The sequence below is a fragment of the Pipistrellus hanaki genome (genome assembly GCF_964339955.1).
Source record: "Pipistrellus hanaki genome assembly, chromosome: 8".
NCBI lineage: Eukaryota > Metazoa > Chordata > Mammalia > Chiroptera > Vespertilionidae > Pipistrellus > Pipistrellus hanaki.
Genome location: NC_140510.1, coordinates 18500081 through 19653513, shown reverse-complemented (window position 1 = coordinate 19653513; position 1153433 = coordinate 18500081). Strand labels below are relative to the sequence as shown.

The following is a 1153433-nucleotide window of genomic DNA, read 5'->3' as shown; positions in this document are numbered from 1 at the left end:
ATCTCTTCTTGGAAGGCTGTGACTTCAGAAAGGTCAGCACTTGCCTTTTTCTAACGCAGTGAATATTCATCTCCCTTACTTTGGACAAGTTTTGAGTCTCATACTTTTCCTGCATGATGCCGAGTCTGTTCACTCTTAGCTCCTTTTTCCTCTCTTATCTTCAAGCGAGAGCTTCAGATTGCACAGGAATCCATTTTGCTCCTGACATTTCTATGAGCTTCAAGTACCCAAGGAGAATTCTGTTTCCCTGTGTTTACCCACTGAATTGGTGTGGACAGAAGGGCGCACAGCACACACCATTTGCAGGCACTATTTCTTATGATCAGTAATTTAAAGCAATATACCTCCTCAGGCTCTTAAATATGTCATTCCAGGAGCTGCTGCTCCCTTTTCCCCATTTCCTTCATCATCCATGTGTCAGACATGCCTTAGGCCTGCTGGGCATCTGCTGTTTATCAGAGGGGCCCCCTCTGCCCACCACCCCCTGATAAAACCCTCCGAGGAATGAATTATGGAAAACACAGGCGCCAACAGGGAATACAATCCAAAATGTTTTTGCTCCCAGCTTGGCAAAAATAGATAGTGGATTAACTAAAGGTTGGCTCACTGTGGGCCGTGTTCATAAGCATAATATATAAAAATACAATAGCTCTTCTGCTCTGGTGGGTTCTAAAGTTCTCTGGATACCCTGAAACATCGATTTTGTTCATTTTATTTAACCAGTGATTTTTTTTTTTTAGAGAAAAACTATGGACCAGACATTTTGCATAGTTCTGATGGTATTTTGATGAATAAAGCATGGGAAAGGCAAGGCCATAGACTTACAGGGGAGAAAAACATGTAACAGATCATTAGAGCAGAGTGTGGCTAGAACAATGGTAGTGCAGTAGGAGTGCACAGGAGAGACACTCAGTGCAGCCTAGTGGAGTATGGTAAAGGACCAAGAAGGTCTCTGGAAAGACAAGGTGCCTAGATTGGGAATTAAAGATTGAATAGTTAGCCCTAGCCAGTGCTGTTCGGTGGCTAGAGCGTTGGCCCATGGACCAAAGGCTTGTGGTTTGGATTCCTGGCCCTCACTGGGGCGAGTGCAAATAGTAGCCAACTGATGTATCACTATAACATGGATGTTTCTCTCTTTATCCCTCTCTCCCATGCCCTCTCTTCCTCCTTTCCACTGTCTCCAAGAAAATATCAATGGAAAAAATATCTTTGGATGAGGATTAATAACAACAAAAAAGTATCTTTTTTTTTCTTTTTTAAAGAGAGATTGATAAGGAGAAAACTATTATTAATTCTGTTGTCCTCTAGGTTCTATGTATTATTAGCACACCCTAGGAAATCTGTATTCACCTGGTGAATTTGATGGGCCTCTTCCCCCATATAATTTCTGTGCATTTGCTTAATTAAGACACTGTGATAGACTGGGTAGACATTTCCTGACAATTATTAACTAGCTGGAGGAACTTAACTCATGAAGCAAAGCTGTAAAAATATGCACTTATCCTCCCATATAATAAAAGGGTAATATGTAAATTGTCCCCTCGACTGGGAGTTTGACCAGGGTTCAATCAGGAGACGGGGCTTACCAACCGCCTGTGGCCCCTCCCCCTGGCTGGCCTGCCCTGATCACCTCCCCTGCTCCCTATCAGGGGCAGAGCTGGCCAGCTAACCTCCCACATCCCCTTCCCCAGACCAGCCCTTCCCAATTGGTCCTGATTGGGGCGGGTTTGCCAGACCCGAATTTGTGCACCAGGCCTCTTGTATATAATAAGAGGCTAATATGCAAATCAACAAATGGCAGAACAACTAGTTGCTATGACACACACTGACCACCAGGGGGGCAGATGCTCAATGGAGGCGCACCACTCAGTCAGAAGCTGGCTTGCAGTGGTGGGAGCCTCTAGGACTGTGAAAGGGCACGGGTCGGGCTGAGGGACCCACCCCACCTCCCAGAGTGCACAAATTTTCATGCATGGGGCCTCTAGTATTTATATAAAATGTGTCAGATCATTACCTTTTCATGGCTTGATCAGCCAAAAGTTGAATAGGCAAGTAATTGTAGTTGACAATTTGCATTTTCAGCTTTGGTTTTTTTCCTAATTGTTAAAAACCATCAAAGAATAAACACGAAAAGAAAAACATACTCTGAGGTTTGTCAGTTTCCCTTTTGCACTAGGTATTTGGAATCCAACTTAACTTTCAAGAATTTTCCACCGGGACCCGTTTGACTCAATGGATAGAGCGTCGGCTTGGGGACTGAAGGGCCCCGGGTTCGATTCCGGTCAAGGGCATGTACCTTGGTTGCGGGCATATCCCCAGTAGGGGGTGTGCAAGAGGCAGCTGATCGATGACTCTCTCTCATCGATGTTTCTAACTCTCTATCTCTCTCCCTTCTTCTCTGTACAAAAATCAATAAAATATATTTTTTAAAAAAAAGAATTTTCCTAAGAGTAATTGCTTGTTAAACTGGGATTAGTTACTTAGATTTGTAGTAAAGGCCTTTACAAATATCTTTATTTAATCAATATAGGCTTGGCAGAGTTCTGCCTAGAGATGGCAAAGTGGGCAAAATGAATCTCGTGATTACCTTGTAAAATGTTTTGGATTCACCAATGCAAAGTGTGATAGTTGAATTATGCATAGAAATGACCAAATAGTATGGGTTATTTACCTTTAGTGAATTCATAGAAGATTTAAGACTGCACCAAGTATTTTCCATCTATAACAATTAGAAGGCTTTGGAGATATTTACATTCTCATTTATATTCTCTTGTGGATGGACTGATTTCTTGTACCCCAGCCCACTGTTTGGACTGAACCATGAGACAGGAGTATTAAGAAAAGTTAGAAACAAGGAACAAGTTCTATTCACACAGGAGTGAAAAGTGAAAAACAAAGTAAAACCAAAAAATCCCTTCCTGCCCTGAGACATCCTGGAAGAAGAAGAAAGATACAAGTAGAACAAAAGGTTTGTGCCCTCCCTAGGAACATAGAAATTGGTCTGGAGGGCATACAAACATCAAGGGAATTGTTCCTTCTCCTGGGGCCAGAGTCTAACTTCAGCTGAAGTTAGATCCAATATGGCCCTGAAGCAGTTTTACAGGGGAGACTGTAGAATGGGTTAGGATGCATGAGCCCAAGATATAAGTTCTGGCTCCCCATTGTCTGCATGAGTTTCCATGGGCCTCAGAGGAGATGTGGAAGTGTTGAGAAAGGAGTGGGTCAACTTCCAGAGGCTTAGAGTCAGGATGAATAACGTGAGGATAGAATTGGGGACACGCATGAATGTCTGCAACCATGGACTGCAGGGATGGGTGCCAAAGTTTCACTTCCTCCAAAATAGAAGTAGTCATAGCTCAGCAATCGCCAGAGTAGGAAGAAGTGGACCACTCTGTCCACAGCAGGGCATAGAAGGCATCAGGGTACTCTGCAGATTTGAGCCTTTTCTCCCCTTGGCTGCAAGGGCAGAATAAACCCCTCATATGCCTGATAAGGGAAAGGGGAGGGGATCTGAAAGTCTCCCAATCATAATGCATAATTTCCTTTTTTTCTCCTTTTTTTTTTTTTAAAAAGAAGAAACATAGCTTCTTTGTATTTGAAAGAAAGAAAATAGAATAGATGGATTTAATGTGCCTTTTGCCTTCAGGGATTCTTACTGGGACCTGAGAGGAGATGTAAAGGAAGAGAAGTTGCCTTTGAGAATCTCTAAAGGTCACCTGCATAACCGGGGGGTGGGTGCAGGCAGTGCACCTACAAATGATAGGATTAAAAGCTGTTTGTTGGGGGAAATGAAGAAACACAAAAATATTAATTGCTCAAGATGTAGCAAGCAGCATATGGTGTTAGTTTAATTAGGAGAGGAGAGAATAGAGCTGAACAATTCAAGGCAACAGACATTATTAACCTCCTATTATATACATGGCACAATGTGATAATAAGATGATGCATAGATCATAACAGGGTATAATAAGATATGCTTACAAGCCAGTGCACTGAAACAGATTTTCCCCCCGTTATTAAAGCAGCTTCTTTCTTGCTGCTCTAACCTTTGTCAAATAAAACGAAAGGCAGAATCTTCACCTGTGCAAAGGAGATAGAGCTGAAAGCACTCAGGAAGGATGGAGCCACTTAATAATATTTGCAGCCTCGTTTCACCTTGTCACAATCTTGCTCTCCGTACTGCCATATCTGTGGCCTCTATCGCATATTATGCTTCTCTTATTTTCTTTATGCTCTTCTTATCCAGTTTGGCTTTGTTTGTTGGCTCTTATGCAACCTACACAAGTGGAATTCTCCTTGGTCTCCTCTGGCTCAAACATAAATTGAAAAACAACACCCCTGACAATGGTCTGTTGGACACATTTCAGTGCACTCATATCTCAAGGAACTGAGGCAAAGAGGCCAACCCGTTTTCACTGTCAACCTAAAGACAAAAGCACATCAGGGTTACAAAAAAGGCTCACTTTGAAAAGATTGTACGGGAAACAACAAAAGGCAATGGAATTTTACCGTTTTCAGCAAATAAAAAAATTAAAGTTTAGACTATTAAATCAGATCCCTAGGAAAGAAAAATGGGCCTTCCTTTGTACCTTTTAGAGAGGAGCAAAACATGCTGAGTCTAACTCCCCTGGGAGAATTAACTGGGAGGGGAAATGTGTCCTTAGGAGATCCTCACAAAGGGATGAATGGTACTCGCAGCCCCACCTCATCCAAACTAGATTAGACCAGCTGGCTTCCTTGGCTGGCAGGCCAGGATTATCAGCCCATTTCAGTGATACTGGGAGGTCCGCTACATACTTGACCCAACCAACGCCTTGTGCTGAGACTGATGCCCTGAAAGGACCCGATGGCATGTAGGAGTTGCCTGGGGCTTGGTTCTAGGGAAATAAACCTGCCCAAGCCATAGCTTTTCAGGATGCTTAAGGTTTGCATGGGATTCCTTAGAAAGATAGTAGAGGGGGGGAAAGGAAGATATCTGTGCTAGGACATGCATCTTCTTCCAGCATCTTATTCTCACTCTCTTTCTACCCATTCCCACCATGACAAAAAACAGGGAGCATGCACAGGTACCTCTTCCCTTCTCAAGTATACACAGAGATCTACACAAATCCCGGGGGTGCATGTGCGATGTGAGGGTTTCAAGACTGCATATACATCCTCAAACTGGCTTCTCCCTGGTTCTCTAGATTAAACCGCAAGCTCTATGTTGCCGTCTACTCCCTCACCCTTAGGTGAACACCTTGCCAGGCAAAGGCAGGCAGGCAAATTCTGCAGAAAGAACTTGAAAGTGATATAAGCCAGAGAACATTCTAAAGATCTAGAAGATCTAAGAAAAGGAAGACTTTTTCTTTCTTTTTTTTTTATTTTTTACCATGTCTAGGAGCACAAGGGCTACAGTAGAGATTGGGTGATTATTCACCAAACACATTTCTTTACCCTGGGAATATTTTAGATAACATTTCCCAATCCCCGCTGCGGTTAGGTGATGTATGACTGCATTTTGCTACAGACATGAGCAGAAGTGATTACTGCTCTTTGCTCCTTACCCTCCTATGCAAAACCCTCTTTCTCTTCCCTTGATGCTGCTGGATATTGACACTCAGGGAAGCCTTGGAAGCTTATAGTGGAGATGGTTGGATCCTCTTCCAGCCTGGACCTCTCACAAACTGTGTACATCATTGTTAGGGACTGAATTGGGCCCAATCAGAAATGTATATTTTGAAGGCTTAACTCTCAGGGTAACTGTATTTGAAGACAGAACCTTTAAGGAGGTAGTTAAGGTTAAAATGAGGCTGTAAGAGTGATGCTCTAATCCGGCAGAACTGGAGGTCTTAGAAGAAGAGGAAGTTACACCAGAGCTCACTCTTTCTCTCTTTGCGCAAGCACTGAGGGAAGGCCGTGTGAGGACACAGCGGGAAAGCAGTCATTTGTAAACCACAGAGGCCACACCAAAAACCAATCAGTCCTGTGGACACCTTGATCTTGGACTCAAGCCTCAGAACTGTGAGCAAATACAGATCTGCTGTCTAAGCCCCTAGTCCATGGAGTTTTGTTATGGTAGCCCGAACTGACAAATACAAATGTAGATCCTGCTGTCACCCCACCCCTGCTGTGGATTGGATTTTACATGTTGAAAAGAAACCTCTTTTATTGTTAAGCCACTGAGATTTTAGGCTTTATCACTCACAGCAGCTAGTGTTTACTTCTCTAATGCCAAGACCAAACAGAGCTAATCAAGTTTGTGATAAACCTTTTCTCAAAGTGTATAGGCTAGAATGTATACAGTTTTGCCTCAGTGCAAATGATTCCTTGGGGTCAGCTTCACAGGTTATTTTTAAAAATAAACAAATGCAAAAGGAAAGGTAACACCTCTTTATCCATTTTTTTTTGTTTTGTCTATAGTGTACATGATGATTTAATATGCATACACATTGTGAAATGATGACCACAATCAAGTTAACACATCCTCATAGTTAGCTTTTTTTTTTTTTTTTTTTTTTTTTTTTTTTTTTTTTTTTTTTTTTTTTTTTGTGGTGCACAGTTAAGATTGGCTCTTGAAGAAAATTTCAAGTATGCAACACAGTATTAATAACTATAGATACCATGCTCTCCATTCAATTCCCAGAAACTTTCATCTTATAACTAAAAGATATTTGGTCAACATCTCCCCATATCCCCACCCCTGATAACCACCATTTGATTCTGGTTCTATGAGTTTGATTTTTTTAAAAATTCAGAAAGGCTATGTGAGATCACATAGAATTTGCCTTTCTTTATCAGGCTTAATTTCACTTAGCTTAAATTCCTCTGGGTTCATTCATGTTGTCACAAATGACAGGATTTCCTTAACGTTGAATAGTATTCTAGTATATACATGTATACTAGAATAGTATTCTAGTATATGCATGTATATTCTAGTATATGCATGTATAAAAAATAAACATTTATTTATCCATTCAGTTGTCAACACACTAAGGTTGTTTCCATGTCTTGGCTATTGTAAATAATGCTGCAATGAACATAGTACAACTATCTCTTCCAGATACTACTTTCATTTCCTTTGGATATATATACGTACTGTTTACTCTCACAATGCCAGGCAAAAAAAACAGGCATTCAGTGACTGTTTTTGTTTTGTTTTGTTTTGTTTTGCAATAGACAAAGGGTATTTGTCCTTCTTCAGCTCAAGAAGGGGAGTATCAATTAAACAAGTTTAAGAACATAATATGGTACATGACCTTGGGGATAGACAATACTGGGTTTAGTTATTGATTCTGCCATTTACTGGCTTTGTGAATCTGATCAATTCACTTAATTTCCTTGATGTTGTTTTTCTCCTACATAAAATGATGATATTAATAATATACAGTGTATGTAAAATGCAGTTTAAGAGTCTGCACACCTTCCTGTAATAGTCTAAGAGTTTGTTCCAGGGCCTCGATTCATGTAGCTGATGGTTTTATCTCTGAGATTCCCAAAGACTAATTCTAGAGATAAATTATTTAAAATACCCTCGGGAAAGGTAGATCCCAAAGTGACCTCCCAAAGGGAAGCTGCAGACTGTTTCTGCATCAGCCTGTACCCTGATAGAATATGAGGTTCAAGATGGAATCCTATAAAACCGAAATTTGTTAGTATATAGCATTATTTTATTAAGAAAACCTTAAAGAAGTGACTAATAGCATACATATTGAGAAATTGCTTCAATATAATTTTTGTTAATAAATTAGCATTTTTATAGTTTATCTAAAATCTGCATATAAAAGAAGCAAAGGGTTATCCTTGGTCTACAGCCAGATATTTGCCAACAAGGTAGTTTTTTAAAAGAATCTCATAGAATAAGTGATCCTGACTAAATTTCCATAAATGCACTTAGGTGTCATATATGCTTTTGTTAGAAGTGCTGATTTCCCAGTTAGGGAGATATATTCAAATGGTGTTAATACACAGAGTTTTCACCAGACTAGCTCTCTATGGAATCTGCCTTCCTACTTAAGTCAATTCCCTGTGCTACTCTAAATATCCCCTGGCTCCTGTATTAGTTCCACAGGCTGCTGTAACAAAGTACTGCAAACTCTGGGTGGCTTAAAATGATATAACTTTGCTCTCCTCACAGTTGTGGTCAGAGTCCAAAATTAAGGTGTTGGCAGAACCACCATTCCTCTGGAGGCTCTAGGGGAGAATCCGGAAGTCCCATAGCAACATAACTCCAATCTTTGCCTCCATCTTCCCATGGCCTTCTTTCCTGTGCCCCTAGCTCTGTCCTCTTCTTTCAAGGACACTGGTCATTGGATTTATGGCCCGTTCTAAATCCTGGATGATTTCATCTCAAGATCCGTTTATTACATCTACAAAGACTCTATTTTCAAATAAGGTCACATTCTGATGTTCATGTTGTACATAAATTTTGAGAGACATTATTTAACCCCCTACACCACCCAACTATTTAACTAATTTCTTATTTGATTAAGGATGTCTAAGGTTTATTTTGCAACAATAACATTTATTGTGAATTACAAAGTTTCTTATTAGAAAAGAAATATGGTCATTAGCAGCCAACAGAAAATGTCGGCCAATAAAAATCCTACCTTGTTACCATGTTACAGAGAAAAAAAGAGACGTGGAGCCATAAAATATACTTTGAGGTTCTGTATTCTCTTATAGTTTCTATGTATTTCAATCTTTATTTTGAGCTTTCTTTATACCTTACTTTTAAATTTTAGCTTAAATTAATGTTTTATTGCTTTAAATTTAAATTTACCATTATATCTTTTTTTTTTTTTTTTTTTTTTTTTTACCACCAACTGGTTTGTGTTTATGTGTATAATATCTTTCTTAATGAGGAAAATACCAGAATTTAAAAATTAGGTCAACAAAGATGACTTTATTGAATGTCTCTCTCTCTATATATATATCCAGAAATGAGCTAAGGATAAGAACAGTGATGACTAAAGGTCGTTCTGACTTCAAATGCTCTAAGTCTACAAATGAGTCTGCAACCTTGCAGAAAACAAACACAGATTGTGGGGAATAGTTCACTCTACAAAAGGTCTTCTCTTCTTACTATGAAGAGCCTAGGGTGGTTGAAATTTAGTAGAAGAAACTTCCAGGAGATCATTGCTGCTGCCCCTGTGAGCCACCATGACTGCCCAGACCCATGGGAGACATGGGTCCCCTCACAGAGTGGACTCTGACCACAAAGAGCCTCTGCCCATCCTTCTCTGCCTAAACTGTCCTCAAAATAAATGACATCCCTTTGTGCATCTGCACTTTGGAAAAAAAAAATGTCCCCAGCTTGGGGGCATGTCTATGTAGAAGAAAATATTTTTAATAATTTTGCATATATTCTTCTAGTTTGTCTCCTTATCATTAAAGTTTCTGGTTTGTTTTTTTAGCCCTTGAAAGTCAGTGTTTTGTCTACATACAAATGGCATAAATGGACCCTGCAGAACAGAAAGCTGCTTTCTCTGTCAGTAGGACTTGGCTGGTCCAGTTTTCCTTCTTGCTTTGCTGAGTTGGATCCCAATGTGTCAAATCTCAGATGCGTTAGAGGATTTGGCTTTCCTACCTATGCCTTTGTTTGCACTATATTCCTGCCATCATTCCCCACTTCTTAGGTTTCTTAATTTCAAAACATATTTTTGTAAATAATTTAGTTAAAAAGGATATGGAAATGAAGTGAGAAGAGAATGATTTTTTTTTTTAGCATTCTGAAACAAGTTTGTTTGTTTACCCTTATGCATTTGTCTGTTTGCTTTACAAACACTACATTTTTTGGTCCCAGGAGCTCTGGACAAGGAGCTGTTATGCATTTTCATTGATGAAATATATTTCTGTTGTTTCAGCAAGTTCTGTTGTAAAAATCTGTTTACAATTGTAGCAGAGTACCCCTGAAGGTGCTTCTCATGACTTCTGTTCCTCTTGCTGACCTTCCTCACAGAACTGAAGTTCATTGAGACCAATTTTCCACTAGACCTCTATTTCCCTCCACACAAAACTACATATTCCCCCCAAAATAGGACCAAGAATTTTATTCTCTTATGCATTAATTAGCAATTCACTGTAAGAGAGTTTCAATGACTGGGGGTGAAATTACAACTGCAAAATCTACTCTTTGGGTAGCCTTATGAAGGGCCTCTTTCCTCATAGACTATGGGAAATTGAGTATGTATTTTATCAGTAAAACAAACTGGATTCATCCACCAATATGAGTGGTAGGTAGGACAGGATATGGTTTTATTCTCTTTTGCTTTTTAACATAGAGCCACTTTGACTGTAGGAGCCAAAATCTCAGTCTGCCTGGCCCATCATGTTTGGTATAGTCAGGCAAGACAAATGACAATGGGATATTTCCTCTAGCCAGGGTTTATGTATCCATCAAAAGGAGAGAAATTGTCATTTCAGGATCCAGACTTTGAAGGTAGACAAACCAGGGTTTCATTTTCAATCCCCAGCCTTTCCAAGTTATGTGATCTAGAGCAAGTTTTTGAAAATGTTGGAGATTTGTTTTTTTTTGTTTTTTTTTCCCAGCTGTAAAGTAGGATATGAATATTACCAGCAAGTACCAGGTCCCTATTGGGACAAGTGGCATCTGAAAAGAGTAACTGCTTAAAACAACAATAAGAAAACAAACAGGCTGATTAAAAAATGGGTCTAAGATTTTAACAAAAAACTCATCAGAGAAGTCATACAATAGCAAATAAGAATATGAGAAGATACTCTATATCTTATGTCATAAGGGAAATTCAAGTTAAAACAATAAGATATCACCGCACAGCTATTAGAATGGCCGAAACCTGGAACTTTGACAACAGCAAATGCTGGTGGAGATACGGAGCAACAAAAACTCTCATTCCTTTCTGGTGGTAGGCAAAATGGTACAGCCACTTTGGTGGAGACAGTTTGGTGGTTTCTTATAAAAGTAAATATGTTCTTACCATATTACCCAGCAATTGCATTCCTTGGTATTTACCCAAAGAGTTGAGAAACATATGTCCACACAGATATTTACAAAAGCTTCTTCGTAATTGCCAAAATTTGGAAGCAGTCAAGATGTCCTTCAGTAGGTGAATAAATAAAAAACAACTGTGGTATATCCAAACAGTGAAGTATTATTCAGTGCTAAAACAAAATGAGCTATCAAGTCATGAAAAGTCATGGAAGATCCTTAAATATATTATATATTACGAAGTGAATGAAACCAATATTAACAGGCTACAAAATGCATGATTCCAACTATATGACATTCTGGAAAAGGTAAAACTATGGAGATAATAAAAATGATAAGTAGTTTTCAGGGTTGGGGACTGGATGGAAGAATAAGCAGGAAAAGGAAATGTTAGGGCAGTGAAAATACTCTATATTATACAATAGTGATGATTCTCTTTTCTTCCAAATATATTACAGACTGGTAAAGAATGTCCAAGTTGTTTTTGTTCCCAGTATCTAGAGAATGATGATCAAGTTATTTTTTTGTATATAAATTTGAGTGGTTTATTATTTAGGATGAAGCTATTTTGTCTGATATTTAAATTCTTTAAAAAATATGGCCATAATTTATGGGCATGAAATAACATGACAAAAAATGTGAAGGTAAATTATAATCCAGTGACATTAGATGACTTGCTTTTTTTTTTTTTTTTTTTTTTTTTTTTTTTTTTTTTTCATCACTGTGTTCTTTCCTTTCCTTGCTAATGTTATTTTCTCTTCCAGGCTTACCATTGTCATTCACAACCATTTTTATTAAAATCTTACCTTCACATCACAAGTGCTATTCCTTTAAGAAACATACACTGGTTTGCCAAAACTTCATTTTGTCTTTTCTTAAACCTTTATATCACTCTCATGGCTCTTAACAAATTGAAGCTTGTATTTTAGATACTGAAATTTCTATCTTGTCTTTGATTATGGATTGGGCATTCTCTAAGGACAAAGTGTATTTCCACAACTGCGTATTCTTCAGAGAAGGCTTGAATGACCCCTTGTATGTGTTAGGTGTTTGATAATAGATGGACATCTGGAATTGTATCAGAAACCTATATTCCATTATTTTCTATAGCACATTAGGGTGACTTACAGAATAACACTGCTTATTTCATCTACACAATGAGATAAGATTAGATTAATTCAGGGTCCCTTTGGCCCTTCTCTAATTCCCTAATTCCATTTAGAAGGTAGAGGATTCAATTTGTAAGTACAGTAGTAATTTTATAATTCTGTTTCATAATTTCCATTTAGACAAAGCTAACAGTCTATGATCTTACACTTGCCAGATTATTTCTCAAGAATCTCCATGTGGCTAAATAAAATCCACCCATACCTTTGAAAAATGGAAATGTCCAATGATCCTCATTCTACTTTCTCTTTTATGCCTTCACCTTGGTGATTGCCCATTTTGCATCAAGAAAAAGCACCTCATTTCATGAGCACTTTATAAAGCATAGTGAAAAATAAAGTTATAAATATTACATTCTATATAAAGGAATACTACTACAAATGCATCCACAAAGAACCAAGTTCATAAATGCTGGTATGTCAATTATGATGGTAAAATAATGCATGTGATGTGATGAGTGCTATTGGAGTGGCTTTGACATTTTTATTTTTATGAAAATAGATAAAAGAAATGACTGCTATAAGCTGTCACACAAAAATGGATAAATGCAAAAGCAAGCATAAGCGTATTCAGCAGGGAATTTTGGTCGAGAGCAATCAAGTTTCAGGAAAATCTTACGTGGTTCATAATTTTAGCCCTTTATTATGCAAAGCTTCCAATTCAATTTCACAATGCAAAGAAATGTCTGGGATGGTTCTCAATTTATATTTACTGTTCTGTGGATCTGCTAAAAGATGCACTAACTTGAAAGAGACTATTCAAATTACCTCTGAACACACTTTCAGATCCTCAGTGGTAAGCAAAAGTTGACAGAGTAAAATGTATTATTCTTAACAAGCATCAGCATTTGAGACTTTAGAAAAACTGGAGCAAATGATTCAGTTGCAAACCCAGACAAATGATTTCCAAGTCGACAAATTCAGAGAAAAAGTTGCTGATTCTAGTCAAATTGCCACATGTTGCCATTTCCTTTCACATGTGTCTGGCAGAAAAAATCTCCTACCCATTCGAATGAAGTGCTTGTTATTTTGAACCCCTATCTGCTGAAAAATCAGGATCTAGGGAACCCACTGACAAACCCAAAGATGAGAGTTGAGGTGCCACGTTCGAGAAAAAGCCCTAAATTCTGGACCTCTGCCCCCTACCCCTATCCTCTGCTTCTTTGTATCCCTCACTCCATTCTCCCTCTTTCCCTTGAAAGAGTTGCCTGTATTTGCTAAATTAAATTTCCCTTCTCCCTCTCCTGCTTTTTGTACAATGCACTTTAAACTTTTGTCCCCATCTCTTCATGGAAATGATCTTTATTCAACATCATTAATGACCTCCCTGCTGCAGGAGCCAGCCCTTCCATCTCAGTTCTTATCTAATTTGATACAACAGTGTGGCACCTGAGTGATTGCTCCCTACTCCTTGAAACATTTTCTTCTCTTGTCTTCCATGTCTTGACACTCCTAGTTTTTTGTTGTTTTTTTTTTCTCTCCCTAGTTTCTCTTTTTTAAGGTCCTTTGCTGGTTTATCTTTTTCTTTCTTATAAATTTCATTGACCCGCCTCTCTTACCTGCACTATCTGTACTCGTTGCCTTCACGAGTTCATCTTGTCTTGTTATAACTCAGTAATGTGTAATTTTAGTGTAGACTTCTCTGCTGAGATGCAGAACCAAAGATCCAGCTGTCCACTCTCTGTCTTCACTTGGATGTTCAATAGTTATTTCAAAGTCGACATGTCTAGAGCCAGCCTTCTGCTATTCACCTCACCCTTACTAAGCCTGATTCTGCACAGACCATTCCGACTTAGTTCATGGCTGTAATCAGGTCTGGAATAAAACTGAAGCAGGATAATTGCCTAGGCATAAAATTTAAAAACATTCAGCATATCATTCAAGTGCCTACTGTGCTTTTGCATGACCCTGAGAAATTTGTGCCCTCAACACCTCACTTACCTCACCCTGTCCACCCTGGTTCTCCTTGCTCAAGCCAGACACCTTAGCAGCATCCTTTATGCTTCTGTTTCTATCACTCCCATGTCCATCTATGAGGAAATCCTGTTGGCTTTACCCTCAGAAAGATAGCATAATGTCCTAAGGCTGCTCTTCAGGGGGAAGTCTCCAGGAATGGCAGTGATGGTCTTTTGGGATGAATTTTAAACATCTTGCAGCTTCCAGGAGAAATAACTAGTCCCTGAGTATGCAATGGTATGGTGTGTTCTGCTTGCTATGGCCTTAGAGCTGGCAGATGTCGGATTGGGGTCCCAGGTTTCTACATCAGGAGCCTGTAATCCTGTCTCGGAGTCTTTCAGGTCCTGAAAATCTATATAGATTTGTGGCCCTTATATGTCCAGTTCATTCCCTTCTCTTCTGGTATCTTCAGTCTCTCCCCTGCACAGACTTCGGGCCAGAACCTGTCCCACTGGAACTTTGGGGTGAGTGGGTGGTGGCTGGGGGAGGTGTCCATGAGTACTGGAGTTTACATGTTAGGTGGTGCAAGTCAGACTCCATACTGATGGGCCTGGGAGGAGCTGCCTCCGGCACCAGAGCAACCCAGGTATTTCTCATTTCAGGATGTCCCTGTCACTACTGAGATCCTTAGAGATCAGGCTTCCTCTGGGAAGTGGGGTTGAATCTGTAGTGCTTCAGTCCTGAACCTGCCCTCTGTAGGCCACCTATGATGCTCAACACATCCCAGACCCTTTTTTCTCTGCCCCTCCATCAGGACCCACTCTTACTCCTGCCACTCACTAGAGTACCCTGCCGGCTCCAGCTATGCCAACTTGCTTTCCTGGGAAACCCTACACTTGACACAATCTGACCAGGCCCTGGCGAGGGTCCAAGGCTGTTCCTCTACCCACAAACCACCCCCAAATATGTATTTTTGGTACACTTCATTTCAGGCATTTGTAAAATTTGTTTCTCCTTCCCTTTGAAATTAGGCATGGCTGTGTGACTAATTCTAGGAAATAGATCATAGCTAGATAAAATATTTGCTATTTCTGACTAGCACATTTTATTGTTAGTTGAGTTGGTCTTCTGCTACTGCCACAATTGGGTATGCTCCAGATGGTAGAGCTTCCATCAACCTGAGCCTTAGAATAAGAATAATATTCTTAAAATTATTTGTAGTCATGCAAAATTCAAAACAATGCAAGTGGTTTTAATTGAGAACTATATAACTACAATATATTTAATGGAGAGTATATAGCAGATTAAAAAAAGGATTACTTTGAATAAACAAAACAAAACAAAAAGAATAAATGATGCATTTCCAGTGAAAAAAGTTTCAGTATCATATATATATATCATTCTATTTGCAAACAAGCAAAAAAAAAAATCAAAAGCTATATGCCTATACACATGTACACCAGTACACTGGAGGTGCCATTGATATTTACATCTGAATTATCAGCAAGATTAAGGAGTGTCAGAAAACCAGGATGTATAGCCACCTTAACTTAAGGAATTTTCTATTCTGGATTAAACATTGTTGTAAGATTATTTTAAAGTGAACATGCACTAATTATAATAATAACATTACATTTTCCATACTTAAATAAGTGTTTTCCATCTATGAAAAGAACATTGAGAACATCATAAACTTGGGTCTGAAGTCTTATACCTCCAGTTGTCTCAGAACTACTTCCCTTTGTGCTAATTCCTGTAGACTGATCTGTCTTCTTTAGAACATGCCCGCAGCATTTTAAATTTATGTTTCACCAGGACATTCTTTTTTCCTGTTCTCTTATTGTCAGAACACAGTTAATCATTCCCGACAATCTGATCACTGAAAGGTCCTAGGCTTGTCAATTTTATCTTTTATCATCCAGGTATCCATAGCAGCAGATTTATAGTACTATACAGTATTTATTTTCTTTCTTTGGATTTTTCCAAATATACATTTTTTTAGTACCTATTTAAATGGATGATGGGTGACCATTGTCTTTTGCTGGTTATGTTGCTAATGAGGCCAAAGCAAGGGCCTTTGTTGGATTTCTACATTATCTTGTTTGATCAGTTCTATTTATGGTAAAGTTGAAAGCTACACCCACATTAAATTCTTTTTCTTCCTTTTTTCTTTTTTGTTAAGCCTCACTTGAGGATACTTTATTTATTTATTTATTTATTTATTTATTTTTAATTAAGGTATCACATATTTGTCTTCATTCCCCCCCCATTCCCATCCCAAAGAGACTGGAACTGAAGAAAGGAAGGAGGGAAAGAAATATCAACATGAGAGAGGCACATCAATTGGTTGCTTCCCACACACACCCCAACTGGGATGGAATTTCCATCCCAGGTGCATGGATCTACACTCTAATCAATGAACAATGCTGGCCACTGCTCACATGACAGTCTTTCAATAGCTATTGGTTACATAAAGACTAGAAAAAAGTGCAATAATATGGGTCAATACAAATCCATTCATCTGACAAAATACATAATTCAAGGCATATGCATTATGAATACTGAATCAGAGTTTTTATCTTCATATTCAAAGACTCGCATATAATTATTAAGGACAGAAATGTAAAGAAAGTGAACAACTGGATGATAGAAATGATTCATATTTATTATTAGAAATCCTATTTGAAATCCAGACAAAAACAACTGAGTGGATAAAAGAATGCCAGACAATAGGGGACATGGAATATGAGAAAATTAAAACTTTATTTTCTCCACTAAATTTAAATGTTTTTCACCAAATTCCCTACTTGACTATCTGAATAAATTTGTGCAAGGATGTGGACTCAGAGAAATTCTTGCTGTCATTGTTTTAATCAGTGATGCCACTACTCTGGGGTTCGCATGCTGTACTGGTTACACATTCTGTCCTTCAACAAACATCAATTGAACATGGAATTAGACTTATGGTACATTTCAGAGTAAGTCAAAGGTTGTGAAGTTTCCATTTAAGTTTTAAAAAATAATAATTTTGTTTGTTTGTTTTTAGTGGCTTAAAACAGTTTCTGTGAGTCAAGAATCGCAGCATGGCTTAGCAGGTCCTTTGGTTTAGGATCTCTCACAAGGTCCCAGTCAAGTGAGCTGGAACCACAGTCATGTCAAGGCTCCATGAAGAAGGTTCTTCTTTTGAGCTCACTCACATGGTTGTTGGAGGATCAAGTTCCTCAAGGACTGTCCAGTTGGAACATGTATAACAACTAGTGGTCAGGAAGATGGTAGAGTAGAAGGGACCAGGAATCTTGTGTTCTCACCGACAATTATACTGGCAGAGTCTGTCCGTTTTGGAACTCTGGAGTCTATTCTTTTAAATATATTTTATTGATTTTGTACAGAGAGGAAGGGAGAGAGATAGAGAGTTAGAAACATCGATGAGAGAGAGTTATTGATCAGCAGCCTCTTGCACACCCCCCTCTGGGACTATACCTACAACCAAGGTACATGCCCTTGACCAGAATCGAACCCGGGACCTTTCAGTCCCCAAGCCGATGCTCTATCCATTGTGGAACTCTGAAGTCTATTGAAGGCTTACAACTTCCATGAGAATACTTGAATAGTAAATTGCCGCAAATTGTGATAAATGTCAGCTCTTAACATAGTAGTATCTAACCCTTCCCACTTATAGTCATGTGACAGGCCACTGGTGCACAATGTTCTTAAAGTGGATGGACACAGCAGGTAGGAGTAACTGTAAAAAAAAAAAAAAAAAAAAAAAGGACCCTTTTCTCCAGATATCATGAATTGGTATTCTGATCACTGATTGCTGCTTTTGGTCACATAAGAGTAGATATAGAGGTAAACACTCATTGTTTTTACACATACTCCATTGTTGCAAGCCTCTTCCTCTGCTGATGAAGTGACTTCTAGGGCATTTAAAGGGATAATGCCCTTATCCCACTTTATTTTTCTATTTGTTTCCCTTTTGAAAAGCAGGTATTAAAGACTAGGTTATTCAAAAACCACTTTTTATATTGAGAAGATTAGAAAGTGACCATGCATATCTATCTAGAAAAAGGCGCAGAAAATACTTTGAGTTTATAGCTTAGATTGACCCTCAGCCAGACATAGTATATATCAATTATAAAAATAAAAACTAAAAATTTAAAAAAGAGCAAACACTGGAAGGGGGAGGATCTGATGTCTCGAGTAAAAACAGTATTAGAGTCAAATGGCCACAAATGCACTCATACATACACACACAAAAAACAACAACAACAACAACAAAACACACACACACACACACACACACACACACACAAACAAACAAACAAAAAAAACCCCATAAAAATATGGTTCATTCAATGAGTAAAATAAAGAAAGAAACTGTCCCTGAAAAAAGACTTTATGGCAGATATACTAGACCAAGGCTTTATAACAAGCGCCTTAAAAATACTCAGAGTACTCAGCCTGGCCTGCTTGGCTCAGTCGTTGAGTATTGACCTATGAACCTGGAGGTCATGATTCCATTGCTGGTCAAGACACATGCTGGGCTTTTGGCCCCAGTTCCCAGTAAGGGGTGTGCAGGATGCAGTCAAACAATGATTCTTTCTCATCATTGATATTTCTATCTCTCTCTCCCTCTCCCTTCCTCTCTGAAATCAATAAATTACATATATATATATATATATATATATATATATATATATATATATATATAGTACTAAAGGAAAAGGTGGAGAAAAGAAAATGTATAAACAAAATGGTAAATCAGTAAATAGATAGAAAATCTAAAAAGGAAATCTAAAAATTCTGAAACTAAAAATATAATCACTGAAATGGTAAATTATAGAAGGTCCTCAAATAACATCATTTTGTTCAACATCATTTTGTTATGAGATTAATGAGATCAATAGGAACTTAATTCTTTTTTATATTAATAGGCCTATGGTAAAATTGATTTTTTTATGTGTCATTACACTTCAAATGATAGAACCTGTTTACAACACTGAGAACTTACTACAGAGGGATTCAAAGTCAGATTTGAACAGGTAGGAGAATCAGTGAATTTGAAGATAGCATAATGGAAATTTCTGAGTCTGAGAAACAGAAAAAAAAAAAAAAAAAGATTGTAGTATAAATATCCTAAGAGACCTGCGGAATACTGTCAACCAGACAAACATACACATCGTGGAGTTCCAGAGAAGAGTAAGAGAGAGGGACCGAGAGCATATTTGAAGAAACAATGGCTGAAAAATTCCCAAGTTTTATGAAAATTATGAATATAAACATCTAATAAACTCAACAAACTCCAAGTAAAATGAACTCAAAGAGATACATTCTGAGAAACATTATGACCAAGCCTCAGTAAGACAAAGAACAAACCTTGAAAACAGGAAGCCAGAAGTAAATCATCACAAACCAGGGTTCCTCACTAAGATTTCTCATCAGAAACTCTGTGGAGGCAGAAGGCAATGGGTCAACATAGCCAAAGTGCTAAAAGGAAAGGTCTGTCAATCAGGAATCCTACATTCTTCAAAACTCTTTAAAAAGTGAGGGAGAAAACAAGACACCCCAGATATACAAAAGTTGAGGAAATTTATTAGACTTTCCATGCAAGAAATTCTCAATGCAATCCTGCAGAGTGAAATGGAAGGATACTGTACAAATAACTCAAAGATGTATGAAGAAAAATATATCATAAAAGTAAAATAAAGATGCCAAAAAGCTAGTATTATTGTAACATTAATTTATAATTGGACTTCTGATTTGTTTGTTTGTTTGCATGATTTTAGAAACTGATACAGTGAAAACAATTATTAGTCAAATAGGTAGTATTGTAACTTTGGTTTGTGACTCCATTTTATTGTACATAATTTAAGATCTTTATGCATTTAAAAGAATGTTTATGTTTTTGAACACACAATGTATAAAGATATAATTTGGGGGATATCAGCAATCAAAAGGACTTAGGATAGAGTGATATGACACCAGAGGCACAGTTAACAAAAGAAAAAATACACAAATTGGATGTAATGAAAATTTAACATTTTGTTCATCAAAATACACCACTGGATTAAAAAAGCATTCACATAATTAGATAAAATATTTGCAGTAAGGGGTTAATACCCATAATATATAGATAATTCCTAAAACTCAACAACAAAAATAAAAAAACCTGATTCAAAAATGGACAAAGGACCTGAATAGATATCATATTTCTCCAAAGAAGATGAACAAATGGCCAATAAGCAAATGAAAAGATGCTAAATATCACTAATAATATGGGAAATACAGTCAAAACCACAGTGAGACAGTACCTCACACCCATTAGGATGACTGCCATCATAGACAACAAGATGCATTGGTGAGAGTGAGGAGAAAGTGGAACCCTTGTGCACTATGGCGAGAACATAAAATGATAGTCACTCTGGAAAACAGTATAGTTCCCTTCTACCCCCTCCAAAAAAAGAATTACCATATGATCCAGCAATTCTACTTCTGGGATATACCCCCCAAAAATAATTGATAGAAAGTACTTGAAATATCTGTACACCCATATTTATAGCAGAATTATTCACAATAGATAAAATTTGGAAGCAACCTCAGTGTCCATTAATGGATGAATGAATAAGGAAAATGTGATATATTCATTGGAATATTAATCAATCTTTTAAAAGGAAGGACATTCTTCAATATATTATATCATGAATGAACCTTAAGGACCTTATGCTATGTCAATAAGCCAATCACAAAAGATAAATACTGTATGATTCAAATCATGGAGACAGGAAGTAGAATGGTGGTTGCCAGGGATTGGAGTCTGGGGAAATGGGGACCTATTGTTTAGTGGGTTCAGAGTTTCACTTTTATGAAATGAAAAAGTTATGGAGATAGAATGCAGTAATGATTACATAATATTATGAATGTGTTCAATACCATTGACCTATGCATTTAAAATTTGTTAAAATACTAAATTTTGTTATATGTATTTTTGCCACAATAAAAAAATTGAAATAAAACATTAGTGGACAATATTATTTTACATTTCAGAGGACAAATAGAGTACTATAAGGACATGTGTTTCAGTGTCTTCAAGTAAACATTTTGTGTATATCTAAGTTTTCTCCATTATTTTTGAAACATTTATTTTCATTTTGACAAAAATGTCTCCGAAATGTTTTCATAATTTGCTCTTTGACAGAGGAATTTGGGTATAACAATTGTGAGTTCATCTCTTCATGACTAAGGCTCATCACTGGAATGCCTTAGCATCTGGCTGTGCTTTTACAATGTGATACCTGACCCTGCACCAAATGACCCCCAAACTGCTCTGTAGTGTTGATTTTACTACCAAAACTGTTTCCTTCTTCCTTTCCATTTTGTATTCTAGTGTATCAAATTCTAAATGTTTGTGTTGCTCACTAAAACATCAGAGGAATAAATTACTATGATAAGTAATCATCACACTAAAGAGTAAAGGCAATGATATGCTTTTGGACGGATAAATTTACTGTGTAGATAGCAGAAGTTCTCAACCCTGAGCATGCCTCAGAATCATCTGAGGTCTTGTTAAAATACAAATTGCTGTGGGGCCACGCCAGATTTTCTGATTCAGTAGGTCCCAGGTTGGGGGTGGGGGCTGAGAAATCACATTTGTAACAATTTCTCTGTTCCTGTTGCTGCTCTGGGAAACATACACTGAGAACTGTGCCACAGCACAGTGGGTTAGAAACAGTTTCAGATATCAGAAATATTTTGAGGTTTTAGGACATGTTAGAAATATCCAGAAGTCTACTAGTAGAAAAAGGGTAATGTTCTTTTCTTTTTTTTTTTTTTAATATATTTTATTGATTTTTCACAGAGATGAAGAGAGGGGTATAGAAAGTTAGAAACATCGATGAGAGAGAATCATCGATCAGCTGCCTCTTGCACACCCCCCACTGGGGATGTGCCCGCAACCAAGGTACATGCCCTTGCCTGGAATCGAACCCGGGACCCTTCAGACCGCAGGCCAACGCTCTATCCACTGAGCCAAACCGGTCCCGGCATAATGTTCTTTTCTTTTCACATATTGGACATTACATTTGTGGAGTTTATAACACAAAGATGGGGAACTGCTAAAAAAAAATCCATGAAATTGGAAAAATTATAATTTGGTACATTACATGTGAGTTCACTAAGAGATTTTTGTAAGGTATATTAAATACGCCCATTGTTATAAACTGTGACCATGTCATATAAGTGTGGTCTCCAGAAACCATCTCATGTTGCCACTATAATAGGCTGGCCTGGATAAACCAATGGTTTGCCCTTGTGTGGCATTCCTAATGTCGCTATATTCTAATTGGTTGCCACTAAAGTACTTTGCCAACAGATTTTGTTCTCAGATAGTGCACAGCACGAAAAAGAAAATCACTTTGCAAATCCAGTGATTTCATGGACCACTGGGCTCTCTGCATTCTCTATTAGCCAGCTTATTTTTTTGTTCGTTTAATGCATTGAAAACAACATTGATTTAGTTTGTTGGACAATTAGGTAAGATATTAAACTAAAGATGTACATATAAATATGTCAAGTAATTATTTTAAGGATACATCTGCAAGGAGTAGCTGGAGAAGGTAGTTTGTGAAGGTTTTTTCCCCCCCTCCTGTTTCCTCTAATAGTTCAACAAACCTAAACTTTTGTAAATAATACACCTTTTTTCCTAAAGTGTAAGCAGCAAAAGAATTTTCTATAATGAATGTTTAGAAATTCATTTCCAAGGAAATTAGCTCTTGTAAACATCCTGGAATATGTCAGGAAATTACACTGGTGTTTGTTAGAATGGACATCCCAAATCAAATTCACTGTTTGCCAATATTAGCTCAGGCCTGGTTTCTAGTCTCTGTAAGCGTCCTTCTTCCTGCGCTGTGGCAACCCAGTGACCTCCTGCGGCCTCACCACTGCCTTGACACTCAGCACTAATCCTGAACTGTTGCCGGGGGGACTTTTATATGGCTAGGTGTCTGAGCTGCGGTTCAATCCCTTTTACTTTGTTTCTGCTTTAATGTCCTACCTTAGTTCTGGTAAATGGGCCTCACTCTGTTCTAAGCTTCAGCTTGAACCCTGTTCCTCATGTTTTGTTATCTGCCATCGCCCTCCCTCAAAGGGGTACCCAGTTCTAGATCATGGCATTAGCTTGGACCCTCCTCTGTAATGACAGATAGCCCTCATCCCAATTTGCTGTCCTTCCTGTAATTATCTCGTATTCTATATATCTGTTTGGGCAGGCCAACATTTCACTTGAACTCTATGTATATCTACTTACCTATATCGTAAGCTGCTGTCATTATTGTATTGGGCGTGCTGCTTTGGTCTCTGTTTATAGATGTGATGGGATCCATTCACCCTGATTCTATTCAATGATTGAGTACTTTACCAAATCCCAGCCCTTTCTCACCTGAGCTATATGATAATCAGTGACTGGACTTACCGGGTTTGTTCATTCTGAAGACAAACCATTGGATACCTAGGGCTCTACCGGCCCCTGGAGAGATGGACATGAACAAGGCAAAGTTTCTCCCTTGAAGACAAAAAAAAAAAGAAAAAAAAAAGAAAGAATTGAAATATAATATTTTAACAGTAGGTTCACTCCATAGGTAATATAGTTGCCCTTCAATAAACATTCGTTCTACTAACGTTTACTCAAAACCCACTATGTGCCAAGAATTTTACAACACAGTGGGATGGTCTTAGAGGTTCCCTCGGGAATTGGGAGTGAGATCCAGACATTCATCCTAGCCTGACTGTCCAGACCTCTTACCTCCCAGAGACTAATGATATGCCCTCTGGCTCTAAAAAATCATAGGAAACCTTTATAATTGATAGATTCTGAACATGGCTCCTGCTCCCTCAATCCCCAGATGACTTACCTGGAACCCTGATTACTACAGAATCAGCTTTCTTTCCAGAATCTCTGAATCAGGTGCTGACCTGTTTCAGTTCACCCTCTGGATTAGCTGGAGCTGGAGATCCTGAAGGGATGAAAGTTCTGCCAGTTTATTGTTCTGCCTCTTGGAACAGGTAGAAAGAATCGTGGATTACTAGTTAAGAACAACTTAACTTTCAAAAGCCAGCATTCACCTCTGAGTAGCAGAGTTGCCTTGAGCTTGTGTTTCTGTTGGAAATGATCACCAGGATGAGCCTCATACCTCCTAACTCGCTGAAAGCTGAGCAGTCACTGGAACTCCCTGCGTGAAGAGTGACTGTCAAGGACTTCCAAACCTTCTTTAGTCTGCTTGTTAAGGCTGCCCATGGCTTTTGGCTGGTGGAGTGATATCTGGGCCTGTGATAGACACAGAATTTCTTAGGACATCCTATGGAAATGTGAGATTGCCCCGGTGCCTTTAACCCTAACTTGAGAATCAATAGACATTTTGCTCTTTGGCTCTTCACTCCCAATTCTAAACCACCCCTAGCACACTGGAGGATAAATCTGAAACAAACCGGGAAGTAACTTCCCTATTTCATCAGAGTTTCTGAAGTTGCTTGAGGATTCTGAAGAGACGAGATTAGTGTGTTTGGCTTAGAGAAGGCAGGAGTGCTAAGTGAGGAAAGGGATCAGAGGCAGCGCCATCAGCCCAGGGCCATGGTTAGCAAACTGCAGCTCTTGAGCCACATGCAGCTCTTTGGCTCCTTGAGTGTGGCTCTTCCACAAAATACCACAAAATAGACTCGGCCTGGGGCGTCTATTTTGAAGAAGTGGCGTTAGAAGAAATTTAAGTTTAAAAAATTTGGCTCTCAAAAGAAATTTCAGTCGTTGTACTGTTGATAATTGGCTCTGTTGACTAATGATTTTGCCAATCACTGGGGCTATTCCAGAGACTTGTAGCAAATAGGACTAAAGCAAGCGACATCCTAAATGCTAATTTCACTTGTGCTTTTGAGATCTTGAAAACACAAAACCTGTCATTTAACTTCTTGTATACTCATCTATAAAACACACTCATTCTACCTCACCACATTCTTCCCATAATGTAATAAGAAAAAGCATGTTAAAAATGCTAAATGTATGTTGAGAAGTTATGTAAATAACAAATTATTAGGGTAGATGAGAAGTTATAGTTCTGCCACTCATCTCTTTCCCATTTGCTTACTTCCTGAGAAGCTTTTATAAACTTTCAGTTAATTATTTATCCACTAGTAGCCCTGCGCATGAATCCATGTGCCAGTAGCTGGCTGCCACCCTCCAGTAGCTCTCTGCCCACTGCCCCATCCTCCTACAGCCCCCCTGGCCCCCCTCTCTCACGCCCCCCCCCTAAAACCTTGCTGCCCTGCCTCCACCTGTAGCTCTCCACCACCTGCTTGTAGCTTGCTGCCCCACCCTCCTGCTGATCCATGATCTTGTTGTTATGTGGTCAGTTTTATGCTTCACAGCGTAATGACCATTTGCATATTACAGCTTTATTATATAGGAATCCCCCCTTATCTATGAGCATACATGCTTTATGTAAGGTTTAAAATATTATTTCAGAGTCAATAAGGTGTTTCAAAAATCTAGCTGCGTTTCTTATTTGCTCACAATATTTTGTTTGTAAAAAATATTGTTCTTAAAATAAAATGGAAAAGAAATGTTTATAAAATTGTGCTAAGATCAAGGCCAACCATAAACAAATGCTTTCAGGCCAACAGAACAAGTATGCCCTGCCCTATGGATGACTTCCCAGCATATCATAATAGTTCCTTAAAGCTGTTATGAATTGTTCCATAAACCCTTCTTTAGAGACTTTTAAAAATGCAGATTATTGGCCTGAGAGGCCATTTTGTCTCCAAAGGAACATTGGCAGGCTGTCGTGCCAACCTGCATTGGAGCTGCTTTCTCATTATGATCTTAGTGAATTCTTGACCAGATGGACTTGAACAGCTGCCACCCATGCCCAGTAAGTCCCTTTGCTTGGGAAGACAAAATAGCTCATTTGTTTGCAATTTCTCACTGAAAGGACACAAGGGCAATTTTCTACACTGTGAATTACTTCTACCAGAGCAACAATTTCCCCGAAAAGACCAAAGCTCATTGTGCTATTCAAAAACAAACAAGAAATATGCACACACATTTTTTTTCCAGGAGCCTTATAATTTGTGCCCAGATGAGACAAGTTCCTTTTCAGATTGAGGTTTGAAAAATGTTCTTTAGTTGCTATTATGTTAAAGCTGACATGAAGGTTATAGCTGAGAGAACCCCTCTGAAATAATAATGCTGTACATTTGTAGAGCACTTTATTCTTTTCAAAGTGCTTTCACACACATTATTTCAATTGACCCTCAATTAAGGGAGGGAGGGAAAGTAGGTGTTTTTATTCATTACTTTATTGATAAAGAAATATGTTTGCTCCTCAAATACTATCTTAGTATCTACTAACTCCATTGTATTATACTAAGTATTATGGAGGAGAAAATAAAATATGTTTATAAAAGGAATTTATTTTGTAGATAAGATATAAAAATGCAAAGCTACATAATAAAAAATAATTACAGTATGTTTTAAAAGACGACAAAAGAGCCGGAGCCGGTTTGGCTCAGTGGTAGAGTGTCGGTCTGCGGACTGAAAGGTCCCAGGTTCGATTCCGGGCAAGGGCATGTACATTGGTTGCGGGCACATCCCTGGTAGGGGGTGTGCAAGAGGCAGCTGGTTGATGTTTCTCTCTCATCGACGTTTCTAGCTCTCTATCTCTCTCCCTTCCTCTCTGTAAAAAATCAATAAAATATATTTTAAAAATAAATAAATAAAATAAATAAAAGACGACAAAAGACAACGCATGGTTAAAACATTAGAGGTGGTTATGATGAACAAACAGTGCCCTAGAGAATTCAGGTATAAATTGTAAAGCAGATGGCACCTGGGATGTACATGCCCGGAAGGAGACTTCACATTTGAAACTATAGGTTTTAGCAAATTGTATTTCACAGGAAGTTGCAATTTCTATCCCTACAGTTCTATCCCTTGCTGACTGGAGCAACACAACACTAACCTATTTTCTTTTTCTGTGGAAGGCCTTGAATACATCTGTAGGCATCATCAGATCTTTCTTTAGTCTGTTCTTCTTTTCATTAAATCTTTCGAACTTCTCTGGATATTAGCATCATTATTACACCGCTGAACTCCTATCTTAAATATAAAAATTATCTGTAACTCTTGCCATCCAAAATTGATACACTATTGTAAGTATACAGAGTTTAATAAGATTCTTACATCCTAGGCTAAAAACACTATAGAGTTTAATTCACTTTTTGCATGTAAGTTAATACCACTATATGAACATTTCTCACATGCAATTGTAACTATCATGCAAAACCTGCTTAATTAATATGCCTGGAATAAGAACAAAGCCTTTCCTTGAATTGCTTATTTTCCCTTAATTTTTTTTCTTTTTCTTAAGTCTTTCATGACCACACATACCAACCCAGATGATGCTTACTTAAGGAATTAATATAAAAGCTTCTATATAACAATGATCCTTTGTATTTTATTTCTCATTTTTATTAACTGGGAAAATAAAAATTAATAGCTCATATAAATTAATAAGCCAATACTGACCTCTGGTGTATAGTGAAGAAATTGCCTACTGGATGAAAAAGTGGATGCTTGGGAAAAGTTTTTGTTTTAATGTACAAATATTCAAAGCAAAGTTTTTTGATTTATAATTACAAATCTAGAAATTGTGGGATAAAAACCTAATGGAATACAGAACTTCTCTAGGTTAGCCTCTGGTGGTGAAGTAGTACAAAGCAAAGGAGAAAGTCACTGATAATAGAACAACCTCATTACAGAATGTTTTTGGCCAGCTTTTAAGCAACTCTAACCATAGTTAATGAGTTAAATGATCTACCCTCTTGCTCTTAACTCCATAAGGACTGGGGTTTTTCTAAAAGCCTGTTGTGAATTTGTCTTTGTTTTCTCTTTAGATGGCAGCTGCACATTTATTGCCGGCCATGCCCCCAAATGCCTCTCTGCTTCTTTCAGACACAAGATCCCAAAGTCATCTTATTTGCTCTTTTTTATTCTCCTGGCATTTTCCAGAGCTCTACCTTATGCTGGGATATGCTTGTTTTATAACTTGAAGGCTGACATTGGTAGAGTGGTTCTTATTTGAGATCATTCATTCTCTTCTGTTTTTAGTATGCATTCTTTCCTCACACCACATGCTCAAGCCAAATTATCTACCTCCCTCTCTCTCTGTGATCCCCCCCGGGCAGAGCCACTGTGGAGTGCACAGCCAGGACTGCAAGCTGAGTGGATTACCCTGCAGAGGTGTCAGCCTTGCAGTTTCAGGCCTCTGCCGCTACCAGCAACTCTTGCTGGCCTGCCCTCTTCTGTAACTGTGCTCACAGGGTCTGGGAAACTCACTTGTTGGGGGAGTCTCCCTGGGCCAGTAGCCAATGGACCAGATTCTGATTTAATCTTGGCACTACCACTGACTGGCTATGAGAGCTTCTGCAACTCAGTTTGGCTCCTAGACTGTAGGTTTCTCTTCCTAATCTGTCAAGGGGGTGATTCGACTAGGTCTGTGGTTGGTAAACTGGGGCTTTTGAGCCACATGCAGCTCTTTAGCTCTTTGGCCCCTTGAGTGTGGCTCTTCCACAAAATACCATGGCCTCGGAGAGTCTATTTTGAAGAAGTGGCATTAGAAGAAGTTTAAGTTTAAAAAATTTGGCTCTCAAAAGAAATTTCAATCGTTGTACTGTTGATATTTGGCTCTGTTGACTAATGAGTTTGCTGACCACTGGACTAGGTAGTCACCAACATCACCTGTGATGCTGCAATCTATGTTTCTTAAATCTGAACTCAGGAAATCTGAACTCAGTAAGCCAGCTGGGGACCCTAGGTTCTTTACTGCTGTAGTGCTTCCTCAATTCTTTCCCCTCCCATCCTCTAGTTTGTGTAGGTGTTTCTAGTGTGCTCTTCATGTGTACTAAACCATTGTATTTGCCTTTTTTCCTTCACTGGCCTCATATATGACAGGCTGTTACTATCTCCTGAATGAATTGAGAAAAAGAGTACATTTATCCTACATGTTTGTATCTGCCATGTATTCTTTAGCAGTTCCTGGGGCCTGGAAGCTTTGGTGTCAGCATCAACCTTGTGTCCTCATTTTACAAACCAGATAAAATGTAAGAATGTTGCCTCTAAAGAACTCTCAAATGTATTGAATAATCATAGTTCCTACTGCGAGAAAGTGGAGGACCAGGATTGTTAGTGGGAGCCAAATCACTATAAAAGAATGATAAGTTGTAGTTCCTTCCCACTGTCAGGCAGATGAGGGAGAAGTGGGTAAGAAGAGAGTGGGAACATGGATTAATCAAACGGTTTGAGGTTGGAGATCATACGTGGTGAAGACCCAGGGAATGTTTCCAGCCTTTGGGGTGGTCAAAGGAAATTGTGAGAACTCAGCATTAAATTTGATTTGACTAAATGTGCTTGCTTTTGCAACTCCCTGTTTCTAACTTTCAGTAAACTCCTCTATGCTCACAAATACCTAGCATGGGTAGTGTTTTGTGGCCAACAATGAAGAGGATGAGTAGTATATCTGGGTCTCTGGTTCTCATCCTTCAGAGCACTTTAGAATCACATGGTAGGTGGGAGTGGGGGTGGGGCTGAGGTGGGGGGATTTTAAAATCTGGATGCTGAGGTCACACTCCAGAGACTCTCTGGGGGTGGAGCCCAGAATCAGTACTTCTTAAAAGATGCCAGGGGAGTCTGATGTGCAACCCTGATAATGAACCACTGGCCAGGATGTGAGAAGCAATCAACATTATCTGACAAGGTTCATGACAACATCATGAATAGTATTCCTGAGCCATAGAAGAGACAGTGGGATATAGGCAAAGACCACGGTGAAGCAAGAATAAAATAGCTCCACGTTGACTTCTTACTATTTAAACAAATTAACTAAAAGTTTCCTCTAATTGAGAAAATGCACCCAATTGGAAAGGCAACTCAAATGGTGATGAAAATAGCACTAATTTACTTAATGACTAAGTATTTCAATTCGACAACTTGTGAACAGACTCACTACCTTCCAGAAACCATTCTGCCTTATTTAAAAAAAGGTTGAAATTCATGCATATGAAGCACTAATTTCACAATATATTCAACAGCTCTCTGACACTTTAGGTGAGGAACTTCCAGTTGTTCTACCTGCAGGACGGCAGTATTTATACCATTTTCATTCTGACCCACCCACTGGCACAGACTGTTCACTTATGTTACCGTCATAGGCAAGTGATGCAGGATGAGAAATATAGCTCATCTGTGAAATTGGACAATACATTAAATCTGTCTTGGTCTTTAAACCACAGTAAGTACCATGTTTAATTGGGTTTATAAAATGAGATCTTGTTCAGGGCAAGGATCAGTATGGAAGAGAAACTATAATTGATGCGAAATTAAATGCCCATGTTAAAGCAAAACTGTTACATGCACAAGTCAGTAATTTCAGAACTATGACTCCCAAGTGAATCACAAGTTGACCTCTTTGTGTGACATCAAATGGCATAAAATTTTACAAGCCTAATCTGACTTATTTCCAATTATATGCCCCCAAAACATAAATGGGGATCTCTCTCTCTCTCTCTCTCTCTCTCCATTTTCTGACATTACTTTTCCTTAGTGCCAAGTAAAATGGATGGTGTAAAGCTCAAATTATGGAGAATGAAAAAGTTTGCCAAATGATTAATATATGGATCTTAGGATTTATCAACTATGACATATCTAAAAATACAAAACCTACCTTTCCTGTTTTTGTGGAATCTCTGGAAATAAAAACTTCATCGCATGCAGAAGTGCCCTACCAGGCACAGTTTTCATGAAAGAGGCTTAAATGGTTGCTTTAATTTGTAGACCAGACTGTCTGCGCCAGGAATCTAAAACTAATGGGCTGCTTTCTCAGAGAATTGCCTCTTCTAAATAAACAAGGCCTTTTGCTCTGACCCGGGAATATGAGTTGTGGCTGGAAGACTAATTATACTAATATTATAATGGACACATTCACAATAATTTGAAAGGGTGTTTTCTCCATCTTCAAAATTAGATGCTCATTCAAATGCTGCTGTAAGTGAAAATTTCTTTTCACAGGAAAGAATACCTGGAAGGGCCATCCAGAGACAGTCTCAAAAGCAACACTGGTCAGGGATTGGCAAGGATTGAGGAGATCATTTGGCCAGGGGTATTTTATTAGTGGCATAGAAAATATTCCTGAAGTTGGAGATAGCAAAACCCTTGGAGAATTGTTGAGCAGTTTAGGTTGGCTTCAGTGAAGACACCATACGGTTTAAAAGGAGAAATAAAGATATTTATGAATTTATGCAGCATTTAAAAGGTATGCCCATAGATACAAGTACTATCCCCACAAAATGACAGTTGTATCCCATGTGAGTGGTGGGCTTCCATGTAGCTACCTAGAAACATTAAATATTTAGAATTATATTCAAAATAAGTTTGAAACACCTAAGAAACTAGAAGTTATCATTTGTTACATGTATATATGGGCGCGCACACACACATAGTTTTATTCAGGGAATTTTCCCAACTAAATTTTATATAACTATATGCTATCTTTTTTCCCCCAATCTTAGTCTATATGTCTACACAGATTTTATTCTATATGATTTTGGCTGATTTCAAATTGTACATATAGTAGTCTCAAATGATCATTGAAGAGAATCAAAGAATCTTCAATAGGCTCTAAGGAATTTTATTTTTTTAAAGGTCAACAAATGTATTAGTAGTAACAGCAGTGACATTATCATGCAATACTTTGGAGAGGCAGCACTTATTTAAATATAAAAAAAAATTCTGGTTTGTTTAATAAATAAATAAAAAACAACCCTTAATAAAGTCATCACAAGCCTGTACTTTTATACTACTGTAAAATGTTTATGGGCATTCAAGTATAAGAAGAAATTAGATTAAAAGCATGCCTGGGTATCCTATATGGATGCACTGAGTAATCAAGGTCAATGTAATTTCTCACAGGCTGTTCCACTGGGTTAGCCAATATACTGAAGCCAATTTACCCAGAGATTTTCTAATTTAGCAGAATTAATTTCTATACTAATTAAACAGCTTAAGACATCCAACATTTTTCTTTCAATTGGAAAGTCAAACTCTTATTTCCATAAATAAGAAAAATGAAAGGCAAAAATAACCATTTTTTATTCACGAAGAAGCTAGAATTTTCTGATAGATTCTAGACTCAAAGTTGTCTCCATGTCCTAATGCTCCAGGTAATGGTGAGGGTATCATGAAAGGTGCATTTGAATGACCATTCTAAGCTCCATTTAACTTCCATTGTGTGCCCCAAACCTCTGGTAAAAGCAGATGGAACTGGGAAGAATTTCTAAGCCACTGAATTGAGCAGCATTCTGTTGAAGGTACAGTTTTGTAGGCCTAAGAAGAATAAAGGAGAAGGAAAAGAATTTGGATGATTGTCAAAGAAAAAATAGAGAAGGAAAGCTATGTGGCAGTCCTGGTTAAGAAGGTCATACCTATTGTGTGTTTTGGATTTTTTTCATCATTTTTTTTCTTTATTGATTAAGGTATTACATACGTGTCCTTATTCCCCCATTGCCCCTTTACCCCCCCAATCAGGCCCTGAGGTTTCCTAGAAACTCTACATATGTATGTATATATAGATTTGTTAATTATTTAACTATACATATACAATGGTAAATAATGTTGAGTTTATTGGTAAACATTAAAAGATGGTGGTTCACTTTGATTTCCTTCCAAATATACACCCAGTTGTACCAATACTATTTATTAAATAATACCTCATTCTCCCATGTAATTGAACTGCCACATAGATCATCTATTATTTCTGATATATATTGGATACCATTTCTGGATTCCCTAGTCTAGTTCTCCTATCTTATACAAATACAATGATGAATTAATTATAATATTTTCTAACTAGTTAATCATTATGGCCTTTGCCTTGGCTATTTTTTGGTAATGTAGTCATCTTTAACATAAACTTTAAAGTTGGTTTCCCAATTAAAAATAGTTATTGCATGTATGCTTGGAATTTCATTAAAATTATGTACTAATTCAGGAGAATGAACAATGCCTTGAAATTAGGCTTTCTCATCAAATACTGTGTTTTCCTTTCAGATTTTGTTTTGTACATTTAAATACAATTTTATAATAATTTTATGCATGTAGACCAGTGACTCTTAAACTCAGTACCTCATTGGAATTACTTGCAAGCTTTAAAAAATGTCAATGCTGCCGAAACTGGTTTGGCTCAGTGGATAGAGAATTGGCCTGCGGACTCAAGGATTCCAGGTTTGATTCTGATCAAGGGCATGTACCTTGGTTGCAGGCACATCCGCAGTAGGGGGTGTGCAGGAGGCAGCTGATTGATGTTTCTCTCTCATCTGTGTTTCCAACTCTCTATCCCTCTCCCTTCCTCTCTGTAAAAAAAAAAAATCAATTATATATATATATATATATATATATATATATATATATATATTTTTTTTTTTTTTTTAAATGCCAATGCCTAGGATTTGCACCTAGAAATTCTGATTTGTTTTGTCCGAGGACATCAGAATATTTTTAAAGCTTCCCAAGGTAATTTTAATGTAAAGCCAAGGTTGAGAATCATAAATATAGATACTGTGCTGTTCACATTAAATTTATTCCTAAGTACTTTATTCTTTTCTAATAATATGTCTTTAATCACGTTTTTTAATTTTTTCTATGGGGTGTGGCCCATCCAAATTTCCTGCTTTTTAATTTAGCAATGAGTACTTTGCTAGGAATTCATTCATTTACTCTAGGTTTTCAAATATATTTCTATAGAGTTTCATATTCTCTTTTCATTATTACAATAATAATAGTAATTATTGTGTTGCATTTGAATCTCCTTATGTACTTCTTTTTTTTAGCTTTTCTTCATTCTCTCTGGTAATTTTATTTTACTGGGTATATATGATGATTGTTCCACCTTGCTGCTGACCCTACTTTCCTTTGTCCTCTCATTGGGACTCATTTCTGATTATTGGAAAAATACAGACTGTGTAAAAAAAGCAGCTTTGCCCTGGTACTTGCCTGACAGGCCCCTGCAAAGGCACCTGGAGGAAGCCTCTTGCTCTTTTTATTCTAAATACTGTTTACTGCCCATGCACAAAATCCTCTGCTTACCTTTCAGCTTCTTCACCTTGGGGGGATCAGGAAATCCAGCACCTTACCGGAGTCCTGTGTTGCCATCCTCCCGATGTGCCCTCAGATCTTTGAAAGCCAAGCTGTTCCCTGGAAAGCTCACTTTCTCCTCAGTGCTCACTCCTAGGCTCTACAGTAGGGGTGTCGAACTCAATCAGAGAAGGGGCCAAAATCTAAAATCCAGCCTAAATCGCGGGCCGAATGGTTTACTGAACAGTCATAAACTGACAATGTCATAAACTGACAGCGGAGTGCAGTGATGACAGCGTGGTGCGGGCCACATTGCAAGGCCTGGCGGGCTGGATTTGGCCCACGGGCCTTGTGTTTGACACATGTGCTCTACAGTGTTCTCTTTTCCTAGGTCCCTTGCCTACCCAAAAGGGAGAAATGCCCACATCCCTGCTCTCAGTTGAAGCCTGTGCAGAGGTTCAGTGGCCCGATCCCTTCCTGCCAAAGCTAGAGTGAAGAGGAAGCTAGTTTGTTCAAGATGCCACATTCCTTACAATGGTAGGATAAGAGAGCACTTAGATCACACTTCACAGCATTTCATTGAATCTCTCAACTCGCTTCTCTTTGCTGCACATTCAACTTCACCCTCCTCTGAACTATCTTGTCCAAACTCATACAATAACGATATTCTCCTTAAATTATAGATCTATGTAATTGGCTTCATACACTTATTTGACTAGTGTTGAATAAAGAGATAAAGAAAAAATCATGAATGCAAGTACATATTAGGAAAAATAGGGCTTAATAGGTTTAAAGGTATATTCAAAATCTTGTATATTAACTATAAATACTCTGCACAAAATTTGATCTTTAAAAACTTTTTTTCAGTGCTGACAAACCAATGCCCCATGTCAAGTAGAGTGTTTTATAGTTATTCTAAATATCAGACATTGGAAGTTTAATTGGAGAATCTCATATAAATAGCTGTTGTATTGAATTGAATTTATTTTGGTAGTGTATGATCTATAATAATAGAGGGTGAAACTCATATGTAAATTATGCTTTTAGTGGTTGCATGAAATTCTGAAATGGTATCTTTTTTTTTTCTGGAACTTAAACACCCCAGGCCAACTACTAACAAAAACCATGAGGGAAAATGGGGGGTAGAAGCATAATACTTTTCTTCTCCTAATGTTTCTACTTTACCTATAGAGAAATGGATTTTTGCATCGCTTCCAGTTCAGAGAGTATGAAAAGAACTAGTCTGATCTCACTCTCTCTTCACATTGAATAGTCTCCTATTGTGTGAGGCTTGTATTTGTTCACCTGAAAAATACTGGGTTGACATTATTAGTGGAAAAGGTAACAAGGCTCCCCAAAAGAAAATAGGATTCTCCCAGGTTTTTAATCTAGTTTCTTTCCCTTTCCTCTGTCTTGACTCAGACACAGCATGCACTTACACGTCTGACCCATATCGCCTGTCATTGTGGAAGAAACACCAATGTTTTGCCACTTCTCTGCCTAAGTTTTGATGAATAGGACATACCGGCTTTGCTTCCCAGAATCACCTTTATTCATTCTCACATTCCATTTTGACCTCATTTTCCAGAAGTATTTCCAAGTAAGCTGTAACAGAGAAGCTGATCGTATGGGAATTTTTATACCTCTAGTGATGCCATTAATACTCCAGATCTTCATATGGAGATTCAGGTTTATTTTCAATATGTTAGAATGTATGAAGGAAAGAGTAGTTAGCTCACTGTCATTCTTACTCCTAACAATCTGTATAATTACCTCCATTGTTAAGCTGGCTAATAACTAACTTTTTAATAGAACCACTTTCCAATTAAATTTAATATATATTGCCTTTGCATATAGATAACATTAGACTGTTAACATTAACCTCGCTGCTCACAACATAGTTTAGTTATAATTTCTAAAAATTTACACTATTCATGTCTAAAGTCACTTGCAAAAGCCCTGAATTTTCAAAGATTTAATTCTTTTGGATTTCAAATCAAAATTGGTTTGACTGTCAAATGGTTAAAAACAAATTAATTTTATTAAAGATCCTAACAGGATTACATTTAACATTCATTACTATTAATAATGGTAGATGTGAGAGATATAAAACCATAAAGCCCATATCAACATTTATTATCATTAATAATACTAGATGTGAGAAATATTAAGTAACTACAGTTCAGTAAGGATTTTGACATGTATAGTTGTCTTATTCAGTTTGAATTGTTATAACAAGGAACTATAGACTAGGTAACTTAACCAACAGATGTTTATTTCTCACAACTCTGGAGGGTGGGAAGCCTAAGATCAGGTACCCATAGATTAGTGTCTGGTGGGAGCCTACTTCCCTTGTTTATAGAGGGCCTTATTTTATTTTATTTTATTTTTTTATTTTTATTTTTTGTATCTTTAGGAGGTAGAGAGAGAAACCTCTTTCAGGTCTCTTTTTATAAGGGCACTAATCCCGTTGATGAGGGCTCCACCCTCAAGACCTAATTACTTTCCAAAGCCCCTACCTCCTAATACCATTACATTTGGGCATGAGGCCTCAACATATACCTTTTGGGAAAACACACATTCAGACCATAGCAACAATGAACAATGAACATTATCGATGCTCCAGCATAGATAAAGATATAGAATAGATATAGATATAAATATATAGATATACAAAATTTTCAAATATGTCTTCTAATTAATTCCTGAGAGGATAAGAGAGCTACAAACATCACTGATGAGAGAGAATCATTGATAGGCTGCCTCCTGCACACCCTGTATGAGGAGTAAGCCCACAATCCTGGCACGTGCCCTGACCAGGAATTGAACAGTGACCTCCTGGTTTATCAGTAGATACTCAACTATTGAGCCACACTGACCAGGCTCCAGCAGGTATTTTGAATTCCTTTTACTCCTTCTGTGAACCCTCTACCAGCTGCTTTGCACTTTGCTTCAGAAGGCCTGCACCCGAGACTCGCTTTGGAGACCTCCTCTGAGCAAAAAGTCTGCAATACCTGACATTCAGGTTCAAGTGTCTGAAATCTAGCCGTCCCAACCTCTAGCTGGATGAGGCTGAACCTAGACTTTGTCTGAAATCACATCCTTACTTGTTTTCTTTCTTTCCTACCTTGCCTCCTTCCTCCGACCTCCTTCCCTGGTTTCCTCTGACATCACTTTCTTAATAAAGTCCGTACCTCTGCCTAAGGCCTCATCTCAAGGTCTTCTTGAGGAGAGCCTGACCTAAGAAAACATGTAACAGAGAGCCTTACAATAAAGTAAGAGAATGACATTCGTAATTAGAATATGAGCAGAGCCTATCATGGCACAGACCTTGGACAGATCACTTCCTAAACCAAGGGCAGCCCGGTGCTCTTTAGTGATTCCTCAGAAATACCTGGGTATGATGAGAGAAGGGAAATAACTCTCATGCAACCGGGAACAAAAATCAATACATGTGGATTTATTACCAGGATTCCCATTTCTGCTCACAGGTTACTGAGGTCTCAGGAAGGGAGGGCTGCATGTTGCAAAGATAACGTGACATCAGTGCAAAGGTGAAGGAAGTTGTCAGTCTGTCTTATGTCTAAATTTGGAATGCAACACCAGAAATCTGTTATATATGTAAATTTGGAATACAGCGCCAGAAGGTATCTTTTACAGGTTTTCACAGAAACTCAAATATAGTTATAGGAATTTGTTGAATTTAAGGAACAGTTTTGTGTAGGAATAGGCAATGGAGCACAGGAAGGATAGATCTGGAAAGGGCCGGAGATGGCAGAGGACTTCTGCAGTCTGGGAAAAAGTAAATTAAGCTGTTTAAGTGATTACATCAGAAAGGAAGGAAATGGAAATAAGTTTGTTTTTAATTTGCTATAATTTTCTTTATTCTCCAATTTTTCCACAGTAACATGTATTGATGTTATAATCAAAAAAGTAAATTAAATTTTGATTACTTTATAACTTTTTACTTATAAAATATTTAAAAATAAAACGAAATTTCTACTAGTAGGGAATTGTTAGTAATTGTAAACATTCATACAAGGAAATATTGTACAATCAGTAAAATAATATTATATTTATAAAGTGTTTTGAATGAGATTGAAAAGTATTACAAGATGACAGCAAATGACAAAGACAACCTTCAAAATTTTATATCCTCTATTATGTGTATAGAAAATACACTAAAAGGAATTAGACTCTACTGTAAGTTAATTTTCAGTAGATCATGAGGTTATATATTTTTCCTATTATTTACATTTTATAAACATTCTGTTCTGGATATTTATAATCACAGAAGAGTGTACTTAGTATAATTTGGAGCTGTGTGCTTAGATACTCCTGGGCCTGGGATGCTAACATCCTGAGATAGTACTTAACAGGCCTAGGAGTAATTAGTTGGATCTAAAACATTTGAACTAATTTATGCCTTTAAATGGATCTCATTTTTCTCTGCCACACTTCCCCATTGGAGGACCAAGCATCTATCTTCCTTTGAATGCCTGCCACTTCTTTGTCTCAGGAAAGCTTAAATTTATTTCCAGCAGATTCCCTCACATTCACATGAAAAACATACATCTGCTGTGTGTTTCTTTTCCCCTCACATCTCACTGAGAGTCTGCTAGCATTTTTCTGATGATTTATGGGAAAGTAAATAAAGTTTTCAGTGCTATTCACCCCATGTAAATTTCTAATGATCCCAAATGTGAGGGTGTATGACAATGACGCCTTGGTAAAAAGCCAGCTGCTCTTTTCATTTGAGCAATGGTTTCCTATTATTCAACTCACTAAGTGAGCTTGTTTGTTTCCACAGCTGTTGACTTCATCTCCCTCTCAATGGATGAAAAGAAAGAGAAAAAGAAACTGCTTCCCTTCACATTCCTCCCTGGCTACCTCTTTCCTAGGTGTAGACTTATCCATTATTACAGTCAGGGACCTTTGGAGCTAGAAGGAATCTAATCGATTATAACTGTCAAGTACCCTCTTTGTGAAGTAGTTTTATTTTGCATACATTTTGTGTAATTAACCACTTATTGTCAGATAAGAAAATTAAGGCTCAAATTCATTAGGTAGCTCGACTATGGTCACAAATATTATGGAGTGAGTTTGAGACACTCCCTTCTCTCACAGATAGAATGGAAGGCCTATTAAACTTATCGAACTAAGGTCTAAGAATGGTTATAAGCCATAAAATAAACCTTTTGTTAGTCTTCTAAGCTTACATTCATATACTTGGTTTCAATCTTCAAGCAAGGGAAAGACTGCCCACTAACAAGAGGACGTGAGGCCTCACAGGCTTAGGGTCCTGTGGTTCAAGTTTCTAAAGGGCCTCTAGGACATGTTCCAACTCCAAGTCTCAAGGCCTCATTCCTTCCTTACCAAGGCCCTGACTGCTGCCGAGAACACTTCCCTGATGGTGAACTCAGCTTCTCTTGAGACTGAGGACTCTGAGTTGGTCCTGGACCTGGTCTTCACATTGTCCATCTCCAGCTGTAGGAGGTCTGTCTAAAAGTCCTGAAGGGGCCGAAACCGGTTTGGCTCAGTGGATAGAGCCTCGGCCTGTGGACTGAAAGGCCCCAGGTTCGATTCCGGTCAGGGGCATGTACCTTGGTTGCGGACGCATCCCCAGTTGGGGGTGTGCAAGAGGCAGCTGATCAATGATTCTCTCTCATCGGTGTTTCTAACTCACTATTCCTTTTTCTTCCTCTCTGTAAAAAATCAATAAAAAGCATATTAAAAAAAAAAAGTCCGGAAGGGGTTTTCTGACTTTCGCACCATTCTTGAAGTTGACCAACTTGAATCTTTCATTTTCTCTTTTCAGTTTATTATGGAATCCATCCACAGTCTTTGTAATTGCCATTTACCTTACACCTCTCAAAGGCCAAAGAAAACTGCACTATCTAGTGTACCCCTTCTGTCAGTTTCCTAAGGCTGCCAATATGAAGTACCACGGAGCAGGTAAGAACAGCAGCGATTTATTCTCTCAGAGTTCTGGATGCCAAAAGGCCAAAAATCAAGGGATCAGCAGGGCTGTTTCTGAGGGAGGAAGAATCTGTTCTTTGCCTCTTATAGTTCCTTGGCTTCCCATCATCTTCCCCTGCACGTGTGTCTGTTTCTGGGTCCCATGTCCTTTTTTCATAAGGACATCAGTCAGGTTGGATTAGGGCCCACCCTAATGACCCCATCTGAACTTGATTTTCATGAAGATCATCTTTCCAATTAAGGTCACATTTACAGGTACTGGGGTTAGGACCTGTATCTTTGGGGGACACAATTCAACCCATTTAATAATTTTATTTGACCACAGGTAAAAGCTTAGCAGTTGCATTCCAGGGGCTCTCAAGGCTCCACAACCACCTCCGATAGGATCCTTATTGCCATTCACCTAGTGACATAACTCTAGAACCCCATCCACAGATCCCAGCTTCATTACCCCTCCCCCACCCTGTACTCTTGGTACCAAATGTCTCATGTAGGCTCCTCAGAAGCAGACCCTGGGAAACAGCTTCATGAGCAAGGGATTGGCTAAGGGCCAGGGGAAATAAGTGAAAGAGAAGGGAATGTAGAGCATCTTAAACAACTTTCAGCCTTAGCCTGAACTATTGGGGAGTTCAAACTATGAATTAGATCATGATGTACCCATCTCTGAGGCAAGAGAACCAGGGTGTCAGATTTTTATAATGGTTAGTCTATGTTTACAGGCTGCCCCAGACTAAGATCTCTCTTTGTGTGGGAGAACTGACTCATCACTAGCCCTCTGAAGAAGGCCACAGGTGCAAGGCATTTTGAACAAAGCACGGAAACTAAAAAATGTATGTATATACACTGAGTGGCCAAGTTATTATGATCTCTGAACATATAATAATCTTGCCATTCATAAAAATATATATACATATATATGTATATACATATACATATATACACATATATACATATATATACACACATACACACATACACACATACACACACACACACACACACACACACACACACATATATATATATATACATTGTTTTTTTTTCTTTTAGAGGAATAGAGGCCTGGTGCATGAATTCATACATGGATGGGTTCCCGCCAGCCTGGCCAGGGGCAGAGAACATGGGCAGTTGGCTGGCCTGCCTGCTGGTTGAACTCCTGGTGGAGGAGTCAATTTGCATATTAACCTTTTATTATATAGTGTATACACTGAGTGTATTATGTGTTCAGAGATCATAATAGTCTGGCCACTTAGTGTATAGCTGGTAGAGAGAATTGGAGTGGGTGGGAGTGGGGAGAGCATGGACAGGGTCTACTACTCACTTCTCACTCGTTTGTAAAGCTTACTGCAGCTTCAACACACAAATGTCACAGGTAAAACAGGGTTACTTGGAACACTGAGGGTTTGAGGAGGACCAGTGTGTATGGAAGCAGGGTGTCCTGGTATGTGAGGGGAGGTGCCTGGCAGAGGTCATTCTTACATCAGTGGCAGCTCCACCTTGGGCTAGAGAGTGTCAGGAACCAGCCCTTCAGGCTCAGCACAACAGAGCAACAGCCGCTGGTCCTGCCTGAGAACCTGTTCCTGAGATTCCCTGAGAAAATTCCAAAACAAATGTCAGAGAAGCCACAGTGGAGATGCAGGGAGGCAGTAGCAGGGCTGTAGGTACAACCGGAAGAATTAATGCTTATTATTTTACCATGCCACACTTTTTCTTTTTAATGCTAGATGGGTATGGCCATACCTTTGTTAAAGACAAAATTATCTTATTTTCTCCACAATGGAACAGACCATTAACAGGGCTGATTAGAAAGAGTAGATGAAAAGTAATATGAAGAAATAGGTTAAGTTGAAAATGATACTTAAAAGAAATCAGAAAGGAACAGAAAGAATTTGGAATTTACTTGAAGGCTGGTAGAGCAGGGATATATCAGGAAAAGATTACATAAATTCTCTCTTTGTGGGAAGTGTACAGGAAGAGAAAAACAGCTGTCAAAATGCTCCATGCCAAGCACTTAGGTATTCCCTTGAGATGAGGTCTTGGAATGCAGATTAAATGTGTTTGAGGAAACTAAGGTTCCAAGAGATTAATTGATTTTTCTCAAAATTACACTGCTGGGGATTTTAAGAGTGATAACTTGGAATAGGTGTCTTTTATTTATTTATTTATTTTTAATATTTAAAAATTTGTTTTTGCAGAAAATAACATTTGAGTTTTTATTGTTCAATTTTTTTAAAATAATTTATCTTGATTGCTGAAAATATTACAGATGTCCCACTTTCCCCCCCCCATTAATGACCTCCTTCCCACTTCCTCTCCCTCCTTAAGCCGTCACTGCACTATCGTCTGTGTTCATGGGTTATGAAGGTATTCTCTACCTCCCCCCTCCACTTCCTTCTGAGAATTATTAGTCTGTTGCATGCTTCTATGCCTCTGGATCTGTTTTGTTTGTTAGTATATTTTGTTCATTACATTCCACATATAAAGGAGATCATGTGATACTTGTCTTTCTCTGACAGACTTATTTCTCTTAGCATAATACTCTCCAGGTCCTTCCGTCTTATCTCAAAGGGTAAGAGATCCTTTCTTTTTTTTTTTTTTTTACTGCTGTAATAGTATCCCATGGTGTAAATGTATCACAATTTTTTATCCACTCATCTGCTGATGGACATTTGGACTGTTTCCAGGTTATAGCTATTATAAATTGTGCTGCTATGAACATAGGGGTGCGTACTTTCTTTCTGGTTGGTGTTTCAGGCTTCTTAGGATATAATCCTAAAAGCAAGATCACTGAAATAGTTGTCTTTTTTTTTTTTACTACCAGAATATTCTATAGCTAATTTTAGATTTAGGTTCTTATATCCCAAACCATGCTCAACAACCGCCCACCTCCACTTTCCCATTCTTATCAGTAGGCCTCATAAATTAAGTATCTTCATGCGATTTCTTGGATGTATTTAACTAACATTAACGCACAATTGTCATGTAAGTGGCTTAGGCAAATTCGCACCAGTGTTGCTGCATCTGGGCCAATGTCTCTCCCCTATCTGACCTTTTAGTTGGAGTGTACTTGTTGGAATGTGTCTTACACTTTCATCACTTGTCTCCTGTTAAGAGAGGTTTGTGACCACTGACATGAAGCTTTCTCAGAGAGACACTCAGGTGTGAGGCAGCTAGCTTCTGAGTAGGTAACTACCGGACTTGGTTTGGGATTGCTTTCAACTGCTAAGATAAAATTGGTAACATTTTGTTTGTTTGTTTTTGGACACAAGTGAATTTATATCTCTAAAATCAAGTCTAATATGCTCCAAATGCAATTTTTAAACCACAGAAAGCAGAGCAAGTTAGGTCAAGAGTGTGTGCTTCAGATTTCTAGTGCTTTTATGGGGCTCATCCAAACTTTTATCTCACTGGATGAGGGCGCCCTCTCGTGGTCACAGATCCCACTGGTTCGGCAACAAGCAGGATAACAATGAAGGTTGCAGGCTTTGCAGAAACTGCAGATCAAGCCAGAAGTCATCATCCCTTCACTATCTCTTCACACTCCAGTTGCCAGGCCAGCTAACCTTAAATTTGCTAAGCTTAAGCAAGATTGTGTTTCTTTTTAAATAAAATATTTCTATTTGAAGGACGAATTTCATTCTTTTTTGACAAAGTTGCATTGGAAAATGACTTGGAAATGTTTACTTTGGAGTGTTACCTGAAATACTGCTTCTAGAGCTGACTATTGCTTCTCTGTGACCATGACCCTCACTCATGAGAGGGAGGGTACTAAAGCTCATGTTCTATAAGAGTCAAACTTAGTTCATCCCTTAATATGAGCTCCTCCTTCTCAGAGTGGATCCCTGTATTTTGAAGTATCAGCATTGACCAAATCATACCCTTTTCTTCCAGTTTTAATTCCCTCTGTGCTGCTTCTATACAAGAGAGAATATTTTATAATTTATTCAACTTATATTATATTTCAAGATACTGGCATATGGAAAACATTAGTCACCCCCCTCCAATTTCATTATCCGCCAGCACCATTATTATTCTAATGTATTTTATTTTATTCCTTTTATATGCATACTAGTACATGTATATGCCTACAATACATTTAAAATTTATGATTGTCTATACTATATGTTACATAATGTGTTATAATTATATATACTATATTGTTTTGCTATTGATAGTTTTTGGGTAATGTGGATCAGTTATTCCCTGAGTGAATCATATTCAGAGAATATGCTATAACTATTAAAAGCTTAATAACAAGAGATCTGGACTAAAGTGGACCTGGCGTGCACCTACATTTCCTGGTGGCAAATGAGGTTATTAAAATGTAACTTGTTTACCATTGTTTGTGTGCCCCTTCCTGAAAGATAAACTGCAAGAAGGAGGAAGAGAATTTTATATCTGCCAAATTGCTGGCTGGTATAGATATTCTCATTGCTGCCTCAGGCTATTCAGGCCATTCTCCTCCTGTTTGCCCAATGAAACCTGATCTACATACACTGACCCCCTGGAGAATCTATAAATGCCTTGAGTCACATTCATTATGGATTTGTGTTTAGTTCCCCAATCATGTATATATTTTATACTAAGGGAATTAGGGCCTATTTTAGCCAACCAAGCAGCCCCGGCAATTTGCCTGCCATGGACATTCAAAGTCTCTGAAATCACTCCACACACTGGGGCAGTACCCTTCTCTGAATGGGCTGGTACCTCTGGGGACCCCCACAAAGCCCCAAAGCAGGGCCATTCTGTATCTATTCTCTTCTTAAATCAGAGAAGGCAATGTCCTGAGGAGAGTCCATAAGTGTGACGGAATACTGGCATTTTTCACAAAGATGAAGATAGGTCATCTTGAGCAAAGTGGGCTTGGACTTCCAATAGCAGCAGCAATCACAGCAAGTTCCCCATTGTTTGGTTCCCTTGTTGTCAACTGGCAATGGGGAGTCTGCACTTTAGAACTGGGCAGCAGGAGGGCCCCCTGCTTCCAGACACCCTGCTTCCAGAGAAGGAGTTGTCTGCTGCTTTCACACCAGCTTGCCCTCTTCCCAGGCCCTTTGAGGCTTCTTCCCCAGGAGGTAGGAACTTTAGCAGAAAAGCTGGGTAGATGATTGGGACAGATTTTACCTCAATTTGCATCATCACTCAGCTTCACATCACTGCCTTTACATATATAATTTTTAAACAAAAAGAAAAATCCTGCCGAAACTGGTTTGGCTCAGTGGATAGAGTGTCAGCCTGCGGACTGAAAGGTCCCAGGTTTGATTCTAGTCGAGGGCATGTATCTTAGTTGCAGGCACATCCCCAGTAGGGGGTGTGCAAGAGGCAGCTGATCGATGATTCTCTCTCATAGACGTTTCTAACTCTCTATCCCTCTCTCTTCCTCTCTGTAAAAAAATAAAATAAAATAATTAAATATATATTTTTACAAAAAAGAAAAGACAAAGAAAAATCCTCTTGTTTTAGGTTTTGTACCTGAAATTTTTGTGAACAATTTGGTTGCTATAGGTCAGTCACATTTTAATTCTCTTAAGATATACTCACATATTGTTGTTATTGTTATGTATCTGGCAGGCACACACTAATGTATGCTGTGGTAGAATATGCTGATGGGTATTTAATGCCAGAATAATTACTGTATTTTATTTAGACTTTAGTCCACAGCATGGGACCTCTTCTGAAAGTACATGTACAAAAATGATTATTCCTCGTGTGGCCAAAATGTTATCTTCCTCTCTTTTTATTCCTGGAGTACACTATAGTTTGTCTTCCCTCTGTAATTTTGCAATTACTGTGAGTGAAAGAAAAATGAAATGATGCTTAATTTGCTTAGTGAAATATTTCAAAACTTCACAGGTTAAAGATGCCATAAAAACATTTTTAAAATGGTTTTTGCCACTGCCTTAATGAAAAAATTGACTAAAGATTTGCTGTCTGATTTGAAATTATGCTATTCTCAGAACATCTTTCTCTGTGTGGTTAAAATAACCTTTTGGCTATAACCTTCATGTCCTCATTTAGCTTTATTACTTGCTGTCTCTAAAATGTTTTAAGATATAAGAATTTCCTTTCCCTATTCCATTTTCCTAGTGAGATCTTTAATTGTTCTCATTTACTGAAACAAGTTTCAAAGTTGAACACACATGAGGGGAACATCAAGGAAATAGCACAGAGTCATAACTGTATTATAACCAAACATTCATTTATTGAACATTTACTAATGAGTATTTTGCTGGGCGCATTGCATTTCTTCCTCATTTATTTCTCATAGCACTCTATGAGCTAAGAACGATGAGATGCTCACTCTGCTGGCGGGGAAATGGATCTGGAAAGGTTATTTCTTTTTCTAATATCACTCTCCTGAACATAGTGACTGATTAGAATTCAGTTCTGTCTGACTTCACATCCTGAGTGCATGACCATTACTCTTCACTGCCTCGTGTGTTCCACGCAAACTAGAGAGACAATGCACTGGACTCATTTGTGCCTTCTCTTTGGTACCGCATGGCTCTATGGCCATTGGTTTGCCTTCTACATTTACCCTGAACCACTCTTGCTGTCTGAATATGGAGAGTTCTCTAAATCCCCATTCTCTCCAGATAATTTCAGCCAATGTCACAGCCTTAAATATTAGCCAAACACTGTTATTTCCAAGTGAACACATCCATCCACGACTGCTCCTCAAATTCCCGCTTTGGCTATCTAACTGCAAAATCAGCACCTTCTCTGGGATGTCTAATAGACATCCAAACATAAACCTGATTCCTCTTTGTCCCAAACATAAACCTGATTTCATGTCCAAACATAAACCTGATTCCTCTTTGTCCCAAATATGATGCGCTCCCAATCTTAGTAGAAATATTTTTCATTACCCAGTTGCTCAGGCCCCAAATTTAGGAGTCGGCCTGGATTCCCTATTTCTCACCCACCCTACATCGGGTCCATTAACTAAGCCTGTTAGTTTCATTTTCACTAATGCCTAGTAAGTTGAGCTCTTGTCTCTTTTGTAGCTACCATGCCATGCAGGGCTAAGCTGCTGTTATCTCTCTCCTAAATTGCTATGGTGGCTTCTGGCTTGTCTCTTTACTTGCATTACTATTTCTTTACCAAAACCAAGCCCAGGCCATTTTCCAAACAGGAGATCCACTGATTTCTTTCTTTCTTTCTTTCTTTCTTTCTTTCTTTCTTTCTTTCTTTCTTTCTTTCTTCCTTCCTTCCTTCCTTCCTTCCTTCCTTCCTTCCTTCCTTCCTTCCTTCCTTCCTTCCTTCCTTCCTTCCTTCCTTCCTTCCTTCCTTCCTTCCTTCCTTCCTTCCTTTCTTTCTTTCTTTCTTTCTTTCTTTCAAGACATTTATCAGACCACTATTTTCTTTCCCTCACACTGCCTCCCCAACCACCTCAAGACCAGTGAAAGCTGCACCCAAAGACAAGCTTAAAGAGCCTGACAGGAATCCCTGGAATCTGAAGGGAGAGCAACCAGATATAGAAAGGAAACTTCTCTGTGATAAGCTGGCTGAAGAGTTTGTATTGCAGAGCAGAGAGAGAACAACACAATAGGAGCAGCCTGTAATTCTAGCGTTAGAAAGACAAGAGAGTGGTAACAGGTTTCATGTGGGAAAGCTCATTTTATAGGAGGTAGCTGAGCTATAGTCATCCTAACAAACCCTAATGCCAGAGGAGGCTGCCCTGCCAGGGTGAGGTGGCTCTGAGAGTCCGCCAGGGGGCGCACTGCTCATGCACAGGAAAGGTGCAGTGGGAGGTGCCCTCTGAAGGAGGCCATCTCCAAGAACTGACAATAGTAGATCAGAATATGCCACCCCAAAATATGCCACTTCGTGACAAAGGTTATTTTAGGCTGAAAACATTTAAGAGTCAACAGATGCAAAAAAAGAAGAAAAAGAAATGTAAAAGCTTTCTCAGAGCTTCCATTACCTGACTAAAAGAATCAATTTTGGAAAATACTAATAGTCCTGCCATTAATCCCTCTTCCAGACAGGCCTGCTGCTATAAGGAAGCACGTGAATGAAGCCTACTCCAAATTCCTTCTCCAGAGGAGTTGTATGGCCCTGCAGACAGAAAGACCTCTCAAACCTGCATAGACAAACACTATCACAAGCTTTTTTATGTCTTGTTTTTCTTCTTGAAAACCTATTTATATTTCCAAAAAGTCATGTTTCCCCATAAGTGACCCTTCTCCCCCTCCCCATCATCTACTGAATTAGATATATTAATCCTAAGCTCTTAGCACCCCTGGGAGTTACTCATCACTGTGTCTTTCCTGCATGTACTCACTCTGCAAGCATTAACTCTGTTCTCTTCTCTCCTGTTAATCTGTCTCTTGTGCATTGAATTCGCAGGATCCCAGCCACTGAATGTGACGTAAAAGGAAAGCCTTTTCTTTACTACACAGCCAAGGATAGAGAGGCAGAATCTGTCCATCTGTCACACAAGCCTCCACTGAGAAAGACTTGGCTTTTCCTGCAAGTCCTCCTCAGTCCTGTGGCAGGCTCTGAAGAGTGTAACTAGTGAGTGCGTGAGGATGAGAAAAAAGAAAGAGACAAGGAAATGTCAGTGTCTCCTCTTACCTCTCTGTAAGTCTGGAGAACTCCAGATCAAGCCCCGAGAGGGGTTGGGAAGCAGAGAACAGGGAGATGAAATTTGTTTTTACACTAGCCTAGACTGGCTTTTACTTTTTCTTTTGAAGAAATTGTTCATATAATATGAATTCTAAGTATACAGCTACCTAACTTTTTACATATCTCTGTACCTGTGTCACCACCTGGCAGATCTGAGAAAATAACTACTATCCTTCACTTTAGATGGGTAACTCTTCTTGAACTTTACACAGCGGAATTGTACACATGAATTCTTTTGTTTTTAACCTCCCTTCCCCCAATGTTATGTCTCTGTGTGCCATCCAGGATGTTGTACCAGCACTATTTTTTTACTGTTTCATAGACTTCCCTGGTGTAAATCATTTGCCCTTTGCTTATTGATCCCACTATCAATGAGTGTTTTGTTTACAGGCCCTGACTATTATGAATAAAACTGCAGTGAACATATTTGTACAACTCTTTCTCTCAGGGAACTACCTCGGAGATCTGCTGGTGCACAAGAGACTATATTTAACAATAGAGCCTGCCAAACAGTTTTCCTAACCTCTAGGTATGGAAAAATGATGAAAGAAAGAAAATTTCAAAATTAGTGGATAAAACAAGTAGCTACTTTTTGATTGTACACTAACGAGTCCAGAGAATTTGATAAATAAATTACAATAATATAATAAATCACATAGTAAATTTTGTATGTAAGTAGCTATATATTTGAAAAAGATGATATATTTTATAGAATAGAATATAATGTTTATCTTTGTATCCAAAGTGCCAGCTCAAGTCTGATAGGCTTGATACTTAACCAGGGGAGCAGGTAAAAAAACAATGCATGGGAGTTATATTTGTTCAGGAACAACACACCAATCCCCTACATTTATTATACTTTAAACATTGACAAAAGTGCAATATGACAACACACGCTACAAGAGCAAATAAAACAAAAATCTCAGTGACTTAAACACAAAAGTCTTACTTTTCACACATGCTACATAATTATTGTAGATTTGCAAGGGTTTTCTTCCTATCAGGGTGACACTGGGTTCTGGGCTGCTGTGAGCTTTATTTCCACATGTTTCCATGATCCCAGACATAGAGAAAAAGGGAAAAATCTGAAGCACATATTGGTATTTTAAGATTCTGCTTAGAAAACACATGCTAACTGTCCTCCCATTTCATTGACCAAAGAAAGTTGCAATGTGAAGACAGATGTTAAAGAGATGGAAAAGTCTAATTCTCTTAAAGTGAAGGGCAATGAATATTTGTAAACAATACTTCAATCTGGCATACGGTATTAACACAAACAGAATAACCCACTATTCTTTTTTTTTTAAATTTTTTTTTAACCTCATAGTGACTGTATTTGCCTCTGGCACTTTTTCTTCTATTATAAAACTAGAGGCCTGGTGCATGAAATTTGTTCATGGGGGGAGGGGGGGGTGTTTGTCCCTCAGCCCAGCCTGCACCCTCTCTAATCTGGCATCCGAGAGGGATGTCCGACTGCCTGTTTAGGCCTGATCTCAGTGCCAGATTGGATGGGCAGTCTGACATCCCTCTCACAATCCAGGACTGCTAGCTCCCAACTGCTCGCCTACCTGCCTGCCTGATTGCTCCTAACTGCTTCTGCATGCCAGCCTGATAACTCCCTAACCACTCCCATGCCAGCCTAATTGATGTCTAACTGTTCCCCTGCCAGCCTGTTTGCCCCCAACTTACCTCCTCTGCTGGCCTGGTCACCCCTAACTGCCCTCCCCTGCAGGCTTGATTGTCCCCAACTGCCCCTCCCTTGCAGGCCTGGTCCTTCCCAACTGCCCTCCCATGCTCTCCTTTCTTTCTTTCTTTCTTTCTTTCTTTCTTTCTTTCTTTCTTTCTTTCTTTCTTTCTTTCTTTCTTTCTTTCTTTCTTTTTCACTTGAGTATATGTTTTCATTGACTTTTAGAGAATGTGGAAGAGAATGGGAAAGACAGAGAAAGATCAAAGTGAGAGGAACACTTTGATTGGTTGCCTCCTGCATGAGCCCTGACCTGTGCCCCAGCCAGGGAGGAGTCTGCAATTTAGGTACATGTCCTTGATCAGAATCTAACCTAGGTCCTGCAGTCAGCAAACATAGGCATTATCCACTGAGCCAAACTGAGGATATGACATTTCTTAGCCCTCCAGCAGCAGACCTTTGTTTTTTTCTCCAGGAGTGTGGTGGAAAAGCCCTAGACCACCTTTTTGGATTCTTATACCCAAGTTACTAAGAATATTATCAGTGACATACAGGGAGCTTAGCCAATGAGTGGTCAAAAAAGGTAATACCTCTGTAGTTCACACCTATCTCCTCTGATCTCTGGCTCTACCCCTGCCAAAGCCTAAAGCCTCCAGCCCTGGGCAGGGGATCCCCAGTTGATCCAATCGCCAGCAGGGGACTCCCAGATGGTCCCGATCGCCCAGCTCTGCCCCTGGCAAAGGCCTCAAGCCTCTGGCCAAGTCTAGGGCCCTGGGCAGGGACCCCCAGCTCACTCTGATCACCTGGGCTCCAAACATGGCCAAGGCCAGCAAGGGCAGGCAGAAAGCTTGGCTTCCTCCATTGCCAGGGAGACCCAAGCCTCCCTCCTGCTCTCTGTGGCTGCAGCCATATTGGTTGGGTTTATTTGCATATTCGCTCCTGATTGATTGGTGAGTGTGGCTTGTGGGTGTAGCTGAGGTATGGTCAATTTGCATATTATTCTTTTATTAGATAGGACTAGTGACCTAGTGCACATTGAAAGAAAATTCATTAGAAGAAATATTTTAATATTGCTATTCACCCTTTCTGTATATTAGAAGTGTCAACCAAATTCATGATTGACAATGACAGATCAAAACACACACATGCAATTGTCGCTAGCAAGAGCTTTATATGTATCATGCATGCACGAGCCAACATTTATTTCTAAATTGCCAGTGCGTGTCATATGTACCAGCTGGTTGGTTGGTTGGTTGGATGGTCAGACAGATGTACGACCATTGGTCACTTAGCCTTTTATATATATAGAAGATAAATGATAATGTTTGCCCTTATTTTTGAAGTATATCCTTTGTTGATGTATACAGACCTAGTTTATTAATTTTAAATTTAGTTGGCTCATTTTCTAGTCACACCTTACAGTTACTGGATCACATACTTGATTTCTGAAGGGTCAAAAAAAATTTTTTTAATTTGCTTTAAAATTTATTTTCTCTAAAATAGTTAAGGAGCATATTTATATACACCCCCCCTCTGTATTTTCCTTTTGTTTAAATTGTTTGCAAATGACTGAAGGATGTGTGGTAAAGTCATTTCCTAAGAATGCCTTTTTGCTTTACATATTGCACTGTCATGATATAGTACGAATAAATGTTTATAAAAATACAAGTATCCATAATAAATCTCTTTACCAAATTTAATTATTTGGGTGTTACATTAACATTGATGCTCAGTCACTCTCTATTGATGCATGCATATGCCTATCCCTTCTTCCTCCACACCAGCCTATAGAATCAAAGGTCCAAATTTCTGCTTTATAAGAACACTAGAGCACTGGTGCATGAAATTCGTGCATTTAGGGGCATTCCTCAGCCCAATCTGTGCCCTCTCACAGTCCCAGAGCCCTCAGAGGATGTCCAACTGCCGTGAAGGCAGGAGAGGCTCCTACCACCACCACTGTTCTCACTAGCCATGAGCCTGGCTTCTGACTGAGTGGCACTTCCCCTCTGGGAGCACACTGACCACCAGAGGCCAGCTCCTGTGTTGAGCATCTTCCCCTTGGTGGTCAGTGTGCATCATAGTGACCAGTCGTTCTGCCATTCGGTTGATTTGCATATTAGCCTTTTATTATATAGGGTGTAAAACTAAATAGTTGTATGGATGTGAGAAGCCACTTTTTTTTCTTACAAGCAAAGCTACAATGTTATTATGAGAAGTTTGTGAGTCAGGAATCAAGTAGTGGGAGTTAATTAGATGACCAGATACCTCAGGGTATTCTGTTAAGAGAGGTCATCTTTATATTGAATTAATCAAAAACAGAGAGAATCTTTAAAGTTTATAGATTGAAGTGCTTTTTCTTCCCCCCCCCTTTTTTTTTACCCGTTTATCTAATTTGTTCTTATCATATTAAAAATTTGAAACATATATAACATACTATTAGTTTCTGGGCCAATACAAAACAGATTCTTGTGGCGTTGACTGTGGATCCCTCTTCCCTGGATCTGAGGACTAACCACCTGAGTTACGAGGCTAGAGTTCCCATTTCCATTGGCCAGGAAACATGACAGACCTCAGTGCCTGCTACAACCATGGCCACGCACATCCTTTTGTTTTAGAATACTGACTTTTCTTTTGATTTATTTTAATAATTATTATTTTGCCATTTTTCTAAAACAGATTATAACTATACAAAGTTTCTTACTTTGAGTGGCTCACTTCATGTTTATGGTTATACTATGATTCCTATTAGATTGTTCTGGATTTCTGTTTAAACATTTGGGTCCAAGAAAAGAAGAGAATGGGAACATTTAAATTATAGTATTATGATATCAGGTGACAAATTCATTTTTTTTTCTATGATGAGTAAAAAATGAGACTCCGTTGGAGGAAGCAGTGTGGCTTTGTACTGAAGCTGTCCTATCCATGTTGATTGTTACAAACCACAGTACCTGCAGGACTTCTTTTCTTCTATAAGATAGGAATGGCAGTATCTGGCACTCCTGTCCCATTCCAAACAAGCATACATGCCCTCATACAAAGATATAGTGCTTCGTCCCACAACAGGGGCAGCTGGGAGTGCCACCCTGGCTGGCACTCTGTGCACCAGCACTGGAATACTACTCTCAGAAGCACAGGGATTGATGTGTACATCCCATCTATCACCCTTGTCCCTAAGCACCCATCTTCTGAAGTTGGCAGCATTAGCTTCTACTGGGTATTCATTAGACTTGGACTTTGTCCATGATGTCTTAACTGTTGGTCGGCCCTCCCCCATTCTACCTCACTACATTTTTCTAAGAGCCCTCACCATTTCTGGCATGTAGCTGGCTTTCTTCCTCTGTTTCCAAGGTGGTATAAATATCTCCTTATGGATTTTGCATAGTTAGAAAGATGGTGAGGAGAGTAATTAAATGTGCAAGGCCAATTTGCCCTGTTATATTGAAATATGCCACTTTGTAATGTCCATGTTTAATTACCATATTAACCTTTTAATGAATATTGCTATATAATAGTTAGAAGTGTACTGGGCTGGGACTAAGGACAAATAGACCTGTTAATAAGTTCCACATGATCTTACAAAAGCTACTTTAATCAATCTGGGCGACAGGTTTCTTACCTGAAATATGAGATAAAAGGGACTTTATGAGGTAAGCCTCACATTTATATAAATAAGCTCATTCCTAAATAAAAAGGGAATGTCATGCCCTCTGAAATTTGAGCAGACTTCAGCAATACAAAACACCCTATGTGTGCCCACTTTGCTTATCTATTTCATGGTAATTGTTCATTTATAGTATCTTATGTTGTAGATATTTTAGGGACCATTTCTTCTGATGTTCTTGATGAAAAAATGTTCTGCCCCATTACTCAACATTTAGAACTAATGACTGTGAGTCGAGCTTGTTGTCAGCCAGCTCTCCCTTTTATCTCTAGAACACTTATGATGGCAAAGGGCATTTTTTGAGATCTCTTGAAAGATGTTAGGGTCAGGAAATGTCAAGTTTATGAAGTCATTGTTCCCTGTCAATTTTCAACAAAATATTTAATCGCATCCAGTTGATAGGAAGGACTGCTTGCTGTGCAGCGCTATTTCACTAGGGAAATGGCAAACAAGACTGCTGCCTATAAAGGGAGGTAGTACAGTCCAGTTCATTCATTGCTCAGGCCTTCGTTAACTCATGCAAAATGTTCTGATGCTTAAGATGTTCTTCTGGATTGGTATACAAGATCAATTATATGAACTAAATTGACCAACTGAGTTTTTCATACATCTTAATTATCTTATATCCAAGCTGTTTTTTTAAATTGTAATTTGAAATACATCTGATTACAGGAAAGGACCATAAGAGTTATCCTGGACAACCTACCAACCAGTCCAATAAGTCCTTCTAATGTAGCCATGACAGGGGGCCATCTGGCCTTTGTCCAACATGTCTCATTTCAAAGAAACCTATCATCAACAAAGATATTTCTGTTTTTGAACAAGTTTTTTTTTTTTTAAAGATAGACTTACTAATTCCCTCTTGGTTCTACCAGCTGGTCCTGATTTTTCACCTATACCTTCTCCCCAACCTTATCTCCTTATCTTTCACCCCTTAATCTGCAAAGAAAAAGGAAAGATCATAGAGAAAGGAAAGGTTTTCCTCTTTCATTTATGCATGTAAATTCACCTGACATGTCAATTAATATATATATAATGTGTTGTGTGTTGTGTGTGTGTGTGTGTGTGTGTGTGTGTGTGTGTGTGCATATTTGTGTTTTTCACATTAGGCTCCATGCCACATACCAGAATAAAATAGTGATCAAAGTAAAAAAAAAAAAATGCTTTTTACCAATGACTTTGCCAGTTTCTTCAATCATCTCTTAGATGAAAAATGTTTATCTACTAGTAACTTCCACACAAAAAATGCCTGAGAATGTTCATAGATTCTTAAGAGTTTATAGCTATTTTTATTCCTATAGCCTGATACTTCAAAGAAAACTGAACTGAATATAAAATCATTAGATAATAATTTTTAAGTTTCTTGAAGATATTTCTCTATTGTAGTAATGCTTTCTATAGTTTTGTTGCTCAATCTAATTTCAACACAGTTTGATTTCTAAGTGGTTTTACTTGTTTGAAGCCCACAGAACTTCCTATTTATCTTTAAAGTCCAATAATTAAATATGGAAACATCTAGGAGTTGATTACTCAGGTTTTTTTTTTATTAGGAATGTTTCCTTGAATTATAGTTTCAAATATTAATTTTCTTTTTATATTTTCTTTTTTACAGGTTCCAAATAAATACTTTTTTATAGACTCCAAAAACTGTATACATATTTTGTATGTTTATTACCATACTTTTCCTTTTCAAAATTTAAAGGAATCTATAGAAAAGTGTGTATTCATTTTTTTTTTTTGGGGGGGGGGGACAGCCTATATATGTTACAATATTCTTTGCCTCTTTATCACTCTCACTGCACTCTGTTAAATTTTATATTCTATACTCATTTTATCCCTATTATCTATAATATTTCTATTTAACTTTCAGTTGTATTTGTTTTTCTTTGAGGTTCTTGTAACCCTTTTTTCTTCTGAGGTGACCTTGTTTATTTGTCTGTGTATCTATTTATCTACTTAATTTATTTTAAACTCAGCACTTATTTCACATATCTCCTGGTTCTGAGTTTTCAAATTTTTGATTGTGGCTCTTACTTGTTCAATTGATTGTTAGAAACAGTCATATTTTGGGGCCCTCTCTTTAGTTGCTTCCTAACTTTATCATTTAATCAATGGGAAACCCCTCTTTTACATTGCCTGCCTCATTTCCCAAAACCTAGGAACAACTTTTCCCCAGGGCTATCTCCTCTGGTCCCTCACATACTCCAACCTTTTTCTTTTTCTCTTTTCGCTACCCAGCAGTCAGTGTTCTGATATACTAGGACTGAGACCTAAGGTCAGGTTTATCCACTCACAGGGTTTCTCTCCTCAAGATGCTCAGTCCTAATGGACGTAAGCTGTATTCTCCTGGGGGAACCCATGAATCACTTGTCTTCTGTGCAGTCCACTCCTGACCTGCCAATTGAATGGACTAAATGGTCTGTCTTATTTATGTGCCCACTTAGATATTTAGAGATAACTTGAAATTCTAATAGTCTCTGTCTTCTAGATATGTGGTTGTGCACTCTGGGATATTTTATTTTTATTTTTTTGTGGTTATCCTGTATGATATTTTTAATGATATGTGGTAAGATTTAAAATTAGGGAACCATCATTTTTTCAAAACTTCTTTAGGAGAAGGTTCTGACTTAATGAGTTTAGTTATTTTATGTTCATTATATTAAACTAGAGGCCTGATGCACAAAGATTCGTGGAAGAATGGCCCTTCATTCCTCTGGCTGCTGGCACTGCCTTCACTCTGGTCAGAGCCACCTTTCACCTTCCCATGCTGCCCAGAGGCCTGGAGCAACTGGGGTGGTGGGGAATGCCTGCATTGTCGCCATCCCCTCTCGGCTGCTCATCCCACCTCCCCGCTGCTCAGCACCTGTGTATGCAAATTGACCTGTCATTTTTGTTGGGTTCATTTGCATAGTCACTCCTGATTGGTTGGTGGGCATCACAAAGGTATGATCAATTAGCATGTTTCTTCTCAGCATTCACTCATTATTTGAAAAGGAAATTCAGATTGAGAGAAGAATCTTTTATTTTCTGTTTTAAAAATATTAAAATTTTTATGTTTATTTAAAGTCATATAAGATCATATTTTAATTTATAATGGGTGCTTTCTAAAAATTAATCAATAAAATGAAATAATTTTCAAACTTTCATTTCCTCAAATCCAAAAAAAGGACATTTACAAAGTATCTTCCTGACTGGTATTTAGGATTCCTGAAGAGTGGCTATTGAGTTACTTTACAGACATCATTTGAATTTCAAATCAAGCAATGTCTTGCTACCCATAAAACAAAAACAAAAAATCCCTTGCAAAGTACAACCATGGCTTGCATATTATCTTCTTTATCAGGGGGATAATGGGACAGCTGAAAATTGTTTCAGCCTCATGACAAAGATGGGAGAATCACTTTATGGTTTCCAATTATACTAGCTAAAACCGACGTGAATTCTCCCTGAAATATTCTAGCTTTTGCAGAGCCTTTGCTTCCATCTTTTAAACACATTCATTTCCAGTATAGTTTGAATAGTTAAGTGCACCTCATTTTGCATTTTGTTTCCTGTGATATTTACATTACAATAGCAAAGTCAGATATAGCCAGAATAGCACATCCATGTCCCAAGTATCAGTTCATTTTGAAAGCACATTCAAAATGATTATCCCCTCAACCCTTTCAGACTATTCTTTTATCACTTTCCCTTTGGCTTGTTGGGGAGGGGGAGCATGCCTTCCTTACCCTCCTTTAGACCTTATGGCTAGACCCGTGGTCAGCAAACTGCGGCTCGTGAGCCACATGTGGCTCTTTGGCCCCTTGAGTGTGGCTCTTCCACAAAACACCACGGCCTGGGCGAGTCTATTTTAAAGAAGTGGCATTAGAAGTTTAAGTTTAAAAAATTTGGCTCTCAAAAGAAATTTCATTCATTGTGCTGTTGATATTTGGCTCTGTTGACTAATAAGTTTGCCAACCTCCGGGCTAGACTAACATCAAAATAAAATTGACACAAGACTAGATTAACAGGAGAAAACCCAATTTAATGCATGTGCAAGGGAAAATCACAATATGATGTTCAGATCATATAATGACTCTAAATGATTGAATTAGGTACCTTTTAATACCTTTTAGCCAAATAAATACTTTTTTAGAAATTAACAGGACAAAGAACGTTAATGCTCTGCTCATCAGCAAGGACTCTAAGCAAGCTTTGGGCTTGGATAGTAAATGAGTGAAGGCATGGCAGTTTCTTTACATAGGCTTTTTCTACCCCGGGTTTGTAACTCTGTGATCAGGTTGTCAGCCCTCAGGGGCAGGGTGGGCACCTATGGCAGGGAGATGTATCCTGCACTTAGAGAGGCAGAGGAGGGTCAGAGAGCTCCTGCCACTGCTGCTTCTCAAGTGATTTTACTTTAAAATAATCAACCTGCCATTGTGAAACTTCTTGGCAGCTAACCTGGGCCCTGACAGGCCCAAAGGAGGGCATTGGCCAAAAGTCCAAGAGTCGGAGGAGAGAGAGTTCTGATCCCTCAGGTTACCTGTCACAGTTCAGCAGTGGCTGTGATTCCCTGCTAGGTGCCCCCTTTCCCCCCCTCCTCCCCTTTCAGCTGTAGCCCTTGCAAATCCTGGCTCCACCTCCCCTCCCTTTCAGGCCTGGAAGAGGTAACAGCTACACACTGTTGTATTTATCAGTGCCTCTCTGCATCTCATTGGTTTCCTTATCTTGGCCTCCTGCTTTCTCAATAGGGCCCTCATTATGGACCCTAATGGTGTAAGGACTTTATCCTTACACCATTCATTTTCTCCCCAGGTCCATGGCTTCACAGAGTCATTTATCATGCACTGTGTCCTACAGAAGTTTTAAGTAAAAAAAAAAAGGGTGAGAATAAGTTATGATTCTCCAACTGGCAAGTCTGTTTCAAATCATAAAGATGGGATTCAACTAACCTATCCTCTCTTTCCAGGAAACTTGTTCCCCATGTTCTTCTAAAAACTGGATTAACCTTGGTCTTGCTAATCCTCTTTTCCAATCTATGTCCCCAACAGTTCGACTCTGCAAACCCATTGGACCTGAGAAACCATGTGGCCTACCGGCTTGCTTTGTGTGTTTTTGTTTGTTTCTTTTTTCCTGGTGGGATAATCTATAGCTTAAAAAATCCTTTTGTATATGCAAAGTATATTTTCTGTGGTTATTTAAAACCATTAGGCCTCCTTTTCAATGACATAATACATGAATATATTATTATTTTACAATATGAAATATTATCTCAAATAGTATAAAGCCCACAGAGTAGAAGTTAAGAAGCCCTCTTTGTTACCTCCAACCTTATAGTCTTCAGAAATAACTGCTCTTTGACAGTTAGCTAACATGCATTTCTGTTTTTAACATCAACACAGTCATATTATATGTATAAAAATGTGACATGCATATTACATGTATGGTATATCTTATATGTATGCTATATAAAGGCATGTCTCTGTATGAATATTGCTATATGTTATATATTATCATACAAAAGGCATAAATTCTATATGTCAATATGTCTAGTCTATCTATAGATGTCTTAGGTCTCTTTCCAAGTCTGTACGTATTATTACAATTTGTCAGTATTACATAACATTATACAGAATCAATATATTTTCACACTATTGCAAACGATGTGGTAATAAGGAAAATAGATGGTTTAAGAGTACATAAAATATTTGAGTAAAATACAATGTACACTTTTTGATGATGTTAAAATTATATTTGATTTTTTTATTTTTATGTAGAAATTTTAGCTTATGACTATGTAAAAATACATATTTAATATAATACATGATACATACTTTTACATCTTTAATTTATTTTTTAACAAGTTATGCTACAAAGTTAGATTGTGTTCTTGTTTTAGGTGGAAACCAAATAAATGCTCTGAGGGGTAACTGACTTGTTTAGAGTCAGATAGTAAGCAGCTGTAATTTTAATCCCCATCTCCTAATTCCATATCTAGATTTTTATATCACAGCTACAATGATTGGAAGGTAAAAAGGAAATTTGCTTCATAGATTAATTGCCCATAACAAGTGACTTTCAGCAACTTCGTGCGAATGCTTTGTGCGAATCTCATTGAAACCTGTTGTACCTGCACGCTGTCCTAGGAGGAACTCTGGAGATCCTGTAGATGGGAAGCCTCTAACAGACACCTGTGAGGGTCATATAATACATCCTCGGCTTCTCCAGGAGTTCTTGGCTAAGTTTCCTGTAGTCGCCACCTTACTCGAAGAATTGTGAACACATAGGTAGGTTTGTAATTTGTGATAAAGAAAACTGCTTTAAATCAAAACTATACCCTCTATTGCTGTGTCACAGCTATAGTTATTCAATGATTTTCTCAAAAGGTACTGAAATTAATATTAAATATTCATGTCAAAAGCCCTCAAGCTGTTAACTTTCACCTGAATACATTTTTAAAAACAAACACTATCAACAAAAGACATCAAAAGCAATTACTTCTAAGTTCTGTAATTCTAATTTTATTTGGTTTCCACCTAAAACAAGAAAATTCAATATCTTATGGGCTTCTATAATTCTAGTTTAAAAAATCATTATGTTATCAACATTATTTTTTCTTATTTATTATTATGTTTTCTATTCTTTGAATTAACTACTTTCCCCAGTGGTCCTGCCAACCTTCTTTGTTTCCTTCTTCCTTCCTTACATTTTCCTTCTTTCCTTTGTATTTAATGTTAGTTTTATTTTTGTATTCATAATGTTAATTTTTCTTGCATGCCTACAAATTCTTGGTTTTCTGTTCATATTTAAGAACAAGGCAGTGAAAAGTTGATGGGGCTTTGGCTTACAGGACTGGGAATTGTCAGTTGGCAAGAATAACAAAGGGAGAAGTGGGTAAACTATCTTATTAACTAGGGAATTTTAAATGATTCAAGCTGGATATCTTTGAGCCCACAGTAGTTCAATTGCTTCTTCAAAAGATCTATTTTAGTTACTTTTTTTTATATTCTTATCTTAGAAAGAAGAGAAGCATGCGATCAAGCCACCATTTAGGAACACTTCATTTAACACCTATTAACATTACTTTGGGAATTGCTAGACTCAAGTGATACGAATACAAAACTTGGACTTTAAAAAGAGCCCATATTGTTTTATTGTTGTTAAACCAAAATATATTTTATTACTGGAAAGCAACTTGTTCTCTAGGTTTTACTATTTCTCTTAGTGGTTCTGCTCCTCTCCTTGTATTCCATATTCAAAGGTTTGAAGTTGTTCTTGGATGCTCATCTTCCTTTTGGAACTAGTTCAGTAATTTATCTTGCAGCTGTCCCTCATTTCCATTTCCCCTGGACCTGTCTCTCCCCCCCCCCCCCCCCCCCCCCCCGCCACACACACCCTTTTGCCTGGACTTTTAAAAGTTCTCTTAATAAATAAATCATGCTTGTCATAAAAGTGACTATACTTGAAGGAAGATATAATATATCTACTCTAGAGCCAAGTAGAGCTGGGTTCAAATCCTGACTTTTTCACTTACAATATGAATGAAATACAGAATTTATGCTCTCTAAACTATGGTTTCCTCATCTATAAAGTTGATGCAATCATATTTCCTACAATAAAGGGTTTTGAGAAAGGTTAAATGAGATTTAAAAATGTAAAACACTTCACTCAGTGCTAACACATAGTAATTACTAAAATGTTACCTATTTATTTTATTTTATTTTATTTTATTACTTGTCAACTTTTAAGTATCACACTTAATTCAACGTTCTTAACACATATTCTCTTTTGCTTAGCAAAGTATTTCTAGATTCTTAATGACAAATCATTAGCTTCCATCATTTTGCTCTATCTTTAAGCACTTGCATTCCACACCCCACCAACAATCTAAAAATTACAGATCTCTAAAAGCATCTTTCTGCATGGCAATTTCATACTGAGATATCTTGATTTTTCTCCTAATTGCTTAGATAATACAGCTAAGATGTCTTGGATGATATTGAAGATACTTTTCTGTCTGGTCTCGATCTGCTTTTGATTTTTCATTGCTGCCCCATTATTTCTCTTCATCTCAGCAAAGTTTATCTGCTTATTATCTGCATGTATATTATTATATATTCCTGCCCTTGTCCGCATCCTTTTTTTCTGATGAATTGCTCTAAATTATCTCTGGAATTCCCAATTCCAGTTTCCATCCCTACTTGAAGTATGAAATTATATGTGTGTGTTTTTTTTTTTCACATTTATGAGATGCTATGTTTTATATATATGTATTTATATAATATCTGAACCGGATATACTTCACCATTATCAGTATGGAGATGGTAAGTAAGGAGAAGAGGACTATTTGTAACAGGGTGTTTAAAAAATTCACCCCATTGATGCAGCCATTCCAGTTGGCAAAATCTGGATTGAAGAATAAGCCAAAATGCAGAAAGTATTATGCAAACAACTGTTTATGATGCTTGTTTACAATTGCAAAAATTTCAAAATAACCTAAATGTGCAGTTATAATGAGGTCATCAAAAACATCACAGTGCATTCATTTGGTAAGGAAATGCATACTGTTAAACATTAGGTTGTAATCTGTCAGAAAAACATGGGGAAATACTTACCTTTACATTCCTTACCATTTGTATTTGCTCTATGCAGACTTGGATTAAGAAGTTACACATAACCATTAATTTCATACTCTCTATATCGCTTGATAAAATTGGTATTCCTATGGTTTTTCTGTTAACCTAGTTACAGCAAGGCTCAACTCCCAGGCCATTGCTAAAGAAGTTGACCTGAAGTTGTGTACTATGTCATGGGTTCTAGCTTTCCCTAAGGGCAATCATCCATTTGGGGATCAATTGAACTTGATAATGTTTACAAACTAATACAAGATGGGCACTGACCAGTAAGAACAATGCCACAGCCAATAAGAATGGACACCTGCATAGCTAAGCAATAAGACCTTAGCAGTGCATAGTTGGGTGAGCATCTGCCCTGGCAATTGGGAGCTAGAAACTTACTCATGCTATTCCATTCCCTTCCAGTCACACTTTACCAATGAACTCAGAATTAGTATTAGACTCTTAGGAATCAACTTGTACTTCCGTGGGTGGCTGAGCAAAGTTTTAATGAGGCCCTTGCTTAACACATTGAAAGTAGTTTGCTCACGAAATCCCAATAACCAAGATAAGTAGGGTTTCCAACAAGTTACATTGGGAAATCTGTACAGAGTTCTTAATGAAGAGGCTAAGATAATTACAGACTTTTAATTAACTACTTAATTGCTCTGAATTAGTAGATATCCCAGTGTGGATAGCTTTACTCAGTTTTGTGGTTGACAAAATACATTCTCTTCAACTTTCTTCCTATTATTATCTCAATATAATTAACCATTTCCATGTACCAGTGACCTTTTCTAAGATACATTTAATTATTGTTAATCTGTAGCTCTTGTTTTTAATCATCAGGAAAAAAAAATGGCTTTAGCAGCAATAAGTACCTTAGTTTATAGAACACTTAGTCATGTGACCTTAAGACTAATGTAGCCTATTTCTTAAAGAGATGAGAAATCATGCCAAATGTCTATTACCAGTTAAAGGAAAGCATTCGTTAATGTTTTATGAAACATGCCATTATGGGCTTTGTTATATGTTAATGCATTTCTTCTCATCATCACCTCTTCATTATAGGAGAGAGAAGTGCATCTTAAGTGGATGATTGAATTTAACCTTTAATTCAGGCCAGTGAAGGGGAAAGCAGTAAGAATTTACTTCAAAACATTTTTTTTCATTTACTGGACTTATTCACGCAAGCTTGAGATAAAGAGCCATTGATCACTTTCTGTTGGCTGTGGAAATAAAGAATTGTAGGGTAGAAAACAAAATTTTAATTCAATGTTTGATGAAAGAAACTAAGACATGTTGTCATAATTAATGTATGGCATGTAATACAAATTATCACACAGTGGTCCTTTCTTCCTTTCTTGATCTATGGGCAGGATAAAATGTTTCATTTTCTCCCACTTCCCCCCACCCTGGTTGTTTTTAATAATTATTGCATCCACTTGATCATCTACTCTTTTATTATTTTATTTAATAAATCCTCATTTACTACCCAGATGTTCTAGTTCAGAACAAAGGTGAGAGGAAAGTCCGTGACCCATTACAGATGCTTTTGATGAAAATCTCTCAGATGAACAATCCAAAAGTGATCCCTTTTTGAGTCACTGTCTACAGCCCAACTGGGAGGGGACAGAGGGGACCAAAGTTGGAGAGGAGACAAAGGTAAACTATTTGAGGAGACGGGTCAGTGAAATAAAAATCAGAAAAGTGAATTAAATATGTTCAACACCTATTTGTTGTTAACATACATGTGGCTGCTGGGTTCTTACGGAACACAGAGAAAATCAAAGGGGTTAGAGAGACAAAGGGGCTACCAGCACTCCTCTTCACTTGCTCTGTGAACTCAGGCAAGTCATTGATTTCTTTAGGCCTCAGCTTATCAGTGACTAAGTCTACCCACCTTCTAATGTGGTAAATAAAGAACTCATACTTACCACATTATTAGGTGCTTATTTCTTAGAAGAGTGCTTGCCATTAGATACTAAATATATATTACCAACCGTCCAGTCTAAGTTCTGAAATGAGCTAGCTGTTTCTTCATAAAAGTTATATTCTATCCAATTTTAGTTTTCTAAAGGTTTCCTATGAGTGAAGGAAGAAATATGATGAATTCTTGGATAAACCCTTTCCTGTGTGGCGCTGACAGGGCTGGCTCTCTGACTCCCAGGCTCTACTCCAACATGGCCTTAGTTCCCTCCACATGCACTGAGCTGACTGGACTGCCCTTGAAGACTTCTTCCATATAAAGCTCCATAAATTTCTCTGAGGGGGGTGCTTTGCACCTTCACTGGGAGTTGTCCTCATACATGATTTCAAGGCTTCTTACAGTTTGCAAAGGTGAGGACAGTGGAGAGGGGAAAGAAGGACTCTGGGTGGGGGCTGGCTCTCCCCAGGCCACCAGAGCCCAGCATGTAACACTCCAGTGCAGACTTATCTTCTCTTGGATGTTGAGGAAACAGAATAATCTCCCCCACTCCCCCCACCCCCACCAATGTCCATGCATTAATCCTCAGAACCTTTGAATGTGTTACATTGTATGGCAAAGGGGAATTAAGGTAGCAGAGGGAATTAAGGTCACTAACCAGCTGCTCTTTACATACAGATATTAGATATCACCTAGATGTCATAGTGGGCCCAATGTTATCACAGAGCTCCTCTGTAGTAGGAGAGGGAGATAAAAGGGGGAGAACAGAGAGATGGCAGCATAAGTAGGCCTGGGACCAAGGTTGCTGGTTTTAAGGATGGAATAAGAGGCCCAAGACTGCAGGCAGTCTCTAGCGGCCAGAATGGGCTGGACAATGGATTCTCTCTCCGAACCTCCAGAAGGAATGCAGACCTGTTGATATCTTATATTTCAACTCATTGAGACCCACTGCAGATTTCCAACCTTCAGAAATATTAAGGTAATAAATTGTGCCGTGCCAGTACAGCCAAGGGTTTGGCGGCCTGAGGGAGGGCGGTGAAGGATGAAGAAAGAGACAAACAAGTGAAAAAGCTGGGTCTAGGTGAACCTTCTGTGCCTGGCTGAGGCCACAGAACAGACCCAGACTGCAAAGCTGATGCTTTATTTATAGTCAGGGACAAACAAGGTAACTTACAATGTTCTTATAAGTTTCACTTGTTTTTGGCAGCACTTGCTGCCCCTCTCCCAGCCCATTAGCTACCCAGGAAAGATCAAGGAGCAGTCACAAGATCAAGCTTTATGCTTAGAGGACTGTGCTCTCTAAACTGGGATTGTTTGTGATTTTGCCAGCAGGTCAGTCCTCGGCTTAACCCTATAACCTCTCCCTACAATAAATGTATTGTTTTAAGCCACTAAATTTGTTTTGTTACAGCAATAATAGGAGACTAATACTAACAGGTGTTTTAAGAAGCTTCAGAATGTATGTTGTGTAATGGGGTGATTCAGAGCTGTGCCCTCCCTCTCCACAGTTACACAGAGGCATCGGCATGGAGATACTGAAGGGTGGTCTTGCTGGCAGTCAGCTCACACCCCTGTGCCTGGATTCAGTACCAGAATCAGCGCTGCCATGAACCTCCTGGGGAAGCTATCTTTAATGCGACAGAAGTGGTGTTTTCAGGTATGAATGGTAATTAAAAACAAATCTAGTAGTAATTTTGGTCTAAATTTCTCTCTAAAATTTTTGTCAAATTATACAATGCTAAGGGGCACAGCTTCATTAGGGGGAGTTAGGAGAGCATGTTTTCACTTGTGATTTCAGGGCTGAAAGTGGGCCTAATTCTTTAACATCTCTGCTACACAAAAGATGGCCCGGTGGGCTTCCTGTATATGGACAGGTGTACAGAGGGGGTTTGCATGAGTATATGTCAGCAGGAGGAGGAAGTTGATGTGGGTTTTGATAGGCATACTATTTAATTTTATTTTCATTTTTTCTATTTCTAAGAATGTGGATATTTTATTTCCCTGTGGATCTTTTCTTTCCTTTTTTTTAAAAAAAATATTCTTTTTTTAAAAATATATATTTTATTGATTTTTCACAGAATGGAAGGGAGAGGGATAAAAAACCAGAAATACTGATGAGAGAGAAACATCCATCAGCTGCCTCCTGCACAAACCCTACAGGGGATGTGCCTGCAACCAATGTACATGCCCCTGACTGGAATCGAACCTGTGACCTTTCAGTCTGCAGACCGACGCTCTATCCACTGAGCCAAACCGGATTTGGCTTTCATATTCTTTTTTAACGTTGATACTATTACAGATGTTCCCCCTCCCCCCAACCTTTCCTACCCTCCCCCAAGCTCCCCAGGCCTTCACCACATTGTTGTCCATTTCCATGGCTATACCTATATGTGCTTTGGATATTTTCCTTTGTTCCCCCACCCCCATCTAAACTCTGTCAGATTCACTATGCAGAGGGCCCCCTGGGAAGGCACCTGAGCATTCTATATTGGCCCATCTTGCCCTTTTGGCCAAAAATGAACCTCTTCTTATGGTCCAAGTGCCCACAATTGTTGCCTGACCTTTCAGTTCATGCCGAGGCTGAAGCACCATGGTGGCTGGTACCACGGATCTCTTGCCTGCCCAGTGGGGGGAGCTGGAAAAGAAACATGGGTTCCCCAAAATAAAAGCAAACCTTAAATACCAATTACCAATACCCCCAAATTTCCATTCCAGAAATGTTATCTTCTGCCATTAATTGTTGTTCCCACTAGATGGCAGTGTAGTGTAAGCAAAAAGAAAATCAGGCTTAGCCTTGGGTTGTCTAGCTGCTGTTTCAAGAGGAGAGGAAAATCAAGCATGCCAAAGCAGTCAGCTCAGAGGGGCAGGGCTGTCCCAGACTGACTCTAGGGCAGTGGAGTTCTAGAAAGAGCATGGCCTTTGTGGGCCTCAAAGCCTATAATTCCTAGCTGTGGGATCCGGACAGATACTGAGTAACATCTCAGACCCTCAGTTTCCGCATTTGTACAGTGGATGGATATTCGGGTCTTATTTATAGGGCTATTATGAAAATAAAATAAAGTGATATGTTAAAATCTTGGAACACAATAGGCAGTCAAAATTTTTAAAAATATATATTTTATTTGATTTTTCACAGAGTGGAAGGGAGAGAGATGAGAGCTAGAAACGTCAATGAGAGAGAAACATCAACCAGATGCCTCCTGCACACCCCCCACCGGGGATGTGCCCACAACCAATGTACATGCCCCTGACCGGAATCGAACCTGGGACCCTTCAGTCTGCAGGCCGACGCTCTATCCATTGAGCCAAACCGGTTTCGGCTGGCAGTCAATTTTTAAGTTTGTTCTGTCCTCTCTGTAGGGAAAAAAAAAAAGTTTATTTAAAATTTTAGACCTTAAGTTCTGAAAAGAAGGGTCTTAAAGGGTAAAGAAAAATGATTCATTCTTTGCTCTGCTTCAGTTTGGCTAAAACTTTCCAAACAGCAATGCTATAACCTTTCATTCATGTCCTCACATGCAGTTGCTGTCTTCCCCATCTCTCCAAGACAGTTAAAGTGCATCTCTTGTGAGCTCTGTAATGCCAGCCTGCCCTCCATGGCCTTGACTTAGGCAGGGGATCACAGTGGGACTCCAACCTCAGCATTTTCTGCTTCCTGCTCCAGCAGCCCATTGGCCTTCAGTTTGTGAGTGCACCAGGAGGTTGCCTACGTAGCGGAATTTGATGATGTAGTGAGTTGAATGGTTACCCCCGAAAGATAGGTCCACCTGTAACCTGTGAATGTAACCGTCTTTAGAAATAAGGTATTTGCAGATGCAATTAAGTATTCTGGGATGAATCATCTTGATTATCCAGGTGAGCTCTAAATTTAGGCCGAGACCGGTTTGGCTCAATAAATAGAGCATCGGCTTGGGGACTGAAGGGTCCCGGGTTCGATTCCGGACAAGGGCATGTACCTTGGTTGCGGGCATATCCCCGGTAGGGGGTGTGCAAGAGGCAGCTGATCGATGACTCTCTCTCATCGATGTTTCTAGCTCTCTGTTTCTCTCCCTTCCTCTCTGTACAAAATCAATAAAATACATTTAAAAAATAAAAATAAAAAATAAATTCAATGGCCAGTGTCCTTAGAAAGGCAGGGGGAAATTGAAGACAGAGCCCCGAAGGCCAGGAGAGATGGAGGCAGAGACTGGAATAACGCAGCCACAAACCAACAAATGCCTACAGCCACTATGTGCCGAAGAGCTGGGCACGGATCCCTTAGAGCAGTGGTTCTCAACCTTTCTAATGCTGCGGCCCTTTAATACTGTTCCTCATGTTGTGTTGACCCCCAGCCATAAAATTATTTTTGTTGCTACTTCATAACTGTAATTTTGCTACTGTTATGAATTGTAATGTAAATACCTGTGTTTTCCGATGGTCTTAGGCCACCTGGCTAGTGGCCCTCCACCTGTGGAAACCCACAGGTTGAAAATCTCTGCCGTAGAGCCTTAGAGTCTCCAGAGGGAGCATGGCTCTGGCAACACCTTCTTGCAGACTCTGGTCTTCACGCCTGTGAAACACACATTTCTGTTGTGGTAAGCCACCAGGTTTGTGGTAATTTGTTACTGGGATCCTAGCAAACAAATACAGATTTATATCAAGAAAATTTCTGTCTACAGATATATTTCCAGTGTTGCTAAAAATGTTATCGTTAGCAAATTTATTTCTGTAGTTTAAAGTACAGCTTCTTTTAAAATAAAATACATAAGGTCCTTGGGAAAGGTAATAGATTTCAGAATCAATTTTCCACATTATATTCTCTGTGGCTGCCCGGCTTGGATGTGCAGCAACGCACTGGGCATGTACGTGGAAGGAAGTCATTCTAAAGAGGCGAAGGGATTTGGGTATGAAGGAGCAGCTTGACTGGCAAAGCAACTTGCTTGGCATTTGGCCCAGTTCTTCCTCTTCAATGCTCCTCAGTGAGGGAAGCCCAGGTTTGGAGAAATCTCAAGCAGTCAAAGAAGATCCCACTCGGGGCTAATTCCACTATGCCCCCTCGCCACCAGCCTGCATCACAGGATGCAGGCTCCCAGAATCCCAGAATCCCTTGCTAAGTAGCTCCAAGCCCTTTTCCACGGCCTCCGCAGGCTTCTCCTCCAGGTCTCCCTCCCCGGGGTGCATCACCCTGTCAGTGCGCACACTCCTGGGGATTCCATGGAAGGCCCTTCTCAGCACAGAACGGGGCATGAGGTGGACTAAGAGACTCCATGGGGTCCAGGACCTGTCTCTTTTGGCACCATCACATTCTGGGCAAGAGTTTTGATAGTTCTGTACTGAAATATGGCCTTCCTGGTCTTTATAGAGATAGATTTGTCAAGTGAGGAGGATCAAGCCTATTTATTTTATTAACCTGTCTGTTAGCATGGTCTAGAAATGAAATAGTCAGACAAATGAATGTGGGTCTGCATTTGTATCCTTGCCCTGCGCCCAGCAGAGGTGACGCAGTGGCCCTGACTCTGACAGACACAGAACTTTAATGGCCCTGGGAAGGTGAGGCGGTGAGCTGACAGCAGTCCATAAAAGGCAGCTAGCTCATAAAAGACTGAATCTCGGCGCTGCAAGTGCCATGGGAGAAAGGACCTGCAAAGGAATTGGCAGTAAAACTTAAGAACTGCATCCAGCCTGTAAATGGCTACAGGGTAGAAAGCAGACACAGGCTCCCCATCTCTCAGCCATTGGAGTTTAGAAAAGACACCTAAAGCCTTTGAACTGCAATCTATTCAAATGCTATAAAACTGGGATGTGTAAACCCGTGCCAAAGCTTTAGCATGAGAACTCAGAAAGGAGTAAACTAAAGTCACTGGTTTCAGCGAGGGCACGTGGGGAGGGCCGTATGCATTGTACTAACCATTTCTCTCATGGTTTTACAGGATGACACTTGGCATGAGGTATATTACACTGGAGTGCACACCTCACTCAACACATCAAATGTGTCTGGGAAAAGAGGCAAAACTGTTACCCAAAGCTGAGTTTTGCCTGGACACATACCCATGCGTGGTGAACGTGAGCTGCCTGGGGGGATGCTGTAAAGGTGATTGCTTCTCTGGCCTGCCCATTTCACCCCGGAGCCATAGATGTGAGTTTTTAGTGTGATTTTCAGTTTGGGTTAGCTCAGGCCAGACATCTCTTTGACATGATACAGAGGGAGGGTTATTATCACTATTTTTTAATAATAGTGTTCTTTCTAATATATGAGAAAATAGCTGGGCTATTAAAAATAGGGCTATGTATATGTAGTTCATTAAAAAGCAATTACATATGGTAAAATAAAAGTTATCAATAGCACACTCTTAAATTACATTCTCTCTTTACTAATGTCTGGTGGATCGTTGATCACCTGGGAACAAGGATGGGAACTGTTTTGTTTTGTTGTTTTGTGTTTTTCCCCAGAGTTCCTTACTTCTTTGTCTTAGCAGAACTTAATTTCCTCTGTGGCTGCATCTCCTGGGTCCTTCCCAGGTGGCTGGGATGGTGCTTCTTATATCAAGGTCTTCACTGTAATTGCAGAGATTTTTCTTTCCTGCAGCTATGGCCACGGAAAGTCCAGGCTTTAAGGAAAAGAGTCTGCACCAGGTGTTCCTGAGGGGGACTCTTCTTGCACTCCAGTCTGCAGAAAGCCGGCTGCTTGCCTTGCGTTTTTCAGTCGCCAGGGAGGAATGCCTGTCTTTCTGCTTTCTTGGGTCAGCTTCCTTACTTCTGTCTAGCCTCCTGTATTTGCTCTGTCTGCCTACTTGACTTCATGCTGTTCTTAAAGTAGTGGCAGTGGGTGGTATTTTAAGACTCATGGCACTTTTTTTTCTTTTCTTTCTGTATTCAAACATGAGCTCTCCAATTAGGTCACAGCTAAATATTGATTCTCCATTAAGCAGAAACATAAGTACTATTTTATTTCTCTTGTGGCAACATTAAACATCCACCTTGGCTACCACAGTCCAAGTGTTATGATCTTTTACTATTTCTTACCCAACAGTCATTTGGCTGCTGAAACACCCAGGATAGAGAAAGCTGAGGAAATGAGAAGAGAGAGTTGATACTGAATCTCTAGGCCAGAATACTGTAGCTTAGTGGTGGTCCTCAACTCTATTTTAATTTTTAGGCACCACCCAGTAAGAGCTTTCTTGGGAGCTTCTAAATAGGTGTGATGAGTGTGGAACACTAAAAGATGTAGCCAATGCACTAAAATCAGGGGACGACAATATATTCACATGGGAATGATGAGCAGATTCCAACAGTGTCAAATGCAGGATGGACACGTACATTTCTGCACTGAAGGTGGACAACTTGCCGTGTAGGTGCAGGATGAGACATGATCTGAACAGGCAGATGTTTGCAGAGGTTCTGTCTCACCCCAGGCCTGGAGGCTGATGTGGCCTGCAAAGCTCTTCACCCTTGGCCTTTCCCTTCCTGCCTGGCCTCATATCTGATGGCATTTTCTCCCAATCCACTCCCTCCACTCGGGTAATGGGGAGTTAGACTTTAGCTCAATAGAAGAGGGAATTTCCTAACAACAGAGCTGTCCAAAAATAGAATGAACTTTCTCCAGAAGCAGCAATAACAAGGCTTCCAGCTGTGGCTTAATAACCTTTTGCAAGGTAATTGCAAAAGAGATTGTAAAAGTGTAACTAAGAAAATAGACTTTGGAATAAAAAAATGTTCCAAGTCTCTTTCTTGGTAGATGCATTGTTTTGGGTGGGATGGTGGTTTCTGGAACTCAGTGGCCTAGTTTCCATGCAGCTCTGCCAGGTACTAGCTGTGTGACCGTGGCATGGCATTGGAGCTCTCCTGACCTGAGTCAACTCATCTACAAAAGGTGGACAATAGCACGTTTCTCACAAATACTACCCTCAGCATTGTGTGAGAATTGAGCACATAAACACACAGAAAAATTTTAGACCAATATCTGACTATAGTAAGCATTTAATAAATGCTAATAATTATATTTAACTCCTTAAATCTACATTGAATCAGTGGCAAAATAAAGATAATGTTTTCCCTTTAGATTTCCTTTGAAAAGGAAATGCAGTATGATTAACATAATGTATAACATGCTAAACAGTTGTGCTTATTAGTGATGAAATGTTGTGCAGAATATAGTATCTGCTATTTCTTATACAACCCTGTATTAAATGAATGTCCAATGGCCAGAGGGCAGAGTGATTTTCTAAGCATTCTCTATGGAGACAGATGCCTATAGCTCGCATAAAGAAAAAAAAAATCATCATTCCATCCAATTTAATGCATCAATGATGGAGGGTAGGGGTTGGGAAAGTATGTGGGGAAAAGAAATAAAACAAAAACTTGAGGAAAAGAATTCTCATTCCCAATATTCCAGGAAACAACCTATGAACCATAAGGTACCAAAAGAGAAAAAAAAAAAAGAAAACCCTCATAAAGACAGACACTCCTGTGGTGATGGCCAGAGGGAAGGGGTGGGGTGGTGGAGGTGGGTGAGGGGCGGGAGGAGACAGACATCTGGTTAGTGTCAACAGAGAAAGTGTAGTTAAGAAGCGAAAACTGCACTGGAATCATACTCTCTCTGATAAGCAATGTATGTATTAGTCCTCATTATCACTATATTCTAATTGGTTTTGAAAAATATGCATTTTTCAGGTTGGGGAATGGAAATTTATTTCAAAGTCCCTACATGATTTTCCCACTATATTCTAAAAACTATGTATTCCTATTCAGTCTGATCACCTACAGGGAACTGTCAGTATCAAGACACATGTGAATTATGTTTCTCTGTGAATAACAATTTTTTAAAAACTTCTCTTGATGTTGTGGAGTTAAAGATACCTCTAATACCCATCTTTTAACTTCTCTCTTCTATCCTGGTATTAACATGTTTGGACCAAGACACCTACCTATTCCCAAAGTTTCAATGCTTCTATGAATTGGAATTGAGCTCTCCCTTCAGCTGCTTTGATTTTAGCTTTCTGATTGAGCAATTCATTTATATGTCTGTGTAATAAACACTAACTCATCTACATGCAGGGGGCCTACAGAAGATACAAAGGGGGGGATAAAATCTCACCCCAGATTTTTAGGTTAACATACTGTAGTTGGGATGGAGGAAGGAGGTAAGAAATATGTCTATAAAATAGTTAATTATTAGCACAAAGAATTGGCTGTTCAGAAGGTGGACACCATCAGTACCTTGGGGTTCAGCAATGACTCTGGACTGATAAGGGGGAGTCATTCTTAGAAATGGTGCTGCTCCCAGGTCAGAGCAAGTGCTGGCTCCTGACACTGTACTCTGTGACAATGGGCAGGCTTGCCTCACTGAGCCTGCTTCCTCCTCTACAGGATGAGCACAAGGATACTTCCTCCCCTGCTGCTTGTAGAACTGAAGATAATGTATAGATGATGTCTGTCATCCTATATTATAAAACCCTAATATGCAAATCAACCAAACAGTGGTACTACCAGTCACTGATCACTAGGGGGCAGATGCTCAACACAGGAGCTACCCCCTAGTGGTCAGTGCGCTCCCACGGGGGAGTGCTGCTAGGCCAGAAGCGGGGCTCAGTAGCCAGGCTCACAGCTGGTGAGTGCAGCCATGGTAAGGAGCGAGGGGTTCTGGACTGCGAGAAAGATATCCTACTGTCTCTTAGGCCCGCAGTCTTAGACTACAATAGGCCACAGGCTGGGCTGAGGGACCCTCCTCCCCCTGGGCATCTAGAATGGAAATAATAAATAACTGTGGGCTTATTACCTTGACATGTAGTGTACCTAGGGCTCAAAAGGATAAACAGAATTTAGAAGCACACACAGGACTTAAAATCTGAGTATGTATGACATGGAGGGGAAAAGGAATAGACAGTAGTTGGGGGTTGGGGAAATTTGGAAAAAATATGAGCAGCCCAGAGGGAGGGCATTGAATCCCACACTAGTTGTATTTTTTTAAATACAAGCAGGAGTGGATCTATTTCTTAGAAATTGAAAAGTATGTAATTGGGTATTTTCATGCAAAATTAGCTACAAAAATGAGTATTTCTTTCACATGAGGATATAAATCACAACATACATTTTAAAAGGCTGGTGGTTTCTAAAAACATTACAAAATTTAGGAAAATAGCATAATGTAACTGTGAACCAGAAGGAACATGTCCATTAAGTTACTGTTACACAGACCCCAAGTCAAAGTTGCAAGATGTGGCAGTTTTAACTGACGGGTTGAATAGCACACTTTTGCTGATGTTAAGACCTTGTGAACTTGATGCTGGATCTGCCATGCGGAGCTTCCAATGGTAATCCTCAGGGACTTGTGGCAAGTCCACCTCTGCACAGAGACAGGTTAGAACTCCAGTTTGAAAAGGTGAGTCTAGTGTTGTTATCGCGAGAGAAGCAGCGCCTGTGGTGAGACCAACACCTGAAAGTCACAAAAGTGAGAAACATCAGAGAGTACTGTGGACAAGGATGGAGAGGGGCGACTCCAAAGTGCGAGAATGTTGACCTCATAGGACTGAGAAAATGCCTCAAGGGCAAAGCAGGTCTATAGTTGTTCATGTGGAAAATAATATAACTAATCAGCAATAATACACGAATAAACTCTGTGTGTCATGTACTCACAACTGTAAAACTACGTTTCCCAACTCAGCTTACACTGAGGCTTTAACAAGGAAGCAGTTACTGTCTGTAAGAAAGTCTGTCCACTTCATCTTGGCCGTGGAAGTCTGGAGGCAAACACATAAGTGGTTTGGGAGAAAGGAAAGCGCCCCCTTCCCAGTCTGATTGATCTCATCAAACACAGAAATGGAGCAGAGAGTTACTCCAGGGCTATGTGGTTAGGAATCCGGGAAAGCCCGGGTGGCACCAGAATCTAAAAATACCCCACTTAGACTAGGCCTGTGGTCAGCAAACTGTGGCTCATGAGCCACATGCAGCTCTTTGACGCCTTGAGTGTGGCTCTTCCACAAAATACCATGGCCTGGGCGAGTCTATTTTGGAGAAGTGGCATTAGAAGAAGTTTAAGTTAAAAAACTTTGGCTCTCAAAAGAAATTTCAATTGTTGTACTGTGGATATTTGGCTCTGTTGACTAATGAGTTTGCAGACCACTGGCCTAGACCCTCCTAGTAGAGAGAAAGCCAACTGTGTTTGGTTATTCTGGGGGCTCTGCAAATCTCCATGGGGAGCTGTGGTTCTGTGGATATACCATGTGAATAACTCATGTTGCTCAGCTTCAAAGTCTTCTCCTTAAACCTCACCCTGAATCCCAGTCACAGCCACGACAGGGGACTGGAAGAGGATATGGTGTCAGTTGAAATTAGATTCTTCCACGGGATCGAGAGAAAAGCATTTCACAGACCCAGGCAGGGAAGGCTGTAGTGTGCAAGGTTGCTTTGTGATACAGAATCAAAGGGGTTCCCCTTCTGGGTTTTCAGTGTCTGATCTCCATCTGTCCTGCCATGGAAAAAGTCTAGTGTTGTCTGCAGCTAGGCCAAGGCACAGGTCAGTGTCCAGGGTTTCCGCTTCATATTAAAGCTCAGTCCTTTCAGAGCCCAAGTGGTCTTCCGTGGCCCTGGCAAATGTTGGATCCACTTGGTTGCATGTTCCCAGGTGAGAGGAAACACAAATGAAGGAGGTGAATGTGGGTCATTTGAGCATAGCGAAGGGGGAGAAAAGGGTGGGGAGTGCTCTTTGCTCTTTGTTCCCTTGGGCAGTGGTCAGCAAACTGGCTCGCAAGCCACAGTTTGCCGCTCTGTTGACTAATGAGTTTGCCAACCACTGCCCTTAAGGTTTTAACCAGGAACTTTTAAAAAATAGTCATCATCTTCCTAAGCTTTCATGCTTGCATTGGCTCACCCCCTGGCCAATGATCTTTTTCCCAGGTTAGACTGACAGGCCTCTGTGGTCAAGCACTTCCCCCTGTGCAATTTTGACTTCTAATGCACTTGTGTTTATCTCCCCCTTTGTTCTATCCCTATCCCTTCCCCCAGTTGTCTGCTCGAAGTGTGTGTGTGTGTGTGTGTGTGTGTGTGTGTGAAGCAAACAGGCTCAGTGTCCCGGCCCATTAGGCTCAACAATGTCTGACATTCCTTGCTCTCTATTTATCCATAACTAGCTACCTGGTAACAGATAGACAGCAAATTAGAGAGTGTTTTCCCACAGTGCCTCTGCTGAGCTAGGCTATGCTGAGCCTGGGTACTAGCCTCACCTGATTTCCAGGTGACATGAAGAGTGACCATGTGAATCAGAGGTAGAGAACCTTTTTTTTTTTTTTTTTCCCCTGCAAGGGCCATTTGTATAATTACAAAATCATTCATGGGCTATACAAAATTATCAATTTAAAAATTAGCACACTATATTTGGTCAGACATTTAACTCACCCTTAAAGCCTTGCAGGACCAGACCAAATGATTTCATGGGCCTTATACAACCTGTGAGCCAGATGTTCCCACCCCTGATCTAAATTAAGTGGGGGTATCTGACCAAACCCAAATAAGAAAAGCATTTCAGCAATGGAAATGAGAAGCAAGAAACATCCATATTCTATCATCACTAGGCAACTGGACTCAACTCACCACCCTCCTGGACACAAACTAACGTTGAGAATGATTCCAATTTCTTGGCAGAAAATTCACTTTCTTCTTCTTTTTTAAAATTTTTATGGTTGAGATTATTACAGATGTCCCTCCCCATCCCCTGTTACTCCCCTCCACCCAGTTCCCACCCTGCTCCAGGCCTTTGCCACCCTATTGTCTGTGTCCACAGGTAATGCATATATGCATATAAGATCTTTGTTTAATCTCTTCCAACCCCCCTTCCTTCTGAGAATCATCAGCCTAATCCATTTCCATGTCTCTGATTTTATTTTATTCACCATTTTATTCTGTTTATTAGATTTCTTATTTGTTTATTTTGTTTTTTTTAGATTCAATTGTTGATAGGTATGTATTTGTTGCCATTTTGTTGTTCATATTTGTTATCTTTACCTTTTTCTTCTTCCTCTTCTTAAAGAATACCCTTCAACATTTCATATAATACTGGTTTGGTGGTGATAAACTCCTTTAGCTTTCTCTTCTCTGTGAAGCTCTTTATCTGACCTTCAATTCTAAATGATAGCTTTGCTGGGTAGAGTAATCTTGGTTATAGGTCCTTGCTATTCATCACTTTGAATATTTCTTGCCACTCCCATCTGGCCTGCATAGTTTCTGTTGAGAAATCAGCTGACAATTGTATGGGTGCTCCCTTGTAGGTAACTAACTGATTTTCTCTTGCTGCTTTTAAGATTCTCTGTGTCTTTAGCCCCTGTCATTTTAATTATAATGTGTCTTGGTATGGTCCTCTTTGGGTTCTTCTTGTTTGGGACTCTGTGTGTTTCCTGGACCTGTAAGTCTATTTTTTTTTTAACCAGATAAGGGAAGCTTTCTGTTATTATTTCTTCAAATAGATTTTCAATATCTTTCTCTCTCTCTTCTTCTAGAATCCCCCATAATGCGAATGTTGGTATGCTTGAAGTTGTCCCAGAGGCTCCTTACACTGTCTTCATATTTTTGGCTATTTTTTTTTCCTTTTTGCTCTTTTAGCTAGGTGTTTTCTGCTTCCTCATATTTCAAATTATTGGTTTGATTCTCTGAATCCTGTACTTTACTGTTGATTCCCTATATTCACTTCTTATTTCATCATCTCATTCACTAACAGGCAAGCATTGTCATCCACTTCACAGATGATTCAATAGACTCCAAGTTTAGCTACTTATGCTAGACTATGGTATCGGTATAAAGTAAGTACCAAGCCTATAATAACAAGATGTAACATAGTATTTAAATAGTTTAACTAAGTTAGCTCATTTAATCATCACTACAACCCTATAAGGTATGGCTATTATTACCATCCCCAGTTCACAGGTGAGACCACTGAGGCAGTGTGAAGTCAGGTGGCTTGTCTGAGGTCTCACAGCTGATAAAAGGATAGGCCAGGATTTGAACAAAGACAATTTAAGTTCTAGAACATATACTTACCATGTATTATTCCAACTCTGAGATTTCAAATTATGAGTTCTGATTCCACCCGCAGTCATCCTCCTTTAGCTCACGCCACAACCCTGACCTACACTTACTGCCAGATCCTTTCACATACAGGGGACAAATTTCAAATACTGATAGAAGTAGAGAGGAAGAAGCATTGGGGTGGGGAAAGTGACCAGTCTATTACTGGAAATGGAGGTTTGTGATTGCCCCTGAGGAAAAGGAGCCTTTAGGGACCTACCCTAAAAATGTAGCTTTGAGAGTCAGCACCAGGAGGTAATAGAGCCATGAGATAGGATCTATTTATGTATAATTATGTAATTAAAATAATGATACCTTAGAGTCATTTGGTACTTTATAATTTCCAAAACATTTTTACATACACTATTACATTTAATCACCTGTAATATTTTTAAATTGAAGCATACTGAGCCTTCTGCATTTTACAAAAATGTTTATGGGAGATATAAAAGGACATATAAAAGGACATGATATAGGAAGGCAGGGAACCTGGAATGTGTTGTATAAACATGCTGTATGCCAAGAAACGTGCCAGATGTTTATGACATTATCTTACTTAATCCGACAACAAATTCTGAGGGCAAATCATGTCCTAATTGTACAGACAGGGAAATGAAGGCTCAGAGAGTTAATGAAAATTGCCCAAGGTCACACCACTCGCAAGTGTTCAGGCCAGGTTCTCCCAGGTCTAACTGTGGAGTTCGTTCTCTTAGGCAACAACACAACATGCTTCCTTTGAAAAGTTTTTCCACTTCTTCCAGGTCCTCAGCAGATGACACTGCCTAAATGTATATTTTTAGTTCTTTTTTAATCGTCACCCAAGGAAATTTTTTCCTTCCATTGCTTTTTAGAGAGTGGTATAAGGAAGGGAATAGTGGGGAGAGATAGAAAGAAAAAGAGAAAGACAGAGAAAAACAGAGAGAGGGAGAGATAGAGAGAGAGAAAGAGAGAGAGAGAGAGAGAGAGAGAGAGAGAGAGAGAGAGAGAGAGAGAAGAAGAAGAAGAAGAAGAAGAAGAAGAAGAAGAAGAAGAAGAAGAAGAAGAAGAAGAAGAAGAAAGGAGAAGGAGAAGGAGAAGGAGAAGGAGAAGGAGAAGGAGAAGGAGAAGGAGAAGGAGAAGGAGAAGGAGAAGGAGAAGGAGAAGGAGAAGAAAATATTGTTTGATGCTTCCAACACACCAATTACTGGGATTGAGCCTGCAACCAGGCATGTGTCCTGACTGGGGAATCCAGCCAGCAACCTTTTGATGTACAGGATGATACCCAACCAACTGAGCCATACCAGACAGGACTCAAACTGACACTTGCTGTATCTTCTCTACTCAGTCACCTATTGACCAAGCCTGATTGCTGGCAACTTTTGCTGAGAGATTTAGGGTCAGGAAGGCTGTTTAAATAAGCATGACATCATACCAGATACTGACAAAAGCCCGCCATGCCAACTTGAATATATGTATTTGTTGGATCCAGTCTCCCCTGGGCAGGCTCTAGGCCACATGTTCAAACCTACTTTTCAAGCATCGGAGGAGTCCCACTTAGGGGCAGTGTGGTATAATGGTTAAAATTAACTGGTTTGGGGTGAATGTTGTGTTCAGATCCTACCCCTATTCTTTTCTTATCTTGTAGGTTTGAACCATGATTTCTTAGATATTTGAGACTCAGATTCCCCATTTATGAGATTGAAGAATGCCACCTACCTCAGGGTTGTTACATAAATTAATGAATATGAAACATTTGTTATCTGTGGAGTACTTAATGAGGCCATTGCTACTATTAATACTTTATCACTAAGAGTTACAAGTATAAGATTTTAAAGATTTATGAGCCTTTAATTTTACTTTAGTTGCTTAGTGGTGCTATAGACCGGCAGTTCTTAAACTTTGCTATATATTGGGATCACCTGGGGAGCTTTTCAAATTCAGATGCCCATTGCATCCTAGCTTAATCAGATGTCTGGGTGTGGGAACTAGGTGTTCATAGTTTTTGAAGACCCCCAGATGATTACAATCTGAAGCAAAGTTTGGAAACCACTGACACAGAGGTGTTCTCAGTGTTTGTAACACTTATTTCAAAGACAAAAGTCTTCATACTGGCCCCTGGTGACCCACCAGGACAGGGCAATGACCCCAGCTTCAAGGCTCTGGTCTGCCTCCTTCTGCTCTATGCATGCCCTTCCCTAATGGAACTTTTGCTGCGCCTTCTACAGTAAACTGATGAAGGCAGAAGAATCCTGGCCTGAACCTGGGATATTAAGAAGCAGAGAGCTGGTGTGGTGCTTGTAGAGTTCACGAATTCAGGAAAATAGGGGCCGAGGGATTCAGGCCTCTGGGGCTTGTGATGATAAGAGCAGCTATTCAAAGCCTCATCAGGCCCTCTCTGGAGTCAGAGAGCTTTCGATTACCTAGGATCTCCTCCAGGATAACCCACATCCACTTTTGCTCCTGCTAACGTACTAAGAGGGGAAAAATGCTGAGCTTTCCAGCCAAAGCTGGCAATGCCCCTTCTCAAAGGAATTAAATAAGAGGAGAGATGAATGGTGCCAAGAGGGTATTCTTATGCAGACTGTCAAAGATAGAGCCGGACTCTAGCTAAAAGGCAAGGACAGATTTTAATCAGTAATAGATATGGCAATAGGAAGAGGGCAGCATGAACCGACTCAGCTTCAGTCTATGACTGTGCATACAAAAAGGAGGATGAGGGAATGAATGGGCGGGGGTGAGCCAGGGAAGTGAAAATTCCCAAAAAGGTTTGAAAAGGTCGGTCTATATGAAATCTCTCTGGGTTTGCTAACGGGGTTTTCAAAGTTCAGCTGCTGCCTCCTCCCCCAGACTAGGGGTGGGTGGGCAGGGGCACTAATGTCAGGTGTTCATGGAACAAACAGCAAATTCTTTAGGCAGCCTTGAGTTTCCTCAGGCAGCACTTGGAGTAAGGACCATCCTAGGGATGTTGCCTTAAGTTGTTAGACCCCTGTTAATGCTCTTCAGTCTTTATTTTTCTTTTTGTTCAAGTGTTTACAGGCTAAGGTTGAGGCTGATGGAGAAGAAGAACCTGGGAGGGAGCATTTGGGCAGGGAAAGAGTCTCCTTCAAGACCAAGGATTGGTGAGTGTTTATAGTCTTTCCTGTCTCTCGGTGTCAGCAGGTAACTTTCTGCCATTTGGTAGAAAGAAGGAGAAATTCACCTCCCTTCTGTAGCTTGTGCCATGTAGCTCATAGCAAAGCAACCAGGAGGTCATGGTTTGATTCCTGATCAGGGCACAGGCCTGACTCAGAATGGAAGGGGCTATTGCCCCTGACATCAGGGTCCCTCTTGTTTAGCATTGACTCAGGATCCTTGCTCTTCAGTTCCTCTCTTCTTTCTACAAAACATGTGGTTCCACTAGGCCTCTCTGCGATTTTGGAAAAAATATGTTGAAAAGAAAGTGGCAGCTACAATAGTTCAAGAAACCCTCACCAAAGTAAGAGTCCTGGTCTTCAAGGCCTCAAACCACTTGTCAAGATCCAGCTCCAGGACCACAGAAGCAGTGTTGCCATGGCAGCAGAACTACTCTAATCCTTCCTGGTCTCCAACTCCCTGGAAGTAATTTTTTTTTAGGATTCTACAGAAAAGGAAGAAACCACTGCTACATAGCCAGGTGGGAAAGGCTGTCACTTAGGTGATTCACATGCTACAGCCTGGTCAGGGCAGGTGCCCTTCCCCCGAGACTGGCATGATGGGGAAGGATGAGGGTGCCTGGACTAGACTCACTGGTGACATTGCCACTCTGCTAGTGACTGACTGGTTGTTGCTTCTCTGTACATCTGCTTCTAATCTGTCAAATGGACTAAAAAACTTGAGATAATTATATAATTAATATGTGTAAAGCACTTAAAACAGTCCCTGGCATAGAATAAGCACTTTTCAGGTTTTTTTCATTGCTGTCCCAAAGTTCCCAATAATCTTCCAGTTTTCTTCCCCCTTTGCCAACAATTTATGCTGTAGATTACAGACTTTTCTTAAAATTTCTTTTCTTTTTTTCTGTAATTCAGACTCATTTCTGCCATCTGATTTCTCTTATTTCCATGTCCTTATTCCTTTCCATGTCTCAGTCCCCACCCAAATTAGGCTATGCCAATGCTCTGTTCATGGCCATCTCCCTCTGGTCTTCACATGTTCCCTTAAAATAGTTTCTTTCTGTAGCTCCTTCTCTCATAACAAGATAGATGACTTGGTGCTTCTGTTCCTGCCCTGAGATGGCATCTGGCCTTTTGGTTGGAACCTGGGCATTGATTCTGTGGTTGATCCGCTTTGACATCAGGTAGACTTTGTTTGGACTTTGCTAGATGAATGACATCATTCAGGTCAGGAGAGGTCTACCTTTTCAAAACAGCCTGCTAGCCTGTCCTCTCTATAATCCTGGGACTAAATTTCTCTCCCATTAGTCCTTCCCATTAATTATCTATGTATGTTTACTGAGGAACTCCCCCTTTTAAATTTACTACCTGTGGTTTGCTCCTTCTCCCTGAGTCACTTCTCATCATTCCTGTCTCCTCCTGGGGAAGGAAACTGTCTCACCTTCCACCATCCACTCTACAGTCAACCTTCTCTAGGAAAGCATCCCTTCGAGAACACTTCAGGGAAGTTCTCTTTTCCTGGATAGTCTCTTCCACACCATCTTTATGGCACAAAACACACACAGCCTGGGACTGTGAATATTTGAATACACTTTTTTTGTTGTAAAATATCCTTCTTCAGAAATCAGACTCATCATTGTATGTCCAATAGTTAGCACTCACTATTTTGCTCAAAATCTTCAGTAAATGTGTGGTAAACTAGGACTTCTGTGTCTTGGCATACGTGAAGAAAAAGATGGACCATTGAAATGTTTGGGGCTTTTCAAACTAACACAAAGCTGTGGTTTGTTTTTGTTTTTGTTTTTTGTTTTTATTTTAAAGACTGTAAAGTCAATAATTTACTGGATACAAACTATAATTACAACCTTTCCCTGCTATTCTGACTCATTGGAGACATGTCTTCCAAGTCTAAATGCCCAGCAAGTCCTCTGAAATGAGTTTTTATGTGTTGTCTTTTTAAGGTGCACATGGTGAATAGCCCTGATATTTTTATTTGATTGGGTTTGGACTTTAAAACACTCTCAAACAATTTGGCTGGGCAGTGGGCCTCACCTCCCAGCCAGCCTGCTTATCAACATACCAGCCGTTTTCTGTGTTGGTGTCTTTTATATTCAACCATATTTCAAAGATGAGTGAATGCTCACAGTGAAGTCTGCGTGATAAAATGTCTTTCACCTTATGTAAAATAAGGCTACATCAACAGGGTGTAAAACTTCTGGATGTAATGTCAAAACAATCTAGGTGTTTGACACAAGCCATTCATCCTCCAAGTATTTGCCTTTTTCTCCCACAAGATGTTTGCTATCTTTTAAAATACATTTTCAAATTCATGATTTTTAAACCTATTTGTTCTAGCCTAAAGTAAGAATGAGTAGAAAGCAATGCTGTCTATATCCATATTGTAACAGATAATTTTATTGACTGGATTCAAGTAGACATAAAGTAACTGAAAATTTCACTTCCAGTCGACAGTAACAGACATTGATTTTACCTTTTGAATGGACTGGGTTTGTGTCCCTCCCCAAATTCATGTGTTTAAGCCCTAACACACAGTGTGATGGTAATAGGAGGTGGAGCTCTTGGGTGGAAATTGGGTTGAAATGAGGTCACAGTGGCCAGAGCTCTCTCCATCTTACTCTCTATATGTGAGGACAAAGCAAGAAGGCAGTAGTTATTTGCAAGCCAGAAAGAGTGTCGTCACCAAGAACAAACAGCCAGCACCTACACGTCCCACCCTCCAGAACTGTGAGAGTAAATGTCTGTAGTTTAAGTCACTCAGTCTACGGTCTTTTTGTTATAGCAGCCCAAGTTTATTAATACACCCTTCAGTCTTAAACAATCCTATATAATAAAACCCTAATTGCAAATCGACCAAATAATTGGTCACTATGATGTGCAGGGGGCAGACTCTCAACACAGGAGCTGCCCTCTGGTGGTCAGTGCGCTCCCACAGGAGGAATACCTCTCAGCCAGAAGCTGGCTTCGTGGCTGGCAGGTGCAGCAGCGGTGTCAGGACCTTCTCCTGCCTCCACGGCAGCGCTAAGGACCACTTGGTGAATGTCAGAATACTAAAGACAACAGAGCTTCACAAAGAAAGAGTTCCAAAGATCTTCAGAGGGTTTTGCTTTCAGCCTTTAATACTGATCAGTGCACATGAACAAACTACTGATACCTAGCAAAGAACCATAAAAAAGATGAAGGAAGAATAATACCAGGATCTCATGCAGCACCAAGAGCAGTTCCTAATTTCATCAACCAAAGTGGAAATATCTCCTAATATATGTGCATGAAGTGGAGTCTTCAAAAGGCTGCTACCTTATCAGTAGGATAAGTTAGCTCCCACATAAAGGCTTCTCTTCCCCAAACTAACACATTTTAAAAAACAAGCTTCAAAAGGATAAAACAAGTGATTTAACTATATCCCAGAACAAAGATCCAAAATACTTAACAGAATTAAAAACAAACAAACAAACAAAAAATGCAAGCATCCACAAACACAAAACTCATAGTATCTGGCATACACTGATAGTGTCGCATGTACCCTAACTCACTGGGGAAAGAACAAAATAAGAGGATGCTATGTGAGCTTTTCTTTTCTAATATTTTATTTAGTGAGGAAGATACAGCAGGGGAACACTGAACTAGATTAACACACCTTTACTGTCCCTTTCTCATAGTCTGTGAGCTCCAGTGCATAGCATCTGTTGTTTTAGCTTTGATTTAACATTGAAAAACACAAATATTTAGATCTTTGACACTATCTCTAAATAATCTATGAAGAAGGGAAATATATATACATATATAATCACTGGCTGGATTTCCATGAATGTTAGGGACACAGTATAACCCACCACTTATGCCACCAATAAAAGGCACTTAAAAACATTTCCTTTAGGATTTTCTGAATTTATAATATGCAAATAAATAAGATATACTATTTCTCATGTTACTCTCTTATTTTAAAAAAATAATAAAATACAAATAACTCACCATGTTCCAGCATCCAACTTACGCCTTTCATTTAGCATGCTGTAATGGAATTAGCAGGTGATTTGGAGCCAGACACATCCAGAGTTGGTTCTACTATTTACTATTCCCATGACTGCACTCATTCCCTGAGTCCCAATACAAACCTTTATAAAATGAAGATAGTGCCCTCACCAATTTGGTTCAGTGGATAGAGCATTGGCCTGTGGACTGAAGGGTCCCAGGTTGGATTGTGATTAAGAGCACATGCCCAGATTATGGGCTCCATCCCCAGCAAGGGATGTGCAGGAGGTAGCCAATCAATGATTCTCATCATTGATGTTTCTATCTCTCCTTCCCCCTTCATCTCTGAAGTCAACCTACACTAATAAAAGAGAAACATTCAAATTGGCCATTTCTCCGCTATGCCCACCAGCCAATCAGGAGCAAGTATGCAAATTAGCCCAACAAAGATGGCAGTTAATTTGAATACACAGGCACAGAACAAAGACTGTAGATAGTGTATAAAGAAGCCAAGCACTGCAGAAGGGAGTGAGGCAGCGGAGACAGGAGAGAGCTAGGCAGCAGAGATGGAGGGAGCAAGGTAGCAGAGAAGGGAGTGAAGCCCTTGAACTGGGCTTTGCTCCTTTCTCTGCTTCGCTCAGGTTGCAGGAAACACTACTCTTGCAGGAATCTTCCTGCAATGGACCTCTTGTAAAATATATATTTTAAAAATATATAAAATAAATAAATACATAAATAGAGTGATACTTCATAGGGCTATTATACAGATTAAATTAGGTCACAAAAATAAAGAATTTCACTCAGCTCTTGGTATTTGGTAGGTGATCAGCAAATATTAGTCCTCTTTTCTTTCCTCTCTATATTATTATGCCCTAAATATATTAGTATAACTTAAAATTTTATTCCAGTAATGATCAGATTTATATCTTTACTCACTATTTGGGAAAATAAGTGTTTGCTTTCTGATCAAGATGGCAAACTGAGGCACATGGGAGCCAAACTATCATTGGAATTAGAGTATAAAAGCACAGAATAGAATAACTCCTAATAATACCAAGAATGGGGAGAATGCCTCAGTAAGTCAGATAATCTGGAAAAGTGGATGGAACCACACTGGCATATAATCCAGAAATCTGTAAAAAGCCAAAAGAAGGCAACATTGGAAATATGAGCTGCTCCCTGACAGAGCTCTGGAAAGACTCCATGCTCAGAATCATTAGGCAGGGAAAGCAGGAAGGGATGAGGGATAATAATCTGAATAATTCATTTTGAAACTGTCTGTCTAAAAAGCAAAGTCAATTGACTTTTTAAATTCAAGTACACATATATACACCAAGAATCAGAAAGCAGTGGAATTTGCCTCCCTAACTAAAAGTTGGAAATGGTTTTCCAAAGATTTTGAACAATGTTTCCATGTACTTTTGGGTTCCTATCAGAGTATGGCGCCTAAGAGGACCCTCCTTCAGTAGAGGGAAGGGAAGTTTATCTACCTACTCCTACCTGTGCACCTAAAGGGAAAACTGACAGCAACTTGTCCTGCCCAGTCCCACCCAGGACGGTGGTCTTGTGGTCAGCCCTTCAATTTTAAGGAGGGTTTTTTGTTTGTTTGTTTTTGGTTTGGTTGTTTTAAGAGCCATAGTCAGATTGTCACAAGAAGCTTAGATCAACTATCCAATCATCTATGGTCATCCACCTCATTTATTACAAATAAACGTGATAGAAAAGCCAAAGACAGGGAGGCATTTGAGGAAAACAAATGTCTTGATAGGTATATCAAAATAAATACACAGATCAACCGATTAAGATATTCTTCAGTGAAGATTAAGTAACTTTAAAAATTACAATTTTTATTTTAAAAGAGAATTGAGATGATATTTATCTTTATTATAATCCAACTTGTAAGGGGAAATGACATTGAGATAACACAGAAATTTAATTTAAAATGTAATTTAAAAAGATGAGAAATGAAGGTAAGTAAATCACTTAGGACCTACCTACTTCCAGGAGGCTTTTATGAGTTGGAAAGTTTATCTAGAGTATAATACAATCAATTTATTTTCCAACAAAATTGAGAGTTAAAACCATGGGAGACAAATTAAAGATATAATGTTAGAAGTTGTATACCTAATAGAATCCAATATTGCAATTTAAAATCTGGAAGATTTAAGTTCAGACTGAAAAGTTAATTAAGAAGGAGGAAGGAATAACATTAATTAAGAAAGAGGAAGATAATAAAATTTACTGGAACTGGAGAAAGAAATGTTTCACTGAAGTATGAATGAAACAAGGTTTAAACTGAGACACATCCTTATGAAAGTTTAAAAATACAAAGATAAAGAGATCCCAAATTTTCCTGAGAGAATAAGATGAAATATATCAACAATAAATAAACAATAATGAGATTGCTATCACACTTTTCATCAAAAGCACTAGGTACTGGAATAGTAATTTAAAATCATGAAGGGGGAAAAAAATCCCAACCTACATATTAAGCTTGTGTGAGTTAGAATAGGCTATATAATGCTGAGGTAACAAATGACTCTGCTTCAGTTACATGCCCATCATGGTTTCACTGTGGCTCTATTCCACAGTGTCTTTACTCCAGAATCCAGTCCCCTCTATGGAGTATGGCTGTTTTGGGGGATAGAAGAAAAGAGTGTACCAAGAATGACTGGTAGATTAAAGTGGCCCTATTCATCAAATACTGTGACTTAAAAACTAGAAGATTTCAGTTATGTCATAAAGCCTGGCTTCCTCTAATCAAGAAAATAGAGATGTGATGAGAAACCATTAGATAAAGAGCTGTCCTTGCTCAAAATATAAATCAGAGAAAATGCAGCATGCTTTGAACAATTGATAGAACTTTTAAAAAGATAATTATTTTGACTAATGCTGGAACACTCTCTTTTCATCATCATATTCTACATGATGTTGAATTATATTTCTGTCTGTGGGTTCAAGCACACTATTTGGTTTTAAAAGAGCAGTATTTGGATAATCAAATTATCTATACTACTTATTGGCATCCAGATTTTTAGAATCTCAGACTATTGAGATATCTGAATTATGGTTTTATACTATAAAGTATATTTTATATCTGCAATAATGATACAGGATGAAAGAAAGAGTAAGTTTTTGTGGGGTATGAAGTCCATCCTTTTTTTTTTTTTAGGTATAAAGTTGATGGAATAAAAACATTAGCCCAGGCATTTTATTTACATTTTTTGTAGATTATTTAGATGAACTAAAATAATACAATTCTCAAAACTTAGAATAAAGGGAAAGACTTGGTAGGTGGTAGAATAAGGGAACTGAATTTTTAGTCTTCAATCTATAATAATAAAAACGTAATATGCTATTTAGACTGGATGTCCTTCCAGATGACCTTCCCGATGAAGCCAGGGCTATGAGGGAAGCCAGTATTGGCAGCCAGGGGAAGGAAGGCCTACTCTTGCACAAATTTCGTGCATTGGACCTCTAGTAGTTGAATAAAAGAGAAGTATGTTAAGTTGATAAATCAAGCAGAGGGGTCATAGCTGTATTATTAAAACATTTTTAACCACTAGAATAGTTAAAAATAGTTACCTGTGGGGTAACTAGGAATGAAAATGGCATCATGGCCTTTTTCATTAAATTTTATATCATTATATGTACATAGTATTTTTATAATAAATGTTGATCAAATTATAGCAAATTTGATGAAATTTATACAATTTTTAAAGTTGGGGGGTAATGGGGGGTTAAGGGCAGATATTTAACACCTTAATCAATAAAAAAATTTAAAAAAGAAGAAGAGAACCACTAGGGGAAAAAAATCAAAAATGCCTAAAAGCTATCATAATATTAACATGACAAAGTTATTTGAGGACTGAGGTCTTTGTCAAGATACTGAATTTGGGAATGATTAGTACGTAGTAAATACACATTTACAAGTTATATTGTATATAGTTAGTTTATCAATTTACATGTCTCATACTAGTTTTTTTTTTTTTTTATAGTCTTTTCCCTTTACTACAATCAGATTTACCTTCTCATAGGCCCTGAAGGAAATCATGCTGCTTTTGACTCTCTTGCCTTTGCTCATTTTTCTGAAACAAGTTGATGTCCTTTTTATAACTATATTATTTTTTCTTATCAACTATTTTCTTTCATCTAACCATGTGATAATATTTGGAGAACTCATTATGTGCCAGGCATCATTCTAGGGATGGTGATGGTGCCATTCATATAGATGGCTATCAAGGATATGTTGCCTTTGAGGAGCTTATAGGCTACCAGAGAGGAGGCAATTTCAGGACATTGTGGTAAATTTGAGGACAAAGGTAAGTAAAGGTATTTTAACAATACAAGAAAAGAGTATCCTGATTCACCAAGAAGGGTCTGAGAGATGTCCCAGAGTAAGTGATATCTGAGTTGCTCTTTAATGACTAGACATTGGTGGTTAAAATACAGTGAAGATTGGATGCAGCTTTCTAGACAGAGGGAGTACCAAGTGCAAGTCATGGAGACAACAGACAGGCTGGGGCTGTGTGTGCGCTAATCCAGAAGTGTTATGTGAGGGAATGGATGAGGATTCAGCCAGAGGTGGAAGGAGCACAATCATGGTAGAGTTTATTCTGGAGCTGCTGCTTCTTGAAGTAGTAACCAGATCTTACAGGCCAGAGTAATAGCTCCCTACACAAGCCTTTCTATTCAGGGTTATCTTTCTCTCCTCCAAAATGTCAAGCATTTTATTTTTCCTCAGTAAGACTCTATGGTTCAGGAGACAGAGACTATGGTTTATTTGTATCTTCCATAGATATTAGCATTGTTCTTGGTTTACAGTGATGCTAAATATATAGCTGTTGCATAAAAATGTGATAAAATTTTTAAAAAGACATATAAAAGCCAGAAAAAAATATGATAAACTTGTGAGTCTCATTCTTAAGATGTCAGCTAAATGGATACACACAGTGTCATTGTAGATGTATTTACTTCTTCTGTATGAATTTTGCACATTTGATTTTAGAATATTTGTTTTTTGGGTTTGCTGAGATTGAATGAGAAATGCAAATGAAATGCTATACTACTTTCTCAATTTATTTTTTATAATCAAGACCTTCCCAAAGTTTACAATGGAAATGCTTTCTTTCATCAGAATATGCCTACATATTCAAGAATAACATTCCAAAATAAAATGAATGTTAAAAATAGCATTTTTTTTCTTGTCAGTCCAGACTAACAAAGTATTGTGGCATTTTTAGCAAAGTCTTGATTCTCATTTTCAAATCAGGGCTTGATTTATCCTCTAAATTCTGTGCTATGCATCAGCCAGACACCTCATTAAAACCTGGGTTTATTAAAATCAAGGAAATAGCAACTCCTAGCATTGTGTCTGTAATGTGTACCATCTATAACAAACCCAACAAATAAAAATGGAATGACTATAGAGTAAGAAAATAACTAATTAGTGAGATTCATTATAATGAAATAAGAGAAGTTAGAAAATACAACATGAATAATGTAAGGGCAGGGTATTTTGCATATGATCACATGGGAGCTCTAGGAAAATATCATACTAGGTTCAACTAATGTAGAGCATTGAGTTCCCCACAAGAACAGATAAATAATCTTGTCACTTTTTTTTTTTACTTAATTAACTCTTTTTATGCCATGGTAAATTAAGCTATTGGTTATTTTATTGTGCAAAACAACTTCCTTCTATGACAGAATCTATGTCATTATTACTACTGTCTAGACCAGGGGTCTTCAAACTACGGCCCGCGGGCCACATGCAGCCCCCAGGGGAGTCTGATCCTGCCCGCCAGATTTTTGGGGCAGTGAGCGCAGCCAAGGTGTTACAGTAGGGATTAGTAGTTCATATAGTCCGGCCCTCCAGCTCTCTGAGGGACCGTGATCTGGCCCCCACTTTAAAAAGTTTGAGGACCCCTGGTCTAGACCATATGCATGGCACATAGTAAGTGTTTAGTAAATGTTGGTTGTCCCCTTTTCCTGATATAAAAGACAGGAAAGTCAAGTCAGAATAAATTCCTTTTTTTTTTTTTTTTTTTAATATACCTTCCTGCTGCCTACCTTAACTTTGCATCCACATCTCTCACCTTTCCTAACTATGATACCACATTATGTTCACATGGTTTTGTAAGTTGAATGATAATGTGTCCCTGATTAACCCCCCTAGAAACATTTTCTTTCTCAATTTTCTCTGAAGAAGTCACCCAGGTAGGCATTCATTTCCATTGTAAATTGTGGTAACCAACCTTAACCAGACTGTCATTTCTGAGTTTCTCTATCCAACTCTCTCCCATTTCCTGTAATCCTCCAACACCTACCTCTGTGAGACTCACAATGGAAAATCTACCTGGTCTCCCACTTCTTGGAGTAAACAAATGCTAAAAGAAGCAAAGTGTTCCAGCTTTTTGTTATGAATACCTCAAATCTTCCTAACCTTAACACATCCATTCTGCCTTGACTCCTGTCAAGGTCAAAGCAAGGTCTCTCCTCTCATCTAAAGCCAGTCTCCCTGGTTCTCTGCTGCCTTCTCAGAACTCAGATCCTTTTGATTATCTTCCTTTTTTATTATTAATCTTTCTCTACTAACTTGTGCATACTAGTTTTTCAACACTATACTCCAAACTTCCCTGTTTAAAAACAATAAAAAACCCCTCTTGCCCTAATTTAACTTCAGCTGCTACACTCTCTGTGCTCCCCTTTATGGCCAAGTCTTCTTGAGCTTTCTGGATGTCTTTATTCTACAGCCTTTATGCCTCAACCCATGGCAAACTAGCTTACCTGCCTATATTCTTGTCCTACTTTAGGATGTCACCAATAACTTTGTCACATAATTTAACCAGACTCTTCAGTTCTCTTTAGCTTTAATCCTCAGAAACTTTGGTACCACAGGAAAGAGTAAAAAGCAGGTCTCCTTAGAAAGGCCTGCTTGTAAGGTTGGCCCTTGGGAGGCATCTGGAAACTTGGATTTCAGGGTTTCTACTATTCCCATAACTAATAAGAGGGGTTACTTATACCTAAACTACCTGTGCAAACAATAGGGTTTACGGTGAAAACTTCCTTCCTTCAGGGAATCTGGAATTTTGATCTATGGCAGGCAGAGATTGCCAAATTTTGCCCCAAGATATTTAGAGGCTACATTTCTTTCAAGTGCTAATCCATAAAAGAGTTAAGAATAAGAGAAAAGTTTGCTTTATTTGATACATGAGCTTCAGTTGTTTATGCAACTTGTTTCCTGCAAAAGTAACTAGGTTTATGGAAGGAACATGAAGATTCATTGTCCAGTGAATATCCTTTCTCTAATCCAGAAATCCAGGCTTAATTTTCAAAGGAATTTGACCCAATAATTTATGCATGCAATTTATTCATTTACTCAGTGAAACTGATTGATCAATAAGCTAATGTCTTTAGATCTGGAGGAGCTTATGATGAAGTGGAAGAAATAAATCTATAAATTTTCATTGTAATGTTACCTAATAATAGAGAAACATGTAAATTGTACTTTTGCTATGCCCACAGCCAATTAGAGTGAGTATGCAAATTAACCCAACAAAGATGGCAGTTAATTTACATACACACCTGGGTCCAGGGAACCTCTTCAGGAGCCAGATCACTCCCAGCCAACCATCAGGCAGAGGTTTTTTTAGGCTTGGGAAGACGCTGAGCCTGCCATCAGAGATACCTTAGACATGGACTTAAATATGTTGCCAAGGGGACTAATAGCATCTGCTGTAAGATGTTAGCTAAGTCTGTCCTCGACAAACTGGAACATATGATTCCCCTGCAGATTAGGGTACATGTTTATCCATCTCTCCTTGAGCTGACTATGAATGTGAAGAGTTTAAAGCAATTAAATTTTAGGGAGGCAAATAAAACTTCCATTATTAGATTTCAGCTACAATCTTCTTCTTATATCTTACTTTATACAATTCCACAACTACCTAAAAGCTCACTGGATTGCTATGTTCCTTCATTCAATTACATTTGCTCCATCTGCACTTGCTTATGTAACTCCATAATTACCAAGAACACATTTAATTAAGCACCTTTTTAGCCACTTAAAATGAAGTTGTGAAAGTTGTATGAGTGAGAATCAGTCATGTGAGACAAATACAAAAAAAGCATAATAGATCCACTTGTTTGAAATTGGTGTAATAAAATGAATGTCTAAAGCATTAAATATTCTGTGGAACAACTTCTAGTTTATTGTTTTACAAAACAACTTTTAAGTCATCATCAGTGCTCTCAGTAATTAATGAACACCAGATGGAATATGAAATAGGCAGGGCCACATTCATCAGGAAGTGTTTTCTTAGAGTTAAATGAGGCAGAACTTGGAAAGTTTTCATCTCCCATAGTCTTGGTTCAAGATCCATTTTTATATACTTTGGAGAAAATCTGGATGCATTCCTTGATATCTCTGATACCCAAATATGAGATTTAGCACTTTCCTTCCACTTAGCTATTCTGTGATTTGATCCCAGATATCTTTGAGAAATTTTCCTTATTCCCCACTAGGTAGACAAAATAACATTGAGAATCTAAACAATTGGTGAAAAGAGGAAGAAAGCAACCCATATCATGTCATGTGGATAAATTATGAAAATGAACAAGTTTGTGGTTGCTCCATGGATCTCTGTTGGGGTTGAGGTGTATATTTATAGCTGAAGCATATCATCAGTAATTAGTACTTGCAAATGGTAACATAAACAGGTTTTCTAAGGTCCAGAAGGACAGGAAACCAGGAGCTTCAACATGCAGAAAGATGATTGAAAATCAGGTGTGTGGGATAGGCGATCCATGAAGATGCAATGATTGTGTTCTGTGATAAGGACAGATTATTTGTTCTTTAGATGTTCCCAAAACTTTCGTTGTAATGGAAACTTTGGGAATTCTCAAAGGGAATGGAGTGAACTCCTTGGTCCAACAATGAAAATTTCACTGGTAGAATAGTTTCTGAGGAAGCTAGTGGAAAAGAGATGAAAGTCAATCAGAGGTCATGATCAGAGGAGGATGGGCTAAACTAAAGGAAAACCCTTCTAAGAAGTAAATATCAGATAAGTGTATATGCATAACTCAGTTGATTATACTCCAGGTCTTGAGTTTGATTCTTACCCAAATCAGTCAGAAAGTTAGAAATGAACCAATTTTCACCATTTGAAACCAATGATATATTAAGCTACCTTCCTAATTGGCCTAACTATCTTCACTTTCAAGTCTGAGATCCTGGTCATGTAGTTCCCATTACCTGAATTACTATTATCCATTACCTTTACCCTTTAATTTATCTATACATGATAGATCTACCTACATTAAAACTAAGTCAAATCCTCTCTATGGAGATTTTCTTTCTCTTTTTAATCCATACTGATCTCTCCTTCTTTTGAAATATTTTGATACTCATGATCTGTTTCATGCACTTCATTACTAAAAATATAGTCGATTTTGCTTGCTACTATTTCACATGCATAGATTTATATATTTCTAACTAGGGTGTAGATTCCCTCCAGTCATGACTGTGACTTATAATTCTGCATTCCCATAACATTGAACACAGAGTAACATTAGGGTAACATGGACTCATGAACTTTTGAGCTAAAGGGATATTTAACTTAAAATCCTAGATTTAAGGATGAGGCAGCTGAGACTCAAAAAAAGAAAGAAAGAAAGAAAGAAAGAAAGAAAGAAAGAAAGAAAGAAAGAAAGAAAGAAAGGAAGGAAGGAAGGAAGGAAGGAAGGAAGGAAGGAAGGAAGGAAGGAAGAAAGAAAGAAAGAAAGAAAGAAAGAAAGAAAGAAAGAAAGAAAGAAAGGAAGGAAGGAAGGAAGAAAGGAAGAAAGAAAGAAAGGAAGAAAGAAAACAACTTTTAAGAGTTAGTTATAATGTCAAAACTAGGATATAAAATTTTTTTTAATATATTTTATTGATTTTGTACAGAGAGGAAGGGAGAGAGATAGAGAGCTAGAAACATAGATGAGGCAGAGTCATCCATCAGCCGCCTCCTGCACACCCCCCACTGGGGATATGCCCGCAACCAAGGTACATGCCCTTGACCGGAATGGAACCCGGGACCCTTCAGTCCCCAAGCCGACGTTCTATCCACTGAATCAAACCGGTTTCAGCAAAAACTAGGATATAAAATTTCTAAAGAGATCAATCAAAGGACTTGTGTGAATGCATATGGGCCTAGCCAGTGGCCATGGACAACAGGGTGATGGGGGCATATGTAGGGAGGGGTTTGGGATGGGAATGGGGGGATGAGGACAATTATGTGATACCATAATCAATAAAATTAAAAAATAAAATAAAAGTAAAAATTAAAAAATTTTCTAACCCAAGCCTAAAGTTTATCTATTATGCCAGATAACCTTCAAGATCTGATGGGTAATGGGACACATTTAATTACTTTAAAGTCCTGGAAATTTGTGTGGGTATTGTCCAAAATATAAGACCTATCACCTTGGGGGTTGAAGGGGGAGGCCTCTAAAAGTTGGCAAATTGAAGTGTTTCCCTCAAAAGAACATTTAACCTGTTTCGGTTGGAGCAGAGGGCTTTGATTTTGCTCACCGTTGTCTCTGCTCTTTGGTTCTCCGTAATAATCAGCAATGAGGGTTAATGTCATGTCAAATAAATCACTCTGCCTGACCTTGAGACCATCTTTCTGTCTTCTCTGGCAGTTAGAAAATCTATAAATTTGGTAACAAGTGCCAAATGGAAAAGGTCTAGCTACGACTCAAGACTTCATAAAAAACCTGTCTGTCCTTTCTAGCTATAAATCATGCAGCATTTTTTTCAGCCACATAAGAACTTTCTTCCAAAGACAAAGGAACACACACACACAGTAAGAGAAGAAAGAGAAAGGGCAGACAAAAACACGAGGTGGCACAAAATAGCAGTCTCTCTTTTGCAAAACTCATACTGCCTGGCATCCAACCTGATCCCCATGTCCCACCCACGCAAAGGTGAGGATGTGACAGCTGCCTGTCTGCAGAACAAGTGTGAGCTGCTGGGAATACACAACATCTGGATTCCTTGAAGTCCAATGGCAAAGATTATCTGGAAAGAGTCTTTTAGGGACAGTGAACATTGAGCATAGGCACAGCAGCTGCTTCAGAGTAACACTGGGATTTATATGGGTAGCATTTTTCTTGAACCTGAACAAATAGCAGAGCATTCTTGGCAAATTAATCCTATATTGGCTAATTAATCCTATATTTGAAACTTGAAGTGCTTCTAATCAACTTCTGGGTTTTAAAATTTGTTTTGAACTATTTTCCCTCTTTGCTGGGCTAGGAAGTTGTTCCAGCTGCATTATAATAATACTGTCTTACATTTCTCTTTTAAAATGTACTCACAAAGTTATGTTTCTTAGATGTGCCAACTTATAAAAATCACTAGGTATCTCTCATGTTTTGAATATCTTAGAAATAATGTTGAGACTAGGCTCAACAACTAAAGGAAGTCGGAAACCAATTTATGTTTATGCCTCTCTAAAAACCACTCCTTCAACATGCCCATGATTTTTTTCCTATCATCCTAAATCAAAATGATTCCTGGAGCCAAGATAATAAGGCCTGTCCCCACAGGGTGCTGATTAATTATAAAACAATTTTCGCTGAAATATATGATAATTATGAGCATGTACATTTTAGCCTTGACTTATAGCACAATTCATTGCAAACTAAAGCTGATCTATTTTTCCCAGCTTTTGGTGCTGTAATACATTTACAGTCAATGGGAGTTAGTGTTGCACTGCAGGGCCAGGACTGAGGTGGAGCAAGTGAGGGTCCCAGGCGCTGACACGGCACCTGCACAACCTTCGAGTGCTTTCTTACATCTGTGCACTGGAGTTTCGCTGGCTCCACCTGAGTTCCAGCCCTCATTGCAAATTGTGCCCTACATCCTTCATCAATAAATGATTGGCCATACTGTCTTGAACTGAGTATTGGCATGTTGTCTACCCTGACAGAGCCTCTCTTTTTACCATCTCTTGGTGTTCTAGTAAACAGTTTAGATCTAAAAGTGTCTGATTAAATGTTTGGCTGTGATAAGAATGGATCAAAGACACAAAATAAAATATATTAGAAGCTAAAATATCAACTATATGATGAATGAAAGAAATGGAGGAAAACATACTAAAATAACAGAAAGTTGTTGGGATTGGGGGAAGTGTTTAAAATGATCAAGGGTATTATAAACTTCCCTGCCTGGGTTAGCTGACCAACCATTACTTGAAGTGTAACTGGACAAACTGTGGGTGGTAGCATGTCCCAAGTTCAGGGGATTTGAAGCAAACAGAAGAAAAATGGCCAGTTTCTCGATCTGGCAACCATCTCCTCAGAGAATAACCTATAAAAACTTAATATAGCTGTGATTCAGCTATTTCTGGAACTGTTTTGTGAGTACCTACCTTGTTCTAGATATTATGCTTGGTGTTCATCACAGTTTCTCTTATTCTCACAGCAACCTGTTTTACAAATGAAGTTAACAGAGCATCAGAGTGATTATGGAGATTGCTTGCACCCATGAAGCTAGCAATTGTTAGAACCTGGACTCTAACCCAAGTTCATTGTGCTATGTACTTGTAAGATGTAAAAACAAAGTAATTTCTGGAGTTAAAAAGCCAGAATTGTGTTATAATCCATAATTATATACTGTGATTAGCCTTATGACTTGGGCTATATTTAAACATATAACCTTAAAACCAGACCACTAGACCGTATTGTATGTATTCTCACTGAATTTCCCAGTAGAAACTATACACTATGCTGCACTACACTACACTGTACGACACTACACACACACACACACACACACACACACAGATTCAAGCAGAAACAAGTTTTCTCATTTCAATATGCAGAATTAAAAACCAGCTTTCTAAGTTTGTATAAACTTGCTAATAATCAGCTTCCCTATAAACTTTTAGCAAAATAAATATCTCAGTTCAAGTAGTAATCACAGCAATGTTACAGGGGCTCCAGCAGGTCCAAGTTTCTCATTTTAGCATTATAAACCTTATTCATCAATAAGAGATGTTCATTTGGATTTGCTTTTAATGTAATTAGAGAGGAGCTTCTATATCTTGTGTTCATGGGAAGTAAAAACAACTATGTGCTCCTGAATAAAGGAAACATGTCTGATCCCATAGTTAGGAAGAGGTTTTTTTTCTCTTTCTGATTTGGGGGATGAGTTTGTGTCACTCCATCAATTCTCATACATCACTATTTGTGTTTGGAAAGGGAGCATGCCCCCAGGAGGTTGGGACTGAAATTTGTTGAGCATCTTATATTTGACTGACCCTCTGTTTAGCTCTTTATGTCATTTTTTTTTTTTCATTTCAAACTCACAAAATTTGATGATACTCTATATTTCTCAGATTTCTTCTGGTTACAGGTGACAGAAATTCACCTCAAAGTGGCTTAATTAAAAAGAGGTTTATGAAACAGGCTCACATAACCACAAGTGCAGGGGTGGGCTAGAGGCAAGCACTGGTGAAGCCAGGGGCTCAGACACTATCTTCCGACACAATGATAGTCTCTAACTCTGAGCTCTACATGGTGTTGTGTTGATTGAGTTCTCCATCAGCCTCTCAAATCATATAAGCAAAACGGCTGCCAGCAGCTCTAGTCTTACATTGGTATTTCATCTGGGCCACAGAAAACAAATTCATCTCTCAGAGTTACTTCATTGAGTCCTAAGATTGGGTACAACTGGCTCCCAGTGGGCCACATGACCATCTTTGTATGAACAACATTGACAAGAATGTGGTGCTCAATTGCCCAAATGTTCATTTTATTAGCTGTTTACTGCTGAGTCCAGAGAACACTCCCTGAAACACATGAGCTTACTTTGGGGGAGGGGTGGTTTCCCAGGGAAAATTAGGACTTATCAGAGAACAGAATATAGAGTTGCTGGGTATAATACAGGGTTATTATAAAGCTCCCATTCATTCTACTTACAACCTTCCTCATCCACACCCCTTAAAATTAGAGGTGCCAAGTGTTCACTGGAACTACGGGACCAGCCTTGGTTTTCAGCATAGTAGTGCTCAGCTGGGGTGAATCAAAATGACCTCCTGAATTATCAACACTAACTTCAATAGGATCAGCAGACATTGCAGCTCCTGGTAATTAGAATAATTCAATTTAGCCAATAGTCTTTTTTATTTTCATTTTATTGATTTCAGAGAGAAAGGGAAGGGGAGAGAGAGAAGGAAACATCAATGATGAGAAAGAATCATTGAATGGCTGCCTCTTGCATGCCCCATCCTGGGGATCAAGCCCACAACCCAGGCATGTGCCCTGACCAGGATTTGAACCGTGACCTCCTGGTTCATAAGTCTAGGCTCAACCGCTGAGTCACATGGGTAGGGTAGGCAATATTCTTTAAAATGTACAGTTCCCTACCAGAGACCTACTGGTTCACTTGGCTTGAGAGGAGTATTTCAAAGCAGACAGAAAGATGATCTGAGCAGGGACATGGAGATCATACAGAAATTCACCTCTACCACATCAGCTTACCAATAAAGAAATATCAAAAGATGTTTGGCGGTGCCTGGAGCCAGAGGGTTCCTATGGGCAAGGAGAGCTGACAGCCTGGGCTCAATGGAGGAAAAACCCAACAGAGAAATTAAAGAAAACAACATTCTATTGTAGTTGGAGTGGCTTTAAGTACATAAAGCAATCAGCAATTGCAGACTTACTGCTGTCATACCAGTGGTGCCTGCTTGGTTGTCATTTCAAGAAGAAAAATGCTGCTGTTCCTTTTCATCTGATACAATCTTTATCATCTGATTTCCAATTTTTATCACCTCACAAAAATGAGTATATGAAGGCTAGCTGAACCTTCTATTCTAATTACCAACCTTCTTGCTCTGCTTGCACATTTCCCTCTGAAGACAAAGTACAAAGAATTAAGAACATAGATGGCAAAAGAGCCAGGAGCATACCTGCTTTCATGGATTTATTAGCTCATTAGGATGGATTAGCTCCTATCACTTACAGACACTTGGTCTAGATGAAACCAAAACAAGCAGTCAATTCAGACAAAATAACAAGACATAATAATAAAATCAATAATTGGATTCAGTTAATGGGCCATTCTGTTCACTCCATCTATGTTTCCTGAATGATCCAACACCACCAAGTTGACATAACCAGTAACCATGACAACACTTATTTAACACTTTCAGTGATGAAGGCTATAAATACTCATATGAGCTTATTTAAAATTTACAACACTAATATCAGGTAGATTTTATCTTCACATTTTGTATTTCAGGAGACTGTGGTTCCAAGATGAGTAATATAACTTTCTCAGTGACAAAGCTGGGGTTTTAACACAAATCTATTCAATTTGGAAACCCATGCCATTAACCTCCACATCATACTGCCTCTGTAGGCTGCAAAATAAACATAAAGGCTGCAAAATAAACATAAAAACAAGGTGAGAAAAATATTTTAAAAGATCTTAAACATGTTTGAAAGCATATTTATTCACACATTTCCTACTCAACAAGATAATTGAAGCAGATGATCTCTCAGATTTCTTTCAGGAAAACAATCACCTGGGGCCTGCTTCCCTCTAGGGCAGTAGTCTGCAAACTCATTATTCAACAGAGCCAAATATCAACAGTACAAGATTGAAATTTCTTTTGAGAGCCAAATTTTTTAAACTTAAACTTCTTCTTATGCCACTTCTTCAAAATAAACTCGCCCAGGCCGTGGTATTTTTTGGAAGAGCCACACTCAAAGGGCCAAAGAGCCACACGTGGCTCGAGAGCCGCAGTTTGGTGACCACTGCTCTAGGGATACCTGTCAAACCCTTCCCTGTAACAGGCTCAGGGCTCCTATTAAGGCCTTACCTAGCAGTTCCTTCCCTGGCCAGCACCTGAAGGCCCAGGCTGAATTCCTGGAATGGGCCCTGCGGCTCTCACTGTACAGAGAATCTGTGTGACTAATGCTCCTGGTAGAAGGAGGTAAGACACCTCACCAACCACCACATCCTGGGCCCTGAATGTTCAGTGGCTGCTCCTCTCTGAAACACCCCTTCTTATTTCCAGTCCGTGATGATCCAGCAACAAGTCAATTTATTGGTGAGTAAACTACTATTCTTCAGGATAAAATTAAGGAACTATCCAGACATACTTTGGTTGTGAAACCTACATATGGGCTGGTATTCATTTTTCTTGATGCCCCATAGTTCCCAACCTGTGAATAGCACCACTGCTTAGCTGTTTAGGTGTGCCAATCCTGATGGATTGGTGAGGTAATGGATTACCTACAGATGTGGGGTTTGGAGGTTAGAATGAAAACAATTAAACAAACCCCAGCCACCTGGCAGAGGGCTCACCCTGCTTAACTCTTGTGACTGATCAGTTTTGCACATGGTACTACCACTCAGATTAGCTGAACATTTTTATAAGAATAATAAAGAGATATCCTTTAACCCAGAGGAACGTCTTACATTGGAAGTTCCAGTCTCAAGTGATGAGCTCAGAAGATTACTGAAAGAGAAATATATATATATTCCTCATATCATACTTTCATATGTTGATGCCATTTTATGTATATACAAAGCCCACTTTGGGAACATGGACCAGGGACAAAGGAATTGATTTTAGGCACTCCTGTTAGAATATCGGCTGCAGCTAAAGCATGGGGTTTTTGTGAAGAAGAACCAGGTAATATATTTAAGACTGCTTACTAAGCTGTAGATACCTAGAACCATCCAGATTGCTGTGCTTTTATGACTCTACTAGAGGCCCACTTTGGGGGCCCTCAGCTTAGCCTGTGCCCTCTCGCAATCTGGGAGCCCTCAGGCGATGTCCCACCTTAGGGAGGGCAGGAGAGGCCCCCTCCCCACTGCTGAGCTCGCCAGCTGTAAGCCCAACTTCTGGCTGAGCAGTGCTCCCCCTGTGGGAGCACACTGACCACCAGGGGACAGCTCCTGTATTGAGCATCTGCCCCCTGGTGGTCAGTGCGCATCATAGGGATTGGTAGTTCTGCCATTTGCTCTACTTGCATATTAGCCTATAATTAAATAGGATGAATTTACTCAAAGAGCAATCTCTGTACTTAGAAGCATGTATTTGTCTTAACCAGCGCAGGCTGCTGAGACAATAGCACAAATGGATCCGTGCGGCCCTCCTGGGTTGCAGAGGCTGCTGTCTTCTCATTGTCACCTGGAGGGGCTAGGATGGGAATCTCCTGTCTCTTCTTTTCATAAAGGTACTTCTCCCATCATGAGGGCCCGCTCTCAGGACCTGATTTTACCGTAATTAGCTTCTGAAGGCCTCTCCTTCAACTACCTTCACATTGGGTATTAGGGCTTAATTTTTGGGGGGGAAACAAGCATTCAGCTCATAAAAGTACTTTCTGTGTAAAACATCACTGTAATTATTCTCATGAAAAAGTATTTTAAAAATGAATTTATTAAGTGTATACTTATGCTTCTCTGCCGACAAGAATTCCATAGAGAGGAAACTTCCCTGGGTCAGTGGTCAGCAAACAGTGGCTAACGCCACTTTTTCAAAATAGACTCGCCCAGGTCGAAAACCGACTTCTGCGCATGGGCCACGAAGTTTCAATCGCATTGTATATACATCCGCGCTCGCATGTGGTATTTTGTGGAAGAGCCACACTCAAGGGGCCAAAGAGCCATATGTGGCTTGTGAGCCACTCTTTGCCAACCACTGCCCTGGATGATTCCTAAACAGACAATGCTAACCATGTTCTAATCTTTAAAACAACTCCCTAAGCATTCTTACTTCCTCTTTGCAGGTGAGAAAACTAAAGCTCAGTAAACTCTATAACTTATCTGAGCTTAAAAACAAAACAAAACTGGTTGGTAAAGTCAGAAGCTTTCACTCCACATAACGGGATCCTGCCTTTGTTCACAGCCATGGACAGAAAACGCGCCTTCTTTCTGAATTGCTGCTGATTGGAGTAACTGGGCAGAGAATGCAAGGAGTGAAGGAAGGCTATGGCATTCCTCTAAGGCAGTGTTTCCAAACTTCTCTAGTGCTCTAAGACATATATACAATTTTACCTACATGTTCCCCAAAATTCTAGTTTAGCACTTCTTAGTTGGGATTCAGGAATCTGTAGTTTAACAACTCCACCAGGTGATTCTCATCATGAGAGAAGTTTGGGAAACACTGCTCTAAGGAAGTATAGCGGAGTCATGAGGGACTGATTGCTCTGCAGCCAGACCCAGGTTCAAATTCTGTTCCTGCACCATTAGCTTTGTGACTGAGGCATCAACCATGTGCTTCTGATGCTTTGAAATCAGGGGCCTTGCTGACCCAGAGAGGCTGCCTTTCCCAGGTTAACCAATTCCTGGAGATGGTAAAGGACTCACCTGAGAGTGGGCCTTTCATCTGCAAACCAACCAACCCAGAACCTATACCCCTTAGGCCTCCTTATTGGGGCTCTTGCACACCTGGCCGCTCTCTTTCTGCCCTAATCACACAGCCCAGGTGTCTTATAACGAGGGCAGCCCCCACTCCCTAGAACCACCTGAAATTTCTCAAACCAACCAATCCAAAGCCTCCTGACCCTGCCAAGCCTATTCCTTCTCCCGGAAGACACAGAAAGGCCCGTGTGCACTTTTCCTTCCGTTTGCCCTGCCTGACCAACCCTGGTGCTTGGCGTGGCGTGGCCTGGCCTGGCGTGGCGTGTCTCCTCTTGGAAACTGTGAGTGACAAGCTATCTTTTCAATTATAATCATCTCCTGATCTTTTGGCTTCACCGTAACTGAATAATAGTAAAATTTACATTTTAACACAAGCTGAGAAGTTGATTTCACCTCTCTGAATTTAATGTTTCGTGTGTTTTTCCTGTAAAATTGTTGATCATAAGTTTCTATATGAGAATGTGCACGAAAGGCTCAGCACAGGGTCAGGACTTGTGGTAAGAATGCAACAACTGATACCTCTTGTGGATATCTTTAATCGGATCATTATTATCATTGCAGTGTGCTCCTGGCACACACAGACCAAATCTCATTCACCTCTGCATCTCCAGCGGCCCACAGAGTGGCATTCAAAAATCATTTGCTGATTTTCGGTTAGGAGGGTTCTTATTGTTATTTGTTTTTTCCAGCGTCCTCTATGACTGGTGTTAAAGAGGGGTTGAGGCAATTTACCTTTATTCTATGCTTTAAATTATCAGCACCTGTGCAGAATGGCTGAGCAAAACCTTTATTTCTTGGGTGTATGTATTTTAATCTATTTCCTTGATAAGTAATGTGAACATAATAAGCATTTACATACAAAAACCCCCTCCAAAAAACAATTCTTCCATGTGTAGTTTTCTGGATCCTTCCCTATACATGTTCAAGAATTGGAAGCTTGGAATATATTCTTTGAGGGGGAAAAACTTGCACATTTTTTAAAAAATTAAATAAATAATAAATATTCTTCCTTCAAAACATGGTGTCTGCTGGGGACAAATGGTTGTCACACAAAGTGGAAATAGCATGCATCCTTTATAAGCAGAGTTCTAAAATCACTCCTCTTGTTATTCTAGCTGTGAATTCCAGAGGCATCTGATAGCACAAACCCTGGGGAGCAAACCCTGGCCACTCTCAGGAAGGCTCTGGACTCACATGACAATTAGTGAGGAACACGAGGATCTGACTTTCTGTCCCCTGTGCAGGCTCTGATCTGCCTCCAGCATGGATGTCTGTGCCTGTGTTTGGGGAAATGTTGTCCAGTCTTCCAAGCAGAAAGGGCTGATGTTAAGAGCAAACGCTATAGTTTCTGGGCAATAATTCCTCGGAAATCCAAATTCTCTGTAATCCTTCCGAAATTCATGGTAGCTGTGGGAGAAGGCAATGTAAGAGACTGGATGTTTTTGTTTGTTTGTTTGTTTGTTTGTTTTAACAGTTTCTAAATGCCTTTAGCACTGATTCTAACTGGTAAGTTCATTACTTGGTGATGGCTAAAGAGTGCCCGGGCTGGCCTCCTCTCCTCAGTCCTACCTCTTACTAGTACCCTCTGGGTGAGTTGATGCAGACTGGTTTAAGAAAGAACTTCAGCCCAACCGTGGGGCATGGTGGTTGAGCATTCACCTATAAACCAGGAGATCATGGGTTCAGTACCAGTCAGGGCACATATTGGGGTTGGGGGCTCAATTCCTAGTAGGGGGTGTCCAGGAGGCAGCCGACCAATGATTCTCTCTCATTGATGTTTCTATCTCTCTCTCCCTTTCCCTTTCTCTTTGAAATTAATTGTGTGTGTGTGTGTGTGTGTGTGTGTGTGTGTGTGTGTGTGTGTGTATACTGAAAAAGAAAGAACTTCAATTTCCCCTTTTCAGGTCATTAAATGTACTTTTTTGGTGGTTTATTTGTCCTGTCACTTGTGTTGCAACATCTATTCTTTAGGAAAATTTGGGCCAATATCAGTAACTCACACCTTCTTAATAATCTATGTGCTTTGAAGCCCATTGTTTGGCCTGTGCCAACCAAATTCATTGTACTCATTATCTATAATGCTTACCAAAATTCTCTAGGCTAGACATGCTCATTTTACAGATGTGGAATCTGAGAATTTGAGAGGTTAAATTGGGCAGCAAAAGTCACTCAGATATAAGTGGTGGCTTAGGAACCCTACAGTTCATATATTCTTCTACAACATCTTGTGTGTGTTTTTTATTTTATTTTATCATTTAAAGTATTACATATAGTAGTACATATAACTCCTTTTTTCCCCATTGACAAATTACTTTTCATTGTTTGCCAGTTTTAAAAAGCATTTATTTGATTTTTGTTGTTGTTGTTGTTGCATAAAGATTCACACTATTTCTGTCTTTCAGCAGATTAAGAAACAGAGCGTCAGTATTCAGGTTGATTAGATTTGTCAGATTCCATAGCATTTTTGTGGAAAGTTGATATTTTAGTTCTCGTCCAACTTCCAAAGTGGATGTCTGCCTCTGTGGTTCTTCCTTCCTGTGAGAACTTTCTACTCAACTGTGAGGAGTCCAGGTGCCAATGAGCCCCCTCTAAGGCCCTCTTCCCCAAAGCTGAGCTGGGATGGCAGATGTTACTACAGTCATGAAGACCCAGGATTAGGTGGCCGTTTGACAAGGCATTCAATTTGGAGTTTAGCATTCTTTCATTCAGCAAGTGCTGCTGGGCTATTGGTAATGCCTGGGGCCTAGGCTTTTAATCAGGATGCTTGGATGTCTGTTCTGTTTTGCTAAAGTGATTTCTTCAGCTTAGCATAAAAAACAAAAATAATGATCAAACAGGAGGCTTGAATGCCAGAAGAACAAGCACTGGATACAAGCTAAAGCTAAACGGTTTAATGAGTGTCACCCACTAAAGACTCCTCATAGGGATAAGGTGAAATCAGAAGGGAGAAGTCTGGGTGAGCTGCCTTTATCAGAAGCCACATTACCAACCACCATTGTGGCAGGATTTATTCCTCTTTCTTCTACTCTTTTTTTTCTTTTCAAGTGTTTTAAGCCTTAGAACAGAGGGTTATTTTTTGTTTGTTTTCCCCCTAGCCTTATTAAGTTATGCTGAGAAATTGGATATCTCAGAATCAGTGTTCCTCTGTGGCCTCAGCTGTTGAGTGGTGACAGCAGGCTCTCCCATGCTGTACCTTACCAACTTAAGGATTTAACTTGAGGATTTAACTTGTTGAGGACTTGGCTGCCATTATAGCCTAATACCTTTGTTGCTATTGGAAATATTAAAAAGTAAAAGCAGACTGGTATGGGAAGGAGAAGTGAAAATAGTGGGTTGCGGAGCTGGAGAGCTGCTATTGTATCATAGCAGATTGTACAATGCCACTTTGCTAGGGTTAGACAGAGAGGAACCAGAGCCACCAAGCACATTTCTGTTGGGTATGAGAGGCGTGACAATGCCAGGTCAAAGGGTTTGTTTAGTTCTTTTGGTCTCAAAAGACACCATCTTTGAAGAGAAAGTGAAGAGGAAGTGAAGAGAAAGCTGAGAGATCTAGGGTTATGATGAGCAGATTTGAAGACTCTCAACTTACACCTACATCTTATCTTCTAATCTGTGCCAGGTAGGGTAAGTTAAATAAAGTCAGCAAAACACTTTATTTATTTATTTTTTTCTGTTGGTGAAAACACACCAATAGAAAAATACAGGAGAAAAAAAATTATACTTCCTAATCTAAACCAGACAAATTTTGGCAATATTTGCTTTGAGCTACCTTTTCCCCCTTAAAATTGAACTTTTTTCAATTATCTTCATTAAAAATGAAAAAAAAAAAAACCTCTTACAGAAAACTTAAATAATTTTAGAAGCACACAGAATATAGAGAAGATGTTCAACATCACTTGTCACCAAGGAAATGAAAATTAAAACAACAGTGAGACAACACACACACCTATTAAATGGCCAAAGTCTAAAACAGGACACCACCAAATGCTGTGAGGATGCGGAACAGCAGGAATTCTCATTCATCTGGTGGGAGTGCAAAGTGGAACAGCCACTTTGGAAGACAGTTTGGAAGTTTATTACACATGCTGTTACAATACTCCAGTTGAAAAATTTATATCCACACAGAAGCCTATATAGGGTTTTTCATAATCCTATCTAATAAAGAGGGAATATGCTAATTTACCCTCCTGCTATCACAAAGATGGCGGTGCCCACAGCCAATAAGGAGGGAACATGCTAATTGACTCCCCTGCCCTCAAAGATGGCGGTGCCCACAGCCACAAGATGGTGGCACCCAGTCCACTCAGCCCTGCCAGGGCAGCAGATGTGCAGCAAGGCTACTAGGTGGGCAGCAACATGTGCCTGCCTCCAGAGTTCCCCAGTTCCCTCAGCACCCCAGCTGCTTAGGGCCATCTCGTGGTGCAGGCAAGCCTGGATGGTGGCTGTCCAGCTTCCTAGGGTCATCCAAGGGCTCTGTAACCAGGGCTGGCTGAGGCCTGTACTGCCAGCAGTAATAGCAGCAGAGGTATGATGGGGCATCGCCTTCCCCTGATTGCTGGGTTGCCTCCCGCCTTCTCCCCTCTTCCCGAGGGCTCCTGGACTGTGAGAGGGGGCAGGCTGGGCTGAGGGACCCCCCCCTCATCCAGTGCATGAATTATTATGCACAGGGCCTTTAATTTATTCATAATTGTCAAAACTTGAAAGCACAAATATAGCCTTTAGTAGGTGAATTAATCAACTGTGGTACATTCAGATAATGAAGTGTTATTCAACATTTTTAATCATTTATTTTAGATATAAGCTATCCATGAAAAAACATAGAGGAAGCTTAAAAGCATATTACTAAGTGAAAGAAGCCAATCTGAAAAGGCTACATACTGTTGTTTTGTGGTAGGATAGTAAGAATTTAGGAAAATTCCTAAGCAAGTGGAATAGAGAAAAAATTAAACAAGGCCAAACAGTTTGGACAATTTGCAGCCAGCGTAACACAGACCTTATCTTCCCCAACCAAGGATATTTCAGAGCAAATGGTTAATATTTCTCTTCCCTAACCAGAGAATACAGGTAAGGGGAAAGGAGGGAAATATGGGAGAGTTTATCTCACCCTCTGAACAAAGAAGTCAGCTGTTTTAGGACTTGCAAGATAAGCTACAACAATATAAAATAAGGACTTTGAAACCTAATCTGGAAGAGGAACCTTGAAACATAGGAAGAAGGGTATAAAACATCTTGAACCCCCTCTAGGCATGTGCTCAGATTAGCTGTTTCCTGCTTGTGCTTTATGCCAAGTCTATTTTTTTTTTTTTACTCTTTTTTTTTTTTAAGTGAAACAATTGATTCTTTCTTTTTTTTTTTTTTTTGCCATTCTTCTTTTCTTTTTTCCCTTTATTGATTAAGGTATTACAAATGTGTTCTTATCCCCTCTTTTCGCCCCCATCTCCCCACTCATTCCCTCACCCTCAATGTCTGTATCCATTGGTTATGCTTATATGCATGCATACAAGTCCTTTGGTTGATATCTCCCCCTTAAATTTGCTTTCTTTATTTTCCTTAATAAACTCACTTGCTTTGCTTTAACACTGCTGTCACTGTCTGAAAAGTTTCTTATGAATCTGATAAGAACCTATGAGGACAGCCCTCACCCTTTGACCCAGGGTGCTCTCCAATAACAATTCCAACTACATGACAATATGGAAAAGGCAAAACTATAGAGATAGTAAAATGATCAGTAGTTGCCAGGGTGAGGAGGAAAGGAATGAATAGAAGGAGCACCGAGGATTTTTATGACAGTGAAACTATTCTGTATGATGCTATGATAATGGATACATGTAATAATATATGTCAAAACCCATGGAATATTCTACTCCAAGAGTACACCCTAATATAAACTATGGACTTTGGGTGACAATGGTGATCAATGAAGATCATTGTAACAAAATATCTGTGGGCTCCTGACAGTGGGAGAAATTATGTGTTTGGGAATCGTGAGTGCATAGGGGATATATGAGAACTGTACTTTTCAATCAATTTTGATGTGATGCTAGAACTGCTCTAATAAATTAATTGTGAGAAATTAAGTCTATGAAAACACACACACACACACACACACACACACACACACACACGATGGTGAAGTGCTTTTTAAAAAAGAAACATTACTCTCACCATCTATATATTTTTATTGATATAGTTGGCTGTTATTCTCTAGATAATCCAGATGGACGAATGATTTATAAATAGTTGGATAAAAATAGACAAACAGATATATAAGTACTTGTATAAAATGAATTTAAAAATTACATATTTTAATAACAAATTGTTGACTATTCTGGATATTTTGCTCTCCATATAAACTTTAGAGTCTGTTTGTAGATATCCATAAAATAACTTGCTGTCTACTTAGATGGGTTTGCATTGAATTTAGGAAGAACTGACATCTTGACAATATTTAGCCTTCCTCTCCAGAAGCACAAAATCTATTTTTATTTAGTTCTTTGATTTTGTTTATTAGAGTTTATAATTTTTCTTACATGGCTCTTGTACATGTTATGTTAGATTTATATATAAGTATTTCGTTTTTGCAGGCGCTATATAAATGGTGTTGTGTTTTAATTTCAAATTCTACTTGTTCATTGCTGGTGTCTAGAAAAGCAGTTGATTTTTGTACATTATTTTGGTATCCTGCAACCGTGGTACAATAGATTATTAGTTCTAGAAGTTTATGGTCAGTTCTTTCAGATTTTCTCCTTAGACAATTATGACATCCATAAATAAAGACAGTTTTATTTTTTTCTCTAACAATCAATATTATGTCTTATTTTCCTTTTTGTCTTACTGCATTTGTTAAAAGGGGATAACCTTGTTTTATTATTGGTCTTAGTGGGAAAAACTTAATTTCTCACAATTAAGTGTGATGTTAGCTATAGGTTTTTGAAGATGTTATTTGTCCAATTAAGGAAGTTCCCTTTTATTCCACGTTTGCTGGGAGTTGTTATCAGAGTTGTTATCATGAATGAATATTGTTATTAGTTGACCTCCATATCTTGCATTTTTTGGCAATTAATATTTTTAAAGCCAATATGTTTCAGACTGACTTAATCTCTCCCCAGAAAGAACAATTACCTTTTGCTTCTGCTATATGGTTAGGTTAAGCAAATTACTTTAAGCTAATGTGAAATTGGAATTCTGTGAAAACTACCTATTTCCAATTTGCCTTTATTTTAAGTGCATGGCCTTTTAGGGCCTTCAAGTATGTAGTCCTTTGGAAATTGTTGCAACTGGAAATCTGGAATATATACCAAGGCTCTTTCTCCTTCCTTGTTCCTTAACTCTAATTTTTATGAAATAGCCCAAAATGTTCCTCAGACTCTCAATTTCTGTACTTCGGCTCAGATTCTTAGACTCTGTGCTGCAGCTCTGAATTAGCAAAGTCTAAAGTGGAAAAGTGACACAATGTAGGATTTACCTCTTTGTAATGCCCTTCACTCTGTGCTTTTAGCTCTGCACTCAACTTTTTTTTCTCCAGTGGATTTAAATATAACACATATTTAGTAATATATTTATTTTGTCCATATTTCTTGTTATTTATTGAAGGAGAGATGGTCTAAATTTTTTTCAAACAATTTCAAAAATGAGATTTTGTTTTCTTTGTTCTTGAGGTATATTTTAGCTGGGTAACGTTTTTTTTGACTTATTTTCCCCCCTGAATTTTAAAGTCATTGTCATTGTCTATGACATTAAATAATGCTTTCAGAACTCTCAATCTGCTCCTGATGATGATTTAAGTCTTCTGCCTGGGTATCTATAAAGAATCTTTAGCCCTGGCTGGGTGGCTTAGATGGGTGGAGCTTCTTCTATATATCAAAGGTCAGGGCACATACCAAGGTTGTCAGTTCCATCCCTGGTTGGCATGTATGGGAAGCAACCAGTCAATGTTTCTCTCTGTCTCTGTCTGTGTCTCGCTCTCCCTGCCTCTCTCCCTAAAATCAATAAAATAAAAAACAAAAAGACAAAATAAAAATAAAAACATATTGTTGGGTGAGGATTAAAATAAAACAAACAAATAAATAAATCTTTATTTGTTTCTGATCTTTTACAGATTAACTACAGCATATCTTTGTAAAAAGCTTTTAGGATAAAGTTTTCTTAAAAATAATCTTTTGAAAAGAAAATTTTATTTTTGTCATATTTTTTTTTAAAAAAACCTCTTGTATTATGTTTTAAATATCTTTTTTTCTATTTTATTTGTAGTGTCCTCTATCAATTAACATGTGGAGTACTGTCTGTTGAATTTCTTTAACTTGTTTTTATTGTCTGGTTGTTGTTTTTTTCTGTATTACTATGTTTCTATCATGTTTTTATCTATGTCAGAAATGTTTATTCTTGTATTTCTTAACTACTTAATTCCATAGTAATGTTTTTTGTTTTCTAGGTAACTTTTTGTTGTTTTAAAGCTTGAATTATAGTTTCATCTATCATGAGCTCAATTTCTCCTTTTTGAATGCACAGTGAATGTTTTTGTTAAGGTAAAGCTGGCTGCCACAACAAAGAAATTAGAAAACAACAACTCTATAATGGTTCACGTGTGAGAGACGTTTATCTCATATGGATGTTCCTGAGAGGGCAGCTTTCTGCCCAGTTTCTTTCCCAAGAACCCAGGCTCTTTCCATCTTGTGGCTCTACCATTTTCAACACATAACTTTCTAAGTCTACAAATTTGTCTGTATGAAGCTGGAAAAGGCAAACAACCATATTGTAATTCATGTGGAATGTGGACTACTTTTTTGATGGGTCAGCTCTTCTTCCTTTTTTCTCTCCTTCCTTATTTCAACTCCCCCCCACACCCACCTTTTTTTTAGGTTGGCCTAGTTGCTAAGATTGTTTTATTTTCTATTTTGTTTCTCTGTTTCTTTTTGGGAGTCTCAATCTACACATTCCATCTGCCCTGACAAATTGTGGTTAACTTTTAGCCTCTCCCCAGAAGCACATTTTTGTGTTTTGTTTTTCCCTTTGGTTTTTTACCAAGAACAGTAGTGATACTTTATATTAATTCAATTTTTCTACAGCATGAGGAAATGGCAAATACATGGGTAAAACTTAGCTGAGATGATGTATATTCTTAGTTGAAATAGTTCAAATCTGTTTTTTTTTTCTCCTAAGACTTTTTAATGGGAGTAATGAAGTAATAACATTAATTCCTTCTTGCTATGATTATGGAGAACTTGTGACAACATTATGTAACAACAGGCATGGGGGATTAGTTTTCCCAGAGTCACTGCACTTAAGGTGAGGAAGGGTGGAAGATACAGTTCCCTTTGCAACACACCTTAAACTCCAGCACATACTGGTATTTTTGTCTTCATTATATAGGCTCCAATCCCTTATATCTCTCTAAGAAGGTAATTTTCCTACCTCATGTTTCTTTTTTTTTTATTATTGATTTTTTACAGAGAGGAAGAGAGAGAGAGGGATAGAGAGAAACATCGATGAGAGAGAATCATCAATCAGCTGCCTCTTGCACACCCCTACTGGGGATGTGCCCACAACCAAGGTGCATGCCCTTGACCGGAATCAAACCTGGGACCCTTTAGTCCGCAGGCCAATGCTCTATCTACTGAGCCAAAACAGTTTCAGCCTTCATGTTTCTTTTCTTTTAAAAAAAAATTCCTATTATAGGAATTTATAGTCATCTTTCCAGTATTCTTCCATTATAGCCCAGAATAACCAAAGTGCTCTCAATTATTTAAGTTGTTTTATTATACAGTTACATGAAGCGAAATAAACATGTCACCTGATGTTCCCTGACTGTAAACAGGGCAACAAATTATAGGTCCCGGAAGATAAGAAACCACCTTACTTTAAAAATAAATAAATGGTCCAGCCACATCCCTAAAATAGGAAAAGTGATTCCTAAACCCCCTCATTGGGCATTTTAGATCTTTCTTTTGGACAAAGCCATATAGAAATCTTAGGGCTTCCCTACTGGAAAGGTTGCCTTGGATTAATTGAAGTAAGTGAGAATTTTTACCTCTTCTTTTGGCAAATGAATAATATTTAAGGATAATATATTTATAGCCCAATTAGATTTATTAATGAAGATAGCTATCATGTTCCCAGATAGAGAAACAATTATGTAAACAATGTTACTTCTCAATAATGGGAGATCATTAAGCTTAAAAATTTTTTTCAGTAGTTGTGATTGACAAAGCAAAGACTATGATAAAATGTCCTAATGAAATTGTCAGTCCTACACAGTCAAATCCAGTGTCTATGCTCTTCACCATTTAAAAAAAAACTTTTCATCTGAGAATATGTATGTATGTATGTATGTAAGTATTTATTTATTTATTTATTTATTTATTTATTTATTTATTTATTTCAGAAAGAGGAAGGGAGAAGGAGCAGGAGAAACATTCATTGGTTGCCTCTCATATGTGCCCTGGCCAGGAATCAAACCAATGACCCTTCAGTGCACAGGCCAATGCACACTCCAACCAGCTGAGCCACACCTGCCAGTGCTATGCTCCTCAGAAGGGCTATGCTCTATTACAGTGTCTGGACTGAGGGAGCAAATCAATGAGTGGATATGACTACTTTCCTAAAAAAAAAAAAAAAAAAAGGTTCATTTAAGGTGGTAATTACTCAAGTTTAATCAATTCCCAGGATGCTACTTCCAAGAAGAGGCCCCCATCCAAAGAGCACTACCTAAGATACTACATAAATTACTTTTTTCTCTCCCAACGGACCTCCAAGTTTTGAGTTTCCTTAATGAATTCATGCCACTTAAAAAAAAAAAAATCTCAAAAGAAATATGCATCACATTGAAATTCTACCAAGTTCTAAGGAGCCACATTCTTTTTTCTTAGCTCAGCTTCTAATTACTTTAAAAATTTTGACAAGTGGTTCACACACTCAAAAAATTCTGTGTTCTGCTCCTCATGGATTCCCAGAGCCTTTAATCATCTCAGCACTGTCTGCTGTGTCAGCAGCGAACAGGGGAGCAGTGCCACCGCCAGGAGGGAAAGGCGTCCCAGATGCCGCTTGCTTTCAAGCCTAGCGCAGCAGACAGGGTAAGGAGGGAGCACCGTCACAGCGCTTGGGCGTCTTTTTCAAAAGCCGACTGAAATATAATGAAAGGGGAAACCTTCATGAAGCTGAAGAATAAGAGAAACCAAAAAGTTTGAGACATTTTTCTTTTAGAGGAGTCAGAAAACAGCAACTTTGAAATCAAAGGATGTTTAGGGCTTTGAATACATGGTCAGGTAGTTTTAAAGTACAATACCTACTCTGCAAAGATTCATGTAAGATTACCAAGAGGGAGAACACCATGATGGTTTTAATTTCTCAGCACTTCATAGTTTATTCCTCCAGTATTTACAACTTTGATGAATTGTTTATCTTCAATGAATTAATAATTCATAAAGAGATTGCCCATTTTTTTATTCATTCACTTAGCAAACCAGTGTAAAATCACTTTACGAGGCACAGGAAAAGATACATAGTTTGATGTCTACTTCATTCTATGTAGTGAGATAAATCATACTAAAATATTTATGTAGCATTGCTTAAATTATGCACAAACATACTCAGCTTAAATGTTTATACTTTATCATTTGAGTTGTGGGAGCAGATAAAAATAACTAAGTAGGAAACATATGTAAAAATTTCCAGTTCTTCCAGGTTTTCCAGGGGCAGGTGAGCAGAGGGAAATGGAGTGTGTGAACTCTGAGACTTGACTGTGTTTGCATCCAGCTCTGCTTCTTTTCGCCTGGGCAAACTGGGCCAAACAATTAAATTCCACACACTCTGATTTCATCATTCTGAAATCTGAACATTAATAGCACTTATTTCACGTGGCTTTTGTGAGGAATAACTAAGTTAAGATATATAAGAAATTTAGTGTGTTACCTGTGTCATTAAGTGGTAAGTGGAAGTTATTAATTGCTTAAGATATATCATTTAAATGTTTGATAAAATTCAGCCATGAAACCATCTGTCCTTGGTTTCACTTGGTTGATAGTTTTTTAAAAAATATTTATTTTTATTGATTTCAGAGAGAGAGAGAGAGAGAAAATCAATGATAACAGGGAATCATTGATTGGCTGCCTCTTGCATATCCCCTACTGGACATCAAGCCCACAACCCAGGTATGTGCCCTTGACTGGAATCGAACCCAGGACCCTTCAGTCTGCAAGCTGAGGCTCTATTCACTGAGCCAAGCCAGCTAAGACATTAATTACTAATTGAATCTGTGTGTTTTGTTTTTGTTTTTTAAATCACTAATCTGTTTACTTATAATCTGTTTACTTACTATTTTTTCTTGCCTAAGGTTTAGGGAGTTTGAGACTTTTAAAAGTGTCCATTCCATCTCAGTTCTCTAATATATTAGCATACAAATCTCAATGGTATTGCTTTTTCTTTTTTTAACCCTATCTAAGGATGTGTTTTTATTGATTTTAGAGAGAAGAAGGGAGACAGAGAGAGAGAAGTATTGATTGGTTGCTTCCTATACCTGCCCTGACCAGGGATTGAACCTGAAACCTAGATATGTGCCCTGACCAGAATTCAAACCCACAACCTTTTGGTGTATAGTACAACACTCCAACCAGTGGGGCCACCTGGCCAGGACTGAAGTATTCTTTTATAATCTTTTGTGTTTCTGTAAGAGCAGACATAATATTTCCTCATTCATTTCTAATTCATTTCAAATTACTCATTCACCAGCAGTTTGAGTCTTCTAGTCCCACCCTCGCTCCCCTTAGTCAAGCTCGCTAGCAGTTTGTAAATTTTAGTGCTCTTTTCAAAGAACCTACTCATTTTATCAATTTTTCATATTTTTTGTTATTCTCTACTTCATTAATTTGTAGTCTAATCTTTATTACTTCCTTCTACTTTGTTTATGTTTAGATTTCTTAATTTTTTCAGTTGTGAATGTATAGGTTACAATATATTTCCTTATTTTTAAATATAATTTATATCTCAAGACTAAATTAGCTGCCTCCTATAAGTGTCAGTTTGTTGTGTTTTAATTTTCATTAATTTCAAAGTATCTTAAATTTATTTTTCTATTTCTCTTACCCAGTGGTTATTAAGAAATGTGTGCTTAATTTCCACATACTTTTGATTGTCCCAGATTACTGAAAGCATAATGACACACCATAAATAAAATATTTACAATTTCTAATGTTGAAGAGAATATGAAGCAACTGGGTCTCTCATACACTGATGATTTGAGTGTGACATTGTCCCATTTACCATTTGGGAAAACAATTTAGTAATATTTTCAGAAATTGAATACATACCAACATGATGACTCAGCAATTCTCTTATTTACCCAAGATAAACCTTGTAAAATAATGTTTATTACAGCTATGTTTATAATAGTCCCAAACTGCAAGCAATTTAAATAATAAGTGATAAATGAAAGAAAGACATTTTGGAAACTTCACACAATGAATTAATTCTCAGTAATGAAAATGAATAAATCGCTGATAAAACTCAACAATACAGATGGATTTCAAAGAAAATTATATCAAATAAAAGATGCTAAACACACATGAAGTTCTAGAACAGACAAAAGTAAGTTATGGTAACATGGTGACATAAATCAGTGACTGTCCTTATGTGTGTCAAGAAGGGGAATTCTGAGGGATCATTGTCTGGAGAAGTGTTAAGAAGAGGGAGCAATGCCCTAACTGGTCTGGCTCAGTGGATAGAGCGTCGGCCTTCAGACTGAAGGATCCCAGGTTCAAGTCCGGTCAAGGGCACATCCTTGGTTGTGGGCACATCCCTAGCTGATCAATGTTTCTAACTATCTCTCTCCCTTCCTCTCTGTAAAAAAAAAAATCAATAAAATATATATATTTTTTAAAAGAAGGGGAGTAATGGGATATTTTTGTCTGGAGAAGGACACAAGAGAACTTTCTGGGATAATGGAAATATTCGATGTTTTGATTGCAGTGGTATTTACATTGGTATAAAAATTTCTTAAAATGTATTGAACTGTAACTTAAAAAATCTATGCATTTTATCAAATATAAAGTACCTCAACTTAAAAAAGAAATTTAATACATTACTTTTTAGTTCTTGAAAAAATAAGACTACATAAAGATAAAACCTCATAAATAAAAAAATTAATTAAAACAAAGACACTAAGATAAAGGAAGTCATGGTTTAAAATATATTGAACCTATCCTATAAAATAAAAGGCTAATATACAAATCAACTGAACAGTGGGAAGACCTGTTGCTATATTGCACACTGACCACCAGGGGCAGCCACTCAATGCAGTGTGCTCTCACAGGGGGATCACTGCTCAGCTAGAAGCCTGGCTCATGCCTGATGGGCACAGAGCTTCTCCCACCTCTGCAGCAGCGCTAAAGATATCCCACTGCCTAAGTCATCAGACAGACATTCCCTGAGGCTTCCCGGACTTAGAGAGGGCACAGGCCAGGCTATGTTCCCTCTCTAAGTCCATGATTTTCATGCATTAGGCCTACAGTTTAAATATAGAATTTAAATTCAGTTATTTTAGAGATTATGGTTCTGGTATAGAATATAAATGTTTAAAATTTGATCATGAAAATATTAATATACATTAGGGGGTCAGGTGTGGGAAAAAGTTTAAGTACATTCATTTCATCAGCTTTAAAAAATGTTTGGTTTTTTTATTGATATCAGAGAGAGAAAGGGAGGGAGAGATAGAAATATCAATGATGAGAAAGAATCATTGATATCTTGCCTCCTGCACACTTGCTACTGCGTTAGAGCTTGCAACTCAAGCATATGTCCTGATTGGGGATCAAACCCTGACCTTCTGGCTCATTGTTCGATGATGCTCAACCACTGAGCCACACTGGTCAGGCCATTTAATCAGCTTTTGTCATAAAAACATTGTTCTAATTTTTGTAGGTAATCTTTTATTACATATGTCAACTGGATGCTTGTGGATATATATGTCAAACATAATTTTTTATAAAAAAATTTTTGAAAAAATATCTCTTTTGCCCTGGTTGGGTAGCTAAATTGGTTAGAGTATCATCCCCATATACTAAGATTGTGTGTTCAATCCCTGGTCAGAGCACATGCTATATAAAAATCAACCAATGAATGCATAGATAAATGGGACAACAAATCTCTTCCTCCCCCTTTTCCTCCTCCCCTTTTCCCTCCCCTTCCCCTCCTCCTCTCCTCCTCCTCCCCTTCCTTCTTCCTCTCTCTAAATTAATAAAAATTGAAATAATATGTTTTTCTATATCTATTTAAACTGTAAATATAATAAGTTATAAGGATGTATTTATGTTTAAGTATACCATGCTCAATTATTATTAAGTATCAGGCCCAACTATTAAAGTTATGCATTAGAACTTATAAGAAATTTTTATGATTATAAAAACTGAAAATTTACTTTAAGTAGTCAAACAAAGGTAGAAAAAAATCCACAGAAATCAGAGATATTAATACCAAAGTTACAGGAATATATTTCATATCCCGAGATAACCTCCAGACTGTCAGAAACTGAAGGATTTCTGCCATCCTGAGCAGCATGAGTATATATGAATATTCTAAGAGCTCCTATCATTATGACAGCTCCAGACTCTCAATCCCTGAATACTTCTGTTACAAGTTACATATTCCCAGGCAGAAAACTCTAATGGGCCCATCTTGGATCAGGATCTAGAGTGAATTAGTTGACTATGGCCATGAAGATAGGACAATGTTTAACAGACCTAGGCAGGTGGCAGCCACTACAGTGTAGTTCTCACAGGAGAGAAAATAGTTGTAAGCTTGGAACATGCACCAAGATGTGCCTACTACACCTGATATCTATTTTTTTTTCACCTTTTACATTCTATTTAAAGCATTTGTTATTTCTCGTTTTGAAATTATTTCTTGCATGTATCAGAGAAAGACTATCTGGATTTATCTAGCTTAGGCAAATCATTTTTTTTAGTTGTTCTAATGGCAATGACTTTTTTAAAAACATACATTTGAAGAGACTTCCAGACCAATTAAATAAGATAAACTGGGGCATTTTACTTGGTCTCACTTTTAGTCTAGCATTAAACCAATAACCATTCTAAGCTTAGATTCAGGGAACCCAGTTCAGCACCCAATAGTCATTAAGTAGGTGATGTGAAATTATCTTTTAAAGAGTTACCTTATGAGGCAATTGATTTTTATCTCTATTACCTGGATTTATTTAAAGAAATTCATCAACTATAATTACTTGCCAATAATTTTAATTCAATTATTCTTTTTAGCATTAAACTAAGACTTAACAACTTGAAAGACTTACAAATTAGGAATTAAAATGTTAATTGAAATTCATCACTTTCTCATGTTAATATTTTATTGCACATATTTCTGGCTTCTTGAGGAAAATAGATTTATTATCTATGTAGTTTCTTATGCTGCCATTTATGCAAATGTTATAGTAGAAGGATCAGAGGCATGAGGACTAGACAAACCAAATTCAAACCTTAGTTCTGGTCCTTTAGCAGCTATATAATTGTGTTCAATATAGATAGGATTTATTTACATTAAGTGTATTTTTAAAATTTTTCAATTACAGTTGGCATACTATTATATTGGTTTCAGGTATACAGTGTAGTGATTAGACATTAATAAACCTTACAAAGTGCTTACCCCAATAAGTCTAGTCTGACATCATATATAGTTAGTAAAATATTATTGACTATATTATCTATGCTGTACTTAACATCCCAGTGACTATTATTATAACTATCATTTGTACATTTTTTGCATATTTACAAGCCTTTATTTGAGCCAAACTGAGAGCATATGCCAGGAGCAAGATCTACTCTTCCTGGCAGTGATGCCCCAGGTTGGGGAGCCCTGTGTAGGGCTGGGACTCCTCACTCTCCAGGAGTGACCACTGCAATGAGATATCCTTCTGATTTTTTTAAAGTTACCATAATCATGATCTTTATTCTTTTATAATCTTTTAAAGTTTGTTAATCTGTTTATGTGTACATTAATATATGTGCACATTTTTTTATTTGTAGGAATATTTTTTCTTATTTATCCTTGTGTTTTTTTTTTAATTACACATACACATAGTGCATATTTACTATAGAAACAGTAGAAAATACAGATAACTTATTTTAAAAAGCTTTCCTATAGTGATAATCATATAGTTAAAAAGAATATATATAACCATTTAAAAATTCTTTATTGTTTAAAGTATTACATATAGTATTACATATGTCTCCTTTTTTTTCCCATTGACCTTTCCCCAGCAACCTCCCCCCCTGCACATTCCCTCACTCCCCTAGTGTCTGTGTCCATTGGTTATGCTTATATTGCATGCATATAAGTCCTTAGGATGATCTCTTACCCCCTTTCCCTCCCCTTCCTTGCCTTCCCTCTAAAGTTTGATAGTCTGTTTGACGTTTCTATGTCTCTCTGGCTCTCTTTTTGTTCGACAATTTATGTTGTTCATTAAAATCCAAAAGTAAGATCATGTGATATTTATCTTTCTCTGACTCCCTTGTTTCACTTAGCATATTTTAATTGCCACACCATGGTTTTGGGACCCGCCCCTCTTATCAGCCTTATATGGCTTCTTTTTTATGTTCTTAGTTATAGGAATTTTGGTCAGCTAGTCTTCAGGTGGTTGTCAATGGTGTCTGTTCTATCACTTAGGTGTGATTTTGAAGTGGACTTAGGAGGAGGATAGTGTACAGTTTACCTATTTTGACATCTTGACCGGAAGTATGAAGTGTATTGATAATGAAAACATTAAGACAGAATATCACACATAGTGGTTGCTTCATAAATGGTTTCAAATCTTATAAGGAGTTTTTTCTACAAGATAAAGAGAGAAATGCTGACATAATGGATTTTTCACTGAGTCTTTGCCTAAGAAGAGTGATGGGGGATGGCTAGAGAGATAATTTTTTTGGTTAATGGAAGGAGACATCAACAAAGGCAAAGATAGACAATCTTACAAAGAACAAATGAATAAGAGTGAAAGCCAATAGTTTTTGACTTCCAGAAGTCATTCTTCTTCAAATGTATGGAATTTGTGGTGCTTTCAAGTTAACAATGTGTTCCTTGTTGATTTTACCCACATTCTATGGTGACAAATAACCTCTTATATTGCCCCTTTCTATTGTCCCTATGTCAGACAATTCTTATTAAATTTGGCTGCAGTATCAAATAACCCCCTACATCTCAGTGACTTCAACAAAAGTTTAGTTTTTGCTGTATTGGATGTCCATCATGGACTAAATGCAACTTATCTTCATTCTGTGTCACAGGATGAAGGAACGACCCCCCATGTTAGACATTTCAGTCTCATGGCAGAAGAAAAAGGAAACAGTAAAAGAAAGACAGTGGCTCTAATGTTTCTACTCGCCAGTGACACACATGATTTCTGCCCACTTTTATTGGGCAAAACTAGTTCCATATAAGATAGAGACTAATAAGTTTGATGTATAATTGTCCCATAGGAAAGGGTAAAAATTAATTTGCATTATTATGTAGGCCCCATCCTTTCCTCATCTTCAATAAAATAAGTGCTATGGATTAAATAAGTGCTAAAATAGAACTGGAAACATAAATTTATATTTTACTCTGATTTTAGTTAATAGTAGATTCTTGTATTTTCATTGTCAGGACAAACTTAAAGAATTCCCTCGAGTATCTAGCTAGTGCATCTAGATATATAAAGGCTTGCACATTGTCATTATTATGCTGTCAAATATTATTTATAGCTTATATGGATTTGTGTGCTACCAATATTTGGATAACTATAGAAACCTAATTCTAAGGAGTATTTCTGAAGTTGAAAACATGTAAGAGTTAGGAAAAGAATTAACTTTAGAAGGCAACTGAGAAACTAGATTTGTCAGCTCAGCAAAATCACTGCTGACATCTGCTGGATGGAAAATTAAGAAGAAAAAATTAACTTGAGAGAGCTGTTTTGATTGGCATGTGTTGCATTGAAAAAAAGGATTTTCAGAACTAGCTATTAATTTTTTTGTCCATCCAATTAAACTTGAAGCTCATTCTTTTATGATGTTATGATGATAGCTATGACATACTATTTAATATTAACTTTTTATTAAGAAATCTGAGCAATCTCTCTGTCAGTATATCTTAAACATCTATTGTATGCTGAGTGTTGTGACATGATGGGAAATGAAAACTCACAGCTTCCAATATTAAGGTTATTTATTGTACCAGAAACTATGTATAATGTTTCACCTTTTCCTATTATCAAGAATTCTGAAGGTTCTAAGGTTTTGCTTTTCTTGCAAGCTAACAAGTTAGCCTGCCAGTTTTACAGATCTTGGTAGATTTACCTGACATTCCTAGTCCAGTCAGAAAAGAACTGTCTATTACTCATTGTGATAGCATTGGCTATGATAGCTAGAGTAAGGTAACTACATGTTTTTTACAGTGTACCTCTAAGTCCCAATTCCCACACAGCTCTGTGAAGAGTCCCAGAAAGCACTTATATATACCATGGTTGTGTTAGAGAAATGGAGCACTATGAGTAGAACCCTAATCTACACTAATAATAGAGAAAAATGCTAATTGAATGTACCTTAGCTACACCTACAGCCAATCAGAGCGAGCATGCAAATTAACCTAACAAAGATGGCAGTTAATTAGCACATGTAGGCGCTGATTGGCCTGGGTCCCGGGAACATCCTCCAGACCCAGGCTACTCCTAGCCTGTAGGCCCGTAGGCCCTGCGTGGCAGTGGTCCCAGAACAGCCCCTGGCCACTCAGAGCCTGTGAGTGCAGGCGCCAAGCAACTGGGGGGGGGGGGGGGGGGGGAAAGGGGGGAAGGGAACATTCCTGTCCCGCCTGCAGCCACTTGGGAATGCACCAGCACCAAGTGGTGGTTTGGGTCCATGCTCCCAGCCTGGGGTTTCAGGCTGGCAGTGGCGTGCACACCCATGCAGTGACCCCCTCCCGATCCAGCCTGGGTTCTCAGCCCCTGAGTCACACTAGCCAGGCAGATATGGAGGACTCTTAAATGTTTATTTTTTTATATATATATTATTGATGTTTTACAGGGAGGAAGGGAAAGGGATAGAGAGCTAGAAACATCTATGAGAGAGAAATATTGATCAGCTACCTTCTGCACAGTCCCCACTGGGTATGTGTCCCAACCAAGGTATATAGCCTTGACTGGAATGGAACCTGGGACCCTTGAGTCTGAAGGCCATTGCTCCATCCTCTGAGCCAAACCAGTTAGGACTGTCCAATATGTTAAAGGAAGAAACCTATCTAAAAAAGAAGGAATATGCAGGGAAGGGCATTTGGGGGTGACTGGGCTGTCAGGAGAGGGCAGTTGGGGATGATCAGGTCAGCAGGGGAGCAGTTAGGCATTGATCAGGCTGGCAGGGGAGTGGTTAGGGGGTGATCAGGCTGGCAGGCAGAAGCGGTTAGGGGCAATCAGGCAGGCAGGCAAGAAGTTGGGAGCCAGCAGTCCAGGATTGTGAAAGGGATGTCTGACTGCTTGTTTAGACCTTGCAATTGAACATCCCCCGAGGGGTCCCAGATTGGAGAGGGTACAGAGGTTTGGCTGAGGGACACACACACACACACACACACACACACACTGTGCACGAATTTTGTGAACCTGGCCTCTAGTCTATAATAATAAAAGTTTAATATGCTAATTAGCTGAATAACCTTCTGGACGTCCATCCAGATCAGTGTTTTCCAAACTTCTCTCATGATGAGAATCACCTGGTGGAGTTGTTAAAACACAGATTCCTGAATCCCAACTAAGAAGTGCTAAACTAGAATTTTTGAGAACATATAGGTAAAATTCCATACCTAACTTAGTGCTCTGTATATAACATCTGTCTTAGAGCACTAGTTAAGTATACAATTTTACCTATATGTTCCCAAAAATTCTAGTTTAGCACTTCTTAGTTGGGATTCAGGAATCTGTGTTTTAACAACTCCACCAGGTGATTCTCATCATGAGAGAAGTTTGGGAAACACTGATCCAGATAAAGCTGCAGTGGCAGGGGCTGAGGCAGAGCAGTTAGGGGTTATCAGGCAGGTAGACAGGTAAGCAGTTATGGGCAATCAGGCAGGCAGGCAGGCAGAGTGATTAGGGGTGATCAGGCAAGCAGGTAAGTAGTTAGGGTGGTCAGGCAGGCAGGTGAGTGGTTAGGGGTGATCAGGCAGGCAGAGTGGTGAGGGGCAATCTGGCAGGCAGGCAGGTGAGTGGTTAAAAGCCAGTGGTTTTAGATTGAGAGAGGGTCCAGGCCAGGCTGAGGGGACCGGTACCTCAGATGCACACTGACCACCAGGGGCAGACAAAGCAGAAGCTGCCTAGCTGCGGTGTCTTGGCAGCAGCATTTCTCGAGTGATATAACCTAGAACCATAGAGGAGGGAGCCTGATTGCTTACGGGGCCACGTGATTCCACCTTCAGCTGTGGGTTATGTTGTTCCTGGGGCACTGTTGGCCCTGGATCTGGTTTACTGTACACTTGTGTTTGCATTCCACACCCTGTACAACAGCAACTTTTCAGAGTTCCCTCTTGTACTCTGGGACCCCCAACCCCTACAGGCCAGGTCTAGGGACTCCACCTGCTAGAGGGACCCTGCTCACTCTGCAGATGCCCTTTGAACTGCAATGCTGCCCCAGGTGCAGCCGGTCAGGGAGGGACCACAGGACGTTGGCTCCAGGGCATGTCCAGCCCATCTCACACAGTCCTGCCCCACTGGCCACCAAGCGGGACTGCCTGCATTAGCCCTGATCCCTGCACTGGAGCCAGGACCACAAGCTGTAATACCCAAGCATGAGTTTTCTTTCTTCCCCATTTCCCCCTCACTCTGCAGATGCCCTTGGAACCGTGGCACCGCCCCAGGAATTCTAATTAATTTCCTTTCAATGTGTACGAATCCATGCACCAGGCCATTAGTGTTTCATAATAGAAGTTCATAATAGGCCGTAAGCAGGACTGTCCTTCGTTACGTAGGGAAATGTTATATCTTCATTACATTTGAAGGTAGACATATTTGTCCTCTGTTCTGGAGGGAAACACTATCTCTATGTTCCAAGGTTGTTCTTTTGTATACAAAACAGCCTTAAAAGGATGTAAAAATAAAGGGAAGTAACTGCTTTCCTTAAATGATATAAAAAATGTGAGAGATCCCTGGAGAATTACCTCCCCACAATATCTGCACCAGATTGCTACCCTCTTGACTTCTGGTGAGTTTCCCCAAAAGTATGGCACTCTGTTGGCCACTCTCATTAATCTGAACAACATGGGTTTGTTTCATATATTATTTATGTGAATGTCATTGTGAGGACTCTAAGCAGCAGGACAATCTTCAATATAGACCATTCCTCCCAGCTTGACTAACCTGGCTGAATACAAAAATCATCAGGGTCTATTTAACCATAGAAAGTTATATAATTTTCTTTTTAAATTTCTGCACTGACCTTTCTACTTGGTGTAAAACCTTAATCTAGGTGCAATAAGATTATCAGTGAACATAACAGACTCTATCTTATACCAGAGGAAGAGTCTAAAGCAATTTTATTATGAGTCACAACTGTAGCCATTGTGTTGTTGCTGATCTGAATACATTCCAGAACTGAGACAATGTTATTGATCACGTCAGCTAAATTAGAAGCTAACTTCATGCCACCTTTTCTAATTGGATGACTTTCACTGTAAGAGTAACTATCCACAGTGTATGCATAAATGATTTGTCATTATCTCACCAGGAACCTCCTTGGAATAACTGAGGGTGACCAAAGTTATTGGGGAGATTTCCACAGTCATGTAAAAACTACATGATCCTATTGGTAGTGTTTTCTTAAATACTCTCCTGGTGACCGGATATTGTTCTCTTCACTGCCACAAATACAGTGCACCCCCTTTCAGTATCAGCAACTTTGCCATTTTTTAAAAATGATCATTCCATACTCAAAACTAGACTTTTTATACAAAAATGTCAGTTATGGCAGGAAAAAAGGCATTTCTATAAAACTTATTGAAACCTGTTAAGTTCCCCAATGTGGCCTGGTTAGGTCACTGTTAGGGACGCAGTGAACAATTTAGTCAGCCAGAGGATAATTATCCTATATTGAGGACCATGTCAAGTCAACATGAGAACCCAGGTGGCTGAAGCAGAATTAAGTTTATATCCTTTATGCCTGGACTTCTCTCCAAAGGGTATGCCAACCAAGCTTGCCTGGGTTTCTATTAGGAAATAAGAAGCTTCATGCCCATGAATGACAAGGGAGGAATCCTAAATTTTCAAAATGGGTCTGTATAATCACCCACCCCTTTGATCTTGATCATTACCCGAGAAGAAGCCAGAAGGAGTTGTTCACTTTCTTAGCACAATTTTATTCTGGAACCTAACTGCCTTCCTACATGTGTATCGGCAAGGGGAAAGTGAGAAGGATATAGTGAAAAACTGTTAATCAGTTTTTGAGGGGAATGTTGTAGTGTATAGTAGCAGATATATGTGGATGAAAGAGAATATAGACATTTCATGAAATACCTTAATATTCAACTCATTAAGTGACCTTTGTGATTAACAATCTTAATGCAAATTGTTGGGAAGAAAAAACACAAGAGAATTGGTTTCGAGGGCTATAATTAATAAAACTGATGGTACAGGAATGCTATAACAAGAAAAAGGATAAAGGGTGGTGAAGCGCCACTGTTAGCTTTAAGAAGGGGTCAAAGATTTCATCTAGTGAGTCTACAAGAGTGGATGAATCTGAAGGAGTGGATGAGAGCCATGCCCTTTTGAATATAGTTCCCAAACCTCAAGAAAAAGGGGTCAGCTTCTGCCATGGGTCATGAGACTGGCAAGCCAGGGTAATTATCATCCTCTACTGTATATTATGTCTACTCTATAATAGTGGATGTATTGCCCTATGTGATATGGTGTTGAATCTGAGCAGTACAAGCTTGAGAAGTCTCATCAGAAAGTGCACCCTGAATGTGGACATCTGCATGTGTAACCAAAATGGCTCTGTGAGTAGCCATGATTTTTTTCCATCGTTTTGTGGCCCAAAGAGGGTTTACTGTAATCTGCCAATCTATTGTGTACCACGTGGCATACCAGAACATCTAGGCCATTAGCAAGAGCCCTGCAGCCAATAAAAATATAAGATGGGCCCTAACTGGTTTGGCTCAGTGGATAGAGTGTTTCCCTGTGGAATGAAGGAGTCCAGGTTTGATTCCAATCAAGGGCATGTACTTTGGTTGTGGGCACATCCCCAGTAGGGGGTGTGTAGGAGGTAGCTGATCGATGTTTCTCTCTCATCGATGTTTCTAACTCTATCCTCCCTTCCTCTCTGTAAAAAAAAAATAAAATAATAATAATAAAATAAAAATAAATAAATAAAAAATATATATTTTAAAAATATATAAGATGGTTCATCAAGAAAAGTATTACCTACAGAATAGAGCAATTATATCTATTTTGGTTCTTCATAGGTGGTGCTAAGATAGAACCACTGCAGCAGCCTAATGGGCACCACTAGGTTACAGCTTAGGTGTAACCTCACATCTAAGGCACACAGGCCCAGGCAGTGTATTGAGAGCACAGCTAAGCCAGCAACTTTGTTTAAATAGTGGAGAAAAAGATCAAGATTCCCCCAAAGTGATAGTTGTCAGGTTTACTATAAAGCCACGATGGCAGCTCAGGCCAGGCTGGCTGTGTTCTTAAATATACCAGATCTATTTGACAAGTTAGGCTTGATGGACCCTTCACACCTTGTTAACCATGGAGATTAAACAGACTCGCACTAAATGGAAATATCAGGTTGAGGAGTCATCAAGCTTCCATGAGTCCACAGCTTACTATCAACAAGAAACCAATAGCAAGCCAATAACTGCTTTTCCATAGAGGGTGTCTGGTAACCATGCAAAGGAGGCAGCAAGCTCAAACCCAGAGGTGTGCCAATGGATGGAGGCTGCCTCTCTTTGCAAGGGAATCTAATCCTCAAAATCACCAGTCACAGAGACTTGGAAGTTAAAGAACCATTAGAGAAATACAAGTAAGACAAACAGAGTGAAACTGTACCTACACACAGCATAGCCAGCCTGCTGAAATCAATGAGAGTAAAAAGGAAAATTTTTAAGGCAGTGAGAGAAAAAATGATATATAAGTTGTAACAGCAATAAGATACTGGCTAACATCTTGTCAGAAACAACAAAGGTACAAAGAAAGTGAAATATTAAAATTGCTGAAAGAAAGGGTAATTCTATATCTAGAAAAACTACCCTTCAAAACAGGGAGAAAAATGAAAACATTTGTAGGTGAAGAAAAAAGTAGAGAATTCATCTCAAGCCCCTTGCATTGTAAGGAATGCTAGAGAAAAGTCTTCACTCTGATGGTACTGATAACAACTTTTCTCCAGATGCCAGAAACAAAGATCACTGGAAATGGTAAAAATAGGACATGAAATATAATTTACTAATTTTTTAATAAATGAAATATATTTAAAGCAAAATTTTAACACTGTAAAATATGTACATAATGTATATAGATATAAATATATACCAATATCACAAAAGGCAAGGAAGGTACTAAATAGAAATATTCTATTGGTGCAAAGTTCCTATAATCTACACAAAGAAGTAACTCTTAATTATTAATAGATTGTGATAATTTCCAATTCATATTGTGTTCCCACTAAAGAAAATAATGCAAAGAAGTACAGCAAAAAAACAAACAAACAAAAAATTTGCTTACACCCAAAGCACAAAGGAATGAAGGAACAGAGGAACAAAAAAACAAGAGGAGCCAAATAGAAAACAAATACTAAATGGTGGCAGATTTAATATATACATAAAAACATAATATGCTAATTAGACCCTCCTGTTGAAGCTGGGGCTGCTGTGAGAGCCCAGCCCCTTGCATGAATTTTATGCATCAGGTCTCTAGTATATTATATAAATAGACTATAAATTCCAATTAAACGCAGATATTATTGGACTGTATCAAAAGTAAGACCAATTATTTCTTACAGAGATGTGTTTTGAATATGCAGTTAGAGTAATTTATACTTGATATTCTTTTTGAAAATAGGCACCCTAACTTAGGTAGCTAAACTTAAGCCTTAAATTAGTCTGCAAATATTCACAGATAAAAAGCATAGAGACTGAGATGAATTTATTATTGTTGGTAGTAATGTTACTCCTATTATTATGGCAAAATGCAGTCCAGAGTCCTGAAAATAAAGAGTGAAATATGAATGATATTTTAAAAGAAGAAAAAAGTGCAATTGATAAGAAATTGGATAGAAAATAAAGGGTTAAAAAAAGAACTTATGACTTATTACAGAGGCATTTTAAAATTAATAGTTACTGAGCAACTCTTTTTGTTAATTCAGTTATTTCAGTGGTTGGCATAAAGGAAGCAAATATAGTTTTGTGTGTTTGATTTTCTTCTCTCCCCCCCCCCCAATTTGGCCTCAATTAGTGACCAATAATTTCAAAAATGGGGAGAGAGCATTAAATTGAGGGAAATGGCAGAACCCAAGAATATCATGAGAGTAGAGTTTCAACCAATTTTGTTCATAAACCTGTTTTTTACCTAAATTTCCTCTTCTGGTAAGATCAAAATGCTCAGCTGTATTTTTCTTCCACTTAATCTTCCTAGTTCTTACAAGTTATTTTATATGTAATAGAAAAGCTTATCTTGCTGAGGGAGCAAAACTCTAGATACATAATTAAGTTATAGCACAAAGAACCCACAATGTGGTTCCCATCTCACCTCAATATATAGATATAGGCAGCTTACTATATCATGAGAATGCAGAGTAAATTCACACATTCAACTTCAGTGCCTATAACTTTTGAATAAAAGATACCTAAAATCAGAGTAGTTTTTGTTTCTCCGTGAACAAACATGTTCATCTTAAAATCACAAGGACTTTGCCTGGAAGGTTGGATTGATTGGAGAGCATGTTGTGCCTCATTACCTTTTTTTTTTTTTTTTCCAATTCTCATGGAAATGTTTTCTGAACAGATTTTCCTTTGATGTGTATAGTGCCCTATGTTTAGATAAGTTTTATAAGCTCAGAGCAGAACAATAATTTGCCTCATGGGGATAATGTCCCTGAAAAAAAGACATCAATAATCCAAAATAAATCCCAACTGTCCTGAGGAGATAAGATATGAGGGAAGAAGAAGAAAGCTGAATGTAGATTGAACATGAGACATCAAGTACATAAAAGACTATTCTAGGAAGAAAACTGCCTACCATTTGAGTACATGTAGTTTTAGACATTGATGTAGTGATTTACTAGAGCAAACACTGCAAGGTTGATAAGAGTTACTGTATCTTCTAAAAGGACGTATTGTAAGTCTCAAAACATATATTGCATTTTAAAGTTAGTTGAGAGAACATCATGTAAAGTAATTCTGCAATTAATCCTCCCTTATAATCCTGCTGAAATGTCCTCAGCTAAAGCAAAGGGCCTTTATGTTCAACAGTAAATATAAAATATTTTGGAAGGTAAATTTCGTTCCAGAGAGTTAAAAATTAGTCTTGATCATATATATATATATATATATATATATATATATATATATATATATATATAGTATAATTACTGATTTTGATTCTTGGGCTATATTTCTTCATTGGAGTGGAGTCTACCAGGACAGAATTAAGCCTCATTCGGACTGCATTCTATTCATGTAGTGGCTTACCTGTTTAACCCACTCAAGGCATGGGGCTCTTGACTGTAATTTTATAAGATGGTTTTCATTCATAACAAATCAGAGAGGACTCTTTACTTAGAGAATATTTGAGAGGATACTTAGAGAATATTTGAGAGGACACAAAGAAGACAATAAGAGCTAAATAACTTTCAATTAAACACATAGCATAATGAACTCTAAAGTAATCTAATGGTTTGTGATGTCTTAGTGCAATTCTAATTACCACAAAACTGGAAAAAAATAATCTCAAAGATGTGCTAAGGGACTAGTATCTACCTTCTCTGGGATATCTTTGGGTGAGCCCTGTGGTTGGCTATGTTCTTTGGGTTCTAATTATTTGTTTCTGTTTTTTATCATGATACAGCCTTTATCAATGGATTTCCTACAAGTTATATTTTACTTCCATAAGTTCTGTTCTGTGCTAGCTTTTTCTATTTTTCATATTATCAGAAATAGTACTTGCATGCCTGTACTCTCTACCTGAGGCTTATGGCTGTACCCTCTCCTGTATCCTCTCTGTGTGATCACTATTATCCCAGGTGCTGTTGAGGTGGGAAGGGCATTTCAAAACCACTTCAGTGGGAGAAATCTTTTTTCTGCCCAGAGACTTTATAGAGAACTAGAGGCCTGGTGCACGAAATTTGTGCACAGATAGGGTCCCTAGGCCTGGTCAGTGATCAGGGCCGATTGGGGCCTTCCGGCTGCTGGCAGGGGCCTTTCTTCTGGTGCCAGCTGTGCCTTCCCTTCTCCAGCTGCTGATCACTGGCCAGGGCCTCTCGTCCCTGCTGCTGGCTGCCTGCTGCTGACTGGGGCCTTCCTTCATTCTGTGCTGCCCCCTGGTGCTCAGTGAATGTCATAGAGAGTGATCAATCTTCTGGTTTCTAGTTGAACTCCAGTGGGAACATTTTGCATATTAGCCTTAAGAGCGGTTGTTCACAATTATGAGGTTCTTTATTGGTTGGTCCTGGGAAGTCTCCAGTAGTTTAGAGGTAGTTGAGAGCTATTCATATTTCTGTTATAGTCTCTTTACCAGGTAATAGGTTATAATGTAAGCAAATTCTGCTATATATATCAAGGTTATTATCAAGCACAAAAGTATGCACAAAAATAATCTTAGAACATGTTCAGTAATATTATTGAAGTCCCAGCTCTCTGTCCATTCATTGTTCCAACATCACATACCATGATCCCTGTAAACAAATATGGCATCATTCTAGAGTCAGAATTGACTAATCTTATAGGTCGGGGCAAATGTAAACATTTTCAGATTGGTGCTTGTGATGGTTAATTTTATGGTCAACTTGATTGAGCCTAGGGTGCCCAGATATTTGGTCAACTCTTATTCTGAGTGTTTATGTGAGGGTGTTTTTGGATCAGTTTAACATTTAAATCAACAGGTGGAATTAAGCAGACTTCTCTTTCTAATCTGGGTGGGCCTCAGAACATCAGTTGAAAGCTGGAATAGGACAAAAAGGCTGACCTTCCCCCGAATAAGAGGAAATTTCTTCTGTCTAACTGCCTCTGAGCTGAGATATTGGTTTTATCCTGACTTTGGACTCAAACTAAAATATTAGCCTTTAGACGGGAACTTACAGCATGGGCTCTACAGAGGATCCAGCTGGCTTTCACAGATCCTACATCTTGTTGGTCTCTGTAATTGCTTCAGCCAATTTCTAATAATAAGTACATATTATAATCTCTACTAGAGGCCCATTGCAAAAAGATTCATGCAAGAATAAGCCTTCCTTCCCCTGGCTTCACTCCCAGCCACCTGGGAGCCACCAAGTTCCTGCTCCTGGGCTGCCCAGGAGCCACCAAGTCCCCACTCCTGGCCACCCAGGGGCTGGCAAGTCCCTGCTCCCAGCCAGAGCACTGTTCCTGTAGCTCCCTCTGCCCCTCCTCCCCCTCATAGAAGGCATCCCACCCCACCAGGCTGCTCCATGCCTGTATATGCAAATTAACCTGCCATCTTTGTTGCATACTCACTCCTGATTGGCTGTGGGTGTAGCAGAGGTTCAGTAAATTTACAGGTTTGTCTATTATTAGGCAAGATTGGTGATGCTTCTCTGGAGAATGCCAAAACAAGAGTAAAATGCAGGTCTAGTTTCAGAATCCTAAATTTAAGACAAGAATTTGTAGTATTGAACCTATTGTGTTTCCCAATTCTTATTTTGTTTTTGCAAAGGGACATGATGTGGTGAACAATACTCTCCTCCACACTCATCTTACATGCCATTCAGTTCACTGATGAAAATGCATTTTGTCGTCCAGAATGTTAACTACGAGGGACTCTGTTGATGGCAGGTAAAGACAGTGAGAGCCTCTGCACTGCGGGCTTATAGATCAATAGGCTCGTGTATTCCCAGGAAAGGAACTCACTCAGTGCCCCTAGGTTATAGGTTAAAAAGAACCTTGTTTGTGCTTAGATATTTTAAAATCAAGTACAGATAATATAACAAGACAGGTCCCTTACTGTTAGTACTAGTATATGAGCAGCAAAACCCTTTCTATGTAAGCCAGTGATTTCCCTTCAACAGCGGTAACTTGAAGCCTATTTCACTATTCTATGTCCTATGTCCATATAATGTCCATATATTATGGAGCTAGTCAAGCAAGAGAACATTTCATATTAGGTATATGACCAAAACTTCAGATTCAGGCTCTCTTACCAACACTTTGAAGAGCATTTAGAGACAGGCATCTTAGTGACACATTCTTACAGGTCCGTATTCAGAATCTCAGCTCACAAACATTTCTGAATATATGCCATTTCATTGCCCACGTATAAAAGCATCTTGTAACATTTCATGGAAGGAAATTTCATGGCTTCTGGGTTACTTTGAATATGCAAATTCACAGACACAAAACATATTCATTGCATATTATTCCTGCCTCTCAGTTGGATAGCTCTTTCTTGAAAATAATCCAAAGAACTAAACACTCTCCTTCATATTCATATTTATTTCTTTGGGTAAGAAAATGATATACAATTCTCAGTCTCTTTCATTGTTTTTTAAAAAACACACCACTGAGCATGGGGCTGGTGCCCATTGCCTTCGGAAACCCTGGCATATAGACAGGATTGCTAGAAACTAACATCTCTTCCCTTTAGATAATAGCCTTGCATTTAACATAGCCATTGCTGGCCATCGTCCAAGGTTGACTCAGTTTAGCAGTGCCACCCAGGCACGTAATTCAATTATTGCTAACCACTCACTAACTAAGCTGCTTTTTAACATCCAATGCAGTGGTCCACTTAAATTCCAAATATAAGAAACTCCTGCTTCAATACAAAAGCCATATCCAAATGAAGTATCTCTCCTATCAATATGGCCCTCAACACGGAATAGCAACAAGTTGGATAAGCAACAAGTTGGATAAGCAGAGTGCTCTGGGGGAATACTTCCTCCTGGGTTCTTCCCAAGTCACCCCAGGCTGTCGGGAGAGCTTATGCTCCTTTTGGAATTTAAGGTATAATCACAATACTCCTTAATTAAGATCAGAGATCATTATTTGGGCTAAAATTTGGGCCATTTCACCTGAATACAATCGGAAATAAAAACATTGGGCACCTGGTCACCAGGCTAAGTCCATCAACTACTATGAAAAATAGTTTTCATCCCGTAGTACCAGGCCATAAAGAAACAGGCCAGTCAGTTACTTGACTAAATTATACTGTTATCAGATTGAATTTAGCAGCCTGTTTACTTAAAACAAGTGACCTAGAGATACATTAAGTGGGATCCCTTCTAGTATATGGAATCTACTGGTAATCTCTCTGGCCTATTGAATAGATTGCTGTAGCACTTTCTACATTTGATGAGACAAACAGTGGGAGAGAAAACAGTGATTCTATGATGAATTTTGCACTTGCATCCTCCTCCCTCACTTCCCCTTCCAGAGTGATTTTGGAAGCCAAGTCCAGAGAAGTTGCAGAAGACTACGAATGCCAGACAGTTTTGATTTGGGCAGTTTGGGTTTTGTTCCTGGGGCTAGAGCCTGGAAGGCATGAGTGGAAGAGGGCCACACCTTCAGATGCTTTCACAGACTTTGGCACAAAATGCATCTGGAAGCAAGATGTCTAGGGGTGAGTGGAGAGTGATAATATTGGAAGCGTATGTGGGTAACAGGGAAGAAATCGGAGGCAGAAGACAAAGAATACAATGACCTAGGGTGACTTGGTGTCACTCCAGTCAGCCCCCCAAAATGACAAAGTGGACCTGGGTTGGAGAGATTAGAGCGCCTGCATGGATAGCAACAGCAGGGCAGAGCACCTGCTTAGTAATCAGATCAGTAGCTGCCTGGGCCCTGAGATAAGGAAATGCAAATGTGACAGGGTTAAGGGGGAGAATAATGCAGTATCTTCAACTGAAGGTTCTGATTGTCCTGAAGGCCCAAGAGGATCAGCTTTCTTAAGAGTGCATTCCTAAAAACACCCAGCAGAGACCCCAGGCCTCCCGCTGCTGAGAAATTGGTGCCCTTTCAGGGTCCCTCATTTAAAGGAGCACTCAGCCTTGCTTGTGATAAAGTGACTGAGGAGAAGGGGCTGAACAGATGAAATTCTAACAGACTGTTTCCAGGTCAGCATTTTGGAAGCCATGGTTAAGATGGTTTGGATTTTTCTTAAAGCAGTATTGTCAACTGTTCAGGGGAGAGTTCTGGAATCATAGAGTTTAAATTCACATTCTAGCTCAGCCACCCACTGTGTGAGGAACTTAATTTCTCTCCGCTGGTGCACCCAACCTATAAATGAAGGGACTAATGTTTCTGAGAGGATAAAAGGTAGGACATGTATAGAGGGCTTAGAGCAGTGCCTGGCACAGACTGATTCCTTAACAAATGTTTATTATAATTTCTTGTGTATGTGCCTCGGCTGAAAGAAAACGTGCTTGACCATGAGAATGTATGCGATGTTGTGGTCCTTTTCCATGTGCCTTATTAAGGGAGGGATTTAGGTGATGGTTACAGGAAGGAAGATGAGAAAGAGACCTCCCGGGCACAGTGACACCCCCAGAAGTCTATTCATAGGAGAGTGACAGGCTCCAGCAGGCAGGATTGGGGATTATAGCTCTGTCTTCTTTTCTTTCCATATTTAACTGACACTCAAAGTTCCCTTATGTCCACTCCTGGCATTTTCATCCCCTGATTTAGTGAGTTGCAGGTGTCACAACAGGATATCTTGGTGGTGCTAACATATTTCCAGAAATCTTTAGAAAAATGTCCTTTGAAGGGAAGAAGCCAAGCACTTCACACAGCTAAGTTGTCACAGGTATTGTGAGGGGGTCACAATATTTTGCTAAATAAATAAAGTAACAGCCTCCCACCTACAGCTTATATCTCCCTGTCAGTTCAGTTTGCTTTCTTGCCAGTTTTCCCTTCAGAACAGGAGGCTGTCGGAACGGAACTGCATTTATTTTTGTTGAGGTACCTGCTTTATATTCATTCACAGTGTGACATTTTTATGCCAAGAAAACCACATTTGCTGTCAGGAAATGACCCTAAGGTAATAAACTATGAATTATCTTTAAAACCTGTAAAGGAATTTGAAGTCATAAATAACTTATAAAATAATTTGCAGGCACTGTTATTTCCCCACAGGATTTACCTAAACAGACTATTTTATGACAAGATTGATTTATTACATAAATCATTGTAAAGATGGCGAATGGCTATTTCAATTTGTATTTACTTTAAAACTGGGAGAAAACTATAGGTAGAATGTGTGAGGTGAAGCTCTAATATAAAGTTCAATAAAGAATTAAAGAAACAATTTTAAAGTGAACAAGCACTTACAGTACCTCACATTATGTTTCACACTAGAGGCCCGGTGCACGAAATTTGTGCACAGCAGTGTGGGGGGGGGGGGCAGGGGGGGCAGTTCCTCAGCCTGACCTGCATCCTCTCCAATCCGAGAGCTCTCAGGGAATGTCCTATTGACAGCTTAGGCCAGCTCCCCATGATTCTCTGCTCTCTGAGGGGCCTGTCTGCTCCACACCATGGCAAAGGGCATGCTGGGTGCTGCCTGTGGGCCCACTTGCCTGCTCGCAGGTCACTGCAGCTACCGCCAAGCAGGCCCTGCTGTCTGCTGTCAAGCTGTGTGGCCACCCTCGCCTCCTGGAGCCGGTGATGGTCCGAGGAGCCTGTGGTAAGGCAGCCTTCACTTCCCAGGGCCGGCAATGGTCCTGAGAAGCTGTGAGCTTGGCGTCCACCCCTGAGACCCAGGCTGCTTGGCACTGCTCCAATCCAGCCACTTGGCGCCTGCATATGCAAATTAACTTGCATCTTTGTTGGGTTAATTTTCATACTCCTGGTTGGCTGGTGGGTGTCGTGGAGGTATTGTCAATTTGCATATTTCTCTTTTATTAGTGTAGATAAGTGTAAGAGATGGGAAATTTTGCTTTAAATCTGGTATAGAATAAAATGTTTACACTTTATACCTATGCACTCACATGGGTATTTCATATCAGCAAATATGTGCTATGAAAATCATTGGGATTAAAGATGTACCAACAGTGCCTTTTTTTCTCCTCTGCTAGTAATAGGTGTTCTAACTATTTTGTAACAAAGCTCTCTCTAAAGAATACTTACCAGTACATCTCATGTGTGTATATACATGTGTGGCTGTGCATCCTATATAATAAAAGCCTAATATGTTAAGTGTCTAGTAACCAATCAAAGCATAATATGTTAATGATACACTAAGGCTGTGCAACCACTCACTATGATGTGCACTGACTACTAGAGGGTTGACAGTCGACTGCTTGACCATTCGCTATGAAATGCACTGACCAACAGGGGGCAAATGCTCTGACTGATAGGTTATCTTGCTGCTGGGTTCTGGCTTATCAGGACTGAGCGAGTGGGGCCAGACATTTTCTGGAACCCTCTTACAGTCTCTCTCTGGCTAGCCAACCTCCCATGTTCTTCCTCAGCCCCGATCATGCACCAGTGGGGTCCCTCAGCCTGGCCCGTGCCCTCTCACAATCCAGGACCCCTTTGGGGATGTCAGCTGGTTTTAGCCCGATTCCACAGGCCAGGCTGAGGGACTCCACTGGTACATGAATTTGTGTACTGGGCCTCTAGTGTGTGTGTGTGTGTGTGTGTGTGTGTGTGTGTGTGCGTGTATGTGTATCCAGTTCACTGATGCAATTAGTCATTTTGTTTTCCTGCTAAACTGTTCATTTGTCTCCTCTGTATATTTTTAAAAATTTCAGTAACTTGAGTGAAACTGTTGTAATTAGCTAGTTATTAAAATATGAATGAGCAAAGGGAAGCCAGACATTACACAGATGCCATCATTTGGACAGTTTTACCAGAAAGCTGCAATTTCACATTCTCTAAGGAATAATTAGCCCATTCCCTGCAGATCACTGGGGGAAGGGGTTCAACAATGGGGAGATAGATGCATGCCCAGTGAAAGGGTGACATTGGAAAGGTACTTGCCTGTCAGTCAAACCTCTGGACAGATGGTTGGCTAGATGAGCAAGGCCACAATTTAGTTTATGAAAATTGGAGGATATGTACTATCTCCAAACACACACACACACACACACACACACACACACACACACACACACACAGAGAGAGAATTCCCTCTCTTGATGCGCTTGACTCTTGACTCATGGGGCTCGCTTGTTCCTGCTTCCTTGCATTTACCCATGTTTCCTCCATAGTCATGTGGCCCTGCAGGCCCTACATGCAGTGGGCTGATGGACTATAGTGGGAATTCAAACTATGCTAGCCTGGTGCTGGATTGAACTCTGCTTCAACATGGATAGGAAACTCAGGACACGGGCTCTGATTTTAGCTCTGTTGAAGTCCCAGCTACACTTCTTCTATGACTAGACAAAGGGAAATGGAACTTTGGATTTAATTCTACACAAATGAAAATTACCCATTCTCCCATGGGAGTCTTCGAAAATTATTTTTCTTAGAACATTGCAAGAATTCCATGCCCACTAGAAACAGATGGGGACAAGGCCCTCTCCCATTTCCACTGGTAACACACATATTTGGAATGGTGGTAGAAAGAGAGTAAGTAACCAGTTTTTCAGAGTTGTAATGTAAATTTTAAAATGCATAAAATTGAAGAGCAGATTAAAGAAGAAATGGAGGTGAAGAAAATATAAGAAAAGGGGGGAAAGCAAAGGAGAAAAGTAGGTTAAGAAGGTAAACTACCCTGGTTGGGTGGCTTAGTTCATTGAAACATTTTCCAAAACATTTAAATGTTGAGGTTAGATCCTGGTCAGTATTCCATCCCTGTTTGGGGCGTGTCTGAAAGACAACCAACTGATGTTTTTCTCTCAGTTTAATGTATCGCTCTCTCTCTCTCTCCTCCCTTCCTTTCCCTTCCTCCCTTTCTCCCTCTCTTGATTCTTCTTTTTTTTTTCTTTCTATAAAACAAAACAAAGCATATCTTTGGGTGAGAATTAAGAAGCAAAAAAAAAGTAAAGCCATGGGATTTTGAAGTAAAAGAATTGGAAATTAGAGAAAGAAATGGAAAAAATATAGCTTTATAAAGAGAAAAAATTTAAGCCTTAACCAGTTTTGCTCAGTGGTTAGAGTGTTAGCCTACAGAATGAAGGGTCATGGGTTTGATTCTGGTTAAGGGCAGGTACAGTGGTTGAAGGCTTGGTCCCCAAACCTGCTTGGGAAATTTTTAGGAAGCAACCATAGATGTGTCTCTCTCACACTGATGCTTCTCTGTCTCTCCCCCTTCCTTCCATTCTCTCTTAAACAAACAAAAAAAAATCAGTGAAAAAAAATACTCAGGTGAGGATTAATGAGAGAGAGAGAGAGAGAGAGAGAGAGAGAGAGAGAGAGAGAGAGAGAATATAAAATAACAGATTAAAAAGTAGAAAGTCCTACTTACCATTTTGTAACAAAAGCTCTCTCCAAACAATACTGACCATGCATAAATGTGTGTGAGTGCATACATGTATTTGTGTGTATGTGTATATATAATCATGAAGCATCCATCTTATATAAAAACTGTTTGAAATTTTAACCCTGCTATTTGGCTTCTCTAAATGCTTGCTTGCTTAAATAATAAGGAAAATGAGACTACTCCCATTTTAGAATGGTCATTAAACTTTACCGAGATGAAGTTATCAGTGCTGGAACCATATCAAGCTTTTGGTCAATGTCTCAAAGCCCCAGCACATAGGGGCTCTTTAAGAACTTGCAAAGGGGACTGGAACAGAAACCCATATTTTGGAGGCAAAGAGACTAAAAAGGTATAAATACAGGAAACTTCCTATGTGATGGGGCCCAGAATTTGAGAGACATTTTCCTCTGGGCCCATGCATAATCTATACTAATAAAAGCCTTATGGGTGATTAGGCCAGCAGGAAAGAGTAGTTGAGGGCAATCAAGCCAGCAGAGGAGCAGTTAGGGGGCAATCAGGCAGGCAGGTGAGCAATTAGAAGCCAGTGGTCTCCAATTGTGAGAGAGGGATGTCAGACATCTTCTGGGGGTCCCAGATTGGAGAGGGTGCAGGCCAGGCTGAGGGACACTCTCCCCAGTGCACAAATTTCATTCACTGGGCCTCTAGTAATAATAAATGTAAGTGTTGCTTGGTTCTTCTCTGGTTTTCTATAACAGTCATATATACATATATAAATCATATATATGTAAATCTGAGGAATTATACACTTACCTTCTTATAGTTTAATGTTCAAGTATCTTTACCTCCTATTTTCAAGGTTGCTACATGGACAAAGATGATATCTGGGGTTTAAGCCATCTTAACTTCAATCGGGCAATAAGAAAGTTGAAGAAAGGCAGAGAGACTGTGGAATTAATGCAACTCCCCTTAAGCAATTCTCCTTTAAGTCTCACACAAGACTTAGTAATATATTCATATGCCCACACTTCCTTGAAAGGAAGGCTACAAAAAGTAGTGGAAAGTTGATTATATTGTAACTAAATAAAGATTGAATTCTGTTTTTATGGAAGAGGTAGAGAACAGATATTGGGTGGCAATTTGCAGTATCTGACATAGTGAGTTAAAACTATTCTAGTTTCAACATTTATCAGGGTTCTTGACACACAGTCAATAAATAGGGAAGTAGCCACCCAGCCCAATTCATGATTACAAATAGCTTCCTGGAACATAAAGCATAACAATGACAGCAAAGATGAATAGTCTGGGTTGCCTAGTGAAACAAGTGGAGGACCTTTGTATCCTTCACCGTGTCTTGTGCTCTTTTGCAAGCTAAACTTAGCATTTGGTAAGCTCCCACCCCCACCTGCAATCCTAAATATCCAACCTTGAAAGATTTGCTGAATTGCTGAATAATGCCCAGTCAGTGAAGCTTTGCCTGGGGAAAGCCATGCTCACTTTGCACATAAAGCAGGGAATGTCTATGCAATTTCAAACCACTTGGTCTTCCTTCATGGTTTTTTTTCCCCCCCTCTGGTAGTCAATCTCTCCCCCTTTTCCCAACCCCTTCTTATTCAGAAGTTTCTCGTACCTTCTGTTTGGGCAAAACCCTTACTCAGAATCCCAAAGCTTTCAAATCTTATCCACGGTAACACCCACTCGGGCCCAGAAGTCTTTCAAATGAAGAACACAGTGTCTCTTAATCTCACTACCTGTTGAACCTTACCTGTTACATGTTATACAGACATTGAATGTTTATATCGGTTATAGCAAGGTTCTGGACTCTTAGCAGAGTATAAGGTACTGACATGGGGCTCCAGGAGTTTGAGCTCTCATGGAATATACGTTGTAAACTCATGAGATTGGACTTATTCTGCTTGTTTACCAATGAGTGCAAACTACCATGGTCAAGCCTCGCCTTTGTCTGTGGGGCCCAGTGTACTTTTGCTGCATGCAATTTTCTCTCATTGGTGGCTTCTGTCAGCAAATGCCATTCTGGAGTCTTTCTGCTCCCATTTTTTCTAGCTGTTTTGTAGTAAACATTAAAAACATAAATTTGTCCTCTTTTTTTTTTTTTTTTTTTTTTTTTTGCATAAGTAGCAGAGAGTGTGCTCCCCACAGGGCTAGTAGAAATAGAAATAACTATCATTATCTTACCTTTCTGTGTACTAAGCACAGCATTAGGAGTCTGGGGATATTATTTCACTTCCTGCTCTAAATTAGGGGTAGGGAATGTCTGTGGCCACAAAGTCATTTGGTCTGATCCTCCCAAAGGATTATGGGTGAGTTAATTAAATGTTTGACCAACTATAGCATGCTAATTTTTAAGTTGATGAGTTTGTATGGCCCTGGAATGATATTATAAATATCCAAATGGCCCTTGGCAGAAAAAAGGTTTCCCATCCCTGATCTGAATAGTTCTTTGGATCAAGTGTCTTGAGTAGAACATAACTAAGATTTTAGAGAAGAAAGGTACCTAAAATATTCTGTTGGAAATTCTGTAGTATTTTCATTCATACAGATCAAATAAAACCATAAATTATGTTTAACAATTTATTAGATTTTTTTTTCTATTTTGACAATTTTATTATAGTTTTGATGGTTAAAATATTTTCTACCCAGCAATCCCTGTCCTGCCTCTGTTCTCTGGCCACCTGAAGCTGACCTAATTTAATTAACATTTGTGAATTGTGGATGAAGAAGCTGCAGTTTAGAGACAGGAAGTAACTTGCCTGGGGTTAGGTAACTAGTAGCAGGATAGAATGTAAAATAAGAACTGACCAATCACATGTGTTTTCCTAATCAGTATGCTAATCAGCCTTTTAGATTCTTAATAGTGGGAAAGGTTTTTCCAGAAATGAAGAATAAAAACTCCTTTGGGTTACAGTTTGAATGGCCAGATTATTCATTAAAAAGAGTGTGCTGGTAAATGCTTTGGAACTGGTTATCATCCACCCTCCCGCCACCCCAAACACACAAAACAACCACTGAAACAGCTCTAATTTCAGCATCTTCAGCTTTCTGTGGTATAAATATTCCCTCCTCGGCTTATTTTAAGCAATCAATGTGACCACATTGAAAGAGAAGCTGAGAAAAGGTGTGAGCAAAAGGCACTTTTAGTGAGCATGAGCTGGCACATCACAGACTCAATGATAGTTAGTAACAATATCAGAGTCCTGAATTAACAATTAAAATAGATAATCCAACTGTGTACTAAATAATGTAGTATGTTTTGTGAGAAAGACAGATTTTTCACCAGGTGCATCAGAATTGAATGCTGGCTGTACTCCTAAATAGCTACATGACCAGGTGACTATGGGCAGCCTGTCTCTCTGAGCCTCAGTTGCCTTATCTCTTACATGGTGATAACCTCCTGAGATTGAGTATTAAATGTAAAAACATGGATACTGCCTGGAACAGGGCAAATGTTATAGTTATTTAGATCCCTATATATTAACACAAACTTATTCTCATTCATTTCACTGGCAAGCGTTTATTGGTTAATATACACAAAAGAACCATGTTTACTGGCTTTATGAAGTATATCTTTCTTCATTTTCTTAATTATAAAAAAGACATTTATTAACCTTTTCCAACTTTTCAAAGAAATTTTAATATAATAATTTTATTTTTTTAATATCAGTATTATAGGCAATATGTTAACAAACAAAACTAACACAAATTGGTGACTACTACCCTGGTCTTGGTCTTAGGGAGGCAGGAGGGACTGGAAGGGTCTGCTTCATACTCAGCTCTGACAGTGTCTGTGCGAGAACATGGAGGCTCAGTATTGCCAGATCGTTCCATTTTTCTGAGAACCAGAAATCTGAATCTAATTTTTGTGAAATCTAATTTTTATTCATTTTTATTTCATAACTGGAAGTTTGTATCTTTTGACCCCTTTCACCCATTCTGCATACTCCCCTACCTCCCACTCCCTACTTCTGGCCACCACCAATCTGCTCTCTGTGTCTGTGATTTCATTGTTTTATGTTTTTTTCAGATTTCACATATAAATGAGATCATCTGGTATTTTTTTTCTCTGCTTGACTTATTTTATTTAGCATAATTCCTCAAGGTTCATCCATGTTGTTGCAAATGTCGGGATTTCCTTCTTTATGTGGCTGAATAATATTCCATTCACATTTTCTTTGTCCACTGAAGCACACTTAGCTTTTCTATGTGTCTTGTTTATTATAAATGATGCTGCAGTGAACATGGGGGTACTTATATCTTCTTGTGTTTTAATTTTCTTCAGATAAATACCCCAAAGTAAAATTGCTACATCATATAGTAATTCTATTATTATCTCTTGAGGAGCCTTCATACTGTGCTCCATAGTGACTGCAACAAATTACATTCCCACCAACAGAGAGCAAGGGTTCACTATGCTCCACATCCTCTCCAACAGGTAGTTCTCAACTTTTTATAATAGTCATTCTAACAGGTGTGAGGCAATATCTCTCTGTGAATTTGATTTTCATTTTTCTTATGACTATAGTACTAATGGTTGAACACCTTTTCATGCACCTGTTGGCTATATGTATGCATCTGTGGGAGAATGTCAGTTCAGATTCTCTGCTCATTTTTATTTATTTATTTATTTTTATTTTTAAAAATATATTTTATTGATTTTTTACAGAGAGGAAGAGAGAGGGAAAGAGAGTTAGAAACATCTATGAGAGAGAAACATCAATAAGTTGCCTCCTGCATACTCCCCACTGGGGATGTGCCCGCAACCAAGGTATGTGCCTTTGACCAGAATCGAACCCGGGACCTTTCGGTCCACAGGCTGACACTCTAACCACTGAGCCAAACCGGTTTTGGCCCTCTGCTCATTTTTAAATTGGATTCTTTTTTCCATTGGGTGGTATGAGTTATTTTGGATATTAACCCTCTATCAGATATAATGTCCAAATTTTAATCCCATTTGGTAGGTTATCTTCATTTTGTTAGTGGTTTCCTTTGCTGGGCAGATGTAGACCCACTTGTTCATTTTTACTTTTACTGCTAATTCTTATGGTGTTAAATCCAAAAAAATCCACCACCAGGGCCAATGTTAAGGTGCTCTTATATTTTATTCTAGCAATTTTAGGATTTTAGACCTTACCTTTAAGTCTTTAATTTTTGAGTTGATTTTTGTTTATGGTCTACTTTTATACTATTTTCATATGTCTTCTTTTAAAACACCTTGAAACCACTGCTGGACAGGCCAGATCAGTTTGCAGCCTCTGAGTTAATGGATGAGGATGTCTTGGGGAGCAGAGAAAGCTGGAAGAGGAGCCTGAGCAAGAGATAGAGGCGGGGATGTGAATGGAGAAGCGTGACAGAAGCAGGGAAGGGAGTGGTCTGATGGAGAGAAGCTGTCTTGCTGTGGATAAGTGTGGATCAGTGCCATTGGGAGTAACTGAGCATGGTCTAGAATTCTAAGAAATGTTTTTTCTCCCAAGGGAAATGGGCACTTTTTAGTCATATAAGTGAGGTATTAATCTGGTAATAGCCAAAGGTAAATCTGAGAGTGGGAAAAAGTGCATGTAAGTGTTTTATGAGCCTCACCCTCAGTGCTAGGCTGCCTGGGCGTGCATCTGGCTCACCACTTTATGATTCTGTTATCATGGAGAAGACGTTTCTCTCTCTGGGTTTCATGATAATTAGGTTGCTGTAAGGACTTAATAAATTACTTACTGATAATGAAGTATTTAGGTAGTACCTAGTACATAAGAAGCATTAAAAACATGTTAGCTATGATTTTAAGTGTTTAAATAAATAAAGGAAATGAAAAGCAGAAACATTGTGGAAGAGGTCACTATAAAATGCAGGTGCAAGTTCTTCAATGAAAGAATCAAAGGCATTTGCTGGCCTTAAAAGGAGAAGGGAAGGGAAGTATAAAAGTAATGACGAAGGGTATTTTTCATTTTTTAACTTGGCTAATAAGAAAAATGTCCTACCTTGACAAAAATAAGGAATTGTAAATGAGGAATAATCTTGTGATCAGGGGAAAAGGAGTTTAATTTTAAATATAAGTAAAATTTGAGATAAGATGAAATAGAATGTACTGTCAGCAGTTAAAGATGTAGGACAAGAGGTAGACTGCAGGTTAAATGTGGCACTTTGACTCAACCATGAATGATGTGCAGCACCTTATGTTTGGGGTTAGAAGAAAAGCACGTAAAACTACACTCTTCATTAAACAAGATGCAGTTTATTTAATACTAGAAGCCCAATGCACGAAGATTCATGCTAGAATGGGCTTTCCTTTCCCTGGCCACTGACACTGCCTTTCCACTCAGGCCCAGCTCCTTTCTTCTCAGGCCCCAGAGCCACCTCTTTCCACTCTGGAAGCCACATCTTTGCTTCTTTTCACCTTGGCTCTACCTTCCCACGCTGCCCAGAGGCCCTGAGAGATCTGGGGTGGGGCAGAATACCTGTGTTGTCACCATTATGATGATGCAAGCATTTGTCCCCATCACTAGGTGCCTGTGTATGCAAATTAACTGCCATTTTTGTTGGGTTAATTTGCATATCACTCCTGATTGGCTGGTGGCATAGCGGAGGTATGATCAATTTACATGTTTGTCTATTATTAGGCAAGATGGACAATTAGACAAAGACACAAAGGGCCATTCCGCCAGGGAAGCACTGAAGAAATGGTGGTAATAAGTACAGGGGAGAATTCAAGGATCAGGTTAGTTTGGCTGGAGAGGGAAGGCACTAGCAGTACAACTGAATTTCTTAGAAATTCATCTACATTATGTTAGCCTGTACAACTTGTTTAGATGTTTTTCAAGTTGCTTACTTTTAACAGAAATGTTTGGTTCCACGTAGACATTTGTTGGTAATGTAAGTCCATTGCACCAAGGAAACCATTCTGTAGTTCAAGATTTCTCAGCCTTGGCACTGCTGACATTTTGGACTGGATACTGTGTTGTGCCAGACTATCCTGTAACTTGTTGGATGTTCAGTGGTATCCCCAGCCTCTATCTGCTAGATGCCAGTGGCATTTTCAATAGGACAAAATGTTTTAGTCACCAAGTACCCTTTGGTGGGCACGATTTCCCCCTACCCCTGCATTAGGAACTGTCCCTAAAGTTTAATCATAGCCAGAGCATACCCTCCCTCCTTCCTTCCCTCTATATTTTATATATTATCTATTATACGCTGAGTGGTTAGATTATTATGATCTCTGAATGCATAATAATCTGGCCACTCAATGTATATCCTATGTAATAAAAGGCTAATATGCAAAATGTCCCCTTGACCAGGAGCTCGACCTGCATGCAAGCCGGCCAATCACCCATGTTCCCTCCCCATCGCCAGGCTGGCCAGGCCCCACCCATGCATGAATTCATGCACCGGGCCTCTAAAACACACACACACACACACACACACACACACTCTGAGTGGCCAGATTATTATGTGTTCAGAGATCATAATAATTTGGTCACTCAGTATATATACATGCATAAGTAAAAATTAAAGATTACTCTGAAAGAGCAGACACACATGAAACTTGTGTCCTTGACTTTACTAAATGTTATGTTCTGAATTTCCCCCCAATTTATCTAGTGACACTGTGACTGTATTGGTGATAGGACCTATAAGGAGATACTATGTTTAAATGAGGTCATCAATATGAGGCCCTAAATCAATATGACTAGTGTCCTTTTAGAAGAAAGAAACAGATGGGATGCCTGTGCTCAGAAGAAACGCCATGCGAGGACACTTTGAGAAAACCACTATCTGTAAGCCAAGGGAAAGGGATAAACCAGGTCTGTCTCAGGATAAACCAGATCTGTCAATACGTCGATCTTGAACTCCCAGCCACAGAACTGTGAGAAAATAAATTTCTGTTTTTTTACGGCCCCTAGTTTGTGGTTGTGATATTTTGTTGTGACAACCTGAGCAGATAAGTACACCAGAGGAGATCACCTTTGCCTGAATTTCCCAAAACCTCTATGCTCACTGCTACTATCTCTTACTCTTATAATAACACATAGACTTTAAAAGGCTCTGCCTCTACAAATGTCTCCTAAATTCCCTAGAAACACATATGTTTCTATCCACAAATGAGAATTTGGTAAGACTTGCTTTGCTGTTTTTTCCCAGTGGAATAGCAGTGCATATGGAATTGTCAAAAAAGGACTCTGTAAACCATTGGTTTTAAGGTTAATTGCCTAAGAAACGTTGGGGCTGCTGCCATCTTGGTCATTGCTCCACAGTGATGGTTATATAAAACCTGAAGGAGATGGGCTTGAAGGACTAGCCTGGAATTTCTACTCCTGCTATCATATTCCAGATGCCATTTCTGCAGCAAAGCACAGTGCTGTTCCCAACACCTTTGCAGCAGTTGTTGAGCACAGATCTAAAAGCAGCCAGGACAATGCTCCTGTTACTATGGAGTTGGTGATCCAGTGAGAGAAACAGAAATTATCTTGTAATTAAAATGACAGAATTTTCATATATTGAAAGCACCTAACCCAGTGGTACGCAAACCGCAGCTCTGTGGCCCCTTGAGTGTTCTAATGCCACTCCTTTAAAATAGACTCACCCGGCCAAAAATTGACTTGTGCAAGTGGGCCACGAAGTTTCAATCACACTGTACATGTGCGCCCCCACATGGTATTTTGTGGAAGAGCCACACTCAAGGGGCCAAAGAGCTGTATGTAGCTCAGGAGCCATGGTTTGCCAACCACTGACCTAACCTAATCTTGGAGGTTTGGGATGGCTTCTCTGAGGAAGTCCCTCGAGGGCTGAAGCAAGGCTGATGAGTATAGGTCACCTGCTTGAAGAGTTGGCCAGTGGTGAACATTAGAGAGGATCTGAGGAAGCACAGAGCTGAAGGAACCAGATGGCACAATGCCTACATGGCTGCACTGAGGAGGCACAAAGAGGCTGCACAGGCGGGTGAGAGAAGGGATAGTAAGAAGATATACTAGAGGAGACAGGAGGAGGCCTGGTGCCACATGTTTTCAAACCACACTTTGTGTCTGGCAAAAGGGAAAAGATAAATCTACTTTGTAACCCTTCCAGGTGATTAATTTTACTATGGCATATAATTATAAAACGAATTAGCTTGAAGTGATGATTTGGTATGTGTATTGGCAGTAATTGAGCGTCAAATGAGATTAATTCAATTGATTATATAAGAACTAGTGACCCAGTACTGAAAATAGTGCAAGACCCAGGCCCTCAGGAAATCGCATGAGACCCGGGGCCCCAGACCCTATTGCACCATGGGACTTGACTCAGGGTCCTTCCTGTGCTGCAGGACTCCCCCACGTCCCACTGGCGCTATGGGACTCCCCCAAGTCCTGCCTTGCCATGGGATCTAGACTCAAGTCACCACCAACCCATCCTCACAGCCCTGACCACCCATGCATGTCTTGCCATGCATGCAGGCTCTTGGTGACAGGTCTTTGGTTGTTATGATATTAGGGCTACTGGGTTCTTATAATATAGATATTTCTTTGGAGCTGGTGCAGAGTCTGCTTATATTGAATCTCTTGCTTGAAATAAATGCCTGTGGAAGCAATTAAACTGTTTCAAATTGAGCTAGAAAGTGTGTTCAAAATATGTAAAACTGACCTTTGATAATATATAATTGATTCTTCTCAGAGAGGAAGGGAGAGGAATAGATAGCTAGAAATATCTATGAGAGAAACATTGACCAGCTGCCTCCTGCATACCAGGGGATATGCCCGCAACCAAGGTACATGCCCTTGACCTGAATCGAACCTGGGACCTTTCAGTCCACAGACCAAAGCTCTTATCCACCAGTTTTGGCAAATCAGATGATCTCTTACTAGTAGTTTGTTGCAGCCCCAGAGGTCAGGTGCCTTAAGAATCACCACTCCTGAGAAAAATTCCTTGCTAAACTAGAAAGTTGCCCAGAGTTTGGGAGCTGAGATTGCTGGGCCAGAATAACACCCCTGCCATGTACTGCGCCTCTGGCCGTAAGGAGAGCATGTGCCTTTTCCTCTGCTGCCGAAAGCCCCACTTAGTCTTATAGGAATTATATCTTTGATATCAGGTCAACTAGTAAGTGTATTCTCAGTTAGCATTATTATTCCAGAAAGAATGCTGCTTATTTTGGAAATCATTTCCAGCCAAAATAATTTTTCAAAGTGTTAAACAGCTGGTGCTTCAACCACTATCTATTATAACCCAGCCTGATCATTTCAGCAAATTCATCTTAAATGCAAATGCTCACCAGTGCTTTCAGCTTATAATTTATATCTAAGAAACTTATTATTGTCTACACAGAGCTGTTGAAGTTGTTTAAGGTAGAAAAATAGAGATGCCTTTACAAAGGAAAGCTCTGTAGTTAAGGATGGCCCTCAAATTACCTCAGGTTATCACTAGACTCATAAAGCAAAGATAATTGGTGAAATGAGACTTCATTTGTTTTATGTTGTATTATGTTGAGCTCCTTGTTGGTTCCTACAGTAAAGATTTAAACATTGTGGGTAAAAGAAATCTTGGTTTGCCCCAATTTTACTCTCACCTATTTCCCTCTTAACTCTGCACGGAACTTAAAAAAGTAAAATGAGGTAAAAGCAGCTGCTCCTGGGCAGCATGGATAGCACAGTCTTCAGCAGTTTATTAGTGAACGTTGACTGCATATGAAACATGAGCCAGGGGCTGGCTGGATACCAAGAATAAGAAAATGATGAATAAGAAAAATGTTTTTTTCTTCCCAAGGGAGTACTATTTAATGGAAGAGAGAGAAGGGTACCTTAATAAATTTAGTACCAACTATGAACTGACAGGTGCTAAAAGTGATGAATGAGAAGTGACACCAGACTGAGGCTTTAGTGCCAGGTGATTGTGAAAAATAAGGAAAATGTACAATGATTATTTTTATCAAGTTAAATATATTTAATTTTTTGAGGAACATCATATTGTTTTCCATATTGGCAGAACCAATCTGCATTCCCATCAATAATGAACTCTCACTGATACTTTTTTGATGTATTGATGAGAGCCATTCTGAAAGGCATGAGATAATAGCTCATTGTGGTTTTAATTTGCTTTCTCTGATAACTAGTGATGTTGAGCTTCTTTTGATATGCCTATTGGCTATCTACACCTATGTCCTCCTTGGAGAAGTGACTATTCACGTCCTCTGCCCATTTTTTAATTGGATTGTTTGGGGGTTTTGTGTGTGTGTGTGTGTGTGTGTGTGTGTGTGTGTGTGTGTGATGGGCAATATTAGTTCTTAATAAATTTTGGATATTAACCCCTTATCAGATGTGTAAATATCTTTTCCCTTTCAGTAGGTTGTGCTTTGTTTTATTGATGGTTTTCTTTGCTGTGCAAAAACTTTTTAGTTTGTTTTAGTCTCATTTGTTTATTTCTTCTTTGTTTCCCTTCCTTGAAGAGTGAAAAGTCAAAGATTTCACTGCCTGTTTTCTTTTCATGAATTTTACCCTTTAAATGTTAACAATTCCATCAGTCTATCCAATAAAAGAGTAATATGCAAATTGACCATACCTCACTACACGCACCAACCACGCCCAGCAGCCATGCACACCAGCCAATCAGATCGAGTATGCAAATAAATCCAACCAAGATGGCTATAGCCACAGAGAGCAGGGGGGAGGCTTGGGTTTTCCGGCAATGGAGGAAGCCAAACTTTCTGCCTGCCCTTGCTGGCCTAGGCCTCCACTCAAGGCTATAAAGTTTTAATGATAGAAGGTAAACAAATCCAAACAGAAATGGCTGCCAGGAAAGAGCAGTTGGGCAGGACCGAAGCCTGCAGGGGAGAGCAGTTGGGGGAGGACCAGGCCTGCAGGGAAAGGCAGTTAGGGGTAACTAGGCCAGCAGGGCAGGGCAGTTAGGAGTGACCAGGCCTGAAGGGGAGGGCAGTTAGGGGCAAATAGGCTAGCAGAGGAGCAGTTAGGCATCAATCATACTGGCAGCAGAGTGGTTAGGGGGTGATCAGGCTGGCAGGCAGAAGTGGTTAGGGGCAATCAGGAAGGCAGACAGGTGAGCAATTGGGAGCCAGCACTCCTGGATTGATGCCTAACTGCTCCTATGCCAGATTAGAGAGGGTTCAGGCTGGGCTGAGGGATACCCACCTTCGTGCACAAATTTTGTGCACTGGGCCTCTAGTTTTAAATGATGACAATTTCTGTTATTTATCTTTTCTTACCCCATAAATAGGACCTTTAATATAATATTTAAAAGAAGAAATTATGCCCTAGCTGATTGAGCTCAGTGGCTAGAGTGTCTGCTTTGATTCCACTCAAGGACCTATACCTTGGTAGCAAGCTCCATCCCTGGCCCTGATTGGGATGAGCAGAAGATGAGCAGAAGGCAACCAATCGATGTGTCTCTCTCACATTTATATTTCTCTCTGTGTGTGTCTCTTCCCTGCTCTTCCATTCTCTCTGAAAATCAATAAGATGTATCCTCCGGTGAGAATTAACTGAAAGAGAGAGAGAGAGAGAGAGAGAGAGAGAGAGAGAGAGAGAGAACAAAAAACAATGGAAAAATATCCAAATATCCTCCAGTGAGGATTAACAACAAGAAAAAACAAAACAAAACACAAAACCATGTCTCCATTAGCAATGATAACTCATGTAGATAATTATAGTAGACTAAGGGAGTTTCCATTTATATATAATTTGTTAGTAGTTGTCATCATTATTAAGTATTGAATGTAATAAAATGATTTATATATTTTCTGAATTTTTATTTCCCTTGCTTTAATCAATAAATTTGTTTTTAATGTTAAGCCATCATTGCATTATAAGGAATATACCAGATATCACCATGATATTTTAAAAAATTATATTTTATTAAATACTAGTGGCCTGGTACACAAAATTTGTGCACATTAAAAGGGAATTAATTAGAGGAAATATTTTAATTTTGCTATTTGCCCTTTCTCTATAATAGAAATGTCAGAGATGGAAAAAAAATAGTAAAATGTATATGAAAATCTCCTTCCTGTTAGAGTCTGGGCACCCTGTGAGACCCAGAGTCAAGTCCCTGCCTACCCATGCACGACTTGCAATCATGCAAGACCCAGACCTGGCAAGCCCCACCCCCATCAAACCTTGCAGGGCTGGGGGCACAGCCTCAGGTCCCCTGGCCTGGTCTCAGGTTCTCCATCTCCATCTTGAGGGCATGGGGGCATGATGACTATGTGCATATTAGCTCTTTATCATTTAGAATAGTTGATATACATATTATGTTAGTTTCAAGTATACAGTACAATGTATTAATGCAACATTTATATACTTTACAGTATGATCACCACAATAAGTCTAGTAAACATTTGTTACCATACAAACTTATTAGGATATTGTTTATTATTTTCTCTGTACTCTATGTTGCATCTCCATGAGTTATTTATTTTATAACTGGAAGTTTGTACCTCCTTTTAACTTTCACCTTTTTCACCTGGCCACCTAGCTCTCTTCTCTGGCAAGTTTGTGCTCTGTAGAGTCTGTTCCAGTTTTAACCTATGTGTTTGTTTGTTTTTTAATACTTTTAGATTCCACCTTTATATGAAATTGTATTTGTCTTCCTCTGTCAGACTTATTTCACTTAGCAATAATACCCTTTAGGCCCATTCATGTTGTCCTAAATGGCAAGATTTTTTTTTTATGGCTAACTAATATTCCATTACATACACACACACACATCACATCTTTATTATCTATCAATATACACCAAATTTGCTTTCATATCTAGGCTATTATAAATAACTAGAGGCCTGGTGCATGGATTTGTGCACCAGTGTGGTCCCTCAGCCTGGCCTGCAGCCTCTTGCAATCTGGGACCCTGTGGGGGATGTTGGAGAGCTGGTTTTAGCCCAATCCCTGCAAAGATAACATCTTTGGTTATCTTTGGTTAATCTCTTCCCACCCTCCCTCCTACCCCTTTCCCTCTTATCTTCATCAGTCTGTTCCATGTTTCCATGCCTGTGAGATGAGCATTTGATCCCCTGATGGTCAGTGTGCCTCATAAGTACAGGTCGAATGGTCAAATAGTTGAACTGTCACTTAGACATATATATATATATATATATATATATATATATATATATATATGCTATAATGAACATAGTGGGGTGTGTGTGTGTGTGTGTGTGTGTGTATATATATATATATATATATATATATATATATATATATATATATATTTGAATTGGATTTATTTATTTGTTTGTTTGTTTGTTTGTTTGTTTTTTAGATAAATACTAGAAATGAAATTTCTGGGTGACATGGTAGTTCTATTTTTAATTTTCTGATGTTTTCTATAGTCACTGCCCTAATGTACAACCCAACCAACAATGCACAATGGGTCTCCTTTTCTCTACATTCTCTCCAAAACTTGCTATTTGTTGATTTTATGATAATAGCTATTCTCACCCATGACACTGTGAGGTGATATCTCACTGGGTTGATTTTTATTTCCCTAATAATTAGTGAAGTTGAGCATCTTTTCATGTTTGTTTCCTATCTGTATGTCTTCTTGGAGAAATTTTTATTCAGGTTTTCTGCCCATGGTTAATTTTAAATGTTGAGTTGAATGAGTTCTTTATATATTTTAAATATTAGCTACTTACCAATATATTGTTTGCAAATATCTACAAAGTTTATCTAGAGTTGTAATACCAATTTACATTTCCAATAGTAGTATATGAGTGTTTCCATTAACACTTGATAGTTATTTTTAAAAATTTTATTTTTATTTTAGCCATTTGGCAAATGGGTAGTGATAACTCATTGCGGTTTCAATTTCAGTGTGTTGAGGACTAATGAAATGGAGCACTTTTTCATTTACCAGTCACTTGAATATTCTATTTTATAAATTGCACATTCAGGTCTTTTCTCATTGTGCTGTCTTTCATTTATTGGTTCATAATAATCCTTCCTATATTCTGGATACATGATATATACTCACTATACTTTTTATTTTACTTTTTCACTTTCTATAATGATGTTTTTTGATAAATAGATATTTTAAATTTTAATGTATGTCATCTATCATTCTTTTATTTCATGGTTTATGTTTTTATGTCTAGTATAAGCAATCTTTGCCCATTTCAAGCTTAAGATATTCTAACATATTTTCATCCAGAAATTTTTATTGATTTATCTATTACATTTAAAGTTACAGTCTTTTTGGAATTGATTTTTGCATATGGTGTGAGGTATTTGTCAAGGTTAAATATTTTCCTATATGGTTATCCTATTGAAAGAATCAATTATTAAATATATTTCTTCACACTATATTACAGAGTCATATTTGATATAAATCAAGGCTATGTATGTACAGACTGTTTTTCTATATTCTCTATTTTATTCCTCTGATTTATTAATCTGTCTTGCACCACCACCACATGGCCTTAATTGGTATAGTTTTATAAGGAGTTTTGACATCTGGTAATAAAATTTCTCCACTTTGTTTTTTCTTTATAGATTTGTCTTATTTTTGGCTCTTTTCAGTCTCATGTGTATTTAAGAAGCAGTTTATGAATTTATACACACAAACACACACATTTTGGGATTTCCTTTAATTTATAAACAAATTTGGAGATAATTGGCATCTTACACTTCTACATATTGTAATTTATAAAGCTCCATATGTTAGGCAGACCACCTTTAATATCTCTCAAAAACATTCTTTAATTTTTCTGTGTGTATGTCTTTCATGATGTTTAGGTTCTTTGATTTTCAATCCTTTTTGAATCTAATATAAATGGTTTAATTTTTAAGAAAACACAAGTTTGTAATTTTATCTATTACTACATAGACATATACACTTATTTACATACTAGTGACCCAGTGCACAGATTCATGTGCATTGAAAGGAAACTAATTAGAAGGTGGCCGGTGGGGCAGGGAAGGACTGGGCGAGTAGGGCCTGACACACTCTGGAGCCAGCATCCCATGGTCCCTCCCCAGTGTCTGCAGAATGAGCAGGGTCCCTCCGGCAGGTGGGGTCCCTTGGCCTAGCCTGTGGGGATTGTGCTGAAACTGGCTCTCTGACACCCCTTGAGAGGTCCCAGAGTGCGAGAGGAAACTCTGCAAAGTTAATATCCTACAGTGTGTGAAACACAAATGCAACTGGACAGTAAACCAAATTCCAGGCCAACAGTGCCCCAGGAACAACATAACCCACAGCCAAAGGTGGAATCGTGTGGCCCTGCGAGGAATCAGGTTCTCTCCTCTCTGATTTTGGGGTGTGTCACCTGAGAACTGTAGCTGCCAAGTCACTGCAGCTTGACAGCTCCTGCATTGGGTATCTGTCTCCTGGTGGTCAGTGTGCATCATAGCTACCAGTCAGATGGATATTTAGCATATTAGCCTTATATATATATATATACAGATTGCCTTTGAATCTAGAGACCTTATTACATTTATTTCTTAAATTTTATTTTTAATAATAAAAATTGTTCTGTTTACACAATGATGCTATGTGTGAAATAAAATATATTTCTTTAAAAGTTTATTGATTGATTTTAGAGAGAAAGAAAGGGAGAGAGAGAGAGAGGTGTGTTGTTCTACTTACTTTTGCATTTATTGGTTGAGCCCTGAAGTGGGATCACTCAACCCACAACTTTGGCTTATTGGGACGAGACTGTAACCAATTGTGCTACCTTGTCAGGGCAGGATCTATTTTTTTTTTTTTTAAATTTTCCTCCCATACCGTGTGCATTATTTTTCTTGCATTTGCAATAGGAAGGACTTTTCCAGATGTTGTACAATGTTGAATGCAGGTGGTGATAGTGGAGGACTTCTTTATCTTGTTTTTGAACTTGAGGCAAACTAAATAGTTTAATATTCAGTACAATGTTTATAATATGCATATTTTACACTGTTTTTAAAGTGAATTGGAATTTACATACAATAATGTGCACAAATACTAAGTTCAGCTTAATTAAAGATTAATTTGTGTATACTTTGGGAACCACCAGTGAGTCAAGATATATGCAGTATACTCCAAATGTCTCAGAACACTTATATGTGCCCCTCTACCACTCCTATCTGTGCCTCTGGCTTAGTGCCTGAATGAAATTGGCATTAAATGGACAAGGAAGCTCACTCATGAAATTTATAAATTGTTTTTTGGAGGCTAGGAAAATGTGAAGATTAATCTGGCAAAATGTAATTATTCAGCTTTTTTTTCTCCTTAGAATTCACTTTTGCTCGTTGTTATGTTGAAAATCATTAGTCCCACACTGGCCAGGTAGAAAAGTTGGTTAGAGCAGTGGTCAGCAAACCGCGACTTGCAAGCAACATACGGCTCTTTGGTCCCTTGAGTGTGGCTCTTCCACAAAATACCACGGCCTGGGCGAGTCTATTTTGAAGAAGTGGCGTTAGAAGAAGTTTAAATTTAAAAAATTTGGCTTTCAAAAGAAATTTCAATTGTTGTACTGTTGATATTTGGCTCTGTTGACTAATGAGTTTGCAGACCACTGTTATATAGGATTGTATCAATTCACTCATACTTCTTCTTGTAATAATTCTTCTTGAAACATATAATACTGTTTTTTTCCTCTTAATATAAGACATCAGTAAAAAAAAAAAATGGATAAAGTGTGAGAAAACTCCAAAAATAACATATATGTTGGAGTTTTTATCTCAGTTAAATTATCAATGGTCAAAACAGAAAATTGTAACATTAAGAAAAAAACATCAACTTTAAAATTTTTATAGTTTTTAAAATCATTAAGGAACTACAGGAAAAAGAAGTCAAAATAAATAATTTTAGGAGAATATTAGCCCTTCAGAGTTGAGTAAAATCCAGCAACATTCTTTATTTCCTAATGCATTTGTTGAATCTACAGAAATAATAGGGCAGAAAAGTAAGTTTTAGAAAGAGGTACTTTAAGGAGAAAGAAGATATTAACTGAGAGCTTTATCCCTGCAAGTTGGCAGTCAGGCCTGTTAACTAGTTCTCCCCATAAGAAGTTTGGTGACTTAATGGTTCTGGACAATTGAAGGCTGATTAAAGAATGAAGAGAAGTTATTTTATTTTTCTTTGATTAAATTTTAAAGCCCTACTGGAGGGCCAGGCCTATTTCACTGAGGAGAACCAAAGCACAAGTCATTTAAACTACTTTTTTCAGTGAAGATATAAGCACCTAACTGCATAACAAAGAAACTAAGTAAGTCCCTTCTGGAAGAATTTATTAATCACTTGAGTCTCTACTACTCTTTTACACCTAAAGTCCAGTACAAACAAAAACAAAAACAAAAACACACACACACAAAAAAAAAACAAAAACCAAAAACCTAGAAGATATACAAAGTAGCAGGAAATGTGATTCATACAGGGATTGGGCCTAAACCAGCAGTGGGACATCCCCCGATGTTCCAGATAAAGGCACTGAGAGCTGCAGTTTGCTGACCACCGTCCTAGAGTCATGCATTTCCTTTCTCCTAGTATCCAATAGCAAGCTAGGGGCTGCTTTTCCAATGGAGTATAGTTGTCAGACAAAGAGGGCAACGAATGCTATACTAAGATCTAACCAAACTAGTTTATGGATCTAGTGTGCCTTCATAGAAAAGGAAACAATATAACCATGCAGTATACTATACAGCATACCTTGAGGTCCCCCTGTGCCCATTTCCCATCATCTCTGCACACTACAATAATGGAAATATACAGATCTTTGTGTTAGGCACATTCGTGAGCTCCATTATGCTTTGCTTGGAGCTCTTGCACCTCCTAGCGATTTTCCTGTTATTCTTATCATAGGTCTCATGATTAATGGCTTTTGGTTGCCATTAAACTGCCTGAAGATTGTTATTTGAGAATCCTACTCAATTGATTCAGGTAAACACTGATGTCCAGATCAGTGGTTCTCAAAATACAGTCTTCTAATTCATGGAATGAGGCTTTTCATTTCTTTTTCTTTTTCTTTTTTTTTTTTTTTTCTGTACAAGGAGAAAGCCAGATGTCTCCTAAGTTACATTAGCACAAACTTAGATAGTGATGTCAACTATAGTATAAGAGCTCACAATTCTCTACTATGGTAAGCCATATCTGTGGCACCAGACCTAGGGTATTTTTGTCCTTAGTAAACTTTTAATCTATTTCATTTCTAGGAAGCTTGTGATCAATTAACAAACATCAAGAGATCCCCATTGGTCCAAATACCATGATTACTACTCTATCCCTGTGAATTTTTGTGGCAGTTGTGCCTGATTTTAGCGGCTGTTTAAGTTCAGCAATCCAATATTTTCCATGTTGGAACTTACAATTTTTATTAAAAGGAGGGAACCCAAACCATTGCAGCAGCATCCACCATCACCTCTGACCTATAGAAGTCAGCCAATACAGAACTAACCATGGAAGCTGATGTGCTCTTGCCAATGCATTTTTTTAATTGTCTTTGTTTAATGATATATAATTGACATACAGCCTATATAAATTTGAGATATACAACAAAATGGCCTATATGTATTGTTAAATTATTATCACTATAAGTTTAGTTAACATCAAGGATCTCATATAAATACAAAAAAGAATTTTGTTTTTTGTTTTGTTTTTTTCTCTGTGATGAGAACTTTTAGGATTTACTCTCATCAATTTTCAAATATTTTATACAGCAGTGTTAAGAATACCCATCATGTTGCCAAAACCGGTTTGGCTCAGTGGATAGAGCGTCAGTCTGCAGACTGAAAGGTCCAGGGTTCAATTCCGGTCAAGGGCACGTACCTTGGTTGCGGGCATATCCCCAGTAGGGAGTGTGCAAGAGGCATATCCCCAGTAAGGGGTGTGCAAGAGGCAGCTGATTGATGATTCTCTCTCATCGATGTTTCTAACTCTCTATTCCTCTCTCTTCCTCTCTGTAAAAAATCAATAAAATATACTTTAAAAACAAAACAAAAAACCCACTCATCATCTAAAAAAAAAAAAAAAAAAAAAAGAATACTCATCAGGTTGTACTAATCTTATAACTGGAAATTTGTACCTTTGATCACCTTCCCGCATCACCTACTTTTAAGCACAAATATGATCTTTTCCTATTAGTTTGGTAGGTTTGTTGTTTCTCTAAAATTCTACATGTAAGTTCGAGTTTACAATATTTCCTTTTCTTTGTCTTATTTTACTTAGCATAATGCCCTTAAGATTAATTTATGTTGTTACAAATGGCAGGGATTTTTTTTTTTGGGGGGGGGCCTTAATAGTATTGTCTGTGTGCATTTATCTATATATAATAATATATTTTATCTGTTCATCTGTTGGTGGACACTTGTCTTAACTATAAATAACTAGTGGCCTGGTGTATGAAATCCATGCAAGGGGGTTGGGGGCTGTCACTCAGCCTGGCCTGTACCATCTCTAATTTGGGACCCCTTAGGGGATGTCCAACTACTGGTCTAGGCCCGATCCCTCTCGTAGACTGGGACTGCTGGCTCCTAACCACTGGTCTGCCTGACTATCTGCTTGCCCCTAACCGCTTCTGCCTGTCAGCCTGACCACCCCCTAACCACTTCCCTACCAGCCCAATTGCCCCCAACTGCCCTCCTCAGCTGACCTGATCACCCCAACTGCCCTCTCCTGCTGGCCTGGTTGCCCCTAACTGCCCTCCCCTGCAGGTCTTGTCCCCCATAACTGCCCTTTGCTGCCAGCCTGGTCCCCCTAACTGCCCTTCCTCCCCTGTAGGCCTGGTCCCCCCCAACTGTCCTTCCCTGCTGGCCTGGTCGCCCCAAACTGCCCTCTCCTGCTTGCCTGGTCATCCACAACTGTCCTTCCCTGCTGGTTTGATCGCCCACAACTGCCCTTCCCGACAGCCATCTTGTGGGGTGATGTGAGGGTGTTACATGCGGACCACCTAGGCTTTTATTAGTAAAATGTTGCAGTGAACATGGGGGTATCGATATCATGTTTTATATTTTTCAGTTTAAAGTCTATTTTGTCTAAGTATAGTTATGTCTGCTTTGCTTAGTTACCGTATATTTGTTCTACCCTTCCTTTCATCATATGTGTTTTTAAAACTAAAGGAAGTTTCTATATGCAGTATATCATTGAATCTTTTATTGTAAATCCAGCCAGCCAGTCTATGCTTTTTATTGGATAATTAGATAAGGACTTACTATTGCCATTTTATTAATTATTTTATGCTGTTTTGTTGATACTTTTGTGTTCTGATGACTTGTATATTTTCTTTGGATCCTATATCACATTTTATTGCTTAAAATTATAGCACCCTATTTAGTAATGCCACCACTTGGAACTAACACTTGGGTATTCCAACTATGAACTCTGTCTGCCAAGATCCAAGTGCTGGGTGTTGCAAGCTCTTCCTTCCTTCTTTGACACAATCCATTCTCAGTGGTCAAGCCCCACAGATTTCCCATGATCCTTATGAAGCAAGACCAAATCGGGACTCCTGAGAAGCAACCCACAGCACTGGTGAGCTGGATGTCTACCCTCGGCTTTCTCTTTTTCACTGGGGAATCCATAGTCCCAGGCAGCCCTTTCAGTTCAGGCTATGCCAGCCTGGAGGAAGGGCAATGAGATGAGCAAGTAGCCATTCCTCTTACCCTTCAAATGGAGTCCATTTCAGTCTCTGTGGTGTAAGGAGTTGCTTCAGATTCACCTTTGTTCTATGATTTTCATAGTGGTATCTTGTCCATAAATAATTTGTTGTTCTTGTGAGGGAGAGCACAGTTGGGAATGATCTATTCTGCAGTTTTGGTGACATTACTCTCCCAGTTTCCCAATGTGTTTTTAATGCCTTTTTGAAGGCACTATACTCTAAGGCTTAGCCTTCCAAGAGGTCAAGGTTAGTGGGTCAGTGAGCTGGTTCAAAGAAATCGCATTGAAATGTTTCCATCTTCTTGAACCTTTTACTTCTTTTTTCCAGAGCACTATTGAGTCTAGGATTAAATTACCCAAACTTAATATCTATTAACATAATTCCTATATGCTCAAGATAACACATTAAATCATGAATTCTAGGTAATTTTATCCATGTTACTAAACTCGGGCTAATCAGGTCTTACATTATTTTCTTTTGCTTTAGCATTCATATACTTATATATGAATGCTACTCAGATTCCTACCTAAACAAATTGGTAAATATTCTCATTTTTCTCAATAGGTCTGTACTTCAAACTCTGATCCAACTCTCCTATAAGCCTATGGGAAATAAGAAGTGATGGTAATTGATCCTGAGGAGAGATTGCATCTACTGTGATACAATTTTCTGAAGTTATTATGCAGAAAAAATGGCTAATTTTCTTTAAAGGGGGTAGAAATTATACCTTTATTGGCAAAGAAATTTCAGGGGTGTTGGTAGTTTAAAGTTTCAGGATTATTATTTCTGTCTGTTCAAATGCCCTGTCCCATATCTTATGGCCTCACTACTTTCAGACCAATGTTCTCATTTTAGGATGACATACCTACAGTAATTACATTCAAACCTTGGGCTTATGCATCACCCATAATTGTCTGGAAACACCAGCTGCCATATGAATAATTTTCACTCATATTCTGAGTTGGCTGTTTCTAATTTTTCCTTTGCGGGTTCACGCTGTCCTTCATGATTATAAACACTTTTTTTTTTTTCATGATGGAGATGAAAGACCATAGGTAATCTCCCAATGTCTTGATCTTTTGCCTTAGATACCACCAGTGTTAGTCTGGGTAATTGTGAACCCAGTGCATGCCATCAATTACTTGGGCACAAAAGTAATTTGTGCTTCACTTAAACCTAGAGCAATGCAATACTGAGTCCTATTTCATGGGGTCACTCTTGTACAAATTACTTTATCACTCCGAATTTATACATGAAAGAAGTGGCTTTCTGAAGCTGTTGATTTATTTGAGTTTAATAAAAATAATTTTAAATAAATGACTAGGATTAAGGGAACTCAGCAGGCATAAGCAAGTATCAATCTTATGCCTGGAAGAGCAAAAGAAGAGAGACAGAGGGAGTAGGTACTAGAAGCCACAGGGAGAGCCTCTAGTTGTGCAAGAAAGCCACTTGACAGAGCTGTGGCTTTTATTAGAGGGAATGAATCAAGTTATGGCAATCCAGGAGGGAGGCTGTTGGCTGAATAAATATTCTCTATTTGCTATTGGATTGCCTGCCAGTACCTCTCATTGGCTGATGCCCACCAGAATGCAGAGTTAAAGGGACCCCATTGATAAAGTCTATAAATTCAGTCTTCAAGAGTCAGTGAAGCCTGGCCAGAGTGGCCCAGGGTTGCGCATCAACCCATGCACCAAGAGGCCATTGGTTTGATTTAAGGTTAGAGCCTGGGTTTTTGGCTCATTCTCCAGTAATGGATGTGAAGGAGGAAGCTGATCAATGTTTGCTTCTCACGGATGTTTCTATCTCTCCTTCTCCCTCTTTCTCTCACTAAAATAAAAACAACACTTTAAAAAAAAAGTCAAGAATTGAGAGTGAGTTTGAAGAGAAAAAAATGGAAATATCTAGCAAATGCTCCCATTTAAGTTTTCTTTATTGCCTCTAGTAAAATATTATCCTACAAAAAAATCTTACATATCCTGTTTTGCATTTATTTAAAGTGATTTTTTGAGGGGGTAGTATTATTTCAAATGACATCTTTTATTGCATTTCTAACTCTGCTTTTATTATAAAGAATTGCAGTGGACATCAACATTTTATTTATTTTTTAATTTATTTTAAAATATATTTTTATTGTTTTCAGAGAGGAAGGGAGAGGGAGAGAGAGATAGATGAGATGAGAATCATTGATTGGCTGCCTTCTGCATGCCCACAACTGGGGATCAAGCCCACAACCCAGGCATGTGCCCTTGACCAGAATGGAACCCGGGACCTTTCACTCTCCAGACCAATGCTGTGTCCACTGACCCAAACCAGCCATGACCGGAATCAACATTTTAATTTTCTATCTGACTAACTTACTAAATTCTCTTATTAATTTTAATAGTTGTAAATTCTTTTGTATCATCTATTTGCATTATCTGTTTACATTTCATCTATAAATAATAATTTTTTTAATTTCACAATATTTATAATCCACCTTTCATCTTTTTTTCACTTTTCCTTTTGCTGCCTCTTTTATCAGGTCTTTGTCCAAAATAAGCTGTCCAATGTGATTTAATGTTTATAGGATAAACACATTTAAGTTTATGCAATAGGCTTCTTTCCTTTTTGGTGGGTTTCTCTTCTGCTGGATTCTTTTCAGCTGCTGGTTTCCCAGTTGTTACAATCTTAACTCCCACCAACGCTTCTGATTCTTAATACAAATAGCCCTTTCATTGCTTCCCTGAAACAGGCTTCTTGCCTGGAAACCTCTTTTCATTTGATTTGATTTCAAGTGATGCTGTTGCCTTATCTACCTGGAGTTTGTGAATGTTGACCTGGCAAAGAATGGTGTTACAGCATATGGCCTTTGCATATGGGTTTAGCTTCAACATGATTCTCAGGTTTTTCGGTGAAATCTCTTTTAGGACTCTGCAATTAATCTTGTTGTGTGGTGCTTTTCAAATTCTGCTAAGGTCTGAACCAAGAATCTTCACATGGGGAAATTATAGCTACTATGAGGGAGGCATCTTAATGCCAAGTGCCATGCGGATCATCTGTGAAGGGCACATCTAGTCCAAATGCAGTAAAGTCCCACATGTCCACTAGAAGTGCCATTCACTACTGTTGTTTTCATTTAAAAAGATGCAAGTTCTAGATATAACGATTGCTTCTCGTTTTGCCTTTGCCAGCTCTCATTTGCTGAGAGGCATTGATCTTTTGCATATATCAGGCCTTAAGTTTCTTTAGAAGCTAAACAGCTTCCTTGGTCTTTTCATAGCTTTCCATTTTATCTTCAACCACAAAAGGAAGTTCAGGAACTTCCTTAACACAATGACCGTTAGATGTGACCAGCATTGGTAAGAAGTCATATTGCTTCTGTGTAGTGTTCACTCTGGGCCAGGTTTGGTTGCTGAAAACATGTGGCCCCCACAACACGTATTTCCAAAAACACCTTATCCAGAACTGTGAGTATCCACCATCTCAAACTCTGGGAATTCAAGCCAACCCTCTGCCAGGGCCCAGGACTCAGCCGATTGCTGACATGCTAATTCTCTAACAGCACAGGGCGCCTGTTGTTTTGTACAAGTTGGTGTGAATGAAGTTCACAATAGCTGGTCAAATAGGAGCCTTGAACATAGCAGGCAAAGTGAAATTTCTGCCAGGTGACCTCACTTTTGGGCATCAGTGAAGGAGCACACACCATAGTTGGGGGAGGAGAAGGCCACAGGCCCCTCTCAAACCAGAGCCTCCAATAGGAAATGATATCCCCGACTTACTGAGCTGGCTAGACCTTCTTATAGGTGATATTGTAAACAAATGGTGATATCAGGATTCCTTGTTTTATTTTACATTTAATATAAGTATTTTAATATTTTAGTCTATATTAAGAATTTTATTAGTTTTTGTAAAACCATTTTATCAGGTTTCTCCATTATCTATTGCTGCATAACAAGTTACTTTAAAAAAATATTGACTCAAAACAACAATAAACATGAAGTTGTAGCCAGGATGCAGTATGCTGCCATCAAAACATCAGTCAGGGTTGGAGTCATCTAAAAGATTCAAGTTGGAATATCAGCTTCCAGAATTGCTGACATGTGGCTTGTTGTTGTATGGAGGCTTCAGATCCTTTCTTCATGGGTGTCTGTGTAAGTTTGCTTGGGTGTCCTCACAACATAGTAGCCAATTTCCCTTAGAGTGAACACCCAAGAGACAGCAAAGCATTTTACAAACTATTTCTATAACAGCATTCAACCCTACACACTGCTATTTCTATATTATCTTACTGGATTCACAGATCACCCAATACAGTGCAAGAGGGGATTACATAAGTGCATGAATAGCAGGAAGTAAGGATCATTGGGGGCATTTTGGAGGCTAAGTACTATTATCAAGTTAATATTTTTCTTCTATTCCTTAAAGATTTTTATATAAATTATTTTTATCTAACTTTCAGTATTTGTTGAGACGATCATGACAGTTTCTTGTTTTAATATATTGATGTACTTCATTAATCATATATTTTTTATGAATCTCCAAAACAATCATGCTATATTTTGCTAGGTTAAATTTGTTAATATTTTCTTTTGAATTACACTTAATGAAATTGGCTAATCACTCTTCTAACTCATTTAGTCTTTTGTTGTTTTGGTATCAGTGATATGCTAGCCTTGTTAAATGAGTTGGAAAGTGTTGCCTCTTCTACAATTCCATGTAAGTGTTTGTGATCAGTATTTGGAATTACTTTTTGAATGTTTGCTGGAACTTACCAGCAAAACCATCTGTGCCAGTTCTTCCTTCTTTAGTAAAATATTTAATTATTAGTTGTATCTCTTAAATATTAAAACACATGTTCAGGTTTTCAATATTTTTTAGTTTAATTTTTCCTAGGAATTTTATGTAAAGCTATGTATTTTATTTTGGGGAAGTTGATCACATTTTTCTTATTACTTTTTGTGCATCATGCCATGCAATATGTCCTTTTATTTCATTTTATTTATTTTTAAAATATATTTTATTGATTTTTTACAGAGAGGGATAGAGTTAGAAACATTGATGAGAGAGAAACATCAACCAGCTGCCTCCTGCACACCCCCTACTGAAGATGTGCCCGCAACCAAGGTACATGCCCTTGACCGGAATCAAACCCGGGACCTTTGAGTCCGCAGGCTGACGCTCTACTCACTGAGCCAAACCAGCTTTGGACTTTTATTTCATTTTAGATATTTTTATTTGTAAGTCTTTTTTTCCTCTTGGTTAGTCTTTCCAGAAGATTATCTGTTTTGTAGTACTTTTTTTTTTTTTTTAAAACGCAAGCTTTGGTTTATTGACCCTCTTATTTTCCTGTTTGTTTTTTTCCAAAAAAATTCCAACTGCATATGCCAATTAATCTTTGTAATTTACTTACAGTTATGGTCATACATGTTTTATCTATGCATGGAAACACACATACTTATCAAAAAGCTTACTCTTGAATGCATGGACTGGGTGTTGACTGTGGAAGAACAAGCAAGGTCATGCTGGTCTAAAGGAGAGTGAGAGTAGACAATTCAACCCAGAAAGCTTGATAGCTATCTGGGGAGCATGTAACAACAACAGATGCAGAATGAGCAATAACTGGAAAATTCTTAACATTTTGGAACTGGGTACAATGACCAAATGAAAGACAGGTTGGAAGCTAGTGAGCATGTTCTGGAATGACTGCCCAAAGCCCAGAGGATTTTTGATGCATTGTTTTTATGGGGCAGTCATTGCTTGCTATGCGTATTAGACTGACATAAATGTTGAGCAGCATGAGGGCACACTGGGCTTTGTCTCTTGAGCTGCAAACTCATAAATTACTAGTGAATAGAATGACGAAAGAGTCTGATGATAATTTTGAACTCAAGCAAAAACAAAAACAAACAAAAAACCACACAAAACAAACAAAAAAAACACAACAACCCACAAACTAATCCTTTATGGCAAAGTAAACCCATCAGCCAATGGATGATCAGAGTTATAGAGTTATAAAGAAAATCTATTAGGTGAAGCGATTATAAGACCTTGATAATCATCAGCATGACACAACATTTAATGGAAATCACATTTCTGTTGCATTAAAACATCCACATTTATTTTTAAGCATGACTTTCTTCCATTTCTCTTTTCAGAATGTAGCAAGATACTATTCTGACCCATTACTCCTGACTTTTATATGATTGGATGACTTTCTTAGAATATATACAATAATACATTCATTGCTCACCAGCCCCCAAGCAACAGTGTACTTTAGCATAGACATTAGACAAATGTCTGATCATCTTAGTTTTCTATGTAAAAGGGATTGAAATTGGTTCCACCAAAGAAGCAAAACCAACACTCTTAAAGGCTGGGTGCAGGACATTAACATTTGTCCTAAGTGGTTTAACTAAACAAAGCTATAATGTACGTTTCAGAAAACTGCTGGAAAGGAAAACCAATTTTGTGTTTGAATTGAATCCAAACAAATCCAGCACCATGTGTCTGTACTATGCATATCTCTGCTAGAATTTGCCTGACCTTATATCCAAGGGAAGATACAGTATGGAGCCATTAAGAAGTAATATCTCATTTTGTTAAAAATAAAAGAAGCTGAACAGTAACTCCTAGGATTCTTCAGTGACCCTGCTTGGGGCATAGCCATCTGCCCACGCTTGACATGAGGAAAAAAATCTGTCCAAGAATGTCAGTTTGCAGTGTGATACTAGTCATTCTTAACATTGGCTAGGCGACCAGATTACAGGTTATAGCCTGTCTGTTGATTAAAACATTAATTCCTTAACTACTTGCAGGCCCATTCTAGTGAATTCATTAAAACTCACTGATTTAAATAATCATCTTTTAAAGAAGTGAACCTCATCTTTAAACAGAGGATAATAATTTATTGCCTAATGTGGTGAGCTGCAATATATTAACTTATGAGTGGTTACAGATACACTCTTGTTGGTCCTAAATTTGGGTTCCCCAAGGAAATGCCTATACATATATGTGTGCACACAGTGCATGCACACATGAGTATTCATTCTCAGACAATTTTACAGTCAGGAAAAACAATTTCAGAAATTGTTTTTAATGGCAATGGCTTTGGATCCTTTCAACTGGTAATTATCAGCTGAAGATTTTTCTCCTTTTTTAAAGTCCATTCTTTCCATTTCTTTGTAACTTTTTGCCATCTCCTATCTGCTATTCTAGTTGCATGTTCCCTGTTTACAATTTTGTAATGTATAAATATGGTCCTGTTAAATAGATGTTAATGAGACTATTAGATAAAGGGTCTGGTCATAGGAGACTTGGTGGGGAATACCTATTACTCTATTTTAAAGAAATCCTCCATAAAATATCGATACAGAATATATTTACTAGGGGTAAATGGTTACACACAGAGAAAGTCTTTTGACTGCTCTCCTTGTGCTTTGAAAATGCAGCAAATCAATAGTGTTTGATAGATATTTGGAGATGTGAGAAATAAATTAGAGATGTACATTTAAGAACAAGAGAAAAATGAGGCTCAAGTGGCTATTCATCCCTGAAATGACAAACAAACCCCTGGAAAACAGACATGGACATATGAAACCCTGTTGTAGCCATGGTCCTTCAGAAACACAATTCTAATTTTCTGTGTGTCAAAGGTCTCTTTGGGATTGTGTCTAGCAGATATTATATTTACAAGGAAAACACAGCAAAATGCAGCATTGGTCAGATATGATATGAACTAGCATAAGGTAGCTCATATTTTAATATTAGATTGCACTTTTTTATGTCACTTTATTTGAAGCTGGGTTTTCATTGATAGTTGTGATCAAAATGAATGGTGAATAAAAATCAATATGGAAAAGGAAATGAGGATGGCTGCATCCGATCTGATTCCAAGGTTTAAGAAGTTCCAAGAGCACACAGTCCACTTAATATATAATTGTGGTTTTTTATAATTTAAAAATTAATTAATGTGTATTATTTTGAAATGTTACTATGTTAAACATAAATTATTAAGTTGTTTGAGCCTAACTACTTCATAAACAGAAGGGTTAGGTATTGCTTCTGGCTATTGATCTCCATGAAAAAAATTACTGAGACCCTAAGTTTCCTGTTGAACTATTTTAATCTGTTGAATTTTATTTGAGAATAATCAAGAAAGGCCAAGTGAAAGTCCAGGAATTATTTGAGTGTGTGTGTGTGTGTGTGTGTGTGTGTGTGTGTGTGTGTGTGATTCCTAAACAGTGGCTAAATATTTCCAGGTCCCCAGTCTCTAAATATGCATGCATTTAGGCAAGGTTTTCTTAATGAGATATTTGAGCAGCATGGTCTGCTTTCCACAGTCGTATTCTGGTGTGAGATTGAGAGGCTGCTCCATGGTAGACATGGGATAGAAGCCTATTAGTAGGAGGATTCCTAGTGATTTGGCCCAATCATAAGGATGTGAAATGCAATTCACTTTGGACTGATTCATTCTTGGACCAATTTAATAATGTAAAAATTATCTTAAATATCTGGGCCAGCATGCCAAGCCAATTAACTGTCACCTTTCCCTCTACCCATCAAAAAGTCTTTACTATTCAGTGTGTAGTTCAAATTCCAAATTTTTCCCGAGTCCTTCCTTAACCTCTCAAATGATATTTTTCATCTTCCTGTGCACCGATTATATGTGTTCCTTAGTGTTTATATGTGCTTCTACCTCCACCTCCAAATATGTGCTTCACCTAGTCTATCTATTTGTTGGAAATAGAAATAATACCTAATAAATTTTTGTCAGATTATCTTAATGAGCCTCATAATGTTAGTCATAGCCACAAATAGAATGACTTTCTTCTCTTTTGGAAAACAAATATAATTAACAAATCATGGTTGTTGTCCATTGCAGAACTATTTAACCTTATCACATTCATATAAAATAATAATTCTATAACATATATGGGCTACATGCATGAACAAAATTGAGATTCTTGCTCTCATGGCATTAACAACTTAGTACAAGAAAAAATAGTTTATTAGCTATAAAATAAAATTAAGTGTGCAATATGCAATATCGTTATGTCTAAAAAAATATACATACAAATTTCAGAGGGAAATGGGGGCAGGAAGAGATTAACCAAGGAATTTGTATGCATATATGCATAACCCATGGACACAGGCAATAGTGCTCTGAAGGCCTGGGGAGGGGGGAAAGCAAGGCAGAAGGGGTCATTGAAGGAAGAAAAGGGTACATTTGCAATACTTTCAACAATAAAACATACTTAATTGCTAAGGAATGGTAAAGATCATATGAGCCTTTTGTAAAAATGGCACCAATACTCGCTCAACCAAGGGTTGCCACAAACCTTAAATCTGTAAAAAGTACAGTATCTGCAAAGCTCAGTAAGCAAAGCTCAGTACAACAAGGTATACCTTTATACCACACTTTCTTTCTACATTCATCCATTGATGGACACTTAGGTTGTGTTCATGTCTTGTCCTATATAATAAAAGCATAATATGCAGATTTTCCTCTTAACCAGGAGTTTGGCCAGGGGACAGTGCTAGCCAGGGAAAGGGAGGGAGGCCCCAGCCAGCAGCCAGCAGCTGCTAGGGACCCTACCTCTATTATAAATAACAAAATGCCTGATGCATGAATTTGTGCACTGGTAGGGGCCACTGGCCCGCCCCAATTGGAGCCAATTGGGGTTGGCAGGCCAGGGGGAGGGGATGCTGGAGGTTGGCTGGATGGCCCTGTCCCTGCTCAGGGCCATCTTGGGGTTGGGCTGGCATTGGGTGGAGGGGCCATGGGAGGTTGGCCAGCGGGACCCACCCTTAATCTGGGGTTGGGAGCTTGTCAGGCCTGGGCTTGTGGAGGGGAGGAGCTGGGGGAGTTTGGCCTTCCAGCCAACTGGCCCGATGCAATGCATGTCATAGCACCTGGTTATTCTGAACATTCTGGTCACTTGGCTTTTATAGCTATAGATGCTGTAGTGAACATAGGGATACAGATATCTTTGCAAGTTATTATTTTCATTTCCTTTGGATAAATACTTACAAGTGGAATTTCTGGGTCATTGAATTTCTGTTTATAATTTTTTGAGTAACCTGCATGCTATTTTTCATAGTGGCTGCACCAAGTTACATTTCTACTAAAACTTCACAAGGGTTCCCTTTTTTACACATCCTCACTAGCATTTATTGTCTCCTGTCTTTTTTATAAGGGCCAGTGTACCTGGTATGAATTGATATATCATTGTGAATTTGATTTGCATTTTCCTGATGATTAATGGTGTTAGTAAACACCTTTTCTTGTACCTGTTTACCATCCATATATCCTCTTCAGAGAAATGTCTATTCAGATTATCTGTATATTTTAATTGAATTGTTTGTGGAGTTTTTGCTTTGAGTTCTCTGAGTTCCTTGTATATTTTGGATATTAACAACTTGTCAATTACATGATTTTCAGAAGTTTTCTTGCATCCAGTAGGCTCTTTTGATTTGATTGATCATTTGCTTTGCAGAAGCTTTTTGGTTTGATATAGTCCTTTAGTTTATTTTTTTATTGCCTTTGCTTTTGGTGTAAAAAAAAATTTGCTGGAATGACTAGGAGTTTTCTAGGAGTTTAGTTTTCTAGGAGTTTTAGGCTTAAGGCCTTACATTCAAGTCTTTTCATCCATTTTGAGTTAATTTTTGTATATGGTGTAAGTAGGGGTCCAGTTCCACTCTTATGAATGTGACTATCCAGTTTTCCCAGTTCACCCTTTATTGAAGAGATAATCCTTTCCCTATTGTATATTTTTGACTCTTTTGTTGTAAGTTAATTGACCATATATGTATGGATTTATTTCTGGGCTTTCTGTTTAATTCCATTCATCCATGTTTTTATGCCAATAGCATACCATAACTTGGTTGTGTAGTTTAAAATCAGGAAGTGTGTTGCCACCAACTTTATTCTTTCTTAAGATTCTTTTGGTTATTCAGGATCTTTTGTGGTTTCATACAAATTTAGAATTGTTCTATTTTTGTGAAAAATGCTATTGGAATTTTGAAAGGAATTGCATTGAATCTGTAGATTACTTTAGGTAGTATGGATATTTTAGCAATATTGATTATTCCAATCCATAAACATGGAATATTTTTTGTGTCTTCAATTTCTTTCATCAATTTTATGATTTTCAGTACACAAGACTTTGACCTTTTTGGTCATATTTATTCCTTGATATTTTTAAAGTATTTATAAATGGATTATTTTCTTAATTTATCTCTTTATATTAAAATATATAATTTACATAAGAAGTTATTTCATTTATACAACATGGTGATTTAACTTTATGTACCTATGATGTGCAACTAAATAATCTTCTTGTACAAAGTTATTACAAAGTGCATTTCCATGATTTATTTTAAAACTGGAAATTTGTTTCTTTTATTTCCCTTTAGCTTTTCACCTATGGACCTCTCTGGCAACCATCAGTTTGTACTCTAGTAGTAGAAAGTTTCTTTTTGGTTTATTTTTGAGTACAGAGTTTCTTTTTGGTTTTAAATTTTTAGATTCTAGTTACAATAAAAATTTAGGTATTTGTCTTTGTTTGACTTATGTCACTTACAACAATACCCTCTAGGTCAATCCATGTTGTCCCAAATAGCAACATTTTATTTATTTATGTGTGTATGTGTGTGTCACATCTTTAAAAAATCCATTTATTTATCAGTAGTCATCAAAGTTGCTTCTATGTCTTGTCTATTGTAAAAAATGCTGCAGTGAGCACAGAGGTTCATTTAGCTTTTCAAATAATTATTTTTGTTTTCTTCAGATAAAAACCCAGAAGTGGAATTGCTGGGTTGTATATTCATTCTTTTTTTTTTTTTTTTTTTTTTTTTTTTTTTTAAGCTCCATGTCATTTTACACAGTATGGAGGCCATCATTTAGTAATCCCATCAACAATGTACCAGGGTTCCCTTTTCTCCACATCTTCACCAAGATATATTTGTTGACTATTGATGATAGTCATTATGAAGGGTATGCATAGATATGTCATCTTTTCATATGTCTGTTAGTCATATCCATGTCTTCTTTGGAAAAATGTCTATTGAGGGCCTCTACCTATTTATATGTTTTTTATTTCAGACTAGAGGCCTGGCACATTAAATTCATACACTGGGTAAGGGGGGGGTCTCTCAGCCCACCCTGTACCCTCTCCAATATGGGACCCCTCGCGGGATGTCAGACAAACTGCAATAAGATATCCCTCTCACAATCCAGGACTGCTGGCTCCTAATAGTTCTCCTGCCTCCCTGCCTGATTGCCTCTAACCACTTCTACCTGCCAGCCTGATCACCACTAACCGCTCCTGTGCCGGCCTGAATGATGCCTAACTGCTCCCCTGCTGGCCCGATTGCCCCCAACTGCCCTCCCCTGCCAGCTCAGTTACCCCCAACTATCCTCTTCTGCCAGCCTGGTAACCTCAACTGCTCTTTCCTGCTGATCTGCTCACCCCCAACTGTCCTCCCTTGCTGGCCTGATTGCCCACAATCGCCCTCCCCTGACAGCCATCTTGTGATGATGTGGGGGTGGCCATCTTGTGGTGGCCATCTTGTGATGATGTGAGGGAGAGATGCCACCTAGGCTTTTATTAATATAGATTACTTTGTTTTTCTGTTGTTGAGTAGGATGGGTTAGTTGGATACTAATCCATTTTAAGATATATAATTTGTAAGTGTCTTCTCCTATTCAGTAGAGTGTCATTTTATTTTGTTTATAGTTTTCTTCACTGTGTAAAAACTTCATTTTTATGTAGATTCATTTATTTTCGCTTTTTTGCTAATGTTAGGAGAAACATACCAAATAAAATATAGCTAAGACCAGTGTCAAAGAATTAACTGCTTAGGTTTTTTTTTTTTAATTAAGTTTAGTAGGTAGACAATATTATAGTAGAGTACAATATTGTGATTTGACATTGTTATACTTTACAAGTTGATTACCAAATAATTCTACTACTCATCTGTCGTAATGCATACTTACCACTTTTTTGTTTGTTTGTTTTGTTTTGTGTTGTTTCAGGTCTTACATTTAGGTCAACTCCATTTTGAATTTATTTTTGTATATTGTTCAAAAGAGTGGCCCCATTTCACTTTTTGCTTGTATCTGTTCAGTTTTCCCAACATTAACCATTGAAGAAATTGTCATTTATCCATTGTGTAGTCCTCCCTCCTTTGTTATAGATTGCGGATGTAAGCAGGTGGTTATTTTTGGATTCTCTGTTTTGTTAGCTTAATACATGTGTCTGTATTTTTGTTAGTATCATAGTGTTTTGGTTATTATAGCTTTGTAGTACCGTTTGATGTCAGCTAGTGTGATACATCCAACTTTGTTTTCTTTCTCAAGATTACTTTAACTATTTGGAATCTTTTATAGTTCCATATAAATTTTAGGATAATTTTTGTTGTCCTATGAAAATCACATTAATATGTTAATAAGATTGCATTGAATCTGTAGATTGCTTTGGGTAGTATGGAAATTTTAATTATATTAATTCCTTAAATCTATGATTGCAATATATCCAGACATTTATTTGTATCATCTTTAATTCTTTCAAAAATATTGTATACTTTTCAGAGTACAGAGTTTTACCTCCTTGGTAAAATTTATTCCCATAAATTTATTCTTTTTTTTATGTAAATATAAATGAACTTGTTTTCTTAATTTCTCTTTCTAATAATTCATTATTGATACACTACATATTTCTGTATATTATATTTTTATCCTAAAAGTTTACTAAATTCAATTATTCTAACAGGTTTTTGGTAGAGCACTAAAAGTTTTCTCCATACAGTATAATGCCATCTGCAAATAAGAAAAGTTTTACTTCTTTCTTTACAATTTGAACCCCTATTATTTTTCTTATCTAATTTCTATGGCTATCACTATTTATATTACTACAGTGTTGAATAAAAGTGGTGAGTGTGTGCTTCCTGACTTTAGAGGAATAGCTGTCAACTTTTGACCAATGATTATGATATTAGCTGTGGGTCTGTTATACATAGTTTTTATTATGTTAAGGTATGTTCTTTCTACACACATATCATTAAAAGTTTTATCATAAACTATAGGCCCAGTGCACAAAATTTGTGTACTGGGAGGGGGTTGTCCTTCAGCCCAGCCTATACCCTCTTCAATCTGGGACCCCTCAGGGATGTCTAACATCCCTTGGGGCCTAAACTGGCAGTCAGACATCCCTCTTACAGTCAGGGACTGCTGGCTCTGAACTGCTCACCTGCCTGCCTGCCTGCCTGATTGTCCCTAACCACTTCTGTCCACCAGCCTGATCACCCCCTAACCACTCCCCTGCTGGCCTGATTAACACCTAACTGCTCCCCTTCCAGCCCTATTGCCCCCAATTGCCCTCCTCTGCCAGCCAATTTGGTTCTGATTGGTTGGTTTCTATGCCAGTCAGTGTCAAAAGCTCCACCTCTTAGGCAGCTATTGGCTCCTCACAGTTGACCAGATTTGATTCTGATTAGTTTGTTTCTATGTTTGTCAGTGTCTCTGGGCCTATCAATGGTTTCTGATCAGAAAGGCTGGGCTGTTCAGCAGCCCCTGTGGAGGCCTGGAGAGAAATGGAAGTGTGGCTATTGACCATGCCTGAAAAGAAAGAGAGAGGCAAGTAATGATCAACAGCTTCCACGGAGGCTATGGATCAGACCCTGCTTCTATCTTCAGGCCTCTCTCCAGGCCTGATTCAAAGCCTCTCTCAGCAGTCAGTTCTGGGTCACAGTGCCTACAACCATAGAAGCCAGTGCTGGGTCACCAAGGCAACCCAGCGCTGACTGCAAGACTGACTTCTGGTTGGTTGAGCCTCCTGGTCATTGCAGATGTGATTGACACGGGATGGATGTTGAATATTTTCAAGTGGTCTTTCTAAATCTACTGAAATATCATGATACCTATCCTTGGTTTCATTAATGTGGAGTATCATGTTAATTGATTTGCCAATATTGAACCATCCTTGCATTGCTGGAATAAATCCCACTTGATCATGAAATATCTTATTGAAAAATTTGTATTTATGTTCATCAGTGATTTTGATATAATTTTCTATTTTTGTATATATTTTTTCTGGTTGTGTTATCAGTATAACACTGGCCTCAGAATGAGTTTGGAAGTATTCCTTCCTCTTAAATTGTTTGGAATAATTTAAGAAGAATAGGCATTATTCACTTTTAACTGTTTGATAGAATTCACTTATGAAGCTCTCTGGTTCTACACTCTGTTTGTTGGAAGTGTTTCCTTATTACTAATGCAATTTTGTTATTAATAATCGTCCTATCCAGAATTTGTTTCTTCCAGGTTTAGTTTGGAAGTTTTATGTTTCTAGAAATTTATCCATTTCTTTCAGTTTGACCAATTAGTCAGTACCTATTTGCTAGTAGTATTTTTTTTTAATGATCCTTTGTTTTTCTATGGTTTCAGTTGTAACTTATCTTTTATTTATGATTATTTATTTGGGCTCTTTCTGTTTTTTTTTTTATGAGTTTTGATAAAGGTTTACCAAGTTTGTTTTTTTCCAAAGAATGAGCTCTTATTTTTTGATCCTTTCTATTATTATTTTAGTTTTTACTTTGTTTTTTTATACTTTGATCTTTATTATTTCTTTCCTTCTAATAATTTTGGATTTTGTTTATTATTTTTATAGTTCACAAAGTTGCAAAGTTAAACTGTTTATTTCGGACTTTTCTTGTTTCCTGAGATAGGCAGGTATCACTGTGAACTTCTCTCTTGAAGATGTTTTTGCTGCATCCCCTAAATTTTGGAAAGTTGTGTTTCCATTTTCATTTGCCTATTATATATATAATAAATTCCTAAAATTATATAAAATATATTACATACAAATTATTTATAAATAAACATATGCAATTTATAAGTAAATACATATATAGTTCTTTATTGACACATTGATTGATTGTTCAGTAGCATTTTTTTTTAGTTTTCCTGGGTTTGTTTTACCTTTTTTTTCCTTATAATTGATTTCTGTTTTTATACCCTTGTGATTCAGCTAGATGGTTGTTATAATTAAATCTTTTTGAATTTATTGAGGCTTCCTTGGTGTGTGGCCTAACATGTGATTTATCCTGGAGAATGTACAATGTGAGAAGAATGTGCATTCTGTTGCTTTTGCACCTCAGGTTCTGTAAATGTCTATTAAGTTCAACTAGTCAAACATATCATTTAAAATAAAAATGTCCTTATTGATTTTTCTGCCTGGATAATCTATCCATTGATGTAAGTAGAGTATAAAAGTCCCCTAAAATTTATATAATTCTATTTTTATAGGTACAATAATATTTAATTTATGTAGGTGCTCCTATATTGGGTGCATAAATATTTACAAATGTTGTATCCTCTATTGGATAACTCCTTAGCATTATATAAAAGCCTTGTCTTTTATTACAGTCTCTGTTTTAATATCTAGCTTATCTAAAGTAAGTATAGCTACACAGCTTTTTTTTTTTTTTAAGTTCCCATCTGCATAAAGCATCACCCAAACATTCTGTCTCTATGAGGCCTTACATATGAAGTGAATCTACTGTAGGCAGCATATGTTTGGGTGTTGCTTTTTAAAAATCCACTCAGCCAATCTATTTTTTAATTAAGTTTAGTCCATTTAAAATAACTATTGATAGGAATGGTCAGCATTTTGTTAATTGTGTTCTAGCTGTTTGGTAGTTCTCTGTTCCTTTGTTCTCATAATTTCTTCCTTTGTGATTTGATGATTTTCTATAGTGATATGCTTAGATTCCTTTCTCTTTATGTTTTGTATATCTATTATAGAGTTTTGCTTTGTGAGTACCATGACACTACATAAAACAAATTATATTTATTAATGTCATTTTAAGTTGATAATCACAACTTTAACTTGAATGCATTCTAAAGCTCATGCTTTTACTCTCACCTTCCCACCTCATATTTTATGATTTTGATATCACAATTTACTTATTTTTTATCTTCTATATCAATTCTAAAATCTTTGTTTTTATAATTGTTTTACTACTTATGTCTTCTAACTTTACACTAGTGATTAACTCACCACTTTTATAGCTTTAGATTATTTTGAATTTTATGATAGATTTACCTTTACTAATGAGATTTATATTTTCTATTTTTACATATTTCCCTTTTACTATTTAGTACCCTTTGGTTTCAGCTTAAATAAGTCGCTTTAACATTTCTTTAAATCAGTCTAGTGGTGATGAAATCCTTCAGCTTTTGCTTGTCTGGAAAACTCTTTAGCTCTCCTTCAATTCTGAAGGGCAATTTTGCCAGGTAGAATATTACTATTTTGCTAGTTTATTGTTTTCAGAACTTTGAATATATCCTGCTTTTCCCCTTTTGTTTCAAAAGTGTTGCTGAAAAATCAGTTTATTGGAGTTCCCTTTTTTTATATAACCAGTTGTTTTTCCCTTGCTGTTTTTAAGATTCTCTCTTTGTATTTAACTTTTGATTACTTTGTGCTTTGGGTTGGGTCTCTCTGGGTGCCTCTAATTTGGAACACTGCACTTAGTAGAATTGCATGAGTGTTTCCTTCCCCTGGTTAGGAAATATTTTAGCCATTATTTCTTCCCATTCTTTTTCTCTTTTTCTTCTAGGACCCTAAATGCAAATATTGGTCCACTTGATGTTTTTACATAAGTTTTCCAAGCTATCTTCATGTTTCATTTGTTTTTCTTTTTGTTGCTCTTATTGGATGAATTTCTCTCCCCTGTTTGCAAGTTTGCTGATTCTTTTTTCTACTTTATCTAGTCTCCTAATGAAACCCTCTACAGTTCTACAATTTGGTTTGGTGCTTTCATATATTTTCTTTCTTTCTGTTGAAATTCTCACTTTGGCCAAAACCGGTTTGGCTCAGTGGATAGAGCATCGGACTGCGAATTGAAAGGTCCCAGGTTCGATTCCAGTCAAGGGCATGTACATTGACTGCAGGCACATCCCTGGTGGGGGTTGTGCAGGAGGCAGCTGGTCAATATTTCTCTCTCATTGATGTTTCTAGCTCTCTATCCCTCTCCCTTCCTCTCTGTAAAAAATCTATAAAATATTTTTTTAAAAAATTCTCACTTTGTTTATGCATTGTTCTCCTGGCCTTAATAAACATCTTTATGACCATCATTTTGAAGTTTTTCTATTAGGCAAATCCCTTATCTATGTTTCATTAAGGTGTTTTTATAATATTTTTTTCATTTGAAACACATTTCTTTGCTTATTTTTTTTGTGACTCTCTGTGTTAGTATCTATGTAGTAGATAAAACAGCTACCTCTTCCAGTATTTTGTTTCTATTGACTTTTCCTTGAGAGGAAAGCACACAGAGAGAGAGAAACACTGATATGAAAGACACTCATCCATTGGTTGCCTCCCTCACATACCAGGTCCAGACCCAGGTATTGAGCCTGCAACTAAGGCCAATTCCATGCCCTTGACTGGAATTGAACCCAGGACCTTTCAGTCTGAGGGCTGACAACTCTATTCACTGAGCCAAGCCGGCTATCCTCTCCCAGTCTTAAATGAGTGACTTTTGTAGAGATGACCTTTTTTTCCCCCCAGCACTACCCTCTTGTTTGTCTGCATGTACCTTTGTTATTTTATTGAGAGCAGTCTACTCTGTGCTTGGTGGTTCCCAGTAGCTGAGAGTGTGTCAAGATCTGTCATGTCCTAAAGTGGGTAGGATCTAAATCATAATCTAGCTTTAGGATGAGTGGACACAGATTCTCAAGCAGTCGCCTTTATAGTATCCAGTTAGGCCTATTTCATGGAAATACTAGGAGGAAGGCATTTCTGCCTGTTCCCTCTGCATTGAGGCACAGGGTGATAACCAGTTAAGAACTGTTTGTTTGCTACTATTCCACTAAACACATGAACATAAGTCCCTTTATTCACCAGAGCTATGTCATATCGAAGAATGTCAGCTAGATTGCCAGATGTGTGCCCAACCTCTTTTCTCGGGGATACTGGTGTCTAAAGTGGGGCACAGGGAGAGTCAAAGATGGTACCCGCCAGCCTTTGATAAGCATTGCAGCCAGGTCTAGGTGTGTGTTTAATTAGAAGTCTGCCCTTCAGGCTATGGCTCTGAAGACAAGAAATCCTTTCCATAGAAAAGCTGGGTGTGTGTTTGCTGCTTCTGAGCTCTGCCCTGGATGCAGGGGTGGCTATGGTCCCATTAGTGTACTTTAATCACTTTCTCGGTTTGCTACAACTTAGAGGGTCTTTGGCTACCAGCCCCCTTGGCTTGCAAAGCCAGGTGTTTTGGTCTCATCTTTCAGGTACAGGTCTTAAACTTGGGTTGCCAGGTACTGGGTTCAAACCCTTTGCTTCTCAGATAACAATGGGGGGTTGTGAGTTCCCTTCAAATTATGGATTGCCATGCCGAGAGTGGGGTTTATGGAGAGATTTTTGTCTCAGATTTTTTTATTCATTTCTGTGTGTATCTTTCCTCATTATCCTGATGTGTAAGAGTTCCTCAGTTAGTTTTGTACTTTCTTTCAAAGGGAATTGTTCCAGCTATAGTGTGTCTGTGGGAGGAGGTTATTTCAGATCCTCCTACTTTGCTATATTTAACAGGAATTCCATTTTACATTTATTGTTTATCTTAAGAGGAAAAAATTATTATTTTTATTTTGTGGGTCAAACAATGGGAACAGAGGGTTTGTAGTTTTTGTGGGGTAAATATCATAAGTGATGAAGGGAACAGTCAGATTTTGATTTCCCAAGCAGGATCTCCTGAACTACTACACACAGTATTGAAAGTTTAGCTAAAGTGAACTAATAAAAGGGCAACTCTAGGAGTTTTCTCAACCTCACTATTGACAGAAGATGGTATCTTTTTTAAGGACACTTGTTTGAGGCATTGAAGTGTTGCATGGTTAACAGAAGCCATATTGCCAGCATTCTCTATCTTGTTCATTGTATCGCTTCTCTAACATTCCCATTTTCTGAGGTCTCTCAGGTCACTGACATGTCAGCATTTGCCTTATTATAGTTGTTTGTTCTAATATTGACTGAGCTTTAAATATATCTTAAAAGCTTCTTCTGTGTAATTGTTTGACTATTTTGCAGTTTGCTAGATACGCTGAGAATGTGAGGTTAAATTCCTTCTTTCTGTGAGTGATTTCAGCTTTCAACCTCTAAAACAATGAAACAGGGAAACTGTTATTAAAAGTGTGTTTTTCAAAATAAGGGTACTTCAGAAATGAATAAAATCTAGAAGAGTCAACTTCTCAGTCTCTTGAGCATTTTATTTGTTATAAATACAAGTCAATACCACAAGATGGCACCTTCTTACTTTCAACATCTACTATTACAAACAATTATCTTCATAAAATGGTTTCAGCTTTTAACGTGTTTTAGATATTATTGAAACCTTATAAAAGCAAGACTTGCTATAAACAGGATCGGTGTTTGATGTATATTAAATGAGGTCAGATAATTAACTTCAAAGAAAGAATTTATAAATATTTGGGTAAGAAAATTGAAATTACAAAAGCAGAGTTTGTCATCATTAAACTGAATTACAACTGTGTGATTAATTCTATACGTTGCTAAGTTTTTGTTAAAATGCAGTTTTAGTAATCAAATAATCTACCTCATTCTCCAATACGACCGCCTATTTCATTTGTACACCATCACACTCAATACACATTTCATTTAGAAACCACCCAGCTTTCATCTAGTCTGTCAATTATGCACACTCCATTTCTTTCAATAGATGCAACCCATGAAGTGCCATCACCCCCTGGCTATAAAACAAAATACAATATTTAAAGGTAAAAACTCAGAGAATTTCTGAAATGGCATCCCATTCTATGTTCATGAAAAATAGTCAATGCAATTTGAACATCTCTGAACTAAACTCTAGAAAACTCAGTGTTGAAATATGGAAAGAATAAATATTTGCACTAATATAGTGCATAACAATGCAGTGTCAGACTCGCCATTTATAGTAAATGTCTTGATTGGACTTTCCTCTGGATTGTCATCATGCTGCTGAAGATAAAGATTACTCAAGTCTGTGGGAATTCCATCACGTTTTCTTCCTCCCATTTCCAAACAGGAAGAGAAGGGTTTTCAGGTCCCTTGAAAAAAACCAAAAAATTAAACACACCCACAAACAACTTGAAATCAAAATGGCAGACCGAATAGTCCTTGACTCCATGTCCAAATGAAGTTGAGGCAATATTACTTTTGCAGTATTTGTATTCTGCCTAATATATCACACTGTGAGATTCCTCAAAAAACTGAGAAGTCTGAGAGCTACAAAAGAGAAAGCAGTTAAGGCAGTCGATGTCTACATTTGGATTTCCTTTTCAGGTTACATGTCTAAGTCTCCGTCGTAGGCGAAGGTCAGAGGCTTCTGTTGGGGAGGTGTGCTTTGATGTGGTTTTGGCTTCTTGCTGCAAAGGGAAAAGAAAATTCCTGAGATAAAGTTCAGAGCTCTGTTTCATCTCCCAAAAACAATTGTGGGGTTTATAAAATCAGTTCAATAACAAAATATTATTTTCTCTGGACTTGGGGTTTTCTTACTTGTCTACTTTAATGCTATTTTTAGGAGAAGCCTCTTCTTTCAAAAATCTTAGAAATAGTTTAGGGGAAACAGTGACCTTGGTAGAGGGCTACTTTCTTGTTCCTTTTTATTCACAGTAACGTGAACATCTGCGGCTCACTAATTTCTAAGCTATTGCGGCCTTCATGTTGCAGAGGTTTAACATCCCAAACTGCTGAAGTAGCCATAATCTGGCGCCTTACCCTGGTCTTGTTTTTAAGGAGACACCCTTCTGCTCTGGCCTGAAATCGAGCTGCCAAATCACCTGAGCATGTCAGGAAACTTAAGAGGAGTCTGCACCCTGCAAAGCCATTCTCACCTGGTGTGTTTTACCTGAGGCCACCAACTTTGCCAGGTCAGGAACAGCTGTTGTTCCTTCTCACAGAGAGAGAAGCTGGAATTGGTACCATTCCCAATCCACATGGTCATGCCCTTAACAATCTCCCTGACACTCTCTGATGCTTAGTATGGGTGAACCTCTATGTTAAGGATATTTACAGTTTGAATTGCACCACATACTGCCCTACCATCCTGATTCCTTCTTCCTCAATGTCTTTGCTTGGCCCCGCCTCTAGAGCCCAGCTCTCTTTCAGGTTAACCTCATTAGCAGGGAGCCACCTCAATCCTGTCTCAAATTACGACGACACCCATTATTAAATAAGTTCATTGTTAGTGCCAAACTCTTAGATGGGCATTTCACATAAAATATCTCAATAAATCCCAGAACAACCCTGAGAGGGAGGCACTGGAATAATGGCTACTTTACAGAGAAGGGTGAGAGAGGTTATTGAACCTCTTTCTGGTCACTGAGTGAGTAGCAGAGCTGGGATTCTAAGCAACACCAACACCCAGACCTGTGCCTTGACCCTCTTCTATACATGCCATACATAGGCATGTGGTAGAAACATTTGGTAGAAACAATGTTTTTGTGTATCTATAGCAGTGTTTCCCAACCTTCTCTCATGATGAGAATCACCTGGTGGAGTTGTTAAAACACAGATTCCTGAATCCCAACTAAGAAGTGCTAAACTAGAATTTTAGGGAACATATAGGTAAAATTGTATACTTAACTAGTGCTCTAACACAGATGTTATATACAGAGCACTAAGTTAGGTATGCAATTTTACCTATATGTTCTCAAAAATTCTAGTTTAGCACTTCTTAGTTGGGATTCAGGAATCTGTGTTTTAACAACTCCACCAGGTGATTCTCATCATGAGAGAAGGTTGGGAAACACTGATCTATAGGAATTAATTGGTATACTTGGAATGAGTTTAAATTAAAAGCAAACATGTTGATGCATACATTCAGTGACATTCAATACATTCACCATGTCCTGGAACCACCAGCCCTATCTGGTCTGTGCACGGTTTTATCACCTTAAAGGGAAACTCTGCTCCTAATAAGCAGTTTCTCCCCATCCTGCCTACCAACGTTCTGCCTCACTGAATTTGTCTACTGACGATATGTCACATAAATGGAATCACTAGTATACTACATGTGGACTTTTTCATCTGGCTTCTTTCATTTAATGCTTAAAACAGAATTTTATGATATGAACTTGACCATGGAAAAAATGTTTGATAAAATTAATAATAGTTGTCAGGAGAATGTCCTAGTTTAAAATGTTCCAGTTTTAATTTAAGGAGAAAAACATTTTAAGGGTTGAAGCCTAAAGCAACTTATAGAACTAAAGATATAAATTAAAATGATTAAATAAACTATTAAAAGAAACCAGGAATCCTGTCGTTGCCCCCAACCTAACAGCTGCCAGGCAATGGGTGCTCCATGGAGAGCTCCACATTTGATGTAAACTACCTCAGTCAACCCCAGAACAACCCTGAGAGGAAAGCAAATAGTTTCCAACCAGGGAAGTTGAAAGGCTGCAACGTGCTTTAGAATTCTCTGTAAAGGGACACTCAGCCTCCAATTTCCTGCTTCTCAGGTATTACCCACTTCTCCAAAGGGTATTTATTGCATAATGAGACAAGTAACATTCAATTTGACTTTATATTAATAGATACATCTATTCCAGTTGCTCTATTCACGTTGCTGAGTCAGGCTCTAGTGTGGAAAATGGACCCAGATTGAAGTTGGATTCTGAGTACTCAAATCTAAAACATTTAAAGGGACTAAGAAAACACTCAAGAGTTTAGGACAACTTGGAAGTGACAGCTTGTATACCCACCCTGGGGTTATCTTAATGTCAGAAAGAATACCTGGGCATTCCTCTGAAATGGCAGTAGGAGTCCCCTCTCTCACCTATTTTTTTCCAGGGCAGGGGAAGAGAGGGAGAAGAACTGTAAGTTCTTTCAGAGAATTTTTGGCAATCCATTCTTGGTTGGCATTTGCTAAATGTAATTAGGCAAAGTGAAATGGAATTGCTGAGTTCTAGGGACTGGGGAGGAGAGATAGAGATAGATGGATCTTATAAAGAGTAACATTTCCTTGGAGATGGCTAATATGGTCCAGGCATGCTGAGGTGGGCCTGGGAAATTCCACTCTAAATATTAGTTATTTCTATAGCAGTTTTCATGTAAAGAATTATGAACACTGTGTCTGCCTCTAGAAAAAAATGGGGGGAGGAGCTCATAATACATAAGCCTTGAATTTTTGTGGGCTGTAGGGTTTACTGGGAATCACTGTGAATGTTTCATTTTATGAGATTTTTTTTCATATCCTGTACTCTCTCCATTGTTAGATACTAAAATAATAATGAATGTGTGAGTTCTAAAATTTTTTGAGAGTTTAAAAGTTCTCAAATGTTGGCAAACATTGCATATGGTGGGTAGCTATGGCTGTGCAGAGCTGGGCTAGTGAAAAGCATGCTGAGAGGAGAAGCTGAGCAGCAGGGCTGCCCTCTCCAAAGCCAGTAAACAGGAGGCCCTTCACTTTGTTTCTATTGCAGCTGACATGCAATATTATATGTCTTGGGTGTGCGCCATAGTTATTGGATATTTATACAACTTACAACTTGATCACACCGATAACGCTAGTATCCATATCCACCATCTACAGTTATTACAGTGCTGTTGACTATATTCCCTGGCCTAAGCTGTATTTTATGTTCCCTCAACTCTAAATGAGAGTCTTGCTGGGTAGAGTAGCCTTGGTTCTAGGTCTTTGCCTTTTATCACTGAATATTTTATGACAATCCTTTGGGGTCTGCAAAGTTTCTGTTGGGAAGTCAGCAGATATTCTTATGGGAGTTCCCTCGCACATGGCTGTTTATCTCTTGCTGGTTTTAACTTTTCCTTGGTGTTTAGCTGTTGGCATTTTAATTATGTGTCTTGGTGTGGGCCTTTTTTGGTTCATCTTGTTTGAGACTCTCTTGCTTCCTGAACTTATATATATGTTTGCTTTGCCAGGTAAAGGTTTCTAGCCATTAGATCTTCAAACGGGTTTTCAATCCCTTGCTCTCTTCTCTGATAACCCATGATGCAAATTTTGGTATCCCAGAGGTCCTTTAACTACCTTAATTTAAAAAAAATTCTCTTTTAATTTTGCTGTTCTGATATGGTGTTTTATGCTACCTTGCATTCCAAAATCACTGATTTAATCTGCTTCATGCAAGCTGTTAACTCCCTCTAAGGTATTCTTCATTTTAGTTATTGTATTTTTCATTCCAGACTGGTTCTTTTTTCATGGTTTTTATCTCTTTGTTGAAGTTTCCATTGAGATTTCTTATTCTTCCCTTCAATTAATTGATCATACTTATAACCAGTTTTTTGAGTTATGTTTCTGGTAGATTGCTTGACTCCTTTTCATTTAATTTTTTTCCTGGAGTTTTAACCTCTTCTTTAATTTGGGACATGTTTATTTGTCTCCTCATTTTTGCTGCTTCCCTGTGTTTGATTTGCTACATCTCCCAGTATCCACAGAGTGGCCTTATGTAATAAGTGTCCTGTGGATGCCAGTGGCACATTCTCCCTGGTCACCTGAGCCAGAGATTCCAGAGTTATCCCTTGTGTGTATTCTTCTGCTGTAGTTGAGCCTTGATTACTGTTGACATAACAGAGGGTGGGATTGACTCTCATGCTGACTAGCTGTGAGGACTGACCAAGACAACAGTAGACAAGCTGTCCTTGTTGTTTGAGGATAACCCCTTGGAGATGGATTTGCTATAGCAGGGTACTGATCCCTGCTGAGTTTATACTTGGGGTGTGTCATTTTTGGAGCTGGTTGCATGGTGCTCTGAAGCTGGACATGAGGTGTGTTGGTTGTGGCCTTCTTTGATGCAGGCCAAGATCAGCCTTGGCATGTGCCCACCCTAGGGCCATGTGGGAGCAGCTAAAAAGTGATCTGCAATTGGTCACCACCTGTGCTGGGTTTGGAGGTGCCTGGGAGATGCCGTGCTGTGAACAGAGGCAGGCTGCCACTAGCAATACTAATAAGTCAGTTCACAAGAAGTACATGTATGCCAAGGCTAGCTGTAGCTTGTTTGGACCTTTGAGAGATTTTAGGAAAGTCAGCAGTAGAAGCTGAAGACAGTCTGTTTGTGTGGAAAATCCACTGAAAGAGGTTCAGGCCAGTCTCAATGAGGCTTCTTTATATTTTTAGTCATAGGACTTCTGTTCAGCTAGACTTCAAATGATTCTCAATGATGGTTCTTCTATAACTTAGTTGTAATTTGGATGTGGTCATGGGATGATGTGAGCATAGTATATACCTACCCTGCTATCTTGATCCAGATTCCTTAGGAGACTTCTTTAGAGTTCCTGCTCCCTTTCTTTTCTCTGTTACTTATATTAATTATTCCCTTAAAAGTGCATTTTATTTTTATACATACCTAACCTCAATTTTGGTATCAGAAAATCTATGATCACCTCACTCACCATGAATTAGACCCAGAAATGCCTGTCACACAGGCCTCCACCTCTAATCCATCACGCAACCTGGCTGTAGGAGATCATTGACACATCTTAAAGTGACCTCTTCCAGAGTCATTTGCATTTTAGCAAAATATAAACCCATTCAGCCAGAAAAGCGAGCTCATTATACACTGACAGGCAAGCTGCTAGCAGTTCTTAGCACAGTTGAATTTAAGCCACAAAGATTCATCATCAGACTAGTGAAGATTAAATAGTTTGATGAAAGCCCGAAACTGTCTGTTGTTGAGGCTGACCCTCTGGAAGTGGGGGCACTCCTCTCAAAGTTCAGCAGAGTAAAAGCCCATTTACTGAGTTGTTCTGAACAAAGCAGAATGGATGTCATTATCTGGAATAACGTCCAGGTACTATGTCTAGATTAACTACAAACTCACCTAGTGGCCATCCCCATTAATTACCTCATGGATCTTTATTGCCAGGGGAAGTGGAACATCAGCAATATTTAAAAAACTTCAAGCACTAATGGTAGAGATATACAGTAGTTTCTGAATAAAGTGGTTCTTAAGAAGAATATTTTTCTATATTTTCGCGAAAGCATTTCCAAGATGTATTATAAATTGCTTTCATCTAAAGTACACATTGAAAGACTTGGCATATTATAGCAGGGATCTTGTCCTGAGCCTTTTATTTTGGGAAGAAATATAAAATCTTTAACAATGTTCTCTAACTCTTTTGCAAGCTATTTAATAGAATTATATGTCTGAATTCTTTAGGCAACTCATAGGTAAGGGCATATACTCTGTGTTTTGAGATCAATTAGATCTTTTTCCAGGTCTGTACCTTAATTTAATTGGAAATGAAGAAGCCTCTAAAGTGAAAGTGGTAAACACTGCATTCTGTCTAAAGACAATTTAGTATTAGTTAATAGAAAGAAACTATGGAGACCGGACAGAGCATATGCTCTGGAGTTGGGCAAACCCAAAGTAGGTTTTACCAGGCTGATGACATTAACTTTCCTGAGGATCATTTACTCTCTTTAAAATGGGGATGATGATAGCAACATCTCATTAGATTACTGTGAGGCCTGACTAAGGCAATCTATTTAAAGTACTTTGACATATAAATATTAGACATGTTTTCCTGACATTTGTCTCTAAAATTAATGAGCAATACATTATTTGTTGTACTTATCTACTCATTTATTCATCCACTTATTCTTTTGTTCAATACACATTTATCAAACTTGTGCTCTGAAAAATATGTCAATAAAGCATAGTAATTATAACTCTTCCCCTCATTCCCACAAAGTCCTTCAGGTTTGATAGCGGAGGAAGATGCTTATATACAAATAACTACAATACCAGTGAGGGGTAAATGTCACGGGGCAGAGGGGAGGCAGGGCAAGTTATTCTAAATTATTTGATAAGGAAATGTTGCCATGTGGGGTTTACTGGGAAGAACTGGTGGAAAGCCAATAGATAATGATAAGTCATTCTAGATGAATGGGCTATAAGTAGTATACCCTGAAAACATAAGCCTCCTTTTAAAATTAAAAAAGTTCAATCCCAAGTTGTTTTTTTAATATAAAATTTTAAGAACTAGAATTATTTAAAATAATGGTTTTCAGCTTTGGTTGCAAATTAGAATTACTCAAGATACTTTAAAAGATCTACATGACCTAGCCCCACATAAGACTCATTAAAATAAAAAAATCTCTGGGGCTGAAACCCAAGTATCAGTCCCCTGGAGGTGGCAGAAGATGCCGGTGAACACAGCTGCCAAGCTGAAAGCTACTGATAAAAGTCAAAATAAAAGAACGTTATTTCAAATGAGAATAATAAAGATCATGATCTCTCACTCAATCTATTCAACGATTTTACTGTTGGTGATTATTTTGTTGGTTAAATTATCCTGACATGTTTCCTCTTAGTATAACGTGCTACTCATAAAAATGCCGAGTATAAATTAATAGTTTGTACTTACCAAACAAGGTAGGAAGTAAATACTAGGAAAATCATGATAAGAAAACCACCACCTGAAACACCATAAACCCAGATTTTTACTCGGCCATCTGTTTAAAATAGAGATAAGATAACAAGCTTAGCATACAAAATATTTCTTATCTAAATGTATTATTCATTTTCATCTGAATTTCTGAGTCTTGCACAAGTCATAAACAGATACACCCAATTGTGACACCTATCAAATGGAAATGTTAGATCATTTATCAAAAATTTCACAGCACTAAAGAAACCCTTGTAATCATCACTTCATAAAATCTAACAACTGGTAAACTATTTTAATTTATCTTCACGTGTGTATTGTCTTATACATGTAATATGTCTTGACTATATAAATAGAACAAGAAAATAAGTTGTAATTAAGAAACAACATGCATGCAAAGAGAATTACTATGCCTATTTTTGGTCACTTTGCTTCCTGAATAATGTTGAGCTAACAAAAACATCATGACCAAGCAAGCTAATCTAATTACCAAATTATAGCCATATGTGTAAAAATATACATTACTTTGGATCTTATTATTTATTAGAATTAAAGAAAAAGATTAAAGGAAAATAAATTAACCAAATAGTCTGATCAATGGAATGCTATTTCATTTTACTATAACTCTGACTTGATTTTATGCATGTTTTTTCTATGTATGTTAGATATTTGATTTGTATCTGGAACTCTAAAAGTTTATGTGAGCGCCAAAACCGGTTTGGCTCCGTGGATAGAGCATCAGCCTGTGAACTGAAAGGTCCCAGATTTGATTCCAGTTAAGGACACGCACCTTGGTCGTGAGCACATCCCCAGTGGGGGTTGTGCAGGAGGCAGCTGATCAATGTTTCTCTCTCTCCCTTCCTCTCCATTAAAAAAAAAAATCAATAAAATATATATTTTTTAAAGTTTATGTGAGCATAGAGTTAACTAAAATCAGAATTGGACTGACAAAGGAACTGTATTCCTTTCTGAAAGAAATCACACACATTAACTACAGGTTTAAAAATATACAATAACATATAAATCTAAATGTTTCTGTAGGGAAAAAAGCAATAAAAATTTGTTGAAAAATACTTTTTTAGAATAAAATAATATGTTCAATTATATTATGACCATCTATAGTAATTTTTGACACTTTCAAGCATCAATCTGATTTTAGAATGAGTTTTCAATGTATTAATGCTATTTTCCTATGGTTCAAAATCTTTTTACAAAGCTTTGATTCTGATCTCTTGAAACACTAATAATAAAATTTCCCCAGTGTGAGTTTTTTACAATGACAAAGTATAAAGACCTTCCCTGAGTGAGAATGCACTTTTAATCTTACTACCCCTAAGCCTAATGGAGTTGAAGTATTAGGAGAATCCAGTGCTTTTAAATCCCCAGTGGAGAGGTATGTGGTCCATGGCCTTTAAAAGCATGTTCCTTAAAAAATAATATATTTTTTATAAAAACATAATGCATAGGGCCAAATTTCAAACTATTGAAAAATATGTAGTGAAAAATATGTTTCCCTGCCCCATGTGCTATCACTGTTACCAGTTTCCTTGCAAATCATTTCACAGTTGTTTCTACATATTTAAGCATATGTATACACACATTTTTAAAGACACAAATTATACATATGATTTGTACATATTTTCATCCTATTTCATAAAACTTTCATTCTTTTTAATATATCTGATATAATGCATAATTGTATTTTTGCTTTTCTCATTTATCCTACTTACACATATTTGTTGTGTCCACTCATTTGCTATATAACAAACAATTATGTAATGGATAGTATTTACATACTAATTTGGTATATGTATATATATATATATTTGTATGATGAGTTGCTAGGAGAGAAATTTTCCATCACCATGCATGATCCATATTGTCCAGATGCCCTCCTAGAGGTTGATCCAATTCACATTCTCATCATGAAGACCTCTTTTCCAAAACTAAATGTATGTAACATATATGCTTATATGTGCACATAGACACACATGTATATTTGCATGTATCTTATTGATGCTTTCATTTGACTTTTCAAAGGTTAAGGACCTTACTTGTAGATTTGGAGACTCATTTCCCTGGAACCTTACCCTCATTCTCTTCTGAAATATGTTATACAAACAACAAGTGAATCTAGCTACCTTAGATTTCATGTATCCTTCAATGTGAATAAGACTTAAAATAAAAACATTTATGTCATACCCAGACACCTAGGGAAATCAAAATTGAGTTCAAATATTGTGGTCATCCTTAAAATTGCTTGAGAAATATACATCTTGTTTCTCCCACCAGATCTAGGGGTTCTTGGGGCTGGGCCCTGGTTTTTGCTTCATTTAAGCAATCATTAAGGCACTTTTGGTCCAGCAAAGGCCTAGGTTCTGGAAGGAAAGTAACCAGGGTATATTTTGCCTGAGCTTTGTCTGTTTTTTTTTTTTCTTCTTCTTCCTGCCCCATCAGCTATGCCACTTTGCTGTCATTAGCAGCATTTTGTTTCTTAGAAGAGGCATGTGTGGTAAGCAGAGTATCCTGCATTAATTTTCTGCCCACTTGACAAGGTGGGAAGCAGAGACCAGGACTATGTAAAGGCCTGAAGGACCCGCCTTTCAAACCTTGGTGTGACTTTGGTAAAATTAATTTGTGTGGGCAGTTTCTGACTCCTAATCTCTAAAATGTGAGTAATAACATCTCACTAGATTGCAAGCGCATAATGAGAAGATTCATGCAATAGAGTAAGCACAGACCCATGGGCTACATGGAAAGCATCTAATAACTATTCATTCCTGGTTAGTAACCACCAATTCCTGAGCCCTGAAGGCCTGGCACTGTGCTACCACCCACAACAGTCCTACAGGGTAAGTGCCTCTGGAAGGATCTCAGCAATGAGGAAACAGGTCCACAGAGGAGAAGAAATTATACTCAATGACAACACAGACTCATTCTGAGCCATGACATCAACAAGGTCTGCCTTTGACCATTGCTTCACTACACATTGAATGTTGCTCAAACCAGATAGGGTCCATGGAAATTTTCTAAGGTATTTGCATGTTCTGGAGAATCTATTCCACCTTTTGGTTTAAATTATATACACAAATTCACAGTTGTAGAAGCATATAATGTTGCAGAGATAGTTTACAATGAAAAATATTTTTAAAAGATTAATATTTTGGTTATTTCATTATCTCTTAGACTGAAGTTGGCAGACTTCTCAACAATTTACAAAAATGTTTAAATTTAAAAGACATTGTGCATTATCCAATGTTCAAATTTGGGAAACCTTACATAGACCATATTTCCCTTTCCTTCTTTTCTCCATTCTTTGTCATGAATATTGGTCACAATATAAACAATCTCCCATAAGAAAACTTACATTTCTTAGCACATAACTGAAATGTACCTGGATCAAGGGGCTGAATAGACCATCCTTTAAAAATGTCATGTATTTTTGAATTCACAGGTCTGTTCTTCCCAGGAAGGTTTTTCACGTGAGCTTTCCTATCCTCTGAGCCAGGGACCTTCATGCAGTAATCCAGAAAACCATTCGATCTCATTATCTCTGTATAACCCTTCTCACAACCACAGACTCCACCCTACAGCAGAAAAATAATTTTTTTATAATTACTCGTTGTGTTGTGTAGATAAAAAATAGCAAGCGTTGAAATCATTTGTATGTCATGGAAATTTCTGGGTTTTTTTCTTTTTGTTTTTTGTTTTTTGTTTTTTTTCCCCAGCAACAGTCTTGCCAAAGAGATGAAAATCCAATAAAGTCAACACTTAAATAAATCACCAGCTTTTTTTCTAGCGGTTTACAGTTTGTACACTTTGCAAATATGAAATCACAATTATTTGTCAATAGAGGGTATTAACTACACCCTTTCCTCTCTTGTAGAAATCTTTAAGACATTTAATCAAAATATCCTCAACTCTTCCCCCAGCCCCAGCTGTTTAGATTTCTGCCCACTCACTTCAACCTGCCCTTGATTCTGAGAAGCAAGGCAATCGGAATTATGTGCATAACTTCAGTTATGTGCTCCTTGAGCTCTGCTGCTGCCCAGCTGCCTAATGTCCCTCTCACCTGCTACCCTTGATCAATAACTGGTCTGAACTACCTCCCTGCTTGTAGGCTTGGCTCTGCACCCAAAAAGGGCAGCCCAATGAGAGAAAAAACAACAAACAAAAACCCCAAAACCTCACCCAAGGCACATATGTGTGAGAAGAAATCTGTTTTAGGAACATGACATAACTGTAAAAATTATATGTGCACTGCACAGTTTTTAATAATTCCTGAGCAGTGGTAGATGGGAGTTAAGGAAGAATGCTTTCTGCTTTAAAAAAAAAAATATATGTATATATATATATATATATATATATATATATATATATATATATATTCATCTATATGGATGTGCACACCTACATGGTACTTTTTATTCATAGGCATTTTATTCATAGGCATTTATTTAACTAATTTAAAGTGAACTAAAAACTTACACTATAGTATTTATACCATAATCAATTTAACATTGAGCACATACAAACATGCATTAATAACTTTCCAAATAATTTAGGTAGATGAAAGGCTAAGAATCAAGGAATAAATCAGTGGAGAACACTTATTGATAAGTAGAGCTAATATAAATTAGAGATCTGAAAAACAGATTTAGCTATAGGCAGATTTATAGAAAAAGACTGCCTGCCTTAACACATATCCCCACATAGAAATCCTTTATCACTGTGACTACTCCTGCCAGTGCCTCTAGATGGTACCCTGGGCACATGGAGCTGCTGGGCTCGCTCCAGTGTCTGGAAGGCATCCAGCTACGTGTGTGCAACACGGCAATTAGAACCCTGGTGGGCCTCTCCTGCAGGAACTCACCTGGGTGCAGTAGGAGAAAGGCTTTCTGCAGGCCGGGTTGCACTGGCGGATGGCTGCAGGCCGTGCCTGAGGGGAGCAGCCTCCTACAAAGGAAATGCCATCACCACTTGCAGATTTTTCTATGATAAACATTAGAAAACAGTTTTTCTCTCTGGCACTGGCCACTTTGTAACAGTACTCCGTATTATTTTTTAAATCCCTTTGCTGAGATGTGGCCCAGTCTTACTTTATTGATTACCCCAGGCTGGATGGATAGAGGTGGGAGGCTCTGCTCACAGAAGCTATTTATAGATTCTTTATACCTGCTGCTGGCAGTGTGATTCCATCTTATAGCTGTGCTGGAGTGGGAAGGCTGTGAGTGCCAGCATCAGTGAAAGAATCGGCGACATCTCAATTTAAGTTCAGGAGCATGAAATGTATCAGCACAAGACTTACTTACATATATTTTCCTCCAGTTCTGGAGGACCCCACCTAGGCACTGGGCCAGTTCCCAACAACCACTTGCTAAAAGAAAGCCACTGATCAATGTATGGCACCAGATAATCAAACACTTTGGCAACATTTTAAAACATATTTGTCAGGTTACACATACCCTTTGATGCCCCCTTGCCTCCACACACACCCTCTGACCCCCTTCCCCCCCACACTTATTTTTAAGAGCAAATGTAGAAGCACCAGGAGGGGAAATCATACATATGATCTAGTATGTATAGTACCTGGCACAGTAATTACATATTTGTGAGTAAGTGGATAGAATAATGCATTCCTCTACAATCTAAAAACCACTCACATACTAGTCTTGCCTTCCTGGATTCCATGTACTAAGCAAAGATTGAGCATAATGTTTGAGGGAAGTATTTAAACCTTGTTTATAATACTGGTTGTATTTATAAACTGTAGTCTTTGCCTTACTATTGTTAACTGGTTATGGTTTGATTTTGTAGCTAGTAAAAGCTTTGGGCATAAGGCAGTGTAGAGAACAGTCAGGACACTTTCCTGAGAATGAGGCAGATAAATTACTTGGAAAATAAAATAATCCACATCAGAATTAGCACTTTGGTGTGGTTATTAATGTGGGCATTAGTGGCAATAACCACACAGTCCGGTGGCTACCAGTTGAGTTTGGAGGGGGTGCTGTCCACTCTTTAAAGCAGCAATGTCCAAAGGGCAGTGTGTGGGCCCTTATAGGAGGGCATCTCTAGGGCAGAAAATGTGTGAATTTATCTAGTTTATATAACAATTTTTAAGAATAAAATTGAGCTCCACTAACACTTAGCAATGATACTAGTACGCTGAGCTCATGCATCAGGTGTCCATGTGCACTCTGTGTGGAGAATTTGTGGTGTGAGGGCACCACTTTAACTCTCAGTATATTGCAGTGTGTGATGCTTTCTGTGCTCCTGGTAAGGCTGATTTACAATATACTTAGTTTTAACAACTGATGAAATGTGCAAGTAGCTTAAAATAAATTACTGTGTGAATAAACTATGGATTAAAGGGAATACCAACAATGCAAAAACACACGTACAAGGAAAAGACAGAGCTGACCCCTCCTATTTGTTCTTTGTCCTTCCAGTACTATGTAAAAATGATGGCAATTTAATTTTCTAACATAAGAAGGCATAAAAATCCTTTACAATTATTAAGAAAACTAGACTATAGATCGAATTGTATACATCATGATGAATGAGGAACACTTCCTCAATCTAAATTTAGATATTAAATAGTAACATGGAAAAGACTAAAATTTCAGAGGGAAGTAGGGGTGGGTGAGAGGGAAGAGATCAACCGAAGAACTTGTATGCATCCATGCAAACCCCATGGACACAGACTGTGTAATGGGGGGCAGGAGGCAGGTGCAGCCTAGAAGGGGTCAAATGGGGAAAAAGGGGGGCCATCTCTAATACTTTCAACAATAAAAACAAAGTTTAAAAATAGAAATCATGACTAGCACAATCTTCAAAAACTAAGCTTCCAGGGAATTAATATATTCATATATAATTTGCAGCAAATTTTTCTACCATTAACAAATAATATTTTACATTTTTATGTGTCCTAATATACCCTTTTAAGTATATGTACATTTTATATATTGTATAAGCATATAATATGATATATATACATGATATGTTTAGATATGTCCTCAAAATCTTTTTACTAAGAAGGTACATGATTTAAAATTTGAGAGATAATTGTCTTAAGTTGGCATCTTTTTCAGTCTTTCTCAGATAATAATATTTGAGAGAAAAAAATATGTGTTTCTGCTTATTCCTTTAAGTTGTCTGCTATATTATGATGGTCTCCAAATAGAATTGTTTGCTTTCTGAGATGCAAAGGTCTAATGACAACTGGACAAGAAGATAATCAAAGGCTGTCTGTTCAGTGTTACCTGGCTTATCATTTGAAAGCGAATTCTCTTCACAAACAGCAACACTCAGATCTTTAGGAAGCACCCACATGAATCTGAGGTAGGAATACCTGTGACATTAACGCCATCTGAACGTTGGCACCATACTGTTCGCTCATTATTATTCCAAAGACTTGCTTTCCATGTGTAGTGATAGCATTTGCCTCCTGCAAGCAAATATGACAACAGCGGTGCCATTACCCCCAAAATAAGAAAAGAATACATATAAGCAATCAAAGCTGAGAATTGAAAAATGCTCTTGGTACCTGTACAAGGACGTGTTTCTAGAACCTGCTGGGGGCAGCTGTCTTGGTTTTCAAAAGACTGAATTATAAATGTCCTTGACCTAGATTGGCGGCCCATGGTCTCGAAGCTTCTTCCATCGATGCAGGTTAATTCACATGTACTCCACTCCGACCAGCCCGTTAGGTGACAGTCTCCTGGATGGGTGTGCAGTACAGAGTGGGGGCAACAGCATTTACATGGACAGGGTTCACGGGAGATTGCTGGTGGTGCAGTGATAGGGTGAGTTCCATAGGCCAGACATTCTACTTTGACGAATTTTCCAATTAGAATGTACTCAAAATGACGAATTGATGGCTTAGTCCAGTAGTCAGCAAATTCATTAGTAAACAGAGCCAAATATCAACAGTACAATGATTGAAATTTCTTTTGAGAGCCAAATTTTTTAAACTTAAACTATATTGGTAGGTACATTGTTATTAACTTAATTAGAGTATGTGGTATTTTGTGGAAGAGCTACACTCAAGGGACTAAAGAGCAACATGTGGCTCATGAGCCGCAGTTTGCCAACCACTGGTTTAATCTATTTTAGAAAGATAATGCCAAAACTAGATTGGCATTGCTTCAAAGCATAGTCATATCTAAAGAACACTATACATCTGCTAGTGATATAAACTTTTTAAAAAGGGAAATGTAGAGGTTAAAGGAACTAAGTTTTCAAAGAGCAGCACAGCATTGTAAAATTGAGGTTCACAGAAACCATAAAAAGAGAATAAGTTGATTATTAACGTGGAATATCTTGAGTGGGCGGGAGGGGGGATAAATAAATAAAGTGGAATATCTTTGGGCCTAAAGAATGTCAAATAAACTAAACATACACACACATTTGTGTGTACATATGTACAAAAGCATATGTGTTTACATACATGCACATGTATTGTACTTGTCATACTATAAGTATTTATAAAGTCATCTTAAACTTATGCCATATACCCTAAGTTATTAGGATTAAAATAAATTCATACATTTTATGCAATTAATAATGCCCTTCACAGTTACATAGAACGTTACTATGTGACAGAATGCTTTCACAAACATGCAGCCTGATTTGTCCCCACCATGCCATCCTCCGCAGGTTCATCCACTCATGGATTCAGTCAATAGTGTTGGAGTACTGGCCAATGTGCTATCAGGTCAGGAGTTGATGAAACATTTTCTAGGTGGAGCAGCCATTGCTCAAAGGGTGAGACCATATGTCTCAAGGAAATGCCAGGGGAGTGATAGAGACAAGAATCTAACTTGGCTTTTAAATTTCCAAGTCCAGGGCTTTTCCCCTCTTGCCTCCATTGCCAGCATATTCCAAAGTTATAATCAAAGTTAAAAATTAAAGTTAATAAAAAAAATGAATAGAAAATAAATAAGGTCATCATGGAAGGCATTCCCCATTGTTGGAGGCAGCATACCTGGGCAGGGCACAGAACACAGCTGCTGCAGGGCGCCATCCTGCCAGGGCACTTCTTTACACTGGGCATCATCCACAGGTAAAGCTGAGCTAGTGACTGAGCCATTGTGGACCACACAGGAGCGGCTGCGGATCTGGACTCCCTCTCCACAGTCTCCACCCTGGGAGAGGAAAGGATTCTGTCAGAATCACCCAAATAATTAGTAACTCAGTTTTGACTTGTGCTAACTCTAAGCTAAAAGGAAAAGAAAGAAAGAAAAAAAAAAGTAAACTCTAGTTGTATATTTCAGCAACTTCCTCCTCCTGGGAGTTCTCTTTCAATTCTTGACAAAGCATCACTAAACAATTCTCTGAGGGCCTGAGAATAGAGAGCTGAAGAAGAAATGCAAATTTATACTGTGGAATTTCTCTTCTTAAAATGTGACCATTCATTCTGGAACTCGGCTAGAATTGACTGAAAAAGAAACACCATAATTTGTATAGGTGTATGGGATACAATGGCCTAGTATCTATAATCACCACGGGCCATACATTCCTGTTACTTTTTGTCTTGTTGGCAACTCCGTACTTCCTCATATGGATTAGGTTGGGGTTTCCCATGCAACAGTAATTTTCTCTATTGTCATGAGTTGTTTTCCCAGCATGCCTTCTATGATGAATAATTGTCCTTTGAATATATTTACAAAGTCCACTCTAATTATTCCTGCCAATTAGAAAAAAAAATTACAATGTGTCTTATAGAAAGAGAAGCTTAGAATTGAAAGGCTCTTAGTGGGTGTCTGGCCCACGCATCTGCCTGATGAAAGGTTTCCGACTGGAACACTTGTCAGGTACCCCTGAGAGGAGTGGTATTTTGTTGGCTTTTGTCAGGTGCTCATACTTCAAACAGAATTCCATTGGATATTTCAATAACTTAGAGGTGATAGCTCTCTTTTTGCACCAATAGCTTGAAAAATCTGAAACTAAGGTCAACTTTTCTGCTAAGAAGCTGAAATCGCAGGAGGGCAAGAGTGAGGGTAAATTAACTGAAGCAAGTAGGAAGTAAAGTGAGTATAAGGTAGTGTTACCATGCAGGCCTCCTTTCCAAAGTCAGCACAGCTGCTTTCTTGGTTGCCTACATCCTCTTTCAGTCAGGTCACGTGTTTTCCCCATGCCTCAGTGCCACCCATGGTGGGCAAGGGAGGAAGAAAGCAGAGGCAGCCAAAACTGATTTGGCTCAGTGGATAGAGCCTTGGCCTGCATACTGAAAGGTCCCAGGTTAGATTCTAGTCAAGGGCATGTACCTTGGTTGTGGGCACATCCCCGGTGGGGGGTGTGTAGGAGGCAGCTGATGATTCTCTCTCATCGATATTTCTAACTCTCTGTCCTTCTCTCTTCCTCTCTGTAAAAAATCAATAAAATATATTTTTTTTAAAAAAGAAAAAGGCAGAGGCATTTAAATGCCAACTCCTCCTTGGATCCTCTTTCATCTATCAACTTTCATCCCAGGGAGTATTAACTGCTCTGAGCTTCCACAGTGTGCTGCTCAGTTTGCACTAAGTCCAGAAGTTGAAAGAAGAGCTAGAGCCTTTCTGACTAGTGCTGGGAGAAGAAGGAGAGAGAGAGAGAGAGAGAGAGAGAGAGAGAGAGAGAGAGAGAGAGAGAGAGAGGAGAAAGGAGGGAGGGGAAGAAGAAGGCACTGCGGAAGAGTACTGGAGCCCTGCATCTCTGTTTCTGCAGCCATGAATGGCATGCTGCATAACCCGTTACTAGGGAGCACCATAGTAACTGCTCTGCACCGGGCACCTGGATTTCACCTCCTTACCCCTTCCCCACCACAGGGCTCACAAACTGCATTGCTGAGACCCTTGGCTGGCAAAATGCGGCTCGCAAGCCACATGCAGCTCTTTGGCCCCTTGAGTGTGGCTCTTCCACAAAATACCACCACGGCCTGGGCGAGTCTATTTTGAAGAAGTGGTGTTAGAAGAAGCTTAAGTTTAAAAAAATGTGGCTCTCCAAAGAAATTTCAATCATTGTACTGTTGATATTTGGTTCTGTTGTCTAATGAGTTTGCTGACCACTGGCCTAGACCTTGGAGCTGCTATGGCTCTGGCAGTGGCGGGAGCAAGAAAGGTCAAGAAGTCAGCCAAAGCAGTCAGGATATTGCTCCGGATGTGCAACAGGTTATCCGGGGCTCAGGGGCCTGTGGAGCCCCGCCCAGGTCAAGGCACAGTTCGTGTCAGGTAGGTGGTAGGTAGACCACCGGAGGTACAGGAGGGCACAAAGTGGCTGCCGAGACACATTCATCATTAAGAAAGTTAGGGGTCAGAGGCATATTGGCAAAAAAAAAAAAAAAAGAGAAGGCGCCACTTGGAGGAGGTTCATATTATCGGAATTTAAAGCCTGAAAAGCCTGCTTAGGCATGTTACCTGGGACCATCATAGTCCCTTCTAGCGCTGTTTTAATAAGAATTATGTAAGACGGCAATCCCCACACTTGACCCAGCAATGCCTCGTAATTGCTCTAATTTCTACAGTTCTTGTGAAATTGTTAAAAATGCACTCTAATTTTGAACCCTAGTGCATTTTTTAGAAAATAAGTGGAGGTTCAAAATCAGTTCATGGTAGATTCAGTCAATGCAAATGCTGTAGAAAATGTCTACTCCCTGAAGTGGAAAACCACTAGCATGAGTTAAATGTCACTGTCGGGGAATATTCTCCCCATCACTTGTTATTCTACAGGAGGGATCTAAGCATTGTCTGAGGTGTGTGTTTTGCTAGAGAGCAAAGACTTGGTGGACTGGGAGAGGAGTCTGAGACCCCGTGGCCGGTATGAAATTTGAAAACCCTGCCACCTGGAACCTCAGTAACCGAAGATGCAATTGCTTTGCATTTTGTCTGACATTCCAGGAGATGGAGTATAAGGAAGTGGCAGGAAACAAGTCCACATAAGGGGTCAATTTAAAAACCAAGACAAACTATAATATGCTTCTCGAATGCATCCATATTTAAGCTTAATCTCTCATACCTTTGGCAACAGCCACAGGAAAATGATAAATCAGCATCAGAATGATCATTTCGCTCATGGAGCAGCCATAAGCTCGCTCTCGGCCCTGAGCCTCACACACTTGAGCCTGAAAGGATCCTGGCTTCTCAGAGCAAGTTGATCATCTGCGAGGATTCTCTCATTAACTCTCTGCTGTCCAGAGCACTAATGGACTCTGTATGCTCTTAATTGGCATCACCAGATGTGTTTAGGCAGATGGTGTTAATAATCATAATTATAGTTTTAATTAAGATTATAATAGCAATTACAATTTATGGGCTCTTCTCTTTGCCAAGTACTGTGCTAAGCACTGCAATATGAAGTGTCTAATGCCTTCCAAAAATCTCCAACAAAACTGTACTATTTCTACTCCCATGGTACAGATTTTAAAATGGAGGCTTGGAGCCCTGGCGGGTGTGTCTCAGCAGTTATAGTGTTGGCTCAAAAACAGAAGGGGCAAAGGTTCAACTCTCACTTAAAGGTAGGTATCTAGGTTGCAAGTTCAATGCCTGCATGGTCAGGGCTTGAGCAGGAGCAACCAATTAATCTATCTCTCTCAGATCAATGTGTTGTTTTTTTTCTCCCTCTCTCTCTACTCCCTTCTTTCCTCCCATTCATATTCATTCTCTCTCTCTCTCTCTCTCTCTCTCTCTCTCTCTCTCTCTCTCTCTCTCTCTCAAAAAAGGCAATGGAAATAAAATATCCTCAGTTGAGGATTAAAAACAACAACAGAGGTTTAAAGAGTTTAGAGATTGCCAAAACTGCAGAGCTAGGAACTGGTAGAACACTGACTAAAATTAGGGTCTAGACTCTGGAGTCTGAGCTCCTAAGACAGACTGACCAACCTAGGCCTGGATACATGTTATCAGCTAAAAAACTTGGAAAGAGTTACAAAACACACCAAAAAAGTGAAGCCTGAGGATAAACACTTCTGTTTGCTGATCTCTCTCCATATAAGATAAGAGCAACATGGGCACATCAACAGTGCCCTATGCAAGCTTCTCTGGTTGAGGTTTGATACAGCTTGATGGCAACCAGCCACTTCAACATCATCGCTGCCTGCAGTAAATGAGCAGGTTCCATACCTGCATTTGGCAGGTTTGGCTATGATAGAACAAGAAGACGCAGAAGTGCGATTGAGAGAGAAATGCTTTTTCCTTTGTGGCAAAGGCCCACTTGTATTTGGATCAGTAATTCCAAAACTTCAGCTTACATTTAATTTTAAGAAAAGGCAACTCACTGAAAAGATAATTGTGCTTACTGACTCAGAGAATTCACAATTAGGCTTCAGGAAAAGCAGAAATTAAATTTGAATGCAGGACAAAGCAGAGGCAAGTATCATGATCCCCTTTCTCCATTTGCCTTTGCTTTTCTCTGAATTACTTCCCTTCATCTTTCTTCCTTCTGAGTGACTGTCTTTATCTACAGCTAAGAGTTCCTGAATACAGCATCCTTGAAAGCTTCAATCCTACACCTCCTTCTTAGGGAAGAATGCTGATTGGCCCCATTGGATAAGGTGCCAGAGCAATTAACTACAGACTTGTTTCCTGTGAGCTTTGCCTGGATGAGGTCTAACTCCAAATTTCCTCCTAACTGAGCTTGTCAATTAGTGGGAATAGCCTCCCCAGGAAATCTGAGGAGCTCTGAAGTTTCTGGACACAGCTGCTCTTATGGTCTCCAAGGCTCCAAGTCTGGGTATTGCTAACCGATGCTATCACCCGCTTTCCTCACCAGCACTGCTGCAGAGAATGTGCACAGCACTACACTCTTGCCCCAGTGGTTCTGCCTTTAAAAGCTCAGTAGCAAACAACAGAATTGGAGATTACATTTGGCATTTCCCCCTAATGTTTCTATAGGACAAGATGGAACACTTGTCTATTAAACAGAAAGAAAGGAAATGAAAGGCTCATGATACTTGAGAAGATAAAAGAGAAAGTACAGAAGAACTGGTAAGGTATAGAGCACATGTGTCAAACACAAGGCCCGCGGGCCAAATCCAGCCCGCCAGGCCTTGCAATGTGGCCCGCACCGCGCTGTCATCACTGCACTCCGCTGTCAGTTTATGACATTGTCAGTTTATGACTGTTCAGTAAACCATTCGGCCCGCGATTTAGGCTGGATTTTAGATTTTGGCCCCTTCTCTGATTGAGTTCGACACCCCTAGTATAGAGTATAGTAACAGTGGTGTTCCTGGTAAGACCTTTAGCATAGAGTTTCATTCAGTCCTTTTTAGCCCTCTCACTTCCTCCCTCCTTTTTTTCTCCATTTCTGTTTCTTTTGTCTCCCTGCCCCTGCTATAGGCTCTTGCATTCTTTGAGCCGATTTTCTCTACTCTGACAACATTTAGTGCAATGATAAGGGGTAACATTCCTTTCATTCTCTTGATTGTGATCTCAAGCATTACTTTAATATTGCTGAACTAGTTTAGGAAAGAAGGTTTCAGATTAGCAGACAACGGATTCATATTTAAAACCATTAGGCTGGTATTGAATTACTTAGCATGGTTACCTTTTTTTTCCTATAAAAAAGGAGACTGACAAATGTACCACACATTTTTATTGCTCTGGGACTTATTATAATACCTGGGCTTTTAACTTGTGCGAGATGATAATGCTGTGAGACGATGTCATCTGACAGGGACAGCAGGCATCTTTATGAGAATACTCTGCAGATTGCTTAATGCATAATGGAGATTATTGTTACCTAATTATAATAAGCTTTGGAATATGAACTGGAGGATAAACTAGTAAAGAAAGAAAACTGGAAAAATCAATGTGCTTTTTTCCTTACCCAGGAAGCCAAAGAGAAAGTGCTGTGGAGGGTCTCTGCTGATCCAGCAAAAGCATGTGATATATTATGATGTTTCTAGACATTTATATTTCAAGCCAATAAAAAAGTAATCATTGAGGAAAATGTAGTAACCTTGGTTTGTGTAATAATGTTAAAATATAACTTTCATACACATTTGGTTTTCTGCCCTTACGCAAGACTTTGTCTAAGCCCAAATGTGCCTCTTTAAGAAACACAGTCTACAGCAAGCTGCGCTATATCCATAGCATCAGGGTTTTGCCTAATTAAATAATTCCAACAAGCCAGGAAAATAAAAGAGAATTCTTGAGGATACCAAGGAGATTGACAGTCCTGTGACCCGGCCCATTATAATCAGTGACTAATGAATGGCTCTGCATTTTCCTCTGCTTGCGGTTAAGGCATTCATTGTATTTTTCCGTGTACTCCATTGCATAAAAATGCATTGTGCCTGGTCCCTGCTGTTGTGAAAAGTATTCCACCAGCGCACAATGTTTGAGCAGAACCTTCTTGGTCGCAGACCTACCTCCAATTTACATGCAGACCAGTTGCTGAGGACCCAGCTGTAGCAGGGGGTCACTGGGCAGGCTTTCTGCTGGGTGAGCTCTGTGGGGCACGGCCGTCCTTCCCCTTGGGTTGGCAGCATGATAAATCGAGTCCGGCTCATTCGACCTGAAATGTTAAGGAAGATGTCAACTTTTCATGTGGAATTTGGCTTAAATAAGAAACTGAAGGGCAGGCTCTTGCCTTACTTATACAAGTCTTCTTTGAAATATACCAAACTTTGTCATGTCCAGCTTTCAGTTTTTCTGCCATTTTAATTTAAATTTCTACAGACACACAAGTTATCTGCATAATTCTTAGGGTCTGAAATTCCGTGTCTTCTATCTACTCCCTCAGTGTTTCCAATTACAAACTCTGTATTGTTTCCAAGTAGATTGATCCTATAAACACGGGCAGAATGCTAATTCATTCAAACAATATTTATTTGTAGTAGCATCCTGCTGTGTGCTAGGGATACAGGAATGAAATACAGGCGTACCTTCTGCCCTCACAGAACTTACATTTTAGGCTGGGATTACTAATATTAAAAATAGAGACAGTTGCATCTTCTTTATCTGTTAGGTTCCACATTATCAGGTAAGGTAAAAGTTACACACAATCTGAATTACCCTGGAAAATTCTCTAGGAAGTGTATCCCAATGTCCCAATAGTTTTTCTCAATTAATTCAACATGGCTAATTTTCTTAGAGTTTAAAACCAGTGGGGTGTGTGTGTGTGTGTGTGTGTGTGTGTGTGTGTTTCACGCACACAGTGTAAAGTTGTTGCTTTATGTAAAGGAGCCATGATGTTTAAAAAACATGTTCAAATTCTGGTATTCAATTTCATAATTTAAAATTGATTAATAAATATAACTGAGGAAAGGACTCCCCTGTCAACCTATGCCCCCTTCTAGGCCTTAGGTCATAAGCTCTTTAGTTGGAATTGTGAACAGAATTTAAGTGTCTCTCTCTCTCTCTCTTAATATCTTACTCTTTACTCTCCTTTTACTACTGAGGTACTACATGTATATAGTTTCATTACCATTATTTAAGTCTGTGAAAATAATGCCCTTCCATTGTTGCTATAAAATTATGTATTTGTGACTAAATATTCAAGAACAAACCTAGGGTTCTATTAGAGAACATTAGAGGGATGCAGCCCATTCTGGGATGGAATCAGAAGACATTTCCTTGAACAGTTGAACTTCAAGCAGAAACTTCAAGTAGTGGAAGCCAACCTGATATACAGAGAGTGTCCCATGCATAAGAAAGAACATGTGAGGAAGTCATGAGATGAAAAGAGGTAGAGGACTGACAGAGGCCAATGTGGCTGGAACACAGAGTAAGGGAAAGAATAGGTTGAAACAATAGCTGGTAAAGCTATTGTAAGTGGGGTATTTTAGTCAATTCCGAAAACTCTACATTTGTATCTTAAGAGAACTGAAAAGCTAGTGATGGCTTCACTACTATCAGGTGCTGGGTAAGTTTTCAGACCCTGGGTAGGAATAATTCTCAGATGCTCTGAGGTTCAGAGTTAAGCGAGCATTGCATTATTCATACTTTCAGGGGATTAGGCATCTTACTGGCCTCTGGAACGTTAGCATAGATTTGATGATAAACTAATGACCCTTGAAGAAAACCAGGAAGTTCTAACCACTAAATTCTAAATTCCTTGGGGTTTGGGCTTCTGTCCTTAACATAGTGTTTCATATATATTAAGCACTAGTTGTATTTTTGTTTAATTCATAAATTACCTATGTGATATTATCTGGTATCAGCAAATGTGTGATAATGTAATAATACCAAAACAATTATTATTTCCTAATTCTAAAAACTTTATAGACACTGATTCATTTAATAATTATAACAACTCTAGAGGAAAATTCTATTATATTCCCATATTATTTATAAGAGAACTTACTGTAGACACAGAGAATGTAAGTCAATTGTGTAAGGTAAAAAAAAAAATGAGTAAATTACAGAACAGAATTCAAATATGGAAGCTTTTGACCCAGAGTTTGACTTATTAGTCATGATGCTAGAGAGACACAGGTAAGACAGCAAGGATAGTACCAAAAAAGATGTAAAAGCAGCTTTGGAGATAATAAAATTGTGTCAAACATAAAATGGGTGTGATGAACAAGAGAATCTAACCATTCTACATTTTTGGGCAGCGAGTGGAGCATATCTATTTAGACAGATATTCTTCCCACCATCACTCAAATCAAATCATGTAGGTCGGACATCACGTCATTCATGTGACATGTTATCTCTGCTTGATGAACATGTTTTGCTCAAGATTTTATATTAATTCATGCTTATACACTCTTAGGTCAAGAACATAAGCACAAAGGTTATTATAATACTAAATAACCATTACCTTAATGTCATTATAATTGTGTTTTTTTCTAGGTCCACCTCTGGAAGAATAATAATAATGTAGTTGTTACCTTTATCATAGCTAAAGAGGCTCTATTTCATTATAATCAAATAACTTCAAGCTTGTTCTTGAATTGATGTCATGGGGATAGCCATTATTTTAGAACTATTTTATTCCCATTAAAATGACAGATATATTCTCTTGGACCCAAAAGTGGAGGGAACCTGCCTAATGAATTTGATAGGAAAAAAAAAACATGCTGTTATTTTTGAAGTAAGTCTTAAAAATCATTTGATGAAAAGACCTATACGCGGAAAACTATAGGACACTGAAAAAAGAGATAGAGGAAGATATAAACAGATAGAATAACATACCATGTTCATGGATTGGTAGACTCAACATCATTAAAATGTCCATACTACCCAAAGCAATCTATAGGTTCAATGAACTCCCCATTAAAATACCAATGGCATATTTCACAAATCTAGAAAGAACTCTCCAAAAATTCATCTGGAATAAAAAAAAAGACCCCAAATAGCCATAGCAATCCTGAGAAAAAAGAATAAAGTAGGAGGGACCTCAATACCAGATTTCAAGCTGTATTACAAAGCCACTGTTCTCAAAACAGCATGGTACTGGCATAAGAACAGACATATAGATCAATGGAATAGAATAGAGAATCCCAATATCAACCCAAACCACTATGCTCAATTAATATTTGACAAAGGAAGCATGAACATACAATGGAGTCAAGACAGTCTCTTTAATAAATGGTGGTGTGAAAGTTGGACAGATACATGTAAAAAAATTAAACAAGATCACCAACTTACACCATACACAAAAATAAACTAAAAATGAATACAGGACTTAAACATAAGGTGGGAAACCATAAAAATACTAGAGGAATCTGCAGGCAGCAAAATCTCAGACATATGCTGAAAGAACTTCTTCACTGATACTGCCCCTTGGTTAATGGAAGCTAAAGAGAAAATAAACAAATGGGACTACATCAAAATAAAAAAGCTTTTTTTTACAGCAAAAGAAACCATCAACAAAATAACAAGAAAGCCCACTGTATGGGAGAATATATTTGCAAATGTTATCATGGATAAAAGTTTAATCTCCAACATCTACAGGCAGATGTACATTATACAACTTAATAAAAGAAAGATAAATGATCCAATAAAAAAAAAAATGGGCAATGGACCTAAATAGAATCTAAACAAACAAACAAACAAACAAAAAAAAAAACAGAAAGCCAAGAGACGCATGAAAACATGCTCAAAGTTGCTAATTATCTGAAAGATGCAAATCAAAATGACAATGCAGTACTATGTCACACCTGTCAGAATGGCCAACATCAACAAATCAACAAATGTCAAGTGTTGGCGAGGATGCGGAGAAAAAGGAACCCTCGTGCACTGCTGGTGGGAATGCAGACTGGTGCAGCCACTGTGGAGAACAGTATGAGGTTTCCTCAAAAAACTGAAAATGGAGCTCCCATTTGACCCAGTAATCCCACTCCTAGGAATATATTCTAAGAAACTACAAACACCAATCAGAAAGGATATGTGCACCCCTATGTCCATAGCAGCACAATTTACAATAGCTAAGATTTGGAAACAGCCTAGGTGCCCGTCAGCAGATGATTGTATCAGAAAACTATGGTACGTCTACACAATGGAATAATATGCCGCCATAAAAAAGGAATTCTTACTATTTGCAGAAACCTGGATGGAATTGGAGAATATTATGCTGGATGAAATAAGCCAGTCAATGAAAGAAAAAACCCACATGGTCTCACTCATTTATGGATAATAAAGAGCATTATAAACTGATGAACAAAAAGATACAGAGACAGTAAAACAACAAACAGTCAAATTACAGGGGGAAGATTAGGGAGATATGAGGGAGATAAGAGATTAACTGAAGGACTTGTATGCATGCATATAAGCATAACCAATGAACGCAAAACTCTGGGGGTGAGGGCATGTATGGGAGTGGTGGTGGGAGCAATGGTAAGATATGTACACATATAATAGCTTAATAAAAAATGAAAAAAAATATTTGTTGGCTGATAGATATATGAAAAACGACCAACCTCACTAGCAATTAGGGAAGTACAAATAAAATACCACTTCACACCTGTTAAGAGTGGCTATTATCAACAAGACAAGCAATAACAACTTCTGGAGAGGTTGTGGAAAAAAAAAAAAGGGAACCCTCATTGATTGCTGGTGGGAGTATAGGCTGGCACAAGCACTATGGAAAGCAGTCTGGGAATTCCTCAAAAAATTAAGAATAAAATATGACTCAGCAATCCCTCTCCTGGATATATACCTGAAAAACTCGAAATCATGTATTCACAATGATGTATGCACCCCTATTTCATTGCAGCATTATTCACAGTGGCAAAGACATGAAAACAACCAAAGTGTCCTGGGATAGAGGACTGGATAAAGAAGATGTGGCACACATACACAATGGAATACTACTCAGCCATAATAAAGGATGAAATACTGCCATTTGCAACAACATGGATGGACCTTGCCAACAGTATGCTAAGTGAAATAAGTCAGTCAGAAAGAGCTAAGAACCATATGATTTCACTCACATGTGGGATATAAAACTGAAACTCGGGAACTCAAAAAGCTATGTGGTGGTTGCCAGAGGGAAGGGGGTGGAGGGAAATGAGAGTCCTAAAATATGGTGATGGGAGAAGATGTGGCTTTGGGTGGTGGGCATGTGGTGCAATGTACAGATCTTGTAACATAGAAACCCACATCTGAAACCTATATGATCAATTTCACTCCAATTTAATTGAAAAAAAAGTAAATTTAAAAAATAAAAACATATATAAATCACACCCATATTATTTTTCTACTTTTTACTACCCAATCACAAAGATTTTCAAACAATGCTAATTACTTCCAAGGACATATTTTTTAAACCAAAAAGCATATAACAATCCTAAATTTTGAAGCATGATGTATATTATACTTAATTATCTAATACTAACGGTCAGTTAACATTTGCTAATAAAAGAGCAAGAGTCTAGTAGGTAAAACCCTGGCCCTGATGTTTCTGCAGGGTACTTGACAGCTCTTAACATATTCCTTTTTCTTTTTACGTCAGAGATATTTGGTTGTACAAATTAAATAATTGGAGAAAGTACCCCTCAGATTAGATACTATTTCACAAGTCTCAAAGTTGTAAATATAAATGTATCTACCTGGACAGTTTAACAAAGAGGCCTGCCATCTCTGACGACGGTGGTCAAATACTACATGGGATTGCAAACATCAGACTGGATTGGATATTTGACCAGACTGTCTTTCAGCAAGGGTTCTTCTAAAAGGGACCTGATAGCAGGGGTTTTTCTGATGAAAGTAAGTTTTAATGAGTGGGAAAATAGTGGAGGCAGCTGCCAAATTAAACATATTGTAAAACGTGACATAAAATAGAATACTATAGAAAGAGAATGTTAAAATAGTTGATGTGTGGTGAAAAGAAACCAGGACGTGGCATCAAAATTCTCTATTTAGAGACAGTTCTCTCAAATTAACAACTAGGAGCTGCTGTGACTGCATGAAAGTACTTTAACTCCTCTGAGCATAAATTCTCTCTTCTATAAAATAAAATTAAATATACAGAAACTCCTTATTATCTGAGGATAATTCATGCTGGGGAAAATGCCACTTAAAAGTGAATCTATTTAAAATGGGAATTAAATTATCTTAAATAATAAAATGTCTAAATGGGCAATTTCCTGGAACTAAAGAGTTTGCAAGTGTGTTTATTTGATCTAATATAAACTACCCTGTAGATTATAATTGCAACTATGCAGTCATTAGGGAAAAGAATTCATCAGCTACTGATATTTCTTTCATAATTTTATGATTACCCTATAAAGAGACCCATTGTTTTATGACCGGCTTGAGCAATTTGATTATAGCATCTTTGGCCTTTGAGTCACTTTTCATCAATTTTCTCAAGAGCGCCCTTTAATCTTTGGTGTAAAGATCACTCTATTTTGTACTTCATTTGCAACTAGAGATTGACAAACAAATACTTTGATGCAATGACAGCACATGTGTGTCAATGAGGATGTTTGTTGACTAGGGCATGGCTTTATAAGGGGTCAGTTTACTGGTGATTCAGATAGACTCCTTTGGCTTATCTCACACTAATTATATGAATAAAACATATAAACCACATGTAAAATATAGAAGGTACTTGTTAATTTTTTAAATTTTTTAACTATTTGTTTTTAACAACTATTACCATCAATTTTGAGAATAAGCCTGAAATGGTAATATAAAGCATGCTATACATATTCTATTGGGTTTCTAATACTAAAAGCACATGAACAAGAAATCCACAATAATTTAGCCTGTTCTCAATCTACCAAACCCCTTACATCCTAGTCTGGACTGCCTTGCCCTCCAGAGTGAAGGTTGCTGCCATATATATCCTCATGTTTCCAGACAGTGGGAGATTTTCTTGGACACTCTGGACTTCTCTTTTTTGGGGTTTATATTTTTTTCAATATAAGCATAATATAGGGGTCTAGGAATTTAGTTGGAACCCAAATTCAGTAATAGATACAGATAATATGCTTAATGAGAAATATCAGTGAAATGTAGAAACATAAATTGACTCACTATTCATCCACACTTAAGGCTATAAAAGAGAGCAAAGCACTCCCTATAAAATATGACTCCATTGAATAAAAACCCAAATTATGATAGGGTAAGTGTGCTAGCAATTCTCTCTGAGCCTTTCTTCTCTTCTCCCTTGGGAAATATTAGGAACTCATTATAAGCAACAGTAATATTGAGCCTACTATTAAATTAGCAATAATTACTTGCAATGAAGGAAAAAGGTTGCCTGGTAAGACCTCATTAAAAAAAAAAAAAAAAAAAGACAATGAGGCAGACTAGTTGTAATACACAGCACAATTCAGAGAGGCCAATAGGTTTAAGCTTCATATAGGTTCAAAGCATATTGTCCCAGATCACATTTCCATTGAAATCATCTGTAGTCAAACTTCATTCTGAGGCTTCAATGACATGAACATGGGAATTTTAAGCAGTAAGAATTCTCAAAACTTGTTAAAAATTGTCAGTTTGTATAGTCACCAAAGGAAATGGAGTCAAATGCAATGGTTTTCTGTTCTGACCATACTTTCAGATCTAAGTAGCCAGCAACCATGCACCTATGTGTCATGTTTTAACAATGGCTCTTCTGTGATCAATTGAATTAACTGAAAAAGATGATTTAGATAGCTCTGGGCAATTTAAATATGACCTAGGCAAACAATGAAAAGTATGTATGTAAAAGAAAATAGAAAAGGGAATACAATAATGCAGAGAAAGGAAGAACATACCTTTTTAACCTTACATAGTTCATTAAATAAGCTATCTGAGCCATTTACATGAATTTACCTGTAAACCCCAAAGCACCATAGACACAAATACAATAACATAATATGAACTGACTTGGAGCTTATAGCATGTTATTTGAATACTAGAGGCCCGGTGCAAGAAAATTGTGCAGTGGGCCGAGACCGGTTTGGCTCAATGGATAGAGCGTCGGCTTGGGGACTGAAGGGACCCGGGTTCGATTCCGGTCAAGGGCATGTACCTTGGTTGCGGGCATATCCCCAGTAGGGGGTGTGCAAGAGGCAGCTGATCGATGACTCTCTCTCATCGATGTTTCTAGCTTTCTATCTCTCTCCCTTCCTCTCTGTACAAAATCAATAAAATATATTTAAAAAAAAAAAAGAAAAAAAAAAAAGAAAATTGTGCAGTGGGGTTGGGAGGTCTCTCAGGCTGGTCTGTGCCCTCTCTCAGTCCAGGATCCCTCAAGGGATGTCGGTCTGCCAGCTTAGGCTTGCTCCCCGCAGAAATCAGGCCTAAACCGGCAGTCAGACATCCCTCTTGCAGTCTGGGGCTCTTTCAATCCGGGACCCCTTGCTCCTTACCGCCTACCTGCAGAGGCTCCTGCCACCACTTGCCAGCCATGAACCTGGCTTCTGGCTGATCAGTGCTCCCTCTATGGGAGCACACTGACCACCAGGGAGCAATTCCTACATTGAGAGTCTGCCCCCTGGTGGTCAGTGTGCATCTTAGTGACCAGTCATTCTGACATTCAGTTGATTTGCATATTAGGGTTTTATTATATAATATTATTATTGGTTTTTTTACTTAGGCATTATTTCTTTTGAATATGAGTTAAATATTTAAGGTATATGCCCAGTTATTGGCAGGAAATGGCCTTCCAGTGCTGACATCTATAAGGGGTTGGTGAACTTGTACAGTGAGGGATGGGATTCAGTGTCACTAAACTCAAGTTGATGGTGGTCATTCCTAAAAATTAGGTTATTGAGTAAAATGTTTCCATGTTTAAGTATTTTCTCCTGTGAATTTATTCTTAAGCATTTGGCACCTGCCAGAAACTACCACCATGTTTCCTGGAAAATAAGACATCCCCTGAAAATAAGACCTAGCGCAACTTTGGGAGAAAAAATTAATATAAGACACTGTCTTATTTTCGGGGAAACAGGGTAGCAGGTGAAAAAGAAGCAAGGGAAACTAACAAAAATTCATTAAGAGCTGATCATGCCAATATTTTAATAACATGTCTCTGTATAATATCTATTGTCATTATAAAAGCATTTTTTATTTTGGAGGGAAGGACTAAATTAATTGAATATGATGTGCTGTGACAGAGATGAATAGCATATTCTTGTTTAATTTTTTACTCTTCCTTATCCTGCTTTATTTGTTCCCTTTCCCGAAAGCACCTGCATTCCCCAGTGCCCCTCAAAGAAATCACTGCAACAAGAATCCCAATCTCATACTCTGCTTTAAACACGGTTATTAATATTCTCATTTCATACATGATAAAAATGAAGCTCATAAAAATTAAATAATATTTGCAAAATCACACAGCTAGAAAGATTGGAACAAGGTTTGTCCAACAGCAAGTGCCTTCCATAGATCTCAGTCTCATTAGGCCCAAGTCAGGTATTAGATGGGTTACCTGTATTCATAGATTTTATATTTTCCTCTAGTAAAAAGCAATTATAAGTATTGTGCTAACAGCTTTCTCTGTGGTAACTCTTCATTTGCTTTTGGCTACTTGTTAGATTAAATTGTGAAAGTAGTGGAAAGTTAGATTTTTTATAAAATGCTCAGTTAATCTCATGTAGCTCTCTATGTTAGGTAACTACTTTTTACTCTCTTAAATATCACCTGGAATTTGTATCCAAGTTTTTAAAGTGCAACATTTGTCTTAAATATATACCCCAATGGACATGGATTTATTTTCTAATGTAACTAAGTGGAGAAAAATTATGGTCTTGACCTGTAGTATAAGACAAAATCTCTGGCAAGGTTACTGATGGGAGATGAAGCAATGGGTTTCATTTATAGCTGCAGTCCATGGGTTTCCTGTAGAGATGGTTTTCCTAGGTTGTCTGAATACTAGAGGCCTAGTGCATGAAATTCATGCACAGGGGTGGGTGTCCCTCAGGCCAGCCTGTACCTCTCCAATCTGGGACCCCTCGAAGGATGTCCCAGGGCAGTTGTAAGTTCCTTCTCACAATCCAGGACTGCTGGCTCCTAACTGCTCACCTGTCTGCCTTTCTGATTGGCCCTAACTGCTTCTGCCTACCAGCCTGATCACTCCCTAACCACTCCCCTGCCAGCCTGATTGACACATAACTACTCCTCTGCTGGCCCATTTGTTCCCAACTGCCCTTCCCAGTAGGCCCAGTCACCCCAAACTTCCCTCCTTTGCCAGCCTGGTCACCATTAACTGTCCTCCCCTGAAGGCTTAATCTCCCCCAACTGACCTCCCTTGCAGGCCTGGTCCCTCCCAACTGCCCTCCCCTGCTGGCCATCCTATAGAGGCCATCTTGTAGTGGCCATCTTGTGTCCACATGGGGGCAGCCATCTTGTGTGTTGGAGTGATGGTCAATTTGCATATTACTCTTTCATTAGATAGGATTGCTTCTGGCACCCAGATACCTTTTATCCTAAAGAATACTCAATTTAGGCAAGGTACAGATTCCATAGTTTTCAGAATAAAACAGACTAGGCCTAGCCATGAGCATCTATTTGGGATGGTGGTCAGCTAAGCAAAGAAGTAATAGACACAGCTTTCAAGTCAAGATAGACCATGGCATCACAGGACTAGGGTAGTTCATTTCTAGGGCAGAATATCAGGTACTTTCTGTTTTACTTGTAAATAAAGAACTCCAGACTTCTCAGTGAGGAGCAAATTTATATGTTGTGATCTCTTACTTCAATAACAATGTGAGTCCCATTAAAAGCTATTAAAACATGACAGACCACTGTAAGTACATATATATAGCAGAGATATTCCAAATGAGGTGCTCCCCTTGGGATGGAAAATGAGAAGGTCAGAAAGAGTGATTTTGACAATCCTAGATCTACTCTGTCTACCAATGTTACACATTCCCTATCTGGAAAACTGTGTTCCCTGCCTGTAACCCAATTAGATGGAGTAGATAATATGCAACATTATTGATCATGAAAGAAGTATTCAGAGAGACTTCTATGTTTTTTGTTTGTTTATGGGACTTTGGGGACTTTTTTTTTTTGTCTTTCTTAATCCTCACCTGAGAATATTTTCCCCCTAATTACTTTTAGAGAGTAAGGGGCGGGGGGGGGGGGGGGGGGGGGCATCAATGTGATATGAGAGAGACACATCAATTGGTTGCTTCCCACACATATGCAACCCCGGCTGGGGAATGAACCTGCAACCCAAGTACGTGCCTCTGACCTACCATTTGGTGTGTGGGCTGATGCTCTACCACTGAACCACACCTGTCATACCCTTCGTGTTGCAATCTGAGATTCATTCCCTATTATTTTTAAATATACTTATAAATCATGATGATTTTTGTAAAGTGATAAAGCACTCATCCCAGGTCCATGCACATAACAGGAACACTTACCTGTCAGAGTGTCCCTTGCAAAGGGACATATGGAACAAAAGGCACTTGGAAACACCTGAACGTGGTTCACGTCTTTCTTCTGCTACTTAAAAGCCACATCACCTTAACCAGGTCACTTAATTGCTTAACACCTCACCTATAAGATTATGCCTATACTTCATAGTACTCCTGCAAAAAATTACTAAGACACCCCTGGCACCAATAACTGTGCCTTTGCACAAATGACATTGCAAAGTACTTATTGTAATATTTTATCATTTCACAAATTAAAAAATAAAAAAAAGTAGGGCAAATGAGAGACCAGCTCCAAGTTCGAGGACTTGCTATGGAAATACCAGCTCACACTCACAGCATTCTGCTTTCCTTTTTCCATCCTACCACTTAGCGTCCTATTCTTTTATCATAGGAACTAGTTAACTCACACGGTAAATATGTTTGAACTGTTACAATGATTGACTGTGTACAAGAACACCACACTGCTTGCCTTTGAAATCTAAAAAAAGGAAAGCTGGGAATTTAAAAGTTGTGGGGCTTGTAATTAATATTAGATTATTTTTTCATTATGGGCTACAATTGATAAAAAAAAAATGATATGCTACTTTGGAATCACAAGAGGCAGGCTAGGTGACATAGTATAGGAACATACTATAAACTCACATACATTGAGTTAAAAAAAATATGAAATAAGAAAAAAATCCTAGTCTGGGATAAGACCTTTCTTAGAATGTTATTAAGTAATCATCATGAGTAATTCATGAGATGCTAAATTTAGGAGTTCTCTATTCCACTGAAGTAATGCAAATTCAACAGACAAAAACTATGACTAATCCAAATATTAAGCTCTTCTATTACAAGCTTTGATCTTTGAAATCTATCTAAAAAGATCCCTCCAGTGGAAGCTTAGTATCAGTCTCTCTTTCTCTCTAATGTAAATTAAATTGGATTCAAACTGTTCTGACCTTGACATCTTTAACACAATTAGAAAGTACACATGCCCAGCGTCAATTGTACATTAAAGAGGCACTCCGGACTCTGGGAGAGGAGGAAAGAACTCATTTAAACATTGCCCCTCAGGCCCATGTGGTCCTCAGGATTTGAAGGTGAAGTGTGGCTCCTGGGGCAGCATGTCGGGAGATCCAGCTAGCATTTGCCAGACAACCCAGTGAATTCATGAACAGAGACAACCGTGTGAGCCTTTGGTTTTGATAAAGAAGTCAATCAAGAGCCACGGGTGCTGAAGTCAGACTCCCGCGCAACTTGCTAGCCCACTTTAAGGTGACTCCATCCTCTCCACCCCCCTCCTGTGGTCTCTGCTCCATTGCCAGCACCAGAGGGAACAAAGCAAGGGACTGCTACAAAAAGACAGCCGCTGGCAGACTGTCTTAATAGACAGGCCGCAGGTGGTGCCCACCCTTCTCAGCTCCGTATTTTGGTCTCTTTTAAGCAATGAGTTCATCTGTGCCACACCATTCTGCTTGTGATTACCGCTTGTTTTAGGTTGTGCTGTGGGAGGATTAGGAGAACCTCACTGTCTTCCAGCCTAAGGAGAGGAGTGGGGCTGGACTGCTGGAGCTGGAAGCCTGGAAGCTTGGAACGGGGAAGTTTGGGAACTGGTAAGGGGTAATATAATATTCCACAAGGCTGTCTTAGCAGAGTCCTGAGGGTAGATGCTTAACATTTCAAAGGCCCTGTGTCCTATTGTTTTTGGTATTGCTCTTTTCTTTTTAATATTGAGGGTGGGCACAAATATAACCCAAAATACTCATGTTTATATTTTCCTCTGTGGGTCCTAACATAAAGCAGAGCTCTGGAGGGTTTGTCAGATTTCAGGATCAAGGGATGTTTTTAAAAAAGGCATTATTATACCTGACTATTTAGGAGATCAAGACATCTAAGGGTTCAAGGAAAGATTCCCAAGAAGTTATTCTACCAGAGCAGTGATTGTCAGCCTTTTTCATCTCATGACACATAGAAAATGATTACTAAAATTCTGCAGCATACCAAAAAATGTATTTTTTTTGCCAAGCAGACAAAAAGTAGATATACTTTTGATGTATTCATGCCAGATGGCTATTGTTCTTGTTGGCTTTTGTCATTTTTTTTTATTAGTCAATGGAAGGGAAAAGAGGTCAGTGCCCCTAAGTAGTCAGGTATTGCATGTTTTAAAAATTCTTGCAACACACCAATTAGCTGTGCTAGAGCATCCAAAATTGGCAAGAGGTGATTTGTAACTTGTGCCTTATCTATGCACCAATGGATACTATTTAGATTATTTCTAAGCACTTTAACACTAGGTTTCTCAAGTAGTTAACATTCCTTCCCTGTTTTCATCCTGCATTTGTTTACACAATTACTTTACCTAGGAATATTTGATTGTTTATTTTTGTTTATTATTCTAAGGATTATAAAAGGTAAATTTACATTCTAATTGCCTAGAATTTTTAGATTTGGAATGAGTTTTTTTGTTTGTTTTTCTTTCTGGTAAACAAGCAGGGTCTGATGAGTCCACATCACTAATAGAAAACTGTTTGAAAAATTAAAACTTTGAAAAATTACAATTTGGGGTTTTATTTTTAAAGGTGGTTTGTTAGTATAATATGACACTCTGTCATGTTTCAGTGACTTAGCACAGCAGCAGAATGAAGACTTTCAGGAAAATTATAACCAACATTTTGTGTCTCCTAACACTGCACATATTCTTAGGTGGTGTTACCTAAGTGTTCTGTATTTAGTTGGGGGAGAGGGAACAGGCAAAAGTTTGATGCCTCTGGGTATGGGATCCAGTCTGTAAGCTCTTCCCCTGATAGTCCAGAACCACCTGTGCAATGACAGATATTAAGAGAAAATTCTCCAATGTGCCAGGTTCTGTGGTTCATGGGAACTGGGGGTATTCACCCATGAAGAACCCAAACAGTGTGTTTTACCCCACAGATAATCATTAAAAATTAATTAATCCCCTGGCAGGGTGGCTCAGTTGGTTGGAGCATCATACATGTACCAAAAGTGTTGAGGGTTTGATTCCTGTTAAACTCTTTTTTTAAAAAAATAAGGTTTTTTTTATTGATTTTAGAGAGGAAGGGAGAAGTAGAAGCATCCATTGGCTTCTACCTAAGTGCATGAAATGGCACTCAACCAACTGAGCCACCACAGCCAGGGCCCTGTTACGCTCCTGTTACACCTATTGCATGGGCACATGTTGTGGTCCCTACTGTAGCCTGGTGGCTAGACTGCTGTGCTGTCTGGCTCTGAGTATTGATTTTGATTGCCTTCTGCATTCCTTGCCTTTATGGACACTTCATTTCCTACCCTACCATCTTGCATAGAGCTGGGGCATGGACTAGATTTTATCTAGTAGAATACAAATGGGAAAGATGTATGCTTCTTCTAACCTCTTCCATAAAAACCTCCACAGAACCAGCTGGGTATAGCTCTCATGAGAAACTTGGTTAAAGTGGTAGAGCCTTGGGGAAACCAAGATGGTGACATAGATAATCACCTATACTTGCTGCCTCTCACAACCAAATCAAAAGCACAACTAAACAGCAGGACAACTACCACCAAGAACCTCGGGAAAGCTGGCTGAGAGGAAGTTCCATAACTAGAGATGTGAAGAAAGCTCACTGAGACTGGTAAGAGGTGGGGAGGCATGGAAAGTGCTGGCACGTGGATGTGCTGCTCTTTAAACCGGGAGGGTGAAACAAGCTCCCGCTTGCTCTGAACTCCCATTCCAGTGAGACTCTGGGGGACCTGGGCACATACAGGGAGAAATTGGACTGTCTGGCATCAGGACAGGAATATGAGGGTAGCTTACTCATAGAGGTGCTCGCAGCAATCATTATTCCTGCATGGGTTGCACTGGACACTGAGACTTTTCCAGGGACTTTTCCAGTTCAGGACAGCCCTTGCTGTTTGCTCCACCCTGGTGATTCCCAGAGATCCCCTCCTTCCCCCCTCCCCCCAATTTACAACCCACCCAAGTTGTATGCATCAGCTTTTGCATATGAATGGCTTGTTCTTTAGCCAAAAAGGAACTGTAATTAGGTCAGAGAGCCCCAGAGATTCCAAAAGAAGGCCCACTACCTGGCAGCAGCAGTGGGGGCCTTGCTTCACAGCTGGGCCTCATCTGGGCACTTCCAAACCCCATACAAAGAGGAGGAATCTGTAGATGTCTCTGTCACTCTTGCTGGATGGCCCCACACAGTGGCTGACTGTGTACCTCCTTAGAAATCCAAGAGCCAGTGTACCCAGTGGTCAGAGTGATACCATACTGGATTACAAATCTTCACATCCATAAGAGACACACTCAAGGAGCAGACTCAGTGAGTACCGAAGCCCTATTGAAGCAAGTCCTGCCCTATTAGGGTGTCTCCTGTGCAACAGATCTTCCAGTGTAGTCACAGCTGGTCACCACAGCCAATTGGCCTAAAGGTCAATTCCTCCCAGTGATACCAACAGCAAACAAGGGTTAACTATAACAAGACTGTGCACACAGCTCACAAAGGGGTGCAACAAGAGAGTCCACCTCAGGTGACAGGGGAGGCTGAGACACTGGACCCTATAGGACACCAACCACACAAGGCCATTGTATCAACTCAAGGAGACTTAGCAGCTACCCAGTACATAGAAACAAACACAGGGAAGCAGCCAAAATGCGAAGACAAATAAACAAGTTACAAATGAAAGAAATGGATGAAAACAAAATACTGGATATAGAATAGTTCAAAACCATGGTTATAAGGTTACTCAAGAATCTTCTAGAAACCTCTAAAAAAATTTAGTGTGATTCCTCAAGGATATGAAAAAGGACCAATCAGAAATTAAGCATAGACTGACTAAAATAAAGAATAATATACAAAGATCCAACAGCAGACTAGAGGATCACAAGAATCAAGTCAAAAACTTGAAATATGAAGAAGCAAAAAGCAAAAAGCAAAAAGAATCCAAAAATATGAAGACAGTGTATGGAGCCTCTGGAACAACTTCAAGCATACCAACATTCAAATTATAGGGGTGCCAGAAGAAGAGGGCAAGATATTGAAGAAATAATAACAGAAAACTTTCCCTACCTGGTGAAAGAAATAGACTTACAAGTCCAGGAAGCACAGAGAACCCCAAACAAGGGAAATCTAAAAAGGACCACACCAAGACATTTTAATCATAATTAAAATGCCAAGGGCAAAAGACAAAGGGAGAATCTTAAAAGCAGTAAATGAAAAACAGTTACCTACAAGAAAGTACCCATATGACTGTCAGCTGACTTCTCAACAGAAACTATGCAGGCCAGAAGGGAGTGGCAAGAAATATACAAAGTGATGAATAGTAAGAACCTACAACCAAGATTACTCTATCCAGCAAAGCTGTCATTTAGAATTAAAGGTCACATAAAGAACTTCACAGAAAAAACTAAAGAAGTTCATCACCACCAAACCAGTATTATATAAAATGCTGAAGGGTATTCTCTAAAAAGAGGAAGAGAAAGGTAAATATAAAAATTATGAACAACAAAGTGACAGCAAATACATATCTATTAACAAGTGAATCTAAAAATCAAGTGAAGCTGAAACTGGTTTGGTTCATTGGATAGAGCACCAGCCTGCAGACTGAAAGGTCCCAGGTTCGATTCCAGTCAAGGGCATGTACCTTGGTTGTGGGCACATTCCCAGTAGGGGGTGTGCAAGAGGCAGCTGATCGATGATTCTCTCTCATTGATGTATCTAACTCTCTATCCCTCTCTTTCCTCTCTGTAATAAATCAATAAAATATATATTTAAAAATCAAGTGAATAAAAAAATCTGAAGAACACATTAAACTGGTGAATATAATAGAATCAAGGGTATAAAAAGGGAGTGGACTGACAATTCTCAGTGGGGAGGAGGTGTGAGGGGTGTGGGAAAGATTGGACAAAAATCTTACACCTATGGATAAGCACAATGGGGGTGCAGGTAACAGTATCGGGTTGGGTGGGAACCCAGTGGAGGGGAGCTGGAAGGAGGAGAGGAACAACTGTAATAATCTGAATAAAGATTTATTCAAAAAAAATAATAAAGTGGTAGAGCCTTTACCAATCTGTATTCTTAATTGACTTTGTGAAGCAAAAGCTACTCTACCCTTTTTGTGAGTGAAAAATTAGTCTAGTCCATGATGTTAAGTCACTTTGATGTGGATGTTTACCTGACACTGGAGCCAGCTTTACTTATACAAAACATACTTCTTCCAGGAACAATAGAGGCCAACCGACATTTGTATAATTGGTTGAGTTTGGGACCTTTTGAATAAACACTGCCCCACATGGCCATCAGCTCCTCTGGCGTTGGCCAATGTTCCCAGGCAGTTCTTCAATCTCTGCCTGATCTAAAGAACTGACAGGAGGCCAGCTTCTCTCGACTCCCTGTGTTAGCCTCATGTTGCCTCCAGCTGGCCAACATGTCTTAATGCCCATTTATCAAGCCACAGCATACTGAAAGATACTCAAAACTAATTTGTTTAGTGTGAACATACAGAGGGAACCAGATACCTCCATGGCCACAAGTCTGTGAGCACTCCGTCCAAGCTGTCCACTCTGAGAGCTGACAGTTGACCACACATTCCACCAGGCAGTGCATGCTCATTCCCTGTGGCTTCACCAAGTTACGCTGTAGATGGAAATGAAATATGATTTCAGCGGATAATTCAAATTAACATCAAGTCAAAACATTATCCTTCTATGGGAAAGACTTTCCTTTATTCTAGATAATAATCTTTTATATTTTTTGGGAGGGGAAAGGGATATCCTTTCTTATTTAAATTGATGGCAATTGCATAAAATGGCTGTCCTTTCCTCACAAAATCAAAATTGTCAGCCAAAATTTCTTTTTATAAATTGTAGAATAGGCCTGCAATTAGGGTGCTGGGAAAGCAGGCGGTTATATCCTTTTAGTCCCCTGCTCAGCCAGCAGGGGACCAAGAAGATGCTCAGTGTTAAATGCAAGCACCCTTCACTTCTGGGTGAGCCAGAATGAACAGCTAGCTGAGCTAAAACATAAATAAAAAACAATAAAGCTCAAATCAATAACCCATCTAAAGTTTATTAAAAAGACCAATTATGTTAAAAAACATAATCATGGGCTTAGTCATGAGGAAAGTTGGTGATAGAGTTCACTTTCCTCTCATCCACTCTGAAACTCATATGTAGGTAAAATCTACAAATTAATGATCAAGGTAGAAGAGGTCTTAGTGAAAGAAGAAACACAGGAAAAATAATAAAAAGTTCTGCTTTAGGAATCACATGCCATGTGCACATTGAGGAAAACTTTGACTTTCAATGCATGTTAGGTTTTAGGAATGTTCATATCAAGCTGAAATTAATGGTGACTTGGCAAGTGGGCATCATGGTAATTACCACAAGAGGTATGGGTATTCTAGTTAGGTTAAAATTTTGGGACTTCTTTAAACCAGTATTTTAAAAAATATTTGTTGGACATATGGTATTGGAAAGCAGAGAAACTGATTTTTCCATCGATGAAAACTTTATATCCTTCTTTGTATTAAAATAAAAGATCTATTATACATATTGAATGTAAGATTTTTCACTTATTTGGAGTTGTACATTGTGAATTTATTTTTCTTGAAGCCCACAACTTCTTGAGAAGCAGATGAGATGAAATAAAATGCTAAAATAAATCACTGGCTTCTGGGAGACAGAACTCTGCCATGTGTTAGCCAGTTTCAGAATTTCACCAAGTGGGACATCTGGTTTCAGATGGTCTGGTCACAGAGTTGGTGTTGTTTTCTAGCTATGTGTTTGGTTTAGAGAACGTGTGGTCGTGACAATACTTAACATGTTAAATCAGGTTAGAGGAGGAAGGTTTTGTTTTGATTTTAATTTCTACTTGTGTATTCCCCTTAGGTTAGGAGACAAGGGACAACAATTATTTTTCCAGATTATTAAAAAAATTTCTGTGGCTATCTAAATTATCTGGACCCACATTTTCAATTTATTTGAAATATTGTTTTAGCAATTCCTATAGTGTGAAAGCATATTGTCATACTTATTTCTATTATATTTCCTCCATAGTGCTTTTCACTTGTACATTGGGAAGTAATGCTGACTTCTTTGGAACAGCTTTCATACAAACATTATATAGTTTATCATGGATAGAAAAGGGAAAAAATTCTGAACCTGCTCGTTTGAAACTTGGTAGGGAGACATTTTAACTTAGTTTGAGAAGGAAAATACAGCTGAATTAATTACGTAACAATCAGATACTAAGAGAGCAGAGTATTCTAATAGAAAATGTCAGTGTTCATCTTATATGGAAGGGACAGTGTTTATCACATATGCAGATGAATCACCTGCCCAAATCAGAGTCATATCTAAACATTAGAGTTTGCTGGTCAGCAAGTACATCTAAATAAGTTCCTGAAAATCATACAAAATAGTTTTTAATGAACTCACATCCCTAGTGCCAAATGACCTTTCCCAGTCATTGTGATGAAGTTAAGACTAGTGAGATATAACTCTACTATACTATTACCAATTGGAAACAAATATAAACAAATTACCTGCTCACATTGGTCCATGCTGACTGGCTTGCCATCACTGCGCACACAGCTCAGAAGGCGAGTTCTGACACCTTGCCCACAGGTTGCATTTTCACTCAGCTGGCACGTGCTCCACTCTACAGGCATAGAATCACCACAGTGAGTTTCAAAATTCTGGGCATGTGAACAAAATACAACCTAAGGTTATCTGTACTGGTGGAGGACGGTATGTACATAACTCTAAAACCACTTCAGCAGGGTTTAAAGACATGAATCAATTCTTTCATAGAAAAACAATCAAATTGAGATGAGTAACTTCTTATGTGTTCTTTAAGGTAAAAGGCCAAATCTTTGTTAGAAACCATCTCACAGTTGGCTGGGAAGGAAAGGAAAGACACTCATTAACCAGGATGAGAAAGGAAAACAAGTTTGGCATCCTCTATTTGCTGGGGATAGTTGAGAGAGAAAATAACCCAGAAACAAAGCTAGTCTTTGATGTGAACTTGCAAATGTTTTCAAGGAATAAATATAATTATTGTAGCTAAACAATTTGGTACAGTGAAGCTAAAGAGGCACTGTAGAAAAGGAAGAGTTCAACCTATTTAGAACTATATAGCCTATTCTCAAAACTCTAATTTTTAAAAATCATTCTCATCAAAGAAGGTTTTGTAGATTTAACTCATGGCATTACAAAGTAGACAACTTTGAGTTAGAATAAATTCTCCTGCTTCTTAAGCAAAAATTATTATAAGTGTGGGTACAAAGGAAGATCCTTGATCATATGCAATGAGACCCCTTTTAATGAGATTTTCCATAATTGTTAGATGACCCAAGTTTACTAGGAATAGCAAACTTTGTATAATGAAATCAGTGTTTTAAAGATATGCTCTTCCAGTAAAGCAAATTTAATTGTATTTCTGAAAAAAATTATATGAAAACCAAGGTTCTGATGTACCTTTAAAAATAGAAAAACATGAGATCATCTTCATCTATAAACACAATCATACAGCCCCACAGAATTTTCTACCAAGTTTTCTACATGAGAAATCTCAGCAGCACCCCTGGGATGTTAGTGGGGAATTTGCTCCAGAAACCAATATTGCTCTGGGGGCAGTTTAGATATCAGTATTGAGTTTAATACTGACTTAACATGGTTCCACATTTTGTGGCATTTTGTATATCTGTTACTGCATAAAATGGTGGGTAGCAGATCAATGTAACTCAACAATCTTTAGTATTAGACACCGTGGTGTCCAGGAAAAAGCTAAGCATTTGGCTGAATGAGGCTGTTATGATTCCCACTGCCTCTCAAACATCCCTGTCTGGCAGGCCTACCATTCATCCTTAATGAGACCCTAAGAACAAGTGCATCACAAGCTTGAAGTTCTTGAAATAACAGAGACAATTAAAGAGCTACATTCTGTGACAAAATGATTATATTCTTCCCTAAATGGTAAAATATCCCATGATATTTTTTTATTGTTTCAGTTTATCATGGCTTAATTCAGCTTGACTCTGAAATGTTGCCAAATCCTTGTAAGCATCTTTGAATTGGGAGATTCTAGGCGGTGTTGTTGAATCTACATAGTGAGAGTGGGCATGTAAAGGGACACTGGAAATGACAAATCTTCAGCCTGCCATGATGGATTCGCACATTCTATTGGCAGTCCTAATCTGGAGAACGAAAACCCATGCAAACTTACTCCCGTTAGTCAGTGCTATGGGAAAAAGGCATACCTGTCAGATTGTACTGGAACTGGAAGCAGTTTTCATTGAGGAGGCAAGGCCGCACCTGGGAGTCTTCAGCACATGTCCTGGAGCTCAGTGAGGGTCTCAGCAGATGGCGGGTTCTTCTCTGCATTGTGTGAGGATCACATGACTATGAAAATCAAAGAGCAGGCAGGGTTAGGAAAGACCCAGAGTTTGTTGATAAATCGTGATTATCTGTATACGTGTAGGCATATGTACAGAGAGGCGACTATTGAAAATGTTAAACATAATATTTATAACATAAAACCATTATCTGATTCAAGGTAAGTAGTTTTTGGTTTTGTCATTTGACCACTCTTTTATGTTTTTTGTTGTTGCTGTTGCAAAGCATTCATTTTTAATCTCCCATGCATAATTAGGCACATGGAAACCATTTTCATCAATTAAATTGTACTCTGTACTCTCAAATAGGATGCCCCTTCACAAGAGATTCATTTTGAATATTTAAATTAATGTAAAAAGGAAGACTGTCCTTTTGCCCTCAGATAGTCTAACACAAAAGAAATAACCATACAGAACATCTTAATGGGAAAGTCATTTTTAAAACCCTGGAACAAACACATACACAAAGAATTATGAAACCAGTATTGCCAATAGACCGGAATTTTCCTCCTATTTGGGAGACTCTCCGAGCCACCAAAGATGAGCCACTGCATTCTGTAGCCTTTTCAACAAAATAAGTGTATACATGTGAACTTCAAAGATCTTTGCAAATATCACTTTTCCTGTGGGTCCACATGTTCTTTCATATATTGCCCTTCAGTCTAGTAAATCTACCAGCCACATCTTCAAGCTCCTTCTATTGGAATAATATCCTTTCAGCTGTCCTACATCCTCTCCTTCCCCTTCCTCAGAACACTAATAAGGTCTTCATCAGTGATGGTCATCCTTTTACTAAAGATAAATTCTTCTCTTCTTTCCCAATAATATTCCTCCCATGCTCAGGAATTGTTCTATATATGTTTCTAAACATATATACATACACATACACTTACATGGCCTTATAATATTATTCATTGTTACCCTGGCTTCTTCCCTTTTTATAAACTCATTGAGGGCATGGTTTCTACTTGTCATGTCATTTCCTGAAAATCTTGGTATGGAGTTTACACAGTGGTTGTTCAATAAAGACCATTAAATATAGTCAAAACAACACAATTCCAGACCCAGAAATCTAAAGAGGCACAAACATGCTTAAACCCTGGGGGGAATAAAAATCTCTGAATTAAGGCAACTGGGCCATAATTTTAGTATTTGGGATATTTTGTTTATTTTTATTCCTTTTACATTTTCAGATATTATAGCAAGAGCAAAGCCTGTAAACTGAATCTTGCTGCTATTAATCAAAATGATAATGTTGGATTGCACTGAACTATACAGGGAAATGCCACTTAAAATTTTTTTAAGTGTTTGGAGAAATTGAAAGACATTTACTACTCATGTGACTTTACAGTTGGATAACCTGTCAATACTTGTAATTTTATATTTAAATTGTATTGAATGATTAATAAATGCCATTAAAACTAGATAATTATTAATTATCTGTAAATGAATCCCTTGTTAAATGCTTACTAATAATTTATTATTAGTTCACTAATTAATTTGTTCCCATGAGAAAGAATAATAACTTAAGTAATTTGTCAGTGAAATAATATAAAATTATCTTGGCCAATACTCCTGATTACTTCTTTTCTACCTTAAAAAATATCTGCACCAAGTGAGTATGTGTAAAGTGCCAGTTTAGTGTAAACCATCAAATAAAGCAAAAGAGAAAACAACACACACAAACATGCCTATACAAATGAAATTGCTAAGTAACCTTGAAAAACTCACTTATATACTCTGTACCTTATTTCCTTATCTAAACCTAGGTAAGAAAGGGGTATTTTACCTAACAATATAGACATATGTAAATTGACCATACCTCTGCTACACCCACAGCCAATCAGAGTGAGTATGCAAATTAACCCAACAAAGATGGCGGTTAATTTGCATACATACCTGGGTCCTGGGAACCTCCTTGGCACCTAGCTCAATCCCAGCCAGCCATTGGGTGGAAGCTTTAGGTTTGGGAAGGGATTGATCTTGCGATTGGAGGGGCGGGGTCCCCCTTCCCAAGCCTAAAGCTTCGGATTAGAGGGAAGAGAAAAAAAAAAAATCAATGAAAACATATCCTCAGATGAGGATAAAAAGAAAAAGAAAGAAAGAAATGTCATATCCTATGAAAGACATAACTGGAAAATGATTAAAGAAAGTTGTCATTTTTTCATGGTAAAGAGACTGGAGTTCATGTTGATGAAAATACCTTGGTGGCTGCAATGACTGGCAGTGGCTGCAGCAGTGGGGTGATGGAGCTGGCACCTTCCCCTGATCAGCTCAGTTGCCTCATATAAAGGAGGCCAGACTGTGGCTTAGGCCTGCTACCAAAGGGGAGTGGGCTTATGCCATCTGTAGGACATCCCCTGAGGGCTCCCAGTATGTGAGAGGGGGCAGGCTAGGCTGAGGGACCCCTCCCCAGTGCACAAAACTTTATAGGATTTAAAATTATTCTCATAATATTATCCCACTGTAGTCTCTAAAACTGCTGGATATAGTTTTAAAATATCCTCTGGAACCTAACCTGTCATTCATAACCATGTAGAAGTTGCTAACCACTTTCTGAAAATTAGAATATTGAAAACCAACACTGCAGCTAACTCTCTCACTAATACTACTTCTATAAAAACAGGCAAAGAGTGGAGCATGAGTAACTAAGATCTATGAACACAATCCAACTTAAACTTAGGCAGTATTTTCATATTCCACCTGCTCCCCAGGTGATCAGTGCACTCCCACAGTGGGAACACCCCTCAGCTGACTGACCAGTCCTGGTGGCTCATCAGCTTTGTGTCAGACACTCACTCCCTCAGTAGTCCTGCAGGTCCAATCTCTGGAGAACAGGCCAGGCACCAATGGACCAGCACTGCTGGCAAGATCCTGACAGCGCTCTGGCTTCTTGGAAGTCAGCCTAGGACACTGCAGCCACTTCCCCTCCCTAGATGCTCCATAAGGAAGAAGCAATATAAAAGTGGCCTCCAGGTGGCTCCCAAGAACCAGCACTGATGTCAGCAGGATGGATCCAGATCCTGGGCCAGTAAGGATGTCCCACAGCCCACCCAGAGGGCCGATCAAATCCATCCCCAGGACCCCCTTTGGGACCCCTCCTGTGCACGAAGTCATGCACCAGGCCTCTAATATTTATATAAAGACATTTTGTCAAGTTTCTAAAGAAGAAAGCAAAAAAGCAATGTGTTGATTACTAACCTAAACTAAACTCTAAGCCACTTCCTTCATAAAGATCAATGTTATGTAGTTCAAGTTCATTTGCTAGGAAAGGAAATGACCAATAAGACCAGTTATAGTACTCCTCACTTATTCACAATTTTGCTTTCTGTGGTTTCAGATACCTGATGTCAACCATGGTCCAAAAATATTAAATGGAAAATTCCAAAAATAACAATTCATAAGGTTTAAATTGTTCATGGTTCTGAGTAGTGTGATAAAACCTTAAACCACCTCACCTGTTATTGAATCATCCCAATGTCTAGTATATCCACACTCTGTATGATCCCCAACCCATTAGTCACTTCATATTTGTCTCAGTTTTCAGATCAATTGTTGTGGTATTGCAGCACTGTGTTCAAGTCACCTTTATTTTACTTAATAAGGGCCCCAAAGATTAATGACGCTGACAATCTTTATATGCCAAAGAATATTAAGTAAAAAGGTGTGTGTATATGTATAGGAATAAAAGATAGCTTATAAAGGTTCAGCACTATCCATGGTTTCAGGCATTCACTGGAGGCATTGGAATATATCCTGAAAAGATAAAAAAACAAAAACAAACAAACAAACAAAAAAAACAACTACTACTGTAATTTCTTATACATATGACCCTTTACAAGATTAGATTTTCTAACTTATTACCTTTCAAAACCATCGCTTATCTTAAAATTCAATCATTCCTTATGACATTATTCCTTCACACTTTTGTCCTTTCTAGCAATAAGGCCTTTACTCATAGGTCTGACCTGAATATTTGTATTTGTCAAAATTAAATCAAATATCTCTTCTATTGTCCTCTACTGACTCCCTTGCTCACCTATAAATGGAACCACCTAGGTAGTATACATTTCCACTGCACTTGTGCATGTTTGATCTGTGTTCCTTCCCATGGGCTATGTAAAAAAGAGCGTATGTCTTAATTTTCCTGGAAATTGAGAAGCTTGTTCTGTGTCTGCTATATACTATGCAAATACTAAATATTTTGTTGTGTAGAATAATTTGGTTTTCTTCAGCAATATGATTGGAATTTTTTAAGTGGTCATTAGTGGACAAATAGTCAACCCTGGACTATGATCATCTTGTTTGAATATAAGGATTCTCCATAGACCTCTATCTGAGGGAATCGAATCATTTCTGTAATTTTCATAAATTTTCTATAAAATTTAGATGACAGTTCCCAGAATAATAGTCTATCACTAAATTAATAAAATTATTAATAAATCAATATTTATCATCCTATATAATGAAGTAATGCACAAATTGGCTGTCACACCCTCACACAAGATGGCCACCCACATATGATCACAAGATAGCCACCACAAGATGGCCAGCAGGGGAGAGCAGTTAGAAGCAACCAGGCCAGCAGGAGAGGGAGGTTGGGGGCAATCAGGCCTACAGAGGAGGGCAGTTAGGGGTGACCAGGCCTGCAGGGGATGAAGGACAGTAGGGGGAGACCAGGCTGACAGAGAAAGGCAGTTAGGGGTGATTAGGCCATCAGGGGAGGGACAAGGCCTGCTGGGAAGGGCAGGTTGGGGCAACCAGGCCTGCAGAAAAGAAAGGGAAGTTCAGGGGGACCAGGCTAGCTGGGAAGGGCAGATAGGGGTGAGCAGGCCAGCAGGGGAGGGAATTTGGGAGGGATAAGGCCTGCAGGGGGTGATCAGGTCATCAGGGGAGGGCAGTTGGGAGCAACCAGGCTGGCAGGGGAGGGCAGTTGGGAGGGCAAGGCCTGCAGGGGAGGGCAGTTGGGGGTGACCAGGCCTGCAGAGGAGGTCAGTGAAGAGACTAGGCTGGCAGGGGGGAAGTTGGGGACAGCCAGGCCATCAGGAGGGCAGTTAGACATGATAAGGCAGGCAAGCAGGTGAGCCATTAGAAACAAGTGGTCCCAGATTGTGAGAAGGATTGGAGGGTTCCCTGAAGGGTCCCAGATTGGAGAGGTTGCAGGCTGGGCTGAGGTGACCTCCCTGTGAATTTCATGCACAGGTCTTCTAGTAGTAAAGATACACAAATAAAAAGAACCAATCGTGATCTAAAGATTTTATATCCAGAAAAGCTGACTGTCAATGAAAAGACCATAGATATACTGTTAACAACATGCAAGAACTGAAGGAATATCATTTCCATGGAGCCCTTTCCTAGGAATTTACAGGAGACTGAGTTTTATGGCAGGAAAATCATCAACATAAAGATTATTGGTGAGACAAGTTCACACATAAAACTTAGATACAGGCTTTATGCTCTCAAGATACAGATAAATACAACAGAAAAGAATGAGGAGGGCCTATGTAAAAATGTTAACATTTTTAAGAACTTATGATAGTGACAAGTATTGGTATTATTATTATGAGAATGTTTTCTGTATGTGGGATAGAGCAAATGTGTAATTATGATATATTCTTGTTTTATCTCCAGTGTCCTTGACAAAGTCAACTCTTAAGATAGAGAAAAGGAAATATATCAATAGATGGAAGATGGAACTTAAGTGAACTCTTATAGTTCATCATTATAAAGTCGTGAAACATTTCATCTTCAAAATAAGTGAAATAATAGTATATATTCCAAAGTTCTGTCTTCTGAAGTGGTCTACAAGGAGTGGAAACTAATAGCAGGTATGGGAATCCTGTGACATTAAAGAGTCCTTTCCATTAAAAGAGACCAGAGCTTTTTAGAGAAACAAAGGAAATGTGGAATATGTGCCTGACACATCTTGCCATATCAGGTTGCAAGGAAGTTAATGATGGCCACCGCAATCTTTATTAAAATGTTTGTGGAACAAATTATCTGAGTATGTATATAACTGATAACTGAAAAGGTTTAAAACACATCAAGTTTATTTAAACCTAGAATTTCATAACTGTACAAAAATAGTCACATGCAGTTAAAAATGCTAGGAAAACAAGTTATTTTGAAAACTGGTAAGTACACATTTTTCATGCTGCCTTTTCTAAATGGAATGGATCAGTAGTTAATTGAATAGCAGTTGGGGTAAAATATCTCCTTACAGAAGTAGTTCCACAAGTGAGGAAAGATGATAGAATTGGGATGTTCCAATTTTTTCTAGTATTTCCTAAATCATAAAGACTCTAGGAATTGATCACCAATGACAGCTAAACTAATAAAAAGAGATAACTATACACTGTGTGCCTTCTGAGAAGGATCACACATTCTATAGTCTTTATAAAATAATGAAATTTGAATTTAATTATATCTCTATATTCAATTCCCAACTCACAGGAATTTTAAGGTCAGAGGAACATGTAAGCCTCACCGTAGGGATGAAATTTACCAGTTAGACTGGGTAATTCTATAGGAGAGATGGCCTGTTTTCCATATCAATAAATTGCTAGCGCCCTAGTCTGTTTGGCTCAGTGGATAGTGTCAGCCTGCAGAATAAAGGGTCCCAGGTTCCATTCCTGTCAAGGGCACATGCCCAGGTTGTAAGCTCTATCCCCAGTAGGCGGTATGCAGGAGGCAGTCAATCAATGATTCTCTCTCATCATTGATGTTTCTATCTCTTGGTCACTCTCCCTTCCTGTCTGAAATCAATTACATATTCCTTTAAAAATAAATAAATTTCTAGAGAAAAGGAGAAAGAAATGAGAGGGGAAAACTAGATAAAAGGAGATGTAAAGGCATTAGGAAAACAGGCAGAGCTAAGCAATTATCTCTAGTCCCTTGGATTCTAGTTCTAAAGGAAAAGATAATCATAGAAGTCAGCTCAGAGTTGGCTTTGAGGGAAGTGAGGAGGTTATAATTAGGAAAAAACAACTGTGAAGTGCTTTGTGGGCAACTGACAGGTTTCTACCTCCAATGCTGGTGGCTGTTTGATGACTAAACTGAACATTGTTGTTGTTGTTTTGTGTTTTTCCATATTTGTGCTAAAATCAATATTTTAAAAAGTTTAAAACTTTTCCCTTGTCGTCCTTGGTTTCTTTTCATTTTGGGATATGAGAGCAGACTTTTCCGAAGTGTGCTGTTTTCTGGTGTGTTAATAGATCCAAATTGCAGATGCATCACGAGAATTCTTGCTTCACATTACACAGTGTTTTACAAAGTATCATACTTTAAAAGATATTAGCTTGTAAGACCATGTAATAAGTAATTTCAAAATGCAATGGGTATTTAATTTTAAAGCGTGCCTTTAACATTTATGTAAAATGTTTTTGGTACTCGTTCAATAGAAACGTATCTGACCACTGGGTAAAGCTAGCAATAAAACTACTGGTCCGCAATAAGTTAAGAGAGAAAAGGGTTTGATAAGCAAATGCATTTAGGACACATTGAGATGCAGAGTGCTAAACAAGGATTTTCATAATAGCTCTTTATTGGGTTTGCTGACTCTTCTATTATGTCACTAAAACTTAGTCTCTCCTTTTTCCCCGGGGATAGAACTGGACCTCATTGCTCAGCCTTCCTGGCAGCTGTTGTAACCATGCAACTGAGTTTTGACAAATGAAAGGAAGTGGGAGGCTGTGTGAGACACTCCACTCCTGACCCTGACACCTTCCACATACCTTCCTCCATTCTCTTCACCTCTCCTCTCATGGGAGACATGGTGACTTCGGATGTCAAGAGGGCAGACCTCCATTAGCCTGGGTCCCAGAATGAAGCAGCAAGTGCCCATTTTCCACTGAGAAAAACCCTCTTAGGACTCTTTTGTGGGAGACAAATAAGATATATACCATTTGATCCAGTACAATTTGGGGGTTATATATTTTTTTTGGCAAATTACAACTACTTCACTGTACATTGTGACTCTCTAAGAGTCTCAGATCTTTAGTATCAATTTAGCATTCTATAGGACACATTTGGGGAAATGGACTTACAGATTTAAAGACAAGAATGAACATGAAATTGTAAATTATAAAGTGGTAAATTATTATCTATATGAATCAATTGCTATCCTTGAAAACTCTTCTAGTAAGGTTTCCAAACACTTTAAACAAACAGTTTTTTGAGAATACATTAAATGCAAGGCACTGCACCAATGAATAAAACATCCCCTCGGGGAGGATTTCTTTTTATTCTCTGGATTTTCAAGAGATCATCTCTTGTCTCCATGAAAGACTTACAATTACATTTTAAAAGGAGATATTTAAGGATTTAAAAGGAAATATAGTTATTTCATCCTCCTTATGAAACAGAAGTATTACCGAACTTGCCTCTGAGGAAGTTAAGTTCAATTTACTATTTTGTGTGTGTTGGAAGATAAGGTGGCAGGAGGATGAGGTTGGTCTTAGTCATCCAAAAAAGTGTTTTTTTCAAATGTTGAGTTGTATTGCTGGGTTGTGAACACTATATTAATAACTGACACTCTTATGATGCTTCCTACGTGCTGGTCACTATTTTACATTCTTTAAATTAACTCATTTCATTGCCACAATAACCTTATGATGCAGATCTATTGTTCCCCTCATTTTACAGCTGGCGCAGAAAAGTTAAGTAATTATATCAAGCTCACACAGCTAGAAAAGGGAAGAACCAAGATTCCAACCCTGTCAGTCTTATGCTATAGAGTCCATGCTATTCACTACACTATTTTGGTTTTCAGTTTATTGGATCAAAGTCAGCAACTTTAAAACTCATAGAATATCATAGAAAATGTCTATCATATACTTAAAGTGAGAATATTTCCTGAAATGGTTACTTCTGATTTCTGATTACACACACACACAAGAGGCCTGCTGAGAACCAATTCCAGCATGTAATAATTACAAGAGTTTTATCAAAAGGTTGATGGGACTTGGGGGGTTCAACAAAGGTAAACCACATATGTAGTTTACCTGTTGGAAATGGCTAAAGGCATTTCTTCAAAACCTGAATAGGATAATTGTTAGCTGCCAGACAGCTCAGGGCATTTTATTGCCTCTTGTTGGTCAAACACCTGAACAGACATAGGCTATCCCCCAAACTGATAATGCTTCTGTAGTCTACCCTTTGATACCTTACCCTTTGAAGAGTATATTTCAACCTTGCCTTGGGACAAATTGTGTTAGAATAAAAGCAGGGTACTGAGTTCTTTTTAGATGAAGCTCCTCTGACCCCCAATGACTTTCAAAATTATCTTTGTCCTTGGACTCCTTCTTAATCATCTACACACAGCCACTTTCTCCAGAACGCTGACCCTTTGTAAAGCTGGGAAAAGAACCCCAGCATTATGGCATAATGGCAACAATACCTGAGACTGGGCCTGGACCCTTACAGCACCAACACTAACAGAAAAAGAAGGATTCGCCTGAACAGAAAACACCAGAAGGATGGTCAAGTTCACTGTGCATAGAGCCCATTCAAGCTTCCTAACCTTGAGGATCTGGAAGTACGTGAGTGATTCTTTGTGTTTAAGTCAGATTATTATGGGGGAATATTTGGTCAAAAGGCAATATAAAAAAATTGGAATATCTAAAGTACTTTTTAAAATCAGATTGAAAAAAAAATACCGTGGTCATCTTTAATATGGTTTCTTGTTCAAATCATGAAAAACCTAATTTGTTTGGAGGATCAAAAATCTGTGATTTCTAAAAAGCCACCAGGTCCTCTGCTCCTGGAGAGGAGAGACTGGACAGCTGGAGAGATTATGGCCGTCAGCTCTCTCCCCAGGAGAATACTCAATGTTTTGTTTAAAAATTAGAGAAGAACTCGCAGGGAAATGCAAAATTTGGCAAAGGTCACCTTGGGTGCTAGTAATTACTTTGGAAAGCGAAAAAGAAAAAAAAATTAAGATGAAGAAAAGGGGAGGATGCAAGAGAAAGCAAGAGAGTGGGAAAGATTGAGATTAATAGTATGCTTAGAGAAATCAGTCAGAAAACATTAAGAACCTTATGATTTAACTTGTACGTGAGACATAAAACTGAAAGTGACAAAACAAATAAGAACTCATAGATGCATACAACAGCATGTGGGGAAGGAAAGGTGGGGAGGTAGTAAAGGGTAAATGGGGTCAAATCTGTGGTGACAAAAGGAGATTTGACTTTAGATGGTGATCACACAATGCAATATGCAAAAGATGTATCATAGAATGGTGTAAATATAAATATAACATGGTTTTCCTACAGTGTATCAAGGTAAAAATATTTAAAAGCCACCAATCTAATAAAAATGCTTATCAAAAAATATTTCCTTTAAACAGAGTGTCATGATCATTATTGCAAAACTGTTTTATTATATAAGTTTTTTTCAAGTATAAACTGTAACAGTTCATTCTTTCTAGAATATTTCTCTCTACCATAAACACTATTTGTATCTTTAAACACTAGGATTCATTTCAGAAAATAACTATTAAGTTTGTAGCTAGAAAACTCACATTTATTTTCAATATACTTTAAATATAAATCTGTAAGTAAAATTAATTTCTTAAATATATCCCTTCTTATAGGAAGTGGTTAGTGGTTTAGGTTGACACCTGCATCCTATCTAGATAAATTGGACCTAGCTGAAGGGGAGAACAACAAGGGATACTTGTGTCAATTCTCCATATATTGAAAGAGCAATTACATTCAGGATATTCCCTTGCATAGGATTCTTTAAGGCAGACTAGGAAGTGGAGTCAAAATCCAAAAACTGTTTTCACCCTTTAGGCATGTGCTAATACATTTGTATCGTGGTCATACATTGGAAGAGAGTAAAGTGGAGGACCAGATGGGGAATCCCAGCAGAAAGGCACCAGAAGCATTTCAGTATCTATGTTTTAACTCCTCTCATCTATGATCTGGTCATTCTCTTTACCTTAGCTAACTTCTTCTGTCAATACCCCTACTACTAGAATAGAGGGTCTGCAAGTGTGGTCCAAGGACCAGCATCAGCAGTATGAACATCAGCCTGAAACTTGTTAAAATTACAAGTAATTGTGCATTATCCCAGACTCAATGAATCAAAAACTCCAAGGATTCTATTTTAGTCATCAATTTACTGTGGCATGGAAATATGGAATAGATTGATGAATCTCAGAGGGAAGGGGGAGGGTACTGGGAAGGGAATAACCAAAGAATTTAGATGCATATATACATTCCCCATGAACACAGATAATATTGGGTCGGCAGCTAAGTAATTGCGGGTTTCACACATATATAGCTTCAGTTGAATTTTTAGGTTTGCAGACGTAGTACAAATGTAAAACACATTTTGTTATTTGATAGTTGGCTATTCAGCTGTTAATCAGTAAAAAAAGTTTTTTGATCTGTTTTGTAGTTTTCGTTTGGCGTTCGTTGAAAAATGGAAAATCAAAAGGAACATTTTCGTCATATTTTGCTTTTTTATTTCTGCAAAGGGAAAAACACATTGCAAGCTCATAAAAAGTTATGTGCTGTTTATGGTGACGAAGCCTTAAAAGAACGGCAGTGTCAAAATTGGTTTGCCAAATTTCGTTCTGGTGATTTTTCACTCAAAGATGAAAAAACGCTCTGGTCGTCCAGTTGAAGTTGATGACGCCCTAATCAAAGCAATAATCAATTCGGACTGTCATAGTACAACACGTGAGATTGCAGAGAAGCTTCATGTATCACATACATGCATTGAAAATCACTTAAAACAACTTGGCTATGTTCAAAAACTCGATACATGGGTTCCTCACGAACTGAAAGAATCACAGTTAACGCAACGCATTAGCAGCTGCAATTTGCTAAAGAAACGTAATGAAAATGATCCATTTTTAAAACGACTGATAACTGGCGATGAAAAATGGGTTGTTTACAACAATATCAAGCGGAAAAGATCGTGGAGCAGGCCAGGTGAACCAACTCAAACAACATCAAAAGCTGATATTCATCAAAAGAAGGTTTTGTTATCAGTTTGGTGGGATTACAAAGGAATTGTCTACTTTGAACTCTTACCACCCAACCGAACGATCAATTCTGATGTCTACATTGAACAACTAATGAAATTAAACAATGCAGTTGAAGAAAAGTGGCCCGAATTGACAAATCGAAAAGGTGTTGTATTCCATCATGACAATGCAAGGCCACACACATCTTTGGTCACTCGGCAAAAATTAATGGAGCTTGGTTGGGATGTTTTGCCACATCCACCATATAGTCCTGACCTTGCACCATCTGATTACTTTTTGTTTCGATCTTTACAAAACTCCTTGAATGGTAAAAATTTCAATAATGATGATGATGTCAAATCGTACCTGATTCAGTTTTTTGCTAATAAAAACCAGAAGTTTTTTGAACGTGGGATTATGATGCTGCCTGAAAGATGGCAAAAGGTCATTGATCAAAATGGGCAATACATTACAGAATAAAGTTATTTAGTTCCATGAAAAAATTGTCTTTGATTTTCTTTAAAAAATCCGCAATTACTTAGTTGCCGACCCGTACATTAGTGAACGCCTGGGGCGGGGCCTGAACTGGATGGTGGGAGACAAAGGGTAGAAGGGGGGGTGGGGCATATGTAATACTCTCAACAATAAATAAGAAAAAATCTGAGGGGTGAAAAAACACACCACTCCTGGGGTGAGGGGTGAATAATCCATGTTTTAATGAGTCATCCAGGTAATTTTTAAGTACTATCTAGTTTTAGAACCAGATAACTGAAGTACTATCTAGTTTTAGAACCACGGTTTCAACTTTGTGTGTACAACAACAAACTCCTAGTTTCCTACCCCCAGCACCCTCCTCCAGTCTTTCCTACCTCTGTTAATGGCACTCCAGCCATCCAGGGCTCAAGTCAGAAACTTGGAAGTCATCTTTGACTTTTTATTTTTCTTACCCCTTACAACCATACCTGAGCAAGTCCTTTCAGCGCTAACTTCAAAATAGAATTGATGATCTATGTACTTCTCACCATCTGTGCCTCATCTACCTTGGTCAAAGTCAGCTTTCACTTAGATTGTAGCAATCACCTCATAACTGTTTTTTCTATTCTACAGATTATTTTGAACTCTGGGGCTGGAATCAACTTTTTCAAATAAAAATTAGAACATTTAATTCCTCTTTTCCAAACCTTAATGGTTTCCCAGCATAGTGTGAAAACCAAGTGTGATTTCGATGGCCTACAATGTCCTACACCATCTGGTCCTGCACAACCTTTGAATCTCATGGCCTTATATTCTCCTGCTTGCTCATTGCTCCATTTGCCACTCTGGCCTCACAGGCGTTCTTAGGGAACTCCAAGTATTACCTTGTCTAAAGGCCTTTGTTCATGTTCTCCCTCTATCTTCAATGATCTTCCAGTGCCTGCATGTTTTGCCCCCTTATTAGAGAGACCAAATCTCCTTTTTTCACCTATTAGAGAGACCCTCTTTGACCATTCAATATAAAATATCAGTAACTCCTTCATGTCACTTTGTCCCTCTATGTATTTTCTTTCCCATATTGCATTACTATATGTCATTCTATCTGTTAAATTAATGCTTTTGAAGTGGTAAATTATATATTAAGCTCCATATAGGCTGGGATGTGGTCTTGTTGATTATTGATATTCTCAGGACCTGAAATAGGCCCAGGCCCATAAGAGATACTTTCAACAGACAGTATAATAGTGAGTGACAACCCAAGAATTGCCAGGAACTCTGTCTTTCCCATTGGCTCAAATACAGAAAACAATTATTATTTAGCATCCCCAGGACTTTGGGATAGTTAATGAATTTAAGGAGTATAATAAATTTAAGTACTCTGAGTTTCTGAGAGTTTTTGGGTTTTACAAGTACAGTGAAGTGTTCTTATCAATACATTTTGTACAGGTAAAAGATAGCATAAAATAAAGTAATATCACTATGACATCATAGCAAACCTGATAAGAAATTAAAACAGTTAAAACTAAAGTGATTGTCAATCCAAAGAGCCAGAGATTGGATTTCTGAGCCCTGCCTGTTTCTTTTTACTTTACCCTAGATTTGAGAGGTCCAACAAATGTCTATTAAAGAATAGGCTCTTAGAGCTTCTGTTTGTCCTTTGAGAGTTTAAAGTGATAACAATGGAAACTAAAAATATATTCTGGATTCTGTCCTATATCCTAAATAATAGTAACAGGCAACATTTCAGAGTATTAACAAGTGCCTGGTACTATAGACTGTAGTGAACATTCCATGAGGATTATCTCATAAAGCCCTTCTCCTTTAATCTCACCTCCAAATAATCTAGGTGTACTTTTAATATCCTTAGTATTACAGATGATGAAATTGAAGCTTAGAGCATATAGCAACTGTATATTCAGTCTTCAAGCTAGGATTTGAATCTGGGAGTACTAATTTTCTCCTCAGTCTCTTCAACTGTAGTGGTACTTGTATAATATTTTATGGTAGGGAGAGTGGGCAGGACAACGAGTCACAGAGCTATATTGTGATTGTGGTTATTAGACCTACTATTTAGTTCAATATGGAAAGTGTTTAGTATGGTCAGTGGTAATTAGAGATGACAAAGGAGAGAGTGAGCAGATGTAAGGTACTATCACTTATTAACTAACACCCCCCCCCCAAAAAAAAAAGGCAAAAAAAAAAAACCAAGATGAAGAATGGAGAGTCAGCTAGGGATGGAACAGTGAGCCCAGCCTGTTGCCTGCCTTTAGGAGCCTGAAGGTGCACCCAGCCCAGGGTCTGGCTGACCAGATTTAGGGAGTTAATTGGAAGCAGGGGTGCCAAACACATCTCTGTCAAATGGCACTGACAAGAGCAGGGCAGAAGCTATGATATCATCAAAATGATAGAATGTTCCTCATAAGGCTTTGCTATGCAGACGTTAGGTTAACACATAAATGTCAGGAGAGTGTTACTTAGCTAATATGTTTGGAGATTTTAGAATGGTCACAGACATTCCTACATAGTCTTTGTTGCTGGTATTTTATGACTAAGAAATTGTGAAGGTACATATTTATAAACCAATTAGAGGCCCTGGATCTGATGAATGATGTATGGCACATCTTAGGTTGTCACCTGTTTATATTATTGTTGAGGACTGGGAAAGAAGAAAGGACTTAAATAGAGACCAAAAATGTAAGAGTGGTGAAAGAGAAATAAAGACCAAAGTGACTAAAGAGATATGCTCACAAAATGCACCCATGTGAATATGGCCTATATATTGGCAGTAAATATTGTATCAAGGTGATAAATCACAATGTTATGATGTTATAAAATATCCTTAAACTTGAGAAATGCATGTTGAGTTATCAATATTAAGGGTAACAGGGTATGATGCCTTCAACATAAGCTCAAATGGTTCAGAAATAATAACAGTGTGTGAAAATATGCACACATATACCATTGTGTGTGTGTGTGTGTGTGCATATGTGTGTGTGTGCCTGTGTGTGTGGAAAGGGGTGGCAGAGAGAGTTGATCAAGCATATGTGGCAAACTTAAAATTTCAATGCACATATTTTCTTTTAGTTTGAAATATTTAAAATACATGTTCTTCAGTAAGAGAGAACTATAAATGGTACTGATGCACCAATATTCAGGAGATGCTAATAAATGAAAAAAAAATGAAGCATGCATTCATAACTACATGCTACTCAGAGAACCCCTAAGTGGCACACTAACTCTTTTTAAAATATATATACTTATTGAGGTGGCATTAGTTACTAAAATTATATAGGTTTCAGATATACCATTCTATGATACATCATCTGCACATTGCATTGTGTGATCACCATCTAAAGTCAAATCTCCCTTTGTCAGCACAGATTTGATGCCCTTCACCCTTTCCTTCCCCACATGCTGTTGTATGCATCTATGAGTTCTTGTTTATTTGTTGCTTTCAGTTTTATATCCCACATATAGGTTAAATCATAAGGTTCTTAATGTTTTCTGTCTGACTGATTTCTCTAAGCACTCCGTTAATCTCAATCTTTTCCTCTCTCTTGCTTTCTCTTGCATCTGCCCCTCTTCTTCATCTTTTATTTTCCATATGATGCTTACATCTCTTTCTTCACTCTAATCCTAAACCATTCAATATTTTTTTACAATATTTTTAGTGATTTCAGAGAGGGAGGGAGAGGGAGAGAGATAGAAACATCATTGATGAGAGCAAATCATTGATCGGCTGCCTCCTACATGCCACCCATTGGGGAATGAGCCCCCACACCGGGCATGTGCCCTCTATCAGAATTGAACCAGGGACCCTTCAGTCTGAAGGCCAGTGCTCTTGCCACTGAGCCAAACCAGGTAGGGCTATAGCTTATTTTGGCTTGATTTTGGTACTGTTCTGAATCGTAATGTAAATAGCTGTTTTTCGATGGTCACAGGGTGAGATCTGCTAGCAAGGTCACCTAATACAAATATTTACATTACAATTCAGAACAGTAGCAAAATTACAGTGATGAAGTAGCAATGAAAATAATTTTATGGTTGGGGTCACCACAACATGAGGAACTGTATTAAAGGGTCACGGCATTAGAAAGGTTGAGAACCGCTGTGCTAGATAGAGGAAGAGGCATTATTAAGCTCCATACCCAAGCTAGCAACACAGAGGGCACCCAGGGGACTCACCTTGGTTTATTCTTTCTATTCACACTGTTGTTCTAGGCCAGTGGTCAGCAAACTCATTAGTCAACAGAGCCAAATATCAACAGTACAACAATTGAAAGTTCTTTTGAGAGCCACATTTTTTAAACTTAAACTTCTTCTAATGTCACTTCTTCAAAATAGACTTGCCCAGGCAGTGGTATTTTGTGGAAGAGCCACACTCAAGGGGCCAAAGAGCTGCACGTGGCTTGCGAGTTGCAGTTTGCCGACCACGGTTCTAGGCTGTCATTCTTAAGCTTCTCTTTTTTCTTTTCCCCCATTCTTTCTCATTACTCTTCCACTCTTGCCGAAATAACCCTTACTCATCTCTGAGGTTCCCATATGGATATTCTCTCACTGGAAAATGTACTGATCCTCCAAGGGGTTAGAAAATGTGCCAATAAATGCTCTCATGACACCCTGTGCTTTTCCTTTTTAATCATATGCTTCTAGTCCTCTGCTCTGTTGAAATTGATTAGGAGCTTTATAAAATTAGTGCTGTTTATTCAGGACAAGGATTCTTCATTGTCATAGCCTAACATAGCATTGTCACACAGTAAGTGCTAGAAAAGAAATCAGTTTCATTAAAAAGAGATATTGACAAGAAGCCAGGATCTGGTCAACAACCTTAATTGCTCTAACCACTCACCCTTTAGTTGAGACATTATTAGCTGAAGCAGCCTCCACCTTGTTTGTCCCATGTAAGTTTCTGTTATTTCCTGCCAAAGGGCTACATGTAAATTTTTGTTTATCTTGACTAAGATGTTTTCCCCAAAGCCTTAATAAAAGGGGATGCCAGGGCCAGACAACTATTAGTTCTCCCACTAGAGTTGGACTACCGCCTGGTCCCCCATATCGCCAAATTGAATTTCTTCAAGTCTCAAGTCTCTTCATTTGTGTGCGGCCCTTCTCCAGAACCTGAACCCTGACCTGGAACTCTTTCCACGAGGGTTGTGAAAGAGATTCCTACAACTAAGCTCTGAATACTTGTTGAATAGAAAACGTTTACAATTTATTTCTGGTCTTATGTGCTAGTCACCATGTTAAATGATTTAGACATATCAATCCCTGCTCTAACTTCCAATTTTCCTGACTTTTAGGTAAAATAACTTTCCCAAAGTGCCAGTGCTAAGAAAAGAGACCTGGAGGAAAGAGAATGCAATGCAGTTGGGTTATTTCTAAATCTCAAATGTATTTTCTATAATTGTTTAATCAGAATTGCTAGGGACTTAACACTTGCCTTTCAGCATTGCTATGGACTTAACACTGAGTATCTGGAAAATAAGACAAAGAACTCAATTGCATTTTATCTGAGGGTCTTCTGGAACAGAAAAATAATACTGGGGATGGGAATATGATCTCCATAAAAATCTATAATTATAACTAATTTAAAGTTATGAACACTCATAGCAATTATATCTGCAACTCCAGCATTATTATTTTCTATTAGTACCATTTACTAAATGTACTGTTTAAAACTTAAAACAACCATACAGTTAAAAATAAAGAACTAGGAAATACTACTGGGATATGATAAACCAAACACAGTAAAAGCACATTACATTTTTTTAAAAAAAACAAACTGTAGTTCACGGAAAATTATTCATAGATGTTTTTCAAGGTAATATGTTAGTGTAACCTAAAAGGAAAGGAGGTTAAGTCTTGGGGAGAAACTCATACATTTTAAAAAGCTGAAGTGTGTACAAAAATCAACAAGACATTTCTATGTCCATTATGACTCCTCAGACATACCTTTTGAGGAGAGGTTCCTGGCAATCAATGCTATAATGTGCTGTTGGTGGAAGTACATTTTCACATTCTTTTTCCATGCAACCAACATGGGGGATGGAAATGATGCAAAGAATGACTTATAGGATAACCTTCATGTACTGTAAACATGTTTAAAATTCAAAGTGAAAACCTGGCCTTTAGGACATGAAACACACGATTGGGATGGACTGGAAATCACAAGTAAAATAGGATACAGATCACAAACCGAATTCAAAACCACTAACATGTCGTAGTTTGATAGTGACATTTTAATAGCTGTCATGATGATGAAATATCATTGACAGTAAAGACAGACCTCAAAGAGAGGAATTAAATCATTTAAGAAAAATTATATTTGGCATTTCACTATTTTAAAAAGTTGAATTAGTCACTCCTTTCATAATTCCTGAAGAAAACTCTGGACCTTCTTCACAAAGGTATGAGCAATGAGAAATATTGTAAGTGAATTTGGGTTCAGGCTCTGTTGTTTTATAATTCTCAGTATTATTAATTTTTATGCATTTTAGCCACCAATAAAAATCACAGTCAATATCTCAAAAAGTGATTATATTGACTTTCATTTATCAGTGAACTGAGCTCCAAAGTCACATGGCCTAAACAGAACAGACACCAGAACCTTGAAATCCTGCTCTTCTTTCTGTTCTACTCTCTTCTTGAATGCCAAGAAGAGCATGAAGTACTGTCTTCATATAATTGCTTCATGAATGATGATTTACCAATATTAATTCAATAGCGAGAAGAATAGCTTTATTATTATAAGAGTGACTAATTAGTCTTCATTCCTCATTTTAAATTATATGGGTGACTAAAATCTTCCAAATAGACTTGAAAGTGATCTGGATGTTCTTATGTCAAAATTATCCTATAAGAAAAGTTAAGAGATTTCATGAATCTATTTCAGCATGTTGTGATTATGAAGGGGGCTATTGACAGGAATCTATTTCCTTACAATACTCAAGTCAATGCCTCTAGAGATAAAAGTCATTTCTCCATGTTTCTGTTTCTTCACTCGGAGACTTACTCTATATAATTCACAGTGAAGTGAAGGCAATGCAATGAGATTAGTCTGAGATCTCTTTGAAGAACAAAACCATTCTACAAATGCAAAGTTGTGTCCAGAATGCGATTAGGAGGGCACTCAGGAGAGGGGCGGGGGTGATGCTGGACTGGGCCATAAGAGAGCATTTCCTCAAAAGGTCTTCTAAAGGAAAATGCAGGTCATCCAGTTCCAACTCATCTCCAATTACCCTAAGGTGGGAGCCACTCAATCAAGTGCCACCAGAAACAAATTGAAAATTGGTGGAGCATAACATAGATGACAGTCAGGCCCCAAAATGTGAGTAAGGGAGCATGAGGATGGCTAATGACATGTGTGGCACAAACACAACTCCCTGTTGCAAGGAGCCTCCACTTCCCATTGACGTGGACGTGGAAGGAAAGGGATATGTATAAAGGAGAATGGGGAGTGTATTTCCTTAAGAAGTATGGTGTGTTCCCTTAGCTGGAGGCCCATGAAGACCAGAAAGAGGCAAAGTAAAGCATAGGTAAGATGGGAGATAGCAGGCCACTGTAAGTTTAAAAATTCAAGCACAGTGAATGGAGACAAAATTTCAGAGCATTCGATTGAATAGACATGACGGCTTTTCAGATTAGAACAGTTATGAGCAAGTAGGTCAAGCTGAAAGATACAGTTGCCGTATTTTGAATTAGGCACTCTTTCAAATTCAGAGCCTGCAACTTCAGGTAGTATGAGTCTGATTCGTTACTTCACGTCTGCATCTTTCACTTTCCTCACTAATAAAAAAGGGGATAATAATGCTGTATGAACATTAAATGATATAATACATAATCATTTATTTCTCTCAGGAACCCCTATCACAGAGAAAAATTGTTTGTTTTATTTTAATTGGCTTTTACATGGAAGAGTGGTTCCAAGGATACATTGAAACCAATGGTCTACACTTTTCCCAAAGTGAATAGGAATTCCCATTTTGCTTCTGATGTGCCCTGAATTCTAATGAAATTGATGGAGTTTGGAGTAGACAAAACGTGTCTGCTATGGTTCCTATACAAGTGTGTGTGGGGAGGGGCGGGAGGGGGGGAGAGAGAAAGTGCAGAGGATGAGGAAGGGGGAAGAGAAAAAAAAAAAAAGAAGGGAAAGGGAAAGAAGGGGGAAAAAGAGAACATAAAGGGGGCCAAAAACATTGGAAAATATTAACGTTTTGTGGCCCTATGACTGCTGGGAATACCCAAGTCTTCCAGGAATGATAGCTTGGTAGGAAAGAGGCCAAAACAAAAAACAGGAGGCAATATGAGCAGTGAAAAATCACTCCATATGCTTCTAGTATATTTCTTCTTGTTACACATTAAATTCTTTAGCTTCTATTAAATAGCAAAGCTTTATAAGAACATTCAAAATAAATTTCTTTGAGCTAGATGCTTGTCGATATCATATGAGAAGAGATGAAAAAACAAGAAAAAATTCCTAAGGTTTTTTTAGAGGATTGTAAATCATTGAATTATGTGTTACACAGATATTTACAAGCTTGGCCTATATAGGGTATAGTAATCTATAAATGCTGTTCAAGTGATTTATGGTGCAACTGTTCTATTACATTAACAATAGCAGGAAATGCGTTTAATTTATTCTCAGTGATGCACATTTATGTTATTCACAACAAGCCATTTATGAGGAAATGTGCAAGCCTTAAACGAGAGTGAGTGAATCTCTAGTGGGTTTGAACAGTTATAACTGTCTAATAAATGCTCATATCCCAATGTACTGTACAGGCCAATGTAAATGCTCACTAGCTATCCTATAAGTACTTTATGCTGTGAATTAGTGAACAGCCCTGGGATGCATAGCAGAATCAGTAGACTGAAGTTGTCTGGGTCCTGAATAATGAAGAACCGGCACTCCTGACTGAAATTTTACAAAAGCATGAAACAGAAAAGCATCCTTCATACCTGATCCCACAGTCCAGCTTTGTCAGAGGTAGCAGAGTGATAGTTTAAGGTTATGAGGCCTTCTTAGCCTTTTTGGCTACTGTCTGGAAAGTGAACCACCTGAGAGTCTACCACATCAAAATGAAAATAACATCCTGAGCCTTTTGGGGTTCTTTATCAAAATATACACATGCATACAGTTCGGTGGCTGAGAGAAAGAAGAAAGAGATTAAAGAAGAGACAGAAACCAGAATGAGAGGTTTAGGGAGCCCCATGCTAAATTACCAGTGGGCTTCATATGTTCTATCACTTCTCCCAGGAACCCATTGATGTATAGTTACCCAAATAGCTATGTTATATATGTGGAAAGTGAAGAATCTATAATAGATATAATTGAAATCCTAACACTCAATCTCTTACCAGTAAATAGTGTAGCCCCGATTTTAAATAATTAAACTGGAACTGCCCAAGCTGTGCAGCCCTTATAGGTCTTAGCTTAGAAAACCCAGAACAGAATGTTGCTCTTTCATGAACTTAGACAGCCAAGCTTTGTAAAATGGAATTATTTAGTGTGTTGGAAACAACACATCGCATTGACTTTGGGTAGTTTGCTCTTGATGGTGCTCCAGTTTCTCTAGCTACATGTTCTCTGTCTCTTGGCCACTGGCCAAGTCATTCCTCTGATTATGCAAAGACTTAAATGAACTAGAAGCATGAGAAGTTCTCTTGTGGGGAAACAACATCTCACAAACAACCACCTTCTTTTATAAAATAATGGTTTTCTCCCACTTTTGCACCAGGCACCTTCTTAGATTCATAAATGATGTTGATAGTTAGCTCATAGAGCCCATGCATTTAGAACACACACTCGAACCCGCTGCCATGCATAGAAAAGCCATAACCTGAGGCACAATGAACTCTCGAGAGTTTAATGGTTAAATACTGGTTGAAAGCCAGGGAATCATCACATGTTTTTTTGTTTGTTTGTTTGTTTATTTATCATAAAAGCAGAATTCCATTATTCTAATGCCATTACGACAGATTATATCACACGGCACAATCTATTTCTGTGTACCATTCACTTATTCATGGAATTAGGAATCTGTTATATTAATTACAATAATATTATATTGCAAGAATTTGCTCAACAAAAATGTCAGCCCATTTCTTTCAAACTAAAGTTGTCTGGATCCTGAATAATAAAGAGCCTACCTTCCTGACTAAAATTTTATAAGAGGATGAAACAGAAAAAAAACACATTTTCTCCTCAATGAGAATAAAGTATGAGTGTAATTTAATAACAAAGTATTTCTTATTACTATTTCTCTGGAAAGGTGTAATCTATAGTAACAGAGGGGTAAATGTACTTATCAATCCATTGTTACTGTACTTTAAAAAAAATCCTTCATAGAATTATCATCTTTGAAGACGATAGCAGAAAAAAAGAGAAGAAGAAAGAAAAGGAAAGAGGACATGGGGAGAGGAAGATAAGTGGGAGGAACAAAAGGAGAGAATGGATTTCGGGGGAAGGAGAGAAAGAAGAAAGAGAAGGAGTTAAACAAGGAAAATTAAAGAAACTATTCATGTTAGGAACTCAGCATAATTCTTTTACTCAACTTGTATTCACTTGATGAATTTGATTGAAGTCAATTCATTTTATTTTAATATAAGCTAAATATAAATTGAGATACATCTAGAATTATTTGATATTCTATTAGTGTATGTTTCACTATAAAGATAAGATTTTGGTGTCAGGAGCTTTATCTGTGCATCTGAGCAATCAGAAGATCATGTTTGAACACACAACTGTAAGTAAGGAGTAATTAAAGGAATATCTTTAATCAAAGTGTTAGGAGTGTGCAGTTTTCAAAACACATATTAATTCTATGTGGTGGCAATTCAAATATCATTCCTCAGTCTGCCATTCCAGACTTTAGTTCTCTGCGGCCAGTTAAGTGAGCCTTGCCATTTGGTAACTGCTGCATCACACTCCAGCTAAGACAGTTTCTGCTTGTTGCTGGGGAGGTGGCGCTATCCATCCGCATTCATGATTTCTGTGTGCTCTTCATGTTTGAAGCCACGTGACTTTCACAAACTCTCAGGTTAACAATAATTTCGTCTTCTCTTGATTCCACAATAATATTTAAAGGATGAAATTTACTTTGCATTGTTTCCTATTTTTGTGTTATTTGCTTATGTATATAACTTTTTTCTTCATTAATTTGCTGATTTTTTAGGGATTAAGCAATATATAAACTCTCTAAAGCTTATACTCAGTAATTAATAATTTGACTGAACTATTAACTCATCTAATATAACCTTAATTTTATATATATATATATATATATAAATATATATACATATATATGTGTGTGTGTGTGTGTGTGTGTGTGTGTATACCTAAAGAAGTTTGTAATTGATAACATTACTTTTTCAAGTTTTGTGTGATTAATAAGTCATTCATGATTGATATATATTTTCATTACCACATACACACACACACACACACACACACACACACACACACACACACAGGGGTGGGCAAAGTAGGTTTATATTTGTTCATATGGAAAAATAAATAAATGAATAACACAAGATTAAACTGTGTCTCATGTACTTACAACTGTAAACCTACTTTTACCAAACACTGTATGTATTCCTTTTAAAATTAGATTACCCAAAAAGGATCATCAACAAAAAGGGATAATAACCTATCTATAAAAGTTAGTTCATTGTGTTTTAAAGTGAACGTTGACTACTTCCAAAACCAAGCCATCTAGGCCATGGGTCCCATTTTACAATCCCAGCCTGGACAGTAAAATAAGTCAGCAGTTCTGCCCAAAAGCTGAGACCAATTCCAGCCCCATCCAATCAGGAATCCTTGCCAGAGATCCTGGTCAGCCATGGAGCCCATCCAAGGACCAGCCTGAGCAGCAGACCATGCCACCAGTTCTGCGTGATTGAGCAGAGCCTCCATCCTTACCTACCAGGAACCCAGCCACAGGCCACAGGAAGCTGTAGAGGCCGTTCCCCAGCCCTGTCAGACAGAGAACCCACTCAGCAACCTTGGCCCTGCCTGACCATGGAGCTTGGCAGTGAGCATGAGCAGCCGTAGAACCCAGCCTATGTGACCATCCCTCTGTGGAGCTCAGCACATAGCCCCACCTGGAAACAGAGCCCATCCTACAGCCCTGCCCAATTGCTGAGCACAGCTTGTGGCCATACACAGATAAAAACACCTGCCAGCAATCCCTTCCCAACCATGAAAGCCGGCAGGTTAGACTGCTCTCACATGACACAGCCTGTAACCAGAAGTCCTACATAAATGTGGAGATCAACCAGCAGCCCCTCTTCTACAGGGGACAGGCAACAGCCCTGCCCATTTAAGGACCAAAACAGTAAGCCACCTGCCTAGAAACATCACCAGCTGGTCTGTCCATAACCCCAAACTGAACTGGCTAACTGAAGGGAACCTCTAAATGCTGGAATAGGAGGCCACTTACCCGCCCCCTCTCCCTCCCCAAAAAATGATATCAATGCAAAGATAATAAGATCATTAAGAAGATGGTCAATAACTGATTCTAAAGAAATGAAGATCTATGAAACATTCAGGATAATCTTAAAATGTTCAGTGAATGCACAGACAACGAAATGAAACTTTTCAATGCATAAACAAAATTAAAAGTTCAACAAAGAAACAGTAGCCATCCAGAACAAAACAATACAAAAACCAAAGAAAAACCACACACAGGAATCCTAGAACTGAAGAATGCAATAATTAATCTGAAAAATTGAACAGCAGAGGACCAGTGAACTCTTGAAAAATCACCTAAAATTAACCAGTTAGAGGAGCAAAATGAAAAATATATGTATATACTTTAAAGGAGTGATGAGCCTATAGCACGTATGAGACCACATCGAGAGAAACAATATACAGCCACAAAACATGGTTTCAGTCCATGAGGGACTGCATCTACAACAGGGATCTCACAGATTATAGCGGAGCTGAGAAAGCCCTATGCCCTAGTGATGTCGTAGTCCTTGTAATGTAGCATTCCAACATATTACTCGTGTGTTTGTGGTGATGCTTGTGTAAATAATCTGTGCTGCCAGTCATATAAAAGTATAGTGCAGGGGTCTTCAAACTACGGCCCGCGGGCCACATGCGGCCCGCAGAGGAGTCTGATCCTGCCCGCCAGGTTTTTTGGGCAGTGAGCGCAGCCGAGGTGTTACAGTAGGGATTAGTAGTTCATATAGTCCGGCCCTCCAGCTCTCTGAGGGACTGTGATCTGGCCCCCACTTTAAAAAGTTTGAGGACCCCTGGTATAGTGCATATAGTAATGGATAGTGACAGTGAACAAATATGTTTTGGTTTATGTGCTTACTATATTTTTTAAAGTGTACTTTTTCTGCTTGTAAAATGGTTTGCTGTAAAATAGTATGCCATGTTATGCAGACAGCAGCCTTATATATCTTGTGTTTACTTTGTCTCTTGATTGCTTTATCTTATCTTTTGCTTGATTTAATCTGTGTTGTTTTGTCTATTCTCTATGGGCTTATAGCCTCTAAGCAATAGACTATAGAATCTATCCTAGGTGTGGAGTAGCTATACCACTCATGTTTTTTGTAAATTAAGGTGACCAGACATCCTGCCTTTGGCGGGACAGTCCCAATTTTTAGCAATTTGTCCCACGTCCCATGGCGTTTTAAAAAAGTCCCCATTTTTGGAAAGAACGCACAACAAGCTAGGGAACAGATGGAGAATGGGAAGGGAATATACAGTTTTCGGCGGCCATGTGGCTATTTAGCCAGGATATGAGTTTTATATTATTTTTGTTAATTTTGTAATGTTAAACTTTAAATAATAACAAATAATTGTTGAGAACTGATTATCAAGAACTGCTTAGCAAAGTTCACATTGTTGATCAATTGTTAGAATTTGACCACCATTGTTTGGACTTAATGAACAATGGCATTTTTGGGAATTGGCAATGACAAAAACATTTTGTAACTGTCTCTCAAACAATACACATCATACTGTGTGTAAGCTAGTTAAACAAGTGATGTCATTACAAATCAGCTATTCAGATAATTTACATAAGTAATTTATTTATTTCATACATACCATATTTTCCGGCATATAAGACAGGTACAGAGCATGTACACTGTATTCTAATAAAAAGCCTGCTCAGATTGGCCAGAGTCAGAGAGGCGGTCTATTAAAAAAAAGAACTGGTGTTGCCTCGGAAGTGGGGGGTAGTCTTATACAGCGAATATAGGCCTAAACCTATGTTTTAACAGTGAAATTAGGGGTCATCTTATACGCTGGAAAATGCGGTACATAAATTTTCTTGAATTTAGCAGACAGTACTCATATTATTTATATTTTATAGTGGCAGCAAAAAGTCTAGCACAGCCTTGAAAGTGACACTTACAACTTACGTTACGGCAAATTCAGAGGAAAAATAATACAAGTTAGCGTTGTTATTATTTAGAAAGAAATATAGGATTAAAATTTAAATAATTTTTAAAATATAGTTACTTTATAACAATCAAATTAATTTAATTTATAAACTAACAATAAAATATATTCATGTAATTATGTACCTACTTATGTGTTTTTAAGCAATATGTATATAATAATTTATAGTATAATTTAATTTTTTTTTTAATTTTTAACATAATGAGTAAGAAAAGAGGATGCAAATTCAACGATGATCTAAGAAGTGAATTTCCTTTTATTAAAAAACCAAAAGCGGTTACATGGTAAAATGTGAGAAATGTAATGGTGAATTTTCTATTTCACATGGTGGGAAGAATGATATTTTAAAGCACTTCGAGACACAGAAACATAAAAGATATTTAAATACTGCTGCATCTTCCTCCAAAATACAGGAATTTTTTCGGAAAACAACTTATGGGGACAAAGAAAAGAAATTAGCATTAGCAGAAGGACTTATGTCTTTTCATGCTATTAACACAAAGACCAAATTTTAATCAAACCTCCCCTCCAGCCCCCCCGCCCCGTCAATGGTATCCCGCTTTACCAATGTTAAAATCTGGTCACCTTAGTGTAAGTATATGATGTTTCCACAATGACAGAACTGCTTCATGACACATTTTGAAGAATATTATCCTGTCCTGAAGTGACAAATGGATGGAGACAAAGGAACAGGAAATTTTTTAAGAAATAATGGCTAAAAACTTCCTAATTGTGGGGAGACAAATGCGTATTCAGATTCATAATGCCCAAGTATCCTCAATATGTTGAACCTAGAAAGAATTACACCAAGACACATAAACTGTCAAAAGTAAAAGACAAAAATAGAATTTTGAAAGCACAATGCAAAGCATGAAAGCACATATATGAAAATATATGAATATATAAAATCACCAATGAAAGTAAGTATGTAGTCAAATCCAAATACTCTAGTATTGTAATGGTGGTACATAAATCACCTTCAGTTTTAGTTTAAAAGTTAAGATAAAAGGTATGAAATAACTAAAATTATAATAATTTGATTTTGAATGCACAATTTAAAAAGATTTAAGTTGTATACTATTAAAGTCACATTGTTGCCAGCTTAATATAGGATATTATCCCTATAAAACATATTATGTAATTCCCATGGTAACCACCAGGAACACACTGTAGTGGTAGGTACACAGAAGTTGAAGATAAAGGAATCAAAGAATACCACTACCAAAGTCATCACATCACAAAGGAAACAACAAGGGAGAAGAAAAAGAGCAGTTACAAAATATCAGAACACAATGAACAAAATGGCAATTATAAGGCCTTTCTTGTCAATAATTATTTTAAATATAAGTGGAATTTCTGAATGGAGGAAAAAAAAGATATAATGGTATGTTGCCTACAAGAGTCATTTTAGCTCTAAGGATACAGGTTCTGTTGAAAGTGAAAGAAGGGAAAAAGATACCTCATGAAAATGGAAACCAAAAGAGCAATACTAGCTATACTTTTATCACTCAAAATTGACTTTAAACTAAAAATAGTCACAGGAGATTAAAAAAAAATCATTAAGCTCTAACCGGTTTGTCTCAGTGGATAGAAGCTCAGCCTGCAGACTGAAGGGTTCCAGGTCCAATCCTGGTCAAGGGCCTGTACCTTGGTTGCGGGCACATCCCCAGTAGTCGGTGTGCAAGAGGCAGCTGATTGATGTCTCTCTCTCATTGATGTTTCTAACTCTCTATCCCTTTCCCTTCCTCTCTGTAAAAAATCAATAAAATATATTTAAAATATTCATTAATATAATAGTGAAGGAGTCAATGCATCAAGAAAATGCAAGAATTGTAAATATTGATGTGCCCACCATTAGAGCACCTCAATGTATAAATCAAATACTTATAGAAATAAAATGGTAAATGTAAGCAACATAATAACAGGGGCTTTAATACCCACTATCAAAAAGGGTAGATCATCCAGACAGAAAATCAATAAATAAACAGTGAATTTGAACAATAATATAGACAAAATAGACCTAACAGATGTATAAAGAACATTCTGTAGAGGGCCACCTGGGAAGACACATGGGCAATTTTCTTTTAATTGTTGCCAGCTGAGTCTGATACGATTGGCAGAGCCTTGTCTAGGACACACATTTCCCCAAGATGGCGGAAAGTGTAATAAACTTGGCCTTCATATCAGCCCTGGTGTCGGCAGGGGTGGAACTAGATATGTAAATCCAGGCATGCTAGGGCCTACTTAAGAATGCAAATAAGTTGGTGTTACTTCCTGGTATTGGGGGTATAAAATAAATGTGCTGGGAGGGGTCATCATTGTCGTCTTCCTGCCTCTCCAGCAGACAGCAGATAGAACGACAGCCCATCAGCTCCCAGCTTAAAGTCTATTATCTGTGTCTTCTCTCTTTATTTCTATTATTTCTCAGTCCCTGGCTGCCTCCACTTAGACAGGTTCTTTCATCTCTCTTTCTGTGCAGGATGTGGAAAAGGGAGATCCCTGCCATGGTTGGCCCCACCACATCAGGCCCCTGCACATTCCATACAGCAATAGAATACACATTCTTCTCTAGTGCACACAGAAAACTTTCCAGGACAGATCATATGTGTCGGTCCACAAAACAAGTTCCAAAAAAATTCAATAAAATTGAAATTATATCAAGTATATTTTCCAACTACAATAGTATGAAACAAAATAACAACAGGAGAAAAATGGAAATTTGAGGAATATGAAGAAATGAAACAACATATTCCTGAATGACCAAGGGGTCAAGGAAGAATAAAAAAAAAGCTCTACAAAGATATTTTGAGGCAGAGGAAAATGGAAATAACATACAAAAGTTTATGGGATTCAACAACAAAAGCAGTTCATAGCTCTAAATATCTCAAATATATTACCGGACATTACACCTCAAGGAACTAAAAAACACCCTATCTAATAAAAGGGTAATATGTAAATTAACTGTCACTCCATCACAAACTGGTAGCACCCATAGCCACAAAATGGTGGCTCCCAGTCCTCTCAGCTGCACCAGAGTCCCCCAGTCCTGGGAGTTGGGGGTGGCCATGGAGAGTGGGCAGCATGAATGGCCCAGGCCAGGCCCCCCCAGAGCCAGAGCAGACAGGGACAGGGGGGCTGGCCCACAACCTCTGAGGCTGAGCACAGGCCCAGAGAGGAGAGAGCGGGCCCGTCTGTCTCTCACAGAATCAGTGTGGGCCCCTCCAGGCTCCCGTGAAAGCAGCATGGCTCCCTGCGGTGTGCTGCGGTTCCCACTGGCTCCCACAGAAATGGTGGGTGGCCTACTGCATGTGATATCACACGATGGGCTACTAATAAGAAATAGTAGATTAAGCCAATGCTTAACTGAAGAAAAAAATATTAGTGTATGAATAAATAAAATAGAGAATATGAAAACTATTGAAAATATCTATAAAAATAAGATTTGATTATTGAAAAGATAAAAAATTATAAACCTTTAGCAAATTCACCAAGGAAAAAAAAAGAGGACCGAAATAAATTAAGTTATAAACAAAAGGGAAGACACTACAACTGATACCACAGAAATCCAAAGGGCCATGAAAGATTACTATAAATAAGTTCTGCTAACAAACTAGACACTTAAAAGAAATGGATTGATTTCTAGAAATATACAACCTCACAAGACTGAGTCAAAAAGAAATAGAAAATCTAAATAGACCAATAATGATCTATACCAGTGGTTGGCAAACTCATTAGTCAACAGAGCCAAATATCAACAAAACGATTGAAATTTTTTTAAGAGGCACATTTTTTAAACATAAACCTCTTCTAACGCCACTTTTTCAAAATAGACTGGCCCGGGCTGTGGTATTTTGTGGAAGAGCTACATTCAAGGGGCCAAAGAGATGCATGTGGCTCATGAACTACAGTTTGCTGACCATGTATCTATACTAATAAAAGGGTAATATTCAAATCGGCCATGATGCCTTCACAGTAACAACATAACAGCAGGCTGTGTGGGGTGACAAGGCCAGTAGGGGAGTTGGCAAGGAATAACCAAATGACTGACCAGCAGGCTGCTTGGAGCGACCAGGTCAGCAGGATGGGTAGTTATAGGCAACCAGGCCAGCAGGGAGGGCAGTTGGGGGTGACCAGGCTGGCAGGCAGAGGGGGTTCGGGGTGATCAGGCTGACAGGGGGGCAGTTAGGAGCGATTAGGCAGCCAGGCAGGTGAGCAGTTAGGAGCCAGAGTTCCCAAATTGTTACTAGAATTGGAAAGGGAAAATGCTCATATAAAACTCAAAACTGTACATTGGATAATTGAAAAATTCAGTAAGAATAAAAATATATCCAATGATGAGAGGTGTTATAGGAATAATAATTATGGTATTAGAATGCACAAAAGCAATTGAACTTGAAATTTTGTCATAATGAAGTAAACAGAAACTTAATGTATCATTCCAACTTTATTGAGGTGATATAGTCCAATCACAATGCAACAAATAAAGAATACCATGCTCGGAATAGAAAAAAAAAAAAAAAAGTCTAATGAAAAAAAGAAAAACATTAACATTTCATATGTGGAAATCTACAAATATATGATCATATAATAGAAAAGCTGACAATAAGATAATCATATAATCATCTAGGTCTATAATTTCAGATTATCTGGACAAAGAAAGATTTGGGGAGAAATAAAACCAACTAGATATCCCTGATATACAGTGTCCATAATTTTGTTTAGAAGTGTATAACAGAAAAAATATATATGTTCAAGACTTTTTTGTAAAGATGAAGGATAATCAGTAGTAATATTGAATTACTCAAATACATAGAAAAATGCAAGGCATAATCCATAAAGTCGTTTGAAACAGTAGAAATGTCAAGAATTTTTTTTAAAGAAAAACAATATATACCAGTTATAGTTAAAATAAATTTTAACACTCTTATGAAAAACCAAAAGCATTCATTATACTTGTAAAACAAGTCTTTTTAAAAATAAATTTAGCCTTGCCAGCGTGGCTCAGTGGTTGAGCATAGACCTATGAACCAGGATGTTACAGGTTCGATTCCCAGCCAGGGCACATGCCTTGGTTGTGGGCTTGATCCCCAGTAGGGGTGTGTAGGAGGCAGCTGATCCATGATTCTCTCTTATCATGGATATTTTTATTTTTCTCCCTCTCCCTTCCTCTCTGAAATCAATTAAAATATATATTTTTCAAAAAAGAAAATTATATGAGGAAAAGAAATGAGTGAAGATAAAAACACATGAAAACGAAAGTAAAGCAGAAAGATCTATGTCTAACAAAATAGAATAAAGTGACAAAGTTCTGATGTAACAAAGGTCAATAATTAAAATTATTGAAGCAAATATTTATGAAGCTTGTGCTAAATAGCAAGGTATCAAACTATAGAAATAAAACACAATTATAAAGGCAAGGAGAACTTGACAGAAATATAATCATAACAGCATACTCAGATCGCTGTCAGAATATCATTTTTCAAGTTGGCTAATGACAAATATGGACAAAATAAAATTGAAAAATATATAATAATATAGAGCTGAATTATCTATAAACACATAACAGGAATTCTAAGAAAGAAAATAAATTGTGTGTTTGTTTCAATCATAGTAGAAAACTAACAGATACAACATCCCCTTAGCAAACCTTACTACATTTTTGAAAGCAAGTAGTAATATAAAATATTAAATAAATAAGAAAGCCTTTGAAATTTTAAAACTTAAATATAATCTGTGAAACAACTATTTAGGACATAAGAATGTTTGCAATTTGTTGGTCTTTTCAGGCAGTAGTGAAAGTGAGAATACTTCATATCAACTTTAAGGTCAGAGCCAAACCCTAAATATTCCAGCTGGATTCATCCTGCACAAATTCTATTATAGGTAAATCCTATATTAATATCCTTGATATTAATATCCTTGAGTATTTTCATTACTGCAAAATACAGTAAATGTACTAAAAATGTTTTATTCTAGTTGGAAAAATACTACATGTAACTTAAAACCCAATGATAATAGATTAAATGCAAGAACCAAAAATAAAACAAACCCACACAATTAGAAAATAAATGTAGGAACACTAGAATTTATCATGAAATAAAAGTTTGAAAAATAACATATCTAGCATAAATTTCTAACAAATTCAAATAATATAAATAAAGAAAAAAAAATAAAAGGTAAAGGAAAACAGATACAATAATAGGTATAAAAAGTCTCTCCATAAGGGGATTTTTAAACAGTATATAAAAATGTTCCAACATTAACTCAATAGAAAATAGAAACCCTAAATGGACTGATAATCCTGGGAAATTGAGAAAGTGACTAAAAGTTGTCTACCAAACACTCTAAGCAGTTTCACAGATAAATTTTTCAAGTACCACCTTTTTTCTTAGATTAACAAAAACAAAAAAACACAAACATTCTGAGTTTATTTTATAGCATGTGATATACCTGACTTGACTTATAATAGTAATAGATGAGAGGGAAATTATGTCAATCTCAATTATACAAATAGGATGCCAAAGCACTAAAATTCTTTATTATATAATATAGATACTAATATGTTTAAAAAAAAAAAAAACAAGTTAAAAAAAAAACAAACAAACATGAGTGCTACATTAAAAAATGTAATACATTGTAAATGACTGCAATGTGTTTCCTGGGAAAGCAAAAATGCCTAAAAAAAACCTTTCAAAATATCTTTAGTACAGTGATTTACACACACATAGACACATATACTTACACATGGAAGTACAATGTGACCTCAATACATGCCAAATATTTACTAAAGAAAATCAAAAGCCTATGCCTAATAAAATCTCATCCAAATATAGAAATAAGCATTCTACTCTCATAGTCAGATATACAAGACAGGATATGGTGCCTGTTATGCACATTCCTGGGCCAACTAACCTCACCTGCCCACAGTTCCAGCTCGGAAAACAGTCATGGAGCTGATGCCCTACATTGTTGCGTCTTGGCCAAAAAGTCTTTGTCTGATATTAGCCATGTTAACTAGCTCAGCCAGCGGTCCACTTCTTTCCAAGACTTGTGTAAGAGAATGTTTTGAGTACTGCTCAGTGAAAAAGGAATGGTTACAAACCCAGCTCAGACATGCAGAGTAAACCACAGATACTGGCAGTGAAAAAGAAAAATCATAGGGAAAATGGAAGAGAGGTATGGAACCAGCATACAATAACTTCCCTTCAATTTCCTATAATTACTTAAAATACAAATGATGGTTTTGTTGTCTTAATTTTATTTTTTAATCCTTGAAGCCCAAAGAAAAAATATTATAAAGTAGATGCCCGATGTATGAAATTCATGCATAGGAGTAGGGATTCCCTCAGTCTAACCTGCACACTCTCTAATCCAGGCCCCTTTGGGGGATGTTAGACTGCTGGTTTAGGCCCAATCCTGGGAATCAGGCCTAAACCAGCAGTCAGACATCCCTCCCACAATTTTGGACCACTGGCTGTTAATTTCTTACTGGCCTGCTTGCCTGGTTGCCCCTAACTGCTGGCTTGATCACCACTCACTGCCTCTGTGTGATGGCCTAATCATCCCTAACTGCCCTCCCCCCCGCCAGCTTGGTTGCCTCTAACTACCCTCCCCCACCCCACTGGCCTGGTCACCCCTTACTGCCCCCCTGCCACCCTGGTCACCTCCAACTGCCCTCCCACCAGCCTGGTCACCCCTAACTGCCCCCTATTGACCTGGTCAACCCTAACTGCCCCCTGCTGCCAGCCTGATCACCCCTAACTGCTCCCCCTGCTGGCCCTGCTGGCCAGGTCACCTCAACTGCCCCCTGCTGGCCTGGCCTCCCCAACTGCCCCCCACCCCCGCTGGCCTGGTCACCCCACACAGCCTACCCACTGACCTGGTTGCCCCACTCAGCCTGCTGTTCAGTTGTTTGGCCATCCCTCACTAACCACCTCCTCCAGCCTGGTCACCTCACACAGCCTGCATGTTCAGTTGTTTGGTCATCCCTCACTAACCCCCTGCTGGCCTGGGCATAGGCAGCCATCTTATGAGGGTGTATATCTGCTGATATATACCCGAATTGGCTTTCACTAGAGTACCCTGCACTCATAAAGAACTGGAGAAAAAAAAAAAAAAAAAAAAAAAAAAAAAAAAATATATATATATATATATATATATATATATATATATATATATATATATATATATATATAAAATGATAAAAATAAAAAGAACATAATTACAGATATATGGGAGTAAATGAACTAAAACAAAAATTGTACTTTATTTGAGTAGATATTTTTATATCTACCAATATTCATGCAGTATGTAAATGAATAAACTTTACTCAAGAATGGGAAGGTTTCAAAAGAATATAACCGCAGGAGAAACTGAAAAGATTGTTAAAAATAAACTATTGAAAAATGTTCTTACCACAGATATTTTTAAAATTCCAAAGAACTAATTCCTATATATGTATTAAAAAAATTGGTTCGGGGTGGGGGTGGGGGGGAGGGAAGTGGAAACCTTTCAAATGAATTTTTCTAAAAAAAAAAGCATAATGGCATAATATTAAATCCAATATGTTATAATGAGAGGATAGTGGGAAGGGGTGTGGTTAGAGACATTCTGAAACAATTAAAAAAATAATTATAAACTGCCCTGCCAATATGGCTCTGTGGTTTAGCCATCACCTATGAACCAAGAAGTCCTGGTTGGATTCTGCTAGGGGCACAAGCCCAGATTGTGGGCTCAATTCCCTGGAGTAGGGGGTTTGTAAGAGGCAGCCAATCAATGATTCTCTCTCTCTTCATTGCTACCTCTCTCTTTCTTCCTAGTTCTGAAATCAATAAAAACTTTAAAAAAATAATAACAATAAACTAAATTCTTATAAAAATAACCACTGTGGTGTACACCTTCAATTAATATAATATTGAATGTGTCTGTGTGTTTTGATTTGAAGTAAGTCTCTTCTAGACAGGTTATGTAGGGGTATTGCTATTTAATTTTTTATTGAATTTATTGGGGTGACATTAACAAAATTATACAGGTTTGGACAAGAACACTAAGATGTCCTTATTTAGATATCTAGATTATTTTGCCCAGCCTTACTCTCTTCAGTATTTTGCCCTTCTTATTTTAGCTTCCTCTATTTCTCAGATCTCTGATCTCTGGCTCCTCCTTTGCTTTTGTTAGGCTCTCATTCCTGGCACCATTACCCAGACTATCTCCATCCGGAAACCATAGTGATTGTGAAGGCTCACCTCACTTGGTTTATCTTCCCTCAGGATTATAGTCCATGCTACCTGTTGTCAAATGTCTGAAAACTGTTGCGTTATATATTTTGCTCTTCTTTTGGTTGTTTACAATGAGAATGTTCATCAGTCTAATCCTCAAAAATCCAATAATATTTGATTATTGCTAGAAGTAAAAGTTTTCTGCCCTCTACAGTTCTTGTTAGTCTGGTCTTGCAATCATGTTGATTTAATCATCAATAAGTTAATTAATTTTGATACTTCATATAAGTCATGTTTTTAATTTTTTGAAAAATAAACTCCTACAAAGTGTAAAATGGTATTGTGGTTATATTTTTCTGTAGTTCTGATTAGTCATTATCTCTTGAGAAAAAGATATAAAAATTCATGGGTAAAATAATGTGAAATGTGGGATATTCTTGAATATCATCTATAGGAGAAGGACTAAAAGGTGGAGAATAAAATAAAAATGTCAAATGTAGAAAATTGTTGAAACAATTCAAAATGTCAAATGTAGAAAATTGTTGAATCAATGTTGAGTTGGTTAATCAATTTGTGGGGTCATTATTCCATTTTTTTGAAGGAATTTCTACTATAAAAAGACAAAGTCAGATAGAGAGATTGGGAGAAAGAGACCAAAGGATTGAGAACAATGAACCTTTATTTATACTTCAAATTTGTGACAGTGAGATTCAAAGAAAATACACTGTGTTAAAGAGAATGAAAATATATTGAATTTTAAAAACTGGAACAGCCCAAAGACTGCTTTCATCTAATAGTCATTTGCTGCTACACTGCATGAAATGAGGCACCCTTTCTACAGGGCCTAATTGGTTCTGGAAATGTTAATGGTTCTGAGTGGTACTGATACCATTGCAATTAATCCAGTTATTAATACTAGGAAAGAAGCAAAGGGAAGGCCAAATAGTATAGGCATGTTATTTAGATAGCTTCACCAGGAAGCTAAGCTTTCCACTCTCCAGGGAGCCACCAGCTTATGCCCAGCAGATCTGTGGGGGGAGGGACTAAACAGGGGGAAAGAGATGCATGCCCAACAAAGTTGGAGGGCCTAGAGAGGATGCTTGCTGGCCTGGCGATCATATCTGGGAATAGATCATTGGCCAGAATAGGTGTGGCTACTGAAAGGCCAAGAAATTTCAGATATTTTATCCCCTAAACCAGTGGTTCTCAACCTTTCTAATGCCGTGACCCTTTAATACAGTTCCTCATGTTGTGGTGACCTCCCAACCATAACATTATTTCCATTGCTACTTTATAACTGTAATTTTGCTACTGTTATGAATCATAATGTAAATATCTGTGTTATCTGATGGTTTTAGGCTCTAGAGCAGGGGTTCTCAACCTGTGGGTCACAACAGGTTGAGTACCACTAGCAGGGTCGCCTGAGACCATCAGTCACGCTCCAGACTGTGAGGATACGTTGATGAGGAGCCTGCAGCTGAGCACTAGGAACACTGGGGAAATTTGCTTCCCTGGAAACATAGCTTTCAGGGATACTTAAGGTACTGAACATGCTGAGTCATCAGTAATGGAAGTCATTGTTGATGGCATTTCACTGGAACACCATGAAAAAAAAAGATATTTTTCTTAACCTCAACTGCTTCATTCTTGAGCATGTATCAGAAAACGAGTGCATTTTTCTTTCTCTTCTAAAGAAGTGTCACTGCTTGCAGGAGTAATGGCAGTGTATCTGCTGATATATACCCGAATTGGCTTTCACTAGAGTACCCTGCACTCATAAAGAGCTGGAGAAAAATATATAAATAAGATGAATTTTGGAAGCACATTACTAAGTCTATGATATAATTCAGATTTTGATTATACTGGAGCTCTATGTAGTCTTCCTTCCTGATCCTTCTTTAGAGATTGTCCTGGTGATAATGCAAAGATCCAAGTCACTGTCTGAACCACTGTGTATTGAATTTTTATTTCCCTCAGTGTTAAGGGGATGCAGGCTTTAGTTCTAGTCAGCCTTTGATGCATTCAGCTTGAAGTGAATCAATGGAAGTTCAAATAGGTGTGCTAAACTCGAGGCCTCTTTCTGGAGAGGGATTCCAAAAGCTTGCTTCTGTAAAGTATGTATCAGTTTGGTAATTCCTCTCCAAGATCCTCTTTGCTTTTTTCTATTAATATGATTGATTAAGATATTCCTTTGTCAAGTCTCCAAGGAGAGTCATAAATAGACAATCTGTATTTTTTATTGGAAATTTTCTGCAGGGATTGCTGGTATAAATGAAGAAAACCATATATTTGTTCAGATATATCAGGGGCTGAACAGTATCTGAATTCAGAAATTGATAAACCTCTCCTGAAGAATATTTAATTAGATGAATTCTCATGAACATAATTTTAAAGTATGAAAAATAAAAATAAAAATAAAGATAAAAATTGAAAAAATTAGGTAGAAAAATAGGAATAAAGGTTAACAAACAATAAACTGTTAAATATATACATCTGTATTTTTGTACATATGTGTGTAGATACATATACACATATGTACTTATACACAAGTATTTAAAGAATAAACACTATTACAAAGGTTTTTGATGTATAAATTTCATGTGTCCTTTTACATTAAAGCATGCTAGAAAAGTGAGTATTTAAGTAAAAACAAAACAAAACATTTTATATATATATACTGGGTGTCCCAAAAATGTATACACATTTTGAATAATTATAATAGTTCCAATGGGTTAAATCTGGAAAGAAAAAAACATCAATTATACTTTCAGGTGTTAAAGTGTGTGTGTGTGTGTGTGTGTGTATACAGATACACATATACACATACACATATATAGGAGACCCTGCATATGTATGTGTGTGTGTGTGTGTGTGTGTGTGTGTGTGTGTGTATATATATATGAAAAAAATAAGAACATGAAAATCATGGTTTTCCTTTTTCTTCAAACTCTGCCTTGAATCATGTTTGTTTTTTCTTGACCCATTTAGTCCCCAGTTCTTCCCAATATAGATAAAATTGTCCCAATACAATTTTTAGTACCTCTGTCTTCTTTGCTCTTTGGTATGCCTGCAATTGGTCAGTAACCCATTCAAAGTTAGCTTTCTGATGCTTTACTTTTGAGGACTACTCTTAAATTAGACACCAGACATTTTCTAGCAAAGGAGGTGACATTTTATTTCTTTAAGATCAAGTAATTTTGTGTGGGGGAAGGAATATTCATTATATGGCTTAGAAAATGTATAGCCACCTGCCTTCTGTTTCCCAGCCAATGAAAACAATGATTTGCAGCTTTTAAAACAAACTTGTATTAAATTATACTCTGTGCTGTGCACTTTATATGTATTATCTTAATCGTTTAAAAAAATCAGGAAAAAACAGCTCATTGTTGTTATTTTCCTTAAAAGGAAACTGTAGCTCAGAAACTTAAGTAACTTGGCCACAATCACACAGGGCATTAGACCACACCCTTTAATTTCTCCTTCCTTTTATTACTTGGCAATCTATTCCAGTGAAGTAGCTTATTCAATTTTGAAAAATCTTACTTCATGAATCCATACCCAAAGTAAAGCAAAAAAGCAGATAACAGAGTTATCTCAAGAATAGGAAGTGTAACTTTTATTTTCTCATTAGAGGTTAGCAATGTACAGGGTGTGGCAAAAATTATGTTTACAGTTGTCTTTATGGAAAATAATGCAATAATTAATAAATAATAATACAAGAATAAACTCGGTACTCACAACTGTAAACCTACTTTTGTCCCACCCTATACAGACTACCTGAGCTTATAGTCACGATGCCTTTTACTAGCACAAAAGCAACAAGTCACTAACCCCTCTGAGATTTAGTTTATTCATCTATACATTGGAGGAATAACAGTACCTATTTAATAGTGACACCTCTCAGATTAAACGGAATAAGTGTAAATGAAGAATGCATTGTCTAGCACATGGAAAGCATCTGTAAATATAAGCTAAGTTTCCACATGATATTGTCATTGAAGTGATACTGAGAAAGAACATGACTGGAATGTAATGACCAAAAGAGACTTGTGACCCAAAGAATGTTCTCCTAAGTGGTTGAATCAGCATCATCTGGAAACTTTGTTAGAAATGTAAATACATGGGCCCTACCCCAGACCTACCAAATTGCAATCTCTTGGATGGAGCAGAAGAAAAGTATAAATATATTTTTATCTCAGAAATATTCTGCTTTTTTCTTTGAATTTATTTATTTATTTGTTTGTTTATTTATATATTTATTTATTAAGTGTTTGGTTTTAAAGAACTGCCCTGGGAAGAAAACTAAGGAGAGTAAAAAACAAAACGTAATGAATTTGTTCCATTAACATATGTCACCCTGCAGACTATCAAAAGGAAATTTGGTAAAATAATGGCTGTAATTCAACATGGTATAAAAAACAATTATCCAATAATTGTTTCTATTTTTTTCTCAGAAAATGCACATTAATGTGCTAATTAAACTTTAAGCACAAAGATCCAGCTTGCTAACTTTGCCATTATCATGATCATGATCATCAGCAAGTACTGTTTAAGCATCTATAATGTTGGTGCATTATGCTAAGATGTGGCAATTTATTAAAATTATGCAACGTATATAGAGATAGGGAAACTTATAAGTTGTGAGTACTAATTAACATTTTTTCACTTTAAAATCTTTATACTAGAGAACGAGGGACATTTGAGAAAGAACATGTCTGTCAGACCTGAGTGACCATAGATAATGCCTATCATCAGAATATAGTGTTGTTATAACTCCAGCACAATGTTGTTTACTGAAGATGTGCTCAATGAAAGTTACTGGTGTCATAACTATTATTGTTATTGCTATTACATTACTATTATTATTATTATTACATATTTTCAAAGATACATTCCCATAGTGACAAGTAAGTACCTATGTCATCTTCCAGACACACAAAAGGAGATTAAAATATTTTCTCTGTCTCCAATTAATAAACACTCCAAATATAGAGTGGCTGTGTTTAGAAAAGCAAACTTTAAAGAAAAGTGTCTCTTAGAAACACAAAGAAGCAAGCACACACAACGCCAGTCATCACGACACTGCAGGAAACACTCCTCCAGCAAACATTTTTACTCAGCCGTCGGTACTTGGACTTAAGAGGGCAACATTTTCATTGCACAAAGTGCTCACAGCTTAATGGATTCTGCTGGGAGCAAATTAGAAAAAAAAAAGAAGTGAGAGAAATCGCGACCTTTACATTTAATTAAACTTTTTCGGGTTGTTAATCCTTCTGTAAGTTGATTAATAAAATGTGTAGGCTACCACACTTTCTAACCTGTGACTATATGTACTCAGTCATGATATAATTAGACTATTATTATAACTTGCTAAAATAACTCACTTGGTTCTTTATAAAAAAATGTTCCATCTTAAAGCAAGAGAAATATTGAGTCTATAGCTACTTTAATTCTTGTAAGAGAAGTGAACCAACATTGTAAGAGCAAAGTCTCTGGCTTCCTCAGACAGAATAAGGTTCATGCTCAGCTGCATCGCTCAATCACTGTGGACACCTGTGATGCTACTTAGCCTTCCTGAGGATCGGTTTCTTCATTTGTATAATGAACTTCATTTGTATGAAGATTTTATACAAGCTCTCCACAAACATCAACATCACCACTGAATTCGAAGTCTCCTCTTTCCTTCTCATATTTGGACCCATATAATATGTTCCTTATCCTAATTTTATTTTTTAGTGCTTTAGGCAGAAACATTAGTCTAACACAACATTGAAATCTATCTTCTGAAAATATTAAGGTGAACCACATTAGTTGAAGAATATTCATTTTGGCATATTCAGTTACGTTTTTATTTTTTAAAAAGAATAACAACGACGGCTAATTCTTTGGACTTCAAAAAAGGTTTGTGTTTGTTAAGTTATGGGAAAATATGGCCCAAGAACACCACATCTTTGGGAAAACAGCAAAAGACAAAAACAGATCATCACTAACAGAAGCTAAATTACACAGTGGAGTTGAGTGACTAAGATGAAATTGATTCTGCCACAATAAAAATGGAACAGAACCAAGAGATGACAGTGAGGATTGTTTGAGTACTTAAGAGACCACTTTCACAATGGGAGTGCATTCGAATCCTAGCATCATCATTATAGGCTCATTTTCCCTGTTCGGTTCCCTTGACAAATGCCTAAAAAGAGGCACTGGCATTTTAAATTGCTCAGTGTTGATAGCTGAATTTTTTTTTCTCTTTTCCTTTCTTAGATAACACTATTTTCCTCTAGGACTAGGAGAATGGTGAGAGCAGCACTGTGATTGTCTAGTGAAGGCAGCCCCAGAGGATGAGGGCTTTAACAGGGGAAGAGAGTTACCTGTGGGCACTTGCTCCAGGTTCCCCATTCGGACATGACGCAGTCACTGGGACACAGTAGCGAGCAGGGCTGGGTTTCTGGAGGCATCTCGTCCTGGTTGCAGAGGCTGTTGTTTACTGCTCCACCTTCATTGGAGGCAGTGTCTACACATCTGCGAGGCAAGATCACAACATAATGTGATTACTTAAAACAGTAGAGAGTACATTTAAAATGTATGATGAAAAAAAAATTAAAAATGAAATAGTTATGATGTGCCATAGTTACTTACTTCTCAAAATAACATAAGATGAACAGAGAAACCAGGGGAAATATTCCAGTGGGCCTTCACAGAATGACAACTCTGTGCTGACCCTTTTATTCAGAAGAGCGGGAAAGATCAACAGGGACCAGAGATAACTACTGTCTTTGAACACTTCTCGCTCTAGAGACCTCCAGTATGTTTGCTCAGGTCCAGCACAGAGTGAATTTTCTTTTTATTGTAGCAAATCTTGAAGGCGCTCCTTTTCAGAACGAACCCATCACTATGTAATAGACATGACTTCTGGTTGCCATGATTCTCTCAGACCTTCCCTATACTTCTATTTCCTATCATATCATCCACGCCTCCCTAATCTGTGTTCAACACATGTACATTCATGACAAAGTAAAAAATATTAATTGAACGTGATTTCTTTTAGGTGTTTTTTATAAATCAATAGGAGGTTTTGATGCCATAAACCAAAGGACAATGAGCAAGCATTTTTTTGTGTGTGTGCATAAGACATAGATGCACACATTATAGTTGTTTGGACTCTCTGGTGTTGGGCTTTGAGATAAATGCTTGTGAAAGCTAAATCAATGATCATGATGTTGATATTATCAAATGAAAACCCAAGACTTATACCACTATATACATCCACCAGAATGGCTTAAATAAAAAACATGAAAAATATCAAGGGTTGGCAAGAATGTGGAGAAATTGTAACTCTTTTCTAACTCTGCTGGTTGGAGCACAAACTCTTTGGTAAATTAGGTGGCAATATCTACTAAAACTAAACATACATTCAGTGTATTCCAACAATCCCAATTTTATATTCCTCTGCAAAACAAATGTGGAAAAATGTGTACCATAATATGACTGAAAATGTTTATGGCCCCACTATTCATAATCAGCCAAACTAGAAACAGTTGTAGCCAGCAACAGTAAAATAAACATATTTTGATAAATTAATCCAAATAAATGCTATACAGTGGTGAGAATGCATGAACTATGATTGCATATAAGAGCATGGGTAAAGCTTATCCTATATAATAAAGAGGTAATATGCAAATTGACCATCATGCCCACCCTCACACACGATGGCCACCCCCATGTGGTCAAAGATGGCCGCCACAAGATGGCTGGCAGGGAAGGGTAGTTGTGGGTGATCAGGCCATCAGGGGAGGGCAGATGGGGTCAACCAGGCCTGCATGAGAGGGCAGTTGAGGCCAACTGGACCTGCAGGGGAAGGAGGGCAGTTGGAAGGACCAGCCTGCAGGGGAGGGAAGGTGGGGTTGACCAGGCTTGCAGGCGAGAGCAGTTGGGTTACAAGGCCTGCAGGGGAGGGAAGTTGGGGGAAATCAGGCTGGTAGGGGAGTGGTTATGGGATAATCAAGCTAAAAGGCAGAAGCCATTAGGGCAATAAAGCAAGCTAGTGGTTGGAAGCCAGCAGTCCTGGATTGTGTAGTAGGGGTGTCGAACTCAAACAGAGAAGGGGCCAAAATCTAAAATCCAGCCTAAATCGTGGGCCGAATGGTTTACTGAACAGTCATAAACTGACAATGTCATAAACTGACAGCGGAGTGCAGTGATGACAGCGCGGTGCGGGCCACATTGCAAGGCCTGGCGGGCTGGATTTGGCCCGCGGGCCTTGTGTTTGACATATGTGGTGTAAGGGATGTCTGACTGCCAGTTTAGGCCTGATCCCCTGAGGGGTCCCAGATTGGAGAGGGTGTAGGCTGGGCGGAGGGACCCCCTTCTCCCAGTGCACAAATTTTGTGCACTGGGCCTCTAGTAAATATAATATTAAACAAAAGAACTAGACACAAGAGACATTCTTTATAAACTCATTCATATAAAGTTAAATGGACAATACTCCTCCTTGGTCTCAGAAGTCAGAATAGTGATTACATTTGGGTTCACTGACTGACAGGGGCTTAGGTGGTTCTGGTAGTATCTTGTGTCTTGGTCTCTGGGCAGTAATAAATGTGTGTTCACATTATGAAAAATCACCAAGTTATACCCCTATGATGTGGCCTTTCTTTGTATTTATATTATACTAGAGGCCTGGTGCACAAAATTTATGCACTTGGGGGGTATAGTCTCACAGTCCAGGGAGCAGGCCTAAGCAGTCAGTCGGACATCTTTGGTGCTGCAGCAGAGGCAGGAGAGCTCTAGCCAGTGCAGTTGCGCTTGCCAGCAGTGAGCCCAACTTTTGACTGATTTCGGTGCTCCCCCTGTGGGAGCTCACTGACCATCAGGGGGCAGCTCCTGCATTGAGCATTCACCCCCTGATGATCAGTGTGCATCACAGCAACTGGTCATTCCAACATTAGGTCAATTTGCATAATAGCCTTTTATTATATAGGATATCAATCAGATTATTTTTAAAATATTTTATCAAAAGTGTTTAATGACTTGGTATGTACAAGCTCTTTTGCTAGATGTTGGGATAAAATGTTATTCTTTGCTAGTAATAATTCACTTAAATATTTTAAGGGATTACCATGCACCATGCCCTTGCCTGGATGCTGGGACACACAACTGAAACAACGACAGGCAGGATCTTTATTGTTACCAATATGTTCTTGGAGTGATAATGATCAGAGTAAAGGTGAAGACAACCATGATGATGATGAGATAAAAGGTGCCATTTGCTGGCCTGGTTATTTCAGACATAAGGCCCACAGCCTAGGAGTAAACATCTTAAAGGGTGTGTGCAGGAGAGCTTTTGGTACTCCCCAAATTATGCTGTGCTGAATTGAACTGTCCTACACAGGAGGAGTCTTTTTACACACACACATACACACACACACATTAATAATTGTTTACAATTTTAGGAAAATTGTAGTCAATCACCAGGCACACAATAAGATAAACTTTATTAGGTGCTAACTAATGGGAAAGCAATGTATAAAGGAGGGTAGAAGAAAACAGCAGAGGAAAAACATAAGTATGTAATGCTTTCCTATAATGGGAGGCACAGTACAGAGTTATCCTTAGACTTTAATTTCTCCTGCAGTAACAGTCAATGATGGAAGGAGGGATCACTAGGCGCCTTATTTCTCTTTCGCTGGACAAATTTAAAGCTCAAAATTGCTTCCCATTTTGACCGCATACTCTCAGCTGATGTCCTTCTATTATTTCACTGAGAAGAGGTAAAGCTACTTCTGGTCAATGGTGACTAGTTGAGCTTATGCATTTTTCTTTTTTCATCTCAATATGCCATAAAAACAATATCAAAATAATTTTACACATACACACACACACACACACACACACACACACACACACACACACACCCCAAGAGGGAGGAAAGGCATTGCCCTGTGAGGACAAAGAACAAGAAGACAAAGGCAACAAAAAGAAAATGGGCTGGCTAGTGCTAACTGCCTTACCACACCAGGAAACTGAATACAATTCTGCAAGGAAAAATAAGAAAGTACCTCCATTTACACCACAGTACACATGAGCTATTTGGGAATTTGTGTCACTAAATACACAAATATAAATACACCTGGAAATATGAATGAAAGAGGCTGAAAAACTGGAGAATTTATTGAAAGTATGTTTAAGTACCAGGTCCCTGGGATCCCCCGCCCCCTAATCTACACAGCTAGGTGTTAGTCCCTCTCTGCCAATGCAGGAACTGAAAGTTTATTAGCTAGAAAGGGTCATAACAAAGGCCTTTTGATTAGAAAATACACAGTCCCTTAACATAATACTGAAAACAATAATTAAATTCAAGTTTATCACAAACTTAATGTCTCAAACAATGTAAACTTGTTATCTGATCATTCTGAAGTGCAGAAATCCAGCATGGATCTCACTAGGCCAACTTGGTGCTTTGGCAGAGCTACATTCCTTCTTGGAGCCTGTAGAGAACTATATACCTAACTATATCTATATCTATATCTATCTATCTATATCTATCTAATTATGTACATACATACTAGGTGTAACAGTTAATAATGCGAATATTTTTCAATAGATGAAGTTACACATATGTTGATATATATGCAATTTGATATGTATGCTATTTTGTTGTATTGACAGCAAGCTTCTAAACTTCATATGTCATATTTTCTGAAGGTGTTAACATTATAGTTATTTTTATGCTTAAAAATGTCAAATTTCATGCCCCAAAAAAGAGCATTTGTGAGAAATTTTAATTCATTACTTTATTTTGAAGAATAAAGAAAAGTGCTACTGCCAAAATCGGTTTGGCTCAGTGGTAGAGCATCAGTCTGTGGACTGAAAGGTCCCAGGTTTGATTCCGGTCAAGAGCATGTACATTGGTTGCGGGCACATCCCCATTAGGGGGTGTGCAAGAGGCAGCTGGTCAATGTTTCTCTCTCATGGACGTTTCTAGCTATCTCTCCCCCTTTCTCTCTGTAAAAAAATCTATAAAATATATTAAAAAAAAAGAAAAAGAAAGAAAGAAAAGTGCTGCTGAATACTTTGGGAAGATTATGGTGAACATGCTCCATTTCAAGATACTTATAAATGCTGGTTTAAAAGCTTTAAAAGTGATGATTTTGATGTGAAAGACAAAGAATGTCCAGGTCAACTGAAAAAAATTGAAGACCAACAATTACAAGCATTATTGGATGAAGATGTGTGTCAAAGTCAAAAACAACTTGCAGAAAGATTAAACATCACTCAGCAAACAATTTCTGATCATTTACAAGCAATGGGAAAGATTTTAAAGGAAGGAAAATGGGTGCCACATCAATTGAACAAAAGACAAATGGAAAACCAAAAAGTCATCAGTAAAATGTTGCTTCAACAGCACAGACTTTTGTTTTTATATTGAATTGTACTGGCGATGAAAAGTGAATTTATTTTGAGAATCCCAAATGTACAAAATCATGAGTTGATCCAGGTGAACCATCAACACGGACTGCAAAGCCAAATCACTTTGGAAAGAAGACAATGCTCTGCATTTGGTCAGATCAGGAAGGTGTGGTATATTATGAGCTTCTAAAAACAGGTGAAACTGTTAATACTGATCGCTACTGACAACAAATAATCTGAACCATGCTTTGATCGTGAAATGACCAGAATGTGGGCCAGAGACACAGCAAAGTAATTTTCCTTTATGATTATGTACCACCACACACTTCAAAAACAGTTAAAGACATGTTACAGTAAAAGATCTTGCCAGAGAAGTATTAGCCCACCAACTGTATGCACCAGACCTTGTTCCTTCAGATCACTATTTGTTTCTATTTATGGCACATGCACTTTCTGAGGAGCACTTCAAAAAGTACAAAGAAGTGGAAAATTGGAACTCTGAATGGTTTGCCTCAAAACAAGAAAAGTTCTATTGGGACAATATCCATAAATTATCTAAACATGGGGAAAATGTGTAGCTAGTAATGGACATTAGTTTGAATAAAGCACTTTTGATGTTTCTCTTAAAAGTATCATGTTTTCTTTGATTACAAAATCCAGATTAGCTGGTATACCTAGTATCTACTCTAATAAAAAGAGAAATATGCAAATTGACTGTGTCTCCATAATGCTTACCAGCCAATCAGGAGTGGGTATGCAAATTAACCCAACAAAGATGGTGGTTTGATTTGCATATGCAGACACAGAGTGGTGTTGGACTCCTGCTATGAGGGGGGAAGGATGGGGGTGGAGGGAGTTATAGGAGCAGTGTTCTGGCCTGAGTGGAGAAGACTGAAGGCTTGGGCCAGAGAAACCCTGAAGGCTCTAGCAGGAGTGAAGACTCCAGCCAGAGTGAAAACTCCAGCTGGAGTGAAGACAGAGGTGGCTGCCAGAGCAAAACCCTGGGTCCCAGGTGCCAGAGGAAAACCGGTGCTGACAGCCAGGGGAAGGAAGGCCTATTTTACGAATCCTCATGCAAGGCGCCTCTAGAGTGAGTTGAGTGTGTGTGTGTGTGTGTGTGTGTGTGTGTGTGTATATATTTTTTTTTACCATTTTCAGGATAGCAAAAGGAATAATCTTTTACACCTTGTTCTCAAAGACTAAATGATTTGAGTACTGCCACCAGCACATGAGGCAGCTTGTTATTTATCTTGTTATCACAAGCCCAAGGTTACTGGTTTGGATGCTTCTTTCTCCCTGGAATCCTCTTTCTATAGAACCTCATTTATTTGGGTCCCTCCTCAAATATTGCTGGTCAACCTCTCCTAAATAGTGTCCTTCATCTCTCTGATCCAATTTTATGTTTCTTCTTGCATTTTTAGCAAAGACTTTCCAATATATTTACTTATGTGTCTATTTTTTTTTTCTCTGCTACTGTACTCTGATGTCTTTGAGGACAGGAACTGTTTGTTAACCATTTTTATCCCCAATTCCTAGAACAGTGCCTGATAATAGAAGGCAAAGATTCAAATGCTATTTTTTAAATTAATAAGTGATAGCAGAGCAGTCATGAATGAACCATGAAAATGTCCTCCAGTTTGTAGGTTTAAGAAAGAGAACAAATAAGCCATTTCATGTATTACAATAGCATGCTGTTGCCCTTGCTGGTGTTGTTCAGTGGTAAGCACACTGACCTGGACACCGAAGGGTCATGAGTTCTATTTTCAGTCAAGGGCATGCACCTGGGGAGCTGGTTTTCATCCCCAGCCCTGATAGAAATGCATGTCAGAGGCAAACAATCAGTGTGTCTCTCTCAAATTGATGCTTCTCTCTCATGTTACCCTCTCTCTCTCCCTTCTACTCTCTCTAAAAATTGAAGAAAAAATATCCTCAATTGAGGTTTAAGATTAAAAAAAGAAGATCATGCTGTTATACTCAATAATAGTTACATTGCAAAGTACCTGGAAAATCTACTTCATATGTTTACTAGTAACTGTGATCATACACATCAATCACATGAAACAGTGACTATGCATGAATTAGCATAGGATGTCATAACAAAATGCCACGGATTGGGTGGCCTGAACAACAGAAATGTATGTTCTTAGAACTGTAGAAGTTAGCAGTCTGAGATCAAGGTGTTGGCAGAATCGGTTTTCCTGAGGTCTCTCCATCCTTGGCTCCTGGATGTCCCTCTTCTCATTGTCCTTACCCAGTGTTTTCCTCTGGGTGTGTCTGTCCTAATCTCCTGTCCTCATGAGAAACATGGCAACCCAGTCAAATCTCCTTGTTTGTTGACTGGGATGGCCAGGAGTCAATGGAGGGATGCCAGCTGCTCCACACCATCGGCTTCCCACCAAAGGCATTGGCAGGAAAAGGTAAGGATTGTGGCTTCATTGCTGAGGAAATCCCACCCCTCTTGGCAGTTGAGGGCCCATGTGCTCCATAGATTCGTAAAGATGAGCAAAAGCCAGAGTACACTGTGTGAAAGTCAGAGTGTGCTTGGCAAGCAACACTATAGCTTTTACAGAAATGTCGAAGTCGCACTGCCCCCTTTCCCCAATGCCTGTTTCCACACACCTGATTTTCCTAGATTGTGTTCCTCCCCCACAGCGCAGGGGCCTCAGCTCGTTGTGGATTCTGCATGGGGACCAGTGTTCTACAGCCCAGGAATACTGATTGCACTCTCTGTAACACGGGACTGCCTCATGCACCTGTGAAGAACAGCAAAGGAAAAAAAAGTATGTTAAACTCTCCAAGATATAGAAAAAAAAAATGCCTCTTTTTGTAATGCCTGCTGATCATAACCTGAGAACTACAATCTGGTCCAAACAGCCAATTATATCTCTCAAAGCAAGATATATTCGGCTCCTCTGAAATTACTGACTTGCCTAAAGAAATATACCAGGGAAATCAACTAAGATATGATGGCATGCCTTTGCAGAAGAGAACAAAGGACAGTCATTTCCCATCAATGAGAATAGGGATTCCATTATCATTTCATTTCCTCAACGAGCTCACACAGCATCTATTAGCTGGTTCAGCTCTCAATTATAATGGTGTATTGTATTCTCAGATGTACTTTAAGATGTCAACTGAAACAAATACATGTAAGGGAAATTTACTCCTGAACATAAGAGGTTTTTAAAATGCATAAGAAGAGTGGTATTTTTGCACAGAAATTTTCTTTTTAGGCTCCCAAATGATCAATGCTAGCAGGCAATCATTTAGCCTCCTGGGCATTGTGGCTTCATCTGAATGTAGCTATTTTTAGGATGTTTTCAGAACATAGCTAAAACACACAGACACAGACACACACACACACCTCACACACACAACAAATGCTGCCTAACTGTTAGAAGCTGTGCATGATTGCTGACTATGAATACCCACAATGTCATGGTAAATTCACTAGATGCCATAAATTAATTCTTAGGTTACTTCCTATGTATTTGTTTATAATTATTTTTTTCCTGAAATTGACGGGCAGTTAAAGTAATTTGTCTGCCTCTTAGAGGTTGAATTTGAAATGTATTAGTTCTCAATAGAGAGCACAGTGTTTTTCCTCAGTAAGAAGGAAAAAACAGAACTGTTCCCTGGCGTGGTATGTTGCTCTAGCCCACAGGGATGGCTCTACCTCAGCCTGCTGATAAAGAGTGGCTCAGCCCATTACCCAGACAGTTAATTAATGCCTTTCCTCTGAAATAAGAATTTAAGCCTGGATCCTTTCCTCCCCTTGCTTTTCTAATTCCATAAAATTGTAAATGATGACTAGGCAGTGCTAGCCAAATAGAACCGTTACTTCTGAGTTTCTGCTAAATGCAGGGGAGAGCGCTATGTAATGGGATAATCAGAAGACGAGATTGGAGCACTGTCAGCATGTTAGATGGAAATCAAATGAGAAAAGGTTATTTACGAGACTACATCTTTGGAATCACAAATAATGTCAGAAACTATTTTTATCTGCAGGGTCCTATTTGGCTCTCATGTAGAGTGCACATGGATAAGGGAAGCCACGAAGTGAAAAATATGTGAGGGCAAAATGAAAGAAGATGGAAAATAGAAGTGGAAATGGGTGCAGGGAAAGTAGGAATTAAGTCATAAAAGAATCACATTTCTTGCTGTGAATGCCGACAAGAATGAAATGAAAGGGTCATAAGCAGTGCCTACATTAGAGTAACGTGTAAGGAAGGAAAGTGCTAAAAAAACAAAACAAAAAAAACCCCCACAAAACAAAACAAAAAAACACCTCATAGGATGCTAGAGGAAAGAGAAAAATCTATAAAATTGAAAAGACATGACACCAACTGAACAGACACTGGGAAACACTGCTGACAGCCATGGAAGCTTTAGTTGACCCAACTGTACCCTGGACATGAAACTCTCACTAAATTTATAGGTTCATTCTATAAGCTCCTTAATATGTATCAGACAATTCAAAGGAAGCTTGTTGGTTTACAAATGAGATTCAAGAAAGCCTGTTGAACCATTTTGCAGAAACTGGGGATGGAAAAGAAATGGATTAAAAATAATTTCCCCCCGCACCTCCCGATGTGTCCATCTGTAAGCAAATGATAGGCTGGCTGCCCTGAGATGAACTATCGATACTTAGCAGAGCGTGTAATTCCAGCCATCAAAAGCCCAAGGTCAGAATGAAAAAAAGCCCAAGGTCAGGTGGAAAATGAAAAAGTGCTTAGTTGCATGTGCCTCTTATATAAACATTGAAATCTTGGTGATAGATTGATTTACTGCTTTTATTCTTCATGCTCCAGCGATCTCCACCTGTGGCAGAGTCGCTAACCTCAGAGATAAGCTCCTGGAAGACGGGGAGTAGGACTATGGAGGACGATGGTGACCACCTTCTTTATTAATGGTGGAAAAATAGCTCTTCTTACAGAAGGTTCTCTTGTCCCATGGATTTACTTGACATGACCCCACATGCATCAGCCATTTTAATGATATTCACACTGTCACTTCTAGATGATAAATTGCTACCCTACTTTCAAAGCATAGCAAATACCACCACTTCTGCAAGGCTCTCCCATGTTGCCAGTTTCCCATATTTCCATGCCTTTGGTACTCAGTGACAGTCTCAGTTTTAAGCACACATATAGCTACATTATAATTTCAGGTGCACATGCACAGGGTGGGGACAGTGGTGGTGGCTAGGGCCAACTGTGGGTTCAGGGGAGCAAACACATTTGAAAAAAAGTCATCACTTTGATTTCTCTATATGTTTTCTATTTTCTCATACTAGCATAGCCCTTCTTTTTCACCTCAGTCTTAATACCCTATGTGTTTACTTTCCATCTTAATATTGAGAATATGCTCAGAGAAATACAATTTGTATTCTCCATACCTTAATATGCTTTTCTATCAGCATATCTAACCAGGAGTCAGATCTGCAATAGCAGTGTTATTTATGTGACTACTTCAAAAAAGTAACTTGTGAGTCTCAGGCAGGCCGGGACGATGTTTCTATGACATCTGTATTTCACAAGACATGGAGAGGAGGGCAGTGCTATTTAATAAGCACTTGTTGAATTAAAACTAATTTTTGAATGCGTCCAGGTTGCTAAATGACTCAATTTTCTAGAGAAAATAGGCCCATTAAATGGAACAAGTAAGAGGTACTTTACAAAGCTCAAAGGACAATAAGAAAGAATAAAAGAAAACTTTTATTTCCATTATGGGCTTTGGTGAAGAATAGCAATCACTATTTTATCAAAAGGCACTACTTGATAGTTTTGTTAATGGGAAAAAAAGGTCATCACTTAACAATTGTAAGAAATGTCTCCTTTGAGCCTTTGTCCGCTGGGCAAAGAAATCTTACCTAGAGGGTCCACAACACCTGGAAGAGGCAAAAAGGCAGCTCACTCATTTGTGGGATACGAAGAACATCATGAACTGATGAACAAAAATAGTAGAGAGGCAAAGAAACATCGAACAGGCTGTCAAACTGCAGCGGGAAGGCAAGGGAGGGCTTGGGGCAGCGGGGATAAGAGATCCTGTATGCATGCATATAAGGATAACCAAAGGACACCAAGACACTGGGAAGGGTGTGAAGGCATGTTCTGGGGCAGTGGTCTGCAAACTGCGGCTCGTGAGCCACAGTTTGCTGTTCTGTTAACTAATGAGTTTGCCGACCACTGTTCTGGGGGATAGGGGAGGCCGGGGGGAGGTCAATTGGGGGGGGGGGAAGGGAGACATATGTACTACTAATTGTAATACTTTAAACAATAAAATAAAATTTTAAAAAATGAACTACCCAGATGCTGATTTCTTCTCCTTTCTTCTATCTTCTCTCTATTTCATATTGCTACGCTGCTGATTATAGTTTTATAATGAAACTGTGTTTAAACATGGGCTTTATCAGGGAATGATATGGACGTTTTCTGAAGGAGACAAATGAACGGTGGGGAAGTTAAATGAAAATCATGTTTTAATGGCATGAATTAGGAATAAAATAACAGAGTTTAATAGGGTCATCGAAGCTAAAAATGCCACTGAAAAGTCTAGGTCTTCTGAGAGAGGTAACATTACATTCTCCTGGTAATGCGTCCTTTTTATTCTTCATTGGAGGATTCTGTTTTTATATTTGGATAGTTCTGGAGTCATAATCATAAATGGACTCATTGAGTCAAAATGTTAATAATTTTTAAGTAGGCCACTGCTCATGGTAACTGATCAATTTTAATTTGGTATTGTTTTCTGATACCACTCTTCAACTTCAGACTGACTCCTGCAGGGGAAACAGTTGGAATCTAATTGGGCATCAGTGACTGTCATCATTACATGTCAGAACCTTAGGCTTTAAGAGCTCAGATAAAGCAAACAATCCAACAAGCACAATAATAATGAAGACAAATCAAGGAAAAGTCATGGTCTCAGCTTTTCTGTAGAGGCAACCCTCTGCTCCGGTGAAGCTGGTATCAAGACCAAGGACTCAGTGGCTACTTTGAATTTGAAAATTGGCTCAAAGGCCCATCTGGGGCCATAGTCAGGGGCTTTCCCATGGGAAGGGGGGAGGAACTGGTCCCCTGGAGTGATGATCTCACAAAGCATTAAGGATTCCCCTCTCCTTCAAATGTTGTGAGCCCTTAACATAAGATGGACAAACTTGCCTCTGATCAGGCTAGGGTCCTCAGCCCTTACCTACACTCCCCCTTTTTCCTCCTCCAGGCCTCATGCTCTCCCTTCAGAAGGATCATCTAGGCAACACCTTCCTTCAAGTTACCAAATTTGTCCCTTTTCTTACTCAATCAGAAATTTAAGTTATATTCTCCTCCATTAGTACCTGTCTGACTGATTCGAAAGTATCACATCTACACAACTACCCATTAACTTTTCACTTCCATTTTTATTAACCAGGCATTTAAATCTGTTTATTCACAGTGTGACATATGCTGTTAAACCCAGAAGCTTTGCACTGTCCCCATCAACAGTCTCAGGTCAGCACAATAATGCTGTGTAAGATTATCCTATCTAATCAAAAGGGAATAGGCTAATTGACTGTCCCACCCTCAAATATGGTGGTGTACACAGCCAATAATGAGGGAATATGCAAAATGACTGCCATGCCCTCAAAGATGGCAGTGCCCACAGTCACAAGATGGTGGCACCCAGTCCCCTCAGCCATGCACCTGCCTCCAGAGTCCCCAGTCCCTTCAGCCATGCACCTGCCCAGGGCTGGCCCAAGATGCAGGCAAGCCTTGGATGGCATCTGCCCAGGGCCGCCCGAGGCTCAGGTAACCAAGGACAGCCAAGGCTTGTCCTGCTAGCAGTGGCAGCAGCAAAAGTGTGATGGGGCATCACCTTCCCCTGATCACTGGGTCACCTCCTGTCCCTGAGGGCTCCTGGACTGTGAGAGGGGCCAGGCTGGGCTGAGGGATCCTCCCTCCAGTGCATGAATTTTCAGGTTTAAATGACACATTCTATTTCTTAGGTCTTGATTATCATAGTCATTTGAGTTAGACAATATTGGTCTGACCTCTATTCACAGGAAAAAAATAACTAACATTTGCTGAAACTAAGTTAGTCATTCATGGCTGGTCCTCAAAGTGAGATTGAGTATCCCAATCTGGTGACTAATTGTGCACTGGCTGCTTGTTTAGCTGGTTCAGGCACATCGCCATGCTCTGAGGGACAATCAATATCTTCTCAGTGACAAAGACAATATTAATATTTATAATTCCCAAAATAGGAATACCAAGAAGAGAATATTCAAAGATGTCTATGTAGTAGATGATGCCTATTACTTTATATAGTAAAAGTATTGTGTGAACAATGCATTCCCTGCTAGAGTTTCCTTTCACAATTTCAAAAACCCAAAAAGTGTCTCAAAAACTAATTTTCATGTATAAAGCAAGAGCAGGCCCAATTTCTTTAGGTGATTGTTGTCCTCTGGGTGAAGTTGGTCGTTAAAAATTATCCACAAGTGTTTTAAATTGTTATCTATGGGAAAACCATGTCCTCATGTGCTGCGGGCTGCTGAAGAGTGCACCATCGAGGTAAGGGTTTTTCTGGAGATCTTGGGAGTTCAGAGATTCATTCATAGGGGTGTGGATAACTCCTTTGGAGCCCAGATGCTCAAGTCTGAGGCCCCTTGGCCACCCTCTTTCTCCTGGGCATTTTCACACACTCACTTCTTTAATCAGAAATCGAGACTCTCTCAGGATGCTCTGAGCTGACCACCATGCCTGCTTTGTGAATTTCACCACTGATTTTATTTATTTTATTTATTTTTTAATATATTTTATTGATTTTTTTACAGAGAGGAAGGGAGAGAGATAGGGAGCTAGAAACGTCGATGAGAGAGAAACATCAACCAGCTGCCTCTTACACATCCCCCTACTGGCGATGTGCCCGCAACCAACGTACATGCCCTTGACCGGAATCGAACCTGAGACCTTTCAGTCCGCAGACCGATGCTCTACTGCTGAACCAAACCAGTTTCGGCTCACCACTGATTTTAAATATTATATGGTTTGTTTGCAATTTTGATGTTAAAATATAAAATAAACCCAATGACACTAAATCAGCATTACCTGCAAAATTTATTGACAATTGTTGAACTTTAGCCAATAAAATGTTTATCTGACTAATAATGGTGATAGCTACTAGTACATTCTCCGTCTCTTAAAAACTGCAATTTCCAGAGGGATGTGCAGACCCTGATAACTACAGCATTAGTGCAAGGGACCCTTGAATGCATTCCCCGACCCAACTCTGTCTGTGATCTTAATGAATAATATAATCTCTGACACGTTACCACCGCTAGTAAATGAATTTACATGATGTTGTGATTAATGAAGTTTTCATTGCATGTGAAAGAACTGCTGAATTTGAAAGCACTGATTAGAAAGTTTGTCAGGGTGGGTTCAGAACATAAAGTCCTCATACCAAAACCACAGGGAACCACTGCCTTTACATGTAAAGAAGAGAAGAGATAGACCAACTAGCATGTTATGCCCTAAAATAACATTACTCTTTACATTTTGATAAATGTTGCACAGAAAAGCCATTTTTTTAAAAAGTGGATATTAAAGATTATTTGTTGTTGGTAAGTTCTAAGCTTCAAATTAATTACCTTACATTTCCTAATGGTCTACAGCACTAAATCCCTTCTCTCTTCCCTAAATATCACTGATAAGCTTTTAAGCATAAAGTCCTCAGAGTCCAGATCAACATCCAAGGCACAGCTAAGCCATCTCTATCACCCACATAGTTCTATTTTCCTTCCCGTAATGGATGAGGGAGGTGGGGAGTGGGTACTAAGATTTAACAAGACCACAATGAGCCATGTACATCTTCACCTCCTCCACATCCTCTGCCTTTTTGCCCGAAGTCACACATAACCCATTCACTATAGAAGGTACATAATAGAGGGCTCCCCCAAAGCCCTCATCTAAAAAGGCTTGGTCAAAGCTCTGTTATCTGTGCTGATGGACTTTAGATGATCTATTAATGCAAATCAGTAAAAATGCTCTAATTAAAGAATAATATTATATAGGGTGTCCCCCAAAATGTATACACACACTTTGAATAATTATAAGGGCTGTGTTTATTAAAATACATTTCATTTTCAAAATTGAGCTGTCAGCTATTAAAGTGTATATATATTTTGGGGACACCCTGTGTTTCTCCCTGTAGAAGATTTACATTTCTTATTGTGTGTATTTAAGCAACTATGAAAATAAACCATGGCCTTGAAGTATAATGGACTACCGGCAAGAAAAAATGATCATTCTGCAGGTCCTGTAAGGGCATGGTATCTGTGTGACCATGAACATGAACACTGATCAGCCTCCCTCTGTGTCTGATGTGTATCACAAAACTGAGTGAACACACTAACATTGCCAGGTTGGGGCAAGTTGAGCTGCAGGGCACACACTCTGCACCATAGCACTATGTAAGCAGTCATCGCAAAAAGGAGAGAAGGAAACTCACTGCAGAATCTGGACTGCCTTCCCCGACTCCTGGGGGTGCTGCCCACCACCATGCTCTGCAGCGACAAGACATGAGGTAGCATTTAGGAGACGGCTCACAGCTCACCATGGTCGGCGGTACTGGTGGCCCTCTGGGTTTTCATTGAACAGATTGAAGTTATAAGTCAATTTGAAGTTAAAAAAAAAAAAAGCAACACTATGTCAACTATGATTGATAGTTCTAGCAAACTCTGAAAGAACTGAGCCTATAGTTCTTCAGAGAAGAGGTTATAGATAAGCCTTCAGGACATTATGCAAAGTGAAATAAGCCAGTCACAGAAGGACAGGTACTGCCTTAGTCCACTTCTATGAGCTACTCAAATAGTCAAACTTGTTTAAGCAAAGAATAAAATGGTGGTTGCCAAGGGCTGAGGGGAGAGAGAAATAAGGAGATCTAATCAACAGGTATAATATTTCAGTTATGCAAGATGAATAAGTTTTAGAGATCTGCTGGACAACACCGTGCCTGTGGATAAGAACATTGTATTATACACAAACCCATATAAGGTTTTTTAGCACAGTAAAAAAAAATAATAATTTAAAAAAGGTATGTGTCTCAGAGGGAATTGGACTTCACCGTGGGATCCTGACTAGGGGGTGGGAACTTCTGTCATAAACATCCAAGAGAAACTGTGTAGGAGTATAGTGAAAATATTAGATACAGACATATACTAGATACCAGAATATGACCACCAGATATGAGGTAAGAAAGGAAAGTTTTCTTTCTCTGTTGCAGTGAAAGGCAGTGCAAAATGAAGACTGCTCTGCCTCCTGGCAGGAAACAGCAGTGTTATAAGTTATGGCATAAAGCGGTGCTACAGCAGAGCTTAATAGATCCCAGGTCTCAGAAACAGAGATCTGAAGGGTAAATAAGTCACAATGGTCTAGAGCACTGTTTGGGATTTATTAAGAAATGGAGAACAGGGGTTTAAGCCTGAGGCTTGCAACTGTCAAACAGAAGTGGCAGCTTTGTGGGAGACCTTTGCTAGGAGAGGTCTTGTACACTCCCACTGGTTCTCAGTAGTTGACAGCACCTACATTACCCCTATATGCTAGGATACATGAGACTTTCTCTTCACTCAATAAATTCAAGAAGCATATGGGGCTTCAAAAAGACGTGCTTTTCAATTATGCCCAGAAAAATCAATGTAATTTGGATTATACAAATGTATTTGTATAAAGAAGCAAGTATAATTTAAATTGCATACCCTCTAGGCAGAGAAATCCTATGTTTATGTGGCTTGACTAATGCATATGAAAGGACAATAAAGAGTAGCCCTAGTTAGGAATGACCTACTATGAACTACTTTGGAAATATAGTCCCCTAACTTTATTTGAAGTATCTCAAATGGGAAATTTGATGAGGTAGAATCTCATTGTAGCCGAGACCGGTTTGGCTCAATGGATAGAGCGTCAGCTTGGGGACTTAAGGGTCCCAGGTTTGATTCCGGTCAAGGGCATGTACCTTGGTTGCGGGCATATCCCCAGTAGGGGGTGTGCAAGAGGCAGCTGATTGATGACTCTCTCTCATCGATGTTTCTAACTCTCTATCTCTCTCCCTTCCTCTCTGTACAAAATCAATAAAAATATTTTTTTTAAAAAAGAATCTCATTTTAGACAGTAGGAGTCACTAAGACTTATAAGATTTATATCAAGAGAGCTACTCCAAATAAAGTTGGGGGACTATATGTCATTTTGAATGTGGGAGGGGTTAAGAGTCTGTGAATGTGCTGAGAAAGGCAGAAAGAGCAACAGGCTCAGTAAGAGGTTATGCTTATGGATCAACTGCTATTTTCACAAAGCTTCCCACATAACAAGGAAGAAGAGACACCAAGATTTGGTCGTGAAAATGAGAGTCAACCTGAAGGTCACTGCTATTTTGGGAAATAATTTAAGATTAGCATGTTCTAGAACCCAGGGAAACATTAAACATTTAATGTTCCAACATTAAAGTGCCCATCCTCCCCCCGTTTTTTTGTTTGTTTGTTTGTTTTTTCCCCAACAGAATTATGAAGAAAATGATAAGGCATTAGCCTCCCAATTCCCTGAATCTCAGGGAGCTTTGCTAATGAGCAGATCAGCAGAAATCCTTGGGTACTGCAAAAAAATACTTTTTCATAATGTATTTACCATCCTCTTTCATTTCATGTTGGCTGACTTGGACACATCAGCCAACTGTGTGCGTGACCTAAAAAGTAATCTGGGCTTTGGAAGGTTTGCTCATTTATGGATATTCTCAGGGGGCAAGCACAAAACTGGCTTCCAGCATCACATCCGAAAGGCAGACCATAATTGGTAAGAAATCCCTTTTCCCGTGTTTTTTTTTTTATCATGCGAGGAGCGTGCTCAGCCTACATGCTACAGTCTCTTAACCATTGTCACAGACAAACCTGTCCAACACTGAAGCAAGTCATAGTTCTCACATATCACTTACCCCATTAAAGAAAATAGAACAAAAGAAGGAGCCATAAAAAAAAAAACTGCCCATTATTAGCCTAGCCAGTGTGCTCAGTGGTTGAGCCTCCACCTATGAACCAGTAGGTCAAGGTTTGATTTCCAGTCAGGGCACATGCCTGGGTTGTGGACTCAATCCCCAGTAGGGGGCGTGCAGGAGGCATCCAGTCAATGATTCTTTCTCATCATTGATGTTTCTCTCTCTCTCCCCTTTCCCTTCCTCTCTGAAAGCAATAATTTTTTTAATGTCCATGATTCTATTTAGTAAGACTAATAAAAAAATAAATAAAAAGGAGAAATGTAAGAATTATAGTCTGCAAACCCCATTCATAATTTGGCTAATTTCTAATTGATCCTATGAGAATAGTAGGAGAGGAGGTCACTGTATCTTTCCATCTAAGAAATAATAGACATAATTATTAATTTCTTATGGTCTGAGCAAAAGAGAAAACTGGAATTTACCACTATAAAATGCCCTTGAAGAGACTATTTGCACAAAGATGTTCTGTGTTACACCCACATGCACAGACACAGGGATCTTTGTCTTATTCTGTAGATAAACGAACGTATGAGAGAGCACAACTTAAGCTACTTTGTGCCCCAACAGTTTTCTTGCTTGTTAAAATACAGGCCAGGCATAGCACAAATGGCCTTTAAAATATGAACTCAGTGTGAGTTCTCCCATAAAAAACCCAATGTGTTTGGGGCTAAGTTAAAGTGAAACGCGGAGCCACAAGTGGTGTTTTATAATCTTGGATGGCACAGCCTGACCTTTGTAGAAATGAGAGGCGAGATTGATTGGATAATGGAATCCCTGCCATTCACTTATGTGGTGATGAATTGGGATCTTGGCACTGATTTCCGCCTTAATTTCATCAATTGGAGACTCTTACTGGAGACTAATTGAAAGCTTATGCTTTATGGAATACAGAGCATCTTGTTGGAAACATTCTTCCGCTGAGGCAGACAGTGAAGAAGGGACAAGGACTGATATGGCCTTTTTGGCTCTTAACAAAATAAAAATAGGGGAGAATACAGAAGGAAATTGATAGTTTAAGGTGGACTTGTATCTGGCCTTCATTTTAAGAAACAAATATTACTAAATAGAACATATATAATGAAAATATTCCTGGGTACTCCCAACATGGGCTATTTGGAAAACATGACAACAGAGGCCTAAAAATGTGTTACAAAATGATCAATTAACCCATTTACAACAAGTTGGCACATTTCTACACACTTGGCCTCAATAAAAATTAAAATATAACTACAAGTATGCATATACAACTGACAGCCCTTCTCAGATGTTTACTGAGGACCAAGAATTCCAGAAATCATATTTTCTGCAAACAGCCTTTCCTTCTGTCAAAACACATACACACAAAACAACAATAACAAAACTTTATGCCCCATGTCCCTGGTTTATCTGCTGTGCTCAATAAATGTATATGGGCATAAATAATAAATGAACAACTGCAGAAATATTTTCTGTGCATGCTTCCTGAAAAACATACCTAGACCAAACCATAATGCTCGTATCACCAGAAGTTAAAAGTGTCACCCTCTTTGTAATTATTTTTACAAGGATTTTAGTATCATGCATCAATAACTCAAATGTAACTGTTTATAATTAGACTCTGGTCCCAATATTTGAAAGCGGATATCCAGATGAATTCACAGAGTCCTTCTGATATTTCTTACACATATATAAGTTCAAAGTTCTCATTTCTGAATTTAGTTATGATTTCTTTAAATATAATGGCAGTAGTACCCCATATCCAGATCATAATTATGGATGCCGTAGCTTAATTAAGAAAATACAAGCTTCTAAAAGGAATGAGTTTTTCTTCCCTTGAAGGCAGGTGATATTCAGAGTGGTCAGCACTCACCAGGCCTAAGTAAAGGTAGAATCTGCTGGCATGAAGGAGCCAGCCTCACAATGACAACTGAATCTCTCAGAAGGCAGGGGCTATAGCTCTTGATGGCACATCTCTATGTTGTAAATAGCATCTGGTATACACCGGGCCATATGGCAGGCTGATAATAAGTAAATGTTGAACTTAACTGAACTCTAGGAAGCATAGGGCTGTTAAAATATCCTTCTTTATCAACCGAAGGACTTGTATGCATGTATATGAGCATAACCAATGGACACAGACAGGAGGTGGTGGGTGAGTGAAGGCATGTGCTGGGGGTTGGAGGTGGCTGGGAAGAGGTCAATAGGGCGAAAAGGAGACTTATGTAATACATTCAACAATAAAGAACTTATATAAAAAAATTTGTTTCACCAAAAAATAAAAATAAAAATTCCTCCTTAACAGGAATCGACACTGCTTTGGATTGATGAGATGACATCTGTAGAGCAATTTAGGAAATGGGCACCACCAAGTAGTCTACTTGTATTGGATTCCTGCCCTCCGTTATTGGATTCCTTGGTCGGATCCATTAAATTGATAATGTGGTCCTCTATGGGGGCGGTTGCATGCCAGTGATGGGAGAAGAGATCCTTCAAACTGTGTGAGAGACTATCTGTGGTCTAGTGTGCAGAGAAGTATGAAGGAAGCTGTGAGAATGGGGTTTTGCTTCAGGTTCCGCCATTGCCATTCATTTCCTGGCAGCTCACTTAAGGGACTTTTGGGGTCTAGCTTTCCTCTTTGTAACCTGACATTAGAACTTATTTTTAAAGGAAGAACAGCCTGGTACATGAGCTTTAGACACTTTGAAAGAGTTCTCTATAATAAATAATATTGGTTTTGCATAAGATTAGCATTGTGGCATGAAGTTGAAGTTTTGGAGCTGGAAATAAACTATGAGATCATCTATTTCAACTGCATAATTTTCATCAAAATTATACTTGCACTCCCATGTAAATTAACCAAATAAACTTTGAATACTTTCTAACATTGCACCCAAACATGGGAGAGGTAACATTGAGAGAGACAAATGCCTTGATGTTTTACATGCTTTTTCACCGTTCACAGCACCTAATACATTGCTGAGAAAAGCAGATACACAACCAGGGCCAGCTAAGCCAACAGAGCAGCTGGAGTCACTCCAAAAACAGCAGAATTATTTCTGATAAAGATGCAAAGGAAAATTTACAAATTTCATAGTTCCATCAATTTTGGCATTTCCCTTGAGCATGAAATTATTCCTCCTAAAAAGGAAAGTCTCTAATTTTATAGCTGAGATATATAAAGTGCTCTATGCTGAAAGACTTAATTAAAAACCATTATTAATTTAGGGATCATTTACTACATACAAGGTGGAGTATAAGACATTGGTGGGAATAGACATAAAATAATAATAAAAATCATAAATAAAATATCATAAAAATATTTTTCACTAAAAATAAGTGTAACTGGATACCAAGTTATAGTCTTTTTACAATTTCAGCTTTGAACAGGTGCAGCTATACCTCTTGTCCTTACTCATGTGTTATTTTATCAGACATGTACTACATTCTTCTATGTAAGGCTCTTACTCTCCTTAGATGCTAAAGGAAGATGACACGAATCCTTCTTCTTATGCACTAGTAAGTATTGGCAAACTATGGCCCATGGACCAAATTTGGCCTGCTGCCTATTTCTGTTTATTATCTTTAGAAATGGGATATAATTTACATATCATTAAGTTCATTCTTGAACATGTAGAGTGCAGAGGTGTCTTTTTTTTTTTATTAATACATTTGCTAAGTTGTGCAACCATCACCCGCTATTTCTAATTCATAGTATTTTTATCACCCCTCCTCCCAAAGTCACAACCCACACTCTCCTTCCCCTGGCCCCTGGAAACCAACCACCAATCCACACTCTTCCTCTATGAATTTGCCTTTTCTAGATACTTAATTTGTTAACTGAATTGTACCTCACATGGCCTTTGTATCTGGTTACTTTCACTTAGCATAATATTTTCAAAGCTCATTCATAATATAGCATACATACTTAATTATTATTTATAGTTGAGTAACATGCAGTTGTTTGATAGCATATGTGTTAATCCATTCTTCAAGTTGATGGGCATTTGGGTTGTTTCCATCTGTTGGTTCCTATGAATAATGCTGCTATAAACATATGTATGTAAGTTTCTGTAAGGATGTACATATTGATATTATTATATGTCCTAATATCTGGCCTATCATGGAAAATGTTCTATGTGTAAATGAGAAGAATGTATGTTCTGCTTTTCTTGGGTGGAGTGTCTTATACTTAAGTAGTTACCTTTAGCTTTACTGGTACTCTTTATTTATTCCTTGTTTTTGAATTTGAATGACTATCAAGTGCTCCTTCATTTCTGTATGGAAAAACTCCATTTAGTATTCTGTGTAGGACTACCAATAAGTTATTTCAGTTTTCATTTACGTTTGGAGTTCCTTAATTTCTTTTAATTTAAAAAATAATTGAATTTATTGGGGTGACATTGGTTAAAATTATACAGGTTTCAGGTATACACTTCCATAAAATATCATCTGTATATCATATTGTGTGTTTATCACCCCAAGTCAAGTCTCTTTCCATCACCATTTATGCCCCCTTTTCTTCTATCTTCCCCTTCACTCCTTCCCTCTGATAATCACCCTACTGTGATCTGTGTGCATTAGTCTTTATTTTTCCCTTTGCTTAGTTCCTTCACCCATCATCCAATCCCTCCCTCCATGACAGCTGCCAGTTTTTTTGTTTTGCTCTCTGTGTCTGTTTCTATTTTGTTTATTTTGTTTATTAGATTCCACATGAGTGGAATCATATGTTACTTGGACTCATTTCACTTAGGATAATGTTCTCTAAGTCCATTCATGCAAAGGTACCACACTTTTTATCCTCTCATCTAATGGACACTTGAGCTGCTTCCAAATCTTGGCCATTTTAAATAATACTACAGAGAACATAAAAGTGCATATATTCTTTTGAATAAGTGTTTTGGATTTCTTATAATATATTCCTAGAAGTAAAATAATCAGGTCGCAAGGAAATCCCATTTTTAACTTTTTTTTATGTAACTCCATACTGCTTTCCACAGTTGCTGCACCAGTCTGCATTTCCACCAATAGTGCACTAGGGTTCTCTTTTCTCCACATCCTCTCTAACACCTGTTGTTTGTTGATTTATTGATGATGGCCATTCTGACAGAAGTGAGGCAATATCTCATTGTGATTTTAATTCATTTGCATTTCTCCGCTGCTTAGTGATGCTGAGCATCTTTTTATCAGTATATTGGGTATCTGTATGTATGTCCTCTTAGTGTCTATTTAGGTCCTTTGCCCAGTTTTTAACTGAAATATTCATTTTTTGGTGTTGAATTTCATAAATTCTGGATATTAATTCCTTATCCGATCTATCACTGGAGAACATGTTCTCCCATTCAGTGGGTTCTTTTTACATTTTGTTGATGATTTCCTTTTCTGTGTAAATATTTTTAAGTTTGACTTGCTTATTTTTTTCCTTTTGTTTCCCTTGCCTGAGGAAATGTATCAGAAAAAATATTGCTATGGGAAGTGAGATTGTACTGCCTATATTTTCTTCTAGGATTTTTATGGTTTTGAGTCTAGCTTTTAAGTCTTTAATTCATTTTGAGTTTATTCTTGGTACAATATCCATAAATCAATAAACATGATACACCACATAAACAAAATGAATAAAAACCACAAGACCATATCAACAGATGTAGAAAAAGCATTTGATAAAAGCCAGCACCCATTTATAATAAAAACTCTCAGCAAACTTGGAATAGAAGCAAGATACCTCAACATAATGAATATCCACAAATCAGTTGCAGTTTTATATACCAACTAGTGACCTGATGCATGGATTCATGCACATTGAAAGGAAATTAACTCGAAGGTGGCCAGCAAGGTGGGACTGGGCAAGATGGGGCAGACATGCCCTGGAACCAACCTTCTGTGGTCCCTCCCTGGCATCTGCAGAATGAACAGGATCCCTTCTGGCAGGTGGGGTCCCTTTGCTTGGCCTGCATGGATCAGGCCAAAACTGACTCTTCCAAATCCCCCAAGGGGTTCTGGAGTGCGAGAGGGCACTCTGCAAAGTTGCAGTTGTATAGAGTGTGGAAAGCAAATGCAAGTGCGCAGTAAACCAAATTTGGGGCCAACAGTGACACAGCAACAATATAGCCCATGTCTGAAGGTGGAATCGCCAGCCCCATGAAGAATCAGGCTTCTTCCTCTCTGTTTTCAGGGTGCGTCACCCTAGAACCACCATTGCCAAGTCACCATAGTTCAGTAGCTCCTGTGTTGAGCATCTGCCCCCTGGTGGTCAGTTTGCATCATAGTGACTGGTTGGACAATCAAATACTTATAGATATAAAAGGCTAATATGCAAAGTGTCCCCATGGGAGTTCAGCCAGGAGACTGGGAGTTTTTTCACTCACTATGATGTGCACTGATCTCTAAGATGTAGTGCAAAATAAATGAAGGCCTTGCCCTGCATTCGGAAAAGGGAGGCCCCAGCCAGCAGGTGGGGAAAGACAGGTCCCAGAAGGCCCTGATGACCAGCCAGGTAGGGACCCTACTCATGCACGATATTTGTTCACCAGACCTCCAGTATATAGATAATGAACTATCAGAAAGGGAAACTAAGTAAAGAATCCCATTCACAATTGCTTCATAAAGTTTAAATACCAAGGAATAAATTCAACCAATGTAAAAGATCTATACTTAGAAAAGTATAAGACACTGAAGAAAGAAATTAAAGAAGATACAAGTAAGTGGAAGCATATTTCATGTTTCTGGATAGGAAGAATAAACATCAATAAAATATCAATACTACCCAAAGCAACCTATAGATTCAACCAGGATACCAATGGTGTATTTCACAGAACTAAAATAAATATTCTAAAAATTTATATGAAACTACAAAAGATCCCAAATAGCCACAGTAATCTTGAGAAGAACAATGTTAGAGGAATAGCACTACCTGATATCAAACTATACTACAAGGCCACCCACAGTAATCAAAACAGCATGGTATTGAAATAAAAACAGATATATAGATCAATGGAACAAAATAGAGAGCGCATGAATGAACCCACAACTTCTAGTCAATTAGTATTTGAAAAATGAGGCAAACCATACAATAGGCTAAAGATAGTTTATTCAGCAAATGGTATTAGGAAAATTGGACAGATATGCACAAAAATAAAAAAAAAAATAAAACTAGACCACCTTTTTACACCATACACAAATAATCTTAAAGAGTGTTTCTATCTGGAAATAGAATTCTTGGTGAATTATCTTTGTCAGCAGTTTTGAATATGTCTCATCACTGCCAACTGAAGATCACTCAGCTGTTAATCCTGATATTGATGATCACTTATAAATTGTAAATCATTTTCTTTTGCTGTTGGCAAGATTCTCTTTTTGAGTTTTTATTTTATCCTAATTGTAGATCTTTTTGAGTTTATCGTATAAGGTATTTTTTGAGCTTTATATCTTACATAGAACTAGAAGCCCAGTGCACAAATTCACGTGCCAGCGTGGTCTCTTGGCGTGGCCTGTGGGAACAGGCAAAAACCAGCTCTCTGAAATCCCTTGAGGGGTCCCAGATTGTGAGAGGGTGCAGGCCAGGCTGAGGGACCCTACCAATAATTATCAGAGCTGGGGAGGGATGAAGGAGGTTGGTCAGCTGTGGTGGGACTACAGGAAGGCTTCAGGGCTTGTCCAGCCTGTCTCAGTCAGTCCTGATAAGCCAGACCCCAGCAGCAAGCTAACCTACCAGTCAGAGCATCTGCCCCCTGGTGGACAGTGCATGTCAAAGCAACTGGTTGACCAATTGACTGCCTGGCCCCGGAGCACATCAAAGCAAGTGGTTGAGCAGCCTTAGCATATCATTAGCGTATTAGGCTTTGATTGGTTGAATGGATGACTGGACGACTGGACACTTAGTATATTAGGCTTTTATTGTATAGGATTTTTGAGCTCTTGAATGTGTAATTTTTTAAAATCCAATTTAGGAAATTTTAGCCTTTATTTCTTTAAAATCATTTCTGCCTCTTTTAATATTTCCCTCCCCCCCCCTAGGACTTCTATTATGCACATGTTTGTATGTTTTATAGTACCACAGAGATCTAAGGCTCTATTTTCCTTCATTCTTTTATTTTTCTGTTTCTCATATTACTAACTTGATTTGGTACATTTCCCAGTTTACTAATTTATATATCATCACTATTGATTTTTAGAGAGAGTAAAAGGGAGGGGGAGAGGCAGAGAGAAACTTGGATATGAGAGAAACACATTGAATGGTTGTCTAAAGTGTGTGCCCTCAACCAGAATTGAACCCAGGACCCTTCAGTCTGTGGGCCGACACTATAACTGAGCCAAATTAGCTGGGGCTGATATAATTATTATTGTTATTATGCTTATAAACATCAACTGATTAGTACCTCTAGTAAAATTTTTACTTCAGTTTTCATGCTTTTTAACTCTTGAATACCTATTTTGTTCTTCATTATAATTTCTACATTATTACTAATATTATATATTTTGTTTAACATCATTCTTACATTTTCCTTTAGTCCTTTAAACATATTTAAAAATAACTGATTCGAAAACCTTTGCCTAGTAAGTGTAACATCTCAGCTTTCTCTAAAAGTTTCTGTTGACTGCTTCATCTGTGTGAACCAAGTTGTTGGGTTTTAGTTGTTGTTGTTGTTTTGCATGTCTTATAATTGTTTTGTTAAAAATTGGATATTTAAAATAATATAATATGGCAATTCTGGAGACCAGCTTCTTGTATTCTTTTAGTGTTTGTTGTTATTGCTAGTTTTGTTGTTGTTGCGGCTGTATTTAGCGACTTTCTGAACTAATTCTGTGAAGTCTGTGTTGTTTGTCTTGTCCCATGATGTCTTCAATAATCTGACAGAGATTCCCTTTAATTCTTGGGACTGATGAGTCTTCCAGTCTTTGATCAGGGGCTTTATGTGCTTTTTGTTCCCAAAGAAAGAGCTGTTCTTAATGGGCCAATTCTAAGCCTGGTCAAACACAGACAGCATTGTGAGTGGGGTCTTTTAGGGGGCCACCAGATAGTCAAATAATGAAAATTCTTCAAAAATAGGATTTTGAAGAAGTTCCAAACCTGTTCTGCCTTCCTTCAATGGTTGCCAAACTAATTATTTTTTATCATAATTTTGGGAAGCATCTTTCAAGGCTATTGTGATGCTAGAATTGGTGACATGGGAATAACATAAAGTTAAATTCAACAAAACTTCCTTTTCTAAGATTCATCCACTTTTATTGAGTATGTGCTCCCCAGATTGCTGCAATCTTTGATTAATTTATTGAGTTCTGATAAACCGATTTAGACTATTTTTGCCAATGATCTTATTGCTTTTATGCTGGACAGGATTTTAGGATGTCCTTTCTCTACTATTTTGACTGATTGCCTATTGTTTTACATCAAGTTTTATTGAGTCACATCCTTGCTCATTCAGGTATGTATTGCCTATAACTACATCTGTGCTATTAGGAAAAGTTGTAAGAGAAATCTTATTTTTAAGCCAATATGTATTTGCTTAACCTTTCTCTGTGTTTCACAGGCCATTTTATATATGACACTATAACCTATGTTAAACTTTTATTTTTTTATTTTTAGTTTTTATGTTGTATGACCAAATTATGGAGGAAAAACTTAAATGGGATATCCTTTAGTTTAAATTTAAATAAAAATAAAATATTCTAAGAAATAAAGGATTGATTCATCAGAAAGAAGTGTGTCATGAAATAGGAGAAAAAATGCCCATCATCTTCAAACTAAAATTAAAAAAATGACTTTTTGGGTTAAAAGCTAGTACAATCTACCTATTTATGTGTGGTGCGGTATATACTCTTCTAGTAAAAAGTCACTATTTTTACTCAGAACTTTTTTCTATAGGATTTTAAGATATCTTGAAAAATTGTTATAACATTCTGGAAGTTAAATATGAGAATGGAAATGAACGTTCAATTTTAGCAAACTGGTCCTCTATAATACCTATTTATGGTATGCTCAGAACATGAAATGAAAGACAACTCTTATAAGATCATGTCATGATTTTATAAATCTTATGACCAGAAAAAGCCAACTTGAGTATTCAGATGAAGCTTAGACACACAGAAAGTATGACACCATAAAATTCTTCAAATTTTAAAGTTTGTTACCTAACCCCTATCAACAGAAGGCTGGGCATGGTTGGAGTTGCAAATATTATACCCTCCTTAATGCATGGGACCTAAACAGCCTATGTTTTATTTTTCCCTGTTAAATCTTATAAAAATTTGCACATGAAAAAAACCTGGATGCTCTTGTGACTGACAAACTCATGTTAGCTGTGCTTAGCTCCTATCCCCTGGCCTAACACATCATGCACATCATTCTTGTCTACTACTCAGGGGGCATCCAGAAACGTTATTTATGTTTTCATTCATTATATGACCAACAGCATTTCAAACAAAAATGTGGCTGCTCAGAAATGGCATGTGACTTTTTTAAAACTATAAAACTAAAGACTGAGATTTATATGAGACACTGATGCAATCTTAAAAAAAAATATTAATACCTTTAAAAATAAGGAGAGATTGAGAGAATTACTGATACTCTGAATGGTATTTGATAAGAATTTGGTGATTCTAGAATGTGAATAGGAAGCTGTGAGTGGGCTTTTCTATACTAAGTTTGGAGCTACAGTCATGCACAATGCCATCCAGCACACTCTGAATGCAGACAGTAGATTCAGTATCGAAACCATTTTCAGAGCCTGGTATATTCTGAAACATTACAGTATTGTTGTTTTCATATAATGAAATAAGCCAGCCATGGCAAATTGAAGAAGCTATAAATCATTTTTCTGGGTTTCTGAAATAGTAATTTTGCTGATGTAAAGGAATTCGTTCAATAGCAACATACAAGAAACTGACTCTCCTCTGTGACTGTTTTTTTTTTTCTCTCCCATGTATGAACATGTTTTGATCAGAATTTACAAAGAGGAAAAAAAACAAAGGCTGATTTGTGAAGAAAAATATCAAGGCTTCTTTTCACTAAATGAAAACAGTAAAGATCAAAACGGATTGCAACACCAACCTGAGCCTTTGTAGAAGTCCATGTTGGCAGTGCATGACAAGCAAAAGGGAAAGAAAATTATATATTCATTAGTTGAGCTGCTGTTATAATGCAAAATTGAAGGAAAAAAAAATGAACACCAAAAAATCTTTTCCCCTCGTTACTCAAATTTAATGGCTTTTATTTCATCTAGTGTTTGAATGGTTTCTTCCTGATTCTCAAACAAAAACTCCCTCTAAGTGGACATCAAACACACGATTCTGTGGGAATAAAGAGCATATATGGATCTGAGAAAGCTGAGCAGATTTTCTCTGCTGCCCCTGGCTATGAGAGCTAATTCCTAAAACCAAAGCCTAAGGAAATACAATAAATCTCTGAAGCTTAACTCAAATTCCCTAAAATGTGTCACAGTTACAGCTCATCAATCTTGGCAAAAACAAAACAAAACAAAACAAAAATACATAAGAAATGTTATTTTTGAAGAATACAACACATAGAGCCTAGACTAATTCTTGGAATATGGATTCTATGAACCTTGTTCCTTCTGACCACTCCCACCTACCCCCAAGTATCTCTACTCCATAACCTTACAACACTTTTAATTTTAAACTTATTTGACTCATTATTTAATCACTATCATCTCTAAAACTATACTACATTCCCTGAGGGCAGGGTTAGTTTTATTTTGTTGTTGGTTGTTCATCATATTCTCAATACTTATCCAGTGCCTGGCATAGAGTAAATATTTCAAAAATATTTGTAAAAAGATAAAAGAATTAATGTCATCATAACCTCACGCTGTAATGTGCTCATGCTGTCACAATCCCACAATCCATCACCAGGAGGCTGCGTGCGCAGTGAGCATGCATGGGTAGGTATGTACTCAATCCTGTGCCTGTGGTTCAGAGGCGGGGCTCATTGGCCACTCCCCATGGCCAGGCCTGGGAGATCCTACTATGAGACCCTGGCTCTGGTCTACCTCTTTGGGCAATTGATCACAGGGCTCTCACACTGTGAGAGGGCACAGGCCAGGCTGGGGGACCTCCCCCCTAAGTGCACAAATTTTGTGCACCTGGCCTCTAGTTAACAAATAATAATACAAGAATGAACTCACAATGTGTATTCACACTGTAAACCTATTTTTGCCCCACTCTATATAAGTAATGAATGCTACTAAGAAAAATTTGAGTCTGAAATATTAACCATAACTAAAAATGAACAGAATTGTTATCAACTTTTACATATTAAAATTTTTCACAATATTTATTACCTGTACTCACAACTTTTAATAGACCCAAACACTATAAAGTTAAGTATAATGCTAAAGACGATTTGAAATTCTCCTTAGAAAAAAATGGAAAATAAGGATTTTTATGAATAAGTAGTTAAGGAAAATTCAATAAGCAAAAGCAAATTTGAATTCTAGGAGGATAAATGAATTGAATGTTTATTTCTTGAAATATTATAATTAAACCAAGACATACCATATATAGTTGTTCTCACTACTTTAATATAGAACAAATAAGAGGAAATGCTATCATATTGCTTTATATGAAAATTATGTGAAGTGCACTTAACCAATATGCCTTACAGTTTATTTTAAAACCTAAGAAATGCTAATGACATATTTATTACAAATTTATGTGTATGTTTCTACATATCTTAGAATTTGAGGGGGAAAGAAAACATGTTGATAGCATATATTTTTAATAAGCAGTACATAAAATGTTTCCAGAAGTTATGTATTTATTTTGTATTTGGTACATGACGATCAGAATGAATTAGTTATTGTATACGCTTTATATTTTAAAGAAAGGTAGAAAAGTTGTATGCCACAAACACAACTCAAACATGCTCCCTCTTTCCTTAAAGCACCTGTATTTAGCTGTCTCCTCAAAGACCAAATGAGAAAAAAATACATTGCCCAGGAATTTAATCAATGATGTTTTTCTAAGGATGCAACTTCTAGTTGGTCATAAAATGCTATTCTATGCTCACAATGACAATAAAAAGAATTGCTATATACTATTTAATAGCCACCAACATACCAATGTCTTCTCAAAATAAATATACTGCTGTTAAAACCCTGGTTCTCATTAGACCTCTGAAATCTTCCAAAAATTGGTAAGGAGTCAGAAAAATAAATGTTTCCTATTTTATGGTATGGAAACTACAAATAGAGGAATGAAACTGAATCAAAGGCAAAAGAGGAAATGAAAGGATTAAAAAATTAATCCATGTTTCAAATTGTAGAAAATCAAAGCTTTAATAAAACAAACTCCTTTCCTAATATTGTTGTGTGCATGCATTTATTTAGATATTGGACTAAACAAGAGTGACAATTGAGACAGAAAGGTCCTAAAATTAGAGTTGCCAAATCAAGTGTTTAGTTAAAGTTTTCCTTATGCTTCCATCTAATAAGAGAATCAATTAGGCAGTGAAACAAGCATTATCATCAGAGGCAAATTGCTGGTTCAGAGGGCCCCTTAATCATATGCAACTAGCTGAAATCTTAAAGCCATAGAAAGCCCCTTGGCAGCCCAGGCTAAAACCATGCATGCAATGACTACATTAAGACCAATATAATCATCTGTCAGGAAAATCATTACTTTTTTCTTTTGCAGAGAGCTATTTACATAACATTTACAATACACTGCTTTGCATATTCTTAGACCAAGTCCCTAAAAAATGTCTTTGTTTAAATGGAAAATTTAAAACAAACAAACATGCCAATACCGTAAAGTAATAATAACAACGAATGCTCTGGTTACTTTATTTAACTTCTTGCTATATTGCCTAATATCAAAAAAAAAATTTTTTTTGTAAGTAGAGTGTTGAGACAAAGGATGAGTATTAATTGAGTTAGTGGATTAAGGTAAATATGAAAGTTACAAAATAACTTGACCATGAAGCTGATTTTCACATGAATACAGAGAGAAGAGGTAGATTTAACGAGTATAGGAATGACAGGTTTACTCTTTTTTTTTTATTTTATTTTATTTTATTTATTTATTTATTTTTAATATATTTTATTGATTTTTTTTTGACCCCCTCCCTCCCTCCCACACATCCCCTCCCTCCCCAGAGTTTTGTGTCCATTGGTTGCACTTATATGCATGTATACAAGTCCTTCGGTTGATCTATTATCTCCCCCAGATCTTCCTCCCGTCCCCGCTGTAACTTGACAGTCTACTTGTTGATATACTGTCTCTATATCTATCTTATGGTTCATCAGTTTATAATGTTCTTTATTATCCACAAATGAGTGAGGTCATGTGGTGTTTCTCTTTCATTGATTGGCTTATTTCACTCAGCATGATGTTCTCCAATTCCATCCAGGATGCTGCAAATGATGAGAAATCCTTCTTTTTTATGGCAGCATAGTATTCCATTGTGTAGATGTACCATAGTTTTTGGATCCAATCATCTGCTGACGGACACTTAGGCTGTTTCCAAATTCTGGCTATTGTAGATTGTGCTGCTATGAACATAGGGGTGCATATATCCTTTCTGATTGGTGTTTCTAGTTTCTTGGGATATATTCCTAGAAGTGGGATTACTGGGTCAAATGGGAGTTCCATTTTCAGTTTTTTGAGGAAACTCCACACTGTTCTCCACAGTGGTTGCACCAGTCTACATTCCCACCAGCAGTGCACGAGGGTTCCTTTTTCTCCGCAACCTCGCCAACACTTGTCATTTGTTGTTTTGTTGATGTTGGCCATTCTGACAGGTGTGAGATGGTACCGCATTGTTGTTTTGATTTGCATCTCTCGGATAATTAGTGACTTTGAGCATGTTTTCATGTGCTTTTTGGCCTTCCTTCTGTCTTCTTTTGAAAATATTCTATTTAGGTCCATTGCCCATTTTTTAATTGGATCATTCATCTTCCTTTTATTTAGTTGTATAAGCTGTTTGTAGATGTTGGAGATTAAACCTTTATCAGTGGTAACATTTGCAAATATGTTCTCCCACACAGTGGGCTTTCTTGTTGTTTTGTTGATGGTTTCTTTTGCTGTAAAAAAGCTTTTTATTTTGATGTAGTCCCATTTGTTTATTTTCTCTTTAGCTTCCATTGCACTAGGGGTAGTATCAGTGAAGAAGTTTTTTTGGCATACGTCTGAGATTTTGTTGCCTGTGGATGCTTCAAGTATTTTTATGGTTTCCCATCTGATGTTTAAGTCCTGTATCCATTTTGAGTTTATTTTTGTGTATGGTGTAAGTTGGTGATCTAGTTTCATTCTTTTGCATGTATCTGTCCAATTTTCCCAACACCATTTATTGAAGAGACTGTCTTGACTCCATTGTATATTAGTGCCTCCTTTGTCAAATATTAATTGAGCATAGTGATTTGGGTTGATATCTGGGTTCTCGATTCGATTCCATTGATCTATATGTCTGTTTTTGTGCCAGTACCAGGCTGTTTTGAGAACAGTGGCTTTGTAATACAGTTTGAAGTCTGGTATTGAGATACCTCCTACTTTACTCTTCTTTCTCAGGATTGCTGTGGCTATTCGGGGTCTTTTATTGTTCCAAATGAACTTTTGGAGAGTTCTTTCTAGGTCAGTGAAATATGCCGTTGGTATTTTAATGGGGAGTGCATTGAACTTATAGATTGCTTTAGGAAGTATGGACATTTTGATGATGTTGATTCTACCAATCCATGAACATGGTATGTTCTTCCATCTGTTTACATCTTCCTCTATTTCTTTTTTCAGTGTCGTGTAGTTTTCCGCGTATAGGTCCTTTACTTCCTTAGTTAAGTTTATTCCTAGGTATCTTAATTTTTTTGGTGCGATGGTAAATGGAATTGCTTTTTTAGTCTCTGTTTCCTATAAACTCACTGTTGGTGTATAGAAATGCCATAGATTTCTTGGTGTTAATTTTGTATCCTGCTACATTGCCAAATTCATTTATTAAGCCAATTAGTTTTTTAATGGAGTCTTTTGGGTTTTATATATACAATATCATGTCGTCTGCAAATAAGGATAACTTTACTTCTTCTTTTCCAATTTGGATGCCTTTTATTTCCTCCTCTTGTCTAATTGCAATGGCTAGTACTTCCAGTACTATGTCAAAGAGGAGTGGCGATAGTGGGCATCCCTGTCTTGTTCCTGTTCTTAGAGGGAATGGTTTTAGTTTTTGCCCATTGAGTATGATGTTGGCTGTGGGTTTATCATATATAGCTTTTATTACGTTGAGGTATGATCCTTGTACTCCCACCTTGTTAAGAGTTTTTATCAGGAAAGGGTGTTGGATTTTATCAAATGCTTTTTCTGCATCAATTGATATGACCATATGATTTTTATCTTTCAACTTGTTTATGTGATGTATCACGTTTATTGATTTGCGGATATTGTACCAACCTTGCATTCCTGGAATAAATCCTACTTGGTCATGGTGTATGATCTTTGTGATGCTCTGCTGGAGCCGATTTGCTAGAATTTTGTTGAGGATTTTGGCATCTATGTTCATGAGGGATATTGGCCTGTAATTCTCTTTCATTGAGTTGTCTTTATCGGGTTTTGGTATTAGGGTGATGCTGGCTTCATAGAAGGAGTTTGGAAGTGTTCCTTCCTCTTGAATTTTTTGGAATAGTCTGAGGAGGATAGGTTTTAGTTCTTCCTTGAATGTTTGGTAAAACTCTCCTGTGAAGCCATCTGGCCCTGGGCTTTTGTTTGCTGGAAGCTTTTTGATGACTGTTTCAATTTCTTCCCAAGTCACTGGTCTATTGAGATTTTTAGATTCTTCCTGATTGAGTTTTGGAAGTTTGTATTTTTCTAGGAATATGTCCATTTCCTCCAGGTTGTTCAGTTTGTTGGAATAGAGTTGTTCGTAGTATTTTGTAACAATCCGTTGTATTTCGGTGGGGTCTGTTGTTATTTCACCTCTTTCATTTCTGATTTTGTTTATTTGGGTCCTCTCTCTTTGTTTCTTGGTTAGCCTGGCTAGAGGTCCATCTATCTTGTTTATTCTTTCAAAGAACCAGCTCTTGGTTTTGTTGATCTTATGTATTGTTTTTTTGGTCTCTATGTCGTTTATCTCTGCTCTGATTTTTGTTATTTCCTTCCTTCTGCTTACACTGGGTTTTTCTTGTTGCTCCTTTTCTAACTCTTTGAGTTGTAGAGTTAGATCATCTGTTACTATTTTTTCTAGTTTTTTGCAATAGGCTTGTAAGGATATGAACTTCCCTCTCAAAACTGCTTTTGCTGTGTCCCAAAGATTTTGGATTGTTGTGCTTTCATTGTCATTTGTTTCCAGGATGTTTTTAATTTCTTCCTTGATTTCTCTGGTAACCCAGTCCTTGTTTAATAGCAAGCTGTTTAGTCTCCATGTGTTTGATTTCTTTGGATTATTTTTATTGTAGTTAATTTCCAGTTTTATGCCATTATGGTCTGAGAAGATACTTGATATGATTTCTATCTTCTTGAATTTGAAGAGACTTTGCCTATGTCCCAAAATGTGGTCTATCTTTGAGAATGTCCCATGTGCACTTGAGAAGAATGTATATTCTGTGGCTTTGGGGTGGAGTGTCCTGAAGATGTCAATTAATTCCATCTGGTCTAGTGAGTCATTTAGGATTGATATTTCTTTGCTGATTTTTTGTTTAGATGATTTGTCGAAGGGTGACAGTGGGGTATTAAAATCTCCTACTATGATTGTATTGCTATTAATCTCTCCCTTAATGTCCTCCAGGAGTTTTTTAATGTATTTGGTTGCTCCTGTATTGGGTGCATATATATTTACCAGGGTTATTTCTTCTTCTTGGATTGTTCCCTTTAGTATTATGAAGTGGCCTTCATTATCTCTTGTTATGTCCTTCACTCTGAGATCTAATTTGTCAGATATAAGTATTGCTACCCCAGCTTTTTTTTCATTTCCATTTGCCTGGAAAACTTTTTTCCATCCCTTCACCCTCAGTCTGTGTGCATCTCTTTTTCTGAGGTGGGTTTCTTGTAGACAACAGATGTATGGGTCTTGTTTTCTTATCCAATCTGTTACCCTATGTCTTTTGATTGGAGCATTTAATCCATTTACATTTAAGGTTATTATTGATAGGTACTCATTTGACGCCATTTTTATTCTATACCCGTGTTCCTTCTTCACTTCTTATTTCTTTATTTTTACAGTAGACCCTTTAGCATTTCTTGCATTGCTGGTTTGGTGGAGATAAATTCCTTCAGTCTTTTTTTGTCTGTGAAGCTCCTGATTTCCCCTTCAATTCTGATTGATAGCCTTGCTGGGTACAGTATTCTTGGATTCAGACCCTTCCTTTGCATGACTTTGTATATTTCATCCCATTCCCTTCTGGCCTGATAAGTTTCTGTTGAGAAATCAGTTGCTAGTCTGATGGGGGGTCCTTTGTAAGTAACTTTCTGTCTCTCTCTGGCTGCTTTTAAGATTCTTACTTTGTCGTTGTTGTTTGCCAATTTAATTATAATGTGCCTTGGAGTCTGTCTTCTGGGATTCATTTTGCTTGGGACTCTGCGGGCATCTTGGATTTGTGTGGGTTTTTTCTTTTCTATTTCAGGAAAGTTTTCTGTCATTATTTCTTGAAATACTTTTTCCATGTCTACCTCAGTTTCCTTTCCTTCTGGAACCCCTATTATTCGAATATTATTTTGTTTTGTTTTGTCCCAAAGCTCCCGTAGGCTCTCCTCCTGCTTTTTTTCTAGAAGTTGCTCTACTTGGGTATTTTTTTCCATCTTATCTTCTAGCTCACTGATGCGGTCCTCTGCTTCATCTAGTCTACTCTTGATGCTTTCTATTGAGTTCTTCATGGTAGCGATGTCACTTTTCATTTCTTCTTGGTTCTTCTTCAGTTCCTCATGGCTCTTCTTCATTTCCTCATGGTTCTTTCTCATTTCTTCTTGGCTTTTGTCAAATTTCTCTTCCATTCTTTTTAGCCATGCTATGATCATTACTCTGAATTCTTGCTCTGGCAGGCTGCTTACCTCTGGCTCGTTTACTTCCTTTTCTGGTGATGCCTGCTTTTCTTTCACGTGCAGACTATGTTTTTGTCTCCCCATGGCCTCTCTTTTCAGGATGTCTGGTTATGTGGTATTCCTTCTCCTGCGTTGATTTTGAGGTACAAAATACAACACTACCAGGTACAACACAAGAGGCACTTAACAGGAATGTATTTACAATATTAATAACCTCTAATAAAGGTGACCACTAGAGAAAGGCAACTTAGGGGATAGGAGAGAAGGAATAAAGGTAAAAATAAAATAAAGAAAAATTAAAAAAAAAAATTAAATGAAAATTAAAAAAAATTAAGTAAATTAAAAAAAAAGAGGGATAAAGAGATAGAAAAAGAAGAAGAAGAAAAAAAGTAATGACAAAATGAAGTTGGAAAACAGGGAAAAAAAGAAGAGGGAGAGAGAGAGAGAGAAAGAGAGAGAAGAAGCAAACTAAAAGAGAAATGGGAAACAAACTATATATATGTGGAGAAAATTGCCATAGAAAAACCTCTGGACCCAGCCAATGCCAGTAACAATACTTGGAGATTAATACAAACTACAATATCCACTATTATTAAGTAAGGCTATGATATACAGAAGTAAAAGAAACAAACAAAAACAGAGGATTTAAAAAAAAATACAAAGCAACAATAACAATACAGGAATAAGCATAACAATTTCACTAAAAGGCATAAAAATTCACAATAATCAACCTTCACACATACAATGCGAAAAGGATAGAGGGGAGAATGGATTTTTTTTTTTTTTTTAACTAGTTAATATAGTGCAGATATTGGTATTTATACACTTGGATCAGGGGTTGGAACTTAGGTCTATAAGTATAGTGAGAGCTCTAGCAGGGGATATACAGAGAGAAGAGAGGAAAAACTAAAACCGGAAAGGGATAGGATAAACTGTAGACTAAAGGGTAAAGTTTAGTAAGAGAGTGATAGTGTAAAGGTTGAGTTGAGATAGGGTTGAATGATGCTATAGTAGAGATTAAAATAGAATGAAGGTTACTCCCAATGTAAAATAATGAAAAAATAAAATGGTACTAGAGAGAGAAAAAAAAGAAAAGAAAAAAAAATAAATAAAAATTTTTTTAAAAAAAATTGCAAAATAGCAGTAGTAATAGTGATGATGGAGATTGAAAAATGTAATAATTGAAAAGGTAAAATCAAGTAAGGAAAAAAGAAAAAAAATGTTTCTTAAGTAAAAGATATGAAAAATGAAAATTAAATAAAAGATGTAAAAAATGAAAATAAAATAAAGAATAGCAAAATTAGCATAAAAATGACCAATACTGGTCACTCACTTCCTCAGTTAATGTATTTGGCACTTCTGATTCTCGGACCAGACAGTCTTGCAGTTCCCAGCTTTCCACTGCACCTCAGTTTTGTAAGATAATCCTTAATTTTTAGTAGACTATATCTTAGTTATTTGTGTCCATTTATTTTTGATTAATTAAAAGACAAAAAAAAGAAAGAAAAAAAGAAAAAAAAAAAAAAAAGGGCAGTTTGTAATTCAGCTCTTAGGTGTCAGTGTTTCTGGTTTGACCTCCCAGTCTTTTTGGTTGCTCCGGCCTTCTTTCTCTATGGCTCTAGCTGGCAGGGTGCCAGCTGGCTCCCAGACTATCTCTTCTGGCTCCGATCCCTTGTTTCCAGGCACTCTCTCCCTGCAAATTCCCCGGATATGCCCAACTAGGCTGTCCTTCCCTAGTATTCTGAAGCTAGGGGGTGAAGGGGATCAGGCATCGAGGTGTCCAGATGTTCCGCCCTTGGCGGGACAGCCGCGATTCTTAACACTCTGTCCCGTGTTCCCTGGCTTTTTTTTAAAAATAAAAAAAAAAATTCCCGCTTCTGGGGAAGCTTATGCCAAACCCAGCACTAGATGTCACTGCAGCCTTCTTAGGGCTCAGCTTTGCGGGCGCTCCATGGAGGCGGGGCCGGAACTCCCCGGCTACCATGGCTGCCGGCGCCGCGGGACCGCGATCTCTCAGGCTTTCCCCGCAAACTCTGACCTTTCCGTGGGTGACCGAAGAACTCCTTTGAATCCACGCGCCAGCGCCAACTCGGGCGTCTCAGCTACTGGATGGACCTCTCCGCAGTGGGCTTTCCAGGCCTCAGAGAAGCCACTCCTTTCTCACAGCGCCGCCGCCGCTGCCTCTGCCGCAGCCGCTGCCTGCCGCCGCCGCCACCGCGGCTGCCGCTGTGGCAGTGTTGGCCACCCGGCTGGAAATCCTGTCCAGCGGATCGCTGCCTAGCTTCCTTGAAACCTCTGCTGCCCCTCAGCTGCCAATCAACCCTCCCTGAGCGACTCAGATGTTACTTTTATCCGTTCTGGGACCGGAGTCAGAACAAGTCCGACTGTTCAGTCGCCATCTTCCGACAGGTTTACTCTTTATTCTATTTGTTCCCTATGGAATAAAGATGTGGAGAATGAGAGCATGCCTAATACCAGAGGAGTCAGGAATCTCGTATTCTGAAGAAATTAAATTAGCAATAGGGAGCTATCTCTACCCAAAAGCTATTTGGTGGGTTAAATAAAACAAGTATACTAGTATATTATATTTTCCATCTAATATTTTTAAGCTACACTGTTAATAAAATAAGCTATTTATTACATAGACTTGTATCATGTGTCCTACATAATGAAGAGCTAATATGCTTATTAGACCTGGCAGAACAACTGTCCGGATGACCTTCTGGATGAAGCCGGGGCTGTGAGGGCTGAGGCAGCCGGCCCCTTGCACAAATTTCATGTATAAGGCCTCTAGTTTATATATAAAAACTGTTATATTATATAAGATAAATCATATAGATATGTATGTATGTAAATTTGAATGTCAGATACAGATATATATTAGATAGTTAAAGCATGTATCTTACCTGAGCAAACAGTATATGGACCGATACACACTTCTCCATCTGAATATTTTAAGATGTATAAATTAAATTTTTATATCAAACCCCAACTTACCTACTATTTTGACTTATTATTTGTCATCAGAATTATTTGCCCTAATGACTATGATTTTATCTTTGCAGTCATTTAGTAGCTGGTTTATATTTTTACTTATTGTAAAATTTCTAAATGACTCACTATCAATAAAGCACAAGTGAGATAATAAAATCCTGTGATAAGAGCATAGTCAGAGTAAGAAAGGAAAACAAAGAGGCAAGGAGAAAGACAACCATACTCTGCCTTGAGACAAACTCTGAAAGATACAAACAACATATTTTGTCTCTATCCCCTCACCAAACAGTTTAATTCTTTACAGCAAATCATTTAATTTCTAACGCTCTAGGAAATCTTACCTCAGAGATGTTCATTTTCCCTCTAGGGTTGTGGATCCCATTAAACTAAATCTAAATTATATGTGTTTTGTAGAAATTTAGTAAGTTAGAAACCATAGAAACAGAATAATGTAGAATAATTATTTTCCTTAATTTAAAAGTTTTGCCTTTTCTATAATTAGTAATAGTGATTATAACATCAAAGATCTAGAATTTCTCTTTTAGGAGCAAAATCAGTAATGGCTTTAAGTGTTTAGAAAAAATCTTTTTATTGGCATTCAATATGCAGAAAAACTAGCAAAATTCATTTTATCAAGGTGATTCTATGATATCCCAAAGTGCAAATTTAAAATGATTCCAAAGTAATTGCAAGGCTTATTCATTCATTCATCAGACATTTACTGAACACCTACTGTGTTCTCAATACTATTCAAAGCAATTAAATTGGTAATTCAGAACCCCTTACTCACTTCTTTAAGATTCAACTCCAAAAATACAATTAAAATAAGCTCTCCTTTCCAAATACACCTTGCTCTTTCAGAAGGAACACTCTGTTTATTTTATATACATTTAATCATCCATATTTGGGGTAAGTTCTACAACAAGGCTCATTTCTTTGCCCATAGACTTACTTGATATTCTGTGAGCATAATACCACAATTTGCCCGAAATATCCATGTCACTCAAGCAAGACACTGTCTCTACTAAGAATTTAAAATGATGCTGAATTAAGGACAAAACACTAGGCAGTGGTATAAAGCTCCATGAGTATTAGTGGTGGGGGACACATCACAGAGGCTCCTTTGTCTTAAGTTCATCTTCAGCCCTTGCAGTTAACTGCAGGTGTACAAAATTGCATGCAGATATAATTGCACCTGAAATGAGCTTACTGCAGGTGTAACTGGTCAGTTGAATCCTCTGAAGGGACATCTTGTTTAATTATACCAATTATTAGGTAATTATAGGTATAATGATATGAATTTCCATGCAACTTTATTGCTTCAAAAACCCTAATGCAGAAAATAAGACATGAACATAAGCTTTTGAAAAATGTTCATTAAGTGAGAGTGCGTCTGGATTCTGAATGTTTAAGACCTGAATTTCACATGTGCAGTCCTCAGCCTGGGTGCCTGGCTCTGTGCTAAGTCATTGTTTACTGGAATCATACCCCTACCATCCTTTCTCCAACAAAGTAATGTGGCAAGGACATCTGTGTTAGGATACTGTCTTTCGTTCAGTATTAAGTCTAAATGGCATACCTGTCTTTTACTTTGATGAGACATTTGATCGTCAGAGCCCAGCAATGTAAATATTATACAGTCAAGGGCTGTTTTCAGAAGAGAGCGGAGCGTGTGCCTCACCAGCTCAGGCCTTACTGCTGTGGGATAGGACGCCTACATTTCCCTAAGTAAAATTAGCTTGCTCACTGTGATTTTATTTTCTGGCTGTGCAAATAATGAGTTTGGAATCTATAAACCACCACTTAGAAAAGGAAGATTTAGGCTACAAAAACACTTTGTACTGAGAGAAAATCTATCCCATGTTTGGCATGTTCAGATATTGGAGAACTGGTGGATCTGGCTGGTTATAATCCAAGATCACTGGTGCCTGCGCTCCTCAGTATCCTGATTCTGATAACCAATCTCTGGACATACTCCTTGCCCACCACGGGTCAAGCCTGTCTCATCGAGAGCCTGGTGATCGGTCCTGCTCCTGGTCTCATGAGCGTCCATCGCCTTTGTGCTTTACAGAACCCCGTTTGCTCCTTCCAGGCCTCCTGGAGTCCTGCTTCTGCATCCGGCCCCTAAGATCAGGCCTGTGAATACTGATCACCAGAACTCCCCCCTTGTTGTGGCATCTTTGGATCCCCAGTTTTGCCTGCAGCAGTGCAGCTCATCTCCCCGTCTTGGTAAATAATGGGAAAGAGCCTAATGCTAAAATAGCAGAATATCCAACCAAGACCAATGACCAAGTTGACTTAGAGCTCAGTCTTGTCATGTGAGGGTCATCTGACAAGTCCAGGAAGTATCAGTCTGATTTCTGTTCTGCTCCAGCGATACCATTCCCGGGACCATGATATGAATACTGCACCTTTTCAGGGAGAAACATGGGGAGGCCTGGTAGGTGATGGCACCATGGCCAGCAATATCCTCATGCAAATCTCACGAATGATTTAAGAGATCATATTGCAGCATCTTCGTGGTCAAAGACAAGACTGAAAATCTGTGAAACATTCAGCTTTTATAAAGTTTTATAATCAAAGATATTTGTAAAAGTTTGCATATATACATATGTGTGTGTGCGCACATGTGTATGTGTGTGCATTTGGGTGGACGCCCACCCCCATACATTTTTGGGATACCCACCCACATGCACAGAGTATCCCAAAAATGTATATACACTTTAAATAATTATAAAAGCATTGTTTATTAAAATACATTTTATTTTCAAAATGCAATAGAATCAGCTGTTAAAGTACATTTACATTTTTTGGGACACCCAGTATATGTGTGTATATCTATACACTCTTTCATAGTGAACATTTAAATGAAAAGTTCTGAGATTTCCAAATAGTAGGTTTAAGTTTTGTTAAAATTCATGTTTTTTAAACGTATTTTTAACAAGAAACCATTTGGGAGCATAATACATGAAAATAGCTGGTATGAGATTCTTGAAATTTGCTTGGAGGAAGTTGTTCAAGGTTACATTTGTGTACACAGCATACTCATTTTGGGTCCCTAGAACTTCTTTAACTATAAGTCAACAACTGACTATTGGAAAGGGCAGACACATGTCTATAGCTGACTACAAGAGCGTCGGTAGGATGCTGATGTTTTCCGACAGATCTGCATGGCTTTTAAGCTCTAATTCTCCCAGGTGTACTACAGGACAGGTGCTACTAACAGTAACTGGTTTTCAATTAACTATCGATACTTAGAGGAAGAAGTAAAGAAATATTTTAAAGGCTCCTTTCTAGTTAATTTTTCCCACACACCACTTAAAAGGCACTCTCTATCCTCTTAATGTTAATTGGATCATTATCCACTTGTCACTCAAATTTCAAATGCATGGCAGGACACTCCCCTGAGAGCTGCCTCCTAGATAGAGGGCCACACTATAAACCCACATCTCTAGTCTTCCTCCTCATCTTTACCATGGCAAGAACAAAATACATGGAACAGACTGACAGCTGTCAGAGGGGAGGCAGTTTTAGGACTGGATGAAAAAAAGGTGAAGGGATTAAGCAAAAAAATTATATTTATAACTATATACAATTAGTTATATATTAGTGCTGATAGCCAAAGGAAGAGGAGGGTGGGGATAGGCAGAAGTGGGAAAAGGAGGGAAAAATGGGCATAGAAAGATACTTTGCTTGGGGTGATGGGTGCACAATGCAGTGTGCAGATGATGTTTGATTGAGTTGAACACTTGTAACCTGTACCCCAATAAATTCAATAAATTTAAAAAAACAGTGTGATATCTAAAGGACAGTTTAATTCTGCTAATGATTTTTCAAATATATATTTTATTGATTTTTTTTTACAGAGAAGAAGAGAGAGGGATAGAGAGTTAGAAATGTTGATGAGAGAAACATCCATCAACTGCCTCTTGCACACCTCTCCTAATGGGGATGTGCCCGCAACCAAGTACATGCCCTTGACTGGAATCAAACCTGGGACCTTTCAGTCCACAGGCAGATGCGCTATCCACTGAGCCAAACCAGTTAGGGCTCTGCTAGTGATTTTTAAAAAAATATCCCTCTCTAAAGCTTAAACTTTCATTTGAATTTCTGAAGTTTCCTATGTTTTGTCTAAGGACAGTTATATTGTGAATGTCTTTTTTTTCTTTCTTTCTTGAAATTCCTTAAAAATATCCAAATTTTTGAACATTCTATATTGCACTTGCCTGTCAAAGGCTGGTTTATTCTTCTTGAAGGTTCAACTCTTACCTTATGTTCTTTATGAGGTCCCCCTCCCTGCCCAGCACAATGAAATGATTTATCCTGAGGACTTGCAGACCTTACATTATTGAGAACATTTTAGGTAAAAGAACTAATCCCTCAACTGCACTAAAAATCCCCACTTGCCAGTATGTCATTGTATTCCTAATGCCTGTCACAAGGATCATCCATTCTTTTGTTTAGCCAACAAACATATATACAGAGTGCCTCATAAAATTATAATGATCCTATCTGATTGCTCATAGTCCAGTGGAGGGAGGAAGGGAGGGGAGGCAGGTGACATTCAGGTAAAACAAACCATCCATTAATTTGAAAAGTGTTTTAGAAAGAAAAAGGACTAACTCTGCTAATGAATGTGGGAGAATCCTAGAAGATTTCACTTCACCTCTATCACTGGAGATAAGTAGAAACTTAATAGTAAGTGAAAAGGCAGATTTTCAGGTAAAAATAACTGCATGTATGACACTATCAGCGACTGGAAAATCACTGCTTGCTTAAGGAATGCTGGGGATTTTGGTGTGGCTGTAACAGAGAGTGGAGGAAGAGCTACATGGCAGAAGGTGGGGGGGAGGGGGAGGTCAGGAAGCGAAGACACTCTCGTACTTTGTGTGCCATCCCGATTAGTGAGGTCCTGATGCCCCGGGCAAGGTCACACTGCATTGTGTGGTTCTGAAACTCCTGAAGATTCTACTAAAGCAGGTCCACAGTGGAGTCCAGGAACATATATTGTAACTCCTCTAGTGCTTCCCATGATGCATGCCCTCAGGAATGCTGAGAAATGCCCTGTGTCTGGGCCATGCTATAGGCAGTGTGGGCTGGATTAAGCTGGGGGGTTCAATCCTCCATTGCCAGAGGCTGCAGCCTCAGGTCAGGCAAGGGCTGTCAGTGATGATTATAAACACTTTCTTTAGTTAGTTAGTTGCTACTATATTTTTTTTTATTATTATTGATTTCAGAGAGGAAAGGAGATGGGAGTAAGAGATAGAAACTTCATGGATGAGATAGAATCATTGATCGGCTGCCTCCTGCTTGCCTCACACTTGGATTGAGCCAGCAACCCAGGCATGTGCCAGACAGGGAATTGAACAGTGACCTTGGTGTTCAATCACTGAACCATGCCAACCAGGCAGTTGCTACTATTCTTGCATAGAAAAAGAACCTATCTGATTAATCTGTTAGGGCACTTAGAAGTAAAGAGACGGCATTGAAATATATTTTGTTTGATTCACAAGATCCCACCAGACATCATTCTTCTCTTGTTACATAACATATTAGCACAATTAAGACTCAGGAAAATACTATGAGGTGGCCATTGCTGTTTCTAATTGAGGAGAAAACAGGGCTCAGAGAGGTGAATGACATGCTCAGCATTACAGCATGCATACGTGATAAGAGCATGCAGTAAAACCCACCTGATTCTTTATTCTACACCATGCTGCCTTTAGAATTAACTGCAGAGTAACTGCCAAACTATGCAATGAAATACAATGGACCTCAATCTGGTGCACAATAATGTTGATATTAATGAAGGTTAAAAATATAGGTATCCAAATAGCTAGTATTAGGATTGTTCTTAACGCAGATGACAAATACAAGCCCGAGTGATTAACCCAAAATGAAAATTTATCAATTTTTATGGCTAAACATTCCATGGTAGGCTCCAGGTAGTATCTGACTCTGATACTGAAATATGGCCCTGGAAACACTTCTCCCTCCCCATCGCTTATCTCCACACACAGCTCCACTGGTGCTAGCAGGATGACCTCCTCCAGGGCTCTAGCTTCTTATCCTCCCAAGTTCAAGTCTATTGAGACAGCACATTTCCCCAGCAATCTCTGCTAAAGATCATTTGTGGTTCTTATTGGGTTATGTCTCCTCCTGAGTCAACCTCTGAAAGCAGACCTCCTCAGTCCTCCGAGTCTCCATGTAGGACTCCAATTTTCCCTTTGGATCCAACAGAGTTAGTGGGGGAAACAAACATCACAGACTGCTAGTGGGGAAACGTGGTTGGTTCTCAAAATGAAATTGGATTTATGGAACCCAAACAGGGGGATTCCACTTGGAGAGAGCAACACTAGAGGATATACACTGTGTTTAGCTAAAGAAAACAGCAGGATAACTGAACATGGCTGTAAATTATGATGACAGAATATTCATGGTGCCAGGTGGGTTCTGGAAATATAGGGGGATACTTTGTAAAGTATCTGACTGCCTAGCCACTATGCTGTACAACTGAAACTAATACAAAATAATATTGAAGAAAAAAAATGAAAAATTATGACAAAATAAGTTCAGCTCATATCAGGGGGTGCGGAATGTCTGGCCCGTGTACTCTGTGAGGTCCATGAAATCATTTGGTCTGGCCCTGCCAAGGCATTAGGGGTTATTTAAATATTTGACCAAATATAGCAGGCTACTTTTTAAGTTGATAATTTTGTATGGCCCACGAATGATTTTGTACATATCCAAGTGGCCCCTGGCAGAAAAAAAGGTTCTCCACCCCTGAATTAGATGATACTTTTTATTTTAATTTCCTTATTTCCTTATGATAACACAACACCAAAGTAAATGAAAATTTATTTTACAATGGTTTCTACACACACACACACTCACACACACACACACACACACACACACTGATTCTATAGGACTACTTTGTTAATATGGATTAAATCCATTAAAATTATTCTGTAAACAACTGAATTTTCTTATTTTGTTTTCAAAATAACCCACTGTTCAGTAAAATTCAAGCCCTTTTATATATAAAAAACACACCCACAAAACAAACTTTAATTTGTGTGCATATATATCCACAATAATTCTTCAGCCAAAGTACACTAGTTGGTTCTTTTAATTTTTTAATCGATACTTCCTTCTAGAAATTCTTACCCTTTTATTCCCTTTCCAAAAATCATTCACTTCTCTAAAGAAGGTGGAAGGTTTTTCTGATCTCTTTGGTAGTTTCTTTTAGATTAGAAAAGCAGTACAAAATTCCTGGGAATTTTCTCCTTTAGTGATATTTTATGTTCTTTTGAGTGTATGTGTTAATTAAGCCTCTAAGAAACTTGTCCACTATGCTCAATAGCCCCTTATTCAAAACATTTATCACAGTGTGCTAAGTATTAATACCATAATCATAAATTTAATTAATTGCACAGAAAATAATTAATTCATCAATTAAACTAAACATAAGTTTCCTCTTCCATAAACCAAAAACTCATTGAGGTCATAGTTCTAGCACTGTCTTGCAAATATGAATTGTTAATTGAATAAATTAACATATGATTAGCAGTCACATATGTAGTAACTGAATATTTTCTATTTTCAAAATGTTGACTTCATTCCAGTAAGGTACCCCCCCCCCCCCCCCTCGTAGCCTCTCTGACACTGGGGAGAGGGAGAAGGGAGAGAGAGGAGAGGCCAAATGGATGTCAGTGTGGGAGGGGCTGACTATGTGCAAACCTTGGAGCTGAAGCATCAGAGTGGGAAACAAAGCCCCAGGGACAAGAGAAGAGGAACTTGGAGACTAAGGAGTGAGGGGCTGGCACAGCAATTTAGCAGAGGGGGTGAAGCTGGCTTTTGCGTGAGGCCTAAATAGAGATGTATGCCTATGTTAAGAGCTAGGAACAGAGGGAGTAATTTGGCTACATCGACACTCACTTATGCACACCCCTCTAACTCATTAAATACTTAAATATGTGAACTTGTCAGCAGCTCTTAGCTTACCAGCTTTTCTTCCCATTAGTCACTATACTTTCTGACTATAATATTTTCACTTGTAAGCATGGCACATTATGAAATTTTCCTATTGATGAAATTCCAACAAATTAAATTGCGCTATTATGTTTGCAAAGTGTGGCCCTCATCCATCAACACAACAAATTACAAATGTGAAACACTACTCCAGCCGCATAATGATAGCTTAATTTAGACTTTATCCCTGAGTACAGCTAGGAGTTTCAAGAGAAGAGAGAAGAATGTACATGCCTGTGTAATGGATAAATAAGAATAAGTAACAAATTCTTGAAAAGGAGTTTGCCTAGTGAAATGTGTGCCCCAAAGACATGCTGATAAGCTGCCCACCAAAGTGAGGAAACATTCCTGCTGCCAAGAAGTAGAAGCTCCCGCCTCATCGATGATCTGGGGTAGTGGTTCTCTTGTGTGATGTCAGGAGTTAGAATAAACTGGAATGCCTGGGGTCAGTGAGAGGAAGTTCTGGAGCTGGTGCATGGTCTGCATTTTTCCCTTCAGTAGTCCATGTTCAGACACCAGCCCTTGAAAGTATTCTGCTCATGTGAATATAACAGCCATGTGCGGTCCTGCTAATCTTGGTACTTTGAACCTCCTAACTAAACAACAAACATTAAATTCGAGTTCCAAGCATATGGGGAAATTAAGCCAAACTCAAACCAACTAACAACCACAAAAAGACAAGCCAACAACCCCACAAAACACGAACCATGAACTTTTCTTGTCTTCAATGCAGTTGCTGACATACATGTAAAAGAACAGCAAACTACACAAGGGGATACAAGTCTTAGAGCAGTGGTGGTTTTCAAAATATTTAACAACGTGTATAACTATGTGACATAATAAATAAGTATATGCATATATTTGGCCCAGCCGGTGTGGGTGAGTGGTTGAATGTTGACCTATGAAGCAAGAGGTCATGATTTGATTCCTGCTCAGGGCACATGCCCCGGTCATGGGCTCAATCCCCAGTGAAAGGCATTAAGGAGGCAGCTGATCAATGATTCTCTCTCATCATTGATGTTTATCTCTCCATCTACCTCTCTGAAATCAAGAAAAATATATTAAAACTGTGTGTGTGTGTGTGTGTGTGTGTGTGTGTGTGTGTATTCTCTGTCCTTAATTATTGATATAAATAAGGTTGCAATCTCTGTCCTTAATTATTGGTATAAAAGAGGTTTCTGTACTGGATTGTGTGAGAAGGTGATAAAACACCTGGTACTCCAAACTAGCTTGGACCCAAAACCAGCAGTAAGTAGGAGAGAAATAAAACTAAACAGAGAGCTCTAACAAGCATGGGCTCCCCCAGCCAATCAGGAATTTTCCGTGGCCCATGGGAGGGGTGGCAAGGAGGCAGTTCCACATGAGGAGCCTTCATGAGTTGGACAAAGTCTCTTAAACTAACTGCCAAGCTTCTCCATGCTGGGCTGATATTTTCCAATGGCTTAGTCAGTATCCTATTAGTATCTCAAAGCTTTCTTTCACACAGAGGTTTTGATGTCAAATTTCTGACATTTTGACAGGATACAAAACTCATAGCAGCAGGACTTGCTGTTGGTGCTGTTGTTCAGGTTTCAATGCAATAAAACACATGTGCAGTTTCACTTAGTAGAATTACATGAAATCCAGAAATTGATTAGTCTCCTTTATTGGGAAAAATCCATAGAAATAACTTTGACATGAAATTAAATCTCCTCAATGCATTTTTCAAACTAAGAGGCATGTGTGGAGAACTTATTTGTTCAGGATATGCTATAGTAGTGGTTTTCAACCTCATGTTTAAAATCATATAATGATCTTAACAAAAGGATGGTGCCTGAGTCCCACCCTATAGCTTAAGAGAAGAGTGTATTCCAGAGGTCTATAAGTAGAGACTGTAAGAACCAGGTCACAAAGGAAGGAAAACAGCAGAATGAAAAAACCAGCTTATAGCCATCATGATGAACTCAGTGGAGCTGCATGTATAATTGACTGATCACATTGGGTTCTGTGAGCATGAAAAAAGCAATGGCAGGAAGAATGGCTATTGAGCAGCCAGTCATTGAGCAGGCAGGTAACTGCGTCTGCCACCTACTCCCAGTATTTCAAATCATGCTTACAAATTTTCAGAGTGAGATGGGAAACTTACCAGAGCATAGTTTGAAAATGATGGTATTTAGCCTATCAATTCTTTTTGTACCCTTTCTGTTTTATATGAACAGACAAAAGTAATTCACAATGGTTCAGGAAAATGTGGGGCTGCATTCAATTTCTAAGCTTCTTCCTACCTCTTGAAACCCATAATTTAAGACACTAAAGGAAACTTCAAAAGTGAGAAGAAATATAGCTTTCTGGCCTTGAAAATATGATAATCATGAAATACGATATATCGTGGACACAGGGAAAACATTCGAGGATTTTATCAGCAAATAAAATTGTTGTGTCAAAAATTGAACTTTCAATTAATGATAAAGACATCTATTAAAATAACTGCCACCTGCCAAAAAGAGGGGTTTGGGATGGAAATGGGGGGATGAGGACAATTATGTGACACCATAATCAATAAAGAAATTAAAAAAATAATAATTGCCACCAAAATCAGAGCACTGAGCAGATGCATAGTTCATTGCTATCTACATCCATGATACTGAAATAATATTTATGCCATTATATAGGCCTAAGAAAAATATAGTTCTTGCAGCTCTTGTGGATTGTGGCATTTGCAATGTTAGACACTAATTCTCCAGGGCATTCATTCAAAATACACACATCAGTTTAGTACCCACCTGTGGAACATCCACTACCATATGGTAGGAATATTTAAAGATGCCATCAGACAGATAAACATCTAGTTTGGATGCAATTGGCCAGCACAAATGGTAGTAATAGACAGTCTAAATGCTGGAATTATCTATCTGGAATAAGTGCATATTGCACACAACACATAATTCTAAGTACTCTGCCTGGCTGTTAAGAGGTTTCTAATCAAAATCTGCTTTGTCCTCATTCAAGTAGCAGGAGTTTCTGCTACAAAACTTGGTCCTCTGAAGCAGGTTTATAACAATGTTAATGAAATAATACAAAGGGGTGGAAAGTCTAGAGAAAAGGAGATGCAACTAAGGTTTCTAATTGGTGAGGAATTCCACCTTTGCCCAATCCTTATTCTCTTCCCTCCCTTAATCTAGAAAAGTACAGAAAAAGCTTTCTTCCCCTCATCCGTTTTCTCTTCCCTTCCTTAACCTAAAAAAGTACAAGAAATTGCTTTCTTTCCCTCATCTGCAGTCCCTTCAACAAAGATCCATCAATCACTTCCTACTTTTTAGCAAAAAAAAAAAAAAAAGATAAACTCAGAGGAAAAGACCAAGTATGCAAGGCAGTCACAACTCTGGAGTTTCTGCATTGCCATCAGCCTGTTTTTGAAGTGAACCAATTAAGACATGTTAACTTACCTACATCTCAAAAGAAACAAGTACAAAGTCAGACAGTAAGCTTAGCTCTGTCACACAGATGCTGTTTATACAGGGCATCCATGGGGGTGTCTTGGTTACTGCACCACAGGTGGTTTATCTGAGCTAGTCCAAACCTCAGAAGAAGATAGCCCAGGCTATACCATCCTCAGCCTGAATTCAGAAGAAAGGGAGGCTGTTCAGGTTTATCAAGTTCAGGCCAAGCAGGACTCCTGGGGCTGCGCTTGATGACCCCCATGAGGGGAGATCTAAGCACAAGAATGTGGCACAGGATTGGAGTGTGGCTGCCCCACAGCTCAGGGACACATGCAGCAGAGACAGCCCTGCTGGGGGGACACCCTATCATGCTCTGCGGTGTGGCACAGTGCCCATATGCTAAGGAGCTCCCTGCCCGGTGGGAGAGATTGTCAGAGAAGCCTGAAAGCCAGGCAGATGCCAGCGTTCCCTCTACTCCTGCTGCTCTCCCAGGCACAGCCCTCCAGATGGCATGTTTACCTCCTCGCACATACTCCGATCCCAGGAAACAAACAAGCTGAAACACTAGCAACACTGTCCCTGGATCAGCTCTGCCAGGGAGAGAGGAATTCATGGGCGAGGGAAGCAGTGCAGAGAGAAGGCAAAGAGGCACAGGGAGAGGGTGACTCTGCCGTTCTCCAGGCGTCCTTTGCTTAGACAGCTTGTCTTGCTTTTTGGGTGGTCTGATATAATTCACCTATTGAATAGTCCCTCCACCCAACAGAGTTCAAGGTTCTTAGTGACAACCATGGTATCGCTGACTTTCGTGGTCACAGTTCCTACATGGCAGGATGGCTGGCACAGTGACTGCTCAACAAACATCTGTGTTGCTCTTTGGAAAAAAATGATGCTGTAAGGATGAGCTGGACTAGAATACCGATTCAATGACAACAGCACAATTTCCCTCATAGGAGGCCCTGAGATCCCACGACAGCTCCTTCTCACCCAGGAATTCACAGAAATTACATGTCATCCCCTGGGCACTGCAGAAATGGCTCTTCACCTCTGTAGTGATTTTTACCTATGCCAGCTGCCCCAAGCCCAGCCCCAGGTCAGACAAATCACTAGACATACAGGGAGAGCTAATATTTTACTTCCACCTGACCACAGCATTCACCCCTAAAAGACCATGAGACATAATTTTCAAACCATTTGAAGCTGGTAATAAAGCCCAGGCACTGATCATTTCTGAGGAGTAATCATGATCCATCTAGAATATTCTATTATCCAATGTAATTCTGTGTCAATTTCCCTCTAGCATGATGAAAGCAATGACCTCTAATTGTGATTTAATATGAAGCACTGCCATGTTCATCAGTTCCCTGGTGCAGATCCTATGCCACAAAGATGCTGAAAATAAAAGCGCCTTACACCAAAGAACAGCATGCGAATGGCCTGGGAAATGAAATCAAGCAATAAATGACCGTAGCATTCTTACAAGTGCGCCTACTGTGAGAGTGCATACCCGGGAGACTACAGACACAAACTTATGTCTAGAATTTACAGACATCTTCCTCTTATACCGTTAATGGAGAGTTGGAAAGTAGTTTTGGTTTTGGATTAAGCCACCTTCAGATGAGCAAAGAAACTAGTTCACTTTCTTGTACCAACTTACTCCTCTGTTAAATAGGGATGTGTCACACATTAACAATGATTATTGTTCATGGACAGAGTTACTATGTAAGTCTCTAGGGAACTTAACTTTCACCACAATTAGTTCTAGAAATTATTGTCACCACCATCATTATTATCCTTATCATCCTCTGATGGAATGACACATAAAGCTGGGTAAGACCTCTTGTGATTGAACTAATTCTAACTTTTTTCTCCTGCGAAGAGAAGACACACTCTGCTAACTGGTGTATTATCAACCAACTAGAGAGGAAAATGCAAACAGCAATGCCTCCTAACTCCAAGTTTAGATTTGTTTCACCCAAATGTGAAATTATATGAAGTGTTGTAGGCCATTAAGGCCATTGAACAGGGTACTTCATCGCTAAGCATCTCTCTTGCCAATCCTGGGACAGCGGGCCCCATTGCTCAGGGCTCTGTCTGAAAGGAAGAGGCAACAGGCACTGAAAACTTGCAATGCTCTTTTCCCCACATCACTCACTCTCCCAGGTATGTTTCCTTTAAAAAGTAAGGCTGACAAAATAAAAGTTGTGAAGTTTTTAAAAAAATATTTTAAGTATTTATGAACTGTTTCTCACTTCTAAGTAGATTTGTAGAACATTGCAGGAAGGTCTGAATGTATGAAAACAGACACCTACCACTGACAGAGGCTTTATTTTTGTTTCCTTTTAATGTGCCACAGACACTTACCTATTAAGTTTCAGCCTCACACTTGTCCTATATTTACCTTCAAAATGCTTGGGCTAGAGCCCTGCAAACTATTCTTTTCAAGCTTCCTTGCTAGCAAGTCCCTGGTTACATTCTGTGGCTTAGAAACACTTATGCCAAGATGGAAATCAGTAAGAAGACATTCTGCTTCAGGCAAACCCTCCTGCAGTGACAGCGGCAGCCTAGTGCATAGACCGTTCCACAGAGACGCTGGGAATAAAGGGGTCTTATTTCAGATAAGCAGCAGCCCAAGTTCCAGTAATGAAGCATTTCAGAAGCAGCAGCCAGCAGTTCCATCAAATGCAGAGACAAGAGCTCCTGCTCACAGCCTCCGGCTGTGGTTTCAGGGGCCCTGAAGCTGAGGGTTCCACCAATCTTAGCAGCAAGATTGCTCTCCGGGCACTCCGCCCAGAGAATGTAGCAGCTCCCTGACATCCGAGTAATGCCTTCCTCCCCTCTGTCTTCTCAGCTCTTCCAACACTTTGTAAACGTTCCTACCAAAGTCCCTCCTCCAACTTACATACCTGACATGTTGATTTTCCTACCGGGCAATAACTGATAGACACACCTTACAATGACTGTTCCAGCCAGATGGCTGTTTCCATGGTACAGATGAGGAAAAGGATGCTTAGAAGCGAAGGGACATGCTCAGGGGAATCTGACTATCAAACAAAAGAGCTAGACTCAGAACTCTAGGGCTAGACTTGGAACTCTAGTTCTATTGAGCTCAGATGCCCTGATTACTCAATGTGAAGAACCACCTATTTAGACTTGTTATAAAAATTTCAGTTGTATTTTGATTTTGAAATCATACATGATACATTTGCAAAACTCAAGAAAATACAAAAAATAAACATCGCCTTTTAAGTGTCCAGATGATTTGCAGCGCTGTGGTCACTCCCCATGGACTTGACTTGACGTGCCATATGATACAGTATCTATCACATATGCTAGTACTGTCATGACTATCAGCACGAAGAGCAGATGCAAGGTCAACTGGGAGGCATTCATTAATTTTTCAGTCACAGAAAGGTGAAGAGAAAGAAATCTATGTATATAGTGAGGCATGCAAACAGAAAACAACTAAATTACCACTTTGTAATATAAAGTTGTATTTTACAAAGGTAAGTGGAATGATACAGTCAAACTCCTGAGTCTGGCAGAATTGACTGAGTCCTCATGTTGCCTCGGGATATTACCTGCCTCCCAAGATCAGGCTCCGATCACACAGACACCCACCTCCCATCTCTGCCTCATCTGCAATCTCTGTTCCTAGTCTGGAAAACGCCTGCTCAAGTGTCAGATTCCAGAACAACCCTCACCTCATTTCCTCCAGCTTTGCCTCAGGATATGTTTTCTAGCGTTCCTTACATAAGACAGATGGCAAAGAAAATCATTCTTAATAAAAAAATGTACTTATATTAGTTATTTGTGATAAAATTTATATTATAGATTTTTATTAGATTTAATATATGACTATACACTGTAAAGTATACTGAAAGTTTGAAATTAACAATGCACACAATATATTTACACCTAGTATTCAGTTCAGTTTTGGATCATGTTTTTTCAACTACAAATTATTAAAAGATGTTATCTTTGGCAAAGCCTTGATTTTTATGTGAGGATGAATTCTACACTCTCCATTTCCTCCACCTCCAATTAAGACATAAAACCTATAGCAGTCATCAGTTTTTCAACAGTCACTTGATGATGCCCTGAGAGGTGATGCAGCAAAACTTCCTCTCCCCAAAATTCCTGACCTCAAATAAATCCATGCAGAATTGCAGTGTAACCTGCTGCTTATTATAATTTAACTGGTTGAATGCACTAAATATTGGGGATGGGTTAGAGAAATAAATATTATTGTTTAAAAAAAATGACCAATAAGCCCCAAATGGCTTAAAGAAATGTGAGTTCTTTAATGTGGAAAAGAATGAGGAAGACTCTGGTAAGTGTCAAGGGTTGTACACCATTCTGAGGAATGGTGTAGCTTGGACAGTTTCACCTTTTTAAAAACTATAATCCAGCCAATATCAGAAGATGATCAACAGTTCTTGAAACCCTTTGATATAATCCTAGATTTGCCTCTTTAATGATATGAAATAGGAGACTGTATACAGCCGAAACCAGTTTGGCTCAGTGGATAGAGCGTCGGCCTGTAGACTGAAGGGTCCCAGATTGGATTCTGGTCAAGGGCATGTTCCTTGGTTGCAGGCACATCCCCAGTAGTGGGTGTGCAGGAGGCAGCTGATCAATGTTTCTCTCTAATCGATGTTTCTAGCTCTCTATCCCTCTACCTTCCTCTCTGTAAAGTACAGTGGTGCCTCACACAACGAACTTAATTCGTTCCAGGAGCAAGCTTGTTATGCGAAAAGTTCGTTATGTGAAACGCGTTTTCCCATAACAATACATGTTAAAAAAAATAATTCGTTCTGTAGCATAAAATATGCTAAGATGACATAAAAAAAATATGCTAAGATGACATATTTTTATTTAGATACATCTAAAAACATAATTTTTTTTTAAAAAAAACACACATTTTTTTAATTTTAAGACAGACTAAGTAGAGTCTACCAAATCTTGCACATCTTCATCCATTTTCTGCTTTTTGGCCGATGGTTTCATGAAAAACCTGTCCAAAGTTCGCTGTGCGAGACGTTCGTTATGCGAGGCACCACTGTAATCAAAATATATTAGAGAGAGAGAGAGAGAGAGGGGGGGGGGGGGCTGTATATAATGGCAACTATTTCAGACTGCCTGAAATTTGACTCCTGGCTCTGTAATTTAGTAGCTGGGTGATTTTAGGCAAGTCATTTATCCCTCTTATTCTTAGCTTACTCATCTAAAATGAGGACAATAATACTGCCTCGCTGGAGTACTATGAACATAAAATGAATTACTACATGTATTTACAATTGTGCTTGTATGACATTAATCTTTAAATACATAGTATCTTTTATCACTGGCATTTCAAGGTCTTTTAAAACTCTCTAAGCCTCATTTAAAGTAAAGCAACTTATATAATACACACAATTCCATGAATGATTTATGAAAACACTTAATATGAAGTGAAAGAATTTTACTTCTAATAAAAGCTTGTTGAGAGAGCTGGCTGATTATACTCTGCAGACAAGTTTAAAATTGGTCAGCATTATTTGATGACATTGAAAAATGACCCATGGTAGATGATGGGTTGAGAATTATTTATTTGTGACAAACTGCTAGTACATCCACTGGAAAAGCGATTTTGTGGCTATCTTGCTGGACACATTCACTTTCCTCTGCTCCAGTGGCAAAATCCCCTCGTTTACCAATTGATGTTTGCAGACTCAGGTCAGAGCAGGTGGCAAATCAATCATACATTTAAGGGAGAAATTGTGAATGTGAGAGAGATGGAGCAGCACTGAAATAATAAACTCCCCATACACCACTGGCTTAGTCTGAAACTATACATTCAAGTACGGAACACCAGGGATTCAGGGAAAAGTTGGAAGTCTTAAAGAATCGAGGCTTGGCCATCCCTTTGAGTTCATTTATTAACCAACATAAACCTTAGTAACAGAAGACAGCACCTTACTGGATGGGGGAGTAAAGTGCAACCTTTGCATATGTTGCTGGCTGACCATGAAACTACAAGGAAGCCAGGCTATCAGACACTGAGCAGACCAGACCACATACACACTGCAGAGCAGACAGATTTAAATCCAAGAATTTAACTGCCTGTTAAAACAGCACAACAACCAACATAAAATAAAACTGACATAAATGCAACTACAACTTATCATTCACATTATTCAATTTCTTACAAAATAAATTACTAGGTCTGCAAAGAAACAGGAAAGATACCAATGCATGGGGATAACATGTTCAATAGAAATTGATCCAGAATAGATTTAGCAAACAGACTACAAAGTATCTATTGTAAGTATGCTCAAGCTTAAAGATAATAAGGATAATGTAACCAGAGAAAAGTATATTCAAAGAATTGAAGAAATCCTATCTAATAAAAGAGTAACATGCAAATGAACTGTCATTTTGTGATAAAAATGGCCATGCCCACAGCCAATAAGGAGGGAATATGCAAATTGATGGGCCAAAATGGTGGCACTGGCCAGAGCCATGGAGCCTGTGGAGACCAGGGGAAAGGCTTGGCATTCTGGGTCACTCCAGCAACTCAGGATGCCAAGCTTGATGGGAGAGCAGAGTGGGAGATGGGTGGGAAGGCTTGGCGTCCTGGGTTGCCCCAGTGACCATGAGAGTTGGGGGAAGGTTGAGCTGGAGAGTGGGGGGAAGGGTTGGCATCTTTGATCGCCCTAGAGCAGAGTGGGAGATGGGCTGGAAGGCCAAGCATGACTGGAGAGCAGAGCTGGAGATGGGTTGGAAGGCTTGGCATCCTGGGTCACTGCAGAGGGCAATTGGGGGGATTAGGCCTGCAGGGGAGGGCAGTTCATGGGATCAGGCCTGCAGGAGAGAGCAGCTGGGAGGGAAGGGGTCAGGTCTGCATGGAAGGGCAATTGGGGGGACCAGGCCTGAAGAGGAGGGCAGTTGGGGGGGGGGGCAGATTGTAGGGTAGGGAAGCTGGGGGGGAGGGGAGGACCAGGCCTGCAGGGGAGAGAAGTTTGGGGGGATGAGGCCTACAGGGGAGGGCAGCTGGGGGGGACCAGGCCTGTAGAGAAGGGCAGTTAGGGGTGACTGGGCCATCAGGAGAGCAGTTAGGTGTTGACCAGGCTGGCAGGGGAATGGTTAGGGGGTGATCAGGCTGGCAGGCAGAAGCAGTGAGGGGCAATTAGGCAGGCAGGTGAGCGGTTGGGAGCCAGTAGTCCTAGATTGTGAGAAAAATGTCTGACTGCCCGTTTAGGCCTGATCCTGGTGGGATCAGGCCTAAACGAGCAGTCAGACATCTTTTGAGGTGTACCAGATTGGAGAGGGTGCAGGCTGGACTGAGGGACACACCCCTACTCCCCATGCAAAAATTTCATGCACTGGGCCTCTAGTATGGAAATAATGAACAAATAAATGAATTTTAGGATAGGTTAATACCCAATCCAAAGAACAAAAATAGAGAAAGAGTTATGAGAATAACGAAGTTTCAGAGATTTATAATATGATATCAAGCATTATAACACTCAACAGTCTCAGAAAAAGATGAGAGAAAGGGAAATATTTAAACAAATAATAACCAAAATTTCCTAAGAAAAAAATATTAACTATATACTCAAGAACCCCAAGAAACCGCAAACTTCACAAACTCACATGATACTGCACCTAGACATATGATAGTCTCCTGCTGGTAGCCAAAAAATACAGAGTAAATCTTGAAATCAGTAACTGAAAAATAACCAATCATATTAAAAGGAAACACTATATGATTAATGGAAGAATTCTCTTCAGAAACAGTGGAACCCAGAGACATTGGAATGCCATTTGAAGCACTGACAGAAAAAGTAGTCAACAAAGAATGTTATATCCAGAAAAAAATCATTCTTCAAAAATGAAGGTGAAATAAAGACTTTTCCAAAATAAAGAAAACCAGAAAGAATTTGTTGCTAGGAGAACTTCACTATAAAACATAGTGAAATAAGCCCTGTAGGCTGAAGAAAAATAACCCAAAATAATAAGTTAGCTACACTGAAAGAAATAAAGGGCACCAGAAATCATGAGTATGGGGTAAATATATAAAATACACTCACAGACACATATATTTTTCCTTTTAACTGATTTAAGACTTACAATTATGTAAAGCAGAATTTAAAATACTATATTTTGGTATTTGTAATGCATGAAGATGTAAAATAGATGGCAGCAATACAAAAGAATGGGGGAGTGGAGCTCTTTGTACAAAGTTTATTAGAAGTCAGTGTTAACTTATAATAAAGATGCTATAATTCTTACAAAAATCACTTTAAAAAGAGTATTGAAATATAGAAAAAAGACAATAGAGAGGGTGAAATAGCCATTAAAATAGATAAAAGAGGACTGAGAAGAATAGAGGAATAAATAATAATTGGGAGAATTGGAAAACAAGTAGTCAAATACCATCTCTGAATCTAGCCATATCAATTATTCTATTAAATGTAAATTTACTAAACAAGCAAAACAGAAATAATTTTCAGATGGATAAACAAACTCCAACTATATGATATCTACAGCAAACAGTTTAAATTCTAAGACATGAATAGATTGGAAAAACAAAGGGATAGAAAAAGTTAAGTGAACCAAACAGTAAATGGAAGCAAGCTGGAATTTCTATACTATTCCAGGAAAAACAGACTTTAAGAGAAGAAATATTACTAAAGACAGAAGTATCATGTTTAATGGTAAAATAAAAAGGTTATAAAAGTAGAAGCACCTAACCACAGGTCTGGCTACAAATGAACGCGAGGGAAATTTTGAGAACAATGGAAGTATTCTAAAACTTAATTTGGGAGCAGCCCAAACTCTCCTTATATACTTAGAATGGCTGGATTTTTATGGCACATAAATAAGGCCACACAGAATGAAAGGAAACCCACATACACACAGAGAGAAAGAGGCCTCTAGGCTGTACAGACTGCCACAGGGCTGCTGGCTATGGGCAAACATTTTTGGTGATGTTTCTGTCTATATAGGCAGTTCGAGGCCTACAAAATCAATGTCAGCACCTTTTTGGCAGCCTCATCTCATATGATCCTGAAAAAGAAATACTGTCCTATGGATGAGAATGATTCACTGGCTAGGCTTGCCTTTCAGGAAGCTGTGCTTCCCCAGGAGAGGGGTGGGCCCTGGCACCCGCAGGGAACCCAATGGAGATGACCCGCCCTGAGGCAAAACAAGACAGGCTCCCCTGAAGATACAGGTCCTCCAGCCTCACAGTCCTGGCCCCTGGCCCACGTCCAAGGGCAGTGTTGAGACTACACGTATGCCTATAAATTCAATTGAACGAATCACTTTAAAGAATTATTCCTTTCAAACAACTGAAATCTAAACTCAGTTCAACTAATCAGTTTCCAAATAACACTTTCACTAGGGTGCCTACTTACCAATTAACAAATACAGGGATTACTCTCTAACAGCCACTATTTTAATTGGTTAGTAAATATTCACTTATTTCATTATTATACAAACCTCATGAAGTAGATACGATTATCTTTTTTTCTTCTTCATTTTAAAGAGGAGGAAACAGATGCACACGAACGTTAAGTAACCTGCTCATGTTTACAGGGCCACTTCGTGGTGACAGGATTTAACCCAGGGAGCCTGCTCCAACAATGCCCGCTCTTCATCACTCCTCTGTGTTAATTAAAGCCTATGTGTGCAGAGAATTTATTGATTGGAGTAATGCTTTCAGACCAAACCATCTTCCTAAACAATCTATTTCATCCAACATAGGAAGAAGAAGAAAACAAAACAAACAAACAAACAAAAAAAAAAACGAAGGAAAAAAGGAAGGGAAGGATGAAATGAAAGAAAATGGATTTGAATATATCAAGAAGAATTCAGGTTTGAAATGTATTTCTTATGTGAAGGAAATAATAACTTTTCAAGGAGTTTCATTCACAGTGTGAAAGAAAAAAGCCACATGCTAACTGACAAGCTCAGGGAAGGCCTGCCTGGCAGTCTTGCAAACCCAGAGACCTAAGATAACCACAAAAGATGGTTTGAAAATTAAATATCTAATAGGTTTTAGTAGGTAGTCATGTCCCAGATATTTTCCCAGACAAAGATCAACTTTGATCTTTTTACTGAGCCCATTTGCCTTTTTTGCCTCTAAGATAACGTATCTGTGAGATGTCTGGGTAACTTGTAACTTCCCTTTTTCTGGAGCCCTGGGGAACAACCAAACGTGGTGGGCGCCAGGACAGATGCCTCAAATTCCTTCTTTATCATGTTAATTGTTCCTGCACTCACCTGAGTACACGTCCATCATTTTACTTTTTATCCAATCCCAGGAGTTTCCCACCACTTTGCTTTCTCCCGCCTCCTTACTCCATCACCAATGAATTTCATGTAACTCACCTATGTCCCTCCTTTGATTTCGGTGTATAAATAGAGAAATGTAACCAGCCATTCTTCGGAGCATTATCTCAATCCATTGAGGTTTTGCTTCCCGGCAATTGTCGACAGTTTTGGCTCAAATAAACTCATTAAAAAAACTCTTTACAGGTTTCAATTTTTTTTTCATTAACAACAGGTATTGCCTATTCCGGGCCCTCATTAAAGTCGCAAGGGAGGAAGTGGGGAGTGCTGACTTCATGGAGGCTAAGCCAACAGCTCAACGTGGCAGAGCTCATTAGTAACAGAGCAGTTCTGACTGGGCCTCACCAGGCTTATTCCCTCAACTCTCAAGCCAGGATTTTCAAGTCACTGAACTCCAAAATCAGGGGAATCTGTTGCCGACAGGGAGAGACCATGGACTTTGTGGTCTGATTTATATTCTGAAAATCCCAACCCCATAACGGGTGACTTGACCTCCCTGTGGCTGCCATGCTTGGACTGCGAGTGGAGGCGGCTCTATTTTGAGCGGATTGAAGAGAAGTCTGAAGGTAGGACTATTACCCGGTGGCCCAGGAGAGAAAGCCATTTCCTCCCCACGGCTTTGTTGTTAAATGCCGGTTGGCAAACAGGCCAGATTTCGGATGAATGAAAAGACGCTGTGCCTGGAGGGACTGTCTATTTTTTCTCTCATGGATATGATTATGAATTGTGCTGCCTCCCAAATACCTGCCCGCTCCTGGTGTCCGCCAGCAGAGTCTGTATTGTTAGGCTAAAGCAAACAAGACTGTCTCCCGAAAACATCAATTATGTGATTGCTACTACTTGCAGGCAGCTGGCTGCCAATTCACCTTTCCTTACATTTGCTGTGCAGGACTCCTTTCTGCCTCCTGCATTGTGCATTTTTACTATTAGCAGCCTCCGACAGGCTGGCAGCAGCTTCAAAGCCATTCCCAGACAACACAGGCTTAAAGCCCACTGAACTGGGTCTTCATCAAGAGGTCATTCCCAAACTCAAATAGGGCATGATACCGTAGAGCAGTGGGTCCCAGCCTTTCTAATGCTGTGACCCTTTAATACAGTTCCTCATGTTGTGGTGACCCCCAACCATAAAATTATTTTCGTTGCTACTTCATAACAGTAATTTTGCTACTGTTATGAATTGTAATGTAAATGTGTTTTCCATGGTCTTAGGCAACCCTGCTAGCGGTTCTCAACATGTGGGTCACCTAAGACCATCAGAAAACACAGATATTTACATTATGATTCATAACAGTAGCAAAATTACAGTTATGAAGTAGCAACGAAAATAATTTTATGGTTGGGGGTCACCACAACATGAGGAACTAGTCGTGGCATTCTAAAGCTTGAGAACCACTGTTCTAGAGAAATAAAAGGGTGACTTCAATTGGCTGACACTACTTTAGAAATAAGGATTTAAATATGTCCTTATCTGAAAGTACTAAAAAAAAAAATGAGGAGTAGGGAAGAAAATGCTTATTCCAACTAGAAAATTATTTACCAAAGGGTGTGAGCTCTAGAGCAAGTTCCTGTCAGGCATGATGATGCTCATGGCACAGAGACAGCTAGGCCTGTGTGTGCCCACAAGTCACCGCTGAAACAGCCGAGGGCTGTATTAACCACGTTCTGGTTTCTATAAACCTGACACTTAAACATCTGCCTGGCATGCATACGCCAGACATTCCTGGTTTTGAACAAGCTAATGGTATATGCCTGAGTCACTTTGCCATGGCCTCTTGCTTCCATAATGTAACCCAGCCACTCCTCAGGAAGAATGCTCTTTAAGTGCAAACCACTCCATTCAGAGCCCACATCCCAACCACCTTATTTATCGGGCTCTCACACTGGGGGCTGCTATCTTCCTGCCCTGATCCCCCAGGGCTGGGTAACAGACAGCTCCGGTGCCCCAGAGCCTGCTGAAATGATTCTAACTAGCCAGTCCCAAGCATGCTAACCTTGCCTCACTCACTCCTTCCTTTGGAAATCACAATAAAGGCTCTTGCCCAGTCCCTCCTCCCACCCCCCCCCCCCCTACCTGCCTTGTGTCAACCCTACTGCTTTCTAGTGTGGCCCTCCGTAGAGTGGTGTGTTCTGCTCTTGGGACCTATGAGCAACAGATTACCTTTTCATTAGCAGTCATCTCTTGATCTATTGGCCTTAAAGTAGCCCCAATTTTCTATTAATGAACAGTGTTTTATTTTTTAATTTTTAAAATATATTTTATTGATTTTTTTACAGAGAAGAAGGGAGAGGATATAGCTAGAAACATTAACGAGAAACATTGATCAGCTGTCTCCTGCACACCCCCCACTGGGGATGTGCCCACAATCAAGGTATTAATACATGCCCTTGACCGGAATTGAATCTGGGACCCTTCAGTCTGCAGGCCAAAGCTCTATCTAGTGAGCCAAACCGGTTTCAGCTGCACAGTGTTTTAAAACACTGGCTATTGCCCAGCCAGCATGGCTCAGTAGTTGAGCATCAATCTATGAACCATGGTTTAATTACCGGTCAGGGCACATGCCTGGGTTGTGGGCTTGATCCCCAGTAGGGAATGTGCAGGAGTCAGCCAATCAATGATTTTCTCTTATCATTGATGTTTCTATCTCTTTCTCCTCCCTTTCTTCATCTCTGAAATCAATAAATATATATTTAAAGTAATAATAAAATGCAGGCCGAAACTGGTTTGGCTCAGTGGTAGAGCATCGGTCTGCAGACTGCAAGGTCCCAGGTTCAATTCCGGTCAAGGGCATGTACATTGGTTGCGGGCACATCCCTGGTAGAGGGTGTTCAAGAGGCAGCTGATGGATGTTTTTTTCTCATCGACATTTCTAGCTCTCTATCTCTCTCCCTTCCTCCTTTCTGTAAAATATCAATAAAATATATTTAAAAAAATAAAAATAAAAATAAAAATGCTGGGTGGTTGAGTTGGTTGGAACATCACCTCACACACTGAAAAGGTAATGTGTGTTCCCCCTGGGAACACTTAGATGTCTCATTCTCTCTCCCTTCATTTCTCTCTAAAATCAATTAACATATGCATAGGTGAGGAGGATTAGAAAGCACACACATTTGGCTACTTATTATGCATATCTTATCCCACAAAGCTGGTTACATATTACTGGTTCCTGGATGATCATATGACATACAACAGTCCTCTATAGACTAGACAACAGCCTAGAAGTCAGTCTGGTATAAAAGTTCTATGAGCTGGACTTCCCTGATTGCCAGTGGATGGAGAAGTAATGGACCCACTAGAGCAGTGCAATCCATCACTGAGTGCTGTCCACCCCTGCAACCCAACACATGGTCCTTGCCCAGGGGCTTAAACAGCTCCTGGGATCCTGGGGAGCTGCAGACACTCAGGTCCCTCTGATGAGCTACTGAACCAGAACCTGTATTTCAATGATAATGTGATTTTTAAGCTCATTCAAGTTTGTAAAGGACCTCTTGTGGTGGTGAAGAGAATGGATCTCTCAGCACCTCACATTGCAGAACTCTGGAATCCTGCCATGTGTTTGCACTGAAGCCATGTTTCCCACGGGCTGCTCTGGGCTATGAATGATTGTGGCGGTGATATTAAGAAGACCTGTTCCTGGGAAACGTGGGACTAGACAGGTAGATTTGGCTCGAGGTCTCTCCTACCTTGCAGAACTTCCCTAACACTCCTTTCTAAGATGCCCGCATCAACCTCCCTTTCCTTTTACCTTTGCTCAGGGTCCGACCTGCAGTGCTCAGTTTCCCTCAGGCAAGGGTCCTCAAACTTTTTAAAGTGGGGGCCAGATCACGGTCCCTCAGAGAGCTGGAGGGCCGGACTATATGAACTACTAATTCCTACTGTAACACCTCGGCTGCGCTCACTGCCCAAAAAACCTGGCGGGCCGGATCAGACTCCTCTGCGGGCCGCATGTGGCCCGCGGGCCGTAGTTTGAAGACCCCTGCCTCAGAGGAACTTCCTCCAATAAGTAAATTACTTACATCTTTAACTCTGGCTTGGAATCTGCCTTTTGGACCATCTGGATTAACAAACAAGTCTGTACCTTTGCAAGTGGCAGCTTTCCAGATCCATACAACTACATAACAGACACAAACAACAACAATAATAGCAATGACAACAGAAAACTGGCTGAGTTGCAATTACCTGAATAGAGACCCACATCTTGCCCCACCAGGTAAGCAGCAGTCTCATATACTCCTTCCTAAAGTTACAGTGTTAGACTGAATATCAAATATATGTTTTACTGGATAACTATATAGAAAATGCCCCCCAAAATGGATGGTATAGAAGATCTGTAGCAAGGATCTGATTTTTGTTTGACTCAGTCATATTTGCGTTACAGCACTAGCCGTCTTATGTTAAGATAGTAATAAGCATCCTCATTTAAGGGACAGGTGTCAGGGTTGCTGCTGTTACTCTGCACATGCTCATGAAGAAAAATACCCTACATGGAGTAGATGGAAGGAAACAATATAATACCAAGCCTGGATCCCAATCTTTCAGCTGTGCAATGAGAGTTGAAGGAGAATGGCTAGGCCTTAGATTAGATAGATGTAATAATGACTATTCTAAATACACAGAAAAAAACAGTTTCACCAATTAAATAGTATTGGACATACATACAAACACACTTGGTTTAAATTTTTTCAAACTACTATAAGAAGTTTATAAATTAAACATAAACCATGGCCCATGAAGTTGAAGATATTGCATGGGGCTGAGACTACCAAGGGTCAAGTTTAGTAAGAAGCTACATTATATTCACTTTGTCCTGAGGTTTCACTCACAAACTCAATGTAAAACTTTTCAAATGCTGAACTTCTTTCCTTTTCTTTCTTTCTTTCTATCTTTCTTTCTTTTGTCTCACTGGCTATCTCTTTGTCTCTCTCTATACATGTATATATGTATGTAAACACTGATACACATGTATGCATTTTTGTATGTTATTGAGGATTTATGCAGTACAGTCTGACTTACTGATTTAGAAGCCTGCTAAAGTGTAAAGTCATTATGATGAAAGAAGATTAATGTTGGAAGTACAGTAACTACGAGGATTCTGTCCCCAATGCCTAGAACTTGAGTTCATCATCACTGGTTTTATTATCCACTATATTTTCAGATTACACTAAAATGTTTCACTCTGCATCATTTATTGGTTTATGAGTTTCTTAGAGTATTTAGGCTTAGGATAAGCACTGAGAGCCAACAAATCAACACTTTTAGCCTGTGATTGATCATCAGTGTCCATTTAATCCTTTCCCGTTTAAATCACTCCATTCATTAGCCAGACCACAGCTGCCAAAGCACTTCAGTGCATTCCAGGGAAGCTCAGCACTCTTCACTGAGGGAATGCCCTGCTTAGATTTCCAGAAATACCCTCACAATTAGCAGCTAAATTTAACTTACCTCTGCTCCTCTGTGGCTTCAGAGATATTAATTTCCTTGCTAACCCACAATTAGAGGAGTGAATCATGGGCAATTTTCTCAAGGAAATCTTAAATTAAGTGCACCTTGCTTGAGTGGTTCCTATATGTATAATCATAGTGTGATGCACCCAGAACCGCTTCCTCTGTGTCTGGGGGAGAAAGAGACTCTTAAGTTCTATTCTATCTTAAGGCAGTTCTCCTCTCTGAAGCCATCTAAAGAGGTATCAACGAATATACACAACGTGAAGTGAGGCATGGATTCATTTTCATGTCATCGAGTAAAAACACAATAAAAACTTTTTTCCATTACATAGTTTGAACATTTTAATAAAATACTTTTACCAAATGTATTGTGTGTTTTCTTAAGAGATGGGTGTAGCTGAAACCGGTTTGGTTCAGTGGATAGAGCGTCAGCCTGCCGACTGAAGGGTCCCAGGTTCAATTCTGGTCAAGGGCATGTACATTGGTTGCAGGCACATCCCCAGTGGGGGGTGTGCAGGAGACAGCTGGTCGGTGATTCTCTCTCATCGATGTTTCTAACTATCTCTCTCCCTTCCTCTCTGTGAAAAATCAATAAAATATATTTTTTAAAAAGAGATGGGTGTAGATAATGTAATATTGAGGTGACTCTAATTTAGAAATGAATTAATTCATCATTCTATACTTCCTGGCCTTGTATTTGCTGCAAATACTTTGTGGGAAGAGAGATACCATAGTCTACTAAGACAGGTCATGTCCCCCACCCCTTTGGGTGGAATCTCCTCTTTTCAGTATATGGATACCAATTAATGTTGACTAAAGAGACACCTTTTCTTTGCATTGGTGGTATCCAATTGCAAGAGGATGGATGTGGTGAAACCTTGGTTCTATGATTTGCGGAAGGATGCTAGGCAGAGCAGTATACTTCCCTGAAAGAGCTGACCTTTTAAAATAAATGTTACAATTCAGTATGATTCTACATGTTAACTGTCACTGCCAAACAGTTTATTCTACCCTGTGTGAGGTACTAGAATGTTTAATCCTATAAATCTAACAAAACTGGAAAATGTTCCGTTTTTTGGGTTTTTTTTTTTCTTTATAACATAAAAAGCCATAAAATCTGAAAGGTACTAAACTTCCAGTCACAATGCACATTCCAAATAATCCTTTCTTATGTGATCATCATGTCCTAGGCTCTAGGCCAGCCTGTAACAAGGCACTGAGTGATGGACCTACTGGATATATAATATGCACTCATCATGTATGCTAAAATGCTTAGAAATTTCTGTGGTATATTTTATTAACATACATTTTATAAAAATACATATAAATGAGTGCTTACTGGATGTCAGATGGTCATATTTACCTTAGTCCTCCCAGAAACCCTCAGAAATACACATTAGCATACAGGTTTATAAAGCAACTTAAAGTGACACTGAGGTTACACTGACAGTGACAGAGATGCAAAGCAAAATGTTAGACCTTTCTCATTAGCCTCAGCTGCCATATTGGTGTGGAAACTCTAGGCCCAAGGACTTCAAAGAACAAATTGTGGCACATGTTAAACCAAAATGAGAACTTGGTCATCTGCCTGAATGTGGACATCCATAATATATAGATCTTGCTTCTGGATCTTTGCTATTGAGTCAGAAAGATGGGTCTGAATTTTCCACATATTTGCTTTAATTTTTATTTCCCACAACAGATCTAAACATGGAGCCAAATGTTTATACTCTGCTTGTGTTAGTTTATGTTATTCTGTCTTATGCACTCAGATTTGTTTTGCTATTCAACCTTCAATTCTTTACTCTGAGATTTCAAAATAGGGACACTAATTAGGTCAGTATTTCACTGGCAAGTAGTAACAGTTTTTCAAGGAAAGGTCATTTTCAATTGGAAATGAAGGTTTTTATCTGAACTCCATGGTTAAATAGTGGATGTCTTAAAAACTATCTGTTCTTGTTAATGTTTTCTCTATATTATCAAGGAATATATCAGTACAGTCCCTTATTATTCTATTTTTTTTTTAAGTAAACTGCATTCTTTTTGACTTAGAATATTTTATGCTCATCTTTCTCCTTAGAATTTATATAGTTTTAATATTCTCCTCATTGGCTTCAGATCATACTGTATTGTCCAATCTCTTGCAATGTGATCCTACTCCAAGAACTTTCTATAGTTCTTCAAGTTGCGCAGGAGGGCTGTGGGGGAGGGGCTACATCTACTCCCTTTCTTGAGATTCAACACCGTCACCACATGCTCTGTCCATGCTCTGTTCCCGCACATGCTCTGTCCATGCTCTGCTCCCGCTCATGTTCCTCATGCTTTATATGCTCTGTTCATGAAGTCACATGAAGGAACTTTGACATGTTCGTGACTCATGGAGCCCTCAGAGAGAACACTGAGATCCATGAGAGTTACTGGTGGGGATGTAAGCAGTTCGATCCTTGCTAGATGTTAATCACATCTACCATGTGAAAAGCCCCAGTGCTGACAGGCTGGCTGTCTTTCCATAAAATGCTGAAAGATCTTAAGGAGAAAATGATATGGATCTTCTAATGCAAATTTAGAAGTAGATGCAAAATTAGAGGAATGAATTGTAAAGATAATGAAACACTGGGATGAAGAAATTGCTTTGTTGTTTATGAGAGCACTGAGCATAAAATATTTGTGCTTTAGCTAGATTAAAAATCTACATATTCTTTTTTTTTTTTTTTCTGCAAGCACCAAGATATATTAAAACTAGTAGCCTGGTACACAAAATTCATGTGTGGGGGAGGGATTGTGTTGCTCAGCCCAGCCTGTACCCTCTCCAATCTGGGACCCTTTGGGGGATTTCTGACTGACTGGGGGAGCAGGCCTAAATCAGCAGTTGGACATTCCTCTCATAATCCAGGACCACTGGCTCTAAACTGCTCACCTGACTGCCTGCCTGATAACTCCTAATCATTCTGCCTACTGGCCTCATCACCCCCAACTGCCACCCCTTGCCTGCCTGACCTCCCACAACTGTCTGCCCGCCCCCCCCATGCCAGCCTGCTCGCCCCCAACTGCCCCTCTGCAAGCCTGCTCATTCCCAATTGCCCACCCCTGCTGGCCTGATCACCCCTAACTGCCCCCTCCTCTGGTCAGATCGCCCCCAACTGTCCCCCCCATGCTGGCCTGCTCACCCCCAACTGCTCCCCCCTGCTGGCCTGCTTGCCCCAACTGCCCTCTCCTGATAGCCTGATCAGCCCTAACTGTCTCTGTCTCAGCTCCATCACCATGGTTTTGTCTGGAAGGATGTCCGGAAGGTCTCTTGGAAGGTATTCCAGTCTAATTAACATATAACTCTTTTATTAGTATAAATATTCTCACATTACAATTGCCATTTCACTTTGTGTAGACAATGAACAACTGAGAGTGAAAGAGGAATTGGACACTGAACTAGAATACACTACAGAAGCCAATATCCTCTGGACATCACTATCACAAGCATATAATCAGTTCCATTACATTAATCATTGCAATTGGCTGACATTGTTTCAGCTGCTCATACCAGACCTCCACATTTATCCCTCTCCCAAAAGAGGCCCCTAGTCTACCCCAAATTGCCTGGTAGTTCGGACAAGTGTCCACAGACACTTGTGAGCATGCTTCCTTTCCCCAACATGGTGCAGCTCACTCTCATATGGGACCTGAGATACTTTGTCCCTCTCCTGGAGTCTCATAAAAGCTACCATGAACATCATTAACATAATTTCCTCAGATATAATACTCACCTCTGTCCCCTCTTACTCACAACTAGTCCAGGTGGCCAATTCCTACCTCTTCCCCTTTCCCTCTTTTGTCTCTAAGTGGAGGATTTCTATAATAACTAAAAAATAACCTATAAACAATTAAAAGCTCAGCTCCCACCATCTATTATCTCTTCAATAATAAAACATCTCCATCCAATAGATCCAAAGAAAGGTCACTGGCCAGTGAACCTTTGGGATTCATGGGATATCTTGTCCTAGATTATCCAGCTTGGGAAGATACATGGGATCACTTGATTTGATGCTTTCATTTAAGGATAAGAGACTGATACCTAGGAGGCATGTTCAGTGTCTCAGAGCTACTTGGTTATGAAATCAGTTTAAAGTGTCTAAATCATGATTAACTCTCTACCTATAAAAAAGAATTCCACTGTCTCCTTATAGAGATGTGATATACTGAACTACATAGTCTTAAATAACCTTTTCACTCCCTGAGTTTAACATGATCCCTTGGCACAGAGGGAATAAGGGCTCAAAATATTCATCCTTAATGAAATCAAAGAGGGTAGTCTTTCATTTAATAATTATCTGAAATACTTTAAAAACCACAAGAAATCACAAGACATATTAGTTATCATACTACCATATAATATGTGGTTGAGTTCTTTATGCCTCACATCATTCCAATTGCCAAAGAAGCGAAGCCAGTGTTCTGTGGTATAATACAATGAGTCCTTTATGCTGCTTCATGTCCAAGATTGCAAGGAGAAAATTACCATCAAATCTTGGTTCTCAACAGGAAGGCTACCTTCTATTTCATCTCGATGGAAAATATTCCTTTGAGATTTTTTGAGACTTAAAAGGAAACCAGCTATCCATGAAAACCAAGGTTAATTTACTCTCTTAAGGTTGCACATGTGTGACTTTAAAAATGGGAGCCAATGAAGGAATCATGAAACCTTTATAGAAACCTTCCTGTGACTTAACACTGCCTTTATTTCCTGAGGGTGACTTCAGTCAGTAGTTTCTGGCAGTTGGAATGGCTACACTGATGTTATGAAATTTTTTTTCGAAGGAGTAAACAATTTTTCTCCATATGCCAGAGGAAATTCTTCATTCAGGAAATTTATTTTTTTTGCTATAGTCTATCACAGAAAAGTAATAATTGCAATTGGTAATTCTGGGAATAGATCCAGCCTCAAAACAGAGCTAAAATAGCCATAGTTAATAATATGATGTATTAGGGTAATCTACACCAAGTTGGAACAATCTCTCTATATAAAATCTAATATGCAAATAGACCAAATGGAGGAACAACTGAACAACTGAACAACAGGTCACTATGATGTGTGCTGACCACCAGGGGGCGCATATGGAACATGGCGGGCACCGGCCATGGCGAGATGGAAGAGCATGTCAGCAGGGGCACCAGACCAAGGTGGAGCGCCGGTTGCTATCTTCAGGGTGAGCCTCTGGTAGTTTCTAAAAATTATTTGTTCCCATGTGCCACAGTCCCGCCTGGCACTTGCACCTTCTTCCCACTTCAGCTCTGCTTGCATCAGCTGCCAGCGCTGAAGCCACTGCTTACACCCACTGCCCCACAGCCAGCACCTGGCACTGATCGCTCAGTGCCATCAGCAGGTGCAAATGGTGGCTGCTGGCCCTGATCACCTGCCCCTCAGGGCTTCTCCACCTCCCCCTGCTCCTGAGGGGCAATCAGGGTTGGCAGCTGCCTCTTACACCCATTGCTGGAGACAACCCCACTTGCATCCGCTGCCAGCACCAGCCCAGCTCATAGCCAGCGCTGTTGCTGCCTGGCACTGGTCCCAATTGCTCAGCACCATCAGCAGGTGCAAATGGGGCCGGTGCCATCAGCGTGTCAGAGTGGAAGCAACGGGGGTGGGGCTGCCGGCAGAGAAGGTGGATGGGGCCAGGTGGGGGCCATGGAGGATGGGCTGAGACCCGCCCTTGTGCCCCTCGCAGCCTAGCAGCTCACAGTTCCTTTTCAAGGTGCACAAATTCGTGCACTGGGCCCCTAGTACCATATAATTTCACTTAGATGTGGCATCTAAAAATAAACAAACTCATAGATACAGTGAACAAATTGATGGCTGCCAGATGAGAGGGGTTTAGGGGATGAAAACGATGAAGGGATCAAGAAATACAAATTGCCAGTTATAAAAACAGTTAATGAGATATAATGTTACAGCATAGAGAATATAGTCAATAATATTGTGGTTACAATATGATGTCAGATGGGTACTAGACCAATTAGAATAAGCATTTCATAAGTTATATAACGTGTAATCATTATGTAGTACACATTATAGTATCTAATAAAGAGGGAATATGCTAATTGTTGCCATCCCTTCAACGATGTTGGCCCCCACAGCCACAAGAGGCAGCACCCAGTCCCCTCAGCTCCACTGGGGCGGTAGGCATGTGGCTCAGCTCGGCCTGCCCCCAGGTGGGACTGGCCATTCCACATGCCTGCCTCCAGAGTCCCCCAGTGTCCTCGGCCTCCCAGCTGCCCAGGGCTGCTCCAAGGTGCAGGCTATCCTTGGATGGCAGTTGACAAGCCTCCCAGGGCTGACCCGAGGCATAGGCAAGCCTCGGATGGTGGCTGCCCAGCCACCCAGGGCTGCCTGAGGCTCAGTTAACCAGGGCTGGCTGAGGCTTGCACTTTCTCCTGATCATGGGGTCACCTCCACCACTAAGGGCTCCTAGACTGTGAGAGGGGGCAGGCAGGGCTGAGGGAACCACCACCCCTCCAGTGCATGAATTTTTATGCACCAGGCCTCTAGTGTAATATAATATTGTTTGTCAACTGTAACTGAAAAATTAAAAATAAGACCATGTTAAATATTTTTTTATGATTTATGATTCTTTTGCCAGGAAGTAGTGGTAAGAAAAAGTATTTTTATTAAAAGTTATTGTACCACCAATGTTCATAAGATGACCTTTATCTTAACAAGCAGAAAAAGGCTTAAAGTGTGTGTGTGTATGTGTGTAAGAGAGAGAGAGAGAGAGAGAAAGGGAGGGAGAGAGAGAGTAGAATTTCACCCATAATAAGTCTAAGAAAAGACCAATTTTTCTTAAAGTATTTCAAGAATTTACAAGTATTTCAGACTTTTTAGAGTTTAGGAAGGGTTGGCCTAAATGAGCATTTTTCAGCCTATTTTTGGATAATAAGCCCTTAGAGAATCTAATGAAAATTATTACTGTTCTTTGCAGAGAAAATAAAAAAAATGGACATACCAACAATCACACAGAATTTTTCCTCCAAATTCAGGTGACCCAGAAGAATACATGGACTAGATGACTGGAATTTCTTAGGAAAACCTCTGACAATGTTAATTTCCAAAGCCTCAAGGACAAGTACATGGTAGACACTCAAATATTGTAGCTGAAATAAAAATTATCTTTAAAAAAAGTTAATGAGTAGAAATTAAATCCATTTTTAATCTTCCCTTATTCACAGCGTATTTACAACATAATGCTCATTTTAAAATTCTTCCAATTATAAGAGTTTATTTTATAAACAAGTGAATCTGAGATTTACGTTGCCAAAAAAAATGATTAACTATTTCCCAGAGCTTTTTAGAAGTGCAACAAAGTAGAAAAGTTTTTGATATAATGGTAATTACAACTGAAAAATAATTTCAAAGAACTGTTATATGAGAGAAATCTGCACATAATAAAAACTAGAGTATAAGGAAAACTATAATATGGAAAGGACTCAAATATATGGGGAATGGGCCCACAGGTGGGAAGGGACACAATTTTGACAAATGGCCCTGATTAACATATTTACAATAGATTTAAGTTTATCTTTAAAATGTGAGCAGAGACAGATCCAGATTAGCTGGAGTGAAAAGAACATTGATGTGGTTATCAGGAGACCAGCTTCTAGTCCAAATCCATCATTCGTTGGCTGTACAAGTCATCTGAGAGCACTGGGCCTGGAATCTGTGCATTATTGCAAGGTGAGGAAACTCATTAACTGAGCTTGAAAGTCTTTTTTGGCAATAGTAAGAAAAATAACATCGACCTCTACTTGCCAAATTTCAAAGACTCAAACTATATCTTTTGGGCACATAATATATTAAAAAATAAGAGTAAAACAAGTAAAGTGCAAATAATTAAGTCTAAATTGAAGTGCTATTTACTGGAATGAAAACTAGATTCTATTTAAAATAGGAAATTAAGTAAAAATAAAATTTGCTAATGAATGTAGCAAGCTTACAATGGGGTGAAACTTTAATTTTATTTATAAGTTGTGTTAAAAAGTACTACATAAAAGTTGATACACATATGTTTGTCCAAATATCAATATCAAATATATATTTAGAACAAGAATTCTGTTAAGAACCATTTGCATAGTCTCTTTTAGTTTCATAACCCTCCTTCTCCTCTCCCTGCCTCTCGTGCGCCACCCCCAAACCCCCAACACACACACACACACACACACACACACACACACACACACACACACACACACTGTTCAGAGCTATGGGTTAGGGGTATTTGCAGAGGTTAGTTAGTAGTTGGGCTCTCAGAACCCATGGGCAGACTCTTGAACCCATCATTGGGTAGATATTGAGAACTGAATTTCAGATCTTTTAAATTATTAACTTACTCTAGAGGTTGAATGTTTGACCCTATTTATGTGGAAAAGAACACTTCTCTAAAAGCAGAGGGACCAAATAAACCTCACGGTAAACCTTCTTGGTTTTTGGAATTATTATGAATGAAGATTAAGGGAGGGAGGAAGATTGAGTTTAATGCCAACACCAAAAGAGGCCAAGTGTCCAAGTGGGCAGAGTGGATATAATAGCTGGGGATCGGAAGGCAGCAACTTCTAAGGAAAATAAAGAAGGCAAAATGAAGTGAAGGGCCTGTTGCCTTATTGTCTGGATATGGTGAGTATTATATCTTCCATTTATTCCGATTTATTCCGTGGGTCATTATTGAATTTGAAATGATATATTTATTCATTGAAGCTTTTATGCATTCCCCCATACATTAATACATAGAAAAGATTATTAATTGGTTGAATTAACACTGAGTACACAGTACTTAGCACTAACACATAGAGAGAGACAAAAACAAACCAGTAATTACATTAATGTAAATGATGAGTGAGAGAGTCTACCCCAGTATCTACACAATGCAAAGCAGCACTGGGTGTGGTTTGGGTTGGAGATGGTGATTAGAGCAGCAATGCTGGAGAAGGTGACATAAAGCATGGGTATAAATGCATGGAAGTTATAAAACAGAGAAGAGAGAAAGGGATTGGATGGACAGGATGGGGAATGAACAAAATCCACTGTCTATGAGAAATAAAGGAAGTTTGAAATTTTAGATGACTGGCAAAAGATCATCCTCAGAGGTGTGGCACCAGATCATAAAGGCCATGGTTACTAAGCTAGAAGGGTTCAACCTTCTCTCGATATAATAAATGGTCACTACAAAAATGATATGGAAGCAAAATAGAGCTTAAAAAGTTAAAAGTAGATAGCAGGTAATAAAAACATGCAGGATGAGTAAGGAGGTTCTGGGCAGGGATGGTCAAATGGTTTAATAAATGCTTCCTAGAAAAATGAGATGACTATCTTGCCTGTATCTTCTAAACTAGATCCTTAAAAAGGGCAGAGAAATAAGGAGACAGACCATATTCTCTATCTATATATCACATCATCATAGATTCACTTTATATTAGAGTACAGAATAAATCCATAATTATAAGATCTCAACTAAGTACTAACCTTATTTTTTTTTCATACTTAACTTCCAAAAATAATGACATATTAAAGAGTGGCAATAGTACCAATTTTATTCTTTTTTTTTTCTTTCTTTTTTAAAATATATTTTATTGATTTTTTTACAGAGAGGAAGGAAGAGAGATAGAGAGTTAGAAACATTGATGAGAGAGAAACATCGACCGGCTGCCTCTTGCACACCCCCTACTGGGGATGTGCCCGCAACCAATGTACATGCCCTTGACGGGAATCGAGCCCAGGACCTTTCAGTCTGCAGACCAACTCTCTACCACTGAACCAAACCGGTTTCAGCCAATTTTATTCTTTAAACAGTAAATTTTAAGGAATATTTTTAGTTGATACAATTCACTCTCCTATATCTATTGTATTCTCAGGTGCAAAATAAAGATATTAAGGAAATATAGGGATCCGATCATCAGAGAATATGCTATTCATTACATTCAGCCTACCATGCTCAAGTTAATAAGGCTCTGAATTAGATTAATAATTTTAATCTAATTTCAACAAAGATTAAATTAGTAACTTTCTGTTAACCACAGCTTTACAATTGAATAATGAATGCCCTCGCTTCATGCCTCTTGGGTAACCAAGAGGAAGATTGATTTCTCTTGGGGAAAATAGACATTCTATTGTTCAGTTTATTTACTAGTAAATATTCAAATTCAAAAACTTCATGCATCAAATTTCATTACTATGCAGATGATTCCATGTAAAGAAAGGGCATAGTAGTGTGGAATGGGAGGGTTTGAGCTGAAGTTTTAACATGATTGTTTCCAAAGGATGCAGGGGACCTAACACCCAGTGATATAACACACTCCCTAAACTGCACTCTGACAAACACGGGGGAAAATAAAAAAGGAAAATAAAGCCGGGGCAGAGAACAACACCTTTCCATTATGTTATTATTGTCTGCCTTTGAGATTTCAGGCTTTAAAGGCTGCCAGCATGTTGCCTCCGAATCTGTGTGGCCTTGTTTCTCTCTGATCCAGAAACCAAAGGGAAAATTGGACTCATGAGCTGACCTTCACCACCACCCACTGTTTTATTTGGAGGTGATAATGGATCTTCCTTATGGAGGAAGGTGTGAGCCATGCATGCCCTCACTTATGTCCCTGTTGGAATGTGCAAAGAGGCCATGGCAGGGGGGCAGGAGGAAGCTGCTCCCAGGACAGCAGAAGACAGGGAGAGCAGTATCCTGGGTTACTCAGAATGTGCTCTGAATACATGTAATAAAGTTAGTCTCGTGTTGACATTTAACCTGCATCTTGGTGGGTAAAGTCACAAGACCCACTCTACAAGCTATGAGCAAAAGCATTTGTTAAAACTATAAAGAAAAGGGCTCAGTAAATTTGGCTCCTAAATTCCTATAAATCTCTTTCTAAAAATAAAAGCACATACACACACACACAAAAAAAAACAAAACAACAAGAAGACTTGAGGAATAGTATGAATAAAACATGAAAACAAATATCTGCTATTCAAAAATATTTTCCTTTGCCATCACATTTTGAAAATACACCATTTCTAAGTGCTAATTTCTTATGTTATCTATTAACTGCTATTTTATGTTAGACACTATACTTGAAATTATACAAACATATAATTTAATCATGCCTAGATTCCTGGAAAGTACTCATTGTGAAACATTTTAGAGAGGAGAAAAGGAGGAATAAATGGGGCTCAATGACTACTCAGCTATTCTTGTTTCCAAATCTCAAGCTCTTTCTATTAAGGCTATTTACCTCCTACTTCCTCTTTATTTAGTTTGAATAAGGATTAATTTTTTTTTTTGCAAGGCAAACCCCATCCTGGGAAGATAACAATATTAAGCATATCAACCACTTATTCACTTATACCAAAGTGTGATTTATTTTAATTTAGATAATTTATTCCCTGGAGTTTGTTTGGTTAATGCTAGAATAGGGATGGGGAGAAGAGGCTGATAAAAGTAACATTGAGAGAGATGTATTATAAAAGGCTCCTGGAGGCACAGGGACACAGTGGGCATTTGGTGGATAGGGACATTGAACCTGGAAAATGGGTAAAATGGAAAGAAAAGGAATTTTCAAAAATTGAATTCATTATTTTGCAATTAGCCAGTTCTGCTTAACTGGGGTGGTTTTGCGAGTTGTCAAATAAAGGCTCATTTCCCTTCTTGTTGTAATACTAGCTATGGATTTGTACCCTACGTAGCAGAAAAGGACTTTGGGGTTAAATGTAAAACTGTTGTGTGGATGAAAGAGGCCACATGCTAGCTTGACAAGCTCAGGGCAGGCCTGTGTGGCAGTTTTGCAAACTCAAAGCCCTAAAGTAACCACAGAGAATGGTCTGAAATTAAACTTTAAATAAAAGCAGTTTTGCTGGATAGTCACCTCCTAGGCTGGTATCTTCCAAGACAAGGTCAACCTTAACTGAGCCCATTGTCTTTTTGCATCTATGATAACATATCTTGGAAATGTCAGGGTAACTTACAACTTCCCTTTTTCTCCAGGCTCCTCAGGCAACAACCGAATGCCTTGGGCACCATGATAGGAGACCATAAATTCCTTCATTGTTATCTTTATCATGTTAATTGTTGACTGAACTATCCTGCACCCACCTAATTCTGTGTCTCTCATTATACTTTTTACCCAATCCCAGAAGTTTCCCTGTTTTGCTTTCCTTCTCCCCCTCCCAGCTTCTCTAATCTATCACCAATGGATTACATGTAACCCACCTACCTCTCCTCCTTTGATTGCAATGCTTAAAAATAGATGAAAAACCACCATTCTCTGGAGCTTATCCCAATATATTAATATTCTGCTTTCTGGCTCTTGTTGACATTTGGCTCCAATAAACAGACAAAAATTCTTTATAGGTTTGAATTTTTTTACATTAACACGCTAAGGATGGATACAGAAAAATAAAGCTAATCAAGAGATTGCTTTTGTCTTCCTTATTGAAATGCAAAGACCAACTCAGGCCAGGACCAGATTAGAAATAGTAAGCTTAAGAAAAAAAAAATAAAAGAGAAAAGAAAAAGAACAGCTTTAGATTTTGCAAAAATCAAACAGCACTGATTGCTTAATAGAATCAGATAATAATCATAGCATGTAGAATACCAGAAAAAATTAGAAATTAATGGAGTTGTTCATTAATCTGCTGGAAACCACTTCATTCATTTTCTTTAAATAATTTTCCCAGCTTGCCATCCATAAAATATTACCTTTCTTTCAATTAAAATCAAAAGTAGGGAAGAAAAAAATCTCTTCAAAAGAAACTGGAACAGAATTTCAACCAGTGAAGCATATACCAGGGCTTGGCTCAAAGTTGTGGCCGACATAACAAACAGGCTTCCAGCAGCCTGGCGTGAGGATACTTGACAACAGCTAAGCCTTCGAACCATCCCTGCATCTGAACTTGTATCCACATGATGCCCTGAAATGGTTTACCTGGTGCAAAACACTGAGAATAGGGGATTTGAGGGAAGCGGATAGTCATTGGGTGCATCATCTGAATAGAACTGACTTCACCTTTTTTTTTTTTTTTTTTTTAATTTATCTTTTGCTGAAAGTATTACAGATGTCCTTTTTTCTTTTTCATTGATGGCTTCTAGCCTGAACCCAACCCCCACCCCAGGTCTTCACTACACTATGGTCTGTGTCCATGGGTTATGCATGTATGCATGTAAGTTTATGATTAAACTCTTCCCATTCATCCACACACCCCTGCCTTCCCTCTGATATCCAACAGTCTGTCCATGTTTCTGTGTGTCTGGATCTATTTTGTTCATCAGTTTATTTTGTTCTTTATATTCCACATATGAGTAAGATCATGTGATACTTGTGTTTCTCTCACTGGCTTGTTTCGCTTAGCATAATACTCTCCAGGTTTCTCCATGCTGTCTCAAAAGCTAAGAGTTACTTCATTTGTACAACTACATAGTATTCCATGGTATAAATGTACCACAGCTTTTTTATCCACTTGTCTATGATGGGCACCAGAGCTGTTTCCAGAACTTATTATAAATTGTGCTGCTATGAACATAGGGGTGCATGCATTCTTTCTGATTGGTGATTTGGGTTTCTTAGGATATATCCCTAGACGTGGGATCACTGGGTCAAATGGGAGTTCCATATTTAATTTTTGAGGAAACTCCATACTGTTTTCATAGTGATTGTATCAGTCTTGATTCCCACCACCAGTGTACCAGGGTTCTCTTTTCTGCTTGGCCTTGCCAGCACTAGTCATTTGTTAATGATAGCCATTCTGATTGTTGGGTGTGAAATGTTGTTTTAATTTGCATTTCTCTCATTAGTGACTTTGAGCATTTTTTCATATGGTTTTTGGCGATCTGTAGGTCTACTCTGGAGAAGTGTCTATTTAGGTGCTTTGCCCATTTTTAATTGGATTGTTTGCCTTCCTTTTGTCAGGTTGTATGAGTTCCTTATATATTTTGGATATTAACCCCTTATCAGATGTATCATTGCCAAATATGTTCTCCCATACAGTGGGCTTTCATTGTTTTGTTGATGGTTTCTTTCGCAGTGCAGAAGCTTTTTATTTTGATGTAGTCCAATTTGTTTTTCTCCTTTGGTTCTCTAGCCCTAGGATATATATTGGTAAACATATTGCTATGAGAAGTGTCTGAGATTTTGCTTCCTATGGTTTCTTCTAAGACTTTTATGGTTTCACAACTTACATTTAAGTCTTTGATCCATTTTGAGTTTATTCTTGTATATAGTGTTAGCAGTTTAGTTTTATTTTTTTACATGTATCTGTCAAATTCTTCCAAAACCATTTATTATTGAAGAGACTATCTTAACTCCATTGTATGCTCCTGCCTCCTTGTCAAATATTAATTGAGCATAATGGCTTGGTTTGATTTCTGGGTACTTTCTTCTGGTCCATTGATTGATATGCCTGTTCTTGTGCCAGTACCAGGCTGTTTTATATACAGTGCTAATGGGTTGGCTGAAATAACATTATTAAAATGTCCATCCCACCTAAAGCGATCTATAAATTCAATGCAATCTCTATTTAAATATCAATAGCATATTTTACAGAACTAGAACAAATATTTCAAAAACTTATATGGAACCAAAAAAAACCACCAACAACAAAACAAAACGCAGAAAAGCTGCCGCAATCTTGAGAAAGAAGAAAAAAGTCGGAGGGATTACAATACCAGATATCAAGTTATACGACTTGACTTTATCTTTTTCCTTTAGTTCCTAGCTGTCATATAAACCCAGATTAATGGACAAAGTCAGAAATAGTAAGAGTTCTATCAAAAAAGTTGGCCACACCTATAATTCCTGATAGTATTTCTAGTAGTGAATTCAAAAAAACAGATGAATCTGTTTTCTCTTTTTTTTTCTTCATCCTTCACCCTCCTCCTCTTGCTTTAAATCTAGTTAAGAGGAACAAATATTGCTATTTATTTTGTGTGATATATGGGTCACTTGTATATGCACATGTGTGTTAGGTGTGCATGCACATGCGTGTGCATGTGTGTGTTTCTGGGATCAGCTGAAAAGCTTCCTCTTGGCTTAGTTATAAGGTACTCACTTCATTACACAGGGTTATTATGCACTTAGTAAGTATCCAAATTGGAAATGGTTTATATGCTAGTCTAGTGAATCCATCCTTGGATTATCTGGGACAATCTGTCTTTAACTTAAAAATACAAGACCAAACTCCACTCCCAGGTTTAGTGAAACATTATTTGCAATAATCAATATGGGAAACAGTTAAATGTCCATTGACAGATAAGGGATAAATAAAATGTGGTATATACATACAATGGAATATTATTATTAATTTAACCTTAAAAAAGGAAAGCCCACTATATACAACACCACAGGTGAACCTTGAGATCAGTATGCTAAGTGAAATAGTCACAGAAGGACAAACACTCTGTTGACTAATGAGTTTGCCGACCACTGACCTAGATTCCAATAATTACAGGCTGCTGTTGTTCCTTGTGATCAAACTCTTCTGGACTATGCCCATTATCCCCTGGCACCATCAGACCCCAGATGGATAAACTTTCATGTAGAAGATTAGCATATGTATCACGATCTCAACCACACTGCTGTTAGAATTCTCTGAGGACAAAAATAAATGAAATGAAATGAAATGAAATGAAATGAAATGAAATAAAGCTCCAGCATCCCATTCACTTTTACTTTCTAACATCATTAGAAATGTTTGTTTTTTTTAATATAGTCCCATAGTCTTGTTATTTAAACTGTGAATTGTCATCATCTGAAAACATAATTAAAGTGTACACTTTGACTTATATACCATCTAGCAAAATAAGCATTCTGATGTCATTGTTCTGTCAATGATTCATAGTAACTCACTTTTATTCGTTACTGAACAGATTTCTTTTTTTTCAATGTTAGTGGCCAAATGCTAAGACCAGAAAATACATGTTTTAACTACTAGTATACTCACTTCACCATTATTTATAAGGTCGTCATCCTTATTAGGTTGGTGATTACTTTGATCTTAGGTTCTGTTTGATCCATTTGCATTTCTCCTTGTGTGGAACTCAAATTACCATTGATTTTTCTGATGGATTTTTTAAAAATTTATTTAACAAATACCTATTATTCCAGAGTTGCTCTCTGTGATACCACACAGGAAAAACAAAACAAAAAGAAGAAACACACACAAACAAAAGAATGTTGTTCTACGGAGGACTTCAAAACCAGGTGTGGTAGATCAAGTGGTGTGAATGCAGCAATGGAGGAAGATGACAGTAAAGGAACATATGGACAGTGAGCTCAGGCTAGCAAAATATAAAAACATTCTACATGTTTATGATGGGTGTATATGTGCGTATGAGTGTGTACATGTGTACTCATCAAGAATATCTCTAGCACCTTTAGTTCCTTGCTGTCACATAAACCCAGGTTAATGGCTCAGCATCAACCTATGCACGAGGAGGTCATAGTTTGATTCCCACTCAGGGTACTTGCCTGGGTTGCAGGCTCTATCTCCAGTGGAGGGTGTATAAGAGGCAGCCAATCAATGATTGTCTCTCATCATTGATGTTTCTATCTCCCTGTCCCTTCTTCTCTGAAATTAATAAAAATATATTTAAAAAGTGAATAATTCTAGGTTCCAGATTTCCTTTTTTCTCTCCACAGCTTTATTAAAGTATAATTGATATACATTAAAAGCTGCACATGTTTGATGTATATACAATAAGAGGTTTGACATATGCATGTTATGATTTGACATGTGCATATCAATCTATGATAATATCACCACAATCAAGGTAATATATATAGATATCATCTCCAGAAGTTTCCTGTGCCACATTTTTGGGTGGTATGAAACCTTAAGATGAGAATCTGCCCTCTTAAAAGAACTTTTAGGTGCACTGTATTAACTAAGTGTTAAGTGCATAATGCTGCATCGTATATATAGGCACTATGTCAGGATTTTCTCTTTTTAATTGTTCAAATCAGGACTAATCTGGACCACATCGCTTATGGAGTGACTCAAGAGTGATTCTTAAAGTCATTGTAAAAATTTTCAAATATTCATATGATTTTACTTCCATGAATATAATTTATAAAATAAAAAACAAAACAACGTATGGTCACTAAGACTAACTGGTAAATATCAAACAAGCAAAACCTAATGAACGCTTTTCAATTGGTTATGGGTTTGGGTTGTTTTAATATTTTCTTGAGAAGAGATATAGGAGGCCAAACTTGTGTTTTCTATTTGTAGTATTATAAGCCACCTAGGAAAATAAAATGTAAAGTTTCTCCTTGAATCCAATATTAACATAATATAAAATTATGTTAACAAGAATGCAACTTCAACTTTAACATCAAAGAGCTGAGGGCAGCCAGAATAAGTGCTGCTTTGGGAATCCTGGAAAGTTCATTTGAGTCCTGGATTTGCCCGTCATGCTAGGAAAATCATATTACATATCTGTAGCTCATGCTGAAGAAAAGGTAGAATTTTCTCGTGGACAAAGTTCTTCCTTCATTAGCATTTGGCAATTTCAAATTCAATCCTAGTCCACTCAGTTCTGGTGATTTGCAACTCTTCTTCCCTTCCCCCAAAACTGATAGGGCATGTGCTAGTGGATCCACCTCAGGTTTGTGCTTCTGAATAATATGCTACATTTGTATACATGTACACAAATGAAATGGAGAAAATGAGAATGAGAATAACAATGTGAAACAGAAGTCCCATATAGATAGTATAGATAGAGGTCATCATCTTTATCACAGACATCTGTTGTGGTGACCATTATTTCTCCAAAACAGTAACATTTGGGCCGTTAACAACGCTATGTCCAATTTTGCTACCAGCCAATGAATATTCTATATTTTATACTGTAAGCAGTTGCCAAAAAATGTGTAGCTCTAATCTTAAATCAAGTCATATCCCTAAATCTAATTCTATATCAATGTTTGAAACTCAAATAAACTTTTCTTATAGAAGATATACACATTATATATATATACAGGGTAGGGCAAAAGTAGGTTTACAGTTGTGAGTACACAAAACACAATTTATTCTTTTTTAACAAATATTTTTAATGATTTTTAGAGAAAGAGGAAAAGGAGAGAGAAAAACATTGATGTGAGAGCCGAACATCGAACAGCTGCCTTCTGCACATCCTCTACTGGGGATTGAGCCCGGAACCTGGGCATGTGTCCTGATAGGAAACAAACTGGCAACCTTTTGGTGCATGGGAAATGCCCAACCAACTGAGACACACTGGCCAGGGCCAGAACTAATTCTTATATTATTATTATTATTATTATTATTATTATATAATTTTCCATACAAACATCTGTAAACTTACTTTTGTCCTACCCTGCATATATGCATATGTACCAATATACATATTGTGATATGTATGTATGTGTATTTATATCCTATACTAGAGGCCCAGTGCACAAAATTTGTGCATGGGAACAGGGTGGGGGGGGGGGAGAGGGAGGGGGGAGTCCCTCAGCCCAGCCTGCACCATCTCCAATCTGGGACCCCTCAAGGGATGTCCCTGGCAACCCAAGTGGAGGCCTTGGAATCTGGAAATTATTTACCTTCTATAATTGAAACTGTAGCCTGAAGCGGAGCCAAGCCTCCTGCTCGTTCGGTGGCCAGCAGCCATTTCTATCGGGACTTATGTACCTTTTATAATTGAAGCTTTGTAGCCTTAAGCAAAGGCCTGGACTGGCCAGGGTGTGCGAAAAGTTTTGCTTCCTCCGTTGCCAAGGGCAACTCTAGCCTGCTCTCTTCAGCTCTGTGGCTGCTGCCATTTCTGTTTGGATTTGTTTACCTTCTATAATTGAAACTTTGTAGCCTTGTGTGGAGGGCTAGGCTGGCAAGAGCAGGAGGAAAGCTTGGCTTCTTTTGTTGCCTGGGAAACCCAAGCCGCCCTCCTGCTTTCTGTGGCCATAACCATTTTGTTTGGGTTTATTTGCATACTCACTCTGATTGGCTGGTGGGTGTAGCAGAGTGATTGTTAATTTGCATAGTGATTGTTAATTAGGTAGGATAATAAAAGACTGATATGCAAATTGACCGAATGGTGGAATGACCAGTTGCTATGATGCACACTGACCACCAGGGGGCAGATGCTCAAGGCAGGAGCTGCCTCCTGGTGGTCATCATGCTCCAACAGGGGGAGCGCTGCTCAGCCAGAAGCTGGGCTCAAAGCTGGCGAGAGCCTCTCCCGCCTCTGCAGCAGCACTAAGATATTCTACTCCCCTGAGGACTCCCAGACTGCAAGAAAGTGCAGGCCGGGCTGATGGACCCCCCCACCCCCAAGTGCACAAATGTCATGCACTGGGCCCTAGTTTATTTCATAACATTCTTTAGGTAGAAGCTCTGATTTTGTTACAGGTGTTAATATCAGTGGAACTATTTCATCTTTTTGTTCCACCTCAGCATAGAGCACTGTGCTATACTTCAACTCTAAGAATCCAACTATTAACTGGAAAGCTGCAGCTGAGTACCTTAAGGAACCACAAACTAAGTATGTCTGGAACTAATTGCATCACATCCAAGCCCTCAAAGTGTTTCTGCCCATTAATGTTGTTAGCATTTCATCAGCCATCCAAGCTTATAAGATGATGCTTCTCTGCCTCCTTTCAATCCATCAACACATCCTGTAAACTCTGTCTCTGAAATGATTCCTAAGGCCATCCCCAGTGTACTGACAGCTCACTGCTGCCTGCTTCCCGCCCAGGGCCAAGGGCCTTTGTGCTGCCCGGAGCTTTTATTCTGTTTACTATTTGTTAAAATCCTCTTACAGGCTCAGCCCTGTTGTTAATTCTATGAAATCTTCCCCAAATTCATCAGCTTGAATTGTTCCCCCTTCGTGCTTTTGAAAAGTCACCTATAAAAATATTGATAATCATTGGAACTCAAGGAAACGGGCTACGTGCAAATGCCTTTGGGTAAGAGTTAGATCATGTCCTATTGAGTGTGCTGCTCCTGGTGCTCAGCACATTCAGCAACCATTTAAACTCTGCTGGGATTAGGGGCTTGTCTCCCTCACACACCAGGTCATTAGAAACAGGCATTCGCGAAGACTCTGGAGACAAGCTCTCTTGGGTTTGAGTCCTAGATCCATGCAGCTAGGACGATGATTTAAACCCTCTGGAAGGTTTAAATATATGTATAGGGCCGAAACCGGTTTGGCTCAGTGGATAGAGCGTCGGCTTGGGAACTGAAGGGTCCCGGGTTTGATTCCGGTCAAGGGCATGTGCATTGGTTGCAGGCACATCCCAGGTGGGGGGTGTGTGGGAGGTGGCTGGTCGATGTGTCTCTCTCATCGATGTTTCTGGCTCTCTATCCCTCTTCCTTCCTCTCTTTGAAAAAACAATAAAATATATTTTAAAAAAAATAAAATAAATATATGTATAGGGACCATGGTAGTACCTTCATCACAGGATTATTCCAAGAACTAAAACAGATAATAGAGGTGAAGCATTCTGCTCATTAGTTTGAGCTCTTAAGGGTATGATGCCCGTAAGCAGGAGAGCCACCAGAGCAGAACAAATGCCAGTTTGGTGCAGCAGAGCGCTAAGGGATGAGGAGCTACTGGTCTCAGGCATCAGGTTGGGGACATTTCTCAGTCCCAGAGGACAAACACGTACTCTCATAGCTTTACCCACGACTCTGCCATTTAATAACTTCCCACATTTTCTCTCATCAAGCTGTTTGCTAGAACCAGAGCACCTTGTATGTTTTATGCTCTAATAGTCTGAACTACAATTCATCAGTATTTCAGAAAACCTAGACTGTATTGGGCACAAAGATCTCTTATACCCTCCTTTTATGCCCCTCATTCTTGTCACTCTTCCTTGTTTTGGAATAAGGCGAGACGTTGGAACACAATCAGGTTGAAAAAAGTGGTTCTGAGACTTACAAGAGGAGAGAAAGCCCTACATGGAGGTTGGAAGGAGGAATTGGTATCTTTAGAAGGCTAATGAGCCTTCCAGATGGAAAACTATTGCCAGAATGCCAGTCATCACTAAAAATGTGGTTAGACACACCCAAGCCCAGGACTAGCTATACTAGCATTTCTCAAATTATGTCCTATGTATCTTCTGTGATTACTCAAGGTGGGTTCTATGATTAAATATGCTTAGGAAATATAACCTATTTACCCTATCACCTGAAGATTTGTACTGCTTAAATGGTTATAAATAAAATGCATATAAATTTAACTTAGTTCAATCCTATGTTTCTGAAAATTATTTGACGAACACAAGAATTTATACAGTTAGCTCTAAGCCGAAGCCAGTTTGGCTCAGTGGTAGAGCGTCAGTCTGCAGACTGAAGGGTCCCGGGTTCGATTCTGGTCAAGGGCATGTATGTTGGCTGCGGGCGCATCCCCGGTAGGGGATGTGCAGGAGGCAGCTGGTCGATGTTTCTCTCTTATTGATGTTTCTGGTCCTCTATCTCTCTCCCTTCCTCTCTGTAAAAAAAATCAATAAAAAATAAAAAATAAAAAATAAAAAATAAAAATATTAATGAACATATTAGTGTATATGTTGACAAGTCAACAGTTTTGTATGTAAAATAAGCCATATGGCTAAGATATTATAGAACACTATTTCTATTTCTATTATCCCAAAGGAACCACATATCAATTTTAGAAGAATTGCTCCTGAAAGCCTTTGCATATGTGAATATATAAATAGGATCTGCTATTTTATTTATGTAATCTCCAATTTATTTATTTAGCTAGTTCATTATTTTTATCCTCACCCAAGGATATGTGTTGTTGTTTTTATATTGATTTGAGAGAGAGAGATAGAGAGAAGCATTGATCAGTGGCTTCCCATATGTGCCCTGACCAGGGACCTAAACTACAACCTAGGTATGTGACCCGACCAGGAACTGAATCCACAATCTTTCGGTGCACAGCATGATGCTCCAACCAACTGAGTCTAGGGCTGAGATCTCTAATATTAAATACTAGAGGCCCAGTGCATGAATTCATGCAGGGGTCTAGCCGGCTTAACCCAATCAGGGCTGATTGGGTGGGGCTGGCCAGAGGAAAGGGCCATGGGTAGTTGGCAGGCTGGTCCCACACCCGGTCAAACTCCCAGTCCAGGGGACAATTTGCACATTAGATTTTTATTATATAGGATTGTCTCTATCTCACACATTCTAAAAAAAAAACACAAAAAAAAACACTTGTTCTTATTTAGGCAAACTATAGCCCGTAGGCCAAGTCCAGTCCACTGTTTGTGTAAATAAAGGTTTTTTGGGGGAGGAGGGGATCCACAGATGCTAATTTACTTATCTATTTATTGCTTATGACTGCCTTTGCCATACAACAGCAAAGCTGAGTAGTCCTGGCAGAGATCACGTGACCTTTGAAGCTTAAAATATTTAATATTTGAATCTTTTACAGAAGAAGCTTGCTGACCCTGGTTCCTGGGGTTATTTTTTATTTAAATTTAGGTCATATCTTTCTAAATGTAATCTTATATTGGGTCGGCAGCTAAGTAATTGCGGATTTTTTAAAGAAAATCAAAGACAATTTTTTCATGGAACTAAATAACTTTATTCTGTAATGTATTGCCCATTTTGATCAATGACCTTTTGCCATCTTTCAGGCAGCATCATAATCCCACGTTCAAAAAACTTCTGGTTTTTATTAGCAAAAAACTGAATCAGGTACGATTTGACATCATCATCATTATTGAAATTTTTACCATTCAAGGAGTTTTGTAAAGATCGAAACAAAAAGTAATCAGATGGTGCAAGGTCAGGACTATATGGTGGATGTGGCAAAACATCCCAACCAAGCTCCATTAATTTTTGCCGAGTGACCAAAGATGTGTGTGGCCTTGCATTGTCATGATGGAATACAACACCTTTTCGATTTGTCAATTCGGGCCGCTTTTCTTCAACTGCATTGTTTAATTTCGTTAGTTGTTCAATGTAGACATCAGAATTGATCGTTCGGTTGGGTGGTAAGAGTTCAAAGTAGACAATTCCTTTGTAATCCCACCCAACTGATAACAAAACCTTCTTTTGATGAATATCAGCTTTTGATGTTGTTTGAGTTGGTTCACCTGGCCTGCTCCACGATCTTTTCCGCTTGATATTGTTGTAAACAACCCATTTTTCATCGCCAGTTATCAGTCGTTTTAAAAATGGATCATTTTCATTACGTTTCTTTAGCAAATCGCAGCTGCTAATGCGTAGCGTTAACTGTGATTCTTTAATTTCGTGAGGAACCCATGTATCGAGTTTTTGAACATAGCTAAGTTGTTTTAAGTGATTTTCAATGCATGTATGTGATACATGAAGCTTCTCTGCAATCTCACGTGTTGTACTGTGACAGTCCGAATTGATTATTGCTTTGATTAGGGCGTCATCAACTTCAACTGGACGACCAGAGCGTTTTTCATCTTTGAGTGAAAAATCACCAGAACGAAATTTGGCAAACCAATTTTGACACTGCCATTCTTTTAAGGCTTCGTCACCATAAACAGCACATAACTTTTTATGAGCTTGCGATGCGTTTTCCCTTTGTGGAAATAAAAAAGCAAAATATGATGAAAATGTTCCTTTTGATTTTCCATTTTTCAACGAACGCCAAACGAAAACTACAAAACAGATCAAAAAACTTTTTTTACTGATTAACAGCTGAATAGCCAACTATCAAATAACAAAATGTGTTTTACATTTGTACTACGTCTGCAAACTAAAAATTCAACTGAAGCCATATATGTGTGAAACCCGCAATTACTTAGCTGCCGACCCAATAGAATTTGCTATTAATGTTAATTTTTTTAGCCTTTTCTACTATTACAGATATAAAGCTAAAACACCAAGCATTGGTATTTCTTTACAACCTGCAATGCTTGTGGCATTAGAAAAGCCTCAATATTTTGAGAGGTAACTAAAAGTTGTATGTATAGAACTTCTGGGAGAAAAAAAATTAAATTACGATGATCTTTACAAAGTTGTCTCTGTACAAATAGATATGTCCCATTGTCCTTCACATGATTAAAATTTTGATCTTGTTAATTTATTAATGTTCTTAAATTTAGCCACTTCTGAACACTAATGAAAAACTCTATTTGAATTATAATTAATTGGAAAGTTCTTGAGAATTGCAATTTAGCTTAATCAAAAGTGAAAATTCTGATCTTTTCTCATGAGAGATATAACTTCAGAGTAATTGCTCACTATGTAGAACATTCTACATGTAAATGTAATACAGTAATCTAATACAGCTAGTTTTTTTTTAATGAATTGCAGAATTTGATGAGACCTACACAAGGACTATGGTAAAGTTCTTGTTTTGATATTTTAAGTTAGCATATAATACTATTAACCAAAATGAGTCTTTGAAAACTTTATAAGAACATAGCTACAATTTTTTGGTTAACACTAAGATGATAAATATGATTTTAAATTGCATATATAAGAATATCTTGAGCACTTCTTTGCAGAATTACTGATACTAGTCTAACATCTTATTCTTATTCCAAATGTTACAGAGCATCCCAAAAGTATTTCAAAAGCAGTAAGTCTAAGACCTTAGCATTGAATGTTTATCTAAATACCTATGAACAAAGACTCCAATAGGACTGTTAGAAACACACATGGAGAGTGGAAGACATCACTCAAGCACAAGGACTCTGGTCTGTCTGAAAAAGGTCCCTTAGAGTCTCTGTAAAAGAATACATAAGAGGCTTACACTTGGCCAGAATTACAAAGAGCTAAGAGAAAAGGTGAGTAGAAATGGAATATAAGTCCTTAGAATTGCTTATCTTCTATCATTTGAGTCTCAATATAGCCATAGACTGCAGTACATGATTTTTGTGTGTTATTTTATCATGTGCTAGTTCAATGATATAGATATCACCACCATTTGTCTTTTGTTTGTTATTTTAATCCTCACATGAAGATATTTTTCCATTGATTTTTAGAGAGTGTGGGAGGGAGAAGAAGAGACAGAGAAACATCCATGTGAGAGAGACACATGGACTGATTGCCTCCTGCATTTATCCACACCAGGGCCAGAAGCCTGCAACTGAGATATGTGCCCTTGACCAGAATTGAACCTAGGATGCTTTAATCCACAGGCCTATGCTCTATCCACTGAGCCAGACTGTAGATATCATCATTTATGATGAGAATGTAAGGATTTTATAAAAGTTTAATCTTGCCAAAGATCAAACACTAATGAAATTACTATAAATCTTCAGACATGTCTATTGGATTCAATGCCAAGGACTTTATAACTATGTCCTAAGATAATAATGGAGAGGCTTACTACTTAGACAAAAAAATGGACCAAGAAAGAACAATTATGTTAAAATTTTGATTGTCACCGAAGGTGTCTGTGTTAAGTTCTAGAGTTGGGAGAGGAACACAAAACTTGCAGGGGTAAACAAAAGAACACATCTTGTGAAATATCTGGCATTCCCATCCATCCTGGTCAAGTCCATTTTCTGTGTGGTCTCTCTCTTGGAAGTTGCGGAAAAAAGTGCCACTGGTTAAGCTACAATAGCAAAAGACAAATAAAAGATAGATCCAAGGGCACAGACTTTGACAAAATCTGAAACCAGTTCATTTCCTTCCTCCAGGTCTGATGATTTACACTGACACAAATAGCAAAGAATCTAGGGGGAGGATGGGTAATGACACATAACTAAGTTTTAGGAAAACATGGACACTTCAAAGAAATAGAAGACTGACTAACAACTCAAGAGCAGTATTTACCAAGAGGAATTATAAAGAGCATGGTAAAAATATCTAGCAACACAGTGAACTTAAAGTTCAGTAGGAAGGAATTTTGGTTATTAATGAAAACAGCTTTCTGAAAGTGAGGAGCAAAAAGACTTGTGATGTCTTAAAAAGAGGTTAAGCTGCATTTAGAAACAACCCTTAAATTTGCTCTATAATGGAATTATTATAAGGAAGTAAGAAATCTAAGGGGGAAATGCAGTTTCATTTCTTTTTTTTCCTACTACCTCTCCCCAATCTCCTTTCCAGAAGTTCTACACTCATTCTTCTACTTTGAATGTAGTAGTTTTTAAAGTATGGTTTTGGACACCTAGGAAGTCCCTGTCATACATACAGAGGGTCTAAAGACCCAAACTATTTTCATAATAATGACATATTATTGGCTTAAAAAACACAGATACCATTTGTAATGATGTCAAAGCAATGGTGGGCACAACCAGTGGCACAAACATGAATCAAGGATGGCAAACCATTGTCCTAGTAGTCACCATATTCTAAACCACTATGCACTAGACTAGGTTATAGATCTTTGTACTATGCCGCATGGCTCATCATAAAAACACTTCTGTATTCTAAAGTTTGATGGTTCTCACCCAGTAAGACACTGGTGCAACTGAGTTACAAAACTAGCTCCTTCGATCATGGAACATTTTACTTAAAAGACAAACAATGATTATACAGACTTCAATATGTAACAGATCATTTTTCAAAAATTAAGTGAGTCTGTCACTTAAAACAAATAAAATATAAATAGCATTTATTTATAATGATAAAATTCAAGTGTCAAGCAAAAATTAAAAGATAAATTAAAAAAAAAAACTTGTATTTGCCCACCATAAGTTTGAGAACTTCCCAATACTTAAAGACTTTTCTGATAAAATTAGTGGTGATATTAATGAGTAGAAATTTTTAATACTATGTCATGAAACTTAATTTTTAGGCATAATTCATTCAACAAATATATTCCAAATGATCAATGCATGAAGTTACAAAATAATGTATGGATTAATAATCTATTCAAAGTACCAGAGAGTCCAGTGGATTTTACTGCAATCGAGTATAAAAGTACATTATTATTTCAGATTCCACATTGCAACCAAACTTTGAAAAATATAACTTGTCAAGTTTTGGTACAGTTTCAAAGAATAACCAAGGTTTTTGAAAAACATCTACTAAAATACTCCTCCTTTTCCTGCCATATATCTATGTAAGGCTGGAATTTCTTCCTATACTTCACTGAAATAACCCATTGTAAAAGATTGAATGCAGGAGCAAATGTGAGAATTCAGCTATCCTCGATGATGCCATATATATATATAAAAAATGTAAAATGTAAAGCAATGCCACTTTTTAAAACATTTTTTTCTTTTAGAATATAATGCTATTTTTCATAAAATATTAATATTTACATGTAAATGATTTAACTTTAATTGCATACTTTTAAAAAATGAATAAATTATTTTTCAATTTCTCACTTTAAATTTTAGTACAGTAAATAATCCCTCAAAAAACAAAAGCTTTTTTCAACTCCTGGTAATTTTTAAGAGAATAAATATCCTGAAAACCAGAAAATTTGATAATCCCTGTTTTAAGGGCACTTGCCTAAAAGAAACTCTCCCAATGTCTTTCCTATTTCAAATAAAATAATGTAATAAGCACTCCACAAATCTCCCACTCTGGAAGTAAGACCAGCAATTAATATTCACAAACACCCTCTATGTACTATAAATACCAATAAGCCACCAGAAGATGAACAGGAGAAAGATGACTAAACAAGGGCCTCAAACTTAAACATGTGTAGATTCTAAGTATGTGACATAAGTAAAATAATCTCTAAGCCCTATTTTCTTGAAACTCATCACATTATTTTTTTCATAATTTGTGTTATCATTTTTTACAAAATTCCAAGAATAACGTTTTGATCTTAAAGCTACCCTATGAAAGTAATAGTATAACTCTCAATATAAATGGTCACTGACAGGACTGCCTTGTCTTTCCCCACCCTCCTCCGCCCCACCCCCAGTACAGAGAAACCGTCTCTGGGCCTCCTCCAGCTGCACCCTTCCCCACAGGCGAATAACTTGTGGAGTCAAGGGGGCATGCCCAGCAGCAGCCTGTTCTCTGCCTCCTAGAGTCTATCAGGCCACATCCTACAAACCCTGGGCCCCACAATCCCCTGTCAATCGAATCTGCTGCCATGGCTCTTCCCTGCTCTGTCCTCCTGAGAGGTAGGATTGCACCCCAGACTCAGGTGAGTAACCTAGGCCAGCAGAATGGGCATAGGGGTGTGTCTGCAGCGGGCAGAGCTTGTGCACACAGACTGGGCTCTGGGACAGGGCCGGGCTGGAGGAGCAGGAGCTCACAGCACAGGCTGGAGCCTGGCTCGCCCTGCAGCACCACCTTCCACCTCTGAAATTGGAGAATCCCACAGCGGAAATTAACCTCTGGATCGTTAGAAAGGCATATTTGTTAAGGTAGGAGATCAAACCTAATTTACATAAGACAGTAGTTTTTTTGATGTTTTTTTTTTTTTTTAAATAATACCTTATGAACTGTAGGTATTTATTTGTATTCTCACCCTAGTTCACAGATATTAAGGCGTGAACCTGGCTACTGTTGCTTGGATGGGTATAGGAGAGACTATGGGGAGACGGAAGGGAGATGGTCATTATACTGATATTTTCTGATTCACCTGAAACTTGTCAGACATTCTGATATTAAAATCCAATTTTAATGCAAAAATTCCGATTTTAAACACCTTGACAACTAAAAAAAAAAACACACAAAAAAACACACAAAAAAACAACATTAACACCTGGTAGCAAACATTGCATAGTCCAAATTACACACTGTAGTCGAGAGCTTGCCAACATCTGGACTGCAAGACACTTTGTAACGTGGTGGTGTTTCCAAAGATCTTCTCCCAGAATCCTCTCCAGCATTGTTACTGTAGGTAGTGAGTTATTAACAAAAGGAAGGCAGCAAATGAAACCAGCTGATTAAGGAGAGAGGCAGCTTTTTACAGTCACTCTGGTGTCCATCAGGTTCACTGGGGAAGGAAGAAGATGGAGGAGAAGTCCTTTTCCTAAGTGCATGTGCAACAGAAGCCTGATGAGGAAGCGGAACTAGAAGGCATGGACAACAGGAGCCATAATGGGACCATACAGGTGGGAAAATACCAAAAGTCCAAGTAGGATAAGGGTACAAAACCCCAGAAAATCCAGGAAAGGTACTAAATAGGGTAGAGCACTAGCATAGCCCCAGGAAAACCCAGTAAAGAGATTAGGTAGTTTGAAAGAAGGCCTGCCCTTTTCCAAACCCAAGGTGACATAACACTTAACAAAAGCTTGTCTCTGGCAACTGGGCACCATCAAGGCTTGGCAGCAGATGTAAAGATGGGGGAATATGGCACAGAGAAGTTAAGTAACTTGCCCAAGATCACACAGCTAAGAATTTGATGCCAACTCTGAATAGAGGTTGATCTGGACTTTTGGAGCCTTGGGAGCCAGGAGTGACAGCATTGCAGCTCTGGGCCTAACCCTTCTTGGCCTGGTTTGCAAAGTGCGGGCATATGGCCCTGAATTCTAGACTTCCTCCACAGCCAGTCAGAGCGGAAACCCTGTGGATGAGACATCGGGCATGGTGTATGAAGACAGGTCAACAACAGACAAGGTCGACCAGCTTCTGCTACCTGACCCACTGGGGAACCATGTCCTGGAGTACAGCAGCCTTTCCAAAGGAGTTCTAATAAATCTTACCACCATTGCTCAAATCCTTTTTCATGAATGTCCCTGAAATGCTTTTCCTGCGACACCATAACAACCTATTTCCAGATCTATCTTTTTCTGGTAACAGCATCATGATTAATAGTGATATTAATAATAATAGTTATTACTTACAGATGCCTTAATACACACGAGGCATTCTGTTAGGTCCATTGAACACATTATCTCAAAAGCATTCATGTGTTTTGTTTTGTTTTTGCATCTATGGGAAAGATTTGGAGCTTAACTATTAAGTTTCACTTAGTCCCCTTTATTGCTATTCTTATCAAGAAATCTGTTTATCCTTTTGCATGATGACTTGACTATAGCAAGTATAAAGTATGTACATGTAGATTAGGACAATCTACCTAGTTTGTTCAGGAATTAAACTTTAGTATGAGCTGTACTTAAGTCCACTCCCCATATTGATTCCAGGGCAGTGATTAAGTAACAGACAATGGACAAGTGTAACCTGCACCCTTCTGAGTAATATAGGCATTGGGCATGAAATTCTGCTTCTATGCCAATAAAGTGTCATCTCTTGATTATGACTCCTTTTATAGCCTTTATATATAGCCTTTATATGGTATTCTAGATGGGCTATAAAGTAGTTAATCAGAATTAATTGATATTTATTCTTAGTACTAAAGTGTAAATTAATTGTATGTTTTCTCCCCAATCTAGCCATATGCCTTAGTGCTTTGTTCACTGTAATGGTGATAATTTTAGCAAGTTGTTTAAACTACCTTTCCCTTCCTGAGGGCAATCTGAAGGGTGCAGCTAATGTGTTAGCATCGAAGCACCTCTTACAAACTCACTAAAGAAGCACGATCCTCTTTGGTTCATCATAAAGTAAAACAGAGCAGTCATCTGCCCATTTCCAAGCAATGCAACTCCTGGCCTTACTGTGAACAAAGTTTACAGTTTTCAAGAATGAAGGGCATTAAATACACACAATGAATCTTCCCGCTGCTATGCTTTTTACTTTCCAATGTCAGTTTTCGCCAGCTGTGATAGTTCCTTTTGTAACATCTGCCAGAGTAGAAAAGATGCACAGTGACTGTACTGAAGCATAGTCATTCTATTTTAAATGATTAAGGCCAACTGGATTATGAGAAATTCATGACTTACAAATGATATAAATTATATAAAGATTGAAAATGATCATAACTTACATTTAATTAAGTAATAAGCCGGAGCAGATTTTCCAGTACTTTTGAATAATACACATTTCAAATGACAGGCAATGGCTCATGTAAGGAGGATCATATATTAAGTTTAAAACATTCATATTTCATTTTTACATTCTAAAGCACTTTCTAGATCAATTGCTTCTCCATAATTATTTGGTATTTTGTTTAGTTATGTTTATGATTTGGTTTCTTAAACATAAAAATGCCGATTCTAAAGTTTACAATTTGGAGGAAAGAGGTGGGTGAGTATGCCAACACAGGTTCATATTCATGTCACTCAGCATTCCAAATTTATGGATTATTTCCCCTGAAATTTATTGAATTTCTTACTTCAGATTCACATAGACATGGATGGCTTTAATCACCACATGCAGAAAAATCACCATTTTTTAAAAAAGTGAACAAAATATACAGAATTAGCAATTCCATTTTCATAAAAAAGCCACTATCTCTTTTTCACCAAAAAGAGAAGAATGAACCAAACTGATACAGCCAGGCTACTGAATCAAACTCCCCGCCTTAGTCTAGGAGCCAGGGATCAACTGTGCTTATCTAGTTGCTCTGAGTTATAAATTAAGCACCATAAAGAAGCCATCAGGGCAGTAAATGTCTGGTTATAAATATGGAATTTGAACATAAGAGTATCTAAATACACATGTTCACAACTACAAAAACACCATGGGCTGGATGGCTTACAAACAACAGAGATTTACTTCTCACAGTTCGGGGGGCTGGGAAGTCCAAGACCAAGGTGGAGGCAGATTCTGTATGTGGTGACAGCCCATTTCCTGGTTCACAGATAGAGGTCTTTCCCTGTGTCCTCCCTGGGAGGGGGTCCAGGTAGCTCTCTGGGGTTTCTAGCATAAAGGCACTAATACCATAAGAGCTTAGTCCACATGTCCTCATCATATCCCACCCCCCCCCAAACCCCAACTTCTGATGCCATCACAATTGGGAATTAGGGTTCAAGGTGGACTTTTGGTGGACACAAACATTTGGTCAGTAGCATGGATATTACAAATTCAGAATCTAGTTTCATCCCTCAAGAGCTTTTTATTTTAAAGCAACTCCATATCCAAATTTAAGTATATAAATCTCCTTAAAGGAGCAATTTTCACTACTTCCCCCCCCCCCACAAATATGGGCTCTTATTTCATTTTATACAAAATGATATTCAGTTCTATTTATCCCTGCCATCTACTCCATTACAAAATGGTTTCACAACGTTGAACAGTCTTCTCCTGTAGAAGGTTTAGAAACATTCTGAAGGAATATAGAGGAACTACTACACGTGCCTTTCTTCATCAGTGTTGTTAAGAACCCACACCTCTATGTGCATAATTCCAGTATGCCTGTAAGTTACTGGTGAAATGCCAGATACAGTTTTGCATGAGCTACATAGAACTGGGAAACAGGAGACAAAGGGCATAAGCATTGCTTATCCCATTTGAAGTCCGCTCATTTAGCATATGGAATGAGGCAGTGGAAGGATGGTTATGCCAAATAACTTGCAAAATAGAATGGTAACCCCCAAATGAAAAAGAAGCATCATGGGAGAGCTCTAGTCAAGGCAATTCATATTCTCAGAAGGAAAGGATTCGGTCATCTTTCTTAACATAAAAGAGACTTTCTAGTATTCAATTTAAAACGTTGCTTAACTTTTCTATCTCAATATCAGGCTCAAAATGTTACTTAAAACTAGCAAAGCTTCTATCAAATTAGATGTCAAAAAGAGTAAAAGAGGAGCATAGAGTAGATGTTTTGGTTCACTCCTCAAAACGCATACCACCATTGGTCTAGGAAAAGGCTCCCCCAGCTGGCTACAGCAGCATTTCAAATGGACTCTGCAGATTTGCAACTTTAGCACCACCTAGAAACTTGCTAAGGCTGCTTTTCCCATTCCCCAGAACTACTCACTCAGAGTCGGCATTTTGAGGAGGATCTGCCACATGATTTATTTGCACATTCAAGTTAAAAAGCACTGCCCTACCACACCCGTGTCCCATAAGTGGGTTTTAGGCGTGCCTGAGATGTGGATGTTACCAATTCAGTCTGGTGTCTCAAACCATTCACTCATGCCCAAATCAGGTGTGAATGCACATCCCAATTTGCCAGACAAACATTATAGATTTCTATGTGTGTCATGAAGTTTAAACAATAAAAGTTTGTACTTCTATGTTCATAGCAGCACAATTTACAATAGCTAATATTTGGACACAACCTAGGTGCTCATCAGCAGATGAGTTGATTAAAAAACTATGGTATATCCACACAATAGAATACTACACCACTATTACCATTTGCAACAGCATGGATAGAACTGGAGAGCATTATGCTAACTGAAATAAGCCAATCTGAGAAAGATAAATATCACATGATCTCACTCATATGTAGGATATAATGATCAGCATAATTTGATGAGAAAAAGAGATCCAAAGACAAATGGCAGGAGAGGTGGGGGGGAGGGTGTTAGAGAACAACTAAATGACTTCTATGCATATTAGCATTACCAATGGACACAGGCTCTGCAGCAGTCAGTGCTTGCCCAGGGTGGGAATGGCTGGAGAGGAAGGGGCTCAATCAGGAAAAAAGGAGACATATATAAAATTTTAGATAATAATTTTTTAAAAAAAGTTTGGGTAATACTTGTTTGAGAAAATCATGTTCATCCCATGACTGCTTCCAGAAGTTCAGGAATGCACACAAAAGCCAACTTCAGCCAATGAGGTGTGAGGTGAGATCTTTCTGGGAACCAGGGAGGCTCTGGGGAATGTTTGTTATTTCCAAGATTGCCAAAGGAGAGGCACTTTTTATTTTTCTGGCCACTGTTCCTTCAGAGACTACATTGAAACTGCTAATATCCAGAGGATGAAGCCAGGGCAGAAGATGACAAAGCAAGAAAGACAGAGAAACTATGTCCTTTATGACACTGCTGAGCCATAGAAGCCACCATCCCCAGAGGCTGCATTACCACTGGATTTCTGGTTATATGAGGCAATGTATTCCCTTACTGTTTCAGCCAATTTGGGTTGAGGTTTCTGTTAGTTGCAAATCATCTTTATATATAAAAGCCTAAACAACTGGCTGACCACTAGCTATGGCACACACTGACCAACAGGGGGCAATGCTCAATGCAGGAGCTGCCTCACTGCAATGAGTTGGCAGCTGTGGTTCTTGAGTGATGCACCCTGAACCAAAGAGGAGGAAGCTCAATTCCAGGGTGCTTGACCCAAGAAATGTCCTCTCACAATCCGGGACCCCTCAGGGGATGTTGGAGAGCCAGCTTTGGCCCAATCCCCACGGGCCAGGCTGAGGAACCCAACCAGTGCATGAATCTGTGCACTGTGCCTCTAGTCTAATATAAACGAGGAACAGGCAATTATGTCCATTGAGTCCAAAACTTTTGCGTGTTTTTAAAAAATGTAATACAGGTGTGATGCCATGAGCATTACTATCTGCACTTCAACCTATCCAAGCACTCACTCTCAAGTCTCCAGGAATGCAAGTTCCCAGTAGGAATTCCTGGATCCATGGTTGAGATGAACCTTATCAAAATCTCTTCCTGGCACATCACTTTTCTCAATGTGTTTGCTGAAAGAATGGAAGAGTGCACAGAATTTAAGCAACCTTGCAAAAACATTTACAGTTACCTTGAATTCCATTTTATTTCTATATCTCTTACTTAAAGCTAACAGAGCTCATTAATAAATCATTGTTACTAAGAGTCCCTGTCCACATAATGTACTTCCATAATTTTACCCACCACATTACAATTCTTTTTTAAAATATGTTTTTATTCATTTCAGAGAGAGAGAGAGAGAGAGAGATCAGCTGCCTTCTGCACACCTCCTATCTCCTACTGGGGATTAAACCCATACCCCAGCGAATTGAACCAGCAACCTCCTGGTGCATGGGGCAATGCTCAGCCAACTTAGCCACACTGGCTGGGCCACGTTATGTTTCTATAGGTCTCCTCTCAATGCCCATAATTACATAGCATGAGGATATACATGTAATATTTGTTGATTAATGAAAATTAAAATACATTTACTGTCATATCATACCGCCCCAAACCATAGGTTTATTTGGACATCTCATATTTTATTTTTTTATGCAGGGGTGTTTGCAGGGTAAGTCATGTCCTGGCCAAGGAAAAGGAAGTTGTTGGAGGCCACATGATCAGTTATATCATCTCCCAAAGACGCCACTTACTCATGGTAAATACCACTTGCCTTTGATAGTGCAGGGAGAGCCAATGTCAGCAGAAATGGTACAGGATGAGGTTGGTCTCTGTACCCAGATTTACTCCTTCCAATCACCTTGGTCTAGCATCCATTGATTAAGAGCATGGAATCAGTTTCAGGGGAAACCAAGTGAGATTGCACAGCCTGATGATTATAAATTCACTTTACTCCAAATGCAATTATCCAAAGTGTATATCCATCTGACCATTTGGCTATAGTAAAATGTATTTGTATTGGGAAAAAGTGGGCTTCTGATTATGATATAAACAGCACAGACAACACAATACCCTTAGTAAACATAACCAATTGAGCAACTTCATTGCCTCCATTTTAAATCATATGGTGATAATACCAACAGCAAACGCTCACTGTGTTCTGGCAGTATTTCAGCTGCCAGTATCTGTATCTCCATGCCCATGAGCTTTTTTTCCAGAACAGAGAAGACTAGCTATGCTTAGCCCCAGTGCATAGCCTTAACATTCCCCTCAACCAGGAACTCCCAGAAATGTCCCCATGAATATCCCAGCTTTCTGGGTCTTCAAATGTAGTAACTCTTGGGCATGTATTCTATACAGGCTCCCAGAGCTTTCTCTAGTCTTGGTGGCCACTATAAGAACCTCTTATTGGTCTCTTTCCTTCCCTGTAGCACTTCTTATTCATTTCCCTAGTGGTATTCCCTTCACTTGATAAGTAAATTTTCTAATACTATCTCAGGCCCTGCTTCCAGGAGAACCCAACCTAAGACCATTACCAGCTTCTAAAGTGCTCTTCAGGAGCCAGGAGGGTAGCAAAGAGAAGCAAAAATTGAAACAAAAAAATAAACGAGAAAAATCCATATAATAAAGAGGTAGCCAAGACCGGTTTGGCTCAATGGATAGAGCTTTGGCTTGGGGACTGAAAGGTCCCGGGTTCGATTCCAGTCAAGGGCATGTACCTTGGTTTCGGGCATATCCTCAGTAGGGGGTGTGTAAGAGGCAGCTGGTCGATGACTCTCTCTCTCACAGATGTTTCGAACTCTCTCTCTCCCTTCCTCTCTGTACAAAATCAATAAAATATATATTTTTTTAAAAATAAAGAGGTAATATGCAAAATAACCCTCATGCTCTTGCACAAGATGGCTGCCCCCATGTAGTCAAAGATGGCCTCCACAAGATGGCTAGCAGAGGAGGGCAGATGGGGGGCAACTGGGCCTGTAGGGGAGAGAGGAAAGTTGGGAGGGACCAGGTCTGCAAGGGAGGGATGGCAGTTGGGGAGGATCGGGCTAGCAGGGGAGGGTTGTTGGGGGCAATCAGGTTGGCAATGGAGTAGTTAGGTGTTGATCAGGCTGGCAGGGGAGTGGTTAGGGGGTGATTAGGCCAGCAGGCAGACAAGCGGTTGGGAGCCAGTGGTCCCAGATTATGAGAGGGATATCTGACTGCTGGTTTAGGGATCAGACCTAAACCAGCAGTCAGACATCCCCTGAGGGTTCCCAGATTGGAGAGGGTGCAGGCGGGGCTGAGGGACACCCCCCTCCAATGCACAAATTTCATTCACTGGGCCTCTAGTCATACTATAGGAAAAGTAGAGTAAGGAAAGGTAAAAGGGAGGAGGGGTTTAGCGAGGGGCAACATATACTATTAAATAGGTGATTAGAAAATATACATTTAGAAGTTAAAAACATATAAATGCGCTCTTTTAATTGGGGCCAGCAGGGACCATGTGTCATTAACTACATTATGCAGTTCACATGTCCTTTTAAATAAACAAAAATACAATTTTACATCAGTAAAAACTTGCTCCAAAAACAGATCGATGCAACAAAACTTTCATTGTTGGCCATTCTAGTTAATGACACATGGTCCCTGCTGGCCCCAATTAAAAGAGTGCATTTAAGAGTGAGCTTAGTCAAACTTCTCTCCTTATACCAGGGCTCAAATTAATTTACCTTCAGGTCTAAGGGTGACAAGATTGTGTCTATTAGGGTGGAAGGTGGCTTTGTACAATCCTGCTGATTTGTAACATTCTTTGAAAGCACACTTTGCAATTGGTTCCATACTTGCTTTCAGCACAGGAGATAGCACAGTTACCTTGTTATCTAAGAGAAAGATATTTCTCTTCAGGGAGGAAAGCAACAACTTCAATCTGCCTTGGGCAGTCTTTATGCAAATGACAGGGGAACATGATTTTAATCCAATGTAGAGGGAATTTGCTAAGTAGCTTCCAGAGAAAGGACATAAGAATAAATCCAAATATCTAATTTCATTAAATAATGCTTGGAGAATTGTAAATTGAAAGCAGTTTCTGTTAAAAGACACCAAATTGGACATCAATCAATTTATACAATCATCCTGAGAAAGTGAAATTATCATCCTTTATGAGAAGGCCAGTGTGAGGGCTGATAAGGAGACAGAAAGATAGAAGCAGCTCTGCCTCTGGGCTCAGCAGCAGGTTCCCTGGCCTGGGGCTTTGCTGACTGAGCTTAGAGAAGTGTGGCCAGAACCAGGTCACGAAATCTCTTATAAAATACACTGGAGGCCAGATGCACAAAATTTGGGGTCCCTCAGCCCCACCTGCACCCTGGGGTCCCTCAGCCCCACCTGGGGTCCCTCAGCCCCACCTGCACCCTCTGCCCCCTCAGCCCCACCTGCACCCTCTAGCAGTTGGGGAGCCCTCAAGGGATGTCTGACTGATGGCTTAGGCCTGCTCCCTATGGTATGCAGGGCTAAGCCATCAGTTGGACATCCTTAGCACTGCTGTGGAGAAGATGGGAGGCTCCCATCAATGCCTCTGTGCTTGACAGCCATGAGCCCAGCTTCTGGCTGATGACATTCCCCCAGTGGGAGCACACTGACTACCAGGGGGCAGCACCTGCATTGAGCATCTGCCCCCTGACAGTCAGTGCGTGTTATAGAGGCCCAATGCATGAAAATTTAACAAAAGTAGGCCTTCCTTCATCTGACTGCCAGCACCAGCTTCCATCTGGCACCCAGGACCTGAGCTTCCCTCCTCCTGCCACCAGCAGGCACCTGGGGCTCCTTTCTTTCTCCGGCTACTGGCAGGCACCTGGGACCCGGGCTAACTTCCCTCCAGCCCTGGCTTCATCAGGAAGGATGTCCTGAAGACCTTTGGTCTAATTAGCATATTACCCTTTTATTATTATAGATTATATAGGATTATATAATTTGCACTCAATCCCAAAGGTAACAAGAGACCCATGAGAGACTTTGTGACTCGGAGAGTTTACTGAGACTGCTGTGTGAGGAATATAGTGTGTGTTTGGGGGGGGAGGGGGGGAGGCAGAGGAGATTAGAAACAGAGGAGATAATGGTTATGATGGTTGCATAGGAGAGAGGTGAGCAGAGTCCACTAGAGAGTTAGTTAATGCTCATACTTGCTCTCTTTAGAAACAGATGAAGCTTGGGAGTAAGCAGCAGGCACTGCTCTAGGGTGACATGAGAAGTGCTGAAGCAAACATCTAATGCATCCATATGGCTTTCATAATTCTTTTCATGGTGTCGGGCAGGTCATATGTTCAAGTCGTTATCTATAATTATATGCTATCTGTAATATAATTTATAGCTTCATATAATTTATGAACCATGTGAGAATTTACACATTAAAATGAAATGCCAATTATCTACTGAAGCTGAATATATGCCTATTCTATGAGCTAGAAATTCTACTCTTAGATGTGTACCCAACAGAAATACACAATTATGAGGACCAAAGCCAGGCACAATAATGGTCATAGCTATGTTATTTGTAAGAGCCCAAACTAGGGGTGGGGGGGTGGGGGAAGATCAAGTGTCCATTCATCAACAATAAAAAGGGAAAACATGTGGCATATACAAGATAACAGGATATACACAATGACAAGACATAAAACAATAAAAATTACCAACAATGACCCATATATATGCTTAGAACAAAGGACTCACAGAGACTGTAAGTAAAGGGTTGGCATTTTTTTTTCTTTCAGGAAAATGGAAATGAAAAAAAAGCTGGGATAGCAGTACTTAATCTGACAAAATATACCTCAAAAGTGAAGTCCATAACAAGAGATGAAGGCCACTTCATAATTCTAAATGGATCAATACAACAAAAGGCTATAACTCTGATAGACATATATTTACCCAATACAGGAGCATTTAAATACATACAAAAACTTTTGGGGGATATTAAGGGAGATCTATAGCAATGCAAGCATAGTAGGGAATTTTATTACCCCACTGACATCACTGGATACTTCTAGACAAAAAAAAATCAATAAGGAAACAGAAATCTTAAATTATACTCTAGAACAGATGGAACTAATTGATACTTTCAGAACATTACACCCCAAAGTTACAGAATATAAATTCTTCTCAAGTGCACTTGGGACATTTTCAAAGGTAGATCACATGTTAGAATAGGAGCTAAGTCTCTACAAATTAAGAAGATTTAAATCAAGCATCTTCTTAGACTAATGGCATGAAATTAGAAATCAGGTACAATAAAAACACTCATAAGCAATCAAATTCATGGAGGCTCAATAGCATGCTATTAAATAATGATTGGCTCCCTTGAGTGGCTCTTCCACAAAATACCACAGGCTAGGTGAGTCTATTTTGAAGAAGTGGCATTAGAAGTTTAAAAAATTTGACTCTCAAAAGAAATTTCAATTGTTGTATTATAGATATTTGGCTCTGTTGACTAATGAGTTTGCTGTCCACTGACATAGACAATGAGGTGTTGAGGGCCTGGGGCGGGGTGGGGGGACAGGCAAGTAGCAGGGCAGAGTACAGGAGCGGGCTGGAAGTACTAGTTAATGGGAGAAAAAAAGAGGACCTATCACAACATGGATGACTATCATAAACAAGTTGTGGAGATAAACAGGCAGACACAAAGTAATTCAAAATACAGAATCCATTTATGTCAAAATTTTTGTATGTTAGCATTAACTTATAAATGTCCAAATACTGAGTAGTAGTTCTACATGGTGGGAGGCAGTGGTGGTGAAGGAGGTGGAGTGCAAAAGGGTCTCTGAGATACTGATAATGCACAGTCTGCCCTTCATATCCACAGGTTTCCTATTCACAGATTCAGTGAATCACCACAGATCAAAAATAGTCAGCCCTGCCAGGACAGCTCAGTTGGTTGAGCATCACCCTTTGCACTGAAAGGTCACTGGTTCAATTCCCAGTCAGGACACATACCTGGGTTGCAGTTCAATCCCCAGTTGGGGTGCATACATAAGGCAACAGGTCAATGTTTCTGCTTCACAACAATTTTTCTCTTCTCTCCCCTCCTCTCTGTAAGCATTCTTCAGTTGCAGATTAAAAAATATATACTTGGGGAAAAGTTCTGTTGCTGTTGACGTGTACATGTAGTTAGGCCTAGGTTGGTTGCATCTGTGAACATGTTCAGACTTTTTCTTATCATTATTCTCTAATAAATTCAGTACAATGCTGATTTGCATAGCATTTGCATTGTGCCGGGTATTATAAGTAATCTAGAGATGTTTTAAAGTATTTGGAAAGATGTCCACAGGTTATATGCAAATACTACACAATTTTATATAAGGGATTTGAGCATCCATGAATTTTGGTATCCTCAGGAAGGTCTTAGAACAAATCCCCGTGGACTCTAAGGAATGACTGTTATTTCTTGACGTGGGTGGTAATTGGATGGAAAGGTTCAATTTGTGAAAATTCCTAGAGCTCTACCCGTAATGATTTGTGTATCTTTTGGTTACACTTCTTAATAGAACCATTTATATGGGGACCCAAAAAATCCCAAATTCTTAGGAAATTAGTTATAAATATGTAAAGAGTTATATTCCCTTTTGCCACTAGAAAAATTGCAATGCTGAAAAAGTTGTTTAGAAATAAAATGAAACAGACTTCCCATAGAGGAAGCAATGACAGCAGCTTTTACTATGCCTTCCAGCTGAGTTATTACAACTAAATTATAGGACTCTAAATGTTTTAGTAAACTGTTTATTTAGGGAGCACATCTACTAAAATTGGAGCAATACAAAGAAGATTAACATGGCCCCCGAATAAGGATAACATGTAAATTTGTGAAGCATTCCATATATATTTTTAAAGTTTCATTATATAAATACAAAAAAGAGAAGCAATTTGCACAATTTAGTTGCAAAAGGCAATATGGCATAGGTGAAAGTCAACTGAATTTGAAACAAATTATGTGTTAGAGACTAAGGAAGAAGAATCCCACCTAACATTGATCAAGCTCTTGCTCTATGCCAAACAAGGAGATAGGATATTTGTATTTATTCTCATTTTATATGAATGCAATAGTCTTTGAGGTAGTTGCCATTGTTAAACCCATTTGACAGATTATAAAACTGAGACTAAGAAAGGTTGAGTACTTTTCTCACTCTCCCACAGCAAGTAGATGGCAGGGCAGCATTTGACCTCAGACTTGATTGACTCTTAACCCCTTATAGTCATTGTGGTAAAGTTGGGCAAGTAATCTCTGTAAGCCCCAGACTCCTCTTCTGTAAAATGGGAGGGTCTTCCCAGATTTGCTGAGTGGCTAATTATGGTTGTGCTCATTGTTTAGATTGGGAAGGGCAGGCCAAATATAAAATCCTTTCCAGAGCTAAATTCAGAGGAAATGGTAGCCTCAGCGCCAAGAATCTTCCTCCGGTCAGTGTTCACCAACTTGCCTAATCAGAAGAACCAGTAAAAACCACCTCTGAGAATAATACATGGCAACTGTACTGAGCACAATCCTCAGAGCAGGACCTGGGAAACTTACTATACTGACTTTCCTCCAACACACAGTGATTTTTCTGTTCAGTAATGGTTTAGAAAAAAAGACTATGGATTTCAAAAGATCTAGACAAGCTTCTCGGAAAGACTAAGTTTATCTTGACCCTTAAGTCATGTTGAAAATATAAATCATGATCCAACAAATGTTCTTCTGCAGGAACCTATGGAAGGATCTCGTCAAGATCTAAGTAATTTGTTTTCTGGTGACTTAATATAGGGATAAAGCTTGAAAATCTAAAGCATACAAATTTGCCACTGGCAGACAAATCAGCCCTGGCACTCTCCTGCCCAGGGTAGTGATTATAGTCCTTTGTAACTAATTATAAAACTTTAAAGTGGCTAAGAGACTAGATCTTAGTTATTCTCAACGCAAAAAGGAAATGATGTCATCTGACCTGAGAGATGTGTTAGATAATGCTCTGGTGGTAATCAAATTGTGATATATATAAACGTATCAAATTAACACCCTGTACATCTTAAACTTAGTGGCACATGCTAACTGCACCTAGGTTAAAAAGGAATTAGCATGCCATTTAGAGTCTTACTTGAAGTAGGTCTCAAGAAAGTTTTTTTTTTTTTTTTTTAGAAGGTGCTGTCCGCCCATTAGTTAACCATTTAATTTTCTAATATGAATGTTTAGGCCTGGCCAGGTGGAGTGTCATCTTCTACACCAAAACGCTGTGGGTTCAATTCCTAATCAGGGCACATACATCGGTTACGGGTTATTTCACTGGCCAGGGTGGGTACTGGACGAAACTGATGGATATTCCTCTCTCACATCAAAGTTTCTCTCTTCCTTCCTTTCTCTAAAATCTATAAAAAGTATATTCTCAGGTGAGAATTTTAAAGTACCTTTGGTATAACAAAATGCTTGTGGTTAAAGTCACATCCATTTTCTTTCAAGGCACTACAGAGGGAAAGTTCCACTCTGTATTGAAAGTTTAAATGACAGGCTGATATAGAAAATATATAAAAATTAGGTTTTACCAATATTTTCTCTAAAAAAGTATTTAAGAATTTCTACTTGATGTACTTGATTAAGAAGACAGTTTTTCAAAACTGCAAATACAGATGATGTGATTTTCTGCTAGGCTGATTTTACCTAAAATACTATTTCAGGAGTTCAAGAATTCAGGGCCCAAAGATAATATGAGATACTAGAGGACTGGTGCATGGATTCATGCATGGGTGGGGTCCGGCCAGCCCACCCGATTGGAGACAATTGGGCCAGGCCGGCTGGGGAGAGGGGACACGGGCGGTTGGCCAGCTGGCCCCAACCCCTTGTCGAACTCCCTGTCAAATTCCTGGTCTAGGGATGATTTGCATATTAGCCTTTTATCATATAGCATGGGAGCACATTGAGAGAATTCCAAAGACAAAATGTGCCTGCTTCTCAATTTTACAGCCAACCCCAGCCCAGCCAACCCTAAAAACCCTGCTTAGGGACAGTATTTGTGACATTTGCCAAGCCTGTCTAGTATAGAACATTCTAGACGGGCATAAAATATATTGAATAACCAGTCAACATGAGTTTGAACACATGAAGAGCAACAATGCCCCATATTTAAAAACACAATAAAATGCAAGACAGAGTGGACACCAGGGACAGGGAAACTGCTTCTCATGAAGGACTTCGGCAGCTCTCAAGAAAAATTAACAAAGTTGCAAAGGATTTTAACAAACCAGAGGCTTTGGAGTGATCAAGAATATGGGATGAGTGAACACAAACGTGGGAGAGAGGAATTTCTTAAGAACAATTTTTCTTAGACATGGTGGTAGGGCAAAAGCAAAAAAGAAAAACTGCATCTTCTCTGAGCCCCTCAGCTCAATTAGCACAACATCGTGGCCGGAGAGCAGAGAGCTAGAGTTGGCAGCCAGTCACAGAGACCGCAGATGGCAGGACACTCACCCTGAGGAACCCTTTCAGGCTGCCGCTGACACGGGGTGCCATTACCTGGGCTTCGGGGTAATAATTACCATGTGAGGGGAAGGTGAAATGTTTTAGGAATATGTGCCTCTATTAAGTCACCTTATGTAGCCCCGAGAACAAATCACTCGGCATCCCTTAGTTCTGTGACATGACATTTCATACTTAACAAAGGTGAAGCCTCAACCCCCGACCCCCGGAGCCATGCAAGAACAGCCCACCTGGATGTACTTAATCACAGGTGGGCTCGGGCTGTCTTCCACATTCACGCTCAAGAAGACCTCTTGCTCATTGCAGTCTGGGGCTCCTGCCAAAGTCCTCAGGCCAAAGTGATCAGACTGTGTCAGGGATGGTTTGGATTAAGTGAGAATATTTGTGAATGCGGCTAGTTGAAAAGAGGAGGCCAAAATTGGATAAGAGAATTAAACCTAATTGTCCATGTACTTTCCTGAGTAAACACACATTCAGACAGAATGACAGCTATCCTATTTCCATATCCTAACATGCTGCTAATAATTAATGAAGCAGTGCTAAAATAAGCCAAAACTATCTCTCTATAGAAACCCTTTCACATCTGAAAGCCTTCTAAGGGAGAAATGTTCCTGTAAAAACGTTATCTGTATATATCTTTGAAGAAAAAAGTACTCTTGGAAACATGTTTACCCTGCTATGAGAAATGAAGTGCTATGAAAAATAAAATGCATTTTACTCATCATTTCCACATCTAGGCCACTTCTCTTTAGGGAGAAGACACACCTTTAAAATAGCGATGTTTTTAGCGATCACACATATTTAATTTGTATCTGCTCAGTCTGCTGCAAGGATAAAAACTCTTTCAAAAATGCATTAAAATGGATAGCATGCATTTGTAAAAGTGTAGGTAATGAATCTCAGCCTGAGATTTTTATTCAAACACACTGTGAAAACAAGATTTGCAACAGATAAACACAATATAATTTTCTGGAAGTCTCTTGCCTTCAATTGTGGGAAGAACTCATAAAGGGAAATGCAAGTCCAATGAAGCTTTAATGTCCCCATATTTAATTTTCTGTTAAGCAGAACTCCAAGAGAGAAAAATAGTATCACAAAAATATATAACACGAGTGCACTTATAATCCACCCAACACATTACAGATGGCAACAAATTAAAATGCATTATGTATTTTATTATGCTCAGTAGTGTCAAGTGCATCAACCAACTGATCTGATAATCCATTAAACTATTTAGAAGAAGTTTTCCTTTTAGATGAGAGCACGCTGCAGCAATTTGGCATCACAAATATATTTAGCTGAAAGTTACTTAAGTATTGCTGTCCTATCGGCACTTCTAGAGAAAGAGCTATCTTGTTGATAAGTTTTGGTGTCAAAGAAAGGCTGTTTAATGAGAGACTATAAATGTTGATTTCACTAACAGATTCAGAACAGTATACCCTTATATTATACCAACCTTTCCTTGCACATCACTGAGTTAAATCTCAATTGGACCCAAACAGCAGGATTTTTCAGGCAAGTTTTTTTTTCCCCCCCAAATATATTTTTATTGAATTCACAGAGGAAGGAAGAGGGAGAGATAGAAACATCAATGATGAGAGAGAATCATCGATCAGCTGCCTACTGGGGATCAAGCCCGCAACCCAGGCATGTGCCCTCGACTAGAATTGAACCTGGGACCCTTCAATCCACAGGCTGACGCTCTATCCACTGACCCAGACCAGCTAGGGCTCAGGCAAGTTTTAAAAGACTCTGAACAATAATATTTTGGAGGTCCTTATTTCTTTTCTTTAGATGAGTTGATGTTTTTGAGAATTCATATGAAAAATCACAGCATAAGCTACCAGAGTTCTTACATATTCTGTCTTTCTATGGAACTGTCAACCCACTAATCCAAAGAGAAGGCTTCTTTTCAAATAAAGCATCCACTGGATATAATTTGACAATCCACTAGGGGCTTGAATGCACTACAGAAGTAGAAAGACAGCCCTTGCCCTCAAAAAGATCTATGGAGAAACAAAGGAGGAGAATGAAAAAGCACATGCAGGCATCTAACATTTATGTAGGCATATGCATAATAGGCAGCCCATGCACAAGACAAAGTCTAATATGTGTTTTTACAAGCAGTACGCCAGGGTCAATCTGACACATTCTAAATTTTTTACATACACAGGTGCTAAGGATATGTGCCTCTTTTACTGGTTAATTCAGTTGCATTTTTTATACTCTTGTTGGTGAATGGATGATAGCGTATTAATATGGTTCCAAAAATAGGAAAATAAATCTGAACCTAGAAACCAATTGGAAAGAAGACAAATGTCCTAAAGCCAGTTGTAAAATTGAATTTTACAAAAGAGCCTCAAGTGGGTATACCTCTAACTAGACCATATTTCCAGCTTAGAAAAACTAATAGCAGACTCTTCTACAGAAGCATCAGCATAAATAATAGAAGCTTGGAGATATTTCCCAAACAATGAAAATTCCTGACAACTCCATTTATTTTCAAGTGAGTTAAGAAAATGCTGATAACTTCAAAAGAATTATGTAGATAACATCACATACACACAGAGGGTTTAAGCTTCCCACAAATATACTTATAGGCAGGTATGTGCTTGCTTTAAGAAAAGTTTCTTTGAAACTTCGGATTTTTCACACTAGTAAAATTTTTGCTATTTACAGACTTACAAGTGAGAGGGGTAGCTATTTCTTATTGCTATTATCAATTAACTTCTGTTAAAACCTAAGTATGGATTGGGGTGAAGTTTTTTTATTTGAGTTTAATTAAACCATATACATGCTAGATATCTGACACCTCTTTATATTAAAATATAGGCAATACTAATTCAATTGCTGATCATTCATGTCAGGATTTATTTCAGAGCATCACAAAACACAATCATCTTTGGAATGCCATAATGCCTTTCTGGGACTTAAAAGAAACATTTTCTGCTCAGGCACACATGAACTTAATTTTAATTTATGGAATTTATCTAAATTATGGAACCTGGGATTATCAGTTTGTACTACTTTGTAAGGTTACAGGTTTCATATGTAAATGGAGTGTTTAGAACATGTTTCCTTTAAGTTACAGGAGATTACAAGTACATTTATCTGATTCATACTTTCAAATTTGAGAAACATTTCTATACATTTGCCTTTGTGTATTGAAAATATTGTCCTAAAGTCTGTGCTCAAATACAGTCCTTTTATTCCTTTGATAATTTCCTAGTTCATAAATTAAACATATTAAAATAATACTTAATACCAGTGTTTTAAGGACTTAGCTTTCATTGTTGCTTTTGAGAAAGATTTAAGAATTACTATTCATTATTTATAACTATAAATTCTTAATAGAGTTTCCATTTTAAATTCCCAGAAAAATATCCAAGGAATGGTCAGTCTTCATAGAAAATATTCATTTGAAAGTCTTCCTTCTGACCATAAATTTGTGAAGTAAGGCATATCTCCTAGCTTATTTCTTCTCTGATTCATTAATCAAATCCCTTCTTTAATCATTTCTTCACCAAACTACAGTACTTGGTCCTCTGCCTTATTTTCCCCAATAGGTTTATATTTGCTTTTTGGGAGGAAAACCAGGTCATTATTTTACCACATAACCTTAAAATAGAAGATGTATCACACTGTGTCCTGTCTTAGAACTTAGCTGCTTTTGTTGGAATGTTAAGTTTTTATTTGTAATAAGTTATATGCCTTTTGTCAAAACTTAGAAAAAGTAGCTAGATATATTGGTCTTGAATTGACAAATGATATCTAAAGCCAAGTAGTACCAGACACGCTATTAAAATTAATTAAAAATAGATGCATTTCCCTTCCATTAGACAACCCGTACAGAAAGTCTAATCAAAATGGGGTTAAGATGACAGAAATTAATATACTCCAGTTAGTAATACAAGCCCGCACAGCTATTCTGTTGAAACAGTCCTGGAGGATAGAAACTCCACATGCACAAGCAAGACACACTTCACCTCTTTAAGAATAAAGAACTTCTAACTCTCTTCACCTTGTTCCCTGCCTATTCAACTAAATTTAAAAAAAATGTGTATATATATATATATATATATATATATATATATATATATATATATCAGCCCTAATCTAATAATCAGTATGCAATTGTGGGAGAAATTTTAGTTCTTTATTATATTTATTATCTAAATTTAGACTCTGTTATATGGGTAAAGTCAACTGAAATACTCAAATCAACTGTGCTTAGGATGGCACTTTGGTTAGACATCTACATGGAAGGGTATTTTTTAGGGTTCCATTTTATGAAAACAGCTTTGATTTTTGGGGAAACAGGTAGAGAAATAGCTCAGAAGAGACATGAAGAGCTGTGAAAACACTGGCAAGGCTGAGAACAACAACAAAAAAATCAGAAGGAAGAGTTATTGAAAGGTAAAATAGAACACCATTTTTGCACTATATTATGAGACCAGTAATTATATTTATGGCCATATTATTGACATTCTCCCAACATTAGTACATATGCACAGGTGTATGTGTATTGTATCTATACACATCACTTTTTATGATCACAAATAATCAAATTACATTTCAAGATTAATTAAAATCAATTGGATCTAATTTTTGTAAACACGATTACTGTTAATAATACCAAGTTGAACTCAAGACTACCCAGGAGTGCCCAAGGCTTCTATGACTAATTGTATTATATTAATATCTTCTGCTGAACCCCTCTCTTCTGAACTTGTGATAACCTTTTATGAGCTGCTTCTAACAAGATAATGGCTTCAATTTCAATAGGAAATAATAATGAGGATAATTCTTTAGCTTTTTATTTGCTGCTTCGTGCACTTTACCTGATTCTTGAGATCCAGTTTGGGACATGGGCGACCTCCATTGTAAGGTTTTTCTTTTAGCCATTTGGACCGCATTCTCACCCCAATTCCACAAGATGAACTGCAAGATCCCCAGCTGGACCAATCGCTTAACTTGCAATCAAATGGGCAGGGAATGGCACATTCTTCTTGGATATAACCTGAGAGAAAAAGATCCAAGAGAAGGGAGGAAAGTCTGATCAAAAGGTACTGATCAAATTCACTTGCTGTTCTCTTATTAGAGCTCAAGTTGCCCAACAATACTGCCACAGGGACCTTATATTCAAATACACAGACAGAAGTTTTCAGAGACAGATACTTATGATTTTATCTGCAACCCAAATTTGTACTTCATAGACAATTCTGGGTTGGAAGGAGCAGGAAAAGTACACACTTAGTCCTTTCTGATAAGAAGAAATGAGGCAGTGCAGGGCTAATGATACCATTTCCCTCACTGAGCATTGTGTCCCACCAATTCCTATAATTCTGTCGGGAGATAAGAAGCATAACAGAGTCAATCTGGATATTATTGAAAGAGCAAAGTAGAGGCACAGTGAAAGGGCATCTACTGAAATATTGAAATCAAGAGATATGGATCGAAATACAGATGCAGATGTTCTAGCTTTACTTGTCTTGCTCTTGTCCTCAGCCCAGTTCTTGCTATCATCTTTCTCTAGATAATCTAATTAATTGTAATCGTAACCTCAAATGATCACTTTCAAATATATATTTCTAAGTCTGATATCTCAAATGAGTTCTATACAACCTATTCATACACTCAAGTTGGATGGCCAACTACCCCCAAATTCAACATGTCTAAAGCTGGATCCATTGATTTCTTCCTAAACGATTCTATTATATTCATCATCTTAATTAACTACTGCATATCTGATTCTTATAGACTGATGTGCATGCCTATATAACCCTGGTTTTTGGCAGGACCCTTGAATGTGATAAGATGGTGTTCAGGTGATTAGGTTTTAGTGTGTAGCAAAGGGGAAGGGAACTTGCAGATAGAATTAACATGACAAATCAGTTGATTTTGAGTTTACTAGAAGAGAGATTATCAGGGCCAGGGTGAATGGGCTGGATAATTGGGTTAAAAACCTTAAAAGAGTAATTGGGCCCTTTTTGTGGACGAAGATTCTCCTGCTGGTCTTGAACAAACAAACAGCTGTGCTATGGAATGCCCGTGCATGGTCATATAGCAGGGGACTGAGAGCAGCCACTGGCTGTCAGTCAGCAAGAAAACAGGCCTCAGCTATACAGGCGCATGGAGATGAATTCTGCCAGTAATTCCAAGGGAGCCTTCCTCAGTGAAGTGTTTGATGAGACCTTGGCCTTGTCCCACACCTTGCCTGTAGCCTGGTGAGAAACATAAGCAGAGAATCTGGTACTGCTGACCCTTGGGAGTTGAGCTAATGTTTTGAGCTAAGTCTGTGGTAAAATTTTGATTCAGCAACTGAAAGCTAACAGCTTATCCAAAAAAAAACAAACCTGAGTCAACTTAGGCCTTCCTCCATTATATCGCACATATATTAACAGTTGTAATGAGTTCTTATGTCAAAATGTCCCAAACATGACCCCTACTCTAAAATTCTTTCATCAGTCCCTGGTTTAAGATCTTAGTTTCTGGTCTGGAATACTGCAATAGTCTCTGCACTAGACTCCCCTTTTCCCTAAGCATTCTCTTTTAATATTGTTCAGTCACTCTGAGGAAAAAGTTTCTCTTCTAAAGCTCTATCAACTATAATAAACAGTACATTTAATAAATAATCTTTAAAAAGAAAGATAAAAATACATGATTTATGCTACTCATTTTAAACTCTTTTTCTGACTCTATTGCCTTGAAAATAAAGTGCCAACTAGTTTGCAAGAACTATACAATTCTTTACAAGAGCTTCTAAACAAGGGATTTCTTCTTGACTGTAAAATATATTCCTATTGCCCAGGACATACTACAGACCAATTTGGCTAGAGTCTCCTAGATGGATGTAGGCAGCGGTGTTTTCAAAGGCCCCCTAGGGAGTCTAATGTGCAGGCAAGGCTGAGAACTGCATCCCTAACGTATTTTCCTCCTGCCCTTCCCTCTCCTCTGTCTCAAAACCTGTCCACATAGACTACTCCATCTTCTTCAGTAATAGCGATGCCTTTGCTCATGCAAAACTACTCCTTCTCTAGCCAGTTTAGCCTTGCTGGCTCATTTTTATTTTTATCTATATCTGTATATTGAATGATTTTAATTAGAGAGCCTCTAATGCACTGTTTTATATTTTTCCTCCTGATAAGACACAAACCCAGAGGATCTCTATGAAACTCAAGGTCATAAATTCAATGAGTATAAAATAGTTTTGAAATTCAACAGGACTAAGTGACAGTGGCATTTATTTTTCAGGATATATTCATGATGAGAGTATATCCCAAAGGGAAGCCCTTAGTGAAAACCATTAATAACTGCATATTCTCATGCCTATCTCATAATTGAAAATGTTAGTTTTACCCACATACTTGAGACTTACAATTTTTGGCAATAGAACGTGACTACATGTGGCTATGTACAAGGTTAACCTGCCAAATGAGAATTCAAATTCCTGACTATGGAAACTTCACTAATGTTTTAAAAACTCATTTGCATAAAATATATTACAGAATAGCGTCTGTGGCAAATTTCAAAAATATAAATCCAACTGATATAAAAGAAACTGTTTTTCTATCAAAAATATTTTACAGTCCTGGCCAGTGTGGCTCAATTGGTTGGAGCACTGAAGAGTCCTGTATTTCATTCCAGGTCAGGACATGTACCCAAGTTGCAGGTTCAATCCCAAGTCAGGGTTCTGATCGCATGGGAGGCAAAGGATCGACATTATTTCTCACATCAATGTCTCTCTCTCTCTCTCTCTCTCTCTCTCTCTCTCTCTCATATCAATAAAAACATATCCTCAGGTATGATTTAAAAATATATTTTATACTATAATTCATATGCAGAATATATTGACTGGACCATCATATTATTTAGCTGGAGATGTTTCTGCATATGAAGTTAGATATGGAGTATTTATTACAGAATTATTGGTAGAGCATATATCCAATATTGTGATTTTGTAAACCATATACATTATAGATAGCAGGTACCCAAAAAGTATCAGTTGTTATTATGAGTACAGATGAACTAAAGATCTGTGATTATTATCTCTATCTGTGTTATATTTAACGACACACTCATTCAGGCTGAAACCCAGAGACCTGGAATGGCTTTTCAGTCTACATTGCTAACCCACAAATATTTCTCTTTAGGTGAGTGTAAATGAGCATAGGAAACACACAGCTCAGTGTATAAGGCGGTCTTCTTAATGAAACCTACTGTAATTTTTTCCCCTCCATCATTCAAGAACTAACATTTTTCTCTCTATAATAGCTTCTTTTGAAGGATTAGAAAAAAACATTGCTGCCGGGACCAGTTTGGCTCAATGGATAGAGCGTTGGCTTGGGGACTGAAAGGTCCCGGGTTCGATTCCGGTCAAGGGCATGTACCCTGGCTGCGGGCATATCCCCAGTAGGGGGTGTGCAAGAGGCAGCTGATCGATGACTCTCTCTCATCGATGTTTCTGACTATCTCTCTCCCTTCCTCTCTGTACAAAATCAATAAAATATATTTAAAAAAAAGAAAAGAAAAGAAAAAAACATTGCTGATATTCATAACCTGAGGAAAAAACCTAGTTTAATTTACTTATATTTTCCTACTGTGTAAAGTAATGGCAAATACAGTACATGTTCTATTTACTGGCACTTTGCTAGAATAATGAGAACACAGGACAAAAAATAAGACAGGAAAAGACAAAGAAAGTGCTGATTGTCTCTTCCCCACTTCCAAGGGAAGATCTGGAAGAAACTTGTGAGTTAAAATAAAATGTTTTCATCTCTCCATATTTGAAGATTTACTATTTTAATTTATACATTTAAAAATATATTGTATTGATTTTTTACAGAGAAGAAGGGAGAGAGATAGAGAGCTAGAAACGTCAATGAGAGAGAAACATTGACCAGCTGCCTCTTGCACACCCTCCACAGGGGATGTGCCAGCAACCAAGGTACATGCCCTTGACCAGAATTGAACCTGGGACCTTTCCATCCACAGACTGACGCTCTATCCACTGAGCCAAACCTGTTTCGGCTAATTTATACATTTTAATACTACTATTTATCTAGTAATGAATGTACCATACTAAAAAGTACCTGATGACTTACATCAAAGCACTTTAAAGTATACAGTTGTTTAAAAGAGGTGGAGAATATGGGGGTGGATGTTTTTGACATGGTTGCAAGAAGGACAATTTGAGAAATTAGATCAATAGTTTGCCATTACATTCAAGGGAAGACTGGCAGTATGGAGCATTTATTTAAAATATCTGTCCATTAGTATATGGAAATATAGATCAACCCCAGAAAGGTTGTCAGCTTGCTTTGGTGAATTTACATTTTCGCCTGAAAATATTGCCCATGAATACTAGTTACATTCTTTCAAAGATGATTCCAACCCTGTGTAGGCCTTTGTAAAGCCCAAGAAGAGAGAGTTGTAAAGTACCTACATTCCCATTATTTCTTCTTTTTTAAAATTTGAGTTATTAAAGTAAATATTTTGAAATTCTACTTGCGAGTAGAAAAAAATAATCTTTACTGCATATTTAAAACCTCATCAGCATAGATGTTCCAACGTTAACATTATAAAGTGATGGTTATGGTACTATACATAACAAAGTACCTTATTTAAACCCAAAATCAGATATATGAAATACTGCTGATTTAGAAGTTAGATAAAAATTCAAATAATTATATTGACAACGCTGGCATAGATTCCTTGAAACTCAAATTATCCCTCAGAATATTTATTAAATTGTATTCCGTTCATCAGGAAAAAAAATCATTTAAGTATAAAGCACTTTTTAATAATAAAGCATGTGAACTTTATTTTAAATGCAGGTTCAAGACCAAAAGCTTCATTTTATAGAATGGGCAGAAATAGAAAGGGAAATGGAACCCAGAGTTGACTTTGATACTATTAAGTAGGAAGGAAGAAAGGAAGGAAGGAAGGAAGGAAAGAAAGAAAGAAAATGAAAGAAAGAAAATGAAAGAAATGAAAGAAAGAAACGAAAGAAAGAAACGAAAGAAACGAAAGAAACGAAAGAAACGAAAAGAAACGAAAAGAAACGAAACGGAAAGAAAGAAAGAAAGAAAGAAAGAAAGAAAGAAAGAAAGAAAGAAAGAAAGAAAGAAAGAAAGAAAGAAAGCAAGCAAGCAAGCAAGAAAGAAAGAAAGAAAGAAAGAGTGATCAGTATTATGGCCCCAGAATGTTCTCTTTAGTGCCTGGATTGACAAGGTAGAAAATCAACCTCTGCTCTTAAAGAAATTCATATTTGGAGTATGTCAGGCTTTTGACAAAAATGTTTGATTTTAGAGAGGGAGGGAGAGGAAGAGAAGCATTGATCCATCCATCAGCTGCCTCCTGCACACCCCCTACTGGGGATGGAGCCCACAACCTGGGCATGTGCCCTGATAGGGAATCGAACTGGCAACTTCTTGGTTGGGAGAATGACTTCCAAACAACTGAACCCAACCAGCCAGGGTAAAGAGATCAGTCTTATTATTGAGAAGGGAAATAAAAAGTGCATAATTAACCACTTAAATTATATGATACAAATAATATATGCAAATTATATGACAGTTTGAGGTAATATAAATGGATCCTGGTTTCAATTCCTGTGAGAATATTTATTGGGATAAGCTGTGGCAGAACAGGTTTTCGACTAATTGTTTGATCTGGCTCACTTGCTTTAACTAAATGGATCAGTATAAATTTAATCAGCCAACCAAATAATATGACAAATGGATGTTTTAAATTGAATTGTCCAGGCAAATTCATCATGATGGCCATCTCCCGTTGTTCACATAGACAGAGTTTCAGCATTAACAACCTTGTGCCAGGTTTCTCCAGCAGACAAGAAAGATGTTTTTCTCTTAGAGAAGATATTGAGAGGATGTTAGGGATAAATGGAACATCAGATGCAGAACAATCTGAACTGTTCCATCAGGACTGTGTGTGCTAAGTGGTTTCTAGCAGTGCAAATAAGCACTGTTAAAATTGAATAAATGACTGAATGATTTAACCACATAATAAGCTCAGCATTTGAAACATTACAAAGGTATACAGATTGTTGACATGCCACTATTACCAAGAAATTCTTGGAACTGTGGCTCTAAAAGCCAATGTTCCTTGCCCTGTGAAAAATCTTAAATTGTACCAAACATTCTCTACATTACCATGAAGTTCCAATAGCTGATCTCAGAGCATGCCTTGTATTTTTAGAGCATGCAAAATATTTCAGGGTTTGATCCTTGAGATGTACTGTTTGATCTTTGAGATGCACTTCACAGCTTCTTGAAGTGAGGGGGGATCTTAACTTGCTTTAGCCGATGACATGTTAGCAGAAGTGAGCATGTGACTTCTAGGTGAAAGCTTTAAGAGCCCTAGTGTAATTTGCTACACTCTTTCTTTCCCTATGCCCACCAACCGGAAATGTTCTAGATAGTAGCTCCTCCATCAGGCAAGGTCCTGGACTTAAAAACAGAGTGCCCCAGGCAACCCAATTTTGATAAAAGATGGACATAGGTAGTAAGTTATTTTAGTGGCATTGATCCACTAAGAGTCTGACACTGTCTGTTACGTTCTGTACTACACCATAAACCATTGCACAGTTCATGCATCAACCTTGGCATAGTAATCTCTACCTTCAGCAAATGAAATAAAAAGCCCCATGAAATAAATATTTAGAATATTTTTGAGAGTCTATATATAATGCTCTGAAAAAATAAGGTTAAGCTGTATCAGCACTTAGCACAGTCTAAACAGAGACTCCATCAAATTAGAATGTGACTGCAAAAGTTGAACCAAATAGATATATATTTCAGGAAAATTGATAATTTATTATTTAAAAAGGACTGGTAATATGGATTATAAATCAAGGTCTAACCTTATGTGATCTGGAATGGAATTTTAGATCTTAATAATTCAGTTTCCTTATGTAAAAATAAAAATGTAATAATACCCATCTTTAAAAAAATCTTTCATTCTGTAAGAATAAAAATGTGATAAGTAGAAGTTTGTGGAAATTTCAAATATAAATCAGATACTAATATCTTGTCACTACTAAAAAACTAATAGCAGGGTAAAAAAAATGCATTTTTCTTATCCTGTTTTTAGTGCTAGTGATTGATAGAGAATATAATTCAGTGGAGATGCTTTAGCAAAAAAAGCTGTAAGGTAATAATGATCAAATTTGGGTGCCAATTTACATTCCAGATCATTTCCAGGCAAGTTAAAGCCTAAGATAACATTGAAAAGATGAGATATTCTGTATTGGATCAGTAAAGCGATTGTTGTTTGAGCCCATCTCTGTCCTTCCAAGTCTGCTGCCACCGGCCAAGGCCACACACTCATTATCCCTCAGCTGGCTCATGTTCATGGCCCTTCACTGGATTCCGAGGACCCCAATCTGTTCTAACCCATTCCATGTCTGCTCGACTGCTGTACTAATGTCCCACCAAAGCAACTCCAATATATCATAGTTTAACTCAAAGTAAATAACCTCTAAAGCAGAGCAAAATTAAAAAAAAAAAAAAAAGACATGCAGATGGCAATCTAGGCAGGAGAGATACCACACATTAAATTAAGATGGGAGTGAACCCCAAATCTCCAAAAATCAAGAGAGAAATTCTCTGTACAAGAATTTGAGGCTGGAAATAAGTTAAAATTGGCTTTCATGCTGAGGACTCAGAAAGTTGATTAAAATGCTTGATATTAATTCAGGTGGGCTCCTGAGTATAAGAAAAGATAGCATGAGAACAAATCACCTTCTTAATAGGTAACTGAAATATTTAGAAGTTACATTAAAATGACTAATAGCTAGGCATTAGCCTTAAAGACCACTAAATATGATTATTTTGTACATAAATAATATACACATATGAGGTACATATACATATACATATACACATTTTCCTATATTGCATTTACATATATATTATTAAAGAAAATATTGAGCCCTAGCCAGTTTGGCTCAGTGGATAGAGCATCGGTTTGTGGACTGAAAGGTCCTGGATTCGAAACCGGTCCAGGTCATGTACCTTAGTTGCGAGCACATCCCTGGTAGGGGGTGTGCAAGAGGCAGCTGATCAATGTTTCTCTCTCATTGATGTTTCTCTCTCAGTCATTCTCCCTTACTCTCTGTAAAAAATAAATAAAATATTGAAGCATCATAGACTCTCACTGATAATTAACTCTCACATGTACAGACAGCTAATATACTGTCTAAATGGAAATTACTATATTCAGAATGACCAGTGAACCAGCTCTTTAAATAGCAACTTCATTTTCCAACTGTTGAGACAGGTTTAATTAACTAATTATAACAATGAATAATGGCCAGTTTGTGAGAAGATGGATGCCTCTAAATATCCAGGGGATTCAGAAAAATATAAGCTTAGAACAAAAGGGTCTTTGTCCTTTTTGCTTCATTTGGGAGGTCCTAAAGGAAGCTCTGCCCAGAACCCAGACATTATATGGGATTTATTTATTGTATGCCTCTTTATTTTCTCATTTATTTACATAGGATGGGGCAGATGAAGGTTTACAGTTGTTCATATGGAAAATAATGCAATAATTAATAATACAAGAATAAACTGTTTCTGATACTTACAACTGAAAATCTACTTTGCCCCACCCTGTATATTTATTCTGAGGCTAAGAGTTCAATATTGAGGGATTTCCAATGAAAATAAAGATTTCTGGCTTCTCTTGAATGTGTTGAGGATCTGGGGATGCCTGGGTCCTTATTCCAGCATGGCACCGACTCTGCAGCAGGGTCTCTTCAGATGCAATTTCTCTTTGGCGTCCTCTGCTGCCCCTTAGAGTGATAATCTCAATCTCTAAAGCAAGGATTTCTCCCCCAACGAAAGCAATACAGAAACATAGCTCATAATTCCAGTATAGAAGCAGATGAGCAAGTGCTGCTTGTATTGTAGGAAAAGGCAGAAGATACAGAGACTCAGCAGGAAGGGCTCACAAGGCTCATCACAAGGACAGATCTATGGGGAGTCTAGCTAGAAACCTCACTAGGAAGACACTCATGCAAGAGAGAATTCCTAATGCTTAAGCTTCATTGGGTGGATTGAGTTCTATTTTCATCCGTACCCTGCATATTAGTAACACCAGCACATACAGATAATTCCTGAAGGAGGCATGAAAAATACCTAGAGCGCATGACTATACACATGTGTCAAACACAAGGCCCGCGGGCCAAATCCAGCCAGCCAGGCCTTGCAATATGGCCCGCACCTCGCTGTCATCACTGCACTCCGCTGTCAGTTTATGACATTGTCAGTTTATGACTGTTCAGTAAACCATTCGGCCCGCGCTTTAGGCTGGATTTTAGATTTTGGCCCCTTCTCTGATTGAGTTCAACACCCCTAATCTAGAACAAGGTTGATGAAGGCAGCTGGTAGTCAGAGCCAACCTCCCCATGGAATGATTTGATTGCATGAAGCACACTTCAGGGATGAAACTCCATTTTTATTTGCAGGAATGCTGGGTCATCCCAACAATGATTTGTACTCATGAACAATAACACAAGCTGTTATCATTAATTCTAAATTATGGATTACAGGATGAAGAAAATTTACCCCCTAAAGTTGCTTTAACCAGAGAGCTGCATCTTTCACGGGGCTAATACAGAAATCAATGTGCTGGATGAATTCACAGTACATTAACTCCTCGCAAGTTACTGTAAAAACTTCTGAAATATCGCTAAGGTGTAAAATTAAATATGACTCCCAGCTTAGATTTATACTGCATGCTGATAACGGTGAATTTCCTTCACTTACCAATAAATTTATTTCCCCATGGATTGCACATCAGCTAATCCAAAGACTTACATTTAGGCTTCTCTTGCCAAACAAATATCTTATGGTTTTATTTATGGATATTTAGTGATATACCTGATAAAAAAAATAAAAAATTCAAGAAGGATGAGACACTTATGTTCTTCTAAGAAAATTGGAAGTCGGAAATCTCTTAATTACAGCCACCATGTCCAGGAGCGGTGGATATGAATATTTTCAATTCACAGAGAGAATCTTTCAACCACTAAAAAAAAGTTTCAAGAGCAACCAGAAATCTCCCTTGAAAAAAGTTTATTCGCTTCTTAAGGCTGTGATAACAAATTGTCAGAAACTTGGTGACTTTAAATGACTAAAATGTATTCTCCCATAGTTCCAAAAGTCTGGGATTAGGGTGTTAGTAGGGCTGTGCTCCCTCCAAGTTTGTAGGAGAAAACCCTTCCTTACCCTTCCAGTTTCTGGTGGCTCTTAGCATTCTTTATAGTGTGGCATCATAATCCCAATTCTGTCTTTTCTTTCTATGTGCCTCAGATATGTCAAATATCCCTCTCCTTCCCATTATGGATGCCCATCATTAGATTTAGAGCCCGCTGTAGATCCAGGATGATTTCAAATCAAGTTCCTTAACTTTGTTACACCTGGTAAGTTTCTATTTGAAAATAAGGTCATCTTCATAGGTGCTGAGGGGTTGGGACTTAAACATATCTTATGGGGGAACTTAATTCAACTCACTAAAGAGAGAAATGAAAACGATAGGAAGACAATATAACACATTGATAGAATCTGGCCTTTGATATCAAGCCAACCTAGGTCTATAACTCACAACTAAAGGCCCGATGCATGAAATTCATGCAAGGGGCTTGGCTTTTGCAGTCCAGGCTTGCCTTAGCCCTCACAGCCCTGGTTTCATCCAGAAGGTCATCCAGAATGCAGTCCTGTCCGGAAGGATGTCCAGCCATCTGGTCTAATTAGCATATTATGCTTTTATTATTATAGATAGCTGCTTGAATACCCTAAACTTCAATTTTATTATCTACAAGAAAGATTGGCACATTGTGGCCTGCACTTAGATGATTTAAAATTCAAGGACCCAATATACAGACCACAAAGTCAAACCTTTGGCTCTGGCCTGAATTCCTCATGGAGACTCAAAATCTGAGGGCTTGTCAACACTACAGATCTGTGTATAGATATATGGAAATAAAAAGCAAAAAAAGGAAAGTGTTGGGATAAAACATTCTCAGTATTTAAAGGCTACCAATTGCTAATATCTTGGCATACTTCTCCTTTTGTGTTAATGGTTTTGTATTTAGTGTTGTTGCTTGTTAAATTATATTATCTTACTAGCTACCTAGTGATCACACTGCAGTACAAGATGCCAATATTGGACTAAATATACAGCATTCTTAGTTGACTAGCTAAGACTAGAATGAAGTTTGGATAATTTATCACTATTGGGAAAGAAATATAAAATACTGAATATGTGTAAAAGGTGAAATACTATAAGTATTTTGGGAAAAAGAACAAATTAATCTACATAAAGAAGAACAGAGGCCATTGATATATTAAGAGACACACTCTAGAACCAAATTACATGGGTGAGGAAACAAATGATGGCATTCCCTAGCTGAGAAAGCTTATACAAGTTCCTTAACTTCTCTGTTTCTTATCTATAAGAATGAAAATAATATCTGACTAATCCTATTGATAGCAGAATAAATGAGTTTATTTATTTAGGGAGAGCACTCAGAAAAAGGTATTACATATTTATAAATGCTCAATAAATGTTGGCCATCATAATTTTTTCTTTATTTCTTTATTTATTAAGGTATCAAATATGTGTTCTTGTCCCCCTAGCAACCCCCTATCCTCCCACTCATGCCCTCACCCCCCTATTGTCTGTGTCTATTGGTTAGTCTTATATGCATGCATACAAGTCCTTTGGTTGATCTCTCCTCCTCATCCTCCCCCTCCCCTACCTTCCCTCTGAGGTTTGATTGTCTGATCAATGCTTCTCTGTCTCTGGATCTGTTATAATTTATCAGGGGGAAAAAAACTAAAAATAGAATGAGTACCTTATGATCCAGCATTCCCACTACAGGTTATAACCAAAGGAAATAAAATAAATATCTCAAAGATATATCTACATTCCCATTGCAGTATTATTCACAATAGCCAAGAAACAAGATATGAAAACAATCTAAGTGTCTGTCAACAAGTGAATGGAGAAAGAAACATACACACAGGAATATTATTCAGCCTTACAAAAGAAGAAAATATTGCCATTTGCAACAACATAGATGAAGTTAAAGGACATTATGCTAAGTGAAATAAGTAAGACACAGAAAGACAAATACTGCATGATTTCACTTATAGGTGGGATATAAAATAGTTGAACTCCTAGAGGAATATAGTAGAATGATGGTTGTCAGAGGCTGGGGTGGAGGAAATGGGAAGATCTTGGTACAAAGGGTACATAGTTTTAGATGTACAAGATGAATAAGTTCTGGAGATTTGTACAGCATGGAGAATATAGTTAACAATACCATATTATATACTTAAAATTGCTAAGAAGGTAGAACTAAATTGCTCTTAGAACATACACACACAAATGCTAACTACATGAGGTGATGGATATGCTAAGGATATGTTAACTAGCTTGAATGTGGTAATCATTTTGCAGTGTATACATATATCAAGTCATCAAATCATACACCTTAAATACATACAACTTTTACTTCTCAGTTATACTCTTAACAGAAGTGATAAAACAAAATAGATCTATATTATAAATCTAAATTAAAGCACAAGCAAAAATAATTATATACATTTATTTATATTTATATTTATACTTTTGGAATATATGTATCTTAATATAAACAGATGGAAAGAAGATTGGAATGTTCTCAATTAAATATGGGAAAATTTAATAAGATTGAAGATACAGAGTAAAAGCAAAATTTATGAAACTGAATTCAAAGTACAGAAAGGATGTGCATGGACTGCAGAGGAGGGGTGCAGACACTCAGTCAGATCCTCTCTCCAGGAACTTTCAATGTCAGACAGAGAAAGTGGGAGAGACTGAGGAAGAAGGGGAAGGCCAGGAGACAGCAGACAATCACAGAACAACAGAACACACTGTGAGGGCAGCGAACAGAGGGAAGAACCAGGGGCCAGGATGCATTTCCTTCTTTGAGGAAAGTTCTCTTTGCTTCCTTAGCTCCGCACGAACCCAGAAATGGGTGCCAATCTCTGAGGTTACTTCAGTTTCTCCTCCTTGTTTGAAATTAAAAGTAGCCTAATAATACATCAGTTTGATTGGGCACTCAACAGAAAAAATGTCCCAAGGACAGAGAGCACTTTTGTTCAACTTGAGACATAAAACATAATGACACCAAAAGCTATTATTATGACCTTCCAGGTAACTGTTGTTATTTTTCTTGAGCTCAAATCCCTGCAATGGTGAAATAGCAATGAGACAAGTGGTATATTAATATCTCTGGTATGGTAATTCATTGTTCCAACACTTTGAATCATTTCAAGAATTTTAAACATTTTAGTTTATTCCAATATGATGCCATATCAAAATTGTATTGTTGGCGCCAAAACTGGTTTGGCTCAGTGGATAGAGCATCGGCCTATGGACTGAAAGGTCCCAGGTTCGATTGCCATCAAGGGCATGTACCTTGGTTGCAGGCACATCCCCAGTGGGGGGTGTGTAGGAGGCAGCTGATCGATGTTTCTAACTCTCTATCCCTCTCTCTTCCTCTCTGTAAAAAAATCAATAAAATATATTAAAAATAAAAATAAAAAATAAAGATTGAACTGTTGGGCCTGGCATTCTATTCCTATTAAACAGATGTTATAAAATAACATAAGCAAAACCCCTAGCAGAGCACCTAATAGATATTATATATTTAAAAAGCCAGCATACTGCCCCTCACCTTCCCATATCATGATTCCACTTATCCAAGAAAAAAAAACAAAAAAAAACAACTGTCACAACTCATCAAGTGAACTGATTGCTACTCACATGATGATATAAGTGGGAAGGAATAAAACTGATTAGACATCTGAAAACTAGCTGCTGGGACTTAATTGTCTTAGATATGAGGTTAAGGCTTTTTTTGTTATTTGTTTTTTACCTAAAAAGACACTTTTGAGGAAGAAGGGGATCGAGGGTAAAGTCTTTGTAGTATAGACAGTAATGAAGAACGTGATTAAGTATTTTAGGCTATGAATTATAAAAAATAATAGGCAAAAAATAAAGTTCTGATAGGAGAAACAAGAAAAAATGTGTTTACTAGTAAGTCAAACTTGAGTAGGAGGAAAATGGACAGGAAAAAAATAACATAAAACTGAGAACAAGACTAGAATCAAGAGTAGTAGAGGCCTGAGTCCTTGAAAGGAGAAAGTAATAGAATAGGAACTGAAGAATAATAATTGTAACCACTGTTATCTGTAGCTCAACATACAGAATAAGGAAAATAAACACAGTAAAGCAAAGACAGGTCAAACCAGTGTAGGAAATATATTCTGTAGCTGCATCCTCACATCACCCTGTCTGCCTACTAAACAGCAGCGCTACCTGAAAGGAACTATCAGCTATGAAAGGACTCATTCTTTTGGGTGTTTTGTAACTTGTCCTGGGTTGCAAGCCCTTAAGACATTGCCTTTGCCCCTGAGGGCTAGGCCTAGCCAGAACTGAATGAACTATAGCAGGTTATCACAATGCTATGGCAGTGACCAATTTTGACCAAAAAAGTACATGGACATAGTATTAAAAAGCTTGTGAATCTATAATAGAAACATAATATGCTAACTAGACCGGACAGCCAAAACATGAAAACCGGGGCTGTGAGGGCCTAGGCAAGCTGCCACAGCTGTGAGGTCAGAGCCCCTTGCATGAATTTCGTGCATCAGGCCTCTAGTATTTTAATAAAGAAGTGGGCAATGGACATCAAAATAGGTCACTGAGATCAATTCCAGAGAAAGTGATATAGTTTATTTTCATGCATGTACTAGACTGGTAGAGAAGAGGAGGATATTTTAGGTAGAAAGTACTTTGACAAAAACTCTCTCCTCATATTCTTGTAAACAATTATAGGGAGCTAGATGGATTTTTGTAGTTACAAACAAAGTTGATTAATGGATCATCATGTCTTCCTGTGGCTGAACGCTGAGGGGTGAATGCTCAGTCCTTTTCATTCAACATTATGATTAAGAACTTAGATAATGACACAGATGGCATGCTCATCAAATTTGGGGATGATGTGAGGCAAAGAGTTATCACTAATATGTTGGATGTCAGAATCAAGATTTAGAGTGGTTAAAAAGGTAGGGTAATGAGCTGTAACTCATTATATGAAAGGTAATACAGAGAAAAGCACCGTTCTACAAGACTGTGCCCAAAAGGGGACTGAACATCTACACTCAGAATGGGAGATGCAACATTTTATAGAAGTTCCTAAAAAACAGATTTCAGGATTTTTATTGCAAACTGAAAAATGCATTAATAGTTACTAAACAAAATGAATTATTCATTTTGTTTAATGTAAATCTCATATACCAAGAAGTATTTGAGATGGTTTATAAAACAAAACCTACACAAAAGTACTATTAACATGGCCCAAAGAGAGTAGGTGAATAGAATTCTGGGAATATTGTACTCATAGTCATTCAAGAGACCTTACTTAAGTCTCTTCTTTGGCTGAAAGTGTGTCTCTTCTCAATTGTCCACCTCCCCAGCCTTCGTTTCTTAGATCCCTAGAGTGGCCTCCTCTGACGCCCCAATTTGAGTGATGAGGCCTTACTATTCTCTCACTGTACATAATCCTTTTTATTATAGCACTTAGGAAAATGATATACGTAACATTATATATTCTCTGTATATATTTAATATTTCTCTCAACTTTCACACTGCTAATTCCAAGCTCCATGAAGGCAAGGATCACATCTGTTTTGGCCGTCACTATATGATCAAGGTATGCCATAGTGTTTGGCACATATATGTTTAATAATATGCCCTGAATTGATGAATAAATGAGCTAATAATTTATGCTAATACTTTGGAAAGGAAGGAAACCCTACAAAGAGATGCTGCCTAATTGAAACCATGCTCTGCATAAAAAGTCTGTCTCCATTTCAGTGAGAAGGTACAACTGGTCTGATGGAGAAGTTTGCAAAAATGCTCTTTGAATAATTGAAGAAACTGCTTTGCTTTAGGGCTTAAAAGATGAGTAGAAAAAGTTAACCTTTTAAAGAAAAAAACATCAGACAGAGAGAACACAGGCAAAGGAATGGAGTCATGCAAGAACAGAAGATGCATGGGGAACAGAGAGAGGAAGTGCAGAGTGGCTGCAGCATATGGGACATGAAATGTTTGGCTGAAAGTGACTTTGGGTCATCATGTTCCTTTTGCTATCTTTAAGTGCTTTCTGCCAAATGGAAACATAGTGGAGAAAGGAGAGCACATTAAGGAAGGGACTAGAAACTGCATGTGAGTCAGACTACAAAACACTCAGACTACAAAACACTATAAAATATTTACAGAATTTCAGAGTTTTTAATTCCTCTTATGCAAACAATATTTTACATTTGTTTTTCATTTGTACAGATATATGAAGCCACTTCATCATGGAGCCAGAGCTGCCATGCCAGAGGAACAGCCTTGCACATCTTATACCACAAACCACTAAACTGTTTTGTTTTTTTTAATGGCAAAGTGACCTTTGAACTGGATCTAAAACAACCTCATTAAACTATTGCAGGGATAATAAGAAAGCAGATATTATGATGATGGGACTGATGACAACCAAACTACAGATAATAAACTGTTTAGAATTAGTGTCAGTATATTAGCTTATCTAGAAACACCTCTTGTGTTTGTCTTCTAATCAGAACACTATTTGGGCTTCTCTCTGAATCAGTGCTTCCTGAATAGCCCTTTTTTTTTTTGTGGGGAGAAATCTCAAATATATGTTTGTCTCTTACATTGGCCTTTTACTTTTAAGTTAACAAATTGGATAAAGTTAATTTGGCACCTATGGATGAAGAAAGCTACATTTAGACTTAAAGAAAAGATCGCTCCAGATTTAGAGCTGTCCGACTGGTTTGTAGCGATAAGCTAATCAGCAGGAGGCTGGAAGCACAGGGTGGATGATGCTCCTTCCACCATCTCACATACTAATAGTGCTTGGTGTTTTGAGGTCATATTTTCTAATTGTCAACAGTATTCACACCACCTACCTTGCCACCTAGAAGCTATTCCAAAACCTATATTCCAAATCTCTAGTTATAAAAACTATTTCTTCTGACTTTAATAAAATATTTCCATTTGTGGGTTTTTGGTTTTTTTGGTTTTTTTTTTTTTTTTTTTTTTTACATCTCTAATGATTGTTCAGCTCAGTTCACTCTTAAGCTGTGCTTTACCTTGTCACTAGCCATCACTGGCCCAGTTTTCAATGATTCATGACTCTACCCTGTCTCTCCTCCACTAATCAGTGTTATCCATCCTGACTCTTGAAATGTTTATTCCGTCCCTGTCCCCAGGGGCCCTGTCTTTTTTCACGCTCACTGCAACTCAGTCCTGGTTGGTTTCTCTACCTTTAATTTTCCTTCTATCTAATACAACCTCAGCCCTGAAGCCAGAATTATCTTTCTAAAATAAACATTGAATCCTATCACAACAGCCTTGGTTAACAACCCTACTTTATTTATTTTTTTTAATATATTTTATTTTTTACAGAGATGAAGAGAGAGGGATAGAGAGTTAGAGACATTGATGTGAGAGAAACATCGATCAGCTGCCTCTTGCACACCTACTTCTGGGGATGTGCCCGCAACCACAGTGCATGCCCTTGACTGGAATTGAACCTGGCACCTTTCAGTCCTCAGGCCTATGCTCTATCCACCAAGCTAAAATTGTTTCTGACAACAACCCTACTTTCTAAAGCAGCAGTGCCCTGAGAGCTGGGGATATGAAGCATCCATGGGAAAGATTGGGAAAGATTCAGGGAGAGTTGGGATGGGGGTTCCTGGGTTTCACCTGTCCTCAGGCAGTTCTTCCTATGGGCAGCCCTTAGGGAATATTCACTTCTGCTGAGTATGATCTGGAAAACATGTGACCAGAGGGAAAAAGTTCAGAACTACCGTCCCAGAAGCTGAGTTACACAGGTGTTGCTCATTGGCTTCTAAACATCCATATATTTTTATAAAACAGCTAATTTCAAAATTTGACATGAAAAATGTTGCCTCTTTTAGTATATAGCTTATGTCCTATAAATATAAAGAGAGTATGTTCCATTCTGTGTTGATGACGATATAATTTTACCATGAAAATAATTTTAGTTATGACTAGAGCTCTGTTAGATATGAATTCCTTGGAAAAAAAAGTTCAAACATCACTTGAGCTTAAAAAATATTCCTTGAATACTCAATTCTATTTAGCATATGAGTTCCTACATGAGTACGCTCCAACTGAAATTTCTAACCTTGTCTTCTATCACCTACCTCTACCTCAGTCCCGCAGTACTAGTTATATTTACCAAGAGACCATGCACCTTTTCCTTCTTCAAGAGTCAGATCAAAATCCTCTCTCTTCTGAGACATTTGTGCTAATACTATCCCTGAATTAGTTCATCACTGTGCTCCCAGAATACTTCGTATTTATCTACTGGTATGTTCCACATTTCATTAAGTTTACATATTTACAAGACTATTCCTGCCGAGACTGGTTTGGCTCAATGGATAGAGCATTGGCTTGGGGACTGAAGGGACCCGGGTTCGATTCCGGTCAAGGGCATGTACCTTGGTTGCGGGCATATCCCCAGTAGGGGGTGTGCAAGAGGCAGCTGATCGGTGACTCTCTCTCATCGATGTTTCTAGCTTTCTATCTCTCTCCCTTCCTCTCTGTACAAAATCAATAAAATATATATATATATATATATATATATATATAAAAAAGACTATTCCTAACATGAGATTCTCAAAAAAATTCCTCCAAGTAAATCAAAATCTCGTGTCAATATTTTAGATGTGTCTGTGAATGTGTGTATGTATACACACATATGCAAGAAAAAACATACATATATGTGTAAACATGCATAGAAATGTTAACTTATTCTTGCATGAATCTTTGTACATCAGGCTTCTAGCATGTATATACAATGACTTTACCTAGCCAATGTCACACACATTTATAGCTTTTTTCTTTTAAGAGTTTTGTAGTTTTAGCTATTACATTTAGGTTTATCATCCATTTTGTGTTAAATTTTATACATAGTGTAAGCAAGGGGTCAAGGTTCATTTGTATGTGGATATTCAGTTGTTCCAATCCAACTTGTTGAAGAAACTGTTATTTCCGAATTAAAGAGTCTTGGCACACTTCTTTAAAATCAAGTTAGCATAACTGGATTTCTAAGTATGTTTCATTTATCTATACATCTATCCATATGTCAGTGCTCCACTGTCTTCATAACTGTAGCTTTGTGTAGTAAGTTTTAAAATTGGAAAGTGTGATCCCTCCAAGTTTTTTCATTACTTTCAAGATTATTTAATTATCCTTGGTGCCTTGCATGTCCATGTGAATTTTAGGATTACTGTCAGTTTCTATTAAAAAAGTCAGATGAGATTTTTTAATAGGGATTGGGTTGAATCTATAGATTTGAAGAGTATTGACATTTAACATTATTAAGTCTTCCGGTCCATAAACATATTACATCTTTCCATTCACTTGGATCTTCGTTAATTTTTTCAAGTGTTTTATTTTTTTTAGAGCATATATTGTTTTGCTTCTTAAGTATTTTGTTCTTTTTTTGTTATCAATGAAATTGCTTTAATTTTATTTTCAGATTGTTCACGTTATATTGATATTTTATTTTTTTTCCAGCTTTAAAATATAATTGATGGTATACTGATACTGTATCTTACAAAACTGATAAATTTCTTTATTAGTTCTAGTAGTTTTATACAGAAATTCTTTAAAATTTCCTATTTACACGATCATGCTATCTGCTTATAGGTATAGTTTTACTTCTTCCTTTTTAATCTAGATACTTTTTATTTCTTTTCTAGTTGCCTTGTGTAAAACTTGTATTAGAATGCTAAATGGACATAAACAGTAGACATCCTTATTTTATTCCTGATCTTAGGGAACTGAACTATGCTTTTAAAACAATGCCAACAAAGAGTCATTTTGCATTTCATTATAAAATATCTACTTGCTTGTATTTAAAAAAAGAAAAGAAAAAGACAATCAATTCCTTAATTAAAAATCATTTGTTTAGAAGTTCTGCTTACTTTCTAATTTAAGATAAGACATGATGTTTTTTATTTCAATTAGGTTAAAAGAAAAGCTGTTCATGAATTTAATCATGGGTCTTTAATGTTTCTGCTTGAGGAGGTTTACAATACACACTGCCTTTTTCAGGAAGGTACTTCAATCTAATCCATAGATACAAGTTTATAAGGCCATAGAAATGCCTTGCCGTTGTCCACCTCCAATCACTAACAGAGAAACCCTGACACTATATCTGGTCATTATTCTGGATAAGAAAGATAGATGAAACTGTTTGACTGTTTAAGGTCCTGAATTTTTTGTCTCATTGTAATTTAAAAAAAAAAAAAAAACACACTAAAGTATGGTCTGACTCAGAGAGGGGAGATAATCACAAATGTGGAAGTACCTAAAATAGCACCATATTAGACTGAATATTTCCAATGAGTAGTATTTATTTACCTTTCTATATTGTTACATAGGAATGAGGCGGACTACACAGATGTTTGTTAAAAGAATATATAAATACCAACAGATGAACCGATATTCCCAATGTATTCCTTCATTAGGTGAGTTCTCGGTCTGAGTGCCTTAAACTCTGTCAATAGCAGGAGACTTTCTTCAAATGAGATCTTATCAGAAAGCCTTTGTCTCTAGGGACCATTCAATAGGTCAAAATTAGAAAATAGAATATAAGAATTAAACAAGATAAAGCTATGACCTGAGACAAGGCGATACCACATACCCTGCAAAAACAAACAAAAATGGTTTCACATATCATTGTTCAAGGAAATAGCTAAAAACAGTTTTTGCTTCCTTCATTACATTTTAGCCTCATAGTTTTCCCAATTATTGTATCAATCATTCACATAAATACCCTCTATGTAGACACCACACATAAAAAGAAGTAAAATAACACTATGTGAATGCTTCTAACACTTAAGAGTTTGTCATTCTTTTTTATTTGCACATCATTGAAGTTTAGGGGTGGGGGGAAGTTAACAAAATTAACGTATTGTGATAGGCTGAACCATAGCACCCAAAGATATCCAGGTTCTAATCTCTGTAACCTGTGAATGTTACCATATATTTCAAAAGAGGCTTTGCAGTTGCGATGAATTTAAGAATATTGAGATGGGAAGACCATCCTGAAGTATCAGCACAGGCTGGGTAACTAAGTGTCTTTATAAGCAGAAGGCAGAGGAAGATTTGGTAGAACTGATACAAATGGAGAAAGACATGAAACACTGAAGCAAGATGCTATACCACAGGCAGAGGCCAGGAGCCAGGGACAGAGCCTGGAAAAACCCGGGGGGGGCGAGGGGGGAAACAAGACACCCCCTCCCCCTAAAGATTTTAAAGGTAGCATGGCCCTGGCTATACCTTGATTTTGATCCAGTGAAACTGACTGATTTCTCTTTTTTTATATATATATATTTTTTTTATTTTATTTATTTATATTTTACAGAGAGGAAGAAGGGAGAGAGATAGAGAGATAGAGAGTTAGAAACGTCAATGAGAGAGAAACATCGACTAGCTGCCTCTTGCACACCCCCTACTGGGGACGTGCCCAGAACCAAGGTACATGCCCTTGACTGGAATCAAACCTGGGACCTTTCAGTCCACAGACTGATGCTCTACCACTGAGCCAAACCAGTTTCGGCCTGACTTTGATTTCTGACCTCAAACAGTGATAGAAAAACGTGTTTTAACCCAATAAGTATGTGGTGTTGTTGCAGCAGTCATATGCATTTGTATATTACAATTCTTTATTCAGAAGCATGGGTTTATACTCTGTATTTTATTATTAAGTATTGAGTATCTATGATGAACTGACACTTTTCTAGGTGTTTGTAAGGATAGAATGATGAGGCAGGCCCAGCCCCTCCATTAGGGGCACACACCCCTCTGTGGCTGGACAGGCCAGCAATAAAGTCAGCAGGTAAATATGAGAAGCAATAGGACTGTATCTTGATAAGGGACGTAAACCAGACATGTTCAGCCCCTAATGGGCTCTAAGCGATGGGCAAGGGCTGGCTGGCAAGGCTGCCGGTAATTTCCCAGAGGAGGTGATATTTCTCATGTAAGTCCAGAAAGGTTACTAGGCACCAACAACAGAATTAGGTTACAGGGAGAAAAAATTAAAGTTACAGCAGAAGTAGAGTGGACAGGTACAGGAGGCAAAGCTCCATGAGAGTGAGTGGCATATACTGCGATGCAAAATTCAAAGACAGCTGGAGTTCAGCATGGAAAGGAAGAAGGATGAGGCCTTCAGGGGTTGAAAAAGGGTCAAGTCATGAAGGGCTACAAGTCCATGCCAGGGGTCTGGACAGTTGACTCAGAGTTTAAACCTTAGGTGAGCAATAATCAGATGTGCCATTTGGGCAGATTCCTCTCACTGAAACAGGAGGAGAGGATGGCAGGAGGAAGGACTGAGTGAGGATTATGATGGACAACCACTGCCTTGAATATCAGGAAAAGGCAAGAGAAGTGTGTACTACAGAGAGCCACTGAGATGGAAGACATGGCTAGAGAGAAAAATCTCTAAAGCAGTAATATCATGACAATTGTTTTGGCAACATGCACATTAAAACAAAAATAGAGAAAGCAAAATCTCAACATGAAAAACAAACATTTTTCACCTTGTCAAAATTAAATTTCCTTGCCCCAGAGTAGGCACTATTAATTCCTCCTCAAACGGTGATGTGAACACATTTGCAGTGTCTCAAGAAACAGAAAGGTGTAGATGATTTAGAAAACAGGTCATTTGGGGGGGAAAATTTTTTTTTTGAAATGACTATTTTTTAAAAATATATTTTATTGATTTTTTACACAGAGAAAGGGAGAGGGATAGAGAGCTATTAAACGTTGATGAGAGAGAAACATCGACCAGCTGCCTCCTGCACACCCCCTACCTGGGATGTGCCCGCAACCAACGTACATGTCCTTTACTGGAATCGAACCTGGAACCCTTCAGTCCGCAGACCGACGCTCTACCACTGAGCCAAACCGGTTTCCGCTGAAATGGCTATTTTTTTTTTTTTCAACAAAAGAGGGTGGAATATAATTATTCAGTCCCTTCTATGTGATGGACTGATGAGGACAGGACTGATGAGGACAGCTCACATTAGGTTAACAGAAACCATTCAGTAATTTAAAATTTAACACATGTACAGAAAACAAAGTTTCTAAATGTATTAACCTGTTATCTGAACAGGACGTATAAATACGTTAAATGTAAACAATATCGTGTACGGGTAGGACATATGAATATGTCCTTGAAATATATGTTGGGCCCTGAAACAGGCGGGACATATATTTCCGAACAACAAAGGTATTAGTCTTCCATACATGTCTTGACATGAATTTAAGACACGGAGGGAATCAGTATAATTTCGCTAGTGAGAGTGGTGGACGTGTTCAACAAGAATTGTTTTGGAGTTAACACATGACTTACTGAATAAAGGGTATAGGATTTGCTTAATTTCTGTAGGTCAATTCATTTGGCTGAACTCTTGTGTCAAAACAATACAGACATTGTTGGAACAATGAGGATAAACAGAGTCGAAATCCCTAGTGAAATAAAAACAAAAAAATTACAGAAAAATGAACATATAGTAAGATTCAAAGACAAACTTATGGTTTTAAAATGGAAGGATAAAAAAGACGTATTAATGCTCAGTTCTATTCATAATGACAAAAAGACAATGATTGAAAAGAGAGGAAGAAGGCAAGAAAAACCGAATGTTGTCCTGGATTATAACAAGAATATGGGCTGCGTAGATTTGGGAGATGGAGTTAGGATGGCCTACAGGGCTGCCCGTAATAGGGTAAAAAAAAATTTTACAAAAATGCCGAGTTTGCTACAAAAAAGGTGTTAGGAAAGAATCTACATACTGTTGTCCGGATTGTAAGGTAGCACTATGTATCAACAATGGTTTTAAAATATATCACACGGAAGTTGAGTTTTGAATTTTTACATCTATATTTCAATTTTTTAAACTCAATATTTCTATTTTACTTGTGTGCTTTTGTTTATTGTTCTGTAATTGTTAACTTTTTAATATTTTTTATTGTGTATCGAAATAAAAAATATATATTTTTTGTAATCTTTATAATTGTTTGTAAAATTTATAATTTAATTCAATGTTTCCATTTTTTTGTTGGTATTCTTTTCTATTTGTTTGTAATTTTGTATTTTCCTTTCTGCTTTATATATAAATAAACAAAAAAATATATATATTTCATAGTTTTTTCATTTATTTTAAGTATAAATAAAAAATAATATGAAATTACATCCTCCAGGTGTGACGTACTGACACGTCCTAGTGAAAGAGTGCGCGCCCGTTATATGTTGCGTAATTAAAAAGGGAATTCCCCGGTTAACAGGTTAAGATTAAATTCACATATTTTTGAGTGACTATAAATAAATGAAATTAGTTTGTCACAGAGATTACTTACATTATTTAGCTTTGCCTTCTATCTATATCTCCTTACCTATAATAATAAAAGCATAATATGCTAATTAGACCAGATGTCCTTCCGGACATAGTGCCAGATAAAGTTGGGGCTGTGAGAGAAGCCTGGTTCCCAGGTGGGTGTCTGCCAGCCCAGGGAAGCTGGTGCCAGAAGCTGGGGGAAGGAAGGCCTATGCTTGCAGGCATTTCATGCATCAGGCCTCTGATATATAACAAACTAATAAAATTGCTACAACAGAAGTAAGCTGCACATGCTGTTATTTTTAAAAATATTAATGAAGATAATTAATTGCCTATCAAAAGAAATAGTATTTTTCTGGAATCAGATATAAAACAGATTTTTATAATTTGATAAATTAAAATTTATTCGCACAGCTATCACTGGGTCACTTGGAAAATTGTTTTTCTGCATTTTCCATTCTTTCAAAATCCTTTCTTGTCCAGTTGCAGCAATGCAATTTCATTTCTTCAAATCCCAAACTGTATGTCAACCGCAAAATAGAATCCCATATTCTGCAGAGTTTATTTCATAATACACAGCTATTCTACCTAAAAAGCTGTTTAAACACACATATCCCTTCTGATGATTGCACTTAAATTAGATCCAGACTTCTTTGCTTTGTCCTATTAGATTCTGCCAATTTCTTCAACCTCATTTCACAAGACTCTCGCCTCACATCCTACATTCAAACCCCAAGACTTCCTTTGTTATTTTGACCAGAATGGCTTTCCTGACCTACATTCTCTCTGACATGCTTGCCTACTAACTAAAATTACCTTGATATACTTTTCACATGATTGCCTGCCTTCTCCTCACTCTTCACATCTCAAATTTGTGTCATTTCAGTGGGGGAAGGTGGAGGTAGATGGGAGGGTGGGGAGAAATTAACCAAAGAACTTATATGCATGCTAGAGGCCCAGTGCATGGATTCGTGTACTGGTGAGGTCCCTCAGCCAGGCTTGCAGGGATTGGGCTGAAACCCGCTCTCTGACATCCTCCTGAGGGATCCCGAATTGTGAGAGGGTGGTTCTTGGGTGATACACTCCAGGATTGGGCTCCCTCCTCTCTGGTTCTGGGTGCATAACCAGAGAACCATTGCTGCCAAGTGACCACAGCTCAGCAGCTCCTGTGCTGAGCATCTGCCCCCTGGTGATCAGTGCAGGTCATAGCTACTGGCCAGTTAGCGGGTCACTTAGGCTTTTCTATATATAAATATGCATAACCCATGTACACAGACAATAGTATGATGAAGGCCTGGGGATACGGGGTGAGGTGCAGGGGGTCAATGGGAAAAGAAGGGGGGCATATGTAATACTTTCAGTAATAAAGATAAATTTAGGAAAATAGAAATAAAAAATGAACTTTTCTATTCATAGCAGCTTAAGAGCTAGACAAGGCTAGAAATTTCTTCTTATTACATTTCTATTACCCAATAGAAAATAAATGGCACAATTCCCTGATTTATCCATAACTGTATACCCAATTATATAGGGTGTTGGGTCACAGCCCTCTGCTAGGAGCTGGACCTCTGAGGACACTGGGAATTGGATGAAGACATGAGTAGCAGCGAGCAGATGGGAGAGACTTTGCTGAAGATAGAGAAGCCATTGCTAACAAGGAGCCACCAGACAAAGTAGTCCTTCAAAGTAGTCCCCCACAGTAGCCGCACATGGGCTGGTCAGCAACACATCTTCATACCAACTCAGACTAAAGAGGCTTCTTGCCAAACAGCGACATCAGAATCTGGGTTACAGAAAGGTACGCCTGCGCAGAGCCTTCAGGGAAACGGCTGCCATCGCCTTTGCTCAGGGGTATGGCAAACGAGCCTTACTCCTCTGGCACACACAGGGCAGGGTCCCTACAAAAGGGAGCCAGGTTTCATACAAAGCAGGTACTCGATATTTAGGTTTTTACCAAATAAATGAATAAATAAACCAACAGGCAAGTGCATCAGAATCATGGTGAAATAAAACATTCCTCTCCTTTCTTTTTTTATAAAGACGAATTAGACTTCTGTTGCCAAACAGAAGGCCTCGAGCACTACAGTAAGAAACCTGCGGGTTTCCAGTTCCTCTGTGCCTCTGCAAACAGGTAAAGGGACCTGGTGGAGGCTGCAAATTCAAGGCAGTCAGTGAACTGGCCAAACCCCCACTGGCTGCAATCAGGAGAGAAAGAACCTGGAGAGCACAGGGCTGGGCAGATACCCAGGAGCAAGAGAATTTTAGAAAGCCCAACCTGCCTAAAGGGAGGTTCCAGGTTGCATTGGAGTTGGGTAAGAAGGAGGTTGGATACAGAGAAGAGAGAAGTTGCCCAGGTGGGCCCCCCTCCCTAAGGTGACAAGGCAAGAGGTTAGGCTTTTTGCGGTGGCAGTGGTTACCCTTCTGGCAGAGGAGGTAGAGAGCAGTGCCCTTTCCAAGGAGGAGGTAATAACCACAATGAAACATCTAGAATATACTCACAGAACATAAAAAGGCAAGACAACATACCGCCATGAGACATACCACCAATTTACAAAAGCAGGTAGAAACAGAATTTAAAAAAAAAAAAACAATGAAGATAAAAATCAACTAGAAGACAATAAGATGACAGTAAAAAGTCCTTATGTATCTATCACTCTAAATGCAAATAGATTGAATTCACTAATTAAAAGGCAAAGAGTAGCTGACTGGATAAAAACAAGCAATCGAAAAACAGAAAAATGGAATGCACACAATAATACCTAACTATATATATCCAGTCTCTAGAAAACTTATTTCATCTCAAAAGAAACCCACAGGCTCCAAGTGAAGGGAAGAAAGAAGATATTCCTGGTAAGTAGAAACCAAAAGAATGTGGATATAGCCATAGCCATACATATTTGTTTAAAAAAAAAAAAAGACTTCAAATGAAAAGTGTATCAAACACAAAGATAAAAACAAAGAAGGTCATGCTTTAATGATAAAGGGATTAGTATATCAAGGAAATATAACAAACATAAACATATATGTAGCCAACAGCAGAACACCTAAATATATGAAGCAAATACTAATAGATTGGAGGGAGAAATAATGTCAGAATAATTATAAGGGATTTCAATATCCCACTCTCAGCAATGGATAGATCATTCAAACTGAAAATCAACAAAGAAATGTTAGAATTGAAACAAAATAGACTTGACATAAATAGAACATTCTACCCAATAAATACAGTCTTCTCAACTGCACATAAAGCATTCTCTTGGATAGATCATGATAGGACATAAAACAAATCTTAGCAAATTTAAGAAGATTGAAATCATATCAACTGTTTTCTGACTACAATGGTGTGAAACCAGAATTCAAGAAAAAAGCTAGAAAATCTATAAATATGTGAAAACCAAACAACACACTTCTGAACAAGTGAGAAATCAAAAGAAAAAGTTATCTAAAACAAATAAAAATGGAAAGACAATATATATCAAACCCTATGGAAAGTTTACTGTGATAACTGAATATATTAATATATTTGAAAGATTTAAAGTAATTGAATTTTACTAGTATACCTAAAACAACTGGAAGAAAAAAAAATAAGCTAAAAGTTAGGAGAAGGATGGAGATAATATAAAGGAAATAAAAATTTGCATAGAAATGAAATAAAAACTGAAAGAAAAAAAAACACACCAACAACAAAAGGATAAAAGAAACTAAGAGCTGGTATTTCAAAAATAAATTTGACATTTACCTAGACCAGTGGTTGGAAAACTCGACCCCCCCACTCTGTTGACTCATCAGTTTGCTGACCACTGACCCAGGCTAACTAAGGAAAAAAAGGGGAGAAGACTCAAATGAGAAATGAAAGAGAAGACATGCAACTGATACTACTGGAATACTTAGGATCATAACAACTATATGCCAACAAATTAGTGTAAAGAAATGAATTTATAGAAACATACATCATATCAAGATCGAATCTGGAAGAATTAGAATATCTGAATTGAATCAGTAAAAAAATAAAACAAAACATTCCAACGTGGAAAACACTAGGAATAAATGGCTTCACTGGTAAATTCGATCAAACAATTTAAGAATTAGTGTTAATCCTTCTCAAACTTCCCAAAATAATTGTAGACAAGGAAAAACTTTCAAATTCATTCTACAAGGCCAGCATTACCCAAATACCAAAGCCAGATATGCGAATAACATAGATCAATATCACATATAAATATAGGTGCAAAAAATATCAATAAAATATCACTTATAAATATAGATATAAAATATTTGCAAACTGAATTGGACACTTTAAAAGGATTATATACCATGACCAAGTGGGATTAATCCCTGGGATTAATAATCAGCATATACAAATAAAAAATAATAAATTCCATTAATAGAATTAAACATAAAAATTAAATGATCATCATAAAATTCAGAAAAAGTACTAGACAAAAAGATAACACTCTTTTATATTAAAAAAACAAACATTTTCTAACAGATTTGGTGTACAAGGAACATAACTCAACCCAATAAAGGCCATCTATGACAAATCCACAGCTAACATTATACTCAACTGTAAATAACTAAAAGCTTTTCCCTATGATAATTAATAAAATAAGGTTGCTCATTCTCACCACTATTATTTAATATAATATTGGAAGTCTTGGCTAGAGCAATTAGGCAAGACAAATAAAATATACCTTAATAGAAAAGGAGGAAGTAAAATTATCATTATTTCAGATGATATGATTTTATATACAGAAAATCCCAAAGATTGAAAGAAAATACTGTTGTAACTAGTAAAAAAATAAAGTTGCACATCATCAAATCTACCTAGAGAAATCAGTTGCATTTTATACAGTAATGGAACATCTAAAAAAATAAATTAAAAAATGATCCCATTCACATATCATCAGAAACAATATCTAGAAATAAACTTAACCAAAAAGTGAAAAAAAAAAACTACAAGAGTTGCTGAACGAAATTTAAGATGACATAAATAAATGTAAAGCAATCCCTGTTCATGAGTTAATTAATATAGCTAAAATGTCCCTACAATTAAAAGACACCTATCTATCTATCTATCTATCTATCTATTATATTAAAAATATAATCATATATAAGGCTAATATGCAAAAGGTCCCCCAACCTGGAGTTCCACCAAGGGGTGTGGCCTGCTGGCCAGCCAACTGCCTGAGACCCCTCCCCCTAGCCGGCCCCACTCCTGATCATGGGCAGGGCTGGTCTGCCAACTGGCCCTGATGGCCCCAATGGGAACAAATTTGTGCACCAGGCCTTTTAAGCAATATAGCCAACAATATTATGCTATAACCAAGCTAGGTAAAAGACTAGAACTTCTTTTATAAAATGGGTCTACTATTTCCTAGTGATGTATTTGATGTTTCTGGAAGTCAAATCACTAAAAACAATTCTATAAACTAACCTGAGATACAGAAAAATGGCAGCAACAATTAAAAAAATCATTAAACTTTAAATTGCATTCATATATTGATACAGGTATATCTTAAAGACAAGCTAATACATTTACAAAAAAGGCAAACAATCATTTACATGACTTGTATGAAATAATTAAATTCAATTTGCTATTCCTGGTATTATTTAAAAAGCTTATTCAAAACATAAGACCTTGATAACAAAGACCAAGAATCAATCATTTTTCCTTCACACCCCCCCCCCTACTATTCAAACACAAATTCTTTCTTTTCAGATCCTCTATAAAATTCCTAACTTGTTTAGTCTCTTAAAAACAGTAGTTACCCTCCCACACACAAATAGAGCAGGAAATTCATAAACTCCATCATAATCATGCCTCAGCCTCATCTATCACTTCTTATCCCAACTGTATTTAATATTCATTCTTTTCTCCATTCACCCATATTTTTCAACTTCTCAGGTTCAAATAAAAAAAGAAACACACACACACACACACACACACACACACACATACACACACACACAAAAAAAAAAAACACCACAAAAAAACAAAAACAACAACAACAAACAAAAAAACATCTTCTACCTGATTACCATGTCACAAAACTCTTCCAGATTACCTAATTTCTTTTTGTTCTTCAGTTCTACTCTACTAATCAATTAAATTAAATTTTAAATGATATTTTGTAAAATCCCTTAGAAATTTAGGATCAAAGCACCAATAAACACCACAGATATATTTATTTGTATTGGGCTTTTGCTTTCTTGGTTAACTAGAGCAATGATGCTCACCACCAGCACATAAGTGGCCAAAGGTGAAGTATAGAGTGAGGCCAGTAATGGATCCAAAACACATTCAAGATAATCATGAGATATGTGCATTCACATGTCCATATTTTATGAGATGCACTGTGTTATTGACAAAGGAGAACTGAAGCCATTATTAAAGAACAGAGCTACTAATTCTAGACCTTGGACAAACCTCCTGGGCTGTATGTCAATGATCTCATTTCTTACTCCCCATCCATGTCCTTACCAGAGCTACTGCAGTGGGAGGGGTCAACAGGCCTTCCGTTCTTATCAGAGCAGGCTATTGCTCGATAGCGCATGCCCTGTCCGCATTCTTTGCTGTCTCCTTGTACCTGCAGTCCTCGCTGAGGCTCCCTTCTGCTTTCAGGAAGAATGCAATCTGACCAATTTCCAGATGGTTGGGATATAAATACATCACAAGGACACAGTTCTGATTCCACTAGAGGGTACATGTCCGCATCCTGGCACTTCTCCTTCTTCCTGCTTTTTCCTGTGCCAATAAGAAACACTGATGTATTAATTTCATATCTGCTGTTTTGTTAAAATTTACTCACAGTATTATATTTAAAAGCTCTTAACAATATTGTCTTAAGTAATATAAAGTCTTTCTATATTATTGAGTTTTTACAGAGAGCAAGGTAGAGAGATAGAGAGCTAGAAACATCAATGAGAGAGAGAGAGACATTGATCAGCTGCCTCCTGCACACCCCACACCGGGTATGTGCCCGCAACCAAGGTACATGCCCTTGATCAGAATCGAACCTGGGACCTTTCAGTCTGAAGGCCGACACTCTATCCACTGAGCCAAACTGGTTTAGGCATAAAGTATTCCTTATTGCCACTCTTTTGTGCATGGAATTAAATTCTAAGACAATGGAAGCAAGTCCCAGAGTAATTGTGAAATTCAAGTTAACTTGACCAAAAAATAAAAAATAAAAATTGTTTGATGTTGGAGAGTGGCACAAGATAAAACGAGAAAACATTTGCTACAGTGGCTCAACAGCTAGAAAATTCATGTCAATGTACTTATTATTTTCCCTACAATATGTTGATAAAAACAGATTGATTACCTTGTCACCATTTTCCTTGAAAGTTTTGGTTGCCAAGGAAACAAACAAGAGGTATAAATATTGACTCCCTTTCCTTTTTTTTTTTTCCAAGCAATTTTTTAAAAACAGATTATTTAAGAAACAAAATAATATCCTCCCATACTATGGAGTGAGTCTGGGTGTCACTTAGATGTGATAGACAAAGTGGAATATATTTCGTTTCCCATTACCAGGCTGTTTACAAACACCTGCAGAATCAATAGATTGAAATACATGCTAAAATCATATTGAATAATTAATCTGAAAAAAAAAGCTGTGGCTTCTACTTTGAATTTTCTTACTTAAGGATTCTGAATATGACTTTACCTTACCAAATGAATTTAATGAACATTTATTCAACTTTGAATAATGACAACGTGGAGTCATTTTTCACAGCGCTGAGTACCAGATAACCATGTTTAATGGATTCCAAGTCAGCCTGTAACTTGATTCAAGTTTTCCATCAATACACTTACTCTAGATTCCTAAAAATTTCCCTAGGTCTAGTAATTCCACTTTTTGTTTCCTCATTAGGGAGTCATTAGCTAGCCATGGTTGTTTATTAAAAGTGGGCATCTTTTCCCAGTCCTTATGATTATTTTATTTTTAATATATTTTATTGTTGATAGTGTTACAGATATCTCCCATTTTGTTCCCCTTCACCCATTCCTCTCACCCCCTACCTACTCTCCCCCCCCCCCCGCAGCTTTTCACTATTCTATTTCCTGTGTCTATGGGCTATGCATATAGGTATGTAAGTTCTTTGGTTTATCTCTTCTTGTCCCTATTTCAAAATACTCGATACAAGCTAATATAGAGACTACTTTCTCCTTATCAAACAGTTTACATTATACAGAACAATTTAAAGTTGTCACCTAATGAGTGGCTTTCTGGCCTTTCCTGATTTTTTTAATTATTTTTAAATTAGAGACCTAGTGCATGAAATCTGTGTCAGGGTAGGGTCCCTAGGCCTGGCTGGCGATCAGGGCCTATTTATGGGGTAACCAGCAGGGCGAATGGGGCAGTGCGGGGTGTGTGTGTGTGTGTGTGTGTGTGTGTGTGTGTGTGTGGTGGTGTTAGCTTTAGCTGGCTTTGGACCTGCAGTCAGCTCATGCTTTGAGTGTCTGACCTCTGGTGGTCAGTGCACATCATAGCAACTGGTCATTCCACTAGTCTTTCTGTTTGGTTGATCTGCATATTAGTCTTTTATTATATGGGATTATTAATTGATTTGGAGAGAGAGAGGCAAGCAACATTGATTTGTTGTTCTACTTATTCATCAGCTGCTTCCCATAAGTACCCTTACCAGGGATTGAACCTATAAACTTGTCATATTGGGGCAATGCTCCAACCAACTGAACAATCCTGCCAGGGCCTTCTCTGATGCTTATTGCCACAATGAACAAGGGTTTTAAGGATTTTTACAGGAACTGAAGTGACCTTGCAAAAGCTTCATACACACCACTGTACCTCTGTGAGGATGTATTCATTCACTTTTCCCGTTAGAGGTACTTAACTAAGAACACGTTTGAAAAACACAGTTTCTATCATAGCTTAAAATTGTAGTGGTTGAGAGTTGTACCAACAGGTGGTGAATAGCTCCTTCCATCAGCATTTAATTTAACTTTCCCAAGTTGATTATTTCCATCTCTTATAATTCCACTGTCTTCTCAACACATTTAACCATGAATTCGGAATCTACCTATTGGTTGAAACCACTTACTCTTGCCACAGTAATAAAACAAAGCCCTGGAATATCTTTTTGTCCCTTATATTTCAGAAAACTTGGTTGTTTAATGACAGTTCGGAGTGAAACTTTACCATCATTCTTAAAAGATCTTTTTCAAGTTCTATCATGCCTTGCCTTTTTGTCCCTCACTCTTATCTTAGCTTTCTACTATTTCTCTGGTAACACCTTACTTGTTTTTTATTTTTTATTTTTATTTTTCTTCCTTTATATCTCCCTTAACTGATGGACTTCCTGGGGCATTGTCCCAGATTTTCTTCTTTTTTGATCCTAAATTTTCAACAACATACAGTATAATGTTTAAATAACCATCTAGAACTCATAAATTCCTCATTATCTTCAACACATATTTCTTGTTCAAGTGTCTGAGCCACAGAGTAGAAATCTACACCTAAAAGACCAATCAGATTTAACCTGGCAAAAACCACACTCATCCTCTTAGTATCTCTTTCTCCTTCTTCACTTTTCCAATTATATCAACATGATCAAGTCAAAAATTTGTTATGTTTAAATCATTCTATTGTGTACCTATATCTATTTAATGGCAATGACCTATCATTCTAAATAACTATATCTCTCTTGAATTATCTCATTGTTTCCATTATGCCCAATGCCACCCATACTTAGCTCACCTCCAAGTCACCAGCTTAAATCAATACAACAGCTTCTTCCGAAATTGTATTGCCACTCTGCCTCATTCCCTTCTATCTATTGCCCACATTGCAGTCAGGACCAGCTTACAAAGATTGAAATCTGATTACATCATCCATCTACCTTAAACTCTCCAGTGAGTTATCACAGTTCATGGAATGAAATCTGACCTCCTCACCATGGTTACCAAAGACCATAGGATCTAAGCCCATAAATGTCATACAAACATATTTAATACTTTAGTTCAAAAAAAAATACAGAACTAAAGTATTAAATATTTGTATTGGTTATCTAGTTACTATATATTATATATTAAAACCTGGATATATCTTCTTTGTGATGGATTATTTCCAGCATTATGAAAACAACTGCTCTGATTACTAGTCAATCTAAAAACTGTGTTGATTTTCTTTAGATACAATGCACAAACACCCAGATATGAAAGTCTTCTGTTTAAAATGTAAAAAAAAAAAAGCATCCTCTATGGTCCCCTATTCAATGGAGAGGCTATATTTGTATGTGTGTGCCTTTTCATGTGAGGCTGTTAAAGAAGCACATTGTTCTATGGTCTATGTTCATGCCTCTTATTGGCATTCAAGATCTTGATTGCTTATTAAGTTTACTACCAAATTACAAGGAGGAAAGCAAAACACAAGCAGTATATCACAATCAAAATAAGTCTTCAGAAGGTGAACATTTCAATTCACTACTTTTTTTTTTCAACAAAAATACTAAATAATTTATTTGATTGGTTTTGCAAAATTCCTATTTAAGTAAGTTGAGAAGTTATTTTGGTGTAACTTAGATGTTAAGACACACGAAAGATCATTCAGCTAGCTAAAAAATTGGCAGTTAATAACTTAGAAAAGAAATTCTAAATACTTTTTAGTGCAAGTAATTTTTATGAGTTTGCAAAAAAATGTTCAATATTTACATAAAAATAGATTTTAAATAAATTAAATTCATTAAAGTTTTGAAAATGCACACCCCCCAAACAAACAAACAAAAAACCCTATGCGGGTTGTAAAATGAAAAAAAAAAAATCCTAGGATTTTCAATATTTTATTTCTTGGTTTACAAATATAAACTATCATTAGCAAACTTCAAGACAAAGAAAAACTGGTTACTAAAGAAAACATTCTCCCCCTTTATAGGAGATTGTCATTAACCTCAAAGATATAGGTGAACGGTGAACCAGAATAACGTCTTATACATCATGATGTAGGAACATGCAAACCAAGTTTCACTGCCCTGTGAATTTGAAACTATTTCTATCATATGTATGTACCTCATTATATTGTTTTATCTTTGGTTTATCTTAGAAACATAAGCAATACTGCTTAAAATCACATATGCAAAGATTTTTATAGAAGAGAATGCATAACATACAGCATATTTGATGTTTCTATATGTGATCATAAGTTTCACCTATACTTCTGAATGAAATCCTGACTTGAATGCAGAAACACTCTTAAAGGCTCTCACCCATTAAGTAAATCTATTAGAGTGAGTTACATTTAAAACAATCTTATAAGCAATGCATTCCAATAAAGCGATCTTGAAAACAAGAGAATCCGCACTTGGTGCTGAGGACAACACCAATTTTATTATGCCAATGATTATTTTGGCATTTTTCCTTTGGCTTCCATTACCTGAATTAAATTTTCTACATATGGAAATACACATATAGTTCAGAGAAGTTCTGGCATGTATACCTAGACAAGTAGTAAAATGCACTACTGCTCCAGGTATTTGTACATTGCAAGCAAAAAATGCTGCAGAACCTTGATTAAATTAGTAATTGCTTTAATTTCCATTAAATTTCATGGATGCAAACAGAATCAGTAATTAATAACATACCACAAAAGCAGAAACTATGCCATGTAACTTGATTTTTACCTCATACTATTAAAGTTTTTAAATGCTAAATTGCTCATGAGGTAATGGCAAAAGAGTATGATATAGGTTAGATATACCTTTGATATTCTTTTTTTTTTAAAATATATTTTATTGATTTTTTACAGAGAGGAAGGGAGAGAGATAGAGAGCTAGAAACGTCGATGAGAGAGAAACAGCGACCAGTTGCCTCTTGCACACCCCGTACCGGGGATGTACTGGCAACCAAGGTACATGCCCTTGCCGGAATCGAACCTGGGACCTTTCAGTCCGCAGACTGACGCTCTACCACTGAGCCAAACCGGTTTCGGCTACCTTTGATATTCTTTATAAATTACTTACTGTTTCCAACCTTGCTGGGATCCTGGCACCAGAAACTTAGCCATTAACTACTCCCGGAAAATTGGTAAATATATATATTGCCATTTATGACTTACAAGGTGGGGCAAAAGTAGGCTTACAGTTGTTCATATAGAAAGTTATGCCATAATCTACACTAATAAAAGAGAAAGATGCAAATTGACCATACCTTCATGATGCCCACCTGCCAATCAGGAATATACAATTTAACCCAACAAAGATGGCAGGTTAATTTGCATACACAGGTGCCAAGCAGCTGGAGGTGGGACACTTGCGTCATTGCCCTGGTGATGACGCAGGTGTTCTGCACTGTTCCAGTCGCACTGGAGCTCTGAGCAGGGTGGGAAGGCAGAATGGTGGCTCTAGGCCGGAGCAAAGGTAGAAAGGCAGCTCTGGCCTGAGGGAAGGCGGTGCCGGCAGCCAGGGGAAGGAAGGCCCCTTCTTGCACAAAATTTTGTGCATCGGACCTCTAATTAATAAATAATAAAACAAGAATAAACTCCATTTTATGTACTCACACCTATAACCCTGTTTTTGTCCCACCCTATACAAAGATTATAGAGCTGTATAGAGAATGTCATAGCTATAGAATGGCCCCATTGTTCATTCGTTTCACAAATACTGAGTACTTAGGATGTGCTAAGCAGAGGTACAGAGGATAATAAAGGCAGGAGGGGTGGGAGAGGGGCGACCTGACACCATTTCCTGTCTTTCTGGAGCTTACATTGTCCTTGGAAAGTTCAGGAGTGCAGCACTTTGCTGCAGCTGACATGTGGAAAGCACATCTTACCTGTGAGCTGCCGCCGTCTGCTTCGGGTTGTTTCACAATTTGTGGAGCAGGACGTAAACTTGGACCAAGCAGTGAAGGTGCAGTCATCTCGACATGGGACCGTGCATTCTTGCACAAGGGGAGGCATGCTATTTGCCTGCTTGAGGCATTCGGTCATTTCTGCTGACTGGTTATCATCAGAGATGCAAGAGATAGCTGAAAAAGAATATATGTGTGGATTATTTTGTTTTCAGTAAATTAGTCTGCTGGTACTTGTTTGATAAAAATAGTAGAATGCTCCAACGTTTAAAAGTTTAGTTGTCACTGTGAACGCAAAAGGTCTTCAACATAGTTATCCTTATTTCTCTCTGAAAATTAAATATTTATTGTTGCCATGAAGGTATTTGATGATTTAATTGGTTATTAAATAACTCTCAGTAATTTATTAGATATATATGTCCTGCCTGTAAGCATCTGATATCGAGGGATGCCACAAAACTAGGTAAGAGAAACCTGTGAGAGTAATATGCAGACAAAACCACACAGACTCTCGTCAGAACTCTTCTTAGGCATTCTTGTCAATTTTCTCGTTTAAATGTCACTTATAGAAGTGGTCCTGTTTTCACTTCACACAGTATTTAAAAAAGAATTTCTGCTGTCAATAAGTAAACTTTTATCTCATTTTAAAATTTCAGAAACAGTCAAAATTTTTAAATTTTTTCAAGTACAGGTATACTCTATTCACATAATTCCCACCACAAGTATCTTATCAATTGCAGATAACACTACAAAGTCTCTCTCACATAGTTTTTAGTTTTTAATTGATTTCAGAGAGGAAGTAAGAGGGATAGAGAGATAGAGAAACAATGATTGCTGCCTTTTGCATGCCTAATACTGGGCATTGAGCCTGCAATCCAGGCCCATGCCCTAACTGGAAATATAACCACGAGCTTCTGGTTCATAGGTCCATGCTCAACCACTGAGCCCACCAGTTGGGTTTTCACATAGCTTATCTAGACTGCCTCTAGTCATATCATAAAATAACTAAAATAGTTATGAACTCTTGCTTATACTTTGGTTTGATTTTTTGACTGACATTTATTTATGAATGAATGATATGTTTGTGTATCTTTTATTCACCCTGGTTAACTGGGAACTCTCTAAGGATATATCTGTATATTCTCTAGACCAGTGCTTTTTAATCTTGGCATTCTTCATGTTTTAGATTGAGTAATTTCTTGTTGGTACAAGAGTGTTTTTTATGCATTTATCTCAGGTCTCTACCTATTAGATACCAGTAGCACACATACCCTCTCAGCTGTGAAAACCAAACATTACTCCGCACATTGGCAAACAGTGCCCCCAGTTGAAAACTATTCTTCTAAACGATTCCTAACCATGGATGTCTCTGAGCATACAGAAAACCCATGGCATGGCTTCAGAACTGCTCCATAAGCTCCTCTGGGGGAGAAACCCAGGGATATTTTGATCAACCTGTCCACTGACCACCCATATTTGGTGTGGTGCCATTGACATGTATGTCAAAGACTATTTGCTGAGTTCCCAATCACAAAGAAACTATTGAGTATGATTTTTTTTTGGGGGGCAGATCTTTAAAATTTGCCAAGTTACAAGGGATGAATAAACACAGCTTAGGATCAACATGGTTAAAGCTCTTTTATATAAACGATTCCAATGCAGGGTTCCTTTCAGTTGCCCATTCTTATATTCTGAATTATTTTATTTATTCTGAGCACAACAAAGAACAAGTCCACCTGAATAACATTTTTAAAAAACTTGTAAAACCAAACCTATCTAATGCTTTAAGACCAAGGAATTGGCTAAGATGACAAGGGATGGATACACATTACTTCCCGGTGACAGGCCAGGCTGTTCATTCATTTTGAATAGTTTTGTTTTTATCCACATCTTGGGAACAGAATTCATCATACAGCAAGACAACATCATCTGCATTTCTTAAATTGGGACTATTACAGCCATTAATGGTGAACACAGCAAAATACTTTCTTAAGTAGTGTACAAGCAAACATTATCTGAAGTGTATGTTTAGCTAAACAACTTAGAATCAATTTAGGAGATTTTTATCAGGCAAAGTTAATTTTCCTCTGAAATGGAAATGTACTGAATAATATGAATAATGTTAACGTTAAATACTTTAAAAAAGCATTGCTACTTTTCCAGTGATAAATTTATGGTATTCAAAACAAATACTAGAAAATAAATGTCCAAAATTTGAATGCTATGATAAATAACATTTCAAGTTCTACAAACTATTTAAAGTAGAACACGCTATACTTATATCTATTGGAAGTATTTTGCATTAATAAATGAAAGCATAAAAAATTTTAAAATAGCTATAACATCATATTGGAATTAACTGACATCATTATCAAATGGCATGAATGCAACTAAAAATCTAAACATCTGGGATTTATATGGACTAAGATACGTTATTTAAGTTTTTATGCTTTCATTTCCTCATCTTCAAAATATGATAAGGACACCTATAACAAAGAGTTGGGAGCACCCTTAACACATTATCTCATACAGACTAAGAGATCAATAAATGCTAAAATTATTATTATCCTTTATATATGTTTTTTAAATTTGTTTTAAATCAATCAGGCTCTTGTTGTTCTACCAAGTATACAGAGACATACTTTTACTCTCCATGCCTCATTTTTTCCTTGGTAATTCTCAGAATCCAAAGGATAAAGGTGAGGAGGAAACCTGATTCTGGCACTACACTATAAATCATTAGACAACATATAAGATAAACCCTGAACACATCCACTAAAGTAACAGAGCTGCACAGAGCAAATCAGATCCATCACTCCTGCAAAAACTGATGTAGTAAACTAGCCTAATGAAGGCACTGGAGGCCTTACGTGCCACAGAGTCCATTAAAAATGGTAGCTTAACATTGAACAACACCCACATTCATCTGAAGAGCACTGCTCTGTTACTAGTGATGATCAAGTAACCCGAGCAACTGACACACTACAGGTCATGCAATCCTCAGTTTGGTCTAAGCATTAAGGTTTTCAAATTTCTTCAAATTCAAGATTCTGATTTATTTTTCAGTGTGAAAAGAATAACTAATAAGATAAAAGTCAGATACAGAAAGGTGGTTATCCGAGGGGAAAAAGGGTAAGGGCAATGTGAAGTAAGGGTTCAACTATGTGATAACAGAAGGAAACTCGACTTTGGGTGGTGATCACACAATAGAGTCCACGGATGTTGAACTATAATCTTGTACACCTGGAACTTATATAATGTTATGAACCAATGTTACCCCAATAAATGTAGTTAAAAATAGCTAGAAACAAACATTAGAACAAGTTAAATGAAGAATTTTTCTTTGGAACTATTCAATTATTTAATAAATATTTTATGGAGGACTGGGCACTGAAACTTCAAAAAGGGTAGGAAAACACTGAGGCAACAGCAAGCAAGAAGACTGCAGAACTGGAAAACAGAAAGATAAACACAAAGAAAATATTTAGAGAAAATAAGGATAACTGGTATCCAGATATACAACCCAATTCAGAGCCCCTTCCACAGGGCAACTATGGCAAAGGATATTTTTAAAATATTACTTTCCACCCACAATATAGTCCTGTAATTAATATTAAAGGTGTATAGACTCCCTAATCCAGAGAACCTCTTTATCAGAGTGCTGATCAAATTGCAGGTCTCGGTGTCAAATGAAACTAATGGTGATTCTTGATTTTTTTATTATTTTTTTATTATTACCTTGGGCAAATTATGTACTAGTAAACTCTTTTAAGACCCAACTCATCCAGACTATGGGGATGATAATACCAGCATCATATAATAAAATTTTAATACAGAAATTAATACAGATATAGTTCTAGGAGAGAACTGAACACTTAGTACTTTAGTACCTGTGCCCTGAGAGTGACACATTGCTATGAAGGTTATTGAAAATGAAATGTAAGAAATGGAAAAAAAGAACCCAGCATCACTTACGTTGGTTCTTGAGTGAGAAAACATTTTCCAATACCACCCAAACCTTCTTGACCCCTAAGAAGTATGACTAGAACCTTCTTTCAATTATAATGTTAAAGCTGGCAGCTTCTTCCAAAGACTGCATGGCCCTCCCAAGGACATGGCTATAATTCCAAATGAAGCCCGTGCACTCTGCTCAGTGTCAACAAAAATTAGACTACCGCATAAGCTTGCAACTCCTGGAAAAGCCAGAAACTGAAATCTAAGGCCTGTAGGAAAAATTTCCCTGAAGTACCAAGATTAAACTCCTTAACAACACTGAGCAAAGAGCTTAATGAGAGGAAAGAGAACATTTGTACAAAAGAGTGCTGGCCAACTCTACATCTTTCCTCCTCACTTACTAGTACTTAGGTGGTCATGGCCAGCAGAAACAAACAAGTACCTTCTGTGCTAAAGCTGTATTCACGAGAACTTTAATATCTTAGTAATATTTACGGGCATCTATCAATGCTTTCCTGATCATGAGAACATTTGGGCTTCACTACTGATCAAAAGAAGAGTTGACATTAATCAGAAAAAAAAAAACACCCAACTTATGCCCCGAGATTAAGAATGAACGTTGGTAAGGGACATTTTCTCTCCCTCTATGATGGACTAGACACTAGATTTTGCATATATATCTGGATCCTTATTAACTACACCTTCTGCCCTAATAGACGTTATTGAACACAATCTATTCATCCATCCACTTATTTTGAAATTATATATATATATCCATATCTGCACATGTAAATAATTGAGTTTCCAGAAGGCTAGAGCAGTGGCAGTGGCAGTGGAGGCAGGGAGAAAGATAATGGTACCACATTGCTGTTTTCTCAGTAGCAATAATCAGTGGCATAGAAGATAACCTGTAAGTAGGTACTTCAGTCTTACTGGAAAGAATGTACAATGTGCAAGCAGGAAAAATAGGCCGCTACTGAGCACTCATCTGTCAGACATCTGCCATTTAGTTGAGCTCTGAGTCCTGGGCCTTTCAGATCATAGCAAACCACTTGTAGGCCACAACCTAGAGAAAATATTTCTTTTGGTGCTTTTAAGTATTTAACAAACTGCATTATACTAGTGGGAAAGGTCTTCCATTAGGAAAGAGAGAGGCAATTACTCCTGACTCTTTTCATCATATACTAGTATTTCTACCTGAACTGAACTGCTTAAGAGGAGTGGCTCTTCAGGGATAAATGGTATTTATTTATTAAACTAGAAATATTGTCAGGAGGAAAACTGTACTCCCAGGTAAAATTAGTTCAAATAGCTCCAGAACAATCTCATTACCCAGCACTGATGGAAATTTAGCTTATTAAGCTCTGGGCAGAAAGTGTTTAGAGAAGCTGCCTGGGACATCCGGGTATTCTTATTAAGGAATGATGGAGAAGCAGGTGGGTCAGCCAAGCCGCTCAGACAAGAGCTCTCAGGCAAGAGCTGTCACTGGTCAGTGGGTGTGGAGGGTCACTTGGAACCAGCCCCAAACCACTGTGAGGCTGGACATCAAGCTTCCTGTTCATAGTGCCCAGAAATGGACATCACACACACAGAACTGAGTTCAGCCACTTCATCTTCTTAATTACCAGACAGGGGAGAAGAGGCACTAATTGCTTTCTCCTGTTATCTGAGTTTCAATCCTAGCAGCATGGAAAAGCACACCTGACACAACATGCACAGTTACCAAAGAATTTAGTAAAAGAAGCAAAATCAGAGTATTGTACGAATTCTCTGTGTCTCATAGTTAATGTTTTAAAAGGAACTGTGGTTTGTGTGGGATGGTTATGCAGCCTACTTAGGCTTCCACGAAGACTAAAAGCAGCAGATTGTTAACTATAGGTAAATGGCTAGTCTCCCCTCCACCCCACCTGCCACACCCCCAAAAATAACCCCACACGACTGACGTCTGACAAGCCATTTTACTAATATGTCTGCCTTCTTGTCAATTATGATTTGAAGAGGGTGGGTGCTGTGGGCCTTGTGATAAGAAGCTATAGTTTCTGCCTGGAAAGACTACATGAGTCCATAGCCTGCCTTTTCAGATCTGCCCGCGCTAATCACCTTCCACATCACTCTTCCTAAGTTGCTCTTGATCAGTGTTCAACTCTCATAGTTGACAAGAAAGGGCAGGAACAATTCCTTTCAAGAGGTCATGGTCTTCAGGACATGGAGATGGCCTGCTAGGAAGAGAGGAGTTCACTGTCCTGCAATTGTGAGCAGTTTTTGTTCAGGACCAGAGCCCAGTTTGCATGCACATCAAGGAGTGGAGGGGGTGGGCACTAACGCCTTGGCTCAGCCCACACCCACACAGCGTGTCCTAAAGTCAGGTCCTGCACCAGCGGCCTGGGACACACAGATGGGAGAACCGGAAATGTCATTTCTCTACAGGCAGGGTCCTGCAAGAGCACAGTGCCAGGCCTCAGACACTGGGCAGTCAGAGGCGCCTTCCTGGGTGACAGGGGGAGGATGAGTGGCATGTAGGCAGTGAAGGCAACACGAGCCAGCCATGTGCAGAGAACCTGCCTGTGCAGAGAACAAGCCATGTGACAGCCAGCTTCCTGCCCTGGCCCTGCACACCTGTAGACTCTCCCATTCCCCTTGGCCAAGCCTCTAACACATAATTGCATGTTTGCATGTGGGTAAAGAGCCAACACACTATGTTGGGCTGCCACTAAATACAGTTGGTGGGTTTTTTCAAGCCCACTGTGGAAGGGGAGGCAGGGCTGTGTACAATGTGCTTGGGGAGGGCTCCGTGTCAGATGTTGGAGGACTCAGATGCTCCACTGGGGAGCTGCTGGCCTGGTGTGGGCACACCTCGGTCTACTGCGCTTTGCTTAATTGCAGTTCACAAGTGTTGCTTTATTTATTTATTTTTTTTACAAATTGAAAGCAAGGCCCTCCATCAGCAAAATGATTATGAATCATTTTACTGTGTTGATCTAGAACCAAACCAGCAATATCTTCAAAGTATGCCTTTATCAGGAAAGCCCAATGAGATTTTTTTAAATGCTAGCATAGTTTGAGGTATTGTTCTCCTATTGTCAGTGTAACAAATTAACAAATCCTAGCAGCTTAAGAGAGCAAACATTTGTTTTCTTACGATTCTGGGAGTCAGAAGTCCAAAAATCAGTATCACCAAGCAAAACCGTGTTGGCAGGGCTGGCTGCTCCCGGAGGCTTCAGGGAAAACCAGGTACCTTGTCCTCTCCAGCACCTTCCTCCAGCTTCCAGGCCAAGCGTGGGTGTGCAGTATCACCTCTTTTCTCCTCCTCGCTGCCTCTCTTCTCTGTTATCACGTGGCCTCCCACCTCCTTCTTATAAAGGCTGTTGTGATTACATTGGATCCACCTGGATAACTTCCCAACCTCAAGATGCTTAACTTAATCACACCAGCCAAGTCCCCTTTGCCATGTAAGGTATATATTTACCGTTTTGGGGAGTCAGACCTTGGGCATTTGGGGGGGCTGTGATTGAGTCTACAAGACAAGGGATGGTATGTCTTCCCAGCCCTGCAGCGTTGCTCGTCCACTAGGATAATAATAACCTGCTTCATGCACTCCCCTAACAGGAAGAAAAGCAGATTTGACGCAAGTTTTCCATGATTTCTCCATCCCTGCTCTCACACATGTTTGTTTTGTTTTCAGTTACTTGATTGTCTGATGACCTGACGCTGCCTGCTTTCCATCAACCACCAGGCTACCTTTAGAACTGCTCCCCTCACACCTGGAAGTCCTCAGGGAAGGCATACTGGTAGACTGATTTCTTACTCAAGACCAAACATAATTAAGAGTGTACATTTCAATTAATAAAAGTGAATTCCAATGACGAAGCTGGTCAGTCTGAGCCATGTAAAATGCAAAGCCACTTTCTCCCTTGCAACTATCCTGCTTCAGTTTTTGAAAACCTCAGATTGGAATGCCAGTTGCAATGTTCCCAACATGCAGAGAAATATTGGAGCTGGAAGGCCATGAGATCAAGTAGAAATAATACAAACTTCTCTATGTGGGAAAAGAAGGCTAACTCTGTGCTTTCCTTCACAGCAAGCTTGCTTTGTTGACTCTCCAATGGGGACATGCTCTGAGTGAAAGCTGCCAGAGCCCTGCCACCATCCACCCCATGCTCAAAGCCAAGGACTGGCAGCGTCAGGATGCACATCAATATGATCACATGGATGCTATGTGGAAGTCCCACCAGCTAGCCTGAGCCTAGGCACTCTGGCTGCAGAGGAGGGGAAAGGACTGCTCCTATCCCCTCCCTAAGTGGCCAGCACTGGTGTGGGGAGGACCAGGAGCTCTGGCAGCATTGGAGGAACAGGAAAGGTGGCCCCAGCACTGGTATTTCCCTGCACAGAGATGGGGGTCACCCCAGCCAACTTCTCCATTTAAAGAGCCAGGCCCTTCACTTTTGGACTTTAATCATCTCAGCTCAACCAAACAACCCCTCCATGCACCTAATTCACTCAGCGAATATCCTTGCAATTCCCTTATTCAACAGTTGTAATTAGTAGAGAACACATTTGTACAGGACTTGCTATTAGCTGACGGAGGAGTCTATTTAGAAGTAAAAGCCAGTCATTGCCACACCACCGTGCTTTCATGCTTTCATTTCCCCCTTGGTATTGTCTCTCCCGGTCAGAGCACACTGTTGGGAGCACAGTATTTGGAAAGTCCCATTCTTCAAAAGCAGCATTTGAGTAAAGGGTGTGTTTATTATTACATGCTGACTGACATGTATGCAACTTTTGAGGGGAACAGCATGAATTAAACATTGTGGAAATTGAATTAAACAATAAACCCCTAATTGCTTGTTAGGGTGCTTTAATTGACTCCTAAGTACCATATGTGAAGCTGTGAGGCTGCAGGAGCCCAATTATAAGCTTGCTTATGGAAATATGCAACTCTTTTTGCATGTTGGAAACACATCCCCTAATTATTGTTGCCCTCTCAGAAAAAAAAATCAAATAATGAAGAAATGCTTTGTAAGCTAATAATGTATGCTTATATCCTTAGGTAAACCCAAAGTTCTTTATTTAGGTTCTAATACAAGAGCAGCAAATGCACAGTTAAAAGTTCCATTTGCTTTTTTCCAAGGCCTTTGTTAAGTCCTGAAGCTCTCTGTGTTCACAGCCTAACAAAGCAGAGTACACAGGTATGGTTCTTGGTTTCAAGGTATCTGCCCCCTAACTTAAAATGATTGACAAGAATAAACATTTCAGGGGGGAAAAAGAATAAAAAAAGAAAAGAATAGCAATGCATGTGAGGATCACACAGGGGGGAGAAGAAGAGAGATCTTAAAACTCTGGTTGCTGATCCTATGTATTCAGGAAAGCAATGCTAGGAATTGTGTTCATTACTCAGCCATGGTTGGAAGGCAAGTGATCAGGATCAGCTGTGGATCTTGGGGAATGGGTGATGAACAAGGGACACTCAAGAGATCCAAGCTGCCCTCTTATTAAAATCAGAAAATAAAGAGGTCCCACACAAGTAGAGTGAGCAGCTTCAAAGACTGAGTAGGAAAGGAGCAATCTGTGGAAATGCTAAATCCAAGAAGAAAAGTAGTAAATTGTCCTTCCCAATGCAGCCTGATAATGACGTTTGCATGAACACAAGTTTTCCTGGAGTAGCTTTACTGGATTCTCTGGATCTCCATAAGCCACAATAAAACCACCCAAAATAATATGTAAGTACAAAGAGTAGCTTGCTTGTTAAGAAAACTACAACATGAGTATCTTAGTCCCCAACCTCTCCATCTCCTAAATAAAGCAATAAACAAACCAACAAACAAACTCTAAATAGAGGAAACATAAGATGCAAACTGAGTTTGAAAAGTGTCTCTCTGAGTCTCTTCTCCCATATATAGTATTATAACCTACAGCCTGGTGCTTGAAAATTCATGCACTGGAGTGGGGTTTCCTCAGCCAGGCCTGCCCACTCACACAATCCAGGAGCCCTCAAGGCCAGGAGGTGACCTGGCAATCAGGGGAAGGTGACACCTGCTCGGCTGGCCCTGGTTACCTGAGCTTCCGGTGGCCCTGGGTGGCTGGGCATCAACTGGGCAGCCACCATCTGAGGCTTGCCTGAGCCTTGGGCCAGCCCTGGGCAGCTGGTGGGGCTGAGAGCAAGTCCAGCCTCACTGCACCCCTGCCCCCCCCCCACACCCCCAGTGGGCTGAAAGGACTAGGGAACTCCAGCAGGGCTGAGGACACTGGGTGCTGCCATCTTGTAGTTATGGGTGCTGGCATCTTTGTGATGTTGTGACAGTCAATTTACATATTCTCTCTTTATTAAATAAGATTGTAGTCAGAGTACACAGGATGATCTTGCCATGCACATGCATGCATGTGAGGATGTAACCTGTATGGCTAAAGGAGCAGGAGCAGCACAAATTGGCACAAGGACTCTTCTTTTTGAACATGTCTATAAGTTGCCACTGACCAGCCGGGAGGGCTGGACCACTTTGTGTGACTGTTTTGTGGGGCTTCCTTTGTAGGGATGCTTTTTGGGCTACTTTAAAGGACTTCTGTGTTTTTCATGCAGTAACAATGGCTCCTATAGTAGCAATGGCTACTCAATCTACAATAAAGTGTCTCTAGTATGTGCCTAAGACTTTTCATGTCTTCTCCTTTTAATACCCAGTGTCTGAGAACCTATGCTCCCAGACCTATATTATAAAGAGCCACTATAAATGCATATAAAACATCACATATAACAAGATACTTATCACCAATAAATCTACATTGTGGCTACAGTGGATATGATAAGGGTCATCATAGCAACATCTTTTTACATATCTCTGCTTTTACAATAGCTAGAGGAGCTGCACTTAATCCAGTTGACTTTATTTTTCTTAAAAACTATTCATTAGGGAAAGATTGCTAATGATAAAGTATTTATTTTGGGGGTGATGAAATACTTGGGGGTTAGCTTACTTAAAGTGATGGTTGAACAACATTATGAATATACTAAATTGTACAGAGGCTGGGGAGGTCAATAGGGAAAAAAGGAGACATATGTACTACTATTTGTAATACTTTAAACAATAAAATAAAAATTTAATAGAGTGCAATTTTATTTCAACAAAGCTCCTATAAAAATTCTGAATCTCAAACAAATAAATGTAATTTTAGAAAAAGAGCTCAGGAACCATGTCACAAAATCATGTGCATTAGATGCCGCATTTTTAGAAATCCTAGGAATCAGAAGCATTGACCACCTAGCAAGGAATTTATCCTCCCCAAAGTAATGCTCAAATCATTTATATTAACTTCTATAAGTGAGAGTGTGCCCATAAATAATGGATTAAAATTTTATCAAGAATGCAGTTCTTTTTATATGCTTCTGATTTACAAAGTTTTGTTTTTAAATTTTGTCCTGCATTAAGAAAAAAAGATACCTGCTTAAAATTTCTGTGCTGCCATATTTACTAACCTGAATTATGTAGAATGATATCTGATAGGCAATGGAACTATGAAACATAACAACAGTATAAGGTAGAATATATGCCCTAAGAGGATTCATAATCTACCTGAAATACCCAACTCCCAGCATGTGAAAACACAAAATATAAAAATATATATGCACCACCTAGATTTAAGTGTATACAGAATGCATAAGCATTGCATGGTAGAGTTCATTTCTTACTGTGTTATAAAATTTTGTCAGGTGAGACATCATCTAACTCCCCTTATCAATGTGCACTCTTTTCCTTTCCTTCCTTCTATATTATAGTCTCATTAGACGTGTAAACTCACAATGAGATGCTTTCTAGTATTTCCAACTCATTTTTCTCACAGCCACTAAAACGACATCAGATTGGTTTTCTTTGGTAATATCTCAGACATCTAAATTCTGTCTTATGCCTAACTAAGTTCTCAATTCAAATATTATAATATGAAAGTTATTTGACATTTCTTGTTTATATTTGGAAAAATAACTTATACACCCTCCTTTCCACAGAATATTGCCTGTAACCATGCAATATGCTGGGAGCTTTATGCTCCCCCAGCCTCTACTTTATGCACAGGTACAAGGAAAATGTATATTTGGCAGAAGTGAAAGAATAAATCCATGCACGGCATGTAGAAGGTGATTTATTTCATTATTAAAGGAATATGGCGGTATTTCCATATGTCTCCCCTGTATCTCTGCCAACAGCTGTTGTGCAACCAACTCCCAAATCAGGAGAAGAACGGGCTGGGCATTTTTTAACAGGTGCTCTGGGTTTGACAGATGGATGGTACTTTAGTTACCTGCTGTACTTCACATAAAGGCACAGGAAAGAGTTGGGCGAAATCACTCTAGCAAGTAATTCTAGATTTTAACAAATGTACCTACTTTTGGAGTATTAGAGGTAAGAATCTTCAGAGCCTGTGTAAAACAGGAATGTTAACTATTATCTGCCTTGAAGTAAGCTATCTTGATAATAAGTGCTGTATCATTCATCAGGAAGCTAAATGTTGTCACATAATTAATCCAATAACAGCAACTAGGTAACAAATGAGACGTGAAACACGAATTTAGAAATAATTTGGTGTTCTCTATTGAAAAAACAACTGCAAAGACCCAGGATATTAATTACCTCATTGTTACAGAGAAACAATAAATCAGCATAACGTCCACATTTATTTCCCTCCCTCTCCAAAGTATACTGCATTTTCTCCCAGCTCTGTCTGCTTAAAACGTCTTTCTAAGGAACTCTCCCTTTTCTGCAGATGATTTCCTCTCTGTAGCTCACTATGCGTACTTGTGCTTTACATGGAACCGTAATTACTGCTATTATAATAAAGTGTCTGTTATAAACAAAGCTGATGCTGTGTCAAGAAGACATTTGTTTTTATTTCGTTGGGTTGCCTCCTCCATAAACTCTGCCAAGCTACTGCTGAAATTATGTTTATTCATCTACATTTCCTCTTCGGTCCCTCAGGAGACCATGCATTTGCTACATCCTTTATGAAAAAACAAAAGTTGTTACACTTTAATTTTGTTTTAGAATCTCAAACTTAATAAAACCCCATAATGAAAGTATGAGTAATGGTGGATTTAGAGGATCAGATTGTAGTTCTTTTGCACTATATATATTCAAGACTAAGTCAAACGACTTAGGTTCTCTTACAAGACTTTTTAGTAAAAAACAACTCCCTTCATATAATATGTAGATGGATTCCTGAAAAGGTATATGCAAGAAATATGAAGGAAATGAATCCATTTGAATGCAATAGGGAAATATGCTATTTAAAGACTTTCTCTCCAGAGAAATGCTATTTAATTTCAAAGATACATTTTTTTTATTGTCTAAAGTTTTCATATGTCTCCTTTTCCCCCAATTGATCCCCCCCCCCCCCATTCCCACCTCAGGCAAGCCCCTACTGCCCCAGTGGCTCTGTCCATTGGTTATGCTAATATGCATGCCTACAAGTCCTGTGATTGCTCTCTAACACTCTCCCCCTACCATTTGTCTCTGGATCTATTCTTGTTCATCACATTATTAGTATGTTGATCATTGTAAGCCATATATGAGTGAGATCATGTGATATTTATCTTTCTCTAACTGGCTTATTTATCTTAGCATGATGCTCTCCAGTTTCATCCATGCTAATGCAAATGGTAAAAGTTCCTTGTGTTTTATAATGGCATAGTATTCCATTGTGTAGATCTATCACGGTTTCTTTTTTAAAAATATATTTTATTGATTTTTTACAGAGAGGAAGGGAGAGGGAGTTAGAAACATCGATGAGAGAGAAACATCGACCAGCTGCATCCTGCACAACCCCTACCGGGGATGTGCCCGCAACCAATGCACATGCCCTTGACCGGAATTGAACCCGGGACCCTTGAGTCCGCAGATGGATGCTCTATCACTGAGCCAAACCGGTTTCGGCTGTATCATGGTTTCTTAATCCACTCATCTGCTTATGGGCACTAAGGTTGTTTCCAAATCTTAGCTATTATAAATTGTGCTGCTATGAATGTAGGGGTGCATATATCCTTTCTGATTGGTGTTTCTGGTTTCTTGGGATATATTCCTAGAAGTGGGATCACTGGGTCAAATGGGAGTTCCATTTTTAACTTTTTGAGGAAACTCAGTACTGTCTTCCTCAGTGGCTGCGCCAGTCTGCATTCCCACCAGCAGTGCATGAGGGTCCCTTTTTCTCCACAGCCTGGCCAGCATTTGTTGTTTGTTGATTTGCTGATGATAGCCATTCTGACAGGTGTGAGATAGTATCTCATTGTTGTTTTGATTTGCATCTCTCTGATGATTAATGACTTTGATCATGTTTTCAAATGATTCTGGGCCTTTTGTATGTCCTCTTTCAAAAAATGTCTATTTAGACCCTTTGCCCATTTTTTGATTGGATTGTTTATCTTCTTTTTGTTAAGTTGTATGACTTCTCCGTAAATTTTGAAGATTAAACCCTTATCAGATATAACATTGACAAATATGTTCTCCCATGCAGTGGGCTTTTCTGTGTTTTGTTGATGGTTCCTTTTGCTGTGCTAAGCTTTTTATTTTTATGTATCTCAGTTGTTTATTTTCTCCTTAGTCTCCATAGCCCTAGCAGCTGTGTCAGTAAAGATATTGCTACGACATATGTCTGCTATTTTGCTGTCTATTGAGTCTTGTAAGATTTTTATGGTTTCCCACCTTACATTTAAGTCATTTAGCCATTTTGAGTTTGTTTTTGTGTATAGTATAAGTTGGTGATCTAGTTTCATTTTTTTTGCATGTATCTGACCTAATGTCCCAGCACCACTTATTGAAGAGACTGTCTTGACTCCATTATATGCTCTTGCCTCCTTTGTCAAATATTAATTGAGCATATTGGTTTGGGTTGATTTCTGGGTTCTCTGTTTGTTCCATTGGTCTATATGTCTGTTCTTGTGCCAGTAGCAGGCAGTTTTGAGAACCATGGTTTGGTAATATAGCTTGATATCTGATATTGTGATCCCTCCAACTTTGTTCTTTCTCAGGATTGCTGTGGCTATTCAGGGTCTTTTTTTATTCCATATGAATTTTTGGAGAGTTTTTTCTAGATCTTTAAAATATGCCATTGGTATTTTAATGGTGAGTGCATTGAATCTGTAGATTGCTTTGGGTAGTATGGACATTTTAATGATGTTGATTCTACCAATCCATGAACATGTTAAGTTCTTCCATTTGTTTATGTCTTCCTCTCTCTCTTTTTTCAGTGTTGTGTAGTTTTCCAGGTATGGGTCTTTAACCTTCTTAGTTAAGTTTATTCCTAGGTATCTTAATTTTTTTGGTACAATGGTAAATGGGATTGTTTTGTGTGTTTTTTTCATTTCTCTTTTTGTGAGTTCATTATTGTCTATAAAAAGGCCATAGACTTCTGGGGGTTGATTTTGTATCCTACATTGCCAAATTCATTTGTTTGACTAGTTTTTGTTTTTGTTTTTTTATGGAGTTTTTGGGGTTTTCTGTGTATAGTGCGTGTCATGTCACCTATGAATAAGAACAGTTTTACTTCTTTTCCAATTTGAATGCCTTTTATTTCTTTTTTTTGTCTAATTGCAATGGCAAGTACTTCCGGTACTATATTGAACAGGAGTGGTAAAAGTGGGCATCCCTGTCCTGTTCCTGTTCTTCAGGGAAATTAGTTTAGTTTTTGTCCATTGAGTATGGTGTTGGCTGTAGGTTTTTCATATAAGGCATTTATAATGTTGAGGTATGATCCCTTTCTTCCCACTTTGCTGAGAGTTTTTATAAAGAAAGGGTGTTGGATTTTGTCAAATCCCTTTTATGCATTGATTGATATGATTATGTGATTTTTGTCTCTCAGTTTATGTGATGTATCACATTTATTGATTTGTGGATATTGTACAAAGATACATTTTTCAATATAAACAAGCAAAGTTGTACTTATGTGAAAATGAATATGTTTAAAGTGATATGTATTTCAAAATCAAATGACCTCCACTTACTTCTGTGTAACTTTTTACCTGCTAAATGAACTAAATTAAGAATAAAACTGCCTTCCAATTTTTTTTTACCAGTTATGAGTTAAGTCAGAAACTTGATTTGTTTTAACCTCTAAGCACTGAGAAATAATTCATCTTTTAAAAAAATATATTTTATTGATTTATTACAGAGAGGAAGAGAGAGGGATAGAGAGTTAGAAACATCAATGAGAGAGAATCATAGATCAGCTGCCTCTTGCACACCCCTACTGGGGATGTGCCCGCAACTAACGTATATGCCCTTGACCAGAATCAAACCTGGGACCCTTCAATCCGCAGGCCGATACTCTATCCACTGAGCCAAACCGGTTTTGGTAAATAATTCATCTTAATGTGACTAATTATATTCAAACCATACATTTAGGTACTTTGAGGTAGTAATGATCACACCCATGATTCAAATGATCAAGGCTAGTTGGAGCCTATTACTAGGTCTCTGGTAACACATCTTTTACACATTTGCTTGAAATCTTTGCACCACTTAAATGGAACTTGTTTTCAGCGTGAGTTCCATGCCATGATCAGGATCCAAGCACAATCTGTGGAGGCAATTTGGCCAGTTAGGAGAATGTGTGTAGCTCTGCTTTCCCTCTAGTAGCTGCATGACCACTGGGGGAGGCTCATGGAGACTTAAGCATATTCATATGCAAAAGAAAGTTGGACCAGGATGATCTGGATTCCTTCCAGCTCTAATAATTCTTGATTACATTATTGGTACAAGCCTGTAGAAAGCATTCTCAGGAGTATTGCTAAATTTTCTCTGGAGAATTGGCAAGATTAGTATAGCCAGCTGGTACTTAAGCACACATTTATGCCGGATTGTTTTTATTTCACTATGTGACATGTTGTTACGTACACATTGCATGCTAATACATGGAGGAAAACATTCTACAATTTTTGTAAAAAAAAAAAATCCATGCTTCACTTAGGAAGGTATTTTATATAAAATATATATGTTAATTGAACTTCCAAGTAGAGATTGCAGAGCGGAAGCTTGAATATACTTCTACTTCTTTCTACAGCCTCATCAAAACTTTGTTAAAATTAAGAGAATAAAAAAGCAACATAGTGTCATGATTTTTGAAGCTGTAATTCCATCAAGAATAAATGTGATACATCACATAAACAAGTAAGGATTGAACAGACCAAATAAAATATTAAACTCTAAGGTGGAAATAGCAAAAGCCAAGGATTAATCTGTCATCACAGAGTCTCTAAAAGTGGGGTTAAATTGGGGAAAAGGGTGTGCTTGGAAAAACAGTCCAGAGTGTGTTTATAAAGCAGTCAGACCCCCAAGATCACCCAGTCTCATGCCCCATTCTCTTTGCAAAAGATTGGAGGTTAAAAAGCACCTGAAGGCCAAAGCCTAGCTGAGATTACTTGACCAGTGTCATACAGAATACTTCAAAAAGAGAAACCACTCCTCTTTTTTTTCCTATCTCAAGTCTCAGAACACTGACAGGCAAGTCTTCTCCCCCAGGCAGAACTTTTTAAAGTTTTTTTCTGGGAAATCCAAACAGTACAAGAGAAAAGATCCAACTCTGTTGGCATGGAAGTTTCCCAATTAATCAGCCCATCTAGACCACCCTACTCTGAAGCTCGCAGGGACAGCCAAATACACATAATTTAGCTGTCAGTTCTAAAGAGAAGCAGAAATCCAAAGAATGCCAGATACCTGAGGAAAATTTCTGTCATAAAAGACATTTACCAATACTTACCATGAGATAGAAAGCAAGTTGGAACAAACTGAACTATTGTGAGGCAGAAAAAACTTTGATAACAGAAAAACTATCACTAAGACCATTTTCTATCATGAAACTGGAAATGAATACTCTGGAAAAAAATTGAGCAAAAACCATTTTTTACAAATTAAAATGAAGTAGAGGAAATTAACAGAGAAATTAAAAAAGTATAAGATTAAGTTGAGGAAAACTTTCAAAATAGAGTAAAATGACAAATAGATGGAAACTAGGAGAGAAAAAGATTGAGAAAATCTATCCAGGGATCTAACATCTTGATTTTAGGAATTTTAGAGCTAGAGAACAAAAAAATGCAGAGAAGAAAATCATATAAAATTTTAAAGAAAATTTAAGAATATATATTTCCAGATTTAAAGGGAAAGGTGAATGTCCATTAAAGACAATTTATGTACATCCATATGAGGGCACATTTTAAAGAAGTTTTAGGACAATATGAGCAAAGATCTCAAAAGCTTCTAATTTCTTGCCTCTAGTGAATCCTACAAGGAGATTAATTGCAAAATTCTAAAGAAAAATTATTTTTGACTTTAGAATTTTATACCTTACTAGAGGCCCTGTGCATGAAATTCATGCATGGGGAAGGTGGTCCTTCAGCCCTGCTTGCACCCTATAATAATCCGGGGCTGCTGGCTCCTAACTGCTTGCCTGCTAGTCTGTTTGATTGCACCAAACTACTCTGCTTGCCTGCGTCATTGCCCATAACTGTTTGCCTGCCTGTCTCATCACCCCTAACCACCTCTGCCTGCCTGCCTCATCACCCCTAACCTCTCTGCCTGGTTGTGTGATCAACCCTAACTGCTTGCCTGCCTGATCGCACCTAACTGCCTCTGCCTGCCTGCCTGCCTCATTGCCCCTCACATTACACTTTTATGATTATCGATAGTTTCCTTGCTTCAAGTTGTAAGGACCTGCTTGTCATTGAGATAGAAAAGTTTTAATTTTTATTCTTGATTATGGCAATTAACTAACACAGATGGCCACCAAAATCGTGACTTACCAAAGGGTGTACAGCAAACGGTGCTGTTAAGTCCTCTTTCATGAAAATGTGCATGTCTTGCATTGTATCTGCCTAGGTACATGAAAGAGTGAAGTTTCTGTTTTTCTGTCTGTCTTTTTAATCATATGAGTGAATTGTGTGAGACCCCAGCCCCATCTGGTTTGGTGCTCACAGAATAATATAAATCTCTCTCTCTCTCTCTCTCTCTCTCTCTCTCTCTCTCTCTCTCTCTCTCTCTCTCTCTCTCTCTCCTTGCTTCATTGGTGGAGATTTCCTAGAAGGTGCAGGATATCTTCCTTTTAATTTTTCCTCTACACTCTGACTTATGTCTATCACCTTTGCTTTCCCTCCATCCCTCACCAGCTACAGTAACTTGCTCCAGGCTCACTTCTAGGAGATTGCACAACTCGTCCGCCACCAGAACCACAATTCCCAGCATTCCTGATGCTCCCCACACTCTAGGCTTCCACTTCCAGTCCAAGGTCTCTCCCCTCCCCTCCCTCAGCATGGATGCTGGGCTCATTTCCAGGGACACGGAGCCAGCATGCTGACCTGGCCACTATGGGCACTGCTATCTTTGTCATGGAGTGATGCTTAATTTACATATTACTCTTTTATTAGATAGGATAATTCAGGTATGGGTGCACAATGAAGACATTTTCAGACATTAATGACTATGACAAATTTACCTCCACATCTTTTCTCAGGAATACAGAAGGATGAACTTCTCTAAAAGAAGACAGTAAACCAACAAAGAGTAGAGGACACAAGAAAAAGAGGATGCTTTTCAAGAGAGATCCAGTCCAGGTTCAGTAGTTCAGAAATATCCAGGAGAGTTTTTTTTTTTAAATTTGTGAAACTGATTATCTGGAGAAAATTAACCAATGAAAAATGTGTGGTTTTTTTTCAGTGCTAAGAAGATGAAAAATAAAGCAAAGAAAAAAATCTAGAAAATTAATATGCCAGGGACAATAAAGAGTTGCAAGGAAAGAAACATTGTTATAATTTACTTATACATAGGTAGCCTTTCAAAAATTATAATTATTCATTTAATTATAAACTGCATATATTGATCTAATAAAATATACATAATAACACTATGGGGAAATGGGAAGTGTACTGCATATTAAGGGCAGGATGAGGGAAGAGCCAAATCCTTATTATTCATAGTAGAAAGGCTATAGATAATGCTTAAATTTGAACATATAAGAAGACACAAACAGCTTATTTTCTGGAGATGTGGTTTAAAAAAACAACATAATCAACTATAGTTGATAAAAGTATTTGACTTGGAGGAGACGCAAGTAGAGGCAAATGTCACAAAACTATTTTATTTTTAATTTTGTTGCAGAACTATTTGACCTTTTAAATTTGGGGCATGTGTATATTTGCTAAAAATAGAACAAAAATTAAAATGAATGACTGAATGGATAAAACAGATTAAATCTAAAATCTTTAAGATAGTCTCACAAGAATATAAAATGGCATATAAAACCATATACAGAATATACTGGATTATGTATCATTAATACATTCCTTATAGGCTAATTCTTTTTAATTTGTTTCCTTTTGTCAATAAAATATGGTGGAACATAATTTCATATTTCAGTCCTTTAGATATTTTACCTACCAGTATTTATTTCTTATCTTTCACAACCAAAACAACATAAAGGGGCAGATTTTCTTTCTTCTGATTTTATCAAAATAACAAATTTATTAATTATTTTTAGATTAATTGCTTACTATATACCCATGTTCTATTTAAAATTATGAAGTAAAAACACACAATAATAGAAGCCTAGTCCTTGGCTTTTGATAACTAAAGTTCTTTTTTTAAAAAAATGTTTTACTGAGTTTTTACAGAGAGGAAGAGAGAGGGACAGAAAGCTAGAAACATCCATCAGCTGCCTCCTGCACGTCCCCTTCTGGGGATATGCCCACAACCAAGGTCCATGCCCTTGACAGGAATCGAACCCGAGACCTTTCAGTCTGCAGGCCGACGCTGTATCCACTGAACCACACTGGTTTCGGCTGATAGCTAAAGTTCTTGGTTGGAAAGAAAGTAGGTTAGATGGATGATATAATTTATTTTTAACCTCTAGAAGGAGAAACTAGAATAGCACAAACACACACACACACACACACACACACACACACACACACACCTCTATTGGTGACAGAGATCAAAACGGTGAGGATGAATTGCAGTGCTTATTTGCTCATAAGGAGAGATGAACCAACAGGAACACCAGGGCCCACTAAAAAGAGTAATTGTTACTGATATGTGTGGAAAGATAAAGCTGCTTACTTAGAAGTTCACAGCTTACTTTTATTATTTCTTATTCTGTCTCTTCAGGACATTCAACTCCCTAAAATTACAGATTTAGAGATTACACAATTTCAGATTTTATTTCTACATTCCTATTTCTCCATTAATAGAAGAGTAGCATTCATTTCTATATCCTTTTGATTTCACAAGTCAGGAAGAAACAGTCCAGTGTAAATCTAAGAGAGTAGACAGAAATTCCGATATGTGAGGGCTTCTCCACTCCTCCAAGCTCCTGCTTATTAAACAAATAATTCCAGAAATCAATATGAGAGACTGCCCAGAACAATGAACAAACCCAAGCCCAAATAATCTCATTTTATTTTGAGCCAAGCAAACTCATTTGTGACTATGAAGTACCTGCTTCCTTTCAAAGGATGTATAACCTTGTGGGGGAAAAAGGGATGCAAATGTGAAATATTGTCTGTGGTCATTTCAAAACAAAACAAAACAATAAAGCAAAACAACCAGGAAGAGATAGTGGGCAATTAAAACATCTAAGAAAACAGTTGGGGGCCTGGGTATGAAAACGGTAAAATATTTTATTAAAAGATTTGGCTTTAAAACAGTTAAGTACTACTGCTAACAACCAAATCTCCCAGTGATCCATTTACATGGGGAAGTTAAATCATTCTAAAACAGTGGTTGGCAAACTCATTAGTCAGCAGAGCCAAATATCAACAGGACAACGGTTGAAATTTCTTTTGAGAGCCAAATTTTTTTAAACTTAAACTTCTTCCAATGCCACTTCTTCAAAATAGACTCACCCAGGCTGTGGTATTTTGTGGAAGAGCCACACTCAAGGGGCCTAAGAACCACATGTGGCTTGCAAGATGCTGTTTGCCGACCATAGTTGTAAAAGAAAACAAGATGATTCAGGGATCTGTGTCCTATTGAAACTGAGTTTGAGAAATTTCAAGCAGAGCTCTAAGGCTCTGCCATACTTAAATATGACTGAGGATTCTGAAAATTACATGATGGCAGTCTTTTTGTGGTATGGATTCCAAATGCAAGTAACATTATTTTCTGGATAGGTGAAAATGGGAATTAATGAATCAGGAAAAAGCTACACCTTCCTGCCTAAGGTTAAGATGAAAGCTTAGTTTCCTTTTAAGTTATTTTCCAAATGGTGGGAACTGAAACAACATCAGTTTTATTTATTTATTTGTTTGTTTGTTTATTTATTGTTTATTATTTTTCAATTACAGTTTACCTTCAACATTATTTTGTATTGGTTTCTGGTATACAGAACAGAGGCCAGACAATCACTTCACAGAGTGTCCCCACCCGGCACCTCCAGCACCCACCTATGTTGTACCCCACATCCCCATGACTATTTTGTAACTACTGATTGGTATTTCTTAATCCCTACACCTCTTTCACTCAGCCCTCCACATTACCTTCCTTCTGGCAACCACCAGTCATCTCTGTATCTATGAGTCTGGTGTGTGTGTGTGTGTGTGTGTGTGTGTGTGTGTTATTTTAACAGTGAATTACTCTTGGTTCTATAATCTTCAATTCTTCAATTCTGTTGTCTAAATTAGTATACTAAAAATGATAATGTTATAATTAACCTAATTATTAGTTAATTAACAGGATGGGAGCAAAGGGAAGGCCCAATAATATAGGCATGCCGTTTGTACAACTTTGCCAGAAAGCTGCTGTTTAACATTCTTCAGGTCTGCTCCCCACAGATGATTGTGGAAAGGACTACTAGACAGTAGATGCATGCCCAGTAAGGTCTGGGTGACGTGGGAAAGTGCTTGACTGTCAATCACACCTGGAGTGAGTCATTGGCCAGAATAGTTGTGGCTACTGTAAGGGCACAAATTCTGAAATACATAAGCTCCTAAACAAAGAGGGATTTCCTCTTGGCCTTCTAGTGCTCCTGCCTCTCTTGTTGCAGGGGGCACACTCCCCTGCATTTGCCCAGTGGTCCACAGCCACGTGGACCCCACAGCCAATGGACTAATGGACTAAAATTAATCTGATGCTGTGCTGGACTCAACTCCACCACAAAACACAAAATGTGGACACTGGCTTTGCTTTTAGCTCTTTTGGATCTCCAGCTGCATACATTCCAGAACTGGCTTAAGGAAAATGGGACTTTGCAAACCACAGTATATAATTTCATGCAGATAAACCTTTCCGCCCCATCTCATTCTCCCGTTCGAGTCTTAAAAAATTATTTTTCTCAAGATATCACAAGAGGCTGAAACCGGTTTGGCTCAGTGGATAGAGCAACAGCCTGCAGACTGAAAAGTCCCAGGTTCGATTCGGGTTAAGGGCATGTACCTTGTTTGCCAGCACATCCCCAGTAGGGGGTGTGCAAGAGGCAGCTGATTGATGATTCTCTCTCATCAATGTTTCTGACTCTCTATCCCTCTCTCTTCCTCTCTGTAAAAAATCAACAAAATATATTTAAAAAAAAGATATCACAAGAAACCCACTCCCAGTAGCAAAGGAGAAATCCCACCCCTGCAATTCTAAGATAATAAAAATATGTCTGAAAAGGAACCCAAACATTTGAATGTGATATCATTGACAAAATGAGTTTGGGTTGAAGTCAGCTGAATTGATATGTTATCCTTTTAGAAACAATGAAGTGTAAGCTAGCTGAAAAATCCAGAACTATTTTAGGTAATATGCCCCTTATTGATGACAGGAGGAACCCAAAGGATTAGATAAAGGCCTGACTTACCAATTCATATTTTTTTTTAGAGGGGAAAAAATAGGGAGAAAATAGGAGAAAAAATAGCATAGTCTCCCAATAGGAAATCTTAGGAAAATAATCTATAATTTCTTAAAATCTGGATATTTAGGTTCATTTATATATATTTTTTTCTTTTATATATCTTAAATCTATTTCTCTTTATTTTGGAAGGTAGTTTCTTTTTCTTTCATTAACAGAGGCAGAAAACAGTGAGCTCACAGTCTCTGCATAATCTTTAAATATATGAAAGCTTTTCTTCCTTCTCAATCACCAAAGGAATATGTCTCTGCATTCTTTAGAGCCTTCAACTATATAACCAATTCTTTCCAAGATTTTCAGGCAAACTCTGGATGGGATATGTTATGGATTAAACATTTGTGCCCTCCAAAATTCCTATGTTGAAGCCATAGGCCCTAAAAAGAAAGTGTTTGGAGATGAGGCCTTTGTGGGATAATTAGGGTTCAGTTAACTCATACTGGCAGGGCCCTCACATTGGAATTAGTAGCCTGAGAAGAAGAGGAAGAGAAAGAAATCTCTCTCCCTCCACCTTCACACACCCAGGAAAGACCATGCGAGGCCTGAGCAATAAGGAGGCCATCTGCAAGCCAGAAAGTTCTCACCAGAACCTGACCCTCTGGCACCTAAATCATGGACTTCCAGCCTCAAAACTATAAGAAAATAAATTCTGTTGTTTGAGCTATTCAGTCGCTGTTTTCTGTTGTGACAGCCAGGGCTTACTAAAGCAGGTTATGGGTATTACAGAATTTTGAAGCTGGAAAGGTACTCAAAGATGATTCATTCCACGGATTCAAAAAACACTGTAAAAGCTATTTTAGAGGTGGTAACTCTAATTTTACACAAGCCCTATCACTGTTCACTGTGTTACTCCTGTCCTAACAACACATTTGCATAACTTCCTTCATGCCTAAGACTTGGTTTCTGACAACCTATCCTTTTAAGCATGAGAAACTAAAGTTCAAAGATATAAGGTGACTTGGCCAAACTGAGTAGTTAAATGAAAAGTAACTAAAATGAAAAATGGGTCTAGAATCTAGATCTCTTGATACTCTATCTGGTTTCCTACTGCACAGCATCTAAGGGATATGTTAGTTAGCTATAGCTCCAGGACATGAGACTAACAAATAACTTGGCTCCCTGAAGCATATGTGCCAGGGGAAATTAACAAGCAAAATAAAAGAAAAAAAAAAGTGGTAATTTATTATTCATTTTATCTATTCATCTGTCCAGATGATTAATTCTGAAAAAGTAACTAGTAACTTTGAAGATAAAATATTGTCATTCTGGAAGTAAAAAGGAAAAACAAAAATTTGAACTCTATATTTCTTTCTTTTTCTTTTTTTTTTCTTTTTTCTTTTTTTTTTTTACAGAGAGGAAGAGAGAGGGATAGAGAGTTAGAAACATCGATGAGAGAGAAACATCTATCAGCTGCATCCTGTACACCCCCTACTGGGGATGTGCTTGCAACCAAGGCACATGCCCTTGACAGGAATCGAACCCTGGACCCTTCAGTCCACAGGTTGATGCTCTATCCACTGAACCAAACTGCTTAGGGCGGAATCCTATATTTCTTGTAGTTCTGCTAACAATGACTTCAGACAAAATTTAAAGGGTTTTTGGTAGGGAAATAAAATAGTAAAGAAAATAACAGAAGAAGAAATATAATTATAAAAATTATCTAATTTAATATTATAATAAGAGTGTAAATATATCTATTAAAGTGTCTATATTTTATCTAATTATGTACTTCTAATAAATATTAGGTAATTATTGTAATTAATGTCCCCAAAGTTTCCCCTTCTGTCACCTGTGCGAACATGTTCTTTTTTTCAAAATATGCTGATGGTATGCAATCAATAAAAGAAAAATGGGAGATAAATTAGGCAGTGATATGCTTTTCTTATAAGTCTTGCAAAGATCTGAAAAGGGCAAATAATAGAAGAATCACTATCTAGGTAATAGATCCTTGTGCTCCTCTAAATTAATGTGTTTATCAGTAAAAATAAAACGTAACATTTGTATAATGTGAACATTTACCAAGAAATTTCCATAGGTATTTTATTATTTTATTCTTCTCCAATCTCTGTGTAATAGGTAATGCAGAAAATTGTCTTCATTTCACAGAACAGGAAAACTGAAGCTCAGAACTGCTAAACCAACAGAGTTGGCCACGAATCCAGGTTTTCTGCAGTCATGCTATTGAATATTTCACATGGTAGAAGGTAATTTACTGAGGACATTGTTACATTCATTTAAAAAGTTCGCAGATATTTAGATTCTAAATGTTGAATGATATTTCCTGTTGAATGTAACCATCAATCTCCATTCCTAAGCTGAGAAATTGAAATGGGACATATTTCAGTTCTATTATTTCTAACCCAATTATATAATGTTTGGATCTTTTTAAGAGGAATTTCTTTATTTGAATTTCAGATTTATTTTTCTTGCCTCTTTTACACGTAGACAAAGATTTATTAAATTGATGACTCAGATTTTTTGTATTAATATTATACAAAAGATTTATTTTCATAATGCCATGTCAAATATAGAAAAAGCCACTTATCATCTATCAGTTCTAAACTGTTTACGATATACAGAATAATTTGTCTCTGTCACTATGGAAACTTCAGCATGTCCTTGTTTGGCAAGTGAATTTTTAGTAGGTTTAAGAAAATGTAGCAGTTACTCAGTTAATGTAGCACTACATGATATATTTTTAAGTCCACTTTTGCCCATATTACTGGATTTCATATTAAGATTCCTATATTATAAGTGACTTAATCATTCATTGATTTATTCACTATTTTAATAAAAATATATTGAATACCAACTGTCTTTGGAGTTCATGTGTTTGTGAATGTGGGGTGGAGAGTTAAGGTAAGTATGGACCAAATCCCAACTTTTAGACAGGACCTTAGAGTAGAGCAGGAGAGATGGCATATGCACATCTAAAAAGAATACCCGGCTCTGGCCAGTGTGGCTCAGTTGGTTGGACATCGTCCTATCAGGGCACATACCCAGTTTGCAGGCTCCATCCCTGAATCCCTGGTAGCGGATGTGCAGGAGGCAGCCTATCAATAGTGTGCATTCACATTAATATTTCTCTTTCTCACTCTCCCTTCCTCTCTCTCTCTCTAAAAAAAAAAAAAAAAAAAAAAAAAAAAAAAAAAAAAAAAAAAAAAAAATTAATAAAAAAATAGTTTTTAAAAAGTGATCACCTGGTATACGACCTGTGTTTTCAGAAGTTCATGGTGCCCAAGGAGGGGGTAAATGTTCTAGCAACTGTTGAAGGTTAAATAGCCCACAGGTTATCATGCTCTTTGAAAACGTAGGTCTGGAGTAAATCCAGATCAGATAAAGGCCAAGGCCTGGCTGTACCATCCCACTGCCCTCCTTCAGTAAGAGCCTACCCTGCACCACCACCCCCATCCTGGTGGTCTTCCTTGGTGGAGACATGGTTTAAACTTCTGAATAATTTCTTTTGATTTCATCCTCTTTTCTTTTGTTCTGATTCCCCTTTATTTAATTTAACTCTTGTACTATTTTTAGATAAATATGTTTTTTTCTCTCCTGGTACGAAGCTCTACCAAGCCTTTCTCCCACGCAGCCTACCAACACCCTCGTCCACCCACCATTTGTTGCCCACCCACCTCTGGACTGAGTGGTGACAGAGATGCTCCTGCAGGTAGCTCTTTCTCAGGACCATGAATGATGGCTAGGAATTTGCCTGATTCTATGAGGGAAGGAGACATCCTACAGAGAGGGAATGGCATCAGCTAATTAGCTCTTCTCAGACTAAAGCCTATGGTTTGTGTGGGAAGTGGGACTGTACAAGTAGGCAGAGAGGCCCTGGATGCTCTATTAAGGACTTTGGTCTCCATAGGCAACGGGGGAGCTATAGACTCTGTTTTGTCTGCTTTCAACAGAGGGATATGTGTTTTAGGATAGCTAATGAATGTCCATAGCAAAAGCCTCTGAAAAGAGCTCCAGGGGCTCAGAGAACCCTCAGGTCCATACATTTATGACCAAGGCACTGATTTAATGATTAATGAAGGCTGGCATCCAGGTTGTGATACTTGGAAAAGTAAAGTCACCATAGTCACCCGCTGAGTGTGTGTTTACTAACAAGCACCTTCTCAGTGGGGTGACGTGTTCAGCACTGAAGAGCTAAAGTGTAAGACACAGCTTCTGCTCCCAGTGGGTCTACAGCAGCTCCTGATGGCTCTCCCTTCCCTTCCAACTCTGGATGGTGACATGTGACACCAGAATTAGAAGCAGAAAGTCACTGAAGCTGCCAGTAGATCATCCGCTTACCTGAGAGCCATTCTCCAGAGTGTATTCCCCTTGCTTCCTGTGATGCTCTGTTTCAAAAATCAATAGCAGGCTTTTTATTGTTTAAGATATTTTGTCAAATTAATTTGACTTATTCACATCCAGTCCTAAATAAATATTTATACCATTATAATAAATTTACATCTACATATCTACTGCCTAAATCAGACCCTTAATTATGACCACAAATGCTCTCACAGCTGCTGTTACATGAGAGTAAAAGGTCAGCTCCATCCTTAATCATTTTATAAAATAAGAGAGAGACAAATAAGGTTCTCTGTAGAGCCTTGGCTGGCAATTAATAAAATGTGTTTTTTTCAGGGAATGTCCATGGGGAAATTTCAGTGGAAATCTCAGACTTTTTTTTTTTTTTTTTTGTGGTAGTGGGATGTAAAATGTCTTCTACACTAGAAGATAAATTTTTAAAAATTTATTATTATTATTGACATTCTTACAGATGTCCTTCATTCTCCTCCCTTTTGTCCCCCTCCATCCAGACCCCACCCTCCACTCCCATTGGCTTCCCTCTTAAAAGATATATTTGAAAGAGGCAGAAAGAGGCAGAGGCTCAGAATCAGTCTCTGAGCAGCTGCAGCTCTTTTCAGAGGCTTTTGCTATGGACATCCATTAGCTATCCTAAAACACATATCACTGAAGCAATGGGGGTGTAGGTGGCGGGAGGGAAGGGTCTGAAGTAAATAATAAAAGAAAAAGTCAGCATGGAAAGAAGGAAAGTGTCAGAGCAAAGGCATAAGAGAATAAGGAGAAATATTTTTCTCTGAGAGGTGAATAAGTGATAATATTAAAATGTGCACCTAGAAAGGGACTGGCAGACACACAGGGTAAAGCCACACTCTCTATTCAAAATGTTCTAACAGGTTAAGAATGAGCAGTGGAGTAAAATATCATTGCAGCTCTCCCCACATCATTATTACATAGATTATTAACATTTTATCATTGTTATTTGTCTCATCCTACAACACTGTTGAGCAGTGTCTTGACAATGGGGAAGGAAGATTCAAGAGTGGAGGTTGTGGCAGTGGGCATGCCTTTAGTTCTCGGAAGAGAAACAAGTTAGACTACCCATCTTCTCAAATTTCTTTTCCAAACAACTTTTTCCAGTGGCTTAACTTAGAAGTATGTCCAGATGCCCCCAGAACTTGCAAACCAGTGATGGGGAGAAGAGAGAGCACTCAATGAAGACACTGAAAGCCCAACATTTTGCTACAAATCTTAACATTCATTGCCTAATACACAAGCCCGTAAGTCAGATAATGCAGCCTTCAGTTTGTAGGTGAAGAATCAAAAGCTCAGAAAAGCCTATCATGTTTCTTTAAATAAAAAGCTAGCAAATTGAGGTGCCAAATTTATATGCATAGCAGCAGGGCAGGGGCCAAACTGCACAGCATGTGGTCACTGTAGTACTGGTATATTTAGTAGCTTCCAAATATGGAAACAGACAGTTTGAAGCCTAAGTGCATTTGAAGATGTTTAATTGTACAAATGAATCTTGTGGGTTTTTTTTTTTTTTTTTTAAATCTTGTTACATATTTTCCTTAACATTGAATTTCCTTAACACCCAACTAAATATTTTCCTGGGTGTTTATTGAATCTTTCCTTCAGTGAATTGTACACATATAATGTCAGAAATAGGTTTTGATTAGTAAAACTAGAAAATGCATTTCCTATTAACTCCTAATACACTTTCAAGCCAAGGTAGAAAGTATGTAAAAGTGTGTGTGTGTGTGTGTGTGTGTGTGTGTGTGTGTTCACGTAAAAGAGGTGTTCAAAAGTACTTTAGCTTGAACAGTGGCTGTATGTATCAGGTATCTGCTGCTGCATACAAAGTACCCAAAGATTTAAGAAAACTGTGGGCTGCCTAGGCAATTTTCCTCCTGGTTTCCCCAGGCTTACTCATGGGACTGCATTCCGCTTGAGGATCCGTTAGAAGCTGAGCTGAGCTGCCATAGATGGGGTAGTTGGGCTTCCTTTCCACGTGGTGTTGCAACCTCAGAGAGTATAAGGCTTCCTCAAGTGATGGTGACAGCTATCCAAAGGGCGCTCCAATGAACAAGCATGTATCGAGTCTATGCTTGTCATCTTTATTAATGTCCTATTGTCTGAAGCAGTTGACATGGGAAAGCACAGAATGCATGTTGGAGGAGTCCTTACATCAAAGGACATAGATACAAGGCTCTGATATTTATTAGTGCCTATTAAAATAACCTTCTTCCACAGAAACTTTTGGGATATGAAAATAGCTTTCCTTTGCAGCCTTGTTGTTCAGACAAAAAAAAAAGTTATAATCAGATGCTAAGTTTTTGAGGATTTAAGAGAAAATATATCTTAATATTTGAAATAAATTTCCCAATGTTAATTATAACATTATTCATGGTAGTCAAGGCATGGAAACAACTGATGTGTCCTTCCATAGATGATTGGATAAAGAAGCTGTGGTATTTATATACAATGGAATATTAGTCAGCTGTGAGAAAAGATGAAATGTTGCCATTTGAGATAACATGGATCCATCTTTAGAATATATGCTAAGCAAAATAAGTCAGAAAGAAAACGTCAAGGATCATTATTTGAATCATAAGTAGATATAAAACTGAAAGAAACAAGTGAAGAAACAAGACAAGCAGACAAAATAAATCTCATACTCTGGGCAAAATAAGCCAGTCAGGGACAGACAAGTATCACATGACCTCACTCATATGTGGAATCTAATGAACAAAATAAACTGGTGAACAAAATAGATCCAGAGACATAGAAACATAGAATAGACTGTGGAATATCAGAGGAAAGGCAGAGGTGGGTGGCTGGGTGGGAAGCAACCAAACAAAGAACTTATATGCATATATGCATAACCCATGGACACAGACAATAGTGTGGTGATAGCCTGGTGTGAGTGATGGAGTGGGCAGGAAGAGGTCGATGGGGAAAAAAAGGAGTGATATTTAATACTTTCAATAATAAATATTTAAAAAACAACTCAGAGATACTGACAATAGTATTGTGGTTACAGAGGGAAAGGGGTGTCGGAATAGAGAAGGGTAAAGGGGGTCAAATATATGGTGACAGAATAAGATTTTACTTTTAGTGGTGAGCACACAATGTAATATACAGATGATGTATTATAAAATTGTACACTTGAAATCTATGTAATTTTATTAATTAACTAGAGGCCCAGTGTATGAAATTCATGTATGGGTAGAATTCCTACTGGCTGCTGGCTGAGGCCTTCCTTCATTCCACGCCGCCCCCTGGTGGTCAGCACATATAATAGTGTGTGATAGAACTACTGGTCAGTCCATTGGTCAAACTCCTGAGGGGACACTTTGCATATTAGGCTTTTTTAAATATATAGATGTCACCCCAATAGATTTAATTTAAAACAACAAAGTCAAATTCTAAAACAAAATGGGGTTGGGGGCAAAGTTTTAGCCCCTCAACAGAGGCCCTCGGCCAGGTATAGCTATGAGACGTGGATATGTGTGAAAAATAAGAGTCCTGAGCATGAAGATATGCAAAATTGGTAACACTCCACAGTGCACCCTTGTGAGAATATTTTCATAGTAAGAACCCTGGTGGCCTAGTGATGCTCACTGACGATTAGCACTATGTAACTGTTTGGTAAGTATGGCTTAGTGGTTGAGCATCAGTCCATGAACCAGGAGGGCACAGTTTGGTTCTAGGTCAGAGTACATGCCCGGGTTGCAGTAGTGGTCATTCAGGAGGCAGCCGATTGATGGTTCTCTCTCATCTATGTTTCTATCTCTATATCCTTCTCCCTTCCTCTGTCTAAAGTCAATATAAAAATATAAGAAAAACAACAACCACACACACACACACACACACACACACACACACACACATACACACGTATAAACAAAGAAACAAAACACTACAGGAGCATCACAGCAGATAAGCTTCAACAGCACCTCCTGCCTCACTGAGAGGCTATGCCTTTAGTGGATTTCACAGATGTGCATCTCCTCCTGATTGGATGTGCATGACAACTACCATGTCTGCAATCTTTACAAAACAAGATAAAGCAGATGTAAAAAAAATCATAGTGCTAGCTAATCTGTACATAATGCTTACTAGATTACATGTGCTATTCCACACCCTATACAGTTGGATACTATTTCCATTCTCATTTTATAGACAAGGAAATATAGGCAAAAAATGGATAATTAATTTTCCAAAGCCAAGGAGCTGTGTGACACAGAGCTATGACTCAATTCTAGATCCTGGTTTCCCAACCACTGCTCATGGTGCCTTCTGAGGATATCAGTTAATTAGAGAAATTAATGGTGTCATTATATTCTGATTTTAAAAGCATTCATAAGTTGGAAATTGTCTATTAGAATGTTTTCATCTTAACCATATTTCTGGCCCCGTCACAGATCCTTCTGTCTGTGCAAAGATACATTCCTTTTTCTCAATAGTGAGCTGACATTTCTTATATTTTACTTCCTATTTTGAAATATTTTAATAATTACATATAGATGCTACAATATATATTTACAAAAGAAATCCTTTATTCTTATTAAATTACTAGAGGCCTGGTACATGGATTCATGCACTGGTGGGATTGCTTGGCCTGGCTTGCAGGGATTGGGCTGAAACTGGCTCTCCAACATCCCGTGAGGGGTCCTGGATTGTGAAAGGGTGGTTCTCGGTTGATGCTCTCTGGCTCCCTCCTCTCTGGTTCTGGGTGGGTCACCTGAGAGCTGCAGCTGTCAAGTCACCACAGCTCGGCAACTCCTGCCTTGAGCATCTGCCCCCTGGTGGTCAGTGTGCATCTTAGCTACCAGTTGGTCAGTCAGCCGGTCTCATAGGCTTTTACATACATAGATTCCTGCTTATACATATCAATATATAGATTCCCTATAAAATAAATATCAATCATATGCTATTACTTGTTTTGCAACACAGCTTAATGGGCCATTCTCATTGTATTGATAGCCTTTTATGATCCTTTGAATTCTGTGTTATCCTTTGTAATGCCTATTCTATGTTTCATTTATATTTTGTTGATTTGGACCCTTTACTGTTTCCTTGGTTGGTCAAGTTAAGGGTTTGTCAATTTTACATTATTTTTCAAAGAACCAACTCTTGTGTTGGTTAATTGTTTTTATTGTTTTTGTGTTTCATTTATTTCTGCTTTTATTTTCTTATGCTAACTTTGGGCTCAATTTGTTTTATTTTTTTCTAGTAACTTAAGATGTGGAGTTAGATTCTTTATTTGGAATTTTCCTTGCTTCTTTTTTATTATTGAATGTGGACAGAAAGAGAGAGAGAGAGAGAGAGAGAGAGAGAGAGAGAGAGAGAGAGAGACAGAGAGATTTGTTGTTCCACTTACTCATTTGTGTATTCATTAGTTGATTCTTATATGTGTCCTGATGGGGGATTGAACTCAAAAACTTGGCATATTGGATATTTGGAGCAATATTCTAACTACCTGAGTTACCTATCCAGGGCCGTTCTTGTTTATTAATGTAGGAATTTATTGCTGTGAACATCCCTCTTAGAACTATTTTTATTGTATACCAAAAGTTCTGATATGTTGTGTTTTCATTCTTTTTTCTCAAAAAAAAATATTTCCCATTTAATTTATTCTTTGATCCTTTGGTTGTTGAATGTATAATTTTTTTTAACAGTTTGAAATCTCATAGCATCTGCTGAAAGCTTACTATTAATTTTAGGGAAATGAAAATGCATTCAGAATATTCCCTTTTGATTAGATGATCAAGGCATCAGAAAAGCCAAACAACTGTTTAGATACCCAGAGGGACCTGAAATTTGAACTTCATTCAAAGTAGGATTGAGTTTATGAGCTGCTTTTTGAACAAAAGTACAATAGTTCCAATTTAATTCTAAATTTCATAACTAAAGAAAATTCAATTTACCATAGATTTCATAATATGATATATATTCATAAAGGCAATTACTAAATGACTCAGTGATGATAAAACCTGTGGACCAAATTCTTAACTTGTGTCTATTTCTTATTGCCAGTTGTAACCTATTTTATTTAAAAGAAGAAAATTATAAAATTATTTTCATGAAGATCTATAACAAAAACTAAATGTAATAATATTTTATATTATTTACCAGAGGGCTTGAATGTGTAGTAAAGAAAAATCCATACAATGGTAAAACTATGAATATGATTATAAGTTATTGGTTTTTACCTATAGGTATGTATTCAGTTACTTTTCCTCTAAAAATAGACAGATTTTTTTTTAAAAAAAACTAAAGTATTATGCTTTACACATTTACCAAAATTTAGATATCCAGAGTAAATATATAGTTTCTGACTGCATCAATTATATTTATGCATTGGATGTTTTAGATCTGTGAGGCCCTGGGAATACAAAGGCAAATAAGACACTACTATAGCCCTTAAGAAGTTCATAATCTCATGGGAAAGCTGAATATATAAACAGATAACTATAATAACAATGCACAATGTTGCTTGGAAGCAGAGGGGAGAGAAATGCCAGCTCTGCCTTTAGGGCCAATCCTTTTGTTATAAACAGGATTAGTTGAGACAGAGAAGAATATCAGACATCAGACCCAGTTGGAAGACTGGAAAAGCAGGCCATATGACTGTAAGATCACATTTCTCTAATAAAAAGTGACTCAGAGATTGACATGAAAGTATTGTATTCTTCTCTTGTAGTTATAGCCTACTAAATTTTCCAAAATAGACCTCTTTTTCAACCATAAATGGAATCTCCTAAGTTATGTAAAACTAGGGGCCCAGTGCAAAAATTTGTTCATGACGGTGGGGCCAGGGGAGAGGGGTGTCTCTCAGCCCACCCTGAGCCCTCTCACAATCTGGGATCCCTTGGGGGATGTCCAGCTACAGGTTTAGGCCCAATCCCTGCAGTCAGACATCCAGCAGTTGGACATCCCTCTTGCAATCCAGGACTACTTTCCCCTAACTGCTCACCTGCTTGCCTGCCTGCTTACCCCTAACCACTCATCTGTCTGTCTGCTCACCCCTAACCACTCAGCTGCCTGCCTGCTTGCTCCTAACCATTCACCTGTCTGCCTGCTCAGTGTGCATTATAGCAACCGGTCATTCCAGTCATTCCAATCCTTCTGCCTTAACATTAGCTTAGGCTTAGATAGATAGATGATAGATGATAGATAGATAGATAGATAGATAGATAGATAGATAGATAGATAGATAGATAAGGATTCTGAAAGGTTTTAAGGAAAACTTCCATGTGGTTGAAGCTTCTATTATACTTGGCAGAAGAGGTATAAATTTCTTTTATTCACATTTTTATTTATTTATGAGCCTGTATCTAGAAAAAGAAAAAGGCCAAATGTGGGTGAATTTGCACTGATTAAGTGCAAGACTATCTGATTTACAATTCGCTCTAGGGGATTTAGAAAAAATGATTCCCTTAGAGAAATCTATGGTATGTCATTATCCAGGGTAGAACACAATCAAATTCTGCTTAGAAGACATTATAACTTGCATGGAACAGGGCATGGCTGGTCAGGTCAGTGAAAGAGATACACAGGGAGTCTGGGATGAACTGCTTTTGGAGAACTGGGACAAAGGTTCATTATCACCAAGAAACTAATAGCTAACAGGAACAGCAATGATTTGACAGTACCTCCAGTAATTGTACATCTTGCTAAATGCTCAGGTGAGTCAGTGCTGTTTTCTGCCACCTGCTCAACTCTAGTGCCTAATTCATCAATGGATTCCCATCAGTACTGTCATTGCTCAAGTCAGAAATCTGAGTCCTATCCTGGATATTTCTCTCTTTTTTACCCCCATATCCAATCGGTCTTGGGTATTATGCTTTTTTAAATGATTATTTGAGAGATAAAGAAAGATTTGTTGTCCACTTATTTACACATTCATTGGTTGATTCTTGTATGTGCCCTGCCTTGAGATCAAATTCTTAAAAGGTTGGCTATTCTACTTTTAACTCTGTGGCACTCACTATTCTCTCTGTCTCCACTGGCATCTTGATAATCAATTAACATGTCTTCACTCAATTACCAAACTATCCCCATACCTTGTTTCTCTTAATCCAGTCTTCTTCCCCTCCTCAATCTAGTCATTCTCCACTGCTGCCCACTGATTTTTCTAATGATGTTACTCTTTCATCGTAGAGTCTATATATATTAACATGGCTTAATGATCCTTTGTGATTGCTCTTCCCCCCACTGATACAACTTTACTCTGATCCACTCTCTAACTCTCCCCATTGCTAGCTATAATTTAGTCATGATATTCAGTTTCAATTATTTTAATGAACTAAACAACTTCCTTCCATTTAGATTTATTCACACTATTCCCTTTCTTGGAAAAAGCTTATTTCCTCTTTATTCAGTCCTGGCTTAAATTATATTTACTGAAGAACACCTTCCAGGATTCCTTAGCTTTATTATACTCACTCATTTACTCTGAACTCTTCCTTTTTAACAGCTATAGACTAATAATTGATTATTTTATAAATCTCTGTTTAGTACATAATCACTAATTAAGTTAAAAGGTGTACAAAGGTAGCATTGAATACACCTTATTCTCCATACTATCTATCCCTAGTACCTTGGTACATAGCAGATTACCAAACAGTACATCTTTTTAAAATAAATTAGTGAGAAACGGCTAATATTTAAGTAACACTTATAGTGACACATGATAGCAATATCACTCTTTCTAGTCCCTCACTGTGTGTTCCAGTGTAGAAGTCTGAGAAACAGCCTAGAAAATTATGGTTAACACATTATGAGTCATCTGAGATGTAGCAGACAAAATAGACACCTTAAAAAGACATTTATCCCTCTTAACTTCTGGCAGTTCTTTTGACGTTATGACTTTAGCATATTAAAGTTATCATTTGCTGATCATTAAGCAAGATTTTGATAAAGTATGGGCTCATTTTTAAAAATGAGAGAAAATGAGAGAGCATAGAATTAGAAATAACTATCACAATTAACTAGCTGAGAATTCAAAAGTCAAGGAAAAATCTCAATAGTATGTTCAGCACAGCAGGTAACATCAATAAACTGCTCTGGAACTGGAACTGGAAGCAGTGTTTGCAATAACTGTAAGTGCATCAGACAGCTTTGCCCTCCTGGCAGAAGTTTTTATGGCAATGGAAAGGTTCATGAATTAAAGATAGACTTTTCTAAAATATTACAGATCTAAAGCTATTACCTGGCACATTGTTTAACAAATTGCTAAGGATTTTTATGAACTTTGCACATGCCAGGGATGATTTTTACAAACCCCATTGACTTTAATCAGCTGAAATGGAATGTAATAAGCATCACAAATTAATAATATTCATTATCATAATCATTTTGTTCTATAAAGACATGGCAATGGAGTAAAAAGGCTATTAAAAATCACAAAAAGGTCTCCATAGGGAACATAATTTAATTTTATTAGTAGATTACAATGATTACTTACATATGATTTCCCAAACTAATACACTTGAATGGATGCTTCTGAAATAATTTTCCGTTTTGATCACAGAGTCAAATAAAGGATTTTGCCATAGGACAAAATGCATCACCTACCTTATTTAAATACATTTCACTAGAAATTTATTCTAGTGAAAACACACACACACACACACACACACACACACACACACACACACACATTCAAGCATGCATGCACCCACACATGCATTCACATTCAGAAAATCAACATTGTAGATGGACATACTTATTATTTCATACTTATTTTGTAATATTGATTTATTGAAAAACTTTCAGATTTATTAGCACTTTTTATAAGCTCAAGTAAAAACAATATCCTGTAGCCAGCAATATGCTATCTATATTCACAAGTTAGTCTAGGTGCAAGAATAGCATTGAAAAATGCAATATTTAGATTCCAGTGCCTTAACTTTGACCTCGATTAAGTTAAACTTTGGAAGTTAAAATCTTTCTCTCTAAAAGATTGGGGAAAAAACAAGGATACCTACTATCACCACTTTTATTCAGCATAGTTTTGGAAGTCCTAGCCAGAGCCATTAGACAGTAAAATGAAATGAGTTAGACAGTGAAACAAAATACAAAAATACAAAATGGAAGAAGTAAAACTGTCACTGTTTATGGGTACGTGATTATATATTATCTCCCAGTTAAAAAATAAATAAGTCGCCGAAACCGGTTTGGCTCAGTGGTAGAGCGTCAGTCTGCGGACTGAAAGGTCCCAGGTTCCATTCTGGTCAAGGGCATGTACCTTGGTTGCGGGCACATCCCCCAGTAGGGGGTGTGCAGGAGGCAGCTGGTCGATGTTTCTCTCTCATTGACATTTCTAGCTCTCTATCTCTCTCCCTTTCTCTCTGTAAAAAAATCAATACAATATATTTAAAAAAATAATAATAAAATAAATAAATAAATAAATAAATAAATAAATAAATAAGTCACCAAAACCGGTTTGGCTCAGTGGTAGAGTGTTGACCTTTGGACTGAAAGGTCCCAGGTTCGATTCCAATCAAGGGCATGTACCTTGGCTACGGGCACATCCCCAGTAGGGGGTGTGCAAGAGGCAGCTACTCAATGATTCTCTCTCATTGATGTTTCTAACTCTCGATGTGTCTTCCTCTCTGTAAAAAAAATTAAAAAAACATATTTAAAATAAATAAATAAAAATAAATAAGTCATGGGGATGTAACATACAACATGGTGACTACAGTTAATACTATTGTACTGCGTAACTGAAACTTGCTAAGAGAGTAAATTTTAAAAATTCGCATTACACAAAAAATTGTAACTTTTTTATGGTTACAATGGTAAGTAGAGTTATTGTGGTAGACATCTCAGAGTATGCAAATATGGAATCATTATGTTGTTTGCCTGAAACTAATATAATGCTATATATCAACTATAATCAACTAAAAATAAAGTTTGATTTTTGAACTCTCCCAGCCCCCAAGTAAAACTCAAAATGTAAAGAAAAAATAGTTCTTAGAGATAGGAAAGTGAACTGTTCTACACAGCTCATGAAATAATACTACTGCATCAGATAGACACTTTGATTTAATGTGCATTGGCAGACAATTCAAAAATTATGGCTTAGCCCTTATGTAACATAGAGACACACCACGAAACTTGAATTACTCATTTGTTTATCTTATAAAGCACAGACTGGTGCAACATGAGGACATTCCTAGCCCATACAGGGGAGCACAATCTGTAACTGTTTAAAATGATAAAAGGCTAACAAAACGGACTGCACGGTGCACATCAAGGACTTATGATTAACAGCAGCAGGAAATAAAACAACTAAAGAAAAGCGTGAGTCTGAATACCTGGCCCTAGAGTTATGGAGACTGTCAGTAGGCTTTCAGTGGCAAACGATTGCTTTGTAGTTACTAAATCATGCTTGCCTTTTGACACCGCCTTGTATAACCTGAATCTAGATAGTCTACTGGTGACAGTTTAATCATATCTTTTGTTGAGTGTCTATTTAAACTGGATATCCATGAAATTGTCCATGTGGTTTTTCACAAAATCTTTCTCACATGAGAGCCTTTAAGATGGGTCAAACGCCTCCGTATAGACTTCCTACACTGTTGGTTTAACACAAATAAAATGATTAATGGTCCAATTTAAGTGCAGCCACTGTAAAACTGATCTAGATTCCCTCTAGCAAGATTATGCATTCTTTTTAAATAAAGCCTCAACAACAAAAAGAACAAATAAATAGATTTAAAAATGGACAAAGGACTTGAGTAGTCATTTCTCTGAAAAAGATTCACAAATGACGGAAAAGCACAGGGAAAATACATTCAATATGTCACTAATGATTAGGGAAATGCAAATAAAAACAACAATGAGATAGCACTTTACACTCATTAGATGGCCACTATCAGAGTAGCCCCAACAAAGAAAGGAACAGAAACTAGAAAATAACAAATGCTAGTGTGAAGAAATGGAGAAACTAGAACCTGTGTGTACTGTTTGTGGAAATGTAAAATGGTGCAGCTGCAAGGAGGTTTTGTTAGAAAATTAAATATTAAATTACTAGAGGCCTGGTGCACAAAATTTGTGCAAGGGGTGGTAGTGGTGGTGGTAGTGTGTGTGTCCCTCAGCCCAGCCTGTACCCTCTCTAATCAGGGACTGCTGGCTCCAAACCGCTTTCCTGCCTGATTGCCCATAACTGCTTCTGCTTGATAGCCTGATCATCCCCTAACCACTCCTCTGCCAGCTTGATCAATACCTAACTGCTCTCCTGCAGCCCAGTTGCCCCTAACTGCCTTACCCTGCAGGCCTGATTCCACCCAGCTGCCCTACCTTGCAGGTATCATTCCCCCAAATGCCCTCCCCTGCTGGCCTGATCTCCAACAACTGCCCTCCCCTGGCAGCCATCTTGTGGCAGCTATCTTATGTCCACATGGGGGAGTCCATCTTGTGTGTTGGAGGGATGGTAAATTTGCATAGTACCTCTTTATTATATAGGATTGTATGATGCAGTGATCTATTTGTGGATATACATCTAAAATAATTGAAAAAAGGATGTCAAAGATATATTTGCACACCCCCATGTTCATTGCAGCATAATTCACAATAGCCACGAAGTGGAAATAACCTAAATGTCCATCAAAGGATGAATGGGTAAACAAAATGGTGTATACACATGATGGAGTATAATTTAGCCTTAAAAAAGAAGAAAACTCTGTCCTATGCTACAACATGGATTTACCTTGAGGACATGATGCTGAGTTAAATAAGTGAGTCACTCAAAGACAGACACTGCAGGATTCCACTTATATGAGGTATCCGAAATAGTTGAACTCTTCAAAATAGAAAAGTTGTTTTATTATTGAGAAGAGTTGTTTTACAATGGGAATACCATTTTTGATTGGCAAGCTAAACACAAATACAGACCTGTTGTACAACAATGTAGATGTAGCTAATAATTCTATACTATACACTGAAAAATGGTTTTAATCGTTAAGTCTATGTGTGTATTTTTTTACCGAAATAGCAAAAGGCCCATGAAAAAAGTTAAAGAGTGTGAAGAAAGGTACACAAGTCTAAGAAGAAGCTGAAGACAGCAAACTCTACACAAAAATGGAGAGCAAGTTCTGCATCCACTGCCCCCACCACACCAAGCAACCCAGATCACATCATCCAGGTGGGAGGGTGCAGGTGTTTATTAAATTTAAAATAAAGACATTGTGTCTTATTTAGACTTATTTTCTTCCACTGCTTCTTACTCTTTTGCACTTATTCATTTATTTAGCATCTGCTGAATTGCTCACATCAAAATTTCTCTCTCATCTCATAAACTCTCTAGTCCATGGAATACACTCGCCCTTTGTCCTCTGGGCTAACTGTTCTCTGGGCCTGATGCTCTGCTATTTATGATTTTATTTAATTACTCTTCTTGGTCACAGTCACTATTCTTGGATCCCAAATTCATTTTCTCTCTGCTGTTCCCTTTCTTTCTCCTTTTTTCTCACTCTGTATTTAATTTTTTTTCAATGTTAGCTCTTATTTCTATTGAGGAAATCCTTAAGTAGCATTTATTCTTCTACATTGTATTATTTTCCTAAATTATTTTCCTTATTTCTGTGTCACATCTTTCAATTATTCCAGAAAGACCTATGTAAAGACAGCATTATATGTTTCTGTGTGTCTGATTCTTCTTAAGTTTTATCTTTTCCTCACACATAGGTCGGAGAGTGTAGCACAAAATTCTAGGTGGCCCGTTATTTTCCCTTAGCTCTCTGAGGGGCCTTGTGCCAGTTTCAGCTGCTAATCAGCAAAGGGGTATCAAAATCTACTTCATTCCTAGAGTGCTTCTTCAATCAACTCATTTTCACAGTAGTTTCTTCCATTCGCTGAGTTTTTTTCTTCCTTGCTTTGGTGATGGTGGCTTTTCTTAAAAGTCTGATGGCTAATTATTATTGTATTTGTTTATGGAGGAGGTTTTCTGTTAGACCATTTGATGTATTAATGTACCCTACATGTCTGAGGATGGCAGTTAGGGAAGGCAAAAGGTTCCTTCTGTCGCTTGTATTCAGTCCTGTTTTCAGGAGGACTAGGGGGCTGGACATGTAGGCAAAGAAGCCCTGGGGTCAGTCCCTGAACAGGACACTCCCTATTCCACTTGCTAATTACCAACTTGTCTTTTCCATAAAAGTTACAAAATACCAGGCTCCATCACAGCGTCTATCCCTGTTAATTCCAATGTAGTAGATAAATTGACTCATTCAAGCTCATGATGTTCCCTCCACATGTAAGAATCTTCAGTTGCTGTAACACTCCTGGGTCATCTCTTCTATTCATTGTCACTTCCCTGGAGGACAGGAACTTCACTCTGGGGTATTTGGAATCATGTGGACATACAAAATCTAGTAACTTGCCCCCCCCCCCCCCCCCGCTTTATTAAATGTGGACCAGCCTGCAGAAATCATGAATCTCCTTTGCTCATCTATACAATGAATATAACAGGCAGCAACCACAGCTCCAAGTGTGGGAAGGCCTGTCCCAGTCTGGTGCTGAAAGGAATGGTAAGTCTGTTTCAATCTTATAATCTGAAACTCATTTGTCCCCATAAGAAGCTATATTTTCTTATAGCAACATATTTAACTAACACGGAAATATTTAATTCTGTGTGTTTTAACCCATTTTCTTTTTTTCTCAATTCATTCAGAGCTCAAAGAGGAAAATTATTTATTAAGTCATCTTAAAACCCAAATTATGTATTTGAGGATACCGCTTCCATCATCTACCTAAACATTTTTGTTAAGATATTTAGTTTTTTAAATTTGATTTGGGAGAGAGAAGAAGAAGAAGAGAGAGAGAGAGAGAGAGAGAGAGAGAGAGAGAGAGAGAGAGAGGCCTTAATTTATCGTTCTACTTATTGATGCATTCATTGGTTGCTTCTTGCATGTGCCCTGACCTTGGCTTATTGGGACAACACTGACAAATAGAGCTTCCTGGCTACTGCTCTCAAAACCTTTAAGTTAGCAATTTATGGTCCATCAAGAACAATTGCAAAATAAGGAAATAATGCATTAAAGTTATTTTTATATCATTTCTAAGGATTATGTGGGAGTTGTATATTGTAGAATGTGCTCAACCTAACATCAAGAATCCATGCCGGGACCGGTTTGGCTCAGTGGATAGAGCATCGGCCTGCGGACTGAAAGGTCCCGGGTTCGATTCCGGTCAAGGGCATGTACCTTGGTTGCGGGCGCATCCCCAGTAGGGGGTGTGCAAGAGGCAGCTGATAGATGATTCTCTCTCATCGATGTTTCTAACTCTATCCCTCTCTCTTCCTCTCTGTGAAAAATCAATAAAATATATTAAAAAAAAAGAATCCAGAGACATGCAAGCATGCAACAGACTGAGGATCCTCAGAAGGAGTCAGGGGAGAAGGGGAGGAAAGAGATCATCCAAATAACCTATATGCATATACACACAGCCCATACTGGGGTGAAGACCTGGGAAGGGAAAGGGAGTGGAGAAGAGGCCAATCAATGGGGAGAAAAGGGAAGATCTGTAATGCTTTCTACAATAAAGATAATTTAAAAAAAATAAACATCCCCCCTTGTTTTCAGACAAATGAATACATATATAGTCTAGTCCAGAGGTTCACAACTAGGATAACGGTGTTCCTCTAGTTAAAATTTAAAAATGAGAAGCTGTGGTTGTTGCAATGATTCGTCGCATTTAGTACCTAGGCACACAGAAGCTAGACATCCTGCATTACCCAGAGCAGCTCTGCACAGCAAAGAACCATCCTGTCCAAATTACCAAATTACCAACAGTGCCAAGGCTGAGAAACACCACTCAGCCCAACTCTGATTGATCAGATAATTGTCTTCTGAATCCCTTTTAAACCGTTCACATACTTCACACATGAATACTAAAATATATTTAATCACCCTGGCCTATGCACCGAAAGGCTGCCTGTTTGACTCTACTCTTTTTTTATGTTATTGATATTTTACAGAGAGGAAGGGAGAGAGATAGAAATATTGATGAGAAACATCAGTTCAGCTGCCTCCTGCACACACCCTACTGGGGATGAGCCAGCAACCAAGATACATGCCCCTGACCAGAATCAAACCCAGGACCCTAGAGTCCGCAGGCCGACGCTCTATCCACTGAGCCAAACTGGTTAGGACAATTCTTATTCCTAGTCGGGACACATGCCTAGATTGAAGTAGGGGCCATGCAGAAGGCAGCTCATTGATGTTTCACTCTCACATCTGTTTCTCTCCCTCTTCCTTCCCCTCTCTCTAAAAATCAATAAAAAAGTATTTCATCTATAACTTAAAAATTTTAAGTGATGTCTAAATTTTCCTTAAATTATACATATTGAAAATATAACCTCTATTTATATGCATTTGATTAAAGGAAATGTATATAAGAGCACAGTTCAAGACAAAATATCTATAACAAATGAACTAATTTCAGCTTGAATTCACTATAAACCATAATATCTTTCATATGATGTGGATCTCCAATATACCAGACACTGAACCAGTAAGTTTCTATGTCAAAATAATCCTATGATGTAATTAAAGAACACGAGGATATCAGAGGATTCAGCAAACTGCCAAATATTGGGTTAGTAACTAGAGAAATGGGGATGAAATCTCAGGTCTATCTGATATTTAAAAAATAAAGCCCATTCTGTCCCCTCAAGTCACCACTGCCTCTCTGCATTATTGAATTAGGGACCAGGGAGAGAGCTACAGTGAGGTGTGGGCAGAGCCATGTCTTGATAATCATTACTTGGCTCAAAGCATTTTTCTTTATTATTCTCATCAAGAGGCCCATTTATTAACAGTAGCTGACTTTTATAATTACCAAAAACCTTAAACCAGAAATGAAGAGCATTCCTTTAACAAAAATTCAATTTAGAAATTAGGACAACCACTTGAACCACATGCTTTTCTCTCTGCTTCTTCCATCCCCATGTTCCTAATATGGGAAGGAAGATTTTCTCTTGACCTGTAATACTGTTTCCTTTCCCCCTTGCATTCAATGGAGCTTTCAGGAGTTCCTGCTTCCTGTTTTCCTCTCATTACTTTTTGTTCCCGCCAGCACACCTGCTCCAGCCACTCCTGATGCATTGGCTGCACCCATCTGCCAGTGACAGCTGTGCTTCTTTGTCTGAGCAGAAGGACTGCGCTTCTAAGGGCACAGGACTCTGACTGGTGACAGGGTTCTTGGGAAAGAAATACCAGAAGTCCGTCCTTAATTTGTTTTCAAAGATATTTATTCAGAAAAAAAGAAGTTGGTCCTTCATCAACTTTTAAGAGAAAGTTCAGACTGTTACTTCCTTATGTCATGAAGAAATAGATTTTAAGTTTCTTGAGAGTGGAGACTGTATATATATATATATATATATATATATATATATATATATATATATATATATATATATATATATATAATATATGCTACCTTGTGACTACAAACCAGTAGTTAGTTAGTCATAGAATCATGGAAAAGATACCTGTCTGAGGCCAACAGACTTTAATAAAATCCCTAAAAACCAATTAACCTCCACAGACATAAGTTTTAGTACCCTTTCTGTACTTCTTCCCTTCCATCAGCAAATTAATTCATGATTGCAGTATAGAGGCAGTTTTGGTGGGTCCAATTCAAACTTCCTTCTCTACGGTACTTAGTACCATATTCTAAGCAGAATTTTGGTGTCAATGAAGCAAGATCAACTATCATGTTAAATTATTGTAATATAGTTAATTAAAATATATTGGATTTTTTCTTGAATTTAACTTGCATGCTTTATAATTCATAAGCTCTGTAAGCATAAAGAACACTTTTTTAGTTTTATGTATTTAGAAGTATAAGTAGCATTAGCATTAAACTAATGTAAGTCAACACCAGGTATGTGGAGCAGTTTATCTCCGTAACACCATCTTTAGTTTCCTCTCTTCCTTCTCCTCTGCCAATCCCCCCACTGAAAGTAGGGCAGCCCTTCCATGCCTCAACCTTGAGAGCACTGGCCCATACCTGCTTTGATCGGCAGAATATGGTAGAAGTAATGGTGTATGACTACTGAGACTACACCAAGGTCACCAGGGGCCTTGTAGCTTTCCCTCAGGTCACTGGGAAAACTTGCTCTGAGAGAAGCTACAGCTACCTACCTTGTAAAATATCCAACCCTTTTGAGAGTGCAATGATATGACGACACCTCACGAGCCATTCAGAGTGACTACACAGGACGGGCCCCCACCTGTTCCAATAATTCTTGACTGGGCTTCAAACAAGTAACTAAAGAAGCCCTCAGCAGTCTTAGCAGCTGGTTCAACTGAAACTTTCTGAGGGATCCCAGGTGAAAAACACTGAAGTCAGCCAATTCCCCGAAGCTTGAAAACTAATAACATGGTGTAATTGCAAGGCACTATGTTTTAAGTTTTTTACATAGCATACAATAACTGGAAGTACATGTATAAGAATATGCTTTTTCTTCTTTAAAAAAAGTAAAAATACGCCGAAACCGGTTTGGCTCAATGGATAGAGCGTCGGCTTGGGGACTGAAAGGTCCCGGGTTCGATTCTGGTCAAGGGCATGTACCTTGGTTGCGGGCATACCCCCAGTAGGGGGTGTGCAAGAGGCAGCTGATCGATGACTCTCTCTCATCGATGTTTCTAACTCTCTATCTCTCTCCCTTCCTCGCTGTACAAAATCAATAAATAATATTTAAAAAAGAATAAAAGTAAAAATACGGAGCCAACCTTAATGAGTTCCTGGTGGCCAAATTTGGAACAATTAGAGCTACAAAATAATGATAGTAGTGGATTATAATTCATTGAATGCCTAAGTCTCCATACTGGTATAAATAATTAAACAAAGAAATTTATGAGGTTTGGGGGAAGAGATAATCTTCTGGTATATAATATTCAAATGAATAAATATAGTAAGAATGATGGAACTAGAAAACCACCACTTGACAAATATGACATTTATACATTTTGCTGATAAGAGTTAAAATCAATGGGCAAAAAAATAATGGTAAACAGGATATTTGAATAGTCTCAATGTAAGATCCCTCAAAATTATTTCTTAATTTCAAGAGAAATGGCTGCTTCACTATATAGAAACCTGACAGCTACCACATTAACAAAAATGATCAGAATCAAGCTGTAACAAGACATCTTGACATCACATAACTCCTGACTTGATACCATTTTTGCCAAAAAAAATGTAACTTCAATCTAATGAAGAGTAAAATGTCAGACAAACTCAATCTGAGAAACATGCTACAAAGTAAATGACAAGTGATCTTCACAATTGCCAGAGTCATGAAGGAGAAAGATGGAAATACTATCCCAGATTGAGGGAAATAAAGGATAAATGACAACTAAACACAATATAGGATCTTGGATCAATACCGACACACACACACACACAAAAAAAAAACCACATCCATATTAATGGAATAATTGGTGAAATTTGAATGAAATTTGAAGATTATTAATAGTATATCAATTATACTTTCCTGGTTTAAGTAATAATTGTTGTGTTATTTAACATAATATGTTAACAACAGGGAAAGCTGGTATACAGATAATCAGTGCATTATTTTACAACTTGTTTGTAAGTCAAAATGATCTTAAATAGAAAGTAAATATAAAGTTGATACATTAAAAAATTGGGTGGAGGAGGATTAGGAGTAAGTAAATGCTTCATTTTATGAACAGACATTTATATAGTAATTTTTAAAGGTATAAAAGTAATTGGGACCTTTTATATATATAATGCTTCACTGAAGTTTCCAAATAAGATGATTTGTAGCTCAAGGTTGACACACACAGTTGTGTGGTCTCCTGTTCAAAAATCGTGACTTTAGAACTGAGTTGCCTATGTTGTGGTTTATCTCATTGTGGCCCTTCATCTTCCTGGCACAGAGAACAAGACCATGAAACAATGTGCTGTCATAGCAATTGATAATAATGACAGTTTCCAAACATCTTGATTTTGTTGATTTTGCAACCCATTCTGGAGGTGGAGACGGAAGGGAAGGAGCATTCTAATGCTGTCTGTCAAGTGTTTCTGATGCAAAGTGTAGATCCTTGCCTGTACTATGGATGGTGCCAAATCCTATCCAATTGAAGCAAGAGTTGAACTTATGTAGGTTTAAGTGGAGTAAAACAGATGACATCATTCAGTTCCTGCATAGCTTCCAAAGATAGTAAAAGTAGAAGTCCGGGAGAAGGTAGCTCACTTAAGACCTTTTGCTACTTCAGCTCTTTATATTTTAGCCTTGGCAGGCAGTTAATTTTCTTAATGTCAGATATAAATATTACACTACAAATGGGCCTCAAATATTTAAAGTGACCTTGAATATGTTTTATGATCCAATCTTCATGATCAACTGATTCCCTGACTTTTCAGTATTGATAATTGAGAACTTTCTTCTACTGTCTCAAGAAAGCAACACAACTTTTAATGATCAACAAACTTTTTACTTCTTTCATATTTTTCTAATTAGTAAGCATCTTGTTCATCTTTCTGCTCTTAAATAATATTCATCAATGGTTTACTAGGGGTTCATATTACCACCAGAAGGAAACTACAAGAAAATATAAAAACAAATAAATTGGTAGAAATAAACTACTATAAACTAAAGAAGAAAAGAAAAACAGACATTTCAAACTTGGAAGAAAGTGATGCTGATTTATTTAGGGGTTGTAAGCACAGGCTATTAGCTTTCACAAGAAAATTCAACATGGACAAGAAAAACTTTCTCTAAGAGAGGCCCATAAAAGAAATGTAAGATAAAAGAAGCAAGAATTGATGCATCAGTTGCTAAGCTGACCCTTCATGGAAACAGCAGGAAGATGAAGATCAGACAGTGTTTACAGAGCCCATGGAGACACTCCTTCTTCGGCCATTTATTACCAACGGTCAGGGCTGTAGTTACCTCATCTATGAGCCCTCAGACAATCCCAACACTAGGCAATTCTTGGCTTGAATAAGATTAGGGAGCAATTTCTAATTTATGAATGTTTGCATTCTTAATGTTCATTGTGTTAAGGTTGACTCAGTTTGAATATCCAAAAACTAGTTTATGTTCCCATAGAAATAAAATGTTCCTGGGGGTACAGTATAGACATCTATTTAGCCCAATTCTAATCATATGTATCTTTTATAACAGAACCTATAAGGGGGAAATGGACTCAGAAATAACTTTGCAATGCCAGAAGCATATGTCCCTATCAGATGTCCTGTTGAGTTAGGCACTGGTGCAGAGCTTCTGGGGCAGGAGATGAAGGGATTGAGGGAGTAAAAGCATTTTTTGGAGGCATAATAAGGAGTCAATATTGGGCTGAAGGGATAAGGAGTTAGTAATAAGGAGGCCATTGGGCGGAGTGACAGAAGAGACCAAGGCTCTTAAGAGTAGAATCAAGGAGTGGAGAAAAAGATAGTCAGAGTGTATTCTCCCATCAACTCCCTTCTCTCCCTATCTGCTTTCTAACTCCTGTGGAGATGATTCTGGCATAAGCCGAGGAGGGAAAAAAAGAAGAGTGTACCTTTAAATATGCTTATCACTTTCCTCATTTTTTTTGGAAGCTAGCATTGAGCTAGAAAATGGATGATATAGAACAAGCCTCAGCGAACCATAGTCTATGAGTCAAATTCGGGCTGCTGCCTGTTTGTAACTAAAGTATGATTTGGGTGACAGATACATCCATAGGTTTGGATATTGTCTATTGTTTCTTTTGTGCTAAATGTCAAAGTTGAGCGATTATGACAGAAACCATATAGTCCACAAAAACAAAAATATGTGCTATCTGGAACTTTACAGAAATAGAAAAGTTCCATATGGGTATTGAATTTTAAAAGTCTATAAAGAGAGAGAGCTTTTCCATCTAAGCCTTTCTTCTCTTCCTCACCCCATCATGACTATGCATATCCTGCTACGGATACTGTGGCCTGGAGGGGATGCAGCAGAAAGAGACCAGGGACAACACAGAAGAATAGCAGAAGACTAAGGGATCATTGTAAAAAAGGTTAGTAAGAGGTGGTACAAAGTGCAGAACCCAGGAGAGGAAGTGAGGAGAAAGTACCTGGGAAATCAGAAGCGAATGGATCATTTCTAGCTATCCAAGGAAAGCTTACTTTTAAAAAAAAATATATATATTTTATTGATTTTGTACAGAGAAGAAGGGAGAGAGATAGAGAGTTAGAAACATCGATGAGAGAGAGTCATCGATCAACTGCCTCTTGCACACCACCCACTGGGGATATGCCCGCAACCAAGGTACATGCCCTTGACCAGAATCAAACCCGGGACCCTTCAGTCCCCAAGCCGATGCTCTATCCATTGAGCCAAACCGGTTTCGGCAAGCTTACTTTTTTTTAAAAAAAAAAAGTCTCATTGAGACTCTCTTTTCTCTAATTGTCTATGCTATACAATGTTACATTTGTCTACTTTCTCGCTCTCTTTCATGCACATGAGAATTTTATTTTCTCAACTCTGCAATATCTTTTTTATATTTAAGGAGTATATGTCTTATATGCCTTTCATGGTATCTGGTGCAGACCAGAGACAGGCCGAGTAACATACTACAGAGTGACTGATTGATGAATTAGGTACAGAAGCTATTTATTCATGTAGATGCTCTCAGAGGCAGGAAAATCCAAGATTTAATTTAGTAAGGTGAGGATCCCTGAAAATACTGAGAATGTACCAATTAAAGAACCATTACTTCTTACAAATATTTTCTAAATTGTACTTAATTTCAAAAAGGTACAACTGGAAAACAAATGCATTTTTATGAGAGATTTTTGTTTCTTAGCCATTTTAGGAAATTATACTGTGAGGATTCTGACAATTTATCATTATTTTCATCTTTCAATATTGACTCACCATTACATGCTTATTATTCTATCACATAAAATGTTTCAAGTGCTTACATGCTGAGGAAAATATTTCATTTCAATGATGAAAGAACCAGCTAAAAGAGAGAGCCACAGAGTCAACAGAGTCCAAATTTTATAGCATATACAACAGAGAAAAGCAGAGAAAATCCAAAATCTCATAGTGTAGCTAACTAAAGAAACCTCATCCAGATATATTGTTCAATCTCCAAGGGCTCTCAGAATTTTTTTTAAAATATATTTTTATTGATTTCAGAGAGGAAGGGAGAGAGAGATAGAAACATCTATGAGAGAGAGAGAATCATTGATTGGCTTCCTTCTGCACACCCGCCTACTGGGGATCAAAACTGCAACTGGTCATGTGCCCTGACAGGGAATGGAACTGTGACCTCTTGGTTCATAGGTCAATGCTCAACCACTGAGCTACACCAGCCCACACTGGCTGGGTGGCTTTCAGGATCTTTAAGGAAATACTCACCAATACGAAATTGAAGTTTTAGCATCATACTAACTATTTATTTAGCTAGTTTGCCATAAATTGCCCTTAAGGGAAATTAGAATGTTGATTAATGCAATATTACCATGGAGCTAAATAAGGTAATAATTGCATAACATTACTGAAGATAATTTTATTGAAACATTATGTAATCTTTATGTCATATTATTAGCTCTGTTGAAAACAGTCTATGAATCATTATGAAACCTTTTCAAAGGAAGAAATGTAATTACCTCTAGTGTATATTCTGCTATGATTTCTTCATTCATGTTTTAGGCTGAGAATAAAAATATTTTTTTTCTGTTTACACACTAAAGTAAAATAATAGGATAATTAACGGTGTCCTGTTTACAATTTAAATGTTTTATATTAAATTTCAGCAGTTTTTCCATGAAATTCAATACAATTCACTTTAGAGTAAGGGGACAACTAAAGTCTGTTGCTATTGGAAACTGGCTACTGTATTTGCTCATAAACTTTTTCCTGTCCAGATGTTAGCAGAGAAACTCTTATGAGATAAAATGAATCCAGTTAAAAAATTAGCCATTTTAAAGTTTATTTTTTGAAGTAATATGCTTTCTGCCCTGGCTGGTGTGGCTCAGTTGGTTGAGTGTTCTACACCAAGAGGTAGCTGGTTCAGCCCCAATCATGACACATACCTGGGTTTTAGGCTTGATCCTCAGGAGGGGGTGTACATGGGGCAGCTGATCAATGCTTTTCTCTCACATTGATGTTTCTCTCCTTCCCTTTCCCCTCCTCTCTCTCTGAAATCAATAAAATCATTAAAATGTTTTCTTCATCTAACTGATTAGATATGCCTATGTTTATCTAAGAATAAGATATTAAGTGTGACAGAACCATGCCCCACTTATAAAAAGGAATGCAGTGAAAATGCTACTTATAAACACCTAATTAAAAAGTAAAAATCTCTATATCAATAAGGCAAAAACAGTGCAAGAGTTTTGATATTCTTTGCCTCAGTGGTATATTGAAAATTCATCCAGCTAAGAAAAAAATGTCAAATTGGACTTTCTACTTTTTGAAATGTCAGCATACCTTTCACAAAAACCCCCTGAAGAATAATCTGTAAACTCCAAAGGCCACATCTGTAGAATTTGACAGCTTTTATTTTATAATAATTAAGTAATGCTGTTTAGCTATTGTGCTACCAAGAAATACATGTGTAGGACTAGAAATTATAATTAATTGCATTCTCTAACAGTTCTGAAATTGTTTCTTAAAAACATCTTTATACTACATCTAGCTTTACACATTTTAAAGTTGGAGCTTATTTAAAGCTACTTACTATAAATACTTGTCTAACTCATATTTATTCACCTACCTATGATAAGCTTGCAATAAATATTCAATGATGGAGAAAGGGATAAGGAGTAGGAAAGAATAGGAAGAGGGAGTAAAAAAGACTCTATGGAAGGAAAAGGAGAAATACATTATTGGAAGTTTCAGTTGGAGATTGGGTTAATTAATCAGAGTAAGATTATACTGGGTTTCCACTTTTTAGTATCATATTATAAGTTTAAAAACCACTATAGAGAAACCAAGATGACGGCACAGGGTAGACACCCGAATGCAGCCTACAACAACAAATTTGAATTTAGAACTGGAAAACAGGGGAGGCATTACCCTGAAGCACCGGACGGCTAGCTGAGAGGAGGCTCTGCCATCTGGGAAGGAGAGAGAAGGTGCTCTGACCCTCAGAAACTGTGAAGGTACAGAGAACTGTGCACGTGAAAAGGTGCTTGCTTAATCCCAGCGCTCAGAGAGGGCAGGCCAGGCTGAATTCGCTGCTGGCTTACTCCTGGCACGTGGAGACGGTGGACAGCTAAGGCATGGCTGGCTTTCTTGTTTGAGAGGAAAACAGAATCACCCTATTGCTCTGATAGACGGCCCCAGACAGGGAGAGGCCAGACTGTCAGGCAGCGGGCAGAGATCTCTCGGAGGTGTGTGAAGCCAGTGGCCATTACTTTGAGACTTGGGGAGGAGCCGATGGGAAAACAAAGCTTGTCTGCACCAAGCTGAGACTCTGCCCCATCCAAGCTGAGCACAGAAGCTCTCCAAGAGGCTGGCTTTCTCTAAGGAGGGACTGGCTGGAATCCAAAGCTTGTCTGCGCCTTTACCTAAGAAGTGTGCTCACCTGCAACCAATCTTGTGAGACTCACCGGAACAGGACTTTTCTAAGGACACTGACAAGGAATCAAAGATTGTCTGCGCCACCCCGAGACTCCGCCCCATCCAAGCTGAGTACAAAAGCCCTCCTAGCTGAGACTCTGCTGATCCTCACAGCCAATTGGCTTGGAGATCAATGTTTCCCAGTGATACCAACAATAAGCAAGGCTTAACAACAATACTGCACACACAGCCCACTAAGGACTACACCAAGACTGTCCACAGAAGGTAACTTGGAAGGCTGTGCTACTGGGCTCTACCAGAACACCTGGCACACAAAACTATTCTATCAAATCAGGGAAACAACTAAAATGCAAACAAGAGGCAGGACACAAAGGAAGGAGATGGAGGAAAATAAAAGAATGGACATTGAGTTCAAAACTACAGTTATAAGGCTTTTCAAGAATATCCTAAAAAGGCCGATAAAACAAATGAGATCTATGAGGATATGAAAAGGGATCAACTAGAAATAAAAAGGGATCAACTAGAAATAAAGAAAACATTGTCTGAAATAACAATGTTTTGTTATATATATATATATATATAAATATATATATATATATATATATATATATATATATATATATATATATATATATATATATTATACAGAGTCCTAAAAACAGAATGGGAGATCGTAAGAATCAAGACAAAGATTTAGAACACAAAGAGCCAGAGGACATTCCTCTGCAGAAGCAAGAAGATAAGAGAATCCAGAAAGTTGAAGATAGTGTAAGAAACCTCTGGGAAAATTTCAAGCAAATCAACATCAGAATTATGGGGATGCCAGAAGAAAAGAGAGATCAAGATACTGAAAGAATATTGGAAGAAATAGTGACAGAAAACTTCCCCCACCTGGGAAAAGAAATAGACTTACAAGTCCAGGAAGTGCACAGAACCCCAAACAAACGAAATCCAAAGAGGACCACACCAAGACATATCATAATTAAAATCCCAAGAGTAAAAGACAAAGAGAGAATATTAAAAGCAGCAAGAGAAAAGCAGGTAGTTACCTATAAAGGAGCACCCATACGATTGTCAGTTGATTTCTCAATAGAAACCATGCAGGCCAGACAGGAATGGCAAGAAATATTCAAGGTGATGAATAGCAAGAACCTACAGTCCAAAATACTCTACCCAGCAAAGCTATCACTCAGAATTGAAGACCAGATAAAGAGCTTCACAAATAAAAAAAAAGCTAAAGGAGTTCATCACCGCCAAACCAGAATTATATGAATTGCTGAAGGGGGTTCTTTAGGAAGAGGAAGAAGATAAAGATAAAAATTATGAACAACAAATACATACCGTATTTTCCGGCATATAAGACGACCCCTAATTTTACAGTTAAAACATAGCTTTAGGCCTACATTCGATGTATAAGACTACCCCCCACTTCAAAGAAAAGACTTTTCCGGAGTATAAGATGACTTTTGAAACAAAAAAAAGTCAACCAAAAATTGGGGGCAAAAGACCAAAATTGCACAAAAATTACCTGCAGATCTTGAAGGCAAAGTAAGTCTTTTCTTTGAAGTGGGGGGTAGTCTTATACAGCAAATGTAGGCCTAAACCAATGTTTTAACTGTAAACTTAGGGGGTCGTCTTATATGCTGGAAAATACGGTACAGTAACCATCAACAAGTGAAACTAAATACCAAGGGAATTAAAAACCTGATGAACAATATTAACTGGTGAATATAATAGAATCAGAGGTATGGAAGGGGAGTGGACTGACAATTCTCGGGGAAAAGCGGAGTGCGGGTGCGGGAAGAGACTGAACAAAAACTGTGCACCTATGGATGAGGACAATGGGGGATGGGGAAAGGACAGAGGGTGGGGTGGGAACCTGGTGGAGGAGAGCAATTGAGGGGGGGGGGAAGAGGAACACATTTGTATTAATCTGAACAATAAAGATTTATTTTTTAAAAAATAAATAAATAAAAATATTTTTAAAAAACCACTATAATGAGGTACTTCTAATGTTAATAGCAACAAATCAAAACTAACCAACCAAATCCTGAAAGCATTAGGTGTTTGGCAAGGGCCAGCACTCTTGAGTTAGACCAATAGAGGCACACTATGCTCAGATGATGTCACCGAAAGTCTCAGGCTTGGCAGTGGCCAGACTGTTCCAGCTCTCTCTGATATATGCCTGCTCTCCAAATCAGGGACTGCAGTAGGAGGATATGCAGATCCTGCAAAAACTACTCTCAGCTTTGATTTAGAAATAACAACTTGCTAACCACTAAAGGAAGGAAGGATGGCTTAGTCAAATAAAAATAAAACCATTAAATATGTGGATAAATGTGTTTTCCAGGAAAGAATCACCAGGTTTAAATGCTCTATCATTGACCCACAGAGAGATGTTTATGCACTTATTATTTCTACACTTAAACATTTATCACAAGCTCATTTAAGCATGCCCGCTGTGAGGAAAGCACACACACACACACACACACACACACAACTGCTTTGTATTTTTTCTCTTAGGAAGTCTTGTGTTTACAAAGAAAGAAGGACACATACATATAGACATACAAGTTAACATATTGACAAACAGCTTTTTAAACTACTATTTTTGAACTGCATTTTTCAAGAGGGGTGCGTTCCTCTGACATTCCTATATTGATTTGTGCTGGTCTACTTGCCATTTTGTGAAGACTCAAGTCACTTTCACTTGCAAACATCCACTTTTACCGGCTATTTTGTTTCCAAAGAAAGTTCATTCCAGTGTCTTCTATTTATTTTGATATCTTCAAGCATCTCTGTCTGCATCTGACAGAACTTAAATCAATGCTTTGTACCAACTGATATTTTTTCTTACTAAGGACTGGCAGGTATGATATTGGGTGGATTTCATAATTAACAAATATATATATGGAAAGTCATAAGGCCACTCTTCCTTCTGTCAATCATTCAGCCCATTTCATTTAGGAATGTAAATAACTTCGTGTAGCCTACTATGGAGTCTAGTTAAGCTTACTAGTACACTGAGCATCAGTTACATCCCAGACAAAGATGTAGGCATGTTTACATATTGTGCTAATGCTGTTTATTTTTTCTGCATTATTTATTCCCTCTCCCTTTCCTGAAAAAACAAACAAACCAACAAACAAAACAACAACCTAATTTTCTTTTGGGTTTCTATCCCTTCCTACCTATGCTCATGTAGCTCAGTAGAAGCCAAGCCCCTCACCACTGCCAAAGGTAGGCTAGAATATTGTAATAGGTAATACTCCTTAAGATATTGACTGAATTAAGATTGCAAACTTAAGCAAATCAGTTCTTGATAAACCGTATAGGCAAGAATAGTTCTGAAATGGGCTTATATCCCAACCCAAGTCAATGGCACATAAGAGATTTTCAGGGGCTTCTAGGAAAACATTTCCTTCACACTTAAGAGAAGGCACTGGGAAATTACTTCTCTTTTGGCAACAAGAAGACGTATTTGGAATTGTGTAGCCACCGAGAAGCCAGTGAATGAAGGAGGCACAGAACAGAGTTAAGGCAATTAGAAAAACAATGAAGCAGACACAAAGACTGAATTTCTGGGCAGTAAGATGATTTGGGTAGAGTTTTTAATTACTTGCATCAAAATAATCCCTCCAAGTATTTCATATCATTTTATGTATCTTTGTCAAATAAGAGAAATGGGTATTATTTCCTTTTTACTGATAGTAAACTTAGCTAACATGTATTGAATGGCAGGCACGGTACTACTTGTGTGTGTGTGTGTGTGTGTGTGTGTGTGTGTGTGTGTGTGTGAATTATTTCATTTAGCTCTCAAAACATTATCTGATGTATGTCATCAGATAATGATGACATGACACTGATGAAGGATACATAATCTCACCAGTTGGACAACCAATACAGAAATAATGCATGCCTGGCAAACCCCATCACCAGGTTTCCTTCTGCAATGTCACTTTGATGAGTGTAGGCATTTTAAACCTGTTTCATTGTTGTCCTTGCTCCTTTTTATGGGGAGCAAAACTGGGAAATTTAAAAAAAAAATCATCAACTCTAAATGAAAGCAAGCCAAAGTAGAGGTCAATTGATTGCTTTCACTCTATTTGGAGCATTTATTCTCCTGTCTCTGTCTGTGACTGGCAAAAAAAAAAAAAAAAAAAAAAAAAAAGAGGAGGTAGGGATTACAAATCAAATTCACAGAGGTGATTTCTTATTAACCTGCATCTGCCTGTCTGGTAACTACTTTTTAGAACAACACAATTTGGAATAGACACATCATTTCATGCCAATGCCTACGGCAAAACCACAGGCTAGATTAAAAATAGAACCACTGAATTTGAGAAATTCTGTCTTCATGTCTCATGGAAACTGATCCACCAGTTGAATGCAGTTAACTATGAAATGGATTTGCTGACCTCTCTCCACACGGAGGAGGCATGTATTGATCAAGGTGACTCAATGTCTGAGGCTTTCTTCATCCTGGGAGAAAGCTTCTCAGAAAAGGGTTGGAAGAGGAAGCTTGGATTTTTGTTCTGACTCCCAATTTAATTTGTTTTCTTGGTCCTTTCTGTTAACCAGTCCTCTCTTAATTTGACTAGTTTTTCCCCTGATTTATACAAAACATACTTTCTGTTAACTTTCATTTTTCTACAGGCTGCTTGCACATTTTTCTTAAATGGTCCAGTTATAGAATCATATGAATAAGTAGCAATTCCTCCAATAAATCTATCTGTTAGTAATCATATCACTTATATCCCTTGTAACTATAATCATTTTGAGTGTGTAAACAATAGAGGCTATTTTGTTGTAGCTATTTCATAAGGTGTCTGGTAAAATTCAAAGCAATGAATGAATGGGTTCTAAAATATTCATTAATTTCTCAATGAGTGGAATGAACATAATGAATTTCATTAATTATTTGCTGACTTCATTTTTCTCCTTAAGTAATATTAATTCAAGCATTGTAGATGTGCCCATGGATATATAACTCATTAAAGAGGGGGCTTAATATTGTTATTTCATTTTTTTAATCCACTAATTGAACAAATATTTCTTGAATGCCAACCATGTGTCCAACTAACAAGGCTGCTGGACTGTCTATATTAAAGGGGTCGATCTCTGCCTTAGGGCATTTAGGAGAGGAAAAGGCAATTAAAAACTATGAAATAGTGGAATAGCTAAAGGGAAAATGGCACCCTGTGTCAACTGCCCAGTGTAACCTCTCCCTTTTCCCTCTAAAAACACTATATCCCTAGGAGTTTTGATAACAAGGGGGAAGATGATCAACAATTCCAATGATGATATCTCTTTTGTAGCTACTCATTGCTCTGAGCCTCAGAGAGTGATGTATTTTTCTATTTAAAGTTCATGTTCAGAATGATTGTAACCCAGAGAAAACATGAAAATAAATGAAAGGTGTTAATGCTGAAAATAATGCAGAAATTTGCCTTGCTAGAACCAGAACATTTATTCTTGTCAGATAGAATCTCATTCATCTTCCTAATTTTTTTTTCATATAAAATGATTAATTATCCTCTGTGAAATTTATGGAATTAATATCTTTCAAAATTACCAATTTACCACAGTTTGTCTCCAGTTTGGCTTGAAGACAAATTTGTCATCAAGTTTCTAGTCAAATTCATTCATATAAGCAAGAAACTAAGCACTCACCTCGTCATTACTACTTAATGAAAATAGCTTCCTTCACTCCCTCAATAGCTAATAAGTGTCAAATAAGTGATTCAAGCCCAGAGCTGTGTGCAGCCAAAATCCTCTCTTCAATGCCATGCAGTACCTTCCAGCATAGTCACTGAAGAGTAGATGCTTTAATTCATTCTTTTGATTAAAAATAAGGAAGTTATTTATGATAATTCAATGGAGAGTGGGTTAGTGCTTTGGGGTTACTTTAACAGGAATTAATGAGGAAAGAATTGCTGGGTCTTTGAGAGCACACTGAGCCCCAAGCTTCTGGTGAAAGACACTGGGTCCAGGGCAGCTAGAAGGCCAGGCTATTGCTCTCTGGTGTCTGGTGCCCGGCTGAATGGTCATTCTATCACGCCCCGCTGCCTCCATCTTTGTGTTTGTTCCAAGTTGGCTTGAAGACAAATTCTGTCAACTGAACTATTTGTTTTTTTCTCTTGTATGTGGTATATTATTTTTAACTCCCTGGTATACTATTCACTTATAGTTCTTTTCATTCAAAATTGCTAACTGAACATGAGCCATCCTGGCCTCTTTGAGTTTCTACTAAATTGTATGTGTAACTGCGTGTTGACTGGCTTGGGCCAGTGAACTTGTCCAGGGGTCAGGAATATGGCACCAAACAATAACACATGTGGTCGGGTAAGAGCTGCCCTTTCAACAAGAGGTTTGTAGTGACTCCCCTTTACAAAAGGTGTTTGAGTGTCAGACAGTATTCTTAATGTATCTATGATGGATAGAATGATACACCCTCCCCTCCGTGTCTTCCCTCAACAATTAAAACTAGGTTTCAGTGACTGCAAGACAACAAGGTGAGACATTGTGACAAACAAAGATGTCCCAAGCCTGGAAATCAGAGTGAATGATAGTGCATTTCTTATATCCATCCTAAACTTACCATAACCGTTCCCATGGCTATGATGAAGCAATATCTGGCCAAATCCCAATTCTAGGTCAAAATATGCTTTTATCTTGCCTGTAGTTAAAGACCTGTTAACTAACATTTATGAAGTTAAGAACAGAATTATGGATGTCAGCTCTGGGATGGGGCTTCTTGGGCTGGAATCCTGGTTACCTGCTGTCCTGCTGAATGGCGTTAGCACTGTCCATTTTTCTAAGGTTTCATTTTCTCTTACACAAAGAGGGTTCAGTCACAGGAGCCCTTACAGGATTTATTGAGCTAATCCATTTAGTTAGAACAGAGCTGAAAAGTACCTCCACTGGCTGCTGTTATTACTATGCGCCAGGCTCCCTGCTATGTGCTTTCCTCCTGTAATTGCATTTTAATCATCATAACATCTCTACTGGAGGGGTGTTATTACCCATCTTTGACAAAGAAGGTGCTAGATCTGGAACTGGAATTAAAGGTTTCACAGAAACTTCCAGTCCAGTGATTTGAGACTTTATAAAAGCTTCTACTCAAAATCAAGATAAATTATGTTGGCTTAAATTATGATCCTACACCAGGTTGGAAAAGGGAACTGAGTTTTGAAATGAGCAAATGACTTTTTAAAGTTCCAAAATTATATCCCCACAGTGGCATTAACACTCGACAGCCTTAATGCTCTACAACCTTAAAACCCTGCTTAATTCAACATATGAGGAGTAATGGCAGCACATAGGCAGCCACAATGCAGAATCTTGGAATGCATAAAAAGCATCTGCTTCTCCATAATGTCTCAATGAATCATTATGACAAACAGAAATAAAGCCAATGCATCTCACTATATAGCTGATGCTGCTTTTCTGCTCATGAGCCGCAGAAGTTAACTATTATGAACAGATGTGCTTAGATTGGACAAAAATTTATATGCCATGAAATTCAGCATGAACTAAAACAACACAATATGGTTGGTATATTTGTATTTTTTGGTGAGCATTAAAGGGATGCACTTGCTCACGATCCCAGAATGTTGATTTGAGTGCCCTGAGGGCTTGATTTTCTCACTGCCAAACACTTCTCAGACATATGTCTCCAGAAGAACCCACTTCACACATGGTCACACTGCCTATGGTGACCGTGACTGGTTAGCTCCACTGTTGATATGCCAGGCTAACGAGGCCAGGATCCTGGCTCCCTTCCCCATCTGGAGAAGTTAATTTTATTCAGTATCACGGTAAGACTTTCTCACTCTTTTGGAATACGTGACCAGAGAATAATAAGCATGTGGATTCATTAGCACAAGCACAATGCTTTCCATATAAACCTTACATGCACTCTATATAAAAAGCCTAACAAATGTAAAATAGATCATTAATTAATTAATCAATTCAAAAAATACATATAAAAACATAAAGAAGTCTTACCACTCAATAGCAAAAATATAAAAATATTTAATTCATTGTTTAAAAATGGACAGAGAATCTCAGCAGACATTTAAAAAAAAAGACGTTAAGATGACCAACAAGTAAGTGAAAAGATTCTAAAAATCACTAATCATCAGAAAGGCAAACCAAAACCACAATAAGATACTACCTCACACCTGTTAGAATGGCTTTGATCAAAAGACGAGAAAAAATAAATTATAGCAAGGATGTGGAGAAAAGGGAACCCTTGTGCACTGTTCGTAGAATTGTAAGTTTAGTGCAGCCACCATGGAAAACAAGTTATTCAAAAAATTGCAAATAAAACTACCATATGATTCGACAATTCCACTTTTTGATATGTAACCAAAGAAAACAAAACCACTACCTAAAAATGACATATGCACCTTCATGTTATTTGCAGCATTATTTACAGTAAACAAGCTATGGAAACAACATAGTGTCTATTGATGGATGAATGGATAAACACACACACACAAACACACCACACACTGGAATTACATTAAGTTATTAAAAAATGAAATCTTGACACTGAAGACACATTAATGGAACACAAGGGCATTGTGCTAAGTGAAATAAGCCAGACAGAGAAGACAAATACTGTAAGATCTCATTTATATGTGGGATCTAAATAAATCAAAAACAAAAAACAAGCTCAGAGATATAAAAAAGAGATAGGTGGCTGCAAGAGGTGATGGTGGGGGATGGGTGAAATGGGTGAAGGAATTCAAAAGGTATAAACTCCTGTTTATAAGATAAATATGTCTGTTAGTATAATGTATAGCAGAGCAACAGCTACAGATAATGATATTGTATTGCAGATTTGAAAGTTAAAAGAGTAACTCTTAAAAATCTCATCAGAAGAAAAAAAAATCTATAACGATGTAATATGACAGACGTTAACCAAACTTATGGGGATGATCATTTTTCAAAATATAAAATTACTGAATCATGTTGTGTACCTGAAACTAATATAATTATATATTTCAATTACACCTCAGTAAAAAAGATACTTTAGATTTACCCTGTTCAATAAATGAGTTATTCATTGTTAAGGTCTGGGCTACTCAAAGATGGATATGAAACTTTTCCTGCTGCACAGTGCACAGAATTTAGCCTATAAGAGAAACAATCCTCTAAATTATAGCATTTGTTAAGTGTAAAAGTGAAGAAGAAGAAGAAAAAAAAACCTTGTGTAGGACTATAGGAAAAAATAAGGCTTCGTAGAAAAAGTGCCATCTCATTAGGGCTTTGAGAATAAGTAGGATTTTATCAGTCAAAGAAGGAAAGGGCTATTCAAGTTGAAGGAATAGTTGGCTCAAAGCTAGGAGCAGAGAGAAATTAATGAGTTTGCACTAATTTAGACATTTGCAAGCATTTATATGTGTACATATATGATAATATATAAATATATCTCTATATGATAAAAACTCCTTTTCCATTTAGATATCAAAGCATTATCTGGGGCCTTTGCTAGAAAGTTAGAACTACACACTAGTCTAAATATTATAGTCAATTTCTATAAGGCCCAAATATAGAGAGATTAACTCAAAATTAATCAGGCTTTATGAAGGACAAATCCTGCATCTAATGTTATTTCCTTATACAAAGATTGTAAATCTTCCTGAAGGTGTGAGATGTTTAAAATAGTTATACTTTCTAATAAACTTGGATTTTTAGAGGAAGAGGACAATTTTTAGAGGAAAAGGACAATTTTAGAGGAAGAGGACAATTTTTAGAGGAAGAGGACAATTTTTTCTTGGTATAAATGTGGTAAAGTAGGTTAAAATATTTAAAAGTGCTGCTCCATTGGAAAAAAAATGCATAGAATATAATATTGGAATATATGAACTGGGCTACAATGTGACATAATTATATCTTGTATATGAATATATTTATACGTATATAGTATGGTCACTTGTGTGAGATCATGTGCTAAATATGTATAGTATGAGAAGAAGAAAGAGTCTCTATGGGAGTGTCGATCAGTTCGGACTTCTATTCAGCTATTAATAACAGAAATCCAATGATAATGGCTTAAACACATTAAATTAACTTCCAGTTTTATTCTCTCCTGTAAAACAAATCAATGATAAGCAGTCCCAGCTGAGGGCTGAGGGAGCAGCTCCTTTAGGCTTCTTCTGTCTCTGTGCTCTTTGTCCTGCTGCATGCGTCCATCCTTAGGGCCACAGAAGACAGCCAGGTCTCCACTGGCAGTCTTACCCCAGGCAGGCAGGAGCAAGCTTGAGGGCAAGCCAAGTGAGCCCCAGTTAGGAATATTTCCTCAAAACTCTTCCCAATATTCTGCTGATAACTTATTTGCTACCTCTGCCTTCAAGGAAGCCTGGGAAACAATGAATGTTTTTAAAGCTAGGAACTCCATAGCTTTAAAAAGTCACGTTTCTGTTATTAAAGAAAAAGAAAAAAAATAAAATTTTGTAGGCTGTTAAAGGATCCACCATAGTAGGACATGAAAACTCCAAACTGTTAAATATGTTTAGACAACAACAGCAATGGCAATGATGATATCTCTATGGTGCTTTATACTTTGGGACATGTGTTGCAGTTTATACAATATTGAACATGGAGTGACTAAATAGCAATGGCCCAGACCACAGGGTTTTGGGCACACAAATACTGAAACGCAGAAAGTGTCACTGAGGGATTCATAACAAGAGCTGCCAAGATCATTGTAAACCATCCATTCCTCTGTAGCTCTGGTGCACAGTGGCAGGTGAACGTCATCCTCAGGTGAGAGGTACAGCTTTCGGTATTATCATGCAGCCTCCTTCATTATCAAGTGGGGAAGGAAGTCAGCAGCTGCACTGCACACTGGAGGCAAGAAGAGATAAAAACCCATTCCCTTAAGCTTTGCACAAGAGCACTTTGAACAAGTGCTTTGAATGAGAGAAAAGCCAGACTAGTGCCTCTCTCTGTGGGTATTAGTAAGAGTTTGAAGCTGCATGTGAACCTCATGGTAAAGATCATATACAATGAGACCCAGGAGCTATAACAGCCTCCCCAAGACAAAGAAGAAGATTACCAAACAGAACAGAATATTCCCAAAGCCAAACGTGTTGCACATTATTCCAGTGCCTTCATGAGGAGCAGCTGGCTCTCAGGACCCTCAAACTATCCATCCTTCAAGGAAGTAACAAAGCTCTCCTCCTCCTCCTCCTCCTCCTCCTCCTCCTCCTCCTCCTCCTCCTCCTCCCCCTCCTCCTCCTCCTTCTCCTCTTTCTTCTCCCCCTCCTCCTCCTTCTCCCCCCCTCCTCGTCCTCCTCCCTTTTCCTCCTCCTCCTCCTCCTCCTCCTCCTCCTCCTCCTCCTCCTCCTCCTCCTCCTCCTCCTCCTCCTCCTCCTCCTCCTCCTCTTCTTCTTCTTCTTCTTCTCCTCCTCCTCCTCCTCCTCCTCCTCCTCCTCCTCCTCCTCCTCCTCCTCCTCCTTCTTCTTCTTCTTGATATTCAAGAAGACCCAAGTTTAAGAATGTCCTATGTTCTCCATGGAATTATAGAGAGGGTAGAGATAGCTTATAGGATGTACTACACTCCAATAAAGATTTTAGGGTCAGAAACAGTAAGACAGATAGGCAACTTCCATTCAAAATTCTGCTTAATGAGTCTTATTTGCAGATATGCTACACATTACACTTTTGCATATTTGATGCAATTCAATCTTCATAACATCCTTTGAGGGAATTATCCCCATTTTAGAGATGGGCAAACTGGGGCATGAATGTAAAAAAAAAGTTAAAATCAAGGTATTACAGCTATTAAGTCTAGAAACAAAATTGAAAGTCAGCTAATTAGATCCCAAATGTTGTACTATTTCCACCAGAAAGGAGTAGAGAAATCATGTTGGGTTGGGGCCTTCTAATGTTATTGTCACCCAGTGTACATTCTCCTCAGCTGTTAGCAGTAGCATAACCCCAAATCAGGGCATTAAGCCTCAATTGGCTGCACGCTTTGGGAAGGAAAGGTTCTCATTGTCCTGTGGTTAAGTCTGAACTGGAGAGGGACTTTCTCCTGGCTGGGGCATCTAGGGAATGGAGCCAGCACATAGAGAGTGCAGCCAAGCAGAGAGCTCAAGGTTGGATGACATTTGTGTCCCCAGATCCAGTCACACTTGATGCAAATCTAGACCCTTGAGTGTTCAACTATGTGAGACAATGTTTCTTGTTTGTGTAATTAGCCTAGTTTGTTATACTTTCTACTATAGTAATGAAAACAATCTTGACTAATAAAGTTACTTTATAGAAGATGAAATTGTTATGTAGTTACTATGAAGTAATTAATGTTGATTAATTAGAACTCAATCAGGGTATAATTACATACATGTAACCCAGGACCAATGCTTTGTAGTGGCCAAGTGTTTTGAGTTTGTAAAACTGTTTTACCTTGAGTAGATTGGGGACTTTTTCCCTCTCTGTAGAGGTTTGTAGATAAACTATAAATTATTTAATTAGAATATTCAAGAGTCTTGTATTTTTTTTTTAACTTGGCATCACCCAATCCACTAAAATGAGTAGTTCAGTTATTGTATTCCATAAGCCCCTCAGTAGGTAAGTAATTCCAGGAAATATAGTCATACCATATATGAAAAAGGTTTGTGTATAAATAGGTCTATATACAATTATCAATAACATTACTGAATGTTCTATATTAGTATATATAAAAAAATAAAACTTGACTGCTCACAGATGTTTGGGAAAAACAAAATTAGATACCAGAAAATTACTATGTACTAGTAGATCAGTGTCATTTTACTGATAAAAATAGTATCTAATCAATATTCTGCAAAGATAAAGAAACAGGAAAAAATCAAGATATAAAAAAAATTATGTATAAACATCACCTGAGAAAAACTGTCACCTGCTTGCAGGGATCAACGTAATGTTATGAATAAGAATCACATTTACATATGATTTCTACTTATGCTCTAAATTCTACAAACTTTTCCCCTATGATTTTACTATTACTCTTCAAATGCAGGTTATGTCAGAACCTGCCAACTCAGAGAACTAAAAAGCCTTAATAATCCACTGGGAGTAATAAATTTATGTAATGTTAACAACACTCAATGATTATAAATTCTAGTTTCGCTGGCCCACTCTCCCCTTATTCTTTTCCTAACCCAAATTAAGTAATACATAAATATGTTTGCTGCTTTTTTTTATAGCAATTAGTTCTTACATAGATGACTAATGTTGGTGAACCTAGATTTTTTTCCAATAGTTTGGAAAATATTGGAAAAATTGGAAGGGATAAACTCAATGGGGAAACTGTTTGAGCGAATTCATAATAACTTTCTTTTTGGCTAATGTCAGAGGTTATATTTAGCACAGAAATGAAGACTGGCTCTCAGTTAAGATAAATCATTTAACCTTTACCATGTTTTAAGGATTCATTCGAAGCTACCACTTATGGTAATCTTCTCTTCCACACATGTAGCCTTTGCAAAAGTTCTAACACATCTGTGATGATATATACCTCTTTGCTATAATAGCTAATATATTTCTACCAGATTTATCCTGCTGAAGTAATATGTTTACCCAAGTCATAAATCTAGATAATATCCAAGACTATGGCATGCACACAATACAAGCCTTAAAAATCAAAAAATTTAATCCAGGGTTGAAATATTCACATGGAAGATTAAATATAGAAAATTCTAAAACTAAGTGTACAATGGGAAACTAAGTGTACAATGGGAAAAATTTGGCTTAAATGTTAAATATAACACTTGGGCTATTAAAACAGTGATATTACTAAAGTATGAATAAATGGATCAAAGAAAAAATAGGTTTCAGAAACAGATCTTTATACAGGAAGTTTGATAAGCAACATAGTTGCTTATCAAACTTCCTATTGATTGATTTCAGAGAGGGAGAGGGAATGATAGAAACATCAATGATGAGAGAGAATGATTGATTGGCTGCCTCCTGCACGCCCCCTAGTGGGGATTAAGCATGCAACCCAGCATGTGCTCTTGAGCTGATTCGAACCCAGGACCCTTCAGTGTGCAGGCCAAAGCTCTATTCACAGAACCAAACTAGCTAGGGCGATAAGCAACTTTTCAAAGTGTGAGGAAATTGGGGATTATTGTCTGAGTACTTGGGAAACAAAACATCTTATCTCTACTTCAATCTTTCCCCCATACATAGTCCAATGCAATACAATTATTAAATTTAAATTTTTAGTGTAATAGAAAAAGGAAGTACAGGTAGATATTTTTATGCTCTTGGGATAGAGGAACTTTTCTAATATAGTATCAAGTATAAAACCCCCAAAGTAAAAGTTGATATATATGCCACCAGAAAATGTTATATATATATATCAATGACTGAACACTGTTAGTAATTTTTTAAAACACATAGACATTCTAAATGAGGTCAAAAGACATACAAAATTGGGTGCATAATTGAAAATTACGTGACAAATAAATGCTTAATATTCATTAATATAATAAGCATTTATTTGTCAAGTAAATTTATATATACATTTATATTCATAAAAGTAGCTCTTTCAAATTTTAGGGAAAGAGAAAAAGTCAAACAGTGACTATAAAAACAGAACTTTGACAGGTAATGTTTACAAAGGAATATAATTGGCTAAGAAATACTAGTTATTGAAGAAATATAAGCACAAAAACAAATGCTCACTTATTCAGCGGGATTGACAAATCTCACCAGGCGTGAGTAGCCACAGCAGTAGATAAAGGAGAGAAGGAGGGAACACTGTTTTATGCTGTTGTTGAGAGCATAAAATGATACAGCAATTCCAGAAGCCACTTTGGAAATATTTACAAACTCTCTAAAGACAGCATTAACTCTGACTCAGCAATTTCACTTCTAGAAGTAAATTCTAAAATTAAAAGTGGATACAATTGTAGTTCAGTGCTCTTTCTAATAAACTCCTTCACAATTAGTCAGTATTAAATTGGTTACTACAAAATAGAGCATTTATATAATCAGTAGCTTGCATCAATAATAAAAGGACTCTTAGAAGTGTGTGTGTCTAACAGGAACTATTAGGAAGAGAAGAAGGCAGGTGTGTTCCTGTGTGTGTTGGGAAAATGATGTTTTAAAGGTTGCTCACTAAAGTGCAAACAGTGGTTTCCTCAGTCCAATGAAATTCCGGGTGATTTTTATTATGTTATTTTTTTTTTTTTTTTTACAGAATTCTATGTAAATTGAAATTTTAAAAAGTACATAGTATATTTATGATCATAATAAAGCAAATTATGAAAACAAGAGAATTACATAAATATAAAACAAGCAAAAGAAGAAAGTTGCTTGTCTGATGTCCGTAATTTGACAACTATGTGCAACTATGTGTTAATGTGTGCCAATCGACAATGTAGGGCTATTCGTAATGATTCTGAATGAAATATAAAATAGGCCCTTTCACTGTGGTATGTTAAATGTAATTCTACTCTGTCACTTATAAAGCTCCTACATATCGTAAAAGCAGAGAATCACTTCAGCCAGATCTCTATCCATCGGTGAAAAAAGCCTAAGAAGAAAGTAAGTTGAATTGGAACCTGCTCAGAAAGCTCAGCAAAGAAGGAATCGCCAGTTTTAAGGTGTCTGCTCCCTTATTCCTGGTGATGTTTCGCTTGGAGCTCAAAAGGGTAGAGCCATTCCCATCACGGCTGAGGTTGTGGCTTGTGTTTGTGAGTGTGAGTGCCCATGTGTGCAAGCTATAGGGGGAAGTGGGAGGAACAAGAAGGGATTAATTTAACACCTGGAGCAAAGATAATGGAAAGCTTCCATTCTTTACTTTGCATCACGCATATTTATCAGATGAGACAGCAGGGACAGAATGATAAAGAGCGTATATATACATATGGTAGGAAATGGTTGCCCTATTTACAACTATTCCCAGAAGAATTATTACCTCTTGCTGGCAGGTGGGAGGTCACAAGCTTTCATAAAAGAGTCCCCAAGAGGGGACATTCCTACTGGTCGGATTCTAGAGTTCACTGACTGACAAAGGCACCAAAACCAAGAATAATAAGCCCTAAAACACATGCCCATCCAACAGTTAACTCTGATAAGAATATAATTTATGCTTGAGCAAGTTTAAGTCTAATTTATGCTTAGCAGTATCCAGACTGCATGCAGAGCAATACGATAATCTCCAGTGTCATTTACCGTTCATGAAAACATCTGTATCGCTTCCCGGGAGTGGGGAAGTCTGATAGCATTTTATGCACACATCTCACATTTGGCATTTGACATGCCCATTTCCACAATTTCAATAAATAATATGGCAATTTATCCAGAGAATTCCCACGGCTTTTCTAACCTGTGTGTCTTCAAAGGGTAAATGAACACAACCTTTGATTCTGTCTGAAGTGGAAATCAATATTGATTCGGAGCTTCCTCTTATTTCTGGGCGGTCAAGACATGTTCTTAGGAAGTTTAGTGTCTCTTGTTCTTTTCCTGTTTGTGATCCTAATGCTTCCTCTCTTAGCCAGAATCTGGGAGTTACCTTGACTGAAGGAGGGCTGGGGGCACCCACATCAGTGGTTTCAACAACACAAAATGTCAGCCCGAGCTCTCCAATTAGGGTTCCTATGTGTTGCCAAACATGAAAGAGCTTCTAATCACAAAATAACCCTTCCCTTTCAACATATAAATGAACAACCAAGAATCTCAAGGCAAATGAGGAGATTCCACAGTTTAATGAAAAAAGAACAAAATGAACAGAGATAATGCAGATTAGAGAAGATAATTTGAAATAGTCCTGTTCTCAAAAATTTAAGAGGATATTGCATCAATTTAAAAAATTTTATTACTTGAAAATATTGTTTCATCTGCTATCAATCATCTATCTATCATTCATGTATTCCTTATATGTTTTGTGCAAGGGACGATCAGAAAATAAGAATAAATTCTTATAATTTTTAAAAATAACATAACATATTTAAATAAAATATTAAAAATACAATAGGCATGCTACAAACCATCTTAGAGACCCGGATAATAAAATAAAAATTAAGGGAAAATAACAAAAATAATTCAACTACAGAAGGTACTAGTAAATAAATATAGACAATATATACAGTATAGAGCTATCACAAAAATATATAGAAAAAATAAGCATAAAAAGAATAAAGTATAATTCTTCTAAACAGAAAAATATGCAAATCTTTAAATTTTGCCCCACTAAGTATAGAGCAAAACTTAAAAAACAAAACAATAAGATCTACTTTCACAGTAAACTATGTGGATAATAAGGGTGAGAAAGAAATGATGGTAATGATAAACATATTGATGAATACTTTTTAAATTTTTGAAGTTCAGGTTAAAAAAAAAAAGCTTAAAGGTTTGGAGGGAAAAAAAAAGTTCACAAAAGCGGACTACCTCAAATACCTAAGAAACCATGTGACATTCCAATGTGTCTAATTGCTCAGAAACTTGCTATATTCCCCAGAATTCCCTTGCTTGTACATGCAGGAAAGGGTGAGCCACAGGAAAGATTCTTAGGAATTTGAAAGGAGGATATTTAGCTCAGAGACATTGTTACTGATCTGCTGACTGGCATGAAGCAGCAGCTAAGTCCAGAATTTTTCTGTCTTCCCCTTTGCTTCTCTGAGTCCTGGGCCGGGTTACGTGTTTCACTTTGACAAAGAACCCAGCTTCTGCAGGCTGTCCTCAATACCAAGGCTAGACACAGACCTGAGTTTCAATCCTGTGAAGCTCCAACTAGACCTCAAACTTCAGTATCAGATAAGGACAGCCTTACAGAAAGTGTCCTTATAGCTTCCATGACTGCATAGGCCAACTTCCTTAATGCATCCATAACTCCTGCTGATTCTGCATCTCTGGTTGGTCCTGGTCTGAAACAGTGAGTGTCTGATTAGCATATTTCTGACCTGCAACCAGGAGCGGGGTGGGGAGGAATTATTTCAAAGCCAGGATGCCATTTTAATTGAGAGGAAAATAAAATCATTTTTGAGCACATAAGCACTCAGAAAATTTAGCACCTCAGGACTCCTGAAAAATAAGTTCAGCAAATATAAGAAATGGAAGTAGAACTAATATGTTCAAATTGTATTTTTATTATCATGTAGTGATGTGGAAAACCCCATAGATAACTCTTCAACAAGACAGCATTCACCATAAGGCAGACTGTATACTCAGTCTGCTCAAAATCACAAGTATGATTATGTTGCACAGATGCTAAGAAAAACTGACATATTTTAAAAAATTAAATAAACAAACAAAAATAAAACTCCAGAAAAATAAAAATAAAAAAGAGCCATGGTTCATAAATGAAACCAGATAAACATGATATGATGGGAAGCAATTAACAGAGTATGTTATAATTTTCTGGAAAAAACAACAACAGCATACATATATCAGTGAAGAAACTGTGGAGAGATAAGGAGGCCTACTGAGACAATGAAGTCATGTGATTTGTAATTTTTATTTCACTTATAATAGGTATCTTATCTAATAAAAGAGTACCGGCGTATAAGACGACCTTTGAAACGAAAAAAAGTCAACCGAAAATCGGGGGCAAAAGACCAAAATTGCACAAAAATTACCTGCAGATCTTGACGGCAAAGTACGTCTTTTCTTTGAAGTGGGGGGTAGTCTTATACAGCGAAATATAGGCCTAAACCTATGCTTTAACTGTAAAATTAGGGGGTCGTCTTATACACAGGAAAATACGGTAATATGCAGATTGACCATCACTCCAACACACAAGATGGTCAAAGATCCTGTCCCCATGTGGACACAAGATGGCCACCACAAGATGGCCAGCAGGAGACGGCAGTTGGGAGGGACCAGGCCTGCAAGGGAGGGCAGTTGGAAGGGACCCAGGCTTGCAGGTGAGAGCAGTTGGGGGGACCAGGTCGGTAGGAGATGGCAGTTAGGGGCAAACAGGCTGGCAGGGGAGCAGTTAGACATCAATCAGGCTGGCATGGGAGTGGTTAGGGGTGATCAAGCTGGGGGTAATCAAGCTTGCAGGAAGAATTGGTTAGGGGCAATTAGGAAGGCAGGCAAGTAAGCAGTTTGGAGCCAGCAGTCCTAGATTGTGAGACGTATGTCCAACTTCCCATTTTCAGGCCTAAACAGGCAGTCAGACCTCCCTCACCTGTGCACAAATTTCAGGCTTCTAGTTAATTATAATAGTTATCCTAAAATTTATTATTTTATTTTTCTTAAAAGAATCTTTTAGAAATTATAGAAATTTTGCCTTTAAATCAACCTTTCCCAAATATTATTTTAAAATTCAGATTAATATCAGAAAATTTAGTTTCTGTTCTGAAAATGACTCCATAAGGCATGGCATTTACTTTCATTAAAATTCTTGAACCCTCATTTCTGAGCACATTATCAGTGCTGGACAGATCTAACATAAATTAGTTAATTAATTTTAAAACTTTAGAAATAATTAGTTTGCTGTTTAGATATCAGTAGACATTCTGATTTTTTAGGATAAAATTGACCAACTAACATTAATGTAAATAATTTCATAGTAATTAAGAGTACAAAGTTACAATAATGATTTCAATTTATTAATGTCTCTATGAACTTTTTAGACTTTAAATTATTTTTTGAGAATCAAATCATTGTTTTGAAACTAAGATAAAACATTTGAATTACAGCAAATCTCTTATGTTCATCTGCTCTTTTTGCTATTGTTATTATTATTACATTCATATAAAATAAAAGTTTTTAATTTTAAAAAGTAGCTTTATTTCTGGAAAAATGAATTTAGAAAAAAAGCATTTCTTCATATAACATAACTAGAGGTCTGGTGCATGAAAATTCAACCTGGCCTGCCCCCTCTCACAGTCCAGGAGCCCTCAGGGGTAGGAAGCAACTCAGTGATCAGGGGAAGGCAACACCCCCATCACACCTCTGCTGCTGCCACTGCCGGCAGTACAAGCCTTGGCAGGCCCTGGTTACCTGAGCCTGGGGCAGCCCTAAGTGGCTGGGCAGCCACCATGCAAGGTTTGCTTGCACCTCAGTCCTGGCCTTTGGCAGCTGGGAAGCTGCCCTCTGAGGATTGCCTGCACCTCTAGCTGGCCCTGGGTGGCTGAGGGAATGAGGGCATATTCCCTCTTTATTAGATAGGATTTTTCCTTATTTTATAATCCTATATAATAAAGAGGTAGTGTGCAAATTGACCATCACTCCAACACACAAGATGGCCACCCCCATGTGATCAAAGATGGCCACCACATCATGGCCAGCAGGGGAGGACAGTTGTGGGTGATCAGGCCAGCAGTGGAGGGCAGTTGGGAGGAACCAGGCTAGAAAGGGAGGGCAGTTGGGGGGATCCAGACCTGCAGGGGAGGGCAGTTGGGGCAAACCAGGCCTGCAGGGGAGGGCAGTTGGGAGGGGGTCAAGTCTGCAGGGGAGGGCAATTAGGGGCAATCAGGCCAGCAGGAGAGGGCAGTTAGGGGCAATCAGGCCAGCAGGGGAGAGCAGTTAGGGATGACAAGGCTGGCAAGGGAGGGAAGTTAGTGGTGATGGGACCAGCAGGGGAGGGCAGTTGAGGGCAACCAGGCTTGCAGGGGAGGACAGTTAGGGGCAATGAGGCCTGCAGGGGAGGGCAGTTGGGGGCGACCAGGTCATCAGAGGAAGGCAGTTATAGGCAATCAGGTTGGCAGGGGAGCAGTTGGGCCTTGATCAGGCTGGCAGGGAGTGGTTAGGGGGGATTAAGCTGGCAGGTAGAAGTGGTTCGGGACAATCTGGCAGGCAGGCAAGCAGCTGGGAGCCAACAGTCCTGGATTGTGAGAGTGATGTTTGACTGCCCGTTTGGCAGTTGGGTAGTAGAACATCCCTTGGGAGGTCACAGATTGGAGAGGGTGCAGGCTGGGCTGAGGGACATGCCTCCTCCTGTGCATGAATTTTAGGCACTGGGCCTCTAGTTCTATTAATAATGCATATCCACTTTTCAATCAGAGAAAAAATTAAATGTAACTTACAAATGAACAAGGAACTTTTACAAATTATTATTTGGAAATACATTTGTATCATTAATATTTTTAAAAAAACTGCAGTAGTTATAGCACAGTATGAACTTATATTTTAAAGTGCCTTTCTGGGTGCCAGTGTGGCTATCCACATGTGTTCTTCCAAAGTCTTGATTGGCAAACTGTGGCTAACAAGCCATATGCAGTTCTTTGGTCCCTTGAGTGTGGCTCTTCCACAAAATTCCATGGCCTGGGCAAGTCTATTTTGAAGAAGTGTTGTTAGAAGAAGTTTAAGTTTAAAAAATTGGCTCTCAAAAGAAATTTCAATCCTTATACTGTTGATATTTGACTCTGTTGACTAATGAGTTTTCCGACTACTGTACTAGTGAGATGCATGCCAAGTTACTTTTAAGCTCATTTGAGAAGTGAGATTGTGGTTGGACAAATGAGGACCTGTTAACTGAGTGGGACCTATAAATACGTCAAACGTAAACAATATCTGGAACGGGTAGGAGGTATGAATATGTCCTGGAAATATATGTTGCAGCCTTAGAGGGGCAGTATACATTTTTTGTAATCTTTATAATTGTTTGTAAAATGTATAATTTTTTAATTCAATGTTTCCATTTTTTTTGTTGGTATTATTTTCTATTTTTTTTTGTAATTTTGTATTTTCCTTTGTGCTTTATATATAAATAAATGAAAAAATATATATATCATTTATTTTAATTAAGTATAAATAAAAAAATAATAATAATATGAAATTACGTCCTCCGGGCGTGACGTACTGACACGTCCTAGTGAAAGAGTACGCGCCCATTACAGGTTGCGTCATTAAAAAGAGAACTCCCCAGTATTAAGGAATGAATTTATACTACACTGTGTTTCTTTCTTCTCTATTTAATGGTCATAACTTCATATTTTAAGAGATAAAAAATTTAAAACATAAAAATCATTTCCTTTTGCCTCAAGGGCATCCTTCCAGCAATTTTTTTCTTCTTTCTACATCATGAATCATTCCCTTCAGCTGTTATTTTCCAGTATTAGAAACAAATAAAATAACCAACCAAACAAAAAAATCACTTGCTTGACTTCACTGTTCCCTTTTACCCTGTTTCTTTTTTTAATTTCTTTTATTTTCTGTTTTGATTGATTTCAGAGAGAGGAAGGAAGAGGGAGAGATAAAAACATCAATGATGAGAGAGAATCATTGATCACTTGCCTCCTGCATGCCCCACTCTGGGGATCAAGCCCAAAACCTGTGCATGTGCCATGACTGGGAATGGAACTGTTACTTCATGGTTCATGTGTTGACGCTCAACCACTGAGCAACACTGTCCTGGCTTTTTTCTTTTTTCTTTTTCTTTTTTCTTTTTTAGCAATCATGCTCTTGCAGTCCTCCCAAGCCACCTCATATCACTGTTTTTATCAAGCTCAACAATGATCTCCAACATGTTACATCATATGGACAAATCTCCAACCCATCTTACTTGTGCTTTTCATAACATTCAGCAGAGTAAATCTCTCTTCCTCCTTGAAATATGCTCTTATCTTAGTGTCCAAGGCTCCATGTATTCTTCTGGGTTTCCTTCTTTAACTTGTCTCTTATCTCCTTTGCTGGTTTCCCCTCATTTCCCCAACCTCTTACCCTTAGCTCAGTCCTTGGATGCTTCCCTACCTATATGGAATACCTGTGACCTCTTCCAATCTCATGTTTTAAATATCAACTATGTGTTCAAGATTTACAAAGCTGTATCTCCATTCATCCTATGATGATCTTTCTCTCATATCATACATCCAGTACTTCTCCAAATCCCAAGAGCCCTATTCTCAAAACCTATTTGAACCCTGAGCATTTTGTGCCCCTAGTGTAGCATCTTAGTTGAAGTCACCATCATCATTCCCCTGGAAGGTTCTAGAGGCTTTCTAATTGGATGCATGCTTAGATGTTTTCACTTACAGTCTACTATCCACTCAACAGACATATAAGTCAGATCATATCAGTTTTCTGCATAAAGCCTTCAAGGGCTTCCCGTTCCACTGAGAATTCAAATCAGAGGTCCTTCAGAGTCTCTCCTCTACTTTTATGACCTTCTTTCTCCCCCTTCCTTCTCTTGGGCTTTCTGCCCAAGTTTCACTGTCTTTTCCTATTTCTTGAATGCATAGGGTCTTTACTGTCTTGGGCTTTTGCATTTTTCAGATATAAGCATCATTTAGTCCCTCCCCAATCTCCAAATTTTTTCTCAACAGCCACTTTCTTAGCAAGAGCTTCCATTATTAACATATTTAAAAGTCATTTTGCCATGGCCATGTGTCGCTCAGTTGATTGGGCATCAATCAACGTGTGCATTGAAAGGTTGCTGGTTTGATTCTCAGTCAGGGCACATGCCTGGGGTTGCAGGCTTGATCCCCAGTAGGGGCTTATCAATGTTTGGCTTTCACATCGATGTTTCTCTGTCTCTCTCCCTCTACCTTTCTCTCTGTCTAAAAATCAATTTAAAAATAAAATAAATACCACACCCTTGCATTCCCTATCCTATCCCTCTTTCCTGGTTCATATTTCTCCAGCATTTCATTTTATTGATAATCAATTTATCTTTACCACAATATAAATACCAGGAGATAAGAAACTTCTGATTTTGTTTACTAATACATCACAGTTAATAGAACAGGCACTTATGATATAGTTATTGACCATAAAATATTTAATAAATAAATTAATAAATAAGTGAATGGCTTAACAAATAATCATGCCTGAAAGTGTCCTTACTATGTATTAAAATCTACAGTATAGAGCCAATCGCAGTGGTCAGGATAAAAAAACAATAGCAGCAATTCAAAGGAAGCTGGACGCCAATGGGTTAATGCCCATAATACACATTAATGAAACAGCTGTGATGCAGTGCTGGGTGCAATAATTTACTTAGAGCTAGTGGAAGGTAGGTTTTAATATTGCTTTATATAATATAAAAATGTTATAAATTCCAATTATAAAAAGACTTCAATTCTTTAGTTGGTGGTGAGAATTGCAATAAAGAACTTCATACCTAGCATAGCCACATATACTTCACAGGTGGTTTTTAGAGCTTGAATATTTTCCCCACATAGCCCACCTACCCTCTCCCCCCACCTCTGTCCTCACTGCCTGTCTTGGTCTCCACTCTCCATAGTCATAACATGAGCTCTTTCAATTTTCTTCCCATATACATTATTTTTCTGGTATTCAATATCAAATCAACCCATCATCACAAACATAAATACTTTTTTGTATGTGCGGTTGATTTCACTTTTGCTTTTTATAGCATGTGCCTTCTAGGTACAACACTGCTATTCTCTCGTGAATTCTTACAAATTTACCATCTAGATTTTAAGAGAGTATAAATTACATATTAGGGACAACTTATTTCCTTTATTTCACATAGAATTATTAATACATTTTGAAAGTTTAATTTTCCATGTGGAAATGTCCTGATGAATGATTGTTGAATTAAAAAAAAATCTTACTATATAATCACTGGATCAAGTTGTGTATACAGAGATGGCATACCTCTTACTTATCATTCAAAAGAAGAAAGGAAGGAAAGAAGGAAGGAAGGTAAAATAGAGATGGCACACCACTTACTTATCATTAAAAAGGAGAAAGGAAGGAAAGAAGGAAGGAAGGAAGAAAGGAAGGAAGGAAGGAAGGAAGGAAGGAAGGAAAGAAAGAAAAGCTTCTACATTTTCATAACATTTTATACATTACAAAATAACTTGCCCAAGTTCTTGAATATAACATTAAATGATAATATACTCAGAATGGATATTTTAGCTAGAATAAGTTCAGTTATTTTTCTTTCTCTGGTTTAGAAACTTGCAGAGGGCAGGGGCGAGTAGTAATAAGAAGCAATTAAAATAGAATTAAGTTTATAAGTGTTAAGAATAATGAGATTCATATTTAATTTCCCTTAGCACATAAAATATAGAGGAACAATTCCATTCTCTATTCAAGAGAATTGTGAGAAATCATAATCAACCTTTCTCTACTCCAATACATTCAATAAAGTAGATAAAATGTTTTTCATCAAGTACATGAGAAACAGCAATGTTCCTGTAAGAAATATTGTTCAATATTTTATTTCCCAATTGAGAGAACAGATGTAAAAAGCTGCATATCCTATCTAATAAAAGAGAAACATGCAAATTGACTATAACTCTGCTACACTTACTAGCCAATCAGAGTGAGTATGCAAATTAACCCAACAAAGATGGCAGTGGACATGGAGCTGGAGCGAGCAGGAGGCTTGGGCTGTCCCGGGCGATGGAGGAATTCAAGCTTCCCATCTACCTTGGCCAGCCCTGGTCTCTGCTCAAGGCTACTAAGTTTCAATTATAAAAGATGAGTAAATCCCAGATACCTGCTACCAGCCTGCCCCAGCCTCCTCTAAAGGAGGCAGTGAAAAAAGGAAGGAAGGAAGGAAGAAAGGAAGGAAGGAAGGAAGGAAGGAAGGAAGGAAGGAAGGAAGGAAGGAAGGGCTGGGAACTTGGATTACCGGGGGCCATGGCCAGCCTGAAAACAGCCCTCAGCCCCTCACCCATGGCCTATCCTTGTAAACGGGCAGTCGAACATTCCTCAAAGGGTCCCAGATTGAAGAGGGTACAGGCTAGGTTGAATTTCATGTACGGGGCCTCTAGTAATACATGTTTATGGTTTAAGAGAAATTTCTCAAAAATAGAACAAACCTATAGAAAGATAAAATTTAAATATCACATCTACCATTCACTTGGCCAAATCAATTTCTCATACTGAATAAAGAAAAACCTAAGATATAGTAGCAACTAATCAAACTTGAGTATAAATACAATATTTAAGTTTAATATTATAATCTAAAATATTATATCTTGGCCTATCTGCACCATAGTCATTTAAAAATGTAAGTTTAAACATTTTTAAAAGTGTGATAAGAGTATATTGCTGTTTTTCAATAAAAGATGTTTTCCCAAATCTTTCTGTATCTTAATAAAGTAGTTGATATTTTTTTTTATAAACTTGCATTCTGAGATTTATTGATCTAAAATCCCTAAAAGCAACCTTTCAATAGTACAAAATAAAACCAATAGCTCTTACAATTCATCATATATTTATACATGTTTAAATAAGAACTACAGAAAGTTACTTTAGTGAAATTCTTATAGAATATTGTTATGCTACAGAAGTTAGTCACTTTGGATTAAGTCCAAGAGAGTGAAAAGAGAAAATGATGTACAATATCAATTTCAAGGGCATGTGATGTCATGATGGTACTATTAAATATTAGCCATATTTATGGAATCACCTATTAGTGATCCATTTATTTCCTTTTAGGTATCTGAGTATTTCTTACCTGAAATCTGTGGTTCTAAAATATTTCCCAAACCTGACCTTGCTGAGCTCAGTATGCTTACTTATAAAGTGTCCATAAAAGGCTGGGGAAAGGATGAGAGGACAATGGGGCAATCTCACTAGATATTTTGTGAGATCCCCTCTGACCTTCACATCTGTAATTTTTTGAAAAGAAAAGAAGAATGAACAGATCCACGCATTAATATGATAATGATAATGAAGAAAAAGAAGAAGGAGGAGGAGAAGGAGGAGAAGGAGGAGGAGGAGGAGGAAGAGGAGAAGAAGAAACAGTTTACTGGAGATAAAAACAGTCAAGGCAAACAGTAAACATGAGCCAAATGCTTGATGATGCCAATAGGAAGGAAGCCAATTTGAAGAAGATGGGTTTTTTTAAGTTGAGGAGGAGCTGAGTGTCTCAGAATGGCCCAAGCAATGAACAAGGAAGCCAGACCCTAGGCATTGCAGCTTGCCTCTATGGACCAACACTACTTGTGATGGTTAATTTTGAGGGCCAACTTGACTGGACCATGTGTTGGCTAAATATTTGGTAAACATTACTTCAATGACTATGTGAAGGGGTTTCAGGGTGAGATTCACGTTTGTATTGATAGACTGAGTAAAGCAGGCTGCCCTCCCCCATGTGGCTGGGCCTCATACAGTCATTAAAGGAATAAAAGTCTGAAAATCAAAAGACTGAATAAGTGAGAACTTCCCCTGCATGTCTGTTTGAACTACATGTTTTCTCTTGAGGTCTTCCTGGATTTCAAGCCAGCCGACAGGCAGACTGGAACTTAAACCCTCAGCTCTCCTGAGTCTCCAGTGTGTTGACTGCAAAACTAGGCACTCATCAGCTTCCATAGCCATGTGTGTGAATTCTTCATTACAATGATCTATATATGTATTATATATTTTATATTTCATATGTAACATATACCATGTTTCCCTGAAAATAAGACATCCTCCGAAAATAAGACCTGGCACATGGAAAAATAAGACATCCCCTGAAAATAAGATTAGCGCATCTTTGGGAGCAAAAATTAATATAAGACACTGTCTTATTTTTGGGGAAACAGGGTAGTACACACACACACACACACACACACACACACACACACACACACACACATATATATATATATATATATATATATATATATATATATATATATGTACATGCATCTCTGCTATTTCCCCCTGGAGAACCCTAACTAATATAGCATCCAAAGCCAGGTGGTAGGAGCCTTATTGGGACCTGAGTGCACCATATTCTGCACCTGACTCTGCATTCATTGTCTCCTCTGATGATATTGAGAGATAGAGAGATGTTCTTCATAATACCTTCAGTTTATATGACCTCATATGTGCAGAGTCAAAACGTGTCACTTAGAATTCATATGTACTGGTGACAAGTAATAATTACTAAATATAAATTGCACAAAAATTTTTAAAATTCTATCAGCCATCATAAGTTTAGAGTCCATGGTAGCCACATTACTTTCCATGCAGAATCTGGAAAAGAGAACGTCATCTATAGCATAATCACCTGCCTTCAATAGCTCCATGAATGAAGACTTACTAACTCACATGTTAACCCCTCACATTGTGGGACATCTGTATTTTGTAGAAAGTTCTGTTAGCTGGGTAGCATACTGAGTCATTGTAACTAAGAAAGTAATATCAAATGACTTTTTAAAAATAAATGGTAAATAAGAAAGATCACACTTCATTGTAATGAGTCAAGCTAAAGAACACTAGCAAAAATTCTAGTTTAACATAGTACAAATGACTTCTTAACTTGCAAACAACATGGAATGTATTTTCTTCATTGTCTAGAAGCTTATAGTTCAACAGAGGATATTTAGAAGAAATTTGTGATATGAAATATGTGGGGGAAAAAAGCCCAGTTCAAGCAAAATGGATTTTTTCTCTCCCAAATAATATTAACTCACTTACAACAGGAGGATAATGGTATCTAACTTATGATGATGTACTATGTCTTACTGATAGCCATAAGATATATATCAATCATTAAAATAAAAACTTCATTCCTGGCCCACATGGCTCAGTGGTTAGAACACCAGCCCACACACTGAAGGGTCAAAGGTTCAATTCCCTGTCAAGGGCACATGCCTGGGTTGCAGGTTCAATTCCTATTCCTGGTCAGAATGAGTAGGGAAGCAACCAATGTGTTTCTCTCACACTAATGTTTCTCTCTGTGTGTGCCTCTCTCTCTCTCTCTCTCTCTCTCTCTCTCTCTCTCTCTCTCTCTCTCTCTCTCTTCCCCCCTCGCTTCCTTCCACTCTCGAAAAATCAATGGAAAAACATATCTTCCAGTGAAGATTAACCAAAAAATAAATCAATCAAAGGAAGATCTCAATCCTAGTTGACTGAAAGAGATCATGTCATGCAGGACACAGATTCACAAAGCTTAATCTAGGTTGGCAAATGAAAAATAAAATATTTGGGCACTTCTAATATTAATGGGAGCAAATTAGTGTCAGCATTTAAAGAAATATAAGCCAGGAAATTCCACTAATGAAAAATACTTTATCATTTCAGTAGGGCAAAATGCTCTATTTAAGGCTGACATGTTTTTCACTGTCCATTTGGTATTTTTGTACTGTTTGAGGGACAGGGGCATATGTAGAAGAATTCAAAATTCCAAAGGAAATCTTTAAAGGCAACAGACAAAAAGGAAAAAAAAATGGTGTATGTGTATATTAAATATATTTTGGAGAAAAAGATTTAGAATCTGCCACGCTAATACAGTACTATCAACTAGATAAAATAGAAAGATAAATATTTATTCAATTGACAAGTTGTGTAGGTTATTTAGGCTATTTCTGTAAAATTTGTTGCTATGCTATTGCTGGTTTGCTAGTGTTCTGATTGAAACAGACGCTGCTATTTTCCTATAGTGACTCCAATGAGAAAATGGAGATAATTGCAAGTTCATCTAACAAATAACATCTGAGCAAATAGCACAGTGATGGAGGAGAATAAACCAAACATGAAAGTAGTATGTTAGTCATTACTTAATATGGGTATATGTATATGTATATATGTATATATGTATATATGTATATGTATATGTATATGTATATGTATATGTATGAGTTCTATATTTGAAAACCAATAAGTCAAAAAGTCAGCATTAGTCAGAATTTTATGCCACAAGAGAACATAAGCTATGTCATAATTTTCTAGATACTTATTTGATGCCTAGAATAAACCAAACAGTTTTTTAAGGTAAGCATAATTTCAGCTCACCATTAGGAGAGAGATAAGTAAACCAACAATAATAACTAGTACTACAAGAGCCCAAGAGAAGGATCTTATGGAAGAGAAGAATCTCCTATTCCAGAAGCACAGTAAAGAGTTTGAGCAAAGAGAGAGGACAACCCATCTGGGAAAAATAAAATGAATTGCTGAATTAGGTATTGGAGGGATAGGGCCAAGTGAGGTGAGAAATGAAAGTGGGGACAGGCAATGAATAGCCCTATATTTCATGTTTTAGATGTAAAAATGGATGTATTAAAATGTTAAACAGGTAGAGACATGTGAGATATTAATTCTAGAATAATCATTTAGAAATCTCAAGCATACATTTGGAGAATAATCTATTATAGGCCAGATATGGTGATGAGGACTTAAACTACTAGTACCTTGGCAGTAGTACAAAGAGAGAAGAGAATAGATTTGGGGAATAATGCATAGGATTTCATGCTTAATAAGATATGATTAATTAAGAATTGAGAAGATTCCAGAATAACTTCAGAGTAATTCTATTTTTAAAATATGAAAAACAGGAATTCAAAATATAGAATATTGATATACATATCAGGAAGGGATTTAAAACTGCAATTGAGAGAATTGTTTCTGATTAATGAGAGAAAGAGAGAAAAAGAGAGAGAGAGAGGGAAAAGGACATAAGGTATTTAAAAGAATGTGAAAAATGTGAATTCCACGTCTTAAAATAAAAACTAGGGCAGTTTCTAATTCTTAATAGCAAGAAGATTCTCTTGAAAAGACCCGTTTCAAGAAAGAAGAAAATTCTCTTTCTGGGGGAGATCAGAGTAATAATGTACAAATTTAACCTAAGAGACAAAATAAATGAAGAAAAAGTCTTCCTTAATGTAGAAAAGACCAATGCAGACTGAGGTCATGATAAAATCATGAACCAGAGCAATTATAAATAGCTGAGCTAATGTAATTACTGCTAGGAGTGAGGAAAAGATGAGGGTCTTTATGTCCAACAAATTTTGGTAGTTAGCATGAGGTAATAAAACCTAATATGAAAAAGATAACCTATATAAATAAAAGCCTAATATGCTAAGTGTCTGGTCAGCCATTCAACCAATCAAAATGTAATATGCTAATGATATGCTAAGGCTGCTCAACTGCTCACTATGATGTGCACTGACCACCAGGAGGCAGATGCTCCAACTGATAGGTTAGCTTGCTGCTGGAGTCTGGCCAATTGGGACTGAGCAAGATGATGAATGTTCAGCAAGTGAGAATTCTAATCATCAGGTAAGAGATTTTTCCCTTGAACTGAAGACTTGATGATCCTCTTGAGAGCTGAAATCCTGGAAAGAGCTGGAGTTATGTGGGGAGACATAGATGGAGATGATAAAGGTAAAGAGGAGAATTAGGAAGAATGATGTCATGTAATGGTTGGGTGGAGAGAAAGAGAAGTCAGGCTCAGAGATTGGGACATAAATATTCAAGGGAGGTAGAGAAGCACTGGGGAAAACTGGACATGGGGATAGTGGTGAGGGGTCTCCAAAGAAAAGCCAGACCTTTGTGGTATTAAAAAAAAAAAGAAAGAAAGAAAAAGAAAAGAAAAAGAAAAAGATAACTTGATTTACAATGAGCAATGAGAAGACCCTGGGTGAGTACTAGAAGGGGTTTCTTGGACACTGAGCTATGCTATGAAGCTCTTTCATGTTTTTTCTTCTTCACTGGCCCTTCATCTGTGTCTGAGAATTTCCTAGGGAGTTTAGAGAAAAGGAAAACAGATTCTTCTTTCCAAATCCAGAAAACCTCTATATTCTATCCCATCACCTTCTGTCTCCAGAACCATGCTCACATCATGTGTTTTTATATTTTCCCCACTACTTATTTCTATTTTGTCTTCATATTTGCATAATATGGTCCTATTTTCACACTTTGAACTCTGAGCTATAATGCTACTTCTTTGACAAATATTCTTTAAAAATCATCATTTCAACATCTGTTTCTTTTTAGTCTGTGGTTGCCAAAGTACACTGAGCAGCCAGATTATTATCATCTCTGAATTCAGATATATATATATATATATATATATATATATATATATATATATATATATGAATTTATGCATGGGTGGGGTCCAGCCAGCCTGGTTAGGGGGAGGGGACATGTGCGGTTAGCCAGCCTGCCTGCTGGTTGCACTCCTGGTCGAGGGGACAATTTGCATATTAGTCTTTTATTATATAGGATATACACTGAGTGGCCAGATTATTATGCATTCAGAGATCATAACAGTGATCTGGCCACTCAGTGTAATTTTGTTTCACCTACAATTACTTTGCTAAGACTAGACCGAATAGTCTGCTATGTCTACTCAATTGCAAAATCATTTCTTCCATCTTTAGTTACACACTTACTTCTAAAACATTGGCAAACCACTTCCCCTCTATGATTTTATGATAATGTGCCATATTTCTCAATAACAAGAATAAGTTAGTTGCTATGTCATAAAAAAATGGACCCTCTGAGCAAACAGGTTTGGGAAAATTATCTGATGAAAAAAATGGTGATAGATTTCTTTACTGCAGCACTGTAAGGGTCTTCAATATGCTAATGCCACACCAAGATCTCCAGAGGGGTTTAATTTGGTCACAGAATTCTTCTTTTTTTCATGTAACTGAATCTCTCCACTCAATTACTTTAAAACCATGCTCTGTGACATGACATCCTCCCTGGATCCTAAATACATATTCCTAACTTCCAAGCTTCAGAAAAGGAAAGGAGATTAGCATTTCCTGAGCAACAATGAGCACTGGGAAACACAGCAAGAAACTGGAATCATTATCTCTTTTGCAAATGAAAAGAAACCCGAGGTACAGAAAGGCAGGGTCTTTCATCCAAACCCATGAAAGGAGTGAGTGGCAAAACCACAAAGCCCTGAGCTCAGGGCCTTGATGTTCCACAGTGAAGAAGTTGCATTTTCATCACACCATGTTGCCTCCAGGCCTCTTCTTTGTGTTTTCCCCCATAAAGAACTGACATCATATGCAACCTTTAAACAAGTGATTCAAAAAGGTATTTTCTAGATGTGATTATTCTCACTCAAATACTGCATCTCCCTCTCCCTTTCTCTCTATTTTATATCAGTTATTTATATCAATTATTTATGTTCTCTTTTTTTCTTGCATCTATAGTGTCCATTTTCATGGGTGTACAACAATTAAATACTGCCAACCCATCCCTATCCTTTGTTCTACATGTAAAGTTGGCTATTAATTCCAGCTGATTTTTTAAATACCTTTTATGCATTTCTTCTAATTAATTCCTAACGTCTGGTACAGGCTTTCAAAGCCTTTGTGGTATAATTAACAAAAACCCCATGAACCCCAAACTTTCCACTTATAACTCCTACTTTCAAGTATTTCCTATGAGCTTGATTATTATCTGTACCTAGTGAATTTAATGAACTCCAAGAGGTTTATAATTGTTATTCCTCACGCATCTGGTTGAAACACTGTATTTTATCACACCATGTGAGTCCTTCACAACGTGATTGGCCTGTGATGGCACTTATTTTGCAAAGTTTGTGTCCATTTGAATTCTGAAGAGCAGTGAAGGCGAGTTTGAGTTGTTAGAGCCTCTAGAGCAAGTGGGGCTCCTCCTGCTCTTGCTGGTACTAAAGAGTATTGCAGTTTCCGTTTTATTTAAAAAGGAAAATAGCCGAAACAGGTTTGGCTTAACGGTAGAGTGTCTGTCTGTGGATTGAAGGGTCCCAGGTTCGATTCTGGTCAAGGGCATGTACATTGCTTGCGGGCACATCCCCTGAAGGGGTTGTGCAAGAGGCAGCTGGTCGATGTTTCTCTCTCATTGACACTTCTACCTCTCTATCCCTCTTTCTTCCTCTCTGTGAAAAATCAATAAAATATATTTAAAAAAATAAAATAAATAAATAAAAATGAAAATAAAGCTGAAACTGGTTTGACTCAATGGATAGAGCATCGGCCTGCAGACTGAAAGGTCCCGGGTTCAATTCCAGTCAAGGGCATGTACCTTAGTTGAGGGCAATCCCATTAGAAGGTGTAGAAGAGGCAGCTGATCAATGATTCTCTCTCATTGATGTTTCTAACACTCTATCCCTCTCCCTTCTTCTCTGTAAAAAAATCAATAATATATATATATATATATATATATATATATATATATATATATATATATATTAAAATAAGGAAAATAAAAATGTAAAAACAGCCCTAGCTGGTTTGTCTCAGTGAATAGAGTGTTGGCCTGTAGAAAGAAGGGTCCCGGGTTCGATTCCAGTCAAGGGCACATGCCCAGGTTGCAGGCTTGATCCCCAGTGTGTGGTGTGCAGGAGGTAGCCAATCAATGATTGTCTCTCATCAATGATATTTCTATCTCACTCTCCCTCTTCTTTTCTCTCTGAAATCAATAAAAATATATTTTTTGAAAATGTAGCATTTCTTTCTTCCCCTACAATCCTAAAATGGCTCCTGGGCTATACAGAAATGCATACCTTGGGCGAAGGAAAGCCAAGAGATTCACATTTGAACAGACTAAATTCTGGTCCTGGATAAGAGAAATGTAAAACTACTACATTTATACAGTTTGAAGTAGACTTTAAAATTCATGCTAATATTCCTGAAGGGAAGATAGTTCTATAACTGAGAGCCAGGCAGTTAGAAGAGAAATACATTGCTCCTAGTTTAGCAAATAACTGCATTCCGCAAATGAAAAAAACATTACTCCCTATCCCACCCTCACCCTCAACAGGATTTCATCAGGGAAGTATCAGCTGGGATGTGACTGAGGTGGGGGATGAACTGAAGAGATACTTTGGGTTTGCATTAGAGTTTATTAAGTTAAAAATGGAGAGGCCAGTGCAAGATGCCATGTCTGAATCTGTATGTAATCAACACTGTGTTACTAACGTGACATGCCTTAGGTCACCCATGTGCTTTTGTATGTATTTTTAATTTATTTCCAACTTTTTTAAAAAAATATATTTTATTGATTTTTAACAGAGAGAAAGGGAGAGGGATAGAAAGCTAGAAACGTCAATGAGAGAGAAACATTGACCAGCTGCCTCTTGCACAACCCCTACCGGGGATGTACCCGCAACCAAGCTACATGCCCTTGACCGAAATCGAACCTGGGACCTTTCAGTCTGTAGACCGACGCTCTACCACTGAGCCAAACCGGCTTTGGCTATTTCCAACTTTTTTAATGGGCTTATATTTAACCTGCAGCAACCTTGAAAGCCACCAAGCTAATCCTATCCTAAGGCATGCTAAGAGAATGAAAAACACCTCCCAGAATCATGATTCTCTGACACTAAGATGCAATCTTTGATATCAGTCATTTAAGACACATATTTCCACGTCTTTTAACTTCATTTTTGGAAGATGTTTTATTTTCTTTCTGAGCTGCTTTATTACCTTGGTGATTTGTGATATTTGGTGAATTCTTTCTCTGTCTAGGCATCTGTGTATGAGTAGCACTTCTCTAGTAGATTAATATAAATAAATCAATTCATTATTTTCCAATAGGTAGTGCTGATTTACAATCCCTTTCTTTCTTTCTTTCTTTATTTATTTATTTATTCATTTATTTATTTATTTATTTATTATTTTAGCTCTTGCAGTTCTCTGACTTTTCAGACCAATTCTGGGTGATGGAAAATGGCCTGTGTTCCCTGGGAAGGTGGGCACTGCCTGTGTAATCAGATCACCCTGGTCCCAGGAGACCAACCCCTCAGGGGGATGTGGTGAGTGACTGGGCTCCAAATCCATAAAATCCCAGTTCTATCTTCTGCAGCCAGATGCTGCTGTCAGTGTGGCAGTGGTGCATGGGGTGGTATGGGGGCAGGGAGCAGCAGACTTCTTTGTTGTCTTGTAATCTTGGTAATGGCAACCAGTGACATTCCAGGGTATCCCTCTGTACCCAGACCACAGGACCAGTCACAGAGTGCACTCTTTGCTCAAGGAAAAACTGACTCTATAGCACCAGTTCTTGGGTTTGCAGGTAATGTGTTCCACAACCTGACACCAAGGGCAGAGGGGGGCGAGCTCTGGGAGGTTATGGAGTGGCTTTGTTTCTCTGTCTGTAATGTTTGCTGCCCACTGTGCTGTGTCCTTGCCCAGGTCTCAGGGCTCAGCCACAGCTGGTACTCCCACTCCTGCTGGGACGCCCACTTAATAGCATTGTTCCTCCTACTGAAGGGAGTGCTGGCCACAGTCTGATTCATCCTCTCCTGGGGCTGAGCCTTGTCATGAGCTCCACCTGTAGGGCTGCCTGTGTGGTTTGTCTCAGCATTTCTTCCTTCTCACCACCTTCCTAACTTTAGATGCTTCAATGCACAGATCTCAGAAGTTTTGTGCATTGAGCAGGGAATCCCTTGTTGAGTTATATCTGTTTAAATTGTTTAAACTTCAAGGGGAGAGACCAAGAGGATCTCTCACACAGCCATTCCTCTGACATCACCCCCACCTACCAATTTCTTACCTCCTCCCTTTATAAAAATAAGGGTAATCCAAAACTTATTTTGAAAGTGGATCACTTTGCCAACTTATTTTTCTGGAAAAGCACCTTCATTTCAAAGCGATTCTTTGACTGCAAAGAAAATAAACAGATCCCATCAAAACTATTATGTAAGAAGACTATGCCTTTCCCAGTGACAAAAAAAATTAAAAAAGATTTGACAGAGATAAGAGATCTGCCTCCTTTGGTGCACATAATCAGTGCTCAGTGAAAATGAACCAAAAAGAATTCAGATATTTCACAGAAGTCAAGACTATTTCAGGACAACTTGGATATATAATATCTACTCTATTACCATTATATTGTTGTCTCTATGCTATGATAGTGTACACTTATAAACTAATGAATGAGAATATGATATCCAAAAGAAACATACTGGCAAGTCCATTAAGCCAGTTTTCAAGTGGTCACTGTGAACAGCAAAATAAGAATCAGACCACATCACCTCATAGACAAATTCACTCCCTTCTAGCAACATCAGCATCTTTATTTTTTCTTTTTTTTAGAATTAATGTTTTACCCTATTAAGTTCAGTTTCAGTAAAGTATGTTAGAATATTTAAGTTTCTTCCTCTTATGCTTTCATTTGCCATAAAAGCTGAGCTACCATCTTTCTTTATTCAGATTCAGCAAGAAGCTAGACAGAAATATACCTCTGTCTCTGAATAACGGGACAGCAAGGACAGTGGGCCTTAAAATGCTCATCTCCATGGAGAAAGTATAGACATTTAGCTACAGCCATGATCCTATAGTGTATACTGCACCAAAGTGCCATTTTAAAAAACACATTCCTGTAGATAGTGCTGATTTAGCTAAAGGTAGGTCCATGTCTTATAACAACAAGATTGTATTATTACTATTTTCTGACAGATGGAAGTAAATTGCTTTTTGGAAGCTGTCTTTTCTATAATTTACACAGAGTTACTGTCTATACAGCCTCATCACAGTCCTGTATCTAACAGCCTTGCCGATTGGTAAATGTTCATTCAGGGCTGTTATTTGCAAAGTGTAACTATTATAAATTGAATTGTGTCCCTCCCCAAAGCCATGTTGAAGCCATAGCCCCACATATTGCTGTATTTGAAGGTAGTAAAGACCACTAGAAGCAGCTTGCTTTTAGCTGGCAAGTCCAACAATACACTGTTCTCTATCAGGAGCACAGTAACTCTCCAGCCCTGTTTTAGAATTTAGTTTGTGGACATCTTGACCAGTCTTTTCCCTCAATAAGATATCGTACTTGTCCATTACATTAATGATATTATGCTGATTGGATCTAGCAAGAAAAAAGCATCAACTAATGTAGACATTTTGATAAGCCAGTGGGGGAAGAAAAAATCCAAGGGCTTTCTACCCCAGTGAAATTTCTAGAGGTTCAGTGGCATGGGGCATGTTGAAATACCCCTTCTAAAGTGGCAGGTCAATTGTTGCATCTTGCCCTCCTACACTCCAAATAGGCCTCTTTGGATTTTGGAGACACCATACTCTTCATTTGTGTGTGTTATTTCAGCCCATTTACCAAGTAACTAGGAAAACTGCTAGTTTTGAATAGCACCCAGAATAAGAAAAGACTCCAAAACAAGTTGAGGCTACTGTGCATGCTGCTCTGCCACTTGGGCCACATGGTTCCATAGATCCAACACCAATGAAGTATTAGTGACAGATGGGGACGCTCCTTGGAGCCTCTGACAGGCTGCTGTAGGGGAATCGCAGTGCAGGTCCTTAGGATTTTAGAGAAAAGCCCTGCCATCTGCTGCAGATAACCACTGTTCTTTGCATAAACAGCGTCTGGCCTGTTACTGTAGAGAATGAAAGCTTCACCTTGGGCCAGGTTATCAGGCAACCCAAGCTTTACATCATAAATTGGGTGTTATCTGGCCCACCAAACCATAAGGCAGGGGTACAGTAGCACCCCATCGTCAAATGGCTGACTGGGCCACAGCAGGCCCTGAAGGCACAAGTAAGTTACATAACGAAGTGGGCAAATGACCATGGTACCCAGTCCTGCTACACCACCTTCTCCCTCCAGGCTTGCACAGAAGGCCTCATGGGAGTTCCCTGTGATCAGCTGATAGAAGAAAAGCCTTAGGTCTGATTAGAGATGGTTCTGCATGATATGTAGGTGCTACCCCAAAATGGACAGCTGCAGCATTAGAGCCCCTCTCTGAAACATTCTGGAAAGACACAGGTGAAGGGAAAATTTCCCAGTGGATAGAATGTAAAGTGATGCACCTGGTTGTTCACTTTGCTTGGAAGGAGAAACAGCCAGATGTGGGATGTATATAGACATTCATAGTGTGTGGCCAATGGATCTGCTGCAGGGTCAGGGGCTTACAGGAACATGATTGGAAAATTGGTGGCAAGGGAATTTGGAAAGAGGTATGCAGGTAGACTTTTCTATATGGGCAAAACATGGGAACATATGTGTATTCCACATAAGGGCTCACCAAAGAGTGACTACACATTCTGTGGACACCAGAGAGCTCCTTTCCCCAGCTATACTTGTCATCACCCAATGGGCTCATAAACAAAGTAGCCATAGTGGCGGGAATGGAGGTTATTTTTGAGGTCAGCAACATGAACTCCATTCACCAAGGCCTAATTGGCTATGTTTACCACTGAGCATAAAATTTGCCAACAGTAGTTACCAACTACTGATTCCCAATATGACACCATTCCCCAGAGTGATCAGCCAGCTAACACAGTGGCAGGTAGATCACACTGGACCACTTCCATCATAGAAGGGAGAGTGCTTTGTCCTCACTGGAATAGATAGTTATTCTGGATATGAATTTTCCTTCCCTGCATTCAATGCTTCTGCTAAAACTACCATCTGTGGACTTACAGAATAACTTATCCATAGTTTTGGTATTCCACACAGCATTGCTTCTGACCAAGAAACTCACTTCATAGCAAATTAAATGTGGTAAAGGGCTCATGATCATGGAATTTACTGGTCTTATCATGATATATACTATGCTGAAGCAACTGGCTTGACAGAACAGTGGAAAGGTCTTTTTAAGACTCAGCTATGGCACCAGCTAGGTGGCAATCCTTGCAGATCTGGGACAAGTTGTGACATGCTTTGATTTGACATCTAATAATATTGTTTCTCCAACAGCTATCAAAGGACAGCAATGCAATAATCAGGAAAAATAATTTCAGAAAAGATATGTCATTAGAGATCCAAACTAAGATTATCCACATCCTCATATTCCAAATTATTTTGAACAGATGCAAAAGTTAGAAAGTGAGGAAGGCTGACAGGAAAAAAAATAAAAATTGAAATATGGTATTGCAAGAGAGCTCTATAGATACCCTGGAATGCCAGAAAGAAAGATAAATAAGTAGGTCCTAGAGCAAACTAAGCCTGAAACATTGCTGGAGGCAAAAAAAAAAAAAAAAAAAAAAAAAAATGTCAAAACAGAAGCTGTCATACTCCAGTCACATCACAAGAGTACAGGGTTCTTTGGAAAGACAATGATACTGGAAAACAGAAGGCAGTAGGAAATGAGAAAGACCAAATATGAGAAAACAGACTCCATAAAAAAAAGCCATAAGCATGAATTTACAGGAGCTGAGCAGGGCAGTAGAGGACAGGACATTGTGGACATATAGAGTCACCAGGAGTTGGGCAAGCTGACTCAATGGTATGTTGTAACACACAAAACTCACTTTTACCTCTAGTGGCCTACTAGTAAAACTTTTGCTTCCTGTCCCCAGAATCCTATGCTCTGCTGGCCTATAGGTCTTAATTCCAAAGAGAGGAAGGCTTACACCAGGAGATACAATGAATCCGCTGAACTGGAATTTAAGACTGCTACCTGGCCCTGTTGGGCTCTTCATGACTCTGAATATATTTCCTGTGCTGGATGAGATGACTGATCCTGACTAATACAATAATCCATGAAACAGGAAGAGAAACTTAATTCTAAAAATGCCTTTTAGAAATGCCTTTATGAAACCAGTGTAATACAGTCGGTCCCACGAGTTCTGATTTTGCTATACACATCTCTTGAGCAACAAAGTGATCAGACTTTAAGATTAAAGTAGCATGTTACCAACACTTCTTACCAAATCTCATATTATTAGCACCTGATTATACAAGACACAGAAAGAAGAGAAGTCTGATGACTCTCTCAGTGTTTTTCTTAGATTTCAATATACAACCCTCCCAGACATTTTACTCAGATCCAGAAACCTATTCATAATGTCTTCTAGAAATTCAATAGTTCCTTTCTATGTATATATTACATATAGAATATTATATATATGTAATTATATATATATATATATATATTATTAAGATTAGTCAATTAATTCAGTCATCCTTGCATTCATTCAACAAACATTTAATTAGCACCTAAGAAATACAATGCATATTATTGAGTCTAATCTTGACATATCCTTCATTCCTTGGCTAACATCCAACATACATTTGGAAGATCAGCACTGGGTATGTTGATGCCTTAGAATAGATATTTCCTTACACTGCACTAGACCTTAGATGCACTAGCTGGTTATGGTTAAAATATAGTATAAAATCAGCATTAACTGATACCAAACTTCAACTCAAACACTTACAAATAAGGCAACCTAATAATACCGCAACTTACTCCAATATAAGCATAGTCAACAGTTTATAGAAGTAACACAATGTAAATCACATTCTTACAGCGAATCTGTTTGAAAAATCCTCTTACCTCTTGTTTGCACCCCTTTCCCACAGGCTTCGCTGGTGCTCAGTATCCCCTGCCTGACAGATTCGGGGACTAAGAGACAGGGGCTCCATTTCTGTGGCTTCCACCTGTGATTATAAAGAACAGGGAACTAGAAATTTCACCATGACAAACACACAAAAGACATACTTGAAATGGATAAGTGAGAAAGCCAAAAGCACAAAGACAGTAATTCAATAAAAATGGATTTGGACCCAACGCCATAGAATGGAGCCCTGGTATGCACTTGAGATAATAATCTACTCTGCCTCAGGTTCACGGTTAATGCCTTGATTCCATTTTTTAAAACGTGGACATTTTGCACATAAACCTTAGTTCACATAGCAAAGTGGCCATAAAAGCATTAGAAGCACAGATCAAATCTAGAGTGCTAACCACTTTATGAACTTACAATTGTTAGAAAAAGAGAGAGAGAGTTCTTATGTCCCATTAGAGCATTAGAGAAGCAAGTTTCGAACAGCTGAAAGTGCCACTTGCACATCTTTTCACTTGAACTTCTAGTTCAATATTTTAGAAATGTGTTTCCTCATACTTTGAAGTAATTCAAACAAGTCAATAGGTTGTCAAGTAAAAGGGAGGTGGGGGAGGCACAGGTACGTATGTATGTGATAGTTCATTCCAAGGAAGAGGAATTGATCTGCCTCTGATGAATTACCAATACTCCTATTCCTGTGAGGAAATAGTCTCTAAGGATCCCGTCTGGATTTTCCCTATTTTTCCTTCCTCAGATCAACAAAGGTTTCTATTTATATGACCCACATGACAGACTGTGCCTTGTGTCCTTAGCCTGTCTCTTCAGAATGTTCCATAAAACCCAAACCTTAAGTGAAACTACAGCTTCTGTTCCTTTGCTTAATATATTTTTACACTTTTTTTTCCCCATATCAGCTAATACCACCAACAAGAGATGTTAATTCAAAGAGTAAAATGAAAACAGGGAGTAAAATATCATTGCCCAGCCTTGCAAGAAGAAAATATTCTAGAGATTGCATAAAATTAACACTGTAATAAAGTACATTTAAAAATGGTTAAGATAGTCAATGTTATGTGTTTTTAACATAATAAAAAAGTCAGTAAAGGGAGACTTTCTTTACTCAAGAAAAGTCAGTTTAATGTCTTTCTTAGTTATGTGAACATAGCTTGGAGATCACCTAGCATAGCTAGCCATTAATAGCAGTACTCACAAACTCCTCTCCCCTACATTTTTTTTTTTTTTTTTTACATTAAGTGGGTCTCTTGTACAATTGGAAGTAAGTGAGGCAGAGATGGTCTTAAGAGGTGATACAGACCATTCTGCAAAATCAAGCCCAGTACATTAAAATATAAAAGTGAAACAAATATGTCATTGACTTTATTCAAGTGGCCTCCATATTGGGAAGAATTGGAGACATCAGGAAGCAGCAAACTAGCAAAACCTGTCCTTTTTAAGTAAATCACCTATTGATTTTAAGTAGTTCTATTTTTTTTTTTGTATATGCATAGACTCATTCAGTATAATTCCAAAACGCAGAAATTGATACAGTAAGGGTTTTTCAGTCTGACTTTTCAACTAGGATATGTCATCTACTCAGATCTCTTAAATGTACATGGGTTTTCTGCACCAAAAGGAGACTAAGGAATGGAATCTAGTTTAGTGTTCTGCAGAGACGGAAGTAGAAGAAAGGACTTTTCAGGGCTCTCCTATGAGACCCTCAGTGTTGGGTTGATGAACTTGAGCTCGGGGCAAGTGATATGTCCCAGACTGCACAAATCAGGGCAGGCAGTTTCCAATCCTACATCCCTAGATGCTCAACCATAAACCCCAGGCCAATCCCATATAAGGATCCTTGTCCATGCTGCTTTCCCCTTCCTGTACTAAGCTAACATTTTGGAGGAATGCTCAAACTCACAGAAATATTTTTGTGGACATTTTGTTTCTGTTTTAATTGGTACATGTGTTACTTTGCCACTTTAATGGAGTAAAAAACAATAATCAAAAGATAATGATAAAGGTCTTTATTAACTTGCTTCCCTAACATACCAATGGATGGAGAAAGCAAAAACTAAATTGGAACCAAATTACTCAAAATTCATGGATGTTTTACTAAGAAGCAGAGAATCACGCTGATAACTGGGACATATATTAAACCACACACACCAGGAGAAATGATGCATTGATCCCATCCACACAAAGTTGAACTGATTTCTGGGGAAATGGCAGGAGGGCAATGATGGAAACTAGTTCAAACATGAGTGGCTAAATTGAAGTGCAGCAAGAGAGTCAGGAGAGTGGACAATGGAAAGGAAGAGCTCACAAATAGTTCCTAGGATTTCTTCTGATTATAATAGCCCTTGGTTCATAAAAATGTGAAATCATATTTGATTTGGCTAATTTTTTCAATTGTCTACTATCCCCCAGCGATCATTAGCTGGGCTCAGAAGTTTCAATATTTATATACATGGCATAAAGGATGCATATTGACAGGGCTCCCACAATGCTTCTGTGGTTGATGAGTAAAAACTCATAGTCTGGGCATGTTCCCAGTGTTTGTCTACATCCTTCCCAAACTGGTCATCACATGGAAACAATAGGAGTATAGGGATGATAAAACCAATCAGAATTTAGATTTCTTCAATAAGACTCTAAACTTTATCTAATGGAAGGCATCATCTTAAAAGAAGAAAAATAACTTGTAGTTTTATTAACAAATTAGCCCTTGAATTTAATAGATTTAAGATGTAGCTTCTCAAGTAATCCAGGGAAATATTAGGTATTTTTGGTAAAGGCAGTTTTAAATGTAATGATAACCAAATGCCTTTTAAGATCATGGGATTTCTTCACAAACCAGTAAAATCCAACAGTGAATTTAATGCAGATGTCCTTTAAAGCAATGTTTTCATTCAGTGTTGAAAGAGTGAAAGTTTATGTCTAGACACACAAGCCTAGGGTATTGATTTTTATAACCACAACTTGCCAGAAGGGAAATTTATAGTTTAAAAGTTACTCATTTTCTTTTCATTTTTAACATTTTATCCATAGGTTAAACTAATATTGCTAACTAGATCTTTTCTTAAAATGTGTATATAATTAAAATTGAAAACTAAAACAATTTTTGAATTATATATTATTAAATAAGTAAAAATTTGGTTTGTAGTTCTTGATAATTTATGTTGAAGTTTAATGATTATTCCAAAAAGTAACTAATTACCGATATGTAGGGCACAATGAAACATCTTCACACTCTCGCTCTTCAAACAAGGTGTCTGGACATTCTTGGCCTCCATTGGCTGCTTCCTGGTTGATAATCCTGTATCGAGACTGTCTTATTGTGGCATTTCCTGTGGTAAAGAAAAAAATAAAATGAGAGTGCTCTTTTAAGTGAATGCAGAGAAAAATCCAGGGTTAGAGACCCACTGAAACAAACAAAGAAAAAAAGAAGTGGGAGAGAATCCAAGATGGCTGCTCGGGTAGGCACCTAGCCTCAGCCGCACACAACAATTTCAATAAAATACAACTAAAATATAAAATGGACATTACCCAGAACTACAGGAAAGTCAACTGACTAGAAATTCTACAACAAGAAGCAAGGAGAAAACCAGAAGGAACAGTGGAGGAGCTGTAAAAGCCCAAGGTACGGAGACACGCGGTGCGCGCGGAGAGGACAGAGCCGGAGAGGAGGGAGGCCGAGTGCCTGGCTGGCATTCCCTAGCGGAAGGAGATAAACACTCCGACTGTGCTGGGCCCCCGACTGCTCTGAACCCCCGTTCTAGGTCAGACCCCGGGGACCCAGGCTCATCCAGAGGGAGCTGGGCTGTAAGGCGGAACCCGGGGAAGCGGCGAAAGGAGGTCCCAGAGGCACGCACACTGCGCGCAGAGAAGGGACGGCCGGCTGTGCCATAGGACTGCCCTGGCGGGAAGGAGACAGGGGCTCCAGACTGCTCTGAACGCCATCTCCAACTCTACTTCCAACTGAACTGAACCCCAGTTTCGGGCCCATTGCGGGAGAGCCTACACTGTTTGGTAGCAGGTGAAAATCGAGGGCACCTTTATCTCAGAGGTGCTTGCAACAAGTACTGAAGGACCCTGAGTCTCAGGAGTCGCATAGGGCGGGGATGACGGAAGCCAAAGCTGTAGGCTCCACCCTGAAACTCCGCCCCATCAGGAAAGCTGCCTGCGAAAATGCCTAAACCAAATAGATCACAAACTAAATAAATGGAGGACAAAAAGCGACTGGATATAGAGTTCAAAACCACACTTACAAGGTTTTTCAAGAGTTTCCTAGAAAAGGCCGATAAAATAAATGAGACCTATGAGGATATGAAAAGGGATCAACAAGAAATAAAGAATACATTGTCTGAAATAAAAAATATTATACAGAGTCCTAAAAACAGAATAGAAGATCGCAAGAATCAAGTCAAAGATCTGGAACATAAAGAGCCAGAATACACTCCTCTGCAGAAGCTAGAAGGCAAGAGAATCCAGAAAATTGAAGATAATGTAAGAAACCTCTGGGACAACTATAAACGATCCAACATCAGAATCATGTGGGTCCCAGAAGATGAGAGAGACCAAGATATCGAAAACATACTGAAAGAAATAGTGACAGAAAACTTCCCCCACCTGGGGAAAGAATTGGACTTACAAGTCCAGGAAGCACACAGAACTCCAAATAAGAGGAATCCAAAGAGGATCACACCAAGACAAATCATAATTAAGATTCCAAGAGCAAAGGACAAAGAGAGAATATTAAAAGCAGCAAGAGCAAAGAAGGAAGTTACCTATAAAGGAGCACCTATACGATTGTCAGCTGATTTCTGAACAGAAACCATGCAGGCCAGACAGGAATGGCAAGAAATATTCAAGGTGATGAATAGTAAGAACCTATAGCCAAAAATGCTCTACCCAGCAAAGCTATCACTCAGAATCAAAGGTCAGATAAAGAGCTTCACTAATAAAAAAAAAGCTAAAGGAGTTCATCACCACCAAACCAGAATTATATGAATTGCTGAAGGGGGTTCTTTCAGAAGAGAAAGTAAATAAAGATAAAAATTATGAACAACAAATACGTAACTATCAACAAGTGAATCTAAAAACCAAGGAAATTAAAAAAAAAATCTGATTAACAATATTAACTGTTGAATATAATAGAATCAGAGGTATGGAAGGGGAGTGAACTGACGATTCTTGGGGAAAAGGGGAGAGGGGGATGTGGGAAGAGACTGAACATAAACTGTGCACCTATGGATGAGGACAATGGGGAGTGGGGAAAGGTCAGAGGATGGGGTGGGAAGGGGGGGAAAAGGAACACTTGTAATAATATGAACAATAAAAATTTATTTAAATAAATAAATAAATAAATAAAAATAAAATAAAATAAAGAAAAAAAGAAAAAATGAAGTGAAGTAAGAACACATGAAAAGACTAGCTGGAAATGAGAATAAAAGCAAAGACCAGCACTTAGTACTCAATGCACACTTTGTGATTTCAAATCTAGGCGTTCAAATATGCTAAGGTATATCTTAAGGTTTTGAAATTCATCTGAATCCATATTGCTTATGGCATAATCTGAGAAACCACAGAAACCCTCTTTCATCTCAAAACATCAGCTCAGGGGTCTAGCATTTCCTAGAAGCAAGTCATTCTCTGGGGTAAGGCATTTCTCTAAGCAACTTCTTAAAAAAATTATATATATATATATATATATATATATATATATATATATATATGTGTGTGTGTGTGTGTGTGTGTGTGTGTGTGTGTGTGTGTGTAATATATATATATATATATATATATATATATATATATATATATATATATATATCTCCACCCAGGCATGTGTCCTGACTGGGAATCAAACTAGTGATATCCCGGTTCATAGATGGACTCTCAACCACTGAGCCACACAGGCTAGGCTCTAGGCTACTTTGTATAGTACAAACACTCATAAAAATAACTACATTAGTAACATATTTAGGGATATTATTTTATTAGATGTTTTTATTCCTTTATCACCTGAGACAATATATATGTAATTGAGTTAGGAAAGAGGCACTAAAATTGTGACACAATATTGTTTAATTCAATGTTTTGCTATGAAGCAGATTAGTATTAAAAGTCAACCTGCTAAACAGACAGTTGTTCACTTGAATGTGTTCTAGCATTTCATTTTATAACTTTAGATGCTTCCTGAATCAACATCAGCAACAAAAGCCAATTATAGTTAACAGTGGTTATCAACTATTTTGATTACTATGTGCAGCTTATTACATTATATATGAAGATATCAATTCTTCAACCTACAACTACACAGGAAAAGAAGGGTCTAATAATGCACAACTAGGTCTGAGTCATTGTAAAGCAAGAAGTATTAGACTGGGGTGTAGTGTTAGGAAAATGCAGAATAAAGCATCGTCTTTCATGTTTCTGGAAAGGGGACATCTCACAGAAAAGGCAAAATTTTATTCTGGGACTTGAAGGCTGAATAAGAGAAAAATTGCTGAAGTCATTTCAAGCTAAAGAAAGTTTGAGGAACAGGAACTGAGATACAAGGGACATGGAATTTACAGAGAAAGACAAGTGACTGCATTCAGAAGCAGATGTGTGTATGGCTGTGTGTGTGCACAAGAGGGGTTTATAAAAAATGGAGAGATGGGGAATATAGGGGGAAATGGTGTTAATTTTTAGATTTGAGACAGATATTGAACCTAACATGTTAAGAAGAATAGTTCTAGAAAGCCAAGTAAACTAAGTGGAGTGAAAGAAAAGGGAACTAAAAGGAACCTTTATTAAATTATTTATATACATGGCTGTACAGACCCAGAGAAAGAAAACCAGCGATCAGACTCTCAAACCTCAGAGGGAAAGTAAGGGAGGATGGGGGTAAGGGGAAGAGATCAACCAAAGGACTTGTGTGCATACCTATGGGCCTAGCCAGTGGCCATGGACAACGGGGGTTGGGAGGGGGGGCATATCTAGGGAGGGGTTTGGGATGGGAATGGGGGAATAAGGACAATTATGTGAGACCATAATAAAAAATAAAAAAAAGAACTGTGAGGAAATAGATTTCTGTTCATAAACCAGCCAACCTATGGTATTTTTTGTTGGCAGCCCTAGCAAACTAATATATCTTTACTATGTTTCTAGCCCACATGTCTGTACCTCAGTTGACTATATTTATTCCTTCCCAATCTGTATACTTTATATTTTTTTAAATTTGTCATACTGCATTCATTAGGACTTCCTAACAATGTTGCAAAGAAATAGTGAGAAGGGTCAGCATTGCTTTGTTCTAATATTAGTGAGAAAACTTCTAATTTCTGACCATTAAATATGATGTTGACTGCAAATAAATAAATAAATAAATAAAAATAAATAAAAAATCATTACTATAAAAAGACATAGTGAGAAGTGCTGATCCATTCCCTGTCCTCCTCCCCAAACATTATTAACTGTTTCTTATTCACTTCTTCTGTGGTTACCTCCAAATCTATAAATAACACGCTGATGGCATTACTTTTTGATTTATTAACTTTAGATATCATTGATTAACTTTCTGCTATAGTTGAAGAGAATTTACTTTGCAACACCGTTCAATTTTTTTTATAATTATATTGTTATTTCTACTTGATTACTGGTTATTTAAAAGCTTTATATAACCCATTTCTTTTCAGTCCCACTGCTCACTGCTATCTTCCATCAGACTGGCCACCTCTGGTCTAAGAAGTCTTCCTGGGTAGATGGCTTCCTCTGTACTACCACCCACACTCCTGTTCAGTTAGGTCATGGCTTCCTTCAGCTTTTGGCCACTAAGTCTTCCATAAATTAATTTAGATCTCTCATCCACTGATGGTCCTCTTCTTTTTTATTGACAAGGAATTAGAACTTCTAAAATTCCTTTCTATCATTTTAATGAGGTTAAGGGAAAAGGGAAGACTAACACATTTGTACATTTCATGCTCTTGAACTGATCAGTTAAGGGCATGCATGGAATCTTTGCCATATGCTCCCTTTTTTTTGTTTCAAGGAGGCTGACCATTGAAGGAGTCTGCTCATCCATTTGGCTTCTGTATCAAGGAGGCTGACCATTGAAGGAGTCTGTATCAATCACCCATAACTGACCTCCCCTGGAGGACTGGTCAGCCCCAACTGCCCTCCCTTACCAACCATCTTGCAACATTGTGGGGGCAACCCAATCTTATGACAATGTGGGGGTGGCCACCTTGTGACAACATAGGGGCAGCCATTTTGTGATGCAAGGGCATAAGGATCAATTTGCATATTGCATCTTTATTATATAGAATTATAAGTAAATAAATTCAAACTTTGGGAAAAATAGTTGCATTGGTTTTCATGCCCTATAGATATTAAGGTGAAGGTTGAGAAGGGGAAGACAGCAGCTTTGCAGATGGAAAGCATTTGTATTACAAATATAATATATATAAAACATAATGGAAGTTTCTGGGTATTATAACTTTTATCTACACCAGATCCAATTCTGAACATTTTGCATACATGTCATTTTATTAATATAATACTTTATGTTGTTGGTATTATTATTATTATTATTATTATTATTATTACACCCATCCTACATAATAAAGAGCTAATATACAAATGGTCATCATGCCATGCCCCCCACCCAGCGGGGTTTCATGGGAGACCCGAGGCTGCACCCCCTACCCTGCACTGGGTCTGGGGGACCTGAGGCTCTGTTCCCCACCCTACAGGGCTTGACAGGTGGGGCCTGCCAGGTCTGGGTCTTGCACAAGTTTGAGGCACGTGTGGGTGGGCGGGTACTTCACTCTGGGTCCCACAGTGCACCCAGACTCTGACAGGAGGGAGATTTTCATATACATTTTATTAATTTTCTTTCATTTCTGACACTTCTATTATAGAGAAAGGGCAAATAGCAATATTAAAATATTTCCTCTAATTAATTCCCCTTTAATGTGCACAAATCTTGTTCACTGGGCCACTAGTTTTATAAAAAAATAGAACAGAGAGAGAAAAAGATAAATAATTTGCACAAAGTCACCTAGCTAGGATTAAAACTGCAGCTAAACAAACATCAAAAGCCATGATTTTTTCCCATAAAAGAGGCTTCATAGTAAAATAAAGAGAGGAACATTCCAGGGACGAGTCCACATAGCAGGTCCACTATTATTCCCAAAGGATATCTCTTCCTTTCTAATAAATTCTTTAATGACACTATATTTGCTGAAGGTTTTATGTGTCAATAAAAATACAAAGTTGTGGGGCTTAGTGAGTGATGGTACCAACCTCATTAGGCCTATGAAAAAATAACAATAAATTAAAGTGCCTGCTTACAAACATAAAGTACTGCTCAAACATGATTATGGCTAATAAACAACTAATATAAATTCAATATTGATTTATACATATTTTATAATTACTAAGTTAGCAGGCATTATGTTGTTATAGTCAAAAGCAATACATTTAGAAAAGGTGGCAACTTAAAGATCAAAAACAATATTTAACAGGACATACATGAGGGAGATCCACATCTGGAGGAATATTTATAGATTACCTGTGAAGGCCTACAACACAGAAAAATGGCAGCAAAGGTGGGAAAAATCAGCATGAAAAGAGTATTTATGGGTGATTCATGGCCAGGTGAGCTGGAGCACATCACAGCTCATGAATTAAATAATCATGATTTTGCCTTAGTTTTTTTTTTTTTTTTGGCTCAGTGGATAGAGCATTGGCCTGTGGACCAAAGGGTCTCAGGTTTAATTCTGGTCAAGGCACATACCTTGATTGCAGACTCCTTCCCAGCCTGGGCCCTGGTCAGGGCTCCTATAGGAGGCAATCAATAAATGTTTCTCTATGTCTTTCTCTCTCCCTTCCAATCTTTCTAAAAAAACAATGGAAAAAATGCCCTCTGGGGAGGATTAATAACAACAAAAAATCATGAGTGCTGATCTCTGGTGCTGGTGCTATTCAGCAATGACTTGAAGTGAAGCACTGACTCCCTAAGTTTCCAATTGATTTGAAATGTGAGAGTATGGAAAAAGCAGGTAGAATGTGGTAAACATGAGCACAGCTTACAGAACATAGAGTTGGATATGAACATTGGGAGATAAATCCTAAATGCAAGAAAATGTACAAAATAGAGGCAGGGTAGGTATTTATCAGCAACTCAAGGCAGTTAGTTCAACACCAATCTTCAGAATTCTGATGGTAGATTTTTAAAATATGACCACTTGCCTTTCCCTTGTTTCTCAAATACCTCCATTACTCGTAGTCTATTAAATCTCAATGACTCACTGGCTTCATGGCATCAATAGTCTTCCAGGCTAATTGTCTTGTAAGGCTTGGTTCTCATCTGGTACTCTGTTCCTCAGTACCACTTATACTTCCAGGTCACCACTCAACAAACAAAACCTCAAATCTGCTGATTACCCCTCTGATTGATCTTGAAGCAAAAGGATGGCACCAATCTTATATAATAAAGAGGCGATATGCAAATTGACCCTCACACCCTCACAAAAGATAAACATCCCCATGTGATCAAAGACGGCCACCCCCTGTGGTCAAAGATGGCCTCCACAAGATGGCTGGCAGGGAAAGGTAGTTGTGGGCGATCAGGCCATCAGGGGAAGGCAGTTAGGGGCAACCAGACCTGCAGAGGAAGGCAGTTGGGGAGGATCATGCCTGTAGGTGAGGGCAGTTAGGGACGACCAGGCCTGCAGAGGGTAGTTGGGGGGAGGGGGCGGGATCGACCAGGCCAGCAAGTGAGGGCAGTTAGGGGTGATGGGCCAGCAGAGGAGGACAGTTGGGGGCAATCAGTTCCACAGGGGAGCAATTAGGTGTTGATCAGGCTGACAGGGGAGTAGTTAGAGGGCAATCAGGCAGGCAGACAGATGAGCACTTGGGAGCCAGCAGTCCCAGATTGTGAGAGGGATGCCTGACTGCTGGTTTAGGCCTGATCCCTGTTGAACCTAAACCGGCATTCAGACATCACTCAAGGGGTCCCAGATATGAGAGGGTGCAGGCTGGGCTGAGGGACACCCCCAACCCTCAGTGAATGTATTTCATGCACCAGGCCTCTAGTGATATATAAGTTGCATATAATAAAAACTACCTCAGATGAAATACTTTCTGGGTTGAGTTTACCATCCTCATAACTAATGGACTTCAAGTAATCCCTTTTAACTAGCTAAGCCACAGCTTCCTTGGCTATAAAACAGTTCAAATAAAAGTTTCTATTTCATGTGACTGCTGTAAGAATTAAGTGTTATGACATATAAAGTATGTACAGATTGCCTGGTACAGGAGTCTTCTTTAGTACAGTAGGAATTCAGGATAGAAAGTGAAAAGAAAGATTTAAAAATAGTAGAAGAAAAGCTTTAATAATTGAGGCTGTTTCTAATCAAAAGAAAAATATAACAAACCAGTCTTTCATTGGGTACTGGGTCTCATCCATGTTCTGAGCATCTAGAGGACAATGAATGACTTTAAATAATCCCGTACCCTTGGCAAATTAAATTACAATTGCCAGGCAATTGTTACCAACCATCTTCTCATAGCATTGGTTAGGGCAGTGTTTTTCAACCTTTTTTGGGCAAAGGCACACTTGTTTCATGAAAAAAATCACGAGGCACACCACCATTAGAAAATGTTAAAAAATTTAACTCTGTGCCTATATTGACTATATATAAAGTAATTCTCTTGAATAGGAATCAAATAAACACAAAGAAAGTATTTTATAATTACTTTATTATGAAATATTAAGTAAACAAAATAGTGAAAAATTATAAAATTCTTGTCTTGTCTGCACCTACGGCACACCAGGCAACATCTCGCGGCACACTAGTGTGCCGCGGAACAGCGGTTGAAAAACGCTGGGTTAGGGTGATCAAACATCCTGTTTGCTTAGGGAAGTCCTAATGAATGCCTGTTATACTGGCTTAAATATTAATAGTTCATTCACTCACTTTCAGAAGTGCCTTAGTTTGTATGGAAGATTATAGGAATCCTCACCATCCCATGAGAATCTAAGAAACATGCACATTTTGTTTTTCATTGTGGCATTGAGTTACATTTCAAATGTGCAGAAAAGGTAGACTGCACTGCTATTCTCAAAATTATCTATTTACTGTGATTACTGGACCTTTATTTCTTACCAGAGCTTTTGTTTCAGACAGCAGTTCAAGCATCTGAAGAACACTGTGTGAGCCCCAAGCACATTAGCTCATAAATCATTAAATCAAAAATTAAAGGGAAAGAAAGTATAGGGCTTACCTCAAAACAAGTGACTGGAGTTCCTTTATGTTTTCTTGATAGAAACATCACAGAATTCTTTATATGAAAGCCCTTAACATAGCTTTTAGTTACTAAGTAACTAAAGAGAACTGGTGTTTACTCAAAGTAGAGCATGAATGTGAAGAATAAACAACTTTCACTTGGCAAAAAATTCCAAATGGTCATTAAAAAGTATGTTTGTAAGCCAATTCCATAGACAGAGATCTCAGTGTAATGTTAGGAAGACCATGTTTCTTCAACATTAAATCCCCTAAAAAGTACATTCTCTCTACCTACTAATTATACACAAAAGAATATCCCTTTCTAGTTTATTCACAACTATTATTGATATTGAGTTGAATTTCTTTATTTAAAAAAAAAGGTATAAACTAAGCTCACCATCACCCCAATTATCTCCCGCTAAAATTTGTAAAAACGGAGACTGTGACCCTAAGTTCTCAGAGGGAAGCACTTACCACATACAGGGTTGTCACATTGATAAATATTTAGCAGGTGTCTGCTACATGTAGGGTGTAGGAGATGCACCCAGGTGTTGTGTGTTATAAGGAAAGGCACACGCATGCATTATTCAATCTCCCAGCGAAGCAGAAGTGAAACTTAATGGATGGATAATCATGTAGTTCTCCATAGTTTTATAATCATTCAGAAATGATGACATAAACTTATTTATTTATTATCCAAAGGCCATCAATCCACTATGTTCTCTCCTTGTTCAAGGAGAAATGAAGGGCTTGATTGGTGAAAAATACACTGCCCTAGAAAAACTATGGGAGGGAAGTTTTCAAAGACTTCCTTCCTATTTTTCTGGATGTTCTAAATACTGAGCAGTCTTCTCTCCCAGAATTCCTGCCCAGCCTAGATATCTAAGTACTCAAACTTCTATCTATATACATATGGAAATCGAGAACACTGCAAATATGTTTAAACTGCTAAACTTCCAGGAATGTTCAAAATAGACTACAGGATATCCATATCCTTCTTTATTCTGAAATGTTGCCTGAAAAAAAATGTATGCTATCTTCTTAAATTTTCATAATCATCATTCACTTTGCAACAGAAGCTAAATTCAATGGCTCTGGCAAAAGACAAGCCTTAAGGGCACTTATTTCTAATACCAGCTCATTACAGAATTGCTATGTGACGTTGGGCGATGCACTTAACCTTTCAGAGTCTCCATTTTCTTGCTTGCCCTCAGTGGGTAATTCTGTTGAGCTAACGCACAAGACAGCTGTTAGGAATGCCTAATTAAATGGGATGTAAAGCATTTTGCAAAGATAATACATATATAACTAACCACTTAACTTAAAATTCTTTATAGACAAGCCCTTGCCATAGGTTTGAGAAGGAATAAGTCATGCTTATATCTGCATAAGCCATCTAGGATGGCAATCCAGACAAATGAACAGTTTCTCTCTATGGTAGGCACCACCCACTCCCGAATCTATGCAATAGTTCTCATTTCTAGAGACTACCTTTAATATCCTCTACTTCCTGTCCTCAACCACTGCTCTTAAAACACCTCCAGTTTGAAGAGCTAACCTTATCAACTTGTGACAGTCTTGACTCTGGCCCTTCCTCTTTCAAATATCACAAGTGAAGTCACACATAGGTAAGTAAGCTTGAGGTTTACTGGGCCCATGAGGAAGTGAACTCTAGCTGCATATTAGAATATCAAGGGAAGCTTTTATAGACTCATATTGTACCCTCCCCAATCTAAACCATTTAAATCAGTGTCGCTGGGGGGTAAAGCCCAAGCATTGGTGTGTTTTTACAATCTCTAGGGCAATGGACCACTATTTAGTGCATCTAAAGCTAACATCTCTTATTCATCCAAAATGTAAAACAAGAAAAGGACAATGCAGCATGGTTAACCAAGCAATAGAAAACAAATGAGCACCAGCTAAGTCATTACTGCTCTCAACACATTTTTAAAAATGCAAACTGCCCTCCAGCTAAGTACATCATAATGGGCATAATTGGAAATGTGTATTATAAATGACCAGGGTTAACAACACAGTTTGTAATGACAAGTTGTACTTGTCTTTTTCTTCTTGCCAGTGTGTGTGAAATAACAGGCATTTGTTTTCCCCCATCCTGGCCCCTTCTTGTTTTAGCAGATGAAATGTCTAGTGGCTTCCGGCTACAAGGCTCCCTAATGTGCTGCACTCCATCATCATTGATACTGAAATGCAGGGCAATGCCATGTTCCAATGTATATAAGCAGCTTTGTGAGGGCACAGGGGTCACCTAGGGTACAAGCTCAAGATGTTGCCATCATTATTACGCATGGATACTGAACTATAGAATAAAAAAATCCTTTTAAATAATACATGCTGGTGTTACATATGAATACTTTATTCCTCATTGGCATTAAAGGATGCTATTCATGCCTGGCACGGAGCTGCCAGCTAGAGGACAGAAGGGCTTCTAGATCAAGATTACATGTCATAGCAGGGAGGACACAACTCAGAATTGCACAGCTAGCAACTTCAGCTCCTCAGCTGCTCTGTTCTTGCAGGATGTTGCCAGCTGTTTGCTGTATGGAGATGGCCATATTCTAAATACTCCACCTCGCATCATGGCTCAACCACATAAATCCTGATTTCTGAAACTTTTTGTGCTGCCTTTTCCAGGATGTGTCTACCTATAAAAACTGGTTCACCTAAATATTAGGTGTGGGAAACCACTCAGACATTAAGAGCACTTGTGATATTAAATATTTTATTGGGGGAACAGTGGTAAGAAAAGTTAAAAAAAATAACTGTGCAAGCAAGCCAATTAAAATAAATTATTTCATTTTTAACTACACAATTTATCAGTGTTGACAAAGACTCTTAATTATCCATTTTATGCACATATCATGTGTTACTGTTTGTCTTGCTATCCCCAGTTTGGCAGCATTAACATAAAGTGACTGGCTTTTAAAATTCCTCTTATGATTTAGGGTTAATAAACTAATATGGCTTTTTAACATGAAAACTGTGAACTTGCAAAAATTACTTACCTTCTGATGCCTCAAAGAGAAATAATTAGTTGGGGTTTTGAAAAAAATAGAACACACACACACACACACACACACACACCAATATAAAGTAGTTCAGGGTTTGTTGTCTGGTAAGTATGTAAAATGGTTAGTTGGTATACAGCAATGGTTCTCAACTTTTCTAATGCCACGACCCTTTAATACAGTTCCTCATGTTGTGGTGACCCCAACCATAAAATTATTTTCGTTGCTACTTTATAACTATAATGTTGCTACTGTTATGAATCATAATGTAAATATCTGTTTTTTCCTGATGGTCTTAGGTGACCCTGCTAGCAGTTCTCAACCTGTGGGGGGGCGGGGAAACACAGATATTTACATGACGATTAGTGTGGGGGGTTGGTTTAGTGCAGTGGTCGGCAAACTCATTAGTCAATAGAGCAGTAAACCATGGCTTGCAAGCCACAGTTTGCGGACCACTGGTTTAGTGTATTTTCTCTTCCTCTACATCCAGATAACCTGTATGCTTCCTTGGAGAATGAACAGAGGACCATGTTTTTCTAGAATTCTTTCCAACCCACCCTCTTTTCATGCTCCCAAGTCTCTACAAAGATCTAGGTTGGACTCCTTTGTCTTTTTGTATCTCTCTACCTCCAACCGTAAGCATCTATAGGACTTATTATAGTTTGTAAAACCTAGTAGACAACAGTAAATTATTTTTGAATAAATGAAAAGAATCCATGATTAGATGATCATATAGTCTTCTACAATTATATTTTCTTGAATGAAAATCTGGAGACATTTAGTTTCTATCCAAGAGGCAGAGTACATGTCTAAAAAAGCACATGGAAATTAGAATGCTGGAGAAGTTTGGTTTTAATTCGTTTTATAATCTTTATATTTTTTACTTAACAAATTTTCAAACATATCAAATGACCTCAATGTACCTACCCATCATTATCAATAATTACATGGCAAGCTTGTTTTATCTATACCTCTGCTCATTCACACACAACTGAATTATTTCAAAGAACATTTAGTTACCACATCATTTAAACTGTAACTATTTCAGAATAGGTTTATAAAAGATAAGGGCTTATTTAAAACATAATCATAGGAGCACTATCATACCTGGAAATATGAATACCAATTATCCTAAAATACTTCAATTATCCATCTGCCATTGGGTTGCAATTTGTGTCCCAATTATCAAATGGGTTATAACTGGTTGAAAATGTCTTATATGTTTCTTTTCCTTTCATTTTTGTTTCCTTTGCAAGTCTCTTTGAAATGTTTCAAAATATTTTTAAAACACATGGCAAAAAAAGGTAGAAAATTAAGGGAAATTTTTGGATCAATGGCTCTTGGAAAATTTATCTATTGCTGGTGGTAAGACCTGAACTTTTAACAGATATGATAAATTAGGAAATAAGAAACAAAGCCTGAAACCAGAACATAGGGCAAGTGAGACTCCATACACACACACACACACATACACACACACACACACACACACACACACACACACACACAAGTCTTCGGTGTATGGAATATAAAAAATTCTGCTCTAAACTAGAGAAAGAATGGGAGTGCTGTCTGTTGTCTGTCTTGGCTTTCACTTTATAACTAACAGAAAAGTTAAGTCACCCAGGGATTTCCTAAACAGATGCCTCAATTAATTAATATATGTGTGGAGCTAAAATTCCCACCACACTACTTGGAAGACAAAACCCAAGACATAACTGTTTATATGGCATTCTGCATTAGTCTGAAAAAAAAGAATAATGAAATCCTGTAAGAAGGAGATACTGTTCTAGAAATTGAGAATATGGCATAAGAACAGAAAAACAAACATTAGTCCTGTCCTCATGAGCTTTCCATTCTAAGGAAAGGCTAAACAAAATTAAAAAATAAATTTTAGCCCTGGCCCATGTGGCTCGGTTAGTTGAGAGTCATCCCATGCATTGAGAGAAACTAGTACATGCACAGATTGCAGGCTGATCCCTAATAGGGGGTATGCAGGAGGCAGTAATAATTGTTTCTCTCTCATCAATGTTTCTTTCTCATTCTTCCTTCTTCTCTCTGTCTCTCTCTAAAATCAATAAAAAACATGTTTAAAAATAAATGCAGTTTAAATATTTAGGGTTTATTTGGCAATTAATTATCATGCAAAAAAAATGTGGATGAAAGCCAGGGAGTGTGTGTGTGTGTGTGTGTGTGTGTGTGTGTGTAGCAGGGGAGGGAGGGAATTGTAATTTTAAACTTCAAAAGCCTCAATGAGAAGGGAATATTTGAGCAAGAACATGAAGGAGGTTGGCAGGTCATCTATAAAATATCTAGGGAAAGAGAAGTCTAGGCAGAGCTAATAGTATGTACAAAGGCACAGAGTCAAATCCCAGAAACAGAAAAAGAGATAAGATTGGCCAGGTTGCCCAGTTGGTTGGAGCTTTATCCCTGACCCTCCCCCACAACCACAAAGGTTGGGGGTTTGATGCCTTGTCAGGGCACACACCTAGGTTGAGGATTTCATCCCTGTTTGGGGTTCACTGAGGCCTGCATGTTATGTTGGTCCTGAGAAGAACAGGTGTTCATGTATGTAATGAGTGAGATCCTCTTAGTCTTTGGTATTTTTTCCTTCTTAGAAACATTTACTTGGTGAGATGAGAAAGAAGGGTTTGCTCTGTCCTGGAAGTCCTCACAGTTGCTTACTGGTTTTGTTTCTTTTAGCACTTAAAGCCTTTGAGCAGGAGGAAGCATTTGCATAATCATCCAGTTACATAAATTCTGTGGGATGGGCGAAGAGCCCAGTCATGAAGACAGGCTATTAAGCAATTCTGAGTTATAGTAATTTATATGCTCACCAATGATGCACATTTCTTTTTATCAAGAAAACAGATTCTGCTCATTATTTGCCCGGATAATTGAATGACCTCATAATTTTCCTGGCTCCTAATACTGTCTAACCTCATTACTTTCTGTACTATTTTTATAAAACACATAGCTGATACTATCACACCCATGCTTAAAATTTAAATGGTCTATCAGAATTCCATGTTATGTCCATTCTTCTTAGAATAGCATAACTATTTTCATAAGCTGACTTCTGCATATTTCTCAAACTCTATTCTCATCACTCCCTCAGAATGCATTATGCATCCCACGTGTCACAAGTTGCCTGCCTGTAATTCATTGAATGAACATGTACTCTCATAAAGTTGATCCCAGCACACACATGCCCTCTCCTACCTACCCTTAAGAATGTCTACCCCATGTTTACTTGGAAAACTCCTGATATACCAAATCTTACCTCTTCTGGCCACTTAGCTAGAATTAAAGCCCCTACTCTTTGGCTGCAAATACCATGTGTCCATTCCTTATAAAAAAATGTTTATATACTTGATTCCCCTGTTAAAAAGTCCTATGATTTAACTAACCCTGTGTTATTCATTGTAATGTTATTAGCAGTTGACATAGGACTTGGTATATACTAGTAATAAGCCCTAAAGAAAGGGTTTGCTAAGCTAATGATACATTTATCTATTATCATTCATTCAATAAGTGGTTAGGCACTTATATGATGGCAGCTACTATTCAATGTGTGTAAGCAGTGCACAGCACATAGAGATTACTTAGAGAGTACTAACTGCCCTGAGGAAAATGCCAGGGCAATGAGAAAGACAGAGAGAGGGAAGAAGGGGGGTCCCTAGTTAAGTTACTAAAGAAAAAAATCTAAGTCATGACTTATGAACTGAAAATGAAGTATTGATCTAAAGGCACTTATGCCAAGGGCTGGGGGAAGAGCATTTTAGAGAGAAGGGGTAGCAAGTGAAAGGTTGAACAAAATGGTCAGAGAGAAGACCATGGCTAAAGAAGGTAAAGAAAGCAGTACAAGGCAGGATGTCAGGTCACAAAGTTGCAAAGCAACAGCACCTGAGGGTGAAGTTCTCCTGAGTATTCCTTCATGTGAAGGTGATCCACTTCTATAGCCTCATTAGCTCAGGACTGACAACCTCCTTCACTTGTTTCTTCTTTGGGAAGAAGGAATGGCATCTAACTCATGACTTTGGAAGGAGGAAGTGGGCATATGCGGCTCTTCCTTCCCTCTCCTTTTCTTTCTTTGGGCTACATCTGCTCAGAGGATGCACATACTCTGATCTTTTCTTACTCATACCCAATCAAGTGTTTAGGTATACAACATGGGCTGTCTAATTCTGGGGTTGAGAATCAGCTGCTATTTTGATCTCCCTCTGCTCTGACTCAATTGTTACTGAATCAGGATGGGAGGAATAGATGAATGAAAAAGTTAGACTTTCTCAATATCCAAGACAACGTGTGAGCTTGTTGCTCACACACCCTTACTTCTAAGTATCTTTTCTTTATTAAAATAATAATTTTTATGGCTTGACCTTTTATGCATCCTGTAACTTACTCAGGGGAGATGAAATATAGAATGGAAGACGAGGGACTTATCAATGCTGAGTTAGCCTCTGCATGTAAGATAAGTAAGCTCAGGGGAGTAAATTGTCTCATGAATGCTACATGTCAGAGCTATGCTAGAGATGAGTATATACAGTCTCAGAGAGGTTCACTAAGTAAAAATACCAGGAGTCCATTATAGGTATGTTAGATTCTATAGGTTAAGCAACTTCCACCACACAGGAACAAATTAGTGAGAAGCTTAAGACAGAATATAATTAAGTACTTTACTGAATATAATTAAAGCTCAGTTCAAAGAGTGCTGTGGTCACTCAGCAATGGGAGAAAATATTGCTGGCTCAAGTAAGAAATGAACAGAACTACTCACAGAACTTGTCATTGCACTCATGTAGTCTATATTCCAACTTTGGTTATCATTCATAAGGCCTCTAATTTTTTTTTAAAAAAAGCATATTTTAAGTATTAGGAAAATTATATGTAATGAGGAAAATATTAAATGGCAGAGAATCTATAATTCCTAGCATATTGATTTTGGAATATTTTATTCCACATCACTGTAAACATGTCATTCATACATATTCTATCTGAACCATCTCCATGAAGGAATGTCAAGAGATTAGCAGAAGATCCAGTGATACCTTTTCCATTAGGAAACACTGAAAAGCTGTTTGTTAAATTTGAGGAATGTACTGAATTTTGAGCTTGAATTTACTTCCTTCTTGATTTGTTACATAAATTATTTGATGTTCTTATACAACCTAAAGTTCCAAATTGACATATTAAGATCCCAACATTTAACTCTACCTCTCATTCTAGGCATTCCAGGCTTTGTTATAGTAATGCAAATTAAATCCTTTAAAAATCTACCATCATACTTGCTAATCCAGTCAGTCAAATACCTGCTGAAATCACATCTAACTGAGACTCATATTAAAATGCAAGTAAAGTCAAGGAAGTGAAAAATAATGTATTCTTCTTTAATTATAGAAATTATTTAATAAATTAACACCCTGTTAAGTCAAAACTAATTTATTTTAGTTCTTCATAGAAAGTACATTGAAAGTCTAAAAATAAACTTCTAATTAGAATAGGTACCTTGGTTTCCAAAAGGCAATTCATTTAACTCTATAATCAAATAAGGATTATATTGTGTTATATTGTATTGTCTGCAGAGAATTCTCCAGATATGAGAAAGGAAACAGCCAGAAGTAAAAATATTTGAAAAGATAGAGCCTTCACATCCAAAGAAACACAGGTTATTTATTTATTTTATTTTTTTGCTACTAAGGCTAACAATAAATCATTGTAAATACCCATGTGAGCCTTAGGATTTATTTATGGTAATGTAGCTTGACTGCTGAATAAAGAAGATTAATGGTGCTTTAGAGAAACTATTAGATGTAAACTAAGAAGACATAACCGTGGATTTCAGGTGTAAAGGACAGAACTTCATGCATTAAATCGGCATTTGTTTATTCTGTTTGCTTTTTTGTTTATTTTATTTTGTTTGATATGTTAGTTTATTTTATAAGACAACCAGGACAACACTGTTTATGACTGAGAATTCCTACTCCTGATAGCCTAGGCACGGTACTAAGAATTCAAGTACAAACAGATTGCATGTTTTGATTGTTTAAAGTAAAATATCTGGCCCAGATCATGCTCAAGGAGAGAGAGTCCTTTCTCTCTAGTCCAAGTTTCTGTTCTACAATAAATGTTATTCTACTGCATTTATATTCCCAGGAGCTTCATTTTCCTTCTCGGTATTTCTACCTTATTTACAACAGCCCCCCTTTCCATCTGAAGCTCTAAAGTGGCTTTTGCATTGGAAATAAGAAGGTTGGCTTTGTCTCTCCTCTGCCTAGAGGTCAGCCCTGGTGGAAACATAAGGGAGGAAATTAGTCATATTCTTCATTCTCACCGAAAATGTTGAGCTGGAATGTCATGGAGATGTCAGTCTCTGTGGTGAACAACCATTTGCTCTAACTGAGAAGAGTGCTCCCATACTGTTACTGCTGCCTTTCTACACACTGTCCCCTTCCCTTCTAGACGGGGCCTGGTGATAAGGGAGCTGATCTACAGGCAGCTGGGTGATTGAGGGACTGGAACAAACTGGGTCATCAGACTCTTTTTGCTTGAAAATTGAATAAAGAGACCCATGGGAAGTTTGTGTCAGTGTTATGTGCTTGCTTTAATTTTGTAGAGCAGCATCTGGGCCAGCGATTCTGAGCTCTGGTTCTGCTAGTTTTGAGCACAGAGACTCAGAGCAAGCCTGTTAGAAGGGAGAGGGCTGCAGGTGTGCACAGAGGAGCAGAGGGAGCTGGAGGAGGAATCAGCCAGCTCTGAGAGTTGAAAAGAGGAGCCTCAGTCCCTTTTGCATTTCTAGTCCCCATACCATCCACTTGATCATCATTTCTTTTTGGGGGGCATCTATAAGAATTGATGTCATAACTTCCCAACAAGCCCCTTTCTGCCTAAGGTAGCTAGAGGGATTGGATCCTTGAAAACTGAAATAGATTCAATCAGAAAGATATAGCAGATGCAAGGCAAACATTTCTCAAAGAATCCAGTGGCCCATGGTTAAATTAAGTGTTTCCATGGTTAAGTTCGGTGATTCTCAAGGTTTAATATGTCTTAGAATTACTAACATAGTTTGTTTAAATGCCTATTTGAGGTCCCAGTCCCAACTTCTAAATCAGAATCTCTTAGGATTCTGGCAAACATTCTTGGTGATTCTGAGTTGGAAGTCCATGGGCCGCACTTTCAGAAACCTGATCAAATTATCCTAAGTTTTACACTTGGGTCAATCTAGACCACAAAAGCCTGCACATGACCATGATTTTGCATTTTAACATTATACCCTAGGGTTTCTTTAGGAAAACAAACAATGAAACCCTACTCCATTTTCTATAGACATATCACTTCTATTAGAGTCCTCTGTTGAAATGGGAAGTTACACTAGGAAATGCCCTTTAGGAATTAGCAATTGAATAGCCTTTTCTTTCCATGAGATACTCATAATATTTCATTTAAAATAATGATAAACTTACTTCACTAAAAATAATAAACAAATGAATGAACAAATCTATAATAATAAAAGCACAATATGCTGATTAGACCAGAAGTCCAGACTGTGGGGTTGAGGCAGAGAAGGAAGCTACCTGGGTGGTGAGGGTTGAGCCCCTTGCACGAATTTAATACATGAGGCCTCTAGTAAATAAATAAAATGATAGTACATGTTTTCCTTTTAACCGCATTTGCCAGGTAACCAGAACAAACCTGATTCTAAGCGCACATGCTATGTCTGGCATCATCACGTGTGTTTTTGTATTAAGTCACACAAATCATTTAAAAAAGAAATTTAGTTGGAAAGGCAGATCACCTTTTTCTTTTTTTTTAGAAGTTTGTTACGTTTGCTTAAGGATACAGTTTTTAACTGTCATCCATTTATTTGACACGGATTTACTGAATTCTACTCTGTGTTAAGTTTATTATGAGGCACTTTGGGAATGAAAACTGAAAAGGCTCCAGGCCCCAAAGACTTCACTGTTTTTCAGAGAAGAAACAAAATACATACAGAGAAGAAATCAAGTGCTAAAATGCAAGCCACTCATTTGGGGACTCCAGATGAGGACTAGTTACTTCCAGCAGGAGGAGCAGGATAAATTGAATGGAGGAGGAAAATGTTTAAACCTGGTAGAATGGGCAAACAGTAGAGACAAGGAGAAAGATATTCTATCTAGATAGAGGGTCATTCTGATTTTCCTTACTATCTTCCCACATAGCACCATGGATTTCTGCAAAGCACATGCCTCGCTTTGTAACTGCATATTCATTTGGGTAATGTGTTCAATCGCTCTATCTTCCTCCATTAGACTGTGGTCTCCATAATGCCTGGATATGCTTTTTAGTCACCATTCTATGCATATTTGTACCTAACCTAGCAAGCCTGGAACACAGTGATTGTTCAGCAAATGTTAACCCCTAAATGAGTGGTCAAGAGACTAGGATTCCACATGGTTTCACGATTTATCAGTTTTGCAATCTTGGGCCCTATTTCTAAGACTCTGTATCCTCATATTTAACATGGGGCTATGATCATTCTTTTCATATAGGGTTGAAGAAAGAATTAAGTAGGATAATGTATCTCAATGCCCTCCCCTGCAGGTCTGATTTCCCACAATATTCTTAGGGATTGGGCCTTAACAGGCAGTCAGACATCCCCCAAAGGGTCCAAGATTTGAGAGGGTGCAGGCCAAGCTGAGGGACAGACCCCTGTGCACGAATTTTGTGCACTGCACTTCTAGTCTTCTTTATAAAATTAATTTACTTATTTTTAAATTATTGTTCACATACAATATTTTATGCATTTCAGATGTACAACACAGTGATTCCACAATCATATACCTTACAAAGTAAACACTGCAATAATCCTAATAATCATCTGCCCCCCCCCATACAAAGTTATTAAAATATATTGACTATATTCCCTTGCTGTACCAGGCTTCAGGTTCTCAAATTGATAATAAACAAACCAGATGACTTGTGCTTAGGTATATGAGAATTAACTTGTTGTGGGATGAATACAGGCAGGCCCTGGAGTCTAGATCCCAGCTGTTGCTTTGCCTTTGACATGTTGGGTGATCTTGGATCAGTGATTTTATCTTTTTTTAAATCTGGGTATTTCTCACCTGTTAGTCATATACAATTAGACCTACCTCCTGGGGCCATTCAGAGGTAAAATAAAATCCAAGCTGTTGATACTGTGAACTCCATTTCTCTGCAAATGTACATCAATCTCTGGCCCAGAAGGAAGCGGAGAGGAGGACATGTGTGGACTGAAAATGCTTCCCTATCAGCTACTATTTTCACTAACATATGCTGTGAAGAAGTGTAGGTACAACAACTAAGAGTTCCAACCTCTAAGCAGCAGTTCTTATCAGTGGTCTCCCTGAATGTGGTCATGGGACTTTAAAAATAATGTTCCATTTATTTTTATTTTCTTTCCAAATCAAATCCACTTCCCACTGGGTTTTAGTAGAGATAGGCAGAAGGAAAAAAAAAAAAAAAAAAAAAAAAAAAAAAGTAAAACAAAAAAAACTGTAGGAGGAAAAATTTAAGAGAATTGTATCTCTTTTTTTCATGAATTAAGAAAAGTGTCTTTTATGAATTTTACTAGCAGAACTCCATAGTTTAGTAGAAGTATGATTGAGAAATGTAACCTCTACAAGTCCAAGTGTTTGTAATTCTTCCTATTAGGATTTTGGGTATATTTACTAGTAAAGTACTAGGACTTTATAGTAATCTGTGATCTATGGGTTTTAAATTACAGACTAAAGGAGATTTGTAGCCCCTAGTGGAGCTTGTAAAATCAAAGGCACCTATACTTTGTATTATGAGACTTGTGCTTGGGACATATATGAGAGGTGCACATCTTATTTCATTTTTCAAAGAATACTATGAATAGGTAACATCCAAAATGTACAGAGTTGAAAACATTCCACTTTCTGGAGGAATGTTATTAGATTATTACATTCTCTCCAACATTATTTTGAGGACATGTTTCAGGCTCCAAATCTTGATATGTCACACACAATAGACTCTTCATTATTTGGAAGTAAATAAGTACTTTATTCTCCACTTCCCAAGCGGACTAAAGTACAGATGAATCTGTGGGGAAAGACGGGATTGTGTGTGCTTGAAAGGAGTAGGTCAAGAGAAAAGGTGGCAACAGTTTGCCTTTGAGTAGAAGAAATTCTCAAGTCCAGATGAAGAGATTTTTGACTTATTTGAAATTCTGAATGACTCATACAGGGGTGGGCAAAAGTAGGTTTACAATTGTTCATATGGAAAAACATGTAATACAAGAATAAATAATAAAATAAGAATAAACTTTGTTTCACATATCCACAACTGTAAATCTACTTTTGCCTACTTCTCTGCTGCTCTTAAGGTGTGAACTAACAGGAAGGTAAATGGAATTGAAGTGGAAAGCCAGAAGAAATCTGAAAATTGAATCTTTGCTCCTGCAAGTCCCTTGGCTGCCAGGCTGTGAAAAGAATTATCTGGGCTTGAAAAAAGTGGAGGCAAAAAGAGACCAAAGAGATTTGGAACTATTTTTATTTCAATGCCAATATTTAAATAATTAAGCTACTTTCTGGAAATTGGAGTAAAATTTAATATTGCTAGAAAAGCAATCACTTCACATGCCCTGTGATGTCTCCATCCTTGGCCAGTGCTAGGAGAAGATCCCCTCCCCCACCCCGACAGCAGAGGGACTTTTCTTGAATGTAGACTACGTGCAATAGCAGTAGCTGAAATAATCTGTGGCCACCAGGTGCACCGGCTCAGCTAAACTAATACACCCCCTGAGGGTCAGCAGCACCTAACTGCTCCGCCCTCAGTATCTTGCTGCCAGTGAGTACCCTTTTTAATTCAGTCATTTCCTTTGTTCTAACCATTTAGCAAAGGAATTATGCTTATCTTTCATGGGAAAGAAATAGTGGAACCTCAATAAAATTCTACCATCACAGATTATTTTATCTTCGTGAACTTTTCCAATATGTATTTTTAAGAGTTGGTATGCTTTGAGGGTTCATTACTATTAAAATTCAAAAAGCCAGTTTCCTAGATGCTGCCTTCCAAAAGGTTCCAAATATAGATTATTCTTCTGTCCACTCTGACTGGAAATGGCAGCCCCCTGACCTCTCTGAACTGGCGCCGCTCATTCAGTTCACTCACGTGAACTTCATTCAGAAAAGTACGTTTTGGAGAATCTTTAGAAGAGATTGTTGTTTCCCCCTTTGAAAGATTAGCTAAATATTTCACTGTATTTTCAAAGCTCTTTTTTATTCAATATATTTATTTCTGATTCTATCCATAAGCAATGTTCAGTGGATGCTACTTCATTACTGTTTTGACAAAGTCATTAAGAAAAGGAGATGGCAGTTATAAAACTCTGCTCAGGTGCCCTGCCACTGCTAACCAAAACACTGATGATGATAATCTTCAGCAGCGGTCACCACCCTTTTGCCAGTCATTGGGAGATGGTTTGAAATGGCAGTCTGATCTATGCCGATGTTGGTCACATGGGCATGGCACTCCCAGGAAGATGTGCAAGAGAGAGAGTCACAGTACTACACTTGGTTGATCCCAGATTCATTGAGCTGTAATTCTGCACAGAAAGATGTTAATGGTCTCAACTTCCGTGATGGATTCTCTCTTTGCAGAATGACACATGTTTTTCCTTCCCCCAGGAGGTTAGTGCAGCAGCAGTGAGGGCCATATCCTGCTTCAGAGGACATGACTGTCAAGCAAAGGCCAGGGATGTGTGGCTGAGCCCTGATTGACTCTGGGCACTCAGGTTAATAGTCTCTCCATCCTTCCTTTTCTTGGATGTGCCTTTTCTTACTGTGACAATGGTAAGATCTACAGGACCAAGGCCAAGGTGTGAGAGTGAGGAAGAGCAACTACATTATTAACTCCTGGCCTTAGGCTTAAATGGAGCTTTGAGGCCAGGGCCCTTTGTATCTCCACATGAACTAGCTCATCAGGGAATGTTAATAACTATGGAAGGAAAGTCCTGTTCTAAGAAAGAGGATCATGTTACCGAAGTGTTTCTGTGTGTTTATTAGGGCTTGGTATTAAGGGTTCTGGGTCATAGTCCTATAAATACACCAAGGGTGACCAAAGAAATAAAGAAATATAAATGCACACGGGAGCAATAAATAAATGGTGATGGTGATGATGTTCTATTAGGAACCACATATGAATGGTTCCTAATAGAACCATTAAAATAAAGAAATACAAATGCACACGGGAGCAATAAATAAATGGTGATGGTGATGATGTTCTATTAGGAACCACATATGAATGGTTCCAAATGTCACGCAGGGTTAGCGGAAGATGAGTCCTCCTGCCGTCCACACAGAGAAATCCCGGCACATCACAACTTAATATGTTTTCCCTGCCTAGTTCCAATGGATCTGAAATTCAAGACCTCATTTACTAACGTGACAAACCTGGTTCCCAGGAAGGTGCTCGCGCTCCGCATTCTCTCTCTGTTCAGCGGTGGGGAACAGCAGTGCATGGTTAGAAATAAGCAGAAAGAAACAGCATCTGCCTACCTGGTTGGCACAGCCTCGGGCAGGGCGTCCACTCGCTGAAAGCGGTCACAGCGCAGTCCTTTCTGCAGGGGAGCAGACAGGGGCGCACTGTTTCGGGGCGAGTGGAATCTGGACACCTGTCAACGTGAAGAGACCACATCAGTGCCTGCGGGGGAAAGTGAGCGCTTTAACGTAAAACTGTAGGATTTCAGGACAGAAAATATCGCCCTGTTGTTTTTTTTAGAGACCAGAGAAGACAGGCCCAGAGCGGGGATCTACTGTCCAAGGGCTCTGAGGCCTCAGCTCTCTAGTCCCAGCCACCACACTACTTCCCTCCAAACCAGGAAAAGCACAGTTCCTGAAACTAACCAAAGAAAACGCCAAGGAGGATTCTCTCTAGCAGCATCAATTCAAACAAGAAAACATTGATTTTTTTTTGATTTTTTTTTATTTTTAGAATGAGCACATATTTTTTGAAGTGTTTTATTCAGGGTAATATATCAAATAAGTGATTTTGTTCAAAAGGAAGAGGGAAGTGCAAGGAACTATATGGAAAAATTGGGAAAGAAAAACCATTGAATTCCATTGACCTATACATATGTGATTATTAACACAATTTACAATCATCAGGTGTCTCTTTAGAACCTGTAGATGAAGTGGACTAAGCAAGACATGACAGACTATAAGTAACATATATACTGACCAGCATTAGCAAGAGAAGCACTTCAATGATTTTGTTGATTATTCATTTAATGCTCACCTTGGGAAGAAAAGTAACACAAATAATCCATGGATTCATTTCACTGGGAAGAACTGAAGTCTCAGGATATTGCAAACAAGTATTTGTGGGTTTTTTTTTTAAATAACACAGGGCTAAAAACCACATTTATTATCTTCTAAAACAGTGATATGCCAGGAGGAAAAAAAAAATACCTCAAAACACGTTTGCACTTTAAATTCTGTTCTTCATAAGTTTCTAATACAAACCGAGATGCAGTATGCACAAAGCATGCAGGTGTGAGCTTTGGTATCAGGTGCCCACTACAGCATTGTGTTTTGCCTCCATTCTTTCATTTATCCCTTACAACAAAGTAAAAGGCACTACAATCTTCATTTTCAGATGATAACACTGAGGTGCCAAAGCCACCTGGGGACAAAGTACCTGAGAAAAATTATAAAGCACCAGGTCTAGCAAGTTCAAACAGACAATTAAAAGTCCTTCCAGTATAAGAGAACAGAAGATGTAGCAGATAAAATTCACAAGAAAATACTGGATTAAAAAAACAAAGAGCCAGCCATGGCCAGAGTCTCTCAGTGGTTAGAGCATTGGCCTAGGCTGTGGGTTTGATTCCTGGGCATGGGTAGGTATCTGCTTTGCAGGTATGATTCCTGGCCTGCTCAGCACAATTAGTGGGGGAGGCAACCAATTGATGTGTCTTTCTCACCTCTCTCTCTCTCTCTCTCTCTCTCTCTCTCTCTCTCTCTCTCTCTCTTTCCATTCCTCCTCCTCCTCCTCCTCCTCCACTTCCTCCTTCTTCTTCTTCTCTTCCCCTTTCACGCTCTCTTAAAAAAATCAATAAAAAATATACCTTCAAGTGAGGTTTAATGCGTCAACAATGACAAAAAGAGATGATGAGAGTGTGAAGATTCTGATGAAAGCCCACCAACTGATTTACAAAACTACAAATATACAAACACAGAGATTGTCCAAATTTCAAACACTAAGAAAAAATAAGAGAAGCGATGAGATGATAATGGTTGAGGGAGAAGAGGAAGGAAATAGATTATCCAAGAAGGAAGAAGAATCTGATTAATATTAGACTTCATGAATTTACATAGTTATAAAAATGAAAACAGCCAAAACCGGTTTTGCTCAGTAGATAGAGCGTCGGCCTGCGACTGAAAGGTCCCAGGTTTGATTCCAGTCAAAAGCAGGTACCTTGGTTGCGGGCACATCCCCAGTGGGGTGTGTGCAAGAGGCAGCTGGTTGATGTTTCTCTCTCATCGACGTTTCTAACTCTCTATCCCTCTCAATTCCTCTGTGTAAAACCGATAAAATATATTTTTAAAAATGAAAACATCTTTGTTTTAAATCATTAGAAACAATACATAGACAAAACATGGGAGATGGAGTATGGCTGTGGAACAGAATGCACATGATATTATTCTTACACTCATAAGACACATTGGGCAAAGGACTGGAGATGGAAGGCAGAGAGGAGGAAGTGTAGATGAATTAATGTGAATAGGCTGCATTCATTGTTTTCAAGTGATGAATCAATGAATGGACATTTTTAAATTGAGAAATGAAGAGATATATAAAGGATATTAGAAATTATATATCATGTAGCGTTAGAAACTAACCCTCAGAAAAGGAGAACAGATAAGATATTAAATGAGCTGGCCCATATTGACATAAAGACACAGTGGATAAATAAGAAACTAATAAAGCCTTAGCCAGTGGCAAGGCAGGGGAGCAGGGCTGTCTGAAGGCTTCCTGTTGTTACTATTATGTATTTCCTTGTGTATTGTTAAGATTTATGAACCATGTGAAGGCTTGCCCAGCCAAAATAAAGGGAGAGGGAGGGATGAAACCTATAACAACTATTAAGAAGTGGTTGTATCTGGGATGTGGAGTACCAAGCGAAGGAGATAGTTGGGGACCAGTTGCTTCCCATTATCAGCAAATAAAATATATAATTTCAGTCCTACTATAGAGCATACCATTACTTGGATGAAAATGGAAAATATACTCACTGAAAACAAATTACTCAATTCATTATAGTGGCATTTTTACTAATTATGCTTAACACACAAAAGCCTATCTACCAAATAGTTCAATTCAATGAATCTAACAACAAAAAGAAAGAAAAAATAATAATATCCTTAGAGTGCCGTTTTGAGCATATAGTGTTATTTAAACAAGCTACTCTGGTAGGGGAAATTTATGTCATACTTTAGTAGAGATAGCAAAAAAAGCCCAAAAAAACTAAAATCACTCCCAAGTCTTTTATTCACACTCTGAAATGTACTGAAATTCAACTGAATTGCTGTGAATTCTAACTCCTCGCCAGCCTCTCCTGGTATTTGGCTGGAAATGATAGTACCACTTGAGAGAAGCCAACACCCTGTGTGCACAGTGGAGCAGGAGGGCCTACAGCATCCTACTGCACATTCACCCAGACACTCAACAGAGCTTAGAAATGTGTGGTGCCAGCTGTAGACTTGCTGGAGAGGCTGGCATGCTCTGCAGGGACGTGGCTCACTTCAGTTATGAGTGAGAGTTCATCTTTCTAAGGTACTAATATTGTCTGCTTTATTTAAACTGTTTTAGTATCACTCACTGAGACTAATGTCAACTCTCCACAATATGGCCCCCTTTCTCTCCATGTTCCTCCCCTAGGCCCATAAGAGAGAAATGGTATCTCTTCAGTGGCAAAGGTCAAGATGCTCAGGTTGTATTGCTATTATAGAGTCCATGAACTAAGGGCTTTGTTGGAATATCTACGGCTTCAAGGATCATCACATTTTCAATGTCCATGAATTTGAATTTTTTTTCTTAGTCTTTAAAATATTCTCTTTGACCACTAGCAACTTAGGTGCCTTCCTCTTCTAAAAACTACAGGGTTTTATTTTCTGTACTCTTGTATTGTTACTGACTGAAAAAAAAAGACTTTTGACATATTTTGTGCTGCTGTTTTGTTGTGTGTGTGCAAATGCCCTAACTTTGAATGTTTTGATCTTAGAACTCTATCTTATGTCATAACTCAAAAATGCCAGATCTCAGTGCATTGCAAATATTAGTAACAATAAGTCAATGATTGACTAGTATCCTATGCTTTTTGAACCTGAAGACAAATAAATCCCTGGGAATAATGAGAAATCTACCCAGCTTTTTCCAAAACAAAATTGAAACCTTGAAGTGCAAGGAAACTGGGATTCACTTTTTAGCAAACCAACTATGACCCTTGCCTTTTGCCTTTATTGGTTGTGCTCTTGATAAAAGGATGAAGGCGTCCCAACTGAACACATATGTTTTCCTAGATTTGCACTGGCGCATTCTATAATGATTGTTTCTTGGTCACCCTGTAGGCCAAATTTCCTTATAAGCATTGTGAGAAAATGTATTACATTGAGCTATAAAGACTTGTCACTATTCAGTGCACCTCCATAATCAAGATGCAGACACATGGTGCTCCATCTTCTCCAGCAGTCCTCCTATCCCAGAACTGATGTTCCAGCTCACTCAGCTAAGGGGACAAACCTGACAACTGTTTAAAAATTAAATGTTTCACTGGAACTTTATATTCCTATAGCTCACAAAATGCCAGGTGTTTTTACGCAGAGAGTGACTTATCAGGACCTTGGAAAGCTTTGAGTTGCGTGTTTTTAATCTTTATTATTATTTTTCTACATTGCCGCTGGAAAAAAAAAAAGCAACATTGAATCATGTAGCAAACCAAACAAAACCCCAAAAATATACCAACAAGCTTTCACTTCTGTTTCAGTTGTGCCTAGCCAGTTCTCATTTTCTGATATGATCAGTTCTATTACTCATACAATGGTAACATTCTCACCTACACAACTGCATGGAAACCAAAACACCAACCCAGGGAAGTGAGAACTTGCAAGGAATTCTGTGTACCCCAGTGCAGTGATCTTAGAGATAAAATGCATTATGTTAGCTAATCTGCTTCTTTCATTGTACCCCAAGGCCACTGTCTTTTAGGAGGTTTTCCTCTCCTTTCCTTTTTCTCTTGCCCCACCCCCACATCAAGGATTTCACAAATGTCAGGGGATATTTCTCCACTGAAATGGCTTTCACTTGAAAAAGAACAAAAATATTTATTTTTTTTAAAAGGGCAGAGAAAAGGATATTTTCTACTGTTGATAATCTCACTATCTCACAATGTGTTTTACTGGACAGTAGATACTATTTTCTTAGCTTAATTCATCTCATTAACCACAATAATTTTAATTGATTTGACTAAAATCAATCAGGCTACTTCTGTTTAGCAGGATTGTCTGGAGATGTACAGTAAGAATTACAATTAGGTTAAGTCTCCAGCCTCATTAACAGTGCAAAAAGTAATGAGTAATATCTGTGTGTGTGTGTGTGTGTGTGTGTGTGTGTGTGTGTGTGTGTTAGGGAAATCATCTATGCAATTCATTTTTCTTGTTGGTAAATTGAACAAAACTGGAGGTTATTTACTGTAATAATAATAGTTTAATTTCACTTACATAAATGTTAAATAAAAGTATTTATTTGTGAATCATGTTTTAAACTATTAACTTGTGTTCTTGTGACTTGAAGGGTGGGGCATAAAATATCATTGAGTTAAAATTTAGTAAATTTATGTGTTAGACTTTAATTTAAAAAATCTGTCTCATTCAAAGTGATTTTGAGGATAGAAAAGGAAATGAGTGCTATTTGAACATATAATCTGACTTTTCATGCCCAAATAGCCTTTACAATGTAATGATAATTTATTTGCTAAATGTCAGTGTCAATTCCAATGCTCCTTTGCTAAGAAAGAAACAAATGGTATTCCCATCAAGGGAATTGTTATTGTAAGGTTCCAGCTGAGGAGTTTGTAATGCAGAAGCAAGACATGGAGTCCAGGTGATTAAAAAAGGGGGGAAGAGGGGAATCTGTGCTCCCAGGCAAAGCTCCCTAGTCCAAGGGTGGGCCAGGAAATTCCCACCAAAATGCAGCATAGGCACTTCTTTTATAAAGCTGTTCAGTGAGGGGAGGGTGGAAGGCATGAGAAGTGTGGAATTCCTGCCTTAGGCCAGGGGTCTAGGAAAGCCCTAGAAGGGCTCCAGCTAGCCAGCTATCTTTGTCACCATCCACCTTGCAGATGCTTGCATCAGCTCTGGGCTTCCCCAGTGCCTGGACCTAACAGTTATCTTTGTGATTCAGAACTAAGCAACATTTTGTCAAAGGTAGGAGATCAGACTTCAAGTATTCAAAAGGTTCTCATCACTATAAAGAATATTATTGTATGTCACACATAAGGCATATTCCCACATCTAGTATTTACTTATTTTTATTTGCATATCAAAGCTAATACTTCATGCATCCTTTTTTAAGCAGTTGAATATTTCCATCATAAAAATAACATTATTAAGGATGCAATTCTTTCCAAGATAAAACGAGTTCTCTTCATACCGTTTTAAGCCATTTAGGATTTTACCATATCCTCAGTAATTAGGTAGTCACCTTAAGCAGGTGGTATGTAAACATTATTTCCATGTTTAGCTATAACTAACTCCCATGGTTACCAGGCTAAAGATACCAGGCAAGTTTCAACACACAACTGACATAATTCCATGTTCCAATAATCATCAAGAGCAATGTAGCATTGGATGCTAAACAGAAATAACATCTATGAGTTAGTAAGAGCCGAAGGCCATATGTATGATCTCTTCATTACTCTTCACGGCAGTCCCCTTTGCCAAAATTTATTATGGTAGATAAAATATATTTTTGAGGCAAATAATAAACATCATCTACTCTCATTTTTCTCTAATTTATATCCAAGTCTTGGCAAGCACATAGGTCAAGTTAATTCATAAATTCAAAAATGCTTATGGGACACTAATACACGCCCAACACTGCTCTAAAGTCTGGGGACCTTACAGTAGAGAATATCAACCCCAGCACTTTGGAAGGCACAGTTAAGGGGAGGGAGGATGAGGTCTTCCTGACCATGTTTCACTTGAAGTCACAGTTGTCTTCACTTTCACTCGCAGAGCCAGCTACCCATCGGAAGCTCCACCACCAGCAGCATCTGGCCCATCTGGCCAGTCTGCACATTTCTGCCATCAGCAGTTCATTTTCCTTAACCGAATGTCTATGACTTTCCTTACGCAGGGTGAATGTGGTTTCCATGGCAGTGTGGATAAGGCCCAGAGCCTGTCATCATGGTGCCCCAAGATGAGATGAATCAGGTGTCTGAGTTGCCCATGGCAGCAACACAAATTGGATTGAATGAGGCAGGAGAGCAAACGCACTCGCCTTGGTTGCCAGGAAAGGCAGTGGTATAATTAAGGGGGATGGAACCAGGGCTTAATGCTGCCAGGATCTGTTCTGCTTCGATTTCTGCTTCTTTCTGAGCATCAGCTTCATTCTCCTCTCTTACTTTTTCCACCAAGCCTCACCAGGCTATGGAAACTCTCAGTTCATATAGCTAGATTACCAGGAATAGAAAAAGAGATGGTTTCATTTTCCCATTTTGAAAATTCCTTGGGAACATCTCTAACTTGCCTAGTGTACACCAGTCCATCCTGGTGACCACCACTCCTGTGGCTGGGTGGGGTCTTCACCACAAATAGGGGACTAGTCAAACATAGCCACTTGAAAACCTCTGTGGATAGGCCAGTTAGCCAGTCTCTGCATACTGCATAGGCCCTTCACGTTTTCTTCCCCACGAGATTACCGCAGAAACTCGAGAAAGAGTAACATCTCTTTATTTGGTCTAGAGATGAAACCTCTGCAGCTGTGCTTTCCACTCAATTACACTTTTTCCTCCATCGCTGTAATTATTCCTGACGCTTTTATAGATGTGTATCCTACTCTCCATGTCCGGAATCTCCTACTTATTTTTATTTATTTATTTATTTATTTACAACTTCATATGCCAAGTACAGTGTCTATGAGATTGTAAACCTGCTCAAGGGAGTGAATTAATATATTCAAAATGGCCGCATAGGTTTATTTCTCACAGCAGAAAAGATCAATGGGACCTAAAGAAGAATAAAATTCAACCCTATAATTTCAAAGTTCAAACCTGCCTTCATGTAGACCTAGTCTTTGCATGAGCAAGAGTCAAAGCTATTAAGATCAGCTCTAAACAATTGAATTACTCAAACAGATTCCTATTTATTTTATTTACTGTTATACATTAACTAATACACATATCATAACTTAATAAAATGTCTACCTTTGTTAAGACATAGTTTTTTATTTTTAAGAGTCAAGACAAAACAAAAATGTATTACTCTAGCACAAACTGAGGCATATTCAGCGCTTAAAAAATGCTTTTAACTAAAAATACTCCAATAGGCAAATATCCTATGCACTTTCACTAAATTTTTGATAATACCTTCTGGTCATCACTTGTCCCACGTGACTCTTGACACAAAAGACCTTCCGAGTCTGAATGCCCACACCACAGGCAGCTTCTCCATTCCATCCAATGGTTGCATTAAGAGCAGTGCCCAATGTGTCTTCAGCACAGGGGCCCCAAGGCGATGTCTCCCAATAGAGTTGCATACAGGAATGGTCATTGCATGAGCGATATTCTTGGAGGGCCTGACTAGGGGGGCATGGCTTTCCACCTGCAAACAACAAAATATAAAAGAATGCCATTGTGGTTTTTTTTTAAATATATATATTTTTATTGATTTCAGAAAGGAAGGGAGAAGGAGAGGGAGATCGAATCATCAATGATGGGAGATAATCATTGATTGGCTGCCTCCTGCACACCCCCGAGTGGGAATCCAACTTGCAATCCAGCATGTGCCTTGACTAGGATTCAAACTGTAATTTCCTGGATCATAGATTGATCTTTAACCACGGAATCATACTAGCCAGGCTCATTGCTAATTTTATTAACATGCTTCTGTTGTTATTGCTGTTCTTTTTTATTGTTTTTGCTATTTTTATAATGTAGAAAAACAGCCTTTTTGACACAGCTATTGAAAGGCATAAGCAACTGCACTCCTTTTTCCACTTTAAGGACATGCTCTTTTGTCCTAAATAATAGTCTGAGGATTTATCCATTTTAGATAAATGTTATCTATTTTCTAAAGAACAGGAGCAATACATGTCAATTATATTTTTAAAAATAACTGATTCTACTGCCCACCTCTGAGTCATGCATTGCTGAGAAGAACTCTAAAGAAATCTGCTTTTATTTTAATATTACTATGCCTAATAAATGAGTCAGTTATATAAAATAGCTCATGATCTTGAATTATACTGGATCCAACATACGTGTGCACATGTGTTAGTGTGCATGCACACACACACACACACAGACACAGGTATGCACACACAAGCACTCCTGTTGCCTATAAATGGCCTCTCTTTGCTCAGAGAGCATTATTTTATCAGAGCACCATTTTAAAACACCCTTCCTCCATCAAACAGTGTGTCTTATAACAATTTGAGAAATCCAGAAGTCTCTCTCAAAGTTTGGCAAGAGGAAGCCATCCTTGGCCTCTGAAATCATATTTGACAATGTGTTATCCACAGGCTGGGAGGCCAGATAGATATAGATCTTCACACTCTTGGTGAGTCAGACAATCACATTTCAGTACTGTCTTTTCTTTTACATTTTTATATGCCTGTGACAACTGGTATTTATCTAAAGCATTTGATTTTTTTTTCTCGGTCTTTCACACTATTTTATTCAGTGGGCCAAATGCTCAAGAAAATTTGTGGCTCTGGTTTTGTTATTCTTGTTAAAATTTTCCCCTATTAAATTCTATAGACTTTTCCACCCTCCATACAAAATTATAAAAGACGGTAGAGGAAGCAGTTGCACTTTAAGAATATGAAAATCTTCATTCATCTTGACACTGGCCCCTGTCTCAGAATCACAGAACAGAATCTTGTTGAAAAAGGAGCTCCCCACATCTGGAGGCCACACTGAGTTGCTGCTCCCACTGAGCTGAGGGCGAACAAAGCCGGGGGAGGGCCTGAGAGAATGACACCCATCGGCTGGTTCCAGACACTGCTATCAATGATGTGGACAGCTGCTCCTCTAATTTTTTCTGATGCCAACCATTTACATTCCCTTCACACACTTCAGCTTCTTCAAAGCCATTTGCACAGCCCTCATCCTTTTTCCTCTCACCACATGCCAGCAGGACAGAACAGAACATCAGGGCTCAGGGATCAGGGAGCTTGCTGAAGTGACGGGCAGTTTCCAGTTAAGGAGCCATGCCTTTCAATTCCTAATTTGGCACCCTTCTTACCAGACATATTCCAATTATGTCCCCAACTACATGAGCTGGATGTGTATCAACCAGACTTTGTTTTCTTCCCTAAAAGAGTTTAATGAAAAGTAACATAGAATGGACTTAAAAAACAATTCATGCAAATAAATGGAACTCAGCACAGACACCCTTGAGGATTAAAGAGAACAGGCGCACAATGACAGAACAGTGTTCATTTGGACTCGAGGAATACCGAAAATCACCTAAATGTGTCTACTCCTGTTATATCATCTTCACAGTTACCTATCAGAAAACAACAATTGGCCAATGGACTTCCTTGAAGTCTTCACTATGACCCACCTTCTCCAGCCAATGCCAGGATAGTTCTTGACCTGGTTTGTTTCCCATCCAAGTTTTTATTTGAACAAGACTGGGAGCAGGATGACCACTCTGTCCACTGGCTCACCACGCAATCCATCCTGCAGGGAATTTCACAAGCCGTCCGTTCAGGAGGAACAGATGCTGGGCAGAGACTCCCTGCCACATCTTCTCCTGTAATCAACCAGACCAAAGCACATGCTGGTTAATGCTCAATCCAGGACAGTACAAGGAACACTGAGGCTCACTGCTTCCTCTATTACTTCATTTTAGCTCAGAAGACTTCACCTTGTGTCTAAACCAATAAAGCATGGAAAATGATGGTTTCTCCAGCCATTCGTAATGCCTGTGTCAAGCAAAACTTCCAGGAGATCATTTGGCATTTAGAAAGGCAGGTACTACAGCAAAACTGGCACTTGTTATTCTTCACAGGGACACAACGGGGTTCTTCCAGCCACAGCTCAGCCATGGATGGCTGGAGACAGACATGATTGATGCATTATTGACAACCACAAGTAACAAGTATATGCTTTACTGCAAGATGGGGGTCACAGTAGCCTGTTGTCCTGAAAGCATATTTTATGTTGAGCATTTTGTTCTACCCTATAAGAAAGAATTTTACCAATCTAATTTTCTGGTGTGTGCTTTTGCTCCAAATATGTAACCTTAAGCAAGATGACCACACCATTACTCTTTTACCTTATTTGTGCATAGTGGCAAGTAATCCAAAACCACAATGGAAATAGATCAATGGCTGAATTATATAATGTGCTGAGAAAAATGTTGAAAGGCAGTCCAAAATTCTTCCAAAAGCATTTACTATCCCCCTTTGAATGCACTTATAAATTACTTAAATGCATATATTTTTATAACATATATTTACTATAAATATATATTTATAATTTACAGATGTTCAGACTGAGGTGATCTTTTCCTTTTAAAAAAATATATTTTGTATTTTATTTTATTTTTTTATTGATTTCAGAGAGGAAAGATGAAGAAGAGAGAGAGAGAGAGAGACAGAGAGAGAGACAGAGAGAGAGACAGACAGAGTGAGAGAGAAACACCAATGAGAGAGAATCATTGATCAGCTGCCTCCTATATGCCCCACACGGGGGATCAAGCCCACAACCTGGGCATGTGCCCTGGACCAGATCGAGTTGGGGCCCTTCATTTCACAGGCCGATGCTCTATCCATGGAGCCAAACTGGCTAGGGCCTCAGGTGATCACTTTGAAGTTACTTTCTATATCTCTGATTATTATAATATTTTAATTAAAAAGCTCTCTCTTGGGTTATTTCTTCTCCATTTATAGAATTAAATATGCTTCACAATTAATAATTCAACTGCTCCTCTTCCCCTATTCACAGTCACCCCATAAAAACAGCAGACAGAAACAACAGTGATATCGTTTATATTTCGACATAACAACATGAAATGTGGAATGACAACTCTAGGAGAGAGCCTGTGTGTGTGACTTTGTGCCTGTGAAATGCTCTTTTCATATTCTGAGATAAAACTACTACAAAGGGGATTAATATTTATAAAGTATCTCCTTTGTGCCAGGCACTGTCCTTATAGGAAACTCTCAGTGCAGGTGTGACCCCTGCTTTATAGGCGAGGAGTCAGGGGCTCTAAGAAGAAATCTTGGACAGAATCGCATAGGACTGAGCTTGGAATCAATTTAAAACATTCTGGCCCCAAACTTCTACTTTCCCCATGAACCATGCTGTGTCTAATTCCCTGGAGATGTATGTTCCTTTTCTGTGGAAGTAAGTAAAACCATGTGACAGTAAGCAAACTGCCTGAAGAAGACTGTGCACTGCTAATATCTGCATTCATATTTGTAAATGAGGCCAGGCTCATTGCCCTTGAGGTACAAATACAACTTTTCAAACATATTATGAGAAGTAATAGAAATCCTAGCACATAATCAAGCTGAAAGACCAGTTCCAAACATTCTCTTCTTAGTATCGATCTATTTTCAGGTTAAGCCTACATTATATGGCGCATGCGCGCACATACACACAAACACACACGGACACACCAATACTACAGCTAATGGGTAGTGGTTTTCCAAGTACATAAGGAGGTAGGTAAAACAAAACACCCAAATTACATCTCTAATCAAAATCCAATTTCCACATTTACAAATATTAGTAGCATCATTTATATACAAAACACTTTAAAGCAGTGTCTTGCAAAGAACATTTCAAGAATAAATGATAAAAGAGGGGAGGGCTGAGAGCACTGGGTTGAGTTAGTAGAATAGCCTTATTACTAAAGAATTCCTCAATTTTGAAAATGCCAATTTATAGTGTACATTTCCTAGGGTGGAAATGGTATGTAGTTTTTTTGAGCTTATTTGACCAATGGCCATCCCTTTTTAAGGAGCATCTATCCCAGAAATGGTATTTTTATGAATATGCTTTGAGAAAGCTCTGCTTTCAAGAGTTATATATAGTTATCAATAATTTGATGAGCACATAGTATGTCCAGAGTATATGATGGAATATAAGTAGATGAAAATAACTTATTTACCCCATTAGAGCTCATAGTTAATAACAGAGATTAGCTATAAACACATAAGAATAAAACTATCTCCAAAAGTAAATGCCAAGCCATGGCTCAGTTGGTGGGGCATTGTCCTATACATCCAAAGGCTTGATTCCCAATAAGGAGAGTGCGAGAGACAGCCAATGGAAGTATGGCTCTAATGGATCTCTCTCTCTCTCTCTCTCTCTCTCTCTCTCTCTCTCTCTCTCTCTCTCTCTCATTTTTCTTTCACTCCTTTCCTCTCTCAAAAAATCAATTTAAAAAATCTTAAAAACAAAAAAAGTGCATGCCAAGCTGAGAATGTGTATTTTTTTAAAATATATTTTATTGATTTTGTACAGAGAGGAAGGGAGAGAGATAGAGAGTTAGAAACATCGATGAGAGAGTCATCAATCAGCTGCCTCTTGCGCACCCCCCACTGGGGATATGCCCGCAACCAAGGTACATGCTCTTGACTGGAATCGAACCCGGGACCCTTCAGTCCCCAAGCTGATGCTCTATCCATTGAGCCAAACCGGTCTCGGCGAGAATGTGTATTTTGAACAAGAAATTCTACAGGGGTTAGCATGACAGCTGAAGCCTTTCAACAAGGAGAAAGAGAAAGGTTCAGGACTGGTGGCAATGAGGGCAGGCATTTCAGTCATCAAAGTGCCAACAAAGGTATCATAGCAGAAAAGTACAAGGTATCCGGAAGACAGTTAATTCTGAAGTTACATGAGGAAAAATGAATGCCTATGTTGGAAGAGTTATTGGACATCAAATTCTGAATGACTTAGACTGACACACAGTTGTCTTATATTTATTCCTTCCTTAAATTCCCATTGCTTAGGTTTCCCATTACCCAAACTTAATGTTCTCCCGAGTCACCAGTAAGAACCCATTATATTTAGGTGCTTGAATGCTTTTCAAGGGCTATGCATTCATATAAAAGGGTACACACACTTCCTTGGTGCAATTAATTGTCAGTTCTCCACCAACAATTTGATAGCTTATCTATAAAGGCCAATTAAGAAATAAGAACAAGGTGAAGAGCCTTTCTTTAGGGGAGACAAATTAATAGTCATAAGCATACTTTGAAATATGTGTAAGCCATCATCAGACCTAATAATAGACAAACATGCAAACTGACCTTACATCCACTACACCCACAGCCAATCAGAGTGATTATGCAAATTAGCACAACAAAGATGGAAGTTAATTTGTATACGTTGGTGCCCAGCAGCCTGTGTCCTGAGAACTTTCTCAGCACCCAGGTCACTCCAAGGTAAGCCTGGGGTAAGTACTTAGCAACAGGGAAGACCTGAGCCAGGGGGCTCCTGGGCAGGGGGAGAGCAGAAGATCCCAAAGAACTGGGGGGCCCCTTCCCAGGCTCCAAGACTTTAGGCCTTAGAAGGGGTGGAGCTGGGGGTCCCCTGCCCAGGCCCCAAGCCCAGGTTAGAGGCTTGGGGCCTAGGCAGGGGTGGAGCCGGTGATCAGGTGATTGGAGGGATCTGGGGGTCCCATGCCCAGGCCCCGAGGCTATAGGCCTGGCAGGGGTGGAGCAGGTGACAGGAGGAAGCTGAGGGTCCCCTGTTTAGGTCCCAAGCCTAGGCCAGAGGGTTGGGGCCTGGGCAGGAGCAGAGCCAGGTGATCAGAGGAAGCTGGGATTCCCCTGCTTGGGCCAGAGACTTGGGGTCTTGGAAGGGGCAGAGCTGGGTGATCGGGCGATCAGAGGGAGCTGGGAGTCCCCTGCCCAGGCTCAGAGGGTTTAGGCCTTGGCAGGGGCGGAGCCAGAGATCATTGGCAATCTGTATGAACTACAGAGGTAATATCTTTTCTGACCGCTCATTGGCTAAACTCCCTGTTTGCCACTGGTAATATTCTTAGTAACTTGGCTATAAGAATCCAAAAAGGTGATCTAGGTTTTTTCCACCACACTCCTGGAGAAAAAAAAAAAAAAAAAAAAAAAAGGAAGTTTGCTGCTGGAGGGCTAAGAAATGTCATATCCTGCCCTAGCCAGTTTGGCTCAGTGGATAATGCCTAGGCTTGCCAACAACAGGGTCCGGTTAGATTCTGACCAAGGGCATATACCTAGGTTGCAGGCTCCATCCTGGCTGGAACACAAATCAGGGCTCATGCAGGAGGCAAACAATAAAAGTGTTCCTCTCACTTTGATGTTTCTCCCTGTCTTTCCCTTTCTCTCCCACGTTCTCTAAAAATCAATGGAAACATATCCTCAGATGAGGATAAAAAAAGAAGAAAGAAAAAGAAAGAAAGAAAGGAAGGAAGGAAGGAAGGAAGGAAGGAAGGAAGGAAGGAAGGAAGGAAGAAGGAAGGAGAGAGAAAGGAAGAAAGGAAGAAAGGAAGAAAGGAAGGAAGGAAGGAAGGAAGGAAGGAAGGAAGGAAGGAAGGAAGGAAGGAAGAAAGAAAGAAAGAAAGAAAGAAAGAAAGAAAGAAAGAAAGAAAGAAAGAAAGAAAGAAAGAAAGAAAAAAAGAAAAAAAGAAAGAAAGAAAGAAAGAAAGAAAGAAAGAAAGAAAGAAAGAAAGAAAGAAAGAAAGAAAGAAAATGTCATAACCTATGAAAGACACATCTTGAAAATGCCTAAAGAAAGTTGTCATTTTTTCATGGTGAAGGGACCAGAGTCCATGTTGATGAAAACTGTGGTGACTGGCAGTGGCTGCAGCAGCGGGGGTGATGGGGCTGGTGTCTTCCCCTGATCAGCCAATTCACGTCGATAGGACATCCCCTGAGGGTTCCCAGTATGTGAGAGGGAGCAGGCTGGGATGAGGGACCCTCCTCCCAGTACATGAATTTCGTGCACTGGGCTCCTAGTTTTTTAAAGATTAAAAAACAAAACAAAACAAAAACAAAATGAAAAAAACAAAAAACGAAAAAAACGCATAATTGGATCCTAGTCACAAAGTGTCTTAGTCTTACAGAGTTAAGTATCTGAGGATGAATCATAGCACCACTTATCCTCATGAGTATGTCATGTAACACCTTTGAACCTCAGTTATCTCACTTCTGAAAATGAAATAGTAACAGCTACTTTTCAGGGATATTTTAAGTATTAGAAGTTATTTATACAAAGTACATAAGCAAGGTGCCCAACATTTAAGAGGACTTTCAAAATATAGGGACCTTTAAAAAAATGTTCTTTGCAAAGATATATACCACAAAAACCCTCATTCATCTGAAAAATTTAGATATTTATGCCATAGCCATGGAAAGCATCTGCCTTACCATTCGTGTATATGCACAAATAACTCCCAACAGCTTCACAGGCTGGTTCACACAAAATATAAACACCATTTATAATTTTTCATATCATTTTTATATGGTCAGCTAAACTAAATGATTTTAAGAGCCAAAAATGAAGCACTTGTGCCTGAATAACTCCACCTGCCCGTCAACAGTGGTATAATTATCTTCCCATTTCACAGAGAGCACCCGTCTTGAAAGAGGAGCATTTATTATCTCCTGTTTTCGTTTTTTTTTCCGGGTGGATCAATGAGTCAACTAAAATCTCAGTCAAGCATGGAAAATAGAGCGGCATCTGGCACAGAGACATGGCCATTAAAAGTCATTTTTGCCAGCTCTGATCATCTAATATCATAATAACACAGAATATATTTAAGAGTGAAATCAAATTCATCTTTCAAAATACTATAAAATCACATCCTCATCAGCCTCCTTGGGATCAATACTGACAACCTCTGCATTATCTCCTCCTGGATTAGACTTATTTAAACCATCTGTGATTCTGAGAACATGGGATACGGTGCTGCTTCCACCTTGTCACTCAGCATTTTTTAAAAACAATAATTTAATGTGGTGAAATTCACATTACATAAAATGAAGGCTTTAAAAGTAAACACTTCAGTGGCATTTAGTAAATCACAATGTGATTTCTACAGAGTTTGAATACATTTTAATTGCTCTAAAGTAAAACCCTTTACCCATTAAGCATTTTCTCCCCATTACTCACTCCCCTCAGTCCTTGGCAGCCACTAATTTATGTTCCATCTCGGTCAATTAAATTATTATGAATATTTCATGTCAATGGAATCATACAATTTGTGATTTTTTTTTTGCTGCTTCTTTCACGTAGCATAATATTTTAGAGATTCATCTATGTTATGACACATATCACTACTGTATTCTATTTTATGATAAAACTAGTGGCCTGGTGCATGAAATTCATGCATGGGGGAGGGGGTCCCCTCAGCCTGGCCTGAACCCTCTCCAATCTGGTCCCTCAGGGGATGTCAGATTTCTAGTTTAGGCCCGATTCTGCACTGGCAATTGGACATCCCTCTCACAATTCAGGATCACTGGCTCCTACCTGCTCACCTGACTGCCTGCCTGATTGCTCCTAGCCACTCTGCCTGCCAGCCTGAATGCCCCTCTCCCCCCCCCGCCCCCTGCCAGCCTGTGGGTACTGGAGAAATGCTGGAGAATGGAAATTAGAAATTGGGAGCCATTTATTTTCATTACTGTTTGGCCTTTAGTTACTGATTTCTGGGGAGGCCCTCCTTCTCTCTGGACCTCAGTTGCCCCAACTGTAAAATGGCGGCTTGGATAACTGGATTCCTAGGCCCCTTCCATGGTGACAACTGGGATTCTGTGAAAGCTCAAAGCAGCTGGGTGTGGCCCTGCCCCCTGGACACCCTGAAAAGCCCAGGCTGGGGTCACATGGGAAAGGGCCCCAACCCCACCCAGACCACGATTTGAGCTTTCTTCAATGGTGTGTACCCCGTGAATGCACAGTGCCTGGCACTTTCACACTGTGCACACTCCTCAGAGGTACTTGCACTCAGGAAGGCTGGGGGTTCCTGAGGCACCTGAAGGCAGAGGGTGGGGAGAAGGAAAGGGGATTTGCAACAATACCCCTGGGAGGAGGCAGCCAGGGCAGAGGTGGTGGTGGTGTCAGCTGGAGGCAGAGGCTAAGGCATAGAAGGAGGTGCCCAGGCATTCCCCCTCCCATTGTCTCCAGTCCCTGACAGGCCCGGCCCTGATCCCCCAGTGTGTCCTGTGCCCCAGACCAACCAACCAACACTTACCTTGCAGTGCCCGGCTGTCCCCCTGCTCTCTAAAGCTACTTATCCCGGGAATGCTCATGTGGAGCCCAGGAGAGAACCCACAGACAAAAAGTGAAACTTGGGCAGGGCTGGAGCAACTGCTGGTTGGTGCCTTTCCCCCTCCTTCCCATCATCCCCACCCCCACCCTCAGTCTCCCATGTGGTGCCCTGAGAGCTAGAAGCTGATGGCAGAGGCCTGAATTCCTGACTTTGCCTGCATGCATTTGTCCATATAAGCTATGGGAAGACAGGTGTCTGGGAGCTGCACGGCACTGCCTGCTGGGGGAGGAGGTGCCTGCAGTGGGCAGGGGCTGTGCCAAAAGGTGGGTGCACAGCGGACATTTTATTTCCTGGAAATGAGAGGAGGGGACCAAAGGGTGCAGGATGTATCCACTGGCTCTGGCCCCAGCAGCTCAGAGCCACAGCCTCCATGGGATTGGGGCTGGGGTCCAGACCCCCTGCAGACTTATGTGTCTGCCAGCTCCATGGCTCTGGCCAGCACCGCCATCTTTGTGGCTATGAGCACCACCATATTTGGTGCGAAGCGATGGTTAATTTGCATATTACTCTTTTATTAGATAGGATAATATTTCATTATATGTATATACCACAATTTTTTAATTCATTCATCTGTTGACGGATATCTTTCGGCTATTGTGACTATGAACACATTTATACATGTACCTACATGTTTGAGTGCCTATTTTCAATTCTCTTTGGTATATATTTGGGAGTGAAATTCTGTGGTCATATTCATCACTAATATTTTTGTTTGTGATTCTGGGAGCCATGCATAAATGGCTGTATGATTGACTAGGTCTTGGCCATAATTTACACTGCTGTTCTCATGCCTACCCATTCCTGGACAACAGCAAAAGTACTTAGATGAGAGAGAGATCTTTGAATATATTAGTGTACATAAGGGTCGCTAATTTTTTTCCATTCAAATGTATATACTACTTTAAGTATAAATACCTCATGGCAAACATTCTATTGCTATTAGTCAAGCAATCATATAAACTTAGCACTAATATAGCTATCATAGTTTGGACTTTCAACATAAAGCTAATGTTTAAACTATACATTTGAAATATAGTACATTCGTGGCATTTGTCGTTTTGTGACTTTGGAGAAATTATAATTTAATTTTATGAACAACTATCTATCTTGTATAACAATTTAAAAAAAAAACTATACTTATTTACTACTGATCTAGACTATTGTTGTCCAAAAGAGTAAAAATATATAGATAAAAGATAAACTCAGATATCCACAAAACTACAATATGATTTGAAAACTACCTCAACATTTTGTCATCATACAAACTTCAAATTACCATATACTTTCAAAAATAGTTCATGCTCAGCTATTTTATGGTTATTTCCTCTTATATACTATTAAACTATCTATGGAAAATAATAAAACAGTTATGGAAAATACTCTCCCTGTCATAAAATTTAATGTGCTATTTAAATCTCAGAGAAGAAAAGCCAATAAACATTGATTAAATGCTTGCCAACAGCTGAGAAAGATGTCAACAGATAGCACATAGCAAATATTCTGGAATTCATATATACTTAATTCCATTTTAAAAATTTAAATATTATCTCCTTACAGGCAAGTAGCCCATGGCTACTTCTGGACTGAGAACATAATCAGCTAAGGAAATGTTTATATTGCAAATCAATAAAATATGAAACAAAGCTAAAGGATAAACAGAAGTTATCTATGTACAACAATACTATGCCAGCATTGCAATGAATATTTCTGCTTGTTACTACCACAATCTGAAGCTTATCTGTCTATTTAGTTTATACATAAAAGAAGACAAATAAAGAAACCTGATTTTAAGTATGACCATATTCATAATAACAAAAAATCAACTGCCCTAAAATAACATCAGTAGCTGATATTTGTGTAAGAGTGGGCTATATTCTGTGCTAACCACAGAACATGTAATGGTTTAATGAATATCCATATTTATATTATTAATGAGGCACTATTCTTTCACCTGAAGTAGAGAGAAGCTAAAAAAAACCTTGTCAGAAAGTTAGGTAGCTCATAAATGTCTGAGCTGGTACAGTTAAAGCTGTCTGTTAGACATTGCAAGCTATGTTCTTTCTATCATGTTGTATTGCTGCTTCCTGGCTTCTATCTCATATGTATCATTCCTATTACATTAATTTTAACTGATGCCAAACCATAAAGAAGGGATTCTCTACAATCCGTTGTCAGCTTCTCAGTAAGTTTAGTATTGGAAAGGGTAAGTCAAAAGGAATAGGCTCTCTGATTATCTGGGAATTGCATCTTGGGAGGGGGCAGAATAGGAGAAAACCTTTCAAAAATAGAATAGATAAACTCAGAATAGAGAGATGGAAGAATCAGACAGAAGGCAAGAGGAATACCTGAAGAATGATCCTAACTCTTTTGGACACAGTGCATAGCACAGAAGTGCACACTGAAAAAGAAAATCCATACTGCTAAATCTCAAAACGCAATCAGAAGACAATTTCTTAGTTCAGAAACTTTGTTTCTCCTGAGAATTTTATAGAGACTGAACAGTGTTAAAAAGATGAGTAAGACTGGCAATAATGGAATAAATGACCTTTGTAACACAGGACATATGTCTTCAAAAAGGAAAAATCTTGCAGGAAGTAAACAGTACATTATAATGAACAAGGTATTTGATGAGGAATTGTAACATCTGGATTGGTGTTCTGACTTTAACACCTACCAAAATGTGACCCCACAAAATTGTTAAGCTTCTTTCGGCTTCAGATGCCTGTGTAAGTGGTGGTGGTTGTGGAGGAGGGATTATATCAGCGGGTCCGGTAATGAATCAAAGAGACTAATGTAACATAATACTTTGGAAATTGCAAAGTACCATTTATATATAATGTGACTTTTATTACTGGTGAAAATGAGAATAGAGGACATTACAAATAGCAAAATGATTTGTGTCAAAGATACTAGCTCTATCCTCATCCCATTGGTCTTAGCTAAAAAAATAAAAGGAAACTCAAATGATTATAAAGGTGGAAATAATATTACTCATGTTGTCTATTTTTCTACCTATCCATTTATATATATTTATCAAGTTATATAGTTTTACATAAAAGCATTTGAACCAACTTTAATATGTAGTATATTTTAGGAAGTTATCTAGAAGTTTTAAAATATTTGAGAATCAATATTTTGAAGATAAATTGGGTAAATCAATAGAGTAAACTGATAGTACATAAGTGAAGAATGATAATTTCTCTATGTAATTAACCTTCAGAAACATATTTTAATGCCTGTAAGTGGGACATACATCTTTATTTAACTACCCCACTATAACTACATGATTAAGATGCTTTCAATATATATAGCCAGCGTCCATAACATCCAAAATGTTACCAAAGATTCTACCAAAATCCAGGCTGCGCATGCAGCATGCCAAGCGAATTGAACTGCTGACGTCTCAGAGAGAAAGAGAGAGAGAGAGTCAGGGACTTACAGCAGGGACTTGTGTGAGGCTGCCTCATGGCTGCAGCCTCCCTGACCTACCACTGCAACTGCAAGCAGCGAGGGCCACCTCCAGGCTGCAGCCCCAGGTTCCTTGCCCTCACCTCAGGCCTGAGAGCGCAGCACCAAGCAGGGGCGCCCTCCAGGGCCCACGTGGTGTTGGAGGGCCCACGTTGTGTTTAAGTCACCAAGTTCCCTGCTCCTGTCCCAGCCTGCGCATCCCCCTCCCTCCCCTTGGTGGCCCAGCTCCTGCATATGTGCTTGCCAGGCAGACCCAACTGCACCAGGGAGTGAGCCATGGGGATCGGGTAGGCCACTTCCTGGGACTGGATGGCCCAGCTGTGGCGATTCACAAGGGTGACAAGGCCCACAGGGCACGCACAGCCCTCAGGCCTTGGGGGCAGCCGGCAAAGCCAAGTCTGGCTCCCGTTGGCCACTCTAGTGCCCACAGGTCCTGGGCCGGACAGTTGCTCAGTGGCAAGTGGTGTCTCCATGCATGGAGCCTGGGGGCAGCCACAAGCTGTTGGGACCCCGACTCATGCTTCAGGGAAGGGGAGGAGGATTATGGCCACAGGTGTCCTAGGCCGCACTACTGCCTGTTGGGCTGGCAGGGTCAGAGCAAGTGAGCTGCTCCCAGTGGTGGAACAGGGAGGAGGGCACTGGGTGCAGGGAGGGGACCTCAGCCGGGATCCTCCAGGCATTGGGAAGGGGCCTGGCCTGGGCCTGGTGGGGAGCTCAGGAAGTCTGGCTGAGCAGGCATTGGTTCATACCAGCTGTGACTGTGCCATTTTCCTCCAGCTCTCCAAGCTAGCCCCCCGCCCCATCTGCCCAGGGGAACAGGCTCTGGGAGATCATGCTGAGCGGAGACTATGGACCCAGAGACCTCAAAGCCAGGGCAGAGATGCTTTCGTGTCTCAGTGAAGTTTGCAACAGACCCAAGGAGGAAACCCAGAGGGAAAAGGCCGGAGCTGTGGATTCCCAGGGCTTTAGCCACTTTGAAATAGCCCCGCTTGGAATGTGAGGTGGCTGTATGTTCAGCTGAGAAGTAAGGGTGCTGAACCCCATCATCGCTGGGCTCCTGTGTGTCCGAGGCCTGAGCGTCCACCAAGACAAGGAAAAAATGGAGGGAGGGTCCCAGAGGAAGGAAGGACAATTGAATGAAACCATTTCTAGACTTTCCCCAGCCCTCTCTCTACAAAAGCCCCAGGCCAGGCCACAGGTCTTTCTCCGCCTTTTAATCCCCTATTCTACAACCACAGAGGAAAGAAATAAGGAAGGAATTCATGTTGCCTTCAGAAAATATCTATATGCCTGATTGGCTGGTTGCCTCCCACAGATGGAGGCCAGTGGGGAGCAGGCCTAAGCCGTCAGTAGGTCAGTAGGACATTCCATGAGGACTCCCAGACTGTGAGAGGGGGCAGGCCAAGCTGAAGGATCTCCCCCTCCTCCCGCAGTGCATGGATTTTCATGCACCAGGCCACTAGTGTGATTAATAATATTAAAAAAAAAAAATCTTCACTATATTGTTGATTACTTTCTGAAGAACACATTTCAGAGATGGACAGACGAAGCAAATGAATTCAGGGGAAGTTAACTTCATTAAAGTTCTTGCACAAAAAAATGTGGCATTATTTATAATTTTCATTATATGTCAAATTTTAACTTACATACTGTAAAGGTATTATACAATATTTACTCTTCATGTTATATAATTCTATGAGTTTCAGAAAATGCATAAAGTCTTGTACCCACTACCAAAATCGTGATACAGAACAGCTCTGCCGCCATAAAAATTTCCACATGTTGCCCATTTGGAGTCAATCCTTTCCCCCAATCCTGAAGCCTAGAAGCCACTGATCTTGTCTCTGTTCCTACAGTTTTCCTTTTTACCATTAGGATATCTTAAAAACAGAATTATACCACATGTAACCTTTGAAGAAGAGCACATTTGGGGTTCATCCATATTGCTACATTTGTCAAGAATACATTCTTTTTTGTTGCTCAGTAGAATTCTATTGTATGGATATAGCACATTTTGTTTATCCATTCCCCTGCTGAAGATCATTGAGATATCTCCACATTTTCATATAATTATGAATAAAGGTTTTTGTGTATATGTGTATATATATATTTTTTTTGGGGGGGGACAGGTATATATTTAGGAGAGTTATTGCTGGGACATAAAAAATCTGCTCTTACACCTGTCAGAATCACCATTATGAAAAAGACAACCAATAGCAAGTGTTTTCAAGGATATGGAGAAAAGAAAATTCTTATGCAATGTTAGTGGGGATATAAATTGGTCTAGTCACCATGGAAGTTGTGCCAAAAATTGAAAATGCAACTATTATATAATACAACACATCTACTTTTGGGTATTTATCCAAAGAAATAAAAAAATAATAAAAACAAATATGTGTAACCCTACATTTACTGTAGCACCATTTTCAATAGCCAAGAAATCGAAGCAACCATTTTGTGTGTGTGTGTGTGTGTGTGTGTGTGTGTGTGTGTGTGTCTAATGGAATATTACTCAACCATAAAACATAATGAAATCTTGCCATTTGCAATAACATGGATGGGCCTAGAACGTATTATGCTCAGTAAAATAAGTCAGACAAATACAACAAATACCATATGATTTCACTTATATGAGAATCTACAAATAAGCACATAAACAACAGAAATAGACTCCCAGACACAGTAAAAATGTTTGGTTGCCATTTGGGAGGAGGGTGGTGGCAGAGGTGAGACAGATTTAGGGGATTAAAAGGTATAAGTTCCAGTTATAAAATAAACAAGTCAGGGATGTAACCTACAGCATGGGAAAGATAGTCAATGATATTGTAAGAACTTTATATGGCGATAAATCATTACTTGACTTACTATGATGATCAGTTTGTAAGATATATACATGTTAATTTACAATTTATACACTTAAAACTAAAATAATATTACATGTCAACTATATTTTAATTAAATAAATAAATATTTTCATTATAATGTTAATAAGCTGCCAAGCTCTTATCCAAAGCGCTCACTGTACCATTTTGCATTTCCTTCAGCAATGAATGGGAGCTCTCATTGCCCTGCATCTTTACCTGTCCTTAATATTACCACTTTTTGTTGTTTAAGTTTTAAACATTCTGATAGGGGGATAGTGGAATTACATGGCAATTTTCATTTACATCTTCCTAAAGACTTAGGATGGTGAACCAATCTTCTCATGTGTTTATCTCCCTTCTCTGTACCATCTCTGGGGAAATGTCTTTTTTTTAATTTGAACTAGTGTTGAATTGGATTGTGTTATGGATTGAATGTTTATGTCCCTACAAAATGCATAAATCAAAGTTCTAAGACCCAGTGTGATGGTACTTGGTGGTGGGCCTGAGAGAGGTGATGAGGTCATGAGAGTGGGACCCTCATTATGAAATTATAAGTGTCCTTATAAGAAGAGGTAGAATGTGCACAGTGAGAAGGTGACTATCAACAAACAAGAAGCAGGCCCTCTGCAGGCACAAGTATGCAGGCACCTTGGCCTCAGACCTCAGAACTGTGAGAAATAAATGTCCCGGTCTGTGGTATATTATTACAGTGGCTGGGCTTAAAAGCAGGTTGTTTATTTTCATATTGTTGAGTTTTGAGGTCATTTATATATTCGGGGTACAAATTCTTTGTTGGATTTATAATATGCAAATATATGCACAGAGTCTGTGTGTGTATTTTTCTTTTCATTTCCTTAAGAGGATATTTTGCAAAGCAATTTTTTAAAATGTTTAATTAAAATATAATTTAAATCTAATTTTTTAAATGTTTAATTAAAAATGTAATTTAAATCTAATTTTTCTTTACAGATTGTGCTTTGATGCCATATCCAGATCTATTTTCAGGAAGGAACCAAAAATACATTGCCTGCTTCAAGCAAATAATGAGTTGAAGCTTACATATTAGGACCTAAAATTTCATAATTTCAGGTATAGTGAATTATCCAGCCAATGTGCCCTCGTGTATAACATGAATACAGATTTTTCAAATATGGTACTACAGCAGAGCTTTTCCTTGGCAAATATTTATGGATGCAACAACTGGGAGTCAAGCATTAAAACAGACTGATATGTGTGATGCAATGGAAATGAGCTTCTGGCTAAAATAACATTTATGTATCATCTGAGCAGTACAATGCATGATCTGTAAAAATGGAACTTTGTCTTCTATAAACTTTAATCAGACATCTGGTGCGTAGTAGGTCTCTCAGTCAATTCTGGATGATAACAATAAGTGAGGTATAAAGGAAAAGATGTTTGGTCTTATGCTTAAAGTGTAAACTGTACCTTATGTTTTTGTACTATGCACCCCAACCCTACTACTGACAGACACCTATGATGAATCTGTATGAAGATGCCAGGCAGGAATTAGGAAACAGATTTTAACCCCCCACATTAACTGGGAGCCAGTGTGGCATGATGGACTCTGCATTCAGACCACCTGGGTTCAAAATCCGCACCTGAAACATATTCGCCGCACTGCAGTGTCCTCACCTGTGGACATATATATCCTAGGGAACTGTAATGATAATAGTACCTTTCTCACAATACTCCTGCTCTGCTGGGTTACTGTAAAAATGTAATCACTCGATATATATAATCCCTAAGATGGTGGCCTGCACCATAATAGCTCACATAACAGTTATTATGATATAATTGCAGTAGTATCATATTGAAAGTTATAGACTATGGCAAACTATTTTCATTCCAACACATTTTTAAGCTCAGGTCCTCTGGGAAGATTGTCTCCAAATAAAGTACAACAAAGGCAAGATAAGCTTGCCTTTTTGAATTGGTGCGTTCTCCTTTTTTTTCAAAACCACATTCCTGCTACTACAGGAGCTAAATATCACTAGTTCTTCCCGTCAGACCTTGCACTATTTCAGATCTATGAAGACTATGCAGCATTCACCAAAATCTAATTTTTTTTGTACTGGGAAAGGATTCTGCAAAAGCAGAATCTTTTAAAGCAGCCAAATAGCTCTGATTGTATAATTCTCAGAGGACAACTATAGCATTTCCCTTTAAAAAGCATTGCTGCTGCCTTTTTCATGCTTGATCCCCTGGCTATTAAACTGTTTATATTCGATTTTGCAGAACATGGCAGGGGCCTAATGACTACTTTTGTACCATATTAAAGAAGTATAATAAAGAACAAACCACAAAATTTTATCGGAGGTTTACAGTGTTGAACTCATGACGAATCATGCTACAATCTTTTTCTCATCAAAATGTTGAAAACTAATTAAGACCCTAAAATAATAATTGGATACTGCTTTTCCAATTTGTTCCACCAACTTAGTGCAGATATAGGATTACAGTACCATAGATCACAGGGCACATCGACTAATGCTGAGAATGGTTCATTATTTATCAGAATTTGAGATCCAAATAGAAAAGAGCTTTTAAATGTTTCGTTCATTCTTTAAAAAAAAAAATCTGAAAGATGAAAAAAATAAGGAAGGCCAAGAGAAACATGAAAACATGCTAAAAGTCACTAATCATCTGAGAGATGCAAATCAGAATGACGATGAGGTACCATCTCACACCTGTCAGAATGACTATCATCAACAAATCAACACATGACAAGTGCAGGTGAGGATGCAGAGAAAAAGGAACCCTCATGCACTGCTGGTGGGAATGCAGACTGGTGCAGCCACAGTGGAAAATAGTCTTGAGTTTCCTCAAAAAAACTAAAAATGGAACTCCCATTTGACCCAGTGATCCCACTTGTAGGAAGATGTCCCAATAAACTAGAAACACCAATCAGGAAGGATATATACACCCCTATGTTCATAGCAGAACAATTTACCATAAGATTTGGAAATAGCCTAAGTGCCCAACATCAGGGATTAGAAAGCTGTGGTACATCTACACAATGGAATACTATGCTGTGATAAAAAAGAAGGAATTCTTACCATTTATCGGGTTTAGTAATAATTAATGTCTTTTTAAACATTCGTTTAAAATCTTGCTTGGCGTTGACTTGTATTGACATAACCTTCAAACACGTGGTATCTACAGAACGTGTGAAGTGCAATTAACAAGTTTTGCTTGAAAAAGTTTGTGTTTGGTTTGGTTTTTGTTGCAAAACTAGGGCTAAGAAGATGGCGGATGAAGAGCATATTCGGCACTGCATGCTTTACGAGTTCCAATTAGGAAGAAAAGCAAGTGAGGCTGCAAAAAACATCTGTAGTGCTCTTGGTCAAGATGCAGTTAGCGCCAGAAAATGCCAGCGTTGGTTTGAGAAATTTCGCGAGGGAAATTTTTCATTAGATGACAAGAGTGGTCAAGGCCGTGTGTCCAATTTTGATCAAGAAGCTCTTCAAGCTCTTTTGGTGCAAAATCCTCAAATTACCCAACAAGAGCTTGCGACAACTTTAAATTGTTCACCAAAAATAATTTCCAATCAATTGCGTGCACTTGGCAAAGTCCAAAAGTTTGGAAAATGGGTTCCTCATGAGTTGACCGACAACAACCATAATCAAAGAGTCACAATTTGCAGTTCGCTCCTCTCTCGTCAAAACTGTTTGCGGTTTTCAGAGCAAATTGTTACCGGAGATGAACAAGGGGTGCTGTATGTTAATTTGAAAAGGTGGCCTCAATGGTTGGACAAAAATGAGGCTCCTCAGCCCACGCCAAAACCTGACTTGCATGCGAAAAAAGTGATGTTGTGTGTTTGGTGGAATTTTAAAGGAATTCTTCATTATGAACTTTTACCATCTAACCAAACAATTACAAGTGCAGTGTATAGTGCCCAATTGGAAAGGTTAGCCCAAGCTTTAAGAGAAAAAGAACCTGCGCTGATTAATCGGAAGGGCGTAATTCTTCACCACGATAACGCACGACAGCATACCGCAAGAATCACTGCTGAAAAACTGCGCCAGTTGGAATGGGAAGTTCTCCCTCAACCTGCTTATTCTCCTGATATTGCCCCTTCCGATTACCATTTGTTTCGTTCTTTGCAAAACTTTCTTCTTGGAAAAAAATTTAATAATGAAGAATGCCTCAAAGGTGCATTGACCGAATTTTTTGCATCAAAATCACAAGAATTTTACAACAGAGGGATTAAAATGCTTCCTGAGCGTTGGGCACAAGTAGTAGAAAACAACGGCAACTATATTGTTGATTAAATTTTGTTGTATTGTTTAAATAAATTCGATTTAAAATATTAGAAAACGACATTAATTATTACTAGACCTAATACAACAGTATGGATGGAACTGGAGAGCATTATGCTAAGTGAAATAAGCCAGTCAAAGATGAATATCCCATAATCTCACTCATTTATGGAATATAAAACGTCATAAACTGATGAACAAAAACAGATCCAGAGACAGAGAAGCATTCATCAGACTGTCAAACCTCAGAGGGAAGGTAGGGGAGGGCAAGGATAAGGGGGAGAGATCAACCAAAGGACTTATATGCATGCACATAAGCATAACCAATGGACACAAACACCAGGGGGGTAGGGGCCTGAGTGTGTGTGTTTGGGGGATTAATGGGGGAATAAGAACAGATATGTAATATCTTAATCAATAAAGAAGAAAATGTCCAAATAAAAATTCGGTAGCTAATTATTATAACAATAAAACAATAAAATAATGAACACTGAAGTTTTATTTAAGTTCTCATTCAAATCAAGCTGATGTCAGCTGGAAATTTGCACATATAATAAATAAAAATGTTTTCACCTAGATTAATTATTTGGATGGGATTAGGTCCAAGAATATATAGATTTCTACTATTATAACTTTTACCTGCTATACTTCACTAGTATTGGCTTAAGACTGATATTGATTTCTTCCAGAAATTGGATAAATTCTCAAGAAGAATAAACCCTATCTCTACTTGCCTATCTCCCCCTAACTGATCTTCTAGTACAATAACTCAATCAGGCAATGCCATTTACCCAGTCTCAAATAGTTAAAAAAAATCAATGAATGGAACTTAAGTAGATTTTAAAGTCAAGTAAAATATATGCTGAGATATTTCAAAATACATGGAATAGACTAAAGGAAACATTTCAAAAGTCCAAACATCACTTTATAACATTACCAAATTCTCCTCAATGCTTCATAAGAGTGATTGTTCCATTTGATTCAAGCTGTATGCTCAGAATAAAAGATAAATACAGACATTTGAAATCTGTGTACTCTTTGCTTCTGCACTGACACCAAAAAGAAAAATGCTCCTATTTCATGAAATAAATATTATTTTATCAAATGCCTGTTTTACTTAAGAGGTCAAATCTTTAATTACATCATTAATAAATATGTTGACATTTATTGCCTGCAAGGCATGGCTTCTTTAGAAGCAATTTAAGCACATTAGATATTTATGATCATTGATCTTACTCTAACAGGCCCATTGGTTAGAAAAATAATTTTCTAATTCTTCTAGGCAGTGAAACTAGCAGTTATTAGGTAATTTGTACATAGGCACTTTTTTTCCTGAGACATGATCAACAGAGAGAAGCATCTGCTCAATAAATTGAAGGTTGCATAATGTTTTACTTCTTTAACCCATTGCTTGCTTGCCCAGAGAAAATGATGAATCTTAAGTATTTCTGAATTTCCATGCTTACAATTCCTCACTCATAGTAAGTATTCAATAAATGCTAATCAGAGTAAAGGAAGGATAACTGACTTGAACAGATGTTTTCGGGTCTGAGACATTTCTGGAATCCTTAGAGCTAGCACAAATTGAGGAAATTTTAAAGTGATTAGGAATGCACCAACTTCAATATATATATATATCTGATTGAGGTCTACTAGTTAAAACATTGGTTTAGAAGCAGAAAAACCTGGGTTTGAATTCCAGCCTGCCCCTAATAGTTGTGTGTCACTAGGTAAGTTATTTCAATTCTCCTCATACTGATTCCTCACCTAACTATGTGAACACTGATTCCTACCAAGGTATCACAGGAGTCATGTGATAATTAAATTAGGTAAGATTAAGGTTACAGGCACATACTAGTAGAGTAAGTATTCAGTATGTGTTGGTGATAATGATGATGATGATAAGGATGATGATGATGATATATGTCTACTAACCTCTTTTAATGCCTCTAGATTTTGCATAAGTTCATTATAGATATAGTCGAATCTTTGAAAGACTATTCTAGCACAGGAGAGGCATGCAGAAGAATATGGAAATAAGGAACAAACCAAAATCATCAAAGCTTTGCAAGGCACTATCAGATGTGTGCTTTGGCAATGGGTTTACCTTTCTGGGACTTTTGTTTGTAATAATATTCCATTAGCATACAATTCCTCAAGGTAAAATGCTGAGAAACAATGCCAAATGGCAAAAGGACTGTGTCACAAGAAAATATTTGCAACATGGGCTCTGATTTAGGTAACCAAAAAAGACTGAAATTGCTGAGAAGACAGCAGAATATTCAAAATAGAATTAAATGTCCATTACACATCTCTCTCCAGAAGCCACAGGAGAAAACTTGCTCTGAGACAGGAAAGGGAAGGCAACCTAAATAGAACTATTTGAGCATCCTTAAAGATATGCCACTCGCAGGTATCCCAGGACCAAACCAGAGTGTGTCAGACTTGCATTACCACCATTTTTCCATTATCCAGAACTGAAATATCATTGCTGACATGCACACATAAGGAACTGTTTGACATTGAAATTGGGACTCAAAATAACCGTTGGCCCAGAAAGAAACTCACTACAGATTGATTCATTTGCCTCTCAGCATAACTATTATTGCTTGTCTCATTTTTGGTTCTTATAAGTGCATTTCTAGTATTACATGATCTCCCTCATCTAGGGGAAATAATGAACAACAAAAACAGACCCAGAGACAGGGAAGCATCAATCAGACTGTCTGACCTCAGAGGGAAGGTAGGGGAGGGTGAGGGTAAGGAAGAGAGATCAACCAAAGGACTTGTATGCATGCATATAAGCCTAACCAGTGGTCACAGACAACAGGAGGTGGGGGCATGCATGGGGAGGGGTGTGGGATTGGAATGAGGGGAGGAGGACAAATATGTGATACCTTAATCAATAAAGAAAATTTAAAAAAGAATACGGCGCTGTTATTGGCAGCCTGACCATCTAAGGCATTACTCTGTTTACAAACTTGGCCTCATGCGATTGCCCAGTTTAATTGGTGGAGATTAGCCAAGACACAGGAAACCATTATTTTCCCTGTGAAATTTCTCAAACTATGAAGGTTTACTCACCTGCCCAGTCTGTATATCAAGCCAAGGTTGAGCTGATTTGTTTACAAGATCATTGTGAGCATGCTAACCTTGTCCTTGGGCATCTAGAGACCAGGGGGCACTTTTGTCCAGTTCAGAAGTAGCTGTCCATTGTTTACCACTAGGCACCCACAGAGGTTCCTATAATTTCCCATTTATGAAACTTCGGCAACATGGAAAGGAAAATCTATGCTGTTTCCCTCACTTATTGTTTTACCTAAAATCTCAAAACTGCAAAATTAATTTTGATCCACATTTTCAAACTGACATATTGAAATGGAAGAAGTGTAGGGGTGATAATCTGCCTCAAAATTCAAAAAGCCCCAGAGAAAAAACAATATTGTGTCTTTAACTTTGAAAGTATTCTGCAATTCTCTGCATTATTCAGTTATTATAACGGAGAGAATATCCTGAGAACTGGCTTAGGCAGAAGTTTTTATATTTTTGTGTGCAAAGAAATGTGTATGTAGAAAAATATTAAAACATAGAAAAATATTAAAATTTTCAATGTTAATCTATATTTCAATACCCAAGTATATTTCAACAAACTTTCAAATACAGAATGCATGAAATTTATAAAATATATATGAGCATGATTACATTACTGTTTCTAGTTTATTTTCCTCCTCAACAAAATTATGCTTTGGAATTCTTATTTATTATGCCTTTTATTCAATTGAGTACCCAGGCAGAAAATACAATAAAGCTTTACTAATTTTATAAAATACCGAAACACTGACACTGCAAATAGAATTTCACTATCTTTATGCACTTCTGGGCTTATCTCATAGTGTAATCTAAAAATCTAGTTAAGGAATGCATAATTTCCTAGACTCTAATTCTGATAAAGTACTTTCAGCATCTTGGAGAAGAATTATTCAAACAAATGTTATTCAGAAATAACATTTCCTCTAGTTAAAAGGTAATTAAAGAGCAAATTCACAAAGATCAAGAGATTGAAAAAGACAACAAATGTGGCCAACATTTTGACAATCCTTCCAAGGTGTGTTTCTTGCACTCTTACAAGGTTTACCTTTGAGTTGAAACCTCGAAGAAAAATGAAGGACTACTTCTGGGTGTTCATCTTTATTAGATCAAGATTTTGAAACTTCTGGTACTACCCTAACTTCCTAATGAACAGATCCTCACTTGCTAATGGAGCTCCTCAGGCCTGCAAACTCCTCCCTGCATCCAAGAGGTGAACTCTTCATTCCTCTCTCCTCAGGGACTTGACTATCAGTTCTCAGAGTTCATATAACTTTCCTGGGAACCTACAGCTCTTGTAAAAGAGGATAAAAACAGGTTGTGTTACCCAGCTGGCATGGCTCAGTGGATGAGCGTTGATTTATGAACCAGGAGGTCATGGTTCAATTCCCAGTCAGGGCACATGCTTGGGTTGTGGGCTTGATCCCCTTGCAGGAGCCAGCCAATCAGTGATTCTCTCTCATCATAGATGTTTCTATCTCTCTCTCTCTCTCTTCCTTCCTCTCTGAAATCAATAAAATATACATTAAAAAAAATTTTGTTAAAATGTTTATATCTCTCTTTTTCTTCTATTAAAGGTGTTAACTTATTTATTACATAACATACAAAAGGTACTTATTAGAGAGTAATTATTTTAATAAGCCCAGGTCCATTTGTTCAATGGTCCCTGATGTCAACATATTCCAAACATAGTGAAGATGTTAAACAGAAGGAAAATCAATGAACAACCATATAAATAGGCACAGTAACAATGTTAAGTGCTATCTAACCCCTCCCCATAAACACACACATACACAAAATATTTGGGAAAAGCATATATACTTTTCAATGGGATAATGTTATTAGATCTATGGGTTAACATTATCAAACAGAATCATTTCATCTTAAGTGTATTTCTTTCCCTCCTACCTGAAATACACTGCATGCAAATTCTGTCTCTTCAGAATAAAATATTTTATTTTTATTATATAATACTCTGAATTTTACTACAAAATATTTTAAAATGTCTTTTATATTTTGATGTTAAATCATTGTCTACATTTTTCCTTGCTTCTCTTTCTTTTATGTTAACTGGATATTCCATACATTCTAGGAAGTAAAATGTAGTCATCCTCTTACAAACAAAGGCTTACATATATTCTCTAAAGGGAATATGTAATATGTAATAGATCTGTGCTTTGTTACATGTTTATTTGGCATGCCCACATTTATATCAAGCACAGTAATTATGTACAACAATAAGAACTTTAAAAACTGTGTTTCTATATCATTTGTTTAATATAGCATTATGCTTTAATGACAAGTATGAAAAAATAAAACTGGCTGAGGTCTTTGGTTTATCTTTGGTGTTTGGTATAAACTTTTTATTATTTGAAAAGAAGAAGATAATGTTCTCTCTGTACATTTAGAAGTTAAAGAGAAAAATCTTACTTAATTTTGAATGGCACTAACTTTACTTACATAAAGGGTGATCCTAGATATTAAACCGTAAACAAAACCTGAATTCACCACTTCAGTGCATTAAACTTCACCCTGATGCAATGAGTGCATTCTATCAATTTCAATTGCATGAAATATATATTGCATAAGTGGGAGATTGATGGAATGGCTGTGATGCACCTGCACAGATATGGCTCTGTGATCCAAATCCACCTGGCATTTGTCCTCACAAGAGGCTGTTGTCTACTTTGGTTTAAACGACAATGAAAACAATTCCCGGTCCTAAGCCGGATTGATTTCCAGGATCAAGATCTAGATTTCAAAATGGGTTTTGAATATTAGTTTTGTCAGCCCTGTCTGACTGGGAAAACATTTGGAATGAGGAAATCAAGGCTCTGCTTCTCTACTTGAACTTTTAGTACCAGTAAATAAGTATCCTATCTAATAAAAGAGTAATATGCAAATTAACCATAACTCCACTACAAAATAGCTATGCCCATAGCGCCAGGGCTGGACACTGGCGTCCCACTCCCAGGCCTCAGAGGGAAGAAGGGCTACAGACAGAATGCTGGGCTGCTGTGTAGGGGGCGTGCTCTGAGCCGCCACAGCTCTGCTTTGGACATGCCCCGGGCCCAGCAGACAGAAGCCCAGAGGGTGCGGGGTGGAGGTGAGCTCTGTGTGGACACTGCGCAGCTTGGGACATGCCCCCGGCCCAGCAGACAGAAGCCTAGCAGGCACTGGGCAGGGGTGAACTCTGAGCAGCTGCTGAGCACCTTGGGACATGCCAAGCAGACAGACTCTGGGCCAGAGGCTGATCAGAGCTGCTGCTGCACAGCTTGGGACATGCCCCCGGCCCAGCAGACAGAAGCCCAGCTGACAGAAAGTGGGGCCGCTGGGCTGGGGGCATGCTCCCAGCAACCCGCCAGCAGTGTGGCTTGGGCCATTCCCCCAGCCTAGTGGACAGAAGCCCTGCAGACACAATGTAAAGGTCCTCTGTGCATGAGCTGCAGAGGAAACACCTTCTCTTTTTTTTAATATATTTTATTGAGTTTTCACAGAGAGGAAGGGAGAGAGATAGAGAGCTAGAAACATTGATGAGAGAGAAACATTGATCAGCTACCTCCTGCACACCTCCTACTGGGGATGTGCCCACAACCAAGGTACATTCCCTTGACCAGAATCAAACCTGGGACCCTTCATTTTGCAGGCTGATGCTCTATCCACTAAGCCAAATTGGTTAGGGTGGAAACACCTTTTCTTTTGGCTCATGGGCTAAGCTCCCTGTAAGCTGCCTCTCACAGTGTTCCAGGTAACTTGAATAATAATAAGAAGGTGATCTAGGGTTTTTCTACCTCACGCCTGGAGGAAAAACTAAGATCTGCTGCTGGAGGGGCTAAGAAATTTCATATCCTGCCCTAGCCAGTTTGGCTCAATGGATAGAGCCTCGACTTGCTGATCTCAGGGTCTGGGTTTGATTCTGATTGAGGGCATGTACCTAGGTTGCAGGCTCCTTCCTGGCTAGGGCCCAGGTCAGGTCTCATGCAGGAGGCAACCAATCAAAGTGTCCCCCTCACATTGATGTTTCTCTCTGTCTTTCCCTCTCTCTTCCAAGCTCTCTAAAAATCAATGGAAACATATCCTCAGCTGAGAAAAAAAAAAAAAAAAAAAAAAAAAAAAAAAAAAAAAAAAGCAATGTCGTATCCTATGAAAGACACATCTTGAAAGTGCCTAAAGAAAGTTGTCATTTTTTCATGGTGAAGGGACTGGAGTCTGTGAGAAAGTTGTCATTTTTTCATGGTGAAGGGACTAGAGCACATGTGTCAAACACAAGGCCCGCGGGCCAAATCCAGCCCGCCAGGCCTTGCAATGTGGCCCGCACCGCGCTGTCATCACTGCACTCCGCTGTCAGTTTATGACATTGTCAGTTTATGACTGTTCAGTAAACCATTCGGCCCGCGATTTAGGCTGGATTTTAGATTTTGGCCCCTTCTCTGATTGAGTTCGACACCCCTAGACTAGAGTCTGTGTTAATGAGAACACCTTGGCAGCTGTGACAGTGGCAGCAGCAGCAGGGTGATGGGGCTGGTGCCTTCCCCTGATCAGCCCAGTCACCTCCCAGAGAGGAAAGCCAAACAGCAGCTTAGGCCTGCTTCCTGTCAGTAGGACTTCTCATGAGGGCTCAGTCTGTGAGAGGGAGAAGGCTTGGCTGAGGAACTCCCCCTCCCCCAACCAGTGGACAAATTTCGTGCACTGGGCCTCTAATCTATAATAATAAAAACATAATATGTTAATTAGACCAGACAGTCAGATGTCCTTCCAGACAAAGCCAGGTCTGCAAGGGCTGAGCCCCTTGCATGAATTTCTCCTGTATTGGGCCTCTAGTATTATGTAATTATTATAATTATCTGCTATTATATATAGTACTAGAGGCCCAGTGCATGAAAATTCATTCACTGGAGGGGGGTCCCTCAGCCCAGTCTGACACCTCTCACAGTTCGGGAGTCCTCAGGGACAGGAGGTGACCCTGCAAATAGGGAGGTGACACCTCCATCATACTTTTGTTGCTGCCACTCAGGCAGAACAAGCCTCAGCCAGCCCTGGTTACCTGAGCCTCGAGCCGACCCTGGGCAGCTGGGCAGCCACCATCCGAGGCTTGCCTGTGCCTCAGGCCAGTCCTGCTTACCGGAGCCTCAGTCAGTGGGGCTGCAGGAGGACCCAAGGTCCCTGGTGGGGTTGAGGGGACTCTGGCAGCAAGTTTGTGGAGTGGCCGGCCTCAGCTGAGGAATAGAGGATACTCTCAATTACATGAGTTATAACTTCCAATTTGTTGGGCACCATAGTCATGCTTCAGCTTAGGGGGAGGGAGAAAGAGAGAGATGGGCAGCTCTTTGGAGGAGACTGGGTGAGCTGTCAGTTAGTGTGTGGTGGGTTTCAGGAGGACCCAAGGCCTCCGGTGGGGCTGAGGGTATTCCAGCAGCAGGTGCACAAAGCAGCTGGCCCTGCCCCCATTGTGGGTGCCACCTTCTTTTTACAGTGTGACGGTCAATTTGAATATTACCTCTTTATAATATAGGATATCATTCTATGAACTATATTACAATATATTACAGTATTATATTATGTGCTATATATAACCTAATATTAACTAAATATTACAATCTAAAAATTGTTTCTTATTTTGTACATAACTTTTATAATATACTAGAGGACCCGTACACAAAATTAATGCACTCAAGAGGTCCCTCAGACCAACCTGTGCCCTCTCACAGTTTGGGAGCCCTCAAGCGATGTTCAACTGACATGGAGGTGGGAGAGGCTCCCATCAATACCGCTGCACTTGCCAGCTGTGAGCCCGGCTTCTGGCTAAGCAGCACTTTCCCTGTGGGAGTGCACTGACCACCAGGGGGAAGCTCCTGTGTTGACCATCTGACCCCTGGTGTTCATTGTGTGTCATAGCGACCAGTCGTTCCACCATTTAGCCGATTTGCATATTAGCCTTTTATTATATAGGACGTTAGCCTAATAAAATTAACTAAAATAAAATATACACTGAGTGGCCAGATTATTATGATCTCTGAATACATAATAACCTGGCTATTCAGTGTATATCCTATATAATAAAAGCCTAAAATGCAAATTATCTCCTTGAACAGGATTCCACCAGCAGGCAGGGTGGCCAACTGGCCAGGCTGGCCAGACCCCACCCATGCAGGAATTCATGCACCGGGCCTCTAATACATACATATATATACTGAGTAGCCAGATTATTATGCCTTCAGAGATCATAATAAACTGGCCACTCATTATATAGAGTATCTAATATATAGTATTAATATATAGTATATAGTATATGTTTTATAGTATCGATATATAGTATATAATAAAAAAAAACTAGTAAAAACCAAGTGGAGAGAGAAAGTTGGTGATAATTAGTACATGATATATATTGAAGATATATTGGATATATATCTTATACTGAATAACTATCTATCTCACTGGAATATAAATTTTAAAAGTATTGTAATTCATACAAGAGAACCAAGATGGTGGCATAGGTAAACACTTGTACTTACTGCCTCTCACAACCACATCAAAATTACAACTAAAAAGCAGAACAACTATCATCCAGAACCACATGAAAGATGGCTGAGTGGAAGTACAACAACTAGAGAAGTAAAGAAAAAAGAGCATTGAGACTGGTAGGAGGTTCAGGGGCACAGAATGGGTTGGAACCCTGGTGAATTGCTTTTTTAATTCAGGAGGGAGATACAAGCTCCCACTTGCTCTGAACTCCAGTTCCAGGTGAGATTCTGGGTGAAATAGACTCATACTGGGAGAAACAGGACTGTCTGACATCAGGGTAGGAATGCGAGAACGGCTTTATTTCTATTTGCAGTGGTAATTGTTCCTCATCATTCCTGCACTGGGAGCTCTCTGGTGCAGGGCTGACTGACAGCCATTGTTGTTTGCTCTGCCCTGGTGATTCCCTGAGACCCCTGCACCACCCAATTTACAACCCCACCCAAACTGTATGCAGTGGCTTTTGCATATGAATTGCCTGTCCTTTCTCAGCCTAAAAGCTATCAAACAGGCAGCAACTGGGTCAGAGAACCCCAAAGCTATCAAAACAAGTCCCAAGGCTAGGAGCAGGAGCCTGCCTTGCTTCACAGCTGGGCCTCATCTGGGTACTTCCAAACTGATACAAAGAGGAGGAATCTGCAGATCTCTCTGAAGCTTTAGCTTGGTGGCCCCAGGCAGTGGCTAATTTTGCACCTCCTTAGAGATCCAAGAGCCAGGATACCCAGTGGTCAGTATGAGACCATACCAGATTACAACTCTTCACATTCATAAGTGACACACTCAAGGGGCAGACTCAGGGAACACCAAAGCCCCACTGAAGCAAGTCCTGCACAGCAGGTATCCCATTGTAGACACAGCTGATACTCAGAGACAATTGGCCTGGAGGTTAATTCCTCCCAGTGATACAAACAGTAATCAAAGCTTAACTACAACAAGATTATGCACACAGGCCACAATAGGGTATACCAAGAGTGTCCACCTCAAGTAATTGGAGAGGCAGAGCCACTGGGCCTTATAGAACACCTACCACACAAGGCCACTCTAATCAACTCAAGGAGACTTAGCAGCTACCCGAAACATAAAAACAATCAAAAGGAAGCAGCCAAAATGTGGAGACAAAGAAACATGTCACAAATAAAATAAATGGAAGAAGCAAAATACTGGATATAGAGTCCAAAACCATAGTTATAAGGTTACTCGATATTTTTCTATTAGAAACCTCTAAGGAACTTAATTAGACCTTCAAAGATCTTAGTGAGAATGCCAAAATAAATAAGTAAATAAATAAATAAATAAATAAATAAATAAATAAATATTTAAAAAATAAAAGAAAGAAAGAAAAAGAAAAAGGATGAGTCAAAAATTAAGCATACACTGACTGAAATAAATAATAATATACAGAGATTCAATAGTATATTAGAGGGGCCCAAGAATCAAGTCAAAGATTTGAAGTACAAGAAACCAAAAAGCACCCAACCAGAAAAGAAAAGAAAAAATTTAAAAATATGAGGATAGTGTAAGGAGCCTCTGGGACAACTTCAAGCATATCAACATCAGAATTATGGGAGTGCCAGAAGAAGAGAGCCAGCAGGATATTGAAGGCCTATTGGAAGAAATAATGACAGACATCTTACCCTATCTGGTGAAAGAAATAGACTTAAAAGTCCAGGAAATGCAGAGAACCCAAAACAAGAGGAATCCAAAGAGGACCACACCAAGGCACATCTAATTAAAATGCCAAGGGCAAAGGACAAAGAGAGAATCTTTAAAGCAGCAAGAGAAAACTGTTAGTTACCTACAAGGAAGTACCCATACAACTGTCAGCTGATTTCTCAACAGAAACTATGCAGGCCAGTTGGGAGTGGCAAGAAATATTCAAAGTGATTAATAGCAAGAACCTACAACCAAGATTACTCTACCCAACAGAGCTATAATTTAGAATTGAAGGTCAGATACAGAGATTCACTCACAAGAGAAAGCTAAAGGATTTCATCACCACCAAACCAGTATTCTATGAAATGCTGAAGGGTGTTCTTTAAGAAGAGGAAGAAGAAAAAGGTAAAGATAAATATTATGAAGAACAAATACATATCTATCAACAAGTGACTCTAAAAATCAAATGAATAAAAATTCTAATGAACAGAATAAACTGGTGAATATAATAGAATCAGGGGCATAGAAAAGAAGTGGACTGATAATCATCAGGGGAAGAGGGTGCGGTGGGTGCAGGAAGAGATTAGATAAAGATCTCATACCTATGGACAAGGACAATGGGGGGGGGTGAGAGATTGGGGGTGGGAACTGGGTGGTGGGAGCTATGTGTGGGGTGAAAAGAGGAACATCTGTAATAATCTGAACAATAAATATATTTTTAAAAAGTAATTCACAGACAATTTTGATAAAGCTTATGTTCTCTGTCTAAGAAAAGCCAGAGAGACTGGCCAGTGTGACTCAGTTGTTGAGCATTGATCTATGAACCTAGAGGTCACCTCTTGATTCTCAGTCAGGGCACATGCCCAGGTTGAGGGCTTAATCTGGTGTGGGTGTGTAGGGGGCAGCTATCAGGGATTTTCATTATTGAAACTTCTATCTCTCTCTACCTCTCTCTTTCTCTCTGAAATCAATAAAAAATATATATATATTTACAAAAAAGAGAAAATGCAGATATGGACAGTAGCAATAATGGCAAAGAAAGATTGAATAAAGTACTCTTGCAATAGAGGAAATGAGACCTCAATATAGAACTGGGCTCAATTACGAATACAAATAGAATAAGGGGGCTTATAGCTAAGGAGCAGGGAATGAAATTGATGAACAAAAAACTATGGAAACAGTAGTTTAATTCTTGCTGAACTAACTTAACTGAACTCTTGCTAAAGGCAAGCCAAGATGATTACATATAGTTTGGTAGATGATGGAGGATGAGGAATTAAGTCAGGTGTTGATGGTGATCAGATATCAAGAATGAGGATTCTCTCTAAACTGACTTAGCAGAATTCTTGTTAAAGTGGACTTCATGCCTTAGCCAGTTTGGCTCAGTGGATAGAGCACCTGCCCATGGACTTTAGGATCCAGGGCTGGGTTCTGGTTAAAGGTTCACAGGCCCTGGTCAAGGTCTGTGCAGGAGGCAAATAATTGATGTGTATATCTCACATTGATATTTCTCTCTGTCTCTCCCTCTTCCTTCCACTCTCTCTAAAAATTGGTGAAAAGGTATCCTTGGTGAGGATTACCAAAAAATATAAAATCAAAATAATGATAAAGTGGACTTCACAAGGATGCAGACAGAATCTCATGGTGTGGCTTAAGTCTCACAGAGAGCTCAGGTTTGGCCAAAGAATTTGTCAGTTTCTAATATGCTAATATTCCTTAAGGTATTCAAAGTGACTTCAGGGCCTCCTTTAATTCAGTCTTTCAACTGTACTAAAGACTTGATAAGATTTCCCTGTAACTTGTTGTTTAGCATACAGATATGAGCTTATGGAGTTTAGAACAGTTTCTGCTTAGGCAGATGCCATAAATCTGGGCCTGAGTTTAACTACATTCCTGCCCTTGAACCTTTATTCAACTATCAACTGTCAAAAGAAGAATATTCTATTTCTCCTCTTGATTTCAGAGTCATAATTTTATAACATTTGCTGTTCTTTCCCAGGCCTTCACTTTATAGCATCTTAGTTTCGTCCCCGGAGCTGTCCTCAATGCTTATTGGATCTTTTTACACATTAAACATACTCACTTCTGCCGAGACCGGTTTGGCTCAATGGATAGAGCGTTGGCTTGGGGACTGAAGGGTCCCAGGTTTGATTCCGGTCAAGGGCATATACCTTGGTTGCGGGCACATCCCCAATAGGGGGTGTGCAAGAGGCAGCTGATCGATGACTCTCTCTCATCGATGTTTCTAACTCTCTATCTCTCTCTCTTCCTCTCCGTACAAAATCAATAAAATATATTTAAAAAATAAAATAAAATAAAATAAAATAAAATAAACATACTCACTTCTAATCCTGAAAACACTTTATGTTCATGACTGACTATAGATGGCCTTTCATTAATTTCTGAAATAAAAGCACAGGTAAAAATGAGACTCTGAGTGTAGTAAAGAAAATGTTAACATAGAGAAGAGGCTTATCTTGAAGCATTCAGTATTACCATATGAGATCTCAGTACATTACACTTTGAAAGCTACTGGTTTTAGTTCAGACTGTGTTTTACTTTGCTTAAAAATTATGCTACTTGCCCAGGCTCGTATTGCTAAGTGGTTAGAGTGTTGGCTCATCCACCAAAGGGTCACAGGTTCAATTCCCAGACAAGTGCAGGTATCTGGGTTGTGGGTTAATTCTTACTTCATCTTTAGTTGGGGCCAATGTAGAAGGCAATTAGTCAATGTGTCTCTCATATTGATGTTTCTCTCTCTTACCCCTCCCTCCCTCCACTCTCTGTAAAAAAGCAATTAAAAAATATATCCTCTGGTGAGAAAATATATATATATATATTACATTCTTATTTTAATTATCCACTTTGACTAAAATCTTGACAGATCAAATTAGACCTGGAGCCGGGACCGGTTTGGCTCAATGGATAGAGCGTCGGCTTGGGGACTGAGGGGTCCCGGGTTCGATTCCGGTCAAGGGCATGTACCTTGGTTGCGGGCATATCCCCAGTGGGGGGTGTGCAAGAGGCAGCTGATCAATGACTCTCTCTCATCGATGTTTCTGATTCTCTATCTCTCTCCCTTCTTCTCTGTACAAAATCAATAAAATATATTTAAAAAAAACAAAAAACAAATTAGACCTGGAAACATTTTCAAGCATCCTCAAATTTTGCCAAATAATGATATTATCCTTGTGAAGTATTTTTATAATTCTAATAAGAATAGCCAATTCTGTACCATTTAAGTGGCTTTAAAATTAGTGAAGTCATGACTTTGAGAAAAAATTTAAGAAAATATCCACACATTCTAAAATAAAATCAGCAAAAGCTACCCATACACACACACACACACACACACACACAGACACACACACACACAGACACACACACATTGAAATGTTTAAAATACAAGGTTAAAACTGACCAGAATCAAAATGTAGTTAATCCAAGAGTAATGTACCTTTACACAAAATATAAATATGAAATAATAAAACATTTCACAAAGTTTGTTATAATAAATTGAGTACAAATGCTATTATGCTTTCATATTTGTGTGATATTTGAATTTTGGGGTTAATGTTACAATTCCTCTTTCTTTTATTCAGCTCCAAGATGATAGAATCTCTTTCTGTTTTTCTCAGCATAGTATATTCACTCTCAACACTGAATCTAAAACAGAATATGTAATCAATAAAGACTTGTTGAATGAATGCATGCAGGCCTAACAAAATGACTGATTTTTCCCCCCAGTTTTATTGTTGCATACTTGAGATATAACTTTGTGTGAGTTTTAGGTGTACAATCTGGTGATTAGATGCATGTATATACTGAAAAATGAAAAGCACAGTAAGGTTAGCTAACAAGTTCTTCACCTCACAAAGTGATGATGTAAACATTTAATGTCTACTCTCTTAGAAACCTTCAAGTATAAAATACATTATTTTTCGCTATAGTCACCATTCCGTAAATTAGGTCCCCAGAATTTATTTATCACATAACTGATGTATCTAGTTATTTCCCCCAGGCTCCAACATCTACTCTCTATTATTATGAGGTTGGCTTTTCAGAATTCATATATCAGGGAAATCATTCAGTATATATATCATTCTCTGACTTCACTAAGCATAAGGCCATCCTCAAGGTCTAACCATGCTGTTGCAAATGGCAGAATGTCCTTCTCTTTTATGGTTGAGTAATATTCTAGTGTATATGTATATCACATGTTCTTTTTTGTCAATGGGCACTTCAGTTGTTTCCATGTCTTGACTATTATAAATAACTAGGGACCCGGTGTACGGGATTGGGGGGGGTCGTCCCTCAGCCCAGCCTGTACCCATTCCAATTTGGGACCCCTTGAGGGATGTCCAACTGCTCGTTTAGGACCGATCACAGTGGGATTGGGCGTAAACGGGCAGTTGGACATCCCTCTCACAATCCAGGACTACTGGCTCCCAACTGCTCGTCTGCTGCCTTCCTGATTGCCCCTAATGGCTTCTGTCTACCAGCCTGATCATCCCCTAACCACTCCCATGCCAGCCTGATTGATTTCTAACTGCTCCGCTGCCAGCCTGTTTGCCCCCAACTTCCCTCCTCTGCCAGCCTGGTCACCCCTAACTGCTCTCCCCTTCAGGTTTGCTCACCCACAACTGCCCTCCCTTGTAGGCCTGGCCCCTCTCAACTGCCCTTGCTTGCAGGCCTGGTGCCTCCCAATTGCCCTTCCCTGCTTGCCTGATCACCCACAACTGCCCTCCCTTACAGGCCTGGTCCATCCCAACTGCCCTCCCTTGCTGGCCATCTTGTCATAGCTGTCTTATGTCCACATGGGGGCAGGATCTTTGACCACATGGGGGCAGCCATCTTCTGTGTTGGAGTGATGGTCAATCTGCATATTACTCTTTTATTAGATAGGATAGAGGCCTGGTGCATGGGTGGGGACCAGCTGGTTTGCCCTGAAGGGTGTCCTGGATCAGTAAATGGGTTCCTTTGGGGTGTGACCTGGCCTGGACAAGAGGCCTGTGCTGGTTTGCAGGCTGGCCACACCCCTGGAGACCCTGGCATCTGGAATTTATTTGCCTTCTACAATTGAAAATTCGAAGCCTAGAGTAGAGGCCTTGGCCAGCCAGGGCTGCAGAAGCTTGGCTTCTTCTATTGCCAGAGGCAACCCTAGCCTCTCTCTTGCTCTTTGTGGTTGCAACCATCTTGGTTGGGGTTAATTTGAATACTTTTTTTCTGATTGGTTGGTGGGAGTGGCTGGTGGGCATGTCTGGTGGGTTTAGCAGAGTGATGGTTAATTTGCATATTACCCTTTTATTAGGTTAGTATACTACAATGAACATGCAAATGTATCTATCTCTTTGAGAGAGTTGTTTCATTTCTCTCAAATACAATATATGCCCAGAAACTGGATTGATGGATCATATGGTAGTTTTATTTTTATTTTTTTAAGAAACTCCATACTGTTTTCCACAGTGGTTGTACCAGTTTATGTTCTCACCAGCAATACATAGGGTTCCCTTTTATCCACATAGTCACCAGCACTTTTGTTTCTTGTCCTTTATATGACAGCCATTCTAACAGGCATGAGTGCTATCTTATGATGGCTCTGATTCATTTGTATTTGATGACTAGTGATGCTGGTCATCTTTTTACATAGCTGTTGATGATCTGCATGTTTTATTTTGGGAAAATATAAATTCAATGTCTTTGTTGCTCAGCAAACAACTTCCGAACCTTTACCTGCAATGAGAAAGATTTTAAAGGAAGGAAAATGGGTACCATATCAACTGAATGAAAGACAAATGGAAAATCAAAGTTCATCAGTAAAATGTTGCTTCAATGGCATGAAATAAAGTCTTTTTTTTTTCATGGAATTGAGACCGGCGATGAAAAGTGGATTTATTTTGAGAATCCCAAATGCACAAAATTATGGATTGATCCAGGACAACCATCAACAACAATTGCAAGGCCAAATTGCTTCAGAAAGAAGACAAAGCTCTGTGTTTGGTGGGATCAGGAAGGTGTGGTGTATTATGAGCTTTTAAAACCAGGTGAAACAGTTAATACTGATCATTATGGACAACAAATAATCAATTTGAACCATGCTTTGATCATAAAAAGACCAGAATGGGCCAGAAGGTACAGCAAAGTAAGTTTGCTTCATGATAAAGCATCATCACACACTTCAAAACCAGTTAAAGACACATTAAAAAATCTTGCCTGGGAAGTATTAAGCCACCTGCTGTATTCACCAGACCTTGCTCCTTCAGATTAACACTTGTTCAGATTGATGACACTAGCACTTTCTAAGTAGCACTTCAAAACGTACGAAGAAGTGGAAAATTGGGTCTCTGAATGGTTTGCCTTAAAACAAGAAAAGTTCAATTGAGATGGTTTCCACAAATTTACTGAGAGATGAGGGAAATGTGTAGCTAGCAATGAATAAAGCACTTTTGATGTTTCTCTTGAAATTATTGTGTTGCCTTTGATTACAAAATCCATATTATTAACCAGCACACCTGGTATAAGATACATGGTTTGCAAAAATTTTCTCCTATTCCACAGTTGCCTTTTTTGTTTAATTGATTGTTTCTTCTGTGATACAGAAGCTTTCCTAGTTTGATATTATCCCACTTGTTGATTTTGGTGTTTATTGCTTATGTTTTAGGTGTCAAATCCAAAAACGTCTTGCCAAAACCAATATTAAAGAACTTTTCCACTATGTTTTTTTTTCTAGGAGTTTTATAGTTTTGAGTCTTAAACATTTAAGAATTTAATCTACTTCACAGAATTTATTGAAGGGTATATCCTTTCTAAATTGAGTCTTTGTGGATTCATGTCAAATATTAGTGGACTGTGCAAATGTGGATTTATTTCTGGGCTCTCAATTCTGTTCCATTGGTCTATGTCTTTGTTTTTACATCAATATTGTACTGTTCTGGTTACTAAATTTTTGTAATATAATTGGAAATCCAGAAGTGTGATGCTTTCAGCTTTGTTCTTTTATCCTGAGGTCTTTTGAAAATTCCATACAAATCTTGATTGTTTTTCCTATTTTGGTTAAAAATACTATTGGAATTTTTATAGAAATTGTATTGAATCTACACCTAGATTTGGGTAGCGTTTTAACAATATTAACACTTCTGATCTAAAAACACAAGATATCTTCCAATTTATTTGTTTCTTCTTCATTTTCTTTCATCAATATCGTATACTTTCAATGTACATAACTTTCATCACCTTGGTTAAATTTATTCCTGAGTATTTTATTGTTTTTAATGATATTGTAAATGAAATCATTGTCTTTATTTCTTTTTTAAGTAGTTAATTGTTAGTGGACAGAAACACAACTAATGATCATTTAGTAACCTGTAATTTTACTGATTTCATTTATTAATTATAACTGTTTGTGGTGGACTCTTTAGGAATTTCTACATATAAAAGAATATCTGCAAAGAGACACAATTTTACTTATTTCATTCCAAATTGGATGCCTTAAGACTTTCAATCCTTGATTTTCTTTCATAATATAATAGTAGGCAGCTGTTCATGTTAATTTAAAAAATGAAGACACTTTGAAATAGCAACCATAATTACAATGATAAAAATAACAACAACAAAGCACATGTGGAGCATTTACTTGTTTATCAAGCAATTTCCCATACCACAAATTATATAACCTTCATCATAGGTATTAGTAGAGGTATTAATAGCTTATTTTTACAAGGAATCTAAGGCACAAGAAAAATAATTGAGTTGTTCCAAGTAGCTAACAAATGGTAGAGCCATATATCAAACAGGTTATTCTACTAATCCTATATAATAAAAGCATAATATGCAAATCAACCAAATGGTGGAAGGACATGTCGGTGTAGGGGCAGGACCAGTGAGCAGGGGTGCCAAGTCAGTCAAGGCTCATGCCAGCAGGCAGCGGGGGGGAGGGAGGGGACATGATTGGATGGTAATTGGGGGGCAGCAGCTACCAGCAGCACCAGAGGGGCAATTGGGGAGGTGCGGAGAGGCAAGGTCGGCCACTCGCCGCCAGTGGCTCCATCCCCTGATCAACCCATCTGGTTGCCTCCTGCAGAGGGCTACCTGACTGTGAGAGGGCACAGGCTAGGCTGAGGGACCCTGCCCTTCCCTGAGTGCATGAATTTTCCTGCACTGACCCTCTAGTGTCATTATAAATTATAAATTGAATACTAAACATTCACTTACATAATTAATGCACATTATTAAAATATTAAAATAAATTAATTAAAATAAAATGTATATAATATATATATATTTACCAAATATTTTATGTTTAATCATTTAGTTCATATAAAATATTAGCTTTATTGAGGAAATCTTAAATTTAAGATAATGGGAGCACAACTGTGGCATATTCCTATGATTTTATGTGTGGGTGTGTGTGTGTGTGTGTGTGTGTGAGTGTTGTGAGTGGAGGGCAGGCAGAGTCTGGGTGAAATAACTGGGAGTCAATTTGGGTTAATGGTTTGAAATAGGTTATATCCCATTACTCAATGTCAAATTTTATGAAAAAATAATAAATTGCCGAAACTGGTTTGGCTCAGTGGATAGAGCATCAGCCTATGGACTGAAAGGTTCATGATTTGGTTCCAGTCAAGGGCATGTATCTTGATTGTGGGCACATCCCCAGTGCAGGAGGCAGCTGGTCAATGTTTCTCTCTCATTGATGTTTCTAGCTCTCTATCCTTCTCCCTTCCTCTCTGTAAATAATCAATAAAAATATTTAAAAATAATGATTAGTTGGATCACAAAATACTTTTTTTTATTTTTATTTTTTATCATTGTTAGTATCTATATCTGTTTCTGGAAATCTTACTTCCTGAACTGAAGTGAAAGATACTTGAGGTCACTTGTTATCTTCAAAATATTAAATGCCTGGTAAGTACCTAGCTATACTAGAATTCCAGGGGGGGGAAATGTATAACTAAGAAAGAATAGATAATGTTCCAGCAATCAATAGAATTCAAGTTCAAAAGAAACCACTATAATATGAATAAATTCTCCTTTTCCCCTAAATGAATTATTCTAACACCCTTTAAGAATAAATAAAAGATAGATAAGGAGTTCAAAACCCATATGACATTGAAAAGCCTGATATACCTAGAGGGCTAAATTCTATTTCTGAAATAACTTTTTTTAAACTTTTACTAGAATATACTTTTATTAAACAACATAATGCAAAAGTGAACATAAAATTTGTACAAGAGAAATGTTAAACACTTTCAGAAGAAAAGTGTTCATTGCCATAGTTCTTGATATGCCTTTAATCTTTACTTAAATTCTGTTTAAGAGATTTGTTCCTGATTGTTTTCAATATTTAAACATGAAAAGAATAAAATAGAGATTTGTACATGACAATGATAGCTAATATTTTAAATCAGCTTCAATACGTGATTTTAAATAACTCCATATATTTAATATAATTTCACAGAGAACTTCTTTTCTCAAATATCTCTGCATCAATTATGCAAAAATTTCCAATTACATGTGTCAGAAGTTTTTAATACTGCATGCCTACATGCTTAGGCATAATCTGCATATGCTTATTGTTTACTTAGTGGTAAGAACTACTTAAATTTCCAAAATAAAAAGCTTAACTGACTATAAAGAACTTAGATTAACAGCATCATTGAGAAGAAACAAAACAAATAGCGTGCTGTGATAGCCTGCTCAAGCTGCCATAACCAAATATCACAGACAGTATGGTTAAACAACAGAACTTTGTTTTGTCAAGTTCTGGAGACTGGAAGTGCAAGATCAAGGTGTCAGCAGATTTGCCTTCTTCTGAAGGCCTGTCACCGTGGCTTGAAGAAGTCCACCTTTTCACATGTCTCCACATGGTCTTTCCTTTGTGCACGCTCCTCCCTGGCGCCATTTTGTATATTCAAATCTCCTTTTCTTAAAGGGGCACCAAGTCAAATTGGATTAGAGTTCATTCTAAAGGCACATTTTAACCAATTACCCCTTTAAAGGCCTATATCCAAATACAATCACATTCCAAAGTGTTGAGGGTTCAGACTTCCACATCCGATTGTGCGGGAGATACAGTTCTGCCCATAACACATGCCAAGTTGTTGCAACTGAGGCATTTCTTAAATTCAGATAATACTCTTTAACTTACTTTCTATCTCTCATAGTTAGAATTTCAGGTAAATTAAATAATTTCTTTGGCATTATTAAAGTGACTTGATCATTTGCAAAAATGACCAGTACCTTATTCAAGCTCTTAAATTTCAATATGAAACAAATGATTTTATAGATCTGATCAGATTTTGTAAACAACCGATAGGTATCACAGTAATCACATTATTTCCAGGTTATTGTGACTTGAGCTTGACCACAAATCTGACACAATCGAGGACCTGGTAATAGTTACTAGAGAAAAGTAATGCTCATTCATTCATTCATTCATTCATCTATGCATTTTTCTATCCATTTGTTTTTTTAATGGGAGAACACATCTGTGCCAGGAGTTATTAATTCAAGGAGAATTAAAGCATGGCCTGCTTTCAAGGCTGTCAAAATCTAGTGGAGTTAGCTATGCAAGCAGAGGCCTTTTTGTTCAGTGTTACAGATATTTGAGAATAGCAATGAAGGACAAAGAGGTAGAGATCAGAAAAGGCTTCAAAGAGTTGGCAAAGGGATCATGGTTTGAATACATAGAAAGTCACTAAATTCCAGAAGAAAAGGACATGGTTCCAGGTTTCTATTCTTGTGTTCTTCACCATCATCCCCTTCTTAGTGACCTATTACCCATAACTGATGGGGAAGATTAAGACATTTTTGGGGGGCTAGCAGTCTGAATTTGTCCCAGTAACCTGCCTTCTACTGCACACTCTTGCCAGCTGATAATTAACTCAATTTGTGCAAGAATATAGGAGACCAGCATCCTGACTCTGTACCTAGGTAATCAGTGTCCCTAGTGCACATTCCTGAAGTCACTGCCCCTTCCTTAATTATCTGGTCTTGAAAGACCTATTTATCTAAATACTTCCAATGGTCATGGGCCATAACCAACAATGTAACAGCTTAACTAGAGGGAAGTCAGTGGCGAAATGCAGAATGAACATTAGCTACAATCTAAATTAACCATTCTAAGTGACTCGAGGGGGGCTGGGAGAGTCCACTGCAGAACTTGATAGTTAGGAAACAAAGAAACTCAGAAATAATATAAGGAGAAAAATCTCATTGTCTCAGTTGTTCAGAATCTGGATCTTTGAGTCCCCTCAACCAGCAGCGCTGCTTTGAACAAAGGCTTTCCTAAACCTTCCACGCCTATTCCATAACATAATTGTCTGCAAATAATTTAATCCAATGTCATTCTTAGCACCACTACCAAAGCCATGCTGTGTACCCATCCTTACAGTTCACTTTATTTCTTTTTCTCTCTTTGCAGCTGCTTTGATGCTGCATAATTTACTGATCCACTTTTCTTCCTGCAAATCATTGGCCAAAACACGAACGGCAAAGCAGAAGCTAGAAATTTGTCAGCACCTGCTACTTCACAGGCATTAATTCAACAGTTCCTGATTAACTGATGGCTCTTTATGTGTCCTTTCTATGACAGTAAGTAAAGTGATGTAGCATCTAGATCAGAAAGACCTAGATTTGAACGACAGCATCACCCATTTCTAATTTTCTGATCTTGAGCAAGTAATTCAAACTTGCTGAACCTCAGCTTCCTCTTTGCAATAAATAAGATGTTCATAATAAACTCTACCTGGTTGTTAACACATGAAAGCACCAGTACACAGCAGGGGCCCCTGACTAGTGGATTCATTATCTCTTTCACACCCAGCCTCCTCTCCTCCTTGCTGCTTTTTCTCTTCATTCCTGCCCTAACTGACCTATTTAAGTATCTATTCCTTTCTAACATCAACCCCCCACTCCGCTGTTGAACTTTCCTTTTCTAGAAAATTATCATTCATTGTTCTCAAGCCTAACAGGGTCACATTCCTTCTCAGAAGAATACATGAACATGTATTTACTCTTCTTGTATTCAACTTCAAGTACTTTGCCTCAGCAACCTATGTGCTCATGAATAATGACTGTCTGAGAAGTTAAGCAAAATCTGTTTTTGCCTTTCTCAGATATATCACCACAAAACATTCCTCTTCTTCATACTCATACTGCCTCCTTGAGCAAAACTCACCACCGTTTTATTCTACTCCAACACTCAATTCTTATATTGAGATAAGTTTTTTCTCAGCCCTGTTTGCATATTAGAATCATTTGGGAATCTTAAAATATACTGGTGCTAGATCCCAATAAAAATTCAATTAAATCAGAGTGTGTAGGGATAAGGTCCACTATATTTTTTTAAAACCTAACCAGGTAATTTTAATGGGCCTTCGGGGCTTAGAACCTGTGAGTGGCAACTGGTAACATATGATTGTATGTCTGGGGCTTTAAACATTTTCATTTATGTTTATTACTTTTGCCTCATTAATTACAATGTTGAACATAAAGTCCATTTTTGTCCAGGTAATAGATGTATGCCTGTAGGCAAGTCATCTAACCTCTCATGTCATAACCACACTTAATGGCCTCCAACCTCCAAAGCTAGTGCTGTCAATTAAATGAATGCAGTTGTAAGATGACCATACAGAGCAGTCTGCAGCTGCTTAGAAATCAGCCACTTAAAATTAAATGCCCTGCCTCCAAAATCACCCACCATAACCTTACCCTCTTCAAAAAATAGAAAGGAATACGAAAGGCATGCTGATAAAAAATGCAAAAGGAGAATCTCTGATAAAATATAAAGTATTTTCTTTGTCAGAAATGGCACAGATTTGTATTGTCAGTGTACTTATCATCAATATGGAGAAATATGCTGACAACAATTTACTGCTGGCATTATTCTTAACACAATGATAAATAATGTATTAGAAGAACAAGTAAGGTCTGAATGAATGCAAACAACTGTAAAATAAATGCACAGCTGTTGTAGAATCACTACCCTGGGATTTAAGACACAGATGATATTAAAAGTGAAAATATTTTAAATTCAAAGGTAGGGTTCTCTGGGACTCTAGAACCTTTACATGCAGAGCCATCCCCCTGCACCTGCATTTATGTAGAGAGGAATGAACTCGGAGAAAAAGAGTTTCCAAAATGGAGCATAATGTTCAAACTCACCCAGAACCACAACTCAGAAGCCTCATATCTACTGAACTCAGATATAACAATGAGAAAAGAGTTTTTTGCCTCTAGTGTACCAAAAACAAACAAAAACAAACAAGTAATTACAATTAACAAACAGAATAGTCATAGAAGGATTGGGTTTACCCTCCATTTCCTTAGTTTCCTGAAAACATTGCTAGACGGTGGTCAATCACTGCTTACAGGGGTTTTTTTTTCCACTGACAATAATCTTCAGATCTTCCTTATATTGGCTAAAAAGATTTCTTATAAATTCCCTTCACTTGTGGTAGAGGACGTTGTGGAATTCTCTGGAGTCCCTTTAGGGCCATACCAAGCTCATTTAACATGTGTTCTACATGCAGACTTTTCAATGCTTAAGGGCAAATTTTACAATCCCAAAGAATCTTCCCTAAAACCCCCACATATTTTCAACTGTCACCGACACTCTATTCAGCAATAAAACTGGCAATAGAAAGGTGGCATTGGTGGCACCCTGCTGCCTTTCCTCCTCTGGGATTTGGGCTATGGCAGGATCTGGACCCGGTTTACCCAAAGTCAACAGAGACCAATGAGACTGGGAGATTAAGGATACTCTTTTAGAGCATTCACTTGGGGGGCGGGGAGCGGCATCCTGACCTTCTAGCCTCACACACAGTTATTGGACATCATATTCAGAGCCAGCATTTCATGATGGTGAAGGTTTTTGGCATGCAATACTAACTTTCCTTGGCTCCAGTTTTGTTATTCATTTTCACAGACTTACAAACACCAAGGTATTTTAGTGATGTTTTCCCCTTTAGTAAATCTGCTAAAATTCTATGTGAAATCACTACCTCATGAACTATGTAAAATACCTACTACGTAGCATACGTAGCACAATTCACACTTTTCAAGTATAACAATACTTTTAGTTGATTCTTGATTTCTTGATATATTCTTGGTAGATAGGATGCCAGAACAAAACCAAATGTATACTAAATAAGTGTGTATATAAACAAGTTTATATATTTATGTCTAAAATGAAATATCTCTGATTTATCTATTCTAATAAAAATGAATTAATCCTGCCTTGTTACTTTTAAATATACAAAAATATGTATTTTTTTATCCTTTTGGTTGTATGTATGTCCATCTGTTAGCCTACGCATAATTTTTTGTTTTAAAAAAACCCTGAAATTATATAAATTTTAATGTGTTAAGAGCTTGCTCTGTACAGCTGTGGTATTGAGTAATGATGTGAATAACTTTTGAAATTACATAAACTATGCTTAATAATTTATATTAGGATTAGAACCACAATACAAAAAAAAGAAAGAAAAATAAAAGAAAATGCTTTATTTTACATGGTTTCCTTAAAACCATCAACTATTGGATGTCAACTAGAATTTCTCAAAAAGACTAATTATTTAATTTTAGATACAAATCACATGCAAACAACTGAACAGCACTAAAATAAAAATGCAAAAGGAGACTAGTAAAAATTCACAGCTAATATTGCACCACAGAAAATACTGAAATCTGAAGACCACAACGCCAAGGGAAAATAATAGGTACCACGATTCTCCTGACCATTACCAGGCATTTTCTACCAGAAGATACATAAATAAGGGGGAAAACTAATTCTTCTCTTTTATCTCTGCATTAGAAATATTGTGTACTCCTAATTTTATTTTGAAGAACATTGAAGCAAGTATTTTAAAATTGATTTTCTTTAAAGAAGAAGAAGAAGAAGAAGAAGAAGAAGAAGAAGAAGAAGAAGAAGAAGAAGAAGAAGAAGAAGAGAAGGAGAAGGAGAAGGAGAAGAAGAGAAGGAGAAGGAGAAGGAGAAGGAGAAGGAGAAGGAGAAGGAGAAGGAGAAGGAGAAGGAGAAGGAGAAGGAGAAGGAGAAGGAGAAGGAGAAGGAGAAGGAGAAGGAGAAGGAGAAGGAGAAGGAGAAGGAGAAGGAGAAGGAGAAGGAGAAGGAGAAGGAGAAGGAGAAGGAGAAGGAGAAGCATCTTCAACTTTAAACTAACAGATTTGAAGATTGTTTTCCTGGTGCCCAGCCAGGTGCCAGGCAGCAGACTGCCTTTGACACAGAAACTCAGAGGACTCAGCAACACACCTCTTATCTGTCACTCCATTCCAGTTATCATAATATCACCAATATTGGGAAGTTTGGTGTTATTTCGCTTGCAGCTAGCTCTAAACTGTTCCTTTTCCCTTGGGACTGTCTATGGTTATCCTTCTTTCACACACTCATATTTCTCCTTGAAAGGCCTTCATACTCCCACCTGACAAGGAACAGATTGTCTCTGATGAGAGTGTACTATATTGTAGCATATCTCCAAATTCTCTGGATAGCGAGGTTTATGCATAGGCATGTGTGATCATAGACTTCTCAAAGTTCCTGCTCAAATGTTTTATTGTAATGAATAGAAATTTAAAGTGAGAAATATAGTGCACAAAGCCCTATTTTCTAAAGTTCAAAGATCCCACTTTTAATACATCTTACTCCTCATTTACATGCTTTAATGTTCCCAATGTTACTATCAGTTATCTCAGTTCTTAAATGAACTAAGCAACCCCATGACTACTAATAAATTCTACTTTTAACTCTTTACAAATTAGCTTTTTTAATATTCCTTTTTTCATATCGCAATGAAAAGGAAAGATGAAGTTTGGGGCGAGAATCAGAAACATTACCCAGATCTAGTCCACATGTTAGTTCATTAATTAATGAATAAAAAAATTAGATGTTATTTTTCATTTCACCATTGAGAACTATAAAAATATACTTTTTAAAAAAATTTGAATTACCTTTCTTTACTCCCTTATGTTCATCTTAATGCTGGGAAATAGAACAATTATTATTTTCCTGTCCAATAAAGAACAAATAAAAATAGCTTTATTCCAGGAATTAAAAATATCAGTGAAGAAGGTAAGAGTTATTGATCTATATTCACTGCTTGGTACTTTAGACCAGGGAATACTTTTTTAAATTAAAGAATAATTACCTTTCTTGAGAACAAAGTAAATTTAGAAAAGTAGTGAGAAGAATGTCAAATTAAAAAAAAAACAAACCCACAAGTTTATATCAAACATCTGCTTCTAGCTATAATGGAATAATTAGACACACACCAACAATCCCACTGAGAACAAACAAACTAACAAAAAGCCAAATATAACACTCTCTATCAAATCTATCTATCTACCTACCTACCTATCTATTATCACCATAGGTAAGTCAAATATATATCTGGAGGCAAGATTCCGAAAAGCTAGAATCATAGAAACTGGGCTAAACTGCAATCTCTGTGTCTTTAGAATACTTTTCAATACTTGGTTAACCTAGGCCAAATTCATGGGCCACAAACTTGAGAAAGCCTATGAAACCTGCTTTGGTTTCCTAGGGCTGCTGTAACAAATTACTATAACCTTGGTGCTTAAACCAACGGAAACTTATTCTCTCACACATCTAAAGACCAGAAGCCCAAAATCAAGGTGTCAGCAGGGCTGCACTCTCTACAGAAGCTCTAGGGGAAATTTCTTCCTTGCCTCTTCTAGTTATTGGTAGCATTCGGCATCCCGCCTGTGGTCACATAACTCTCTAATCTGCTTCTCTCTCTTTTTTTAAATTTTTATTGTGTAAAGTATTACAAATAGTAGTACATATGTCTCCCTTTTTCCCCCCATTGACCTCCTCCCAGTCTCCCCTACCCCCCAGCACTTGCCCTCCCCCCCCTCCCGCCGCCCCCCCTCCCCCCCAGTGCTTTGGGTCTGTTGCTTGTGCTTATCTGCTTGTCTCATTACATCACTTTCTCCTCTATCTTCTCTGGTTGTCTTTCCTCTCCCCTCCCCTCCCATCCTCTTATTTTTTTCTTCCCCTTCCCCTTCCACTTCCCGTTTCCTCATAAGTTAAAAGGACATAATATATTGATAGATATCTCTTGGGGAAACAGCTTATCACAAAACTCAAGGAAAACAATTAAAAACAGCACAGCCCTATCCAGTTTGGTTCAGCGGATATAGTGTCAGCCTGCGGACTGAAAGGCCCCAGGTTCAATTCCGGTGAAGGGCACATGCCCCAGTTGTAGGCTCCATCCCCAGTAGGGGATGTGCAGGAGGCAGCTGGCAAGCTGATCAGTGAGACTCTCTCTCATTGATGTTTCTATCTATCTCTCCCTCTCCCTTCCTCTCTGAAATCAATAAACACACACACACACACACACACACACACACACATTTCTTCAAAAAAGCAGAATCCTTAAAAGAAAATTGTTTAAAAAGGTACTACTTAGAAATAAATTAAAATGGGGGAGGGGGAGTAATGGGGGAATATAGACACATATGTAACACCTTAATCAGTGAAGAAATTAAAAAAGAAATAAAAATGTTCTTTCTTCAGAAGACAGCGTTATATAAGTGAAATGGTATAACACAAGGAAGGAAATGATTGCATGAAACAAACAAACAAACAAACAAAAAAACATCCAGAATATATTGAGAACCAAATAATATTAGAGATTAACAAGAAAAAATGAGAGAGACCATCAGAAAAATGGGCAAAGTCTTAACAAGAACTTCACAGAATCTACACAAATGGTTGAAAAATGTAGGAAAAGGGCTCAACCTCTTTAGTTACCAGAGAACTGCAAATTAAACTGCAAATGAGACACTGCTGCTTTCCCACCTGAGTGCGTAAGAGGAAAAGACCAACAACATCACCAGAACTGACAGGATTTAGAGAGCCTAGGACTGCCATCCATTGACTCTAAGTCTTAACTGGTACAGCCTCAGTGGAAAATTGTGTAGCAGCTGAATATACGCATATTCTATGACATAATAATTCTGCACTGAGGCTTAAATGAACCAAAGACATACATAGAAGTGACCCTTAAAGTAGAATAAATGTCCCAGATGGTGTTGCTAGTGGTTGAACATCAACCACAGAACTAAGAGGTCACTGGCTCAATTCCCAGTCAGGACACATGCCCAGGTTTCAGGCTATATCCCCAGTAGCGGGCAAGCAGAAGCCAGCCAATCTATGATATTTCTCTCTCATCAACGTTTTATCTCTTCATTCCTCTCCCTTCATCTCATTCTAAAAATCAAAAAAACCTACTAAAATATGAAAAATAAACCTATTAGAGTTAAATAATGAATTGCTAAAGAGTAATGAGAGAATGAACTACACAAACATTTAACACTAATATTCAACATGAATGAATCCTAGAAACATAGTATCAAATGAAAATAGGTTATCCTATCTAATAAAAAACAGTGCCATGCAAATTAGCCATCACTCTGCTACATCCGCAGGCCACACCCACCAGCCAATCAGGGGTGAATATGCAAATAAACCCAACCGAGATGGCTACTGGCCACAGAGAGCAAGAGGAAGGCTTGGGTTTCCCATGCAATAGAGGAAGCCAAACTTTCTGCCTTGCCAGCCTAGGCCTCCACTCAAGGATACAGAGTTTTAATGATAGAATATACATAAATCCAAACAGAAATGGCAGCAGCCAGAGCTGGAAAGGGCTGATGTTCCATTTAGGCTAGGGTTTCCTCGGCAATGGAGGAAGCCAAGCTTTCCACACACCCTGGCGGGCCCAGGCCTCCACTTAAGGCTACAAGGTTTCAATTATAGAAGATACATGAATTCTAATAGAAATGGCTGCTGCCACTGAGTGAAAAGGAGGCTTAGTTCCTCTCCAGCTACAAAGTTTCAGTTATAGAAGATAAATATATCCCAGATACCAGGGCCTTCACTTGGGTCGCCAGGGGGTGTGGCCAGCCTGCAAACCATCACAGGTCCCTTGCCCAGGCTGCCCCACGCCCCAAGGAAATCCCCACCCTGATCTGGGACACCCTTCAGGGCAAACCAGCTGGCCCCCAACCATGCACCAGGCCTCTATCCTATCTAATAAAAGAGTAATATGCAGATTGACTATCACTCCAACACACAAGATGGCTGCCCCCATGTGGTCAAAGATCCTTCCACCATGTGGACACATGTTGGCCACCATAAGACGGCCAGCAGGGGAGGGCAATTGGGAGGGACCAGACCTGCAAAGAAGGGCAGTTGTGGGCAATCAGGCCAGCAGAAGAGGGCAGTTGGGAGGGACCAGGCCTGCAGGGAAGGGCAGTTAGGGGCAAACAGGATGGCAGGGGAGCAGTTAGGCATAAATTAGGCTGGCAGGGGAGTGGTTAGGGGGTGCCCTGCAAAGAAGGGCAGTTGTGGGCAATCAGGCCAGCAGAAGAGGGCAGTTGGGAGGGACCAGGCCTGCAGGGAAGGGCAGTTAGGGGCAAACAGGATGGCAGGGGAGCAGTTAGGCATAAATTAGGCTGGCAGGGGAGTGGTTAGGGGGTGATCAGACTGGCAGGCAGAAGTGGTTAGGGGCAGACAGAAAGGCAGGCAGGCAAGCAGTTGGGAGCTAGCAGTCCTGGATTGTGAGAGAGATGTCCAACTGCCCAGTGGGATTGGGCCTAAACACGCAGTCAGATATCCCCCCGGGGTCCCAGATTGAGAGGGTACAGGCTGGGCTGAAGGACAATTGCCCATCCTCCTGTGCACAAATGTTGTGCACCGGGCCTCTAGTTTCTATATTAAGTTCAAAAAGATTATGATGTTAAAAGTCAAAATAAGAATTACCTTGGACAGCATGTGTAACTGGGACTGGGCACAAAGAGGGAGTCTGGGACTTAGGATTGTCCTATTTCTTAATATCGGTACTGTGTTTGTGTGTGATCATGCTTTTAAAATTTACCCAGAAAGCACCATGATTTATACTGATTTTATATGTGGATTATATTTTTTTTTTCTGTTTCTCCTTTATTTTAATATTCGATGTCAGTTTTAAGGTGTTTGTTCTTTGCCTTACGTTTTCAAAACACCGAGCGAAGAACTTTTCATCCCAGCGTCATACATAAGGTTCACAGCTAACGCTGAAAGGGCTTATAATGGAAGACAGAAATCAGATGCCCCTGCCCGCATCTTTTATTTTATAAAAAATAAAAGTTTTATAAAATATAATCCACATACATTATATGTGGATTATATTTTATAAAACTTTTATTTTATAATAAATAGGAGGATAATTTAAGATCTTGCTCTCAGACATATGATCTCATTTTGGCTCTAATAAACTCTTATAAAAAATAAAATAAAACAGGATAAGCCCATTTTAAAAATGAGTTCCTGACAAACCAACAAAGATACAAAAATGTAGAGAGAGGTCTAAAACAACCTGGACACCCAACTTAAAGTATTTACGTAAATTTAATGTATATAATGTCACAATAAAATAGGTTCAGATAGAGATTTAAATAAAAATGTATTATGTATCCCTGGCCAGTGTGACTCAGTAGTTGGAGGGTCAGCCAACTGTACACCAAACTATCTCAGTTTCAATTCCCAGTCAAGGGCATGTACTAGGGTTATAGGTTTGACCCTGCCCTGGTCAGAGCTCATGTAGGAGACAAACAATTTATGTGTCTCTCTCACATTGATTCTCTCTCTCTCTCTCTCTCTCTCTCTCTCTCTCTCTCTCTCTCTCTCTCCTCTCTCTCTCTCTCTCTCTTTCTCTCTCTCTCCTCTCCCTTTCCCCCCCTTCTCTCTCTTCCTCCATCTCTTCCTTCCACTCTATCTAAAACACTAGTGGAAAAAATATCATTGGGTAAGGATTAACAACAATAAAAATCCCACAAATAAAGCAACCCTGATTTGGTTCTCTTCCTAAGTCAATAAGCACCTACAGAGCATCCATATCATACCCAGATGGGGTGGGAATGACTAAGGTGCATAAAAATACAGAAGAACAAGGCACTTCTATGCTCTCGAATAATTTATTGCCATCACAGAGAAAGATCTATATGTCTGATATATCTAAGGAAGAATGCAGTGGTACAGATGTAAGTGTTTAAGTAGAGGGAGAATCATTAAAGGCTGAAGAATATTCAAGTTTTCAATGCTCCTTCCAGAGTTAAAAGAACATAATTATGTGAAGATTCTGCAACAGGCTCGTCAGATTCTGAGGCTATTTCTTTGCAAATCTCAGTTGTGTCTCTAGAAATATTTGGCCACCAGCATTGTTTTCTCATTAATCATTCTAGCCACCTGGTCTTTGAAAATATTTTTGCACTAACTTTATATTTTTCATTTTCTCTATTAAACTTACTTCCAAGTAAAGTTCAAAAGTGTAATGCAAGATTCTCTCTCATATTTGCATATTTCCCTTAGCTAAGCATAAAATAAAGAAAAATTATTTTTAAATTTGAGGTAGGGAAATAAATCATCTTCACTTACCATGAGCAAAGGAGCAATATGCTCTATTTATTCTGAAAATTATTTAGGCATATTTATCACAGCATGATTTTCTCATTACATGAAATGAGTATTGGAATTAGCTTTCACAATATTTTTTAGATGATCATGGCTAAAACCAAGTATGTAAAATCCTTGAGAAACAAGTAAAAGGAAGTAACTAATATGTCTGCATTGAATACATGACAAATGTATAATAAAATATTTATATGTATATATGAAAATATATTTAAAACATGTTAATCCTGTTAGTTACAGGGACTGAAGAGAGGGTATGAATGGGGAAGGGGCTTTAAGAAGAGGAATTTTTATCTATAATAATAAAAGCATAATTAGACAAGACAGCTGAATGACCTTCCAGATGTTATTATGGACTTCCTTCCAGACGAAGCTATGGTGGCAGAGGCTGTTAGGGGCAATCAGGCAGGCAGGCAGAGTGGTTATAGGTGATCAGGCAGGCAGATTGGTTAGGGCTGATGAGGCAGGTAGATGAGTGGTTAGAGGTGATGAGGCAGGAAGGCAGAGTAGTTAGGGGCAATCAGGCAGGCAGGTAGGGCAGTGGTTAGGAGGCAGAAGTTCAGGATTGTGAGAGGGATCTCAGATTGAGAGGGGGTGCAGGCCAAGCTGAAAGACATCCCCCAACCCCCATGCAGAATTTCATGCACTGGGCTTCTAGTTTTATATAAATCTTTATCTTAAAGTATTTACAATGTACATAAATATATATAGTATATGCTTAAATTATAAAAAATAAAACACTAAGTATATCTTACTCTCTTTCGATATGTTGAGATTGAAACCAAAAGTCTCTATACACATGTTTATTAGTATCTATCTATCAATCTATCTATCTATTTATCTATCTATCAATCATCATCTTATACTCCAGGTCATGATTTCACACTGATATTGTCAATTGTTCATTCCATGATTTCTCCTTTCTGGATTTGAAAATCACTTCCCCAAGAGCAAAATATGGTTAATTGAATGAATTAAAAGTAGGTTCAGAATTGCTAAGCCATGCCTCTGCAAAGAAAAATTTTATTAGAGAATTGGCATTCATTATTTCTTTAGAGGTTTTAGTTTATTTTTTGTCTTTTGATGAAGACCATATGATTCAAATACAGTAAGTCCTCACTTAAAGTCTTCTATAGGCTCTGTTAATTTAAGTATAAAGTATAACAAAGCCAATTTCATCATAAACTAATTGATATGAATATGTACTTACAGCATCTCATCAACATTATTATAAAATAATATTGAATCCAGCAATGCTGTGTACTGAGTTTAAAAGTTACTGGAGTCAGTTATCCCCATGCCCCACTTACTGTGACTATATTTATTCATTTTAAGCACAGTCAAGTTCATTTATTTCTATTTCCTTTTGCCTTAACTCTATTTCCCCCTTTTCCTTGTGGATTTTATTTCTTTTCTACTCCTTTTTTCCCCTGAATATGTGAAGCATTAACAAGGCTCTAAAAATCAGATCTATAAGAAAGGTATATTCACAAAAGGGTCATTTTCTACCAATGCCATCCCTAGTTCCTTCTATCTTTTCCACTCAGTTCCTGCTCACACACTGTAAGTAACCAATCTTCATCTCTGGGTTTTCTCTTCTGTGTTTCTAAATGTTTCTTATACAAAAGGTAGCATAGTATAGTAACTTTATGCACTTTGCAGCTTTCATTTATCAATATTTCCTTGAAATTTGTCTATATCAGTTCATGAAATATTCTTCATTCTTTTTTTTTTACAGCTCCATATTACTATAATGTGTAGATGTGTTGTTTATTCACTACTTTCCACTCAATGCCTCTGCATTTAGATTACCAGCAGCATTTTTCAATCACAAATAATGCCACAATGAATGTCCTTATGCATATATATTTTTTTGTACTGTGGTACACACATTTTCTGGATAAATGCCTATAAGTGAGAATTCCAAATTAAGATATAAAAGCACACATAGTTTTAATAGATTTTTTAAAATTTCACTTCTTAAGAGTCAGACCAATTTTTATTATATCCAACAATAAATATAAGGAGATGTCTGCTTCCCCACAGTTTCACCATCTGAATGTGTTAAGACTGTTAAATTATACCAATACTATATGTGATAAATCATATTTCAGTGTAGTTTTCATTAGAACCATCATGAATAAGAATGAATAAATTTTTATATATCCCAAGGTCATTATATATGTAAATTTTATGTTCATGATTTTGCAACATTTACATTAGTTTTCTTACTTTTTTCTTCAGAACAAGGGTTTTTGGGCCATATAGTAGCTCTATCCTTAACTTTCTGAGAAACTGCCATACTGTTTTTCATAGAGGCTATCCATTTTCACTTGTGGTGTAAAAGGGCTCTCTTTTTTCCACATTCTCCCAAATACTTGTTATTTATTGTCTTATTGTTAACTAGAGGCCAGGTGCACAAAATTGGTGCACTCAGGGAGTGGCATCTCAGCCCAGCCTGCACCCTCTCACAGTCTGAAAGCCCTCAGGAGCTGTCTGATTGGCAGCTTAGGCCCGCTCCCTGCAAGGAGTGGGCCTAAGCCATCAGTTGGACATCCTAGTGCTGCTGTTGAGGCAGGAGAGACTCCCACCACCACTTCTGCATTCACCAGCCATGAGCCAGGCTTCTGAGTGGTGTTCCCACAGTGGAAGTGCACTGACCACCACGGGGGATGCCTGTGTTGAGCATCATAGTGAAGGATGGTTCCACCATTTGGTAAATTTTCATATTAGCCTTTTATTATATAGGATACCCATTCTAACAGGTGGGAGGTTGTATTTCACTGCAGTTTTTATTTTCATTTCCCTTATAGCTAGAGAATTTGAGCATCTTTCACATATCTGTTGGCCATCTGTATGTCTTCTTGAGAAAATCCTCTAATCAGGTCCTCTGACCATTTTTTAATCAGATCGTTTGTTTGCTTTGTATGCATTCTGATTTTTGTTGCTTTGTATGCATTCTTTGTATATTTTGGATATTAGTGTCTATCAACTGATAACTAAATAAAGAAGATGAGGTAAATATATAAAATGGAATACAACAAGAACATTAAAAATGATGAAGTATTGCCATTTGTGACAACATGAATGGATCCTGAGAGTATCTTTCTAAGTGAAGTAAGTCAGATGAAAAAGAAAAAGAACCATATGATTTTACTAATATATGGAATATAAAACAGAAATCAACAAATGAACAAACAAAACAAACTAAAACTCATAAATACAGACAACAGTATGGTGGTTACTAGAGGGAAGGAGGATTGGGGGAGGATGGAGTATATGGAGTCAATCATATGGGAACAGAAGGATACAAGCACACGATGCAATATACATATAATCCTAACTACTAAAGAGGGAATACATTAATTGACCCTTGTGCTGTCACAAAGATGGAGGAACCCACAGCCAATAAGAAGGGAATATGCTAATTGACTATCCCCACCCTCAAATATGGCAATCTCACAGCCACTAAAGAGGGAATATGCTAAGTGACTGTCACGCCCTCAAAGATAGTGGTGCCCACAGCCATAAGATAGCAGTACCCAACCCCCTCAGTTCCTCCAGGGCAGAAGGCCCTGTGTGATTTCCTCGAGTCCCCCAGTCCCCTCAGACTCCCAGTCATACAATGCCAGCCCAAGGTGCAGGCAAGCCTCAGATGGCGGTTGCCTAGCTGCCCAGGCCCACCCAAGGCTCAGGTAATCAGGACTTGCACTGTTGTCAATGGCAACATTAGCGGTGTGATGAGGGCATTGCCTTCCCCTGATTACTGGGTCACTTCACACCCCTGAGGGATCCTGGACTGTAAAAGGGGGCAGGCCAGGCTGAGGATCCCCCCTCCAGTGCATGAATTTTCATGTACTGGGACTCTAGTATATTATATAATTGTACACCTAAAACTTATTAATGTTATAAACCAATGTTACCTCAATAAATTAAAAACATAGAAAACTTAAACAGAGAGATTTTCCTAGAATAAATATGGAAAGTGATCATCAAAGTACAACATTCCTGGTCCATATGCTTTCACCAGAGAATTCTTTCAACCTTCAAAGAGCAGCTAGCACCTATGCTCTGTATAAATTGTTACAGAATAAAGCATCAAAAACTAAACCTCATAAAAACTATCTAAAATAATATGGAATATAAACATGTTTAAATATTAATGCATACATTCTAAATATATATTAGTGGATAGAATCCAATGTCATATCAAGAAAGTAATATACCATGGCCAAGTGGGACTTATCCACAGAAAGCAAGATTAGCTCAACATTAGAAAATCCATTATATAACGCTCACTTGACAAAATTCTACATGCATTTCCAATTAAGAAATCATACAAGAAAATAGAAATGTATGAATGCATTCAAATATATTTACCTTAGTCCTAAAGTTGCTTTATTTCTTAATGAGAAGACAGTAACAATATCTATACTAAGATTAGGTGAAAGCAATATTTCCCACCATATCTACCACTATCCTATCTAATAAAAGAGTAATATGCAAATCGACTATCAGGGGAGTGACCAGGTTTGCAAGGGAAGGCAGTTGTGGGCTATCAGGCCAGCAGGGGAAGGCAGTTGGGAGGGACCAGGCAGGTAAAGGAGGGAAGTTGGGGGCAATGGGGCCTACAAGGAAGGGCAATTGGGGGGGACCCAGGCCTGTAGGGGAGGGCAGTTAGGGCAATTGGGCTGGCAGGGGAGCAATTAGGCATCAATCAGGCTGGCAGGGGAGTGTTTAGGGGGTGATCAGGCTGGTAGGCAGAATCGGGTAGGGGCAATCAGGAAGGCAGACAGGCAAGCAATTGGGAACCAGCAGTCCTGGATTATGAGAGGGATGTCTGACTGGTGGGATCAGGCCTAAACAGGCAGTTGGACATCCCTCGAGGGGTCCCAGATTGGAGAGGGTACAGGCTGGCCTGAGGGACACACACACACACACACACACACACACACACACACGTGCACGAATTTTATGCACCAGGCCTCTAGTTCTTCATATAATACCAAAAGTATTAAAACAAGATAAATTACTTTTAAAATAAAAAATTAAATTGAAAGAAGTAAAACAATATTTATGTGATGATGATATAAATTTATACTTGAGAAACTCTGGGAAATAATGGAACCATTAACTCAAATATAAAAGAATTAAATAAAGTAGCAAGCTATAAAATTAACCTAAATCAAGTCTTCAATAATACATATAATAACTAGTTAGAAGATAATAAGAGAGAAGAACACCTTTTACAATAGCAACAAAAGGATGAAATATTTTGGGATAAATTTAACAAGAAATGTATAAAATTTATGTAAGGGAAATATTACAACCCTCCTGAAACACACAAATGTTGCTTTGAGCACAAGTAAGGATACCCTTGCTCTGACAGGGAGAATCTGCATTATAAAGATGGAAATTCCCCTATGTTAATTTATAAGCTTACTGCAATTCAATCACAAATACTCACATGCTTCTTTCCCCGTGGAGCATTATCCTTCCAGAACTGCGCATGCAGATCGGGCACGCACTTTTAAATCTCTTCCCAAAGGAAAGCGCAGAACTGAAGTGCATTTTTCAACATGTTCACATGTAGGGTGGTTTTCCCTTGTCCTGTGGTGGCTTGATGTCCATTGTAGGTCTGCTGCTAGCTCCCCTGTTCACTCTACCAGAGCAACACTCACTTCCCACCCATCAGGTACCATCACATGCCCTGAGAGCAGGGAGTGCTGGAGATTGTCCAACTGAATTTAGTGTTTATTTTTCTACTTCTTGTAATTGGAAGCTGTCTGTCTTCTAGTTATGCTGATGTTGTGGGGTTTTTATTGTTTTATTTGCTATGCTCATTCGTTCTTATTGCTTTGGAGGAGAAGTTGGGAATATCAATTTACATGGCCTGCATTGCCTTGGCTATTTTATCTTTACAGATGAAAAAGTTGAAGACTAAAAATTCACACTCATCAAATATCAAGTAACTGAAGAAGTCAGGAGTATTTCTAAGATGCACACATTTATTTCTATGATTTGCCATCTTAACTCTAAGAAAGGATTAATGCTTCAAGGCATTCAGGTCAGAAGTCTTATATCTATCCTCCATCTTATGGCTGATGGCACTCATATCCAAATTTAATACTAACATTCCTTAAACAGCAACTTCTTGGTTCTATGTTCTATGGGAATCTGCTCTCTTTACAGAAAGTCCAATGGGGCACTCCCATTGAAGGCATCTACAAGGTGGTACATGGTACTGTACCATCATCTGCCATCTGCAGATCATCTGCCATCATTCTTTCCTTTCAAAATATGGCCCTAACTGGTTTGGCCCAGTGGATAGAGCATCGGCTTGTGGCCTCAAGGGTCCCAGGTTTGATTTTGGTCAAGGGCATGTACCTTGGTTGCAGACACATCCCCAGTAGGAAGTGTGCAGGAGGAAGCTGACTGATGTATCTCTCTCTGATGTTTCCAATTCTCTATCCCTCTCCCTTTCTCTCTGTAAAAAAAAAAAAAATCAATAACATATGTTTTTAAAAATTCTGGATCTCCTATATCAAGATGCTTTCTTAGTAGTAATCAAAATTTTCCTGTCACTTCCTGTTTCCTTCTTCACAGGCTTCTCAAAAATAAGCTAACATACACTCATATACAATCCAACTTACACACACAAGAATGCCCAGGGGTGTGTACACACATACACACACACACACATACACACACACACACACCACTGTGTACTCATCAGGTTGCTGCATCATGGTGAGGTCTGATAAATCAAAGGGTGGATAGATATGGGACTATTTACTAACTCATGCTACACTATTTCCTTTTTTAAATTTTAAATCTTTATTCTTGAAAGTATTACATATGTCCCCATTTTCCCCCATTGCCCCTGACTGCCACCCAGTCCTTTGCCACCCTATTGTATGTGTTTCTCGGTTATGCATATATGCATATAGGTTCATTGGTTCCTACCCGCAACCCTCCCCTGCCTTCCTTCTGAGATTTCACAGTCTGTTCGATGCTACTATGGCTCTGTGTCCACTTTTGTTCGTCAGTTTATTTTGTTCATTAGATTCCACATATTAGTGAGATCATGTGATACTTATCTTTCTCTGACTGGCTTATTTTGCTTAGCATAATGCTCTTTTTATTGATTTTTTAGAGAGAGAGGAAGGGAAATGGAGAGAGAGAGAGAGAAAGGGCGAGAGAGAGAGAGAGATCCATGCAGCTGCCTCCTGCAAACCTCCTACTGGGGATTGAGTCAGCAATCTGGGCATGTGATCCAACAAGGAATCAACTGGCAAACCCTGGTGCACAGGACGATGCCCAACCGAGCCACACCCAGCCTAGGCCATGCTACACTATCTTAATATTTAACATGTAATTATATTAAATAAACTAGTACATACCTCTGAATATTAGCCATGCAAACACACATACACACTCACACACACTCAATAACTTAGCTTAATATAAAAATCTCATGCAGTGTTTTCTATAACTCCTCATCTTTGTCCCAGGTTTTCCAAAGATAAAGGTGAATAAGGAAATACTGATTTTCCTTTTAAGGTGAATTGTTTTCTTTTTATATATTTACTTAATTAATAACACTTTTTGATTCAAAATACATATTACATTAATAAAAGCATGCAATTATAGCAAGACGTATGAAGTTGGTGTGCAAATGACAAGAGTTTAAAAATGTAAGCACCACTATTTCTCATGCATTTGGCAATTGGAAATTCTCACTATTCTGGAAAAAAGCCCATTTCCCTTTTGCTTCTAAGCTTTGCTTTCACAGTTCTGTCCACTTAGAATTTTCTCTGCACCTCACAGTTCTCTTCCCAGTATACAAGTCACAACAATACTTTGAGTCTCATTTCAAATACCACCTTATCCAGAAAGCTCCCTGCCCACAATCACCCTGGCCAGAAAAGACATCCTCAATTGATCTCCAATAGCACTTCATTTTCCCTTAAGAGTTTTTCCTTGTTTGTAGTATTTCTGAATGAATTTTATTCACCCCCTATACCATCAAATTCTTAGAGTATATGTTATACATATTCCCACAACCTAGAACACATGTACAATCCTTGCCACCTTTTGTTGAATATGCTGTATGGCAGCATTTTATTTATGATATACCCATGATCAAATTGGAATAAACTTAGAGTTATAGGGGATTCCACATCTCCATCCTCTTTCCCATGCTATGATCTTCTCTCCACTCCCAGGAACACTACAGGAGGTAAGAAACCCCAAAACACAAATGGTAACAATTCATCTTCTATCAAGTCATGCTAAGAAAAGCATCAAGATTTAGTTATACACATATCTGTCTCAGTATTATTTGTAAGAGCCAAGGAAGTGGAAACATCCTAAATATCCAATAATTGGTGATATCTTAAACGAATCATGGTGTATTTGTCTTATGATATACAATGACACTATTAAAAATGACAGAGAACAGCGTGTAAATGATATACTCATTATTAAGTACATACACTATACACTATTTCTGCAAATCTAGGGCTGTGTAAAGTTGTGCTTATGCTACAATGGTGGGGTACTTGGATGTACCCAAACAAATGAGGGCTGAGATGAGTGACTGAGTGAAGGTGGGAGGGCACAGGGCTGGGGTGTGAGCTAGAACAGGCTCCAGGCAGACAGGATGGTGCGAATGAAGGTAGGAGGCAAGAAGAAGCATACACTTGGGAAACCCCAGGGAGTTTACTAATCATCCTACTCAGACACCCTCTAAGGAGAGCAGCAGAGCTGGGGCAAGCACCAGCTCCCCTTCTGTGCCAGGCTGGCTCAAAGCAGAGAGACAGCTCTCATGTCCACCAAAGCCCATGCAGTGCTTGGTTCCCATCTGAGCCTTGAGGTTGTGGCCAAGGAGCAAGGCAAATACAATACTGAGATATGCTTCTGAAAATAAATTACATATGGACAATAAAAGAAGCACATGATCTACACTAATAAAAGAGAAAGATGCAAATTGAATGTACCTTTGCAATGCCCACCAGCCAATCAGGAGTGAGTATGCAAATTCACCCATCAAAGATGGTGGGCTAATTTGCATATGTAGGCACTGAGCAGCTGGGGGCTGGATGCTTGTGTCGTTGCCATGGCAATTATGCAGGCATTCTGCACCGCCCCAGCTACTCTAGGCCTCTGGACAGCATGGGAATGCAGAAAGGCAGCTCTGGACAGGAGCAAAGGTAGAAAGGCAAATCCAGCCAGAATGAAGGTGGTGCTGGCAGCCAGGGGAAGGAAGGCCCATTCTTCCACGAATCTTTGTGCATCAGGCCTCTAGTATGTTATAATAAACTAAAATGGAGAGGATGAGAAGAAAATCATAAACCCTGCCCTTTATGGACAGTAGTGTTTAGTTGAATAAATATTTGCCAGACCAGTGGGTCTAAGGAGTTATCACCTGTGGGAGTTATCGCCAGCACTTCTGTAAGCTGAGCAAACCCTTGTTAAGAGAGAAGTCCTTTCTGGTCCCTGAGACCTTCTATAAGGGCCATGACACATTGCAGTGGGCTGCTGGGCTTGCAGGATCCCCTGTGGGCAGCAGAATGGCTGTGAAACTGCGTCTCTGAGCCCTGGCTTAGCCCCATGACAAGTGGTCTGCTTCCAGGAGCTATAGAGAAATCTGATGGCTCACAGTCACAGACTGCGAGTGGGCAGCCTTCTCCCAGAGCAGCAGTGACAGCTGACAGAGCATGTGCCCTGTCAACTCTCCACATGAGGGAAAAGGCGAAATCCCCTAAAAACCCAGAAAAAAACCCTACACTTGTCAGAAATGTGATTTCCTGACATTGTGAACTACAACTCGTTTCCTGTGTGAATTTAGGTAGTAGATGTGCACACATGCTTTCACCAGCCCCGTTGGGCCTTGTCCGGTATTCAGCACTAACACTGTCACTCTGACCTGGGAAAGTCCAAGAAAATACGACAAAAACCATGCAAAACAGAAAACAAGGCCATAAACACTCCGGGGTACTTTGCCATGTGCCCTCAAAGTCAATGGGTTCAGAGAAAGAGGAGCTCCCTCGCCACAGGCAGGTCTGGCAGAATCTTTGTCACCATGGCAATCCCCCATTCCCAGCCCTCCTCAGAGACCGCTCGGAGTCGAAGTTATAATGTTGAATCTACAAAATATGCTGCCAACACTCAGACAACTTGCTTCAGTTCTTCAAGCAATTTGAACACAGAAGCATTAAAAACTGGACTCAAACAACTGATTTTAACTATGATATATACTAACTTCCTGATATGTCCCCGATTCCGAATAACACATGACATATATACTGTCTCATCCGACCCTCACCTCAAGCCTGCAGAGTTTATAAAATCATCTCCATGTGATTGACTCTAGGAAATACTGAGGAGACAATAAGGGAAGACATTCTCTAGTCAGTCAATCCCAGAGCAAGATTTCAGTCATCAGGATCTTCCCAGCCTTAATTGTGGGCTACACCTATTCATTAATCAATAACTGTCTTTCCATAGGTGACCTTATGAATGGGCTGATTTAACACTGTCTAAAATACCTTCTATGATTGAAACTCTCCACTTTCATTTGAGTCATATATAATGCTAGGTATGGCACACAATTCAGAATCATTAAAACAGTTTCTGTGTTCAAGGAGCATATATTATATGAAAGAATGTAAAATTAAATATACAGAAGAGCAATTAAGTGCAAAGCTGCATAGCAATAACTACATGTGAAATGGGAGAGGAGAGAAGGGAATAGTCAGGGCAGCATAGTCACAGAAGGCTCCACCTGAACACAGAAGATGGCCCCATGGCAAGTAGAGGAAAGGACTCAAATGACCAGAAGACCCGAGTGAAGAATCCTGAAGCTCTTGTGGAGGAAGTACACTTGAACCTGAGCTCTAAAGTGCAGGTCTTGGGTGATGTGGGCCTCATGGTCTCCAGATGGTGAACCTGCAAGTTCAATGAGAAGGAGCATGGCCTCTGGTGGACATCATGTTTGGAGTAGACAGCACAGGGCTTCTGCTGGGGACTATGTTACAGAGTCTATTTAATAGAGCTGTTTGTTTCAATTTTTCTGATTATTTCTCTCATAGGTTCATACACCGAACAGGAAAATTCTTTGGTAAGGAAAAACCATGTCGAGAACTTTTGCAAAGCTCACCCTGTTGGAAAGAGCTGGCTCCCAGCTTTCACAGACCTAGGTGTGACTCTGCATAATATGGCAGCAATGGAAGAAGGGAGAATTGAATGTGGTGTGGAAGAAGTTCAAGGAGCAAGAGGGGATGGGAACCAGTTGCCAAGGAGAGAATGAGTTGACTAGAAATGGTGGCTAATGTGTTAGGGTAGGACAGGGCAGAATAACAATGTGCCCAAACAAGCCAGGACATTTCTGAGATTGAAAAGGGGTGGCATTCATGATCATGGAAGGGTGTTATGAATAGACTGTGTTTTTCTGAGCAAACCAGCATGAATGACCACCTTATGCAAAAGCCTTTTTCCATCCCTCCTATGAAAACTTCAATACAACATATATTTCTCACAAATGCCTGGAGGTAACCAATATCTTTGGGAGAGAGGAGTTCAGGTCTCACTCAGATTATCACACCACAGACAACAGCAGCATGGATAACAGTGGCTGCTCCTTAGAACAGCAGAGAATTGGGTTACACTTGGTCAACCCTGCAAGTTTGATGACAGCATTCCCAAAATGTCATCCCTGGAATACAAAGCATCAGTATGCACATTACAAATAAAATGCTCAACACTCAAATAATTTTAGGAAACTTCCAAGGAGAACCATTTTGGAGGTTTCTTCAAAGGTGTTCTTCTTGGAAAACTTTCTAAGGCAATGTGCCTTAGGACTGTCCAAGAGAGAGATAACATGCATCATTTTCCACTTTTATTAAAACAAAAAAATCTATTTTTTTTTTCAGTTACTCATTAGGCAGCCCTTGAACTAATGTCCCATGATACAGGATTTGGAAAATAATCTGTTACAAAGGGATGAGTTACATTTCCTGATATAATATCTGTCCCAAATGCTCTAACTCATAGTCAGAGAAACATCAAAGTAACCTCGCTTTGAAAAATGGAATATCCATTTGCTCATAAATGGAGTGGTAGAAAGAGGGCTTGACAGACTGCAAAGGACCTGAATTCTAATCATACCTCTCTTTAAAAAATCGAATCTTGTTGAATCTCAATATAGAGGCAGAGCTGTAATCAATTCCTAAGGGTCTTCTGGCTCATGTATCTTATGAGTCATATGGTGCCATTGGGTAGATTTAGCATTCCTTTTCACTCCTCAGACAAATAGGAACACCTACCACGTGTCAGGCACTGTGCTAAGTTGTAAGAACACAAAATGAACAATGGGACCTGCTTTGCAGTATCTAGAACTGCCATCTTTATCTTCTGGGGATTTCTAATAGAAAGCAAATAACAGTATGTTTTTGCAAATGTGGTATAAAAATCTTAACTCTTGAATATATACATTTTTTATTTTTGGAAATGGTGTGAATAAGGCTACATTTAAAAAAATAGAAATAATTAAAATTGATTACCCAATTTGAGAAAAACTGAGCTATACATAGAGCTATGTGGCAAAGAAAATACCGGTTGTACATTTTAAACAGCACCAGATATAACCTCATGCAAAATCAACAATAATCTACTTCCTTCATCACAGCTCAGCTCCCTCTCGAAGGACTCCCCTGCTCTGTCTGGGGTGTTAAGAGCTGTGGTTGTTCCTCTGGCACTCGTTTCAAATCTCATCTCCAAATATTGGATTTCTAATATCTTAAAAGCAGAGGGACCTGGAGTGTGTCTGCCTAAGCTGTGCACTGGCCTGTTACATTTGTTCAAGGTTATTAACATCCTTCCAGGACAGGACTTCAGCCAAAGAACAAAGTCCTTTAGAATTCAAGCAATCCCTGTCCTCTAAACTATAAAAAGGTATTGCTGCTCTTGAGCTTCGCGTGAAACTGGAACACAAGGTCTATTTGTCGGGTCATTGTGCAGAGCACAAATCTCCTGAGGAATGGACCCAACCTTACTTCCTGACGTTCATTGCACTCTGGTCCGCATGCTCACCATTCATCTTAGCCTTTCAGAAGCCATGCCACCATTCCCCAATGCCTGCCTCTCTCTTCACAGAGCACTTCCTAAGAGCAATATCGGCCCTCAATCAAAGATGAGGCAATAAACTACATGTCACAGTCACAGTGATGACCTCAAATGTCATCTCTTAGTGAAAGAATTGGAAAATGGCTCAGGAAAGCATGGCCCATAATCTCTTTTTCTATCTCTGGGACCACCTGGATTTTCTAAATCAAGTTTGTAGAAACATAGAACAGATGAATCTCAGAGGGAAGGTGAGGATGAGTGGGAGAAATCAGTCAAAGAATTTAAATGCATATATGTATAGTCCATGACTCAGACAATAATGTGGTGAAGGCCTGGGTGGGGATCTGGTGCCCGGTAGAAGGGATCAATGAAGCTAAAGAGAATACATGTAATACTTTCAAAAATAAAGATAGATAAATAAAATAAACAAGTAAATATAAAAGGTAACTGGAATAAAGTGTTGTGACCAGCCTGTGGCTAGAGTGTCCAGCAGACTTTTTGTATTACTATTATTATCCATTGTTTTTAATGTGTTGATTTTATTCTGGGAGATTGTATTTTTCTGGGTAGGTGTTTGCTATTTCTGGGGCTTCTTTTTGGGAAATCCCGAACATTTAAGCAAGCACTATTTCCGCTCTCCATAATGTAACTCTATATTACTAGTTGTAATGCATGAGTCCATGGGGGAAATTACAAAATAAAACTAAACTAAAAGCTAACAGTTGTTCATTTATCATTATATATAAGTACTCTCCCAAAAGAGAGTAAAGGACTCTTCCCAATAATTTAATTTTGGGTGAATAAAATGAAGCCTTGTATCCACAAATGCCTCTCACCATCTGCAAACATATTTCAAATTTGTTTGGCCTCTTATGCTTTATGAGTGGATTTCCAGTACAGTGTGCAGTCTCTGCCTCACCTCTGGCCCCTTGACTACTTTTCCTCCTCTTTCCCAAGATATTAGTCTAGAGAATCAGAGTTTTACAACTAACTGGGTATAGATGTAGACATGCAGATAGAGATATAAACATATATAATGCAGACATAAATGAATATAGTGAATATATTTTAGTCAATTACATACATATATAATTTAATAATAACTATATCAACATGTATTCCATTCAGAACTCCAGGATTCATTACCTAAGATCTTGAAAGTATATTGGTTCATGAGTAAAAAGACAACACAGATGTTTGCCTTGGGACCACAGACATGCCACATACACCTCTCATTTTAATCTCCTCTATTAGAAAATGAGCATAAGCTACTAATTCTTGACTACCATGCAGGGCTATTATGAGGAGTAAAGTGAAATAATGTAATAAAAGTAAGTGTTTTGAAAAGTGGAAAGCAGTATATAAATGGAAGGAACCATTATCTTTCATCAAAATCACAGAGAACACATGCATTTTTTTCATCCTCATTGCACATCGTGAACAAATTTGAACTCTAAAATTGAAACCAGCCCAAAGTGAAATGTTAGTGAATGACAATGAGTCATTTTTCACAACAATTAAATTGATTTTCTATAAATGTTCTTTCCTGTTGCATATAAAGACCTACATCCATCAATGCCCAGGTCCCCTGTTTTGACACGAGGTATAATTATTGCTGATCACATAGTCACTTGGTTCAAGTTCCCATTAGAGCCTCAAGGCTGCTCACTTTCCTTCCAATTACCACAGGGATATGCCAGATGTATAATAAATTGTGCTGCTTCCAAAGCATATTTTATTAATTAAAAAATATAAGTAATTCTTTTCAAGGAGATGATGTAAGCTGAATCTCAGACTTTGTGTTTAACTTCTAGTTCAAAAGCTGTAAATCTTTTATGATCATCATCTTTATTAATCTTTTAAAATATATGTTTATTGATTCCAAAGAGGAAGAGAGAGGGAGAGATAGAAACATCAATGACGAGAGGGAATCATTGGTTAGCTGCCTCCTGTTGCCCCATACTGGGGATCGAGCCACAAACAGGGCATGTGCAGCTGACCGGAATCAAACCCAGGACCCTTCAGTCCGCAGGCTGATGCTCTGCCCACTGGGCAAAACCAGCTAGGGCTGATCATCATTTTTAAGCAATGCTTTCAAACCTCCAGATGGACTGACCATCACCAGATACTCTACTTTTGCAGAAAAGATCAAATTCTAGGAAAAGAAAAATTGCTGCCAGGTCCTCCATGAAGCCTTTTTGTTAGTTCCTTTAATCCTCACAGCTAGCTATATTTGGTTCTCAGTAATTAAACTATGGTTATGTGAGATGTTATCAATGGGGAAAGCCATGAAAGACCTAAGGGAACTCTTCTTTGCACCATTTTTACAACTGTTTAAAATAAAATAAAAATCTTACAAAATAGCATTTTATTCCCACAAGTCTGGATACGAGGCCTCTGATTTATTAATAATTTGTCTAAAGTTGGTAATCATTTTCATTAATTTACACCAGCAATTTATTCTAAATTACTTAAAATAGTTTGTTTATATAAAAAATAATAATTATAGGCATTATACAATTATGATCATTTTTGCAGCAGTAACCACATGCCAGGAGCTGCCTTAGAACTTGACATAGATGAAATGAATACCAACATCTACCTTATTTGAGGTGCTATCCTAACTTCCTTTCCACATGATGAAAATGAGATGCTAAGGAAATTGGTAACTTGCTCAAGGTCACACATCTAGGAAGTGGGGAAAAGAGGCTGATCCCCAGTATACAAGATGACACTCAACTGGCAAATAAGAAAGGTAGAAGCTAAGCATGGGAAAGTGAAATGGATCCAGGAGAGAGGCAAATATGGCTGTTCAGACAGCAGTTCAATTTTCTGAGTGCATTCAACAAAAGCCTACCATATGACTGGAGATAGACAAGCATGCTTGACTAGGACCCACCAGTGTTTCTCCTAAGAAGCCTCACACAGAACGCAGATGTGAATGATTTAAAGCACCTAGCTCTCACACCTTTTGAGGAAATGACAAATTTTCAGGAGGAGCTCACTATAGGCTGCTGATGCCACGGCAATAAATGGTTCTGTAAAAACCATTTTGTAGGTTGTAAATAGTATGTGCTCCAGACACACAGCTCTTCTGCTCTCTGACTTAATTCAGGGAAATTTTCAGGATATCAGGACCTATACTGTCTCTCTCAGCTGCATGTGTGATAAATATTGGCCAGAATTAATTGTGGCAGTGCTCTCCTGCCAAGTTCCTGAAGTACAGGGTTCTACATAGCTCAATAACTAACTGCCATATGTCCTACTGTTCTTCTAAAGAGGAAGTCACAGCTCTCTCACCTCATTCTCTCACATCTCCTAGAACACCATATAAAGCGGGAGCTAACTGGCCCTCTGGATAAGTAAATTTCCTATTTATGTGAAATCTAAAATATTCACTGGTTGGTGTAATCTTATTTAGCAGTTTGCTTTCAATTGCAATGCATTCAATGTGTGCAGCAAATTTCGTCGTCTTCATTTTGATTAATTATTTAAAATAAATCACCAATTAAAATTGATTATAGAATTAAACCTAACCTTTTATTCATAACTTTGAAAAGACTCTGGGCATCTCCTTGCCTGTGGCTTCCCATGAGGAGAAAGTCATCCTCAGGTGTTCTATCAGGAGAAATCCTCCTGGGGGTGATTGGAAATAAGTGGGACCATTGGGAGCTGATGAAATGAGTAGAACAGGCAACTGACATTTTATGGGGAGACCCAGAGATGCTAAACATCCTAAAATGCAGGAAAATCAAGAGCAATACAGAATCGTCCTATCCAAAATGTCAATAGAGGATCTAAGATTCCTCTAAGTGGGGTTTCCCACCGCAGTGATGCTGTGAGGTCTCCAGCCTCCGTGTAAGTGTGTTCAGTGCCATTGGGCTCATAATTCTGGTCACCTTTGTTAGCTAAAATGGAGCATATATTCACAAGGATAGCCAGAATTTGTTATCTTTGAATGGCTTTCTGTTTGCCTTCTAGAATAGTATGTCACAGGAAAATTGCATCTTCTTCTCAAAGAATCACTAAGTATATTTTTAAAAACTCTGATGTAATATGAAGGGCCACTGATGTGTACAGAATTTTCTTGCTGTTTACCAAACTCTCTCAGGCTTCACTTTATGATGTTATTAGCAGTGCTGTCTTTGCATTCCTCCCTGTGGAAATGCCTCCACTACAAAGGAGTGAAAAGCTGTTTGTCCCTAAATAACTGTCTCCGACCTTTCTTTTATGGTTTCATATCAATTCCCTTTTTCAGAGAATCTACTTCTCTCTCTACTCCCAATCCAGTCTGGTGAATAAAATTCATACTGGTTAGCTGTCTGAATACATACAAGGTTATAACTAAAGTTACCAGCGAAAAGCAGATAATAAGTACAATATATCTAACTCAAATGTGTTTTTCACCAGAAGAAAACATGTACAGGCTTTGTACAATATTTTCATTGTATTCAGCAATCTCTCTCTCTTTCTGTCAGCCCCCACCAAGAAAAAGAGAAGTAAAATTATTAGTGTGCCATTAGAAATGGGTTTCATTGTTTGTACCTACACCAGTCAGTTGGCAGTGGTTGTAATAGAGTAAATATCAGGCTGTCTCATTAAAAAAAAAAAAATAGCCTCTTAACTAATGAATGTCACTGCCTGGGGGTGAGATATGTAGTATGTGATATACATTTGCAGATATTCAAAAAGTAGAATAAGCACTGGTTTGGAGTCCTAAGTCTAAAGTTCAAAATTCTGTGTTAGAACTTACAAGTTGAGTGACTTCGGGCGGTCAATGTCTCTGACTTACAATATTCTCATCAATAAACTTGGAATAATAATTTCCAATTGGGCTGTTGGGCAAATCAGTTGAAATAACTATTTTAAGTTTCATAAATATTTATTGAGCACATTCAAATATACCAGAGAGTTTTGCATATCATGCCAAGAATAAAATAATAAATGAGTCAAGGTCTCTGCCCTTGAGAAGTTGAGTAAAATGAGAAAAATAGACAAATTAGCAGACACTTTCAGTATAATGCGATAACTGAATCACAGAGTGTAATGAGAATACAGAAGACAGGCACTCTATTAGGATGATTTCCGTAGCAGTTCATATAAACTCTGATAGAAACTGGCTTTTACAATAAGGAAATTACTGTTAATTCAGGACTTAGCAATGTCTTCCAGGACCCAGGATGTCTTTACATATCCATCCTACTGTACATGGCAATGCCTTTACTCCAAAGCCGCATAACCTATAATCTTACAATGGGTCACAGCAGCAATTAAATCAAATCCCCTCCCTGGCTATGTACCTCTTCTCACAACTTGTTGACTAAAAAGATTGAAACAGACACATTTTGGAACCAGACACCAACAATAGAAAGTGAATGATCATAATCGACTATAACATTTGAGATTCTAGCTCACCTTAGGAGATGTAGAGTGAGAGTGGAAGGATGTTCTTCTGCATCCTTCCACTCATTAATATCCTAAAATATTAATCCAATATTTTATTTTTATTTTTTATTTTATTTTTAAAATGTATTTTATTGACTTTTTACAGAGAGGAAGAGAGAGGGATAGAGAGTTAGAAACATCGATGAGAGAGAATCATCAATCAGCTGCCTCTTGCACACCACCTACTGGGGATGTGCCCACAACCAAGGTACATGCCCTTGATTGAAACTGAACCCGGGACCCTTCAGTCCGAAGGCCGACACTCTATCCACTGAGCCAAATCGGTTTTGGCTAATCCAAGATTTTAAACGATGAGTAAGAATTAGCCAAAGGAAGAAGATGAGGATAAGCATCTCAAACCTGGGAACAACATGAACACTGTTATGGAGAAACAGTACTTTAGAGATAACAAGCAAAAGTAGGACTTATCATGAACTGAAATTTATGTCTGAAATTTACCCATGGAGTAAGAAAGTATCAAGGTCTTAAGCTATCTCTGAATTAACTTTAGACACAGTTTCCCCTTGAATTCATGTGTCTTTGAAATAAAATGTATGATGTTCTAAAAAAATATATTTCTACTTCTTAGATATTACCTCCATTGAAAATTATATGATCCTTTGGTCATTGCAGACACTTATCTCAGTAAGTATGAAATGAACTACATCAAACATCCACTTAGACACACATAGGATGTCTAATAGAAGGAAACACGAGGAGATGTTATTTCAGGCATTATCAGCTAAAACAACCAAATAACGCTTTAAAATAAATTTCAGAATGAGAAGACAAAACTATATCCCTCTAATTTATACTGTAACTAATCCCTGTTCATAACTCTAGTAGAATACATAGTGGAATAGAAAACATTATAGCATGAATGAGAGGAAAGTTGAAGGTAATGACAGGGATGACAATCTTGCTTTAACTCCCATGGAAAGGTTGAGTTGACCATATAATCATATAAACTACATTTTGAAGTATGAGTACAACCTAGGATTCATTTTGCTTTTTGAATCACATAGAATGGGAACCAGAAAATAGACTTCCCAGTGAAAATTTCCAGAGAGATGGAAAGAGATGACAGTCTTTCTAGGCAAGACATAGACATACTCAGGAAGCAATTTCCTCTAAGCTATTTCCAAGTGTTGAAATATGAAAAAGTCAGACTATACTTAGTCTAACGGTAGATTACTGTTAGGGCAGTGATGTGAATACAGTAATTTGTCTAGGAACCTCCAGTATACAAGAAAAAAGATGAAAGTTATCTTGTGCTGTCTAGATATGTAACAGAGTGGAAAAAAGGAATAATTCAAAATACAATACCACTTTATTGATAGACAACATACAGTAAATATTGGGTCGGCAACTAAGTAATTGCGGATTTTTTAAAGAAAATCAAAGACAATTTTTTCATGGAACTAAATAACTTTATTCTGTAATGTATTGCCCATTTTGATCAATGACCTTTTGCCATCTTTCAGGCAGCATCATAATCCCACGTTCAAAAAACTTCTGGTTTTTATTAGCAAAAAACTGAATCAGGTACGATTTGACATCATCATCATTACTGAAATTTTTACCATTCAAGGAGTTTTGTAAAGATCGAAACAAAAAGTAATCAGATGGTGCAAGGTCAGGACTATATGGTGGATGTGGCAAAACATCCCAACCAAGCTCCATTAATTTTTGCCGAGTGACCAAAAATGTGTGTGGCCTTGCATTGTCATGATGGAATACAACACCTTTTTGATTTGTCAATTCGGGCCGCTTTTCTTCAACTGCATTGTTTAATTTCATTAGTTGTTCAATGTAGACATCAGAATTGATCGTTCGGTTGGGTGGTAAGAGTTCAAAGTAGACAATTCCTTTGTAATCCCACCAAACTGATAACAAAACCTTCTTTTGATGAATATCAGCTTTTGATGTTGTTTGAGTTGGTTCACCTGGCTTGCTCCACGATCTTTTCCGCTTGATATTGTTGTAAACAACCCATTTTTCATCGCCAGTTATCAGTCATTTTAAAAGTGGATCATTTTCATTACGTTTCTTTAGCAAATCGCAGCTGCTAATGCGTTGCGTTAACTGTGATTCTTTCAGTTCGTGAGGAACCCATGTATTGAGTTTTTGAACATAGCCAAATTGTTTTAAGTGATTTTCAATGCATGTATGTGATACATGAAGCTTCTCTGCAATCTCACGTGTTGTACTGTGACAGTCCGAATTGATTATTGCTTTGATTAGGGCGTCATCAACTTCAACTGGACTACCAGAGCGTTTTTCATCTTTGAGTGAAAAATCACCAGAACGAAATTTGGCAAACCAATTTTGACACTGCCGTTCTTTTAAGGCTTCGTCACCATAAACAGCACATAACTTTTTATGAGCTTGTGATGCGTTTTTCCCTTTGAGGAAATAAAAAAGCAAAATATGACGAAAATGTTCCTTTTGATTTTCCATTTTTCAACGAATGCCAAACGAAAACTACAAAACAGATCAAAAAACTTTTTTTACTGATTAACAGCTGAATAGCCAACTATCAAATAACAAAATGTGTTTTACATTTGTACTACGTCTGCAAACCTAAAAATTCAACTGAAGCCATATATGTGTGAAACCCGCAATTACTTAGCTGCCGACCCAATATATTAAAAACTGTATTACAGTTCCTCTCCCTTTAGCATTGAAATTAATTCACCAGTTATGTCTGTTCCCCACCTTCCATTTAAACATAAATGGGGAAACTGATTAGAACAAGTCTCTATTTTTCTCTGTTGAGAAATTATTATAGTTTCACTTTTAATTTCACTGCAAGCTGTCTAAATGAAATGGAATAAGGGAAGTGGCTACAGGAACTCCCAAATTTAATCTCATTTGGGGTCTGATTCCTGTTGTGTGAATAGCAGCCATATCTTATTAGCACTTACAACTGCAATGTCAGGCACATTTCAAAATGTAATACAATGTATGTGTCAACCCCACACTCCCCTCTGTAAGAACACAGACATCAAACTGCTACCAGCTGGTGGTCTGCAAAAGAGAGCTTGCTGAAAATGAAAATTCCCTCCTCTAAACCTCAATAACTCATCTCACAAGTTACACATCCTCTGTTTCATCAAAACTACACTATTGCTTTCCATTATTTGATCTTCTAGTAAGCTATCTAGGTAACAATAATAATAATAAAAAGAATATTTACTCCCTGCTTGCTTCTGGAAAGACAGCAATGTATTTCATGGATTTCAAGAATAACTTTCCCAGCAGGAAGCAAGAAACAACAGATTAGAGTCAACAGTCCTGTGTATTTTGACTCAGTGTAAGACAGGCCTTTCATTATTCTAGCCTACTTTTGTTATGTATTATCATTATAATTCTGCCTTTCCGCCCCCTACTGCTCAGAACAGTGTTCCTGCAAGTATGGTCCCTGGCTGGACCAGCATTATCAGTATCACTTAGGAAATCCTTAGAAACACAAATTCTTGAGCCTATTCCAGACCTATGGAATCAGAACTCCACAGTGAGGGCAGAAATGTGTGTTTCTATAACCCCTCCGGGTGATTCTGATACACACTGCAGTTTGGAACCACTGATCTAGTGCAAAGGAGACAGAGAAACATGTTCCCCAAACACTTCAGAATCAATTTTCCCCAAGAAATAATCCCCTTAACTTTCAAAAGAGGTTAATCCTCTTTTTCTTGTTAAAAACATCCAATACACTTGGAATCCAGTTCAAAATGAAAATATAAATAAGGTAGTCCTCTCTTGAGAGTGATAAAATGACTCAGAAAGTGTTGGAAAAGACTCAAGAGGATGGTATAAATTACTGGTATTACCTAAGTGGGGGGAAATGGGATTCAATGCTGTTTTTGGTTTTGTTTCCAGAGGGAGGACAGAAGCAATATATTGAAGCCCTTCAGATATTACAAATAACTGATAAATAGTGGAGGTTATTCAAAATATTGAATGAGCTCTTATGAGAGACTATTATTTCTCCCTTGGAACGATATAATCTACATATTTTAATCAATATAGTATGTTTGAACAGAATTCTTCATCTTCTGGATACAGGAGTGGATCCATTAAATACTTTCCAAGCATCCTGGTCTTAGTTTGAGTTGCACCATAACCAAACTCTGCAACAAAGGTTTTTGAGCAAGTATTTATGAGAGAGCTATATCAGGGAAACCAGTGCAAATTCAGAGAGCAAGTCAGCAAAGGAAAGGAAGCTGATAAAGGATGTGTGGTTTAATAACTGAGCACCATGAGTAAGTGGAACTTCACTCACCGGGGACTCTAGGAAATATTGAAGAACATACACCTCAAGGTTTTTCCATCTGAGGGCATGTGAGTTGGTATTTACACACCAACTCTCAATTACTGGTTGAAGGCTGCTTCCTGGGAGTCAATTCCCTGGCATTTCTGACTGCATATGTGGGCAGAGAAGGCTGAAATGGCCAAATAAATTCCTTAGGCAAAGAGATGCAGGTGGTATCAGTGGAATTTCAAGCTGACATGCACAGAAATATTAAATGGCAAAGAGGAGGATCTGGACAGGAAACAACAGTATGTGATAGTCTATTCCCAAAAACTCTTTATCTGAATTTGCATTGCAAATATGAAATATTTATTCTTCTCTCTTTTGCTCCCTCTGAACACTTGGCAATATAGTTCTAAGACCCCTAAACTTTATGTAAACACAATTGTAAGCTTTTTCCCTACTAAATAAAAAATCAAAAAAGAAACAAAACATGAAAAATATTAATTTATAATAAAATGACACTTTTTAAAAATATATATACCTCATTTACAATTATCCCTTCCAAAATGCACATTTTAATAAACATCATACTTATTTCAACCAACTACTATTGCTCAAAACTTTTAGAAACTTCATATTGGAAATGTACTAGTATTTTAGAGAGAGGCTCTGCATTCTCTGTGGTGGCTCTGATTTTCTAGTGTCTCTTTAATAGCTCGATTCACTACAGGGATATATTTGTGTGGCAAAAAAAAATACCTGCTAAATAACCTATTATTCATTCTTTCTAAAAGAAAAGAATATTGTGCTGAAATTGTAGTAAGAAAAATTCTGGGAAGAAAAAGAAAAATAGATATATGTACAGAGAAGTAAATCAGCGCTTGTTGACCAAGACAGGGTACAACATGATCAAAGGGTTTAGAAAATAATGAATTGAAAACACAAAAAAAGTTCTATTTAAAATTTTTGTGGGTCACAAAATATTATAATAAACAACTCATGTGAATGGAGTTTGACTTTATTCTCACAAGTGAGTCAAAGAAGATTTCTTGAGACTTCAAAATAAAAAAAGAGGGATCCAAGATGGTGGCAAAGTAGGTGACTGTTATACTCACTCACAACCACCTAGAACCAATGTGTAATTAAAACTAAAATATAGAGCAATCAATGGCAATAAACAATGGAAGACTAGTAGAAGAGAAGTCTTATAACCAAGGATTTACTGAAGAAGCCACATGGAGACTGGTAGGAAGGACAGACACACAGAAAGGGCAGTCCCCACTTCCATGGGTGGTGGCTGAGAAACTGGAGGGATAGCTCAGCTGAAAAGGTTTCTCCTGATACCATACAAGCCAGGTTCCCCATCCCAGAACACAAGAGCTTGGAAAAGATGTAATTTTTACCTGACTGTAAAAATTGGCAGGGATTCTGTCCATCAGGAAGAGATGCCAAGGAGAGACAGAAGTCTGCTAGAGACACAAGCTCTCTTTAAGGTACAACACCCAAAATATTATTCACAGTCCCACACCCCATGTTACAGCAGAGGGAGAGTGGAGTTGACTGAAGTTGAGAGAGGAGAGCTGGGATTGGTGGCTCTGAGGAGAAAGCTGATGGGCCAGCACCAAGATGCCTTTGAGGAATCACTCTCCCACATTGTAGACACCATCTTTCTTGGTGCAACACTCCCCTCCATTGGTACCATCCCATCCCCAGGGAAAGCAATAGCTCTACCATCTAGACTCCCTGTAGCCACACCCTGTAGAGCTTTCATCCTGCTGAGGAGTCAGCTGCCTGAGCCAGGGTGTAGAGTTATGGGAAGACTCAGGTGGTGTCAGTGATTGAGTTGTGTGGCTTTGGGGTGGAGGCCATTTCCTCCCAGTTTCCTGTGAAACTGACTGGCACTTCCTCCTCATGGGCGATTCACTAGCTCCACTCTCTGGGATCTCAGCAGCAGCACATGCCTGACTTCTGTTGGCTATGCCTTCCTGAGGTCTGAGCAGAGACCAGATACACTGAGTTGTGTGGCTCTAGGGGTAGGTACAGCCCTCAACTTCCCCCAAGCCTGACTAGCAACTCACCCTCATGGGAAAATTCTTAATCCAATTCTCCCATTTCTTGGCAAAATTAAGGTCAGACAGAGTTGTATGGCGCTTGAATAAAGGCCAGTATTCCCTTGCATGCCCAAGCAGTGTAGAGCCCTCCCTTTACATGGCCAAATCTTGGTTTGAGCCTAATAAACTCTAGGCTGGCTCACCCTAATGACTTCCTGAGATCCCATCCTGCCACAAAGGTGTGTGAGCACCCACAGGAGGATTTAGAGTTGGTATACCCTGGGACATTTACTGAGTGGCCTCAGACCCAGCATTGGCACCAAGTTTGGACCCATATCAACTTGTTAAACTTATCATTCACCCTTATCTGGTGATTCACTTAGCACCTACATCATGCAATCTGAGTAGCACCACAGGCTCTTTCAGTGACTGGGCCTAACAGGAAACTAACAGCAAAGGCAGGTAGATATGAATATCAGGGTACCACGGGATATTTGCTGGTCTGATCTCTGGTCAGAAGCTGATAAAAGTTGACATTGGTGTGAAGCTTGGTCCTTCCTCTGCATACTCAGGTACAGCAGAGGTAGCTACAAACTGGATAACTTTGTAGCTCCAAACAGGTTGCCAAGGGCCAGTCACAGGTAGCATCTGACATTGGCCTGCATCAGAGTCCCTCCCAAGAGGCCCAATACCAACACATCCAGTGGCCAGCTTCAGACAATATCAGAGGAGAATCTAACTTCAAAAGCAGCATATCCAATGAGAGATCTTGGCAGGTTCCAGAACCCTGCCGAGGTGAATTCCAGTTAGTGTGGTCAATACCTGCACAGCACTCCCCATAAGGGTCCTCACAGTCAGTCAGCCAGAGAGTCAATGCCATGCACAAACAGGCCAATAGGAATCAAGGATCAATTACAAAGGGAGGCCATTCTGGAAGCACACAGCTCAGGTGATTAAGAAACCTGTGCCACTGGGTCCCACAGGACATCTACAACATAAGGCCATCCTATCAAGACTGGAAGTCATAGATATCTACCATTAAGAAACAAACACAAAGAGGCAGTCAAAATGAAGAGACCAATAAATAGTCCCCAAATGAAAGAACAGGAGAATTTCTAAAGCAAAAAAAAAAAAAAAAAAGGTAAGTGAAATGGAGGCAAGCAATTTAACAGCTATAGTGTTTAAAATAATGGTTATAATGATGTTCAAGAAACTCAGTGAACAGTTCAACAAAAATGGCAAGCATAATAAAGAACACAAAACCCATAAAATTATCGAGTAAAAATGAAGAATACAAAGTCTAAAATGAAGAATACACAAAACAGAATCAAAAGTAGATTGAATGAGGCAGTGGATCAAATTAGCAATTTGGATGACATCAAAGCAGAAAACAACCAATTAGAGCAGCAATATGATAAAAAAAAATTCATAAATTAGGATAGTTCATTAAACCTTTGGGAAAACATGAAGTGTAACAAAAACCACATCATAGGAATACCAGAAGGAGAAAAGAGAGAGCAAGGAATCAAGAAACTATTTGATAAAATAATGACTGAAAACTTTCTTAACCTGGTAGGGGGAAAAAGACTCACAAGTCCAAGAAGCACAGAGAGCCCCAAAGTAGATGAATCCAAAGAGGCTCCCACCAAGATAGATCATAATTAGACTGGCAAAAATCAAAGACAAAAAGAGAATCTTAAAAGCAGCAAGAAAAAGGCAGTTAGTTACCTACAAGGAAGCAACCAAAACAATCTCAGCTAATTTCTCAACAAAAATATCTCAGGCCAGAAGGGCTTCCCAGGAAATATTAAAAGTTATGAAAAGTAAAGATGCAGAAAAAGCCTTTGATAAAATCCAGCACCTATTTATGATAAATACTCTCAGCAAAGTGGGAATAGAGGGAATATACCTCAACATAATAAAGGCCATATATGACAAATGTACAACCAACATCAGATGCAATGGGAAAAATTAAAAGTGCTTCCCTTAATATAAAAAACAAAACAGGAATGGCTTATTCAACTATTCTTATTCAACACAGTACTGGAAGTCCTACCGATAACAATCACAAAAGAAGAATAAATAAAGGGCATCCAAATTGGAAAGGAAGAAATAAAACTGTCATTATTTTCAGATGATAGGATACTTTATATAGAAAGCCCCACAGATTCCATCAGTAGTGGGACACAAAATAAATATCCAGAAATCAGTTGCATGTGTATATACTAATAATGAACCATCAGGAAGGGAAACTAAGAAAACAATTCCATTTATATTTGCATCAAAAATAAAGTACATAGAAATAAATTTAACCAAGGATAATGTCAAAGATATGTACCCAGAAAAACATTAAGAAACTGAATAGAAATTGAAGAGGATACAAATAAGTGGAAGTATATATCGTGTTCATGGAGAGGAACAATTAGCATCATTAAAATGTGCATACTACTAAAAGCAATCTATAAGTTCAATAAAATTTATATTAAAATTCCAATGGCATATCTCACAGATATAGAAAAAAATATTCCAAAAATGTATAGGGAACTAAAAAATACCCCAAATACCCTTAGCAATTTTAAGAAAGAAGTACAAAGCTGGAAATTCTTGCCAACTGTTGTCAAACTATACTTACAAGGCCATAATAACCAAAACAGCATAATACTGGTATAAAAAATCAGATATATAGATCAATGGAATAGAATAGAGAGCCCAGATATATTGTCAATTAATATCTCATAACAAGTCAAAATATACAATGGGATAAAGATAGTCTATTCAATATATGTGTTGGGGAAATTGGAAAAATACATGCAAAAAATGAAACTAGACCACCTTCTTACACCATACATAAGAATAAACAAAATGCCTTAAATATTTAAATATTAGATTCAAAACCATAAAAATTCTAGAAGAAAACATAGGCAGTGAAATCTCTGACATTTCTCATAGCAGTATTTTTTTTTCTGATATATTGCCTCAGGCAAGGGAAACAAAAGAAAAATAAAGCAAATGGGAATATATCAAACTAATATGTTTTTGCACAGCAAGTGAAACCATCAACAAAATTAAAAGACAACCTACCAATTGGAAGAATATATTTGCCAATGATACATCTGGTAAGAGGTTAATATACAAAATTTATAAATAAGTTACACAAATCAACACCAAAAAAACAAAACAAAAAAAAACAAACAAAAACAAATTAGAACATGGGCAAAGAACCTGAATAAACACTCTCAAAAGAGAACATACAGATGGCCAATAAACAGGAAAAGATGCACAATATTACTATTCATTATAGAAATGCAAATTAACCACAATAAGATATCACCTCACCCCTGTCAGAATGACTATTATGAATAAATCAAGAAACAGCAAGTGGTGTTGAGGGTGTGGAAAAAGGGAACTCTCGTGCACTGTTGCCAGGAATGCAGACTGGTACAGCCACTGTGGAAAGCAGTATGGAGTTACTTCAAAAACTGAAAATGAAATTGCCTAAGACCTAGTGATACCACTTCTGGGAATATAAACAAAGAATTCTAAAACACTAATTTGAAAGAGTATATGCACCCCTATGTTCATTGCAGCATTATTTTTGATAACTAAAATTTTGAAACAGCCCAATGCCCATCAGGAGATAAGTGGATAAAATCTGTGGTACAGGTACTCAATGGAATACTACTCAGCTATAAAAAAGGAAATGTTACCTTTTTTGACAGTTAGGAGGGACCTGAGGAATCCTGTCTAATAAAAGAGAAACATGCAAATTGACCTTGCCTTCGCTACACCCACAAGCCACACCCACCACCCAACCAGGGTGGGTATGCAAATTAACCCAAACAAGATGGCAGTTAATTTGCATATCCAGGCCAGAGTGAAGACTGAAGACAGCATAGAAAGAAGCCAAGCACTGCAGAAGGGAGCGAAGCTGTGGAGAAGCAAGCAAGTGGGGCGGCAGAGAAGGAAGGGAAGCAGCCGGGGTAAGGGGGAAGGGAGAGAAGCAGACAGGGCAGGGAGAAGGGAGGAAAGCAGGAGAACGGAGACCACAGCAGGAAGCTCTATTGCAGGAATCTTCCTGCAAGGGGCATTTAATATTATTCTAAATAAAGTAAATCAGTCAGAGAAAGACAAATACCAGATGATTTTCACTTGTATCTGGAATCTAATGAACAAAATAAACTGACAAAATTGAAACAGATGCATAGATAGAGAACAGACTGACAGTTGTCAGAAGGGAGGGGATTAGGGGTGTGTGTGTGTGTGTGTGTGTGTGTGTGTGTGTGTGTGTAAAGGATGAAGAGATTAAGCAAGAAAAAAATACTCATAGCACAAAGAACTGTTTGGTGATTGTCAGGTGAAATGGGGGTGGGGTGGTCAAAGAGGGTAAAGGAGGGATAAATGGTGATGGAAGGAGAGTTGATTTGGGGTGATGAACACAAAATATAATATACAGATGATCTACTATAGAATTGTATACCTGACACCTATGTAATTTTATTAAGCAATGTCACTCCAATAAATTTAATAACAATTTTAAAAGTTAAAAAATAACAAAAACACAATTAAGCAAAACAAAACAAAACTTAAGTCTCTTTAATCATAGATATATCTATGTTAACAAAAAATTTAGTGCAACTCAAGCAAATAATTATTCTAGAGTACAACTCACCAATTCAAGTTATCTTTTAAAAGGTTCTTATTTTGGCCGAAACCGGTTTGGCTCAGTGGTAGAGCGTCAGTCTGTGGACTGAAAGGTCCCAGGTTAGATTCCAGTCAGGGGCATGTACCTTGGTTGCGGGCACATCCCCGGTGGGGGGTGTGCAAGAGGCAGCTAGTCGATGTTTCTCTCTCATCGATGTTTCTAGCTCTCTATCTCTCTCCCTTCCTCTCTGTAAAAAATCAATAAAATATATTTTTTTTAAAAAATAAAATAAAATAAAATAAAATAAAATAAAATAAAATAAAAGGTTCTTATTTTGTTAGAGTTTATAAGCACATGACATTTTATTCAGGATTAAAGATCATATTTTTGGATTATTCAAGTTTAATGATGCAAAGCAGGTACTCATAGATAAATGCCTCTGAACTAAAAATCAAATTCACTTTGATGATAAGAAATCATTCCTCATGCTTTCTGTGCAAATGGAGAAAAATATCTGCATTGTAAAGGTCTAGTGCAATTGTGATAAATAAGAAACCTTGAACTTGATCTCCATGTACCTCTGAACATTTGAGCATTCTAACATTCTTCCTGACGCATTATGCTCTTGACCAGTGTGGGCATTTGCTTTCCACAAGGGTAGAATTTATACTGGGTTTCCTCTAAATAAAGATGCTTGGTTAAATATACAAATACTTATGTGTGTTTTCTTTTCAAGACAGATTTTTAGCAAATTATAGAGCAGAATGTGGTGAGTGTCAGGGTTTGATTGCTCCAGTAAATAGTCTGGTGTTTATCCAATGACCCTGCAGTATCACCCATTTTGCATGATGGAGACATGAAAGATGATACAGAGTGGCCACGGGAACACCATCCACTGATTTTGCATTAGGTGGATTTTCCCAGTCTGTTCTGGGAAGATGTCATGAAGTGGTAAACCTTTATATCAATTGGCAGGGAAACCTGGCACCAATGAACTGGTTACATGTTAGAGAAAAATAGTGCCCTTACTGGTAATTGAACCCTAACTTCCCGGTTTATAGGTTAACACTCAACCACTAAGCCACACCAGCTGGCCGGCTGGGCCTATAGAATCTTAATAGTGGCTATGCAGAATCCTCTCCATTTCACAGTCTGAATTGGATAGATAGATAGATAGATAGATATTACAAGTATGTGGAATGTTCTTTTGGTATATGGGGATACCTGGCATGAGTTAATATGCTAAACCTAAAATTAAGGGACAAAGCACATTACTTTGCAAATGGTAACAAGCCTCAAGTCTGACTAGATCTACTACAAGGTTGTTTTGTTTTGTTGTGTGTTTTTTGTTTGTTTTTTTTGTTTGTTTTAATCCAAAGAAAGACGTTTCTTTTGGTCTTATGCATTTAGCTCAGAATAATTATGAAATAAAAAGCTTATGAAACAATTAAACTCACAGTGATGAAAAGGTTACAAAAAATAATCATAGGGGACTTACTAAGTATAACAAGGTGTCCCAAAATAATACATACACAGCTTAACAGGTGATAGCTCAATTTTGAAAATGAAATGTATTTTAATAAATACTGCCTTTCTAATTATTCAAAATGTATGTATACATTTGGGACATATCTATACTCATAAAAGTATAATATACCAATTAGACCAGGAGACCTTCCGGACGTCCTTCCAGACAAAGCCATGGTGGCAGGGCAGAGGAAGGAGAAGTTGGGGGTGATCAGGCCAGCAGGGGGGCAGTTGGGGGCAGTCAGGCTGGTGGGGAGGCAGTTGGGGGCAAGCAGGTTGGCAGGGAGGCCTTTGGGGGTTGATCAGGTTGTAGGCAGAGTGATTTGGGGTGATCAGTCAGGAAGGCAGCTGAGCAGTTAGGAGCCAGTAGTCCCACAGGATTGGGCCTAAACCAGCAGTCGGATATCCCCTAAGGGGCATTTATATGAATGTCTGTCAAGTCTTGCAGCTATGGATAGACTATAATAATATATGGGGAATTAAACAAAAATACTTCTCTGCTGGACTTCTATCATCCCAAATCTCATAGAAGCTACAGTGTGAAAACTGCAACCCGACCCCATTTTCAGTTTCTCAGTGGATGGAAGACTGCTTCAACCATTAGGAGGCGAGCATGTTCTCGTAACCATGACCATAGCTGTTACCCTTCAAATAATGGAGACATTCAGGTATTTAAAAAGTACAAAGAATCCATGTAACTGATATGAACCAGGAGTAACTCCTACTTCTCATAGAAACTGAGTGAGATCAACACTGAAAATTAGTCATTTCTTAGGAAAAAGCAATACAACTCTAGAAATGCTGTAGAACAGTAAAGGCATTACCTCTGATTTGCACCAGCTGGTTGTCCTATCATTCAACTAAATTCTGACACTACCTACCCAAAAACAGCATCATATTCCACAGTGCTAAAAGTCCACCCTCCACCTAAGACACCTGTGATTCTGAACAACTGGCTATAAATCAGAGGAACAAGAGATCCTGTCTTTGGATTCCACGAATTTGCTGGAGCAGCTCACAAAACTCAGGTAAACTGTTTTACTTACTAGGTCACTGGTTTATTATAAAAGGATATAAGTAAGAAATAGTCAGATGGAAGAAATGCATAGGACAAGGTTTGGGAAAGTGTGTGGAGCTTCCATTTGCCACTCTCCCCAAATCTCCATGTGGTCACCAAACACCATCCTTTGGAGTTTTCATGGAGGCTTTAGTAGACAGGCATGATTAATTAAATCTGTGGCCATGGTGATAGATTCAACCTCCAACCCTTATCCTCCCCTAAAAATCAGGGGGCGGAAAGTTCCAGCCTTTCTTTGTGGTGGCTCCTTTGGCCCAACCCTGTTCTTAGATGGTTTCCATAAGTCTCAACAGAAGACCAGTGGTGTTGGGAAGGGGCTTGGTATGAATCATAAGATACCATTTCACTGTTATGAAAGCAATTTCAAGAACTGAGGACCAGAGACTAAATTTAATAACAAAATATGTTTCTATTGCTCTTATGACTCAGGAAATTCCTCGGATTTTAAGAGCTCTATGCCAGAAACTGGGACAAAGACCAAATATATATCTCTAATTTTAAATCTGAATGTCACACTCTGCAACACTGTGGAAGGCACAGCACAAAATGTGAAGAAGTCCCAAGCCTTACAGACATTACACTGAGTGGCCAGATTATTATGATCTCTGAATACATAATAATCTTACCACTCAGTGAATTTCCTATATAATAAAAGGCTGCCAAAACCGGTTTGGCTCAGTGGATAGAGCGTTGGACTGTGGACTGAAAGGTCCCGGGTTTGATTCCTGTCAAGGGCATGTACCTTGGTTGCTGGCAAATCCCCAGTAGGGGGTGTGCAAGAGGCAGCTGATCAATGATTCTCTCTCATCGATGTTTCTAACTCTCTATTCCTCTCTCTTCCTCTCTGTAAAAAATCAATAAAATATATTTAAAAAAAAGAAGCTAATATGCATACTGTCCCCTTGATCAGCAGGCAGACTGGCCAACTGCCCATGTCCCCTCCCCCTGGCCAAGCTGGCCAGACCCCACCCATGCACAAATTTGTGTGTGTGTGTGTGTGTGTGTGCTTGCAGAGATCATAATAATCTGGCCACTCAGTGTATATACCATCACAAATCTGCAAGCGGGCTATGAAATAACAAAGCCTGACCGTCATTTGTTATTGTGTCTCAACCTAAGAAATGATACTACATCTACGCAGACTACGCAACACTGTTGACTATCAAGTCTGCATAGATGTTAATATCCATCTTGTTTCCACAGCTGGAGTTTGGGAGGAAGAAGTATGGTTATTCTAATCCTTATTATTATTTTCATTCCTAAAGGAATGCTTTTGGCTTTATTCTCCCAGGCCAGAGAAAACTAATAAATGTACATTATAAATAACATATGTTTATAGCTTCTTTCGAATGGTTATGTGCCCAGCACCTCACTATTCACTTTTACACTTGTTGAACCCTAGCATTCTGGGCATGAGCGGCAGGTTTTGTTATCACCACTTTCCAGCAGAATGAAAGGACGTTTCCACAGTTAAATAATTTTCCTGAAAGCATCTAGCAGCTGAGCAGCATATTTGAAATTCCAACCTGTCTGACTTTTGAGCCTCAGTTTTAAGCCCAGGTTCTAAATCTCTATTCTACTCATCCTGAATTCAAATGAAAGCAATACAAAAGTGACCTCATTTGTCTCTTAATAAACTGCACATATGTTACCTCAATTCAAAAGTTATTTGTTAAAATTAGAAGCCACTATTTGTTTTAACTGTTTAGTCAAAAGGACTGAGCTAATACAATCTGTCGCTGCTCTCTCTTTAATTAAACAGCCACCTGGTTTCGGGGGTTACCAATTACATCACCTAATAAGATGTATATTTGTCTAATTACAGCAATAATTAAAAAAAAAGAAAGGACTGAGAAAAGGGGAGGGAGAGAGTGTGGGAAGGAGGGAGGAAGAGGGAAAGAGAGAACAGAGAGAGAGGAGAAGGGATGGGGAAGCAAGAAAGAAACAAGGAAATGCACTGTTGACTATCAAGTCTGCGTAGATGTTAATATCCATTCAGAATCCACTCTGACTTCCCTTCTATGTGTTACTTCATCTCATAAGTCAAAACTTTCACTCCACACACCAAGAGCATTACAAATGCTCTTCTCATGGTAGTGCTGATTAATAGACAGACTCAATATTCTTCCAAGAAACCGAATTTTTAAACTGTTGGATAAAGGTGTTAAGTGTCATTTTTCTCATTTTTATGTTACTTACATATTTTCTAAATCGTATTTCACTTCAAATAACCATTGTACTAGAAGCTTGGCAATAGAGAAGACACTATTGTCATAAGTTTTGTAAATCTCAACAACTTCCATTTAAAACTGGTTCCTTAGAAATGTTAGTATTACATTGAGAACTGATTCCAGTCTAATGCTTTATAAATAAAAAGATGCTTGGTATTTTTTTCAGGAGTGGTAGCCTTAAAATCTTTACAGTGTAGTAATTGTTGCTAATATATAAAAGCAGGTTACATATGGACCTTCAATGCAGCAAATGAAATTTGTTTTGTGCTGATAAACTGAAGACTATCCAGACAATTTCTGTGTTCTATGTCTTGACAAATTAAAAACTTCAGCGAAATCTCCAGGATCATCTGTATTGCGTTTAGGCAGAATCAAATAGTGTTCTTTTGTCAGGGAGTATGTGGCCCCATAGGAAGTTAAGACAGCTTACTCTGCAGCAATAGGGCCCTTGAATTAAACATATTCAAGATTAGAAAAGGCTGTTCCTCCCCCTCAGAAAAAATGACCTGGCAGAGATGCTGCCGTTCCACTGGGCAGACCTCACTTCAGACATACTTGTGTTTGTGTGCTCTCACCTCGGGCGTTCTGGCAGACAGCCTTCAGGATGCGATGTCCGGGGCCACATTTCCCACGATCGGGGATACAGACGCCTTCAGATGCCAGCCATCGGTAACACATCGGGTCCTCACAGGGGACAGATTCGACCAAATGCGGGCAGTGCCCCGCAGGCCCCGTGGATTCCATGAGCACATGGCGCTGTCTCATTCTAAATCCTAAAAAGAGGAAAAGAAGACTTTTACAGGGTTCCAGCCCTGACCAACAAAAGAAACAGGTAGCAGCTAGTGGAGAGATGAAGTTTTCATTTGAATACCTATAGCTCTAAAACATGAATCATTGTGATGAGTTTTCTTTTATGGCAAATGGGAGCAATATGAAGATAAAAGAAGTAAATGGAAAAGAACTAGAGCAGGGAATCTGTCTTCTAAAGATTACAATCTGAAAGTTGGAGAGTTTGGACAAAATCAAAAGAAATCATAAGTAGCATGTGTCCAATGGTATCAATAAATAAGTAAAAATGAATGGACACTTACAGAAGTAGCTTAAACACAGATAAATCCATATTTTCTTTTTGCTGTTGTTTTTGACAGCATTGTTACTCTGTATTAAGTCAAATATAACTACACTTTGGTCTATTCCTTTGGTTGATGTCTGAGTATTCACAGCTTCATTCCCCAAGACTTTCAGGTCAGCCTGCCCTGTGAAGACTAGATCTCATTGGACCTGCACTCCCCATTATGGCTACATATGGATCCATGGGCTATTATTCAGTTAAAAAAAAGAAAGTACTGTGAAACTAGGTCACAAAGTTCCACCTTAATTAGGATATAAGTGAGCCTTACATACTACAAGCTTACAGAATCACAAACTCAATCTCAGAGGAGTCAAACAGGTACAAATTGAGCAAAATGGGTAAAATGTAAGACTATAGGGAGTTATGGGGTCTGTGGTGCTATGGAGGATGTGCCTTGGTCTGAAATAGTTGGCTAATCTTCAGCTTCCATTGACTGTGGCCACGAGGGAATATGGACTCTCTTTTGTCAAATCTTCTGATTTTGGTCTTAAAAACCAGAAGTTCAAGTTATATTTTTATATGAAATCTCTCCATTTTTCAGTGATAGAAACTAATAAATAAATTATAAAAACACAGTGAGCTAAAGAAAAGTGACTAAGAGCTAGATAAATCCCTTAACTCAGCATTTCATATCTGTGGTCCTCCTGATGCCTCACTTCTGAGGGCTGCTCCCACCTTCCATGGATCTCCTATTTTATGTTCCATTCTTTAAAAACCAAATTAAATCAACGGCTCCAATTATTTTAATTCATCTATAATAATAAAAGTGTAATATGCAGATTAGACTGGACAGCCGAACGACCTTCTGGACAAAGCCAGGGCTGCGAGGGCTGAGGCAGCCGCCAGGGTTGTGAGGGCCGAGCCCCTTGCATGAATTCCGTGTGTCGGGCCTCGAGTTTTTAAATAAAACTAATCTTATTGCATGGTGACAGTTAATAACTATTATTCATTTATGCCTTGGGGTAAGTAAAAAGATGAGTCTTTGATGAAAACATAGCATGAAAACATTAAGTTTCCAGAAAGAAAGTTAGCTGCCACATCTTCGTTTCAACCAGAGGAAACGTTTGGAAGCATGAGGGGTAACAAAGCCAGGCATATCTCTCCCATAGTTTTTCCAGGGCCATGCCTATCATTCCACCAATAGCAAGCAAACAAAATGGTTACAAAGCTTAAGGTGCAGGTGGCAAAAGACTGGCTGCTCTCAGCACAGCAAGGAGGCTAGCACAAAGCTACACATGGTTTTAGGCCACAAGAGGGAGCCAAGCTTCCTTAGAATATTGCAGGGCTGGGCAAGTGTTATAGCAGTCCTAACTGCTGGATTTGGGTTTTCTTGGTCTAGGCCTAGACTCTAGGGCCCTAGTTGGGAAACTGCGGCCCGTGGACCACATGCGGCTCTTTAGCCCCTTGAGTGTGGCTCTTACACAAAATACCGCAGCCTGGGCTAGTCTATTTTGAAGAAGCAGCATTAGAAGAAGTTTAAGTTTAAAAAAATTTAGCTCTCAAAAGAAATTTCAATCATTGTACTGTTGATATTTGGCTCTGCTGACTAATGAGTTTGCCGACCACTGGAGACTCTCAGACTCTTTACAGATCATCCGTTCCAGTCTATGTTATTAATCAGTCAAAATACAACCCAAGGAAGGGCTCAGCTCCCTTCCTGGGCCACCTCGAGTGGAAATGCTTAAAACATACAGATCTCTAAACAAGATGTGAACAGCAAACTACAATGACCTCTGAACTCTCACGGCCACACACTTTGGATGAACTCTACTCTTCCATGTGATGCCCATGTCCCACTTATTGACGTCTATGTCTGTGTTTGCTAATTTACATCTTTGAGTAGGACACGGCTTGGGGTCTCCATGATTTACATCCTTTGACAATCAGCTCAGAAATTGAGCAGTCTTCCCAGAGGGCTTCGAGGTGTCCTACACCTACACCTTACTGCCGTGGAGGGGCATGTGTAGTTTTCCTCTGTCAATCAAGTGCATCCATCCCACCATAAATCTATAGATTACAGCTCCTCAGTCAACAGATTCTTTCAGCCTCTCATCTGTGCTGCCCTTGTCCTGACTCTAACTAGGACCAAATCATAGCACAAGCTCAGCATAAACCAAAAACCTTGGATTCTCTAGTTAGCACTTAACTGTAATCACACCTCAGTGTTCAAGCCTGCAGTAGACATCAGGCTTCCCCCGGGTGCTTCTGCTCTGAAAGATACACAACTGCCAAGCCTGGTCTGAGGCCAGCCAACTGCTTACCTTCATTTACTAAATTTCATATTAATCAGGTGGCATCATCCCGTAAACATTAACTGCTGTATGTAGATCATTATAATGTACTGTGGGAAGCCACAGGAGGAACAGAAAACATAAATCTCATCTTCACAGCCAATGCAGTCCAACAGGAGGAAGACACATGCATTAATTAAGATGTACCGTACACCAAGACTGTGACAGCCACTTTACTGATATTACCCCGAATTAATAAATCATCAAAACTCTTTCATCACTTACTCTGCTCATTTTACATATTTAAAAACTAAGGCTGGAAGATCCTTCATTGCTTCTCCGAAGGCTCATTACTCCTGAAATAGATATGTGTGAAACTCAGCGGAGGTCTTTCTGAGCCGTTACCTCCTCACAAGAAAGGATGCAAGCCAGCTCTAGTGTAAGAGGTTCCCCAGCCCCACTTCCTCCAGTGGATCTGACAGGTATATGTATCATCTGCTCAAACTATAGGCATATAGTTTAGAAAGTGGAATTTCAGCCACTGGATAGCAGGAAGGAGTTACAATAATCACTTCCTGACCACAGATTCAGTTCACCTTTAGTGAGGCTAATACTTGGAAGGTTTTCATTTATCTATGAACCTATGGATATAGTGTCTAGTCCACCAGCTTAGTGTATATTCTACTTGAGATAATTAGAAAAAAAGTGAATGTGGATTGGAGAGAGAAAAGAGAAGAACAACAAATAGCAGAAGGGTCAATGTTTTTTAACTAAAGCCATGAACAAGTGAAAGGAGGCTTATGTGGTCTTTTCCAGATTTGAAGACTGTATTTCTTCATGTGCTAGTGACCCACAGGTGTGCAGGTAAGCTTCAACGAAGCTACCCATGGCCGACACTGTGTCTCCACACTAACTCCATGGGGGAAAGCTGGGAGCAAGGTCCAGCAGGAGGAGCAAAGCGACAGTGTTTATTCCACCTTAAACACCCCACCTGTCCTTATCTCTGTCAGTCATGCATATGTTGACAACTCTGAGTCAAAGAAGGTGAGCAGATTATATCTTTCAATCCAATCCTAGTAATCAAACCACCATCCCTGCAGGGGCAGCAGTTTATTGCATCATTGTAATTTACACCCTGTTGTGAATACAGAAAAGAAGAGGAGGCATTGATAGGTGATCTTGAGCATGAGAACCCAATTCTTAGAATGAAAAGCAGGCACTGCCTTGCACTAGCTCCAACACACAGACATTGAGAAGAGAAAACTGTCTCTTACTCTACATATTTCCTGTGACAAAGCAAAATGATCTCCTATGCTTCCCATTAGAGGTGGATTTATCTAGCAGACAATAATAGAAAATGGAAGTTATCGCCATAATTATTATGTGAGGTATAAACCATGTATTTCTAAACTTTAATGCATCATCTAAATTGATTTGTTTCAGAATATAAAAGAGTGTCTTTTCAAAGATAGTCTTGGCCTTTCAAATGCCATTTCCTATGGAGACTTTTAGGATTTTAGGTGCTGTGTTTGGGAGGGAGGGTAAGGATGGAATTCCTAATGTTCTATCACATAAGCAATTATCCAGTGTGGCATCATATCCAGGGGCCCTAATTTCCTCTTCAGAACAAGGTAGCCTTTCCAAAATATGTCTAAAAGGAACAAAAATATCTGTCTATATATCAAAAATATTTTTTAAAATGCGCTGCACATGTACAGCTACAGTCACCATCAGTAATGTTTCAGGTTATTTCTCTTTCAGGTATCTCTAATTATAACTCTGGGAATGCCTCAAAAACAAAGTCACGAATGATAAAACCTGACCTGATTCAAATCCCACCGGAAGGTGTTCTGGCTTCACTTGACAAGAACCAGCCTGCCGAGCACTGCTGTCCTTGTCCGCCTGTCACAGACTAGACGGAAGATGCAAAGGCCGTGTACAACAGCTGCCTTCTGATGTACTCAGAATGGCTGATGGGCACAAACCTGATTCCTGACTGAATGATGTCTGCCTGAGAATAACAGCCATATGAAGATCATTTCTATAGTAAATATTAGATAATAAAAAATTTCATGCTTTCTTATCTTTTTTCTACTATTTAAAAAAATGTGAATAAAAGGAACATACTAAAGTTATAACACAGCAGCTGAGAAAAAGATCAGCGAAGAGAAAAAAGTCATTATCTCCAGCTTTGCACATTTATTTTCTTGTTGTCTTGTTTTCCTCTCAAATCCTCCATCAGATTAGATATATTGTAGATGTAGATATACATATACATATACATATACATATACATATACATATACATATACACAGATAGATATAGATAAACATATGGATATGGAGATAGATATACATACAGATATAGAACCTATGAAAGTATGAACATTTGAGATTTCTGCTAGTGCATCTCTTTAGGGTAGAGAATTCAGATGAGAACAATCCAGATCACATGCAGAGGTCAGTGATGTTTCATGCATTAGCCTGTGCCCTCCAGCCTCCATGGAATGCTAAGCCACATCCAGTTTGTGCCAGTCAGTGCCTGGCAGAGCCCATGGTACTACCACGAGACCGTCCAAGATTGAGAGCATCTCAGATCTCATGCTCACAGTCAGTAGGAATAGCAAGAAGATTGCTTTCTGCTACCATAACATGCTTGGATTCCTGGAAGGCACAGAATCATTTCCCTAGAGGAAAAACTCCATTCTTTATTTGTCCCAAGAGGGATTATAGGCAGGTTTTAGCCCTGGCAAGTTTTAGCAAGACCTTAAAAATAAACATTCTCGCAGCTCTGGGGAAGAATTTATAAAATAACGAACTCCCAGACCTGAATAATAATCATTGTACTTACACTCTCTCCCGTCTGCAATTACATAGTGCCTAAAACAGGTCATTTAGCCTCAGTATGGGCCCTATTAAATAGCCTAATACTTATCCATCCCAGCCTGTCCCTAAACTCTGCAGGACACTCAGGTGAGAAGTTCTACTCTCTCCACCCTTTCTGTGAAAAATGTGTTATTTAGGGCACAAAATACACACGCTGGTGACTTGGTGCTCTAAAATTGTCCTTAGCACACCTTCCTTTCCCCACACACTGCAACATATTTTCCCTCTCTCTCCAGAGGGAATGTACTAGTGCCATGGTCAGCAAACTGCGGCTCGCGAGCCACATGAAGTTCTTTGGCCCCTTGAGTGTGGCTCTTCCACAAAATACCATGGCCTGGGTGAGTCCATTTTGAAAAATGGCGTTAGAAGAAGGTTAAGTTTAAAAAATTTGGCTCTCAAAAGAAATTTTAATCGTTGTACTACTGTTGATATTTGTGTTGGTTGACTAATGAGTTGCAGACCACTGCACTAGTGCAAAGAGGCATTCCAGACCCCACCCTTATCTCCCACCTCAGTTCAATGATTGGCTCTCAAGGCTAATTGTTCCCATGGGCCAATGATGAGGTGCACACGGGCAGAGGACTTCTCTGCTGACCTCAGGGATAAGCCTTCGCTTGATTCAAATTTATTTAGGCTCATGGAGGACATCATGAAGGAAGCCTAGTGTTTGGGGAACACTCCACTGAAGAGTCAGAAGTCCAGGTCCTTATTGCTGGTGTGGCCATTATGAAATCACTCTGGGGTTGAAGATAAATTGCTTTGCTTTTCTACATTTTTGTTTTGGCATTTTATGAAGTGTTGGGTTTTCACTAAGCTTAAATGCTAATGCAACTGTGGGCAGTCAATTCATTTCCTAGGGCTTCCAAAACAAATCACCACAAACTAGGTGATGTAAAGCAATAGAAACTTACTGTCTCATAGTTCTGGCAGCTAGAAATCCAAAGTCAAGCGGTCAGTAGAGCCCTGCTCCCTCTGAATGCTCCAGGGAAGGACTGTCCCGGTGTCTCTCCTAGCTGTTTGTGGTTTTCAGTAGGCACTGAATGCCTTGGCTTGTGGAGATATCAATTCAATGTCTGTCTCCGTCTGCACATGGCCTTCTCCTTCATCTTCTGCATCTGTCTCTACACATGGCACTCTCCTCTGTGTGTTTCTGCCTGTCTAAATTTCCTTCTTTGTGTAAGGACATTCATCCTTGAATTAGAAACTACCCTACTCACATATGACCTCATTTTAACTTGATTATATCTGCAAAACCCTATTTCCAGATAAGGTCACACTCACATGTGCCAGGGATTAGCACTAGACATATCATTTTTAAGGACAAAAGTCAACTCACAGTAGGTGATGTCTAAAGAATAATGGACCAGCGTATATTTGCAGGAGTTGACTTCTATGATAGGGGTATAGGGGCCAATGAGGAAAAAGTTTGGCAGATGGAGGGATCAGAATGTTGTGAGTGTCCCAACTGAGCTCCATGGACCAGTTCTTAGTTGTGTAGAGAAAGAAGACTGAAATAAAAGTAAAAAGAGCAGTTTTTCACCATTTTTTTTTGTGAACATTTGGACTCAAGTGACAAAAGTTACAGCATAGAATTAGGAGGGGGGAAAAATTGTCTGAATTTCTGTAGAGACTCTATGGCCCAACACAAAGGGGATGAAAACATTTATTACATCTGATCATAGCATTGCTTCTACCTTCTTTTTTTATTTTAATATATTTTATTGATTTTTTACAGAGAGGAAGGGAGAGAGATAGAGAGCTAGAAACATCGATGAGAGAGAAACATCGACCAGCTGCCTCTTGTACACGCCCTACCGGGGATGTGCCCGCAACCAAGGTACATTCCCTTGACCGGAATCGAACCTGGGACCTTTCAGTCCACAGACCGACACTCTACCACTGAGCCAAACCGGTTTCGGCTGCTTCTACCTTCTTGATAAGGCATTAGTACATCATGTTCCCTGGAGGGAGTTGCTTCTCTCCCACTTCCAGTCCGTGGGGCTTGGATGGAGCTGGCCCTTTGGTGGGCCTGGTCTCTAATCAGAGTGATTGCATCAGGGAAGAGCACCTGATACAGATTAGCTAATGGGACTCAGCACCAGGACTCTGCCTGGAACTATTAGGAAAGACATTTCTTTCTATGCTACTTACTGTTTAAAAATGACATTCTCTGCGTTTTTTGTTTTTTGTTTATGTTGAGAATTTTAAGATCTACTCTCAGCAACTTTTAAATACATACTATAGCACTTATTGTTACCTGTAGTCACAATGCTAAGCATTAGAGCCTCAGAATGTAGTCATTTTATAAATGGAAGTTCGTGTTCTTTGACAAACATCTCCTATTTCCCCACCCCCCAGCTATTATTTTATTCTCAGTTTCTATGAATTCAGGTGTTGTTGTTTTTTAAAAGACTCCAGCTCTAAGTGTGATCAAACAGTATTTGTCTTTCTCTACCTGACATTTTACTATGCATAGTGCTCTCAACATTCATCAGTGTTATCACGAATGGCAGGATTGCCTTCTTTTTACGGCTAAATGAGATCCCTTTGTGGGTGAATGTGTATGTATGTATTTATATGTGTGTATATAGATTTACATTATACTTTATCTAATCATTCTTCTGTCAACAGACACTTATGTTGTTTCTCTGTTTTGGCTATTATACGTAAGGCTGCAATGAATATGGAGGAGTGCAGAGAAAGAGTAAATCTTAAAAGTCCTTACCACAGACACACACACAAGGTAACACTGTGAAATGATAGATGCATTAACCACCTTTATTGTAGTAATCATTTGGCAATATATATGTGGATATTAAACCATTATGTTGTATACTTTAAAATTACATAATGTTATATGTCAATTAAATCTCAATAACACTGAAAAATTGACCATTAAATATATTAAGATGCCATTCTTTTTAAGACACTATGTTGGTTTTATTGCAAGGCTTTGGAAAAAAATTTCCACACAAAATACTTATAGATTTTATGATACAATTAGATCTAGGTATTTAAATATACATATATATATATATATATATATAAAATATATATGTATTATTTATATTTTAGTGTATATTTTAATATATATTAATATATTTTTATTAATTTCAAAGAGGAAAGGAGAGGGAAAGAAAGATATAAACATCAATGATAAGAGAGAATCACTGATCTGCTGCCTCCTGCACGTCCCTCATTTAGATCCAGCCTGCAACCCAGGCATGTGCCCTTGATCAGAAACGAAGCCAGAATCCTTGTGTCCACAAGCTGACTCTCTATCCACTGAGCCAAACCAGCTAGGGCTAACAATATTTTTTACAAAATATTTAAGAATCAAGGAAACAAAAAAATTTAACCTCACTTTGTAATATGCAATTTGTAGACCATGTTGATGCCATCTTTTATCTGAAAATTTAAATGGAACTGAGAGACTTTGACAATCTGCCAGACTGAAATCATAAGTAGAGTTTTATGTTACTGGAATATAGATTACTAGGATAAAATAGTGTTGCCTAATTTTAAATCAAATGTCAATTGAAGAAACTAATGTTTGAAGGTTATGTTGCCTTCAAATAAACAGAAAACAAGTAATTTATCACTTACATGATTTAGAACAACACCAAAACTAGAATTTTTAATGAATTCTAAGAAAAAAATGTTTCAAATCAGAACGCTTTACATAGTAATGACAATTTGTTGGTGTCCTGTTATTCTTAAGATGAATAGTCACTAAAATGTGTATGTTAACTAAAAGTAAATCTGCCAATAGCAAGGACACACAATTAAAGTTCAGCAGTTTAAAAAAATAAGACTTTTCCTTATCCCATGGAGAGGGACTGCCTTATAAACGGAACCTAATACAGAGAAAGACAGAATCAAAAGACTGAGAGAGAGAAGATTTTAAGGGCAGAGAGAAAAGAATAGAATATAGAAACAGAAGATCATAAAGATAAAGAGAAAGAATGAGGAAGACTAAGACATATAACCTTTTAGATACTTTTGGACACAGCCCTATATTATCTTTTACTTTTTATTATATGTGCTAAGAAATTCCTTCATTTGGATTAAGTCACTTTAAATTGTGTTTCTGACAGCTACAAGCAAAATTTTTCAGAGGCTCACGTCCTCTGATCAAGCCCCGCCTCCCGCCCCCTCCGAAAAGTGTCCGAAATGAAGTAAGCCCCACTTGAACTGGTATAGGTTCTACAACTTGAAAAGCAAAAGAAGACAAGACTCAATACAGCGAAGTCCCACCAGTATGGTCGGCCACGGCCACAGAGGTCAGGGGAGCCTGTCCAATTATAACTCATTTTCAAATAGTGACTTTCAGACAGAGTGGCACAGGTGGCACAGGGGAGGGCTGGTTCTAATAACACACAAGTCCCCTGGGAATTCTCATATGCAATTCCAATCTTACATGGCCCAAATAAGCATATGTGGACCTCAGACCAGGGATTGTGGGTCTTAGTATTCATGAGGAATTATTTGTCTCCATAAACTGGCAAGGTTTGGGGATATTCTGGTTTTATAGAGAATAAGGATAGCACTAGCCCCCACCACTCCAGGTTTCATTGAAATCAAGATTTCTATTGTTTGATAACAAAATTAAAGTTAGATTCCTTTCCTTGATGTACACTCAATATACACTCTCCTCTTTTGCCTTAGAACAAGAGTCGGAATAAAGGAAAGCCAGGGACAGGGTGTGTGAGCCTGGCTGGGCACATAATGTGCATTTGTGCATTGTGGGGACTGCTGAAATGCCGGTCTTCAAACAGACCTGAATTTCGGCTGAGAGCACCAGCTTAAAACACCAAACGCTTGCCCACATATTCTTTCTTTGCATGTGGTCATTGGAATTAGTGCTTAAGAAATGTGACCCTACTTCTGGGCTGTCCTTGAATTACATTCAACTTAATAAAGAGAATATTTCCTTTTAGCCCTGTCATGTAATGGGGCATAATATCAATGCATTCGTAAGAGCCAATGAAAGAGAAGTCAAGATGTTCACAGCAAACAAAAGAAAGCAAGACTACCAAGGACTACAACATTAAACAAGGACATGCAGTTTTAAGATTTCACCTTAAGGCTGAGCGCAAGTGCAATACCAACATGCATAAATAACCTTCATGAAAATATAAAAAATAACATCAAATTCAGCATGTGAAAATCTGAAAACAAATTTTTCCTGATGTGTCTACAGAAATCATGTCTAATTCCATATATATATATATATATATATATATATATATATATATATATATATATCAAGGTATATGATTTTTTGAATAATAGTCACTTTACTAACTATGAACATAATCTGAATATCAAGTAAGGTCAGAGTTTCTGTTCCATAGAAATATCCTAAATGTTGCCAGAGCTGAGCTGGTTATCTAAAATGTACAAATAAATATTGCCTTAAGCAGGCTTAATTGGCTACTGAGCCTCCAGAATAAACATGTGTACACTGGAAGCAACTGAAACACACACACAGACAAGCCACTCACCTTTTCTTCCCTGGAGATCATGGCAGTTTTCATGGATGCACAGACCCCAGGCTGACCAGGAGGACACCACACAGTCTGTAGAGCAAGGAATGCTGCAGAGCTGAGAGGCTGCAGGGGCAGGCCCCACACATAGTGTTTTGTCCACAGGTCTAATGACTAAAGGACAGAAAGAGAAAAAATAATGGACCATGTCACCTTCTCTGGTTATCCCTAGAATTGTTCCCGTCTTTGCGTGTTTGCCTTGCCCACATCAGCTTCATGGTTAAAAGGGTAAACACAAACAAAATATAAATATAAAACACTCTCTAATATGCATGGCTCAGCTACACAGGATTAGCATTTGGGGTAAGAAAAGACTGAAAAACAAAGGAATATTCAAAAAGGGCATGCACTTGAGTTTCCTGCCTCACAGAGCATTCCCTGGGAGTTTAAGAGAGGACTAAAAATATAGATACAATACCTAGAGTTATGACTTAAAAAAATTAAATGGCTTTGTGAAGTTTCAAGATGAGCCCATCTCAACGATATAAATGACTGGGTTGCTGTGAAAAAAATAAAAATTGAACTCCTGAGGTGGGGTGTTTAGCATAACCAATCTACTGCTGTTACTCCCCTGGGCTGGAGCTCTCCAAGACAGTAGAAAAAGGATTCTTAAAATCAGAAGAATAATCAGGATCCATGACTACAGAATTAGCTCTGAAAGTCGGTTTCATTAGTGAGGCTACCAAGAGGCACAGGAGTGTCTAAGGAGCTACAGGGACTGGAGACTAGGAGCCTGTGAGCTCTTCCTGTGTGGCCCTCACCCAGAGAACACCCAGAGCAGGTCCCCATCCTGGCGCCATGAAAACACACAGAGGAAGGAGAAGATGAGATGCTGATCCCTGTGGAGTTTGAAACATAAAAGTAACTAGGACACCAATACCTAAAACACACCAAAAAGAACACCAAAGGCATAACCACACTTCACAGAATGGCCCCATGCTAAGGGGGTTTTGGAGCATTTTGGAGTTTGTGAGCAAATGACTTAAGTTCAGAAGGTTTTATCTTATGGACAGGCTTACACTATTGTCTAACTGCTTCCTTTGTTTTTCCATCCAGCTAAGCAGATTAGAATCGCTACAAAGGCAGAGACTGGCATGAGAGGATTGGGTGGTGAATCACGCCGTCTATTTGTCTCCGCACGCTACCTGCCATGTGAATTAAATTGGAGAAAGTTGGCACTAAATCACTGCTCTGACCAGCAGAACTTTGAGCATAATCCAAAACAATAATAAAATAAAAAATACTGTCATGAAGAAATTGTAACCCATGAGGGGGGGAAAACGGGGGGTTTCTACTGAACAGTGGGACAGCCTGAGGTGATTTGGGGGGTGAATGAGAAAAGTAAAAGGTTGCAATGAAAAATAATAATATTTTGTTTGAAATTAATTTTTTTACAGCTTACCAAAAGGATTTGACCTGACTTAAATAAATGGCAGGGCAAGCAAGATTAGAAATATAAATGTCACGGGCACAAGCCAGTGGAGGGGACAGGCTGAAGATGAGAGAACAGGTGTGAATGGAAAGCAAAAGGGAGGGTTGATGATCAAACAAAGACAGTGCTGGTGTGATAGCAGTGGGATGGGAGGCTGGTGTGACTAAGACTGGAGATGAACATCTGATACTGATGGATTGTGGGTAAAAAAGAACCAACGAGATTTCTTGGGAGGGGGGTTGATTTCTTTCCTAGGAGGGAGCAATGGCTGACACATGGAACAACCATTCACTTAGTAAGTATGCATTCATTCCAAACCATTCAGCACCCACGCTCAATCAGGGGCTCTTGAACGGTGACTGCTTTCAAAGAGCTCTAAGTCAAGAAGCCTGAGTCAAGTGGCGTATTAACAAACTTGATGGAAAGAGATGCTTCAGAGCATCAGGTAAGTAGAAAGCGCGTATCCAGAGGTCCTAAGGCAGAAGTAGGTTTGTGTACGGGTCCGTGCTTGTTACAATGTGTTCTCACAAACTCAGCTTTAGTTCTAAAAGCAAAACCTCCATAACGAAGGACAAGGAATCAGGGCATGTAAACTGATTAATCTTCTTAGTTAAACAAAAACACCCACATTTATAATGCACAACAGGCACCAGATATACAAGTATCAATCAAGTTAAGTTGCCTAACTGTTTTTAAATATATGTATTATTACAATATTAGTCCTAGTTTAAAAATGAAGAAATTACAACATAAATATTTACTCTTTCCTACATGTCCGGTTGGTGAGCAGAAGAGCTGGGATTTGGACCCAGCGGTCTGTCTCTTAACCACGGCACTAAGTAACCTCTCCATTGATTATTCAACGTTGTTGAGTTCCTCCCATGAGTTAAGACAGTGTTAGGTGCTCACACTAGAACAGTTAGTAAAACAGATAAGGCCCCTGCCCTCACGGAGACCGTATTTCAGTGTGGGTTAACACTAACCATACATGAATCCATGGGCTTGAACAAGTCTGGAAAGCTGTGCAGGGGTCCTCAAACTTTTTAAAGTGGGGGCCAGATCACTGTCCCTCAGAGAGCTGGAGGGCCAGACTATATAAACTACTAATCCCTACTGTAACACCTTGGCTGCGCTCACTGCCCAAAAAACCTGGCGGGCAGGATCAGACTCCCCTGGGGGCTGCATGTGGCCCGCGGGCCGTAGTTTGAAGACCCCTGTTAGAGTTACTCCTTTCCCATGCTGTCTCCCTGCAACACCAGTCAGACAGACTTAAGTGTCTGATGATCAGTGCCAAGAAGGTACCCCAAACCACTCAGCAATAAGACCCAGAAGACACTGGCTGTTATAACCTTTGTACCTGCGTTGAAATTAGTCAACCCACCAGTGCAGTGACCAAGCACACAGTAGTCCTGCATTACATCTCATCAGCAGCTCTAGATTGTCTGTGTCAGCAAGGCTACAGGTTGGCAGTGCAATTAGAAAGAGACTGGGGAACTTGTTTTAAAACTGTGTTTGTTTTGACAGATATTAAGCTTCTGTGGCTTATTTTTGGAGGGCTGTTGAGGATTACTGGGAGGTGTGGGGTTAAGTTCCCTGAGGTCCCCTTTGATAAATACCTAAGGCTAATGGTACTACTAAAATTTGAAAGTAGGAGAGAGGGACATGGTGTGCCGGAGAAGAACAAGGCAGGTCTTCCCCGGGGACTATTAAGTGGCATAATGGGAGGCACAGGGGTGGGGTTGAGGCCATTTGTCAGAGCACTTACACCTCTAGCACCTGCAGCTTTGACAGACAGGGGATCTTTATCCATTTCAATAAATTCCCCCAGTCCCAGGCGACATGTCGCAGATGCTTCATTTAAGCACTGAATCAATGTGCTTGGGTCAACCTATCTCTCTCAAACCCCCTGGGCTACATTTGCTCTACAAATAAATTATGAGGATATCACAAAGCACTTACCAGCTTCAGCCCACTTAGGTAGTCATCTCCCTGAGAATAGTGAGCACAGGATATTTCTACACCCATTGACTGTTAGCGCCAGAAGGGAGTTTTTGAGCTAATTTAGTTTAATTCATCAATTTTACTGAAAAATGAGCTCCAAATACATCAGGTGCTTCCAAAGACCTTCACTCAGCAAATCAAGAGCAGAGCAAGCCTAAGTCTTATCCCAGGTGGTTTATTTTTTCGTTTCCTGGAATGATGGCATCGGGCAGAGCATAGGAGGTCATTTATGCCAAGGACATTTGTTAAAGAGTCACAGGGACCATGACTGGAGCAGCCAGTGCCAGAATCTATCTAATCTCTCCCAGGAATGCTGCAGGCTCAACTTCCCCCTTTAACAAAATCCAAACCCTTCTCCTCCTTCACTGGTACTGTACTTCTCCAACCTCTTCCCAGAAGTCCCTCACTAAGTTGGAGGTGGTAGATAGGAAGACCAACATTTGCTCCACTTCAAATGGCCATTTACTTGTGTAATTGGCAGCTATTCATGTTGGGACAAAATTATTCTGGGAGTGGCTGAGTGGGGGCCATGACCTGGACCACCGGGAAATGGATGGTATAAGGGTTTTTACTTTTGATGGGGCCTCATTTCTTCTTGGTCAAACTCTAGCCATACTGTCTGCAGGAAAAACTGCTGCTTCCTGCTAACCTGCACTCCCTGCTCTGGAGCTATGGACTGAAATCACTTTATTCTATTTATAACTCTTTTTTTTTTCTCTCTCTGTGTCCATTCAGTACATGGCTGTGCTTGTCCTGTTCCACTTTTCCAGCCTCCTTTTAGACCATGTCACCATGAGGCCTTTTCCCATTCTGGTGTTAACCAACAGCCTGATTAGATAAACAATTACCCACAGTCTTATAGGACATTTAACCTGTGTAGGCAGCAATGTTTGCTTGTAAAGAGCCCTAAGTAGCCACAAAGTGTTAAAGAGCCAAAATAACATATAAGGAGGATATATTGACATCACTACGTAGTGGTAGCTTTCTAAATGCTAGGGAATGTAGCATAGTATTATAAGCAATTGTACATATGCACTATTCATTAATATGTTAGGTATTTCAGTACCTACCTTGGAATTTTTTATTTGCAATTACTAAATTGACCTGCCTTACAAGAAATGTGAAAGTCTGCTCTAATGATTGCAAAGTTTCCTTAAATAATGAATTACTCCCCGAACAGCATGGTAACTAACAAGGGGGAGATATGCTGGATAAATGATATGTTGAGTGCTTAAAAATTATTTTAAATTCTAGAAATGTACAGAGTTCATGATTTTCCTTAATCACAAGGTAATTTCAGATGAGCATACTAATTCAATCAAAAAGAATTGTAATTAAGAAGAAAAATGCCTGTTGTGATCATTAGCATGTGACTGCCATTGTAAAGAAAAATTAGTTCCTTCACATTTTATTCTTTGAAACTCTATCAAGTTCTAATTCAAACTAATTTGAGTTAATACAGAAATAAGTTGGCCAGGATTCAGTAAGAATACCTTACCTCCCCACCCCTGGTGATGGCCATTTTGTAAGATTTAAACTTCAATGCCTTTTAACTTCTCAAAAATAAATTAAATTGAAATTGCATAGCACTTAATGATATTAATAATCTAGCATCTCTCTCTAGTTTATTTTAAAATTAGTTATATTTGCTTAAAGTAAAAAGAGTTATCATAGAAGTCAATGGGATTTTCTCATTTTTAATATATCTGTTATTGAATAAAAATGTGTCAATCTTCCAAAATTCAGAAAGTATTTGAGGTCACTTCACCATAGCATTTTGGAGTTCACCTTTTCCTCTGCACAGAATAAAGTATCCTAAAGACAGTAAAGGAATTAGTCACAAAACAGTGCTTTTGTTCTCGTATTTTCAGGGAGATGAAAATAAAATAAAGGTAATGCTACTTCCTGAGAACTCTTAAACCTGGATTATCTGTCTGCTTTCTTTCTTTCTTCATATATATATATATATATATATATATATATATATATATATATATGTGTGTGTGTGTGTGTGTGTGTGTGTGTGTGTGTGTGTGTGTATATATATATATATTATTGATTTTTTACAGAGAGGAAGTTAGAGGGATAGAAAATTAGAAAGATCGAACATCGATGAGAGAGAAACATCGATCAGCTGCCTCTTGCACACCCCCCACTGGGGATGTGCCTGCAACCAAGGTATGTGCCCTTGACCGGAATCAAATACAGGACCCTTCAACCTGCAGGCCGATGCTCTATCCACTGAGCCAAACTGGTTTCGGCTCTGTCTGCTTTCTATGAAGCGTACAAAGTACTCCAGCAAACAACATATTCTATCTCTGGTTGCTTTTACATAACAGATTTGATTTCCAGAATGACATCAACCTGCACCAAGTTAGGCAAAGAAGTTCTCTTCACTTCCACTTTCCAAATCAAAGGCAGGCACTATGAACCCCAAAGGGAATTCCCATCAAAAGTCAGGACCCCAACTTTCCATAGGCTCTCTGAGAGAAACAGCAATTGCTAAGATTTAATCCAAAACTAATGAAAGAACCTACTTATGCAAAAATGCTGCTTTCTAAATGATTTTTGAGAAACAATATTGCCTCTGAATGCATATTCAGTGAGTATACTGACTTGGCAGAAATTCAATCCACCTCACTGCTAAAATAAATAGGCCTCTTCTGCAGACTGAAGGAGTCAAGCAGTTGAAGGGGAAGATAAATAATATTACAATTTTAAACAGAAAGCTGATTTCCTTCAAGAAGCTTCGTGTGTTATTTCAACTGACTTTTGCCACTGGGATTTGCAAAATAATGTATCATTCTTTCAGCTTAGTGGATAGAATAAAAACAAAATCTGTCTTCTAGCACTTATAGTCAGCTTAAAGAATGAAAGCACATCTCATCCTATTATATGTAATAAAGCTTAATTTTAGCCATATTGCAACTCTCTTGGCAAAGTACTGTGCAATATAATTTGGCAGGAGAATGGGTATGTATGTGCAGCAAATTTAATACCTAAAAATAATTCCTGCAATTAGAAATGATTATGTGAAATTTGGCCACATGTTAAAAAGCTTTCCAAATTTCATTCACTTCACATAGCCACTTGCTAAATATTTATCACATAGTGGTTTTCTCGGTGCTACAGATTAACAACACTATAAACAAAGATAAAAATCAATATTCATAATAAAAATGAAGACAAAATAAATGAAGTATGTATATAATTTTAGTAAGTAATCAGAAACAAATCCAACAATTACATCATTTGGGGAGAAACACAGTTTTCATTCCTAAATTTATATATTTTATCACCAGATATTCTCTCCTCCATTTCAACTTTGAGAATTTTTTTCTGATTATTCATCAGACTTCTAGCTAAAAGCCTATCTGGGGGTCCAAAGAGGATGGAAAAAGCAAGAGCTGACCTAAATGGCATCCTTTGCAGCTTATAGAGTTGGAAATACCATCAATGATGAGAGAGAATGGAAAGGAGATAAGTGAAAAATGAGGAAGTGGTCAGGCAAAGAGAAAAGGTGAGAGAAAGTTATCTCCAGAGATGTCAGCAACAGGATATGCAGTGCCAGAAGTGCAGCCATCAATAGAGTTTTAGTGCAAGAATCCTCTTCATACTCAGCACTCTGCAAACAATAGCAAGAGCTAATTGAGAGAATGATCACAGGAGACTATTTCATTTATTAGCTTAAAGGTGAATGCGTATAGACAGCCTACTTAGTTCTAGGCACTGTGCTAAGCACTTAAATGCAAGTTCTCATTTATTCATCACAATCACTCCAAGGTAAACACAATTATTGTTCCCATTTTATAGATGAAATAACTAAAGATAAATTATTTGCTTAAACCAACAAAGCTAATTAAGTGATAAACACTGAACCAGATCCTTTTTAAACACTTAAAAGCCCAGATCCTTTAATACTACACTATAGTATGATGTTATCTTTGTAATAAATTATGATAGAAAAATCTCCTGTAATAGTAATAATTGATCAGGAAAATAAATAAGTGAACATTGAGTCCACTTCCAAAATTTTCTTCAAGAGAGATCAAATAGACAAAAAAAAAAAAAAGGTTTAAAATCTCAGTAATAAAAAAATAAAATAAATAGAATAAGTAAATAAATAAAAATAAAATCTCAGTAGTAAAAGCCAAACCTCAGGTAAGGGAAATATTGTTAAAGGAGAATGAGGAGCTAGGTTGGTATTTTTTATGTGATTCCAAAAGGTATTTATGATTATCACTAAAGGTGTGAGAGAGTAGATAAAATAATATTATAATGACTACTTTCATCTTAAGTTTAGTTTTAGGGCCACTTCTGAGGTATAACAATGAATTCACAATAATACCCCTCCGCCTCTTTTAATATTTTCTTTTTTTAAAAAATATATTTTATTGATTTTTCACAGAGAGGAAGAGAGAGATAGTTAGAAACATCTATGAGAATCATCGATCAGCTGCCTCTTGCACACCCCCTACTGGGGATGTGCCTGCAACCATCTTTTAATATTTTCTTAGAGTAATTGATGACCAAAGAAATCATTTCAGCAGCTTTGAAACTGGGAAAGGATGATAAGAATGTGCAAAAATTCAACCTCCACTGGTACACACAGTCTCACTAGCACAATTCTATCTCCTTGTCAACCTTCTCCAACCCATCAACTGAGAAAGGACAGCCTAACAGTACAATGTTCCTAGATCCACTGGACAAGAACTAGAAAGAAGAAAGATGTTTTAAAACAAACAAACAAACAAACAAACAAACAAATAACATGATAAGGATGCTCCAGAGAAGGAAAAGGTAACAGGAAGACCAGGTAAGAAAGGTCAGGAGGAGGTGACAGAAAGCAGAGCCTGGACTCAGACTTCAGGACTGGGCACAAGGTGCCCCTTTAGTCCATCTGAACAAAGCAAGTCAGACCTTCATCTGTGTTGATTTAGAAGGTGGTCTCTCAACCTGGGAATAACTGAACAAGAAGTTTTAATAATGGTAACAAGAATGGGAAATCCATATTCTCCAAGGTGGCATAGTCCTCCAAGAACAATATTGCTAAAACTGGAGCTTACAGCTCTTTCTAAAGGAACAAAAACCAAGTAGTAAAATTTGTACTTTTTAATCCCTTTTACCTTTTCCACCATCTCCCCAACCCCTTCCCATCAGACAACCACCAGTTTGTTCTCTGTGTCCTAAGTTTGTTTCTGTTTTATCTTTTCATTCACCTTGTTTTTTAGATTCCAGTGAAATATAAGTGAAATCATATGGTATTTGCCTTTGACTTATTTCACAAAGAATAATATCCACTACATTAAAATAGTCCTGGAGGTATGAAATACAGTATAGGGAATATAGTCAATAATACTGTAATAACTATATATGGTGTTATATGTGTACTAGACTTATCAGGATGATCACTTCATAATGCATATAAATGTATCATCAATATATTTTACACCTCCAAATAAATATATCATCAAATTTTAACTGAAACTGAAAAGTAAATTAAGATATTTTTTTTACTACTTTAGGGGGTCAAGAAAAAACTATTTGTCCCTAAAATAAATATGCACATTTTGTTTATACAGGAGAGAAAAACAAAGGCCTCCCTGTGCTGGATGTCCTTGTTAGCCGATGCTGCTTTAAATTTGCAAGTTGTTTTAAACTGAACAAGTAAATTCAGCTTCAAAGGAAGGCTCCTTGGATTCAGCAGGCCTCTAAGTAGTGATCAGAACAAGAAATACCATAGTAATTTTTTAAATGCAGAATAGTTCTTTCTATTATGAATTTTTAGATGTAAAATGAAAATTTCAAACTGACATCTCTGAATTGCAAAACTAAATGAAAGCTCCTTTTTCCCCAGGCCCAAATGGATACATCAGTCATACACTATATATCTCTTCACTGTGTCAAGGCAAATATTATAAATTAGTAGCTTCCAACCTGGCTACTTCCATGGGACCTAACATATACCCAAGCATTGTGTCAGAATTGGGAAAGGTAGCAGAGAGAACAGTATGGATTTATATCTTTAAAAATCTTTATTATTAACAGGTTGGGGACTAAATCTTATGAATAATTTTTGGAATATGATTTTGAAAACCCAATTGGCAAAATACTATCATTAAAAAACTGTCAAACTGAGAGCCTACCACTACCTGTGTGAATTGGACAAATCTCTTAGCAATTGAGCTTCTGTATAATAAACTACCCAGTGTTTCTCACTTTTGTTCCATTATCTTCTCTCTAAGGAACCTTTGTAAACATTTTTCCCTAATTATCCCTTTCTTCCCGATGACATTTTCACACCACACATATAAAGTATAAGATTTTTTCACCCTAAGAACCAATTTTGGATGCCATGAGGTCAGTAGCATCCCCATTGGGAATGAAGGAATAGCACACAGGGTGAGCTTAAATTGTGCTCCATTCAAGCAATTTACAAGTATGTCCTGATTTCATTAGTAAGACAACTCCTTGAGGAAGCACTACTAGTATTTCTAGTATCCAATAAGGGAAAGTTTTAAAAATCTATCCAAGCTTCTATCATTAATAAATGGCTGAGGCAAAACTTGAACTCAGCCAACATGAGTTGTTTTTGCATCTTCATCACCATGTTAGACTTCTTAGACTCTATGCATTTCCATGGCTGTAGGCTGAACACTATGTTTTTGGTTTGGCTACTGTGTTTCTTTTTTAATTTTTTTCATTTCTTTATTGATTAAGGTATCACATATTTGTCCTCATCCCCCTCATTCCCATCCCAAACCCCTCCCCAAGCATGCCCCCATCCCCCTGTTGTCCATGATCATTGATTAGGCTCATATGCATGCACACAAGTCGTTTGGTTGATCTCTCTCCCTTACCCCACCCTCCCTACACTCCCTCTGAGGTCCAATAGTCTGATCAATGCTTCCCTGTCTCCAGGTCTGTTCTTGTTCATCGGTCTATGTTGTTCATCATTTCCCCTAAATGAGTGAGCTCATGTTATACTAGAAATACACTTTTAAGAACCGAAAATGAGACAAGCAATAATGGTTATGCTGAGAGGTAAATGAATCAGTCTATAGTGAGTTTCTTTCTGGGCCAACAGTTCTATTGAGTCCCAATTTCTATGCTCCTGTGTTTCTTAATACCTGTGTTTTCATGAAACTAGAATAGATCTGCTAATTTTTTCATTACAATAAGCAGGAGATAATGCATTAACCAGTAAGATATGCTATTTTCTGGTAGAATTCTGATGCATGTAGAGAGTACAAATGATTTCCCCAGCCAGAGTGACTCAGTGATTGAGCATTAACCTATACACCAAGAGGTCACTGGTTTGATTCCTGACCAGGGCACATGCCTAAGTTGCACACTCATTCCCCATTAGGGGGTGTGCAGAAGGCAGCAGATCTATGCTTCTTTCTCGTCTATGTTTCTATCTCTCTTTCCCATTCCCTTTCTCTCTCTAAATTAAGCAAAAACATTTTTAAAAGAAATATGAATTATATAAGATAGCTGATAAGCTGTAAAAATTTTATGAATTGGTCTTTTGCTTAAGTAGCAGTCATGTTATTAAAAAGCCATCCTGAGAAGTTGTGCCCTAATATTTTACAATTATACTATACATCAGCACAAAATAGGTTATTAATACCAAGAGGACAATGACAAATATTTTTAAATATTACAGTCATTTTCTAGGAAGTCAAAATTTGAGAGAAAAAGCATAAAAATAACAGGTTAACAGCAATTATTTAATTTTAAAATGCACTTACATGATTTTCTCTTAAAAGCAACATGATGTATTTATAGGTTATTAAATGCAAATAAACATTAATTCTGAAAATGTAAGTACCTATTTTTAAAAGGGTAGATGAATCAAATTTCTAAAGAAAACTAGAGTATTATCACATAAACAGACTCAGTTTCAATAATTGTGTTATTTTTATAAAACACTTATATACTTTCTTAGCTGAGGCATTTTAACAAATATTGTTTTGTTCAACCCAATGAAACTCAAAGATAGAACATGTTCATCATAACAATTATTTTTTTTTTAGGGGGAAACCCTGAATGAGTAAGTAGTTATGTTTGTTTCGATCATTTTCAGACCTCTGGTAGCTTACAGTAGGATCTTTAAAATAAAGAACTCAGCACAAAAGTCAGGGAGCCTGTGCAGGTTACAGATCATGATGAAGCACTTCATGTGAGGACTAGTGTTACTTTTCCTGAGCCATCTTGTCCAATCTGGCCCAACAGGATCCAAACAGGTCACAGCCCTAACACCACAGTATAAGAAATCACAGATTTCTTATTCTGAGAACAGAGATAGGGCCATATTTTGCAGGCCACCAGGTAATAACGAGTCTATCGTCTCTCCTTAACATTAATAATTAATTAAATATTTATAGTTATTTTCTTCTATTATAATTAAAGGCCCAGTACATGAAATTCAGGCACGAGTAGGGTCCTGAGGCCTGGCTGGTGATCAGGGCCAATCAGGGCCTCCCTTTCCCAGCTGCTGGATGACAGCCTGGGCCTTCCTTCATTCTGTGCCACACCCTGGTGGTCAGAGCACGTCATAGGGAGCAATCGGTCTCCCAGTAGAACTTCCATGGGGACAATTTGCATGTTAGGCTTTTATATATCAATTTGCATGTTAGGCTTTTATATATAGATAGATGATCAAAAACAGGTATACATTGCTATGCTTTTAGAAAAATAGAAACTTCTCAATCCTATTCTGAGTTAAGACATGTTTCTGAGGAAGTCTTCTGTCTCCAGGGAAGCCAGACAGATCCCAAGGAAAGTGGGGGGGCCTACTTGGAATATCCTTTCCCTCAGAGATCAGAGATATGCTCCCTTGTGGAACCTTAGAATGGGAGGGATCTCAATGGTCTCTTTTACAATATTCTGCTTCTACAACTGAGAAAATCAAGACCTAATGTGGTTATATGACTTGCATGTGGTTAGTTTAAAAATCCACTTGGAATTCCCTGACCTGACACTGACTTCACTCACATATGCCAACTCTAGTTGGAAAGAAAAAAAATATACATGCTTGATTAATCCTATCATATCCAACCACATCTACACTTCTCATTCATTGAGGATGTATTTTATTCTGCAGATGGCATTCTGCATGAAATAGACATTTCTTCTCTTCAATTAGGTTGCAAAAACCCTGTTGTTAGGACAGAATCATATAATTCTACCCAAGAGTCCATATAAGCAAGTTAGAGCTAGTGAAGTGACTATTGCTAAGGAAAAAAAGATCAGGATTTTTTCCTAATAAGCATTTCGAAAGAAACATTATACAACTGTATAGATATTTAAATAAAAACATAAATAGAGTTAAATGCTCGTTGTAATACAACTTTCCCAGAAATAGACACTCTATCTTCCTGCTCATTACTGTAACTCCAGTCCCTTAGATACTGACCAGTGGATAGTCAGCATTCAACACATTTTTATTTTTTATTTTTTATATATATATATTTTATTGATTTTTCACAGAGAGGAAGAGAGAGGGATAGAGAGTTAGAAACATCGATGAGAGAGAATCATCGATCAGCTGCCTCTTGCACACCCCCTACTGTGGATGTGCCCGCAACCAAGGTACATGCCCTTGACCGGAATCGAACCCGGGACCTTTTAGTTCGCAGGCCGACGCTCTATCCACTGAGCCAAACCGGTCCTGGCTCAACACATTTTTAATAACTACATAAATAAATTAATGTGGCTATATGCATTTCAATGCTAGCCCAGATATTAAATAAAAATGGAGTTGGATAGCAAATATTTGATGAATATTTGAGAGTATGAAGATAACTAAAGAATGCTGATATACACGTTCTACATAGAGATGTACAGGTTGAGCCTGCAAACAAGTCACCTTGCCAAGGGGGCAAGCAGCGCTGAAATCTGACCAGGTTCTGCTACCAAACTCCATCCTCCAGTTGATGCTCAAAAGGATGTCTCTTTCTAACACTCCCTCTTCCAGCAGGTGACTTTGTATGCTAGTAATTCACACAATCATGCCGTTTATGCTGCCTGCCTATGGCCCTGCTTATGTACCATCTGAAAGAACGAGAAGTACCTGTAGAGTCAGGTCCATTTAAAAGTGTCCCTTGAAGTTGAAGATGCCCTTATAGTCATAAAGGATGTTGACTGTTTAATCATTGAAAAGTTTGAAAAAATAGGCACTTCATCAGAGATGTTTCTTTAAAAAACCAATACATACATATTCTCAAAAATAAAAAAATAAAAATAAATCCAGGTGTCTGATTAAGAAAAGAAACATGATCCCACACCAGTTAAAACAGCAGATGGAAGAATTAATGGGTAACACATTCTCTGGGTCTGAGATCAGCCAGCAGAGTTTATTAGAAATAAGTGAGACACAGAATGAGAAATGGCTGGTGGGACTAGGAGCAGGTTAATAGAGGCATGCATTAAAGGTCAGAATGTTAAATGTATTTGTTAATGATTCCAAAGTCCAAAAATTCAAATAGAAGTAATGTGACAGGGTCCACATTAGGCCGCTTCCCTTTGCTAACCTCTTAGCAATAAGCAGTGCAGTTTGAAAAGGAAAGAATATAGTCTTCACAAAAGGAAACATTCTGGAAGCAGAAAGTACCCACTTAACACAAATCACTGTCAAATCAGACATGCTAACTGAGCTGCAATTGCAATATAATAGAACCACTAAATCTCCCTTCCTACCCACTGTGCTGCCTGCTTCCTCCAGGCTAAGCAGATCATTAACTCCCAGCCCCTTTTCTAGGCACCGCTGCAGAGTCCCAGAGAAGATTTCACATAATCCCATGTTTTGGCAACCCTATCATTTGATCAGAGGAATTAGATTCACACTTAAAATAAGGGACCATTATTAAGTAGGACAAGTATTAATTAGGTTTCCATGTGTCTAATATCAATTGTACATGAGATAGGTAACTCTAGAAGAAAATCAGGGTCTGGTGAGTGATTCTATATAAAAATAAATCTTGCAAAATTAAATTGTATGTGTAATAAGTTGCATTATAAAATAATGTACAAAAATTCCAAATGACAATCATTCAAAAATATTCCTGTTTCTACTATGCCCAGGATACTGGAAATTTCACCCAGCAAGCACATGAAACACAAAAATAATTGAAAACATAAAAGAACAAAGTGTGTGTGGTTTTTTTAATGCAAAAAATGGATCAACATTGGGATATCTATTAATATAACTTACTGTATGAATAGATAGTGGGAGAAAATGCAATGACTCCTTTCAGTAAGTACATATATATAGATATGATATATTTTATAATATGATGTAATATGTAAGTACTATTTATCTATAACTTCCACAGTTAACAATAATCAGACATTCAATGTCCAAAACAAATAAAGAAACAAATAAGCCAATCATTTAGAAGTAAACATTTTTAAATATTTAGGTCAGAAGTAAGGCAGGAGTATCAGCTAACATGTTATGACCTTCCCATTGTGCTAGATTTTCTAACCAATGCAATGAATTTTAAAGAGACATAAAAGTTATAAATTTTACATGAGAAGAGAAAAATATTATTTATATATGATCATTGCTTAATTAAAGAATTTTCATTTAAAATGTTAAGAATTTATAAGAATGTTTAACAAAGTTTTAACTATTATCTTTAATTTCTGAGTATTATTTATGCGTATTTTGTATGGTTACCTAATACATTTGATAACATTTCTTTTTCTGGTTAAAAATGTTATTGGTGCATCATTTATTAAAATATTGAGTGTCATATGTAAAAACCACTATATGTAAGAAGTGTTTGATAACAGTTTAAACAAACTATCTATGTCTTGATCCATATTAAAACCTAAATTCAGTGTATCTACCATGTTTCCCCGAAAATAAGACATCCTCCGAAGATAAGACCTAGCGCATGGAAAGATAAGACATCCCCTGAAAATAAGACCTAGCGCAACTTTGGGAGAAAAAAATAATATAAGACACTGTCTTATTTTCGGGGAAACAGGGTATTATCCAAGTGCTTAGCAGACAAAAGTGATAATAAGCCGAAACCTGTTTGGCTCAGTGGATAGAGCATCGGCCTGTGGACCAAAAGGTACTGAGTTCGATTCTGGTCAAGGGCATGTACCTTGGTTGTGGGCACATCCCCGGTAGGGGGAGGGGGGGTGCAGGAGGCAGCTGATGGATGTTTCTCTTGTATTGATGTTTCTAACTCTCTATCCCTCTCTCTTCCTCTCTGTAAAAAGTCAATAATATATATAATTTTTTTTAAGAGAGTGATAATAAACAGCATGACACAAAAATCTGAGTCTTTAATGGTGGCACGGAGAGTGCGGCATTGGGAGTAGCTCGCCCCAGAGAGGGAGTATTTCCTCACTGATAGTGCTAAGAAATTCAGGTTCCTGGTGATACCTCTTTTTTACTTTTTATTTTGAAGTGATGATTGAGTCACAGGAATATTTTTTTAAATGTGAGGGCCTTGTATACTTTTCACCATGTTTCCTCCATCATAAGTTCTTGCATACTAGAGTTCAATGTCAAAACCAGGAAGTGGACATTGATAATATCTATATAGCTTATTCAAATTTTACTAGCTTTAGATGCATTCATTTGTGTGTGTGTGTGTGTGTGTGTGTGTGTGTGTGTAATGAATTTTTTTTTTCACCTGCATATATTTGCAAGACTAGAAACGCAATCAAGATACAGAACCATTGCATCCACAAAGGCTCTCTGATGCTATCCGTTCATAAATATGCCTGCCTCTTGCATTACTAAATAACCTGGCAACCACTAATATAATCACTCTATATTTTTTTTCTGACTGGTCTTATTACAGCTTTTATATTCTCTATAGACAACCCACCACTTATTGCCTGATGCCGGCTTACCTCTTGCATTGCTCTGCCCTTCATTCACCATTGGGTTGTGATAATGCTTAGGGAAACCAGGCATCTCATCTCACTGGACTAATCCAGATGCTTGCAGTGGCCAGCTCACCTTTGCTTCCCCTGGCCTGGTCCATGCTATCCCTGGACTCAGCTACTCCTGCCTCCCCTGCCTAGCATCCTCTGTGTGAGCACCTCTTTGCATCAAGCACACTGCTGCCCTAGAATTTCACACTTTTTCCTTTCTTGGAACATTCCTTTTCCAGAGAGCTAGTCACACTCTCTTCCTTTACTAAAGTTTCTGTTCAAAAATCACCTCTTGAGAATTTTTTCTGATTTAAAGCAATACACTGTCTTACTTATGTCTTCATTGTTATCTTTTTTCTTTCTTTAATTAAAATTATTTAAAAATTTTAACTTCTTATTTAAAAATAAATTCAAATTTATAAAAGTAAAAATAATATAAAGAATACCCATATATCCAAGCTGTATCATTTGCTCTCATTCTATCTATCCCCTCATCCCTGTGCCCATGTATGTGTATAGGTGCATGTGTATGGTGTGTAATGTATGTACACACACACATTATTTACTCTGAACCATGCGAAGGTAAATTGTATACATCATGGCCCTTTACCCAAAAATACTACAATGTATATTTTCTAAAAGTAGGATATCCTCTTATATAACCATATTGCATTTATGTTCAACATCAATAGATCTAACACAGGTATGATACTTTTTTCTTTTTTTCCATCACCATTTATCTCTTCTCTTAGCCTGATCCATTTTTGTTCATACCACCTATTATCTTCCAATATATAATTTTTGGTCAACTTATCTATTCATCTCTCTTTTTCCATCAGTATAAAAATACTATAGGGTAGATTCTGACTGCTTTCTTTAAGTCTCTAAAAACAGTTCCTAGAACATAGTAGATGCTCAATAAATATTTGTTGGATAAATACATTCTCACTAATGATCATGGGGGACTTTAAACAATACTACAATTTTCTCATCTAGTCAGCAAAAGAAATTAATAAAAATGAATTAAAATATTTACTACTGACAAGAATATAAGAAACTGACATGCTTGAGTACTTGAACACTGTTAAAATTTAAAATGTCCAGCACTTTTGGAAAAAATTTTGACAGTATGTATCAAACCTGAAATGCATAAATCCAACAATTTCACTTCTTAGAATCTTATTAAAATTTGAACAAAGCCCACTGTATAGCTAGATGTTCTACTCAACATCATTTGAGAGGTGAACATTCTCCTTACACACTATTGGTTAAAGGAAAAATAAGACTGAATGCCCATCTAATTGGAACTGATTAAATTAACTACAATCATTGAGACCATGGGCATTATACAACTACTATAATGATACTAGTGGCCCAGTGCACAGATTCATGCACATTGAAAGGAAATTAATTAGAAGAAAGATTCGTGTGGTAACTAGGTTACTACAAAAAATTGCATGTCAAAATAGTATATATAATATAGTTTTATAAAATTAAAACATGTGTGTGATTGGCACCATCAAGAGCTTTATATATATCACACATGCTCGAGTCAACGTTTATTTTTAAATTACCAGTGCATGTCATATGTACTGGCCAGTTGGTCAGTTGGACAGTCAATGTGTTTCACATTCAATGTAAAAAAAAATCTAAATTCATAATCAACAATGACATATCAAAATACACACCTGCAAAAGCTTTATACGTATTGCACATGCAGGAGTCTATTTTGAAATTGTCAGTGCACATATGTGCTGGCTGGTCAGACAGTCAGGCAGACATACAGTGGGTCACTTAGCCTTTTTTATATATACTAGAGGCTCAGTGCACAAAATTTATTCACAGGGGCAGGGAAGGGGCTCAATCAGGCCTGCACCCTCTCTAATCTGGGACCCCTCTTGCAATCCGGACTGCTAGCTCCTAACTGCTCACATGCCTGCCTGATCAAACCTAACCACCTCTGCCTGCCTGCCTGACCACCCCTAACCGCCTCTGCCTCAGCCCCACCACCACAGCTTTGTCTGTAAGTACATCCAGAATGACGTCCAGAAGGTAATTCAGCTGTCCAGTCTAATTAGCATATTATATTTTTATTAGTGTGTATATTCACACACACACTACATATTTAACTTTTTTCACTACATATTATCTATATAAACTTTTATAATAACACATTTCTTTTTTTAATATTTTTATTGTTTACAGAGAGTAAGGGAGAGGGAGCAAGACATAGAAACATCATTGATGAGAGAGAATCACTGATTGGCTGCCTCTTGCACGCCCCCTGTTTAGGATAGAGCCCACAACCAGGGCATATGTCCTTGCTGGGAATCAAACCCAGGACCCTTCAGTCTGCAGGCGAATGCTCTATCACTGAGTCAAACTCGCTAGGGACACATTTCTTTTATAAATAAAAACTGATTAGGAAAGTTAAAAATTAAATGGAATTCGGTTTCATTAAACTAGTTCAGATTAGAGCATCCTTCACATATAATGTCATATGGTATTTGACACAATGTGTTAGCCCCATGGTCAGCAAACTATGGCTCTCGAGCCACATGCAGAGCTTTGGCCCCTTGAGTGTGGCTCTTCCACAAAATACCAGGGCCTGGGCAAGTCTATTTTGAAGAAGTGGCATTAAAAGAAGTTTAAGTTTAAAAAATTTGGCTCTCAAAAGAAGTATCAATCATTGATATTTGGCTCTGTTGACTAATGAGTTTGCCGACCACTGTGCTAGGAGAATGGGGATAACTAAGTACAACTTAGTTTACATTATTTGAAAATCTGTGCACATACCCCACTGACCCTCAGTCAGCAGCAACTTGTCTATAAAATAGGGACTGCATATTAACACCACATTCAACACCCAATGAATAATTATAGGGTGTACTTCAAGCTGACATGAATGGAGAGAATAAAACACCAATAGAAAGCTCCAAAATGGAATAAATGGAGGACAGAATGTTGAATGACAGGACAGAAAACAACAACAACAGGGGAAGATATGCTCAGCAATACATAGGAGTAAATACTTGGGGACAGTCTTAAATAATAAAATGCTACCTCTGTATGGAATGATCTGGATTAAATAGGAGTTAAATAGGATATTGTAACTAACACTTGATTTTCTGGACTAGGACATGAAACTAGGGATGGAGAATCTTTCTTCTGCTAAAGGGCACTTTGGATATTTATAACATCATTCTCAGGATGTACAAAATTATCAACTTAAAAATTAGCCTGCTATATTTGGTCGAACATTTAATTAACTCACCCCTAATACCTTGGCAGGGCCAGACCAAATGATTCTGTGGGCCTTATAAGGCCCATGGACCACACCTTCTTCACCCCAGAACTAGAGTATGGTAACAACCTTAAAAGTGACCTTCAATCGGATATTAAAAATAAGCAAAAAATAATTCAAATTTGTACAACTTTCAAAATATAGATTCATGTGCATTTTTACATTAAATGTCATAGCTATGATCATCTGCTAGGAAATCAATGAATCTAAATACATGTTAGGTAGCTCAGGGGAGTCACACAAAAAAATATATGGGAGAAGATAAGTAACTTTTGAGAGAAAAGCCAAGCTCAACTGCTGGAGAACATGGACATTATTATTCTATACTTACCATCTATCACAACCCTTCCCCAATGGGTAAAAGATAACAGCTTTATAAAAGAAGATATACTATGAGCAAATGAAAAAAAAAATCCACATCATTAGACACCAGGAAAATGCAAATTAAAACCATAATAAGATATCACAGTTCACCCAGCAAAACAGTAAAAAGTAAAAAAGACTTAAAAAACAGAGTGTTGGTAAGGAGATAAAGCCAGAACTTCATAGTTAGACATAGCCAGCGGGTATGTAAAATGGCACAATCTATTTGAGGAAGGAAAAAGGAGGTGTAAAACTAGATCTGCCTGATTACCCAGAATTATCTCCCTAGATATTTACCCAAGAGGAATGAAAGCATTTGTTCACAAAAGCCTTGTACAGATTTCCCACAGTAGCTTTATGAATAGTAGTGAAAAACAATCCTGATGTCAATAAAGGAATGAATAAATAGAGGAATGAATAAACAAATTGTATTATCATCACAAAGTAGAATATTACTCTGCAATGAGAGCTAATATGGATGCAGTTCAAAAATGTTATCCTCAGTGAAAGACAACACAAAGAAAGTACATGGCATCTGATTCCATTTATATAAAATCTTAGAACAGTACAATGTAACCAAGGGTTACAAAAGTCAGATGCAAGGTTCTTCTAGTGGAAACTGGGAAGGCTCACAGGGAACTTTCTGGAGTAATAGAAATGCTTGGGTCTGGTTTTGCCTTGATGCGAACATACACTTATCATTAGAACATTTCATTATATGTAAATTGAACCTCCATTAAAAATCACAGAGGTATGTTAAGGTAAAATGAGAATTTCAGCTGTGCAAATATTTCATGAATATCTCATTCAACCAGAAGCAGAGCATCTGGAAAATTCTATTGATAGTGCATTCCTAGTTGAAATTATAAAGAAAGTTGGGAAAGGAGCTGCTACACCAGGACAAAGTCTAATAAATGAGAAGTTATCTTCGGTATCCTGGATGTGAGAGCACTGGCAGAAAGCAACTGAGTGGGATTAACTGAGATTCTGTCCCATACAGCCCTATTTAGTGGTAATAAGGACACTATTTTTCTAGCCATCACAATTTTGATTTCTAAATGTAATATAGTTAACATGAAAATAATTGAATTGTTTATGTTTTTAAAAGAAGAAGGGTATGTGTTTAAAGAAGAAACAGAGATGAAAAAGCCAGCAGAGAATAAGAATTGAGGATGATATTGAAAAAGAACAGTGAGTCTAATGGCCCAGTGAGGAATGTTCTTACATAGTTTGATATAGAATTTGTCTCTTTATTGTTTTTTTCTTTTCTAAACTTTTCAGGAAAACATCTGTTTCTTGTTAAATCATTGTGTCATTTGAGATCTTGTTTCAGATTATATTCAGAGACTGGGTTTTGTTCTAAGATGGAGATGAGTCAAGACTGGGGACCACTATGAATGGCTCTGATCCTCCCAGACATCCACTCCAGATCCTCTAGAGTTTGTGAAAGACACACATGGTTGATTTAGCCATGCACCCTGACTTCAGAAATGCCAGCTCCAGTAAGGTCAGAGTAAATCCATGGGGGAACTCTTTAAGGAGAAATTAATTTAAAATGAACTTAAGGGTGTAAGTTCTCCCAAAAGGAATTATGACCCACAAAAATGCAAGAACCCCAGAGAAGAGTAAATAGAATAAAGTTCTGAGGTGGGGTGTCTTATGGGGCTGCACAGGGACTTCTGGATGAGCACATATTTTAGACTTGCACAAGAAGGAAACAGCAAGAGCAGTGACTTCAGTGTGGCATTAGGAAAAATGTTGTCGAAACTAATGCTTGGAATAAACCAGGCCTGTAAAAATGCTAAGGGGAACCACAACAGGGGAAGGGGCACTTGAAACATTTTATGGAGAGCAAATTAAGTGAAATGACAAGATGACTTTTCATCTCAGGCAAATAGGATAATAAGATAAAAAGAGTAAAAATGTCAATGATGGTTTCAGAGGTACCATTTACTGAATATTTTCTAAGTGCTTACTATTTTATATGATGCCTACTACAGCCTGGTGGTGCCAGTGCTATCATTAGCCTTAGCTTAGGCTTCAAAAAACTTGGGGTTCCTAGTGGGTATGAGAGTTTGTCTAGGTCACACAGCTGTCAGGGAATGGGCCAGCCTGTTCCCTTAGCACCATGCAGTAATTCACCTTTCTAATGCTCATTTTTACTATTATTATGGAAAACTCTGTCTACATATTAGTATCAAAAAGGTAAAAACAACTGGATGATGAGAGGATCAAAAGGCTCAAGTAGGCAAAGAGATCATGTCCCTTTTGAAAATAAAACTAGCTGCCTATTCCAGGTAAATTACAATCCAGAATAGATGAGACAATATTAAATTAAAAAATTTCAGAAATAAACAATATGTAAGTTTTCAACCATGTGTCATTCAGAGTAGCATGATGAAATCTCCAGGCATCTTGCTCCATCCTGCCTCAAACCTGAACCATCCCTTGCTCCTAGCCCCTCAGTCACTTAGTAGCCTTCTCAGTCAAGGTATCACTTTTGTTCAGTAACCCTTACTAGTATGCCAGGATGCCTACATCATTCATCTCACTTCATCTAATCATATAGGCATTATGTCATAGTGTCATCAGAAGGGTGAGTACAGTACAATAAAATATTTTGAGAGAGGGAGACCACAGTCACTTAACTTTTATTGTAGTGCAATAGTATAATTTTTCTGTTTTGTTATTATTATTTATTATTTTTATCTCTTTTTGTGACTAATTTCTAAATTGAACTTTAGGTATGTAAGTTTCAGGGGGAAAAAAACAACATAGCATATACAGGATTCTGGACTATCTGTGGTTTTAGGCACCAACTGGGATTTTGGAATATATTCCCTTCCCATAAAGGGGGCTACTGTATACCCAATGCCTCAATCAATGTTGAGATGGGAGAGAAGGGCCCACTGCTATGCTGTTGACTTTTGGAATATTAACAAAATCATCAAGCCTTCACCCCATGTGGTTATTCTCTGTTCCCTGAGAATGGGGTCTGAGGATTCTCCCAGAATGTTCACTTTCCTCCTGATTCAGGTCCCATCAACCTCTGGACCAATGATCTAGCTGACCCTCCAATGCAGGGCCTTCCACTGTAAGTGTATGACCCAGATCCTCCTTGCTTCCCCACAAACCATATTTCCCATAGCCACTGACAATAGGAGGCTCCTGTTACTAAGCTGTAGTAGTTAATCAACTGTACCCAAAGCTTAAGAATACCAGAAGTAAACTACATCCGCCCTATAAATATTTTTTGAAGCTCAGCCTTAGAGTTCAGAGGCCATGCCCCTCCACAGGGAATCATTTTGATTGCCTTTCCTCCCTAAGGCCAGGCCCCGCTGCTCCTATGCCAAGAGGACTTGTTTTCCGCTGGAGCAGTAGCTAAGAACATGTGCTACAGAGTCATACCTTCCAGATCAGAATCCTGGACCTGCCATTGTGACTTTAGATCAGTTACTGCCAGCTCAAAACCTTGCTTTCTTCATCCATATAATGGGGATAATAATGCTGCTTATGGTATGGGGATGTAAGGATTGCATGAGATGATTCATTTAGAGCATTTATATGACACATCTGATAGCAGAGCCACACACAAAGTAACCATCAACAAATATTAGTTATCTGTGTTATTTCCAGGCTCTGAGAGATCAGGGCCTGCAGACCTAGAGCTGCACTGCCCAATGTGGTAGCCAGGAGCCTCTGGCCACATAGAGCTATTGGGCACTTGAACTGTGGCTTATCCAATAGGAGATGTGCTGTAAGTGTGAAATACATACAAATTTTCAACAGTACAAAACAATTTAAAACATTTTCATGATTTTATACTGATTGCATGTTGATATAATAATGCTGTGGATATGTTGCGCTAAATAAAATGTTTTAAAAATTAATTTCACCTATTTCTTTTTACCCTTTTTTCTTTTTACACTCTATAGGTGGCAATTAGGAAATTTAAAATCACCTAGGTGCCCTGAAGATTTCTACTGGGCAGCACTATTCAAAGTATGGTCCATGCATCCCCTGGAGACTTAGAAATGCTGGATTCCCCATTCCACCCAGATCTCTTACTCACAATCTGCATTTTTAAAGATTTTCAGGTAATTTGCATGCTCATTAAAACCTGAGAAGCACTATTATGGAGAAAAAAAACAAACACTTAGCTTTCAGGTTGTCAGCATATCAGAGAGGGGACTCCCTTTTACTTTATTAGATCTAGAATTTAAGATCAGATTCCAAATAACTAGAAGATCCATTAAAATCTCCACCATCTCCTCTTACCCATGCAAGGAACTAAGACCCTTCAGGCTGATTTAAAATGGATTGTTTAGGGCCTCATTTTATGAGGAATTTGAGACATGGAAGTAGAGAGAGAAAACAAACCAATTTTGGATAGTTGTTCCAAAAGGGAAAGAGAATAGATTCAATGGTGTATTCAGTGTGATAAAGAGTATAGATTCAATGGTGTATCCCAGGCAAAAATTCAAAGGCTTACTTTTAATAGGCAGTAACCACAAAAAGAAAGCTTTATTTCATTATGAAGTTATTAGAATTCATTAAGCATCCTTTAGGATGAAAGAGTATGAAAATATGACCCAGGAGTAAAAATTCAAGACTGGGGGTGTTTGGTATAGAGAGAAAAATGTAGACAGGATAGTGTGGCTGTTTTTAAATTTTTGAAGGGTTTTCTATGAAAAATAGATTAATTTTATGTAGCTCCCAAGTGCAGCACTGGGAGAAATGGATGAAAATTAACAAGAAGCAATTCAATACAAGAGAAGTCTTTGTAATAACTGGAACTTTATAGAGGAATGAATTAGTTATCACTAGCGTGCAATCCGAAACTACACTGGGGGACACTTCAAAGGGAAATTGCTGTGTCTGAGAATGATTTGCATCGATCCACCCCCTTTCAGATTGCAGACATAATGATCCCACTATCTGAGCTACTAAAGATTCAGGAGTGGTCACAACACTGCCAAGGATACACTTCTGATCCTAGCCTTCATCTGCATAAAGAAGAGCATAGACTGGTTTAGCTCTGGACCAAGAGACAGTCACTTAATACTGTCACATAATAAACGTACTGCTAGTATCTTATATGAATACACCAATCAATCTTCCTTATCTTACCAATAGAGAAGGTCTATTCCATCACTCTCCAATTAAAAAAGAAACACCCCCAATAACAAACATGTGCATGGCTTCTTTTAAAAAGAGGTGGGGATGCTAGTCATTAAGGAGACTAAAATGAAGGCACAGTTCAACCCTTTCTTCAAGTGGGGTAGGTAGGGCTGTATATAAGTGAAACATGTTAAGGAATGAGCAAGCAATCGGTGTCTCCTCAGGGACTGTCCCATCCAGGTCCTTTAAATCAACCTCACCTGCCTATGTCCAAATTAGCCTTGGGCCCTCCCCATCTGCCAGTTCCACCCCAGCCCTTGATCTTTCCTTCCCTGCTTTCCAAGACAACTCCTCCAGGGTGGCTCCTTACTTGAGTTATGAAGGACCTTCTATTTCCCTTGGATTTGACAATGCTTTGGATAAACATCAAAACTCTCATACATATTCTGGTATTTGTCCTCTAACACCAAATATCAACTCTATTTGAATAAACATTTCCTTCACTTCATATGCTTATCCCAAATGTGTATCCATTTGGATATAATGAAGAGGCACTCAGAAATAGATCTATTTCATAACTTGGGATCCTTCATCCTATGACATAAATGGTCAAATACAGATTAAAAATGCTTGTAGTTATAAATCGTATAAGGAATCAGCTGTATAAAGTTGAGTTTACATGCATTATATGATGTCCAAAATAGAAATGGAAAAGAAAGAAAATAGCGCTCCTCTAAAAAGGTCTTCCGTCTAACATAAAAAGAATAATAAAATGTGTTGACCTCTGACAATGGGGTCTAAATTATAGTATATAGTGTTTTCCACTCGACTAAGGATAAAAGAGAAGTCAGGTGAAAGTCATAATAAATTGAACTTCAGAATTCCAAGAAGTAGAATTATACCTAGTATATGGTCACAATGTCTTTTATTCTTTAAGTCCATTTCAGGCCATTTAGAAACTGAGTAAAAAGTAATAATTGTGTCTTTATAACAAGTTACAGATTTTCAAAGATCTCTGACACAGTTTTCTCACAGTAGAAGTTTTCTGCAAGAGAAGCCACATGGCTTATATACGACACAAGAGCAAAGCAGAAAAGAAAAATCTGTGAAATCATAACTAAAAAAGCAATAGTATTAGCAATGCATTAAAAGCTTTAATGCTGCTCTGACAGGGATTGCTCAGTTGGTTGGAGCATCAAAAAGTCAGGGGTTCAGCCAAAACCAGTTTGGCTCAGCGGTAGAGCTTCGGTCTGCGGACTGAGGGGTCCCAGGTTTGATTCCGGTAAAGGGTATATACGTTGGTTGTGGGCACATCCTCGGTGGGGGGTGTGCAAGAGGCAGCTGTTCGATGTTTCTCTCTCATCGATGTTTCTGGCTCTCTGTCTCTCTCCCTCCCTCTCTGTAAAAAATCAATAAAATATATTTTAAAAAAGAAGTCAGGGGTTCAATTCCCTGATCATTTATGTTTTACTCTCAATGTTTCTCTTTCTCTCCCCCTCAAACAAACAAACAAACAAACAAAAGTTATGGTGCTAAAGGTGCAAACTACACTTAGGCCTGACATCTAAAGTCAGCACTACCCCTGGAAACAAGTTCTTTTGGAGCTCTGATACCAAGTCCACTTCCTAGAACATGGAAATTGTTGCTGAATTTACAGAGGAAGAAACAATAATAATAATGAGTAAACAGTGCAAGTTAATAGAGAAAAATGCATATTTTATAATCACATTCAATTTTAAGCTAGGAAAATAGATGGAAAACTGGATGAGGTACCTCAAGTCTAAGGTCTACAACTGACAATCTTTGAAAATCAGGCAAGTTTCAACTCCTCCAGGTTCCAATTTACATATTTTAACATAAAAATATTGAATTATGTCAATCTTGCCCAATCATCTTCTTGTATAAGAATTGCCTTTTTTATTTTAAAATGTACAAATTAGGCCCACACCAGATATACTTAAGCAGCATCTTTAGGGGAGGAGCCCAGGACCAACTAAGTGTGACAATACCTCGGAGATTCATACCACCATATTTGTTGATAATTTTTGCTTAAATGATATCTACATTTCCTCTTGGTTCCAAAATTTAGGTGTTGTTTTTTTTTGTTTTTTTGTTTTTTTTGGTTTTTTTTTAAAAAAACTTGCTTCAAATAATACTTTCTTATATCTAAATAGATACTAGAGAAGGGTACAATTAAACCAACAAATAATTATATAGTTTATTTTAATAAAATTAGTCTTAAAAATGAAAGATATTATTTCAAGCTGCATCCAGTCTAAAGAATATGAAATAAATATGACCAATTTGACAGTATATCCTAAATAGAAAATAAATGACAGATATAGAATTTGGGGGAAATAATATACTTGTAGTGTCCCCAATCAATTCTATTTCAGTGTAAGTAGAAAAAGAGTATTACATATAAAAAGATTTCATTCAGAATGTAACTGAGTTTTATATTTATATTTCCTCCTAATACTTAATATACTTATGAGATAGAACAAATACATCCTATTATCCTTACTTTATAAAGCCAAAATTTAGTAACTCATCTACCCAATTTTAAGTATTATTACCAGTTACAAAGGGAAAATAAAAAAAGCTGTTTACTTAAATCCTAGTTCAGTATTTATTTCTACATAATTTCATTTTGCCCAAAAGTAATCATTATTATCTCAACTTCATGTACATTTAAAAATTCCAACAGTGAAATATTTTTTAAATGTTTGTTACCTTGAGATTAATAGGAGGGACAATTTATAGACAAAATTATTTAATTGTCTGAAAAAGAATTTCTAGAACATTATCTCTATCAACTATTTGGGCAAAATCATTTTAAATTTCATATCTCAAAAATTTCTACAGGAGAAGCCAATCTGATTTATTTATTTATTTATCCTTTTAAAAATGTGTTTTCACTGATTTTTAGAGAGAGGGGAAGATAGAGACAGAAACATGAAAGAGAGAGAATGATGGATCAGCTGCCTCCTGCACATCCCCTACTCGCTAGCAAGTCTACAACCCTGAAATGTGCCCTGACTGGGAATCAAACCTCTTGGTGAATAGGTCAGTGCTGAACCAATGCCACACCTGCTCACCTATTTCTTTATCCTTAATAAAGTCTTCTCATGGTGCATTGGCTGAAGCTACATACCAATAGCACAATGACTCTATAATATCTATTTGATTCAGGGAAACAAAACAAATGTCCCAAGAACAGTGTAGATGCTGCAACTCCCAAAGGAGAATAGTCATTTTCTAAATAAAAGCATGTGTTGTTTCTGGGGTTCTGGGGGCAATAATAATTTTTTTCTCTGAATTAACACCACGAGGTAGGATATCAAACAATGAAGTTGCTTTTAGCCAATAAAAGATATTGAAGAACATAAGCATTTTATTGGTTTATAAAGTGGATATACTATTCCCTTGATTGTAATTAGGAAACCAGAAGATCAGCACTACATGCAATTGTTTTAGTTACATATTTAATGAAAAGGGATATGTTAACCTGCATATGGATTTGGGTATGGCTGTTTTGAGATAATTTTTCCATGGATCTGTCCTATTTCTGCATGTCCTATGACCAGAGATACTGATGGCCTTTGTTCCAGGCTACCTTTTCAAGCATGTTTAAATAGCAAATAGCATAGGTTGTGCAGATTTGATTTCAGCCTCCTTATAGGAGAGATTAGTGTTTCTAAAGCTCAGTATCTCCCTATTGAGATACAACTCACTATGTGGTGAGGTATCACATGGCCATGTGTGTTGTACTGTGGCAACTAGGATTGAAGAAACTAATAATACAAATGATGATATTCAGGCTACTGACATTTTTGTGAGCAACAAACTGACTTTTGTCTCTGATCAAAGGGCCTCATGTCTTCTGCCAGTATCTATAAAACAGCTGCCGGCTAACATGTTATAGCTGAGACCTTTGATAGTTCTTGGTATGTGTGTATGTCAGTTATTCACATTTGAGCTTACAAGTAGTTCTTCCTACAATGTGTTTGCACAATTCCTTTAGAATTGTTTGTCTTTCAACTCTCTGTGAGCTAAGAAATCCTGGATAGTTATTTTATGACTGGTCATTTCAATTAAGTAACTGAACAGCCCCGGGAGATTTTCTGAACACATCAACACTTTTTTTTTTTTTAATGTTCTACCAAAATTCATTCCAAAATTCTCACATCTACCACTTTTTCTGTGTCAAAGTTTTTATGGAATGCTTAGGCTACAGTCTATAGACTTCTTCCGTTAAAATCAAGTGAAATGCTTTAAATGAAATGCTGATGTACCCAATTCTCAAATTTGTAAGGAAGTACAAAATCTATTAGCATTCAATTCTGAATGCACTCACAGAGGACTCATACATTAATGTCCTGTTCTCAGTGATTGACTATCTCAAGTAGAGGTTAACCAACAAGAAGCTTAAGTAGTGACCCCTGGTATATACACCTTGACAGGGTGGGCAATTAAGTGTCCAGGGAAATGCATGGGTCATGCCCCACTGGCTTTACACATTTTTAATACTACCCCTTCTCAGAGAGAAGAGATCACATAAAATTATTACTGAAAAAAATTTTGCCATTAGATCATATTCCAACTTCTTTATTTTACAGATGAAAAAGCCAAGCATTTGCATTTTAATAGAAACTTTAAAGTACATACTCTTTTCTTCTAGGTTACCCATTGTTTTATCTTGCATCTGAGAAATATTTTCATATTAGACCAACATAATCCATTTGTATTCTTCTCTCTCCAAATTGCCTTTGACTTCCTGATATTCAAGATGGGTTTGTTCAGCCTTCTGTTCTAATAGTATTTCATAGAGTGCCTAATCTATGTCAGGGTTCCAATCGATGTGTGAATGCAAAAAAAGCAAAGCCTTCTGTGTTTAAAGCCTTCTGTGTTTAAAGAAATAAAAAAAAACTCATGCCTTGTACTTACTGAGCATTTAAAAGGACTGTGTTCTGATTTTTTTCTCCTTTACTTATGAATAATCTCATTAATCCTGGCAACTCTATTGTTATTTCCATTATTCATATGAGAAAACGGGAGGCTTAGAGAGGCTGTGTGACCTGATCAACATCGTACAGTCAGGAGGTGAGGGAACTAGTGCTCAAATGTGGCAATCCCCACTTCAGAGCTTAACATCTTCATTGCTAAACTAACTAAACCTCTGTAACCCTTCACTTCATACTGCATCATCCATATATTCATAAGAACTATCTTATTTAATTTAATAAACACCAAGAATTTATTTCTGAGACAGAAAAGAAGGGGTTTCAGGAGGCAAAATAACCACACAAACAAGGGTGAATCTTAACCCCCTCCTCACCAGTGAATATGTTAGGTTACGTGAGAAAGGGGGTGAAGGTTGTGCAGAACTGAGGTTGCTAATTAATTGACCTTGCAATGAGGGGATTGCCTGCATCCTCCAGGTGGGCCCAATGTACGCACAAGGGTTCTTACAAGTGGATAAGGGAGCAAAAATAGTCACAGTCAGAAAGGAATGGAAAGATAAGTTGCCGATTTTGAAGACAGAGTTGAGTCATGAGCCAAGAAATGCAGGCAGCTTGTTGAAGCTGGGAAAGCAAGGGAAGGTTCTTGCCTAGAGTCTCCAGAGGTGCACAGGCCTGCTCGCGCCTTAATTTTAGCTCAGAAACAAACATTTGGACTTCTGACCTCCAAAACTCTAAGATCATAAACGTGTATTGCTTTGAGTCATTAGTTTGTAGTGATTTGTTACAGCAGAAATAGGAAATGGATGTAGGAGTGCAATTAACAGGGAAATAATACCTGTGGCAGAGCCTGCCCGCTGCCCCTCAAAGCCTGTGCTCCATTCCAAAGTGCACAGTTGTTGCTAACAAATGGCTGCCCAGCAGGGATCATATTTTCCAAGGACTCCAACCTTCCTCCCCTCATTTCTTTACATTGAGACTGACATACAACGACTCGGTGGACTGTGGAAGTGAATCAGTCAGGAGTCAAGATGTTTCAGTTCTGGGTCCCTGACTCATGCTCTCTGTTGCCTGGGATGATGCAATGCTACCAGTAGCTTCTGGACGCAAGATGAAAACTCAGCACAGAAAGGTCACCTAACTTGCCTGAAGCCGCACAGTGAGGCAGAGATAGAATGAATGAAAGGGACAGTGGAGTAAGTTGAAGCCATGCATGATATATCAGCAAGGGCTATATTATGCATGGCTCTATGAGTGATGTTAAAAAGTTTTTAATTCAGAAGAAACCTCTTAAGTCATTTTGCATGGGAATGGTAATCTCAGTTAAGATTTCTTATAAGGTTGTTTTGGCAGGAGTTTAGAGAAGAAAAAAAATGATAATATCTAATAGTTATTGTTTTTTTAATAAGGCTCTGTTCTAAGGGGGGTGTGTGTGTGGGTGTTGTTTTCATTCAATCTTATAGTACTCCAATGAGCTAGGAAGGTTCATTATTTCTATTGTAAAGATGTGGAAACTAAAAGTAAAGGATTACAAGGGTACACAGTTTGTAAATTATAGGGTAAGAATTTGGACAGAGGTAGTGTGTCTGCAGGGCCCACATGCTGAGCCACAGGAAACATGCCCCACTCTATTTAGGAGGAAGAGCAGAAGGGAGAAGTCAGTAAGGGTCCTATGACAGGAGTACATCTAAGAAACAATACTAGAAGGTAAGATAATTGGAAATAAATAGAATAACCAAATAAAATATATACAGGGCTTCCCCAAAATGTATATAGATACATTTTTGATAGCTCAATTAATGTTTCTTTTTTTTCTTTTTCTTTTTTCAAATTTAATCCATTGGAGTTGATACTTATTCAAGGTGTGTATACATTTTTTGGGTTACCTTGCATTTGGAGGTAGAATTAATATAATTTAGTGATATAGTGAGTTTCGGTCAAGAGGTAAATGACAATAAAATATCATGGACAGAGCCAAGGTTTCTGCCAATAAAATATCAAGGACAGAACCCATGAGCACTGGGATAAAGGAGGGGCAAATTCCTGAACTGTGGAACTCCGGATTTTGGGTTTTGCAGGATAACATAGAGTCTAATATGGGGAACACCGAATTTAAAATGGTATAGGTCAGTGGTCGGCAAATTCTTTAGTCAACAGAGCCAAATACCAACAGTACAATGATTGAAATTTCTTTTGAGAACCAAATTTTTTAAACTTAAACTTCTTCTAAAGCCACTTCTTCAAAAAAGACTTGCCCAGGCCATGGTACTTTGTGGAAGATCCTCACTCAAGGGGCCAAAGAGCCGCATATGACTCAAGAGCCGTGGTTTGCCAACCACTGGTATAGGTTATTAAAATAAAAATAGTTGTTTACAATTCTGAGTACCAATCCTAGAAAGAATTGGTACAACTTGGATAAATTTCATCAAGAGTTGAATACAATTGAAGCCTCAGAGAAAAACAGACCTTAAAAGAGTAAACAAACTATTGTACAATGATATATTCTACACAGAGATGCAGAGTCTTAGAAGCAGCATCACGATTCAGCTTGCTTTCCAGATTTTCTCTTGATGTGGGAATTGATTCTCCTCTCCATGATGCTTGAGAAAATAGCCAGAAGATAGAGGAGTAATTGAACTATTCTTAAGCAAATATATATTTTTTAAAATTTTATTTTATTGTTTAAAGTATTACAAATAGTAGTATATATGTCTCCTTTTTCCCCCCATTGATCTTCTCCCTGCTTCCCATACCTCCTGGCACATGCCTTCACTGCCCCCCGCCCAGAGTTTTGCATCCATTGGTTATGCTTATATGTATACAAGTCCTTAAGGTGAACTATTACCTCCTTCCCCTCAACCCTACCCAGCCTTCCCACTGTAGCTTGACAGTCTGTTTGATGCTTCTTTGCCTCCATATCTATTTTTGTCCATCAGTTTATAATGTTCTTTATATTCCACAAACGAGTGAGACCAGGTGGAATTTTCTTTCACCGACTGGCTTATCTCACTTAGCATAATGCTCTCCAGGTCCATTAATGCTGCTGCAAATGGTAAGAATGCCTTCTTTTTTTTACAGCAGCATTGTATTCCATTGTATAGATGTACCACAGTTTTCTAATCCACTCATCTGCTTATGGCATTTAGGCTGTTTCCAAATCTTAGCTATTGTAAATTGTGAAACATGAACATAGGGTTGCATATATCCTTTCTGATTGGAGTTTCTAGTTTCTTGGGATATATTCCTGGAAGTGGTATTACTAGGTCAAATGACAGTTCCGTTTTTAATTTTTTGAGGAAACATAATATTGTTTTCTACAGTGGCTATACCAGTCTGCATTCTTACCAGAAGTGAAGGAGGGTTCCTTTTTCTCTGCACCCTCTCCAGCACTTGTTTGTTGATGATAGCCATTCTGACAGATGTGAGGTGGTACCTTATTGTTGTTTTGATTTGCACCTTTCAGATGATTAGTGATTTTGAGCATGTTTTCATATGTCTCTTGGCTTTCTGAATGCCCTCTTTTGAAAAGTGTCTATTTAGGTTCTTTGCCCATTTTTTTGATTGGATTGTTTATATTCCTTTTAAGTTGTATGAGTTCCCTGTAAATTATTGGAGATAGAATTGGCAAATATGTTTTCTCATGCAGTGGACTTTCTTGTTGTTTTGTTGATGGCTTCTTTTGCTGTGCAAAAGTTTTTATTTTGATGTAGTCCCACTTGCTTATTTTCTCCTTAGTTTCCATTTTCCTAGAAGCTATATCAGTAAAGATATTGCTACAACAAATATCTGTTATCTTTGTGCCTATGGCTTCTTCTAAGATTTTTATGGTTTCCAACCTTAGTTTAAGTCCTTTATTGAGTTTATTTTTGTGTATGTTGTAAGTTGGTGGTCTAGTTTCATTTTTTTGCAAGTATCTGTCCAATTGTCCCAACACCATTTATTGAAGAGAATGTCTTGATTCCATTGTATACTCTTGCCTACTTTGTCAAATATTAATTTATCATAATGGCTTGTGTTGATTTTTGAGTTCTCTTTTCTGTTCCACTGGTCTATATGTATATTCTTGTGCCAGTACCAGGCAGTTTTGAGAAAAGTGGCTTTGTAGTATAGCTTGATATCTGGTATTGTGATCCCTCCAACATTGATCTTCTTTCTCAGAATTGCTGCAGCTATTTGGGACCTATTTTTATTACAGATGATTTTTTGAAGAATTTGTTCTAAGTCTTGGAAGTATGCCATTGATATTTCAATGAGGATTGCATTGAATTTATAGGTTGCTTTGGGTAGTATGGACATTTTAATAATGTTGATTCTACCAATCTAAGAACATGGTATATTCTTCCATTTGTTCATGTCTTCTTCTCTCTCTTTTTTTCAATTTCCTGAAATTTTCTGAGTACAGGTCCTTTATCTTCTTGGTTAAATTTTTTCCTAGGTATTTTATTTTTGTTTTATTTTTTGTTGCAATGGTAAATGGATTGCTTTTTTAGTTTTTCTTTCAATCACATAGAGATCTTATTGAGTCTTCTGTCTGAAGGACATAACTGAGGAGAAGTTCAAACTAGAACATGGAAAAACTGCCAAGTACTAGAATAAGTTAGTGAGTAACTTATGAAACTTTCATGCAGGAAGATTTGTACAATAAGCAGATGTTTCTTCTGTATCTTGCTTGCCAGGGTACTCACTTATTCAACAAGGCTGGAAAAATAGATTTGGAAGGAATAACTATTTTGGAGAATATTCTGCCAAGAGGAACCTCATTACCTCTTGGCTTGGTGCTTCAGAAAAGTCAAATCCAGCTGACAAAATAAAGTTTAGTGAGACACCCAACTAAAGACTGTAAATTCTCACATCTCAGCATGCTTTTCCATATGCAATCTTCTGGTCTGGGAAGGAGAACTTAAATGTTCATTAATGAAGTGCAGGTGGAAGTGAGCAATAGAAATCAAGAGAAATGTTGTACCCACATGAAAAGAAAAGCCTAAAACTGAACGGTAAGACTAATTGTAGAAAATTGCATTCATTAGCTCAAGAAATGCCTGTTGAGATCATACTGCCTGTGCCAGGCAATGTGCTACCTGCAGTGAAGTCTACCACAATTACTAACCCTGTTCTTGCTCTCAAGGTTTACACCAGATGGGGGGAAAAGAGGAAAAGAAAACAAAGGAGAAGAAATAGAAAAATTGCATGATGAGAAAAATAAAATATAGAAGAGGAGGAAAAGTGAGGCTGAGAATAAAAAGAGAAGACAAGTAAAGCAGGGCAAGAAGAGTTGTTTGCAGCAGCTACCCAACTTCAAGCTAATGCTAGGTCCTACACAGATAGACTGTTATAATAAATCCTTAAAAACGGTGTCTCTCGTTCTTCTTTTGACATATGTTCACTGAGTTTTATTATAGTGAAGGTCATCTAGAAAGCAGAGCCTACAATGAGAATTAAGGTGTTAATACTTAATTTGTGAGGTGCAAGGTCAGGAGGCAATGATAGGGAGAAAACAGTGAGAGTAAAGCAACGATTCAATGCTATGTGGTTTGTTATTGTGCTGACTATTTCATATTCAATCACAAAGACATATAGAAGATTTGGGTATTTGGAGACCAGAGTTCTTGGAAGGATTACAAGAATAGACTGGCATAACATACAGTGCACTGGGAAGAGCCTGTCCCCCTCCTAAATTATATTTCCCATTGGTGAAGTCCACTCATCAAGTAGCTATCTTTAAGGCTGCAACATCCAACTCCTCAACTGCCAAGAAGCCAGATCCCATGGACCACAACGTGGTGTTATATCCATGTTTGAAAGTGGACTGGCAATTGCATGCTTTCAGAGAATCAACAATAAGAAAGAAGGTGGTGAAAGGAATATGAGAAGGGGCAAAGCCTTGAATTCAATACAAGCATTGTATATGTGCTAGATATTGTGCTGATTGCTGAGAACAACATTGATGTGGTCCCTGATCTCATGGACCATGCACAGTAGCCAGGTTAACAGGGCACACAAACAAACAATGATAGTGCGGTGAGATAAAGTGCTTTGATGGATGAAGAGAAGAAACCCTATGTAGTATCCTAGGTTCAGTGACTATGTAGGGGTTATTCAGGGAAGAGTTCTGAGCCAAGGATTAAGTTTGCTAGGATGTAGGGAAATGACAAAGATCTTAGGATTGTGGTCAGCACTCAGACATAGACTGGCTCTGAAGGCCTAGAGCAGTGGTTCTCAACCTGTCTAATGCCTCGACCCTTTAACACAGTTCCTCATGTTGTGGTGACCCCTGACCATAAAATTATTTCCGTTGCTAGTTCATAACTCTAATTTTGCTTCTGTTAATGAATCGTAATGTAAATATCTATGTTTTCTAGTGGTCTCCAAACCCCTGCTGTAGAGCCTAAGACCATCGGAAAACACATATTTATATTATGATTCATAACAGTAGCAAAATTAGTGTTGTGAAGCAGCAACAAAATAATTTTATGGTTGGGGGTTGCCACAACATGAGGAACTGTATTAAAGGGTCCTGGCATTAGAAAGGTTGAGAACCACTGGCCTAGAATGTGCTAGAAAATGTTCCGTGTGTTGGAGCTCAGAGTGTTGGACAGGAATGGAGAGGCAGCAGTTCAATCCCACCATCTCAGGATCTGATCATCAGCAGGTCTAAGACCACAGAATGCTACCTCTCTGTACTCTAAACCCATAGCCCCTTACCTTCACCCACCCACATTCATGTTCAATTTCTTTCTCTATGCTACCCCCAAAACAAAAAGAATCCAATTAAACATTCTCTCATTTGAGGAGTTTCCCAATTTGACTTCCATAAGATTGTGCACTTTTCCATTTATGGGCTGGGAACTGGTACTGAAAAACACATAAAAGAAGGACCCCAAGAATGGTCTGCAAGGACTTCACTGCCTAATGGGTTACAAAGATAAGAATATCAATTGCTAGAAGTCAGGCAAAAAGTGATGTGTTGTTACAGGGGCTTGCACTTGGTGCAATAGGATTAGGAAAGCTCTAATATTACCTGGTAAAACCATTGGGAAACATCCAAGCACATCTTGCTCTTGACAATTCTGCTCTTCCTTGATGACAATTACTTTAGTTTCAGTAATGCACAGAATTAAGTTATCAATTCAGTGTGTTAATTTTAAAGAAATATTAAGTATGTTGCAGAAATATGAACACATTTTTTCTTCCTCTTTAGGAGATAATATTAAGCAGGACTCACACGCTATCAAAAAGCATTGTTCCATAAGCATTTTTCCCCAGGAGGAACCATGACTCAATGCTAGATTTCTTCCTGTAACATCCTGCTTCTATAATTTTTCTAGGGCCATTCTCTCCTGCTCTCTTTTTAATCATGTGAATTACACCTTGAGCTAAATAAATTAAGAAAATTTTGATGTCAAGAACAGCTTGATAATTTAATGAATGCTTAATGTAGGAACTCTTCAATATTTTTGCTAAGCACAGTAATTCAATAAACACTTGCTATAGTGCACTAAGGATCAGTTTGTTACACTTGATTAAAAAGTCACTAAACTGAGATACAAATGCAATAAATAGAACCAATAAAAACCAATCTTAATTTAGACTCCTAGTGACCTAATAGCTTCTAAGTGTTTAGTGTGCTTTCTCTAAACTTTTCTGTTTTCCCACTTTGGGACTTTTGGAGAGAATCTCTGAACTATATGAATATATATATATATATATATATATATATATATATATATATATATATACTCTCCCCCCAATAACTGAGTACATTTCCAAGGTAGAAAGTTTACAGGCTTTCTGTTCCATGGTCTCAACTGAACTGCCATCAAATACCCTGATGTTAATTAGCAAAAATTATTTCATTAGATTATCTCTGCTTCTCTGTTAGAAGAAAGCAAGATAAAATGCTGCAACCTCCTTTAAACAGTCTTATTCTTTCTGTAAGGTTTAACACTAAGAAAAGTTCTAAGTTCATTGTTTTCCTGACACTTTATTCTCACACCCAAATGAGCTTATTGACTTTAAAACCAATTTCTTAAGAGGGGAAAGGATACTTGCAGGCCCTCAAATGATGGTGAAATATCTCCTTTAATAGCCCCTTAAGAAATCTGTTCATCTGTTCATAATGTAAAGTACTTTAGTTCACATCTAAAAACTTCTTAGATAATCAGATAAGTTTGCAAATAGGACATGACCACTCATGAGAATTTTCTTAGCATACTGACATTTCTACATTTTTAGATACAGCTAAGGATATGAGTTTTCTTCACTTAAAAGCCTACAGTGGGTACCCACAGTCTCAAAAATAGTCATAACTCTAGGGGAGCCCAAAGGCCTAGTTTTCAGGAGCCATTGTCACTTCCTGTCCTCTGTTCTCTCCTTTCTCCAGTGCTTTGGCCACCCCTAAATATAAACACCTTAGTTCTTTTCCAAATGTCCCTCCTGCCCCACTTAAAACATGTTTTCCTATTGATCCTGCAAACTCTCATTAAGCATCACCTCCTTTATAAAGATGACCTTTCTGCAACATTATAACATGGAATATATACACATACACACACACAAATACACACACACACACACACAGGGTAGGGCAAAAGTAGGTCTACAGTTGTGAGTATGCAAAGAATAGAGTTTATTCTTGTATTATTATTTACTACTAGAGGCCTAGTGCATGAATTTGTGCACAGGTGGGATCCAGCCAGCCCGGCCCCAATGGGGGTGGATTGGAGCTGGGACTGTTGGGAGGAAGAGATGGCGGGAGGTTGGCCAGATGGCCAGCCCTGATCAGGGCCCAATCAGGGCTGGGCAGGCTGGGGGAAGGGGCATAGAGAGATTGGCTGATGGACCCCAACCTCAATTGGTGTGGTGGGGCCTATTGGGGTCAGAGCTGGCTGGGGAGAGGGGCTGAGGGAGGTTGGCTGCCCCACCCCTTGTTGGGCAGGTTCAGTGGATGCAGTGGGCATCATAGCAACCAGTCATTCTGGTCATTATGGCATTCTGGTCACTGGCTATATATATATATATATGAACAACTATAAACCTACTTTACTACACCCTGTATGTACACACACATATATATAATTAGAGGCCCATGTATGAAATGTATGCAAGGGCCTTGTCCCAGGCCCTGGACCCCAGCCCCCACCTGCTGCCACTGTGGTCAGGGGCTTCTGCAACTTTATCTGGAAGGAAAGACATATTATACTTTTATTATCCTATATAATAAAAGGTTAATATGCAAATAGACTGAACAGTAGAACAACCAGAACAACCGAACTACTAGTCGCTATGACGTGTGCTGACCACCAGTGGGTATGTGGGGAACATGCGGGCATTGGCTGTGGCTGGATGGTGAAGCAAGTAAGCAGGGGTGCCAGACCAAGGAGGGGTGCCAGTCGCTGTTATTGAGGCAAGCCTCTGGTGATTACTGAAAAAAATTTTGTTCCTGTACCATAGTCCCACCAGGCACTCACACCTGTTGCCCATGCCCAGCACTGGTTCTAATCACACAGCACCATAAGCAGGTGTGAGTGGCTGCTGGCCTTGATCACCCCAAGGGCTTCTCCACATCCTCCTGATCCTGGGAGGTGATCAGGGCAGAAGCCACAGCTCATTCCTGTTGACGGTGCTGGCCCTGCTTGTACCTGTGCTGGCGCCAGCCCCAATCACTCCACACCATTAACATGTGGAAGCACTGGTGACAGGAACAGGGCTACAGGCACAAGGGGACCAGAGGCCGTGGAAGGAGGGGTGGGGCAGAGCACAGAGGATGGGCCTAGACCTGCCCCTGTGTCTACCACAGCCTTGCAACCCACAGTTCCTTTCAAGGTGCATGAATTTGTGCACTGGGCCCCTAGTTATAGATGATCACATTATTAAGACACAATATCCTAAATGTTTGTTCAATTGTCATTCCAATTAAGAGACTATAAATTAATGATAACAATACCCTAAAACAAGGTACATAAATTATTTTAAAAGTATGAATGTATCATTGTCATCCACTATTAACTGAATCTTACTGGAGTACAGGGGTGAACTAATGTATTCAACAACTCAAAGCTAAAGTGTGCTCCATTTTCAAGATAGCTTTGTCTATTAATGTCAAGTAATAAATCTGAAATTTGAAAACAAACAAATCAACAAGCAAGCAAACAAACAAACAAACAAAAAACTGGTAGTGTTCTGCTTAACTGCAACCACACCAATACCTTTTCCCAATTTCTATTTAGTTTTTGTAGTTTTTGGTTTCATTTTTTTTCACATAATGAATGCATCTCTATGTTGTTTCACTCCATAATTGTTAATATTCTAGGCCCTAGGCCACATTGCCATAAATAGATTAAATCTGTCTCAGTCATTATTAGGTTTTAAAGGTGTGTTCCTTGTTTCAATGTTTTACCTTCTAAGAAATCATCCTTGAATGCAGGCTAAGTGGTTTTAATTTCATTTGAGAAAAGGGCAAAAAGAAAGTGCCCTCACCAAATATAAGCTTTTAGATTTGCAGATAAACATCACCCTTATTAGTGCTTCTCTTATAAAATAAAAACACAGTTCTTCCTACAACAATAATTGGTAAACAAAATCATAAGTAACCCTCTATATTTGTATCTCCAATTCTATTGGCCTGGCTGCTATCACTGGTAATACTTCTCATATTGATTATTACAGCACTATTTTGACGCAGCTAAAACATCACATGAACACTGAACAATAGAACCAGGTAAATATGCCATAGCTGTTCTTATACTATTCCTACACACACCACGAATTGAGGTCAAATGGAGACTGGGACATTAGCAAGAATAAGTTGCCACAGAACACAATTCAGTCTCAGTGTCCAGCCTCAGCTAGAGAATTGGCAGCCTTAAGGAGAGAATTAGCATTCGTCCTAATCCCCATTCTAGCATTTAGAAATTCTATTGCATGAGAGATCCATAAAAACAAATCTTGTGTTTTTTACCTCCCCCTCATCAACCTTCAGGATTGTGGATTGGTCTAAGATCAGGTTCTCAGAAAGCAGTACAGCTAACTCACAATGAATGGCAGGATTTTGTAGGGGGAATAAGTGAAGCAATTCCCATTGCAGAAACTGAACAGACAATCCTAGAGTCTAAGGAGAAATCAACCTGTGGGAAAGTCAGCTGTGACTGAGAAAATTGATGCTATTAAAATTCTTTCTCCAAAATCTAACATAATAATAATCATAAAAAAGATGTCCATAAAAACTGAAATGCAAAATCCTCATCAATTTTGGCCTTCTTTCTGCATTAGCTGGAAAGATTAGAAATATTTAAATTCTGTCACTTTAATTGGGCAAAAACACTCCATTGGTCCCATGCACTGGCAATTCAACTATTCTCTTGTGTTTAACTTGAGCCAAGGAAGAAATTCTCATGTTGCCAGCTTTGTCAAGGCACATCTATGAATGATGACAGTAGGACAAGGAAAGAATTTGTAAGAAAGAAAAGTGATAGCTGAACAATCTTTCTGGTTCACTTCCTATAAGAACAAAATAAAAACCTTTGTTAATGTCTACAAAGGTAAGTAGTAAGCTATACCATGCCTTTAATGCAATTGTGACTGTGTTGTATTTTCCAATGAGGCAATAGTTTGACTCTCTCTATTCAACTTTGCATACGAGTACATGGTCTTGGTACACATCAATGTGTTTACATCTTATCCCCACATCTAAGACCCCTCCAAACCTTTACCCCTCTAAGAACTGGGCTACCAGGTTTAGGGATTTCTAGGTAATTTCTTGTTTCCATGTGAAACAGCATACTAATCTGAAAGTGCAAGTTGGCCTTAGATTTTTCTCCTCTTCTTTACATGCTTAAAGCATATGGTAGCAGGGTTTAATAGGCTGCAATATATATATATATATTTAATACCCCTCCTCTCTTGAACTGCCGAGCTTGCATGTTATTGTCAGCTCTATAACACCATTCATCCACCTCTTACTAATTAGAACCTTCCTACCCAAGATGTTTCCATTAAGAATGTTGGAAAGATTAAAGCTGAAGAAATTTTAGAAATAGGTTATCTATAATTAAAGCTATTTTCACTAAAGAAAATTTAGGAAGATGAAACTGTCAAAAGAAGATTAAAAGTTGAAGCTAAAAATAGATAGGTCAGACATTTTATTTATGTGTCGACCCTGAATACTCCCAAACTAGAGACAATAGTAAAAGGGGGGAAGAAGAAGGTGAAATAGAAAGGTCAACCAAGGTCAGGAAGAAAAAGCTGGAACTCTTTATTGATCTTCTGTTCTTTCAAGTCCAGAGGAGTAAGCATAGTCATGTTTTATCCTGGACAAGAACGTGTGTAAATTTTCACTTTGAAAGTTTTACTATAACTTTTATAAATCTTTATTAAAATTTAGCTATCACTTTTAAAATAGCTCTAGCCTGTAAATAGGGGAGTAACTTTGATTGTTGAAACAAATGCTAAGGAGTTTGTAAAGATTATTCTTCTGTGAGTTATAAGGTGCAGCACCCAAAGGCTATGGTCATAGAAGCCCCTGGAACAACAAAAGGCCATGTCAAAAAAAAAGACACCAGGTAGAAAAATATTCACAGGATAAAAAGGACGTATTTCCATAGCAAGAAAGCTCAGATCTTACCTCCCTAACTAAATTCCACAGGAGAGGACCTATGTGCACACCCAAGAAAACATCCCACCTGACTACCTCAGCAGAGGGCACTGCTGTGGTTGGAATATGTCACCTTCTTCTAGAGTAGAAGCATTTTGTCCACTCTTGGCTTTTCAGCCAATTGACTAAATACGTGTGGGCCAGTTTTTCAGTCTCTATATCTTATCACTGTCTCAAACTCTGAAACAAATGGACTAGTGCTGAGGTTGCACCTGCCCAGGAGAAAGCCTACCATGGAAGAAATTGCTTCTTCTTCTCCTGCTTCTTTTCATAACATTTAAAATTGTCAATTTGGCAATAAATTGACATTGGCCTTAACATTTAAAAGTAATGCATCTGCAGAAATCCCCACATTCACAAATTCACACACACACACACACACACACACACACACACACACCACCCTTGAGGAAAAAAGATAAAACTATTACTCATTCATTATCAATAGACTCACTCCAGCCTCTCAGAGTGTAGTATTCATTTGTGCTACAGCAGCTGTTAGATATATTTTCTCATTTCACTTTCACAACGATCCTTTGAGGCTAATATTTTTTAACCATTCCAAATTACTGCAAGTGGCAGAATTTAGGAATGATTTGCAAATAGTCAACAAAACAAATGTTAAATGTGTGAATGCTGAGGGTCCACAGTATCCAGAAGAACCTGAGGAGAGAGAGCTGGGGTTGATTTCCCTTCTGGCAGTGGCACCATCTGTCCCTGGAACTGGCTGCCTACCTTCCTTGGCCCTCTGTGCGGTGGACGCCGGTGTGCTCTGGGCACAGTACACTGCCCGGGTCTGGATCCCACCTCCACACACGGGTCCCGTCACAGGCCAGTGGGGGTCCTGCTGCTCGAGGAGGAGAGAGACTTGGCATTCTTTCCACTCAGAGGTCCTCCAGGAATACCTGTTCGGTTTGGTTTATTTAAAAGAAGAAGAAGAAGTAAGGAAAATAGAAAACTCTAAGGAAAACTTAAGTCATGACACCAAGTGTGCATAATCATCTCTCTTTCTAGGGCCAAATCATTGCTTGGGTAAGGAAGTCCACTGGTGTGGAACACTAAATCCCTTTTATGTCCTGGAGAAAAACCATCCTAACCAGATGAGGTGAAGTAAGAAAATATGGATAAACACTACAATTTTTCCAGCCTTGAAGCTGTAAGAATAAAGAATTAGAAGGAGGAGTTGGAAACCAAATGAGCTTCATTCATAGCAGCTGCACTTATAACGGGGCCTCATTTCACAAAATTCTAGCTAACTCTGTGAAAGTTGGCCTTTCTTCTTTTAATTAATAGGATACTGTTTGAATGTGTGAAGTTGGGAATATATTAATTTTAATGAACTGAAATGACCTCCAACTTTTTAACTTTCTTGGTAAAGGAAAGTATTTCTACTTGTTTGACCCCACTGGGAGAAAGATGGACATATTAAAAAATGAATTAATGAAGTTCTCCTTTATTTAATTGATGGGTACTTTTTTTTACACGTGTTGACATTCTGTTATTTAAACTGACTTAGCAATATATCCCCATAACTTACAACTAGTTAAGATACACACTAAGAGAAAAACATGCATACATGAACACATACTCAAATAAAGAATGAAAACACAATGGACTCTGTATACAACTGGCAGAAAATAAAACAACTGTAACAACACCACACTCATACCTGAAGAATTATTTCAGACAGAATTTCCTTTTGAAGGTTACTACAACATTTCTCATGCCCACAGTATTAATATAATTCTATGGCATTCACATAAATACCAACAGACTCCTTAACTTCTGCAACAATAAATGAAACCTAAGAATATTTTCATATCTGCTACCCCTTATCAGATTTCAGGGGGGTGGGGGGACTCTCAGCTTTGTGACGGTTTAAAAGAAAACAAATATAGTAATTAAATAAGCACATGTCACCAAGACTCAGGCATAATGGAAAGAGTAAAATTGAAATCAAGCAATGGATGTTGAAATCAGGAGACCAATCTCTAAGAAAACCTAAAGGTGACCAAACCCCTCACAATAGATGTCATCATTCTAAAAAGATTGAAAGCCCTGGCTAGTTTTTCTCAGTGGTTAGAGCATTGGCCTGCAGATCAAAGGGTTAAGGGTTCAATTTCCAGTCTATGTCACATACCTTGGCTGAGGGTTCAATCTCTGGCCCAGGTTAGGGCAGGTGTGGGAAGCAACCAATGTTTCACATAAATGTTTCTCTCTGTCTCTCCCCCTTCCACTCTCCCTTCCACTATGACAATCAATGGGGAAAAAATACCCTGGGGTGAGGATTAAAAAATAATAAAAATAAAAAACAAAAGACTTGAAAGCTGAGAATCATTAGTCTTGTGAAAAGCCAGCTAAGGAAAAAAGATTTGCATAAACCTTTGCAGTTGTAACACAACTCTTCTCCCTCTGCTTTGCTACTTCACTTTCATATGATTTTCAAGGCTTGGGAATGAGTGGGTTGGGCAAGAGTTTGGAGTACAGAATTTAGGTCCTGCTTATGCTGGTGAATATAGACAATACCTTCCTAATTCTTGGGTGTGAGAGACTGGGAGAAGTTCGGTTCTCCCCAGGGGTAGTCCTTCTCCAGGGTTGAAGCTCCTAAGCCCTTTCTAACTTGCCCAGAGTTGCCTCCTGACTCATATTCTCTAAGGCCACTCAAGCCAAGGCTAGTTCCTCTGCCTCTGAGCCTTGGGGCACAGGTGGCTCTGTATTCCAGGCAAAGACACCATGATGCAGGGGTGTGCAGCAGTGATATGATGGAAGTCCTCATATCAAACCAGCTTCCTACCAAGGTTCCTTGGAAGAGCTCTCTGGCTATTAAGGAGGGGTGAGCTGACTCCTAGGACAGCAAATAAGAGGCAAAAGGAAGGTAGAGTGGAGTAGGTGACCAGCATGCCTCAGAGACCAACTGACCTGGGCTTTGTCACTCATGGGACTTAGGCCCAATTCTGTTTTCTCATCTTTAAAATAGGAGTAATAACACAAATGTTGAACCTGGCATGTAATAAATATTCAATAAGTATTAATTCCCTTTCTTCTTTTTAAAAAAATATATTTTATTGATTTTTTACAGAGAGGAAGGGAGAGGGAAGAGAGTTAGAAACATCCATGAGAGAGAATCATCGACCAGCTGCCTTCTGCATGCCCCCGACTGGGGATATGCCCGCATCCAATGTACATGCCCTTGACCGGAATCAAACCTGGGACCTTTTAGTCCACAGACCAACACTCTATCCACTGAGCCAAACCAGTTTCAGCTCCCTTTCTTCTTATGTCCTTCTACATGTGCCTTTTGCCCACCCACTGCCACAGGAAACACACACACACACACATATACACATGCAGTTCACATTTTATGTATGAGGATTTCATTGATTTTATCAACAGTCCTAATATTAGGAACTCAGAAATGTCATTTGCAACTTCCAGCAACTAAAGTTCAGCCAAGAGCATACTAGTGAAAGAAACAATGTGAGGAAGTATAGAAAGTCACAGTCATCTGTTAGCTTGTTTGAGAGGAATGGCCCATGTTTCACTCTACATTGGTCACTGTCGCCTTTTCAAGTCATTTCCCTGTGACCCTATAAGAATCAGCAATGGAGGAACTTTGGAAGTCATTCTAGAGAGAAAATGAAAAGAAAAGTTTAATGACTTTAGTTTTGTAAAATGTAACAAAAAAACCCTGTTGGTAGCTCATTAAGCAAAGACACACCAATTCCATTCACTCGCAAAAGACAAATTCTCTAAAGAAAGAGAAGACATTTCTCACTGTGGCTCTGAGATCCCTTACCACTTCAGAGAAAATACTAGCACAGCAAGTGGCAGAGAGGAAGCATGCCAATAAAGGACTTCTTCATGCCTTTATAAAATGAGGATCTTTTCATAGTCTTTTTTTCATCCTTTTATCTTTATTTTCTCAAAAGCACTATCTACAGTTAGTCATAAATCACCCAGCAGTCATGCAAACCGGTCATCCTGAACTCCACCTACCCGGGAAAGTGTCTCCAGGATCTGACAGAATGAGACATCAAAGGAGTTCACTCCGCTCCTGGTTACTGGCTTTCTCCTTTAGAAGCCCTTGCAGTGCTAGTCCTGCAGCCTCTGAACAACATGGCTTTCGGGCCCTCTGGGACTCTCTCTTTAACGGCTACCAGTAAGTCTGAGTCAGAGACCAGGTCCTTTCCACTCCTTCTCCCAACTCGGATGCCTTTCAACACCTCATTTTGTCCTGCTCAGGAGGGAAATTCAGGGATTCTCAAAGGCCAGAGCGCTACCTCCTCTAAAGAAGCAGTATTTTGAAATCGATTGTGGAAATGCCTCAAGTAGAGTAGAAGGCCATGCTATGAATGAAATTAGATCGTCCTCCCAGTCCCTTACCATTATGATTGTGTAGGAGCCATTTGCTCATGTCAAAGGGCTCAGCCGAAAGGGATCCAGGAGCCATTAACTTACTTGGGCTACTAAGGTATCAAAACATATCCCCCCAGTTAACAACCAGTAATGTCTGCATGCTCACTCTGTGGCAGATCAGTCACTAACAAATTTAGGTGCATTACTTCATTTAATTCTCCTAACAACCTTATCAGGAAAATATTACTTCCCCTTTTAGAAATGGGTGAATCAACATAAAAGCTTAGTAATTCTTCCAAGATCACATAATTAAGTAGGAGAGCAGGGCACAAAGTCTGATTCTAAAGCACATCTGCTTAATAAAATGACAATCTGTTAGATTAAAATAGTGAATGGCAAACCAATGAAAGCTAATCAGAGGATACAGGAAGCAAATTCAGCTATCACACCAAGTCACTATGGGGACAATCAAATGTTATCTTGGGTTTAAGGAAGTGTTTTCTAGGCTAAAGCAAAAACAAAAACAAAAACACACACACAAAAAAAGAAAAAGAGAGAAAAAAGAAAAACATACAATAAATCTTCTGTTGGTAAAAACTAACCAATGACATTTTGCATTGGAAATACAAATGCAATTTGAGAATATTTTATAGCCAAGAATTTTATAATTAGAGCACTGTGGTGACATAGGGTCAGATTTCAGTACATTCAAGAAATAATTACAAGTTAATGAAACAAAATATAATCCAAATAAAAGGATCTATAAATACAAAAGTGAAATTCCCACTAAAAATTATAGCAGACAACCTTTTTTTATGCCCTTTCAAGGCCCTACAGCCAAATTCCCCACGGGTCACTGTTGATTCTGAGTCTTAAGAAAACTTGCCATCATCCAGTCACCGAAAATAACTCACTGCCCCCCAAACCTCTGAAAAGGGAAATGCTGATAACTCAAATACTGAATACCCATTACAATTAATACAAGGAAGTGTTGTTAACATAAATATATGTATGACAGACTGAAGGCAGGAAGGATGTCAAAGTCAGGACTCCCTAGAAAAAGAAACTGGCCTGTCCAAAAAATCAGTGAATCATTTAACCATGAGTTCATTTGTCCTTTCTTTCAATAAGTAATTCTTGAACTCTATGTGCCACACACAATTTCAGATGATAGAAACACATCGTGGAGAGCAAGGCATTGACCTTGGAAAGTTTATCTTCTCCAGAGGCAGACAGAGAACTGCATCAAGACACAACATGGCCTCAGCTAATGCAGGGAGAGAGACAAAAATTGCTATTTCAGTGTCATGCCCAAAGAAGTCCTCAGAATTCTGAATAAAATGATAGAGTGAGTACAAGAGTAAGTAGGCAAGCGATTTTCTAGGCAGAGAGAACAAAGATGCCAGGGAGTGAGGGTGCTGGGCATTTCTAGGAAAGTACAGAAACCAGTGTGATTGGGACAGGCGAGTCAAGATGGGAAGGTCATAGGAAATGGGGTGTGGTCAAGCGTCAGGGTACAGAGAGCCTTGTCAGCCATTCCAAAGACACTAGGAAATTGTTGGAAGTTTTAGAAATATGATGATGCAATTGCAGCTTTAAAGGACCACCTAACTACTGAGTGAATAAACTATGAGGAGGTGGGAGGGAAGGAACAAGTTTAGAGGCCTTTGTTGGTCTAGAAAAAAGATAGTAGTCCTACTGGGACAGTCATAGTGAATGTGGTGAGAAGTGATCAGACTCTGGACATACTGTGAAGGTGGACACAACCTTCTAATGACTTCAATGTGAATGGGAGAGAACGAGATGAGTGAACGGTGCTCCCAAATTGATTTTACTCTATTAGCAGCACCATTTCTTGGCAATAAATGATTAGATGAGATAGTCCAGGAATGGGGACAAGAACCCATCATCAGGGAAATTAGGTAGTATAACCCTGAAATTCAGTTTTTCTTCATTTACCTCCTAGAATCTGCTTTCTGAATAATTTTTTCATACCTAAAACCCATCACCTAATTTCATCATATGTTCCCATATGTCTTAGCCTACCCCTAAACAATGGTCAATAAATATATTCACATTATATTGTTAATATTAAGTATGTTACCATTCTAATGAGTTCTATACAGCTTAAACAAAGAAACCAAAATTAAGCCTCAGGAATAAATTGTCTGATAGTGGAAGTACATATTTCCATCAAGAAATTCTGGTTTAGAGAAGCCTGCTCAATGCCCTGAAGTTCAATCACCTATGGTAGCCAGCTTATCTTCCTCAGGATTTTGTTGGCTAAACCAAGGAATCCCGTGATCAAACTATACTCCAAATGAAAGGGGGAGAGGAGAAAGGGTAATAAATTAATTAATTGCTGTGAAATAATGAGCAGTGATGTCCTAAATTAGCAAAGTCAAAATTAGAAAAGCAGGCACATTTAACAACTATTTTTAAAACACCCCCATCCTATTAATGTAAACTAAAGTGATTCTAATAGCAATAGGAAGGCAGGCCCATCAGAATTTTATAGCAAGTTCTGCCCTTTAGAATGCAGGCTTTGTCACTTTCACAAAGCGTAGAGTTGCTTAAAAAGAGTAGATTTATTTTCTCCTGCTAAAGGTTTGGACTCCAAGCAGAGTAACATGAGGTAGAATCTTAAGTAACTTAATAATGACAGATTTAAAGAATAATTGCATTAGTTAATGGTCATATTTTGACTAAGCATGTTTTGCAAACACACTTGGATTTAAAACACTGGTGCAAGGTATTCAAATTGAATGTGTGCATGTTAAAAATTAGTTACTGCAGCATGACTAATTTATGATAATGCCTGTTGTTCTTTTACAGTTGTAAATGCATTTAGAAAGAATTAACTTGTCATTTTTTTTGCTGAACAGACAACCAAATAAAGGGAACCGATCAAGGTTTCTACATTTTATGCTCTAGTAATTTTTTATTGAATAGAGTGGAACTATTGATTATGGAAAGCTACTCTGAAGTACAAAGCTCTTTGCTCTTCAGCAGACGGCTTTGCTAGCCAACCTCCACACATGTATTATTAATAGAGTTCCATCGCTACCATCGCTACGCACAGCTCTTGGCAGTGTGTTACCTTTCTTACACTAACAGGGGAACAAATCTTCCATCCGGGAGGACTTAAAGTGGCACAGTGGGGACTCATGAAACTATATGCATCAGCAAAAGGTGGACTCTATAAAAAGCATCAGTTTCCTTCTGTTGAAACACTTTGAAACGGTTGTTTATTTTCTAAAACAGAATCTCCTGAAGGTTCCAGTCCATGGCCCCTTTACCCTCAACTACTGCAGAAAGCTGCAATTTTTATGTACTGGGTGTTGGGTGCTGTGGAAAACGGAAGGAGACAGAGAAGATGTGTTTGGTGATATACATGCTGTTCTGTTCTGGAAGGTAAGCTTTCCCAAATTTAGATCTGAACGCATTCCTCGCCCTTTTGGAGCTACTCTTATACCCAATGACAACAGAATGTTTCTTAGCTGGCAAGGCAGACATATTGTTAGCAAAAGCAAGGAGGCCACTGGGGACCACCTCAGGCTTGGTGGGTCCCTCTCTTCCTTGAGAAGGTGTTTGCATTTGACTTCCTTGGTGATGCCAGCTTCAGCTGTTAGTTATAAGAAATGGCTTTGGATCCTCCACACACACATTATATAGTAAATATAAGAATGAAATAAAGTATTCTGTGTACCATATTGTTTGAGAACTGTCCTACATTTGAGCATTCATTCATTAATCCACCCATTGTTTATTGAGCATTTACTATGAGTCAGGTACTTTTATAGATACTATCTATTCTACATAAAGGAAAAAGATAAATAAAAATGATTTGTGGAAGCATTACTAACTATTAAAAAATCTTAGAGTATATGGTTACCATGTTCTGGATGTTTTAGCTTTTTAAAAGTATACTACATTAGATTTAAAAACAAAAAACAAAAAACAGCCGGCACCGGTTTGGCTCAGTGGTAGAGCGTCGGTCTGCGGACTGAAAGGTCCCAGGTTCGATTCCGGTCAAGGGCATGTACCTTGGTTGTGGGCACATCCCCAGTAGGGGGTGTGCAAGAGGCAGGTGGTCGATGATTCTCTCTCATCGACGTTTCTAACTCTCTATCCCTCTCTCTTCCTCTCTGTGAAAAATCAATAAAAATATATTAAAAAAAAACATTTTTCATTGTTGTTAGTATTACAGGTATCTCCCACTTCCCCCTTTACTTCCTCCTCCAAGCCCATACCACTACCACCTCCAGGTCTTCACTACCCTATTGCCGGTGTCCATGGGCTATGCATATAAGTATATAAGTTCTTTGGTTTATTTCTTCTGGTCCCCCCAACCCCACATGGAGGTATATCAGACTGGTCCTTGTCTCCATGTTTTGGGTCTTATTTTGTTGGTTAATTCATTTTGTTTATTAGCTTCCACAAATAAGTCAGATCATGTGCTATTTGTTTTTCTCAGTGCACTGGATTCTTAAGATGAATATAAACTAAGTGATCACAAAAGTAAAGTTTTCAGTTCCCCAGGCTGCACAGTTTCAGGCTGAAGCAGGTGGTGAACACACATTTCTTCATGACCTGTCACCCCCAGCACTAACTTCGTTCCAATGGATGAAGGAAGCCAACAATTGAGCCAGCTTTTAAATGCCCCCTTTCTCTTGGCTCTCTCCCTGGCTTCAATATCCATCTAAAAAGACCTGCAGAAGAGATGATTTTATCTAGAACATCTGAAATTGGTGTCAGGTCCTTAGAGAACTTAAAGAGACAGGGGTTTGTTTTACAAGGAAGTTAAAGTAGCTGCAGGAGGCTCAGAACTCTTAATATGAGTATGCAGAGATTAACTTTTCATGAAGAATCTCTAGATTATCCATAATCAGAATAAACTCATCCATGCCAGAGACAAGAAGGGGTGGGTTATAAGAGTTTATCTATTCAGTGCAAGACTCGACTATTGACACAATGTTTTACATACTGGCTCTTCTGTGCAGTAATATCAAGCAGTCTGTATAACACTGTCAGCCAGGCAGCTTCTGCCTTGAGCTCCTTTAAGAGTTTCACTCTACATTGGTCACTGTCACCTTTTACTAGTACTATCTTTTATACTATTTCAAACTCTACAGGACCAGTTCTAAGGCAGAATAGTCAGTTCTGCATGAAATTTGTCGCCTCCTTGTTAGGAAGGTCATCTGAGCTGCCACTGCTAAGAAGGATGTCTGCAGCTGATGTTTTGCAATATTCTGGTGTGCTACTGTGTCTTTTTCTTTAGCCAGAATGGGCTCTACTTAAATGCATGGGATCTGGAGTTGAGCTGTTTCTGCCTCAGATCATGCCTAAGATCTCTGACATTCCCATGCTATCTAATAAACAGGGCCATCTGACCATTTATGGTCTTAGAATGCTTTTCACCTTCCTCTTAGTTGCATCAGGATCTAATAGTTTAGATGTCAAGCAGTACATAGGAACCAAGGTTCTTTGTCTTTCAGTATTTTGAAATAATAAAGAATAACATAATGGCTAAGGTCTTAAAGGTCAATGGTAGGAGATAAACACACCAAGAAAAAAGGTGGCAAGTGGCATGCAAATGTATTCCCTCTCTTATTTCTATCACCACCCTTTAATATACAATTTAAGTCCTTAGTGTTATGTTGGGGGCGGAGCAAAAAAATTACAAGTAGACTGTATAATGATGGAGGAGAGGGTATCTAGGCTATGCATGTCTTGGTCAACTATAGCAAACCCTTGAAATAAGCTTAAGGCTATACACAAAGCTAACTCTCTGATAGTGCTAAAATCTCCCAAGTTAGCACAACACATACTAGTCCCCTGGTCAGCAAACTGTGGCTCACCAGCCACATGCAGGTCTTTGGCCCCTTGAGTGTGGCTCTTCCACAAAACACCATGGCCTGGGCGAGTCTATTTTGAAGAAGTGGTGTTAGAAGATTAAGTTTAAAAAATTTGGCTCTCAAAAGAAATTTCAATCATTATATTGTTGATATTTGGCTCTGTTGACCAATGAGTTTGCCGACCACTGCATTAGTCTATTTCCTTTCAAGTTAAATTTTTTGCCCTAAGGCAACTCCCAATGTTTCCCTTTTATGGAATGATACCTTAGGGACTTGCATTCAGTGTTTTGAGTTAAAGAGATGTTCTATGAATCACTAAGTAGCACCAATGCTATGCAACTGAAAAATATTCATATTCATATACAGAAACTAGAACTCTTTCTACCACTACCTTAAAAAAAAAAAAATTCTTGCCGAAACCGGTTTGGCTCAGTGGATAGAGCATCGGCCTGTGGACTGAAGGGTCCCAGGTTCGATTCCGGTCAAGGGCATGTACATTGGTTGCAGGCACATCCCCAGTGGTGGGGTGTGCAGGAGGCCGCTGATCTATGATTCTCTCTCATTGATGTTTCTAACTCTCTATCCCTCTCTCTTCCTCTCTGTAAAATATCAATAAAATATATTTTTTTAAAAAATTCTTCCCCAAATTTAATAAATGGCAGATTTCTTTACTTCCTCACCCTGAATCCAAATGCTGCCTGTTCAATTGAGGCTTCTCTAATGACCTTGTTTATTTTTAAAATATATTTTATTGATTTTTTTTTTTTCAGAGAAGGGAGAGGGATAGAGAGTTAGGAACATCATTGAGAGAGAAACATTAATCAGCTGCCTCCTGCACACCTCCTACTTGGGGATGTTCCTGCAACCAAGGTACATGCCCTTGGTCAGAATTGAACCTGGGACCTTTCCATCCACAGGCCTACACTCTACCCCCTGATCCAAACCAGTTAGGGTTCTAATAACCCTATTTAATTCTGTACCCTGAGTTGACCCCCATCACAGTATCCCAGAAGCCTCAATCTTTACCTGACTCTAATATTAATCTTACTTTTTCCCCAGGTCATACAAACATAGTTTATTTAATGTATTATATTTACTTGATATATCTTTACTAAAATTTAAGTCCCATAAAATATAGAGGGAACTATATTTTATTTTCTGATGTATCCCCAAAACTAACCACAGTGTCTGACACATAAAAAGAGTTCAATGTGTATTTACTGAATGAATGATTATGTGTCTTACAGCAAAGACAGTAGAAGGGTAAAAGCCAAACCATATTCGAAGAGAGCTTTAAGAAAAACTATGAAAAGTCATAAAAATGTACATTTACCTGCTGGAGAGAAATTTGGTGAGTGAAATTGCTTGATGCATGTGAGTTGGTCATGAATTCTGGGAAAGGAAAAATGGGCATTTTTGTTCCCTAATAGATTTTTGCTTTCATTTGCCTTATTCACAATGAATTTTAATCACCAATGTCAAAACAGAAACAAGTTTGTAGACAGCTTTTATTCTTTCCCGTGGTAGATGCCACAGCTCAGACTGCAGACAAATAAGAATGTCAGCCAATGTTAATTTTGTTGCTGTTATGTATGCCTTGTCCTTTCTACCACTAAGTCAATCTTTAGTTAACACATCATTCTCCCTAGAAACACTGATTGGTATTCAGTGAATTTTCAAAGATTCCCATTTCCTGCAAATTCACTATTTGAAAGGGTTTTTAAAAAAATGCCAAACTCACACTGGCCAGGTAGCTCAGTTGGTGAGTGTCATCCTGATACACCAGGGATATAGATTCAATCCCCGATCAGGGAATGTACAAGAATCAACAAATGAATGCATAATTAAGTGGAACAACAAATCCATATTTATCTCTTTCTTTCTAAATAAATAAATAACTTCTAAAAATTTAAAATAAATAAAAAATGCCAACCTCAGTAATATCATCAATTAGCAGAACCAGGGGGCCAGGTTCATTACCAATATAATGTTTCAGCCTCTATTTTCAGATGTTGATGTACAATACAATGAAGATCAACAAAGAAATTCATATTGGATACATCTTAAATAATTGCCATTCCCATTTTGGTGTATAAATGATACATGTGAATACATGGGTTTATATACACCCATGTCTTGGGGTGTCTTCACTGTGAATATCATGAAATTGTCATTTAATGGAAAGAACATTAACTTCAGAGTCAAATGGCACTCAATTTGAATCTGAACAATACAAATGTATATAACTTTAACTCTCAAAGTTTGCCTTTGAATGATAAATTGTTATTCTAAAAGATCTTTACCAAATATCTGACTTTGTCTCAATAAATGTAGTAATTACCTGTGTTTCCCCGAAAATAAGACATCCTCCGAAAATAAGACCTAGTGCATGGAAAGATAAGACATCCCCTGAAAATAAAACATAGCTCAACTTTGGGAGAAAAAGTTAATATAAGATACTGTCTTATTTTCAGGGAAACAGGGTAACAAATGTAGATGAAAATCAACTTTCTTTGCAACATTAGGAAGGCACCACACTGACTTCCAAGAGAATTGTAATAGTTATCAACAAAGGAGAAAAAGTGGAGTAATGTCTATAAATAAAAAAATGTTTAAAATACCTGTAAAACATTTTTTTCATGAAAAGAATGAAGAAAAAAGTCATCAATATCAAGGTCAACATTAAAACCAATTCTATTCCTGGAAGTTCACCATTTGGGAACCTTTCTGAATTCTGACTCATAGGGGGAAAATAAGATTTCCGAATTTCCCAGAATTAATTACCACAATATGCCTTATATGGAAAGAGAGATTTTCCTTCTGAAGGAAATCAGAATACCAGTGAATAGCAATAAAAAAGATGACCATTCAAACTGGGACTGGGACTAACATTTTACATATCTGGTATGTAGCTTTCTAACCTTCAACACAGGTAGCATAATTAGACATTATATATCAGAGAGAGGAAGGGAAAGGGAGAGAGAAACATCAGTGATGTGAGAATCATCGATCAGCTACCCGCTGCACACCTGCTACTGGGAATCAAGCCCACAATCCAGGCATGCGCAATAGAATTTTAACCATAACCTCTTGGTTCATGGATTAAAGCTCAACCATGAGCAACACCAGCCAGGCTAGACATATTTTATTGAAGACTTAAATGTCTTAGAAAAATGTACAGTTTATCCAAGGACACACAGCTACTAAGTGATGGTGATGCCATTTTAATCCAGGTCTATCCAACTTCAAGAACAGAGATCTCACATTTTATGTTGTTTCCAGTATCATGTTTTGCCCCAAAATTAGTTATTTGAAAGACAGAACATGTACTCAACAAAATGAGGGAAAATTCTGTGAGATAATATCTTAATATGTAAAGAATTATGAAATGCATCTATTGTCTTTGCTTTTGAAGTAAAAATAATCAGAATCGAAGGGGCCATTATAAGGACAGAAAAAAAAAGGCCTCTCCTTTTCTTTGCTGTGGCCTTTCCACAATTTATGAGAACCACCTGGTAATTAAGTCGCAAGATTGTTGGCTCCTCTGTGCAAACTGTACCACAAGTTAAGACTACTCTCAAGGTTGCATTCTTGCATCCCCCTCCTCTCTACTGTTTTAAAAACTCCATGATAATTTGCACCAAAGAATCTCCAGTTAATAGAAAGTTCCCTTCACCCTCCCCTTCAGACAAGCCTCTTTTGAACTCTTCATAACATTTTCTCTAAACACATTATACAGGCTTAAGAAGAAGTTGATAAAGAGACCGCTCTAGGACATTTGCAAACTGAAACTTTTCAACACAATCTGTCCCCCCACCCCATTTAATCAACTTCAATACAATTACCCTCCCTACCTTATCACCTAGCAACAGCAACTAGTTGCTCTTTAAAAGTATAAGCCATTCTTTCTTCCCTGCCCTGTACTGAGTAGCAATACACCAGCCCTTCCTCCTTGAAAATTAAATTAAATTTCCTCTCTGCATCTGTTCTCTCAGTTGTTAATTCTTTCATTGTCCATGTCACTGACCCAACCCTAACAGTCATCATAGTAAAAACATGAACAATCAATATGTAAAAAAGTATTCTGAATCTACACTAATATCAATGAGGAGTCATAGGAAGTGAGTAGCTAAGAATATGACAAGAGAAATTTGTGCCCCTATTTACCCTTACCACCCAATACACACATCATTTCAGGTTTAAGAAATAGCCAGGTCCATCAAAACACCTATTGAGTTTGTAACCCACTACCCTTCCCATATCGACAGGTGATTTATTTCTACAAGAAGCTGTTTGTTTTGCCTCATTTCATTTTTGCTGGGAAAATGATTCTCATATCTTAGAAACTATAGAAAATGTATATCTCAAATATCTGCAGATTTAGAGGATATATTTCAGGGCAGCTGTCCAAGAGGAGTTACCATAAATCTATCCCAAACCCACTCAGAACAACCAGCCATGAATTATTTCTGTGATTATCAGACTGGGTCCATCATGAGCCAACAACACAAAGGAAAGCACACTGGAGGTTTTGCCCAAGGACTATGTAGCCAGAAAAAAATATAACCAGTATCAAGAAGTTAAAATACAGCTACTAATCAGTGGTAACCTTATATCCAACATCCTCTGGCTCCTGGGGAGCTCTGTAATAGAATACCGCAGGGAGGCAGTTAGATCTGAAGAACTGAATAACAAAAGGGGTACTCCCACTCAGATTTTATAACATCAAGGATTATTTAATCTCTTCACATGTGTCAAACACAAGGCCCGCGGGCCAAATCCAGCCCGCCAGGCCTTGCAATGTGGCCCGCACCGCGCTGTCATCACTGCACTCCGCTGTCAGTTTATGACATTGTCAGTTTATGACTGTTCAGTAAACCATTCGGCCCGCGATTTAGGCTGGATTTTAGATTTTGGCCCCTTCTCTGATTGAGTTCGACACCCCTAAGTCTAAGCAGTCATGTCCTCACTTGCAAAATGAAGATACTATGAATGGTTTCTTAGGTTGTTCAAAATGTTAGGTATAACATGTCAGGTAATGATAACTAACATGTTGAGCATTTATTATGTGCCAGGTGATGAATGAAGTACTACTAGTAGAGATATAGACACTAGAATTTAGACACTTGCTGAAATTCACGTAGTTAGAAAGTCACAGTATAAATGGGATTGGAACCCAGAGAATCAGTACCAAAGCCCATGCTCTTAACCTACTGTGCTATAGTAGCACGGAACTCTGCATTGAGTAAAGACTCAACACAGATGAGTCATGCATACTGTTGTTATTGTAACATCCCTAAATCACATAATATGAGGTTTTATTGAAACCTGAATACTCACACCACAGGACACACAGTACCTGGGGCACGGCTGCAAGCTTTCTCCTTCGACAATGCAGGCCTGTTTCTCCAGAAGTTCAGGGCACTCCTTTCCACCTCCAATAGCAATGTGCTTCACATTTCGGTTCCTGCTCCTGAATCCCGGCGAGAGGCTCCCTGAACGACACGTCTTGGAGCAGGGACCCCAGGAGGACCACTCGGTGGTCTCACAGTCTTTCGGCATGATGCAGGACTGGACAGTCAAAGGGAAGGAGTCTTTCATGCAAAGGCTAAAGGGACATAAGCAGAAACCAGTCAGCCACCAATTAAACTGAAGCAACCAATACTATGAAGTGTCTGCGATTAAAAGAAAAAAATGAAATGCGGTTTATGTGTTCAAATTTGAAGATCTAAATAATGTTAGAGGCACCATGATAAAATATGGAAGGATGTTCATTTTAAAAATGCACGCTCTCTTTCATTTGAAATTGTGAACTTATTTCACTCCAATAAGACACATATGTAGGTGAGTATATCTTATATTTATAATGCAGTGTTTCACCTAGGACCATGGTCGGCAAACCGGTTTGCTAGCCACATGCGGCTCTTTGGTCCCTTGAGTGTGGCTCTTCCACAAAATACCACAGACTGGGAGAGTCTATTTTGAAGAAGGGGAATTAGGAGAAGTTTAAGTTTAAAAATGTGTCTCTCAAAAGAAATTTCAATTGTTGTACTGTTGATATTTGGCTCTGTTGACTAATGAGTTTGCCGACCACAACCTAGGAGATAGCCTATATTTACCACTTATTGTCTGGTCCTCAGGTGGCACATACTGCTGCACTTCATAGGCATTTTCACAACCTCATGAGCTCACATACTTTTTAATAAGTTTTTATTAATTTCAGAGAGGAAGGGAGAGGGAGAGAGAGATAGAAATATCAATGATGAAAGAGAATCTTTGATCAGTTGCCTTCTGCATGCCCCTATTGGAAATCAAGCCTGCAACTCAGGCATATGCTCTTGACCAGAACTGAATCTAGGACCTCTTCAGTCCGCAGGTTGATGCTCTGTCCACTGAGCCAAACAGCTCAGGTGTTGAGCTCACATATTATTATGGCTATGTATAGATGAAAAGTTCTTGGCATAGGAAAGCTAAAACATTGGTCTAGGGTCAAAAAAAGATAAATGTAAGCTTTAGAGTATACAGCTATCCTAGTATTTATTCTCTTAAATACTAGGTTATTAAAAAAATAAAATAACAAATATGATATGTTTCCCTACACTTTTAGACTCTGAGCAGCCATTTTCTCATCTATAAACTTTGAGTGCTATCAAATACTAGCAATATAATTGAGAAACAGATAAAGAAATAACATAATGTGATAATGTGATGAATTCAATATATGCATGTATAATTAGTGAAGACAAACACTGATGAGGCAACGTTGGGCCACCTGGGAAGGCAGGGGTGGAGGTGGAGGGGGTGGGTTCTAAGAGAGGACAGCTGAGCTGTATTTTGAAAGATTAGTAGGAATTTCTCAGGAACAGGAAGAAGACTAAGATAAGAAAAGTGAGTATTAAAGATTTTATATAACACTCCATGGGGATGGAAACCAGTGGTATGGCATAGCTGTTTTATAAGAACCAACTGTTACATTTTCAAGAATTTTTCAAGCCAATTGAATTCATGTAAGTCACTTAAAATGGGCCACAGTGGGAATATTTATACTACAAATATCAGCAAATGCTACAGATCAAGCCCCTGACACTGCACCCCGAAGACTGGTACTTAAACATTTACAGGCATGCCGCTGGAGGAAAGTAAAAGCCAACTTGTCAATTGTTGTAAATTTTTCAAATTATGAAGCATCAAGTACAAAGAGGAAAATAAATAAATATTAGGTGTGTAGGTTCTTCAAAAGTATGTCTGGAAAGGCTTCTTATCAAGGGCTAAGAAATTTGTATTTAACTGAACATTAAATAATTTTAAATGAAGGAAAACAGACTCACATAGAAAGGTGATATTTCAAATATTGATTGGCATACATTCCTTTTACTTTCTTGGTGTTAGCCCTTCCTTTATTCAGTCAAAGGTATCCTTTATTTTTGGAGGGGACAGGGAAGGATAATTTTGATAGGAATACAAAATCAAAGAAAGGGCTTATGGTATTTAATGGAATAACTAGAGGCCCAGTACATGAGATTCATGCACATGGTGGCAGGGGGAGGGAGAGTGGGAAAGAGGGGAGTCCCTCAGCCCAGCAGTGGGACATTCGTAGGGCTGCTGCAAAGGCCAATGAGGCTTCTGCCACCTCCACTGCACTCTGCTGCCCTCACCAGCTGTGAGAATGGCTTCTGGCTGAGCACACTGACCACCAGGGGCACACTGACCACCAGGGGCAGCTCCTCCATTGAGCATCTACCCACTGGTGGTCAGTACGTGTCATAGGACCAATTGTGCTGCCATTTGATCTATTTTCATATTAGCCTTTTATTATATAGGATGAGGAATAGACAGAGTTTGGTAATGATTCCTCAGAATGTATCCATAAAAAGAAGAGAAGTATTAAAATTATTCTAAGTTTCTGACTTGGGAAAATATGTAGATAAGGGAGCCACCAACAGAGAAATGGATTACAGAAGGTGGTGTGAAGGTGGTGTGAAGGGGGAAAATAACACATGTGACCATTTTGATGAACAAATCATAGTGAAACTTCTCTATTGATATCCTACATGAAGCCATGGGGATTTAAGTGTGTCTTTCAAAAGTCACAATAATATAAGAGAATCCTTTGGTCCAGTATTATTTTGAAATCTATTCAGATCATATTTTTTCCTTCCAAATGAAAAAGGCAGTGCATACTTCATTACCACTACTGATTCCAGTGGGACCTTCTGGAGGCTTGGAATCAAGGCACACTGGGAAGAACCTCCCTTGAAACTCTTCCACCTAACACAGAATGTACCCACTGCACAACATGCAGGTAGGGAGAGAGGGACACTGTTCAGAAATTGCTATTGACTGAGATGTCCCATTCCCAAGTCCTAACTCCAGTGATTTAGATGTACCTGTACATGAAGATGAAGTCCATAAAGAAAGAATTAAGTTAAAATGAGGCCATCTAATATGACTGGTGTCCTTATTCAAAGACATGAGTACACAGATACACAGAGAGGGAAGACTATGGAAAGACATAGAGACAAGACAACCTTCTACAAACCATGGATAGAAGCCCAGAAGAAACCAACCCTGCTGGCACCTGATTTTGGACTTTCCAGCCTCAGAAGTGTGAGGAAAGTAATGCCTGTTGTTTAAGTACCTAGTCTGCGGTAATTTTTTCAGCCAGCACTAGCAAACTGATTCAGAAACTTAAAGCTTTTCGATTTGAGTATGTTTTTAAAAAAAATTTCATCTTCCAAGGTGGACTTTCTTCTTCCTTTTATAAAGAAGGTCTCACACTATGCAATTCTCTGTCCACAACTGAAGTGGTGGTTTGTTTCTTCCCATTTACCAAGCTTCATTCTCTGTTGCTCATCTTCCCTGAACTGGTCCACGCTATTAGACCAGTGGGGTGAATAACAGGACTCCAACAGTACAAACACTTGAATGGAGTTGCTGGGCTTATTCAAGTGTTCTTGTGCTCTGGGAAAGGGCTTCTAATTATTGGAATTAGAAAGGGAATAGGTTCTTTTGATTAGATATTTACTTGTTTTAGTGTTATTTTTTACTAACCATCCTCCTTAGTTCAAAAAAAAAAAAAAGTAATCATAAAAGGTATCACACAGGACCCTGGTCTAATTTGATCCATGAGATTTCATTTTACTAGAATATCAAATCAGAATTAAATTTTGAGTCAGATATATCTGGGTCCTGAATTTTGCATCACATTATCATGACCTTAGTCTCCTGACTGCTTGGTTTCTTGACTGAAGGGAAAAACAGAATTAAAAAAAAAACGTGATCTGCTCACACCCCAGAGCTGTGGTGACCCTTAGTGTAAGCAGAATCACCTTGTAATACACCAGGGTGGGGAACGTCCAGCCCACAGCTGTAAGAGGCCCAATAAATCGTTTAGTCTGGCCCTGCCAAGGCATTAGGGGTGAGTTCATTAAATGTTAGACCAAACGCAGCAGGCTAAATTTTAAGTTGATAATTTAGAATGGTCTGCAAATGATGTTATAAATATCCAAATGGACTTCCCCACCCCTGTAACTAAAGGCCCTAACAAAGATTCTTGTCTGCAGCCAAAAATGTGATGGACCCTTTCAGAGAAGGCGGTATACCTTTTTAATGAAGCAGAAATATTCTGTTGATTTGTCTTTTCAAAGGAAGCTACAATAATTGTACCTATTTGGCATTTACAGAGTTCATTGTCATTTATAAGTTACTTTGGAAGTATTCAATTGTAAAGGAAATTATGAAACTAAAAATTACTCTAGTAATTCTTACTTCCTCTGGAAATGTAAGGAAAACTCTTTACTTATAAAATAAGAACAGGGACTGTTATAAGAAAAAAGCCACCAGAAAAGTATATTCTCATTTCACTAACACTTCAATTACTACTTTAAGATAAAATTAAATAACCGAAACCGGTTTGGCTCAGTGGATAAAGCATTGGCCTGCGGACTGAAAGGTCACAGGATCAATTCTGGTCAAGGACATGTACCTTGGTTGCGGGCACATCTCCAGTAGGGGGTGTGCAGGAGGCAGCTGATGTTTCTAACTCTCTATCCCTCCCCCTTCCTCTATGTAAAAAATCAATAAAAATATATATTTTTTGAAAAATAAATAAATTAAATTAAGTATCTTGAACATTCAGAAAAGAAGAGAAATATAATAAATAATCTTATTCTTTATTCAAAAAAGAACATCTCTTTCAGATTTCATTAAATAAATAATTACAAATTTAGGTGAAATTTACTGTGTTCTTTGCAATCTCAATTCCATCTATTTCCCCAGACATAGCCACTGTCCTGAAAATTATTTGTGTTATTCTCTACCATGGTTTTATACTTATAACTAAATATGTATATGTTCATAAATAGCAGGGAGCATTCATTGTTTCACATGTTTTAAAAACCTTTGCTTAACTGTTGTTTTATTGTACATATTACTCTGGAAATCGTTTCCCTCTCTTAATATTATGACTTCTAAATCTATCTATCTATATAAAACCCTAAAATACAAATAGACTGAATGGCAGAATGACCAGTCATTATGATATGCACTGACCACCAGAGGGTAGACATTCAACAAAGGAGCTGCCCCAACCTGCAGGCGCCTACCAGCCAAGGTGAGTGCAAGCAGGGACCCCAATCACCTCCTGGTCACCCTACAGATGGGCCCTGATCACCAGCCAGGCCTAGGGACCCTACCCATACACAAATTTTGTGCACTGGGCCTCTAGTCTATGTTGATAAATACAGAAAACCATCATTCATTTTTATTAGTTAGTCACATTCCAATGTATATGTATTCACTCTTCCATTAGGGCACCCTTTGGTTTGCCTTATTTCTTGCAATTCCACAGGATTATAATTGAAACTCCTTTACATGTGTCTATCTGTTACACATGTCTGATAAATGTTCCCTAGTATGTTTGCCCAGAGTTGTGTGGGGAAATGCAGGACTTAGTTGGAAAGTATGTAAGGAGGATTCTTCGAAAGGTCAGAAGTCTCAAGGGGACCTTGCCGGAAGTGGCAGCCTCTGCCTTGACTTTTCCAAACAAGTCCAAGACCCTGTGTGTTTGGTCTTTTAGACCAAGTGCTTAAATACTTAGTCTTTTAAACCTGAAAGTATGCTTTCTCAAGGATACTTACCCTACCAATAGTATCTAATAGTTAATTTTAGATCAAGCTAAAATTTTAGTTCAAGCTAAATTTGTTGTTAACAAAAAAAGCCTAAGGAGGCAGGCAATAGAGGATATTTGTTCCCAAAGCAAAACAGCCCCTTAGCCTTCTCTTTCACAGAAACGTGTGTCAGAGTAATCATTCATTTGTTGCTCAGGGTCAGCTGGTCAGTCCCAGCAAAGTGGTGTCCCATGTGATGAGCTAGGAACTCAATGAAACATGGTAGAACTCTCAAAAACAAAGAGTAAGAAAATGAAAGCAGTAACTGCGCAGTAGGCTGTTGGAGCCCGCTTGGGATTTCCAAGTTTGAGGGAATTGTTTCTCACCTAAGGAATTCACTATCTCTATTATACTTCTTAAGAATGTAGGTATGTTTTCCATTGGAAAAATAAGCCTATTTCTGAAAGCAAGGAAAACAAAAGTTTTTTCCTGTATTTGCTTAGGAAGCAATGGTTTTATGTATATTATTAAAATGATTATGTTATGTTAATCAGGAAGTTGATTACTTTAAATAAACAGATTACTTAATACTGTTTAATAATAATAATAATAATAACAATATATAATAATATAACATATTTGACTACCTTCCCAGGGTTTGAATTTTTTAAGTTTTGCTTTCTTTCCTTATGAAGGAAATTTTATTTTAAGGTATATGGGAAGTTCTATCAAATAACGAAGTAATAATTATATTCTATTTATATGTGTATTTTAAATAGATTCTAATATGCTTTCATTTATAAGTTATAATATTGTAGAGTATTATGTTTTGCAGAAAGGACAAAATTCCATGCCATTTGCATTATAATCAAATCAATAACTATGTCATTTTAAATTTCTTCTCATTTGGAGACATACTGTTTTATTGTAATGCATTTAAAAATAAATTACATTTTCTGAGGGATCCATAGAAAGGACTCATATTTATTTTAAGCTACATATCTCTAAGAATAAACTTTCAGATAATCCCCCTTGAATTAGATAAAAATTATTAGAAATCTATAAAGTATCTAGATTTATAGAAATATTGGCAAGAAAAATCTGGATTAAAAGAATTTAATTATAGGACTAAATGAACTAAAAAGAATTGTAGTTCTCATAGCAATGTGTTTGTTTACATGAATCTAATAAGAATCTGAATTCTTCATAACAGGACATAAGTCAGTTTCCTATTATGGTTTTATTAACCAAAACATTGCTGAAATGTCATGTCTGACAAGAGAGACATGCCAGGGCTCTGGATGTCACCAGAAAGCTCTAAGGAATAAAGACTGACTTTGAAGCCAATAAGCCCTGGATAAAGAGCCTGGTACCTTGCTTGGTCATGTGGTTCTTGGCAGTCTTCCCAGGTAAGAGAGGAAGGCTGCTTTCCTAAGAGATGGCATGAAAGGAACCTCACAAAACCTGGTGGCTCAGACTTGCTTGGAAAATTCAAGGCAGGGGCTGTGGCTTTTGGCATGGTTCCCCTGACCCCTGACCTTTTGAAGAATCCTCCTTACAGATTTTCCAACCAAGTTCCCTGCTTCCCCACAGAGTTGGACCATGAATATTCATGTATTAAATATTGTGAAAATTCTTTTTTCCTACAAGTTCAAAGCTTGGTATTATTAAATGTAGTTTTCCAAATTGTTGAAAAAATGCATTTTCTTTTCTTGATTATCACTGAGATTTATATTCTTCTCATATCTTTAGTAACTACTCAATTTTTCTATTCTATTAAGTAGACTTTTCCTACTGTTTGCCCATTATGATTGGCTGAATAATGGCCCATGACAGATGTCCACACTCTCATCTCTAGAAACTGTGAATACATCACCTTGCATGCCAAAAGAAACTTTGCAGTGTGATTGTTAAATATTTTGAAAGAAAAAGATTATCCTAGATTATGCAGGTGGGCCCAATGTAATTACAAAGATCCCCATTTGAAGAAGGCAAAAGGCCAGAGACAGAGAGGGACATGTGATAACAGAATCACAACTTGGAATAATGCAAGGCCATGAGCCAAAGAATGTGGGCAGCCTCTAGAGTGGGAAATGCAATGAACCTCTGGAAAAACATGCACAAAATAATGTCCCCATTTCAAGATCTTTTAAATTTTAGGCTTCTGACCTCCAGAACTGTAAGACAATACAAATTGTATTAAGCCTCTTTGCTTTGTGATGTGTTACAAAATCAGTTGGGAATTAATATACCCATTTTTCTATTGATTTGACTTTTTTCACAATAAACTTAAGAAGTGCCCTTACAAACATATGTAGACAATAATGACAAATAAATATCAATATATAGACACTTGTATTCACAGGGGTCTTCAAACTACGGCCCGCGGGCCACATGCGGCCCGCAGAGGAGTCTGATCCGGCCCGCCAGGTTTTCTGGGCAGTGAGCGCAGCCAAGGTGTTACAGTAGGAATTAGTAGTTCATATAGTCCGGCCCTCCAGCTCTCTGAGGGACCGTGATCTGGCCCCCACTTTAAAAAGTTTGAGGACCCCTGAACCTGTTCCTTCTTCTATATTTTCCTAAATTTTGTATTTAATTTTGTTTATAGTATCTTTTTGTGGGACACAATTTTTTAGTTTGTTGTTCAGTCTTCCCTTTAGAGTTTGCACGTTTATACCACATTTTATTAAATTTCATGAGATTTTTTCCTTTATCTCAATGTCATAAAGTCATGCTCCCATATTTTATCTGCCAGAAAAAAACTTTATACTTTACAATTTCATATTTAGGTTATCGATTAATTTTATATAGATTTTCATATATGGTGCTTTACAAGACCTCTGATTTTGGAAACATCAACATTGTATATGTTCATCCTTTGTATTTAACCTATATAATTCTGATATTTTTCTCTCTATGTTCAGTATATTTTGTCTTTCACAGAGATTTCTTCAAAATTATCTTTGAACTTTGTATTAATTCTTAACACACATTGCAATAAAATATTTAATGTGTAAGATTACTTCCTTATTCCCTACTTATTTCTTTTTAATATCATCCTCCTTTCTTTCCATGAATGAAATATCTCCCGTCAGATCATTGACAATATAAATTACAACTTTCTGCTTTTACTTTACTGATCTTTTGCTCTTTCAGGTTTCAATGAGGTACCACAAGCACAGGTTGGAAGCTCTTTGACTATAAGGTGGGACACTTCAAATAGCAAACATTGCTGGGGACTGATGATGCAGAACTCATTGGGACCTGCACCATTAATTTCAGAATGGGAATCCTTCTCTCTCTTGTGTTGCCCTTATAGACCATACTTTATGAAAGCTGACTAGAGAAAGAGAGCTGCATTCTGTAAAAATGCAGGGTACTCTCACAAACCTGCATGTTCACAGAATGACGTTTCACACTTATACTATAGTCTGTAGGTAAAGGAATAAGTTTTAGGCATATTGAATATATCTGTCCTCAGAGTTACTTACCACCTATAATTCTTAAGCCTTCCAAGAATCTTGTATTAGAATAGAATGAGCTATACTGTGGTGACCTGAAATCTCAATGGTTTACCAGACTAAGAGTTTGTTTTCCTTTCATATAGAGTTTGTCACAGATAATTCAGCTCTCCTAGAAGGCACTCCTCTACCCAAAGACTTAAGGATCCAGTTTGTACCTGGATTATAGATCTACCATCTAAATGGGGTGCCTTCCGAGTTCACCTTGGAAAAGGGAGGTAGAGTAGGAAGATGGCCCAAAGTGACGTATGACTTTAGCCTTATTTACAATACCCACATTTCACTGGTCAGATCTCGGTCAAATATCCCCAACGGAAATGCAAAGAAGAGAGGGAAGCCTGGCCGGTGTGGCTCATGGTTGATTGTTGATCCATGAGGCAGGAGGTCATGGTTGGATTCCTGGTCAGGGCACATGCCAGGGATACAGGCTAGATCCCCAATTAAGAGGGGGGGTTGTTAGTGTAGGAAGCAGATGATTGATGTTTCTCTTCTCATAGATTCTTCTCTATATATACTAAATAGTATACCTCTCCCCACCTCTCTCTAAAATCAGTAAAAAATATATAAAATTCTAAAAAATTACAAATGAGACAGTGAACTATCTTTTTATGTGCGACAGAAGAGACAAAGTGTGAAAAGCACAGGTTGTGTGTGTAATAGCTGTGCCACATAAACTGATTTGCTTCTTGAAGATCTTCCAGCTGAAGGAAAGCTTTCAGCTTTCCTCTCTGCTAGGAAAATTACCATTCATCCATCTGCTTCCAGTTCCCAGAATCTGTTGATTTTTCTTTTTAGCTTTTATAGCCTTTCCAATTACTTTTGTCCTTCAGGGTTCATGCCTTTTTATTCCTTTATTTACGTGGGGTTCCAGAGTATAGCAGTAATAAATAGCTATGTCCATATTGCCCTATGAAAAGTTATTTGACAAAAAAAAATTTCTGCTAAAGTCACATAATGACCAATTTATACATCAACAAGCCCCTAAAGAGCTTACTCTGCCTTATACATGGAGAAAATACTGGTAAAAATTAATTAAAAATGCACATGTAAAGTACTGAATTGTGGAAATCTAATTTCTACTAATCTTATTCTAATTTATGGAATATTTGTTTATAGAATTTAATATTTCCAAGGTTTGCAACAATTACCTAGAGGTATCTGTGCAGACTTTCTTAGAATAAAATAATTACTGACTTATTAGGGCTGGGGGCATAGCTGATAAGAAGTCACCAGATTATCAAGAGTTCCTACATTTTAACTGTTGATAAATTCATTGTTTTACAGCCCACCTAAGTGTGGGTGTGTAGGGAAGGGGCAGGGGAACTCACAATGTATTCTAAAGGAAGGAACCATCTGTGGAGATAAGTATCCAAGGGTAATCACATGTAGGAAAACACAAGCTCTTCTTATCCTTTATCCTAGTGACCTTGAGGTACTCATCACAAAGAACCGGATTGCACTATGACTTCCTTGAATGGCATGCCCCGTGGTTTCTCTCTTACTTTTTTGTTTCTGCTTAATATGCAAACGTGAGTGTGAGATCTGTATGCTTTTGCATACACTAACTTAAAATGAATATAAGTACACTTTTCTGAAATGTTTCTTTTGAAATACATTACTTAAAAATAACAAAGAAAAGCCCTGAGCAGTTTGGCTCAGTGGATAGAGCATCGGCCTGTGGACTGAAGGGTCCCAGTTTTGATTCTGGTCAAGAACATGTACTTTGGTTACAGACACATCCCCAGTTGGGGTATGCAGGAGGCAGCTAATCGATGTTTCTCTCTCATTGATGTTTCTAACTCTCTATCCCTCTCCCTTCCTCTCTTTAAAAAAATCAATAAAATATATTTTTTTAATAAAAATAAAATAAAAAATAAATAAAAAACAATTGAATACTTCCAACACATTCTTTACAGCAAAAAAAGTTATTTTTTTTAGAAGCGAAAGTACAACTAAGAAAATACATTAGAAATCTTTGAAAGCACAGTTATCCCAATTATTAACAAAAACACTACTATCCCTTTGGTAGCAGCTCATTCAAATTATAGCACAGTAACAAGAGAAAAATTGCTTCAGGAGATTGCAGATTCTAATTTAAAGAATGACTCCAAGATGTCATCATGAAAATAACACCAGGGGACAAAATGTGAATGGAGAAATGAAGAGAAGTGACCAGAACTGAGAGAGGCTTTAAGAGAATAGATTTGGGAATTCAAGTAAATATATGCTATTTATTTTAATGATTTTTATTACAAATGGATAGCATTTTTATGCCACCATTCAAACTAATAAGAATAGCTTTTAAAAATAGGAATAATAATCTGAAGAAGAAAAACATATACACACCAAGATAGACGTGAAATACCTGGATGCTTTAGAAACTAGACTAAAAAATGAGCTACCTACTATGAAATAAGTTTCAGCAAGTAAAATAATTTGAATAAACAGTTTGTTTCTAACATTGTCTAGAAGACAACTTTTAAATGCAAAAAATAATTTAAAATGACTAGGAAAACATTAAGAATTACTAAGAAATTTTAGCTGGACGATTATGGATTTTGTTTTCTCTACAACCTCCTTGATTGGCCAAATAACCTGAGGTAATTTATGTCTTGCTTGACAAAAGTAATGTTTATATTAGGTTAGAATTTATAGAAATGGGGGGGGGCACTGCTTGAACTATATAACATTTTCCTGTCTAATTCTCAATAACATAGATCTGAGCTATTAAAATGCTTCTTAATTTCTTATTTTGAGTTATACTATTTTTAAACTTTCAACAGTTAATAAACCTAAAATCATATATTAAAACTAAGAGAGCAATATGAAATCATATTTTAAATATGCTTTTCAGTTGCTTCTGTGAGACAGAGATTATTCTATAGATAGGAGACAAGCACATGTATACTGAAATATTAAATTCTTAAGAAGGAATATTCTTAAAGTGGTGCTATACCAACATAAAATGCTTTTACTATTGTATTCATTTCTTGTTACTACAAAACAGTTTCAATAGAAATATGAAATGAAGTTCCAGTCTCAGAATACAATTTTCTTAGGGTACTAAGAATGATATGCAGCTATATGTTTTAATATGTGTGTTTAAATGGTTGGAGGTAATACAAATAAAAAACAAAGTAACAACAGTATGTGAGCTCTAGCAATGATGTTTCTTTGATAGAGTTAAAATTTATTATCCTACTTTCAGAGAAAATCATTATACTGGCCTGAAAATTTAGGTATGTTTCAGTTGTACCAAATGATCGCAGCTCTAAAAACAGTGTCCATGACAAAAGTTCCTCTATATTTAATGATATGAAAGTAAAATCCATAAAATTCACCTGAATTTTATTCACACAGACAATAAATTAAACCACTTTTTTACTCAGGCAAATGGACTGATTGCCTAGTCTTCAGATTGGATTTCATAATTCAGATCTACTTTTATTTAAAGAAAAGAAATTATAAACAAAAACTGAATATAGAAGCCTACTTCATTTTGCTAAGTAAGGTATTATAAAATTCAATAATAGCATAACTGATATCTGAGAATGTATAATGAACAGGCTGTAGGACAGCTATTTTAAAATGTCATAATAGAGTCTCAGAGAAATTTCTGTCAAAATAAAAGAGAAAAATATAAGACATGCAATGAGAACTAGAAACAAAGGAGGTTTAAATCCAATAGGCAAATCAATGATTAGGGAGCAGAGTGGCACCAAGAATGATAAAACTGCCTACCACATTGCAAGTATAACTGTGAATAGAAAATTGCTTGAGGTGATTATCAAAAGTAACAGTAATCAATGGGAACACCAGTAAAGGGCCTTCATTAGAGCTCTATGGTGTCCTAGATTGATGATGTGACTGTCCAGGAAGTCATAGGCAGGAGCTTTCATTGCCAAGTAAATAATGGCGCTCCGGTTATAAATGACCAGGTGACCAGCCATTGCCATAATCAGCAAAATGCCACTTGTCCCTATAGTCTCACAGAGTCCCTCAAAAGGAAAGTGATCTGAAGGTAGATATAAGGACAGAGTAAAAGGGAATCTATTCTTGTGGACAATTTTTAATGATTACAGGAAACAAAGTTCATCCTAGAAACCAATGGACACACAAACATAACAATGGTTTCCTGAATGAATCGGATCCACTCCTCCACACACATGCACACACAGTGTACTTTTCAGAGATGGATTTAGCCTTTTTAAAATAATATTGGTTGACTGTGCCCAGATAGTCCACAGTTCATCAGGTTGGATGGAAATGAGACAACTGTGTCAGCAATGCTGCCGGACAGACATCAAGCACAATGTTTTTGTTTAGTGCAGTGGAAGGCAGCGGAATGGAAATGTCCTCTCTGAACACCTGGTAATCTAATCATTTTATGATACTATGTTAGTCATTTCATAGTGCTTTCATGACTAACTAAAACGACTGGTATGGATTTCATGACATAATGTAAGAAAAATATATACAATAGTTGTTTTGGTTCAGTATCCCAGTATCCTACCTAGAACTCCATTTCAGCTTAGAAGGGGTCTCTATTGTCCTCAAAACAACAAAAAGAACAAACAAACTGAAAATCAACAGCTTTTTTTTAGATCCCACAGAAAATTCAATCACAGGGATGATGGGTGCCCTCAAAATTTGAGAGACAAACAGGTGAATACAGAGGATCACAAAAGCCTGGAGGAGCCCTAGGAGAAGAAATGTTAAGAGATCTCTGGCCTGTGCGGCTCAGTTGGTTGAGTGTCTTTCCATGAAACAAAGGATCACAGATTTGATTCTGGTGAGGGCACATTGCTGGGTTGCAGGCTTGATCCCCAGTAGCAGGGGCACAGAAGACAGTTGATCCCCAGCAACCCATATCTCTCTTCTCTCTCTCTCTCTCTATCTCTCTCTCTCTCTCTCTCTCTCTCTCTCCCCCCCCCCCCGCTACCTTTCTCTCTCTAATATCAATAAAAACATTTTAAAAAAGAAATAGTAAGAGAAGTTCTTTGGAAAAAAGAAAATAATACATATTAGTCAGAAACTTAGATTCACATAGAGAAGGCCTGTTGGAGGAGAAATAAAGGAGGTAAATAAAATATTTTATTTTTAATCATAATTGATCTAATAGTTAATAATCTGTTTAAAATTATAATAACAATGTATTCAATGATTCAAATGTAAGTAAAACTAGTACCAGCAATGTTATAAGGGATGGGGAAAAGGGACTAGGAATACTCTGCCATCGGATACTTGCAGTATGTATCAAGTGGTATTGTGTTATCTGAAAGTGGACAAAATTAGTGGTAAATTTACAAGGTAAACTCTAAGGCAACTACCAAAACAGGTACAAAAAAATAGTATAATTGATATGTTAAAAGAGGAGACAAAATTACATAATATAAAATGTTCAATTGAAAACAGAAAGATGAAAATCAGAAAAAGTCAATAAGTGAAACAAAGAACAAAAGCAAAGAATGGAAAACTATAATCAATGTGATAGCTGTTAATCCAATTATATCAATAACCATTTTTAGCACCAATGATACAAATATATAAATTAAAAGACTGAGATTGTCAAAGTGAATAAACTAGCAAGATCAAACTTTATGTCATCTACAAGAAACTGACACTAAATATAAAGACACACAGATAGATTAAAAAAATAAAGGAATGGACAATGGGGGGAGGGAAGAGACATATGTAATACTTTCAACAATAATCTAAAAATATCAATAAATACATGCAAAAAATAAAGAGATAGAAAAAATATACCATAATAACAGTAATCAAAAGAAATATGGAGTAATTGCCGAAACCGGTTTGGCTCAGTGGTAGAGCGTAGGACTGCGGACTGAAAGGTCCCAGGTGCGATTCCGGTCAGAGGCATGTACATTGGTTGCGGGCACATACCAGGTAGGGGGTGTGCAAGAGGCAGCTGGTCGATGTTCCTCTCTCATCGATGTTTCTAGCTCTCTATCTCTCTCCCTTCCTCTCTGTAAAAAATCAATAAAAATATATTTTTTAAAAAAAGAAAAGAAATATGGAGTAATTATATTTATTGCAGAAAAAGCAGAATTTACAGCTAGGGACATTATCAGGCATAAAAATTGCCATTCCATAACAATAAAATGGTCAATACTCCCAAACGACATAGCAATCCTGGAATATGTATATACTCAACAACAGATAAAACTGCAAAGAAGAATAGGTGATTCTACTATTGTGGTTGAAGACTTCAACACTCCTCTATTAGAAATGGACAGATCCAACAGGAAGAAAATCTGTAAGGACACAGTTGAACTAAACCACACTATAAATGATCTGAATATAATCAACATTCATAGAATACGTCCTCCAACAAATGAACATTCTCTCAGGATTACACAGAATATTTAGCAAGACAGACCACATTTGGGTTATAAAACACACCTCAATGAACCTAAAAGTACAGAAGTCATACAAAGATGCACTCAGAGCACAACAGAATTAAACAAAGAAATAATAGAAATATGGCTGAAGAACCGCGGTGTTTAAACAACACACTTGAAATACTACATGGGCCGAACTAAAAAAAAAAAAAAAAAAAAATCAAGAGAATTTAAACAATATTTTGAACTAAACCAAAATTAAAATTAGTAGGATGCAATACAAGCATCCTAACAGGAAAATTTTTGGCATTAATTTTGCATATTAGAAAAGAATAAATATCTAAAGTTAATAACCTAAACTTCTAATTTAGTAAACTATAAGAAGAACAGCTAATTAAATCCAAAGTAAGTATAATTAAATAATAAAAACTAGAGTTAAAATCTACATAATTAGAAACAGAAAATAAATAGAAAAAATAACTAAAATCAAAAATTTTGAAAAGTTCAATAAAATTGATAAATCTCTGGGTAAATTAAGATAATAAAGAGAAAGAGAAGATACAAAGTACTAACATCAGTAATGAAAGAGGGGTCATCACTAATGATCCCATGGACATTAAAAGTATACTATTGGAATATTATAAACATTCAAAAACATAAGTCTATGACCACAAATTTGATACCTTAGGACTGAAGCAATTCCTTAAATAATACACTCAGCTAAAACTCAAACAAGGATAAATTTATAACCTAAACAGATCTATATAGTAAACTTTTAAATATGTTTGTTATTGATTTTGAGAGAGAGAGAAAAAAATTAATGATCAGCTGCCTCCTGTAAGACCCCTACTACAGATCAAGCCAGAATCCCAGGCATGTGCTTTGAACAGGTGACCTTTTCATGCTTGGGAAAATCCTTAAGAGCTGAGCCACACAAGCTAGGGCAGATCTGCCTTGGCAGATCAATATCTATTAAAGTAATTGAATCAATAATTAATAGCCTGCCAAAACATAAAACACCAGGACCAGATGGGTTCACTGTCAAATTCCATCAAATATTCAAGGAAGACAATGTAGCAATAGCAATTTCTCTATAATTTATTTTGGAAAAACAAAGCAGAGGACATATGTCCCAATTCATTTTATGAGACCAGCATTACTCTAATAACAATACTGAAGAAAGCCATCACAAGAAAGGAATTTAAGACTGATATCTGACATGAATATGTACGTAAAAAAGGTCAACAAAACATTAGCAAATAACATCCAACAATATATTAAAATATAATACACCTCAAGCGAGTGTGGTTTATTTCAGGTATGCAAAGCTTGTTCAACATTCAAAATCAATAACGTAATCAATAATATTAATATCCCATCCAGCATGACTCAGCATCAGCCTATGAACCAGGAGGTCATGGTTTGATTCTTGTTCAGAGCACATGCCTGGGCTGCAGGCTCAATCCCGGGTATGGGGAAAGCAGAAGGCAGCCCATCAATGATATCCCATGTTTCTATCTCTCTCTCGCTCTCCCTTCCTCTCTAAAATCAATAAAATATATTATTTAAAAAGAACCTTAATAATCCTATCTATATATGGAGAAAAAAAGCATTTGACAAAGACTAAGACCTCTGCATAATAAAAATTCTCAGCAAACTAGTAATAGAGGGTGACTTCTTTAAATGAATAAAGAACATCTATAAAAACCCTACAGAACACATTATATTTAATGGTGGGAAACCATATGATTTCCTGCTATGATCAGGAACAAGGCATGGATGTTCCTTCTTATCACTCCTATTTTAGATCTTAATGGAAGTCCTAGACAATGCAATAAAACAGAAATGGGAAATAAAAGATATACAGATAGAAAAGAAAAAATATTTGCAAATGATATAGTTATCTATATATATAATTCCAAAGAATCAACAATAATAGCAACAAAAAGTCTCCTGAAACTATTAAGCAATTATAACAAAGTTGTAGGGTACACAATCAACATGCAAAAGATAATTGCTATCTTGTGTACCTATAATACAATGAAAACATAGAATTTGAATGTAAAAACACAATACATTTATATTAGCTCCAAAAATATGTGAAATACTTGTGTCAACCTAATAAAATATGTAAAGGTCTATATGAGAAAAAGTACAAAATTTTGATGAAAGAAATCAAAGAAAATTTAAATAAATGGATAGCCCATGTAAGTAAATAAGAAGATTAAATGTTATGAAGATGTTAGCTATTCCCGAATTGATCTATACATTACAAGAAAATTATGAACAAAAGTGTGGTTTTGGACCAAATGCTTCTAAAATTTATATGAAAAGACAAAAGATCCAGAAGATTCAATCAACATAATGTTAAAAACTAATTTAGAGGACTGACACTACCCAACGTCAGGATTTACAATAAATTTTTAGAATTAAAGACAGTGTGTTATTAGCAAGGAATATGTAAATGTATCAATGCAATAAAGACAGCTCAGAAATAAATACACACAAATAGAGTCAACTGATCTTTGACAAAGGAACAAGGCAATGCAGTGGAGAAAGGATAATCTTTTAAATAAATGGTACTAGAACAACCAAAAAATAGTAAATCAAGACGCAGACCTTACACCTTTCACAAAAAAATTTACTCAAAATAGTAAAATGCAAAACAATAAAACTTGTAGAAGATAACATTAAAAAAATATAGTTGATCTTGGGTTTGGTGATTTTTATTTATTTACATTTTAGATTTTAACACCCAAGAATGATCCATAACAGAGAGAATAAGAAGACAGGTCACAAACTGCACTATATATATATTTTTATATCGATTTTTAGAGAGAGGAAGGGAGAGGGACAGAGAGAAGCATAAATATGAGAACAAAACATGCCCCCTACTGGGGATTGAGCCTGAAACCTGGACATGTGCCCTGATCAGGAATTGAACCTGCAACCTGTACATGCATGGGATGATGCCTAACCAACTGAGCCACCTGGCCAGAGCTGAAAGAAATTATTAAAACATATATCTGATAAAAATAGCTCTTAAAAATCAACAATAAGAAAAAGAACCTACAAATCAATAAATAGACAAAAATCTAAACAGATATCTCACTAAGGAAGATATCCAGATGGCAAATAAGCATATGAAAAGATGATGAAGATCATATATCATTAAGAAATGGGAAATTAAGGCAAGATAGCATAATAATTAAAATGATAAAAACCCAAAGCACTGAGAACAACAAGTCCTGCCAGTAACTGAAGCAGTTGGAATTCTCATTCATTGTTATTGGGGATAAAAAATTGCCGAAACCGGTTTGGTTCAGTGGATAGAGCGTCAGCCTGCAGACTGAAAGGTCCCAGGTTCGATTCTGGTCCAGGGCATGTACCTTGTTTGTGGGCATGTCCCCAGTAGGGGGTGTGCAGGAGGCAGCTGATCGATGTTTCTCTCTCATCGATGTTTCTAACTCTCTATCTCTCTCCCTTTCTCTCTGTAAAAAAATCAATAAAGTATATTTTAAAATATTAAAATATATATTTATAGCCACTTTGACAGACATTTTAGAAATTTTGTAGAAACTACATATACTCTTACTATAATATCCATGAATTATTCTCATTGACATTTACCCATATGCACTGAAAACACATGTCTACATAAAAATCTCACATGAATGTTTCTAGCAGTTTTATACATAAGTGCGGAAACTTGGAAGCAAACAATATGTCCTTTAATAGGTGAATGAATAAAAAAGTGTGGTACATCCGGACAATGGAATACTCAGTGCTAAAATCTACTGCACTACCAAGCCATGAATAAACATGGAGGACCCTTAAATGTATATTGCCAAGTGAACAAAGCTAAACAAAAAAGGCCATACAGTACATCAGTCCAATGCTATGACATTCTGGGGAAAGGCAAAATATGCAGACAGTAAGAGATCATTGGTTAGCAGGGGTTCAAGGAGAAGCATTAGATCAGCAGATGGATTACAGATTTTTATAGAAGTGAAACTATTTTCCTCTGACATAGCAATGATGTATACACATCATTATACATTGGTACAAACCTGTAGAACTCTAATGTACTCTGGGCTATAGTAATGCATCAATATTGGCTCATCCATTGTAACAGGTATACTACATCAATGCAAGATATGTGTGTGAAACAGCGTATGTTTGGAAGGGGAGTGATGAGAAGGCATATGAGAACTCTGTATTTTCCACTCAAATTCTCTGTAAATATAAAACTAAAGCTGCTCTAAAAATAAAGTCTATTAACTTTTTTAAAGAACTTGGTAAAAACAAGCAAACTAAAAATGAAAACATTCTATGTAATAATCCTATGTGCAATATTAAGAAAACAATGTTATTACAGAATTCTACATACATATTCAAATAATAATCACCCAAATCATCTACTTAATCTCTTGGGCTTCACAGAGGGAGGCAAAAAGAGGCAGAAAATCACTCGTCAATGGACTGCAAATTGTATATAGCATAAATCAGAATGAAGCACCCAAGATAAAATATGCTCATTTTTAAAGTCAAATTTAAAAAAAAATCATTACATTTCTTCATTCTTGAATAGCAGAGGTAATCTTCTGAATCTCTCCCAGCCAGCTGTGGATCCATAGAAAACAGTAACTGGTGATAACGATTAATTTTAAAGATGAGTGTTTCATTGTTTGGTAATTTAAATACTATTGAAAATCATAACTTGGAAGAAACTTTGCAATATAACAGTGTTTTCATTTAAGACCACATGGGGGAAAATTAAACCAGTATTATTTTCAACATAGTTCTCTGGGTTTAATGTCAAGATGTTTTATAATACAATTTAAAATAAAACAATTACAAATAATATTGAAACCTACACAATGGCTTTTAAGTTTTAGTTCAGATCCTGTAAAGACTGTAATTCTAATTATTTGCTGTTCAAGTTAATATTTTTATCATATCAACACCAAAGAAAGAAAGCAGTCTTAGATTAACATATCAATATTAGTTCTGCTGTAAAAAAAAAATCTACATCTCAAATATTTTTAAAAAATCATTCTTAATCATGAAAATAAAACTAAAGCAAGAATAAAAGAAGTATAAGAAACAAAAATTATGAAAAATGATCATTTGAATAACATATTACCAATTTGAGTGAACTTGAATATTTATAATATCTTTTATCACTATAGTAATAAAAGACTTTAGTTTTAATTGGTTGATATTTGATAAAGTGTGGAAATATATGACACCTAATATAGTTTCAGTACCAATTATGCAAGAATTCAGAACATTGCCTGGTCTCCACACTGGTATTTTTAGAATTAAAATTGAAGACTTCTCAAATAAAACTTTTAAAAACCTAAATCCCAAACTTGCTTACCATTTTCCTGTTGTAGAAAATCAGAAAGAAACCTTATAAAATCATACTGTACAATATTCAGGTGAGTCAAAAACGTAAACACTGAAGGCCTCCTACCTTATCATGGCATTTTTCCCATCACTCCTTGTACACCAGACCTGCCGGGTTTGATAGCCTATTTCTATGTCCCAGGGCTTGGCATGGTGATGTGGTTTGTAACTTGGGTATCTCAAGTTGACTTGCTCCTTTGAATCAGAGCTGAAATCCAGAGCAGTTCTTCCGGTCAGGTTAATGTCCTTGAGCTGAGGCAGTCTGCATTTACTCCACGGGCCAACTTTAAGGCTGAACGTGTATTCCTCTTCCCCAAGAGGACAGGAAATGGGCGCTTCGCAGATCCTCGTCTCTGTCAGATTGGGGCAGTGAGAACCTCCGTAGAGAGGGGGGGCGATGGCCACTCGAGTTCTGTGCTGCAGTCGCCTCCCGCACCCCTTGCTACACTTGGACCAAGGTGAGAACTCAGACACAACACAATCCCGGGGGCAAGGAATGAGGCAAGCTTGTTCTGTGGGGGGCTGAGGGGCAAAGTGTTCACATATTTCACTTGCAACCATGGTTCTGTTCAACTTCTGAACGCAGTGCACAGTGCGGTGCTGCAGCCCGTGCTGGGCCGTCACGCACTCTGAGGTCCGAGTCCTGGCCTGGCCCAGGACGGGGGGCACAAGCACACAGTGGTGCCAGTCAGAGACCTCCCACTGAAAAAGGTCGCTGTGCCAGTCACACACTCGGAAGCAGCTTCTCTCCTTCGGAGGCCTGTGGTTCTCATCACAGCTAGACGGGTGACTGGTCCAACCTTCAAAGTGGAAGCACCACAGTGCACGCGTCTGGACTCCCCCTGGCCCACAATCTCCTGTGCACCTTCCCCAGGGGCCTACAGGCAGAAATACAAGGGGTCAGTTACTCAGAGCTCCATGCCACCACCCACACAGAAGCAGGACAGTCTGCATACTTTTTGTACAGCTGATGTGAAATTACAAATTTTGGTGGACAATATAATTTAGTGGTTAAGAGTGTGAGATTCTCCATCAGTTGGCCTTTATGTAATCCCCATTTATTTCCTCTCTTACTAGCAATATCAGCTTGGACAAATTACTTCAAATTTCTAAACCTTGTCTGGCTGTAGAGGCTCAGTTAATTGAATGTGGTTTTATGCACTGAAAGGTTGCTGGTTCAATTCCTAGTCAGGGCACATACCTGAGGTGAAGGCTTGATCACCAGTCTGAGCATCATGTACAGAATGCAACTGAATATTTCTCTCACACATTGGTGTTTCTCTCTCTCTCATAATCACTATCTAACTACCTATCTATCTATCTCTCCCTTGCTATCTCTAAGCATGTCCTTGGTTGAGGATTAAAAAAAAAATTCTTATGGAAAACAAATGGAGTTTCCTTAAAAAATTAGATATGGGACTGCCATTTGACCCAGTGATCCCACTTGTAGAAATGTATCCCAAGAAATCTGAAGCACCAATTAGAAATAATGTATGCACTCATGTTCATAGCAGCACAATTTGCAATAGCTAAGATCTGGAGACATTCCAAGTGCCCATCAGAGATGAGTGGATAAAAAAGCTGTGATACATTTTCACAACAGAATACTATGCAGCTCTAAAAAAGAAATAACTCTTACCATTTGCAACAGCATGGAGGGACCTGGAGAATATTATGCTAGTCAGAGAAAGACAAGTATCACATGATCTCATTTATATGTGGAATATAATGAACAAAATAAACTGATGAACAAATTAGATCCAGAGTCATAGAAGCATAGAACAGACTGTCAAATCTCAGAGGGAACATGGGGAAGGGTGGGTAGGTGGGAAGAGATCAACCAAGACCTTGTATAAGTATATGCATAATCCATGGACTGGATGATGAAGGCCTGGGACTGCGGGGATAGTGGGGGGAGAAACAGGATAGAAGAGGTCAATGAGGAAAAAGGGGGGCATATGTAATACTTTCAACAAAAAATAAATAAGTAAATGCCTAAGCCTTCGTTTCCTTAACTACATAGGAGGAAGATAATTAAAAGCACTGACTTATAGAGCTGTTCTGAAGATCAATTATATAATGTGGTGCCAAGTAGATAATACTTAAAAAAAAGATTGGAATCACTGTAATTATTATGTTCCAAAGTCTGTATATCTAATTCATTATTAATACTTTCCAGCTGGGCAGTGTTTCATCTAAAAGAAAAGCCTTAAATCCAAGCTTTAATAAAGTAGGATTTATCATGTTTTCAATCCTTTGGCTCACATCCTAAATAGCTCAGAAGAGAAATACGTTATTAAAAAATAACATGCCAAATTATCCTAAATATATTTTCATTTTCTAAATAGTCGTCCTCAACTGTGATGTTTGCTTGCAGATTAAATTGCATAAAAATGATATAGGGGATAAAAGTAAGGTCATAAAGGAATAATTAGTGCTGATTTGCCTTTGGAAACCCTGCTCCTACAGTCCTTGAAATACATCCCTTCTGATTTCTGATAGGCATTGAATCCAGGTAAAGCCTCCCACATTGCCTTGTCATATGCCAAATCTTTAAATTAATGAATTAGTGTTTGTGGGAAAGAGTCCAAGAAATGAGCAGATGAAAACCTGCCAGTTTGATGTCCCTCACATTTTTTTTTTTTTTTTTGTGACATACCAGCTGGCTTGTCCTCAAGGCCAATTATCTATCTTTTCACAAGGACTCCAAGTGACCCCGTTTTGTGTCAATGGAAAGAAAAAAAAAAGATTTATCCCTTTCACTTTACTTAAATATGTAATATGAACCTGGAAAGTGTGTTTCAGCTGAATCAGGTAACTTTTGCCCCCATATTAGGGTTGTGATCATAAAAGCAAGTCACACCTTGAAAAGTGTTTAAATTTATACAAGTGAAAGGAAGAAGGTATCGCCTTTCCCAAAATAGGATACAACACCCAAAATGCCACTTAATTACTTGATGGAATATACTTCATGCACATCTATTGCGTGTCTAGGAATAATACATGTGTGCATAGTCACGGGCACTTAGCAGCCCCAGAGATGGGTATTTGTAACCAGGGCTACATGCCACATGAAGATCTCTCAGTTTTGTGGACAATGATTTGGGTTCTAATACACACAGTCATCCCAGTTCTTCCTCACAGTCCCATGAGCCTGATGTTCTAGGGCCTAGAATCTAGGCAATACCCTGTGAAGCTGGAGTCCCAGTGATTCCTTACTTTCTGAGAGGGTTTAGCATAGAAAATACACCTTCTTCTTTCAGTACCTCCACACTAGAGTCCCCTCTTGCAGAAATGGACAGAGAAGTTTCACTAGAGTAAATCAGCTCCTACTCACCAAACACCCTTGGTTTCCCACATTCTTCCGCGGACCTGTTGCCCCAGCCTTGATCACGGCCCAGGACATGTGCACGGAAAGCAGTGCTCTCAGCACAAACTGATTTGCTCTCAAGTCTCCTGATTCCCTCCTACATCGCTCACAGCTTTGTACTTTGTATATTGAGATATTCACCGTTACATAAAAGGTATTTTCAGGCTTAATATGCTCAGCTGTTCTGGAGTAGTTTTCAGTTTAATATGCCATACCTGTCTTTCATGTAAGACTAAACATGCAAATTTTTATTATTACCAAGAAAAAAATATTCCCCCAGTTATTCAGTAAAGAAACATTTCAAAAAGACATATGATTGCAGACAACTTTTAAAATCCAAAATCAGCCTTGAATGGTAGAAAAGTTATTTGGATAAATGTAAAGGAAACATTTTTGTAAAGCACTGGGTTTTAAAATAATGGCTGCCAGTTTATCTCTATTTGCTTAGGAATCAAATGCACAGTTGGGATGTGTGTGTGTGTATGAGCGCGCAGATTAAAGAATTTAAGACCAGAAAAGATAAATCATTTCAAGCTAATGTTGAAAAATTTAATATTAAAGTTAATTCACCCAGAACATTTACAAAGTGATCCCTACTCTTACTTTTAAAGCCTTTAATTAACATATTTCTTAATAGTAAATGTTGTTTTCTGCCCACTTCTAAAATTCTGAAAGTAGTTTTTTTTGTTGTTGTTATTTGAAATCATTAACAGTTTAAACATTGTAAATTACTATTCTTTCCTTAGCTTTCAAATCCTCCATCTATACAGAATTTTCTAAACAGGAATATTTTTTCTAGATCAATGGAAGACAAAAGATATCTATCCTAAATAATAAAGATGTGATATGCAAATTGACCCTCGCTCCATCAGGCCGTCACAAGATGGCTGTGCCCACAGTGGAGGCAGCTTCTTATAATGAGCTGTAAGGAGCAATTAGCAAGGACCTGAGCGTGCGTGGTGGTAGGCCAGGGTGGGACACCTGAGGCTGTGCTCCCTGCCTGGTGGGGCTTGATGGGGCACCTCAGGCCAAGCCCCCCACCCCTGTCAGGGGACCTGAGGCTCTGCCCTCCCCACCTGGCAGGCCATGATGGGGGCCCTCAGACGCAGGCCATATCCCACCACTGTGCAGGGCTTGATGGGGGACCTCAGGCCTTGCCATCATGCTGGGGGACCTCAGGCCGGGTTGGGGAACCTGAGGGTATACCAGGGGACTTGAAGCTTCACCCCAACCCAGTGGGGCTTGACAGGGGTGGGACCAGCTGGGTCTGGATCTTGCCCAATGGGGGTGGGGATGGCCAAATCTGTGTCTCATGTGATTTCGAGGCACACATGGGTGGCTGAGGACTTGACTCTGGGTTCTGCGGCATGCCCAAGACTCTGATAGGAGGGATATTTTCATATAGATTTTACTAATTTCCTTTCATCTCTTACAATTCTACTATAGAGAAAGGGCAAATAGCAATATTAAAATATTTCCTCTAATTAATTTCCTTTTAATGTGCACAAATTTTGTGCACTGGACCACTAGTCCTATATAATAAAAGGGTGATATGCAAACTGACTAAAAGATGGAATGACCAGTTGCTATATGCACACTGATCACCAGAGGGCAGATGCTCAATGCAGGAGCTGTCCCCCTATGGTCAGTGTGCTCCCACAAGTGGATCACAGCTCAGCCGCAAGCCAGGCTGATGGCTGGTGAGCACAGAGGCCTACCTCTGCAGCAGTGCTAAGAATGTCTGACTGTGGCTGTCAGTCAGACATCCCCCGAGGGCTACCAGACTGTGAAAAGGTGCAGGGCACAGACAGGTTTGAGGGACACACACCCCCACCCCCTGCCCAGTTCACAAATATTGTGCACCAGGCCTCTAGTTAACCAATAATTACTGCCATTTATTGAAGGCTAGCAATGGTGGGCTGCACTTGGCTGGAGCCAGGGGACTATTAAATATTTAGGAATTTTACCAGGTGGCTATTAAATCATTCTTAGTTGGAAATGGGTTCTGGTGGGAGGATTTATATCACACTACAAATCAAGGCAAATCAAGGCCTTGTGTGTTTTTTTAAACAGCAAGTGTACATCATGCCACAGTGATTTGCCAGGTACCTTCCTGTTCCTTAGTTGATCCTATGAGCTGGAGCACTTTTTACCCATTAGTGAAAACGAACATTAGACAACTTACAAAGCACATCCGAGGGCACACAGCCAGCATGTGGTCACCAGAATGGGACTCCAGGCCGCTGGGCCTCCTAGCTCAGGCTCTTGCCCTGCATTTAAAAGAAGCCCTTTCTAGGTGTGAATCTGTATGTGTGATCCTAAAACCACAAGGCAGATTTGTTTGTAGCTAGTTGTGATCTCTTCTATTTGTTAGTTAATAATCTTTTGAGTATGAGTAGAACAAATAATCAAAATGGTATGTGAGCAGGGGTTTCCACTCCTAGTCCTGGAAAGTTAGGAGAGCAGTTTCTGCACAGTAAGATGCATGGGTGTTTATTAACACTACTCAGGACATTAGGGAGGCACTGTTGAGAAAGAACAGTTTCTTCTTATGTTAAAACAACTGAAAACCAAGTCAATAACAAGCAAATGTACAGTGAATTGTGTTTTCTTGGAATAAGTGAAAAATAAGTTGCAAGCAAGACGTATGTGACGGAGAGCAAGACCTCTCAGCAATTGACCTATAACAATTTTCATTTTTCAGGCAAGAAGAGAAAATGTATTCTGCTATTTACTCAGTTATGTTTGACTATGAATGTTAAGCACACACAACAGTGAAAATCACACATTACTGAGAAATTCTGCCATTTCAAAAAACATGCATGCTAAAGTGATACGTGACCTGCAGTTTGGGAAATATTATGTCCCTTGTCCACGTTCAGAAATGAAAGAGCATATTTAAATTTTGAGCCATTGCATAAAGAAAAAAAAGTATCACCTTTAAATCTGTTATGCATATAAAATATGATTATATTCAGAATATATATCTAAAGATAATCTAAAGAAAAATATAAGAAACCCCTGTTTTTAGACATCAATAATTTTATATTTCCTAACTCAGAATGGGTCTCAAGTAATACAAATAAAACAAAATTTAGAACAATTAAAGTTTAAATCACAAGTTTAACTACAGACATAATATGGCTCTAAATTAAAATGCATACTGTGTTATTTTTGCAGAAAACATTTCAATGTTATAATGGGAATAGCGATTCTGTACTTTTTTACCTGGACCAATATGACATAACATCATCCACCTGCATCTTACTATCCTTTCTGTGGAATAAACAAAGTTACTTTGGAATAATTTGCTACTTATTTTAAGTCATGTCAGTTTCAATTAGAAGGTTAAAATTCTGGTGTGAAAAATAAATTGTTTGAACTGGAAGGGTAGCATTAATGAAATCTCAGGTCATATTCACAATTAATTCTGTGATCTCTCTCTCTCTCTCTCTCTCTCTCTCTCTCTCTCTCTCTCTCTCTCTCTCTCCCTCCCTCTCTCTTTCTCTCTCGCCTGTGTTTTTGTAGGAAATGCAAATATATGAATAGTCTGGTGCAATATTCCTCCAGAACTAGAAAACTGCTGGCAACTTTCTTCTCTTGATTTAGTTATCCTAACTGAATTAGTTTAGGATGAATGCATCACTCAATCTAAATCATCACATTTAAGACCACCTGCTGGTTGTCTGAATTTTAGGTTTGGTATTCACTATGATACCTGGAAAAAAAAAAAAGAAGAAGAAGAAGAATTCTAGAGAACAGAGAGAATGAGCACATTCCTCACAGTTTTTGCCACTGTTTGAGGCGGCAACCCTGATTTCATACCATTCATTCAATAGGAAATGATTTTTTTATTATTCATTTTTTAAACCACAGCTTTTATTATTCTGACATTGCTTTATTTTTAACTGGAGCAAAAGGGGGTGAGCAATGACATAAATGCAAATGCAGAGCTTTAGTGTCTTAAACAAATTGTTTGCAGATCATTGCTACATCAAAGCACTCATAAACCTCGGAATTACAAAAGGCAAGATCAAACAACACTGGCTTACCTGTAAGATGCCTCACCTCCAAGAAAAAGCTTGAGATTTATGTAGTGACTTTTCAAAAAAGCTTTCATATTAACCGTTATATAAGTAATGTAATATCTCCCTTTACATAGTGGACAATTATCTAAGAAATGGCATTATCTAAGAAATCATATTTCTAAAATACATCAAAGAACTCAAGGAATTAAAAAAAAAAAGTGTCATCCGAGTATTCATTTGTTAAAATAACCACTATTAATTAACCACTACTTGAAAGGTAGTGTATTATTCTCTGGGGGTATAAAAATGAATGAGGCATTGAATATCTCTCAAAACCTGTGCATTGCATGTCATGCCCATTTGCTCAAGAAAAGGACACAGGGCCCCTCCTTCAGCCCTTTATATACTTATTTTATATACAGGATTGATGGTCTTTTTTATTTTATATCATTTATAATTGATTTTAGAGAGGGTGAGGAAGAGAGGAATAGAAACATCAATGGTAAGAGAGAATCATTGATCAGGCCACCTTCCTGCATGACCCCCATTGGGGATCAAGTCAGCAACCTGAATATGTGCCCTGACCAGGAATCAAACCGTGACTTCCTGGCTCATAGGCCGACACAACCACTGAGCCACACCAGCCCGGAAGGACTGACAGTCTTTTTTTTGTTTTGTCTTTTTTTTTTAAATATATTTTATTGATTTTTTACAGAGAGGAAGGGAGAGGGATAGAGAGTTAGAAACATTGATGAGAGAGAAACATTGATCAGCCACCTCCTGCACACCTCCCACTGGGGATGTGTCTGCAACCAAGGTACATGCCCTTGACTGGAACCGAACCTGGGACCCCTCAGTCCGCAGGCCGATGCTCTAACCACTGAACCAAACCGGTTTTGGCAGGACTGGCAGTCTTAATGCTTGGACTTCCTAAAGCTCATTGGATCTAAAGCAGTAAACCTGAAGTTGGGAGAGAGCACTGGAGGCAGATATGCTCACAGAAGCCCCAAAGTGATGCTAGTTTCCAAGACAACGTTTCTAAATCTATCATGATAATTAATAACCTTCCCAAGACTAGCCACCCAATAATTTCTAAAACTCGCAGAGGAAACCTGTTCATTAGTAACAGCCATTAGTGAGAGTCATGCATCAGATATCAATAAAAATACAATGGAGAAAATGTTTTTAAATTTGAAGGCATTTCAACCCTAATGCATTTCATCTAAAAAACCCCTTGCACTTTTTACTGGGACCCACGATTCCTTTATTAATATTAAAACTATTTCCAAATCACGCGTTTTTGATCTCAAGGATGTGCGTGCTAAAACATTCCAATGAACCTCTTCAGAAAATTTTAAGAGCAACAGTTAAAAGCTTCCAAATATAACTAACTTCCTTTTCATAGGTATAAAGATATGCTTTTGAAGACAGTTCATGATTCCATGTGAGGATACCACAGAGGGCTCGGACTGAATACTTAAACTCCAACGTATGACGGGCATTTTTACTGGTGTCTAGGCTCTTTCTGAGGCCTTGTGTTTTTGTGGGACACCTCATGGCACTTTCTGAGTCCATTTCATCTTGGTGGACAGATGTCTCTTAATGAAAAGCAAAGTGCCCCTGTTACTTACCACTTATGGCTACAAATTATTAGTTGCCGGTGACAAGTCATCCATTGAAAGTAGTTGGACAGCAAAGCAGATTGGAAACATATCTGAACGACTCATCAGTGAACACCAATACCACAGACAGGAAATTACCCTTTAAAGATTGTTTATCAATATTTTTGATTCCTGTTCCACTTTCTAAAAATTCTGAAGCCCAGAAGACACTCTCAAACCTCATAAACGTCACTGCATTCTGACACAATCTTTTCTGATCACTAAACCCTTTAGCCTGCTTACTGCATAGAACGTGGGAACGGAAAGGGAATCATTTAGCCCACTGTGTTTGGAGGAGGCAGTAAAGCCCAGGCAAATTCATGCACGTGCCCAAGGTCACAGTCATTTTGAGCGAGAAATGGGACTGACAATTCCATCCCAGACACCAGATCCAGTGCTATGTACCCTCCAGCACACTGGCTTCCTGTATGAAGCTCAAAGACTACAAGGAAAGAATAGGACCCCCTTAATGATTATAATCCGAGGTGTGGGGAAAGGAAGGGAGGAGAAACAACAAAAAGTGGGAATTTCATCAAAACACAGGTTTTGGGTCCCCTGGATGGGCACCGGAAGCAGCTCCTCCCAGGGTCCCCTCACTGTCTTATGTAAACGGCGTCCCTCCTGCCTGTGCAAGCTTGAGGACAAGGCTGAGCTCCTGTTCCAGAATATCCAGCGACACCCAGGAGGTTAGCACACAGAAGAAGCCTCAGGTACCAATTACATAGAAATTGTGTCCCTAGAATAACTACAGCAATATTAGTAACAGCTGTCTTCTTCTTTTCTTTAATTTTTTTTTTTTTTGAATACCTATTTCCCCAAGCCCATGCATACTTATTGATACTGGTTGGCTTTGCTAGATGAGACCATCAAAGCATGAAGTCAAAGAACCTGGCCAAGGCATACAGCTCAGGGGCTGGGAAACTGGATTTGCCTCCACAATTTTATTGACTCCAAACTGTTTTCACATCAATTGCAGTTTAAGTGCTTTTCTGTAAAAAATTCTGATCAAATGTTTACTGATTTGAGAGAGAAAGAGAGAGAGAGAGAGAGAGAGAGAGAGAGAGAGAGAGAGAGAGAGAGAGAGAGAGAGAGGCATCAATGAGGGAGAGAGAAAGATCAATTGGTTGCCTACCATACACGCCCCAACTGGGGATGGAACCTGCAACATTTTGATGTATGGGAGGTGCTCCAACCAACCAAGCCACCTGGCCAGTGCATAACTATTTTTAACAGCAATGTCTCTTGAGCAGATGAAGCCTTGCAAAGCCTGCAGGTAAATATTCGGAAGGGGTTTCGTCCTGAGCATAGCTGGTGTGAGGCCCCAGAGCCACCCTAGCTCTCCAGCCTCAAGCTCCTGGTCCCGGCTCAATGGCCGGGCTCAGAGGTGGCCTAGAACTCCTGTGGCTCTAATGCCTGTTCAGGGATATTTATGGGGAGTTCTCATCCCATAAGTGTGCAACCGGGACTTGACTTCAGCTAAGCCTTCTAGCTCTGTTGAAGGAATCCTTTACTGGGCATTGTCTATGGGCTAGTGCAGTGGTCGGCAAACTCATTAGTCAACAGAGCCAAATATCAACAGTACAACGATTGAAATTTCTTTTGAGAGCCAGATTTTTAAAATTAAACTTCTTCTAATGCCACTTCTTCAAAATAGACTCACCCAGGCCGTGGTATTTTGTGGAAAGAGTCACACTCAATGGGGCCAAAGAGCCACAGGTGGCTTGCGAGTCGCAGTTTGCTGACCACGGGTCTACGGGCTAGTGAGAGGCAATGAAGAGTAAGTCAAACGCAGAGGAAAGCAAGTCCCTCGCTGTGCTCTCCTGAAGGGCCTCCTTCCTGAGCTCCTTGACCGCCTGGCAGAGAACACACTCAGGCAGCCCAGAAGTCTGTTTCTTTTTCCCACTCAGCAAACCGAGACAAGTGCTCAGGAGGCTGAGTTTTTAAACTCTGTCCCTGCCCCCAGAAGAGAGTAAAGTGCTAAATCCACACGGAATAACCAATGCTCGCTGGGCTTGGTCATGGAGGCCTCGTGTACATCCCTGGCAGGTTCATCCAATGCCTGGACCATGCCATCGGCTTTATAATACACGGAGCAAAAGGGCCAGATGGCACCCAGGTTGTTCGCCACGAACACAACTCAAGAATTATTGTTTCTAGGATAGAAATTGCCCCAGAACATGCTTGAGATATTTTTTTCTTTTCATCAATTTTTTACTGGTTACATGGAGTATATCTGCTTCTCAACACATCTTTCTTTTTAGGAGCAGACATTCATAATGGACAGTGAGAGAGAACAAAACATAAGCTGCATTTTGGTGGACAGAACATACAGTCCATCTAATTTCTTTTTCAAAGGAGTGATGATTCCTGTGTTAAAGCAGTAATCTTATGACTATGTGAGACACTGCTCTTACGTCTTACATTCTGAAAAATAATTTTCCAATTATTGCATTTTTTTAAAAAAAATATGAGAAACAGCAGTGCCATGGCTGAATCACAATGTTATTTTCTATGTAGAAACAACTAGAAATGTTTATTTATCCAACACTAGAGGCCAGTGCATGAAATTTGTGCCTGGGGGGGGGCGGACCTCAGCAGGGCCTGCACCTTTGGGAAATCCAGGACACTGGCTCCTAACCACTCACCTGCCTGCCAACTTGCCTGATTGCCCCTAACAATCTGTTTGCCTGCTTGATTGCCCCTAACAACTCTGCCTGCCTGCCTGATTGCCCCTAACAACTCTGCCTGCCTGCCTGATTGCCCTTAACTGCTCACCTGCCTGCCTATCACCCTTAACCATCCTGCCTGCCTGTCTGATCATCCCTAACTGCCTCAGCCCCCGCCGCTGGGGCTTTGTCTGGAATGACATCTGACAGGTCCTTTGGCTGTCTAGTCTAATTAGCATATTATACTATTATTATTATAGATAGTCTAAGAAGCATCCTGAAGACACTATTTATAAATATAAAATCCAAGCAAACCCCCCCATCCCCCAATCAGCTTTACCTCCCAAACACAATACAATCTGTCCAGGCTAGTCAACCCCATACCACCACCCTTATCCAAACCACCACCTTTCTTGTAGGGATACAAGGAGTAGCCACTTGTCTGGCCTTCCAGCATCTACTGTCCCACTCCACTCCAGCCCTGACATCAATTCTTTCTCCATATAGCAGGTTAATTATAATATCCCCAACAGCAGTGGGATAGAAATTATGCTCAACACTAACAACTGTGTCACCCGGCCCACAAAACAGCCTTGCAATTTTAAGAACTACCAGACTCCTTCATTTTCTTAGGTATTTGCATACTAGGGGCAAATTCTAGGTATTTTCAGGAAAATTGGCAGAGGGTCTAACAAAAGCGTGGATGTGGTCCTTTTATCATGTGTTGATATGATTAGTTTCAGACACCCAGGAAAACCCCTAAGAAGGAAAGGGCCTGGCCTGTGTGCATGAAGGCTGCTAACTGGGACCACCTCTCTCCCAGGAGGAAACACCAGAAGCAGAGGGAGATGAGCAGCGGCGAGAACTGCCCGAATGCAGGCTCCCAGCTAGAACACTGAGGATCCTGCAGGAGATGTCTCCACACTCACAGCTAATAGGGCTTTGGGTGGCACTGATTTCTGAAGGGTGGCATTTGAGTCGGAAGCCCAGTACCCACCTACATTTGGGGTTGGGGGAATGGGAGAAATGTGCTCTGGAAGTATGTCTTTCTTACGGAAACACAGATTTATTCAGGGAGGGTGATGTGAGAACATTTTTGAAAATGCACACAGCCTACCAAGTGTCTGGTTTCTGTATTACCAGAAGTCTAATCTATTAAGAAGGTTCTTCTGGATGTTTCTTAGGGAGAGACCCTCTCCCCCAGGCACATACCTTCTAGCTCACAATAAAGAGCTTCCTCTCTGGCGGTTCTGTCTGCAGAGGAACAGATAAGGACATAAAGTGGAGAGAGGACAGGGAGAGGAGAGAGACAATGCATCCTGCTTCCCCAGAAGGGAAGTGGCAGCCCAGGCTGTCGGGATATGAGGTCAAGGCCACGGAGCCCCTCAGAGAGATCCAAGGGGTTGGCACAGTGGAAAGCAGCACAAGAGACCAAGAATGGCACAGAGTCTCAGAGTTACCAGCCAGCCTGTCAGGAATAAGGGTCCTCTAAGTGGTGGCCAGTGTGTCCTGATGGCTTACGGAGAACGTCCCAGAGAAAGAAATGAGGGACCCTAGAGGTAAAGGACTCTAAATAATCAAACTGGGTTAAAGATGAATCAAAAAATTGTATTGCTAATGCACCTATTTTTTTTTTTAGCTGAGATGGGTACCCGCAACAATAATTGTCACTAGATATAATAATTAAAAGGACTAGAGAAGTTAATAATAAATAACTCATCAGCCCAAGGGCTGACAGCACCACAGGACATTCAAGCTCTTCGTTCAATAGTGCGCTGGAAAAAAATCCATGCTCATTACCCTTTTCTAGCTGGGTGAGCATGTGGCAGGGCCTGCAGCCTGTGTCAACTCCTTTTAGCCTCCCCGCCTCCTTCCCACCCCCTCCCACTCCTCCGAATTATTGGAATTTCTCAAAGTGCTTTGTGGGAATTCCACTTACAATGAAATGGAATCGAAGAAATGTCATTTGAGTTATGAGGGTAGTTTACATTTGCATAAGGAACATAATAATTATTATAAGGTAGCATTAATCACTTGATAGACCTAAAGCTAGTATATAAATGATTTTAAAAATATACTAAATTTTTACTAGCTTCTGGGGACAAGGAAGCATGGTGCTGCCCCCCTGCCTTTCCTGGTATAATCAGCATCCGACTGGGACTGAAGACACCACAGTGACCTGTGGGAACTGCCCACATGTTTCCCGGGGAATGGCAGCATCCTCAGAGATCAGGAGGCAGGAAGGGACCCTGTTATTATGTAAGTATGGGAACTATAAAAAGTTAACATTTAAAGTTTTCTTGTCCATAAGATTTCTCAGGGTTTTTAATACACATTGTGAATCCCTGAGAATTTGCCCCTAGTATGCAAAAGTTCACAAACTTCTTTCCCCAAGTCACTCTTTTACTAGAGGAAAAACAAAAAGGAAATATTTTGCATGTGTAATGCTATTCTCTTATTAGATGAGGTGGTTGGGCATATGTTTAAATCTCCATCATTATAAATAACATAAAGTGAAACTATTTTCTCATTTTAATTTTAGGATCTACATCATAAATTGAGGTTAAAATGCAACTTCCGATCCAAAGCCTGCACATTCCGTCCTGGATGCACAAGCACACAGAGCAATGAACACCTCACAAACCATCTCAGGTCTGCCGCCAGCTCATGAAGAACAAGATGACATAAAATGCTGCAGAGACTCACATGTATGCTGGGTATTAGCCCACCACTTCAAAGACAGAAGACAGGAGATTAAAGTGCAGTGACAAGGCTGAATGCTGGAAACACATGACCCAATTCAGAGTAATTATTATACACATCACTAATTTACAGCCCTCTCATCTTAGATATTCTGTATCTTTTCAAGCATAACTTGTGCTGTGCTGGGTATTACTTCAGGATATGAGAAGGTGTACTTCACTGTCCACACATTAGTGAATTAGAATTTTGTAATCATCAATTCAGGTTTAAAACACTGCTTTATCCACATTGTATGCCATGTTGAAACAGTACAATATTCTGCAATAATATATATATATTTACGCCTAAACAATGGAATGACCAGAACAGAACAACCGGAATGACTGGTCGCTATGATGTGCACTGACCACCAGAGGGCAGACACAATGCAGTAGCTGCCCCAAGCTCGCAGGCCACAACCCCTGGCTGGCAAGTCCTGATGGCCCTATCTGGGCCGGACTCCTGACTGGGATGGGGAACCAGGGGTGGGTGGCAGCAGACATTGCAATGAGAGAAGGAGGAGTGGGGGAGGCAGGATGGCGGGAAACCACATGGTGGTGGCATGATGACATGAGGGCGGCAAGGGAAGGATGAGGGGGGTGAAGGGGAGGCAGGGAATCTGATGGGCCCTGATCTGATTATCTGATTGCCATGCAGGCATAGGGATCCCACCCATCCACGATTTCATGCACCAGGCCTCTAGTGCACAATAAACAAAATTTATATTTATTTATTATAATTACACTATAATTATAGAGAGGGAGAGAAAATTATATTAACGATATATTATATGTTATAGGAAATAAATACTATATATAATATTATTATATTCTATTTCTTATACATTATATATTTTATATAATTTATATATTTAGTATTTAGTATATGTAAATGTATATAATGTGATAATAATATATCACATTATACTCTCATTTATAAGTGAGTATATATGTGTGTATACCAGATGACTCCATTACCATCTTAATATATTTCGTTAGTGCAGCTCAGTACCTATATCTAATATACTTTCCCTCTATGTCTGAAAGTCCTGCTTATCGGCATCTCCCATCCTATTCCATCCCTACTTTACTCAGGGAGACTTCCTTCCACACTGTCCTCCTTAGTGGAAATATTGTGCTTCTGAATACAAAAGTCAGTGTGATGATATCCAGCAGGTAAGGAAGTTCAATCCTTTAGTTCTTTCTCTACACAGAGACCACAGAAATAAAACAAAGAAAGGTATTTCTGAAAAACCCGCAAAATGATTAATTTATATTCATTGTCATTTTAGAGTGAACTATCCTGTTATATTCCTGTCCTACAAAAATCAATATTTAATTCATTGGTCTGGATATGGAAATTTAATGTGGACCATAACATTCTACTCCCTGGGTACTAACCGACTGTAACAAGCTATTACAACCCTTTATCCCCCTTATGATTTCAGAGAATTAGTCTGGGCACATCCTAATTCCTACCTTGATGAAACACATTATCCGAAGCCTATACCACTTTGAAATACAGCAGTCCCCTATTATCAGCAGGGAATATGTTCTAAGACCCCTGCGGATGCCTGCAACTGCAGACTGTAGCAAACCCTGTATATACTCCATTTTTTCCTAAACATAAGCACCTATAATAAAGTTTAAATTACAAATTAATCACACTAATACATTAACAACAAAACTAATTATAAAATAGAACAATGACAATAATATATTATAATAAAAGTTATGTTGATGTGGCCTATTCCCTCGCTCTTCCCATCTGTGTGTGAGTGTGTGTGTGTATCTGAGATATTATACTGCACTCACCTTTTTACTAAACAAAAGTAATAATAATGATAACAATAATAATAATAATAAATCACCTTACAGTTACCCTTTGGCTTATCTGAATTGCCAGCATCACTCCTTTTGCACTTTGGGGCCATCTTTAAGTAAAATGAGGGTTACTTGAATACTAGCTCTGAGATACCACAACAGTCTGGCTGATAACCACAGGGCTGCTAAGTGACTAGAAGACTGGGAGCATATACAGCGTGGAGATGCTGGACCAAGGCATCTCCCAGGCAGGACTGAGCTAGATTTGTGAGACGTCATCATACTACTCAGGCTGGTGTGTAATTTAAAACTTGTGAATTGTTGCTTTCTGGAATTTTCCACCTCATCTTTTCAGACCATGGTTGACTGTGGGTAAGTACAACCAAGAAACACAAAACCATGAATAAGCAGGGGCTACTATAATTGAAACCCACACTTCCTAATCTACATTAAGATTTAGTTAAGGTTTTATTTTACTTTGTTCATGATACAGCCTCACCATGTGTCCCTGTCGTTTACTTATTTTCCAGTTGATCACATAAACCATGGGACATGTTGGTCAACTCATGTACTGGGTCCCAGAAAAAAGATATTGCTACCTCTTTAACTACTCACTTACAGGAAGAGATGAATCTAAAGTAGCTTTCATACTCAGTCTTGGGGGAGGGTGACCCCAAAACTCCTGTCTGTCTTTCTTTCTATTAGAAAAAAATTTGAAAGCAATGTCCCACCGAAGAGTCCCCTTTAGGGGCTAACACCACTATTCCTCTTTGACCTGCTGCTTCTCATGATAATTCCCATAAGTAATGGAGGCAAAGCATCACTTATAATGCTGCCAAACCTTTTGTTCTACTATGGGGGTGATTACAAGTATGAATATTTTGTCAGGCTAGGTCTAGAAGCCTGGCCTGAACTGAGGGTAAGGAGGAACAGTGGGACAACAGCAGCTAGCTACAACTCCTTCTCTGAGCACCTGGGCAAGTAAATAGACAGACGCACACTTCAGTGGTCATGGCTCTGCTCATGTGTCTGACAAAGTGGCCCTAAATGCTTATGTTCATTTATTCTTTCCAAATAGCTGAAGCAATGAGTCAATGATAGTAGCTACTTTAAACTAGAAGAAAGTTGGTTTGTAGGGAGCCCTGGGAAGCTACATGGGCTTTAGTCCAAATCTTGATTTTGCTCTTTAACCCCCTGTCACCACGGGCAGCACTTTCCCACTTGATCTTCAGTAATTGCAAGCTAGAGGCTTGTGAAAACAGATGGTTTGTGTAAAGCTCTTGAAACAGTGCCTGGCACACAGTGAGCAGCAGGTCCATGTGGGAGGTGTTGTCAGTTACCAGGCTCTTGATCTACACAAGTGTTGATCTCAAGATCAGCATTTGGCATTTGGGGCAGGGCTGTGCTGTACATTGTAGTATGTTTAAAAACATCTTTGACCTCCACCCATGAAATGGCAGTAGCACCTCTCCACATACAGTGTGATAATCAAAAATGTCTCCGAACATTATCAAATGCCCCTTGGGAAAATTGTTACACTGATGTACACTATATCATTGAATCCTAACAAAAATCCTGAGACTTGTCCACACTATGAAGAAGCCAGATTCTCTGTCCAAAATTGTAGAAGTGATGAGGGGAGACTAAGGCAGTGAGCCAAGAACACTGAACTCTGTCCCCATGTTCCACATTTATAAAATGTGTATTTTAAAGAATCTACACTTATAAAAGAGAAAGATGCAAATTGGCCATACCTTCATGATGCCCACCAGCCAATCAGGAGTGAATATGCAAATTTACCAAATAAAGCTGGAGGGCTAATTTGAGTACTCAGGCACCAAGTGGCCAGGGGTGGGGTGAGGTGGGACGCTTGCATTGTGCCTCGGCAGCTCCAGGCCTCTGGGCAGCATAGGAAGGTGGAAATGCAGTTCTGGGCCAGAGCTAAGGCTTAGGCCAGAGTAAAGGAGGTGCCATCAGCGAGGGGAAAGAAGGCCCATTCTTGCACAAATCTTCGTGCATTGGGGCTCTAGTAATAATAGAAGGGCCATGATGTCTAGAAGGGCTATGAAGGGCATTCTGAGTTTAGCTTTTGGCTGCCCAAAATAATATTTGTATGATTGTGTTTTACCTTTTATCCATTTTTTGTTTATATCTTGATTTTACAGAGAGATAAAGGTATAGGGAGAGTGAGTGAAACTTTGATGCAAGAGAGAAGCATTGATTGACTGCCTCTCACATGCACCCTTACCAGGAATCAAGCTCAAAATCTGGGCATGTGCCCTCACTAGGAATCAAACTGGCAATCTTTCAGTGCAGAATCCAATATGCTCAACCAACTGAGTCACACTGACCAGGGCCGTCCTATTTTTTAACCTCAAAAAGCAAAATTTTCAGGTCAAATCTTTCACATATATTTTAGTTATACCTTATTAATATTGGCTTTACATTTCTCATCCTCTGCTTTAGAAATAACATGGACTTTGCCATCAGACAGCTTAGATTTGAGCTGTGGCTCCTCAACTCTCTAGCTATATTACTCTCGGCACTTACTTAATCACTTACTCTCACCTTTCTATCCTACAGAAAAGCAAACCAGATTTTGTTGACCTCATAGTTGTATAGACAGCCAGCTCTCCAGTGCAGCCAGCTATGCAGAGCAGAGGTACAAGATACAAAGAATTGCAGTTGTGGAGTGAAAGCTTGTCCTCACCTCTTTTCTACAGTGCAGAAGCAATATCATTATTTTCCCTCTCTTAAATGCACTCTGTCTATTCACATGCTCCCCACAGAAACACAAAATAATTCAACCTCCCTGAAATATTGGGTGTAAAAGTCCAACATAACCCAAGTCTAAACTAAGAGACTGTGGAACTGGGCCCAGCAATGGTTTTTGTTAGCTGACAAGGACAGTGGTGGCTCTTTTCCAAGGAAAGGAGGGGGCAATAAAACCTGATGTCCAGCACAGACAAGTTATTCCTTTCATCAGGTGAGTTTGAGCATGTCAGTCTAGTTTTCCACCCTTCTCTAGTGATTTTGAATGAGAAGACTTTAAGAAGATGCATTAAAATCTCATAGAAAAAATGTCAAATATTTCTATCACTTTTCACTCCCAGAACTTTAAAAATCATGAAAAATCTTGGGAAAAAACATTTCTAAGGGGCTTGTGAGCCCCTTAAATTCCAAACTGAGTGATAACCATTGTTATCCCAGATGCAGAGTGAAATGAAAAACTATGAATCACAGTTCTATGCTGTATTGAAATTTTACAAAGTTTAAAAACAAAAACAAAACTGAACTCATTGGTTCTACAAATATAGAGACCAACAACATATTTTTTTAGCATTAAACTAATGGCCCAGTGCACAAAATTTGGGGGGTAGGGGGTGTTCCTCAGCCCTGGCCTCCACCCTCTCCAATACAAGGATGGGGCCTAAACCAGCAGTTGCACATTGCTCTCAAAATCCAGGACTGCTGGCTCCAGCCACTCACCTGCCTGCCTGCCTGCCTGCCTGATTGCCCCTAACCACTCTGTCTGCCTGCCTGCTTACCCCCAACTTCCCCCCTGCTGGCCTGCTCACCCTCTCCTTCCCTCCCCACTGGCCTGCCCCCTCTGCTGGCCTGCTCACTCCAAACTGACCCCTGCTGTCCTATTCACCTCCAACTGACCCCCACTGATGGCCTGCTCTCCCCCAACTGGCCCCCCTACTGGTCTGTTTACCTCCAACAGCTCCTGCCATCCCATCATGGCCTGATACTCCCTCCCCCGCCCTCCCAAGCCCTGGTAACTCAAGTTCCCTCCTTTTTTTCTTTTCTTTTCTTTTTGTTTAGCCTCCTTGAGCGAAGGCCAAGGCTGACTGGAAGCAAGTATCTAGGATTTATTTATCTTCTATAATTGAAACTTTGTAGCCTTGAGCAGAGGCCAGGCTTCCTCCATTGCCAGGGCAACCCAAGCGTCCAGCTTGCTCCAGCTCCATGGCCAGCTGCCCAGTTGGTTGGGTCTATTTGCATAATTGCTCCTGATTGGCCAGAGGGCATGGCTTATGGGTGTAGCAGAGTGATGGTTAATTTTCATGTTTCTCTAGTGTAGACTAGGAGCCCATTTGCAGGAAGATTCCTGCAAGTGGCCACTGTGGCCACAAGCTCTGCCGCCCAGCCTGTGCTTTAACTCTGGCAGCCACCTTGCTTTTCCTCCCTCTTCTTTCTAAGCTGTCTTGGGTCTTCACTCCTCCCTCCTTCAGTGTATGCAAATTAACTACCATCTTTGTTGGGTTAATTTGCATGCTCACTCTGATTGGCTGTGGGTGTAGCGAAGATATGTTCAATTAGCATTTTTCTCTTTTATTAGTGTAGATAGGATGAATATTTTACTCTTACATAAGAACATTTTGTATTATCCTCATTGATAACATGACCAACACTGATGTCACATTATCCATCATTTCTGGTTTCAAATATCCTTCCTAGTATCCCTAAAGTTATGTCTAATGTACTCCAAATTTTCTTCTCCAAATACTCTTTTAGACATGCAGCTAATACGAACTACCGTATTTACACCACCTTGTCACACCATTGGGAACATGTGAGAAAAAGCAATCTTAAGATGCAACTTGTTAGTGCATAAGGAACTTTAGTCAGATAAATCTATATTCATCTTATTAAGAGGTGAAGAGAGGAGGGGATAAAAAAAGCAAAACTGTGATTACTCCCATGCCAGGTCAAGACTTGTTGGGAAATAAAAATAAGATCTTCTCTGAAGTACAGAGGTGTGAAAAATAAAAACAGAAGACTGTATATACATGAAAAAATAAACTGGATTCATGAAAGCCTTTCTTTTTTAAACAAAAATACAGTATTCATATTACACAAACACACAGTTCTAAAAATACAAGCTCCATTTTTATGTGGTTCTTCATTAGCCTAACTAAAAGAAGATAATGTTCATATATAGTTAGATAATTTTGATATATAAGCATAAACTATTCAGAGCTAAAATATTCACATAAAGAAAATATTCAATTCAGTATTAAATACTATAATTTTATTATAGTACTATTTATAACACATCTATAAATTTAACTTATTTCAATATTAAGTAGCTTCAAAAAACAATATCAGAATTATATTAGAACTATTCAAAACAGATATTTAATATGCCATTTAGAATCCCCTAGGAAATGAATACATACCTTAATTAACGTTAACGTGGAGAATGAGAAGTCATTACAAACAATATAGAAAGGGTTAAAAACAGACAGAAATATCATTCACTCAGAGAACCAGACGTTTCCTGGAAAGCAGAGCATTATTATAACTACACTTTCTTCTCAGAGAAGGAGAAAATAGGAGTGGTGTGAGCAATTTTTAAGGAATTCATAACAAATGATCTTCTGAATCAAATAGGAGAGAAGCAGAGAAAAGTTCTGCCCAGCCGCTGTGGAATCCAGTAGGGATGAGTAATTGCCCCTGTACACCCGCTGGCTGGTATTACACTACGCAAATACTTAAAGGTTACCTTGCCTCTGTGATAGGGAGCCCCTTTCAATGGTATTCTCCTGTTCTGCTCAGGCCCCTGGGAGAGGAATGTACTCACCGTTCTGATTTAATACCTGCAGGATAATATTTTTCTACAGACACTCTGTGGCACTCGCGAGTCTTTGAAAGTAACCCCATTTAAGCAAAAGTCTACTGGTGACAGATATGCCTTCCTATGCTTTTAAAAATCATATTTAGAAAGTTCTTCCTTCAAAGATATTGATGTGAATAATCACTTGTTGGCAACACTGGCAATGACAACCTATTTCCATCATTCGTAAGTTTGATAGTGTAAATGAGGAGGAGAAATAAATATTCCTTTGAAAAAATGTGAATATTATATTTGCCATATTGGCAACATAAAACCAACATGTAACAACACGATTAAGTGTGCTGACATTTCATTAAAAGCTCTGTGGACATTTGTATATGGCTATTAAGCAGGGACATCAGGAAATAATTACTCCCCCCCAAAAAAAAACACACACAAAAACATAAGGTAATTCTATCAAACATGTTGAAGTGAGCAGTATATCATGTGAATTAGTAAAAATGACAAAAAAAATTCAGCATTTGTAATAATGTCTAAAAATACTTATAATTCCACATGAAAAAAAAAAAACCTCTGGATCATTTAATAATTTTTTGAAAGCACATGGTAATTGTGTTAAGTGTGTGCACAGTTTGAACCTACGAAAGCACATTTAAGTGCACTTTAGAGCACTGCTGATGCTGTGGGCAGTATATCATCAAACTACAGCTGCAGCCATTCTAAGGTCAAAGCTATTGCTTTTGGATTTGAAACATTGTGTACATGATTTATGGATTAATTTTATGGAGAATATGTAAGCTATATGTCCCCCAAGAAGTGTTTCATGGCATTATAACAATAAAGCATTACAGGTGTGGGATGCCCTCCATCTAGGCTTACGGAAGCCCTTTCCTGACATTAGTTCACTTTGTAATACCCCTCAGAGGCAAGAAACATGCCTGCACCACCTTTATTTTTTTGGAACACTAAAAGCACTGGGGATTTTCAGGTCTCTTTAAGTTTAAAATACTACTGACCACCCACACATTTATTTCTTTGTTCTACCTGGCAGGAGCCCTTAGCCTTGTGTGAGCACCTGGGGGCAGGCTGGTGTGAAAAAACAGGAGCACCCTCCCCATCCTCCCTGTTGGAATTTAATGTGAAATATATGAAATGCTTCCAATTATCGTATTTTCCGGCGTATAAGACGACCCCCTAATTTTACAGTTAAAACATAGGTTTAGGCCTATATTCGCTGTATAAGCCTACCCCCCACTTCCAAGGCAACACCAGTTCTTTTTATAATAGACTGCCTCTCTAACTCAGCCAATCCAAGCAGGCTTTTTATGCATGCAAATTATACATGTTTTGTACCCGAAGCTACACTGTGTTCTAGTAAAAAGCCTGCTCGGATTGGCCAGACTCAGAGAGGCGGTCTATTAAAAAAAGAACTGGTGTTGCCTCGGAAGTGGGGGGTAGTCTTATACAGCGAATATAGGCCTAAACTTATGTTTTAACTGTAAAAATTAGGGGGTCACCAGAAAATACGGTATGGGAAATAAAACAACATGTAACATTTATCTGTAACCTCACCCTAGCAATCTGGAAACACACCGCTCTACAATATTTTCTAGCCGCCAAAAGCTATGCTTCCAAGCTGTGAAAAAGCATCCCTCACAGGAGTGCTCCTCGTTCCATAAAATTTACTGGGAATGACTGACATTTTTACAATAGACACTGGTCAGCTGGCTTCCAATCAAGTGAGCCAAAGGAACATTTGAAAGGAGAAAGGTATAGTTAAATGGCTGTGAGAAGTGGGTACCTCAACAACAAAGATAACACAGAAAGCCTAATGACAAGAAAAGAGGTACCTAGACCCTAAAAGACAAACAGTAGAGCTATACTAGTCTAATTACAGCTAGTATATATATAACTAGTATATACTAGTCTGGGACCAGTTAGCATCAGGAGCTGAGAGTCTGAAGCTCATGGTTTCTTGATGATGATGTAATAGGTTGTTTATAAAAAGTAGCCCCATTTTCAACTCTCTCTGTGTCTACACCCTTTGCAATGGAACTTTTCAGCAATTCCATCACCCTGTGGAGTTTACTTTTTTAGTCCCTGAAACTGGGCTAACATCACAATTTTGTTTGCCAAAGGAGTGCAGTGGGAGTGACTGTGCCAGGTCTCATGAGGCCCTATGTACTCCTGCAGCCTGCACACTCCTGCTAGGCCCCATGAAAAGCAGAGGCCAGCCTGCTGAAGGCTGAGACACCACCTGGAGCAGAAAGGAACCACAGCAGTTGTAACCATCTTACATCACCCAACTTGCAGCAGGCCCTCTAGCTGTCTAGAAATGCAAGAGCCATTCCAGGCCAGACCAGCTCAGTCCAGCCCAGGTCAGTAAAATCCTACAGATGACCTGTCACATAGATATGGATACATATACAATAATAAAGCTATTTTGGTTTAGGCCACTGAATTTTAAAGTGTTTCTTACCAAGTAGTAAGAATCTAATTTAACTACATTTTAGTAAATATTAGCCATTCCATAATATAAACTTGAATCATTAGAAAAAGTTAAAAATTCTGCCCTGTAACCTACATTATATAAAGCATAGACACATAAACATATTTTAGAGGTATTTCTATCTAAAGTGGCCATTAAAAAGTACATAGAGGAAATATTATTCCAAACAAAAGCCATTCAGGGAAAAGAAGAGGTAGTCATACTTAAATCATATAAAATAGTTTTCAAGACAAAAGGTAACAAGATACAAAGATGGACATTTTATAATTATAAAGAGATAAATTCATCAAGAAGACATTGACAATTTATTAATATATATGCTTTCAACTTGAGAGCAACAAAATATATAAAGCAATTACTTATAGACCTAAAGGGAGAAACTGGCAAAAAATACAATTATAATAGGGAACTTGAATACCCCACTTACAGCAATGGATAAATCATGCTGATAGGAAGTCAATATAGAAATATCAGCCTTAAGTGACACATTAGACAAAATGGACTTAATTGACATGAACAGAATACATGTTCTTCACAGGTGCACATGGAACATTATGTCAAGGATAGATCATATTTTGGGACACAAAAGTAGCCCCAAAATATAAGAAGATTGAAATCATACCAAGCATTTATTTCTGACCACAATGCTGTGAAACTGAAAACCGATTATAAGAAGAAGGCTGGATAAATGATAGATATATGAAGATCAAACAACATGCCAATAAACAACTATTGGGTCAAAGAATAAATAAAATAATAGATAAAAAAAAAGACAAATAAAAATGAAAATATGACATACCAAAATTTTAGAGATGCATCAAAAGTGATACTAAAAGGGAAGGTTTTAGCAAAACAGACACCTGCCTCAACAAACAAGAAAAACCTCTAATAAATGATCTATTATAAAACTACAAGTGCTTTAAACTATAAAGCACTGGGAAAAGTAGAACAGACAAGACCAAAGTCAGTAAAAGGTAGAAAATAATAAAAATCACAATGAAAATAAGTAAAATAGAGAATAGACAATAGAAAACTATAATGAAACAAAGAGCTGATTCTTTGAAAAGATAAATAAAATTGATAAACATCTACCTAGATTCAATAAGGAAAAAAAATATAGATGACTCAAATAAAATCAGAAATGAAAAAGAAGTTACAACAGACATCCCAGAAACACAAAGTATTTTACAAGAACATTATGAAAGGATATACACCACCTAGAAGGTGGACAACCTGGAAGAAATTAATAATTCTTAGACACATAAATCTTCCCAGTCTGAATCATGAAGAACAGGAAGACTGAAATACACCACTCACAGCAAAAATTTTAAAGAGTATTACAAATTCCCCCCAAAAAAAACACACAAAAGTCTAGGGCTGTGAAACTTCATTGCTAAATTCTACCAATCATTCAAAGAAGATATAATAATTATCCTCTCAACATCTTCCAAAAAAATATTAAATAAAGAACAAATGCTTTCTAATTCATTTTACAAGGTCAGCATTTCCTTGAATTAAAAGCAAGACAAGGAAAACACATACAAAAAATTAAAAGCCAATATCTATGATGAATATAGATGCAAAACTCCTAAAAAAAATACTAGCAAATAAAATATAACAATATATTTAAAAGGTCATACACCATGAGTGGAATTGATTCCAGAGATGAAGGATGGTACAACATCCACAAACCAATCAGCATGAATACCACATTAACAAAATAAAGATAAGAATTGTATGATATCTCAACAGATTCAGAAAAAGCATATTACAAGATACAACACCCATTTTTGATAAAAATACTCAATAAAATGGGTGTGGAAGGAAAGTACTTGGATATAATAAAAGCCACATATGACAAACCCTCAGGTAACATTATTCTCAAATGGTGAAAACCTGGAAGTTTTTTCTCTAATATCCAGAACAAGACAAGAATACCCCTCCTCTCTTGTCACTGTTACTCAACAGAGTACTGGAAGTCTTAGCCAGAACAATTAGGCAAGAAAAATAAAAACAAAAGCCAACCATATTGGGAAGGAAGAAATAAAACTGTTACTATTTGCAATTGGTGTGATTCTTTCTATATGGAGAAAACCCTACAGACTCCACCAAAAATAATAAATGAATGCAGCAAAATTATAGGATATAAAATAAATATAAAAATTTGCCAGGTTTCTATATACTAACAATAAACTATCAGAAAGAGAGATAAAGAAAACAGTCTTATTTATAATCACAGCAAAAATAACAAAATACCTGGGAACAAACTTAAAGTAGGTGAAGGATTTATACACTGAAAATGACAAGATATTCTTAAAAGAAATTGAAGAACACACAAAGAAATGGAAAGATACTTTGTGTTCATGGGTTGAAGGAATTAACATTGTTAGAATGTCCATATTATCTAAACATCTACAGATTCAACATAATCCCTATCAAAATCCCAATGGCATTTTTCACAGAAATAGAATAAAAAAATCCTCAAATCTGTTTGAAACCACAAAAGACCCCAAGTAGGCAAAGCAATCCTAAGAAAAAGAATAACAAAAATATATTAAGAGAAATATCCAAACCTCTGAAAACACACAGTTTGGCTTATTCCCAAGGGTACCATATAATTTAATTCTGCTAGACATGAAAATCAGAATTATAAAAATGACAAATTGGAGGGTATATTACATGAATTTTATCTATTCGATGGCCCCCATAGGAATTTAAACTATAAATCCAATTTTGGAAAATTTACGTCTCAAGCAATTTTCCAGATGGAGAAAATTTTGTGCCAAGTTGTGTGAAAATCTAATTTTACTAAGTGAACTAATACATTCTAAGGTAGTCAAGAAGAGAAGTGAAAATTGGTGAGCATTGGCAAGCAACTGCTGGAGATGCCTTTTCCTTGGGGGGTGGGGGAAGATCTGTGATAGACACCGAATATTATGAGGTAAGTCACCAGCTGGAATCCACTCATTCCCTCAAAGAATAAATTTTTTTTAAAAAATATTCCTGGGGAGCTACATGTGCCTGGTACAGTGTCAGAGATGACTCTGACAGGGCTTCTGTCCTTGAGGACATGTAATCTGTTTAGTGAGACCAGCAAATCTAAGCCAGGGATTGAAGTGCCAACAAAAGATCCGAGGTTAAATATCAACACAGAGTGCAAGATAGTTTTATAACCTCAAACCTTAACATATTAGGTTGCAGGAAACCGAACATTGTCACTAGTAGTCAAATGTGAAAAGGGAATCTGGAAGGCTGGCTAACCTTAATGGCTCTGAATGGTAGGAGCTATTAACTCATTGTTTAGTTGAAACATTGGTAGTTGAAGCAACTTTAACCTGTTAATCATATGTAAATTCTTGCTGATTTTCTATGTTGGGAATTTCCTGCCTAAAGGATGTGGGTGTATCTCAGAACCTCAATAAAAGGGAAGGTAAAAGGCTAGAGCAGTGGATAGTCCTCTCCCTAGAGGTGGACTCCCGCCTGGCCCCCCCATATTCCCAAATTAACTCTTTTCCAGTCTTTTTTCATTTGTGTGCTGCCTTTTCCAGAAACCGGACTCCGAACAGGAATCCTGAACCACATGAGGACGTGATAAGGGATCAGGTGCTTCTGGAATGCTGTGTAAGGTGCCTGAGACCCTTTCCAAGCTCATGAAAAAGCATGCAATGGTTGGTCAGTGATGTAACTTATGGGTTAGAGAATGAGATGTGATGGCATGGGTAATTTTAAAACAAGTATGTTTATTAAATAAATATATTTTATTCCCCTTTGTGACCACATTAAATGAGGTTCTACCATGAGCTAGGTATTGTGCTAATCCCTAGGTATATGCTGGTAAACAAAATTTACCTATCACTGCCCTCCTGGAAATTAGAGTAGTTTAATCTTTGTCATTCTGCCTCTGAGACATAACAAAATACAAGGACTCCAGTAAAATTAGAGAAGACTACCAACTACTTTCAATAGAGAATGGATACAGGCATGTCAATATTTTTTGCAACTTTAAATTTCACTCTAGTTTGTTATGGTATGTAGATAGTAAGGGTATCAATAGCTATAATAATAAAAGCATAATATGCTAATTAGACCAGACATCCTTCTGAATGAAGCAGGGGCTGCTAAGGAAGCCCGGTCCCGGGTGCCAGAGGGAAGTGGTGCTGGCAGCCGGGGGTGGTAAGGCCTACTCTTGCTCAAATTTTGTGCATCGGGCCTCTCGCTAAAAATAAATATACTAACGACAACAATCAGAACACAGTGATTACTGAGCACTTACTTTGTGCCAAGTGCTTAAAATATATTATCATTAAATCTTCACAGCACACCAATCATACCCCTTTGGGAAGCTGGGACCTAGCAAGGTTAAAGTATCAATTCAAGGTCACACACTCCTGAATTGTACAGTTCCATCTACACCCACAGCTTTCTGACTCATACCTAGGCTGAACAAGGAGGCCATGCTCTTTTGACTAATATCTGAAAATATTCTGGATAAATTTAATCCAATATTTCATGTCACTACTGATGAAGAGCCCCAAAGCTATGCTCTATGGAACACTTATCCCATGAGAAGCTCTACATAAACAGGATATCTTGGCTAAATAATTTTGGGAATCACAACTTAGTGATATACCCCCTCTCTTATAGTTTAGCAATGCATATAGGCCTATTAAGGTCTCCAAGAAATCCCACAATAAAACATTTCAATACTGACCAACATTTCTAAGAACTCCTAGTTCACATAATACAGGGACACTTAGCAAAACTCTGATTCTAATGAGGACAATTTACAGAGATTATAAATACCAGAAGATTCTACTTTTGCCATCAGGGTAGCCAAGGAAAAACAATCCGCCCTCTATTTTTTCTCTGTGGGCTATCTTCAGGAGATATAGACTTCTCCATATTAATGCAAGTATGCTTACATACCTTTGAACATCATTTAAATAGAATATTAAGTCCCAGTAATTTTAAAATGTTAAAAATGGAAATAATCTAAATGTATAACAATGAAATAATGTTTGTATTTATCCATGAGATGGGATATATTCTAGCCATTAAAACAATGCTTATAAAGAAACTAAAACAGGTTTCCATTATTCTAAGTGACAAAACAGAAAAATAAATTATTAAATAAAATTTACACAGGAATAGAAATGAAATAAAATTTCAATTAAATAAAATTTACACAGGAATAGAAATGAAATAAAGTGAAATATTAACTGATTTTCTTTGGTTGATGGGATATAGAAAATGTATATATACATCTGTATATTTTCTATATAAGTTAATATAAAACAAAAATCAATTCTATAAGAGCCAAAGTTTTGTTGACCAGACTAGCTCCTATCTATTTTCCAGGTATGACCTCACATAGGATTTCCTCTGGGGACAATCTGGGACCTCATAACTCTAGTAGATGCCCTTCTTTTATAAAAATATTTTTTACTGATTTCACAGCGGGAGATAGAAACTTCAATGATGAGAATCATTGATCAGCTGCCTCCTACACACTCCCTACTTCAGATCAAGCCAGCCACTCGGGCATATGCCCTGACCAAGAATTGAACCTTGACCTTCTGGTTCGTAAAACAATGCTCAACCATTGAGCCACACTAACCAGGCTAGTAGATGCCCTTCTTGAGAGTGTCCATTGGATGCTGTATTATTTCCTGTTGTGGCACTTATAACTGGCATTCCATTTTCCCATTCCCTTGTTTATATACCTCCTACTAACACCCCTTTCTGTATAGCTAATCACTATAACCTCAGTGCCTACTACAGTAATAGGAATAGGACAGGCATTAAATAAAAAGTTTATTGAATACCTGGAAGTTTAGGTGTTTTCTCATTTCCTGAGTGTGCTGCATAAAGTGTGGCAAAGATAATGTAATATCAAAAAAAAAAAAAAAAGATAATGTAATATCATTCTGAAACAACAATGAAATCCTCCTACCCTTAAATGATATGTTTTATTAGGGCAACTGATTTTTTTTTTTAAACTTGTCAATAAATTAAGTTTCATATGAAATGTTACTTCCTCCATATCCAGAGAATGGACAACAGAGACCCTTCCATTAGTTATATGATTTTATCAGCATAATTAAAAAGTACTCTAAGGTTACATATGCCCCTATTTGAAGCCCTCAATTTGCTTTGCTTCATATCCTATCTAATAAAAGAGAAACATGCAAATTGACCATACCTCAGCTATGCCCTCAAGGCATGCCCACAAGGCACACCCATAAACCAATCAGGAGTGACTATGCAAATTAACCCAACCAAGATGGTGGGTTAATTTGCATATACCGATATAGAGCAGCTGGGTGATGCAGGACATCTGCTATGAGGGGGAGGACAGGGGGCAGAGGGAGCTACAGGAAAGGTTCTCTGGCCAGAGCGAAGACTGAAGGCTCCGGCCAGAACGAAGGCCTGGGTCCTGGGTGCTGGAGGAAAACCGGTGCTGGCAGTCAGGGGAAGGAAGGCCTACTCTTGCACGAATCTTCATGCAATGGTCCTCTATTCAATAAATAATAACACAAGAATAAATTCTGTGTTTCGAGTACTCACAACTGTAAGCCTAGTTTTGCTGCACCCCATATTATGAGGTCTGTTTGTTACCCTGTTTCCCCAAAAATAAGACAGTGTCTTATATTAATTTTTTTCTCCCAAAGTTGCGCTAGGTCTTATTTTCAGGGGATGTCTTATCTTTCCATGCACTAGGTCTTATTTTCGGAGGATGTCTTATTTTCGGGGAAACACGGTATCTATCCCTAACAATATAGAACACAGTTCCATGATTTGGGTTCTGCTATGAAAATAAGCTGAATATGTTGCCAAGCAGTGAGTGGCCAGAAAAGATATCACAGGCTAGAAACATGAAGACCTGCATTATGCAGCTAAACATATCTGAAAACACTCTACAATACCTAGGAAGGCTGAGGAAGTCCCTGCCTAGCGTATTGCTCTACTTTTTGGGTATTAGTTTGTGTCAGGTTATAGTTACTGCTTTTTCCAACATATTATTAAAAACTAATAAGCTCAGGGGAACATTTGACTGCTTAGCAAACAGAAAACTAAGGGACTTGTTTAAATGAAGAGACAAATGATAAATTACCATAAATATCAGGAGATGAGAATAAAAAATGAGGACAAGTACTTATTGGAATTGTAATTTAAACATATAGACTCAGTTGGAAACAAAAATAAGATTATATGTGTTGCTTTCCAGCACATACATACTGTTTCAGGTGACACCATAGGCCTGGGGGTGAGAGTTCTGGGTTTCAGGAAGCAAAAATATAGACTATCAAAGTTGTTTCTTTTAACATTGTTTTATTGTAATGTTGCTGAGATGCTGCAAGAACTTCCCTCTAGTTTGTATCAATGAGGCTGGGGTAAAATTGCTTTCCTTACATGTTGTGTTATTTCAATTCCTGGAACCTATTAGCAACGTTAACTGAGGACAGAGTACAGGAGAATACTGTGGACACACAACATTGATTGGAAGCAAATAGATCAAAATGCTAATAAGTTTTGAGAGTACTTTATTGCCAAAGAAACCATGAGCCTGGCCTTTAATAAGCCTTGCCCTCTCAAATTCTTTGGTCTCCAAAGTTACATGAGCAGGAAGCAAGTTGCAAAAACAAAAACAAATGCATAGCCTATAAGGAAGACATATTCCCAAACCTCACTGCTGATGTGGCCATAGAGGAAAGAAAATGAAACAGAAAGAGCCGCTTAGAAAGCAAAGGAAAAAAACACAAAGAGTAAGAAATATGGGAGTTCCCCACAAGCAATCTAGATTCTTACTAGGAAAATTCCTTCACTGGAAAAACAGATTCACAGTCCCTGTCTCAAACATCCCATCACTGGTTTGGACTATTGATGTGTTTCCCAATTTCATATTCAAATTCTCATTCAAACTCCCCTTTTTTTTGGATGGGAATGCATAATTTGTCCCTGATGTACCATTTTATTTAGGGGTAGGTGAATGACAACTCATATTTCAATTCAGTCAACAGAACATGGACCTGATGAAAAGAACTGGGAATTACTTAGAGATTATGGAACTTGAGGTGAGCACAGTATCTGAAATGGTACCTCGGGCTGTCTCAATTGGTGAGGAAATGAGTGTCTAAAGGAGCAGCTGTGGCAGAATGTCTAATTTCCAACAAAATCTGTTTCTCTCTTTCCACTGAATATTATTATTGATGATTAGCATCTTGACAATGATGAACTCTATTGCCCATTACCTCCAATTTCTTGCAGGTAGGTAAGGCCATGTGACTAGTTATCACCAAAAGAATTTAAACATAAGTAATAAGTGCCAATTGTGGTCCAAAGATTTTAAGAAATGAGCATGCTTCACACACACTCATTTTCCCCTTTTGTTGACATCAGCCTCTATTGACTAGAACATTATACCAGAAATATAAAAAATAGCAGAGCCACAAGGTAAAAGGCATCTGGGACTCTGAATCCACACATGGAGGAGAGAAGTCTACAAACAAAACATCTACCTTTGACTATTTCATGAACAATAAATAAATTTCTGTAGTGGTAGGACCATGATACAATTTGGAGATCTATTTACTATCACCACTTACCCTAAATAATCCAAATTCACACGTAAGATTACAAATAGGGAAGTTGTAGGAAGAAAACAAAGCAGGGTGATGGATTCCTGTGTGTTGATGCTTTGGGGTGACTAATTGGGATAGAAATCAGGTCTCTCTCGAGAGGTTAAATTGTAGTTGGAAAGAGTAGAGTCTGAAAAAAATCTGTGGGATAAGCATTTGAGACAAAAATTAAAACTCTTAAATTATAAACTAATTTTATGCTTTTATGATAGAGCATAATGGCCTGTGTGGAAGAAGAACGGAAAGAAAAAGGAGAGAGGCAGAGTTGCTGGTTCGCGAGTCTTACTGGCTTGGTGAAAAGACTAGATGGATTTTAAGTTTAACAGGAAACTCCTGAGAAGTTTTAAGTAGGTCGTATTTATAGCTGCATAGAGAATGACCGAAGTAGGCAAGATGGAAAAATGAGATCAGGCAGTAGGCTACTGCAGACTCTAAGCATGGGATGATGGTGGCTGGGTGGGTAGTGATGTTGGTACTGAGAGGTGGACAGATTGGACTCTATATTGGAACTAGAGCTAAAAGGACTCATCTATGAATGCTATGGATAAAGAAGGAAGAAAAATCCACAATACTTACATGTTTGGCCTCAAACCCTTAGTGGAGGGTGGTATAATTTATTGAAAGGTAGAAAATTTGGGGAAGATTAAGTTGGCTATGTGCGGGAGGACTAAAGAGAGAAAGAGAGAGAGGGGGAGAACTTTTAGCAGAATACCTAACCAGGCTATATATTAAATACCAACTTTCAATACATTTGTACTAACACATGTTTCTTGCTTTCAGGTTACCTCTATTATGAGAGAGGAGTGCTTAATTTTGGAGATTTTAGAGGGACATATAAATATATCACATACCCCTTCTCCTAAATTTAAAACTTTCTAAGAGAAATATAAGAATCAACTGCAAAGAGATGTAAATCACTTTTATAGATGATGATGCTTATTAAAGAATATAAATACACTGATGGTATATCAAGGAATTGTACACTTGAAATCTATATAATTGTATTAATCAATGTTAGATTGACAAATTTAATTTTTAAAATAATATAAATTTAGACCCTCAAATTTATAAAATAATATAAATTTAGTAGATTTGCATATACTGAATCCTGAATAGACACTTCTCCAAAGAGGACATACAGATGGCCAACAGACATATGAAAAAATGTCACTAGTCACCAGAGAGAAGCAGAATGGCTATTATCAATAAGTCAACAAACAACAGTTCAAGGATGTGGAGTAAAGGGAACCCTAATGTACTATTGGTGAGCATGCAGACTGGTGCAGCCACTGTGAAAAATTAAAAATGGACTGTTTATGACTCAGTGAAGCCACTTCTGGGAATATATCCTAAGAATCCCCGAACACTAATTCAAAAGAATATACGCACCCCAATATTCCTAGCAGTGTCATTTATAATAGCCTAAGTAGATGAGTGGATAAAAAAGCTGTGGGACATTTACACAATGGAATATGTGGCTGTAAAAGAAGGAAATCTTACATTTTATGACAGCATGGATAGACCTGGAGATTATTATGCTAAGTGAAATAAGTCAGTCAAAGAAAGACAAACACTGTACCATGTGATCTCACTTACATGTGGAACATAATGAACAAAATAAACTGATGGACAAAATAGAACCAGAGGCATGGGTACATGGAACAGACTAACAGCTGTCAGAGGGTGGAGGTGGAGGCTGGATGAAAGAAGGTGAAGGGATTAGCTAAAGAGCATATATGTATAGCCCATGGACATAGACAATAATGCGGTGATGGCCAGAAGAAGGGGGAGGTGCACAAAGTGGGGAAGGATGTGGGTATCTGTAATAGTGTCAACCAGTAAAATAAAGTTAAAATAAAAAAGGAAAGCAAATGCTAAGTCCTCCCTCCTCCTATCACAGGCAGCTCTAAACAGAAGCATGCCCACACTGTAGCGAGGTCTTCAAAGGCCAAAGGGAGAGCATAGGCCAGTTTATGATCGCTAAGAAATGGGCCTACGAGGGCTTGGGACACATGCCTAGATCTCTCTCCCACATCCCATTCAGCTCAGTCCGCCCAAGTCTCCTGAAGAGAGTGAGGCAATGGGTCAGGAGTCCAGGAACTTTACCTCAAATAGAAATATAAAGAAAAGGAGAAGGAGTTTGTCACCTGAAACAAATGACTAAGTGAATGTCAGAGGCATCTGGCAGCATCTCTGCAGGACACTGTGAGGACAAATGAGGGGCTTTTCAGTGGACAGATGTCATTTCAAAGATGAGTGGACATATTGTCAGTGGCCTTCACCTTTGCACTTTCAAACCCAGCTCTAAGAAGCCAGGAACGGAGTGAAGCAAAATTGTTCTACCGTATTTCAGATAGTAAAAGAAGAGGGAAAAAATAGAAGAAGAAAAAATGCCTTGTCCATTAGTTGGATTTAAAGTGGAATTCAGTTTTCCTATTTTCCAATCTCACATTGTATGGGTGGCTCATGCCCAGAGGGAAAACTTGTCACATTTCCTGCTGCTGCAAACCACCAGCTCGCGATCCATCACTGGCATCCCCATCCCATCTGCTGGCTCCCGATGATTTACCGACAGAACTGATGGCTCCATCTGAGCACGCCCGTCTGGGGGCCTGACATCTTAATCTGTTTTGACTAACCATCTTTCCTGAGGGATTAAATACTAAAACTACTTCAAAAGAGTCCACACGAAGAAAGGAAATGTGTGGCACAAAATGCTGTTCTTGGCCACCAGGTTAGCTCAAAGCTCCTGATTTCCCTTTAATTTTAGGTTTAATCCGTGGATTTAAAAAGCATCATTCTCAGGTCCTTTTATCCATGCTTCCAGGGCTTGGCCCTGCACTGGAACTACATTTCCCAGATCCCCTTCCTGCTGTGGGTTCACCCACTGCAAGGCCCTGGCACAGATCTGATGGGATGAAGGCAAGGGAAACCCTGGCAGCCACTGCATTCCTTTTAGTGTCTGCATTACCTAAAGCCACTCCCTCCATAGCCCCAGCCCCTGTCTGGCAGCCCCCCCACCCCTCACACTCCCATGGCACTGGCTCCCACCAGATGACTCTGAGAACACCCTCCTCCCCTCCACTGTCCCTCCAAATCTGCAGGTGGGAGCATTTTGCAGTGGTTGTTCATTTCTGAGAGGTTCACTATCCCCTGTTTAATTTCTCTGCTCCATTACCCTGTTAAATTCCTTCTATTGCTAGAACATATCTGACAGAGTAAAGCTGTATGAACTTTTCTGCTATTTGTATGCTTAAATTAAATTCATTATGCCAGGAATAGGAAAATAGCCCTTGGGCTCACTGCCTGTCACTGTAAATAAAGTTTTATTGGAACACAGACATGTTCAATCATTTAAGTATTAGCTATAATTGGTTTTGTGCTGCAACAGCAGAGTTGTACAGTTGCAAACTCAAAAAGGGAACCTTTATGGCCCACAAACGCTAAAATATTTACTAGCTGTCCTTTCATAGAATATGTTTGCTGATTCCTGCAATGAATAAAAAGGCCCTGTTCTAGAGGCTTAGCCGAGGCTGTGATCACTAAGGTCTAGACCAGCTTGTCAAACAGAAGCAGAGTGACCACCAGATCATTTCAATTTTTCTAGTAGCCACATTTGAAAAAAGAACAGGTCAAAATTATTTTTTAAAATAAATTGTATACACACCAATGTATCCTATAATCATTTCAACTTGTTACTGATATTTAAAAAAAATGTTGAAATATTTTACATTTTTAGTACTAAGTCTTCAAAATCCAGGGTGTACTTTATACCCAAGCACATTATATTTTGGATACTAACTCTTCATTAAAAATACTTGATTTCTATGCATATTTCATAACATTTGCAGTTGAAAATGTACAGTCACTTTACATACCTAATGTACAGTCACACTAAAACCCTAATCCTAACCCTAACTCTAGGAGGAGGAGGTGGCAAATGTACAGTCACACTATACACTGCATACCTAAATTCCTACATACATAGTAGGAAAAGACAAAAAAAAATAGGAACAATACTAAATGCTGGCAAGAACTCAGAGAAATGGGTTCACTCATGTTCTGGTAGAAATACAAGGTGCCACAGCCACTCTGAAAACAATTTGCCAGTTTCTTATAAAACTATAAACATGTAGCCAAAACCAGTTTGGCTCAGTGGATAGAGCATCAGCCTGCAGACTGGAAGGTCCCGAGTTTGATTCCGGTCAAGGGCATGTACCTTGGTTGCGGTACATTCTCTCTCATCGATGTTTCTAACTCTCTATCCCTCTCTCTTCCTTTCTGTAAAATATCAATAAAATATATTTTTTAAAAATAAAAAAATAAAAATAAACATGTAATTACCATAGGACTTTCACTCTTGGGCATTTATCCCAGTTAAATAAAAACTTATGTTGACACAAATCTGTACACAAATGTTTATTGTAGCTTTACTCATAATAGCCCCAAAGTGGAAAAACTACGTATGTCCTTGAACTGATCAATGGTTACAAAAACTGGGACATTCATACAATAGAACATGACAAACTCAAAGGCAGGTAACATGGGCCAAACAAATGAGGCATGCAGCCTGCAGGCCGCGAGTTTGACATGCTTGTCATAGAATATTACTTTAAAAATAGAAATATAAACAAAAAAACCTGCCTTGTTGGTATGGTTCATTTGGTTGGATCCCATACATGGAGAGGTTGCTGCTTCTATTCCCTGTCAGAGCACCTACCTGGGTTATTGTGGGCTCAATCCCCAGTGGGGGCAAACAGGAGGCAGCCAATTGTTGTTTCTCTCTCTCTCTCTCTCTCTCTCTCTCTCTCTCTCTCTCTCTCTCATCAATAAAAACATATTTTAAAAAAACCTGCAGCTGAAACTGGTTTGGCTCAGTGGATAGAGCATCGGCCTGCGGACTGAAAGGTCCCAGGTTTGATTCTGGTCGGGGGCATGTACATTGGTTGCGGGCACATCCCTGGTAGGGGGTGTGCAGGAGGCAGCTGGTCGGTGTTTCTCTCTCATTGACATTTCTAGCTCTCTATCCCTCTTCCTTCCTCTCTGTGGAAAATCAATAAATTAAAAAACAAACAAACAAACAAAAAAACCCTGCAACCATGTTGATAAATCTTAATTAAGTGAAGGAACCCAGAATTAAAAAGATGCTTATTATATGATTCCATCTATATAGCATTCTTGGAATGACAAAATTATAGAAATAAAGAAGAGATTAGTGACTGCCAGGGTCAGAGGTGAGGGATGTGAGTGATGTGGGTGTGACTATGAATATATAAAAAGACACCATGAGGGACCTTTGTGGTGATGAAAATGTTCTAAATCTGTCAATGTCCGTATTCCAGTTGTGATCTTATGCTATCATTTTATAAAATGTTATCATTGGAGAAACTGGATAAAGGATACATAAGATTTCTGTCCGATTTCTTACAACTGCATTTAAATTTGTAAAAGGAAATTTTAATAAAAGTAGATGCATATAACTAAAGTTCTTCCAATAACTGAATGTTTTCTAATAACTGAACAAAATGCTTTTAATTTTTAAAAAATAATCAAACTTTGAAAAATTAAAAAATTAATCCTTAGTAGCCCTGGCCACAGTTCAAACATTCAATAGCCACTTGCAGCGAGTGGCTGAGTCTGAACCCTCTTTCGGGGCTAGAATGGCTAAACCACAGCCATATTTGAGCCATTAGATAGGAAAATGGGCACCCAACACTCCCAGAAAGCATACTTCATGCAGAGAAACACACGTTTTCAGTCTAAAACTCTGCAATTCTGAAAAAGGCAGTAAAACCTTCATGGTATTAAAAATTAACCAATTGTGACAAACTGCTTATAGAGATGCACTGTGCTTTAGACAGTTCGTCAGCCAGCTAACAAGATGTTGTCTCCCAGATAAGATATACACTTCCTCCTTAAACTCCCTTATTTAAAAAGAATGAATAAAATAAATAAGAGGATGTTGTTTTAGATTACAGCTTTCCCCACCGACCCTATATCTTCATGAACAACGGCATTTAGTATGATGAGTGGTAATGGCGATATTCACAATAGAGAAGCTATTGCTCTACACGGAAGGCTCCTCTCTGACGAGCTGACAAATGAAGCCGGAAGATGTAATGAAATTGTGGCTCCTCCAGGCACTGGTTGCCTGCCGTACAGAAGGGCCATGGAGGAGGTGGGAGCTGTTAAATGAGCGCTGGAGAGAAGCATGCAGGGTTTGACAGTTCTGCTCTCCATGGAGACTTGTGATTAGGTTCTCCATAAAATAGCAGTTAGGGGTGGTTGTGGTGGCTGGCACAGCTTAACATTCAGTGCTACTTACAAGTGGTTCCCATAGGTGGGGACTTGTGCAAAGTGGGTCTTTTTGAACGGACAGCCATTGGATCACTTTGGGAGAAACTCAGCAGGAACAATTTTCTGGAGGGATTGCTGCGATTTAGCAGTTCTGGAAAGAAGTCAAGGCCAGCCGCTCAGTCTAGCACTCAAGGCCCTCCACCATCTGGAGCCTTGTGCCTGCTGGCTTCATGTTCTCCCTCCTTTGCTCACGCTGGTCTACCTGCTTCCTTCAAATAAAAAATGCCTGATCAAGTTATATCTTTGCCTGCAGTGAAACTTGTCTCATGTCCTTTAACTAGGGTCTTAGTCCTCCTTTAAGGTCCAGGTAAAACTTCATCTCCTGGGAATCCAACCCAGCCATACATGATCTTGACTTCTGTAGGATTCCCAGAGCTAGTAATAACATCTGCCTTTCACTGGGCAACTGTATGCTCCCAGATGTCTGCCTGGCATGTTCCTGTTCCCCAACTTAATCCTCACAAACCTATTGGACATGAAGTATTGCCTCCATTTCACAGACAACTGAAGATGGGTGCTATTAAGTTTCTAGCCTAAGCTCACATAGTGGGTACCAATCAGAACCACAATTCAAACTAAATATATATTTTTTTTCTGTCTCTAAGACCTATGCTGTTATCCTTGTACTATCCTCCTAACTCAGGACACAGTCATTTAATTAGATCACATTTATGGAGCATCTGAGAGATGCTGGGCACTGAGCTAAACTCTAAGGACACAACATTAATTAAAAGCATTTACAACACAATCATATAAGTGCATCTGGTAACACATGGACAAAGAATTATAAGGTATTACAGAAATATGGCACTTACAGTGGGTTTGCACGATGTATGAACTTTTACCAGGTGGAAAGGGCCTGGTCAAAAGCATGGCATGGGGTGGGAGAGTGCAAGGGATATAGTGGAGACAGAGTAAATGTGCAAAGGCAAATCACTGTAAGTCCACAGTGATAAAAATAGTTAAGGAGCATGCTAGAAATCTAGCTCAGGACAGTGTTAAGGGCATGCTTTGTCACAAGTAGGAGTTGGATTTTTAAGCAGAAGATGATCAGGTCATGCAGAGATGGGCACCTCTTTTATTTATTCACCAAATTTATACTAAGGATCAAACATTGTTTTACAATTGGAGACATATTAGTAAATAAGAGTTGAATGGTGGAGAGAATCAAATAGCCCAATAATTTCAGGGGGGAGGGGGGGAGACACGGTAACTCCTGGACAGAGGTATGTGTAAGGTAATATGGAGCACAGAGGATGGGGCACTGGTTAGAATGGCAGGAGGTGGCAAATGTCAGAAACAGTGCCCTGAGAAGTCGCACTGGGTGTGTGTGTGTGGGATGGCTGGAGGAGGATGAACTGGAGAATATTAGATGGGGAATAAAATGAGAGAATTGAAACTGCAATGAAAACATACTTGAGACTTATTACCTCATAGAAATGATCAAAATATTCATTAACTTACCAGAATGGGCAGGAAACAAGGAAGAAGAGAAGGAAGGATAGGGTTGTGACTAAAACCTTTAGCCCATAGTGTTTATGGGATGGAAGCTTTTCAGAACAGAAAAATCAGTGTTTTTGCAGAGAAAACAGGTCTGCATTCAGTTTTGTACTCAATATGATGATTCACAGAGGATTTAAAAGAAAGACAATAATGGAAACGAGACAACAGAATCCCAGGTAATAGCATAATTTTGATATTTTTATCAAAGCTACGATACTATTACTTGCCAAAAAATGGTAAATAATACTTGCCAAATGTGGTAAATGTTTATCAACAGAGTACATGTGAGCTTACTAACATAATAAATCCCATTGTGTTTGCTTTTTGCTCCAAAGGTGTCTTCCATAATGCAAAGTGAATATCCTGCAGATTTGGCACAAGTACTTATAAAACTCACAATGAAGTTCCCAAGAAGCTGTATTTGTTTGACGATGGCATCACTCTGAGGCCATCAATGTACGCTTGAGAATCCTTGTGTTTTCCCCAGTTTTTCAATATTTTTAGTATAGCTATGCAAACTTATAGAGTGTAAGTTTGTTTCCAGTCCTTCTATTATGCTCATATGAGGTGTTTTATCTGCTATCATTTTGAAACCTTATTACTTACCAATAAATCATTGCTTTAAAAATCTTTAAAATGTTCTTAGGTCTATATGGGAACATAATAAGAAGTAAGTATATTTTGTTACCTCCTTTTACAACATTTTCCAAATTTTTAAAAATGTTTTCTAAAGTTTAAAATTTTCTTTGTTTAAATTAGTAGTTTTAATTTAATATTTAATCTAATCTAAAATAAAATTTACTTATAAATTTTCATTATATTAAGGATAAATTGTTGAGTTTTATTTTTATTTATTTTTTTTCTTTTTATTGAATTTATTAGGTTAACACTGTTTAATAAGTAATACAGGTCTCAGGTGCACAATCCCACAATATATCATCTGTGCATGGTATTGTGTGTTCACCACCCAAGTCTCCTCCCATCACCATTTATCCCTCTTGTTCTCTCCTCCACCTCTCCCTTTACTCCTGGCAGTCACCGTACTACTGTCTATTGACCATGAGTGTTTTCCCTCTTTTTAAAAAATTGTTTGCTCAATCCCTCCATCTGCCCCCAATTCCTAAGCCCTCCCCCGACAAGAGCTGTCAGCCTGCTCTCTCTCTATATATAAGTTTGTCACTGTTTTGCTTGTTAGTTCATTTTGTTATATGAGTGATACCATATGGTACTTGAAATTGTTGGTTTTTAAAATAGAGAGAATTAAAGACTTGCTTTCTCAGCTCATGGCAGCATCAATCTATGTCTAAAGATGCCGAAAAAAGATTAGAGTTATTGACTGAAAAAAAAAAAAAATAGAAGAATCTACTCCAAAGAAAGTTAAAATGTAAATAAACCAAAAGTGTCTTTTCCTCAGTCCCATAGAAAACAATTCGCCTTATCGCATCTTATACAACAGTACCTTTGGGAATATATTTATAATGGTGCAAGCTGAGGCTCTGCATTGATTTTGGATCCAAATGCTCAAAATATAAAAATAAATGAATTGGATATTACTTTTTGATGAGACCTTCAAAAGTTAAAATGATTTTGTGCAACTTTCAAACCAGAAATGAACAAGCCAGGGAAGAGTATCATAGGGCAAGACATTAGCTGGGGAATTGCAGGTGGTAGCTGAGGGACCACCGAAGGCTGTAGGACTGGCAGAGCATATGGGAGGCCCAGACAACCAGGAGTTTGAAAATCAGGGATCTACACTCCAGCTGAAGGTTTGGTTCTACTTGACGGTCTATTTTGCACATCAGCATTTGCCATTTCCGGCCCAAATATTGCCCTGACATTGAGCAGTGGCACTGGCCCCTAGGTTGGCTTGAAGACCAGTTACCACACCTGTACTTTCATGTCCTGCCTCCTTTACACACACAGCAGCTGCTCACCTACGCACCCCCCCTCCCGCCCCCTTCTCCTCTCCTCAAGGCTATGATGGTGTTGTGGGGTCGAACCCTGGGTTCAAAATAAGACCACCGGAGGCTGATTAATTAATTTTAAAAAAAGCAGGCAAGGATTTATTGAACTGGCCAGGACAGCCACAAGAGCACCACACGCAGGTGGACTCCAAATGACTGCACCATTTCAGGGGTAGGCAGTCCCTTTTAAAGGTTCAAACCACAGGAATTTTCCTTTGTTCTAAATTCTAAATCCTAAAGACTAAATTCTAAAGACTGGGGACTAAATTCTAAAGACTGTGTCGGTTCCCAGTCACATCCTGCTGAACATTGGAATGTGGCCCTATCTTGCAGTTTCTATCCCTGAAGCTACTGAGTCAGTGAGAATTAATCTCCTGTGGTCCTGGTTCCAGACAAGGGAAAATTGCCTTAGCCTCCAAGTTTCCACCTGGAAGCTGAGGTAAGTACCCAGTGTTTTAATCAGATGCAGGAGCCAGACTTAGCAGGGTTAAAATTCAAACAGAAGTTTTTACCAAAGTATGGTTGCCACTATATTTCAATGGCAGTCCTTTTCCTCCTGTTTTCTCAAAGCTTCATGTCTGTCTTCCAATTTCTTCCCCAAATTGGTTCCATCCCTACTAATAATTAAGTTATTCTTAGAGAGAGAAAGAAAGAGAGTGAAAGAGAGGGAGAGAGAGAGAGAGATGTAGAGAGAGAAAGAAAACACAGATCCACTTCTTTCAGCTTTAGTTTTGCCTCAAGTTAATATTCCATCTTATGTTTTGGTTTTGTTTCTTTTATGGTTAAGAATAGTGAATACATACTATGGGCCCACAGTCTCTCATCCACAATGCTAATGTGCATTGAGCTGTAAAACAAAACAAAACAAAACAAAAACAACCTTCCTTTGCAACTTATTTGAGGGCAAAACCTGATCTTCTAATTTGGCAGTAAATTCTGATAAAAACTGACACTTGTATAGCTTATGTATCGCTGAAGAAACATCAGCTATGATTGATTCTAGTGCAGGGGGAGGCCATGTAGCAACATCTGTGAGCACCACATTACATTTTTAAACAACTGTATTTTGAAAAGCATCTGGCCTCAAGTATTTTTGGATAAAAGATTGTACACCTATACTGTCTTTCATATCAATCTCAATATCTAGCAGCAATCACAAACGTACTTACACTACATCTTTGATTAATGCAGAGGTTGATATGGATCACGAGAGGTTTCCGACTTTAGTTTGTCCACAGGTCTGCGGTCTAATCCACCCTACAAAACTACATTAAGGTGCATTAACATGTCTAGACACTCTTCACATCCCATTTAATATTTTCAGAGAATGGATTCTGGCCTAAGTATGGAGAATCATGTTAATGAAATAAACCTTGATAATTCCCACAAGAATCAAACAATAGCTATAACGAGAAAATAGCTACAGCCGCTCGCCCTGCCTGGTGCCTTGCAGGGCTGTTTTCACAGAAAGGTATGTGTAACGGGGATGTCGATGTTTGTCCAGCTTACCAAGTACATGCCCTGTCATTGGAACTGAGGTCAAAAACTGCAGCTTTCTGAAAGATGTAGGTGGAGAGAGATGGTGACAGGTGACATTTATCAAACATATCTCCTGAAGTCTACTGGATACTATATTCTTATGTACCCCAAAACTCTCCTGCTTACTGTGATTGTTTTCCTTCAGAAAGTAAAAGTGCCTTTTTTATTATTAGTTGGTTAGGAAAGCTCTCATGGGTCTCCTTTATCTGATTATTCATCTGACAACCTCCCATCAGTCTTGGGAAGGGAAACAATAATAGAGGTGAGGCTGCAGGCTCTGAGGTCAGGCTGGCTGGGCTGAAACCCTCCCTGTGACTCTGAGGCCTGGCTGACCCTCTCTGAGCCTTTGAGCCCTCATAAAGGAGTTTAGTACAACGGGTAACAATGTAAAGTCCTCATTATTAAGGATCCCTCATAAAGCATTTAACACCACATCTGATGCACGGAAATGTTAGTAGCAGGATGTGAACATTCAAGCTCTTTTATGATACAAATTTAATTGTTTTGCTTTACCATTCACTGCTTCACTAGATGAAAGAAACACAAATATTTCCATTTCGCTTCATCTCCTGGGAGATTCTAACGATTATGCCCTCCCTGCACTCAAGAGACAAGAAACTAATTTTTGCGTCGCATTAGTTCAGGTTCTATAATGTATAGGTCATCAAAGTCTACTTTTGAAAGAAAATGAAGTGGTGGCATTTAGAATAGGAAGCAAGGAAAAGGTGGCTTACATGAGCTTTGAGGGCAGCGAAGGGCTGATCTCGGGGGACCCATCACTTTGAATGACTCTGAGGCTTTGAGCAGGGCAGTTCACAGCTGAGTCCAGTGCAGCCCTGGTGGTCATGACCATGAAGATTAGGAGATGAAAAAGAGGCCAATGATGAGCAGCCTGGACAGGGAGTTGCAAAGGGGAACCAGAGAAGCTTGGAGCAGAACATGAAAGAACTAGACCTGGTGTCAATATACATGTCCTTGTGTGGTCTGAGTGGGCGATTGATAAATTTATGAGGACTTTCCATGAAAATTAATTAGGGATTATGATATAATCTATCTCTTCCTTACTGGACATAGTATAGGGTATTGTTATGAATTAAATGTATGTGTCTCCCAAAAATTAATATTCTTCAATATAATGGCATTAATGAGTGGGGCCTTTGGGAGGTAATTTGGTTCAATTAGGTCATAAGGGTGGGGTCTTCATGATGGGATCAGTGTTCTTAGAAGAAGACATCAAAGAGTGCTGGTTTCTCTTTCTGTCTCTCTCTCTCTCTCTCTCTCTCTCTCTCTCTCTCTCTCTCTCTCTCTCTCTCTCTCTGTCTCTTCCCCTCCCTGACCTTTTCCCACCTCCCATTTCCAGCCATTTGAAGGTATAGACAGAAGGCACCCTGATCTCAGACTTCCCAGCGTCCAGAACTGTGAGAAATACCTATTGTTTGAGCCACCCAGACTGGGAATTTTTATAGCAGCCTGAGCTGACTAAGGCATTTACTACTCCCCGACTTTATTGCTGAAAGTATCACAGACATCCCCTTTGTTTGTTTTCTCCCACTGACCTCCTCTATCCCACATCTGCCCCTCCATGGCCTTCACCACTCTATTGTTTGTGTCCATATGCATATAATTCCCTGGTTAACCACTCATCAACCCCCCCCCCCCCCCCACAACCCCTGAGATTCATCTGTCTGTTTCATACTTCTATCTCTCTGGCTCTATTTTGTTCATCAGTTTATATTGTTCATTACATTCCATGTATGAGTGAGATCATGTGATACTTGTCTTACTCTGACTGGCTTATTTCACTTGCATAATACTCTTCAGGTCTATCCATGCTGTGGTAAATGGTAAGAGTTTATTTCTTTTTTTACAAATGCGTAGTATTCCATTGTGTAGATATGCCACAGCTTTCCACTCACCAGTTGAAGGGCACTTGGACTGTTTCCAATTAGCTATTGTAAATTGTGCTGCTATGAACATAGTGGTGCATATATTCTTTCTGATTGGTGTTCCTAATTTCTTAGGATGTAGTCCTAGAAGTGGGATCACTGGGTCAAATGGGAGTTCTATTTTAAAGTTTTGAGGAAACTTGATGCTGTTTTTCACTGTGGCGGCACCAGTCTGCAATTCCCACCAGCAGTGTACTAGGGTTCCCTTTTCTCCACATCCTCACCAGCACTTGTCATTTGTTGATCATAGCCATTCTAAAAGGTGTGAGGTGATATCTCATTATCATTTTAATTTGAATCTCTCAGCTGATTAGTGGCATTGAGCAGGTTTTCATATGTCTCTTGGCCTTCTGGATATCCATTTAAGGTCCTTTGCCCATTTTTTAGTTGGATCATTTGTCTTCCTTTTGTTAAGTTGTATGAGTTCCTTATATATTTTGGAAATTAACCCCTTATCAGATATATCATTGGCAAATATGTTCTCCCATGCGGTGGGCTCTCTTGTTATTTTGTTGATGGTTTCTTTTGCTGTGCAGAAGCTTTTTTTTTAATGTAGTCCCATTTATGTTTTGTTTGTTTTTTCTACTTAGTTTCCTTTGCCCTAGGAGATGTAACTGTTAATACCTTGCTATGAGAGATGTCTAAGATTTTGCTGCCTATGGCTTCTTCTAAGATTTTTATGATTTAACAACTTACATTTAAGTCTTTTATCCATCTTGAGTTTTCTCTTGTGTATGGTTTAAGTAAGTGGTCAAGGCATTTACATTTTTATGGACCACATAAAAGTGCTCTGACAATGCTTGGAAACTCAAAGCTGAGGGAATGGCTTTAAGCAAGTAGGCATGACTTGACCAGCTGTGGAAAGCAGCAGGGAGCACTGTCAATCTGGCCTACAGGTAAGGAAACATTTTAGGCAATGGGCACCTGTGTATGCATGTTCAGCAGCACAGAGGAAAAGGCCAGATCATATCAGTGTGCGATCACAAGATCATTCACAGCACAACTTGTCTGCAAAATGATCCTCAGCGGCATTAAACTGTGCAGATAGAAACTACAGCCATGCAAATAGTTGCAGAAACATGGGAATGTGGAACACAGGGCTTGAATCCTGGCTTGGCCATGTCCTAGCTGCACTGCTCTAGGTGAGTTATTGGCTTCTCTGGACTTCACTTTTCTCACTAAGAAAACGGAGGAAATAATTTCTTTCAAGGCTCTGTTGAAACCCAGTCAACTGGTACAAGCAAAATAAGATGATTTTGGTTTAAGGATAAGGATGATAACATAGAACCTGCTTACGGAACCAGGGACAGATCTCCCAGGAAAAGTAAAGAGAAACTAGAACACCTGGGGAAAGCAATTACTCTCTCAATGGCTGTGGTTTCCTATGTCTGCTTTACGTTTTTCTCTACATCCTCTGCTTTCCCAACATGAATGTGATGGACTTGGCTCTCCATGACCACAGGTTAACATTTAGTTATCAGCAAAAACTAACTAGTTCCTGTGCATCTTAATTCCTAATTCCTATGAGAGCTCCTGGTTGACCCAACTTTGACCCAGAGTCATCAAGTCTCATACAGAAGCCTGGCCCCTAAAGCTCTCTTTGAGAGGGGCTGGGAGTAGGCTGGGAGGATTCTTAATTAAGGGACTAGGAATGGCAGGCACCTCAAAATGGAATTCTCTAAGGAAAATCTCACAAAAGGTTGTGTTTAGGATTCACTGAATTACTATATGTAGAATAGCTAGCTCCTTAGTGTGTTCTCACAAGAATTTAGTAAATATTCATTGCATGCAAGGTTATCCTGACTGACTAAAATGAATGGATATAGCATTTGATCTATGAATTCTTCTCCACATGGGCATATCTTAGGTAAGTTTATACCTGAGGAAGATAATTATATTTGGGAAATAATACAATTCATTTTACAATCTTAAATAATTTATTTATGACAAAGATGAGATAAGCCCAGATTTCAGAAATCCCTGTACAGTCTGTTAAATGTGCAAATGAAAGCTGAAAGGTAACTATCACTCATAACTTAAGTGGAGTGAACACTGGGAGACTGGAGACACTGGTATATGATGTTAGAAAGTTACAGTTATCCTACACTTCTCAGATGTCATTAAGAGGACATTAAATTTGGTTTTCCAGTGTTCAGTCATTACCTGAATGCCACATGAGTACTGAATTTACTAAACAAACAGATGTACTTTGGAGAACAAGCTGTATTCAGGCAAAAGAATTAGATGCAGGATTTCCTTCCAGTGAGACCTCTACATTTCCCCTCCAAGAGTTAAACAAGACCATCAGCTTCTAGAGAGACAAGTGTTTGGTTACCCTGAATGGATGCCCCTTTCCATATATTCCCCTCAAATGACCTTGTTACCTGATAACCAAGAGGATCAAGTGCAGGGTCTTAACTATCTATGTAACCACCGTTTGCATAAAGAGCTAACATGTATGTGAGCTTTGTAGTTGAGCTGAAAGACCATTGTTTAATCTGGATCTCCAACTCTATCACCCTAGACTGAAATCTTTCAGAAAAAAGTACTTCTATAAACTCAGTTTCGCCAGTTGTCAGTTACCAGACCTCCAGAACACATTTGTTATACTTGAATGAAACATTGGGTTTATTAAAAAAAAAAATCCAAATTGATTGATTTATGAAAACTACTATTTGTTTTATCTATCACTTCTCCTTGTTAAGGATGAATTTGTTAGTGAAATTTGGTGAATAAGATTGTTTATGCTAAATTAAATCTATTACTTAATGAGTGTCCTTATTCCACATATTTATTAGATGCTCTAAATATGACTAAGGTATGGTTTCTCCATACAAAGAATTTATAATATAGTTGACATAAAAAGATGTAAATCTAAGAGTGGGCTCAGTAATGGATGAAAATGACAGTGACCAAACTGAAAACACTGGAATATGAATTCTGAGGTAGAAAATGTGGCACAGGCTGCAGCACATAGAGACAACTCTATATAGTAGGTGAAGGTGTAGTTGGGTCTTATGTGATGGGTGGGGTTCAAAGAAAGGAGCTCCTGTTGGTGCAGAAGCAAACCCAAATGGGGCAGCAAACGGTCCTGTAGGAAACACTAGAAGAGCTTAAAAATGATTTTAGGTAGTTAATTAAACTTGCCTTTTTTAAATCAAACAAGAGAAAAAAATGTGGGAGGTTGTTTAGAAAACAAATAGTGTAGAAGTCTACTTCTAAATTTAGAAGTAAAGCCTCCTTTTAGAGCTCCTCATATGCTGAGTGGCTAGTAAGGCCATAGTTTTTATTCATTTCATGTTCAAATCTCCATTTTTTAAGTGATAAAATCTACCTAAATCCCCATTTCCTACTTTTGGTTTCAAGGGGAACCAGGTCAGAGAATGTAAGTAGTTCATCATCACTATGAGAAAAATGAATCAAAGTACAAGTTCTGCTAATGAAAGACTATTAGCATCACCTTGATGACAATGTTAATTATGACAATGATGAAAACTACAACGTTAATTACTTCTTGAGAAGCCTTCCTTTGCTACTCTCCATAGCATGTGCCCATTTACAATTATCAGAAATTAGGAAGATAGATGATGAATAGAAGTGTCAATTCTTATTGACTACCTGGTCCATTACAATTCACTCTCCATGTAGACAAATGCTTAGATTTATTCTCTGCTGTATGCATTTCTGGATTTAGGAAGTGCTTCCCAACTGGGCTTTGTAAAGTAGGTGCTCATTAAATATCTATGGAATGACTAAATGACAGTTACTAACATTCATATAGAGTATGCTATGCCAAAGCACTTCCATTCTTTATTTGAGGAATAACATGCATTGGCACTATGACTGAGAGAGATCGGAGCCTGCCCCTGACACACACACCTCACAGGCCAGCAAGAGCAACAAGCAATGGGAAATGCAATTATATCCAAGTGGATGAGTATTCCATAGAGAATGTTGAGTCACCTGGAGGAGCAGAGCAGAGACCTCTAACAGTGACAAGGAGGTAGGCATAATTTTTATTTCTATTCCCTAACAGATTGTACTGTAGTTCGTACATGAATTTGGAGCTAAGGATTTAGTTCAAAAATGAAAAAATGAAAGGAGGCCACTTTAAGGTCACATTATCTCCAATGGCTAACATTAGGTAAATTTTATAAAGTATCACTATCTCCTTTATAAACAATGCTATTTTTATTATGACTCTCACGGTGTACATGCAAATAAAAGTGTTTCTATGAGATAACTCATAAAATTTAGAGTTCTATCTCCTAACATTAGAAACACACACACACACACACACACACACACACACACACACACACAGAATCACCATAGAAATCAACTACATCAAACAAGATATCTCATCAGCATTCTGAGAGAACTTCCTTCCTTCTGGTTAACTAAAGAAATACACCAAGCACTTTGGGTTGTTCATTAGGTCATAAGTTCAGTTTCATTAACAGCTAATGAAAACGTTTTACAAGATGACACCTTAAGACACAATGTACCCTTTGGGCTGAATTATTTGCTTTAGAGTTTCTCCTTAGTTCATTTCCTCTTAATCTTTTAACTTTTTTTTTTTTTTGCCAAAAAGGAGACTTTATAAAATAATTGTTCAACATATTCAATTCACTATTTGCCAAAGGACATTAAAAGCACTTCCACCCCAAAATGAATACTTATTTTGTATTCATTACTTCTACTATTACATCATTAAAAAAGGCTTAACTCTAGAGAGAAATAGAAGTTTTTGCAAATAGATGAATTGCAAATCAATTTGATCACAGTATATTTTCTTGGTACAGTCCAAACTAGGATAGTTTTTTTAAGATAGTATATGAGACTTATTCATGCCTTTGCTAGTACAATGGATTAGATATGAAACTATTAAGTCTTATTATCTTACCATCATATAAAATTTATCTGGATATCTAAATTCCCCAAGCAATTGTTGCTGAAACCAAGCAACTAATATTAGTCATGCTCAGAAAAGTAGTCTACATATCATTTAATATTCTAGGGTGGATACTTATTTCACATATATTAAAAGAATTAATGATAGCATCAAATGACCTGAAAGGAAAGTGGTATTTAGGTGATTCATCCTATCAAATAAAAGAGTTATGCAAATTAACCATCACTCTGTTCAAGCTACAGCAACCAGCCACGCCCATCAGCAAATCAGAGCGGGTATGCAAATTAATCCCACCCAAGATGGCTGCAGCCACAGAGAGCACTTGAGAGGCTTGTGTTTTTCCAGCCAAGCTTTCCACACACTCTGGCCCACCAAGGCCTCCACTCAATGCTACAAAGTTTTAATTATAGAAGATACATAAAAACAAACAGAAATTGCTGCTGTCATGGAGAGAGCAGAAGGCTTGGCTGCTCCAGGCTACAAAATTTTAATTGTAGAAGATAAATAAACTCAAGATACCAGGCCTCAGCTTGGGTCACCAGGGAGTATGGCTAGGCTGCAAACCACCACAGGCCCCTCGCACAGGATGCCCCACACCTTAAGGGAACCCCCACCCTGATCCAGGACATCCTTGAGGACAAACCAGCTGGTCCCCACCCATACACCAGGCCTCTATCCTATCTAATAAAAGAGTAATATGCAGATTGACCATCATTCCAACACACAAGATGGCTGTCCTTTGTTATGTTACCACCAAAACACCCCAAGAGTGTCTCTGCAATTTTTGTTTCCCAATGCTGTACCTTTGGATTGTGGTCCAAGTGTAGAAATCAAGGTCTGGCCATGTCACACATTTCCATTCTCCATTACTGATGCAAATTTTACAAGCCATCTTCCATGAATTTGTACTTCCTTTGTTAGTTATTTATTTCCTGATTTGGAAATATATTAGACTAGGCACCTCTTATCTTTTTCAGAAAACTCCTGCCTTCATTTTTCTATTAGGTGGTCATCTATCTGTCTTGGATGTTAATGTGATTCAAATCCACAGGAAACTTTTAATTGCTGAATGGCTTTATGGTATAACTTAACCATTCCTGTAATAATTAGCATACCTTTTAGTCATCTATATTTTCTCAGATATAATTTAAGCTGCCCACGAAGTCTTTCCTTAAAGTGACAAATGTCTGATTTAACTACAGCTTTATTTACTACTGCCTGTTTTTGCCACCTGCAAATTTACCCTCTTACAACTGATACAGCCTACACATTTACACTCAGGAAGGACCATCTGCATGTCAGTTTTCACTCTCTGTCATGTGAATAATGCGACTTAGAAAACGTTTGAAGTTACTCTAATAGATTTAAATGCAATACCTTCAAAACTAACAGCACATGAACATTAATGTGCTTGCCATCTAAACAACTAGGAAGAAAATGTTTTGTATAATAGTGATTTGATAATAATTTTACATTATTTTTTTTTGGTATGGAAAATTTTTTTTAAATTGTTTCCAGTAAATAGTGATTCCAGTCTTTGAAATCACTCTTTCATACAGTCCACGAGTGCTGGTTCAAAAATTTCAAATCTATAAAATAAAAGAATGTTTTTTAACTGTGTAGATATAGGGAACATTGAAGACTAGATGATACAGAAATTTCAAAATGTAAAATGGTCAACAAAGATGAAATGAGATACAAACAGTTAAATCATATTTTTATATTCATAATTCATAATTAATTCATATTTTCTTATTTTTATTAACATGGAAATATATTAGACTAGGCATCTCTTATCTTTTCCAGAAAACTCCTGCCTTAATTAATGCATTACAATAAACATTTAATTATTATGTCCCACTGATCTCAAAAAGGATTGGAAGAGTTGGCTCTTTTCTCTCTCAGCACCGATCCTGGAGGATGGGTGCTGAGTACAGCGAGGACTTGCCTTTCAAACAGATAAAGACTCTGGGCAGTGTTCTTCAACTGCCTTTACACAGAACCCAGGCCACATCACAATTAAATGTACATGCTTCTCACACACACCCCACATGTATTCCTTAAAGCAACTCAGATGGAAATTCAGTTTTCACATGTTTTGAGGTAGTTCTTACTGTTTTTGTATTCAAAGATATGAAATTAGTTCTCTATATAATATTGTTAGCTCAGATCTTTCTTCTTAATAATTTTAAAGTTTATGATTTCTTGTAAATGTGTACATAACAGATACATAAATATATGTACACACATATGAAATCTTAAATGAGTTCTCTCTCCACTCTAGTAACATCCAAAACCATGTAATTTGGTCAATACTGTATTAGAGTCAATTCTAAAGCAGAGACAATCATAAAATCTTTAGAAGGTATTTAGTTGATACGGTAACATGATTGTACTATTTCAAATATATACAAAAGAATCTAGAAAAAAAACAGCTTTGCTTCCTCCTCTCTGTATAATGAAAAGCCTACGGTGTGGGTTCATTTTTCTCTACAATAGAAGACAAGTGAATTGTCTAACTTTAAATTCATGAAACTTGGCAACTGCATATGGATTAGCCAAAAACATAGGTATACAAATACTTCTATTAAGATGCCTCAGCTGAAACCAGTTTGGCTCAGTGGTAGAGTGTCGGTCTTTGGACTCAAGGGTCCTGGGTTTGATTCCAATCAGGGGCATGTACATTGGTTGTGGGCACATCCCTGGTGGGGGCTGTGCAAGAGGCAGCTAGTCGATGTATCTCTCTCATCGACGTTTCTATCTCTCTATCCTTCTCCCTTCCTCTCTGTAAAATCAATAAAATATATTTTTTTTAAAAAGATTCCTCAGTTTTTTCCTACAGTGATGCCACCACATGGTTTCTGGTCTCCAAGCATCCTGACATCTCACAGCTGAATGGATGTGAGAAGTCGCAAAGTGCCAACGTGCCACAGGAAAGGGTGGGCAGTCCCCCTGATGGCAAAGTAAAGCATTGCCCCAGGGAAGGAAGATAGCAGATGCCATTTTCTGATTCATGCCCTGCATTTTTTCCCTTAGGGCAGTGTTTCCCAAAGTGTGGTACGCGTACCCCCAGGGGTACAGGAAGAGTTTGGTGGGGGTACGCGTTGCACCGGAGTTTGGTGGGGATATGCACTGCACTGTGCTTAGCTGCGCCTAATTCTACGTTCTCATGAGTATGAGGGGTACTCAGCGTCACAAAAATTATAGAAGGGGTACACATATGTCAAAAGTTTGGGAAACACTGCATTAGAGGATTCAAACATCCAACAGCAGACATGCTTTGGCAGGCTTCAGCATCTTTCACCTCCACCAACTGCCTTGCTCATAAATATTTCTTGGCTCAAGAGAAACATTACTGGTAAAATAATTTGGTTGAGTACTGACATAACATTTTCTTTTACAAAGCCTGAAAACCAAGAGGATGGCAGAGGGTGTTCCCAATTTCGCCCCTCCTTATAGTTTTTTAAAAATGAACAGCTTTTCAAGAATGAGACACCACAGGAGAATTCAAGATGGCTGCTCAGGTAGACACCTAGCTGCAGCCGCACACAATTTCAATAAAATACAACTAAAATATAAAATGGACGTTACCCAGAACTACAGGAAAGTCGACTGACTGGAAATTCTACAACGAGAAGCAAGGAGAAAACCAGAAGGAAGCGCGGAGGAGCTGTAAAAGCCTAAGGTAGGGAGACACGCGGCGAGCGGGGAGAGGACAGAGCCGGAGAGGAGGGAGGCTGTGTGCCTGGCTGATGTTCCCTAGCGGGAAGGAGATAAAGGCTCCAACTGTGCTGGGCCCCAGTTCTGACTGCTCTGAACCCCAGTTCTAGGCCAGACCCCAGGGACCCAGGCTCATCCATAGGGAGCTGGGCTGTAAGGCGGGACCCCGGGGGAGCGGCGAAAGGAGGTCCCGGAGGCGCGCACATTGTGCACAGAGAAGGGACAGTTGGATGTGCCGCAGGATTGCCCTGGCGGGAAGGAGACAGGGGCTCCAGACTGCCCTGAACGCCACCTCCAACTCCACTTCCAACTGAACTGAACCCCAATACCAGGCTCATTGGGGGAAAGCCTAGACTGTTTGGCAGCAGGCGAAAATCGAGGGCACCTTTTTCTCAGAGGCGCTTGCAGCAAGTACTGAAGGACCCTGAGACCCAGGAACCGCATAGGGCGGGGCTGACGGAAGCCAAAGCTGCAGGCTCCACCCTGAAACCCTGTCCCATCTGTAGCTGCGAAATGCGACAATGAAATAGATCACAAACGAAAGAAATAGAGGACAAAAAGCGACTGGATATAGAGTTCAAATCTACGCTTATAAAGTTTTTCAAGAATTTCCTAGAAAAGATCGATAAGATCTATGAGGATATGAAAAGAGATCAACTAGAATTAATAAGGAATCAACAAGAAATGATAAGAGATCAACAAGAAATGATAAGGGATCAACAAGAAATGATAAGGGATCAACAAGAAATAAAGAATACATCGTCTGAAATAAAAAATATTATACAGAGTCCTAAAAACAGAATGGAAGATCGCAAGAATCAAGTCAAAGATTTGGAACATAAAGAGCCAGAAGACACTCCTCCACAGAAGCTAGAAGGCAAGAGAATCCAGAAAATTGAAGATAATGTAAGAAACATCTGGGACAACTTCAAGTGAACCAACATCAGAATTATGGGGGTCCCAGAAGATGAGAGAGAGCAAGATATCGAAAACATACTGAAAGAAATAGTGACAGAAAACTTCCCCCACCTGGTGAAAGAATTAGACTTACAAGTCCAGGAAGCGCACAGAACTCCAAACAAAAGGAATCCAAAGAGGACCACACCAAGACAAATCATAATTAAAATTCCAAGAGCAAAAGACAAAGAGAGAATATTAAAAGCAGCAAGAGCAAAGAAGGTAGTTACCTATAAAGGAGCACCTATACGATTGTCAGCTGATTTCTCAACAGAAACCATGCAGGCCAGACGGGAATGGCAAGAAATATTCAAGGTGATGAATAGTAAGAACCTACAGCCAAAGATAATCTATCCAGCAAAGCTATCACTCAGAATCAAAGGCCAGATAAAGAGCTTCACTAATAAAAAAAAGCTAAAGGAGTTCATCAACACCAAACCAGAATTATATGAATTGCTGAAGGGGGTTCTTTCAGAAGAGAAAGTAAATAAAGATAAAAATTATGAACAACAAATATGTAACTATCAACAAGTGAATCTAAAAACCGAGGAAATTAAAAAAAAATCTGATGAACAATATTAACTGTTGAATATAATAGAATCAGAGGTATGGAAGGGGAGTGAACTGATGATTCTTGGGGAAAAGGGGAGAGGGGGATGTGGGAAGAGACTGAACATAAACTGTGCACCTATGGATGAGGACAATGGGGAGTGGGGAAAGGGCAAAGGGTGGGGTGGGAACCTGGTGGAGGACAGCAATGGGGGGGGGGGGCATTTGTAATAATATGAACAATAAAAATTTATTAAAAAAAAAAAAAAGAATGAGACACCACAGAAAGGACCCACCAGGGTGAGACTGAAGCACCCCCTGAGGCTCAGGTCCCCCCAGTGGGAAAGGTATCCCTGAGCCGCTGGCTCCTCCAGTGGGAAAAGAGACCCCAGGAGGAACCACGAGTGCCCCCAGAATTAGGGGTAGCTTTGTAGGAGCCCTTGCACTGCTATTACACCACTGGGACTTCAGGGGAACATGCAGGGTTCAACCCACTGGCCCAAAATTGACCATAATAGAGCCCACCTACCCAGGGAAAGTGAGAAGGGGCTTGCAATAACACAGATCTTGGAGACCAAGTTCATTCCTTCAGTGTCCAGGCAGTAATCCCAGCCAGTGGCTTTGCTCATCTGCAGAACCAAGTTGGAGATATACCCTGACTAGGGAAATCAGTGGGGTGCAGGTCTGCTTGACTTGGATCCACAAAGGAAGAGTGTTGCTGACCCTCAAGCCCAGTTTGCCCACATTCAGGCAAGAGAGATGAGACATGGCCCCACCCTCTGCAGAGAGCATCTTCTGGCTCCATCTGACAGGAAGGCTGGCTACAACTCCTGGAAGCTGTGTGGGCCAACAGCACTTGACCATTTGAGGAGTAACTCCAGTGGCCCTGTTCAGTCAGGCAACTTGGGATACAGGGCAGCTTGAGTTAAGGCAACAAAGAGATGTACTGCCATAGAAGCTTTTCTCTCCCTCTCTCTCTCTCTCTCTCTCTCTCTCTCTCTCTCTCTCTCTCTCTCTCTCTCTTTTTTTTTTTTTTTTTTTTTTTTTTTTTTTTTTTTTTTTTTTTTTTTTTTTTTTTTTTTACCTACACCTCAGCAGAAAGTCCAATTCATCAACAAAACATAGCCCTCAATGGATAGAGCGTCGGCTTGGGTACTGAAGGGTCCCGGGTTCGATTCCGGTCAAGGGCATTTACCTTGGTTGTGGGCATATCCCCAGTAGGGGGTGTGCAAGAGGCAGCTGATCGATGACTCTCTCTCATCGATGTTTCTATCTCTCTCCCTTCCTCTCTGTATAAAATCAATAAAATATATTTAAAAAAAAGAAACATAGCCCTGCTCATCGCTGAATACAGCCTTCATTCTCCCCACCCAGGGAACCAAACCAAGCACTCAGGAAGCCCATTAAACAGCCTTCCATTCAGTGGCACTTGAACTGAGAGTACCATTGCTTCCCTTGTCTGCAGAGCAGCATGCTGGCCTCACCTGACCACAACATTCAGTACACACTCTGGCTTAATGCAGAGCTGTGCAAATCCTGGGCTCAATACTGATGCACTAAGAGGGCAGGGAAGCCAATTCATAGCTCCAACTACAACTGGACACAATATCCAGTCCCGATCATCTAGTCAGCCTGACCAGAGAACCCAGGCACCCCTAAGAGGCCAGTCTACAGCCTCACTTGAGTAGAAAACCAAGTCAGCAGTCCTACCCAACTATTCTCAGCCAGTGGCACACCACCCTGATTCCAATCTGCACAGCTTGAACAGTTGATTTGCCCCAAAATTGATCATAATAGAGGCCCACCTACCCTAGGACATTATCAGCAGAAACATCCAGAACCCCAAGCTTGGCAAAGCAAACTTGTAAAGACTGGAAGATAAGCTCAGTTACTCAAATATGCAGATATCAATATAAGGAATCAAGAATCAGTAAAAAAAACAAATTAGGTAAATGTGACACCACCAAAGTAAACTATAATAATAAAGCTCCAGTAACTAGGCCTAAAGAAATGAATATCTATGAACTTTCAGACAGAGAATTCAGAATAATCCTCTTAAGGAATTTTAGTGAACTCTAAAAAAAACACAGACAGACCACTAAATGATATTAAAAAACAAAATAAAACAAAAAGCACAGTGCATAGAAAAAAACACACACCAAGAAAATCAACAAGGATATATTAACCATCAAAAAATAAATAAAAGAATCCTAGAGTTGAAAAATATGATAACTGAATAAAAGAATTAAATGGAGTTTTAAAGGTAGAATCAACCATGCAGAACAAAAAAATAAGTGGCTTAGAGTATAGGACATTGAAAATTATGCAGTTAGAGGGGCAAAAAGAAAAAAGAATGAAGAAAGCCTACAAGAATTACAAAAAAACAAACAAACAAATTTTGTATTGTGGGAATTCAAGAAGGAGAAGAGAAAGAGAAAGTGACAGAAAGTATATTTAAAGCAATAATGGCTGAAAAGCTACAAACATGGGGAGAAAAATGGACATACATATCCATGAGGCCTAAAGGACCTCAAAGAGTTTAAACCTGAATAGGACTAGAACATATTATAACCAAATTATCAAAAGTTAAAAAAAAAAATTTAAGAGCAGCAAGAGAAAAGAGAAGTTACACGCCAGTGAATTCCCATAAGACTATTAGCAAGTTGCTCAACAACAACAAAAAAAATTAAATAAAAATAACTGTGAGCCAAGAACTCTATAGCCAGGCAAAGCTGTCCTTCAAAACTAAATGAGGAATACAGATGTCCCCTAAAAAACAAAAGCTGAAGCAGTTCATTTCCACCAGACCTGAACTACAAGAAATTCTAAAGGGAGTTCAATGTGTTAAAGGAAAAGGATGCTAATGAACATAATGAAATCATAGAAAAATACTATAAATCTCCCTAGTAATGATAAATAAAGAGTCATAATTAGATTCTGCAATATGGTAATGGTGGTGCACGATTTACTTACAACTCTATTTTAAACATTTTTTAAAAGTGTAGTAAATATATCAATAACTACAGTAATTTGTTGTTAGTTATACAACACAAAAATATGTACATTGTGACAAAAATAACCTAACATGTGAGGGGGTAAGTAAAAGTTTAAAAGTTATTGATTATATTAAAGATACACTGTTACCAGTTTAAAGTAGGATGTTACAATTTTAAGACATTTTATGTAAACTTCATGCTAACCACAAGGGAAAATTTATAGTAATTATACAAAATACATGATAAAAAAGTCAAAGCATCCGATATAAAAATGACATCAAAACTCATACACAGACAAAGACAGCAGGATGAAAACAATGAACAATGAAACTACAAAACAACCAGAACACAATGAACAAAATGGCAATCGTTGCCTTACCTAGCAATGATTACTTTATAGAGCAGATGAAAGTCTCTAAGCAAAAGACACAGAATGGCTGAATAGATTAAAAAACAAAATAAACATAAGATCTAATATTATGCTGCCTACAAGAGACTGACTTTACCCTGATGACACACACAGATTGAAAGTGAAGAGATGGAAAAGGAAACATCAAGCAAGCGGTAACCAAATAACAACAACAATAAAACACAAGGGGTAGTTATACATGCACTAGAGGCCTGGCCAGTGATCAGGGCCAATCAGGGCCTTCTGGCTGCCAACCAGGGCCTCCCTTCCCCAGCTGCGGGCCTCCCTTCGTTTCACACCACCCCTGTTGTCAGTGCATATTATAGCGACTGATTGAACTCCCCGTCTCCAGGTCGAGCTCCCACTGGGACACCTTGCATATTAGCCATATATGTGTGTGTGTGTGTGTGTGTGTGTGTGTGTGTGTGTGTGTGTATATATATATATATATATATATATATATATATATATATATATGACAAAAATAAACTTTAAACTCAAAATTGCACAAGGAAACAAAGAAGATTATTATACCATGATAAAGGGGTCAATATATCAAGATAAAATAATAATTGTAAATAGTTACAGACCCAACATTATAAAGCATGTAAATATTTAAATCAAAAACTAACAGAGCAAAAATGTAAAAAATCCGTAACAATAATAGTTGGGGACTTAAATATTTCACTCTCAACAATGGGTAAAGAATATAGACAGAATCAATAAGAAAACAGGGATTTGAATAACACTAGAGACCAAATAAGTATAACAGACATAAAAAAGAACATTAAATTAATGATCAGCAGAATACACATTCTTAAGTGCACATGGAACACTTTCTAGAATAAGCAATATGTTAAGCTATAAAACAAATCTTAGCAAATTCAAGATTAAAATCAAAACAAGTATTCTCTTTGACAACAATAGCAGAAACTAGAAGTCAAAGAAAAATAGAAAATTCACAAACACCTGGAAATTAAATAAAACTCTCTTGAACAACCAATGGACTCAAGGGGAAAAAAATTAAGGGGTTAGAAGAATGTTTGTTGAGACAAAAAAAAAAAAATTGGAAAAACAGTAAAAATTACTTTGGGGATATAACAAAAGCAGTTCGAAGAGAGCAGTACTTAGCAATAAACACCTCTTTTAAGAAGCAAGAAATATCACAACTAAAATATCTATTGTAGCTCTACACCTTAAGGAATTAAAAACAAGAACAAGGATAGCAGATGGAAGAAGATAATAAAGACTAGAGCAGAAAATTTTAAAAATAGAGAATATAAAAGCAATAAAATGATTGGTTAGTTCTTTGAAATGATAAACCCTTAGCTAGACTAATGAAGAAAAATAGAAAAAATTATAAATATAATAGGGTAAGTGCAATTTATTTGAACCATAAAAATTCAAAATAACTAGGAGGCCAACAAACTGAACAATCCAGAAAAAAATAGAAAAATTCTTAGAAACAAGCGACTTATCAAAACTGAACCAGGAAGAAAAGGAAAATCTAAATGTATCAATTATAGTAAGTCCATTGAATCAGTAACGTTAATTCTATCAACAAAGAAAAGATCAGAATGAAATGGCTTCACTGGTGGAATTTTATCAAACACTTAAATAAGAATTAACACCTATCCTTCTCAAAGTCTTCCAAAAACTGAAAAGGAGGGAATGTCTCCCAACTTATTTTGAGGTAAGCATGATCCTAACACCAAAAACCAGGAAAGGATGCCATCTTAAAAGGACACCATAGGCCAATATCACTGAGGAATATAGAGGTAAAAATTCTCAATAAAATACTAGCAAACCAAATTCAGTAGCACATTAAAAAGTTCATCTACCATGATCAAAAGTGGATTTATCCCTGGGATGCAAGGATGGTTCAACATTGTACCAGACATTAATGTAATGAAAGAAGCCTTGCTGCTTTGGCTCAGTGGATAGAGCATTGGCCCTGGGACTGAAAGGTTGTAGATTCTATTCTGGTCAAAGGCATGTACCTTGGTTGTAGACTCGATCCTGGCCCTACTTAATGCCTGTACAGGAGGTAACCAATTGATTTGTCTCTCTCATATTGATGTTTCTCTCTATGTGTCTCTATCTTTCCCTTCCACGCTCTCTAAATATTAGTGGGAAAATACTCTTGGGTGAGGATTAACAAAAAATAGAGAGAGAAAAAAGACTAATATGAACATCTCAATTGAGAGAGAAAAATCATTTCATGAAAATCCAACATTCATTCACCATAAAAACTCCTCACAAATTAATATAGAAGGAACATATTTCAACATAAAGTGTGGCTACTTTCACTGTTCCTAGTCAACATATTATAGTACCAGAAGTCCTAGCTAGAGCATTCCGTCAGGCAAGAAAAAGCTATCAAAGGTATGAGACCTGGAAAAAATAAGTAAAATTGTCTCTATTTGAAAATGGTATGATTTTATTTTTTAGGGAAAATCCTAAAGACTTAACTAAAAAACTGTTAGACTTAATAAATAAAATTAGTAAAATTGCAGGATATGAAATTAACATATACAAGTCAGCAGCATTTCTATACACTAACAACAAATTTTCTGCAAAAGAAATAAAGTAATTGGTCCCATTTACACTGCATCTAAAACAAAAAAATGTATATACTTAAATTTAAGTATGGAGGTGAATGATCACTACTTTAAAAACTGCAAGACATTGGATCTGTTGATTCCATGTAAACTCTTAAGAATCCAATAACATGTTTTACAGAAACTTAAAAAAGCTTTCCTAAAATTTATATGAAAGCACAAAAGACACTGAATAATAATTTAAAAAATCATTAGAAAGATAAAACAGGGACATCTGCCCTGGCTATGTTGCTGAAGAGTTATGGGTTTGATTCCTGATCAAGGGAACATACCTGGTTGCAGGTTCATTTGGGGCATGTACAGAAGCAACCAACTGATATGTCTCTCTCATATCAGTGTTTCTCTCTCTCCCCTCATCCTCCCTCCCTTCCACTCTCTCTGAAAAAACAATGGAAAAAATGTCCCCAGGTGATGATGAAAAATAACAACAAACAGAAAGCATCACACTTTGATTTCAAACTATACTAAAAAGATATAGTCATCCAAAGAGTGTGGTGTGGCCATAAAAATAGACAAATAGAGGAATGAAATAGGACTGAGAGCCCAGAAAGAAACCCAAGTATATACAGTTGACTAATATTTGACAAGGGAACCAAGAATAACTTAATGGCGAAAAGACAGTCTTTTCAATAAATGGTCCTATAGGATTACAATTCCAGAACAACCAAATTGTGTCTCTGAGTTTTGTATGCTAAGCATTTATTTTTAAAAAGTTATATATATTGATATATATATATATATAGGCTTCCACTCCATCAACACAGCAAACCAGCACCCAATTCAACTCTTCCCATTAGGCAGATCACCAGATAGTTGTTAACTGCCTTACAAATCAATAAATAAAGAGATTTCCTACTGAACAATGTTAAACATTTGAAAAGTGTAGGCTTTAACTATAGTTAACTAGATAAAAGACTGAGTTATTACACAGAGGGTTAATTTATTCAGATACTGTATAAATAAAGCTCAGGGATTTCAACAAGAGAGTCACTATCTACCTTTATCTTCTAACTGAAATCTAGATATAAGAAGTATAAGAAAAAAATTGAGCACAAAATGGAAAGTTAATATAATGCAGAGATATGCAATTTTTAAGGTAATGGGAATTGGAGGGAAAGTATTAAGACAAAAGAGAGGGAAGAAAGGAAGAAATGGAAACAATGATATGGAGTCAAATATGTTGGGTGTCCCCAAAAATGTATATACACACTTTGAATCATTAAAAAGGCAGTATTTATTAAAATACATTTCATTTTCAAAATTGAACTATAATCTGTTAAAGTATATATACATTTTTGGGGGACACCTTGTATATAAACTAAGGCAGGAAACAGGAAACAAATTATAGAGATGGACAATGGCATTTAACTATACTTAGTGAATTGTCCAAAATTCAATTTGTGTTAAATGTTATGGAGAAAGGAGGAAGACAAAGAGTAAAAGGCAAAAGGTTTTTCAAAAACAGAAAAAATAACTGAGGTGGGGAAAGAGCACATACATGAAGGAAGTGTTTTAAAATACCTCCTGAGACAAATGAGGAAATACTAGTGTATGTGCTGAGATACAGCAGGTGAAAGGGAAGAGTATGAACTCTGGAGTCCACTATGTTCTATTCTGACACTGAAGGGTCTCAGACTCTTGTGTGCCACTCAGGTGATCCTCTCTGAACCTGTTTCCTTGTCTGTAATGATCTCAAAGATATTTAGAGCACTCTGTGGTTCTAGTTCACTGAGGCTGCATAGCTCATAATCTTGATGTAAAACCTTTTGGAAGAAAATAATTTTGAGAAGGAACATAAAGGAGGGGTGAGAATGGATATTGACAACATGTTACAAAGGAAATACCAGGCAAAGCAAATGGCATGTACAAAAATCCAAGCTAGAAATGAGAGTCATGTGTGTAAGGCAAAATGCATACCTGATAGGTTGAAATGTGGACTTAAGAGAGAGATAATAGTAATGAGATGGAAAAGAAGGTAGAGACATGGAGATCAGCTGCTCCATTGAAGAAAGGGCAACAGCAAAAACAAATAGGAATAAAATGATAAAGATAGTATTTGAAGAATGAGTACAATTATTTCTTAAAGGCTAAAGGAAAAGTTTTGATCAAGGGGAAAAATGAAATTAAAATACAATTAAAAGTCAGAAAAGTAGAAAATAGATCTTGGGCTGGTAAATAGGAGACAAAAGTAAATGAGAGTAAGAAAACGAATGAGTAGGAGGGGATTTAGTAAAAGTAGATAAACGTAAGAAGGTAGATAAATAGTCAAAACCTTGAGCATTCCTTCTGAATTGGAGCCTTCAGCATGGCATCAGAATGGGCATTTCAGGTCAATAAAACAGCCAAGAGAGCTTGGCTCCTGCCATTGCTTTAGCTGCCAAACTCAAAGCATCTCTAAGCAGGACAAGTGCAGAAGAGGAAGTGAAATTGTTGGAGATTTCTGATGAAATATTACTTCCTCCTGGCGTCAAAACCAATTAATTGGCCTATAATTGGACTTCTGGTGGGACTGAATGCAATGCAATCCTAACAATAATTATCTTAGCTAACATTTAGGGAACCCTCCATGCACCGGGAACCATGCTGTGTTTAAAGGCACAATTTCATCTAGTGATCCCTATGAAAGAATAAAGATGTACGTGGCCAGAAAGTAGGACTCCATCCTGTTAATAGCATCTTCATTTGCATATGAAAGTCAACCATTCTATTAAGGAAGAGTATTAAAAAATCGGGCGCTGAGGGCAAAAGAATACTTTCCCTAAGGTGTCAGCACACAGGAAAGTACCTGGAGAAGCATCATTATCACCTCACACAGGAGAGTCCAAATGAATCCGCAGCATTAAAAAGGAATCAGGGAAATGCCAAACTGGAAAGCACTGCAGTGCATAAAAGTTAAATGAGACAATATAATAGAACACACGCTCTAAAGCCTTCAGCCTCTCATTTTTATTCTATAATGTAAACACAATATTTTACCTGGAGGGTGGATGAGAAACAGCTGAGGATAGTTTAGTTCTCATGAGGAGTAAAATAAAGAAACATCACTCATATTTATAATTAACTAGATTGTCTGTGTAGCAACTATGGGAGACACCCTTTCATAAAGCAATGGCTGGTGGTTGATGTTTCCTTCTTGTCAAAATAAAATAAAATAAAATAAAATAAAATAAAATAAAATAAAATAAAAGCAACTGCAAAGGTATTTATCTAATTAATGTTTAAAATGAGTTTACTTTAGCATAAGCTCACATTTTCATGTAAAGTCTTAATTTGATGGTAATTAGCACAGGCTACAGGATTTAATTAGGACTAATCATTCCTTAATGCAATCAGAATCCCAAAAGAACAATATAAACAGATTTTTATTGATATTAGTGATGCAAACTTGTAAACTATAGAGCCAATTAACCTGTAACAATGCTCCCAAAATCTATAATAAAAGCATAATATGCTAATTAGACTGGAAAGCCTAAGATTTTCCAGACGTCATTCTGGACATCCTCTGGATGACCTTCTGGATGAAGCCATGGCAGTGGGGGCATAGGCAGAGGTGGTTAGGTGCAATAAGGCAGGCAGGCAGGCGAGCAGTATGAGCTAGCAGTCCCAGATTGTGAGAGGGATGTCCATCTGTCAGTTTAGACCCAATCCTAAATTGGCAGTCGGACATCCCCTGAGGGGGTCCCAGATTGCAAGAGGGTGCAGGCCAGGCTGAGGGACCCTCTCTCTGTGCACGAATTTTGTGCACTGGGCCCCTAGTATAAAGATAAATGATTGGTGCATTACCAAACAGTTCCATGAGTTCACTAGGAACATAGTAACAGAGTTCATCATCAAACCCTACAGGGTCATTTTTCCTTCTTCAGGGCTAAAGAGAACAGTCACAACTGGGCTGCATAGTAAAATACACTACCACTTAATGCCATTAGGCATGAAAAGACTTTGAAAACATTCTAGGTTCTATGATGTCAACATAACTCACCAGTTAAATTCTGATAGATAAGAAAATGTACGGTTTCTAGGTCATGTAACAAAATTCTTTTTTAGTCCCCTTTCATTTTTAAAAGTTAAACTTCCAGGAGAAGTGGGGGGCTTAGTAAACAGGTCTGCTTTATAAGTCCAGAGTATAAGAACAACTGTTTTTCTTCTGTCCATTGCATCCTAACTTTGTGTGTTTGCTCCTTCAGCCTCACGAAATGATTTCTAACTCCCCTGAAAAGGAACTTTAGCCAATATCAGCAGTTAGACATTCCTGTTACAATTTATGAAAAGACAGGAAATGTAATTTATCTCAACATAGAACTCTCTAATAATAAAATGGAATTAGAATCCACCCTAAAATACCTGGAATAATTCACACAGTTCAATTTGAAGCTTCAACTGTTCTATATATTCATTTCCATAAAGTGCCAGACTGAACACATTAGCACAGGATAGGTCCTCTTGACTAAGCTTTGAAACAAAGGGTAAAAGTACAAATTGGCATACAGCTTCTACTGCACCAAGGTGACTTCCCGGCTGGAACTTAGTAAGTCATTGACAGGGAGGTGCGATCTATGAAATATGTAGTCTAAACAGTGTGCTCATGTTTCTAAACTGATGTGGGTTTCTCCTCACAATGTTGTAGATTCAGAGCAGCTTGCTGGTGAGACAGATGCCCAAATCATACTTTAGGAGGGTAGGGGAGCAGACTTCTAGATTTGGTGAACTAATTAGTCCCTTAACTCCTGCCAGCTTTTGGGGACTTCTAGGATGAGTCAGTCAAGTTCATACTGATGCACAAATAGGATAAATCAAAGCTACTGCCATGCTTGAACAAATAACATGAGTTCTGACATACATCAACCACCTTCCACCTTTACCCAGAGCCTTCCTAGTTGTTGTATCAGTAAGTACAAACATTCTTCATGCTCATCAGTTTTTATTAAAAATGACTTAACAGAGCTGATTAGAAGTATTCTTTGGGGATTTCTAAAAGACTCATTTAGCCGAGACCGGTTTGGCTCAATGGATAGAGCATCAGCTTGGGGACTGAAGGGTCCCGGGTTCGATTCCGGTCAAGGGCATGTACCTTGGTTGCGGGCATATCCCCGTAGGGGGTGTGCAAGAGGCAGCTGATCAATGACTCTCTCTCATCGATGTTTCTGGCTCTCTATCTCTCTCCCTACCTCTCTGTACAAAATCAATAAAATATATTTAAAAAAAAAATAAAAATTAAAAAATAAAAGACTCATTTATTTGGGATAGTTGTATGGTTGTGATTTTAGGTAACAAGTAGAAGTTATCTCCTTTGTGCCCAGAAGAGTAGGGAAAGATCGCAAAACACGGTTGCTGTCTTTATGCAACTTCCAGTGTCTCCTGAAGAAACACTGGGCTCTCATTAAACAGTTGATAACTCTTGAGGTAAAATAGAATTAGTCCTTAATTAAGGAACACAGAAAATAGGATCTTCACCCAGGTTTAATATGTGGATAAAAGGAAAGCAGAGGGGTGTGTGTGTGTGTGTTTTGAGGATTATTATTTCAATGAGCATGATATAGCAGATGATCAGAAAATGAATCATCTTTTACCCACCAGCAAGTATGATTTTAAGCTTCTCAAAGCTGTTGCTTATCTTTGTGCTTTTTGAAACAGCTTTAGACCCAGAATTTGAGAATCTGAAACTTGAACTTCATATTCTCCAGAAAGGAGTCACCACCTACCGTGTTCTTGAGGGATCTAAATATTAAAAGAAAACAGGTCTATACATCGATGCTAGAAAACCATTATCTCCCATTCAAAGCGGTATGTGTGATAGGACACCCCACATAACTCAATATTGTAAAGCTTTATGTTCAAAATCCAATTCTTCAGCAAACTTTGCAAAGCTCGTTCAGCCTCTGACATTAGGAGTGCCCTCCCACAGAAGGAACATGTGTCTTTGGACATTGTACTGTGAGTTATGTATTAATTTTATACTTGTTATAAACAAATATAAAGGAAAACATATCCATATCACATGAAAGCCAATGGAAAAAACAACAACTTGAATTTGCTGCTAAAGGTGTCCTCATCTTTTCTTTCTCTGTGTGTGTGTGTGTGTGTGTTCATCTTGTTTTGTATTCTTTTCTGAGATGACCAGGGAGGTGTGACCACAGGAGGAAGGAGAGAAGAAGCTCAGGTAAAAACTAAGGTGATTATGCTCACAGGCCCCAGAGAGATAGTCACTCACACCAAAGGGGACCAGACGAGAGAGCACCAGGAGCGGGCTCAACCAAGCAGGTGACAAACAGAGCAAACAAGCTCCCCTGTGCTTTTACAGGGGGGTAGGGTGGAATACAAAAGCAAAAGTGCAAAGTGATGTCACCGGTGCACTTGAATATTATTAGGTTACAGTTGGGGTGGGGGCGGTAGGAAGGAGAACTTGTGGCAGGGTCCCACCTTGTCCCATCCATTAGTGCACAGGGCTCCTGGGAGGATGCTCACAGCCTGTTTATGAGGCTGTTGAGACAACAGAAAAAGATGAAGTTTTAAACGTTACAATACAGGTCTTTTAGTCCCTGTTTATAAGATTACTAGAGGCCCAGTGCATGGCATTTGTGCACTGGGGGAGGGGGGGTTTCCTTAGCCTGAACTGCACACTATTGCATTCTGGGAGCCCTCAGGGGATGTCCAACTGAGAGATTAGGCCCACTCTCTGGACATCCTTAGCACATCCTTAGTGCTGCAGCCATTGCACTCACCAGCTATGATCCATGAGCCTGGCTTCTGGCTGAGCTGTGCTCCCCCTATGGGAGCACCCTGACCACCAGGAGGCATATCCTTTGTTGTGCGTCTGCCCCTTGGTGGTCAGTGCGCATCATAGCAATCAGTCATTCTGCTGTTGGATAGATTTGCATTTCACCATTTTATTATATAGAGTTTTAGAAAGAAAACTGTGTCTTTCAAAGATAAATTGTAGGCTTTCGGTGTTTCTAATGCTTCCTCTTCCCAAAATGACTTCTTAAGCATAACAGAAATCTTAAATGATGACATGGCAATTAGGTGGGACCCTCGATTTTTATGTGGATCATTGGTCTGTGTCTTCTGCTAGTCCAGTTTATCCTGCGTGCCTTGTGAAGTTGTCTATTATGGTCTGACTGGTGAATTCTTGTGTTTTTCCAAGCCCACCCAGGCCAGTTCTCTTCCCCACCTCATCCCGTGCTAGTGCTGTAGCCATGTCCTGAGGCTCTACCTCAGCTTAAGCTCTGTGCCTGCAAACTATGTGGTACCAAGGTTTGACCTCAGCTTCCTCCTACATGCCCATAATTTCAGCAGAGAATGTCTGAATCACTTCTAGGACATAAGCAACCTGGTTAGTCAAGGGGCCATTGACTTAGGCCCTCTTCCTGATAAACATTTCTATTTTGCCATGACGGGAGAAAGGAAAGTACACATAAAAGTCATGTCACTCTTTACTTCTACTCTCTAGACTTAAGGGCTCTGTCTTAGCCTCTTCAACCTCTGGCAGTGCCTGTGCGCCTGCTTTACTTTTTCGAAAGTGGCCGGAGTAGAGAAATTAACTCCACTGTGTCTAGAATATGAAAACATTCATGCAAAATCAAAGATATAACTTGTATAAAATATTTTATATTTTAATCCCACTTAAACACATCCATCAAACAGAGGAAGTTTGTCTTACTTATATTTGCACTCTAGTGTTAAAAGAATAAAGTAAACGTCAATGAAACAATTTTGTAAGTAGGATTATGACTGAAGAAAAAAGAGGAAGGAGATAAGATAGGAAGTAGCTAAAAAAAAAAAAAAAAAAGAAAGAGGAGGAAGAAAAGAGGGGCAGCTTTCAACACTAGGGATGTTCTCAGCTGGACACAGACAGATTTAGCACAGTCTGCTTTACTCCTCAATTTATGATAACCTTGATGTAGTAAATTAGTAATCCTTGATGTAGTAAATTGGGGATCCTGACTCTGAAGAACTATCAGTTGCATTATTAGACTCTGTTTCCAAGGAGAAGACTAGACAAAATAGTATTATATATTTTTAACAATAAGTATTACATTTTTTCCATCCCCACTTAGAAAATGTATTCCATAAAGATAACCCACTCCCCAATTACTTGTTTGAAAAAGTTAAGTCATAAATGTTTCCAATTCAGTCTAATAGCAGTGAAAGTACAATAGTTCATTAATAATGTAAACCTAAAGTAAAAAGCTCTTTTATTCATTTGTGAGATATATTTGTTTTAGCATCCAACATGCTTTTTCCATGAGTGCCCAATGAATATTGATTGATTACTGATGAGGTTATTTTATTAAAAGCACAAATTTGTGTTCTTAGTGTGCTTCTAAATCACATGTTAGAAACACAGTATGACTCATTTGTTAATAATTTAATAGTTGTGATGTCTCTTCCAATTATGTATTGAGAATTGTGAAGTAGCTTTTTCCAGTCTGCTAGCTCTGTGCACAGACAGATCAGCAAAATCAGAGATTAATGCTAACCCAGCATCTCTGCTGAGATGTCAACACACAGGATTAATACATGGAAAAGTCAATATAACTTCAAATAATGCTATTACATCTTTAAATTATATGTTGCTAGTCAGAGAAACAAAATGTTATATGAGATGAAAGGGGGAAAAATGACTCCTTAAAAACTTAAGGAGAAAAATCAGTTGGTAGACCAAAAAATTAGGATTGGAAAAAAAAAATATGATATAGAACATACCTGTATTGACTCCAGTCTCAGTAACAATACATTCTTTGTCCTCATCCACTCATCCATAAATAATACCTGGCATTAACATGAATAGCCCAGAGAAAAATGCCTCAATATGGCATGTAGAGGTCTACCTTTGACAAGTTTTTTCTCAACTTCCTCTCTAAAATGAGGACCAAAAATAAGGCATTTAACTACTGCCTGACACATGAGGTTTTCATGAGATTTTGCCTCCTTAAATTAATGACGTTAAGGGATTTAATGATTAGAGAAACCATATTGCTCTTTTCCCAAAGAAGGGGGGAAATGATGGCTTCAATATCGATCCACTTCACACTTGCCCAAGTAATGACCACTTAGATGGGGTCATTCCCTTTCAAGAAACAGAAACATGGTTAGACTTGTTCAAATTAAAAATGGGTATTTATTGGAAAATTTTGTAGAACAGAGTAACAGAATAGAAATATAAGTAGGAAGAAAAGCTTGGTCTCTGAGAAGCCAGAGGTGACGTAGCATCATTACTCCCTCCATTTCTCAGGGAGGCAGATTTGCCAGTCTCTGCCCTTTTCAGTGAGTTTTGGCTCTGCTACCCTCAATCTTTCCTTCTCCCCTACTCCAACATCCAACCCCATTGCAGCCATTGCTGCTTTGATGACACATCACACTGAACATCTATTGGCAAATGTCCACTTCCCACCTTTTGATCATAATCCTGACAAGAGTTTGCTCAGAAAAAGCCACTCACAGCAGGAAGTTTTGGGTTAAGTAAAGGTCAATCCTCCTCTTCTCAAGGTCAAGCTTTCAATAGGTTGCAATGTCTATGGACAGAGCAGCACACTGCTGTGAAAAATTTAACTAACCTGTAAGAAAGACCCCAGGGAACACATAAGCCCTGGGACTAACCCAGAGTCAAGCTAGCTCAATTATCATAAAAGACACATGCTCAAAATCAAGCAACACTTATCAACCTCTATTCCAACTAGGGACGTCACACATAAATATACATTAATGCCTACATTCCTACTTTCCAGAAAAATGTAGGCAATACTTGCTTAGAAAACCTTATGCATAGGTTATATGTGTTCTATACATGAACCTTGGTACTGATGTATTATTTCTTTTTTTAATATTATATTTTTTCTTGATTTCAGAGAGGACAGGATAGAGAGAGAAAGATATAAACATCAAATATGACAGAGAATCATTGACTGGTTGCCTCCCACATACCCTCTACTGAAGACTGAGCCTGCAACCTGGACATGTGCCCTTGACTGGAATGGAACCCCAGGGTCCTTATGTCCTCAGGCTGATGCTCTATCCATCAAGCCAAACCAGCTAGGGCCTAATGTGTATTATTCCTATAATCAGGATCAAATTGTTTAACCTCTGCCTTTGTATACATGTAGGTATAGAAGGGTATATTTTCCTTTCTCTAAACTGGTTCCTTGACAACATACAAGATTGCTCTTGGGACTAAATGAGACAACAAAGGCAAAATACCTATCTTAGTATTCAACATCCAGGAGCTATCAATATAGGCTTTTTCAATTCTCAAGGTACAATCCAAAGTTCTTACAAATCTTTCCAAACTCTTTCTTACAAAATAAGCAGTTTAAATCTCTTACCTTATGCCAAACCTACTTAATTGTGGAGTTTCCTCTAAATCAATCTACTCACCCAGAAACCCCTCTTGCAAAAATATTTTCCAGTAAAGGCAAGGAGTTGGTGATATAGCAATGTCTGAGATGGTCTTATTCAGAACATAATTGAAATGACAGAAATATATAGAAAACAGTGATTTTGCTATCTTGTCTACTCATCATCTCAGAAAATATGCTTATCTCATTGTTTTCAATATGTATACATATGCACATATATAAATTCATGAACACACCAGGTGATCCCTGTCCTCTCACTCTCATACCCGCACAGACACACACATACACAGACATAAGCTCTTCCTCCTTCACTAGTGAAAGTCATCTGCTATTCATACATCTCTGTGTGTCAGATATCTTCAACTAAGTTTGACCTACTTTCTTAATCTTGTCAGCAAATGTATTTCATTTGGCCTAAATATATGTGGACCAAAGCGTATTACTTACTCATCTAAAACTGTTGACAATGTCACATGAACATCAATATACACCTACTATGGAAAGCTTGGATGATCCCTAACACTAGGGCTGCATCTCCATATGAAAACTGTCTGCTTTAGACAGAGCTCAAGTTCTCCATTTTACTAAAGACTCTACCATTCACTAAGTAGTACTGACTACTTCATATTAACCTGGCTTGCTTTCCATTCACTACACTTCATTTTGTATACTCTGGACTATGCTTATTCTGGACTATGCTTTTATACTCATTTCAGTGTCTTCTTCAGGTTTTAGATTCGAAGGGGGGAATAAGCACATTGGTTTGACTGCTTTCTATACTGCTTAAATGTATTTTATTCCAATGGAGATGCCAAATAAATGTGTGATATTAATGATGACAGTGATATAGCACTCAATGATTTGTTCTTATATACAGCTGAACCATCTAAGTCATCCTCTGAGTTGCAAAAGCCTTTATGACAACTGTTGATTATTCATGGTCTGCTTCACAGGTTATGAATTATTTGAGTAGATTTGTTTCTTTCCATTTTGCCCACTACTTGGTTGCCTCTGTGTATCTCCCCCAGTGCAAAAGCATGAGTAGAGAGATGAAGAAATCTCTTGATTAAACTTCAATGAGGTAAAATATAGGATCAATGGCTTAAAAAGGAGCAAAGATTTTATAATTTAACTTTGTTCCCTCTATTTGGCAGATCTTCAAATAATCTGAAATTTAACAACTGCATTATAGCAGGCACTGTCAATGGCCCATACATTGCCCTGGGACATATGGGCCATTGTGTGCTGGTATCAGCTGACTTTCAACCAATAACTGACCTTTGTTCCTGGAATGAGGAAAAGGTGAGTTGTCCAGAGGTTGCTCTGCATGGCAGGCCAGGAATTCCAAGGAGTTAACACTCTCAGTCAGGAGAATCTTCAACAAATGACCTAAGACTTAGTATGCAATTGTCTTACCTCATCATATCTCAGTTGTGTGTGTTGCATTATTTCCCAGAGTCTTCCTCTGGGTCAAGGTCCAGGCATCCACTATAATGCTCATTTACTAGATCATCTTTATTGGCTGCATTCCCTTTCTTGCACCCTCCCCCACTCCCCAGGGGTTTTCCCTGTACTTCTCAAACACACTTATTTCACTCAATCCCAATCTACAGATCTGATGCCAGGTGATCCCACAATAAAGTATATGTATGTCAGAAATAGGTAGACTACCAAGAAACAAGCAAATTAGTTGCCATGATTTTCATAGTACCAAAATCACACCTTAAGATGGAACTCCTTCAGATTAGTTACAACTTTCAATCACTAAAAGTTTTGCCAGAGAACACATTGTATATACCATACTTTAGTCATTTAAGATAGGTTTTGGTAACTTAAGAAATATCATTGTGAGACAAAGATATTTTAGTCAAGGATTTTTATCTTAGTTGATCTAAAAATCTCTTTTTATTGCTATATCAATCAACTAAATGATTTTTTCCAAGTTTAAAATAAAATTATATACTTATTATGTACTGGGCAAGAGAGACAATAAGGATAAAATTTTAATTGGTTTTCACGAACACAACTTTGTAGCTTATGTGACTGCTGAAGGGAACTCTATAATTTTCATTACTGTAAAGTGACGAATGGAGAAGGCAGAAGCCAAATAAGATATCCTGTTTTAGGGCAAGACAAGCTTCTGAAAATTGTGAAAATCTAACAGTTGTGGTTTGGCATTCAAAGTTTATGGTCCTAAGTTCCAAAATGCTCTTTGACAAATTTAATTTGGCCTTGGGGCAGTGGTGAGGAAATACGAGAATTCAAAGAAGTGAGGCAGAAGAAAAATTAATGGGGTGAAAGAATTGGCTGTGAGGACAGAATGCAAAAAATAAGGCTAAGTAGAATTGTTAATTCTTGCTGCCTTATAAATGAGCAGCAAATGAAAGGGCTTACCAGCAAACTGATGCACTGCACCCAATTTACCCAACTCTCCCAGCTGTTACTCAGAGGCGCATTGGGAATCATCCAGCTTCCATCTAGTTTTCTGCTACTCTGGAGCCAAAGTGATGTAAGTACAGAAGTGAAAAGTACTGCAAGCCAGGCATAATAGCGACTGCCAACAACACAAAAGTAACCACAAGACAGACTTTTTATCTTGCAGATATATCATTTAGCCAACCCATCTTTCTAAAGACCATGGCTGAACCTCATATTTTAATTTCTTATTCTCATATCATAGACATTTATCATTCGTATGACTGAAATGCTTTTTACATACCTCCATTATAGCAGCTATGTTTAATTCATTTTATGTGTATTTTCTGACTCAATAATGAGTGATTTGAGATTTGGGATAGGATCATTTTCAACTTTTGCATCACCAGAACCTAGCATGTGGCCCATAATAAGTGCTCAAAAAAATCTCTTAAGAAACATAATTTATTGAATTCAGAGAGGAAGAGGACAGAGAGATAGAAAAATTATTGATTAGAGATAATTACTGATTAGCTCCCTCTGCACATCCCAAACTGACTGTGCCCTGATCTGGAATTGAACTGTGACCTCCTGGTTCATAGATCAATGCTCAACCATGGAACTAAGTCAAAAAAAATAAAATCTTTTGAATTAAAATGCTAACTTATATACTTAGAACTTTCTAATGAGGATAAAAGTATAGCCTTTCTATTGAATTTCATATTTGTTCAATCTCCTTATATTTAACATATAACCATCTTTCTTTATTTCATTTTATTTTTTGGTATCCAACTCTGCCAACAAAGATATGGTAGTTTCAATGCTTTTCCCACATCTGATTCTCCTAATTCACCTGCTTATTTGTGTTACAAAGTCAGCTCATCTGTCATGTTATGCATTGTTTTCCTCCTGAATATTTAACTTTTAAAGAAATTCTAAATTTTTAAAATGCTCAATGCTCAGAAGAAATGCCATTGCCCAGGTATTATGGTGTGTCCTCATCTCCATCTCAAACATGGTATTAGAAGAGAAAACTGCAAATATCTCCCTGGCACTTCAATTTAGTGCATTTAATGGGGAAAGCTGTTGTGCAATTGTCCATCATTATAGCAAATGTCCTATAAAATAAGGCTGTTTCCTCCCCATGTTTTGCAAAGCACCTCCATCACTAGTAATTAGTGTCAATGACAGTGTTACTCACCCCATGTTCCGGTGCAGCCCATCTGCTGACCTGCAATACCCTCAAACAGTCTTAGGTTCATCTGCTCCCTGCCTGGTGTTTTCCCCTACAGTCTGTCCATCTGCTGACTTCCTTGCTCTGACCTTTTAAAGTACTGTTGATTTGTTGACTCTGCCATCCTGGCTCAGGTATTTTGATCATCTTGGGTTGACACAATGAATGATCCACTCTACCAGCTTGTCCTATTAGCTCAGGCTTCTCGGTCCACTGATCAATCCATCTAATCTCTACATCACAGAATACTAACATGTGCATATATTTCATTGATTTCAGAGAAGAAGGGAGAGGGAGAGAGAGATAGAAACATCAATGATGAGATAGAATCATTGATTGGCTGCCTCCTGCATGCCCTCCACTGGGGATCAAGCCCACAATCCAGGCATGTGCCCTTGGCTGGAATTGAACCTGGGACCCTTCAGTATGCAGGTTGACACTCTATCCATTGAGTCAAACCAACTAGGGCTAAAATGGTCATATTTTATGAGACTCTCAATCAGTCTGGACATTTGGAAGGAGCAATTGATGAGAAACCAGGAGTCCTAAGTTCTGTTCTTGGCTCTGTCATTACATACATGTATCAACTCAGACAAGACCCTGGTTTCCCTCTTGACCTCAGTTGCCTCAATTCTAAAATGAGGGGGTTGCACTATACTCTCTCTAAAACATTTCTAACTCAATGATTGAAATGCATCTCCACTTGGCTGTAAAAAAGAAATAAATCAGAAGATGTCATTAACAGGACAGATGCACAAAGAATGAAGAGGGAAAGCATGTCGTTAAGTTATCAGCATGTGTGAAAATACCAGAAGGCACTATGACCCAACGACAAGCCACCACCATTATCATCTCCAAAAGGATGCCCAGCTCCCTCCAGTAACTTCTAAATTCCATTTTACATGCAGCACTTAGAATTATCTGCATTTCATGTATATCACAACATATAATGACCTCTCTCCATATTGCACTTAGAATAAATCTCAAATGCTTCCTATTGCACTTAGAATAAATCCCAAATGCCTTTATATGGGCCCCAGCCTCTCTGACCTCATTTTGAATCACTCTCTCTCTTCTTGAGTTGTAGCCGCACCAATCTTGTTTTGGTCTTTCAAACACCCTAACCTCATGCCATCTATTTCTGGCAATTGTTACACCATCGGCCTGTCTAGAAAATCTTCACACAGCTGGCTTCCTGTGTGACTGCACTCTCAGCTCAAATGTCCATAATGTCATAGAGGCTTTTCCCTCATCACCTTATCTACATTAACCCCAGCATCCAGCATCAGCCATCCTTTCTACTCCAACACCCTGATTTGATTTTTAACCTCTACCTGAATATACCTTCTTTCTTTCTTTATTATTTTTCTCCTGCAACTAAATATAAACTTCTCAGGGATACAAGCTTTAGATTTTTGTATTCACACCTATGTCCTTATTATCTAAAACAATGCTTGAAATGACAAATTCTTGTTCAGTAGATGAATGAGAGATGGGACAGTTATTAGGGTAGTGAATCCTCCTTGGACATTTTCAATGACAGATTTGACTTTGAATTGAGCTGGAGTAAATTATTTACATTATGAATGAAATTAAAGGATACAGACCCTTGTTTCCAAATCTGCCAAGAAAGATGAGACATTTCTTTTAAAAAGTAGTTACAGTTTGTTTAATTCTTTCTCTGGCAAGAGCATGACCTCACATGACCTTACTAGAGAAGACTGGCCATCATGATGGTGTGTCAAAACTCATGTGCCCAAAGTTGGAAATGCATGAAAGGCTCCTCAAGGTTACAGACAAGTTTCTTTGGAAAATGCCAATATTTTCAGAGGGTGAAGGCAAAGTTCTCTCGCCTGCAGCCACCCGAGGGACAGTTTTGGGTGGAAGCTCCTCACACATGGAACCTCTATTCTCTCACATCAGGCCGATCTTCCCCAGTAAGATTACCTGAGGTCACACTGGCCAGAGACAGAATCAAACATCTCAAACTGCCTTTTAAAGAAGTGTCTCATCTGTCCCTGGCAGATTTGAAAATAAATTCAGATTAGGTATGGTTCCTTCCACAGCCTGAGGCCACTGTCTGATACTACAGGTAAAAATCAAAATATTTTTACAAAATTCAGACTGCAGTACCTGAGCTCATATTTAGCATCCCTACTCACTTGTGAGGCCAGAGACAACCCAAATTCACTCTAGGAACTTCCTGGCCCAACTTGTTTTCCTTAAAATAAAGCCTTTGGCAAATCTGTAGAGACCTAAAGAACATTAGTGATGCCTGGTGTTAGTGGCTCAATGGTTAAGCCTTGACCTATGAACCAGGAGGTCACGGTTTGATTCCAGTCAAGGCACATGCCCAGGTTGATCTACAGTGGGGGGTCAAATGATTCTCTCATCATTGATGTTTCTATCTCTCTCTTCCTCTCCTTTTCTCTCTGACATCAACATTTTTTTTACAAAATTATATATTTTAAAAAAGAACATTAGTGGCTACCTGGGAATTGGAAGTGAGAAACGAGATTAACAACCAAAGGGCACCAGTGAATTTATTGGGGTGGTAGACATGTTCTACAACTAGGTTTTCATGATGGTCGAAAAAGTCAGTAAACTTATCCAAAATTATTAAATTGGGTGAATTTTATGAAACATAAATTATAACTCAATAAAGTTATGCTGCTTTTTAAAAATGAAGTCTTTTAATTTAACCAGCTGAGTTACCCTGGTTTTCAGTTTCAAGGGGGAAACCATTTCTACTCCTTGTAAAAATATTTTTTTCTCTTTTTGACTCTCAACTTAATCTGAGGATCTGGGGAAATCACTTGCCAGCATTGCCAGAAGTTCTCAGAAAAGGTAGTTTCACTCCAAAAATATGTCATTTTTTAAAAATTCTTTTGGCAAACAGAAAGTGGCTAGATGTAAATCCTTGGGCACATATCTTATACTTGATGAAATACAAAAGGATGCAATCACTAAGTTATCTGAATTGTTGATAGAATAATACAAACCATGTTAAAATGACACCAGTCTGGAACTAAAGACAGAAGTCTGTGTGTGGTGGAAGGGGTGGTGGGAATGGCGGGCTTCCATGCCTTTTTCAGCAGCCCCCTGCACGGAAAGCATCCCTGCTTCTCACCTCTAACCTGCCCCACACCTTGTCTACATTGCTCCTATTCCATTTATTCCTGTTGATTCAGTTTTCAAAGTACTTTCACGTTTTTAAAAGTTGTCCTCTCATCGGGGCACTAAATAAGAGAATAGCCATGATATTGCTATCACTATAGCATACTTGTCCAAGGACACACCAATCTTTCATTCTGCAGCAGTCACAGTCATTGCCCTGGCTAAACACCTTTGCCAAATCTAAAGAAGGGCCTTCTTTTATTTTCTCTCTGCTCTGTATTGTGAATGCCAGATGGGACAGATAGAGCTAGGTATGGCGCACATTGGAATGTTGCATGAACCATAGTGAACCTAAGAGTTCTCAAATGAGAAACGGAGATATCAATAACTACCTTTCCATATTGCTGACAGATAGTGAGATAACACCATGGTGCTCTCACAATGTAGGTGCTGAGTTTAGGGTACATAATAAGTTCTAGTCAATATATATATATATATTTTTTGCAACCAAAATCTCTGGACTCTAAGATAGCACAAAGTTACTCCCAAACCCCACTAGACAAGTCTTTAATGTGTCAAAACAGGCAGGTCCTGCTTCCAAAATTATAAGCTGTCAAAATCAGTTTCCTACTCGTGGGAGCTGACAAAGTGACAGAAATACACTTTCTAAAATGATGATTTACAAAGGCAGATCTGTTTCTATTGGCAGGAATGATTATCTACCCTGTGATTTATATTCTCAGATAATTTACAAGTACTCTGATCTGAAAAAATTATGGCAATACCCATGTGGTTTGATATTTCTTAAGATGCCCAGAACTATCCCATCTACTTCCACATTTAGAAGCCTATTCTACATACCTGTTCATTTCCCATCCTTTACCGCTAGCCTGCTGGATGGTACCTCTCAGAGGAGTTACCAGTCCTGGCCCATAGCGGCCACTCCTTGAGCTCTTAAGTTATCCCAGCCTTAGGAGTGATAGCCGCTTTCTACAATTACCAGTTTCTGGGCTATCTCTTTGATTGCTTGATATTCTCAAAGTTTTCCAACACATGTATTAAATTCACTCTTATTTAAATGCCTACTGTAGTTTCTATTTTTTGAATGGAGACTGATTGGCATATTATGTAATACATTTTAAAAGAATAGTTATTTAATGTATGAAAGAAAGTAAGATATATCATCTGGTTCAAACTCATATTTGCCATAAGGCCTGTGTGGATTTGGAATCATAGCCTCTAAGCCTCTGCCTAATCATATAAATAAAATATAATAGTAATATCTATTTTAGATGTTGTTATTATTATTATTATAAACTCTTTTTTAATTTATTTTTTATTAAGTTATTATCTGTGTACATATTTTAACATTGCCCCCCCCATACATACCCTCCCTCCCTAGAGTTTTGTGTCCATTGGTTGTACTTATATGCATGTATACAAGTCCTTCGGTTGGATCTATAAACTCTTAATAAAAGTAGTAAAATAGCACATTTTGAAGAAAACCACATAAAAACATTTTAAATCATAAGAATACTAAAATACTATAGACATAACAATAGAAAGAGCAAAGAGCAAATAGTTATTAATAGCAGTGTGAAAATAAATAAGTTCAGGTGAACACTCAAATTCTTATAGAAACCATAATGAAAAAGCATAATTTGAATCATCATTACTTAATCACTTTCATTTAGTCTTTCACTGAAGTATATAAACCTTTTGAAATACATGATTACCCAAAGCAATATCTCATGATATATTAGTTTTAAAATAGTTCCTCTAACTAACACAAGTCACTTAGAATAAAATATCTGCCTTTATCAAAACTCCATATACTAACTTGTACTTTCCAGAATGCCAGAGTTCAAAAATATTATTCTAAATATTAAAACTCAAGGTTATTATTTTAATAAACTTAATTATGCAAAACACCAAATGCAAGACTGTACTAACAAAACAGAAATTTGAAACAGACAGACAGGTAATTATAGCAACTAGCTACAGATGGCATAGCAATACAATGTATTTTTCAAGTGTGGTTTGATAAAAAAAAAAAAAAGAAAAGTCAAAGGAAAACACTTTTCCACTAGTACAATCATGGAGTGGATTACTGTTGAAGACTTGGAAATTCATTTTCACAAATAACTTTTGAAAATAATGAATTTTGCTTGTCCTATAATGACAATGGCAAATACTATTTTTAAAAACTCCATCACAGGAATAAAAGCACATTATAAAGAAAAATATTTAGTCTTTAAATTCAATCTATTTGCCACAATAGAATGTAAAAATAAAAATAGTCTTCCGCATTGAAAAACTGGGGCCATAAGAAAATATAAAGAACTCCACATGTGAGGGACATAACATTGGACAAGCTACATCTGAAGAGAAAGCAAGGTCAGTGAGGGAAGTACATAAATCAGAATGGCCAGGACAGGTGGGACACCTCCGTTCCTCTGGAAGAATAAGACTGGCTACCATAGGAAGTGAAGGAAGAAGAACAATATCCCCCAATTCTAACCTGTGTGCTTCCTATGATCCCTTATCTGGAGGCACGGGGATGGTAGTGTGAGCATGCCAGAGAAGGCAAGACTGGAGATGAGAAATCTGAATAGGGTAATCGGTGTAAGAAAGTATCCTATCTAATAAAGAGGGAATATGCTAATTGACCCTCATGCTGTCGCAAAGATGGCAGTGCCCACAGTCAATAAAGAGGGGATATGCTAATTGACTGCTCCACCCTCAAAGATGGCGGCACCCACAGCCACAACATGGTGGTACCCTGTCCCCTCAGCCCAGCTGGTATGGCAGGTGCAAGGCAAGGCCGGGCCCAACCTCAGGCAGCCTGGCCACTCCACACCCTTGCCTCTGGAGTCCCCCAGTCCCCTCAGGCCCCTAGCCACTCAGGGTCGACCTGCGGTGCAGGCAAGACTTGGATGGTGGCTGCCCAGCTGCCCAGGGCTACCTGAGGCTCAGGTAACCAAGGCCAGCCGAGGCTTGCACTGCTGGCAGTGACAGCAGAGGAGGGGTGATGGGGCATCACCTACCCTTGATTGTTGGGTCACCTCCCACCTCTGAGGGCTCCCTAACTGTGAGAGGGGCAGACCAGTCTGAGGGATCCCCCTTCCAGTGCATGAATTTTCATGCACCAGGCCTCTAGTATAATTATAAGTATAATTCAATTTATATCACAGACATATTAAACATTTTAAAATCACTGGAAAGGGTGTGTCAAGGATTGGCAGGGAGAATAATTTTCCTGAAGTCAGTGATTCTTGTTTTACTAGATGACTGGAAGAGTTGGGGGTTTTTTTGTGTTTTTTTTTTTAAATATATTTTATTGATTTCTTATAGAGAGGAAGGGAGAGAGAGAGCTAGAAACGTCGATGAGAGAGAAACATCAACCAGCTGCCTCTTGTACACCCCCTACCGGGGATGTGCCTGCAACCGATGTACATGCTCTTAACCGGAATCGAACCTGGGACCTTTCAGTCCGCAGACCGACGCTTTACCACTGAGCTAAACCAGTTTCAGCGATGACTGGAAGAGTTTTAAAAATAAACTCATGCCTATGTAGCTGCCCCATCCTCCAAAAAAGTATTGGTATTGACTGGGTTGATCTGGGGCACAGCTCAAGCACTGAGATCGAGAATGTCTGCAGTAATCCTTAAGCGCTGCCATGGCATTTGAGAAGCACCATTTAATCCTCTAGTACTTTCTGTCAGACAATAACTTGCCTCAAGTCTTACTTACTGTTTATAACTATCTCTAAAGTATTATAAATGAACCAAGGATCAATCTTCATGATTTGTAATAAAGTGTTCAACAACCTAAATATATTTCAATAAGGGATTGATTAAATGCTACAGAAAACTATGTAATGAAAAGTTAGGCTGTTGCTTTAAATCATGCTAGTAGGTCTAACAGTTATTATTTATTTTTAAACAAGATTTTTATCAAACTGTTATGCACATTGTTTGAAATATCAAGTAACAATACAAACTTAATAAAGTATAAAAAGAAACCTGTCTTTCCCCTTCCTGCCTGTTCCCCAGAAAAATTGTTTTTATTTCTGTTGATAATTACCATATTTCCAAATTCTATATTCATATTTCTATTTCTTAGCTCATCAGTGTTGGACATTACGTATTTCATATTTTTAGTTTATTTGTATGCCTATACCATAAGAGACTTTTAAGGCAATATTTCACATGGCAGAACATGTGAAGAGAAGGAAGAGAAGGACATAATTCTCACTACTCCTGAACAATCCCTATGCCAAGTTCAGGAGAAAATGCTGGTTGCTTATCCAACACACCCTTGGTTTAAGACCAAGCCCTTCAGAGTGGTCCATTCTCCTTGGCAGTGTTGAGGTGTGGGCATAGAACTAATCCTGGTCATGGAGCCTTGGTGAGAAGGCTTCTGCGAAGTTACTAGAAAAGGTTTCCTAGGTCCTAACAAGGAGGCTACAGCAGAGATGATGGCCCTTCTGTTTCTGGACTTTCTCATGACTGAATGCAATGCCTGTGACTTGGGCATATTCCTGCTCTCTGCCTGAGGCTGAAGACAAAGGAAGGAGAAGTAAACACTGAAGGAGAAGCAGAGCCCAGCCCTGATACCACCATGGCAGCAGCTTCCTGATCTCAGGCTCCTTATCTGAGAAGGCAAATTTAACTTTTGGTGAAGCCAAATTGAGATGGCATTTCCCATTACAGTTGGATGTATCTTAACTGATATCCCTCAGTTATCCTCTCCAGCATACAATATAATTTTATGAGATGTTTTTATTAAGCTAATGATTCAATGTTTGTGTTTAGTATTTACAGATGTTTGTTCAGTGATAAAAATTAGTATATTTGCTTCTCTACAAAATATTTCAAGTCCCTGAAATTTAAAATGAACTTCATGTTTCATATTTTTAGTTTATTTGTATGCCTATACCATATGAGACTTTTAAGGCAATATTTCACATGGCAGAACATGTCTAGAATGACCACTTCTGAGAGTAAAAGTGGTTTTATCAAGGATTCTTCCAGAAACATAGATATTGAAAGGAATTCTAGGGTCAAAATAGGCAGCTTTAAGGAGTCTTGGGAATAAAGAGGATCTGTGCAGGGAGGAATGCATAGGTGAGGGCTTGGAGCCTCCAGAAGGCATATATTCACAGACACTAGAATAGTGCCACAGATAAGGGAAGAGGAAGGCATACATTGACATAGATAGAGAAAAGTCACAGAGAATGGGGAAAAATCAAACAGACTTTCACAGAGGATTGAGAAATATGGACAGACCTGGAAAGAGGGAAACATATGTTCACAGGAGCTAGAGAAGTGTTACAAGGTATGGGGGAGAGAAAGGAGAAAGGCACCACGTGGATTTTGGACTTTGAAGCTGATACTCTTCAAAAGACTGACCAATTAGAAAATCACAGAGTCTTAAAATGGGGAAGGAATCCAATTAGAAGGGAGCATAAAGAGACAAAGAACTACAGCCTTTATAAACTTTAGAAAAAAGAGGCATGGTATCTCCTTCCTACATGGTAGTCTGTATTTGCTTCCAATAAATGTCTACCCTTTAATTAACAAGTCCTAAAGCACTTTGATATTCTGAGTGTCTTTTTTTAAGAACCCTAATCTTGTGTCATGGGTTCAATATTTTCTCCTATTTCTTTTTATATTAATTTTTTTTAAATATTTTTTCCAGTATTGTTTCTACTTCCTGAAGTTCTTTTGGTAGATTTGTGGTTATTTTGCTTCTCCAATTTATGGTGTTCATGTTGGAAGTTTCCCTAAAATATATGGTGATCATTATATTATATTGATACATGGAACACTTAGAAGTTAACTGGAAGCTTGTCAACTGGTGGCTGTATTTATGGTGATTAGGTGGTATTTTTTTCTAAGGAAGTCTGGGTTCCCCAAATATTGGTATTCCTCTGAGGTTATTCAGCTTCTCTAAAGAAAAATCCTCTATGTCCTGTCTGGTGTGTTCTGGGAACAGGGTAGCAAATGAGGGCTAGAGATCTCAATTTATTCCTTTTGTTTACACTTTCTTTTTGCAAAAAAATTACCTTTATATGAGATTTTTAAAAATAAATTCATATTAAGGAAGAAAAATAAACATAATGAGTTAATGAACAATTAAATTGAGAATATTTTTGAGGTCCCACAACATGTAAAGCATTATGATTGATGCTCTCTGAAGTTCAGAAGTTATTAGGATTAAATATCTGCTCCAAAATAGTTGACAACCTACTGAAGAGAGACACTGGCACAATAAACTAAAACAAGATCTGTTTCATGTTATTATAGAAAGGTAAGTCTAGAAATGGAGGTAGACTCCCACCAGGGCTGAGAGGTAAAATAAAGTGGTATAAGAGTGCAGCCAACATTTCTCACCAAAGAAACTAGAGAGAGGTTTTGAAAATGAGCTAGACTTTAGAAGATTGCAAGGAGTTCAATAGGAACAAATCAGATAGAAAAAAGAAAGGAAAAGTTTTCAAAGAAAAATGTATCTTACATTTTAGGATAAAAAATGTAGGCTGTTTTCTCTGAGCAACTGAAAATCCTTAGTACTTTTTATCCACTTGGGTAATCCTTACTGTAAAGCCACCAGGTACCATGCTGCATACTTTTTATATACAAGTTATCAACCTGTTGTTTTAGAGATGAGTCTGGTCACAAAGTGTAAGATAGATGGGAAAAGAGAGAAAAACCAGAGGGCAAACCCAAAAAAGTTAAAACCCTAATGCTTCCATTTTAAAACTTAAGCAAAAAAAAGCAATAAAAAATGACATGAAGACCTAAGTATTACAAACTTCCACAATACAATGGAAGTTTGTGGGACATGTCTGTATAAACACAGAGTAGGAAATTATTTCTTTAATAAGATACCAAGAATCACTAACTTAAGTTAGTGATAAGTTTATCTACATTAAAATTAAGACTCCTATTTTTACAAGACAGTACAAAGAAATGAAAATAAAGACATACTGTTGGGAGCCAGCAGAGTTGAGGCAAGCAACTCAGTCTTAAGATAATAGAATTAAGTTCCTTCTAGCAGAGGTTATGTGGTGCCCTGAGGGCTTGGCCAGAAGATAAGATTAACCTGCAGCTTAGCATCTTCCTGCTTAGCATCTTCCTGCCACTTCCCCTTCCCGATCCTCCCCCCTAGATAGCCCAGCCTTGGAATGTTGCACCTTGGACTGTTACACCTCCCTGGTAGTTAGCCAATCCTGTGTTGCCAGATGCCAAAGACCCCTCTGCATAGGCAACCCTGCCCCCCTTTGTTTCTGCTGTATAAATACAGCCATTTCAGAAAATAAAATTGAGGCTTGATCAGAACCTTGTCTTGCCTCCATTCTTTTGCGTTCCTTGTTTGCCTCATTCTCTTAGGTGGTTCCTGCGTGCCCCCGTTGTTACCCCGCGGGCCGGGACAACATACAAGAAAAATAACTTACATTACATATAACCAACAAAGGGTCCACCCCAGGAACATACAAGGAATCCCTACAAATCAATAAGAAATTAAGAGAAAACAAAATAAATGGGCAAAAAGGTATCAATAGGGTATTTAACAGAAAGGAAATTCAAATGGCTAATAAAAATGAGAAAGTCCTCAACTTTACCATTAATCATGAAAATGCAAATAAAAACTACAAATGCATGCCTTTGAACATATATATGCTCACACAAAATAAACAAAAATATTTAAGCTAATACTACATATCATTAGAATGTGAATAATATAGATACCCCTATAAATCTAAAACGAGTATAAACTTGTTTAATCAATTTGGAAAAAAAAGCTTGTCATTAATAGTAAATTAAATATATACACATCTAGCAAATCAACTCCAACAAACATATCCCACCGAAAGTCATGCACATCTGTATCATGATATAGTACCAAAATGTTCAGAGCAGTGCTATTTGCAAAAGTAAAAATGGAAACAATCCAAATGTCCATTATGAATAGAATGAAAAAGTAAATTGTATAATATTTGTTTAATAGAATGCTGTGCAGCAATAAAGCATACAGTAACATTGCACTGTGAGGATGAATCTCAGAAAAAACAAGGGGAATAAAAAAAGAAAATCACAGAAGATCCTTATAGAGGCCCAGTGCACAAAATTCATACACTGGTAGAGTCCCTAGCACCTACTGGCTGCCAGTGGGGCCTCCCTCCCTTCCCAAGCTGGCCCCACCCCCTGGTCCAACTCCTGGACTAACTCCCAATTGAGGGGGCAATTTGCATACTAGACTTTTATTATATAGGATAATTCCTTTTACATAATGTTCAAAACTAAGCTCTTTTCTTTAGGGAAGCATCCAATAGTCCCAACTCTAAAGAAAAGAAATGACAATATTACAAGCAAAAGGGAAAGTGCTTCCTTCTGGTTGAGGAGTGTGATAAAGACAAGGCACCTGGAGGGACAAGACAATATTCTATTTCTAGGACTAGGTTGTTGTATTGTGGCTCACTTAACAATTATATTTTAAAGCTGCATTATGTTTTTCTCTAAGGATATCTACCAAAAATAAAATAATATTTAAATATTTCAAAATACACAAATAAGAGAAATGACTGAGTGAAGAAAATATCAAAAGCAGAGGAGTGAAGAAAGGGTTATTTCAATGACCCAGGAGAAATACCCAGAAGAGGGGGAGAAATGGGACTGATGTTATCATAGTTGAGATAGAATTAATAAGATTTGGTGAATATTGGATACAACAACAAAGAGAAATAGAGGAAACAATGATGCCTTCAAGATTGTATTCAGGTGACTGATAGGATAAATGCACCATTTAACTGGGAGAGGCAATAGAGGAAAGTGAACAAGTTGTTAGCACGAGCAAGGTGGGGAAGATGTTAGGAGCAGCTGGGATATTTTGAGTTTAACATCCCTGTGTGACAGCTCTGTAGTGATATGCAATAATATTAAAAGACTGGTGTAGAATATAATTCCATTGCAATCATTTATTTCAAATATTCAACCAACAAATGTATTTTTTTTAACACCCCCAACCTGCAAGGTATCATGCTGAGCACTGTACAGGCCACAATAAAATATAAGTAGCATTCTTTTTCCCAGGAAGCTTACAATTTAGTCAAAGAAACAGGACATGTATAAAGGAAATGACAGTTAAATAAAAGGCAAGGCTAACTGAGTTCCAAATATGATAAGTGATAGATAGTTTATTAGAGGAGGAGAAAAGGTAGGTGGGTAGGTATGTAGGTAAGTAGGTAAGTATAATAGGTAGGTAGGTAGGTAGGTAGGTAGGTAGGTAGGTAGATGGGTGGATGCATGAATGGATCCATAGATAGATATACAGATAGGAAGAGGTGGAGAGAGAAAATGATTCACAACTAGTAACTTCTTTTGATCTGTGTCTTGAAACAAGTGTAGGACTTAGAAAATAGGAAAAAGTCTTTCCAGACTCAGGGAAGGTGCTTAATAGTATATTCAGAGGAAACTAAAGATACCAATCTGGGTAAAATTAGAAGACCAGCAAAGACAACATGGAAATGGTTCAATGGAACTAGATTTTTTTTTTTTTATCAGATGAATAGGAGATAAGAAAACAAAAGCTAAAGAAACATGCCTCTATATCAGTCAAAACAAAAAGATATAAGACCTGAGCTAAAATATAGCAATAGAAATGCAAATGAAGGAACTGACTAAAATAAAATATTATTTATAAACATTTATATATATTTTATTTGGGGGAGGGGGTAAAGTTAATGCCAAATCTGACATTTGGTCTAGACAGAAAGACCCCTGAGACCACCATGAGAAAGAGGAGAGTCAGGAGAGATTTTGGAGAGGGACATGTGTATAATTTTAGGCACTGGGAGGATAACGAGTCAGAAGCTGATTAATCAAGTAAAAAAGCCCACGATGGTCTTGGAAAACTAGAGTACTTACTTGGGGAAATGTTTGGTCAGCAGAATAATTAAGATTCATGCACGGAAAAGTGAGAGTTGAATCTAGAGAAGTGATAAATATCTCTAATGAATTCAATATAGAAACAAGTATTGAGGACCAACACATTATGCACCATAACAAGAATATAGATAAAGAATTATAGAGATAAAATGCAAGGAATTCACAAGTTTAACAAGTGGGAAGAAAACAAACCATTTAAAAGTGACTATGGTTAGCATCTTCCTCATTTCCCCCTCCTCTTAAACTCTGTCAACCACAGGTGTAAGGTTTTAACTATGCAAGACAAAATTGTGCCTATAGTTAACAATATTGTATTTACACTTAAAAATCACGAGTTAAGGATAAAATCTCACATTGTGTTCTTACCACAAAATATTTTTTAAACAAAGACACACAGTTGACCCTTAAACAACATGAGGGTTAGATCACCAACTCCCTGAGCAGTCAAAAATCCAGGTATAACTTCTGACTACCAAAAACGTAACTACACTGGTTGTTCCTTGGTTTCTGTGGGGGATTTGTTCCAGGACCCCTCTGGATACCAAAATGAACAGATGCTCATAACTATGATATAAAATAGCATAGATCAATGCATTCAGTTGGCCCTTCCTATCCACAAAATCCCAACTATGGATTGAAAACTGCATGATATTTATTGAAAAGCATTCATGTATAAGTGGATCTGCACCATGCAAACCCATGTAGTTCAATGGGTGAATTGTATTGCAATATAATAATAAAAATCAGAAGCAAAAGGAAAACCAGATTATCTCAATTGGACAGTAAAAAAGATGTGGTATTAGACTAAAAGAGCCAATAAAACAGATATTTTAAGGATAAATGACAAAGATAGGGTCTTTTAAATGCCACTGACAAATAAAAAGTTAATGGTGGACTCAGGAAAGCAGGTTTATTAATGTGAAGTGGACAGAAGACACATCAGGAAGGGAGAGTTCAGCACTTGTGTCTTCCACCCAGAGCTCTTCCCTCCTGGCTGCTCCATCTCCTTCAAGTCTTTGCCCAAATGTCATCTCAGTGAGAACGCCCCTAATTCTCCTGTTTAAAACTATAACCACTTAGCACTCCTTTTCCATCCTTATACTCTATTTTCATCACAGCATTTATCACCAAATGTTTCTCAGATACAGTTGTTTATATGCTCTCATTCCACATAAACCGCATGAGAGCAAGAATTTATGTTGCATTCATAGCTCCAGTACCTAAAATAGTGTCCACACAGAAAATGTCCTGAAAACCAAGTCAAAGCGATGCAACCAGAGGAAGGCTTGTTAATCATGTCACATGAAATGTCAGATGACATGAGGACAGAGAACTGGTAAGGGCAATGTCAAATGAGCCCTGTGAAAAAATACCTGATTGATGTGGGTAAAAGCATTAATGGGTAGTAAGGAAGTCAAGCTTGCAATATAACAGCCCTTCTAAGGAGGCTTGCTATATAGATAAATAGGATAATATTATAGCTGGGGAGGTTGTGTTTGCTTTGGGATGGGAGATAATATATAATATTTGTATCAGGATGAGAATGTTTGAGTAGAGAGGGGGAGAGTTGGTAATAATCAAAATAAAAGGAAGAGTGAGTAAAGCAATGCTCTTAAAAAGTCCAGAAGTGGAGATTCTGGTATACATGGTTGGACATGGCCCTAGCCTGAAGGAGAAACCATTACCCCATTGGGAAAGGCAGCCAGGCCTGGCATAGTTGCAAGTTGACAGAAGAAAAGGCAGTTCTCTTCTGATTTCTTTCTTAGTGAAGGAGAATTATGTGTGCTGAAGATTTTATCAGAAGAGACATGAAACCATTGTCTTGGGAATGAGGAAACTAATTTACTGAGGAGATATGACAGAACCTCTAGGTACTTCTGAGTACCTATATGATATTTTAAGTGAGAACATTTGGCAACAAAATTATGATTTTTCCCCCAGCTATGTTCATTTGCAAGGGTACAATTGTAGAGTGGATTAAAGTTGAGTTTAACCATTCTGATTTGCACTATTTTCTACCAAATGATAAATAGCAATGCAAATAACAGTAGCCCAAATAACAGTTCTTCATCTGGTCTCGTCTCACCACATTAGGACATTAACACACACATACATAAAGTATAATAATAAAAAGGAATTGTTTGTTCACACTTTTCAAAGAATACTAGTATGTGAGGAGATCCAATTCAAACCACAAAATGCCATTCCTTTTTCTGTTCACGAACTCCCTCACTCAGGGATGCCCTTAAAACCTTTCACCACAATTTACTCACAACTTTGCCAATCCAAAGCTGTGACAGGAGGCCGGCATGGGCTCCACTCGTCCCCTTAATTTCCCTTTTCTATTGCCCTCATTTCCTTCCACTTTTCTTGAGCAAATCATGAATCTTTCCAACACAGATTGCCTGTCTTGTCTTCTCCTGTGCTTCTCTACTAATTACTCTGATCAGAAAAGTAAATGGAAGGGCAGAGTGAAAGGGATGTTAGAGAGCACACAGTGTCAGCCAAGCCAGTTAAAATCTTCTGGAAAGAGGAGGGACTTTTCCAAATGTCACACATGCACCCTTGTTACATCACTTTCATTACATAATTCTGACTCCCCTCCCCCAAACAAAAACAAAACACACACCCAAAAACAAAGAACCATTGTCTCCATCTCTGGAATATAATATTCAGAAATAGTAATGAAATCTCTAATTGCCATTCTATTAGAACTTCTACTTTGATCTTCTGTTGAAACCAATAACAAATGAACAATAAAGCCTGTATTTCAAAATAAACATTATGATCAAAATTGAAGAACTAGCTTTTATGTTCCTTCTTTCAAGCTCTATGTTTGTTTTATAACTGGAAAAAAAATCCCCACAAATGTGTTATTTCCTTTGGAAGAATAATAGATTACTTATCTTCCTTAAGTTAAATTTCTCAGCAGAAATATGTATTGTTTTCTGAAGTGCTTTAACATCATTGCACTGTCAACTTTCCCTCAAATGCCTAGGGAGTATTTCTAAAGTCTTGAAGCCCAGGCCAGCTCCTGTGTCCTCCCTTTCTTCTATTCAACTAGCCTCAGGGATGGTTTCCTTTGTTTTCCATGGCTGACCTGATGAACATCACTTTGGAAGTGCTGCTTCCTTCTTTTCACTCAGTATTTGCCTATAAAGCAGGGTTGAACCATCCCCTACTCTACCCCTTGCAAAGGCAAGGTTTTCTTCAAGTTTTAGGATTTTTATTGCCATATAAAATATATACTGTGGAGGAACAGATAACACATATTAATAATACAAATAGTTATCTGTTTCCAATTGCTGCTATAACATATGACCACAAACTTGACTTAAAATAACACAAATTGTCAAAGTCAGAAATCTTCAAAGTATCGAACTGGACTAAGAACAAGGTGCTGGCCAGGCTATGTTCCTTCTGGAGGGTCTAGAGCAGAACCCATGACCTTGATTTTGCAACTTCTGGAGGCTGCCTGTGTCCCTTGGCTCATGGCTCCCTTCCATGTTCAAAGCCAGCAGCAGTAGCATCTAGTCTTTCTCATGTAGCATCATTCTAACCATCACCCTTCTGTGTCTCTCCAACTCATCAGACCCTGGCAATTACACTGGGCCCATCCAGAAAATATGGAATACTCTCCACATTCCCCATTTCAAATTCAGATGGTTAGCAAACTTTGTTTCATGAGTACCCTTAATTCCCCTTTGTTATGTAACATATCATATTGTGAGATTCTAGGGATTAGGACTTGGGCATATTTGGGGATGGGGGTGCATTACTCTGCCAACTCTTTGCTGATACAATCATTAAAAGTTGCATGAGACTTCTCTGCCTTATACAAGATGGCATTAACCATTTCACTGTTCATGACAGCCCACATGAACTCCTCTCCTTCATGATCATTTGTCTTCCTTAAATATAAAGTTAAGGAAGCAGTAAATCCATAATAATGAGTGCTTCCTTGCTTCAAGCTGGACATGCCTGTTTGAATACCTCCATAGCAACAGACACCAAATCCAGCCAGGAATGAGCCATTCTGAACATTCCCTCTTAGCTTTATTATTTCCATTGAATAATATATGCATAAATGTCAATACTACCTATAAGCTTTCCATCAAAAGTAAAAATTTGGAAAGCACTTCCAAGAAACAATACTGAAATTACTCACATCCAAGAACAGGGTGAAGCTGACAAATCTCAGGAAAAGGGTAAGGCATTCCCCACCCACAGCTGCCCTGTTGTTATCAGTAATGAATGATGAGGAAAGAACATAGAAACTGTACATTTGGAAGCGACATTTGAGACCATTCCAGTCAAGGCCCCAATCGTCAAATGACTACCTGAGAGATGGCTTATCCATCCTGCAATGTCAAACAAACAATCCAGAGCTCTCTCACTCAAAAAGGTTAGCATTTTAGCCCAGCTGGTCTGACCCAGTGGTTGAGTGTCAATCTATGAACCAGGAACTGACAGTTAGATTCCCTATCAGGGCATATGCCCATGATTCAGGCTCAATCCCCAATGTGGGGCTTGCAAGAAGCAGCCAATCAAGGATTCTCTATCATCATTGATCTTTCTATCTCTCTCTTCCTCTCTGAAATCAATCAATCAATCAATATAAATAAACATTAAAAGGTTAGCATTTTAGCTCTCAGTTCTGAAACTGGGTGATTTTCATTCTGAATCAAATACTCCTTCCTCCAGTCTGGTGTCCTGCTTCTTTATCTAAACTCACCAATTGATTCCTACCACTGAAATCCCCTCCAGAGTCTTTCTTTCTTGCCAACTCTCTATTCTTTTTGGGGATTAAAGTCAGAATTATTTAAATCAAATAAACAGAAAAACATCCCTAACTATCTCAGCAAATATATTCATGGAGGTAATTGGTAGGGGCGTGAACACCTCTCTCTGTTGAGCCATGCATTTTCTGTCTTGTCACCCAGATTTCAGACTAAAAGACATTTGGATTTGGAGAAATAATGGCTGTAAGTAACAAATTCCTGACCTGACCACCCTGCTACAAAGTCAACAAGGAAACTCAAGATGCTTTCTCTGACCAATTAATATGTGGTGATGGAAAAAGTTCATGAAGTGAGACTTTGACACCAAGGTGACTTTGAGAGAATGTAGGAAGCAGCAGGTTTCTACAGAACCTGTGTTTAGGGTCAAAGGGAAGCAGTAAGTTTAGGGAATAAGAAGCATTCTAACAAGAAGAGTCCGGTTTCAGTAATTCACCTAGGCAAATACTGCGAACTGGAATGTAAGGTTGCTGAGCTGTTCAAGAGGAGAAAGCCACCACTTCCCTGACTCATTTCTTATCTCCCTGGGCAACCACAAGCAGGAGAAGTCTGTGGAGAAAGCTGCACTTCCAAAGAAGCAGGAAATCACTAGGAAAGTCATAATGGCTGGAGCATGTTAGTAGAAACTGTCTCTGTCCAAGTATAATAGCTTCCGCTCTAGGATGTGCTAATGATCCTTAGATGGTGACTACTCTCAGGTTTCCTTGTAACTGTGCGGCCAATATCACTTAAGACCAATTCCACTTCTGACAGAACTTGCCAGAGGAATCCCAGGCTGAGGCAATCTGACGGGGTAGGCACACTGACCCTCCTGTACACCACACCACCTCTCCCAGAATCACACACACACACACACACACACACACACACACACCACACACACACACACATACACACCAGCCTCTGTCCTCCTGTCCACCACAACCACCACCTCTCCCAGGATCACACACACACACACACACACACACACACACACACACACACACCCTGGCCCCTGTTTTTGAGGCTTACCTGTTGGGAACCCACTCTGGAGGAGATCCAGCTCACATTGGGACAGTGCTGCCTATTTGACTGCTTGGTCCTGTAGTAACCTGAAACCTGCCTTCAAAAACTCATGCCCAGTTTTGCTCTTTGCTCATTCTCCCACTTATACCATTCAAATATTTAAAGAAGGTTCTGTTCAATTCTTCATTCCTCCCAGGCAAATTCCCCCAGTTCTCTGAGAATAGCCACAGGTCCTCTCACCCTTGTTCTCTCCTTCCTCTGTCAATATCCCTCAGGCACAAATCCCCATTCTTCAGATGTGGCTTCATTATCACAGAATGGAAGGATTATTACCTCCCAAGTTCAGGGTTCTGCATCTGGAGGAAACCAGGCTGTCTCTGAATCTATGCATCCAGATGAACCATTTTGGCCAGTACACCAGGTGCAGATCGCTAAATTATATTGTGCTTGCAATCAACTACAACCATTCAATATTTTCACCAAACTGCAGATAAACCACACATCTTCATCCTGTGCTCATGCAGTCTGCAGTTTAGTTGAAGGACACAACTATAGATCTTATTTATAGAGTTCCTTGAGCTTTTATTTTTTTTTAAATTGAGTTTCCAGTATTTGCATTTGGATGAATTCCAAAATATATTTATTCTCTTTTTATTCATGACTTCTACATTTGAACTTGTTTCTTCAAAGTAAATTAAAATGGAAATATTAATGTGTTTTACTGCTATAAATAATATGATAAATAGGCTTGACAAATCTTACCATTGTGCACCATTATAAAAAATCAAAATTCAAAGTTCTTCTATATACCAAGAACTTTTGTCGTTATTGCAAACCTTTGCATATCCTGATTTAGATATGCAAGATACTATTAATCACTTTTAACTTTGTGTCTCATTAGTAAATATCCTCATTGATGGTTAGCTTCCATATGCTAAGGAAAATAGCAGATTGTAACTACTAACAACCTAAAGGCACATTGTTAGCAACTAGTACTTGGTTAGTAATGAAACTTTAATCCTCACAATTCATGTACAGTCTTTCAAATAAGAAGACAGCACACTTTGGGCTATCATTGAGTTCAAATTTTTCAGTTTACCCACAAAATGATGCTATATGGTATCATCTGAATTACTGAAATGTACAAGACCACATTCATTCAGATGTAGAGTGCTTGAATCCAGACACAAAATACAAAACTCTATGGGTTCTTTGTAATATAATAACAAAAAAGTAAAATGCTTTAGTGAGACCAATAAAACTGTATTTGCCAGGACTCTGCTATAAGATTAAAAAAGGAAGACTTAATAATAATTACTAATAATTATGATTAATAAACTAGTCAAGGCAAGAAACATAATAATAAATCATATTGGTTCATGTAACTAAAAAAAATCTTAGTAGCCACAGCAGGATTCTAGGCTCACAGAGTGCCATCAGGACCTGGTCTCTCTCCATCGCTTAGCTCTGCTCTCCTCCTTGTTGGCTGCACATGGTTCACCTACATCCTCTCAGATTCAATTCTTGATTGAAAATATTGGTCCCTTTCTGGCAATATCAGCCCAAGACCCAGGCTAAATGAACCAACACAGAAAGTACAGCCATGAGTCGATTAATGACAGTGTTAGAGAGTGGGAATTTCTGAGCATGCTTTCTCCTAGTCAATTTGGCCATAAATCCCAGCTGCAACTAACAAAATAGCCTTAAAAGATAGATCACTGTCAACTTTCCTGATAACGGAATGCAGTTACTTACTCCACCAGGCGCTAGGCCCTGTAAGTGGCATGTTGACATAACCTAAGAAAAACTACTTTGTTTTAAATTGTTTGCTCTGCAAAAACACAAGGTACTGAAAAGGGTCAGGGCTGCTCTCAGGGTTTGCAGCCTGGAGAGAGAGCAGTCAGCCCGCTGGTTATTAAAAGGCTCCCTACATTTTAATTGGTCTGGACTCCAGGGGTCGTTTACTCACATTCGCTCCACAACAACAGGGTATGTTCTGAGAAATGCATTGTTAGATGATGTCATCACTGTGTGAACATCATAGGGTGCTCTTAAAAAATATATAGATAGATAGATAGATAGATAGATAGATACATAATTGATTTTTTTACAGAGAGGAAGAGAGAGGGATAGAGAATTAGAGACACCTATGAGAGAGAAACATCAGTCAGCTGCCCCTTGCACACCTCCCATTGGGGATGTGCCTGCAACCAAGGTACATGCCCTTGCCCGGAACCAAACCTGGGACCTTTCAGTCCACAGACTGACACTCTATCCACTGAGCCAAACCGGTTTTGGCTCATGGGGTTCTCTTACACAAAACTAGATGTTATAGCCTACTGCACGCCTTGGCTGTATGATATGGCCTGTTGCTCCCAGGCTATAAGCCATAGGGAATGTTACTATACTAAATACTGTAGGTCATTGTAACATTTGTGCATCTAAACACATTTGAACATAGAAAAGGTACAATAAAGTGTGGCCTAAAAGATTTTTAAAAGGAACTATTGTACAGGGCACTTTCCCTGAATGGAGACTGCAGGACAAGTTGCTCTGGGTGAGTCAGTGAGTGAATGGGGAGTGAATGGGAAAGCCTAAGACATCCCTGCCCACTATTATAAACTTTGCAAACACTGTACACTTGGCTATACTAAATGTATAAAACAATTTCTTCAGTGATAAATTAACCTTAGTTTACTGTAACATTTTTAACTGTATAAACTTTTTAATTTTATAAGGTAAAAAAGTTACAGTAAGTAAGGCATTGAACTATGGACAGACATTACAACAGCTAAGATGTCACTAAGCAATAAGAATTTTTCAACTCCATTACAGTCTTATCAGACCACCTCTATATATATGTGGACTGTTGTTGACAGAAATGTCGTTATACAGCACGTGCCTGTAAATGACACTAACCGGACAAAGTAATGTGCTCTTCTTGTCTGGAACCAGGAGGGGAGCCCTTCCTGAACAAGACAGAGGGCATCTGAGCTACTGCCACCCAAGGAAGGGGCAATTGATGTGAAATAGATGCAAACCTCAAATGACCAATCACTGTATAAGCCCAGTAAAATTCTCATGGTACACCGATCACAGAACACTTTGTAGATCAAAGAGAAAGATAGGTCAGCTAGGGGTCAGACCAATAGACAAACCTGTAATGTTTCCAGGCACAAACAGCCGAGTGCTCTCTTCCAGATTTGCAAAACATGCAACCACATTTCCCATTCCAGCCAGTGTTAAGATGCATTCTCACTCAGGGCCAAGCTGGCATTGGACGCTGCTGAATATTTTGCTGACATTAAGTTAAAAACCAGTCATGTCTGCTTTGCCAAGTGCCCTGGAGATCAAAGGTTTAGCTCAGGATTCATGTGGCTGGCTTTCTTACATACTCCAAGCATTTAGGGTAAATTTAATCCTATTCCATGCCTGACCTATTAAATAAATGTCTACTGCCTTAGAGGGAGAACTGTAATGTTTTCTCATATTCAAGAAAACAAGTAGTTTCTATATTCCTCTTTTCTACTACTCCCAGTAAATGAAAAACCCTCACTTTTGCCCTATTCACTTATTTTATATATAATACGCTAATAAATTTCAATACCAACTTAAAATCTGATCTTAAAAATAAAATACCTCACACCCTGAACCTAATTGATACCAATATTGTTTTGAAGGGAACTGCAACTGTAAAGGAACTGTGCTGGCTGATTCTGTGACTGGGCTTCCCGAGGTGGCCCATCTGCTTCCCTGAGAGATTCCTATTTAAGGAACACGGGAAGCTATTATTAACACGTAGGAAAATTACACAGAGTAGATTGTGTTAGTCATATCAAATCCAATTCCCTTCTGGAGTGAGGCTAATTCAGCCAGGTGACTTTGTACATCACATTACAACAACTTGATATTATAAGCTGGAACAAACTCAGGTAATGATCTGGGCAAACAATAGTTCTCCAAATCCCCATCCATACATTAGCTCCCTCGAGGTGACCCAATTTATGCATCCCAGCTCTCCAAAAATTACCTTAAATTGCATACAATCCTTTTGCAATTTAAAAGGATTTTAAAACAAGGGCAGAGTTCTTTTATGCTGAGACTGTTAAGATCTCCAGTGGGTGGTACTCATTTCTATACCATTAGTGTGACTGGTCTGCCCCTCACTCCCCATTATAAGTTCTAGGGTCCCTCTGGTATGTTATTCCAAATATGTGGTATTAAAGGATAAGTAAAACGAAGAAAGCAAGATAATAATCTATTGGTAAAAAGCAAAGTGGTTGACTCTAGAACCTATTGAAAGACGCAGATAAATTACTCCGAACAACCGTATGGAAACGATCAATACAAAACAAAATATCTGGCAACTGCAGGAAAAGCTCAAGAACCCAGAAAACCATCCCTTCGCAGTCCATTAGAGGAACAATGTAAGACAAAGAGCAGGAAGCTCTTATGTGATGCTTAAAAACAAGGCAGAGTCTGTAACTGGTCAATATGTCCAATGAGGAGGAAAATCACTATGAGATGAGCTGACCAAGAAAGATTTGCAAAACACTTTTAACCTTTTTGGCACCTGGCTACCCTTTGATGGATTTCTTCTCATTTCAGTTTAACAGCCATCTCCTAAGGGAGTTTCTCATCAACATCAGCCCGATTTCTTTTTTTAAAGCACATTTCACAATGGAGACTGCAAAATGAATTACGATGATTTTAAAATACCTAATAACTGTACTACAAACTCAGTGATTGCAGGAATCACACCCATGTCCCAGATTCTAGCAGTGTCAATAAATGATCCATTAAGTACTCTTGTGAGTGAATGACTGAATGAACCATCTAACTCTCTCATCCCTAGAATGTGACTCTAAAATAAATCCCTTAAGCATGTTACTATTTAGATGACTAGGTGAGGCTGTGTTTCTGGCACATTTGTCATTAAGCAAATCTCTTATATCTCTTTAATCCCAACTCTTGAACTGTGGGCAATTTTGATACCTCCATTAGCTTAGAGAGAAATAAGCACAGAAAATAAGATAATGTCCATGAAATTATCAAGAGAGAATAAAAACTCTATTTAAGCATTAGGAATTATTGGTGCTTTAGGAATATATGCTTTTTGTACACCTGTGCTTGCATGTGTTTTAGAATTGATGACATTAATGTGTGAGCAAAGTGATGGTTGGTCAATGCCCAAAGATGGTGGAGTGGCTCTGGGGTCATTTCTCTTTCGACTATGCTGCTCCATTTAAAGCTGACCCATGAGAACCTTTATTAATGACTGCTAGGGTCATCAAAGGAGGAATACAGGAGGCCACAGTGGTAAGGGATTACAGATTTATTAGGTCATCTGGATACCAAATGGGCTGAGCCTCAAAATGGAGCCAGCACTCAGAGAGTGGGAGTCAGACTTTTAAAGGACTCTAAGCTTTTTAAGGGTGGAGAATTCTCTGTTCAGGTCCGGATCCTGGAAATGTCTGCAGGGGAGAGAGTATGGTTTTAGCAAGTGGAATGTGGTCTAAGCAAAAGGGAGTGTTTGCTCTGAAGTGACCTAAAGGTCAGTTCCCAGGGGAGCAGTATCAATTATTTGATCAAACCTAACAATGGCTTTTATACATTTCTACATGAGGGGTATAATAATGAAATAATCCTAGAAAATTTTCTCTTTTGAAGCACACTTCACATGGAGACTCTATAATGAGTAGCATATGATTTTTAAATACCTGATGACTACATTAAAAAATCAGTGACTGCATGGATCACACCCAGGTCCCCAGCACCTAGCAGTGTCAATAAATGAAGGTGGCCAACTCTCTCCATGTACAAGTAAAGCTTAAGTATAAGAAAATACAATTCTCTTTTTCTTTTTCTCTGTTTGAGTCACTTATTACTTGAGTAGTACACATTATACCCTAATGTGAAAAGAAGTTCCTGAGGCTCAAAATAGTTGTCCTTTAAGATAGCTTAATGGCGCCTTTGAAACCAACAATTGGATTAAGGAGCAGTGTCTTTGAAGGAGTTAGCTAGCTTTGAAGCCCAATAAAGAAGTTTGTCTTTCCCACAAAATTAATCTAAGTGAAATTTTATCTCTACAAAGGGACCTTCAGCTGTCCATTCCTTCCTTCTCAAAGTATAAGTTAAAAACTGCAAGTGAAAAATCTCAAAAATGTTTATCTTACTGTCTTCTTCTCTATAAACTTTTCCTTTCCCCCCCCTAATATTCTGCCACTTTGGATCAGTAACAAATAAAGTATTTTTCCAGGTTACTAACAAAATATTACATACTTATTTACTAACTTTGGTCTTCAATTATCTTCCTGAGAAAAGTATAACTTTAACCAAATAGCATGTGATTTATCTACAGTTATTTAGCTATAAGTTATAAACTACCATGAATGTTTGCTTTGGAAGAATCCATATGAAATGGTAATTCTAAGTGGTTTATGGATTTTTTATCCACACTAATAGGAAATCTAACATATCTACAAGGGAGAAGGTAAAACCTATTGTTCTACAAGGTCATTCCTAGAGACTCAAACCCTATAGTCTGTTCAAGGTCAAAGGTGAAATGGACTCAGGTTTTCATATTTGATTCTAGAGAATATGGTCAAGACAACAAAAAATAATACCTCCTTGTTAGCCATACTCAACATAAAATACATGAAAAATTTTAGGTTCTCTGGGAACCTCTTTACAAGTGCTGGTAAATTATATATTTCACATAGTAATTCACAAAGAATAAAAATATTAAAATGGCTTTGGGTCTCTTGGAAGATTTACTGTCTTACTCAGATGAAAAAAAAATTCTCCAAAGATTAGGCCTCTGCCACTGAACAAGCCTATACTTAAATCATCTCAGTGATTTCTAGGAAAGGAAATTCAATAACTTACACTAACAAGCAAACAATTTTCACACACAAGAAAGTATTCTGCACAGACTATGTCTCTCAGTGCATTTATAATTCCATGGAAACTGAGAAATAGAAGCTATAGTGCATGAATCATATTCAAGTGCAGGAAAAGTCTCATGAAAACAATTACCTAGATAAAGAACAATCTAATATCCAAAGTTATTTCCATATCATAACCCAGTGAAATATGTTTAGATAATGCAATTCCAATGAGTTCATTATAAGTATTTTTTTTTACTAGTCCATCTTTATTTTAAACACATTGTTTATAAAAAATAACCTTGATGAGTTAACCACACTGTAATGGCAGAGAAAAGCTGATTTATAATTGAGGTTGGAATATTAACAGTTCATTTTTCTGACCACCACAGAGTGATGATAATGTTGGTGACTATTCTATCTGAAATATCTGAATTCTAAAACCATTCAAAACTATCAAACCACCCTCCCTGATAAAACACCGTTCTGTAGCTTTGATAGTCTCAGCCAAGATGAAGGAAGGAAAATAGAGAGGAAATTGGAATAAGAAAATTTAGTAACTACTGTCTCCTTCCAGATTCATTCTACCTAGCTATTCACTGTAAAATCTGCTGCACATTTGCTGTGTTTTCTCCCCAGACATGATGGCTAGGAATAGAATTTATACATAAATGAATTCTAACAGTATCTCTTTACCAAAAAGCATATTGATATTAGAGTTCACTATATTAGAATTAAATTTATATTTTTACCTAAATATATTTCCATAATACATTAATCAACAAACGACTTAAATTGAGTGTGTATGCACGTGTGTGTGTTTGAGAAAATAATAAGGAAATGAGGAGGGGGGGGGAGAAACTATTCTGTGGTGTCTCTCTCTACCTTAAGTTACTTAATGAGTCTAAAGACCAACTCTCAAGTGTATGCTTCATCCCCAGGGAGACTGATTGTCAATAGCAAGTCTGCTGCACATTACATCCCCATGACTTATGTATTTCATAACTGGAAGTTTGTACCTTTTGACTTCCTTCACCCATTTTTCCCAAGATGATATAAAATTTTTGTCACTAAAATTGAGTGGTTAAACTTGCATAAATTAAAATCACATGTGATGCCACTCCACTGTGTTTCTATAACGCATGAAAATATTTGTTCCTTCTTCTCTACCCTTTGAAATTGTGTCCAATTAGTACAACAATCCTGTAGCATCAGATATTTGCACATGTGTAAATGAAAGACTGCAATAAGGACTTATAATATTTAAATATTAGAAATAATGTGAATCATTTGTATGTATTGTTTTTAAATTATCAAAACTGGATGGCAGCTCTGCCAGCAGACTCAATGAATTGTAAGTTATACTTATATTATTGCCACATGGTAACTAAAACAAGGTTTGTCAGGAGTAGTCTTAAAAGTTTTCTCCTATGCTAGAAAATCTTCAAGTTTTCTATTATGCTAGATTGAAAGTTTCTCTAATGTAATATTTGAACCATATGTTGCCTATACGTTTACTTAGTGTGAGATTTAAGTGAAAAAATACTTGTACAGCTCTTAGCACTCTGAGTGACAAATTGTTTAGTTTTCAGTGTGTGTGTGTACATCATATGCAAATAATGCTGTCTTTATTTTTTTTAATATATTTTATTGATTTCTTACAGAGAAGAAGAGAGAGGGATAGAGAGTTAGAAACATTGATGAGAGAATCATCGATCAGCTGCCTCTTGCACACCCCCACCTGGGGATGTACCTGCAACCAAGGTACATGCCTTTGACCAGAATCGAACTCGGGACCTTTCAGTCTGCAGGCCGATGCTCTCTATCCACTGAGCCAAACTGGTTTTGGCTAATGCTGTCTTTAGTAAACTACCCTACTTTCATTCCACTGGAAGTAATGTTTCTCTTACCTAGATTTTCATGATGTTTTCTCTCAATTTTTAAAGACACATATATGACATATATATAAAAATATATCTACTTACATTACATATGATTATTTCTTAAAACATATTCTTACATATGAGATATATATGTGCACGTTATATATATATATTATATATATTATATATATATATAATATATATATATATATATATATATATATATATATATATATATATATACTAATTAGACTGGACATCCTTCTGGACAACCTTCTGGATGAAGCCAGGCCTGCAAGGGAAGCCTGAGTCCCAGGTGCCTAGGGAAGGAAGGCCTACATCTTTCATGCATCTGGCCTCTAGTGTGTGTGTGTGTGTGTGTGTGTGTGTGTGTGTGTGTGTCATATCATTGAAATCCCAGCAAGAAAAACCCAATTTCAACTGGGTGAATGAAACTAGACAAGGTTCCTAAGAGACAACAGCACTTGTATCATGTAGTAAAGTGGGGAAGTCCTGGCATTCTGAAGTGTGGCCTTCAGAGGAGCACTCTGCAGGATGCAGCAGCTACTTGAGCAAAGAGAAGGAGGTTAGGGGAGGGGGTGGGGGATAGGGTTGTGATTCCATTCAGTCAACCATGAGAAGTCAAGATTGTCTGGAGTGGAGGGGGCACAGGGATAGAATTGAAAGATAGCACATTGGATTATATATAGATTGTGAGTGCGTTGTCTGCCAGGCTAAAGAATCGAGATTTTTCTAGAGACATTGGGGAGGTTTGCAAGCAAGAGGAGCATTGCATGTGCCACTTTATATTGCTAAGATAGTCATCTGTGACATATTGGGCAGTAATGATGGATTTCTTCATGTATTCAGTGCACAAACATTTCCTCCCCCTCTGTTTTATGACCCACACTGTGACTCATTAAAAGAAAAAGAAAAAAAAAGCAACTGGGACTGGTTTGGCTCAGTGGATAGAGCATCAGCCTGTGGACTGAAAGGTCCCGGGTTCAATTCCGGTCAAGGGCATGTATCTTGGTTGTGGGCACATCCCCAGTAGGGGGTGTGTAAGAGGCAGCTGATCGATGATTCTCTCTCATCAATGTTTCTAACTCTCTATCCCTCTCTCTTCCTCTCTGTGAAAAATCAATAAAAAGAAAAAAAAGAAAAATAAAACCAAACAAAAAACCTCTTATGGAGTTAGAAGGAATAGATAGGACTTGTGAGTTTAGAAAAGGCTTAGTTTATAAGGAAATGGAAGATATCCATATCAACTCAGCTGATGGTGTCACCATTCACAGCACCAGACAGGACTGTCAGGTGAGGGGTGAAGGTGACAGAACCCCTTTAGACACACAAGTGTGATGTGCCTGCAGAATATCCAGTGCAAACCAGCAGACACCTGCTGTGCACACAAGCACATAGCAGGAACGAGTAACATTGAGTTATTAAGTTTCCAGGACAGAAAAATATAACAGAGAAAATCTTACAATTATTAAATGAGGAGCCAAAACTATATAAAAATGATCTTTAGAAATCTCATATGATCTATAAAAATTAATAGTTCAGTCTGATGCATACTTATATGCATCTTAGAATTAATGACTGGCCCTGGCAGGGTGGCTCATTTGGTTAGAATATTTCCCAATAAGCCAAGATTTTAGGTTCCATCCCAGTCAGAGTACATACAAGAAATAACCATGAATGTATAAATAAGTGGACCAACAAATCCGTGTCTGTGTGCGTGTACGTGTGCGTGTGTGTGTGTGTGTGTGTGTGTGTATCTGTGTCTCCCCCTTCCTCTCTCTTTAAAATCAATCAAAAATAAAAAAGAATGACCTAAATAGGATATCCCCTTTTGTTCCCTCATTAATGAGAGCTTCTGCTCAGGAAAATAACAAATAAATAAGAGAGATGAAACAAAACAATCTGCAAGTTGATAATCTTTCATGAATGTGGGCATTATTACAAATCTTTTGCTTTAAACTGTCTCTCCTTCAGGAAATCATGTCTATAACAAAGTAAATTAAATGGAAACTTAATCCCTGACTGGTATTTGATGTATTTTTCTTTCTTATAAAAGGTAGGATTGTTACAATAGCTAATACATAGAAACCACCTCACTGTCCATCAATGGATGAATGGATAAAGATGTAGTATACACACACACACACACACACACACACACACACACACAATGACATACTACTAATACTAAGCCATAAAAAAGGAAATCTTTCCATTTGAGACACCGTCAATGAAACTTGAAGGTATTATATTAAATGAAATAAATCAAACAGAGAAAGACAAATATCATCTGATTTCACTTATATGGGAATATAAATAAAACAAAACAAAGGAACAAACAAAACAAGCCAAAGGCATAAATAGAGAGAACAAATTGGTGGTTACAAGAGGAGTTTGGGGGATGGGCAAAATGGGTTCAGGTGGTTAATTGCATGGTGATTGATAGTTAAAGATAGACTAAATTGAGTGATCAATTTGTACTGTATATAAGTTTCAAATTATTACATTGTTCACCTGAAACTAATATATTATATACTCAATTTACCTCAATAAAAAGGTAGTATTGTTTATGAAAACATTCCAACAAATTTAGGAAATCACTTGAAATCTAATTCCTTCCCTTTGTGCTTAAGAATTTTTTTAAAGGAGGTGAAAGGCAGATTTAAGATATCTCAGATTGCATCCAAGGAGAAGAAAGGTAATCGCAAAAATTCTCCAAATATCTCAATTAACCAACTATCCTATCATCCTATCAGTGCCATCTCTCACCTCTCCATTCTTGCCTTTCAACATGGTGTGGTACTAGCTGAAAACGCAGCAATAAGTAGAAAGCGACAAAGCTTTAAAGACTTTTTCCTTGGTAGAAGAAAGACTTTCTCTTAGTTTCTTGCAGTCATGAATATTAAGACTGCATTAAAAAAAGCTATTTGAGGGTGAGTTTTGCAGACCCCATTTATTATAGAGGAGAGAGGGTGTCCTGGGTAGGATGACAGTTAGACATATAAACGTATGCTGCCCTTTCACAAAAATAAATAAATGAATAAATAAGCAAGCAAGCAAGCAAGCTCTGGTCATCATGGGGAAATTCAGGATCAGAGAGCAGGGGCAGGGGCAGGGGTAGGCACTAAATGATCCAAATTCCCTTGCCTAGGATCCCTTGTAACTGACACTGCACGTTCACCAGATGGCTAAACACAGTTCAGGGTACAGTTTTATTTATGAAAAAAAAAATGAAGAGAGGGAACTGTGCTGAAGTGAGGTGGTGAAATGCAAATACAACACAATGGTAAGAGTATAATGGACAATATGCCCACAATGGTTCAGAAAGGAAAAGACCATCGCCATTGGTCAGAGGGAAAGGAAGGCTTCATGGAGGAGATAGGAGAGCTGAGGCTCAGGGAATAGCTGGCTACTGGGAATGTGTACATCACATTCACATTAAAGGGAAAGATGCAACTTAGCAGGAATTATGTTAGACAATCACAGGGCATCAGATTGTAAAGGCCAACAGGCCACGTGAAAGTGAATGGGACTATTTACTACATGTAATGGAAGGAAAAGTTAAAAATCCCAATATATTAGCATCTGTTTTTTGGGAAAATTAATCCCATATCTTCCACTCTAGAATTTATTGGAAAGGGTTATATCAAGAGAGTGAAGGATAATTTGGAGGTTGCTGCTAGGGTGGTGGCAATAAGGATGGAAAGGTGATTTGGAGAAATTCTCAAACATAACATGGTGACTAATTGCACTTGGGAGATAAATGGAACTGAGCTAATAAGGCAGCTTTAGGAATGCAGGTCCAGGTAACCAGATAATGATTCAGCCAATGAAAGGGATAGGAAATTCATTTTTAATGCAACCTGCTTGAAAAGAAGACACTTGGAAAAGATGCTATGGAATTGTGTTTTTTTTTTTTTTTCTTTAATGTGTTTTCAGAGAGGAAGTGAGAGGGAAAAAAAGATAGAAACATCAATGATGACAGAGAATCATTGGCTGCCTCCCTTACACCCCGAACTGGGCCTGAAGCCTGCAACCCAGGCATGTGCCCATGACCATGATTAAAGCGGGGACCCTTCAGTCCACAGGCCTACACTCTATCCACTGAGCCAAACCGGTCAGGGCTGGGATTGTGTTTTGCATGGCCAGGTGAGCTAATGGGCAACGTGAACTCAATGGCAAAGGAGTTATATAAAATCCTTCCCCTTGCCATCGTCAAGTCACATGGATTTATCTAAATATCTATAGCAGTGGGCACTGTATTAGTTTCCTCCCTCTCCCCCCCCCCCATATTAATTCTCCAGTGATGAAAATCTGCATGAGAACAATATTCTATTTTGTCAGTCACCTCTATTATGCCACACAAAGTCAGATTGGCTTATTCATCAAATTACCCTATTACACACACGGATACAATAGGGGCCCCATCAATTCAGGTCCTCATCTTTTTTTCAAAAGCTTTGTCCACATATTGCAGCACCACATAAAAATCATCCCAGTTGTGTACCACAGTAGGAAAAAAAGGAAAATCTATTTCAACACAGTCTCATGCCTATGACAACAAAAGCAGGGGACATTATGTTATTTTTTCTTTGACTCCAAACTAGAGGAGAAGAACATTTATTTCAGATCCTACATACCACAAATGCCTGAATAAAAATATGTATACATTTATATAGAATACATTTTTAAATATTTTTATTTGAGGAAAAATGGGAATGAGTCAACAGTGGTCTATTGCCCTGGCCCTCCCATATCAGCTCTCCCTTCGGGTAGGCCAAATGCATATTCTCAAATACAGCCCAGGCCAAAGTGAATTGGACTTCTCACCCCTTCCTGCCCTCATAATCTTCTGAGGACTTCTTTCACCTCTAAAAGCAATCTTTTATTTTATTTTTTTCATTACTTTAATCCAGCCTTTGTAAATCCAGAAAGAAACAGTATGTCTTGGTACAAACCCTACCCAAGTGGAAGGCACTCTCCTTAGGTTGCATGCTTAACTATGCAAGTATTTTACTTAATCACAGAATCAAGCAACAGCTCTATTCCTTTAATAATTAAGCATGAGATCTCTTCAAATGCAAATGAGGCCACAGCTTTTTCTGGGAAAGAGGTATCTACCATCCATCCAAGCAGCAGAACACGTTCATTATAAGAAAGTGAAGATGACGTAGAGCCAAATTTGGGCAACTGTGTCAAGCTAATGAATGAGTAAGGATGATGGCTAATATTAACTTTTACTTTGAGGTAAAAAAAATCAACAAATATTTACTATCAACTCTTAATTTGATAAAATAATGCCAACACCAGAACATTTAAATGAGATTTTAGTTTAAAATACCAGGGAGGTTTGATATAAGATAGTATAAAAGCTGCCTGCCAATTGGAGCAACCCAAAGTCAGAGAAGACTTAATGAATAAATCCTGGGACATCAGCAAAGGTTTCACAGAGGAGTTGAGATGTCCACTGGGATTAATTGGGTCTCGCTGGGTAGAACAGGCAACAGACAGGGTTAGCAAGATGGGTGGAGGTAGTAATGGGAAAAGAAGGCACAGATGGCAAAGCAAAATCCATGCACTAGAGAACTTGAGTAAACCAGAGTGGCTGGAGTAGAAATGCCAATGAGAGGAAATGCAAGGGAAAGCCTCAAAAATAAAGTGTTAGAAAGTAGATAAGTGGTTGCCTATGTCCCAGGTGAGGGGGATAGAGAGTGACTGCTAACATATATAGAACATTTTCTGGGGTGACAAACACTGTAAAATTAGACTATGGTTGCATAATGTCAATATACTAAAAACCGTCAAACTGAATATTTTAAATGGGTTTATATTATGGGTTGTGAATTCCATCTCACTAATGCTGTTTAAAAAAAAAAAAAAGGTATGGAAATGCAAATCAAAATTGCAATGAGATACCACCTCACACTTCACTCCTTACTCATCACATGTCTTGTTATCACAAGATAAGTGATAACAAGTGTTGGAGAGGTTGTGGAGAAAAAAAAAACCCTCATTCACTACTGGTAGGAATGTAAACTGATACAGCCACTCTGGAAAACAGTGTAGAGATTTTTTAAAAAATTAAGAATAGAGTTACCATATGACCAGCAATCCTCTCCTGGATATCTATTAGAAATATTTGAAGATATTTTTTCATAAAGCTATAGATACCCTATGCTTATTGAAGCATTATTCACAGTAGCCAAGACATGAAAACAACTGAAGTGTCCCTCAACAGATGATTAGACAAAGAAAATGTGCTACATACAATGGAATGCTAATTGGACCTCAGAAAAGAGGAAATACTGCCATTTGCAAGAGCATGGATAGGTCTTGAGAATATCATGCAAAGTGCAATAAGCCAGACGGAAGAACTCAAGAACCATTTGATTTCACTAAAATGTGGAATATAAGACAGAAAGCATCAAATGAACAAATAAGACAAACAAAAAAAATCCATAAACACAGACAACAATAGTTAGGTTACTAAAGGGAAAGATGGGAAGGTGGTAAAGGCTAAATGTGGTCAAATCTATTGTAACAGAAGGAGATTTGACTTCTTTTGACTTTGGGTGGTGAACACACAACACAATATACTGATGTTGTATTATATAATTTTTTACTTAAACCTATGTAATTTTATTAACCAATGTCACCCCAATACATTTAAGTTTTAAAAAGAAAAAAAAAAGGGGGGAGGGGAAGGATATATCTGAATCACTTCTTAAAAGCCTTCAGATACTTTTAAAACTGAATATGAAACTCTGCCTTGTGATCCATGAGCTCATTCTAATGGTCATATTCTGCATAAATACTGCAAATTTATCTTGGAAAACTCTAAATACTTTTACATTCATCTTAATTTAAAAACTTTTTTGAGTGTCCTTGAAATCATGAAATATAAATTAGTATTATGCTCTCTATTCACTAGCTAAAATTGAGATGTGATTTAGGAATAAAAAAGTCTAAGTACAAATTGAGCATTTTTACACAATGAGCTGGTAGAAATTTTGAGATAAGCTAAAATGATTAAAATTTAACATGCACCTAGAGGAAAGGGGGATTATATGCTAAAGTACTAAAATGGCTTAGGTATGCCTAATTTCTTTTTGCTATACTACATTGATTTTCTAAAGATAATGCTGACTAATAATCTCTTCTTAGTGAAAACTGATTTCCCCCAGTGCATATACAACTGTTGTCTATCTGTATTCACAGAATATGCTGAGATTTCTACATCTTGCCAGACAAATAAAAACTCTGTGGGTCTCCAAATTCATTTGGCAATAATTTGTTTATGCAATGATAAAGAAGTGCAGTCATTTGTGTTTAAGTGTAAAACAATGGAGGATATAAATTTATTTTTACTGTAAATGAGAGAGTGTTCCACTGTTCTGCACAATCCATTAACTACTCTACCTAAACAAAGTCTCTATAATGTGTTTCTCATTTTATGAATTTTTATAGCTAATGTGTTTTCAGCCAGGAATAGCATGGTGACTAGCAGGGAGTTCAATAAGACTATGTGGCAATTCAATAAATATAGAAGAATTTCTCAGCAAATAGAAAATAATTATTGATCACCAAGTTTTGGAAAGCTTTAAAATTGATTTTTACTACAAAAAAATTTTTTTTGAAAAAAAAACAACAAAGAGGAATTATATAAAAGGTTTCAAAACTAATAAGAGATGAGTTTTCTTATTTGTATGTTAATTTGTAGATTTAATAGCCCCTAATTCAATTAGACTAATGTCTTTTATGTGAGCATGGCTTTCAGATAAAGGCTATCTGGCAAATTATCTAAATTTCTGAATTGATGTCTCTCCAAAGAGGGAAAATTAATACATTTTTAGCTTGGGAACCACAGTTAATAGTCCAAACTAAGTTACTAGGCATTTGGAAGATCCATGTAGTTTCATACCTACTTATTTACTTGCCCCAATATATCCCCAGAAGAGATTAGCAATTGCTTAAATTTACAATTAGGTTCACTACCTAATTAGATTAATGCAATTCAGAATTAGAGTATGAAAAAAGAGTAGAAGCATCTTGTCTGTGATAATGACTAAGGATAGGGCAGCAGGGAGGAGAGAGAAAGAGAGAGAGAGAGAGAGAGAGAGAGAGAGAGAGAGAGAGAGAGAGAGAGAGAGAGGGAGAGAGAGAGAGAGAGAGAGAGATTATAGAAATTAGAGTAATATAATTCAAATCTATCAATGATATAAAATCTAGTTAGAGTCTCTTAACCAGTCAATAATTTTCTATGACAACCACTAGGTAGTAACCACAATAGATATGAGTTTATCTTTTATTTTCTGAATGTAACCTACTTTAGAATGTGTTGAAAATACAACAAAATAGTAAAATGTTAGTCAAAAAAGAAAATGATACTCTAGAAATTGAATAACTACTCCCCGGAAATAAAATTAGAAATTAAGATACTCCCTAACCAGATTTACAAATACTACGTTTTTCTTATTTAATTCTCAATGCAGCCAATGCTTTATCTACACCCCAATCAGTAGATAGATATAAATATAGACATAGGGATGGAGATAAATGATAGAGATAGAGATAGAGATAGAGATAGAGATAGAGATAGAGATAGAGATAGAGATAGAGATAGAGATAGAGATAGAGATAGAGATAGAGATAGAGATAGAGAGAGATAGAGATAGAGATAGAAATGGGGGTGAGGGGGAGAGAGAGAAAGAGAGAGAGAGAGAGAGAGAGAGAGAGAGAGAGAGAGAGAGAGAGAGAGCGAGCTAGATATACATTCTCCATGCTTCTCTGGGATATTACCACCCCCTGGTGGCCAGTTTGGAGAACATGCTTCATTACCACCTTATTTCTCCCCCAATTATAAAAATGCACATTTTACTTTTTAATATTTTCATATCTTCCTGCTTGACTCAAATAATTTCATCTCAAGAAATCAATTTTCAGATATTTACATATCTAAGGATTTATGGATTTATTATCTTCAGTTATTATATCTCTTCCAACTCAGTAAATTTCTTTAGGAAAATAATTTTCTATCTCCTTAACCTTCTTCCTATCTCACTCTTTGAACTCTATAATGAGTTAAATATGAATCAATGAGTTTAGGGTTCAGGTAAATCACACTAATAAGTGTATAATTTCTGGTAACAGGACTTTAGAAAATCATATCAAAGGGCCATAAATGGGATATAATTATATAAAGTAAATAAAATTCACAAATATAATTTAGATAAATATCAGACCTAGTACTATCTTCATTAGATGTAATTTTAAAAATGTTAGATTCAGTAACTCTACATTAAATGTAATTGAAAATATATTAGAACTACTACTCTCTCCCTTAAGTAATTTGAAAAGTGACTAAAATATCATTTCAAATCTCTATAACTGTTTCCCCACTTGCTGAAACCTTTTAACTAAATATGCCTACATACTATATGTGCTATACAGTAAAAGCTAGTTCTATATTAATTTTCCTGCTTTTTTGCATTCTATGTTTTTGTTATTAACATAGAATATAGAATATTTTATGAACTATAATTGATGATATAGATTTTTTTTTGGTTGGATTTGACTAAACACTACACTTTCTCTGGAGAGAAAAACTTTTCATGTTTTGTGCATCCAATAACTGTAGAGAAGAAAACGTTACCTTCCTACAGCACAGAGCAGAGCTATTATCGCTATGTTTGCTGAGAATACACCCTCACAGCATAATCAGCATTTAGTCTGAACATGAACTGCCCCCATTGTGATGAAAGGCAGTCTCATAAAAACAAAAAGGCAATGGTTTGGAACCAGACAAACTTAGGTGTCAATATTCAACCTACCATGTAAGTAGCTATTTAACCTTGACTAGATTGCTAGGTTCTCTGAGTGATGATTACCTCATCTACGAAATGTGGCTAGTAAGGCTATATTCTAAGGCTGTACTAATGCATGCGGGCAGGTCTGCATAAGACAAATGCATATACCCATGCGTGCACACACACACACACTTCTCTCCAACCCCCCCCCCCCCAACCCCCCACCCCCACCCCCGTCACTGATCTCATCACTACTTTTCTCTGTTGGCTTTACCGTCTCGGACTTGCTGTGCCATGAAGCTGTAACCACAGAAGAAGTCAGAACAAGTGGTATATCTTAATAGTTTCATGGGAATATAGGACTTTTCCTAACTAGAACCATCAGAAAACAATTCTGGGAAAACACTTTCATTGGCCCATATCGAGTTAAAGACTCATGGCTAGCCAAATTACTCTACCCTGGGGAATGTAGCACTATAGTGAAGCAGCGTGAGCAGGACTTAGGGGCACAAGGTCTCAGGCAATAGAAGCGGGGTGGGCACCCTAAGGAGACAGATAATGGCTTATATATGCACCACATTGGCATATTGAGTTCCTCGTTTTCTAGAATAAATAGACTTACATTTTTAAGTCATTAGTCATTATTCACTCCTCAAATACATCTATCTGCCTGGATGACTACAGTAGCTTTCTTGCTGGGTACCCATTCCAGATTCATCTACCCGCCAATCTCCTTTCACATTACTTTCAGGCTCAAGAAACAACAGTGATTTTGCGTGGCGTGTCCAAAAATAATAATAATAATAATAAATAAATCATATGTCATTTAGCCATAAAGCCATTTCAATGCCTGGCCCTTCCTTCTTCAGCCTTCTTATCTGGTAACTGTTCCTTAAGATGAACCATTCTTCTCCATTCTCCATTCTTCAGTACTTAATATTTCCTGTCATATTGCAACCATTATCCCCAGGCCTCTGATTATGCTAATCTCATTAGGTAAACTGGTCCACTTGCATTTCCAAATCCAATCAACCTTTGCAACCTAATGTTCCATTTTTTTCTTTTCTTCTTATATGAAACTCATACTGATTCTGTCCTTCCTTGAATTCTTACAATCCAAGATGATAATAATAATAATCCAAGAGAAATATTAATAATTTATTATTTCCTAATTTCTTTTGTGGTCTCTCCATGTAGGTGATAAGTGCTTTGGGAGCACAGACACAGCTTTGCAATACCATCCTAAGATTAAGTTCCTTAGAGACAAGGTTCTCACAGTGCTGGGCCTCAGGGGCACTGAGCAACAAGTACCCGAGTGGCATGCCCTCTGCAAACAGAGAACGTCAATGCTCTAAAGTAGGGGTGTCGAACTCAATCAGAGAAGGGGCCAAAATCTAAAATCCAGCCTAAATCTCGGGCCGAATGGTTTACTGAACAGTCATAAACTGACAATGTCATAAACTGACAGCGAGTGCAGTGATGACAGCGCGGTGCGGGCCACATTGCAAGGCCTGGAGGGCTGGATTTGGCCCGCGGGCCTTGTGTTTGACACAGGTGCTCTAAAGAGTTAACCCTGGGATAAAAATAAACAGAACTGTTCTATGATTAAACTCATCTATCTCATTTCTCTGTAGCTGTCATGAAAATGTTGTTTCTAACTCAACATTTAAGTCCAGTTCCGCTACTGGATAAAGGTCATCCTCAGGTGGTCATGTGACAGAAAGGGAGTCAGAGACTGAGATGTTCCCATGTTTACAATCTTTTCATGGCCAGAGACTCTCCACAGGGGAGACCTGGTGTGCTCATTCATAAATAGGTCAGGAGTCTGCCTCTGTGGACACTAGCAATCATCTTCTAAAAACATTTGAACACCTTCACTCCTGAATCCTAAGTAGCTAATTCATCCTTATATTAGGCTGAGAAGAAAAATGCCATTTCTTCATGTCCTAACTGATAGGTGGTTGCTATTTTCAGGAGTGATAAAAAGTGCCCAACTTAATGGCTTCTTAAAGTGCCATTTCTTTTTTCTTTTTGACTTATAAATTCACAGAACCTAAAACCTACTAAAAATTAGATGAAGAAAGCTGACATTCTGAAGCAAATAGATCAGGCCAATGACTGTAGAAAAACAAGATGCACATACTTTAGTACTATTGATCTATTTATGTGGAAAGCTGCAGAAATGGAAATTCATAGTGGGAAGGGATAAGGAAAGTGAACAAATGCTGATTTAGAGTGATAAGTGTTTCAAAACGAAATTGAATAAACTAAAGCAACCATCTGTTTTATAAACTTAAATGAAAAATTGTTAGTAAATCTTCTGATGGGACACTGTTGTTTTGGCAGAGAACCAATTTATAAGAAACAGAACAAATGGGCAATCCAGCATAGTTCATAAAGGATAACTACATTTCCCAGTTATCCATCTGGGTCCTTTTCATTTCAGTGCTTTAATTAAAACTCAATGGTATTATCAATCTGTTACATTTTTCATGGTGATGGTTATTACATTTACAGTACAGCAGGACTACAAATTAAAGTGAGGCGATGATAAATTTCAGCTCCAAATTTCATTTCTGTTTCTCCAGCAACTAATACTCTGGTAATATTTTTTAACTCACTCATGTTTACAGAACAATTTCCATGATTTTTTTATGATTAAAATAAAGGGGGGAAAAGAGAAGCATGATTTTTTTCACAGCTTTTTTTTTTCTTTTTGCATGAATTATATTTTATGACTTTTCTATCAACCCACTCTGTAAATATATGTGAGCTGGGCTCCTGAAATCTTTAATAAATTTGTTCTTATGGCTTTCTTTTTTAAAATATTTGTTTTCTTTTTTGAATAATATTTTTGTATTAGATTCCTTTGAATTTAAATAAGAAGCATATAATTCAATTATGAATTTCAGTGATATAGCTTATGTGTAAAATATGGTTAATTTATATAAAAATCATTCACAAAAAGAAATTATTACCTATTTGTATTAAGGATGTCTCTCCAAATCTGGAGCAATAAATATGTATTCTTTGGAGTATACCAGAAATATAGTCACATGATGTTATTATCATATGATTATAAATTGATTTAAGATAACCAAACAGAATGCAGTGGGTTACACTGAAAAACAAATGCCATACAAATGCTTTCAAAATATTAAAAACTATACAGCAATAAGCAAAATTGTAAAATAATTCAGATTGAGGAAAACATTCAGAATAAAATTTTTAAAATGTACAAAATACATCTCTCCTTTACCCATCTTCCTCTCTACTGACCCCCAGACCTGAAGAGGATGCACATAAAAAATGGAAATAACCCAATGTGTCCTCACAATCAAAAGGGCTTTTACTACCCCTTAAGAAGAAGAAACTATTGGTTTGAAATAACTTGTGTCAAATATTAATTTGAAAAATCTCCATTCTTGTTGACATTCCTACATACCTATGCAATGGTTGTTCTCTATCAATGTCTTCCATCAGTCAGTCCTGACCTCTATACAGTCTACTTGTTTGGACCAAGGTAGACTTATTTCCCTGAATTAGGTTCAAGTCAACCTTTTTCAGAATGGAACACCCATTCCCCATAAATGCTAAGTAAATGCTCTGCCCTTTCTCACTCACACTTAAGCCCTTTGTTACTCACACAGGTGACTAATGTTCAGTACCAAACAAGGGCTCCATCCCTGAAGCTAATCATTTAGTAAGGATCCCAGGACATCGTTTAAATGTTAAAAGATGTATATTCTAATCACAGTTGTCGGCAAACTAATTAGTCAACATTGCCAAATATCAACAGTATAATGATTGAAATTTCTTTTGAAAGCCGAAAACTGACTTCTGCACATGGGCCACTAAGTTTCAATCGCAGTGTCTGTGCATGCCTGCATGTGGTATTTTGTGGAAGAGCCACACTCAAGGGGCCAAAGAGCCACATGTGGCTCACAAGCCGCAGTTTGCCAACCACTGTTCTAGTGAAAAGGAAATGGAAGAAATTTTTCTTGCTAGTATTCTAGGAGTCAATTTTTCTGAAACTCAACCCAGGCTTTACAATGGAAACACAGCTCCCCTGGAAGTTAGCATATGGGGTGACCATCTGAGCTACTCCTGTTCTAACCAAGTGTGTATGTGTGTGAGGTGAGCGATCATGAAAGAGCTCACAGCAGGTCATGTTTTACTTGTTCTTAAAAGATTAAAACTAGTTAAATATGTAGAGATAAGAAAATAAAAAATTGGGAGGGAAAGGAAGGGAGAAAAAGAGTGGGGGGGGGGGTAGAAAGGGGAAGGGGAAGAGCTATGAAGGAAGAGAAATAGACTTCAAGGAAAATCAAGTAATTCCATAATGCTCAAAACTGTGTTCAATGAAAGACAGAATGTAAAGCTGAGGCAGAAGATAAATCATAAGGAGGTTGTTTTGTTTGGGGTTTTTTTGTTTGTTTGTTTTTTGTTTGTTTGTTTGTTTGTTTTGAGGGGGTATATAACAAAATTCAGATTTATCCTAAAACTGGTGGAGAATTAGTGAAGGATTTTTGCAGGAAAGTGTTAAAAGCAGGTTTGCATTTTATAAAGATAAGTTTGTACTTATCCAACAATTCAAAAGGTGGAGATAAGGAAACCTCTTAAAAACAACAGGATAGCAATGCATTTGAAAAGCAAGGATAAATAATAGGATCATTTAAGACAAGAAAGGGGAAGGGACTTAGAAGGTGGTGGGGTGGAAGGAATAATTATGTATTAATACAGCCAGCCTAGCTGAGAAGATCTCACAGAAATTCACAATGGGATGGACTGAAGAGGTTCTCGGAGCACCAGTTTGGACCAGTTGAGTTTGAGGGAGATCTGCACACAATAAGCATGTGAGGATTTCAAACACAAAAATTAGAAATGTGTCGCCATAGCTGGTTTGGCCCAGAGGAAAGAGATTTGGCCTGTGGACTGAGTCCCTGGTTTGATTCCAGTCAGGGCACATGCCAAACTTGTGGGCTCCATCCCCAATAGGGGGTGTATAGGAGGCAGCCTATCAATGATTCTCTCTCATCATTCATGTTTCTATCTCTCTTCCCCTCTCCTTTCTTCTCTTAATTTAATAAAAATATATCTAAAAATTTGGAAATGTGTTTTTGTGTGTGTGTGTGTGTATCTGCCATGAATGTGTTCTGAATCCCACACGAATATTAAAATGTAGGTGTGCCACTGATTGCAAGAATTAAAGTAGAGTGAGTACAGGAAGAAGAGAGTTGAACATAGATCCCTGAGGAATGAAGACACTGAGAGGCGAGTGAAGAAACTTAACTTAAAAGAAAGAAAAAATGAATAACCAGACATGTAGAAAATGAGAGAAAGGTTTTCAAGAGAGGAAACAATTTCTATGAAGAAAATATTCCAATTGTGTGAAATGCGCAAGGGATTTCAAGAAAAGTCAAGACCAACATGCCTGTTTAATAATGTTTTGTTTGTGTTTGTTAATCCTTACCTGAGGATATTTTTTTCCATTGATTTTTAAAGAGAGTGGAAGGGAAGGAAGGAGAAAGAGGGGGGAGAGAGAGAAACATCAATGTGAAAGAGACACATTGAATGCCTCCCTAACACACCCCAATTGGAGCTGGGGATCAAACCTGCAACCCAGGCACATGCCCTTGACAGGGAATAAAATCCACAACCCTTCCATGCACAGGCCACTGCTCTAACCCCTGAACAATGAGCCAGGGCTGATTGCAAGAATTAAAGTAGAGTGAGTACAGGAAGAAGAGGGTAATGGTAATCTTTATAATTACAATATTATAAGGGAGGTATCATCCTTGATATTTTGTTATGTTTATTACAAATGAAGAGAGTAAAGGCTCTAAAGGTTTATATAACTTTTGCAACATCACAAGACAAGTGAGCCATGGAGCAGAATTTTGAATTCAGACTATTGTAGACCACATTTTCAAACTTGCTCTTTCTACCATGACCTTCCAAAATTTGACTGAAGGAAAGTGAAGGTTGAAGGAAAAAGCATTTTTTTAAAAAATCTATAATAATAAAAGGGTATTATGCTAATTAGACTGGGTCAACCAGATGTCTGACTTCCTTATGGACAGTTAGAGGGAGACCAGTCCAGCAACCAGAGGCAGTTGGGGGGGCAATCAAGCCTGCAAGCAGAGGGAGTTAGGGGCGATCAAGCAGACAGTAGAGTGATTGGGGAAATCAGGCAGGCAGGCAGGGGAGCAGTTAGTAGGTGACCAGGCTTGCAGGGGGACAGTTAGGAGGGAACCAGGTCAGCAAGCAGAGGCAGTTAAGGGTGATCAGGCAGGCAGGTGAGCAGTTAGGGGTGATCAGGCAGGCAGGCAGGTGAGTGGTTAGGAGCCAGCAGTCCCAAATTGTGAGAGGGATGTCCGAGTACCAGTTTAAAGCCTGATCCCTGTGGAATGGGGCCTACACTAGCAGTCAGACATCCCCAGAGGGGTCCCGGATTGGAAAGGGTACAGGCTGAGTTAAGGGGACCCTACCATGCATGAATTTCATGCACTGGGCCTCTAATATAAATATAAAGAAGAAGAAAAGAGAGAATGAGGCAGGAAAATAGAGAGATAGAAACAATATAAGAAGTGAGTCAGATCATTTATTGAAGCAAGTTGATAAAGAGATTATCAAGATGGAGATTCCAGGGGAAAGGATGTGACAAAAGTAGTAGGAGGGAGCCACCTGTCTCAGATATGGGAAAAGAAGGGAGTTCTATGTACACAGCAAATGCAGCAGCAAGGAGTTTGTGAAAGTGGAGAGATATTTTGTCTGATCTATTTATTGTAGGTTTTTGTTTGTTTTTCAGCTAAAGTTAATCAAAAATCTATTTGCAAAGAGGAAGGAGAGTGAAAGTATTAGAAAAACTTATAACATTCTGCCTAGCATTTTAAGTTATTTTATACTCTTAAAGGGGTAATGTCATATTCCTTTCTATTATAAATAATTGCATAAAATACATGTATTCTATGTTTAGGAGAAAGGGAAAATAAATAAAATTATATATTCAAAAATATAATTCAAAAATTATATTTTTGAAATATGTAAGAGTAAGGAGATTGAAGCAGAAATCAAAAAATCCATGACAAAAGGGCTTTACTGGATAATTTAAATAAACATTAAGAAAGCAATTGACTCCAGTTCTCCTCTAATTCTTCAAAAGAATTGAAGAGGTGAGAACATTCCCAAACTCATCCTATGAGGCCAATATTGCTCTAATACCAAACCAGACAGAGACACAATAACAAAATAAAACAACAGATCAATATCCCTGATGAATACTGATGCAAAATCCTCAACAAATTACTAGCAAGCCTAATTGAGCAGCACATTATCAAGTGGGATTCATATGTGAAATGCATAGATAGTTCAACAATCACAACAACATCAATCAATGTAATAAACCATATTGGCAAAGTAAAGCACAAAAAACACATAATCATCTCAAATAATGTGGAAAAATCACTTGACAATTTTAACATTCTTTTACAATAAAAACACCCAACCAACTTTTAAGATAAGGAAATTATCTCAACATAATAAAATCTGTATATGAAAAACTTACAGCTAACAACATACTCAATGGCAAAACACAGACAGCTTTTCCTTTAAGATCGGGAACAAGGCATGGTTACTCATTCTCATCACTATTATTCAACACAGTTCTAGAAGTACTAGCAAGTAGATAATAATAATAATAATTAATATAATGCATCCAAACTGGAAAATAATTATCTGTTTACTGATAACATGATCTTATTGATCTTATATATCAACTAGAGGACTGGTGTATGAAAATTCATGCACTGAAGTGGGGGTCCCTTACCCTGGCCTGCCCCCTCTCACAGTCCTTGATCCCTCAGGGGCAGGAGGCAATCCAGTGAACGGCAATCCCATCACACCTCTGCTGCTGCCACTGCTGACAGCACAAGCTTCACCTGGCCTTGGTTACCTGAGCCTTGGGCAGCCCTGGGCGGCTGGAGGGCTGAGGGAACTGGGGGACTCCAGAGGAGTCTGCTGTGCGCCTGCTGCCCTGGTAGGGACTGAGGGAACTGGGCACTGCCATCTTGTATCTGTGCGCACCATCATCTTTGGGGGCATAAGAGTCAATTAGTATATCTCCTTCTTATTGGCTGTGGGCACTATCATCTTTGCAATGGTGTGAGGGATAATTAGCTTATTCCCTCTTTATTAGATAGGATAACTCAAGATTCATAGGTAAAAAAGAAAAACTGTTACAATTAATCAACCATTTCAACTATAGAGTATCAAAAAGGATAAAATACTTATTAATACTCTGAAACAATGAGATTAAATACTTGTACACTATAAAACATTACTCAAAGAATCACAGATGGTACAAAAAGAAAGATATCCCATACTCATGGACTGGTAGACATACTATAGTTAAAATGACCATAGCACTGAGAGCAACCTACAGATTCAATGGACTCCTACCAAATCAAAATCCTAAAAAACATTTTTTGCAGTAATATAAAACCCATCCTAAAATCCATATGGAATTGCAAGGGACCCAAATAGATAAAACAATCTTGGAAAAGAATAACAAATTTGGAACCCTCACAATTTCTGATTTCAAAACATAATGCAAAATAACTTCTATAAAGACATATATAGATCACTGGAACAGAATAGAGAACCCAGAAATAAACTTGTGTAATACAGCTAAATTTCCCATAAATTTCCCATGATTTTCCATAAACATGCCAAGACACACAATGTGGAAAGGACAGTGTCTACAAAGTGTTGGGAAAATTGGAGTATCCACATGCAAAACATGAAGTCAGACCCTTATCTTACATTATATACAAAAATTAATGTAAAATTGATTAAAAACCCAAATATAAGTATTATAGTAAAATTATAAAATTTGCTCAAAATACATAGGGGGAAATCTTCAGAACCTTGTATTTTAGTGATTTCCTGTATGTGACATCCAAAATACAGTTAATAAAAGCAAAATAGACAATCTGATGGGACTACATCAGATTTATAAAAAATATGTGTGTTTTTTAATTGATTTTGAGAGAGAGAGAGGAAGAGAGAGGGATAGAGAAATAGAAACATCAATGAGAGGGACACATCATCAATTGGCTGCCTCCTGCATGTACCCCTCCTGGGGATGGAACCTGCAAGCCAATTACATGAGCTGACTGGGAATCAAACCCACCACCTCTTGATTCCTGAGTTGGATGCTCAATCACTGAGCCATGCTAACTGGGCAGGGCTACATTAAATTTAAAAAGCTTTTGTGCATCAAATAAAACAATAGAGTGAAAAGGCAACCAAACTACAGAATGGTAGAAAATTTTTGCAAATAATGTACCTGAGAAGAGGTTAGTATCCAGAATATATAAGAAACTTATACAACTTAACAACAACAAAATAAACAACTTTATGTAAAGATGGGCAAAGACTTGAATAAACAATTTCCAAAAAAACAAACAAAAAAATGATGAAATGTTCAACAAGCATATGAAAAGATGCTCAACATCACTAATCATAAGAGAAATGCAAATCAAAACTATAATTGGATATCAGTTCACACTCATTAGGATTGCCACCATCAGTTGAACAGAAAATAACAAGTATTGGCAAGGATATGAAGAAACTTGGAACCCTTGTACATTTTTGGTGGAAATGTAAAATGGAGCAGCCATTATGGGAACATTATATGTGGGGAAGAATTCCTCAAAAAGTTAAAAATAGAATTACCATATGACCCAGAAATCCCATTCCTGGGTATATATCCAAATGAATTCAAAGCAATATCTTGAAGAGATATCTGCATATTCATATTCACCACAGCATTATTTATAATAGCTAAAGTTTGGAAACAACCCAAATATTCCACAACAGATGAATGGATAAAGAAAATGTGTAGTACATATATGCAATGGAATATTACTAAGATGACCAGAGGTCCCGCTTTTGGCCGGACAGTCCCTATTTTTAACAATTTGTCCCGCGTCCCACGGCATTCTAAAAAAGTCCTAGCATGCGGGACAAATTTAAAAATTGGGACTGTCCCGCCAAAAGCGGGACATTTGGTCACCTTTAATATTACATGACTTTATAAAAGAAGGAAATCTTGCCATATGCTACAACATGGATGAATTGCATGGATATTTTACTAAGCAAAATAAGCCAGCCACCAAAGGATAAGCAGTGTATAATTCTACTGATATGAACTATCTAAAGTAGACAAAATCATAGAAATAAAAAGTATAAAGATGGCTGTTTGCCAGGAACTGAGGGAAGGAGCTTGGAAACTAATGTTTAGTTACTAAACATTAGGCGACCCTGCTAGCTGTTCTCCACCTGTGGGTTGTGACCCACAGGTGGAGAACTGATGCTGTAGAGCTTAAAACCATCGGAAAACACAGATATTTACATTACGATTCATTAACAGTAGCAAAAGTACAGTTATGAAGTAGCAACGAAACTAATTTTATGGTTGGGGGTCACCACCACATGAGGAACTGTATTAAAGGGTCTCTGCATTAGAAAGGTCAAGAACCACTGGTTTATTAGGTATTTAGTGGGTTTCAGTGTTGCAAGATGAAAATGTTTGAGGATTTCTTACATTAAAATGTGACTGTACACATTTTATCACTAAATGTGTGACTGTACATAATATCACTAAACTGTACACTTCAAAGTGGTTGAGATGATAAATTTTATAGTCTATGTTTTTTATCATGTTAAAAAAGAACACAAAAAAACAATTTGAATTCACATGCACATAAACTACATGAACATACAGGGGAAAGGCAGTTGGGTAAAATAAAGTGACATGCAAATAAGAGGATTAAAAGATTGGCTTTCCTTCCTGGGTGGTGTTGTTCAGTGGTTGAGTGTTAACCAATGAACCAGGAGGTCACAGTTCAATTCCAGGTCATGGCACATTCCCAGTAGGTGGCATGTAGGAGACAGCAATCAATGATTTTCACCATTGATGCTTCTATCTCTCTCTCCCTTCCTCTCTGAAAGCAATAAAAATTTATAATAAAAAGGTTGGCTTTCCTATTTTAATAGAAAGGTGAGCTGTAGGTAGTTTAATAAAAAGGAGACTAGTCATGGAAAAGAAAAACAGAGACTAGGCATATGTTAAAAAATATATATAATTGTCAGATTATCTACTTTACAAGTTAAATGTAGCAAATAGGGTTCATTAATCAAGTATAGCAAACAAATGGATGTCTCATACCTATGTTTCAAGCTACTGGACAAGATGAAACAGAAACATGTAATAAAGATAAAAAAGCTCATTACATTATGAGGTCTAATGTTTGGTTGATAGGTTGAAAGATTATCAACTAGAAATCGCATATCATGGCCAACTAAGTGGATGCTCTCTTCCAAAATAATGTAGCTTTGTTAGACAACTTCCCTTCTTCTCTCCACCTTCAAAAAGGTAGAAGTGGCAAGATTTCCAGCCTAGAGAAATTGATTATGGGGAGGAGGAAGTAGACAGGGCCTGGTACCAATATAATCAAGTGGGAAAGAAGGGCACACAATCTATATATATAAAGAGCCAGGGTATGTAACATCCAAAATGACAGAGCAGATGATGGAACATTAGAAGTCAGTCCTGCAGTCAGTGCTGTCTCCACACTGATTGTTGTGCTGCCGGTGCTGTGGCTACCGAGCACTGACTGCTAAGGGGGCTCCAGATCAGGCCCAAAGAGAGGCCCAGGAGAGAAGCAGGATCTGATCCACAGCCCACATGGCAGTCAGTGCTGGGTCGATGCCGTGGAAGTCAGTCCTGAGGTCAGTGCAGGTGTGGCGACCCATCACTTGACTGTTAAGGGGCTGTGAATCAGGCCTGGAGAGAGGCCTGGAAAGAGAAGCAGGGTTTGACCTATAGCCTCCATGACAGTTGTTGATCAGCTCTTGCCTCTCTTTCTCTCTGGGCCTCACCAGCAGCTGCAGGGGCTGCAAATCAGTCCCATCTCTTTGATCAGGCCTAGAGATAGGCCCCGAGACACTGATTGGCATAGAACCGGCAAATCAGAACCAAATCTGGGTGAATGGTGAGGAGACAAAGGCTGGCATAGAAACTGACCAATCAGAATCTAATCTGGGTGAACTATGAAGGCAGAACCTAAAGTGGGGGCTGAGGAGGGGTTTTAAGGGCAATAGCTGTTTGGTGTAAGGTGTAAGAAAGCGGTTCAATTTTTTAATGGCTGGTATGGCAGTATAATGCATATGGTTTGCTATTATTCCAGATATAGGGATTATGTTTTTGTTTGCCAAGAGCATCTCCTCCTGCTGAAACCCCTCTATCCCATTTAAGCAATCTTATCTTATATAATCTATATATACTAATGAAAGGGTAACATGCTAATTAGACCAGGCCATCTTCCAGATGTCCAACTTCCTTCCAGACAAAGCCATGGTGGAGGGAGGGGGGGGGCCAAGGCAGAGGCAGTTAAGGGTGATCAGGCTGGCAGTGGAGAGAAGTTGGGGGCAAGATCAGGCCAGCAGGGGAAGGCAGTTGGGAGCAACCAGGCTTGGAGGGGAGGGCAGTTGGGGGCAATATCAGCCTGGCAGGAGAAGGCAGTTGGGGGCAAGATAAGGCAGGCAGGGAAGGGCCATTGGGCGTGAGATCATGCTGGCAGGGAAGGACAGTTGAGGGCAAGATCAGGCCTGCAGGGGAGGGCAGTTGGGGGCAAGATCAGGCCAGTTGGCAGGTGAGTGATCAGGAGCCAGTGATCCCTGATTGTGAGAGGAATGCCTGACTGCCGGTTGTCTGACTACAGTAGGACATCCCCCAAGGGGTCCCGGATTGGAGAGGGTGCAGGTTGGGCTGAGGGAACACCCCATGCATGAATTTCATGCACTTGGCCACTAGTATGATATATAAGTCTGCCTATCATGCATGTAGATTTAGTCCTTGGGGTTATTATGTGGCCCATTTAGAATAAATCTATTGGGAGGTAAGAATTCCAATGAGAAGTAACTTATATTAAAAATGGTTATAAACATAATTTGGTCTGGGTTCTCAGACTGAAGTAAGCCAGGCTCCTAAAAAGCAGATCGCTGCAAGGTTAAAGGAAGTATAGACAAGAAAAAGAGGGGGACTCTTCAAGGGAATTGCCTCCTCCCATACTGTGGGGGGCTGGTCCTAATTACAAGGAAATGATCAAGACTATATTTTCGCAAATGGAAAATTGTACTACATGCATTACTGCTTTAAACAACTGTTTTGTTTGGTTTTGTTTTGTTTTGTTGGTTTTTTGGGGGGGGTTGTTGGATGTGAGTGCCATCTTTAGTTAAGGGCTTGAAGGACTAAAGCTATTGAATTGCCAATTATTTACTACCCCTGTCCTAGACTGCATGCAATTTTATAAATTCATCATCTGGGAATTTGTTTTGCTTTGGGGCTTGGGAAGTACTACTTTGAAGGACCAGTACTGAAGCCACTGTAAAAGGAGTTCTAAATTGTGTGCATAACATGAAGACCAGATAAATGAGGGCCTGTAAGAGGAGAATGCCAGTCAAGGCCAACACTCCCCCCACGGGACTCATGCCCAGGGCCCAGAGTTAGGAGGAGTTTTCTGCCATGTTCGCCCGAGTCAGAAGGCCAGCACGATATAAATGACAGAAAGGAAGAAACTAGCATCCCTTTTTACTCCACTGATAAGCATGGATATCTTTTTTTAAAAGGGAGAGCCAATTTAAAGTATCACCTCTGGAAAAATCACTAAAGAGGCCAGGTTCCCGAGTCTGGTGCCCACAGCTAGAATTCAAAACCCTTGTAACAGAGCAGAAACAAAGCTGTGGACACTTTCTGCCGTCATCATTCCCTCCCAGAAGTGTAGTTATAAACCCATCAGCAGTGGGTCTGTAACTGCCAGACCTGTACCTCAGAGGTGCTGTCACCTGTCAGTGTCCCCCGATATCTTCATGACACGCATTCAGAGAACACTGAGGACAAGCTCAGGAGCAGGTCTCACCCAGACAAGGATGAGAATAGACAAGATGTAGCCACTATATTTAGCAAGGTGACTCAACGAGAGGAAAGGGGAGATGGATTTTGTTCCTCTTTCTTTTATCTATTTCCAACTTGCTGAAACCAGAGTGGGGAAATGAACATAAAAGAGACCTAGGTTTTAATATTTTCCTAAAATAGAATTATGTAGGTGGGAGATGATGTAATGGAAAGCTTCTTCCAGAAGTCAGGGGACTTGGATTCTGGTTCTAACCCTATGACCTTGAACTAGTCCATTTCGTTTCTAGACTCAGAGCTCATCACACACAAACTGAAGAGATGATACAGGAATAATGTCTGTAGTCTATTTCACCTCCCCCTAAAAGTCCATGCTAAATGTATTTATGACCAAGCTAACTTCACAAATGAAAGCAATAAAACTTGAACTCTTCAGAATCAGTGGAGATTAATGGAGTTTACAGATTCAAATGTCTGCAGACCCCAACTAGTAACACTGTTTTAGAGCTGCATTAGTAATCTAAGAATTTCTTCCATCTATCCCTAAGCCATTATCACTCAGTTAAAGGATGTTCAGCTTTTGGATATTGTACTTGAGACTTTATGCCAAAGTAAAGATATCGCTCAAGGCACATTTGAATTTTTATGGCTCTAATGATGTCAGTTTGCAAGGTGGACTATTTCCTTTGGAAAATGAGGCGTCCCCCCGGGTGACAGAGCAGACGGTGGGCCCACTTTTACTTATGGCTCCGATTACATAGACTCTGCACCTTAAATAATTCATATGATGTGATCATACGAGGGCCTCATCTGTGGAAACAGACTGAACTGAAACCAAATATGTCCCAATCTGTATACTAATCACTGTTCAACAGCAGAGATGCGGTGGAGAGTCCATTAGGCTAGTGGAATCCGGAGGCTCATGCTACTTAGGCGCTGAGCAGATGCTCGATTCTGGTTCAAATGCCTCGTTCTACCCCACCCCCAGCCGAGAGCTCCGTAATGGAAGCTGACTTACTGACTCAATTAGACAAGAGCTGGCTTTGGGGGTTCATAGACAAAACCAGGCAGCAGTCAGCCTCCCCATTCTCATTGAAAAAACAACAACAACCACAGCAATGACTGATATTGCAGCAAGCTAGAGAATGTCTACAAACACTGTGGTGATGTGCATATACTTCCGTTTACCAACAGGAACAAAGTGAGGGACGGCAATACCACTATTTTAAACGGAAGATTCCATTTAAGTTCAAACTTTGTGCTTTAAAATTTGAGATTGGGTGATGTCATCATTTATAAAAAGGAAAAAAAGGTTCCTCGTGAAAATCAATTGATTATTCATATGAATTGCCTCCTATTTGAGACCAGTGAAACCCTTGTCAAATGTGAATGCTATTTTCCTAGATAGGATCATGCCCTCTGTAATGTAGGCTGGATAACTCTAATTATAGATTTTATAGATAGGGGCCCTGAGATCTATTTAGTAAAGAAGTGTAACTTCAAAACTAAATAATCAAACCAGTGATTCATGACACCAGGGTTCATGCCCTTTTCCAATATAAAATATTAAGTTCTATTTGCTGCCTTAATCCTTACCTATGAGCCAGATGAAGTGGCAAAGCAGTCCTCACACGGCTAAGCTAGTGGCATCAAAAAGGAGGCAGGAGAAGGGGAGGAACTGCAGCAAAACCTCACCAGCTAGCAGCTGTACCATATGCTCGGCAAGAAGCACTGAGGACCAAGCATTTTCTAGATCACTTCTAGAAGATACTATGGGATGGCGGAATTTGGGAGGAGTCAGAGATGCCAGGTCAACACTGAGCTCTGTTGCCCATGAGCTGTGTGACTAGGGCAAATTTCTAAACTTCCCGTGCCCAGTTCTTCTCACCTCTAATGCAGGGATAATATGCATTCTTTGCTTTGTTGCAAAGAAATGAGTAAAGTCTACATGGCATGTTAGGCCTCCATCCATAGCATCTTTCTTAGCACACCTGCTGCATGCAGCCACCAAGTCCTTTCAAGGCCACAAGGATCAATTTGATAGAACTGATAGACCAAATATTCCCATTGCCCATCACAGGCACAAGTTAATACGTGCTTTTTCCACACAGTTCCCAACAGGCAATAGACAATCAAAACATTCTCTCATATAAGAAGCACATTGAAATGTGCTCTTCTAGCACTTTAAAAGTGGCTCTTTATCTCCTTTTCTACCTGAAGGAAAAGAGATGTTTGATTATTTCTACAATTGTTTTTAAATGTCCTTCAAGTATAGGCACTCGGCAAGAAGCTACAAACCTGGAAAAGAACTGTCATGTTGAGCAGAAATGTGTGTGTGTGTGTGTGTGTGTGTGTGTGTGTGTTTTGCTGTGTTTAATATTAGATTTTTTTATAATCATTTAAAAATGCTACTTACTGTATAAGTTATGATTTTAGGATTCAGGCTCTGAATCAAAGTGGGTTTGAATCTTGGCTCTCCCACTTGCTGTGTGATGTTAGGAAGGATACTTAATCTCTCTGTTCTCCAGTCTCTAGATCTACAAAAGTGAAATAGTAATAGCACCAAGTTCCTAGCAATCTATGTGAGAAAAAGGAATTATAAAAACCCACGTAAAGCAAGTGGAACAGTGGCTGTTTTTTAAAAGTAGTATATCAATGGGATAAAAGGAAGGCATATGTAATACTTTCAACAATAAAGATGATTTAAAAAGAATAAATACCATCTCTCTATATAAAACCCTAATATGTAAATAGACCAAATGGAACAACTGGTAGCTATGATGTGTGCTGACCACCAGGGGCACAAGTGGGACATGGTGGGTCATTGGGGCAAGCCTCTGGTAGTTACTAAAAATGTTTTGCTCCTGCATGCTGCAGTCCCACTGGGCACTCACACCTGCTGCCACCACCAGCCCCGCTCACACCCACACCTGGCCCTGGAGACTGCTCAAACCCACTCACTGCCGGTGCTGGGCACCAGTCCCAATTGCTCAGCACATTCGGTGGGTGCGAGTGATGGCTGCTGGCCCTAATCACCCCTGAGGGCTTCTCCACCTCCTCCTGCTTCTGAGGGGCAGTCAGGGCAGCAGCCACCACTCATATCCACTGATGGTATTGAGCGAACAGAGCTGGCACCATCAGCACATGGCACCAGGGACAGCAGAAGCAGAGCTGCCAGCAGACATGGGACCAGAGCTGTAGTGGAAGGGGCCTGGTGGTGGCACAAAAGATGGGCCAAGACCCGTCCCCGGGCCCACCACAGCCTTTTGGCCCACAGTTACTTTCAAGGTGCCCCAATTCGTGCACTGGGCCCTTAAATTTAAAAATGAAAGTATTAAGACAACTCATGTGATTCCTAAATTCACATCTTAATTGCTGTATAAATTATAAAATCCCTTCATGACCTTTGTCTTCTAAGATAAAAATGTGTATATGTGCCTTCCAGTTTACAATAAAAATAAAAAATGAAAGTAGTTGATGCTAGCAATTATACTTCATTATTACTGAGTGAATCTAACAAGTCTTTGAGATAAATATTTTAAGTAAAGACTGGTAAGCCTAGTTTAACTCTTGAGAGTCTGAAGTAACACTTCATAATAAAGTCGCTGAAAATTTCTTTGTTATTCATGTTGCTTGCTCTTATCACAGGAAAAACAATATCCCATCACCACATTTACACCTGATACAGGACACAAAGCCATCTAAAATAATAAAAGCATAATATGCTAATTAGACCAGACGTCCTTCTGGACCAAGCCAGGGCTGCAAGGGAAACATGGGTCCGGAGCGCCAGAGGGAAGCAATTTATAATAAAGTCCTCTACCTGTGGGCTGAATGTCCTGATTATTTTTACACTGTAAAAAAGCCAATCCTTTCACCTGGCTTTGGCAAAGAATTTTCCAGTCCCTAACTTCGTTCAGAGGACAGTCACCAAATGAATGTTTCCTCAATACCTAAATGTCTTGAAAAAGACTGGTACTTCATTCTATTGCATAGGTGTGGTTCTACTTTACCTAAGATCCAGCCCTGGAGACAAAACCATCTTCTGTTTAGGGCATTTTATTTCCCGAACAGCCCAATACCCATCTGTGATTACCCAAAAGCCTATTTATGTTCCTTTTAGCTAAAATGCAAAATTTTTTTTTATTATGAATTAGTTTTCATTTTTACCTCAAAATAAATGCTTAACAGTTTTTCAAAATGTTAAGCCCCCCAATCTCCAACCCCCTGATAAAATGCAATTAATTTTATCTTGTATTGCTCTAATATAAAATGGTATCTTAAAAATTTTATTTTATTTATTTATTTAATATTGATTTTTTACAGAGAGGAAGGGAGAGAAATAGAAGAGATAGAGAGCTAGAAACATCGTCCAGCTGCCTCCTGCACACCTCCCACCAGGGATGTGCCCGCAACCAATGTACATGCCCCTTACCGGAATCGAACCTGGGACCCTTCAGTCCGCAGGCCAACGCTCCATCCACTGAGCCAAACAGGTTTTGGCTATTTTATTTATTTTATCTCTTTCTGTAGAGTTACTAACAACATAGCTCCAAATTCTATAGCTGCATAGTACCTATCATGCTATGGACCCTGAAAGCAACACTTCACATAACTCATTTTCATCTTCATAGTTGAGTACATGGCCCAGGATCTTACAGCAGAGACACACACAGCTTGTGGCACACATACACTAAACTCTTTAATTCCTCCATTTCTTCTTTTCTCTCTCCTCCCTGCATGCCTTCCACCAGCCATGTTTCTTTGTATCTACCCATCTCCTGTCTAGTGATAGACAGGAGAGGGGGAAGAAGAAGGAATTAAATCACATGCTTACAAAGAAATTTGGAATTTAATTCAAATGCATCAGTGGGACTTGGTGGCTGCTAAGTCCTCACTTGTAGTAGTAGGCTCAGCATAGCATGCATTATTAAAGAAACAGTACTTTAAATGCCATTTTTCAAAATGGCTCTACTCGAGAAACCCAGCAGCCTTGAAGGGACATGTACAATCTTACTATTCAGCAGCCATGTCACTGAGATATGAACATCATATACAAAAGGAAAGACATAATCAACAATTGCTCTTTTCAGTAAGACAAAGTCTAGGTAGGAGTTGGTCTAAGCTATCTATTCTTCCTTAATGAAACTGCTATTGATTTTCATCCTAGTGAATCACTGCCTTGAAGCAATTTCTTTTAGCTGCAGGTTCTCACATTTAATTTGGATGTATGCTTAAGGGAGAGTTTATCAATAAAATCTCCAGAGGAACACCAAAAGGTTTTTATTAAAAAGAAATGGTGAGAGCAATTTTATCAATTTTGTTAAACAGAAAGATGATCAGAGAATTACTAATCAATGACATTTAAAGAGTAATTTCAATGTGAATATGGGTATTATCAACATAATCATCACTCTAAATTTTCTCAGTGAGTATGAACATTAAATATTTCCATGAGCATAACATAAATTTGCTTGCCCTTAAAGGTAAAAGCAGACCAAAAGTTGACTGCTGACCAAAATCAATATCTCCCCAGTTCGTTTAGCATCAGCCCTTATTATTTACTTGTTACTAAACAAAGAATGAACTATGTATTGCCTTGAGATCTTATAATCCCAGTACCATAAGGCCCAATTTATACATAAATAAAGTGAGGTATAGATATCAAGAAATTTGCCCCAAATTATATAATTGCCAAGTAGCAGAGCCAGCATTTAAACTCATGTTTGTGTGTTTCCAGAACCCACATTATAACCGCTGAGTAGTTCATGTATGCAAACAACTTTTATTCTGCCTCATATATAATACTGTTGGAAGCTTCCCATTATCTTCACGAGCAGAGAGGTGTGGACAAGGAATCCGGAAGGCTGATCAACCTTGAAGCTCTGAAAGGTCAGAGCCAACCACCCACTTTGTGGTTGAGATAATGGTAGCTAAAGCAACTTCCACCTTTTAGTTTTATGTAAATTCTTGCTGATTGACTATTATTGGAATTGCCTGACTAAAGGCTATGGGTGCATGTCATAGTCTTAATAAAAGGGATAACAAGGCCAGAGCAGGTGAAGGCCTTCCCCTTGAGTTGGGCTCCCACCTGGCCCCCAATATTTCCAAATTAATATTTTCTAGTCTCTTTCATTTGTGTGCAGCCTCCTCCAAAGCCCAAACCCTGAACCAGAACCCTGAACCATGCGGGACTTGAAAGGGGTTCACTACATAATACAACCTATGAATGAATAAATATTTTCAAAACAATCGTCAATGCTCCAGGATCACTAATATTTAGACCAATAAAGTTATGTCCATACATGTCAATCACCACAAACCCCATGTGCATGCTAGAAGACAAGACATTTTTTAAAGCAAGAAAAGATTCTTGAGGTTCAACTTAGTTACTTTAGTTTTCAATATATATTGGTATCATGCAATCCCCATATAGAGATGACTAAGACCCTCTCCAAATACAGCCCCTTAGCCCTAGAGGTGTGACACATTCCAGATTGAGACACCACCAGGGACAGGGCCAGTTCCAGAACCAACTGCACATTGAACTTTTTTAGCCTTTCCCCTTAAAACCCTCTCTTTATTCTTGCTTGTCCCCCTTTCTGCTCTGCACCTCTTGCTCAATACTGAGTTTAGTCTATAGTCCATTCTAGTTGTTTCTAGTTCAAGTCAGTTTCTTCATCCTGGCAGAGTATCTTCACAGAATGATACACTATTCAACACCACTTTCCCTGGAGTCCCCAAACCTAGGCCCTGCTTTTGAAAGCAGTTCAAACCAAGGGAGATACCTCCTCAAAGATTCAAGAGGGGTCCCTACCATCAATATTTACCTATGAACATGACAGCTTTTTCTTCCTGCCAACCACACTCCATCCTATGCTCTGCTGGAAGGGTTCTTGGCAAGTTGGCCCATTATGCCAATAATGTGTAAGGAAATCATGCAGAAGAATGAGCAGCAACAAGGACTCAAACCAGAACAAAACATTATCAGTAACAACAGAAAAGGGCTTAGATAGTTTGGCCATATTATGAGTACTAAAGCATCACATATGTTCTATTGATTTATTTGTTTTGAACGTGGTTGGGACATGTTCACAAGCCATGTTAGTAATGCCATCCACTTGTAGTTTTGGACTATATTTTAGATATGACCTGATTCATATTCAAGGTTTCTCAGATAAGTAGAAACTCAAACTGGATTTTCCAAAGTCATGTGTGTATTTTGTCACCAATTTATTCTTCTGTTCTCTATACATTTATTGAGCTCAAAATGAGCCAGACTTTAGGGAGGAATAAAGGTGAGTAAGAAATAGTTATGCTCTCAATGTTTTTCTACTCCAAGAGTGCAAACAGCAGAGCACTGGCCACCATCAGTGATGGACAGAACAAAAATTTCTCTTGTTGTCCTGGCCTTTTTTCTGTCTCTTTTATCATCCAACCCTCATTTCTCCAACTCCTCTCCAATCTTGCCATTTTGTCAGTATCTAAACTACACTTTTCACTCCTGTTCTACTCTAGAGCCTTAAACAAGAAATTTTCAACATTTTTCATCTCTTTGCATGCAAAACCTAATTACTAAGATTCTGCAGCACACACAAACATATATATAATTGATAAAACATATATATATTATGTTTTTATTTAAAAAATATATTTTATTGATCTTTTACAGATAGGAAGGGAGAGGGATAGAGAGCTAGAAACATCAATGAGAGAGAAACATTGACCATCTGCCTCCTGCACATCTCCCACCGAGGATATGCCCGCAACCAATGCACATGCCCTTGACCAGAATCAAACGTGGGACCCTTCAGTCCACAGACAGACTGAGGCTCTATCCACTGAGCCCTATATATTTTCTTTTTTTTTCCTGATCTGATAAAGTATAGGTATAATTCTGATTCATTCACATAAGATGGCTATTGTTGTCTTGGCTGATATCAATCATTTTTTTATTTGACAATCAAAAGGAAAAGAGGTAAGTGCCCCAGACTAAATAGTCAGGTATTGCATATTTTAAAACACCAGTTGAAAATTGCTGCCATAAGCTAAAGGAACAATTATGATGCATTTTCTAGGGCAGTCCCACTTTTAATTAATGTTTCCCATTGTTACCATAATAATAAGTTTACTTATTAAGTAATGTTCCATTTTTATGTATTTATAAAATATAATCCACAATACCAAAATGTCCTACTTTTCCCCTATATAGAAAACTCTAATGCACTCAGTCTTTGCTGCTTGTTATTGATGTAGTCAATGTGATTAACTAAGGTGTGATGCCATTCATTCAAAACTCTGTTCTGCTATATCTGTCCATGCAATAAGCATGTATTATGGCCACATGTGTGTAGAATATCTCTTAAGTGGTTGACCTTAGAGCTCCATAGCCTCCTTCAAATGAGACTCCAAGGTTCCTGATGGACCTCATCTGAGGCTCCATTTTATTTATATATGACAGATATATATATCAGAGAGGAAGGGAGAGGGATAGAGAGATAGAAACATCAATGATGAGAGAACCATCGATTGGCTGCTTCCTGCATGTCCCCCACTAAGGGATTGAGCCCGCAACCCTGGCATGTGCCCTTGGTATGAATTGAACCTGGGACCCTTCAATTTGCAGGCTGATGTTCTATCCACTGAGCCAAACCAGCTTGGGCTGAGGCTACATTTTGTTTTTAAAGCAGCTATTTAGGAGCACAAATCTACTGTAAAGATTATTCTAGCTCAAATTCCAACTCTGCTACACCTCACTGTGTGACTCAGTTTCCTCAAGTTTAATATGGAAAAAATGATCTCATAGCATATTTGTGAAGATTTAATGAAATAAAGCATGTAAAGACCATCAGAATATAAAATCTGGTCAATCACCATAAGTATTATTGCTGCTATTTTTTATAGTACATTTTCTTGGAATTTTATAAGGTTTTTCTTATACATTATTAAATTTTTACATGACACAATAGCTCTAGAGATTTTAAAATGAGCCTTGCAAGCAAAATTTGGCAGTTATACTCAACATTTCTCAAAAATTCAAAATTCAAACTATTAAAAAAACATGAAGCAGTTTAAATGAAACCTGACCAATTCCCTAAAAAAAATTAAATAGAAATTCACCCATTCACTTTTTAGAACTTTAAAATGCTAAATTTTCAGGAAAATATAAAAACTTCAGATAAATGTTTTGTTTTGTTTCATGTGGTAGAACCACCTATGTCGAACTTCTTCTACTAGAAAGCTTATCGCCTAAAATACTGCTGCTTAATGCTGGTGACCTCTATTTTTCAGCTTGGACAGAAAAAGCAAACTTCTAAACTGAAATCTTTGCAGGCCAGTGAAATACAGTAGTTGTCTTTTCAAAAGAAGAAAAATAAGGCAATATTTCAGTATTTGAGATCATAATTACTACTTGAGTTCCTATTAAAACAAAATAAAAATTTTTAGATTCTAAGAAGTAGGATTATAATATTGATAAAACAGTGCATGAAATGAAATTCTCCATTACTTCTAGATGTAAACATCATTAGGATAATAGTAGTTCTAACAATTTAAATATATTTTATTGATTTTTTTACAGAGAGGAAGGGGGAGAGATAGAGAGCTAGAAACGTCGATGAGAGAGAAATATCGACCAGCTGCCTCTTGCACACCCCCTACCGGGGATGTGCCCGCAACCAACGTACATGCTCTTGCCCGGAATCGAACCTGGGACCTTTCAGTCCGCAGACCGACGCTCTACCACTGAGGCAAACCGGCTTCGGCAGTAGTTCTAACAATTTAGACATTAAATCAATTAAAGTTATCCCATGGTTCTTCCTTATTATCATTTTGCCATTTTTGTATTGTTATCAAACATCAAACACTCTTAGTTATCAAACATTTCTTTGATCCATTTCAGGTGAATAAACAAGTGGATTAAAATGTACATGCTTATACAGACTTGAAAATAAAAAGTTTAAATATTCACTTAAAATTTTAAAAATAATCAATATTTTCTACATTTACAAATGATTTAGTGAATAAATGTTGAAGGCTACTAACTGCATGCTATGCTTCCTCTTTTGTATAATTTTTAGTGAAAAACCTATGGAAATCTTTTTTTCTATTTCTTATCTAGAAAATTTATGTATTTTTAAAATTTTTCACATGTAAATGAGATCATATAATATTTGTTTTTCTCTGATTTACTTCACTTCACATAATTCCTTCAGGGTCCATCCATGTTGTCACAAATGATTTGTCACAAAAAGATTTTCTCCTTTTTATGGCTGACTAATATTTCATTGTGCATATCTACCACATTTTCTTTATTCATTTGTCAATAGAAACTTAGATGATTTCTGTGTCTTGACTCTTATAAATGATATTTCAATGAACATGGAGGTGTACATATATCTTTTGGGCCAGTGATTTTTTTTTTCCATTTCCTTTGGCTATATAGCTAGAAGTAAGATTGCTGGATCATATGAGAGTAATATTTTTAATTTTTTGAGGAACCTCCATAGTTTCCATAATGGCTGCATGATGAACCCCAAAAGATCAGATTTCTTTTATGTGGTCTCACTCTTCCCCTTTCCCAAATAAATCCACTTTTTTTACTAGGAAACACCCTACAAGTGCAAGAAAACCAATATATGCATTTTTTCCACCCATACACCTCCCTTTACTCTCCTCCCCACTATATATATATATATATATATATATATATATTACATACATATGTACATATTCTATATGATAACGAGATGATATGCAAATTAACCCACATGCCCTCACAAGATGGCTGCCTATGATCAGACCGGCTGGGGGTTAGTGAGAGACAACCAAACAACTGAACAAGCAGACTGCATGAGACAACCAGGCCAGTAGGAGGTTGGTGAGGGACAACCAAATGATTGAACAGAAGTGCAGTTCGGCAGAGAGGGCTATGAAGGGTGACCAGGCCAGAAGCGGGGGGGAGTTGGAGGTGACCAGGCCAGCAGAGGGGGGTAATAAGAGGTGACCAGGCTGGTGGTGGGGGCAGTTAGTGGCGACCAGGCTGGTGGGGGAGGGGGGGCAGTTGGGGACAATTAGGCTGGTGGGAAGGCAGTGAGGGGTGACTAGGCTGGCAGAAGGGCGCATTTGGGGGTGACCAGGCAGACAGGCAGGTGAGCAATTAGGAGCTAGTGGTCCAGAATTGTAAAAGGGATGTTGGACTGTCGGTTTAAGCCCGATCTCTGAGATCTTAGGCCCAATAAACTGGCAGTCGGACATCCTCCAAGGAATCCCAGATTGGAGAGGGTGCAGTCTGGACTGAGTCCCTGGCCTTCATCTTCCCATTTATCTAATGTGATCCTCATAGCAACCCTACAAAATTTGTACCTGACTTTTATTCTCCAACCTCACATGGGTTGCTTAAGGCAATGCAGAAATGAAATGAAAATTATGTGTGCATTTTTTACCCCCCTCTGCTGGCCTGGTCACCCCCAGCCCCCCACTCCACCCCACCCCAGTGCACAAATTTCATGCACTAGGCCTCTAGTATATCTATAATAATGAAAATGTAGTATATATGCTAATTAGACCAGACATCCTTCCAGATGAAGTTGGGGCTACAAGGGAAGCCTATGTCCTGGGTACCAGAAAGAAGCCAGTGCTACAGCCAGGGAAAGGAAGGCCTACTTTTGCATGAATTTTGTGTACTGAGCCTCTAGTATATATATATATATATATACACACACATTCTTTTTCTTTCTCACCAATATTCAGAACACATTTTGGAAGACTAGATATTTTAAAGTTAGGAGACTCTCATAAGGTATCTTTTTGCACTGAATATTAAGAGTTCTCCTTCAACCTGAGATTGCCCTGAAAATTCCTTCCAAACAAGAGAAGTTGGACAAAGGAGGAAATAAATTATATTTTAAAGACCTCTACTAGGAAATAGAAAATGAGAAACGGGATCACTAAAAAAGGAGAGGGAGGAAGACCATGTTAAATGTGCTACAATTTAATTGCTGGTGGAATTAAGTACAAATGTACTTAATTCCACCAGCAATTAAGGGAGAACATGTCTACACTTGCAAGGCTGGCCAGGCAGGAACACTGCCACAGCTTGATTCTGCTGGTAGCTGTGAGCATATCCCACTGCTGTTCAAAACTCAGAGCCACCTGCATGCCTTCTCCTCTCCCAAATATGTACTAGTAAGGCTTTGATGATAGCCCCAAATGGCCTCTCCAATCTGAATTTTACTGTTTTTCTATCTTTGCATAAGACTACATGCTCCTTCAATTTCAGATGATCCATAATCATAATTTGTCTCAATGTTATGAGGAACTTGTCTCAAATTGGTTATAGTTGGTTAATCTGTCTAAAACCAAAAGTTATATAATATTATATTAGACATCAGAACATTCTATTGAAGCTTGGGGAAGAGTACAAGCACTATAATGACTAGGAAGGTTGACTTTGATCCTAGCTATTAAATTATTACCAATGAAACAGTCTTACTAATGCATATACAGCAAAATTCATGCTAAACACTTAGCATAGTGCCTGGGATACAGATTATTACAGCTCTTTTCCACTGTTCAGAGCAATATTTCTCGTGTAATTGTTGCATACTCATAATGCTTTTGATATATGTTCGCGCTTCATTCTGTAATTATGTTTATGTACTACATCACCAACTAGCTGGTAAACTCCCTAGGGTACAGAAAAGCAAATAATCATTGTAACCTCAGGGTTTAGAAGTGGCAAGCTCCATGGAAAATGCCTCATAAATTTCTAACAGATTACTGAAGGAATGATAGTAAAGTTTTATGAAATTTAACTCAACCATTTATCTAGAAAGCTTAATTTTCATTTCATTTCTGCATTGTCTTAAGCAACCCACGTGAAGTTGGAGAACAAAACTCAGGTACAAATTTCGTAGGGTTGCTATGAGGATCACACTAGATAAATGGGAAGATGAAGGCCAGGGACTCTGTCAAAGAGCCAATTCTCCTTCCACAGACGGTTTTCTCAGTTGAAAAAGTGGGAGGTGGTACCCACTCCAGCATTATAGGAATCCGGGGAATCCCCAGATGAACTACACCAAAGTTCTCAGATGAATGAAAAAAAAAATTGTATCAAACAGAACATACATTTGTTGGAAGCAATTTTTCTCAGCTTTCTCTAGCTCCTTTTTTAAAAAAGTATTTCATTTGTTCCAAAATTACCTCCCCATGCAATCCCAGGGCCAATCACCGAAGGATCCTGGAGGTTTCCAGACCACTCATTGCTTCTCTCCAACTGTGATGCACCAGCTGCCCTACCCCTGGATGTCCTGGTCAGGTGAGAGGTGGCCTCTGCAACAGGACATGGGGCCTCATCCAGGGGCCGACTTGGTTTTCCTATGCCAACAGTTCAATGTTAGCTCAATTGTATCTTCTATGGAGCATTGAACATACATCCAGGCACTGTGCTAAGTATTTCAGTAGATGATATCTAATTTCATACTTTGAAAAAGCCCTCTGGGTAGATATCATAACCCTATTTTACAGAACATGGTAGGGCCATAATAAATGCTACATAAATGTTTATCAAGTGAATGAGGGAAGGAATTCAGAGCCAAGGAGAATACTGAGGAACAGAGAGGATGCACAGCTAGCCCAAACTTACACACTAGTGAGAACAAAGCTCAGACACAAACCAGTTTCAATCCAACTTCAAAATACCTCTATGCTGGACTAAACTGTAATGTTGGCCACTTATGGCATTGACGTTAAAATGAAGTTTCTCCCACATAAATATTCTGAAGTGTCCACTTTTGTTCACCCGGTTCTAGAGTCGCCAATGCTGGTCCTGTCTCTCAGGTGCTTCTCCATTGTCCAATGATGGGAGAGGAATCTGCTATATTCTTTCATCTGCCCCTTCTGAAAACTCTCCTTTGAATTCATTGATCTTATCCCCACTTTTAATGGCCTCCTACTATGAGACTAGAAGCAGTGGAATGTGTACTACTGAAGTCCACCATCTGCTCACTGATGGCCAGGCTGTGGTGTTTCCATCATCTGCCCTTTTGGAAGAAGAAAGGAAACTGAACCTGAAATTGTCCTAGGAGGATGGGCTCAGAGGACACCTGTCCCAGTGCTGTCTCTGTTGCTCCAACCTGTCTTCCTGGCCCTCAGCTAGCTCACTTGTTAGTGGGAAGGCCAGGTTTAATGTAGAAGTGGGGAATAGGAAGTCAATGGGGGGACATCTGTAATACTTTCAACAATAAAGATAAATTATAAAAAATCCTATATAATAAAGAGGTAATATGAAAATCAACCTTCATGCCGCCACAAGATGGCTGTGTCCACAGGGGAGGTAGTGTTCCCATAACACAAGATGGCTACACCCACAGAGGAGGTGGGGTTCTCGTAAGAATCAATCAGCAGGAACCTGAGGCTGTGTGGCACCAGGCCAGGGGACCTGAGGCTGGGCCCCCCCCCCACCCAGTGGGGCTTGACAGGGGTCCTCAGGCCATGCCCCCCGCCCTGTCGCTGGGCCAGGGGACCTCAGGTTACACCCCTCACCAGGTGGGGTTTAATGGGGGACCTCAAGGCATGCCCCCTGCTCTGGTGCATGGCTGGGGCATCTCAGACCACACCCTTCTCCCTCATCCAGGGAACCCGAGGCTCTGCCCCCACCCTGGGCTTGGCTGGGGGACCTGAGGCTACACCCCCCCACACCTGGCACCAGGTTAGGGGACCTGAGGCTGTGCCCCCCACATCTAGTGGGGTTTGATGGGGGTGGGGCCAGCCAGGTCTAGGTCACTCATGATTTTGAGGCACACGCAGGTAGGCAGGGACTTGATTCTGGGTCCTGCAGCATGCCCCAGACTCTGACAGGAGGAAGATTTTCATATACATTTTACTAATTTTCTTTTATCTCTGACACTTCTATTATAGAGAAAGGGCAAAAAGCAATATTAAAATATTTCCTCTAATTCCCTTATAAAATACACAATTTTAGTGCACTGGGCCACTAGTAAATAAATAAAAACTAATCTCAAGGTGCCTTCCAGCGCCAAAATTATTTGAAAACATTGGCTTAAATTAATATTTCTTAGTGATTCAAACAATCATAGCAAACTATGAAACTACTAAAGTAATAATTTGTATATCAGCAGGTCTCCTGTGTCAGCACTGACATTGGTGTTCAGATTTCTATTTTAATCACCTTAAAACTTAGTCCCTGATCTTCCAATAATTCCAGCACTGCATTTGTCCTCCCCTTCATTTTCATGTTCTAGATTCCTTAATAACCTCAGAATTCCCACTATGAGACTTAATTCCAAATTAAGAGGCACTGTTAACTTCAACCTTTTGACATTTAATGTTAAAGACCTGAAGGGGAAAATAAAATAAAATCAGATGGACCTAAAAAAATTTAAAAAAATAAAAAAGACTTGAAGGGAAATGCATTACTTTTGGGTGAGCACATGTATATAAAGTATCAGCAACACATATTCTGCATCTGTTCACTAATTCATTCTGAATATACCTTTAAATCTGATTCTGAGCCTTGGGTTCTGTAATAATTAGATCATCCTCCTGCTCTGAAAGCTGGCTCATCTATTTCAAAATTAATCAAGGGCAAACAAATCATAGATTCTAACAAAGATGGAATAACATATGGTAAAACCTAACTTTTACTGTATTACTGCCTTTAATATTGAATACAAACTACTTTTTCAAAAAAAAAACTTTAAAAAAGGCATTATTGATTTGCAAAAATACTGGTGAGAACACAGTTTCTTTTAAGAGTTATAAATATAACTCCCTGGGGGAATCGCTTCTCGTCAAAATTCACCCCAATGGAAATGTCTCCCAAATATCAGAGGGGGTTAAAGAACTGTATTGCATCCACCAGTAGATTTAAAAATCGTAACCTACTGTAAGTGCTGAGGATTATTTAAATACCCATAAAATTCTTCTTAAGTGTCCCCTTTCCACTAATCTTGTTACCCACCATTACCAACTTTACTGTCTATTCCATTATTTAATGATTAGGAAGCACTTAGGCTTTCTCGGGCAATATTCTAGAGTTTTAAAAAATAAGAAGCACCGAGGAAAGGATATATTCTTAAGACATCCCAAGTTTTGCATCAATATAACTTAGAGGGAAATTCCTCTTGATGTTCTCTCAGAATGGGCCTTTGAAGTGGGGAGTCTACATGCTCCAAGTGGGGGCTGTGTCTTGCTCCACTTTGCAATTGTCCTAGCAGAGCACCTGTCATAAAGTGACACCCAAGGACTGTTTGATGCATGAATAGAATCTTAACCTTTAAGCATACAGGCAAGAAAAGGAACCTAAGATATTTCAGAACAATACTATTCTCTATTAAAACAATCAGACCTAGCCAGTTTGGCTCAGTGGATAGAGCATTGGCCTGAGGACTGAAGGATCCCAGGTTTGATTCCAACCAAGGGCACAAGCCCAAGTTGCGGGCTTGATCCCCAGTGTGGGGTGGGCAGGAGGCAGTCAATCAATGGCTCTCTCTTATCATTGATGTTTCTCTCTCTCTCCTTCTCCCTTCCTTTTTGAAATCAATAAAAATATATTAAAATAAAAACAATCAGAAAATTCAAGAAATAAGAATACTTTCTGGACTTACAGTATCACTAAGTAAAAATCACGCTTTTTTCTAAGAAGTATCATGAATGTATATGTTCTCTCACCTCATGGCTTATGATGGAGATTTGTATGTGAGACTTTCTCAAGAGGAGAACGCATGTATTTTATTTACCCAGGAACATATGCCTGCTGATTTACAGAAGCAAAAACAAAACTCACTACATTTGAGATCCATGCTAAAATCACATCTGTGATCTTTCTTTCATTAACATTTTAGATGTTTTATTTTTATCTTAAAAAGTAACTTTTCAATCACTTTTAAATTGTCAAAAGTATTTAAAAAGTTGCAGAATGCATGAAAATAAAAAGAGTAGTAGAGGAAAGTCATATTTATGATAAAGTGTCCTTGGAAATATGAAATATTCAATAAATATAAGCTGATAAAGCATTAAATAAACAAACCCTTTATTGATTTTTATAAAATGTAATAAAAGGCTTTTCTTTATGATCACACTGCTTTAATATTCAAAATGTTTTCCACACTAAACTATAGAGAGGTTTTGGTGTGTGTGTGTGTGTGTGTGTGTGTGTGTGTGTGTGTGTGTTCTGCATTAATCCCTAGTCTGGAGAAAATCTTGTTTGTATTGATCAATAACAACACACAACTCAAAGGCATCCCTAGGGTAAAGGAGACAAAGGAATCTTTTTGACTGTCACTAGTAGTGTATTACAAAGACAGAGAAAGGCAGCAAGAAGAGACACACTATACACTTGTATACTGGGTTATGAGCAAGACCCCATAGTCTATAGGGCCAAGTGGATAGAGATCCCATTGGATTTACTCTCAGCAGCAATGGGATACAAAGTAAGGGTATACCTCTCAGCGGCAAACATGTCCCATCTTCATTCATGGCGTTCCAATTGGATTCTCTTTGAACATATATTCTTTCAAGTGAAATTAATCAATCTCTTTATCACTTTCATTGCATCTGGAGCCATAATCATTACCCAACTGCTGGGAAAGAAATGAAACCACTAATCGAACAGGGAGTAGAGCTTAGTGTTCAGATTAGGGAAGTTTTTATTAAGTTCTAATTTGAAAAGTGATTTTTCATGTCTAGCCATACAGACATGCTTATGTGCAGGGAGCTGACAGCTAAGATTCTACCAGCATACTCTCAACATGCCTACAACTACAGAACTCACACTTTGTTTAAATTATTCAATGATTGGATCTTAATATCAATTTACAATACTCAACATGTAATATTCTCCTAGGAAAACCAGAATCCATCTGATTTTCTGAACTTACGATAATGCTGGGAGGTATCAAACATATGAATGTCCAGTTATTCATAATCCTGAAATTTTCCCACCAGCAACTTTAGGAGCTCCACTTACAACTATAACACAAACTCACTTGGATATAATAAACAAGATCCTCACTTACTTTTACTTTTTGAACTTTTTAAAACCTCCCACTAATTCCAGACAGTAAATATAGCTGTGTTTCACTGGAAACTATATGCATATTCTTGAAAAAATTGATTCATGTTAATTGAAATACATTCTTCAATAGATTTACCTTATAAAATTGGGCAGGTGTTCTTAGAAGAAAAATTACAGTGCCAAAATACAGTTTCAAAATCACATTTAAGAATACAATAAACATCTTTATGCCATCCAGTTGATTGATCAATTGTAGTTGAAGTATTTAATAATATACAATATTGATTAAAACTAAAACAAAAGCAAGAAATTTAACTCCCAGGAGGCTAGAATTATAGAGCACCAGACACAGGCATTTGGGTTGATCTTTGAATAGAGCTTACAGAAACAGAATCACAATAGCTCTCAAACTAGATTGGAAGACTCAATATTCTCTAGATGGCAATTATTTCTAGGTTATTCTATAGATTCAGCATTATCTGTATGAAAATTCCAGCAGGCTTTCATGCAGAAATTGACAATCTTACCCTAAAATTGAAATGGAAATGCAAAAGACTCAGAATAGCAAAAGCAATGTTTAAGGACAAAAAAAGTTGAAGGGTTTTCACTTCCTAATACTAAAATTTATTATAAAGTTATCATGATAAGCTTTGGTTATCAAGACAGTATAGTACTGGCACAGGGATGGCATAGATCCGGGGAACAGAGCTTAAAGTCCAGAAATAAAGCCTTATATTTATAGTTAGCTGATTTTCACAAACATGCCAAGTCAATGCAATGAGGAAAGCATATCAGCCAAGTATGTGAAAACAAACCAAATGCCCATCAATTCATGAATAAATAAAAAAATGCTATATCAATAGAGAATGTACTATTCAGCAATATAAAGGAATGAAATATTGATATATGCCATAATATCAAGTTAAAATGTTCTTCTAAGTGATTAAAGTCAATCACAAAAAAATAATGCATCCTGTGTTATTACATTTATATGACATTTCCAGAAAAGGCGAATCTATAGAGACAGAGACTAGACCAGTGGTTGCCTAAGGCTGGGGTAGGAAAGGGATTAAGTGTGAAGTTAGATTGTGATGAGGGTTGCACAATTTAGTGAATGTAGTTAAAATAGTTGAAATGTACATTTTAAATGAGTGTATTTGGGGTATATAAATTATACTTCAATAAAGTTGCTAAAATAATATTTCATGCTAAACATTATAGAATTGTAACAGCTGAAAAAAAAGAAGCCTCCGCTTATAAACATGTATCTAGATTATTAACCACCAAAAATGATAACCAGTTAACATGAAATCTGAGGAAATACTTAAAGAGTAGTAATATTTTTGGTTCATGAGCCTCTCTACTCAGCAATATCATTAGCAGTTTCAATAAAAATTTCAAAGCAGAAAATGAAAGACCTTTGAAAAATGAAGATTCAAATAGGGAAAAGGCACTGGGCTAGTCTCAGTTCTGTTACTCAACATGTGTGCTCTTCAAACTCAGTCTATTCCTGAAAAAATGAGAAAACCTGACTATGTCTCAGGATTTGTGAGGAGTATATAAGATAAATAAAAGGTATTATAATATAATATTATTTTTACCTATTATTAAATATAAAAGTGTTGCTTGCATCCTCACTTTTTCTCATTTTGAGTGTGAAGATAGAAGTCAATCTTATAGACCCATCTACGTTCAAATCCAGGTTTGGTCAAACAGGCCACACATTCTTGGCTCTTGAGAAATCTTTGAGATTGCATTCTGCCTGGTAATTGCTCTGATAGAATCCCATAGCCCTTGTTTTGAAAACAATAATACAGAGTGTTATGAATGGAAATGCCAGGGGAAATATTAGAGGTCCAATACTAGAAATAGCTAAGGAACATGAAAAATATCACTAGAAATAAGCAATAAAATGGAAATACTTATTTTAGAAAATAAACTTTAAAGTGAAGTAAACTAATAACAAATGACCTTTTAAAATAAATGATATAGGTGTATGTTTATATATGCAAACTAAAGTATATTCTACATGACAGAAGGTGGGAAGGGCATACATCTCATAAAGTAGCAAACATTAAACAACAATAAAAATAATGATGAGTACTGAGTTATGATTTTGATCATGAAATATTTATTTTGAGTATAGATAATGTGCTCTGAGTATGTATTACAGAGTATGAACTATGTTTTACTCAGATTTTCTAATTTATTCCCACTTTACTGATGAGAAAGCAAAGGCATAAAATTGAGGTTGCCCACAGTTTAGCTTAGCACTCAGTCTGACCCAGTGTCCCTGCTCTGAAACCCATCAGTCTGCTTAGTATGTAGCATCAGCATCTTTACTATTCACAGGTTCTCTAAAAACACAGGTAAATAATTAAGCCTCAAATGGTTTTCTTTAAGATTAAAAATGCAGCCACTTCTTTTCAACATAGTGCATATGTTAAGCAACAAAAATCTTTGAGCAGCTGCATTCAATTAAAAAATTATTAACCCTGAGGATGGACACACACACACACACACACACACACACACCAGTATCCATATGTCATTCTTACCATTTCTTATGTTACCATTCTAGTAAAGTGTACCCATGAGTGAAATCCAAAACTACTTACTTCCACAATAGTTTATTATTTTCCTCTTTTGGGGCAAAAATGATCAATATAAGAGAGTAATAGTATTTCAGATTCCCTACACTAACCACAGTTTATTTACCAGAGTAACTCAAACAGCAAAAGAAACATAAGAATGACATGGTTAGTTCATATTCATTTTTTGTTGCTAAGAAGAGAAGCTTAACCAATACATAGCAATAGAGAGACTTCCCATTAACTGAGGGACATGAAACAAATACATATTCTCACTCCCTCCTAATCTCCTAATACCCCACTGACATGACAGTAAAGGCACTAAAAGATATAACTCAATAAGGGTCAAGAACACAGAGCTATAGGCAAAGAACAGAAAGCAACCCATTCTGGAGCATGGAGAGCAAATAGAGGGGCAGTAAGCGCTCTGCCAATAGGAAGTAAGCTGAAGGTTAATGCCTACAGAAGAGTTTGGCAGCAGCAACAAGTAAAGCCCATTTATACTTGTAGGACTCTGAGAAGGTCTGGGGTCTAGAGACAGTGAAAGGAGTAAAGCTTGCAGCTTTATGGGGAATAATTAAAAGTCTACATATGGAACTAATTAACCCCTCAGATCCCTTCCTCTGTCTTTTCCTCAGTCTCCACGGAGAGCAAAATCCATCTCCTCTGAGGACATTCTTGAGGAGAACAAATACACTGAAAGGGCTGGAAGAAGAAGGATAATAAAAATTTAGGAATTAGAAAAACACAAACAAAAGAAAAAGTAGAAAAAATATCTAGAAGTTGAGGATACTTGCAACCACTGTCTAAAAAAGTTCACAAGAAAAAGAGAAAAGAGGGGGGTAGAAACATAGAAAATACATATCAGAACTGTAGGACATGGGCATAGTGATTGAAATATTATCCTATTGCCAACTCAGTACAGGAGAAAGGACTCCCAAAAGTATGTAATCATGAAATTTCAGAATTCTATGGTAAAAAGAAAAGTCCAGAGAGGAAAACAAACATGTAAGGTGAAAAGAGATGAGATGAGAATAACATGAAACTTCTTAGTAGCAACACTGGAGGCTAGAACACAGAATTTCCTTCAAAATTCACCAGAAAACATGCTCTTTAACCTTGAACTCCATATGCAAACTCTCGGTCAAAATATGACAAGCACAGAGAATCTTTCAGATGTGAAAAATTACTTCAAAAGTACCCTATTTTGGCAGTTCTACACGATAAGACTAGCAGTTTCAGAAAATAAAGCAATGGGGTGCAAGATGAGAAATGCAAGGAGGTTCCGAAGATGACAACTGTGTAGCAAGCCAGACTGTGTCAGGGGGAAGGGACTCGCGAAGGAAACCATGACACATGGTTTGGAGCAGTGCACGAGAGTGTCAAAAAAATAAAAAATGGGTATGTAAGCTCAAAGAAGGTGAAGCAAAAGATGAGGTTCTGTTTTCAAATATAAGTTCTGTGTAAAGTAAAAAGCTGAAAGAAAAAAAGTATAAAAGCATAGTACCCTGCCTGGCCCAGTGGAGAACAATAGCGATGCAGACATCCTATATAATAAAAGAGCAATATGCAATTAATAATCACTCTCTACACCCACAAGCTATAACCACCAGCCAATCAGGAGTGAGTACGGTATGCAAATTAACCCAACCAAGATGGCTATGGCCACAGAGCGAACAGGAGGCTTGGGTTTCCCTCATAATGGAGAATGCTAAGATTTCCCCACACCCTGGGCGGATCAAGGCTTCCACTCAAGGCTACAAAGTTTCAATTATAGAAGATAAATAAATCCCACATGCCAGGGCCTTTGCTTGAGTGACAGGGGTAGGGGGGGTGGGGGTGGGGGTGGGGCATGGCTGGCCTGCAAACTATCATAGGGCCCTTGCCTAGGCTGCCCCACACCCCAAGGGAACCTCCACCCCAATCTGGGACACTCTTCAGGGGAAAACAAGCTGGCCCCCATCCATGCACCAGGCCTCTATCCTATCTAATAAAAGAGTTATATGCAAATTGACCATCACTCCAATATACAACATGACTGCCCCTATGTGGTCAAAGATGGCTGCCCCTATGTGGACACAAGATGGCCAACACAAGATGGCCAGCAGAGGAGGGCAGTTGGGAGGGACCAGGCCTGCAAGGGAGGGCAGTTGGAGGCAATCAAGCCTACAGGGGAGAGCAGTTAGGGGTAACCAGGCTGACAGAGGAGGAAAGTTGGGGGCAACTGGGCCTTCAGGAAAGGGAAGTTTGGGAAGACCCAGGCCTTTAGGGGAGAGCATTTGGGGGGACCAGGCCTGCAGGGGAGGGTAGTTAGGGGCAAATAGGCTGACAGGAGAGCAGTTAGGCATCATTCAGGCTGGCAGGGGAGTGGTTAGGGGGTCATCAGACTGGCAGGCAGAAGCGGATAGGGGCAATCAGACAGGCGACTGGTTAGAAGCCAGCAGTCCTGGATTGTGAGAGAGATGTCCCAGCTTGGAGAAGGTGCAGGCTGGGCTTAAAGACACCCCCCACCCCAGTGCACAAATTTTATGTTTCATATAACAGCTATTTATGTTATTGGTACTTGGAATTTATCAGTCAATAAAACCAGCAAAGATCTCTGTCCTCAGGGAAGCATACATTAGGAGGGGAATGGAGAGTTGTTTATTTTATACTAGACTAGAGGCTTGGTGTACAAAATTTGTGCTTGGAGGAGTGTCCCTCAGCCTGGCCTGTGCCCTGTTGCAATCTGGGATCTTTTGGGGAATGGACCAGGGAAGAGGGGAGGAAGGAGTGAGTGTGTGTGTATGTGTGTGAGAGAGAGAAAGAGAAAGAGAAACCTTCCCAAAGACTCCAGACTCTTTTATTCTAAAGCACAAAACTTTGCTTTCCCCATAGTTATCACATATCTAAACACAAACCATCATGTACTTCAAGCAACATGTGTTAGGGAGGGAGAATGCAGCCTTAAAGCAAAGAGTGGGGTGTCAGAAGTGAGTAACTCCTCTCATCCCCCAGATGAAGCTCCTCGAAGGGCCTGCCTTTGAGAATCCACATTTATCTCTTGGTGTGTGGGACGTTAGGGAGTGCAGCATCATCCTGGGAGGGGAATGTCACAGGGACTGCACCCGCGGTACTTGCCCCAAGAGATTGGGCGGATCCACGGTGGTGGCTCTGTGGCTAATGCTTTGAATTGCATGCTACTAGGGGGGAAAGAAAAGCCTTCCCTGAAAGAGGCTTTTGAAAAGCCTTCAGGAAACCAATGATGGTTAAATAGCAATCAGGGGATGTCTGACTTCCAGTTTAGGCCTGATCTCCTTCAGCCAGATATCTCCGGAGGGCCATAGCAGTGCACCAAGCAGCAGGCAGCCAGGGAGGAACCCAAACCAAGACTGGGCACCGTGTGACTCATGCTCATCTTGGCTGCTGTGCCTGCTGCTGCCACTTTGTAGTGCGGCCATGAGTCCAGGTTCTGGCTGAGCAGCGCTCCCCCGTGGGAGTACACAGACCAGCTGGTGGCAGCTTCTGCATTGTTTCTGCCCCCTGGTGGTCAGTGCACATCATAACAACTAGTCAACCAGTGGTTCTGGTTACGTATTCCAATAATTCCCCCTGGTCACTGGGCTTTTATATATATAGATTACTTGGATAATATAGACTGTTTCAGACTTATCAGGAGCATGATAAAATTAGTACTTATGGTCTCTAAGAAAAGTAATTAGAACTTTCTGCCATAAATCCCATGCCATGTTTTCCTATGCTTTTGATATCACAGAAATAACACCACTGAGAGTTCATTAAACACATGCCTCTAAGATAAATTAATATTCATAAAAATAATTAAAATGATTTCAATTTAATCAAATTCCCAAAAGAAATATTTCATGGATTTCTAGCTCATATTCAAAATTAGCTCCCTACTAAGAACATTTTATTTCTCTAAGATTCCTAAACTTAAAATATACATATTTTCATACATTTTATCTCAAAGTATTTTCCACAATGAAAACATTATTATTTAAGCTATAACTAAGCATTAACTTATGTAAGATCCCTTTTTCTTAATTTATTTTATTTTAATAGTCTATTTCTCTCTTCTCTTTTTCTCCTAAGAAGATTAATTCCAACTTATTTACTTAGTTCTTAGAATACAGTTGATTATTTTGACCCTTTTTATTCACTGTGAAGGAGCTACTGAAATTATAACTTTCTAAGAGTCAATCATATAGAAAATTTCAGACCTAAACAATCAGTGAAATTAGACAATTAATAAAATCTATATAGCTATTGCCCTAGCTGGTTTGGCTCAGTGAATAGAGCACTTGCCTATAGACTGAAGGGTCCCAGTTCAATTCCAGTCAATGCACATGCCTGGGTTGCAGGCTTGATCTCCAGTAGGGGGCATGTGGAAGGCAGCCAATCAATGATTCTCTCTCATCATTGATGTTTCTATCTCTCTCTCCCTCTCCTTTCCTCTCTGAAATCAATAAAAATACATTTATTTAAAAAAATCTATGTAGCTATCAAACTGAGCTTTCTCTGTTGTGTGTCTAGGGAAGAGAAATATGTATAAAATGAAAAGCAAAAAAAGCAGACTATTTTAAACATACAATTATTATATAACTAGAAGCCAGGTGCATGAAATTCATGCACTCGAGTGTGTGTGGGGGTGTTCCTCAGCCTGGCCTGTGCCCTCTCATAGACCAGGAGCCTTTAGGGGATGTCCACTTGCTGGCTTTGGCTCATTCTCCCTAAGCCGGCAGTCAGACATCCCTCTCCCTAAGCCGGCAGTCAGACATCCCTTTGCCTGCACGCTCACTGCATTTTAACATTCGGCTTGCTGCTCCTTAGTGCTGCCATGGAGACAGCAGAGGCTCCTGCCACCACTGCTGCACTTGCCAGCTATGAGCCTGACTTCTGGCTGAGAGGCACGCCCCCTGTGGAAGGGCACTGACCACAGGGGTTAGCTCCTGCATTGAACCTCTGCACCCTGGTGGTCAGTACGCATCATAGTGACTGGTTGTTTTGGTCATTCCACCATAATGGTCACTTAGGCTTTTATTACATAGATAATGACAAATAATAGCTAATATTTATTGAATAGACACTATATATTAGCTATTTCCATATATTGTTTTACTTAATTTTCATAACAGTCTGTGAAGTATTTATTACCCTCAATTTCAGATGAATAAATAAAGCTTAGAGAGGAGCAATATCTTTCTTCTGTTTAGAGACAGGATTTAAATCTGTTTCTGTATGTGTGCAAGGCTCTAGATCTGTTTAGTACACTAGAGTGATCTCTTATGATGACTTAATACAATTAAAAGAACATCCACAAAGAGAAAATATGTGGGGTTTTTTTCAGACTTTATTATTCATAGCACAAAATTTTTTTCATTCTTTATCATAAACTCACTTGCAAATGTAATTTGGAATGATGAAAATGTTCTAAAACCACTCAATGGTGATGCTTCTATCACATTGTGAATATACTAAATGTCACTGGATTGTATACTTTTAAATGGTTAAAATGGTAAAGTTTATGTTATGTGTATTTTACCACAATAATTTTTTAAATGTCACTTGACCCAAAGGAAGTACATTTTGGAAATGTATTCTCTACATATACAGAATCATACATTTCAAGGCTACCTCTTTATTTCTAAGGCTACACATTGAATTTCTACCTCTTTGCTAGTATTGTTCAGATTCACATCTCTAAGAAATACCTTTCTCCAGAATTCAGATCCACATATTCACCTGCCTGGTCAACATCTCCACAGAAATTTCTAACAGATTCAAAACTTCAATACATTCAATACCAATGTCCTAATATTGTAATTCCTCCACACCAGCTCCTCCATAGTCAGTCCATATTAAATGATGACAAATCGACTCTTCCAGTGGCTCAGGGAAAAGCTTTAGTATCACCCTGGTATCTCTACCCCCTCCTACACATCAGTAAATCCAGATAGTTTTACCTTAAACCAGGGTTTCCCAATCACTGTTGACATTGTGAGGCCTGGTAATTTTTTGTTGTGGGGAGCTGTCCTGTACATAGGATGTTTAGCAGCATCCCTGGCTTCTACTCACAGATGTCAGCAGCACACCCCAGTAGTGACAATCAGAAAGACCTCCAAATATTACCACGTGTCCCCTACAGGAAAAAAATTACCCCTGGTTGAAAAGCAAGGCCTTAAATATTTCCAAAGTCCAATCCTTTTCCACCATCTTCACTGCCTTGACCTTGGTTCAAGCTGTAACCTCTCCTCTTTATTTGTGTGTTGCCTCCTAATTAGTCTCCCCCTTCTACTATTCTCACTGACTGCCCACAATGATTCTATTAAAATCTTACTGAAAGGAAAGTTGGGTCATGTCACTATTCTCTCAAAACTCTCCAGTGTCTTTCTATCTCATCCAGAGCAAACGCCAAAAGTATGTTTTAAAAAAATTATCTTCATTGTTGAAAGCATTACAGATGTCCTTCTTTCCTCATTGACCCCCATCACTTTGCACTCCTCACCTCCTCCCCCATGAGTCACTATTGTTCCTGTTGTCTGTTGACCTATGAGGACATATCTGATTCAGGTCCCATTCTTCTCCGATCAATTGTACAGTCACAATCCCCATGTTCACTCTGCTCCACATGTTGGCCCCTCTCTGGTCCTCAAACATACCACACATGCTCCTGCCTCAAGGCCTTCTGACTCAGTTCCTTCCAACTGGAATACTCTTCACCTTGATGTCTCCATGACTGGCCCCTCACTATCTTCAAGTCTCTACCCAAATTCACTTCCTCAGTGAGTCACCCTATAACCTATCTCTCACCTATCACTGTGTGTCTCTCCTCCTTGCCAAAGTTCCATCTCTCACCTATCACTGTGTGTCTCTCCTCCTTGCCTTATCTTTCTTTCTAAGCACTTAACACCACGTAACAATTAACTTCTTGATTACGTTTTTCACCCTGTTTATGAAGACCAAGGATTTGTCTATTGTATTCTTGATTTATCTCATGTGCCTATAATAGTACCTTGCACATCATAAGGACTCGTCAAGTATTAGTGGAATGAACAAGCCTCCAACACTGAGGACTTTTTTTTACAGAGACCATTAGTCACTGTGACTTCAGAATTATGACCTGTTCATCTCCACAACGTGTGTAGACATGAATAGTTACATTTACTTAAAACCACCAACATCACTCCTTATCTGATATTGTTGCTGACGTGATCCTTCTTTCTTGGCATGCAAGACACACTGCCTGACACTAAATATAGATGAGAGGATGGCAGCACAATGATGACAGGCATTCAACATACTTGCCAGATCAATGATCCTGCAGCCTACAGCTCTTGTCTCTCCCTGAGAACAGAAATCCTCAGCAACATATATATCATTCTCTTAGGATTCATCAATCCATTGTTTATCCAAAGCCAAGACTCACTGAGAAATGCCTGTAAATTGGATGAGGTTGACTAACATCTATGGACTCGGGGGAAAACAAAAGATACCAGCAAAGAGCTTTAGTGGTTGACACTAAAATCTAAACCAAAGAATGGTTTCTAGGTTTCTGAAACAAAGTATATTTAAGTGGGTCTCCCTGGAAATCTGTTCAACTTCAGATTACATTGGACTTGGATGGCTGGTAATTCAAGAATTCAGCAAATCTGATAACACACTCCAAAGAATTCAGCAAATTTCAGTGCAGTACATTTTTTAATCCAAATAAAATATAATAAACTTAGTCATAAGTAGAGAATAGAATCTAAGATGTTTGGGCTGTCTTTAAAGGTGATTACCCAAAATTGTTCAATGGATCCTCAAATTGATTTACTGTTTATCTTTAAAATAATGTTGTATTTATGTCAGTATTATTTATAATAGCAAAACACTAAAAAACAATGAAATTCCAAGCAATAGAGGAAAAAAAAAATAAAGCAATGGGATGCTGGTTAAATAAATTATGGAATAGAATATAAAATAATACTATGTAACCGTTAGAAGATGAAATTGATCCATTTGAACTGAAAAGTAACATTCATCAAGACATCATTATATGACAAAAAGCAAACTATAAAAACATGCAAAGCATGACTGATTGCATGAAGCAAAGTGTGCATAGGTATGCACATATGCATATATATGAATTTGGTGTTTTCATATTAACATTCCCCACTGTCCTTCACCATGCTACCTGCCCAGGAGGCTGTCTCTGTGGACACATCAATAGGCTCCCTTGTGTTGTGGCTTCTGGTTGGATTCAGCCAATGAGAACCCGGGTAGAAGATTAAGGACAAGGTTTGTGCTTGCCCCTCCATACTTCTGCTGCAAGTTGATTATGCCCTTGTCTGGCATTATCTCCATAGAGCTTTCTCCCCAGATTCTAGAAACCATTTTCTTTCTCTCCTCCTCCCCCCCCCAAGTCCTGAAAATCATAAAGATTAATGCAGTTCTAGCCCAGGGAGCACTCTACAATTCCTTGTAGCTGTTCTTCAACCCTGCTCCCACATTCCCACTTGAGCAAATGATCCTTTTATTAAACTATTCTTAATTACTTACTTTGCAAGCACCATTTATTTTCTCGGCAGAACCCTAATTAATGATAATAGTGATTTGCGTGTGTGTGCTTTTTGTGATTTATATACACAGGTATGATCTTTGTTTTTAATTTTGTATCTTTTAAAGTTTTTCTACTTTAAAAATATCTGGTCAACTTCAAGTAAATAATACGCAATGCAAAAATAAAATCAAATGCTTTGACCATTAACAAAGTATCATCTATTGCAGAGTGGATTTATATCATCTTGTTTCATTGACCTACTTTTAGAAAAGCAGACTTACTTTTAAAATTTTGTTCAAAACGAGCGCATTTTCTTAAAACTTCTCATTTGTCAACAGATGCTCATTGGCACTAATTCAACCCAAACAGGGATCCCAATTTGGGGTGCAGTGGAGAAGGAAACTATTCAGTGCACAACAGCTGGATTGTGATATGGCAATGCTGTAGTATAGCTCAGTGCCAGGCAGCCCTGGAGCCGTCCCGCACTGACTACTCTGCGCAGCTCTGCTCCTCATGGTCTGGTTGGCTACTCTGCTTCGAGCTTCTCTCCTGAGACTTCTTCCGTGTTTCAGCTCAGCCACGGAGATGCATAAGACTACCCTTGGTGTAAAGGGGAAGTCTACCCCTAAGCCAGAGGGGAGCTGGCTTATGTGGACAGCCCCTGACTGACCAATTCCCATGCAAATAAGGACTCCAAATCCTTGAAGTTTGATTAGTCCAAAGGGCACTGTCCTGACTGGTCAGAATAAAGCCTCTCTGATTGGCCAGAGCTGCATAACTTCAGTTGAATGGGGAGAGCCTTGGTTTTATTCGTTGAAATAGGATTGCAGGAACCCCTTTAGAAGGCCTGGCTCAGATGGAAAAAGCTAAGTGCAGATAGGCAGTTCAGTGCTGAGCTCATGAAGTGCAGTTTGAGGAGAGGCAGCTGTGCCAAAACAGCCACTGGGCTGTTTTTTCTTTGTATGTTTTTTGTTTGTTTGTTTGTTTGTTTGTTTGTTTTAAATTTAGAGCACAGTTAGCCACCAGCAGCCCTTCTTAGTAGGTATCTTTTTTTCTTCCTCATGGTTCACATTTTCATATTTCAGATTGGCTACTTTCCATTTTAACTGCACTTTTTTGAGAACGTTTTTGGGGTGGGGAATGGGGGCAGGCTAGAAAGGATCAATGGGGGAAAAAAGGGGTCATATGTAATACTTTCACCAATAAAGATTTAAATTAAAGATTTTTTTTTGTAAAATATTTAGTCTTTAGTGATTAAAACAAAGTAGCCTGATTCATAGAAATACAACATTGACTTTTAGAACTATTTCCAAAGCTTCCTAAAACTACCATGGTAAAAATGCAAATCACTAATGTGATATTAGAGCCCACAATTAAATTAATTTATAGTGACTTTAATGCAATTAAATTTTCCTCCAGACTGTATCTCTAATGGTGCTGGGTTTTTTACTTAATATACTTTACAGCATAATTTACTTTATTCTTGCAAAGTCATTTAAATATTACAAATTTATCTTTTACACATATTTTCTTGCTGACACGATACATTTGCAGTCTATTTAATTTACAGATGATGAGACTAAAATGAAAACTCTTTGAGGACCATACATCTTCTACAACATCACATTTTCCATTCCAAGTTATTAAGTATATAAGTTATCTGTATTCATAAGAATGGACTCTTGAAACAGTAATACATATTTTATATGATCTGATTATGGAGCTTTAAGAAAATTAAAATCTAGAGCAAAGAAAAACATCAGTGATACAAAGCACCAAGATGTCTACGGTTCAATAATACAAGTTAATAAATTATCAGTCTTTAAAATTAAATTCAGCAGATCTTTCCTACAGCCAAATTAAGGAAGTATTTAGAGAAAAACATAAGTTATATGAAAGCCTCCAAACTCAATTCACCCTATTCATTTGGTTTTGTACAGAACACATCACGGTGACTTTAGAGTCACAACTAATAAGCCATATGGTTAGGAAAATTTTTCATGCTCTCAAACCTAGGAATACAGGCTTATTAGAAAGTAGTCAATGATAAGTAGCTAACTGGTTTGTACCCTAAAAGAAAGAGACATATGGAAATGGTTCAAGACATTTTAAGCTGAGGATATCAGCTAAATTCAGGTGTCACTCTGGCTACCTGTGTACTGCACAGTGGTGAGATATCTGCCAAAGGAGAAGCAGATGTAACTACGGAAATCATATATTTAATTGACAGCAACGTGAAAACTCAGAAGGATAACAAGCATCAGGATAGAGGTGACAATTATGCAGGAATAAAAATCAAATGTAAGTTTTATTTGAAATGAAGAACCTAGTTTTCCTCTCTGGATATTTCCCACTACTCCACAAATAAGAGCAAGGAGAGAAAGAATACTCTTCTCATTAATGAAAATGGGACAAAGGAACAGCCAGGACATTCCTACCTGGTTTCCAGATGAAGTGATTATCCTTTCTGCCTTCCAAATGAGCTGCCTGGGACAGCAAGAGAGAAAGGAATAGAAATAGCTTTCTCATGTTCCTCCATACCCAGCAAATGACAGCCACATTACCCTTTGGAAACATTCTTCAGATTTTCAGCCTCTCAACTTGCCTATTCCTAAAAGAAAAAAAGAAAAGCAGGTAAGTTTCTTCTGTACAGAAATTCGAAAAACTCACGTTGACTGCTAGAACTTTTTTCATGATGGCATTACAAATTTCCAATTACCATAAAGAAAGGGCACATTGTAAGGTTAGCAGTTAATTAGCCATGTTTTTAACCCCTACCTAATGGAGACATTATCAATGTTAGAAATCCACAGGCCCTAATTCAGTTTACTTTGATTTTTAAAAAGACCATTGGCAGATACATGGTATATTCCCACCTTCTATTTAGCACAACTCCTTGAGGAGCTCACAATTTGAGGAGAAAGATACAAATACACAAAAAGTCTAAAATTGGGTGAGGACTGCTTTAGCAGTAGTGTTAAGAAAGTGAGATCGAAAGACTAAGGACAAGACAATGACTTTATTCTGTAATAAGAAAAGAAAAAAAGAAAGGGAATCTCTCACACACAAAATATTTGAGCCCTAACCGGTTTGGCTCAGTGGATAGTGTCAGCCTACAGACTGAAAGGTCCCAGGTTTGATTCCTGTCGAGGGCATGTACCTTGGTTGCGGGCAAGAGGCAGCTGGTTGATGTTTCTCTCTCAGCAATGTTTCTAGCTCTCTATCCCTCTCTCTTCCTCTCTGTAAAAAAACAATAAAATATATTTTTTAAAAGTCATAGTTAAAAAGGGATAAAATGATTAAGATTAAAAGATATCAAGGATTAAAGTTATTTCCCTTAAATATTTAGCCACACATGCGCTAAAAGTGGGAGCAAAGCTGACTGTGAGCTTCCTACTGACCAAAGGAAAGAAATAGCTACTATAGCCATGATATACATAGAATAAAATTATGTATTTTTTAAAATTATTGTTTTAGAAGAAATCATGACCTTGTTTATGGAATTGACCCAAAAGTTCTCTTAATACAGATGGTGGTCACCAATAAAATAGACAAGGGAAATCAGTATACAGTGGAGTCTCGATGCACACCTAGAACACTCCCAGGTTGCAATGACAAAGTACACATCAGTAAAAATTATTCTGTAAGGAGTCAAGCAATGACGTTCAAGTAAACAGCTCTCTGTTGCTTGCCTCAATGCAGAAACAAAGAGAAAACTTGAATAAGCAACCAAAAGCTTTTCTTCAAACCGGAATTGCATACCAAGATTGCAAAGCCTGAAAATGAGTGCTCCGGCAGGAATAACAGAGGGCTCTGTTGCTTGACTCTTTGTCCTCAGGGGCCTGTTAGAATATTTCATGGAACCTTTGGAGCATTCTTGGATACAATCCAAAAACCTCTGACCTACACAACTGAACTGGCCACATTTCTTTGGCGCAAACATGCAAGTGTAGGATTTACCACAACTGAGGTTTTGCTAAAGGTTGGAAAACACAAATATTAATTTTAGTTTATGCTAAGGCTATTGCTGGATCATATGGCAATTTGTGAATCAGAAAAAGTAAAAACATTTTAAGTTACTATATTATTACACAACCTAAATTGCTCTGGCCAGGAGACCTTCCTTAGAGCAGCCAAACCTGTGTGCACACACAGGGACATTCTAGCCCCTTGCACACATGAAAATTACAGACATGTGTAATAACAGTAAGAAGCATATGCTGCACTCTCCCTCTTACTCTCCAGATGAGGAGATGCTCTTGTACTCAGAGTTGGAGCTATGGGGAACTAGAGAAGTGCCTCAGAGACTCCTGTGGGGTTAAAATGGAGTGCAGCCATGGTGTGTGTGTCTGCCTGTCGGTGCCTGCTCTGCTGAGTGTACGGGGCCATAGGGGTCACTATGGATTTATGTAGGAAAGGGCTCACTTCCATCTAGAAGCCCAGCAACCTCAGCTCCCATGTAAACATGCTAGCATCTGTCTACCAGGTGAACTATGCCCCCTTATCGAAACAACTTTATACATACACACGCACACACACACACACACACCCTAGACTATGGATATTTCATGCTGCTAATGTCAAATCCAAATGCCTTAGAAAACAACACAACAAATGCTTAGAAACTGTATAATGGAATTTTAAAGTGTGCCTCAGTCCATTATCTCGATGAATAGTAATTTCACTTCTGTTGAAAGGTGAACTAAGTAAGCCAGACCATTATTTTCCTCAGAAACAAACAGAATTTTTTTCAAGGTATGTACAATGCACATAGGTCTGTGTGAGCGTGCACACACACACACACACACACACACGGATGATTAATTATTCACAATGTAGATTTGATTCAAAGACTTCAGTCTGGACATTTTTTAGAAGACACCATTGATTCTGTTAAAAAAAAAAAAAATATATATATATATATATAATCACCTAAAACAATGTAATGTCCAAGTGAACTCTATAAACAAATTACTTGTATATCCCTGTCAAAGCAAGTGGACTGACCTAAAGAATGATGGGTAAAAGTCTCTGCAATATAAGAGAAGTGTTGATAAAAGTGATGATTTGTGTTTTAGGGTTGTTGATCCTTAATCTGTTGTTATTATTGATAAAGTAATTAACTAGCAGGACCAGCTCTCTACTAAGGCTACCTCTTCTATGACAGGAAATCGCCATTCTCATTAGTGGGACACAAACATCAAGCATATATAAAAATATATCCAAATTATTGAAATGTAAACCAGAGAGGGAAGACCAAATACATATCTGCTGCACTCTAAATGGCTCAAGTGGAAATCAGAATGATTTAAAAGAATTAAGAGCCCTGGCTGGTTTGGCTCAGTAGGTAAGAGTGTTGGCCTGCAGATTGAAGAGTCCCACTTTCAATTCTGGTCAGGGCACATGCCTGGGTTGCAGGCTTGATACCCAGTAGGAGGCATGCAGGAGGCAGCCAATCAATGATTCTCTCTCATCATTGATGTTTTTCTCTCTCTATCCCTCTCTCTTCTCCTCTAAAATAAATAAAAATTTAAAAAAAAGAATTAGGAATTTCAGTAAGACTGCACACAAGCTGAAATGATTAACTGAGAATCTATATATATAAAAGCCTAAATGACTGTTCTACCATTAGACCTTTCAACTGGTAGCTATAATGCATAATGACTACCAAAGGGCAGATGCTCAATGCAGGAGCTGCCGAGCTGTAGTGATTTGACAGGGAGCCCAATTCCATGGCACGTCACCCGAGAACCACCCTCTAGCAATCCAGGACCCCCCTGGAGATGTTGGAGAGCTGGTTTTGACCTGATCCCCACAGGCCAGGCTGAGGGATACCATCTGTGCACAGATTTGTGCACCAGGCTTCTAGTTCATATATACATACTTTGAATTTTACATCAACTTTTGGATTTTTACTGTAAAAAAATACAATAACTTACACTAAAATTATCTGAGTATAGGATGCTATGAATGCTGCTCTCCTCATAAGCTTCCTCTCTAGTCCAAGACATGCACTGGCTCTGCCAATGGACCCAATGTCTTTATGGTTTCTTTTGTGTTCACATAAGCCAGGATCCACAACTCCATGGAGGAGAGCTTACTAGACGCCTGTAGTCACCACATCACTCTGTTGTCACTGACTAACAAGGATAATACCAGTAGAAACCCAAAACTGATGTTGAAAAAAATATATATATGAAATAGAGAACTTAGATGATGAACAAAAGCATGTTAAGTTAGGATGCCACAGCAATCCTACTCTTAAAAACACCCACATGTTTTTAGTATCTTAATTACCCATAACCCTATACCTCATCGCCTCCCTTTTCCCGAGAAGCTCAAGGACAGAAGATGGGAAACCAGGCTTGATGAAGCTTTCCCCATTTGCCATGCTGCAGGGCTTACACACATAAGTAAAATGAGAATCTCCACTGACTGATGGAAAGGGCAGCTTGGAATTTGGAAATGAGTGTGTCTTACTTCACTAAACTATATTGCCTCTCTTTCCTCCAAATGCCTGAAATTCACTAAATTATTCCTTGGCAAACACTGAAAGTCATTCTTCCATCCATTACTTGAAAAGGCATACAAGAGTTAATAAACAAAGTGAGAGGAAACAAGAAACAATTAGATTCCTCTCTTTTTTTGTATAACATAAATGTAAAAATGCTATTATGCAAGAAATATGTGCTACCTATGATGGCATGAATAATTTATAGTATGAAGGCCACTGAACTTCCAAATTTTAACTTATTTACTATATATCTTAGCATCTAAACTATATTTGCAAGGTTAGTTCTAAACTGATGAATACTAAGAGAAAACAAAAAATACAGCTTCTCCTTTTAGCGTCAGTTTTCTTATAATTTAAAAGCCATTCAAACTATGAAACATGTATCTTAACCTTCATATGCATTTCATTTTCCCTTAAACATTTTCTTATCATCGGAGTCCTTGAATGTTTAAAAGGCACAAAACTCAAAATAATAAAAGAAAAGAAAAACTGCTCCAATTTGCTCTCAGTCTGCAGGAACAGCACTAAGAGGGAGAATGCACATGACCCTCCCTCTCCTCATAGCGCCATCTCATGGCTACTGTCCAGAGAAGATGGCTCAAAAAAGATGGCTGAGTCACCCTGACTGGTGTTGGCTCAGTGTATAGAGAGTAGGCCTGTGGACTGAAGGGTCCCAGGTTCATTTCCGGTCAAGGGGTCAAGGGCATGTACCCATAGGGGGTGTGCAGGAGGCAGCTGATTGATGTTTCTCTTTCATCAATGTTTCTAACTCTCTACCCTCTCTTTTTCTCTGTAAAAAATCAACAAAATATATTAAAAATAAAATAAAAAGATGGCTGAGTGACTGGGCTGGAGATGAGGACACCCATTGTCCAGACCAATTCAAATGCCAGGATGGCCAGTGCAGATGGTGGCCAACTAAATAATCACTGGGAAAATGCAATCATCTGCTTTGTCTCAGCTATCTGCCCAGTTTCTAATTGCAATGCTGAGCTTTCCACTTTATCTTTCATAACCTGTCAATGTATAAAATATTGGCCTAAGTACTTAATTTAACTGGAACCAAAGCTCTATGAAGTGGGTATTCCTATTTGCCCCCATTTTAGAGATGAGGAAACTAAGGCATGGAAAGCTAAGGCAAGGTCACAGAGATAGCAAGCGGCTTGCGAGTGATCTCAATGGTCTTCCTCTGAAGTGCGAGAGAATAACGTTGTAACCAGTATCAACACAAGAAATTTATCATAACCCTGAAAATGTAGATCTTTTATACACCCGTGTCTCTCAGAAGCTTCTGCAAGGCAATTTGCATATCATTTTACTTAATCTTCACATAACACGATGAGCAAATTATTCCTATTTTTCAAATGTAAAAAGGACTGATCATAAGGGTGTTAAATAATAATCCCAAGGTCACCTCAGCCAGAAGACATCAAAGCTGGATTACAAAACAGGCTGGCACAACAGCCCCGGTCTGTTCCCTACATCACATGTGGTGACCTGCCTGGGATCCTCTGGGTCCTCGTCTGCAAATGAGGACAGTGATCCCATTTCCCTTCATGGGTAAAGATGGAATAAAATAATGGATGGAAAGTACTTAGGTGAGCGCCAGCCAGAGAATGAGAACTCACTAAAGGGCTATGGTTGTCCTTATTCTCTCAAAATTCAGTAAAACTCCTTCTTCAGCAATTTTTAAGGAACAGTTTGAGTGCAACCCTGCCCTGTAGCAGAGGAGTGAGAAAGGATTTCTTCAACTGCCCAACCTTCGAAACTGGTGCCTTATTTCTGAAGAGCTAAAGGCACTCTGTACCAAGAGCCCCATTAAAGATTCCCACTGACCCCGTGAAGGAGAAAACAGGTTTCATCTCTATTTCATGAGAGTTCCCTCTGGCCTCACAATGACATGATGGTTAGTAACTCCCCCAAGACATTTAACCACCAGCCTCTTTCTCCGTGTACCTTACTCTACAGAACCCGAAATTACATAAATTTAAGCTGCAAATGGACCATAAAAAGAGACAATCTTGTGGATTTTGGTTACTTACTGTATTAATAATTGCATTAGGTTTGCAATTATTTGTAATGAGTTCACAGAACATTTTGCATAAGGTCTTAACATAAATATTTGACAGGTTTTAAAATAAACTTTTGTCACAGGACATAATAGATAAAAAAGGGGGGGCTTGAGCCCCACAGGTGTGGCTCAGGGGTTGATTTCTGGTCAGGGCACATGCCTGGGTTGCATGCTCAACCCTGTGTGGGGCCTACTAGAGACAGCCAATCAATGATTCTCTCTCATCATTGATGTTTCCTTCTCTGTCTCCATCTTTCTCTCTTAAGTCAATTATATATATATATATATATATATATATATATATATATATATATATATATATATATTTAAAAGATGGCTTAAAGCAGAGTTGAAAAAAACCTTTAGACTACCTCTTGGCAGACATTGCTATATTCTCCCTTTCTGCTAGAATTACAACTTTTTCAGAATGTCCACCTACCCTGATTAAATATATAGATACATATTTCATATCTATATCTATATATAAAACCCTAATATGCAAATAGACCAAATGGCGGAACAACCCAACAACTGGTTGCTAAGAGATGTGCTGACCACCAGGGGACTCACATGAACATGGTAGGTGTTGGCAGCAGGTGGCAGAGCATAGAACATGGTGAGCATTGACCACAGCAGGATGGTGGAGCAGGTGAGTGGGGGTGCCAGACCAAGGCAGGGTTCAGATTGCTGTCATCGGGGTGAGCCTCTGGTGGTTACCGAAAATTACTTGCTCCCATGCACCACAGCCTCCCCCCACACTGCCCCCCAATCGCACTGCTGCTAGTGTATTCACTGTTCACACCTGCTGCCAGCACCAGGCACCAGCCCTAATCACTTGGCACCATCAGCAGGTGCCAGCAGCAGCTGCTGGCCTTGATCACCCCTGAGGGCTTTTCCACTTCCCCCTGCTCCTGGGGGGCAATCAGGGCTGCAGCAGCCCCTTACAACTGCTGACAGCACCAGCCCTGCTCACACCCAGGTCCAAAACTATAGCATGTGGGAGTGGTGGAAGCAGGAGAGGGGCTGCCTGCAGACAGGGGACCAGAGGCCACGGTGGGAGGAGCCAGGCAGCGGCATAAGACCTGCCCTCGTGCCCACAGCAGCCTCCTCAAAGCCCACAGTTCCCTTCAAGGTACACAAATTTGTGCACTGGGCCTGTAGAATATACCACTATATATATTTCCAGGTTTCTTTGCAGTTACAGTGGCCATGTGACAGTTCTTCCAATGATTTGCATGGTATCTAGAGTATCAAGAGGATCAGGGAGGATGTTTTCCCTTCTCCAGAAAAACATACAAAACCCCAAAGAGAAAGTATGGAAGTGTGGTTCTTTGCCATTGGCTCCCTTCCCATCATCCCTGCCTGGAAAACAGGCAGAATGCCTGGAAATAAGACAGCCATCTGGAGAGCATTAAGATGGGTGCTGCCCACCAGGAACCAGGGAGCAGCAGGAGCCTGAGACTCAGATCCCTTCATGGAGCTTCAGCAACTGTCCTGGATACTCAGCCTCTGACTTCTGTACTTTGTGAGGAAAATAAACGCTATTGTTTTAAGCTACTTTTTGTGTGCTGTTACATGAGCTGAAAGCCACTGTGACTCCTGCAGCACCCATATCTCCAGCCATAGCTATTTGTATGAGGTGCCTCCACACAGATTCTCACATGAATCAAGCTCACACTGGGACTCTGTCAAACCTGAATGCAGAAGTTCCTCTTTCTCAGCAGGCGAGGTTCATTTATTTCCTATAGTGACTTCTTCACGTAATACATGCACTACTCACAGAAATGTAAATGTATCTGTTGTCGTTTTTTATAAGTGTCATTGCAGTGAAGAAAGGGTGCTTCGTGTGTGAGAAACTATACGTAAAGAAGAAAGGTAGTGACTAGCTCTCTCAGATCCCCCAGTGAAAACCAATCCCTTTATACAGACCTACTCCAAATTAAGAATATATTTATGTAGCTGTGTTCTATACAGTTGTTAAACCCTCCGTGATCCTGAAGGTATTATGAACATAGTGTTGTACTTTTAGAACCACCTTGTCATCACCTCATGGAAAATCTTACCAACTCACAGAATCATATCCTCATTACTCCCATAATTCCTGATGGGTGCTCAAATCTTCCACTTCCTCTTTCTTAATCACTTTTTTCTCTTCTCACTTGAGACCAAGCTTTCCTCACTTCTTTACTTCTCACTGACCATTTCTTCTCAGCCTCTTTTTCCAGCATCTCTTCTCATTTTGACCTGCAAATTGATATCTCTGGCTCTTTTTCTCAGACTCCGTTTTTTCTCCAGCTTTGCCCACTTCTCAAGTGATTGTATTTAGTCCCCAGCTTTAAAACTATGCTTCATGATTCCCATTTCTCCATATCCATTCCTGTATCTCTATTGCTGGCTTGCTCCTGAATTTGTACGCCCAACTTACCACTGAACATCTCCACATGGATGTATGATAGGCAACTCACATGTAGCATGTGTAACAGAGCTCATGTTCCCCATGATGCCTACAGCCCCCTTCCTCTCTCAGTGTCTCTGCCTCAATAATGGCACCACACTTCATCAGACCACAAGCCTAGGAGTTTGAGACCAAACCTGAAATCCTTTTTCTCACATCTGAAAACCATCTATCAGCAAACCTAGTTGGCAATACCTTCACAATCTATGCAGTACCAAGCCAGTTCCCACACATTACTACCTTCCTAGTGCAATCCACTATTGTTTTTCACCTGAATTATTGTATCAGCCTAACTGGTTCCTCCACTTTCACTCACTTTTAGGCATTTTTAGAACATCCAGAATAATCTTCTTTTTTTTTTTAATGCATTACCCTCCCTAATAATCTAAAGACTTTGCTGGTTGGACTTCTGCTTCCTCTCCTTATTGCTCTCCAGTCTTCTAGCCCGACACACTGGATTTGTTCTTGTTCTTTACTGATACGCTTTCTCAAGGTCCTTGTACTACCTTTCTTTAGGTATCCACATAACTAATTATTCTCAGACCACCAACTGTTCATGACATTTGCAATTGCACTATCCTCTTGACATTTATTTGTTGTTTGTTTGTCTTAGAAAAGATGGATACCTGACAGTCTAGTATATATTGGTTTATTTGTTTGTTTTCACCTTCTCAAATATTATTAACATACTTTATCTCATTCAGTGTTATATGTTCAGTGCCTGATATATTGCCTGGAAAACAGTAGATATTCAATAAAGATGAATTAACAGATTATTGAGTCTACATTTGTAAATGATTTTCTAATTAAGTTTTCTTGATCTTGGACCATAAACTTGTCTTTAGCATACAATGAGAGACAGGTGACCAGATAAAAACATATACCTAAAAAATTAGACTGCTTCAAAATATATTAAAAATCATGAACAAAACCCTAACATATGGAACATACACATTTAAGTACAGTAGTATGGGATCTTATACAACATGCAGAATGATCTGCTGCATAAGACAGAACTAAAAGTATTGACTTTTCATTTTTTTTAAAAATCATATCTTCATTTTTTCAACTGAATTTTCAAATTTTTCCAATTAGCCTTTTTTATTCAATTTATTGTGGTGATACTGATTAATAATAATATATAGGTTTCAAGTGTACATTCCTATGATACATGATCTATAAATTGCACTGTGTGTCCACTACACAAAATCAAATCATCTTCCATCATCATAGATTTGGCTTTCTTTACCCCGTAATATGCTCAGCCAGCCACCTTCCCTCAGCTACCAACATATTGTTGTCTATGTCTATGAGTTTTAGTTTTATATCCTACATATGAATGAAATCATATAGTTCTTAGCTTTTTCTGCCTGAATTACTTTGCTGAGCATAATACTCTCAAGATCCATCTATGCTGTCACAAAAGGCAGCATTTTATCTTTACTTATAGCTGAGCTGTATTCCATAGTACATATGTACTACATCTTCTTTATCCAATGCTCTATCATAGGACACTTTGATTGTCTCTATGCCTTGGCCACAGTGAATAGTTCTGCAATGAACATGGGCCAGATCCCTGCAGGCCACCCAGAGAGGCCTCACATGTGCAAGAATTCATGCACAGGGCCTCTAGTTAATAAATAATAATACAAGGGCAAATTGTGTTTTGAGTACTCACAACTGTAAACCTATTTTGCCCCACTCTGTACACAATTCTGTTATTTGCAAAAAGTGAAACTTTTACTTCTTGATTTCCAATTTGAATGCTTTTTATTCATTTCTCTTGTATGACTTCCAGAACCATCTTGAATAAGAGTGTTAAGAGTGGACATCCTTGTCTTGTTCCTTATTTTAGAGGAACAGTTTTTCACCATTGAGTAAAATATTAGAGAAGATTTTGTCATACATGGCTTTTATTATGTTGAGGTACTTTCCTTCTATACTCATTTTATTTAATGTTTTAACCATAAATGGATGTTGAAGCTTATAAAGTGTTTTTTTTCTACATCTCTTGATAAGATCATATGATTTTTAACTTGTTTTGTTAATTTGCTATATAACATTGATCGATTTGCATATGTTGAACCATCCTTGTGCTGTGGAATGAACCCTACTTGATTGTGATGCATTATTTTTTAATGTACTGTCCTATTTTACTTGCTAGTATTTTATTTAGGTTTTTTGAGATATTTGTTTGTACTTTTCTTTTTTTGTGTGTTATCTTTGCCAGGTTTTGTATCAGGATTATGTTGGTCTCATAAAATATGTTAGGAAGTTTTACCTCATTCTCAATTTTTTTAAAGAGTTTAAGAAGGATAGGTATAAAATTTTCTTTGAATGTAAAATTTACTAGTAAAGCCATCTGATCTTTGATTTTCATTTACTTTTATTTTTTAAGCACAAGATTGTTTCCAAGCATAATGTTTTTGCCTCTTGTGGGGAACAATATAATTATTTTTAAAATTACGTAAAAGGAATGGCTTCTAGAATGTATAACTCCCTACTTCTTATCTTAGGGCCTTTCTCACATTATTATTAAAAAACTACTATCACTATTGAATGCTAATCAGTCTCAATAAAGATGTTGTCAGGATCCTAATCTTTGCAGTTAATGTAAAAGAAAATATTTGATTAAAATGTATATTTTTCAGTTTAACTTGTTTAGCTTATATAAAAATGAAAATTACTTAAACTGACAACAGCAATAGTTATCTCTTGAATAACTTTAAGGTAGTTTTGTACAAGTCAATGGCAAACTTTTTTTGTAATGAGTTTCTTTTGGTTTGTTAGAGTTTCTAAATTCCCTTCTCTGTGCTCAGTAAAGTTAATTTAGTAGTTGTGAAATTCTGAAAATCATTTGGGTGATGGTAAGTAGATAAAAATTCTTCTTGTTCTATAAGTAAATTATGAACATAACACACTACCAGTCCCCTAAGAGAAAAATAATAGAAAATGTTACACATTGTCTACAATTTTTAAATCCTCAAGTGGAGTACTCATTTTCATAAAGTAATAAAAAATGAACATTAAATAGTGCAATGGAAATAATATAAAAATACATAAGGTAATCACTAGAGAAAAATAAAGTCCTTATAATCTGGAGGTGTTTAGGTTAATTATAAGAAGAAAATGCATTCAATTTGAAAGCACTGCATGCTAGAAAGAGTAATAAAGTCATTGTAATTACTTCTGCAGATATTTTAAGAACTAAACTAGTTACCTTACGATATTTGTCTATAGTCCATTCTGCCTTAAGTTTAAGGAAATAATTTAGTAATCTCTTCTAACCAAATTCAATAAATCAATATATACATATAGTGTTTATATATAAATATATAGTATGTAAAATTTGTTATATATCTGCATTTGTATGTAAATATACATATTTATAGGTAGATTATATGTATAAATGAGAGAAAGAGTGTGATTTTTTGTGGGGTTATATATAACATTTACTATAAAGAACTTTATAAAAATTCAGTATATCTAGACTATGTGAACAAGATAACATCCCCTTCTCAAGCTATTGACCATTAAAATTAAAAATATTTAATTACTCATTAATATTTTTGCAATGTAGGATTATAAATATTTAATGTCAAGAGAACTACCCAAATAAACTGTAAATATAGCTTTGTGTTCTCTTGATTAATTATGCATCTACTGTTCCAAAGGAACTTATTGAAAAATGTGTTCACAGTTGACATAAAAAATTGCATGTTTATAAGCCTTTAAAAATTTCTAGCACTATCTTCTATTATCTTCTTTAAGTTTTCATTTATTATGGTTGGGCACTAACCAATAATAATTTTCTCATTAGATTCAGGAGATCTGACAGAATGTACTTTAATCCAGTCTCATCTCATTTTTCCCAAAAGAATAAACTAAAATCTGAAAGGGAACCTTCCAAATTCAATTGAAATGCAAAAGATGTTTTAGATTCTTTTATTGCACAGGGAAATGTGTAAGAACACACTTGACCAACAAAAAACAGACTTTATCATTTCTACTAGCCTCAGTAAGGGTATTTCTTTTTTTATTTTCTTGAGATGTTTTAAACATATCAACAGAATCTCAAAACACTTGTCTTGAAATGTTTTTTATTTCTTATTTTCCTACATTAAAAAAATGCAACACACTCACACCATGCTACCCACCTCTAATGTCACAGAAGCAGGCAGAAATTGGTGACACCAAACAAAAAGCTACTCTTCATCTTCATGTACCACATTATACTACCAATGTGTGTGCATATATGTGTGTGTGTGTATGTGTGTGTGTGTGTACACATACATACATACACACACACACTTTAAAGTAATAAAATGATTGAAACATAAAACCAAAATTTTCAAAGAGGGATTTCTCTTAGAGTCAGAAGGCAAGATCACTGGGCACTCTAGCAATTTGCCATTGGAAATTTTACTTTAGAACTTTAATTACAAACTTAGATAAGTGGATTATAATGAAAAATATATCTAGCAAGGGAGCCCAGACAGATGCACCATGAATGCATTAAAGAAAACACTAGAGAGAGAAGTTCCCATCAGTAGAAAGATTTTAATTAAATAGCAATAGGATGGATCTCTTCTGTGAAATGATATTACTATTACCTACCGTTCAGTAAAATGATTTATTGTAGAGTATAGTCTTTGAAACCATTCCTCTCTTTAAAGTATGCCTAAACCTTTCCATTTGTCTTATGAAGATAGGGAAAACTGTGGGTATGGAAGAAGGAAAAGGTCCATAGGTGAAGTGTGGGACTGAAAACCATGTATGTTTTTGCTTGCTATAGTTGGTGAACTGTGTCTGAACTGGCTCCACACTGTGTGGAGACCCACAGGCTTCAGAAGAAGGCAAATGAGCCAAGGGTGACCAGCAAAGTGTCCCCTGAATGTTCGCACTGTTTCCCTTGGGACAGCCAAGAGGGCGGCTGAGACCGGTGTTTGATAATGTCACAGCTGCACTTTTATTCTTGGCATTAATTGAGTTACTTACTTGGGATATTTGATTGTTAAATACATGCAGTTTCGAAAGACTCAATATACCACAGGGAAAAATACCAATGATTTCTGAATCTGAAACTGAAGAAAGTAAAAATGAGTTTCATATCAAAACAAAAGGAGTCTAGATATAGGTATTCTGCTAAAAAAAAAAAAAAAAAAAAAGTCTTCAGAAATCTGGTATTAAGAATGAGTTTCCAATGATTGACACACAAAATGGGATTTGATAAGATGAAGTGTTCCTTAGACTGCCTGGGAGGAGGAATGGAATGAGAAGGAGTTACAGCTCTAACTGGTTTGTTTTAATGGACAGAGCATCGGCCTGTGGATTGAAGGTCCCCAGGTTTGATTCCTGTCAAGGGCAAATACCTTGGTTGTGGGCACATCCCCAGTAGGGGGTGTGCAGGAGGCAGCTGATCAATGTTTCTCTCTCATTGATGTTTCTAATTCTCTGTCCATCTCCCTTCCACTCTGTAAAAATAAATAAATAAATAAATAAATAAATAAATAAATAAATAAATAAATATAAATAAATATATTTTTAAAAAGGAGTTATAAAAACTTCAATGGTAAATATTTAGATTTGACTCTGAAGTATCTAGAGTGGCCACAAAATAGCTGAAGACATGAAGAATTCAAATAAGGGCCTGATTTAGTGATGTCTTATCATTAATATGGAAGATGTCATCCAAAACACAGAGAAATTCTGATTTGTACACAGAATGGAGGGCAACTAGAGGTAATTTCCAACTAGGCATTCTGTGGCCATCTATACAGCCTACATATTCGGAAAGTGAAAGTGAGCTTCTTTTCATTTCCTCTTAACACCATCTCACCCCAACCCACCAAAGAAAGGTAACTATGTGAGGGGATGATGTGTTAATTGACGTGATTGTAGTGATCATTCCACAATGTATATGTATATCAAATGATCAAGTGTAGATTTTAAACACACACAATTTTATTTGTCCAATATATCTCAATAAAGCTGAGAAAAACATTTCAACACAGACAAATGCTTTCTCACACATATTTTGAGAAATATTTTATCATTATACTTACTACAAAACCTTCAAACACACACATACACACCAAACTCAACAATATTCCTGTGGCTTCTGAACTGTCCAACTACAAGTTTGTCCCTTGAAGTTGGGAACCATGATTTCTTCTCCTTGTATTCCTAGCTGCAGCCCACAATCTAGATCCAGTAGGGTGCATGGCCAATGTTGAATAAATAAAAAATGAATGAAGCAAATAGCTACTTTCTAGTTTAATAAAATTATAATGAACCAAAAAGAATTTCTCTAGGAAAGACAGTAATCTAAAACACATACAATTATGTGCCATTCTTCCCAAAGTGCAAATTCCACTCTCATAGATTTTCTTAGATACCTAACATCTATATTCACACTATCAACCTTACTAGTACACCTTTGCTAACACTTTCCACACTTGCCAAATCCACAGCTGGAATGAGTCTAATGTTGGAGGATCTCTTTAGCCCCAAGAAGAAAAATTTTCTGAGAGTAACAATACATGGAAAATAAAACTCCAAATAGATAATTTGATAAACCAAATAAGCATGAGTTAATAATTAAGTAATTCTTTAAAAAGTTAAGTGACTGTGTCCCTGGATTAAGAGTCAAAATGTGCCTTATTATTTCTAGAAATAATCACTCATTTTTACAGAGTTACGAGTGAATTTCCAGAAGCTTTTAAGGAATCTGATCCTCTAAAAATAATGTATTAGTATAGTAATTTTTATTACCAATCAAAATAACTTCCTACAGATCTGATATTTGCTATATTAGAGCACTAGATATTAACAGCAGCCCAGACATGACCAATGTCAGCTAGGAAAAAACTCAAATAATGTTCAGAAATTTGAAGGCCAGGAAGAGATGTCTGTAGAAGGGAAAAGGTTTTAGTATAAGAAAGAGCAAAATAAATAAATAAATAAATAAATAAATAAATAAATAAATAAATAAATAAATACCAGAAAATTCTTAAACTCATTCAAACAAAAATGAGCGAACCAAATGCATTAGTGCAAACACAAGGTTTTTTCCTTATGAAGAACCAGATAAATGACAAAAATGAAACTAAAATAGGCATTCTCACAAATGTTTAAAGAATTGTCCCTTCTGCCTTGTTGGTAAAATCACTGGAAAAATGACAACCACACCCACTATGTAGGTTTTTATAATGCTTTGGGGGAAGCAGAAGTAAAAAAATCATCATTCATGTTTATCAAATCATACTAATGTGAAATTGTATATTAATGAGACAAAAAGAAATAAAACATTTCACCTTGTGGGTTACTTGGATCACTTTGTCTATGGCCAATGATGCATCTTAGCCCTCCATCTTTTAATTTTTAAAAAATCTTTATTGAAAGAATTACAAATGCTCCCTTCTCCCCCAATTGACTACTTGTAGCCAACCCTTGCCCTACTCCCACCCCAGACCTTCACTACCCTATTGTCTGGGTCTATGAATTATGCATATATGCATATAATTTATTTGGTTGACCTCTTACCACACACCAGCGCCCACTTTCCCTAAGATTCCATAGTCTGCTCAATGCTTCTACAAAAGCTTCTGCACAGCAAAATAAACCATCAACAAAATGAAAGGGAAGCCCACTGTATGAAAGAACATATTTGGCAATGATACTCCACCTGCTTTAGAAAAGCTTGTCATGGGGTAGGGTGCTCAATAAGCTTAGATAAGGGCAGATGGGGCACTTCAGCAAGTCTCTGTCACTATTTTTAAAAACAAAGTAAAATGATTCTTATAGTCCAATGAGGACACCGGTTTTAAATTGTGATGTCAGCTTCCAGTGATGATGCCATTTCTTCCCCCCACCCACCCCACACTTTTTAAAAGATAAATTTTTTTGGGCAGTTTCAGGTTTACAAAACTGAGAGGACGATACAGAGATATATCCCCTGTCTCCACACATGCATATGCTTCCTGACTATCAGCATAACTCACCAGAATGGTGCATGCTTTTTGAAGGATGATCCTACATTCACAGGTTATAATCATTCAAGGTCTATAGTTTACCTTAGTGTTCACTCTAGGCGTTATACATTCAATGGGGTTAGACAGATTTATAATGACACTTATCTGTCATTATAATATAGTGATGATATCAATTCTTAACTGATGTTACATTCCAATGCATGTTTTTCTAAACCCGCCCCTCCTCTTACAGTAAAACAAGTCCTCTAGCATCTCTTCTAGCTTGCAAACACAAGAAGAAATGAATGTTGAAGTCAATATGGAATCATAGGAGAATAACAGTAGCCCAAACATATACACTTAAAGGATCATGAGATAAAAGACTGCTAGGAGAGATCTCTATAACTGTACATTTCTCTAATACTCTTAGCAGTAATTGAATATTTCCAATGACAGGGAATTAATTCAATGACCCCACAAAGCAGCCCATCCCACTTCTTCTGGATATGTAGCTCAATGTGAACAGTTGTTTTCCTTTATCTAAAGCCTTTGATCTTAAAACACTTCCCTTGCAGTTATAGATAAAGTATATATCATGTGTCTGCCCTTAACAAAAGTTTTATTTTTTTCTCTGCTAAACATGTCCAGCCCCCATTCCCCATTAGTCATGGTTTCTATCCCTCACCAATACGGCCCCTTTCTCAGGACATGCCTCCAGAAGATGTAGGGCCATTCTCTGGAGAAGGGCATGACCATAAGCTACCAGCAGCCTGATTCTTAGCAGCCAACCTGGAAAAGGAGATTTGGGTGAGATGGCAATTGCTGTAGAAACAGCCCTAAGTAAAGGGGGTGGGGTGCGAAGCCTGTGCACAGAAGTATTCATATCAGGACTTATTATTAAGTTAATTAGAAACATGGTAAATGTTCATCAGAAAGACAGTAACTTAACAACCTACTATAAGGGAATGATTAATTAACTTTATTATATCATCTCCGTGGAGTCATATTACATAATTTCAAAGAATTTAAAAAGTGTATATAATAAGTTGAAATATCTCGATATTACTAGTATGTTATATTTGACTGACTATGAGGAAAACTCTATGCCTTACTTTTTTTGGTGAAAATATGCAAAGGATGTTAGTTGTATTGATGTAGTAGAAATACCAGATTTGTTCTCCTTTGTCTTCTTACTTATCCAAGCTTTAAAAAGTCTTAATCGGGATATATAATCCAAACTACCTTTTCTTCACAGATTTTTAAAAAAGAGAAAACACAGAGAACACACGGTGTTCACCAACACAAAACCCAGCACCACTTGGAGCACATGATGGGTGCTTAATAAGCATCTGCTGCCCCCTTGAGAAGCTAACTCAGCGAGACAATTTCACCGCTCTGTGTGGATTTTGGCAATTTGTCAGGGAAACCCTGTTTTTCCCAGGAAGGAAAATAATCTGCTGTAACAGAAACTTTAATGACTACTTTAAAGAAGCGCTGTTTCCCTGTGTAGCCATTCTTTTCCAAGTAGCAAAAGGGGAAGTGTTTTCCTCACTCCTTTGTGCTCCACAAAGCTCATCTAAACACAGAGTTACTACCAACTTTTAATGGAAATGCCTGCCGCAAGATAGAAAGAAGACCCTTGAGTTTCATGGTCCCCATAAGAAATCAAGGCCTCTTGCAGTATAACTTTGATATCTTTTATCATGAAAATGAAAATAAATGTAAACCATTTGCCTCTTTCAAGTTTGATTTATTTGTATTGAAGCTGCTCAGGCATTTAGTAGTGAAAGCTTATAATCACACAGAGATTAATATGTCGACTCCTTCTGCTTCCTTTTCCATCTCCCATAGTCGCACTCTCTCTAGGCCCCCAAGGCAACTGAAATCCATGGAAATATTTTTCCCAAGCAGTTGGCTGTCCATTCAGAGAAGTGAGGCCAAATTCTATCTCAGTGATAGTCACTGCTCCAGCCAACTGAAAGCCTATTTCATTTAATATTATATGAATTTCTAGTGCAAAAGCATCTGAATGACCCCTTGAGTGCTGTTAAAGTCTAACTTCATGATATTGTTTCAAAAATATAGTGAATAGAATTCCATGATTCTAACACATTTCATATCAAATATTGCCATCATCAAATATTTAGTTAATACCGGAGTGCAGAGACAAAGTACCATGCTATGCTCAGGTGAAACCAAAAAGATTCTCACACAGTCCCCCTTTCTGGGATGCCTACCAACTACTTGAAATGAATAAGTATGAATTCACTTAACTAATCCAAGTAGCCTTTCTAAGTGTCAATTTCCCATTACAGAGTTTGAGCAGTATAGGAGTTCCTAGAATTATTTTAAAGAGAAGACTTTGAAAAATAAGTAGATTTTAGACAAGGTTGAGGCATGGGGCCACCATGAATTTTAAGGAAGCAGTTGTATGCAGTAAAGTACTAAGAGTTGGGATAATGTTTTAAAAGAAGATTGGACCCACAGGGCAAATGGTCTAAAATATAAAAGCTTCTGATTTTATTCAACAGGCAATGGTGGGATGATAATGAGATTCTCCAACAAGAGGCAGTATAAAACTGTACTTTAGGATATAGCTCACAGCAGCATGTAGGATAAAGAAGATGAGCTCACAGTAGACTAAGACAATGGCTTACATGTAAAGTCCTGTTGTAGATACAGTGACTACTATGAAAATGGAAAGATGGAAAGACAGCAAGAGAAATAACAAACAAAAAAGCACACAATAGAGAAAAAAGGAGATGGTTATAGCTAACAATGAGGTCTCAAGCTGACAGAGTTGGGAGGAGGAACCAGTTAAAAGTGATGACCATTTTTGCTTTGACATAGGGCAGACTGTGGTAGCTAGCCTCCAAGATGGCCATGAGTGATTCTCATTTCTCGGTATTTACACCTTATAAAATCCCCTCCCACACTGAATAGGAAATTGTGAATGTGATAATGGGTGACTTCCTAAACTATGCCATAAAAGACACTGCAGCTTTTGCCTTACATTCTCTTGCTCATCCACCTGAAACACTAGTTCCCATATCATGAGGATACTCCAGCAACCCTACTGAGAGTCCATTTGGCATAGAACTGAAACTGTCTCCAACAAGCAGTACTAATAATATGCCAGGTATTTATGCAAGTTCCCTTAGAAGCAGGTCCTCTGGCCCCAGTCAAGCCTTCAAGTGCCTGAAGCTCCAACTAAAACCTTGACTGCAATCTCTTAAAATACGCCAGGCCAAATTCCTGACCTTCAGAGATTATGTGAGATAACAAGTGTTTTAGGCTATTAAATTTTGGAGTAATTTGTTACACATCAATAAGTGCCTAATACACTTAGGCTTTTTCAATTCCTCTAGATATTTTTCCCAAAAGGAAAAAGAAATTAAGGAATAGTCAATGATAATGACTCTTAAAGAATAGACTCATGATTATTCTACTGATGGATTAAAGACTGCAAAGTGGAATTAACCTGACTCAAAAATGAAAGAACCAAATTCAAGTCCCTTTTCTGTAACTGGCTTACTCTGAGACTCTGGATCTCTTTTTCCACCTGCCTTGCAAAATGAGAAAAATACTTAATGCACAGGTCTATTATGGGATTGCCTTAAATGAGATAAAATGTCTTGAGCACTCATCATCATAGGATCCAACACATAGTTGGATGTTCAATAAATAAGAACTGAATAAAAGTCTAAAGATAATTTACAAAGAAACCAGATTAAAAGTGTAAGAAATAAGTGGAAATAACCATTATAGAAGGTAAACCACAAAATAATGAGGTCCTAAAATTCTATTTTTGCCTCACACAATACATTTCTACACCAGGTGTTGCCTCTTACATGTGGTAGAACAGGTCCATCTCGCTTCATCAGCAAATCCCTCCCATGCTACCCAAATAGGTAGGCTAGCCTTCAGGAACATATCTGAATTCAAAACAACTTAATTCTCTCAATACATAGTTAGTGAGTGCCCGCTGTATACTAAGTATTATTCTTAGGGATAAAAATACAGCAGTAAACAAAATAAATTTAAAGTTGATAAGAAGTGAGCTCTATGGACACTTGGAAAATAGTGTTCCAGGAAGAAGGGACAATAAGTGCCCAGGCTCTGAGACATGGAAGCAATGAAGTTGGAGTAAAGTGAGCAAAAGGAGAAATAGAGGAAATGGTGCCAGAAATGCAACAGAATGAGTACAGGGCTTCTGCAGAGCATAATAAATTTGGCTTTTACTGTCAGTAAGATCTGGAGCCACTAGAATATTTTGAACAGAACAGTGACATTCTGTGACATATTTTAGCAGTATCTCTGTAGCTGCTGTGTTGAAAATAGACTTCAAGGGGGGAAAATATAGAAACATGGAGACTAGATATCAGGTAGTTATGAGTGAAGGCGGTAGGAATTAGTCCAGTTCTAGCAATATTCTCAAGGCAGTGCCAACAAATTGCTGATAAACTAGAAGGGAGTAAAAGAGTAGAATCTCGGATGACTGCAAGATTTTGGACATGAGCAATTTAAAGAACAAATTGCAGCTAACAGAAAGGAGAAGACTATGAGGCAAAACGACCAGATATGAGTTAAGAGGGATGCCAGGACTTCAGTTTTAGATGTCAAGATCAGAGTGCTTATTACATATCTTAGTAGAGATGACAAATATGAAATTATATCCATGAATCTATTGTTCAGGGGGAGAGCCTGGAGCTGGTGATTTTGGAAGGCATTAGCTATAAATAGTGTGAGGTTAAATGAGGTCATCAAGGTAGTGTGGTGAGAATAGAGGAGACCAAGGATTGCTCTGAGCCCACCAATAACAATCATATGCTCCTTCCACTCACATCTCTTTCTCTTCTGAGATATGAGTGAAGGAGCATATGGCCTCCAGAGTGACTGCTCTCCACCATTCAAATAAACCATGAGCCATCTTCTTCAATCCACTTTAATATTAAACTGAGTTCCACACTTAACTTCCAATCCCCTTTTCTGGGATGATTTTGGTTTCTTTTGCTGCTCTCATCATCCACTGAGAAACAATAGAATTGTCAGTCCCTGTTGTCATTCCCACCACAATTCAACTAATGTGTCTGAATTATTTCTTCCCTCCAGTTCTGGGCCTTTCCTTTTTGGTCATTCTACTTTGCTTAAAATAAAACACTAATGAGCTTATAGGATAGCTCTTTGCAAGGAACATTAAAAACACCTTTTGAGAGGCCACGCCCCCCATGGTTTGGTAGGACCAGTGGGGAAAATAATAAAAACACCTTTTGTTGTGTGTGCTTGACCATACATTCTTCTCTCTTGGATGCCACTCACAGGTAGCGGGTTTACATTCAAAGCCAACCCACCCCTCTAATCAACCCCTTTGCTAGTCTTCTTATTTGGTGATGACCACCCACCCTTCCTCTGAACTCATTTCTAGGATCATTGTCAATTATAATCTCAATGTAGTGTCTTCTCTGACTATTGGTTGCTATAGTCTATTAACATATCAATGCAGTGCTTGTTAAACTCAGCCACTCCAAGTCCATCTTCTACATCAAATTCAATTATTTGAGTGGGAAATTTTTAATTCTAGTTCAAGTGACTTTTAAAATAAGACTATGGGTAATGTGTATCTCCTTTCAAAAATAATTGGCAAACATGTGAAGGAATCATTTTATATACTAGTAGGTAATGTTTTATCCTTTTTAAAACAATGAAATTATAGGTGACTTCTCTAAAGCAATGATTAATAGTTAGGGTTTATAATTCCTGGTTCAGTAACCTGTTAACACATCACAGTTAAAGAAATGACAAGTTCATTGATAACAGGTGTCAACTGTGAGACACTACTAATTTTAGAGGACATTAGTTCATTGGTATATTGTAGCTGAAATAATATCACATTCTTTCCCAAGCATATGAAAAAAAATAACACAGAAATTGTCAGCCCAACCCAAGTTTCCATGAAGGTCATAAGAATGCAGAGTTCAAATTGTATCTCTGCGCCTGTAATTTGTTCTTCCCTGCTGTCACTCCCATTATGCTTCAATTAAGAGTGGAAGCCGGGAGCGACTTGATGAACATCTGTCGCATCCACCTGGAAATAATTCAATGAGGACACACCATGGGAAGATATTATGGGACATCAGCCTAAGTTTTTTGTTTTTGTTTTTTTTTTCCATTTTCACACTGAGTGGCAAGAGAAATTCAGATAATGGGAAGGAGAAGGGTACTTCATCACTTAGAAATATTAGGACAATTTGCCAGTATAGCACTCCAACACTTATTTAAAAGAAATATAAAAAGACAAACACAAATGGATTGGACTTATGAAGCTGCATGATCACAATGGCATCACTTTTAGATCAGACAAATAAAATACAGTGTTAGCAGAAGCTCCTGCCAATCAAAGTAACAGTACCTAAATAGTGTGTATTGTGTAAAATAACATATTTTTGATGTATTATCCAGGCACATGACACAATGCCCAAGGTTGATCTGCAAATGGACATAAAAAGTGAAAGACCATTAGCTTAAATTATCCTATATAATAAGAAGGTAGCATGCAAATTGACCATCACTCCAACATACAAGATAGCCAACCCCATGTGGTCAAAGATGGCCTCCTCCATGTGGACACAAGATAGCCACCACAAAATGGCCAGCAGGAGAGGGCAATTGTGAGGGACCAGGGGAGGGCAGTTGGCTAAGGGGAGGGCAGTTGGGAGGACCCAGACCTGCACAGGAGGACAGTTGGCTGCAGTTAGGCCTGCATGGAAGGACAGTTGGAGGACCAGGCCTATAGGGAAGGGCAGTTAGGGGCAACCAGGCTTGCAGGGAAGGACAGTTGGGAGGGGGACCATGTCTGCAGGGGAGGACAGTTGGGGGCAACCAGGCCAGCAGGAAAGGGGAGTTAGGGGTGACCAGGCTGGCAAGGGAAGGCAGTTAGGGGCAACCAGGACAGCAGGGGAGGACAGTTAGGGGTGACCAGGCTGGAAAAGGAAGGCAGTTAGGAGCAATCAAGCCAGCAGGAGAGCAGTTAGGAGTTGATCAGGCTGGCAGGAGAGTGGTTAGGGGGTGATCAGGCTGGCAGGCAAAAGTGCTTAGGGGCAATCAGGCAGGCAAGCAGGTGAGTGGGTGGGAGCCAGCAATCCTGGATTGTGAGAGGGATGTCCCAGATTGGAGAGGGTGCAGACTGGGCTGAGGGACCTCCCTCCCCACCCCCACCCCCCACCCCCCGGGTGAACTTTGAGCACCAGACCTCTAGTGTGGAATAAAATAAAATGGAAATAGCAATTTGGGACAAGTCTGGGATGAACCACATTTCTGCATCTCTGAAATTCTCAAATTAGACCTATTGATCATTGGATAGAGATTCCTTTTTAAATAAAAAATGGATCTCTTTAATTATTTGTTGATATCTTCAAAATAGATATTTTCAATCTCCAAAAAAAAAATTCCAAAGAAACTATGCTAGCCAAGCCTAAAAAGCTATTTCTTCAATAATCATTACTTGTAAATTATTTTAATTAGCATATCTAAATAACAAATTTCTATCGTTTAAATAGTTATTTTCCTTCAATGCTGGGCTCCAATATTACGTTTTTCCTCCTATATTATGTTTTTAAGATGGCCGTTTCCAATGCTATATCCATGCAGAGTAAAAGTTAAGGTATTAGGCTTAGGAGAAGAGGCTACAGGAACTACAGATATTTCAGAATACAAAATAAGACAGCCAGTGAATAAATATAATTGCCTTCAAGCAATGCAATGAGTAGGAGACAGACAAGGAAGGCATACCACTATTCTCTACAGATGCTAAAACAGCAAGAAATGGGATTAAGCTGCAGGTGCAGGAGATAAGATTTAGTTTGGACAGAGAAAAATATATAAATGTTCAATAATGGTGAGCGTTATTATAAAAGACATGGCTCCATTTTTCTCCTTCAATTATTGTAAAACTGATTTTGTTGGAGGTGTCTTGTGTGAGATTTTGTTGGAGGTGTCTTGTGTGAATTTAGCAACCCATATCTGGTGTACCTCCCAATCACTTCTCAGGATATATCCTACCAGCAAATTTCACATGGCTATAGAAATGTCATAGGCACTGAATAAGATAGATCCAAGTGCAAAATTAAACAAGGGAGAAAAAAAGACAGATAGGATGCCTAGAAGAACTTGGAAAAGGGACAGCTGCTTTAACACTGCCAGGGTCAGGAAACAGAGAAACACAGTTTGCTACTGCTTCAGCCCCTTACTGCTGCATCTAATAGAACGATAAGCATGTAGCCAGCCATGGAAGCATCAGTCCAGTGAGATCAGAGCATTCCCACCCCACAGCCACAGCACAGGGTGGACATACAAAATGTCCCCATTGAGGGCCTACTCTGGCAACTCAAGATCTGGTCTTTGTGGTGAAACTTGTTTGTTGTTGTTGACCCTATTGCAGATGTCCCCTATTTTCTCCCTCTTTGCTCCCTTCCACTCAACCCCTGCCGCCCCTGCCCCTGGCCTTCACCGCATGGTTGTCTGTGTGCCTGGCTATGCATATATGTTCTTTGGCTAATCTCAGTCACATAATTTCATGAACTCACATTTATAAATTGGTGGCAATTAAAATCAATATAAAGTTTTATTTATTGCTTATACATTAAATGCTTTTTCATGAAGAGCTCATTCTCATGACATTTCTCTCAGGAGCAATGATATCCAGTCATCCTATAAGCAATTGCATTCAAGCAGCAGTTAACATATTATCTGTCTTGATCTGGTCTTAAAATACCATCCTCCAGGAAAAATTGCTGATTCCAGGCTGGGTCAGAAAAAGTACACTTTGACAAGCTGAGCCCAGAACATCCTGTTATGCCAGAAAGTATGGAAGTACTCAAAGAATGAGGAGGATATGTTCAAAGGATATAAACAAGCTTCAAGATCTACCACAGGCCAATGTAGGACAATCTTAGCAGCAATAAAACAAGACAAACAAACAAACAAAAAAACTAATGAGAGTATAAAATTATACCCTGTTGAATAAAATAGGAATCCAAGACTCCTTGCTGATATAATTAAAATAAATGAATAAACAGATAGATGGGAAATCAGAGAAAATTCTTTCTCACAACTAAATGCTAATCAGCAAATGTAAAATAGATGAAACTAGATAATAACCATTTGCCAATCATGGCAGTAATAGTTAATATAAGCAGGAATATCAGTGAATGCCAAACCTGGTCAGAGGAGGTTTGGCATAATATAGCAGTATCTTCCCCCAAAATGCTAATAAAACACAAAGAAAAGTGGTCATTTTGAAAGGTGAGAAACCTAGCAGATACCATCTTGACCAGGTAATTAAGGTTAGCATCAGCAGTGATTTGATGGGTGAACATTGTAAGTCTCCTGATTTTATGTACTGAAAAGAACACACATTTATTTCTATTGTATAATAGCCTGTCTAGAGTTCATGACCTAAGTTATATCTCTCTGTCTTCATTTTCTCCCAGGTTACTCATATTGAGCTGGCAAAAGTTCTCTGTTCTTAAGGACTCATGAGATTATACTGGGCCCTTGGATAATCCAGGACCATCTCCTTATTTAAGGACCATACCACTTGTCAAATCTAAAAATAGAACATATGCACATGGATTAGAGTATAAGCATCTTTTTTGGAGTTATTATTTTTACTACATAAATTATATCCTATCTAGTAAAAGGGTAATATGCAAATTAACCATCACTCCATCATAAAGATGGCAGCACCCATATCCACAAGATGGAGGCGCCCAGTCCTATAATCCCTGCCAGAGTGCCCCAGTCCTAGGGGAGTGGGGGGAGGTGACTGCTGAGAGTGGGCAAGCGTGAGTGGCCTGGTGGAATACTTGCTTCGTCACCGCAGGAAAGCATTCCATGCCTGGCTGCTAATGGGCCTCTGGCCAGGCCTGGGTACAAAACGCTTGCATAAGAAGAGAAGGAACTGGTGAGTTGAGCAGAGTCAAGTGGCCCCTGCCTCCCAGGCAAGATCAAGTCCAGGCAGCCAGAAGGTAGAGGAGTAGAGGATAGTGTGACAGGAAGGGCTGGTGGCAGAAGCACAGGGGTGAAAGCTGGCTGAGAAAGGAAGGAAGCCCTTTATTGGAGTTCCTGAGAACAGAGAGGAAAGTCGTTTGCATTTCCCAGCCAAGGATGGGCCTCCGGCCAGGCCAGGGCATGGATGGGCCTCTGGGCCCTGGAGAGCCTCTGGGCAGTGGACACAGAGTGGCCAGGCCCCTCAGAGAACTACTGGTACACAGATTTGTGTGCAAGGTTACTAGTATATATAAATATGCTGAATGGCCAGAATATTATGATCTCTGAACACATAATAATCTGGCCATTCAGTGTATATCCTATATAATAAAAGGCTAATATGCAAATTGTTCCCTTGACCAGGAGTTCAACCAGCAGGCAGGCCTGCCAACTGCCAATGTCCCCTCCCCCTGGCCAGGCTGGCTGGACCCCACCCATGCATGAATTAATGCACCAGGCTTCTAGTATATAGACTGAGTGGCCAGATTATTATGTGTTCAGTGTATATTTGTTGCAGTCTGCATTATTGGCCTCAATACTTCATATTTCCCCATGGTTATTATACCTTCTGTCATTGACTTTGGTATTCATCCTGAAAAGGCAGAATATATCTCTGCATCCCTTGACCTTGGCTCAACCAACATGAATTACTTTGTTTAATAGAGCCATAAATGATGCAAGACTAAGCCTTAATAAATTTTGAGTGTTTCCATTGTTCTCTTATTTCTCTCTCTCAAATTACCATGAGAAGAACATCCCTCTTTAGTTCCTCATTCAGGAAAGATGAGGGACTCGTGCTAAAAAAGCCACCACAACTGAGCCCAGGCAAGATCAGCTAATTTCCAGCTGACCCACAGACAAATAAGTCATAATAAGAGATAGTTGTTTTATGCCACTGAATTGGAAGATGATTTGGAGGATGGTAACTAACACTACAGTGAGATAAATGCTAGCTTACACAGAGTAAAAGGAAAAGTTAAATAATCAGAAAATATTATAAGAATTCATCCAGAATCCTTTCAAAGACAAAAGAGAAGTCAGCAGCAATAAGATGCAGTTAACAGAGATGGAGGGTAGAATGAAGGGTAGTAAAATGTACAACCAAGAGTAGGTACAGAAAAAAATAATAAAAGGAGTTATGAAAAAGATTACTTACAGACATAAGTAGATGAGAATTAGACATAATTTAGGAAAGACATGAATCCTCAGTATTTTGATTTAAAAAAAATAAAATTAAAGTTAAATTTATACCTCGACATATAAAAATTGACAAATAAAGAAAAAAGACTGTACACTTTAGGAATGAGAAGAGAAATTATTATAATGGAATAATTATTCTCACAGCAGAGGTCTCATCAGCAGCAAAAAAAACAATGGAGCAATATCTTTAAATGGTTAAGAAAATAAATTTAAACCCCTAATTTTATAATTGGATAAATTATCACTGCTGACCGAGCTCAATATAAAGATAATTTTAGACATACAAATACTAGGAAAATTAAGAAACCTGTTAAAGAATACACTTCAAAAGGAGGAAAAGTGAAAATAAAGAGAATATCCTACATAATAAAAAGCCAATATGCAAATAGACCAATGGCAGAACAACGGGAAAACCAGAACAACTGAGCAATCAGTCGCTATGACATGCGCTGACCACCAGGGAGGATGTGGAACATGGAGGGCATTGGCCACGGTGGGATGGTGGAGTAGGTAATCGAGGGCACCAGACCAATGTGGGGCTCCAGTTGCTGTCATAGGGGTTAGCCTCTGGTGGTTACTGAAAATTCTTTGCTCCTGCATGCCGTGGTCCCTACTGGCACTAACACCTGCAACGGGTGCCAGCCCTGCTTGCCCCTGCTACTGGCACCAGAGCCACTGCTGGCACCCACTACTGGTGCCTGGCACTGGTCCAATCATTTGGCGCCATCAGGTGTGAGTGATGGATGCTTGCCCTGATCACTCCTGAGGGCTTCTCTGCCTACTCCTGCTCCTGAGGTGAGAAAGGGGCAGCAGCCGCCACTTGCACCAGGTAATGGCGTAGAGCAATTGAGGCTGGCACCAGCAGTGGGTGCCAGCAGAGCTGGGAAAGGCAGCGGGAAAGGCAGCAGCGGGAGCGGGGCTGCCAGAAGTCAGGTGAAGGGAGGTGTGATGGGAAGGGCTGGGCGGGTCGAGGAGAATGGGCCAAAACCTGCCCCTGTGCCTATTGCAGCCTTTTGGTCCACAGTTCCTTTGAAGGTGCATGAATTTGTGCTCTGGGATCCTAGTGTAAGAGAAGTATTAGTGAGCCAAATAAGAAGTATTAGTGAGCCAAATATTAATAAAATTAACTAATATATTTAAAATATAATTAAACATTAGCTATAACACTTTTTAATGCATAAAATTAGATAAAGTCATCCTTTACCCATTACCAAGCAACATCTGAAAAAAAGTTCAACATCACTGATTAGGAAAATGAAAATTAAAACACATTAACATAACATTTTATATGCCCCAGATGGAAACGGTTTTAAGTATCTGATATTATAGTCACACAATAAGGAACTCATAAGCTGCTAGTGGTAGTGTCCACTGTTACAACCCCTCCGGAAAACTGGCATTATCTAGGAAAATGGAAGATGCATGTGCCCTGCATCCCTGCAGTTCCACTTCTAAATGTCTTAAATTATTTGCTTTACCTTTCTTTTAGGCATAATGGGAAAATCTTTCAAATATGCTCAAGGAGAAAAATATACAAAAATGTCACTACTTCACTCTATTTAATAGCAAAATATGGAAACAAGCTAAATGGCCATTCAGAAGAGAATGGATAGATCAGCATTAGTGTACTCATACAATACAGCATTATACAGGGTGAAAATCAATGAACTGAAATTACATTGATCAATATAAATAAATCTCAAAAAATATAAGGTTGAGCAAACAACAAATTGCAGAATAATGCATAAATTATGAAATTATTTATGTAAAGTTTAAAAACATAAAACACTAGAATATATTTTAATAAATGTATATAGATGCAATGATAGTATAATATATATATATATATATATATATATATATATATATATATATATATATATATATATATTATAAACACCAAATATAGACTAGTGATTAACTCAGGAGGATGGGGTCAAAGAATTGGTTTGCAACAAAGAACATAAGGAGCTTCCAATATTTAAAATAATAATAATAATAACAAATTCAAGTAGTAAAAAATCTTCTGGAGTAAATATGGGAAATTATTACAATTTGATAAAGCTGGATGCTATACACACAAATGCTATATTATTTGCTTGAGCTTTATGGATTTCTCTAATATGCTATACAAAAAATATCTGAACATTTTCTCAAAAGACCATTTGGCTTATTTCGGCAGAGAATGAGAGCAGTCTGGGAGGGTATTTTAGTGCATTAGCCCTCCCTAGGGTGGTTCCATTTGCAGGGGACAACTGAAGGGAGCAAGGCTGCATTTGCAGTGATAAAACACTAATGGACAGACAGCTGGCTCGCCGGCCCCTGATGGTTTACCAAGGAGGCTGAGCAGGGACAGGATTTCCTCCTGCCCACAACTCTCTCCAGCAAGACTTCCTGCTCTGCCCATGGCTAAGTCTGAACTAACCACACAGTTGTCAACTCCAATAACATTTATAACCAGTTCGAGACTTAGAGAAGCACTGCTGTACATGTTTAGGAGGCAGAAAGACCTGGGTTCAAGTACTGCTCCGAGAATTACTTGGCAGGCCCCTTACACTCCTGAACTTTCAGAATTCTCATCCTTGAAATGAGGTTTTTCATGACTTCACTTGCAGGGTATAGAGAGGAATTAATGAAATCGCATCTCTAAAATATACGGCATCTACTAGGCACTCAACATGTGAGGGTCCTAAACTGCCTGCAAGCAATATTGACGTACACAAAGACAAAATGCTTCAGGAACCAGATACATCATTTGTGGGATGGGGAGAAATGTGTTTCTAATGGAGGAAATACAAATCTCTACAACCTAAACTATCAAATTGCATATGTATTTCAGTAAGTTACATGGCATTTCTCAGTATCAATTCTCTCATCTGGAAAATAGGAATAAAAACATGTAACTTGCAGGGTTATTGGGAGACTTGAAGGCCCCGGATATTAACGTGTCAGACACAAAAAGGCACTCAGCCATGCAGTTATTGTTATTGCTGTTGTCAATGTTATTATTCTCTCAAAACTGAGAGAAAACAAACTGAAGTTTGTGGTCACAGACTGAGGAATTAACTATGATATCTGAAACCACTAAAACCCTCATTCCGTATAACATGTCTTTGCACAGATTTCATGAAAATTAGGACATTTCATCCTCAACAAAACTTTGCATAACTAAAACCCCTCTACCTTTCTCAAAATGATTGGTAGTCTTACTTCTTGGAAAAAAGTGAATTAAAAGACACAATATGTGCTTAGGTCTTAAGTCTTCATTGCTTTCAATAAATATATTCTTAATCAAAATAAAAAAAATAAAATGGAGATATTCAGTGGAGATACATGCTTTAAAAAATATTAGAATTCATATTGAATACTTAATTTACCACCTTTCTTTATATTATCCTTTCTTAAATTTTCCAAGCTCAGGAACCATCCAAAACTACAGGTTATATTTGTTCTCCAAGTATAGTCTCCACAGGAGCAGCACCTGGGCAGTTGTTAGAAATGCAAATCCTGGGGGCTCATCCTAAGCCTGCTGAGTAAAAACCTCCCAGGGTGGAGCCAGCAATGTCTCACAGCCTTCCACGTGATTATGACACAGACTAGAGCTAAAAGCACTGGCTTACATAACAGGAGAGCCACAGTTTCCAAATCTTGAAAAGAACAGCCCAGTGTTCCATGCAATGCCCTGACCATGTCTCCCAGAGGCATGCTGTGCAAGGAACTCATGAGGATTAGACCGGGATTAGACCTCTGAGCTCCCTCACATGGTTGGTGCTACAAATGAGGGTCTCAGTACCCCTGTGCTCCAAAGCCCAGAGCAGGGCATTCCACAGGATCACCTTCCTAGTCCAAAGTTCCATGACAGACAGCCCACGTGGCCTGGGGAAACCCTCAAACGAACACTGTTACCTTACCAAACGTTTTCCTGTAAGAATTGATGAATATGGTTGAGTTGGGCTGCATGCTTTTACAAGTCCACGTGGTTTGAATTTAACATATTCATAAAAGCCTCAAGTAGAGAAATAACCCTGCCAGTATCTCAAATAATCAGAGACGAACATGAGATTCTCAAAAGCCAAAGATCTATTATATTTCCATTCTCTTTGACATGATTTTGAAGGGTGAGACTTCAGTAAACTGACTTGTATGGGCCCTGACAGTGAGATTCTATCAAGTTCAAGGATTCTGTGCCTCTATTGAGAATCAGTTGACAATCATATACATGCATCCCTTATTCAGACTTACTACAGGGAAACTTCTTAAATTACTGTGAATAATTTCTTAGTATCAATCCCCTCATCAAATATTTTACCATTTCAATCTCTGAACCCAGACATATACTCATCTGTTTCCAAACTGGCCACTAAAGTCTTCCTCTGAAAGGCATAGTGCCACTCCCAGGAATATCCATCCCTTTGATCCAGGAGACAGGAAGCATCCCCTCTCATCCCCCGGAAATATCGCTACACAACAAAAAAGAGGCTTCTGATGACTCCAAAGGTTGCCTCACAGAGAGTTCTAGATGGTGCTAAAATTAAACAACCCTCTCTGCATATTCATTTCCATCTTGGAAGGTCCACTCTCAGGTTCCATGGACAAAACCTGACTTACTCATTCTGCACATTTTCTCACTTCTCCATGACTTTCATCAGCTCAGAGGGGACCTGAGAAGCAGCAGAGTGTTTTCCCAATAGAGGGCAGGTTTGCTTGCCAGCGGGCTTGTTCCAAATCAAAGAGATTCTTATTTCCATCCAAAGTAACATGCGTTCACAATCCATCTTCATTCCTATATTTAATTCAGCAGTAAAAGACTTCCTCATAGGGGTGGGAAGGACCATAAGATTGTATCAGATAGATGCCCTTTCAGATGTGTGTCCTGTGGCCAGAGCTAAGCTTTACCTGTACTCTGAACAACCCATAAGGTTACATATAGATCCAATAGGATGTACACAAATTGAAATCTTAACTTTTCACCAGCATTTATTGGTATTGCTGTTGGTATTTATTGCATATCAATAGAGTTTTAGGAAAGAGAGCTGCCAGGAAATTTGAACACTGTCCTGAATTTGCCATGGAATCCGTGTTTCATAAGACCCATACAGTGCTTCAAGGTGTGATTACCTTCCCCACACACCAAGCACTGGACATACTCTCTTTGAACTCTACATCATAGGAGTAAAATGGTAATATCCTAGTAGGACAATTTTTAATATATAATTATGATGATGCCTTTGTTGCCTGCACTCTGAATTACTAAGTAAGGCTAAAATGGAATCACGAAGTACTTTTTAATAAAACAAGGGCATCTATAAACTATTCTCATGTTGATTACTTAGCATCTGCTTAATAACTAAAGAAAATCAGGCAGGCACAGGGGTGTTGCTCCTGCTTCTTGCATATAGGTATATTTTATTATCAAATTACTGCTGCAGGAAGTGTTTTCATTTCTTTAATGAACAAAATGATCGCACTGCACTACCTAGTTACAGCTCCTTTCCCACACGACAATCAGCATAGAAGAGAATCCTGAGAGCGCCTTTCAGACACTTGTCTCGGCAGCTGGAGGCTCCTTGGCTACCATGTTTAGATCCCCATCATAAGCTGGGAAGCTCTTCCTCTGAAGCCCACATCGCTGTGGGTGGGTCTATGGGTGGCAACAAAGGCCTCATTTTATTAGGAAGGTTTTCCACTTGTAAGTTTTTCCCTGGGGATAAGCATCATCATTAATAAAAATTGAAACGTCCTAGTCATTATCAGGAATCTAGCCAGTATTCCCTAGGCCATGATGCAGGACAGTGACAAGAAGACATCTGACTACCTCCTACATTCACCAAAGTTCCCTCATTAGGCCAGCCACACCTTGGCCAGTATTGAGGATGGTTCATATACTTCTTTTGTATGCATACATATCCTAAGATTGGATAATATCCCAAGAAATCAGTAGGAACATTCACCTTAAGCTCCCAAATGTTGAGTAATAACTTTTGATGACAACCCCCTCTCTTCCTCAACATAGCTATAAAACAGTATTTGAATTTTCAGTATAGTCATTTTCTTTAGAAGCATGGTAAACTCATGCTCACACACAACCTAAATCCATTCTAAAAGAACCAAAAAACATGTCTTGCCTTTGTGTACAAGCAAAAAGCTTTCCTAAACTAAAGTTCATAGTAGATTAACACACCATTCCATTATGTAATTGCTTATAAGAGTGCCTTTCTGATTTTATTTCCTCCTAATGTGAAACCCCAGAAAATAAAAAAGAATTTGTAGTGAAACAATGATTTTTTTTCCTACCTGGCTCAATTATGCTTTTGTGATTAAAGCTTTGTATGGGGAGAAAATAAACCTGTATACAAAATCTTGTTAGAAAGCTTATTTAAAATCTGTATGACTCTGCCACACTAAGAAATATGTTTCCCCAGATGCAGCAAACTTTAAAAGAAATTCCTCTTTCTCTATTCGTGACTTCTAGTCCTTCCCTGGAGCAGAATTTGGTACCAATGCCAAGTCTTAAATTCTTGAACTACTTCTTTCACTAAGCATAATTCCCACTGTTACACCTTTGACTGAGCTCTTCATCTCTTCCAGAATCCTCCTCTCACTGCCACCCACCTATTCAAACCCCCCAATCCTTCCACCTCCTCCTGGGTGACTTGCCCAGCTGCTCCAATGCTCAAGGGACTCTCCCTTTCCTGCTGCTTCTTGAATCTATGAATATATAGAATCAGCATCCTGTTTCCCCTCCCAGGTTCCTAACCTTCCCTTTTTTTCCCTCTGCCCTGGATGGTGTCTGATGTTAGAGTTGACAAGTATGTCTGGATCCAAGTTCAAATTATTTAGAAGCAAGTGCTGAAATGGCATTTGGGGTAGAAGACATTTACCTGTGAAAGAAAAAGGGAGGAAGTGGAATTGGGCAGAGAGAGAAATCAAACTGGTATTCAGGCTTGACAGAGTCTTGGCCACACATCTGAGAGCTTTGGCGGGAACGCTGCTGTTAGAGCTGTGCTACCTGGACCTAGATGACCAGTCCTTTGTATGTTCTCCTAGCTCAGTCACCAGATGTGGGCTTCACAGACTGGGCATGACCTCAGCCTCTCAGAAGCTGAGACAAATGGAAGGAGCTGACATTTGAATGCAATCTGCTGGCCACACTTTCTACAACTAGTTGTACCTTGAATGAAGGCTCATCTCCATGTCTGCCTAAGCAGTCATCACTTATTTGGGCTCAGATTTAATCTCAGACCTTCTCCTGCAAACTACCTTTCACCAGTCCCAAATTCCTTAAGTTTGGCCAACAGCAGGCAATTAGAAGCAAAGAGAAGCCAAGGCATTCTTTCCCTGTCACTCTGAGTGGCCTAACCTCCCTGCTCCCAGTTCCTGCTGGAACACCTGCCCTCTGTGGGTCCAGCATTAATATGCAAGCCAGCCATAATTCTACCTTCCACCAAGTGGTCCCAGATCCAGGCTCTGGCAGTAACTCTTCCACAACCTTGTTTCTCCAGACTATGAAATGGTCGTAGCTTCCAACTGACACTTCATAGTTATCACATTGTCCATTGGTCAGCTACTCAGCTCTTTGTTACCACCTCCCTGTTAAACTCTGTGTTTGAAATATCAAGAATGGTTTTTGTTTGCCTGACTGAACCCCAATACTACTCTGTCAGAAACAAAATCATATGCAGATACCCAACATTTAAAAAAGATCAGAGTGCCATGCCAAGGAGGTCTAGTTCAATTCCCAGTCAGAGCATGTGCTTGGGTTGTGGGTTTGATCCCCAGTGTGGGGAATGCAAAAGGAAGCTGATTAACAATTCTCTCTCATCACTGATGTTTCTATCTCCCTGTTCCTCTCCCTTCTCCTCTGAAATCAATAAAAATACATTTGAAAAATAATACATACATATAAGCATACATAAAAAGATTGGGGTCATGGAGCTCTGGCCAATGGGATTGAAAGTACTGTGCTCCCTGTCCCAATTAGGGCTCTGGCCTCTCAGAGTACAGTCTGCAATCCACAACAGATGGCCCTCAAATACCACTTTACACATTGCCCCACAGCTGGGGACAGTGCATGGCTGTTGGATCACAGGATCCTGCAAATGGATAAAATGCCCAGAGCTCAAGGACACACAGATTACCCAAGAACCCAACCATGTGCAAGAGCACAGATAAGCAGCCTCCTCACAACTGCCTGAGTGCCCTATTTTGGGCTCCTTCTCATCCGCCCAGTACAGAGAAACCACCTTACTAACACATGTACCTTTATCTGCACACCAGGTGATGAGTTCCTGCACATGAGTCATCTTTAGATATCTACAAAAATAGATGCATGCCTCCATATGGCCCTGGGTTACCACTGGTTTTTCATGTATCTGTCTCTCCCATTGGAGCATGTCAATAATTTCTGTCTTATCAAACTCCACTTGTAAGAAAGTGGATGACATATAGCCAATTCTCTTTATTTTCTCTTAAATGTTATATATGTTTTAGTATTTTTTAATACTAAATGTTTTTAGTATTTTTCTCCATTTTTTAATTTTTGGTTTTTCCTATGAATGTGGGATAGTTATGATGCAGGATACTCATTAACATGATTTCATTATAAGAGATAAGCATGATAATATAAGTATCATTAGAATTTTAGATGAAGCTGTAATTCCCCATGGGATATGTAAGAAATGTGATGTTTAAACAGACTTGATAAAATTCTAACTTTCCCCCCAATAGGCACCAAAAAGTGCAACAATGGGACATTACTTTACTTTAAAAGCATGATTACCCTTGACAATGAAAGTATAAACAGTACTTTTAAATCAGTTAAGTTAAATGAAATAAAAGAAAGCAATATCTTAGTGAGAAGCAAAGGGAAAAAAGCAAAACAAAAGAAACCACTTGGTATGAGTGAACAGTTGTTTTGCTCAACTTCAAAATTACAATAACAGGTTTTTGTTTTGTTTTTTAAGGGAGACCATGCCAATGAGTACCTGATTAGAGATCATTATTCAGAAACATAAAAAGGATGTTTATGGAACAATTTACTGCATATGAAGGATTGTGCATGATGCTTTCACGTATATTTCTTGTTCAATTTCTAAAATAAGTCTGTGAAATATACTATTTACCCCTTTCTTTCATGGAGAAAAAAGCAGAAACCTGTAAAGAATAAATCCTTTCCCCAAAGTCAAATAGTGAAAGGTGGGGTCAGGATTCAAAACTAAAGCAATCTGATGTCAAATACTCATATTTCTTCATCACTACTGTTCTGTGATTCCGGTGAAATTATTGTTCCCTGTGTGAAAATGTTTTATTATTTTCAGAAACATTTTTCCAAAGAGAAGAGAAATTTACACTGTGCTGTAATTCCACATGTCAATTTTAGGAACATAGCTCAGTTTTTAGCCTCCTAATAATACTAAAGTAGAAGGTGAGGGTTTCATTTATGGTATTTTTCACTGAAATCACCTCAGAATACTTTTTCTAATTATTGCCTCCTTTCTGAGATAATATCTGTTAAATGCATGCCTATCTGTGAACTGATACTTATCCACTTATTAAAATTAACCTATCTTTGACCCTGATAATGGGACCAGATTGATATAGTTGAGATTAATGAGTCAATTATTTTTGGACAAGGTACAAGGCACACAAAGTGTTTCACACTGTTAATACCTCATAGTTTGTTTTTTTTTTTACTTCCTGTGTAGCTTTTGAGATAGTACATAAAAATAACCTGGTATGGGTATTCCTTTTTCCCAACTTAACAATGATGTATACTGCTATTTTCACAAAAGCATAGCAATCATTTGGATAAAAAGGAAAGTGATAAAGCAAGAGTGCATGCTATTCTTTAAAAACAATTGTCTTTAAATCCTTCTTTTTGACAAATTTATGCTTTCATAGACAGCTTCCTCTGAGTATCATTTTTAGAGTTCAATTAACCTGTGAAAATGACTTATGTCCCATAATGGTGAAGCAGAAGACACTGACAAATTAGCAACAGACTAACATAGGAAAACATTAGAAATCTCTAGAATCTTTGAGAAAAGTTTATCATGATAATAAGTATCAGAATCTTTACCAATCTGCTTGCACAAATTGATTCTTTCACTTCTTTATTTTCCTTGTAAAGAGTCGGGGTCCATAAAGTTGAAAGAGTAAGAAAGGTTCAGCCGAAACCGGTTTGGCTCAGTGGTAGAGTCTTGGTCTGTGGACTGAAAGGTCCCGGATTCAATTCCGGTCAAGGGCATGTACCTTGGCTGCAGGCACATCCCCAGTAGGAGGTGCGCAAGAGGCAGCTGGTTGATGTTTCTCTCTCATCAACGTTTCTGGCTCTCTATCTCTCTCCCTTCCTCTCTGAAAAAATCAATAAAAATATATATTTTTTAAAAAGAGTAAGAAAGGTTTTGTTGTCATGTATTTAAATATATATATATATATATATATATATATATATATATATACATATATATTTTTTTTCTCCATTTATATGGTTTTCCTATCACCATTGACTGATAATTTCCAAATGTGTTTCTCTCACTTTGATGACTAACTTTAAATCCAGAGTCATATATTCAACCTTAACTGTGTAACCTGTAGATGTTCTTCTGTCCTCATTGAAAGTTTACCCAGGACAATCAAGCCAAGACTTGGCTTTTTGGGTGTCAAGAGCCTACTTGGATGATCATTTCACCTGTTCCTATTTTTTTATATTGCCTAATTTATATAACAAATGCTTATAGATTTAAATTTAAATTATATTAAATATATAAATTTAAAATATTTTAAAGCAGACTATGGAGTCAGAATTGGTTCAGTTCTTAGCTCTGACACTTTCAATTGTATGACTTTGGCCAAGGCATCTAACTTCTTTGAGTTCATGTTTCTGATATGTAGACTTTAAGACAGTAATGATTCTTATCTCATAAGACCATTTAATAATGAGCATGTGTGGCCCATAACATGAGCTCATTAAATGCTACTTGCAGTGATGATAGCATAGGAAGCTCTTCTTGTTCTGCTCCCTTTTCTTTGTAGCACCACCAACTACCCAATCAAACAAGCTCAAAGCTTTAGAGTCATTCCATATTTTCTCTCTCATTTCCCACAGTCCCAATATCCATCCTGTGCTATCACTTTATTACTGCATGCCTCTTTACTTTATACTCTCCTATTATCACCTTTTGCCTCATTTTCCAGCAGGCTCATGCCCATATATTCAATTCTCCACATGATACCCAAATATAAAACATTTTAAAAATATATTTTATTGATATTTTTACAGAGAGGAAGAGAGAGGGATAGAGAGTTAGAAACATCAATGAGAGAGAATCATCGATCAGTTGCCTCTTGCACAACTCCTACTGGGGATGTGCCTGCAGCCAAGGTACATGCCCTTGACCAGAATCGAACCTGGGACCATTCAGTCCGCAGGCCGACGCTCTATCCACTGAGCCAACCGGTTTTGGCCCAAATATAAAACATTTTAATGCAATAATATTATCAATGTGGTAAAGAGAGGCATTGATCTTTTCCCTTTACACTCTACACTTTGAAAGTCAAGTATGTCCTAAGAAGAAGGGGAAGGTTTTGCCTAGAGGAAGAATGTCAGTGCTAAATATTGAGTCTCAAAGCTTATATTAATTAGTCTACAGTGAGACAATAATCTTGAAGGTCACAGTTTAGCAAAATAAAGGTAAAGTTCTGAGTTTCTTTATTATCATTATGCTCTTTTGATTGCCTCTTAAATCAACTGTGTCTCTATTCTAAAAGGATCAGAACATTGTTGCATATTCATAACAACAGAGATTGGAACATAGAAAGATAGTTTATATAATCACAAGATGAAAAGTAGAAAATGGGTCAAGATATCAAGGAAGACAGATGAACTTAATCATATTGTTTATCCATTCACTCAAATAGATGCCAGATATCATTGCTAGAGAAACACAAAATACCATGTTCAAATGGAGCTTCCATACTTTCTAAGAAGCCAATGAGCAAACAAATGAAATAACCAATATGACTTCAGGTAATAAAAAGTACTATAAAATATTAAGCAACAATGGAGAGTGACAAGGTTGCTATTTTTAGTCAAAGAAAAGAATTCCAAATGAGATGAGGAAGGAATCCTGCAAGTACCTGGGGGAAGAGAAAGGAGTTCCGAATAATGGGAGGAAATAAGCAATACACATACCTAGAGAAAGTGCATTGCAATCAGTGGGAACAGAGGCCCGAGGAGGAGAGTTGATGAACAAGGTAAGGGGCCAGTATAATTAGAGCAAAGTGAAGGAGGTGGAAGCAGAAGAGAAGTGGTAGAAAATAAATAAGGAGCAATAGTCAATGACCAGACCATGGTGGACCTTGAAGGCCATGGTAAAGGCTTGAAATTACTTCTCAGTAGAGCAGAACACCTTTGGAAGATAGGAGCAACAGGATTAGTTTTATATGTTTGATTGCTTACTCTGAATAAGAGGATATATATTGACCACCATCAGGCTAACACTAGACACAAATAGATATTTTAAAAAGTTGAAGCCAGCCCAATGTCGGAAGAGCTGCTGGGATTTGTTTTGGAATATATGTGGGATATATCTGGAAAGTAAAGGACTTGCTAATGGATTGAATGTGAAATGGATGAGAAAGACAAACTTCAAGACTAATCCCTAGTTGTTGTTTTTTTGTCCTGTGCAACTGGTTAAATGATAATGCCAGTTGAGTTGGAGAAGACAAGAAAGGAACAAGGTAGGGAGGGGTATGTGTGTAACAAGGAACAACAGCTATCATCTCAGATAAAGTTGGTGTGCAGTTGACATTGACTTTCCAGCCAAGTGACTGGAATGTGGAATGACTGGAACAACCAGAATGACTGGTTGCTATGACTCGCACTGTGGCCAGCCAACTGGTCAGATCAGGGACAGGGCTAGCCAGCCACCAGCCAGCCAACCTCCTACAGCCATTCCCCCCCCCAGCCCAATCGCCACTCCCCAAATGGGGGTGGGGCAGGCTAGCCAACCTCCCACATCCCCTCCCCTGGACAGGCCTGGCCCCTATTGGCCCTAATTGGGGCGGGGCCAGCGGGACCCCACCTGATCATGTGGTCTCTTCCCCTGGCTGGCAGGACCCCATCACCTGATCGGGCCAGGACCCAGGCAGGGATGGAGAACAGAGGATGGGTGGTGGTAGATATGGCCCCTTTCCCCAGGGGACCAAGGGCCAGCTTCCCCTTTGGAACCAGCGGCCAACCTCCTGTGGTCCCTTCCTTCATTCCTCCACCAGCCAGCAGGCCCCATCCCTCCCTCCCAGCTGGGGGGCCCTGGTGGCAGTGTGGCAGTGAGGGAAGGAGGAAGGGGGGAAGTGGGGAACTGTGCAGTGGAGGGGCACTGAGGGTGGCATTGGCATCCAGTATCTGTTCCTTCTGTGCCCAGCCCAGTGACCATCGCCTCCTCTCCCGACCTCATCAGGGCCTTCGGGCCCCAATAGGCCCTGATTGCTGGCCAGGCCTAGAGACCTCACCCATGCACGGATTTTGTGCACTGGGCCTCTTAGCATACAATAAATCTTCTGCTAGGGCTGGAAATAAAAGAAAGTAGACATAGTCACCATATAGACGGCACAGAGCCATGGGCTTGGATTAAATCACCTAAGTTGTGAAAGTGTTTGCATAAAAGGAGTAGTCTAAGAACTGAGTCCTAGAGCATCCAACGTTCAGAAGCCAACAAAGGATGGAATCTAGAAAAAATGATGGAGAAAGCACAACCTTGGAGGATTTTATGTGGCAAGGTGGTTTTACCAATTGTTATGCTGTATAAATTGTTAATGCAGGAAACTAATGAATCTCTTTCCTGCTAACCACAGAACTGAACAATATGATTTAAAATATTGTGCATGTGCGGGTGTGCTTGCAGCCACACACCTCCTCACAGTAAAAATGAAACAAAAAGCTTTTAAATTCTATCATCTCAACTCAGGAAAAGGTTGTATATGTACTCACTCAAAAAAAAAAAAAAAAAAGATGAAATTGATATCTCTATCCAACTTGTAGCTGAAGCTCAGCATCAGTGAAACTTTTGTTTGTGATTACACCCATAGGATGTTTGTACAGCAGCTCGCATACATATTTTTGAATAAATATGTTTTGAAAAATGTAATAACATTTCCAAAATGGCCTACACTGTTTTGCCTAGCAGTTCCTTTATCTGTGAAATTAACTTCAAGTTCTTTAATTTCATATTTGGAAACAGACACCAGCTGAAAGCTCTTCCCACACACAGTGATCGCCTTTTTAATAATGCAGGCTGCTGTTTTCTGAAACAAAGATTAAAGAGTACAGTCAGAAACTTCCTAAGTAACTTTGATGAGATTAGTTTAATTTCTTCCCCCAAAGCAAAGATAAACAGACATTAATTCTCAGTCATTTTATGTCCTCAAACTTCTGTGTTCTTTTATCAAGAGCAAGGGCAGAGACAGTCCTTTATCTAACATCTCCAATGCGTCCCAGGCTCTCTTTTTGAGCATGGAACATTCAGAAAGTATAGCATGTACTTCAGAAATAAAAAAAAAAATGCATCTGTCTTTTATCTCACCATTGTTTGTGGGGAAACAAAAAGTCTGAGATAACACTTTAGATATTCTCCATGCCTAAGCATAAAAGTATTAAAATAAATTAATGATAATGTGGTGACCTCCCCGAAAAGACCCAGGATGCCATTCAAAAAGTTGTCCACAGAGTGAAGAGGGGAAAGGGCACACAGGTGTTGTTGCCAAAGAGCCTCCTCCACTCCTGACATCAGTGGAGAGGCAGACGTGACAGCCAGAGCCTTCTCAGGGCGACAGAGCTTAATGCATTCTCGTTCTACATCATGGTAATTTACATCATCAATATTCTTAACTTAAAAGTTTCTCGACACTCGATCACATCTCCTGAGAAGTAAGCTAGCGTGAATAATCCTATGTCAGTAACTAAAGAATATATGGTTTAGCAGTCACTAGAAAATTATACCTCAACTCAGTTAAAGAGCTCAAAATATTACCCTGATCGGCTCTTTCCACGAATGATGCTGACATACAAGGACAGCATCCCCTCTGACATGTTTACAACAGACATTTTTGCTTTTGTTTTGTTTCCTAACGTTTTAAGAGCCTTATTTCAAATACTGGTTTTTGTATGGAGACCCAGTCAGGATCAGAGTGCGGGGAGCAGTTTCCTGTGGGCTCAGGGCGGATCTGAGGTCTCGGCTTTTGCTCTGCTGCTCAGAGGCATCTAGCTAACCTCAACTCAACCTATAAAATACAGACAGGAGCAACTTCTTATTGACTTTATGAGGAGAAAATGAGACAATGGGTATATTTCAATATTTATTTACTAGTATAGCCAACCTTGTTTCATTAATGATTTAAAACATTTGATTGCTTTATAAAATACAGAAGGAAACATAAATGTCAGAAGCCACCAGTTTGGTCTTCTTTTAATAAACCATGGAGTCCAAGCAATACGACAATCCAAAGAATATATTGGTATCTACATTCATAGAAGTAAACTTTTAGCCTCCAATCCTAAATACCTCCAACATAAAACTCTGAGAACTCCACAAATATTTCATATAGTCAATCTCCATGTGTTCCTTCAGGAAATAATGCTAATGACAAAACAAGAAAGCAAAGACAAAGCATTGTTCCACTCACTTTTGCCTAGACATGTGTGGTTTTATCAAGGAAAGATATCTGCCACTTGGAGGATTTCATTATCAATTTTAACCTGGAATGATGTCTGTGAAACACACACACACACACACACACACACACCCACACACACACATACACACACCAATTATAAAGCAACTCTGAACTTGGAAAGGAGCAGGAAAGATCCAGGCCACCAGGCTCCATATCTTGCATGCTAAAGCAAAGAGTCTGTGTAACAACAGCCGTGGCTGAGATTCAAACCATTAGCAACAACAGGTTGGATATAGAAGAGAGCAGGGTCTTCAGTGGTTTCTAATGTGCTAGACATCGACTCTTTATCACTTGGATTATGAGATGTTTCAGCAGGCTGGGACAGGGACTTTTACGAACCAACAAGGAAATACTTCAATATTTTGACAAGCAGCATGGCCATCCTGCTGTGTACCAGCTACATATTAGCCATGGGACAACTCAGCAGGAACAAGGTCTGGCTATACCAGTGAGCTCCAAAATTCCAGGATAAATGTCACAGAAACCTGTAGGGATTTGAAGGTTATGTCACACTTTTTAGACAAAATGAAAACCATGGCAATTTTTTATTATTTTAATGTTAGTGATTTTATACTTTTTATGAATCATACTAGAGGCACGATGCACGAAATGTGTGCAAGAGTAGGCCTTCTTTCCCTGGCTGCCAGCACTGGCTTCTCTCCAGCACCCTGAGATCCGGGCTTCCCTTGTAGCCCTGGCTTCGTCCGGAAGGTAGTCTGGAAAGATGTCTGGTCTAATTAGAATATTGTGCTTTTATTATTATAGATGACTTTCCATGTCTCAAGAAACTTTCCTCCCATCTGATCTCAAACTCTTTTCCTTCCTGCCCTCATCAAAGACTGAGCAAGTGGATCTGTTACACATGAGAAAAGATAAGTGCTTCGTGATGGTCTAAATTATTCTACTTCACCTTTTTGCAGTAAGCTTGAGTGAAAAACATTTCCTTCTATGAGCCAGACTCTAAATAAGCAATTTGAGTTAGATACACAAAAGCAATTTGACTTGGATACACAAAAGCAAAATTATGACACAGAATATTCCTAACAACAGTCACTGCAAAGACCTTTTTGTTATGAGATTCACACTTGATGCTTCATGTGTATCCAGCCAAGAGTACCTCTATTTATTGTTCTAAACCTAAAATGAAAAAAAGATGGGTCATTAATAGGTTATTAAAAAGTGATGGTTAAGTGAAATAAGCCAGTCACTGCAAGATACATACCACATGTTCACACTCATTTATGGATAATAAAGAACATTACAAACTGTTGAACAAAAATAGACAGAGGCAAAGAAGCATCAAACAGACTGTCCAACTCCAGCGGGAAGGAAGGGGAGGGTTGGGGGGCTAAGAGAACAACCAAAGGACTTGTATGCATGCATATAAGCACAACCAACAGACTCAAGATACTGGGGGGGGGGGATGAGGGGCAAGTGCCAGGGGGCTTAGGGAGGAAGGGAGGGGGAGCTCAGTGGGGGGAGAAAAAGACACATATGTACTACTATTTATAATACCTTAAGCAATAAAATTTAAAAATAAATAAATAAATATTGGTTAAATAAGTAAAAAAAAAAAATTATGGTTTTATCTGGAAAATCCACCAATTCTTAACTAGCTGCAAATGTTCCCAGATACAAAGCAAAGGCAAAAGCAAGATTAAAGTTATATGTGGAGGATGGACAGTGGGCACACTTGAAGAGACAGCGTGGTGGAGATAGAGTGCATCCCAAGTCTGCTACTTGCTGGCCAACCTTGAGCAAGTTACCTAACTTCTGAGCTACTGTCTCTCAACTACAAAGTGGGAACACTGTGACCATAAGGATTTAGTTAGCATAGCACCTGCGATATGCTAGATGCAAGACAAATGATAGCCATATTTTTGAAATGGCATATGAAAGATTGGAGACCGGGATGGCCACTGGGGACAGTGCCATCCCACCTACTGTGGCCAAATTAGTAATACCAAAAAAAAATATGTAAGCATGGCTCCATCCTCACCAGCCCTTGAATCCCATTGAGGAAATAGAACATTTGCAAAAACAACAAGCTAGAACATTTACTCCATACTAAATGAGTGGAGCAGACAATTATTTCAGGAAGCACCAAGAGAAAGAGATCGAGTGCCCTGGGGATCATGGAGAAGACCCACAAGAAAGGCTGTGCCAGACTTTATGGGATGAAAAGCCTTTATTCAAGAGAGTGAGGGCAGGAGAGGGAGGGTGGCATACCAAGGGACACCTGCCAATCTAAGCAGTGATATTTGGAAGAGCCTCAAGTTCTCCTAAAGCCTCTGAAACATTTGACTCTAACTGCTGAACCTTTCTCATCAGGACAACTTTGGGTATTTATTATTATTTTTTAGTATTTTAATGTTACCCCGTGGCACGCCCACCAACAGCTGATGTTCAGGGATTACTGATCAAGTCTGTGCTACAAGGAAAAATAGTGTAAGAGGCATGTCTTTACCATAGTGAGATGCCTTTAACATGTATTTGGGGGAAGTTCTCTTTGCATGGAACTTCAAACATGCCAGTGTCCACTCACAGGCTAGCTATTCTACCAAAGACACGGAGATGTACCGAGGAGTGCGCAAAGGCAGCTCACAGGGTCAAAGCTCAAGCTCCATTGTTTCACAGCTAGACAGCCTTTGCCTGATCCTTTCGCACTTCAGTTTCATCCTTCGTAAAGAGAATATAAACATCTGCCTACCTAGAGGATTGTGGGCTATAAGGGTCAAATGTAAAGATGAATGAAAACATAAAAATATTAGTTACTAAATATGTCTCTTTTTCATCTTTAGTTAAGATCCTGATTTCTTCTTAAAATATATTATTAGGAAATAGCATTTTGAGTTGCCTCTGATAAGAAATGTATTTTTAAAACTCCTTTGGCAAATAGGGCAGCCTAGAAAGAACTAATTTGCAGGCCTAGAAGTTGCAGTACCATCCAAATAAGGCAAATGAGGCAACACGGGCACAGTTCCAAAGACTGAGAGGAGAAATGCTGACTAGTTTTATTGATAGCAATTACCAGTTGATGATTGTTTTATGTATTTATAATTGTGCCACATATGTCATTTTCTGCTAAGTAATGTGGCCCCTTTCTTTTCTAAAAACAATCTAAAAAATGAATCAATGTGTATTTATAAATCACTTACATAAGATGTAACTTCTAATTTCAAGAGAGCTACAATCAAAGGGGAATAAAAATTAGCAAACATTAAACAAGGAGCAATTCTGGACAAAGACTAAGTAAGTGACAAATTGTATATTGAGCTAAATTCAATGACAATCATATAGCCAATGAAACATTTTTTTTTTTCAGGGGAAGCCATCGTCCATTTCAAATACCTAAGTAAAGGTGTTTAGAAAGGAAATGAGGTTTTAGAAACTGGAGAACATGGGGAACCAAAGGTCTGGAAGGGTAAAGAGAAGAAAACATACACATTCACAGTAAAAATTAACATTTATGACAGAAAACATTAAAGTATATTATTGAAAGTCTATTTCCAAAAACTTTAAGGCCAGTGACACTCAAAACACCTTCCCACACTCTCTATATAAACTGAATAATAGAGGAAGAAGCAAAGAACCCTCGAGAGGAAATAAAAATGAAATCTGAGACTTAGATAAACATAATCAGAAGATCCCTGACTTATTTGTTTGATTAAGTTTCCCATTTCATCCTTTTTCAATGGAAAGATATGTTCATTAAACTATGCAGCTAATTTTCTCTCTTTTAACTTAATGTACCAAAACAGTTTTACATACAAAATTTCATTTGTCAAATGCCAAACATCTGCACCCTTGATTACAGCCCTGCTATTGAGACCCTGAATTTTCAGGTGCCATATGTCACAGTATTTCCTCTCAGTGCAATCTTTGTCTATACATATCCAGGTGTGTGTGTGTGTGTGTGTGTGTGTGTGTGTGTGTGTGTACGCATGCGCACATGTGAGCCCTCACACATGGGTGCACAAAAAATAAAATGACATCTGGTGCTTAGAAAAAAGAAAAGGAGGAAAGGACCAGGAGGAAAGGCAGTGAGATTTGTGTGAACATAAACTAAGCCACACACGCAACCACTCATAGTTACAGACTGTGATACCGTGTGGAGTCACAAAGCATGGCTTGGATAATAAATGTGTAAAACCGAGAAAAGGAGGGGAGAGGAAAGGAGATTTTAAAGGGATGTTTTAATGTATAATCATTCTATAAATAAACGTTAAAGTAGCAAGGCATAAGGGAATTAGGTATGATGTATATGCTTCAAACAGAAATAGATTCTATAACATGGTTTTCACCAAATGTAAAACCTATCCCTCCCTCACCTGACTTAGTCCACACTCCCATTTGTTCCCCCAGGATATTCCTGGCTTTTCCCATCCCTATTAATTTCAATTCCCAGCATGTGGGGCTCATCCTATTAATGAGAGCTTATTTTTTTCTCTAAATTTAAATGAGACAACTCCACAAAGAACAATGAGCCTGGAGTCAGGGGACCCTAGTGATGGCCACAGCTTTTCATCTAATTAGTCAGGCAACCTGGTCCCACTTACTGTGCACCTGCCCCTCGAAAGGCAAGAGCCTCTCCTCTCCAGGTCTCAGGCTCTGATCTGAAGGGTGAAGAGCCGAAGACTGCTCTCTCTCAGGCTCCATAAAGCTCACACAGAGACGGGGTGCAAGTCAATGGTGCTACTTCCACGCCTCTCCTACCCCCACAAACTCCATATCTAAAGAGACTGAAGAAGAAAGCCAAGAAACATGGCAGCAAATGTAAAAGATCATGGCTGAACTCCCACATACGTATGAGCAAAGGTAAACCAATCCCCAAGTCTTGGTTCAAAACCTGCTTTGTGCTCAGAATTACTTTGGGCATGTGAAGACTTCTTAAAGCTTAAGATGTATTTCTAGTTCTCAGAGAATTTACCATCTGCCCTTATATGACTTCCTATCTAGTTAGAATAACACCCCAATATACTTGGGAGGGGGAGGGAACAAGGGAAGACTCACACTTAAGTGATGAACACTAGGGTAACCGAGAAACTGGAAAACTGTATGGCATGAATATTAATGAACACTTCATAGAGGAAAGAAGATTCCGCTCATTCATCAAATATTTACTGAGTGCACACCCTGTGTCAGGTGCAGAAATAGGCATAGTTCCTGCTCTCACGGAACTTGCAATCTAGTGGGGAATAGTCATTGATAGGAGGGGTCATGCTGCTATGTCAGACCAACAAGGGGAGGGAATCTAGTAAGGAAATTCAAAGGAAACTTTCCAGAAGTGACACTCATGCTAAAATCTTAGACAAAAAAAAAGCATTAACCAGGTTGAAGAGGCAAAGGATATAGCAAGCTGGGGGTATAACATGTGCAAAGGCTTTGTGGCACGTAGGTGCTTGGCAGGTCCTAGGAACTGCAAAAAAGGCATAACTGGTTTTGCACAGTGGATAGAGTATCACTGAAGGGTCCCAGGTTTGATTCCAGTCAAGGGCATGTACCTTGGTTGCGCACACATCCCCAGTAGAGATTGTGCAGGAGGTAGTTGGTCAATGTTTCTAACTCTCTACCCCTCTCCCTTCTTCTCTGTAAAAAATCAATAAGATTATATATATATTAAAGCCCTGTACTAGTGTGCAAAGAGTAAGAAGTGCAAGATGATGCATCAGAGGAAGTCAAAACCAGGCATGCTGGGCCCTGTAGGCCCTGTTAGCAGTTTCACTTTGAAATAATAACATTTTCAGATTCATATTTCTGGTAACTATATGGGAAAAGGAATAGAGCAAGAGAAGAATGGATATGGGTAGATATTGTAAACATCATTTCAATAGACCAGATGAGAAGTGATAACATGCTGGACTAGGGTGGTGGCTGTGGAGATGGAAGAAGTAAAAATGACCAAATTTGCTGATGGGTATTAAGAAAAGGGAGTGATCAAGGATAATTCTAGGTTTCTGATTTGCATAAATGAATAAATGATTGTGCCATTAGCTGAGAAAGGAACAAAGAAAGGGCTGTTTGAAGACAGGATGGTAAGTGCCAAGTGCTCTTGAGAGTTAAGTAAGATGAGGATTTGAGCTTAAAAACATGAAGGTTACCAGAGACCTTAGCAATCTGAGGTGGAGAGAGGTCAGGTAACAGATTAGTGTACACTTAGAGAAGAGCTGAAGATAAAAAAGTAAAGACAATATAGTAAAAGTATATGTCAACCTTCACTCATCTGTTAGCATCTTCCTGTTGCTATGTTATGTTCATCAGTACAACACATAAGAACAAACATACACTCAAACACACACATGCAAGTCACATCACTTACTAGAAATTAGTGCAACCTTCCCTAAATAGTTTAAAAGGATTTTTATTTCTATTGGATACTAATACATCTTTGTAAATATCAACTCAAGAAATATATCTGGCTGAAACCGGTTTGGCTCAGTGGATAGAGCATCAGCCTGCTGACTGAAAGGTCCCAAGTTTGATTTCAGTCAAGGGCACGTACCTTGGTTGCAGGCACATCCCCAGGGGTGTGTGTGCAGGAGAGAGCTGACTGATGTTTCTCTCTCATCGATGTTTCTAGCTCTCTATCCCTCTCCCTTCCTCTCTGTAAAAAAATCAATAAAATATATATATTTTTTTAAAAAGAAATGTACCTGTATCTTCTTCTAATGGAAGTCATTCATGACACACTTTTGTTTTTTAATCCTCAACTGAGGATATATTTTTTTAAAAATTTATTTTTAGAGAGAGTGGAAGGGAAGGAGGAAGTGGGAGAGAAAAAGAGAAACATTAATGTGACACATAGATCAGTTGTATCCTGCAAGAGCCCTGACCAGAGCCAGGGATCAAACCTGCAATGCAGGTATGTGCCCTCGCCTGGGAATCAAACCTGAGACCCTTCGGTGCTTGGGCCAACACTCTATCTACTAAGCCACACCAGCCAGGGCATGATACACTCTTGGCACACCTTCCAACTTAATTTTCACTCTAGCACCTGAGGCTGTGCGGACCTTTCTGGTACTTAGCACCCTCATCCCCCTCCTGTATGCCTCCAGGAAACTGCACACACACCAGCAGCAGAGGCTGGCCCTCTGAGGAAGGTTCTTTCCTCCCATAAAACTTCACTTTCAACCCTTAGCATATAGATGAATTGTTGACAATGGCCTGGCCTGGCCTGGAGAAGTAGACTGTTATTTTTCTCTCCTTGCTGCTTAAGGCCACATGATTCTTGTTCTGTTTCTCCCAAACACTTTAGAAATATTACCAATATTTCTTTTCAGGATGTTGACCCACGTAAGTCTGGACACCAGAATCCTATATAATAAAAGGCTAATATGCAAATTGTCCCACAGGCAGGAGTTTGACCCACTGGGAGTTTGATGTGTGCTGGCCACCAGGGGGCAGTGTGTAACATGGCAGGCATCAAAGATACAGTACTGGCAGCAGGTGGCAGTGGAGGTGCTGCTGACCCCAATGGGCCCCAATGAAAGCTGGACCAAGGTGGGATAATGGAGCAGGTGAGTGGGTGGCACCAGGCCAAGGCAGGTGTGAGCAGGGGCCCTGATTGCCCGACTGATCGCCCCACAGATCAACCCTGATAGCCAGCCAGGCCTAGGGACCCTACTCGTGCATGGATTTTGTGCACCAAGCCTCTAGTACCATAAGTAAGAGTTTTCTAAATTCTTGCATATTGTGATACTTTTTATTATGCTATGTATTCCAACTGGATGAAAGACACAGCCACTTCCCCTGAAAAATTGGGTCAAAAATCCTAGAGAAGTCTGGAGTTGACCTAACATTGCCAGAGGGATTCCTGACTTCTCATGATTCTCTCATCTATGATTACGATAAGGTTGAATCTGCTTGTTAATCACAGAAACTGTATTAACTACACTACTATTTAGCTTGTTCTTGTTCTGCTTTTCTAAAGTACAGGTTTCTATTTATCAGCACGAACCTTCGATAAGAAACTCTGTCCTCAAAGAGATGAGGATGTAAATATATAAACTAACCAATGACTCAATAAGTCTATCCAGAGGTAGGGACTATGCTCCAGGCTCTTACTAAATACCTTATCATTTTCCTTCATTGGTCTTAGAGCAATGGAGACAGCATCCAGTACAGAGAAGACAGGGAGTGTAATGTGATTTGAGGACTACCAGAAAAGTCTTTTTTTTTTTAATTTTAGAGAGAGAGAGGAAAGGAGAAAGAAAAGAAAGAGAGAGAGAGAGAGAGAGAGAGAGAGAGAGAGAGAGAGAGAGAGAGAGAAAGAGAGAAGACATTTGATTTTTCTACTTATTTATGTATTCATTGGTTGATTCCTGTATGTGCCCTGACCAGGGATTGAACTCAAAATCTTAGTGCATTAGGAAGATTATTTAACTAATTGAGCAACCCAGGCAGAGTAAAACATCTATTGCTAAAATAAATAAATAAATAAATAAATAAATAAATAAATAATTCTTCCATTTATTGGTTGCATGGGAGGCTCCATCACCACTCTCTTTGAAATATTTTATCACTATTACAATGCAAACTAACACATTTTGCCAGGCATCATGAGTGAAGAATTTAACAGCAGACTTTGCTAGGTCTAAAGGTTCTCAGACCTCCCAGAGGAAGCAAGATGGAACCTTCTGATAAAGAGAGAGAGGAAGAAAGGAACTGAAAGTCAAAAAAACAATCTGAGCCTCATCCAATCTGACCAGCCCTACTGAAGGTCCTCGGTAATCAAACCTCTCTTTAGCAGCAATCCACAGCTGAATGAGAAACCATGGGCTCAGCACTGAGCTTGATCCTCTGGGGAAGAGCGGGTGGGTAGGGTTCACTGTTAGTTTGCTTGGGAGCCACAGTGTATGTGGGAGATTATATAGTGTATAATGAACACACAAAGCAATTTTAAACCACAGATGACCATACCAAATTTTCTCAATTAAAATCCTAGGGAGCTGGCTTTCTAACCTAAGGAAATTTAGTAAATAGAGCCTCCTTCTTTCATATCTGCCATTTCCTGAAATCTATTACATTGAAGTTTATTTAATTGATTATGAACTATGCTGCATTTCAGTCTATCTCAGAGTATTTAAATTCATACCTAAAAGGATGACACTGACACTTATTTATAATAAGTCCTTTCGCAACCTGTGTCCTGACATTGGAAAACCTGAGGGAGGCAGAAGAATGCCCCCAGCCCCCAAGGTGTCCACGTCCTAATCCTTGGAATCTGTGATTGTTTAGTTACCTTACACGGCACTGCTGCTGTCATAATGGTGAGATGGAGAGATTTTTCTGGATTATCAACGTGGAGCCAATCTAATCATGAGCCCTTAACAGCTGACACTTTGCTGGATGGGTTCAAGAGGTGAGAGGGAAGAAGGGAGAGAGATATGGAACATTACAGGTGCTGGTCTGCTATTGCTGGACTTGAAGGTAAAGGAAGAAGGCAGCGCCTGGCAGTGGCTAGATCCGGGAGCCTTGAGGAAGGAGTGCAGCCTCCCTTGATTTTAACCCAGAGAAACCCGGGGCAGACTTTCAGCCTACAGATCTGTAAGATAACAAATTTGTTCATTTTAAGCCACTGAGTTTGGGATTAAGTTTGTATAACATCCATAGGAAAATCACTTGTTTTTCTTTCTATTTTTTCCACTGTAAAATGGCCTAGCTGGCTTTTCATTTTTCTTTTAAATTGTTGCAAAAATTAAAAGACAGATAGTAGACAAAGATCTTTAAAGAAAAAAAGCTGAGTATGAAGAAATATCATTTAAAAATGTTCTTCAATGCACTTGTTTTCCCTAAACCTTATAGGATCCAGTCAATCAGAAAATAAGCCAGAAACCTAATCTAGTTTAGCAGTTTTACGGCATCCCCAGGTAATCACAGGCAGTCTTTCAGATTGATCATAATATGCAACTAGTTGAGTTATAGAGACACATATATTTTCAGTTCTTTGGCAAATCTAAAAACTTCCTTAGAAAAATTCAGTAATAAAATATTCTCAAAGTCAGGATGCAGATCTCCAACTGCTGGCAAGTTAATGAGATGCATAGCTGGGGACTTAACATGCATCTCAAGCGCTGGCTCTGCATAAGAAACACAGTTGATTTTGATCTCATCACCTTATCCATTTTTTACAGAAACATCTATCAACAAAGAGGAGACACACCATGTATTAAAAGTTTCCACATCCACCCTTAACTATCAGAAACAGGACAGCAGGCCATGTATTAGAGTTTGCAAACCTTATAAAACATTTTTCAAGTAACATATTTAATCAGTCAAACACTGATTATATTTGGTACACTCAAAATACTGAAGCCCCACCACATAAAATGATTTGTCAACACTCTAGGAATAGCCCTTTAAAAGGAATTACTTTGGGGTTTATATATTACATGGGTACAAAAATAAGCTTCAAGCTCACATAACAGGAAATCATCTGGTGGACATGAACATAAAACAAATCTTAGCCTCATATAATCCTATCTAATAAAAGGGTGATATGCAAATTAACCATCACTCTATCACAAAGATGGTGGCACCTATAGCCACAAGATGGTGGTACTCAGACCTCTCAGGCCCACTGGAGTCCCCCAGTCCTGGGGAAGGTGGGGGGGGGGGGAGGGTGGCTACTGAGAACGGGGACCTGGTGGAATGCTTGCTTTGTTGCCACAGTGACGAGGCAAGCTTTCTGCACCTGGCCACAGATAGGCCTCTGGGTCGAGGAAAGCCTCTGGGCAGAGGGCATGGAGCCGCCAGGCCCTGCAGAGAGCTACTGGCACACAGATTCATGTGCAGGACTACTGGTATTAAATAATTAGAAATTACTTATATTCAACAAAGAATAAAAATGCCAAAACTAATATTTATATAGTTTCTTTAAAGAAAAGCAGAAAAGAGACAAAACATGTCCAAAACAACTTTCTACATTCAAATTTTGGCTACATTACATATTACATACTTTATATTATGGGAAACTTTCTTCACTTCTTTTTTTTAAAAAAAGGAAAATTACATAATGGGAGCCACTTTAAAATGGAGTCAGAATCGCCATCCCAAAGAACTGTCATGCAGATCTAATGTCTCAACCCCTTAGAATGCTGAAACATGACAAATTAACCTTTGGGCCGGGTCTAAAGCAACATCGTATCCCAAACAACTGTTTGCAAACATAACAAGAAAGAAGGTATTATGAGTACCCACTGATGGCTACTGGACTGAAAAGTAAAGACATTGAATTAGCATCACTATGTTAGCTTATCTACACCAATATATTTCATCCTCCTTCTGATGTAATTTTCCTCTTGCCTTTCTCATAAATACCCCTTGCCTTTGTCTCCTAAAGGAAACACCATCTGGACTTCTGCCTGAATCAATGCTTCCTAAATAACTACTGCTTTAATATCAAATACATGCTTATTGACTCTTATTGGCCTTGGCCTTTTATTTTTAGGTTAACACTTTTCACATTGGTTTCCTCATATGTCACAGCATTTTACAATTATGCATTTAATAAAGCACGTAAAGTTAGGATCTTCTCTCTACTCCTCTCTCACTCTACTTTTCCCCTGCCATGCCGCCCTACCAGAAGTCTAGCCCTTATGTGATAAAAAAAAAAAAAAAGCCCCGAGTATTTATATGTGAAACTTTCTCATTTCCATTGTGTCATCAAAATACAAAAAGGACTGGTTAATTGCACCATAGTTAACAGCAGCAGCACAATGATAAAAATCTACATCCCTATCTTCTCTGACACCTTGGAGCAGGAGTAAGGTAGACAGGGTAGAGGGGACCAGTGAAACAATCCCTCTGGCATCATCAGGTTGCATAGAGCAGAAAGTGACACCTATTCCTGGCTGTTCCCCCTCATGAGGTTCTGTCTTCACCTCTGTCCCTTCCTTCTCCTCCACAGGTCCACCACACACACACACACACACACACACACACACACACACGATGTAAAACAGTATTTTTTATTTGTTTTATTTCTCTAAAACACACAAAAAATACTAAGCTCAGCACATTGTTATGAAGAATAAAGGAGATGATAGGTGCACAATGTTCAGCCCAATGCCTGAGCCACAGTAAGCATTTAACACAACTTAAGGATTATTTTCATCATTATGACCATCATCACCATGGTAGGAATAACCTATCACAAAATCCACCAGAGAATCCAGTCAATAGATCAATGTCCATCAGATCTATTGCTTTCCATGTGTTGATCAATTTCCTATACAAGAGAGACAATTCAAAAGAAGGGGCTTACTCAGACATTCTTTCTTAATTCAGTAAGAATCACAGAGGAATCCCTTTGGGATAAAAATCTTAAAAGGAAGTACACATTTATAAGTTACAAACCCTGACAAAAGGAGAAGAAAAACCAGGAAGACAATAGAAAACTTTAGAAAAACAACAACAACAAAAAAAAAGATGATTGCCCAAGTAATAAATTGGCTAAAATGAGAACTTTGTGAAAGATAAAGAGCAAATGGAATGTCATGAAAAGTAAAAATTAGGCCAGGTTTTACAAAAAAAAAAAAAAAAAAAAAAAAAAAAAAAAAAAAAAAATACATGTATGTAGATTTAAGTTTCAAAAATTGAAAAGAAAGTTACTGGGGAAATACAGAAGACCTTATAAAGCAGAGAGACATGAGAGGATAGGTAAACTGATAATTGTAAGGAGGCAAGCTTGTATTTCCAATTATACATTTAAAAGAATTCTGCTGGGACTGCTGTAATAGAGAGAGAAAAATGCACACAGGCATAAAAAATTAAAATGTCAATAAATAAGTACCTATCAATAATAAACCTTAAATGTAAATTGTTTAATGCTCCAATCAAAAGGCATAGGGTAGCTGAATGGATATGAAAATATGACCCATATCTATGCTTTCTACAAGAGATCCACCTCAAAACAAAAGATACACATAGGATGAGACTGAAGTGATGGACAAAAATTTTCCATGCAAATGGAAACAAACAAACAAACAAACAAAAAGCTGGGTAGCAATACTCATATCTTACAAAATAGACTTCAAAATGAAGGCCATTATAAGAGACAATAAAGGTCACTACATAATTCTAAAGAGATTTATCCAACAAGAGGCTATAACTCTAGTAAACATATATGCACCCACTATAGGAGCACCTAAATATATTTAATTAAAACAAACAAACAACAACAACAACAAAAAACACTTCTGGAGGACTTTAAGGGAGAGATCAACAGCAATAAGGTCATAATAAGGGACTTTAACATCCTACTGACTTCACTGAATAGATCTTCCAGACAAAAAATTAACAAGGAAACAGTGACTCTAAAGGACATACTGGATAAGATAAATTTAGTTGACATTCATAGAACATTTCACCCCAAAGCTGCAGAGTATACATTCTTCTTAAGTGCACATGGGAAATTCTCAAAGATAGACCACATGTTAGGACACAAAACAAGTCTCTACAAGTTCAAAAAGATTGAAATCATATCAAGGTCCTTCTCATATCACAATGGAATGAAATTATATCGATAAGTCAACTACAGTGAAAATACTCAAAATATTCAAATATATAGAGCCTAAATAGCATGTTATTAAACAATGAATCAGTTACCAATGAGATCAAGAAAGAAATAAAAAAAACTTTCTAGAAACAAATGAAAATGAACACACAACCCAAGATCTCTGGGGCACAGCAAAAGCAGTCCTAAGAGGAAAGTTCATAGTACTTCAGACCTATCTCAAAAAGCAATAGTAATAATAATAAACTATTTAACCCTACAACTTAAAGAATTGGAAAGAGAATAACAATAAAAACCCCAAGTATTATATATAGAAGGAAGGAAATAATAAAGACAAGAGCAGAAATAAATTACATAGAAACTAAAAACAAACAAACAAACAAAAAAGCACATACAAAAAAAAAACATGAACAAATAAACAAAAGATCAATGAAACCAGAAGCTGGTTCTTTGAAAAGACAAACAGATTGATGAACTGTTAGCCAGAGTCATCAAGAAACAAAGAGAGAGGACCCAAGTAAATAAAATCAGAAACAAAAATAGTGAAATAACAACTGACACCACAGCAATACAAAGGATTATAAGAAAATAATATGAGTAACTATATGCCAAAAGGCTGGATAACATGGATGAAATAGATAAATTCCTAGAAAAATACAATCTTTCAAAACTGGATCAGGAAGAATCAGAAAACCTGAATAGACAGACTAATAACTTGATGAAATTGAAGCAGTAGTCAAAAAATTCCCAGCAAACAAAAAGCAAAAGCCCTGGTCCAGATGGCTTCAGATGGAAGTTTTATCAAACATTCAAAGAACTAATACCTATCCTCCTCAAATTATTTAAAAAACAAACAAACAAGCAAACAAAAACAAAATAAGAGAAAGGAATACTTCCAAGTTCTTTTTATGAGGCAAGCATTATCCTATTTCCAAAAACAGATAAAGACACTACAAAGAAAGAATTACAGGCCAATATCACTGATGAACTTAGATGCTAAAATCCTCAACAAAGTATCAGCTCTAGCAATAAACATATTAAAAAGATCATACACCATGACCAAGTGGGATTTATTCCAGAGATGCAAGGCTTGTACAATAATCACAAATCAAAAAATGTAATATATCAGATAAAAAATTTGAAAGACAAAAATCACATCATCATATTAATAGACACACAGAAAAGCATTCAACAAAATCCAACACCCATTTTTGATAACAACTATCAGCAAAGTGGGAATAAAGGGATCAGATCTTAACTTAATAAAAGCCTTATATGTCAAACCTATAGCCAACATCATACTCAATGGGCAAAAACTAAAATTATTTCCCCTAAAAACAGGAACAAGACAGGGATGACTGCTTTAACAATTCTTATTTATAACACATTAAGTGCCATGTCAGTCACCTGTCTCTGACACTATACTTTCCATCCAGAAGACAACACAGGTTGGGTATTTAATGTGTTAATACTAGAGGCCCAGTGCATGAAATTTGTGCAGGGGTTCATCTCCTGATGCCTTGGCTGGCCCTCACAGCCCCTTGCAGCCCTGGCCAGCCCTCAGAGCCCTGGCTTCATCCAGAAGGTCATCTGGATGGTCATTCTGCTGTTCAGTCTAATTAGCATACTAGCTCTCTATTATATAGGAAGTGCTAGCCACAGGGCTCAGACAAGAAGAAAACATAAAAGGCATTCAATTGGAGAGAAAGTAAAACTCTCATTATTTGCAGATTACATCATATTGTACACAGAAAACACTAAAGTCTCCACCAAAAAATACTAGATTTAATAAATGATTTTCACAATGTAGGATACAAAATTAACATCCAGAAACCAATGGCATTTTTATACAGTAACTAGAGGCCCAGTGCACAGATCCCTGTACTAGTGGGGTCCCTCTGCCTAGCCTGCAGGGAACAGTGGACCTCCATGCCACTGGAGCCCGGCCTTACCCACCAGCTCATTCGGCTCCAGTTCTCTGCCCATGTCAATCCCACACAGCACGTAGTAGTGTATGAAGTGGCAGTCAGCTTGGAAGGAGCCTGAGCCTGGGCTGGGTACCATGACACTCCCGTTTATCCAGGCCCTGCTGTGCCTGTCATTGCTGCTGCTAGGGCATGTGGGGAGGGTTTGTGGGAGAGGCTCATGCTGCCACAGCTGCACTCACCAGCCATCAGCCCAGCATCTGGCACCTGTCTGTCAGCTGAGTGGTGCTCCTGCTGTGAGAGCCCACGAACCACCAGGAGGCAGCTCCTGCATTGAGCATCTGCCCCCTGGTGGTCAGTGTATATCATAGCTACTGGGCAGTCATCAGGTTTTCCAGTTGCTTAGACTTTTATATATATAGATAATGAATTCTCAGGAAAAGAAACTAACCAAACAATCCCATTTACCATTGCAACAAAAAAGAAATTTAAAATACTTAGGAGTAAACTTAACCAAGAAGGTAAAAGACTTTACTATGAATACTACAGGACATTAAAAAATAAGATAGTGGAAGATATAAACAAGGGGAAGAATATACCATGCTCATGGATTGCTAGAATCAATATAATTAAGATCTGCATACTACCCAAATCAATCTATAGATTCAATGAAATCCATATTAGAATACCAAGGGCATATTTCACAGATGTAGAACAAATACTCCAAAAATCTATATGGAATTAAAAAAAGAGCCTGAATAGCCTCAGCAATTTTGAGAAAGAAGAACAAAGTTAGAGGGATCACAATACCAGATATCAAGTTATCCTACAAAGCCACTGCAATCAAAAGAGATTAATAATGGCACAAGAACAGGCATATGGATCAATGGAAAAGAAAAGATACTCTAAACCATTATACTCAATTAATATTTGACAAAGGAGGGAAGAGCATACACTGAAGTCAAGACAGTCTTTTCAATAAATGGTGTTGGGAAAATTGGAGAGATACATGCAAAAAATAAATAAATAAATAAAACTAGACCACCAACTTACACCATACACAAGAATTACCTCAAATTGGATAAAACACTTAAAGGTAAGTTGTGAAACCATAAAAATCCCAAAGAAACCATAAGCAGCAAAATCTCAGACATCTCTCATAACAATATGCTTGTGGGTACATCTCAGGCTGTGGTCGGCAAACTGTGGCTTGCAAACCATGTGCAGTTCTTTGGCCCCTTGAGTATGACTCTTCCACAAAATACCATGGCCTGTGAGAGTCTATTTTGAAGAAGTGGCATTAGAAGAAGTTTAAGTTTAAAAAATTTGACTCTCAAAAGAAATTTCAATTGTTGTACTGTTGATATTTGGCTCTGTTAACTAATGAGTTTGCCAACCACTGTCCTAGGGCAAAGGAAACTAAGGAGAAAATAAACAAGTGGGATTACATCAAAATAAAAAGCTTCTGCACAGCAAAAGAAACCTTAAACAAAATGAAAAGAGAGCCCACTGTATGGGAGAACATATTTGGCAATGATACATCTGGTAAAGATTTAATATCCAAAATATATAAGGAACTCATACAACTTAACCAAAGGAAGACAAACAATCTAATTAAAAAATGGACAAACGATCTAAATAGACACTTCACCAAAGTGGACATACAGATGCACAAGAGACATATGAAAAAATGCTCAAAGTTACTGACCATCAGAGAGATGCAAAATAAAACAACAATGAGGTATCATCTCACACCTGTCAGAATGGCTACCATCAATAAATCAACCAATGACAAGGATGTGGAGAAAAGAGAACCCTAGTACTTTGCTCATGGGGATGCAGATTGGTGCAACCATTATGAAAACAGTATAGAGTTTCCTCAAAAAATTAAATATAGAACTGCTATTTGATCCAGTGACTCCACTTCTAGGAATATATCCTAAGAAACCCGAAATACCAATCAGAAAGAATATATGCACCACTAGCAGCATAATTTTCAATAGCTAAGATCTGGAAATAGCCCAAGTGCCCATCAGTAGATGAGTGGATAAAAGAGCTGTGGTTCATTTACCCCATGGAATACCATGCAGCTGTAAAAAGAAGAATATTTTACCCATTGAGACAGCATGGAGGGACTTGAAGAGCATTATGCTAAACGAAATAAGCTAATCAGAGAAACATAAGTATCACATGATTTGACTCATATGTGGAATCTAATGAACAAATAAACTAATGAACAAAATAGATCCAGAGACATAGAAGAATGGAACAGACTGTTGAATCTCAGAGGAAAGGTGGGGGTGAGTGGGTGGGAAGAGATCAAATAAAGATCTTATATGCATATATACATAATCCATGGGCACAGACAATAGGATGGTGAAGGCCTGAGATAAGGGATGAGGGGGCTAGAAGGGGCCAATGGGGGGAAAGGGGGACATATGTAATACTTTCAACAATAAAGATTTAAAAATAAAAGAAATCTGCTTTCTGCTAACCACAGCAAATACTGTCTGTCAGGAGGAAAAAAAAAAAAAAGAGCAGGGAACCAGAATTCAGAGAGAGCTTACTGAAATGTACTTTAGCTGCTGGATATCTTCAAATGAGCAGTCTTAATGGCCCACATTGGAGGAAAGTTGTGGAATTTGTAAATGTTATTACTAAGAGCCTCATTCTCCTTGGCTATCCATTATCCCTGCCTTTGTCTTTGAAAAGCCATCTTAAACTAGGATATCCTACAAGGTAATGCATCTCTTCCAGATGGTACTCATCTCTTCCATATTAAATAACCAACCAACCAACAGAAAATGTGTTGTGCTAATTACTCTAAATACTATCCAAATCATAAAACAAGGTGCTTATTGATCAGATTGCCTTATAATTAGATCTCAAACATCTTCAAGGTAGGTAACATCTCCAACAATATTCCACAAAATGAAATGGAATTTACATGTTTTCCTAGAATAAAGTTTACTGAATGCCCAGGGCTAAATCTAGCTAACTCTCTAGGGCAGTAAGGACATCGGGGTGCTTTAAAAAGACTGCGTTCCCCATCCCACAGAATCCTGAGACAGGCATCTCCCTTTAAAATGCTCTGTGGTGATGTTTAGAAACAGTAATCATATGCGTGGGCCATCTTCTACTCGCTCCTTCTTTGGGACACTTCCTCCTTTATTATACACTAGAGGCCTAATGCACAAAATTCATGCAAGAGTAGACCTTCCTTCCCCTGGCTACCGGCTCCTACTTCCCTCTGGCACCTGGGACCCAGGTTACCCTCTGGCCGCCAGCAGGCACCCAAGACCCTGGGGCTTTCCTTGCAGCCCTAGTTTCGTCCCAAAAATCATCCAGAAGGATGTACAGCCTAATTAGCATATTACACTTTATTATTATAGATACTTAGGGATATTTTAAGCCAGGGTTTATGAGCAACAGACTTTGAACCAGGCTGAGCTAGAGTCAAAATCTCCTACAGAATGTAATGGCTAAGTCATCACCTCCCTAAATCAGTTTCTTCATCTGTAAAATGGGAATAGCAATCATTTCCCAAATTTGTTCTGTTGATCTGAGGACCAAATGACTCAGGTGCTTAAAGAGTGTCTGGCACTCATGCACCCTATGCTGAAGGACCGTTAGCTGTCCCAGGTGGGAGCAGCAGCCAAAGTCATCCTGAGGGTGGGGATGTGACAGCTCCTAGGACAGAATGCCCTGGGCTTTTGTATGTCAGCACACACACCTACACAAACAGCCTAAGCAATCTTTTGTGAAATTAAATTATCTTAAAGTGGGTTCAGTGGAGGCAGGCCTTTTTAGCACCAGTCTTCCTAACGCTGACCTGTGAACTCACCAAGATGGCAGTGCCCTGGTCCCAGCATCAGTCAGGGAAATGCAGGAGGAGAGAGGGTTAAACAGCCTCTTTGTAACTCCCAGTTTGTCATCCAATTATGCCCTGGTTACCTTGTCTTCTCTAGTGTGAACATGGCTCACTCTCCCTCTTCAGAGGGGCTTGAAATTGAGCCATGTACCTCAATTCATGATCCAGAGCCAAGCCATCTCATTATGTTGCTGGTCACTCATGTCTTGATATAATTTCCTGTGTTCTCTGTAGACAGTGCACATTTATTCAACTCTTATCTGGTCCCATGAACACTGCAAGGCTGCGCCCTGCTTAGGTTTGCAAGGGAGCAAAGAGGTTCACAACCAAAGGTGGGTTGTGGCAGGCATCACTGCGAGAAGGTTATAAAAAGGCATAAAGGCTCCCCTAGAGGCCACTGAGTTTGGAGCCATGACAGAGCACCTGCACTGCCTATGCTGAGAACGCCGAGGCAGGAAGAACTCACAGCAGACCACAATCAAGAGTAGAAAGAAGCCCTAACTGGTTTGGCTCAGTGGATAGAGCATAGGCCTGCAGACTCAAGGGTCCCAGGTTCGATTCTGGTCAAGGGCATGTACCTTGTTTGTGGGCACAACTCTAGTAGAAGGTGTGCAGGAGGCAGCTGATGGATGTTTCTCACAGATATTTCTGACTCTCTATCCCTCTTTCTTCCTCTGTAAAAAATCAATTATTTACATATATATATATATATATATATATATATATATATATATATGAATGAGTAAGGAGACCCTGCAGAAGTCACAGCCATGTACCTTCAGCACTAGCCAGAGAAAAGGAACCTCCTCCAGTTAGTCCAGCTGCTGTGTTTGTAATTCACATAGAGGCCTCTTTACCCACCTGTACCCCACATCCACCCAGCCACTAGCTGCTTAGGAGACTGGGCCCTGGAGGAGAGATAGAGGGAGGAGAGAGTCCTTGTGAGCCAGTTCCAGCAGACACATTCCAGATAAGCTAGGACCAGGAGGCTTGAAACTATTTGCACAGGGAGAAGTTTAGAGTTCCAAACTGATTATAAATGAATATTGATTATGACAAATTTTCGGGGGCCGAAGGGGGGTGGGCGGAGAAGCTACTTATTGGCAACTCTACATCTCCTTTCTTTCTTTCCTCAGCAAGTACATGGAATATGGGATCTTAAAAAGTCAGCCTGATATAAATTACTGGGTCCAATCCCGAGTAAACCCCTAAGGAGTGAAGGGAGAAGAGGAAGGGAACAATGTTTGGTCAGAGACAAGGTCTGGATCACAAATCCACACCCTGAGGTCAGGCCATTCTTACCCTAGAACACAAGGAAAGAATGAGTAAGTGCTGATTCTCTCTAGAAGTAGGTTAAAGTCCTAATTATAAGAAAAGGCATAAGGTGTACTGAGCAGAAAAACAACATACAGCATGGGGCAAAAGTGGGTTTTCAATTATGAGTATGCAAAACAGAGTTTGGTTTTGTATTATTATTTATTAATTATTGTGTTATTTTCCATACAAACAACTGTAAGCCTAATTTTTCCCTATCCTGGATGCATATTATTAGTGCAATGGTATAATTATACATTGTATCCTTAAACGTAATAATAATAATCTTGACTTTCAAAGCCCATAAGTGACACTTTGACTGAGATTATTTTGCCCATCATTTTGTTTTTAAGGACACTAACTTGGATCCTTTTGTTCCCTGTGATGACACTCGAAGATTGAGAAGAAATAAGCACACACAAAACAAAATATTAAGCACACAGCTTCACGGTGCTTTTTGTGTTCATTAAATCTGCTTCCACCCGTGCATAGATACCTAATTCTTCACTGAGATGCTAGGATATCAAGAGCATAAAAGCTTGATAGCACCTAAAATGGCAATTCTCTTTTATGACAGCATCTTTTATTAGAGCTACAAGCAGCCAAATCCAGTCCTCTAAAACTCAACTTATTTGAAAGCCAATGAACAAATGGAAAAAAAAAAGTAGCAGTGAGGAATCAGTGGCATTTTACTATACCATTGACCTTAACACTCTGGTTAAACAATTTCACATAGAGTCTGAAAAACTAAATTAAAACATAAAACATTTTTTAAGCTAAAAGAAGCAAGGAACTACAGCTATGCCCAAATCCATTCTGGATTTTATAACGCTGAATATAATTCAACTGTTTTTCTAAGACTAATCATATTCTCTCTTTTTAAAATAAATTTCACAAGTAACACCAAACAATACTTTCATATTTCTAAAAGTTCTACTCTTAAAGGGAAGCCTCCAAAATTAAAGGCTAACCCAGATGTATTCATCCAAATTAGACCAGTATTTTCCTTATGATCATTGTTTTGGAGTTTAGGTAAGATTGATCAATAATAGAATCTTTTATGTGTATCTTCCCCAAAAGAGAGAAAAGTTAAAAGATTTTCATTCCTAGGATCTCCTCTAACCTCTGTCATCATAACAATAGATAAATAAATTCTTGGACATACTATTTATGAGAAATGTGCCAATTCTATATTTAAACACTTATAATTTTTTTTCTCAGATATAGAAATGTAGATCTATAAACAAACAAACTCTGCATTCATGCACCTTCCCAGTGAAAATGTAAATTTGTACAACTTTTCTGGATGGCAATTGACACTACACATTAAATCTTACAAATGTGCATACCCTTTAAGCAAGGAACCCTGTATAAAAATCAATTCTAAGGAAATGATCAGAAATTTAACTAAGGATCAAGGTTGTTTATCTCAGTTTTATTTCTAATAGCAAACCAAAACAAAAATATACAAATTTTAAGAATTGATTAAACTACTTAATTCATGCAATGGAACCCTAAGCAGCTATTAAAATCCTTGTGTTCAAGCATATGAAATAGCCTTAAACAATAAACTATCAAACCAAGACACCAAACTGAAAAGGAAAAATATTTCATAAGATGCATGTATTCGACACAACATTATCAAAAGATATCTTTCAAGATTTTCAATCCCCAAATCTGAAAGCATCCCATAAAATACAATCAGATATCTATAATAATAGGTGCATAATATGCTAATTAGACCAGATGTCCTTTTGGATGACCTTCCTGACAAAGCCAGGGCTGCGAGGGGCACGCGGGTCCCTGGTGCGGGGGAAGGCGGTGCTGGCAGCCAGGGGAAGAAGGAAGGCCTACTCTTGCACAAATTTCACGCGTTCAGAGATCATAATAATCTGGCCACTCAGTATAGATGAGCTGCAGATAGTTTAACAGGGTTCATCAGGCGAATCAATGTCTTAATCCACATTAGTGTCCCTGAAGGCTGGAGCAGGCAGCTTTTAGAAAAGGCCAAAAGTTTAACATCCTCCTACCTGACTGGCCTACGTAAGTCAATTCTTCTGTAGTCAATGAATACCATGCTTCTTCTTCCCTAAATCCAAGACACAACCCCTTTTATTTATAAAATAAAATGTGTACTTAAAACAATGCAGATATACTTTCCTTTAGGTCAAGAGTTGGCAAACTTTTCCTATAAAGAGTAAACTAGTAAACATTTTTTGAGTTTATAGGCAAAACAGTCTGTCACAACTGCATGACTCTATCATTACAAAAGTAGCCTTAGAAGATACACAAATAAATGAGCTGAATGTATCTGTGTCCCCATAAAACTATTCATCGACACTGAAGTTTGAAATGATATATTCAAACTTTTGAGTTATTTTAAACTATAAAATACTGCCTTAGCTCAAGAGCCATAAAATATAGATGGGAGACTAGATTTGGCTCACAGGCCACGGTTTGCCACCCCTTGCTTAGACCATCGGGCTTGGCAGTCTTACTGCTCATGTGACTGGAAGCCAAAGGCTCAGCATCAGTAATAATATTCCTGGAGGTTTCTTCATATATACAAAATATTATCTATCTAGGCAAAAAGAACATGTATTTTATCCAAGATGTTTTTTTGAAAAAAGACTTATAAGAACTATAATTGGTGCCATTTAATCACACATACATAATCACCAGCGAGGCTTTCTGAAACTAAATGAATGTACATTGATAATAAAGCTTTAACTCCCCCCCTCTTCCAATTAAAGGCCTATTTTCATTTTATATGGGAATTCTGGCATCTTCATCTAGGAATAAATCAATGTAGGCAGTTCATGTAATTGCTATTCAATAATTACTCTAAGGAAATTCTAATTTAGTTCAAAGTTCAAGGAAAAATGGAAGTCAAGGTTCCTGACTGGCAGTTCTAGAAAGCTTATGCAACTGATCACTGGGAGGTACTGAGATATCCAAGGGCCTACTGTAGCCACAGTCGGAGAGCCTGAGGTCACAGTCCCCTCTGCACACACCAAGCTCATACAGCACATCACCGTGTCACCTGCTAAGCCACAGATCTTTATATATAAAATGGGGATCACTTAACTCACAAACTTTCCCGAGAATCCAAGGGGAAAAGCCCTCTTTAAACTGAGGAGGTTAATGTGAAAATTAAAGAAATCCAAAAAAGAACTTTGGTAGTATTGGGGAGCATTGAAATAAGCTAACCATACTCATTACATAATACATCAAGCAATCTCACTTTGAAGGACATGGCCATCATTTCACTCTATGTCTCTGGAAACAACAGAAAAGTCATTCAGTAGAGCTCACTAAAAAATGACAGAATAACACTTAAATTAAATCATGACATTTTCATAAATATTATTCTTAATATTGTAGTTCACATTCAAAGTTGTATGAATTCACATTTGAAAGCAGGAGTTAAAAACCTTCAACTGTCTCCAAACTAATACCAGGGTAAATATAGTCGAGCCGTTCGTCAATTCTGTGTGTGTGTTTAAGTCATCTCAAAAAGCAGTCGATTCATTTCCCCTTCTCTTGGGAAGTGAGAGGTATCCATCATTAATTTTCCAACCAATGTGAGCTTTGTTATCATGCTGTGGAGCTAATCCAAAGGGTTTGAACACACAGCGGTCTCCAGTGAATCACAGCAGGTCTGAGGGCAGGTTAAATGGCATTAATTAAGAGTAATAATAAAAAAAGAAAAATCATTTGACACATAGGTCAATATTTTCTTCAAATCCAATGTAGGCATTCTGGGAAAAGTTCATTGCATATTCATCAAAAAGAAGCAAGTGTAAGGCTTCAGAAAGGAAATTAATTAAAAAGAAAAAGACTAATTAAACAGAAGAAAAATGTGGTACACAAGACATACTTTTATCCAATCATAATATTATTTGATCTTGAAAACCAACTGATTTAATAAGAGATGGGGGATTTAACTGCTAATTTGCATCATCAGGTATATGGGAACCCGTTCATATTTACCCAATACAGACTGCTTGTGTGAACTTTTAAGAAAACTGTACTATTAGAGAAAAAGGTAAAATAGTCCAAAAAACAATGATACCCTAAATGAAAAGATTCAAGAGTGAAGGCTAATTCTATAATTTGTTAGTAGTATAACTTAGGGGGGGTGTAGTAGTAACATTAAAGCTAAACAAGCCTGAGGCTGAATTCCATTCTATGGCCTCTCTGTGTGACCTTCAGCAAACAGTTTCAAGTTTCTCAGCTTCGGTGTCTTCAACTAAGAACTGAAGATACTTACACTTACTTCTTTGAGTTGCTCTGATGAACAAATAGAATACTGTATGTATTTAGCACTGTGCCTGGCACACAGAAACTTCTCAATACATAATACTAACATCATTATAGTTTTGCTCAAATTCTGGGTTTTAGCTTACAGCTCTTTCGCCAACATTAGAATCATAAGCTACAGCATAAAAATGTGCTTTTTATGTTACAAATACACTTTATTAATGTAAATTATTAAGGTTCAGGTCAACTTAGTTTTGTAAATTTATTATATTCTTTTCAGATAATTCACTAATATGTTATTAAAATTTTTCATTACTAACATTATGCAAATAACATGATAAGGTGTTGGCCAATTAAACAAGAAAGAAAAAGAATCACAATTGTAGGCCAAAATACAAACTGTGCTCAAAATGTCCTCCAGCAACCTTTGAAGGGCTCTAGAATGATATTTCAAATTATTGACATTTTAAAACAAAGCTAGATTATATTTAGAATGAATAAATCACTTATACATGATTCATAAGATTCTAAAATGTTCAAAAATATTACTCTAATGAAGTAATTTCATTCAGATAGCCCATAATAATTCATCTTATGTTAGTTGAGAGGGGAGTAAGAAGTAAACTTTCAACTGCAGAGCCAAGTCCTGCCTCCTCACAGAGGAGGGTCCCTGATTTCCTCCTATACTGTGCTCCCTGCTATTGGTCATCCCTGACATGGCTTCCTTTGGTTAAAAGATTGGAATTCGTTTTCACAAAGTTACTGAGTAGATGTAAGAAGTAGTACTTTTCCCATTTGTAGACCCTCCGACCTTAGAATGCATGCACAGTACGTGGAGGGTAAATAATTGCCAAGCGAGATAGTGGAGGAATGAGGGTGAGGACTCCAGCTTTCTAACTATGGAGTTTGCCCCCTGACTTCTTGGGATGGTTTCTTATCTAGACCACAGAATGCTCAGCAACTGCCATTAGGTTTCCTCTTCAGATTAAATACATGAATTCTACTGCTCATGAGAATTATTTGTTTTTTTGTGTGAAAATTTCTTTTCCACAGCTCCTTTTCAGCTCATTAGCTTATCATTATTGTAAAAACACTTTATTTTAAAAATGGTGGGATATTTACACTCTAGGTTTGAACTTAAGAACAGCATTTCAGTGGCTGAATCTAACCTTTAGACATGGTTTGCTTCATATAATGCAATTGGTCTGAACAATGTGTAGAATCTTTTTACATTAGTTTCCATTATTTAAAAACTGGGAGATGTTACAGAAGACTTGTAATTTCTGGCTTCTGTTGGAATGTCTCCAAATGGTCACTCAGGGACAGCATTTGTACGTGGTGACCACCAGCGTGTGCTCAGCAGTGGCCACACTCAGCTCTCCAGGCTCCCACCGGCCTCCACAGTCGTCACTGTTGGATGGCTGATCTCTGTCAGTATTGGGTGTTGACTCTTCCGCGCTAAAGAATAAATTCGTCCAAGACTGTGTTTTACAGATGAGTCTTAGTTCCAATTTCTATCTAAATGAACACAAAATTAATTATGGATAGATCGTGCTGACAGACTCGCATGCCGCACTCATTGGCACTCAACATGTTGGTTTAGAAAGGAGTTGATGGACAGGATCCAGCTCAACAGAGGAGACCTGCGTAGCAAATGAGACTCACTAGGAATTGCTGCCTCTCCAACTCCTGTTGCCATGGTTCCTGTCACCTCATGTTCATGCACAAGTCTAGCATGATACCCCCATGAAGAAACTCAATCCATGCCAAGAGCACTGCCAACCCAAGGGTTACAACAATATGATCACATTTATTTCTGTATCTTTCGAGCAGGTTTGGCCCAGTGCCAAGGTCTGATCTGCAGGAACATGTCTGAAGGATCAGGTCATGTTGACCTACGTTAGTAAAAATGGCACACAAACCAACTAGAGGACATAGTCCCAGAGGACACCAGTGGGAAACATCTATGGCAGTGCCCACTACGCTGCCAGGAGACCCAAAAGGGCAAAGCTGCCTTTGTGAAGGAACCCTGCGTAAGCACCATCCAACACCCAGCTTGATGAAGACATTCTCGGAGAAACCACCGCTTTTCAGCAGCAGCAGAACACACCATGCCTCTTTTTATGGTTTCTTTTTTGAAGAAGACATATCTACTGGCCAGGTTTGCAGTGAGGAGCAGGAGATTAACTACCAGACGAGCTTGAAACTGGCATAGGTGGCTGGCTCTCTCCTTTTATATTTAGTGACCGCTTTTATAGTTGTATAGAGATGTTTTTCAGGAGATTTCACTCCTATGTTCTCATGGAGGGTAGCCTGCAACAAATGACTCGCTGTGTTTTCCTCCTTCCCTGACAGGAGCAATTTCTTTGAAAGACTGCTCTCTGGAAAGTTCGAAGTTCAGCACAGCAAATCTGCGGCCGCTCTGCTCTTCAGGAACAGCTTTCACGGGCTGTGAACTCAGGCAGCAGCACCTGACCGCAATGGAGAAAACTAAAGGAGGAAGGCTCCTGCCACACTCCTCTCCGGACGTCAACTACCCAGAGTCTGCGAAATGAAATCCGAGCACTGCTTATCCCAGGCACAGGCAGCACACGCTGCTTTTACAGAAGTTACAAAGACCACCCCTCCCCTTCTGGGAGGAGGCACTGCAAAAAGGGTGTGGGGTATCTTCCTCACAGCTGCTGAGCCACAAAGTAAAAGGCTTAGCGTGAGGAATCCTGCTGGACTCCCAGCTCACTGTGCCTACTCTACTGGTACCTTGTACAGGGCACTAACAGCACAACTGTGCTTCCTGGCGTTTTTCTCATACTGCCTCTACCCTACCACCCAAGACCAAGCACCAGAAGCTTCCCCCAGACTACAGCAGTAGCCTCCTATCTGGTCCCTTGCCTTTGTTCCTTACTAACTCAGAGGCTTATCCACACACAAAGAGGAGATGGAATTTTAAATCGAATCACATCATTCCCAGGCTCAAAATTCTCCTCTGACTTTAAGTCTCATTTGGAATAAATCCATGACCAGAATCTGCAACTTTGCTATTCACTCTGTGGTCTATGGACCAGCAGCAGTGTTACCACCTAGGTGCTCATTAGAAAGGAATAATCTTAGGTCCCAGCCCAGACCTCTGAATCAGAACCTGTATTTCAACAAGGTGCCCAGGCACATTTAATTGTGAAAAACATGGATCTACAGAAACCAACAAGACCCAGCTCAACCTGCTTTCCAACTTCATGTCCTACCACCTTCACTTACTCAGCTCTAGCCACACTGCACTCCTCATTGCTCCTCAAACATGGCTAACACCCCACCATTTCTGGGCATCTGTTCTTACTCAACCTTTCCGCCTGGGATGCTCAACCCTCTGCACACTCCTTTACCTCAACCCTGTGTACATCTGTCTACCTCATTCCCTCAGCACTTCCTGATACCTGCTCACAGTCGTCTTCTGAGTGAACCTTTCTCTGGCAACCTCTCTTTCTACTCAAAGCTCTGGGGTTCTCTAAATTCCTAGACACAGCATTTATCACTAATTTATATTGTATTATGTTGCATTATATACATTATGTTATGTTACGTTATGTTATGTTATGTTATGTTATGTTATGTTATGTTATGTATTATATGAATAATTGCTCTCCCCACAAAAATACAATTTCTATAACCACAAGGATCTTGTAAGATCTTGCCACTTTTTTTCACTACTCTATCCCCAAATCCCAATATAAAGTAGATATTCAATAAATATTTGATGAATCGGTGACTATATGAAATTAGTGTTTCTAATGAACATTGGCTTAGTCAGGTATTCAAACTAGTTTTTTCAGACCTTGAAAAGAGATCTTAGGCACTTCTGCCTTCTGAAAGAAAATTAACTAGTTGACAAGTAACCTGGTCAAACTTCAACACAAGGACACAGTTCTTAAAAAGGCCAGATGACCCTAGGTAATCTTAACTGTGGCTAGAAGCTATAGAATGGTTAAAAACAGGAAATACATGTGTTTAAATTTAGATAATTTTAAATATAAAAAGAATTGCTAATACCTGGAGCTAGTGATGATATGGAACAATTAGAACTCGCATTCATTGCTGGTGGGAATGCAAAATGGTACAGCCTCTCTGATCACACACCTAGATATTTACCCAACTGATTGAACATATATTCTCACATTTTACATAAGAAGACATTACAATTATATAAACTGCCTAGTGCCATACAGCTGGGAAGTACCAGAGGCAGAATTCAAACCCATTGTTTTCCTGACTCCACAATCCATGCTCCATCCAGTATACTATTCTAATGCCACAGTATAATTCCTAAAAAATTCTAAAATACACAGACTGAAAACAGCAAACAAACAAACAAACAAAAATGTCTTAACTCCACAATTCTGACGAAGTAGCTCCAAAATTATAACCTCCAAAAGAGTCAACTCTGGCAATGCCATGGACAACTCAACTTCTATCTGGCCATATTTAGCAGACAACAGAGTCATCCTGGGCCCAAATCTCTCTGAGGGCCTCCCACCCTCTCAGTGGCACCAGCAGTAAATGGCAGAAGCATTCCAAGGCCCAGGCAGGCATGGGTAGCACACTGGAATTGGATAATCTGAGGAGAGTTCAATAAAGGTGTTATTTACAAAGCTGTTGTCTGGGTCTGAAAAAGCCAGGAGGACTAATGCAGTGCCCAGAACTAGCAACAGCCAAATTATCCCCAACCTCAACCTGAAGACCACAGGACAGAGCCATTACCAAAGCCCAAGAGAAAGAGCCGGGTGAAGAAGGCCACTGAAAGGAATTATAGACTCCACAGGGAGGAAACCAGGGGACTAAAAAGCTCAAGCCTCACTTTTTTCCCACCCCAGTTTCCCCTACTGGCCAAGCCCAGTCAGAAGCCTAAGGGCAAAGAAGACTAAAAAGAAACAAGTGTGATTTGTCTCCTGAAGTTCATAGCATCACAGCAGGGTAAACAAAAAAAAAAAGGTTGGGGGGGGAGGGGGGTGTCTAGAGGGGGAGACTACAGCTCTCCCACACACATGGGAAATTGGTTAGCTGCTCTACCTGCACACACACTGACTTCATGCTGAACTTAGGAAAGCTCTTCTCTCTGTTACCTTTTTAAGAGTCAGAGCTGTCTGTTTAAACTCACAAAACAGATCACCTGTCCCATCCCAGGGATCAGGTGACAAAAACCTGTTTTAATACATTTCCCCCTCTGTTCCTAATTCAAAGGAACCTAAAAATATCCAAGTTTGATCACCATATTGTTTAACTGTTGCATAGACAAGAGTCTATTCCAACAGAAATTCTGCAGCTGAAGGGAGCTGATAAGAGACACTGCTTGCTAATTGATCCATTCCCCCAAGATAAGGACTGCATGGAATTGCTTGCACTAAAAGCATTTTTTGGGGAAAGGGAAAGAACAGCAGTCATGGTCTGAGTCCTTGATGATTTAGGTTCATGTACTGGTTTGCTATGTGGACATGTGGATGCCACAAATTTGAATTTGTTCGTTTAGCCACCAGCCTGAAAAGGGCCCTGTGTTGCCCACTCCTGGACCACCGTTTCCATCAGTTGACTGTAGGAGGCACATCTCCCTAGAGAGAAAGTAAATCTGGAGCAGCCTAAAGTCCTGGCCCGGACTCAAGGACGCACGGAAATTTCTGACAGCACCATGACCTACCAGTCTTAATAATGAAACAAGTTTCTTTTTAAAAAACAGGTACCCAAACAGAGAGTACTTTCGATGTATTTTTAAGGTACCCAAACTAAAAGGTGACTGCAGGGAAAAGGAATGCCACTTACAGCAGATCTTGGGTTGTCTGTGGGAAAGATGAGGCTTGGACACCAGCTGAAGCTTTCAAAGAATGCCCACAATCTTAACACTCTGCCCTGTAACCTTATGGAAACGCTTCCAGCTAAACTTTGATATTCATGTTGATCCTCATGGCCTTAAATTTAATAAGGCAACAGATCTATTTTCCTCAGCATTAATACATTTATGGATACATCTCAAGTGAAAAGCAGAGAGAGAGTGTGTGTGGTGGTGGTACAACCATCCAAAACACTGGTGCTCATGGGGCCAAGGAATAAAGAGATGAACTGACAATGAACTTCAACCTCTACACTCACACATTAGTTCATTATGCCTTTGTGACAATTCTACAAGGAAGGTCTTTGCAGATGAGGAAACTGAATATGAGAAGGTAATTGAATTACTGAAGATTACACAGTTATAAATGGATAGACTAGTGGTCACATGTCCTACCAAGCTTTGTATAGGAGTATTTAATCTCATTTTTATGATTTCTTGAACACTCAGGTACAATATTCCATCTGCATTTTTCTATCAAACTGCCACTGTTGACATTTAACCACACTCAAAGTCTTCTACACATGGTCATGGGGAAAATATTTCTCATAGAATTGCATGTGGACATGCGTTCACCTTTAAAAGTTGACATGTTCCCTCCTTCTTGATAACCAGAATTTTGCAATCCACCATAATTTGCCTCAGCCTAGGTTTGACTGCCAGCATCCAATTTAAATCTCATTCACAACAGCACCATTAGGGTTCTGGTAGAGAATTTGCTCTTTCTTTCTCTTTATGGTCTCATATGTTTATTTTATATCAGTGTATTATGTGCTTACTAAAAATTTAGACAGAACACATCTTTTTATATATGTTTTATATTTAGAAAATATGATTTGATCCACAACATTATCTAAATCCATGAAGTAGGAATCCATAACATTGAGAACATTACCAGATAGGTTATCAAAAGTTTTTATAAATAAGTTCCTTTTTTCCTTATTTTTCTATGGCTCATAAAAGTTAAGAGCATGGATTTACTCTCTGAAAAACAACAGCATTTAGTCTGTTATTAGATATCAGTTCTATTTGTGCAGGACAAATTTTTCCTCGCGTGCCCATTATTAGGTGATAATAAAGATCTAAATAATAATAAAGGCATTAATAATTTATTTGGTTATACAGCAGTGTCCCTCTAAGTGAAGCGGAAGGGCTCACGTTTCTAAACCACTCCGTTGCAGTTCAGCTGGTGAATTAAATATTTAGGGGGTGCTTAATATTTCATTACAGACAAATCATAGTGGGTTTGACCCACTCGGGTACAAAAACGGTGATCAAGTACCACATGTATATAAAAATTTAATTCATAAATCATTTTAAAAGGCATTACAGTACATGTGTAGCAGTGGTTAAAGACCACAACGCTGATTATCATAAGGCAATTACAGCATTTTCTTTGTGGAATATTGTTATCCTCTCAGGAGAATCGACCTTAGGATAGGCAGACTTTCCTCCTGCTCTGTGCATTACTGAAATCAAGAGAAACTACGCTCACTGCTCCTGTCACAAAGGAAGTCAGTACTTCAGCCAAGATTATTTGGCTTTCTTGCGAATGCATAGCTTTCCTGTTTGCCTTCACTGTACATATATTGCTAAATCTATTTTGAAATGAAAGAAAGTTAATTCTCCGAGGATTAATGAGATTCTATTGCCTCTGGCTATTCTCACTTATTTTCCCACATGCTACATTTCTATCAGCTTTGAAACTCTCTGGTGATGGTAATTGGCAACTTACCCCTTTAGTGCTCCCCTTATATTTAAAGTGTTTTTCTCATTACTAGCTATATTTTATTCTGTCCCTAATAATTGAGAAGAATAATCCATCTCTACCCAGTTATAATGACTCGGGGGTTTGAAAGGAATTGCTTATTAAACAATTATTAACTGTTTGGGAAACCACACATGCATTTGGTTACTGTAACAGCCACTCATATCAATACAAGCAGCTCCCTAAATATGCATAAGCCATTTCTCTACAATAACCGATAACTGCTGTGTCTACATTATGCCACCACAATGAAATAATGCTCTGGTTTAAGATACTATCATTTCCTTCCCTGAAGTCTCCTCTTAGTTCTAGCCCTCCAGATCACAGCATGCACTGAAAATTACTGCCTCGTTTTAGCCACTCAAAGCTACACAATCACAGTCCAGCCCTCAGACAACTCCACTCACTGCCTTGCCAACTGCATTAGAATACTATTCAAACCATCCTCCCTGCTTTCAGAATGCTCTCTCACACATGTTAAGAGCCTTATTAATGGGCTCTTCCTTTGCTTAACTGGCATTTTTCTTCTCCTAATAAAGATGCCAACCAAAGAACATTGAGACAGAGAGCAGGAGGACGAGCGCACTCTCTGAACCTTACCTGAAGAGGTGATCCAAACTACCTCTGGCTGAGATCCAATTTTAAAAAGGGAGAGAAGAAACCAGGCTAGACAGCCCCACCATTTCTCTTCCTTAAAATTGGTTTTATCCCAACATGTCCATCCAATGCAATCAAATAATTGTAGGTACAACCAAGTCTCCGGAATGGAAACAGAACTTTGGGAGTCCTTATTTTTTTCTTATCTGTAAAATGAGAAATCTGAACTAAAAAGGTTATTTGTACCCATTTCCCCATCAATCACGACAGACTGCTACAGGGTACATTATTTGTCAGAATAAACTTATCTGCCTTCCAAGTGTTAAGTTATACTGGGGGGCAGAACTATGTAAACCCAAAGATTCAAGCCCATTCCAAGAATGAACATGTGTACAGAGGATGAGGGAGAACTAGGAGAGAAAAAAAAACAAAACAAAACTCCAGGTCTACAAGGGAAAATCAGGAAAGACTTAGTGAATGAGGTGACTCTAGGTGTGTTTTAAAGGATGAGTCAGAGTTTACCTACCAGACAAACAGGGTGAGCTTATTGTAAGCTGAGGGAACTGCATTGGTCAAAATATTAAAGGCTTCAAGATTCTAGTGGCTGCATAGAACTACTAAAGTCCTGTGCTATTGGAGATGATAGAAAGTCCAGGATAAAAAAATTTGGAAAGTTGTTATGACTCTATCTTTATCTTTCTGTCTCTTTCCTCTTCCCTCTCTCTCTCTGTCTTACCTCTTTCTCTCAGTGGATGCCTACAGGGGCATAGCCTATCATCTCAAATGTTAAGATGAAAAACATGAAAAAATATCAAAGCTCACATAAATCTGATTCCAGTTTTAAAATAGCTCATCTTGCAAACATTTTGATATAGTTGTGATTAGCTAGTTATTAATAACTAGAGGCCTGGTGCACAAAATTCATTCACGAGGGTCTGTGTGTGTGTGTGTGTGTGTGTGTGTGTGTGTGTGTCCCTCAGCTCAGCCTACACCCTCTCCAATCTGGGACCCCTCGAGGGATGTCCGACTGCCCATTTAGGCCCGATCCCAGTGAGAATGTGCCTAAATGGGCAGTCAGACATCCCTCTCACAATCCAGGATGCTGACTCCCAACTGCTCACCTGCCTGCCTGCCTAATTGCCCCTAACCACTTCTGCCTGCCAGCCTGGTCACTTATGCTGGCTCCCAACCACTCGCTGCCAGCCTGATTGATGCCTAACTACTCCCTTGCCAGTTTGATTGCCCCTAACTGCCCTCGCCTGCAAGCCTGGTCCCTCCTCCAACCTGTTCTCTTCCCTGCAGGCCTGGTCACCCCAACTGCCCTCCCCTGCTGGCCTTGTTCCCCCGAACTTCCCTCCCCTACAGGCCTAGGTCCCCCCAACTGCCCTCCCCTGCAGGCCTAGTCACTCACAACTGCTCTCTCCTGCAGGCCTGATCATTCACAGCTGTCCTCCCCTACAGGCCTAATTGACACAACTGCCCTCCCCTGAAGGCCATCTTGTGTCCAAATGGGGGTGACCATCTTTGACCACATGGGGGCAACTATCTTGTGTGTTGGAGTGACAGTCAATTTGCATATTACCTCTTTATCAGATAGAATAGGAAAGGAGCAAAAGAGAGGCTAGACATTGCAGGCATGTCATTTGGGCAGCTTCACCAGGAAGCTGCAACTTTGCACTCCCCATGCAGCTAGCAGCCCATTCCCCACAGGTCACTGGGGCAAGGGGACTAACACACAGGACATAGATGCTTGTGCCCTGAAGTAGGGGTGGCAAAGGGAAGGTGCTTGGCTATCAGTAAGACCTGAGAATAGAGACAGCTGGCCAGAATGGGTGTGGCCACTGCAAGCCCATGAAAATTTGAGAATACATAATCGCTAAGCAGAGAAATCCTCTCTCCTGTGATTTTTGGCTTTTGTTGCTCTTTAGGTCTTGGCCCATGAGGCTAACTCATCCCTGCTTCCTTGCATTCACCCATGTTTCCTCCACAGCCATGTTGCCCTATGAACTTGACATTTAATGAACTGATGGACTGCAACAGGGAACATAGAGTAAACTAACCTGATGCTGGACATAGACTAAACTAACCTGTATGAAGACATGGAATGAAACCTCTGAACACTGACTCTATTGAAACTATAGCTGCACTTCTTTTATGGCAGGGCTGAGGGAGAGGGGACCTTAGAAATTCCACACAAATAAAACTCATCCCTTCTCCAATGCAAGTTTCAGAATATTCCTTTTCTTGGTATATCACAAGAATTGTACTCCCACAAGCAAAAGTTAGGGATGAAAACCCATTCACTCCCTCTGGCAATAATTTTATTTCCAAAATACAATATCAGCAGATTTGATACCAGTTGAACAAAATATTACTCTAATCAGATTCACATAGCTGTGTAATTAACAGATGACAACACCCACTTTTTCTCTTGATTACAGGTTAAAAATTTTCTATTCTGATTTGGCAGCAATAAGTCACACAATACTACAACCCACTTTGTGGGGGAATAGACCACAAAATAATCACCTACTGATAGATACTGAATATAAAGCACAGAAAGATAAAATAAACCATGAGATACTAGAGATGGGTTTCAATTCAGTCAAAGCCAACAATCTACATCCTTAATATAATATTTTTAGAAGGTAGCCACACACACAAAAAAAATAGTTATTGTAAAAATAGTTGAACCTGATGCAAATAAAATCCATGGACAATATTTTGGAATAAAAAATATATTTAAGACTATACTACATAAAATATTATAGAACCTAATGTAATGTCAGAAATTATGTACAAGTTCAGTACAAATAGGTTAGATTTCTTAAATCATCCTATATAATAAAAGCCTAATATGCAAATTGTTCCCTCAGGCATTTGTTCAACCAGGAGTTCAACTGGGAGATCAGGAGTTTGACTGCTCGCTATGATGTGTGCTGACCACCAGGGAGCAGTGACCAACCTCCCATGGCACCTGGGCGGGGTTGGGGACTGCAACCTCTCACCGGCTACGGCTACCTGGGGTCAGTGGTGACAGGGATGGAGGTGCAGTGAGAATGCCTCCATGTGGTCTGCCAAGCTCACTCTCACTCCACCTGCTAGCCTCCCTGGGGGATGCCAGAGCTCCTGTACCAAGAAAGCCCCCGTGCCCAGGTGCTGGGCACCTGCGAGAAGCTGCCTTGCACCCATGTAGTCTCTTTTGGGTGATCCAGCATAGCCTCCAGAACCACAGGGATCAGTCAGGCTCCCCATGGGTTAGTGCAGGAGGCGGTCTATGAGGCCAGCCCAGGAGAGAGCGAGCTGTCTGCCTGGCTACCATGTAGTGCTACTGTGTGGCCCATAGGCCCATGCTGCTCCCCAGCCCATGAGTCCGGCTGTCTTCACCACATCTCCATGTGCACACTCGGGCACCGTGACTCAGGCAGCAGGGGGCATGCAGGGGCCTGGGGACCCAAGTGCTGCTCAGGGCCCAGAGGACAGCTGGGACCTGTCCTTCCATGACAGATGCTCGCACTTTGATCACCAGCCAGGCCTACAAACTGCACCTGTGCACAAATTTTGTGCACCAGACTTCTAGTAGTACATAAAATTGTTTTTCAAATGAAATCAAATTTCTATATACCAGCACTTAACAGAATATCTTTTATTCCACCAAGAGTGGATATATATTTCAAAGAAACTCTATATATTTTAAAAGGCTTTCTTCTTTTAAATACCTTTTAAAAATAATACTTAGTTATTTTATTTGCACACTCAATCATGTTCATGCTTTTCAGGGCAGAGGTAGAATCAAAGTGACTCATCATGTAATCTAGAATAATGGAGATGCCCTCCTGTGTAAATAGATAAATTAAATAGAATGGGCCTCTTAAGAATAACTTACTTTGGGATATAAACATTTCTGTTGATGCCTTTAAAAAAGCAATATTTCTATTTATGGACATTCTGTATTTCTCTCAAAGTAACACTGATCCAGAAGAACTACTCCACAGTGAGAAGAAGAGTATGTTTAATATACAAATAAAGATGTGTTTGGATATCTCGGTCTTTGTGTATGGTGTGTGTACATTCAGAGAAATTAAAAAGTGACTTTGAGAAATCAAATGCTGATTGACTGGAAAGGAGGTAATGCCTTACAATATATCTGAACTGACCTGAATTAAATTACAGACATGCTTGGAACACAGGTCAGTGAATTTGAAGGTGAAATCAGGCTACAAAACAAAGAAGCAATTCATGGAAGTTATTGATGAATAAATCAAGGACTTTTTTTTTTGTCACTGCACTAAAATAAATAGGCTCTAGTTAATGGTTCCAACTGTTCAAAAGGAAACATTTGTAACATTTATAAAACTTAAATGTTAAAATTATTTTTTCAATCTCCTAAAACACTTCCAAAATGTATTTTTTACTAAGAAATTGGACTAGTATAGTGTAGGTCAAGGATGACATTACAGGAAAATCTCAGAGCCAGCCTGTGTCCTTGCTATGTGTAAATAAATCCTTTCTCTTATTCAGCTAACAGGTAAGTGCTGAGCACTATCCTACACTACACGAGAAGTTTAGATGGAAGATATTCTTTTGTTTGGTAAAGGAGAATAGGAAAAAGAGTTCATTCATCAAGGAAGCTTGCAAAAGGGAACTTTAGACAAACCCCAGAAGATCTCTGATTAACACTGAAAGTAGCTATAAGGAAGCCTAGTAGGGCAAGATGTCAAACACTGATAAGTGAATCTCTAGGTAAACCCTAACAAAAGTTAGGAAAAGAGTGTAGATGTAAAACCAAGATGAAAACATTGCTAAATTACTTCTATTGTCTATTTAATCAAAGTTCCTGGGAATTTGAGTTTTCAAAGGAAATTTGCTAGGTAAACTGCAAACAAATAATTACTGTTTTACATAAGTTCAATTGAGAGTGACTAGCCAGTCAGTGTGGATTTGGCCAATGTTGATTGTAAGAGAGTAAAAATGTTTACTGACCAGTTTGGCTTTTGATGGTTTGTTTTTATTTTGGGTACAGTGTTGACAGATCATTGTGCCCACCAATAAGCATCCTTGTGTCTCAGGTAGAGGTTCAAATTATATTTCAAGTGGAAAATGGTCATAAAAGAGTATGAGAAAAAGGAAAATTAAACTTAATAGGATGCATAAATTTTGTAAATTCTTCACTTATAATTTTTGTAGTGACAGTCCTTTAAGTTCTCTGAAAACCATCCTATATACCAGTTTTTGCAAGAATGTGGCTTATCTTGTGTACAATTACATCAAAGTAAAAGTCAGATATAATCACTAGCAAGACAGAAAATTCACCAGCCCCTTTGCTATAGGTAAGCAAAAACAAACAAAAATACTATATACAGGTTCTAGTTTTAAATAACTATATGTGTTTACACATGGTAGAGACTACTTGGAAATGTCATTTGATCTATAAGAAGGCGCTAATGCTTTGAAGCCAACATCACTTAATTATCAGTCCAAATGCTTTGCTTAAATGATAAGACTGAAAGAGACTAGGCTAACTAAAAAGAAAACCATGAACTGTCCCCCTAAAGGTTCAGAGAAATGGAAGTGCTGTCACTCAATAAAAATGATTAAAATGTGTGCAGAATTAATTGTACTGCATTCTATCTGACCAGTCTCAAAATCATCATGAACAATCATTATGTGTAATCAATGGCCTATTCATCTGCAACACATGAACAGGCCCATTTTTTAATAAGTATCACTTTGTGGCCTTTACTGGTACTCTGATGCTTCCTCTACACTAGTGAGACTTCACTAGAATGATGGTTGCCCTAAGGTTGTTCATCACAACATTGCCTACGGAAAGACTTATGTGCTCACCAATTGTTTTTAAGTCCATTAATCCAAAATGCAGAGAGGTTATATAATTAATTTGTGCATCTTAGGGATTCATGGCCTTGAGTGAACTAAAGAAAGTGGTCATTTAAATCTTTCCCTTGACGTGGGGATGAAGGGAAGTGATGAGTATCCAAACCAGCCAATAGAGACTGGCATAATTTCCCAGGAATGAAATTTCTCATCCTCTCTCAACAACCTGTTCCAGTATCTGAAGGTCAGTAACACACAGGAGTAATCACTCCATTATTCTTCAAAGGCTCTTCAGTGAACAAAATTTGATTTCTACAAAAAAATGTCCCAGACACTTCACTTATTACTGAGATTCTTTCTCTCCTGTGTGATAAAAACAAATGAATCTTCACTTCCATTTTTGGCAGGTCATCAAATATGGTATCTTAATATTTTGACCAGTAAAACTGACAATGTTATATTCTGCCAAATACTTCCCAAATTTAACTAGGGTTTCTTCATAAATGTCCAAGATTTAGAAGTAGAGCAAATTCTATATATAATTTTAAATTGCTATTTAAAAAACCCTAACATTCAAAATGGAAACTCTTCAAGGAAAAAAGACAAGTTCATAACCTTGGTCTTGATAGAATATTAACTTTAAGATATGTGATAAAAGTAATCATTAAAACATGGACTATAATGTCATAGATACATATTGAAATCTCAAAAATCCCAGAATTTTGGAAGTATAAATGTTAAAATACTGGAGATATTTAAATTTTATAATTTAGTAATAGTCACTGAAGAGCTTGAATTATGTTCCGTAACTAAATACCTCTCTACTGCAACCGACAGATAGTCCTCATTTCTTACAATCCACTCTTAAAAGATTTCTATGGGCCTCTGGTACAACTAGTTTCCAAGGAGAACCTCTCAGGTCAGTGTGAATAAGCTAACCATATAGTCTTCTGTTGAAGATCCACAGTTTCAGGAAGGATTCATGCCATGTCAAAACACGCAAACCTTTCCAGGAAGGAACTACTAAAATCATAAAAAAACAAAAGTGAAGTATCTGCAAACACCAGGTAATGATACTTCTGAGATGAGTCCAGGGTCTGTACCTGGTTCCATAATGATCTGCTCTATGCAGTCCCTTTAACTTTTCTCCATCATAAATGACACGCCCTGACTTGTGCTTTTAGGATGGTTGTATAGGACATGGCCACTTGTTGAGGTCCTGCTGCAACTACTATAACAAAGGATAATTTTCAAAAATAACATTAAAAAAAAAAAAGCTGTGGGAGAGCCGAAACTGGTTTGGCTCAGTGGATAGAGCGTCGATCTGCGGATTGAAGGGTCCCAGGTAGATTCTGGTCAAGGGCAAGTATAATACATTGGTTGTGGGCTCATCTCCAGCAGGGGGTGTGCAGGAGGCAGCTAGTTGATGTTTCTCTCTCATCGACGTGTCTAGTTCTATATCCCTCTCCCTTTCTCTCTGTGGAAAATCAATAAAATATATTTAAAAAAAAAAAAAAAAAAGCTCTGGGAGAAATGAAGTCTAGATGAACTAAAATTACAGAAACAGAAGGACACTTTCCAGGTGAGAAGACAGTAAACGAGGTTATGATATTATACGTGTATTCAATATACAAATGACACTAGTAATCAAAAGAAATAGAAGCAGATTCATGTGCAATCGCTGTATGAGAGTTAGTGTTTGAGAACTTTAAAAAATGCATGTAAAGGCAGGATAACAGCTCCTCCAAAGATGACCATGGCCTAATCCCCTGAACTGGTGAATATGCTATCAAACATGGCAAAGTTAAGGATCTTAGAACAGGAATATTATCCTGGAACGTCCAGGCTGCCTAATAAAATCAGAAGTGTCTTTATAAGCGAAAGGGGGAATCAGACGAGTCAGCATCAGGCTGGCAATTGCTGGCCTTAAATATGGAGGTGGGCCACGAGCCAAGGCATGTGGACAGCCTCCAGAAGCTGGAAAGGGCAGGGAAATGGATTTTTCCCTAAAGACTCCAGCACTAATGCAGCCCAGCCAACACCTCTATTTTAGTCCATTGAGACCTCTTGTGAACTTCTAACCTCTAGAACTGTAAGAAAATAGATTTGTGCTCGTTTCAAGTCAACACGTTTATGGTAAAATTTTTCAGCAGCATTAGGAAACTAAAATAGTTGGTTATAAGAAGGACATCTTAAATGTAAATATATGGATAAGTCAAAAGTAAAAGATAGTAAGAGATATGTCAAGCAAATAACAAAAAAAACAAGTATGGCTATATTAATACTAGACAAATTAGACTATTTGACAAGATGTTTTAAAGCAAATAAATGGGGACATTTCATAAACACAAAAGTACCAGTTAAAACCAGAAGACATGGCAGTCCTAAATATTTAAACTCAAGGAAATGCAAAAATTATATAAGGAGCTAGATAAATCCACTATTATTAGAGAATTTAACAATCTTCCCTCAATAACTGAAAGGAGTACAGACAAAATTAGTAAGGGTGTATAAGTCATAACATCACAATGAAATAAACTGATCTAATCAAAAGTTTGTAGAATAATGCCCAGCAACTGCAGAATACACGTTCTTTACAGTGCACATTGAACTGCAAAGAAGATCATACATTGGGTCATAAAGCAAAACTCAACAAGTCCCCAGGAATTATATCATACAGCCAATGTGTTCTGATCCTAGAGGAAATACATTAGAAATAAAAAGAAGAGAGATAACTAGAAAAGTCCATCAACTGTTTCAAAATTAATAGGAAAAAGTAGAAATGAGAACATATTTTTAAGTGAAAGAGAATGAAAATGTAACTTACCTAAACTTTCGCTATGCAACTAAAATAGTATTTAGAGGACATTTTTAACTACATGTATATATTACATAGCATAAAGATGAAAAATCCATTATTTAAGCTTACCAAAAATAACAAAAAAATAAAATTAAACAAAGTATAAAAAAAGAAATAAGACAAGAATTAGTGAACCAGAAAGAAGATATACAGAAGTCAATAGATCCAAAACTGCTTAATTTAAAAGATTTGTAAAACGTATATACTTAGCATGACTGAATGAGAAAAAAAAAGAGAAAATACAAAACACCTAGCAGGAATTAATGAGAGGTATCACTACAGACAAAATGATAAGCAAATATTACTAACAAATTTATAGCAATAAACTTGTCAACCTAAATGAAGCCAAGTTTGAAAACAATATGGGTTTCATAATGTTTTATTAATTTTCCCTATTCCCCCATAATAAAAAATTACTCTTTCCTCTATATCACAATTACATAATGTATAAAGCTAGCTACTGTTTTTTAAGTGTCTATCTCCTGTTTTAGGTTGTAAACCTCTTGAGGGTAGGGGACAAGTGTCCAAAGAAACCAAAGGCAAGTAGTATGGATCATACACACACACACACACACACACACACACCAAGGAAAGGGTCCTGGGCACTAGGGGGTGGCAGAGAGTTAGACAGGAAGGCAGGAAGGGTGACCTTATTTCACCAGCTTAGCACAGGGACCAACAACAGGAGTTGCTCAGTGACCTGAATGAAAATCATTTATTCAAATTAAAACTAAGTAGTGATTATCACTTCTTTAGAACTGGAAAATTTGTGAGTGTGTTTCATGTTAAAAGATTACTTTTTACTGAGGACTGAAGTGAGGAAGGAAATGGCCTAGAAGCAATTTAAGGCTATAAAAACTTTTAAAACCAAATTGTCACTTTAATTATTAAATCTTCATAATAATCACCCTTTAAATAGTGATTTAAAACTTCCTTACACCTCCAAGAACCTATTTTGTACTGAATGTACAAACCTAGCGATCATTTCATTTAATAAATACTTAAGTCCTAATCTGCTGCATAATAATGAAGTTAATCTGAAGCCTATATTTCAATTATAAATTATAGAGACTGAGTTAAATATATCTGAAAATGTACAATTTCTGGCAATATAATCTGCTGAGAAAAATAGTATTTTAAATATCAACTTCACTACACTAAATGAGGTAAAAAGTCTCTGATTGCTAATTTTTATGTAACTCTCCTTATGCAAAATAATGATTTATAACCACCTAGTAGAGAACTTGACTAAGACAAGGCATGCTGCACAGACTGGCATGCTCAAAATGAGCCACAGAACCTAAGATCCCTGAGGTTTGTAATTACAGCACACACTTCAGCAGAAGTATTTATACTGCTTCAGTTCTGAGAAATTAATTTGAATTGAAGAGAGATTGGTTTTTCCTCTCAATTCATAGCTTTCACAGTGTACTCTGAGCATGTTTTCTCTTAAAGAAAAAAAATCAAATATAAAGGTATTTCTTTCTAAGCTGAGTATGACAGACATCAGCTGACATTTATACTTAAGTTGAAAATTAATTAGTGTGACTATAAAAGCAGCAGATTGTGTTATTTCATAATGTGACACTGCAATTCAAATAACTATCTCAAATAGCATAGCTGAAAGAAAAATAATTTAAAAGTCTCAGCTCACTTTCAGTTAATTGTTCGAACAGATCACTAGACCTAACCTCAGAGTTGAATAATGCTCCAATCAGAGAAAGCTATTTCTCATTCTTGCAATCAGCTGCGATTTGCAGTGCGAGACAGGACTCTGGCAGTTTACAGTATCTCCCAGTGGGCACCTGAAGCCCATTCTGGCTTGGCAGCTTACTTCACTAAGTCACAGAGCTGAATGGAAAAGCCAGATGCCTTCAAATCAACCTTGTAAAGTGGACCACTGACTTTAAAATCCTCAGCCCTACACTGATTTGTATCAGCACAATCCTGTATTATATTCATGCATGTCTTTCTCCTCTGAAGCAGTCAGTGTAGGCTAAGTTAGATTGCAATAACAAGAAACCAAAATTTTAGTGGCTTCCACCCACAAATGGGTTCATTTCTCAAAAATGCTACACATTCATCACAGATCTAAGAGCCGCGTTGAAAGAGCCACTGCCTTGTAGGACACCTAAAACTCAAGAAGAAAAATAGTGTTGGTTGAACCACACAATGGTTCTTAAAACTTCAACTTAAAAATAGTGAAACAGGAATTTTGGGGGGTGAAAAAGACAGGTTTAGGAAATTTTGGAAATGAAGGGGACCATGAAAGAAGCACAGGGCTGCAGAACAGCAGAAGCTACATTTCCATAGAATAGGGAAGCTGAAATCTGCCAACAGGTACATTTCCATAGATTGAGGGATCTGGGAACAGCAGAAGGTCTATATTTACAAAATAAAGGAAAGGAAGCCCTTCACCCAGAAGGAGAAGAAGAAAGCCCAAAGGGAATAGAAAAACAATAAGGAAGGAGGGGAAAGAACCTTACATGCCCCAAGTGAGGTTTGACCTTTGAGCCCAGGAGTTAGTAACCAGTCTAAGGGAATAGTGACCAATCAGAGGGAATATCAAGGCACAAAGATCTACAGTCTTTATAAGCCAAAAGAGGCCCGATGCATAAAATTTGTGCAAGAGTAGGCCTTCCTTCTCCAGGCTGCTGGCACAGGCTTCCCTCTGACACCCGGGACCCAGGCCTCCCTCGCAGGCCCAGCTTCATCCGGAAATTTGTCCAGAAGGACATCTGGAAAGACATCTGGTCTAATTAGCATATTATGCTTTTATTATAGATAGGGAAAAGGAACTCAGTGGGATCCTTTCCCTCTCCCCACGTGGGAGTCAATTCTGTGGGACTCTTCTCCTCTCCCCACATGGGAGTCTGTACTTGTTCTTCAATAAATTTCCACCTTTGCTATATTATCCTCTGTCCATGGATTCATTCTTCTGTTCTGAAGGACAAGGAGCACAGGAACCAGTCTGCCTAGGGGAGCACCACATGTTCCAGTCCAAAATGTCCCTATCAATAGGACTTATAATTTCCTTGGCCAAAGCTTGTCACTTGGCCAAACTATGTGTGAGAGGCCCTTGGAACAAGGGACAGCAATGGGTTATAATAATATAAGTAATAATAAGGAAATAATACACTAATGTATTTATCATTCCTTCTAAAACCATCAGCCTTTATAATTCTGAAGGAAAACTTTAGTTTCTACTCCAACTCTTTAAAGGATTTTGAATCTTGTCATCCAAGGCAACAAACAGAACAGCCAACAGGTTCCTCTTCTAAACTTCTGCTCCAGGAACATTTTACAAAGTGGCTGTACCTAAAAACTAGACTTTGCAACTCTTTAAGAATCCAACACTGCCTCATTCTGACAGCAGCCTGATGTGGTCGTTGTGCTACAGCAGAGGGTAATTTACTCCTGGTGAACAGAAAAGAATAACTTACATCTAAAGAGCTGAAAAGAGAAGACTATGAACAAATTGTCAAAGTTCATAAAAATCTGGAACTTAAACGTGTACTATGCAGACACTTTTAAAAATATATTCCAACTCAAGACTTTTCCTTGAAAAAAAAAATAAAGAGACATCCAATTTCAATTTTACAAGCACCTTACATTTAATTTTTGGTGTGCCTTAAATACTTCGAATATATTAGACTATGAATTCCATCATTCTCTAAACTTGCACCCTTCCCTTATACTCATCCAAGGCACAATCTCAGCCTCATTCTTATTTTTAAAAACTCTATACTTTCTTTGAAATTTTAGGCTCACTGCTTGACACTTCTGACAATCATGTGTTGTCCTGGCCACCAAGATACATCTCATCTAAAGACTACTGATACCTGACCGCCTTCTGAAATTAAACAGAAAAAAAGCTTATGTAGCCACTTTTTAATTAATGTTTCTCATGTCAATCTCTATAACATGCCTAGTCAGTCTTCTTATTCAAAATACCTTTATTCAGCATTACTGATGCTAAAACTATTAGGTGAATAGATGATGGGGAATTAGATGTTCATGTAATGTGAAAATAACTCCATACACATTGCTAATTAGACAGGGGGGAACATATAGTTGTACTATGGAAGTATCAGAGAATCACCACTCTAATCCAACCTTAATTTTAGAATTGCTAAAATTATGTCTTTTGATACCATGCAATCTGAAGCATTGCCAATGAAGCAAAGTTAAACAACATTAACAAACACTTTAGACAAAATGTCCTGTTAAAAACCTGGCGAACAAACTGAACAACACCTTAAAGAATCAATTAGACACACCTAGAAGGTGAGAAATTTCAATAAGCCAATGACATTAAAAAAAATGGATGCTCTTAGATGACATAACAAACAAAGAATATGTGATCCTCTTTTGGATGCTGACTGGGATAACCAGCAATAAAACACTTTGGGGACAACTGGAAAAATTAAAACATTTTTTGGTTCTGAATGAGATAAAAATTTATATGTACGCATATATGTATATGTAAAGAGAGAAATTAAGTGAATATACACACTGACATGTTAAAAGTAGTCATTTCTACATGTTGGAATATGGTGATTTTTTTTTTTACTTATTTTTACTTGTTGGTATTATCTAATTTCCTATGACATACATGTACTACTTCTGTAATAATATTAGACTGTATTTAGAGGCTTTGTCTCAAAGTAGATGTATGATGAATTTCAGAGGGAAGGTGGGAGTCGTTGGGTGGGAAGAAATTTACCGAAGAACTTATATGCATATATATGTAACCCATGAACATACACAATAGTGTGGTGAAGGCCCTAAGGAGTTTGTGGTGAAGGGGGATTAAAGGGGGGAAAAGGAGGGACATCTTTAATACTTTCAACAACAAAGATAAATTTTAAAAAATATTCTGGATTATAGTCTGCAGTTGGCTTTCTTGACTGATCACTGGGTGTGGCACTTGACTTAATCTGCTACATTTAATTTTTATAATTAACTTTAGAAACCAGATATTATAATTCTTCTTTCACAGGTGGGAAAATAGGCTCCCAAGAGTAACATATTATCCTTTAAGAAAGTACATTGGGAGATATGTCAGCAAAAATATTGCTATGAGTTACGTCTGAGATTTTACTGCCTATGTTTTCTTCTAGCACTTTTATGGTTTCACAATTTACATTTAAGTCATTTGGCCATTTTGAATTTATTCTTGGGAGTTTATTCATGGTGTAGGTTGGTGGTCATGTTTCACTTTTTTGCATGTACCTGTCCAATTTTCCCAACACCATTTACTCCAGAGAACATCTTTACTCTGTTGTATGCTCTTGCCTCCTTTGTCATATATTAATTAACTATAAAGACATAGATTTGTTTCTGGGCTCTCTGTTCTGTTCTACTAATTTATATGCCTGTTCTTATTCCAGTACCAGGCTGTTTTGATGACAATGGCTTTGCAGTATATCTTGATATCTGTTATTGTGATACCTACTTTTATTTTTCTTTCTCAAGATTGCTAAGGTTATTTAGGGTCTTTTTTAGGTTCCACATAATTTTTTGGAATATTTGTTCTATATCTGTGAAATATGCCATATTTTTGCCAATATATCTCCTAGGAAAAGGTAAACAAATAAAAAAATAAACAAATGGGACTATATCAAATTAAAAAGCTTCTGCACAGCAAAATGAAAATGGAACCAACTGTATGGGAGAATATATTTGTCAATGATACATCTGATAAGGGGTTAATTTCCAAGATATATAAAGAACTATGCAACTCAATAACAAGAAGACAAATAACTTAATTAAAAATGTGCAAAGGCATCCCCAGTAGGGGGTGTGCAGGAGGCAGCTGATGGGTGCTTCTCTCTAATCGATGTTTCTAACTCTCTATCCCGCTCTCTTCCTCTCTGTAAAAAAAATCAATAAAATATATATTTAAAAAAAATGTGCAAAGGACCTAGACACTTACAGTGCCAATAAACATATGAAAAAATGATCAATGTCACTAATCAGCAGAGATGCAAATTAAAAACTACAATGAGATAATCTCATACCTGCCAGAATGGCTACTACCAATAAATCAATGAATAGCAAGTGCTAACCAGGATATGGAGAAAGGGAACTCTTCGCTCTATTAGTAGGAATAGTGAGTGGTGTAGCCACTGTGGGAAACATTATGAAGTTTCCACAAAAAATTAAAAGTGCAACTGCCTTTTGAGCCAGAGATCTCACATCTGGGAATATATCCAAAGAAATACAAAACACTAATTCAAAGGATATATGCACCCCTATCTTCTAGCAGGTTTATTCACAACAGCCAAGATCTGAAAACAGCCCAAATGGATAAAAAAAAATCTGTGATACACCATGGAGTACTACATGCAACAGCGTAGAGGGACCTGGAGGATGTTATACTAAGTGAAATAAGCCAGTCAGAGAAAGAAAATACTGTATGATCTCACCTATATGTGGAATCTAATGACCATGAAATAGAAACAGGAGCATAGATATGAGGGTGGAGGGACTGGATGAAAGAAGGTGAAGAAATTAACCAAAAACCCCATAATTCAAAAACATGGATAACAGTGTGGTGATGGCCAGAGGGAAGGAAGGGTGAGGGCAAGGGGAAGGAGTGTAAGGTGGGCAAAGGGGAGGGAAATAAGGACATCTATAATAGTGTCAACAATAAAAATAAAGAGTAGCCCTAACCAGTCTGGCTCAGTGTATAGAGCATCGGCCTGCAGACTGGAAGTTCCCAGGTTTGATTCTGGTCAAGAGCATGTATCTTGGTTGTGGGCACATTCTCAGTGAAAGGTGTGCAGGAGGCAGCTGATCAATGTTTCTCTCTCATTGATGTTTCTAACTCTCTATCCCTCTCCCTTCCTCTCTGTAAAAAAAATCAATAAAATATATTTTTTAAAAATAAAATAAAATAAAATAAAGTTTAAAAAAGTACACTCAGGCCCAGCCAGTGTGGCTCAGTGACTGGGCATAACCCCATGAACCAGGAGGTCTCCACAGTTCTATTCTTGATCAGGGCACATGCTTGGGTTGTGGGCTCAATCCCAATGAGCATTATGCTGGAGGTAGCTGATCAATAATTCTCTCATCATTGGTGTTTCTATTTTTCTGTTCCTCTCTCTAAAATCAATTTTAAAAAACATTTTTTAAATGTGCACTAGGTGTTAACTGAGGCTCCCTCACCCAAGCTTTATTGAATTTCTACCTCGGATTATAAGACCTTTTCTCCCAATATCAAGGCCTCCTACTGAATTGCTCATTGCCTTAAGGGACAATTAGAGAATCAAGAAACATAAATCTCAAATCTTTGATTTTTAGGCTTAAACACTGGCCTTATATGTTTGTTCAGAGAAGAAAAAAAAAAGGATAAAACATTTAAAGGGAAACAGAACAGTTAGATATAGTTTGGGTTTCTAAGAAATGGGGCAGAAGAGAATAGTAAGTCCCCCTGAAGTTATGTCCTGCTTTCCAAGTGGTCCCCACCCCCACATTTCACTGTCCCCATGGTGCCAGGGCCCAGAAGTCTGGGTAGCAATAGCAGCAAGGGACTAGGCAGAGAAGCTAACGTGCCTCACGGAGTTCCACATGAACTGATGAGAAAGGGAGCAGGCACAACCTTCATGACCAAGAGGGGCTCAGCTGAGACAGGCAGGGCAAGACAGCAGACACGAAGGGCCTGCCCCAGTGAAAGAGGATGCTGTGTGGAGGGCAGGAAGGACGCGGTCAAGAGAGAGCAGGTGGGAAGTGGAATATTCTGCAGAGGCCAGTATGAGGAAGGCCTAACAATGCCCAAGAACCAGCAAAGGGTTTACATCTCAGAAGATGCCAGCTCAGCCCATGACAGAACCCACAATAGGTACAACCCAGGGGATAAAAGCAAGAGGCATATTCAGAATTAAATGGGGGGGAGGAAGGGGAGAACAGACACAAGGAAGTTAACCCATAATTCTGCCATTAGGCTGAAAGGCTTCTGAAAATAGAGGTTGTCATGCAAGAGTAAAATTTAAAAAAAAAAATCTACTTATTTGCACTTTTAAGTATGTGGCTTAAACGTAAGATAGCTAGTGAAATTTATCCTCATTTGCAAAGCCAGTGGATGGCAGGGTAACATGCCTTGTAAATTGCACTTCACGGAGCTACTAACAGAGGAAAGGCTATCAAATAATTCACCATGATGGCAATTTTATAGACCAAGAATAAAAAAGGTATCTTGCTTATAAGGCCTTGGAAATTCAGAACTAAATGTTAGTTCTAAAATAGAACGACAGAACACGTACAAAGAAATTCAATATTTTTTTAAAATTTAAGATGCACTTATTAAAATTAAATTGTATTTTTTATTTCAATAATAATTCCCCCTTTTAAGGAAAAATTATCAATGACTTTTAAAGCCTCTGCTTTGTACATTTTACATCTCTTCCTATATTTACAAAAACAAAGAATGGAGCTTACAAACTCAGTAGAGTCTTTTCACTGGCCTGGGCCTTTAATATCTTACTAAAAAAATATGTTCCTAGCCATTTCTGCAGTGCATGGCATTGTTGTGCTAAATAATACAAGGAATGAACTGAACACAAAGGCAACCCAAATAGGATGTTCTCGTTCTCAAGGAAAATCTGTGCTCAAAATCATTATTTGTAAAAGCACCATTTTGATTACTTTTGTTTTGCCCTGGAGAATACTTTAATATGCAGCTGGAAATATAATTTCTGGAGGCCAATATTGCCAAAAACTGCAGGGAAAATAACTCGGGGTAAAGGTGAGAGGCACTGTATTGCTGCTGTGATTTGAAGCTGGAGAGAGACTTGAGTTTTTAACAAATGTTTTGCATTACGACTCATTAGGAACAAAATTTCATCTCTGTGGCCCACTCTTTACATGTTAATGTGAGTAATCTCTTAACCAGTAAGTTTTCTCAAGGAAACGCTAATGGTAAAGGCCTAACCATTGTGTATTTCTCTGGATGAATTGATGGCGAAGCCTTTTGCCAAGTGATCCATAGGCAGCACGGATACCAATGATGGACTGATTTGGTGAAAAGGGGGTAGTGATGAAACAGTGGGTCTAAGCCAACCCTTTGCCCCATTGCTCATCACCTCAGTCCTGCTCCGCTCTGTGGGGCAGGGAACTGATTTCTGAAAACTACACTCCAGGATTCCCTGGCCAACTGGCTCTGCTAAATTCTTTTTTCTTTTCTTTTCTTTTCTTATTTTTAAATATTTGTATTGATTTCAGAAAAGAAGGGAGAAGGAGAGATAGAAACATCAATGATGAGAGAGAATCATTGATTAGCTACCTCCTGCATGCCTCCTACTGGGGATTGAGCCCACAACCCAGGCACATCCCTTGATCAGAATCAAACCTAGGACCCTTCAGTTCTCAGGTCAATGCTCTATCCACTGAGCAACACCAGCCAAGGCTGCTTAAATTCTTACAAGAGAGGCACTGGCAGGAGATGGGGGTAGGACTGGAGAAACTGGGTATTTTTTTACCCCCAACACCACTTGGGCAGCATTTTCATCAATGGCTATGCCTTCTGTGGTTGCAGGTGCTTCTGGGTGGCTCTGCCCAGGCTCCACTGATACCACTTCACACAGGGGTTCCTCCAGCCCCAGAGTGGGCAGCAGCTTCTTGCTATAGGCAAGCTCTGAACTGCTGCACCATCGCTTGTTTCTGTTTTCAATAAAAATTGTATATATTTGAGGGGTACAACATGATTATTTCATGTACGTATACATAGTGAAATGATTACTACAGACAGGCTAATTAACATATTTTTTTCACAGTTACTGTGTATCTGATGAGAGCACCTGAAACCTCCCTCATCACATTCCCAGCATTCAATACAGTCTCATTAACCACAGTCATCATGCTGCTCATTAGACCTCTAGACTTATTCACCCATTATCCATCTCCTCATTTCCCCCACCTGCTGCCCCTGGTAACCATGGTTCGACTCTCTGCTTCTACATATTTGACTTTTCTAGATTCCAATATAAGTGAGATAGGCAGTTTCTTTTTCTGTCTGGCTTACTACAGTTAATAAGGGCGATTCTGCCATGTTGTTTCAATGGCAGAATCGCCCTTTTTAAGGTGGAATAATATTTCATTTTGTACACATACCACAACTTCTTCATCCATCCATGCATGGATAAACATGTTGGTTATTTTAGCTTTCAAAAGCACCCTCTGAATGAATGCCCATCTTTAATTCCCCTCCATTGAGCAACCTGGCAAGTTTCTTAATTATACACATGGTCCCTGTATCAGGCAGAATTCCAGCTCAATTCTGCCTGATACAGGGACCATGTGTATAATTAAGAAACTCTCCCAAAATTTTTCTATGTAAGAAAAACACACTAAGCCCTAGTCAGCCATAAACCTTTTACTCACAGGGTATGCCCCGGGCATGAGGGTCCTGAGAAAGTGGAAGATGAGAGGAAAAGATTCATTAATTCCCTCATCAGGTGCCTACCACTGACCAGGAGACATGCTCAGTGACAGCTGCAGAGATGAGCGTGAGCAAGCCCTGCCTTTCTAGTGCCCAACCTGATGGGGAATACAGGCGTCCATGGAAAATAACACAAATAAGTGCAAGTTTAACTTTACAACAGCACACAGTGCGTTCTGTTTTAATAGTTGTTTAAAATGGTGAAGTCAACGTATTAGGGAACAGTTTGAGCATAACAGGATTTTGTGTTTGCTTATACAGCAATTTCACCCGTGAGAAACTCCAGAGGAGCGGTGGAAATCTGCACCCGCCTGAGCAGAGCCCTGCAGGGACCATGGAACACAGGCCAGGGGCCTTCTTCCAGGCACCTCGGGTCACCTCTGGTGGTACAGCTCTCCAGAGGGTTCCAGACAGCCCTCCTTCCACCATTTCACTACTCACAAGCAGCAGCCTTTCCAAAGCCCACCTGCGCAAGTAAACATCATGTCTTTTTCAATGGAAAAGACAGCATTTGAAGTCTTTATGCATTAATGATTTTACATGTGCAAAAGCATACGACCACTTCGTATTAGATTCTGATCTGTTTTTTTCTCACCTGAGGACATGTTTTCATTGATTTCAGATGGGTCATGGTGGAAGAGACAGAGATGAGAGAGAGAGAGAGAGAGAGAGAGAGAGAGAGAGAGAGAGAGAGGGGGGGGGGGGGAGAAACATCAATGTGAGAGAGAAATGTTCATCAGTTGTTTCCCATATGTGCCCTACTTGGGATTGAACCTACAATCTAGGTATGTGACTGACTAGGAATCAAATATGCAACCTTTTTGGTGTATGGGATGACACTCCAACTCACTAAACCACCCAGCCAGGGCTACCTTTTTTTTTTCTTTTTCTTTTTTTTTTTTTCCAATGTGCCACCTTGTGAGTTTTGAATGTTGTACTCCTACCCCATTTTCCCATAAGCCCTGTGGTTTTTATGGTACCATTTTGCATGACATGGTAATTGTTTAAATGCACGTGTTGCATAGTAACTACACTGACTATATTTTTAAGGAAAGGGCACTGGTGCTATGAAAGTAGGCACTGAAATAAAAGGGGCTTGCGGGAGGGCCACTGTCCTGGAAAGAGGGAGCAGGGCATCGGTACAAGGACCTGGAAGCAAGCCAGGAGGATAAGTGGAAACCAGGAGGACTGGTCTGAGAGGAGGCCAGAGAGCTGGAGCGGTAGACAGGGGCTGCAAGGGGAGCCAGCCAGGCGCAGGAAGTGGTGAGGGGCCACAGTGTACTAACAGTGTACTAACAGGCGCTTGGACAAGTCTCCAAAAGAAGTGAAGTAGAATCTGTTACTTGGGGCAAAGTAGAATCTGCTAACCCTGCATAGAGAAAATCAAATTCAGTTGAGGTGAGATTTGGAGACACAGAGATCAAAACAGGACACACACACACACACACACACACACACACACACACCTATCATCTGGTAGTCAACCAGTCTGCATCCCTTGCCAATTGACTTCTTTAACTCTGACCTTTAAATTTCACCCAGATTCAGGCCAGTCTCGCAGGCTCTTCTATAATTTCTCTCCATTGTATTCTGAGTTTCCCACCTCTTGCAGCAGGTCTGACATCAGTCCCTCCATAGGATTCGCGCCATTTGCATCCATAGCTGGTCTGTTTGCATTCTGCTAAAGGGTTGTCGTAGACTGAATGGATCCATGTGCATGCATATCTATCCTTATATACAATATAATAAAATTCCATTTATTATATGTCTAAAACCCCAGAAATCCTAAATAAACACAATTTGTAGTGCCATTCAATGGTAATTGATTTTCTTAGTGTTTCTGGGAATACTCCAAGTTCCTAAAGGAATGCTAAATCATCAAAGCAAGAATTACCTGTGTTCAATAAGGTTTCCAAGTTTGTTTTTTTCTTCCTTTAATATGATTCATTTAAGAAGAGCTTAAATTAGCTCCTACTATATATACAGTAATGTGCTCAGCATAATGGAGAGAATCCAAATATAATACAAGGTTTGGGACCTTAAAGTACTTATAATACTCATATGAAAAGAAAAGCCAGAACACAAATTAAGCTGCACTGTAACAGTATTTATATTAATGCCTTTTGCCAACAAAGACACTTTTCTTTCTGCTCTAATGTGTACTGAGAAACTGGGCCATAAATTGGATTATATTTCCCAAAGGAAACATGTTATAGATTATAAGTAGAAGTTGTTTTCCTGATCAAGGACTTGATGTTTTAAAGAACACACACACACACACACACACACACACACACGAACCATCTATGCAAACGCAAATAAACATATATGTGCATACACAGGTATTAAATGGCATTATATTGAATAGCATAACATATTCAAACAAAAATTACAAGATAGTCTGGTAACCATTTAATACAAGTGTCCCACAAATGAGATAATAATTATGTAGAAATTATACCTTGAGATCCAGTGTACTCAAGTGTACAAAAAGCACAAAAATAAAACTCTAATGTAAACTCCAACATTTCATAAATTTTCTTTCATGCCACAATGTCAGCTCTGGCAAACACAAGCATATCATTAACCATAGCTTGCTTGACTTGTTGGATTTGAAAGGGTGCTTGGGGGATTCCTTGATGCCTGAGTCCTTTGTAAAGATGAGCTGATGCATTCTTTTTCTCTAGACACATTTCCCTGCAGAGTGTCTGAGCACTCAGAATTTCTCACTGACCTTAGAGACAACTTAAAGGACTAGAGCAGGTGTTTAATAAACATCTGCTCCTGATCGTGGTGGTGGTGTCTTTTCTCTTTAAAAGGGACTGACCTAATATTTATCCCCTTCCATCTCTCCTCTGTCTTGAATATTTTTAAAGTGGCAATTTCTGAACAAATAAAAAATAAGGAAAAAATATGAAATAAATCTAGAAGTCTGTAAACAGTTATCTTTGAATTTAGCTGGGAAACCCTACCCACCAGCAATGATTAGGAGGGGACTGAAGTGGTCTTTGAAAGATGCCAATCCAAATATTCTACAAGCACATCCTTCATTTTCTCTACACTCTGGATCAATGAGTTTGGTGATCATCGGGGCACCAGTGTCTGAGTGCATGTTCATCTTTATGTATTCCTTAAAACCACGCCCTCTGAACTTCTTTAGGCTTCAAAGGCTTCTAGGAAGAGGAACAAACACATCTGTGTACTGAGCAATGTTTCCCTTCATCCCTGTGGAGCAAACAGGGGATCTTTCATAAATGATTATCATATTTTCTACTAATAAAGCTTAATTAAATTTCCTTTTACTTACCCATGTCTTGCTCAATTTGAAGGCTGGTATTTCAATTTCAACTTTATTTCAGAGCTATTCTCTTTGGCAAGGTGCCATACATTTCAATCTTTTCCAGTTTACATTTAGTCCAAAATTGTCCATTTTGCTTGTCTAAATCTTCAGTAGTTATTTTGGCAGCTTCAAAAGAGAGAATCAAAATGGCAAGATCATGGGAACTTGGCCAATCCGTTCTTGGCTCCTCTAATATACCAAGATTCTTCTTTTAATCATCACAATAAAGAGAGACTGGAAAGTGTCCATTGGAGTTGACAACTGGGAAGTAATCCATGACTTTGGCAAGAGCTATTTTCATTGGAGCATCGGAGGGCACAATCCAGGCTGGATAGGCCAGTCAGGGGAAAAAGTGACAAATCTGACTAGTTTGGGAAGGTATAATTTGAAAGGAAGACAAGTAGATGAAGAGGTAAGTAGAAGGGGAGTCAGGAGTAGATTTTTTTGTTTTAAATGGGAAAGACTTGCACTTACATATTCTACATATAAATTTATAATGGTACATTAGACCTAGCATTCAATGTCACTGTATCACGCACTGCTTCATTGCTCTGCCATTTGCTGTTGCTCTCTTAAATTGAGTTTCTCTAAATCCAAGAGAATGCATAACCTGAGTTACACAGATTCTTCCCACTTTTGCAATTGGCTCAATCTCCAGGGTAGTGTGCACTCTTTCCCAGGCATTTCCTCCTCTCCCTTCTAACCGGCTCATCTTTGATTTCAGTTAAATGACATTTCCGAACACATGTCTAGTCACAACAGCTGGGAATGTTTTTCCCCTTTCAGTTGAATAATTCCCTTCCTCTGTTCCTCTCTTCCTGTCATTTCTCATCTTGCATTTGCTATCACTTTCCTATCATTCAAATATGCATGTTTTCTTTCGGGGGGAAGGAGTGCTTACACGTGCACCCTACCAAATTTCCAGCATTCTATGGTCCCATCTTAAGCCTTCACAACATGAATGATTTCATACTATTTTGAGCACCTCTCAGCTCTCAGTTCTTGAGGCTGATTGACTACTTTGCTATTTCAGATGCTTTTATCTTGTAGGCATTTACCAAACATTTGTGCTTGCCAACCCTGTTGCCAAATCAATGGATAACTCTGTCCCTGTGTACATTTCTCCGCCACTCACTGACACACGCCAGGACAAAGCTGTTTACCTTAGATTATAAGGATTTGGGTCTCACTTTATTTAGACTGTGAGCATCACAAGTTTTCAAAACACAGAATTTGAGAATGGGATAAAGTACTGTACAGACCAGTAAACCAGAGCTAAGCCAATCTGCCCACACTGCCAGGCTGCAGGAGAGCTTATTGTTGTTTTTAATGAATCTTGAAGAGGATTCGTAAGCCATGGGCTTCAAAACACTACATGACATAAGATGTTATATTAAAGAGAATACATATAACCAGTCTTAGTGACTAGCATATCTAACACAGAATCAGAGATAATGTTGGGGAAACTATAAGGAAAAAACAAGCAGGGTTATAGGGAGCCCAATTTCTTCCTTCCCATTAGTAGAATCTACTAATATATAAAACTCTACAGATGCAATTTTATCTTTGAAATATCCTTTTTTTCTCCTTCCGTGTGTGAATCCATGAAAAGTCCCCAGGGGTATGGCCAGTTCTCAGGATTGGCTGCACACCCACTGGGCCAAGCATAGTGCCTTGCACATCATAGAAAACACTGCATAACCATTGGCTAAATTTTCCATGGGGAAAATGATATGCTGAATAGAACTATTTTATTCTATCAAAGTAGATTGAAGGCCTTGCTTATAAAATGCTAAAGAAATACTTTCCTCATGAGCAAAGGCCCTCACTGTCTATGTCAATTTCTTTCTTTTTTTTCTTTTTTTTTTTTGTAGCTGGCCAAATTGCCAAACTAGCAATGCAGCACATTCTACCACTGATAAGATACTCATAACCACCTCTGTAGGTTACGTAGCCTTGCCAATCATTCATTGATTCCTCTTGCTCACACACACAAAGTGCTTGTCCTGATTGTGGTTAGCTCTGTATTCATCAACAGTCATCGGAAGCCATATGCAGGCATATGTAAACAAATGATCCCATCCTACTCCCCACCTCTCCTATGCACACTTACGAGGATTATATAGCTCCAAAATAAAGGATTATTTAGTCATTGTGAATGTCAAGGTTCTTCATCCACAAAACAAAATAGATTTTTTGGTACACTGAAGGACTCTGTGATGAGGCTAACTCCTGATAGAAGCTGGGCATGCTGAAAAGAGAGGCCCACATTCCTTTCCTGTTAGAACTATCTTTTCAACCACAGCTAAGCTGCTAGGAGTTACCAACCGGAGTTAGCAGAGCAGGTCCAGCCAGGGAATAGCAGAAGGACTGGGATGAGACTTTATTCATCCTCATTATTTAAAATGAGGTTTTATATAGGTGCCTCTGTTACAAAGATAATGTGAAAGCTGTATTTAACTCACATACATAAATTAAATCAATGCACCACTTTCATTTAATCCAACACATCATGATTGTGCAGTTATTCTCCGCAAGGTGCTGGAGATCCAAATATAAATAAGAAGCATCCTCTGTTCTTACTTGAAGAAATCTCATACATATCTCACAAGGTGATTCTGCTTTGCAAAGGGCAGGGGAAGTGCATGCTACATCTTCCCAGGGAGATGGCAAATTTCTGGGAATTGGGGCTGGCATTACATACTTGCTTTCACCCACTCTGCACCCTGGACACACCAGGTTCTCAATAAAAACTCTTAGAACGTATTCATACAGCTAACAAATAAATGCACCTTGCAATTTCCATTGGTTTGTCTTGCTGTGTTAATACTGCTTAGTTTTAAAATAATAATAATAATAATAATAATAATAATAATAATAATAATCACCTGAAAGATGGGCTGTACTGGGGATATGTCTGTCCACAAGCATGATATTTTAATTCAAACAGCACCATAATCTAACTGAAATATCTAATATTCATGTACATAATATTAGATGACACATCCTTAGAGTCTGTCTTAGGAAATTCCTCCCTAAAAGGTTTAACATTTTTCTTTACTTGCAACTGAAACCTTGTACTTAATACTTTCCTTTTAATGAGCAACTGAAGTCAGATTTAAGCTAATCATGTAATATGTCCCTCACCTCCAGACAGAGACTTGGAATTATTAAAATATGTCACACTAACATGTATAGCTGAATATAGTTTGCCCTTACAAAGGAAACACAGGATGTTTCTATATGTAACACACAATAAAAGGCATGTCACATTCTGCTTTTGCAATTGAAGCCTTCCACAGCCCAGAGGGTCAGTTACTGCCAGAAATCCAACTTGAGAAAAGCCCTTCGGATAACTGAGAAGAATTCTACCTGCCAGGAAATGAATCAAGCCTACCAAAAAAATCACTATAATTTAATCAGAAACATCACTTTGGTGAGCCACATGCCATTTCTGACTACCGTAATCACAATAAGGATAAAGAAAAAAGGACTGAGTAACACACACCAAGGGTAAATGAGAAAAACTGGTGATGTTCAACCTTAGTTAATGGTTATTTTCCCCTTCTCATTCTTATTAGAGATAAGTACATCATAGGATATGCCCATTTCATGTGCAGCAGGCTTCACATATATGCTAGCAAACCAAAACAAAACAAAAATGACAAAAGAAACTGGGATTATTTAGCCTGTAAATAAAAAGGTCAGTGATTCCATAATGTGTACAAATAGTTATAAAGTGGAAACTACCCAGATGTGCTCCAGCTTCACAAACAAAAGGCATATAGGACTTATTTTTTTTTTACATATAATATACAGAGAAATCTTTCTATCTTGTAGGTTTTAAGTTGCCTGGCTGGTTTGGCTCAGTTGGTTGAGCATCCTCTCATCCCCAAAGAGGTGGCCAGTTCAATTCCTGGTCAGGGCATGGCTCAGATTTCCATCTACATCCTTAGTAGGGGGTGTGCTGGAGGCAGCCAATCAATGTTTCTCATCCATGTTACTCTCTCTTCCTCTCCCTTCCTCTCTCTCTAAAATAAATAAAAACATATTCTTTAAAAATAAATGAGCCGAAACTGGTTTGGCTCAGTGGTAGAGCATCAGTCTGCGGACTGAAAGGTCTCAGGTTCGATTCCAGTCAAGGGCATGTACGTTGGCTTCGGGCACATCCCTGGTAGGTGGCTGGTCAATGTTTCTCTCTCATCGACGTTTCTGGCTCTCTATCTCTCTCCCTTCCTCTCTATAAAAAATCAATAAAATATATTTTTAAAAAATAAAATAAATTAAAAATAAATGAAATATAATAAAAGTAGGTGTGATCCTAAGAGAAGTTATAGATGTGTTTTAAGTCTTTTACTTAAGAGATCATTCATGCTGATATTTAAAGGTGGAGTTAACAAATAGATGAACCACATTATATATGCAAAGACTGATGATAGAAGCCTTGTAAGGAAACTGGAAGACAACAGACAGCCAGTAGAGTGGAATTATTTATAGTGCAAGTTCTAGGCACATCCCATATGGTTGCCACCAACCATGTGCTGCTATTAAGCATTTGAGACAAGGCTAGTCTGAACTGAGAGGCGCTTGCAAGTGTAAAATGCAGATTGGATTTCAAGGACTTAGTTCAAAAAATATAGTCCTAATTGGTTTGGCTCAGTGGATAGAGCATCAGCCTGCAGACTAAAGGGTCCAGGTTTGATTCTTATCAGGGGCACGTACCTTAGTCGTGGGCATATCCCAAGTAGGGGTTGTGCAGGAGGCAGCTGATCAATGTTTCTCTCTCATTGATGTTTCTAACTCTCTATCCCTCTCCCCTCCTCTCTGTAAAAAAATCAATCCTATCTAATAAAAGGGTAATATGCAAATTAACTATCACTTTGTCACAAAGATGATGGTACCCATAGCCACAAGATGGCGGCACCCAATCTTCTCAGCCCTGGCAGAGTTCCCCAGTCCTGTGAGGGGGGGCAAAGGGAGAAGGCGGCCACTGAGCAAGAGCAGTGTGAGCAGCCTGGCAGAATGAGGCAAGCGTTCTGTGCCCAGCTATGGATGGGTCTCTGGGCCACAGAGGACTTCTGGGCAGCGGGTAATGAGTGGCCAGGCCCCATAGAGAACTACTGGCACACAGATTCGTGTGTAGGGCTACTAGTAAAATATATATATATTTTCTTAGTTTTTTTTGGTAATCAATATATGTAAAAATTTCAATATTTGGATATATTAGATTATTAAAATATATTATTAAACTTAACTTAATTTTTTCTTTTCCCAATGCTACTACTAGAAAATTAAAGATTCTATATAGTATGAATTGTATTTGCAACTCATGCTCAATTTCTGTTGAAGAAAGCTGCTCTAGAATCAGACTGAGTGCAGATCCTGACCTGTGAGACTGCAAGTGACTGACTATTTCTGCATCTGTAAACGGGAATAGTAATAATACAATGGACTCCAAGCTTTTTGAGGGGACTTCATATGTTCAACAGTATCTGGCACATAGTATAAGCTCAATAAATCTGTTATTAATATCCAATGTGCAGGTTCTCTCTGTATAATACCCTGACATGTACTTGTTTGTCCTCTGTTTAAATACCCCCAAAGATGGGAACCCACATTTCCTAGATATAGACTAGCACATTCCTAGATAACTGTGAATGTAAAGAAATTAATTCCTGAGAATGAGTATAAATATCTCTACAATTTCAAATTGCCTAAGCTCTTTTAATATATGATTGTGTCAAAGGAGAAAAGCTGGTCATACTTCAACAGTACATTTCTATAGAAATTGTTACAAAACTTTGTTATCGTGTTATCAGAATCTGGGATATTATATATTCCTATGGAAGTTCATATCAAGAGACCTCATGCTGACCCAGCAAAACACTTTCAAGAGACAGACCTTCAGAAATGCGACTTTTTATGTAGGCTTAACCAAAGAATCATCCTTGTCTCCTTAGTAAAGCTGTCCCCTTCCACCAAGGACACTTTCCTGTCCAGTTGTACCTGGAGCAGAGAGGACAGAGAAGGGCACTCGCTTGACCAGATCCTCAGCCCAATCATGGGAGTTGACCAAGGCCACGACCAGCCCACTCCCACTCACAACTGAAGACTGCTCTTCCTCCTTTTCTGCTCTTTGTGCTAATTGCAAAGCTAATGCTATGCATAGTCAGAACAGGGCTGCCTTACGATAAGCTAATAGTGAAAAGGAATATGATGGGGTTTCCTTAAGTATGCCTGGATTTTCTGAATTTCAGTGATTCCCCAGGAAGCCAACACTTTTATATACAAATGTCTCAAGCTCTTTGCAAATCTAAGATATTATAATCTTCATGTATCAGATCTGTGTCAAATCAAAATACAGCCTTTTCTCATATTTCCAAATAAGCCATCTATGTCCAGGGAGAAGTGACTCAGCAATTCTCCACTGTGAGTGAGGCTCTGGCAGTGAGTGAGTGTATGTGTGTGTGTGTTTATTTCCATGTGAACATATGTATGTACACTCTTGCATCTGGGGAAAATTCCAACCAAGGGTAAGACTAAACCTGATGACCCAAACTTCAGTCTCTAGGACTGTCTGGTGTCTCAGGGCCTGGCAGTCAACAGACTGCAATGCAAATCTTGGCTCTGTATCTATCCAGTTGCACTGGCCTCATACCTGGTGCCAAAGGTCCCTCAGCCTCTGTTTCCTAGCATGTAAAATGGGACTACGTAATCGAACCCATTTTGCAACTTTATTATGAGGATTAGATAAACTGATGCAGCATGGCCTAGATAACCACTCTCGCTGCCTCCCTGGCTATTGTGAGTCTTGCCTTACAGATCCTCAAAGGGCTGTTCCACCCAGGCTCTACTCTGCATCACATTCTCCTCTCAAACTTTTCCCAGAATTCTCAGTAGAGTGTGATGCCCTTTCTATTCAAAGCCTTTACTACAAGCATTCCACAAGTAGATGCTAATAAGAAAATAGATTTCAACAGCTATTAAAATTAGAATCTACCCTGTGAGTTCTTCAGATAGAAGACTTCGTGAATTGGTGTAATCAGAGAAAACTCAATGGAAGTTTAATTAAAATTGAGTCTTGCCTAATAGATAAATTTGGATAATTGGAATCTAGGGGCCCAAAGCAGTAACCAATCTTTCTCTCTCCTTCTCTCTCTCTCTCTCTCTCTCTCTCTCTCTCTCTCTCTCTCTCTCTCTCCCTCTTCCTTCCTCTCTCTCCAAAAAAATCAATAAAAACATATTAAAAAATTAGGTGGAGGTCTTGTGAGCCACTTAAAGGAAACAGACTTCACAGAAGAAGGGGATAATAGAAAGTTAAAGGCTGTCATGAGTAAATTTAGTGTAAGATCTGGAACACTATTTTTTTTTCTGTTTAAGAAAGAATCAGGTATGGAGTTTCCTTAAAAAAACACACAAAAAAAAAACTAAAAATGGAACTCCTATTTGACCCAGTGATTGCTCTTCTAAGATTATATCCCAAGAAACTAGAAACAGCAATCAGAAAGGATATATGCACCCCTATGTTCATAGCAGCACAATGTACCATAGCTAAGATTTGGAAACAGCCTAAGTGCTCATCAGCAGATGAGTGGATAAAAAAACTGAGGCACATCTACACAATGGAATACTATGCTGTGGTAAAAAAAAGAAGGGATTCTTACCATTTGCAACAACATGGATGGAACCAAAGAGCATTATGCTAAGTGAAATAAGCCAGGCAGAGAAAGATAAATATCACATGATCTCACTCATTTATGGAATATATTGAACAACATAAACTGATGAACAAAAACAGACCTGGAGACAGGGAAGCATCGATCAGACCATCAAACCTCAGAGGGAAGGTAGGGGAGGGTGGGAGTAAGGGGGAGAGATCAACCAAAGGACTTGTATGTATGCATATAAGCCTAACCAATGGACACAGACAGTAGGGGGGTGAGGGCATGAGTGTAGGAGGATAATGGGGGGATAAGGACACATATGTAATACCTTACTCAATAAAGAAATTTTTAAAAAAGAAAAAGAAACAGAACTTTGCCACGAAAGAAAGAAAGAAAGAAAGAAAGAAAGAAAGAAAGAAAGAAAGAAAGAAAGAAAGAAGAAAGAAAGAAAGAAAGAAAGAAAGAAAGAAAGAAAGAAAGAAAGAAAGAAAGAAGCAAAACTTTAATAGTATTGTTCAGGGCCCCGTCTAGCAGTGTTTGCTTTTAGTTTTAGCTAGAAGAGATTCAAAAGGAACAACCAAAGGATTTTTCTTAAAGAGCCTCAAAGTTATCAATATCCCTTTCTTCTCCGTGACTGGCCAGAATATATTCCACTTCACAGAAAGGGTCAATTTGGGTGACACGAAGCCCTGTTAACAATATTGAATCACAAAAATGAGTGAAAGTAGATACAAATAACTAAGTTACTTCTGAGGACTAGAAATGGAGATGAGAAAAAAAAATAATTGCTTCCCTTCACCCAAAAAAATAGCCTGTTGAACTACTCCAATATACATGCATTTTAATTAGGTGGGGTAGAAAGGTGTATATAGTTCTGGCAGATGACCTAGCTGAGAAATTTGGCTCTGTCCCTTTCCATTATGACTTTAGTAGGGTTAGTTTGTTTGCGGGGGAAACAAATGCAATTGAAAGTAGAGTGACTTTAAACGAAAGGTATCTAGGTAACCTTGGGATTTTTAGTAATATAAGTATATGCAAATAATATTTAATAGATATAAATCTTAAATATAAAAAATTAAAATGTAAAGTTAAGCAGATTTCAAGTTCAACTACCTGATAATGCCAATGCTTGCATTTATACAGGTTAAGAATAAAAATATCAAGGGACAATATAAAAAATATTCACCAAGTGGTAGAATTCAAGCACCAACCAATCAGAACAGGCTCCAACAATATCCCTGGAACAGGTCCCCAGCCCCCCTGCCATACCAAGTGTCTGCACCAAAAAAAGATCTATGAGGTCTCAGGGGGGTGGCCAGTAGGCCTGAGGTGGCAGTAGGCCCTTCAGGAGGCTCAGAACAGCACTCATTTACCTAGCAGTGCAGAGGTATTTCGATATTTTTATAGCCAGCAAGGCTGTATCAGTGCACACTGGCCAAATCACCCTGAAAATGTCTCACATAAGCATGAAGGGTAGAAATCAATAGAGAGCCCAGAAGCAAACTCTGCAAGGAGAGATTCCTGCAAGCCTTAGTCTTATTATAATTAAAATCTTTCATTAGTGTGTACTACGTGGTATGCTTTTAAAAATAAGCACCTGAAAAACGCGAAATTAAAATATGCATTACTGCAAAACTAGTCTAAGAGTGTGGCGATGGTGCCTAACTGCCATGAACTTGAGTGCTTTTCTCCACATTGTGATTCTTCCAGAAGTAATGAGCTGTTCCTTAACACAACGGTAGACTACAAATCTGCAGTCAAACCCTCACGCAGGCCGAACACAGCGAAGAGCTCCTCCCCAGTCAAGGCACTGAGGAATTGCCTGTGCATGAGTTACTTAGGACTCTCTTTTTAGCTGCCGTGTATTTAATTATGAGAGGCTCATAATTAGAATATGCCTAGAGAGGCAACATAAAAAGCAGGCATCGTGTCTCTTGCTGCAAAATACCTACGTGCAACCATGAGAGCCTTTTGTTCCCCGCAGGAACAGTTCCACCTTTTCACAGATCCTTACATCTAGGTCAATGTCCAGCCTTCTTTGATAGAAGGACCTCTTTTATTTTCACTTCAAAAATGTCTACGGCTTTCCACATCGCAGTGGAGAGTTACAGTTTTAGAAGCCATTAATTGCAAACATGCCTAATGACCAGTAGCTAGTAGAAATAGTATTGCTTTTCAATGTAATGTGTCTTATTCATCACAAAAGCATATACACAACCTCTTAAAATGTAGAGTAGTTAGTGCATATGCTGGAGGTCATAACTGTTTGGTGTATAAACCATGCTTGCATTGAACTGTCTGCCCTGCGGTCACTAAGCCCCCTCCAGCAGTGAGGGGCATCGCCAGGGTGGATGTTAGAAGTCAACCAAAAGACTTGGAGCAAATGATTTCACTGATATTCTATAGTTTCCTCGTCAAATGAGTCACTTGATCTGGGAGCCATAGAATGCTCATAATAAATCCCAGGTGGATTACAACCGAAAAAAATTAACTAAGTATTTACATTTTGTGCAACTGGCCTACTCCAGGCAACATGGCTCAGAATGAAAGCCTAATCCTAGGAACTCAGTGACTATGATCCTAGTTCCCCCTCAGTCAAGAGCTGTGTACAAGCTGACAGGGAACTGCTCCTAACCGCTGTTGCTTGCTTTCTTCACTAGCTATTGTGAGCTATGAAAAACCACCCATGGAAATGCTAGTAAAACACCAGCAAAATAATCCCAATTAATGGAGAAACTTTAAAGGTTGAATAAAATGCTTGGAGCAAGAAGACCACGGTTTCACATCTGCTACACCACTGGTCCCACACAAACCCACAACTTCCAAAACTCCTAACATTGAGAGTGGAATTTAAAAGTCTTCTCCTTTCACAGGTTGAACAAGTTAATTATCACTTAGATATTAATCCCATTAACAGCTCTAAATTAAGGATCTGTGCTATATTTAGGAAGCTACCTGGTGTTAAAGTGTATCTACCTGCTTCCTGTCTGGTTACAGAGTGGAGAAAGTCTTCTTTTAAAAACATAAAGCACTTCGAAGTAATTCATATTTTAAAAATCCAAAAGCATATCTAAGTGGCTTATAGAAAAAGTTTCTAACTGAAATGCCCTCCAGGCAGTCAAAGACCATCTCACACGTTTTCTGCAGAGCGTCTGTGAAGCTGCTGCATTGTTACCGGTGTTCTTCTTTTCTCCACCAAGTAGTACAGTAATCACTACTTAGACTCCTTTAATCTGTTTGTCTGATTGTATACTTAATATATTGTATCATTTGTCATTTTGACTCTTAACTCAATGGGACCAGTCAACTATTCTTCATGATTCTATTCAAACCTTTGAAATGATGTTATTGCTTTAATAATCGTTATACAGGTGTGCAGAACAGCAAAATTGCAGTTTGAACAGGATTTTGTTTTCCTTTGAAGAAATCGTGTGACTCCAGCTTCAGTTGGTAGAATATAATTAAAATGAACTGACAGACTTTGGAAACTGTTTTGTTTGGACAGTCCTGTTAACTCCTAATTTTTTTTATTATGCTTTTTCAGTCTGTTATCTAAAGTTAAACTTTTTTTTTTTTTACAAATATCAATAAAAGTATTATTCCCTCAGAAACAGGATCTGCAGCAAGTAGACAAGGTCCTAATGGCCTTCCTGATAGAGTACATTAGAGACATAGCATTTTTCTTTAAATCTTTACCTTCTTTCTCTCAAAAGGCACACTCAGCAGAGAACAGAAAGGTACCTTTAGTTGACAATTAATTAATGTCAACCCCCGAACTGTACAGTCTGTGTTAATATGTTTTATGATAAGTAATTACTTTGTCTACTTGTCTACAGTTTTTCTGCTTCTTAGCTCTTCAATTCTTTAATAAGCAAACACTTTAAGGATTAAGAAACTTTGTAAAGATCATTTTTCAAGCATGGATTTACTATACAGGTAGATATAAAATAATCCCACATGTTATGAGCCCTCAGAATGGGCCATCAGGCAGTCCTTTCCTGGACTACACATCTCCAAGCACTTAGCGCGGATCATCTCCAATCCTCAGAACCCCGACTGGTTTGTAGGTGTCAGTGCTGCTGGAACTGTCTGTGCTGAGTCTGTGCTAATGTGCACGCCTAGCCCACATTTTTGAAGTCAACTATTGTATGTGGTAACAGGGACAGGGGAATTATCTTTGTAGTTCTTAGATTTACATGAAGAAGAGTTTCCAGTCCTCAAATCCCAGCTGGTAGGTGGAATAACAAACAGACAACAAAAAGCCACAATGCCCCGGCATATAGAAAGCTAATTCCAAGGAACCTACTCAGATGGCTTATCTGCCCACAAAAAGCAGAAAACTTTATGCAGTTTTCAACCCACAAACCCATGAGCTTTTCACTCTCCACTGGATAGCACTTCTTGATTTGTTAGTAACATCCTCAATGGCTTTCATGAAGCCTTAAGAATAAAAGCTGCAGTACCCCTAGAGCACAGAAAGGCTTCCCCAGAGATCACTGCCCCCAGCACACACACTGTCCTCACGCCGCCTGGGAGATGAGCGCATCGCTTTGACATCCAAAGACTGCCTGCCAAAAGGACACTCCGTGTGCACGTGTGTGTTTGTGCATGCACAGACACACACAAAAACTCCCCCCGCAGCCTGGCTGCCCTGCACCCAGCCTGCAAGGGTCACCATTTCTGTGATAACAGAGCACCCACAGGTGCACTCCTGGAAAACACCAAGAAGGCTCCTCCCGCCCACTGTCACGCACAAGAGCATGGACGCACATAAAGATGGGCAATTGCAGACTACTAGCAGACCACCCTGGCCATGAACAGAGCACCACACAGCCCGGAGTCTTCCAGGGAACATGCCCAGGTACCGTAACCTTAGTTGAACTCCACCTTGACCACAGGGAATAGAACTGAACTGTAATCAATTAAGGAAGGCTCTGAATGGGTTCCCCCCCCCAAAAAAAAAGTACCATTATCTGGATCACCGTTCCCCTGAAATAAAGCCCCCCTCCCCTTATTTCAAAAAGAGATTGAGAGAGCAGAATGATGCCCTCGCCGAACACACACCCAGGTTCTCCAACTCCAAAGACTCAAACTAGGTGGACTCCCAAAAGTGGGGGTTTCACTTGCATATTCAAGCAACTGAAATACTACCTGAGATGTTAGCAAGGAGAGGTGACAGGAGCCCATGGTAAGGCTTTAAAAATTACACATGTCCTCCTCCTTGCCCCTCACTCCCAGGGTCCATTGACAGTTTTCTCTTGATGAACAGCCAAATGTCACACCAGACCTAAATCCAGTTCTCTCCGGCAGGCATGCCCCTCGCCCCCCGCAGGGACAGTGGCAATGTAAACTGTTGCTGCAGCCTCCTGACATTCCGTGATAAAGCAGGGGAAGCTGCAAAACTTCTGGGCTGGCTCAGCCACCCTCTGGAGCACTGACCGCCCACTCGCAGGCACGCAGTCTGCATCCCAGCCATCCAAAGGAACCCCTCTGTCAACCTGTTTGCAAAGCCACAGCTGGCAGAACTCCCCACCCTTCCATCCTGGGTTCCAAGGTTCCCGGTTCAGGATGGGGACCCAGACTCCCTTCTTCAGTGCCTGCCAAAGCAGCTGGAAGTGGAGGAAACAGAGCTCCAGCCGCCCTAATCAGACGACTCAGTCCCACCGCCTGAGGTCTGTGCCCAAGTCCCTAAACCGGGCATCTCTGCTCCCCAATCCCCGGTCTGGGCGTGCGCCCCGGGCAGCCCATCCCTCCGCAGCCCCTGCCCGCCGGCTGCCAGAAGCGCCCTCGCAGCTCTGCTAGCAAGTTCCGGCATCTGGCTAGGAGCAGGGGTGAGGCAGGCTGTCCGGGGAGGCAAGAGCAAAGTCCTTGCCCGGGTGCACCCTCCAGTCCTGGTGGCTGCCTCCAATAGCCCCCGCTGGCCGCTGGCCGGCTCCCCGCATCCCGCTCCGGGCGCGCCCGCCGCACTCACCCGCCTCGCCTGCCTCGCCGCAGCCTCAGGGAGCCCCCTCGCCCCGAGCTTCCCGAGCGCCAGAGAGATGGGGATGTGTGTCCAGAGACCACCCATTCCAGCTTCTGGCAACCCGGCGGCGACTCTGGCTCCTCAGCACTGAAGCGGGGGGGAGGAGGAGGAGGAGGAGGAAGGAACAGCGCAGTCGGACGCCATCTGCTGTACAACTCGGCTCAGCCATTGGCTGCTGGTGCGTCCCCAGAGCCGGCTCCCAGGCTGCGGGGGCCACCTTGCTCTGGCCTCCCAGCAGCTGGTCCCCACCACCCACCCACTCCCCACCTCCCCTCCGCCTCCCTGCCCCTTCTAAAAGGTGGCTCACCCTCTTCTCCCCGCCCACCTCCCCTAGAGCCGCTGGCAGCTCCTCTGCTCCCGGATGCTGTTTTTGCACAACTTTGAAGCTTGGGGTGCAGGTGCGGACCCCTTGAATGGGGATCCTCCAGCTGACCTGAGCCTGGGATGCCCAAGCCGCTGATGGCAGAAACAGGGGAGATCACTTTGCGCCTCAAGAACCATGAAGTGATGGGCTGTGAGTGACAGGGAGGGGGGGGGGGGGGAGGGAAGCGCGTAGGAGGAAGACAGAGTGGGGATTCTAACCCCAGTTTCTAACCCCTCCACTCCCACACACACTAGAGTCAGACACTAAGGTGTGTACCCGTGTCCCTCTGCAGTCCCCGCAGGTATGAGAGGGCTTCAGCGTTACAGGGGAAAAACACAGATCCTGAGGGAATATGTAGAAAAGGGAGAAAGGGAAAAATTGGGGGTGATTGGGGGGACATGAGGAGCTGGGTCCTCACCTGTCTGGATTTCCCCTTGCTCAGGGGCGCCCAGAGACTGCCAGTCCTCCCAGACCAGAACATGAGCAAACCTCTCCTTCCCAGGGTTTGCAGTCCCTGCATGTGGGAGGTGCCGGGCAGCGGAGGTGGGAGGGAGCACTCCTTTGGCTCCTGGGTGGTAGTGTGTGTGTGTGTGTGTGTGTGTGTGTGTGTGTGTGTATGTGTGTATGTGTTGGGGGTGGGAGGGGGACGCTGGTAACTGCTGAGTAGGTGGAGGGGAGCCTGCCCAGGTGAGGCAGGAGGGCAGGAGTGCAGACAGCAAGAGGGCAGGCTGGGAGCAGAGTCAGACTTACACCTCTGCTCACTCTCTGACACTGGTTTCAAACACTCCTGGTTTTTTATAACTTTGATCGAGGGAACTTCTTAGGTTTATTCAGAGAAACAGGGTTTCTTTCAAAGGGAGAAAGGGAAAAAAGCATAAGGACTACCCCTTGCCAATGGGGGATATTTTGCCTGTCATATTGCTTTTAATGTGCGAGTCCAGGGACAGCAAGGTTTGTATCTTTTCTATTTTATCCAATGCTTGGCGCGCCATGGGTGCTTAAAAGGAAGCAAAATTAAAGTGTGATGTCACAGAGAAAATTAAATTAAAGAGATAAATAGAATAGTGAGGGCTGTCACACACAAAAAAAATCAAAAGAAGGTGTGTTCATGCCATTGAAAAGGGAAACAAGAATACCTTGGTGAGGGATTCGGATCCATTTTTCTGGGAGAATGGATTCGGAGAGTGAGAAAGGAAACCCACCTTACTTAATATTTAAATCCTCACCTGAGGTTATGTGATTGTTTTTGGGTTTTTTTTGGTTTGTTTGTTTGTTTGTTTTTTGTTTTTTTTGTTTTGTTTTGTTTTGTTTTTGAGAGAAAGGGTGGAAGAGGGAAAAAGAGAGAAACATCGATGTGAGCAAGAAACTTGGATCCGTTACCTCCAGGAGGCACTCTGGACCCACAACAGGGGTATGTGCCCTGACCAGGAATCAAACATTTCACCCTTTGGTGCATAGAACAATGCTCCCACCAACTGAGCCACAAGGGCCAGGGCCTGCTTTACTTAATATTTTAAAAAGCCATTGCTATTCACCCAGTGAGCTATTGCCATCCCACTCCAGTTATGTTTTTATTTCTGATATCACTGTTGAAAATAAATCATCCAGATCCTAGACTATTTCCCCAAGTCCTAGACCATGATTTAATACTCCCAAGAAATAAAGTGACAATCCTGTAAGCCCGAGGAAAGAAAAACTGGTCCATTATGTGTTATTATAAGCTCAATATACATGGATCAATAGTCAATGAGCCTCATTTAAGTAACTTCAGGAACAACATCCAAAAAAAAAAAAAAAATCTGTTACCTGAACTGTTACATCCAGGATTCCCAGGTTTCAGTCTTCCCAGAGTCAAAGCAGCATTTTCAGACCACAGCCTGTGCACAAACAGCCATATGGTGTTTGCAGCCCTTCTGGAAAGAGGCCACCATGGGCATCTGTGTATGTCTTTTATGGACATGTATCCCCTTCCCTCTTCAGAGGCAGTGATATGTATAGTTTTTTTCAGATTGGTAATTAGATTTCAATGTAAGTTCTAGTTTAATATCTCAGCCCATTCTCATTAACCCTTGCTCTGTGTCAGTGATCACTTATGGTGCTCACAAGAATAGTTTGATTCTTAAGAGGTAGCGCTCCTCCTCCATCACACGGTTTGTATTTGGTCTCTTGCTTTTTGTATCTAGGATAATAGCTATACGATAATTATGTCCTAGACATTGGGATTCTAAAAGTCAAAAATAAGTAATTTATAAGAATAAATTTTAAATTATTTTTGAAATACAAAGAAACATGAACTTTAAACATTGCTACCTTTTGTTAGCTTGCTGACTTCTCAAATCTACAGAGGCATGGCTTTTCCTTAAGGCACTCTGCCAACCACAGGTATCCCTGTATAGTCAAATAGTGTGAGGTGCCCGAACTTTCCCTGACATCGTTCAACTGCATACAAATCTGGGAGAAGGAAAGGCAGAAATGTCTGGCTCAAACTCCCCATTTAAGTTTTAAATACATATTATACTAATAATATGATTTTCTTGCCAAGGTAGTTAACTTTGCTCCTTAATAAAAAGCACTGCCCTCAATATGTAGATTAAGTTAGAAACATTAAAAGAACAACCTAGGTAGGGAAAGAGGCCGCGTCAATGAAAATTGGTTGATGGTGGATAGGGGGGTTTTATAAAATAAGTGAAGGAAGGATTTGGAAGAAGGTAGCCCTAAAAAAACAGTTAACACTACAACGTGTAAGGAACAGATCAATGTTCCAATGTGAAAAACCCTCTCCACACAGATGCCAAAGGCTCCCATCACCAGCAGGCTTCCTGTGAGTATGGAACAAAACAACAGAACAATGGAAGAGGAGAAGGGGTGGGAGGAGAAGGTCTCTTGGGACCCAGATACTAGTTAGGACCAAGGGGAAGCCACAGAGGAAAGTAATCCTATACTCCCCAAATATCACTGGAGTTTAAAGTTTCTTTAAGGCTGTATTTGCCATTGGTCATGCAAACACCATGTTCTCCATACAGTCTAACAAGGTTGGATAGGAAAGTGCTGTATAACTAAAATAGACAAACATTAACACTAAACAAATAAGAGATAAAGAAGCCACATCAATAAAGAAGCCCGATTTAAAACAGAATTGAGAAATTCATCCTGAGCCAGTATCTTGGGCCCAACACCCAGGAAGTCACTACCCAGGTCCACACTGACCCAACCGAGTAGGGGAATAAACCATGCCTGGCTCATTTACACAATTCATCCAGGCCAATTCCAGATTGGATGAGATTCTATGGCAAATCTGAAGGCTCTTTTTCTGCCAAAAAAAAAAAAAAAAAAAAAAAAAAAAAAAAAAAAAAAAGAGCATTTAATCCTGGCATACAAATGTAAGTTTTGAGCTTGGTCCAGTAATTTGATTTTGATGTGTTAACATCTTGAAATAGTAAAGATAATGTATTGAAAAATAGTGAAGTGAAACTGCACTGGCCTCTGGCCCAGCTCAGGAGCTCTGAGGGGCCAAGGCTTTCCCAGCAGACACTCAGCATTCACAAACGGAGGCCTGAGCCACAGCTTCAGGCATACATTCAGCAAGGTGTTTATTGAGTGTCCGCTATGTTCCTGGCACTCTGCATGTTGGTTGTTCAGGGGCACAGCGGTCTGATTCCTTGCTATCATGGAGATTACAATCTTATAGGAGCATCTGACAATAAACAGATGATTATATACAAATATACAAGTGATTATAGACCTATAAGAAGAAGAAACAAGTTTTAAGGAAAAAGAAATGCAATAGAGGGGAGTAGAAAGAAAGGATCAGGTTCAGGCAACACTTCTCAGAGAAAATGGTGTTTAGGTAGAGGCCCAAATACAATAATGGGGAACCTTTGTTGAAAATTGTCTAGATGTTGAGCATTGGGCTAAGTCTTTTACATGTATCATTTAATCCTAACTAGCCCATGTGGCTGGTACTATTATCAATTTTACAATAGAGGCATAGAGAGTCAACTACTCAAAGGCACACAGATGGTAGAAAGGCTAGGATCCGGCCAGGCAGTCTTTCATGGACATATATCCCCTTCCCTCTTCAGAGGCAGTGATATGTATGTACATTTGTAACCACTAAGTTAGCATTGCATCTCCCATAAGTAAACATCAACTAGGAAGGGGGACACAGGGACACATGACCAAAGATCCTGTGGCTTTAAGTGCTTGGTTCATAAAGAGCCTATCAGAACCCAATGTAGCCGGAGATAGTGAGCCTGGGAAAGAGTGACAAGAAGGGAGAGGAGGAGGGGCAGGCCAGGATTTTTATTTGTATCAAAATCAGAGCTCTCTTTTTAAAGAAATGTATTTTATTGACTTCTTACAAAGAGGAAGGGAGAGAGATAGAGAGCTAGAAACATCAATGAGAAAGAGACATCGACCAGCTGCCTCCTGTACACCCCTTACCAGGGATGCCCACAACCAAGCTACATGCCCTTGACTGGAATTGAACCTGGGACCTTTCAGTCCGCAGGCCGATGCTCTATCCACTGAGCCAAACTGGTTTCAGCAAGTTCTCTTGTCCTTGTAAGCTAATAGGTAGTTTTAACTGTGAGTGATGTGATCTAATTTGGCATTTTTAAGGGGTTGCTAATGTTCTGTGTTTTAATTTTAGTTGTAGTTACAATAATGTATAAATTTTTCATTATTCAAATGGTACAATTTTAAATGGGTGCAATATGTATATTGTGTGTGCGTGTGTGTGTATGTGTGTGTGTATGTATATATATATATATATATATATATATATATATATATATATATATGATATGTTAATTTCAATTTTTAAAAGATCATCCGCTGCTTGCTGTTCAGAGATAACAGTCAAAGCAGAAAGAGTGGAACAGTTATCCAGGCAAGAGATGATGGTGATGATGGTGGCTTCATGGAGAGGGAGAGAACCATGCATGTTGATGGCTATCTGTTTACCTCTTCATCTCTGCTTCTGCCTTCCCACCTCTCCCCTAATTCTCTATCTCAGTTACTGGACCATAGGTCTGTTTCTTTTCATATATGTGTATTGTGGATAAGCTGAGCTCCCCATCTGGCCAGCTCTGGGACCTCAGTGTCTGTGCCCTGTCTTAGAATACCCTTCCAGGCACAGCATTTGAGTTCTTTGTTTTGCTGCTGATCCTCCAATAATATTAAGTGACCAAGAGAACAATGATTACCACCATCCCTTCTTCCCCACTGCTCTCTAGCATCACCGAGCCATGGCAAAATCGGGTGAGGCAGTCACCAGATTCACACTCCACAAGGGAACACAGGCAGGCAATGCCATATATATAAAAAACAATTCTGACTAATTTGGAAATAATCAAACCCCTGGAGTGACAACTTGGATCATATTCCTAATGACTGGGTTTGTAAAGACCAGGTGTTATGTAGATTGGAGCTTGTTATTATACAAAGACTTGGCAACCCTGCTCCTCTTCTGCTGGGCTCAAAGCCACACAATACTCACAGGCCTGACTGACAAGATGGGCAGGAGAGCCCATACCTTCTTTTTTTGTTTGCCAAGGCCACTCATCTATCTGGGGGGCAGCAGGTCCCTTTACAGGAGGAAGGATAAAAACTTGGAAACTGACAGCGCTGTTAGCAGATCACAAGCTAGTGTTCTTGAATGTGGTACATGGGATGGAACAAATGGAAGAGGGTTTTCTTATTTTTTAATATTTTAAACTATAATATCCCATTATAGAGGAAATAAAAAAATCTCCAATATATATATATTGAAAGGAAACTTTATATAAGGGAACCTTGTGTAACTAAAGCTTTCTAGCATATTCTTCTGGGATTCTGAATTATACCATGTTCTTGCTGCAAGCTAACTGCCTTTCTCTGTATTGTGTTATCTTCCTGATATACTCTGTCACATCACTTTGATTCCCAGAAACCTACTATTCTTTTTATCTTGTCACTTAGTCCCTTCATAATTATTAGCTCCTTCCAAAAGCCTTTCCTGACCTTCTCCTAGAGAACATGGCATGTTCTATCTCTCCGTATCTCCTCCTATCTTACTTTGCTTCACAGCTCATCACAATCTGAAATTTTACTAGGTAGTCGTTTCAATGCTTATTATTTATCCTCTCATCAAAAATGTAAGCCCCATGAGGCCAGGACTATATGCGAGCACACATACACACATGCATACTCCATGCTTATAATAGGGCTTGCCTGGCAGGCACTCCATAAATGTTGAATGAATTAATTAATGACATAAATGACTAGTTTATTGAGTTTAGAAATCCTTTCTAATCTGGCCCAATTTACGTTTTTATCCATGTTTCTTGCCATTGTCCAATAACATTCTTTCCTCTGTTTTCTGGGATCTCCTCATCTCTCCTTTCAAAGTCTATTACACTCTAATTCAGGACCTCTCCATGTCTCCCTCCACAGCCTTGCAGATCTGACCTCCCCTTAAACTCCAATTTTTTCTAAGAAATTTTCCTAAATCTAATTTCCTTTCACATTTATCTATTGCTTTCCTTTACCAAGCTCTTATAATGCCCCTTCTCTGTGCCATTTCAATGAACCGTTCTCAAATGATTTTATAGCCTTAGCCTAGCCCTCCTAACTGCACTGTTTCTTCTCTGAGTGTAGAAACTGTGATAGGTAATTCCTTTCTTCCCTTCAATTCACATTTTTGGTGCACAGCAGGCATTCTGTAAGTACCTGTTGATGGAGGAGGTGATATGCAAGGAGGAGAGATATGTGAGAATCTGAACCTGGTATTAGGCATCTGTTGGTCATGTGACATTAACAGAAACACGTATCACCTTATGTTTGTGACAACCAACACCCTTATCACTTTGTGCTTCTGGGAGTTGATCTTACCAGGTGCCAGGCAAGACTGTTCATTCATTGAACCAACACACAGGACCTTCTTTGTGGCAGATACCACTGTAAGCACTGGGGCGAAGCTTGGATGAGATGATTATCTGAGGAAGCAGACACAGAAGTTGCAATGTAATAAGCCTTAGTGGCATCCTGTGGACACAGTGGAAATATCAAGGAGCAACATCTAACCACATGTGGAGTGAATCAGGAAAAGCTTCCCAATTTGGAGATTGTGCCCAAATTCAGAACCTTGAAAAAATTCCTCTGCCTGTGGGACCTGCTGGCTGGAAATACTTTATCAATATAGCATTTTTACAGTGGGCTGTGCTCCACCCATGACTTCCTTCTAAAAAATCACAACACAAGCTCCCTCTTACAGCCAGCAATCTAGGGAAAAACATTATCTTTGCCATATCTACGCATGTTGCAAAGCAGCCCTTCTGGTCAGGTGTTCAGGATTTAAACTCTGAGGATCCTATTTTTAAAGCTTTTTTTTTTTTTTTTTTACTGTATTTTATTGATTTCAGAGAAGAAGAGAGAGGGAGCAGCGAGAGATGAAAACATCAATGATGAGAGGGGATCATTGATTGGCTGCCTCCTGCATGCCCCCTATAGGGGATGGAGCCTGCAACCCTTGGCCAGAATTGAACCTGGTGCCCTTCAGTATGCAGGCCGAGACTCTATCCACTGAGCCAAACCAGCTATGGCAGGATCCTATTTTTAAACCTAATCTTCTCTTAGTGTCCTAGCTACCACACTATCCTGGCTTTCCTCTTTTGTTGAACCCTTGTGTCTTAGAGCATATGAGAATGTTCTAGACTGGGATCCCTTTTCCTCTCCATCTATACTTTCTCCTTAAATGAATATGTCCTGTCCATTCCCACTATCTCAGGTAGTATATTTTTACTGAAAATGCTTAATTCCATTGTTCTGGCTGCAGTTGTATAGGCTAAATTGTGCTGTAGTGACATATGAACCCCCAGATCTCAGTGGCTTAACACAAGGTTTATTTCTCTCTCATCCTGAGTGACCATCACAGGTAGCAGAGGGAATGGTGACTCTGCTCCACATGCACAGCTCAGGGCCTGAGCTAGAAAGCTCTGCCATCTGGGACACTGCTAGTTGTTATGACAGCAAAGGGGAGATCACAGAACACTTCTAATTGCGCTTCTGTGCTTCTGCCCAAAGTGATATTCCTGTTGGCCAGAGCAGCCACAGGACTCTCACCAAAATGCAAAGTGGTTAAGCCCAGGCCAGTGTTGCTCAGTTGGTTGGGAGCATCATTTATATACCCAAAGACTGTGGTTCCATTGCTGCTCAGGGCACATTCATGAACCCCAGTCAGGGAATGTACAGATGTACAGGAGGCAACCGATCAGTGTCTCTCACATCTATATTTCTCTCTCCTCCTCCTCCTCCTCTTCCTCCTCTTTCTCCTCTTTCTCTTCCCTGCCTCCATCCCTTCTCCCCAGCTTTCTCTCTTTAGAGTCAAAAAAAGCATATCAGGTAAGGATTAAACAAACAAAAAAGCAAAATGGTTGAAAATATAGAAAAGCACTGAGCGTCCTCGGTGCCCCTGCTCCATATTCAAGAGCTTGTTTGACATCTTTTTGACATCACCTGTACTTCAAAGTGAACATTGATTTTTCCCCCCCTCCAAACCTGTGATCTTCAGCAGGAACATTGATTTCCCCTCTCCCAAACCTGCTTCTCTTCCAGTCTTTATTGTCTCAATATATACCACCATCCATTTAATTGCCCTACCTACAACTCTAAGAATAACCCTTCATTCTATCTTTCTCACGCTTCAGCCACATTTTAACACTCTTGTCCTCAAAACAGTCCATTTTCTACAGAGCAGCCAGGCTGACATTTTTCCTGCTTAAAACCTTCCAGTGATTTCCTAATACATGAGACTAAATCTCAGACTCCTTATGTCCGGTTCCTATCTTTTTCTGGGAAGTCATCTGCTACTTCTCTATTGAGTTGTCACTACACCCCTTACAGGCTGTTGTAGGGCTGCCTTAGCATCTTTGGGCCAACTCTGTCCAGTGCCTGGAATGCTCATCCCCAGACCTGCACGTGGCTGCCTCTCTCAGTCATTCAAATCTCAGCATTAACGTTATTTTCTCAGGGAGGCCTTTCTGAACTCCCAAATAAAGTAGCCACCAGTCACTCTCTTCCACACCCCACACCCCCTGATTGTTTTTTGTTGTTGTTGTTGTTGTTTGTTTGTTTTTGCACAATACTTGTCACTATTTGATATTTTGTTCTTTCTGTAACTGTTTGTCCACTGAAATGTAGGCTACATTAGAGTCAGACCTGGTCTACCTGTTCACTCCTGGACCCTCAGTGCCTAGAGGATCAGGACAAAGCACACAGATCAACTTCCAGTTCACTAAGAGACTCTGGGGCAGTGCTCACTGTCACCTTCTGAACTCCCTAATAAAGTAGCCACCAGTCACTCTCTTCATGAGCACTCGCTTCTTTCCCATATGTCCTTTTAATACAAAAGACTCAGGCTGAGATTCTTATTTCTAACTCATGAAGACAAATCTAAAGAAGGGAAGGAGTGAGCATTCATGTGTTGGTGATCTGCAGTCTTCTCTTGCCAATCAGAAGGAGGAATGTAACTAAGGAGGCAGCTACTTGTCATATCTAGAAGTTCTTTTGACCTCAGTGATTAAGATGATGTGCCTGATGTGATGAACTTTTCTATTATGTTGCAAGAGAACTGTGAAAACAGCCCTTTTGTCACACTGAGTTCTCAATTTTGGTGATGGCTGTCACTGTTCTGGAAGGATGACTCACCCAAGACAAGGGGGGGGGCAGGCGAGGGGACAGTGATGGATGGAGAAGCAGGACTGATCCGAGGATCTATTTCCAAGTCCATGGAAAGAAATAGAAAGTAAAGGTGCCATAATACAAGGCACATCTTGATGCCACAGCATTACATAACTTTGATATAATTTCTAAAGCTCCCAGGAGAAGAAACCTCTCTATTCCTTAGCAGTCTCCTCTCCCTAGACTGAGGCTGCCCAGAGACTAAAGGCAGTTTGTCTTCTAGTGTCTGGTTCTACATGGCTTCTCTAAACTGTCAGGATAGGTAGGGTACCTCATAGTGTATCAACCTTTATCCAGCACTGATATCCCTTAATACATTCCCACTAGAGGCCCAATGCACAAAATTTATGCAAAAGTAGGCATTCCTTCCCCCATCTGCTAGCACTGCTTCCCTAAGGACCTGGGACCCAGGCTTCCCTCATAGCCCTGGCTTCGTCCAGAAGGACAGAAGGACATCCAGAAGGACGTCTGGTCTAATTAGCATATTACACTTTTATCATTATAGATATCTTGCTTCTATACTTCCTCCTGGCCCTTCCAGCATTAACTTCCTGTTTATGGCCTCCCTTTGACACATTATCTCAGGGCCTTTTGGCATGCTTCTTCTTCTAGGACAATATGTCTTCTGGGTCAACCATAATTTGGTTCATCTCTCAAGTGAAATTGCTTCTAATGTTTTAGGACCTACACAGTCCAGTCTCATCTCTGTGAGACCATATTTGTCAAAGCAAATAAGGGCTGAGCCCCACTTTGTTTTTATCCCACTTTAAGTTATAGATCAGAGCTACAACTTCCTCTGCAAGATAGTCACTATAGATGGAATATGTGCTTTTTGAAATTCATATGTTAAAGCCCTAAATGCCAGTGTGACTGACATTTGGAGGAAGAGCCCTTAGGAGGTCATTAGGTTTAGATGAGGTCATGAGAGTGGGGGTCCCATAATCTCCATGAAGGAATTAGTGCTCATGTATGGAGAGATCAAAGATCTCACTCATTCTATTTCTCTGCCATGCGAGGAAACAGCAAGGAAATGGCCACCTTCAAGTCAGGAACCTGAACACACTGATACCCTGATCACAGAGGTTCCAGCCTCCCAAACTGTGAGAACTAAACGTCTGGGGTTTAAACCATCCAGACTGTGCTATTTTGTTATAGCAGCCTGAGACAAGACAATAGTTATTCACTATTCTTAAAAGTCTACATTTTCCAAAAACCATGTTCCATTATCTCATAACTTTTAGAGTCAGTGGGAGGGAGAAAAGTCTTCTATGCTTCTTGTCTATATTTCTTATGATTTAATTTAATTAGAGATCATACCAAACTGGAGGGTTAGATCTCATGAAAAATGAAATGTGTCTCACTTCATTTCTATAACGAGAACTTTTTCAATCCTTAAGGAACCTTATTTCAATGGTATTTGATCTATCCTTGATTATACAATTATTAGCCTTTTGGTGATCTAGCCAATGACATTTAAATGGCATTTATGTGCAGGGCTTGAATTATGGAATTACAAAACTTTTGAGCTGAAAGATACCTCAGAGAAAATATAGTGCAATTCCTGTATTTTAAAGATAAGGCAAGTTGAGCCCCAGATAGCTGAAGAGTGTTGTACAAGGTCACCCAGCTTGTCAAGAAACAGAAGGGGAGATAACAAGCAAGATGGCCTTCTTACCACTCTACCTGCAGTTGAAGAAAGTGTTTTAAAAGATAAAAAGGAAAGTTTAAAGCTGTTTTAAAAAAACACACACACACACACAAAAAAAAACAACTACACAAGCAAACCACAAAAAACAACATAAAAAAACCACCAACTTGATGCCTTCCCTATGTATTTTATCACAAGTCAATGATGGTATGTCATTAACACAGAGACATTCTTCACAACATCAGAACATTGAAAAAATCGTAATTCTAAAAAGAGGGTTAACTCCCAGATCACTGGGGCAAAGGGTCATGGGAGGGAGTAGGAGGAGAGAGATTAAGAATACCAACCTAAATCACAGCCCCTGGAGCTGGTTTCTCTTGCTTCTGTCCTATTGGGAGCCTTTTGTAAGAGAAAACTAAAAATGTTCAGCTGCACACAGATTGCTTTATTTAGCAGACAACCTAAAAAAACAACAACAAAAACCAGCATGTTCTCTTGTGATTTGAGACTTGATTATCTAATTTTCTCTTTGTGGTGCTCCTCCTCCAGCAACCACCTGCTAAATGGCCAGAACAGACACAACTGCCCTATGAATGGTCCTTGGCTCTAGTCTTTCCCCCTCCTGCTCTCCATGGGAGCTTCCATACACTCCTGTTGCTCCCACTGAAGAGAACTCAACTAATTCTCCAGTTCTGACCTTTCTTCCAAACTTCATTCTGATTTCTAACTGCCCGAGGTGTAGCCCTACCTTGAAGTGGCATAGGTACTTCAAACACAGCAAGTCTAAGACAAAATCCATTACTTCCCTTCCCATGACCCCAAATTATTCTCGCTTTATAACCTAGCCAGGTTAGTAGTGTCACCGGGAACTCAGTTTCCTAAGCTGAGCCCTAAGAAATATCCCTGACTCTTTCTTCTACCTTACCCCTCACACCCAGCTGAAAACTAGTCTCTCCTGCCTATCTTTTAGGTAGCTCTGGAATATGTCTCCTGTACTCTCTCTCCTCCCTCATCATCTGCCCAAAGTTTAGACTCTTTCATCTTTTGCCTAGACTATTATAACAATCTTCTAATAACATAAAAATTTATTTTATTCTACCTTTACTAATCTAATTCGGTCTTACTAAAAAACACCTCCATGGCTCCCTACTGAGAAAGAATAAATTCTAAATTCTTTATCATACAATATAGATTACTTCAAATTGACTTACTTTAAACATTCTGAGCCTAACTATGCACCCTGAAACTTTGATCCATTAATAATGAATCTGTTTTTAAGGACTGTATGTGGCATAAGAATCAACCTATGTCCCCATTCACAAAGAGGGCTACGCATTGTGATGGAGAAAATGGCACTAAAAGCAGGTGAAACTGGATGAAGTCCTGACTCCACCATTCTAACCTACTTGCTTACCTGTAAAATGAGGGTGGTAACAGTATATACAGTTTTAAGTTGTTGTGGGAATCATATCAGGTGTATGCAATTTGCCTAATACCTAGAGGTTTTGATAAAGAGTAGATATTATTACTATAACAGTTCTTTAAATATTTCAAGATAACTATAGTAGGCCACTCACAATTCTCTTGTTCAGTCCAAACACTCCCATTTCTTACAATTCATTTCAAAATCAGATTGTTCTAAGGATGGCTCTCTCCTGGTTAACTCTAGACCACCAAGAAGTTAACCAGGACTTTACAACAAGACTTGAAGATAAAAAGGACAATGGTTTAAAGGTGATTAATAAATACAAAGTCTCTTTTTCCAAGAGTGTTTTCTCTTTTAATCTTGACAACTCAAAAGAATTGAACTCTTCCATAGTGTATACTTTCACTTCCTAATTGGGGCTTTCAAGGAAACTTTAGAGTGACTGTCTCAGACCACAAATTAGTCTCTCCTTTCTAAAAATGCGCCATCCCCGTTTCAGTCAGAGATTATGGGCAGGAAGTGAGTGAAAGGTTTACGCTTCCTTTCTGTGGTTTCCTAGAGCAGTGCTATCAATCTAACACGTTCACCAGCTCTGATTTACTAAGTAAGAGTTGATTTAATAAGTAGTTGGTTGAGCAGCAAATTAGTCTTCTCTTGCTATAAAAATGTAAACAAAATAGCAAACACAGTATTCTATAATATTAAAGAAATATAAGTACTCCTAAGAAGACAAGATATTATTAGAGATGTCTTAAAAATGTAAACAGATAATAAAATTGGGCAGCGACCCAATGATACCCATGCAGAATAAATGCATTTGCCACTTACATTAATTAAATAATTCTTCAACCAAAACTTCACATTTCACATATTCAGAGTGTAGTTACTGTTACCTAGAATATGAATAGTAAGAAAGTTTTAAAACAAATTACTGCAAAATCTTGATAGAGGTAGCATTACAAGGAAAAGCTCTTAAGTTTGAATACTTCAGTCCAGCTCTGGCCAAGTGGCTCAGTTGGTTGGAGCATTGTCCCATATCCAAATGATGTGGGTTTGCTTTCCAGTCAGGGCACATACTTAGGTTGTGGGTTTGATCCCAGTAGGGGCATGAATGAGAGGCAACCAATCAATGTTTTTTTCTCTCTCTCTCTGCCCTCCCCTTTCCTCTCTCTAAATCAATAAACATATTTTTGGGTGAGGATTATAATGATTGATAAATATTATTAATTATTATAAATACCTCAGTTCTAATAATGACCTGTCACGTACTAGCCCTGGGTAAAATTCTTAATCTCTCTTCAACTCTATGAAATGAGGAAGGATAAATAAAAATATATTGTTTTGAAATGAAGATCAAGTCAAGATCATTCACATCAGGTGCTTAATAGCACCTAGCACACTGTAAACACTCAACTGTTGGCCACACATGACTGACTATAGTTGGATAACAAGTAAGGTTGCTATGAATCTCACTTTATTTTTGCTTAGAGACCCAATGTGGTGACAGCAAGTTAAACATTCAGTCAACCATTTAAAATTTTATCTTCTCATCCATTTGTTTTTTATCTACATAAAATCAAACACCAGTGGGCTTTTCCCCACTGAAACGAACAGCTGTTCTATCACCATGTAGAGATGCCCTAAGTGAATATCACTTTGGCATACTGTACTTTCTTATCCCATAAAGAGGTCTGTAAACTCTAAAGAAATCTTATGCTTAAGGTTCTATGCAAGGTCAAGGAGTGATATGTGATTAAAAATAATAATGTAAGTATCATGATTGAGAGAGTTCTACAAAGTAAACTATTTGCCATCCTCACAGAAGTGTTCACAATTTTGAAAGGAAAGAGTTTGGAAGAACCCTACCAGGCAAGCAGGTGGCTTTAATTAGGTGTTAAATAGAGAAACATGAATAACTAAATCAAGTCATAGTTCTGTCAACCTGGAAAATATTACTATGTTTATTGCAAGCGGAAGAGATGTACACAGTAAGCTCTGAGAGAATGTTGGGAGACTGCAGGACAATTATCCAAAATCTCAGAATCCTTTGGATTGCATGGTAGTTAGATTAGCCACAGATTTAAGAGGCATACTATTACACCCCCCATTGCTATATGAGATTCAAGTGGCATTAATTACACAGTGAATACCAAAATCATGATTAACTGAATTAAGCTGTCTTCCCAATATTAATCTAGATAAGTAAATAAACTACATTTGTCTTCAAGTATATGTAAAACTTATATTTTTTGATTGATCAAAATACATTCTTAGAGAGTAAATTGGCATTCTATAATGAAAAGGCCAGTGCAGAGCAAAATGTTGATAATATTTGATAACACTTATTAATTTCCTGATACCTACATGCATATACTTCTACGCACTTTATGGAAACTTAATCACTTAATCTCCCAGCAATCCTATGAATACCTAACACAAATACTTTTATCACCTCTATTTTATAGAAGAGAAAACTGAGGCGCAGAAAAGTTAAGTGCATTGTCCATGGCCACTCATTAAATAAATAGGTGATCCAGAATTTGAATTCAAGCATTCTAACCCAGAGCCTTTAATAACCTCTCTACCAGTGTTTTTCAACCAGGGATGGTTTTACCCCTGGAAGTATTCGGCAATCTGAAGATTTGCAGTTTGGATGGTCATGACTGGAAAGGAAGAACACCATTGGCACACAGTGGGGAGAAACCAGGGATAGTGCTAATCTTTCTATAAGGCACAGGACAACCTCCCGAAATGAAGAATTATCTGACCCAAACTACCAATAGAATGGAGGTTGAAAACCCTTGCTCTAGATCAGTGATGGGCAAACTCATTAGTCCACATGTGTCAAACACAAGGCCCGCGGGCCAAATCCAGCCCGCCAGGCCTTGCAATGTGGCCCGCACCGCGCTGTCATCACTGCACTCCGCTGTCAGTTTATGACATTGTCAGTTTATGACTGTTCAGTAAACCATTTGGCCCGCAATTTAAGCTGGATTTTAGATTTTGGCCCCTTCTCTGATTGAGTTAGACACCCCTACATTAGTCAACAGAGTCAAATATCAACAGTACAATGATTGAAATTTCTTTTGAGAGCCAAATTTTTTAAACTTAAACTTCTTCTAACAGCACTTCTTCAAAATAGACTCACCCAGGCAGTGGTATTTTTGGAAGAGCAACACTCAAGGGGCCAAAAAGCCACAAGTGGCTCTCAAGCCTCAGTTTGCCGACCAGGGCTCTAGATTATACTGCCTCAGGGGTCAGCTATACTCTTGCTATGAAAACTGTGAAACATAGACCACCAACATTGTATCACCTAAGAGTTTATTAGAAAAACCCACCCCAGATCTACTAAATTAGAATCTGCATTAAATAAGACCTTCCAATGATTCATCTACATGTTGAAGTTTAAGAGGCAGCGAGTTATACTCTTAGCTCCATAATGCTATGGTAAGTCTCAAATAAGACAAATACACTTTGTCCCATGCACAAGCACAGAGAGGAAATGTTAGGGGGCTGGCAAAGAGGATGTGATATTAGTGATTGGAATTTTTTTGGCAGATGGCTACTTGAAGTAGCAGATATAACAAGAAGGCAAGTATAATCTGGATCTATGAAAGAAGAACAAAAATAAAATACACTCAAAATACAACTCTGGCAGATGGCATGAAGTAGAGGTGAAAGAACCTAACACAACCAGAACAGGGGCAATTATCACCAATACAAAAGCCAGCTAGGATGGCAAAGCTCTTTGCTTCTGGGGATCAGCTGTGTGGACTGAGGGACTGGCCTGGTTTAAAGGCACAAGTCCAGGAAAAGCCCATCCATCTGATGAGATTTGGATGTATTTCCACAAAAGGAAACTTTTCTCGAACACCTCTTCAACACACACTGAGGCAAAAGCACTACCAAAATATAAAACTCCAACAACGATGCAACAATGCAGCATCATTTTAAGAAAAGATTCAGTCCTTTGAAGAAATCAAGCCACAGCAGCTAATGAAGAAGACACTTAGGAAGAATTCCTGCTCCCGGTGGCCCTCGGATTTGACCACAAAGTCCTTTAGCACTAACACTGATGCAAAAACCATCACACAATTTTATATTTGGAGATTTTAGACTATACTTTTGTCAAAACACGTTTCCTCCCCCACAGTCCTCTCCAAGCATTAGCAAAACAACATTCTCTTGTGTGTTTTACCAAATGTTAATTGGGAAGCCCTACTGTTTTTAATTGTGCTTGAATTAATGCGAACCAGGATCTATGAGTGCAAATGTAGTGGTTTCCCTCCCTCTCTCTGCCTCCAAATCATCTTTGCTTGAATGGGTGGGCATCCCCAAAGGCAACGGTTAGGTGAGGGCAAAATTGAGGCAAAATCCTGGGAGCCCAATCACTGGGAAAGCCATTCATGGTAAACTAATCATCTGAGAATATTATGGTTGTGGTTATCCAAATAATTTTCTTTTCTATCATACTCTATTCCTAAAGTACCACTCTAACTGTTGCATTAAAATCATAGGATTTGGGGATAATGGGGATAAATTGGATCTTAAAAGATTTTCTAGCACAATGGTTTTTAAATATGGGTTCCTCTCACCTGGGAAGAGAGTGCTCTGTGAGTCAGACCAGAGCCTTTTAAATTCCCTAGGCCCCACCTTGGGGCTTTCGAATTCAGCAGGTGTCAAGGGGACCTGAGGAATTTGTGCTTTTAACAAACTCAGATTAGTGTGACGCCCAACTGGAAATCACTATCTACTTCAACTCACCCATTTTGCAAGTCAGGAAATAGAGTCAGATAGGCAATTAATTGCCATGCCAGAGCTAGCATCCTAATCTCCAAACTGAATTTATTTTGATGACCTAATTCTATTATTGGTTTTCATTTTATCAATAACACTGCATAATAGTAAAATATCGTGTTCCAAGTATGAGCCACCAAATGCAGAAGAACCCAGAATTTGGACATAGGACCTCTCCTATTTTTCCACTCCCAATGTCTGCTCATTTTAACCCATGTAAAAAATGAAACAGCCTCCCAGATGCTCCTAAACAACAGCCTCCCCTTCACGGGGGAGGACAGGCATGCTTTCCAAGCAACAGTCTGCCAATTAGCTGTGAAATCAATGACATTCCATAACTGCATGACCTCCCTTTTAGTCTCTTACAGCTTTATTGTTCTGATGATTGCAGGGAATCCTCAGTTACACCCCAGAAGAAAAAAAGTGCATTATCATAACTCAGGCCCTACTGACTGGTCAAGTATCAGCTATTATAATTGCCATCTTACCTACATATATACATACTCTTTAAGAGGTAGTTCATTTAAGAACACACCCACTGTTTGTTTTTAATTTTCCTCATTGCATTCTTGATTTTCTAAAAAGTGACTCATGTAACTTATTCATAAAACAAATAGCATTAATAAAATGCAACCATTAAGACAGTGGTATTGTTTTGTTATGGTCTTTGAAGGTGTAAGGAACACTAAAAAAATCAGAGGTTAGTTGTTCATTTTTAAACAAAGCGCACTGCGGACTGTAAAAATATATCCAAATTCTGGCCGAGTTATCTAGTTTGTAATTCTGCTCTGGCATACAGGTGTGCTGTTACCACATCTATTTATTTTTCAAGCATTAAGATTGAAAGAAAAGAGCAGGTGATCCTAAGACCAGAATATCTATACTCTTATTTTTAATCTTAATAGTTGCATTAATTTCCTTGGTATCATCATAATAAAAGGCTAATATGCAAATGATCATCACACCATGAGGCCATAATGCCATGATGCCTTAAGAACCGATCAGCAGAAACCTGAGGCTGCTTGGTGTCAGGCCAGGGGCGAGGGACCTGAGGCTATGCCTGCCTGAGGCTGTATCCCCTTGCCTGCCCCAGCATCAGGGATGGGGGACCTGAGGTCACACTCCTGCCCAGCAGGCTTGATGGGGTGGGACCAGCTGGGTTTTGGTGTTGCCCAATTGGGGTGGGGCCCACCAAACACTTCTATTATAGGGAAAGGGCAAATAGCAATAATAAAATATTTCCTCTAATTAATTCCCTTTTAATGTGCATGAATTTCATACACTGGACCACTAGTTATCAAATAAAGCATATATTTTGTCTCCTCCATCTATCAAAATCCTACAAGCTTTGGGGCCCACACAGTACCCTGCCACCTGTGGGAAGCACTCCAGAATGATTTAGCTTTCATTCTTCCTACAGGTTTAGCTTCACATAGGGTCTCTGCCTTCCTTACCCAAAGTATGGCCTTCACACTAGCAATATCAACATCTTCTGGAAACTTGTCAGAGGTGACAAGTCTTGGCCCCACTCTAGATCTACTCTATCAGGTTTTTGTAAGATCCCCAAGTGATTCATATGTCCATTCAAGGTTGAGAAGCACTGCTGTATGCCCTATAATACTCCACTAGAGTTTGCTTCAAATCTCATATCTCCTCCAACTCAATTCTTATACCTTACGGGAGCAACTTTCAGCATTTGGCACCATGACAAGTCTATGGTGAAGTTTAAAATAATATTTGTGTAGCAGACTCTGTTGGTTGCCTGTCCAGTAGCTATTTCTCACTTTAAATCTTGCTCACAGTACCTAGACTTCAATCAGGTAGGCATGTCCAGGTGCCCGAAAGGAAGTGAGCACTAGCCCCATCTCCAGTCCCTGGCTCAGGGGAAAATCACAATTGGTTTATGCTGATAATGATGATCCCATTTCTCTTCCCAGTAACTAGACAGCAGGGGGTATGGGAATAGGGCACAAGTACAGCCAAGTTATTGATGAAGGAAACAGATGGAGAAAGTTTCCAGAACAATTGCAAGTGATATATGAACAAAAAACACCCATTTTCTGACTCTGGACATTTCTGAATGAAGATATGATCTCTAAAATAAAAACATGCTACCTTGTGAAATGAATTAGCCCAAAGAGGATATTAAGAATGGTCCAGTGGGATGTTGGAAGAATCCGAACCTCTGCAGGCATCACTGTGCAATTGAATTCACTAACCTTGGACCTGCTTTACTTTCAGATTTCTTGTAACACAGCATATAAATCATCTTATTAAGCATTTGAGTTGGATTTTCATGACTGAAATACTAGTATTCTAACTGATGACTGGAATATTGACCAATAATTGAAGATGTCCATTTACCCTTTGCATATACTATCTCATACAATTATTATTCTGGCTCAATGAGGAAGGCACTGTTGTCCCATTTTACTGATGCAGAGAAATCTAAAGTTCAGAGAGATCTGTTGGATTCCCTAGCTCAGGCATTTGTTTTCATTCTCCTTCCATAGTCTCACAGATTAATAGCCATGATAATTAACTTACATCATTTTCTTGGGCCTGAATGAGAGTTGATTTTGGGGAGGATTATGCTCCAGCTCCGGATGGGGAGGAGAGCCTTTTATAGGTTTTGTTGAGCGTGGTTTATTATTTGCTTTACTGATGACATTGCATGAACAGACGCACGGGTTATTTAAAATAGGAATCGTCTCATCCTACAAACCTCTATCCCCAAAGATTCCTGCAGCATGCCAAGCAGGCTCGGGATGAATAACAAAGCTCTCAGTTTGCGGAACCGTTCACTGTAAAGAGATGTTATGTTATAAAATTAATGAATCCTTCCAAGAGGTTAATAATGAACTGATAACCAATTCCTGACACGTACACATGGGTCTGGAGGGAGATGAAACCTCTATAAGTAGTGCCAGAGAAAAACATAATACCGCACTTCTTTTAATCCACCAGTTCACTTTGAAAGTATGTGGCTCAGATTTCAAATGGGCCCAATATAAGAGAACATCTGTGTTCATATGTTTAGATGTTTGTCTAAAAGAGGAGATAAAGAAAATATCTAAATAGGTGAAATTCCCCAAAAATATCACCTAAATATTTCATTTGCCAGTCCCATGTGATAGACTGATAGAGACAAAGCTCTTGACATGAGGCCAACAGTTTACTCAGGCTCAACTCCAAAATTATAGATAAAAGGCTTTTTGACCAATCTTTAGCTCTCAAAGTAATACCATTCTTAGTCATAGAAATGTCATTTCCCAGGTGCATATAGATGCATAACAAGCAACAACCTTTCTGAAATAAAAGAAGACAAGCTTAAACACAATTAGCAATATTGTAACAAAGCTGGCTGTCCACCCAAAGAAGGCCATGTCCTCACTCAAAATAGATGTCTTGGGACACTGGCCTTCCCCTTTCCATGTGCAAGCTATGCTTGGAAAGTCACCTTCATGTAGACAGATGCTAAATTTAGCTCTTAATTAGGTCATTTAGTCAATACAATGGAAAATTCAGTCTCAATGGTTATGTAATGCATGTAAGCAATGTTTGTCTTTTTTCATCTACCTCACAGAATCTTTCAAATCTGTTGTTGGAAGTGACCAATTATTTCAGTGAAAAAAGATGAACTAATAATTTTGTGCAGACACAGGCATTGCTGATTAAATGTAGAAATAGCTTTAATTCACTCAACATTTTTTCAAAATATTGACTTTCTTTTAAAACAAACAAAAATAAGCTTTGACTTGACAGAAACATCAATGTGAGAGAGAAATGTTGATCAGTTACCTCCCATGTGTGCCCCCACCAAAAATAGGGCCCCCAACCTAGATATGTGCCCTGACCTGGAATCAAACCTTCACCTTTTTGGTGTATGGAAGGATGCTTCAGCCAACTGAGCCACTTGGCCAGGGCTTCACTTTATTTCTTAAAATAAGAACTCTGACTCATGATTGTGAGAATCAGAAAACTGTTTCTCATTCTTAAGTCAACAGAACGATAATAAAAAAGACATTTCAATATTTCATCTTCTGATTGAATTTCTGAGTTTTGCCTAGGCATTCAAGTAATTTGGAGAAAAACAAAAGATGTCTTGGAAAAGAGGAAAAGTAACCATCCCAACTGTTAATGTTAAGCAGGTTCTACCAGTTTGTCATTAATACAACTATGGATTTTTAAAATTTTTTCTTTCTAATTAAGTATTAATTTAAACCCATCTTTTTTTTTTTTATAGATTGATCCCTCTGTTAGTCAAAGTAGACCAAATATATGATTGATGATTTGTATATATTTTTGAAAGAGGGTCTCCAAAATATTAAATAACCTTATCATGGCAGATTCTCTTAAACTATAGAAATTTAGAAGTTAGAATTTCACTATTTTCAGCCAAATCCTTAGCTCTTATATTCTTACTAAGTAATAAAGGCATGTCATACTTAAAATTTTCACTAAGTAATATAAAACCATGACTCTTTTATTGTTTAGATTAGATATGCTCCTAACTCAGAAATATATAATTATATGTCTAAGTAGATTATTTCTTAAATGATGAGCATATCTTATTAGTGAATTTTATTCCTTTTATACGATGTTCAAAGCAAAACTGAATGGCAGTTGGGTGACAGCCTCAAATTTTCTCCTCTTGTAAGTGTTTCCTCTGGTACCAAATCTCTGCCCTCACACTTGCAGACTATAGAACTATAGAAGTCCTTGATAGCAGCTTACCAGGAAAGGCTAATATTACACTGACTATTCTCACAGGTGAATAAAGGTTTTCTTCAGGAGAGGACAAAAGTTGCTATAAATGTCAATTCTAATAGCTGTGAAGGGATGAGAATAGAAGTCATCTCTCTCGTTCTCCTTTTAAAACCAATTTTCCACCAATTGGTAAAGATTAAACATTTTTTTAGTTCAAAAAACCTGTAAAGAGGACCCTTCTTCTGACTCGAGCTACAACGCTACAATTCAAGACATCTGTATTTCATTTCCCTCATCCAGGTAAAGATTTGAGACTAACTTAAAACTGAGAGGTCTGTTCGTGGAGGTCTGCTTTGGGAAAATGGGTTGAACAATATTAGAAAGTGGGAACAGACAGCAAAAATGATCTACTCCAGAGTTTTTATTACATTTCAAGGTTAGGAACCTTCTGCATTCTTTTTATTTCCCAAACCCTACAGCTGATGTGATATGAGAACAGGGTTCAAAGGATGTGCATCAGGCACAAATGAAATATGCCTACTGAGACCAGCGATCCTTGAACTCCGGCTTGAAATTGAGTTTATTAATTTCTCTAAATGCATTTTATACTTTACAGATGTGTGTGTGTCTTCCTAGATTAGCATACTGTGCAACCACCTCATTATTTTTCCTCGGGGGAGATTTCTGTTCACCGTCCCATATTCTTTTGACCATGTTCCTTGTTTAAGGCACTGTAACAACTGGTTTTCTGAGCAATCAGCTTCACTCTGGTGCTGCACCACAAGCCAAAACTGGACCCCCACACCTCTCCCTCCCTCACATCTATTGCCTGGGACACATTGAATAAATACTTCCTGTGATGGTCCATATTGTAGGGCAGCTCCACGGGCCAAGAGGTGCCCAGAAACATTATTTCTGAGTGTGTCTGTGAAGGTGTTTCTGGATGAGGTTAGCATTTGAATTGGTGGACTCAATAATTACCCTCAGTGATGTGGGTGGACATCATCCAATCTATTCCTGGCCTGAATAGACCAAAGGCAAAGGAAGGAGGAGCTCACCATTTTCTTGCCTCCCTGTTGAGCTGGGACATTTCATCTCATCTCATCTCATTGCCCTCAAATTGGAATTTACATCATCAGCTCCCTTGGTTCTCAGGCTGTCACACTCAGACTGAATTGCACCCCTAACTTTGCTGGATCTCCAGCTTGCAAACAGCATATCATGGGACTTTTCAGTCTCCGTTATTGTGCAAGCCAACCCCTCATACTTAATTTTCTTTTATGTCATATTAATTCTGTTTTTTTCTGGAGAACCTTGACTAATACAGTTCTCTTTTTAGACAACTTTGGGACACACTTCATAAGGCCTCCAAAAGGGCTAACAAGAGTGGACATGTCACTTGTAGCAGTGGCCAACTCAGTCACTTACATAAGTTTCCTTTCCTATCCCATTTCCAGCCCCCCACTCCTGGACTCACTTCCCAAGTCATCTACCTACATCCAAGGCTTGATTCTGGCTCTGCCTTGAGGAGGACCCAGCCTAACACAGGTAGAACACCTTAATCATAATCATCATTTCCTTTGATGGGAGCCTGCCATTAGCTAGCTGCTTTACTCAGAGATGAGAGACTGAAATAAGAAAACTGAAAATGATGTAGTGAGGATGTGAATAGGATTCAAACCCAGATCTGCTGGAGACTCAACATTGCCTTTGATGCAGTATCACTCAGAACAATACTCTGTAGACACTGAAACTTGGCATCCATAAAACATTACAGTTCAAAGTTCTTTCATGTTGTCTAGGAGCTTCCTTTTACTGACAATAAATACTATCACGGACCTTCTATGTGGCAGGCTCTGTGCATACTTGCCATCTTATTGCATCTTTAGAACAAACCAGTGAAATAAGCCAGACCCTATTCCCTCATTTTTGTACCACAGAACCTGCCCTATAAATAGACTCTCGCTGTTAGTTTATCAATTTAAAATGAATTGAAATTAAGTTTGGAAACCACAGATTTGTTCCATATCCCCTCTTCCTTTGAGATAAATGAAGTGAACCTCATGCTCACAAATTTTCTAAAAATTTTCACTTTGTTCTTTGGTAATATATTTTGATATCTCAAGAACAAAAAGAAGCATATTTTCAAATCATAGGGAAGTGGTATCTTCAAAGGCGGAATGAAAACGCTAGGTTCACTCAAAGAGATTAGTATCATGGAACTATGGAGTTATAGGGAACCACGGGAGGTTATCTAGTTTGTAGCCTTGCCTCCAGGCAGAACTACAACAAAGCTGCCATGAACACATTTCTGTCTGTGTCTACAGGTCAACCTTATTAGAACCCATGATAATTCCCATCTCCAAATGATAAAAAGATCCCTCTGATCCAACAATCAGCCAGTTTATTTCAAGCAGCGTTTGATAAGGCAAAATCCCAACAAAATATATTTTAGTGGGCCAGAAAATGAAAACTCAAACAGGAGAAGAATTTGAAAAAGCTATGTAAAGGCCAACGACTCTGTATTCTTTTTATTTTTTGAAGCTGAAAGCCCTGGACTCCAAGAGAAATTAAAGAGCAAAAAAAATCTGAAACCATAAAACTTCATTACACCAATAAAATAAATACCTATTTCTTATAGGTCAGAAGTAGATGAGTATCATTGCATGTGTTTCTTTATTGGATTAATAAACATGTTCTTGTTCAAGAGCCCCTGGGAAAATGTACAATAAAATGTGAACAAGAAGAGAAAGAGAAACATAATATGTTTGAGCACCTTCTAACCCAAAAGTGAGTGTTTATATACACTTCCCCATTAAAAAAATGCAAAGATCATTTATGAAAAGAGGGTGGGAACAATGGGGCCTAAAGTCATGCATCAGAACTCCATTAGAGCCTAGCTCATCATTAGATGTATTTTTCATGCTGCAGGGGTCAGGACATCTCCTCGGGGCCATCGGGACTACATTCAGCAAAACACACTCTCAGGTTTCCTCATACTCTCAAGTTTATTAAAACACAGAGGCAGATATCTTCAATCACTACAAAATGAATGAAGATAACAAATGGAGTATTTAATTACGTAGCTGAGTTATTAATTAATTAATTATATCCTAAAACGACTGGTAGGTTGTCCATTAAGGATAAAAATACTTATATAGAGGTAGTAGAAACTGGCTTCTCCATGATGAATTAACACAAAGCCAGAGCATTAGATTTCCCATTTCCTTTCATGCCCAGGTGCCACTAATACTTTCAATTGCCCCGACCCGCGGGGCACAACAACGTGGGGAGAGGGAGGACCTGTGGAGGATGAAAAGAAGGGACAGGGACACGGAGAAATGGAGGCAAGACAGAATTCTGATCAAGCCTCAAACTTTATTTTTGGAACAACAGTATATATACAGCAGGAACAAAGGGGGGCAGGGTTGCCTACGCAGTGGGGTCTTTGACAGTGTATAATTGGTTTAGGCACTGAGTGACAAGATGGTAAGGTATCTGGCAACACAGGATTGGCTAACTGCCAGGGCGGCGTAACATTCCAAGGTGTAACATTCCAAGGCCCGGCTAGCTATGGGGGAGGATCAGGAAGGGGAAGTTGCAGAGATCCTCCGGAGCAAGATGTGCTAAGCCGCAGGTTAATCTTTAGCTTCTGGCCAAACCCGCAGAGCACCGCATAATTTCTGCTAGAAGGAACTTAATTCTAAGATGGAGTTGTATTTTCTTAAGACGGAGTTGCTTGTCTCAACTCTGATGGCTCCCAACATTCAATGATGCCTCATTGTTACTCAGATCAAGGAAACTGTGTATCCAATATTATACAATCCATGTGTCTTTAGACTCTGCTCTTTTTATTTGCAGCCACCTCTCCTTGAGCCACCACCAAATGTACACATTTCTGACCAGTATAGACTGCAGGGCTATCCTGCTATTGAACACCACTAGGTCATGTGTCTTCTGGATACCTAACCAAAGCTCTTCTTGTTGTTGTTTTAATTTTAAGAATTTCATTTGGGTGTCTTCTTAAAAGATATGTGCTTTTGTCTTAGTACATTAATTTAGTATAGTATAGCATAGTACAGAATTACCATTATAGTAGACTCACTATTATAGTAGAGTACAATACAGTAGTATTGGTATTATAATATTAATATAGTATATTGGTATAGTGTAGAAGAATATACTAAACATATATTTCTGTACAGTGAGGGAAGTAATATTAGCTACTGTAACAAACAAATCCTGAAGGCTTTATACCAAAAAAAGGTCTCTTGCCCTAACCGGTTTGGCTCAGTGGATAGAGCATCAGCCTGGGGACTGAAAGATCCCTAGTTCAATTCTGGTCAAGGGCATGTACCTTCGTTGTGGACACATTGCCAGAAGGGGCTGTGCAGGAGGTAGCTGATCGATGTTTCTCTCTCACCGATGTTTCTAAGTCTCTATTTTTCTTCCGTCCTCTCTGTAAAAAATCTATTAAAAATATTGTTTAAAAAAATCTCTTTTTCACTAGTATTCCATCTAATTCATGAATGTAGCAGGTAGGTCCCCAGCCTCCGTGTCCTGTGCCAGACTGTTGTCAGTCCAGTCCATGGAAAGGGAAAGAGATGGTTAGAGAGGTGCACCAGCTTTGTAAAAGACTTGAGTAGAAATGCCACTCATCACTTTTGTTCTCGTTTCTTTAGTGAGAGCCAGTTTGTGACTGGTATCGCTAGAGGGCCATATCTAGATGCAAGGGGGCTTGCAAATTTCAGTCCCAGGCTGAAGAGCCATTCTCCCACTAAAATTTCATCATGTAGGTGATGGCAACGCTTTTCACTAGGCCAGTTATCAGCAAATTCATTAGTCCACAGAGCCAATTATCAACAGTACAATGACTGAAATTTCTTTTGAGAGCCGAAAACCGACTTCTGCGCATGGGCCATGAAGTTTCAATCGCACAGTATGTGCACGCCCACACGTGATATTTTGTGGAAGAGCCACATTCAAGGGGCCAAAGAGTCGCATGTGGCTCTGGGCTAGGCAATTACCCACCTCTCTCACACTGTTATAGAGCACATTTCAAAGGCGTTCCCTCTTATTTGTTTGGTGGCTGGGTTTCAGAAAGGTAAAATTTGCTCTATGACTGAAAAGACAAGATATTTGATTTAAAAAAAAATAAACCTCTCTCCTTAATAAACTTGCTTGATTCACAGCTCAATTGATTGTCTCAAAATTTTGTCCATTTGGGTAAATATTCAGCAGATATGTAACATGTGGGGTCTTGTATAGACCTACCCTATCTCTACAGTTTGTGGTTTTCTTTTCCTAATTCTATTATAGGTTTCAAGGTGAGGCAATGTTCTGTGGTTTAATAACTACAGACTCCATCTAATTAGCTATTTATTTACTTAACGAACATTTATTGAGCAACTATTATGTATAAGATGCTAGATTGTGGGAATCTTAGGCCACATAAGATGTAGTTTCTAGTCCTCCAAAATATTTAAGTAACATAAAGAAGGACATACAGATGGCCAAGACACATATGAAAAATGTTCAGTCACTGATCATCAAAGAGATGCAAATTAAAAAGACAATAAAGTATCACATCACCCCGTCAGAATGGTTATGATCAACACATCAACAAATACCAAGTGCTGGTGAGGATGTGGAGAAAAGGGAGCCCTAGTGCACTGCTGGTGAAAATGCAGACTGGTGTAGCCATTGTGAAAAACAGTATGGAACTAACATTTGACCCAGTGATTTCACTTCCAGGAATATATGCTCAGAGACCTGAAACACCAATCGAAAGAATGTATATCGAAAGAATGTATACACCCTATGTTCATAGCAGTGCAATTTATAACAGCCCAAGTGCCCAGAGGTAGATGAGTGAATAAAAAAGCTGTGGTACATGTACACCAGGAAATACTAAGCAGCAGTAAAAAAGAAGGCCCTCTTACTCATTGAGACAGTGTGGAGGGACCTGGAGAGAATGGCCAAGCAAAATAAGCCAGTCAGAGGGAGACAAGTATCACACAATCTCACTCACATGTATAATAGAATCTAGTGAACAAACTTAACCGAGGAACAAAATAGATCCAGAGACATAGAAGCATGGAACAAACTATTGAATCTCAGGGGGAAGGCAGAGGTGGATGAGTGAGAAAAAAATCAAACAAAGAACTTGTATGCATATGCATAACCCATGGACACAGACAATAGGGTGGTAAAGGCCTGGGGCAAGGGATAGGGGTGGGTTAGAAAGGGTCAATGGGAGGGGGTGAGGGAGGCATTTCTAATTCTTTCAACAATAAAGATTTAATTTTTAAAAAGAAGAAAAACAGTCCTCCATAAGTTATGTGTCTTCTATTTTCTTTTTTTAAAAATATATTTTATTGATTTTTCACAGAGAGGAAGGGAGAGGGATAGAGAGCTAGAAACAATGATGAGATACATGGGCCAGCTGCCTCCTGCACATCCCCTACTGGGGATGTGCTCACAACCAATGTACATGCCCTTGACCAGAATCAAACCCTGGTAAGACCTACACTCTATCCACTGAACCAAACCAGTTTTGGCTGTTTCTCCTATTTTCCAGGAAGGAAAAAAGGGAGGGAGGGAGGGCGGGAGGGAAGGCAGGAGGGAGAAAGGAAAGGAGGAAGGAAGGAAGGGAGGGAGGAAGGGAGGAAGAGAGGAAGGGAGGATGGAAGAAAGGAATGAAGAGAGGGAAGGAGGGAAGGAGGAAGGGAGGCAAGGAAGAAGGGAGGAAGGAAGGCAAGCAGGCCAGAACTCCCAAATACTTATTTAGGAACCATGTCCAGTAGAGGGCAGCACACATACACATACTTCCACTAGCACCCTGCACCCTTAATAAATCCAGCTAAGTAGGTAGAAGGAAGAGGAGATTCTTTGCACAGTACCCAGCACATGGTAGGGTTGCAATTGATTCTTAGGGGGAAAAAATTGAAATACAGCAGCAAGGGAGAAAGCATTTACAAACAGGCAGCTGTGCCTTAAATAAAATTAGTATTCTAAAAGATAATAAGAACAACATAACTTATTCCTCATGCCTTAGTAATTGTTTCAAAAGCACAGTGTACACAGAATGCAGTAAAAATCCACTTATATTGAAAATGCTCTATAATTCAGCTCTATTATCATATTACCATATTTGATTTGTTTTCTCTGAACTCTGATACAGCTATGAAAATGAGAAAATCAAGTGTAACATTTTTTCATCAATGAAAATAGAGATAGATGTAATAATTATTAAACTAGTGTGTACCTTAGTTATGCCCATGCTCAGATAAATTATCCAGGTCTTCTGCACATTTTCACCATAAAAGAGAGTAGGAGATAAGCACTAACTCATTAATATTGTATGAAATTGTTTAGTTTATTAATAAAAAACTCTATAATAACAGAACCTGGTGCATACATAAGGTAGATTTATAACCAGCACTTGCAGAAAAGAATGTGTACATTTGCTGTTAATATATTGAAAGCAAAAGTTTTTCTCCTTGCAATAAGCCTTTATACATAGTTTGTAAATTGTGTTATACTCATGGTCTTCAAAGCAGAGAATTGCTAAATTAGCACATCTAACGAGATCAATAAATTCTGGGGCCCAAAGAACATTTGTGAGGTCTGCAAGGAAAACTATTTAGCCTGGCAGGGCTGCCCTTCGTTCCCATGGAGTGCTGATTCATCACCGCTAAGTAGCTGCCTAATGACTGAACATCTATTACTAGAAGAGTAAGGTACAATGTTAGCAAGTTTACTCATTCTTACTTAAAGAAAAAGAAAAAAAAATCCCTTCTATTGAAGGGTAACAGTTTTTTTTGTTTTGTTTTGTTTTGTTTTTGTTTCGTTTTTTTAGCAACATTAATAGAAATGACTTCTCCTTCTTCTCTCCTAGGTGAGTGCCACTGAGGTGAATAAATAAAAATCAGCCGAAACTGGTTTGGCTCAGTAGATAGAGCCTCTGGCCTGCGGACTGAAAGGTCCTAGGTTCAATTCCAGTCAAGGGCATGTACCTTGGCTGCGGGCACATCCCCAGTAGGAGGTGTGCAAGAGGCAGCTGACCGATGATTCTCTCATCAATGTTTCTAACTCTCAATCCCTCTCTCTTCCTCTCTGTAAAAAATCATTAAAAATATAAATATAAACTTCTCTTTGAGATTAAAAAAAATCAGAAAGAGAAAATCAGGCATTTCCAGGACCCCTGGGTCACATAAGACATTTCATCCTTCCTTCCACCAAGGTTGTAGCCCATCAGATTTTTGCCCTGACATTTGGGTTTTTTAATACTGTGTTGGGTGTCGGCGTAAACATTTGTCATGCTTTCAGATCAATTCTTTTATAAAAATCAATATTTTTAAAGACTATGTGTCAAAATGCCCCTACCCTTTTCCCACTTTGAACTTTCTTAAGCATTAAAAGTTTACTTCAATTTTTTTGGTTCTAAAATTGAAGTGAATTACCTTCATCTCATCAATTCTTAAAAATGAAAAGAAAAAAAAAAGAACTATTCAATCTAACTTTGTTGACAACTGGAATAAAATAGTGTGTTCTCTCTGGTGATGACAATTTGCAGAGGCATAATTCTTGCATATGTATGAAAGATGGTACCATCGGAAAGATAACAGCTAGCGGAGGCCCGAGTTTAGGCAGGAGAAATATTAGCTACTAAACTCTCTTCTATGCTAGAAGGTTAAAAGTAAGTTACAAGTGTTATGCCAATAGCACTTTTGCCTAACAGGCTTTATTAAATGGTGTACCTATGGACTTAGATTTCATGAAAGGTTTCTAAAGAATGCATTTTCTCAAAGTAATTCAAGAAAAGGGTGGACTCTCACTGACTCCTGAGTTTGAAAGGTCCTTATTTGTGTTAGAAGTTTGGGGAAGTTAAGTTCATTGCCCTCTCTTGAGACTTACAAATTCTGTATTTGCCACAGCTATGCATTGGTCAACTCTAAAGGCCTTTATATTTATGATTCTCAAGCTTTACAATTTCCATTGGAAGCACAGATCAATCCCACAGGGTTGCATAGCCTCTCCCTGCTTTCAAATAGCAATAATACATGTTTGAGTGCACTGTAGAGTATACAAAGTACTTTGTTGTATGACAGCTCATGTAAGGCATAGAGCTACTGTGGTGCAGGCAGTGTTATCTGACAGTGCACTGTAAAAACACCCAAAACAGATTGACCTTGACTCTGCCAGTCATTAGGCATCCAGTTATATGCTGTCTTATGTTTTCACTTGGCTGCTTTATGTGCTTTTTTCTGTTTAACTGGCCTGTAAAATCTTCCAAAGATCACATTATATATTTTTCATCACCCTCAGCTCTAGCACAATATTGAGTAAAAAGTAAATGCTCAATAAATACTTCAGAGAATAAAAGTAAAAATGAATAAGTGCATAAATGAAGAATGACTCACCAGGGAAGACATCGTTATGATTTATCCAAAGAATTCTAAAGCCAGAGATTTTGAGTGTTAAGAAACATGGCTCCTTCTCTAGGTTGAATCCCTGTCCATTCAATTTCCAGACTGGATCACTTTCACAATAGGAACTAGAGATGGTGCAAGACTGACACTCTTCTCTCTTTTGGGTTCTTTTCACTCAGCTTCAAGATATCTGTTAGGCCACTTTCCCATCCTTCAGAAACCTTCCTTGCTTAATCCTTAAGATCATTCCCTCCTCTGAATTTCTATAGCATTTGTAGTCGAGCTAGCACTCAGTCACTCTCCAGCCTTTCTTTCTTTCTTTTTTTTTCCCCCCACAATCCTGTCTTTTAAATTTCAAACTGCCTTAGATTCCCTCTGGGTCTGCTAGAGTAGCATAGTAGCTAAGCAGAGTCACATAATGGATTCCTATTAAATAGATTACTTAGATATGGTTTTATTCATTCATGCAATCAACTCTGTACTAGGGACTGCTGTGAGCATAGGACACAGAAGGAAACAAAACAAAGTTACTGCCTTTGTGGAGCTTGCGTTCCAAGTGTGGGAAACAGACATCAACAAGTAAGCAAACAACTAATACATACAACATGTGTTATGGGGAGAGTTGTATGTCCTGATATAACAGAGAACAGTCACTTGAAGCTGTGGTGATGGAAGCAGTGATTGTTTTAAGCAACTTAGACAAAAAAGACCTCATTTATATGGTGATATTTGTGTAGAGATCCTAGGGACACATCAAGGTAAAACATGCAGATATCGGAGGGAAGAGTATCGTAGGTTGGGGAAGCAAGTGAAAAGACCCTCAGATTGGGTCAGACTTAGCTCATTTAAAGAACATCCAGGCACACAGAATGGTGGAGCAGAGTAACTAAAAGCATTAGCAGAAGAGATCAAAATATTGTGGGGACCCCAAGGTAGGCCTTGGAAGGACTTTGGTACTTAATCTGAATTGATGAGCCATTAATGAGCCCTGTGAAGGGGGCTGACACAATCTGGCCTACATTCCATACAATCCTTCTGGCTGTGGGTACAGATTACAGTGTAAGGAAGCAATAATGGAAGCAGAGAGATCAGTTGGGGAGCTACCGCAGCTGCCTAGGAAGTAGTGGGGAATTTTATTTATCTGTATTTTAGATATATTTTGAAGATTGGGCCAATAAGCTTTACTTCTGAATCAGATGTGGAATGGAGAGTAGGAAAGGAGTTAAGAAGGATGCTAAGAATTTGGCTCTGAATCATTAGTTAACAAAACTGGGGAATACTGTGGAAGAAATGGGTTCAATTAAGAAAACGACTAGTGAAATTTGTTCATGTTTCTTTTTAGATGTCTATTAAACACCCAAGTTATTAAGCATTCAACTGATGTTCAGTAGAGAGGCCCAAAGTACAGCTATAAATATGAGAATCAACAGTATATAATGTAATTTTAAGCCATGAAAACTGGATCAGTTCACTTATGAAATAAATATATCTAAACAAGAGCAATGACTAGATGGAGCCCTATAGCCAAATTTACTTAGATATCTGAGAGATGAGAAGCAAATAAGTACAAGTAAGAAAGAGGACAAAAAGGCAGGAGAATTAAGGGAGACTGGTTTATTAAAAATTTATCAAAGCCCTAACCGATTTGGCTCAGTGGATAGAGTGTCGGACTGGGGACTGAAAGGAACCAGGTTCAATTCCGATCAAGGGCATGTATCTTGGTTGCGAGCACATCCCCAGTAGGGGGTGTACAAGAGGCAGCTGGTCGATGATTCTCTCTCATCAATGTTTCTAACTCTCTATCCCTCTCTCTTCCTCTCTGTAAAAAATCAATAAAATATATTTTTAAAAAATCATCAAAGAAAGTGTTTTAAAAAAGAAGAAGTAATCAGTCGGGTCAAATTCTCCTGATAGATGGAACAAGATGAGGACTTAAGATTGGGTCTAGCAGCATGAGGTCATTGGTGACCTTGGCAGAAGCATGTTTGCTGGAGTGGTGTGGAAGGAAGCCTTGTCAGAAAGGGTTCAAGAGATACTAGCAAGACAGGGGTTGAAGTTGAAGAGGGGAAGAAGTTGCTGGATATAGATTATAACTTTTGATAAAATTTTCTACAGAGAAAAGCAGAATGAAATGATACTGTGTGTGTGTGTGTGTGTGTGTGTGTGTGTGTGTGTGTGTGTGTATGTATGTATGTGTGTGATGTGTAGTCAAGGAGGACTTTTTAAATAAGGGAAATGTGCTAGCTAATGTTGCTCAGTGGTTGAGCACTGACCTATGAGCCAGGTGTTCATGGTTTGATTCGGTCAGGGCACATGCCTGGGTTGTGGGCTTGATCTCCAGTGTGGAGAGTGCAGAAGGCAGCCAATCATGATTTGCTCTCATTATTATGGTTTCTGTCTGTCTCTCTCCCCCTCTCCCTTCCTCTCTGAAATCAATAAATATATATAGATATATGGGAAATATTATTACATGTTTACTTACTGATGGGAATGATCCAGGAGAGCAGGAAAAATTTATGACCCAGAAAAATATATATCAATGTTACAAATATTAAATGAATAGAGAACATGCAGTGTTCAGTTTTTTATGTAAACAGGGCAAAGGACACAGGATTGTACTTTAAACATTTTTCCTCGGCTATTTATTCTCCTCTTGTTAACCTGGGTTTTTTTCTTTGGTTATCATTTGTGATGAAATTGGGACCTTTCTTTTCATTCCTTTTGCTCCTTTGTGTTTTCATTTTGTGTCATGCTGTCTAAAAATGCTGCTTTTCATAAGAGGAAGAATCACAGGGTTCTACACAGGCACAGGCTCCATAAGCATATTGGAGCTGGCCTCACACACTGGTGAGTTTCTCACCAGACTGGTGGCCATTTGAGCAAGCTATGATTTGGGCTTTGTGTCACCAATAAAACCAGATGAGGTTCTCATTCATTCTCTCTCTCTCTCTCACTCTCTCTCTCTCTCTTCTCTCTCTCTCTCTCTCTCTCTCTCTCTCTCTCTCTCTCTCTCTCTCTCTCTCTCTCTCTCTCTATCTATCTATCTCTCTCATCCTGAGAGCCTGGTTTTGACAGAGAGAGTATTCTTTCCAGTGATGTGCCTGCTGGTGGTGTGGATCATAGGATTTGCATTCAGAGGACAAACATCAGGGTGAGTGCACAAAACATGAAGTGCACAACATTGCTTTTCTACCAACTGTTGTCACCTCTTACAGGGTTGTTTAAGTCTAAATCTTCTAGGAAAAAAACTTGTTTCTTGAACGTATTATCATTATAATCCTAATTCTTACATTTACCTTTCTAAATGGTATCACTTTTCCAAGGATGATTCAGGCATTTGAGTGGCCACTCTGGGAAACATTTGAGATGGACAAAATTATTCACTGGAGAAAGATCTTAGAAAATAAAGGGATAATAAGTTTACCTAGTCACTATTGATAGCATTTTTTTTATTGATAGGCAGAAGCTAACAAATGAATTCTGAACCAAAAATTGCTTTACTAAAAAATTTGTGACCAAAACTAATGAGAAATTTGACAAAGTTAAGCCACACAAACTAGACTCATTCCCCCAGTAAGTCCTCCCATCCCTGTTCAGTTGTCTCCAGACAGCCAGCTTTCTTGCTTTCATCTTGCCCTTCTGTTTCTCTCCCACGCCAGTTAACTCCTCTCTCCTTCACTTGCCTAGACTCTACTTTTTCCCAGTACATAATTCTCCTAAAATTCCCAAATGCTAGTTACCTATCTTCCAATGAGCCAGGTGTGCAGAAAATGTAGAACTTAAACCTTAGACTTAATCTAAAGTAAGAGCTGTAATTAAAGATTTCCCTAATCTCAAAGAAGATCAGCAAATATTCATAAATTTTAGAATTTTTTGGATGCATAAGACCCAGAGTTACTTGGTCTATATTAAATTGAGTACATATTGGACAGAAACTCAGAGGCTAAATCTGATGGCCAAAGTGGATTGGACCAACTCAGGAAGAGACCTACAGGATCTCTCTTTCCACAATAAATCTAAGGATTGGGGGCGGGGGGGGGGGAGGATTGTGTGTGTGTGGTGAGGGGGAGGTAAGACAAATGTAGATCAAAGTTTGTTTGTTTTTTAATTATACCTGAACATTTCTGATATAATTTCTTTTAATAAGTTAAACAAAGAAAATGTGAAACTTGAAACTATAGGATATTCTCAAGATACACTAGAAAAATACCTTCTAACAACATTTAGGAGCTAAAAAGATGCTGAGGTAACAGCAGCTCTTTTATCTCATTTTGTCATTGGAGTAAAACCTTAAATTAGAGACTTAACTAAAGAACAGTAATTAGAATGGAAAATAGTCCCTTTACCTGAACTACAGCTCCTGGCAGAACATTTTGAAAGAGTTTAAGAACAAAAAATCAGACAGAACCCAATGTAAGTTTATGGTCCTGCATATCAAACAGCTGTTGGCCCACTTCTAAACTGATCACTATTGACAGACCTACCTTAGGTACTGTGCAAGTAAGGGATACTGAAAAAAAGACTGTCCCATCTTGCAAAATAGAAACCAAGATGAAGAAAAATCAGAAAGCCTCAGCCAGCATGGCTCAGTGTTTGAATGTTGACCTATGAACCAGGACTTCCTTTATGAAATCAATAAAAATATATTTTAAGAAAAAATCAGAAAATTCACATCACTGAGACAGGAGGGAGAATGTGCCCAATATCTCACCTTATCCTCAAATTAGTGGATTAACTATAAATATAGACGCTCAACTTCATCAATTCCTGGTAGATATGGGGCTTGCTCTTTGTCCATGAAACTCTGCCACCTTTTCTCAGCTCCTCTTTAGAGTAAACATATCTCACATGTGGCAGATATTTCAAATAACCCACAGATTTTCCTATGTCCAGGCTTTAACTGTAACCCTTGAGCCCTTCACTGAAAAAAAAGTGATACCACCCCTGGGATTTAATAAGCAATGTCACTGGCCTCACCGAGGCACATGCTGAAGTGTGCTTTAAGACTGGACAGTGACTGTCTTTCTGCCTTCATCTGGGGAGGACAGGCATGCTCAGGGCTTCACTGAAGCCCCCTTCTGTTTCCAGTTCCTCACTCAGATCTAAACAATCTTAGATGTCCTTGCAATTCAGTTCTAATATAATATGTAGATAACCTTTGCTAATATATATTCAGCAAACAAAGAAACATATAAAGAGGATTCCATTTTGTTGTTCAGTCTTAGCCAAAAACAGAGACAAAGATGCTGCATAGGCACAGTTTGTTGTTTAGGGCATGCCCTATGTAAAGAGGGAGAAGACTTCTCCATGATATATTAAAAAGCATCTTAACTCATCCCAGGTCTCTTACAAAATGAAAACTGCGAGGGTCTCTGGGTTGAATTGGCCATTGCAGAAAAAGGGTGCTGAATTTTCCTGAGATCATGACATTGACTCTGTATGAATTGACCCAGTCCTCAGTAAGAGAACCTCTTCTCTGGAAGCCCAGATGTTAACAGGCCTTCTGTGACATGGAGAAGGCTCTCCTATGGCCTCCTTCCCCAGACAGCCCTAACGACAAAAAGACTTTTTATCTGTCTGTGCAGGAGAGGTCTCAATAAGCCCTTGGGATTTTAATTCAATTTTGTGGAAACTATCAAACCCTTCCTTACTATAACTTCATCCTTGGTCCTGTTGCAATGACTTGTCTTAGGTAATAGAACCTCATGGCTCTTCATGCAGTACAGACATTAGGTGTGGCGGAGAGCACATAGCACTTTCACCCAGCAATTACCCCGTAGGAGCTTACTACTCACTGTATCCTGCCACTCTCTTGCTCCCAGCAGTAGAAGGGAACCTCTAAAGAGCTTGCTTTTTATCTCACTCAGATCTGTTACAGACTCACATTGAGAATCTGAGCTATTATTTCCTAACTAGTGGCCTGGTGCATGAAATTTATGCACAAGGGGAGGGGTGTCTTCAGCCTGGCCTGCACCCCCTCCAATCTGGGATCCCTCTTGCAATCTGGGACTGCTGGCTCCTAAATGCTCATCTGTCTGCCTGCCTAATTGCCCCTAACCACTCTGCCTACTGGCCTGATTGCCCCACCCCCACCCCCCAACCATCCTTCTTGCTCCCATTTGCCCTTCCCACGTGCCTGCCCTGGCTGGCTGCTAAAGGAGGGGCCTGTGAGAGGAGGACACAGAGCCAGCCCTCACCCCATGGGAGTGTGGCCAGCCTGGATAAGGAGCTGAGGGCAGTTTTCAAGCTGGTCACACCCCCTTCAGGGTGGAGGTCCCCACTGGGATGCCTGGCCAGCCTGGGTGAGGGGCTAATGGCTATTTACAGGCTGACCACACATCCAAGCAGAGACCCTCACCCCAAGGGGAGGGGGGTGGCCAGCCTAGGTAAGGGGCTGAGGGCCATTTGCAGGCCCCTCCCTCAGCAGCTGGCCCTGGTGACAGTGACCCAAGCCTCCTGTGTACTCAGGCCAGCTCCGTGTCCTCTGCCCACAGGCCTCTCCTTTGGCACCCGCCTGGGCCAGCTCTTGACCTCTGCTCATAGGCCCCTCATTCAGCAGCCATCCCAGGCGGGCAGGAAGCTTGCTTCCTCCATTGCCAGGGGCAACCCAAGCATCCTACTCACTCTGACTGGCTCTGTGGCTGCAGCCATATTTGTCCTGCTAATTTGCATACTCACACCTGATTGGCTGGTGAGCATTGTGAAGTGATGGTCAATTTAAATATTTTCTCTTTTATTAGTGTAGATGGAAAACTAAACCAAAACTGGTGGTTACAAAGCAGGATATGACATCACTAATTTAAGCCCTACAGGAGAATAAGTACTCCACCCCATAAAATCAGCCAGATGGTGTTAAATGATAAGCACTTCTCAACTACCCAAAGACTAGAAAGTGAACAAATACACGAAACGTAGGTATGGAGTAGTACATCATTTGGGGGGGGTTTGTAAATAAAGGCTATTTCTCATTTCTGTTGGAACTTCCATCACAAATGGACAAATTAAGGAACTTTTAGATTACTCTACTATCTGTAGAGGTGACTCTCCATGCTATCCCCTGCTGCATTTGTTGTTAACAATATGGCCTTTTTCAATGAAATTGAAGAGCAGTTTGCAAAAGAGATCCCATGGAAATTAAATTAAATGTTTGCACAGATCATTATGCCATGCAAGTAGCTTTAACCAGTAAACAAAACAGTTACTATCTTAAATCAGTATTGGCGGGAAAACTTTAGAAGGATCGCTGAAGTTATTTACAGGTCATGTTACCTGACAACAACAACATAATCGTAGAAAACCTTTAAAAGCGGGACATAGCCAGGAACCACAACCTCAGGAGCATTTTGAACACCTTCAGATATATTTTACTCAACTTTTACTCTCCATGGGATCTGAATATATTCTAGTTATTGTATGTCTACTTTCAGGATTGATTGAATTATTTTCCCTGCCCAAAAGCTGCAGTTGCTACAAAGCTGTTTGATTTTTGTTTTTGACCCAGAGCAGACCAACTTTTATACTAAGTGACTGAGGAACACATTTTATAAAAATCATTATAAATAAGAACTCTGAAAGGTATCAGCCTTATTCAAAAACTACACTTTCCTTACTACCCACAATCTTCTGGAAAATTTGAAAGAGCCATTATCATCATTAAATTAAAAAGAGCAAAAACTTTCAGAAACCCTTGAACTCCTTTCACCAAAGGTACTCCCACTAGTCCTATGGCCACACAGTTCACTCCCTGGAAGACATATCAGTTATCACCCAATGAATTGATAACTAGAAGTTCCATTCATTTTAGAATTCCACCTGTGGTCCTAGACACTGGCCTTCTATGGCAATTATGGCAAAATATTACGAGGGATAAATATAATATAATCAGTCCTATTACCAGCAGTTTAAGGCCACCTTCCCAAAAAATCTCCTTAAACATACTCTTCTTGATTATGAGGCAGAAGATTTTATGTATTGGAAGAGACATCAGAGAAAAACTGCTCTTCAATCTTATTGGAAAATATTGTATTCTTAACAACAAATGCAGCAGTGAGACTGCAGATAGTCCATTCTTGGGTTCATATTTCACAGCTAAAGAACCAATTTCAAATTTACAGAATTGAAAGGCTACTTCAACAGGGCCTTTCAAATGGAAGATTCTCCTGGATCCTCTAGAGTCTAGAAGTACCTACCATTGGAAGTATGCAGCTGACCCCACACCTTTGAAACAAGCTGATGACCAGAGACAGTGGGCAGGTTCCACCCAGAACATCAGACCAAGGTCCCTGTCTAAGTTTTGTTTGGCTTTTTCTTGCTTATAATTTTTTTTTCTCATTTTCTATAAATAGTTGTCATCCCTATAATGACCTCTTTTTTTAATCCTCTCTTTATTATAATATTCACTCTAAATCTTACAGTCTGTAGAATGTATCATTGATCACCAGATCCCATGATAAAAAAAAAAAAAAAAAAAAAAAAAACCTCTGGGAAATTCAAGTCTCATCGAATGAGATTATAGAAAATTACAATTGGTGGTATTTTCACATGCACCTATATGCACAAGTGGCCTTAAACAAAACTGACTGTGATTTTCCTAGTGTCCCTCTTGTTCAGAAAAAAAAAATAACCAATTATTATAATCTAATGAAAAGACTCCAGAGAACTCTAAATTTGAATTCAACAATTCATAGGATTATGGGCCAAATCATTGCCAAGACTAATACAGATCCAAATATGCAACCCAGCTAATGTAAGGTCTGGTTTCTGACCTTGTCTCATGAACAGCTCCTTTATTCCTAATGCTAGGATTAATATTCCAGTAGTCTACAATACTACTTCCTTTGTGGCCAGGATGCCTTTAGCAAAAGTATTCTGATATTTATCTATTCATAAATATCCTAATTCTATAAATCATCAAGGTTGGAAATTCCAACTCAGAAAAGAGCTCCCAATGAGGCCCATCCTTGGTTATTCCAGTACTGTACCTGAGGGAATTGCTAACTTATTCCTTCTGTGAACAGCCAGAGCAGTGTTCCTGAGGGTAGGGATTATTCTAATAGCAAGGAGTGAAATAAACTTGTCACAAACTCTGGCAGTAGCCATTAACAATACCACCTCTGCCCTAGATAGAATAGGAAGTGGTCTAAACTTATTGGCACAGTACTGATGGGCAATCACTTTGCTTTAGATTTTTTTTTTCTCACTCTGCTAAAATTAGCATTATAAATACAAATACTCCTAGCTGTATTTGGATTACTAAAACAGACGAGATAGAATAGGCTATATTCTTTACAGCAGATGGGATTTTTTTTTTCTCTAGCTTGGGTTGGGCACTTGGGGTTCTTGATTCAAAGCACCTTACGATGATTATTAAATTTTATTGTTTTACCATAGTAATCATTATGCTAGACTACTGCATTCTACCCAGAGCCTAAAATGCTTCTGTACAGCTGCTCTCTCATCATATGACTGCCATGATGATATAAGAACAAAAAGGGCCAAGTAAAGCTCACAATACTATTGTCTAGTTGACTATGGAGACAACTAGACAATCCTCAAGAGAAGAAATCTGAATCTCTAGTCTCCCATGAATTATTCAACTTCTCATAATTGAGAGAATGACCACAAGGGAGAAAGATGAGGCTGCATATACAAACAGATAATGGCAGACCACATATGACAATAGAACTCAGACTCACAGCTTTTATAGTAACTAGCCCAGAATGTTTAACTAAAACCTCTGCAGCCATTGGCCCAGAACAGTCAGGATTTGGTCAATATCTACCATATTCCCTATTTTGTCCCCTCTTCTGACTTAAGACCAACCAAAGAAAACCAAATATTATCCTCAAACCAATCACATAACTTTGAGTTAACTGCCACTAGCTGCCCTGTGCCTACAACTTCTGATAAGAGCATAACTGATATCATCTCTTTTCCACACCATCAAGATTTTCCAACATTCTGCCTGGCTTTGAGTCTCTGCCAAACACAGAGTGATGGTGGTTGACTCCCTTACTGTAGCAAACTGTGAATAAATAGTATTTTATTACTTGGGTGGTCTTTATTTATGCACAGAAATGAGAGGAGATGGACAGACCTTGAGTGACCCTGAGAGAGATGCTATGATTTAATTAAGGGGATTATTAGAAATCAAGGCTTGTCCCTAGATCTCAGATCCTTCAAGATAAATTCATGCATTTCAATATGCCTGTCTTCAAATTCTTCAAAAGAAAAAAAAATTATTCTATAATTTTTAATTTTTAAAAAGTCCATTATCCAGTTATCTTCAGCAATATATGAGTTACTCAATGGTATCTCTATAGGCAATATTTGAATGAGAATGTTGGTGGCTATTATGGCACTGGAGCCTGAGATTACATGAAAAATGTATTTTTACTGTCTATAAAGGTGATAAGCCATATTTTTTGGGGGGAGGGAGATTGGAATCTAATTTACAGTTATGTGTTTTTATATTACCTGTTAGCATACAAAAATGATTTACATAGCTATTTATTTAGCTGTACAAATTGTTAGAAATGTAAGTCTTTATTTAGCAGAATCTATTACATGACTGCGTTTGGCAGATATAAGCAATCAGATATATAGATTCTTTAAAATAAAATATTGTTTTTAGAGAGATATGCTTGTATATAGTGTTTTGGATAGTTTCCCCCCAAAATATTCATTATTCAAATATGCCTACAGCTGAATTTCAACCTTGATAATATTTGCCTTACAAAAAGAAAAATGCAATCTTAATGTTTCTGTTTGTTTGTTTTTAGACAAGTGTATTTAGAAGGGAAGAAACCCTGGAGCAATTCTGAAGACTTGTCTGTCTCCTGCTGAACTGAAGGAGAATACTCTGCAGTCACTTAAGGTTCATAAGTCAAACAGCCATCCACAGGAACATTACCACACAGAGAGTGTGGAGAGAGGCCTGCTGATCTGGGAAAACAGTAGCTATGATCTATATTTAGGTAATGCCATGCACACCTGAAGTGACTATTTAAAAAATAGGATAAATTTATAAGCCACTCCTTTCAAAAATATAGCTGGTAAGACTGCTGGATCTTGGGGATAACCTGAAGGGACTAGAGCGACACATTAATAAAGGGCCTCAAACTGCAGCTGGTGACCAATAAGGATTTTGGCAGAATCAATATCTAGAGTCAGAAAAATCTCTTGTTAAACCTTTGATCTCCCAGGAACTGGAGGGATAAAGGTTCAAGTCACCTGCAAGTTTCCAAGGCTGAATTCTGTTAGGAAACTCAATAGAAATGGTTCAGGGATTCCCTTCTATCACTTTCACTTGGCAATAAAACTGCTGAGATCAGCCCTGTCTTGTGAACCTTTATTCAAGGGCATTCATTTCTCCATGATATATTTGGGCATTTTTCTAACCCATCGTGAAGTGGCTTAGTGGCTTTGATATTGTCGGTAGTCAAGTTTCTTCCCCTAAATCTGCTAATCCATGCTTTTAGTGAAATCAATCAGAATTTCCTCATTACCTTCTCAAAATAATGATTCCACTTCAGAGAATTTTCACATATTTTAGGTCATTGGCTTTGAAAATATATTCTGAAGACCACCTGGAGTATACACAAATCGATGTTTAGGGAATCTCACATCAGACCAACTGAGTCAGATTCTCTGGGAATTTGCATTTTGATAAGCGTAACATGGTAATCTTATGCATAGATGTTTAAGAACCATTGTCTGCAATCTCCAAACCAGGAGTAAACCAGGCATCTTGTCTTACCTGTTCTCAGCAACAAATTGTTATATATTGCATAAATGAGTAAATCATTTTTTTTTTTTTTTTGCTTATTGATTCTAGAGAGAAAAGTGGAGGGTGAAGGAAATGGGAGAGGGAAGGGAGGGATGGAGGGAGAGAGGGAGGGAGAGAGAGAGAGAGAGAGAGGGAGAGGGAGAGGGAAAGAGGGAGAAGGAGAGGGAGAGGAGAGAGGAAGAGGGAGAGGAAGAGGGAGAGAGAAAGAGGGAGAGAAAGAGGGAGAGGGAGAGAGAAAGAGGGAGAGGGAGAGAGGGAGAGGGAGAGGGAGAGAGAAAAAGAGAGAGGAGAGAGGGAGAGGGAGAGGGGAGAGGAGAGGAAGAGGGAGAGGGAGAGGGAGAGAGAAAGAGAGAGAGGGAGAGAGGAGAGAGAAAGAGAGAGAGGGAGAGAGGGAGAGGGAGAGGGAGAGGGAGAGAGAAAGAGAGAGAGGGAGAGAGGGAGAAGGAGAGGGAGAGAGGGAGGGGGAGAGGGAGAGGGAGAGGGGGGAGAGGGAGAGGGGAGAAGAGAGAGAGGGAGAGGGGAGGAGAGAGGGGAGGAGAGACAGAGAGAGAGAGAGAGAGAGAGAGAGAGAGAGAGAGAGAGAGAGAGAGAGAGAAAGAGAGAGAGCACTCATTGGTTAACTCTGGTACGTGCCCTGACCAGGGATTGAACCTGCAATCTTTATCTTCATTGTGATGATGATGATGCTCCAATCAACTGAGCTACTTGGCCAAGGTGCGTGAGTAAATTATTAAATAACTAGTGGCCTGGTGCATGGATTAGTACACATTGAAAAAAAAATTAATTAGAAGAAATATTGCTTTTCATCCTTTCTCTATGATAGAAGTGTCAGAGATTAAAGAAAATTAGTAAAATGTATATGAAAATAATATATAAATTGATTAATAAATAAACAATAGCAACATCATATAACAATAACAAAGACATGATATAAAAACAAAACATGATATAAAAACAACATTGATAAAAATGACTGATAAATTGATTAAACTTATTCTAATATCTTTCTCTATACCACATTAAGAGTAAAAAAACAGCCCTAACTGGTTTGGCTCAGTGGATAGAGTGTTGGCCTGTGGCCTGAAAGGACCCAGGTTTGATTCCAGGCAAGGGCATGTACCTTGGTTGCAGGCATATCCCCAGTAGGGGGTGTGCAGGAGGCAGCTGATCTACAGTTTCTCTCTCATTGATGTTTCTAACTCTCTATCCCTCTCCCTTCCTCTCTGTAAAAAATCAATAAAATATATCTTTTAAAAAAGTAAAAAACACTTTCAGAGTACATGACTAATTTACCTTATGATGAAGTATTTACAACTTTAACTTTAACATCACACACTCTTCAAACTGACCATGTCCGAAAATGGGTTCAGAAAGGAATATTCCTACTCTGTCTAGAGTTTGTCCTTATGGTTTATTAATAGTCATCACAAATGCTGGCATCATGGGAAACTACTTTCGAATTACTTTAAATGGGAGGCCAGTGTCAGACGGGGACAAACCAATTCTTGGAATCAGAACAACCTTTCCTTCCACAGATCCTGTTAGTACTTCAGCTTCAATTATATTAGGTCACAATCTTTTGATAATAAAACTAATACAGTTGTAAAGATCCCATTTACTATTAAGATTTTTCAGTATTATGATGATTGCACCTACTTTCAATTTTATGACATGGAATTCCTGAAGGAGTAATACTATTAAGAAATTTGATGGGAGCTTTATATATATATCACACATGTGCAAGTCAATGTTTATTTTTAAATTCCCAATGTGTATCATATGTACTGGCTGGTTGGTCATATGGTTGGATGTTTGGACAGTCGGTCACTTACTTAGCCTTTTATGTATAGAGATATAAATTATTTTAAGTATAAGGCAAATATGTGTGAAAGATGACATTTCTATATTATTTACACACACACACACACACACACACAGGCACATTTTATGATCAATTTAACTCTGTATTAGACCTGTCTGGGGTCACTATTAGAAATTAAGATTCTGTAGACATACACTCCCTGTTTTTACAATAATGGGACTTTATTCAGCACTCTGGATAGCAGAGAAACAACTTTCAGTATTGACAAACTAGTCAAAACTATGATGCCAATAAAATAAAATGTGATTTAATGTATTATCACAAAAGCCTGGAATCAAAGGTTCTGCTATTCATATTTTACATGTGGAGAGATATAAGATAAAGAAGAAGAATAATTTCCTCAGTGCCCAATAAGAAGGAGATCCATTAGCTTAGTTCATATCACCAATCCACAGTACCTCTACCACAATGGGAAGGGAACCCAAAGAGAAGGAGGGTATTCATCCCCAAATCTTAAATATTGAGATTAAAGGACAATTTGCAAAGGTGGCTTGCCATATAGTTCTTTCTAGTGACAGTCTGTTAGGTACATTAAAAATTAAATAGTAATACTGTATTCGGATATCAAAGCAAGACAGAAATGCAGAAAAGCTTCAAGACAATGCCCCATTCTCAAATTAATGGCCCCAAAACTTAACTATGTTGTTCTAATAGTGGAAAAGCTAGTCACAATTATAATAAACTGAGGGTGGTCTGGGAAAAGGGATACATGCTAGAATTTGGAGGGAGACAAGATTTAATAGTTCCAATAAAGTGAACACATTGATATTTTCATCTGTTTTCCACATTTACTGGGTTATCTTTTATATGCCCAAAGCTATGTTATTAACAGGGTGGCTGTTTCCCCAATATTTCATCCTCCTGGGAATCCTCTGTCTCCCATTTCCCATTGGCTGACCACAGCCACCTGCCTCAGGACTACACACAGGACTCAAGCACAAGCAATTCAGTCCTCTATTCCCTTGGCCACAATGGAACAAGCATAGAGCCTGAGATGAACTGACCTAAGTCCCCTCTGGAAGCTTTCTGTAAGAGGAATTCTCATCACAAGCTGCACATCCAAATATACACCAGCTGTTTTGGCCATCTCCTCTGGCTAAATGAGGGTGCCTTCTTCTGTGAGAGAAAACGCAGTTAATATTCAATCTGCATGAGAGGCAGTGAGCAAAAGAGGGAATGCTGATAAAAATCATTTGATTCCTTGAAGTCAGGTCTGCCTCATTCCAGGACTTTTTCAATACTTAAGCCAATGAATTCCCTCTCATGCATAAGCTTGTCTGAGTCAGTTTCTCATCTTTGTGAGCAAAAAGTATTCCAACCAATAAAGTAATGATAAGGAGTAAAAACTATTTACTGATATCAAGAAACTTATAGTTAGTGAAACAAGAACAGTGATGCAGTGTGATAAATATTTAATCAGTGTAAGCACTATATGGTATGCTAGCACAGAACAGGGTGCCCTTATTTCTTATCTAGAGTTAGAATTATCAGACTTCTCCACTGAATGATATCAGGAGTATTTATCATTAACATAAAGGTGTTAGGGAGTCATTAGCCTTTATCCTAACTATATTTTTCTCTATTATAAATAGAAATTTCCCTTCAAGTCAATCAGTGAATATTTTCTTCTAAAAACAGCATACAAGTATTTTAAAAATGGCATAAACTATTTGCATATATCTTCTTCTATTTTGTGACTTATTAATTAAATTACAATTTACAAGGAATTTTAAATAAGATGTGTGTGTGTGTTTTTACAAAGGAAATTTCCTCATAACATCAAAAAGCACTATTAACATTATCTAAAAATATTTTACCCTCTAATTAAGTGAAAAATTTTCAATTCAATAATGATCTTCAGGACCATAGACACTGAGAAGAGATAAATGTTCACAGAAAATTGCTCTGATTTGTTTTTAGCCTGAAGGGAAGTCCATAAAAAGACAGAGGTAGCACAAAATGAGGAAAGGGGAAGAATCAGAAAGGAGATAACTCTATGTGTATAGTTAATCATGAACAGGTGTTAACTACAGTAATGAATAGAAGGGTAGTTACCAGTTAGGGTAATTAGGTTGACTTCAAATTACAATCAAATTAGCCAATGGCAGGAAAAGAGAAAATTTAGTACAGGATTGTCAAATGGAAGAAGCACTCAGATTTGGTAGGCTTCCTCACAAGTCAAAGCAAAGGAAAAGTCTGAGCTCCACGAAAACACAGGGAACTCCATGTAAATTCACAGATAACAGGGTAAAGGATACTCGGAGGTAGAAGGAAGGCGGGCTTCAGAAAAACATGGGTAATTCACAATGTGTACGATCTAAGCAAAAATAATGGAAACAGTTTAAATTCTTTTTAAATTTTTTTAAGATTTCCACGCAGTAGTTGAGATAATCTTCTATATAAAGAAAAGAAGAGGTAAAATAACCTTCTAAGAGTATTTTTTGTTTGCTAATTCTATGATTTTATGAAGCCTGAAAATTTGATGAGCCTGAATTTAAGCAAAACTATCCCTAGATGGTGCAAGAGAGTACCAACCCCTTAGAGCCAAACTGAGCTGGCCTTGCCAGTTCAGCAAACTCTAGGAATAGCACTCTTATAATAAATCTTTCTCCAGAAGGAAAGGGGAAGCAAATGAGAAGAAAAACATGTTTATTTATAGTGTACTAGAGGTCCAGTGCACAAGACTCATGCACTGGGGGCAGAGGGTGGCCCCTCAGCCCCGCCTGTGCCCTCTCTCAGTCCAGGACTCTTTGGGGTATGTCTGCCGGAAAGCTTGGGGGATCGGGCCTAAGCCAGCAGTCAAACATCACTGTCACAGTTCAGGATCTCACAGTCCAGGTCTCTAGCAATCCAGGACCCCTCCTTCCTTACCGATTGCCTGCAGCAGAGGCAGGAGAGGCTCCTGCCACCACCACTGTGCTCACCAGCCTACTTGTTTACCAGAGGAGTGTCAGGACCACGCCATCTATTCCCATTAGCAAAGAGCTATCAGCCTGAACACCATTTCAGAGAGACTTCCTGCATTGAGCATCTGTCCCTTGGTGGTCAATGTGCAACTGGTTGTCCTGATTTGTATATTGGCTTTTTATTATAAAGGATAACAGGCCTGCTTCTGAAAGAGTGCTTAAAAGAAACAAATAGTAAACAGAAAACTCCTTAAGGATGGAGATTCTGTCAACTCTATTTCTGCCAGCACTTCTCTCATAACTCTGCCTGTATACTAATAATAATTGAGCACCTCTCAGATGCCAGCCAGGCAGGCATAATTACTCTAGTTACTCTCATATCTCAGGTAGAAGAGGATTAATATGAATCTAATGAATACATATGGATACTTTAATATTCAGTAGAATAAACAAAGCTAAGAGGCAATTGTTGGCTTTTTCTACTCGAATAAATGGACCCCTTGTAGCCAAATCTATCTAGAAGAATCTTAGGACCTAGCATGATTGCATGACTCCTACTTTTAAAATCTATCCCCAGTATACAACTTTACTTGATTTTCATTATAGCTCCTATAGTTCACTCATACATTCTCTTTCCTTCTTAAACTCTGCTCTCTACTGACTCCTTCATAAAGTTCTTCCCTTCATCCCTTCCTTTTTAAAGCTTCCATGGGGGGTGGGGGGGATTAACCCCCAGCCCAGGGTTCAGCCCAGGCCAGGTGTTCACTCCCCCTCCCACCCTTCCCCGGCCTCCCTGCCACCATCCTGCTCCCATTCCCTGTCCTGAACACCCAGCCCAGCCAGGGTAGCTGAGGCCTGCATGGCCTGGGCACTGCTGCTGCCGAGAAGCAGGAGTGCCTCTGCCCAGAAGGCCTCGGACCATCCACCACTCTGTCCGGGGACCCATGGGAACCTCCCTGCCAATGGCCTCACCAAGGGCCACCGCCCTCCTCCCACGTCTGGATGGGCTCCCACCCTGCCCCTCACCGGGCACACCTGCTCCCCGCACCCCCCCCCCCACCTTGGTCACCACCCTGTCCTGTGTGCAGCCTTGCGTTTCCTTCCCTTTTCCATTCCTGTGTCTTTTTCTTGTTCCCTTTCTGAATTTCTATTTCTCCTCTTGGCCTGTCTGCAATGCAGGCCTGCCTTCCTCTCCCTCTCCTATCTTATCCCCTCCTATCATATCCTATCTTGCCTTGGGCATTGCAACTGCCAGAGCAGATGGCAGGGATGCAGATTGCTGATCTGGTTGTGATGTGACATGGTAACAGATAATTTGCATATTTCTCTATTATTAGTATAGGTTTGAGAAAAGCTTTCACTTTCAACCAGAAATTTATAAATAATGTACATATTTGAGGTAGTCCACAAGGCCCCATAAAGCCCTTAATGGAATTTCTAAGAGGTTCTTAGGCTTCAGTTTAAAAATTCTTCAAATATTGCTCCTTCCTTACTTCCTTGGGGGACTCTCTCACACTGGGAGGGTAGCGGGGAACCAGAAGGGGAAGGAAAGAAGAATCAGGAAACTCTGGGCTACCTGAAAGTGCTGTGCTTTCCAAATTCTTGATTCCCCATCAAGGCTGTAGAGCCTTCATGGACAGGAGTACATGGTATATTCTTTCATTCATTTCTTATTGAGCACCGCTCAGACACCAGCGAGGCAGGCATAGTTACTAAGGTGAGAGATAAAACCTGCTCTGATGGTCTATAAAGAGATCATACAAAATACAGAGAAGTAATGCGGTATACTACTGTATGATAAATGCTAATATGGATTTCAAGGTGAGTGTTGTACAGGAGTAACAAGGATTGGGAAAGGGTGTTAGGAACGGATAGACAGAAAGAAGGAGTCTCCAAAGAGAAAACAATGCCAGGACTGAGTCATGAATGAATTAGGAGCAAGCCATGGGGGCAGGGGGTTGCAGCAACATGGGAATGGCATGGAGGTGAGAAGGAGTAGGAGGCTTTCAGAAGAGCCAGGGATGGTGTGGCTGGAACAGAGGAAGTGGTCAAAAGGAAGAAAGGGGCTATTTCTTAAAGAGAATGCTAAGAAGCTTGGATTTTACTGAAGGAAAAGAAGAGTAACTACAGGACCTAAAATGAGGGATGTCATCCAGTTAGCATTTTAGAAAGGTCATTTGTAGATAAAAAACAAAAACAAAAACAAAAACAAAACCTCAATTGCTGAACTTCTAAGACTTAATAGAGAGGTATCAGTCCCTCCAACTCTGTATGATTCCAAAACTAACAGCAATCAGAAAGGATGGCTTAGATATGCACACCTCCCACAGACACTTAGCTTTATATAGATAGGCTGCATTTGACTTTACTACAAGTTCTTCTAGGTACAGAACATAATGACATCACTCTCAATAAATTTGAAAACCATATTTATTTTCATAAATATATTTACTTTCACTATAGGCTTTACAATACAGTGTATTAGCTGTCTACTGTTGCTGTAACAAATTGCCATCAAGTTAGTGCGTTCACCACCACACACGCTCATTCTCTTGCTGTAGGTCAGAGGTCCAATACAGTTCTCACAGAGCTGTCACCAAGGTGTCATAAGGCCACAACTCTTTCTGGGAGTTTTAAGGGAGAAAGTGTCCTTGTCCTTTCTAACTTGTAGAGGCCACGCAAAGTTCCTGTTTCATGGCCCCCTTTCATCAACTTCAAAGCCAGTGAATGGAATCTCTCCCTGACTCTTCATTCACAGTAGCATTGCCCTCTGGCTGCTCCTGGGAAAGGTTCTCCATTTTAAACACTCATGTGATTAAATTGGACCCATCTGGATAATCTCCCCATTTCAAGGACTGCCCTTTTAATTACATCTGCAGTGTAAATTAACATATTCAAAGGTTTAGGGATTAGACATGGGCGTTTTAAAGAGGTGGATAGGAAGACTATACTTTCAGGGATCATTTCTATAGTTTGTTAAAGAGGTAGATAGGGCATTAGTCTGCATATCATGAAAGGAATTGGCAGTATCTCCGGCCTTCAGTTGTTACTGTTTGACCAGTAAAAGACAATTTAATGAAAAAATATAACAGTTTCGTTTACTTTTGTCTTTTATTTTCACCTCACTTAAATAATTTAATAAGATGCACATTTATATCTAAGGAGTGTGTTAAGACCTTGAATTTGCTCTCAATATCAGCCACTGCACAGAAAGAGAAATCAGGGCAGGAATCAATGCTGCCAGGTCAGGTCAAGAGTCGGACTTAACATGAGAGTCTGGGGCAAGTGGAAGCTGAAGACATGGCCCATAGGGGCCTTTGAAGAATCATGAGTAACAGGATGCCCCTGAGACTATCTATAAAGATGAAAACAATAACAAAGCAACAAAATCAGTTAAAAAAAAAAAAGAAAGAAAGAAAGCACAAATATCCAGGTGTTTAAAATAATCTACTCAACATCATCAGCAAGCATCCTGCCTCATTAACCATGTATGTATGTCCCAAAGGCAAAGCTGATGTAAGTTTGTGTCTTACACAGCAATAAGCCCATTGTCAATACTGCACCAATAAATTATAATAGCTTACATACACTAACTCTTTCGGTGCCCAGAAAACAGGTTTGGATTTCAGACAAAAAACGTATTCTCTGCCCTCCCTGTCCTTTAACCATTTCAAGATGAGACACATTTTTTCAAGACAAGCCCATCTGTTTCAAAGGATGTTTCCTTTACAACATTCACTTTGAAGAGAAAATAACCAAGGACACATATTAAACAAACATTATATCTCAGTAATCTAGCTATATTCATATGTTTGCAGAGCATCCAAACATTCTGTTCATATTCCAAGTTTATCACTAGTTCAATTTTTTTTTTCCACTCTGTGATGACTTGAAATTCAGACTATGATACCAATTCTAAAATAAATGAAAGATATTCTTTTTGGGGTAGTGAGGTCACCACTACCTGGAGAGGTAGTGAGGTCACCACTGTGTGAGATTATCTGGCACATGGAGAGTGGTGCACTGGGGTGCTCAGAGGGGACTCACACATTGGGTGGAGGCAGGAAGTAGATTCATCTCCAAACCTGAGACACATGGTTCAGTGGTACATAAGATATGGTCATGTTAAGAATTGTTATTGCTGCCCAGCCAGCATGGTTCAGTTGGTTGAGCATTGTCTCATGCACCAGGAGGTTGCAGGTTTGATTCCCTATCAGGGCGTATCTCTGGGTTACAGGCTCAATTCCCAGTAGGGGGTGTGCAGGAGACAGCCAATCAATGCTTTTCTTTCATCGATATTTCTATTTCTGTCCCTCTCCCTTCCTCTCTCTGAAATAAATAAAAACATTTTATTTATTTGTTTGTTTGTTTGTTTTGTTGTTGTTGTTGTCGTTGTTGTTAATCCTCACCCAAGGACATCTTTCCATTGATTTTTAGGGAGAGTGGAAGAGAGAGGGAAAGTCAGAAAGAAACATCATTGAGAGAGGAACACGTAGATTGGTTGCCTGCTGCATGAGCCCCAACCAGGGCCCAGGCTGGGGAAGATCCTGCAACCAAGGTACGTGCCCTTGACTGGAATTGAAGCTGGGGCCCTTTGGTCTGCCGGCTGATGCTGTAACCACTGAGCACTGGCTCGGGCAAAACATTTTTTTTTTTAAGGAATGGTTATTGCTGACCTGTACTAAAAAGAATTACACCTGTCCTCTAGTGTAATTCTGTCCCTAAGGGAGAGTCAGAAAATGGAGAAAACTAGGTGAAAGTTTACAGATCTTGGACTCCAACTCATAGGCAATGACAAGGATGTGACACAAGCTCATCTATTTCAAAGAACATTACCTTTTCAACATTCACTTGGAGGAGAAACAACAAACCCAGATGTTTTGGGAAATCATGCTGAGACCCAGGCCCACACACCAGGTATGACTGCAACCTTGCGGAGAGGTTGGTCTTCTAGGCAAGCCATGGAGCATGAAATTGACACAACAACATCTGGTTTCCACTGTTTCCTCCTCATTAACATTTTTTGAGAAGATAAACTGGACTCAAAAGAAGGAGATGCTGGGACTTAGACTATTAAAATGAGTTAAATCCATTGGCTATGTTTCAGGTTTTATCTGTAGCATTTATTGGTTGCTTCCTCATTTGTAATCTGCTCTTTTAGCTTCTATAGCAATGTGCTTTCCTTCATACTTCTTTGATGGTTCCTGCTCTGTCTCTTTCATGCATTCTTTTTTCTTCATCCTACCCATAAAATATTGTCTTCCTCATGGCTCTGAATTCAATATTTTGTTCTCCTCACTCTTGTCTCCCTCCTCTAGATAATTCAGTCAGTTTACATTCAGAGTTTTGACCACCATTTTTTGTCACCAGGCCAAACCTTCTCTTCTAATCCTCAAACTCATCAATCCAACTCTCTGTAGGAGGCGCTGACATGAATATCTGTAAGTACCTCAAATCTAGCTAATCTCAAACATCATCATCTTACCCCCTACATCCAGCCAAATAGTCAGGCAAGAAACTTGCAGAGCATCATAGTCTTCTCTCATCTATGCATCTCCCAAATTCTCCTGGGTTTATCTCCTGAATATGTTTCAAAGTTCTATTTTCCTTAATTGTCAATGTTACTAAGACTGCTCTAGTTCAAAGTTTTATCAACTTCAACATGGGTGTCAGTACTAGCTTTCCAAAAGTAGCCTGGCCTCTAGTATAGTTTACAAGGTCCTCCAGGATCTATACCTCTCCACCCTCTGTCCCCCAGCACTATTTTATAATTCCTCCATGCCTTTGATCATGAAGTTCTTGCTACCTGGAATGTCTGGTACCATGTCACTCAGTGAGTATCTCTACCATATGTGAACCACAGTGTATTGTGATTATTTGTTATCCTTGAGGGCAAGGACTTTGCCTTACCCAGGCTGGTCCTTAGTGACTAGCAAAGTAAGAAGATGGTGAATAAATGTGTAGTAGGTAGAGTCATGATTGGATAAGAAAAATCAGAGTAGCCAAAACTGGTTTGGCTCAATGGATAGAGCATAGGCCTGTGGAGTGAAAGGTCCTAGGTTCAATTCTAGTCAAGGGCATGTACCTTGGGCTGTGGGCACATTTCCAGTATGGGGTGTGCAGGAGGCAACTGGTTGATGTTTCTCTCTCATCAATGTTTCTAATTCTCTATCCCTCTCTCTTCCTCTCTGTAAAAAAAAAAAAAATCAATAATATATATATTTTTAAAAGAAAAATCAGAGTAGAATTTTTTAATTTAAATCTGTTGAAAATTTATTGGGTTATCATTACATCTGGGCCAGAAATTAGAAGAGAAAAAAATAAAAAGATTTAAATTTGGAGTTGTGTATATAAAGAGTGTGGATTTAAGGAAGCAAAGAATATTCTACCTAAAATGTGTACGTAGGGAAGGGTTCATCATATCATCATTGTCATCATTATTGAAAAAGCTTACAAGACACTAGAGATCAATACCACTCTCATTTTTCTTTAGAAAGACAAAAGGAAAAGCATCATCTCTTGCTAGATGTGAGTTTCCTTCCTTCCTGTAAGTATTTGTATTTTAATTATAAAAATCTGTAAGTGTCAACCTGGCTTTCACCGGCTCACTCTGCGTTCTGTAACAACCATACAATGAAGGCTCAAACAAGGCTGAGAAAGAAGAGGTAATTTCCCTTCTTGTCTGCTTCATACCAGACAGTGAAGCCACAGCAGAGGACCCTCCAGCGGTTGTCACTGGCTCTGAGCATCACCCACAGTGCCTGCACCCACACACTCTATTTCAATCGCCCACCAGACCTGCCCCTGAAAAGTCATCCGTTTTCCAAGATGCTATGATTTTCACCCTAAAAAACTGATAAGATGACTCACATGGAAAGGCTGTCAAGGGACAAGCTATTATTCTTCACTGAGTTCTCACTAGAAAATCAGCTTGAGCATTTGGAACTCACCACCGAAGAGAGGCATCAGGCATTGATTTGCCTTCTTTACTTTTAACCAGATATATGATAGTTGGTATCTAGGCCCAGAGAACTCAGCTGAATGTCTTTAAGATACAGAGGATCCTCAAGGTTCTCTAAAAATAAAAGTGCACTTCCCAGGAATACCTTTTCTCCCTGGAACAATGGCATTGTAAGGTAGGGTCACAGGGAAAGAGAGCTCTCTGCTAAAGAGAGCTAAGCTATTTACCAATGCAGAAGTTCATGGAGGTGCTTTTTAAATTTATTAATTATTTTGTACACACACACACACACACACACACACACACACACACACACACACATTTTACCTAGAAACCCAAAAGTAAGTTACAATTTAAGGGCCATAGAAAAATAGAAGAGTGAGAAGGGAGATAGAAAATTCTGTGCCACGTCAGTAATAGTTGTCAGACAAAGACAACCTAGCCAGCCTTTTCACAGCTGGAGCAAAGAGGGGCTTGTAACCACTCAGCACGGGAGCTCGATGGAAAAAGCCTGCACAGTTCCTAAGCCTGAGCATGGAATAATTTCCCCCCTGCTTTTCAGATGCCCGTGCTGAGTTGAGGGCTGCTTTGTCACACTTGACAGGCAGCTTCCCCATGCTGCCATTGTTTGTATTGTGCTCTTTTGTCTGTATATCAGCATGGACATAGTCAAAAGCTCCCAGGGCTAAATGCGGGACCCAGGCAGGAGGACAGGGAGCCCAGGCAGTGGGAGTCCAAGGCCCTCTCCCCTCCAGCTACTGATTGAGACCACCTGTGGACACTGGCTTTTATAAAAACAAACACTGTTACCTGGCCTTGGGTTTTGCAACAGTCCTCTAAACCATGGGACCAGTTGTGACAGTCACTTGAGTCTAGTCATTTCTGCTGACTGTTAATTGAAGTAATAAGAATTTAAAAGCAGTATTTTGTTCAAGAGCAACCAGGAAATTCAGGAATTGGATTGTTATGATGATGTTCCAGAAGATGATGACATGATTGTCATTGAATAAATGAGTAAATTCTTGATACTGTAGGATTCACAGTTTGTCTGGTTTATGTTGACAACTACCATACTACCGTACCGTATACAGGTAATAAATTTTCTTTATTTTCATTTAACAATAAATGTGTACCATATTCTTCTTCATGGAAAAATAAGACATTCCCTGAAAATAAGGCCCAGTGCATTTTTGGGAGCAAAAATTAATATAAGACACTGTCTTATTTTCGGGGAAACAGGGTATGAACACAAATTTCTCCACTGTATTAGCCTCTTCTTCTCTTTGGCAACCAGAGAAATCCCTCATTTCCTCAACTCCAGATTTCATCATCCATCCGTCCTTCAGAACTTCAGTTGGTAGACAACCCCTCATAGACAAATGTCCATTGCTACTGGGAATCCATTATGACATTTTAACACTGAGGAGGTTAATTTCCAATCTAACCAGAGAGGAACTTCACTTTCCTTGGGTTGGGGCTGATAAGGAAGGTTTGGCAGGAAACCTCATTGTAACAGTCTCAGTCATAGCTGTTCTGCTTTTAATGGGATTTCAAGAGAGACAGTTTCAACCCCATATGCTATGTGAAGGCTTGAAAGGAATCTTTAGTAATCAGAATACTCATTACTTGCCCCTTCAGAGTTTCTGTTTTAATTTTCACTCGCCTTTTATGTTAGAGGGGGATACAGACAAGGTGGCAGGTAGATGAGAATACACGCTTCATGAGAAAGCTGTCTGCCACAACAATGGCACCTCCTTAAATATAGGTTGTCTTGGCCCCAAAAAGCATGCCCGTGTTCATATGCAAAACACTTCTTCCCAGAAATCAGACTAAGTTACTTTGAACTTGCCTCTCCACTCACTCTCTCTTACAGTCAACCACAGATGGTGAATTTTAGTTCATGATGTGGGTCAGACAGATCCACACAACCGATTCCAGTATTTTACCCCTAGCATCTAGTTCAGTGCCCTCAAGATAGAAGCTTGGAATTTCCAAATGAATGATTTTCACAGCCACCAGATAAGGAATGCAATATTATCCACATTTTGTTTTAAGTAAACTAAGTTTCCCCCATCACTGCTAGTTCTAATTTCATCACTACCCATTAAATTCCTACCTGTGTTATGAACTTACCAAGTTAATGAAGTAGTGGGGTTATGTGTGAAAAAAAGAAGGCTATTGGAACAGAGCCCAGAGTTTCTATGCAACAGTGGATTCTTTGTTGTAAGGCAGAATTCCTCAGTTTCCCACAACTGGTCACACCTCACTAACTGAGCCTGATATTCCCAACAGCACCTACTATAGAGTTTTCCAGTTCCCAAAGACCAGCCTCTTCCCAATTCCCCACACATCTTGCTCATTCTCATCTCCCTGCCATTGTTTCCACTCCCCTCATGGTTGGAGATGCTTCAAGTACAGTCACTGGTGTGGGCCATTGCCCCTCATTTGCCTTTCCACCCAGCTCATTTGTCTTTCATTTTAATAAACATTTTAAGATAGGTTTAACATAAGGCAGAAAACTACACACATCATAAATGTACAGTTGTGTGAATTACCACAAAGAGAGCATGCTTGTGTAACCCTCTCTGAGATCAAGAAATAGAGTATCATCAGCACCCCAAAGAGCCTCCCTCTTCTCCCCATCCAGTTAAAAAGCCCCTCCTCTCCAAAGGTAGCCATTACTCTAACACTATAGATTAGTTTTGCATATTTTTGAGCTGTTAATGTAAGTGGAGTCTGCAGTATACATTCTGTCGCATCTGGCTTCTTTTGCTCACTATTATGTTTGTGAGACAGCCATCTTCTTGTTTATAGCTGCAGTTTGCTTTCATTGCTATATAATTGTCATTGCGTGAATATATTAAAATTTATTTACTCTACTATTGAGAAATCTTGGTTGTTTCTAGTTTGGCACCGTTACAATAATGCTACTATGTATATGCACTCATATGTCTTTCGTTCATATGTGTACACACTTTCCTGGGTATTGTAATATATGTTGTTAACCCATCTACATCTCCTTGGAGTTTATCATTTCCTTGCACTCTGACCCAACTTCCAACTGCTCACACCTGTGACTCTACCTTCAAAGCTATCTCTGTCCACCAGAAGTACTAGGAAACTATCAACTTGGAATAAGTAATTATGGAATCACCTTTCTGAGGAGATCATTCTAATGGGTTTTATCCTGGCTCCCAGGGAACCCAGCATAAAGTTTCAGCTGCTCCCACAGGTAAGTTACCTAATGATGCATGCATGCCGTTGGCTTCCTTCCCATCCCGGTCTTATACCCTCATTCCCCTACTTTTACTGGAGGTTATCTTCCAAATAGCTACATGCATGTAAACCCTTGTCACAGGAACTGCTTTTGACTACACTCAAAGTATAACAGTTTTCTCCGCTATTCATTACCCTTTAAGGGATTACCCTAGAGATTACAAGATCAATCTTGAACTTATTAAAATCAAGTTAATATATGGTATACATTGTAGACATTTTAACTCCAGCTACCCCATCTTTGGAGCTTTTATTGTCATGTCTTAAATATGCTTTCAATCCAATGCTACATTTATTATATTTTTAAGACGTTTTTATTTACCCACATATTTATACTTTCCATTTGTTCTTTATTTCCCCTGTATTTTCATACTTCTTCTGGGATCATTTTCATTCTAATTGAAGAAGAGCTTTTATTATTTCTTTTACTATGGTCTCCTGGTAATAATTTCTGTTTTGTTAGTCTGAAATTAGCTTTACTTTATCTTTCTTTGGAGAATATTTTCACTGGGTATAGAATTCTAAATTATCAGGAATTTTTTCCAGCAGCATGTTGAAGTTGTCAATCATAGTCTTCTGGCTTCCATGGTTTCCATATGATGTTATCTCTCTGAAGGTAATATTTCTTTTTCTATTTGGCTGCTTTCAATACCTTCTCTTTGTGTTTAGTTTTCTTTTTTTTAAATAAATCTTTATTGTTCAGATTATTACAAATGTTCCTCTTTTTTCCCCCCTCTATTGCTCCCCCCCACCAGATTCCCACCCCATCCTCTGCCCTTTCCCCACCCCCCATTGTCCTCATCCATAGGTGCACAGTTTTTGTTCAGTCTCTTCCCACACACCCCACTCCCCTTTTCCCTGAGAATCGTCAGTCCACTCCCCTTCCATACCTCTGATTCTATTATATTCACCAGTGTGTTTAGTTTTCGATAGTCTTACTATGATGTCCTTAGGCATGGGTATCCTATATTAATCTCACTTAGGGTTTTGAAATAGTTCTTAGATCTTTCTTCTTGAAGTCCTGAAGTTTTGGAAAAATCTTAGCAATAGCTCTTCAAATATTGTTTCTCACCCATTCTCTCCCACACAACTTTCTGTTCTAAATATTAGGCCTTTTCACCACATTTCCTATAATTTTTATGCTTTTATGCATATTATTGTTCATCCTATAATTCAGTTTTACTTTTTTTTTTACTTTTTTTTAAATATATTTTATTGATTTTTTACAGAGAGGAAGGGAGAGAGATAGAGAGCTAGAAACGTCAATGAAAGAGAAACATCGACCAGCTGCCTCTTGCACACCCCCTACCGGGGATGTGCCCGCAACCAAGGTACATGCCCTTGACCAGAATCGAACCCGGGACCTTTCAGTCCGCAGACCGATGCTCTACCACTAAGCCAAACCGGTTTCGGCTTTACTTTTAAATTATGCCTAATATGTTATTAAACTCTCATAAGTTCTTAAATTCAATTACTATGTTTATCAATTTTATAAATTCCACTTCACACTGTCATTTTTACTACACTCTGGAAATTCATCATTTTGTTAATTGCTTGAACACAAGTTACTTAAATTTGCTAACTGAAATATGTGGGCTTTCTATGTGTGAATTTCTTTTTATTGCTTGTTTGAGGTTTTTTGTTTGATTTCTTGATTTTTTTTTTTAATTCTCACCTCAAGGATATGTTTGTTTTTATTGAAAGGAGAGGGAGAGAGATACATTGGTCAGTTGTCCCCATATGCTCCCTGACTAGGGATAGAACCCACAACCTACATGTGTGCTCAGTCCATGGGATAAAGCTCTAACCAACTGAGCCACACTGGCCAGGGCTCTATGTGTGGAATTTCTACAATCTTTGGTCCTTTTGACTTTTTTGGGGGATAATTATTATATTTTTCCATGCCTATTTTGGGGAGGTTTTGTTTGGGTTTGGGTTTGGGTTTGGGTTTTAATAATAATGATCACCTTGTGGCTCTGATTGAGGAAAGTGTTTGGAGAAATCCCTAATGAAGTCAGAGAACCTGACAAAAAGAATAAAGCTGAGCTTTCCCCCCTTTTTCCAACCTGAGTTTCCTTTTCTTTGATTCTCTTAATGAACCCAGTCCCCAGGGTTGCAATAAGAAAATGTTTTATACCCACCATCCTATAAGAACAAACTACTTTAGAGACATGTTCATACTACAGGGCATCACCTTAAGCCAAGATAAAACCTGAGCACCATGAATTTCTTTTTTTAAAAAGAAATAAAAACATTTTTAAAGCTTCCCATTGGACTTCTAAAATGAAACTTTTCACTTTATAGTTTTCTTTGTTATTTTTCAATTCATGAAAGTTGAAACTTTGAGCAAGACTGACACTCGCTGAAGCAGTTGAGCATACTACCATTGCTTTTTGATGTCTTGCTAATTGGTGCAGTAGCACTTCTGATAGCAAAGGTATTAGAAAAGCCAGAATTATGAACCAGGGATCAAGAGCTGCCTGAGGCCACTTGAATCTCTTTGTATAGGCAGCACCATGGAATAGTCTTAGTTGGATTTACCCTTTGAAGGCACAATTGAAAGCTGTGCCAGTCCCTTGGGCTCACTAGGAAGCCAGTCAGCAATTGTATTGCATAATACTTGGTACCCAATCCAGCAAAGTAAAGGGTTATGGTTACTTTTATGGTACTGTATGAAATAATACAGTGTAATTTTCAGTAAATGTCTCTGGTACTTTGGCATTAGGAACACTCTAAATTTAGTAAATGCATCAGGACATTGGCATAAAAAAACAATTTAAATGAAATGTTTTTAACATATATGATAACATACTGCACATGCAATTCTCAAAAGGAGTGATTTAAATTGGTATGTTTAAATGTGAGACACACACATACATTTTCTTAGACATGTATAGCCTGTCTTTGAAAGGACATATGAGAAACGTGAAGATACATAAGAAGTATTAGACATTAGATTTACGTGTAACTATATACCCTTTGGAAGCTTTTAAAACTTATGTATATGATTACCCATTAAATATAAATCAATTGTATTTAACATAAAAAATTTTAAATATCAAATGATACCAACTTGCTTAAAGGTATAGTTAGTGATCTTCTAAAAGTCTTTAATCTAAGCATGAAGATGAGGGATTGACATGCAGTAAAGAAAGTCCCACTGAAGGCAGAGAAGTCATTCACTCAATGGTATGAATGACTTACTCAATCACCTTACTCAGCAGGGATGGCTGAAGCAAGATGAAAGCTTCCCAGACTAGCCAAAGATTCAGAGACTGAATATCTATAATAATAAAAGTTTAATACGCTAAGGAGACTGGACAATTGTCCAGATGACCCCCACTGGTCCAGGCGATTGTTTGGGGGCCTGCCATAGCCCCATGATCACCCGCAGAGGGAGGCCCAGGCCACCCATCAGCAGGCTGCAGCAGGTGGGCGGGGCCTCCCTTTGGGAGGGAAGCCCAGATCCTGGATGTCTACTGGTGGCCAGAGGGCAGCCCAGGGTCCCGGGTGCCAGAGAGAAGCCAGTGCTGGCAGCCGGGGAAAGGAAGGCCAACTCTTGCACTAATTTCATGCATCGGACCTCAAGTAGAAAATAAAACAATATTATAGGTAATATAAGGGCAGGAGTATGGCGTGATATGTTCTCATATAACTGGTTATCCCACTAACATATTTTCTTGTTGCAAAGTAAATTCACTTTCCTGTGCCATGGATCCCAATGAGAGGTGTTTTTGACCTACTGTGATCATTGGTGCGACAAAACACTGACAACTCCCACAGCTGCAGGAACCTCTGCAGGGGGTCTCAGGAGCTTCAGCCTGAGAACACCTTAGAGAGCATTGATTTTTTTTACTCTGAGAGGCGAGGGTTTGAATTTTGCTTCTTTCTTGAAGGGCGGCTTTGAGCCAATTGCCTGGTATCTAGGAGCATCACTTTCCTAATCTGAAAACTTGGAATGAAAGCTTGAGCATTACAGCCTTGCTATCAGATGTGTGTGTGTGTGTGTGTGTGTGTGTGTGTGTGTGTGTGTGTAGCAGGGTGGGTAGGTGTGAAGGGTGGCATGTTACCATGCTGGCATGTAGAAGGAGCTCAGTGAATGGTGGTACGTACTTAAGATCCTAGCTATTATTAATAATAACAGCTGTGAAGGATTGAAATACAAATATTTGAGAGTGACCTTTAACTTTTCACAAAATAAATAGACAGCTCATAAAGAATAAATGTGAACAGAACAAAGAGGTAAATATCTGCTATACTTATGAGCATAAAGTGCCTCCTCTTGGTTTATAGGGCCCATGATTAGCTCTGTCAGCTGGGCTACTCAGATAAATGCACTATATTGAAGCAGGCGTATTCTATGGAAATCCATCACTATAAGAAAGAATCTGGAAATGACAACAGCCTGATAATTATTTTATTTGATTTGCTTATGTATTTGCCTCTCTGCCATCTGCTACAGCCGCACCTGAAGGTAGCTCCAGGGCTCTCACCTGGCTACAGGGGACCAGAGGTTCAGGGGTGGCGGAAGAGCCAGGCCAGCCTCAAGCAATGATGTGGAGGCACGTGGGGCTGGTTGAAGGTCAATCTGGATGATGCAGGATTACAGACCTGCTTCTCCCCCTGTCCCAGGTGGCCACAGAACCCATTTTTGAGCAAAGGACAAAGCCCAGAACAGGACCAGACCATCCACTGTAGATCAAGATCTTCCTTATTTTAATAATGGGTCAAAAATTAATGAGGCTTAAGGGGCAAGGCTGGGGCTCTCTTAGGTTGGCAGGAGGAAAACTTGGCCAGAGAACCAAGCTTGTGTCCAGGGCAGAACAGGCCTGGTATTTGGGCCACAGGCAGGAACACAGGAGGCTAAAGGTGCAGCAGGCTGACAGGGAGGTTGACCAATAGAGGTTTGCTGCCAATGGTTGCCTGTAATGGAACTGATTGGTGTTTTACTTGGCAGCCCTCCAGCAGGGAGACTGTAATTGTCCTAGAGGGGCCTGGCCTCCTGCTGGGAACGTGGTCATCATCGCACCATAAAGACCAGAGCAGCCATGTTGATTAGATCATGGACATAGAAAATATGGAAATATTTTTTTCATATTTACCTGAGTAAAGTTAAATAAAATCCCAATTTCTAACCAGTCTACCAGATCCTACATGCATGGATCCTGCCCACCTCTCTGACCTCATCTTTGCTGTCTCCCCACTGGCAGGCATTTTTGCTTCCTGTTCAAGCAAAGCTCAGTCTCACCTCTGGGCCTTGCCTTTGCTCACTGTTATCTGGCTCGTTTCTCATCTTTCATGCCTTGGCTCAGGTCCACCTTCTTGGAGAAACCCAATAGGGCCACCACCTCTTGATGCCCCATTGACCTGTATCGTGTTCTCTCACAACACTCTGACATCAAATGTATGGGGGTTTTGCTTTTTGTTTTTCCCACATCAATCAATTTTCCTACTCTGCAGATACCAACTGGATGCCCTATAATTTAATTCAATTCAACACTAAGTACCAAGAGTTAGCATAGACCCTGTAACCCAACAACTAAGGGTCCGGGCTGCCTCTCACCACTTGAGCTAATTAAGCAGAGACAGGGTCGAATCATATATGAGCATTTATTCTAATAATGTGGGCAGTATGAGAGAATAGCAGGTCATCCACAAAAATCTGCTCTACCCTCCCTATAAGCTAGCTCTTACATTGAGTAGAGGGTAAACGATTATATGGTGAAGTAAGAATTACAGGCATAGAAAGTAGGCAAGGTATAATGGTTACAGGTTACAGCTTACAGGCAATGTGGGCTGAGGAAGTTGTAGAGGACAGATGCCTCCAGGCAGCTCTGAGACCAAATAGGGGCTAGGGTTGCAAAGGGAGGGCGCCTCCGGGACTAGATTGTTTCAGCCAGAAGAGGTTGTAAATCTTTCCATTATGGGGCAGTTCTCCGGAAAGGTGGATGGCCTGCATTCCAATGTTAGCTCCCATGTCCAAGGGGATACAACTCTCAGCCCGGTTAGAATGTCCTTTCTCTAATCAGAACAGAACCATCACAGTTAACAGAGCATGATTAATATTTCTTATAATTATAGGTAGGCCCTAATATTCTATTTCTGTCCCTAACAACCCCTCGGGTCAAAAGCTCAGTCCTACAAGACTGCTCCTCTCCTTGACTGCAGAAGCCAACTGCAAGTCCTGAGCTTCCTATACTTCTGACCAATTAGTTTTAAATCAATGGTTCCCACAAACCCTCCTCAGTTTCCATAGTTTGCTAGAATGGCTCACAAAACTCAGGAAAGCATTTCACTTACACTTAATTATATAAGAACAGCCAGTGGAAGCGATGCATAAGGCAAGGAGTGAGGGAAGAGGCTGGAGCTTCCATGCCCTCTCTAGGCATGCCACTCCAGCAATACCTCACCGTGCCCACTAACCAGGAGCTCTGGGAACCCTATTGTTTAGGATTTTTATAAAGGCTTTATCTATATAATAAAAGCCTAAGGACTGTTACGGCAGGATGACCAGTCACTATGATGCACACTGACCACCAGGGGGCAGATGCTATACCTAGGAGTTGCCCCGTGGTGGTCAGTGTGCTCCCACAGGGAAAGCACTGCTCAGCCACAAGCCTCTCCTGCCTCCACAGCAGCGTTAAGGAGCAGCAAGTAGGTGGGCAGTAAGGAGCAAGTGGTCCCAGACTGTGAGGGGGCTCAGGCTGAGCTGACAGACCCACCAGTGCACAAATTTCATGTATTGTGCCTCTAGTTTTATAGACATAATTAATTAAATCCTTGGCCACTGGTAATTAACTCACCCTCTCTTCCTCCAGCTCTCCATCCCCCCATCTCTCCCCAGAGGCTGGGGTGGGGCTGAAAGTTCCAACCCTCTAATCAACCCCTTGGTCTTTCTGGTGACAAGCCCTCATCCTGAAACTATCACAGTGTCCCTGCCACCAGCCATCTCATTAGCATACAAAAGACACTCCAGATATGCCAAAGGTTTTAGAAGCACTATGCCAGGAACTGGAAACAAAGACCAAATACACATTTCTTATCATATCACAATATCACACATACCTTGTAATTTTTGCTGGAAGCCAGACATGATTGCTGGGTAAAAGAAGCTACAGTAAATAGGCCTTTAGTGTGAGATTTTATGTTTATCTGGCTAGGAGTGGGGTAGTTTACTGTTTGCTGTAGGAGTCAAAGGTGTCCTTATATTTGTCTCCATTTGTTATCTTTGAGTTTCCCTAGAGCAGTGTTTCCCAAACTTTTGACATATGTGTACCCCTTCTATAATTTTTGTAACGCTGAGTACCCCTCATACTCATGAGAACGTAGAATTAGGCGCAGCTAAGCACGGTGCAGTGCATATCCCCACCAAAGTCCAGTGCAACGCATACCCCCACCAACTCTTCCCGTACCCCTGGGGGTACACGTACCACACTTTGGGAAACACTGCTAGAGGAACCTTTTTTAATACAGTCTGAGCCTTGCAGTTCTTTCCCTTGTGATTGCCTTATAACACCAGAGCCCCGTGGACTTGGTGGTGAGGTGTGGGGGAGGGAAAGCATTCTATAATCCTATGACTGGAGATCAGTCTTATAGTGTGCCTGGGCCCAGTTCTTCTCAGATTTTTTCCCCTAAGCTAAGACAGGATGGCTAGAGAAGGCTGGTGCTACCTTTATACCTTACCCTTACTGGTTAGGCTTTTGTAAGACCCATTTTGGTTAGACTGGTAAAAGTATTCCTTGAAGGAAGACCTTTGTTAAAAAGAAAAGGACACTGTGGAGGTATTTCAAAATAATTACTTTTCTTCTCTTTAATCTTTATCCTAAGAACCTGAAGCTCTTTATTATCCTACCCTATTTCATTTTCTTCACAGCACTTCCCACCCTCTAGACTACAATCATCTTGTATATGTGCTTATAGGTGCATACAACCTGTCCTTCATTTGAATATAAGCTTCAGGGGAACAAAACCTTGTCTGACTTGTTCCCCATCATATCTTCAGTACCTACAGTAGTGCCTAACATAATAAGAACTCAAAATATTGTCGAATGAGTGCTTAGAAATCTAGCTCCCTAAGACTGACTTCAGTGACCAAGATAGGACCTTGATCTTTACTCTGGACCTGAGATAGGACTTCCTCCTTTCTCTATCAATGGCAATGGTTTTTTCTTCATTGCCTTTAGATCCAAATCTGGTCTCTAGCCCCTGGCCTCTCCTCTTTCTCCATAGCCCTCCCTCCCCACCGCCCCCCGCCCCCACACACACTCTGACCTTACACACACACACACACACACACACACACACACACACACACCCTCTCTGACCCTTCAGGGAAAGCTTTCCTGTGAGCTTTCAAAGTTTCTCTTCTCATGTGTCATCAGAAATCAGTGCTCTTATCCAATCTTAAAAACACATTTAGGAAAACAGAACATACTGTCTTGAAATGAGGTGATCATTAATTTAGCACTTTCCTGTCCTATTTATTCCCATCCTCATGTGTAAGATGAGCAACATTTGAATCAAATTGAAGGATGCAGCTGGGAGGATGAGAGAGTATCAGCAATAATTAATATTCCTGCATTTTTATAGAACAGTTATTGATTGTCTAGAAGAATTTCGAGGTAAGTCTACCATTAAATGGCCAGTTAAAAATATCAAGAGATTCATTATTGCTCTTTAAAAATATAGTATGAAAGGAATGAGGTTGCATTTTCTATGCTATAAAATGAAAAGTTCTAATGATGATATATCCTCAATAAGCCTATACTGTGATTAAAAAGAAAATGAATATCACAGAAGAAAATATTGCCTAATATGAAATGAGAAAAGAGCAAGCTAGTTTAAAAATTCAGTAATGGTTTAGCAATCCAAACTACTAGGATTTTATTAATGTTTAGTCATCAGATAAAACTGAGTTTTTAAACCTTTAATTTGAGCAGCAGTTGTATAGGCACCTCACTGTCATCATGCCTATACAGCCTGGCTCTTCAGCATCTGGGTCTCCTCTGGTCCTGAGCTTTCGTTCTTTAACCCTCACTGTCTTCCACTCCCCTAGGCAGACCTGCTCACTGTGGGCCATGAACTACATGCAGTTCTTCCTGAGCCAGCCCCACAGCCATACACCTTCATCTTTCTGCACTGCTTTCCCGCTGGCTCTGCCAAACAAAGCTGCTCGCTCCTCTCGCCTTCCCCCAAAGACACCTGAGATTTCCCTTCTCTAAACTCGGGGTGCCCTTCTCTCCCTTTCATGTTTCACAGAAGGGCTCAAAGGTGGAGCTCAGAACCCACTTTCTCTGAGACAAAAGGTAAATAATACCTGCCCTGTGTACGTGGCCCAGGCGCTTAGTGTTCTGATGTGCTGGTGATCATGGCCTGGGCTTGCATTGCTTTGTATCCTATTCTTTGCACATATTGCTGATAAGAAGCTAGGTCCACAGTAACATTTTTATAAGAAACTGTAGTAGGAATACAGCCACAATCCCCTCTTCTTTGGTTCATGGCTGAAGTCTGTCTATACTCTTATCATTCCTAAGTACTACCCCAAATATAGCTTCTTGCTGAGAGATATGACCACAGTAATTGCTGCTGTTTGTTCACTGAAAACCTGCTCTGTGCAAATCAATATGCATACATTACCTCCCCTCAAAATGCCTCATTGGAATGGGGCGAGAGTTGTTTTTTTAATCATGATTTACCAATAAGAAGACAGGCCCAGAGAGATTAAGTAAATTGTTCAGATTCCCACGGCAGAAAGAGAATTAAAGATCAGGTCTGTTGGAACTCCTTATATCAGCTCTTTCAAATGCCCACACCTTCCTGCTCTTTCTATCCTCAAAGAGTTTTTCCATTTATAGAAACAGGAGTCCAAGTGGAGAGGTCAGCAAGCAGTGACAGACTCCTGTACTTTCTGGTCATCATTCTGGTTTAAAGTATGTTGTTCAGAGAGATTGCAAGTTTGAAATCTAGGAGAACAACTCAAAATCCCAGTGTCATATTCTAGAATGCTCTGAATGAAATAAGGACTCAAGGATGAGTGATTTTTGTCTCCATGATGACCTAGAAAGTGGTTCTCAACTGGAAGCACTTTTGCCCTTGAAGGGGCTTTTGGAAATAACTGGTGACATTTTGGGCTGTTTCATCTCACAGGCATCTAGTAGGCAGAGTTCAGGGAAGCTGCTGAACATTCTAAGATGCACAGGACAGTCCCCTCCCCTGCAAAGAAGTATCCCATCTGAAAGGTTAGTAGTGCCAAGTGATAAAGCCTGGCCCAGTGGAAAGAGAGCTTTTATAGAGCTTTTATAGTGTCTCTCGGGCAGCCCCAACCTCCCCCACAGTTGGCACTGTGGATACTGCAGGGGTCACTGGCTTCTGCCAGCTCCAGGTGATGTCAACTTTTGGTTTGGGGTCTGAGTAGAGGAGATGAGAGGAAATTTTAAGGCCATGCCTGACTTCTGTGCAGCCTGCAAATAGGGGCTGGGCCACTCCTAGGATCCCAAGACAATGTCTGACTTCTGATATCTTCCAGAAGACTTCCACCAGAACATGTGACTTTATCATATAAAGCCCTCCTCTGTCACATCTGTCATTCCCAATGCCCCCTTCCCTTTCCTCCATGCCCCACTCTCCTCTCCACTGAGAGCTCACCAGCCTGTTTAAACCTCTCTCTGGCCCATCACTGTCTTCTGTCATATATCCTTCCCAGCATGTGCCAGCCCCACCCTTAGCTCCTTTCAAGGTCAGTTCAGGACTCGCCTTATTTAGGAAGAGACGGTAAGAAATGGACCTCACTCAGCCACAAAGGCCCAAAGAGCCCTGCTAAAGCTGCCTTCCCTATAGCCATCACCTCACCTGTGCAATCTGAGGTGTAAGGCCAGTGCCTGTGACCATTCAGTGTTAGAATCAGGTTCACTGGGAGAATTCCCTGAAATGCTTCCCCCCTGGAAGGCCTCATATTTATTTTTAACTCCCCAATTCTACTCATGGTCCTTATTCCAAGTCCAAACCATAGCAGAGAAAGGTAATGTCATTAAAGAAAATAATAACAATAATACAGTATAAGCCAAATATTATTAAAATCATATTTAAGGTAAGATATATGTATTTTAATATATTTTATTGATATTTTTACAGAGAGAAAGAGAGAGGGATAAAAAGTTACAAACATCGATTAGCTGTTCACCCCCTACTGGGGACGTGCCTGCAACCAAGGTACATGCCCTTGACCAGAATCGAACCTGGGATCTTCAGTCTGCAGGCCGATACTCTATCCACTGAGCAAAACCAGTTTCGGCGAGATATATGTATATTTTAAATACATTCTGAGCAAATGAAACCCTTTAACCTTGAATGTGCACGGGGAAAAATGTCCTTGGCTTAGCAATTGTTAGTGGAGCGTTTACCCATGAATGATAGGACTTTATATCTAAAAGATTTCAAGATCCCAGAGAACAGAGCCTTAAATAATGTGTTGAGATAGTAACTTAAAAGATATCTGGAGCCTATGCAAACCCAGTGTCAGAAATTATATATCTCTTTCTCTTCCTCATAAAACATACTTCTACAATAGAATATTTCACCTTTCATCTAGAAGCATCTCTCTTCTCCTAGCCTCTGCCTCATAAATAACAGCAGGGAAGGAGAAAACTTAAGTTGGTATCTGCATTGTCTGAGATGTGGTTCAGAGGACAATTACTTTCTCTAGCAGTTTTTAGATCAAAACAATATCGTGTTTTCTCATGACTTAGGTCAAGGAGCCTTGTGTCACAACTAGAATAATGTGGTAAGACAAAGTGTTTCTCTTAGGAGCAGATAAAACCTTGACACATCAAGGGTAAGCCAACTGCTCAGATAGTGAGGTGCAGAGAAGGGAAGCACATCTTTACATGTTGTGTGACTCTCAGAATCACATGGTGCCTAACTCACTTCCCAAGTCTCTGAGAGGCAGCCAGTTCATCCACAAGCATATGAAAGAGGGAGGCCAGGTTACAAAAGGCTTTGCCACCTATGAAGATGAGATAAGATGCAAATTTAGTAAACTTAAACAAATTAATGTTGGCAGAGTACCTTCTATATGGAAGATATAGAATGTACTTAAGAATCTCACTATAGCATAGAGGAGACAGATGGGCAAAGTAATATTTACCAGTCAATCTAATAAGCTACAAACTGAGTTATCACAGATCAGAAAGTGAGATTATCTGGTGACAGGTGGAGTGGGGTGAGATGGTTCACTGAGAAGGTCATCTGGAACTAGGGTTTTGAAGACTGAACAGGAGTTCTCCGGCTAAACAAAGTATGAGGGACAATCTAGGAAGAGAGAACATTTATCCACTCACATGACACTATGTATTTGTATTGGGGAGTCATGGGAGAGTCTAGTCTTAGTTATTTAAAGTGTTGAAAGGTATGAGCCTAAGAATTTTTAAGGGATCAGCTGAATAAATTGATTTCTCAAGGAAAAAAGGTCCAGATAGGAGAAAGTTTTTGTGACTATGCCTGGATACAGATGAGAAAGCTAGTATGTGTATGAGGCACATCTGGACCCATAATAGGCTTGATAGTGAAGTCTAAGCTCTATAAACAAAGAGTAATACAGAAATAGGATGTAGCAGCAAAAGTACAAGAGTGAAGTTTGAAACATGATGCACAGACGCTGTGAATAACACTAAAGAGTGGTGCCAGTGTCGGGCACAAATCAGTGCAAAATACAGCACTCTTTTGGCACTGAGAAATTTCATTCATCCCGGAAGGAAAGCTAGAAGAGCACTAGCAGAAACTGACATGCTCAACAAGAGATGGAAGAGGCCCAGTGGACATGGAAATGCCCAGCAGATGCCTAGCAGAAGATAATGGAAGCTGGGCAGCATGCAGTGCCCAGAGGATACTGGCAGAAGAGCAAAAGCAGCCTAATGCAAGCCAACCTGTCTGGAAATCCATTGTGATTCTCATAATATGGGGAAGACTTGTCAGGAATGTGCAGATCCTTTACACAGGACTGTGAGCATGTTCCAGTGGCATTAGAGTTAATGTTATGAATGGGATGACATCGATACCTCCAGGCTGCTGAGGACTATGGCAATTGCAGTTATGAATTTATTGAAGAGTGGAATAGAGCAATGTGACATTGTCTTGGCTCTCAGGTGGCAAGAAAATGGATATCAAAGGTTAGGAAGATGGCAGTTTTTGTTATGTAGAAGCAAAACACCTGTCAAACTTTTTTTTATATGGTGACTAGGGAGGCAGACATGCCTATTCAGTCTACAGCTCTAAGAGAAGAGACTGAAAAACAGAATTAGTAATAAGTGCTGATTTGTAAAGAACTGGCAAGAGAAATTAGAGAGCATAGACAGTGAATATGTAAGGTTTTGCATTATAGAAAAGCTGAAAGCTTCAAAACTCCTCAGGATAGAAGGAGCCTCGATCCAATTGAAGGAGTCTGAGTAGTCACTCAAAAGAGAGCCACCTATGCCGAAGCCAGTTTGGTTCAGTGGTAGAGCGTTGGTTGGTCTGCGGACTGAAAGGTCCCAGGTTCGAGTCTGGTCAGGGGCATGTACATTGGTTGCGGGCACATCCCCGGTAGGGGGTGTGCAAGAGGCAGCTGGTTGATGTTTCTCTCTCATTGACGTTTCTATCTCTCTATCTCTCTCCCTTTCTCTCTGTAAAATATCAATAAAATATATTTAATAATAATAAAAAAGAGCCACTTAGAAAAGGTGTCTATTCAGGAATTCCTACATTGGAATTTGAGTAAAAGAGAAATAGATCTCCAAACACTAACCAATAGAAATTTAAAAAATAAAGATAGTCTTGATTCACAGACATTTAAAACCTGTTTATATTGATTCAAGTGGTTCAGGGAAAAGATCATATTAACTTATACCTGTCCCACACATAGTTTCAGATATTCTTAACATTGCAATATAAAGGGGCACAGAGGAGAGGGAGCAATGCCATGAATCAGTACCACGTGTTATATCTGGTGACTCCTGAGCATGCTTACAGGCCCCTGAAATTGACTACAAGCAAATAGATCAGAAGGTGAGCAAGTTCTGAAGAAACATTTCTGCCAAACAAAAGTCTGATAGTTCCAGTGGTATAACAGCCATTGGGTCCTCTAAGTTGCCTGAGCAGAAGTAAGTAGTAAAAGCTATGCAGTTCCCAAGGAGGGCATGCCCCCCAGCACCCTTTTCAGATGTGACCCAGAAGATAATGTACATGAAAACAAAAGAAAAATGTGGTCCATGAATGGATCCAGGGACTAAGAACCATGGATAAGAGAGCAATATCTGGGCCTAATCAAGAAAATAACCCACCATCAAGGTAGGAGGCCTTCAAAATGCTGGAGATCCCATAACTTCTAAGATCATAGCTATTCCGGGTCTTATATGCTTCTTTTTCCTAAACGAATGCCTGTCCTGGATTTACCCTGTCCCTGCTCCACTACTGAATACTGGATGGGGGGTGGGAGCAGGGAGGATAACTTGTTCTTTTACCTTGCAGATTGCTTGGCCAAGATGTTTTAACAGCCACATCTGAACCTAATGAGGGGACTGCACATCACTGAGAAATCATGGCCTCTGAGCTAGATACAGTGACTAGACAGGCTTTGGATGAGCCCTTACAGGGAGGGAAGTAAATGTGTGCTGTGTGGGGGTAGGTGGGGACACATGGATATTTAATCATCAGAAGTGTTGAAGGTAGCAGGGTTGTCTCTGATGACCAGAGGTTTGTGAGTGGAGTTTTGTCCACGAAAAAGGCTTTAAGGCCAGGACTACATTTCCCAGCTGCCCTTGCATCTAAGTGAGACCATGTGACTACTTCTGGCCAATTAACTATGAGCAGAAATCATATGCTATCTTTCTAGTCTTTAGTGGTTAATTATTCAATGTGCCTTCCTTCCCATATTATTTTTTCTTTATATGGACAAATATTTGCAGCACCTCAGGACAGAAGGAGTTTAGTTCCAATTGAAGGAGCCTGAGTAGTCACTCAAAAGAGAGCCACCTAGAAAAGGTATCTGTTCAGGAATACCTGCATTGGACTTTGAGTAAAAGAGAAATAAACTGCATTGTAATAAGTTATTGGTTTCTTCTTGTTGTTGTTACAGCAGCTGGTGTTAAATAGCCTAATACAACCAACATAAGTGAGTGCACAAAGGTAAGAAATATCTCATTGTAGTTAATAAACTAAAATAGTTTATAATGCTAAACCACAAGATTAACAGGAAGAAGTGGCAGGATGTCAGGCTTGACAAGTAGGCAAAGTAAAGTTCTCAAAGTGTAGTCATGAACATCTGTATTCAAATCACGTGGGAGCCAAAAGATACTCCAGTTTTGAGGGCTATACCACAGACCTACAGAATCAGAATCTGTTTTTAAAATTATCTTTATTGTTGAACATATTACAAATGTCCCCCTATTTTTCTCCATTAATCCCCTCCACCTGCCCCCCACCACCACCCTATTGTCTGCGTCCAGGGGTTATACTTATATGCATACAAGTTCTTTGGTTGATCTCTTCCCACCCACCTTTGCCTTCCCTGTGATATTAATCAGTATGTTGCATTCTTCTATGCCTCTGGATCTATTTTATTCACCAGTTTATTTTGTTCATTAGATTCCACATATCAGTAAGATCATGTGATACTTGTCTTTCTCTGGCTTATTTTGCTTAGGATAATACTTTTCAGGTCCCTCCATGCTGCCTTAACGGGTAAGAGATCCTTATTTTTTACGGCTGCATAGCATTCCATGGTGTAAATGTGACACAGGTTTTTATCCATTGATCTACTTGTGGGCACTTGGGCTGTTTCCATATCTTTGCTATTGTAAATTATGCTGCTGTGAACATAGGGATGCATACATTCTTTCTAATTGGAGTTTTGGATTTCTTAGGATATATTCCTAGAAGTGGGATCACTGGTTCAAATGAGAGTTCCATATTTAATTTTTTGAGGAAACTCCATACTGTTTTCCACAGTGGCTGCACCAATCTGCATTCCCACCAGCAATGTAGTAGGGTTTCCTTTTTTCCACTTTTTCGCTAGCACTTGTCATTTGCTGATTTAAGGTTGGTAGCCATTCTGACAGGTGTGAGGTTATACATCACTGTCATTTTAATTTTAATCTTTCTGATGATTTGTGACTTTGAGCATTTTTTCATATGTCTCTTAGCCATCTATATGTCCACTTTGAAGAAGTATCTAAGATTTAGGTCCTTTGCCCATTTTTAATTGGATTATTTGTCTTCCTTTTGTTAAGTTGTATGAGTAGTTTATATTGTGAATATTAACCCCTTATCAGATGTATCATTGGCAAATATGTTCTCCCATTGAGTGGGCTCCCTTTTTATTTTTTTTTTATGGTTTCTTTTGCTGTCCAGAAGCTTTTTATTTTGATGTAGTACCATTTGTTTATTTTCTACTGTGTTTCCCTTGCCCTAGAAGATTTATCAGCAAACATATTTTTGCCTGTGATTTCTTCTAGTCATTTTATAGTTTCACTATTTACACTTAAATCTTTTATCTATTTTGAGATTATTCTTCTGTATGGTGTAATCCTCACCCAAGGATATATTTTCATTGACTTTTGAGAGAGACAGAGAAAGAGGGAGAGAGAGAAGGAGGGAGGGAGGGAAAAAGGAAGGGAGGGAAGGAGAGAGAAAAATCTATTGATTACTCCCAAAACACTTCCCCCTTGTGGATAAAATCCACAACTAGGTATTTGCCCTGACCAGGAATCAAACCTGCAACTTCTTCTTGGTATATGGGATGATACTCCAACCAATTGAGCCACTCAGCCAGGGCAGAATCTTTTAAGAGAAGGCCAACATAGATACATTTTAAATAAGATTTCAGGTGATTTGAATGCACACATTAGGCTGAGAGCTACTCAGCTATATAGGGAAGGGACCTTGTGTACCATTTTAAGAGGCTTTTATCTAACTTTACCACAGACAATTGCAACCTGGAGGAAGATCATAATTACAGAAGCAAGAAGTTCATTTCTCAGTAAGGTGTTAACTCCGTGAGAGCAAAGAGTTAGTTTTGTTCACTGCTATATCCTTAGTGCCTTACATAGTATCTGAAATTTAGTAGGTACTCAATAAATATTTATTGAATAAATGAGTCGGATTTGAGTTCTAAAATGAGCATTGCACAGAAGTGCAGATAATGAATTGGAAGGGATGATAATGGCTGTTGAGTGACCTGTGAGGAGGTTATTAAAATTGTTGAAGTGTGAGATGATGTATTTTTAACTAAAGCAATAGCAGTGAGAATAAGGGTATAATTTTGAAATATATTTAGAAAAATAGATTGGTGTGTCTTAGTGACTGACTAAAATAAGTTGGCGGGGGAAAAGAAAGAGTCTAGCAAGACTGATTTGTGTGTGTGTGTGTATGGGTGTATGTGTGTGTGTGTGATCTAATGAAACTGGTGATACTGGTGTTAAAATGATCAGGAACTTAAGTCAGTTTTCAAGAGAAAATTATAAATTTTAGTGTTGAATACATTGAGTATAAAATTCTGATGAAATATTCAGATATTCTATACATGGTTGGCTCTATGTATCAGGGACATATGAAAAAGAACTGGGCTGTAGATGCAGATTTGAGAGTTTGCATTTATTTATTGATTTATTCATTAAATCAACACTCACTAGATGATAGGCTAAGATTTAGACATAAAAAAATCTTAGAATTTCATAAAGGACTAAAGAGCAGTAAGCTCTCAGGAAGAGGTATATACAGGCAGGTTGAGACAAAGCTTCGCAGTGGAGGCCTTTAGAGAAACCACACCAGAGGAAGAAGCATTGGCATGAACAGGAGTCAATTGCAGCAGATTCAAGGAGAAGCCAGATTGCAATGTGTAGAGGGCCGCCTAGGAAGGCACATGGGCAATTTTCTTAATTATAGTCCGTTGAACTCAAGGTGTAGGCAGAGCCACACCCTGGGAACATCTTTCCCCAAGATGGTGGAAATGTCAGTTTGGCCTTCATATCAGCCCAGGTGTCGGCAGGGGCGGGACTAGATATGTAAATCCAGGTATGATAGGGCCTACTTAAGAATGCAAATAAGTTGGTGTTACTTCCTGGTATTGGGGGTATAAAATAAATGTGCTGGGAGGGGTCGTTGTTATTGTCTTCTTCCTGCCTCTCCAGCAGTCAGGATGGAGGCCCACCCAGCTCCCAGATTAAAATCTATCTCTGTGTCTTCTCTCTTTATTTATCTTATTTCTCAATCCCTGGCCGCCTCCACTTAGAACTGGTTCATTCATCTCTCTTTCTGTGCATGACATGGAAAAGGGAGATCCCTGCCATGTCTGGCCCCTACCGCATCAGGCCCCCGCAGCAATGGGTTGAAAAGTAAATGGGAGATGAGCAAGTAAGGATAGTGAAGTAAAGACAACTCTTTCAAGAATTTTTGATGAAAAAGAAAGAAGAGAAATGAAGATCCAAAGGGAACATTAAAGAGGCCCAAAAACTCTAAGGAAAAGAGAGTTGAGCATGTATTTATGCAGAAGGTTGGGAAAGGTTCGAGTTATATGAGAGGGAGAGTTGAAAATTGTTGAAGTGAAATCACAAAGAAGACCAAACAGGATGGAATACGTTGACTTGATGAACAAGAGATGAAAGACCTCTTCTAGTGCTCTTGGTGGAAGTGTACAGATGGAGATTCCATCTGGAGAAAGAAAGGAAGGGTGAGAAAAAGAAAGGTTCCCAAAGCATGTATGGCAAGCACTATTAGTGGTTTTGGAGATGGAACCAACATCTAGTACTCTGGGTTTAAATAAGAAGAATAAATAGAATACAATATATATATATGACTATTGTTGTTTTTAATTTGTTTAGAAAGAGAGGAAGGGGAAAGGAGAGAGAAAAACATTGATGAGAGAGAGAAACATTAATTAGGAAGCTAAACCAGTGATACTTCAGTGCATAGGATGACACTCAACCAACTAAGCCACACTGACCAGGGTAGAGCTGTAACTCTTAAGGAGAAGCTAAACCAATCATTCCAACATGCCAAAAATATGCATGATGCCCCCAAATAAGATTAGTTTTTATAAAAAATACTAGAGGCCTGGTGCGTGAAATTTGTGCATGCGGGGGGTGGTGATGTCCCTCAACCCAGCATGTACCTCTCCAATCTGGGACACCCCCCTCACAATCCAGGACTGCTGGTTCCCAACTGCTTACCTGCCTTCCTGATTGCCCCTAACCACTTTTGCCTGCCAGACTGATCACCCCCCAATCACTCCCCTGACAGCCTGATTGATGCTTAATGCTCCCCTGCTGGCCCAATTGCCCCCAACTGTCCTCCCCTGCTGGCCTTGTCAACAACTACCGCCCCTGCTGGTCTGGTTGCCCCTAACTATCCTCCCCTGCAAATCTGGTCACCCCCAACTGCCCTCCCCTGCAAACCTGGTTGTCCCCACCTGCCCTCCCCTGCAGGTCTTGTCCCTCCCAACTGTCCTCCCCTGCTGGCCTGGTCACCCCTAACTGCTCACCCATGCAGACCTTGTCCCTCCCAACTGCCCTCCCCTGAAGGCCTGGTCACCCCTAACTGCCCTCCCTTACCAGCCTTGTTTCCCCTATCTGCCTTCCCCTGCAGGCCCGATTGTCCCTAACTGCCCTCCCTGAAGGCCTAGTCCCCAATAACTGCCCTCCCCTGCTGGCCCAATCACCCCTAACTTAACCTCCCCTGCAGACGTGGTCTCCCCCAACTATCCTTCCCTGTAGGCCTGGGTTCCCCCAACTGTCCTCCCCTGCAGACTTAGTCACCCCTAACTGCCCTCCCCTGTAGACCTTGACCCTCCCAAATGCCCTCTCTTGCAGGCTTGGTTCCCACAAACTGCCCTCCCTTGCTGGCCTGGTTCCCCCCAACAGCCCTTCCCTGCAGGCCTGGTTCCCCCACATGCCCTCCCCTGCTATCCATCTTATGTGTTGGAGTGATGATCAATTTGCATATTATATCTTTATTATATAGGATATTTATTTCCAAATTATAAGAACTCCCTGGCATCCCAAGGGCCTGTTAGCAGACTGCCTGGACCATAACAGGCTCGGGCCCTGTCAGTTACTCTACAACAACCTTTGTCTATTCCTAGTAGCCATACATTTTTATTTATAATGAAAATAAAATCATAATTTAAAACAAATGACTACCTGCTAAAATAAATAGCCAATCATTTCAGCAAACTAGTTTTTCATAAGAAAATAAAATAGACCAAGAAAGATGACCAAGTTTACATTCAGCAAACCTGCTACATGGTTCCATGCAATTGGGGGGAAAAACAGGCGAGGATTCATGACACAATCTCGGGTTGTTCAGAGTGCTTTGCCGGCCTCTTTATATTCAGGAGAGATTTCTTTGGATTTAGAGTAAGATTTAAATAATCTCCTAAAACAACATATGCTCAACTCATAACTGTTTCCAAACATATGTTCAGAATGCTAAGCCAGTGGCTGTAATTTATGCAAGAGGAGAAGGCAACATGCCTATTTATCCCTCCCATTCTCAGATTCCCTGCGGATCCAATATGAAAATTGTATAATTGCATCCTTCAGGTTCACCTGACTAGGTGACAGAAATACAGCCACATTAATGATTGCTACCATCTGACTCAGCAGCAGCAGCAGGGTCACCACCATCCACAGCATTAGTAGAAATAAGTGTCCCTCTGAGAGAGCTAGGCGCTGTACCAGTTCTTGCACTTGGGAAGCTTATCAATGTCAAGTGACACAACTAGAGGAAGAAAGAAGATAGACTTGTGGCTGGATGAGGCTGCTTCCCCAATCCTGTTGATTGAAACAATTCATAATGGGCCCAATGGTTCTCAATCCTCATATTAAAATCTCCTGAGAAACCTTACAAATTTTGAGTTGGATAGTCCCTACCCCAAATCAACTACAGCAGAACCTGGAAGAGAGGAATGTGTTGGAGGACTCAAGCATCAATATTTCTTAAAACTTCTTGGATGTTTAAACATTTAATTCTTATTTTGTGCCCCATCTGGCATTTCTCAGTGGTTAGAGTGTTACCCATGCACCGAAGGGTTGAAAGATTAATTCCAGGTCAAGGGCAGGTACCTGGGCTGAAGATTCATTCAATCCCCAGTCCCAGTCATAGAGTATGTGGGAGACAATCAATCAATATGTCTCTCTCACATCAATGTTTCTCTATCTCTCTCTCCCCTCCATTTCACACTCCCCACTCCCATTTTACTAGAAAAATCAATGGAAAATATATCCTCAGGTGAGAATGAACAAAAAAAAATATTTTTATTTTGAGATAGTTATAGATTCGCATGCAGTTTTAAGAACCTGGCTAGTGTGGCTCAGTTGATTGGAGCATCTTCCCATGCATGCAAGGGGTCACAGGTAATTTCTGGTCAGAGCACATACCCAGGTTGCAGGACTGGTCCCCCGTCAGAGTTCTCCCATTCGATATTTCTTTTTCACATAGGTTGGTCTCTCTCTCTCTCTCTCTTTCTCCTTCCTGCCTGCCTGGTGCCTGCCTGCCTTCCTTCCTTCCTTCCTTCCTTCCTTCCTTCCTTCCTTCCTTCCTTCCTTCCTCTTTTTCTCAAATGATTTTTTTAAAGAAAGAATGCTTAGAGATTTTGTGTTCCCCTTTACCCAGTTTCCCTTGCTGGTAACATCTTGCAAAAATATGGTACAATATCATGACCAGGATACTGACATTGGTACAGACACAGAATAGTTCATTACCACAAGGATTCTTCCTATTGCTTTTTATAGCCACACCCACACCTCTCCCATTTCCACCCATCCTCAGACCCTGGAAATGACTAATCTGTTCTCAATTCTTACCGTTTTGTCACTACAAGAATTTTGTACATCTGGAAACATATAGTATGTGACCATATGGGATTAGCCTTTTTATTTTTTTTAACTCAGCATAATTCCTTTAGACTTCATCTAAATTGTTGTATTTTTCAACATTTGCTTCTTTTTTTGTTGCTGAGTAGTGTTCTACAGTATAGATGTACCACAGTTTGAACAGTCACTGGTTGAAGGATATCTGGGTTGTTTCATGATTTAGGCTATTATGAATAAAGCACATATTAACACTTGTGTATAGACTTTTGTGTGAAAATAAGTTTTCATGTCTTTGGGTAAATGCTCAAGAGTGCATTTGTTGAGTCATATGGTAGTTGCATGCTTAATTTTAGAAGAAACTGCCAATTTGTTTTTTCAGTGTGGCTATCATGTTACAGTCCCACCAGAAAATAAGAGTCAGCTTGTTTCTCCGCATCCTCCCAGTATCTGTTATTGCCATGGTCACTATATTTTACTTTAGCTATTCTGTGTATACTAATATAGTTGAAATTTGCATTTACCTGATAGCTAGTGATGTTGCACATCTTCTCATGTGTTTATGTGTTTGCACAACTTCTTCTGTCTTTTGCCCATTTTCTAATTAGATTCTTTTTTTAAATGGTGACTTTGGGGAGTTTTGGGGTTTTTTTTTTAATATATCCTAGTGACAAGCTTTTTATTGAATATGTGGCTTGCAAATATTTTTCTTCCAGTTTGCAGATTATCTTTCCATCTTCTGAACTGGGTGTTTCATAGAGCAAAGATTTTTAAATTTTGATGAAATCCAAGTTATCTGTTTTTCCTTGTATGGATTATGTTTTCAGTACTATGTTAAGTAAGTGTGGTGAGGATGGATGTATTTGCCTGTTCTCAACCTCAGAGAGAAATCCTTCACTTTATTATTAATATTCACAAAATGTTAAGTTTGACATTTACAGTAAACTTTAGTAGATGTTCTTTATTTGGTTGAGAAAGTTTCTCTCTGTAATTACTTTTATTTAGAGTTTTTGTCACTAATGGGTGTTAGATTTTGTATAGTGTTTTCTGTGCCAATTGATATGGTTATGTAAACTGATTTTTCTTCTTTAGTCAGTTGATATTGTATATTCTATTGATTTATTTTGAAATTTGAATCAGCTTTGCATACCTAAAGTAAGTCCCACTTTGGTTATGGTGTATATTTCTTTTTATATAATTTATATATTGGTGAATTCAATCTGCTAATATTTTTTTGATGATTGATATTGGATCTTTTTTCTTTTTGTCTTTGTCTGGTGTTTGTATAGGATATACTGGTCTCATAAAATTAATTAGAAAATGCTTCTTCCTCTTATATTTTCTGGAATAGATTGAATAAAATTGATGTCAATTCTCCTTTAAATGTTTGGTAGAATTCTCAGTGAAACAATATAAACCTAAAGATTTCTTTTCCAGTATCTATTAAAAATTAAATTTTTAGCCGAAACCAGTTTGGCTCAGTGGATAGAGTGTCGGCCTGCAGACTGAAAGGTCCCAGGTTTGATTCTGGTCAAGGGCATGTACATTGGTTGCAGGCACATCCCCAGTAGGGGGTGTGCAGGAGGCAGCTGATCGATGTCTCTCTCCCATCGATGTTTCTAGCTCTATATACCTCTCCCTATCTCTCTGTAAAAAATCAATATATTTTTTAAATTAAATTTTTAAATGGTTACATAACTATTCACAATGTCTATTTCATCTGGTTGAAATTTGATAGTTTATGGTTTTTGAGAAAAAACTTGTCAAATTTATGAGTTGTTTGTAGTGTTCCTTAATTACCTGTTTAATGGCTATAGGATCTGTAGTAATAGTCTCTTTTCATTCATTATGTTGATGATTTGTGAGTTTTATACACTGAGTGGGCAGATTATTATGAACTCTGAATGCATAATAATCTGATCACTCAGTATATATCCTATATAATAAAAGGCTAATATGCAAATTGTCCCTCAACCAGGAGTTTGAACAGCAGGCAAGCTTGCCATCTGCCCATGTTCCCTCCCCCTGGCCAGGGTGGCTGGACCCCACCCATGCACAAATTCCTGCACTGGGCCTCTAATATATATGCCAAATTATTATGCCTTCAGAGATCATAAAAATCCGGCCACTCAGTGAATTTTTTTCTGTCAATATTCTTAGAGGTTGATCAAGTCTAATAATTTTCTAAAGAATGGTTTTGTTTTATCTATTTTCTCTCCTGTTTTCTTCTTTAGGTTTCATTAATATCTACTCTTACATATATTTCCTTTCTTCTACTTGCTCTTTTTATTCTAGTTTTTTAGGATAAATAATTTAAGTCCTTTTCTTTTTTAAATATAAGCCTCTAGTGCTGTAGATTTCCCTCTTTGCACTATTGTAGCTGTGTCCCATATATTTTGGCATACTGTACTTTCATCTTCATTCAGTTCTATGTGTTCTTTTGTTTCCTCTGAGACTTCTTCTTTGACTCATGGATTATTAAAAATATTGTTTAATTTCTAAGTGTTTAGAGATTTTCCTGTTACCTTTCTGCTATTCATTTCTAGTTTGATTCCATGTGGTCAGATAATATTCTCTGTATGATTTCAATTCTTTTAAGGTTTTTTTTTTTTCTTTCTTCTTTTTAGTTGCTGCAGGGTAGAGTGGAGGCTCAGCTCCTCACTGGCTCCTTTGGACACAAGGGGAGAAAGTGAAGCAGACCTTCAACTATGTCACTTCTGACCACCTTTTTCTGCCTCATCGTTGCTGGGTGCAGGTGGAAGCTCAGCCTGTCACTATACACTGCCCAAACTCCCCGGCAGGAATAACAACAGTACATTGCCAATATCTGCCAGGTGAGGAGGGGAAGTTTGTTCTCTGTCCCTGAGCACACCACTCAGTGGGGACATCAGGGTATGTGCGCTTGGAAGATACAGTTCTTACTGGATCAGGTGAAGTAATAGAGAGAGGATGAGGAGGTATAGTTTTAACATTGGTACTCATTTGGAGTAAAGTAATATTGCCAGAAAGGTTTTCTCTTGTCAGCTCACCTTTTTAAGACAGTTCTTTAACCAGGGGAACTGGCTTTTCCTGGAAGGTTTTCAGCCTGTGCCTGTTGGCAGTATCAGACATATGGGAGGCAATAAAGAAGCCCAGAGAATTCACTGCTTTGTCACTGCTCCATCTTTCAGAAACATACTATGCTTTTTAGTTGTAATGGGGAGGACCTGGGAAACACGGGCTATCCATCTTAAAAGAACTTCTTGAGTCATTTTAACGAGACACTAGGATCAAGAACCTCTGATTTAAGCCAAATGATTCTCCTGAAAGGTATGTTTTCCCATATAATAATTATATGAGGAAATTCTATAGATATTAAGTTCCCATTGATTTCTTGCTACATACCAGCAACTTCTCAGTTGAGAAGAGGGAAAAACCAAGTCTCTCCATTCATGGCCTTACATCCTAGTGACCAGAGTAGGAGGAGGATGACTGGAAGTTAAAAACAGCATCCCCACTGTCACTCGTGACTTTCAGCTCTTTGGAACTTTCTGTCAAAATCATTGAAATTACCACCTAACTATATTTCCTTCTTTGTACTTTCCTCTCTTAAGAATGTCAATAAATGATCATATCTTTACTCACTGCCTATCACTACAATATAAAATCCAAGGTCCCCTTAACAAGTTTTAAAGCACCTCCATTATCTCCAGAAATGGCTCCTGACACAATTTCCGAAATGTGTGACTCCAGCATTATGTGCTGGTGCCCCACCTATTGCCTTCTTCACAGGCTGCTCTCTCTGGAGCACCCAGTCCTCCTGCTTGACTGCTGGGTGAGGTCCCTATTACTTGTCAGAAACCCCTTTTCTAACCCTCTTTAGGTCTTGTGTTCTTAAAACAATGGACAAATGGATTTATAGGAACTTGAGAGACTTTATTATTTAGGGTCAAATGTACTACCAAGAGAAGAAGTATATGTCATTCAGGGATAAGCTTGAATCTTCATCAAAGGCCCACATTTTTAAGCATCTTCTAGAGAGACACAAGAAATCCCTATTCAGAGCCCCACGATTGCAGTCTTTTTTTTTTTTCCAGGTCCAGCTGCCTTTCAACACAACAAGCAGCTCAAGCATCTGCAATAGTGTAATGGGATGGTGAAGCGTTAGCACAATGGAATGAGTCACTTCACCAATGCCTCCTTCCCGCTCCCTTATGGGAGAGCTCTCCCACCGCTTCTGGACAGTTCTCATCAGCTTCTGCCTCCAACCTCAAGGGCTGATGGACTTGAGCTTTCAAGGAATCTTGGCATCAGTTCCCTTCCCTGTGCCAGTACCTATAAGTCAGCAAACAAAGCTCTGATGTAAATCTAACACATCAAATAGAGCAGGGTGTTTCTACAGGTGAGCTTTATGATCCACTGACTCACCAATTACTCTGAGCCATCTGGGGCCACCCCTGTTGTCTTAGGATACTTCCCACCTTTCCCTAAGGCCAGTATCCTAAGTCAGTATCAGAATGATGCAGATAACTTGTTGGAAATGTAGATCTTACATCTTCATTCCCACATATTGAATATATTAGCTATGTATTAATTAAAAGAATAGAAAAAGAGTGAAATAGAATAGAATAAAATATATGAGAATACATCACAAGTAATAAAATGAAGAATGTTCTTAGAGATCGTATTTCTGTGTGTGTGTGTGTGTGTGTGTGTGTGTGTGTGTGTGTGTACACCATAAGTGTAAAGTGTATTTTTATAGTGGATAGAGGTAAAAAAAAAAAAAAAAAAAAAAAAAAAGATTAAAAACACTGAGAAATGCTAAGATTTAAAAAAAGCATGTAGCAGGAATGCCCTTAATTTAAAGTAGCTAGGACTCCACATCTCCATAGTAATGTACGGGGCCCAGAAGGTGCCCTCAGCTCTAAATTGGAAACACTCCCTCCAGAAACTGCTTCTTCTGTGTGATCCTCCCTGACCTCCCCTCCCCAGACAGAGTTTGTCCTCACCTCTGATCTGACCTTTCTCTGTCCTTGTTGCACTTGCCACTCTGTATTTGTTTATTTGTTTTTCTAATAGATTGAGGTCAGAGACTGAGTTATAATTATCTGTGTCTGGGACAATAATCAAAACATAGTAGATAGTCGCTAAATTGTCCATTTAAGAATGAATATGGCATGTATGAATGCTAAAATTAATGGGAGAATGTTTGATGAGAAACAATATTTACATATTGTACTGTGATTATACTAGAGAAGGCTATTATTTTGTTTTAAATACACCCTAAAATATTTTAAGGGGCAGGGAGAGAGAAAATGTAACTCCTCTATAAATCTAAATGTATTTCAAAATCAAAGTTAAAATGAATGAATGAATGAATGAATGAATGGCAAACATTATTAATTAGTAGATATTAATTAGGAACCTTGGCTAGGCACAAGGTTCTATCTCACTGAGCTTAAATGATGAGTCACTCACTAGTTAGAAGCAGCTCTATCACCAGGCCTCCAGTCCAAGTTCTCAGTGGCCTGACCCCCAGTGGCCACATGAAAGCACCAGCTGCCAGACCTTTCCCCACCTCACCCCTAAGCACATAAGCAGCACCTTGCTAGCTCAGCCCCACCCCCACTGCAGGTTTCCCCTCTCAGCTTCCTCTCTGCAGAGTGGAAAATCCCACCAGCCAGCTCTTTAAAAGTAATTCCCTTGCAAAATGTCTACCTAAGAATATAGACATAGATATTCATCAAGACTGTCTGGGTGCATGGCTGGGTTTGGTGCTCTGCCAGGCTAAGGGTGCTGCTTCATATTGCCAGATCTTTCACATACAAAAAGAGTCAGCCTATTTGGTTTTTAACCAGGGATTTTGCCAGGTGATCAAACTGCATAAATCAAGTGTTGTTTCAACATAGAATGAACCTAAGTAACTACTTAATGCCCCAAACCTCCTGTTGGATCTGGGGTGACTGCGAAAAGACAGCCTTGTGGTGAGATCAGACAACCCTTTAGCAATTATATTCTCCTTAGAAAGCAGAGCAGCATGAGTCTGCACAACTGCTGACTAGCTCCAATACACAGGGGGTAATGGGGAAATGGAAAGATGACAGAAGGTGACAGTGTGGTCTTCCTTCACCTGAGGCTAGGGAAGGGGTGCCTCTGATCATCTGTAGCTTCAAGCCCTTGTTTCCTGCTTACCGTGTTTAAAGCTTTCCTTTTCACCCGTGAGGCTTTTAATTCTCTGCCTCTGTCCTTTACATCCCTAGACACTCTGTGGTCTCAGGCAAAATCAGGGTCAAATATGATCATTCATAGCCACACCATAATAAAATGTTATGGGATGATTATGTGAAACTCTAATTGTTATTTCTCCCTGAAAATATATTTTCTGAAAACAAATATACATGTAGAAAAGAGAAAAAGGACATAAGAGGAATTAAAAGGGAAATTTGGAAATTCCTTGGCTCTAACTGCAGTCTAGTCGTAGTGAGTTGGGTGATGTTAAGCTAGTTACATAACTTTTGTCTTCTTATCTACAAAACTAAGAGGCCCACTGGTGGGGGGGGGGGGTCCCTCAGTCCAGCCTGCCCCCTCTCACAGTCTGGGAGCTGTCAGGGGCAGAGGGCAACCTGGCGATCAGGGGAAGGTGATGCCCCATCACATCTCTGCTGCTGTCACTGTTGGCAGTGCAAGCCTCAGCCGGCCCTGGTTACCTGAGCCTCTGGCAGCCCTGGGTGGCTGGGCAGCTGCCATCCAAGGCTTGCCTGCACCTCGGGCTGGCCCTGAGCCACTGGAGGGCAAAAAGGACTGGGGGACTCTGGAGGCAGGCACATGGAGCTGAGGAGACTGGGCACTACCATCTTGTGGCTGTGGGTGCTGCCATCTTTGAGGGCATGGCATTCAATTAGCATATTACCTTATTGGCTGTGGGTGCCCCCATCTTTGCAATGGTGTGAGGGTCAATGAGCATATTCCATCTTTATTATATAGGATGAGAGTTTGGACTTGACCTCTAAGGTTATGTCTATTTTCAAAAGTGCTTAATTGCACTGCTTTACAAACAAGAGGAATCACTCTTCATTAGCAAAAAAGGCTGATTCAAAAGTACTGCAAAGGTCACATTTACACAACTTATGTAGGACATCCCTGTAAGGGCATTGACAAGGACCAAAGACATGCCACAGGACCTGCAAAAATACCCAGAATGGGAGGACAAGAAGCTTCACGGGAGACATTGTCGAAGGCATCTACATGCAGACCACACCTGCCTGTGCATATTAAATGGGGGCTCAGACACACACGATGGTGCTAATGTGGATAAAATATGGATAAGGAGAGACAAGATACCGGCTAAATGAATAAAATTGAGACATTGGGAAGATGAAACACAGCCCTTTGAGCCAAGTGGTCAACATCAATATCCAATCCAGAAAAGTTTGGAAAGGTGATGTGCAGACTACCAAACAGAGCAGAAACTCTGAATAACTTAAGAGTCTGCGACTTGCTTTGCTTCCATAGACAGTGTTGCAGAGCCCTGCATATGAGTCTTTGTGGGGAGGTGCCCAGAGTACAGAGCAGCAGGCCAAAACCTGGGCCCCAGACTTGGCTTTACCATTACCTACAAGGGTATTGCTTACCCTTCTGTCTGTATCTCTTTCATGAAATCAAGACTCTACAAGCTCTAGCTCCCTCACAGAGTTGTTGGAAGGACTAACCTAGAGAAATGATGTGAAATCCCTATAGAGAAATGTATCATCCACAATATATCCAAATATATATAATTATTTTTAATCAGTAGGATCTGGTTAAACCGCATGATTCAGAGAGAATCTCAGTTTGTAGGCAACTCCCTCATCTGAAATGAGTTGGGGAAGGAAGAATATCATTAACCAGAATTTCAATGAGTATCCGATATTGTCATTTCCAAGTGTGCAATTCATTTCATCCTCTTCACCACTGTGACCCTCATGACAAAAGGGAGCATGGCTTCATCAACTGTGGCTCTCTCTGATGCTGACTGCTAAGGGACAGTGAGCCCTCCTCCTCATACAGAGCCCTCTGGTCACATCCCTCAGGACTCCCCACAGCTGCTCTCTGCCACCTTTGCATTGCACCTGTGCTCTCAGCTCTACTGATCTCTCTGATACACCCCCATCTATCCGCCCTCACAATGAACGGGTTTCATAAACATTGACTGCCGTCTTGTACCTGTAAGACCCTGGTCCGGGTGTCTACAGTGTCACTCTTGGCTGATGACTTCAGCTTCCAACCTCTTCTCTGTCTGCAGTCTTTAATATTTTCAGCTTGTTCCAAGTCCAATGCCAGACCCATCTCCCCAAGGCACTGCTTTTATGACATCATCCTTTCCTGTTTTGTTTTGTTGGGGTTTTTTTTAGTTAAAAAAGCAACATAATGTCTTTATAATTTTTTTCAACAATTCAAAAATAAATGATGAAGAAAAAAAGTTATTCTTGCTCTTGTCCTTAAGGTAAACTTAGGGCATAACTCAGAGAAGGCAGATTTGAGCGTGGTAAGCTAAATGAGTCCTGGTTGTCCCTTTCCACTGTGTGTTTGCAAGGGCAGAGCTTTGGTGGGGAGCGGAGTAAAGACCTTGCATTTCCTTAGACCTGTGGCTTCCTAACTGCACCCCTTAGGTGGGGGCAGTGGGGCCACATGTAGGTACTTCAGGGCCAGAGACAGGCTGAGGGGTTTATGGCCTTCTACCTTCTCAATCAAAGCACCTCCATGTTTCTCAATTTTCTACACTGACTTCCCAGGTAAGATATCATTGGAAGAAAAAGGCCTGTTGGGGAAAAAAAATCCCATATACTTTGAAAACCATTCCATAGAGACTATCTTTCTTAAATATGTCTTCTCTCAGATTGGATTTTGATAAGGACTAGAGAACTGACAATTTGAGGCTATTTTCTCTGACAAGAGTCCAAAAGGCAGATGGTCTATCTTATTGATTGAGCAAAGATGGACATATTTTAAATATAAGGCAAAGAAATGGCTGCTTTGAAATTCTGTTACAAAGTCCTCAAAATTGTAGTGTGCCCTGCCTGGGAAGCTCAGTTGGTTGGCGCATTGTCCCAGACACCACAGGGTTGCAGGTCCAATTCCCAGTCAGAGTGCATACCTAGATTGGGGGTGGGGGTTCCCTCATGACAAAAGGGAGCATGACTTTCTCTGAAGCTGACTGCTAAGGGACAGTGAGCCCTCCTGCTCGCACAGACCCCACTGGTTACATCCCTCAGGACTCCCCATAGCTGCTCTCCGCCATGTTTGCATTGCACCTGTGCTCTCAGCTCTACTGATGTCTCTCTCTCTCTCTCTCTCTCTCTCCTTTCTTCTCTCTAGAAATCAATAAACATACCCTGGAGGAAAGATAAAACTTAAAAAACTATAGTGCGAAATTCCTGGAGGAAAGACTGGTGTCTTACATGCCCTGTGTATACCCTACAACCATCCAAAACAGTGATGCTCAGGTATTTATCAGGTGCTCATGATCATGTTGAATCCATTTTGTCTTAGAGTATTCCATCTGAGATTATGCAGGGTCTATGTTTGTGTGTTTAGGACCGTTTATGTCAAAGGGCAGGTGTCCTAGTCCATCTTAAAAATTTCCCAGCAGAGTGCCAGGTAAAATGTGAAACACTTAAAAGCCCTTCTCCACATACTACTCTCTCTTGGTTCTCCAGGTGCCCAGGCTGAAGTGCTCCACCCTGACCTGCTCTGCTGGGATAGACCACTCCATGTCGGTCAGACAACCAGAAAACCTACAGAGTACCTGACTTCCTGTATCCTCACCCCACACTGAGGACCAGTGTATAAAAGTCCCTTTTTCTTCCTCACCTTTATCAAAACCCAGCCACCCTGTGTACCAGGCCCACATTTTACTCCAGCTGACCTGACATTAGAATTAGCAGGTCTGTGGCTCATAAAGAATCATCGTGCTTCTACATGACATACATGTTCATTTTGACAGAAGCTGATAATGACTAATCCAAGTGGTGAAGGGTGATATCTTGAGGCCACAAGAGCTTTCAAAACAGAATGAGTAAATGTTATCATAGCTATCTCTCCTGCCTGGGTCCTATTGTACAGGTTGAGGAAAATAACTTGCACATTTATCTTTCAATGAAAGAAATAAAGGACTCTTTCTTCCCATGGCCACAGTACACACCTAGCTCACTCTAAACATGGCCCCATTAAGTGAATAAGTGAAGGCCTCCCATTGGCACAAAGATGTTCTTCAAACAGTACAAATTTATTATTTCACACACATAATTGCTGAGCATCTGCTATGAGCCAGACATTGTGCTAAGTACTGGGGTTATAAATAGGACAAAGTCCCTGCACTCATGGACAGGTATTCTAATAGAGGAGTTGTACATTAAAAAGCAATTACGGTAAACTGTATTAAGAGATCTTATGGAAAAGGACAGGCAGTCTATAGCAAGAACATGAATCCCAAGCTAGAATACCCACACCAGAGGTTTACTGCTCCTTCCTTCTGTCTTCTTCAATGACATCACCACTTTCCCCTCTACCACCTCCTGTTCCATGATGAAAAGACCTAGGTTCATCACTATAGTCACCACTAACACATGCCTTCTATGTACTGAAAACAGTCCTTAGAAAAAAAGATTTTTAAACATCTAGTGCCCAGTTAATATATGTTGACTTTAATAATGATAATAGTAGAAACTAGGAGGCTAAAACATACAAACCTCCAATGATATCCTCAGTGAGCTGTGGTCACCACCAAAAATAGCTCACTCCAAAGTCAATGCTAAGCAGCTCCATTCAGAAATTGAACTGTATAAGGCAATTTGTTTGGCTTTTTCCATATAGTACCACCTTTCCCCAAGCTTGGTTCCAAGCCCTTAGCTTCTCACTCTGTCACTTAAACCCAATTAGAGTTCAGACATGCATCTGGGGCACAAGGAAAACTAGCTGGAACTACCATCTTGGTTGTTCTGAATATAGACATTCCAGTTGGAGGGCTGGAATACAGGGTAGGAGTTGGGGAGGGGGGAGTCCCCTGGTATATTTTAGGTTGGGGATAAAAGTTTTTTCCTGAGATACTCTTGACCTAAAAGGACCCAATAGAGACTGGGGTAGGACTTAAAAGAGGAAACAGCGAAGAGGTTACTGACAGGATAACTCTGCTTAAGATTTTAGATAAGAAAGATCAAAGAAGAGTAAGTTCAAAGTTCATAAGTGCTTCAGCCAACATAACCAGAGCAGAAGTGCAGCTAGGACTTGGTGTTGAAACTAGGGAGGAGTGTACCTGATTTTTCTAAAGTGGTCTGTCTTATGTCTTTTTTAGTACCTCAAGGCACCTGGATAATAAGTTGAGATTTAGGGATTCAAGACATTGGAATCCTTTGAGAAAATGGATCAATGGACTAAAGGGAGGGAGCGAGGAAAGAAGTAGAAAATATCAGACAAAGAAGGCAGTGAGCTTGAAAAGGTATTGTTAGTGCCATGTGACCTGTACCCTCCCCTCCCACATACAAGAAGAGGAGTGTCCATTTTCTCACCTTCCAGGGCTATCACTTTCTTCATGGTTGTCTGGATTAACCAATTTCATTTAGGTAAAAGTTTATTGAGAGTCTATTGCATGTGAGACATATGGTAAGCAGCAGGAATATAAAAATTTAAAATAAAATACATGTCTCCTGCTATCCAAAGATTATAACATGGTAGGGGAGAGAAATATACAAACAAGTAATTGTGAAGTGACATTACAATGGCAATAAGAGAAGTGTGTACAAGGTCCTTGTGCTCATAAAGTGATCATTTCTGCTTGGGTGGGTGTTAGATATCTCCTGTTTGCTCTTTCGGATCCATGTCTCAATCTTCACCCTGCTCTGGGCCCCAGGAGGCTGACTAATATGATCTATGTCAAGGCTCCCTGCCCTTCCTCCCCGCTCCTGTTGGTTTCAGCCACTGGTGAGCACTGGCAGGAGACTGACGGGAGGAAAGAATAAGATTAGGATATTTGTTCCCTTGGCTTCCTTCCTGCAAATAGAGTAGGTAGGTGGCTATGGGCTGGCTTCATTCCTCAAACAACTTTCTTTGTTTCTGTGTTCAGGTAACAGTCCTCTTGCTCAGGAAGGGGGCAATTGGCAGCTCCCTATTTGAGCTTCAGGGTACTTAATATTCCACCCTTTGTGATTTCCTCATACCCTGCCCAAGTCTTTGTAAATATTCTTTGTTAAAACCATTCTCAAGTTACCCATTTGAATGAGCTGTTTCCTGCCAGAAGATACAGATGATTCTAGAAGGAATTCACAGAGAGATGAGTTGAAGGGGTTTGACAGGGAGACTAGAAAAGAAAGGAAGATCAACATCTGGGAAAACATGCAAAATCAGGAAGAGACTACATGGCATCCTTGATGAATTCCTCATAGCTAAGTATGTCTGATATATAGATATGGGGGGAGAGGGGCAGCATAGAAAGGAAGGTTGAAGAGGAGGGTGAGGCCAAATGACAGAAGGCTTTCTGTGCCATGTGAAGAGGTTTAGACTTTGTCTTAGAGCTACTGAAATATAATACATGATTGATTTCACAAATCTGGGATGGAACAATGAGACCAAAGACAGGAAGACCCAATGATAGGGTACTACAGAAGTATAGATGAGCCGGAACTGGTTTGGCTCAGTGGATAAAGCATTGGCTGCAGACTGAAGGGTCCAGGTACAATTCCGGTCAAGGGCATAAACATTGGTTGCGGACACATCCCCAGTGGCGGGTGTGCAGGAAGCAGCTGGTTGATGTTTCTCTCTCATCAATGTTTCTGACTATCCCTCTTCCTTCCTCTCTGTAAAAAAATCAATAAAATATATTTTTAAAAAGTACTGATGAGTTACGTTCTAAAATATAATGTTAAAATGGTGATGTTTTTCTATTAAGAGCTTTCATCTAGTCATAAGAGAAGAAAAAAGGGAGAAGTGTGAAAAAAAGTTAAGGAGATGAAAATAACAGCCACTGATTAGGTCAAGAAATTAAAGTCAATGAGAAGTATGGACAGACTTACAGATTTCTCACAAGGGAAGATGGCAGCATCATTAAGAATGGGAATCCAAGATGAGGAAGAAATGGAGGGAGGAAAATAGATGTTCTGTGTTTCTCCTTCTGCCAATAGGTAGAAGCAGTACAAGAATAAGGTCAACCTAGAAGCAATACTTATTGTATATTTAATAGTATTGGGAGAATAACCTATGAATGTCTTGGTCGAGTTGATTCAGCCAGGCAGGACTTCAGAAAAGAAGTATGGTTCCCATGATCAGCTTGAGGAGGAAATTAGTCTTGCAGAACTTGTTGTCCAAATGCAGAGGCCACAGAACTGTGAACAATGCACTGCCCTGGGTGGGGGGAGGGTTGTTATGCTGGTGCCAGGTCAGACCATCAGATGTGGCCTGAATCTGGGGGCCTTCTTTCAGGGCCATGAAGGGGTCAGGGGGCATATCTGCCAGACAAAGACCCCAGGTTCTCTGCATGTTTCTTCACTCTGATTTGGTAATTATTCCCAGAGTCCACTGGGAATAATTCCCAGAGTTAATAAATGGGGTCCCTCCCTTTCTCTAGGAAGTATGCTTAGTGTTTCTTTGGTCTCCTGAAACAGCACATAGGTCCTTCACATAGCCTTTCTTCCTCAAGAATGCCATGGGAATTCCACCCCACCCCGAACTCCTAATGTTCCCAATATGAATTCTGGGCATATCTGCATGAAACAGCCTTTTAAATTTAAGACTGTCAACTGTGAGACTGTGGGGACAGTAATAGCAAAATAGGAGAGAAAAATGTTTTCATTTTTCATCTGAAAATTGTATTTTCAACTTGTAATATGTGACACACTTAATTTTAATAAACTGGAATCTGAGGTGTTTTTAATCTATTTCTCACTTTGATAGTATGTTCAAAAATAGGCAAGTGACAGAGGGCAGAAGAAACAGAGAAAGTCATTAAGAGAATTGGTACTCCAATCATTTTGTCTTCTGCCCACAAAAATATGGTTCTATTTTAAAAATGCATAAATTGTCTCAATTTTTGCCATAGTATTTCTCCCAAAAGATTGAAGTTCTTATCGGGGGTAGAAATAGAATATTGGGAACTAGCTATAATTATAAAAAATATTAATCATGCTCTGTTAACTGTGATGGCTCTGTTCTGATTAGGGAAAGCACATTCTAACCTGGCTAAGAGTTGTATACCCTGGGACATGGGCACTAACATCAGAATGCAGCCCATTGTCCTTTTCTGAGAGCTGCCTATCATTATGGAAATATTTACATCTCTCATGGCTGAATCAATCTAGTCCCATAGGTGCCAGCCCTTTGCAACCCCCAGTCTCTATTCCCTATAATCTGGGCCTAGAGGCACCCATCCTCTGCAACACTTTCCCTAGCCCTTGTTGCCTGTAACCTGTAACCATTATACCTTGCCTACTTTCCCATGTGTGCAATTCTTACCTTCCCACATAATCTTTGTTCTTCTACCCAATATAAACAGCTGGCTTATAGTGAGGGGCAGAACAGATTTTTATGGATGACCAACTGTTCTCCCATACTGCCCGCAGTATTGGAATAAATATATGATTAAGTCTGTCTCTGCTTAATTAGCTCAAGTAGTGACAGGCAGCCAGGACCCATTGATTGTCCAGTTACACTCTGAATAACTAAGAGTTTAGACTTGGTGTGCAAATAGTTTGTTGATTTGTTTAAATCAAAATCAACAGTAATGGACCAAGTCTAGACTTTAGCTTTGGAGAGAAGCCGGTGGTCTATAAATGGTGGTTCACCTGCAGCTGGACAACAACACACCACTTCCCAGAAGAGGAGGGAACTCACCTATGCGACTCTTTCTTAGGCATGCAACTGTTTCCAAACTTAGACTGAGAACTGGTGATGCTGCAGAACTATAAACCACATCAACAAATCAAAGAAACAACAAAAAGATGAACAACACAGCATATGTCCTCCCTTGTTCTTCATTCTATAACTACTTTTTTTTAACCCTTTTACTCTTTCTCATCTCACACTCCTGACAATGCAACTCCTACATAGTCAGTCCTCTAAACCCAGCTTAGTAGTTAGAACCTATGTAAACCACTTCCTTATAAACCACCTGAATCAGAGCCAAGCCTCCCTCTGGCCTACTGTCTCTAGGACTTATATCTGCTTCTGTTATTCCTTTCGTCACACAGAACTGGATCTACCATTTGCATGTCTGTCTTGTTGACAAGACTTTGGTGTCTTTGTGTCTTATTATCATTGTGTTCCAAGTACCTGGCCCAGGGCTTGGCACCTACTGGATATTCAGTCAATGTGTACAGAATGCCAGTGGGTTGGATATCCAGGTCAGACCCAGTACTAGAGGGGCCGATGACAAAAGAAAAAGGGAAAAAACTGGTTATATTGCAGTAGGCAATTTCTAAATGCTCTATGTGTATTCACTCATTTAACCCTTACAACAATCCTAAGAGACAAATAACATTAAGACCCCATTTACTAATGAGAAAACTGAGGCACAGATAGAAACTAGGAAGTTTAAATCCAAAGTCAACTCCCTTAACCTCTATGCTAGGGGTGTCGAACTCAATCAGAGAAGGGGCCAAAATCTAAAATCCAGCCTAAATCGCGGGCCGAATGGTTTACTGAACAGTCATAAACTGACAATGTCATAAACTGACAGCGGAGTGCAGTGATGACAGCGCGGTGCGGGCCACATTGCAATGCCTGGAGGGCTGGAATTGGCCCGCAGGCCTTGTGTTTGACACATGTGCTCTATGCAATACTGCTTCTCAGTAAAAAACTAGTACACACATTTGTGTAGCACACTGGATTTCAGTCTTAGTTTTATTTTGGATTCCCTAACACTCATTTAGACAAATAATTATTTTCCTCTGAAGTCCATCTTGTGGTCCAGTCCCCCACCATGCCTTGGGGGCCATGTGACTCTGCCTGGTAGGCTGGTGCAGATAAATACATAAGCTCATAAGCTGTGCCTGGGCCTATGGTGAGGCTGCTGGAATGAACTCATCTCAATCCCCACCACTCACTTGGCCTCCTCCTGGGAGCCGAAATTACACACAACTCCTTGGCCAGTGTTTGTTTGCTTAGCGGTATCGACAACATTATCCATTAAAGACAGAGGAGATAGTAATGTGGGGCATTAAAAGCCAGCAGCTTCTAACACAAATCTGAGTGGAAAAACATCACAGTGCAGTCAGGAGAATATTCGTCTTGGAACATCTATATTAATGAATTTAATCACATTTATTCCACCGTGTCAGATGGATGATTCAGGAGGCAAATTAAATATTTAGATAACAGTCTGCAGAGATTATTGTGTTTGCTTAAGAAATTAGTATTTTATAAAACATTATTTTGAAAAAAAGGGGGAATATAATAAAGAGAAATGCCTTATAATCAACCTACGAGGCATAACCTCCCTTTATCAATTAGTCCCCAGTTTCCACAAAAGGCATTCAAAATGCTAAGAGAAGTCTACATGGATTTAATGTTAATATCAATAATAGACTCCTGAGGATTAACATATTTCTCTTATTAACTAATATTGGACATCCAGCCACCATTTGGTTTCAGCTTTAAAATTGAGAATGGTGCCAAAATGATAATACACCCAGCAGAAGACACTGAACAACAGAAGGGATCAAAGTGGATGTGATCTCTCTTCTTCTGAGCAATGACTTGTGCTTTCATAAACTTTTTAGTGAAAATAAATCCCTCAAGTCAGACTGACCTTCTCCAGATGGTCCTGGAGGGGGGAACCGTGTCTCCGCTGCCCCCAGCAGTGGTTCCAGGGAGACACAAACACGATCAGCTTAGCTCCAGCCAGGCTAGCAAATGTGCTGACAGCTGGATAGGCCCCCAAATGACAGCCCTAACAGAATATTTAAGTTCACCACTAGCTTCTTCCCATAGCGCTCTGGTCAGAACAATCAGCTCCCCTCCTTGCTAACAAACTATCATTGTCCTTGGTCAGCCCTTGTCATTTATCAACTGGATGGCTGCAAGCCCTGCAATGTGTCTTCCTGTGTCCAATTCCATACCCTTTTGGGCCATTCTCCCTGCTGCTTCCAGATTGACCATTCTGAGACATGAATCTGGCCACTCAAATCTCCCTTTAAAAATCCTTCAGAGGCTCCCCCAGCTCAAGGAGAATGACTGACCTTTGAGACTTGACCTCCAAAGTTCTGGAGAATCTGGTCTCTTCAGAGATATTTCTGCACTTTCCAGACATGTATTCTTTGTTCTGATTATTCTGCTTGCATTTTGCTCATGACATTCTCTTGATCTCAAATGTTTTGCCTTACACCTTAGTCCAGTGGTTGGCAAACCACGGCTCGAGAGCCACATACAGCTCTTTGGCCCCTTGAATTTTTAGCAAAGGCCAGCTTAGGAGTACCCTAATTAAGTTAATAACAATGCACCTGCTGAAACCAGTTTGGCTCAGTGGATAGAGCATCGGCCTGCGGACTGAGGTATCCCAGGTTTGATTACGGTCAAGGACATGTACCTTGGTTGCTGGCACATCCCCAGTAAATGCTGTGCAAGAGGGAGCTGATCGATGATTCTATCTCATCTATGTTTTTAACTCTCTAGCTCTCTCTCTTCCTCTCTGTAAAAAATCAATAAAAAATATATTTTTAAAAACAACAATGCACCTACTTATTTACAAAATTTGGCTCTCACAAGAAATTTCAATCTTTGTACTGTTGATATTTGGCTCTGTTGACTAATGAGTTTGCCGACCACTACCCGAATCCTTCCTCTCAAGGAGGCAAAAGCTTATATTTATACTAGAGGCCGGTGCATGAAATTCTTGCAAGAATAGGTCTTCCTACCTCCAGCTGTTGGCACCAATTTCCCTCTGACACCTGGGACCCAGGCTGACTTCCCTCCAGCTGCCTGCAGGCACCCAGGACCTGGCTGGCTTCCCTCTGGCCCTGGCTTCTTCCAGAAGGATGTCAGGAAGGATGTCTGGCCTCATTAGCATGTTAACCTTTTATTATTATAGATTAGCAAAGTCATCTCAGACATTCCCTGGGCTGCACCTCTCAGACTGAGGTGGAACACATGCCTCTGTGTCTTTCTCTGAAACTTGCTTATCTTTCTGTGTATGACTCACTAAAACATTTCTCCTACTCTATTCATTCAGACAGTCAACTAATATTTACTGAGGAATTGACGACTAAGGGCCAGCTGATGTTTTCTCAATAAATAACAGTTTGTCACTCAAGAAGCTCCTAGTGAGAGAGACAGGGAAGTATACAACCATTGCAATACCACGGATAAGTGCTACACTCGACATTGTAGAGGGACAATTAACCCTGATTTGGCGGGTAAGGAAGAGGTAGATGAGGAAAAAAAAACAAAAAACAAAAAAACTTTTTGGTAGAGGAACTTGAGGTATGAAGGAAAAAAAGAAATAAATAAAAAATTTCATTTTTAAAAAAATGAAAGGTAGGTGGGAATAACCAAGGAAAACGCCTGGAAGTGAGAGGGCAAGAAAATCAGAATGAGAGAAACAGACTTGGTAGAAAAACTGAAGGCTCCACTTGGGCTTGTTTGGGCTGGGATGTTAGTGATACGTATGTAGTTTGATACTTGAGACTACATGGAAAAAAGAGGTCTGGGCTAGTGATATCAATTTGAAAGTAGTCAGCATAAATGAGATATTTAAACCCCATGACTATAATAAAGTGACCTAGGAGAGGAAAAGAGGTGGCCTAGGACTAGTCAAAACACACTATTTATCTTCTTTATAAATTGCTGTATTGATTTTGGAACTCTTTGGGTGAGCACTTTTATGTATATGCCCATGAATGAGATTAGCCTACAATTTTTTGGATTCAAAGTATCCAGTTTTTCTATCAGTTTTAGAAAATTCTCATCTATTACAAATTTGAATGTTGCCTCTCCATCATTCTCTCAATTTTCTCCTTCTAGAACTCCAAACAGATAGGGTTTTCTTCATACTGCCCTCTGTCTCTTGACAACACCTGTATTTTCTAACCCTTTGTCTCTACATTACATTCAGGGTAGATTTCTTCATATCTACTTTCTGGAACATCAGTTTCTCTCTTCATTTATGTACAACCTGCTATTTAGTCTGTATATAATGTTTATCAATTTCAATTACTCTATTTTATTCCTAAGTAGTCTGTTTGCTTTGTTCCAAATCTTACTAGTCTTATGTTTTGTCATTTTTTTCATCCCTCTCTTGTCTCTCTTTGAACATATGAAACACACATATGTTGTATTCTCTATGTGATTAGTTCAATATCTGCATTCTTCAGGAGCCTGACTCTATAGTTTGTTATTCTCTATTCACTCTCACTCATGGTGGCTTTACTCCTTGTGTATTTGGTGGTTAAAACTTTTGGGACCTGGGTTTTAGAAGTCCATAAAGAATTTGCATTTGCCTCTGTCTACCTCTTCTGGGCACTGTCAACTCAGGGGCATATTATACCTGATGTGTTTGTGTATTTTGTGTTCTTTTTATTTTAATTTCACATGTGGCATTAACTCTATCCTCAAACATTAAGAGTAGGCATATGAGGTATGAATATTTGGTGGAGCTTTATATCTTTTCATTTTCACTCCACACAGAACCAAGGCAGAGATGGACGATTCTCCTTCTGTAAAGAAGATTATATTAGAGTTCACCTACCAAACATGTTGAATTTTGAGGCCTGAAACCTGGTGCAAAAATTTCTAATCCAGCCTTCCATCCTGCTCAAGCCCAAGCTTTATCATCTGCACACTATGCACCTTCATGGTGCCAGAAAATCTGGGCTTTAGGATACCAGAGCTCTGAGCTCTCATTTAATAAGCACAGCCAGGTGTGTGTGCATGAAAATGCCTTTGACCATGTTTTCCCAGAAGCACATGGTCTCAGGACCATCACTGGCTCTAATGTTTATTTACTTTGCAGAATTGTGTATTATCATTTATAGTCTTCGAATGTTCATCTTCACTGCCAGATCCACCTTCTTTACAAATAATGTTGAAATACTTTATCTTGCGTTTTTATCTGTTCTATACCTGAAGGGCTTTGTCAGCCCATCTAGTATCATATTGCTGGAGATGAAATCTATTCCTTTATAATTTAATTTTTACAACATATTTCTGAACCTCCTATCAGTCTGGCTTTGTAGTTAATCTGAATGGAACAGGCAATTTGTCCACTTGCACAAAGACTGTGAAGTGCTTCCAAGGAGCACAAGCATTTCTCAGACCACTTAAGGGGGCCGCAGAGAGCTGGTCTCATGCTTCCCAGCCCCTCCTCACCAGCTGGCCTGGTACTCTGCCTGATGCCAGTGCACCTGCATGGCTCAGCTTCTGCTTCTCACACTCATTCAACCTAACCCACCTGTCTCACTCACACACACACACACACACACACACACACACACACACAGTCGAGGGCCACTCGGCTTGGGTATACACAGGGTGTTTTTAAATAGCAATAAAGCCCAACATCTGCAGTGTTTTCAAAGATTAATTTTCACTCACTTTATAAAAAGTCAATTTTCTTTAAATTAGGGATGCAAATGAAAAAACAAGTGAAAAATGGATTTCCAGAAGGACCACATTTCTTGCTATTCAGCAGGAATCATCCTTAAACACTGATTAAAATATTGGAATTGCTTCATATCTTATTAATCTCCAGTGAAGAGGCAATGTCATTTAAAATTAGCAAAAATCCTGTGATATGAGAGGAAAAACAGAGCAAAGCATTTATACATGCTAATTTACAAAATAGATTTTTACCAGGTCAGTTTTGATTGGCAGTAGAGTAGCTAACCATTTATGTGAGGACATTTAAGAGAGGCTAGGAGAGTCTGTGACCTCCTGCCAGTTCCCTCAGTAACTAGTCTTCAGAGCATAACAATTCCACCATCACTTTGGATTAGGCCTCCATCTCTCTCTCTCTCTCTCTCTCTCTCTCTCTCTCTCTCTCTCTCATTTACTTTATGTTTTTTTCTAATTCACCTTCTATCAGAAGGCAGATTATGAAAAGTCCAAGGAAAATGGGTTGTTGTATTAATCAGATCAGGCTACCATAACAAAATACCATAGACTATGTATCTTAATAGAAATTTCTTTCTCACTGCTCTGGAGGCTGAGATTCAAGACCAAGGTGCTAGTCTATTTGGTTCCCAATAAGAACTCCTGGCCTTCTTACTGTGCTTTCACATGAGGGGGAGGGGAGGGAGAGACTGGGGTGGGGGGTGGAAGAGGGAGGGAAAGAGAGAGGGAGGGAGGCAGGGAGGAAGGGAGGGAGGGAGAACTAACCACTAACTCTCTGGGTCTCTTTTTTTAAACACACAAATCCCATCATATGGTTCCAACCCTCATAGCCTCATCTAACCCTAGTGCCCTCCCAAAGGCCCCATCACATTAAGAGTTAGGACTTCAACACATGCATTTTGGTGGGCAAAATCAATCAGCTGACAACCTTTGTTAACTAAAGGCACACTAGGACTTTAGTGGTAAGCAGTAGAGTAAAGTCTGCAGGATATGGACCAGGAGAAACTACAGGGAGAAGTTAGCATTTTGAATTACACTATTTAAAAGGAATGATGAACTTGAACTACACATATCCACATCAATGGGGATCTGATCTATGGGGTGAGACAGAGCAGCAGGAGCCTTGTCATGGCTGATCACATGGAGTCAGGAGGAGGGCAGTGGTTAACCTCACAGCTTGGAATAAAATATGGGTCAGTGCATACAGAGTGCGCACCAGAGGGAAGGAACTAGGCAGAATGCCTGTGCCCCTGCCAAGTCTGGAGTCCAGACAATATAGCTTCCCTGCCTGTTGGTTGGGGTAGAGCCTTAAATTCCTGGGGCAATTCTTCTAGTACCACACCTCCTTGATTCAAATGGACAGGCTGAAGATGTCAGAGCCAGACTGAGGGTTTATAAAACACAGAGACTCTGGGTACAAGTAGGAAGGAGAGAGTAGCAAGAGGAAAGAATGGGCACAAAAATAGTAACCAATATATCCACCTACTTTTTCATTTTCTCTCTTACCTATCTCACCTCTGTACTTCACTTGCTCTCTTATTTCTTATTCATTAATAATTGATTGGATGTGAGTAAGAGGGAAGTTTATTGCCCATTTATTTTTAGTACACTGTGGAGACTCTGACCCTAAAGTCACCTCTCAGTAAGTAACGTCTAGTAGTCTTCTGTGACTACCATGTGCAGCCCAGGGGGCTGGAACACGACCCAGTTTGGCTGGAATATGGTCAGAGCAAGGCCAGGCCACCTGTGAACCTCTGCTCAGTGGTGCATTGCCCAAAATTTCAGATCGCCTCACACTGGTGCTTTTCTTTGCCTGTTCAGCAATTTGTCCTGAACTGTTCAGTGGGTCTGTGTTCCCTTTTTAACAAAGATTGCATTTATTGCTATAAGGAATCAGAAAAATATATACAGATTTATGCTTAATTGAAAAATAATTTTAGATATCACTGTTTATCTACAGCTTGAGAACAATTCCATTTAGAAACTCTTCATTGGCTGGAAGTCCCCCTTGAAGAAAGCATTTGATTCATTCATTCATCCTTGCTTCACTCATTCACTGGGTATTTTATGTATGAGCCCAGGCTGCACTGGCATTGAAAATGCATATTTTCTCCTGTGTTTCATCTATTCTTTCTTTAGCACTTACTGATTGTATACCAGACACTACATAACCTGCATTATCTTTATAGTTTTGTTTAAGTCTCAACAACCACCTAACACAATAGGAACAATATCAACTTTCAATTGATACATGTGGAATTTAGGATTCTGAGAAAGTAAGTTATTTGCCTAAGGTCACACATCTAGTTAGATCTGCTCTAGGACTCGTGGTTGGTAAGAAAGACCTCTACCCTCAAGAACCTGGCAATGCAATAGAGAAAGTGGGTCCATGGATAGATATGTACAATGAAGGGTTATGGAGAGAGAAAGCTAGCAGTATTGTAAAGAGCAGGGCACAGAGGCCTGAGTGGGCCATCCTAAGGGTCAGGAGTCAAAGGAAATTGGCTGAGTTCAGTGATGTTTGCATCACTAGGTAGCAAATACATATATGTTGGTGGTGGTTATCTGTATGGGTGGAGGGTGTTTTGAGATTTATGTTAGGGGAAAAGGCAGTGAAGGAAAAAAATGTATCTAGTCCTCTAATTCTGTCATCTAATGATTCTACACAGAAGACAAAGTTTTGCAATTTGTACCATCTAGCATCATTCTCTAATATTTTCTTGTGTAAATATTTTATATCTACTATCAGATGACAAACTCTACTAGGGAATCTGAATACAGCTGCTAGCACACTTTACAGAAGTGTAACTACAAAGCAGTTATTAGTTTCTTGTTGAAGTACCAGGAGCCAGGAGTGCAAGTGATCATTACTGAGGAAGAGCCTTCCCCTGAAGCAAAGGTCCCTATTCCAAAGGGAAGGACATTGTTTACCCACCTTTGGTTTTTCCAAACATCCAAATAGTCTCAATCAATACTTCAAAATTGAGCAACATTGCCCTCTTTTCCTATTGTTCCATCTACTTGTCAGTTTCAGAAGACACTGGCTATCAAAGAACAATGAAGCATCCCTCTGAGGACTGAGCAGACCAGCACAGTGGAATGCAGAACTATGGTCACACAGGTGAAGCATGACACTAAAGGGAGAAACCTGAGCATCACTAGGCTCCTATCAGCTGGGGTGGTGGTGATCCTAGTGACTGGTTTATTTTCTTTTCTTTTTTTTATCTTCTTTGTAATAAACTGTTTCTTTACACTCCCTCCTGCCTCTTTTCCTTCTCCCCTGTTCTATGAACCTTGTCAAAAACAAACAGAGAGTGATGATAAAAGCAGCAGGGGGACACTCTAAAAATAAAGACAAATAGCAAGGGCTGTTAGGAAGTAGCCTATGTTTGTCACGGCCCATTAATATGTGCTATGGTTTCTCCCCTTCTTTTCCACTTTGCTTAGATTTTTTTTTTTTTTTTTAATGTCAGACATGACTTTCTGGAGTTCTATCAGATGGAGGGAGTCTATGTTCAATTTTGGGAACTGAAAACTGTGGGGAAAGATTTAAAAACCCTATGGATTGGGGAGGACCTTGAAAATCAGTGAATGGGTGGGAGATTGGAGCCATTCCCTGGCTAAGGGACAAGAGATGGTGGTAAAGAATCCAGGTGACAGACAATGGTCAGCAGACTGGCTGACAGATGGTGATTAGCTAGGTGATCTGTCCACCCAGGGTGGTCTCTGTCACCAAGCTGAACTGCCAGGTGGGCATCTAAATGGGGACTATAATATATAAATAAGGCTCCATAAGGAGGGGGTTTAGGTTAGGCCTGCCTTAGAGAAGCTTGGGGCATTAGGCTGGGTAACTGGTCAGAATTCAGAGAGATGGACCATAAAAGGGACACAGGACAAAACCCAGACTTGTACCAGCAGAAGACAGGAAGAGGTTCTTTCCCAAAAGCACTGAGTCCCACAATTAATTGGCAAATAGGAATCTTAAGAATAACAGCTGATGGATTTTAAGTCTGGGAAGAAGACTATTCTGATCATGGGCCTGAGTCTGCTTTGTTGTCTATTGTCTCAAGAAATGTGAGGTAGGGCCACCTCCCTACCCCACAGGCACTGGGGGTGAGCAAACCAGTGCCCCCAGAAGACCCATCTGAACTCATCTTCACTAGATCCTAGAGCTTCTATGATCCAGTTTCAAATTGAGTACTGTTTTCACCACTTCTAATTAACTCAATCATTCAGCCAGCAAATAATTGTTGATTATACTGGTAATATCACTAGAGGCCCGGTGCATGAAATTTGTGCACTGGTGCAATTTCTAGGCCTGGCCGGTGATCTAACCATGAGTGTCTGGCATGGAAAGGCAGGTCCCAGCTGACCTCCAGGCCCACGCATGCCTCCCTCCACCTGAGTCATAACTCTTGAGTTCCCACATAGCGATGTGAGCGTGGCCAAGGTGCAGTGTGGGCCTCTGGGCTGCCCTGCATCACCACCAGGAAGCTGAATGGGCAGCATGCTCTCTCCCAGCTGGCCTCACAGACCAGCTCTTGAGCAAACCCATAGGGAGCCTGACCAGTCCCTGCAGTCCTGGTAGCTGCGGCCCAACTCACCCGGAAGAGGCCACACGAGTATGAGGCAGGCTTTCTATGGGTGCCTGGCACCTGAGCACAGGGGCTTCCCCAGCACGCAAGCCCTACTATCCCAAGAGATGGTAGCAGAAAGACTGAGAACAAGCTCTGTGGACACTCCCCATTCTCACCACACCTTCGGCCCTGTCACCTCCCAACCCCCAGGTAGCCAGCAAGAGGTGGCAGCACATAGCTGATACCTGCCATGTTCCGCCCCATCCCCTGGCGGTCAGCACATGTCATAGCGAGCAGTTGAATTCCCTGTCTCCTAGTCAAAGGACTGCCCGAGGGGACAATTTGCTTATTAAACTTTTATTATATAGGATGTGTTAGGCACCATGCTTTGGATTGAATGGTGATTCCTAGGTTTATAGTACAGTAGAGAGACATTAATTGAATGGCTTTCACAATCATATAAAGACTATGGCATGTACTATGAAAGGGAAGTACCCAATGTTTTGAGAGTCTATATTAGAGTATATTAGAGTGATGTGACTTAGTAAGGGAGAGGGTACCCAACTTGCACTGGGACAGAGTAGCATATAGGAAGTAAAGGAATGCTGAGAGCAAGAGTACATGATGGAAGAGAGACCTGAGGATATTAGTAGAGACCAGATTGCTTAGGAACATGAGTTCTTAAAAAATCTTGTCTTTCTACTATGAACAGTGGGAAGACAGTAGTGTTTTAAGCAAAGCAGTAGCATGACCACATTTGTGTGCCCCTGTGTGTGTGTGTGTGTGTGTGTGTGTGTGTGTGTTGATTTTTTATTATGGAAAACTTCAAACACACACAAACATAGAGAGAATGAAATGAACCCTCTTTGTGCCCATTTCCCAACTTGAATGGTAATCAACATTGTGCCTATCTTATTTGGTCTTTCTCCTGCCTATTATTTTTTCTGGAATATTTTAAAGTAAATCCCTAACATTATACCACTTCATCTATAAATGTTTCAGTATGCATCTGCAATGATAAGGCAAGTTGTTCAGATTTGTGTGGTGAAATAATCACTCTGGCTGCATTATGAAGATAGGATTGGACAGGATCCAAAATAGAAGTAGGTAAACTTGCTGGCCTATGTAAGAGGGCTAGGTTAACTTGGAATTGGTAATGATGGTGGCAATGGAGATAACTGAGTGGGTTCTAGAAACATTTATGAGGTAAAACCAGCAGGACATGGGGACGAATTAGACACAAGGGTTGGGAAAGTGGAATGTGTCTAGGCTTCCATGACCTTTCTAGAAGGAAGAATGCTGCTACCATCCACTGAGAGAAGGAGTCTGGCAGAGGATCAAACCTGGAGAGAAAGACTGTGAGCTGGACTTTGGACATGCTGAGTATGCGGTTCCTCAGGACATCCAAGATGTATTGTGTAGAACGCTCCTGAATATGGGGGCCTGAAGCTACAGAAATCTAGCCTAAAGATACATGTGTATGAGCTCCTGCAAGAAATTGCTCACCGAGGCCATGGGCATGGCTGAAATTAAGTAAGGAAAGTATTCATAATAGAGAAAAGGAGAGGACCTAGGACGAGGGAATTCTACATTCAGTGGCTGGGTATTTGAAGTGTTCCCATCAAGAAGATAAAAACGAGTAGCCTAAAGATAGGATAAAATTCAGAAGCTCAAAAACTCAGAGGATTAAAAGTTCAAAGACACCTTTCGATATCCTGAGGGAACACTTGGCAGAGCACAGAGGACACTAGACAGTGGTCAAGCCTACTGCTCAACCGCAGGAGTGAACTGCACCAATACATCCATGGTTCATGTACCCCGGCTCCCAGCAGGTCGCTCTCACACACATTGCACTCACATAACCTAATCATCCTGAATCCTTAGTATCTAACACTGTGCCTGGCACATGGCAGCTTCTAAATAAATGTATGCTGAACAAAACTGAAAACACAGTCAGAGCACTGAGACATGGCTCCACCATCAGAAGAAAACTCACTATCACAAGTGGTCCCAGCCACATAAAGTCTTCAGGACTGTGAGGCACCTTTAGAAGCCTTTCCTACCCTCTCCCCCTCAGCCACACAGAGCATATGGCAGGCAGAGCCAAATTAAATACAACTGACATTTGGATTATCTGCACCACTGCTCACCTCCATTAGCATGGATAGAAAGTTAACCAAATTCCTTTTTTAAAAATATTCCCCAGAAATGTTTTAATGGTATTTTCATCAGTATTCACCTGCAGCTTGCATCAGTGCTGTTTATCAGCTCCCTCATGGGCTCTGGCCTGTGTGAGTGACACCTATCATTTTAATCAGAGATGGGCAAAATACACAAATGAATCTTGAAAGACAGGAGTTACTCTTCAGCAAAGAATTCAGAGATGCCCTAATTTACTGTGACAACACCAGCAATAAGCCAGGGTGAGTTGGGCTCACTGAGCCAGGTGAAGGGAGAAACAAAGGGGCATTGTTGAGAAGCAGTAGTCACAGAATACCTTGACGGGTGGAACACAGACAAAAATCAATGGGGAAAAAAGAGAAATCTTGGGATCCGGAAGGAAGCTGACCTCCATTCAAAGCTCACTTTTGGTTTCATAGTCTTATGCAACCAGAGATTTCAGAATGCTCTAAGCCTGTATATGCCCAGATAAAAGATAGAGCTAGGATGAAGACTCCAAAATGGTGGTAACTTAAGGACCATTTTTACTTGACTTTACAAAGGATTTGGACTGATAAATTTGCATGGTGTCCAGAGCTCTAGGAATTCACAAATAATTGTGGAGCCTAATTAGGAAGCTGGTCCACTGGCAGCCTCCCCACCGCCCTCCTGCACAGTTTCCCTGCACTGCCTACTGAGGACAGGGCCTCCTTTCTCGGGCTGATACAGTGCCTGTCTTTGTTCAACAACCATTCTTGCCATATGGCTGTCTACTCAGCAAATACCTTCCCTCCCCTGGAAAAGGATCAATGTGCTTAAATGCTAACATTTAAGCATTTTTATTTTGTTTTTTATATCAGAGATAGAGTCTGACACAACTAAGTAAACTCTTTTGGCAGATAAGCAAAACAGGACCCCTCACTCAAACTCATGCTTAGGGTGAACCACTTTCTCCCTTATAACCACCACTGTCTGCTACAGGACATTTGCTTGACTATCTCTAAGTAAGACCCATAAGGTGGAGACCATGTGGATTGATCTCTAAATTTCTAGATCATAGTTGGAGCTCAATACTATTATACATTTTTGAATAAATGAGTTAACCAAAAATCATAGGTTCAATGATTTCACCTTTCACTCACCTCGGAATATTCTCATACATTAGATCTATAAGGGAACATAAGAGTTACCTAATTCCATCCTCTCGGTTTGTTCAGGGACAAACAGAAGGCTATAGAAATGAAGCCTGTGTGAGATGAATTTGGCGGCTTCCTACTGTCTTGAGGGTGGCAGCTTCAGGTTTATAACACCAAATGTGTTTGCCCTATTTCTTCTCATTTGCCACAAGGAGCTCCTGCTACAGAATGCCCCAGAGGACAACAAAATGAGGGGGGGGGGTATGGATACCCTCAAACTCCAGGCCATGAATATGCCCTATTAGATAGTCTTAAAGGTATCCACAGACCATACAGGGTTAGGTAATTCATCAGCACTCATCACTAGTAATCAGTAGCAGAGATAGCACCTGGTTATGGCAGAGACAGGACCATCGATGCAAGTCAGGCTCCCACTTTTTTTATCACCTTCCTCTCAAACCTCAAACATTCATATTTTGATTTTGTGCCTTCCCATCTTCAAAGCCTCTCTGGAGCTTGTGACCCTAAAATTCAGAAGGAGACTTGCACTGACTCATTCACCTACAGCAATGTGCCCCTGAATTCCTCCTTTAGTCCTATAATAAGAATCTCTACTTGAGGCAGCTGCCATTTTTAGCACAACTGCCTGTGTGCTCTTCAGACCCCATCACCTCGTTTCCCCCCAGGACGTCTAGACCGAAATGTTCTGCCTTCCTGTCTGGCTGGTGTGCTTGAATTCTCGAACTTCATTTCTGTTGTCCTCCAGCTTTTGCCAAGTGTTATAATTATGTTATTTCAAGCAGAGCGAGTCTGCTTCCCAGCATGGCTAGAGGGTCATCTTAGTGACACACTGATGTCCAAACCACTAAGAATTTTCAGTGTCTGGTTTTAAATGCTAGTAACAATTTCTCTCACAGAGTAGTTTAGTTCTAGGAGTTTTCTTCCAATAAATGGGAATTCCACTGGCACTTACTCTGGCTTTTAACTGAAATCTTAAGGTTTCCATCCACCAGAAGAATGATTTGGGTCTAAATGGGATCATTTTGAGGCAGAGTAGACCAGTAGTCTCTGCCCAGAAATACCCCCTCACCCTCCACTTTTCATGGAGGGCCTTGCTTCCTTCATCATGTTGTTTAGCAGCTCCTGTCCTAAGAGAAAACTCATTCTATACAGATATCTTCCTCTTCTGGGCGCTGTCTAAGACTGTCAGATTGAGTAAAGATTTGAGGGCCAAGGAATTCAGCTGCGATCTGTCTGAAGGTGATTCTTGTACTACAGTTACATGAATCACTGCTCCAGAGACAGCCAAGTCCAAAAGTAAACCCAGGATAAAGAATGTCTATAAATTCAAAACACCCGAGGGGACTGGAAGAACTGTGCATACTGGCTGTAGTAACATTGCATGTGGTGCGGTGTTTGGCTTTTAATTACTCCTATACAGATTGATCCTTTGTTACTTATAGTACATCAATCAGTGAAAAGAAAAGGAAAAAAGAAAAAGAGGAGAGGAAGGTGCTCTCAGAATTAAGAGCATAAAAATTTTCAAAAGGCTGGAGTGAGCAACAAAGACCCTGTCAGACCCAGGCATGCACATATGCACATGGATCAAGCAGAGGAGTGTCGTCTGGTGTGTATTGGATATTAAATAATTCCTTATCAATTAGTGAATGCACACACAATAGCAAACATGAATACAGTACTTTCTACACACTGAAGAGGGAGCATTTGTACACCAGGCAGTGTTCTAAGCAGTGTGTGTGTGTGTGTGTGTGTGTGTGTGTGTGTGTTTTCAATTAATCTTCACCATAACTCTATAAGATAAGTAATATAACCTCAATTCCCAGATGAAAAAATTGGGGCTTAAAGGGGTTAAACAATTTGTCCAGGGCGACAAAGCTGGTATGTAGTAGAGCAAAGACCCAGCAATATAGTTGCAGAGCCAATGCTCTTAGTGTCCACATTGTTTGTGCTGTCCATAAATGAGTGGATGAGGTAAGAGCAATTTAAATTTGGAATCCATTGAATTATTGGTTTCCCTAAGCTCACTCCATCTAGGTGACATAAAGAAGTCAAACGGGAAGAGATGGGGTAATGGGAGGAATCATGCCTTATATTAAAGCAGTGCCATGCATGATGTACAAAAATAATATCATTGCACCAACAACCAAGTAGACTATAGCTCATTGACAGCATCAAAGGTTAGGACCGTTTGTTTTAAATTTTTATAGAAAAATCCATTCTCAGAGCTTTGTAGACTACTAATTCCCATTTTTGACTTTCCCCAGCTGTGTTAGTTTAGTTCCTTCCCCTGGGTCTGTGGACATCTTTTATGACCCATCTCATATTCTGTCTCCTTTTTAGCTCCAGTCTTGCTGTGGCAGCCATTGCTCGCAGAGATAACCGGACAGCTCCTCATTTCAGTCACACCAGGTGCTTCTTACATTCTGCACCACCACTGGGGAGCCGGGGGATGTGCATTCATCTATGTGGACTCATGAACCCTCTATAAGGGGGCCTTTGAGCAATGGAGGCAGGAGCTGGTGTACAAATACTCTTTTCTTAGGTGTGTCTGATGAGCAATTTTAAGGAGCGTTCTACGGGGTTTCTTAGATGGCCCCTGCAGGATTGAGTCCCAGTTGTCTATCAGTAATATTCCCTTGGGTTGGCTTTCTCTCCTGTCCTATTTCACTTTCCAGACCCTCAATTATGTTCCTTTGGGATCACTCTCCAAAATAAATTATGCAAACTAAGCCATTGCTGCAGGCTTTGTTTGCAGGTGGACCACCTAAAAGCTGCCCCAGCCACATGGTCGATAGACTGACATGAATTGTGAGGCTCAGTGTTTTTTGATGGCCTCCTACAGCCCTCCTACTGTTTCTAGGATTCAGAAACAGGTCTGAATGTGAGCCCTGGCTCCATCGCATGCTTAGCAAGTGACCTCAGATAAAACACATAACTTCTCTGTGACTCAGTTTTCTCATTTATAAAATATGAAAATAAATCATCTTTCCAGGGTGTATGAGATCATGGATATGAGAATGAAGTGATGGATACGTATAGACTTGGTAGATAGGATACTGAGGGTAAGCATGTGTTCATGCTTTTTTTTTCTTCTTTTCTTTTCTTACTGTCACAAGAAAATTATTCCAAAGTAAATTTATATAAGCAGTAGCCACTAGCTACAATGTGGCTATTTAAATTTACATGAAATAAAATTAAATCTAATTAAAAATTCTATTCCTCATTCATACTAACATCTGAAGTGCTCAATAGCCACAGCACCCTCCTTACAAAACTTCTGACTCTGTGCTCCTGCAACACGCCTAAAGGACATAACACGAAGGACAGGCCACTGGTGGCACACAGATCTGAAAGCCTATACTGGGCAGGGATGCTGACCTTTTGGTAGTTGGAATGATTTTCTATTGGGATACTGTAAGCGCCCCCACACTTCTGACCCACCCATATACCTGGTAAGTGAAGGCAGCGCTGTTCCTGGCAGAGACCGGCAGTGGGAAATTGGGAAGTTGAAAGTTTGTGTTCCCAGCCCCCACTCAGCCACCAGCCCACTAAGTGTCCACTGCTCTCAGGCAGACCTGCACCCCACCTCTGCAGGGCCTAGGCCTGGGCTTGCCCTTAAAGTTAACAAACTTGTTGTTTTTCTGCCCTGACATTTCCCGTTGCAAGATCTATCAATGTATCTGAGTAATCCATGGTAACGTAAAAATGGGTAAAGATATTATCCTCATCAGAACTAAGCTTAACAAAAACATATTCTTGAGATACAAAACTTTAACCCAGTATTTCCCTAAGAGGAAATCTATTTGTTCACCTAAAGTATCTACTGCCCATTAGAAATGCCTCCCATGGTGCACACACATGCACATGGAGTAACGGTCACAGAGACTGGAGAAGTCATAAAACCACCTTCCGCAAGGATAACGTTCGTGGACACTGGCCTTTACCTGATCTTTAACGGGCTGACCAAGTGTCCATCATGCCCGAAGCACACAACAAAAGGGACACAGCAGTTGTTCTCACAAACACTCTAGATCTTCCTGCATCTTTTCTCCCCACTTCTCACACTGTCACACTTTTGACAGTTTATACCATCTTGGATGTAATGTTTTTCCTCCCTCGACTTTTCTGAGCTTTTTGTGACCACCTTCCTTCTCATTCCTTGGCTCTGGAAACTTCCTAGCATGAACTCTCTACCTGACAGCCACTCTCTACAGCGACTTACCAACACTTAGAAAGCAAGGCTCACAATACAACCCAGAAAAAACTGATACATCAAGCAAAGCCATAGTCCAATAGGGGAGACATGGTTACATCTTAGAATGTCTCTCATATCACACCAATACCAAAACCCAAGATACAATTTAGAGCTTAAAACTTAGCTTTGGAGTCAGAGGACCTGAGTTCAAATTACGGCTAACTACTTTAATAACTTTGGAACCACAGGTGAGTTATTAATCTCATTATGCTTCACTTTTCCACTGTGACATGTGACCATATCATCTTAATGCTAGGGATTTTAATAATCCACATAATAATTATCAGGACTCCTTGAAAACTGATTTGAGTTAGTAGTTAAAAGGGATGGAAACAAGAAAGCCAAGATCTGTGCCCATATGAGAGAATAAATCTTCCTTCTTGACCCAGGAGCCTCCCAGCTGCCAGGATACAGTCTTTGCCCAGAGAAATGATTAGACTTAAGTGCCCATTTATTTTGTCACTTTCCCCCTATTATCCTCTTCAGTGCTTCTTGAATAGATGTTTATTTAATAAGCTAGCCAAGGGAAATTTTCCTTTGTAACATTCATGGAACTGAGAAATATAAAAATATGTGATCATTTATAAAACCAAGTGAAATGGCTTATTGTCCCTTAATTTTTACCACATGCTTAAGGTGATATTTTTGTGAACACAGCAAAAAGAATTAACACAAAAATTCACTATTTTCTCAAACCAATTTTTGCAGTGACATTTTGCAATAAGAAAGAAATTATTTCTAAAGAAAAAAATTCTAATCTTCACAAACAAAAGAAAAAACCCATAAAAGTAACATTCTTCTTTCCTGAGAATATCTTTTTCATATGAGACCTGCCTCTCACCTCTGTAGTCAGCTCCCGGTGTTAATAGAAAATGCTTTGGTGTCTAACTCCTGCAAACCATGAATCATCTCCAATCCCAGCAGAGATGAAAATTAAGATCCTCAGTTTATGGGGTTGGCATTAAAGTAGAAAAACCAGGCCTCACATTGGAATATAAATATTTCTGTATGAAAAGCAAGATTTAGAGAAAATCTAAAACTTCTCCCATGCTATTCATCTTTACCCTTCCTCTTCAATCATCATCATCCTTAGTTGTTATTGTTAATATAATCATCATCATTATTAGTTGTTGTTGTTAATATTCACCCGAGGATATTTTCCTATTGATTTTTAGGGAGAGTGGAAGACAGAGAGAAACATCGATGTGAGAGAAACACAACAATTGGTTGCCTCCTGCAGGAGCTCAGACCAGGGCCTGGGCTGGGGAGGAAACTGCAACCGAGGTTTGTGCCCTTGACCGGAATTAAATCCAGGACGCTTTGGTTCACAGGCTGATGTTCTATCCACTGAGCCAACTAGCTAGGGCTCTCCTCAACTATTAAAAACATGTACACTTTTTATTTAATTTACTAGAAGCCTGATGCATGAAATTCATGCAAGGCACCAGGCTCTGGCAGCCATGGCTTCATCCGAAAGGACATCCAAAAGAATGTCTGGAAGATCGGTCAGCTATTTGGTCTAATTAACATATTAGCTCTTTATTATATAGGATTAGAATGACATTGGTTAATAAAATTACATTGGTTTAAGGTGTACATTTCTTGTAATATAATTTTGGTAGTAACAAACTCTATACCCAGGCTAAGGCAGGTGACTCCTCAGTAGAATGTGATTTCTGCAGGGTAGGGCAACAGGGAGTGCAGAGGGTGGGGCTATTGCATTCCCCAGGTCAATGCCATATGAAGGGAAGTGCTCCATGCAAGAAAGATGGCAACTGCAGTGTGGGAGAATGACTAGGCACATGGATCCTGGTGGCTGTCTCCCCAGACCCACAAACCCCAGTCTCTCCTCCCCTGACTCCTTTGTTCCACCCTCCCTCTTCAGGAGCCCAGAGTGAGTGACTGCAAATAAGATTGTGTGAGTTGGCTTTTAAGAGGGCACCTGTGTTTCTAGCAGATTTTTGTCTCTCTCTGGAAATCAGAATCCCTGCTGATTATGACAGCCAGATATTATGTGAGCACCTCTTTCCCACTCTTGTGCTCTGGAGCCCAGCTTGGAGTTGAGACCCCATGCCTCTCATTGGGAATCTTTGCAGCTGAACTATACCTCCAGAATCTCAGCCATGGCCCATGTGAGGGGGCGAGCCTTTTTCTCATTTCCACCCTTCCCAGAAGTCTTAAAGTGGCTTCTTCTGTATATCCTTGGTTGTAAGACTTCTCTTCAGCTAGTCTTCAGGTGGTTATACAGGTTGATTGCTCTATATTTTAGTTGTAGTTTCAGTTGGTCCTGGGAGGAGATGAGTGTATATCCACCCACTCTGCCACCATCTGGATCTTCTAACACATTTTGTTCTGGTTCAAAAAAATACTGACACCACAGCAATCAAACACTGAACAAAGTAATTTGTTTAAACAAATTCCTTAAATGGCTAGCTTGAGCAATTCATAGGTATATCTTTTGTACTTCCATATTAATAGCCATGGCAGAGGTATGAATCAATAATTATTTGAGGGTTAAGAGTCAAGGGAGAGATGAAAAGAGGGAGGATCATTCAGATAAATATTTCACACCAATGTCAGTGCCCCCTCCCCCCCAATGAAAATGAACCTGCTTTGGTGTTTATGACCAATTAGTGGGCATCTGATTCTTTATCTGCTGCTGAGGATACCATATTTCCCAACGTAGTGAGTTAGGAGGAGGCTAAAGGCATGAAAAACACAAATGCTCTCAAAATATACAATTAGGAAGTCTGGAATCCTTCTGCAGGGAGAGATTACAAAAACAGATTGCCCAGGTCTGCTCCCCAGTATCACTTACAATTATAAAATTTCCAACACCTTCTACTGCCTCCTTCATTTACAGCTTAATTAGAAGGCCAGTGAATAACTGGCTTTGAGGGTTCCATTCATCTTGTTCCTTAAAATAGTGATATTTTCAGGGAAATCTGGGAGTAATACCAATCCTGGGAGAAGAGTAGTTACTAGATAAGTCAATATGAGCATACTTTTTACATAATCTGGTAAATTATATAGTGTTACTATTATTTTAACCTTGTGTAGTGCTACTGATTCATCTAAAACTAGAATTTCCAAATAAAATATAGGTCACCCAATTAAATGTGAGTCTCAGATAAACACCAAAACTTTTTAGCATAAGTATGTCTCAGTGTATTTATTCAAAGTTCATATTTAATTGAGTGCCCTGTAATTTTTTTTTCCTAATTTGGCAAACCTACTTGAAATTCCCTTGTAGTAGATTATATTATTGTTCAAAATTAGTCAGATTCAACTTTGCACCCATCTTCAATGTGGAAATTTAAATTCCCACTCCAGCACATTTAATCTTAGTAACTTGCTCTGACCTCAGATAGAGTGTGCTTCTTCCCTTGAATTTAGCGTGGTCATGTAAATTGCTTTGGCCAATGAGATGTTAGCTGGTGTGACACAACCAAAGGCTTGAATTGGGTATGTGCAGCTGGGCTTGAATTCCTGTATTCCCCATTGCTGTGTTTCCAGGGAGAAGCTCAGCCCCAGAATGAACATAAGTGGAACAGCTCTGAGCTCAGGCTACTTCAAGGAGCTGAGCCCCACCAAATCCTCTACTTGATGAAGAGCTGGCCAGTCAAGACCAGCCTAGATCAGCCAACTCCTGGCCAACTTGTAGTTGTTTCAGAGACTGAATTTGGAAGTCATCTCTCATGCAGCACTTACATAGCATTTACTAACTACTAGTAAAACACTACTAAAAATTGTTTTAAATATATATAAAAAAATCTTTGTTTCCCTAAACATCTTCAACTATTACAAATGGGATTATCCCAAAATGTTAAAGAGGCTCCACCAGGGCTCTTCTTGCAAAACACTGGGCTAAGGGTCAGAATATAGAGGTTAAAATCCCAACTCTTCTATTTGCAAATGGTGTAATTGTGGGTAAATAGAAGAACTTCTCTAGTGTGTTTGCCTAGCTGTGATATGGAGATAATTTCTATCCATCTGCTCACTAAAGTTAAAATTAGGAACCAATGAGCCAATGTTTCTTAAGGGATTTGGTAAATTGTAAAGTTTTAAATAAATATGTATAAAGTAGAAATATGCCTTGCATACACTAAATGCTATATATGTGTATTTGCTAAATAAATAAGTGTATATATATGTATATATGCGTGCACATGTGCACGCACACACACACACACACACACACACACACACACACATATATATACTGTATAATTTTATCTATTTGACAATCTTTTTTAGCACGTGCATTGTGCTAAGCATTGTAGATAATTATAGAGTAAGGAAGGTATTCAGGAAACTAAAAGAAAGCTTTTCTAACCCAGATAGGAAGGTCAGAAAAAGCTTTACAGAAGAAGAAACAGATGTGATATGTTATTATAATATGCCACATTAAGTTACAGTGATCTCTCACTCAATAGATAATGCCTACCGCACAAATAATGACATGGAATTTTTTTTCATGGATTCTGAGACATGGTCATTTAGAGAATGACAGTCCCTCATTCTTTCCTCTGTAGATAGTTATATTTTCTCAGCATAAATATACATGGGTATAATGGAGAAGAAGAAAAGGGAGAGAGAGTCACAAAAGCCCCTTGCAAACTATAAATCAGTTTGACTGAAGCTGTCATTTTCAAGAAAGCTGGATTAACTTTTATTGTTTTGTTTGTTTTTTGGTTGCATGAAATCCATTTTTCATGAAAACCATTTGAACTTTTCAATTTTCAATTTATGCTGTCTTTGATAAAGCTAAATAAATGCAGGCTTTTATTTCCCAAAGAAAAGAATTGTTAATGAATTTTTTCTATCAAAATTTATTTATATAGCTAATTTATTTTAACCAGAGCTCTAGACTTTATCACAGATACAAGAACTATATTCCAAAGGGTGGTGACCCAAGATGTGTGAAATTTAAACACATGGAATTTCAAGCACTAATAATATCACTAAAGGCTTAAATGAAGATAGAACATCAAGAAAAAAAAAATAAAGAAATGATTATATTTGATAATAGTTATACAAAAAATAATCTCAACAAATGTTTCTTGAGAAGCTATGTACATAAATGCTGGGCATCTAAAACTAAATAAAATATGTTTCCTGCCCTCAAAAGTTCACAGTTCTATGTAGGAGATAGCCAAGTCAATGGACAGTAAGGTACCACAACATAAATTTAATAAAAACAGAAATGAGATGTGATGATATAGCAACAGTAATAGATTGTAGAGACAGGGAAGACAGACAATTTTAAAATTTTATAGAGAGATTAAGGTTTTACAGAGAACCTTTCTAACATGTGCATTACCAGGTTCCTATGGCAAAAGCAGTTGGTAACTCATCTAACATGTTATATATTTTTCTTTCTAAAAGAACTCTCCTCATGTTCAAGCATCAAACAAATTTCGAGAAGACTAAAGGCCCAGTGCATGGATCTGTGCACTCAAGTGGTCCCTCGGCCTGACCTGAGCCTTCTCACAATCCGGGATCCCTCAGGGGATTTCGGAAGCCCAGTGCACGTGTTCAGCCTGATTCCCGCAGGCTAGGCTGAGGGACCCCACCAGTGCAGGAATCGTGCACCAGCCCTCTAGCTTGCATATAAGAACTTTGGTTAATCTCTTCCCAACATATCCCCTCCCACATTTCCTCTGAGATCCATCAGTCTATTTCATGTTTCTAGCCCTGTGCATTGAGCATCTTCTCCTGGTGGTCAGTGTGTGTCATAGCTTCCTATCAAATGGTCAAATGGTTGAACGGTTGAACAGTCACTTAGGCTTTTATATATATACACTAGAGGCCCAGTGCACAAATTTTGTGCACTGGGGAGGGGGGGTCCCTCAGCCAAGCCTACACCCTCTTATAGTCCAGGACACCTCAGAAAATGTCCATTTGCCAGCTTAAGAAGCACAGGAAGAGCAGTTAGCCACTGTTGGTTGCCCCTGGTGCTGCTGGCGATATCCTTTCTTCCTTGTGGAGTGTCTAGGGAAGGGTAGCGGCAGCAGTGCCCAAGGCCAAGTTCAGGAGGCTGGCAGCACCGTTGAGATTGTGCAGGAGGCACTGGTCCATTGGTTCCTGGCCCGTCCTCTGAGATTGAACCTACAGGGCCACTAAGGAAGCCCATCCCCAGTTCCATCCCACCTCCACCACAGATTGATTGGAGTCTGAGGGCCAGGAGGAGGGACCAAGAGGCCTTCCTTCCAGCTGCTCACCAGTTGCTGCTGCCATGGATTCATTGAAGTCTGAGGGATTCAGGGTCCCCCGTTAGCCATCCCCTGATTAATGGAGACTGAACCTAGGGATGGAACATTCAATCATTTCAGACCCTGGCTCTTCATATATATAAATCTAGATAGTTCTAGACCAAAGGATGAGCTAGGTTTGGTCTGATCAGTCAGGGCCAGCCCATTTCCCTTTGCCTATGATTGGCTGGGAAGTGACCATGGGACCTATTTCTAGCCAATGAGACACAAGAGGTTATTAGCTAGGCAGCTTCTGGGAAATTTCTACCTGATTAACAAAAAAGAAGAGGCAGAAGACAAAAAGTCTTTGATCCACCACTTCTGCCATTCTGTATTTACACATGGTCCTACCTATCTAGCATCTTACATCTTTTCCTTCCTAACAGAACCTAGCCTGGTGGTTGTGGCTGCTACAGTTGTAACATAACCACAAAAGGAAACATTACTAGCCTGCTAGGTTGGCAGAAGGGAAAAAAAAAAGAGAGAAAGAGGACAAAAAATTGTTGAGCCACAGGGCCAACCCTAGAACCACCATCTCCAGGCTTCTTATTACATGAGATGATAAATTACTGAAGCTTAAGTCACTATACCATATCCTATTATTTTTAGCAGAAACATTCAAACTCATAGAGTGCAATGATGAATGAAACTCTGACTCAGACATTATGGAAACACAGTCTAGTCAAGGAACTTATAGTCTAGGGACATTTGGTATGGGTTCTAAAGTATGAGTAGGAGTTTATCAGATAGGCCAATAAGGGGATGAAGCATAGCAGTCCACAGAGAGCACACAGGGTAGAAAAGATAAATAGGTGGCAAATTATAAAGGGCTTGGTCCATACTGGTGTTCAGGCTTTACCTTACGGTCAATAAACAGCCAGGAGGGGGTTAAGCAGAGGTTAATTTTATAGAACTCATTCTGCCTGAAGTATTAAAGCTGGACAGACAAGAAGGGAGGCCAGAGGAAAGATGAAAGTTATTAGGCTGCCTAGTGGTGATTTAAGACCTTTCCAGATGCCTGTTTGCTTTGTTATAAGGTAAAGCTTAACTTTCCATATACAGTACTGTAGATTAATCCAACTTCTTCTGATTTGGCCTGTCACTTTTCCTGCACTCAGTGATCCCCAACTGATATTAAGAAGTATTTGTCATTCAAATTCTTCTCTCTGAATGTAATTTACTTGGCTTTGGCATCAGATTTTATCTGCTTTGCAGGGTGAATGGCCCAAAACAAACAAACAAAACAAATAAACAAACAAGAGAATACATCAAAACCAACCAAAGACAAACAAAAAAACAGGAACAATTCAAGATTTAACTGTTTCTTCCAGCTTAGCAAAACAAATTCAGAACAATAACAACAGGACAGAGGCTCTGCTGCTTCTGAGCTATGAACCTGAGGTGCCATATGCCTTTTCATCACCATCTGCCCCACAGAATTGGAAATTCTCAAATTATGTTATTCTAAGATGTGTATACTAATATTCACAAAAATCTAGTGCATGCCATGCACTATACTAAGTACTTTACATTTTTTATTTTATTTGATCTTACTAGCAACCCTTTATGCACATTATTATATCCACTACACAGATGAGAAAACTGAGACCCATGGATCCTGACAACCTTACTAAAGATAGTAGCAGAGCCACCAACAGAACCCAGGCCTCAAAAACCACTATCTGTGTTGTGTTGTTAGTAACTTTTTTCCATCATATTCTAAATTTATATTAGTAAAAAGCTTCTGGAGAAACATAAAGAATGATATCTTATATCTGCACCAAGAATTATGATAGTATGCTTTTTTAATTTTCTCTTTATATCTAGACATAAAAACATTTTATATATTTTATTGCAGGAAAATATTTTTAATAGTTGACATCAAATGCTTCATACAACTTTGTGCCATGCTCTATTAAATATCTGAGCATTAAAATGCTTTATAAATATTCTGTGGCCACATCACATTTTTTTAACTACTCCCCTATTTTAGGTATTTAGAGTGAATTTTTAAATTCAGTGAAGACACTGGTTAACAAAATTATACCGGTTTCAGATACCATCAATCTGAACCCATTGTGCAATTTCACAACCCATCATCTGTACACTGTGTTATGTGTTCACCATTCCATGTCAAATCTCAATCCATCACCATTTATCGCACCTGTACCTTCCTCCACTTCCCCCACTGCCCTACCCCTAGCAATCACTACACTGTTGTCCTTGTCCATGTATTTTTTTTCTTTTTTTCTCAATTGCTTCACCCCTACCCCCAACTCCCTAAACAACCCCCCAATAGGTGTCAGCCTGCTCTCTATGGGTCTGTCCCTATTTTACTTATTAGTTCATTTTGCTCATTATATAATTTTATTCACATGGTATCTGTCTTTCTCCATACATAATTTTACTCACATGGTATCTGTCTTCCTCCAACTGGCTGATTTCACTTAGTACAATGCTCTCCAGGTCCATCCTTGCTGTCCCAAAAGGTAATATTTCTTTCCTTTTTACTGCCAAGTAGTATTCCATTCTACAATATAACAGCTTTTTTATCTACTCATCTACTGATGGACACTTGGGCTGCTTCCAAATCTTGGCTATAAAGTGGACTTTTATGAAGTTTTATTTTTTAGCATGAATGATTTTGTGTTACACATTTTTAAATTAATTTTGGGAAAATTTGAAAAAGGTATGAATTATGTCCTGTGGTCCTGTTATACACTGAGTGGCCAGATTATTATGATCTCTGAATGCATAATAATCTGGTCACTCAGTGTGTGTGTGTGTGTGTGTGTGTATTTTAGAGGGCCAGTGCATGAATTCATGCATGGGTGGGGTCCAGCCTAGCCAGGGGGAGGGGACATGAGCAGTTGGTCAGCCTGCCTACTGGTCGAACTCTTGGTCAAGGGGACAATTTGCATATTAGCCTTTTATTATATAGAATATACACTGAGTGGCCAGATTATTATACATTCAGAGATCATAATAAGCTGGCCACTCAGTGTATATCCCAAATATAATTTGCCACACACAAAAAAAGTTTAAAATGACTATGGTTGTGGTGCCTGAGGCAGGCAATGATGGGCAGCAGTCTCAGCAGCCCACCCAGCTGGGGCTGTGGGTGTGGGTGGGGAGTAGGCAGGGAGTTCAGTGTTGGTAGCCCCCAGGATTTCCTGTGAGTTCCCCTGCAGCCTCGGCCTCCGCCCAGAGGGACATGCAGTGTGGAGACCGGGAAGAAATTTTTACATTGTGAACCATGTAAGAGAATTAAGAAAGTACTGGAAGAACTTTATATTAAGAGAGATGAATTCCACATTAAAAATCCATCTGCAGGTGAATTAGTTGTAAGCTACATTCACCTCCTCTCAGGACCAAACTGGAATTACAAATGAAATAAAGAAAAAATATCCTGAATAACCAACTGAAGACTAGCTGGAGACAAGCCTTGTGATTAGAACTTACTAGAGGTCACATTGAGACTGGGAGGAGGTACAGAGGCACAAGTGGGCTGGCTGGGCACTCAGGGGCAGCAGCTGAAGTTGTGGGGGAATATATCAGCTGGGAGGGGGGTCCTCTGAGAAGTACAGGGTCTAAAACCCAAGCCATGCTTCAGAACATCAGAACTGGGAAAAGGTGCGCACATCTGGCTGAAAAAGCAGCAGGATTTCTATCCAAGATGGCTAGAAATGTAGGTACCCTCTTAAAGGGCCAATGCACAAAATTTTGTTCACAGCCACTCACCCTAGGGCAGTGGTCAGCAAACTGTGGCTCGTGAGCCACATGCAGGTCTTTGGCCCCTTGAGTTTTTAGCAAAGGCCAGCTTAGGAGTGCTCTAATTAAGTTAATAACAATTACCTACCTATATAGTTTAAGTTTAAAAAATTTGGCTCTCAAAAGAAATTTCAATCATTGTACTGTTGATATTTGGCTCTGTTGACTGATGAGTTTGCCGACCACTGCCCTAGGGTCCAGTGGAAGGGAGCAGAGCAGACTAGAGCTGCGTGAGGAGAGTCTGAGGTTGGTGACTGGAGAATGAGCTGAGAGAACAGGGCCAGGATGCCTCTGCTGGAGTCATTCCCCCAGAATGCCCTCATTCTCAGGTGAGCATTCCCCTTGAGCAGCAGCAACCTGCAGGGAAGCAATTATAATTATCCATTGTAATTCCTCTTGCCCCACCGTGTGGAGCTTACTCCCAGCTAAGGAGTACAGACCAAGGCTCCTTAAGTGACTTAGCCTAACAGCCTGTAGGCAGAGGTGGATCTCTGGGTGGTTTGAGATTTTTGCTGACCTGTCCTGGGCCTGGAGATAGTAAAAGCAGACCTTGTTATGTAGCTTGGTCCTATTCACAAACATCCAGGCCCAACAGAGGGAGCCACAAGCTGTGGATTACTGATAACTCCAAATAGGTTGCCCAAGGTCAGTGACAGACTGGGTCCAACATTGGCCTGCACCAGAGTCCTGTCCAGGAGGCCCAGAACCAACACACCCAGTGGCCAGCTTCAGACGACAACACCAGAGCAGGATCCAATATGCTTAACCAGCAGCACATCCACAGGGAAATAATCAGCAGGCACCAAACCCTACTGAGGCGAATTCCCCTTCCTGTGATCAGCACCTGCACAGCAGCTTGCACACTGTGGTGGGGGTTGATCCTACACACAAATGAGCCAATAGCAACCAAGACTCAATTATAATAGGAAGACCCACACAATGTGCAGCACCCAGGTCAGGTTATCAGAGAGTCTGTGCCACTGGGTCCCACAGGTCACTCCTACACAAGGCCACCTTATCAACATGGGAGTCAGCAAATCTATCTATAGTTTTGCATTCCAAGACTTTCAGTGGATGCTTAAAAACTATCTGAGGTAAGGGGGATTACAGTTTATCAATATCTTCAAACTATTATTTGTTATGTTTGTCAACTTAAGTCTTTTGCAAGGTGCCTGATATGAGAATTTCTTGTAGTATGTTTCCCACTAGTTCTAAAGGGTATAAATGTAATGATGTGAACCTGACAAACAGGAGACTGTAGTCTATAAACTGACAAAATAGGTTTTTTTTTTAAATCAGTCTATCTGTCAAGGTCACTCAATTGGCCTGCACCATAGTGACCAGAGGCTGTGATGCAGGTGATTAAGTTTGGTCGTTGAGGATTCCAGGAATCTCCTGTGAGCCCTCAGGTGATCACAACGCCTCTGGACTTTAATGACTCCGAGGAGTTTGGAGTCCACCTCACAGCAGGCACCTGAACAGCTAGGTTACTGTCCTCTCACGCTCCCACCAAAGTGGCCACAAATGATGTGATGACAATTTCTTTCCATCCTATCTGTGTAATAGAGTTCACTGACTTGCACTAACTTGTGTGTTTTTGGGAGCCTTAACCTTAGTATCAGCAAGATGTGACCTGAATGCCATTTATTCTGTTCTTTTCTTTCCTTTTTTTATTTTCTTTTTTTTCTTTTCTTTTCTTTTTAAACTAAGTATTTTATTTGTATGCTGCTGCCAGTATATATGAAATAATCTTTCTTATGAAATAGAAATTCATGGAAATTCAGGGAGGTAGATGTTAAGGACAAAAGCAGAAGTTTGTATAGTATAGCACATGTCATAGGATAAGCTTTTGGTACAGGCTTCAGATTTAGCTCTTTGAATATTCACTGGTTCAAGAAAAGTGATTTAGAATACCTTCAAAATTCATTTTACTACAAAAAGGAACAAACTTTCTGGGGTCTGAAGGGATGGGTACTTGAAGATACCCCAGTTCACAGGGGGTCTTGTTGAGCATTCTGCAGACAAAATTGTTTCAAACCTGCAGCCTCCTGGGAAACTGGGTTGAGCCACTTTCTTCATAGTGGTGATGCTGGGGAACCAGACATGGTGCATGCAAGTGCCGGGCAGATTGGTCTGTAACTGGTTGCATGGCGTGGGTCCACAGGGCCAGATGGCGGGACAGCGACACAAGGTCATTCTGTTCTTATTCATTCAAACAAATATTTATTAAACATACTAGTAGCCCTGTGCACAAATCCATGCACCAGTAGGTCGCTGCTGCCCTCCTGTAGCTCCCCCCACTCCCATTCCCTCTCTGCCCACCCCCACCCCCAATAGCTTGCTGCCCTGCCCCCTCCTGTAGCTCTCCAGCCCACTTGTAGTTCGTTGTCCCACCATTCTGCAGATCCGTAATCCAGTGGTTATGCAGTTGGTCCTTACACCCTGGGGATAATTAGCATATTTCTCTCTTATTATATAGGATTATATAGGATGTTATTTGCCAGGCACTGTAGTGGGCATTGAAAGTAAAATAGTAATAAAAAATTAATAAAACCCCAACCACATGGATTCCAGTGAGAAGACATTAACCACATAAACACAAATAAAGGTGTTTGGAGCACAGGGTCCTGCTGAAGCCTAGATGGGGAAGTCAGAGAGTAGACATAGTGGACCATAGAGACCCTGAACACATACAACACTGGCTGTCCTAACCATATCTTTGAGAAGGTCGTTCTGTCTGATGGATGGAGAAAGGTGTGGGGGTGGCAGAAAATATAACACTGAGAGAGAGGCAGAGTAGCATTTAGAGCTATTGCTGTGGCCTGGGAGAAGCAACAGCAATAGTTTGTACTAGAGTAGACATAAAGATGGAGTTCTTCATTTTCTCTTTGCTTCCTTCTCCTCATCTGCATTGTGGAACCAGGTCCCTAACACCATAGCAATAGCACTGAGTGGGGAAAGTGAACTCAAGAAAGGATAGAGTCCTCCATTTTGTCTGTCACCTGCAGGACAAAACCAAAATAAGTGTCCTTTTCCTAGAACAAGTTTGGTGGTAAGAAGCCAGCTATATACTACTTTAAACCAATGAATTCCCACTTTGTATGGTATTTTCTGACTGCAAATTTATCATTCCAATGCCAACTAATTCTCTAGTTCTGATTCCAAATGGATAACCAATAATGCATCCAATATTGACACTAACTACTTAGATTTAGCACATAACCACAAGTTAAGAATAAAGTCCTTCATTCTGACACTGACTCCTCAAGGTAACACAGACCCCTGAAGTTAAGGGCTCAGTCCTATAAGACTTACATCACTTCAGGCGCCAGTCACAAGTAAGTCTGAGGTTCCCGGGTTACCTGCACTTCTGTCCTACTTGGCTACAAATTCAGGGTTCTCACAATCCCTCCTTTAGGTTTGGTAATTAGCTAAAACTGCATGTATGTGGATCCATGCAGTTCAAACTCATGTTGTTCAATGGCCAACTGTATTTTCTACCTAAACTTGAGAATCTGCGTAGGTGGAGGACCAACTTAAGTTACACATAGACTTTTGACCACAAGGGAGGTCAGTGCCACCTAATCCTACATGTTCAATGGTCAACTATACTATGTTTTTTCCTATAACATACGTACCTATGATGAAGTTTAACTTACAAATTTGGCAATAAGAGATTAACAATAATAGCTAATAATAAAATAGGACAATTAAAAGAATATACTTAAAGTTATGTCAATGTGGTCTCTCTCAAAATATCTCACTGCACTGTGTTCACTTTTTCACTTAAAAGAGCACTTTACCAAAGCTTCTCTTTGGCATATTTGAATTGCCAGTGTCACGACTCTTTGTGTTTTGGGTCCACTATTAAGTAAAATAAGGGTTACCTGACCACAACCACTGTGATGCCTTGATAGTCAATCTGATAACTGAGATTATTGGACAAAGGAATGATAAACATTCCAGATGAAATGGTCAGGATTTCATCATGCTTCTTAGAATAGCATACAATTTAAAACTATGAATTATTTGTTTCGAGAATTTTCCATATTCTATTTCTCCCCCAAGATTGACCATGGATAACTGAAAACTCAAAAAAACCCTCAAAATAATAGGGGGAGGCTACTGTACATGAATTGGACATTTAGGAGGCATCTGGGAATCACTGAGGTGAAGATGTTATTTAAAGCCATAGAACTAGATGGGTATATTGTGTTATGAGGGGTATGTGGGGTAAAGCAACACAAAGGCTAATGGATTTGGTAGAGAAAATATGAGGTCACTCTTACTGCAACTGCTATTTCAAATGAAGAATAAAATATTTATCATCTGAGAGAGGCTTGAAGAAATGGGGCATGTGGAGAAAAGTATAGTCATAAACGCAGGAAGAGGCAGGGGCTGTAATAGGAAGAACAGTGTCTGGCAGAGCTGAGTGCCCACTGAGGTGTATGGCCAGTCTGCCCATTTGGAAATGTTCTCCAGCAGCGCTCAGCCGCTTGGGGGCAGACACAGAGTAGAAGGACTTGAATTTCACAAGGCCAGTGTTTAATCAGAGGAGTTAATGGGGCAGAGAACAAAGAAGGACAGGTGCTGTGTAATAAGGAAATTGGCTTTACCCTAAGAGAGGTCAGGCCTTTGTTCTGGCAACTGTGAGGTAACCTCCAAGCCCTTGGAGTCTCCTCGGGGATAAGTGTATTTAGTTATTCATAGTGGAACCTCAGACCACACCTAATAGTTTATGGAAGCAAGGTGGCTGAGGGTGGGAATGACCACATCTATAGCAGTGAGATCTGGCTATTGCATAAAACCCAATCAGTTTAGAGAGCGGTTATTTGAGTCACATGGTATCAGTTGATGTTCAGGCAGAGTTTAATCACAGGGCAATCAATCAATATTTCCTTATTGAATGACACTCCAATAAAAACTCTAAACTCTAAACACTTGGATGAACTTCTTGCATTGGCTATACTTAGTGTGCATTGTCACACATCAATGTTGGGAGGAGAACAAGGAAGCTCTGTGTTTGGAACCCTTTCAGACTGGGACCTGTAAGTCTCTTCTCCTAGCTAATTTTAATATATGTTTTCCTCATATTAAGTATAACGGTGTGCATAACAGCCTTTCAGTGAGTTTTGTGTCTTACTAGCAAATTATCAAACCTGATGGTTTTGAAAACCCCTCTGTTATGGTTTGAATTATATCCCCCCAAATTAAACATCAGAACCCCTTATTTGGGAATCAGGTCATTAAGATATCATTAGTTAAGGTAAGGTCATATTGGAGTAGGTTTGGGTCCTAATATAACATGACTGATGTCCTTATAAAAAGGGGAAATTTGGACACAGACACACAGAGAATGTCATATGAGGATGAAGGCAGAGATTGGGGTGATGCAAGCCAAGGAAAGCCAAAAATTTCCAGCAAAACACTAGAAGCGAGTGTTTTGCTGGAAATTTTTTGTCTAGGCCTTTACTTCCAGTGTTTCCAGCAAAACACTAGTAGTAAAGGCCTAGACTACATTCTCCTGCATAGCCCTCAGAATGGCCCAACCCCCCCATCACCTTGATCTTGATTTCTGGCCTCCCTAATTGTAAGGCAATAAATTTCTATTGTTTAAGCCACCCAGTCTGTGGCACTTTGTGACATGCCCAAACTTGTGGATGGTGTTAGAAGCGTTGGGCAGACAGGGCAGTCTGAAGGACTATGCCCTCAACATCACAATTTATCCAATTGCAGGGAAGCATCTAGGCTGGATACAGAAGAAGATGATGACATGTGGGGACATAGACAGTGAGAAAATAATAGGACAAGGAACAGAAGAATTACTGTACTTGAAATAAAAAACAGTGAGATGAAAAGGCTGAACTAATAATCAGAGATTGAGCCCAGACTAATGGATCCATTTGCCTGGGTGCATCAAAGAAAGGAGTTTACAGGGAAAAAAAAAAAAAAGTAAGGGTTTATCTTTAGGCCCAAACCTGGAATAGGTAAGCAAACGTGCGAAGGCCTAGCTCCTTAATGGCTTCCGGGGATGGGTTATTCAGGGCAAAAATCACTAATCATGGTGACTAAGGGAGTTAGAGTCATAGTCTCTACAGATTGGTTGATACTAGGACAGGGGGTAATTGATCAGTGCTTCCAGGCCTGCTGTCAGCCATGGTGTCACTTCATCTTGTTTTGCTGAATTTCTAAACCTGGAGCTGAAAACACAACTGGAGCCTAGATGTTATCTTTAGTTTGATTGAAACTCTGACTTTGTGGTGAATAGACCTTAGGCTTTGTTCCTAAAATTATTCAAAATCTCCTTGTCCTGAGGGCTTAGTGATTAAGGAAATAACATGTTGGGAGAAGGAGGCAGGTGAGTCCAGGTGCTAGATGAGGCCAGTTTTAATCAAAGAAAAAGAAGGAATTAAAGATTATATTAAAGAAATGAAATTTCTATACAATTATAATCCCCCCTCCTTTCTTTTGATCATTCTTCAACCTTGAGGAATATAGGGCAACTGGGTCCAGATTCAATCACAAAGGAGGATTAGCTTATAACATGAAGTCAGATTTGTTTACTTACTGTGCCCCCATTATCTGGCTCTTATAATCTCTTCAGTTCCTCAGTGATCCAGGAGCTATAAGGGGAAATTATAGGGGTTTGATTTACAAGCAGGAACCACAGCAATAACAGAAGCAGCAATAGGCCAGATATGAATACTGTAATTAATAATCAAAGCAAACCAAATTTAGTCTCTGAGTCTTTAAGAGTACCATTTGGGAAGACCTCTAGATGAAAGGCTCAGAGCTTCATTTTTCTGGAAGGAAGGCAAGAGGTGACAAATCCAAAAGATTCCCCTGAACCACAATCCAAGCATCTCTGATGAGTGTCCTGACGCCAATTCAAGTCAGCTGTGTGGCTTCCACTGCATCAGTCATTGAAAACTTCCAAGCAAGAGCTGTTATGATGATTTCTCTAAAGTTTACACTATGTCATCTAGCTGGGGTCTGCAATTGTAGGGCTCAGAAAAAAAAGGAAAAGTTTCAGTTCTTAAGAATTCAAAGGCAAAGGATGGGAGGAAAATAAAATACTAGTTCAGACTGCTGCAGCCAAACACTTCCATTAGAAAAAAATAGGATCCAGTCCAGTTCACAGGTGGAAAATAAGATTCTAAAGACTATTAATCAAAAGCATCTAATATCCAAAATTGAAACAAATTTTCTCTCTAAAATTATCCTCATTTTATCCAAGGTAGCCAAGTTAACACTAACCTATTGTGTAAGTTCAGTTTCAATATATTAGGCCTGTTATTTGCATAAGTATGATAAAAACAGTAATAGATCATATAGGCTCTTTGAAATCTGCTTTGCTGAAATTTCATAAGGCATTTAACCCCAGATTGAACTTTAATTAGCCTCTCAGGGCTAAGAAGCCAAGCCACATAGCTGCTATCAGCATTTGTGTGCAGTACCTATTGATTTGGGTAAATTCCTCAGGTTCTCAAGGTTCTCCAAAATGTCTTGAGGTTCTTCCTTTTCAATCTTCCAGAAAAACAATCTTCATTCCTTAACTGGAAAAATGGCTGTGAACATGCAAATAAGGTATTAAGCCATTTCTCCAAAGGGCTTTTGTCAGCTTCCAAAGTTAATCTTAATTTCTTAAAGCTTTCCAGTGACATACAGTGTTTATGCATGTCTCTCTAAAACAGGCCATTCCAGTCAGGCCTGGTAATAAACCAATTTCTATTTGTGTCCTGTTAGAAAAATAACATATACTGATCGAATTTATGCAAACAACCATTTTGCAATGAAAATAATAAAAGTCACTCATCAGGCTCTTCAAACTTCTAGAGCAGTGGTCACCAACCAGTGGTCCAAAGACCACTTGTGGTCCATAAGATCCAAAAAGTTGGAGATCGCTGTGCTAAAGGGATCAAGTAGGACAATATATAAATTATTTAACATTGCTTACAAAAATATAACTTATCAATTTGGTCTAAGCCATAGGTAGTTAAAAAAAAACACAATAACAATATCCTTATATCTAGAAAACAGAAAGATTAAAAATTAACAATATTTCACAAAAAGTTATAAAAATTATGATCCATAGTTAATTCAGTCCTTTATAACTAAGAGGCCCGGTGCATGAATTTGTGCATGGCTGGGGTCTGGCTGTCCCGCCCCAATCAGGGTGATTGGGCCTGGCGATGGGGGGGTGGCGGGGGAAGGGCTGCAGGCAGTTGGCAGGCTGACCCCACCCCTTGGTTGAATGGTCAAGGGGACAATTTGCATATTAACCTTTTATTATATAGGATTCTTGCTTATCTATATAGAACCTTTGCCAGAAGTTCATGAATTCAGAATCTCCTTAGTGCTTTAAAATTTTTCATTTAGTTTAAAGGTATAATTTGAAAGTTTAGTTACAGCAAACTCTTTTAGAACAAGTCAAAGTCCATTTCATAGATCTTTCTGAAGATGAAACATACTTGCAGAAGTGTCAGAATAAAACTATGACTGAAAATGATAAAACTTATAGATGACATTGTATCATAATAGATCTTATTATAATGTAACTGACAAACACATTTGCTTTTCTGTAACAACATTTTAAGATAACAAGGATTACAAATTAGTATTGATTCAGAACTTTGTAGACTCCTGGAGGTTTTTATATGATCTCTAAAATAAAGAGTGGGGCAAAAGCAGGTTCACAGTTGTTTGTGTGGAAAAGACAATAATAAATAATACAAAAATAAACTGTTTTGTGTACTCACAACTATAAACCTACTTTTGCCCCATTTGTATAATATACGTTTCATAATAAGAATATATAAATACAAATACCACACAATTATTTTCTTAGTTAACAAAGCTTCCTGTGCAATTCAAGCATATAAAATAGTCCTAATAGTTCAAAATGTCTTCTTTGCAAGGAGAGAAAAAAAATCCTTTGAGGTGTACCTAAGGCCCATCAGACCAAGTTTCTTACTGACAGACTTTACAGTAAAGATAACATGAATGTATTTAACTAATAAACCCAGGTAGAATAAAAGTATTAAGTTGATGCTTTTAAAGATATGCTTATTCATCCAAACCAAATACAAACTAGAAAAATGTCAAATATTTTCCCTGATCACATGATTCTGAAAAGCATTTGGGTTTGTTTCTATTATATTTTGGGGAATTCTCCTATAAGCAATTGTGTCTTTAAGCAAATTTTTAGAGGTCCTTTTTAAAATTAACAATGCCATCCAGAGGTAGAAAATACTTTAGTTGGCAGTTAGAAAGTCATTAGGGCAGAAAGCAATGGGCAAACATCTGGAGAGCTGATACATATTCCATCTGGGACCTTCCCTAATATTCCCAATTTTAGAGAGAGAGAAAAAAAACACAGGACCTAGGATGCAGAGCACTCATATTCAGCTCTCTCTCCCTCTCCCCTCTTCCCTTCCTCTCTCCCAATCTCTCTCTCTCTCTCTCTCTCTCTCTCTCTCTCTCTCTCTCTCTCTCTCTCTCTCTCTCTCTATCTATCTCAAGCATAGCCATTACTCCCCCCCCCCCCGCCCCCTTTCTCAGGTTATCTCTCTCTGGAATATACAAGAGCATTTTCCCCTTTCCTTCCTCTATGCATCTATATCCTTGCTTTCTTTCTCCTAAATTCTAAGAGCCCTTCTTGGCCTCTGTAACTTGTTTCCTAAGCCCATGAAGCCCAGCTGGCTCACTTCTTCATCTTTTGTGACTTGCTAAGTATACTTACTCCTATAGTTTGACTCTTGGCTCTGAATTCTTTCTTAGCCAGAACTCAAGTACTACTGAGGTTACTAAACTAAGGTCTAACACCTGGTGCCATTTTTCCACTGCTAACACTTCCAATCTTTTTTATTTTATTTTTTAATCTTTGTTGTTGAAGGCATTACAGATGCCCCCCTTTGTTCTGCCCCATTGACCACCTCCACCCCACTCCTGTCCCCTCTCTAGGCCTTTACCACACTATTGCACACTATTGTCTGTTCATGGGTTATGCATATATGGATATAAATTCTTTTGTTAACCACCCCCCTCCCCACCAGGTCCCCCACTATTATCTCTGAGATTTCCCAGTCTGTTGCATGCTTCAAAGTCTCTGGATCTATTTTTTGTCAATATATTTTGTTCATTATATTCCACATATAAGTGAGATCATGATACAGAAATACAAGTATAACTTCCGGTCTTTTTAATTTCTTGACACAGGGTAAATAGAGTAAACTTGTTTGGGGCTGTTGAATCTTGGGGGGGGGGGGTGGGCAATGATAAGGGGACTTATCTCAGATAGAGCACCTGAATTAAGCTGAAAAATAATTATGTTATTTTAAATCTTAGAGCACATATACTTAAGTGAATAGGGGGTTAAGTTTTTCAAGGCCTGTACAAAGTGATTAAGAAGGTGACTCAGCTGTGAATCGAGCAAGCAGAATTGATAAGCATGGTCAGACTGACCCACCAGGAATCAAAACATCATCTTATCAACATCATCTCATCTCTTGATGACTAAGTACAATAGCTAACTTCTGCAGATCTCCAAGGGCGGCAAGTAGCTGCATTCCATTTCCAGCCTCATCTTACACACCTCCCCCTTTATAATCCTGTTCCCTACACCTTGCTGGGAAGATAGGATTTGAGTGTAAGCACCCTGTCTTCTTGGTTGCCTGGCCTTCACAATAAGTGCCTTATATGATTCAACCCTGCCTTCATTATCGGACAGTAATAGGCAGCCTGAGCCCAATTGGGGGTTTCCCAGTAACACTAACAGAGGATCAATTTGGCTCCTGTACAATTTTTGGTAGTGCTGTACTAAAACCTGTATTGCCCCCTTAATATTTGTTTTATTTAGCCCATTTTTTTCCTTTCATAAGTTCATATCTAAACATACTCCAGTTCTGTAAGATGCATCCCTGAGAGTTACCTTGGGGCACAGAGATGGAATCACCCATGTTATTAATTAACATCTTTATTAATCAAATTAATTACTCATTTTCAACTTGGGCAATTTTAAACAAGTCCTAAGAGTAGATAATTCACACAAAAGAACAAGCAGAGAACAAGCAGTTACAATATCTAACAACTCAGCAACCCCTTACATCTTTTTTTTTAATTATTATTGATTATGGTCTCACATAATTGTCCTTATTCCCCCATTCCCATCCCAAACCCCTCCCTAGATATGCCCCCCTTCGCCCCCATCCCCCCACATAGACAATGTAGTGGCCCAAACTTCCTGCTACATCTAGAACTCTGAGTACTATTCCCTCAGAGGGGACAAACACAAGGTCTGCTCACCTGGTCCATCTGAGATGAACTTCTGCCTCAAGTTAGACAGGGATTAGCTTCCACTCCCCACTCCTTTGCGGTTTGCTGCAATGTGGTCAAAGCTGGCTCCATTACAACAAAATGAGACACAGACTTAACAGACAACAAATACAGCCTCAAGCAAACTGACAAATAAGATTTCTCCCTCTTGGTCCTTCCAAGTTTCCCCAAGTCCAAGAGAAGGAGACTAGATCAGACAAACTAACCAGAATTTCTCAAGAACCAGTTCCTTCCCTGTTCCCATTCAGCTTTCTCTGAGCCTAAAAGAGAACGGCTTTTCTGGGGTCATCACCTGCAAAACCTTACTATAAGACATCTTCAGTTTCTAAAACCAGAGCAAATTCCCAATCTAGGCCTTTTCAATCCCTTTTCTCTTATGATGCAAATAAAAGCACAGTAGATCATGGACTTCCATCAGCCCCCACCCGCAGACAATAGGTCTGGGAAGCTGCTAGGCGGGGCCAGAGCCAGGGTTCATGAATTTACAGGAACAAGGGAGGCCTCACATCAAGCACAAAAATTTCCAGTCTAAAGGAGTTTATTTGTCTGTATGCATCAAAACCCAATAAGGTATGAATGGGAGTTCTCAGCAAAAAAAGTAAGGATTTGTTAGTTCAGGAAGTGGGCCAGTCATGCAGACCAGTGAGCTAATGCTCAAAGGCCTGACTCCCTGATGGCTTCCACGGGATGGTTATACAGGGGGAAACTTAGTCACTAAGGGAGCTAGGATCCTGGTCTCTACTGACTGGTCAGTGCTGGCAGGATAGGGGTAGTTGATCAGTGCATCTCATCCTAATGTCAGCTGTAATGTTGCTTTGTCTGTTTTCACTGCTTTCTGGACCTGGAGCTGAAACACAACTGAGGTTATCTCTAATTTGACTGAAACTGTCTCTATGGTCAATAGATGAAGAATGTTTCTAAGATTATTTGATGCTGATCAGAACCTCATTATCCTGGAGGCTAAATGTTTAAGGAAGTGGTTGTGTAAGGGAGGAGGAAGCAGGTGAGTCGAGCTGCTAGATAAGCCAGTTTCAATCAAAAGAAGAAAAAGTCATATTAAATAAAAGCAGTTTCTATGCAGTTAGTCTTTATCTTACAAGTAGGGATCCAGTGCACAAAATTCATCATAGAGGGGGGCCATCCCTCAGCCAGCCTGCACCCTCTCCACTCCAGGACCTCTCGGGGAATGTCCAACTGCCTCTCACAATCCAGGACTGCTGGCTCCTAACCCCTTGCCTGCCTGCCTGATCGCCCCTAACCACCTCTGCCTGTCTAATCCCCCTTAACCACATCTTCCTGCCTTCCTAACTGCTTCCCTGCTGGCCTGATCACCCCTAACCACCTCTGCCTTGCCCCATACCTGGGACCTAGGCTTCCCTCCCTCAGACACCCAGGACCCCGGCTGGCTTCACCCAGGCCAGCCGCAGCTGGAGACCATGGACCGGCGACTTCACCCACTGGGAAATGAAAGAGCTTCCATTTGTACCCTGTTCTCTGTGGCTCCAGATATCACACCTTTAGGGACGGAAGTATCTGTTCTGGGAAATGATTGTACTTCCCTGTCTCATTGGCATCAGGCTTTGGCCAATAAGAGGTGAGCAGAAGTAACATGCATCACTTTCCAGCAGAAATTTTAGGATTTGGTGTGTGACCACCATATTCTCTTTTCCCTCTGCCATCAAACAAGCTTTGTTCCAGAGAGAGTAGCTGCATCTGGCTGGGTCTAGGGGAAGACCCTTTGGAGCACAGACTCAGCCAATTGCAAATGACATTCAGTGTGAATGAAAAATAAATGTTGGTTGTGTAAAGCTGCAGAGATTTTGGAGTCATTTGTTATTTCTGCAAAGCCTATCCTATCCTAACTAATACAGTGATGAATCTAGGGTTACCTGAGGTTTCAGGTTTGGGTACCTAGATAGATAGAAGTGCCACTTACTAAGCCAGCAAATAGGGGTGGAGGTGGTGAGAAGAGGGGTGGGAAAGAGGAAACACTTTTCCCCATAATGCTATTTCTTTATCCAGCTTGGGCTTCCTGATAATCTTTCCAACTTTCCTCCCCAGCTTAGTCACTCTGTGAATAAACATTGCAGTACGTAGCCTCCATGCTGGAAGCAGCCCTGAGATGGAGCCCCTTACATTGTACCCCAGTGGCATTCTCCCTCCAGCTTTACTCAGGGTGGGAGACAGGGCCATCTGTATTCACCGAAAGTCACACAAAAAAATGTCTTATTAGCTCTCCAGAGTAACGTTCACAGTGTCCACACAGCAAAAGGCTCCAGCAGCTAGACAACACAGAGAGAATTATTTCCATGGCCTGGAACAAGTCATGTTAAGACACGTATTGTTTGGGCCACAAGTTCTTGACAACTTTGCCTGTTTCTATTATACTTTACTAGTTATTCCTGCTCAACAGCCATAAAAATAAAGGGAACAGAACAATGCCTCATCTCACCCAGAGTTATATCCTCCTGCTTAAGTTTTTCACGGCAACCATTTTCTTATATCTGTTAGGCAAGAGTTGACTGAGATAACAAACCTTTACACATTTGTAACATCACCCCACATCCTTCCCGGAGCTCACCTGATAGTGGCTCCTTCATTAAACTTATCTCCAGAAGACAGGGAGGAGGCAGCTGGTAGTCACCAGTCTGTTTGGTCTTTGCTCCTGTCAGCTCTCCTTTAGTTTGTTTCTTTATCAAATGCCTGCGGGAGGAGCTGCACATCCCAGCCCAAAGTGCAATTGCTAAGGCTATTATTACTCCCTCTTGCAAATGGAGCTGCTGCACAGACCCTGCAGAGGAGGCTGCGGGGAGGGACCCGGCTTTCACAATGCCCATCAGAAGCTCCTCAGGAGCCAGCCCACGATGAGCTGTTTAGATTCCTGTCATCGCTGCTTGTTTTCCAGCAATGGTCCCCTACGTGGCCCCCACCCAATTGATCCATCATCCAGAGATCTTTCTAAAATGCAAATCAGGCCATGCCTCTGACCAGCTTAAAATCTTTTAGTAGATCCCTACAAGGGAGAAAATTAAGCACCAACTCTTAAACACCTATACAAAGCCCCTTATCATCACTCGGTAGGCTATATCTAGATTTTTCCTTCTGCATGCTGCTCCCATTGGTTATACTTTAGATCTTTCCTACCTGGTAAACCTCTTGTATGCTTCAAATATAAGCCTGATGTTACCTCCTCTGGAAGCTACTCCTGCATGTCTTGCCCTGCCCTATCCCGGACTTCATCCTACCTTCAGAGGCGTGAAAGGCTTTCTTGTCTTATAAAACACTGACCATGGCTCTATTACTGCACCACAGTTACAGTCTCACTATTTGCTTATATGGTGTCCTCTCCATCCTATTGCAAAAACTGATTTGAGAAAGAGAGGAAGGGAGAGAAAGGGAGAAAGATAAAGAAAGATGAGAGAGAGGGAGAGGGAGGAGAGAGAGGAGTTGAAGGAGAGAGAGAGAGAGAGAGAGAGAGAGAGAGAGAGAGAGAGAGAGGGAGAGAGAGAGAGAAATATCAATGTAAGAGAGAGCATCTATCAGTTCCCTCCTGCACCTACCCCAACCAGAGATTGAACCTGCAACCTGGGTATGTGCCCTGACTGGGAATTGAACCTGCAACCGTTTTAGTATATAGGATGATGCTCAAACCACATAAGCTAGGGCTCCCCTCCATTTTTAATTTACAAGAAAATGAACCATTTTACTATGGCATCACTTGGTGTGCTCAATATACAAGCAGGGTTCATTTCTATTTATACCCATTTCCTGTGAAGTTGTTGGAATGAAAGGTAAAAACAAACAAACAACAACAATAACAAAAAACCCAGTTCCTACTGTAGAGGATCAAGTAGAATTGCTACAATTGTGCAAACCATCCAATTTTCAAGTAATTGTATTATATAATAAAGCTATGTCACAGAATATCATTTCTTTCTTAAAAGAAAAAGGTGAATGAACCAAAGAACAGAGTTAAGAAGAATTATGACCTCAATATTGTCTTCATCAGAGATTAATTGTGGCTTAAGGAGATGCATATTGACAAAGGTGAATGTGTAATGGTTCATTTTATGTGTTAACTTGCCTGGGCCACAGGGATGGCCAGATATGTGATCATATATTATTGTGGTGTTCTTGTGAGGGTGTTCTTGGGTGCGGTTAGCATTTCAGTGTGTGCACTGAGCAAAGCAGACTGTTTTCCCTACTGTGGGTGGGGCTCATCCAGTCAGTTGAAGGCCTGACTAGACCAAAAAGGCTGACAGCCCCAAAGTAAGAGAATTCTCTTCAGCCTGACATTATCTGATGGGGGACATTTTCCTGCCCTTGGCCTCAAGCTGACACTGGCTCTCCGCGGCTCTCAAGCTGGCCAGCCTTCCGAGGAGAACTACAGCAAGGGCTCCTTGAGTCTCCAGCTGGTCAGCTCCCCTCGAAGATCTTGGACGGACCTGCCAGTCTCCATAAGTGCAAGAGCCAATTCCTTATTTTAAGTACAGGGTGTCCCCCAAATGTATACACACTTGTTTATACACACTTGAACAGCTGGTAGCTCAATTTTGAAAATGAAATGCATATTAATAAACCATGACTTTATAATTACTTAGAGCGTGTTTACATTTTGGGGGGACACTACATTTATGTAGTCTGGTGGTTCTTTCCCTCTGGAGAACCCTGGCTAACATCCTATTACAGCGATGATATAGCGTTGCTTCATCAAAGCTCAGGCTTTGGAGCCAGACTACCTGGTACAAATCTCGGCCCTTCCATCGATTAGCTCCGCGACCCTGGGCGAGTTATGTACTCACGCCAGGCCCTAATATTCTCATTTGTAACGTGGGGATAATAGTGGTGTCTACTTAATGGGGCTGCCAGAAAAAGAAGAGTAAACGTACAAAAGGTGCATAGGACAATGATTAGCTGACAGCGAGCATACAGTGAGTATTAGCGGTCAGCATGTGCAGTCGTCAGCAGTTACTGTTAACTCGATAGGACGGCGGTCACTCTGCCACCTGCTCAGCACCCCTGGCTTGTTGAATGCTCACAGCCCTTCTGTGGAGGGCTTCACGCTGCCCCCGGAGAAGAGTGTCGACAAGCCAGGCAGCAGGGCCCAGGTGTCAGAGTGGCTTCTGGAATCTGACATACAGTCCATGGGAACCTGGGCACATTATCTGAGCCTGTTTCCTTATAATAGAATAGGTTTTATAGGGCTGTTTGGAAGATTATATAAGAGAAAAAGCTTGGCATAGTGCCGGGCACATTTAAGCACTCCACAAATGTGTTACAAGCTATTACTGTTAAGATATGAATAATGATTATTATGGTTAAGAGTCCCCAGGGATATTACAGCTGAGGCTTGAGCCCTGGTCTGGCTGACTCAAGCCTAAGCTTCTAAGCCTTCTCTGCCCTCCCTCTCAGCCCAGCTCTGCCTACCAGAGGCTAAGGTGGGTGCTGCCCAGCTCAGCCTTGCCCACAGTCGGACTCTAAGAGGCCAAGTCCAAACCCAGCCCCAGAGGAAGACGGTCCACTCTGCCTTCCCCGCTCTGGCCTCTGATTAATTAAGTCCCAACACCTCTTCCCCAGGGCCTGTTTTATTTCACATACTTCCCAGTCGAAGTTGGTATCAACAGTTCTTCACGTTCTAATTATTTTTCCTTCGGGGAAAAAAAAAGACAAGAAGAAAATGCCCTGCCAAAGACAGCCGTCACTGTCTGTTTATATTCAATCCACCTAAACATTTCCCCCAGAAATTAGAAAAATAGAAGCATTCCTTGAGCAGCCGCCTCTGGGCAGGGACAGTGCTTTGGATGTCATCTGTGCTCAGAATCACTGTCTTTACCCACTGGCACCCCCTGGGAGTCCCCTGCAGGAGCAAGGGGTGAGTAGGGCTGTCTAGAAAACTCCAAGGGAATGGAGTAGGGTGACAGGTGCACCAGGGAGGCACTTGGCCTCCCATCCTTGTCCTTAACAAGAGTGTTCAAAGTGATTTCCACATCTGTTTTAAGGGTTGCTTTCCTCACCCAGATCCATTCCTGACCTTACACTTCGGAACGCTGGCTTTGAGCTATTTTTATAGTAGTGATGACGGGTTTGGTCCAAGGCACAAACCTGTCACCTTTGCTGGTCCTCTCTGTGACAGCACAGACCTTGGTGAGACAGCGGAGGTGCCATCTGAACTGCCAAAGGCAAGCTCTCAGGAAACAGTCCTGGCCCATGGGCACACTAGCCCAATGCTTGTCACTCCAGCAGGAGCCACGAAGGGCCATTTGTGACACTTACCTCTCAGCCTTCCCCTCCTCCCCCCACTTCCTCCCTCACACTGTCTGAGCCCTCCTCTGCATTGTCTCTCTCCTTGGAGGCTGCCTCCTCAGCCAACAGTGAGGCCAGACCAAAAGACCTTTAAAAGGGTTTTTAGATCTCCTTATTATAAGGTTCTCCCTCCTCCCAACTGGTGGGCAGAGTTATGACATTACTGGCACCTGTCACAGAGACATCTCCAAGACATTGAGCCATCAATCAGAGCCTGCCAAAGTGTCCTGGAGCCCACCCCTTCCTGTTCTGCCCTGGGTCCAACCCTCTCCTGTTCCTCCCCTTAAAAAGACCCCCAGACCAGCCACGTGCTGCTGATCCTCCATGTCCAGGTAGCAGCCCGGCTGAGTCCATCCCCCCTCCCAACTCCTTCAATTCTGATTTCTCTACCTCCGTCATTACTGGGGAATAAACTTTACTTTAAAACTCCTTGGTGGTCAGCTTCCTGCGCCTCAAACCTTACACTTATAATTTTTCGATGTTTATCATATGGTTAATGGTTAAAAGATGTGTGACTTCGGGCTGTATATTGTGTGTGTGCTCTGAATATATTTCCACCAAAGCCTTGGCGCTGCAGGTTTAGCACATTTAATTCACAGAAAGTGCCTGGACATAACCAAACAGACAAGGTGGTCTCCACTGCAGGACCCGTCAGCCACGTCAATTGTTATCCTGACAAAAGAATGACTTCGTTTTTCAGTTTTAACCCAAAGTGTTAGTGTCTGTGACAAACATTTCACTTCTGAATTCTACAAAACTATGATAGATTTAACCAATCAATCAACCAATAGGTAACTGGGAGGGAGGGATGGAGGAGGGATGAAGGAGGGAAGGGGGGAGGGAAGATAGGTGTCTGGCAATGATTCTGAAACCAGTTCCCTTCATCCCTTCAATTTTTCTAAGGTGAAGACTCTGCTAAGATTCTCCCTCATAGCTGAACATTCCTATTTCTCTCTTTTTCAGTGCTCCTGAGACTTTTTTACACCCTGGAGAAAGGAACAGTAAAACTGGGGATGGGTTAAAGATATGGTTTGTTTTAATAAGTGGGCAAGGCAATTGGAGAGGGTGGAGGAGTTTTCGAGTGGCCCACTTTTGAGGAGGAGGCCCTGTGGCAGTGGTAGGCAAACTCATTAGTCAACAGAGCAGCAAATCAGGCTCACGAGCCTCTGTTTGTCAACCACTGCCCTATGGAGACCCAGGATCTGGAAAAGGATTCCGCAGCAGCCCACACACCCAGGTCAGAGACCGATGTCCATCTGTCAGTCTCAGTCCCTGCGTGACTGCAGTGGGGCATGTAGCAGAAATGAGAAATGAGTGTTTCTGTTGTCTTAAGCCACTGTAACTGGAGATGTTTCTTACCACAAAACAAGCTCACCTAGCCTGGCTAATGCATACATGAGAAAGTGAATGCTCAAATTGGGCTCCTGTCTGGCCCTGTATCTTCATTTTAATGGATATGAAATTTAGAAGTTAGAAAAGGAGGATCTATTGCTCGATCCTCCCTAAAACTCTCTATCCAAGTCTTTCCCTTTCAGGCCCACATTTCCCATATCGGCCTTAATATCTCCCTTTGCTCTCTCACCTCAAAATGCTCTCCTTTTCCTCTGAACCAGGCATTGACTTAAAGATGTGACTCCAGTGTTTCCAGGAGCCAGGGAGGTGGCACAAATGGGAAATTGGGAAGCCTGGCAAGAACCTGTCTTCCCTGAAGGCATCCCGATTTAATTAAAACGAGGAAAGGAGAAACAATGCACTCTGCCAGGCAAATAATAACAGCTCTGGTCTGCTGGGTTGTGACCTTTGAAGAATTCATAAGAAATTCACTTCTCTTACTGGTGTTTTAACGACTATTTTGAGCTTATAAATAGTCATGAATAAGAATTGTTTTCAGTTTCATAAGTGGTTTGCTGCTTCTCTCTCCAGCAAGCATATAAGCTCCCTTAGGTGTGTCTCACCTCTGTGTTCTACATAGATTCTGATACAATGCCTTCATAATGCTTTTGATATGATCTACTTTGAGGCTTTATATGGGAATGGACGGTGCATTATAAATGGCATTATAATTAGCATAGCATAGCATATTAGGTTAGTATGCCTTAGTCATCGGGCTCATTTCTCCTCATGGGAATGCCTGTGTAATATTAAAGCAATGCTCGGTGCCAGGAACGCCATTATCCTCCATAAGTGTCACTGCCCCCACCTCTGGGGGATTGAGGGTGGAGGCGGAGCCAGGCAGGCTGACAAGGCTGCTCTCTGGTGGATGTAAACCCCAGGACAGCAGTTTCTCCAGGAAGTCTCTGGCTTTCAGGTGATGTGGCTGAGGCTTCCATCTGCCTTCAGAGCTGACAATGACAGATGATTCTTCTTTAGAAATAAAAACCACTGTCCTTCATTCATTCCAGTTGCTACTCTCCAGGAGATAGGGTGAGCAAACTCCCTTTGCCCTGTGGAGGGTCCCAGCACTATCACCGGTTTCAATTTCATTTACTTATGATCAATTGAATTCATCCATCTTAATGTCTTAATTCCTGTTACTATATAATATGCCCATCACGGCAAGAATTTTTTTTTTTTTTTGGCATTATTTTCCCCTCAAACTTCGATCGAGACTACTCATTGCCTCCAAAACCATCACAAGGGAAGTTTCCTGTCAGGGATCTGCCTACCATCAATGCGATTTTTCCAGTGTTTCTCCACAATTTCATTATTTCAAAAAGCATTTTAATCTAGTAGATAAGAATAAAGTTCAATGGGAAAATGTCTTTGACATTTGCAACAAGGTGTTGCATAATATTATTAGTACCTTGAAGTGGGCTTCATGCAGAGTGTCTGCCTCTCTACTATCATATTCATTCTCATCTGTGAGATAAAAACCCCTCCACCCCATGTCCCTAGCCCCAAGACACACACACACACACACACACACACACACACACACTCATCGCCACCATCTGCACTATCTACCTGGATATGTGTATAATGCTGGGCCAGGGCTTAGAGCCCAGAGACCCGAGGGAGCATGACTTACTGAGCCCTAGTATATAGTCAAGTCCCAAGCTCTTTTTCCCCAGAATCACTGCCTGGGTCCAAAAATCTTCTTCCCCAATGTGTGGCTTCAGTTACCATTTGTAATGTCTGCTCCCTCCTTTCTGAAGAATCTACCAATTCTATCGCACAAGTCAATATCTCACTCTCAAGAGAGCACGTAATTTCCTCCTAGGCCTTCCAGCATTTGCACACGCTCTTCCTCCTGCCTGGACACTGCTCCACCATCTCTGGAATGTGTGTGTTGTCGGGGATAGGAGTTAGGGCAGGGTCATGGCTCTCAAATGCCTTCCTGGACCATGCCCTAAATGTGCTAAGGTGCCCATTCTCTCTGCATCCAACCTAGTCATACAGGTATTCCTCAACCTGGTCACTGACTTTCCTTTCATTCGACCTCTTCCCTGCCATACTGTGAACTAGTTGAGAACATTTGGCATTATTTATCTTTGCATCCAAGGCCCTTTGTAAAAAGGAAGGGGAGGGAGGGAGAGAGAGGAAGAGGTGAAGAGGGTGAGAAGAAGGAAAGTCAGTATGTTTTTAAAAGGTGTTTGCTTTCTTAACTTACTATATCATCATCATAATACTAGTAGCTTATTTCTCTGAAAATTTAACAAAATAATTTTAAAATCTACCTGAAAGAGCAAACAATTAAAAATATTAAGCGCTATAATGAAAAGAATAGCTGCTGAGTGATTACAATGCCTGCTTTTAACTAAAGATCATTAGTTAGAAACTCTCTAATGCAGGAAGCTTCCTCTTCCCAAGCATCTTTCCAGGCAGAAAACAACAGAGTCCCCAGGATCAGGAATCTGACAGGCTGGGAACCCACAGAGGATATCACCTTTGGGGATTCCAGTTACTGGTGGGAAATCATTTGCTCTTTAACAGTCAATAGCAATAACACCCCAAAATACTCATAAATATTAGAAATCTGTTAACCACAGTGGATTTTAGGCAGTTTGATCCATGGTGGAAAAACTAAGATAAATCTACCTGTTAGCTCAAGAAAGATTTTTTGATGATGTTAATTCTCACCAGGGGAGATTTTTTCCATTGATTTTTAGAGAGAGCAGAAGAGAGGAGGCGGGAGAAAGGAGAAAGGAGAGAGGAAAGAGGAGAGAGGAGAGAAGAGAGAGGAGAGAGGAGAGAGGAGATAGAGGGGGGAGAGAGAGAGAGAGAGAGAGAGAGAGAGAGAGAGAGAGAGAGAGAGATCATCTAACCACTGAGAAAACTGGTCAGGGCTCAAGAAAGATTTTATCTTGTTTGAAAATAATCTAGACTCTGGATCTTTTTTAGAAACCATCTGTGGCCCTTCTGGGTAAAAGTGTTCCTGGAAAGCCATGGATGTGAGCTGTGGGGAACCTAGTTCATGGGAATGAACTCTAATTTTAACCCAAGACTGTGAATTATGCCACCTGTCTATTTTTTAGAGTAATGCAATAATGAGTCACTTGTGGGCTGCCTTCAATGTTATGATTCAGTTTTTTGTTTGTTTGTTTGTTTTGTGAATAGAGTAGTGGTCTAAAGGTTAGAGCAGCTCTTTCCATAACATGTAGACACATGTAGTGGAATTTATTTCTAATCAAGCTGTACTATACGTCAAACACATGCCATGATAGAAATAGGGGAAGGAAGGTGAATAAGAAACAGGCACTGCCACCAAAGAGATCATAGTGGATAAGACATTAATTAGTAAGTATTAACAACATGTTGGTAACAATTTAAATTTAGGATGTTTTCAGTAAGAAATAAAAATGATACAGGATTTACTGAGAGAAGGAAGTACTTACCTTTACAAGGAAGGATGGACTTTAAGGAATGAAAAGGAGTTTTCTAAGTGAAAAGATGAGAATGTAATTTTGGAAAAGTGACATCATGTGCAAAGGTAGAAAGGTTTAAAATACTATAATGTATTCAGTGAACTATAAGAAATCCAAAAGCTCAGAACAAAGTTGCATTAAAACTTCAGGTTGTGCCAAAACCGGTTTGGCTCAGTGGATAGAGCATCGGCCTGCAGACTGAGAAGTCCCAGGTTTGATTCCGGTCAAGGGCATGTACATTGGTTGCGAGCACATTCCCAGTAGTGGGTGTGCAGGAGGCAGTTGGTCAATGTTTCTCTCTCATCAGTGTTTCTAGCTTTCTATCCCTCTCCCTTCCTCTCTGTAAAAAAAAATCAATAAAATATATTTAAAAACAAACAAACTTCAGGTTGCCTCATCTTTGGGGCATCATATTGGAATATATAGAATGTGTAGATGCCTTATTGGATTTGTGGGGATGAGGAGAAGGAACATCCATGAAATGAATGAAATTGTTCTTGGGTTGTTCAGGAAATGTGCCTGACAACTCCTTGTTGCTGTGCCCCTTGGATGAGTGACATCCCTGGGAAGAGGGCTCCAGGACCAGGCTAACCTAAGGCACAGTGTTGGAGAAGGGACAGGATTTCTGATTCCATCATTACAGGAGTATTAACTGGTCAGGTGATGCTTCAGAGATAATCCCCTGGAGTGGGTCTGAGTCACCCCTCTCAACAGCAATACCAGTAGCTCCAGACCTTCCTAGGTTATGTGGGTTCTCTGTGTAGGTAGGCTGTGGAATACGGCATTGAAAGTTTTATTTGGGCCATTTCCTTCAGCCGTTGCATCGCAGCAATAAAGATGGGTGCATTGTACATCACTTGAAGCACATAACCACAGAGCACTGCAATGTAAGCAGAGGATAAACAGTTTACCATTACCTCCTGGGTGACAGCTAACGAGAGATTTGTATGCAATCGCAGAGCCTACAAGATGACCCTGTGATGGGGACTAAATCACATATACATTTATATATTCAAACACACACACCCACTAGTTACTATGGGCACCTTCACACATGCCCGCATTTTCTGCTAGATAGAATTATTTTTATTATCACTTTTACCGGGTACTAAAAAGATTTTATGCCTGAAATTGGCACCAAAAAGCAAATCCACATCCATCACCATCTCCGTTTTTCAAACAGACTCGTGTTTAATAAATAAAATAGTAAAAATTGCTTCCATCAATGCAGGCTTTAATACTGTATACTATGAATCACTTGAGGCAGTTGTTTTTAAAGTTTTCTATCTATAATCCAGCCAGTATTATGGGCAGTGAATCTTTCCTTAGTAGAAATTACAAAATATATGCTATCTTTCTAAATAATTGCCTCTTGCTCTTGTTAGCCACTGAACTCTATTTCCACCTCACACCATTTTCCTAGAACTGGCTAGATTGCTATTGGATCCCAGAATTGTACTTTCAAGGGAATTGGAGAGTCAAGAAAGTTCAATTGCTCTAGTTTTCATGAAGTGGAAAATGGTAATGGAACATCTCACCAAAAACAAGGTATATTTTTTTAAAAAAGAAGATGGAGGAGGAACCAAGATGATGGCATAGGCAAATACCTGAACTTACTGTCTCAAAAAACCACATCAAAACTACAACTAAAAGCCAAAACTGGTTTGGTTCAGTGGATAGAGCGTCGCTCTGCAGACTGAAAGGCCCCAGGTTTGATTCTGGTCAAGGGCATGTACATTGGTTGCAGGCACAACCCCTGGTAGCAGGTGTGCAGGAGGCAGCTGGTTGATGTTTCTCTCTCATCGATGTTTCTAGCTCTCTATCCCTCTCCCTTCCTCTCTGTAAAAAAATCAATAAAATATATATATATTTTTAAACTACAACTAAAAGAAAAAATGAGTATCATCCAGATGGGAAGGCTGGCTGAGTGGAAGTTCTACAACAAGAAGGAAAGAGAAAAGCACATCTAGACTGGTAGGAGGTGCAGAGGTGTGGAAGAGTGAAGGTATGGAGGTGTGCACAGAAACCGGCTGGCAACTGGGTACACTGTGGTCTCTTTCAATCAGGAGGGAGATACAAACTCCCAACTCTTCTGAATTCCATACTGAGTGAGACTCTGGGGACCCAGACTCATATGGGGATAAATTGGACTGTCTGACAAAGGGCCAGAGCTGCTTTCTCTCAGAGATGGTCTCAGTGTTCATTGTTCTTTAATGGCCCCAGGACACAGAGACCCAGGGATTATCCAGGGCAGGGCCAATGGGCAACTACTGCTGTTTGAATGATAGCTTTGCTGGGTAGAATAATCTTGGTGAGTCCCTGAAACCATACCCCACCCAATTTACAACCCCACCCAAGCTCTGAGCAGATGCATTTGCATATGAATGGCCTGGCCTTTTGCAACCTAAGTAACAAACTGCAACTGGGTCAAAGAACCCTAGAGCTTCCAAAAGAA

At 38.7% G+C, this 1153433-nt stretch overlaps 1 protein-coding gene across 2 annotated transcripts; it reads right to left on the bottom strand.

Annotated features, from left to right (window-relative positions):
* Positions 1-182542: 182542 nt before the first annotated feature.
* On the bottom strand, positions 182543-1142504 carry THSD7B (thrombospondin type 1 domain containing 7B). 2 transcript variants are annotated; one of them, XM_084891907.1, is made up of 30 exons: positions 1142392-1142504; positions 1135934-1136044; positions 1135045-1135099; positions 892169-892341; positions 732683-733493; positions 711572-711820; positions 696734-696903; positions 653220-653375; positions 642039-642236; positions 556048-556239; positions 553848-554082; positions 545761-545876; positions 521138-521267; positions 517914-518017; positions 423433-423627; positions 417127-417390; positions 385965-386143; positions 277906-278039; positions 270252-270402; positions 227661-227802; positions 225945-226060; positions 223918-224035; positions 206019-206164; positions 199662-199821; positions 198222-198395; positions 198027-198122; positions 195549-195631; positions 194070-194262; positions 190655-190742; positions 182543-183693 (listed from the first exon to the last, which is right to left on the bottom strand). In XM_084891907.1, the coding sequence occupies exons 4-30, from the start codon at positions 892305-892307 to the stop codon at positions 183612-183614; spliced, it is 4821 nt and encodes a 1606-aa protein (XP_084748033.1). In that variant the 5' UTR covers positions 892308-892341; positions 1135045-1135099; positions 1135934-1136044; positions 1142392-1142504; the 3' UTR covers positions 182543-183611. The 2 variants fall into 2 exon arrangements, with proteins under 2 accessions (XP_084748033.1, XP_084748032.1); XM_084891906.1 differs by lacking the exons at positions 1135045-1135099; positions 1135934-1136044; positions 1142392-1142504 and adding an exon at positions 1004957-1005179 and having other exon boundaries at positions 195549-195667.
* Between the last annotated feature and the right edge of the window lie 10929 nt (positions 1142505-1153433).

Coding starts and splice junctions, on each gene's coding strand:
- THSD7B (XM_084891906.1), bottom strand. CDS start 892,307: ATGTTTCCAAAGGGTAATGTGGCTGTCATTTGCTGGGTATGGAGGAAC. Junction 227,803..270,251: donor CCTGGAGCAAGTGCCCACAG/GTAACTCTCTTC, acceptor TGATTTTCATAG/TCATGTGATCCTCACACAAT. Junction 195,668..198,026: donor AGATGGCGTTAATGTCACAG/GTATTCCTACCT, acceptor TGTTTATCATAG/AAAAATCTGCAAGTGGTGAT.